The sequence below is a fragment of the Polypterus senegalus genome, chromosome 10, assembly GCF_016835505.1.
Source record: "Polypterus senegalus isolate Bchr_013 chromosome 10, ASM1683550v1, whole genome shotgun sequence".
In the NCBI taxonomy this organism is placed as follows: domain Eukaryota; kingdom Metazoa; phylum Chordata; class Cladistia; order Polypteriformes; family Polypteridae; genus Polypterus; species Polypterus senegalus.
Genome location: NC_053163.1, coordinates 123,928,256 through 125,018,301, shown reverse-complemented (window position 1 = coordinate 125,018,301; position 1,090,046 = coordinate 123,928,256). Strand labels below are relative to the sequence as shown.

The 1,090,046-nt window shown below is 38.8% G+C and overlaps 6 protein-coding genes across 9 annotated transcripts; 4 read left to right on the top strand and 2 right to left on the bottom strand.

Moving 5' to 3' along the window:
* The first annotated feature begins 68,123 nt into the window (after positions 1 to 68,123).
* On the top strand, positions 68,124 to 85,350 carry fundc2 (fun14 domain containing 2). The gene is made up of 5 exons (XM_039766522.1): positions 68,124 to 68,196; positions 71,931 to 72,081; positions 80,939 to 81,014; positions 83,046 to 83,174; positions 84,123 to 85,350. The coding sequence occupies exons 1-5, from the start codon at positions 68,178 to 68,180 to the stop codon at positions 84,198 to 84,200; spliced, it is 453 nt and encodes a 150-aa protein (XP_039622456.1). The 5' UTR covers positions 68,124 to 68,177; the 3' UTR covers positions 84,201 to 85,350.
* On the bottom strand, positions 85,229 to 91,306 carry cmc4 (C-x(9)-C motif containing 4 homolog (S. cerevisiae)). Of its 4 annotated transcripts, none has more exons than XM_039766526.1 (3): positions 91,288 to 91,306; positions 90,111 to 90,182; positions 85,229 to 85,571 (listed from the first exon to the last, which is right to left on the bottom strand). In XM_039766526.1, the coding sequence occupies exons 2-3, from the start codon at positions 90,166 to 90,168 to the stop codon at positions 85,432 to 85,434; spliced, it is 198 nt and encodes a 65-aa protein (XP_039622460.1). In that variant the 5' UTR covers positions 90,169 to 90,182; positions 91,288 to 91,306; the 3' UTR covers positions 85,229 to 85,431. The 4 variants fall into 4 exon arrangements, with proteins under 4 accessions (XP_039622460.1, XP_039622461.1, XP_039622459.1 ...); XM_039766527.1 differs by lacking the exon at positions 91,288 to 91,306 and adding an exon at positions 90,323 to 90,395; XM_039766525.1 differs by lacking the exon at positions 91,288 to 91,306 and adding an exon at positions 90,267 to 90,337.
* Positions 90,528 to 113,709, top strand: brcc3 (BRCA1/BRCA2-containing complex, subunit 3). The gene is made up of 8 exons (XM_039766521.1): positions 90,528 to 90,744; positions 98,457 to 98,576; positions 100,335 to 100,422; positions 101,036 to 101,124; positions 103,096 to 103,151; positions 107,365 to 107,496; positions 107,889 to 107,932; positions 112,666 to 113,709. Exons 1-8 carry the CDS (start codon positions 90,640 to 90,642, stop codon positions 112,815 to 112,817), a joined length of 786 nt encoding a protein of 261 aa, XP_039622455.1. The 5' UTR covers positions 90,528 to 90,639; the 3' UTR covers positions 112,818 to 113,709.
* A 12,354-nt stretch (positions 113,710 to 126,063) lies between these two features.
* Positions 126,064 to 202,728, top strand: LOC120537520 (amine oxidase [flavin-containing] B-like). The gene is made up of 15 exons (XM_039766520.1): positions 126,064 to 126,199; positions 146,384 to 146,478; positions 146,995 to 147,132; positions 157,264 to 157,368; positions 158,205 to 158,296; positions 160,910 to 161,051; positions 181,252 to 181,401; positions 181,859 to 182,018; positions 185,052 to 185,148; positions 187,306 to 187,359; positions 190,141 to 190,198; positions 193,254 to 193,351; positions 194,012 to 194,123; positions 198,294 to 198,356; positions 200,283 to 202,728. Exons 1-15 carry the CDS (start codon positions 126,124 to 126,126, stop codon positions 200,436 to 200,438), a joined length of 1,596 nt encoding a protein of 531 aa, XP_039622454.1. The 5' UTR covers positions 126,064 to 126,123; the 3' UTR covers positions 200,439 to 202,728.
* A 14,444-nt stretch (positions 202,729 to 217,172) lies between these two features.
* LOC120538231 (ATP-sensitive inward rectifier potassium channel 15-like) lies at positions 217,173 to 218,180 on the top strand. The gene has a single exon (XM_039767686.1). The coding sequence runs from the start codon at positions 217,173 to 217,175 to the stop codon at positions 218,178 to 218,180; it is 1,008 nt and encodes a 335-aa protein (XP_039623620.1).
* A 118,899-nt stretch (positions 218,181 to 337,079) lies between these two features.
* gabra3 (gamma-aminobutyric acid type A receptor subunit alpha3) lies at positions 337,080 to 893,315 on the bottom strand. Its single transcript, XM_039766519.1, has 10 exons — positions 893,048 to 893,315; positions 809,136 to 809,249; positions 709,659 to 709,777; positions 645,780 to 645,847; positions 536,844 to 537,064; positions 460,247 to 460,329; positions 415,221 to 415,364; positions 386,745 to 386,897; positions 355,472 to 355,683; positions 337,080 to 338,619 (listed from the first exon to the last, which is right to left on the bottom strand). Exons 2-10 carry the CDS (start codon positions 809,219 to 809,221, stop codon positions 338,311 to 338,313), a joined length of 1,395 nt encoding a protein of 464 aa, XP_039622453.1. The 5' UTR covers positions 809,222 to 809,249; positions 893,048 to 893,315; the 3' UTR covers positions 337,080 to 338,310.
* Between the last annotated feature and the right edge of the window lie 196,731 nt (positions 893,316 to 1,090,046).

The window sequence follows — 1,090,046 nt, the reverse complement described above, 5'->3', positions numbered from 1 at the left end:
GGCTGACTGTGTTGATCCAGATTCCCACCTGGATAAAAGTCTGTCCATATGCCTCCCCATCTGTAACCGCGTAAAACGTCAGTAAATGTAAGCTAAAGATATTTTGTCTCATGTGATTTTTGTACCGCCGTAATCACTATGGGAGGGATATCGCCTTTTCTGGTATATTATGATATTGTTTAATTATTTAATAAGCCACAATATTAAAAGAACACATTTCCAAGAGAGCTAATGCCTCTGCAGGAAACAACCATGTAGTGAATATTAAAGAAACATACCAAAGTGAACATTATTAATATTAACACCTATTTATAGGCCACTTTAGAACACATCATCCACCTGAAGCTAAGCATGTTCGGTCCCAGATTAAGATATCAAGATGATGGCCTGCTTACAATTCAGAGGATTACTGAAATAACAGTGGGAGGCTGAGCTTTTAGCTTGAATGGGAGACCATTTAGGAAAAACTTGGGTTGTGGCTGGAAGAGGTTTTGGTGACACCAGCAGGGGGCACTTATCCTGTGGTCTGAATGTGGATCCCAATGCCAATGCCACTGCAATGATTGGGACACAGTGCTATAAAAATAGCACTGTACTTCAGAGGAGACATAAAACCGAGGTCCTGACTTTTTGTTGTCATGAAAGAACCCTGGGCATCCTTTGTAAAGAGTTGGGTGCTTCCTGAGGTCCTGGCTAAATTGCCCACCACGGCCTAGTCATTCTGCCCCCCTAATCATCACTAATTGGCTATCTCTCTCACCCCTTCACCACCTAACAGCTAATTTGTGGTGAGCGTAATGGTGCAATAATGGTTGCCATCGCATCATCCAGGTGGATGCTACACATTAGTGGTGGCTGAAGCGGCTCCACACTCACTGAAGCGCTTGGAGTAGTGAGAACAGCGCTATATTTTTATTCTATGTTCATTAATGTTCTCTTATTTTAATTTTTACTTTCTCTTTTTTCTCTTTCTTCATCATGTAAAGCACTTTGAGCTACATTATTTGTATGAAAATGTGCTATATAAATAAATGTTGTTGTTGTTGTATATAAATGTAAAGAATTATTATTATATTATCCATAATAGATAAATAATTTAAAGTGTAAATTTCTATCCCCGTTTGTCCAACGAGTTTACCTTGTTGCCTGAGGGCATAGGTATAAAAGGTAGTGTAACATATGAAGGTTAAAAGTATGGGATTTGAGACATTTTGTTTTAATGTCTACACAATAAAGAGCATAAAAGGGATCACCTGGGAATCTATACAATGAAACGGGAATGGAATTGTACTAACTAGAGACTGAACCAAAGTTACTAATCGTCTCCTGATCTGACATAAAGCAAACGGACTACAAGCATGAAAACGCCTTCAGAGGTGTAAACTTGTGCCAGTTGTTCTGTACGCGGTGAGAAGTGCCATCACAAAAATAAATTCAATTAGATTATTTATTAGTTGTTGTCCTGTGTCTTCATACAATAAGCGCAGTGTTTTTGCCACTATGAGGAAAAGAAATAGGAAATTTGAAACAGGTGAGGGTCAAAAACCAGGAAAAAAATAAAATGCCAAAATACTCAACTCCAAAATGTAAAAAAAAATTAAAAAGAAAAAGCCAGGTCTAGACTCCCAAAAATATTTAAATTGCTAAACGCACACACTAAGGTTTTTCTTTTCAGAATTCACAAATTTGAATGCTGCTTGATAGGTAGTATGTTTCAATCTTCAAAAGCCGTGACCTGATGATGACACTCGTAACTTATGTAACTTATGTAACCAAAACTATTGGAAGACAACAGAATGGTCGCATTTCCAAACAAAAACTAAAAGCAAAATGTGACTGAGAAAATATAAATAAAAAACAGTAAATGATAAAAGTAATCTCAAAATGAAAATAAACTTTGTAAAAAGCACAAAATTTGAATCTAGACCAGGGGTCTCCAACACGTTGCTTGTGAGCTACCGGTAGCTCGCAACCCCTTTCCAAGTAGCCTGTCAAAGGGTTAATGAATCCTACATAAATTTGAAACTTGATTAATAAAATTTAGGGGTGGGCGGTCTTTCTAAAAAATCATATCACGATCCCTTTAACACAAAATCCCGATCCACAATCTGAATTGCAATCTATCTTTTCAATGTGGCATACACTTAAGAGAATATCCGGACTCAAACTCATCAAGATCTAAGTAACACTTTATTTTAAATATCAAACAAAGTTGAATTCAATTGTTCTCTCGTTTGCTAGCTAAGCGGAGTTAAGGAACACACCCTGAAGCTGGCGAGTGAGTGAGGAAGGCCCCTCTCCTCAGCCCACTGCCTTTTTCTTGGATTTGCGCAAATAAATCGGTACCACAAGCGAAATATAATACACAGTGAAATGAGAGAAGTTGCAAATTCAACCGGAATGTTCAAGCAGTTTATAGAAAAAACCTGATCTAAATCTGTTAAGTATTCTCTCGTGAAAAGTGGACAGACAGACAGACATTTGATTTTATATATTATATATTAGTAAATCTTGAAAATAATGTGAAGTTAAAGTCTCAACAGCATTCTCAGCATTTCTGGAGCTTAGCAAAGCCAGATAATTATAAGAACCTTGACCAAGCAGCTCTGAAAATGTCTGCTTTGTTTGGGTCTACATGCCTCTGTCAGTCTGACATGAATGTCATGAAAAGTTTCGAACAAGACTGACAGATGAACATTTAAATTACTCCATAAGAGTGAACCTAAATGTGTGTGGTGACCAGCCCGGACACAGACAGGCGGACACATTGACGTCACCCAACACATATTTATTATACATTATGTACAGTTCTAAGTGCACCACAAACCCCCAAAGTCCCCCAAAGTTCAGACCAACTCAAATGCCTTACTCTTCCAGCAATCTTCCACCGGCACTCCCCAGTGTGGCGGAAGTGCCGGCTGCGCACCTGGAAGCACTCCGGGTGTCCCTGCTTCTCTTCCCCCCAGCACTTCCAGGTGTGGCAGAAGTGCTGAGGTCCAGGGCTCCCAAGGCATCAGGGCGCCCCCTGGCAGTGACCACGGGCCCCTGCAGGGTTGAGCTTCAAAGCCCTGTACCCATGGTCCCCATAGCAACCAGGGTGGTCACCCCCACGTGGTCTGAGGTGGGTGTAAGCCCTCTTCCGGCCTTCCGGCCACCTGCGACAGTGGCTACACTCCATCATACACCTCTCTTGTTGACTCCATGCAGTGCCAGTCATCTAACTAAAAAACACATCACACATGCAACTGGACGTACTCTTGTGAAGTGAAAAAGTGACATGTAACGAAATGACAAATGAAAAAGTCATATCTGTGTATTTGGAATCACATTTTTTGTTTTGACAGCATTCATGTTTTAATTCAATAGTGTGAGATACACTAGAAAATGCATACAGACATACAAAATGCACTTGCAGGTGAACCAAATATTTTTTGTGATGTTTTAATGCAAAATGTGAGCTGTGGACACCAACATTTTGTAAATGTTCAGGCAAAACAAGTTTATTCAGTTTGTTCGGGTTGAAATAACCTATGAGAAGAAACGTTAGAAAACATGAGTAGCTCTCAACCATTTTCATTTTGTAAAAGTAGCTCTCAGGGGAAAAAAGGTTGAAGAACCCTGATCTAGACATTCTAAATTCTCAGAATCATAACACACCATGAACAATCCACTGTACCAGATAGGTTTGTTCTTGCTTTATAAAGTCATTTATGTCTCTCAAACAGATTCTATAAATATGCAATATAATAATCCTTTACATTTATATAGCACCTTCTCACTACTTAATGCACTTTGCAGACTCCACGCAGGGAGGACTTGGGATGTAAGCCACATTCTTCTTACTGCGAGGCAGCAGCACTACCGATGTGCCACTGTGTTCACTAATGAGCCAACATTCCTGCACTCGGCCAAAATCCTCCAGCAGTCAATATACAATATACAACTAGTGATATAACTAACATGTTTTAGTACAATATTACATTTTTATCTTGAATTTTTGAACTTCACTGCTACCTGTACCTTATACTGTGAGGCACAACTCATCAGCATTTGATGTTGGGCCCAGTGCTGCCAGGACAGGCTGTGACCCGCCGCCTTGACCCAGAATTGAATAAGGCAGCTTTGAGAATACAATGTTATGTTGTTCATAAATAAATAACTCAGTAGAAGTGACATCGTTAAAACAATATAGCAGGAGAGCCCCCCCAGCAGAAAAGCATAATTACAGGACGTTTGTTTCCGGCTGCCAGCTAAACTTATTTAGCTGAGAGTGAACAATACTAGTCTGCAAAGGGAGAACTTGGCCCTGGAAACAATAACAAATCTGCTGCTCTTAGATAACAGGAGTCAGTTCCAAGAAGAGAATGTGGAGCTCAGGCTCCTTTGTTACCATATTGAGATAATAAATCTGGTGGGAAATGAAGAATCCTTTCCTTGAGGCTTTCTTCTTCATGGTTTTCCCATCAATCTCTCTATGTCCTATGCAGAATTCATATTAATTAATTTATATTAGTCTTCAGCATCTAGATTTTCAAACTCATAATCTTCTGTGTTACTTATTTAGACCATGAAATTGGAGAGCCTTAATCAATGGATAGTTAAATCTGTAATTGGACTTCAGATATCAGGGTATCAAATATGACTGAAGGCAACACATGGTACAGACCAATTCTAAATAGTTATTTTTTTTGCAGATTTTTTGCAAATTGCAGCATTTTAATGTATACAGTATGTAATATAACATCGACATTTACATCTTCACATTAAGGAAATTCAGTCAAGGGGAAAATGAATTGCTGAACTCAAGTTCACCATGTACCCTCAGATGGGACAAAGTCAAGAGGCAGTGTTTAAAATAGTATAAAGGTAAATTAATCGCAAGTTCCTTTTGATAAATTATTAACTTGTAATGTAATTGGCATCTTTACATAAAAGTGCATTTCCAAACCTTCTCTTTTTCTCTTAATCCTTCTTGCTCCTGTCGAAGCATAAGGCCTTTACTGCAAGACTCCATCTGTCTCTGACTTGGGCTGCCTACTTTTTCCACTCCAGGACATTCCAATGGTTTTCCAATCTGTCAGTATAGTTCTTCTCCAGGTCAGAGCTGGTATCTCTCTCCTCCTCTTTCAATTAGAACCATCTAGACAAGAACAGGCCATTCATCCCAACAAAGCTCACCAGTCGTATCCACCTAATTCTTCCAAAATAACATCAAGGCATGGCATGAAATGTTATTTTGTTCTTTGGGAAAGGCAATTCAGAGAGAGATCTCCTTCCAGGTAGGTTTGGTGTGCAATGGGTGTCAAAAATGAGGTAAATACAACACAAAAAACAGAACACAAGTCATCCTCTTCACAGAGCTAGACGGCCAATCTATCATTACCACCTCAGAAATACAATACAGCCGTACAAATTACTTTGTTCTTACACTGCGCTCCTCACCAAGGGCAGGCACAGAGTACTGCAAAATGCGAAAATCAATTATACCACTCACAAATTAAAGAGCTATCACACAATAGGATACAGATTTGTTCAAATATTGTACATCAAAAGAAAAGTAGATACTAATTAACATAAATGAAAAATAATATGTCCATCAGCTTATTGTAGAACAATAGCCAGATTGTAGAAGAGGAGTCAGACAAGCCAGGCACAGTTGGAACCCTGGAGACCTCAGCCAATAAGCTGCCTCCCCTATTGGCCATTCCACAGTTGAGTCAGTTCTGGGACAGCCAATCAAATGAAAGGACCCTTCTACTCTATGAATTCAGTGCTCCTCTATCTGAAATGACTTTTTCATAGGCAGGCACACAACCTGGCAATAGAACGGTGGCACCAAGTGCTACATGTGAGTTCTGAGAAGAGAAATAGGATAGGCGAGCGTTAATAACAAATTATAAATACTAGTACTTATGCTTTCATACTAATGACTAACAACAGAGATGCAGTATGCTCAGCTAACCAGCAGCTCTAGTCAGGGTATGCTAAATTGAAGTAGTGAGTCTTCAGTCAGGATTTGAGACTGAAGGGGCATCTCTTATAGCAGCATGCAGACTGTGATCCTGTAGCTGAAAGCTCGGCCTACCGCTGTAATTTCATTAATCCTTGGAATCATAAGCAGGCCAGCATCTCGAGATCTTAACGTGCACTCTGTAAGTAATGATAAGTTCAGATAAGTAAGCAGGATTTTTTTCGTTTAAGGCTTTATATGTCAAAAGGAGGATTTTGAGATTTGCCCTAAACTTTAACTTTGAGCCAGTGTAAGGACCTAGGAACTGGAGTTATGTCTTTTAACTGAATGTGAATTAACTGAAAGCTATATAAAGAACAATTTGAACATCCAGTGAACAATGTATTGCAGAAGTAAATCCAACTAGAAATAAATACCTGAATTAATTTCTTAGTTTCCTGCATGTTAACAAAATGCCTTGATTTTCCAGAACTTTAAGATGGAAAGGACTTGATTTGGACAGTTTTGCACTGTGTGCTTTTAAAAACATGATATTGTTAAAAATAATGTATTCATTTTTCAAACCATTTTATAATATAAAGTTGCACGAGGCAGGAGTCTACCAGGAAGAACCAGCAGTGGACATGACTTCAGTCCACCATAGGACATGTTCATTCCTACACTGCTGTGACAGGACCTGTCAGTGAAACCACTTCATCAGTGATAACTAAAATCTGCTTACTTCGATACCCATCTTCACAGTCATCAGGGTAGGCTGGTAGGCTGTCTCTTCTGCTATGGCAGACGTGGCACTGACTGCTTGGTGACATCACTACACTTCTCCAGTTTTCCCCAATGAAAGCCATCTCATCCAACCCAATGTACATCTTATGAGAGGTAGGAGCTTTTGGTTTCCGGCTTTACAATTCTTAGAGACAGGGTCTTTGGTGAGAGATTTGGGCTTGGACAGTTATATCCATGCCATTTAATGATTGTCGAGAGGACATGTTTAACTTCATAGTACCTGGACAGTGTTCTGGTACAGTCAGATATCCTTGAGTGTGTTAATACACAAAACTCAGATACATCAGACAACTATCAGTACAGTATGTTAAAGAGATAAGACATTCATTATTAAAGCACAGTAAGAGAAACCAGACTAAATAAAATGGCAAACTTGGAATAGACAACACCATCATCCAAAATGTTTTGGAAAGAACTTTCCCACATTGCTATCTCCTAAATTTCGTCATTAAATTTGTAGTACTAGGGTGTTGTACCGTGTCAGTCATTATGAATGTAGTGAGAAGTCAAGCAAAATGTCAACTTTTATTGGCTAACTAAAAAGATTACAATATGCAAGTTTTCGAGGCAACTCAGGCTTCTTCTTCAGGCAAGATATAATAAATGTCATTAAATCTGAAAATAAAGGAGATGTTTGCAGGACCCTTGTATTGGCCATCCTCATCATGTTCCCAGGTAGGCAGTTTGACCAGTCAGATTTCCCACCTACTGATCTTCAACTCTGAACACTAAAAGGAGTAGGGCTACACTATAACTCTAAATGTTTTAGCAACAAGATTCCCAAAATGTTACATACTTACTTAATGTCAGCATATGCATCTTTCCCTCTAGTTTGAAAACAATGCCACTTCTTATCTGCAAATGTAGTGTACTTTGTAAAAATAAACTTTATTTATTTATTTAACGGGCAGTGTTATCAAGTACAGCAATGCATATTTCAGTTAACACCAGGAGCCAGGAGAAGGATGAAGGTCTTGTGCTTCTTTTTCTCTGTTACAGACTGGGACATTGAAGAAAGCTCTAGTTCTTCACTGATTGTTGGTCAGGCATGTTAATAAGAATTGCAGTGTTCTGTGTACAATATAAAATTGAAGTTGATTTCATTAAACATTAAGAGATGGACATTTGTATGCTCAACCACTGATGTTACAGAGCAAAATATGATTGTTATTCTTTTAGCAGTTTTTTTTTTACTCTAAATTTTAAGCTAGGTTTTATCGCCAGTATTTACTCAGTATGCAATGCCTGTCTTGGTGTTTTCTCTATCAGATCAAAATTTCCAAGTCACATTGAACATTTGCATCAGAAAATACAAAATGTACTTGCTCTTTGTCTACACTCCTGTGCAAACATGGCTCAGAGTTGCACAAAGTAAAAAAAATAACAACAACAACATTTATTTATATAGCACATTTTCATACACGATGAAGAAAGGAAAAATATATATAAGAATATAATTAGGCAATACTAATTTAAAAAAAAATAAAGTAAGGTCCAATGGCCAGGGAGGACAAAAAAAAACAAAAAATAGGGTTGGAGGAAAAACAAAATCTGCAAGGGTTCTGAGGCCACGAGACCACCCAGCCCCTCACTGGGCATTCTACCTAACATGGTTAGCCAGGGTTTTCAGGCTTCACGTATAAGAATCAGATGATGATGGTTATGTGGACCGCTGGCCTTCAAGCAGTCAATCTAGAGACTGCATGGTGTTTTGATCAGGTGGTGGTGGTAGACCTCGCCCAATAGACCACCCACAGCTCCTGGGCAATGTAAAGTATTATATAAGATTGAACTTGCCAGTCTAATAATACACCAGATCCTTTTATTCATGGCTCCCAAGCATTTCTGGTCTTTTTGAATGTGATAGAAAGGGAAATCTATGCAGGCGTTAAGAAAATCAAACAAAAAAAGTGTGTATGTTGTGATTGTGGCTCAGCGTTTCATGCAGCTGCCTCATAGGTGCAGACACTTGAGTTTCTTCTCCTGGAAGAGTTACAGTTACAGTGAAGAGTTTGCATGTTCTCCCTCAGTCTGTGTTTTATCTTGTTATTAGATCACCTGTGGTGTGAACATAACAAGAAAGGTACCAATATAACCTCTTTGGTTCTTTTTGTAATGGGGATACTAAGAAATGTCAGAACTAGCTATGTAACTGTTACCTTTAATTTCTTATCTGTCTCATTGCCCTTATGGTATCCCAAATATCCATCTTAGGGACCTCTAATGGTAGGCTTCTCACTGACTGGCACTGTGTTTTATTTTCATTTCTTTACTTCAACCAAGTTTACCATCAGTAGAAAATTACACAAAGCATCCTTTGTGACCTTAAGGCACCTCAACTAGACAAGAAATGATCAATCCAGCACTCAGCTACACTAGTAATCAATGTTCGGACAGAAATATTGAGTTTAATCTTTTAATTAAAAATTATATGCATCTGCATGATATCCAGTAGTAGCAAATACAAACAATACAAAGAAATAAACAACCTGGGTGGCTTCATGCTGTCTTCACACAGTCTTCATTAAGTCCCATTTAGCCCAGTTCCTTAGTTATTAATCTATACTAATAAAAGGCAAAGCCCTCACTGACTCGCTCACTCACTCACTGACTCATCACTAATTCTCCAAGTTCCCGTGTAGGTAGAAGGCTGAAATTTGGCAGGCTCATTCCTTACAGCTTACTTACAAAAGTTGGGCAGGTTTCATTTCGAAATTCTACGCGTAATGGTCATAACTGGAAGCTATTTTTCTCCATATAATGTAATTGGACGTTAGCTCGATGGCCGTGGGGGGCGGAGCTACGTGTGACATCATCACGCCTCCCACGTAATCACGTCAACTGACTGTGACCGCAGTACGTAGAAAAGAAGGAAGAGCTCCCAAAGAGCGCTGAAGAAAAACACTGAATACTTTATTCGCGAGATACAAGTTTAATGAGAAGACACGAGGTATAAATGAGACTTTGGATCACTTTGTAACGGAGTTAAAATTGCTGTAGCGAGAAACTTTTAAGTGCCGGGTCTTAGCTAACATTAAATAAAGCCGTGGACATCGTAACATCACACAAGAGAGCAGCTCACGTGAACTGACTGAACGCAGTAGGAGCGATCACTTCCATGCATCAAACCTGTTCAAAAAATGCATTACACAATTGACAAGGTAGGAAAAGAATATGCTCCGAGCTGAGCTCCACAGCTAATGCGGTCTTGCGGAAGCAACTTCGTCACGCTGCCACCAAATACTCACAGAAAAATCCACAAGTTAATACACATGTGTCTCTGGAGTTTCTCCACACTCAATGTATTCCTCGCATCCCCTTTTTACCCTCTGATATCCAATTTCAATTCAGATGCCTCCATTTCCAGTAAGGCTCTGCTGCACGATGACAAGTGATAAGTCTCAGGGATAGATCCTACAAAATGATGCCATTGATTTCAGGCAAGATTGCTTTTCTCCTGGACAACTATACGTTGCATTCTCAAGAGTGAGTTCGCGCAGCTTCGTCATATTACAACGGAGTGCAGCCAGAAACTTTTAAGTGCCGGGTCTTAGCTAACTTTAAATAAAGCCGTGGACATCGCAACATCACACAAGAGAGCAGCTCACGTGAACTGACTGAACGCAGTACGAGTGATCACTTCCATGGATCAAACCTGTTCAAAAAACGCATTACACAATTGACAAGGTGATGGCTTTATATGTCGTTCGTTTATAAAACAGCGGAGAAGCTGTGTAAAGGCTGTTTCAAAAAAAACCAGCGGAGCGTCTTATATGAGTAGGCAGTCAGCTAAAGAAGGGAATCAATAAATATCTATAATCGTAATAAACAAACAAAAAATAACGTACTAGCCGCGGATTAAATAAAGGAAATGGGTACCTGAACAGTAAAGTAAGTCTCGAATAGCTACACAATAACTATAAGAATCGTAATAAACGAACAATAAAACAGTACAGAACTGCGAAGCAAGAAGAAACGATGGCCTTATATGGCGTTCGTTTATAAAGCAGCAGAGAAGCTGTGTGAAGGCAGCTACACAAAAAAACAGCAGAGTGCCACACTCTGAATGTATTCCTGGCATCACCGTTATACCCTCTGATCTCCCATTTCAATTGAAATGCCTCAAATTTCCAGTATGGCTCTGCTTCACGATGACAATTAATAAGTCTCAGGGACACACCCTACAAAAGGTTGCCATTCATTTGAGGCAACATTGCTTTCCTACTGGACAAAACTATACGTTGCATTCTCAAAACTAATCTCAGTGCACAGCTTGATCATATTACAACAGGTCAGCTGAACTGACAACATGGTATACAAAGAGATCCTTAACAGATAGTTATTGGTATATTTTCCATCAGTTTAAAAAGGTTTTCTTCTCTTCTTAATAAAAATTTTAAAGCAGTTCTTCGTCGCGCCGAAGTGTGGGGATTTTGCTATATACAGTATATATATATATATATATATGTGTGTGTGTAGATATATATGTATGTATGTTTATATATATATATATATATATATATAGTTATATAGCCCCCTCCTTGAACCGTCACCTAATCGTGGTGGAGGGGTTTGCGTGTCCCAATGATCCTAGGAGCTATGTTGTCTGGGGCTTTATGCCTCTGGTAGGACCACCCAAGGCAAACTGGTCCTAGGTGAGGGATGAGACAAAGAGCGGTTCAACAAATCTCCGATGAAGAATAAAAACCTTGGACGCCGTTTTCCCTTGCCCAGACGCGGGTCACGGGGGCCCCCCTCTGGAGCCAGGCCTGGAGGTGGGGCTCGATGGCGGCGCCTGGTGGCGGGCCTGCACCCATGGGGCTCGGGGGCACAGCCGAAGAGGTAATGGGTCCTCCCCCCATGGGCTCACCACCTATGGGAGGGGCCAAGGAGGTTGGGTGCAGTGTGAGTTGGGTGGTGGCGGGCGGGACCTTGGCGGTCTGATCCTCGGCTACAGAAACTGGCTCTTGGGGCGTGGAATGTCACCTCTCTGAAGGGAAGGAGCCTGAGCTAGTGCGAGGTCGAGAGGTTCCGGCTAGATATAGTCGACTCACCTCGACACACAGCTTGGACTCTGGAACCAATCTCCTTGAGAGGGCTGGACTCTCTACCACTCTGGAGTTGCCCCCGGTGAGAGGCGCCGAGCAGGTGTGGGCATACTTATTGCCCCCCGACTTGGAGCCTGTGCATTGGGGTTTACCCGGTTGTGGGGGAAGGTGGGGGGAAGGGTCCTGACTTTTTTTTGTGCGTATGCACCGAACAGCAGTTTGGAGTATCCACCCTTTTTGGAGTCTCTGGAGGGGGTGCTAGAGGGCATAACTTCTGGGGATTCCCTCGTTTTGCTGGAAGACTTCTATGCTCATGAGGGCAATGACAGTGAGACCTGGAAGGGCGTGATTGGGAGGAATGGCCCCCCCGATCTGAACCCGAGCGGTGTTTTGTTATTGGACTTCTGTGCTCGTCATGGATTGTCCATAACGAACACCATGTTCAAGCATAAGGGTGTTCATATGTGCACTTGGCACCAGGACACCCTAGGCCTCAGGTCGATGATCGACTTTGTGGTCGTGTCGTGGACTTGCGGCCATATGTCTTGGACACTCGGGTGAAGAGAGGGCGGAGCTGTCAACTGATCACCACCTGGTGGTGAGTTGGCTTCGATGGTGGGGAAGATGCGGTCAGACCTGGTAGGCCCAAATGTGTTGTGAGGGTCTGCTGGGAACGGCTGTCAGAGTCCCCTGTCAGAAGTAGCTTCAACTCCCACCTCCGGCAGAACTTCAACCACGTCCTGAGGGAGGTAGGGGACATTGAGTCGAATGGGCCATGTTCCGTGCCTCTATTGTTGAGGCGGCTGACGGAGCTGTGGCCGCAAGGTGGTGGTGCCTGTCGTGGCGGCAATCCCGAACCCGTTGGTGGACACGGTGAGGATGCCGTCAAGCTGAAGAAGGAGTCCTATAGGACTTTTTTGTCCTGTGGGTCTCTGGAGGCAGCTGATAGGTACCGGCAGGCCAAGCGGAATGTTGCTGAGGCAAAAACTCGGGCATGGGAGGAGTTTGGAGGCCATGGAGAGCGACTTTGGACGGCTTGAGGAGATTCTGGTCCACCGTCCGCGTCTCAGGAGGGAAGCAGTGCAGTGTCAACACCGTATATGGTGGGGATGGTGCGCTGCTGACCTCGACTTCGACGTTAGGGTCGGTGGGAGGAGTACTTGAAGACCTCCTCAATCCCACTAACATGCCTTCCAATGAGGAAGCAGAGCCTGGGGACTCTGAGGTGGGCTCTCCCATCTCTGGGACTGAAGTCACCGAGGTGGTCAAAAACTCCTTGGTGGCAGGGCCCGGGGTGGATGAGATCGCCCGGAGTTCCTTAAGGCTCTGGATGTTGTAGGACTGTCTTGGTTGACACGTCTCTGCAACATCGCATGGACATCGGGACAGTGCCTCTGGATTGGCAGACGGGGTGGTGGTCCCCTCTTTAAAAAGGGGGACCGGAGGGTGTGTTCCAACTATAGAGGGATCACACTCCTCAGCCTCCCTGGAAAAGTCTATTCGGGGTTCTGGAGAGGAGGGTCCGTCGGATAGTCGAACCTCGGATTCAGGAGGAACAGTGTGGTTTTCGTCCTGGTCGCTGAACAGTGGACCAGCTCTTCACCCTTAGCAGAGTCCTGGAGGGTGCATGGGAGTTTGCCCGACCGGTCTACATGTGTTTTGTGGACTTGGAAAAGGCATTCGACCGTGTCCCTCGGGAATCCTGTGGGGGTGCTCGGGAGTATGGGGTACGGACCCCTGATAAGAGCTGTTCGGTCTCTGTACAACCGGTGTCAGAGCGTGGTCCGCATTGCCGGCAGTAAGTCGAGCCCGTTTCCAGTGAGAGTTGGACTCCGCCAGGGCTGCCCTTTTATGGACAGAATTTCTAGGCGCAGCCAGAGTGTTGAAGGGGTCCGGTTTGATGGACTCAGGATTGGGTCACTGCTTTTTGCAGATGATGTTGTCCTGTTTGCTTCATCAGGCCGTGATCTTCAGCTCTCTCTGGATCGGTTGCAGCTGAGTGTGAAGCGGCTGGGATGAGAATCAGCACCTCCAAATCCGAGACATGGTCCTCAGCCGGAAAAGGGTGGAGTGCCCTCTTAGGGTTGGGGAGAGATCCTGCCCCAAGTGGAGGAGTTCAAGTATCTCAGGGTCTTGTTCACGAGTGAGGGAAGAATGGAGCGTGAGATCGACAGGCGGATCGGTGCGGCATCCGCAGTGATGCAGGCTCTGCATCGGTCTGTCGTGGTGAAAAAGGAGCTGAGCCGTAAGGCAAAGCTCTCAATTTACAAGTCGATCTACGCTCCTACCCTCACCTATGGTCATGAGCTATGGGTAGTGACCGAAAGAACGAGATCGCGAATACAAGCGGCTGAAATGAGTTTCCTCCGCAGGGTGTCGGGCTTTCCCTTAAAGATAGGGTGAGAAGCTCAGTCATCTGGGAGGGGCTCAGAGTAGAACCGCTGCTCCTCCTGGATCCGAGGTTCGACTATCCGACGGACCCTCCTCTCCAGAACCCCCGAATAGACTTTTCCAGGGAGGCTGAGGAGTGTGATCCCTCTATAGTTGGAACACACCCTCCGGTCCCCCTTTTTAAAGAGGGGGACCACCACCCCGGTCTGCCAATCCAGAGGCACTGTCCCCGATGTCCATGCGATGTTGCAGAGGCGTGTCAACCAAGACAGTCCTACAACATCCAGAACCTTAAGGAACTCCGGCGTATCTCATCCACCCCAGGGGCCCTGCCACCAAGGAGTTTTTTGACCACCTTGGTGACTTCAGTCCCAGAGATGGGAGAGCCCACCTCAGAGTCCCCAGGCTCTGCTTCCTCAGTGGAAGGCATGTTAGTGGGATTGAGGAGGTCTTTGAAGTACTCCTCCCACCGACCCACAACGTCCCGAGTCGAGGTCAGCAGTGCACCATCCCAACCATATACGGTGTTGACACTGCACTGCTTCCCCCTCCTGAGAGCCGGACGGTGGACCAGAATCTCTTTGAAGCCGTCCGAAAGTCGTTCTCCATGGCCTCTCCAAACTCCTCCCATGCCCGAAGTTTTGCCTCAGCAACAACCGAAGCCGCGTTCGCTTGGCCTGCGGTACCTATCAGCTGCCTCCAGAGACCCACAGGACAAAAAAGTCCTATAGGACTCCTTCTTCAGCTTGACGGCATCCCTCACCGCCGGTGTCCACCAACGGGTTCGGGGATTGCTGCCACGACAGGCACCGACCACCTTGCGGCCACAGCTCCGGTCAGCCGCCTCAACAATAGAGGCATGGAACATGGCCCATTCGGACTCAATGTCCCCCACCTCCCTCGGGACGTGGTTGAAGTTCTGCCGGAGGTGGGAGTTGAAGCTACTTCTGACAGGGGACTCTGCCAGCCGTTCCCAGCAGACCCTCACAACAGGTTTGGGCCTACCAGGTCTGACCGGCATCTTCCCCCACCATCGAAGCCAACTCACCACCAGGTGGTGATCAGTTGACAGCTCCGCCCCTCTCTTCACCCGAGTGTCCAAGACATATGGCCACAAGTCCGACGACACGACCACAAAGTCGATCATCGACCTGAGGCCTAGGGTGTCCTGGTGCCAAGTGCACATATGAACACCCTTATGCTTGAACATGGTGTTCGTTATGGACAATCCATGACGAGCACAGAAGTCCAATAACAAAACACCGCTCGGGTTCAGATCGGGGGGACCATTCCTCCCAATCACGCCCTTCCAGGTCTCACTGTCATTGCCCACGTGAGCATTGAAGTCTCCCAGCAAAACGAGGGAATCCCAGAAGGTATGCCCTCTAGCAACCCCTCCAGAGACTCCAAAAAGGGTGGATACTCCAAACTGCTGTTCGGCGCATACGCACAAACAACAGTCAGGACCCTTCCCCCCACCCGAAGGCGGAGGGAGGCCACCCTCTCGTCCACCGGGTAAACCCCAATGCACACACTCCGAGTCGGGGGGCAATAAGTATGCCCACACCTGCTCGGCGCCTCTCACCGGGGGCAACTCCAGAGTGGTAGAGAGTCCAGCCCCTCTCAAGGAGATTGGTTCCAGAGTCCAAGCTGTGCGTCGAGGTGAGTCCGACTATATCTAGCCGGAACCTCTCGACCTCGCGCACTAGCTCAGGCTCCTTCCCCTTCAGAGAGGTGACATTCCACGTCCCAAGAGCCAGTTTCTGTAGCCGAGGATCAGACCGCCATGGTCCCGCCGGCCACCACCCACCTCACACTGCACCCAACCTCCTTGGCCCCTCCCATAGGTGGTGAGCCCATGGGGAGGAGGACCCACGTTACCTCTTCGGGCTGTGCCCGGCCGAGCCCCATGGGTGCAGGCCCGGCCACCAGGCGCCATCGAACCCCACCTCCAGGCTTGGCTCCAGAGGGGGCCCGGTGACCCGCGTCCGGGCAAGGGAAAACGTCGTCCAAGGTTTTATTCTTCATCAGAGGTTTATTGAACCGCTCTTTGTCTCATTCCCTCACCTAGGACCGGTTTGCCTTGGGTGGCCCTACCAGGGGCATAATGCCCTGGACAACATATATATATATGTGTGTGTATATATGTAGATATGTATATATATATATATGTAGATCTGTATATATATGTATATATGTGTCTGTGTATATATATATATATGTGTGTGTGTATGTATGTATGTATGTGTATATATATATATATATGTATGTGTATGTGTGTATATATGTATATTTATCTGTATGTATGGATGTATGTATATATGTACATGTGTGTGTGTATGTATGTATGTATATGTATGTGTGTATATATGTTGATATGTGTATATATATGTATATATATATGTAGATGTGTATATGTATATACAGTATATATAGACTAGCAAAATACCCGCGCTTCGCCTTAAAAAATGTTTATTAAGAAGAAAATTAAACCTTTTTAAACTGAGAGAAAATATACCAATAATTATTCGTTAAGGATCTGTTTGTATACCACATTGTAAGTTCGGCCCTCCGGTTGTAATACTGTATGACCAAGCTGTGTGCTGAGCTTACTCTTAAGCATGCAACGTACAGTTGGCAATGTGAACAGTAATCTTGTTTCAAATCTCACAGCTTGAAATGCTGCTGTCATAATCGGTTTGAGTTTCATGGTTTGTTTCAATTATGACAGTATTTATAGGACTTGTGTTGAAGAGACATTTGGCATCTGTCAAGCGTTGTAAGTATACAACCAGTTTCATTGATAACTTCACATCCAGCTTTTGAGAGTTTAAACATTTATAAACATCAAAGTATCCACTACTGAAATTGTCACCTGTGAATCTAAGATGTTTAAGTGGCATTGGCGGTTGTCCAAAGGTGTAAAATATTTGACCATTTCGGTACACTTGAAAGCGACAATCGAACAATTCAGCGGCAGCCATCAACTCACATGCAGATGCATAGGTAAAGGGCTTAAGCATTTCACTCTTCTAGTGCTCCTGTGTAAAATAATTATCTCCTATACCGTCATCAGTCCACACCTTGAACCTGTCTCAGTCATTCAATACATAAGACACAATGTTCCTCCGGATATCAAGAGTGAGCCTCATATGGCCGTGCAATATGTAACAAAGAGAGTGAAAAAGCAGGTGCCATCTCCGGGCATGGAAACCACTCGGTAAGTGACAGTTCTTTGATCGATGGTGATCACCTCGATAGACATGTTAATGCGGGTATGGTTGGAATGATAAAGGAAATGTGTACCTGAACAATGTAAAGTAAGTCTAAAATACCTACACAATAACTATAATCGTAATAAATGAACAATAAAACAGCGTAGAAGCCGTGGATTAAATAAAAAGGTTGTAGTTATCAGCAGGGAGACGTGAATCACGTGGCAAAGCAAGGAAGGGAATGTAGAGACTGGAGCGACAGACGGCCTTATATAGGCAGGCAGCCAACAACGTGGGAGGTGTTGGGATAGGGGACCCAACACCGCCTCACACAGTGACCGAGCTGCAGGCTATGGACGTATATATGTACGCAAGTAGGATTCAGTTAGCGTTGGGAACCCGCGTACCAAATTTCTTGAAGATGGGCCCATAAATAACAAAGACCGTTGAAAAGTTCAATATGGCGCCAACAGTGGCATCATACCACCGAAATAAGTACCAAATTTCAGCCTTCTACCTACACGGGAAGTTGGAGAATTAGTGACGTTGGAAAGTTCAATATGGTGGCTGACAGTGGCGTCACACCACCGAAATAAGTACGTACATCAGTTTTGGTTATCGCAGGGTAGCCACCTACCAAATTTCGTGAAGATAGGGCCATAAATAAGAAAGTTCAACATGGCGAATGTTGTCAACCGTTATGACCGTTACGAGTAGAATTTCGAAATGAAACCTACTTAACTTTTGTAAGTAAGCTGTAAGGAATGAGCCTGCCAAATTTCAGCCTTCTACCTACACGGGAAGTTGGAGAATTAGTGATGTTTGGAAAATTCAATTTGGTGGCCGACAGTGGCATCATACCACCGAAATAAGTACGTACATCAGTTTTGGTTAGCGCAGGGAGGCCACCTACCAAATTTCGTGAAGATGGGTTCAGCCTTCTACCTACACGAGAAGTTGGAAAATTAGTGACGTTGGAAAGTTCAATATGGCGGCCGACAGTGGCGTCATACCATCAAATAAGTACGTACAACGGTTTCGGTTAGCACAGGGAAGCTGCCTACCAAATTTCGTGAAGATAGGGCCATGATTAAGAAAGTTCAACATGGCGGACGTTGTCGACTGTTATCGACCGTTATGACCGTTACGTGTAGAATTTCAAAATGAAACCTGCTTAACTTTTGTAAGTAAGCTGTAAGGAATAAGCCTGCCAAATTTCAGCCTTCTACCTACACGGGAAATTGGAGAATTAGTGATGAGTGAGTGAGTGAGTGAGTGAGTGAGTGAGTGAGTGAGGGCTTTGCCTTTTATTAGTATAGAAATGTCTATGTGTAGATATGTGTATGTGTAGATATGTTTATATGTATATATGTATATGTATATATGTTTATATGTGTGTGTGTTTGTGTATATATATTGTGGTCCCCGCCGGGCTGGGGCCCGCCGGACGCCAGGAGGACGAGAGGAGGGCTTGTGCCTCCTCCACACCGCGAGGGGGTCCGTCCTGGTTTTATTGGGAGCCACGGGTTGAGGGCATGGAAGCCCTACCCTGTAGGGGCCCGTGGTTACCGCCAGGCGGCGCCCCGATGCCGGGTTGATCCCATGCAGTCGCCGGCCGGAGCTGGAGCCCGGCCGGGACGCCTTGGAGGACGAGAGGAGGGCTTGTGCCTCACCACACCGCAGAGGCGCCCGTCCTGGTTCTGTGGGGGACCACGGGTACAGGGCATGGAAGCCCAGCCCTGTAGGGGCCTGTGGTCACCGCCAGGCGGCGCCCGATGCCGGGTTTATCCTGCACGGTCCGCGGCTGGGGCTGGAGCCCGCCGGGACACCTTGGAGGACGTGAGGAGGGCGGTGCCTCCTCCAGACAGAGTGGGGCGTCCGTCCTGGTTAGGCAGGGGGCCTCGGGTACAGGGCATGGAAGCCCAGCCCTGCAGGGACCCGTGGCCACCGCCAGGCGGCGCCCCAGTGCCTAATTATCCCGAACTCCGACACTTCCGCCACACCAGGAAGTGCCGGGGGGAAGACTTTATGTGGCGCCCGGAGAGCTGCCAGGAAGGCAGCCGACACTTCCGCCACGCTGGGGCGTGGCCAAGGAACAGATGGCGAAGCACCTGGGGCTCATCCGGGGCATTATTTAGGGCGCCTCCCTCCAGTCATGGAGTGGAAGTCGGTGGAAGTGGACTGAGCAAGAGGAAGGACTGAGGCGCCAGGAAGGCACAAAAGACTGTGGGCCTGGACTTTGGGGAACTCGGTGCGAGAAGGCACTGGGGGTGCACGTGAGCCATTTTGTAAATAATATTGGTGACAATAAATGGTGTGTGGTGAAACAATGTTGGCCGCTGTCTGTGCCGGGGCCAGCGTTCACAGTGGCGTAGTCGGCAGGATGCTCCGCCTGGTGCAAGGCGGGGACCTGCATCAAAATCAAGAATGTCTGTGAACGGCCCGGCGCAGCAGCAGACCCCACACACTGGCCGCTGGAGCGCCCCACGGCACCCCGCTGAGCGCTTTTACCGGAAACCGCCGCCGGACTGAAGAGAGGCCATCCCGGTGCGGAGGAGGAGCGGCTCGCTGGAGCGCAGCGGCTCCGAGAGCGCGCTGTTGAGACGGACAGCCAGGCCGGGCGTTGCTTCACTGAAGGCCAAACCGAGGCAGGGGCCTCGACACGACGGGACTCGGGAGGTGAGTACCCTGCCCTGCGGGGTTGGATGTACCTTGTTCTCCGCGGGAGGGACGAACCGATCCGCGTCTGTGGCAGGAGCACGCCGGGCCACGGGCTGTCGGCAGCGGCGGCGACGGCCGCTGAGGAGGCCGCGAAGTCGAAGCCGCAGCTGCGGTGCGGCGAAGAGGCACGTCTTCGCAGCCAGAACAGGGGAGACAAGATGGCCGCGGGCCGGAGGTCCCGCCCGCTGACAGGCACGGGATTGGCGGTGTGTCTTGTGTGCCCGCCGATGATTGGATAGAGGCGGCCCAAGGAATGCCAGTCTCGTGTCAGAGAAGAACCCGATTGGGCCAGAGGAGTGGCCCAGAGGAGGCAGGCGTCGCGTGGAGCTGACGAACAGGTCAGCCCACCGGCGTCTCTCTCTCTCTCCACCAGCGGCTCGGCGTGTGTCGGAGGAGTCCCTTCGGCCCGCCAAGCCGTCTTTAGAGGAGCTGCTACGTGTTCTCGCCGCTCAGTGTGAGCAGCTGACGGGAAAGGCGGTCGCGTCGGGAGAGACGCCGCGTGAGACGGAGGATCGGCGCGCGCTGGAACCGAGGCCGGCAGAACACGGCGGGGTGGTGAGTATTACCGTCCCGTAAAGCAAGTGGGGAGGCTTGCCAACATGGCTGTGACCGCTACGGACGATCAGCTCCAAGTAAGCAACCTCCCGACAGCAGACGCCGGTGCAGACGGCTAGCGGCGAGGAGCTCGAATATGCAGGGGCTGGTAGGATCGGGGCTGCTGAGTGCCCTGGGTCCTAGCGCCCTGCGCTCCAAGCCTGCAGCTGTCTCCTGTCGCTCTGCCTGGACGCAGACGGGGCTGGATTTGAGCTTTCGCTGTGCTCAGACCCAGACCGTCAGCGCGTCCAAGAAAAGAAGGAGGAACCGGGGTGAATGCCGGTTCCTCCGATAGGAGAGGACGCGGCGCTGGGTGCGCGTCGGAAAAGGCCGTCCTCTGTGCGGGCAGAGGAAGTCCCTGGGCGGCTGGGCGAGCTGCCTGTGAGAGCGTGCCGCTGACGAGCGGACGGGCACGGAACCAGCGGCGGAGGACTTCAGCAGGCAAGTCGGGGGCTGTCGGAAGGGGGCGGAGCACTGCGAGTACGGAGACCGCAGGGCGCCGATGAGTGTCCTGGCAGTGCTTCTGGCCCTCTTTTCTTTTTCCACAGGTCCAAGCCCGACGAGCGCTGAGGACGACGTCGCCAGGGACCTGCCCTCCTGAAACGGGCGCTCTCGGGAGAGCTCCACGCCGGGAGGCCAATAGTGACCCAGCTGGGGGGGACAACTGGGGCGAGAGCGGCGCAGGCCAGAGGGGCACGTTTGCGCCGGCGGGGGTGCCGAAGAGGATGTCCCAGGGTGCCGTGATGGACCCTGGGGACATAGTAGGACCCTCTCCGGGGACGTGCTGCCCTTCGGGTTGTGCCGTTCGACCCACGGTCCTCGCTAGCGGTGGGCACTGTGGTCCCGGCCGGGCTGGGGCCCGGCGGGACGCCAGCAGGACGAGAGGAGGGCTTGTGCCTCCTCCACACCGCGAGGGGGCGTCCGCCCTGGTTTTATTGGGAGCCACGGGTTGAGGGCATGGAAGCCCTACCCTGTAGGGGCCCGTGGTTACCGCCAGGCGGCGCCCCGATGCCGGTTGATCCCATGCAGTCGCCGGCCGGAGCTGGAGCCCGGCCGGGACGCCTTGGAGGACGAGAGGAGGGCTTGTGCCTCCTCCACACCGCGAGGGGGCGTCCGTCCTGGTTCTGTGGGGGACCACGGGTACAGGGCATGGAAGCCCAGCCCTGTAGGGGCCCGTGGTCACCGCCAGGCGGCGCCCGATGCCGGTTTATCCCGTGCGTCCGCGGCTGGGGCTGGAGCCCGCCGGGACACCTTGGAGGACGTGGGGAGGGCGAGTGCCTCCTCCAGACAGAGTGGGGCGTCCGTCCTGGTTAGGCAGGGGCCTCGGGTACAGGGCATGGAAGCCCAGCCCTGCAGGGACCGTGGCCACCGCCAGGCGGCGCCCAGTGCCTAATTATCCCGGGAACCCGACACTTCCGCCACACCAGGAAGTGCCGGGGGGAAGACTTTATGTGGCGCCCGGAGAGCTGCCAGGAAGGCAGCCGACACTCCCACGCTGGGCGTGGCCAAGGAACAGATGGCGGAAGCACCTGGGGCTCATCCGGGCATTATTTATAGGCGCCTCCCTCCAGTCATGGAGTGGAAGTCGGGTGGAAGTGGACTGAGCAAGAGGAAGGACTGGAGGCGGCCAGGAAGGCACAAAAGACTGTGGGCCTGGACTTTGGGGAACTCGGTGCGAGAAGGCACTGGGGGTGCACGTGAGCCATTTTGTAAATAATATTGGTGACAATAAATGGTGTGTGGTGAAACAATGTTGTCCGTCTGTCTGTGCCGGGGCCAGCGTTCACAATATATATGACAACAACACTCATAACAGTGACAAAACAATTACATTACGTTATTTTTAAAACGTTTCCTTTTCTTTTTCATAACTTCTTTAACACGCTACTTCTCCGCTGCGAAGCGCGGGTATTTTGCTAGTTATACTATATATCTTTAATGGGAAAGTGAAAAGAAAGATTTCTTTCTTGAGACAGAGCTCCTTTGAAAGTATGCAGCAGCTAAGCATTTAGCAAGCTCCATTTAGATGTCTGTGGCTCCTCTCATAGTGTCACTAAGGGCAACAACCAAATGCTCTGTTTTTGTAACAAAGCACCAAATAACAAGAAACTGAACTCTTTTTGGAAAAAAAATCTAATAAAAAGGCAGCCTAGTTTAATGTCTGCTAGCCAAGCAGCTAATATTTTAATATTTTACAGTTTCTCAAAACACAGGAGGTTTATTGAACACGCTCCAGGCCGAATCGCATTGGAATCCAAACACACTAAGCTGCAAACAGACTAATCATACAAAATCTTCTAAGGCCCTGCTTAGCCTTTCAGTTTTCTCAGAATACACTTCACTCATGTTCAGGTTGGCAAGTATTTCAGGTCATTGCCATTCACCTGCAATCCGTCAATTAGAAAGGGTAAAGCATTCCCACCCTTACCTAGTGGTCTTTGATTATCACTGTGGAGTAGTATTCCGTGATGGGGGTGGTGGTGTCCCCCTTGGAGAATTACCATTGATTGCCTTCACGTTTTCTTTAGCTGCCTGCGACAACACTTTGCAAGATGTTCATGACCTTTCCCATTCCGTACTATTTTGATTCATGACTCTGCATGACCCAAAGTCAAACAACATGAGACCCGTAGTCTAAGAATCTGTGTGTTGAATTGTTCCATCGTGTGTAACAGCAATAGTGAGCACAAGTGTGCCCTTTGATAGACTGGTTTTGCATCTAGTTCATAATACTCAAAGCCGGAATAGAAAACAAATGCAACCACTATTATAGGTGCCCTTCTATAATAAACACCTTCCCTAGGTTCTTTGCGAATGAAAAGCTACAGAGCAGATGTGGGTGACTCTTACAGTTGGAGCCCAGGCAGAGACTGAGCCAATAGCCTTGTGGCAGTGGTTGCTCAAAGCCCAACCACCGAGGTCTCACTGCCTTTGGATAATGGCACATTTATAACATTACATTTTCAACCCCACTTAATCAAATTCAGGGTCATGGCAATTTGGAGCTTCTCCTGATAGCACTGGGCACAAGGCAGGAAACGGTCCTGGATGGGATACCAGTCTGTCACAAGGGTACACATATGGAAAAAGGTAAAATTATAATTTAATTAGGAAACTCTCAATTCTGACACTACAGGTAATTGTTTAGTTTTTAATTTAACTGCTTCATAATATGATGTGGTTGTAGTATTGTTTTTGTTAACCTTTAAAATAAGAAAATAGTTTTACAATTATTACGTGGCATCATGGTTTCCTCTGTCTGTAAATGAGACTTCAGTAAGGTGAACAGGAAAAATCTTTATGAAGACAAAGAATGGGGAGGACTTGAAGCCCAAGGAATGTGCCAAAGGCTGATGAGGTCATCAGGATAGAGAGAATAATAATTCCACCCCATGATGTCTTCTTCAGAACCTATGTCACTCACAGAGCATAATGTGACATGTTGTCCCACAGGGCAGCCCTGTTGGCCTCTGTGAGGGCCGCCAGGAAGAGCGCCGGGATTCACAATTCCTAAATTAAGGGACAAGATTGACCCAAAAGTGCTTCCAGCAGGCTATCGCTTAGCACAAGAAGTGTTTCCAGGTCATAGATAAAAGAAGCTCATTCAGGTGAGTTGGAGTCAGGAGAGGTGTTGGACAACACATGCCTAGGAGGAGATGAGGGGAGAGAAGAAAAATACTTTGCTTTACTGTGTCATATTTTGATCAGAAGTAGCCTGTCAAAGGTACTTTATTGAATAAAAATACATTTTTGAATCCAGAATGGTGTCACTGAGGTTGCCTTTGCGGTTTGTAGGGTGGTGTTACACCCACTACTAGTTACTGGAGGCAGGTCACTTCCAGATGCTGCAAGAAGGAGAACTCTGCCTTAGCAGAATCAGATTAATTTCAAAGAAAAGAGGATGTACGTCAGCCCTGACCACTAGGATGGTAACCAAGGATAAGGGATCCAAAAGGATTTCTTGGAGGAAGCGTATTTGGGGGATTTTAAGCAATCAGTTAAGATGCTGTCTTAGAATGGGAATAATATTGTACTTTTTTTCAATACTCATTTGGAAATAAGGGTAACCATGCCTAAACATGAAAAGAAGAAACTGTTAAGAAAGGTGTGGTCTTGACTCACTTGGCAGACACAATAGCGTCAGTCTTCCTCCACACTTTAATACTTCTTCTTTAATGAGATTCCTTCTTGCAGTTTTTTTGAAACGGGTGAAATGCTAGAAAGTGTTGAGGCTTGCAGTTAACTGACAGCAGGAACTGTTAGCCCTAAATCAGTGGTGACAAGGCTGATCCACAAGGATACAAAGCTAAATCAAATTATGGAGATGGAGAGAGGCTGGCTACATCAGTGTGCGTCTGTGAAAGAAATAAACAGGTCATGGTTATCTCCACACTGAAAAAAGGAAAAGATGACATTACAAACAGAATATTTGAATTCTTGGGCCTTGTAATATTTATCATCCAGGTCAAGAAAACAGTTAGAAAAAAATCCAAATCAATAAAGTCAAGTTCAAAAGAGAGAACTAAAGAAACAGGGATGTATGCAGAATTAACTGTTCTCTCCAGTGCAGAACCTTTATGGGACGCTGCTAAAATGCTAGGGACAGGTGGCTGAGAACTTAATTGACAAATATCATTATCTTCTCTAAGTCCAGGATAATAGATACAGATATTAAACATAATATGCTCACTCGTTAAGGGCCAAATTCCTTTTAAAAACTATAGAAATTCTTCAGTCATCTTTACATTAAACCATAAGGCTACCATTGAGGTTCAACATCTATTTCATCCATATTGGTAAAATCTTTAGTGAGAGTGTCATCAACTGTGGCTGCCATTTCTGTGCTTTGCTAACAAAAGAAATGAGACATTTACACCCACTTCTGGGGAAAGCCACACAAATGTTCCTTCCTGTCTGGTCACATTAGAAACTTTCCCCACCTGACAGAGAAACATTCATCATGATTCACCAAACATTTATGCAAATGAATTGCGTCGTTTGTTTTACTGTATAAAGGATTGTACATTTTAAAGTGACCTAATGTGAATGAATAGAATCAGCTCTAAAGTGTACATTTATGGTAAATCTGTGGTATAGAATTGTTTATCGTAAGGACTTCAGAAATTTACAAGCAATCAATCAGCAACTTCAAAGTTTATGTAAAAATGTGGACAAATTCGTTGATACCCCTCCTCGGAAAAAGAAGGACCCATAAATGTCTCTGAAATGACATGAAACTACCAAAAGTAATTAGCATCCATCATTGTTTATTGTATTTCTAATAAAAATCAGCTTCAGAGTTTTGATTTGACAGAATATTTCACATAATAACACAAGTGAAAATGGCATGGACACAAATGATTAGACTCTTAAGCTAATAATTTCTTGCAGAACCTTTAGAGGTAATCATTGCAAACAAGCGATTCCTGGGGCTCTCGATGAGACTTCTGCACCTGTCCACAGGTAGTTTGGCCCACTCTACCTGAGAAAACTGCTCCAGCTGTGTCGAGTTTGATTGGTGTCTTCTCCAGACAGCTTGTTTCAGTTCTTTCCATAGATGTTTGATAGGATTCAAATCTGAGCTCATAGAAGGCCACTTCAGAATAGTTAAATGCCTTGTACCTAGCCTTTCTTGGGTGCTTTTAGCTGTGTGTTTTGGGTCATTATCCTGTTGGAGGATCCAAGATGTGTGAATGAGACAGAGCTTTCTGTGGACAATAAATTTTGCTCCAGAATGTCTTGATAGTCTTGAGATTTCATTGTTCCCTGCACAGACTCAAGGCACCCCGTGCCAGACACAATAAAGTAGCCCCAAAACATAACTGTGCCTCCTCCATGTTTCACAGTAGGTATGGTGTGATATGTTTTTTTTCATCTGTGAACACAGTGCTAATGTGACTTCCCAAAAAGCTTCAGTTTTGTCTCATCTGCCCAAAGGATATTCTCACAGAAGCATTGTGGTTTGTCAATATGTATTTTAGCAAATTCCAGTTTAGCTTGTTATTGTTTTTTTTTCAACACTGGAGTCCTCCTGGGTCTTTGTCCATTGAGCCCGCTGTCACTCAAAAAGTGATGGATGGTGTGATCAGACACTGATGGACCTTGACCTTAGAGTTCAGCTTGTATCTCTTTGGAAGGTGGCTTTTTGTTTACCATCCTCACTTTCCTTTTGCCCATTCTGGGGTCAGTTTTCTTCCTGTGGCCAAATCCAGGGAGGTTGGCTACAGTCCCATGGACCTTAAATCTCTTAATAATATTTACAATTGTTATCAAAGGGACATCAAGCTGCTTGGAGATGGTTTTATACCAGTTGCCTCTAACATTTTTGTGTATAATTTTCTTTCTTATCTCCAACAGACTTCTCTCTTGCTTCCTCTGGTCCATGTTCAGTGTGGGACACGCAAGGATACCAAAGTACAAAGTGTCTCCATTTAAACATGCTGAATGACTGACAGCATGATTGGAGACATGTGTGATATTCTTTATTAAAGAAAATGGCTAGTCTGAAAAATCACTCAAATCCAATTAAGTAATCTTTCAACATACAGTATAACGTTAATAAAGTGGGCACCTTAAATAATTTGGTATAGCACAGAGATCAATATGAATTACATTAATAATATTTATATTCTAATTCTAATTCTAATAAGAAGGTAGCCTGGCATAATGTTCGCTAGCAAAGCGGCTAACATTTTTACAGTTTCTCAAAACATAGGAGGTTTATTGAACACGCTCCAGGCTGATTGACATTGCCAATTGACACACTAAGCTGCAAAGAGACTATTAATATAAAACGTTCTAAGGCCCTGCTTAGCCTTTCAGTTTTCCCAGAATACACTTCACTTATGTTCAGGTTGTCAAGTATTTCAGGCCATTGCCATTCACCTGAAATCTGTCAGTTGAAGAGGGTAAAGCATTCCCTATAGAGTTTGCCTAGTGGTCTTTGATTATTGCCTTGAAGTGTTGTCCTGTGGGGGAGTGTGGGTATTCCATTTGGAGAATTGCTATACATTGCCATGCCTGGTGGTAGGCATGGAGAAATGCCATTGATTGCCTTCATGTTTTCTTCAGCTGACCGTGGCAGCACTTCGCAAGACATTCATGACCCTTTCCCATTCAGTACTATTGTGATTCACGACTCTGCATGACCCAAAGTCAGACAACATGAGACTCGTAGTATAAGAATCTGTGCTCTGAATTGTTCCATTGTGTGTAACAGAAATAGTGAGCACAAGTGTGCCCTTTGATAGACTGGTGTCGCATCTGGTTCATGCCCCATCAAAATTAATTACACACCATCTAACTGGTAAGGCAGAAAAAATAGTACATACAGTAGGTTAGCACTAAGGAAATGGGATGAGTCTTAGCTTGAGTGTTGTCTGTCTGAAGCTTGCGTGTCAATGTAGATTTTATTTATTATGGGTTATTAAAAAATAATAATAATAATGGACTTTATTTCTATATTATATTCACCATGCTCAAAAAAGCACAACAGAAAAGCTCAATAAAAATATTGGATTGAAATAAAATAGAATAAAATCATTAAATACATATTGTATAAAGGGTCAAATAAATAAATGCAAAATTTGGAAGCAGGAATAAAAGGTACAGTTTATGATGCCGGCGTTTTTCATCTGCACCTGAAGAGAGTGGTGAACTGAGCCAGATGGTAAGAATGGCAGTATGAGCTTAAATTCCTCCCACATCTCAAACGTATGTATGTTTGGTTGACTGGCAGCTCGAAGGTGGTCCTGTATGAACGAGTCTATGTGTGTGTGTGTGTGTGTGTGTGTGTATGTGAGTTCACTCTGTACTGGGCTAGTGTCCTATGCAAGGATGGCCCACACCTTGTGCCCAATACCACTAGGAAAGACTCTGGCAGCTCATAACCCTGCAGTAAAGCAAAGTTCATAAAAAGGGGATGGAAGAATGTAGAATTTTAGGATGTGGGGTACAATGACAAAGTGTTAACAAAAAGCCCACCAAGACTTATTAATATGAATTAATACTCTCAACAAACTGAAAGTTGCTGAAAACCAAAGCCTGGGTCCTATAGCAATGAGGCAGCAGTGTTAAACTGGACCTCCTTTACTATTATTTGTTTGAGATACTTTGCATATATGAAGACCCTGCGTAATCCAGAAGAAGTTGACAAGAAGCTTCTTTTGTTCATGATACATCAGAAATAAAAATTGTTTTTCTGCTGCCGTCTAGTGACAATTAAGTGTTATTGCTCATCAAAAATGCACTGAATAGCACTTCATTAAAGAACACTGAGGACACTCATGACTACATGATGGACACCCATGGATTGGTTGTTGACAACAGACAAACTACCTCTGCTACTTAGTGCCTGGATGTTTAGTGATTGTATCTGACTAATTCCTTAAAGGACAGAAAGTACTTTTTTTTTTGTGGCAGTCGAACAAACCTCAAAGCACAACCCAAAATTAGAAAGGTCTGCTTTCCCATTCTTAATTTCATTTGATTTCTATCATGCTCACCACCAGTGTGCAGGTTGGACATTATCCTCATGTTGGTGAAGGTTTCTTCTTAAATCTCAATTGTGTGAATGTTAACTGGCTGTGTGTGAATAAGGGTGGGGATGTGCCTGTGCGACTGGTGTCCATTCCAAAGTTGGTTTCTCCTTTATGCTTTGTACAGGGATGGAAGCTCAGCAGGTGACAGGTATTCTTGACCCTCATTACAGACAGAGAGTAAAATTGTGGAAGGCTAGAAAGAGAACACATAGGTGATGGACCATGGCCACTAAGTGGGAAAGCTGAGAACCATTTAAAGACTGGTTTGGGAAGGCGGTCAGCATTTTCCTCCCTGAGCTATTAGGAGGCAGGTGAGAAGCTTAGAGACTTGTTCCTATAAGTGCAACAGAAGACTCAGGACTGTAGAGACAACAAGGGGCCACTAGAGGGGGCTATAGCCTGGCCATATATTACCCAGAAGTGATTCTGAGAAATAGCCCCTAGTGTACTGCTATGGGGTTTAAGTTCTACCTCAAGGCAGACTAGTTGCTGAGTCTAGAGGATGGTTTCAGTTTAGGCTTTATGGTGAGAGGGACAAGCTGGGTTTGAGAGAGACGAGAGATGAAAAAGACAGAGCATGGTAGAACTTTTGAGGCAGATTTCCATCAAGAAGACTGGGTTTGAATACAATTAGACAGATTTTATTTTGTATAATTTGTACTGTGTGTTTGTGCTTTTGTCTATCCTTCCCTTGTGTAGTTCATATAATAAATCTACCATTTCCATACATTTTGTCTTCATGGGTGTAAAGGGTTATTACAAGTGTGGTCCTTATTTTTTCATAATATAACAATAGATTTTAAACAAACAGTCCGGATCACGTATTAGAATACTTTTTGTAACAACATATCATTTATAAAGTTCTATTATATCTTTAGTAATGAATAAACCAAATGTTCATATAACTGAGTTAGTGTGGTACTCATTACTGACCAGAAGAGAATGGATGTATTTCCACCTGTTGACCATGAAGGCCATCTATCTATCTATCTATCTATCTATCTATCTATCTATCTATCTATCTATCTATCTATCTATCTATCTATCTATCTATCTATCTATCGTAAGAGAATAAGCAGGGACAAAACATTTTGGAGACCTGTTTAATATATAAGCCAAAAGAAATTAAAGTTTGACAGAAAAAATGGAAGGACACAATGAGTGAAGCAAATGCTTCTCAGATTTAAAGAGCATCTGCTAGTGCACCTCAAGACTGACTACCAACAGCCATTATGACAATCTCTTAAATACCTGTCTTATCTCATTAGAGCCTTAAAGGTACTCCCAATTCACATGTGTGTGATACTATCTATCTATCTATCTATCTATCTATCTATCTATCTATCTATCTATCTATCTATCTATCTATCTATCTATCTATCAGCATCACCAGTCACAGTACAATACTGTATGTCAGAACACGGAGATCTTTGGATCCTCACTTTCACATTACTCCATGCCACTACCTTTTAACACTTGGTTATTTGTTTTTGGGGCTTCCTTTCTAAAGAATTATTTTCCTAAGTCTCTGTCACTGATCAGGGTTCATGCACATGTTAACCACTCTTTCTCTAAACTTTACCTTCCATTTTTTGTTATTTTAAGGTGTTTCTTCACTTACCCCTTTCATTTTTCCAAGACTTAATGTGTTGATACCCAGAATTTAACATCATTTTCTTTTTTTGGGGATGTCATTGTTTTACTTCGTTCCACTTTACATCTGCATTTCCCGTTGATGGCTACTCTGTTAGCAGGCAAAGCCACTCCATCCTCAGCACCTGTTTTCCGGTTCCTCCTCAGGAATTCCCGAATGCTGTCAGGCCAAGCAGGAGATACATACATAATTCTCCCTGTTTCCCTTGGTCTGCTGCCGCTGAGTTTCTCCCAATGGGAGAAAGAGTCAAAATCTGTGTTCAGGTACACCCTCTAATGTTTCACTATCTTGAAAGAAGCATGAAGTATCAGGAAAGTGTAAGATGTGTATGAGAGGAATATGTATAACTTGAAATAACGTCTCTCATGGTTATTTGAAACAGTAAATTGATAAGTAATTGTGGATGCACAGAATGCATCTCTGTTTTTAGATAGTTTAAAAAAACACACCGGTGCTTAGTCAGGATATTTCAACAACAACTGAACTTGTCCTGTCTTTTTCTTACCCGCTTAATCCAGACAATTGTAGTGGGCAGGGGCCCTCGGGGGCCATCAGTGTCTTTTGTGGTGTGTGAGATAACATGCAGAACTGATTATTTTTCCTTCTGGCTGTTACCACACAAGATTTTCATCTCTGCATCCTCCATCTTAAAAGTACCCAAGGGACATTTATGTTTGCATAATCATCACTTTTATATGTATGGTTGGAAAGTTAAGTTGTTTACAGGAAAATCTCATTTTTCTTCTGGTAAATTATAGAAGTGACCGAAATCCCGGTTCACACCAAACCTTTTACATTATTTTTCAGTAGAAAGCAGGAAATGCTTCAGGAGTGAGCCATATACACATTTTATTCTAAGCAACATTTACAGTGTTAAATGAACACTTGAAAGTGTATACATGAAAACAATGTTTTGTTATATCCACTTTTAATAGTTAATTTAACACTGGTCATTTGGCTGCATTTTCGAAAGTCAAGGCCCTGTCATTCATAAGAGAATGAAAAGGGGCCATGGCCTTTCATTGTTAGAGGAAATCTGTTCTGAGGTCTCAGAATCCCAGTATTCATGTCACCAGCTTTCACCGTAGACCAAACACACAGCTGCTTGACCGATTGATCTAAATAAGTTCATATCTTCAGGGATGGTTACACCAACACTTTAAGATTAACTCACACAGTCAGAAGCCTTACAAACTCTCCACAAGTGAAATTTGTCTAGAACTCTCTGCTTTGGGATCGCTCCTATCACCCACTGTAGCTCGTCCACTACCAAGGCTCAGATTCCAGATCTGCTGCAGTTTGGATGCACAAGTGATCTGATTAGTTGATTCTTGCTGTTTATTTGCAAGGGCAGTGTCATCACTTTAACATGATAAGCTTACACGTTGATTATTGGTCCCCAGTTCTCATCAGTGTTGGGGGCAACATGTTATGAAAAGTTACATGCATTAAATAGCAAGATTACTTTTTTGAAGCAACAATTGACCTAACAAAATAATTAAAATACCTACATTCCTTCAAAAAATACAGACATGCGTTAATGCATTATAAAAAAGCTTATTCAACAATTACTGTATTACTTCACAGACATTTTTTCACAAAGACGTTGCCTGCTGCTGTCATTGTAACATCATGCACACGCATGAAAAAAATTGAACAAAAGGATAGATTTAATACTGCACATACTGGGCGGTAAATTTAATCAGCCCAGTTTAGAGTCCAGGGAGATGGTGATGGGATATGCCAGTCCTTTACAGGGTGCAATCACGCAGCCAAACAGACAAGAGTGTGCTGTGTGCCATTTGGGAACAGAGATTTGTTAATAAAGTGTTAGTTTAGTTAACATCCAGGTGTTTGCTATGGATATGTTGAAGCCATGTAATCTGGTGGTGCGGCAATTAGGATTTATACTGCAAATCTTCTGGGGCTTACGTTGGGGATGAAAGAAGTGAGTCGATGTTATTTACGTCACACGACACGAAGGATTAAATGTATTTATAAAACACACTGTGATTCTGGTTAGTTTTATGGAGGTTCATATACTGATTAGCCACAACATTAAATCCATTTGTCCAATATTGTGTTGCTTCCCTTTGTGCTGACAAAACAACTCTGACCTGGTGAGGGATGGGCTCCAGAAGACCTCTGAAGGTGTCCAGTGCTATATGGCACCAAGATGTTAGCAGCAGATCCTTTAAGTCCTGTAAGTTACAAGGTGGGGCCTCCATGGATCAGACTTGTTTTCCAGTATATCCCATGGATGATCACGTATATTGAGATATGGGGAATTTGGAGGCCAAGTCAACCCCTTGAACTCTTTGTCATGCTATTCAAACCATTCCTGAACAAATTTTAGTGTGGCAGGGTGCATTATACTGCTGAAAGGGACCATTCCTATCAGGAAATAGGGATGTACATTGTCTGCAACAATCTTCAGGTAGGTGGATTCTCAGCAGAGCATCACACTGTCTCTGTAGCTTGCCTTCTTGCCATAGTACATCCTACAGCCATCTCTTCACCAGTTCAATAATGTACACACACCTGCCCATTCACACGATCAAAAAGAAAACGTGTTTCATCAGATCAGGCCACCTTCTTCCATTGCTCCATGGTCCAGTTCTGATGCTCACATCCCCATTATAAGTGCTTTTGGCAGTGGGCAGGAGTCAGCATGTGCACTCTGACCAGTCTGCAGCTACACAGCCCGATACGCAGCAAGTTGCGATGCCCTGTGTTTTCTGACACCTTTCTTTAACAGCCAACGTTAAGTTTTTTATTAATTTGTACTGCAACAGCTCTTTTCTTGCTCCCCATGCACATCAATGAGCCTCAGACACCCGTGACCCTGTCCCTAGTTTTCCTTTCTGAAACCACATTTAGTAAATATACTACTGCAGACTGGGAACACCGCAAAAGGCCTGCCATTTTATAAATGTTTTGACCCAGTCATCTAACCATCACAGGTTGGCCCTTGTCAAAGTCACTCAGATTCTTATGCTTGACCATTTTTCCTGCTTCCATCGCATCATTTTCAAGAACTGACCTCTCACTTTTTGCCGAACATATCCCACCCTTTGACAGATGCCATTGTAAAGAGATAATCGATGTTATTCACTTCACCTGTTCGTGGCTTTAATGTTATGGCTGATTGGTGTATATGGGTGTTGGATTTAATAATAAATGCTGGCTAGTGAAATGTGCAGTTTTCTTTTATACAAAAGAAGAAAAAGTAACTCAGAGATAAGACAATATTTGTATTGATAATAAGTAGCCACATACCATATTTAGTTGCCTTATTTGTGTAAGTAATGAGTAAGTTGCTTTTAAAAGTAACATTTCCCAGCACTGGTCCTCATCTTTTTCTTACCCTATTCATTTCCAATTATTTTATTAAGAATGTTAATCTGTGGTGAATATGCCCCACAGGTATAAGTACAGGTTGAACTGGTACATTGCTGGCTTTCTTTTTATTTGCACCTCATTGTCAATTTGCATGGCTGGCTAAGAAAAAAAACAAACAAACAGTTGAGAAATCAGAATCAGAAAGAATGGAAACAATTAAATGAAAGTGAAAAGAAAAAAGAAATTATAGGCTGAACTGATTGGTGTACAGGAAACGCGGAATTTCATACAGTAAATCCTTTATATTGGTGAATGGTAATGATGTCAGTGTGTCTGTCTGCGGAGAGACTGTCAACCTTGTCGAGATTTATCATGTCTCTGGTAACTCTTCCTATGAAGTCAGAAGAATGATTGGTAGAGCATGGGGCCATGAGGTCACTGGAAAGAGATGTGTGGCGCTCTCGATATCTCTGCAAACGGATGAAGGTCCAAGTCTTTGGGTCCCTGGCGTTTGCTGTTTTTCTAAATGGTTGCGAGACATGGACGCTATCCAGTGACTTAAGATGAAGATTGGACACCTTTGGTAATGTGTCTCTTCGGAGAATCCTTGGGTACCGTTGGTTTGGTGTCGAATGAGTGGCTGCTCATGGAGTCCTGAATGAGGCACATTACCTGCATTGTGAGGGAGTGTCAGTTACGGCACTACTGCCATGTGGTACGATTCCCAGAGGGTGATCCAGCGTGTAAGATCCTCATTGTTGAGGATTCGTGTGGCTGAACTAGGCCAAGGGGTAGCCCACGTAACACCTGGCTGCGGCAGATAGAAGGTCATTTCCAGAGGAGGGGACTGGACCGTGTGTCTGCCCTGGGGGGTTGCTGTTTTTCATGTGATGGGTATGCTCCTCAACTTGACTTGGCTTGACTTGTAATGATGTCTAATGCAGAAGAATTTGGGGCTGATTTCAGTGAGGAAAACGGTGTGAAGGAAAGTTGGCAACTACTGGTGCTCTCCAAACTACAGTTGAGTATCCCTTGATAATGGCTACCTCACTCACAGTAGAAATCAATCGTTCAATATTAGCTCAAGTAAACAGAACGGCAAAGTCTCGATTCAGTAACTTGAAGAATATAAGCATTTGACAGCTAATATGGCATATACGAAGAATGTGTTCAACTTGATTCACCATATCAGTGACAGAAAGAAATGAGTGGCCTAGATTTACTGTAGGCCTGCCTGGCCCAACAGCAATCATCTCACTTCAAACTAAATACAGAGTAACGGATAATAGGGTGGGTCAAATGTGTGATCGTTTCACATTCAAGGGAGCAAAATACGTGAGCAAGTATGAGTGGGCCAGGTATGACTGGTAACATTGCAAATCATTGTGAGAAGCTGGCAATGCAGAGAAAGTAAGTAAGTAATTCCTGAAATCTCAGCCCTATGGGTATGCCCCTGATTTATAAAGCATATTATTATGAAAAAATAAAACTCAATCACTTGTTTTGTTTTTATATAGTGTACTGTTCATAGCAAGCTTATATTACAAAACAATTTGCAATGCAATCTTCATTACAGTAAATACTGTATACATTGTAATTTGAAAATTGGCAGTATTAAAAATAGAAGATAAAGACAATAGAATGTGTATCCAAGATACAAAGGCATGCGTTTCAGAATGAAGAAGTAATGGGTTATGAAATAAAAAATTTGACAAAACAATGTTTAAGTTTCAACAGGAGGCTGTCCCTTACTCGTACTATCATTATATAGACCAATTTTTCTAACTTTATTTTTAAATTGCAGATTAGCTTTCTATGATGGGTAGATTACAGCTTCAAAAATGTAGCAGATTAAAGATCATTTGATTTAATTTATTGAATAAATAAATATGTGTTCCACTTTATAATGGATCATCTGTCTTTCTGTAGATGTCATGTGCAAGTTGCAATAAGAAGAATTCGGCAGGACATATGCAGATGAATGGAGCATGCGGAAGAAGGCAAAGTGACATTTTTCAAGTCTGTGCACTTGGAATGATTTTACAGAATTACAAATTCACAAATTTCACACAGGGCCAAGGTGGGCAGCACCCATCCTGGCAGCATCAGACACAAGTCAAGAACCCTTCTAGATGGGGTACCAGTTAATGACAGGGCCCAGTCATGCATACGCCCATCTACAAGGGGCCAGTTTAGAATCAGCAAGTAGCCTAACATGTGTAAGAAACATATACTGCATGCCATTTAGATCTTGTGAAACCTTTACTATACATTTAAGGAGTGTGCACTGAGCCATATAGACTAATATCCATGTTCAAGTGTATTGTCATTTCTACATGCTACACCAAGAACTTTCATTTCTCCACTAATTACTGTCAGAAGAACAGTACCAACAGCAGACAAGAAACACAAACTGCAGAGAGTGAATACAACATCAGGCGACAAATACAAGAAGCACATTGGGCCCATTTGTGCACTTATCAGTGTTGTTGGAAAAAATCTTAGGTTCACTAAGTCTTTCCAGCTGTTTAACATGAAAGAATTGTTCTAAGAGATACAGCTGTGTTCAGTTTATCCTTGAAAGAATGTCATATGATTACCAATATAACAAAAGTGATTTATACTGACTTTTGTCTATCTGCTTTAAAGTATGCAGACACTTCTCTGGCCTTGAATTTCAGTACCATGAATATTGTCACAGATGGCATGAGTTGGCTGGCATAATGGCCAGGATAGATGGTTCCTTACTCAGCTGGGAAGATTTTATGATAGAAGGATCTTAATGGATGTGCATCCTGGCCAGGAGGCCATACTAATGGAGGGACAAAGGGACACAGCCTCCTGAGGCCATGTATTATTCCAAAATACTGGGTGACAGCATCCCTCTAGCAGAGCTCCCTTTTGTACACTTGTAATGCAAGAAGGTGGAGGGTATAGTTCTGACGGGCAGCTCTGTTAGGGTACTTTGGTGTCACGATGGAGATCATGTCAGGAAGAGGTTCAGCATGACTCGGAAGAGCTTCCAGGTTACAGTGGCTGATGTGCCTCTAGTTTGAAAGAGGACCATCTCATCTTCTCCAGGAAAGTCATGGCCAGCTGTGGAATGAGGCAACGCTCACCTGGGAGGAGTGGAGGATAAAAAGAAGTAAATAGTTGTTTTCTGGGAGAAGTCTGTAGAAGATTTTTGACAAAATAAAAATACTTTATCTGAGCTCAGTTAGGATTATGCCAGTGTAGTTGTGTGTGGGTGAATGGGGCTCTGCTACACCCCTACAGATCACATTTTATTCTATTCTTTATGTTTGAACCATCTTACCTTACCTTTGTAACTAAATAATTTGCCTGTGATGTGCATGTTATCAGCTAAATGCTAAAGATGTTCTTGTATATTCACTTTGCCCCCTGCTTGTTTGGCTTGCCAACACCCCCCTCAGCCTGTGCTATGCGCCAGCCATTTCGTGTCTCTGCCACTCACATCTGAAGAGAGGGGGGCTGAACGCACCCCAAGGAGATGCGGTCGCTCCTACGAAACCCCCTCTTAAATGGTGATACAATGGTACACATATACAGTTTTTTTTTTATCTCCTCTTTGCTCGATCAGCTGTTGGCTTGCTGCTGAGGCCATGCTGCATGATCTGCATCTTGTGCAGCACTTCGAACGTTTAAAAGCCTGTACAGCAGCTGTCCTTTTGTCTCACTGCATTGACTCTCTTCTCCCCCAGTCATCCTCTGCTCCTGTTGGGGCTCCCACTCCCGAGGCGCACCCTTGTGAAGAGGAAGATTTTCTATTCTTTTAATTGAGAGACGGAACTGTCCGTCCTGGCAACACAAATTAGATGATCTACAAGTCTCTGACTTAAAGTTTAATTCCGAACAATATATTCGATCTCGCCCGTGACCCTGTGTTCAGATTCAGTGGGTTGGAAAATGGATGGATGGATGGATGGATATTCGATCTTGCTGTTCCGTTATTTCACTGAGTAATAATTTCAATTTGTTTGCACTATGCGATCTTTACTATCATCTTTTTGTGACTTTCAAATTTTCCTACTTCCATTATCTCTAACCTGCTCTGCATGTGTATCACGCCAACATTTTTGAATTCCTTATGACGTTCTACTCTTTGTCTTTTATTTCCGGCCCTGAGCGTGGCTAAATCTCTTGGCATAAAGTCTCGTCTCGCAGGACGTGAAAGTGCCTCTCTGAGAAATCCACGTTTCGTCTCTCTCAACAGGTCTCATCTTGTCCTAAGATTTTTTTATATGATAGAGAGGTGGCCATTAAAGCTTTGCCTGAACAAAGAATTATTATCATATTTCAAATTACAGAGCAAGAAAAATATCTTACTTGGTTATCTGCTGAGGTGTCATAGTTAAATTATTTTTATATATACAGTACTTACTGGAGTCCTTTGTATTCACAAAGTGTACTGGGGATCAAGAAGAGGAATTTGGGATCAGGAAGTTTTTCCTTTCAGTGCCCATGTCTGTTGAGCAGCCTTATGCCCTGAGGGTAAAAAGCATCTCAGAACATAGTGGTGTTTTACGTGGATTCTTTAAAAAACACCAACATTTGACCATTTACTGTATTTTATGCTTTCTATGTTACAAAGGAGCAGAGTGTTGCATCCTGTTGGCAGCAACATCAGACACAAGGTGGGAATCAGCCCAGGATGTTAGTGCATTACAGAAAAACATAAGCAATGTTTTTTTTAAAACTGTTCATTAATTTTATACCTTGATCATCCCCATTTCAGGTAATTTAGTAGAATCTGCCATAATCGTAAGCAATTATTTTATCCCACACTTTTTATTCAGGAGCAAAGTGAAACAGTTTTAATTTTTAGTAATAGTAAGGTGTTAATAGCAGCCATTATTCACTTTATTAATGACGAGAATAATTTTTATTAGGTAGCTCGGCTGAGCTTGCTGCTAGCTTTACTGTCCTTGGACCTCGGTTTCATTTCCAGCAAGGTGTTCACATTTTCTCTTTGTGGTCTCATCGCTTTCCCACCACATGCTAAAGACCTGAAGCTTAGTTTAACTGTTGACCCTGAAAGGTCTAAGTGTGTGTAAATGTGAAGAGCTCATTTTTTTTCTTTGGTTTGTTCCTCTTATTGCCCGATGCTGCATTGCAAAGCTTTATTAGACAAAATATATTCAGAGACAGATAGACAGATAGTATTGTGTTTGATTCACTTTAGGTATACTGAACAGAATTGTGTGTGTTCTGTAAAGACCTAAAACATTTTTGAAGAAAAATCTAATTCTAGGGGATTGTTTTATCATGTTATTAGATCACCTGGGACATGTGCCTAACACAAAAGGCACAAATGTAACACGGCTGAGAAAACGTACTCGGGTACGCAGGCAAAAGGTTGGGGTACCAGCCTTTTAATTATAGGCAAAAACAACAGGTAAAATCAAAAGAAAATATGGCTAGTGTCCACCATGGAAATATTAATGGTGGCAGCAGAGTCGAAGGTCTGTCCTTCTCATATTGTGCAACAAATACCAATGACAATGTCCCCTTTTAATCCCAGTAGTCATTGCTTAAAGAATCTTAATTTGGGAAAGCGACAGAAAGGAATTAAAATTTAGCATCACGTCTATATTAGCATCCTAGACAGCATTCAAGAAAGCTGAAAACACATAAGGAAGGTGTGAGCGAGCAAATAAATATGACTGTAAACCTTTCAAACATTATTTTGTTAGGAATATTTCAAAAATTAGAAAAAGAAGATCATATCAATCAGCAAAGGCAGATGGGCATTACTGCAATTCACTCATTGCTACAGTCATGCACCATACATCTTGTGCCTCCTACAGAAATCGTGACACACTCGGCTCATTGTGGGCAGAGGCACCAGGACTCTTTGGTGGAGTTTTCTACCATTTTCTGTTGAACAGTGGAAATTTTTGATGTGGTGTTTTGATTTGTTTTTAAAAGGATGACAGCTTTATAATGACTTTTTAAATTCAGTGTGCATATTATCTTTTCAGCTGTTACATTCTGTATGACCGCATACATTATGAGGTACCTGCCGGATATACTTAGTCAATGCATTTTTTTTCTTTTCATGTCACGTGACAAGCTTATCAGTTTATTTTAACATTCTGGATCCAGCAAGATGTATTTCTATAGCACATTCTCATACAAAATGTGTAGCACAAAGTGCTTTACAAATATAAAAGTAAGATTTACAATTACAAAGGTTTATTTAAAGGACAAAGTAGAATAAATCCCTAACAAGCATGATGATAAACTATGTTACAACTTCATTTAAGCCATTTTTCAGTCTCTAATGGTTATAATGTGAAAGTCAGTGTCCAAATTTATGCTATGGTCAGATGGCCGGGAAAGAGAGGAAAACAAAAACTCCAGCTAACAGAATGCTGGATAATATAAACCTCTAGAGGTCTAAAGGCTAAATAGCCACCCAGGTCCACCTGGACACTCTACAGTCATTGACAAAGACAGTAAAGGCATCAGCCAAAAAAGTAAATGTAAAAATATTTGTTATCTCTTGCCCTATATGTACCTTCAGCACCTTTCCTCAGTATCCGTGTGTGTCTGAACCTTTCTTGACCGGCGCTCCCTCCCTTGAGCACATTCTCATAAAGCCATCTTCTCAAACTCTGTCATTTTGGGGTGTCTTGTTTGCCTCTAGTCTGCTGTTATACTTCCCATCTTTAAAGATGACTCTCAGTCTGCCTTCCTCACCTTTACTTCTCCTTGTGTGTCTCACACTCTCACTTCCTCTTCTGATCACAACACAAAAGGCAAACTCATCATTCAGGTTGCTTGTAGGGACTGGACACACAGACCATATATATATATATATATATATATATATATATATATATATATATATATATATATATATATATATATATATATATATATATATATATATATATATATTGCTTTTTAATGCAAATATCTAAATATCTAGTCAGCCAATCACATGGCGAGCATCAGAATGGGAAAGAAAATTGATTTAAGTAACTTTGAACGTGGCATGGCTGTTGGTGCCAGATGGGCCAGTCTGAGTATTTGAGAAATTGATGATCTACTGGAATTTTCACACACAACCATCTCTAAGGTTTAATAATAGGTCAAATAATGACCCGTTACAATCGAGGTATACAGAAGAGCATCTCTGAATGCACAACACATTGAAGTTTGAAACAGATGGGCTACAGCAGCAGGAGACCACACTGAGTGCCACTCCAGTCAGCTAAAAACAGGCAAATGAGATTACAATTCGCATGGACTCACCAAAATTGGACAAACATGGCCTGATCTGATGAGTCTTGATTTTTCCTGCGACATTCAGATGATAGGGTTAAAATTCAGCGTCAACGACACGAAAGCATGGGCCATCCTGCCTTGTATCAATGGTTCAGGCTGCTGGTGGTAGTGTAATAGTATTTTCTTGTCACACTTTGGGCCCCTTAGTACTACATGAGCAATGTATGAATGCCACAACCTACCAGAGTATTGCTGCTGACCATGTTCATCCCTTAATGATCGCCGTGTACTCATCTTCTGATGGCTACTTCCAGCAGGTAAAGTGCCATGTCACAAAGCTCAGATCATCTCAAGCTGGTTTCTTGAACATGACAATGAGTTCACTGTACTTAAATTACCTCCACAGTCACCAGATCTCAATCCAGTAGAGCACCTTTGGTAATGTGGTGGAACTGAAATTTCACATCATGGATGTGCACTTGACAAATCCGCAGCAACTGTGTGATGCTATCTTGTCAATATGGACCAAAATCCCTGAGGAATGGTTCCAGCACCTTGTTTAATCTATGCCATGAAGAATTACGGCAATTCTGAAGGCAAAAGGGGATCAAAGCTGGAACTAGCAAGGAGTACCTGATAAAGTGGCCGGTGAGTACATATGCAGTGCATCCGGAAAGTATTCACAGCGCATCACTTTTTCCACATTTTATGTTACAGCCTTATTCCAAAATGGATTAAATTCATTTTTTTCCTCAGAATTCTACACACAACACCCCATAATGACAACATAAAAAAAGTTTACTTGAGGTTTTTGCAAATTTATTAAAAATAAAAAACTGAGAAATCACATGTACATAAGTATTCACAGCCTTTGCTCAATACTTTGTCGATGTACCTTTGGCAGCAATTACAGCCTCAAGTCTTTTTGAATATGATGCCACAAGCATGGCACACCTATCCTTGGCCAGTTTCGCCAATTCCTCTTTGCAGCACCTCTCAAGCTCCATCAGGATGGATGGGAAGCGTCAGTGCACAGCAATTTTAAGATCTCTCCAGAGATGTTCAATCGGATTCAAGTCTGGGCTCTGGCTGGGCCACTCAAGGACATTCACAGAGTTGTCCTGAAGCCACTCTTTTGATATCTTGGCTGTGTGCTTAGGGTTGTTGTCCTACTGAAAGATGAACCGTCACCCCAGTCTGAGGTCAAGAGCGCTCTGGAGCAGGTTTTCATCCATGATGTCTCTGTACATTGCTGCAGTCATCTTTCCCTTTATCCTGACTAGTCTCCCAGTTCCTGCCGCTGAAAAACATCCTACAGCCTGGTGATGAGCGGTGCCTGGTTTCCTCCAAAAGTGACACCTGGCATTCACGCCAAAGAGTTCAATCTTTGTCTCATCAGACCAGAGAATTCCGTCTGGCCACTCTACCATACAGGCCTGATTGGTGGATTGCTGCAGAGATGGTTGTCCTTCTGAAAGGTTCCCTTCTCTCCACAGAGGACCTCTGGAGCTCTGACAGAGTGACCATCGGCTTCTTGGTCACCTCCCCGACTAAAGCCCTTCGCCCCTGATTGGTCAGTTTAGATGAGCCGGCCAGCTCTAGGAAGAGTCCTGGTAGTTTCGAACTTCTTCCACTTACGGATGATGGAGGCCACTGTGCTCATTGGGACCTTCAAAGCAGCAGAAATTTTTCTGTACCCTTCCCCAGATTTGTGCTTCGAGACAATCCTGTCTCAGAGGTCTACAGACAATTCCTTTGACTTCATGCTTGGTTTGTGCTCTGACATGAACTGTCAACTGTGGGACCTTATATAGACAGCTGTGTGCCTTTCCAAATCATGTCCAATCAACTGAATTTACCACAGGTGGACTCCAATTAAGCTGCAGAAACATCTCAAGGATGATCAGGGGAAACAGGATGCACCTGAGCTCAATTTTGAGCTTCATGGCAAAGGCTGTGAATACTTATGTACATGTGATTTCTTTATTTTTAATAAATTTGCAAAAACCTCAAGTAAACTTTTTTCACGTTGTCATTATGGGGTGTTGTGTGTAGAATTCTGAGGAAAAAAATTAATTTAATCCATTTTGGAATAAGGCTGTAACATAACAAAATGTGGAAAAAGTGATGCGCTGTGAATACTTTCCGGATGCACTGTATGTATATATATTTTGGCTGGGTGCAGGAATGACAGGTTGTGAAACAGAGAAATAGGTGGGACACCAAATGATTTGTCCCTTTCAATTATGAAGTCCAACAAAAATGTCGCCCCTTTCTGACTTCAAAAAAATATACATTGGGAATATTTACTGGAGCTGCGCTTGGTGATCTGATCAGTTCACAAGTGACACCTTCTTAAACGAGGCTGAGCTTCTTATTTTAGCACTCACTCTTGGCCTCATCACATAACTGAGCCAAGCCCGTGAGGAGATCTTCGCACGTGCATGTGTGACTACATACATTTCATTTTTATACAGTATAAACTGAATATGTTTATACAGTATATGGTAAAAATATAGAAGCCAGTGGTGACCAAAGATACAGTTGGTATTGTCTGTTGCAAAATAAAAGTGATGAGAGTAATGTTGACCATGGAAGACAGCTTATAACTGGTGTGCTGAGCCTTTTAAAGGAACCAGTGGTGAAGGTGTCAGTAGGCAGAGAGACAGCTGGGGACCATTGCAGGTCATGGCTTTACTTCCAGGTCAGCAATTTCAGAGATGTAAAAGAAGCTGGCAGACAGGCCATTTTGCTTGCCTCTTTCAAAATCTTCTTACATGTTCAGGGAGTCCAGTAACCTTATGTCAACAATTTTGACTTCCTGACCTGAAAGATGTTTCAATACAGTTTACATCACTACCTACCATTAAGAGACACATTAATGTTACAGATTTTGTAAGAGAGGTTAGGAGCACACGCTGATACAGTGCATTGCTGCAACCACCACAAATCAACTCAGGATCCCAGATTTGGGCCTGACAACAGCCATGCAATGGGTGACACCTCAGCACCACACTAGTTCAAATGGAATGGAACAGTGTGAGGTTTTTTATGGTAGCTGGAGTGCCAATTCTGCCACCAACCCCCAGGTTTTTTCCTCCAGGTTGGAGGGCCTACATACAGATTAACATAATATCCAGGACGGAGCAATTGCAGGTTAAGGGCCTTGCTCAAGGTCCCAACGGAGTAGAGTCACTTTTGGAGTTTTATGGGATTTGAACCGGCAACCTTCTGATTGCCAGCACAGATCCCTAGCCTCAGAGCCACCGTCCCAGATTTTGTAAAATCATTATATAATATCAGTAATAAAAGTAAATATGCTTATTGGCGATCTGCAAAATGTTTAACATTTTTCTCAAGCACAATCATACTACATTTTATGTGATAATTTATTTTTTAAATAATGAGAAATACATTATTGCTGTGCTAAATAAATGGGAAATGCAACAAGCATGTACCTTTGGCAAGATCGCATTGTCTAAATATTTAATCAAAGTTTATTGTTACCTTTACTTGTAAGGTGCATTCGGTATTCATCCTTAACTTTTATATTAAGGCATCATAACAGGCATAGCATAATAATAAAGGATAATATATTTCAAAAGGCAAGTATAGTAAATCAATAGACATATACATACAGTACCTTATACACATGTATAGGTATTTAAATACTGTATATAAATAAAGTAATCGAGGCAGAAAAGTTTTTTTCATTCTGATGAATGGTGCTACATAAAATAGAAGCATCGATAAAAGGATGTGGCATCTGCATAACTCAGAAGAAGTGACTCTGCAAATAAACAGCCATCCTGTTCTCATAATTAATTTTCTTTCTTTTCTTAAGTTGTTTTTCTGGTTACTACTGTGATCCCAGTTTGTCAGACTGTTTCCATCATACTATAGACTTGCCCGTCTGCTTCCTTCTGATACATTAGGCATATCTTGTGCTTTAGAGAATGACATGAGAATCCACAGTGAAAACAGAAAAGGTCATTTATTGGTAAATCCTAATTAAATTTTATTGAATAAATATCAGGCAGTCATAGTCAAAGCACTGAGAATGTGTTGTCTGTATGTGTTTTGTAAAGCTTTTCTAAACTACTAGTAAATGCCCTATATAAACTAACATTTTGAGAAATCCTCCCTCTGCCCATCCTTTTCTAAGCTGCACATCCAGTTCAAGGTTACTGGGGTGGCAGCACTGGGCACAAGGCCAAAGCTAGCTGTGTATGGGGTGCCAGTTTATTAAAGGGCACAGACACACCTACTCAGACTGGACTGGTTTACAGTCACCGGTCAATCATACCTACAAGTCTTTGGCTTCTGGTAAATGCACATCAGGCTCCATACAGACAGTAACCAGGGCTAGCCCTAATAACTGGACAATTTCTTGTAATTCTTTCTACTTTTCTGTACTAGGCACCCCATTTATAAATTTAAATAAATAATTTCCCTCTAATGGTATTCTACAGTACTTAAGCATGATTAATGCTGTATTTTATAGCTGCCCAGGTATTTGTTTTATGTACTCATTATTTGTAAGATGCTTGAAATTAAAGCTTCTTTTGAATAAATGTAAATGTTTGCCTCATAGAGTTAATTAACACAGAAAGAACCCATTACACAATGTTAAATTTTCAGTACTTTCAAGTTATTTGCCCTATTACATCATTGTCATTTAAGGACACAAAGAAAGAAAGCTTCATTTTAGCAAGTGCGCTGACAAATGTGCACCTAATCAGGTCACGAGAATTCCCTCAATAGCATAAAAGTCCCTCGATACAGCAAGACAAAATGGATATAAATCATTAACTGCTCTTGTGGTAATGCACCATACTTTTCTCTAATTTCAGAAATTGTTAGATTTTTTGAGAATTCTCCAGGTTATGAATAAGAGGAGGCATTGAGGAGGCTTTCGGGGGCTAGAAGACAGCAGAGCATTTGCATTTGTTTCGGGGCCGTCCCTCGGCTATGAGTAATATAAATCCCAATGAGGTGTGGGGAGAGACCCAGGGGAATTCAGAGCATGCCTGAGTACTAATAGCAGTGCCTTACTACATCTTATAGACAAAGGTGGACTCTGCGAGTGAGGGAGATGAGCCTCGTGTCGTCTATCGTTTTTCAAGCGCTGGGTTTTGCTCTGATGTACTATTTTGGCTTTTAAGCGGCTCCAGATTATCTTTCTAATGAAATACAATGAAGGAAGTTTGCACATTTTCTTAGAATTGCTGGTTTGCTAGATGCAGGAAGGATGTGTCTACCCACACTTTTTTTCTTTTTTTGAAGCTGCAGAGCGAAAAATTGTTGAAGAAGGTAGAGTATGTGTTCAGGTAGGTTTTTATAACTCTTCTTTTTCTTATGTTTTATATGAATGAACACCAGTTTAAATGTCTTACAGAACAAACAGGTAGCTTATGCTTGACTGTTGCCTAACAGTATGTGTGACACACGTGTTGGCTTTAAAGTCTCAGTTGTATGGAGTTTTACCAGTGCCAGATATGACATGTTTAATGGCTGCTATGAAACAATACTATGTTTTGTTACTTTAACTGCACTTATTATCTTGACAGAGTTTAATATTGTTTTACTAATACTAAATATTTTAGTAAAATGTTTTATTACTTTTTTCTCAAGCACTTTGAAAGGTTTACATCTCACAATGAGTCTTTAAAACAATTTCCTGATTCTCTCATTCCTTCAGCCTAAAAATAACTAGAAAAAAATGTAAATGGAAACTTGAATGTATTGGAAATTCTAACAATAAGAATAGTCAAATTCCATTGAGATGTTTTCTGTTTTAGTTTGGGGGGAAAAATAATATTTCATATCATCGTTTTTCAATTGAAGATCAGATAACAAAGAATGAAGGTCGTTAACTGTCATGGCAGGTTAAGCACAGCTTCTGTATAGACCGGAGAATATGAACTACTGCCTTTTACACATTCGGTCAAGATGTGAGAGGAAACTGAATCATTTATTAAGAGCAATGGCAGGTGGGACAGTATCCATCACAAGATGGTGGTTCCTGTTTCTTACAAGCAGTAATAAATCTCAGGGGGTTTTGTCCTGTTAATGGAGGCAGTAACCCTAACCCTACCCCTAACCCTAACCCTTTATCACTGACATTTGTGCAAATGAAAAATTCACGCTCTCATGCAACATTCCAAGTTAGAGGGCATTAGGGGAAATAACCAATTACTAAAATGAATAACAAGAAGCATATGGTATTTCCCGCTGCATGCCAAAAATAGATTTAACACACCAGGAGTTTCGGTTGGTAAGTAAAAGTGCTGAAGTTTCAAAGTACTGACAAACATGTAGAAAATCTTACAGTCAAGGTTTTCTAAACTGCTGTAACAAATGGCTGTCTGTAGGAGGCAATGCTAAGACATTTGTGTAACCTCAGTGCAAACGTGATTGTTAAGGAGTGCTCAGCTTCTTCACCAAGGGCAGTTTGCTAATCGGATGTTAAGTTCTGCCGTTCTGCCAGCATTAGCACTCAGAGATAAACCATCCCTCTAGTGTTGCTTTTTTAACTAAGTACCATTCTCTTTTTAGATTTTTTGCGCATGATAACATTATCTGATGTACTTTATCATGTGCCAGTCTTAGTGCACAGCAGCTGGTAAAACTGAACAGTAAGTAGTGAATATCAAAATGTCACCTTTAAAATCGTTAACGTTTTATTAATGTAATAATGGACGAAGAAAGGGGCAGTATAATTTCAAACTAACTTTATTTTCATGTGCAGTTTTTAATATTTAAAGCCATTTTATGACCATTTTTTTTTCCCTTTACCAACAGCCAAACTATAATGAGATGTGAAGCCTCAAGGGGTCTCAAGCTTAGTGCCCACTCCAACCAGTTTCATAAGTAGAAGCCAGTTCAAGCCGCTAGTGCTCTCATTCCACCACACCACACATTTCCAAAACTGTTCATGTTCCTTTTTACTGAGAGCTTAATCGAAATGTTTTGTGGACCACAGCAGCTCCACATTTCTCAAGTCTTTACTTTTTTCTTAATTAAAACAGATGCATGGTCAACATACAAGTGATTTGCTCTCTTTACATCTTATCTTTGTTTGTCTGCTGCTTAAAAAAAAAGAAATGATTAAGGGTCCCAGCTCTTAAAAAGCAAGTCAATTTAAAATTGAGGTACTGCTCCGTTGGCAACAGTAAATGGTCACTGATTAAGAAAATGACTGGAAGGAAAAACTGCAGCCACCGCGTTCCTCCAGGATTTGAGCTTTATGTGTGGGATTAAAAGTGTACAGAATATGGCAATGAATAAACACACAATACAGATGTCAATAACATAAAAACATAAAAAGTGTAATGTAATAAAAGATGTGTTGTGTTAAATAACAGTACATAAAATATGTCTTTCAGCAATACAATGACTGCTGTAAAGGGCTTCAAATACAATGTGGTTACTGCTATACTGGGAGGTGGGGAGAATGATGACCTGTCCTGGCAGGGATGCCAAATTAATAGAGGGATAGTCAGGGATGCTGATAAGATGTTATCATTTCCAAAGACAGTAGCTGGCAGTAACAGTGCATAGCTGAGTATGCTTTTCACGTGCCTTATATGGTTACCTGTTACAGAGGGGCACGGACACTTTGTGGTAAAGCCCATGGACTGGGGCAGGGCAGGGGATGATTTACTTTCCCTTGTTTATTTATATTACTCCTTTTTTGTTTCACACTCCATTGTGTAGTTTATTATTTGTACTAAATTACACTCCTTTTTTGATACTTCTTGGCTTCCTTTGCATTATTTCAGTTTGGAGACTTCTTGAGAGCACCACCTAGTGGTAACAATGTGTAAATAACTGATTATACTTATAAGGGAGTGACTTAAACAGAACAAGAGATCATTTCTTCTTTTAGGTTTATTAAAGTTTGTGTGCATATTTCAAGAACTCCAAATTGGTTGTAGAATACAAACAGAACAGCAGCATTTGTTTAAATGTAATTTAGAGTCCAGAAAAACAGTTCAGAGGTAGCTTATTTTTACTTATAATTACTATAATTTTATGAGACTTGTAAAAAATTTTGTGGTAGTGCATTCTGTACAGGGTCTGAAAGAAAACATGTTTATTTACTTTTTTTTCCAGATTTAGACTCACCATCTGGACTTCCTTGAATTTTTTGGTGGCCATTGGTTGCTCAGTATTCAGTGTAGAGTCTGTCTGATATGAATGCACAGCTACATCTGATTACTGGGTCACTTATGACATATTCTCACTGCAGCTGATTATTTCCTAAAGCTCTTCCATAGAAGTAAAAAAGGTGTCTTTCCCTCAAAAAAGAGTAGTGGGTGTCATAAACACCAAACAGGAGGCTCTTATACACAATGGTTTGTATCTCCAAGCATGTACAGACTTCATTTTAGCAGCCACTCAATTTTTATTTCTGCTAGAAAATCCTCAACTCATCAACTCTAAAGGCCAGTAAAGTTTCAGCGCATTATTTTTTTAAGCATAAAGGTATATTGTGGGCATAAAGAGAGAACAGAGGTCATTTTAAGAGTTTTTCACACATAAAACTTTTCACTTAATCGTACCACCTCACCCAGCACTGTGTCTTTCAAGTGAAAAAAGACCTGCAAAATTTGGTGGGCTGAAGTATCCACACAGTGTGGAGTTTCTCTCATTGTGTTTAATACTCATTACATTTACTCATTCATTCATTCATTTAATTCGCCTGTTATTTCTGGCATTGAGTACATTTCAAGAACAAACCTCACACACATAACCACACTCTTTCACACCGGGCCATTTAAAGTAATTGACGTGTCTCTCTGTGGTCGTTCCAAAAATGCCCCCTTTATACTGCAAAACCCTGGCTAGGGTATGAACAGAATCTTTATAAATAAAATTAGATTGATTTCACAAAATGCTCTGTCATAAGAAGGCAAAAAGGCAAAATGGAGGTGCCTGAAACAAAGGCAATCCAAGCCGAGGAAAATCCCAATACAGATATTCAAAGAGTATTCAGAAAACAGAGAGAAGGTCAAAGATCCAAAGAACTACAAATCTTTCAAACTCACAAAAGCACAAGAAGCTCAAAAAAAACCTCAGTCTGGGGGCCTGTTTGAGAACAAGTGTTACATAGCAAGGGTACAAAATTGATCATCGCAAGAGTTCAGAAAAAATACAGGTGAGTTACAAGTCTTAGTTACAAGAACCTATCAAAGTCATTATTAACCAAACAAGTCTTCTAATGCTTCTTAAACACACTGAGGAAATCAGAAGTTCCAAAGGAGGTTCACAGGAGCTAGGAACTACACATGAAAGAGTCTGGATTGAACATGAATGTCATGCTGAGATGGTATTATCCGATGATGTTCATCAGCAGACCTGAGTCAGTGGGCAAGAAGAGGGAGATAATTTCAAGCCCCGCGAGACAAGACTTTGTGCCAAGAGATGAATTGAAAACCTAACCGGTCCAAGCAGGGGCAGAAATAAAGGACAAACAGTAGACGAAGAAAAGACAAAGAGTAGAAGACAAAGTAGAATGTTGTAAAGAGGTTCAAAAACATGATACACATGCAGAGCAGGTTAGAGATAATGAAAGTACAAAAATTCGAAAGTCTTAAAAATCTGATAGTAGAGACCGCATTAGCGCTAACAAATGGAAATTATTACTCTGTGAAATAACACAACAGCAAAAAGAAATCAAATATATGGACACAGGGAGATTTTTCGGCTTTAAAGTTTAAGTCAGAGTCTTGTAGATCGTCTAATTCACTTATATAAACACCAGATGTGCCACCACATTTTAAGTCATATTCAGCACATTGGTGACACTTGCTGGATATTCTGTCAGCAGAGAGCTGCAGTAGTCCAGACATAACAAGACTAATTTCTAGACTTTATAGGATTTGTGCTGAATACTCCATCAGATAAGGTTTGATATATAAAATATATAGAAATATATATATTATTTGTGAACTTAACATAGATACTGTATTACTAGATTGGCCTGTTAGTGTACAGTACATTGTACTGTTATGTTGGGTTTCCTCACCACTTTTGGTGAAAGCATAAGCCATATTGTACATTGTACCATGTGGCACAAGACAATGTAGGCTGTATATCACTTAGTACATGAAACAACCATCTTCTGTGATAATAACCACATAGACCTATGAGGACTGCTTTCCACATGAGCCATAATGTTGGCAATAACGTCTGTACTGCTTATGGAAGAGTTTTCTGGTTTCAGTGCATTGATCACAGAACCCGTAGTATACCACTTTAACAGCAATTGCTGAATTGTGTGTTTTGCAACAAACACAACAGGATGTTATTCCATGAATATCTAACATGTCAACTTGAAACAGCCTGTACAGTGCTGTTCCAATGAACACATCATATCTTTTCTCAAGGTCTCCAAAATTCTGAAAGGCATTGATAAAGTTGATCCAGCAGAATTCTTTCAGCTTAAGTGTAAGTAATACTTGAGAACACCTGTGGAAATTAAAAGGAAGTGTATTTAGGACTAAAGTCAGAAAGCACAACTTTACTTGAAGAAATTGGGGGTATTGGGAACAAACTGCTGAAACATGGAGTTGAAGCAGCGTCCTTGACAACCTTTAAGAACAATCTGGATAAGATATTTGGTTAGCATTATTAGCTAAACAAACAAGCTTGATAGACTGAATGGTTTCCTCTCATTTGTCAAATTTCTTATATTCTTATGTATGTAAAATTGTGCCAACACATAACAAAACTAAAAAAACAAAACTAAATGTGAATGGGGACTTCCTACTGGCGTCACCTGACTACTGAATGTTTGCTTTTGCTAAAACCAGGGTGGAGCTCCTTACTGTGCCCAGGCCAACTTTTCTTCTGACGCCCTGTATTTTTACAAGACTTACATGCTTTACTGATCTATAATAACCTTTGTGGAAACTGCCTGTTACTAGTTTTCTATCATTCCTTCTGGATCAGAATTATCTTTTGATCTCTGAGTTTGCTTGTGTTAATTGGTGGGATCCATAAAGTGTTTCCAGATTAGTTTTATGAGCACCTCTTCCATTGCACAAGGCACCACTGGCAGGGTTAACAAATTATCAGTCTGTTCCTTAACCTGAAACAGAGTGACAAAAAAGACATTACAGTTTAGATTCAACTGAAGAAAGGCCATAAGTGGAAAAAAAAATTCAATGCAAAGCTAAAGCAAGAAAATGCTGTTCCTTCATTATCACAGTTGGCTTTATTTCCATATACGTCAAATCCTTTCAACTCCTTTAGCTCCTGTTTTTTTAACAGGAACATTCTTCCATTGCTGGCAAAGAGTGATGATTTATTCATTGTAAAACAATGAGGAAGAGTCAGGTTCTAGCAGAGAGTCCTTTGGTCTCCTCAGTTGGCAGTGCAGACCCCTAGTGGTACTAAACACAATATAGGCCTGATTCCTGAGAACTGATTTTAAGTTTACATGTGCATCCTACTTTTTTTTTTATTCAGCATACTGTTATGTTGCAGTCTGGGTTTTTCCTTAGGTTGTATTTATTCTCTATTTTATTGTTGTTTTTAGACTGTTGTTGTTCATATTTTATACTGTACCATCTCTTTAAATGCTGTGCTGCCATCCCTTGTACTTTGTGGCTTGAACCCCAGGAGGCGGGTCCCCCCGACATCACTGTTGCTGGGTCCTCCCTGTCTGGCTTCATAAGTTGGCCAGAAAGAGAACCCAGTAGTGGAAAACAGAGTTTAGGTTTGGAGTATTGCTTTTCTTTGATTTATTACTGGTTTATGGATTTTCCTTATTTGCCTCTTAGATTTGTGTACTTGGACTTGTTAATAAATTCTTCACTGATAAAGATTCGTTGTGGGACTTCTCTGTACAAGCCAGAATTTGATAGTATCTCTTCCTTATGTGGCATTTTGTCAAGGGTCACCATGCCAGGATATACCTGACACTCAGATGGTGAGGTGACCCCCTCGTAGTTCATAACTGAGTTCAGCAGAGCTGGAAGTGAGCGACAACAACTTGGTTCATATTGTCCAAAAGTGCATAGTGCATGTTTATTAAAACAATGTAGAAACAATAAAATGCAGTGTAAATCTTAATAAATAAAGTCAATAATTAATCCAATAAAAAAGTTAAGGATGAAATCAACAATAGCTAGATAAATGAAAATCTATGTGGGAAACCAGGTCCCAGGAAGCCATCACTGACCAGTTTGTCATGGCTCACAATCTCTGTCTCCTAAGTTCACTCCAAGTGAGTCTTCCCGGCTGGGGGTGGCACCAACAGCTGTTGTTACTTTCTTCCAACTCCAATCCATTCTGTCTGCCTCTACAGGCATCTGCATGGACTGCCGTCATCCCTTACACTCCGATAATGGTTTTTGGATGCCTGAGATTCTCCATTCACCAGTCCCCATCCCAACACATTTGTTCAACAGGGACAGCACTTGGCATACCATTCACTTCACTCCCTACTAGGGACCACACTTCCTCCTCACGTCTGCTCTCTCCCTCTTGCCTCTCCGATTTCCCTTTTCAAGTGTCTCTCCAACTGTTACTGTCAAATTCTTTCTTCTTTTGTACCACACAGACACTCCTTTTTAAAATGTCTGCGGGTTAACTTTTGTCAAGTCACATCTGTCTAACTGCTACAGGGATGGAAATCAGCATTCAGGTCATCAGAATTAATATTTATTGACTTCTAAGTGGTCTCTTGAAATTGAAAAGTATATTTTGTACTAATAATAACTGTTTGCCTAATGCCAAAAATACTTACATTTTAAAATTTGCAGTGTACTTTTTCTTTTTTGTAAAGAAACAACAGTTGCTTTGCACAGAGCATTAGTTAAATCTATTGTAATGCATTTGCCATTAGAGGACACTTTCAGGGCTCTGTCATGAATTCCACCCCATGGAGAGAGGGAGCACTGTTCTTTTTTCCCACCATCCCTTGGGACCCATTGCAGACAATTCCTAAATGGAATTCCACCCTCACAAACACCACTTCGACACAAGTATTCAGACCCTTTACTCAGTACATGGTCGACGCCATTTTGGCAGCAATTCTATCCTGGAGTGCTCTTGAATTTGATGTGACAAGCTTCACTTGGATTTGGGGATTTTCTGTCATTCTTCTCTGCACATTCTCTCAAGGTCTGTTAGGGTGGATGGAGACTGTTAGTAAATAGCTATTTCCAGGTCTCTCCAGAGATGTTCAGTTGAGTTCAAGTCCTCCCTAGGTGACTCCTATGTTGTCTTTGATTTATTCTTAGAGTCATGGTCTTGTTGGAAGGTGAATGTTCAGCCCAGTCTGGAGGTCAGAACACTCTGGAGGAATTTTTCATGAAGGATATCTCTGAATTTACTCTGTTCAGCTTTCTCTTAACACTGTCTCATCTCCCAGTCCCTGTGGCTAAAACACAGTCCTACAGCATGATGTGCCACCACCATGCTTCACAGTTGGAATGGTATTGCACTGGTGAGGAGCAGTGACTGGTTTCAACCAGATACAACTCTAATCTTGGTTTCATCAAAACAGATAATCCTAAAATCCAGTATTTGCTTTATGAATTTTGGGTATTGAGGGCTGCTTGATATGATGTAAAATGAATTTAAATTCTTTTATAACAAGGTTGAAACATAATGTCATGGATGCGTGTCCGAGGATTACCTTCTAGGCTCGTCAGGGGCATGAACTGTACTTCCACCCTGGGACAGGAAAGGGTGCTGTCGATAACAGTGTTGTTTCATTTCTCATCCACCTCATGAGAGCAACTAACTTTACCCTTTCCAGACACGTCCCATAAAACCAGACTGTCCCCACAAGATGAGGTCGCATTTGGACCAGAGCTGACCACGGGACAGAGCTCTATTGAGCAGCCATGACCTTCTACCAGGAAACCACTGTCTACTGTTTTTTGTTTTACTTTTAGGCCATTGTAGTGTTGCTTTTCATTCTGTGCCAAAGGCATCAAATTAAAATGGGCAACCCGATTGGCACTCTAACAATCTTTGGATTTCCCACCACTTCCCTCGAGCACAAAAACGAAATGTTGAAAAACGTGAATGGTTCTGAATACTCTGAATAGCACATAATAAAAAAGGCCTAACTCCGTCTCACAGATGCACTACACCACACACTCCTCCTGGTCACTCCTTTCTCTCTTCCATCCACCAGTTGAGCATTTTTCCTTCTTCCCCAGGCTCAATTAGGGATTTTCTAGAAGCAGCATTTATGGCCAGAAACACTTTGTGGGACATCTCCAACATAACTTCCTGAATAAACAATGGCTTTAAGAGCTATTGGAACCTTCCTTCTAGAACTTCTTTAGTGGCTCCAATGTCCCTGTTGCCACCTGTCATAACAGAGAACACATTATGAAAATCAAACTTGAAGCAGGTAGTCTATGAAACAAGTCTGTGAAACAAGTCTGGCTGCATTCTGTGGCTCTTTTGAAACTCTTTGATCAAACTGCTTGGAAAGCCATGTTATTGTGTTTAATTGAACAGGTTATTTAACTTTTCCCCTCAGAGACACAACCTGTAAGCTTGTATACATACCCAATGTTTACTGATATGGAACATGTTTTGTAATCAATTTAAACATAATATTGCCATTTTGCTTGAGAGTCTATGTGTATTACATGTCATGAACCAACTTGGGCTATATTATAAAATGGGATCCATGTGTTCAAAGAGTGTGAATACTCCTGCAGTTATTTAATAAAAAGGCTGTGCATTTTGTCCCCTAAACTAAGAGTAAAGCTTGTTTCTTTTACAACATGCACTATTAACAAGGGATCTCCATTTCTTTAGCACCCTGTGATTACCTACTTCCAAGGTTCTCAGTGTTATTATGGGGCATAGTGTCTCCTCGTGGGATTAGTTCACTCTACTAACATCCAGTATATAATGTACCTGAGTATCTTACAGCCCTCTTCCTGTCCTGAATAAGCAGTCTGCAGTCCCTGTACTAAGGCCCCCTCTGTGATATATTCATAATAGATATACTACTTATGCAAAGTGATACATACAAAAAGTGAAAAATTTCTGATTCTGATCTTTCAAAATGTAATTGCAATATCTATGTATAGTTGGAACAAATAAGAATATTAGTCAAACTAGCAGGCAGTGCCAGTATGGTAAAGATGGCCACCTGACCCCCCAGGAAAAAAAAAAGGTTTGAAGGGCCCTGGTTACGATTGTGTTTACTGCATAGCAGCTCAGCTTGCCAGATTAAAAGGACCCTCTCTGGCTTCAGACAGGCAAGAGCCAGGTAGCCGTCTGCAACACAATCTAAGTATTGTCTTGTAAGCATCAGTGAAGGACAGTAACTGTCCAGCTCTTATTGTGAGGAGGGGCATCTCTTTCAGAATTACATACATGGAAATATTTGGTATCGATGGAAACTGAAGAACCTCTGCTTTATAACATCAGCAGCCACATCTCTCTTTCTACTGAGCTGAGGGAAACAAGCCAGAATGAAACAGGTATACTTATTTATACAGTAGAAATGTTTGTGACCAAGAAAGCTACTGTAAAGTGACCTTAGAGAAGCAAGTGGCAAAATTGTATGGCAGTCTCTAGCAAGGTTGGAAATTGACAGATTCTTTTGATATGTTTCCAAAAATGCTCTTATTATCCATATACCAGGGAAGTGAACCTGGGTCTCCTAACTGCGAGGCAGCAGCACTACCACTGCACCACCGTTAAATGCTTAATAACAATTTGTTAGCAAAGTAAAGCATAATCCACTTTCTACTGGCTCATTTACAGATAGTTAACAATCTTATATTTGAGTAAACTGAGGTTTACGCAAGGCTCTTCACTGACTTCAAACACAGAATGCTATGACGAATTCTCGGGTAAAATGGAATTACAGACATTGCATGTGACAAATGAGTACAGCTAAAGATAAATTTGTTTAAATAGACTGCAAAACAAAAGTGATTTGAAACTGATTAACATAAATGGAGCCCAGCAGTATCTGTCTATTAATTAATTGTTGAACTATGGCCAGTTCACAATGGAGGAGAGGAAAACACAAACTTCATCACTGGAGAAAAAATGGGGTTTTCTATGGTCAATTATGGTAAGACAGTCACATCCTGCCACAATCCTGGAGACCCCCCATGGGTATTCTATTGTAGAGTCTGTGCTGTGCTGTCCAATGTGATGACAGAATCTACATATTTACATATAATTCTATAAATTATTATTTATAATCTCTGTGGTGGGCTGGCGCCCGGCCCGGGGTGTGTTTCCTGCCTTGCGCCCTGTGTTGGCTGGGATTGGCTCCAGTGGACCCCCGTGACCCTGTTGTTAGGATTTAGCGGGTTGGATGATGGATGGATTATTTATAAGACTCCCAGTATCAGGCAGGAACACATAATTAGTAATCATTTTGATCCTCCAATGTCAACTTTTAATTTCCTTGAGTTCATAATGAGGCAGCAAACCACCTAAAACTCTTCATTTGAAACTTAAAAAATATAGTTTATGAACATAGAGATCAACTATTAATTGACAATAAACTGCCCAGAACACAAACAGGTACATTTTTTTTATGTTTCAGTAATACCAAACATTGCAAATTGAAAACATTCAGATGTTGAGCTAATACAGATGTGGATATATTTGGTGGTACCCCTCCACAAGAAAAGAAGAACCCACAACTATCTCTGAAATAACTTGAGAAATTAAAAAGGTAATTGGCACCCATCATTTTTTTTTTCCATACTTAACACAAATCAGACTTTGCTTTAGAGTTTTGATTTAACAGAATATTTCAAATAACAAAAATGGAAATGTCATGGACAAAAATGATAGAACTCTTAAGTTAATATTTTCTTGTATAACCTTTAGAGGCATCACTGCAAACAAGCGATTCCTGGAGTTCCCACTGAGACATCTGCACCTGTCCACAGGTGGTTTGGCCCACTCTACCTGAGCAAACTGCTCCAGCTAGGTCAGGTTTGAAGGAGGCCTTCTCAAAACTGCAGGTTTCAGCTCTTTCCATAGAAGTTTGATTAGATTCAGATCAGGACTGACAGACCACTTCAGAATACTCCAATGTTTTGTTCTTAGCCATCCTTGAATACTTTTAGCTGTGTGTTTGGGTCATTATCCTGTTGGAAGATCCATGGCCTGCAACTGAGTCAGAGCTTTCTAACAATATGAAGTACGTTTCACTCCAGATGTCTCGATAGTCTTGAGATTTCATTGTTCTCTGCCAAATGCAACAAAGTAGACCCAAAACATAACCAAGCGTCTGTTATGTATTCTTGACTTTGAGAGCTTAATGTTTTTCATCTGTGGAAATGCAGATGATATGACTCGCCAAAAAGCTCCAGTTTTGTCTCATCTGTCCAAAGGACATTCTCCAATAAGCATTGTGGCTTATCAATATGCATTTTAGCAAATTCCAGTCTTTCAACTGTGGAATCTTCATTCATTGAGCCGACTGTCACTCAAAAAGCGACGGATGGTGTGATCAGACACTGATAGAGCTTAGCTTTGGAGTTCAGCTGGTACCCGTTTGGAAGTTGTCTTTGGCTTTTTCTCTACCATTCCCACTACCCTTCTGCCCATTCTTGACTCAATTTTCCTCTTGTGGCTGCATCCAGGGAGGTTGGCTACATTCCCAAGGACCTTGTAAACTTATTAATAATATTTGCAACTGTCTTCACAAGAACATCAAACTACTTGGAGGTGGTCTTATAACATTTTGCTATCTTTTTGATCTCCTCAGACAACTTTCTACTTCGCTTTCTCTGGTTCATGTTTAGTGTTGGACACAGGGTGATACCAAACATTAGAGTGACTGCTTTTCTCCATTTAAATAGGCTTAATAACTGACTGCACAATTGGAGACATGTGTGATACTACTAAGAAAATGGCTAGTTTGAAAAATCACTTATTATATCACAGTTATTTATGATCATTTCTAGGGGTAGAAACAAATGTATCCAGGCAACTTAGAATATCTTTCTAGAATAAGCAAAAAATGTATTTCTTTTCGCACTTCGCTTTACTAGATGACATATCAAAGGCATGCAGGTATACATGGGACAACTGCTTTTCATTTAATCACATTTCAGGAGGCAGGCAGCACTTTTTCAATGAGTTATAAGTGTACCAACAAATATGTCCACATCTCCTGAGCTCAAAGTGTGACCCAGCATGGAACTGGTCCATAAAATCTAATTTTCACATTCTTACAGTGATAAGCAGAATAACAATACTGTACTGTATATCAGTCAGCTTCCAATATACTGACAGATATTTAAAATATAAAAAATGTTCAAAAAACATTTTTTGTTCAAATTTAGATTAAGGTATCTACAAATGCTAGGTGGGGTCATGGGAACTCCAGTTGCAGTTTGTGTGGTGAAGGATATTAACAAGTGCAACAGGAATGCATTCTGGCAGCCCTGCTGGTTTAAGACAAAAACAATGATTTCCAGCAATCTGCACTAAGCAATCTGGTTTTTACATGTGTCATTTGACTTTTCCGAATAGGAAATCCAAACCAGAAGCTAAAAATTGAACAGATAGTGTAAATCAACATTGCGCGTGGACACAGAGGCTGAAAACCTTCCTGCTTGGATTAAAAGCCTTAACCCTTACAATGTCTTTAGGTCAAATTTGACCTGATTTGTGTTTGAAATCAGTAAAAGTATCCTAAATTTAATCTCATAACGATGAGACTTTGAAACTTTTGCTACATTTCCTTTAAAAAATCAATCTAAATATTCCATAATTTTCATAGCTTCTAGTAAATGTTTACCTTGCTATGTCTTTTGGGTCAGTTTTGACCCACCATTGACTTCATGCTGCATTCAATGTTCTTTGTTTGTTCTCGACCCATAAAAACAACCTAAATGTCACCTGTTCTAAAAATTAGGATCATTGACATTGCACTTTATGATGATTTATGTTTGGGGTGAAAAAACTGATGACCAAGGCACCTAAAAGGGGGTATCACAATTGGGGCAAAATGGCATATACGGTACAGCATTTAGTCAGCATATGAAGAGGGCAGCACTATTGGGCTAAGTGTATTAGTCTTCTTTGAAAATACTGCCAGTAAATATTCACTTTAACAGCCCACAGCAACTAGAATAACAGTGGAGTGGTGGCTCTGAGGCTAGGGATCTGCACTGGCAATTGGCAGGTTGCCAGTTCGCATCCCATAAATGACAAAAGGAACTCTGCTCTGTTAGGCCCTTAAGCAAGGCCCTTAACCTACGATTGCTGAGCGCTTTGAGTAGTGAGAAAAAGCGCTATATAAATGCAAAGAATTATTATTATTAGATATTTAGAATTCCTGGATCTACCCAATCGAGTTCAGGGTCACAAGTGTTCAGACCCTGTCCATAAAAGTAAGAAATGGCCCCGGGTAATGCATCTTGGTTCTTTCACACAGGCTTACACTCACTCCACCAGTTTGGATTCACCAACCAACCTAACCTGCATGCTTTGGGGAGGTGGGATGGAAACAATCCAGAGGCAGGGAGAACATGGGAACTCCACACAGACAAGCAGCAGCCAGCACATGAAAATGCAAGGCAGCAGCCCTAACCACTGTGCCACCACAATTAGAATAAACAGTGTTAAATGCATCATCTCCATTATGGCTGTGTTAACTAACCATCTTGATGTCAGATGCTCCTACAATGAAACCAGAAACTATTCAATCATTTGTGCTTTTCAAAAGTGTTTTTATTGCAGCCTAACTTTCAGATTTGATGATTGAAGTGAGGAGGCTCACACACAACTGGGCTACAGTCTCACTTTTCTGATGTACAACAAGTGTAAAGGCATTTGCACTGTTCTGTACTCACCATAGGCTGCGTGAACTTACACCGACGACTGCAGACCACAAAACAAACTCCTCAATATCCTAACTGACTGAGCTTAAGGAAAACCCTTATAGACCAGACAGCTGCCATTATTGTTGTTCAGTACAGGGTGAAACTGTCAACAGGCTCACTCTGATGTTCTGTCATACTGTTATAATGAAGGATACACTTAGTGACAATGTAGTGTGTGCCCAGCACACTTATAGCCAGCCAAGAAAACAAACACAAAAAAATTAAATAGAATGTTGATGTTAAGTCAATTAGTATGACGTTGTTTTTTTAGTTTATGCCTAGAATGAATCAATTTCCTTTGGGAAAAGCAGGATGTTCCTCTTCCACAATGCAGGAATAAATCACAAAGCACTCCTTCATAAAATCTCCAGTTAGGGCATTCAGAAAAAAATGGCAATATCCACAAGTAATTTTTTATATGTGATGTCGTGCACCATGCAGACAGCTCAAAAGTGTCTGTTACTGTGCACAAGAGGTCTATCACAGCAAGTTAAAATACCAAAAAGGCCTTTCTGGTGCATAATAAACCAACTGGGCTCACAGCATCTTGAGGAGTAAGGAGAAAAATGAAAGCTAAAATAAAAATTACTGCTTTTGTTCAGTAAGCAGTGGCTTGTGTAATTAAAAAATGAGAATGTTTGCTCATGGCCCCAGCATCCTGGTCTTGAACCCTGCTCCCAGTGTATGGCTGTGTGAAGCAACATTAGAACAATCTAGTGAGAACAGGCCATTCAACCCAACAAAGTTTTCTTAATTCATTATGTCGAGTTTTGAATGCCCCTAAAGTCCAACTGAGTAGTCCAACTGCCGATTGCCTCACTACTTGGTAATTTATTCCATGTGTCTGTGGCTCTCTGTGTAAAAGAAAACTTCCTAATGTTTGTGCAAAATTTACCCTTGACAAGTTCCTGACTGTGCCTCTGTGTTCTTGATGAACTCATTTTAAAGTCACAGTCTCAATCCACTGGACTAATTCTCTTCATTGTTTTAAATTGAGGGTACTTTTACTGATTTCAAACACAAATCAGGTCAAATTTGACCTAAAGACATTGTAAGGGTTAAGGCTTTTAATCCAAGCAGGAAGGTTTTCAGCCTCTGTGTCCACGCGCAATGTTGATTTACTCTATCTCTTCAGTTTTTAGTTTCTGGTTTGGATTTCCTATTTGGAAAAGCCAACACCAATTATGTCTTTTCTTAATCTTTTTACTTAAATTGCAAAGTCTGAGCTCTTTTCATCTTTCTTCATAATTCATCCTTGTAGCCTTGGAATCAGCCTTGTTGCTCTTCTCTGGACCTTATCTAGTACTGCTGTATCCTTTTTGTAGCCTGGAGACCAAAACTGCACACAGTACTCAAGATGAGGCCCCGCCAGTGCATTATGAACGTTGAGCAGAACCTCCTTGGACTTCTACTCCACACATTAGGGAGCTATAAGTCCTAACATTCTGTTATTTTTTAATGGCTTCTGAACACTGTCTGGAAGTTGATAGTGTAGAGTCCACTACGACTCCTAAATCTTTCTCATGAAGTGGTACTTTCGATTTTCAGACCTCCCATTGTATATTCAAATCTAACATTTTTGTTTCGCACAGGTTCTTCTCTAGTTATTCGGGTTTTCCTCCTCTGTGAGAGTAAGGGTGGATGTGTGAATGTGTGGATACTCCTATGGACTGGGCTGGATTCTGTTTTGAGCCTGATACTGCAGTGACAGGTTCTGGCCCCTTGAAATGATCAACTGGGTTAAGTGGGTTTGAAAATGTTATGCTACAGTGCACTACATTACAGATTATAAACAGGACAAGCAGTCTGACCAAATGAAAAACTAGATTTGTGGATTTAGGGCTATTTAGTGTGAAAATGTCAGCGTGTTGGCCACTTCAACAGAAAAGAGTTCCACTTAGGGAGGTTCAGGGATAGTGTAGGAGCTTGCTCCGGGTGGTGGTCAGGTCAAAAAGAAGGCTCCTTCCTCTGGGGACTGTCAGGTTTTTATAGAGTTTTTAAGAACGTGTCCAGCTCAGGGCACTGTGGCCGGGTCAGTTGCCCTCTCCTGGTGGACTTCTTGGAGCTGCAATTGGAAAGAGAAGAACTGTTAGTGTGAGCGCCCACTTTTGTCCCATAGTGGTACCTCTTACCTCAGCAGAGCCAGGAAGATAACCCCCAGGTGAACATGTGTGACATCAGGAATGCATAATATACAGTCACAATACAGAAACAGGCAGCACATATGCTCGGTGGTCACGCATCAACAAATACACAATTCCTCGCATAACATTCTTAAACCTGCTTAATCCAGTTCAAGGTCATGGGAGGCTGAGAATATACTGGCACCATGAAGGTCAAGAAAACAGATTTGGGCTTGACACCAGTCCATTGCAGTGCCCACTTTGGTCCACACTCATTTACAGGCTGCACATTTACATGGCCCATGTAATGAATGGAACATTTTAAGCATTGTAAAGAAAAGGACAAATATTATGGCATGTACAGGATGGTCTGTGGAAATCATCTACAGAGTTGAGTGGTTTTGGCGAATGCTCTTAGTGAACTTAGTTACAGAGCGGAGAAACAATATGCCAGGAAGGAGGCTGCTGTACCAGCCAATGAAGTTCTGCAGCATCATCATTGCATATGTATGAGGTTGATTAGCATAGTCCATATATGGTTGTTTCAGGCTGGCAACCTAGTGGGGTTAGAGGCGTGTTCACGTACACACATTTACAAGATGATTGTGCTTTATAAAGGTTAATTGTGTAGAAATGTGCACATACAGCCGGTATTAAATATATAAGATTTTTTTTCTGTTTTATGGTGTAAGCAAATTTTCATGCTGGAATCCCCATAATGGTTTGTCAACAAATCCCCAGGACTGAAGGGAATGTGTTATGAGGAAAGACTGGTGAAGTTAAAATGTTTTCAGTTTGAGCAAAAGGAGATTAGGAGGTGACACGATTGAAGTGTCTGAAATTGTGAAGTGAATTACTCCAGTGGACCGAGACTGTGACTGTAAAATGAGTTCAGCAAGAACACAGGGACACTGCTGGAATCTTTGCAAATTTTGTACAAATATTGGAATGTTTCTGCGGTGGGTTGGCACCCTGCCCAGGATTGGTTCCTGCCTTGTGCCCTGTGTTGGCTGGGATTGGCTCCAGCAGACCCCCGTGACCCTGTATTCGGATTCAGCGGGTTAGAAAATGGATGGATGGATGGATGGATATTGGAATGTTTTTTCCTCACACAGAGAACCATATATGCATGGAATAATTTGCCAAGTATTGTGGTAGGACTTTATGGACATTTAAAACTTGACTTGATGTTCTAATGTTCCAATGTAAAAGAATCATAAAAAAAGAACTAACTAACTATAGATTAGTGTCCTTTTCATTGCCCCATTTTCCACCTACTGTTCTAACACACGATTTCTGAAAAACCTGTATAAGTAGGTGTGACATGATTAGCAAGTTTAAGTGTTGCATAAATGCATAAAATCCCCAACAAAGTTAAAAGAAGTTACTAAGTATACTAAGTAATGTAAGTATAAAGTGGTGGCACTGCTGCTTCACAACAAGGACACCAGGGCTCAAGTCCAGGATTCTCCTCGCATGGAGTTGGCACATTTCCCTGTGCCTGTGTAGGTTTTTTCCACATTCCAATGACATGCAGGTTAGATGGATCGGTGTTGCTAGATTGCCCCATGTTTGTGTACTCACCCAGCGATGGACTGGCACCCTGTACAATGGCTGTTCCTGCCTTGTGCCCAATGACTGCTGGCACAGGCTCCACCTGCTCTGCCACCTTGATGTAAATAAAAAAAAGATAAGAAAAGAAAAGCATAATTAAAAAATAAAACCATTAGTAACTGTGCATACATCCATTGCTGAATCTAGTTTAAGGCCACAGAGTCAGGAGCAGTCAGTGCCAGGCAGGAGCCAACCCTGGAGAGGACATGCAGTCCACAGCAGGGCACACCAAATCATGCTGAGTCAGTTTAGTGTGGTCAATTAACCAAATACACGCGTCCTTAACAGACAGGAGAAAAACCCACCCAGGTATGTGGAGTTATGTGCAAACTGTACAGAGCAGCTGGGATTTGAATCCAGATCCTGAAGTTGTGCAGCAGCAATGCTAACCACATGGATTTTTAATTAAATTAAAAACATCTTTATGAAGACTAAGATGCTCAGTTCTTACAGTACACTTATCCATACGTCTCTTGCTTCAGCACTTTTGTATTCGACTGTTTATGAAACAGGGCCATGTATGTCTTTTATTGAGCTAAAATGCCTGATGTTATAGGGAAGTAAAATGGTTCGTGCTGCTGCCTCACAGATCCAGAACTCTGGGTTTCATTTCTGGTCACTGAACAGAGTTTGCACAATCTTCCCATGTTTGCTTTAGTATTCTCTGCCTTCCTCCCACTTCACAAACACCACATGTCTGTGTTTTGGTCACCTGATATACATGATGTGAGTGTACCTATAATATGGCTGTTTCTGAAGTTGCCAGGTCTGACTGTAATGGAAAATGGCTTAATTGGCATTGTGTACACTTAACATTTATTTGCTTAGCAGACACTTTTTTCCAAAGCGATTTACAAAAGAGTCACTCTAGTTTAAATCTAAGACAAAATGCAAAATAATTCAACATTCAATATTGGACACACTTCCACTATTTCATTATTTTCTACTAGAGTATACAGTATACATAAAAATATTGTAATCTTTTTAGTTACCCAATAAAATGTGTCATTTTGCTTGACTTCTCACTACTAACTATATGATATACTGTATATATACATACAAACACTGATGAGTCAAAACATTATGACCACTCCCATAGAAAGCAATTGACGTTGACATGAGCCATTGTTACAGGATAGTCAGGGTCAGGGGTTTATTAGATGGTAAGCTGACTTCAACGTACTTTTAGTCAATGTATTGAATGCAGAAGATATGGGCAGCTGTAAAGTCCTGAGTGACTTTGAGAAGGGCCAATTTGTTATGGCCAGAGGACTGGGTCAGAGCATTTCTGAAACAGTAAGGCTTGTGGGATAGTCACAGCCAGCTGTGGTGAACACTTTCCAAAGTCAGAGGAGGGGAAAAACTATGAACTCTCAACAGGGACGGCCAAGCTCATCTTTGGAAGAGGTCAACAAAGGCTATCCCACTGGTACAAACTAACAGAAGGGCTACAGTGGCACAGATTGCACATAATCTTAATGATGGTTATGGGAGTAATGCATCACAACAGTGCATTGATCCCTGCTGTGTGTAGGACTATGTAGCCACAGGCCAGTCAGAATACTCATGTTAGGTCCTGTCTACCTAAAGCTTTTACATCAGAATTGCACCTTGGATCAATGCAAGAAGGCTGTCTTGTCCCAAGAATCCACTTTTCTGTTGCATAATGTGAATGACCGTGCGTGTGTGTGTTGTTTAAATGGACAAAAGATGGCACCAGGATGCACTGTGGAAAGAACAAAAGCCGGCAAAGACAGCTGGGAAATCCTATGTCTGATCATTCATTTGAACATTAAATTGATCACCTACCTAAACACCTTAGCCCTCCAGCTACATTTATTCATGGAAATGGTGTTACTCAATGAAAGTGGCATCTTTTGTCTGAGTAATGTGCCATGCCACTCAGCACGAATTGTTCAGGAACATCTTGAGGAACATGACTAAGAGTTCAAGGTTTCCTCGTGGTCTTCAGATTTACCAGACCTCAAGCCAATCGAGCATCTGTGGGACAAGTAGGAACAATGATGCCAGATACCACAGGACACCTTCAGAGGTCTTGTAGAGTCTATACCTTGGTGGGACGGAGCTGTTTAAGTAACACATGGAGCAGTAATAGCATATAAGCAAGGTGGTTATGATGGTTTGGATCACAAACACAATATCAACCATCATGTTCTCCTCACCATGAACTGGACTTGTGAAATGGATGAATGGATGAACAGTTCAACACTGAAATTTGTTTGTTTTACTGTTTGTTTACCTTGACATATGTGTTTATGTATGTAATATTAAGGTTTCGTGCCGACCACATGCCAAATGGATTCTTTTGACTCTTTTAAGTAGCTTGTTATCTTTGTAAGGACTGTTTGCTGCTGCCACACTAGTTAGAATTCTTTTGTGACTTTGCAGGTTTGCTGTATTGATACTGTATACACATACACGTCCTTATCGCTGAGTACAATGAAATACCTACCTGGATGAACCAGTAAACATGTAAGACATCGCCATTCTATAGCACCATTAAACAGAAGAACCACATTGTTTGGAAACTTTCGTCCTAACCTAGCGGAAACACATTATATAAAAAATAGTCTTCTGCCATGGCAATTCTGTATTCATTTAGAGTGGTTAATGAACCTGAAATGTACATTATCAAGATATTAGTCTAAACAAGTATACCCAGAGAAAACGCACTGACGGTGGGATTAAGTGAGAAACTCCACACTGTCTAAGGCAGGATCAGAAATTCAACCCAGGGTGTCGTAAGGGTGCAGCACTGGTAATCGAGAAATCATGCTGATTTAAACGTAAGTAGTTTAATGTCGCCAAAAGTTTAAATCAGTAACAAAATGGAAAGATTCAAAAGCTGTCAAACTTAGTCTAATTCTCCCTCCGCTACCGAACAGCAGTAGCTTCCAACACTAATATATTCAATACTAGATGTGTCAATACTGAAAAAGGCAAACCTCTGACGTAAAAACGAACTGCTAAAAATAATATGCACGAAGTGCGCGTGCGCATCAAAGTAGTTGTCCTTTACTACTTCCGGGTTAGCATAGAGTCTGAAAATGGATGCCAAGAGGAAAGGTGAGTTAGGAGAAAAGATCATACTCTCTCAGTTCATTTTGCCTTTGTGAGTAATTTGTAGTTATGCTGTCAGTCATCGTATTTGAGAGTGGAACATCTCATTATAGTCATTTATTTTTCTTTTTCTTTCGTTCAAGTGTATAAGAAGAAACTGGACATACATACATGTTACGTTATTGTAATTGTTAGGCTTTCGGTTTTGCGTGGGCAAGTGGAATAAAATCTCGAACTCTCACCATAAGGATTCTTTATTTTTTCCACAAGTAGCAATCTACTTGTTTGTGGCAGTGACTTAAATGCTACGTGGTCTCTTACCCAGTCACCTTACTGCCCGTATGTTTGGCACAGGGTAGATGCAGAGGTTGCATCTGAGCCCGAAAAAGGAAATGTGCCAATTTGAGGAGTTGTCGGCGAAAGCCGTCAAACTGGGTGCGACAGGACTGGATGCAAAGGGCACCTCCACTTATCAGTGGAGACTTAAGCAGGAATCATAAAGTCTGGGATATTTTAAGTAGTATACATGTTAATCTGTATATAATCAGTGTGAATTTCTCCTTGGGATTAATAAAGTATCTATCTATCCTCAAGTCAGTTAGAGTACAGATGAGCAACTTGTGCCTTAAATCGAGTATTCTGAATAATTCACTTGATGAAAACATTGGATAATATTTGAAGGCATTCAGATAGTTTACTTTATTTGTAGTTTTATGTGATCACCAGAGTTGGCAACTTTCAAGAAGAAAAAATAAATTTATAATTTAAGTAAATACCCAGTAAAGTTGGTTGGCATTAGGAGCGAAATGAAAGTAAAAGTAAAATGTTTGATGCAAAAACTCAAGAGATAAAGATAAATACCATTGGGTCGACTAAAAATAAATCATTTTTAATAAATCAGGTCTATATAATAGAAGAAGAAAAAGGGCAATTATGGCTTTACTTTTATTTTAGACAATCTCGATTGCTTTGCGTCTGAAATGAACACCACGGTGCGATTTATGTTTTAATGAAAATATGTAAAATATGTGGATTTTGAGTACATCAGCAAATTGGCTTACCTGCACCTGAAAGTTTTACATTAATATTTTGGTCAGATACGAGCTTCTTCTATTTATGACTCCCTGTTATTTGTGCCAGTATCTGCTGATTATTCATTGGGGCCATCAAGAAAGACAAATTTCTTAAGCAGAGAATTGCGGTGTTCTATAAATGAAATTAAGAACTCCTTTGAAGTGAATGCTCGAGAAATATCCGTATGTCTACTGTTGCTGTTTTTGTCAGTAAACACAAGTCTTGGTTTTGTTTTAGTTGTTTTAAAGATTTTTTAAGTCGTTTATTGCAAGACTGCAGCAAAGTTATTTCTACAGTTGAATCCTATACAGAAAACAGCTCGTTCAATTAATTTTTTACTTTAGTGCTCAACCTCTAGTCCTAGATTTAAAATATCTAATGGGCAAAAATCTTCATTGCATTTAAATCAGTTTTTTAAGGTAGGTGTGGCATTTATTGATTTGTGCCATAAATTTAGTAAACAACCAATTTTATGTTGTAAACTTGTTTATTCAATTATTGGGTCCTGAAGAACTTGGGTCAATTTTTGAAGCACTAAGAATAATGTAAGAACTAACTGAATAAATAAAACATTTCATGTGGGTGGAGGAAGAGTGCTGAGTTCTTTTCATTGGACTAATGAAGTCATTTAAAAAAATAAATTGTTTAAAATAAAATTAATTTTAATAACATTACAGACTCCACACCTGTGGAGACAAACTGGTATTCTGGAATATAATTTTCTGGTATTGTGTACGTACTATTGCAAAGCAGGTAGATAGCTTCCTTGACATCAATTGAGAGACATGAGGAAAACAAGTTAGAAATGTGCAGGATAAACTGACACGCAAGCCGCTAAAATTGCTTAAGTCTTGTTTTTGAGCTGAAGGTGGACGTTTTAAATTACCAGTTCAGAATAATAGCAGATGACAAATTACGCACATTAGAATTAGAGGTTCAGCAGTAGTAAATGATATTTGTAGGTAGTAATGTTCTCAAAATGATTTTAAAAATATTGTCAAATATGTATTATGTTTCAGAGGTGATGACCGGTTATTAATGTAGCTTCTGGCAGGGAAATTTAAATGATTCCTTCTTAATTAGCTTCTTTTTGGTTCTCTACTGTCATCTAGTGGGATAACACATTGGACTTGCTTTTTCAGTATTGTAAAGAAATGTATTTCATGGTGTTTTGTATGGAGTACACTTTGTTTTACCTGTTGATGGTTTTCTTTTCCTTGATTACATGTGGCTTTCTTTTTCTCCCAATTTTTATACTTCAAAGAGGGAGAGTAGCTGAAAACTGTGTGTTGGTGCTTTCTGGCGGTACTGCTCCTCTGGTCAAGCATCCTCTGCTCAATGATCAGTCGGACAAGCTTTATTTGTTTCTTTTTAAAATGTATTTTGAATTAGTCATCTGTGTCCAGCAGGGAGTGTTATCTCCACAAATGGACAAGGTTCAGCAGAAAGGTAGTTTTTCTAGAGGACTGCAGCCAAATACAGTGGCAAAATAGTAGTCACATGATACGACTTAACATTTTTTTACTTGGGTTGTATTAAAGAATAATTCAATGTACAATCTGTGTCAAGCTTTGCCAGTAAAATCCCAACTGGAATCTGACAGGATGAATATATAGATGAATTTGGTAAGATGCCCAGCCACTGGAACTGTTAGCTGAGGTGCTGTTGGTTCTCTGGCTGCTGTCATCTCCAGATGATAGAATTCTGAAGGGTGTAAAGTTACAGATAATTTCAATTCAGAAGTCCCAGGATTGAACCAGTCAGAGGTTATAACTTTAAAATGAATGATTTTGAGTAAATTAAACCAGTTGATGTTTCACTAGGGGCTTTGTCTCCTTTGGCTTGCAATTTCTGGAAACAAAGAACATTTTTAGCATTTCTTATGTAGGAGCTCAAGAAATACTTCCTCTGAGTAATACAGCATGATAATGAAAACAAAAAGGCTAGCCACACAAATATTATTAATAGTAAGTAGTTATAAAATGTATGTTGTATGTGAACAAATATCATAAGCAGCCTATGTATGTAAATGCAAAGCTTATGGAGTACAGGCACCACAATGATGTACTGAGTGTTGATTGAACTGTCTGCGTGAACACTGCCACACAGCACTTTATTTCTACAGATCTATAGCACAACTGTTTCCATATTTTTGTTGTAAGTGGTTTAATCATCCGTTCAGAGTCAAACAACGAACTAGAATCAGATTTACCCATCAGCCTAGAGTCCAGTACCTTAGATACCAATTGCATACTCCCTAACACAAGTGGAAATAATTAAATAGATCATTTATACAATGCAGGAGGCACACTGACTGACCAGTATAGTCCTGGCCTTTACTTATACATCTGTTTTGAAAATGTCCTTATTTCATGAAGGTTTATACTACTTTTTGCATTAGGAGAGGCTATGTGATCCATTTTTGCCTTGCTTACTCCAGTCCAGCATCTTTTAGTCTAAGTTGGGTATGCATACTGTCATTCCATACATGGCTGATGCAGATATTTCTGGTATTTGTGAGTAAACCGGATCTGATCTTTTGTGACAAACATTTATAAGAGCCCCTTTCTTTTGTGTTGTATAGCTGTAAATCTGTTTTTATTAACAAGGGGTCCGTGATAAAAAAAAAATGCTTTCTAAGGCTTTGTGCTTCTTTCTTATTTTAGAAGAAGATGAAGATAGGTTAGATTTGATGGACCTTGCAGAATATGCCAAGAGACAGAGATGGTGGAATAAAGTGTTTGGACAAAATTCTGGACCAATTGCAGAAAAATACTCTGTAGCAACTCAGCTAGCAATTGGAGGAGTTACTGGCTGGTGAGTCCATTTAATGATTCTGTAATGTATACCATAATTTCTTACCTATTAGAAGAGATGGTGTATTATTATAGGTTTTGTTTGATAACTTTGTTAAGCAATTCAAACACTGTAATAATAATTTAAATATCTTTATTATGTGTATTTGGCAGTTGATATCCATAGAATAAATTAAAATATACTATATTAAAACATTTATAATAATTTGCCAGTTGTAGTTAATACATGTTTTAATTTTTTTGCAATTTATAATGGAGACTTGAGTTCCCGGCCTTGCGATAAGTTATTCTTGCATGCACTCATGTCCTGATGCTATGTACTCGCATGCACATTTCCTTATAGGCAATAAGTACAAGTGATATATGAAACACATTTAAGTAGAAGGGTTTTCAGAAATACAGCTATATTTGAGGTGGTGTGCCATTGCTGTTATGACACAGATTCCTTTTCTGTGGTGTTGAAATAACAAAAAGTATAAGAATGTGGCACACAGTGTCACATCCATATCTACATGTGTATCACAGTCCCCTAAAGTATGATATAGTACTGATACAATTTATATTTATTGACACAAGCAAGCCATAAATCACTACCACAGTGCTCAGATGTACTAAGTGCATTACTATTTCCATAGTTTTATTTGTGCCTCATTAACTGACTGCTTTTAAAAAAAAAATCCCTCAATTATAAAAAAAAAAAAAAAAATCTTGGAAGGAGACAAGACATGATTGCTTCAGAGACACTTTCCTATCCCTTTAGATGAGTCTTTGTGCCAAGTGATATAACCATGCCCAGGGCCAGAGGCCCCGCAAGACAAGAGCTTATGCAAAGAGATTTGGAAAAGTCCTGCTTGGTTATGTTGGACACATTTCTTGTAGAGAGAAAGAAATGATATTCACTCACGGGCAGTTCTACATTGCGTTGTCATGATGTAATTCCAAACACAGAATCAAAATTCAATGCGATATTGATGAAAAGGTAAAAGTGAAAGAGATCAAATATATGGAGGTAGGTGATATGGCAGAAGTGTGCCGTGCGAGATGCTGCAGCCAAAGAAGAGGTTAAAAAAAAACCTGTTTGTGTTTCTCATTGTATCACTGTTTAATGGCAAAGCCCCCTAGTAACTATTAAGAATAACAACTACTACAAACTTAGAATTGTAACAAGAAAGTAGGTAAAAAATTGGAAATTAAAATTTGAGAGTGAATAAACATAAATAACAAGCATTTTTCTGAATTTCATAAACAGAAGTAACTCACAGCACTACGGATTTTTATGAAAGCAGTACCAGACACAGACCATCTTATTGCACCAAAAGTTCAGTTAATGGGAAAACCTCCAGCCGTTGGTCCACACCAGGACACCTCTAGAGTGGATTTCCAGCCTCTGGTATGCTGATACATTACATACACTGCAGTTCAAAAGTGTTTTTACACAATGGTTACTAGTGTGGATCTCCACCCAATTATGCTAGTATTGAAGTCAAGCAATGCATATAAGCTTTTAGTGTAGTCTTTCAGCATTGCATTGAGAGTATTAACAGACAAATCAGGTGAATGTTACAGGAATTGCAGGGTTATATGTAGCACTTTTTTTACGGACCCAAAAGTATCTTAATGATTGGCTGCATAACTGTTTCTTGGTCAAGTGTGTGTTATGGCATCATAAACTCATGCATAATTGATTTCATTAATGGCCTGCTGGTGATTCTCAGTGTGTATTATTTTCATTCGAAATCTGTTGCTGTTGTCAATCAAAATAAATACCAAAAAAATGCCAGTAGTGTTTGGTCATCATGAGGCTGAACAATTAGAAAGCAATCTAAAACAAAGCTAAAGCTGCTGTTTGGTAATGCTGAGCCAAATGGCATGGAAGACCAAGGAAGACTATGACAGTGGAGGACACAAGAATAATTTCATTTGTAAAGAAAAAACACTTTTCAATAGTTGGCCAGATCAAACACACTCTCTAAGATGTAGGTGTAGCTGCATCCATGATTAGCATAAAGCGAAGATGGTTGTACATATGTACAGAGGGTTAACTACACAATAGATAGAGACAGATAGATACTCTATTAATCCCAAGGGAAAAATCACATACTCCAGCAGCAGTATACTGATAAAAAACAATATTAAATTAAAGAGTGATAAAAATGCAGGTATAACAGACAATAACTTTGTATGATGTTAACGTTTACCCCTCCAGGTGGAATTGAAGAGTCGCATAGTGTGGGGGAGGAACGATCTCCTCAGTCTGTCAGTGGAGCAGGACAGTGACAGCAGTCTGTCGCTGAAGCTGCTCCTCTGTCTGGAGATGACACTGTTCAGTGAATGCAGTGGATTCTCCATGATTGACAGGAGCCTGCTCAGTGCCCGATGCTCTACCACGGGATGTCAAACTGTCCATCTCCGTGCCTACAACAGAGCCTGCCTACATCACCAGTTTGTCCAGGCGTGAAGCGCCCCTCTTCTTTATGCTGCCTCCCCAGCACACCACCGCGTAGAAGAGGGCGCTCGCCACAACCGTCTGATGGAACATCTGCAGCATCTTATTGCAGATGTTGAAGGACGCCAGCCTTCTAAGGAAGTATAGTCGGCACTGTCCTCTCTTGTACAGAGCATCAGTATTGGCAGCACAGTCCAATTTATCATCCAGCTGTACTCCCAGGTATTTATAGGTCTGCACACAGTCACCTCTGATGATCACGGGGTCCATGTGGGGCCTGGTCCTCCTAAAATCCACCACCAGCTTCTTGGTTTTGCTGGTGTTCAGTTTTAGGTGGTTTGAGTCGCACCATTTAACAAAGTCCTTGATTAAGTTCCTATACTCCTCCTTCTGCCCACTCCTGGTGCAGCCTACAATAGCAGTGTCGTCAGTGAACTTTTGTACGTGGCAGGACTCCGAGTTGTATTGAAAGTCCGATGTATATAGGCTGAACAGGACTGGAGAAAGTACAGTCCCCTTCGGCGCTCCTGTGTTGCTGACCACAGTGTCAGACCTGCAGTTCCCGAGACGCACATACTGAGGTCTGTCTGTAAGACAGTCCACGATCCATGCCTCCAGGTGTGAATCTGCTCCCATCTGTGTCATCTTGTCCCTAAGGAACAGAGGTTGGATGGTGTTGAAGGCGCTGGAGAAGTCCAGAAACATAATTCTTACAGCACCACTGCATCTGTCCAAGTGGGAGAGGGATCGGTGTAGCATATAGATAATGGCATCCTCCGCTCCGACCTTCTCCTGATATGCGAACTACAGAGGGTTGAGGGCGTGGCAGACCTGTGGCCTCAGGTGGTGAAGCAGCAACCGCTCCATGGTCTTCATCACATGTGACGTCAGAGCGACAGGCCGGAAGTCGTTCAGCTCACCAGGATGTGATACCTTTGGGACTGGGGTGATGCAAGATGTTTTCCAAAGCCTCGGGACTCTCCCCTGTTCAATGCTCAGGTTGAAGATGCGCTGTAGAGGACTCCCCAGCTCCAACACACAGGCCTTCAGCAGTCGTGGCAGTACTCAATCTGGACCCACTGCTTTGCTGGCACAAAGTCTCCTCGGCTCTCTGCTTACCTGGGCTGCTGGAATTTGTGGGTGGGGATGTCTCTCCTATGCTGGTATCAGCAGAAGGATGGCTGGAGGGTGCAGTGCTCCCGAGGTGAGAGTGAATGGGTTAGGGTGGTTAAACCTGTTAAAGAAGTTGTTCATCTGGTTGCTCTCTCCACATCTTTCTCAATGGTGGCACCCCACTTTGAGCTGCAGCCAGTGATGATCTTCATCCCATCCCACACTTCCTTCATGCTGTTATTCTGCAACTTCTGCTCCAGCTTTCTCTTGTACTGCTCCTTCGCCTCCCTGAGCTGGACTCAGAGTTCCTTCTGCACGTGCTTGAGCTCATGCTGATCACCACCTTTAAAAGCCCTTTTCTTCTGGTTCAAAAGGCCCTTGATGTCACTTGTAATCCATGATTTGTTGTTAGCATATCAGTGTACTGTTCTTACTGGAACTACAATGTCCATAAAGAAGTTGATGTAGTCAGTAGTGCAGTCAAAAACCTCCTCAATGTCAGGGCTATGGAGTCGGTAGATAAATGCTCCGACTCTGACTCCTCAGTTTCTAAATCTTCCGACTCCTCTGTATGTATATACTATGCTACTGTATTTTCTACATCCATTGAAGGAAAGGAAGGCAACATACATGTCATTTCACCACATAACTACTGGCTAGGAAGCCAACACTCTACTATAATGCCAGATTAAAGACAAACACAATTGATTGGCGGCGCGAGATTGCGGGTGTCCACATGGAGGGCAGATCCAGCTTGCTGAAAATCTCGACCACCGCCCCCATCCAAAGTAATGTGATGCCTCTGTCTGCTGCAGTGGCTGTCTCCTCTGTGGGTCAGCCGGAAGTTTAGTGCATTGTGTCACTCACCGGCCAGCTGATCAGCAGATCGAGCCTCTGCTAGAGACAGGTAGGGAGATCTGTGTTCTCAGCTCCTTCGGCCCCCTTCACTAGCGCATAGCGAAGGGGAGCCGACGGAGCTGAGAACACACCAAATGATTTTTCAGGCGTTTGACGTGTGATGACTCGTTGAACGGCCGAAAAATCGGCAGTGCATCTGTAAATGTATGGGGGGCTTTAGGCTAGGTTCACAGTTCCCTGTAACAGTGGAACACGACACAATGGAAAGCGGTGCCGCACCTTACCTGTGCATTACATCCCATATAGTGACGCATACAGTCAATGAAAAGCATGCTTCATGGTTACTTGACATGTTCGTTTTGTGGTAACATTATGCACTGCATGCATTGGGCTTTATTCTTACAGCAGAGAAGTAGTTCTTTATGACTGTTTGTGAATTGGGACATTTCAACTTACTTTTTTAATTCCCATTTAAATTTAGTAGGAGTCGGAGTCGGTTAACTTTTTGCCGACTCCAGGTACCCAAAATTGTCTCCTCCTCGACTCCTACTCCACAGCCCTGCTCAATGTTCTCACTATATGATCCCTGCAGGATATCCCAGTCCATAGTTCCAAAGCAGTCCCTCAGAGCCTGCTCTGCCTCAGGGGACCACTTCCTGAATGAGCGTGTGGTTGTAGGTAGCTCCCTCACTCTTGGTTTGTAGTGAGGCTGAAGCAGAACCAGGTTATGATCTGCTTTCCCAAGCACAGGCAGCGGGGTGGCACAGTATGCATCTTTAACGTTTGAATACAGTAGGTCAATAGTCCTATTTCCCCGGGTGTCACAATCCACATACTGGGGGAAGGCAGGTAATGTTTTGTCTAGCATCACATGGTTAAAATCTCCAGCGATTAGCACAAGCGCCTCGGGGTACTGCGTTTGTAGTTTATCAACAGCAAAATGGATGATGTCACCCACTACCTCCACGTCTGCCCGAGGAGGGATGTAAACAATAACAACAATGACATGTCCAAACTCTCTGGGCAAGTAATAGGGACGCAGACGTATGGCCAACAGTTCAATGTCCCTGCAGCAAGTGGAGATTTTGACGTTTACATGTCCAGAGTTGCACCACCTTGTATTCACATAGAGAGCGAGTCCTTCTCCTTTCCACTTCCCACAGGTAGGTTTGTGTGTGTGTGTGTGTGTGTGTGTGTATGTATGTATGTGTATATATATATATATATATATATATATATATATATATATATATATATATATATATATATAAAATGACTTGAGAACAGAAATGTAGGATTTCGGTTTGCTAAAGTCCCTGTACAGTTTTCGAACATCGTCTTATGAACAGAGACAAACATTGACCTGTGCCAGAGTGATTTAAAGAGAAAGGTGTGGATAAAGAATTGGACTGCTCATAATCTTAAGAAGACCATCTCCTCAGTAAAACATGTTATATAGCTTGGACATGTGTTACTGCCACTGGAACTAGCTATTTGTATTTATTGATGGGGTGACTGCTGATAAATGCAACAGGAATTGCTTATGAGGTGTACAGAGACATCTTGTCTGCTCACATTCAACATGGTACTTAACTCTGCAGCAGAACAATGACCCAAAGCATTCTGCTAAAGCAACCAAAGAGTTCTTCAAACTTAAAAAGTGAATTGTCTTTTAATGGTTGAGTCAATCGGCTAACCCAAATCTGACTATGTGTTTCATTTTCTGAAGATGACTAAAGGCAACAAGCCTCTGAAATAAGCAGGAGCCGAAGATAGTAGAAGTACATGTCTGTCAGGGAATTACCAGTGGGAAAAAAAACCCTTCTAGCCTTCAGGCAGTAATTGACTATAAATGATTTGCAACCAAGTAATAAATATGCCAGTGTTATTTAAGAATATACAGTCATATGAAAAAGTTTGGGAACCCCTCTCAGCCTGCATAATAATATACTCTACTTTCAACAAAAAAGATAACCGTGGTATCTTTCATTTCCTAGAAACATCTGAGTACTGGGGTGTTTTCCAAACAAAGATATTTAGTGAAGCAGTATTTATTTGTATGAAATTAAATCAAATGGGAAAACTGGCTGTGCAATAATGTAGGTACCCTTGTAATTTTGCTGATTTGAATGCATGTAACTGCTCAATACCGATTACTTGCAACGCCAAATTGGTTGGATTAGCTCATTAAGCCTTGAACTTCATAGACGGGTGAGTCCAATCATGAGAAAAAGTATTTAAGGTGGTCGATTGCAAGTTGTGCTTCCCTTTGACTCTCCTCTGAAGAGTGACAGCATTGGATCCACAAAGCAACTCTCAAAATATCTGAAAACAGATTGTTCAGTATTATGGTTTATGGGACGGCTACAAAAACCTATAACCTGTCAGTTTCAACTGTAAGGAATGTAATCAGGAAATGGAAGGCCACAGGCACAGTTGCTGTTAAACCCAGGTCTGGCAGGCCAAGAAAAATACTGGAGCGGCATATGTGCAGGATTGTGATAACGGTTTCAGACAACCCCACAGATCACCTCCAAAGACCTGCAGATGGCGTATCTGTACATCGTTCTACAATTCAGCGCAATTTGCACAAAGAGCATTTGTATGGCAGGGTGATGAGAAAGAAGACTTTTCTGCACTCGCGCCACATACAGTCGCTTGTTGTATGCAAATGCTCATTTAGACAAGCCAGATTCATTTTGGAACAAAGTGCTTTGGACTGATGAAACAAAAATTCTTTGGTCATAACAAAAAGCACTTTGCATGGCGGAAGAACAACACCGCATTCCAAGAAAAACACCTGCTACCTACTGTCAAATTTGGTGGAGATTCCATCATGCTGTGTGGCTAGTTCAGGGACTGGGGCCCTTGTTAAAGTCGAGGGTTGGATGAATTCAACCCAATATCAACAAATTCTTAAGGATAATGATCAAGCATCAGTCACAAAGATAAAGTTACGCAGGGGTTGGATATTGTAACAAGACAATGACCCAAAACGCAGTTCGAAATCTACAAAGGCATTCATGAATAGGGAGAAGTACAATGTTCTGGAATGGCCGTCACAGTCCCCTGACTTGAATATCATCGAAAATCTATGGGATGATTTGAAGCAGGCTGTCCATGCTCAGCAGCCATCAAATTTAACTGAACTGGAGAGATTTTGTATAGAAGAATGGTCAAAAATACCTCCATCCAGAATCCAGACACTCATCAAAGGCTATTGGAGGCATCTAGAGGCTGTTATATTTTCAAAAGGAGGCTCAGCTAAGTATTGATGTAATATTTTGTTGTACACAATGAGCCTAATCAGGGCATGTGTGAAGTGAAACTAACCTGGAGGACAAAATTGTGGTCTCTAACAACATTCCTCAAGACTGACAGAGCTGCTTGGATGAGCAGTGAAACGTATCTACCTAACAAGAAAGAAGTCCAGTTGCCATGACTCAACTAACACATAATCATTTAAAGTAGCACATTTTATAATATTAATAATAATACAAATACAAATTAATTGTTACTTAGGAAATTAAATTGTAACGGCATAGTTGTGTTTAATAACCATACGTAGAAATGTCTCCTAAAGCAGACTTTTTCTTACATATGTGCTATAGGCTGAAGGGTCCTACAGCACTTCAAAAACTTAGGGTATCTATTAGTATACTGCAACAAATTCTATTTAAAGTGTTATTTGGCTAACATTTACTCAGAAAATTATAGGTCATGTTTGCCCTCCAATAAATTATGTACTACTTGAAAATAATGAGAAATTATTTGTTTTTACCTTTGCATTGTCTAATGTGCCATGTGCATTAACTTCTTGAAAACATTCTTTTATAAGTAAAAGTTTCTGTTGTTGGACACAAACACTACCTAACTAGTTTTCCTAGAGTACTTTTTAACATTTTAGCTTGAGAAACTAAATTCAGCAGTTTTTCAGGTCAGAACTTTCTGGAGATTTTACAAAGTATGAATTTTTGTGAATAAAGAGTCAAACAACTAAACATCACCTTAGGCTTCAAGTCAGACATAAAAAAAAAAAATAAAGTTTTGGGCAGTCCACTTAAGAGCCTCTGTTGATGACATTATCTGCTTTGCCTCATTAACAGTGAACAAAGCCAGGCACTTTTCCACTTTAGGTTTCGGTAGCTTATGTCTTCAAAAGTATATAGTTTCTTCTCATCCAGAGCTGATTTTTTTTTTACTTCCTTATCCCTAATTAGGTCCTTAATGTGTGCAATAGGCAGTTTGTTGCACTCTACTAAGTAGTCTTTCAATTCTAACTCGGGAATAAGCAGCATAAGTAGAAACAAGTATACTGTATATCAGCATACTATAAAATGGTATCGGTGCACAAGTGAATGTGAAGCTTCTTTTAACTTTTCCGTACATATTAAAGGTTATGCAAAATGTATCTTTTAAAAGACAATATTGTTTTCTTAAGGTGTGCTGGATACCTCTTTAAGAAAGTTGGAAAACTCGCAGCATCTGCAGTAGGAGGAGGATTCTTTTTGCTTCAGGTATGTATACTTCATTTTTTTCCTTGAACTGTATATTTCATGTCACTGTTATGTGAATATATCCTTCTAGGGATGTGCATTACTTTTTCTGAGTGTCCTTTTAGCAGACAGGCAATGCTACAATCCGTAAGAAATAACATTCCTGAACAAAACAGCCTATGTGTCAACTTTGTATTTAGAGTCCTAAGTAATTACACTTATACTGTATTGTACTCTCTCTCTTCATACATATACAGTTTATATTATATATACATTTTATATATTTCTACTTTCAGTTTGTTTTACAGAAATGCTTGAGCCTGAACTAGTTTTATGTTTCAGCATAATCCCTGTGAACACTTAGTTCACAAAGCTTTTCTGTGCCACTTAAAACATTGTTTCTTTCTTGTGCAGTCACTGTTCCGTAACTAACTTGGAGGTCTTCATTGAAGTAGCCCCAAAAGTTAGGGAAAGGTCACAGTCACATGGTGCTAGGCCTGGAAAATAGGGTGGGTGAGGCATCTCTTTGAATTCTGTTTCGCAGACCATCCTTTACAACCCATGCCATGTAAGCAGGAGAAGTGTCATGGATTGAGGAGGATGATGATCGACAGCTTTCTTTTCCCTCACTGAGTGCCTAAAATACCAAAGCAAATAACTGTAATATTAACCATTTATGTTGGCCATTTGAGATAACACCAAACTACAATCTCAACATCACATAGAATGTGCATGTGATTTTTGGCATACAACCTGAATTGCCATGCAACCATTGTATAGATTTTTGTTTTCATTCTGGGTCAAAAAGCTGTATCCAGGTTTAATTGCCAGTTGTGTAAAGTGCTATATAAATAAAATGTATTATCCATCCATCCATCCATCCATCTTCCAACCCACTGAATCCGAACACAGGGTCACGGGGGTCTGCCGGAGCCTATCCCAGCCAACACAGGGTGCAAGGCAGAAACCAACCCACCGCAGGACACACACACACACACCCCAAGCACATACTAGGGACAATCTAGAATCGCCAATCCACCTAACCTGCATGCCTTTGGAGTGTGGGAGGAAACTCATGCAAACTCCACACAGGGAGGACCCAGGAAGTGAACCTGGGTCTCCTTACTGCGAGGCAGCAGCGCTACCACTGCGCCACCGTGCCGCCCAAAAATGTATTATTAATCATCATCTTAAACTTGATACTTCATGTTACATTCAGCCAACACTTTTGAGTACACAGTGTGCACAAACTGTAGTCATGTGTTGTTCATTTCAGCTGACCCATAGCTATCTCACAACTGTCACTCATTAATTTGTCATTTTGATTAACTCCACAGTGGCAACTTTGTCTTTGGTTGCATATGTCAATAGCCAGCTGGACTTTGGGTCTTCTTTGAAAGATGTCCTGCATAGTATAACTGTCAATCTTTTGACTGTGGCATATCAGGGGGAATAATCTTAACACACATTACAAAGCAAGTGAACCTCCAAAGTTATATTTTGCTATCACTGAATTTCTGAGGCTTGATAACACTACTTGATTTCACAGTTTTTGGTGTCCATTTTACTTGCTTTACTGTAAACCTCAAATGATGGAATTTTGTAATTCATATATTTCAGTATACAGGAGCGTATTTTCCTTCTCCAGCACTGTAGAATACTCATTTCAAAATTAAACCTTTGATTAAAACTTGTATATATTTTTAGAGACAAAAAGCTCACAAAGAAATAAAAGTGAAATTGCATTTCAACATGTGCCTTATTCCAAATGATTAAAAAGCAAGACGCATTATTTATGAAACATTCAAAGTGCTTATTGCTAAAAGTATGCCTTCTAATGTCTTTCCTAAAGCAGAATATAGAAAGTAAGTGTCAAGGACTGATTGTTACGTTTGAGATTTTTATGTAAATGAAAATGTTAATGCTTTCAATGTAGCATCAAGTGTTCCTTCTTCTGATTGAAATTCTGTTTGTATACAATTTCTATCTTTAAAATATTTGAATGAGAGGTTCTTAATGAATGCTAATCAAAATACCTTTCATGTCTTGTAGATTGCAAATCACACAGGATATATTAAGGTTGACTGGAAGAGAGTGGAACAAGATGTAAATAAAGCGAAGAAGCAGTTTAAAATAAACACAGAAAAGCCTCCAGAGGAAGCAAAAACTAAAATGCGTGAGGTAATTTGAGATGTATATTAATTGAAATATTGCCACTTTAATTTCAACATTGTGATATCTTTGATAATTTTCTAGAAGGGTTTAAACTAGCTGGACACATTTACTTCATGTATCAATCTCCTTTCAACAAGAATATACTAAATTTAAACCCCTAAAAAGACAGAAAGAAGTTTTGATAAAGCCATACCCATATATGGTTGAATATACATATATCTTAAAAAACAAAAACAAAAAAAACAAAAAAACTGCAAAGTAAACACCTGAAATTCATTGCACCACATTCCTTGTTTTTATTCAACTTGATCCTTACATGTTTTCAATTTACAGTACTTTATTGTAGGTCCCCATTAAAGTGGATGTTTTTGCTGGTTTGCTGTGAATTTTACATCTAAAAGTTTTGGTCATTCTTATATTCCCAAGACACATTCTTCTGATTTTACTTGCCACCAATACCATCTTCATTTTTCTACTTATTCTAAGTCCGTCCACCTTCATTACAGTAAACATTACTTACATGCCCAAATCACTATTTTATCTTATATGTGCATTTTTAATGTCACCCACCACACTTTCACCAGACTATTTTCAGCTCATTAGGTAAAGTATTAAATGTAGCATGTAGCATTTTAAGTCCCCTGTCAAATGCCAGGAGAATAGAGTAGTAGGTGCTGATAAGACCCCAATAAAGATTAATTTACTGTCTATTGTTGAAGTCATTTTTGGGCTGTGGTAATGTTTGAGAATCGCTTGACAAAAATCTATGCAAAGAGGAAATCCTAGTTTGAAAATGTATTGAGACCACAGTAGTATAAATCAGTAGTATTAACCATTGTAGCAATTAAAGAAACCATATAAGTAATGAATGCAGAATGTGTCCCCTCATCAAAGTGTATGACAAGTGTGTAAGGGTTATGTTTTTGATTAACTCTTTTGCCTCATTTTAAATAGGTAACTACATTTGTGAAGAAGAACATCGTACTGACTGGAGGGTTTGCTGGTGGCTTTTTGATTGGACTTGCATCATAAGTTGGGTTTTTCTTTGTTCTTTTTTTTTTTTTAATAAACCCAGACGATTTTATATGCAAATGCTGTCAGTTACAGGTGGAAACACCATTGTCTCTGGGCATTGTAAAAGCACTATCTGAATTTTGTCTCAAAATCGTTCTTATGTTTAGTACACACAAATAAACTGGGGTGTTTTCTGTGAGTGGGCTTTGAAAAGAATTCAGTGTATGATATTTCAAAAATGCTTGCAGCACCTTTCTGTATTGACTTGTTTATTACACTAATGCTTTACAATTAAGTATACTGTTTAAGGAACTATTACTTTTAGAAAATAGCTGTTGTATCCTATAATACTGACATTTTTCAGATTATGCTTGAACATAAACCACTGAATGCTGAAAATTATATGTGGTACTGAAGTGGTGTAGTATAAATTATGATTATGCAGTGACCCAGTGGTTAATTAAGAGAAAATGAAAGTGAAAATGAGACAAAATTGAAAACAATCTAGACTACCTAGTTAATTCAGGGAACTCATTTGTTAGGAGAATCCTATGATATGATAAAACGTCACTGTGTGTACAGGACTTGCATCTTTTGAAATGACACACTTTCTGGTAAAATAAGCAAAAGAATGTGTGTATGAGAGGAACTGTTACTGTTAAAGGACAACTTTAAAAAAATCTGGATTTAATTTTATAGTATTTATTCTGTGTTATGCCAAATGTGTAGTTGATTATATTTATATGAGAGTTCCCACTATAAACTAGCCACAGTATTTAAATTTTAACCGTTTTCCTTTTTTCTTGTGACTTTTGTTATATTTGCAGGAAAATGTCAAATAAAAAGTCATAAACAAGCAAATCTGTTAAATTTTTATGAATAGTACTTATTAAAAATGAACAACAAGTCCTTTAAGATTTTGATTTTTCTGTTTACAAACATGCTGCAGGGAGTAATGTGTTGTGGACAGTGTAATGCAAATACAAAGTGAAAGGTTCTAGTTCTGTAACAAAGTTGTTTTACCTGCTTAATTGTGTTATGGTTACATTTTTTGTACTTTTCACTTTTTTGCCAAAGTAAGTTATTGTGCTGGTCATTATAGTAAGACACAATTGTAATGTTAAAAAATGATAATAGTAAGGATTTAAATAAATCCAAAAAGATTTTACAATTTTTGTTTTTTACATTTTTATTTAAATAGAAAATGTCTAACACTTGCATAACTTAATGTCCAATGCAGAAGTAATAATCATTTGTTTTTTGTTTTGTCTTCTACCTGTTCTTTTTTGAATCCAGAACAACACACAGATTTGTCTGCTGAATGTGTAGCACAGCACCGCTGCATTTCTCTTATCACGTGTTCACATTTGCTCTCAATGTATCTGTTGGCTGAAAAAAAAAACTGTTAGAAATACAATTATATACCAGTATTATATACTTGTGACATCTCTCGGTAATGTCAAGAGTTGGTGACAGAACAAAATTAGCAGGTTGAGGTTGTGAGGGCACTGGGCTTTCCTAAGGTCCTTATGCACAACAGCCTTTCAAATGAAATCCAGATCCCCACAACTTTTCTGACTTGTGACAAAAAAGTCTAATAAAGCAAATATGTCTGAGAAAATAGAACTTCATACCACACAATGCTGTGCAACAAAACACAGAGAAAGTAGAACTACACCAAAGTTATTTATGTCAAACCACTAAACATAAAATTAGAGGCGTTGAATTTAGTGAGCCTGGGAACTGACTTGCCTACCACTCCAGCTTTAATTCTAAAACATTTTACAATTTTTGTATATATTGTTTTTAGACACTTAACTGATTTAAAGTCAGTGGTCCATTACTTTGACCACTGTTACGCATTTTTACATTAAATCAGTTTACATTTAATCTGTGAATTCGGAAGGTCCAGGAATGCATGCTGCATATGTCTATACACACACACATATATATATATGTATATACACACACATTGTATTATTAACATTTGTTCAATTTCCTTTTGTCTTGTTACTGCACATTTTTTTAAAGATGCTGTTGTAATTTGCTGCAGGCCCATTCATCCATGTAACATTAGTTTGAGTGCTGTTTTTTGTTTTTCGTCATCACTGATTTGATAGTTATGTCACGGAATTTACCCAGGTTAGTTGGTTGACCTCAATTAGTTTCTGTGCATTCTCTGTAGTCCTGGGTACCCTTTGGTGTGAAGCCCATACCTTTCATATAATTCAATAAAAGGAAATCCACAGTATTTATTATGCTAAATCAGTTACAAATTCAGATTTTTGTCATATGTACACGTTACAATGAGAAAATGACATGCCTGTCTCCCACAGACTAAATAGAGACAGTAGTGTAAATAAAACACCAAACACTATGTTGAACATTTTATAGTAAATGAGAGTTCCTCAAAATGTTTTCAGCACAATTCTTAAAATTGATGATTTTGAAAGTGGCCAGGATTAGCTAATGTGTACTACACTGTGAAATACAAGTTTTTAGCACTGAAGGGTTATAATGTGTTTGTTGATTTAAACCAAAGTAAACATGAATATTTAATACTACAAAATGATCTACTCTGCTCTCTCTGAATCTCTTACACAAGAGAATACACCTTCAGATGGAGATTTACACCCATTCAGTCACCTTCATGTGCCATAGCCAAGACATGGTGGGCAGAATTTAGTCTCTTGAAGTCTCCAAGTTCTGGCCAGCAACATCGACGTCAGAAGAAAGTATTGCCACCATGGAGCAAATTATAATGAAGAACTGAATGGTGACATTTTGTGATGGTTAAACCCATTCTTCATAAACATTTACAGTAAACATGCTAAGTCTGGTTGTCCAGTATCTTGACTACTAAAATGAAGCATCACTGGATCCAGTGTTCCATGTCAAACTACAAGATAATGAATTCACTTTGGGTGAAATTAAAGAAGTTTAATGACTGAGGGTGCGAAACTTGGATACATTAATGTGACCCAGGACCAGTGAAAACTATGAAGCCTAGGGATTATCCAATGTCAAACACATTTGAGGTCCAAGCCAGTGCTGGTGAAAGTATGTGCAGAATTGTTTGTGATGTTGAGTTTGTAGTTTGCATTGATTACATGCCTCAAAAGGTCAACAGAGCTGATCAAAATTACACTGTAGGAAAAATGGGCAAGGAAAGTTGTTGACCATACCTCCAATTTACCCCAATCACACTCCACAGGTAGCAAAAGCTACCCTGCAAAAAAAGTGGATTTGAAGAATTGTCTTGGTTACCCTTTTCTCCGGACATGGCCACCAACCTTAACAGCTAATATAATATTGATATACATTATAAAGTAGAATAAATATTTAAGAAATGAAACCAAATGTTTATTCTTCTGCATTTTTGAAGTAGCAAACTACATGTCATTGATGGGTAACTCACCTAGTTTTTAATACATTAATAAAGGTTCCTAAAATCCAGTTTTAGCTTTTTTGTTCTGGATTATTGTGTGTTGTCTGATGAAGGAAAAAATGAATTTAAATAAATTCTGCACAAGGCTGCAACAAACATAAAATGTGTAAAAAGTGAAGGGGTCTAAATACTGGCCATATATAAAAAAGGGTGGACGGGTTAAAAAAACAGTGAAGGCTGAAACTAGGCTGCATTTTCTACACACTCAGATTCTTTAGGGTCTGCAATGCTACATTGCGGATGTTCTTTGAGGGTGTAGTTGTCAGTGCCATTTTTTTTCGTTATGGGATGCAGCATGAAGGTGGAGGACACTAAGAAGCTTAACAAACTCATTCATAAGGCTGGCTGGATCGGAGAATGTTGTCTAGACATCAGTCTATTATTCAAAATGCTAATCACCACCTTCATAGTGTTGTGGTTAGCCAGAGGGATGTTTTTAGCAGTAGACTTACTAGCATAAAGTGCTCCACTGAACATCACAGAAAATCCTTCCTCCCCACAGCCATCAGACTATATAACTCCTGTTCCAGTCAGTCATTCACACAGTAAGTTGTTCCTTATATCCTTAATGGGTCTTCCAGAACATTTTTCAACTACTTAGTAGTTCAATAATTTCTCTCTTGCTTCTCATGTGAATAACCTTTAACTCTTGACCTTTTTTTGCTCTTGAAATGTGCAATATTATTTCCTGCTCACTGTACTATTCAGTTTAATAAACTAGAGACTCAGATGCATAGTATCTATTATATGTAGTTCACTCCTGTAGAGCATAGTAAATAAGGATTTCTTGTACTTTATTTTCATAGTTTTAATTCTTTTTTACTTTTATATGTTTTTTTATATTTTCTTTTTGTGTTACTTGTGCCTTTGTCTGTCCGTACAATTGTAACATAAGCAATGTCCTTTGGGATTAATAAGGTCTTCTGAAGGCACTGTATGTTAATCAGTTTGGAACTGTTTTTTGCTTGTGTGTTTCTCTTTGTGTGTATTCATTATGCAATTAGTACTTTGTAAAACTGTATTTGCATGTAAACTAGATACAGCACCCTAGACCTGCACTCCATGTAGACTGCTAAACAACAACAAAGTGAACTGAACTGAATGGCACAGTGATAGTGCTTTACAGCGAAGTGCAGGGCCGTCTTAATGTATGGGCACTGGCTGAAGGCCCCAGGAGCACAGAGGCCCACGATGTTTCTCATGCCTATGTAGGTTTCTATTTTGCTATCAAAACAGGGGCCCCAGCGCACTACTTTGCCGGGGGGCCCATGATGCTGTTAAAATGGCCCTGTCAAGGAGACCAGGGTTCATGTCCCGCGTGCCCCCTGTGTGGAGTTTGCTTGTTGCACTTGTGGGTTTCCTTCAGGTGTTACAATTTCCTCCCACAGTCCAAAGACATTCAGGTCAGGTGCATTTTCAAATGTTAAACCGGACCCTGATCTGCCCAAGTCTGTTTGCCCATGATGGCCTCTTCTCTTTGTTGTAGTCAAGGAGGCACCATTGCTGCCTGAAGTCCACTTCAGAGAGGCTGAGAAAGTGTTTCCTTTCACAGTCCAGCCACATCAAGAATGAGGACTGTGTCGAGCTAAAAGCCCTATTGTTAAAACTGTTACAGTAAGTTATAACTGCCATAATTTATATTATTTATTTTAAAATTCTAATACAGTGCATACTATAGTGCATTCATTTTTACCGATGTTTACTAAGTCATGTACTACTGTTACTGTCCTTTCATGTAATTCTTAAATGTACAGGCACTTACTGTAACCTGCAATTGCTTCGTCCTGGGTATGACGTTAATCTGCATTCAGTCCTGCAAGCAGGTCCTCCAACTTACAGGGAAAACTTGGGGGTTGCTGGCAGAAATTGCATACCAGCCACCGTAAAAAGGCCACACTCTTCCAGTGTGGTGCTGGCCCTCGGACCTTACTTTTTTTCTATGCTAATTAGTGTTCCCTTATTCCAATTTTTATTTATTTTGTCTTCTTTCTTTTTCTTCATTATGTAAAGCACTTTGAGCTGTATAATTTGTATGAAAATGTGCTATATAAATAAATATTGTTGTTGATGAAGTGTCACCCGCTGCACTCGGGTCCCGATCCAGGTGGTTCGTAAATGTGGCGGGTGCGACAATCTGCGCATGCTCCCAACCCAACAGTCTTGGCGTTTAGCAACTAAGCATTTCACTATATATTACACTGTATGTATAATCTGTACGTGACAAGTAAAATTTTACTCAATTAGTAATTTGATTAGCGAGTATAGAAGATGCAAGAATGAATGAATTAACTGAATTATCGTTCAAAAAGCTTGACATTGAAAATAAATTCACATTATGTCACATTTTTTTAAGGGCTACACAATTTGATCATTCAAACAGACTTAGAATTAGAAAGAATATTCAGCGTCACAACATTTTTAATAAACCAAACGTGTCTGTGAACGATACACTCAAGTCGACGCCGGACATTGAACCGTACCTTGTAAACACTTCTGGATCTCACATGCTTGCTTCTGACAGGGGTCTTTCTCAGGCATTGCACAATACTGAGCTGAAATAAATAAATAAATAAATACATACATACATGAATAAATATATAAACGTGTTTCGTGCTTTCAGGCGTTTTAAATTTAACTCGTCATCAGATGATCGCGTCACCGCTCACTGACAGGCCTGCAAGCTTTAGTTCACCTTTGAATGATTTCCGTGTTGCATGTCATGTAATGTTTGCAAATTACATTTAAAAGAATTTCTTACTGCCTAGAAATGGATTAAATTGTTACCACGTGTTTTATGTAAGGTAAAATTGGTATAAGTATCAAAGAGTTTGCTTAGTTAGTAAGTCAGTTTTTGCACAAAATAATTAGCTAGTGCGGTTAGGAAGTTCTGCGCGGTTCACGTTGCACACCGGAATTATGTGACAGACGGAACACAATATTGGTGGAAGTGTTGCTGGTTTTGTTCCTTGGAAAGCGTTCGACTAGTTGTAATCAAAATTCTCATTCAGAATGGCAGTAAGTGCCGTTCATTTGGAATCGGATGCGTTTTTGGTTTGTCTTAATCACGCACTGAGCACCGAGAAGGAGGAAGTCATGGGGCTTTGCATCGGGGAAGTGAGTATGACATGTTTTGCAGTACGCCCATCTGTGTTCAAAGGTGGTCGTCTTTTCCGAGCTCCGATTGTTTAGAAATTATTAACAAAGGTGTCAGACTGTGATACTGAGGGCTGAAGTGAGATCCATTTTTCAGATGGAGGTTGGTTCCCATCTCAGAGTTGAATTTATTCGACATCTCAAGCTCCTGCACTTCCTAAGTAGAATTAAAACAGCTGTAAAGTGAATTTTTGTTCGAGAGTCTAATTTAGAATGTTTTGTCCAAAGAATGTCATCACACATTCTGTTATGTGCTAAGCAAGCTCACCAGGTTTACGTTGTGCCTAATTCGAATTCATTATGGACAAGCAGGTGCCAAACAGTTTGTGTGAAAAATAGCAACACGCCGGTAAGGGGGCACATTTCACATTCTTCATCAGAGATAACCTGCTTTATTATCAGTTTAGCACTACAACTAGCATGGTGCCACCTCATTGTTCCAGTGCCCTTTCTTCAAATCCCATGGTGAGTGATTGCTTGTATGGAGTTTGTATGTTCTCCTACCTGCTTTCGGTGCTGGGTAAAGTCCTTGCTAGGGTCATCCTGTGATCTGTGATCACTTGCTCACCGACCAGTGACCGGTGCAGTTTGGTTTTACACATAAGAAGTCTATCCATCAACCGCATCCTGGCGCTGAGGGTTCTCATTGAGTGCAAATGCAAATAGAGTTTCAATGCAGCCTTTGTCGATTTTCATAAAGCGGTTGACTGTGCTGCTCTGAGACTTCGCGTGATCCCTCAAGGTTGTTGGATATCATGGCCAGCCTGTACACTGGTGCTGTGAGTGCTGCGCAAAGTGGTGGCAGAACCTCTGCGTTTTTCCCAGTTGATTCTGGGGTTTGTCAGGGATGTGTTCTCGCTCCTACTCTATTCAGTGCTTGTATGAACTGGGTGTTGGGGAGGGTCGTTGTGCCCAGTAGCTGTGTGGCATCTGTTGGTGAAGAAAGATTCACTGATCTTAACTTTGCTTAAAATGCTTGGTCTTCACAGAGTCAATGGAGGCTCTGATCGGGGCTCTCAAGTCTGAGGGAGGAGTCTGTGTGTCTTGGATAAAAAACAATATGACATCTTGGGCACAGCCATCTACAGTGTGTGTGTGTCTGTGGAGGGAACGTTGACCTTGATGAGAGGTTTACTCACCTGGGCAGTGACATTCATGTCTCTGGTGACTCATCCTATGAAGTCAGTAGGCGGATTAGGAGAGCATGGAGGGGTCATGAGGTCACTGGAAAGGGGTGTGTGGCACTCCTGATATCCCTCCAAAGGGACGAAGGTCCAAGTCTTTACGAGTCCTGGTGCTTCCTGTCTTGCTATATGGTTGTGAGACATGGACGCTATCCAGTGACCTGAGATGAAGATAGGATTCCTTTGCTACTGTGTCTCTCTGAAAAATCCTTGGTAATTTTGTGTTGAATGAGCAGCTGCTCATGGAGTCCCGAATGAGGCACATTACCTGCATTGTGAGGCAGCATCAGTTACGGCACTGCAGCCATGTGGTATGATTCCCCAAAGGTGATCCAGCTCAGGGGTTGCCAACTGGGATCCCAAGCTATTTCATGATGTTGTGGGTGCAGCAACATGTTGTACCAGTCATGCCCTCACACTTGACCTGACCTAATGCTTTGCAAAATACATTCCAATGAATGGTGCACTGTAAATGTTGGTAGTGCCAGCAACAACTGCAATCAAACACTTGTGGTAACAGGAGAGCAGTCTTTACCATCACAGTGGAGAAATGTGGGCCCCCTTTTCTCTACAGAATTGTTTAAATTAGGCCACATTGGAGGGTTTTTGACTATAAACTTCCCATTTAAGATCCTGCCACAGTATCTCAATGGGATTCAAGCCAGTGTAGAGGGACAGTTCCTTTCTCACATGGGTGGTATAAAGTGTTGGTAAAGTTTTTTCCTTCCTAAATCAAATGATCATTTGAAAACTGTCTGTTGTGTTTACTCCGATTGTATTTTGTATTATGCTAAATTTGTTTGGCGCTCAAACAATCAAGCGTTATGTATAAGCAAAAATAGAGGAAATCAGGAAGGGAGCAGATACTTTTCCACAGCACTGTGCATGTTCAGAGTTCATAATCAGTTGAATGGATTGTGTTTATTGATCTTTATTACGTGTACATAAAGGCCGGCAAAGTGACATGTGGTCGTGTGTCAGTAGCAAAGTAACTGCAAAACCAAGCAAAAAACATGATAATGGCAGAAGGAAAAAGCATATGGAGTATTGCTTTTATTACATTACATCGATGTTTCTTTAAAAATCATTGCTTACAGTTACATCAGCGATATGATCAAGTCAAGGTGTTTATTTCATGCTGAAAACAAGAGCATGTTGCCAAAATTGAAAAGTTACACTTGCTCCTTATGAGCCATCACCAGTAATAACATACATTGTAACTTCTAGAGCTGGGGTTCTCAACATCGGTCCTGGGGACCTCGCTGTCGCTGCAGGTTTTTGTTCCAACCAGCTTCTGTTTTTAATTGAACTCCTGGGTTAATTAAGTGAACTGATATTGCCCAAGTTCTGTGTTTAAGGAACAATATATTAATTAGAAAACTAAGTTTGCTAAAAAAAAATAGATGTATTAAAATGTACCAAGCAGTTATATAGGAATAATGTATTTTTTTCTTTTTAACAGTATTTTAATCTTGATTTTCATTCTACTTTTCAAGGTGTTCTAATTGTTTACTTAATCCATTATTTACTAATTAGTAGGTCTGACTCTAAAGTAGTTGCAGCCTTTGATTATTCTGTGTTGTTTGCCAGCGTGTCTGATCTGCTTGTTTTAAATTGTCATTATTAAGAAACAAGGAAGGCGGAAAACTGCACAGAGAAAGGGAAAAATAAAGTGAATTCAACAAAAGAGAGTTAGGCATTTAAATCTATAGCAAAAGCAGAAATATTTATAAATGTCTTATAAATGTAAAAATCATGCTGCTATGCTTTTTTGAATGTCAAATAAAAGAAAAAAAAAATACCAGCTAATTAAATGAGATCAATGCTATAAGGTGTTGTCACTGATTAGGAATCTGGTTGGAACAAAAACCTGCAGCCACAGGGGTCCACCAGGACCGACGTTGAGAACCCCTGTTCTGGAGGAATTGAAAGAAGTAACCATTTAGAAAACATAAGAAGTATCCACAGGTCCTTATCTTTAACTTTGGTTTTCATTTGCCTTTTAATTTAGGACCGTAGGCCCACATGTTTTCACTAGTGTTTCATTATGATCAATAACAAATTATTGGTTAGTATTAACAAGGTGGTCAGATGTGAAATGGTCATTTAAACAGTAAAATATTGTTAAACGGTAATAATACTAATTCTTTACATTTATATAGGGCTTTTCTCACTACTGCTGAGTTTGTTTTGTATGTATACTTGTGTACAAACATACAAAAGTGGGAATTCACTGTGGTTAGCACTGCTGCCTTGCAGCTGTCATGTTGCCTGTATGCAGTTTGCATGCCTCCTTCGTGTGTGTGTGGTGTTTTTTTGTCAAGATACTCTCTTCCTTTAGGTATTCATGTGTTAAGTTAACTCATGGATCTAAATTGACCCATCACTAATGTGAGCGTAGGCATGTGCATGGGGGAACTAACAAGAAATGCGTAGATGTTCATTAAATGAAAGACAGCATTACATACTCGGATGAGTTTGTCATCCATCAGCATGTGGTTTGAAAAAGACTCAGAACTGTTGTAAATAATTGTGACCAAGATATAATAATATAATCTGTTTATCTCTCTTAACATTTTGCTTGCATGATGGCTGTGGGCAACACAGCTGTTTAATATCTCCAGGGGTTTTGGATATTGTCTTTGTCTGTGTGATGTTTGTATCTAAATGGCTTATCTTAATTTTTTTAATCCTTTTAATCAACCATATGCCATTTGTCAGTTTTCGCATATCCCAACTTTCTTGCCAGAGAGGTTTGTTGGGATCAGAGTTCAGGATCCGCTACTTGTACATCACCCCTGGAGCAATTGCAGGTTAAGGGCCTTGCTCAAGGGTCCAACGGATTAGCATTCCTTCTGCCACTGCTGGGATTCGAACCAGCATCCTTCAAGTTACCAGCCCAGATCCTTTAGCCATAGAGCCACCACTCTGCCAAACTGATTTTGTCGATTCGTGAATAGGTCAGTACTCCATCCACAGATTGGTCTTTCTTAAAAACCTGACACATATCATTTTAGTAGTAGACAAATAAGGTGCAGAAAATGAGTGGATGTCTTATGACATTTATTGTTAAACAAAAATATTTTACTGCTTTTATTAATGCAATTGTGCGGCTGTTCTTTAAAGTGTTTTCTTTCTAATATTTTAACCAAAGGATTAATCTGTTTAGAACAGTAAATGTTTCACTGCCAAAGTGGATGTAGAATGCGTTGTACATTCTATTTTGTTTGGTCTGCTGATTTACAAAAACAATTCCATATTTATTATGTATTGTTGCTCTCAGTTTGAACTTTTTTGGTCACATTACACTGTACATGCCTCGGTTTTTAAGAAAACATACTGCATACTATGAAAAAAGACAGCTGGAGAGAACACATATTGTAAGCTAAAATATATGATGGCAGTGCACATCTTGACTAAGTACCTTAGAAAAAATGTAAAATGCTAATATTTGAATTTTTTTATTTTAACAAAAGGAGGTCTTTAACAGCATTAATACCCATCCAGAACATTTAACATCAGTTTTTTTATAACTTGGAAATCTTCCCCCTACTCTTGTGATTCCATCGATCAAAGTCAACCTGCTTACTTCATACCGACAAGAATTAGGTCATGTCTGGTGACCCTTAGCTAGCAAATATTTATCAGGTTTATTGCTTACAGAGATCCTTAATTGTGTTATCAGTAACTGTCATTGAAGCACCAAAATATTCTGTACCTATAAAGATAGTACAGATTTTGTTACAACTTAAAGAAAGTAACTAGTATGAAACTATTTAATATACATGAAACCAGTTCATTACTTACTGTTAAACAACAACATATATATTACTATTGCTTGGATTTAAAGTTAACAGAGCAGAATGCAAACCCTGAATAGACACACATACAGTGGGTACGGAAAGTATTCAGACCTCCTTCAATTTTTCACTCTTTTATATTGCAGCCATTTGCTAAAATCATTTAAATTAATTTTTTTCTTCATTAATGTACACACAGCACCCCATATTGACGGACAAAAAAAATAATTTTTGAAATTGTTGCAGATTTATTAAAAAAGAAAAACTGAAATATCACATGGTCCTAAGTATTCAGACCCTTTGCTCAGTATTTAGTTGAAGCACCCTTTTGAGCTAATACAGCCATAAGTCTTCTTGGGAAAGATGCAACAAGTTTTTCACACCTGGATTTGGGAATCCTCTGCCATTCCTCCTTGGAGATCCTCTCCAGTTCTGTCAGGTTGGATGGTAAACGTTGGTGGACAGCCATTTTTAGGTCTCTCCAGAGATGCTCAATGAGGTTTAAGTCAGGGCTCTGGCTGAGCCATTCAAGAACAGTCACAAAGTTGTTGTGAAGCCACTCCTTCGTTATTTTAGCTGTGTGCTTAGGGTCATTGTCTTGTTGGAAGGTAAACTTTCGGCCCAGTCTGAGGTCCTTAGCACTCTGGAGAAGGTTTTTGTCCAGGATATCCCTGTACTTGACCACATTCATCTTTCCCTCTATTTCAACCAGTCGTCCTGTCCCTGTAGCTGAAAAACACCCCTACAGCATGATGCTGCCACCGCCATGCTTCACTGTGGGGACTGTATTGGACAAGTGATGAGCAGTGCCTGGTTGTCTCCACACATACCGCTTAGAATTAAGGCCAAAAAGTTCTATTTTGGTCTCATCAGACCAGAGAATCTTATTTCTCACCATCTCGGAGTCCTTCAGGTGTCTTTTAGCAAACTCCATGCGGGCTGTCATGTGTCTTGCACTGAGGAGAGGCTTCCGACAGGCCACTCTGCCATAAAGCCCTGACTGGTGGAGGGCTGCAGTGATAGTTGACTTTCTACAACTTTCTCCCATCTCCTGACTACATCTCTGGAGCTCAGCCAAAGTGATCTTTGGGTTCTTCTTTACCTCTCTCACCAAGGCTCTCCTCCCCCGGTAGCTCAGCTTGGCCGGACGGCCAGCTCTAGGGAGGACTGTGGTCATCCCAAAAGTCTTCCATTTAAGGATTATGGAGGCCACTGTGCTCTTGGGAACCTTAAGTGCAGCAGAACTTTTTTGGTAGCCTTGCCACAATTCTGTCTCTGAGCTCTTCAGGCAGTTCTTTTGACCTCATGATTCTCATTTGCTCTCGCATGCATTGTGAGCTGTAAGGTCTTATACAGACAGGTGTGTGGCTTTCCTAATCAAGTCCAATCAGTATAATCAAACACAGCTGGACTCAAATGAAGGCGATCTCAAGGATTATCAGAAGAAATGGAAAGCACCAGAGTTAAATAAGTGAGTGTCACAGCAAAGGGTCTGAATACTTAGGACCATGTGATATTTTAGTTTTTCTTTTTTAATAAACTGCAACAATTTCAAAAATTCTTTTTTTTTGTCTGTCAATATGGGGTGCTGTGTGTACATTAATGAGGAAAAAAATTAATTTAAATGATTTTAGCAAATGGCTGCAATATAACAAAGAGTGAAAAATTGAAGGGGGTCTGAATACTTTCCGTACCCACTGTATCTACAATACAACACAAATTGAGCATGAATGTCCTGAAAAGCCAGAAATTATCCAGCCAGCTTAACTCAATCCTCCTTTGGAATGCTAGACTGTCATAAGATACTCATTCCAGGATAAATCTGATTCATTAAATATCCTGCTGCACTCACAATTGGTGTTTAGGAGAAATCATTCAACTTGTTCAAGGAGCCCATAAACTTGGCTGTAAGTGCTGAGCCAGTGCGCTGAAAATAAAACAACCACTCTTTTAAATGATTGCAGCGCCGCACAAAATGCAGAACACGCAGCAAGTCAGCAGCAGCAAGCCACCAGCTGATCGAGCAAAGAGGAGGTAAAAAAAAAACCTGTTATTTGTTTCCCATTGTACCACCATTTAAGAAGGGTTTCAGAAGAGCGCCTGCATCTCCTTGGGGTGCGTTCAGCCGCCCTCTTCACAATGGCGCGTTGCGGTGGCGGTTGGGATAGGCGAGCGAAGTGCAGATCACATGGCAAGGCAGCAGCAGCAAGCCAGCAGCTGATTGAGCAAAGAGGAGGTAAAGAAAACAACCGTTATTTGTTTCCCAATGTATCCCCATTTAAGAGGGGTTTTGGAGGAGCGCCTGCTTCTCCTTGGTGTGCATTCAGCCCCCCTCTTCACAGCGGAGTATATTCATATATAAATTCTAGAAATTTAAAGGTGACGCACACCCTTATTTGGGTGGGTGTTATTGATTCACGCTGATCGCACTTTTATTGTTTACTGCAGTTTCAATATTAAACAACTTCTCAGTTTTCCAATTTTAATATATTGGATTGGTGCACTGGTATGCTAAGAGACTTGCTCAGGGCCAATGATGCAGATTTTTGCTTATTTGCACTTATGCATACAGAAATGAGTTTCAAATCATATCAATCAAATGTAATATACTGTATTTCATGTTATATTTTCATGTAACTGAAGTCCTTGTTTGTTTATGTCTCTAATGGAACTTTTTAATATTTTTTAGGTGGACACCAGTCGGATAGTCCATATTCATTCAGTTATTATCTTGCGGCGTTCTGATAAGAGGAAAGACCGTGTGGAAATCTCTCCAGAGCAGCTGTCGGCAGCCTCTACAGAAGCTGAGATATCCTTTTCTCTTATTTTCAGCCAAATGTGCTAATTTTTTCCCAGCTAAAATGCAGTTTTATTGGTGGTGGGGGAGGAGAGCAGCAATGATTAGCACTACTGCCTCATATCTCTGAACTTTGGCTTAGGTACTATCTGTAGGAAATTTTCATATTTTCCTGTCCACTTGGCCTTTTCTTCCTACATCTCAAGGAATAAATGCTTGGCTGATTGGTGACTATATTGTTCCCATGTGAATGAGTTAGAGTGTGCCCATGGTCCAAGGTTGTTTCCTTGCCTTGCAGCTGATACTGTCTGAATGTAATCTGACTCTGGTCTGCTGTAACTCTGAATTGTGTAAGCAGTTTGGAAAAAGGACAAATGAAATTTTATTATGAAGCAAATGTTAAAAGCCCATTGTCTCTGTGTTAGTTATTTAACAAGTTGTATTTTTTGAAAACACAATGTAGTGTTGTCATCTCAGAATACTTCTACTTGGGTCCACTTCCTAGCCTGGGTGTTTTCTGTGTGCAGTTCCTCCAGGGATTCCAACTTGCTCTGGTATGCTGTTAGGTTGACTGGCACTCCTGAATTAACCATGTGTGCTTAAATGTGTCCCATGGTGGATTAGGAATTCCATCTAGAATTGGTTCTTGCCTTACACCTGAGGCAGCTTAAATTAATGACAAAAAATGAGTGGATGGATAGTTGGCCATAGTGAACATAAGGCTTAAAACACTGGGACAGAAGTTCAGATAATAATTTTTGACCTATAAAAAAGAACACATTTCAGATATATCCAGTATTATATCCATACTTTGTTTTCCTGTTCTTCAACATACATATATTTAACCCCTTTGCGGGTAAATTCTAATTATTTTACTCTGCTACGGAGCACTTCCCGTTCAAAGCTCAGACAGCCATACTGATGTGCAGTCTTCTTAAAATGAAATACAAAATAGCATGCATTCCGTTTTTAGGTATGTGCAGCTTAAACAGTTTTCAAAAATATTGGAAATTATTCTTTGTAAATATTAAGTAACAATAATTAGTTTACTGTAGCTTGTCTTATAAAATATTAACATCATATTTACATAATTCATACCAAATTAACACATTTTTTTAAATGCTTATCAGATGGCCTTGGTGTCACAATCCCTCCTAATCCACTTACAGCTATGTTTGGTGGACTCCTAGATGGGCTTAATGTGGAGAAGGACAAACAAACTGTAATTGCCTTTACTGCACTATTAGCACAAAGATGCTTTTTGCACATCTGGAAAAATCCTAGCCCGCCTCCTTTAAGTCAGTGGGTAACTGATGTTATATACTAAAAAGCAAGTTCTTACTTAGAGGATCTGTTCAAAACCTTTTTTAAAACCTGGCAGGATCTAATCAGTAACATTTTAGAATAAGCAATTAAATTGGGGAGAAGGACTCCTTTCCCTCTTTACTACTCTCAAGGTCTTACTCTGCCTGTTGGCCTTCTTCTCTTTCTCATGGGTGGGGGTTGAGTTGAATTTAGTTTTGTGAAGTTTGACTTGATTGTATGGAATGTTATGTGCTTTTCATAAATTTAATCAAAGTTAAAAAATGTAATTTTAGTGCATTTCTAATTTAATGTGTAGTACATTTGACGGTACATTTTTTATTTAAAGTGGTTGGTCAGTAGTTAAGTATCCACTTCAGTGGTGCTAACCTAACCTCCACATCCTCTTGTGATGTTTTTATGTTTAAGTAGTACAACCCCTATATTGCCCTTAATAATAATTATTACAGGCTGGCGGAAATGACTGGAAGGCCGATGAGAGTTGTGGGATGGTACCACTCCCACCCTCATATAACAGTATGGCCGTCACATGTAGGTAAGTTCGTACACTATATTTATGTTTTGTTTTAAGTTATGATGTTGGTGTATGTTCTTCTGATCCAGAAATTCAGTTCTCCTGATGGTTAAACTTGGATAGTGCTGTGGAAAGAATTGTGTGGTTGACCAACAGATTTGCTTTCAGCTGCAGTGGTGCATTGGGTCTTGTGCTGCAGAAATACTTGGATAAAAGTCTAAATTCACAAGTCAGCCTAAATTCCCATTCAGACCTTCAGTCACACAGTATGCTGTCAGGAAGACTGAAGTTACTTAACGTATTTGAAAAGAAAAATGCTAATAAAATACCTTGATTAATTTGAGGTAGATAGGTATTATGGAAAGTTTTTGTTGCACTTTAAAAGTTAAGTGAAAACGGTTAATACATACTGTGTATATATATATATATATATATATATATATATATATATATATATATATATATATATATATATATATATATATATATATATTCTGCATTGCATAAAAATTATATGAATGCAGGAGTAAAAAAAATGGAAAAATATAATTTAGCGATTTTTTTTTTTTTTTTGTAGTGATAAAATATCTAGAACGTTATTCATGTTATATGTTTGGTTTCATGTTTTCCTTAGATGTTCGCACTCAGGCAATGTACCAAATGATGGATCAAGGATTTGTTGGACTTATTTTCTCATGTTTTATTGAAGATAAGAATACAAAGGTATGTGTTCTTACTACAAAACAAATTAATTTACATGAATAAACTACACACTGATAAATTCAGAATGTGTGAAGTATATGCAACTACCGCTTACACTGACAGTTTAGCTTGCTGCAATGAACTGTGGAAGTTGGAGCGATAAATATATGAACATAGATTAACTTGATTGCAAACTTTTGATCCTTGGTTTTTGTTTAGTTTTTTACTATAGTTTGCAAAGTAAGTATGATTTGATTAATAAATTTATAGAAAACATAACTTAAAAATATTAGCTCATGTTCTACTTTGTAAATAAGTAATTTCAGAAAAGGATTTTTCCTATTTTTTTTATGTCTGACTTTAAATTTGAAACAGATAATACAAATTTAATTTCCCTTAGGGTGATCTACAGACTTTACACACAATATTAAATGAAATTAAAATATCAAAGACATTGAACACTTTATACAAAACGAAAAATTGAAATCAAGCATATTATTATTCCTTTTAATATATGCAGTATTAAAGTTGTTCAGATACAGTATGTTACAGAATTGATTGTTATTAATCATTTATGATAAATTACGTCTTTTTCTCTCTCTGGAAGGTTTCAGGTAAGGAAGTGATTAAGCTTCAAAGTGAATTTAGAAAAACACTGTAATGAAGTCCGAGATCTAATCATAGAAAAGTATAAGCAATGGGCAGAATACAAAACCAGTTCAAAGGCAATGATCATTCTTTGAATAGAACTGGGGAAAAAGCTACAAAAGTACAACTATACTGCTTTGATCTGATTGTTTCTTTACAGTTTATTTGGTAGACAGTAAGGGCACTTCTGAGAGAAGCGTATTGAAGATAAATCTTCACTCTAATTGACAAAAGTTAATGTGCTTAAAGGAGATATTCATAAATTATTAAGAAGACCATTCACTTGGAAGTGGTAAAGTAAAAGCCCTTATCCACAGATTACTAAAGAGTTGTGGCAGAAAGAGGTATGGTCTGGTGAGAAGCCCTTTAGCCTGAAAGCTAAATGGTGTGTGATGCAATTTAAATATTGCATGCAGTCACGTTTATACTGTTCACATAGTAGTGCAATAAGAGTAGAAGAGCATAACACTGATAGCATTAGTCTTTTCGGGTTCTATGATAAGATTAATCAGGCACATTACAGGGAAATAACACAATATCTCTTTTCCACTGTGTCAGAAAAAAAACTGGAAGAAACATTGATTTTTCAAAAGGTCAATGAACTTAAACATAATGCAGAAGCAACAGTGTGGTTGTTTACAGTGAAGAAAATGTATTTCCTTGGTCTAGTCAGGTCTGACTAGAGGGTGAGCTGCTGGATTCTTTATCATTTGAATCTCATTATTTATTGGTGGTGGGTTCAGAAAACAAGAACATCATAATAGAAATAACACTGAAAAGAAGCAGTTAAGGAAGCAATAAATGGATGGAAAACTTAAATGAGTTTACTAAATTTAAACACAAAGTGCTTCTTGAGCAATAATTGCATAATCGATCATAAATGGCATCTAATTTAGAACTTCAGTTCAAACAAAAACTGACCACCACTTCAGCCGTCCAGTATCAAAGTTTAGCACTCTGACCTGGCATTAGTAAGTTATGTCAGGTCATTGATATCAACTTTGTAATGTACATTTACCTGAAGAAATATTTCCTTCCAACTGTTGCATGTTTTTTTTTATTATTTAATACCCTATTTGAAATAATAAAATAAATGTTTATCCAACTGAATTCAGAGTTTGTGCATGCCCTTTTTGTTTTGTGATGGTATAGCATTTAATACTAAGTAAACACAGTATATATTTAAAACCATATAATCCAGAGCTATGAAAAACTGAAAATGAATACCAAATGTTAAGCCCAAAAAGCAAAAATATTGAAAAATCACATAGTACAATATTAAATGGATTGCAGTATCAAAGAAATACAATGTACATTTCTGATATTTTGTGCTCTCTTCTGCAGACTGGACGGATACTCTATACATGTTTCCAGTCAGTACAGGCACAGAAGGGCTCGGAGTGAGTATTTTTATTGTTGTTTTTCTGGAAATGAGACATGAGAAAACAGAGTTGTTCAGTGTCATTAAACTAGGCATTTAAACAGCTAAGATAAAACTTTGCCAGGGCACCAGCTGTCATTTTCATTATCTCTTCGTGACAGTATTAAAGTTGTTTGTGGATTTTAGGGTCAGTTTTTAGACAACATATTATGGATTATTTTATATCGGTATCAGGTCAGGTCAGGTCAGGTTGGAGAGCATGCACTGGTACAGTGCGTTGCCACACCCAGATTTCAGTCATAGTTTAGATTTATTTACTTATGGGTCATTCTATGTCAAATAAACCGATTTTTTTTAGAAATCCCATGCACTTCAAATCTGAAAGCAATATCAGATGTACCCATGTTATCCAGGGGACACACTGTAAAATTATGTTGATTTAAAATCAATACTCTCCAAGAAACAGCCAATTTTGTGATGGGAGAGGGGTGCCATATTTGACACGGCTTAATTTTTTTTTTTCAGAAATTTCACAAGACCTTATCTCAAGAACTAATCCATTTAGCCTGGAAAGAGCAGACCTTCAAAAATGAAAAAAAAAATGTGCGTCTTTGGCTTTGCCATGTTTTAGCTTTAACTTCTAACTGATACAGACTGCTGAATGTTTAGATACCTACACAGAGCTTTTCAAAAGGTTTATAAACAAACAAGAAAATGCATCAGATTTTGACCAACAGGCCTCTCAAATGTGAATTTTTTTTTTTTTTTTTAGATCTAATTCATTTTTGATCTAATTTTTAGACAAGTCTAATGCACTGTTGGAATGTCTATAATAAATAGTAAATAATAATATCTATTATATATTTGATTATTTATGGTCCCTTTCTCAAAAAAATAGTCTTACTTTTCTTACGTGAATCTTGTTATTTTCTATTCAATTCATGGGTTAAATTCACCATTTGTCAGTGATGATATTCATCAAGTTCTTCATCTCTATGTTGGGTACAGGATTAATGAAAAGCAAATCACCCAAGGCACATTAATGCGAACATGAACAACAGATGCTTGATTTATCATTAAATATAACACTAGATGTAATGAAATGTTAACATCTTGGTATTGCAACAGCAGGAATATGACCCATTTCATTTCTGTTATAATCAAAGTGCAGAGTGTAAGGTATCTTTGTCTTTGGTATCAAGATGGTACTTCCTACCACTGACCATTGTTGGTGCACTAAGCAATGTAATGACACACCATAATGGTACCCAACAAATACGGTCTCTAGGTAGCCAATGGAAAGGCTGTGCAGGATAGTTTGCATGCATGAAACATATCAGGATGTCTGATTTTTGCATCACTCTTGTCACGAATCACACCACTCCATTTTTCATCATACATTCACCCAACATAGCCTCCAATAGGACACTGGTCTAATGTGAGGGACGCATCTGATCCATTAGGAGTGTGATCATGAGAGGGTAGGATCTCAGCTGCTGCTTCAGTGGTGTTTATTAGATAGTCAATTGACTGTCTTCATCAGACACCCGGCCAACTTTGAGATTGCCATCTTCTGTAGGGATGTAACAGTGGTATTCTTGAGTATCGGGTGCCATTTTGGCCATGGAGAATCACATTTACTATTCAGTAACATGAGATAAGACATCGTCATTTGATATGAAAAAAGTTTCAAAGTTTTTGATAACTTATTGATTGAAAACTCAATGATTTCTGTTATTGACAACACAGAGCATTCAGCCTGTTTAGAATGGGGAAAAAAATGTGAAAGATTTGATTAAGAAAAGTATGGTCTGTATTTTGATAAAGAAAGGACAATCTAGAATAAATTATCTGACATTCCCACATGTAGTTAGGGTGCTCTGAAAATGAAATCCAGAATTATTTTTTTGATTTCTGAGGTCTGCTGTTCAAACCCTGATACAGTTACTTTTCTGTTTATTGCTTTTTCAGAAAGCCTATACAGTTATGTGACGAAGGAGAAAAAATCAAAAGTCTGTGTTGGTTACAAATATGTGTTTTTGAGGTCTAAACATAGCTAAGCCAAAAACTCACATTAAATTTTGGCCAGTTTCAAGAGGCTGCTTTGACCATGCACGGTCACTTGGACCAAATCTTTTAATTTTGTCACATACTAAACCAATAAATGTACCAGCGCGCACAGTAGTCTCGGCCTACTCGGTGGTTTAGTTCATGAGCTATGGACGTTGATGAAAAGATTGGGCTGGAAAAAATCAACACCCCCCTCCTGTATCTTGGAATGTATTAATCTTGAATCAAAGAAAAATGCTAAGGGGGTCTGACTAACCTGGTAATGCTTCCAGAATTTTTTGAGTCTGAAGTGTGTGGGCCATTGGTTGATTTGACATGGAATGACCCTTCTGGTTGTATGCTTACCCCTTTCATAGTAAGATATGTACAGTTTTGTTTTCTATATCAGAATTGTTATTTAGTCCCTTTATATCCCATTGTCTAGAAAGAAAGTATTCCGTTCTTTCAAAATATTTTGTTTTGTTCATAAAAAAAACAATCACGAGAATGTAATTACTTTACTTATGGTATTTGTAATGTGTTCCATAATCTTATGTGAAAGAAATATTCAGAATGATTGTCTTTTTTTACCCAGCAACCCTGAGCTGGATTTAACCAGGTTGATACAATATAAGTGAATTGGTGGCTTATTTATTTTAAATATAATTACTATACTGAAGTTTTTCCAAAACTGCAGAGTTTAATAGAGTCAGACAGATGCTGATAAAACACAAGTTATTAGTTAGGTAAACTGTTCATGTCAGACCTGACCAGAGTTAAGCAAAATATTGTTAAACCCGCTTGAGTGAGTGTTGTATGAAATGAAAGACTGTGTTTTCTCAGTGCTATCACTTTCTGTCTACATTTGTTTGCTTAGCTATTTTATTTTATCCAGTGCACCCCAAGCATAATTGATTACTGTATTTTTGTAACTGTAACCATGGTAAGTCTAAGTTACATAGTGACAGTCACTTAGCTGCCACTGGTCCCTCTAAGAGGTTGAATAAAGCAAAAAGCAGACATTTTGTTTATTTCAATGCACATGAAATGAGAAGCTTTTAAACATTGTAGAAGTTGATTTTTTTTTATTGTTATTGCTAAACATATGTAGCTAATATCCACTTTTAAAAAAGGATTGCTTGCTCTTTGTATCTGTGTATCCGGTTGCTTGGGTTAGAAAGAAAAAATTTTTAAAATTGACAAAACATGTAGAAGAGGGGTAAAAATCAAAAATGATAATAAAAATAAGGGTCTAAGAATAAGGTGATTGTTCTTATCAGCCTGTTCTGTTGTCAGACATGTTAATACTGGCAACAGCAGCATGGTAGCTACTTTCTTGCCGCCACTCAAATCACGTGAATGAAGTTCATAGCTGTAATACTAACTGATTACTTTGCATGGTGGGCAATGGATGAGTTAAAATAATGATAAATCGATGCGCAGGTCAGAAAACTAAAGCCCCAACATGACTAGGCTAGAACTGCTAAACCTGGCCAATGCAGTAGCAACTGCCACCATATTTTCCCAGGAAGCACTTTGACTTTGTCAAACACTTATCACTTGAACAATTGATGCCACGGGAAAACGGATAAAATGGCCAGCTCTGTCTGAAGAGGAAATGGCCACAGTGTGAGAAAGGGATAGGGTGCGACAAATACAAATACAAAACATAACGTCTAAATTGAGCACAGCTAAAAATTGCAGTAATGTTTGAAATGCATCAGTTCTTTCATATTTTTTCTGCAGCTCATCCCCTGAGCATTGTGTGCATATCAGAAACCAGCCATCGATGGCACACCTTCTGCAGGTCTCATTGAAGAACACATCCACACTCACTGCAACAGTTTACACTCCTGTCAAAATGATGTGTACATCCTCCTATTAATAAATCTGTTTTGTTTTTGTTAGTAGTTTTGCAGAAAGGTGAATTACTTATTTGTAATGATGACTTATTTTTGATAAATATCTGTTTAATTGTATTGTCAAAAAATAGGCCAACTTGAAGATTTTCATATCATTGTTTGTTTACATCTTAATAGTGAAATAAATGGTTATAAATAAAATTGTTTCAGATAATGAGAGGAGTTGTAAAGTGCTATTGGCTCATCTAGTATTTTTTGTTTTTTTGATGTTCTTGAATTCTATTAGCAATGGTCAAACTATAATCCTTTCTTATTTTAAAGGTATGAGAGAGTTGAGATCCCAATTCATGTAGTTCCTCATGAAACAATTGGGAAAGTGTGCCTGGAATCGGCTGTAGAACTACCTAAAATCCTTTGTCAGGAGGAGCAAGATGCTTACAGGAGGATTCACAAGTATGAGGCCTTTATGTTTCATTTTTAAATATATACATTTTCTTTAATTTAATCTTCATAATTATAGGGATCATGTTAGGTGTTTTTAAACAAATGACGTATACTTTAAACTGAGACCAAATGAGATAGTTAAGTACCTTGTCATATTTATATTAAATGAGATGGTTTCACTTCACAGAAAATGAGTTACATCAAAGCTGCATTGTTTATTTAAAGCATTAAAGCTGTTTAGTGTGTTATTTTTACCCCAGCACATGTATTATTACAGCTCATATAACATATTATACTGATGTACAAATTTCTGATGAATGTGCAATGTCCAAAAAGAAACTTTTTGAACAACAAAATTATTCTTTTGATAGTAAGTCCTGTATTTTTTGTCTCCATTCCAGCCTGACTCATCTGGATCCAGTAACAAAAATTCACAATGGCTCAGGTAAGAAAAATAGTTTTATTTAAAAAAAAATAGAGAAAATGTAATTTACATTTATATTTCAGCTCTCTTTAGTATGACCAAGCCCAGGCTCCTTTTCTATTAGTACTCCCAAGTAGCTTAAAGACCTTTGGTGCTTCCTAAATCTCAGTGCAGTTTTAATTTTCACATTTTAAGAAAATAGTTTAACTTCTGTATTGTCATCGCCACTGTGAAGGGCTCCAAAGATATGTAAGCCCTTGAAAATTGTATATAACATAAGATTCTCAAACTTTATGAATATAGTTTAAGATCACGAAAAGCTGATCTGGGTAGTATCCTGTATAAGGCTAAAACCTGTCCTGAATCGAGGTACCAGTCCATTACTGGCCTGTAAATATTTAAGTTTCTTTATATAAAATTAATAGTTTTTACATTATACATTCAGTTAGTTACTTCATTTTAAATGCAGTAGATAATAATGAATACATTAGTCAACAGTTGCTTTGCTAATATTTCTTTGAATAACAAAACTATCATTCAGTATATTCTAATGAAGAGTTTCAGAAGTGTCGGAGACCTTAGCAGTTTAATAGTGAATTGATGTCAGGAGTTGCCAGTGACCCTTTTGTCTGCTTGTAATTGGCGTTTATTCCATTTTGTAAATTGTTTTAAGCAATGTTCTTTTCTGCTTTAAATCTTTTGTAATGATATCTAATGCTCCTTACCGCGGACTAAGTACTAACATCACTGGCTGTGCTCTGCATTTTTCATAAAGTCACTTTACAAAAGCATAAACCATGGACAAAAGAAACATCATGTAAAAATTCTTTAAAAGCAACTGCAAGCTGCACTTTATCGCACTTACCCACATGCAGAACACTGTTAGACATAAATAGGCACTTCCACCCAACACAGGTTGAGAGAAAGTTTAAAAGTTAGTATCGACTTACTGTACTAGCTTAATAGTTCATTTGTTTTTTTAACTTTTCATCCTATTTATAGAAAAGTATATTTATTTAGAAAAGAAATGTAGGCCATTATGATAAAATTTAATAAAAATATATTATTAAAAAATTGGGTTTACTGGAGACTAGCCCTATTTCAGTTTTGCATTGTCTTTTTTTACTTTGTCATATACAAAGTATAGGGAAAGTATTGTAATCGTCCAAAGATTCGATGTCGATATTTTGATGAATCTTGAAGTTTTAGACCTCCCTGAGTTTGAAAATACCATTTTTGGAATTATGTCTGTGTGTCTGTCTGTGTGTGTGCATATGTAAACACGATAACTTGAGTGCTTTATCACTTCGGTCAACCACATTTTGCATGCAAGTATTAGGTACAAAACATAGATTTCTACCAACTTTTAGGCTATTTTTTTTTTTTTATTCATGCAGCTGCAGAGTCCGATTTATTCAACTTTACTTTTATAATAATTGTTCAATATATTATTAATTTGATTTGATTTTGTTGTTGATGGTTCTTTAATGTACATAATAAAAGAATATAATCATTGTCTTGCAGTTTACTCCTCAAATATCCATCCCCATATCTCAGTATACGAGAAAGTCTGGGGAGACCACTCACGATTTTATTTACGGTTACTTGAAATAAAATTATAGTCTTCAAGATACCATTAATAGTTTTAAAAACTTTGTGCATTAACTTTATCACTTTTAGCTCATGCAGTAATTCACAGTTGATTACACCTGAGATCTGGTCATTAACCATTCTTAAGTATTCCTGTTTGTGGACAAACAGTTTTGATGTCGCTGGCACTTTTTTTTATGTTATGCATAGAAAAGTCACATATATTAGTAAGGATTTTCTTTTTTTATGTCTGTTTGTCTATCCATCTTGCTGTTCATTTTCATCCATCCACTGGAGAGAGAAAATTTCAGTATTCAAATTAATGGCATGATCTTTTCTTGTAAATACTGGTGCTGTGTGTGTGACTCGTGTGAAAGATGAACTTTTTATGATACAGAGTTCATCGTAAGCTTCTAGTATAAGAAGCGTTGGATGAAGATTTTAGACAAATTGAAACTTTCTGCATTATGCACACATAAAGGTGATCTCATTCTTCTCCACTTTAACACAATGCAGCAATACTGCAACCTTCTTATTTCTAATACAAAACCTAGTAAATATTAAAAGAATTATTTAAAAAAGAGAAGAGATGAACAAAATGTTGGAATGATGGCTGATTTATTTGCAAAATACATACAAATTATTTGTAAAAGAAAGCCATATAAATATTATTTGGGATTTCTAGTAACAGTAGGTTAACAAAGCACATGAGGACTTAGTACCAAACCCTGTTTATACTCTTTTTAACTCCCTGATTTTTTACTTGCATATCTGAATTAAGAACAGAACAGTGAAAGTTTAATGGGAAGGACAGCATCAAAGTAAGCAAGGTACAACATTCCACACATTTCTTTTCACTTTTGATTTTATAAAGATAGATAAATACTTTATTAATCCCAAGGGGAGATTCACATACTCCAGCAGCAGCATACTGATAAAAAACAATATTAAATTAAAGAGCAATAAAAATGCAGGTACAACAGACAATAACTTTGTATAATGTGAACGTTTACCCCCCTGGGTGGAATTGAAGAGTTGCATAGTGTGGGGCAGGAACGATCTCCTCAGTCTGTCAGTGGAGCAGGACAGTGACAGCAGTCTGTCGCTGAAGCTGCTCCTCTGTCTGGAGATAATACTGTTCAGTGGATTCTCCATGATTGACAGGAGCCTGCTCAGCGCCCGTCGCTCTGCCACGGATGTCAAACTGTCCAGCTCCATGCCTACACTAGAGCCCGCCTTCCTCACCAGTTTGTCTAGCATGAGGCGTCCATCTTCTTTATGCTGCTCCCCAGCACACCACCGCATGGAAGAGGGTGCTCGCCAGAACAGTCTGATATAACATCTGTAGCATCTTATTGCAGATGTTGAAGGACACCAGCCTTCTAAGGAAGTATAGTTGGCTCTGACCTTTCTTACACAGAGCATCAGTATTGGCAGTTCAGTCCAATTTGTCATCCAGCTGCACTCCCAGGTACAGTGGGTACGGAAAGTATTTCAAAAATTCTTTTTTTGTCTGTCAATATGGGGTGCTGTGTGTACATTAATGAGGAAAAAAATTAATTTAAATTATTTTAGCAAATGGCTGCAATATAACAAAGAGTGAAAAATTGAAGGGGGTCTGAATACTTTCCGTACCCACTGTATTTGTAGGTCTGCACCCTCTGCACACAGTCACCTCTGATGATCACGGGGTCCATGAGGGACCTGGTCCTCCTAAAATCCACCACCAGCTCCTTGGTTTTGCTGGTGTTCAGTTGTAGGTAGTTTGAGTCGCACCATTTAACAAAGTCCTCCTTTACACCAAATTCATTATGTGCAGTCCATCGGCATGGAATTCCTCTTGCAGGGTTGGTTTTCTTAGATACTCCTATCAGTAATTTCCATCTGCAGTCTTTCCTGGATATTTCAGTTTCTTTCCATTTCCCAGAACATACAGTAAGTCTGAGTCAACTTGGTACGAGTGAGTGGTGCCATCCTGGGTTAGTTCCTGCTGTCAGTTCCTCTAGGTTCCTATGACATTGTACATATTTTAAAAAAGTAAGATCTGGAAATGGGTGGTTAGATGGATGTATTCATGTTTCATTGCGAGTGAGGTGATTTGTGCAATTTATGGAAGCATACTAAATGAGCTCATCTGTGGTTTTGTTGTGGCATACAGCTTCAAATGAGAAGATGCCACTCCATTTTATCACTGTTGAAGGTGTATTCCAATGTGTTTACTTTCTATTGCTCTTGAGTTATTGACATCTATCCTTTGTTTTTTTAACATGTGCACTCTGTAGATAAATAAGGTTTATATATGTAAGTGAGAGGTGCTTAAGCAGTGTTTATGCTTACATAACAACATGTTTTTTTGTCCATGAATCCTTTATATGAACTTCTGTCATTTAGATGTTTGGGTTTGCGTCATAATTAGTTCCAGTTAATGTGACCCTCATAAATCCCAAGGAAAATGATTATATCACATCTAAGCAGTTTGGTATCATCACTGGCACATGGCATGTTAAGAGATTACCTACAGGGTAATAGCCCATCTGAAGAATGGAACTTGTGGCCCCCATTGCTATTTATGCCTTCCGATATCAGTAACATAAAGAGTCATCTGTTATACTGGATAATTATACATAGTATGAGGTGTACAAACTTTCATACATTATATATTGACATGCTTGTCTCCTCAGAGCAGTTGATAATAGTACTATACAATACAAAGGACATCCACACGTTTGAAAAGAGTATAAATAATGCGCAACATGCACATATATGTATTATACACACACACACACAGAATGTTTTTAAAGCTGTAATATTTCTTACATAATTAGCTATTCTGACAGATTGCCCAGTAATCATAGAAGCTGTCCTTGAATCTGTCGGTAAGAAGGACAGCTGAGGTGTTGAGCCATTTTATTTACATTTCTAAAGCCCTAAGTGTTGTATACTTTTTCATTGTCATTGAATTTTCTGAGCAGAATTAAAAGTTCCTGCTTAAGTCCCATATCAGGACAAGTCAAGTAATCCAATATATAAATAATAAAAGAAAGTTACTTTAATGGAAATTTAGACTATAGTATGATTATTGTTTACATTGTTTGAGGATGTGTGTGGTATTTTGTGCTTTTCCTATCATATAATTTTTTTTTCTTTATTTTGTTTTAATCCAGTCTTTACCAAAAATCTGTGTAGCCAAATGTCAGCCATTAGTGGACCACTGCTACAATGGCTTGAAGACAGATTGGACCAGAATAAACAGCGCATTAGTGAACTACAGCAGGAGAAAAAGAGGCTAACACAAGAATTGGCAGAACTGGATTGAGAACATTAAATGAGCTGACCTGTATATTTGTAACTACATTTGAAAAAATGGTTGAAGAGGAAGTGAAATACGGTGTAGTCCTTTTCAAGGAAAACGCAGAATAACCAAGAATGGCACCACTTTTCGTGAGCCAAGCTGTATGTGCTTTTTAAGTGACCCTTAATGGACGCGGATTTCTCATTTGGCCCTGGTGTGCTGTTACTTTTTTGTATTTATGTTGGATGATTTGAAATGATGTGTGAGAGCTGGAATATTTAAAAACAGTTTGTGTTATTAGAAACACCCATTGTTCATGCAAAAACCTATTAATTTAATCTTACCAATTTAATGTAAATCAGAATCACTAAAATGTGTATTTTAAGTCAAGAACCCTAGATAAATGGTATAATTTTTAATTTGTTAAATTCAGTTTTCTTACATTTTAATCTTTAACTATATGTAATACTTAAGAGCTGGATTCAAAGTCACAGTCACTGCAGATTTTCATTCCACGTATTTAATTATATTTTGTGAAAGTATTTTTTCATAATCAGTTTAGGCATTGAATGCATTTTATGAAAGATATTTATTTTGAGTTTTTTTTTATACAGGTTTTTGATACAAATGAATATGTCCAGGGTATAGTAAGACACACAAGATCATTTTAGCTACACATAAGCAGCCTACTTATTCTTACTAAACTTAAATTTAAAAAGTTTTGGTGAACGATATGATTGTTGTATCCTCTCCAATCAAAAAGACTGAAGCAAGCACTTTTAATAAATCCTTTGAAAACTTTGTAAATCTTTGCACAATGTAACAAAAAATGAAAACTCGCAATGCTTGATTTATTTGAATGCCCAGATTGTTAAGAACAAAATTGAGACTTAAATTAAAAGAACCATCTAGCCAATGATTAAAAGGCTGTTTAATTACAATTCTGAAAGCACACAGACCCAAGCAACAGTGCGCGCTTAAAGAAATTGGATTTAAATTTCTGTGAGTATGTAACTATAAATATAGTTTTGTTAGGCCTTACCTTTAGATGAAAAACTAATTATTCTCCTGTACCTGCGTATAATTTAATTTTTGTTGGTGATCACTTGATAAGAAAATTTTAAATAATTGTCTTTGCATAACTGTGACACTAATTGTAAATCAAGCGTTCATAAAATTCAAAAGAAAATTAGTAAATATTTGTAGGACATTAAAGTGGAAAAAAAAGAGTAGTCCGATCAGCTCTGCTTAGTGAGCATTGTATTTTCAGTTTTGAGATAAAATTAAGTAGAATGTCGTTTTAAAACTGGACACAGTAAACTTTACACTGAATAGCAGCTGTTGTGAATTAGAGTGAAAAACATGGCAAAGCATGTAAGGCGTACTAAGAGTTCCAAAAAGCAGGCCAGTACTTTCACAGACCTGACCAGATATAGTCTTACCTGCAGACTATGGTCTGCACTGGCCTAAATTAGGGAGCTGGTTTAGAAGTTCAAAGTACTTAAACTTAAAAACTCACCAAAATACCCTTCAAGAAAGAGGAACAACCATCAAGCCTCTGGATTGAAATAGACAAGTCCAAAAGAAGAATCTTTTTACCTAAAAATATATATACTATAAAATGTATTCAATACAAAAATATAATGGAAAAGAGCAAAACATGTAGGTCTGAAAAAGTAACCAAATCTGAAAACTAAATTCAGAATCCAAGGATCAGACCAAAAAAAAAAATCAATAATTGCTGTGCAGAACTCCTACAACCCAATAGCGACCTGAAGGAAGCTGTCTCATCCACCTGTACCTTGGGGCCCTTGGGTGTGATGTCACAGTGGCCAGGACGCAAATTACATAGGAACATGAAACATAATTAAAAAATAACAATAAAACAGAAAACATGCTTGAATCCAGACTGTAACATAACTGCAGCAATATGAAAGAAATTGTTAATTTTATATATGAGGGTCTGTAGCAGGATCAGTGTTTAGAAGCGGTCAGCTCAGCAGCCTGTTTACTGTGACTGCTTATAATGGCGTGCAAACCAAAGCGCTTAAATTAATAAGTAAATGATTTTGTAAACAGTGTGGCCTGCAGGACGTGCACCAGCTCTCCAAACCTGACACAAACAGACACAAACACAACACACAGGCCTTTATTGAGTTGTGGGAAACTCCTCCTTAAGCGTTTCCCACAGTTCACCCACAGCACAAAGCAGTCTCTGCCTCTGCCTTCTCTTTCTCTCTTCTTCTCTTTCTATCTGCCTCCACCCCTCCTCCAGCAAGCATTGCCTTCTCCCTCCTGACTCTGGCTCCTTTTATATAATCCCGGGAGTACTTCCATTGTCTCAGAGGATTTGTCCGGAAGCACTTTTGGGTAAGTTGGGAGCCTGATGACATAGGGCTCAGGAGTCCCTGCAGCACCTCCTGGCGGAACCCCCAGGACCCAACAGGACTGAGCCACCAAACTCCAAGTACCAGTGTGCTGTGTGGGAATTCAAGGTGCCGTAGCAACCCAAGAGGGCTAACGCCTAGTGGTCCGGGATAGATAATGCCTTAAGTAAATGCTCTCTCCTGGTCCTTCCACTCCAGGTAAAGACGCTGGCTGTCCACCACAACAGTGACCCCAATGGTGAAAGGTAAGTCGAAAGTTTAGGTGTTAATGTTCAGAGTTAAATGAGACAATGTCCTAGTTAAGACATTTCTCTTTGATTTTATTTCCTTTAGTTTAATAGAGCCAATGGGCTAAACTTTTATGGTTTATTTTACAAGATCGTCAACGTTCAAACACGTGGAGTGGAGTTACCATTAGCCGGGAAGCAGTGGACAGAGGTTTAGTGAGGAATAAAGTGTCACATTGTAGACGTGTTAGACTCTCACATGCAAAAGAGCACCACTGGGTAGCTGGTAAGAGACAGGAGGACAAAGCTGGAGGGCAAGGGAGCATACCATGCTGCTGTGCTTGGAGATCTAAAGGGAATGTCATATGTAGATACACTGAAGGAAGTGCAAGGATGCTTGGTGTCCAGACCATTGTGGTGGGTCAGTCTGCCAAAAGATCAAGGTCTTTGAACCCTGCATACTCGACCGTATTTTGACTTTTTAAATAGCAGGCTTTTACTGTTGCAGGTGTCCATTCATGTTACCCAGTATCCATTGGTGCAGCGTGGACACTGCTCCAGTGTGGTTAAAGCAGCAATTGGGGGCTCAACCAGGAGCTCAGAGCTGTTCTCCACCTATGTCTTCTATAGGACAGTCACTTGACGTTTCTGATATTGTAGAGTACACACATGGATTAAGGAGCCACAAGGATAATGGCAAAAACAGTGGAAGCTTCTACATTTGCATTCTCAGAATCCATTGCACCCTGTCAACAACAACAACGTATCTTAAAGTCCGTACTTTCAGGTGACCAGCATGACCAAAGCTTTATTTTTGTACAATTTAATAACTGAAACCTAATAAAAAGGACACCACCAGCCGGAGGGCTAACAGTTTTTCTTACCTATAGGATGAATGTTTTTTTCTTTTTGCTTCTGCACGTAGACACTGTCTTCGTGTAGTTTCCACCAGGAGACAGCAAATTAAATAAAGGATAAATTTAATAAAGAACATTCTTGGTTTAGAAGCGCTTTAATCTTTGGTAATGATAACAGGAAGTTCGGGGGTCCCAGATCACTCAGGAAATATCAGATACAACTAATGGCTGAGAGCTAATGCGAGCTCTGGTAGAAACAACAGAATGCTGAAGAGAATACATGAGAGATTTGGGCCAGCTGTGTAGCTCTCCCAGTGCAAGTGTGGTGTTCCCAGGTGGCTGCATGTATTTAGGGGTTCCCGCTTATTACATTTGATAATGTTAGAGCTGGGATGGGATTTTAATACTGGGAGTTAAAGAAAATCAGATGACAGCCAAATAGGTGAATGGACTTGTACTGTACATAAATTGTTTTATATTTATTCTGATGCTGAGGTGTGGGTATCAGGAGCAGTTTTGGTACTAGGATGTTATTCTGGGTGGGGTTTTGGATATGTAGGTAACTAAATGCCAAAATAAGCTCTCTTTTTTTTTTTTCTTTTTAACTGATTTTTGATTGAGTGGCCAGACAACACTTTATGATGGGCACAGCCCATCCATCTGTAGCTGTGCCCCTGAGCAGGAACTGGAGCCTATTGTGGCATCACTGTGCAGATCCCTGAATGGTGTGCCGTTCCTCTCACACGTAAATCCACACTCATTTAAACAAGGCTGATTTGGGGTTACCAATTGCCATAACCTGCTTGACTTGATTATTTAAGGAAATCAGAATATCTGAAGGGCCAGACAAATGTAGAACACATTCCACCCCAAAGCTTATCTTTTTTTAGATTATGATTCTCACTGCACCACCGTATATATAATTTTTGTAAAGATAGTAATGTAAACTGCGATTCTGCAGAGTCCTTGTGATATCGTCGATGCACAAAGTGTTCAGACGCCTTCACTTTTTCACATTTTGTTATACTGCAGCCTTGTGCTGAAATCACTAAAATTATTTTTTTTCTAGAAATCAAGCAGCGCTTAATTCTCCAAAATGGCAAAGCAGAAACAAGATTATAGATTTTTTTTTTTGCACATCTTTCTATTATAAAAGAAAATCTTGGAAGGACATGATATGTGATCTTCTTGGAAGACAATTTGACGTCCCGTGGGACAAGGCAGTGAGATAAAAGGACAGCTGCTGTACAAGCTTTTAAATGATCAACGCGCAGCGCAACAAGCAGAACACGCAGCTTGACAGCAGCAGCAGAAAGACAGCAGCTGATCAGGCCACATCTCCTCAGCGTGCGTGCAGCCCCCTTCAAAACATGAGTGGCAGAGATATGAAGTGGCTGGAGCATAGTGCGCCCCTGGTTGGGGGGGTGGATAAGCGAAGCAAGCAGAAGGGCAAAGCCACCTAGTTTATTAAAAATGAAAGAATTGAAATATGTTAGCACAAGTTTTCTGACTCTTTGCTGTGACACTTGAAATTTGACTTTGGTGCATCCCATTCTTTTGATCATCACTGAGATTTTTCTACATCTTGTGGTAAATTCAGTTCATTGAATGATTAGGAAAGGCCCACACCTGTCTGTAGAAGGTGCCACAGCTGACAGTGTGCATCAGAGCAGAAACCAAGCCATGAGGTCGAAGGAATTGCCTGAAGTGCTTAGAGACAGGATTGTGTTGAGGTAGGATACAAAATAAACCCTTCTGCTTTGAACATTCCCACTGAGCACAGTTGCCTTCATAATTCTTAAACAGACATTTGGAACAACCACGGCTCTTTATAAAGCTCACCTCCTAACCACAGTACGTAATCAGGGTATGAAAGATGACCAAGAACCTGATGGTCGCTCTGGATGATCTCCAGAGAACATCTGCGGAGGCGGGAGAAGCTTTCAGAAAAACAATCAACTGTAAAGGTCCACCAATTAGGGCTTTAATACAGAGTGTTTAGACTAAAGCCACTTCTCAATAAAGGACACATGAAAGCCCGCTTGGAGTTTGCAAAAGGGAACCTAAAGGACTCCTCAAGACTGAGGAACAAGATTCCCTGGTCTGATGACTCTAAACTTAGCATCAAGTCTGGAGGAGCGCCTGTACAATTCCATCCCATCAAGTCTGGAGGAGTGCCTGTACAATTCCATCCCATCAAGTCTGGAGGAGCGCCTGTACAATTCCATCCCAACAGTGAAGCACGGAGGTGGAGGCATTAAGCTGTGGGGTTGCCTCTCAGCAGCAAGGACTGGGAAATAAGTTAGGGTTCAAGAAAATCTGAATGGCACAAAGTACAGAGATAGCCTTCATGAAGAAGTGTGCTGGACCACAGCCTGGGCTAACAGGACAATGAGCCTAAACACAAAGCAAAGGCAACATGGGGGTGGCTTAGGGACAAGTCTGGGAATGTCCTGGAGCTGCACAGCCAGAGCAGGACTTGAACCCAATTGAACATCTCTGGAGAAACCTGACAATAGCTGCCCACTGACGGTCTCTGTCCATCCAACCAGACAGAACTTGCGAGGATCTGGAAGAAAATCCTCAAATCGAGGTTTGTGAAGCTTGTCGTGTCATAACCAAGAAGACCCCAGGCTTGTAGAGGTGCTTCAAATGAGAACTGATTATTTGTGTCAATCAGGTAGTTCCGTATTTTTTTTTACTTTTAAAACACTAGGGGCTTTGCCCTCTGCTCGCCAACCCCCTAGCCAGCGCTACACACTAACCTCTTTGTGGTTCTGCTGCTCGCATAATTTTAATTTTTATGTGAAGTGTTACATTTGCATCCACGTGACGTATAACTGCCCGTGATTGCTCTTCGTTTCTTTCTCTCTATAAAATAAAATTACTTTTTTGAAATGTTTGATTCTGAGATTTGTTGTCTTTGCAAAAGCTATTCTAACAAGAAACTGTTAATGTTTAAATACGAATGGCATATCATGATCTCCTTTGTTGTCTAATGTTATCCACGGGAGATGTACTACATTAACTTTCTTGGATACCTCCTTCTTTCTACAGTAATTCGTGTGGCGGAAGACCAGAAGGTGTTAACGGTTGTAGATATTCTTTGGGATATTGTAAGTTGATGTTTTCATCTTCCACATGATCACCACCAACTGTCACATACACATTTAACCAATTTAGCGTGTTGCCGATCGACATTTTTACCATTAATTCGTGTAACTTTGTCATTTCTCAGTTCTAGGATTGCCTGTGTACTCATTTTTTCTTGTTGATAACCCCTCGTGATGAAATTCTTCAATAAGATTTGGACTTAATACGTCATCTTTAATTGGGAACTTAAAGTGAGGAAAACATTAAAATTTATAAGAACTGAGAGCGCAGAAAGTGTGTCTGACAAAAGCATTCACAAGACCGAGAGGACCATGGTCTTGTTTGAAAATGGTTGCAAGTAGGGCGTGACTTGAAAGAATCTAATGGCAAATGTCACCATCTTGTGGGACTTGCTTCCAAAGGTTGTAAGTATGAGGTGACTTGAAAGAATCTCATGTTAAAAGTCTCTGTCTCGCGGGACTTCATTCCAAAAAGTCTCTTCAAAAAGTCACGTCTCCCAAGATTTTTTTATTATAATAGAGAGATTTGCAAACATTGTAGAATCCTGCTCTCACTTTGTCATACCAGGGTAGTGAGTGTAGCTTGATGTGTGGAAAAAACCTGAATTTTAATTATTTTAATGCAAGGCGGCCACATAACAAACTGAAAAAGTTGCGGTGTCTGAACACTTTCTGAATCTATTGTATATGAATAAAATAAATGATACGCACAAATGTAGACATTTCTGTGGGGTCACCTGATTGCTCATTATTTAAAAATGTCTAGTTATTTAATATCTGGCCACGTACCCAAATAACCTGTCCAAATCTGAATTGATGTAATGACTGGCTCCACAGTCAGCAAACCCAACAGCTAATGATAAAAGGTACAAGTCTCACACGCTGTGCTACTTGTGTTTTTGCTTAAACTCTTCTTTAGGTTTCTTTTTTTTTCTTAATCAGATATCCAACTTTTAAGACCTATTTCAAACAATTAAATAAATGAAATGGTGACATTTTTAAGCAATCGAATATTTAAAAGTATGATAGTTGCTTATCGTTAAACAAATGAACTGCCGAGGCATTTTAGAAAGTAATAATGAATCGACTGTTCATTTTTCCTCAAGGCTTATTGCAGTTGTACAAACAGTGAACTGGCAGCCATTTTGGTGAGCTCTCCCATGATGCCGGCCTTTGTGACTTGGAAATTAGTGCCTTATCGTCTGTGGCTCTCGTGTGACGTCGTTCTGCTGTTGTTGGTCCCTACCTTACTTACATCAGATGCTGCCCAGTTATACTCCGGCCCCTCTACCGCTAAAATTGAAATTAAATGGTTTAAAATGTGGAACTGTGCGTCTTACCAAAAGAATAAATTGCAAGTCCAATTTGAATAAGAGAATCTTATAGAAAGCGAATGTGTTATGCAACCTGTTAAGATTCGTGTTACTGTTGTTACTTTTCTGTGAAAGCCTAATAAAGTTTGTAATTTGTTCCTGCGGTTTTGGATCATGCAGTTTTTTAGTATGACTTTCCTACTGTGGCATCCCAACTACTCCCTGTGTGGAGTCTGCATGCTCTCCCTATGTCTGCGTGGGTTTTGTCCGGTTGCTTTGGTTTCCTCCCTTTGTACAAAAACATGCATGTTAGGTGAATCGGCGCATGTGTGTTCTCCCTGTGATGGATCGGCGTCCTGCCCAGGGTTTGTTCCTGCCTTTTAGGCTTAATTCAGCTCCTCAAAGGCACTGATAAAGTTGATCCAGTGAAATTCTTTTCACTAAATAAGGTATCACCTATTTGATGACCAGTGAAAATCCAAGGGAAGTGTATAGTATGTAAGACTGAAGCAAAGTGGCACATCTTCATGCAGAGTTGTGGGAGTCCTCAACAAACTACTAAGCTATATAGTTGAAGGAGACGAGCTTTAGGAAGTGTCTGACTGAGACATCAGGCACACAAACAGGCTTAATGGCCTCCTCTCGTTTATCACATTTCTTATGCTCTAATTCATTCTGGTTTCACAGTAACCCATGATCAAACTTATCATACACATCTGTGGCCTTCTGATGGCTGTTTGCTTAGCTGCTCCTAAATCAGAGAACTAAAGCAGTGATGTTATACAAAACCTTTGGCCAGTTTCCTTTGTCCAGCGTGGTTCAGGTTTCAGGAAGAGTTCAGGCTGACAGATCTGGTTCACATTGACTTACTATGGAGTGGATACAAGTTATTTGAAATTAAATTAAATAAAGAAGATCAGAGCAATCCACGCAGAGGAAACTACTCTGATTTACTGGAAGTACATTTAATAATTTTTTAGCAACAATACATGCATTTTGCCTATTGTTAGAATACGACCAAGCAACTTGATGTGTGAATTATGCGACACGTGTAATGAGAAATTTTTTCGTGGACATTTTTATAGTTTTTGCTGTTTTCTACCCTTGATGCCCATTCTATCAGAAATGTTTCATTCTCCATGAAAACATGAGATTAAATTCTTTTTTTGACAATCTCTACAAACTACATGAGGTAAGTAATGATTACAAAATATATATATATATATATATATTTGGGTAAAGTATTCCTTTAAGCAACCCATTTCTTAGAATTCTAAAAAATAAGCAAAGCCCAAGAAATGCTTTCCCACAGAAGCCAAGAATAAAATGAAAGCAAAGGCATGCATGCCAAAACAGAGAAAAAGAAGCAGGTGCTGTAACATAATAATCAGATGGAATAAAATGCATATTGTCCCACATGTGTGTCAGAGGGTCACCTTTCGGGCTCCTCAGAGGTAAGCACCACCAAATCTGGACACCAGGAGGAGCGATCACAGACTCTTCTGTCTCTTTTTCCACCCACAGCTCTGAGAAGACGCCCACTGAGGGCAACTGACTCCGCCCCTTTCGATCCTTGAGCTATAAAAGCAGGACACTCCCAAAAGGAGGCGTCTCACTCGGAAGATGAGTCAGACCCTGAAGCCTGACCGCTGTCTACAGCCATTAAACTACAGCCTTTGTTTTTATTTTCTTGTCGCACCACCATGCACTTGTCAACTTAAGTAAACTTATTATTTTGAGTAAATGCAGTGACCTGCTTGGCACCACAACATAGGCACATATTACGTGTGCCACACATCTAAGATGAATTGAAATCTAAGTAATCAACACAGACTTCATCGTTAATGTATGCAATGCACCATCTATTGGAATGTATTTTGTAAAACTTGGGGTCCAACTACAGTCCACCATAGGTAAGATGTACGTCACGCAACACCCATGGACTCACAAAACACCCACTGAGTCAGCCATCTCAAACACTAATGATAACCATAGTGTAACCAAGCAATCTATGGGCATTCTGTGATGGATGTTGTGAGTGTTACGTGACTGTTGAATGCGCGTAGTCTTAAAATGCATTGCATTGGTCATTGCAACAAATGGTGCAGCACAGTAATAAAATGCATTACAAATGTTTTTGATGCACCATCTATTGGAATGACAATTGCAATGCATATATCTCTATTATATGACATATGGTATAGGATTTGTAAAAGCAGTGTTAATATTTGTGAGGTGCCACCTGTTGGAATGACAAATGCAATGCATTTTTCCACTGCAAGCATTCAACAGTGTGTAAGTGTTATTACTAGTTATTACTACAAATGTTTGTCTTGCAACATCTACTGAAATGACAGACACATTACAGCCAGACAGATAAACAGACACTTGTCCTTTTATTAAGTTTTATTTATTTATTTATATATATATATATATATATACACACACGAGGGGGTTCCTCCCTGTTTGCTTTGCTCACCAACCCCCCACCCTGTGCTACACACCAGCCACTTCGCATTTCTGCCCCCGAGTTGTGAAGAATGGGGCTGAACGCACTCCAAGGAGACATGGTCGCTCCTCCGAAACCCCCTCTTAAACGGTGATACAATAGGAAACAAATGCAGTTTTTTTTTACCTCCTCTTTGCTCGATCAGCTGCTGCTGCCGTGCCACGTGATCTGCATCTAGCGCAGTGCTTCGAACATATAAAAGCCTGTACAGCCGCTCTCCTACTCTTTGTCTTTTATTTCTGGCCCCGGGTGTGGTTAAATCTCTTGGCACGCGAAACATGAGTTCTTGATATTTTTTAGTTTATAATTTAAAAACGGAATAAGAATCTGAAAATCTAACAACATCACATTAAAGTTCGATAAATTCTGAAAAGAATCAAGTTGGGGAGCATGCATTGGTACAGTACATTGCTGCACCTACTACACGTCGCAACAGCTTGGGATCCCGGTTGACATCCTCCCAGGCAGTACATGCGGTCCAGTCCCCTCCTCTGGAAATGACCCTCTATCTGCCGTAGCCAGGTGTTACGTGGGTGACCCCTTGGCCTTGTCCAGCCACTCGGGTCCCCAACAATGAGGATCTTACGAGCTGGATCACCCGCGGGGAAACGAACCACATGGCCGTAGTGTCATAACTGACGCTCCCTCACAATGCAGGTAATGTGCTTCATTCGGGACTCCATGAGCAACCACTCCTTTGACATGAAGTCAAACCAACGGTACCCAAGGATTTTCTGGAGAGACACAGTACCAAAGGAGTCCAATCTTCATCTCAGTTCACTGGATAGCGTCCATGTCTCGCAACCATATAGCAAGACAGGAAGCACCAGGACTCTAAAGACTTGGACCTTCGTCCTTTTGCAGAGATATCGGGAGCGCCACACACCCCTTTCCAGCGACCTCATGACCCCCCATGCTCTCCCAATCCGTCTACTGACTTCACTGGAAGAGTCACCAGAGACATGAATGTCACTGCCAAGGTAAGTAAATCTCTCAACAAGGTCAACACTCTCTCCGCAGACAGACACACTGCTGATGGCTGTTCCCAAGAGGTCATTAAAGGCCTGGGTCTTGGTTTTTATCCAGGACACTCGCAAGCCCTGGCACTCAGACTCCTTGCTCAGTGTCTCGAGAGCCCGATCAGAGCCTGCATTGACTCTGCGAAGATCACAGCATCATCAGAAAAGTCAAGATCCGTGAATCTTTCTTCACCAACAGATGCCCCACAGCCACTGGACCCTACGACCTTGCCCAACACCCAGTCCATACCAGCATTGAACAGAGTAGGAGCAGAACACACCCCTGACGAACTCCAGAATCAACTGGGAAAAACACAGAGGTGCTGCCTTCACTCTGCACAGCAGTCACAGTACCAGTGTACAGGCCGGCCATGAAAGTCAAAAACCTCGAGGGGATCCTGCAAATCCTCAGGACGTCCCACAGGGTAGCTCGATCAACTGAGTTGAACGTTTTTTTGACTGAAAAGAATGATACCAAACATATATATGTAGGTTTTAAAATAAGCCCGATTTAAAGCATGACAAAAAAGTGGTATTAAATCATTGTACAAAATCGTTGCACTTTCATGCTTAGGATATATATATATATATATATATATATATATATATATATATATATATATATATATATATATATATATATATATAGTATATATACTGTATAGTAGCGGATGGCCAGGGCCCTTACCCAGCTAGGATGCCCCAACAATGGAAGGGCCAGGGGAGGGAGCTTTTTCAGGACACTTTCTCCTCCAGGCCAATAGAGGGCAGCCTACTTGGCTAGCACAGTGGCCACCTCCAGGTGGTGCCTGGACATTTGCTGGGCCCTGTTTGGCAGCTCTTCCACCACAGCAGGAGTGCTGCCGGTAGAAGGTCGTTGGACCCCTGGAATGCTTCTGGGTGTTCTATAAAAGGGGGCCTGCCGCCAGTATTTAATGGCCAGAGTCGGGAGGAAGAAGGACAACTCCTGTGTGGAAGACAGGAGGCGGAAGGACGGTGCTGTGGCTCTTTGCATTATTTGTATTGTGCTGAGAAGTGGGGAGCAAAATTAAAAAAGCACTTCCCCTCAGAAGAACAAAAGTGTGTGCTGTGTGGCAATTTGTGTCCTGCCAGTTGTGTTGGGATTTGGGTGGTTGTAAGCACCCCCTGTGGTTCACCCTATATACCTTGTGCTTGAAACTGAAGTGTCAGAGCAGGCATCAGCATACAATATGAATAGGCTGGAGGAAATATACTGTATGTTGCATATGTGAGAACTCAGTTTCATATTTTACTATGAAACTGTAAATGCTCATTACAGTATTTTTCGTCTTTGTTGTAACATTTATTATGAAAAATAGGAGACAACAAATCTGCTAGAGACGGGCCCTGAAAAAGTCCATCTGTCTCCATTAAATGCATTTTATTAGAAAAACTGGTTTGCTCCTAGTTTATTCATCTGCTTTGGCCCCTCAATATTGCCCCCTTTCCCTTGATTTAGGTGGACTTAATGTTCCCTCAGAATCCATCATATCAAGAAAGCCTGGACCTGAAAGCTTATAACTTTAAGACGGTTAACACACAGCAAGCCCCATTCAAAGTGGTGGGTGGTAGCAGGTAGCAATACCAAAATATCTTTGTGTAAAATTCATTTCCCTGCCGCCTAACTGAACGGATTGTGTGTGTCCTCTGCTGCAGGCTGCCTCTGTTCCCTCTGAAGTGTGCACAAGTCATTGCCGTTCGCCTCACGTGCACTGCAGCCAGACCAAGCCCAGTGCTGACTGGGAAAGCTCCGCCTTTCCAGAGGTGGAGTCCCTGGCATGTCGGGGGGCTTAGTCGTCACTGCTGCTCAGAAGATACTTCACTGGAGCAGAGCATCCCTCCTGAAGGCTAAAAGTTGTTCATGCGGCAGTTGGGGAATTGTTGATGTGCGAAATGGAAGCAACCTGTAAATCTTCATTTGAGAAGGGTGATGTGATTATTGTTGGCGGTGGTCTGTCTGGTAAGATAAACTGTTTTTGTCCTCTAATGTTTACTTATCAGTCTAGTAATATGTGAAGGAACAGAAATTTGATTTCCTCCTTTAAAAATGTGGCTCACTTTGCTTGTAAAAATTGTTTTCTTCAGAGATGCAGCTTTTCTGCTGTCTGTTCAGTGTCAGCAGCTTTAGAACAACTTAAAGAGTAAAAAAGGAAACATTTGTTGGGACTCCTATAAATGATTTTTGCATTGGCTCACTTTACTGCACTTTCAAATATTTTTTTGTTTAATGAGGTTTTATTTTTATCAAGAGCTTAAAAGGAAATGATCCTTTTGCCATTTAAAAAAAACAAGCATACAGACCAAAGGAAATAGCAGAAAATAAAGATTAAAGGGGGGCAGATTATGTTTGACTAGCTCCAGGAGAGACATTTGAACAGAAGTGGTAGGTACTGAATGTATCAGTCTGCTAGAAAATGATCTCGGCTTAGCTTCCAATTTGACAAGGGGATGAGCAGCAAACGGGCTCAACAATGGCGTCAAATTACAAAGAGAGGTGTGAGAACGCAGGTGGCCAGTTTATCAGTCTGTGTGTGTCGGTGGATGTGTGTGCATATCTGTGTTGGAGTCCAGTGCAGAACTCATTCACGGACTCGCTTACAACACAATAAGGTACATCTATTAATGTGGGATGTGGGAGAACCACACAATGTATAGCAACATCAGACGTAATGATCCAAACACCTGCTATAAGGTATATGAAGATTTTAGTCAATATCAGGGATTACTTGAAATAAAAACTGCTCATGTTGCTCAATCGGCTGCGATTTCTTTACTATAATCATTTACATTGTAATAGCAATACAAAATATATGAAAAGTGTCCACTCTAAATTCCATCCATCCATCCATGTTCTGAACTTGATTTCTCCATTGCAAAGTCATAGGGCAACAGAGCCTGTCTTAGCACTACTGACCATAAGTCCAGAGCAGGTAATGAATGAAACGATTTACGCTAAACTGAATTTACAGTGAAACTCAACATTAGGTTTCGCAAAAGAAAAAAAAAAACATTACCAAATCACATTTCGCTTCCACCAAAATTTATATCATTCACACAAGAATTCAGGTGTTTAGTTCCGGTCTGGAAGTGTTTTCTTTCCTGTCATTTACTATTTAAATTAAGCTCTCTAGTGAAAACTAAAACAAAAAGAAAATGGCATCAGTGTACGCAACTTCAATGAGGTAACGGTGGGGAGTTGGGCAGCGGCAGCTTTCTGTGTGCTGTGTTATCTTGGAGCGAAAGCAGAGTAATGTGCCCAGCTCTGTGTTTTGGTGTGTGTTCACGTGGAAATTATTCAGCATGTTATATATATTTTAAAAAGCGTTCTGCCCTCCTCCATGGTGAAGTAAAGACTGACATAATTTAAACTGATGTTACCAGTGTGCTACAGATTACATGTGTTACACATCTGTAGAAACAAATACAGGTAAACATGGAAGTGTGAATGAAGCTTTACTTTGCTTTACACCCAGAAAACTTTAAAACACTCCAAAAAATTATTTATTGAGTTTTGTATTTCGCAATTGCCACATTGCTTGTGAAACTAATTTTAGTATCACTATCACAAAACTCGCCTGTTTCACTCATCCCTACCAGGAACCAACTGTGGATAGAATGCCCGTCTTTCACAGGCCACACATCTACACTCATTTGTAAACAGCTGGTTAATAAATTTGAAATACCATATATACTCGTGAATAAGTTCTCCTGAGGATAAGTTGGGACTTGATTTTACTGTATAATATCTGGTATTTTATAATGTCGGTCATATAAGTCGAATGCACAAAACTCACACTATTGGTCCAAAAGATTATGATATGCTAACGCCCACCTGAGAGAGTAACCACGGAGCACACTGCCTTCTTTTCTGTGTGGGTGTGGCAATGCGCTGTATCAGCGCGTGCTCCTAACCTCTCTCTCTCTCTCTCTCTTTATTGTGCCTACATGACCACACGGTAATACCCAAACTATTCCAAAGCAACGTTTGCACTGATTTGTGTTTCTTGTATCTTACACCCTCATACACCTTTATTGTAAGAGCATCGATTATCTACAATGGAGTGTTTGATCAGAAGAAAATATGAAGCTGGTTTTAAATTAAACGTTGTTGAAGTGGTGAAAGAAATTGGTAACTGCGCTGCTGCAACAAAGTTCGATGCGTCTGAGAAACTGGTATGAGATTAGAGGAGGCAAGAAGATGTTAAAAAAAAATGAAGTGTCTTATTTCTGAACGGGCGTATAAGTCGGGGTCTGATTTTATGATCGATTTTTCGGATTTCAAGACCCGACTTATACATGAGTATATATGGTAAATGAAGCTTTTGTATGCACATAAAAGAGGCTCAACATGTGTGTACCCATGCAAATGGCGAGATTTATAAAAGAAAACTCTACATGGGAATGTAGGAATATTCATGGCAAACCCTGACCCATGTGTACACAACATTTCAAAGCTACTGGGGAATGACAACCCCCTTGATCAAGTAGGGAAATGCAGCCAAACCAGCTAAATGACGACTCACACGCATAATAATTCATATCTCCGAGCCATTATTAGAATGTGCATTGAAGTGACAAACATTTTACACCTCAGAAACGATGAATGTGAAGCACAGACTGTATTGGATCTCCCTTTTAAAAGGGCTGATGCTGCGTATTTGCACTGAAGAACGTTTTTGGTTATTCACTAGTTTATAATGGCTACCTGTTGTCGTTTCTCAGGGAACAGGGGGACAGGTCAACAGTATCTCAGCCAAGACTTCACTCCGTCTTGCTTGCTGCCCTAGAAGACCTGGCAAGGCACTACATCCAGTTTTCCTATGGTGTGGGTGCACATATATAAAACATATGTTTTTTCCAATGTAAAAATGCAGTGTGCAGCAGTGTCTGGTTCTCCTAACATAATCGAAGCTACAAGTATTGGGATACCCGTCCAAATCATTAAATTCAGGTGTTCCAATCACTTCCATAGCCACAGGAGTATAACAGCAAGCACCTAGGTGTGCAAACAGCTTCTACAAACATTTGTGAAAGAATGGGTCGCTCTCAGGAGCTCAGTGAATTCAAGTGTGGTCTCGTGATAGGATGCCACCTGTTCAAAAAGTCCATTCATGAAATTTCTTCACTACTAAATATTCCACGGTCAACTGTTAGTGGTATTATAACAAAGTGGGAGCAATTGAGAACAACAGCAACTCAGCCATGAAGTGGTAGGCCATGTAAAATCACAGTGTGCAGAAGTTGCCAACTTACTGCAGAGTTAATAGCTACAGACCTCCAAACTTCGTGTGGCATCCAGATTAGCTCAGGAACAGTGCGTAGAGAGCTTCATGGTTTCCAGGGCCAAGCAGCTACATTCAAGCCTTACATCACCAAGTGCAATGCAAAGCGCCGGATACAAAGGTGTAAAGCACACCGCCACCGGACTCTGGAGCAGTTGGAGACGTGTCCTCTGGAGTGACGAATCACACTTCTCTGTGTGGCAATCCCATAGACGAGTCTGGTTTTGGAGGTTGCCAGGAGAACGGTACTAGCCTGACTGCACTGTGCCAAGTGTAAAGTTTGGTGGAGGGGGGATTATGGTGTGGATTGTTTTTCAGGGGTTGGGTTTGGCCCCTTAGTTCAAATGAAAGGGACTCTTAATGCTTCGGCATAAAAAGCCATTTTGGGCAATTTCATTCTCCCAATTTTGTGGGAACAGTTTGGGGATGACCCCTTCCTGTTCTAACACCAGAGTACAAAGCAAGGTCTATAAAGAGATGGATGAGCCAGTTTGGTGTCGAGTAACTTGACTTACCTGCACAGAGCCTTGAACTCAACCCGATAGAACACTGTTGGGATGAATTAGTGCGGAGACTGTGAGCGAGCCAGGCCTTCTTGTCCAACGTCAGTACCTGACCTCCTGGAAGAATGGTCAAAAATTCCCATAAAAACACTCCTACACCTTGTGGAAAGCCTTCCCAGAAGCATTGAAGCTGTTATAGCTGCAAATGGTGGGCCAACTCCATATTAAAGCCTATGTATTAAGAATGGGATGTCATTAAAATTCATGTGTGGGCAAGCTTCCCAATACTTTTAGCAATATAGTACTATTTACTGCTCTCATATTCCAATGAGGACACCAAGTGAAAACGAAGCTGCTTTTATTAACTGTGGCAGTGACCTTCCATTAACACATCTCTGATGCCAAGATGAGAATGACAAACATTGTGTCATTGTGGTTGAGCCCTCGGTTTCCTATTCATTGTAATAGCAATCACGTCATTAAATGTGCCACGTGATAGCAGACAATGGCACCTTACACCTTTCTTGGACCCCCAGATCGCTGAGGAGAGGCGCTATAATGCCATGCATGACCTTGTGCTCTCAATTGCAAAGCACAGCTAGATACTCTTGAAATGCAGGTGGTCGGGTCTTGACGCAGCTACCAGCCAATGAAGGTTGAGGTATTGTGATCAGCAGGCTCCATATAGGATGTTGCGGGGTGTTTATGTATGCATATTAATTCTGATTGTGACTTATAAAGGGTAAATTGCGTAGAAATGTACTGTATGTATGCCAGTTTTTATAAATCTGATTTTTTTGGGGGTGCGAATATTTTCATGCTATGTTATGCACAAATCTTTAGAATTGAGGCCCCTTGGATTGACCTGCAACAACAACAACAACAACAACATTTATTTATATAGCACATTTTCATACAAAAAAATGTAGCTAAAAGTGTTTCACAAAATGAAGAATAGAAAAATAGAAGACACAATAAAAAATAAAAATAAGTCAACATTAATTAACATAGAATAAGTAAGGTCCGATGGCCAGGGGGAGAGAAAAAAAAAAAACTCCAGAGACTGGAGAAAAAAAAATAAAATCTGTAGGCATTTCAGACCAAGAGACCACCCAGTCCCCTCTGGGCAAAAAGTAAAATAGTCATGAACATAGAAAAGATGTGCACACCACGAACTGCTAGTAACTGAGTCAGAATTTGAACCCAGTTATCCTCGCCAACCAGGCTATATGCAGTAAGTATAATCTTCATTAACTGGTTCCCTGTACAGGATTTTCACTCTCACTTTATCTAATTTAGTGTTATGGAGGACTGACGACTACCCTGATAGCATTAGGTGGTAGAATAATTTCTGCCTTGCACCAAGTGCCCCCAGGATGGTCTCCAGCCCTCCCTAAACTGTATTAATTGAGTTTGAAAAGCAGAAGATGGGTAGTTCAGTTCCACTTGCTAAATCTGTGTTATCCAGTTATTAATGGCCAGAAGTGTTAGTGGTAAAGGAACAATCCCTGGAAGCAATGCCAGTCCATTGCAGGTCACACTCATGTACACATCCAAAACAGAGCAATTTCAAAACGGCACTCAGTCTAAGGCACATGTCCCTGTGAATGTGTGAAGAGATCAGGGTGCCCAAGGAAAACCAGCGCTAAAACTAAAGATATGGAGAAGGTGTAAATGCCACATAGACCATGACTGGGCTGGGCCTTACTAGGTCTGAAATAACATGTGTAAATGTGCAAGTGTAGATAGATAGATAGATAGATAGATAGATAGATAGATAGATAGATAGATAGATAGATAGATAGATAGATAGATAGATACTTTTGCCACTCACCCTTTGTAGTTAAAAGCCGTCACGTTTTGTGGATTAGAGAACAGCTTCTTCAGCTTGGTTGGTTTTTGCTTCAGAGTGGAAAATGCAGAGCAAAGTTAAAACAATTTCGAAAGGCCAAGTTCATGTCCTGGAGTTGAACAGGTGAATTGCTGGCTCTCTCCACATTTCCCACTGCATTCCAATCTAATAATCTTGTAATATTTCATCAAGTTATCTTTCAGTAAATAAGATCTCTACTATCAAGTTTTTTAAAATGTATGCTTGTCATAATTTTCTTTCAAATAAAGGGGGCAGCACAGTGGCGCGGTGGTTAGCACTGCCCCCTCACTGGCACAGCCTTCTGGGTTTGAATTCCGCACCCGTTTGCATTCTCTTAGTGTCGCTGTGGGTTTTCCATTATTCTTGTGATTTGTTGGTATTTCTAAATTAGTCCTGTGTGTGTGTATGTGCGTGTGTGCCTGGACTATCATTATGTTGTGGATTGGTGCCCCATCTGGAGATGTCTACTGCCTTTTGGGCAGTGGTCCCAGGATACACTCTGACCTCTCACCACCCTGCACTGGATTAGGTGGGTTTGGGAATGATTGACTGTAAGTGTATCTGTTAGGGTTACTCGGTGGCACAGTGATGACGACCACCCTGATAGCATTAGGTGGTAGGCTGTTTTCTGCCTTGCACCAAGTGTTCCCAGGATAGTCTCCAGCCCTCCATGACCCTGAACTGGATTAATGGAGTCTGAAAAGCAGTTCACAGCACCTGCATTCATATCTCAGCCTAGACACAGCCTTTATGGTGCAGATTCTCTTACTGTTTGATTACACCCCCCCCAGATATTGACAGGCTAAGTTGATTAGCCTCTCTAAACTGGCACACTGGGCATGAGTGCGCCCTTGTGATGGCTTGGAATCTTTTCCAGGGTTGTTACCTGCTTACATTGACGCTGCTGGCACAGGCCATAGTGCCCCCACAAACCGGTTCTGGGACTTGGAAAATGATTCATTTAAGTTCACTAATCACCTCTCATTGGTTTTATTTTTATATGTTATGATTGCTTTGGAGAGGAACAGTGGCGCAGTGGTAGCGCTGCTGCCTTGCAGTTAGGAGACCCGAGCTCGCTTCCCACATGCTCCCTGTGTGGAGTTTGCGTGGTCTCCCCGTGTCTGCGTGGGTTTCCTCCGGGTGCTCCGGTTTCCTCCCACAGTGCATTGGCAATTCTAAATTGTGTGTGTGGGTGGGCACACGCCCTGCCCGGGGTTTGTTTCCTGCCTTGCGCCCTGTGCTGGCTGGGATTGGCTCCAGCAGACCCCTGTAGTTAGGATATAGCGGGTTGGATAATGGATGGATGATTGCTTTGTTGCCAGTGCATTATGCTGTAGAGTAAATAAAATACAGCAATTCATTTTCACACCTATTTTTCGGGTGAGAGGTCAGTTTTTTCATGGCTTTATTTGAACACAATAAAGAGCATCCATCCATCTATCCATTCATCCTTACATCTATCCATCCACCCATTTTCTAATCCACATATTCAGTTCAGGGCATTAAGGTGCCATTCATAATAATGTCACAGTCTGCAACTACATAAAGAATCCAGCCATTTACGTTGTAAGGCTTCACTTGAATTTGGCTGGATGAAGACTTTGGTAATTTGTTTTGCTCATTGATTAAAGAAATTCATCTAGTAGCTTACTACACATATACTGAATACAATAATGGGTTTAATACCTGGAGATACAACAGGAGAAAGGCCAGTGAGGCAGACTAGCCACGTCTCAGTGGATTAAACCAAAGCTTGTCAGGCAGAAGAAAGGTCACTGGACCACACGTGATGACTACAGGCGGAACAAGAGTGGGATTTCAGGTTCTTATCATCACAATGCTGCATGAAAGATGCAGGAAGAAGAGCCTGCTCTGCCCTACCCTTTAATACCGGTAACTGTAAGCAGATGAACGTAAGTTCTATCAACTCTCCACACAGTCACCCTGCAGGACGATGCACTTCTGTAGTAAGTTCCAGTTCCAACTCTGCTTTAAGACAAGCAAGAGGGTTTTTAAGTAATCAACAAAAGCTGGGACACCTGTGTAAATTGTTTGCTTCAACTTGCAAGGCTTAATTTACTTGAATTGCTGCAGAACATCTGTAGGTTGTACCCTGTTAGTTGTGTCCTAAAGAAGGCCCACTTAAAATATTCTGAAATTTCTTGTTTTCTGTTTTTGCTAACCTAAACTTTAAACTTAGACCTCTGGCAGTTTACTGCTTACCATTTCACCATTTTAGGTCATTCATTGCATTTCAACTGATTACACTTGAACGAAAAACTGAGGTGTTTTAAAACTTTTAACTAGTAGTGTATACACAGTGGATTTCAAAAGTATTCAGACCACTTCACTTTCTGCACACTTTATTGTGTTATACATTTAAAATTGCAAAATTACCAATTAACTCTATATAACCCAAAATGTAAAAACATCAATACAATCAAAAACTGAAATCTCTTATTCATATAAGAATTCAGTCCTTAATTCATTATTTTGTAGAAAACTCTTTGGCATCAGTTTCAGCTTTGAGTCTTCTTGGGTAAGTGTCTACAAGCTTTACACACAGCTGGATTTGGACAGTTTCACCCATTCTTCCTGGCAGATCCTCTCAAGCTCTGTTAAACTGGACTAGAAGTGTCCGTCAACTGCCATCTTAAGGTCTCTTCACGGATGTTTTTCAAGGCCTAAGTCTGGGCTTTGCCTGGGCCACTCAAGTGGAGTCAGAGACGTGTCCTGAAGCCACTCCAGCTGTATGCTTTGGGTCATTATTGTGCTGAAAAGTGAACCATCGACCCTGTCTCAGGTAGAGCACAAACTGGAGCAGATATTCCTCAAGGACTGCTCAGCATTTAATTGCATTAATTTTTTCCTCAATTCTTTCCCAGTCTTTCTGTCCTTGCCCCCATAGCATGATGCTGACACCTCCATGTATTAGACAGGTGATGAGCAGTGCCTGGTCTTCACTACACAAAGTGCTTGGACTTCAATCCAAAGTGTTCAGTTTTTGTCTCACCAGACTGCCACTCTACCATATACTCCTTACTGATGGAGTGCTGCAGAGGTGGCCGTCCTTCAGACAGGTTCTATGATCTCAGCAGAGGACTTCTGAATCTGTGTGAGAATAACCACTGGGCTCTTGCTCAAATCCCTGATCAAGATCCTTCTTGCCCGGTTGCTCAGTTATGCGTGATAGCCAACTCTAGGAAGAGTTCTGGTGGTTCCAAACTTCTTCCATTTCACAATTATTGAGGTCACTGGATCACTCAAAGCTTTAGGTTTTATCTCCTTGAACTGATCAATGCCTCACCACAACTGTATCATGGAGGTCTACTGAGTGTCCATTCGACTTCTTGGTTTGGTTTTTGTCCTAACATGCAGTGTAAGTTGTGTGATCTTAGATATAAAGGTGTGTGCCTTTCAAAATGATGTCCAATACATTCAGCTTGCCACAGACAGACTCCATTCAAGTTCTAGACGCATCTCAAGGAGAATTAAATCAAACAAGATGTACCTGACAACAATTTGGAGGACCACAGCAAAGGGTCTGAATACTTAATATGAATGAGAGATTTCATTTTTAATACATTTGCAAACCTTCCTGAAAACATGCTTTCACATTGTCATTATTGGTTATTGAGTGTACACTGATGGTCAAAATTGCTCAATTATTCATTTACAATGAAATCTGCAATACAACAAAGTGCACATACTTTCTGAATTCACTGTATATAAGAGACATAAATGTGAAAGTACTGTATACACATTTCAGGAAAAATATTAATTTGAATTCTAAAATGGTTTCTTGCTAATCATAGTTACTTTAAAATATATTATGATTTGATACAACACTTTCTGTGATGAGAAATAGTCGCACCTGTAATGGCTGAATAAACTGATGGTAATCCGCCAGAGTTTAATGAAAAACTGGGAAGCTGCTCCAGCACAGTGAGAATGTTTGAAGCAGTGCCTGTCAGTTGTTTGAACAGATGTGTGACTCCGATAAGGGCTTCATGTTGATCTTTGTAATGCTGGCTATTCACCCGATAGACTGAGTTTGGAGCCACACATTGGCTTTTCGCCTTATGACCAAAGTGACAGAGTTTACTTAGTTCATCTGAGTGGGCCCTGGGATGTTCTTAGAGGCCTCTCTCTGGACATCTTCTAGTGTCTAATGTCTTTTTCTATGACCAGTTGTGACTGGTTGAGTCACAAAGTGGAGTTGGGGTGCCAGCCGGGTCACAATGTTTACTTTACATCAGGGTTCCTCAATCACGGTACTGGAGGGCCGCAGTGGCTACAGGTTTTCATTCCAGCCGGTGTCCTAATTAGAACTCAGTCCTTGCTGATAATGAAATTTGATGTTTAACTCTATGCCTTGCTATTTCCTTTATTCATCAAAGACAAATTTTAGTTACTTTGTAGATCAGAGGTCCTCAGTTAGTGTCCTGGAGGTCTGCTATGGCTGCAGGTTTTCACTTTAATTAATTTCTTAATTAGAACTCTTTTATTTACTACTAAAGCAATACATTTTTTGCTACCATTCAGAACCCTTAATTGCCTGTTTTACATTTTAGCAGCTTCGTTTAAGTTTTAATTTTTGTCTGTATTCTTAATCAGACAATAGTTAATAATGAGATGCAGATTACCAATAAACCAGCAGCTAACATGCTTATCATGAAGTATCTGTGATAAAAATGTTTAGAAATGAATGAGAGGGGATTTTTAAGGACCACTAAGTTTACATTTTTTCTGGTCCACAATACACTTAAATACTGTTCTCACAGAAGGAAACTCTACAGTGCAATTAAAATTGCTCTTTTATGAATAAAAAAACTAATAAGTCAATACAATAAGTCAGTTCAATACCAAGTTTCATTATCAACATGGAAAATTAGGAAACTAGTTGGCATTAAAACCTGTAGCCACTGCGGCCCTCCAGGATCGTGATCGAAGACCCCTGCTTTACATACATCTGGCCAGAAAATGAAAAAAAGACCCCCACCCCAAATCACTCTTTGAGACAGCAGAATGAAACAAAAGCAGAGCCATTCCAGCAACAATCAATTTGAGTATTACGTGCTTCATCAGCGAAAGTTCAATTTCCATTGACTGATTTCCAGAAATGATCCACCATCTTCTGGGGACCACATGTTTTTATTGTGTCTTGATTGAGAGGGCACTAGACATGTTGGAACTGCAAGGGAAAGAGAAAACCGTGTTAGTGACAGCGTTGGGTGGTAGCACTTAACTCGACAGAGCCAATAAAGTGATTCCCACACACTGTCTAGATGTCATCGGATTAGCATATTAGATCAGATATCAGATCAGATCACCCATCTGAGCATAACACCCCTTTATATTAAACAGTTTTTAGAATACAGCCTAATATTTGATTAACGCTTTAATTCCTAATACACTTTGTCTTGCTGATGAGAAGATCCCATTGGCATAAGCCCCTGAATCCTTTTCTTTTTCTAATAGGTCAGCATCATTTTTGTACATTTACAATTATTTACTCCTTTACCTGTATCTGTTACTCCAGATTTCCCTACATTAAAATGATTTTTCCACTTCCTTAAAGTCATTAACATGAGCTAGAAAATGCAATAATGGTCTTAGTTCTTATTCCTAGGATACTCCAGTGAGACTCTCGCCCACCTTTTCTCTTGTTATTTGAATGTTTTGTCTCTGACTCCGTGACAATATGTCAAGCAGATTCTGCCTGACTTGATGCAACCCCCCTTCTGATAGAACATGTGTAGAACGTTCTTCTGGGCTACCAACAGCCCACTACGCACCCACTGCCACACCTCTGCTGGTATTTCATCTGGTCCTGATGCCTTTCCATTTTTCATCCTTTTCAATGCCTCCTTTCCTTCCTCCCTCCAAATTATTTATACTAGGCCTTCATTTGGGACTCCATCCTTAAATACTACCCTTAGATTTTCTTCATTCAGCAGCTTTTCAAAATACCTCTTCCATCTATTCTTGATCCTATTATGCTCACTCAAGACCACATCTTGCTCATCTTTCATCTGCATTATCTGACTAAAGTCCTTTTCAGACAGACACAGTACTGTAAGAACAATGAAGCTATTTTCAAAATTTCATTCCGTATGTATGCTTCCCCAATACTCTGGTGTCGCTTCCAGGGCTAGCTCCTGTCTTGTGCCCATTGTCACCTCAATGATAAAGAAACATGATGGATGAATGCATAAGAATAAATCCGCCGGCACTTGCCAGGGCTGATGGGTACTGGTTGGTCCTACAGAAGCATCTTTAGTTCATTTCACGAATTGCTTTGACAGAAATGCAGTTAGTCATATCAGGTACGCACATCAGCTTGTCTGTTTTTCTTCTGTTACACCAACTGGATGATTCCCAAAATGATCAGGTAAAGCGTTCAATGGCCAGGCGGGGAAGCATTACAGATGTAAGCTTGTGTCATAGGAGACCTGTAAAATGTCAGATTATGACAGTCATTAGTTTCAAAAAATATATGAATGCAAACGAAGCAAATATCATTCTGCCGCCTCGTAGAAGAGCAGTGCATTTAAGAGCACCCTCCTGGAAATGAAATCTCGGGTACCATGGCAACCCGCTCGCAGCGTTTTCGTTGCTCCTGTGTAATATTCTTATTGAGGCAGTGATCTGTTCAGTTTGAAGACTGGAAAAACAATTTCCTGAAAAGCAGGTGCTGATTAGGTTTTTAATAACCGAGTCTATCCCTGTGTTTACACAGATGTATTGCCGCTCTGGCTACAGCGCATGGGCAGCCTTCTGCCGATGACGGATAATTGACCCTTAAACTCAAGCCCCACAGAAATCCTGGAGCAAATGGACAGACATATTTTCTCTTTGTAATTTACAATGGTGTTTAAACAAAAAAAACTATGGTGTTTAAGCAAAATGTTTTGTTTTGTATTGTTGGTTTAACCTGAATAGGTTTGAAGGTGTTGGTTTATTTATCTATGGCTGCTATCCTGTCTTCTACTGAATGGCATGAAATCTGCACAGTGGCACCGTGGTTTCTCTTTATGTCCTCCGGTTTTCTTCCCAAACGGGTTAACTAGCCACAATAAAGAAGAGTCTGTAGTGAAGTGCCTGTTGGAGTGTGCGTAAGTGGAGGGTTCATTCCCACCTTGCAGCCTAGGTTGCCAGGATAGTCATGGAGACCCTCAATTTTATAAGGATGGATGGATGGTGTAGCGGGCAGCTGGGGGTGGCACCCAGCCGGGACGCCCAGGAGGACCGGAGGAGGGCTTGCGCTTCCTCCAGACCACGAGGGGGCAACCACCCTGGTTGTGTTGGGGGCCACGGGTAGAGGGCTTAGAAGCCCAACCCTGTAGGGGCCCATGGCCACCGCCAGGGGGCGCCCCGGTGCCTGACGAACCCTGTACCTCAGCACCTCCGCCACACCAGGAAGTACTTGGGGGATGAAGACTGGGGACACCCGGAAGGCTTTCAGGTGCGCAGCCGGCACTTCTGCCACACAGGGGCGTGTCCGCGGAGGAATGCCGGGAAACAGCTGGAGCCCATCCAGGCTGGTATAAAAGGGGCCACCTCCCTTCATTCGGAGTCAAGAGTCGGGTGGAAGAGGACTGGAGTCCGGAGAGAGAGGAGTGGAGGCGGCCAGAAGGAAGGCACTGGAGAGTGTGGCCTGGACTTTGGGGGATCGGTGCTGGAGTCACTGGGCTGTGCACTTGAACTGTAAATATTTTATATAATAAACGTGTGTGTTGGGTGACATAACGATGTCCGTCTGTCTGTGTCCGGGTCACGTTCCACAATGGATAAAGTTCAGAAAAAATGGGTTCTACAATTCAACCCTTTCTAAAATTATTAGGCTGCAGAAATGGGAATGTTATTGGAGTACAGGTGAATATAAAAGTTTTCAGTATGGCGCTTACCATGAAAGGCGCTATATAATGATAAAATAACTGGATGGCTGCTTTGAAATGCAGTGACCAGGGACAAATCAGCATTGCTTGACTTCAGCTCTAAGAAGATTTACAGGGCCGATAAAAGGTATTCATCCCCTAGCAGGTTTCACATTTTATTGGTGTCCAAAACTGAATCACAGTGGGTTTCATTTGGCTTTTTGATGCTGATCAACAGAAAAAGTCTCTTTAATGTCAATGTGAAAAGAGACCCCTGCAAAGTCATATAAAGTAAAGCTCTAAATAATTGAGGGCAGCACAGTGGGTGGGCAGTGATAGTTGTGGTGACACAAGGTAAGGAGACCAGAGTTCACACTCCAGGTGCTTCCTGTGTGGAGTCTGCATGTTCTTCCCGTGACTGCATCAACTTCCTCTGTGTTCTCTGGCATCCTCAACTGTCCAAAGGATTGCAGGTTAGGTGAATTGGCTTCACTAAACTGGTCGTCGTGTTAGTTTTGTGACTGTGTGGGTGTGTGTGTTTGCCCTGTGATGGACTGAGGCCTTGTCTGGGCTTTGTTCCTGCCTCATACACTAAGATGGCTGGGCTAGTCTCCATCTCCACAAACGTGACCCTGTTCTGAATTACATAAGTTAGAAAATGACATGACATGACAAATTAAATGATAATATGACACACCCGAACTGTCACTAGTGCACACAATTAGTTAATGGAGGTCATCGGTCTATTGTCAAGTAGTTTAGGTATCTATACATAAAAATGGCAAAGCTCTCACTGACTCATCATTAATTCTCCCACTTTCCATATAGGTGGGAAGCTGAAATTTCGCATGCTCAATCCTTACAGTGTACTTACAAAAGTTAGGTATGTTTCATGTCCTATTGCAACATCCGGGAGAGGGGGACGGGTGCACCCCCTAAACTGTATATATAGATAGGGGAAACCCCTCCTCACTATTTCTGCGACTTCCAATATACATAGGAAGCCCAAATTTCCCATGCTCATCCTTGACACTGTACTTACAAACGTTAAGTATGTTTCGTTTCGCGCCACACCCCGAAACGAGCTTTCAAAAATAACGTGTACTTTTTGGCGGTTCTCAACATTATGCCATAAGGAACTTTTGGAACTGACCTCTCTTTTTGGTGGTTTCATCCCTTACTTCCATTTACAGAGGATTTATTTCACGGCAGAGAAGTACAAGGGCCGCCCCTGGTCCCCCTTCCTTTTTCTGCATGGCCACTGTCTGTGCACCTACCACGTGTTTGGCTCCCTGCCTATCAATCAATCAATCAACATTTATTTATATAGCACATATTCATACAAAAAAAATGTAGCACAAAGTGCTTTACAAAATGAATAGAGAAATAGACACAAAAAATAAACATAAGTCAACATTAATTAACATAGAATAAGTAAGGTCCGATGGCCAGGGTGGACAGAAAAAACAAAAAAACTCCAAAGGCTGGAGAAAAAAATAAAATCTGTAGGGGTTCCAGACCACGAGACCGCCCAGTCCCCTCTGGGCAATCTACCTAACATACATCAAACAGTGCTCTTTGTATTTAGGGTTTTCATGGAAGGACCTGATGATGATGGTCACGTAGACTTCTGGCTTTCAGTCCATCAATGTTGGTGCATCCTGATGCTTTGAGTAGGTGGTGGTGGCGCAGGCCGCCACCACAAAGAAACTGGAAAAAGAAACAGAAGAGAAAGTTGGGGTCAGTATGGATTTTGGAGCCACTGTGAATAGTTATTATGAATAATTGAACATACAGAGTATCAGTATTAAGTTAAAGTGAAGTTATAAAAAGGCCATGTTAAAGTAATGTGTTTTCAGCAGTGTTTTAAAGTGCTCTACTGTATTTGCCTGGCGAATTCCTATTATACATCGATTGTAATCTGTAGAGAGTCAGTCATGTACTCCGTATTGCTGGCTGCAGCATTGAATGTTTAGCGTGCAGTTTGTGAGCATCGGCAGCTACAGTGCGTTACATTACACATCAGCAAAATCTACCACAGTGCGATTCATTCGTCTTTAGGGAGGATAGTCTCAGTCTAAGTGAAGTAGTGGCTGTAATTTTTGTGATCATTTTTGGGGTAAGAAGGCAGCCAAGTGATGATTGCAATATTTCCCTATTTGTGTTATGGCAGATTTTTACTGGATTTGTGTTTTATTAATGAATGTACTGTAAAATGTGTGTGGGCTACTGCGCTTTTCACAGAGTATCATCTCTTTATGTAAAGCACTGTAATCCCAATGCAAATTATTCTTGTATGCATCATGTAGTATGTGCTGTCCACTCATCGAGTATAATGTAATTAGATTATGTCTGCCCTCTTATAAATACAAATAAACACTGAGATTTGATTAAATAACAAACTTTGATCCAATGTGTCTGTAGGTTGGTTCTGGCTAGCTGCATGATTGGGTGGAGGGCCTGCTGTCTTTCCAGATCCAGAGGTTCATGCACTTGGGGTCTGTCTCTGTGTGTGATGTCAGCAGGTTACCATTATATAAGACACCAACACGTTGCTTACAGTTGTCCTAGTTTCAGTATACAAAAATAAAACAGTTCATGAGTGTTGCTTTGTTTAAGAAATTATGGCTAAAGACTTTTAGCCAGGTTCTTCTGACCATGATTTACATGTCAGATTTGCAGAGTGGTGAAGTGGTTAAGATGTTGGACTTCAAACCCTCAGGTTGTGGGTTTAAGTCCCCCTAAAGATTATGAGTGAGACACTTCACCTGCCTGTGCTCCAATTAGAAAAAGAAATAACCATTTGTATTTTAAATGTTGTGTGTCACCTGGGATAAAAGAGTCAGACAAATAAGTAAATGGATTTGGTTTGTTTTCCTGGCCTTGACCTCCTGCTAAATTGCAGATTTTAAATTTATTTTCTGGTCTTTTTGCTTGACTTTGGGGACAGCCATGTGCATTTTGGGATAACAGTGGAACTGGGTTGCCAGAATCACGGAACACAATATGCCCTTCTTGTGAGAAGAGATATGCTCCCCTTGGATGCTAGAAGGCAGCCTATCCTGTGGCTAACTGAACTGGACGACCCTCTGCTAAGGAGAAGCACAACACCAGCGGGAAAGAAGGGAGAGCCCCAAAAACAACCACTCCTTGGGTGATGGTATCAAGGATAGGCAGCGAAGGATGGCAGGTAATGTAACAGGAGTCCCTGAGTCCAAAAGGTGGCAGCAAGGAGGCTTATTAGCTTACTCCAGACCTCCTGCTGGCCTTGACAATAAGCAGATGATTATCTAGCAAGTACGGAGGTTGCCACCAGATTTACGTAGCAAAGAAGCTGCTACACCATTAAAATGAGGGGTGGATAGAATCAGGCCAACACCTAAGCTCTACAAGTGTTTTGACCCTGTGTAGATGCCACATGGGTGGCAATGGTTCCTTGCCCTGACAGGTGACTCCTAATGGACAGATAAGCATCCCGGCCAGGGAGAAGAAAAGGAGCAGACCCGAAAGGAAGAGCCGGAAGGGATGGACGGACAGCCAATGGAAAGAGAAAAATATCGCTGGGGTTTTTTTACTCCCCCAACATGCTAGATGGCAGCAGCCCTGCATATCGGTACTCAGTGGAAAGCCAGCAGGACATACAGGGAGATGTAGTCTGGCAGAGCAGCCACAAGAGGGTGCTGCAGGAACACAAGCTCCCTGCTGTGATGGATTTCCATAAGACCAGTAAGTGCTTCCATCAGGCAATGGCCCTGGCATCAGAAGTACTCCCAGGTCTTTAATAAAGGGAACCGCACTCACTTGGCCAGGTGATTTGGAGATGGGAGGTACAGAGGCATCACTTGACTGGAAGAGGGCAGTGTGGTGGTGAGAGAAATTGTAGTGAGGAGAGAAAACCTGTGTTTTTGTGCTTTTGTAACTTGTAAAGGAGTGTGGTGTAATAAAAACACCTGTATTTGCACCCGGGACTCTGTGTGTGTGTGTTTTTGGTTGTTTGGGGCTTGCTAATGCCCCTGCTTCTATTACACCTACTACTCGAATATTAACAACACCCCAGGGAAATGCCCATACAGTTTAAACACACCCAACACACATATATAAATATTCCTTATTTACTAGAATAACTAATGACCAACGTGGTACAGCAAAATAATGACAAAAGTACTAAACAAACACTAAGAACAAACCCCCACACAATGACATGTACAGTCCTGGAAAAAGTCTTTACTATAATAGATGACGGAAGTGGTTCTGGAAACGTAAGTAATGGTTAAAGGACAGAAAGATGTGCGGAATACTTCCTTTAAATAAACTACTTACCAGAACTTGGATAGTGAATACAGTCCTACCACCAGCATCCAGAAAAATCGTCTTCAGAGGCGCACCTCTTCTCAAAGAGCATCGGTGGATTGGATTAGGAGGAAAAAGAACCCACCAGCGTCCTTAAATCCGATGCCCAAGCACCATCCTTTTCCACTACCTTAACAAAAGGCTTAGGAGCTTGTGATGATGATGTTGATTGGAAAATGGTTTTAATGTTTTAACTGAGATTTGGGGCACCAGAAGTCTCCAGTGATTCCAAAAGTTAATCCTGATCCGAAAGCTATTTCCTGACCAGGGATTAAAAGGCTCAATAGGTCAAACAAATGATCGTTGTGGAGCTGGGAGAAGTGTTGAGGATGAGGCCTTGATTCTTGAGAGAAGAACAGCTAAATTGAGGAGAAAAAGGTACAGGAATTGCAATAGGACTGTTTAATACTGGCACTTTAGTCTAGAGTGCTCATGCCACCAGACCCCTGTAGACAGGAGCTTAGATCTAGCACTGGGGAAGCTGGGAAAATTAGAAGTGATTTTTGATTTCTTCTGATTATGCTTGCAATTTGTTGGTCATGTTGTTTACTGCTTTTTGGTGTTTTATTTTCCTAATAAAAACACATGTTTTTTTACTTCTTTGAATTTGTTTGGGTTCAGGAAGAGCCCAAGCTTAACCCACACACTTCAAAATAGTTAATTAATGATTACTAATATTTTGGTCAAAAAACAGATGGATGAAACATTATGTTTGATTATTGTCTGTGCAAGAATAGTTCTTCCATTTCCTCCACTTGCCAAAAACATGTCTATATTTTGTTAAATGCTCAGTAAACTGGCCATACACCAGTGAGTGCAGGCATGTGTGTGTATGAATGTGCCCTGTGAAGAGCTGATTCCCATCTAGGTTGGTCCCTGCCTGACTCCCAATGCCACCAAAATAGTTCCTCTCTCCCCAGAAGTAAATGTGTCAGGGAAATGGATGTAATGAACGCTGTTCCCAAGTATAGAGAAATACACCGATCAGAATATTACAGCCACTGACAGGTGAAGTGAATAACATTGATTATCTCGTTATGATGGTGCCTGTCAAGGGGTAGGATACATTAGGCAACAAGTGAACAGTCAGTTCTTGAAGGTGAGGTGTTAGAAGCAGGAAGAGTGGGCAAGCGTAAGGATATGAGTGACTTTGACAAGGGCCAAACTGTGATGATTAGATGACTGAGTCAGAGCATCTTCAAACCAGCAGGTCTTGTGGTGTGTTCCCAGTATGCAGTGGTTAGTACCTACCAAAGGTGGTCAAAGATGGATAACTGGTGAACCGGAAATAGTGTCGTCAGCACCCAAGGATCATTGATGCACGTGGGGAGCAAAGGCTAACCCATCTGGTTTGATCCAACAGAGGTACTGCTGTGAAACTTAATTTCTGGCCATGACAGAAGGTTTTCAGAGCACATAGTGCATCATGTAGCCACACACTAGTCAGAATGCCCATGCTGACCCCTTTCCACCATTAATAACACCTAGAACAGGCACATGAATGTCAGATCTGGACCATGGAGCAATGGAGGAAGATGGCCTGGTCTGATCAATCCTGTTTTCTTATAGATCATGAGGATGGCCGAGTGCATATGCATAGTTTACATGGGGAAGTGATGACAGCAGGATGCACTATGGGATGAAGCCAAATTGGTAGAGGCAATGTGATACTCTGAGCAATGGGACCTGGCATTCATGTGCATGTTACTTTGACATGTACCACCTTCCTAAAGATTGTTGCACACCACATACTGTACACCCGTTAATGGCAACAGTATTGCCTGATGACAGGATAATGCGCCCTGCCACACTGCAAAAATTGTTCAGGAGATTTTTGAGGAAAGTATCAAAGAGTTCAAGGTGTTGACTTGGCCTCCAAATTCCCCAGATCTCAAACCGATCAAGCATTTGTGGGATGTGCTGGAAAAACAAGTCTAAACCAGGGAGGTTCCACATCATAACCTAATGGTCTTAAAGAGTCTGGTGCCAGATACCACAGGAGACCCTCAGACCCTCTGAACCTTGATGGGTCAGAGCTCTTATGGAAGAATAAGGAGGACCTACACAATATTAGGCAGGTGGTTTTTAATGTTGTGGCTGAATGGTGTATAATACATTTACAATGCTTCAACGCAAAAAAGTGTTTTATCCATTAGGCCACCTTGCCCCGTTAAAAGTAAGCTGAGTATTCTGTCTCAATAATCTTAGCAATGAAATTTGAAAAATGGAACTTTATACCTTGTTACTTTCTTCTAGGCCTGGCTGCTGCCAAAGTCCTCAAAGAGGCTGGACTACAAGTGGTTGTTCTGGAGGCTCGGGATCGAGTTGGTGGAAGGACCTACACTGTTCAAGTAAGCAGGATGCTGGGAGCCCAATCAACTGTTTGAACCTAGTGGGTATTATGGGTAGTTTCATGGTGCTCGCTGCCTGACTAGTTCACGGGCACCTGAGTTCATCTTTGTTGGCGTGTAGACTTTTTGCGTACTTTACATGTGTGTAGATTTTTTTCCTTGGGTACTCTAGTGGTTATTGATTAACAGTTGTAGATATCTCAGTAGAATATTGTAGACAGAAGTGATTATGACTAAACCACATGAGCACCTTGTAGGGTTGTAAGAGACCCTCTTTTGATTCCTTTCATAATTCAACTGCTCTCTCTGGAGGTGTATTTACAATATGTGGCATCTGAGAATCATCCCATAGGCAGGGAAAGTAAGAGGGTGGGATACGGTGCCAATGTCACTGCAGGAGCTTCAGTTGTATCTGAAAACTTAAACGACCAATGGAATTTTACAAATGAAGTGTAAAGACGGTGCATTCAGAACACTCTGTAGTGTGTGCATCAAGTGATTTATCTTTTTTTACAGGGTCCCGAGTTTCAGTATGTAGACCTTGGTGGAGCATATGTTGGCCCGACTCAGAATGGCATCTTGAAACTTTCTAAAGAACTGGGAGTGCAGACCTACCTCGTAAATGAGAAGGAGAAACTCATACACCATGTGAAGGTAAGGTGATGGACAGCACTGGCGCAAATAACCATGCTGACTTTGTACTGGTTTTTTTATCTTTATGGCATTTCACAGGTAGTATTCCCCATGAGTTACTGTAGTAGTGGGAGACAACCAGCCTGACATCCCACACATGGATGTTTGCAGCTCGCAGCATAGAAACAATGCCATCTGCTGGGTCTGCTTCTGTTGTTCAATGAGATGAGAGAACTTCTTTGTAACACAGAGGTCTGTGGTTTGCAACTGGTGGGCAGCACTTAGCCATGACACCATAGAGCAAATTCCTTAGTGGAGATGGTTACTGAAGCCTGAGAGTACCATAGAAAAAGAATGTGCCTTCATTTGTAAGCTACACTGCTTCAGCTTGTCTTGAGAACTGGTGGCAGGATCTTCTTTTGAGTCACCACAGGTAAAACACAGGCACACTGCCCATTGTAAAATTAACACAGTTTCTGAAATGAGAAAGGATAAACAGATTCAATATTTTATACATATGGCATCTTCTTTTTGTGTGCAAAGTCCTATTGTGCTTTATAAATAAAGAACTATGGCACACTTGGCTCCTATGTGAGTATGTATGTGTGTCTGAGAGAGTAAGCACTGTGACGGACTGGGGCCTCCATCCAGGGTTGTCTCTTGCCTTGCTCCCAGTGATGTTGGTACAGACGTCAGTCTCCTGTGACCCTCAATCAGAATAAGCAGGTCTAAGAAAGTTTTTTACTTTTTCGTATACATAGTATAGAGAAAGTATAGGAATCGTGAAAAAATTTGACCTCGAGATTTTGATAAATCTTGATGTTTTAGACCTTCCTGAGTCTGAAAATACCATTTTTGAAATTATGTCTGTCTGCATGTAAACACAATAACTCAAAAACGCTTTGAATTGGTTAATGAGATTTTGTACACCTGCTTCTTATCAAAAATACGGAATCCTATCAACTTTTGGGGCACTTCCGGCAACCAGAAATGGTACTTGAACTGAATACTACTGCAAATTTTCAAGTAAGTATGGTTACAATTACTGATAGATGATTCAGATTTTGTATAGATATTCATAATGATAAAAAGCAAATAGATATGAAATTTGGGGAAAATTACTCAACCCAAAGTAGTATTTTATTTAAACAACCATCTGAATTTTTTGTATCGTGGATATATAAATGTGTACACGATATTAAAAACTGTATTCAATATAACGTATATTCTTCCAATAACTATTATTAATTTTATTTGATTTATACATCATCAGTTTAATAATAACATGTAAACACTGAACATGCCATGTAAATATAAAGATGTAATGGGAACAATAAGCTGCTACGTCTTCATCGTGTTCCTGGTAATACATTTAATTTTATGATTTTTGTTTTTATATCAACCATCATTATCATAATTAAATGTAGCTTAATGCAGTTTTCCCTATAGGAATTTTTTGCAACAAATTTTATATAATACTACCAATTTTTTTTTTATGTTTTTAGGTGACTATAACTCTTTACTTTGCACGTAATCTAGGTAATGCAAATGTAATCATGAAAAAAGTCCACTACCATTTTCAACCTCTCTAAGTGCAAAAATATCATTTGAATGTAAGGTTTGATTATAAATAGAGACAAATGATTGTGTATCGATATTATCAATTAGTTATGATGAGAAACAAAGAGATATGATATTTAAGAAAAATAGCACAACTGGAAATGATTCTGATGACCTATTCCTCTATCTCAGTACACGAGAAAGTCGAGGGGATCACAGTTCCTGGGGCCTCATGTATAAACGGTGCGTACGCACAGAAATGTTGCGTAAGAATGTTTCCACATTCAAATCGAGATGTATAAAACCTAAACATGCCTTAAAGCTACGCACATTTCCACGGTACCTCATACCCTGTCGTACACAAGTTCTCTGCTCGGTTTTGCAGACTGGCGGCACCCAGCGTCAAAGCAGTGCTACTGTTCCCGTATGGTTTATCTTTCTTTTTCAGATCCATATTACTGACGCGCCTTTATAAACACACTGAAATTAAGAGCATATTGTTTATTAGTTTTATGCATCTGATTGTAGTTAACCTGTAACAATATAATGGTCCACAGAATGGTCAAACTATTCTAAATACCATAACTGCTTTAGCATTGTTACTGTCACTGCATCTTCTACTTCTTCTTTCAGCTGCTCCCGTTAGGGTTGCCACAGCAGGTCATCTTTTTCCATATTACTCTCACTGCACCACTCGAAGCAGCTGATCAGAAAGAGAATTATCGGTATACAGCATCAAGCACACGCTGCTTCAGCCATACTGTCTATTGAACTGCTTCTCACACGGCAAACGTTTCAAAACCTTTAATGTACGGACCTCGCGGTTCAGAAAAAGTTTCATCCATCAGTCCATCAAGTGCTCCTTGTAGAACTGTCTGTACTTATTAGTACAATCACCTCACTGTAAACTTGCACTACAGTTATAATATTACACAACCTGAGCCACTTTATAAAGTAAGCATTTACATATGATGACGATATCATTTTAAAGATGAAATGCCGCAAAATATGTTTATTATATTATACAGATACAACGTTAACTTTATTTAAATAATCTTTATTGTTAATAATTAAAGGACACGGTGTCGCTATGCTAGCAAGGATCTGGTGCTCCGTTCACGGATTATTCCTGCCTCACACTGTATGCTTCACTGGGATTGGCGTGAAGGATAGAATAATTAAACATGTACTACGAAGATATTTCAATGTTCCTTAAAAGTTTTGAAGAATTGATATAAGCTTACAGATGGCTTAACGTCTATTACAGAGCTGATTGTGTGGCGATTGGGTATTTGGAGAAAGAAAAAGAAGGACAGGAAATGGAGGTTAGTACGTTTGAAAGAGACAGTACTGCTATAATAAATTTTTTTTATCAAATATCATGCACAATCACTGCGCCACCGTGTTCCCATGTTTAATAACATGCTTTAACTCCTATCATCATGAAAATGATATCATGTATACATCTCAGCATTTTAGTTATTCAGAGAGCTGTAATATCATGAATAATGTATTCTGTGTACTGCCAGAGGTAGAGAAAGCCGGTTTAAGAAGAACGTAGTGATTCACACACATAGGCACATAGAAGATCAAATACAAAACAAAGCATTTAACATGCTACTTTAGTTACGATGGGATTTGAGAAACTAGTAAATTAAACGATTTTAAGATGAAGTTTATGATGTTCTACTTTAATGACCAAATAAACTACGTGATTAAAGTGGAAATTTCGAGATTGAAGTTGACATTTCCTGCTTTTTCCCCCACTGTGCGCCTTTTTTTGTTCTCTGTACCCTAATAAGCTTTCATATGACACTCAGATGGTGAGTTACGACTCGCCTTTTCACTGCGACTTTGATATGTGACTTCTTTTTTATTTTGGCACTGTGCGACTTTGTGAACTTAAACTTTCGAGTTTCTCCGACATGCTATGTCACTCGATCAGCTTCCTTTTCTTGTTTACACCACTGTTTAAACCATCAAATAGTACATTTTTCCTTGCCTCCACTTGGTATTTGCTGAAATTGTTCTATTTTTCCTCATGGTTTTGCCATTGTTTTTTTACAGAACGCTGAGCTTAAGGGCTATTAATAGTGATTTACATATTCAAAGAGGCGTAATTCTGGGTTGAGTTGGGGTGGGACAGCAGGCGCATGCACGTGCGTTACTTTTCACACAGATCGGGATTTATGTAGCGGAAGAACTTGGAAGTTTGCGTATGCACAGGTTCCTGCATCTGGATTTTTCTGTGTGTACGCACATTCCCGCTTTTGTGCTTACTCCATGTTATAGTGTGGGTTCTATGCACGGCGTTATACATGAGGCCCCTGATGTTTTTCAATTGGAACACAAACAGCATAAATCAATGGCTGACTCAGAACTGAACGCCATTACTCACACACTTAATCAACAAATGAAATTGATTCCCTGCACTATTCTACTTTTGTCTGTATGGATTTTTCTTGGCACAATGGTTTATCTGCTCCATATCACAGAGACACCTTGATACATAAACTGGGAACTCTAGAGATGGCAGAACACACAGAAATGTGCATGATTGCACCCGGTCCAGTGATGGACTGCTCTCTCATCTGGGTACTTCTGTTTTATATCCATTGCTGTTAGAAGAAGCTTTGGTTCTCTAATAACCAATTCAGAAAATACATGGATGGTGATTTTGACATAAATGTAAACTATCAGTGACAGGTAACACAGTGGTTCACATTATTGCTTCACTGCTCCAGGGGATGGACTTTAAATCCCAGACTACTCACCACATGCCTAGATTTTGCATATTCTCCCCATGTATACCGCTCAAAAAAATTAAATGAACACTTTTTATTTCGGAGTATAGCATCAAGTCAGTGAAACTTCTGGGCTATTGATCTGGTCAGTTAAGTAGCAGAGGGGGTTGTTAATCAGTTTCAGCTGCTTTGGTGTTAATGAAATTAACAACAGATGCACTAGAGGGGCAACAATGAGACGACCCCCAAAACAGGAATGGTTTAACAGGTGGAGGCCACTGACATTTTTCCCTCCTCATCTGTTATTTCACTAGTTTTGCATGTGGCTATGGTCAGCTTCACTACTGGTAGCATGAGACGATACCTGGACCCTACAGAAGTTGCACAGGTAGTCCAACTTCTCCAGGATGGCACATCAATACGTGCCATTGCCAGAAGGTTTGCTGTATCTACCAGCACAGTCTCAAAGGCATGGAGGAGATTCCAGGAGACAGGCAGTTACTCTAGGAGAGCTGGACAGGGTCGTAGAAGGTCCTTAACCCATCAGCAGGACTGGTATCTGCTCCTTTGGGTAAAAAGGAACAGGATGAGCACTGCCAGAACCCTACAAAATGACCTCCAGCAGGCCACTGGTGTGAATGTCTCTAACCAAACAATCAGAAACAGACTTCATGAGGGTGGCCTATGAGCCCGACATCCTCTAGTGTGCCCTGTGCTCACTGCCCGCACCGTGGAGCTTGATTGGCATTTGCCATAGACTACCAGAATTGTCAGGTCCACCACTGGCATCCTGTGCTTTTCACAGATGAGAGCAGGTTCACCCTGAGCACGTGTGACAAATGTGAAAGGATCTGGAGAAGCCGTGGAGAACATTACGCAGCCTGTAACATCGTTTAGCATGACCAGTTTGGTGGTCAGTGATGGTCTGGGGAGGCATACCATCCATCATCTCATTAGGAGCATATAAGCACGTGGAGGCCATATAAACTACTGAGTATGATTTGGAGTTGCTGATGCCTGCCGCATCATTTCTTCACTTTGATTTTCGGGTTGTCTTTGAACTTAGCCCTCTCTAGGCTGAATATTTTCATTTCCATCAAACGATGTGGCATCCTTTCACTCCTGACACATTACCCAGTCCATATCAGTATAGATATCCAGCAGGATTTTTTTTTCATTGAGATGTGATGTGTTTTCAAAGTGTTCCTTTAATTTTTTTGAGCAGTTTATTTTCCTAACATGTCTTAGTGACAGATACTTCTAAACTGGCACAATATGAATCAGTCACTGAAACAAGCCCAAAGGTAAGAAGAATCAGTGCTGTCCTACAGCGCCACAAAGATCATTTAAAGAGTATAAAACATCTGATATGTCGAGCATATCACTTTCAGTTCGTAGAGCTGGATTTTAACAGGAAAATACTGCAGCCAAAATTTTATTTCTGTGGAATAAAACAAAAGAATCATATCATATTGGAACAAATTGTCCTAATTTCACTGCAGGTGGAGTACAATGATATAGTTTTTGAAATGGAAATGTCTTGGATCTATTTACAGTGTTAATAACAGCTTCAATTAGGCTGAGTGATGCATTTTTGAGTTAACTTGGGCACTGATTCATATCCTGACAGACAGGCAGGCAGGCGTCACTCCCAGTGTGTAAACATTGTGGTCAAGGATGCCGTAAACATGTAAATCCACTCAAAAAAAGCCACAACACTTTCCCTACAGGTATAGGTGGGGAAATAAAAAGGTGCAGTGCTCCAGTGTTTCACTGGTCTTTAAAGCCAGCGTTTTCAACCTTTATTTATGTTTTACTATCTTATGACTCTGTTCTACTAACACAATTAGTGTTTTTTTTACCAGACTAGATCTCTCTTTTGAACCATCTTCCGTTGCTATGGATACCCAAGAGCAAGGAAATGCTGAGGGCTGGCTGTCATTTCCTTTGTGTGAGTTTTATGTGCACACAGATAAGGTCTTTTGGGAAAGGTTATCTCATATTAATACAGCTGCGCAGGCCAGCCTTAGTAGATTTGTCAGTCATATTTTTGGTTCCATTTCAACTGACCTTTGAGTATTGTGTTTATTTATATTTTAGCTTCAAGTGTATTTTCACTCATAAATTGTCACTTGACAAAAATAAATCTTCTCGTTTCATGGGCATGTTTATGCAGCCTTAGCACTGAGTATAAACAAGATAGGCATAATTCACTGACCGCTGAATGAGGCGGCCTCTGGCTATTTTTTTGTGTGATTAAGGACCCTTAGAATAAGACACACCTGATCAAAATACCATAACAAGTACAGTCGATGTATTTCCGACAATTGTAATGTTTTCTTTACATAGATAGATAGATAGATAGATAGATAGATAGATAGATAGATAGATAGATAGATAACTACATTATTTGTTTAGAAAGTAAATTACTTCTAGTTTCCTAATTACAATAGTTGATGATATTCTACATATAGCAAATTCATCCATCCATCCATTTCCTAACCCGCTGAATCTGAACACAGGGTCACGGGGGTCTGCTGGAGCCAATCCCAGCCAACACAGGGCACAAGGCAGGAACCAATCCTGGGCAGGGTGCCAACCCATCGCAGGACACACACAAACACACCAAGCACACACTAGGGCCAATTTAGAACCGCCAGTCCACCTAACCTGCATGTCTTTGGATTGTGGGAGGAAACCGGAGCGCCCGGAGGAAACCCACGCAGACACGGGGAGAACATGCAAACTCCACGCAGGGAGGACCCGGGAAGCGAACCCAGGTCTCCTAACTGCGAGGCAGCAGCGCTATAGCAAATTCATCTTGCAATAAATATATATAAATAAAATTTGATATCATTTGTATGTCTGTTTGTTTGTTTGTTAACCACACAAAAATGACTGAACCGATTGTATTGAAATTCTGCGTGTGTCTTGCCATTGGTGTGGCTTAAAATACAGGCTTATATATCATATTGGGGAGAGGGGTTATAAAAGGAGGGGGTAACCCAAAACCCAGCACTGACATAACCTGGATAATAGTTGTTTTTTTTTTGTCTTACTGGATTATAGCTTTTATCATCTAAGATTACATTTTTATTTAATATTTAATCATGGGTTTTGTTTCGTCATGTTTAATTTCTAAAAGAATATTTTCCCTTTTTATTTATACTGACAATGCTGAGTACTACAGTTAGTTCATAAATACATTGTACTAAGGATCTAAGAATCTTTTAAGCTAGTTGTATGTTGGAGATGTAAATGACACCACCTTTACAGAGATTATGAATAGGATGATGGAATATCAGTTAATTATATACTTTGTGAAAAAGGCTCTTTATAGCGCCCGACCCGGCACAGACCACGCAGAGGCTCATGTTCACACTTAAGATTTTTTATTATTATTATTTCTTCAGCCGTGGGCACACGTCTTTCCCGTGTGCCACAGGCCCAACACAGTCCAAAACTCAAAACTCGCACCAAACCAAACTTTCCTGCTCCACCACTCCTCCCAGGCAACCTCATCCTCTTCCTCCCGATTCTGGCCGTGATTGCTGGGAGGCAGACCCTTTTATACCCCACCCGGAAGTGTTCCAGGTGCCTGACCAGCTGGTCTTAATTGCACCTCCGGGTGGGGTTGATAAACCGTCCAGTGTGGTGGCTGGTTCTTTGCAGTACCCCCTAGCGGCAACCCCATCTCCCAACCGGGCTGCTGTGGTGGACTCCATGTCCCATGGAGCCACGGGGGAGATTGAGGAGGGATCCACGGCCAGGGAGACTGCCCCCAAGCGCCCCAGGGGAGGTACTGCCATGTCCATGATGGCTCCCCCGGGACGTATGCAGCAGAGGCGTCCCGGCCGGGCATGGGACCCGGCTGTCCGTCACAACTTATATTTATTTACTTAGCAAATGTTTTTATTCAAAGCAACCTACAAAAGAGGTCAACATCCATCCATCCATCCATCCATTATCCAATCCGCTGTATCCTAGCTACAGGGTCACAGGGGTCTACTGGAGCCAATCCAAGCCAACACAGGGCGCAAGGCAGGAAACAAACCCAGGCACCACCCAGGCCCACCACAGAAAAGAGGTCAAAATGATCGGGTAAAATCAGTCTAGGGATTGATTTGAACAAGTGTAGCAAGACAGGTTACAGACGTTGATTACCACAAGTGAAGAGTTCAAATGTAGAAAATCATCAATTAACAACTGATGTTAAAGCAATAAAAGCTAGAAAAACAAAAAAATCATCATTGACAATGACAGATCCACAAAGTAAAACACATTTCTTAACTACTTGACGGATATTCACAGAACAGCAGGGGTGCTCAATCGCTTCTTAAACATATTGAAGTTTGAATGGAGGTGGGCAGTTTGTTCCACCAACAAGTACAGCAGGTTCACATGAAAGTGTGTGGATGGAGAGTTGATACCACCCAGAGTTGGCATCACCACAGGCTGTTTACTGGCAGATCAAAGTGAGTGAAAAGAAGCATAGCACCTCACCAGTGTCTCTATATACCCAGGTGCTGACCCATCGACTACTCTGTAGGCAAGCATCAAGGATATAAGCTTAATGTGTGCTGCTTGAGGGATCCAAGGAGACGTGACATCCTTGTGGATCTATTTTAAGAAAGATGTTCATTTTGTTGTCAGTTCTAATTTATTTTTGTCCATCAGATGCACCAGTTTCTTGTGTGATATAAATGATTGAGTTAAAGTCTGTCTGTCTTAGTTAATGTTCTCAAACACATATGCTTCACACCCTACAGGGCTACACTGAATGTGATGCTAAAAACTGAGTGAGAAACTGTCCATTTTAGTTAATGTTGTTCTCTTCTTGTTACATCAAAAATGTAACATCATATACTTTGGATGTGGTAGGGCTTCTGCTGCATGCTGTAGACGGTGGAGACTGACATTGCAATGCATTTTCGTACATAGGTCCATCTTAAGAAAACTAATAGACACAGAGTCAGAATCAGAACTATAATAAGTACACAAGCAAGAAAGAACAAATCAAGAGAAAAGTACAGCCTGTCATATTCTCCTCATTTTTAGGGGCTTTTCAGCATTTTGTGAAATGTTCATGTTTAGGATAAGTTATAATTATTTATTATATGATGATAGAAGTTGCAGTTGTTTCTGCATTACATGGATTTTTATGCAAATACCATATAGTGTCATTATAGGTTTATACTGTCACTAGCCATCCCCCGTGGCTTCTCCCTTGTAGTAGTGAAACAGGACAGAACTTTAGTACTGAGGCGGCACGGTGGCGCAGTGGGTAGCGCTGTTGCCTTGCAGTTAGGAGACCCAGGTTCACTTCCCAGGTCCTCCCTGCGTGGAGTTTGCATGTTCTCCCCGTGTCTGTGTGGGTTTCCTCCAGGCGCTCCGGTTTCCTCTCACAGTCCAAAGACATGCAGGCTAAGTGGATTGGCGATTCTGAATTGTCCCCAGTGTGTGCTTGGTATGTGGGTATGTTTGTGTGTGTCCTGCGGTGGGTTGGCAACCTGCCTGGGATTGGTTCCTGCCTTGTGCCCTGTGTTGGTTGGGATTGGCTCCAGCAGACCCCCGTGACCCTGTGTTCGGATTCAGCGGGTTGGAGAATGGATGGATTTTAGTACTGATCTGTGACTCTGCCAAGACCACATTTCGGTCAGATTGTTTATAGCTCGCTGCTTATATTTATTTATACAACTAAAAGAAACAAACAGTGAGTACTTCAATCAGAAAAGCTTCAAAATTAAGCACAAATATAGTAAAATATAAAGCAGAGCTAAAGAATAAACCCAAAGAGAGGTGAAAAGTTTATAGGAAATATAAAATAAATTACCCTATTCTGTTGCAGGGAAAAACATACCCTTTCCGAGGATTATTTCCGCCAGTTTGGAATCCAATTGCTTACCTGGATTACAATAACCTGTGGAGAACTATAGATGAAATGGGAGAGAAGGTTGGTGCGTTTTATTCATTTTTACATTTCTTTGAAAGATAAGAGATATGGCTTCTAAGCAGAGATCAAGTATCCAGTTATTTGGAATTTCTACCATATCCACTTAATACTCTCCACTTAATAACAGCCCACTGACAGCTGTAGGCTACTGGCTCTTTACTGGTATGGTAAATATTAAAAAGTTAAAAATTACATTGTAACATGATTATTTTAAACATTAAATTAAATTTGTTTGTCATAAAGGTAAGAGACAAAAACAATATATACCACACCACCCAACCCTTACTGTAGGTATGGAAGGAACCAACTGTAGTGTTTCTCTTTTTCTGTTTATTGTAATGAGACAAAACAACACATCAAAAAGGTTTTGGGCACCAAGCCGAACCCCATATATTGTGAAGGCAAGATGTGATTGAAAAGAAAAGCAAAATAAAGAGCAATGTTCAATTCAGATGGTAATCTTCTACGGACTGATCCAAGATTATATTGAGGCGAATTTTCAATGTGGTAATCCAGAAGGGTTAGGGTTAGGGAAGAGGTTAGGAGGGCAGAAACCCAAAGTAACCGTCAATCATCCCTTCTGCAGAGCCATTAGGCAACAGCACCACCCTCTGGTTTGGAGTGTAACAATCATTACATGAGCATACAAATGTTTTATGGTGCATGGCCATCATGGTGCAAAACCACTAAAACATACAGTTCAGTCATTTCAAAAATCTAGTTTATCACCATGCATTAATCTAGCTAGATTAATCAGGATACATATGATATTTGATCAATATAATTTCAACAGTTTGTGCTATGGCTCCAATTGTTTCACCTATTGTGTTTTCCAGATCCCTGCTGAAGCTCCATGGACAGCAGCTCAGGCTGTTCAGTGGGACAACATGTCAATGAAGGAGCTCTTTGACAGACTTTGCTGGACAAGGTTAAGTTGAAGCTTAACTTTTTATGTCATATATTTATAGAGAGTTGAGAGATGGTCCTGCCCAAGGGTTCATGTAATGGATGTGCAGAACAGTATTTAAAAAATTTCCAAAACCTAAAACTGACAATATATATGTTGTGTTTAAGGCCTGTGCTTCATGCCACTGTCGGCTTTGTCAAGGAAGAGTTTAGTTCGCTATTTGTAATAAAGAAATTTAAATTATTCATTTTGCATATTGTTTAAGTGACATGAAAAATTAAAACAACATTTTAAAACAAAGAATGTTAAATCAAGATAAACAAATGTGCAACCACAATGCAATTACTGTATAATAAAGTATTCTACCAACTTAATGGAAATACCAGGCCATCTTGAAGACATCTCATGGACATCATCTAACCTGCGTGTATTCCAGTTACATTTCTAAGCCAAAATCAACATCTAAGCATTCTTTTTTTGCACAATCATTTTGCCAAGTGTGAAATGACTAATCCTATTCTGAAGAATTCACTTATTATAGATTATATTTAATATTCAAATACAGTAATCCCCCGCTCTATGGCGGTTCAGCTATCGCGCCCCCGCTACATCACAGATTTATTAATACTATTATTATCACTAGGGGACTCCGCTTGCCTCGCTCGCCCACTCCCTCGTTTGGTTTACCGGATAAACAATTTAAAGAGATTGTTACATATGCATTATTTTCATTTTTACTTTAAAACTTTTGTAAAAACAATATTTGTCCTTTATTTCCTGCTCCAGGCGTGGTTAAATCCCTTTCTCACGGCACTTATAACACTCCCCATGTTGTGAAGGGGGGAGTCTGAACGCACGCTAAGCAGAAGTGGACAGATCAGCTACTGGCTGTGCTGCTTCTGCCAAGATGGCTGTTCTGTTTGCTGTGTGCGTTCTGAAGGAGGAGGAGGAGGAGGAGGAGGAGGAGGAGGAGGAGGAGGGGTGTGACGGCTGAACGCACGCTAAGGAGAAGTGCTCGGACCTACTCACGATCGCTTTAACGTAATTCCCCCCCACACCCGAGGCGCGCTACGCTCCTGCCACTTCATGTTGTTAAGGGGGGCGGGGGGGGCTGAATGCACGCTAAGGAGAAGTGGACTTTGTGCTGGCTCTGTGCTGCGTCTACCAAGATGCTTTTTCAGCTTGTCGGTGTCAATCATTTAAAAGCCTGTACAGCAGCTCTTATCCTGTCTCACTGCCTTGTCTTGCGTGAAGTTAAAATGTTTTATAATAGAGAGATGTTACTCATATCCTTAGCCCGACTTCCACATATCATATGTGTTTACAAAGTGTGTTTTTAATAAGTTTACATGTGTTTAAAGCATGTGGGAAGGGTATTTTAAGGCTTAAACTATAAAAAAAAATGTGGTCTTTCTATATCGCGGATTTTCACCTATCGTTGGTGTGTCTGGAACGTAACCTCCGCGATAGGTGGGGGATTACTGTACGGTGGAACCTTGGTTCACGACCATAATTCGTTCCAAAACTCTGGTCATAAACCGATTTGGTTGTGAACCGAAGTAATTTCCCCCATAGAATTGTATGTAAATACAATTAATCTGTTCCAGACCGTACGGACTGTATGTAAATATATATTTTTTTTTAAAGATTTTTAAGCACAAATATAGTTAATTATACCATAGAATGCACAGCGTAATAGTAAACTAAATGTAAAAACATTGAATAACACTGAGAAAACCTTGAACAACAGAGAAAACTAACACTGCAAGAGTTCGCGCTATAGCGCTACCAACCGCTCGCTAAAAACACTTTTTTTTAATGAGTTTTAAGCACAGGGACAAAAATGAACATTTGAAAAATCCGTAATTTAATAAACCACCAAGAAAAGTAACATTGCAACAATGCACGTTATGAACTTTTTTCTGTAAACAGAATTAAAGTGGAGGTTAAAATCCAATAGAAAAAAGTCTTCATTAAATACAACAAGGTTAAAACAACGCTCAGATCTGTCTCTTTAAAAACAAGCCTGGTGCATTCTTTAACTGCCTTCTTGGCCTTATGCATCTAGCCCTCTCTCCCTCGCTCGTGTGTGTGTCTGTCTGTCTGTCTGTGTGTCTGTCTGTCTGTCTGTCTCTGTCTTGCGCGTGCGTGTGTGTGTCTGTGTGTGTTGCTCTCACTCTTGCTCGCTGCACAGGGAACGCACAGGGAGAGACTGAGACGTGCAGAAATCATCGGCGCACACAAACTGAAAGGGAAACTGGCTTGTTCGTATACCACGTGTGTGGTCGTGAAGAGATGCAAAAGTTTGGCAAACTTTTTGGTCATAAACCGATTTGTACGTGTTCCGAGACGTTCATGAACCGAGGTTCCACTGTATACTGTACATCATATATCTAAATTAGAGTGTCTAATCTAAATAAGTGACACTCTAACTGGATATATTAGGAAGCAAAAACTGCATGGTTTATGTCTTATGACATTATTTTTAATTATATATATTCATATTTTTAAGTGTAATCATTAGTACACCATAGATGTGCACTAATCACATAGGCTTTTCGACTTTGACACATTTTTCCATTGTAGCTCAGCTCAATTTGAGTTCTAATGTGTATTTTGTTTTTATATTTACAGGGTAGCCAGAGATTTTGCAACCCTTTTCATCAATGTAAATGTAACGTCAGAACCACATGAAGTCTCAGCACTCTGGTTCCTATGGTATATCAAGCAATGTGGTGGCACCAAAAGGATTTTTTCCACCTCAAATGGAGGTCAGGTAGGGTCCACTACTATAATCAACATATCTGGATATTTAAGTAATACTATAATTAGCTGTGCCCCCTACAGAGTTCCAGAAGACTAAATCACTGTTGGTATGGCAATTGCATATTCTTCTTTTGACCATTTGAGTTTTTTCTTCAGCTGTCAAAAGAAATACTTTGATTGGCAAATTTAAATTAACTTAATGTGAGTGAGAGGGTCTGACTCCTGAAGTGGATTATTGCCCAAACTTGATTTCTGTGTTATACTTGATGTTGATGGGAGAGTATCATCCTCCCCAAATGCTAATGTTGGACCAAATGAATGGATTGACTTTGTAGAACATTTGCTAGGCTTTCAATGGCTCACAAGCCCTTCTCTACCAAAAATTGACTGACATACGTTCAGAAAGCCACCTGTCCTGCCCTCCATTCATTCCAGAGGGACACTCATTTCAGCTGCTAATCTGTTCTGTAGCTGTGCTGTTAGCCAGCATTCGATCAGTTTGTCTTCTGAAATACATCAGATAACCAGAACGTAATTAGCAGCATACAAGATGGTGCAAAGGGGTAAACTGAAATCAGAATCAATGAATACCTGACCACGATCTCCCTGGTCAGTCTCAGAAGCATGCAGCCTGACCCCAAACTCAGCAGATAGGCTCCAAGGACTGTACAGGCCCAAACATTTTTATATAAAAAAATGGACAAAAATATCCTTCAAGGGAGAGGAAGCTGGATTATCTCTGGCTTTTGAAGAGAAGAAAAACTAATAGTCTTTATAAATTAAGAATTTGTTTATAATAACAAACCTAAGCGCAAGGAAAAATGCAAAAAGTGTAGGCCTAAACAAGTAACCTAAGGCTAGTAAAAATCAGTCACTCATTCAGAATCAGAAACCATAAAGAGAGTAGCAAGAAATCCAGTCACCAGGGAAATCCAATCACAATACTCAGATACCACTACTCTAATAATGCTCCATAATGCTCTGAGAAATCCATATTGTCCACCTGAATACAAAGGCGAAGGGCAATGCGCTGGAAGTGATGCCCACCTGCAAAGCACAAGGGATTTTAGCCTTGAGGTGCATGTACAGAATAGTTAACAATCGAACAATACATACTGTATATAAAAATAATTGTAGCCACCATAGTGCTATATTTACCCCAAGAAAAATATTATTACTTATAATAGAAACATGTAAATATCAAAATGTCAAAATAAATACATTTGCACCCTAAAGGTGTATTATCCCAAGAAAATGCTGAGAAAAATTCTTGTCAGCATAACTTAGAGACAGGAGGAGATTAAAATTAACACAAAAGAAGCTACTGAATTGATTGCAAACGCTTGGATGCAAGTTAAAGAAAGCACTATAGTGACAAATACATAATCTCATTACTATAAAATTTTCATTACAACAAAATATTTTTTAGGTCCCTGGCAGTTCATTGTAACGGAATTCTACCTGTATAGTAGGAAAAGAATGTTTAATGTCCACTACTATACCAAAGCAAGTTTAGTCCACATGCTTTGGTGATATATTTTGAAACAGTCACCAGCACACATCCAGTAGAAGCACGTTTCTTTGCACATTTTCTTATTTTTCCTGTTGCTTGCACGTGAGAGGGTAGAATGTCCATGCCTGAACCAAACAGCCGATGTGCCCGTTTTGTTATTGCAGGCTACCACAGTGCAAGGCTAAGTCATGACATTTTCTTTTTTTTTCAAGTGAAAGTTAACAAAGCAAAGCAAAATTCAACTCCCTCAAGAGAAAAAAAGAGAGCCAGAAACTCTATAAAAGCAACTAGAAATGGAAGCTGTTTCTGAAATGTTATTGATTATGTCCTACCTTTTTTTAAAAAAAACGTTTTGAACAGATCTTCTAAGTGAGAATTTGATGTTTTCCAATTTTAAGTAGTATAGAACATTGGTTACCCACTGAATTAAAAGTGGTGGGGTGGGATTCCAGTTGTGCAAGATAAGTCTACGTGCTAGTAGTGAGGTAAACACAATTACAGTTTGTTTGTCTTTAAGCCCATCTGGGAGTACAACAAGCACAGCTGTTAATGGGTTTGGAGTGATTGTGGAACCAAGGCTGTCTAATAGGCATGCAATGATTTGTGTCCACAATGATGTTAATTTGGTGCCGGCCCAGAACAAGTGGCCCAGTGAGGCTCGAGCTCGATTGCAATGTTCATAGGTTGAATCTTGCCCTGGAAACATTATGGACAATATTAGATTAGATAAATGAGCTCCATAAAATAGTTTAAGTTGAATGATTAAATGCTTTGCACATGTGGAGCTATGCATGGCTGTCTTCCGCTCCTTTTCTGAAATATTAAGTGACAGATCCTTTCCCCAATGTACTCTGGGGTCTTTGGAAGGAAGGGACTTTAAAATAGTTTTTTAAATTGTAGATATGCTATCTGAGTCTTCAAGACTGATCAATATTTCTTCTGGAATAGAACACGGCGGGAGGTGAAGAAAATTGCGCAAGTTCTGTTTAGCAAAATTTCTAGCTTGAAAGTAGTGTTGTTGACAAGTTGAATTTCAGGTGGAATTGTTTGCAGGATGTGAATATATTATCTTTGTACAAGTCTCTAAGTGTTTTAGAGACGTTTTCCAGACATTAAATTGTGTATATTTGTGAGAGGGTGGAAAAAGGTGGTTGTCGTGTAAGGGTGCAACAGATAAAAGGTTCTTTGTCTTACAGTGCTTCCTGCATTGGTTCCATATTCAGAGAGAATGAAGGTAATTGGATTATTAGAAAATTGACAGTAATTTGTATTAACTCAAGCAGAGAGCAGGAAATATAATGAAGTGCTGCAAGATTTTATCTCTGTTGCAGACCAGGTTTGTGTACAGTATATTCATTGATTTTTGTCAATGTCCAGGGGCCTCATGCATAACGGCATGCATAGAATTCACACTAAAACATGGCATATGGACAAAAGCGTAAATGTGCATACAAACAAAAAATTCCAGATGCATGAAACTATGCATACGCCAGCTTCCACGTTCTTCCGCTACATAAATCCCAGTAAGCGTGAAAAGTAATGCATGTGCACTCGCCTGCTGCTACTCCCCAACTCCTCCCAGAATTACACCTCTTTGAATATGCAAATCAATATAAATAGCCCTTAAGCTCAGCATTGTGTGAAAAGACAATGGCAAATGGATGGGGGAAAATAGATGAATTTCAGCGAATACCAAGTGGAGGCAAAGAAAAATGTACTATTTGATGGTTTAAACAGAGGTATAAACAACAAAAGGAAGTTGTTCGAGTGACATAGAGTGTCGCACAGTGCCCGAAATGAAAAAGAAGTTGTCAGATATCAAAGTCGCCATGAAAAGGCGAGTCATAGCTCACCATCTGAGAGTCACATGGAAGCTTATTAGGGTTCAGAGAAAAGACAAAAAATAGGCACACAGTGCAAAAAAAAGCTTGAAATGTCAACTTTAATCTTGAAATTTCCACTTTAATCACATAGTTTATTTTGTCATTAAAGTAGAACATCATAAACTTCATCTTAAAATCGTTTAATTTACTCGTTTCTCAAATCCCATCATAACTAAAGTATCACGTTAAATGCTTTGTATTATATTTGTTCTTCTATGTGCTCTTTGTGTGTGAATCACTACGTGCTTCTTAAACGAGCATTCTCTTCATCTGACAGGACACAGAATCCATTACATTCATGATATTACAGATCTCTGAATAAATTAAATGCTGAGATGTATAATTGATATATTTTTCACGAGTTAAAGCATGTTATTAAACATGGGAGCACAATGGCGCAGTGATAGTGACGAGCTGACGCGCCGTCCAGAGATTGTTCCTGCCTCACGCAAGATGCTTGCTGCACCATGCGTGACCTTAGATGAAATAATTTATTTCAGCAGTACTGTCTCTTTCAAACATACTAACCCCCAATTTCTGTCCTTCCTTTTCTTTCTCCAAGTACCCAATCACCACACAATCAGCTCTGTAATAGATGTCAAGCCATCTGTAAGCTTAGAACACAGGTCTCGTCTGTTGCGAGAGATGGACGTCTGAAGTGGAGCTCCGCTAGCAGCGGTGTTATTTTTCATATTATCTGCTTATTATCTTGAGATATCCTGTATTTATTGAACCTGAGGGCACTGCTACAGTATATGTAAGCATATACAGTGGTGTGAAAAACTATTTGCCCCCTTCCTGATTTCTTGTTCTTTTGCATGTTTGTCACACAGAATGTTTCTGATCATCAAACACATTTAACCATTAGTCAAATATAACACAAGTAAACACAAACTGCAGTTTTTAAATGATGGTTTTTATTATTTAGGGAGAAAAAATCCAAACCTACATGGCCCTGTGTGAAAAAGTAATTGCCCCTTGTTAAAAATAACCTAACTGTGGTGTATCACACCTGAGTTCAATTTCCGTAGCCACCCCCCGGCCTGATTACTGCCACACCTGTTTCAATCAAGAAATCATTTAAAATAGGAGCTGCCTGACACAGAGAAGTAGACCAAAAGCACCTCAAAAGCTAGACATCATGCCAAGATCCAAAGAAATTCAGGAACAAATGAGAACAGAAGTAATTGAGATCTATCAGTCTGGTAGAGGTTATAAAGCCATTTCTAAAGCTTTGGGACTCCAGCGAACCACAGTGAGAGCCATTATCCACAAATGGCAAAAACATGGAACAGTGGTGAACCTTCCCAGGAGTGGCCGGCCGACCAAAATTACCCCAAGAGCGCAGAGACGACTCATCCGAGAGGTCACAAAAGACCCCAGGACAACGTCTAAAGAACTGCAGGCCTCACTTGCCTCAATTAAGGTCAGTGTTCATGACTCCACCATAAGAAAGAGACTGGGCAAAAACGGCCTGCATGGCAGATTTCCAAGACGCAAACCACTGTTAAGCAAAAGAACATTAGGGCTCGTCTCAATTTTGCTAAGAAACATCTCAATGATTGCCAAGACTTTTGGGAAAATACCTTGTGGACTGATGAGACAAAAGTTGAACTTTTTGGAAGGCAAATGTCCCGTTACATCTGGGGTAAAAGGAACACAGCATTTCAGAAAAAGAACATCATACCAACAGTATGGTCTGGGGTCGTTTTGCTGCTTCAGGACCTGGAAGGCTTGCTGTGATAGATGGAACCATGAATTCTACTGTCTACCAAAAAATCCTGAAGGAAAATGTCCGGCCATCTGTTCGTCAACTCAAGCTGAAGCGATCTTGGGTGCTGCAACAGGACAATGACCCAAAACACACCAGCAAATCCACCTCTGAATGGCTGAAGAAAAACAAAATGAAGACTTTGGAGTGGCCTAGTCAAAGTCCTGACTTGAATCCAATTGAGATGCTATGGCATGACCTTAAAAAGGCGGTTCATGCTAGAAAACCCTCAAATAAAGCTGAATTACAATTCTGCAAAAATGAGTGGGCCAAAATTCCTCCAGAGCTCTGTAAAAGACTCATTGCAAGCTATCGCAAACGCTTGATTGCAGTTATTGCTGCTAAGGGTGGCCCAACCAGTTATTAGGTTCAGGGGGCAATTACTTTTCACACAGGGCCATGTAGGTTTGGATTTTTTCTCCCTAAATAATAAAACCATCATTTAAAAACTGCATTTTGTGTTTACTTGTGTTATATTTGACTAATGGTTAAATGTGTTTGATGATCAGAAACATTTTGTATGACAAACATGCAAAAGAATAAGAAATCAGGAAGGGGGCAAATAGTTTTTCACACCACTGTATAAATATGGCCAACAAGAAAGGGGGTCCAAAAAAACCGAAAACTAAAGCTGCATCCAAGCTAAGATCAGCAAGCCCTAGTTCTACATACGGCCTTTCAGAGACAGACCTGGATCAGATGGGCGAAAGTACAGACTCCTCGGGACCACGGTCCGCTACATCGTCACCGGTTGAGAGCGAAAAGGGGAGCGAATGTACGATCGTGAGTGAAGCAGGTCTCGATAGCTCGCCGATTGGAGAAGATCACCTGAAACTGGAAAAGGCCTTGCAGTCCGCGGTTTCAATTACTCCACGCGAGCCGGGAACAGCGGGGCCACCGGCTACAGTAGAGTCGCTTCACCTACGGTGCAAGAAAGCACAACTGAACTGTCTGAACTGAAGGTGATGTTCGCTGAGCTCATGCAAGAGATAAAGAAAAGCGAGAAGGCAAATGAGAAGGCAAGGGTAAAGGCAAATGAAAGGCTGCGACAGGAGCTGCAACAGGCAAATGAAAGAATGCGACTGGAGTTGCAACAGGCAAATGAAAAGCTGTGACAGGAGTTACAACAGTAGCTGCGAAAGATGCAACAGCAGGATAATAAAGTCTTTAAAGATATGCTGGGAAAAATTGAAGAGCACATTCAGGAAAACACGGTTCCTGAGGATGTCAAGAAGACATTCACGACTTGGATTGAAACAGCCAAAAATTTAGCTGCCAGTGCCGAAGAAAAAGCAGTAAATGTCAGCTCCGAATGCAAAAAACATGGAGACAGACTGGCTGCTTTGGAAGATGGAAGCAGAAGGAATAATGTCAGAATTGAAGGTCTGCCTGAGAATCAAGAAAGTCCAAACCCTGTGAAATTCGAAGCTAAACTTTTTTCTAAAATAATTGGGGAGGACTTTAAAGCAGAATCTGAGATAGCAGCGGCTTATTGCGTACGCGGATCAAATACCATTAGACCTAGATCTTTTATTATTCGCTTTGAAAGATTATCGTTTAAGCTAGAGGTGATGGCACTCCTCAGAAACAAGCAAGAGATTATATATGAAAATAACCACATTCGTATCTTCCCTGACTTCTCTCCAGCAACAGCTAATAAACGTGCAGCCTTCTACAACATTAAACAACAGTTATGGCAAGCCAATATCAAATACAGCCTCTTGTATCCGGCCAAACTGAAAGTGGAATTGCAGGGTCAATTCTATGTCTTCGCTAGCAAGGAAGAAGCAGAAAAGGAATTAAGAAAGCTGATCCCAGGACCATTCTGTTTCATAATAGTGAGTCATGGCCGTTAATGAAATGGCAAGGATTAATAATGTACTGTCTGATCTAATTGTTTAAAATACGGGTTTTTATCATTATATATTCTCATTATCACTCATTATTACTCGGGTGCTATCTGTTTATGTTTTATTGTGCTTAATTACTTTTTCTTTTTTTTTTTTTTTTATTATCTAATTATTTTCTCTCTACCCTAAACGAGACTGTTCAACATCATACCCTTGGTTTATTGTTATTGCTATTATTGCATTAAGACTTATTATGCTTATTCTGGACCACTTTCTAACACCATTCCCCAGGTTTATTATCCAGGTGTATTATCTTAATACACTAAGATTGCTGAAGATTATATATATTCTAAGTGCACAGTTTTTTAGACTATATTGGTAATAGATATCTCTATCTTTTAATCCTAAAACGCCGCTGCGTGGGGGCTTGTTTTGCTTTGGACATGCTCTGTCTCTGGGTATGTCAGAGGACTGGGACTGTGTGAAATGGGTTCTAGCCTCACTTGGGGAGGCAAAAAGGGAGGGTGGGGGGTTAAGGGGAGAGAGAAAGAGAGCAGGCTTGATCTATACCTAATCTATCCTTTTAATCTTTATAATTATAACTACCAACGTAATAATAGGCTGCATGGCAATAACTCTTGGGGAAATAGGAAATTAAGGCCGAAGCTGTCTCACTTCTAGTTAAGACAATAAAATGACATCAAAAACTCAGAATCAATGTCTCCATGATGGGACAGTTAACTTCGTGAACTGGATTGTTAAAGGCCTGAATCACGAATTAAAAAGAAAGAAAGTACTCTCTCACTTAACAGGTCTAAACGCTAAAATAGTATTTTTACAGGAGACCCATCTACTAAGTAAGGATCAGTTCAGGCTGCAAAAAGACTGGACTGGCCAAATGTTCCATTCTAGTTTTACAAAGAAAACTAGAGGTGTGGGAATTCTCATACATAGAACAGTCTCATTTGTAGCATCAGATGTAGTATTGGATCCTGAAGGGAGATATGTAATGGTCATGGGAGACTTATCTAACTGTAAAATGATTTTGATAAATGTTTATGCACCTAATGTTGATGATAAGGAATTTATACAAAATTTATTTGCATCCATTCCCAATCTGAACACTCATAAAATTATAATGGCTGGGGACTTTAATTGTGTTTTAAATCCACTCTTAGACTTCTTCCACAGGGGGAATGACATCTAACACCACAAAGATAATTACATACTAATTATAACTGATTTATAACTGATCACAACTTATCAGACCCAGGAGGTTTTTAAACCCAAACTCAAGAACATATTCTTTCTACTCACCAGTACATCATTGCTACTCAAGGATTGATTATTTCTTTATAGATAATAACTTCTTGCCTATGATTACATCTTGCAAATATGATGCTATTGTTATTTCTGACCATGCACCTCTGATCTTGGAGCTAAAGTTACTAAGCCACACACACTCACCTCACAGATGGCGTCTCAACCCAGAAGCTTCAGTTTGTATCAACAACATTTGTTCAGACTACTTTAAACTAGAACGTGGTACTAGACAAGGATGCCCCTTGTCACCGTTACTGTTTGCAACTGCCATTGAACGACTGGCAATACATTGTCAAAATACTGATCAGATAAAGGGGATTATCAGAGAAGGACTGGAACAGAAAATTTCATTATATGCAGATGATATGGTACTGTATATATCGGACCCAGAAAATTCTGTGCCTGCAGTCTTAACAGCACTCACAGAATTTTAAAAGATCTCTGGTCTCAGAATTAATCTGAATAAAAGTGTACTCTTTCCAGTGAATTCTCAAGCATATAATATTAGATTAGACACCCTACCTTTTATCATTGTAGAACAGTTTAAATACCTAGGGGTAAGCATCACAAGTAAAGATAAAGTTCTTTATCAACAAAATTTTGCCGTCTGAATGGAAAAAATTAAGTAAGACTTGCGTAGATGGTCAACCCTTCATCTCACACTAGCTGGAAGAATTAACACTGTTAAGATGAATATTCTTCCTAAGCTCCTTTTTTATTTCAAAACATTCTAATATACTTTAATAAATCATTCTTTTAGCAATTAGATTCAACAATAACCTCATTTATTTGGAACTCAAAACATCCACGTATCCAAAGAGCGACCCTACAAAGACAAAAGCCAAAAGGCGGCATGGCTCTATCTAACTTCCAGTTTTATTACTGGGCAGCAAATATACAAGCGATAAAAACCTGGACACAAATAGAAGAACATACACAAGCTTGGTCCGCAATAGAAGTAAAATCCTGCAGTACTTCTTTATATTCCCTGCTCTGTGCCCCAATAAACACAAGTTATCGGCAATCTATACTAATAAAAGGCAAAGCCCTCACTGACTCACTGACTCACTCACTGACTCACTTACTCACTCACTCACTCACTCACTCATCACTAATTCTCCAACTTCCCGTGTAGGTAGAAGGCTGAAATTTGGCAGGCTCATTCCTTACAGCTTACTTGCAAAAGTTGGTCAGGTTTCATTTCTAAATTCTAACCGTAATGGTCATAACTGGAACCTATTTTTCTCCATATACTGTAATGGACGTTAGCCCGATGGCTGTGGGGGTCTGAGCTGCGTGTGACATCATCACGCCTCCCACGTAATCACGTGAACTGACTGTGACTGCAGTACGTAGAAAAGAAGGAACAGCTGCCATCAATAAAACAGCGGAAAACCCGTGGATTAAATAAAAAGGCTGCTTAGTTGGCGAAGCAAGGAAAAACGATGGCCTTATATGGCGTTTGTTTATAAAACAGTAGAGAAGCTGTGTAAACGCTGCTTCACAAAAAAACAGCGGAGCGCCTTATATGGGCAGTCAGCCAAAATAGGGAATCAATAAATAACTATAATTGTAATAAAGGAACAAAAAAATAGTGGAGAACCCGTGAATTAAATAAAGGAAATGGGTACTTGAACAGTAAACTAAGTCTAAAATAGCTACACAATAACTATAACAATTGTAATAAACCAACAATAAAACAGTACAGAACTGCGAAGCAAGGAGAATAAAACAGCGGAGAAGCTGTGTAAAGGCTGCCTCACAAAAAAACAGCGGAGCGCCTTATATGGGCAGGCAGTCAGCCAAAGAAGAGAATCAATAAATAACTATAATCGTAATAAAGGAACAAAAAAATAGCGGAGATCCCGCGGATTAAATAAAGGAAATGGGTATCTGAACAGTAAACTAAGTCTAAAATAGCTACACAATAACTATAACAATCGTAATAAACGAACAATGAAACAGTAGAGAACCGCAAAGCAAGGAGAAAGGACGGACTTCAACCAATCAGATTTTGAGTTGGTGTCAGTAGGGCCGTTTAGCAGGCGTACGGCAACGTCACCGTATTCACACCCATTGATTGGATAGAAGCCGATATGAGGAAGTCTACAACTCTATTGAATGCACCATAAATGTTCCGAGCGAAAGATCATTGCGTGCACTACGGACAACTCCATGGCAGGATTCTAGACAATATTATTTGCCAGACACAGACCAGATTTCAAGACCATGAAAACCTGATGTTTGTCACGCTCCTCGAGCCCCAAAACTTTCGGGAATACAAGAAAAATTTCACGCATGCAGCCTTCTACACTTTAACACAACAGCCACAGAGCGCTTTTGGATCTGTCTCGGCTAAAAACGGAACTAACTGTAATGTATGCTATGGATGATTTTGCAGGAAAATCTCCCACTGATCTCCTTGACTTCCTTCATCAGAAAAATCTGAATGAGAGCATGGGGCGGCTGTTCACATTGGTATATTTGATGGTGAGCATTCCCGTGTACACTGCTTCTGTCGAGCGGACATTTTCAGCCCTAAAGCGAATTCAAACTTATGCCAGGAATACCATAGGGCGGGTTCACCTTTCACCATTGGCTTTGATGGGGATAGAAAGTGAGGTTTTGATGGAACTGAAGCGCTCCGATAATCCATACGACAGAGTAATTGAACTGTTTTTGAGGAAAGAGAGGATGATAGATTTTGTTTACAAATAATCCGAATTTTTGGTGAGTAAAATGTTGCGATTTTCCTAAATGATATTGCACGTTTATGAGTTATTATTGATGTTTTTTATGTGTGTCGCGGCTGTGGCTGCAGTAGAAAGGAAGTTGTTCATCCCTGGTTTGTCGGGGTGCAATGAGTGTGTACACCTGATGAGCCCAAAATTAGGGCGAAACACGTGCTGTGTATTGTTTGCATTATTTGACAGTAAAACTATTTCAGTATATTCAATATATATAAATCAGCACTTCCCGATTCATTTTACCCTTGCACCCCCTTGGTTTGAGAAGAAGTATGAAAAAATATGAGGTTAACGCAGAAAAAAAGATCACCAATTGAAGCTTTATGAATAATGGATACTTTATTTGCCATCAATAATTATTTTGGTAAGGCCATACTCAGTGTGATCCTCCTTCCATGTTCTAATTTTTTCGCGACTAGCCATGATTACATGAACAGTAAAAAAATAAGAGTGAAGCGAGGGTGACATATCCAGTCAGGCAGGCGACAGCTCAATAGTTTGAATTTGGATATAAGTAGATTCTATTTAGTCGACAGAAATATCTTTGGTAGGAATGTAAGTTGAATTTACTCTTTAAATTTTTATGGTAAAGAAAATTTTATGTAATGCTGACTAAATTTACCTTTCATTCCTACCAAACATACTGTATTTCTGTCAACTAAATAAAAAATACTTATATTTAAAATTTAAATAGAACTTGAACAGATACGATACTTCATAATACCCACGCAGCACTACAGTATGTGCACGTAAGAGCAAGAGTCATCCGTTTTTTTTTTCATTTTTCTTCCTCGATGGATTCTGGCACCCCCAGGCAACAGCTGCTTGCACCCCAAAGGAGGTATATATATATATATATATATATATATATATATATTGTAATAAATGAATCAATAAACAACATAAAGGTTTGGGGTTTCCGGCCCCGTGTACTGAAAAATTCTCCAGAATAATAAAGCAAAATCAGAGTCAATACAGAAACTCAAAAGTTCACATATGCACGACGCCAAAGATGGCGTCAGCGGACATTTTATGGAGGAGGAGCCGGAAGTGGAGGAATGCTGGGAAGGAACCGTGGGGAAAGATGGGATCGATGACGTCAGGAACAATGGAGGAGGAAGGGCGGAAGTAACGTGCTGTGGGAAGAATGAGGCTTATGGCGGCGGAGCGTCTTTTTTTCTGTAAGAAAGAAAAGGAGAAAGGTTAGTACCCCGCCACTCCCTGCCGGCGAATGTCTTCCCAAGCGTGTTAAGGTCCGTCCTCGGTCTCCTACTCGCGCGTGCGTGACAATATAGATATAGATATATATAGATAGATAGATATATGTATATATATATATAGATATGACAACAACACTCATATCAATGACAAAACAATTACATTAACAATCATGTTACGTTATTTATAAAATTTTTCCTTTTCTTTTTCATAACTTCTTTAACACACTACTTCTCCGCTGCGAAGCGCGGGTATTCTGCTAGTATACTAATAACCCAATTGTGCTTCACTCACTTAGAATATGGAACCAATGTAGAAAGCATTTTAAGACGGAGAAGCTTCTATCTGTGGCACCTCTGTTGGAGAACCACCTATTTCAACCTTCACAAACATATGCAGTTTTTAATATCTGGAAAAAATTTGGAATTAACTTGCACAGAGATCTTTATATAGACAACGTCTTTGCATCCTATGAACAATTACATTCCAAAAAATTAACATTCCAGCTACACATTTCTTTCACTATCTTCAAATCAGGAACTTTGTTAAACAGAACCTGCCTGATTTTCCTCATCTTGCACCCTCGTCCATGCTGGAAAAAATATTACTCAATTTCAAGGACTCAGACACCATCTCTGCAATATATAAAATCATTTTACACTCCCTCCCTTTCAAAGATCCAAAAGGACACTGGGAAAAAGATCTCTCAATTAATATATCAGAAAAGGAGTGGAAAATAGCAATGCAGAGAATTCACTCGAGCTCCATATGCGCAAAGCATACAATTATACAACTTCAAATTATATATCGAGCACATCTGTCTTGACTAAAACTCTCCAAAATGCTTCCAGGGCATGATCCAACCTGTGAACGCTGCAATCAAGTCCCAGCCTCACTAGGTCACATGTTGTGGGCCTGCACCAAATTAACATTATTCTGGACCAAAATTTTTAATTGCCTTTCAGACAGCCTTCGTCTCACAATCCCTCCTAACCCATTAACAGCTGTGTTTGGTGTTCTTCCAGATGGGTTTAAAGTGGAGAAAGACAAACAAATTGTGATTGCATTCACTACTCTTTTGGCACGCAGACTTATTCTGCTAAACTGGAAGAACCCAAACTCTCCTCTTTTAAGTCAGTGAGAAATTTGAAAATTGGAAAAATCAAATACTCAGTTAGAGGATCCGTACAGACGTTTTTCAAAACATGGCAGGATCTAATCAGTAATATTTTAAAATAAGTTCTTAAAGCACAGAGGAAGCAGTTATTTCCGTATTTCTTTTTCTTATGCATCCATCTCATCAAATGTATTAATTTAGGTATGTTTACAAGCCTTAAATTTCACAGTTTGCCTTGCTCTCTCTCTCAGGGGTGGGGATCGATTTGTTCTTAACTCAATTTTACTTTTTGTAAAAAATTGATTGATTTGTATGGATTGCAATAAAATTAATAAAACTTCAAAAAAAAGATACTAGAAAAATAAATATAGTGTTAGATAAATGTCAATAAAAGTTAAGTAGGTATAATAAAATATGCATCTATGATATATCATTAATTTAAAAAGAACAAATTGGTATTAGTGGGCTCCTTTCAAGAAAACATTAGGGGGACGCAATTAAAACTGTTTTGAGAACTCGGGTCACAAATACATAAAGGTTGAGAAATACTGCTGTAAATTAAGATTTCAACTTAATGTTCATTAACATCACAATATAGGCTGGGAATATTGCACACAGAAAAATATTATATATGCCACGGTCTCCAAAACTAATGCTAGGTTAGCTTCATGGACTCAGCAGTAGAGAAACTTGGGCACCCCTGGGCAGCTCCAGTTACCATTGGAAGAATCATAAAGCCAGTGCAGTTAAACAACTTATATGATAGTGGCTGCTATCATTGCAGTGTTCCAAAATACTGTAAAAGAACGATAGAATATGAGATATACCAATCTGGAACTAAAATACTGAAGCTATGGAACAATAAAGACTAATTTTATTATGGGAGAAAAAGGCTTTAATCACAACTAAGATATGACTTTGGAATGTAATGTCAATGAAAATGATGACATTAAATTAAATATAAAAAAAAAAGAACAGATTCTTCAAAACTTTTAAGGAACATTGAAATATCTTCGTAGTACATGTTTATTATTATATCCATCTATCCATCCTTTGTCGCACCAGCCCCAACAAGCAAACAGCGCGAGGCAGGAATAATCCCTGTCGCTACCGCTGTCCACCGTGTCCTCACATGTTTAAGTATTAACAATATAGATTATTTAAATGATGTTAACATTTTATCTGTATATTGTAAATAACATATTTTGCTGCATTTCAGCTTAATAATAATACCATCGTGTGTAAATACGTGCTTTATAAAGTGGCTCAGGTTGTGCAATATTATAACTGTATTGAAAGTTTACAGTGAGGTAATTGTACTTATAGATACAAACAGTTCTATAAGGCACACTTAATGGACTGATTGAGTGCATTTAGAGCTCTTGGGATGAAACTTTTTCTAAACCGCAAGGTCCCTACAGGTAAGGCTTTGAAGCATTTGTCGTATGAGAGAAGTTCAAATAGCGCATGGCTGAGGCAGTGTATGCTAGATGCTGTATATCGATAATTCTCTTTCCGATCAGCTGCTTGAGAGCTGTGATTCCACACTCAGATACAGTGGGATAAATACTTGAGATTAACAACGCTAAAGCAAGTATGGTATTTGGAATAGTTTAACCATTCCATATATTGTTACGAGTTAATTATAATCAGATGCCCTAAACTAATAAACAATATGTGGTGTGACAGATTGGGGGCGCTATCGCTCCCTTGAACCCTTGTCCAAGACACCAGACACCATATAAAAGTCCAAAAGTTGACTTTATTAATTAACAGCAGTGCACAAAGCACCCTCCTCTCCACAATATTCATTAACCAATAACCAATAATAACTAATAAACAATCCTCCACTCCCAGACGCATTGCCACCCTTCCACCCAGCTCAGCTCTCCGTCTGGGGATTTCTCATAGTCCTTTATAGTCCCTGACCCAGAAGTGTTTCCCATCCTTCAGTCCACGATTCTTTATCACTTCCGAGTCAGATAAAAAGTCCTCTTCTTCATCCCGGAAGTACGTCACTTCCGCTGTCGCTTTGCCTATGATGCACTTCCGAGTTATAGGGCACATGTGACTCTCTGTGCCTCCCCGCAGTGTCCTCTGTTGGCCCCTGGTGGGGTATTCAGCAGGTTTGTAGGGGAAAACTCCATAGTCCATGATTCCCTGCTGGTATCCGGGGCACCTCCATGCTGCAGGGAGAGCTCCATCTGGTGCCCTGGGGGTATTGGCCGGGATGACAAGCTGGCCATAGACCACAGTGGTTAATTTCAATGTATTTGATAAAGCCGTCAGGGATGTGCATCTAAAAAAGAAAGGGAAACCACACTGGAACAAAAGCACTGCTTTGACTCTGGGTGCCACCAGTTTGAAAAACCGAGCAGGGAACTTGCGTATGGCAGGGATTGAGTTGGCGAGAAAATGTGTGTGGCTTTACACCAAGTTTAGTTTTTATACATCGTGATGTATAATGATGGAATCGTGATGGAAATGGGAGTACGCAACATTTTTGTGCGTATGCACCGTTTATACATGAGGCCCCAGGTCTTTATCACTTGTATGTTTGCCACTCAGTTATAAAATTGAAAGTTGGGTAGTGCCATACCCCCTTCTGCTTTAGGTTTTTGCAAAGTCATCCAGTGGGTGCGTGGAGGTTTTGAATGAGTATACTTTCTTAAAAAATGATTTGTTAATGTATATGGGGATGCTTTGAAATAGAAAGAGACGCTTGGGAAGGATGGTCACCTTAATAATGTTGATTCTCCCTGCTAATGTAAGGTGGTGGAGGAGACCATCTATTCACGTCTTGTTTAATTTTTTTTGCATGCAGACAGCAAAATTTGTTTGAAAAAGAGCTTTACATTTACTTATGATATTTACCCCATGATATTTAAATTGATCTGCTAAGATAAACGGGAAGGTGTCCAGTCCAATATTGTGTGCCAGAGAATTCACTAGAAAAAGTCCAGATATCTTTTGAAAATCTGGTAATTCTTTTAGAATCACTGGCACAGAACTTTGTGCGTCAGATATATATACAGTACCGTATTGTCTGTGTATAGTGCTATTTTCTGTTCAAGTCCATCTTGAAGAATCCCCTTTATCTCTGCTGCATTTCGAAAGTATAATGCCAGTGGTTCAATTGTGATTGCAAAGGTGATAAGGAGCATCCTTGTCAACCACCACATTCTAGTTTGAAGTAGTCTGAAACAATGTAGTTAACACAATCTGAAGCTCCTGGACTGGTATAAAGTAGTTTGATCCATGCACATATGTTTGGGCCAAACCCAAATATGTGCAATGTGGTGAATAGGTAGTCCCATTCAACCATATCAAATGCTTTTTCTGCAGCTAAAGATAATAAGATCTCTGTGGTGATAGATTTAATGGGTGAATATATCATATTAAACAAGCATTGAAGGTTAGAGGTTAAGTGTCTACCTTTAATGATTCCGGTTTGGTTTTGTGATGTTACAGAAGGAAACACTTTCTCAGTCCTTCTGGATGGAACTTTGGAGAGTATGTAGATGTCATTATTCAGAAGAGAGATTGGTCTGTATAATGCACATTGTAATAAGTCTTTATTTGTCTTTGAAAGATGGTAATTAATGCTTGGTGAAAAGTTTGAGGTAAAATTGTGTTGTCTTTAGCATCTAAAAACTTTGCTAATCATTGTGGAGCTAACTTATTTGAAAATAAAGGCTGGCTGCTTTCCCATTTTGAAGTGAGTTTATAGCATTTAGTAATTTTGAAAGTATTAGAGGTTTATCCAGTTCCACAGCACTAAGAGTACCTAGCTGTGATATCTGTAATGAATCAAGAAACTCATTATATTATTTCTTATTTTCTTTAAACTGAGTAGAATATAAGGACGCATAGTACTCTATAAATGTGTAAGTTATATTTTTATGGTCAATTTTATTTCCATCTGTGTTGGTAATTGCTGTTATTGCATTGCAGGCTTCCAGCATGTGGATTTGTTGGGCTAAGATGTTATTGGCCTTCTCTCCATGTTCATAATAACAATGTCGTAATTCAATGATAAGCTGTTCCATTTCTTTAGTAGTCAAGAGGTTAAATTCTGATTGCAAAACCTGTACAGTCAACCCTCGTTTATCGCGGTTAATCCGTTCCAGACTCTGCCGCGATAAATGAATTTACGCGAAGTAGAAACCATATGTTTGTATGGTTATTTTTATATATTTTAAGCCCTTAGAAACTCTCCCACACTGTTAACATTATTAGAGCCCTCTAGACATGAAATAACACCCTTTAGTCAAACGTTTAAACTGTGCTTCATTACAAGACAGAGATGGCAGTTCGTTCTCACAATTAAAAGCACGTATTGATTTTTTGATTGTTTGCTTTTCTTAGCGAGCGCTCTCTGACATTATCTGCTCTTCACGGTGCTCCTTTGAAAATAAGATATGTTTGCATTCTTTTAAGTATACAGAAGCACCGCGATAAAGTGGCATTTTGTAGAGGAGCGTCCGTGTCCTCTGTGCAAACAGCCCCTCTGCTCACACCGCCTCCGTCAGGCAGAGAGAGTGAGAGAGACAGAGAGAAGCAAACAAAACAAGCGCCACGCGGGAAGCATATCTTTTAGCATTGAGGAGTTTTAGTTAATACTGTATGTAATACATGCTCTGATTGGGTAGCTTCTAAGCCATCCGCCAATAGCGTCCCTTGTATGAAATCAACTGGGCAATCAAACTGAGGAAGCATGTAACCTAAATTAAAAGACCCATTGTCTGCAGAAAGCGAACCAGCTTAAAAATCCGTGATATATATTTAGATGTGCTTACATTTAAAATCCGCGATAGAGTGAAGCCGCGAAAGTCGAAGCGCGATATAGCGAGGGATTACTGTATTTACCTATAAAGTGCTTAATTTGGACACTTGGTGTATTCTATTATATTTTGCTAAGTTTGCTGATTAACTCAAATGCCTTCTTCATTTCCAATTTATTTTTTGCGAAAAAGATAAAAAAATAATCTGTCCTATAAAAAATGGTTTCAGAGTTTACCATAGTATACTTGCTGAGACCTCTGAGGATGCATTTGTTTCAAGAAAATAATCAATTTGCTTGGATATAAATTCTGTACAGTTCTCATCAGCTAATGACAGGGGTTAAGACACCAGCTACGAGGTGAGTGTGTAGAACACATTAATTTAAGCTCCATGATCAGAGGGTCATGGTCAGAGATAACAAGAGCATCATACTTACAAGATTTGAGAGTGGGAAAAAACTTATTGTCTGTGAAGAAATAATTCTTGAGTAACAATAATGTACAAGTGTGATGAAGGAGTATGCTCTTATGTTAGGATTTAAAAACCTCCATGGTTCTGATAAGTTATGATCCATTACAGACTGTAATTATCTTTACAGCATTAGATGTTATTGCCGTTGTAGCTAAGAATCTATCCAGATCTGGATTTAAAACAAAATTAAAGTCTTTGGCCATTATAATTTTGTGCGTGTTCACATTCGGGATTGATGCAAGTACATTTTGGAAGAAAGCTCTATCATCCATATTAGGTGCATAGATATTAATCAAATTCATTTTAGTATTAGATAAATTGCCCAACCCCATGACATATTGCCCTTCAGAATTAGATATTGCATCTGACAGTACAAATGGAATAGTTCTGTGTATTAAGATTCCCACACCACTAGTTTTCTTTGTATACCTGGAGTGAAAAATTTGACCAGACCACTATTTTCTTGGATCCTGTTTTGCTACCTATAGTGAGGACTTCAAATTCTCCTTGTGTTCAAGTGCAAATAGCAAAACTATTACCATAAAGAAATTAAGTGGTGACACAATTGAAATGTTTAAAATATGAAAGTAATTAATACAGTGGATCGAGAATGTTAGTTTAAAATGAGTTCCTCAAGGACACAGGGACACAGCTGGAAACTTGTAAAGGGTAAATTTCACACAAATGTTACAAAGGTCAAACCACAGACACAAGGAATAAGTTACCAAGAAGTGCGATAGACAGCAGGATTTTAGAGATTTTTAAAACCAAATTTGATGTTACTTTGAAGACATTAGGCAGAGAGGATTGGTGAGCTTTGTTGGGCTGAATGGCCTGTTCTTGTCAAATGTTTTGTGATGTTCTTATAGTGGTTTCTGGCGAGACGGTGGCGCAGTGGGTAGCGCTTCCTGGGTCCTCCCTGCGTGGTGTTTGCATGTTCTCTCCGTGTCTGCGTGGGTTTCCTCCGGGTACTCCGGTTTCCTCCCATAGTCCAAAGACATGCAGGTTAGGTGCATTGACGATTCTGTCCCTAGTGTGTGTGTGTGTGTGCTCGCCCTGCCCAGGGTTTGTTTCCTGTCTTGCACCCTGTGTTGGCTGGGATTGGCTCCAGCAAACCCCCCATGACCCTGTAGTTAGGATATAGCGGGTTGGATAATGGATGGATGGATTATATTGGTCCTCCCACAGTCCATAGCCATACTGTTTGATGGCATGCTGGGGGGCTCTTTATTAGTTCATGTGTTTCAGGGTGGCATCCCATTTAGTGTTGATTCCAGTTTTATGTGTATTAATTCTGTGACAAAAGAAAAAAAGTGAAACATCCCTATATCTATGTAATGTTCATTTGCAACTTTTAAAGTAGCAACAAAAAATTTCAGATTTCAGCAGCTTCTTTGGAAGTAATGAAGTAAAAATAGATTTATACGTTTTTTTGTACAAGAGGAACATCCATCTGAATCTGTTAATGTCCACTCACCTTTAACTGCATAACACTAAGTTAGATATTTTTATCTTTTTTTCTCTTTATAAAGGAAAGAAAATTTATTGGTGGATCTGGACAAATCAGTGAGCGAATTGCTGAGTTACTTGGCAGCTGTGTGAGACTTAATCAGCCTGTTATAAAAATCTGCCAGAAAGATACAGCGGTCTTTGTAGAAACAATGAGTGGGGAAAAATACGAGGTAGGTGATACCTTTTGCTAAATAATATGCTAAGGAAAAGACAGACGTACATACAAAAATGAAGGTAAACTAAAATGAATAGATTTTATGTCTGTATAGCAGATCCATGCCCAGGCTCTGTCTGTGTGAGGTTTGCATGATCTCTTCTGTCTACATTGGTTTTCTTCCAGGTGTGCCAGTTTGCCTTCCACATTTCAAAGACATGCATGTTAGCTTGATTGGGAATTCCAAAGTGGCTCCATGTGACTGTGTGTGTGTGTGTGTCTGTGAGTAAGCCCGATGATGGTCAGGTGTACTGTCCAGAATTGGTTCCTTTCTTGCACTCAGTGTTTTCAGGACAGACTCTGGTCCCCTTCAGCACTGAGATGGATTACATGGCTTAGAGAATGATATGATATGTATTGTTATATTAAATAACTTATACTGTCCTACTCTCTCTCACTCTCTCCCTCTTTAGGGTTCCTATATAGTTAATGCTGTTCCACCTGGCTTGACAATGAAGATACACTATGACCCCCAATTGCCTTCTGTAAGAAACCAGCTTATCCAAAGAGTTCCAATGGGGTCCATCATTAAATGTATGATGTATTACAAGCGCCCATTCTGGAAAGAAAAGGGTATTTACATGCTGAATTTAAATTTTATTTGTTTATTGCATTAATGTCTCCTCTAGTCCCATGCAAAGGTGGATTGCTTCAAGAAAGAACATCAAGAAGTATTAAATAACTTAGGGTATGGCATAATAAAACATGGCCTGTTGAAACAGCTCTCGTAAATAGATTTGGATTTTGAGAGAGATGTGGATGCTTCAGCTTCTCATGTCATGATGGTGAAGGTTAAGGTACCACTCATACCTCATTACTGTAATTCTTGATGCATTCCTGATGTTGATCTACTTTCTTTTTTCAAACTAGCCGTGCATATTTAAGGGAGTAAACAGTAAATCATTCTTGACTTAGGCGGCATAACCTTAACTGTGAAAAGTTTGAACCAAAAATGAAAAGCAATGATTCAAAAAGCAAAAAATATAAAACAGGTGATCATCTTAGTGGCGAGAATAAGAAAGAATAGGCTGTAGCCTTCTAGCTCCATTACTAAACTGGTAAACTACAGCTGCACAGGCTCACATAAGGTCCAACCTGCGGCACTGCACAGCCAACAGAGCTAGAACCACAAGGCACAAAGACAGATTCACATATGACAAACATGAAAATTACATTAGGCATATGATAGAAATTTGACAAAGTTGAGGGTTTTATAAACATTGTAAATATACATTAAATTAGTAATTGAAACATATTACTTTGCACAACATCTGGTAAGGTGGTGCTCCATTGGCCCTTAATGCAGAAATGCCATTAGTTTAAACTATTAGAAATGTAAAATATGTATAAAGTTAATAATAATATGGGTTATGCGTAATCCTATCAGGATCTAAATTCCATTTTTATCTTGTTAATTTATTTGTTGCCTTGCAGTACGGAGACCCAGGTTTGTGTCCCAGGTCCTTCCTGTGTTGAGTTTTCATGTTCTCCCTGTTTCTGTATGGGATTCCTCCCACAGTCCAAAGACATGGAGGTTAGGTGGACTGGTGACACTAAATTAGCCCTAGTGTGTAGCTCGGGAGTGTTTGCCTTGCGATGAACTGTCAATGGGTCCAGGGCTTGTTCTTGCCTTGAGCCCTATGATAGCTGGCATAAGCTCCATCCCCACCGCAACCCTGTTCAGGACTAAGAGGGTTAGAAAATGACTGACTAGTTTGTTTGTATTGTTTATTGTATTTACTGTATTTTCTGTTTGTTGTCTTAATTTTTTGTTAAAAATATTTTTGCAAGAAGCCTAAAGTAAAATAATATTAAAAATAAAATAGAAACGTATATGACAATACAGTAAGTATCATTAATATTGCCTTAGTGTAAAACTTTGTAACAATCTGTAATACACAATATCTGAAGAAGATATTTAGGAAAAAGTTTTTATTTTTTTACCTCATGAAATTTTTCTATAAAATTTCATTATAGACAACATTTTTTGTAAATACTCTGTCTGAGTTTGGCAACAGTTTGCCTTGTTCAGGGCCGTCTGCAACGTTGACAACAACATCTGTAAAACATCTAACTCTTGATATTCCAACATATAACTGACCATGGCTGAATACTGGTTCTGGCAAGTAAATGCCACCTTTTTCTAAGGTTTGCCCTTGAGCTTTATTAATTGTTATGGCAAAGACTAATGTAACTGGAAATTGTCGCCTTCTTAAGGTAAAGGGTAAATTAGTAGAGGATGGAGCCAAATCAATATTGGGAATATTCTGACGCTCATTTTCTTTTTCTTCAATCGATCTATTTGCTCATATTTTTCTTTGTCTTTCAGCCTTTCTTTTGTTGATGTTTACTTGCTGAGCTGACCGTTCTTCTTGGAGATGTTGCTTATATACGATTTGAGTGTCTGTGTCTTTTGTCCTACTTGACGTGTCCTTTTTTTGGGTGGCATGTTGTTAGTAGATAGTTAGTAAACATGCGCGGGGCAGTATGTATGGCATCTCCCTAGCAACGGATTTTATGTGCGTGGCCACGACTACCCAATCAGCACTCTCCCCAGCAATGATGTCCTTTATTTGCTTATCATGCGCGGCCACGGCAAGGCCATTCACTGTGTGCCCAGCTTCCAGTGTGTGTGCGTCCACGGTGCCGTGCGTACCGCACCATGCCCCGCGCATGCGCACTTCACTAGAAGACACTCACACACGGACACCTGGACGCACACAGGGGTTTTATTAAAGAGGATGTGCTATATAAGTAAATGTTGTTGTTGTTTAAAACCACAATTTGATGGTTTAACTTGTCTGTAAAATATAAAAAATGAATCCTAGCTATGTACCAGTTTCTTATAGTTTTATATGGTACGTTAGCTGTGCTAGTCATTTTAAACTAGTTGAAATCTATTGGAATGCATTTCCAGATATCTTAAAGTGGCAGGAAGTCCCAGTTTTACAGGAAGTCACTTTGAGGTATGTTGAATTGAATGCCAGATATCTCACAATGCACAGTTATTTTACTTTTTTACTTACTATATCTCAAATACATGGAAATTTATTTGAAGATATCTCAGAATGGTTTTGAAATATGTTAAAGTCCATTTGAGATTTGTGAAAAAGAGACCAGGATGTCATCGAGGACATCTTGAAATGCATATATTTTGTAATGCCTGCAGTAATAAAATTCATTGCATTTTTCATTCCAACAAATTGCACGTTTGTTATATGCCATTTGGTATGAGAAGTGGTAATGTTTGTGATGTGCCATCTATTGAATAACGGAGACTTAGCAACTGGGCAATAGACACAGACACTTGTCCTTTTATGGGAGTGGATTGCATGATAAATAAATAAATAAAAACTCAGAGTGCTAGACACTTGTACAGAGATATGTAAATTCTGACATTTTCAGCATACACCTGTAAAATGATTTGCTTGGTGTCAGTCTCATGTCTCTCTAAGTAGACTACAAAGCCTTCCTGTAGCCTGCTTTGTGAGCGCATTTTCAAAAACTTGATTTGTTTATAGAAGGTCTTATTAAAGATGCTGAAGCAAAACTAGCACTCATCTATAGGGATAAAAGCTTTCATGTTAAATGTTTCTTTTTGATTAGATTACTGTGGAACTATGATGATTGAAGATGAAGATTCTCCCATATCAATGACTCTTGATGATACAAAACCTGACGGATCATATCCATGTATTATGGGGTAAATATATTAAACAATCCACATTTATATAGACCCATATGTTGCCATGGCAGTGAAATCTCAAAAGGCATGACTCCTAGTCAGTCCTTATTCAAATAGTAGATGAATTTTGACAAGGCCAGGCCATCCAACTCAACAAATCTTGCAACCCTATTGCCCTAATTTATCCAAAGTGATATCAAGTTGGGTTTTGAAGACCCCTAAAGTCCTAGTCTGCCACACTACTTGGGAACTTATGCCATGTGCCTGTATTTTCTTATTTGATTAACAACTTTTGTACATTTCTAAAATTTACTCTTAACAGGTTTCCATCTGTGTCTGCATGTTCTTAAGAACTCCTTTCAAAAAACAGCTTGTCATCTTCATAATTCAGAACACTTTAACCGTGTCATGTATTGATTTCCATTTGCTTAAACTAAAAAGTTCAATTTTGTTTAATTTTTCCTCATAACTAATACTTCTCAGTTCCAGAATCAGCTTTATTGCACTTCTCTGGACTTTCTCTAGTACTGTTGTGCCCTCTTTCAAATATGAAGATCAAAACTGTACACAGTAGTCCAGATGAGATGTCACAAATGAGTTATAGAACGTAAGCATCACTTCCTTTGGCATTTGCTCCACACTTAAGGCTATTTAACTTAACATCGCATTAGCCGGTGTATTATACAATACAATACAATACAGTTTATTTTTGTATAGCCCAAAATCACACAAGAAGTACCGCAATGGGCTTTAACAGGCCCTGCCTCTTGACAGCCCCCCAGCCTTGACTCTCTAAGAAGACAAGAAAAAACTCCCAAAAAAATCCTTGGTTGGAAAAAATGGAAGAAACATTGGGAAAGGCAGTTCAAAGAGAGACCCCTTTCCAGGTAGGTTGGGTGTGCAGTGGGTGTCAAAAAGAAGGGGGACAATACAATACAGTACAAAAATAAAATCCTCAATACAGTATAAAAATAAAAATTTTAGAAGTACAGAGTAGAATTTAACAGTAGATGATATCACATAATATGATTTGGATTTGTTTAGAGTCCTGGAGACCTCAGCCATCAAGCTGCCTCCCCAATTTTGTCATTCCACAGCTGAAATAGCACTAATCCAATGAAAGGACCACTCTTTCCCACAATTCCTGCGACCCTCCATCAGGGATGACTTTTCCTTAGGCAGGCAAAACAACTTGGCAGGTGGGCCGTGGCACTGAGAGTCACATTTCAGTACTGAGAAGAGAAACAGAATAGGTGAGGGTTAGTATACATATTATTATATACTGAGGTTACTTGTGCTCCCTGTGTTTGCTTGGGTTTCTTCTTAGAGTTTCTTATTTATGTTTAACTGGTCGGTGTGAAAGTTTCTGCTGGATTTTCCACTCTTATGAACTCTCTTCCTCTCTAAGGATGTCTCCTATTTTGCACATTTAAGGTAATTTAAGAAAGCATATTATATTATGTTATGTGTTGGACAGTTGTCTTTGCTTCTCTGTCAAAGCAACCATATAGTCCACATGTCTTTTGTGTGGTCTTTCTTCTTGGACCACTCTTAATTGGCCCTTATTTGTGTGAGTCTACATATGCACGTGAATGAGTCCTGTGATGGTCAGGTTCCTGTCCAGACTGTGTAATGGGATGAGCTCAGGTCCTCATGAGACACTGATGCGAATTAAGCGGGTTAATAATATGTTGCTACATAACATTAAATCCGTTTAATCCATTTCAGGTTTGTGAGGGACAGGAGCCTATGCTGACAGCATTGGAACCAAGGGAGGAACCAACTCTGGACAGCATGCCAGTCACAGGGCCCATCCATGCACACACACATATGTCACCAATTTAGAATCACAATCACAGTTAGCCCAACAAACATTTTTGGAGGATGGAGAAAAAACTGAGTAAATGGAGAAAACCCCATGCAAACAGAGAGTTTCCTCAGAAAACATGGAAACTACACATAGACAACAACCAGGCGAGGGATTCAAACCCTGGACAGTGGTTCTGTGAGCAGCAGCACTAACCACTACATTACTGCGCCAGCCATTATATCAACTTTGATTATAGATTTTTATAAACAGCCTGTTGAAATTCAAAGATTACACAACCAAACATGTTTTTACTTAATGTCACAAATGGCAAAACCTTGCTACCCATGCTTTTCTGTCTTAAACAGATTTATCTTGGCCAGGAAAGCTAGGAAATTCATCCAGCTGAGCAAGGAAGAGAGGTAAGCAATCCATGTGATTTGGTGTTTCCTTTCTAGTGTGGGCTTAATAATGCAATGAGTGCTCAAGATGTAGACCTCTGTTGGCAAAGAGCAGTGGAACCAATACACAAAGAATCTGTTGTTTTCTTCTTTATCTTAATACTTTTTCATTTTATTTACCTTGTACATACATACATGCATACAGTGGATTTAATAAAGTAGGCAGATCTCTTCATTTTTGGAGTTTATTGTGTTGTAGATTTAATTCTTAAATGGATCCAGTTGCCATTTTTGCCTATTAATATACACTCAACCCATAATGACAAAGTGAAAGTATGTTTTCAGAAAGGTTTCAGAAAAAACTGAAATTCTTCATTCATACGAGGTGTGATCAAAAAATATGGTGAATGTTTTATAAAAGAAACGTTTGTTGCAGTAAAAGATTTACAACTATTAATCATTCTCAAAATACTCTCCTCTACTTCAAATGCACTTATCCCAACGCTCCTGCCACTTTGCGAAGCAATTCTGGAAGTTTTCTTTCGAGAGTGTCTTTAGTTGGCTGTCGTGGCTGCCTGGATATCTTCAGTGGATTGAAATTGTTTGCCTTTCATGGTCATTTTCAATTTAGGGAACAGCCAGAAGTCACACGGTGCCAGATCCGGTGAATAAGGTGGATGCGGACACAGTGTAATGTTTTTATTCAACAGAAATTGTCATACTAAAAGGGATGTGTGACAAAGAGCGTTGTCATGATGAAGAATGAAACCGGTTCAACTTTTTCCTTGGTTATTGATGTTGAAGGACGTCCTGATCTTTTCTGTTTTTTAACCGAGTCAGATCCATTACAAAATCGATCAAACCACTTGTAAACAGTCTTAATTGTCGGTGCAGTGTCACCATAAACCAATTTTAACATCTGATGGGTTTCCTGAGCTTTTTGAAATTTGAAACAAAATTTCATGTTAATGAGTTGCTCGATATCCATTATTAACGACAAACTTGAAAACACACTTGAACTCAACAGTGGCTCACAAACAATTGACAGGATCAAACAAGTTGAAACTTCTCACAAACTAGGCTCTAGGATGTACATGTCAGAACCTACATTGAATTGTTTTGCGTTGCTCTTGGATGGTGCTCTGCATCAACATTCATCATACTTTTTGATCACACCTCGTATAAGTATTGGGATCCTTAATTCAATAGTTTGTAGAAGCTCCTTTGGCAGCAATTATAGCTTTGATTCTTCTTGGGTAGTTCATCCTATTCTTCTAGGTGATCCTCTCAAGCTCTGTTAGATTGGATGGAGAGTGTCTGCAAACTGCCATCTTCTGGTCACTACACAGATGTTCAATCTGGGCTTTGGCTGAGCCACTCAAAGACAGTCAAAGACTTGTCCTGAAGTCAACCCAGTGTTGTCTGAACTCTATACTTTAGGTTATTGTTATGCTGAAAGGAGAACTGTCTAACCAGTCTGATGTCCATTGCACTCTGGGGCAGATTTTCTTCAAAGAACCTTCTATATTTGGTTGTATTCATCCTTCAGTCAATTCTGACCAGTCTTCCTGCCCCTGCTGATGAGAAGCACCTCCATAACAAGATGCTGCCACCACCATACTTCCCTGTAGAAATGGTATTAGGAAGGTAATGAGCAGTGCTTGGTCTTCACCAGACATTGTGCTTGGGGATCTTACCCAAAAAGTTCAAATTATGTCTCATCAGACTAGATTCACTTTTTCCTTATGCTCTCAGAGTCCTCTAAACTAGCATATGCCTTTTACTCAAGAATGGCTTTCTTCTACCCACTACTGTAAACTCCTGATTGATGGTGTGCTTCCATGATGGCTATCCTTCTGACTGGCTGCCCCATCTCAGCAGAGGACTTATGAAGTTCTGTTAGAGTGACCATTGGGTTCTTGACTATATCACTGAATAAGGCCCTACTTGCTTGTTTAGCTTTAGAAATAGTTTTATATTCTTACGCTGGTCTATGCTTCACTATAGTCGGAGCACAGAGGTCTACAAAGAATTTCTTGGTTTGTTTTATGTCTTTACATGCAGTGTGAATTGTGGGAGCTTACATAAACAGGTGTGTGCCTTTCTCAATGACGTCCAATTGATTCCATTTTCAACAGGTGGACTCCAATCAAGTTCTAGAAACATCTCAGGGAGTTTGGAGTGACATAGCAAAGAGGTGGAAAACTTTAATGAATGAGAGATTTATAATTAACAAAATTGTAAACCTTTTTGAAAACGTGTTCACTTTGTCATTATGGGTTATTAAGTGTAGTTTGATGGCCACAACTTGAAAATATATCCATTTAAAATGAAATCTAAAACACAACAAAGTGTGCAGGAAAGTGAAAGCATCTGAATATTTCCTGTACCGACTGTAGTACTAGGGTGTTGTACCGTGTTAGCTGACTGTATAACGTTTATTATAGAGTTTACTATATATATATTTTACTATTTATTACACTTTTCCTGAAACTTCATTGATGTAGATTTTTCTTGATTGTATAATTTCAAAGTGTGTTACTTGTTAGATTTGCCGATCCTAATATATTGTTTAACACTGATACGAGGATCACATTTACACGTTCATGTATGTTAAGAGACAACACATATTGTGAACATTTCTCATTCTCAATGTATACCTGTCAGATTAAATGGTTTTGGTAAAGAAAACTCTAAAATAAGTTCTGATTAGTGTATTGCAAATGGTTTGCTCATGGGAAATGTACTATATAAATAAAATTGAAAACAAATAAATGTATCAAACGAAAATATGTTTTACAGGAAGGTTAAGGTCTCCGAAATTTACGCAAAAGTTCTTGATTCTGAGGAGGCACTCCATGTAAGTTCTAAGGCTTTATTTACTCTGCAGCTTCTCTTTCTCATGGATGCTGTATATTCTGTAAGCACCTAACTGTCTTCAGTTACCACATACTGTATACAATATAAGGTCACAACATCTACATCTCTGAAACTCACCATATGCAGTAAAACAAGTTAGAATGCGTTACATTCAGAAATTGTACTAACTGATTTAAAAGACAGAACATTTGATATTTTTAGTGACTTCATCAGAAAGTCAATGACCTAATTTTTGTTTAATAAATATTTTATAATAGTGAGCCATGTTCAAAAATAACTGATAACAGAATGCATTTAAATGCATTTGTAAATATGCACATTTTAATAGCATTTTATAATATCATATAGTTAAAAATGTAACCCAGATAGGCTTGTGATGCTCAGTAGCTTTCATAGACTCCAAGACAAATGATGTAAAAATTATACTGGGTGATGGCCTATTGCTAGTTGTTAGTTGTGTGGGGTTTGTTAATAATTGTAGTTTAAATTCCTTAAACATTTGTTAAAGTTTGAAGGTAAAATTGTTGGCTGCTTTGGACAGCCTGGAGCTTTGTTGATAAATTACAGTGTCAGAGAAATACTGAATTATTGTAATGTGCAGACAATGCAGCCATGAGGTTGTTGTTAGTGTAATGCAAATCCTGAGTCCATACTGGTTCACTCTGTGCTTACAGAGCAATACTTACATAATTACTTTTCTATTTTATTTCTAGATAAGTGATTTTTTTTTTTACTGTCATAGTTAACGTACCTCAAACAGCAGGAGAAGTGAAATGAGCCGATGTAGCGGAGGTGTAGCTTGAGTTCTCCTCTCCTGGTGTTTGACTAAATCAGGAACAGTTTCAGTCAGGAGCAGATGACAGATGATATGTCCACAAACAAGTAGCTTTCCTAAAAAGTATATTTATAGAATAAGTATGCCAAATAAAATCAAAATCGGACCACTGGGAGATGAGTTGTTTCATGTGAACAGACAAAGGGACAGATAGACATGGCGGCCGCAGAAGGTGATGTCCGCATTATACTGTATGTGAATGCACCTAAAAATGACTTCCTGAAAGGGTCCATGTGCTTGTTAATTTTTAAGACTATTTATCTCTGAAGTGGTTTTGGAGTTTTTTTACCTTAGTCAAACTAAAGTATCGGGGCTGCACCACAGATGATTATTCCTCTGATTATTCCAGAATGCATGTGAATGGCAAAGAGTGATCCTAGGGGTGGAAGGAAGATCACTGTTAAATGTGATTTATGAATAACACCAAAGAGTATCTGTCCATCTGGATTATTTGAGAAGATAAAAACTGATTCTACCAGTTATATCAACCAGGAATTTCTTAAGCCATCAAGGTCTTTTTGTTTTCGTTCCAGGTTCTGAGCCTTCACCATGAATGCACTTCTCCTCAGTCCCACAAATGTCATTAAGGGCAGAATCCACTTTTTAGTTGAAGGAATTCCGCTTGATCATCTTTATCAATACTTTTAAAATATTTTCATTCACGTCTTTAAATTCATAGACAGGTAGGATAAGTGAGTTACTCAAGGTCATTCACTGAGTGACTTTTTAGACAAGCGTTTATCATTTGCTTATAGATTTACATTTATTTGCTTAACAGATGTTTTTATCCAAAGCAGCTTACAAAGAAAGGTCAACATAATTGAGTAAACATCAGTCTGGAGGACAGTTTGGGAACAGGCATTACAGGAGAAAGGTACCAACCTGGTCATCACAAGTAAAGAGCTCAGAACAAAATACAAGCAAGTTACAATTCTTAGATGACAAAAGCCTAAGAGTCAATATCAGTTAGACCGGGGTGGGCAAAGTCAGTCCAGGAGGGCCGCAGTGACTGCAGGTTTTTGTTCCAACCCAATTGCTTAATTAGAAAACAACTGTTGCCAATAATTTAATTTCATGGCTTGTTAGTGGTTTAACTCTGCCATGTCAGTCCATTCTCATATCCTAGATTTTTTTTTCCTTTCTAAAGATATCATCCAAACGATTTGATGTCTAAAACCGGATGAGTAATTCTCAGTCCTTCACTTTTTTCTCTTCACTTTCCTTTTAAGTATTTAATTAAACCCAATAGTGCACGATAGATACACACAGGTGTAAATGGAGAACTGCTGGTTTCTTTTGTCGTTTGCGTCTTATTGCTAATAAAGAGCAATTAAAAACCGAGAAAGCAGCTGTTTAAGACTAAAATAAGCAATAAGGGTTCAAAATCTAATCAAGCAAGACCACAAAAATGTAGCAGAAGTATCACTTGAGCAATAAGTGCGTCTTATTAAGCAATTGGGTTGGAACCGAAACCTACAGTCACTTTGGTCCTCCAGGAACGACTTTGCCCACTTGTGAGTTAGACGGAAAACTCACCGTCAATTAACAGTGTTTCTGAAATGTTGAATAAGAATGGGTCAGAGTTGCCATAAATATGCACGTTTCTTTTTTTTAATTTTTATACTTTTATTCCCTTTTTGTGCATATGCAAGCTGTATAAATGATGTCCCTGAGGTCTCAGTTCAGTTTTCATCCTGGTCACAGTTTATATGATCTCACTGTGTGCTTGAATGAATGTTCTCTAAGTGCTTCTGTTTCTTCCAGTTATCCAAAGATATGCTGGATAGGGTTAAGCTTTGAACATGGATGAGGGAGCACATGAAAGAACCCTTTAATGGACTTGTGTTTCATTTTGCACTGTGCTGATGATTTAGATCACCCTGTAATGGAAAAAAGTTGAATGGATGGATATCAAGGCTTAGCTTTTAAATAAAATCTGAAGTGGCTGGGTTCACTCCTTTCTGAATACTGCACATTGGATGTGTCACTTCATGTGGTGACAGGCAGTCTGTTCTGAGTGCCTGGGCACAGCATGTTAACGGACCCTCCGTGATATCATCAGGCAGTCAATGGACTCTGGTAGCTGAAAACTGACTTAGTCTTAAGATACTGAAATATTTTTGCCTCTAAAAATGTTACAACAAATCCTAACATTTTTTATTCAATCTGAATCTGATTATGAATATCCTTTCTTTCATAGCCTGTTCATTACGAAGAAAAAGACTGGTGTGGGGAACAATACTCTGGAGGCTGTTACACTGCTTATTTTCCACCAGGAACGTTCTGTCAGTTTAGCAGGTAGGTTTAATTTTATGCCAGGCTCTAATAATTATGTTCACTGTGCTGCCACCGTCTTAACGTTTTTAGTTATGTTTTAGCAGCTTAGGCACAGTAGTTAGCACTGCTGTCTCTCAGCTCTGGACAGCTTGGTTTGATTCCCAATATGCATCCTTTGTCTCCAAGCGAGTTTTGCTCTTACATCAAAAAGACATGCATGTTAATTGGCAACTGTAAATTGGCCCAGACAGAGCACCAAGCTGTGTGTTTGTACCTCACCAAGGGCTGATGCCTGCCTTCAGCCCAGTGCTACCAGTAATAGCTCTGGCTTTTTGCCACCATGAAAAAATGACCTGAAAATAGATGGATATGTTCATTGCAGATTTCTAGCTATAATATTTCTCAAACTGTTTTCACACTGCTGCATTATTACTATTGTGGCTAAAATCAAATTGATGCTTAGTACGATGTTTAGTACCCACTGTAGCTTTTTGCCAGCCTGGAATCATCGAAAGCCTTACTGGATACTGGGCACATGGCATGTGGTTATGATTAGTTTCCTACAGTCTAACAGACTCACCTGTAGTTTTCCTCCAGTACTGTCATTTAAGAGGCCCATCAAAACTAAATAAATATGTTGAAATGTTTGAATTTATGTAAAAGTACAAATTTGTCTTCTAGAGTGCTGAGACAGCCATTTGGAAGACTGTTCTTTGCAGGAACAGAGACAGCCACCAAGTGGAGTGGATACATGGATGGGGCAGTGCAGGCTGGAGAGAGAGCTGCCAAGGAGGTAAGCTGGCACGGTGTCTAATATTGTTAAACTGATTTATTCTGAGAAAGAAGAAGAAGAACAACAACAACAACATTTATTTATATAGCACATTTTCATACAAAAAATGTAGCTCAAAGTGCTTTACATAATGAAGAATAGAAAAATAGAAGACAGTAAGAAAAGAAAATAAGTCAACATTAATTAACATAGAATAAAAGTAAGGTCCAATTTCAATAAACAAAAAAAACTCCAGACGGCTGGAGAAAAAAATAAAATCTGCAGAGATTCCAGACCATGAAGAAGAAGAATGTAATGTGCCCTTTATTGTTCTCATCCATTTTTTAAAATTTATACATGATCGGAACAAACAGATTAATTAATGTTTTGTTTTAATTAATTAATGTAAACCATCCCAAAGCACATTAGAATACAATTTAAAGTGCCAGTGCAATAAAAAAGGTTACAGTAGTAAATATTGTCACACTAGCAAAATACCCGTGCTTCGCAGCGGCGAAGTACTGTCTTAAAATTTTTATTAAGAAAAAAATTAAACCTTTTTAAACTGAGGGAAAATATACCAATAATTATTTGTTAAGGATCTCATTGTATACCATGTTGTCAGTTCGGCCCTCTGGTTGTAACATGACCAAGCTGTGCGCTGAGCTTACTCTTGAGCATGCAACATACAGTTGGCCATGTGAAAAGTAAACTTGTTTCAAATCTCACAGCTTGGATTGCTGCTGTCATAATCGGTTTGAGTTTCATGGTTTGTTTCAATTACGACAGTATTTGTAGGGCTTGTGTTGAAGAGACATTCGGCATCTGTCAAGCGTTGTAAGTATACAACCGGTTGCATCGATAACTTCACATCAAGCTTTTGAGAGTTTAAACATTCATAAACATCAAAGTGTCCACTACTGAAATCGTCACCTGTCAATCTAAGATGTTTAAGAGGCATTGGTGGTTGTCGAAAGGTGTAAAATATTTGGCCATTTCGGTACACTTGAAAGCGACAATCGAACAATTCAGCGGCAGCCATCAACTCACATGCAGATGCATAGGTGAAGGGCTTAAGCATTTCACTCTTCTAGTGCTCCTGTGTAGTATAATTATCTCCTGTACCGTCATCAGTCCACACCTTGAACCTGTCCCAGTCATTCAGTACATAAGACACAATGTTCCACCGGATATCAAGAGTGAGCCTGATATGGCCGTGCAATATGTAACACAGAGAATGGAAAAGGTCGGTGGTATCTCCGGGCATGGAAACCACTCGGTAAGTGACAGTTCTTTTATCGATGGTGATCACCTCGATAAACATGTTAATGGGAGTACGGTTGGAATGATAAAGGAAATGGGTACCTGAACAATGTAAAGTAAGTCTAAAATACCTACACAATAACTATAATCGTAATAAATGAACAATAAAACAGCAGAGAAGCTGTGGATTAAATAAAAAGGCTGTAGTTATCAGCAGGGAGACGTGAATCCCGTGGCGAAGCAAGGAAGGGAATTTAGAGACTGGAGCGACGGACGGCCTTATATAGGCAGGCAGCCAACAACGTGGGAGGCGTTGGGATGGGGGACTCAACGCTGCCTCACACGGTGACCGAGCTGCAGGCTATGGACGTATATATGTACGTAAGTAGGATTCAGTTAACGTTGGGAACCTGCGTACCAAATTTCTCGAAGATGGGCCCATAAGTAACAAAGACCGTTGAAAAGTTCAATATGGTGGCCGACAGTGGCATCATACCACCGAAATAAGTACGTACATTGGTTTCCGTTAGTGCAGGGAAGCCGTCTACCAAATTTCATGAAGATGGGGCCATAAATAAGAAAGTTCAACATGGCGGACGTTGTCGACCGTTATGACCCTCACATGTAGAATTTCGAAATGAAACCTGCCTAACTTTTGTAAGTAAGCTGTAAGGAATAAGCCTGCCAAATTTGAGCCTTCTACCTACACGGGAAGTTGGAGAATTAGTGATGAGTGAGTGAGTGAGTCAGTGAGGGCTTTGCCTTTTATTAGTATAGATTTAGAAAATACAGTGAAATTCTTGCTTGCAAGTCCAACAAACATGCAACAAGTCACTGCACCCTGGCACCATGATAAGCAAAAAATGATTTAAATACATACAGTGCCTGTAATAAACGACTCACCCCTTGGAGGTTTTCACATTTTATTATTATATATCAGTTCCACTGAATATCCTTTGGAGTTCACTCCAATCAGTTATTAAAAGGTGGAAGAGAAAGGAGGAGCTGTAAATCTGCTTAGAATAGGCCATCCACAAAAACTGACAAGTTGGGGGGGGGAAGGGGGATAGCCAGAGATCTATGAATTCAGCAGCAAAAAGATTCTATGGGCTGGTGAGACCAAAATTTAACTTTTTGGCAATTAGACTAAATGGCATGTTTGAACATTGCACATTATCAGAAATATACCAACCCCGCCGTGGGGCATGGTGTTTGCAGCATCTTGCTGTGGAGATGCCTTTTTGCAGCAGGGTCTGGAAGGCTGGTGAAGGTAGAGGTTCAAGTGAATGCTTCAAAGTGCATGGAAACCCTGGAGGAATGTCTGCAAGAATCTTACACTTTGGGAGATGATTTGTTTATCAGCAAGACAATGACCCCAAGTATAACACCAAAGCTACACAGGAATGGCTTTAAGACAATAACATTAATTATCCTGGAGTGGCCGAGTCAGTGTCCAGATCTCAGTCCCACTGAGAATTTATGGCTACACTTGAAAAAGGCTGTTCACACAAAATCTGAACCTGACAAAGCCTGAACAGCTTTAGAAAGAAGAACAAGGGAAAACGTGCAGTGTCCAGATGTGCAAAACTGACAGACAAAGACCTGTGCATGCACATTCAAGGCTGTCATGGCTGCCAAAGGCGTGTCTGCTAAATGCTGACTTGAAGCATGTCTGATCTGATCACTTATTGCATGTTTGTAATTAATTAACTTTGCAGAGATTAGTTCTCACTTTGACATTAAACAGTCTTTTTTGTTGATCAGTGATAAAAAAGCTAAATTGTATCAATTTAATTTAATGTTGTATGACAATAAAAGGTGAGAACTTCCAATACTATTAATAGGCACAGTAACTTCAATTTGTAATGGGAAACATAAATCAACCTACCAGAATGCATATTCCATTTTATATGATTCACTTGATTTTTACATTTAATGCAAACCATATGTATATTTTATATTTCATCCAAATGACTACCATTTTCTTCAACATTTTTATATCCCAAGTTATTCATTATCACTGTTTGTGATTTAATCCACTTTAAAGTGTAAATAGCTTGACCACAATCTCAAATCTTAACACATTGCACTTAGAAGATCTCATTGAGTAAAGCAAAAGTATCACACTATCGTAACACTGTACGCTCATACAAGGAGGATGTACACCTTGTCTGTTCTGCTTGCTTTCTAAATATTCCTCGAGTGTTCACTCCACATACAAAGCACTGAGTAGTAAAGGAGCTTGAGGTGACACTGGGGACTGCCTCTTCATAGACATAGCCGGAAGAAATGGTGAGTGTTAAGATTATTTACAAATGTTCAATTATTTATTTATTCAGCCTAACAAAGCTCATCAGTCCTCTCCACTAAATTCTTCCAAAATAACATCAAGTTGAATTGGGAAAGTCTCTAACATTCAACTGTCTACCACACTGCTTGGTAGCTTATTCCATGTATCTGTGATACTCTGCATAAAGAAAACTTCCTAATTATTGTGCAAAATTTGCCCTTAAGAAGATCCAGTTGTGTCCACGTGTTCTTGATGAACTCATTTTAAAATAACAGTCTCAATCCACTGGACAACTGTAATTACCTTCGTAATTTTAAACACTTCAATCATGTCTCCCCTAAATCTTCTGTTGCTTCCAGCATTGTCATGTGAAATAAAAAAGATTTGGAAAATATTCAGTCACCTATTTTTGAAACAGTCTTATTCATCTAGAGCGGTAAAATCCAGAGTAGATTACAAACAAATTGGTGGATTAAAGGAGTCCTCTTTAGCAAAACATAGTGGGGTAAGGTGAATGGAATCGGTCAATTTTTATGCAATGTTAAGACTTTCAATGTAAATGTTAATTTGTATAGTAATGTTATAAAGAAAAAATCAATGTAATGCTTATCAAAGCACTAAATGTTTAATTCTTTAAGGTGCTACACGCAATGGGAAAGATTCCTGAGTCTGAAATTTGGAAGGAGCACCCAGAATCCCAGGTATGAAGACGTCTACATTTTAAATGGCTGTTACTTCATCTTTAAGGTATATCGAATTAAATTATTTGAGTGCTACAGAAACATTCACAGTTGAGATGAATTTGGTTTGCTGTATGTTGAGATAAAGTGTAAAGCTTGTCACACACGTGCACTTGGGAGGCAGTCTAAGGGCTTAACTGGGAGTAAAATGCAGAGGCAGGGGTTGATGAATGGTACTAATGCCTTTTCTCCCTCTTGGCTGTCCGCTCAAAAATAAGGAATTTTGTCTTGATGTGGTCCTGGCCTGTGAGCGGGACAAGTACTTGAGATTGCTTCTTAATTTGGTCCTGCTGCACCGTGAGTCGGGCTTCCAAACTTGCTTCCGATTCTACCATTTGGACTTGTACCCTCTGCAGTTCAGCAGCTAAATTGGTGAAGATGGTATTCAGGTCCTTTTCCTCCAACATTCTGGAACATGATCCTGCTGACTATGCCAACTGTGAAGAAAATACAAACAACAAAGATAAAGGTTTGGGGAGTACACCCCATATGCTGTGGCAACAAGCAAAAAACAGCGAGTGATCATATAAGACAGAGTCAGAATACAGACTGATCAACAGAATGAATGCTTGGGTTTTCATAGGTAGAGGAGAGGAAGGGGAGGGATCTCAGGTCTGCAGGAGGGCGTGAAGAAGAAGCAGAAGTGGGCGGGGTCTTTGCTGTTTCTTCCTTCTGGTGGTCTGTGGAAGAAGGAGAAATGGAATGAGTACCACTCAGAAACCCATGCCCCTGCATTTTACTCCCAGTTAAGCCCTTAGACTGCCTCCCAAGCGCTCGTGTGTAACAAGGTAAAAAGAAATTACAGATTACCAAATTTGATTATACTCAGACTTGTTGAATTGAGCACACAACCATCATTAGTATTGGAGCGCTACTTTTTGCGAAATATTCTTGTTTTTTCCTTCTGGTACAAAGAAACCCAAATGGAGATAAATAACTCCTTGGACAGTGGCTTGTGGGCACAACACAAATAGTGAGGGTGATACTTGATTAATGAAAAGGTTAAATATAATTGTCAATAGACAAACTTGAAGTTCTTGGTTGAAAGGTAAGCATGTTAAACACCACTCTACCATCACAACATGCATGGCGTTGTTTCTCTGTCTGTTTATCACAGTGAAGCATTTCATTGTGAGAGATTTGTATCTTGCTTTAGTGGCTTTTATCAGATATTATTTTTAAAGTTTATCTTGATTAGACTAAGGCCCAAAGTTATATGTCAAAAGCCTGATTTTTATGTGAAGTATTGGTGCACCAAATTTCAAATCTGTGGCTTGAAAAATGAGCAAACAAAGAAGCAGAAACTGTGCTTCAGACACAGAGAGATTTAATTATGCTTAAGCATTCAAGGTAATTCTTTAATTTTAATGTTGAATTTTCCCATGGGACTTATAAAGTTTATCTAATCTAATCTCATCTAATTCTATACGACTGGTGACATAAGCCACTTCTGAGTCAGAGGTTATTATGGATCACTTTGGAACTTTGAAACACAAATCAAACAATATTGAGTTTGAGTGTAGTATTTTTCAAATTAATACATGTAGTAAAGTTAAATACTGTAATTGTAAAGCATAATTAAAGCCATAGGTGGTCCACTACATTTTTTCCCTTGACCATGTAGCATATGTTTTGAAACAATTTGAGAACCACTGGAAGGCAACACTTTTTGGATCACCATAAAAACACGATATTTGAATGACCGTGACTGGTGAGATGTTCACCATTGCTTAGACGACGTGTTCATCAGTGGTATATGCTGTATATTTAATTCTTTTTTAGGGATATGTATAACTCTGTACTGTTCAGAGGCTAATTTTAAAAACACATAACATTCCATTTTTTAATAGGATGCCTACTTAACTGGCTTATGTGTTCATTTTACAGGATGTTCCAAGTCGTCCTATTAAATCAACTTTCTGGGAGAAACATTTGCCATCAGTTCCTGCTTTCTTTACAATTCTGGGGCTCTCTACTGCCTTTACAGCAGCAGTTCTCGGAATTGTGACATTAAAGAAAACCTCAAATGTTGTTTTACAGTAATTGCCAAATTGCTCTACCAATTATTGTGTTCATGTTGGTTAAACTCATGCTGTTCTAAGTTGGTGCATAGCACTCTCAGAATGAATAAATCCTTTCATTTTCAAAATGATGTTTAAGGAATGCTGCAGGGGTGGCCTTTGATAAACATTCTTTGAAGAGATAGAAATGTAAAATTTTCATAAACATATTGAGCCACGTAATGCCATTTAATGTTAAATTACACTTTGCAGCTTTCATAGACTCCTTTGAAACTGTACAGATTCACACATCCTCATTGTTTCAGCTTCAGATTAATTGTTATAAATATTCTTCCACCACATTTGGCTGAGTGTTAAAGCCTCAGCACCACCATTTTACCAATCTGCTTGACTGTACTGTTACTCAGACTCAAACACTGGAGCTTTCTGGTTTCTTCACCCAGCCTGTTTCTGCCTGTTAGCATAATAAAGTTATGAATCAGCAATAGGCAGTCAAGCGATTTCTGTCAAATGTTTAACATAATGTTCTAACACCGGTAGTCTTGGCAAGTCGTATGGCCAAGTGGCGAAGGGCTGTTAAACCAGAGGTTTACTGATTTGAATTACCCAACAGGTTCCTCATATCCCCCAGATTTTAAAAATATTTTAAATATCTGTTTCTGCAGCTTTAGGTATGAGCGTGCAATGGAAACACTGGTTATTAAACTTTCACTGATGCTTAGGTTTATTGTCCCAATGATCCTGCTGGATTTCAAAGCTGCAGAAAGTAAGAAAGAGAAGATACCAGACTAGAAATTGCAGAGACAAAGGTGTTGTATCCTAGGATTTTACAAGATACAGACATGAAGATCTATGTGAAGTAAGCATCATCACTTATTACTCATTCCCCTACCCAAGAACACCCTGAGCTGAGCTGTTGATGATGGCCGTTGAATCTACCAGTGTGATGGGGAGTTTAAGATGGTGCAGCGATACAAAAACATTTGCATCAAATGTCATCTATCTATACATTTCCTGAAGTTCATTCCCGGAGGTGGTGCAGGATTTTTATTACAAACAAATGTCTAGATTAGAAACAATATATTGCTGCTGAAGTAAATTCTTGCTTATGCAAAATATTTTAGCTAATTCGCTTTTTAACATTAGATGAGAACAGGCCGTTCAGCCCAACAAAACTCACCAGTCCTATCCACTTAATTCTTCCCAAATAACATCCAGTCTAGTTTTGAATGTTCTACCCTCCCTAAAGTCCTAATCCTTAAAGGTTGCTTCATTTGTATTCACTGTTTTGACTGCTTTTTAATTTCTAAATCAGTTGATAATTAACAATGAAAATGCCACTGACAAAGCAAACAGCAGCTCACCACGTAATTTGTTCCCATTTACACGTGTGTTCATCCTGAAGTATCTGTTTTAATAAAATATGTGTAAAGAAATGGAAGAGAATAAGTGAAGGGCCAAAAATGAATAACATACACCAGTCCACAAATCAATTGGATGACAAAAGAAAAATCTGCAATATAAGAATGACCTGACGTGACAGAACATGAACATAAACCGGAAGTAGAATGAAAGAGCAAGTTCCGTTACCTGGAGAAAAATAAGAAATTGGGTCAGAGCAAAAAAGCTTCAAACGCTGCAGCCCTTCAAGACCAAACCTGAAGACCCCTTCTGTGTAGGATGACAGAGGCAGGAGCCAATTTTGGAGGGAGTGCAAATTCATCACTCTCTCAGAGCAAGCCGATGGAACCAACCTTATTTGTGGGAGGACTGCCATGAAAATCTGGAGACAGCATTTCATTTGAGTAAAACTGCTTATATGTGAGGTTTGGTAGGACATTTAACAGTAAAACATTATTTGATTGCGTGCTTTCATCAGATTTGTTTCTGATGGTTAAAAACTGAGGTGGGTTTTGTAGCTCAAGAAATAAGCAGAATGCCTTACCAAAAGTCTGGCTTTCATTAATTCAATTACGTCACATGTTCAACAACTATAACAGATATTATTATTAAGAATCCAGCAGTTTTAAGGTTGAGGTCTTGCACCCTTAGTGAAATACTAAAAAAAGATCCTGAGAAGTGCTTGTGTACATTAAGTGTTTCCTGGTCTGTAGAAACGTCAGTTTATGAGTGCTAATATGTTCTTACTGTGCTGAGCTGTACTGTACTGAATGTGCTTGATTATAAGTCCTTCATAATCCATGGTAAATTATCAGCCCGGTATGTTCATAACGATGAACCTCTCTAACATATATGGGGGTATCAAGTATTGCTTTATCACAAGATGCTTTTACAATAAAGGAACAATTTTATATGATGGTGATGATGTCACCTGCAGTAATTCACTTTGTGCTTGTTTTTTTGTCTCACTTGATCCAATTGTTGTTTCCTTCATAATTGTTTGTATTTTGTGCCTACAATGTACCTTTGTCACTTTTCCTCTAACCCCATAAACCAGAACAAGGATGACAGTCAGTTTCCAGATGTGCCTTGTAAATGGATAACATCACAAGTGGTTGTTTGTGTCTTTACTCATATGAAATACCTCATGAATGTGGTAAACATTTCTAACCTCTTTCAAATTTTTAGGATTTTTCTCTTCAAGGTGTTATGCCCATCTCAGCCTGCCTATTTGATACTCTTCTATATTCAGCATGCGGTTACTGATCATTGATCTCTGTCAGCAAGTGCTTACATATCATTTTGGTCCAGTACAATCTTTAGTCTGTTTTGCTAAGCCCAAATGACCAAATCTTTAAAATGGCACATGTAAGATGTACAGGCATGCATCACAACAAATAATAAAATCAGTCAGCGATCATTATATCCCTACAGCTTGGCTGAGGCATTACCAGATTGGGATGATTAAAACATAAACTTTACATTTACAATAAACGTTCTATAGTGGTGATCCTTAATCTGTGGTATGGTACACGAGGAGTTGCAGGGTGGCACTTGAGGGAACATAAAAAAGTCAGGCAGAGAAAGAACAGAGGTCACAATTGCAGTTACACCTTAAGAAGCATAACCATTCTGCTGTATTTTCAATGCAAATAAAGCTTTAATTATTTACACTTGTATTTGTTTCTGGTTTTGGTTTAGAAATAAAAAAAAATCCCCAGTTTGTGTGTGTTTTGAGATTTTGGTGATGTGACCAATCAACTGTCAGTTGCAGTAATTTTAAGTTTAACGTTGCACAAATGAGGACGTTAATCTGGCCATCACTTCAGTTGCCTGTTAAATCAGCACCATTCTTAGACCTGATAAATTAACGATGGCTTTGCATTCATCCCCTCTCTGTAAAGAACTCGGCTATGGCTGTGGTTCCAACCACCCATCTCTTTTAAAACCAACTTATCTATTTTAGGATAGTTGTGATTGGGTGCCTATCCTAGCTACATGAGACACAAGGCAGGTGCCATTGGATGGTGTGCCATCCTCGCATGTATCCATCTACAATGATGACAAACTGAGCGGCTCCATACAGCGGATTTAGAAAGTATTTAGACCTCTTCAAATTCTGCACACTTTATTTTCATGCAGATTTTCTTTTAAATGGATATATTTGCCATTTTTACCTATCAATCTACACTTAACCCTTTCAGCCCTGTATTTACTGTTTTTATTTATTTATTTATTTTTTTAAATTATTTTGTAAGATATTCTATCTTTGGGGTGTTTCGGAAGCTCAAAAATGAAAAAACAAAATAATTATCACTATTATCATACAACCAGTAACGGCATATTGCACAATAATGTGCAATGAATACACTTGACTAATAGTTATCATACTCTTTCTCTGTACATTTAGTGTTTGTTTGCTCAGATGTTGATGCTCTTGCTGCTTCCTGAGCAGCTCTTCTTTTCTGCACCATAGCGGCCTGCTACTTCTTCTTTTCTTCCTCCAGCATCTTTTCGCATTAAAACTGATTAAGTCAGTTTCTGTGTTGCAATTACTTAGTACGTTTTTCTTAATTTTTCACTTACGCTGGCACTTAAGTCTTCAATCTGCCTCAAAAATTATTCAAGATATGAAGAAGTAGGGGAAGTGATGGCGAAGGTGGTAGGGATGAGAACAGCACCAGTACGCATGCGCCACACTGCTGCGAGCTGCCAAGAGTTGATTCTACAATAAAATAAAATAAAAATAAAAAGAATAATAAAAACTATCACCCCAAAAGCGAACAGTAGAGGTAGAGTAGAGACAAACGGACAGTTACGGTAGCCTATTATATAAGAAGAAAATAGCTGCCAAATGCTTTAATACTACTTGTTTCACTTCCGTGTTTCATGGACTGTATGCCAGTCTCTCCAGTCTGCACTCATAGTAGCATGCCCGGTTCCAATGGCTGCAAACATACCCGTGCTTTACAACAATGGCTGCATATATATGTACTAGTAATAGGATGTCAGTGCCAAAAGGGTTAATAACCCATAAAGAAAAAGTGAAAACATGTTTTCAGAAAAATGTGCAAATAATAAAGATTTTCATGAAACAGATTTGGCAAACACAACCTTTGAGTAGTACATGGTGTTTTTTTTTATCTTTCTCATATACAAAGTATAGGGAAAGTATTGTAATCATCCAAAAATTGTTGTCAAGATGTTGATGAATCACAACGTTTTAGACCTCCATGACTTTTTCGTATACAAAGTGTAGGGAAAGTATTGTATTCCTCTAAAAATACTATTTGGAGATTGTGATGAATCTTGATGTTTTAGACCTCCCTGAGTTTGAAAATACAATTTTTGGAATTAGATAGATAGATAGATAGATAGATAGATAGATAGATAGATAGATAGATAGATAGATAGATAGATAGATAGATAGATAGATAGATAGAATGATCTCCTCAGTCTGTCAGTGGAGCAGGACAGTGACAGCAGTCTGTCGCTGAAGCTGTTCCTTTGTCTGGAGATGATCCTGTTCAGTGGATGCAGTGGATTCTCCATAATTGACAGGAACCTTTTTAGAGCCCGTCACTCTGCCATGGATGTCAAACTGTCCAGCCTGCCTTCCTCACCAGTTTGTCCAAGCGTGAGGCGTCCTTCTTCTTTATGTTGCCTCCCCAGCACACCACTGCGTAGAAGAGGCCACTTGCCACAACCATCTGGTAGAACATCTGCAACATCTTATTGCAGATGTTGAAGGATGCCAGCCTTCTAAGGAAGTATAGTTGGCTCTGTCCTCTCTTGCACAGAGCATCAGTATTGGAAGTTCAGTCCAATTTATCATCCAGCTGCACTCCCAGGTATTTATAGGTCTGTAACCTTTGCACACAGTCACCTCTGATAATCACCCAGTCCGGGAGGGGCTTGGGTCTCCTAAAATCCACCACCAACTCCTTGGTTTTTCTGGTGTTTAGTTGTAGGTGCTTTGAGTCGCACCGTTTAACAAAATCCTTGATTAGGTTCCTATACTCCTCCTCCTGCCCACTCCTGATGCAGCCCACGATAGCAGTGTCGTCAGCAAACTTTTGCACGTGGCAGAACTCTGAGTTGTATTGGAAGTCCGATGTGTATAGGTTGAACAGGAACAGAGAAATTACAGTCCCCTGTGGCGCTCCTGCGTTGCTAACTACAATGTCAGACCTGTCAGTTCTATATATCTACAGTATATGTATGCTGCTACTGGCATGGTCATTTACATTATGTAAATTTATAAAATATTTTGATTTAAATTTAAAATACTGAAAAAAATTAATGAACACAATAAATAAATAACAGTTGTGGTTTTCTCTCGTTTGATGTATGAGGTGGAGGGATGCTGCAGAATTATTGAGGGTGTCCTAAAATGCACTCCAGTAAACACCATTCATATAACAATTGTACATTTATAAAAGGGACTTGTCATAAAATAACACAACCGTGACATTTGTAATGGATGGAGGAAAGGTTTCATTATGATTTTTTCTTTTGACAGATGAGGTTTGCAAATTCATGCAGGTTAAATCAAAGTTACATTTAAAGAAATGACTTGTGATGAAAAAAGCTATCAAGTCCTTAAAATGCACAAGTCAGCAGCTGAGTGCTTTTAGGGGAAAGGCTAACAGCTCAAGCTGGTGAAGGAACTGATTAAATGTTTTGAAATCTGTAACTTTTGGAGGTTATTGTTAGATTGATTTTACTATACGGTTAGAAGATCTTATTCCCCAGACAGATTTTAGACAGAAATAACCATAGAAGGTGGATAAAGGTTGGAGGTGATTCTAAGTCCCACCTATGTGCCACTCTGTCCAGGCTTGGTTCCTGTCTTTTAGCCAGTTGTGTCAGGATGGGTTCTGACCCCCTGAAATGATCAGATCTAAGAAATGATTGAATAGTCCTTCAGATGTAATGTCTTACTGTACAGACTGTATCTGCTATTCGTTATTTGATTTACTTAAAGTCATTCCCTAAACATGCCTCATTTTTTACTCTTCGAGTATCTTGTAAATGGTTCTCACTTTTGAAGACACTTTATATAATAAACACAAGTGAGAGCACTGCTAGGGCTAGGAGTTTTTAACAATTTTGCCTTTTGCCAATTTATCTGAAATACCAACATCAGAGGAATGTCTTGTCATTTGTAAAAAACATTTTTTTTTGTCTAAAGCTGTAATATTTGCTTATTAGCACAGAAAATGTAATAATTAGATGAAAGATCAGAATTTCCAAAAGAAGATAAATTAAAATACATCATCTTAAATACATGTTTAAAAATGGATTGTAATATTTGTTTATTTGTAAAGTGCATTATGATGATGCTTTCTGTGGAATCTGCTATGTTCAATAAAGATTGATGGATCTGTGCTCTTAATGACATATATTTGAAGCTGTGGAATGGAGGAGACACTAGCCTGGCACTAAAAGAGATAATAAACTTAGACAACCCAGGCTGGCGTATATCTCAGCTTTTAATAGAAAATTGTTTTATTGGCTCTCAAACTTGTTATTCTTATTCTCATTTCTGCTCCAGTTTCTTTCGTGTTTAGGGAGCAGATGTTTGTTCTTATGTTATGTCTAATAATGAATCATTCTGGTGACTTCAACCAGGGAAACTTTGTGTAACCTGTTGGGAGCACCACTGAGCCCCCAAGTCTCAAACACAACAGCACCACCAGAAGTCCTCGGCTCAAATAATCATTTACTTTACCAAATACCTTCACACACGTTATTCTCAAGCACACACACAAGCACAATTCCTTCTCCATTTTCTTTCTTCCTTCCTTTCCTTCCACTCTTCCAGGTGAGCTTGATCCTCTGCAAATGGATGTAAGGTGACTATTTTTCATAGAAGACCTGGGAGCACATTCGGTGCCATGGTGTAGCTCATGGGAAGCACTTCCAGGTCTGATGGAAGCTCCCCAAAGTAGGGAGAGCCTCATTCAACAATGCCCTCTGGGGACACCCGGTGACCCCCTTACAGGGTCCTTGCAGGTGTCCAAATAGGGAAGCACTGCCAACTTCATGTGATTGGGTATAAACTGTCCCAGTCTATCCACTACACCCCAACTGGAATAGGAATCATTCACCATCCCAGCTGGGTTGCTTCTTCCATAACACAGTATATACATCATGGCATCCCTTCCAGGTAAGGCTACACTCTCCAACCCAGTCGGGACACCAGTCCTTCTGTGTCTACACTCACATTTTGAAGGAGCAAACATCTATCAGTATATCCCATTTGTGGACACAACAAGGTGGATCTGCTCTATCCAAATGTTAAATAACTTGTGAACCTGAGACACAACTTGGCAGGTCTGACTAAATCTTACTTCCACCTACACTCACCTAAAGGATTATTAGGAACACCTGTTCAATTTCTCATTAATGCAATTATCTAATCAACCAATCACATGGCAGTTGCTTCAATGCATTTAGGGGTGTGGTCCTGGTCAAGACAATCTCCTGAACTCCAAACTGAATGTCAGAATGGGAAAGAAAGGTGATTTAAGCAATTTTGAGCGTGGCATGGTTGTTGGTGCCAGACGGGCCGGTCTGAGTATTTCACAATCTGCTCAGTTACTGGGATTTTCACGCACAACCATTTCTTGGGTTTACAAAGAATGGTGTGAAAAGGGAAAAACATCCAGTATGCAGCAGTCCTGTGGGCGAAAATGCCTTGTTGATGCTAGAGGTCAGAGGAGAATGGGCCGACTGATTCAAGCTGATAGAAGAGCAACTTTGACTGAAATAACCACTCGTTACAACCGAGGTATGCAGCAAAGCATTTGTGAAGCAACAACACGCACAACCTTGAGGCAGATGGGCTACAACAGCAGAAGACCCCACCGGGTACCACTCATCTCCACTACAAATAGGAAAAAGAGGCTACAATTTGCACAAGCTCACCAAAATTGGACAGTTGAAGACTGGAAAAATGTTGCCTGGTCTGATGAGTCTCAATTTCTGTTGAGACATTCAAATGGTCAGAATTTGGCGTAAACAGAATGAGAACATGGATCCATCATGCCTTGTTACCACTGTGCAGGCTGGTGGTGGTGGTGTAATGGTGTGGGGGATGTTTTCTTGTCACACTTTAGGCCACTTAGTGCCAATTGGGCATCGTTTAAATGCCACGGGCTACCTGAGCATTGTTTCTGACCATGTCCAACCCTTCATGACCACCATGTACCCATCCTCTGATGGCTACTTCCAGCAGGATAATGCACCATGTCACAAAGCTCGAATCATTTCAAATTGGTTTCTTGAACATGACAATGAGTTCACTGTACTAAAATGGCCCCCACAGTCACCAGATCTCAACCCAATAGAGCATCTTTGGGATGTGGTAGAATGGGAGCTTCGTGCCCTGGATGTGCATCCCACAAATCTCCATCAACTGCAAGATGCTATCCTATCAATATGGGCCAACATTTCTAAAGAATGCTTTCAGCACCTTTTTGAATCAATGCCACGTAGAATTAAGGCAGTTCTGAAGGCGAAAGGGGGTCAAACACCGTATTGGTATGGTGTTCCTAATAATCCTTTAGGTGAGTGTATAAGTCTGTTATTAGATGACAACAGCTCACTTATTATCCAAGCCAGAAGTTCCTGTGTGTGTGTTGTTGGATGGTTGTGGTTTGTTATAATATAATCTATCTATCTATCTATCTATCTATCTATCTATCTATCTATCTATCTATCTATCTATCTATCTATCTATCTATCTATCTATCTATCTATCTATCTATCTATCTATCTATCTATCATTTATTGCCTTTCATCCATCTATCTATCTGTTGTAGCATGCGGCTGGGGCCCTTGCCTGGCCAGGACCGTGGGAGCAAGCATGGCCAGGGCGTTACCTCCCCAGGACGCTAGATGGCAACCCCCCTGAGTTGCAGTGGTGCCTTGGACTCCCGTAGGGCTTCATGGGAGTTGGAAAATGGTGCAGCCCTGTTGGGCTCCGCAGGCACCACCAGGGGGTGCTGCAGCAGGAGTTATTGAGGCCTTCTAGGCAGTTCTTCCGCCACAACTGGAAGTGCTGCCAGAAATGAATAATCAAGCACCTGCAGCACTTCCGGGTGTGTGATAAAAGGAGCCAATAGCCACCACTCAGGGAGCCAAAGTTGGGAGGAGGAAGACAAAGCTTGACCAGAGGAGAGGAGGAGAACGAAAAGGAGGAGGAGAATATTGTGTTTATGCTTTGCTTGTACTGGGATTATGTTATACTTGTGTGGAACGGGGAAGGTGTTTCCCACAATAGAAAAAGAAAATAAAAATCAGTGTGTGCCTTGAACTTGTGTCCCATGCTTGTCTGTGTTGGGTTAAGCTGGCGGTGCCAGTCTGGTGGTCCACACTATCTATCTATCATATAGTGCCTTTTATCTATCTATCTATCTATCTATCTATCTATCTATCTATCTATCTATCTATCTATCTATCTATCTATCTGTAACTCAAGCTAAGTGGTCAGGTTCTGTTTATCAGTCTAATTATCTAGTGGTTATAGAATCAGAACGCTTAAATACCCATTTGTTTGGAATGGAGCTTGTTTTCAACTTTTTTAATCCTGTAAGAGTTGAAGCACTGTTTATGTTCCTCTGTTGTACACTTTGGTTCCAGTTACTTTATTTATACTGAAAATAAATCAGGCAGCTCTGTGCTCACCAAACCAGTCCCATCTGCCTTTCTCGCAGACTCAGTCTACTGTATAAGCTCGAATATCCTGGTGTTTTTGCAGTTTGCCTGTGGTCAGGAGAAACACTGAACAAGGTGAGATTTTCAAATGTTGTTGACATCATTAGCTTTATGTTATTAAAATAAAATTAACATTATAATATTATTCTTAAATGAACGTTTACTTCAATGTCTTACTTTTTTATTACAGAACACATTTACTTATGATTTTAAAGATATGTGACATTTTCTCAGACGATTTTGGTGTGTTTACACCCTAGCATGTAATAACCGTATTCTTTTATTTAAGTTAAAACCACCCAATTAGTTTTTCACCCTTCCATTAAAAAAATGCTTTTGGTGTTCTTTCTACTCCTATGAATAGGCCGTGCTTCCCTGGTAGGGTCATTATCAGCATTTTGTGACAGAGCCATGCTAGAGTGCTGTAGAGCCCAAAGGTTAGTTTGCCTAAACCAGCAATATTTGTGAACATACTTGTGGGACTGACGTGCTTCTTGTAAGTAGCAGGTTTTATGTTCCGTTGTTAATAGCAGATCATGTAACATGTATCTTTTTGCAGTTCACAGTTTTTGATCACTTACGAGGAATAAAAACTACTCTGTTGGTATCTAAAGTAATAGAACTAATGGTGACAAATTAATTAAAATAAGTAAATGTCATTGTTAATCCCTTCAGCATTTGTGAAGGCCAATTGCTAATTATTTTAAATTTAAAATATTGCACCATAACATGCCACTTAAAAACCCACATAATTCAGTTTGGTTCGGGGATGGTGGCATGAGCCTGGCTCAGCAGTATCAGGCACAAGGCCCATTCATGTACTCACCCACACTAACATAGTGCCAATCACTATTACAGCAGCCTGGCAGCCATTAAGATGTTAGAGGAAACTGCAGAACCCAGAGGAAACCTCAAAAAGACCCGGGGACACCATAGAAACTGCTTACAAATTGGGGATTCAAGCAAAGGATACTGGATGTATGAGCATGTCAGCTTTTTAAAGTATAACGTACATTATTGTAATATTACATTTTTCCCCAAGATACCATATTATGGTGTGTTTTTGTTATTAAGCTCAATCTGATAACCAACATAAAGTGAATTTGGAGGATAGGAGGGGACATTGTGCTGCATGGCTAATTTTGTGGTGTTGACTTTCTTGGTTTAAATAAATTACAAACATTTGGCTTTTTCTTCTCTTTAATTTTTGGATAGCAAATGAAGAAAATATCAGAATAGTGTATGGGGGCTCTGGCCCAATCTATTCATTCTATTTGGTTTTGTTTGTTTAGTTGCTTCCTATTGTTGATTCAGCATTATTTCTGAACAGAGTCTGCAGGTTGACACAATTTAAAGGACTGCCATGCAGGTTGATCCTACCAGTGAACAGACACACAGCATGTTTGAAGTTTTTATCATCTTATAATATTTGCATTCATCCTTCCATCGATCCATCAACCACAGGGGTCAGTGGTAGGGCCACTTCTATTTTTAATATACGTATGTATAAATAATTTAGATAGGAATATAACTAACAAGCTGGTTAAGTTTGCAGATGATACCAAGACATGTGGATTAGCAGATAACTTGGAATCCGTTATATATCATTACAGAAGGACTTGGATAGCATACAGGCTTGGGCAGATTTGTGGCAGATGAAATTTAATGTCAGTAAATGTAAAGTATTACACATAGGAAGTAAAAATGTTAGGTTTGAATTCACAATGGGCGGTTTGAAAATCGAGAGTACACCTTATGAGAAGGATTTAGGACTCATAGTGGACTCTAAGCTAACAACTTCCCAGTAGTGTTCAGAAGTCATTAAGAAGGCTAACAGAATATCAGGTTATATAGCACGATGAGTGAAGTACAAGTCCAAGGAGGTTATGCTCAACCTTTATAATGCACTGGTAAGGCCTCATCTGGAGTAGTGTGTGCAGTTTTGCTCTTCAGGCTACAGAAAGGACATAGCAGCACTAGAAAAGGTCCAGAGAAGCGCGACTAGGCTGATTCCAGGTCTACAGGGGTTGAATTATGAGGAAGATTAAAAGAGCTGAGCCTTTACAGTTTAAGCAAAAGAAGATTAAGAGGTGACATGATTGAATTGTTTAAAATTATGAAGGGAATTAGTCCAGTGGATCGAGACTTGTATTTTAAAATGAGTTCATCAAGAACACGGGGACACAGTTGGAAACTTGTTAACGGTAAATTTCGCACAAACATTAGGAAGTTTTTCTTTACACAAAGAATGATAGACACTTGGAATAAGCTACCAAGTAGTGTGGTAGATAGTAAGACTTTCAAAACTCGACTTGATGTTTTCTTGGAAGAATTAACAACAACAACATTTATTTATATAGCACATTTTTATACAAATAATGTAGCTCAAAGTTGCTTTACATGATGAAGAAAGAGAAAAAAGACAAAGTAAGAATTAAAATCAGAGAACAGTAATTAACAAAGAATAAAGTAAGGTCCGATGGCCAGGGAGGACAGAAAAAACAAAAAAAAAACTCCAGATGACTGGAGAAAAAATAAAATCTGCATGGGTTCCAGGCCATGAGATCACCCAGCCCCCTCTAGGCATTCTACCTAACATAAATGATCAGTCCTCATTGTATTCAGGGTTCTCATGGAAGGACCTGATGATCACAGTGTTTTGATTAGGTGGTGGTGGAGCAGGTCGCCACCACAGAAAACCGGAAAAAGAACAGAAGAGAGAGTAGGGGTTAGTACGGAAATAAGCGGATAGGACTGGCAAGCTTTGTTGGGCTGAATGGCCTGTTCTTGTCTAGAGTGTTCTAATGTTCTAATGTTCTGTCCTGGATTTTTTCTTGGTAGCACCTGTTCCAGAAACAATGAGTGGAAATCAGGAACTGAGGGCATGTAGCGTATATGCACATACTTGTGTTCACAAACATTAAATGGGAACACTTTAGAGCCCCCAAATAATCTAATGTTGAGGGGGTAAAAGGCATGAGAACACAATAAGAGCATTCAAGCATTTTCTGCCTAGACACCAACCGAGTACTTTCGAGCAGAAATGCTACCTGCTGTGGCACTGTGTCACCCACGGCTGATATCATAACTCCTAAATTTGGATTATTTAGGGCTAAAAACCTATAAGGAGACAGACATGTCTGACATTACATTATCCATCCATCCATTCATTCATTTCAAACTATCATTTGTAAGATAGGCAGACACAGCCTTAATGGTGATGGAGAGTGGTGATGTGTTGCATGTTGGTCAGAAATGCAAGTAGAAATTTCACAGTGCTTTATAATGTGACATTGTAACCCTCTTCATCCATGTTTACAGTCGTGAGGAGTGTTGGGAGAAGGCAGAATTCAACCCTGGATTGAGCATCAGTCTATCAGAGGACATATTGACTCACACTGAGATGATTAATGCAGGCCATTTTGATGTGGAAGGAAAACCAGTATAGCCGTGGTTAAATACTTGTTTTTTTATTATTATGACTATTAAAATTATTATTTTTGTTATCTTTGATGTATTTTGCAAAAGTAATTGATATCTGCCTGCGTTGTTTTGCATGATTTCATTGCCCAGGGACTCTCTGAATGAAAATTAATTGGAGAAATTGATTTTTTTTATTTCTGCTCTTTTTATATAATTATTAGCCACATTATTTGTCAAAGACAGTTAATAGAATACATTTAAAAATATTTAATATCACTTGGACTAGGTGTCCGGTCAGAGCCTTTCCTCTATATCCTTGCGTGCCTGAACCTCTCTTGCCTGGTGCGCCCTCTTTCTGTTGCATACCCATAAATCCTGCTTCTCAGACTCTGTCGTTTTTATGCTCCTTGATCGCCTCCTGTCCACTTTTCTACTACCCGTCTTTGAAAGCGATTCTCAGCGTGCCTCCTAAGCCTTTACTTCTCCTTGTGTGTCTCAAGCTTTCTTGTCCGGCTTGTTCTCTTTTCGCTGCATCACCAAAGACAAAATGGTAGTCAAACTGATCAATCAGATTGCTGAGAGGGACCGAACACACACACACACACACGCACACACAGACTGTGCCATTTTATTATATAGTAGATTAATATTCAGTATGAACCTAATTTGCTGAAAAGTATACACATTGTAAATAAGAGACAAAAAAAGATACAAGGCCCCGTTTAATGTCCATTGATGATAAAGGACTGTAGAAAATAGAAAAAAATTCAAAACGTTATTGCTATCAATGTAATGGCTCTTTTATTGCAGGAGAAAATCTTAGCTGCTCCGAGGTCTGGTCCTTCCTGTGGTGGTCAGATTAGTAGTAGAGGAAAAGGAAGAGGCAGGACTGATAAGTTGAGGCAAGACGCATTGCTGGTAGTCTTCTGGAGGGCAAACAGAAATTGTGTTAGTGGTTGTGTCACACCCAAATCCTTCCCCATAAGTACTAGGGGGAGTCAAGCTAAAGTTAGAAAATGGGATTTATTAGAAAATGGCATGAATCTTAACAAAACTGATAATGTCATTTCACATTGTAGTCTCAACCCTTCTAAATGCACTTGCGCTACCTGCTTGGAAGTGCCTGGATTGCAGCAGAATAAAAGGTTTTGTTTTGTCCTGTGGTGCATGTACGTTGAGAAGGATGGAGACTACATTGAGAAATGACATTATTAGTTTTGTTAAGGTTCTTTCCATTTTCTAATAAATCCCATTTTCTAACTTTAGCTTGACTTCCCCTCATATTTGAGACTGACCCAATACCATGCAATATGCTGGATGTTCACATGTTTTACTCTCTCTCTCTCTTATATATATATATATATATATATATATATATATATATATATATATATATATATATATATATATATTATTTAAAAAAATCCTGGGCGAGAGACTAGGGAGACAAGATGTGATCTTCTCGGAAGAAAATTTGACGTCCGCGCAAGAGACATTTTAACGTTGCGCAAAGACAATTTGACACCCTGCGAGAGACACTTTAACGTCACGTGAGACAAGGCAGTGAGACCACATTTAAAACAAGTTCAAGGACATCTAACAAAGCAGTTGTTGGAATACCTTTGGCAGACAAATATAATGCGCTCCCAGCTCTTAAAACAATGACAAGCGACAAGCAGAACACTCAGCTTGCCAGCAGCAGCAGCAGGAAGCCAAGAGATGATCCGACTGCTTTTCCTTAGCGTGCGTTTAGCCTCCCCCTTTCACAACATGAGTGGCAGAGACGGGAAGTGGCAAAAGTACACCAGCTGTACAGGCTTTGAAAGGATCAACGCAAAGCGCAACAAGCAGAAAACGCAGCTCGCCAGCAGATGATCCGACTGCAAACTCTTAGTGTGCGTTAATGCCCTTCAAACCCCCACCCCCCTTCACAACGTGAGGGGCAGAGACGCGAAGTGGCATCTAAAAATGAAATAGGAGGCTTCTTCAGTCACTCGTGTGCATCATTTTCAGGTAAGAGCTCCAGTCATCAGTCTGTGGCCTCTTGAATTAGATATGCCATGCCAGGAGCATCTCATTTTTTTAGCAGAGGGACCACAAGGGGTGAAGTCAGTTTCCTTCTGTGGGTAGTTTATCAGGACTGTGGGAGAAAAGGGCGATGCTACCATCAGCTCCTGCGCCCCCTTGTGTCCCAGAGTGTTAGTGTTTACCTCAGGTGAGCCTGGAAGTCAGACCTCAGCCAAGCATGTGTTAAAGTATGGTGCTTTTGATTTCAGAATTTTCGTTTAATGTTTTATTACATGTTTTTATCTGTACTAAACTATATGGAATATACTGATGATACATTGATATACTGCACATATTGATCTAATAAAGGTTGATACATAAAAATTAACTGAATTATCATTTTCTTTAAAAACATTGAACATAAATCAAATTACATACCCAATTATATAGTGCAACAGTTAGAAGCTGTTATAATTGTGTACTAGCAAGGGTAGCCAGTGCAGCTCTAGGTGGGGGAGCCAGCTGGTGCTGTGCAGGGTGGGGATTCCAAAAACATTTTTGAATGAAACATAACCTATGGTCTTCTTCTATACCAAAGGGAGAGTTTTTGCAAAATTTGGCAGAGACAGGGCTTAATGGAGACCCCCGTTCACGTACTGTATATTCAGCTCTATATATTAGATTGGGCAGATATCTTTATTCAAAGTCACTTACACAATCAGGGTACAAGACAATTGTTAGTCCATTTGTAGCAAAGACAGGTTAAGTGACCCCCCCATGGTCATACAGTGAGGCGGAAGCAGCAACCAAAATGCCAACGTCATGGTGTAAGATCCAGTGCCATAGTCACTACACCACCCAACTGAGAAAAACATTGACAGAGTTCAAGGAGCTGATCACTCCTTTAGTATCTGACAAGATGAGAAACTGGTAACATATATAAAGTACAAAAGAACAATTTGTTGAGGGGTTGGCCAGGTTGGAACAAAATGTGTCTAATCTAGTGTCTAGATTAATGTTTAAGATCACTGCACAACTTGAGAACAAGAAGTGAGAAACTGGGAGAGATATGTAAATATTTCCATGCATACAGTACAGTATATGCATCACTAAGTTTAATTTAGTGACTAGTTTGATTTTCTTTCTAATTTATTGTATTGACTATTCTTTCTTTGTACAACAGTGTGGCTGCATCCTGAAGATGAATACAAAATTGCAGGCTGTATCTGAAGCAACACAATATGCCTCTAATGAGCAAAACCCATACAGTAGACTTATAACCAAGGAAGGTGACATAAACATCTGTCTGAAAAACATTGACTCGCACTATTTTCTTTATTTATGCCGGGACCTGTGGACCACCTTATTAGATTTTAAATGGTACATGAAGGTCACTCTTGTGGGTCTGGCTTTCATTGTAAGCTGGATTTTCTTTGGCCTGCTTTGGTACCTTAACGTTGTCATCTATTACAGCGATTTGCAGAGCTCATCCAATCACACAATATGCATCACGAATGTGAACAGCTTTTTAAGTGCCTTCTTATATTCACTGGAAACTCAGACAACAATCGGCTACGGTTCTAGGCATGTCACTGGGGTGTGCCCTTTTAGCATCATTCTACTTGTCTTCCAGGTGCTTTTTGGTATCGCTCTGGATGCTCTAGTTGGTGGGATGCTTTTCGCTGAGCTTTCAAGGCCAAGCCGACGTTCTGCAATGATAAAGTTCAGTCACAATGCCTTGATCTCCCACACTGACGGCTGTCTGTGTCTCCTTATTCGAGTGGCTGATCTTGGACGATGCTTTTTGGTGAAATGTCACATTTCTGCCAAGCTGTTCAGGAAGGTGCCATCCAAGAACTTCAGGGCTATTACATTCACACAGGAAGATGTCAAATTTACAGTTGATGGATCAACACAGGAGCCATTTTTGGGATTTCCAGTCACCTTTTACCACATAATTGATGAACAAAGTGCAATAAAAGGACTTAATGAGCAAAATCTAGAGCATCAAAAGTTTGAACTTGTCATTGTTATTTCTGGAATAATTGCTTCCACTGGGGCTACCTGCCAAGCACGTACTTCTTACTTACCCAGTGAAATGAAGTGGGGACATAATTTTGCTTCCATCCTTTCAGTTGCAGAAGATGGCAAATACAAAGCAAATTGGAAAGAATTTGATAGGGTCAATTCGAGTGAAAAATTGCAATGAGATGTTATTTTATACTATAATGCTGAATTGGATTAGGTGGAACTGAAAAGGTCTTCACTGCAAAGAAGATAGCATGTGACATTAGTAAATCCAAAGAGGGAGCATCATTTTGCCTTTTTCTCATTCATGTTTTTTTACCATAAAGGTATTTGTATCTATGCAATAATGTATATTTGGGATTATGTGAAAGAGAGTCACATTTTGTTCTTAACCATAGCAAACAAGACTTCAACAATTTGGTTTTCCTTTCATTTTTTAGCCGAGTTTACGCAAATATTTATTCCAACCCAGAAACAGAATGAACAACTCCTGTGTACACCATGGTCGTACCCACGCGGTCAGTAGCTGACCCCTCATTAGTGTTTGCTGGCAACTTTTTCAATTTTTCCTCTTTAAAAGATCATGGTAGCCAACCAGCAAGCCAAAAATGGTGAATTTGCTAAATTCTGAATACTTAGGACAACCAACCTCACGAACAAGGGTTTGAATCCATGTCAGTTTTTTTTTTTTTTTTCAAATTTCTTGTGTTCCTATAGGACTGCTATTTACTGTCTGCTATGCCTGCAGATTTCCAAAAAAAAGGATACATTACTCCACTTGGATATCAATACACGATCGATCCTCTATTGACGCACACCCAACCTACCTGGAAAGGCGTCTCTCTCTGAATTGCCTTTCCCAATATTTTGTCCATTTTTTCCCCTTTGGTTTTTTGGTAGTTTTTTCTTGGGGAGTCAAGGCCCATGTTGTCAAAAAGCAAGGTCTGTTGAAGCCCATTATGGCACTCCTTGTGGGCTATACAAAAAATAAATTGCATAAATTACTGGTCATTGAGCCTGTCACTGTCAGCTGGTAATTCTGATCTCAAATATGGCAGCCCTCGAATTACACCACCTTCTATTATTCCTCCTCTCTCCAGTAAGGTTTGCACACCCCAATCTTTAGTCCAGCATTAACTTTGGTTATCTAAACCTCCACATGGTTGTCAAGTCTGCTCGATGGTCTACACCAAACAATCACCCAGTGATCCTATTGAATTTGTTCTTAGATGTTTTTGCTGATGTAACATAAATGTAGATAGGACTTTTTTTTGCTGAAAAAACCATATCTCATATGACCTCGGTCACAGAATTACACAGCTCAGGAGCATGAGGGTGACATGATCTTCTAAGAAGCACAATGTTGTTTTTGTAAACAATACAGATGTTTTCACTTGGACATTTTGTTCACTTGTCATTTCTCTTCCTATTTAAGAATATTTTGTATCCATAGTTCCTTAACTACATTGTTAAATCATCGTTTCTCAGGAACAAAGAGTTATTTGACATCACTGGAAACTTTAAATATTTTTGTCAAAGATCCAGCTTTCTGTATTGACTCCACATTCTCTGCTAGAAATACTGAGTTTTATTGGATTTTGTTTGCACTTTAATAATACCTCCCATGACCACAAGGTGTCACCCAATGAAAACAATTGCATAGCCTGTAGTGCTCACCTATTCATTTTCCAAACTGACTTATTCTAAAACAAGGTCACGGTTACACACTATTTGAATGGACGTGCATAAAAAAAACATGAATCAAAAGAGCTTCAGCCCAACTTCCAGCTTTTGCTGTAATTCATTCAATTTACATATGGTGTTAAGGCTCATCTTGAAACATAACACAATCAGAATAGTTTAGCACACCAGGTAGTGCTGCTGCTCCATAGCTCCGTCCAGCTCCATTGACTTAGTTCAAATCGATCGGTGGTCACTGCCTGTTTGGAGTTTGAATGTTCTACACGTGTCTACATGAGGTTTGCACCCACAGCCCAGAAACAGTGCCTCAGGATAACGGGTAAGTAACTCCCTGCATGTGAGTGTGCCTTGGCCAAAGTTGGCTCCTATATGTCACCTAATGTTTCTGGAATCGCTCCAATCGGCTCCAATTATTCACTCTATTCTGAAATTAGAATAAGGGGACTCAGCAAATGACTGCATTTTAGAAGTTAATGGAAGCATATTCAATTTAGGAATTTCCTTAATTTAACGAAGGGGGGCCCTCTTATTCATTTGAACTTAATTATATCTTTAATTAAAAATGTAAAGTACTCAATTTTGATTTAATTTTAACATAGTCACCTTTACTGTCTCTTCCAGGATTGGTTCCTGTCTTGTTCCTGATGCCTCTGAGGTATGCTGTGGTTCCCACTATCCTGAATTAAACTTAGCAGGTTCAGAAAACAGCTGGATGGATGGTATACTCATCTTTATGGTGACGTAGCTCAGTTCATTAGATGTGTCTCTCCAATAAAAAGAAAGAATATGCAGTCACATTCTGAAATATTATTTTTAATGATTGTACAGTAATGGTGTGTAAAGGACATTTAGTCTGCCTGCTGTTCATGTACCACCTTTTATGGTGAACACCACTTTAAAGCACTTTGCATGATTCAGCTGTTAGCTTCCTGAGATTCTGTTCTCTTGGTGCAAAGGAAGTGAAGAAAGACTTAACTTTCATGCTGACCACTCACACAGTGCCCTGTCTAAATGGTAAAGCATCTTTAGAGTCCAGATTTACCTCTTTTGTTCCTTAATTTAACATTCCTTCCATTCATATTCAATGACAGGAGCAAGTATTAATCCACAATAGACATTAGGAAGGGAGCAAACCATAGAATACACTCACTGACAACAAGTCAGTTAACACAGCCTGCAAGTGTTCGGAATGTACTGTAGGAGGAGAACAGGATCTCCGGAGAAAGTCTTCAAAAAATAAATGCACACCATACAGGCAGTGATTGGACAGAAGATGAACTCAGACCCTCTAATCTGTTATGTAGGCTATCAGTGCACCATGCTGACTAATTTAGAGAAATTTATGCTGTGTTCTGCTAACCTCAGAAGTCACATATTGGAGCCAGGAATGGTATCACACACAAGTTGACCTTGTTCCAGTGAAACATTCGAAATACCAATACAGACACCTCCAAGAACACCTGTTGAGCTTGCTCTTTCAGAATACAGACAACTAATGAACAAGCTGATGACAATACATTAGACAGTATTTTGTGTAGCCAAACACCATAGCAATAAGTTCACAGATAAAAGTTGGACAGTACTATGTGTACGACTGATCTAGTGAGACACAAATAGAATAGAATGAACAATAAACAGTACAATACTACAGCTTTCACTTCTACTGATGCACAGAGCAGCCATTGTGGATTTTGAGGTCGGGGTTAATGAGGCTTTCTCAAATTTCCAAGTAAGAAATTCAAGTTGTGGGGGCCATTCCATTTGAAACTTCTTACTTGGAAATCAGAAATTCCAACTTCCCTGTTCAAATGGAATGCAGCATTATTTCCAATAAGGGGGGCCCCTTGAGGGAGAGTCTACCTGTGCTCTCCATGTTCATTTGGTGTTCTTCTCAAGGGCGTTCTGTGCATTGTCTGTGTGTGTAGGGGACCCAAATAACATCCAAGGAGGACAAAAGCATAAAAATAACTGGAAACAATCTATGCCCCCACAGAGCCTGTCTATACAGTTCAGATCGCCTTAAGGTAGCTGCTTCAATAGCCTAAAGTACAGTAAGCACTACAATGTCAACTTCCATCATATTCCTCTCCAGACTCTGACTTTCTCCCAACAGATGAATCCTCACCAAATGCTCCCTTCCTAACTCCAGTCTTACACTCTGGTGAGCAGAAGACCAGGCAAATTACTACTCCTTGGGTTCAATATATTGAGTAAAAGTTCTGGTGCCATCTGTATGGAAATTTCCCTATCGATCTCAGCTCTCGTGCATTTCTGTACCCCATATTTACTATTAACATTTGGCCTGTAGATTGGTTGAGGAGCACATATATATTGTTGAGTGGAAACACTCTCAATATACTAATGGGCGTTCCTCATTGTTTTAAGCTTAGTAGGGGGTCCTGACTGACCTCATTACAATCCAGTTTGTACCCTGTTGCTCACAAGTGGTTGCACCACCTGGGTACCACTCAAACTGTGTCTGTGATCATGTTCAAAGATGGAAATTAATCTTTAATTGTGGGGCGTGCAGTTTTAATTACTGGCAATGTCAAAGCATTGTTTTTATTTTCCAAGGGACATATTATCCCATTGTTTGCTGTTTGTGTTCTTTCTGCAATATTTATTTTAATACAGTCCTGGCATGGGTGCCAGTGGTAACATATTGTATGTTGAAAAGGTGTTGAAAAGACATTCAAGAATTTCACTGTGATTTTTAAAGTTGACAATAAGAACAACTACTACTACTACTACTACTACTACTACTACTACTACTACCACTAATCAGTTTTAATTTGAAAATATTCATATATTTTCATTTTTCTATAAAATGGGATTCCTTATTTATTTGCACATGTGAAAAAGTAGGCTCACCTTTATTCATTTCTATGGTTTTATATATCAAGATGAAACTAACAATCATTTAGTCCTCTCACAGTCTTAAAATTAGATCTGGTCAGATAGAATTCCAGATGTATTTGACTTAAATAAACAGAAGTTATGTATAATAAACTAAGTCTACTGTTTTCCTGAATGTTCTAATGCTCTTTTTCAGCCACATACTGCTAAAGAAGTGCAGTAGGTTACTTCATTAATGTACACCAATTTAATGTAAAACCAGAGCCTTTGGTAGTTTAGGCGACAGCATTCAGATTTGTCGTAACACCATGCCACAAATAAAAGACATCTGCAATCAGTGCTAGTGGAAGCCCATTTGGAGCTCTAGGCAGGGTGGACCAAAGTTGCCCCACATTGTCCATAGCAGGTAGTTGGTTTTATTAGACTTCAATGACCGGGGGGGGGGGGGGGTTAAGTGTCCCCCTCTACATCTGGAGCACTTGCCATAGTGTATATACTGTGGTCTTTAAGCAGTGCATGCCCCTTCATGTCCAGAGTGCGTGCCCCATAAGTTTCATAAATGGTGCCCCTCAGATGAAGGCACCCTAGATTGCCACCTAAGTCACTTAATGGATTGACTGGCTCTGTCCACAGTGATCTCAGAGAAGTTGCTTGTTAGCGTGCAGATTGTTATATGGCCATTCCAAACAGTCCGAGAAAGACTATTTAGAAATGGAGAGCTTTAAGTTAATTTCCAATCCTCCCAAAAGTGGGTCGCCGAACAAATTTACCAAAAGATCAGAGTGTATTGTAGTGACTGCAACTTGCATTCCTGACTTGCTTCATGGTGCTCCAGGCTTTGAACTGGACCTTTCACATGTTTCTGTCCTGTGCATAAGTAATTGATAGAGTTTGATTAGGCAATAGTCATTGCATTGACATTCCATACTGCTTTTGTAATGTTTAACAAAGGTTTGCTGCTTTTTTTACGTGTGCATGGGCATCAGAAAGATGTCTATGCTGTAACTACTGTAAAGAACAGCATTGAATTTTGGTGACTATCACAGCAAATGTGTATAATAAAACGTTGCTTCTTTAAAAGAATGTGCCTTTCATCACAGTTATGATGCTCTGAGAAATTTCAAAAACTACATACATGGATCTACAGGCACCTGTGAACATGGTAAAAATTAGAGTGTATTAGAGGGAACCCAAAAATTCACAGAACAGGTCAATAGCATGGAGGTAGCTCTTCAATTTGTCTCTAGGTATTGCAAGCCTAAAGTCTGGTTATTCAGTCAACCGAGTGGCATCATGCTGAGTTGATAACTGCTTTTTGTGGTATTTACTCTACCAATGTGGGCATGACTTTGGTTACTTGATTTCTCCAAGCCACCATGACAGATTTTCAGGAGACAATGATTGTATTTTTAGACATTGGCAGACGTGTTCATAATGTGGACAGACTGTTAATCAGCGACAGTACATTGAACTGCCAAGGTGTCTACAGGAAAGCATCAGAAAAAAATTCCCAGAGAAGATTTACTACTGTTGAAGAAATCTAGATAAAAATGCAGGAAACTTCAGACATAGTAGCAAAAGATGAGTATAGGAAATGTTTCCAAGAATGGGGGAAGAACTGGGAAAAGTGTTTTGCATCTCAAGGTGATTATTTTAAAAGTAACCAAAAAGGAACTGCTATAAGTTTTATAATAAATTTTCTTTTTAACAATTCTGAGAATTTTTGGACTGTCCTCATATGATGTTACCATTAGAAATATACATAAACCAGTATGGTTTACATGGGGTATCCAGAAGAAAGGCGAATGTAAAGTCAGCTCTGAATCAAAAAGAAGACTTCTGGAGTAATGCCCACTGGACAGACAAGACCAAGCTGGAGTTGTTTGCTTGCTTGTTTGATTGTTATGTACTATGGTAACTATGCTATATTTGATGGAAACTCAACATGGCTTAAAAACACAAGAACCTCATGCTATTCGTTATGCCATGTAGTGAACGGTTGACGATTTGGGGTGGACTTTCAGATACAGGACCTGAAAGTCTCTGAATTATTGGATTCATCTTGAACTACTCTTAATACTAAAATATTAAGGCTGGGCCTTCTGTCTGACAGCTAAAGCTGGGCCACAATTGGACTATGCCAAGATCATAAACTATCACCTACAAATTTACGATTGAATGGCTGAATAAAAAGGCAAAGCCAAATTCCAGATTTCAGCTTCACTCAGATGCTATTGCAAAACAAAAAAGGTAGCAAACATCAATGAACTGAAGTAGCGTTGTTAGGAAGATAAGGTGAAAAACCCTTCAGTACAATGGAGGAGAGCAGAAAGTTAAACAGAAAATGATAGCTTTATGTTACAATGGCTCAATAAGCTAAAGAGTTAGGGTTACTTTCTTACAAATGGCTTCATCATATTGACTTTTTGTTAAATGAATCTATTATATAAAAAAAATCCTGGGACGAGACTTGACTTTTTCAGAGAGGTAATTTCACGTTCCTCGAGACGAGACTTTGTGCCAAGAGATTTAACCACACCTGGGGCTGGAAATAAAAGACAAAAAGTAGATGACAAAGTAGAACGTCGTAAAGAATTCAAAAACGTTGGTGCGATACACATGCAGAGCAGGTTAGAGATAATGAAAGTACTCAAATTCGAAAGTCTCAAAAAAATGATAGTAAAGATTGCATTAGCGCAAACAAACGGAAATTAGTACTCGGTGAAATAATGGAACAGCAAAAAGATATTGAATATATTGTTCGGATTTAAACTTTAAGTCGGAGACTTGTAGATCTTCTAATTCGTGTTGCCATCAGAGAAAAGTAGTGTTTCTTCCTAATGAAGAGGCGTATCCACGAGAAATAAAAGATTTGTTGTTTGGTGAAAGTGAAATCCACGTACGTGAGCGGCAGAGACGTGAAGTGGCTGGTGTGTAGCACACGCTGGGGGGCTGGCGAGCAAAGCGAGCAGGGGACGAAGCCCCATAGTATAAGTATAATAAAATCTGTTACGTGTTTTGTTAGTTCAGGATACTGTAAAGTTACCTAATTGTATGACTTAATGAGGACTAGTGGATTGCCAGTCATATTCGGATAAAGAAAATCATACAGTACAATAAAAAGGGGGTACTTTTTTACATAAATGTTATAAAATAAGCACAAATGAAAAGGGCTATGGTGCAGATGGAATAATCATCTTTTATTGCTGAGGTTGATTAAATTGCATAGGAGATGCAGAGGGGGTCAAGAACGTTGTCCTGCTCCCATCCGATCATTAGATGAAGCTGATACACTGAGAAGGGCATTTCATTTTTTTGTGACTGACAGGCATGGCAGTAGGTGGGATGGTGGGCATAGTGGGACCCTTGATCTTCATCTGCTCATTGACTTATAGACTGTGAACACTGAGATATAAGATTTCATCTGTCCTTCCAGCATCCTCTTGATGTGATTTCTCTTTAATTTACTCCTTGGCATTCAGTTGAATGGACAGATTCCCGACATTGTTAATGTATTTTTTCATCCTTAAAAGCTCCTAATATTTTTATAGCTTTTACAGTAAGGTATATGTTGCCACAATCACTCTGACCTTCAAGAAAGGAAAACAGTTTTATGTTGCTGGCACACACTTTCAAGTTAATTGTTTAGCCAACAATGTACCACATGTTTTATTTTGGAATATTATTGTTGTAGTAAGCATGGACGTGCTATGTAAGAAAATGTCCTGTTCATTATTCATAGTAACATACAGTGAGCACAACTCTATTTTTAAACCGAAGCCAGCAAATGATGTGGCATGCAACACAAGAGCTTTAATTTGCCCTCAGCTTTGGTCAACACTCTCAGGTCTACTAACACAATCAGTGGCACATCACACCAAGTGCATGCATTGTCTTAAAGTTCTTAAAAGATTAACAAATTACAGTGGCGGACACTGCAGCCTCCCGAGGCTTTGGATGATGTTGGGGGGTCTAGTGCAGGGAGTTGGATTCAGTTCTGTGCCTCCCAAAGATGTCAGGTCTTACTGAAGTATATTTGTGTAATCTGTGATAGATTGGCACCTGGCTGATAGGGCCATGGGTTCTGCACTGAGCCTTTAAGTGTCAAATTGTGCTACTTCATTAGTAGCACAATTCAAACTTAACATTTACTTCTGAAAGCTACATTAAAAGACTTGAACAGTGTCATGGAGACCAGCTTTTTTAAACTTGTGCAGAAACTCTGTTTGAGACTCTTGAGGTCCAACCACTTGGATTTTTATTTGGGAATTGTGGTTAGTAGCCAAAGAACATTTTCTCATGAAAAGAACATGTCTCATGCATGATGAAGCAGCTGAGTAATTAGTGAAACAAGGGCACAGCACTGTCAGCGTGATAAGGTGAGCTGCTGTGGTGTGAACACCAGCCTGACACGCTCGAAATGCTGGGCATCTGCCTAATGCCAGTCACCTCAGGCGGCACTCTGTGAAGATACTGAAATGCAGAGAGTCGAGGATTCAAATGTTAATGCTGATTACTTGTCCTCCCTTTATAGGAAAGCGATGTCCTTCTGTTGCCAGTCAGGGCAAAATTACCTTTGGACACAAGAAAGAAGAAGAAGTAAAATTGTGTAGGAGACAGATGGTCTATTTTAATGTTTCAATTGTCAATCCTCCTTTAAAAGCAACTACACCAAATGAAAATGCCAACTCAGCATATAAGCTAACACAGAAATATAGTGTCTTCCCTATAAGAGCGAGCGATACATACATAGATAGATAGATAGATAGATAGATAGATAGATAGATAGATAGATAGATAGATAGAAGAACAATAACAGTAGCTACACGTGAAATTAAACAAAAGTGAAGATTGTCACAAAAATAATCTAACAAACAATAAATAAACATTGCATTCATTCAAGATTAACCCCATCACCAGTCCATAATTAATTATTCCTTATCTACAGTGCTCATACACCATCTCAATAGCCCATATGTGTTTAAAAGTATTAAATTATCAATAAGCTCATAATCAGAAAATCTGCTTTTAACTAAAACTTTAAACATCACTACCATATCTGCTCATCTTTATTTCTTCTTATTTTAAAAATAGTTAATTTGGCCTGCTCTACCAAAAAGTAGGCAATCAAACATTAATTCTTTCTTTTTTTGAGAAATCGACACCCCTAAAATAAATACATTTTCAGAAACATTTAAATCAAAAAAACAATAAAGAAACTCAAATAGAGTTTCTAACCTAGAGCAAAATGAAAAAATGAAAAACAGTTTCCTTTTGAGAACAGAATGGACAAACATTGATGTCAGTAGACTCCCGAAATAAATACTGTAATAAAGAATTTGAAGTAATGGCTCCATGTAGCAACCCTTTTTTCTATCTGTGGTTTGGATAGTCCTCTCCAGGCAGGTTAGTTGTGATGTTTCAGTTTTAAAAGTTCCTCCACCGAGTGTCTTGCAAGTCCTTTAAAGGATGAAAGTTTGATCATGTGTTTAGGGTTGTCAAGATTATTGCTTTAATTTGTGGTCTCCCTGCCTTATGCACCTCGTTTTTCTTTAATGAATGTAAGATAGATAGATAGATAGATAGATAGATAGATAGATAGATAGATAGATAGATAGATAGATAGATAGATAGATAGATAGATAGATAGATAGATACTTTATAAGGAAAGACAGGAAAAGAAAAAGGTTTATCATATGTGAGTGATGGAGTGGTGTGTTACTCCCCTCAGGTTTTCAGGCCGATTTGGGCTTTTTGAAGTGGGCAGAGTCCAGCAGGGCTTGAAGTTTTTCATTCGAGTTGATGAGTTTTCAACAGTGTGCGGCGTATTCAGAGGTTTCAGATATATCAATAAAACTGACCAATCAGTTCAGAAACTGCTAACATACTGTCAGGGATGCCAGGGGTGACGACCCGGCCGGGACGCCCTGAAGGACCGGAAGATGGTCTACGCCCGCCCTGGATCATGTGGGGGCCGCCACCCTGGTTGCTTTGGGGGCCACGGGTAGAGAGCTTGGAAGCCCAACCCTATAGGGGCCCGTGGTCACCGCCAGGGTGCGCCCCAATGCCTTTGGAGCCCTGGACCTCAGCACTTCCGCCACACCAGGAAGTGCTGGGGGGAAGAGAAGCAGGGTCACCCAGAGAGCTTCCGGGAGTACAGCCGGCACTTCTGCCACACAGGGGCGTGTCGGTGGGTGATTGCTGGAATCCACCTGGAGCTAATAAAAGGGGCCTCCCTTCATTCGAGGCTGGAGTCGGGTGGAAGAAGGACAAGGTCAGAGATGAGAGAGAGTAGGAGGCGGCCCGAAGAAGAAGGCATTGTGTGGCCAGGACTTTGGGGGACTTGAAGGGGTTTGTGTGCACTGAGCTTTATTGTAAATAGTGTAAATAAACATGTGGTGGTGAATTTACAACATGTCTGCCTGTCTGTGCCCGGGTAATGTTCACAATACAGAATACCATATTAATTCCAGAATGAATTCGTTCCAGATGTTGCAAGTTTTGATTGCCATCTTGCTTGGAGATAATCAAATGATTGCGATGTCATGATCTGTATTGTTTGTAAGTAATATTTTTAAATAATAATAATTTGGGCTTTGGTTCTCTTCATTTCATTTGGTTAAACTATTTCTCAATAGTTATAAATTAAATAAATAGCATATTTTTATTCTTATCTGAAATCTATAAAAATATCATCATTATACTTTATTTTATCTAACAGAAGCAATATTTTTATGACATTCATTTAAATTAAAAAAATAAATGTTGCTTTAACTGAGTATATTCTATGTACAATTTTACTGTTTTATTATTATATATAAAGCAATAACAAAATAGTATCTTTCAAATTTTATCGGCAAAAATTAGAAATATCTACCATGTAGAACATATTTATTGAAACAGACTACTGAAATACTGTATTTATTATTATTACATCTCTTAAATAATAAAAGATTAATTTCCAACATATAATGAACCTATAGAAATAGTGTCATTTGTAATTTGTAATCAGGACTACCTTCCTTATTTTTTGTGATGTTAATGCCTCACTTAGAATTATATTAAATCAAATGTCATATGCTTTACTGGTAATAGTTTTTTTTTCAATAATGTCTTAAATAAATAAGTAAGTTAATAAATCTTTTTTCAGCAAATTGTTTACTAGTAAATTTTTGTTTTCAAATCATTTTCCAATAAATAATGATTGAGTTTTGTGCTTGATGCTTTTAAGCCAAAGCCTTTCTCCATCCTTCTACATTCCTGTCTTGTGATGTTACACAAAAACACTGACATCAGCAAAAAGCAGACACCAACGGGACTGGTCCAATGACAAGGTTTACACCGTGCTTTGTTTCTGCAGTAGCTGCACTTATGAATATGCTTGTATGCGTCACTCGCTTCATATTCTTTTGCTGCCTTCTCAATTGTGTAATGCGTTTTTTGAACAGGTATCATTCATCTTAAGTGATCACTACCCAAATCGGTACTCGTGAATCTAAGATGTTTAACAGGCATTCCTGGTATTAAGTTGTGGATCTGCCTGCGAATATTTAGCGGCAGCGTGTCTATGAACGTAATTTAAACTTAAGCTTTACACCTTGCTTTCCTATTGATATGTCTACAAAGGCTTGTTCAGTGTCAGAGGGTTTCTGCAGTAGTTGCACTTATGAATATGCTAAGCACAGTCCTTCACCCGTAAATATTTACCACCCACAATTACAGCAGCCCATGTGAGCAGAGAGCTTAAAAGACTTTGTGCCAGCAAAGCAGCGGGTCCAGATGGTGTATCGCCATGACTGCTGAAGGCATGTGCGTTGGAACTGGGGAGTCCTCTACAGCGCATCTTCAACCTGAGCCTGGAACAGGGGAGAGTCCCGAGGCTTTGGAAAACATCTTGTATCACCCCTGTCCCAAAGGTATCACGTCCTAGTGAGCTGAATGACTTCCGGCCTGTTGCTCTGACGTCACATCTGATGAAGACCATGGAGCGGCTGCTGCTTCACCACCTGAGGCCACAGGTCCGTCACGCCCTCGACCCTTTGCAGTTTGCATACCAGGAGAAGGTGGGAGCGGAGGATGCCATCATCTATATGCTACACTGATCTCTCTCCCACCTGGACAGAGGCAGTGGTGCTGTAAGAATTATGTTTTTGGACTTCTCTAGCGCCTTCAACACCATCCAACCCCTGCTCCTTAGGGACAAGCTGACTGAGATGGGAGTAGACTCACACCTGGTGGCATGGATTGTGGACTATCTTACAGACAGACCTCAATATGTGCGTCTTGGGAACTGGAGGTCTGACATTGTGTGCAGCAATACAGGAGCACCGCAGGGGACTGTACTTTCTCCGGTCCTGTTCAATCTATATACATCAGACTTCCAATATGACACGGAGTTCTGCCACGTGCAAATGTTCGCTGATGACACTGCTATTGTGGGCTGCATCAGGAGTGGGCAGGAGGAGGAGTACAGGAAGCTAATCAAAGACTTTGTTAAATGGTGCCACTCAAACCACTTACACCTTTACACCAGCAAGACCAAGGAGCTGGTGGTGGATTTTAGGAGGCCCAGGCCCCTCATGGACCCTGTGATCATCAGAGGTGACTGTGTGCAGAGGGTGCAGACCTTTAAATATCTGGGAGTGCAGCTGGATGACAAATTGGACTGGACTGCTAATACTGATGCTCTATGTAAGAAAGGTCAGAGCAGACTATACTTTCTGAGAAGGTTGGGGTCTTTCAACATCGGCAATAAGATGCTGCAGATGTTCTACCAGACAGTTGTGGCGAGTGCCCTCTTCTACGCGGTGGTGTGCTGGGATGGCAGCATAAAGATGAAAGACGCCTCACACCTGGACAAACTTGTTAAGAAGGCAGGCTATATTGTAGGATTAAAGTTGGACAGTTTAACATCTGTGGCAGAGCGACGGGCATTAAGCAAACTCCTGTCAATCATGAAGAATCCACTGCATCCACTTATCAGTGTCATCTCCAGACAGAGGAGTAGCTTCAGTGACAGACTGAGGAGATCGTTCCTCCCCCACACTATGCGACTCTTCAATTCCAGCCGGGGGAGAAAATGCTAACATTAATTTTATTTTAATTTTTTTCATTTTTATTACTATTTAATTTAATATTGTTTCTTTGTATCAGTATACTGCTGCTGGATTATGTGAATTTCCCCTTGGGATTAATAAAGTATCTATCTATCTATCTATCTATCTATCTATCTATCTATCTATCTATCTATCTATCTATCTATCTATCTATCTATCTATCTATCTATCTATCTATATGGGCAGGCACTCAATTACGTGGGAGGTGTGATGATGCGGGACGCAACTTCGCCTCACACGGCGAACAAGCTGCTGGCTATGGACGTATATATGGACGAAAGTAGATTCCAGTTATGACCGTTACGTGTAGAATTTCGAAATGAAACCTGCCTAACTTTTGTAAGTAAGTTGTAAGGAATGAGCCTTCCAAATTTCAGCCTTCCACCTACATGGGAAGTTGAAGAATTAGTGATGAGTCAGTGAGTGAGTGAGTGAGTGAGTGAGTGAGTGAGTGAGTGAGTCAGTCAGTCAGTCAGTGAGGGCTTTGCCTTTTATTAGTATAGATTTAGAAATATTTCTATTATTTTGTAAAGATGTACATGCTTAACTCTCTTTTGTTGTTTTCCTATTATTTTCTCCTTTTCCTGTGTAGTTTGCTCCTTTTATTTGGCATAGCAGCATAGCAGACACCCGGGATGATGAAAGTAGCAACGACTTCAGTGTCAGATTTGTGAATTAGTAAATAATCGATTAAATAACCAGAACACCTGATAAAGCAGAATGAAAATTAGGTTGAAATAAAGACTTAAAAAAACTACAGATTCCCCACAGAATAATAAAAATGTACCAAACTTAGTTTGTAATTTCTACATTGACTCCAAAACACAGAAATTGGGAAATAATGACACACTTAATTTGGCTACGAGTCCAATGAAAAACGGAAGATGGCTGGAACAAAAACCTGCAGCCACGGTGTTTAGGAACCCACTGCATTAGAGGTGTGAAGATCTACATTTGTATAAATGTAAAAAAAAACATCCTTTTCTGGAATGAGAAAACTACAGTCACAGTTTGTGTGAAGCAATACCTGATTAGGTCATGTTTTAAAAGAGCTTAATCTAATGTTTAGGTCTCACCTCGCTCTGTGTTCTGTGCATTCCAGAGAACCTCAAATGTCACTAGAACAAGGGAGTCAGCTATTGGCCTGCTGCAGGCATTCAGGCAGGCAGGCACGTCACTTGCCAGACACTGTAACACACCCTTGTTTCCTGGTTGCAGTTGAGGTTTCAGCAGACTGCCTGGACAGATGACTGTCCATAATTTGCTCATCAGCAAGTTGCTCCAACAGTGCAGCACCAACACGTCTGATTGGTCAGCCTGAGAGATCAGATCTCCTACACATACTGCTGCTAAAACTACTGGCAAACACAATGCCAGCATTATTCACAGGACAGCGAGGGACAGAGTCCATGCTTGCCGATCATAGGGCAAAGACCACCTATCAGAAACCCTCTACTCACACCTCATAAACGCCTTGCCCTACAGCAGGACAATGACAGGCAAATGATCAGGCCTAACACAACTGCTCTGATCTCAATTGTCCCGAGGAAAGATTGATGGTGTACAGATGGTGCCTTGGCTTGCCTCCTCTCCTGATCTTAAACTCATTGAGCACCTTTGGGATGTTCTGGGTCACAGCATCCTAAAATTTGTGACCCTCTGCCTGCCCATAGCCAGCAACTTTATCTGGCACTTTTGCAGGAATGAGATAACATCTGACACTACAGATTCAGAGGCCCGTTGGCTCTTTGTGCCCGAGGTGTCAAGCATTGGTGGCCACAAGAGGTGCTAACACAAGCATTGCCTTGACAACTGCTGTTAATGTTCACATCTGTATACATTTTCTGGCTTTAATTTTTTATTTCTTTTCTTTTAAGAATAGAATAGTGCCAGATGTATCCAAGTATGGCCTGTGAACCATATCTGACTCACCAGCCAGTTTTAACTGGCTCTTGAGGAGAAAATTAAATTTAGCATTATTTGCAATATTCCATTGTTTGGTGTCATTTCATGAGTTAGAGTGCGGCTGTTACACTGTGAGAGAACCAACGCTAAAATGAATACAATGAGGAAGCAGAAAATTGACCGTGAATGAAGACTATAGAGCAAAGAATGGACTGCAACTCCTTTTTTACAGAGGCTGCAACAAAATGTGTATGTTTAATTTGTAAGGAAAATGTTGGAGAGTTGTGAGAAAATAATTAAGAGGTAACAATAGTTAAGTATTTTGGTTTGCAGTGTACATTGAAATGTAAGAACTGATTTTGAAAAACTACTGAGGTCAAGTAAATCAAGGAAGTACCAGGATGAAAGATTGATGTAATAATGGAAGACATCTAAGAGATGACTAATAAGTCAGCAGATGGCCTGGGAACAACCAGAATGGACAGTTGTTACATATACAGAAATTTCAAGGATGGTGGCTCAACCCAAAGAGTATAAGAAGAATAAGAATATAATAAAACAGACTTTTATTTTATATACTACTAGCAAAATACCCGCGCTTCGCAGCGGAGAAGTAGTGTGTTAAAGAAGTAATGAAAAAGAAAAGGAAACATTTTGAAAATAACATAACATGATTGTCAATGTAATTGTTTTGTCACTGTTATGAGTGTTTCTGTCATATATATATATATATATATATATATATATATATATATATATATATATATATACACACACACACACATATAAACATATATATATACATATCCATACATATAAACATATGCACATATATATACACACACACATATATACATACATATATAAACATATATATACATACATATATACATATACACACACACATATATATATATATATATATATATATATATATATATATATATATATATACAGTCTTTGGTCTGCGAGCAACTGTTGCTGGGGTGCCAGAATCCATGAAGGAAGAAAAATGAAAACATTATTTGTACAAAATCTTAATTTATTTATCCATTCCTAAATAATTAAATGGGCAGGCTATTTCGTATCAGTGCAATTCGCTGCTTGTTAAAACGGATGACTCCCGCTCTTACGTGCAAGTCTTTGTGGATATTATGAACTATCGTTTCTGTTCAAGTTCTATTTAAATTTTAAATAGAAGGAATTTTTATTTAGTCAACAGAATATTATTCCGGAATAAATCAACTCAAACCTTAAATAACTTATATTTTGCTCTCCATAAAAATATATCCTGTCTAAATTATACAAGTTAGAAATAAAGTAAACGTTAAAAGAACAAACATTCAAATTTCTTTACTCTTATGTAATTTTACATAAAAAATAAACTTAAATTTGAAATATCCCAAAAGATTTTGCTCTCCATAAAAATATATCCTGTCAAAATTATACAAATTCAAATAAGAACATGCTGCATAACAAAACTTGGAAATATAAATAAAATTTGTTCTTTTCAGCAATAACAAATCAAATCATTCAGTTGTCATTGCTCTTATGTCATTTTATCAGAGCTGGACGCCTGGTATCTTTTTTTGGCAACAAGTTCGCTTATGTTTGGTGTGAGGTTCTGTGTTGTGGAGATTGTCCGGATGGATAGCAGGTGCTCATCAGTGAGGTGACTCCTGTGTGCTGTTTTGTTAGTCTTCATGACTGAGAAGAGCTTCTCACACAGATATGTGCTACCAAACATGCACAAGGTTCGAGCCGCATGTAGGCGGAGCTGGAGCATTTTTGCGGGAATGGAGTGAATAAACTGTGCGGGCCGTGCAGTATCGTACTTTGCCTTCAGTGTGCCATTACACTGCAGCTCAATGACCTCCATCTGAATCTGCACAGGAGCAGTTTCCACATCGACGGCAAATGGGTTGCGAAACAACTCAAAATTCTTTTTTTGTTCTTCAAAGTCACCAAAGCGCCGTGCGAAATCAGTGCGCAGTGCGCTCAGTTTATCAGCAGAGTGCGTACACCGTTGTGCCGACTTGGTTCAACATTACTTGGCAACAGGGAAAGTGGGGCAAGTTGCACTGGTGCATTTGTGTCTCCCATAAAAGCAGCTTCACTTGAAATCACTTTGTGATTTTGCATAGGTAAAAACGTCTGCTGGATTTAGGGTTGCCACCCGTCCTTTAAAATACGGAATCGTCCCATATTTGAGAATGAAATTGCGCGTCCCGTTTTGAATCAATACAGGACGGGTTTTGTTCCGTATTTTTTAAATCATTTTTTTTAAAGCAGCGTCTCATGCAAATCACACCACACGCATTTTATGAAGATGCCTCCTTTTCTACTTTTGATTGGGTAATACTTGATGTCATCGTTAGTTTGATTGGTCTTTTTAACTGTCCAGTGAGGAGGCCGGGTCTTTTAAGTAGAGTCTGCAAAGTGTGCGTCCCTTATTTTTTTGTATTAAAAGTGGTAACCCTAGCTGGATTCTTCTTTAACTCTTCTGCTTTCTATATCTTATGCATTGCATTCAGGTCTTTCAAGTTATCGTGATGTTTTGTCTCATAGTGCCGTCTTAGATTAAATTCTGTAATTACAGCCACATTAGCTCCACAAATGAGACACACGTGTTTACCGGCAATGTCAGTAAACATATACTCAGCCTCCCATCGGTTTTTAAGGGCTCTATTTTCAGAATCAACTTTTCTCTTCAGCATCGTGTGAGCTAGCTTCGCAATAACTTGCAGCATCATAAGCTAGACTTGATTAACGCGGTAAGTGTTCGGCAAGGCAGCTGAAGCGCTGCATTATGGGATCTGTAGTTTATTGTGGCGGCACGGTGGCGCAGTGGTAGCGCTGCTGCCTCGCAGTTAGGAGACCCGGGTTCGCTTCCCGGGTCCTCCCTGCGTGGAGTTTGCATGTTCTCCCGTGTCTGTGTGGGTTTCCTCCGGCGCTCCGGTTTCCTCCCACACTCCAAAGACATGCTGGTTAGGTGGATTGGCGATTCTAAATTGGCCCTAGTGTGTGGGTGTGTTTGTGTGTGTCCTGCGGTGGGTTGGCACCCTGCCCAGGATTGGTTCCTGCCTTGTGCCCTGTGTTGGCTGGGATTGGCTCCAGCGGACTCCCGTGACCCTGTATTCGGATTCAGCGGGTTAGAAAATGGATGGATGGATGGATAGTTTATTGTGTTACCAGCGCTTCATATCCCCGGGCCATTAATAACAATAATATACAACTCTTGTTTATATCCTGCGTCCTCTCATTAAACTTGTATCCCGCATTACCCGTGGGCATGCATGAACTTAATTTAAATTTTATGTTTACATCGTGCTTTGTTTCCGAAGTAGCAGCACTCATGAATACGGTTGTATATATGTCATTCGCTCGCTTCCTATTGTTTCGCTGCCTTCTCAATCATATAATGCACGTTTTCTTCAGCGCGTTTTGGAGCTCTTCCTGGTTTTCTCCGTACTGCATTAAAAGTCAGTTCACGTGATTACGTGTTAGGAGTGATGATGTCACACGAAACTCCGCCCCCACGGCTTTCGCGCTCAACTCCATTACAGTAAATGGAGAAAAATCGCTTCCAGTTATGACCATTACGCGTAGAATTTCAAAATGAAACCTGTCAAACTTTTGTAAGGAAGCTGTAAGGAATGAGCCTGCCAAATTGCAGCCTTCTACCTACACGGGAAGTTGGAGAATTAGTGATGAGTCAGTGAGTCAGTGAGTGAGTGAGTCAGTCAGTGAGGGCTTTGCCTTTTATTAGTATAGATAGATCATTTGGGTGTAAACCAACACTTTTTTTTGACAGTTTTGTAAATTCAGTTGCTTATAAATAAGACCTATACCCTTAATATTTTGACCATGCTGATCATGCTGTAACAGACTGCTGTGAGAGATGCTCCCTCCCCAGCTGCAGGGGTAATAAATGATACAGATGGGCAAGCTTTTTCTCCTTCCTGATTACTGACTCAAACATGTTTTATCAGATAAGTTTCTTTCTTTAATTAAAGATATTAATTTCTACCATAGTGTTCAAAGCTGTCGTACAAGGAGTAACCTAAGTGCTGCCAAACTACAGGTAAAATTCCGTTACAACGAATATCTTTACAACAAAATTTTTATTAAAATTTTTATTATGACAGTTTCTCCATATGATGCGAGTCTATAGAAATCTCGTTACTACGAAGTACATTCAGCAGATATTTTCATTACAACAAAGGCCCAAAAGACCTTGAAAAGAATCATTCACACAGCAGTTAGTTCTGTATCCGCAGTTCAGTTGTGCACAATGATCCCCAAACAGAAACATTTGTCATTTTTTTTCTTTCTTTGAACTTTCCTTGTACTGTTTTTTGTTTTTTTTCCTTTTTTGTTTCAGTGATACTTTTTGCTTATTGCTCGTCAACATTTGAAAAACATCCATTGGAATTTAACTCACTGTCACTCTCCTATAGAAACAGCAGACACGAAAAAACAATAAAAGTTCAAATTAGAAAAAACAACTTTATATTTTTGCAGCTCTCAATTGCAGCAAAAAGAAAAAAAAACGTTGCAAGTGAATTAAGATTTTTGCCATCGACGCTGTCAACTTTCTTGAAAGACAGAGCAAAAAAAGAAGAAAAACCTCAGGTTGCAAACATATGTGAACTGCTGCATTGGAAGACGTCGAAAAAGCAGTTTTTATGTGGTTCAGTGATGCTTGTTCAAGAAATATTCCTATTAATGAGGCACTCATTCAAGAAAATGTGAGGTTTGTAAACTCTCTTGGGACCTCCCCCAACTAGACAGCACGCCAAAGAGTGGCCCGACCTCCGATCTCCGTGTCTATGGAAGACTGTTTATCTGTTGCCGGGTTAACAGCAGGATCAAATCTATGCTGTGTCTCTCAGCTCTGCTGCGTCTCTCCGCCAAAGCAAACAGAAAAGATATATCGTTGGGTGGTGCAAGGTACATTGTAAATGCAGTTAACAGGATTGATCATTGATCTGGCCATGACCCTGCCCGAGTATAGCAGAGTGGCAGATCACGCTACAATAAATAAGTGTGCCGGTCTTGTTTCAAGCTGAATAAAGCTGGTTTTGCTAAAGTACTGAGACTCAGCCTCGTGTTTTTGGGTGCAAGACAGGGACTTATAGCGCAACCCCGATCTTTTATGATTTGCTTCTGTGTTGCTTCACTGCAGCGCTATGAGCCTGTTTTTGCCCTGCCCTGGCAATGGACAAACAATCTTCCACAGGCGCTGTAATCGTGCTTCGGGATGCACTTCAGCGTGTCGAAAAGCGTGACGAAAAGAGTTCAGAAACCTCACAATATGAAAAAAAAGGATGATTCGACTCCTGATTGATAACTGTGCTGCCCACAACATGCTTCCACATTTAGATAATTTTTGCATTGAATTTCTCACACCCAAGTGCACAGCAGTGCTTCAGCCATTGGATTTAGGCATCATTTGCACCCTGAAAGTGTATTATCACAAGGAAATGCTGAGAAAACTTCTCATCAGCATAACTTTAAAATTAACATGAAAGAAGCTATTGAAATGATTGCAAACGCCTGGACGCAAGTTAAAGAAAGCACTATAGTAACAAATACAGAATCTCATTACAATGAAATTTTCGTTACAACAAAATATTTTTTAGGTCCCTGGGAGTTCATTGTAACCGAATTTTACCTGTAGATACTAGTTTAAAGGCTCAGAATGTATTTTTCTGGCCTTCTACTGTATATTCTATTTTATATTCTGGCGTATATAAAAGTTCTAAACAAAGCAAGCTGTTCTTGAAACAGATGATTAGGCATTAATTCATATATCTGTCCATTCTTGGAATGCTAGAGAAGTTACATGCTCAAGCGGAAAGGTACAACAATTCCCTCATTTCATTGAGAATTTTCCTGTTGATTCCCTTACTCTGATGAAGATGAAAGGTCATGTTTTGTGACTTTTGCTTATGGGAACGTATTGATCTGCAGTGTGGTGTAACCCCAAAGGAAAAATGTAATTCTATAAAACTATAAGAATTGTACATGTCGCTGAACGAGGCCATCTTTAAATGTATTTGACAATGCAACAATATATTAAGATGTTACTGTAATTCAAACTTACTTACATGTTTGTGCAAGCATTCAGCTTGTTTGGTCACATCATAGACACTGGTAGGTGAACACCACTTAAGCAACAGATCATGGATTTCCACAAAACAGCTGTCAATTGATTGTGATACTCTTGCTTCATAGCCTTCATTAATGAAGTCCTTCAGTTAAGGCTTTTTTTTGTTGTTTTTTTATTACCATTGTCCTTGAAGTAATATGCCCATCAGTGCAGTATTATCATCTGAACATTGACAAATCTCGACAATCTAAGATTCTTATGCCAGCAAAAATATACACTTTATTAGCAAAAATAAATTGGTGAAGTTGGATATCTTTCAAAAATACCTCTTCCTATTAACAAACCTAGGCATCATGCCTTAGAATAATTTTATACAACTGTTATTACCATTGTATTAAATCTTAACCACCTTTTAGAGTAATGCTGTACATCAAATGCTTGTAAAGCTTGTAATGATGCAAAGATAACACCAGGCTCAACAGTGCCAAAGGCGTTTACCCTGTAAACATCATCTTTAATATAGTCACTATAATTGATTTTATATATCTTCCTTACAAAAATCCAGATTAAGACTTATCTACAAATTTGCTCAAGTTGTTTTTATTAGATTGAGAAATATCACAGTATTTTAGCATCATTGTTTAACAAAATTATCGGCCCCCAAATTTCTAAACTGAATTTGACTTTTATTAGCACAGGTTTCAGCTCTTGCTTTAAAGATGGGGCACTTCATCGTTACTTATGGCTACCACATATACTGCTGACAGAACCTCAGTTAGGTGATACTGAAATGTTTTATAAAATGCATCTGTTAATCCATCATTTTCTGGAGTTTTATTATCCTAAAGTTATTAAAAACCAATTTCACTTCATCAAGGGTGTTATTCTTTCACATAGTTTTTTAAAATTATTATTAATGGTTTTAATTCTATGTTGAATTAATTTGTCAAAACCTTATACACTGTTCCTTTGAGTACTTGCTGCATCTAATTTTGCAAAAACAATTGTAATATATATGTAATGAAACTTCTTTAATTCTATCAAAAACTATTCAATGAATTGTTGTGAATTTCTTTCCTCTAAATTAAAATATTTTGTGATTTTATTCCCACTTTTCCATACACTGTCATTTAACAAATTATCTAATTTTCTTCATATACTGTTTCTTCTTATACTTGTAAATTAGACCATTTTTTCTTATTATTTAAGTAATATTTCCATGCAAGCTGAACAATCTCTTGAATAATTTATTCTTCAAAACATTTTTATTTCATCATTCTTTCTAATAGCTACTTCCATTTTAATGTCTAACTCATCTTCTACTCTCTGAGGCTATGAGCTCGAAGTCAATCCTGGATTATTTACTTTAACCGTACTTTGTGTAGATGTTTCTGTCACCCAGTATCTATTATATCCATCCATGCATCCATCCATCTTCTAACTGTTTCTCTGCCAGATTACCAAATCTTAGAATGTACCCTGCTCTTTCTACATAGTTGGAGACATTTGGTCTCACCATAATGGTAACAGGTGATGTCCCCCAACTTTAATTTTCTTTTACCTGCAAAGTATTCCGCACATAGGGGTAAGTGCCTAATCTGTGCAATTCTGATTTCAATTGCCTGAGGAAGAGCTTGACCAAGCGTTCTGACCGTATCCCTAACATTACAGCTAGGTGAGCAGGAGTGTGCCGGGACCTCATGATCTCATTTATTAAGTCTCGGATTTTTGTGATCCCTTTACTCAAGTGGACAGAAACAAAATGGTCAGACTGTAACAGTGGAAACTCCAGAGCCCTGTTCCAAATTAAAGGTTCCTCTATTAACAACCAAAAGCTATCCAAATTTAATGTGGACCTTCCAAATTTACTATGCCATATCTGAAGAGCTATGTGGCAGAATGCTAGTAAGTTGGATTTAGCTAATTTGGCATACTGTACAAAAAGCAGGTGATTGTCAAACTTTAAATCCCTCACTCTGTGAAAGAAAGCAAGGGCCAGTTCCATCCATGACGGGTACATCGTTTTGTATTGGGGATTCCCAGAAGGTGTACATAATGATTGGATAGGCAAACACAATGACATTATAAAATGGAAGTCCAGACTGCCAGGAGTTCTATTTTGACTGATCTTCAGGCTTGTAGACATTTCTTTTTGCTGAGCAGGTTGAGCAGAGAGAAGAAAGTTAAAGTTTGTGAATAGTAGTGATGACAGTTTTCTTCCAATTTGTGTTGTGAATGTTACCTGGGCACAGACAGGCAGACATGTTGTTTTTCACCCACCACACATTTATTTACAATATGTACAAGTTTAAAGTGCACCACAAACCCCCAAAGTCCTGGCCACACAATGCCTTCTTCAGACCGCCTCCCGACTCTCTTCTTCTGCTTAGTCCTTCTTCCACCCGACTCCAGCCCCGAATGAAGGGAGGCGGCCCCTTTTATTATCACCCGGATGTGCTCCAGGTGGGTTCCGCCAATCCTTCACGGACACACCCCCGTGTGGCGGAAGTTCCGGCTGCATCCCCGGAAGCACTCCAGGTACCCCTGCTCCTCTTCCCCCCAGCACTTCCTGGTGTGGCGGAAGTGCTGAGGTCCAGGGCTCCAAAGGCATGGGGGCATCCCCTGGCGGCGACCACGGGCCCCTACAGGGTGGAGCTTCAAAGCTCTGTACCCGTGATCCCCAAAGGAACCAGGGCGGTCACCCCCAGATGGTCTGGGGAAGGCTCAAGCCCTCCTCCGGTCCTCCTGGGCCTCCCGGCCGGGTCGCCACCCCAGCCACCTCTGACAGTGTATAAGTTCTGGGTGGAAGTAATCTGTGTATGTGGGTACCATTATTTTCACTTTATGTTTTTCATTATTTTTCTGTCTGTCCTTTGTGAACTGTCTGTTGAAGAAGAAGGAGGAACAACATGATTTTTGTAAATTTTTGTTCAATCTTTTCACTTTTTGCTCTGGAGTCACTGTAATTATTATATATAGCACCTGTACTTATTTTATTTGTTTTTGGTAATGTTCTTGCATTGAACTGTATATATTTGCAAGACATTATTATAAATAGTTATTGCCAGATGTGGAATGGACCAGATTTCTGTTTTTTGGAGCAGTCATCATTGTCCGTGTCTCTAACCTCCCATCCCTGGTCATTCAGTTACGGTTCCATGTGCTCTGAGTCTGAAACTGTGCAACAGCACCATTGCATGGGGCACTGCAAGTCAATTTAAGCTTGCACTTCTGCACCTTGGACTCCATACCATACAGAGACCAGACCCTAGTGAATTTTGGCTGCTTGTTAATAGATAGAGTACCATTTAAATGATTCTTCTTCTTCTTTGTGTATTCTTTTACCACGCCAATAAACCTCAGAAGCAGCTTAGCTATTAGCCAAACAAACAGGCCTGATGGACTGAAAGGTTTCCTCTCATTTGTCAAATTTTGTTTTATCTATATATGAAGATGTCAGTCTGCAGTCTTATATGGCACTAATTCCTGTCTTGTACCTGATACTACTGGAATAGACATTCAGCTCCCCCAAGTCTGTGTTGGATAAAACTGCTTTATGGTCCTGTCCGCAATTAATAGTTAAGTAAAATGAAATACAATAACGTAAGTATAAAAATAATACAGCAGTAACACTAACCTTGTTAATATTTGAAAGAAAAGCTACTAATGATACTAGGAGTACAAAATGTTCTGGAAATGACATAAGATATGTTAAAAAGAAAAACATATATTCTAAGGGTTAAATACATTTTCTTAGTCATATTAAAATTCATCAAACGAAAAGGAAAATTAAATTAAATACAATAGGCAACTCAAAGCAAAAGAATACAAAAAAAACGGCGAAATGACGTGCTAGGATTTCAAGTTTAAGTCTTAAAATGACTCTTAGGGGCTTTTCATCGCTTCATTGCTTCATGTGATAGGACTTGTGAGGAGCAAATGAATAGAATCAATGCTGTTTGCTGTATCAACAAATTAAAGCCAGAATGGCGTAACGCCCCCACTTGAATCCTCAGAGCACTCAGGAGACTGGAGAAAAGTGTTTAAAAAATATGAACTGAGTGATGTTACCAGCTCAATAATGTTTAGGGCTGCTATTCAAAACAGGCTGCAGTATGCTATAAAAATCAATGTAGCCTGAAATAGGAACTTTCCACTTTTTTGTCACATTATAACAAAAGAATTTGCTTTTCTTCTTCTCTCCTTTTTGTCTAAATTTTATATATAAAGAGCTTTGGATATTATAATGGTAAGATATGCATGAGAGATGCCTTTTTTTGTTTAAATCTTACTTAAGTTCACTTTTGTGTTTTGTTTCAAATCACTTTAAAAGTATGCAGCAACAAGCTTATTCATCTTGAATATTGCTAGTTTTCATAGTATTCAATGATACTTTTTTTTTTGTAATACAAAACTAGTGGTTAAACTAATAATTTTGTTTCAAATTAAAAATCTACCCTTGGTTTCCACCAAAGGCAGGGCTATCTTCTGCATTGAACCCAATCCTAGCCACCTTTTATTTCATATAGCATCCTTCTGTTGTAAAACACCATCCTACAAGCACTTTGGCACAACATTTATGCAATGCAATTTGCTCAGGGTCACACAGCAAGTCAAAGGTGAGCATTAAGCTAGCAGCGCTGGAGTTTAAAGTACAATGGCTCAGACCATAATGCCTGTCCAAGATTATCATGGAAAAGGCTCAAATGAGTATGAAATAAATCAAGCAGATGGATGAGCAATTTTCATCAGTGGCCATATTCAAATGAACCATTTTGGCTTTTTGTCCTGATACTGCCTCTGCTGAACTACCCTCACATTCAAAACTGTAGCTGCATTTTCCCAAAATGACCAAAGTTCAGCAGCTTTAGCATACAAAATGGGATTCAGCAAAAGCCTGATGTGTTGAAATGATTACACAGACAAAATATCTTCATTTTTCAAAGTTTTAGTAAAAATTCAAGGTAAAAGAGAAAATTAATATAGCAAAGAAAAGCAGTTTTTGTTAAGAAAAGTTCTGTTCAGAGCTTATAAATCTTGTTTCATTTCAAATCGTTACAAATCACTCCTAAATGTTTCTGAACCATTTAAAAGCAGTCAGAAAGCACTATGCCTATCCTAGTACTATGCTAAAAATGGGTCTTTCAAGTCCCTGTGCCCTGGGAACTATTCTAAACAACAACTGACACAATTCACACACTGTATCTTAGTTATAGCAAGAAAGTGCTATCTCATACTAACTTACAGGGGGTAAAAGGCTATACCATTGTCTATGGCTACGACTAAGCAAACATTAATAGGAATTTAATTTAACTTAAAGCATTACATTTCTAAGATTCGCTCTTACAACTACCATCATAATATAAAGAGGGCTGACAAAGTCAAAGATGTCTAGTGCCAGCCTGTTGTCCTCATTTACTGTGACACACTTTCTTCTAAATAAAATAAAATAAAAAAAAAAAGATAATGGTTCTTTCCCCCAGTAAACCAAGCTTTCCATGCTGAGGATTTGTCGTCTTTGGGAGCAGGGTCTGAAATGAATGCTGATTTCCAGTCGTCCTTCTTCTAAAATAGCATAATGATTGCAAGGGGCGTGGCTTCTGGAGACATAGGGGAAGTGATGTCATTGTTTGCCCAAAGGCAAAGTCAGTTACCAACTATGTCACACTTTCACGCTTCCCTGCCATTTCTACCGGATCAGAGCAACTGAAATGCTCATGAGGCTTGTGTGTGTGATATCATGCACTACTATTACTTAAATAAATTTCAATTTATTCTTCTTTGGACAAATACAGTATGTATTTATTATTAAGCTTGGAATGAGCAGGTCTGCTTTTAATTAATCCTTTTGTGTCCCCTGGCCTAAGTCCTTGTGTTCTCCACAGAAACTCTCCACGGGTGAGCCTCAAGGATCAGTGTTGGGTCCACTTCTCTTTTCCTACTAAATATTGTTCCAGAGGTGATGTTATTTCTTCGCATGGCTTCTCCTACCGCCTCTCTGCTGATGATGCACAGATCTTTCTCTCATTTCCCTCTAACCAAACACATATTGTAGCCCATACTCCCAGCCGCCTCTCTGCCATCTCATCCTTTCAGTGTCAGATACCCTGCATTTGCCTCCTGATTCTCATTATTCAGATTTGTCTCTGAGCATTGCTCTTGAAGATGTCACCCTTTCACTGTCAGTCACAGTTAGGAATCTTGGCATGACTTTGGACTCATCCTTTTCATTTATTGAATATATTCCTTCAATGGCCCAATCCTAAATAAGATAAAATAAAATAATGAAATTGATTAAATAAAGTGGTCCACCAGCACTTGCATTACAAAATCCTGACAGTCATGGAAATGATTATCTGTGTATTTGAGTAAATAACTCGACAATTCTTAACCACATAATTATCATGACGCATTCAACCCCACCACTAGACAGCATCCTCGATGAGCCAATTTAATGTGAGTATATATCTGATTAGAAGAGGACAGCAATTTCCAATTATAATTATTAAAACAAACATACAATGCTAATTTGAACATCTGGCCATTTGTTGGATAATAAACCCCACACGTTTATATGTGATGTAAATGTAACATTTTCTAAAAATTAATCTATGAAGGTACCCAGTAGATACAATATATGGCCATGATAAGCCTCTGAATAGAACAAAAATGTGGGAAAAAGGAAATAAAAAAATCCCATTAAAAACATGCAGAGTATGGGATACTTTTAACATGACAGCTTTAACACTTGGATCCTACTCCAATTAAGATATCTACCAGCAGCACTGCTGTTTGCATAAGCTTTGAAAAATTTCCTTAGAGTGTCATTAGAGAAAATAATTTGAGCAGGTTACAATTTGCCATTAAAGCAAAGGGATAAAAATGAAAACCACAATGCTGGAGGATACTAGTCATTAGTTTGTATATTGCAGGTTTTATTCATAGCAAGCATCTATAAAAGACTTGATGTGTTGCTCGGCAGATTAAACAAAAGTTAAATAGGAGGCAATTGTAAAAGGAAAAAGAAAAGATAAATTGGTGAATGCCACACCAAATAATAAAAAGACAGTTATTGGCACAATTTTACACACATTAAAACCTTACTTATTGTGTACAACTTTTTTCCAAGTTTAGTATTTTCCTTCAACAAGTTTATAAAATAAGCTTTTGGAAAATAATCCCATTCTGTCAGTTTAGATCATCTATCCACTTAATAAGTCAAATATGCTGATGGCTGTTTAAAGCTGGATGGTGTGGTTCAGTGTCTATTGGCAGTGCTCTCCAGGTCTTAATAAGTGATGGGCTGATTTGCTGGTTTTAACTGACACATGTGACTGTTTTAGATTACATGCAAGTGCAGCAAAACCAAAATGTGCACATACTGAAAATACAACAGAGAGTGTGACCACTAGGGGGCGTTGCAGCACTCCAAACCCAGAGACAACCTCATAGACGTAAGTCCTGATATAAATAAAAGGTTTAGTAATAATAATACCTTAGAGAAAGGCTTCAAAATGGGCATATACCAAACACAATTCTTCTTCTGTCTCTCTTTTTCTTCACCTCAACACCTCCCAAGTGAGCTCTGTCTGTCCTCCACACACAGCTCCTTTTATCTTGGACCTGGGACTAATTCTGGTCACTTCCGATTCAATTGGCAGCTCCATAAATTAGGGAGTATAACTCCCTGCAGCATCCTCTAGAGGCACCCATGGACACCAGCAGGGCTGCCTCACTGCACTACAGTTCCCAACATTCCCTGCGGGTATCTGAGTGGGTCTCGAAGCTCAGGGATGCTGGCATCTAGTAGAATGGGGGAGCATATAGCTTTGAAATGGAGCGTGCTTTGATATCTCTGCTACGTTGGCCTCCTGGCCAGTTAAGAGAAGTGCTATTTTTTACAATATGTATAACTGTAATAACAAAAATTAGCTTTCATTAGGAAGCTAGTTGAATGTTTGGCTTTAAAGCACAAAAAATGAATGTGAACTCAAATTACAGTTTTTTCACAATGTTTTTTTCCCCGTTGGGCATTTTGTAATCTGTTGTGTCGTACTGTAATAATAATCACTTATTTATGTTTTCTCATGCTGGAAGAGCCCTGCTCATAACGGTAGCTTTCTAGCTGAAATTAAATTTGGGCTGCAAAACTGCTTATTTTTATGACTAGTCATTATTACAGATATCTACAATTTAATATTGTATAGAGCAGAATGCAAATTATAGATATCTATAATAAACTTTACAATATATACAGCTGGGGAATGTTTTCCATTTTTATCAATGGAGTGCTCAGTTAAAGATATCTTTAATTATATCTTTCTAACAAAGGGCATGGATGGGCTGGCATACTGAACGAGTTGATTGGTGGTAAAGGGGCAACCTGCACCCCAAACCCTGATTAAAACTGCTTTAGGCACAAGGTTCTTTCCCACAAAAGGCTTCACTAATAAACACAGTACCATCAAGTTACACACATAGCTATTATATGACCAGTAAGCTCTTCTCCATGTTTTCATCCTCATTACCAGGTGAGTGCCGTACAGTCCCGACTTTGACAAGAAGCTTCTTTATGGTTTCTACTATGTATCCAGCAGGGGGCGCATGCTTCCTAAGAATATATGATTTTTAGAAATTGCAGCTTTACTAAACCAGAATTGATATATAACATATACAGTGGTGCTTGAAAGTTAGTGAACCCTTCAGGATTTTCCATATTTCTGCATCAAATAATAAAGGGTAAAATAATATACAGTATATACTCGCTTTTAAGTTCTCCCATGGATGGATAAGTCAGGGCTTGATTTTACTGTATAATTTCCAGTATTTTATAATGTCCGTCATTTACCGTAAGTCAAATGTGGAAAACTCACGCTATTGGTCCAAGAGATATAATATGCAAATGCCCACGTGAGCGAGTAACCACGGAGGACACTGCCTTTTTGTTTCTATGTATTGTGCTTACGTGACTACATGGTAATACCCAAACTATTCCGAAGTAGAATTTGCACTGATTTGTGTTTTTTTGTATCTCACACCCTCATACAATTTTATTGTAAGAGCATCCTTCATCTATGATAGAGCGTTCGATCAGGTGAAAATATGAAGATGGTTTTAAATTAAAATTTGTTGAAGTGGCGAAATAAATTGCTACCTACACTACTGCAACAAAATTCAATGTGTCTGAGAAAACTGGGGCGAGATTGGAAGAAGCAAAAAGATGTAAAACAAAAAAAAAATAAGTGTCGCATTTTTGATCGAGCATATAAGTCTGGATCTGATTTTATGATCAATTTTGCAGGTTTCAAGACTTGACTTATACGTGAGTATATAAGGTATATCCTTACCAGTGATATAGTGGCAAATCTTACATAGAAAAAGAAAAAAATAACACAAAAGAAAGGACAAACTTAGCTTCTTTTAATTTTGACTCCAACAAATAATCAGTCGAAGGAAACTCCAGGCAAAGAAGCTGCTGTAGTGAGGTCCTTGGCAGTTGGCTCTGACCACTGAGAGCGCTGGAGGGATGGTCCTAGGCACAGCAGTAGTCTTCTACCTATCCATATGGTGAGTTTAAGAATATGCAGTTGTCCAACATGGAATTCAATCTTTGCTTACACAGTTCAGCTTTAATTAGCACACAGTAACTGCTGACCATAAACTGACCATCACCAAACAAGGGCACACCTACACCCTTTTAATAGCCTTCTTGAGCCACTCTGTTTGTCTCTCCTTATTTCACCCTCTTCTTGTCAACTCGCTTACATTACTTAGATGCTTCAGCTGGGTCTATTCATGGCCTCAGTAACTAGTCTGAAGGTAAAATAATATAATGTAGAATTAAAGTCACAGATCACAGTGGAACACTTAAGACCTTTGGCCACACTCTAGCATATCACTTGCACCTTCAAAACTCCTTTCTTGCCTCTGTTACAATTGACGTTATTGAATGTTGTTACCCGAGTGTCAATTGCTGTCGTTGCTCTGAAGAGCTAGACAATAATCATCAAGAAAATGTCACACTTGAATTCACTTGCAGTCTTTCACTACCTGTGATGAGGAACTTCATAGACAAATCTAAAAAACACTGTTTGGGTCTCCAGATATTTCAGTCACTAACTACAGAAGTACTATGAGCTTAAGTAAATGCCTACCACAAAAACAGTACAAGTTACTAGTTACTAATTACCATATCCTTAGCAAATGTGGCTCAGCATGTTCTATACAATTAAATAACCTGATTGTGGCATTTCAGTGTGTTTCCTTGTAGTTTAGCTCTATCGTATAATCTGGCTTTTTCATTTTCTCAGTATTTTTAACTGTGCGACAGACCAAAAAGTGCATAATACTGAGTGTTATTTGGTATTGAGAACTTAATATTGACAAGCAGGTGATTTTGACTTTTCAAAAATCTAGGATAGTAGTTTCAAAAATCATGGCAGCAATGTACCCATCTTCAGATAGGCTTTTAAACATCCAAACCACAAGTATAAGAAGGTGCTGGAATGAACTGAACAACACAAATGCCCTCCCATCTTACCATTTTTCAGTCCATTCATTCATATGGGTGTGATGGGCAAAGATCTATGAAGACAAAATCCAACACCAGCTAATCTGACAAACATTAAAATACACTATAGTTAACTTTAGGACACATTTTAGTTAAATGCCATAATATCAACACGTTGTTGAGACCATCAGATTTACAGTAGGCTGATCTGGTGGTAAATCAGCAATACACCTGATAATATAATAATATAATATCAGATGTTTGAGTCTACAATTACAAAATTATAGGCATGCTCTTTAAATGTGAACTTGCTCACTGTCGTCATTCCCCAGAAGAAGCTGTCAGTAATGCACCACTGCCACTGTTGAAATCTCACTCATGTGGGCTGGCATTGCTTGCTGCCAGTTACATTGTGATGTCATCTGTAATCACCTTGTTAAGTGATTTTGCATTTGTTGCAGGCTGCTGAATGAGCTCAGCACCATCACAGCGTTTGTAATCATTGTTGAAGCCATTTTGTGCTTGTTTTTTTGGATCATCACTGCCATTTTTTTAATATTTTGTGCATAGCTGTTGCCATACTGTTTATGGTTGCTATGCTTGTTGCTGGTCACATGACATATTACATCATTTCATCATTCCTGTCTAAATAACATGGTATTATGGTACTGTTACTGTTTTTAACCTTGGAGTTAAGATAGTTTATGATTCAATGATCATGGTAGAGGGCCAATGCAAAATAACAGCAAACAATATCAAAACGTCCATGAAGCATCCATGAAACAAAATGACAAAATCCACATGTTAAGTCAACGTACTCATAGTCACTTACTCACAATGTCCAAAACGTGCATTTTCACTAAAATAATTTTAAGTAAACCAGGGTTTGACCTGAAGACTTTGTGACTAAGCAACTGAATGGATTATACAACAACGTGAGTAACGTGAGATTTTTTCATGAATGTTTACTTAACATTTTGGTATTGTTTACCGTTGTACTGCATTGGCCCCTCGTACCACAATCATTGAATTATAGATTTTCTTATCTACTTTCTGCAAGAAAACATGAGATTAAAACTTTTTTTTGGCCATCACTATATAACACATGGAGTAAGTACCTTTTAAGCATAATATTGTTTTTGGGTTGAGTACTCCTTTAAAAATGATCCTAAAATGTGGACAAAACAGAAATCTTTAATGTATAGTAGGCTACCGAAGAATACAACAGACCAAGAAAGCCCAAACTTGGCCTGTTATTGTATGCAGCAGTCCTAATTGTGATTCCACAAATCTGTTACCATCTATTCATGGTTATTTATGGAGCCTGTTGTACATCCGAATAAATAAAGGTTCTTTCAGGACTTTTCGTATGGATGGTTATTTCAGGAACCAAAAAATAGTTCCTCTATAGCATTACTTTATTATTCATCTGTTTTTTTGTTTTTTTTTTTCATTTTTTCTACATAGTCCCACCAAGTGCTACATGGCTCTCTATCCTCGTGGCATGGCTTTTAGTGGTTGGAGAGATGTCCTGAGAGTGCTACCATTTCTGTAGGCCCAACTGAGCGGCATGTGCCTCACAGATAGGAGCAACTTCTGCGGCAGCCATAGCAAAAATAAATTAAAATAAGTTGTGCTAGGCATTCAGTGAAATGCTGAGCTGACGTGTGCTCTTCAGTATTAGCAGGCTGAACATTTCTCGTAGTCAAAGGCTCCAGCTGCCTAATTAATTCTATTTATTATTGCAATTATGAATAGATATAGGACAATACCTCAACCATTACATTTTAGACAATGTCATGACGAAGATTTTGAGGCACGTTTCAGCATTGTTTACCATCATTGATGATAGAAAGCTGCTGGTCATTTTGATATGGAAAAGTTCACCATCTCCCTTGATGGTGTCTCAATAAGGCTGCTGCATTCAAAGGTTCCTTTTCTGATGTATATTTCAGTTCTTCTGAACGATAAAATAGAACCTTTGTTTAGAAATCTTTTCTTTTACAAAGTAATAACTAGATGTGATCAGGTAAACATTTCAGGGTGTTAATGTAACACTTAAAGAAAGCCAACAGGGGTTCACAACCGTTCACGCTGTGCTGTATTAGTGAGGGTTTCCTGTTCGCAGCTTGACCAGTTACCCTCAATTGCAAGCTGCGCCAGTGAGCTCCTGCAACGCCGTGCCCCAACTGAGAGTGAGTGGGCGCACTAATTGGACTGATGGATTGCTAATTTGACTTGATTTACCAGTTAATGGTCCTTAGTATAATAAGTTCTGGATGATTGTACAAAAATATGCAGATGCTGAAGTAATAAGAATAATATTTGTATTTAAGCACCATCTGGAGTGTTTTCAGAGCCATTAGAGTAATTTGCAAAACAGCTCAGGCTGCAATTCTGTTGGAGCAGCAAATATTAAAAACCATTATATTCAGTTATATGAAAACATTTTATTCATAACATATTGCAGATGGACACACCAAAGTGAAGAAATGAATATATGTGCATTAAACTGCATTTTATTTACTGCTATCTGAAAGCAGTGAATAGCTAAGAAAACCTTAACGTCATGAAATGTCTTTCATTATTAAACACCGTCCAGACTTAAATGCAGTTTACTTTCAAATAAGATTATGCCACAGTTATCATTAAAGGGCTATTTTTAACTCCGGAGATAGCTGGGGACAGCACATTCAGAATGGTAAGCAAGTCTACTGTATGCGAGTGACATGGTTGGAACGAGTCATTTTTATTAAAGTAATTCAACTGGGAAAAAATAATCAAGTCAAGCCTCTGGAGGTGAAAGAAAAGAATACAAATGCACCAAATGAACAACATGTTTTATGTAACACGCAAAAAAAAATGCCTCTGCAAAATGATTTCCAAATATCACAAGCATGCGTTTCACAGTTCATTTAGCAAACTTGATTGAACTTCCTGAGACGGAGGAGAACGAACGCGCTGGTGGAAATATATTGCTTGCGCATAGTTAATGTAATCAAAGAAGAAGCAGCTTTTGGCATGGAATTGCACGCTCTCAGAGATGAAATAAATGCGACCCTTTAGATCAGAGTGCCTAAGCCACTTTTGAGGGCAGATCTGCAAATAAGCAGGCATCTCAAGTTGTCAGACTGAGCAGAAATAAAATGCAGATAGCATTCAACTGACAGCACTCATTCTGAACAGTCACATGTGTCTTATTCAGCTTTTCTTATTCCTTTATAGAGCTGCAGGATGTTAGAGCCTATCCTGGCAGCTTCTTCTTATTTCGCCTGTTCCCGGTAGGGGTTGCCACAGCGTATCATCTTTTTCCATATCTTTCTGTCCTCTGCATCTTATTCTGTTACACCCACCAACTTCATGTCCTCTCTCAGCACATCCATAAACCTTCTCTTAGGCCTTCCTCTTTTCCTCTTACCTGGCAGCTCTATCCTTAGCATCCTTCTCCCAATATACCCAGCATCTCTCCTCTGCACATGCCCAAACCAATGCAAACTTGCCTCTCTGATTTTATCTCCCAACCGTCCAACTTGAGCTGACCCTCTAATGTACTAATTTCTAATCTTGTCCATCCTTGTCACACCCAATGCAAATCGTAACATCTTTAACTCTGCCACCTCCAGCTCTGTGTCCTGCTTTCTGGTCAGAGCCACCATCTCAATCCCATATAGCAAAGCTCGTCTCACTACCATCCTGTAGACCATCCCTTTCACTCTTGCTGATACCCATCTGTCACAAATTACTCCTGGCACTCTTCTCCACCCATTCCACCCTGCCTACACTCTCTTTTTCACCTCTCTTCCACAATCACTGTTACTATGTACTGTTGATCCCAAATATTTAATCTCATCCACCTTCACCAACTCTACTCTTTGCATCTTCACCATTCCACTGACCTCCTTCTCATTTACACACATGTATTCTGTCTTGTTCTTACTGACATTCATTCCTCTCTTCTCTAGAGCATATCTCTACCTCTCCAGGGTATCCTCAACCTGCTCCATACTATCGCTACAGATCACAATGTCATCAGCAAACATCATAGTCCACAGAGACTCCTGTCTAATCTCATCTGCCAACCTCTCCATCACCATTGCAAATAAGAAAGGGCTCAGAGCCAATCCCTGATGTAATCCCACCTCCACATTGAATGCATTTTTCACTCCTACCACAGACCTCACCATTGTTACACTTCACTCATACATATCCTGTACCACTCTTACATACTTTTCTGCCACTCCCAACTTCTTCATACAATACCACAGCTCCTCTCGAGGCACCCTGTCATATGCTTTCGCCAGGTCCACAAAGATGCAATGCAACTCCTTCTGGCCTTCTCTATACTTCTCCATAACCATCCTCAGAGCAAACATCGCATCTGTGGTGCTATTTCTTGGCATGAAACCATTCTGCTGCTCACTAATCATCTCCTCCCTTCTTAATCGAGCTTCCTCTACTCTTTCTCATAACTTCATGTTATGGCTCATCAATTTTATAACCCTGTAGTTACTAGAGTCCTGCACATCCCCCTTATTCTTAAATATCGGCACCAGTACACTTCTTCTCCACTCCTCAGGCATCCTCTCACTTTCCAAGATTCCATTAAACAATCTGGTTAAAAACTCCACTACATCTTTCCTAAACACCTCCATGCTTCCCTAGGTATGTCATCTGGACCAACGGCCTTTCCATTTTTCATCCTCTTCACAATAGTCCTTACTTCCTCCTTGCTGATCCATTGCACTTCCTGATTCACTATCTCCAAATCATCCAACCTTCTCTTTCTGTTCATTCATCAGCACCCAAACCCATATGCTATGGCAGTATTTTACAAAGCACACTCACTCAGACAGGCCCAGTTTATAGTCCACTTCCATCCATATGAATCCTTACTTTCATACACAAGGCCAATCTGAGTATAAATCAACATCAAATGGACACCTTGGGATGTTGGAGAAAAGATCTATGAACACTCGAGAACGTGCAGACTCCCTGAGACAGAGACAGAAGTAAAACCCAAGCTCATAGAGATGAGATGTAGCAGCAATAAGCAGCAGTCCATTGAAAACCTGGAGATATATATGTGTGTGAGAGATGATTTTGGTTGGTTCTGCGGTCTTTGGCAGTTGATCCCTAACGGGCACTGCAATAAAATGTATCTTTATATTATGAAAGACTTTTCTTTTGCTTAATCCTAGATCATAATTGCTTGACTCCACTCTTACTGGATTAGCCTGCTTTTCCACTCTTTCTTATGGTCACTAAGGCCACCTGGTGACATATATGTGGCCAGCCTGCACAACAAAAACCCACTGTTATAGGAGCCCAATATGGGTAAATTTTTATCTGTGCATTTTTACTACCAAGTCAGATTGGTGCATTCAAAAACATTTCTAGTTTTGTTGGTCTGCCTTTCACAAACACGCTGAAGAGTGTTATGCAAGAGTGAACTGAATGGAAATAAATAGAAATGAACTGGACGTCTCATTTATTGGTACCTGCTGGGCAATCTTTTTCAATTTAAATCTAAACTGATTTAATATAAACAGTTGAAAATACTAAAGTAGTCAAAATACATCCAGCTTTATGGTCTCTGGATCCAGTTTTACCTTTTTAAGATCACTGACAGAAAGCAACTGAAGAGGGCCTTCCCCCTTGGTGAAAATGAGAATGATTATAAGAGCGGGGGTCCCTGGTGAAACAAATGAAATTAGAAAAGTGGGGGAAAGGTTATTGGCACATGATGAAATGACTGAGATTAGAACGACATCACCCTTGTTGAGATGATTGCGCATAGAATTGGAGAAACATATTGAGAACAAGACACCAATTTAGGATTGTCAGTAAATCAAATCGGATGTGGGAGGGAAATCCGGGAGAATTCCCAGAGAAAAACGCAAAGAGAGAAGGCGCAGACTCCATATGGACATTGACTGAGCATGGGACCTGTGAAGCAGCAATGATAGGCGTTGCATGACTGTGCCACCCGAAAATAAAACTGCTCAAAAAAATTAAAGGAACACTTTGAAAACACCTCAGATCTCATTGTGAAAAAAATCATGCTGGATATCTCTACTAATATGGACTGGGTAATGTGTTAGGAATGATAGGATGCCACATCTTTTGATGGAAATGAAAATTATCACCCTACAGAGGGCTGAATTCAAAGACACCCCGAAAATCACAGTGAAAACATGATGCGGCAGGCAAGTCTATTTCCCTGAAATTTCATTGCAGCAACTCCAGATCATACTCAGTAGTTTGTATGGCCCCCACGTGCTTGTATGCTTGACTGACAACGTTGGGGGGGCATGCTTCTAATGAGACGATGGCTGGTGTCCTGGGGGATCTCTTCCTAGATCTGAACCAGGGCATCACTCGCAGCGTCAGATGGACCTGAACACAATGTCCCAGAGGTATTCTCTTGGATTTAGGTCAGGTGAGTGTTGGGACCAGTCAATGGTAACAATTCCTTCATCCTCCAGGAACTGCCTGCATACTCTTGCCACATGATGCTGGGCATTGTCGTGCTCCAGGATAGGGTCTGACAATGGGTCCAAGGATTTTAACCTGATACCTAATGGCAGTACAGGTGCCGTTGTCTAGCCTGTAGGAGGTCTGTGTGTCCCTCTATGGATATGCCTCCCCAGACCATCACTGACCCACCACCAAACCGGTCATGTTGAACGATGTTACAGGCAGCAGAACATTCTCCACGGCTTCTCCAGACATCTTTCGCATCTGTCACATGTGTTCAGGGTGAACCTGCTCTCATCTGTGAAGCACAGGGTGCCAGTGGTGGACCTGCCAATTCTGGTATTCTATGGCAAATGCCAATCAAGCTCCACAGTGCCGGGCAGTGAGCACAGGGCCCTCTAGAGGATATTGGGCCCTCAGGCCACCCTCATGAAGTCTGTTTCTGATTCAGAGACATTCACACCAGTGACCTGCTGGAGGTCATTTTGTAGGGCTCTGGCAGTGCTCATTCTGTTCCTCCTTGCCCAAAGGAGCAGATACTGGTACTGCTGATTAGTTAAGGACCTTCTACGGCCCTGTCCAGCTCTCCTAGAGTAACTGCCTGTCTCCTGGAATCTCCTCCATGTCCTTGGGACTGTCCTGGGAGACACAGCAAACCTTCTGGCAATGGCACATATTGATGTGCCATCCTGGAGAAGTTGGACTACCTGTGCAACCTCTGTAGGGTCCAGGTATCGCCTCATGCTACCAGTAGTGACACTGACTGTAGCCAAATGCAAAACTAGTGAAGAAACAGTCAGAAAAGAGGAGGAGGGAAAAATGTCAGTGGCCTCCAATTGTTAAACCATTGGCACTGTGTGCCATGATGGGTAGTTTTAGAACATTTCCTTTTGTTTTTTATTCGTCAGAAACTCTTTAGATTTTTACATAGATCAGGAGACAAGATACAACTGACCTGTAAATGAGTTACATTGTAAAGATTTCAGTAAAAGCTTAAGTTACGTATTTTCAGGGTGTTGCATTCACTGAGTTATGGTTTAGCTAGGGTTGTAGCCCTAGCTCAGATTTATTGTTTGTTTCTTTATGGTTTTACAATTTTTCAAATAATATTTCCTTTTTATGTTGTTGATAATGTTCTTGGCTTTGATTTGTCTTTTTTGATTCATGCTTTTCTTTTATAAAGTTTTGCTTAACTATTATGTTCTTGTGTGTTCTCTTAAGTTCCTTGTATTTTATTTGTGGAGCTCCAAGGGGTGGGACCACCCTGACATTATGGCTGAAGGACCACCCTCAGCTTATAAAGTGTGAGGTTGAGGATCATTAAATCTTTGACCTTTATATGGTGCATTGTGAGTATTGTTTTCTTTTCATATTTTTGTGGCTCTTTGGATTTATTTGATTTTGTTCTTTGTTTTGATTATTGAATTATGTTTTGAAATTTGTTTGTTCTTAAGGCCTTTTGTCTTTCGCCATTTTGTGTCATTATTTAAAGTATAAAGATTATCATTTCATAATTTATATTTACATGAATTTGGTTAGCAGAAGCTTTTATCCAGAGTGACTTGCAAAAGAGGTTAACATAATCGAGTAAACTTCAGTCTGGAGGACTGTTTGGGAACAAGTGTTACAGGACCAGGGTACGAAATTGACCATCACAAATGAAGAACTCTGAACAAAACACAACTGAGTTACAATTCCTAGTTTACAAAAATCTAACAGCTAACATTAGTTAGACAGAAATTGACCAAGCCTTCAGATACTTCTTAAACACGTTAAGGGAATCAGAACTTTGAACAGAGCTGGGCAGTTTGTTCCACCTGTCAGGGCTACACATGAATGGACTGGGATTTGATAACACACAGAGGTGGCATCACCAGAAGATGTTTAACAGCAGGCCTGAGTGGTCGAGAAGTATCATAAGATCTCACAAGTGTTTTAATATATACAGTATACTGCTGACCCATTTACTACCCAATAGACAAGTTTCAAGAATCTGAACTTAATACTTACAGAAGGAAGTCAGTGCAGTGATCTGTGGAGAGGAGTGAATTGAACCTGCCTCGACTGGTTGAGCACTAGACGTTCCTCTGCATTTTCAATTATGTGCAGTGGCTTGGTGACACATGTCGGCACTCTTGCCATCAGAAAGTTGCAGTAGTCCAGACAACCAACACCTAGACCAGGAGTTGTGTTGCATATTTTGTCATATATTGTCTGAGAGACCGTAGCAATATGGTCCCTGAAGGACAGCTGGTCATGAGTCACCACTCCAAGGTTGGGTACTGAATGGGGTGCTGAATAGATGGATGAGGTATTGCCTTGCCCTGAAGCCAGAGGTTTTTACAGATTTTCCTTCCCTGAAGGGCATTTTTGATACTTTTGTATGTATGTTTTAAAATTCTGGAGCCAAGTTGCCTCTTTGGAAATATATAGGTCAAAGCTTACCAGCAAAGTTTAGGGATAAAGCTACCTGGAGTGAAGTCTAGTCTAAGCAGGCCTGTCCTGGTTTAGGAGTCTCTCGTGAGGCCTTGCACTCTTTTTGCTATTTGGATTGCATTCAGTTTATAACAAAACTGCACTTAAATCTATACTAATAAAAGGCAAAGCCCTCACTCACTCACTCACTCACTCACTCACTCACTCACTCATCACTAATTCTCCAACTTCCCGTGTGGGTGGAAGGCTGAAATTTGGCAGGTTCATTCCTTACAGCTTCCTTACAAAAGCTGGGCAGGTTTTATATCGAAATTCTACGTGTAATGGTCATAACTGGAAGCAGTTTTTCTCCATTTACTGTAATGGAGATGAGCTTCAACGCCGTGGGGGCGGAGTTTCGTGTGACATCATCACGCCTCCCACGTAATCACGCACATAGAAAACCAGGAAGACCTGAAAAAGCGCTGAAGAAAACATGCATTATATAATTGAGAAGGCAGCGAAACAATAAGAAGCGAGCGAGTGACATATACAACCATATTCATGAGTTCTGCTACTTCGGAAACAAAGCACGATGTAAACCTACACTTTAAAGTAAGTTCATAGACAGGCTGCCGCTGGCGTTTGTAATTTAGTGCCTGCCCATATAAGGCCGTCCGTCAGCGGCAATCCAATAGCAAACTGCCACGGGTAAATATTCACGGGTGAAGGACTGTGCTTATGGAGAGGAAGATGAGATGGTCAGGGTGGTGTTTGACACAAACTCAGCGAAACTGCGAGAGAAAGTTTTAAGTGCCAGGACTAAGGTAACATTAAATACAGCCATGGACATAGCAGGAGATGGCACCAGCACAGCTGGGAACCTTCGATGCATGTACACCGAGTGGCTCACGTGAACTGACGCAGTGCACAGATAAAAGGCAACAGTTCCAAAGAGCGCTGAACAAAAACCGAATTACACAATTGAAAAGGCAGCAAAAAATATGAAGCGTCTCATACATACAAGCATATTCATAAATCCAACTACTGCGGAAACAAAGGACACGTTGGAAAAGTCAATGTCCCGCTAAAGGAAGACAGTGTAAAAAACCCGTGCATGCAGTGTGTCAGGTCTCAGATAAAGAAGAAGACGAGCTGTTTATTGATGCAGTAAGAAACGAATCGATGAATGAAACCTGTCATCTTTACAACGATTGACAAACACGGAATGTAACATGAACACAACACATCCTACAAATACGAACCTGATTGAAAGAAATAATGATAATCAAATCATTGATGACAGCAACACTCAGTAACACTCACAAAACAAATACTGTATATTGACAGTCATGTTACGTTATTTTTAAAATGTTCCCTTTTCTTTTTCTAGCTTTTTTAACACACTACTTCTCCGCTGCGATACGCGGCACCACCTTAGTTTGAGAAGAAGTCTGAAAAATATGAGGTTAACACAGAAAAACATCACCAATTCAAGCTTTATGAATAATCGATTCGCCATCAATAATTGTTTTGGTAAAGCCATCCTCCTTCCATTTTATAATTTTTCCGCCAATAGCCATGATTAAATGAACGGTAAATAAAGTAAGAGCAAAGCGAGGGTGACTTATTTAGGCAGGCATATATATGACAGCAACACTCATGACAATGTCAATCATGTTACGTTATTATTAAAATGTTTCCTTTTCTTTTTCATTACTTCTTTAACACACTACTTCTCCGCTGCGAGGCGGGTATTTTGCTATATATATATATGAATGACCTCCAAAGAGCGCTGAGACTTTTGATATCATGAACGTGTCTGCAAAACTGTGGTCTCCTGCCCAGCAAAAGTCGAGCAGCCAGCGCGCATATCTGTGCCGGCCTTTGAGACGCTGACTGCGCTTCTGCCTTAAGTCAAAGTGAGCACTTTTAATTTTTTTCATCCTCCCCTTGCGCTATAGCCCAGACAAGTGCAAACACGGGACCCCTTTCTACACCACGGAAAAATATTAAGGCGATTCACACTTTCTTTTGCACGTATACGATTATGAGATCCTCACCTCGGATTATGAAGACACGCACACGAGTGGAGGACTGACAGTGTCATCACAGTTGATTAATGGCGGGGACGTCTCACCAGTCTACACAAGACCCAACGCAACTGTCCCCAAAAGGCGATCATAACGTCAGCGAACACATCTCTATACTATATAAAAGAAAAAGGCAACTTTCCTTTCTTTACACCTTTTTTCCTTTTATCCCAAACCAAAGCCTTTCTCTCTTAACAGTGCAGAGGACACAAAACTAAATTTCTTTAAATGCCGGTAAGGCACATTACCAGAGGCACAAATTTGAACGTTCACATAGAAAATGTAATTTCTATACCACAGCCGTCGTGTAGCGCCTTTCAAAAGGGATCTACTACCGAGAGATGATCCATATACATTTTAGCTGCTGTTAGTTACTTACCTGTTGTGTTACAGTCTTTAAAATGTAGTTTACCTGAAACCACTCCAGTAGTGCTCAATGTACCTGTACTTCTTAAAACGTTAATGTTTTACTGTTTAATAACTTATAGACTATATTTTATTATTTTTCCCTTGCACTCAGTGACCAAAGCTATACACACACATATAGACACATACAAACATACACACAAGTATATGTATGTGTATATATATGTATGTATGTGTATATATATATATATATATATAAACACACACACACCCCTATCTACATTATATATATATATATATATATATATATATATATATATATATACACACACACACACACACACACACATACATACATACATACATACACACATATATATAATTTGTGTGTGTGTATGTATGTATGTGTGTGTATATATGATGTAGAAGGGTATGTATATATATATGTGTATATGTAGATATGTATATAGATATGTAGATATGAAGATATGTATGTGTATATATATGTATGTATGTGTGTGTGTGTGTGTGTGTGTGTGTGTGTGTGTGTATATATATGACAGCAGCAATCCAAGCTGTGAGAAAACACTAAAAAGGAGGCGTGTCAGACGTTGTGGTACATTTTCTGATGCAGCTAGACGAAAAAAACTTTGTGACGCTGCCGCCAAATACACAAAACAATTACTTTGACAATCATGTTACATTATTTTTAAAATGTTTCCTTTTCTTTTCATAACTTCTTTAACACATGACATCGCTGCGCTGGTATTTTGCTATATATATATATATATATCACAGCGACACTCATAACAGTGACAAAACAATTACATTGACAATCATGTTACGTTATTTTCAAAATGTTTCCTTTTCTTTCTCTTTCCTTCTTTAACACACTACTTCTCCGCTGCCAAGCGCGGAGATATATATATATATATATATATATATATATATATATATATATATATATATATATATATATATATATATATATATATATATATATAGATAGATATGAGAACAACATATATATAGATAGATAGATAGAGATATATATATAGATAGATAGATAGATATGAGAACAACACTCATATCAATGACAAAACAATTACATTAACAATCAAGTTACGTTATTTTTCAAATTTAGTAAACAGTAAAGTAAATTTATAGGCAAATGAAAGAATCAATAGTATGAAGGCATCCATTTGTTAGGCATACCTTAATTGGAGAGGAAGTAATGGAGATTTACATAAAACAGTTTTTAGTTTAAAGCTGGAGAACCTCTCATATTTTAAGAGAAGATGGGGATAACATAAAAGTGTTGGGGTACCAGTGTGCTGCGCCAGTTAAATAAAGCATTGAAAAACAAAAAGTTAATGTAAGAATACATGACAAAAAGGAAGGACTGTTGGTCCTGAGGCGCACTGGAACTTCTCAGAGCTATGATAACAAGACTAACTCTGTGAGTGAGACCAAAATGAATGCTGACTTCCAGTTGTGCTTCATCTTAAATAAGGAAATGACTGAAGGGGACGGAGCTCCCAGTGGCCCTGAGAAGTGACATCACAGCTCACCTATATTTTCCTCCTCTGATATAAGGGAAAAGAGCCGAAAGCAGTTACCAACTATATTACAACGTTATCTTTTCTCTTTATTTTTACCTGACCAGGGTCATTTGTTATGTTTGTTATATACAATAACTGATCATCATTTAAATAGCAGTAAAACTTTTTATTCTGGAGAGTTAGCAGAATCTTTAATAAAAGACAGGATTAATTCCGATATACCTAATAACGTGAAGATTTCTATGTTTGTCTGCATGTGAGAAAATGAACTTAATTAAAAAAACTTTACTAGAAGGTTTGCTAAGGGTAAGCATTGTTGTGAAATGACAAACTATTCATAACAAAAAAGAGTTGGGGAATAACCCCATATATTGTCCAGTTGACAAAAGGAAAGAAAATGAATGAAAAAGCGCTCAAAATACTTCAAGAAAGTAGTTGACACATGGTAACAGAAAAATGGTGATTATATACAGAAAAAAAGGCTGAAGGAAATGATATGGCAGGTGGTGATGTTATAGTGGAAGGACTGAAATGACGTCATCATCTGGAGGCTGGAAGTGTCATTGTTATGGTGGTGACGGAAGTGACGTCATCAAAGGGTGACCGAAAAGTGACATCATCTTCGGGAGTCTGGAGTGACGTCATCAAAGTGTGACTGGAAAGTGACGTCAACTTCAGGAGTCGGAAGTGATGTCATCATCAGGGTACTGGAAGTGACGTTCTGTGGAAGTGACATTGGGCGGCCATCTTGGAAACCCAGAAGTTTAGCTGGTGAGTAAAACAGATTATTTGTCTTCTTTTGGTCTGATGAAAAACGGCGTTAGTACCATAAATCAACACTTCATCTTGCTATGTTTCACTTACCTCAGGGCTTGTTGACTGCCTCCTGAGCGCACGTGTGTGACAGCATATAGAAAGATCATATAGAAAGTAATAACTTGTGTATAAAGACTGACATTTTTCATGGTTCAACAATTAATTAATGTACCGATATTGCTGGGCTCCTTTTAAACTTATAACTTTCATATTACTTTGTTTTGCTGTCTTTATAAACAAATCTGTGCCTTTATGTGTACTCATTGCATAAAGGTAATGACCCAACTTGGGCACTATATAAGATGTTGGTGTTCAAGATTCTAGATTATTAACTAGCAGTACTAATACATTTAAACTCTATCTAGGAAGTCAGAACTGTGTGTTTTTAACTACTTTGGCCCTGAACCTTTCCCATAAATTTTTGAATACCAATTTTCCTGAGGTCTTCTGATCAATTTTTTACCATTTGTCCTTCCTCCAAGTTCACTGTGGCGGAGCAAAAGCAATACAGAAGATGAATGAAAAATAATTCTACAGGGATGGCCAGAAAACAACCACAAGTGAACGAGTACTTAAACTGTACATGTTTTTTCTGTGTGTTATATGCAGCTTCATTTTAATACTATATTTATAGAGGAACAACAACAACAACAACAACATTTATTTATATAGCACATTTTCATACAAACAGTAGCTCAAAGTGCTTTACATATTAAAGAATAGAAAAATGAAAGACATAATTATAAAAAAATAAATCAACATTAACATCGAATAAGAGTAAGGTTCAATGGCCAGGGGGGACAGAAAAAACAAAAACTCCAGACGGCTGGAGAAAAAATAAAATCTGTAGGGATTCCAGACCATGAGACCGCCCAGTCCCCTCTGGGCATTCTACCTAACATAAATGAAACAGTCCTCTTTGGATTTAGGGTTCTCACTGGAAGGGCTTGATGATGATGATGGTCACGTAGACTTCTTCCTTTTAATCCGTCCATCATTGTTGGAGCATCATGAAGCTTTGAGTAGGTGGAGGTGGCGCAGGCCACCACCACAAAGAAACCGGAAAAGAAACAGAAAAGAGAGTAGGGTCAGTACCGATTTTAGAGCCACCATGAATAGTTGTTATGATGAATTGAACATACAGAGTATCAGGATTAAGTTAAATTACGATTAAAATGAAGTTATAAAAAGGCCATGTTAAAGTAATGTGTTTTCAGCAGTGTTTTAAAGTGCTCTACTGTATCAGCCTGGCGAATTCCTATTGGCAGGCTATTCCAGATTTTAGGTGCATAACAGCAGAAGGCCGCCTCACCACTTCTTTTAAGTTTTGTTCTTGGAATTCTAAGGAGACACTCATTTGAGGATCTGAGGTTACGATTTGGAATATAAGGTGTCAGACATTCCGATATATAAGATGGGGCGAGATTATTCAAGGCTTTATAAACCATAAGCAGAATTTTAAAGTCAATTCTGAATGACACAGGTAACCAGTGTAGTGACATCAAAACTGGAGAAATGTGTTCGGATTTTCTTTTCCTAGTTAGGATTCTAGCAGCTGCATTCTGCACTAGTTGCAAACGATTTATATCTTTTTTGGGTAGTCCTGAGAGGAGTGCGTTACAGTAATCTAGTCGACTGAAAACAAACGCGTGAACTAATTTCTCAGCATCTTTCAGTGATAAAAGAGGTCTAACTTTACTTATGTTTCTTAAGTGAAAAAATGCTGTCCTAGTGATCTGATTAATATGTGATTTAAAATTCAGATTACAGTCAACAATCACCCCTAAGCTTTTTACCTCCGTCTTGACTTTTAATCCTAATGTATCCACAACACAACACAAACACATGACATGCTGTGCGCTGTTTGTAGACACATACATTCCCAGCGTCTCAGTGTGGCTGGGTGGGGTATGGAAGAAAGTCAAACTTCAGTCTAATCCACCTAAACAGCATCAGCACCCCATCTGGTAATATTATTGACACCCAGCCTCCCCACTCTAAGCCCTTTTCTACTGGCACTTGTCTAAGACACTGGCGATACTGTAATCTGTGCTACAAACATGAGTTATATAATCTCATTTTGATGAATGTGTATATTTTTTAACATTTTCATATAGATGACTTTGTCCTAGCAGCTATTTCATCCCAATTTCAAGCACCCTCCTCATTATAGCACAGGGGACTTTAATTCAGTTTTTGAAGTCAAGGGAAAATATGGATTAATTTTGGTTTATAGTGCTTCTAAAACAAACAACAAATGGTGGAGACACTCAGTTTAAAGTTATATGGGAGAGGTAATATACTTAATCTCCTATCAATAGGATCGCACTCCGCAGACAAAGTATGAAATAAAATTTTCTGAGGTAATTGTTGCAGAATCCCAGACGGTATAAAACTCTCTTCTGAATGAGTAAATAAATTAACCGACCCACAGTTTTGTACAGGCACCATTAAACTATCATAAGAAAATTTTAGATTACTATTGTCATTAAAATTAGACCCCACATAAGGAAGATGCTATAAATCAAGGCATTTAGCAATAATATGCCCTGATTTGCTACAATAATAGCACAACCTTTTAAATTAAATGTCTATTATCCTTCTCTAAACTAATTGGCTCAGACAACTGAATTTGTTTTGCCAGACCAAATACTTCCTCAAAGCAGCGAGCAAGAAATGGCTTCTTGCATTGCAGCTGCTCCTGAAAGTTAGAGTGAGAACTCAGAGTTGTTGTACATCAAAAAAACAAAGTACTCATTAGAACATTGAACAATTTAGATGAGAACAGGCCATTCAGCCCAACATAGCTTGCCGTTCCTATCAAATTACTTCTTCCAAAATAACATCAGGTTGAGTTTTGAAAGTCCCTGGAGTCCTACTGTCTATCACACTACTTGGTAGCTTATTCCGTGTGTTTAACGTCCTAATGTTTGTATGAAATTTATCCTTAACAAGTTTCCTACTGTGTCCCCAAATTCTTCATAACTCATTTTAAAGCAACAGTCTTGATCCACTGTACTAGTTCCATTCATATTTTTAAAAACTTCAGTCATGTATTCTCTTAATCTACTTTAGCTTAAACAGAATATTCTCACTTCATTTAATCTTTCCTCGTAACTCATCCCCTGTAGCTCTGGAATCAGCCTAATCTGTCTGCTCTGGACTTTTTCTAACACTGCTATGTTCTTTTTGTAGCCTGGAGACCAAACCGTGCACAGTACTCCAGATGAGGTCTAACTAGAGTGTTATAAAGCTTCAGTATAACCTACTTTGATCTGTACTGTACACATTGTGCTATATCCTTCTCAGAGTTGTATAATTTCAGCATTCTGTAATGAATACTGGATGGTGGTCAGTCAAATTTTTTTAAAGTTTTGAATTAAAAGTGGTAATGGAGAAAATTAGGGGGACGGGCAAAATTATAGTCAGAAATAGGCAAGAGTTCATTCATAGAAAAGCTAATCCGAAACCAATCGTCACAGACAAAACACAAAAATAAAAATCATATTCAATGAACGTAGCGAAGGTCATTTTCTAACTTGAATTTGTTTGCCTAACTATCATTAATGTTCTTTGTTTCTGTTAAAATTTTATCCAGTGCTGACCTAATGAACCACCATCCTAAATAGGCAGGGAGTCAGTATGTGTCAGTTAAATTCCTTGGATGGTAAAATGAAGTTTCAGAGCAAGAAATGCAGTTACCTTCCATGTTTGATAGATTCACATTATTTTTCCTTGTTTTAATATTTTGTTGTGTATATAGTATGAGTGGCTGCTGAGTAACCTTAATTTGATACTGTAGTCCAATTTGCACATCCTTGATTTTTGATTTCTTTAAAATAAATAGATGATACTTCCATCTAGGCCTATTTTTTCATAATGGAGAACAAAAGCCTAGTTAATGTGTTGAGGGGGTGAGCCCTCCTTCTCCTCATCACTGAAGATTTATATTCAAGATCATATTAAAACGCAGAGTTCCTCACATTGAGACAGTCCAATTAATGGAGCAATGGTTCTTTAGAATGTAGCTCTATACCAACGCTGCCTTAATGGTAACACACCTCTAAAGAAAACATTATATTAGAAATTGGAGCTCAGAGGAAAACGAAAAAGGTTGCATGTGTTCATTATATTGGCTCATATATTTCTTTGTTCACTTGTTCTCCTTAGCCTCTCCTGGTTAAGCCTGATATTAGAGGCAGTTTAATAATTACCCAAGGAACATGGCCTTGAAGCCTTAATGTGCACATTTATTTATAGCTGCTTCAGATGAGATCCCCACACCAGTCTTTGATATTACCTGCAAAAGGAAACAGACACTCATCTTGGATTTATAACCTGCCAACAAACCAATTTTACATTCAAGGCCGAGTAATGATAACTGCAACAGGCGGTTTGCGTGCTGACACCGTTGAACCTCACATTGCTCTTTGATGACGTCTTTATTTTTAAAGGCCATTTTTCTATGGTTCAAGGCTGGCTGTAGGTTAAAAACATCTTTAATTTCATCATTATTCAAGAAAGGTAAAACTGCAGGCAAAAAAAGTCAGCCTGAGTTATATTGACTTGAAGGAACTTTCTCCAGCGTAGTATTATTTCAGAATAAATAAAAAACTAAAAATGAATGGTGTTGTTTACAATACTGCTTTTGCTTATAAATTTAAAATACAATAAATTACTCAAAATATGAACTCTTTAAAAAACAAATGCAAACGCAAGGCTGACACACATGGTGTGCTACAGGGACGGTGTATTGGTGAGAGGGACAGTTTTGTCGTCCAGCCCTTGTAGAGCTTGACTTCACACCTAAGGCAATGGCTGACCATGTTATATAATTGCGTATATGGTGCATTAAGTGTCTGGCCATCTGATGATGATGTCTTATTTATTTTCAAATTGTACTTTATATTGCCACCTATTTTCTGCAGTAAACTTTGAGTTTCTCTTCATTTTTGTGAAATGAACAAACAAACCCATGCCTGTCACAACATTTATTGTTCACAGCATTTTGCTTACTGTTACATTTGCAGCTTCAGTTTATCAGTAAAGTAATCAAGCAATCTTTATTTTATTTATCACCATTAACAGCAGGTGCCATCACAAGGTGCTTTACAAGATTAACAAGTTTACATATCGGCATGAAATATCAAGTCAAAGTTTCGAGTGCTGCCAGTTGCCAGTCACCCCACAATATTCCACATAGAATTCTCTCTACACACATCCATATAGAGATCCTGACCAGACAAAGTCTCGGATGGTGCTGATTGCCAGTCACACTGCAATAGGATTCTCTACATAGAGACTCATCATCACCAGCACTAACAAATATGTGGTTGTCATTGCAACACACATAAATGTGCAAGTCTTTTGGGTATATGCCACATACCAACCAACACAGTTTTAACTATTGAGGAGCAGTCTTAGTAGACTTGGTAAAGCCTGTGGGCAAGAAAGCAGCGATCTTTCCCACACTAGGTGCCCACTGATTACTTCAATCACTGAAGACAAAAGACAAAGTATAGACAAAATAAAAAATGTGGTATTTATTAATGTATAACAATACCAAATATAAAAAAATATGATAGAAAAAAAAATTTAAAAAGCTTACTGAAAATCATAAGAGGTTCCGGCTAGATATAGTCAGGCTGACCTCGACACACAGCTTGGACTCTGGAACCAATCTCCTTGAGAGGGGCTGGACTCTCTACCACTCTGGAGTTGCCCCCATTGAGAGACACCAAGCGGGTAAGGCATACTGTACTTATTGTCCCCCGACTTGGAGCCTGTTCATTGGGGTTTAAACTGGTGGATGAGAGGGTAGCCTCCTTCCGCCTTTGGGTGGGGGGACGAGTCCTAACTGCGTTTGTGAGTATGCACCGAACAGCAGTTTGGAGTACCCACCCTTTTTGGAGTCCCTGGAGGGGGTGCTAGAGGGCATACCTTCTGGGGACTCCCTCATACTGCTGGGAGACTTCAATGCTCACGTGGGCAATGACAGTGAGACCTGGAAGGGGGTGATTGGGAGGAATGGCCCCCCTGATCTGAACCCGAGCGGTGTTTTGTTATTGGACTTCTGTGCTCATCACAGATTGTCCATAATGAACACCATATTCAAGCATAGGGGTGTTTATATGTGCACTTGGCACCAGGACACCTTAGGCTTTAGTTCGATGATCGACTTTGTGGTCGTGTCATCAGACCTGCGGCCACATGTCTTGGACACTCGGGTGAAGAGACAGGCGGAGCTGTCAGCTGATCACCACCTGGTGGTGAGTTGGCTTCGATGGTGGGGGAGGATGCCAGACCTGGCAGGCCCAAACGTGTTGTGAGGGTCTGCTGGGAACATCTGGCAGAGTCCCCTGTCAGAAGTAGCTTCAACTCACACCTCCGGCACAACTTCGACCACGTCCCGAGGGAGGTGGGGGACATTGAGTCCGAATGGGCCATGTTCCATGCCTCTATTGTTGAGGCGGCTGACTGGAGCTGTGGCTGTAAGGTGGTCAGTGCCTGTCGTGGTGGCAATCCCCGAACCCGTTGGTGGACACTGGCGGTGAGGGATGCTGTCAAGCTGAAGAAGGAGTCCTACAGGACCCTTTTGTCCTTTTGTGGGACTCCGGAGACAGTACATGTGCTTTCTCAATTTTTTTATTTTTAATAAATTTGCAAAAATCTCAAGTAAACTTTTTTCACGTTGTCATTATGGGGTGTTGTGTGTAGAATTCTGAGGAGAAAAAGTGAATTTAGTTAACATAACAAAATGTGGAAAAAGTGATACGCTGTGAATACTTTCCAGATGCACTGTAGCTGGGATTCCATTAGTTAGAATGAAGATTTTGTATTAATCATTTTTATAAAAAAATATTTGTGGGTTGTGAAATGAAATATCTGAGTTTCCATTATTTCTTGATATACGAGTGCTTTGGATTACAAGTGCGTTTCCAGAACAAATTATGCTCGCAAACCAAGGTTCCATTGTATCTTTCTATCTATAAGACCATACGCAGTTTGATAAAAAAAAGGAGACCATTCAGTCCATGAAGCTCATTTATTTTTGGAAATAAGCTAAGATATCCCAATATCTCATCCAGACACTTATTAAGGTTGTCATGGTTTCTGCTTCAACTGTATGTCTTGGTAGTTTGTTCCAGATTCCCACAATTCTTTGCATAAAGAAGCACTTTCTGGATTCAGTTCTAAATGCACTTCACCTTAATTTCCACTGGCATCCTTGAGTATGTGATTCACCATTTAGTTAAAAGAATTTTGCTTGATCTTTTTTATCAGTACCTTTGAGTATTTCGAAGACCTGGATTAGGTGTCCACGTAGTCTCCTCTACTTGAGACTAAATGGGTCCTGGGTTGCACTTGGTTGCTCTTCTGTGTACAGCATCAAGTGCTGCTGTCTTTCTTGCCCAGAACTGCACACATTATGCCAGATATGGTCTCACTAGTGCAAGAATTATTAAGAATAAGAATTATGTCCCTTGATCTTTATTCAACAGTTTTACAATATAACCTAATATTTTATTTGCTCTTTTTAATCACTTCTATACATTGCATAGCTGATGAAAATGTTGTGTGAACATAAACCACCAAATTCTTTTTCAGAGGTTGCTTCTTCTAGGATAAACGTCTGCCATTTTGTATTTATAATTAATTTCCTCTTTGCCCATTTCTACATTAAAATACATTTTCCAAGTGTTTGCCCAGTTCTGAAGAGTGAGCAAGTCTTTTTGAATTATATTTTCTTCCTCCTTGGCATCTGCTATTCCTCCAATTTTGGTATCATCAATGAATTTCCCTACTAACATTTACTAACTATATTGACACTTATGTCATTTAATATAAATAAAAAAATGAAGAACTCCAAGGACAGACCACTGAAAGACTCCACTGATGACATTACCCCACTTGGAGTGTTCTCTTCTTATCTGAAATATTTTTCTCCTACCTTTTAACCAATTTGAGATCCAATTTAGTAGGTTATATCTATCTATTTTAGAACTACAAATAAGATAAAAAAAAAGCTACACTCCTAATAGGCAGATAAGCATCCCGGCCAAGGAAGAAGGGATCAGACCCAGAAGGAAGGACCAAAAGGGATGCACAGACAGCCCACTGGGAAAGAAAGATGTCACTGGAGGCTTTTTATTCCCTCAGCAGCCCCGGATGTCGGGGCCCAGTAGGAAACCATCAAGGCAGGCCGGGAAATGTAGTCTGACAGAGCAGACCTGCTGGAGTCACTGGGGGCCACAAGAGGGCACTGCAGGGAGACAAGCACCCTGTTATAATGGACTTCCGTGTTACCTGGAAATGCTTCCATCGGGCAATCGCCCTGGCACCAGAAGTACTCCCAGGTGTGTAATAAAAGGGATCGCACTCCTTTATCCAGGCGAGTCAGAGCTGGGAAGTAGTGGAGCTTTGCTTGAGTGGAGGAGAGTAGTAGATTAGGAAGAAAGTATTGTGGAGAGAAAACCTGTGTTTTGTGCTTGTGTGACATATTTCAGATGATTTGGTTAATAGATCAACCTTTATTTGAACCCAAGACTGTGCTTGTTTGTTTGTGTCAGGGTTTGGGCTTGCTGGCATCCGGGTGTCCATCACAGCATTCATTGTCCACATTATTTCTTTCTTTCCTCTGGGTACATTGGGTTTCCTTTGCAGTCTCATCCTAAATGCTGAATGGCAGATATAGCCTGGAAAACAGAGTTGGTGGTATTCTGATGTGGTCCAACAATGATGCTGTCTGTGTGCTGCAGTCCACCTACATGTTAAACCAGATTTGTTCATAAGGATGTCCACATACTATCTTCAGTGCCCTCCACAGTATTTCTTCAGCACGGCCCTGACATGACAAGCTGCAGTAAATGTGTCTAATAGGCTTGGGCTCCACCTTGTTATGGTACGTCTTGAGTTTTAAGATTAACATAAAAGAGAAGAAACACTTTGAGGAGCTTCTGAACCTGATGGGTAGGGAGGGAGGGAAGTCACTGAGGTAGTCAAGCAACTCCACAGCGGCATGGCTTTAGGGGTGTATGAGATCTGCTCAGAAATGCTGAAGGCTCTGGACATTTTTTGGTTGTTATGGCCTTTTCAATCTTGCGTCGTCATCAGGGTTCTGTGCCTCTAGATTTGCAGACTAGGGTGGTGGTCCCCATTTTTACAAAGGGGGACAGGAGGGTGTGCCTCCTTGGAAAAGCTTATGCCAGGGAACAAGAAAGGAGACTTCACCCAGTTGTGGAACCTCAGATCCAGGAGGAGAAATGTAGATTCCTTCCAGGCCTTGGAATTGTGGACCAGCTCTTTACTGGAGAAGGCATGGGAGTACACCCAGTCAGTCTACAAGTGTTTTGTGGACTTAGGGAAGGTGTATGACAGTGTTCTTAAAGGGATGCTGTTGGGGGTGCTGGGAGAGAATGGGGTTCCAGAGCCCCTAATAAGGGCTATTCGCTCCCTGTATAACCACAGTGAGAGTTGTTTCCGCATACTCAGAAAGTCATCAGCAGCATTTCCAGTGGATGTGCTCCTCAAGGGTTGTGCTTTGTCTCCTACCCTGTTTGAGATTTTCATGGACAGCATATCAGTGTCCAGTTTGGATGGCCTTAGAATCACGTGCCTCCTTTTTGCAGATGACATGGTCCAGTTTGGGAGTTTTAATGGGAATGACCAGCTGGGAGGAGACCCAGGGGAAGACTCAGGGCCAGGGAAGACCCAGGGCTGGCTGGGAGGATTCCCAAATGGCCTGGGAATGCCTTAGTTTCCCACAGTATGAGCAAACAAGTATGGCTGGAAGAAAGTATGTATAAAATGAATGAATGATAACAGTTTTTGTTAAGTTTCTTTTATTCATAACTAGTTAGTGGACATTATGGGAACTACAGGAGACTGGATTGACATTACTCGTGGCTCTGAAATGTTGATTCCTCTAGGCCAAACTCTCAGCCTCAGTCTAGTGCAATGGAATTATCCAGCAAGCTTGAGGTGCAAACTGAAGTTTAGAAAGACTGCTAACTGAATGTTAAAATTCAGTCTCACTCTGACCCCTTACAATCCCTTAGAAGAATTTCAACTTTATTCCTGGATACTCTTAGGAATATCATCGTACCCACTGCACCACTGTGTTTCCAGTATGATTGGGTATAGGGCATTTTACAAGGGTACTTAACTATTTTAAATTGTTTTGTGATGAGGGAGACCTTTGTGCAGTTCAGGAGTTTTCAATGTCAAAGTTTATCCCTAAGAAAGCTATTAATGAATTTCTTGCCATTAGCATTCAAACGTACTACATGCTTGATCTAATTATAGTAAAATATAATAAAGCTAACTAGCTAATGAATTATCATATTAGATCTCTGTCACCTTGTGTAACAGGTGACTTTTTAAGCCCTTGAACAAGGTAACAGCAACTGTTATTTCAATGATTATTACAGTCAGATTTTTTTACTCAAAGGAGAAAAAAGTTCTTAAAAATTCTCAGTAAGTTTATATTTAGAGGGCAATGCATTGCAGTTTCATACAAGTTTTACTTTTATTTTCTTAGCTACCGTCTTTTCAATTCACATCTGTCTTGTTGACACATACTGATGCCTTACCAATTATTCAAAGCTAAGGGTAGGTTATTAAAATATAAAATACTAAAAAAATATTTTGTCTAGTTCTTATTTTTAATTCCTAAGACCAATATGAGTCTGTCTTTTCACTCTATGGCACATCCAAATGAGCTGTTTCAAGACTGTGTCAGCGTTCATCTGCAAAGAAGAAAAGGTTAAGGGTTAATTTCGAACTGAAAAGTTAAGAAGGTTAAAGATAATAATATTTTGGCTGTATAGCCTTCATCAATACCCTTATCAGGCTGGCAGAACAGGATTTTACCCTCAATGCTTTCTGTTTTGATAACTTTCAGAATTACTTTTTCAATGAGTCAGTGAAATTGCAAAGGGTGCTAGAACGGGACCTAGCTATGATTCTCCATCAGATGAATGAAAGAGTGTAACTTTTCTTCCTACCTAGGAGTTACAGTTGACATTACCACCATAACTCTACCTGCAGCCATATCACATGCACTTCAGAAGAGGTCACCCACCTGAAGCTCAGTTTGTTTGGGCCTGGCCAGTACTTGAATGGCAGGCCATCTAGGAGACTCTTGGGTTGCTGTTGGAAGGAGTGTTGGTGAGGCCAGCAGGAGGCTCTTACCCTGTGGTCTGAATGTGGATCCCAGTGCAGTGATGGGGGACACTGTGCTGTAAAAATGGTGGTGTTCTTCGGATGAAACATAAAACCAAAGGATACCATGAAGCTTTATTATTTATTTCCCAAACCCCAGAGCGCACAAGAGAGGTGCTTCAATGCTGTGTGGAGTACCACATAGAACTCGTCAAACTCAGGTGCTGGAGTCTTGATGCATCAGGTATGAGGCTGCTCTACAAGCTAGTGAAGTCCTGCAGCATCGACATTACATATGTATGAGGTTCGTTAGCACTCTCCATAGATTGTTGTTTCCGGGTGGCAACAAGGCAGAATTTGAGATGTATTCACGCATGCACATTTACAAGATAATTGTGATTTATAGAGGTAAACTGTTTTAAAAATGTGTATACACCAGATTTTATAAATCAGATTTTTTTTTTGGCTGATTACTTTTTTTTCCTGTTTTTTGGAGTATCCATATTTTCACACTTGAGTCCACACAAATTCTTATAAATAAGACCTTAAAATAAAGACATTGCAGAGCCTATTTAGAGCAATTCACATCCCTTGATTACAGTCCCACTAATCTCTTAGTTTGTGTTCTATCACAGGGCTTCAAAGACACTTTTAAAAGAAGAACAGAATAGGCTTAGCTCATTCTCAGGTTGGGATCACATATTACATATATCACATACTAATTTTTTAATCTACCTCAGTCTCTTCTCTAATGGCAACTTTTTCACAACTACTCTCACCTTTTCTCCCTTTAACTTCCCTGACTTTGTCCCCTCTAATTTATATTACCTGCTATTTCCTTTTCACTTGCACACATAATGAAGGCTATACGGCTAAAATGTTGTGTGTTTAAACTTCTTTCCTTTACAGCATGGATAAAGGTATGTCTACGATCTTAATTGTGACTGAAGGATTCAAGTGATGATCTCATCTCTTGTAATGCAGTCTCCTCATACATGGACTCTTTGTCACCTGATTATTCAAGAGCTCACAGACCTGAGGCCTCATATATAAATGGTGTGTACACACAAAAATGTTGTGTACGCCCGCTTTCACACTCACATCACAATGTATAAAAACTAAAGTAGGTGTAAAGCCATGTACATTCTCCCAGCAGCATAACACATCATGTATGCACGTTTTCGCTCGGTTTTGCAAACTGGCGGCACCCAGCATGAAAGCAGTGCTACTGTCCCTGTGTGGTTTCCCTTTCTTTTTTAGATTCACATCCCTGACGTGGCTTTATCAAATACACTGAAATTAACTGCATATAATTTATAAGTATAAGGCATCTGACTGTAATCAACCTATAACAATATAATGGTCCACGGAATGGCCAAACTATTTCAAATACCATAGCTGCTTTAGCATTGTTACTCTCGGTGCACCACTCACAGTATTTTAACCCAGTGTATCAGAGTGTGGAATCACAGCTCTATAGCAGCTGATCCGAAAGCTTTACAGCGGACTGAGTCGAGAGCGCAAAGGATTATTGGGATACAGCATCTAGCCCTGGAGAACATTTATAGAATGCACTGCTTCAGCCATGCGCATAGTCTATTGGAACTTTGCCCATTCAGCAAACGCTACAGAGCCTTTCCTGCACAGACCTCGAAGTTCAGAAACAGTTTCATCCCAAGAGCTATAAATACTCTCAATCAGTCCATCAAGTGCTCTTGTTAGAACTGTTTGTACTTATAATTACAATTACCTCACTGTAAACTTGCACTACAACTGTAATATTGCACAACCTGAGCAACTTTATGACCCATTTGCACTATATGTACATGTATATTGTACTCATACTTTCATATTGTATATTTTTATTGTATTATTATTATTAGCTTAATGTTATCATTATTTTATTATATTATTATAAAATAATTTTATGGTGGATTTGCTTATTGAATCTCATACCATACAAAAACAGTAAAGGAATTAAATTCAATAGAAGAGAGCATGTATTTACAGATGATGATGACTGGCTTCTAAGTCGGTTTAGATTTCCAAGCTCTATCTTCGTAGAGCTCTTAATAACATTTTAAGATGACATTCTTTCCAGTTTGTATATTACATTATACAGATAAATTTTTAACTTCATTTTAATAATGTATGCTGCTAATAATTAAATGTGTGAGCACGGTGGCACAGAGGAAGCGATGAGCTGGCACCCCATCCACGGATTGTACCTGCCTAGCGCTGCATACTTGCTGGGACTGGCACGACCTTGGATGGATAGATGGATGGAATAATTAAACATGTACTAAGAAAATATTTCAATATTCTTTAAAAGTTTTGAAGAATCGGCTTTCTAAGCTTACAGATGGTTTGGCATTTATTACAGAGCTTATTGTGTGGTGATTAGTTACTTGGTAATAGAAAAGGAAGGACAGGAATTGGGGGTTGGTACGTTTGAAAGAGACAGGACTGCTGTAATAAATTATTTCATCAAGGACCACGCATGTCCCAACAAGCATCTTGCGGAAGGCAGGAACAATCTCTGGACAGGGGGCGGCAGCTCGTTGCTACCACTGTGCTACCATGCCCCCTTGTTTAATACATGTTTTAATTAATTTCATCATGATGATATCAAGTATACATCTTAGTATTTAAACAGTTCAGAGAACTGTAATGTCATGATATGGTGGTGGTAGTGTGATGGTCTGGGGTTGTTTTGCTGCTTCAGGACCTGGAAGGCTTGCTGTGATAGATGGAACCATGAATTCTACTGTCTACCAAAAAATCCTGAAGGAGAATGTCCGGCATTCTGTTCGTCAACTCAAGCTGAAGCGATCTTGGGTGCTGCAACAGGACAATGACCCAAAACACACCAGCAAATCCACCTCTGAATGCCTGAAGAAAAACAAAATGAAGACTTTGGAGTGGCCTAGTCAAAGTCCTGACCTGAATCCAATTGAGATGCTATGGCATGACCTTAAAAAGGCGGTTCATGCTAGAAAACCCTCAAATAAAGCTGAATTACAACAATTCTGCAAAGATGAGTGGGCCAAAATTCCTCCAGAGCGCTGTAAAAGACTCATTGCAAGTTATCGCAAATGCTTGATTGCAGTTATTGCTGCTAAGGGTGGCCCAACCAGTTATTAGGTTCAGGGGGCAATTACTTTTTCACACAGGGCAATGTAGGTTTGGATTTTTTTTTCTCCCTACATAATAAAAATCATCATTTAAAAACTGCATTTTGTGTTTACTCGTGTTACATTTGACTAATGGTTAAATGTGTTTGATGATCAGAAACATTTTGTGTGACAAACATGCAAAAGAATAAGAAATCAGGAAGGGGGCAAATAGTTTTTCACACCACTGTAGATAGATAGATAGATAGATAGATAGATAGATATGAAAGGCAATATATAATAGATAGATAAATAAATAGATCAGAAAGGCAATAGATAGATAGATAGATAGATAGATAGATAGATAGATAGATAGATAGATACTTTATTAATCCCAAGGGGAAATTCACATAATCCAGCAGCAGTATACTGATACAAAAAAACAATATTAAATTAAATAGTAATAAAAATTAAAAATTAAAAAAAAAATGAAAATAAAAAAGCAGACAATAACTTTGAGTAATGTTAGCATTTACTCTCCCGGGTGGAATTGAAGAGTCGCATAGTGTGGGGGAGGAACGATCTCCTCAGTCTGTCAGTGGAGCAGGACAGTGACAAAAGTCTGTCGCTGAAGCTGCTCCTCTGCCTGGAGATGACACTGTTAGGTGGATGCAGTGGATTATTCATGATTGACAGGAGTTTGCTTAATGCCCGTCGCTCTGCTACTGATGTTAAACTGCCCAACTTTACTCCTACAATAGAGCCTGCCTTCTTAACAAGTTTGTCCAGGCGTGAGGCGTCCTTGATCTTTATGCTGCCTCCTCAGCACAACACCATGCAGAAGAGGGCACTCGCCCCAGCCGTCTGGTAGAACTTCTGCAGCATCTTATTGCAGATGTTGAAGGATGCCAACCTTCGCAGAAAGTATAGTCGGCTCTGACCTTTCTTACACAGAACATCAGTACTGGCAGTCCCGTCCAATTTGTTATCCAGCTGCACTCCCAGATATTTATAGGTCTGCACCCTCTGCACACAGTCACCTCTGATGATCACAGTCTAATTTGTGCTTACATTTGAAGCAAGCATGTATCCATTTGCCAATACAAATACAAAAATGAAAAAAAAAAATAACATTAGAACTAGTTTTCAAGATTGAAACAGGATATTCAACCCAGCAAAGATTAACAGTCCTATTCACTCACTTTCTTCAAGATGACAGCACTTCAAGGTCACCGGACCTAAAATCCAAATAAATCCTGACTCATTGTTATCACAATTCGTCTGTGCTAATGTGTTCCACAGTATCTCTACTCCATTGTCCTACCTTCCAATGCTCAATCAGCCAGCACATTGGTCCTATGAAGCCTGGTAAGAAAAAAACAACAACAATTGACTTTGTCAGAAAAAAAAGATGAAATCTTGGGGCAGGCAGAAAATGGGATAAATTCAGCACACAAAACAGAGCGCAGGTAATCTCCTCTTCACAGAGCTAAATGGGCAATCTATCATGGCCACCTCCGAAATACAATACAACAGTACAAACTACTTTGCTCTTGTATAGCACTCCTCACCTAGCACAACTCTCAAGGCAAAATGGAAAAACAGATTATACCACTCACTAAATACAGACCTATCACATATTAGGACACAAAGTTGTTCAAATACATCAAAAACAAAGTAAAAACTAATTAACATACATGAATAACAACCAAATTCATATAGGCGATTGGTTGTGAATAAAATGATGCATGATTTCTTTAGCAGACTCCAAGACATTGAGGGTTCCATATCACTTGAGTAGCCAATACCTTCCTTATGACATACAATACTTTTTTGTTAGTGCTTTATGTGTTTCTGTCCATTGTGTTAAAGTTTTGAATTTTACTTCAACTGAAACATTGCCAAGTCAAAGGTGATAAAACAATAAATAAGATTTCAAATTACATTTAAACAGTCATTGGTAAATTCTTATTTATTTTGAAGGATATTTTGCTCTGGAACATTAACATGTATAATTTCTGACCTCTTTGTTGTTGTGATTAGGCTGCCATCTTGTGGTTATATTCAAAATTACATTGTAGATTGGTTGTGAAAGGATGCTTCACAATCTCTCTGGGTATCCTTCTGAACTTGGGCTCCATCGACAACATCAGTTTTGAATAATCACACTTGCAACACATAAATGACATCCCCCAGTCTTGTTATATTCCCTTTAAATATGTAAGCATGATGCTACCAGGATAAGAAAGAAAATCTGATCTGTAAAGTAAATTCATATATAGGTTGGTCAAACAAGACAACTGTTGTTCTGAAGTAATAGCTTTGTACTTTGTTCCATTTTGATGTCCCCTAAATGATGGTGCAAATTATTGTGATATTCACCATGGAGACTCCTGTCTGATAATTTGAATGTCTTTACTTTTTATGGCAGCCTAGTCTGTATGTTCATTGTAGTTTGTCAGTTCCACAATAAAAAGAAAAGCATTCACCATCAAATGAATTTTAGAATAACTACGGTAGTATTATAGTGACTTTTAGGAGATTTGAAAAGGAAATGGGGCAAATAAATTTAGTGGTTGCATTGGAGGAAATTACAGCACAGTGTTAGATTCGCTCTGTCAGTGTCCCAGCAGTTTCACTTGTCACTCCAGATTCTTCTCACATGCCAATGGTTGAATGACTAGCAACTATAATTTGGGCCAGCAAGAATGTGGATGTGTGTGTGTGTGTTTGTGTTTGTGTTTGTGTTTTTAGTTCTGCACTGCAATGAAGAGACCAACCATCCATGATTTTTTTGTATTCTTTACACAAAAAACATAGACATACAGTATAGAATAAATTACCAAGTAGTGTGGTGTTGTGTAGGACTTTAAGGACCTCCAAATCTCAACTTGGAGAAATTAGGTGGCTAAGATGGACATGCTTGTTGAGATAAACGGCCCTTGATTTTTGCACTTGATTCTATTGAGATAGATCCCAAAATGGAAAAAGGGGTGCAAAAATGAGTAGACTGAAATCATCAAATTCAGCTTAGTTTATTACTTTAGTCCCCACTATGCAGAATGTACTGGACAGAAGACAAATAAATAAATAAATAAATAAAATAAGTTTGTATGCAAATAAAGAAATATATTGATAGTGCTGCCCTACGTCTATGGACAGGACACTTCACTAAACATTTGACAAAGGTAGAAAATATAGTTAATCACCCGGGCCACTCTTGAGCAGCTCCCAGTAATGAAAAATATTCTCTGTATAGTGTACTACCTTGTAAGATGAGTTGAATCAGAATCAGAACAGAGTTTATTTGTTTATTGTGTGCAGGCTGTTTAAAATGGTGACTCCAGCAATTTACTATGCAAGCATTTGATCTAAGACAGAAAAAAAAATTACTAGAAAATTTAGAGAGTATTAACAGCAATTATCCAACTTAACATTAAGGGCACTGGCTACATTTCTTTTGACAACAGTTTTGGTTTGGATGACTGGCACTGACAGTTCTCTCATTTTGACTTTTCGCTAGCTATCAGACCACAACTCTGTTTATTCTCTTAAGCCTCCTTCATCTCCTGGTTTTTCTATCACTTGAAATAAAAACTAAAATCACTGAGCACTTGCATCTCTCCAGGTGATTATTATAGAAATGAAACAAAACATCACAAAATGACAATTCTATTTAATTCAAGTTATGCATGCCACCATCTTAAATAGGTGAAGGCAATGTTACAATTTGTCACATGTCCTCAATGTCATTTCACCAGCAATGGTCTTATTAATCATAAACAATATGAAAAATACAGAATGGTGGTGGCAGAAACACAAAAGGGCATTGCAAGGCTAACAAAACATAAAAAATAGACAATAACAAACACAAAATATTCCAGAACTTAAACAAGATGATACTACATTTGGCAAAATGTGGATTTATCACAATAAAAACAAACCAACGCTTGGCATATTCTAGTTCAAAATGAAAAGTCTTTCGACATACTGTGTACTAGAAACCTTTGTAAATTTTCAATAACAATGATAAGAATGTATCTCCTTGAACCGTCACCTTATCATGGTAGAGGGGTTTGCGTGTCCCAATGATCCTAGGAGCTATGTTGTCCGGGGCTTTATGCCCCTGGTAGGGCCACCCAAGGCAAACTGGTCCTAGGTGAGGGATGAGACGAAGAACGGTTCAACAAACCTCTGATGAAGAATAAAAACCTTGGACGACGTTTTCCCTTGCCCGGATGTGGGTCACCGGGGCCCCCCTCTGGAGCAAGGCCTGGAGGTGGGGCTCGATGGCGAGCGCCTGGTGGCCGGGCCTGCACCCATGGGGCTCGGCCGGGCACAGCCCGTAGAGGTAACGTGGGTCCTCCTCCCCATGGGCTCACCACCTATGGGAGGGGCCAAGGAGGTTGGGTGCAGTGTGAGTTGGGTGGTGGCGGGCGGGACCTTGGCGGTCTGATCCTCGGCTACAGAAACTGGCTCTTGGGACGTGGAATGTCACCTCTCTGAAGGGGAAGGAGCCTGAGCTAGTGCGCGAGGTCGAGAGGTTCGGCTAGATATAGTCGGACTCACCTCGACACACAGCTTGGACTCTGGAACCAATCTCCTTGAGAGGGGCTGGACTCTCTACCACTCTGGAGTTGCCCCGGTTAGAGGCGCCGAGCAGGTGTGGGCATACTTATTGCCCCCACTGAGCCTGTGCATTGGGGTTTACCCGGTGGACGAGAGGGTGGCCTCCCTCCGCCTTCGGGTGGGGGGAAGTGTCCTGACTGTTGTTTGTGCGTATGCACGCACTGGAGGGGGTGCTAGAGGGCATACCTTCTGGGGATTCCCTCGTTTTGCTGGGAGACTTCAATGCTCACGTGGGCAATGACAGTGAGACCTGGAAGGGCGTGATTGGGAAGAATGGCCCCGATCTGAACCCGAGCGGTGTTTTGTTATTGGACTTCTGTGCTCGTCACGGATTGTCCATAACGAACACCATGTTCAAGCATAAGGGTGTTCATATGTGCACTTGGCACCAGGACACCCTAGGCCTCAGGTCGATGATCGACTTTGTGGTCGTCGTCGGACTTGCGGCCATATGTCTTGGACACTCGGGTGAAGAGAGGGGCGGAGCTGTCAACTGATCACCACCTGGTGGTGAGTTGGCTTCGATGGTGGGGGAAGATGCCGGTCAGACCTGGTAGGCCCAAACGTGTTGTGAGGGTCTGCTGGGAACGGCTGGCAGAGTCCCCTGTCAGAAGTAGCTTCAACTCCCACCTCCGCAGAACTTCAACCACGCCCCGAGGGAGGTGGGGACATTGAGTCCAATGGGCCATGTTCCGTGCCTCTATTGTTGAGGCGGCTGACCGGAGCTGTGGCCGCAAGGTGGTCGGTGCCTGTCGTGGCGGCAATCCCCAACCCGCTGGTGGACACCGCGTGAGGGATGCCGTCAAGCTGAAGAAGGAGTCCTATAGGACTTTTTGTCCTGTGGGTCTCTGGAGGCAGCTGATAGGTACCGCAGGCCAAGCGAAGCGGCTTGGTTGTTGCTGAGGCAAAACTTCGGGCATGGGAGGAGTTTGGAGGCCATGGAGAATGACTTCGGACGGCTTGAGGAGATTCTGGTCCACCGTCCGGCGTCTCAGGAGGGGAAGCAGTGCAGTGTCAACACCGTATATGGTGGGGATGGTGCGCTGCTGACCTCACTTCGACGTTAGGGTCGGTGGGAGGAGTACTTCAAGACCTCCTCAATCCCACTAACATGCCTTCCACGAGGAAGCAGAGCCTGGGGACTCTGAGGTGGGCTCTCCCATCTCTGGGACTGAAGTCACCGAGGTGGTCAAAAACTCCTTGGTGGCAGGGCCCCGGGTGGATGAGATACGCCGAGTTCCTTAAGGCTCTGGATGTTGTAGGACTGTCTTGGTTGACACGCCTCTGCAACATCGCATGGACATCGGGACAGTGCCTCTGGATTGGCAGACGGGGTGGTGGTCCCCTCTTTAAAAGGGGACCGGAGGGTGTGTTCCAACTATAGAGGGATCACACTCCTCAGCCTCCCTGGAAAAGTCTATTCGGGGTTCTGGAGAGGAGGGTCCGTCGGATAGTCAACCTCGGATTCAGGAGGAACAGTGTGGTTTTCGTCCTGGTCGCGGAACAGTGGACCAGCTCTTCACCCTTAGCAGAGTCCTGAGGGTGCATGGGAGTTTGCCCGACCGGTCTACATGTGTTTTGTGGACTTGGAAAAGGCATTCGACCGTGTCCCTCGGGAATCCTGTGGGGGTGCTCGGGAGTATGGGGTACCGGACCCCTGATAAGAGCTGTTCGGTCTCTGTACAACCGTGTCAGAGCTTGGTCCGCATTGCCGCAGTAAGTCGAGCCCGCTTCCAGTGAGAGTTGGACTCCGCCAGGGCTGCCCTTTGTCACCATTCTGTTCATAACTTTTATGGACAGAATTTCTAGGCGCAGCCAGGGTGTTGAAGGGGTCCGTTTGGTGGACTCAGGATTGGGTCACTGCTTTTGCAGATGATGTTGTCCTGTTTGCTTCATCAGGCCGTGATCTTCAGCTCTCTGGATCGGTTCGCAGCTGAGTGTGAAGCGGCTGGGATGAGAATCAGCACCTCCAAATCCGAGAGCATGGTCCTCAGCCGGAAAAGGGTGGAGTGCCCTCTCAGGGTTGGGGGAGAGATCCTGCTCCAAGTGGAGGAGTTCAAGTATCTCGGGGTCTTGTTCACGAGTGAGGGAAGAATGGAGCGTGAGATCGACAGGCGGATCGGTGCGGCATCCGCAGTGATGCGGGCTCTGCATCGGTCTGTCGTGGTGAAAAAGGAGCTGAGCCGTAAGGCAAAGCTCTCAATTTACCAGTCGATCTACGCTCCTACCCTCACCTATGGTCATGAGCTATGGGTAGTGACCGAAAGAACGAGATCGCGAATACAAGCGGCTGAAATGAGTTTCCTCCGCAGGGTGTCTGGGCTTTCCCTTAAAGATATGGTGAGAAGCTCAGTCATCCGGGAGGGGCTCAGAGTAGAGCCGCTGCTCCTCCGCATCGAGAGGAGTCAGATGAGGTGGCTCGGCATCTGATCAGGATGCCTCCTGGACGCCTCCCTGGTGAGGTGTTCCGGCACGCCCAACCGGGAGGAGGCCCGGGAAGACCCAGGACACGCTGGAGGGACTATGTCTCCCGGCTGGCCTGGGAACGCCTTTGGGATTCTCCCGAAGAGCTGGAAGAAGTGGCGGGAGAGGGAAGTCTGGGCCTCTCTGCTTAAGCTGCTGCCCCCGCGACCCGACCTCGGATAAGCGGAAGAGAATGGATGGATGGATGTTGCAAAATAAAAGAAAAAAGTCAACAATGAACTTGACATATCTTCAACTTCAAATTACCATATTTATCAAAGAAAATATGCATTCAAGGGTGAAGCCATAAATCTTCTCTTAGAGGAAAAATTTTCAAGAGTACACCATATAGGGTAGAGTCTTGCATATAAAATCAGAGAAGAAGCTGTGACTTCTCTGGAAAAGCTGCTCCCATTACACCCACAGACCCATTGATGAAAGGAGCTCCACTTACACTAATGATGTCAGATTCTACAGGTGATTTACAGGGTTTTTATTTATTTATTTATTTGTGCAGTGTTTGAAAATTATTTATTTTCTTTTAGCATTGCTTAATGGGGCCTATTTTGGCCACCATGACATGAAGGCTGCATAGACATGTGGTTTATCTGCGTTGGGAGTGGCCACATTAGACATATATGAATGAAAAATCTGTGTATGTATGGAGCAATCTGTTCTGCTCACACTTAACCACAGCCACTAAATGGTGCATGCATACAATTTTACATTTTTTTCAGCACTTGCATGCACCTCACTTCCCACAACGAAAAACCTGTGTGCAGCAAATGCCGCAGTGCAACAATGAACTCATGCTAATGACACAGATGAAGAGTCACAACATCGAAAGTAAGCAAACACCACAGCTCAACAATGTGCAAGTGAAATACCACAGCAACGGAGGGCAAGGCTTGACGTTTTCTCTAAAAACATTGTCTATCTGGAGGTATTTTCTCAAGAAAAAGATTAATAGGACTCATATGCCGGCGATACGGCTAAGACGTGGTATTGCCAGTGTCTTCTTACAAAAGCCAGTGGGGCAGTAAGCACAGGTGGGTCCACGTCCTCTGCCATGGATAATTCTTCAGAGTTAGTTGACGCCTCTCCAAGTTCACCAATATAATAAAACTGCTAGGGAGTCTTCAGTTTGTTTTTTGTCCCAAAGACCACATGCAGCTTGAAATATAAATGTGAGTTTCGAGACATTGCGGTCTATGTACCCATTTTAGGATACTATAATGGAAGACCAAGAATAATTGCATATTTTGGAGAAGGCAGATTCTATCCTTTTGTCATTTTATTACAAAAATATTTTTTCTTCTCTTCCAACAGTTTTTGCTTTTGTATTTTTGAGTGTGTTTTGTTGTCCTGTGCATCTGTTTGTTGTCTTTTGTAAGGCTATTGTCTTTATGGCACTTCTATATTTATATTTTATTAATTCATTCATTGATTTCAAGTGTTCACTCTAATTCATACATTACAGAACAATGACATATATTATCAGGACCCCTTCTCCTGCCCATCTAGAAAACAGGGAATCAAAAAGATTTAGTATGAAATAACCACACAAAAACAGGAAACATTTTTAAGACTTACCAATGGTTGGCAGGTTCAGTTAATTGTGGGCAGCTCTGATCGATACTTGGCAGATTTTACAAAAATTTAGAATTTTCACTGTAATTTTTTTTCTACTTTTGAAGTAAAGTATTACATCCTTCTCCCCATTATTCTGTAGCAGGTACATTTATATCCTTACAGTTGAGCAAAATACCAGCTAGAAGTTTAGTTTAAGTTATAACTGATTGTTCATTAAGCAGAAGTTCCCACTGGCTGTTACTGAACATAATTGTCCTGGTTATAATTTTATTTGTAAAATGTCCAAATAGACTTAACACAAGTTATTAGTTTTTGATCAGGAAATGAAGGACTTTCAAACGGTGCTCTAAAGTAGTATTTAAGCAAGTTAAAGCACAATTAAAAAATAACAAAAATGAAATCTGAAATGCCAAGACAAACAACAAAGCAAGTAGTAATCAGAATCATCTATTATTGTAATCACTCCACTTTTCCTACAGTAGATCATTAATTTTATGTTTTGCTAAAATTCATTTGTGGCCTATTCAATTATAAATGACAGTAAAGTGATAGCATAATAAAAACATCAACATATTGCACACAGTGATTCAGAATGTTGTCAAAAATGATGTAGACAGTCTGATAAATAATGTAGGATTTGATTACATTATTGTCTATTCTGTGCTTATTTCTAAACTGCCATTCCCACTGTGGTGTTTCAGTGCTCATTTACAGTTAGGTCCATAAATATTTGGACAGAGACAACTTTTTTCTAATTTTGGTTCTGTACATTACCACAATTAAGTTTAAATGAAACAACTCAGATGCAGCTGAAGTGCAGACTTTCAGCTTTAATTCAGTGAGGTGAACAAAACGATTGCATAAAAATGTGAGGCAACTAAAGCATTTTTTGAACACAATCCCATTATTTCAGTGGTCAAACGTAATTGGACAAATTAAATAACTGGAAATAAAATGTTAATTTCTAATACTTGGTTGAAAACCCTTTGCTGGCAATGACAGCCTGAAGTCTTGAACTCAGGGACATCACCAGATGCTGGGTTTCCTCCTTTTTAATGCTCTGCCAGGCCTTTACTGCAGCGACTTTCAGTTGCTGTTTGTTTGTGGGCCTTTCTGTCCGAAGTTTAGGCTTCAACAAGTGAAATGCATGCTCAATTGGGTTAAGATCAAGTGTTTGACTTGGCCATTCAAGAATTTTCCACTTCTTTGCTTTAATAAGCTCCTGGGTTGCTTTGGCTGTATGTTTTGGGTCATTGTCCATCTGTATCATGAAACACCACCCAATCAATTTGACTGCATTTAGCTGGATTTGAGCAGATAGTATGTCTCTGAACACCTCAGAATTCATTCGGCTGCTTCTGTCCTGTGTCACATCATCAATAAACACTAGTGTCCCAGTGTCATTGGCAGCCATTCACGCCCAAGCCATCACACTGCCTCCACCGTGTTTTACAGATGATGTGGTATGCTTTGGATAATGAGCTGTCCCACGCCTTCTCCATACTTTTTTCTTGCCATCAATCTGGTAGAGGTTGATCTTGGTTTCATCTGTCCAAAGAATGTTTTTCCAGAACTGTGCTGACTTTTTTAGATATTCTTTAGCAAAGTCCAGTCTAGCCTTTCTATTCTTGAGGCTTATGAGTGGCTTGCACCTTGCAGTGCACCCTCTGTATTTACTTTCATGCAGTCTTTTCTTTATGGTAGACTTGGATATCGATATGCCGAACCCCTGGAGAGTGTTGTTCACTTGGTTGGCTGTTGTGAAGGGATTTCTTCGATCTGCGATCATCCACCACCGTTGTCTTCCGTGGACGTCCAGGTCTTTTTGCATTGCTGAGTTCACCAGTGCTTGCTTTCTTTCTCAGGATTTACCAAACTGTAGATTTTGCCATTCGTAATATTGTAGCAATTTCTCGGATGGCTTTTTTCTGTTTTCGCAGCTTAAGGATGGCTTCTTTCACCTACATTGAGAGCTCCTTTGACCGCATGTTGTCTGTTCACAGCAAAATCTTCCACATGCAAGCACCACACCTCAAATCAACTCCAGGCCTTTTATCTGCTTAATTGATAATGACATAACAACGGACTTGCCCACACCTGCCCATGGAATAGCCTTTGAGTCAATTGTCCAATTACTTTTGAGCCCCTGAAATGAAGGGATTGTGTTAAAAAAATGCTTCAGTTGCCTCACATTTTTATGCAATCGTTTTTTTCATCTCACTGAATTAAAGCTGAAAGTCTGCACTTCAACTGCATCTGAGTTGTTTCATTTAAAATTCATTGCACCTCAACCCGCTTCGAGAATTGTACAGAATTTATATCCAAACAAATCAAACTCTTTCTAGAGACAAATACATCCCCCGAAATCTCTGCAGGAATACTCTGGGAAACTCTTAAGGCCTTCTTAAGAGGACAGATTATCTCATATCTTTCCCACAGAAATAAATCCAAAGCCAAGAGAGTAGCAGAGATAAAAAGCGAAATTACTAGCATAGATGAAGAACATGCCAGACTACCAAGCAAGACTCTACATAGGAGGAGGCAGGCTCTACATTCAGAATTAAACCTCTTGACAACTAAAGAAACTGAACAACTAATCTACAAATCCAGACATCATTACTATGAACATGAAGAGAAAGCTAATAAGCTTTTAGCTCAACAAATTCACAAGCAAGAAGTGCGCAACGCAATCTCGGTAATCACTAACACGAACGGAGATAAAATCGTCGAACACAAAAATATAATGCACACTTTCAGAGACTACTATAAATCCCTATATACTACTGAGTTTAAAGAAGACAATATACAATCTAATGCATTTCTGGATACATTACAGATACCACAAATAGACGCTTTTAGTGTGGAGGAACTTGATAAACCTCTGGCGTTATCAGAATTACTAGATGTTATAAAGTCACTCCAAGCCGGGAAAGCAGCAGGCCCTGATGGCTACCCTGCAGAATTTTACAAGAAATTCTCCGCTCAGCTAGCTCCCCTCCTATTAGCAACATTTATAGAAGCCAGAGATAACCAATTTCTTCCACAAACCTTTCGCCAAGCACTAATCACTGTTTTTCCAAAACAAAATAAGGACTTATTACAATGTGCATCATACAGACCAATTTAACTTCTGAATAACGACGTTAAAATACTCTCTAAAATCATAGCCAGAAGGATGGTGAAAGTGTTTAATGTAATATACTCACCAAATATATCAAACACCCCAGAAATATTATTATTATTGGATGCAGAAAAAGCATTCGACATGATTGAATGGAAATACCTTTTTACTACATTGGAGAAGTTTGGGTTTGGCCCGAACATTTGTGCATGGATTAAATTACTGTATACTAACCCAGAAGCTTCAGTTTGCATCAACAACATTTGCTCAGACTACTTTAAACTAGAACGTGGCACTAGACAAGGATGCCCCTTGTCACCGCTGCTGTTTGTGATTGCCATTGAACCACTGGCAATACATTGTCGAAATACTGATCAGATAAAGGGGATTAGCAGAGAAGGACTGGAACAGAAAATCTCATTATATGCAGATGATATGGTACTGTATATTTCGGACCCAGAAAATTCTGTGCCTGCACTCCCAGAATTTTAAAAGATTTCTGGTCTCAGAATTAATCTGAATAAAAGTGTACTCTTTCCAGTGAATTCTCAAGCATATAATATAATATTAGATTAGATACCCTACCTTTTATCATTGCAGAACAGTTTAAATACCTAGGGTAAACATCACAAGTAAACATAAAGCTCTATATCAGCAAAATTTCGACGTCTGCATGGAAAAAATTAAACAAGACTTGCATAGATGGTCAACCCTTCATCTCACACTAGCTGGAAGAATTAACACTGTTAAGATGAATATTCTTCCTAAGCTCCTTTTTTATTTCAAAACATCCCAATATACATTAATAAATCATTCTTTAGGCAATTAGATTCAACAATAACCTCATTTATTTGGAATTCAAAACATCCACGCATCAAAAGAGCGACCCTACAAAGACAAAAGGCAGAAGGCGGCATGGCTCTACCTAACTTCCAGTTTTATTACTGGGCAGCAAATATACAGGCGATAAGAACCTGGACACAAATAGAAGAACATACACAGGCATGGACCGCAATAGAAGTAAAATCCTGCAGTACTTCTTTGTATTCCTGCTATGTGCTCCAATAAACACACGTTATCGGCAATACACTAATAACCCAATTGTGCTCCACTCACTTAGAATCTGGAACCAATGTAGAAAGCATTTTAAGACGGAGAAGCTTCTATCTGTGGCACCTCTGCAAAGAACCACCTCTTTCAACCTTCACAAACATATGCAGTTTTTAATATCTGGAAAAATTTGGAATTAACTTGCTTAGAGATCTTTATATAGACAACGTCTTTGCATCCTATGAACAATTACATTCCAAATTTAACATTCCAGCTACACATTTCTTTCACTATCTTCAAATCAGGAACTTTGTTAAACAGAACCTTCCAGATTTTCCTCATCTTGCACCCTCATCCATGCTGGAAAAATATTGCTCAATCTCAAGGACTTAGACTCCATCTCTACAATATATAAAATCATTTTACAATCCCTCCCTTTCAAAGATCCAAGAGGACACTGGGAAAAAGATCTCTCAATTAATATATCAGAAAAGAGTGGAAAGTAGCAATGCAGAGAATTCACTCAAGCTCCATATGCACAAAGCATACAATTATACATCTTCAAATTATATATCAAGCACATCTGTCTCGACTAAAACTCTCCAAAATGTTTCCAGGGCATGATCCAACCTGCGAACGTTGCAACCAAGTCCCAGCCTCACTAGGTCACATGTTCTGGGCCTGCACCAAATTAACATTATTCTGGACAAAAATTTTAATTACCTTTCAGATAGCCTTGGACTCACAATCCCTCCTAACCCATTAACAGCTGTGTTTGGGGTTCTTCCAGAGGGCTTAAAGTGGAGAAAGACAAACAAACTGTGATTGCATTCACTACACTTTGGCACGCAGACTTATTCTGATAAACTGGAAGAACCCAAACTCTCCTCTTTAAGTCAGTGGGAAACCGATGTGTTATATTATTTGAAATTGGAAAAATCAAATACTCAGTTAGAGGATTCATACAGACTTTTTTCAAAACATGGCAGGATCTAATCAGTAATATTTTAAAATAAGTTCATAAAGCACAGAGAATTTATTAATTTAGGTATGTTTACAAGCCTTAAATTTAACGACGTTCGGCTTGCTCTCTCTCTCAGGGTGGGGATCGATCTGTTCTTAACTCAATTTTTCTTTTTGTAAAAACTTGATTGCTTTGTATGGATTGTAATAAAATTAATAAAAAAATAAATAAAATTCATTGTGGTAATATACAGAACCAAAATTAGAAAAAAGTTGTCTCTGTCCAAATATTTATGGAACTAACTTTAGGTGCTAGTTAAAGTAGGCAGGAGCCCACACTGAGAGTGAAGAACACTCTGTTTGCCATTTTGCTTTCTTGTTCAGGATAGTGATAGGGCTTGTTATGGCTTACACTGCATGCAGTATTCTGCATTTTCTGTCCTTGTGCTAACATTTACATAGCTCAGTAGCATATTCGAGCCTTATGAATAATTCTAAACTTTTTATTTAAGTAAAATGACCAATGACAGTCTCCTTGACAGACAGGATATTCCTTGAAAAAAGGCAGAAAAAGTGAAGCTCACCAACACTCATATTACTATCTTGTATTTTTCAGCTGTTTGACAATAAACTGGGATATGACTAAAAGCTTGGTGCTTTCTGTTCTTTTGAGTGAACAGCTAAAATGTTATATTTTAAGATTCAGACCACTGACTGCTGTGATGAGTTTGTCTCAATTAACTTATCTGCAAACAACATTAGAGAGCATAAGATGTCATACAAAGAATTTGTCTGGTATATTGATGGTCCCAAATTATAATTCCTCAAAAAAATTAAATAGAGTAGAAATTAATATAGTGACAAACCACATGCAAAGATCCCCGGTGCAGTGAATGCTAGGCATCTGTAGCAACTCATTATTCAGAGAGAAAGACAGTTTTTCTGATATATGCTTTAGTTGACTGTAATGGATAGCAACAGGGCAAAGGGAGGAATAGCTGGTATTTTATTTTAGTCAGACACTTTGGGATTCAAGCAGGAGAACGACACCTCATTAATAAAATAAGTCCTTCACTTGACTGTAACTGGTTTAGATCAAGAATTACTGTACAAAGAGTTAAGATACCATCTGTGTGAAAATGAAAAATGTAAAGGTGAAAGATGGATAAAACTTTTCTAAGAAAAAGAAAACACAACATATCGGCAAAATAAGTATGAAACCATGAACAAAACAATCCGTTTGTCAGATTCTCAGCATGTAAAGCAGCTACCATGGAAAATGCAACTCATTTTCTCATACATTCAAAATAAAAATCAAGCTGACAAAGAAATGAATCACCCAGCTATGACGTCCATCAATCTTCTGATGTTGCTTTCTCCTTGGCAGGTTCATGGGATACTGGAGCATAATGTCAAATATACTGAAGAGACATACACCAATTTTAAAAATGTAATAAAACAAGAACCCAGCTTAATATACCCTACACTATATCCCAACCAAAACCTGACCCTGTAGAAACACCAAGCTTGTGTAGACTGACGAGCAAAAAGCAGCCCTGCTGTCAGCCCCTAAAAGAAAAATGTGGTGGTAATAAGTAACTAAGAATTAAAGATAGGGTGGTTACAGGGTAACTGTCATGAGAAAACAAGAGGCCTAAAAAAACAAAATGCTGTTTGTGTATGGTTGTTATGGCAGTTGGTGATGAAAGTTTCTGTGTGTATTTGTGAGTTCAACCAAGACCTCATGTGTCCATCTATTTCTAGCACAATTACTGTGGAGACGATGAGATCATATGACATTTAGCTCTTTTTATTTTTAACTGTATTATCTATACATAAGAAGTTCCTGCATAATAAGACGTTCGTCAAAGGCTAAGGTATTTGTCAAAGACTTTTAATGTACTGTGACAAACTTCACAAAGAGCCATAACAAGGTTTGGGGCAGCCACCCGTATATTTGATTTCCTGGCTACAAATTGCAAGTAAATGATAGCACTGATGTGCACAAAACCGAGTCCAAAACAGAACTGAGGGAATAGGGAAAAGGTGGAGGCTTTTAAAGGGAAGACAGGAAGTGAGGTCAAAGGGGTCAGACTCATAAGGGTCTTCTTCCATAGGCTAGGACCCGGAAGTGACTTAAGAGAGCCAGTTGGAATCTCCTGTGAATGGTCTGAAGGAAAGGGAGAAAAAGGGTCAGTGCACTCTGCCACATCCCGGTCTGATTCGGAATTGCCCTTATTCAAGCCCTTTAGCTGCCTCCCATGCGCACGTGTGTGACAGTACTTAGATATTTTTGTACCTTTCTATCTACATAAAACATATTATATTATAACATGTATTTATCTACATAAATACATATTATCTCATACTGTAGAAGACCAGCCCGGCTACAGACAGACACCAAGGACACAAAATATTCAAATTCACATTCTATTTATTTACAGTTCCTTTAGCGCAGCACACAAATTACCCACAAGGTTCAGTCCCTTTTCTTCCTCAAGTCTTCTGACACCTCTACTCCTCTCCTTGCGAGCTCTGTCCTCTTCCACCCGACTCCAGCTCCTGAATGGAGTGAGGCAGCTCCTTTTATAGTGCATCTTTAAAAAAACTGCTGAAAACACATTACTTTAACATGGCTTTCTGATAACTTCACCTTCATCTAATCCTGATATTCTGTGTATTCAATCTGTTATAATAACTATTCATGATGGCTCTAAAATCCGTACTAACCCCTACTCTCTCTTCTGTTCTTTTTCCGGTTTTCTGTGGTGGCGATCTGCGCCATCACCACCTAATCAAAGCACCGTGATGTCCTACATTGATGGATTAAAAGCCAGAAGTCTACATGGCCATCATCATCAAGTCTCACCAAGAGAACCCTAAATACAAAGAGGGCTGTTTCATTTATGTTAGGTAGAATGCCCCGAAGGGACTGGGTGGTCCCGTGGCCTGGAAACCCTGCAGATTTTATTTTTTCTCTCCAGCCATCTGGAGTTTTTTTTTGTTTTTTCTGTCCTCCCTGGCCACCGGACCTTACTCTTATTCTATGTTAATTAGTGTTGTCTTATTCTAATTCTTACTTTGTCTCTTATTTCTCTTTTCTTCATCATTTAAAGCAGTTGAGCTACATTATTTGTATGAAAATGTGCTATATAAATAAATGTTGTTTTTGTTGTTGCACCTGGATGTGCTCCAGGTGTGCCCTGATGAACTTTCTTCAGCACTTTCTGGTGTGGCCCCTGGTGGTGGCCACGAACCCCAACAAGGTTGAGCTTCCAAGCTCCCAATCTGTAGCCCTGATGTAATCCAGGGGGGCTGCCCTCTTGTGCCCCGGGGTAAATATTGCCCTTCTCACGGTCCTTCCCTTCTCCAGGCATTCCAATGGGTCAAGGTCCCTGTGGTGCTATGGGTCCACAGCTCGTTGTGCAAAAGCCATTCGTTTTAAATAAATGATCGCGGCTTTGCGAGGGGACGTTGGGCCATAGTGGGCCGCGGGACTATCCGTAGGGTGGGCGTTTCTCACCTAGTGCACAGGTGAGGAACTGCCCACATTCGTGATTGTCCCGTGGCTAATGCTGCAGCTGCTGTGGCCCGCGTCATTTTAAAAGAAGCGCGAGTCGGTTGTGATGGAGATGAAAAAAAAAGGACGAGTTGAGGAAAAAAGAGGGGAAAAAAGAACGAGATGAGAAAAGGAAAGAAAGGAAAAGAGAGGACGGAGGTTACTGGGAGCGGGGAAGCAGGCGGTGCCAGAGAGACAGACACGCTGCGCGCGGTGGTGAGTGAGCTATGATCGAAGGCCGATCGAGCCGAGGGCAGCTGTGAGGAAGCTGGGTGTTAGGCCGACACCCAGGTGTTTGAGTTGATGTTGCTCCCGCTGAGCGACCATGTAGCGGGAGTGACCAGGTGAAAGCGACAAGCCGCAGAAGGCCGCGGAAAGGCAGCGGAAGTCGGGAGGCTTGGTGGTGGAGTCCCCAATGTGTGCGTCCTGGTCATTGGTGGACATCAAGTCTCGGGGACTGGGATGAGAGCCAAACCGAAGCCAGGGATCGGGAGGTCTCCAGTCTCAAAAAGTGTGTAAGAGGAGGGCAGCTGCAGAGAGCGTCTTGCCTGCTGCTAAGCCCAAACGGGATAAGCAGGTGAGACGCTAATAGAAACGATGCACCGGATTTGTTGTTGTTTTAAAGACTGCTTCCATGAGAAGATTTTAACCTCTGGTTTTTAAGGATTGTGTTTTTTTTTCTATTTATTGATTTTAACCTCTACGTTCTTTTATTGGATTATTTATTTATTGAATTTGAAACTACTGCACTATTTATTGGAAACACTGTTTTTGATGGACTGTTTTAAATAAAAGCACTATTCACGTTTTGCACCACCCCTTGCTCAAGTGTTTATTTGCCTTCACTGACTAGCTCACTCGGTTTCATTATTGACGGTGTTGGGTTCAAGTGCTTCCTAAATCAGATGGGAGTGTGGAGCCAGAACCGACATCGTCACAGTCCCCGCGTCTGCCACAGTACAATGAACTAAACGATTCTCTTTATGTTGATTGGTGCAAACTGATGTATTTTACAACTATATTTTGCAAATTACCCTTGCCTCCATAAAACTAAAGCTCTGCCATATTTCTTCTGTCTTGTCATGTGAACTGAGCTGTAATCATGGCAGGGATCTGTCATGCCTTTTGTAATAATGGATGTCTATTAAATCATTGCAGTAGTGACATTGACTCTTATTTATAGTAGAAAGTGCCTTCAGCATGTAGTCTCAATGTTGGTCATGCAGATGAAAATTTCATATTGATGGTCAACCTAGTTTAATACAATTTATTCATAACCAGAATAACAGAAGATGGATATATGCAATACAGATACAGTACATAAACTGCATATGGATATAGAACAAAGACCAATCTGCACTCAGAAACTCTTGTTTGTTTTTTCCTCTCCAATAGAAAAAGGCACATAACTTATGAATTCTAATCTAAGGAAGTATTCAGAAAAACATCATTCATTCTGGACTGGCTTTAAAATGTTTTCTAAGAATTCTGATCATTCAGCTGGTTAAGATGGATATGTTCTTAAGCTAGTTGTTACGTTTCTAACACATGCCCTGTGATGGCATCATTAATTTACTCCTAGCCAGTCAACATGGGTTTACCCCGCCACCCACAGAGCTCCTCTGTGTGTGTGTGTGTGTGTGTGTGTGTGAGAGAGAGAAGCTGCTCTGAAATTTCCTACTGAGTTTAGGAAAAGAGATTTATAACAGTTACAAACTTATCCTTCACTTAGTTTTCTACTCTTGAGTCACAGTATTACCAATAGCTTGGATACATTAGCTGGCTAAATTTATGCTAGCTACTAAGTTACACCCAGAAGTTGTTAGAATCAAAATCGGTACCTAGCTGATGCTTTGTCCGAATTCTCAAGCATACATGGAAGAATGTTCAGTGCAATTTTTCTTCCTTTGTTAAGAAGCTCCTCTATGTCTTTGCCTTGGAGACACTTTTTAGTTACAAATGGTACTGCAGGTTTCTCCAAGGTTTCCCACACAGTGATCCTCATTTGCTAAAATAAAATGTGCATCTGCTAGATAGTCGGTGATTAGTCGACTCCCTTCTTCCAGAAGATAAATGTTTTACTTTATCTCTTTCAAATGTACCTTTCTTTTCTTTATCAAAGTTTGGACTTGTGTCACCCTTGTTCAACTCTATTACAGACAGTCTTCCACTCTTGCAGTCTAGCACCAGGTTACCCTTTGGAGTGAATGGGATCACTCAGGCCTTTGTTACAGCCACAGCCTAAGCAATAGGTGTCCTGCCATGGAGCAGAAGTCACTACCAGGTCATGAGCATCAAGACCATATTAGCAAGCACAAATCTAGTGCTTGCTATGGGTTATAAAAGGAGGAGTGGCCATTTTGCCATTGGTTTCTTGGTTGCACATAAGCCCAGCCTGTTGGTTAAAAACTGGCACAATTTTTTGTCCATCAAGGTTTCCAATCATTTCATTATGGTTCTTTGCCCATTGACCAAGTGTTTAAATCAGGGGTGGGCAAACCTATTGGCTCAGGGGCCACATTGACTTTTAAAATTTGACAGATGGGCCGGGTCAGCACTAGATGCATACATATCAAACATAAACATAAAAAAGGCATTACAGTGTTAATATTTACATTCACTTTTAGTGGGAACAGTGTTGTTGATCACCATTTTTTGCCAGTGCATCGAAGTCTGGTGTTAGTTTTGTTGTGGCAATTCTCAGAACAGATCTGAGGCGTTCATCGCTCAGCTAGGATCTGTTGGGTGCTTTATCGGTGTTCATCATACTAAAAGTCTGTTCACACACATACATAGAGCAAAACAACACCAGCATCCTCTGTGCCATCTTCTGGACGTTTGGAAATTTGGCTGCGCTTAATGAAGCAGAAAACTCATCCAGTTTAAGAGAGTTGAACTTCTCCTTTAAGACAGTGTCACATTGGAGATCAGTCAGTTCCAACTGCAACTCCTGCGGTGTCGTTTCAGGGTCCTGTGTGAAGGGACATGACATCCAGCTGAAGTAACTTGTACATTTTTCCAAAATCAGAGAACCGACGGCAGAATTCTCCATGCAGGTCGTCCAGTGATTTCCTGTATTTTTTCACAAGTCAAGGGGCCTCTTTCAACGTAGCCAGTGTGGAAAAATGAACGAATGAGTTTGACATTTGCTTTAAGAATAAAGCTAGCTTGGTTTTGAAGTCTCTGACGTTTATGTACATTTCATGCACAAACTGGTCTTTCCCTTGTAGCTTCACGTTCAGCTCATTCATGTGTTTCAGTATGTCCAAAACAAAAGCTAAATCACAAAGCCAATCTGTGTCACTTAGCTCAGGAAAATCATCAGCTTTCTCAAGTAACTCCAAAAATGAGATAATATCCTGTTTGAGCTCCTTCACTCGTCGACTTACTTTCCCTAAACTTAACCAGCGGACATTGGAGTGGTAAAGCAAGTCCTGGTGATCAGCATCAATTTCTTCAAGAAACTTAATAAACTGACGATGTTGAAGTCCCCTCGCTCGAATAAAGTTAACGAGTTTTACAACTGGCTTCACTACGTAGTCAAGCTGCAATGTGCTTCCTGGTGGATTAGGCAGTGTAAGAAAATTACCTCCTGCTCAGGGGTGTCCTCCTTCACCCTTTCCTGGATTATTTTGAGCAACCCAACGGTTTTTCCAGTCAGATTTGGCGATCCATCTGTGGTAACGTTGGCTGGCGTACTCCAAGGTTGCTTGTGCCTATTGATGACCTCTCCCTGCGTTTTCCCCTTTAGGGATTCCATGGCCAAAAACTCCTCCGTTATCTCAAAATTGTCATTAATCCCTCTGATAAAAACTAAAAGCTGAGTGGTGTCCTTTATGTCATTACTTTCATCCAATGCCAAGGAATATAATGTAAATGACTCCGCTTTTTTGTTTAACTTGCTAGCTAAGTCTTTGTCAATTGGCTGAACACGGCGAGTCACTGTCCTGCGTGATAAGCTAATTTTTTTCAAATTTGTTTTTGCTCTCAGGACACAAGATACCTGCTGTCTCTACCATGCACTCTTTGAGAAACTCCCCTTCGGAGAAAGGCTTGCTGGTCTTTGCTAATTTGAATGCCAGCACATAACTTGCCTTCATGCTTGATTTTTGGATGGCAGTTTGTCGAGTAAAGGTGTTTTGCTGAACCTGCAAACTAGCTGACAACCCCTGAGCAGTAGCCGTCCGTTCTTGCGTTGACTGGTTGTTAGCGTAATTGGCATGCTTGGTGGAAAAGTGACGGCTGATGTTGTATTCCTTTAAAACCGCAACGGTTTCTTGGCAAATAAGACATACAGCCTTTGACCGGACTTCAGTGAAAAAGTATTTAGTTGTCCATTCCTTATTAAACACTTGGCACTCACTGTCCACTTTTCTTTTCTTTGGCCTACTCATTGTTGCAGATGGGTTCAGAGCAGTAGCAGAGTAATAACAGAGAGTAGCCTGGGCTCCGCAAAATCAAGTCAATGTATCACTGCGCCTAATGTTCCACCTGGTGGAATGCCAGGCATTACAGGACAAGGTCAAATGAATGCAGTCATAATTATGATACGATTTGATTCAGGCAATTCTGTACCAATCTTCGGCGGGCCAGATTAAAAAGACCAATGGGCCGGATGTGGCCCGCGGGCCGTAGTTTGCCCACCCCTGGTTTAAATGGTGCATCATGGAGATATGTTTGGATGTCACTTTGTCTCTGACTGATCAGTCTTATCAGATGAGGCCCAGAAACTGCATTCCAAAGGCAGACCCTGTGAGGAGAACTAACACAATACCTGGCATTTTCCTTTTAAGCAAAAGACTTGTTTGTCAAAGGTTAGCAAAATAGGTAATGCCAATCTGCCTACTTTCGAACATGCTGCAATGTCCATATGACAAACAAGGTCAATTAAACTAAACTAATGCTGTGCCCAAGTGTTATCAGAGGATCTGTGTTTTAATGTAATTGCATTTCAGTGTAATCGTGTGTATTTATAGTTGGACTGTTTATAGAAACGTGAGGTCACCATTGATTTGTTACTTGGTCTGTAAAAAAAAAAAAGCATCTAAAGAAAAACTACATTTTTTGTGAAAGTAAAGAGCAGACTAAACATATTAAATGTGTATCACTTCACTTCCAATGCTATTTGACCACAAAGATGTAATTTCTGGCTGACCTTTATTTCACACAATTGAGAAAGGTGAAAAATCAGGGTTACTGTATGTCACAACACATAGACTTTGGATATCTTTGTTTTGCTGAGTTGTTCCACTTGTAGCTCCAGGTCTGTAGAGCATTTTTGTAGGATTTCCAATTCTGGACTTTGTATTTACCATCCCTCTGATAGCATGTGAATTCAGCATAATAATGAAAATGATAGTCTCAGCTGACAAGAAAGATATAAACTTAAGTGTTTAACATGTCAAATGAAGTGATTCTCACTGAGAAAAGTTTTCTGTGACATCGGCTTGACTACATGGCCAGCTTTCAGGGCATCAATTGAGGTTTAAATAAATAGACAAAACTGATGGCACAACCTTGATGCATAAGTTTAGGCATGTGGTAAAATGGACAAAGAGACAGCGCTTTAAGGCAGCTGGTGGGTTAACATAGACAGTTAAAAGCTTTGAAAGAAATACCACTGAGAAACAAGCATTCACACAGTCATAATAAATCCACAATAAATTACTCTGGCTGCAAAAGAGGACAGTCAAGGACAGGCATTCCAAATGCGCTGAAGATAAAACAATGGATGACCTGTGTAAGTTAATGCACAAGCTGCTGTTAAAAGGATAATTAAGCAGATGAGTTCTAACAAGAAGCTTTATTCATTTCATGAGTATACTGTACAGTTCAAGAACATTTGTAAGCAAGGTCGAAAATAATGAAGCTTAGGGTCAGATACACAAATGGGTTCAAGAGAACGGTAGAATGCCATATAATAAGTAGCAATGCAGGCTGAAAGCTAAGAAACAACCATTACTCACTTAAATAACAAACACAATAGAAAAGCAGATATCACATGAGAGGTGGTCATTGGTAGGTTAAGCAGCAGAACTGAGAATCAGAGCATGACACATACAAGCAAACGCAGAGATAAGCCAAGATGTGGTTAAAAAAAAAAAAGATGTCAGTACAAGACAAAAATAAGGGTGACCAAAGGAAAACAGCACAGACAATAGGGCTGGGACAATAAACAAAGAAAATCAGAACATGCATCTTTAATTGTACTGTAGTTATAGGAGACAACTAAAGGGCTTGAGTAGTTGTAATTCCATGCCTAACCAGGGGCCGGCGAGGTGTACTGATTGTGTCTCTCAATAATTCTTTACATTTATATAGCACTTTTCTCACTAGTCAAAGTGCTCAGCAATTGTAGGTTAAGGGCCTTGCTCAAGGGCCCAACAGAGCCGAGTCCCTTTTGGCATTTGAGGGATTCAAACTGGCAACCTTCCGATTGCCAGTGCAGATCCCTAGCCTCAGAGCCACCACTCCATTCCCAGAAAATCTTACCTGGTTCTGGCGCTGCCGATGATATCACTTCCGGTTCTGGACCCTAATGACGTCACATACTCCACTTGGCTTTAAAGCTACCATCTTAAGGCAGTAGTTCAGTTCAGTCATGGACTCCCATCTGTAAAGATCTGTTGTTGTTTTTCAAACAATTTGCAGCCCGGATACAATATACGGATGGCTGCCCCAAACCTTTGTGATGTCTGAGAGTATTTATTGTCACATAGTGTAACAAGCTGCTCCACAAACACAGGAATGGATCAACAAGAGAGTGTGTGTTCATGTAAAATGGGTGGCAATTAACAGCAGTTCTTCAAGTGCTTTACAAACCTCACACTTTACACTTTTATTTTGAATTATGATTGGATACTCGGGTATTTTGTCAGTTCTTTTATCAGTTGATGGCTAGACTAATTTAGTTCTGTTTTCTCTGCAAGAAGCAGACTACAACAGCTACAACCAAAACAAAACACTCAGACCCCACATTTGTCTCACTTACCTATCTTTGCAAGAGTATCTAATTAAATCTATTTAACATATTTTTTTGTTTTGTGGTCTGAAGCAGATTAGCACGTCACCATTCACTTTTTTCTCTCTCTCTCTACACCAGAAATGTAGCCTATTGGCTAAGGAGCTAAACTTTATAGCCCAAAACTTTGGGTTCAATCCTCACCACCTTCTAACAGATGTTGTTTTTTTTTATATTTTTGTTAAACCTTTTTGGGTTTTGAACTGTGAATTTAAATTCACTAATGACTTTTTTGAATAAAAATGCATCTAACCCCTCCAAAATAAGTTTTTTCAGGGATTCCATGGGTGACACCATCTTTGAAATGGTTGCTATGACGTCATTAAAGAAATGTACCAGAAGTGTGTGGCATGTGCCATCGCCACTGCAATGGAACAATGGTCAGCACCAGCACTCCCTGTTCATCCGAGTTTGCGGATATATCCATGAAAGTAGGTATAAAAATATCTTTGATTCTTTTAGTGCAAAAAAAACTTTAGGTTTCTTTTTATTTCTATTTTTCAAATTCTAGTTTTTGTTTTGGGCTGAATGACTGATCATTTTGACTTTCAGGTTTGGAACTTTTAAACAGTAAAATAGAGTAATGTCACCTTCTGGTCCTTTTTACGGTCTTTTCAGATAGGAAAATCTCTCTGGCAAAACAAAAAATGTACCAAATAAAATGAAGGATTTGTTTGTCTCATTACTTACCAAATATTTGATTAAACTTGCAAACATTTTAAAGTGCTGACCTAATGCTGTTTTTTGACCAGATTCTGACAACCCCTTTTATTAGATGCCCTGGACATTAAAGCATCACCTCAAACCTATTTTATTCTCTATGAGCCTGTAGTACCAATGATTCTAAAGTTTAGAACAGATGATGCCTAGGTTATGTTTATGGGTTGTGAACAAACAAAGCAACTTATATCCAATGGAGAATCAATAGTCAAAACTGATTCAAAGGGCATGGCAGTGTTCAAAATGTGTAGTAGTTGTGCAAAAATATAACATTTGCAAACTTTTTTGTTTTTGAAAAGTTAGGTCACCTCACAAAAGTCCATCACAGTTTTGAAAGATACCATTTAGGATGTTTGCATGGGTTGTGAACAAATAAAGCACCATAAATGAGCAGTAAAATCCGCTAAAGTATATTATGGGTCAAAATAAGACCCAAAGGACATGGCAGTGTTCAAAATGTGTAGCATGTGACATTTGGAAACGTTTTTGTAAAGTTAGGGCACTTTGCTAAATGTCTTCAAATTTCCGAGCTGAAAGAATGAATTTTAAGATGTTTTTAGGGATTGAGAACAAAGCACCCTATGTGCAGCGGAAAATCCTTTAAACCAGGGGTGCCCAATGCGTAGATCGCAAAGGTAGTGCAGGTAGATCGCATTGCATTCAAAAAATCTTTTTTTAAACGTTAGTCTATCATATATCCTCCCTATTGCATTTTCCACTTGATTGACATACAGGGCAGCCAGTCTGAGATCTCTTCTCTTCTAACACACTGGTCATCCCGCACACACGATCAAACGCGCAAGCTACTGCAAAACTCAGGCTGTGATCTAGTTAGCCTTCCAATTTATATCGACTAAAGAAGGGATTTAAAAAAAAATGTTTGGGGAGGGTATGGGCTGGATGTGGAATTGGTAGAGGATTTTTTTCTCACAATTTCACAATCGAAGTGCGTTTGTTAGATCTGTCAATCTATCATTGCTATTTCCAAAGAAGGAAAATGTGGATAGGCACTTTCGAACTGTTCATAAAAAACTACGAAACTAACCTCCTTCCGAAAAGTGACCTGAGAAAGAGAAAGTAGAGGGAACTAAAATCGCAGTTAATCGGACAGCTGTCATTTTTCACTCTGCTGAATTCAAAAGCTCCTTGACTGCATTATTTGGCTGTACTTATTTATGCGAGTCAGCCTTTTCCCACATGAAGATTATTAAATCCAAATACTGTAGTGACCATAAATGTGTTGAATTGTATTAAAAAGGTTATTCAGTTATGCAAGGTACGACAACATATATTTTATGTATAAAGTATATATATATATATATGTATATATATATACAGTAATCTCTCACTATATCATGCTTCGACTTTTGCGGCTTCACTCTATCGCGGACTTTATATGTAAGCATATCTAAATATATAACGCTGACTTTTCGCTGCTTCGCGGGTTTCTGCAGACAATTTACTGCTGGTACATGTTTCCTCAGTTGGTTTGCCCAGTTGATTTCATACAAGGGATGTTATTGGTGGATGGCTGAGAAGCTACCCAATCAGAGCACGCAGTTAAGTTCCAGTGTGCTGATTGGCTCAGTGACGGAGCGCCGAATTCGATTCCGTTGCGTTAACCAGGAAGTCTCATCTCGCTCATTCAGCATCAACATATTTCACTGTGTAAAGAGTTAACTGTTGTGTTTATCTTTGTGCATAGTCAAGCCCTTCATTATGGCTCCAAAATGATCTGCTCCTGCTACTGCTTCAGGAGCCATGCCCAGGTACCAATGGAAGATGCTAACGATTGCCAAAAAGGTAAAAGTTTTGGATATGTTGAAGTAAGGGAACAGCTACACCGCTGCAGGACACCATTACGGCATCAATGAGTCCACAATTCTTTTTATTTTAAAAGGAGGAAAAGAATATAAGATCTACAGCCGCAGTGTCCTTTAACCACGACACAAAACGAGTTGTAAGTGGATGTAATAAGGCAGTAGTCTGGATGGAATCTGCTTTAGGGATTTGGATTGAAAACTGCTGGAAGAAGAACAATGCGGTGCTGCACAATCGCCTGAAGAGGCTCCTTTAGATGGGCTGCAATGCTCTCCTTTTTTGTGCTGTAAAATTAAACTCATTGTTATCGGACAAGTCGTCGTGTCATTGTTGGTGACTACCCATAACTAATTTTCTACGTACTTAGTACATGTACGTATGTTTATTGTAACTGTACACACATTTTATACAATTTTTCTTGCATTGTAGGTATTTATTGCCCATGGCCTGTCTATCTTAATGGCTGTAACATATGTGATATCGGAGATGCTCTACAGTATCTTTAAAATAACATTTTGGTTTTATATACAGCATTTACATGTTATAGATTTTTCACTTATTTTTATGTTACCTAATCAATTACAATATGTTTAAACTGTATTACATATTAAATAAAACTCCTCAATGATATACGATACCTATGTTTGTGAGTAGTATATAAACAGTGTGTTTACATACATAATTTCAACAAATCTTACCTAATAACTAAGAGAATATAAAGGGTTTATGCTGTATAACTGTGTGGGGAATATTTATAAACAGTGTGGGAGAGTTTATAAGGGCTTAAAATATATAAAAATAACCATACAAACATATGATTTCTACTTTGCGAATTTTCACCTATCGTTCTGGAACACAACCCCCGCGATCGAGGAGGGATTACTGTATATATATATATATACATATACAGTGGTGTGAAAAACAATCTGCCCCCTTCCTGATTTCTTATTCTTTTGCATGTTTGTCACACAAAATGTTTCTGATCATCAAACACATTTAACCATTAGTCAAATATAACACAAGTAAACACAAAATGCAGTTTTTAAATGATGGTTTTTATTATTTAGGGAGAAAAAAATCCAAACCTACATGGCCCCGTGTGAAAAAGTAATTGCCCCCTTGTTAAAAAATAACCTAACTGTGGTGTATCACACCTGAGTTCAATTTCCGTAGCCACCCCCAGGCCTGATTACTGCCACACCTGTTTCAATCAAGAAATCACTTAAATAGTAACTGCCTGACACAGAGAAGTAGACCAAAAGCACCTCAAAAGCTAGACATCATGCCAAGATCCAAAGAAATTCAGGAACAAATGAGAACAGAAGTAATTGAGATCTGTCAGTCTGGTAAAGGTTATAAAGTCATTTCTAAAGCTTTGGGACTCCAGCGAACCACAGTGAGAGCCATTATCCACAAATGGCAAAAACATGGAACAGTGGTGAACCGTCCCCAGAGTGGCCGGCCGACCAAAATTACTCCAAGAGCGCAGAGACGACTCATCCGAGAGGTCACAAAAGACCCCAGGACAACGTCTAAAGAACTGCAGGCCTCACTTGCCTCAATTAAGGTCAGTGTTCACGACTCCACCATAAGAAAGAGACTGGGCAAAAATGGCCTGCAGGGCAGATTTCCAAGACGCAAACCACTTTTAAGCAAAAAGAACATTAGGGCTCGTCTCAATTTTGCTAAGAAACATCTCAATGATTGCCAAGACTTTTGGGAAAATACCTTGTGGACTGATGAGACAAAAGTTGAACTTTTTGGAAGGCAAATGTCCTGTCACATCTGGCGTAAAAGGAACACAGCATTTCAGAAAAAGAACATCATACCAACAGTAAAATATGGTGGTGGTAGTGTGATGGTCTGGGGTTGTTTTGCTGCTTCAGGACCTGGAAGGCTTGATGTGATAGATGGAACCATGAATTCTACTGTCTACCAAAAAATCCTGAAGGAGAATGTCCGGCCATCTGTTCGTCAACTCAAGCTGAAGCAATCTTGGGTGCTGCATCAGGACAATGACCCAAAACACACCAGCAAATCCACCTCTGAATGGCTGAAGAAAAACAAAATGAAGACTTTGGAATGGCCTAGTCAAAGTCCTGACCTGAATCCAATTGAGATGCTATGGCATGACCTTAAAAAGGCGGTTCATGCTAGAAAACCCTCAAATAAAGCTGAATTACAACAATTCTGCAAAAAAAAAGTGTGGGCACCCCTGCTTTGAACACTAGTAGGTCAAAACTGACCCAAAAAGACATGACAAGTTAAACATTTTTAAAACCTGTACAAACTATGGGTCTTTTACCATTTTTTACTTTCTTTAATTTGGGAAGCATACATTTAATTGCATGGTTTCATCCTGAACAGATGAAGTTTTGGGTACTTCTACTGAGACAAAGATGTTTTGAGGGTTAAAGAGGGTTACCAAGAAGCAACTGGAGTAAAGCCACAAATTTAAAAAAAATCCTAGAAAGAAAGAAAGAATATCATAAACCATGTCCATTACTCTTAAAATCTTTATTAAAGGTTATCAGTTGTTTTGATTCCTATATATTAAACAGATTTGTTTATTTGTATATAAATATTGTATAACTCTCTCTGCTACTGTATTATATTTGTAAATATATGTTTATCCAGCAAGGAGTGTATGCTTCTTTGGAATGTATTCTTTTAAAATTGCATCCATAATACAACCAATATACTCCCAAAAAACAAAACATGTTCAAAAATTACTATGACAAATATTGAAAATAAAGCACTGATACAGATAAAAAATGGGGATTTGACATATTTATCAAATGCAAATTAAAAAGAGAAGACAATCTTTTCCTAAATCAATCAGAAGAGTCGATGATCCAACTGTGCTTCTTGGTCTACTTATTTAGTGTCTCTAAAATGTTTTTGGTCATCGTTTGTCCTCGCCCTAATGTCACACATCCACAGTGTAGCATCAACTGTGCTGCATGTAACCCCACCACTGTGGTATCCCAAATTGGAAACCTTCTGGAATGTTAGGAAATCATGGAATATTGCCAGTAATGAAAACATCCATCCATCCATTATCCAAACCGCTATATCCTGACTACAGGGTCACGGGGGTCTGCTGGAGCCAATCCCAGCCAACACAGGGTGCAAGGCAGGAAACAAACTCTGGGCAGGACGCCAGCCCATCGCAGAGTAATGAAAACAAATAAGAACAAATTATAAAAATTAAACAAACGATAAAAAAAAAATACAACCAAATTAACAAGGAATCTGAAACACTACAACTTTTTGTTTAGAAAAAGCCTTAGAATATGTTTTCCACTAGGTATCATTCCATTACTGTGGACCAGGGGCCTCATTTAGAAAACTTTGTATTGAAAATATACACTCACTAAAGGAAAATCAGATTTATATAACCTGGGGTATGCACATTTCTATGCAATTTACCATTTATAAATTTATAAATCACAATTACAATTACCTTGCAAACTCCTGTCAATCATGAATAATCCACTGCATCCACTTAACAGTGTCATCTCCAGACAGAGGAGTAGCTTCAGTGACAGACTGAGGAGATCGTTCCTCCCCCACACTATGCGACTCTTCAATTCCACCCGGGGGAGTAAATGCTAACATTAATTTTATTTTAATTTTTTCATTTTTATTACTATTTAATTTAATATTGTTTCTTTGTATCAGTATACTGCTGCTGGATTATGTGAATTTCCCTTTGGGATTAATAAAGTATCTATCTATCTATCTATTTATCTATCTATCTATCTATCTATCAAATATCCATATGTGAATTCATCTCGAACACTGCCCTGAAGCATCCATATATGGAGCATGCTCATACATATGCAATGACAATGCTACAGAACTTCATTGGCTGGTAGAGCAGCCTCACTCCTGATGCGTTGACACCCCGCCCTTGCATTCAAAAGTATCTGGTTGTGCTCCGCAACTGAGAGTGCAAGATCATGCTTGGCATTATATCGCCTCTGCTCTTCACTGGGTCTAGGAAAGGTGTAAGACACCAGAGTCTGAGTGTGTAGTCGTTATCACTTGGCACCTATGATGACATGATTGCTATTATAATGAATAGTAAAGGCCATATTGCCTCACCAACAAGTCGGCCACCATGTATAGCACTGTCAAGTCTATCAAAGCTACTCTGTCTCAAAATAAATGTATTACGGGCTGACCCCACAATGTTTGCCAGTCACATCTTGGATGACTTGTGCATTAGTGGAATATAACTGCTTATGGCTAACAACAGCAGTGTCATTCTCGTTAGCTGCCCTTACTGCCATATAAGTGCAATAAATTGCTCCATTTATGTTGGGAGAACTGGACATTGTTGCAAATTTACTTTTTATCTCGGCAAAACATGTTTTGTTTTATGTACAGTACATACATCAACACCATACGAAAACTGGATGTAGTGCCTCGCCAGTCAGCTAATGGCTTTCAGCACAGCAGACATGATGAAAATCCTGTTGACCTGTCAGCCTGTTCCCTGAGAAGTGACAACAGGTAGTCAATATAAACTGCCAGAAAGCCAAAAAAGTTCTACAGTACAAATACGTAGCATTGGCCCTTTTAAAAGGAAATTGAAACAGAGTCTGTACAGTATAATGATGGCTCAGTGATATGAATTATTATGCACAAGTCGTCATTTAGCCAGTTTGACTGCATTTTCCTGCTTGATCAAAGATTTTCTCATTTTCCAGTGTCTCCAAAATGCTCATTACACATGAATCAAAGTCTGTGTAAATATATGCAAAGCTTTCTCTTCAAGTTTTCTTTCATAAATCCCGACGTTTGCGTGGGAAGTTGTGGACGCTTATTTTAAGTCTCTTTTTGTGCAAATGCCAGTTTTATAAATGTTAGGAATAAGGATGAATCCAGAAGGAAAGATAATCTGAAATAAGCAAAGGAAGAAAGGCAAAGCAAAATGCAAAATACAGTACTAATATATACTGCAGGACACTCCTTACCTAACTTACAAGGGACTTCTATGTTAGTTGCTCAGGACAAACCACTTGAGGCTAATTTTTTTAATTTGTCTTAGAGAGTTTTTGCAAGTGGCTTACCTCAAAGGTCTTAGTGTAAATGGAGCTTCCCATTCCATGATATGACCCCTTAAACACACTTTTGCTGATAAGCGATGAGGTTAACATTGAAGGGTCACCTCTACACAAGTTGACCACAAGGTGGCACTAGCCCATACATAAAAAATAAAAATGTTCTGTAGAAAGACGGATTGTTGGGCAAAAGAAGAAAAATCCTAATGCATACTTCCTAATAATGTTCTCAAGTCAGCCAGTAGCACAAGGATGGTTCCATCATGATTTGTTAGAGTGATCTGCCATTTCATTAGGGTGTGCATCTTTATGATTGCAATCTCACTGATGTAGTAAGAGGAGTTATTTTGCAAAGCTTAAACATCTTTATCGGTCACCTTGCATTACCCAGGCAAGTGTCTGACTTGAAATAATGAACACTGATTTCCGATCAAGGATAAGCCATTTTCAGTTCATTTATCATGTCTGCTCTTTAGTTGGCATTCATAAGCATTCATTCTGGAGTCCAAAGGAATGACAGCATGCATGAATTCAGAGTAGTTTTCGAAAATAAAATCACCAGTCAAAAATAATGAAAAAAAAAGTTTACTGTAATTGGTCAGAGCTGGCATGGCATCCTCCTTGAACCGTCACCTTATCGTGGTGGAGGGGTTTGCGTGTCCCAATGATCCTAGGAGCTATGTTGTCCGGGGCTTTATGCCCCTGGTAGGGCCACCCAAGGCAAACTGGTCCTAGGTGAGGGATGAGACAAAGAGCGGTTCAATAAACCTCCAATGAAAATAAAACTTGGACGACGCTTTCCCTTGCCCGACGCTGGTCACCGGGCCCCTCTGGAGCCAGGCCTGGAGGTGGGGCTCGATGGCGAGCCTGGTGGCCGGGCCTGCACCCATGGGCTCGGCCGGGCACAGCCCAAGAGGTAACGGGTCCTCCTCCCCATGGGCTCACCACCTATGGGAGGGGCCAAGGAGGTTGGGTGCAGTGTGAGTTGGGTGGTGGCCCGAAGGCGGGGACCTTGGCGGTCTGATCCTCGGCTACAGAAACTGGCTCTTGGGACGTGGAATGTCCCCTCTCTGAAGGGGAAGGAGCCTGAGCTAGTGCGCAAGGTCGAGAGGTTCCGGCTAGATATAGTCGGACTCCCCTCGACGCACAGCTTGGACTCTGGAACCAATCTCCTTGAGAGGGGCTGGACTCTCTACCACTCTGGAGTTGCCCCGTGAGAGGCCGAGCAGGTGTGGGCATACTTATTGCCCCCACTGAGCCTGTGCATTGGGGTTTTACCCCGGTGGACGAGAGGGTGGCCTCCCTCCGCCTTCGGGTGAGGGGAAGGGTCCTGACTGTTGTTTGTGCGTATGCCAACAGCAGTTTGGAGTATCCACCCTTTTGGAGTCTCTGGAGGGGTTGCTAGAGGGCATACCTTCTGGGATTCCCTCGTTTTGCTGGGAGACTTCAATGCTCACGGGCAATGACAGTGAGACCTGGAAGGGCGGATTGGGAGGAATGGCCCCCGATCTGAACCCGAGGGTGTTTTGTTATTGGACTTCTGTGCTCGCCACGGATTGTCCATAACGAACACCATGTTCAAGCATAAGGGTGTTCATATGTGCACTTGGCACCAGGACACCCTAGGCCTCAGGTCGATGATCGACTTTGTGGTCGTGTCGCCGGACTTGCGCCATATGTCTTGGACACTCGGGTGAAGAGAGGGGCGGAGCTGTCAACTGATCACCACCTGGTGGTGAGTTGGCTTCGATGGTGGGGGAAGATGCCGGTCAGACCTGGTAGGCCCAAACGTGTTGTGAGGGTCTGCTGGGAACGGCTGGCAGAGTCCCCTGTCAGAAGTAGCTTCAACTCCCACCTCCGCAGAACTTCAACCACGCCCCGAGGGAGGTGGGGACATTGAGTCCAATGGGCCATGTTCCGTGCCTCTATTGTTGAGGCGGCTGACCGGAGCTGTGGCCGCAAGGTGGTCGGTGCCTGTCGTGGCGGCAATCCCCAACCCGCTGGTGGACACCGGTGAGGGATGCCGTCAAGCTGAAGAAGGAGTCCTATAGGACTTTTTGTCCTGTGGGTCTCTGGAGGCAGCTGATAGGTACCGCAGGCCAAGCGAACGGCTTCGGTTGTTGCTGAGGCAAAACTCGGGCATGGGAGGAGTTTGGAGAGGCCATGGAGAACACTTTGGACGGCTTCGAGGAGATTCTGGTCCACCGTCCGCGCCTCAGGAGGGGAAGCAGTGCAGTGTCAACACCGTATATGGTGGGGATGGTGCGCTGCTGACCTCACTCGACGTGGGTGGTGGGAGGAGTACTTCAAGACCTCCTCAATCCCACTAACATGCCTTCCACGAGGAAGCAGAGCCTGGGGACTCTGAGGTGGGCTCTCCCATCTCTGGGACTGAAGTCACTGAGGTGGTCAAAAATCTCCTTGGTGGCAGGGCCCCCGGGGTGGATGAGATACGCCGGAGTTCCTTAAGGCTCTGGATGTTGTAGGACTGTCTTGGTTGACACGCCTCTGCAACATCGCATGGACATCGGGACAGTGCCTCTGGATTGGCAGACCGGGGTGGTGGTCCCCTCTTTAAAAGGGGACCGGAGGGTGTGTTCCAACTATAGAGGGATCACACTCCTCAGCCTCCCTGGAAAAGTCTATTCGGGGTTCTGGAGAGGAGGGTCCGCCGGATAGTCAACCTCGGATTCAGGAGGAACAGTGTGGTTTTCGTCCTGGTCGCGAACAGTGGACCAGCTCTTCACCCTTAGCAGAGTCCTGAGGGTGCATGGGAGTTTGCCCGACCGGTCTACATGTGTTTTGTGGACTTGGAAAAGGCATTCGACCGTGTCCCTCGGGAATCCTGTGGGGGTGCTCGGGAGTATGGGGTACCGGACCCCTGATAAGAGCTGTTCGGTCTCTGTACAACCGTGTCAGAGCTTGGTCCGCATTGCCGCAGTAAGTCGAGCCCGCTTCCAGTGAGAGTTGGACTCCGCCAGGGCTGCCCTTTGTCACCGATTCTGTTCATAACTTTTATGGACAGAATTTCTAGGCGCAGCCAGGGTGTTGAAGGGGTCCGGTTTGGTGGACTCAGGATTGGGTCACTGCTTTTTGCAGAATGATGTTGTCCTGTTTGCTTCATCAGGCCGTGATCTTCAGCTCTCTGGATCGGTTCGCAGCTGAGTGTGAAGCGGCTGGGATGAGAATCAGCACCTCCAAATCCGAGAGCATGGTCCTCAGCCGGAAAAGGGTGGAGTGCCCTCTCAGGGTTGGGGAGAGATCCTGCCCCAAGTGGAGGAGTTCAAGTATCTCAGGGTCTTGTTCACAAGTGGGGGAAGAATGGAGCGTGAGATCGACAGGCGGATCAGTGCGGCATCCGCAGTGATGCGGGCTCTGCATTGGTCTGTCGTGGTGAAAAAGGAGCTGAGCCGTAAGGCAAAGCTCTCAATTTACCAGTCGATCTACGCTCCTACCCTCACCTATGGTCATGAGCTATGGGTAGTGACCAAAAGAACGAGATCGCGAATACAAGCGGCTGAAATGAGTTTCCTCCGCAGGGTGTCTGGGCTTTCCCTTAAAGATAGGGTGAGAAGCTCAGTCATCCAGGAGGGGCTCAGAGTAGAGCCGCTGCTCCTCCGCATCGAGAGGAGTCAGATGAGGTGGCTCGGCATCTGATCAGGATGCCTCCTGGACGCCTCCCTGGTGAGGTGTTCTGGGCACGTCCAACCGGGAGGAGGCCCCGGGAAGACCCAGGACACGCTGGAGGGACTATGTCTCCGGCTGGCCTGGGAACGCCTTTGGGATTCTCCCGAAGAGCTGGAAGAAGTGGCCGGGGAGAGGGAAGTCTGGGCCTCTCTGCTTAAGCTGCTGCCCCCGCGACCCGACCTCGGATAAGCAGAAGAGGATGGATGGATGGATGGATGGCATGGCAACAAAGAGGGCAGACTGAAAGAAAGTTTGGGAAATGTGGATCAGATGGAAAATCTGCCTTTATACAGTGCCCCCCATCTTGTTTGGGACAAAGACACATTTTCTCTTTATTTACCCTTCTGCTCCACAGTTTAAAATTACAAATCAAGCGATTCAGATGTGATAAAAGTGCACATTGTAAACTTTCATTTAAGAGTATTTACACACATTTCAGTCACACTTGTTCTACATGGTCCCCACATTTCCGGACACCACAGTATTTGTGACACAGCAATGTCCAGTACAGTATATTAAAACAGTCATATTTAGTAGTTTGCTGTATATTCATGCATGGAATGACTGCTTGAAGTCTGCGATTCATAGACATCACCAGGTGCCATGTCTCAAATGCAGCCATCTTCAGCTTTTGCTTGTTTCTGGGGCTTGTCCCCTTAGGTTTTCTCTTCAGCATATGGAAGGCAGGCATAATTGGATTCAAGTCAGGTGACTGGCTTGGCCCTTCAGGAATTTTCCATTTTTTTAGTTTGTGTTGCCTTTGCCGTATATTTGGGATCGCCATCTTGTTGTTGGATGAAATGCAGCCCATTGAAGGCAATTACTGAAAATTGAGTAGATCAGATGCTCCTATACGCCTCAGAATTCATTGTACCACTTCCATCAACAGTTCCACCATCAATGAAGATAATGTGTCAGTTCCCCTGGTTGCCATACATGCCCAAGCTATAACACCTCCTCCACCAGGTGGTATACTTTGGGTCTTGGGCAGTTCCTAGTCTCCACACTTTACTCTTACCATCACTTTCATTCAGGTTCATCTTTGTCACGTCTGTCCACAAGACCTTTTACCAGGAATCTGTAGGCTCTTTGAAGTACATTTTAGCAAACTGTAAACTGACCATCCTTTTTTTGTGGCTAACTGGTGGTTTGCACCTTGCTGTGTGGCCTCTGTATTTCTGTTCATGAAGTCTTCTGTTGATAGTCGTCTCTGACACACACACATCTGCCTGCGGCGCATCTGGGCTTTTTCCTTACCATAATGAGGATTCTTCTGCCATCAGTAGTGAAGGTCTTCCTTGGCCTACCAGTCCCTTTGCAATTACTGAGTTCACCAGTGTGTTCTTATTTTTTAATGATATTCCAGACAGTTCATTTAGGTAATCCTAAGGTTTTACCAATGTCACTGTGGGTTTTATTCTTGTTTTTTGCCTTATTGTAGCTTATTTGACTTTCATTGGCACAGCTCTTGTCCTCATGTTGGACAATGACAAACACAAACTCCGAAGGATAGAAGCAAGCCAAGGTATTTTATGAAGTGATGAAACACACCTGAGGAATCACAAACACCAGGGCTGGCAATTATCCCAAACAAGTTTGTCATTTCTACATGTTATGACCAAAATTTATGCAAATACCCTTAAATGATAGTCTGCAATGTGCACTTTAAACACATCTGAATTGTTTGATTTGTCATTTTAATCTGTGAAGCAGAGGATTACATCAAAGAAAAATGTGTCTTTGTCCCAAACATTATGGAGGGCAATGTAGCTATCACACATATACACACAGGCAGGTGGAGTAGTGTTCTGGTTAAGGCTTTGGACGTCAAACCCTGAAGCTGTGGGTTCAAATCTTGTTACTGACAATGTGTGAACCTGAGCAAATCACTAGACCTGCCTGGGTTCCGATTGGGAAAACAAAAGAAAGGTAAGCAATGATATCTCAAATGTTGCAAACCACCTTGGATTAAGCTGTCGGTCAAATTAGTAAATACAAATACCATATATACTCACATATAAGTCGGGTCTTGAAACCTGAAAAATCGATCATAAAATCAGACACCGACTTATACGCCCATTCAAAAATGCAACACTTAATTTTTTTTAACACCTTCTTGCCTCCTCCAATCTCACACCAGTTTCTCAGATACATTGAATTTTGTGGCAGCAGTACAGTTACTAACTTCTTTCACTACTTCAACAATGTTTAATTTAACACCAGCTTCAAATTTTCTTCTGATCAAATGCTCCATCGTAGATAAGGGATGCTCTTACGATATATGAAGGAGTGAGATACAAAAAACACAAATCAGAGCTAACGTCGCTTCAGAATAGCTTGGGTATTACTGTGTGGTCATGTAGGCACAATACATAGAAAAAAAAGGCAGTGCTTGCTCTCTCAGGTGGGAGGTAGCATATTATAATCTCTTGGACCAAAAGTGTGAGTTTTCCACATTTGAGTTATATGACTGATATTATAAAATACCCGAAATTATACAATAAAATCAAGTCCCAACTTATTCCACAGGAGAACTTATCAGCGAGTATATACATTATACTGTACCGGGACTTCTAGGTCAATTCAAATATGCTATAAATGAAATAAAATATCATTTTGTAACAGTGTAAATGACTATATTGTACCTACATTTTGCATAAATCGGTTACTATTTTACATCCAGAAAAGAAACTGTAATTCCAAGCTTTTCTAGTGGTTTTGGGGGGTCAGTTTGTTTGGGACGCTGAATATGTTAACATAACTGTGAGAAAAGCATTACGGATAAATTAATGTTAATCAATCTATTAAATATTTATTAGCTCTGCCTGTGGCAATGCCTTTGATTGATGAGATCATCCGGTATGGCTCCCTCTTTATTTTCCTTACTTTTCTCTCTAGAAGGGCGTTCCTGGCCCTTACACTTAACTGTAAAGCGAAGCACAATCATTTTAAACACATAATAATTCAAATTTATTGACACACACTATAATAACAGAAATCTAATAATTACTTATATATTAACCTAGAAGATGTGATGTAAGACAGATGAGGCAGACAAACAAATCACAAGGCTGCTCTAAGTTTATTTAAGATGTTTTCTGGAGTTTCTTCATTTTTCAGACTTTTATCTTTAGCTTTTCACTTTTGCAGTTTTAGACAGTTGGCCCTCCTCTAATGCTTAGAGAAAGCTGAACCGTGAGGCTCTTTTGATTTCAAAATTAGTTAAAAGCTTGTAAAAGCTAGAAGATTATCTGACACAGTCAATCATGAAGTTGTTACACATTCACAATTAAATATAAGAAAACAGGATGTTAGACGGCAGTTATGTAGCTGCATTATTTTTACACAGGTAAATCAGTTTTATAATCCCAAGCCTTTAAAAATGATGTCTGCTGCTGTGCCAAGTGGAGCATTTTGGTTCTGTGTTTAAGTGAAAAACCTTCCTTGTAATGGAGTGCACTTGTTATGTTTGTTCAGCTCCGTAGTGTGTTCATTATTATAGGCCTTCATTATTGTTCTTATCTAATGTGATTTGTTTTTCTTTTCTTATAACTATTCCTTTTACATTTTGTAAAGCTCTTTGAGCTACATCCTGTGTGTAAAAGAATGCTAGAGAAACAAACGTTGTTTCTGTTGGTTTCCTGATTATTCTTTGATCTCCTGGTTTTGACTCTTTGCTGCCCCTGACTAGATCTCTGTCTAAGAACATCATCTCATGGTCTTTTTTGTCCCTCACAATAATTCTCAGACACTTCACATGTGTCATAGCACCTTTATGGTCAGGATACGTGTCAGAAAGTCAGATCAAAACAATCCTGTTACAGTTTACCAGCCCACTGGTAAAAACTGAAAAACTGGGCTTCAACTATTCAATGAGAAGAGTTCTCTTGCTGCCTAATATATTCCACCCCTTGAGAGGTGCCATTGTAACGAGATTCACTTAACCTGTCAGTGGTATTAATGTTGATCAGCATTCGGTGTATGCTGATGTTGGACAGTTGCAAAAAACAAGACAGAAGCAGCTGTTTGGGGAGTCCACCAGCTACACAAATAAAAGATAAGGAACTGGGCAGAAGTAAAACAGGAATGAGGTCATTGGCTAGGTGGATGGATACAAAGCATCCTTGGTTCTATTGGATGATCTGTTTAATAGCCCCAGATAGTTGATCTGAGCTGCTTCAGTGGGACCAGATATCCGCCGCTCAGCAAGAAACTGCACAAAAGAACCAACAGAACATGCTTATTCCTCAGTAAGAGATGCTCAGTTATACAATCAGAAGCACACCCACTTTATATCATTTATGAAGCACCCTCTTTTTCCCACAAATAACATCTAAATAAAACAAAAAGTTCTGCAACTAGATTTTCCTTGAATTTCTGCTCAGCACAGATTTGCAGGTCCCTTTTATAAAACCGAAAAAAAAACATTTCTGTTCCATGTTATTATTCTTTTTGTTAACAAATCCCAACGACAACATTGCATTTGTCCAAATCAATCTAAAACTTCAGCTGGGAGAAGAAAATCGATACATTATCAGGGTCAATCATATCACATTTCGCCATCATAACATGAAACTTTGAAAAGGTGTGAAAATCTGCAGTTATACATGCAATTCATTAGGGCTGTGCTTTTCAGCCTGAGTCCTGAGGGAACCCAGTGGCTCCAGGTTTTTGTTCCTAGTTGTATAATTAGGGACTCTCTTTAACTGTAATTGATCTGATTGTTTAATCAGCTGTAACCAGTGGGGACCCTGGAATTGGAAACAACTATCTTTGGGGACGCAGAATTACTAGCAAAGTATAATAGCTGTAATATGGGGTCTTTTGCAGATATTTACCTTTTTTACTTTAAGAAGACAATCTATCATCCTCCTCCATAAAATAATTAAACTTATCTATTTAAATAAGGAGCAGCACAGTGACACAGTGCTTAGTGTGTCTGCCTTGGAAAATCTGATTGTTATGAGATTGTCCCCACATTTATCTCTTCTATAGTACAGAACTTTCTGACAAATTTCATCTTAACAACAATATGACTGTAGTGGATAAATGATTTTATCTGGAATAAATTATGACTACTCTACAGGCTCTCATATGGTAAAGATGAATGACTGTTGGACTGGATGTAATAACGATGAATAGATGGAAGAGTCTTTATTCAGTTCACAAAAACTGATGCATTGTTTAAAAAAGTAATTTTTTTAATGTTTTATTAGTTTTATACATTACAGTAAAAGCATTATAACTCTGTCAGACCTACAAAGCTACATCTCATTCAAATCATATCCAACATCCCCTCCCTTACTAGTCCAGACAGCAAGAACTCAGATGATTTAGTATGAAGTATTCACTAAAAATATAATGATACGTCAGAAGTTAAGAATACGTTCAGCATCCTTAATTAATTACTGTGGACTATGGCCGTCAGTTTATCCCGGCCAAGACCCCCAAAACGCCAGTTGGAGCCCTCCCTGCAATGTGGAGATGCCCCGAATTCCAGCAGGGCATCATGGACTGTGGAGTTTTAATACACAGCCCTGCTGGATAATGTCAGGGCTGCCAGGGGACGCTGCAGGGAGGCACAGAGACGTTTGTTTTCCATACAGCCCGGAAGTACATTCCAGTCACAAGGTTGGAAGAAATAAAGTGCTACCGGGCTGACGAACAGAAAGAGTTTTCACCTGACCCGGAAGTGCTGGATAATCACATGGACTGAGGGGTCAGAAGCACTTCCGGGTCAAGGAATATAAGAGACTGTGGGAGATCCCAGACGGACGAGCTGAGTCGGGTGGCAGAGGGACAACATGTCTGGGAGAGGAGGATTGTGTATTGTATTTGAGTATTGTGAGAATTTATGAGTACTGTGGAGTGGAGGGTGCTTTGTAAATGTATTAGTTATAATAAAGTCTTGGACTTAAACTTTTGGACTTTTGTCTGTTGTCTGATCCAAGGGTTCAAGGGGACGAAAGCGCCCCCTATCTGTCACATTGCATACTTACATTTGTGGCGGACCCGGCCGGGACATCCTTTCGACACTGGATCTGAGGGAACAGCCATGGGATGCACGCTATGTCCCCCAGAACATTTGCATCGGGGCCGGTAATATGGAACACTGGAGCTTATCCTGGTTGGGCTCCGTGGCCACCCCCAGGGGGAGCTGCAAGACTTCCTGAGCCCATGTGGGCGGCACCGCAGCCACACCCGGAAGTGCAGCCTAATCGAGGTTAATTACCACCTGAAGAACTTCCGGGTGGGCTATAAAGGGAGCCTACAGCCACTACTCAGGGCGCCAGAGTCAGGAGGAGGAGGATAAAGCTGCCCTGGCAGGAGTGGAAGAAAGAAGAGTGTGATTTGGAGTGTTTAATTTGAGTTTGGGGACTGTGTAGGGCCAGTGGGACACGGGGAAGATGTGTTCCTCGGCTGAAGAAGAAAATGAAGACTTTTTGTTTGTTTTACCTGTGCCTCTGGTGTCAGTCTGTGTCGGGTCAGCGCCAATATAGCGCTTTTACCACACGGTGTTTATCACAAAGAAAAGTTGACACAAGGCCGAAAAACAAACAAAAACAAATTGTAAATTTTGTTTAAATTGCTTTCCATTTCATTATTATCTGAGGGTAACAATGTATGTGAAACAGTGCTGGGGTGATGGAGCACTAGCCAATAGAGCAAGTTCACAATCTTTGGACAATGTCGTGGAGTAGTCTGTGAATTATGGATGCTGAAATATTCACATAACAGAGGTAAAGAGTCAGAGGCTAACATAGCCGTGTTCATATCTCCCTGATTTATTGGAGGTTTCACTAACTGCATTGTGTAGTATTATAAGCATATTTTTATTCTATGATTAGTCTTTTGATTGAAAGATTCTGTTTTATGGTTAGTTTTTAATTTAAATTATTTCTGCAAAGTCAGAATTTGTTAACATCTAGTTATTTATTTACACTTTGTTCTTAGTACTGTCACATGACTACTGCACGCATGTCAATTATGCCACTGGATGTGACTGTTAAGAATGTGGGTCCCAAAGCCCTAGAGTGCCCAATAGAAGGAGAAATCCTATCAAAAACCCCAGCTAGATACAAAAAGGGCCAGGTAGAATTTCTATAAAAGATTATCACAAAAATGTACAATGTAAGTGCATGAAGTCTGTAGAGCACACAAGGTAAAAAGGAGTTGTCATCAAGGGCATTGCAAGGTGAACAAGTCCCAATATGCAATCCAATGGCGACTTCAAAACACAAAGCAAAACGGTTAAAAATCCAAAGAATCAAAAAAAGCACCACAGAAACACAAAGCACACCCACCAAACCCCAAGACACTTTGAAATGAGCTACCATGAACTGTGGAAGACCCCCCGGATTTAAAGAACGAAGAATAGTTCCAGGTAGTGATTGGCAGGTGGTCCCACCTCTTTGGGGACCAAAGATAGAGCAAACAAAACATAGTACAGGGGTACATACCTTACTGATTCAAAACTGAACAAAAAGGACATAAGACAAGACTTTCAACCCCAGCCAGGGCAGGAACCCTGGATGAGATATAACATTGACCATATAAATATGCCGGTAATCGCCATACGTGTTATCCCTCAGTGGATAATCTCTCCAGACTCTTAGTGTTAGTTACCTTCTCTACAAGTAGGTCCTAGTGTAAGGTTTTTGGAACTCTGTTTTGATCTTTGAATCTGATTTTGGTTTCACACGCTGGTTTAGGTTGCTGTCACAGTTGTCTTCACAATTATGACCTCTACCTGTTTTTTGACTTTGTGTTTGCTCACTTTTTAATCTTCTAGTCCATTCTCACTCTCCCAATAATTCCCAGAGACTACACATCCTGTAACACATACGTACATTCTTCACAGCTTTTCTTTCTGCATTAGTGTCCCTGCAACCCATATGCCAGTTTTCACAACTGTGCTGATAAACCCATCCAGTTTGTTCCTTACACCGTGACTGGCCATTTTATCATTCACTTGGCTCTTTCTAACAGTCACAGTTAAAGCCTAATAATTTCAACTTGTATCTGTCATATGTTTCATAGTATACAGTTAGGTCCATAAATATTTAGACAGAGACAACTTTTTTTAAAATTTTGGTTCTGTACATTACCACAATGAATTTTAAATGAAACAACTCAGATGCAGTTGAAGTGCAGACTTTCAGCTTTAATTCAGTGGGTAAACAAAACGATTGCATAAAAATGTGAGGCAACTAAAGCATTTTTTTAACACAATCCCTTCATTTCAGGGGCTCAAAAGTAATTGGACAATTGACTCAAAGGCTATTTCATGGTCGTTATGTCATTATCAATTAAGCAGATAAAAGGCCTGCAGTTGATTTGAGGTGTGGTGCTTGCAGAGGGTGCACTGCAAGGTGCAAGCTATTCATAAGCCTCAAGAATAGAAAGGCTAGATTGGACTTTGCTAAAGAACATCTAAAAAAGCCAGCACAGTTCTGGAAAAACATTCTTTGGACAGGTGAAACCAAGATCAACCTCTACCAGAATGATGGCAAGAAAAAAGTATGGAGAAGGTGTGGAACAGCTCATTATCCAAAGCATAACACATCATCTATAAAACACGGTGGAGGCAGTGTGATGACTTGGGCGTGCATGGCTGCCAGTGGCACTGGGACACTAGCGTTTATTGATGATGCGACACAGGACAGAAGCAGCCGAATGAATTCTGAGGTGTTCAGTGACATACTATCTGCTCAAATCCAGCTAAATGCAGTCAAATTGATTGGGCGGCGTTTCATGATACAGATGGACAATGACCCAAAACATACAGCCAAAGCAACCCAGGAGCTTATTAAAGCAAAGAAGTGGAAAATGTTTGAATGGCCAAGTCAGTCACCTGATCTTAACCCAATTGAGCATGCATTTCACTTGTTGAAGACTAAACTTCGGACAGAAAGGCCCACAAGCAAACAGCAACTGAAAGCTGCTGCAGTAAAGGCCTGGCAGAGCATTAAAAAGGAGGAAACCCAGCATCTGGTGATGTCCATGAGTTCAAGACTTCAGGCTGTCATTGCCAGCAAAGGGTTTTCAACCAAGTATTAGAAATGAACATTTTATTTCCAGTTATTTAATTTGTCCAATTACTTGTGTTAAAAAATGCTTTAGTTGCCTCACATTTTTATGCAATCTTTTTGCTCAACCCACTGAATTAAAGCTGAAAGTCTGCACTTCAACTGCATCTGAGTTGTTTCATTTAAAATTGTGGCATGTTAGTTAACCCGAATCTACATAGATATTTAACTTTGTTTAATGTTGGCTTACACCGCAGATAGTATAAAGACAAATGGAGCCAGTGACAAGACCTGGTCTGGGAGTGGGCGCCCGAGGAGTGGAGTCTGTCGGTGTCTTCAGTGCAGATTTGTAAGGCATTCTCAGGAACAGATATCGATGTCTTCCATTCATTTGTTGGCTTCAAAGATGTACCGGGCAATGCTCCAGAACTTTACTGTATACTCTTTCTCCACATCCAGGCCCCCCTCAGACAAGCATGCATTTCCACACAAGGCAACAACAAGGACACAATTCTGTGCTGACGTAACAAATAGAAGTAGCACAGGTTACAGCTCCCACAGTCTGATTGTAAACGATTTCCATTTGTTCTTGTCCAGGGGTGGCGAACTCCAGGCCTGGAGTGCCGCAGTGGCTGCAGGTTTTCATTCTAACCCTTTTCCTAATCGGTGACCAGTTTTCACTGCTAATTACCTGTTCCCACAACCCTTTAATAGCCCTGTTAGAAGAGTTCAGTCCTCTGAATTGATTCCTTTCTTCATTAAATGACAGCCAAGCAGAAATGAGATGTGAAACGAGCTAACAGATGACCAGCTAAACTGGGGCTTCAAACTCTAACCAATTTCACTCCAGTCACTTTCTTAGTGAGAAGCCATATCTTGCTGTTAGTTAAACCCGTTATTTAATTCCATGGTTTGTTGCTGCTCTCATTCTGCCACAGCACACATTTCAAAAACTGTTGTTTTTCTGTTCTTTCTAAGAGCACCAATGTCAAAATGTTTTGGTGACTTGAGAGATCAGCCTTACCAAGACCATCACCTCTCTTTAATTTCAGATACTGTATTGTGTGATGGGCACAGGGGAGCTGGTCATATGGTGTCTTGTTTTGTGTCTTATTATTGTTTGGCTGCTGATTAAAGAAAAAGAAACAACTATGGGCCTGAGACAAGTTAATTAAAAGAAGTGATCAGCTGCAAAAACTGGTCAGTAATTAAGAAGATGATAAGAATGAAAACCTGCAGCCACTGCGGCACTCGATGCCTGGAGTTTGCCACCCCTGTTCTTTTTGTCATATTGCCTGCATGGCAGTTCAAGTGTGCTTAATCTGGCTATGTGGCTGCTGTACAGCATGTGAGAAACAAAATCAGGTTTTATGAGATATATTTGCACAGAGCACAGTGACATATTTTAAACTTTTGCTTACATTGTCAGGAATAGCAAAAGTCTGTGGGAAAAGAGCTTAGCTGGAACTCAAGAATTTGAAATTGTACAATATTTGGTAAGACAACCCCTACAATCTGGAAGACTCTCCAAATGTTTTTTCAGGATGTGGACATTTGCTTCTTTTGCAAACAATCTCATCACGCTTTCAGCCATCCCAAGTCTGAAAAATAAATTTGCTGACAGGAACTTTACTACTATAGTACTATAACTCCTGTGCCTACTTGAATATCTTACTTTATTTGTAATATCTCTCAGATGTTCAGTTCTGGGAGAGTCCCCTTAGAAAAAAAAATAATTCCCAGTAGATAATGAATCATGTGCAGGAGTCAAGAAGGAGACGTCGGTTTCAAGGAGGCTTTTGGGTGACTTGATTTGTTTGGTAATCAAATAGAAACTGTATATTAATAGAGACTGGTAAATTATCTCAGTATGTTAGTCTATGTCAGGGTGAAAAGGCATGTTTGAAATCAATAAAATCATAGTGATGTGACATTACTTCCCATACACTGGCTTCAGGAGGTAAGAATAATAATAATAATGATACATTTTATTTATACAAAGGCACCTTTCTAAACACTCAAGGACACCGAACAAACAATAAAAAAGCACATTATAAGCAAAACTTAAAACAACAGATAATATAAAAGTTAAAACCAAACAAAGCCACTGTAATCATAAAGAAAAATTCATTTTGAACAGATGGGTTTTAAGTTTACATTTGAAAGTTGAAAATGATTCAATATTTCTAAGCTCAGTAGGTAGTGGGTTCCAGATCTTGGGAACAGAACAGCTGAATGCTCTGCTCCCCATGGTGGTAAGACGGGCGAGAGGGACAGTCAGGTGAACGGATGAAGAGGATCTAAGATTACAAGATGGAATGGCAACATGAAGGAGGAAGGACAAATATAGAGGGGCGAGATAATGAATGGCCTTAAATGTTAACAGCAGAATTTTAAAATCAATTCGAAACTTAATTGAGAGCCAATGAAGCTGCTGCAAGACTGGAGTGATATTGTGAATAGATGGGGTTTGAGTAATGATGCGAGCAGCAGAATTCTGGACCAGCTGAAGCTTATGGAGAGATTTATTAGAGAGACCAAAGAGGAGTGAATAACTCTGTTATAAAGGCCCTATCATTTATATTCAAAAAACAAACAAGAATATCCTCTTATTTACCAGTACTTTGTTTCTGAATCACCTCCTCGAGTAAAGCACTTTATTCACAAGAACATTTTTGCATTTTAATACTGTATGCATAGAGGAAACCAGACACTTTCTCATAATATAGCATGGTTTTAAAACTTATGGCCTTAGACAGAAGTTAAAATTATGTAGCTGACATAAAATAAACCTTAAACTGTGCCATGATATGGAATGATATATTTGGAGCCAACTGGTTTTATTTAGTATTTAATTGCGTTTTCAATATTTTCTAGACTTACTTTGCGAATATCAGAACTATTACATGTCACTGTTAGACCAAAGTTGCAAATGTGTGCCTTTTAAATTGGAATGAAAACTTCACATTGAGAAATGCAGAAATGAGGTCCTGCGTTAATAAACAGCTGTGCAGTCCATGATCATTTAACCAACAATCAACTGCATTTTGGGAAATTCACTTCGAAATAGTGGCTTATTTATTTGATAAACTATGTAATTTTATCCTTTGTTGTTATAGTTACAAGTGAAACAATAACCAACAAAACACTTGAATGAAGAAACACAAGAATCATGAATCTTTATTACCTTCTTTATCAGTCCTTGGTCACAGTTAATAACAATGATCAGGACTGTAAGACTGGTGAATAAGACTCTGCTGTAGACGTTTGGCACAATTTAGCATGGCAGAATTCTGGACCAGCTGAAGCTGATGGAGAGATTTATTAGAGAGACCAAAGAGGAGTGCATTGCAATAGTCCAGCCGAGAAGTAACAAGACTGTGAACAAGAATGGCAGTGGTATGGGGAGTGAGGGAGGAGCAAATGCAATTAATATTACATAGATGTAAGTAAGCAGATCGGGTGACGTTATTAATATGAGATTAGAAAGATAGAGTGCTGTCAAGGATGACACCCTCACTCTTGACCTGAGGTGAAGGGGAAACAAAAGAGTTATCAGTAGCAAGTGAAAGATTATCGGTTTTGGATAATGATAATTTTGTACCAACAAGGAGAACCTCAGTTTTGTCACTGTTTAATTTAAGAAAATTTGAAGAAAACCAGGATTTAATTTCAGCAATGCAGTCAATAAGATGGTGGAAAAGAAGAGGCGGGTTTACTAGCAAGGTACAGCTGGGTGTCATCAGCATAACAGTGAAAATTAATTTTATATTTATGAAAGATGTTGCCAAGGGGAAGAAGGTAAATAACAAAAAGAAGTAAGAGTGGTGGGTTGGGATGTGAAAGTTTTAAGCTGAATGAACTGAATGTGGCCTGAGAGGTAGGATCCAAACCACTCTAGTGGCGTGTGGGTAATGTCAATCAAAGATAATCTATAGAGAAGAGTGGTATGACTCAGGCCCTTTCATTTCCTATTCACTTAATCGATTAAATCTATAACACAATAAATTTCCCATCTGTGTCCATCAATCTGCATTCAGTAATCTATAATGACAAAGGGAAAATGTGTTTTCAGAAAGGTTTGCAAATTTATTAAAAATCAAAAACTGAAATCTCTCATTCATGTAAGTATTCCTCCAGACTGTGCACAGGTGCATCCTGTCTGCTGTAATTCTCCTTGAGATGTGTCTAGAACCTGAGTAGAGTCGATCTGTGGCAAAATGAATTGATTGAACATCAGTTAGAAAGGTATGTAAGGTCCCACAATTCTCACAGTATGTCAAGACAAAAACAAAGCCATGAAGTCCAAGGAACTCTCCAAATTGTGATGAGGCATAGATCAGGGCAAGGGGATAAGAGCATTTTTAAGGCTTTGAGAAGCACCAGTTTTGCAGGCAACAGGACTCTCTCTCGAGTCTGGCCAGACTGAGTAACAGGAAAAGATGGGCCTTGGACCCAATAGCCACTTTAACAGAGTCTGCTGAGATGGGAGAATTTGTCAGCAGCACTCCATCAATCAGGTGTTTATGGTAGAGTGGTTAGATACAAGCCACTGTTAAGTAAATGGCATATGACAGCCCATTTGGAATCTGAGATAAAGAAGAAAAAGATTCTTTGTTTTAATGAGACAGTCCTTAGGCAGAACTCCAAGTACTATGTCTGTCATGGACCAAACTCTGTTCATCACCTGCCTAATACCATCTCTGTTGTGAATCATGGTGGTGGAAGCATCATGGTCAGGGTTACTTCTCAGCAGAGACAGGAAGACTGGTGAGAATTGAGGGAAGGTTGATTTCAGTCAAATACAGAGATGTCCTTTGAAAGAAAACTTGCTCCAGAGTGCATGCAACCACAGACTGTGGAAATCGTTCAACTTTCAGTATGACAATGACCCGAAGGATACAGCTAGGACAATGGTGGAGTGGCTTTGGGACAAGACTCTGATTGGCCTTTGAGTCTAAACTTAAACCCCACAGAACATCTGGGAAGGGACCTGAAGATGGCAGCTTACAGATGCTTCAAAACCAACCAAATGGAGCTGGAGGGGATCTGCCAGGATGAATGGGAACAAGTGCCCAAATGCAACCCTGGTAGAGACTTACCCAGGAAGACTTGAAGCTGTTATTGCTGCCAAAGGGGCTTTTACAAAGTACAGAATTAAGGGCCTGAATACTTCTATTATTGAGAAATTTGATTTTGAATAAACTTGCAAACCTTTTTGTTTTCACTTTGTTATTGTGGTTATTGAATTTAGACTGATGGGCAAAAATAGCAAATTTATTCATTTAAAATTAAACTTCCAAAACAGTATAATGTACAGAAGGTGGGAGGGTCTGAATACTTTCTGAATCCACAGAAATAATACCCAAATTAGGATTTGTCTAGACTTTTTAAACTGCCATTAGATAAAATATTAATTAATATGTTGAAAAACTTTGATGTGAAGCTGCAAAAAATTTCTAAATAATATCGTTTGCTTTGTGTTTTCCATAATTAATCTTGAATTCATTAAACTCAGATTCAGCTGCAAGAAGAAAATTAAAACAATATTGCTTATTAAAATACACTTGCTTGGTAATTTTTATTAATTTTATTGAAAGTACAGTGAAAATTCAAAACAGTTAACATGATAAAAACAATCGAATGTACACAATGTTTACATTCATTATCTAACAAATATAACATAGAAAGGTTAATAAATCATTTTTTACTATTAAGACATTGTGACTGCAACATTAGAACTGAACACAACAACACAACCAAAAATTACAGAAAAAACAAGTACATGTGGATTGTTTATAAAATCAAGCAATACTGAATATGCTGGATAACATGAGTTAATTTCTTTAAGTTTTTAAATAATCCCAGTATAATAAGGCTATGAACATCTTATGTCATCAAGCATGCTAGAGGTTACCTGACTTTAAACAACACCGGCTGTGAAGAGCACAATGAGAGGGCTGCTAACTCTGTTATAAAGGCCCTATCATTTATATTCAAAAAACAAACAAGAATATCCTCTTATTTACCAGTACTTTGTTTCTGAATCACCTCCTCGAGTAAAGCACTTTATTCACAAGAACATTTTTGCATTTTAATACTGTATGCATAGAGGAAACCGGACACTTTCTCATAATATAGCATGGTTTTAAAACTTATGGCCTTAGACAGAAGTTAAAATTATGTAGCTGACATAAAATAAACCTTAAACTGTGCCATGATATGGAATGATATATTTGGACCCAACTGGTTTTATTTAGTATTTAATTGCGTTTTCAATATTTTCTAGACTTACTTTGCGAATATCAGAACTATTACATGTCACTGTTAGACCAAAGTTGCAAAAGTGATGCGTGCCTTTTAAATTGAAATGAAAACTTCACATTGAGAAATGCAGAAATGAGGTCCTGCGTTAATAAACAGCTGTGCAGTCCATGATCATTTAACCAACAATCAACTGCATTTTGGGAAATTCACTTCGAAATAGTGGCTTATTTATTTGATAAACTATGTAATTTTAGCCTTTGTTGTTATAGTTACAAGTAAAACAATAACCAACAAAACACTTGAATGAAGAAACACAAGAATCATGAATCTTTATTACCTTCTTTATCAGTCCTTGGTCACAGTTAATAACAATGATCAGGACTGTAAGACTGGTGAATAAGACTCTGCTGTAGACGTTTGGCACAATTTAGCATGGATGTTATTACAGCATAAGAATATTACAATTAGTGGAGCACTGAATCAGACATAACAACAAATGTGTTTTTGGATCATCCGCTGTTAAGAACAAAACAATACATTTTAGCAGTTTGTGTCCACTGATACTATTAATTTATAATGACTGCTTACAAGAGTTTGATTAATGTATTTAATTTAATTTCCTCCTTAAGTGTATTATTTAATACAGCTGTGAGTATTGTTTGTAAGATATGGATTGTGTAACGCTTCTGGATATTTAAAACAGAAGTCAGTAGTAATACATTAATGAGTACCATACGATGCAACATTGCATGCACACACGTAAATGTTTATGAAATGGGGTTGGCAGGGAAAGTGGCCTAAGGTTACTGGATCAGTCCTGACCAAAAAAGAATCCTTTCATTCTAGTTGACAATTAAAGCACCTTGAGATGCAGTTGACAGTGAATGTAGCATATAAATAACAGTTAGGACAAAGTGCGGCTACACTGATTCACTGTGTGACCATTAGTGAGTCACTTTATCCACCTCTGCTCAAAACTGTAAAATAATAAAAAATAAATACACGCTGTACAGCATATATATATATATATATATATATACACATACATATATATACAGTATATATATATTCCTGCGGTGGGTTGGCACCCTGCCCAGGATTGGTTCCTGCCTTGCTCCCTGTGTTGGCTGGGATTGGCTCCAGCAGACCCCCGTGACCCTGTGTTCGGGTTCAGCAGGTTAGAAAATGGATGGATGGATATATATTCACCTTAATAAAAGGATATATGTCTGTGTATCTGGGTGTCCATCCAGTTGCCATGTCTCTGTCACTCCAACAGATGGAAAATAACAAACTTCCATCCATCCATCCATTATCCAACCCGCTATATCCTAACTACAGGGTCACGGGGGTCTGCTGGAGCCAATCCCAGCCAACACAGGACGCAAGGCAGGAAACAAACCCCAGGCAGGGCACCAGCCCACCGCAGTAACAAACATTTGTAGTAATAAAATGCATTGTATTTGTCATTCAAACCGATGGTGCATCACAATCATTAACACAGCTCTTACAAATCCCATACCAAATGGCATATAACAGAGACCTATGCAGTACATTTGTCATTGCAATAGATGGTGCATCACAAACATTTGTAGTTATGCATTTTATTACTACAAATGTGATATAGTACCTGCCAAATAATACAAAGAGTACATGACACTTGTTTTGCCCTAATTGGGGCTCATAAGGGGTACACAACTTTGTGTGCCCTTATGGGGATCGAACCTTGGATGTCAGCACCTGAGGCAAATATTAATAATAGCTCATCTGTTGGAATGACAAATGCTCTGTATTTCATTACAACATGCAATACAAAATATATTCCAATAAATGGTGCACTGCAAACATTAGTGCTGAGACCTACATGGATTACTTAGATTTCAGCCCATCTCAGGCAGGTAGCACACCTAGTATCTATATAAAATACTAAGGGTTGTGTCCATCTGTGATATAATTATTCGCGTAGCACTGGGGCTAGAACCCTGATCTTGGTCTTACTTGAAAGCTTATGATGTGATACAAGCTGTTGAAACAAAAAATGTATTTGGTAATGCATTTGGTAATAACTAACTCTATCCTGTTGTGTACGTTTAGAAGACAAAGCCTACAAAATGACAGAAACGTGAGGTTCTGCAGTTCTAGCACTGACACAAAAGGTTTTAAAATTCAGGATAAAAACATTGCTATTTAAAGAACTGCAAAACATGATATTTTTAACTGGGATTTTCCAATGGATTTTAATTTAGATGCATTTTAAAAGTTTTACGTTTAATATAAGTATCAGTTTTCACGTGACACAAGAAAGTGAAATAGAAATGAATTATGTAAAAATGTTTAGAGGATCATTTTTCACTAACAATGTGATTGTCTTAAATTGATCAAGCTCTGAGACCAACATAATTCTGATATTAGGCACCAAACTCTATCAACTCTAGCACAGTGAAGAAAAATGTCTTTGCATTTTATTTTATTCCTATGTTTATGCATCATGTTAGATCTGCATTGCAGATTATATATAAACATGGGCAACAAAGCTATATGATCAACAAACTAAACATCTGGGCCATACCAGAGAAAATAATTTTATGCAACAAAAAAAGTCATTATGAGCATACATGTAAAAGTTGGGGACAGCAATTAGCCTCCGAATGTAAAAATGGGCTCCTGGTGAGGAACGCTTGCTGGGCTATGCCAGGAAACGCACCGTGGCAGTGCTGATCATATGCTATTAGCTGCTACTTGAATGGAGTCTTGCATTTTTTTTCTAATAAATAAACAAAAACCTCAAGTCACATGGGAGGGAATAAAAAATGATGATTGGCTGCCTGATTTGGAGAATAAGTGTCAGATTTAATAAGAGTGGACATGACAGAGTCACAGAGTTTAAGAAGTCAAAGGAAGTGGGCAGCCATACCAAGGAAAGTCAGGACCCAAATGTTTATTATTTTTATAAAGTATCTGTGTGATATGTGATAACTAATATGATAAACAAGAATATAACCAACAGATCATGATTACATACCGCACTTGCACTTTGTATCTCACTCTACTTCAAATCGTCTTGGCCGATGGATTTAAGTAATCATTCAAATCCAAATAAACAGGTAATTGGTTGACTGCTTGAAAACAAATAATCAGTAACTGAATATCATCGCTTTGCTATAACTACCCTGCTGGAGGCAGTAAATCTCTGTCCAAGTGTTCGCATGCTTCTGCAACGTCGGTTTTATCAGCTAGGGAAGTACTTTATTAACAAGAGAGCAGGAGGCTGTGTATGTTTCTGTGGTACATTGTAATTATTAATGACACTCTTCTTTGTTTGTTTGAGGTTAAAAAGTTTTTTAATGCATTGTTGAATCTGTATATATAAAAGTCAATGTGTGTATGTATGTATGTTTCAACATCACTTCTGAACGGCTGGAGCGATTTCCATTAAACTTGGTACACGTGTTTCTCATAGGTCGACTAAAAATACTGTAGGGTGAAATCAACCCTAACCCACCCCCTACTGGGTAGTGTGTGTGTGGGTGGGGTGATCTTAGCAGTCTTCTATGCATGTTATCATCCAGTTGACATTTGGAACGACCACCAGAGGGCGAAATGGAGGTGACTCCCAGCATTCTTTATGTTTGAGCAGCCCTGCGCCCCTGTTGCTTTTGGCCGGTTCGGAGCATCAACTGGATGATGACATAAATACAAGACCACAAGACAAGCACATTAGTGAGTCTTCATTGTTTGTTAATTTATTTTTATTTTTAAAGTTGTGGGGTTTTTTTTTATGATATTTTCTTTCAAACAATTAAAAAAAAAGCACTTTATTTTCCTCCCGGGCAACGCTGGGTATTTCAGCTAGTCTACTATAAAAATGGAAACCTCCAACACAATATTTTGACTTCAGGTTGGTGTCAATCCAAGTCTTTAAAGCTTGCCAGAATACTTATAGATTGGAAGTATGAAATGTGCTTTTTTTAAAGAAGAATGGAGAATAATAATCTAGCCTGATATTTACAAGTTTCAAAAGTGTGAGGGATTGTCATGCATTAACCTGCTGCTCTATAAATGTTTGCAATATGGTTGCAAATGCATCTTGCCAACAAACACATTAAAAAAACAACATTTAAGGCGACCCTTTGCCTTTCATTAAAATCGCAGGTGTGTTTCTTCTGAAGACATAAAAAGATATACTTTGGCTCTTGGTCTTTGCTTACGCTGCTTTATAAACAAGATGAAGAACAACATAGTTTTGCCCATATTCTAAAAATCATAAAAAGGTTTGCACATTCTTTCTTCTGTGTTTGTAAAGCACGTACTCTTAATGAAATGCCTTCTATAAAATTATCATTGGCTGCTTCACTCCACTACCCTTCCATTCTTAAAAGAGTTCTAAACTGTACAAGGTAGGCATATTTTAAAGAAGTGCGTCCCCTGTGTCTAGGTGTGGTTTCTGGTACGCCATCCACTTCTTTAGTTTAATTGAAGATACTGAATTGCCTCGGTATGTCCAAGTGTGGGTGTCAGTGAATACGTCCTAACAATATGTGCTAACAATCTGTTCAGGGTGGTCTCTTCACTTTTGTTCAGTTCTGTCAAGATAGACTCTCAGCTCCCCTGTTACCCAAACAATGGATACAATTTAAAGGTAAAATATGAATTTGCTGTATAATATTTAGAATGATAATAGAAGTGACTGAAGGGCTGAGGCCAAAATCTAACCGCACAGGAAAGGAAGCTACTTTGGTGACCAAGAAGCTAAAAGCTTAATTAAATTAAACTGAGGAATAAAAGGGAAATGAGAAGCTTATTTAAGCAAGGAGTTTATGTGAAGGTGAATTTGTAAACCAGAAATAAGAAATTATATTCTCCTTGCAGCGTTTTCACGTGGATAACTTCAGCTCGTTCAACCAAAATGTTCAGTTTTGCCATCATTGTTAAATCTGTGCCTCCTAAAGGCTTCTTTGAGCCGACCAGTCCAGTAAAAATTTGTTTATAGCTAAATCTGAAGAAGCAGAATGTGTTTTCTCCAGTGTTTCACAATGAACGTTGTTCTTGCCTTTACATTTTTGACTGAAACTCCAGCTTTACTCAGGATTTGAATGATAAGCTTAATGCATTCTTCACTTTCGATTGTCACTTGGTTATTTCCTAATTAAAATTATAATTTCATTGGTTATACAACACCTGAAGGCATCCCAGCTTCATTTATCAAGATTGTTACTCTCACACTGTGACATGTACTGCCGATAAATTTGGTTTGTTTTATGGATTAAAGGCTATGGTACTAAAAAAATGTGGATTTATATCTGAAACATTCTTACACAAGGAGACATCAGCCTTTAATGGAGCACTCCTTCTAACTGAGTTATCACCCAGGGGATCATTGCCCTCTTATTCTCGAGAATTTACAAAAATAAAATATTAAACAGATTTTTGCTTTTGATTGAGATTTCTGTATAAGTTTGGAAACTGCAGTGTCCAGAGGGCTGTGTTTAGAACGTACTTTACCAGTAAATCCTGTTGGATGAGGGAGCAGAGGCCCAGCATTGTTCATCAGTTATTCCCCTGATATTCTCTCTTTTTTTTTTTTTTTACTTTTTAAAGTTTACTGGAACCCACTGCAGAATAAGCTCAACCATTTGAAAGATGCCAAAGTATTCTTAGAAACACACCTTTGTGAATTCTTTCATTATACATGCAAGCAAACAAAGAATAAAGCCATAGATCTTACAACAAACAGGCACAATAATAAAAAAAAGAATCACAGTTTTCTTATCCGTATTAAAAAATAAATAAGGTCAAGTGTTGTCCATTAAAGAGATTTTTTGTTTCAAGTTTCAAGTTCAAATACTTACAATTTTAATCATACTGTTTCAGGCAATGACTAAGAACTGTAATCTTGATAAGGCAAACTTTGAATTCTAAATCTCCTTAGATTAACTGACAGCAAAACCATTTTCTGGTGAAAGAATTCAAATACGTAAATCATCCTAAAGCGCTGTAACAGGGTAGATTTAGCCTCTCACTTTATTCAGAACAAAGAACTATGCTTGTTAGTTTGTTGATATTTTAAAGAAGAAATTATGCAGCATAATATCAACAGATGCATTTGTAACTGAAATCAGTTTATTACATTTTAGAGTCTCTTTTGGCTGATCAGAAGCATAAATATAGATTTTTTTTACTTTGGGTATGCGAATTAAATATATTATAAAGCAATTACTTAAAAATAAATAATTTTCCATCAGACCTTCTCTTAGCAGAAATGATACAATATATCTTAAGATTTAACTACTATAGAAATGCAATGAAAGTACAAGGGACGTGTACCTTCATGTAATCAAAATGAAGCCACCAAAGTCCATATTAGTCATTTTGCAGAGTGAGAGGATTCAGCCTCATTTTAGATACATACTAGAATATCTCACTGCTCTTCACTCTAGCAAATAAATGCAGGGCCTTTTGTATATCTCTTGCTGTTTATGTGAGCATCTCTTTAAGACTCGTCATTTTCTTAACACCTATTGCTCAAATGTGTGGAGACATAAAATATGGCAATGACATTTTAACACACATTACGGCATAAAGTAGCATCTTTTGTATCTCTTTTGTTCAATGTTTATTAGCAATATTCACAGAATTGTTTGCTTTCAACAAATTAGCAAAGGAGCTTTATGGACTGAATGGTCTCCTCTTGTTTGTCAGACTTCTTAAGTTCAAGGAATTGCAAAATTGGAATTTGTCAATTACTTTGCAGATTTACTCTTATATACTGTATACTGTATGTGTTAATGCATGGATCTACTGTATATAAATAGGCATCAGTATTGTTGGAACATTTCTTTTAAAAGTAACTTTGTTACATTACTTATTTACTTACAAAACAGTAACTAAAAATGATATATAGTGTAGTTACTTATAATTAAATGTAATGTGTTACAAACATTGTGTTACTTTTAGGTTACTTTTTCTTCTTTTTGGTATATAAAAAGCAGCACATTTGACTGGCTGGCATTTGTTATTAAATCCTAAACCCATAAACTTTCATGGAACTGACCAGAAACACAACCAAATTTGATCCCTTTCTTATATTTTATAAATACTGCAGTGCCCCTCGGCCCGGACTGAGAAGGTGTCCTATACGTGTCTTTATCCATGGAGAAGGTGGCTATTAAAAGCAGTGCAGGAGGGGCACAGACAGGGCACTAGGAGAGCACTTCGATCGAGCCTTCCAGCTGCTAAAGCCCACCGGCTTCATGCTTTACACCCAGTGCTGCTGTGATGCTCACTGTGACACCAAAAACTGACCCCTCAGCACATGCAGAATTAAATGTATACCTACGTATAACTTTTATTCAAATCTGAGTGGAAGAGAGTGGGACAGTACTAATCTCCTCTCATTTTGTCTTTCTGAAGTCTCCTTTTATTTTCTAAATAGTTAATCAGAAAGAAAACTTTTGTACAGTTCTTGTCACTTGATTGAACGCTACTCACATGGTTAACCTGATAGCTGGAGCGCAAGTGTGCACGATGTTACTTTGACAGCGGCAGGCAATATCTTGGCGAAATAAGGCAATATCTTTGCTAAATAAATCACAATTTTGGAGTGTGCAGGAATAATCTTTCACAGTAACACATTAATACATATTCATTTTTTAAGTAATGCATGTATTTTTACTTAAATAAAATAAATAAAATAAATAAGTACAGTATTGGGTTACGTTACTCATTACTTTAAAAAGTAATGTGATTATATAATATGTGTTACTTTTAACGTGTTATCCCCAACACTCGTAGACATATATAATATACAGTGTAGACAGAACATATGCTGTAGAGCAGCCAATATATTTACTGTATATGAATACATTTCTAGTTTGCAGTGCCTTGTAAGAGTATTCAAAATTTTCAAATGATTTGGGATTACAAATAACATTTAAAGAATTGGTTCTAATTTGACTTTACACTAAAAATGTCTGGGACAAAAGCATTTTTTCGGGATCTAAATTCTTTTCCAAGGCAATGCATATTATGTACCTCTCCATGTGTATGTTTGTAAATCTGCGTGGCAGTACCTTTGGTCGCTGGCTTGCTCCAGGCCTCTGAATTTAAATTCACAGGCCAGCCATTGAATGTTTGAAATTTGCACTTTCTCAAAGTATTTTCAGGCATTTTTTCGAGTCATTCTGGATGCCTTTGAGATCATAAAGACTCACAAGTTAGTTTTATTGGTTTCCCTAAAGTGTTGTCTTCTACATTTACAGTCTTCTGTAAGTATATTTAGAGTTGGTTCCTGCCTGGTTCCTCCAAGATGAAAATAAATATATAATAGGTATACTATCCAATAAACAGGACTTAACTGAAGTTAAGAGTCGAGAGGCCTTTCATTCAATTAAATAGCTCTTCACATTGCATGGACATGCATTACTCAGACTATGTGGATGAAATTATGTGAATAAACTCCACAGTATCAGCCAATGCTGCACTTAAAAGTTAACATTTTTTATTATATGACCAACCAAAAGATTTGGATTATATGATTAGGATAACACTGTTTTTCTGCATTTTCTTAGCTGTTTACTGTTATAGGATTTGAATAAAATGCAAATCCAAGAGACCACTTCACGAAACATTACACCAACAATTACTGAGTGTTGTTGAGCACTGCATTTATTTTTGAGGCATGAAATAACAGCAGCAGTGTTTTGCGATGCAATATATGCTGGCATATGGCACTGTTTAAATAAGTCAGTAAGCACATCCCTTAATTGGCACTTTCAAATATTAAATATCAGATTACTGTATACTAAAACGCTTCATTGCTGCCTAGAGAGAAGTAAAAATTCTTTGTATTATTTTGGGATAACTTCATAGATCTTGACCTACCTTATTTGTATTTTTAAAACACACACAGAAAAAAAAGCTGCCACTTTACTCTTGTCAATTTTTGCTTTCTAATCATCACAGTAATTTGTGAAGGATTATTTTTCCTGTAGAGAATAAAGGAAAATTCATATATAACTCTAATAAACAGTTTAGCGGTATAAAGAAATAAAAGGATTTTTGACAACACTTGGCCTTGAAAATCCAGCTGCTTTTGACAGTTTTTTATTTTTATTTTTGGGGACTTGAACCCTTAATTATCGGTTCTCTGTTAACATATGTTGCCCAATAAACCAGGTTAAAAATTGCAAAAAGGACAGGGAATACAATACGAGACATTTTGTCAACTTTGCTAACGCTGTTGTAGGTTTTCTTGCTTTCTGGTGACTTTTCTTCAATTCGTTGTATTTTCACTGGAGCTGCTGCACTCTTAGAAATTGTAGATAAGCCAGGATCTTTAGCAATATTGATGGCATAGGTTGTCCCAACAATGTTGTATGTGTTATTGGCTTTCTTTGAAAGTGGAGCAGAATCCTTTTTCTGAAAAAAGAACAATAAAACAATAAATTCTGCTTTGCAAAAAAACTTTGATAACAAAACAAAGAAATCTCACAACAGCAGTATTATATGAATGTGAGCCAAAGTCAAGAAAACATTAGCCAACTGACCGTATTTAACCAGATATAAGAATATACAGTTCATTGATAAGTTAATAGAAAACAGAAATTGAATTTTCAGCTCCATTGTTTGGGCTACACAACAAATGCGGACCACAGCACAAGTCGCACGGGCCATCGTTTGCTTGGTGGTCTGTAGAAATGACATAACTTTTACTGTCAAAATGTTTGGTTTTAGAGCATGACTTTCATTGTGTTATGCACAACACTCACCTCATACATTTTAGAAAGAAAGAACAACTTCTTAGTGGATGTTGGGATCTAGGCTTACAACTTAGTAGTGCTATTGTGGATGCTTTTATTAAATGAATTTGCAAAGCCTTCCAAAAACTTGTTTTCACTTTTGTCAATACGGGTTATTATATGTGGATTAATGGCAAATCTATCCATTTAAAATGCAATCTATAACACAATAAAGTGTGCAGGATGTATAGGGGTCTGAATTCTTTCTAAATACCTGTACTGGATGGCATAATGTTCTCAAACCTGCTTAATGCAAACTCAGAGTTGAGGGGCAGGAAGGAGCAATGAGCTCAAGGTGGGTATCAAATGTGTATGGGGCATAACAGTAGATGACAAATAATATCTATATACTAGACAGTAACGGTGCACTGCACGATAACGTGCAGTGAATATACTTGGCTTGACCATACTCCATTGAACCTTGACCTTCGTTGACCATATATGTGTACAATGATTTAAGATATGAATAGGTAGGAGAAGTGACGGCGAAGGTCATAGAGACGAGAATTTTGCTGAGAGTTGATTCTACAATAAAATAAAATAAAAATAAAAAGAGTAATAATTCCAAAACTCTTCACTTTTAATAGAAAGCTGTAGTGCAGAGCTTCAGCGTAGTGTAAGTGTACCAAATTTCAGGCTACAGGTTATTTGACTTTTTACCTTGACCTTCCTGGGTTGACCTTTGACCTTGGAAGTCAATCATCATCCCGAAAGCGGATAGCAGACATCACATAGTATATGTGTACCACATTTCAAGTCAATAAGTCAAACAGTTTGCGAGCTACAGGTGATTTAAAATCCTGGACAGACAAACGAACAGACACGTTAGCGTATTATATAAGAAGATATTTGATTAGTAATATTTCATGACTTTTTGTTTTTTAATGGAAGAATGTGTACCTCCAAAACAACCCTTCTGTGGCTTCCATTAGCTCACACTGAGGTGGTTTAATTTTGTCAGCATGGGTTGCAATATCAGTCTCTCTTTCTCATTCTGAATCTACCATGATCTGAGATCTGACTGGTTCTCTTTTCTTAGGAAACTGTGTTCTTTTAAAGCGGGAAGTGACATCCTACAACTCTGTAACGGCCAGTGTGATTTTCTACACTGTGGTGTGCTGGGCTGGTAACATCACTTCAAGAGAGGCCCACCAAATTAACAGACTAATTAAAAGGGCAGGCTTAGTGATAGGACACACTCTGGAACCCCTGGAAGTAGTATTGGTGTAGATAATTAAAACAAAACTAAATGTCGTTATGAACAATGCTGCACATCCTCTGTCTGACTCACTAACACTTTCAGCCAACGGATTAATCAGCAGAAATGTGTCAAGAAACGTTACTGGTACTCATTCATGCAAACAGCAATGCATCTGCATAATGACTCACTTGGACTAACTATCAATTCAGAAGTTTTCTTTCTTTTTAAAATTTTCTTCATTTCTTAGTCATTCAGGTGTGTGTTTGGACCATAGTGTGTGTATATATATTTATTTATCTATCTATTTATAAAAGAGCTTCTGTAAAAGGCCACATTTCCCCCTGTGGACAAATAAAGTTCTATCTATCTATCTATCTATCTATCTATCTATCTATCTATCTATCTATCTATCTATCTATCTATCTATCTATCTATCTATACTAGTGCTACACTCTCTGTACACTAAGCACAATCACTAAAACATTTACTAAGTAAAAATAAAAAAGTTACTGTACTTAAATCCATCATCCATGAATGTAAAAGACAACAAACATAGGCTTCTTGAAGTCAAACAATAATTTATATCATTCTTTTGGGCCACAACAGTTTCCAGAAACCTTTCAGAAAATAACTAGACAATTGATTGTATCCATGCAAGCACAAACGTTCACAGGCTAGCAACAGTATCATAAAATTAAAATCTATTCCTGTAAACATGTTTGAGCTTACTCTCAAAAGCTATAAATATTTTCATGAATTGTTTACTTTAAGCTTAGTTAAAACTAATCCCCACAGTCTACATTAAAATGCAAAGTATTAAAGGAAACAAAACAGCATATTGACCGATTTCAGCGTCAGTAAGTAGCTTGTTAATGAGGTGTGCAACAGTGAGCCCTGCTTTTTGCATTTTCCACTCTGTTGTACCTCGAGGCTTTAGTTAATAGCGGTGGGCTTTGGTGTGTGCTGCTGTCTGTTTCTCAGTACCTACTTTTGTGCCTAACTGACAGACACCCCATGCATATATCTTTAGTTCCCTGTCCTCATCCCTTTCTTCTGCACATCTGAAGCTTTTTGTCCATTATTGCTTGCTACCATTCATTATCATACATCGTCAGTCTTAACAATCCAAAAAACTGTAATTTACTAGAATTTTGCTTGCCCCTTATATTTCTATATCATGCTGTGTTTCTGCGAGTTACTTACTTAAAAGATTCTAATTTCAATCTTTTTTCCATCAAGGTCACATCAACCTCAGTTAAAGTTGCTTTTTTGGAAAGCTGAATGTCTTCCAAGTCTTTCCCAGTTATGACCTTTCTTGCTCTTTTAAAAAGTCTGCTCAGCATCCCCACCATTTATATTACAAAATGATGGTGCCAGGCTTTCTTTAATTGCCATTCTCACTTCCAGCCAGCCCGGCTAATCTACCGTGCCTCCTGGCAAAAAATATGCATGTTCCTTAACATCTATATCACCTTCAGGTTTCATTTTTTAGAAATAATCACTTCCCACATCATTGTATTTTTAGTTCTCTCAGGCTATAATACCAAATTATTCACCTTTTGTTTTTAAACTTTACTTTAATTCTAAGAAAGTTATGTCAGTGATGTCTAATAACTTTAACTGATTTGTATTGTTCACAAACACACAGTCTAAGGGCATCATTTATTAAGCTAACCTCAATACTTCAATCCTGTACCCAAGTGCAAGCACTTACCTGCATACTGTAGCATATTATTGATAATTTAGTCCCTGTGTTCCTACCCTTACCTGTCTTTACTTTTGGCAACTCTTAAAGGAACTCAACACATTGCAATGATTTATAACTAATGTCTTTATTTTGCTCAGACTACACACTGTCTGTATCGATTTCTCCCAGATTAATTTGCTGCTTGCAGGCAATCCTGATAGTGAACATCTTGTCACACGTATTAATTTATATTCTTACTGCTTCTTAAAAGTGGTCGTTTGAACAGCTTTGAACATGTTTGTCTTTCAGCATCTTCACTGTTTAACTTTACGCATTGCATCGTTCTCTTTGTAAGCACAATAAATCAACTTGTCAAATTTAAATTCTTATCCATAGCACAGTTAATATGAGCTGAAAATGAGTTCCATTTCCATTTATTTGCTAAGCAAACTCTTTTATCCAAAGAGTCTTACAAAAGTGGTACTAAATCAAGTAAACAGCAGCCTGGGGGACTACTTGTGAATAGGTCTTACAGGACAAGGTTAAAAAATTGATCATCACCCATGGATAGTTCAGAATAAAATGCAATCTAGTTACAGTGCCTTGAGAAAGTATCCACCCCCCTCTGTGTTTGTCCTGTTTTGTCGTATTACAGTCTGGAATTAAAATGGATTTACATTTGGACTTTATGTAATGGACTTAACAATATAATCCAAATTGTTTAAGTGGAATAAAAATAAATTACCTTGTATATATGAGGTGAGACACAAAAATAACCAAAATAGCCCAGTCAGTATTTGCACAACAATCGCTACACAATAATAATACTATATTAATATGTATATAATATATATAATATAATATAATAATACTGCGATAATGTTGGGTGAAAAAAATCGAGCATGAAATTTTTTGTGAATTTTCTCTTTTTCCGTAAAGCAGTTTTTGACTGACAAAAACATTCCTGTCCTCAATCATCCTCCCTATTCTCCCAATTTAGCTCCCTGTGATTTTTACTTGGTCCCAAAAATCAAAAGTGACCCAAAGGGAACACATTTTTCTTCAATGGATGAAGTGAAGACAAAAATGGCAAGCCTGTTGAAGAGCCTCAAGCAAGAAGCCTTCCAGCACTGTTCCAATCAATGGAAGATACGTATGGAGCGGTGTAGAGATCGGGAGGGGGAGTATTTAGAAGGTGACAATGTTTAGAATGCTGTAATTCATCTATAATTTTGTTTTTTTTACTGATCTGGTTATTTTCATGTCTCACCTCCTATATTAAATAACAAGGAAAAACTAAAAAGTTGTGAGTTCATCCCTTTTTTTTGCTATGAAACCCCTAAATAAGATCTAGTCCAACCAATTAACTTTAAACATCATTCGTTGATTAGGGTTCACCTGTGTGCAATGAAAGTGTCACAAGATTTGTCACATGATGTCTGTATAAACAGACCTGCTCTAAAAGGCCATTGACTCTGCAGCAACAATAAGCAAGCAACATGAAGACCAAGGAGCCCTCCAAAGAGGTCAGAGACAAAGTTGTGGAGAAGTATAGGTCAGGCTTAGGGTTATAAAAATATTCCAAACTTTGAATATCCCACTGAACAGCACATTCCTGTCTTGTTGTATTGTGTCATGAAACTAAATTCCAGTGTAAAGGAGAAAAATAGGAATAATGAACCTGAAAATAAATTATTTATGTATTTAGAGAAAGTCAAAGCATTAGCTTGGGGCAGCACATCACAGTGATGAGTCTTGTATTGCCCTGCAGGGAGACAGTAACATGTTAAGGACTGACAGAAACATAAAGTTATAAAGCAGAAATGAACACTAATTCTAACTTTCAAACAAAGACATGATCAGAGAATCAGAGTCAGAAATGACTGAAAATTCAAAATCAACAAGGTAAGAGCAAGAATTCATTAAATGCAAAAAATCAAAATCAACAGTTTTTCATGCAGTGATTCTGGGCTTTTCTGAAAAACTTGGCTAAAACATGGCCACTCAAGCCAGCCGTTAAACCCTACACCTAACAAGGTCAGGGCTTTGGAAATTTTGAGTTCAATGCTGAGCTTTAGCTGTGACCTTTTAAAGTACACAATTTACAAATGCATTAGTCACAGCAGCTAAACTCTAGTTGCAAAGAAATATTTCTTACATTTTATGCCTCAATGATTATATTTTATGTCTTCTTGTATATATTATAACTTGCTTTGTAAGTCACCTTGGATAAAGGCATCTGCTGTTATAATAATAATGCAGCCTCTATCAAATTTCCACGGTTTCTGTTTGGTTAGAGCAGGAACTCGGTACCTTTAGTTTATGAGCTGTGCTATATAAATAAAATATATTATTATTATTATTATTATTAGTATCCCAGTTGTGTGACAGTAGGCGCTTGGTTTTTGTTCCCTCTCCTGTAATTTTTTAAATCTTAAATGAAACATAACATGAGTTAAGGAATTAATACAACGCTCATGCAGTTACAGATGAAATTATTAATTCTTTAACTGTCCAAACTTATGGTAAAAAAAAATGTATGTACAAATATTTTATATTTTTAGTTACGTACAAAATATGAAAAAATATATTTGGCAATCTGTTAGAAATATACTTCAGTGATAATGCATCTTTCATATATTTTGGTAAATTCACACCGTATTACTATACTCATATTGTAAATATGTAGAAAGTCATATGCAGACCATGTTGGATTCTTTCATGTGTAGAATTTTCTTACTCGGATTGCATCCTGGTGCAATATACAGTATACAGTGATAAAGCGCATTAAAATACGGAGACTGTTAAATTCAACTTTTAAGAATCCAACTATACCAACTTTTTCAGATCACATTGATTACACAATTTTTGTAGCCACTGAAATGGGTTTATTATGTGATATTCCATCTCTTAACAGTGCACTGTTCCAGTCCTTGAAGTATGGCACACCTTCTTGTAGATACTTTATAATGAAAATAACTCTTGAAATTCTTAAATTATTACTAACTGAATACTCAGCTTGCAAATGAATATGGCACACTAAGCTAAAGGAATACATACTACCATTAAATTGTTTTAAGTTTCAAATTATTCATTAATTTATTTATTTTTGGCACAATTGTATTAGCAGAAAAAAAACCTTTTAGTTTAAACAGCCTTCTGCTTCTCATTGTATACAATATTGCACACCTTTAAAGGACATTGTTTTGGTAAAAATTACCCTTGTTTATTAATAAACTTACAATTATTGGACAACAATAATACTTGTTTTTTATAAATGTTAATTTCATTTATAGAATTTATTTTGCATATCATTCTAGTGACTGCACCAAATTTTTCATGATACTTCATGTCTTATTGTGTCTTTTACATCAGTGCCAGCAGCCATAGCACCTACGCTTCTGAACTTGTCACCCACCTGAGGCTGAGCATCCTTGGATGGGAGACAAAACCTGGAAAAGTTTGTATTGCTGCTGGAAGAATTGTTGGTGAGGAAAACAGGGGCTGCTTACGCTGTGCTCTTTGTGTGGATCCCAATATCCCAATGCAGTGATAGAGACACTGTGCTGTAAATATGATGCCAGCCTTTAGATAAGACATAAATTTGAAGTCCTGACTCTCTGTGGTCATTAAAGATCCAAGGCATCTTTTGAAAACAACAGGGTTTATCCCAATGTCCTGGCTAAATTGCCCACCATGGTCTTGTCCATTCTGATCCCTTAAGCACTCCCTGTCTTTGAGTCTCCAACTATCTCTCTCACACCTTCACCATCTATTAGGTAATATGTGGTGAGAGTCCTGGCACAATAATGGCTTCTGTCGCATCACTCAGCTGGGTGTGCGGTTGAAGTGGTTCCCCTCTGTCTTTGAGCATTGAGAAAAGCGCTATATAAATGCAATTCATTTTTATTATTTCATTATATCACAAGATAAAATATTCTGGAATTACAATGTCTGTTGACTATTTGCACATTTGGTATTATTGCTGAGTACTGTTATTCTCCCACTTCTCTTTTAGAAAATTCTTGTTCTTCAATGATTAAAATATATAAACATTCTTGAATGGTCAAAAGAAATTTGTTTACCAACACATCAATTTGCTTTGTTTGAAAACGATGCCATTATTGTAATACTGTTAAGGCAAAATGAAGCATCTGGAAAATCTGACTACTTTATTAAAACATTTCAGCTTTTCTTCAGGCTGAGAATGACACTGCACATTAATTTCAATCATGTGTAGACCCTTTGGCAACTCCACAGGCAGTGAAGGTAATGATTCGTAATTCACAGCTGCTATCACATTCTCAAAATGTTGGGTTTGTCCTTGAGTAACTTGACACTGACCAACTCTTCTACTTAACTGTATTTTTAGCAGTATATGGTTTTTTTAGGTATCTTTTACAGTATGTTTTATAATCTCCATATTTGGGTTATCCATTCTAATTGGAATTCTAAGAGTGAAAAACAACTGGCCATCAAGGGCCACATTAGACCCATAATCTAGAGTTTAGTGGGAAAAACAGCAAAAAATCAACAAGTATTTAATGGGAAAAGAGCAAGGCAAATTTTGTTTCTGGCTAATAACTGAATAAAGTAAATCTCTAGCAGTGTGAGAACAAAGAACAGAACATGGAAATCTTGGGATTGTTTTACACAATGAGAGTCTTGGATGTGTAGCACAGAAGGAGTGTGCATGAAATTCAAAGAAAATGTAATTCTTAGAAATTAAAAAAATATTTAGAAAAACAGAATTTTAAGTGTTAAAAGAAACAACACAAAACTCTGTTCAGAAAAATTTTAAATAAATGAATGCACAGATGTGAAAAGAGATTTTAAATCCAGATAGGCTCAAAAGAGCAAAACAAAAAAATGTGTTTTAGTTTTGATGAGCAGGCCTTGTTGCAGACACAGCTTATAAATAAGAAATTTGCAAAATTAGATTTTAGGAGTTTAAAAAGACCTTTCTGTGGGCCTTAATTAGCCACACTATTGGAAAAGAAATACTAAGGACTTGATATCTCGATACATGCTCATCCATAGGTTCCTCAGATTCACCTATTGTGGCCAATTTGTATATGAAAGAAGTGGAAAAGAGGGCACTATTATCCTACCCAGGAACAACACTGAGCCATTGGTTCAGGTATGTGGACGACACCTGGGTGAAAATCAAATCTCAGGAGGTACCTCAGTTCACTGACCACATCAACTCAGTGGACAAACACATCCGGTTCACCAGGGAGGTCTTCTTAGATTGTAAAATTTCCATCAGCAATGGGGGACATTTGAAAGTTGATGTGTACCATAAACCAATGCATATGGATCAGTACTTAAGATTTGACTCTCACCATCCGCTAGAGCACAAAATGGGTGTTATCAGGACACCTCAACACAGAGCAAACATCATACCCACAGACTCAGTGGCTAGGGAAGCAAAAGAACATCATATCGAAAAGGCCCTGAGTACATGTGGTTATCCCAGCTGGACTTTTGTCAAAGCAGGGAAGACACCAAAAGAATCCTCTAAGCAATCCAGGAGAGGGGAAGGACAACTGCAGCACAAGTGAAAACCTTTGGTGATCCCTTATTTTTCAGGAGCATCGGAACAGCTGAGACGCATTTTTTCAAAACATCAAGTCTCAGTGGCTTTCAAACTCCAAAACACGATACGGCAAAAATTGGATTGGATACCCTGGCACAAACAGAATAATATATATTTATGCAGTTAAGTGCCAAGAGGATTGTCGCGAATCATACATCGAGGAAACCAAACAACCACTAGCGAAGAGGATGGCACAACACAGAAGAGCTACCTCGTCAGGCCAGGACTCCGCAGTCTATTTACATCTACAGGACAGTGGTCACTCTTTCAGTGATGAAGATGTGCACATCCTGGACAGGGACGAAAACTGGTTTGAGCGAGGAGTCCGAGGAGGCCATTTACGTGAAATAGGAACAACCATCTCTGAACCGAGGAGGGGGCCTAAGGGTACATCTTTCACCACCTTACCATGCGGTGATTGCAGCCATTCCCCATCTCTCTGTGAATGGTACTCATATCCACTGATCAATGGACAATTTGCATATCATTGATCACACAGCCCATTGTTAGTTAATGGTGCTAGTTCGATCATTAGGCCAAGGTACTGTTTATAAGGTTGGAGAAACCTGCATTTAACTGAGACTGAGGAAGTCACTTGGATGAGTAATGAAACATATTGGAAAAAAACTATGTCCAAATGAACAGAATCAACTTTCTAAGACTAAGGACTTGATAGTTTACACCTATTCCTGGCTTCTCCGCCTGCCTTCTCATTCCTGCTTGTTCTGTGCATCAAAATGTGCCAGCTAAGCGTGACAGTTGAGGCGCCTAATTTCCATCCACCCATCCATTATCCAACTCGCTATATCCTAACTACAGGGTCACAGGGGTCTGCTGAAGCCAATCCCAGCCAACACAGGGTGCAAGGCAGGAAACAAACCCCGGGCAGGGCACCAGCCCACCACAGGACGCACACACACACATAAACCAAGCACACACTAGGGACAAGCTCCACGCAAGTAGGACCCGGGAAACGAACCTGGGTCTCCTAACTGTGAGGCAGCAGCGATACGCACTGTGCCACCGTGCCGCCTGAGGTGCCTAGTTTTCTTCCTAAAAATTCCTTCTTTGCACTTGTCATGGATGTCTGGGGACACTGCCCGGCCGGGACGCCTGGATAGTCCCCGACATAGACAGTATTACTCCTCGGCCACAAGAGGGCAGCCGCCCGGGCCTATCTGGGGGCCACAAGGAGGGACCTGGGACGTTCCTGAGAGGACGTGGCCACCGCCAGGGGGCGCCTGGACAGTAAGGGAATCCTGGATGGCAGCACTTCCGCCACACCAGGAAGTGCTGCCGGAAATACTTTCAAAAAGACCCGGAGTGCTCCAGGTGCTTACCTGACACTTCCGCCATACCAGGAAGTGACGTCAAGGGGAGCACCTGGGGCTCATCCGGGCCATGATAAAAGGGGCCGCCTCCTTCTAGCAGACGAGCCAGAGTTGGGAGGAAGGAGACGAAGCTTGTGAGGAGGAGGAAGGAGGTCGAGAGAGAAAAGAGAAAGAAAAGAAGAAGAAAGGAAAGAGTTGGTGAGAGAAGAAGAAAGGAAAGAGTTGGTGAGAGAAGGCATTGTGGTGTAGGGAAGAAAATAAATAAAGGAGTGTGTTTTGTACATCCTGGTGTCGGTCTGTCTGTGTCTGAGGGTACGGTTTCCACACACTGAAGACATTTATTTTGCCAGTTTTCTTTTTGGTGCTTAGTATACCTTAGCAAATCCTGGGCTATACATTGAAAGACTTCTACATTCTACAAATCTCCACATCTAGCTGCTTCACACACCCAGCTTATTCTGTGCTTTACTTGCTCAGGCTGATCAATGATGTATTCATTCAGGTTACCTTGCTACACACTGACATTTTACATTCTAGTTTCTCCCCACTAAATGCAAAAGCTATTTTGTTCTTTTTATCAATTTAGGAATTTGGTGTTGCCTCACTTTGCACCAGACATACAAATTGATATACACTGCCTGGCCAAAAAAAAAGTCGCCACCTGGATTTAACTAAGCAAATAGGTACGAGCCTCCTATTGGATAATTACTGCATGGGCGATTATCTTTCAGCTGGCAACAAGTTATTTAACCCCAACTGGTGCAATGAGTTGCTTCTTATTTTTTAAACAACCATGTCGAAAGACACATTTCGTGGTCGTGGAAAAGATGTTAGTCTGTTTGAGAAGGGTCAAATCATTGGCATGCATCAAGCAGAGAAAACATCTATGGAGATTGCAGAAACTACTAAAATTGGGTTAAGAATTGTCCAACGCATTATTAAAAACTGAAAGTATAGTGGGGACCCATTGTCATCGAGGAAGAAATGTGGCCGGAAAAAATCCTGAATGATCGTGATCGGCGATCACTTAAACGTTTGGTGAAATCAAATCAAAGAAAAACAACAGTAGAACTCAGGTCTATGTTTAATAGTGAAAGTAAGAGCATTTCCACATGCACAATGCGAAGGGAACTGAAGGGATTGGGAATAAACAGCTGTATAGCCGTAAGAAAACCACTAATCAGTGAGGCAAACCAGAAAAAAAGACTTCAATTTACTAGGGAGCATAAAGATTGGACTCTGGAGCAATGGAAGAAGGTGATGTGGTCTGATGAGTCCAGATTTACCCTGTTCCAGAGTGATGGGTGCATCAGGGTAAGAAGAGAGGCAGATGAAGTGATGCACCCATCATGCCTAGTGCCTACTGTACAAACCTGTGGGGGCAGTGCTATGATCTGGGGTTGCTGCAGTTGGTCAAGTCTAGGTTTAGCAACAGTATGTGCTCCAAGAATGAGGTCAGCTGACTACCTGAATATACTGAATGACCAGGTTATTCCATCAATAGATTTTTTCTTCCCTGATGGCACGGGCATATTCCAAGATGACAATGCCAGGATTCACCGGGCTCAAATTGTGAAAGAGTGGTTCAGGGAGCATGAGACATCATTTTCACACATGGATTGGCCACCACAGAGTCCAGACCTTAACCTCATTGAGAATCTTTGGGATGTGCTGGAGAAGGCTTTGTGCAGCAGTCAGACACTGCCATCATCAATGCAAGATCTTGGTGAAAAATGAATGCAACACTGGATGGAACTAAATCTTGTGACATTGCAGAAGCTTATCGAAACAAACAGCGAAAGCGTGCCGTAATCAAAGCTAAAGGCGGTCCAACGAAATATTAGAGCGCGTGACCTTTTTTTTTGGTGGTGACTTTTTTTTTGGCCAGGTAGTGTATTTTTTTCTCTATTGTGAATTTTCCCTCACTAAATGATAAATATTCTTTTGTTCACTTTTATGGTAAAAAATCCTTTGCTTATATTTCACTTACTTGGCTCTAAGTGACCATAAGAACCCGGGACACCTAACTGCGAGGCAGCAGCGCTACCACTGTGCCACTGTGCTGCCCCTCTCTCTTTTATTGAATATTTATTGCATCTTAGATATATGATAGAATGTCCAGCAGAGCCTGGGCTGATTTTGGTCATAGAACCTCAGAGGTTTATTTTTTTACCGTTTATTTCCTTTACCTTTCCTCACTGGCTATCTGATCCTTAGTACAATTAGTTTATTTGGTTATTGATTTTCTATGTTATCACTTACTACCATTTGTAAAGCACCTTGAATTATACTTTGTACTGGAAGGCACTATATGAATAAAAATTGTTCTAATGATGTTGCACTAATAAACCACCTGACAAGAGGGGGCTGCATTTATGAAAATAGTGAGAACTATGGCTTATCACCATGCTGGAGAGGCACAAGCACAGTACTCTTGCATATGAGATCTCTAAAACCAGCCAATTTTTCAGTTGGTGCCTATTTATGGGATTAGTAATTAGGTGATTGCTTCTGCACCTAAAAATTGATTTATAGCTAGCATGCAATAGAGTGTTGTTAGTTCTTGTATTTCATTTATCATTCTAATCATCTGTATGGTTAGCCTACATACAATCAATATTTATTGATGTTTACAAAAATAGTATCTACATCTCATGGACTTTTATATTATTGATGTTTACATATAAGTGTCACTTGATTTGACTAAAACTGATGGAAATCAAATGTAGGATGGAACTAACACAGAAGTTGCATTCTTGCTTCACTATGTTTAAACAGGTATAAAAAATAGCAGCAAAGCTGTTGTCTGTATTTGAGCTTTGAAATGACATTAATAAATTACCCTTCATTTTGTAAACTGCCTTTCACAATGAAAAATACTGTAGATCTTCATGCATACTGTGCAGTTCCCCCAGCATTTTATATACTATATGCAAAAAAGTCAGTTGTTGAGCATGCTAGATTTGAAGGATGGGTTAGCATTATTACCAAGGGAGAAAAGTACAACAGAGCTTTATACAGTACATTTGTTCTCCTTGAACCAAACACAAAGTGAAAACTTTCACTTTCATTTGTAATATGTACAATGCTAAAATACTACTGATAATGTATTCCCTTCTAATAAATAGCTGATGTTGTGCCTTTCACATCACACAAAGCAGTTGCATCTTATTCATTGTGGGCTGACTACTGGACCCTGCTCCCTTGCCTAGCTAGGATGACATGACAAAGGAAGGTCAACAAAGGGGCAGCGATAGTCTTCTTCCATACCAGGACACAAATACGGAAGGATACTGTAGCAGCAACTACACTAGGGCTAGAGTCCTAGCAGCTATGAATGGATGTATGGTTTCACAGGACAGGCCAGTGGGTGACTGCCTGCTATGGAGAGAGTGTCCCCCCCCTACACTGTGTGGCAATATTCTGTCTGGTGAGCCCCAGTATGGACGCCGACAGGGCAGTCGTCCAAGTTTTATGCTTTTTCAATAGATCAAATGTCCCAAAAGCTGAACATGCCACAATCACATATGGAAACAATCTTTTTCTGGTCTAGCATGAATAGCTCATAACCCACCTACTTTTCTTTAATGGCCTTTAATGAGTTCAGGTTGCTTGCAGAGGTTTGGGAAACCTTAAAATAGTGGACAGTGACCCTGGTGACCCTGGCAATAATATTGATCATTACTAAACAGGGCACATCAGCATTGTATAACACTCGAATCATCTCATCTCCCTGTTAGGTTCACCCTTTCAGCTAGTTTGTATGGAAATTCTTTAATAAAATAATGTGTTTGTAATAAACCTCACAGATCATAGTTTCAAATTTAAAACCTCTCTACAGGGAGAAGGTGTTATCCGAGCTGAAGTTCAAACCAATGTATCCACTGAGCATGGGCCAATGCCTTATCTCAATGAAAGATATATCACTTGTCAGGGATGCCAGGGGCAACGACCCGGCCGGGACGCCTGGAGGGAACGGAAGAGGGTCTATGCCCACCCTGGATCACGTGGGGGCCACCATCCTGGTTGCTTTGGGGGCCACGGGTGACCCGTGGTCACCGCCAGGGGGCGCCCTAATGCCTTGGGGACCCTGGACCTCAGCACTTCCGCCACACCAGGAAGTGCTGGGGGGAAGAAGAGAAGGGACACCCGGAGAGCTTCCGGGAGAACAGCCGGCATTTCCACCACACTGGGGCGTGTCCAGGGAGGAATGCCGGGACACACCTGGAGCTCATCCAGGATGATATAAAAGGGGCCGTCTCCCTTCATTCGAGGCTGGAGTCGGGTAGAAGCAGGACAAGGCAGGAGAGAGTGTGGAGGCGGCCCGAAGAGGAAGGCATTGTGTGGCCAGGACTGTGTTGGGGTTCATGTGTGCACTTTAACTTGTAAATATTAGTTGTATAATAAGCGTGTGGTGGTGATGAACAACATGTCTGCCTACCTGTGTCCGGGCCACGTTCACACACTGAATTGAGATATTTAAAAATGTTAAGACAAGTATGGAAGAATTAGAATGCTCTGGATAGCCATCCACAATAATCAGTGATGAGAAACAGAAGAAAACGAGGGACTCACATACTGTAAAAGAGAAAGTCATGATTTAAGTAGGAGCGTTTGGCATATGCATGTGATCAGGAAATGGCATTCAACCAAAAAAACCCCACTTTTTTCTCAAATCACAAAGAAGCTTGAAAAAGAAAGAATTTAAACTGTCTTAAGCATTAATAATTTTTGAAAAGTGTTAAAAACCTCTCTAAGAATCATTGTACATATACTGTGAATGAGTGAAGCCACGCTTTGCTGCAGGGCTGCACAACATGTGGTCAACAGGTCACATTTGGTCTGTGAAAAAAATGCATGCAACTTGTGAGCTCTTTGGACATTTGCAGTTATTCCAACTCACACTTGAAAGTGCAATGTGTACCAATTACGTGTTTAAGACTGAATTAACATAATGATATGCCCGATTTCTTCACCGAGGGGTATATCAATAGATGGAGATGAAACATTGAATGCAATCCCACCATACCCCACAAACATAAGATCAGAATTCTATTGTTAAGAGACACAAGGTGTCTGACGAATATCATGAGGAGAACAGAAAAGATGATAAACAAAAGTCAATAATTATAATCAGGGAAAGCACAAGCCAAAGTTCACAGCCAAAACCAGCGAAATATCAAGCAAACAAAACACAAGAGCAAAATAAAGATCCAACTCAAGGATGACTAGGGTTCGAAAAGGAAACTAGAAACAACACCTGACACTAGAGTCCACTTGGTAAGAAGCTAACAATCGCTAACAAATTATTTATCTTAAAGGCTTGAATTCACTGACGAATAATGTATTTTTACTGTCACCTCTTGTGACTTCATGGATGCGATGGCCACAGTCACGTGACACATCCTTCAGCATCGTAAAAACAAAAGAAAAACTGAATGTGTCAAAATAATTCACAATTTTTGAATAAACCCCAAAATCAGAATCAGCATGATTAAGAAAAACACCAACTATCCTAAAATATATGCATATAAAACCTGTTAACTGTAACAAATACAGCAGAACCTCAGGTCACGAACGTCTCTGAACACGTACAAATTGGGTTACGACCAAAAGGTTCACCAAACTTTTGCATCTGTTCATGACCACACACTCGGGTGAAGAACAAGCCAATTTCCCTTCCGCTTCGTACGCGTCGATGATTTCTGCACATGTTCAGTCTCTCCCCGTACTGTACATTGTTCTCGGTGAATCGCGCAGAGGAACTCTCCCTCAAAACTATAATCTCCTCTCAACCCAGCTTCCTCCTGTGGTATAGCAGGTCAACAGCTCCTGTTAAAGGCCAGTTTTAATAAATAATCACAGCACTCACAGATTAGTGAGGGGGCGTGGTGGTGTGTGGCCAAAGTGGTTCCTGAGGAGTTTGTGATGTGGGCATTTCTCACTTAAGTGCATAGGTGAGAAGCGGTCCGCATCCGTAATTGTTCCCAGGAGCTGCTGATTGCCATGACTACCATGTTCTCTTCATAAACAAAAGCGCAATTCGGCTAAAGGGAAAAAGAAGAGAACAGGAAAGAACGGGAGGTTGCAGGAGAAGGCGGGAAGCAGGAGGAGAAAGCTGGTGCAAGAGAGAGCGAGAGCGCGAGTGCAAGAGAGAGAGATAGAGATCAAGCGAGGTCGAGAGAGCGAGAGAGTCAGAGAGCGCAAACAGGCTCGCGTGCAGCTGAGCAGATAGCCTGGGTGTTTGTCTCAGTGTTATTCAATGTTTTTACATTTAGTTTACTATTACACTGTGCATTCTACGGTATAATTAACTATTTTTGCGCTTAAAAATCTTTAAAGAAAATATATTTACATACAGTTCGCACGGTCTGGAATGGATTAATTGTATTTATTTACATACAATCCTATCGGGGAAATTACTTTGGGTCACAACCAAATCGGGTTATGACCAGAGTTTTGGAATGAATTACGGTCGCGACCCGAGGTTCCACTGTATATGAAAGTCATGTAGCTTTCCATGAAGCTAGCCCCACTTCCAAAGCAGGTTGCTCTACTGTGCTCTGACAATGTATTCTTTGTCTGTTAAAGAGGGATGTCTAGGGATTGTCAGAAGATTAGGCATGTTGTCATAAAATAACCAGACTAACTTACCCTGAACTCATGTGCCTCCATAGCCTTTTTTCCATCCCATGCCCAACTCCGTTTTGTGAAATAGTTTACAGTTGCAAATTCGATTAGTGCTGAAAAAACAAAGGCATAACACACAGCCATGAACCAGTCCATGGCAGTCGCATATGCGACTTTGGGTAGAGAATTTCTTGCACTGATGCTCAGGGTTGTCATTGTAAGGACAGTGGTGACACCTAAAAAAATGAAACAGAAATGCATTAGTTTACATTCATTGTACAATGATATTGCAAAATATAGTGTTTTGATAATAACTCAAGAGGAAATTAGTTTAAGCTTAAAAGATAGATGGCAACTATATATGCTACTTCTACTACTACTGCTATTTAAAAGAAAACATTGTGGACATTCCATAGATAGAAATACTGCCTCTGGAGTTAGAAGTGGTCAAAGCTAAAACAAATGTGGAGTCAAAGTTTACTGTATAGTACAGTTTTATTATGAAATATGCAGTTTAGCCTCATAGTAGACCTTTTTACGTTAGTGATATCCAAAACTTTCTTACAAACCATAAGCTGAAATTCCAGAATGTGCCTACAATATAGAGAGTTGATTCCTATCTGCTCCTTCACTTGCCATTTCAGTTAACTGTTGACAGCAAAGTTCTACAGCATCTGAAAGAAAGGTTGGCTTTCCAGGGGGTCATTGCCTTTGTGAAGTCTGCATGTTCTCCCAGTGACTGTGTTTTTTCCTTTAGGTTTCTCCCACATCCTAAAGATGTGTATTTTACACAAACTGACAGCTCTAAATCAGTACATTGTGAGAGTGTGTCCTTTGTGTCCTATGATGGGCTGGTCTCTTACTCTACCTACCGAATCAGTGTGTATAAACATCTCAAACAGTTCCAAAAAATAGTTTATGCATTTTAACAAATTTGAATTAACTTTGAAAAAATTCTGTTCTTTATTTTAGTTTTCATCACATTTATATTTAACAGAAGATTCTGAAATCTGTTCAGTCCAAGTCATGGTCATACCAAGCACGATCTTGTCTCAGTAGCATCAGACACAAAGGAGGAAACTGCTCCATTGTAGTGCTCATTCACACACACTCATCCACCCTCGCACACACACAGGGCCAAAGTGGATCACCATTAAACTAACCCACAGTTCTATATGGATGTGGAAGGAAAAACCTCAGAACCCGGGGGAAATCCACACAGAATACTGGAGAACATGCAAACGCCACACAGGCACAGAGGAGGCATAGCATTTGAATAAGGTGGCAAGATTAACCACTGAGTCACTGTGATGTTCCACATTTATATCTGATTGTGTTCAATAGTGAACATCTATTAGTATATTCATCCTGTTCAGTCAGTGAATGGTAAGCACCAGTATGGGAGCAATTTTGTTACAGTCAGCTTTCACCAGAACTGTTTAGTTTAAAAGCTCACTAGACTCCTAGACCATTCTACTGATTGATTACTTGCTGCACTGCTTTCATGTATTATTAGTTTTATACAGTATGTTGGTGTTTTGTTTTTCTTCTTGCTTCGCTACATATAAATCATTAATTAGCAGTAATGTCACTCTTTGATCTCTCAATGTCTGAGATATTAATTTCATGCTCATCAGGTACGATTTATAACTGTGTTTATCATATCAGCACTCTCTACACAATATGTCCCAGGAGATGGACAGCAAATGTGTAATACTTGTCAGAGGCCTGTTGTAAAGACATCGGATTGCTGTGCTTATAATACCAGAAAAGTCCATCCATTCAAAACTAGTTACTCCATTTCAGACTTCCAAAGCTTGTGTTTTATGTGGTAGTGAAGCCGAGTCTTATACTGTAGTCATTGTGTATGCCTGTGTGGGGAACAGCCTGGACACAGACAGGTAGACATTGTTGAAATGCACCACACACGTTTATTTACAATATTATTTACACAAGTGAAACACACACAACCCACTTTCACCCCAAAGTCCAGGCCTCACACAATGCCTCTCTTTCTCCACATATCCGCCTCCACTCCTCTCCTCCAAGCTCCAGACATCGAATGGAGGTACGCGGCCCCTGTTATGTTCACCTGGACACGCTCCACGTGCCTCCCGATAACCTTTCACCGGCCCTCCCAGGTTTGGCAGAAGTGTCGGCTGTGCACCTGGAGGCACTCCGGGTGTCCCTGGTCTTCTTCCCCCCAGCACTTCTGGGTGTGGCAGAAGTTCTGAGGGCCAGGGCTCCTCAGGCATCTGGTCGCCCACTGGTGGTGACCAGGAGCACCTATAGGGTTGAGCTTCTAAGCTTTGTTCCCGTTGTCCCAAAAGCCACCAGGGTGGTCGCCCCCTCGTGGTCCGGAGGAGGTGAAAGCCCTCCTCCGGTCCTTCCGGGCATCCCGGCTGGGTGCCACCCTCAGCCGCTTGCCACAGCTTGTTAACCAGAAAACATGTTTTTTGCCTGTGGGTGAAAATCAAAGTCTGTGAAGTCACTGGAGTAACCAGCTTAACTATCTGAACCATATATTATATAGGAAGTAGGGTAAGGTTCATCACTGACGCAGCACAGAAAGTCTCTAAATCCAGTGGCCTTTCCAAAGGGCTTCCTTCAGTAGAATGTTTGTAAACAATCACTTGTGAGGGTGAAAAGGGACATTTTCATGGGGAGTAACAACCATCAAACATAAATATTAGAATGCCTAGTGTCAGAAATGAGTTTCGGAGGGTAGCACTACTACCCCGGGAAACCAGAGGGCATGATCACTGACTCTCTTGTCATTTTTTTCACCCCCAGATCCAAGTAGACACCCAATTAAGTTCAGCTGACCTGCCCCTTCCTGTCCATGAGCTATAAGATCGGGGTGCCTTCAGAAGGATGCGTCTTATTTAGGAAATGAGCAACCTGCCAGGGACATTCAGAAATCAACTTGATGTTATTTGGAGAAATTAAGTTGGTGGGATTGGTGAACTTTGTTAGGCTGAATGGCTTGTTCTTGTCAAACTTTTCTTAAGGTTCTAATGTTTTAATTTTTTTTCTTGTATGCAGCAAAAGAAATCACTTTTAACACTAGTGTGCAAACACTGATGTCTCTAAGACAGGGGTCTCCAACTCGTTGCTTGTGAGCTACCGGTAGCTCGCAACCCCTTTCCAAGTAGCTCGCCAAAGGGTTAATGAAACCTACATAAATTTGAAAACTTGATTAGTCAAATTAGGGGTGGGCGATCTTTCCAAAAAATCATATCACGATCCCTTTAACACAAAGTCACGATCCACAATCTGAATTGCAGTCTATCTTTTCAATGTGGCATACACTTAAGAGAATATCCAGACTTAAACTCATCAAGACCTAAGTAACACTTTATTTTAAATATCAAAGTTGAATTCAATTGTTCTCTCGTTCATTAGCTAAGCAGAGTTAAGGAACACGTCCCAAAGCTGATGAGTGAGTGAGGAAGGCCACCCTCCTCTGTTCGCTGCATGTCTCTGGGATTCGTGCAAATAAATTGGTACCACAAGTGAACTATGATACATAGCAAAATGAGAGAAGTCATAAAATCAACCGGAATGTTCAAGCAAATTATAGAATAAAAACCCCATCTAAATCTGTTAAGTAGTTCACTCGTGAAAAGCGGACAGACATACAGACAGACAGACGTTAGATTTTATATATTATATATTAGTAAACCTTCACAATATTGTGCAGTTAAAGTCTCAACAGCATTCTCAGCATTTCTGGAGCTTAGTTGAGCCAGCTAACTATAAGAACCATGACCAAGCAACTCTGAAAATGTCTGATTTGCTTGGGTCTACATATCTCTGTGAGTCGGCCTCTTCTGACATGAATGTCACGAAATCAAAGTTCAGAACAAGACAGACAGATGAACATTTAAATGGCTCCATAAAAGTGAACCTAAGTGGCTCCACTTCACCACACAGCTCTCATGTTGAGTCATCTGACTAAAAAACACATCACACATGCAACAGGACATGCGAATACTCTTGTGAACTGAAACAGTGACATGGAACAAAATGACAAATGAATAAGTCATATCTGTGTATTTGTAATTGCATTGTTTTGTTTTGACAGCATTCATGTTTTAATTCAATAGTGTGAGATACACTAGAAAATGCATACAGACATACAAAATGCACTTGCAGGTGAACTAAATATTTTTTGTGATGTTTTAATGCAAAATGTGAACTGTGGACACCAACATTTTGTAAATGTTCGGGCAAAACAAGCTTATTCAGTTTGTTTGGGTTGAAAAAACCTATGAGAATAAACGTTAGAAAACATGAGTAGCTCTTGACCATTTTCATTTTGTAAAAGTAGCTCTCAGGTGCAAAAACGGTTGGAGAACCCTGCTCTAGGGTAACTAACTTAAATATTAGAACCATTTGCTACATCGGACATATCCTAAGGCTCATCACTGCAGCAGGATGAAGCCCAGGAAGAATCTAAATTCAGTTGTGCTTTCAAAGAGCTCCATTCAATGGAATATATGTAAATAATCCCTTGTGTAGGTGAAAAGATCCAACCATTTTCATGAGGAGCGGCAACCATCACACCAGAATATTAGAATGCATAAAATTCTCTGTCCCATTTGGGATTTTAAGTGCCTGGATGTTGATTCTGCCTGGGGGAAATTGGAAAATAGATTGTGAAGGGATCTATGGAAAAAACACACAGGGGAGCAAAGCTGTAGTAGGAGATCAAGAGTGGATTTGGGAAAAAGGATCAATTGGTAAAGAAGAGAAATTAAGTTTCAGAAAGCATTAGGCTGGAAAGGGAGTATGAATGAAATGGTTGAGGGTTTGCACTTCACTTAAACAAAACCTCTGCTCATCATAGTAAGAGGAACTGAATGCTTCATCAGTACTACAAAGATATTAGAATGTGTTGAACTATACAAAAGGAAGAGTTTTTACTCCGCCTGAAACAAATAATGTTGCAGAGATAACTGTGTGAATTAGTTGGCTGTTGTAACAAGAGGCTTCCAGTCCTGCAAATTCAATAAGGTGACTTGTGTCAAAAAATGCGAGAGTGGTGCAAGATTCATTAGTTGTAAACCTGACAGCCGGTAAGGAACTGATGAAGTGAGTAATAAGTCGCTGAAGCTGACTGGTGGAATAGGAGGCAGCTAGAGAATAATCTTCGATACATCTTTTTAAAGCAACAAAGCCTATACAGGAAATAAAATGACACTCCACCTACTTGACAAACTTATTGTCATACTTACTCCCCACCACACTAATAATGCATCAGATAGTCCAGAAAAAATGTTCAGGTCCCCAGAAACATTTATGAGAGACTGCAAATGAAGAGGTCATGTGAATTATAAATACTTTTCCAGCATGTTACCACATATTCCATTACAGCTGCCTTTCACATTTGTTTGGCCTTTAGGCTGACTGGATGAACCATTTACAAGATGTCCAGAATGGAAGCCAAATCTTTGTACTTTACAGAGGTATTCCACACTATTTACTATGCAAGGAGGGGGGCTTTAAAAAATTCCCAGAATTGGTCAGTAGCACAGGAGCAGGGTGTAGTTATCAACTATACTGCTAGGTATTGCATTAATGCAGTCTTGCCAATCTGTCTGCTGAGTGGCACTGTGCTGAATTGATCAAGATGTGTAGTTACTATATTTTAAAATCGTGAGGATGACTTTGGCAATTTTTTTCTATACAAGCCAAAAAAAGCACATGACATTAACTGACATTATGACATTAACTGACTTGTTAATAAGGACTTTCCCCATAAACAGACTATTAATATGCAACATTACACTAAACTGCTGAGGCGCCTGCTGGAAAGCATCAGGGAAAAAAACGTCCAGAACACTGGCACACAGAAACTGCATTTTGCAAAATGACAGCGCAACTGCATACATCGCTGCACCATAACAGTGCACCTGCACACACCGCCTTATAAGTCAAAAAAGGTTTAAGAACAAATACAACGTGGTTGTTGTTTCACACCTCTCTTATTCTCCAGATCTCACTCCTTGTGACTTTGTCCCTGAAAATAAAATTGAAACTGAAAGGAAATGATTTGCTATTGCATTAGAAATCCAGAAAAAAAAGAACTTCTAGACATGGTAAAAGAAGGTGCGTTCATTACATGTTTCTGGGGATGGAGGAAGTGCTGGGACAAGTGTGTTACAGCTCAACAGTCGTGTTTTGATAGTGATAGTGCTTTAAAACTTATAAACATTCTAAGCAATCAGTCCGTTTATAGTGCCAACTATAATAGCGAGGATAGTTTAAATAGTAAAGTGGAAAACTTTAATTCTAAAGTAAGAGCTGCTGTTGACATAGTTGCACCTGAAAAGACAGTTAAAAAATCTTCTAGCATTGTTATTCCATGGAAGACCCAAAGAGTGTCTGATTTAAAAAGAACATGTCGTAGAGCTGAGCGTAAATGGAGGAAAACTAAACTAACTATCCATTATGAGATATTGAAGGTTAAAATAACAGAATACAATAACACAGTCCGCCTTGAGAGGCGCTGCTATTTCTCTAATATTATAAATAACAATGCTAGTAATCCCAGAGTCTGATTTTCTACAATTGATCGTCTTTTAAACCCAGGTAACACAAAGGAATGCCCCCAGAATACTTCCAGTGAAACCTGTGAGAACATTGCTGTATTTTTCAATCAAAAAATTAATGATATTAGAGATAACATTGTACATCTCCCCAACACTGCAGAACCTCCAAACCCCTGGTACTCCATTATAAACAAATTAAATTCTTTCACCAGGATAGATTTACCTGAATTACATAGAATAATCTCTCATCTGAAACCCTCCACCTGCGTCCTTGACCCAATACCAACAAGGTTTTTCAAAGAAGTATCAGGCGTGATAATTGATAATACTCTTGATATAGTTAATTCGTCATTAGATACGGGGGTCTTCCCAGACTGTCTTAAGACTGCTGTAGTTAAACCCCTGCTTAACACTAGAATTACCAGAGCCTACGAAAAAACTCGTAATTCCGTCCCACCTTAAATCGCTTCTTAAAATCGTTCACAGCTCTCCACCAGCGTCTTTTGTCATCTAAATGTGCTGATAAAAATCAGGCTGCAAGCAGCCGGCTCTTCCATCCCCCCACCGACTTAGAACGTGCACAAACTTCTCCCAGCTCATGCCTTGATTGATTATCTGGGAGTGAAATGGAGTTTTAGAGTGGAAAGAATAGATCATTATTTGGAATACACGCATTTCACGTGTGTTCCGTTTCTACAGTAATCCGTGTAAACACATTTTTAAAACAGAAACGTTTTTCATATTGTAGTAGTAAATAACAAAATGTAAGCATAAACTATATAATGTATGAAGCCTGAAGTCCAAATATCAAACACTTCCAAAAAAGGTACACATATAATAGAACAAGTATGCTTTTATTCATAAATATAACTGCAGAGAAAAGCCACCTTAGCATGCCACATTTACACATGCTTACTACACGATAGCATAATGGTATCACCAACTGACTAGTATCCAAAAGGTCATGAGTTCGATCCCACATGGTTCAGCTTTGAGAAGTAAACTGCTCTTATTCTTACTATTTTAGAATAAAAACACGCATTTGATTTCAGTGTGTAACAGCCAATGTAATTTATGATACTTGTAAAGGTTAGTTTGGTTTTTATTCACTTTTCATTCTCAGTCTCAGTCGTGTTCAGGATCCTTCCCTACCCCCCATCTGAGAATGATCTTTTCACATAAAGATGCGCTGTAGCTCTGCAGCGAACTTGTGACTGCATTCTCTTACCAATGCTTATAACTGAAGTGCCTGCGTGCACTTTTCGTGGCATTATACGTCTATTTTTTTGAGCATGCCCGTGTCGCTCAAACACAGGAACATATGTTGGTGTACAAGAATAAAAAACAAGTGCACTTTTATTCTAGACTATAAGTGAGGAAAAAATAAAGCAAGTTACAGTAGGCGGTTGATACGACAGCTTGCGTGGTGCAATGCTAAGAACTGCTGATTTCCGATTCGTGCTATATAAAATCATCACATTCAAATATTAACAATTTCCACACACCCTTCCTACATTCACGACATGTCTTGTTGCAGTGTACACATCTCTCTGTGCTATGGTTCCTATTACACTGAATGAGCACCTGACATTGTACTTTCTTCCCTATATAAATAACATTCGAGTATAGCGCGTCTCCAAATAAATCACATTTGAGTTGATGGGGGGGAATCGTGAACGCGATTTCAAATAATATTGCATGTACTTAACTATTTTAGAATAAAAAACATACATTTGATTTCAGTCTTTTTTTATTCAGTTCCATTCTCTCAGTCGCGTTCACGATCCCCCAAATCTGACAATGCTGTTTTCACATAAAGACGCTATAACTCAAATGTGATTTATTTGTAGACGCTATACTCGAATGTTATTTATATAGGGAAGAAAGTACAATGTCAGGTGCTCATTCAGTGTAATAGGAACCATAGCACAGAGAGATGTGTACACTGCAACAAGTACACATGTCGTGAATGTAGGAAGGGTGTGTGGAAATTGTTAATATTTGAATGTGATGATTTTATATAGCACGGATCGGAAATCAGCAGTTCTTAGCATTGCACCACGCAAGCTGTCGATCAACCGCCTACTGTAACTTGCTTTATTTTTCTTCACTTATAGTCTAGAATAAAAGTGCACTTGTTTTTATTCTTGTACACCAACATATGTTCCTGTGTTTGAGCCGACACGGGCATGCTCAAAAATAGACGGTAATGCCACGAAAAGTGCACGCAGGCACTTTAGTTCGCAAGCATTGGTAAGAGAATGCAGTCACAAGTACGCTGCAGAGCTACAGTGCATCTTTATGTGAAAAGATCATTCTCAGATGGGGGGTAGGGAAGGATCCTGAACACGACTGAGACTGAGAATGAAAAGTGAATAAAAACCAAACTAACCTTTGCAAGTATCATAAATTACATTGGCTGTTACACACTGAAATCAAATGCATGTTTTTATACTAAAATAGTAAGAATAAGAGCAGTTTACTTCTCAAAACTGAACCATGTGGGATCGAACTCATGACCTTTTGGATACTAGTCAGTTGGTGATACCATTATGCTATCGTGTAGTAAGTATGTGTAAATGTGGCATGCTAAGGTGGCTTTTTTCTGCAGTTATATTTTTGAATAAAAGCATACTTGTTCTATTATATGTGTACCTTTTTTGGAAGTGTTTGATATTTGGACTTCAGGCTTCATACATTATATAGTTTATGCTTACATTTTGTTATTTACTACTACAATATGAAAAACGTTTCTGTTTTAAAAATGTGTTTACACGGATTACTGTAGAAACGGAACACACGTGAAATGCGTGTATTCCAAATAATGATCTATTCTTTCCACTCTAAAACTCCATTTCACTCCCAGATAATCAATCAAGGCATGAGCTGGGAGAAGTTTGTGCACGTTCTAAGTCGGTGGGGGGATGGAATAGCCGGCTGCTTGCAGCCTGATTTTTATCAGCACATTTAGATGACAAAAGACGCTGGTGGAGAGCTGTGAACGATTTTAAGAAGTTTATTTAAGGTGGGACGGAATTACGAGTTTTTTCGTAGGCTCTGGTAATTCTAGTGTTAAGAAAAATAATCTTGACCCCTCTGCCTTTGAAAATTTTAGACCCATCTCTAACCTGCCCTTCTTAATAAAATTCTAGAGAAGTCAGTCATTTTGCAATTAAATGACCATCTCAATAAACAGGCTATTCTTGATAAATTTCAGTCAGGTTTCAGAACAAATCACAGCACAGAAACTGCACTCGTTAAAGTAGTAAATGACTTGCGGGTAAATGCAGACAGAGGCCATTTATCTGTTCTCATCCTCTTACATCTGAGTGCTGCATTTGACACCATTGATCACAATATTCTTAGAAATCGCCTTAGTCAATGGGTGGGCCTCTCTGGCAGTGTCTTAAATTGGTTTGAATCCTACCTGGCTGGTAGAAAATTCTTTGTGAGTTGTGGTAATCACATCTCAAAGACACATGATATCCGATATGGTGTTCCACAAGGCTCTATCCTGGGTCCGCTGCTTTTCTCAATCTATATGCTTCCGTTAGGTCAGATTATCTCAGGTTACAACATGAGCTACCACAGCTATGCTGATGACACACAGCTGTACTTATCTATAGCACCTGATGACCCAGACTCTCTCGATTCACTAACACAATGTCTTACTGGTATTTCTGAATGGATGAATAGTAATTTTCTCAAACTAAATAAAGAGAAAACTGAAATTTTAGTAATTGGAAATAATGGATTCAATGAGGTTATCAGAAATAAACTTGTTGCATAAAACTTAGGGGTAACCGTTGACTGTAATCTGAATTTTAAATCGCATATTTATCAGACCACTAGGACAGCATTTTTTCACTTAAGAAACATAGCTAAAGTTAGACCTCTTATATCATTGAAAGATGCTGAGAAATGAATTCACGCTTTTGTTTTCAGTAGACTAGATTACTGTAACGCACTCCTCTCAGGACTACCCAAAAAAGACATAAATCACTTGCAACGAGTGCAGAATGCAGCTGCTAGAATCCTAACTAGGAAAAGAAAATCCAAACACATTTCTCCAGTTTTGATGTCACTACACTGGGTGCCTGTGTCATTCAGGATTGACTTTAAAATTCTGCTTATGGTTTATAAAGCCTTAAATAATCTCGTTCCATCTTATATATCGGAATGTCTGACACGTTATATTCCAAATCGTAACCTCAGATCTTCAAATGAGTGTCTCCTTACAATTCCAAAAGCTAAACTTAAAAGAAGTGGTGAGGTGGCCTTCTGCTGTTATACACCTAAAATCTGGAATAGCCTGCCAATAGGAATTCGCCAGGCAAATACAGTAGAACACTTTAAAACACTGCTGAAAACATATTACTTTAACATGGCCTTTTTATAACTTCACCTTAACTTAATCCTGATACTCTGTATGTTCAATTCATCCTGCGCCACCTCCACCTACTCAAAGCTTAATGATGCTCCAACATTGATGGACTGAAAGCCAGAAGTCTACGTGACCATCATCAAGTCCTTCCATGAAAACCATAAATACAAAGAGGACTGCTTGATTTATGTTAGGTAGATTGCCCAGAGGGGTCTGGAATCCTTACAGATATTATTTTTTTTCTCCAGCCTCTGGAGTTTTTTTTTTGTTTTTTCTGTCCACCCTGGCCATCGAACCTTACTTATTCTATATTAATTAATGTTGACTTATTTTTATTTTTTATTGTGTCTTCTATTTTTCTATTCTTCATTTTTTAAAGCACTTTGAGCTACATTTTTTGTATGAAAACGTTCTATATAAATAAATGTTGTTGTTGTTGTTGTGACGAAAAAGGTGTTGTAAGTTGTATAATATCATCATTTTTTTAATTCTGTGAATTTTTGGGTCTCCCCCTTGTACATCATTACAGTGTACAGAAACCATTAAAAAGGCTAAAAGAATGTTATGTTATATAGCACTGTTATGGTGTATAAAATCTGTACATTTTGGTTTCCATTATATTTTGTTCAAGACAAGACAACAGATGAACTAAGACAAATTAAAGCAGGTTTTCTTCCCTTACACCTTACTTTTGTTCATAGATTAGTGCTAATTTGGTTTATAGCCTGGGAAAGGATGCTGAGCTGATACCTCAGGCTATTGATAACTTTATGGATGGACATCTGGAACAACAATTTGGTTTATAGCCTGAGACAGGAAGAACTACTGATACTTCAGAGTACATCATAGGTTTTGTTGTGTGGGAAAACAAACAGTGAATTAATTCATCAATCATTTGGACAGCCAGCCAATCAGGTGCATGTGTTGTGAAACTAAGGCTTGACATTTCATAATAAATATGCCTTGGTTTGGAAAGCAAGTTAGAGAGAAGCAAAGGGAGAAGAAGAGAGAAGCAAAGAAGAAGAGGAACGGACGAAGACGGCCCTGGTCATCAGAAAGGCATCATGAACATCAATTGCTAAATCAAATGCCTCCCTGGGACATTCATCCTTGTCATCTGTAACTTTTTCGTAAGCTTTTTCTAAAGACTATATATATTCAGACTTTCCTATCAGTACCTATTTTCTAGTATTCTTTGTTCTTGTGGTATTATTATTATTCTTGTAATAAATACCATGCTGCTTTTAACTTTCAATGCATTGTCTTAATGTCTAGAGTGATTGAAGTAATAAGTTAGATTTCTTTGAGCACCTGGTGACAGCCGGATTTTTGCCATTATTTATGTGCTGCGAGGTTTATAAGGCTGAGAGTGAGAGCACTACACTCAATAGAAGGAACAAATACGATAAAGAAGGTATTCTTGGCTGATGAATGGCCTATAGTCAAGAGTGCTGAGTCTTTGTATGTTTAAATGTAGTCTTGTAGACCAAAAGTAATATTTAGGTCTAAGATATCACTTAAACATCGTATTGTTGTTCGTGCCGAAAATAAGTAAGTCTCTTGAAGTGCTGAATGACAGGCTGTTATTCCTATAGCATTTGTGTGGTTTAAAGTGCTAAGGGTTAATCTGTGTGTGTGTGTGTCATTCATGGGGCACTGTTGTGGTTAGGGTCTGTGTGTGTGTGTTTATCTATGTGTGTGTGTGTTCATCTAAAAATGCAACAGTAGACCAACCCAATAACGAACTTGACGAGAACACTTACCCTTGAGGAAACAGGTAAAAGGGCAAGTAGAGGGAAATACCATGATAATACAAGCACAATGTGTGGGGTCCAAGGAGGGTCTGCTCAAGATTTATAATACACTGGTGAGGCCTCATCTGGAGTACTGGGTGCAGTTTTGGTCTCCAGACTACAAAAAGGACACAACAGTGCTAGAAAGGGTCCAGAGAAGAACAACTAGGCCGATAAAGGGACTGAGAGGTATGGGCTTTGAGGAGAAACTGAAAGAGGAACGGATATCAAGAGGTGACTTCATTAAAGTGTATAAAATTATGAAGGGAAGTAGTACAGTGGATCCAGGCTGTTATTTTCAAATAAGTTCAACAAGACCACGGGAACATATTTGGAACCTTGTTAAGGGAAAATTACACACAAATTTTAGAAAATCATTCTTCATACAGAGAGCCATAAATATGTGGAATAAGTTACAAAGTAGTGTGACAGACAAGTAGCACTTTAGGGATCTTCAAAACTCATCCTGAAGTTATTTTAAAGAAATTAGGTGGGAAGGATTGGCAAGTTCTGTTGGGCTGAATGGCCTGTTCTTGTCATATTTTTTCTAATGTTGCAATGTTTTGATTTTGTTTCTTGTATGCAACAAAACACATCAATGCAGCACAATGTTAATGAGTTTGCAACCAATGAATAAACTTTTAAAATAAAATAAATTTGGAGAAAGACAGTTTGAGTGACAAAATTAAGAGAAAATTGTGACTGAATCAAACACTAGCAAAGATGCAAGAGTCAGGTGATTGGCATTTAGATATCATTGGGACTAAACCAACTCTCAATATCAGTAAATCCAAAAAACAAATTAAATTCTTAAACTGTTTTTATTCCATTTAGTAGCGTGAAGTCTTTCCTTACTTTATGTTTAAAGTTCAGACAATTTACAAAGTTGACCCAGATCCTTTAATAAGATGTCACCAACTATGTCGTCAGTTGCCACATGTGCAACATCCTGTAGGCAACAAAGCACAGCAACCAGCACAAGAGTTCTGAACAATGTGATAGGCATATGCAACAACAAACACAGAGACAAAGATTAATATCTTCTGAACATGGTTGTGAATAACAAAATGTATACGCACTACAGATATGCAGACTGCAACATCTTTTTGGACCAAAGCAGACTTTTGCTATTTTTTTTCTATAATAAACAGGCACAGAAACTGACTTCCAGCTTTTTATATACAATTAGACATTGAACTCCTACTGAGCCAAAAACAGAGCACGTTTTGAATTTACAGTAGCATATTTGTCACACATGACAGCCATATATCAAAAGAATAAAAAAATGAAGAGATTGTTTAATGAGATGTCACGCTCTTCTCTCTTAGTCAGCCTGTCATCTGCTATTCTTTTGAGTTACTCTTCTTCTTTCTTTTTCCCACATGCATCATAGGTAAATATTCTGAAGTGTATTCTTCAAGGTGAACTAATATTTTTGAATTTAGCAGATAGTGTGAGCCTTCTACATTCTGTGTTTCATTTCACCCTAAGGACATACTTTTAGCAGTGACATTGTAAAATTTCAGACAGTGGTAACTACAGTCTATCAGCTATCATAAATTTTTTACTTTTGGCACCATATGCGCTTCTTAGAACATATGCTAAAATGTGTCAGCGCAATAGATCACATAAAGGGTCAGGTTAATCTTTGAATATGTGGCATCATCTCTGCCTATGAATACATTTACACTAAACAATTTGTCCCTTAGGATTTTTAGAATGGGAACTTAAATCAATCTGTCGCAATAAATATTTTTTTCATATAAGCTGAGCATTATCCTTATTGTATCTTGTGTTAGAAATGGTGTCCCCAAAATTAATCCATAGAGGGAATATTAAAATAAAAAGAAAAAGCAGGAATATGTCTTGATAAAATGATACTAGGCTGGTAGGGTGGTGTAGTGATCAGTGCAGTAGTGATCTCACAACTCCAAAGCCTGCCATTCAAATCAAAGCACAAACACTTTTTGTGTGGAATTTCCATTTGCTACTCATTTTCAAATGGTTATTTCCTAGATGTTCAGATTTCCTCCGAAAGTGGTGCATGTTAGATTGATTAGCAGTTTCAGTTGGCTTTCAGTGGACTGAGATGAACCACACACAACACTCACTGCCTTGTGCCTGATGTTCCTGGAATGGACTTCCATTCAATCTGACCTTAAATTTAGCTTAATCACATGTATTAAAGGGATGAATATTAATTTCTGAAATTGTATTAAGTTTAGGAATCTGAATGTAAGTGTTAAACTCTGAGGTACAAAATAACATTTCAATTCATTTTTAAAGGTATCTTTCTAACCATGATTTGAAACAATGATTACAAAACTATGGTATTGGGTCAGTTTATTTCAGTTTATTTCCTAATATCCTAAGCGTTAGTGATACAAGACTATTGAGGCATGGAGTCTTACAGTTGTGTTCAGCTGTGCATTGTGAAAAAAGGCAAACAGTCTACTGAGTGCATGGATAGACTACAAGTGGTTTTTCAACATGCCACACAAAAACCTTGTTTTAGGCTACTGTTACGCCATGTATACTCTAGAAATCTTAGGTAGTCATGGCTGCCTATTTGCCTTTTTAGAAAATGGCAGTCAACATACCTACTAATTTAAAGTCTCTTCCATGGATCATGAGTTTTCAGCTGATTTTGAATTTATTTCTTTTTCCTCTTTTCTCATATCTTTACACATACAGTAAGTATAGATTTTTTAGGTTGCAGATTCTAACATTTATTTTTTAGCTTTAAACATGTTTTAAAGTAGGCGAAATTAAATCATGTTCTTTTGTTTCTTTTCTTGGGTGCCGTTCTGTGTTGGGTTGACTGGAGGTCGCACCCTTCAATGTTATCAGGCTAATAGTATAAAGGTCAATACAGCTCATTTCCAGGTCATCCAAGATTGTGAATATTTTCTTGAGATCTGGTGTGTGATTTTCTTATGTGTACAATTCTGGAAAATAAAATCTTAGTTTCACAATTTTCAACTTTGATTTAGGTTTTTTTTTTACAGGCTTTAGGGACAGTGTGTTTTGAACTCTTTGGTCTGAACTTTGCATACTTCTTTTTGACAATATTTCTTCTCCTGATACCTTTATATATTTCTTTGCTATCTTACTTTTGTAGCAGGGAAGCTTGGCAATGTAAGAACAAGTGGGCCTTGGCTATGCTACAGGTCACTTGAACTGCTACATCCCTGGTCTGACATTTTTATTTTCCTTGCCTTTTCATCTGTGTCAGAACACCATGGAAAGAATTTGCTGTAGGGAAGAGCCCAAGAATTCGGTCCCATGGCGGAGCTTTGGGGTGGCAATATACTGTTCATAGAGTACTGCAGAACTCCCTAGCACAGGTGACAACCCGGGAACTGATATTTATTAATGTTCATTGATATCATCACTTTGTACTGGCATAGAACCTTATGAGCATACGTGTCTCAGCATACTACCCTCTTAAAACTAAAGGTTCATTAGCTGCGTTTTACGATTCTTTATTGGGTTGTGTGACTCTTCATAGAACTACTGCTTGACAAGCCACCATTTCATTCTTTGATGAGTTCTTTGTATATGAAGTTGGTTCTTTGTGCTTTGAAATACTTCCTAATATGTAGAATAAACTCCCAGAACTCTTAAATGCAGTAGTCTACCTAGCAGGACAGTAATGGATTAAGAAAACCTGGACTTAGCCCGTGTTATTGAAAGCAGCAAGAGTCCTTTTAAAATTATGGCCCATCGCTATTTCACAAATCTGTAACCATCTATTCATGGTTATTTACTGCATGGAGCCAGTTACAGGTCTAAATAAATACAAGTTTATTTCTGGAACCTTCATGTGGATGTGTCTCTTGGGAACCAAAAATGATTCCTATATGGTATCGCTCTGAAGAACCACTCTGGCACCTTTATTTTAAAGAGTGTACGGACTTTAATGTCTACCAAGAAGGAACAAAATATGCTACTAATTACTTTTGTAACACTTGCTTAGAATTAACAAATGGAAGGTGAAGAAATTATATTCTACCAACCCTACAACATGCAGCAAAAATAATCAGAAAAACTAACAACTTTATTTCGGTACTAGTCTCACGCAGCAATACAGAAAAATAATAAAAGTAAGTAAATTTGGGCATAAATTATGATTTGGAAAAAATAATACAAATACAAATAACTATTTACAAGACTCCCTGTTCCAAGACATTGTCCTGAATCAAATATATATATAACTCCTGAGAACAATTAATACAAAGAAAGAAGAAATGAAAGTCAAGCAAATAGTTCCAGGCCTACTAAGTGTTCCTGCAGATATACAATCTGTGTTACATTTGACGGATTATGGAGATGAGTGGTAGAAAGAACTCCCTGAAGCAGATAAACACATTTTGAACAGCCTACTGGTAGACGTCTTTAGGGTCTGTCTAAGCACACTCGAAGTACTGTATTCCATCACAAAGCTTGCAGATTTAGGTTCAACCTGTTGTTCTAAGTAAATCTGTGGTCAATATAGACTATAGACCAGTGGTCTCAACCTCTGAACCTGGAGGGCCCCAGTGGCTGCAAGCTTTCATTCTAACTCTTTTCTTAATTGGTGATCCATTTTCGTTTTTCCTTTCATTTTAATTGACTTGTTTCTTCAGATTTGTTCCCTTGAATTTCTTCATCGTTCCTCTGAATTGCTTTATTTCTTTCCTTAAATGGCACCCAAACAGAAATGAAATGTGAAGTGAGTGAGTCAACAGAAAGCCAACTAACCCAGGGCCTCAAACTCCAACCAATTTCACTCCAGGCAGTTGCTTAATTAGGTGCCAAATCTTGTTGTTAGTTAAACCATTTCTTTAATCCCATGGCTTGTTGCTGCTCACACTGTGCAATAGCAGACATTTTGATTTTTTCTTTTCTAAGAGCACTGCTAAAGTGTTTTGGGGACCTGAGCAGATCAACATTCCTGAGACCTTCACCTTTCTTTATTTTCAGATATTGTATGATCGACACATTTTGTTGGTCATGTTTTGGCTCATTTTGTATCTCATTATTGTTTGGTTGCTAATTAAGGAAAAAGAAACAATTAAGGGGTCTGAGTCTTAAAGAGTCCTGCGGTGGGTTGGCACCCTGCCCAGGATTGCTTCCTGCCTTGTGCCCTGTGTTGGCTGGGATTGGCTCCAGCAGACCCCCGTGACCCTGTATTCGGATTCAGCGGGTTAGAAGATGGATGGATGGATGGAGTCTTAAAGAGCAAGTCAATTAAAATTAATTCAAAAGAAGTTAATTAGCAGTAAAACCAGGTCACTGAATAAGAAAAGAGTTAGAATGAAAACTTGCAGCCACTGCAGCCGTCCAGGACCGGAGTCTGAGACCACTGCTATAGATTGTGGTCAATATATGACTATGTGGTCAATATAGACCAGACTATTCATTGTTGAATTTACCAATCTTATTTTTTTGTTGTTTTCATCTTTTTGTTGCTCTTTTTGAAGGGGATCTTCTTAGATAAGCTTCATTGATTCTTACCATTTCCTGTTGTGCCATTTCCAGCCTTTCCAACCTGCAACTACTACTTTTACATTGACTGCCTGTCCATTCAACAATTAAAGATAGAAGTAAAGTAAAAGAATGGATAAATAACATGGGCACAAATGACTCATTACACTTTTACTTGCTAAAACACACCCTACTCAATCATTTTCTTTTTTCTCCATCATTTTCTCAATAAGAGTAACTAAGCATGCACTAGTAGTGAAAAGCCAAGCAAAATTACACCTTTTATTGGCTAACTAAAAAGATTACAATATGCAAGCCTTGAAAGCTGCCATATTGTAATCTTTTTAGTTAGCCAATAAAAGGTGTAATTTTGCTTGACGTTTCACTACATTCATAATGGCTAACACAGTACAACACCCTAGTACTATAAGCATGCATTATAAATAAAAAAAAAAATAGTAATTGGTGTGTGGCATTTTATTTTCTTTCCATACATCTTAGGTATATCATATAATCTTAATATTTTTCATTTAATATTTTAATGTATTTGTATTGGTATATATTGTAAGGGCTGATTTATACTTCATGCTCAGAACGCGTACGCGCCCGCATCATGGCTGCCACGCGTTCCCAGCGTTCATTTCATGCGTCCTCTGAGCAGGTCCTCAGAAATTAAGTTGCAGTACCAGCAAAAATTCGGGGGGCGCAGTGTGATAAAAGTCGGAACGTGACGTCAGAGTCTCTGTTTACTATCTACATGTGACAGAAAGCCTCTATGCAGATCCTACGGGATGAATGCTTCGATGTGGTGAAGCAAAATGCCAATATACAGATGCATTCGTGGTGCTTTTATATTCAAGTGTCGCATATTCCCGAACGTAATGATACGATATATTTTAAAAGTCTCATATACCATCTTTTGTGCCGTCTTTTTACTTTTTTATTTTTGCAACTTAACAACAGCAGCATAATGTATAGCGTTATATTTGAGCCACTGAGAAAAAAATAATGGACACGGTGAAAACGTGTATTTTGTAATTAAAGAGGAAATTTCGACTTTAATCTCGAAATGTCCACTTTAACCTCGTAGTTTACTTTATCATTAATGCAGACCATCGTAAACGTCATCCCAGTTTTTAAGCGCTACGAGCTTCTTGGACCTGACAGCAGCGGAAAGCAGCAATAGATCACCACACAGAACAAATTAAATGTATGATATTCCAACTCTCTGCACATTTAGAATTTTTAGATTTATACTTGATATCACTTTCATGATGAAATGCATTAAAGTGTGTATGTTACATTTTACATATAATTTCGTTTAAATAATGAATACTGTTAATAATTACACACATGGGGAAATAATTACACACATGGGGGTGTCACGGTGGTGGAGCGATAGCACTCCTGTCTCGCAGGGAGTTATGTTGCTGGTATTTCCTGCTTGTATTCCACACTGTGCTCCGGTTTCCTTCCAAAAATATGCAGATTTGGGGATTTGGTGCCGCTAAAATGACGCTAGTGTATGCGAGTGCTTGTATTCACCTTGCAATGAGCTGAGGCCTCGTCCAGGGACTATTTCTCGTTCGTGCCCAATGCTTGCTGGAATGGACACATCCCTGGATTGATGGATTTAATCAATAAACATCCTTTTCAGAGATATTGCGGTAAGGTGTCATCTGAATTTAATGAGTGTTCTAGGCAATTCACAACACAGAGAAGCTGAACATGTTCTCACCGTTATAATATCTCGCACTGCCACCTGGTGGATTCCTCCAGATTTACGTAAAGTACGCGCGCAAGTATAAACACTACAACGTTTGCGTAGCTGGAGCGTCCGCTGCATCATGCGTCGCGTGAAGTATAACTCCGGCCTAACAACCTAAGGGTGTGGGAGACCGTGGGATGGAATTAACCTTTCTTAATGCTGATAGCTAATAAGTAGCCCTAAAAAGGACCATTGGCATCTTCAGCTGTTTCCAACCACCACTCGGATATTCAGCGACGACACGCTCTCCCAGCTGCTTCGTCACTTCTGGGGCTCATAGATGTGGCCTGGCTTTGCCTCACCTAGGCTCAGAGGCAACCCATATGCCACACTCAGATCATCTTATTCACTTGAACCACAGTGCCTCAATTTATATAAAAGAGATTGTCTTCTCACCTTATGGAGCTAAAAGCTACTTAGCAGGGTAATAATAATAAAATCTTTGCCAACTTCTTCTGGGCAGCATATATGCATTACATGCAGTAATGGACATATGTACAAATTTCTTTTTGTTCATGCCACTTAGAATGTACAGATGTTTTCATGCGCCCCTTACATTTAAAGGCCGCAGTATCTATGCAACAGTTTCATAAGAACTTCATGCTTTTCAGACATACTGTGAATAAAAATAATCCAAATATGAATAATAATGCAGTAAAATGTGGTGCCAGTGAAGATGGCTGGCATGGATTTAAGCAAATTTTTGAGAGTGAATTAATGCCTCACTATCCTAAAAAGGTTTTGTTCACCCAGTCATCAGTTCAAGACTGAATACAAGATGCTTATATTCAAATTGCCCAAGTATTGCTATTATTTTTTTCTGCTCGTTTTTGTTGTTGATGTTGGCACCATTAATGTAATAATAACATATTAGAAAAGTACTTACAAAAAACAACACCTAGACTCATTAACCTAAGTTTGAATATATGCTAATATTATTTTTTAACATTTCAAGCCTTATTTTTTGGCTAATTTGATAGCCCTAGTATACATGGGACTCAACTAGAGCTATACCAGCTTGCATAGGCAAATTATCAAAAGCTCCAATTGGATTTCAGCGCAGTGAGCAGGGGGTGTTGTAGTGGTGATACAGCTATTGTATAGAGATGGTTTGGTCAGGGAGGGGGGCTCAGTATGATATCCCTTCATGGGGCATAAAATTTCTATCAGGTACATGGTTGGTTTTGACATTTCTTTCTATCCCTCATCAAGAAAAGAACCTAAGAGGTTAGTTGGTGTGTTTCGCATTGGGTGCATCTGAAAATATGGTAATACATTTGCCAAATGTGTTGAATAAGCCATGAAATGCCCCCTCACCTTTTCAAATAAGTTATAGATGTGACTAGTAGTTTTTTTACAATTGCTGTTTGCACACAGGTCCAAGCCATATTATTAAAGAGCTCAGCCATCATGCACAGTTGTTTTCACACTGACCGCCCATCTGTTAGATGATACAGGACCATTCACACTTGTACAAGTAAATCAGAGATATTTCCTGTCCTCAGGTTGTAAGGTTATCATTAGTCATTCCTTATAACAAAAGCTGTAGATGTTGTTGCATATTTTTTAGTAAAAGTTTAAAAAAAAAAAAGTAAAAGTTGGTACTGTATCATTATTACTTTCCTTAGGAGACAGATGCAAATATTGTTTTACAAAGTACACAGAAAAACAAACTTGGACTTGAAAAACCCAGGATGAAATAAAGAGAATATATAGATGTCTCACAAACAGTAACCTGGCAGGGACTGAAACCCCCAGACTATGCAGTTGTGAGGAAGACGTACTAATCACTATGCCACTGTAATCCAAACTAGCTCTATTGTTTTATAAAAATTAATAGATATTTTGTAAAATGACAGACATAGAATTAGAATCAGTTTACACATTAAAATAAATAGGTTTGTTATTTTATCAAATAATTTGACAAATGTTTTAATTGTCCTTCATCTAAGCTTATCAGACCCTTACTTTATATTACTTTCTATGAAAGGCAGAATATAAACTAAACCAGTACAGTAATCCCTTGCGATTCATGGGGCTTAGGGGCACAGACCCCGCATGAATATGAAAATCCTTGAATACATTTTGGTTTCATAATTACTGTATATTCTAAGTTCATTGCACTAAATAAGATGTAAAAAGTGGCAAACAACATGAGATAGAATGATCACTGTGCAATCAAATCGTGTGTAAGATTGGCAGTCGAGACAAAGATGCGTGGCGTCCCCCAGACAAAGTGCATAGCTCAGTAGCAGTTCTTTAGTGAATTGCAACTTTTTAACAAAATTTAAATTTTGATAAATTTGTGTGTTTATTTAATGGTAGTAAATGACAAAAATGATCAATATTACAGATACAAAAGAAATCCAACATAACACTAAGTACAAAACAATAAGCACGACACACAGTCCAGCTTCCTAGATGCAGATGAAGGGTGGTGTAGTCATGAATTTAAATCCCCTGTGAGTGGTATCCTGAAAGATATGTAAAGTTTTGTCCTACCGAAGATGTTTTCCAACCCACAAGAAATTACAGCAACAAGCGGGCACAGGATAAGAACATAAATCTAGAGGAAACTGTAATCTGAAGGCTGTGATTGTAAGCCAATTGTGAACTGAAGCATTGAAACCAAAAGACAGCACCGAATATGATCCTGCCAGCTTGGCTCTAATCTTTCACCCAGCAACCCTCACAGAACCCAATAAAGCTGCCCAATCGTGCAGTACTTCCAGGGTTGCTAGGATTTGTAGACTATTTAAGTAGTAGGGCAATAGCGTTGTCTGCAATATGTCGCAAAACCCACACACTAATTTCCATTTAACCCACAAATAGGTGGATCCACAAGTCATAAACCAACAAATCACAAGGGCAGAACTCGATTACTGAGTTTTGCAGGAAGACGTAGTCGGAGATTGTTTAGGTGTGCTATCTGGCCTCTCCAGTGCCTTGACCTGGGTGGTAATTTTGTGCTTGTCTATGAAGAGTTGTGATTCATGTTGATTTATTACTTTTCTTTTGGTGTCATTAATTCCTCCATAAGCAGGTTAAGCTAATTGTCAATTAAAGACTCTGAATTGACCCTGGATAAGTGAAAATGTATGTATGTAGTATGACATAGACTGGTACTCTACCTAGCAATGATTCCTGCCTTTTGCTAAGTGCTGCTGGGTTGGGCACCACTCAACCCTACATTACAGTGTTTATTCACCTTTTTTATAATCCCAGCATATATGACATGCTAAACCTATTCTTGAAGCATAAACCTTTATTCAACATGTATTGAAGGATGACATTTCTGGCATTTGGCATGGTGTAGAAGAAAGATTTTCAGTCTTTAGGAATTTTTCTAAATCGTCTTTCAATTCCTAAAAAAAATTATTTTAATACTCAGTTGAGTATAGTGAAAAAATACTGCTAGTGTTGTTCAGAGAAGCAAAATAATAAATAGATAACATTTCACTGCCACATGAGGTCTCCCTTCTTCCATGAAACATCTCAGAACATTTGGAGGATTTTGGCAAACTCCACATTTAATATTTTAATCACTAATGGTTTCACACTTTTTGACTATTAAAAATCTTGTAGCCTTCATCATTACCAAATTATTCCCAGGAAGATCTGGATTGCAAACTGGGAAGGACTGTTGTCAAACATTCCACTGGCACAGTGCCCTCCTCAAAATCTGCTACAGTGAGTAAGTATAACTAATTAATACTGCAGATACATGATATTGCCAAATTCTCTGCATTAGTTATCAAAGGTGATATTTTACTGTACAATGAGGTTACATGAGAGAAAAAAGGCTAAAAGAACTCTGACACACACCCAATATAAAATGTAATATGGGCTGTAATTGAACATAAACATTTACTAAGTAATAACTCGCACTTTAACAAAGTTCATAAAATACGCACATTACTGGAAGTTAAACGGAATGAATTATTTTTAAATCCTTTCAAATTACATTAAAACATCCAGGTCCTTGGACATTCTTTATGTCCAATAAAAGTTTATGCTTCAAGAATAGCGTTAGCATGCTATATATCTTGGGGTCATAAAATGGATGTGCCAACTTATTTCCAAAGTCCAGAAAATAATGAACGACCTTTTAAGTCTCAGCTCAAGGTGCTCTCCAGCTTAATTCAGGAATCACTCCAGAGTCAAAGCTCTTATACAATTGCATGGCTGTCAGTCCATAGTGCCCCCTTGTGGCAACTGAAGAAACTACACATCTGAGCCATATTTACGTGAACTGTTCATCCTTTCATAAACAGGACACCACCGATCCTCTACTGCCCTCACTAGCCCTTATGGACTGTTGGCAACTGCCACCCAGTTTATCATGGCTCTTCTTACATACTGTTTTACTGGAGGGTACCTTTGTACATACATTTACAGAAACCACTGTCCATGTGGTGGTCCCCATCTACCACCAACAACATACAAATATGTTGTTTAACTACTGATGTTAGCCTGTCTATCTCCATGTGGCCATGTTATTACAGATTTATGTTGCTCCACATTCCAGTCCAGTGCTAGCAGTGCTACATTTGCTTGCTGGCAATCCTTTACTGTGTATATTAAAAAGTCACCCTAAGATATTTAAACATCACTCTATGTGCCCTGAATAATTTTGTATATACAGTAATCCGTCCTCGATCGTGGGGGTGAAAAGTAAAGTAGAAGTGAAGTAGAAACCATATGTTTGTATGGTTATTTTTATATATTTTAAGCCCTTATAAACTCTCCCACACTGGTAACATTATTAGATCCCTCTAGACATGAAATAACACCCTTTAGTCAAAAGTTTAAACTGTGCTCCATGACAAGACAGAGATGACAGTTCTTTCTCACAATTAAAAGAATGTAAACATATCTTCCTCATCAAAGGAATGCGTGTCAGGAGCAGAGAATGTCAGAGAGAGAGAGAGAGAGTGTGACAGAAAAGCAAACAATCAAAAAATCAATACGTGCTGTTGGGATTTTAAGTATGCGCACCGCGATAAAGCGGCCGCAAACAAGGGAGCAATGTGAAGGTAGTCTTTCAGTATTTTTAGAGGAGCGTCCGTATCCTCTAGGCAAACAGGATCTGTGCAAACAGCCCCTCTGCTCACACCCCCTCCGTCAGGCGCAGAGAATGTCAGAGAGTGAGAGAGACAGAGAAAAGCAAACAATCAAGCACCGCTCGGGAAGCACATAGTATATCATTGAGGAGTTTTATTTAATACGTAATACATGCTCTGATTGGGTAGCTTCTAAGCCATCCGCCAATAGCGTCCCTTGTATGAAATCAACTGGGCAAACAAACTGAGGAAGCATGTACCATAAATTAAAAGATCCATTGTCAGCGAAAAATCCATGATATATATTTAGTTATGCTTACATTTAAAATCCGTGATGGAGTGAAACCGCGAAAGTCGAAGCGCGATATAGCGAGGGATCACTGTATGTCTTTGCTTCTTATTATATTGATGATATATTATTTATTTCTAGAAATAGAGGGCAGAATTAATGTGAATGTAAATATAGATTTTAAATGTCTTGCCAACCCCACCTTGGTTAATACATGCAGTAGAAAAACAACATGCTTTGTGGTGGCCATTTTTGATTGATATCTGTTGTATTCCACTGATACTGTTGTTTAAATACACAAATGTACTGTATAGTCAAATGTCATCTTTGATCTATGTAATGGGTGACATTAAGATAAATCATATCAGACATTTTCAATTTTAATAAGATTTTATAGCCAGCAATTAAAAACAAATGGATATGTTTTTTGGAAATTGTAATTGTAATGTAATTTAACATGCATACTTTTGGGATGTTGAAAGAAGCCATGGCACGTACGGAAAAAACACAAAGATGGGCTCTGGAGTTTAAATATATTGTTACATAGAGCAATGCTAAAGAGGTCAAGAATGAGTGAATTTGTTAAACAGAAATTAAACAAGATAGGAAGAAGTTCGAGGAAAACAGAAAATTAGAAAAAAAGAGAAAGTCAAGATCAATAGGCTCTCTGAACTAAAACTCTCTGGGTCTTGAACACATATACGTTTGACCAGACACACATTTAAATGGGATTCAGTGCAAGTAAAATTTAAGGCTAACACTAAAAGTACCAGAGAACTGGCTGAAATGTAATGAAAACACCATTAACAGACATTTGGAAATTAACCCAACTTAGGCAGGCTTGAAAAGAAGAACATGCACATATAAATAAGACTTTATGACCAACACCCTCCAAATCCCACCACATCAATAACCCAACATTCACCTACCCTTCCCTCCTTATTTGCGGTAGTTGTAATATGTTTAACAGGTAGGATAAAGAAAATATGAGTTATTACTTAAAAAAGAGGTACAGTATATTCTTTTTGGAATGGTAGCGTCAACTGGTCTTTAGTTCCGGATTCTGACAGAATAATTTCAGGCTTACCAGACTGCTGTCCCATAATTGCCTTGTTACCTAGGGATATACACCTGAGCAGCTCCCAAAATACTTATGCTCGTATACAAGTTTCAAACTGCTTATGTAGACATGCTCTACACAAAATATATTGAAGTAGGAATTGTCAATAATAAATTCCATTTATGTTTCCCATTGGTTAGTATAGGCAACATGGTGTTGAGTGTGATGGAGGCAAGAGTAGTAACTGTGTAGGGGAGAAACAAGACGAATGATAGAAAGCTAAACCATTAAAATGGCTCTTAAAGCTGCTTAGGAGCACCATGACTGCTGGGAGCCAACAAGTACCTGATATCAAGTGTTGTAGCACTCACGCTATCTCTTCTGAGAGTACATATTGCATTTTCAGGCAAAGGACACAAATGGATTATGAATAGACACTGTAAATAGAAAATAGAACTTAAATTGATGTTTTGACCTAAGGTCATTGAAAATAAGATAAAAGATTAAAAAATGGCCAACTTAGCTTTTTTATCTTTCCTTTTTCGGCTTATTTCTGAAAGAAGACCCCCAGGTCAAAACATCAATTTTAACTCTATTTTCTATTTACCGCTTGTGTTAAATAACCTGCTTTGCCTTGTTTTCAGACTACAAACTCACTTTCTGCTGTACATTTTCAGGCAGTTGCCATTTTCATTGCATGCTTTTAATGCTTTTCTAATGATTTATCATTTCTGTTGTCATTGCCTTATTATTTGAAAACAAATGAATACATTTGTAGCAAAAAACACTGCAAAGCAGAGGAAGGTGAAGGGAGTGTGTGATTTGGATTTAGGGTATTAGGCCATCAATGGACAACTAAAACATTGGTTGATAGTCCAATTTCACAGAGAGATTTGCAGGTAAAGCATGAAAGGTCATTTGGAGCATCTGCTTGCTATTTATAAAACACTGATGTGAGTCTTGTGAGTGCCTTACAGGGTCTTGTTTGGGTGAATACTAGAGGAAGACGAAGAGTAATGAACCTCCCATCTCCATCCTTGGAGTAGAGTAGAATGGGTGAAAACACATAACATCACTTCCACCTGCCTCTTCTGGGGCCTCATGTATAACGCCGTGCGTAGAACTCACACTATAACATGGCGTAAGCACAAAAGCTGAAATGTGCTTACGCACAGAAAAATCCAGATGCAGGAATCTGTGCGTACTCCAACTTCCACGTTCTTCCGCTACATAAATCCCGACCAGCGTGAAAACTAACGCTCGTGCACGCGCATTATGTAATGCCCCAAATTCTCCCAGAATTACGCCTCTTTGAATATGCAAATCAATATAAATTGCCCTTAAGCGCAGCCTTCTGTGAAAAGACAATGGAAAAAGCACGGGGAAAATATAAGAATTTCAGCGAATACCAAGTGGAGGCAAAGGAAAAACACTATTTGTTCAAATAAGCCGTGGTATAATCAACAAAAGGAAGTTGATCGAGTGACATTGCGTGTTGGAGAAACTTGAAAGCTCACATCCATAAAATCGCACCGTGCCGGAAATAAAAAAGAAGTCACATATCAAAGTCGCCGTGAAAAGCCGAGTTGTAAGCCCACTGTCTGAGTGTCATATGAAAGTTTATTAGGGTACAGAGAAAAAAGGCACACAATGAGGAAAAAGCACGAAATGTCAACTTCAATCTCGACATTTCCACTTTAATCACGTACTTTATTTTGTCATTAAAGTAGAACATCATAAACTTCATCTTAAAATCGTTTAATTAACCAGTTTCTCAAATCACATCGTAATTAAAGTAGCACATTAAATGCTTTGTTTTGTATTTGATCTTCTATGTGCTCTATGTGTGTGAATCACTACTTGCTTTTTAAACCGGCTCTCTTCCTCCAACTGGACACAGAATCAATTACATTCGTGATATTACAGTTCTCTGAATAACTAAAATACTGAGATGTATACGTGATATCATTTTCATGATGATAGGAGTTAAAGCACGTTATTAAACATGTGTTTCACTTCAATGAAATAATTTATTGCAGCAGTACAATCAGGGGCGGCTCTAGGCTTGTCGTGGCACTGGGCAGAGGAAGAATCGGTGGCTCCTTCGCCTGCCCGGCAGTAAGGTAGCTTATGCACAGTGGATGGCTGCATAGCCGCCTCGTGCTCATGACACAAGCATTTAACTTTTGCCGAAATTTGTCGCTGTGTTTTTAGCTGTGTTGTTATCTTCTCTTTCTGTTTTATATTCAGTATATATTGGCGTAGCCATCACTGCAGTCAGTGTTTTTCTTTCCCCAAGTAACCGATCGCCATACAATCAGCTCTGTAATAGACGTTAAGCCATCTGTAAGCTTAGCGCTGATTCTTCAAAACGTTTAAAGAACATTGAAATATCTTCGTAGTACATGTTTAATTATTCTATCCTTAACGACATTCCCAGTGAAGAGTATAGATTATTTAAATGAAGTTAAAGTTTTATCTGTATAATTTAATAAACTTTCACCTTATAAATGATATCGTTTCTGTTTCTGAACCTCGAGGTCCGTACAGGAAAGGCTTTAAAACGTTTTGCAGTGGCAGAGACAGCGTGTGCTTAATGCCGTATACCGATAATTCTCTTTCCGATCAGCTGCTGCTGTAAATCACACTCAGTGATATAAATACTCTGAGTGGTGCAGTGAGAGAAATATTGAAAAAGATGATCCGCTGTGGCAACTCCTAACAAGAGGAGCTAAAAGAAGAAGAAGAAGAAGAAGAAGAAGAAGAAGAAGTGAGAGTAACAACGCTAAAGCAGTTATGGTATTTGGAATACTATGGCTGTTCCCTCTACCATTATATTGTTACGAGTTAATTACAATCAGATGCATTACACTAATAAACAATATGCGGTTAGTTTCGGTGTATTTATAAAGCCGCGTCAGGAAAGTAAGGTGTAACCACACAGGAACAGTAGCACTACTTTGACGCTGGGTGCCGCCAGTCTGCAAAACCGAGCGGAGAACTTGCGTACGACAAGGTATGAGGTACCGTGGAAAAGTGCGTGGATTTACGCCAAGTGTAGGTTTTATACATCGCGATTTGAACGTGGAAAAGTTCTTACGCAACATTTCTGTGTGTACGCACCGTTTATACATGAGGCCCCTGGTCTCACACTATAAAGGAAACAGCACCACTAGAAGATGGTGTTCAGTGTGAACCAGCTGCTAAGAAGAGTAGAGGTCTATCTTGAGAAGCCAATCATAGACACGGGTCCTACCTATTTCCCCTTGGCCATAATTTACTTTTAAAATCTTTCCTTTTGCCTACCGCAATTAAAAGGGGTTTTCCCAAGCTGTGACCTCAGCCCTTGTTATGTCTCAGTTGTCTTCATCATTACAACACCTATTTTCCTGCCAGATGTTCCATCTATTAATGAGCCTTCAAGAAAGGAAAGCTAAAGTGCTAATTAAAAACAGCTTGCTTTCTTTGTCCAAATTCACAATTTGCAAAGGAATCAGTAATCGGGTATTTGGACTTAATTTTATTTCTACCAATACTCTCTACCTTTTAACAGTACAAGCAGACACACAGCGAGAGTGTATGTGGCTGCATGACAAACATTGGGTATTTTAAAGGAAAAATGGTTTCTGTTTGGAATTTCATCTTTATTATACACACTAGAAAACCTATGTCCCTTCGGTCCTTCCAAGCTCAAGGTTCCAGTCCCAGTAGTTTGCATTACCAGCAGGCTGCTGCAAGATCAAAGTTCCAAGAATAGTAGTTCACAAACAGCAGCTTAGACCAGAGGGCTTGTGTAAAGTTGGTTGTTGATCTTTCTTTGCAGAGAAGTGTGCCTTATAATTACTCTTATGTCTTCATATCGAGAGACTCAAAAAAATGCAACATGGAGTGTGACTGACATGCCGCTGAGTCACAGTATTGTTGGTTAATGACTCCATATTGATGCTTACCTCTCGATACCTTGGGATGAGCCTCCTGTGTTTGGCTTGATGTTTGGTGGGAGTCGCAGTTCATGTTCTTCTTCATCATGCTATAACTGTGTTCATCAGTGTGTTTTGCGATTGTCACACCCAAGCACAATTCACTCTGCATAGAAATGCATTTGTGCTTGGCATTCTGCATCCTGTTTGCCATAAGAAAGACACAAAGCCTGATAACTTTGTGGACATCACCACTAGCCTCATGCTCTGCAGCTCTTCTTTTTGTCTCTGCCATTTCAACATGTTGATCAGTTTCTACAGTATATGCAGTTTGCCATAGAAAAGACACAAACCCCAATAATTTTGCTAGAAATATGTTGTGCTTCGTCAGTGCATATTATATCATAAGCTTTCAATGAAGACCAGATGAAGGTTGTAGCCATGTGACAGACAAACGCAACCCTTAGTATTTACCAGTTGTTGGATGTCCTCCTGTAATAATTTTGCGATGCACATTTTTCATGTCTTATAACAGAGAGAACACACCAAGCACAGTAATTCTTTACTCAGTGGTGAACTAGTGCCTGAAACATCTGGTGACCTAGACATTCTGTGTATGGAGTTTGCATATTCTCTCTGAATTTTTGCATTTGTTTAGCTAGCTACTTTGTTCTTTTCCCATTTCCCATACATGTGCATATTGCGCTAAGAAACAAATCAAAATTAGCCAAGTGTAAATGAGCAGTGGTGTGTGCATGAGTGTGTTCCACACATTCAGAGCTGGCTCCTCCTTTGCACTCAATACCAGTTCATAAGACCCTGTAATGAAATAAACAGGTTCCAGAGATGGATGGAGAAAATGCTGTGGCTCCAATTTTTTCTATTTGTTATTTATCATATATTTTAAGAAAACAGCAATGGAGTTTTCTCCAAATGTAGCATTTGTATATACCCAATCATGACATAAGATTTTAGGAGAAACTGTAAGACTTACCAAAAACAGTGCGAGCAGGCACAGATTCTCTGTTCAGCCAGAAGGAAACCTGGGACAAAATGACCGTCATGATGCAAGGCAGGTATGTCTGAATCACAAAATACCCAATCTTTCTTTTCAGATGGAAATACGTTGTCATTACTATATATTCTCCTGCAAAAAAGAAAAAGAAAGTTATTACCATTAGAGTTATTTACAAAAAAAAAACTTAATTTATAAGCTTTCTTTTAGTGAATGTAAAATGAGCACCAAACACTATATAAGCAAATTAACTTTCAAGAGTATGGAGGAATATTTCAAACATAATAAAATGAAGTAAATATGTAAATAAATACAAGCACTATAAAATGTGACAATAATTAAATAATAAAAAGGGTGGATAAATATTTAAATATATCACAAAGCATTTTTTGTTGTATATTTCTTTATGAATTTAATTAGTTGTTCATTTATTTAATACAGTAACATCACATACTTTATGTAAAAAACCCTGAAATGAAAACTTCCATGTTCTCTTGTCAAGGCTGACAGAGTGGGCTCTAGCAAGTACTGTTTTTTGATTGGTGAATCATCCACAGAGTGAATGTTTGCATTTTGTTGACTTGGGAATCCTGTGGCTCAAGTTGCCAAGATTTATTGAGTAAAGAGGCTACTTTAATTTAAGATATTCTGAAATTCATCATTAGGAGTCTGCATCTGAAGTGTCTGCTGTAAATGTGGCTCTTGATGGCTGAAGGTTTACGTCCACACTACCAACAATTTATCAATCAAAAAACAGCACTCACAGCTTTGACGAGTAAAGTTACAGCTTCCATTTCATGGCTTATTTCATGTGTCAATGAAATAAATAACTAAAGGAGTAAACATATAAAGAATTAAGCAATAAAACATATATTTTGTGACTCCTTTAATTATTTTTACTCATATTTAATGTTATTATGTATATATTGTCAAATTTCACAGTACTTATTTATTTGCAGATTAGTTTATTTAATTCATTTTGCCCAAAATATTCCTCCATACAAGAGTGTAGGATTCTTTAGGAAAACAATACCTAATAATTATTATAGATTTTTTTCATAATTCTTTGTACAATTAATAAGATGCGACACAGAAAATTCATGAATAGCTTTGAATGTTGAAGAAACGATCCTAAATGTTTGACTGCAGGAATAACCAGTAGTTATGCTCGAAATCCACTCCTCTGACTCGGAACAAGGGATATTGGGTAAAAATTATTTTAAAAAATTTTCTCTTTAACAATATGAACTTTAATATGAAAAACTTTACTTTAAAGCTTTTGTGTATAACCTGCCAATGACATTTGAACTAAAACGCAATTACAGGCTGTTTATGAAGGTTCTGAAATGAGAGTTATTAATGAGCTTTAAAAAGGTCATATGTCTGTGTTCTGACTACTAACTCTCATGCATTCAGTATCACAAATAGCTGCTTGCTATCTGCTGAGGAATATCAAGCTGTGCTTTGTAAAAAAAGCTCACTCTGAAAACCAGAGTCAGTGGCACCCAGCCCTGAAAGGCCCCATTTTAAGCTGACAAACTGAATCCCAGATGTCTGATTGGTATTCTATATGTGCATATATATATCCATGTCTTGCACCCCAAAACACGAGGCTTAGTCTACGTACTTTAGCAAAACCAGCTTTATTCAGCTTGAAACAGGAACAGCACAGTTATTTATTGTAGCGTGATCTGCCACTCTGCTACACACAGACTTAGCAGTCAGGCAGGATCATGTACAGGTCAGAGATCAAGTAATCCTGTTACAGTATCTGAATTTACAATTTATGTGCGCCTAACCTTGCATCTACCCATCAAGTTCTTTTCTGATTACTTTGGCGGAAAGATGCAGCACATCTGTGAGCCTGCTATTGCCCCGTACAGAGATCCCCGTGGAGATCGCACTTCGGGACGCTCTTCAGCTTGCTGTCTAGTTGGGGGAGGTCCCAAGAGAGTTTATAAACCTCACATTTTCTTGAATGAGTGCCGCATTAATAGGAATGTTTCTTGAACGAGCAACACTGGACCACATAAAAATGGCTTTTTCAACGCCTTCAAATGCAGCAGTTCACATACGTTTGCAACCCGAGATTTTTCTACTTTTTTTGCTCTGTTTTTCAAGAAAGTTGACAATGTCAATGGCGAAATTCCTAATTCACTGGCAACGTTTTTTTTCTTTTTGCAGCAATCAAGAGCTTCAAAAAATGTAAGTTTTTTTTTTTCTAATATGAACTGTTATCGTTTTTCCGTGTCTGCCATTTCTATAGGAGGGTGACAATGAGTTAAATTCTAATGGATGTTTTTCAAATGTTGACGAGCAATAAGTAAAAGGTCAAAAAATAGTAAATAGTAAAAAGGCAAAAAATAAAAACAGTACGAGGAAAGTTCGAAAAAAGAAAAAAAATTACAGTGCTTCTGTTTGGGGATCGTTGTGCACAACTGAGCTGTGGCCACAGAACTAACTGCTCTGAGGTGATTCAGTCAGGCATTTCAAAGTCTTTTGTGCACTTCGTCGTAATAAAAGTATCTGCTGAATGTACTTCATAGTTCAAAGATATTTGTTATCATGGAATTTTACATGTATATATATATATATATATATATATATATATATATATATATATATATATATATATATATATATATATATATATACAGTATAGTATAAATTTTGTATATATAAGCTGTCCTCCATGGCTCTGCCCGCTTGTAGTGAAACAGGACAAACTTTAAAAATGAATAAATTTAAAAAAAAAATGTAATTCTGGCCATGCGGAAGGTAGGCACGCTCCAATGTGAAACATTGGCACTGTATCTGATCGTGTTCAGATCTGAAGGGAAAGTGTCCCCCGGTTGGGGAGAAAAGAATGTGGCTGTGATATCTCTGGCAATCAGCAACTACACTTTAAAACACACGTAGCTCTGATCTCTCTGTTAAAAATGTCAAACTTTACTCCTTAGCAATCGGTAGATAATAATGTCTGTTGAACAAACAGGTATCGCTAAGAGGAGGCATGTTATAGAGTGCCTGTTAAATAATACGAAGTGTACACAACAATTAGGGTCAAAACACATGTCATGTACTCTTTGTATTATTTGACAGGTACTCTTTAACATGCCTATGATCAGCTTCTCGCAACTGAGAGGGAGTGGCAGCTGTTTGCAGACTGTCAGACCAACCATCAGCATTACCTGGTAGGTTACCACCCAATAATCATATTGCGATTTTGATCTATGTATGCTTTAGGTCATTGTTGTGTTGAAAGTTGAACAATTATTCTAATCTGATGTGATGTGCACTCTGGACCAAGTTGAATCAAGGACCACTCTGCAATTAGATACATTCATCCTTCCCTCAATTCTGACCTACTGTATCTCTCTCTCCCTGCCACTGAGATGTGTCCTCTTATCATGATGTTGCTATCACCATGCTACACCATAGGGATGGTATTAGACAGATGATTAGTAGTGCCTTGTCTTTACCCAAAATAGAGGTTGGAGTTCTGCCCAAAGAGTAAGATACGCTGGTCTGATTAGATTATTTTTTTCTCATGCTCTCACAGTCTTTTAAACTGACATATAGTGGCTTCCCTCTAACCACTTTACCATAATCCCCAGTTTGATGGAATGCTGGTAAGATGGCAGTCCTTAAAGACAGGATCTCCCATCTGAGCATAGGACCTCTGAAGCTCTGTTAGAATGACTACTAGGTTCTTGGTCACCTCCTTGACCAAGGCCTTTCTTGTCCAGTCAACTCTAGGAAGAGTCCTGGTGGTCAGAAACTTTTTCCATTTCACAATTATTGAGGCCACTGTGCTCCTGAGAACATTCAAAGCTTTAGAAATGGTTTAATAACTTTTTCCTGATCTGTGTCTCATCACAATTCGATTTCATAGGTCTACAGAGATTTCACACCTTGGTTTTTGTCCTGACCTGCAGTGTGAATTGTGGGACTTGACAGTGCATCCGGAAACTATTCACAACGCATCACTTTTTCCACATTTTGTTATGTTACAGCCTTATTCCAAAATTGATTAAATTCATTTTTTCCTCAGAATTCTACACACAACACCCCATAATAACAACGTGAAAAAAGTTAACTTGAGATTTTTGCAAATTTATTAAAAATAAAAAATAATTTTTTATTCACAGCCTTTGCCATGAAGCTCAAAATTGAGCTCAGGTGCATCTTGTTTCCCCTGATCATCCTTGAGATGTTTCTGCAGCTTAATTGGAATCCACCTGTGGTAAATTCAGTTGATTGGACATGATTTGGAAAGGTACACACCTGTCTATATAAGGTCCCACAGTTGACAGTTCATGTCAGAGCACAAACCAACCATGAAGTCAAAGGAATTGTCTGTAGACCTCCAAGACAGGATTGTCTCAAGGCACAAATCTGGGGAAGGTTACAGAAAAATTTCTGCTGCTTTGAAGGTCCCAATGAGCACAGTGGCCTCCATCATCCTTAAGTGGAAGAAGTTCGAAACCACCAGAACTCTTCCTAGAGCTGGCCAGCCATCTAAACTAAGCGATCGGGGGAGAAGGGCCTTAGTCAGGGAGGTGACCAAGAAACCGATGGTCACTCTGTCAGAGCTACAAAGATCCTCTGTGGAGAGAGAAGAACCTTCCAGAAGGACATCCATCTCTGCAGCAATCCACCAATCAGGCCTGTATGGGAGAGTGTCCATACGGAAGCCACTCCTTAGTAAAAGGCACATGGCAGCCGTCTGGAGTTTGCCAAATGGCACCTGAAAGACTCTCAGACCTTGAGAAACAAAATTTTCTGGTCTGATGAGACAAGATTGAACTCTTTGGTGTAAATGCCAGGCGTCACGTTTGGAGGAAACCAGGCACCACTCATCACCAGGCCAATACCATCCCTACAGTGAAGCATAGTGGTGGCAGCATCATGCTGTGGGAATGTTTTTCAGCGGTAGGAACTGGGAAACTAGTCAGGATAAAGGGAAAGATGACTACAGCAATGTACAGAGACATCCTGGATGAAAACCTGCTCCAGAGCGCTCTTGACCTCAGACTGGGGCAACGGTTCATCTTTCAGCAGGACAACGACCCTAAGCACACAGCCAAGATATCAAAGGAGTGGCTTCAGGACAACTCTGTGAATGTCCTTGAGTGGCCCAGCCAGAGCCCAGACTTGAATCCGATTGAACATCTCTAGAGAGATCTTAAAATGGCTGTGCACCGACGCTTCCCATCCAGCCTGATGGAGCTTGAGAGGTGCTGCAAAGAGGAATGGGAGAAACTGGCCAAGGATAGGTGTGCCAAGCTTGTGGCATCATATTCAAAAAGACTTGAGGCTGTAATTGCTGCCAAAGGTGCACCGACAAAGTACTGAGGAAAGGCTGTGAATACTTATGTGCATGTGATTTCTCCGTTTTTTTATTTTTAATAAATTTGCAAAAATCTCAAGTAAACTTTTTTCACGTTGTCATTATGGGGTGTTGTGTGTAGAATTCTGAGCAAAAACTGAATTTAATCCATTTTGGAATAAGGCTGTAACATAACAAAATGTGGAAAAAGTGATGCGCTGTGAATACTTTCCGGATCAACTGTACATACACAGGTCTGAATATAAAAGTAATTTCAGTTTTAATTTTTAATAAATGTACAAACCTTTCTGAAAAAGCATTTCAGTTTGTCATTAGGAGTAATTCAGTGTAGATTGATGGGCAAAATTATCCATCTAAAATTACAACACAATAACGCATGCACTAAGTGAAGGGGTCTGAATCCACTGTATAAAATAACAAATTTGATCAGATTCCTTACAGAACAGGAAGCAGCTTGTAAGGACACCAGGTATGGAAGAGGGAGAAAAGTGTCGGAGCAGAATGGCTGGGTTTTTTAGTACATTCTGTTGCAATTGTTCTGGACAGAAGGGAGCTGTGTATGAATGCTTATATCTTATTACAGCAGATATTTCTCAAACAATTAAACAAAATTAAACATATAAGCTATTTAGAAATTAAGGCACAGCACTCTCCTCATTGAAATACCTACATAATGTGGGTTTAATGAATTGTTGTTTCTTAAGAGATAAATATTCCAACACTTCAAGAACAATTTTATGAACTACTGCATCACAATTATCACCATTAATTCCATTTTCCAAGAAGCCCTGGATAGATGCCAACCCGACACAGGCAGATGCAGGAGGCACACTGACAAAACAAATAAATGTTTTATTTTTCTTTTCTTCGCCTGGGGCAACGCCTTCCCTGTTCCCCACAGGCACAACACAGTCCCACAGGCACCAAACCACAACACTAACAAGTCTTTATCTTTTTATTCTCTTCTCCTCTACTTTCCCTCCTGCAAGCTTTTTCTTCCTCCTTCAGACTCTGGCTTCTGGAGTGGTGGTGGCTGGTTTCTTTTATAGCCCACCCAGAAGTGCTCCAGGTGTTTGACAACCTATTTCCAGTTGCACTTCCGGGTGTGGCGGAAGAGCCACCCACATGGGCTCAGGAACAACTGCAGTGCCCCCTGCCGGCACCCCTGGATCCCAACAGGGTTGTAGAGAACTCCATCTCCCATGGAACCCTGCGGGAATCCGAGGCAACATTGCTACTCAGGGGGACTGCCATCTAGCATCCCGGAGGAGGTATTGTTCAGTCCCTGCTTGTTCCCCCAGACCATATAAAGGAGTGGTGCCCCGGCCTGTGAGTCTGTGTTTTTACTTAAATGAAACCCTATTAAAAATTTAATTGATTAATTTAAATTCTAAACACTGGCACCAAGCAGACTATACATTTAGAAAAGTATGCCTTTGGTTACTTTAAAGGACCAGACAGGATCCACCAAGGGAAAACACACTTTTTAATCTCTGCAATCTATTTAATGTAATATACATTTCATCCATGTCGGAGCCCTCAGAGATTTTAATATTTCTAGATGCAGAAAAGGCTATGGAAAAAACTGGATGGGACATTTTATTCAAAATTCTGGTTAATATTACAGAAGATGTAATCCTAAGATCACAGCCCAACCAAATTTCTGTCACAACATTGTATCCAAGAAGGATGTCCAGTTTTACCATTGAAGCATTCACTCTGTTTGAGTAACAGCATGAATCATAGGGGTAATTACAGGGGCAACTCGGAGCAAAAGGTTTCCCTGTACACAGACTACATACTATTGTATTTTTCAAATTCACATGACTGATGACCATCAAAAGAATTTAGTGATTAAATTATTAATGTCTCTTAAGAAATAATTCTTATCCTGTGTTTTTTTTTATTAGTTCACGTCTTATTTGTTCCTGTAGAAATATTTAGCTTAGGAGCTCAAAATGATCACTCCACTTTTAAAACACATCATTAGTATTCTATAAATGTTGTTGTTCCTGTATGTCCTACCATGATACTGGCGTTATCCATTTTAGCAGAATGCCTAAATGACTGCTGATTATTATTATAGATTTGTCAGGGTTCCATCCCTGGCTTCAGTTTCTCTAATCTCTCTATATATCTAGTGGTATATTTATTAATGTAAAGATTATTGTTCATTTCTTTCTTTTTGTGCTGAACTATTTTCTGTGAAGTCTTTTTCTGTTTTCCAATCACTCTGTAGTCTTTTTATCTATCAATATAATTTTTAGTTTTCTTATTATGTCAAAATTTTGTATCCTGCCTTTTGTTTGAAGAGAACCTGGGTAGGCAGGGAGACTTCTAATGTTAAGTTGACTGCCTTCTTTGGCTTACTTTTAGGTCACAAATCCCTCAAGCAAGTTGTTTAGCTTTCATTCTTGGATTTTGAATATAGGAGTACATATACGATTACATAACTTTCTTGTTTTAGGCTTTGCCACTGGATTTGGAATTGGCTATTTTCTGCAATTTGCCATTTTTGTTTGAACGTTTTTATTAATAACTGTTACCAATTATTAAGGAACTCTATTTTTGTGCTTTGGGCCAGTGGTTCCTATAGTTTTCCTCTCCCTTTTTTATACACTTCACTGTTTTTGTGGATGCAGCTTGAAAGTCTAAATTTGAGTCTTATATCCAGGTCTACATTGTGTTTTGGAATCTTGTTTTGTGTTTTATGACCCAGATATCATAACAGTTATTATACAAATGCAACAGTGCACTTTACTAATATCTATTTTTGTCTTTATCATTATACAGTACATAAAAATTCTAAACATATTTGAATTCTTTTTTTTATTTTTGTAAAGCACTTTCAGCTGCATTCATGATATAAACTCTGCTATTAGAATGAATTGTATTAGTATAATTATGATTATTGTTGAGCTAAATAAGGAAATTTTCATTTACGGTGCTACACAATATCACATTTTCAGCAGTTATTATTATGCAAAGCTTTAAAGACCTATTCAGCAAAATTTCACTTCCCTTTTTGTGCATATCAAGTAGTACCTGTGTATTATGTTCAAAATATATATTTCACTAAAGGGAATAATTAATACAGTAAAAATGAATATTTTACCAGAACTCATATCTCTTTTAATGTATGCAAGTATGATATAGCTACGTTCTTTTAAAGAATAAAGGCAGATGGATTAAAACTGTAACATCTGAGGAAAAATGCCAAAAAGGAAAAGTAAGTGTGAGCCTACCACAATTTAAAATTATCATATTAAGGAGTGAGTGTACATACAAGGAGAGTTTGGAAGGAAGTGTTCTTCACTTTACAGGACCAGCACTAATTCCCAGAGAAAGGGAATCTGTAACCTCTTCCTTTTGCATGCTCACCTCTATACATTGCCACAGTCTTAATTATTGTAAGAACTTTTCTGTTCAAACTTTACTGGGAAGATAGCATCAATATAGGTGGTCTTTTGAATTCATTTTACTCTTATAAACATATCCTCTGTTTCTCCACTTTTTGAAATACCTAGTAACCAATCACATGACCAGAAAGAAGGCTGAGGCAGTCGATTTTGATGTTTGGTTTGTAGCTTTATATTCACAGCTATTTGGCTTCTCGTACATTTTTCATCCTTGGACTCATTTTTCCTGTAGAGACTTTTTAGTGGTACAAATGAATGATGTGGATAACCATTAACTAGCCTGAGGGAGCTGCACAACTCTTTATTTTATTTATGGACCATAGGTATCTGTCTTAAGTACAAGCTGCTTAACATCTTAACCTGAGAATAGCAAAATGAAATTTGCTCTTCACAAGATTACTTTTGTTTTTGGTATAGCTTAGCTTGAATAATGTCAAGGCTGTTGCTTTGCTAAGATTCCAGAATAATCACCCCATTTTTACATAATGCAGTTTCAGTTTACTTACATTGGTAGGCACTGGTAGTGAAGTACAGTATTTTGAACCTTCTTCTTCTTATATCTCCCCATCTTAACCGTGTGTCCTCTTTTATGGGTACTGTAAGCTTCCTGGATCATGGTTTACTTGATGAAACCATGCTTGATTTAAACTAACCATAAGGGTGTTAAAGATCTCAGTTGACTGATACAAGGTTTACATAATTTAGAACTGAATTATGTTAAATTTCTTCTGTGCCTTTCTGATGGTAGAGCTATGCTAACAAGAAGGAGTACAGTTACTTTGTTTCCATGTTTAGATAGATAGATAAATAAATAGATAGAAACTTTATTAATCCCAAGGAGACTCAAGCAGCAGCATGCTGATAAAGAACAATATTAAATTAAAGAATGATAACAAATAAGGGATAACAGACAGACAATTTTGTATAATATTAACGTTTACCCCCCACCCCCGGGTGGAATTGAAGAGTCACATAGTGTCGGGGAGGAACGATCTCCTCAGTCTGTCAGTGGAGCAGGACAGTAACAGCAGTCTGTCGCTGAAGCTGCTCCTCTGTCTGGAGATGATACTGTTCAGTGGATGCAGTAGATTTTCCATTATTGCCTGCTCAGCACTTGTCGCTCTGCCACAGATGTCAAACTGTCCAGCTCCGTGCCTACAATAGACCCTGCCTTCCTCACCAGTTTGTTCAGGCGTGAGGCGTCCCTCTTCTTTATGCTGCCTCCCCAGCACACCACCGCGTAGAAGAGGGCGCTCACCACAACCATCTGATAGAACATCTGCAGCATCTTATTGCAGATGTTGAAGGACGCCAGCCTACTAAGGAAGTATAGTCGGCTCTGTCCTTTCTTACACAGAGCATCAGTATTAGCAGTCCAGTCCAATTTATCATCCAGCTGCATTCACAGGTATTTATAGGTCTGCACCCTCTGCACACAGTCACCTCTGATGATCATGGGGTCCATGAGGGGCCTGGGCCTGCTAAAAGCCACCACCAGCTCCTTGGTTTTGCTGGTGTTCAGTTGCAGGTGGTTTGAGTCACACCATTTAACAAAGTCCTTGATTAGTTTCCTATACTCCTCCTCCTGCCCACTTTTGATGCAGCCCACAATAGCAGTGTCATCTGCAAACTTTTGCACGTGGCAGGACTCCGAGTTGTACTGGAAGTCCGATGTATATAGGCTGAACAGGACCGGAGAAAGTACAGTCCCTGCGGCGCTCCTGTGTTGCTGACCACAATGTCAGACCTGCAGTTCCCGAGACGCACATACTGAGGTCTGTCTTTAAGACAGTCCACGATCCATGCTACAAGGTGTGAATCTACTCCCATCTCTGTCAGCTTGTCCCTAAAGAGCAGAGGTTGGATGGTTTTGAAGGTGCTAGAGAAGTCCAGAAACATAATTCTTACAGCACCACTGCCTCTGTCCAAGTGGGAGAGGGATCGGTGTAGCATATAAATAATGGCATCCTCCGCTCCCACCTTCTCCTGGTATGTGAACTGCAGAGGGTCGAGGGCGTGGCAGACCTGTGGCCTCAGGTGGTGAAGCATGTTACGTCAGAGCGAAAGGCCGGAAATCGTTCAGCTCACTAGGACGTGATACCTTTGGGACTGGGGTGATGCAAGATGTTTTCCAAAGCCTCAGGACTCTCTTCTGTTCCAGGCTCAGGTTGAAAATGCACTGTAGAGGACTCCCCAGCTCCAACGCACAGGCCTTTAGCACTCATGGCGATACTCCATCTCCATCCCGCTACTTTTCAGGCACAAACCCTCCTCAGCTCTCTGCTTACCTGGGCTGCTGTAATCGTGGATGGGGGTGTCTCTCCTATGCTGGTATCAGCAGAAGGATGGGTAGAGGGTGCAGTACACTGAGGTGAGAGTGGGTTAGGGTGGTCAAACCTGTTGAAGAAGTTATTCATCTGGTTTGCTTTCTCCACGTCTCTCTCAATGGTGGCCCCTTGCTTTGAGCTGCAGCCAATGATGATCTTCATCCCATCCCCCATTTCCTTCATGCTGTTATTCTGCCACTTCTGCTCCACCTTTCTCCTGTACTGTTCCTTCGCTGCCCTGAACTGGACTCAGAGTTCCTTCTGCATGCGCTTGAGCTCATGCTGATCACCGCCTTTAACAGCCCTTTTCTTCTGGTTCAAAAGGCCCTTGATGTCACTTGTAATCCATGGCTTGTTGTTAGCATAGCAACATATTGTTCTTACTGGAACTACAATGTCCATACAGAAGTTGATGTAGTCAATAGTGCAGTCAACAACCTCCTCAATGTTCTCACTATGTGACCGCTGCAGGATATCCCAGTCCGTAGTTCCAAAGCAGTCTCTCAGAGTATGCTCAACCTCAGGGGACCACTTCCTGAATGAGTGTGTGGTTGTAGGTAGCTTCTTCACTGGTTTGTAGTGAGGCTGAAGCAGAACCAGGTTATGATCTGCTTTCACAAGCGCAGGCAGCGGGGTGGCGCCATATGGCGCCAAAGAGTGTCTGATTTAAAGAGAACATGCCGTAGAGCTGAGCGTCAATGGAGGAAGAGTAAACTTACTATCCACCACGAAATATTAAAAGTCAAAATAACAGAATACAATAACACTGTCCGTCTTGAGAGACGCTGCTATTTCTCTAATATTATAAATAACAATGCTAGTAATCCTAGAGTCTTATTTTCAACAATTGATCACCTACTAAACCCAGGTAGCTCAAAGGAATGCCTCCTAAGTGCTTCCAGTGAAACCTGTGAGGCTGTCGCTGTATTCTTCAATCAAAAAATTAATGATATTATAAATAACATAGTATATCTCCCCAACACTAAGGATCCCCCTAAACCCCAACATCCTGTTATAAACAAATTAAACTCTTTCACTAGGATAGATTTACCTGATTTACAAAAAATAATATCTCAATTAAAACCCTCCACCTGCGTCCTTGACCCGATACCAACAAGGTTTTTCAAAGAAGTATCAGGCGTGCTAATTGATAATGTTCTTGACATAGTAAATTCGTCACTAGATACTGGGGTCTTCCCAGACTGTCTTAAGACTGCTGTAGTTAAACCCCTACTTAAGAAACATAATCTTGACCCCTCGGCTCTTGAAAATTTTAGACCCATCTCTAACTTGCCCTTCTTAAGTAAAGTTCTAGAGAAGGCAGTCATTATGCAGTTAAATGACCACCTAAATAAACATGCTATTCTTGATAAATTTCAGTCAGGTTTTAGAACAAATCACAGCACAGAAACTGCACTCGTTAAAGTAGTAAATGACTTGCGGGTAAATGCAGACAGAGGCCATTTATCTGTTCTCATCCTCTTAGATCTGAGTGCTGCATTTGACACCATTGATCACAACATTCTTAGAAATCGCCTTAGTCAATGGGTGGGCCTCTCTGGCAGTGTCTTAAATTGGTTTGAATCCTACCTGACAGGGAGAAAATATTTTGTTAGTTGTGGGAATTACAACTCAAGACACATGATATCCAATATGGTGTTCCACAAGGCTCTATCCTGGGTCCGCTGTTATTCTCAATCTACATGCTTCCGTTAGGTCAGATTATCTCAGGGCACAACGTGAGCTACCACAGCTATGCTGATGACACACAGCTGTACTTATCAATAGCACCTGATGACCCGATTCTATTGATTCACTAACACAATGTCTGACTAGTATCTCAGAATGGATGAATAGTAATTTTCTCAAGTTAAATAAAGAGAAAACTGAAATTTTAGTGATCAGCAATAATGGATACAATGAGGCTATTAGAAATAAACTGGATACATTAGGATTAAAAGTCAAGACGGAGGTAAAAAGCTTAGGGGTGATTGTTGACTGTAATCTGAATTTTAAATCACATATTAATCAGATCATTAGGACAGCATTTTTCACTTAAGAAACATAAGTAAAGTTAGACCTCTTTATCACTGAAAGATGCTGAGAAATTAGTTCACGCGTTTGTTTTCAGTCGACTAGATTACTGTAACGCACTCCTCTCAGGACTACCCAAAAAGATATAAATCGTTTGCAACTAGTGCAGAATGCAGCTGCTAGAATCCTAACTAGGAAAAGAAAATCAGAACACATTACTCCAGTTTTGATGTCACTACACTGGTTACCTGTGTCATTCAGATTGACTTTAAAATTCTGCTTATGGTTTATAAAGCCTTAAATAATCTCGCCCCATCTTATATATCGGAATGTCTGACACCTTATATTCCAAATCGTAACCTCAGATCCTCAAATGAGTGTCTCCTTAGAATTCCAAGAACAAAACTTAAAAGAAGTGGTGAGGCGGCCTTCTGCTGTTATGCACCTAAAATCTGGAATAGCCTGCCAATAGGAATTCGCCAGGCTGATACAGTAGAGCACTTTAAAACACTGCTGAAAACACATTACTTTAACATGGCCTTTTTATAACTTCATTTTAATCGTAATTTAACTTAATCCTGATACTCTGTATGTTCAATTCATCATAACAACTATTCATGGTGGCTCTAAAATCGGTACTGACCCCTACTCTCTTTTCTGTTTCTTTTTCCGGTTTCTTTGTGGTGGTGGCCTGCGCCACCTCCACCTACTCAAAGCTTCATGATGCTCCAACAATGATGGACGGATTAAAAGGAAGAAGTCTACGTGACCATCATCATCATCAAGCCCTTCCGTGAGAACCCTAAATCCAAAGAGGACTGTTTCATTTATGTTAGGTAGAATGCCCAGAGGGGACTGGGTGGTCTCATGGTCTGGAATCCCTACAGATTTTATTTTTCTCCAGCCGCCTGGAGTTTTTGTTTTTCTGTCCCCCCTGGCCATTGAACCTTACTCTTATTCGATGTTAATGTTGATTTATTTTTTATAATTATGTCTTTCATTTTTCTATTCTTTAATATGTAAAGCACTTTGAGCTACTGTTTGTATGAAAATGTGCTATATAAATAAATGTTGTTGTTGTTGTTGATGTGTCATTAACATTTGCATACAGTAAGTTTATAGTCCTATTTCCCCAGGTGTTACAATCCACATATAGATTGATGGATGGAATGGATGATGTCACCTGCTATCTCCACATCCGCCTGAGGAGGGATGTAAACAATAACAACAATGATGTGTCCAAACTTTCTGGGCAAGTAATAGGGACGCAAACTTATGGTCAACAGTTTGATGTCCCTGCAGCAAGTGGAGATTTTAACATTTACATGTCCAGAGTTGCACCACCTTGTATTGACATAGAGAGCAACTCCTCCTCCTTTCTGCTTCCCACAGGTACTTGCATCTCTGTCCGCTCTAACTGTGCTAAATCTGGGTTAGACTGAAATGTTCAGCTCCTATTACTAGAATTGTTTGTTTAGAGACATGACTTGGCACTCTCAGGATGGTCACACTATTGCCTATTAGATAGGATATTAACCAGACAATAACCTGGGCAGAGGGTTTTCTTCTTTTCCATCTGAGAATGACTTAATTGCTGCGAGTCTGCCACTGGAGAGTCTGTGTAGCTAAGAAATGAGCTTCCTGGACAGAGCATGAAGATCACCAGCACCTCTGCCTAGGTATGTGTTTATGGTGCCACACTTAGATTGCCTTGGATAGAACAACAGTGTGCATTCACTGCTGTTCTACCTGGGGTTTCTGGGAATTAAGAGCTCATTATTAATTCAGGTCTGTAGAGGTAAATAGTCTGTAGTGAAGTCTTGGGTGATACAGCACTGTACGAGCAAGACTGTACCTTAGTAGCTGAAACCCCAACTGCCTAGTGGGCACACTATAGCTGACAATACTCAAATCAAGGTTATGGTACTATACAGGTGCTGGTCATAAAATTAGAATATCATGACAAAGTTGATTTATTTCAGTAATTCCATTCAAAAAGTGAAACGTGTATGTTAGATTCATTCATTACACACAGACTGATGTATTTCAAATGTTTATTTCTTTTAATTTTGATGATTATAACTGATAACTAATGAAAGTCCCAAATTCAATTCTCGGAAAATTAGAATATTGTGAAAAGGTTCAATATTGAAGACACCTGGTGCCACACTCTAATCAGCTAATTAACTCAAAACACCTTCTATGACCTTAAATGGTCTCTCAGTCTAGTTCTGTAGGCTACACAATCATGGGGAAGACTGCTGACTTGACAGTTGTCCAAAAGACGACCATTGACACCTTGCACAAGGAGGGCAAGGCACAAAAGGTCATTGCTAAAGAGGCTGGCTGTTCACAGAGCTCTGTGTCCAAGTACATTAATAGAGAGGCGAAGGGAAGGACAAGATGTGGTAGAAAAAAGTGAACAAGCAATAGGGATAATCGTACCCTGGAGAGGATTGTGAAACAAAACCCATTTAAAACTGTGGGAGACATTCACAAAGAGTGGACTGCAGCTGGAGTCAGTGCTTCAAGAACCACTACGCATAGACGTATGCAAGACATGGGTTTCAGCTGTCGCATTCCTTGTGTCAAGCCACTCTTGAACAAGAGACAGCGTCAGAAGTGTCTCGACTGGACTGCTGCTGAGTGGTCCAAAGTTATGTTCTCTGATGAAAGTAAATTTTGCATTTCCTTTGGAAATCAAGGTCCCAGAGTCTGGAGGAAGAGCGGAGAGGCACAGAATCCATGTTGCTTGAGGTCCAGTGTAAAGTTTCCACAGTCAGTGATGGTTTGGGGTGCCATGTCATCTTCTGATGTTGGTCCATTGTCTTTTCTGAGGTCCAAGGTCAACACAGCCGTCTACCAGGAAGTTTTAGAGCACTTCATGCTTCCTGCTGCTGATGAACTTTATGGAAATGCAGATTTCATTTTTCAACAGAACCTGGCACCTGCACACAGTGCCAAAGCTACCAGTACCTGGTTTAAGGACCATGGTATCCCTGTTCTTGATTGGCCAACAAACTCGCCTGACCTTAACCCCATCGTTTGATGGAAATGAAAATTATCAACCTACAGAGGATTGAATTCAAAGACACCCTAAAAATCTATGTGAAAAAATGATACGGTAGGCTAGTCCATTTAGCTGAAATTTCACTGCAGCAACTCCAAATCATACTCAGTAGTTTGTATGGCCCCCATGTGCTTGTATGCTCCTAATGAGACGATAGATTGTGTCCTGGGGGCTCTCCTCCCAGATCTGGACTAGGGCATCACTGAGCTCCTGGACAGTCTGAAGAGCAACCTGGTGTCGTCGGATGGACGGAAACGTAATGTCCCAGAGGTGTTCTATTGGATTTAGGTCAGGCGAGCATAGGGGCTAGTCAATGGCATCAATTCCTTCATCCTCCAGAAACTGTATGCATACTCTCACCACATAAGGCCGGGCATTGTCATGCACCAGGAGGAACCCAGGACCCACTGCACCAGCATAGGGTCTGACAATGGGTCCAAAGATTTCATCCCGATACCTAATGGCAGTCAAGGCGCTGTTGTCTAGCCTTTAGAGGTTTCTGCATCTCTCCATGGATATGCCTCCCCAGATCATCACTGACCCACCACCAAATATATGGTATGGTATAATCAACAAAAAAAAAGTTGATGGAGTGACATAGCGTGTTGGAGAAACTTGAAAGCTCACATCCACAAAATCACACATTGCCAGAAATAAAAAAGAAGTCACATATCAAAGTCGCCGTGAAAAGCCGAGTTGTAAGCCCACTGTCTGAATGTCATATGAAAGCTTATTAGGGTACAGAGAAAAAAGGCACACGGTGGGGAAAAAGCATGAAATATCAACTTCAATCTCGACATTTCCACTTTAATCACGTAGTTTATTTTGTCATTAAACTAGAACATCATAAACTTCATCTTAAAATCGTTTAATTAACCAGTTTCTCAAATCACATCGTAATTAAAGTAGCACGTTAAATGCTTTGTTTTGTATTTGATCTTCTATGTGCTCTATGTGTGTGAATCACTACTTGCTTCTTAAACCGGCTCTCTTCCTCTAACTGGACACAGAGTCCATTACATTCGTGATATTACAGCTCTCTGAATAACTAAAATACTGAGATGTATACGTGATATCGTTTTTACGATGATAGGAGTTAAAGCACGTTATTAAACATGTGTTTCACTTCGATGAAATAATTTATTGCAGCAGTACTCAGGGGCGGCTCTAGGCTTGTGGTGGCACTGGGCAGAGGAAGAATCGGTGGCTCCTTCACCGCCAATGTCAGTAAAGTAGCTTATGCACGGTGGATGGCCTCATCAGTTGCAGACACTGTATAGCCGCCTCGTGCTCATGACACAAGCATTTAACTTTTGCCGAAATTTGTCGCTGCGTTTTTTGCTGTGTTGTTATTTTCTCTTTCTGTTTTATATTCAATATATATTGGCGTAGCCGTCACTGCAGTCAGTGCTTTTCTTTCCGAACCAATCGCCACACAATCAGCTCTGTAATAGAAGTTAAGCCATCTGTAAGATTAGCAACGATTCTTCAAAACGTTTAAAGAACATTGAAATATCTTCGTAGTACATGTTTAATTATTCTATCCTTAACAACACTCCCAGTGAAGAATATAGATTATTTAAATGAAGTTAAAGTTTTATCTGTATAATTTAACAAACATATTTTGCTGCATTTCACCTTAAAAATGATATTGTCATCATATGTAAATACACGCTTTATAAAGTGGCTCAGGTTGTGCGATATTTATAACTGTAGTGCAAGTTTACAGTGGGGTGATTGTACTTATAAGTACAAACAGTTCTACAAGGAGCACTTGATTGAGTGCATTTAAAGTTCTTGGGATTAAACTGTTTCTGAACCGCGAGGTCTGTACAGGAAAGGCTTTAAAACGTTTTGCAGTGGCTGAGACAGCGTGTCCTTGAAGCTGTATACCGATAATTCTCTTTCTGATCAGCTGCTGCTGTGATTCACACTCAGATACAGTGATATAAATACTCCGAGTGGTGCAGTGAGAGTAATATGGAAAAAGATGATCCGCTGTGGCAACTCCTAATGGGAGGAGCTGAAAGAAGAAGAAGAAGAAGAAAAAGAAGTGAGAGTAACAACGCTAAAGCAGTTATGGTATTTGGAATACTATGGCTGTTCCCTGGACCATTATATTGTTACGAGTTAATTACAATCAGATGCATTACACTAATAAACAATATGCGGTTAGTTTCGGTGTATTTATAAAGCCGCGTCATGAAAATAATGAGTAATCACAAAGGAACAGTACCATTGCTTTGACGCTGGGTGTCGCCAGTCTGCAAAACCGAGCGGAGAACTTGCGTACGACAAGGCATGAGGTACCGTGGAAAAGTGCGTGGCTTTACGCCAAGTGTAGGTTTTATACATCGTGATTTGAACATAGAAAAGTTCTTACGCAACATTTCTGTGCGTATGCACCGTTTATACATGAGGCCCCAGATCAATAGCCCAGAAGTTTCATTGACTTGATACTGTACTCTGATTAAAATGTGTTTAATGTTTTTGAGCAGTGTAATTAAAAGTTTCAATGAATCTCCAATCAGACATCAGTGCATCAAGAACTGTCATTTATCAATAAGTGATATTACCATATGGGCTCAGTAGCACTCTGGGAAACCTTTATCAAGTAACACACTATGCAGTTACATCCACAAATGCTGGTTACATCTGTACTGTGCAAAATGAAAGCCATACGATAACCATGACCAGAAGCACCATTGACCTCTCTGGGCTTGGAAACATCTGGAATAGACCATTACACAGTGGAATCGTATACTGTGGTCAGACAAATTAATATTTCAGGGCTTTTTTTGGAAGAAATGCACAACATGTCCTCCAGACCAAAGAAGACAAGGACTTTCCAGACTGTTGCCAGCTACTAGAAGCCAGCATCTGTAATGGTATGGTGTGGTGCCAGTGCATTATGAATGGGTAACTTCCACTTAGTTCAAGATGCCATTAATGCTGAAAAGTACATACAGATTTTGGAGCAACATATACTTCCATCAAGATGACAAGGACAACTATGCATGTCTCAGGAAGAAGGTGTGGGTGCCAGATTTTCCTGCCCTGTCCCCAGTTGAGAACGTGTGGTGCATTTTGAAAGGTAAAATGCAACAAAAAAGACCAATACTGATGCACAGATTGAGACTTGTTTGCAAGAAAAATGAGACAAACTTACACCTGAAAAACCCAATAAATGGATGCCTTCAGTACCTAAAGGTTATTAAGTGGTGTGTTGATAATGAAAGGCAATGATAAAAAAAGTGGCAGATTTGTTTTTACAGTCCAAACTTTTTTTGGAATATTTTTAAAGTATGAAATCAAAATAAGTGATTTCTTTTAAAAAAAACAATACAATTCATTAGTTGTAACATCAGATAATTGGCTCTTAATTTTTTCAGGTCAAAGATCTTTTACTATCATTTAGCTATCACTGCTTTCTGTTTCTGTTTGTATTTTATCTAGTGATGCTAAAATCAATCGGCTGCCAATCTAAATTAGTCAATATTTCCTCTAAATGACAAAATCAGTGATTGGTACTTTTCTAAGCTTTGATGTAATTTATGTAAACAGAGAGGAGGCAGGCCGGCTTTAGTAGAGACAGAAGACTGGAATATTCACCTTTACATTAAAGAAAGTGAAGTAATAAACTCAGAAAAAGGTATCTGAGGATTACGCCTGTGCATGGAGAGAAATGGCAGACGTATGTGTTGTCCATCTGAACTTAATGTGAAAGAAAAGAGAGATGTATCTTTAATAAAATTAACAGTGAAGCTGCTTTAATAAGTACAGACTTTTTCATTTTATGTTTTAATTCAGTGTGGATGGTGAGAGAGCTTGTGTTTAGTACAGTAGCCCACATTTTTAATTCTGAAAAGAAGAATTTGCCTTTGTTGTTTAGTAAACAATAGGCTTCTTAGCTCAAGAGCCAAAATGATATACTTAATGTATAAACCTTTTCAGCTTTATACATTCTATGACCATTTTATTACAATTGTGGTTTGTAATTATATACCACAGGAAACAATACCATACCTTTTCTAAGCCTGCATAATCCTACATAGGGTGGTGGAGGCCCAGAGCCTATCCCAGCAAGCACAGGGCACAAGGGAGGGTGGCAGTCCATCGCAGGCTGGACACTCTCACACATCAAGACTCACTAGGGCCAATTTGATGTCACCAAACCATCTAACCTGTATGTCTGTGGACAGTGGGAAAAAATCCATGCAGACAAAAAGAGAATATCTAAAAGAAAGTCCAGACGCGAACTCTGATCTCCTTGTTTTGAAGCAGCAGCGCTACCTCCATATGCATTATGGATAAAAGTTTGGCTTACATAATTTATTAGTTAAAAGGGAATACATTTTAAGAAGATTTGTATTTATTTTTGCAATTTTTAAGGTCACTGAACAATAAGTCTACAGAATTTGATTTTTAAAAATGAATAGGTAAAACCTGTGGCCTGTACTTTAATTGTAAAAATACCAAGGTTGACACTTGCAGACAGAACATAAAGCTTAATGTAAAAAAAAATGTTAAAAGCTTAAAGAAAAAATGTAGCATCTAAATTGGGCCCATTCTAGTAACATGAAATTGGTGATCAATATCAATACTAAAAAAAGACTTATTGAAGCATTGTTACCATTATTCTCTGTTATTCCTGGTCATACAGTATAACACACTCAATGGAACAAGATCAAGCCACTGAAGTCTCTAAGTGGGGCGTGTTCTCCGGCTCAAAGTCACGTAGTATGATGCTGGCTTTACTAACGCATCAGCCTTTCTACAGGTCTAGCTCTCCATGGATGCTTCTATTTCAATATTTCTTTGCTGCATTACTAAATCAGCATAATGCACCTTTTAGTACCCAAAGGTTTATTTTTCTCCGGAATGGTGTAAAATGGAATTTTTCTTTTCCTATAGTCTGTTGTCAACTGGCTATACATCAGTTCATATATTCTTGGGACTCTTGCTACGTTTATGCATTGGTATATGTGCTTATGTATGCATATGATGTAAACTTTAGTATTTTACCATTATATAAACAGCTGTAAGCTTATATAGCATCTCTAAACATGAACTCTTAAGAAAGACACAAACAAATAAAGTGAACTGAACTGATTATGACAATGGCATGTCCCATGATCATCACCAATTTTCTTCAATTAAATGCAACATGACGTTAGTTAAATTTTCTGGTTTTGACAGCCACTTAGCACCCCTGACTCTGTATTGCTGTTGCTTACTTTTGAATAAAATATCTTTCAAACATTACTGATTGTAATCCCTTTCGTGTTAATCGTAATCTTTTTCTTATTACTTGGCCACAATCTCACCCATCGCTTAGGTGCTTGACCCTGAATACCAACAGTAAGCACATAAACATCAGCAGTTTGGCAGGCATTACAAGGAGATTCTTGTTTTTGCTTATTTTTGTTTGCCCAGCTGGATTTTGACAACATGATGCAGGTGTGGTAAAGAACACAAAAGCAGTAACACACTTCCCTTACATCAACTGTAGCAGCAAAGGGATGGCTGTTGGCTCTCGGGCATATGTTTGCTTCACATCAAATACAAGTTACATATGACAAATTGGCTCATTTGGGATCATGGCTGGTTTCACTAAATAGACTGCAGAAACTCTTTAACTAGTATCTATCAAACAAAAAAAAGACATTTTGTCAATGTGACACTGACTGTACAATTCCCAGTATAGGCCTGTCACTATGTCACACTAATGACTTATATTTTTTTTATAAGCCGGTGACACATTTTATGACTTAGATACAGGAGTATTTCGAAACATGTATTGCTATAAATATTGCAATCATTCTTTGAAGATGATACAACACAGTGACAATTCAATCTTTTGTAATTTGGTTTTCATTGATATCCTAAACCATTTGTATATTTGTTGAACGTGTAAAAACATACAGTATGTATTAATGTGTTTTCATTACACTCCACTTCTAATTACATCATTAGGATTTTTTTCCCATAAGTTATTACAGATGTTTAAAAATCATTCAAATTTTGTGTTTTTTTATATTTTGAAATGCTGGAATTAACAAATAAAATAATATATCTTTGAATGTTACTGTGTTTTCTGGAAGTGATGAAATATCCAAGTTGTTCTGTAGGGATTTGTTTATTTTGTGGCTTAACACAAATAGTAAAATACATAAATTCATCCTACATTCAGTAAGCAAGAAAGAAAACACCCAAAAGAAATTCGGTAACACTTTACATTAAGTGTCCATAATTACAATGTAACTACTATGTAATTACCTGTATAAGTACAGTGTAACTATGAGTTATTACTCTGTACTTACTGTGTAATACAAAGTAACGCTATAGTTAATTACTCAGTTGTCATTGTTACTCCGCAGTTAATATAATACAATGCAACAATTTATCACTGATCCAAAAACAAGTGTACTTACATAGTTACGATGTATCTATACTTTCAAAATGTAATAAAAACATAGGGGTATGTAACTACAACTATGTAACAGATCTGGGCAATTTTAATGAAGAATTGCAGTGATAACTGCATAGGTTTTCTATGATACTTCAAGATCTTTTTTAAATGGTGAAAACATCTTTGCAAAATGGTTAACGCTTTTTCCCAAAATCTAGAGGGGCACCTCCTTGACATGTTTTGCTTAAACAAACATTTGTCACATTCTTGTAGTTGTGTTACACTATTTATTGTTGAATTTTTTGGGCTATTATTATACCCATCCCTAACATAATACTGCCAAACTTGCATCATTCAATCAAAGTACACAGGGCCACAGAGCCATTTCAAGCATCACTGGGCACAAGGCATGAAACAGCCCAGGATGGGGAGCCATCCCATTGCAAGGCCCACTGACAAACATACCAGCATTCACTCTCTCACGCATATGGCCATGTAACATGTCCCTGGGATGTGGCAGTAAAACCCATGACGAAGACATAGGGAGACATGAGTAGAACGTACAAGTTTTACACACATGTCTCCAGGCAGAATTCCATCTCAGGATAATGGATTTGTGAGGCAAAAGCGGTAACCTTTTTGCAAAGGTGTTTTAACCATTTAAAACAGATCTTGAAATCTCATCGAAAACCTATGCCGTTATCATTGCAATTCTCCATTAAAATTGCCCAGACCATGGAACATCTGTTACATAGCTGTAGTTACATACCCTTATGTTTTTATTACATTTTTAAAGTACAGATACATCGTAACTATGTAAGTACACTTGTTTTTGGATCAGTGATAAATTGTTACATTGTAATTATATACATTGTGGAATAACAATGACAACTGAGTAATTAACTGTAATGTTTCTTTGAATTACACAGTACGTACGGAGTAATAACTCATAGTTATACTGTACTTATACAGGTAATTACATAGTAGTTACAGTGTAATCATGGACACTTAATGTAAAGTGTTACCAGAAATTCAATAGAGGGTGGTACTTCTGCACAGCGATAGTTAGTACACCTCTCGAGGATACTGGGATTGAACCATTACAACTCCCAACCAGCTTCGTATGAGACTCTATATAGCAAGCGTTTGGAGTGTGTCCCGTGGAGAGCTGTTCAGGATGAGAACTGGTGCTCTGTCATCTATAACTGGAGAAATACATATGATAGTAAGAGGAAGTGTTCGTTGCCTGTATTTTGGAAATATAATGTCAATAGCTAGCGGCATTTTGGGAGAAAAATAATGATGAATAAATACAGTTTAGTGCAACAACTAAAGTGCTCATGTGTAAAATGGTTCAATTAGCTCATACAGAAGGGTTGAACATCCTCATTTAGCACATTTACATGAGCCTCAATAACCAGGTTATTTACAGAAACCTGATTTCTAAAATGCCATGTCAACCCTTATCACGATTGGAGAAATCAGGGTATTGGCCTCTGAGAAAAATGGTTAACAGAGATAGATTTCTCGGTGAATATCCCAATTATGTGGTCAAGTAAACCCTTAATTGGGTTACTGCTAAGGTTTTTGTAGCCGGCGCACATCCATTGCACTCTGTCTTCCTGCACATGTATTTATTTTGCACACACTTTCATAAGCCATGGGTAGAAGTGTCCACAAAATAAATTTCAAGAGTCAATGTTTGGGCAATTGCATCAGGGCCGTTTGAAGGAATTTGGGGGCCCCAAGCAAAATGGAAATGGAGGCCCCCCGCACGCACGCACGCACGCAAAGGAACCACAGCATAGCCATACAGTTTAAATTCACTCACACTTTATATAAATAAAAAAGGTTTACAGTGCAAATACTGCTGTTGCATCTAAAGTGCATAAAATTTGAACATTTTCAACAATTGAACATTTGCAAAAAACACCACTGTACCATAAAATCAAATATACATTAAAAAAGTGCACAATAACTAAATCCAACATACTTAAAAACACACACACACATACATACTCACATTAACATTTTTCAGTTCTCTCAAACATGTGCAAATTATCTAAAACTGCTGTTTGCGAGCCTTGTTTTCTGCAAAGGCAATCACAATGTCCTCCATGTCCAAAGACTGGCGAACATCCCGCTCAATTGACATAAGTGCCAGTCCTGTGAGCCTTTCTTGGCCCACCGTGGACCTCATGTAATTTTCTCTTCTTTCTTTTTTGGCTTCCTGAAGCATAATTCCGCTTCATGACTGCCGAGGAACTTTTGTATTTTGCCGGCAGCAGAGATCGCGTGGTTGGCTGGCTGCTGTCAGCGAGGGGGGCCCCCTTGAGGGGGATCCCGATAACAGTGTCATTGCACTTTACTGCATTCACTATCAATGGGGCGCTCACACAGTTTGTCGTTGCATTTTATTCTTAACCAGCCGTTGTCTTGGGGCCCCAGGCCAGCTCGGGGCCCCAAGCAATTGCTTGGTTTGCCTGCCTTGTCGCGACGGGCCTGAATTGCATTATTCCTCCTCCTGGCTGGAATAATCTGTCTCAATGTTTCAGAAATTATTGAATGTGTGTCGATGAACTCAACAACACAATCTCAAGAGCATTAGGGTAATACGTTAATAGCAACAATGTGTGTTATGTAGTCCAATTACTTTTTAAAATAATGAGTGACTTAATGCAATATTTATTTTACTGAAGTAAAAATACTTGTGTAACAATATTATTATTATTTTAGCAGCACTGGGTGTAAGGCAACAAGTATACATGGTGGGTCCTCTACTGGGCTCAATTGCACAGCCAAGAAAAAAAGACTGTCCTGTTAGCCATTTGGCAATGGAAACCTATAAATAAAGTGTCAGTTTGTTTAAACATATTTATAAAACACAAGAAAATGATAACAGGTGCCATGCTTATTTTGAAATTCACAGTAGCCGATGATGACGTTGAACTCTTTTGGTGTCCCTTGTCTTTCCTCCAATCTGGAAGCCTTGATTTTACAGTTTTATCTTTCTTAAACTTTTGGCATCCTGGATCAACAACTCTTCTGGCTTTACAATCCACTACTGGCTTCATGCTGTTTAGTTAGTAGAGACCTGGTAGGGAGTTGCTCTGTGAGGCAGTTTCTCCTGTCCACCTTTCTTTGTTTTTTATTTCTTTTTTCTCCCTTACTTTGCCTTGTTTGTGTGCCAGTTTACCCATTAGCGCTCTCTTTTGTTCTCTCTCTTGCTGTGTTTCTGTTTAAATAGCAATCTCAGGTGAGCAGAGTATTTTGCTTTTGTTCCTATAGGGTCCCAATCCAGGTGGTTTGTCGTATCAGCGCATGGTCCCAACCTTATATAGGCCAAAAATCAGTTATTATTGTTGGTCTCCTCTTACTGTACTACTTTTAAATTTTATCTCAAAAAATTGATCACAAATAAAATCAAACAAACAAACAAATGCTTATTTTGTGTGTAGTGGCATGTTTTGCCAAAGATGAATTCCTGAAGATGTATGTAAATGCAGATTATTAAGAAATTAGGTTTCTGCCTTAACCGGGTTCTATATTGAGATGAGAATAATAACTGGCAGTATTCCTAGGCAGTAGGTGGCCTGCAGTGGGTTTTGGGGTATATCTTCGTACATGTTTTTGGGCTCTCTCTCAGTAAAGACTACAGTTCAGTTACAAATGGCCTTGGTGTCTATTATTGAAAGTCAGTCTGTCATCAGCCTCATATCACTGGATGTAGCACCAACAACTGATTTTCATGAAATATTCCCACTAAACATCCCTCCCTTATAAGAGTACAGAGAAGACCCTCCCTCCATTTGTTTGAAGACTGGGTATTACTCTATAATGAAATTACAAAATCTATCTTGCACACAAGAAAATTAATAATGGTCCCTACCACTGGATATGACCATTTTGATGAATTTTGCTGATTCAGTTCTTTTGAACTACCCATTTAAGTGAATCAATTCACTTTATTAATTTCATTTGTTTGATTCATCAATAGGTTCCGAGGTTAGCAGAAGTAAAATAAAAACCTTTCCCCCCTTGAATGCATACATTTTTATGTATTTTTAAATTGTATATTGAAAATGCTGATAATTCAAATCATATAATATTGTCCCTTTTGAAAGCTGAAAACATGACTGCACCTAGTGAAAATGCAAAATTAAAATATGATGATATGTACAAGAATCATAAATGAACGAGAATTGTGCGACTCGTTCATTGGTAATGATGCAGTTCACAAAACAAATGAATGAGAATCATGCACTTCAATCTCTGGCAATAATTCAGTTTGAATTCGAACGAATCAGAGAATGACACATGCCTTGTGTCGTCAATAAGACGTAAAAAAGTGTGCGTTAAGTAATGTTGAAAGCAAATAATGGTTAGAAATTACAATAATATTTTTATAACTTTCTTTTTGTGTGTATCTAATTTTTTGAAGGTACAAAAGTTAAAATTAGCTTAATTTTATGTTTACATATTTTGTTTAAAAAAATTCCAGTAAAGATTTATACAAAACAAACAATTGATTTATTTCTAATATTAATATGTTTTAGTGTCTTGTAGTTGAGGACGGCATGGTGGCGCAGTGGTAGTGCTGCTGCCTCGCAGTTAGGAGTCCCGGGTTCGCTTCCCGGGTCCTCCCTGCATGGAGTTTGCATGTTCTCCACGTGTCTACGTGGGTTTCCTCCAGGCGCTCCGGTTTCCTCCCACAGTCCAAAGACATGCAGGTTAGGTGGATTGGCGATTCTAAATTGGCCCTAGTGTGTGCTTGGTGTGTTTGTGTGTGTCCTGCGGTGGGTTGGCACTCTACCCAGGATTGGTTCCTGCCTTGTGACCTGTGTTGGCTGGGATTGGCTCCAGCAGACCCCCATGACCCTGTGTTTGGATTCAGCGGGTTGGAAAATGGATGTCTTGTAGTTGTGTAGTTGTATCAGCATGCCTGTTGAGCTCAGCTGAATCTAATCATTTAAATTTACAAACTGATTTGTGTCACTTACTGAAAAGAGTTATTCGAAAAGAATGAATTAGTCGTGACTCACCCACTCTATCATTCTTTCATTGCTTCCCTCAGTTTCATGCATCAGCTGTGAATCTACAGTATATTTTTGCATAAAAATAATATTCTTTGCCGAATCAAAATGTTCAAAAACAGGTCTTGAGATTACTAATCTCGGGATTTTAACATTTTTGGTTTTTTTTTGTTTTTTTTTACATACTGTATGTTTTAATAGATGGAAAGCTGGGGTATTCAAGTTAGGATAAGCTGTATCAAGAAAAGGTGCCCACATCATATACAGTATGTCTTTCTTTCGTGCAATTTGCTCATTTCTAACTCTTGGAATGTGCTTTTATTTTGTTTCTTATTTTTTGTAGATCCAGTAGAAGCCATCCATATCTGTTCCTTTTTCTAATACATTGCCAAGTAAAGTGATCACCTGTAAAGAATTTTGCAGGTTTCTTTAATCATATTCTGGATTATAAAAATTATTTATGTTTGATTTATTGACATAAATTTAGAAATTGAATATTACTTTAGGGTAATGTTTTAAGGCAAATACAGTTTCTTTACAAAATAGATGGTGTACTGTAGCTGGGTGAGATATTGCGATGAAACCTGATGGACTAAACTGTCTGCAGATTTTCAAGTATCCTCTGTTTTCAGGTTTTAATTAAAATATCATGTTAAGCTTATTTGTCTCCTTACATTAGACTGAATAAAAATGAATCATTGAAATTCCTCCCTAAAACAACTCCCTCAGTCTGTTCAACACAGATGCCAGAATCTTTCATTTTATACATTTCCATTCAAGTAGAAGATAAAGGGTGTGCAAACTTACCTGTACTGGATCGGATTATTTCAGAGCTAACAGCATGACCTAGTAAATCATACTGATTTAATCGCGAACCATCTTCTGCTACCACAACTGATTTCTCTTGCCCATGGGTCCATGTATAAACAACTTCAGAATTTGTATAGGCATCTGTGGAAAAAGAAAGGAAGAGAGGCATGTTCACTATGCTAAAAGTTGGGGATTATTTTACAAGTAAGATGATCAGCATTTAAAAAAAATTACTTACATTTACATTTATTTGCTTAGCAGCCGCATTTATCCAAAGCGACTTACACACAGAGGTAAACATAATCAAGTAACATTAGACTAAGGCCTATTTGTTCAGCAAGTGTAATAGGACAGTTAAGAAAAGTTGATTACCACAAGTGAAAAGATGTAATCTTCTTATATAGTACACTGTCTGTCCAGGATTTTAAATCATCTGTAGCTTGCAAACCATTTGAAATTTGGTGAACATATACTACGTGATGTTTACTATCGGCTTTCTGGGTGATGATTGACCTTCAAGGTTTTTCCTCTTTGTATTTTATTGTAGAATCAACTCTCAGCAGTGTCCAGTAGGGCGGCGATGCGACAAATGCGTATGGGCACCGTTTTCATTCCCTACTGCCTTCTTGATAAATTTCAGTCAGGTTTCAGAACAAATCACAGCACAGAAACTGCACTCGTTAAAGTAGTAAATGACTTGCGGGTAAATGCAGACAGAGGCCATTTATCTGTTCTCATCCTCTTACATCTGAGTGCTGCATTTGACACCATTGATCATAATATTCTTAGAAATCGCCTTAGTCAATGGGTGGGCCTCTCTGGCAGTATCTTAAATTGGTTTGAATCCTACCTGGCAGGTAGAAAATTCTTTGTTAGTTGTGGTAATCACATCTCAAAGACACATGATATCCGATATGGTGTTCCACAAGGCTCTATCCTGGGTCTGCTGCTTTTCTCAATCTACATGCTTCTGTTAGGTCAGATTATCTCAGGGCACAACGTGAGCTACCACAGCTATGCTGATGACACACAGCTGTACTTATCAATAGCACCTGATGACTCTGACTCTCTCGATTCACTAACACAATGTCTGACTAGTATTTCTGAATGGATGAATAGTAATTTTCTCAAACTAAATAAAGAGAAAACTGAAATTTTAGTAATTGGCAATAATGGATTCAATGTGGTTATCTGAAATAAACTTGATGCATTAGGATTAAAAGTTAAGACGGAAGTAAAAAACTTAGGGGTAACTGTTGACTGTAATCTGAATTTTAAATCGCATATTCATCAGACCACTAGGACAGCATTTTTTCACTTAAGAAACATAGCAAAAGTTAGACCTCTTATATCATTGAAAGATGCTGAGAAATTAATTCACGCTTTTGTTTTCAGTAGACTAGATTACTGTAACGCACTCCTCTCAGGACTACCCAAAAAAGACATAAATCATTTGCAACAAGTGCAGAATGCAGCTGCTAGAATCCTAACTGGGAAAAGAAAATCCAAACACATTTCTCCAGTTCTGATGTCACTACACTGGTTGCCTGTGTCATTCAGGATTGACTTTAAAATACTGCTTATGGTTTATAAAGCCTCAAATAATCTCGCTCCATCTTATATATCGGAATGTCTGACACCTTATATTCCAAATCGTAACCTTAGATCCTCAAATGAGTGTCTCCTTATAATTCCAAAAGCTAAACTTAAAAGAAGTGGTGAGGCGGCCTTCTGCTGTTATGCACCCAAAATCTGGAATAGCCTGCCAATAGGAATTCGCCAGGCAAATACAGTAGAACACTTTAAAACACTGCTGAAAACACATTACTTTAACATGGCCTTCTCATAACTTCACTTTAACTTAATCCTGATACTCTGTATGTTCAATTCATCATAATAACTATTCATAGTGGCTCCAAAATCCATACTGACCCCTACTTTCTCTTCTGTTTCTTTTTCCAGTTTCTTTGTGGTGGCAGCCTGCACCACCACCACCTACTAATAGCATCATGATGCACCAACATTGATGGACTGAAAGCCAGAAGTCTATGTGACCATCATCATCAAGTCCTTCAATGAAAACCCTAAATACAAAGAGGACTGTTTGACTTATGTTAGGTAGATTGCCCAGAGGGGACTGGGTGGTCTCGTGGTCTGGAATCCCTACAGATTTTATTTTTTTTCTCAAGCCTCTGGAGTTTTTTTTTTTCTGTCCACCCTGGCCATCGGACCTTACTTATTCTATGTTAATTAATGTTGACTTATGTTTATTTTTTATTGTGTCTTCTATTTTTCTATTCTTCATTTTGTAAAGCACTTTGAGCTACATTTTTTTGTATGAAAATGTGCTATATAAATAAATGTTGTTGTTGTTGTCACTTCCCCTACCTCTTCATATCTTAAATCATTATTGAGGCAGATTGAATACTTAAGTGCCAGCTTAAGTGAAAAATTAAGGAAAACAGACTAAGTAATTGTAACACAAACATGGACTTAATCGGTTTTAACGCAAAAAGATGACAACAAAAGAAGAGAAGAAGCGGGTGGAGAAAAGAAGAGCTGCTCAGGAAGCAGCAAGCGCATCAACCTCTGAGCAAACGAATGGTAAACTTACAGAGAAAGACTATAAAAACTATGAATGCTCAAGTCAAGTGTATTCAGTGCACGTTATTGTGCAGTACACTGTTACTGGTAACTAATAATTTATATCATTGTTTGTAATCAATAAAGCAATTAAACTTCAATAACAAATTAAAAAAACAATATAAAGAAGAGGATTGTTTTTTTTTTTTCTTCTATTAAAATCAAATAAACAGATATTCACAGAACAGATGGACCTTCAAGCACTTCTTAAATACATTGAGGGAGTCAGCAGTATGGATGTATTGGATTCCACCAACTGGGAACAACACAGAGAAAGAGTCTGGTTTGAAACTTGATACCACAGGAGGTGGCAACACCAGACACATGTTCAATGGCAGACCTGAGTGGGTGAGAAGGAGCATAACACCTCACCAGTGTCTCCATATACAGTGAATCCGGAAAGTATTCACAGCGCATCACTTTTTCCACATTTTGTTATGTTACAGCCTTTTTCCAAAATGGATTAAATTCATTTTTTCCACAGAATTCTACACATAACACCCCATAATGACAAAGTGAAAAAAAGTTTACTGAAAGTTTTTGCAGATTTATTAAAAATAGAAAAACTGAGAAATCACATGCACATAAGTATTCACAGCCTTTGCTCAATACTTTGTCGATGCACCTTTGGCAGCAATTACAGCCTCAAAGCTTTTTGAATATGATGCCACAAGCTTGGCACACCTATCCTTGGCCAGTTTCACCCATTCCTCTTTGCAGCACCTCTCAAGCTCCATCAGGTTGGATGGGAAGCGTCGGTGCACAGCCATTTTAAGATCTCTCCAGAGATGTTCAATCGGATTCAAGTCTGGGCTCTGGCTGGGCCACTCAAGGACATTCACAGAGTTGTCATGAAGCCACTCCTTTGATATCTTGGCTGTGTGCTTAGGGTCGTTGTCCTGCTGAAAGATGAACCGTCGCCCCAGTCTGAGGTCAAGAGCGCTCTGGAGCAGGTTTTCATCCAGGATCTCTCTGTACATTGCTGCAGTCATCTTTCCCTTTATCCTGACTAGTCTCCCAGTTCCTACCGCTGAAAAACACCCCCACAACATGATGCTGTGACCACCATGCTTCACTGTAGGGATGGTATTGGCCTGGTGATGAGCGGTGCCTGGTTTCCTCAAAACATGACACCTGGCATTCACACCAAAGTTCAATCTTTGTCTCATCAGATCAGAGAATTTTGTCTCTCATGGTCTGAGAGTCTTTCAGGTGCCTTTTGGCTAACTCCAGGTGGGTTGCCATGTGCCTTTTACTAAGGAGTGGCTTCCGTCTGGCCACTCTACCATACAGGCCTGATTGGTGGATTGCTGCAGAGATGGTTGTCCTTCTGGAAGGTTCTCCTCTCTCCACATAGGACCTCTGGAGCTCTGACAGAGTGACCATCGGGTTCTTGGTCACCTCCCTGACTAAGGCCCTTCTCCCCCGATCGGTCAGTTTAGATGGCCGGCCAGATCTAGGAAGAGTCCTGGTGGTTTCGAACTTCTTCCACTTAAGGATGATGGAGGCCACTGTGCTCATTGGGACCTTCAAAGCAGCAGAAATTTTTCTGTAACCTAACCCAGATTTGTGCCTTGAGACAATCCTGTCTCAGAGGTCTACAGACAATTCCTTTGACTTCATGCATGGTTTGTGCTCTGACATGAACTGTCAGCTGTGGGACCTTATATAGACAGCTGTGTGCCTTTCCAAACCATGTCCAATCAACTGAATTTACCACAGGTGGACTCCAATTAAACTGCAGAAACATCTCAATGATGATCAGGGGAAACAGGATGCACCTGAGCTCAATTTTGAGCTTCATGGCAAAGGCTGTGAATACTTATGTATATGTGCTTTCTCAATTTTTTTATTTGTAATAAATTTGCAAAAATCTCAAGTAAACTTTTTTCACGTTGTCATTATGGGGTGTTGTGTGTAGAATTCTGAGGAAAAAAATGAATTTAATCCATTTTGGAATAAGGCTGTAGCATAACAAAATGTGGAAAAAGTAATGCGCTGTGAAAACTTTCTGGATGCACTGTATACAGGTGCTAACCCACTCACTACTCTGTAGGCAAGTATCATTATTTTAAATTCTTTTTCAATGTAAATCCCAGACCCAGCTTGTTGTGTGTATGGAGTTTGCACATTCCCTCGGAGTCCGTATGGCTTTTCTTCCAGGTACTAAAGCTTTTGTCTCACATTTCTAAAGAGACTAAATGAAAATTCAAAATTATTTCTCTTTGAATGTGAGCATGAGTAAGGATGGACCCTACAATAAACTGGCAAAGCATCCGTGGCTGGTTCTTGCTTTGTGCCCAGTTCCACAGGGCCAGACTCCGACCTCTTCCCAGCCCTGAAATCCGTTAAGTAGGTTTGACTATGCATTTTTTTAAGCCCATAAAAATCAACAAAATAATAGCAGACATAATTCACTGTGAAAATGGGCTGGAAGTAAGGAGAGAGTGCTACAGAGAATGACTACACCCACAAAAGTTAATAAAAATTCCCCTGAGAGTTGTACATTGAGAAGGGCAGCCTTAAGGCACATTTTAAGGGGTCTTAGCTATCACACATTCCCAGAAAGAGTAAGCACAGAAGACAGCCATTCTGGAGCCTTTTGAGGGTCATGAAGATTGTCCCGGAACTGACAGAAAACCAATGTAGTTTACTCAGTTGAGTGATTATGTGCTCTTAACATTTTTTGGGGTCAGGACTCCAGTGGCAACACTTTCTGATATGTACATTCTGGCCATACTTCATAGTTGCTCTAGAGTTATCTTGTACTTAACAAGTGTTTATTTACTAAATTTGTATTAAAAATATTTGCATACCATTCAGAGTTCATTCCTACCCTGCTTCCCACTGTTGCTGGAAAACACTTTGGTCTTTTTGTTACCCTATTACTAGATTATCTTGATTTGAAACGGGGATGGATAGATTAATACAGTACAGACCTTAATATTTCAGCCTCTGGGGCATGCAGCAGATCACAGCATGCAAATCTTAGTAAGTAGTAGTTTGGACATTCTCAATGTACCCTTATGACTTCTCTCCAAGTATTTGGTTTAATCGCATATCACAAATAACATAACATCAGTAACTGGTGACTTGAATGTGCCCTGTGTGAACGTAGGATGTGTGATCGTGGTCTGCACAGGTGTCTCCTTTGCCTCAATCCTGCAGGGATGTGCTCTCCAATCTCTTACCTCCCCAGTCATGACCCTTAATTAGAATCTTCTTCTTTCAGCTGCTCCTGTTAGGGGTTTCCACAGCAGATCATCTTTTTCCATATCTTCCTGTTCTCCACATCTTGCTGTGTTATATCCATCACCTGCATGTCTTTTCTCACCACTTTTATAAACCTCCTCTTAGGCCTTCCTCTTTTCCTTTTACCTGGCAGCTGTGTTCTTAACATCCTTCTCCCAATATACCCAGCATCTCTCCTCTGCACATGTCCAAACCAACGCAATCTCACCTCTCTGACTGTGTCTCCAAACTGTCCAACTAGAGCTGATCCTCTAATGTACTCATTTCTAATCCTGTCCTTCCTTGTCACACCCAATGCAAATCTTAACATCTTTAACTCTGCCACCTCCAGCTCTGTCTCCTGCTTTCTGGTCAGTGCCACCGTCTCCAACCCATATAACATAGCTGGGTCTCACTACCATCCTGTAGACCTTCCCTTTCACTCTTGCTGATATCCATCTGTCACAAATCACTCCTGACACTCTTCTCCACCCATTCCACCCTGCCTGAACTCTCTTTTTCACCTCTCTTCCACAACCCCTGTTACTCTGTACTGTTAATCCCAAGTATTTAAACTAAACTACCTTCGCCAACTCTACTCCCCACAATTCCACTGACCTCTCTCTCATTTGCACACATGTATTCTGTCTTGGTCCTACTGCCCTTCATTCCTCTGCTTTCTAGAGCATATCTCTGCCTCTCCAGGGTCTTCTCAGCCAGCTCCCTACTCTCTCTACAGATCGCAAAGTCATCACCAAACATCATAGTCCACGGGGACTCCTGTCTAATCTTGTCTGTCAACGTGCAAATAACAAAGGGCTTAGAGCCGATCCCTGAAGTAATCTCATCTCCATGACCCTTAATTAGAATAATTGGAAAAATTAATTCATAAATTAATACTATTACCCACTAGGTAATTAATGTGAGGGTTACAGGGAGGGTGGCAGTGTTGTACCCAAAGGATAAAAAAATGTATTTCTGTGTCTGAGGTAGAAAAATAAAGTCAGGCTCTTAGGATGATACATGCACTAGAATCAGGTTTCCACAGCAACTGTGATGCACAGTTATAGTTCAGGCCAAGGTCAAGAAAGAGTCCAAGGCTGTTCACAGAAGTGGCTGGCAAGAGCTACGACTTAAGGTGAAAGCAGTAAATGTACCAGAGATTCGTTTAGTATTGTATGGCAGTACAGGTGGGTGTAAGAATGATTATCATGAAGGACTGGATGCCTCAGAAAAGAAAAATTGTTTATAATAGCATTCCTTGTAAAGACTGCAAAAGAGACTTAAAGGTGTATAGCAAGACTGTTTAGTGAAAAGTGTCCAAGTGATAAGTGCACAGGTTGAACATTGATGGTTGTCGCTTGAACTTGATTAAAATCACACCAAACAAACATGAGGGAGGAAGAGAGAATGACAGATTATTCACAGCAATCACTGAGAGTCATTAGAAGTCAACATGAAAGCTAGCAATGCAAATAAATCTTGAGGGCAAGAAAGGCTCATAATCAAATACAAAAATAACTGCCTATGACAAATGTGGACCTCTAAAAATGAATTACCTGGAAAACTATTTTTCACTGCTAACACAATTGGTTTTCCCTTCATATGAATCAACAAAATGCAGACTTTTCTGGGCCAGCAGTTTGCTCTTAAGTTAGATGGCTTCCATCACATCACATGCAGATCTCGCCACATTCATGATAATAGTGAAAACTGTAACCACTCCTCTAAGCAAGGTGAAGCAACATAGCAACAAAGGAAAATGTTGGAAACTGGTAACATCAACAGCATTTGTCAAAAGAATGACAAAACCTCTAGAAGTGAATTCTACAATGCAATCCTGACACATTATACTGACCTAACTGATAGCACTGGGTGACAAAATGTTACTTTTTTTGTCACCCGAATCAAAATAGGTGACTCATATTATTTTACTGACTGAATTCAAATATCTAATCAGACTTTTTCTATCACGCAAGGGTTTTAGGTGTATAATTACACTATATATACAGTACATGCTGGGAGTGTCTTACCTATAAGGTGGCAGTATACAATCTTCTACTGTACTCTGCCTCAGAAATATCCCTTTAAGGGGGAAGCAGCTGTCCCTGAGTTTGTAACTGCAGTTTAGAAGAAGAGCAGGAGGTTTCAAAGTCGGAGTCAAGTTTCATACCATCATCACCAGACTCTACACACCTGGGATCTCAAATTCCAGTCCTGGAGGGCCGCAGTGGCTGCAGGTTTTCATTCTAACCCTTTTCTTAATTAGTTACCTGTTTTTGGCTGCTAATTAACTTCTTTTGAATTAATTTTAATTGACTTGCTCTTGAAGACTCAGACCCCTTAATTGTTTCTTTTTCCTTAATTAGCAACCAAAGAATGATGAGATACAAAATGAGGCAAAACATGACCAGCAAACTATGTCCATTATGCAAGATCTGAAAATAAAAACGGTGAAAATCTCAGGAATTTTGATGTGCTGAGCTCCCCAAAACATTTTAGCAGTGCTCTTAGAAAAGAGAAAATCAACAATTTCAGAAATGTGTGCTGTTGCACAATAAGAGCAGCAACAAGCCATGGAATTAAAGAACGGGTTTAATAAACAGCAAAACCCTACACCTAATTAAGCAACTCGTTGGAGTGAAATTGGTTGGAGTTTGAGGCCCTGAATTAGTTGGCTCACTCACTTCACATTTCATTTCTGTTTAAGGAATGGAATGAAGCAATTTAGAGGAACAATGAAGAAATTCTGGGGAACAAATCTTAAAAAAACAAGTCAATTAAAATGAATTCAAAAGAGTTTTATTAGCAGCAAAAACAGGTCACCAATTAAGAAAAGGGTTAGAATGAAAACCTGCAGCCACTACGGCCCTCCATGACTGGAGTTTGAGATCCATGCTCTACATTATCTATATATATATAATTCACTAAGGGAACGCAAGACAGAGAGCCACGCCCGCCAACTCACAGAGCCCCGACCGGCAACTCTAACAGAGCCCCGCCCATGGGTTACACACGAAAAAGCCAAGAACGCCCACTCTAACCCTCCTCCCACGTCATGGGGAACGCACGACAAGGCCCTGCCCGCCAACTCTCACCCTCTGCAGGCTTCCAACATCGCTCTCGAGGCAATTATATAGCGACATCGACTTCTCAACTGTCACTCTGGAACAACTCAGTACGCGAGTTATATTAAGCGTCACCAACGAAGATTCACTACACCTTAATGAACAGGGGCTCAAACTTATCCCTAACGATGAAGTAACTTTCACCAGCATTGACTCCATCGTCACAGACGATCCTGCAGATCAACTTGCATTCCTCGAAGAATTTCTTAATAGTCTTACTCCCACTGGCATGCCTCCGCATAAACTCAAAATTAAAATTGGTTCAGTCATCATGCTTCTCAGGAACCACATGCCAGCAAAAGGTCTCTGTAATGGCACTAGACTTTCTGTTACCAGCATTTACCGCAATGTACTGGAGTGTAAGACTATCACATCTGTTACCTCACAAACTGTCCTTATTCCCCGGATTTCCCTGACCCCATCAGATTCTAATTTGCCTTTTACTTTTACACGCAGACAATTTCCTGTTAGATTGGCATTTGCAATGACTATTAATAAGGCACAAGGACATACTTCCAAAAAAATATGCCTGTATCTGCCAAAACCTGTTTTCACTCTCGGACAATTGTATGTTGCTCTCTCCAGAGTTCCATCTTTTCATTCACTGACAGTTGTATCATCAAACCCTCCCCATTTGGACAACTGTGTCTTTCAGGAAGTGTTCACTCATCAATAAATAATTATATGTGGCGTATGCTATGCCGCAGGTTGGCTAGTCTTTATTATTTTCATGTTCACTGACGGTTGGGGTGACATTGCCTGGCATGGGCATTTCCTCACTATGAGGCCTCACGACAGATAGTAAATTAGGGTATGTCACTGTGTGCTTTGATTTAGAACTGATCCTTGATAGGTTTGTTAGGCAAAAATAACAATCTGCAGAGTGGTGGTTTGGTTCCAACCAAATCATAGGAATAACAATATTCATATGTCGATAACCTTTTGGCCATATAATGAGAAGGCTGACACAAGTCACACTGCAAATATGAGGGGCTCAGCTCTTACCTTAGTCACTGTCTTTGTAACCAAAAAGAAACTCATAACATTTTCCAATGAGGGGATTCTGAGTTTTAACTGTTAACTCACCACAAATGTAGCAGAATGAGTTGGAATATTCACACAGTATCTAGGTGTTACACCCCTTGATGTTGATAAGCAGTGAAAAGATATACTAAACCAAAGAACAGCGAGAACATGTGAGAAACAAAAATACAACACATAAACATTTACACCTTGACGTCTGATCACCAACTGGCATGGCGCTGTGCCTCAGACAGGAAGCAGACTCCTGTTTCATCAGGGCAAACGTGTTACACCGTGAACACTCTGGCACAACAGACTTTTAGTTTCAAGCTTTTAGTTAGAGGGCCCCTAAACTGTGAAATGGTCTGCCTGCTACTTTAAGAGACGCCCCTTCAGTCTCAGCTTTCAAATCCCGGCTGAAGACTCACTACTTCAGTTTAGCACATCCTGACTAGAGCTGCTGATTAACTGTACATACTGCATCTCTGTTGTTAGTCATTAGCACTAAAACATAAGTAACATCCATCCATCCATCATCCAACCTGCTATATCCGAACTACAGGGTCATGGGGGTCTGCTAGAGCCAATCCCAGCCAACACAGGGCACAATGCAGGAAACAAACCCTGGGCGGGGCGCCAGCCCACCGCAGGGCGCACACACACACACCAAGCACACACTAGGGCCAATTTATAATCACCAATGCACCTAACCTGCATGTCTTTGGACTGTGGGAGGAAACCAGAGTACCCAGAGGAAACCCACGCTGACACGGGGAGAACATGCAAACTCCACACAGGGAGGACCCGGGAAGCGAACCTGGGTCCATAAGTAACATGATAGTTATAATTGGATACTAACCCTCACCTATTCTGTTTCTCTTCTTGGTACTCAAATGTGGCACTTGGTACCACGGCCCACCTGCCAAGTTGTTTTGCCTGCCTAAGGTAAAGTCATCCCTGATGGAGGATCACAGGAATCATTGGGTAGAGGGACCCTTTCATCAGATTGGCTGGCCCAGCGCTGTCTCAGCTGTAGAAAGGCTAATCTACTGTTAAATTCTGCTTTGTACTTGTAATATTTTTATTATTATACAGTACCGAGGATTACTTGTGTTCTGTCCTGTGTATTGTATTGTATTGACCCCCTTCTTTTTGACACCCACTGCATGTCCAACTTACCTGGAAAGGGGTCTCTCTTTGAACTGCCTTTCCCAAGGTTTCTTCCATTTTTTCCCTACAAGGGTTTTTTTGGGAGTTTTTCCTTGTCTTCTTAGAGACTCAGGGCTGGGGGGCAGTCAAAAGGCAGGGCCTGCTTAAGCCCATTGCGGCTGAATCCGAACACAGGGTCACGGGGGTCTGCTGGAGTCAATCCCAGCAAACACAGGGCACAAGGCAGGAACCAATCCCGGGCAGGATGCCAACCCACCGCAGGACACACACAAACACACCAAGCACACACTAGGGCCAATTTAGAATCGCCAATCCACCTAACCTGCATGTCTTTGGACTGTGGGAGGAAACCCACGCAGACACGGGGAGAACATGCAAACTCCATGCAGGGAGGACCTGGGAAGCGAACCCGGGTCTCCTAACTGCAAGGCAGCAGCGCTACCACTGCGCCACCGTGCTGCCCCATTTTAAGGTATATAAAAATAAACTGTATTGAATTCTATTGTACATATTTTATGCCCTTCTAGAATGTTATCAAATGTTTACAAACAGCAATAAGTTAGCTTTAAAAACCAGTACACCTTAATAAGGGATTACATGCTTAATATGTAGCCTATAAAAGACATAACACAAACACCAGAGATGACAGAAAATTCCAAATATCTTTCTCAAATCAGCATGAAAAAGTACCTTTAAAACGCGACAAAATCATTGTTGACCAGTGATAAGCTTAATAACAGCCTTCAGTGCAAAACTACCATATGATTAAAAACCAAACAGAACAACCAGTCAGCAACAAATCAAATATGGTAAATTATTGTGACAATTAGTGTCATTGACTTGTGACAAAGTGACAGAAACATTTAAAAGCAGGTAAAATGACAGGAAATCATTGAATACTCATTTTCTGAAATTGATTATTTGAATACATGATCACTGGGGGGCTGGGGGCTTAGCAGACTCTGTATGTGGTGACTGTCTATCTCAGGATTCACTCACACTCTACATTAGCAGATAGTTGGCACGCATATTTAAGATGTAGGACACAACTGTAGTGCTCTGAGGCATCTCACATAGACCCAAATAATGTGCACCCTCCACCTTACCACAGTCTGAATCTCAGCCTCTGCATCTGTGGGGCATTAGTGCCCAGCACTGCAGCACTGTGCTACCTGTCTTAATGTCACTCTTACAATATTTAACAACAAGCTTTTATAAAACCTGTGTGCTATGTAATGACTGTAACTTTATAGACCAACCATAACCACTTTGAAAAAGTTTGCATATTTAATAAAAGTATGTTTGCAATATGACAGCAAACTGTGAGGTTAATTTCACAGGAGTTGCAGAAGGACTGCCTCAGAGAGCTTCTGCACAAGGAATAAAGAAAGTGGTGGAGTTTAATTGCTCATGGAAATAAATGGGAAGAAGGTTAGAAACCAAACAGTTCAGCTGCTGAGCCTTCTTCAGATAGGTAGAATTGATTTATGTGTTTTTATCAAATAACTAAATAATTAGAAGTGGTTCATCTGGGTAGTTGCCATCTTTTTAAAACTAATTGCTATTAAAGATAGGCTTATGTTCTTTAATTCTAGCATATATTATGTAAATGTTTTATTAAACAAAGCCTTTTTGAAGATAGATTCAGGAGGAGTAATTAGTGACTGATCAGCTCGGTGTCTTACAGCAGGTCTGTAGTGGAAAATGGAGTAGAAATAAATTTTCCTCTGTTTTCAAAGAAGTTATTCATGGAGATCAGACGAAAATGCAGAATGATTCTTTATTTGCACATTGAGATGCACAAATGTCCATGGAGTAAAAGTCCATGGAGTAAGCAATCAATCAAAACAATTCATTCTGTTCTATACTTTTCTGTTACCATTGCCTTATCTAATACATCACGTTATCTGACTCTTAATATGCAGAATTCTATCATCTTAGCCAATCGACTATAGCCACCGGTAATTTTGTATACATGTTGACTCTTCCATTATTCAAAACATTGTTTCATTAATAGGGGTGTCCTACGGATTTTTCTATTGATCTTATCACCATTTCATAATAGGGTTGTTTGGGCTTTCTCACTAGTTTGACCTTGATTTGTAGTTCATTACACATCTACTTCATTTTAACCTTAGCAACTATCTTGGTGTCTCCTCTGAGATGAGGCGAAAGCCTTATGTACCAAACCTTTAGTTACCCCTATAGTTACCTTCAGTCATTTTCCTTATGCTTTTAATAATCCATTTTTACAACTTCATTTAAATATATACATGTATTAAATTGTAAACATGACAATTTATGGATTCAAAATATTTGATTTCAATTCTATATAAGTAACTAGAATTACCCACCAGGCCACACTGCCTTCACTGTAAAGTACTGACCACTTACACTGTTGAAAATAACAGTTCTATAATGGCACTACGTGGTACCTTACTAGGTTGTGTGGTTCCTAATAGAACCATTTAATTCTGGAAAGTTTCCTTGAATATGAAGTTGCTTCTTTGTGCTTTGAAAAATGTTTTAATATATACAAAAAAAAATGAAATCTTTAATCTATGGTAGACTACCTGGCGGAACACTAACAGATTAAGAAATCCTGGACTGAGTCTGAGTTACTGAACATAAGCTCCGAGACTCCTTTTAAAATCAGGAACTGTTGGTATTTCACAGATCTGTTATCATCTACTCGTGGTTATTTACTATATGGAACCTATTACAGATCTAAATAAACGTTACCTCTGGAACTTTTGTGAAGAAGGGTCTTTTTGTGACTGACAATGGTTCCTCTAAGGTTTCTGAAAAACCACTCTGGCACATTTAAATTTAAGAGTGTACCATAAGTACATAACTTAAAGCCATGGTGGTGAATCCTTTGGAGTGATAAAAGCATGCAATCCGATCACCAGGGGCCTCATGTATAAACGGTGCGTACGCACAGAAATGTTGCGTAAGAACTTTTCCACGTTCAAATCGCGATGCATAAAACCTACACTTGGCGTAAAGCCACGCACTTTTCCGCGGTACCTCATACCTTGTCATACGCAAGTTCTCCACTCGGTTTTGCAGACTGGCGGCACCCAGTGTCAAAGCAGTGCTACTGTTCCTGTGTGGTTACTCATTTTCATGCCGCGGCTTTATAAATACACTGAAACTAACCGCATATTGTTTATTAGTGTAACGCATCTGATTGTAATTAACTCGTAACAATATAATGGTCCAGGGAACAGCCATAGCATTCCAAATACCATAACTGCTTTAGTGTTGTTACACTCACTTCTCCTTCTTCTTCTTTCAGCTCCTCCCGTTCATCTTTTTCCATATTACTCTCACTGCACCACTCGGAGTATTTATATCACTGTATCTGAGTGTGAATCACAGCAGCAGCTGATCAGAAAGAGAATTATCGGTATACGGCATTAAGCACACGCTGTCTCAGCCACGGCAAAACGTTTTAAAGCCTTTCCTGTACGGACCTCGCGGTTCAGAAACAGTTTCATCCCAAGAACTTTAAATGCACTCAATCAATTGCTCCTTGTAGAACTGTTTGTACTTATAAGTACAATCACCCCACTGTAAACTTGAACTATAGTTATAATATCGCACAACCTGAGCCACTTCATAAAGCGCGTATTTACATATGATGACAATATCATTTTTAAGGTGAAATGCAGCAAAATATGTTTATTAAATTATACAGATAAAACTTTAACTTCATTTAAATAATCTATATTCTTCACTGGGAGTGTCGTTAAGGATAGAATAATTAAACATGTACTACGAAGATATTTCAATGTTCTTTAAACGTTTTGAAGAATCGGCGCTAAGCTTACAGATGGCTTAACTTCTATTACAGAGCTGATTGTGTGGTGATCGATTACTTGGGGAAAGAAAAGCACTGACTGCAGTGATGGCTACGCCAATATATATTGAATATAAAACAGAAAGAGAAAATAACAACACAGCTAAAAACGCAGCAACAAATTTCGGCAAAAGTTAAATGCTTGTGTCATGAGCACAAGGCGGCTATGCAGTGTCTGCAACGGACGTGGCCATCCACCGTGCATAAGCTACCTTACTGACATTGGCGGGCGAAGGAGCCACCGATTCTTCCTCTGCCCAGTGCCACCACAAGCCTAGAGCCGCCCTGAGTACTGCTGCAATAAATTATTTCATCGAAGTGAAACACATGTTTAATAACGTGCTTTAACTCCTATCATCATAAAAACGATATCACGTATACATCTCAGTATTTTAGTTATTCAGAGAGCTGTAATATCACGAATGTAATGAACTCTGTGTCCAGTTGGAGGAAGAGAGCCGGTTTAAAAAGCAAGTAGTGATTCACACACATAGGCACATAGAAGATCAAATACAAAACAAAACATTTCACGTGCTACTTTAATTACAATGTGATTTGAGAAACTGGTTAATTAAACAATTTTAAGATGAAGTTTATGATGTTCTACTTTAATGACAAAATAAACTACGTGATTAAAGTGGAAATGTTGAGATTGAAGTTGACATTTCGTGCTTTTTCCCCACTGTGTGCCTTTTTTCTCTGTAACCTAATAAACTTTCATATGACACTCAGACAGTGGGCTACAACTCGGCTTTTCACGGCGACTTTGATATGTGACTTCTTTTTTATTTCCGGCACTATGAGATTTTGTGAACGTGAGCTTTCAAGTTTCTCCAACACGCTATGTCAACTTCCTTTTGTTGATTATACCACGGTTTATTTGAACAAATAGTATGTTTTTCCTTTGCCTCCACTTGGTATTCGCTGAAATTCTTATATTTTCCCCCGTGCTTTTCCCATTGTCTTTTCACAGAAGGCTGCGCTTAAGGGCGATTTATATTCATTTGCATATTCAAAGAGGTGTAATTCTGGGAGGAGTTGGAGCGTTACATAAAGCGCGTGCACGAGTGTTAGTTTTCACGCTGATCGGGATTTATGTAGCGGAAGAACGTGGAAGTTGGAGTACGCACAGATTCCAGCATCTGGATTTTTCTGTGCGTAAGCACATTTCGGCTTTTGTGCTTACGCCATGTTATAGTGCGAGTTCTACGCACGGCGTTATACATGAGGCCCCAGGTCTGAAGAGCACAAAGCACAGGCTCCAATGCACCGGCTACTAAGGATGACTCTTCTCAAAGCCTGCATCTCCAAAGCCTCTGGCGTTAGTAATACTTCATCTTCTACATTGCCTGCTTCTGTAAGCCCGTTCTTTTTTTTTTTGCCTGTCACTAGAATAATGTGAAAAGTTAAACTTTTCCTGGGATACAGTCATAGCTCACATTTATGAACACAAAAAGATAGTAAGCTTTAAAACAGCTGAACTGTTAACATGATGAGCTGGAAAAAAGAGTGACAAACGCATAAGAAAAAACGTCAAATAGTAATCAAATGTGGTTACAAATTTAAATTTCAGTTTCTCTTGCAGTTTTAGGCAGGTCCATGGACCACATCATGCAACCTAAACTATGAAGTAGTTTTAATTTCCAAAATCAATAACAAAGTATGTATTATATTATATTTTGGAAAGCTGAACTGAAAGAAGCCAATTGTCATCTTTTATCGCAACTTTTTTTAATCCTTGCCTGAAGAAAGGGCCTGAGTTGCCTCGAAACCTTGCATATTGTAATCTTTTTAGTTAGCCAATAAAAAATGTGATTTTGCTTGGCTTTTCTCTTTAATCCTGCTGTTAATATTAATTACAGCTCACATCCTGGATATTTGTGTGTGTTTGCCTGTGCTTGTCTGTAACATTTCAGGAATGGTTTCAATTTATTGTTTTCCATTTAGTTTAAAACTTCCAGTTCTGCTAAAACAAAGTTTAAAAAATGATAATTACTCTCTTAATTAGAATTATACTGCACCCATCTTTTAAACAGGCTGTGAAACTAGTAACATTAATAAAGGATGATTGCTGATTTTTCTAGAGCTGCTCTTGTCTGAAGTGTGTCTTAAAGAGATCCATTTGGGACAACAGGGCTTTTATTTTTGAAGCCAGCAGCTTAGTTTGCAATTAAGGATCTCAAGTGGACTGAGTATGCAAAGTGCAAAGCAAATTGCTTGCCAGACTGCAAAGGCTCTTAAAATTGTTCTGAGGTTGTGGAAAACTTAATTTCTCACACAATGTAAAAGACAAGACTTAAATATAATTGGCAACTGTAGCATAGGCACAAAACCACGAGAAACGACATGATGCTGCTTGTAACTCTTATGCCAGGGACCTACTTAACTCTGTAAAAGCAGGTTGGCTTGGAAAGGCCCCTTGGCATGAAGAAGTAAGACTTTTTCATTAATTCTTAAACTGGTGCCAAACGTCATTGGCATAGTGTTTTATAGACGGGTAAATTAACAAGCTTTCCAAATTCTGAAAATATGTACAATATGTGTTAACAGTCAGGTGAAAGCAGCAGGGAGTGAAGGGTTAGGGTATATTTCATAGCTCATGTGGGCTTGCCAAAAATGTGTCGTGGTTATTGCTGATCTTTTAGTTGCGGAAGAGTGAGCATCGAAATTAAGAACATGGACAGGCAGCTGTTTAGTGGGGGAAGCCTCCTGGTGCCCAAGTCTAACTGATCATTCCAATTTCAGACTACAAATAAATTAGAATTTCAACATCTTCTGGAAAATGTCCAAAGTGTTCAGTTTGACTAGCCAGTATGCTGCAGAAGTGCACTTTAATTTGAAATTAGTTTATAGATCATGCTGCCATATTGGAGCAGGAAGCAAATTTATCAGAATGCAGCTTCACTATTATGTGATATTGCAAGCATGGAGGGCATTGCAGAACATAAAGCAATGTTCTTTTTCAGCCCAAAAGAACTGGCAATTTGAGATAATCACTGCTGGCCATGATTTAGCATTTGTACTTAGTATATAAATTGCAAATTCACACAGCTGTTCGGGACTTTGCAATGCAATTGTACAGATGCACTCTCTTTGTTCACGTACTTTCAAGTATGCTGTTTGGGTGCTGCTAAATTTTAATTAAGCAGCATTTTCTCAACTGTTGATGTATGTAATTAGGATGGTAATCATGGGGCAATTTCAAAAGAGTCTTTTGCTTAAATCTACAGCATTAAATATGCGTTAAAAATAGTATTTTTGAAATATTCATGTAAGGAAAAAAACACCTCCAAATTTTTGGGAAAAATAATGAAAACATATTAACATCAATCGCCCATCACTAAAAGGTTTATTTTACAATCCAATATGATAAAATATTTGCACATGCTGTTATTTAAATCTGCCATTTCCTTTTGCCTCTACATGCCTCCACACAGTTGTTTACAGTTCAAAACTTATTAAAATTATTTACTTATGACATTCTTCGATTTTAGTGAAACCCTGTGATTAAAATATTCAAATGGTACAAAAACAATTAGAAAAATAAGTAGGAGAAGAACACATGTTTTTATGGGAGCAGGCTAAACACATAGTCGATAGGCAGGCAAAGGTCAAAAACAGACTACAAAAAAATAGTCTCAAAATCCAAAACAAAGTTCTAAACTAAGAAGTGAAAAAACTGAGACAAAACCAAAACTAACAAGACAAAGGTTCCTATTCAAAGGATTTGAAGGAAAAAACAATTCAAATTAATCCAAAAAGCTTGGGTGTCTGAAGCTGTGTGCAGCCATTTTAAATATTTGTGGAGAGATAATATAATAATATATATAATATCTTACATGCCAGCTCAGTATATAAACACCAACTGCACCAAACCAAAAAAAATGAAATGGTTTCAGCGGAATAACAATAAAAAGAAATAAATAGTTTGGCAGCAGCAGTTTAAAGTAAGATGGAATCAGATGGATCGCACATGTACAGTAATAACTAGCCAAGGACATAACCAGGAGCACAGGAATTAAATAATCAAAGGCCAGGACGTGAGACAAAATTAAAGATCAAGAAATGTAGTGAAAGAGTCAGCAATCAGAGCGTTTCATCCAGTCAAAGCCAAAACGTAAGATGCAAATCATAGTCAAAGAGCAAAAAAGATTTCTTAAACAGAGAGCTTTAAACAAAAATAGTGCAAGTGTTCAATTTAGTTGTGATTTATTCATAAACTTGCACAGTCAGGAAGTGTATGATACCGACCTTAATGCAGTCGTAGTAATGACTTTATGTGCAACACACACTGCATCACAAACAGCAAAAAATGGCAGTGCCTATAATGAAAACAAAATCGTGGAGCAGCAAGACTTTCTTCAAATATGTCTTTAAAAATACTCTGAATCAGAAAAACAACCTAACAATGAAATCCCTTAACTTCGGGAACTCCCAAAATGAGATATTCATTATTTTTTGGGGCTAGGGAAATGCTGAAAAAAATGTAAAGCCCAGATTATGACAAAATCGTGACAATAGCGTTTTTAACTCTTTCAGAGTAGAAGACTGAAACTGAATGACATCTTTAGTTTTATCTGGTAAATGGCTGCAAAAACTTTTGAGACAAACTGAGTCTCGTTTACTTCAGGCATTCATTCTTCTTATAGGTCTGCATCAAAATCATTATATAAATGTAAAGAGTTATTATTATTATTGTTATTATTATTCTTACATCATGGCATCAGTCATAAGAAATTCCTCTTAGCAAAGAAATACTCTGAAAAAGATGTTTTTGGTATCACTGATGACTTGGACTCTACCCTATCAGATGAGCATTTTGAGGTCAAAGTATAAAAGCCAGATTATGCGATCCATAGCTACAGGTACATAAAAAGAGTTTCACCAGTGCAACACATTTTTTTTTTCCTCCCAAAAAAAAAAAACTTATTAGCTGCACCTGCACTTTAGGCTACCTGGGCAACACCTGGTACCCATCTAGTCTTTCATATATGTATAGTTTATAATCAGTTAAGATAACATATTTGAATGTATCAAGTGAATGTTATTTCACTTTAACAATTTCTGTGATTAGTGGAACTGGGATGGCATGGTGGTCTTAGTGGATGCCTGCTTTCACTTAAAGTGCAAACGAGTCCACCCACTTTGTTTTCAGCTTTGACTTGAATTTTAATATATACTGTCAAAATGCATCCATCTTCACAAAACAAAAATGGCTAAGGGAACATTACTCAAGCCCTGAATTGCCTTACAGGCCTCAGAATTTCCCAAAGAAGATTGCATTACAATGTGGGATAACTACCACATTTAATAATGATAATTGTATTTAAATATTGCTTTTTTAATGTAATAATGACACAAGAAAAGGTAAACATGGAAAAGGAATCGCAGGTAGTAATGTTGACTCTGAGGTCCGGCCTCCTGAATTTAAATCCTGGCCCCATTCACAGTCTGAATGGAGTCTGCACCTTCTCCATGTGGATGGGGGGTGCTTTAAAATTTTCATCTGACAGATTTCAGGTAAATGGCCTGAGGCCTGTTTTCTGGGAAAACATAAAGGCAAAGCAGGGCCTTATAATAATAATAAAATAGTGTCTTTCCTGTGCTCAACAATTATATAGCTTGTCTGTTTGCAACTTGGTGCCTCTCTTGGAGCAGATTAATATGGGAATCAACCTTGAGCTCGTGTGATAACTTTTATATGTTTTGAGAAACTGTAAAAGTTTTAGCTGCTTTTCTAGTAAATAGTAAGCCAGGTATTTGTGTTTAATTGGGCTGGAAGTGGCTACCTTTTATTAGAACTTTTATTTTCACTTTAGTTTGTGGTTTGCTGCAAGAATGGACTGTTTGGTTCCTTTGCTGCCTTTCTGAGGCTTTGAAAGGAGCCAAGGACATTTAAATGGATCATGTTATCTGCTTAGCTGCTGGAAACTTTCCAAGGAGCTCTGTCGCTAGCAAGAAAATTTTCTTTTCAATTTTGGATTAAGGATACATAGTCTTTAACTAAGGAATAGGACCTTCAGGGAAATGTCATGTGAGAAAATTAAGACTATATGTACCCACCCAGGCTGTATAATTCTTTACATTGCTTATATTGCTGCTATCGGTTATTATGCAAACAAATAATTAAAAGTTTACACTCAATGTCTTTATCCAACAATTAATTACAAGCATTGCCCAATGCTACGCTTGTTCAGTTAAGTTATATCTCATTGAGCCTAATAAAATTAGGTATATGAGAGAAGTCGTATCTCAGTATACCGTCACTATAGATGCAGCCAATTTGCTGGCAAGCTTTGCTGCCATGTTGCAGTTATCTACTATAGTGCTACCATCTAGTAAATAGCCTTAGATTTTTTTTTTGTGGTTTGAACAGCTTACTGAAAATAGTGCTATAAATAGACAGTTCATAGTTATGTCTTTGCAAAAAAAGTATAAAGCTGCTGATGTTTTGAAACAACTATATTTATTGCAAGGTGAATATTTTAATAATAATGACAGTGATTAAGATAGTGATAATCAATTGGATGATGTGGAACCTGTAGGCTCTGTGGATGCCCCAAAGGCGTTTCTACATTACAAGGCCTCTGACTTGTCCCAACTGTCAAAACAGCAGTACATGAACTTTCTGCCACCCAGTGAGTGCAAAGAGTTACCAAATATAAAACGTGAAGTGTACAACATGCATGGATAGCGCAAAGAAACACATTATTTTTGGGGCACATGTTCTTGTAAGCCTGTCCTCTGCATGGTGCCATGCTTCAAGTTCTTTCATTCAAATGCAAACATTTAGTTGTGTTACTGGTAAAAATAAAATAATTAACAGTTTCGTTACATTTTTGACAGACTTACTGTTGATAATAAAATCATTGCTTTCTAAAACATTTCTGCACATCTATCGACAGAGTCAATTAATTGTCATATGCATATGGATAGACATATACTGCAGCATACTGGTAATAAACGGTCCAGCAGTCAATGTGTTAAGGGCACAAAAGTTGTTCTGTGGAATCCTCTATTGGTTGTGAACTGGGCTGAAGTGAAGAAGGAAACGTAAAAGACAGTACCAGTCTGTGAGCAGCCTACCCTTAGAGGTCCCTAGGGTTGAATATTTGGGTTCTCGCCGATTTTCCTGGCTCTTTTCTCACATTCTAAATACACACATCTTAGGTTAATTAGCAGATTTAAATTGGTCCTGTGTTGGAGTGTGCATGCATGTGCTACAACGGATGGGATCCCTGTCCAAGACTGGTTCTTGTTTTGCTCCTAAAGTTGCATTTTTTATTATTTTTAAGATCAGCTTCACACTGATAGGCACAAATGCAATTTCCACCCCAGTCACCATTAGTGTAGATTTTGTTGGACCTCCCTTTGTTCATGTTTTTTTTTTATTCCTTGGATTTTCAGTTTTCCTCCAAAAATCTAAAAGATGTTAAAGTTACATTAGCAGGCAGCTATACAGGCCTCACCTGTGTGTGTGTGTATGTGAATGTGTGCCACAACACACTGGTGCTATGTCCATGATTAATTCTTGCTTTGTGCTTGTTGGTACTGGGATAGAGTCTGCCTCCCCTTGACCTTGCAATGGAATTGTGAGGTCAGTTAATGTAACATGTAGGGGAAACCACCTCATCAAAGTATAAGAACATTTACTCAAAGGGTGTTACAGGAATGTTTGATATTCATGGTTATATCAGGAAAGGGTTAGATCATCAGAGCCATAATGATCGCTATAAACTCTTCAATTAGAATTCATACCCCATCAAATTTCCCATTTAATTAAACAGGCTGTAAATGAGGCACCAACCCAAGAATATTCTGATAAATGACTGGCTGCATTTTAACACAAAGGCAAAAAAAAAAAAAATCACATATTCTCATTTTAAAAACTCCATGCTTCTTTTGTGCATTACCTTAGTCTGAGTTTTTTTTCTCTAACTATTCACTCAGCTAGTGGATTTTTTTACATCAAGGACTTTGCCCCAGTCTTATTTTAATGACTTTCTATGCAAAATCCTCAACTGTAATCCATCTTTTGGTTTCATTTTAGCTAGCATGGATAATAGGCTATTGTTTGTCAGTATCCTCCTGGCAAGCAAGCACAGAAACCATAAGAGAAACCCTTTAGATATTTCACTATCTTCCAGTGCTTACATTTATTTTTTAATCTCTCGGAGAGCAGGCTGTCTGCTACTTCAAAATTACAGGGACATTGAGCAAGAGGCTGTAGTCCAGAAAAGGTGGCCCAGCAAAATGTTGACCTGAGGCTTTTATTGTTTTTTATAAGACATGGCTCACATTTAGTTTAGATGGCCCACTTTTATTTACATTTTTTTTTGGCCAGCAGGTGTTTAGTGAAGGAACGTCTACTTTGCCATTTATTTGAAACCATGAATAATAACCAACGCTTAGTGAACGCCAACAGTCATAAGAATGAGTGATATTCTGTAAAACTACATTTTTATCCAAATAGTCACTAAGAAGTAATTTTCTTTTTAAAAACATGCCAGCATGAGAACAGCAGTGACAGTGTACTGATTAAAGTATATTATTATAATCGTTCAAGGTGGATTTCTTTCACGTCGCCTGCCTCCGGCTACAAAACAGATGTAAAAATTAATTGAAGTGCTTAAACTTAAATATCTATTCAAGAACATCTCAAACCTATTGAAGGTGACCAGAAAAACACATAATCTAGGAACAGCGTCTCGTCCTACGCTGTCTTTCCATCTTTCCAAACTATGAAATAAAAGCCTGTTTCCTTTTTTCTTAAAATATCCAATCTTAATTCTGACATAGATTTCATAAATATTGTAAATCCCATTTGCCAAGTAAAAAAAAATTTGTACACGGTATAAGGTTAATTAAAAACATGAAGCCCATTCATAGGTAAAAAGATCTGGTAACAGGTTCCTATCAATAAAAGACTATTTAGAGATAGTGTTTTATTACTGTGGGTTTCTGATGCAATTTTCAGAGAAATTTGGAGGACTAGGACAAAACCTTTCATTTAAGAGGTACATGTATGCTGATAAAATTCAAATGTACAGTTTGCTCCATACAGCAGCCAGATTCCAATAAACACATAAGAATGATAACTGATTATCTGCTAATAAATTGTTCCCTTTTCATTTTGTTATTATTTCAATGAAAAGACCATGTAATGTTGTATAGAATACAAAACACTCACAAAATCATTGCCTTTCCCAAAAGGAAGCAAAGTTTAAGATCTACAGAGCTAGAGCAAAGGAAAGCTCTCCTAGGGTTATGCAGCCATAACACCTGAACCTGCACATCCATGCTGTTTCATCATCTCTTTAAGCACCAAACATTAGGCTTGAGACAATAAACAGGGAGCTGAAGGCCAATCTCAGCAACATTCAATGCAAGACAGCGCATCAATCAACATACTCATGGGGGCACTGGATGAGATTACCTAGCATGCACTGTTTTTGGGCGTGGATGGAAAACCAGAGTGCTATTTAAAGTTCTGATTGGAGATTTGCTGATGTCATTCTTCCTGGTGGATTGTATGGAGAAAGTCGGGTGCTGCATGTTTCTTGTGTGTGAAGCCTTATTAAAATAAAGCATTTATGCCTAAAAGATTTTGGTTGCTGCCAAAGGACCAGGCAGCGCTTTTTACAGTATTTATTTCCATTTAGAAGGTTTTTTGCTAAGTGCTAAGTTTTTTTTTTTTTTTTTACACTGGGAAGGTGCAAGAGCAGGGTGTGTATTATGATCACTGATTTTCAAGAATGTATTATGCAAATTCTATTGGAGTGTTTGGCGAATTGCATATTGATTACATTGTTTTAACACACAGATTTACTTTTCTCTTGGACACTAACATTTTGTGAATCCCGTTGCTATGACGCATCCACGTCCTGCAGTTGTTGGGGAGGCTGGGTAAGTTAGCCTCCTTGACATTAACTAGGAATTCTAATAATTATAATAATAATTCATTACATTCATATAGCGCTTTCTCGGTACTCAAAGTGCTATCCACACAGCTATGTAAATACAATTAAACCCAAGTCAGACTTGGGGTGACGTGTAATGATCTGCTTTACAGTGTTAAGCCTGATGAATTCTGCTGCTAGCTAGTGGATAAAATAACATAATACTACAAAACTTTATGAAACTTTCCATGCATTCTGGCACTCTATGGTAACTTTATAGTAACTCACCAATATCAAGCATTCAGACTACAACACAAAGGCAAAAAAAAGCCACAAAGCCAGTTTTAGAATAACTGAACCATTGCTTGAATCGAGAGAGAGTGAGGACGATACAAATTGGTCATTAGACACGGATACAGACATGAAACTGTCACCTGTTTGGTAGATTCAGATCTGTCAAGTTTGAAATCCATCTGAATTTGACAGATAAATCTTGAAACAATGTACTAAAGACTTTCTTTTTATTTTTTCCCAGACTTTTGACTTTAGCCTTGTTCTCACCAAGTTTGATTCCTAGGTTTAGATTTGGTTTCTGGTGAAATATCAGTTTTGACCTTCTGTTAATGAACTGCACAGAGTTTGACTCACATTTGTGTCCTGGTCCTCCGTCATTTAAAATACTTTCTCTAGTCTAGGAGTTAGTACAGTGCTGTGTGTCTTGGTAGTGCAAGCCAGTGAAGCAGCAGCAGTGGGGGTGCAAAGTTTAGCACAGCTCAACAATAAGACAGCGAGTAAATAATTAGCTTTGTATCTTTTAATAGGAAAAAATGAGTGTCTTTCCTAGAAAGGAATGTTTTAAAAGAATATTAGTTATCTCTATGGTGGCCTGGCACCCTGCCCAGGGTTTGTTTCCTGAGTTGCACCCTGTGTTGGCTGGGATTGGCTCCAGCAGACCCCCATGACCCTGTAGTTCGGATATAGCAGGTTGGATAATGGATGGATGGATTAGTTATCTCAGCTATGATGTGAGCTGACGAGCATTGGAACTACGAAGAAGGAACAGTAAAGAGTACATTTGAAAGGAGGATATTCAAGCAGATATTGTACTGATGAAAGAAAGAAAAGGGCGAAGAAGCAGTTTCTTTGAGAAAAAGACGGGGTGTAAAGAAAAATCTAATATGGGATAAAAACACATTCAACAGTCAGCTTAAAGTGCGTAGCGCTAAAAGCATGTTAAAGAAGGTTAGCTTGTATTAAACACTGGCTGTAGTAAGTTATAGTCAGAATTAATTTGTAGGGCTTACCTGTCATAGAAACAAATTATAATTACTGTATAAGAGCAATACAGTGCAAATTTTGTATCATGTTGGACTATTTGGATGCTGGCTTTGGCAGGCAGGCTCTCAGGAGGTCTATATCTGTGGGAGATGCCATTTGATCCAGCAGCTTGAACTCAGGGGTGTCAGACTTGACATATTAAGCCTGCATTGTGTAAGAAATTGTCAGATCTCACCTATATTTCATTTAGGAAGATAGTTTGCATCCCCTTAAAGAGGTATGGGAGGAGACTCCACATCATAAAAGTAGAAACAAGTGGGTCGTGGTCGATATAAGAGAAAGGTAATAGGTGCACACTTAGGGGATCCATTTTTCATCCTCACATTCCTGGGAATGAAACTGCTATAATTCCCGGGAAACAGGGAACGGCCAAGCTCGCATATATAGCGTGTAAAAGTGTAAAAATCGATCAAGAAATAACAGAGTTATAGTTGAAAATAATTAAGTGGCACAGTTTTTTGGCCCATGGTGTAGTGTTTTGCAGATTAATTTAGTCAACCAGCAGCAGTCGTCAGTCTCCCGGCTCCCACTAAGACTGAGCACAGTGGACTGGGAGGAGTCTGCACTCAGCAGCTCACGAATGCCGGGACAGGGCAGACATCATTGACGTCTATCAGACAACAGCTTTGAACAGCAACTTGAAATTGCAATGCATCAGTCTGTTGCATCCGCATTATCTGTACCAGGAAACTTGCCATAAAAGAATGATGACAAGAAACTGGATGCATCAGTAAAAACTGAAATGGCAGTGTTTCAGAGCAATGGCAAGCGCAGGCATTGTTTAGAACAAGTGTATCAGTATCTGATCAGGTAGATTGCGTTGCATTCAAAAAAATTTTTTTTTAAACGTTAGTCTATCATATATCCTCCCTATGGCATTTGCCACTTGATTGACATACAGGGCAGCTCAGTCTGAGATCTCTTTCCTTCTAACACACTGGTCATCCCACATGCACCCATACAATCAGATTGTGATTCAGACTATGAATGCCATGAATGTAATTACACCGATCTACATGCTGTCAAATAAACAAACCACACGCCGTGGCTTCGCCTCTGACGCTGACGTGCAGTGAGTGTGTACGCCTGATGAGCCCAGAATTAGGGCGAAACACGTGTCATGTACTCTTTGCATTATTTGACAGTAAAACTTTGCAACATGATCTGCTTCTCGCAACTAAAGAGGGCAGTGTGGCGGATGTTTGCCGACACAAGCGTTACCTGGTAGGTAACCACCCATACAATCAGATTGTGATTCAGACTACAAATGCCATGAATGTAATTACCACAATCTACAATCTATCAAATAAACTAACCATACGCTGTGGCACAATGTAAAGGGCGAAACACGTGTCACGTACTATGTGCATTATTTGACAGTAAAACTATGCAATATATATATATATATATATATATATATATATATATATATATATATATATATATATATATAGCATTTTAATGTAGGTAGATCATTTCGACCTTGTCATTTTCAAAGTAGCTCGCAAGCCGAAAAAGTGTAGGCACCCCTGAACTAGATACATGTACTTATATGACAGCATGAACTGCTTGTAGATAAGGTTAATGTTTTATTGATGTCAACATATTGCAGTAGTTTTATTAAAAATAAGTGTCGGTCGTTCTAAAACCATTCACAGTTGAGATGCCCGTGCACTGTGTCATCCCCGGCAGCCCGGGATTCCCTAATTCAAGGGAATGGATAAACCCGTCCGGAAAAAGTTCCAGACAGTTTTTCACAACCTCACAGAAGTGGACGGTGGTTCTGAGTTGATAGGTAGGGATGAGGACCCCAATGAGCTAGATTACAGTTTTTGACTTACAGGATCTCTTTTTGTCTCATCGTGAAATGCATTTTATTTACCCATAGTGAATTTCTAAAAGATAGCTCCCCTCCTCCCATTTATTTTAATTGAGACCATTTTGTGACATATTTACAGGTCCAAAAGGGGTGTACGGTGTTATCAATCCCATATGGAGTTATATTTCTTCCCATCTTGTCCCCAAAAACTTAAAAAATGCCAAAAAAACAAATATTTGCATTTTCTGATGTTATACTTTACATAAGACATGAGAATGTGATTCAGGATGCCGAACATGAACACCGGTGCACACTGGTCAAGTGTGCACAAGACAATAAATCTGGAATTAACTGATGACACTACAATTTTAACAATTCAAAGACTTACATTTTTTTACAAAACCAATACTGCTGTACTCTTGCAAATTGTTTCTAAATGCATTTCTCTAGCGCCTTCAACACCATCCAACCTCTGCTCCTTAGGGACAAGCTGACAGAAATGGGAGTAGATTCACACCTGGTGCGGAGGAGGCAGGAGTATAGGAAGCTAATCAAGGACTTTGTTAAATGGTGTGACTCAAACCACTTACACCTGAACACCAGCAAGACCAAGTAACTGTTGGTGGATTTTAGGAGGCCCAAGCCCCTCATGGACCCCGTGATCATCAGAGGAGACAGAGGGTGCAGACCTATAAATACCAGGGAGTGCAGCTGGATGATAAATTAATTGGACTGGACTGCCAATATTGATGTTCTGTGTAAGAAAGGTCAGAGCCGACTATACTTCCTTAGAAAGCTGGCGTCCTTCAACATTTGCAATAAGATGCTGTTCTACCAGACGGTTTTGGAGAGTGCCCACTTCTACGTGGTGGTGTGCTGGGGAGGCAGTATAAAGAAGAAGGACGCCTCATGCCTGGACAAACTGGTGAGGAAGGCAGGCTCTATTGTTGGCACGGAGCTGAACAGTTTGACATCCTGTGGCAGAGCGTCGGGCGCTGAGCAGGCTCCTGTCAATCATGCAGAATCCACTGCATCCACTGAACAGTATTATCTCCAGACAGAGGAGCAGCTTCAGCGACAGACTGCTGTCACTGTCCTGCTCTACTGACAGACTGAGGAGATTGTTCCTCCCTCACACTATGTGACTCTTCAATTCCACGCAGGGGGTTTGGGGGTTTTTAAACATTAACATTATTCAAAGTTACTGTCTGTTTTTACCTGCATTTTTATTACTCTTTAATTTAATTTTTTTTTTTTTTTTGTATCAGTATGCTTCTGCTAGATTATGTGAATTTCCCCTTGGGATTAATAAAGTATCTATCTATCTATCTATCTATCTATCTATCTATCTATCTATCTATCTATCTATCTATCTATCTATCTATCTATCTATCTAATAGAAGTAAACTAGGATGAAACAGACTGAAGTGCAGTTTTTTTAGAATATGTCGAGTCACTGCTGTTCAGAATATGATAGAAAGAAAATGACTGAGAATGGTATTAGCAACTTTTATGTTTCTTGTTTGAAGACATTTATTCAAGCCTATTTAATGATGAAACAGTTCTAAGTTTAGGCTTTGATGCCTAAAATGTGCTGTGAGATATAGCAATTTTAAATTAACTTTGAATCATCCATCCATTATCCAATCCGCTATATCCTAATTACAGGGTCACGGTGGTCTGCTGGAGCCAATCCCAGCCAACACAGGGCACAAGGCAGGAAACATACCCTGGGCAGGGCGCCAGCCCACCACAGTAACTTTGAATCAATCACCTTTAAATCGTATTTATGTTATTTTTGAATACTGATTCTGCTGTCTCAGCAGTAATGTCCTCAACTCCCAGCCCTCACTGCTGCTGCTGTTCTTCTACACTCACACACACACATATATATATATATATAGTATGTGTAGTTTGTGTGTCTGATGGGTGGGTGAACCACAGAGTTCAGAGGCTCTAGAGATTTTTTTGGTATTTTTTTTTTTTAATTTGCTTTTTTTTCCTATTTGGAGAGAATACCCAGTTTTTAACTAAGACTTCAGGGTAAATACAGTAGTTAGCTTGTTAACGAGTGTAACTTTTATATTACTTTCCTTTAAAATTTTGAGAAGTCAGGAAGATTGACACCTTTTATTGACTACCTGAAGAGATTACAATATGCAAGCTTTCAATGCAGCTTAGGCAATTTTTTAGGCAACTTGTAATACAAAAACAGGAGTTGTCTGTGTTTATTTAGACACTAGGGGCTTCATGTATATCACTGTGTGTAGAATTCAAACTAAACCATGGAGTATGGACAAAAACAGAAATGTGATTACACACAAAACAAAATTCTGATGCATAAAACTGTGCATGAGTCCCACCCCATCTCCTTCTATAATTTTGCATATTTGAATATGCAAATCAATATAAATAGCCCCTTCGGTTCAGTGTTTTATTAAAAGACAATGATAAAAGCACGTATAAAAGAATTTCAAAAAAGAAGTGGTTACATGTCAAAGTCGACGCAAAAAGGCAAGTGTCTGAGTGTATTAGACAAACAGTAAAGAGAAAAAGATCTGTATCGAGATTAAAGTTGAAATGTCAATTTTAATGTCGAAATTTCCACTTTAATCTTGTACTTTGTCATTAAAGTATAATGTAATTGTGACCCGACATTTGCGCGATAGACATATGAGAGTGACAAAATAGTGCGATTAAAACGCGCCATTAAAATCGCACAGACAAAATCGCCCCGACAAAATCGCGAAAGTTTAATTAAATATGAATTACTAGTTTAAAACATATATAATAATGTTTATTTTAGAAGTCAATATTATGAGACACGGCATGCCATCAGCACGGCACGCAGATAGTCATTAAGATCACGCCCTGCATATGTAGGAAGAATTGCAGCAAGGCGTCTTGATAGTTGGATGTATTTAGACTTGCTGGCTGCCTGACTGCTGGTAATTCCGCTTTGTATATGATGCGTTATGCCAACCCTCGACTGAGTTATTTGTTCGCAGCATGCCATCAGCAGTTATAACAGTTATAACCTAGCACATAATGTGTACATAATGCGCACATATGCGTCCCACTCTCTTGGCCTCTCTCGCGATTTTGTTGGCGCGCATTTTTCGAAAACCAGTTAACGGGTTTGTCGCGCTCATTTGTCCGTCGAGGTTTTGTCGGGGCGTATATGTCTATCGCGCTTTTGTCGGTGAACCAATGTAATAGATTTCATCTTAAAATCGATGTGTAATTTACTATAGTTTCTCAAATCCCATCGTAACTAAAGTGCACGTTAAATGCTTCGTATTCTATGTGTTCCCTGACCCAGTCATAATTGCTACCTGCTTCTTAAAAAGGCTTTCTCTTATGCTGACAGAAGCATGGGGGCAGTGATCGCCACACAGAATACTTTACATTCACGATATTACAGCTCTCTATACATTTTAGAATACTAAGATATATACTTGATATCATTTTCATGATGAAATGCTTTAAATCATATATTAAACATGTGGGGGATAGTGGTGCAGTGGTAGCAATGAGGCGCCCAATCCAGGGATTGTTCCTGCCCCCCGTAATGTGCCTGCTCTGACGTGCGTGACCCTGGATGGAATAATTTTTGCAGCAGTACTGTTTCTGTCAAATGTACTTACCCCCAATTCCTGTCCTTCTGTTTTCTTTCTTCACGTAACCAATCACTGCACAATAAGCATATGTATTAAATGAAAAACCAGCTGCAAGTTTGGAATGCTGATTCCTCAAAACTTTAAAGGAACATTGAAAAATCTTCATTATACATGTTTAATTATTCCATCCATCCATCCAGGGTCGTGGATGGGGATATAAATGTATACTAATAAAAGGCAAAGCCCTCACTCACTCACTCACTGACTGACTCACTCATCACTAATTCTCCAACTTCCCGTGTAGGTAGAAGGCTGAAATTTGGCAGGCTCATTCCTTACAGCTTACTTACAAAAGCTGGGCAGGTTTCATTTCGAAATTCTACGCGTAATGGTCATAACTGGAAGCTATTTTTCTCCATATACTGTAATGGAGTTGAGCTTGATGGCCGTGGGGGTGGAGTTTCGTGTGACATCATCACGCCTCCCACGTAATCACGTGAACTGACTGTCAACGCAGTACGTAGAAAACAAGGAAGAGCTCCAAAAAGCGCTGAAGAAAACATGCATTATATAATTGAGAAGGCAGCGAAACAATAAGAAGCGAGCGAGTGACATTTACAGCCATATTCATGAGTGCTGCTACTTCGGAAACAAAGCACGGTGTAAACCTAAAGTTTAAATTAAGTTCATAGACAGGCTGCCGCTGGCGTTTGTCATGCCCATGGGTAACGCGGGATACAAGTTTAATGAGAGGACGCAGGATATAAACGAGAGTTTTGATCACTTTGTAACTAAGTTCACATTGATGGTGAAGGGTTGTGCTTATGCAAATTCCGAGAGACTGTCTTTGTGGGGGGGATTGACAGTTAAGGTGGGTGGGGGAGTCATGTCATCATCTCCCCACCCATTCACCTCATTTCGCTCTGAGCTGAGCTCCGCAGTTGGTTCTTGCAGAACCAACTTTGTCAGGCTGCCACCAAATACTCACAGAAAAATCCACAAGTTAATATACATGCTGTCTCTAGAGTTTCTCCACACTCTGAATCCTCCAGGCACTACTTGCAAAAGGTTACATTGACAATCGTGTTACGTTATTTTTAAAATGTTTCCTTTTCTTAGCACAAGCACAGCTGAGAAGCTTTGATGCATGTGCTCCATAACGTGTTAAAAAATAACGCATTTAATCACACTTTGCATTCCAAGCAAAGGGGAACTTCTGTCAATGCACGATTTCCTGGTACACCAATTACATTGATGCACACATCAGAGCTACAAAAATGTAACAGTCGGAAGAAAGCGCGTTGCTATGACTGATTGGAGGAAAATTTCATTTCAAAAGACTACCTGACGGAAGCCTTGATAAAAGCGTGGTTTTGTGCACATATATATATATATATATATATATATATATGTATATATATGTGGATGTATATGTATATATACTGTATATATGTGTGTATATGTATATATATGTTTATGTGTGTGTGTATATATATATATATATGACAGCAACACTCATGACAATGACAATGTCAATCATGTTACGTTATTATTAAAATGTTTCCTTTTCTTTTTCATTACTTCTTTAACACACTACTTCTCCACTGCGAAGCACGGGTATTTTGCTAGTCTATATATAAATGATGTCGTCGTCCAAGTGCATTTGTGAAGCCTGATGGGAACTGTAGTCCCTACACAGACACTGTTTCCCATTACGAACCCTCTTCCTTATAACAATTATTGCCAATATTTTAAAATGGACCAGCAGCAAGACACACGCAAAATTTCATGAAAATTGGTTCAGTCATTTTTTTTGTGGTTAAATAAACTGACAAAAAAACAGACATCCAAACAAAACAATTTATTTTATTTATATAGATTTAACTAAGAAAATTCTGAATGCATGGGTGTTAATAAAAAATAAAATATCAGAATAATCCCTGAATACAGGTCTGCCATGAAAAATAATGAACTCCTTTAATGATTTTGACTAATGGTTACCAAATAGTGGGCTGTGATCCTGTGCTAGGCCACAAAATGTCTTCAAAAAAAGGAAGGATCGATTACCATATCCTTTTCTTTATGTTGTGTAATGTCATATTTAAATTATGTGCAGTTCATTTTTCAGTGTGCTGATTTAAAGTACAGTATCATTACAAAAATAGAAACATGTATATATATATATATATATATATATATATATATATATATATATATATATATATATATATATATTGCTATATATAGATATAAATAGATTATTTTTACTTCATATTTTGTACAGCATAATGGTGGTTAATCACTGGGCTAAATTTTCACTAGTTTTCAGTTCTGTAATGGTTATTTTTGTGCATTGAATAGTATCTTAAAATAAGCAAGAAATGTTAAACTTTACAAAGCTTTTTTAGTACTAGGCCCCAACAAAAAGGACAAGTAAAGAGAATGATAATAAAAGTGTAAAGAAAAAAAATCATACTGTAATGGGAATATGACAATCTTACATAAAATATGGATCTGAAAAGTTTGGACCCTGTTGTGCTTGTCAGCACATCGCACACGACACATCTTCAAGCAAATTTTTTTGAAAGACATACATGAGTAAAATTGCCTTGTTATCCACATTTGTCAACCTGAATGGTGTATTGAAGTGAATTATTAATTCTCTCTAACAGTGGAGCTTCAAGGTCCTCAGCTATATTGTCAATTCTTCAAACCACAGTGTTGTCAGAAAGAGGGACTTTACTTTCATTTCTAGCTGCTTCTTCTGTCAAGATCTCAAAGCCAATTTCCTTTGCAGCAGGTTATATTAACTCCTCTCTTACTGTGTAAGCTTTATTTAGATTTAGCTATGTGATTAGCAACTATGTATGATGCCTCCAGTGCTTTTCTGAAGTATTTGAAAATAACTTAATTTTTAAAATATTAAATATGAAAGTTTAGTTAATATTTTAATATGAAGAGAGCATGTTAATTGTCTATTAACATCTATTGTGATACAGAGAAAAAAAAGGCACACAGTGGGGAAAAAGCACGAAATGTCAACTTCAGTCTCAAAATTTCCACTTTAATTACGTAGTTTATTTTGTCATTAAAGTAGAACATCATAAACTTCATCTTAAAATCGTTTAATGAACTAGTTTCTCAAATCACATCGTAAATAAAGTAGCACGTTAAATGCTTTGTTTTGTATGTGTTCTTCTATGTGCTCTATGTGTGTGAATTACTACATGCTTTTTAAACCGTCTCTCTTCCTCCGACAGGACACAGAATCCATTACATTTGTTATATTACAGCTCTCTGAATAACTAAAATACCGAGATGTATATGTGATATCATTTTCAAGATGATAGGAGTTAAAGCACGTTATTAAACATGGGTTTCATGGTGGCGCAGTGATTGTGCGGGACCTTCGATGAAATAATTTATTGCAGCAGTACTCAGGTGCGGCTCTACGCAGAGAAACAATTGGCGGCCCCTTCGCCCACGAATGTCAATATGGTATCTTATGCACGGCGGATGGCCAGGTCCATTGCGGACACTGCATAGCCGCCTCGTGCTTATGACACAAGCGTTTAACTTTTGTCAAAATTTGCCGCTGTGTTTTTAGCTGTGTCGTTATTTTCTCTTTCTGTTTTATATTCAATATACAGTATATTGGCGTGGCAGTCCCTGGGATTTTGCGGCCCTTGCAGGTGTACAGTTTGCACATGCCTAAGGCCGCCCCTGCAGTACTGTCTCTTTCAAACGTACTAACCTCCAATTCCTGTCCTTCCTTTTCTTTCTCCAAGTAACCGATCGCCACATAATCAGCTCTGTAATAGACATTAAGCCATCTGTAAGCTTATAATGTCGATTCTTCAAAACTTTTAAGGAACATTGAAATATCTTCGTAGTACATGTTTAATTATTCTATCCTTCACGCCAGTCCCAGTGAAGCATACAGTGTGCAGCAGGAACAATACTTGAGCGGAGCGCCAGATCCTTGCTAGCGGAGCGACACCATGTCCTTTAATTATTAACAATACAGATTATTTAAATGAAGTTAAACTTTTATCTGTATAATATAATAAACATATTTTGCTGCATTTCATCTTAAAAATGATATTGTCATCATATGTAAATGCGTGCTTTATAAAGGGGCTCAGGTTGTGCAATATTATAACTGTACTGCATGTTTACAGTGAGGTAATTGTACTAATAAGTACAGACAGTTCTACAAGAAGCACTTGATGGACTGATTGAGTGCATTTAGAGCTCTTGGGATGAAACTGTTTCTGAACCGTGAGGTCCGTACAGGAAAGGTTTGAAGCGTTTGCCATGTGAGAAGAAGTTCAAATAGGAAGCATGGGTGAGGCAGCGTATGCTTGATGCTGTATACCGATAATTCTCTTTCCGATCAGCTTCCCTGAGTGGTGCAGTGAGAGTAACAACGTTAAAGCAGCTATGGTATTTAGAATAGATTGACCATTCTGTGGGCCATTATATTGTTACAGGTTAATTACAATCAGATGCATTAAACTAATAAATAATATGTGTTTAATTTCAGTGTATTTATAAAGCTGCATCAGGAAAAGCAAGGATTACCACACAGGAACAGTAGCACTGCTTTGACACAAGGTGCTGCCAGTCTGCAAAACCGAGCGGAGAACTTGCGTACGATAGGGCATGAGGTACTGTGGAAATGTGCGTGGCTTTATGCCAAGTTTAGGTTTTATACATCGTGATTTGAACGTGGAAACGTTCTTACGCAACATTTTTGAGCATATGCACCGTTTATACATGAGGCCCCTGGTGTTTGCTAGTTATCTGAGGATGTTGTTACGAGCGCTAACTTTCATTTTCATCTTTTCCACGTGAGATCTATAGGTCAAGGTCTGATCGAGGGTAACTCCAGGGGTGCTGTGAACTGACATAATAGGTGAGAACTGACAATGTTCCCCAGGTGGAATCATATTGTTACTAAAAGTATTTAATATAAGTTGCGGTCACAAATATGATATCTTATCCTTGCACCATCACCACAATCAGCTTGGCACTGTTTCTCCCTCATATTTGAAGCTACAAACCAATAGTTGTAACAACAGAACTAAGTTAAATTACATGAAAAATTGGAATCACCAATCATAATTTTTAAGACAACCCACAATAATTTTTCCCACATTACATTTACATTCATATTTTGAAATAATAATAAACATGGAAATCAAGGAATCACAGCTATATCTATTATAAAGCATATAAAAATGCTGACATGTTGTCACCTTGAAAAAACTGTTTTGTAAATATATTTATGAATGTTTGTATGTTTACATGTGTGTTCCAGCATAACTCAAAACCGGCAGAGCATATTTGAATGAAAATTGGTATATAACTGAGGGACAGTCCAACTTACAATAAAGACTGTATGACCTCTTGATGCATTGGTGGAGAGGGCTTGGTGAATCTGATACTATCAGGTTTCTGTTGGCATGCATTGAGTTCCTACTGTAATATATCAGCAGCTAACTTTAAAGCTGATTGGTTGAAGTCACATGATCACAATCTTGATAGGATGTGATAAAGTAAAATCCTTATTTATACCATGTTTTCTTTTCATTCTTTCAAATTACTCCTTCCTCTTCAATAGGTGTATTTCCCTCTGAGTCTATGTTTTGAAGCCAGATGTCTACAGTCAAACTTGCTTTCTCACAAGCAGACAAGTGTGAAGTGAAATTCACCTGGGCAATGCTAGGAAACACATTTGGTAATAATATGAAGAATCTTTTGCAGGTTTTAGCAAGGTTGAGTATTGTCTAGATTAGGGCATGAAGGGATACTCAGCTTATCCATCTCTCTTTCTCAGGTTAAGAAGTGAGAGATGTGGAGGCAATGGTGACCTTGGGGCTCTTAAGGTTCACCAAGCAATTCCAAATCTCTGCGTTAACAGGTTTGGTTTACCTGTTGTAGGCCATTGTCTCACAGACAGACAGGTATTTAGCATTCCTAACCCAGCTTTGCCCTTCAATGAAGCTCCTAAGTTAACACCTTTCCACTTAAATCAGTGAGACCAGAAAAATGTAAGAATCTAGACAAAACAAATATTACATTAAAGACCTTAGCTTATTTATTTACACACACAAATAAAATACAAAAATAAAATATTAAATGCAAAACATACATAATAAACTAAATAATATTCTTACAGCAATTCAGCAGTAACGCTACAGATTCAGACCCTCCTGTCTGTCTTCAAGATGATCTGATTTATTTCAGATTTTGTTAATTCATCGTATAACATTTTTGTTCCAAAGTGTACCGAACCTCTTCCATCTTACTTAACTTTTGATTGACCCAAAGACTTTTCCTGCTGAGACAGCATAAGACTTCTTTTGATATACATGTAGGCAATTTCTCTTTATGTCTAGTAATCCTTAACATATGTCATTAAAATATTCACTTCTTTGCATAAGAAATATTGCTCTATTTCTAATTCTGATTTCACTGCTTTGTTCTGTTTTATATTTAATATAATGTAAGCATGTTATTATTGGTAAATTGCTAGTTGATTATTTCAAAGCATTACATCACAAAAGCTCAGCTTCAAGTGCGGCATGTGACAGGGGATTTGTGTAATAAAAAACACGTTCAAATTTCAGAGAAGCACTTGACAGGAGCTGATTTTTGTGGTGTTAACTGATATCTTTATCCTCGTGTTCAGGTCATTGCTTAATGTTTACATTTTTCAACATAACGGCCATATCATGACCTGACAATTCCTGTCTTATATTTTCGGAGCCTCTCCAGTTCATTTCTGGCCCTATTCGTTCAAAGTCTGAGATTTCACTGGTGGGCCAGAATGGTCTGTTTTCGTAACAGTTTGTTCAGCCTTTAAAGCAATTTAGTTTAAATTGTTGGGCAATACATACATATTTTGCTTTATTGCAATATTCAATATTCAATCCACATTATTACTGCAGAAGTGTTTTACTGTTTTAAGCACTGACCAAAAACACTCTTTAAATTAGGTAACAGTAAAATATACATCACAACAAATAAAATTCTATAATTCTCACTATTTGCAAACAAATCCCATTTTCTTTTTTGAATGGATGAATGGTTAAGATATACCGTAATATGGCTTTTAAAAACATTAATTAAACTCTTTTTGGTTGACAGTATGCATTTAATTATAGTTTTTCAAGCTTTGATGGTGCTTAATTAAACAGCCTCACTATTGTATAAACATGTGTTTTTCATGCGATAATGCCCTGCATCAAGATATTCTGCCCAAATACCTCATATAATATTATATTTCATAAAAAAGCATGTGTTTAAAATTTAAAAAGCAAAAACTTATGATTAAAAAATTAGAAAGAACACTGATGTAATAAAGCATCACTAATTAATTTGACTGTGTATCATTAAAAATGTGTATCTGATAAATATTCATACAAATATAAGAAATGCATGCAAACTTTACAAAAAAATATTTCCACCTAGATATGATAGAGACCGACATTGTCTGAGGTCACTTACATGCTTGACCACTGCCACATATATACAGTATAAATTTGTCAGTCCAAGCAATAGAAGCCATAAATAATGAACTGCACTGCGCCTGTAGCAAAACATTCTAAGTATGGTATGAGTGTTTATGTAGTTTGATATAATGTAGGGTGAAAACACTTAAGCACATAAAATTTTGTGCTACTGCACACATTAACAATTTTCTGAATATATAAGTTTTCCGTATGGAGCCGTTAACAAAAACTGTTCCTGGTATTTACAGTTGGCATTGTGATTTATGACTTTACTGCTTACTCATACTGATTCACAAGAGAGCACTAAAATTAATTTTATTTTGGTTTTATAGTTTTAAGATTTTTAAATAGTGAATTGTTTTGATTCACCACTCCCCAAACACATACAAACATTTTTGCAGCACCTGTGAGCTTTTAAATTCTGAAGATGTTTGGTGTTAACTTGAATTCACCATCATGGTGCTGGCTGGAGCACATTAATGCCAAGTATGAATGCTGCACAGCAGATCATTTAGATTGTCATTCTACTTGTTTTTGATGCAAAAATCTATTAATTAAAGCACCAAATATTAAGAATTCAGTGTTAGTTAAAATTGCAAATCCAAATATGTGAATATAGTAATTAAATTGAATGCTATCTCATTTCAGGAAAGCAGACTTTTTCAGCTTTTCATTTTGTTACTATTTTTATTATATAATTTAGCATATGGGTAAAGCATTGAAGCTTCACTTCATTTTTTAGCTATCTTCTGCTTATCCCGATGTTGGTTGTGGTGGTACCATGCCATGCTGGACAGATCAAGACACCCTATCCATATCAAGATTTCATAGCTCTACCATAAGAGATTTAATCACTCCAGTAATTCCTGGGTCTGATTCTAGGTCATCTTCCAGTGAGCCATAACCCAGGCAATACAATTGGCCTCATATTAGTAAGACTGTAAGGGTCAGGGTGGATGGACCTCCATCTCAACTGGTATCGAGGTTAATTCTCTACTGGATCGAGAGGCCATAACAGAAAGATTTGGATGGACAGGTATCCCAGTCAGGAGGCCATAATGGAAAGGCAGACGGGGAAGCTGCTTCTGGGGCCTTATATTCCCCTTGTATGCAGGGTGGCAGTATCCCTCTGATGGAACTCTTATTTGTAACCTGACAGGGCATGTGGAAGCTGTAGTCCTGAGAGGCAACCCTGTTGGGGTACTTGGGGGCTGCCAGGGGGAGATGCAGGAGAACACTGTCCCAACTTTGGGAGACATCCGTCTGGCCCAGAAGTGCTTCTGATGTGCAATGCTTTGACCTTGGAAGTACTTCCTTGTCTGGCATGAAAGACACCCCCTCATCTGTAACAGAGAGTCAAAGTTAGGAGAAGGTAAACAACACTCATGGAGGAGTGGTGGAAGGAGATAGGAAGTGACCAATTGTGAGTGTTATTATTGTGTTGGACTGATTTAACCTTGTAAGGGAATTACTGTATGTTAAACAACTGAAATTGTGTTTGGTTGAGTTGTGTCTGATGTTCAGGGCTATGAGGCATCCCATGGTGGCCACAAGACATACATGTATGATTGTTTGGGGCAGTGGTAAGTTACCTTGGCGCTACTGAGCATTCTAGACTACAGAATTGCATCCCATACAGAGTTGTTTCCATTCATAGTACAAATATTGTACAAGTAAAGTTTCTAGAAATTCTGCAGTGGATAAAAAATGTTCAAAAAAAGGATGGAGGCTCAATGTATATTAAAGACTAGCTGCAATACCCAGCGTTGCCCGGGAGGAGAATAAAGTGGTTTTTTTTTTAAATTGTTTGAGAAAAATATAATAAAAAAAACCACACATTTAAAAATAAAAATAAATTAACAAACAATGAAGACTCACTAATTTGCTTGTCTTGCGGTCTTGTATGTATGCTATAATCCAGTTGATGTTCTGAACCAACCAACTCTATTTAATTCATAAGCAATAGGGGTGCAGTGGTGCTCAAACATAAAGAATGCTGGGAGTCACTTCCAGTTCGCCCTCTGGTGGTTGTTCCGAGTGTTAACTGGATGATAACATGCATAGAAGACTGCAAGATCACCTCCAACCCTACCCAGAAGGGAGTGTGTTAGGGTTGATTTCCCCCAACAGTATTTTTAGTCGACCAATGAAAAACATGTGTACCAAGTTTCATGAAAAATGCTCCAGCCGTTCAGAAGTGATGCTGGAACATACATACATACATATATACACACACCTACATTAACTTTTTTATATATATATATATATATATATATATATATATATATATATATATATATATATATATATATATATACATACTAGCGACTTGGAGCCCAATCAAATCGGGTTACAAATTCTATGTTTGTGAAATCCATATTTTCTCTGCAAAGAATTATTTGGTTTTTTAAGTCCTTGAAATGATTTTGTTATTATGGCACTGATTTGTGCTTAAAATAGACCTTTTCGGCTGATGTAATGAAGAGCTTCCTGTTTAAACGGGGCTACGAGATGTGAACTCAGCTCTTCGGCGCACCTCATTTGATTTCAAACAAATTTTCAAAACAAACCGTATTTTACGACTCTAATCAAAGTCGGAGTAATAATTATGTTGGCGTGGTCATTTTAGATCTGAGATCAGCTAAAATTTAAACAACGACCGTTGTTAATACCCAGCTGTCATTTCTCAGATTGCAAATAAATATCAAAAGGACGGATGCCAAAACTGAACTGCCCAAAGATAAATTTCGACATACCAAGCAAATGGCGATACGTTCTAAATTACTTATGGTTCCGGAGCTGTCGAAGGGTTTAAGTCAGTCGATGATGTTAGTCCTGGAAAGTACGCCCCACCAAACCAACGTTCCAAAAACCAACTGAAATTACTATTATCTGCTTCAACCAACACCGACTTACTATTCTCGCTGTCCAGCGGCGTCACTGAAGCATTCAAGCATTCTTAGCCAATCATGCAATACTGCGTCCGCATTTGCCACATTATGTTCTAACTACAGAGGCATTGCATGGTTCTAACTTCTATTGAGTCGGGGTATTGACGCGAATACCATACATACAGATAGTATCAAATTATATGTAAGGATATTTATACTGTATATATATATATATATAGATTACTATACATATTCAGAAACAGACCCCTGACTAAACTTTGATAGTAGTTAATTTCCCCTTCTCCTGAAAGGGCCACTGATTGTACAGGGGAAGACTATTAGGAAGGGATTTAAGAGCCCCTAGAACTCTAAATTCTTCTTTCTCTCTTTTCAGAAAAGAACTGAGTCTACATCATACTGTGGCATGATTTTGATGAGCAAAGGAAGACGAAACGCTAAACCTACTAAATGAGGGCCATAGTTACTGCCGGGTTATAGTTATATTTGGAGAGAACATGTGAAGAAAGACACAAATGAGGAGTGGAAAGTTCATTGCTGAACAACCAAGTATTAGGAGCTTTACTCTAGAAACTGATTTGGGTTTTCTAAGAGAGGAATGTAGGCTGTTGTACAAATAAAGACCATTGGAGACTCATACCAAATCTGATGTATGTCAACATTGTTTTAATGTATTAGTAACCAGAAATTTGTAAGAACAAAATATATTCAGGGTGGACTATATACTTTTTTTCTAGTTTTCCAAAATCCCCTGTTACTGCAACAAGTATACAGTGTCTATGAAAAGTATTCACCCCTTCTAAATTTTCACAGTTTTTGTTATATGTTAAACTACAGTGACTTTTTTGACACTAATCGCTACAAAAGGGCTCATAAGTGTGAAAGAGAAAACAGATCCCAAAGTGATTCATTAAAAATATGAAACACAAAATAATTGATCACATCAGTATTCACCCCATTAATATAACACACCTAAACTATCACTTCATACATCCCATAAAGAGTTCAATGGGATTTCAGCTGATGGTAGTTTAAATGTCCCCGCATCTCTTAGGGTCATCTTGAGGTGAGTTGGCACCTTGGCCTATCTAACACAGTGAAGGCAAAAGAAGAATCCAAGCAACTCCATGAAAAGGGATTAAAAGGCACAAGTCAGGGGATGGAAACAAGAACAAGATAGGTAGATAGAACTTTATTTATCTCCAAGGGGAAATGTGACTTTTCACAGAAGCTCTTTAAAAAATAAAAAAATACATACCCACTACAGTCTGAACAAGAACCAGAATGAATAAAAGGGAAGAAAATTAAAAAGAACAAAAAAAGTCTGACTTGGCAATCCCAGTCCCAGTGAGGCATTATGCAGTCGTATTCTTGTTAGTTATTTCTTGACACACTTCTGCAGAATTAGTTGTTGGCTGAAAGACCTCAGTTTTAGTGTGTCATTGAGAGGATGTGCAGCATTGTTCATAATGGCACTCAGTTTTGTTTTCATTCTCACCTCCTCTATTACCTCCAGGTGGTCCAGATTATGTCCTATAACTAAGCGAGCCATTTTAATTAGTTTGTTAATTCATTGGGCCTCTCTTGAAATGGTGTTATCAACCCAGCTCACCACACTGTAGAAAATCACACTGGCCATCGCAGAGTTGTACAACATGTGGAGGATGTCATTATCTACAATAAAGAAACACAGACTCCTAAGAAAAAGGAGCCTGATCTGCCCTTTATTATATAGTTCCTCTGTGTTAGAAGATCAATCCAGCCTGTCTTTGATGTGGGCCTCCGAGTGCTTGTAGACTTGGACCACCTTTAATCCACTCTCTGAATAGTGGTCGGACATAGAGGCTTACTGGTGCAGAAACATTCAATACCATTTCCTTGGTTTTACTGATATTTAGTTTGCTGGCAATTATTTTGCACCAGGAAGCGAAGTTCTCCACCTGACTCCTATACTCATCCCCTTATCAATACAACCCATAAGTGCAGATTCATCTGATGATTTCTGCAAGTGACATGACCAGGTGTTATATTTATAATCATTGGTGTACAGAGTGAAGAGAAATGCAGACATGACTGTTCCTTGTGGTGCTCCAGTGTTGCTGACATCCATATTAGAAAACACAGACTTTGAGTCTCACAAACAAAAAAGTGGACTGAGGACATGAATGGATGGAAGGAAATACAGACTATGTTCACATAGGTATAGAATTAAATTTTTTGGATTTAACCACATATTTTTTTTATATATTGTTACAGTAAATGATAACAGATGACCTCTACAAACACTTAATCTTCTAACATATTCACACACACACATACTGTTTAAGTAGTATTGATATTCAGGCGAAACCCTCAACAAGTTGTCCTTCAAAAACACTGAACCAAAACCGCATGCCATCCAGCTAGCTTCAGACTTGCTGAGTTAAAGTAATATTCCTCCAACCGAGAAGACCTCTGCAATTGTCAGCTGTGGGGTTAGTGATGTAATTTGACCCATGAACATTGTCACATTTCACCCCACTGAAATCAATGCCTTTAGTAAAGCACAGCATAATGGGCACCTGCTGAAGCTCAACTATTATCTAATACACCGCTCCAATGAACAACATGCATCAATTTAATAGCAAAGATTTTTTTTTTTCCATAGTAACTGAAACTTATGCACTGGATGACATGCATTTAAGATAAAATGATGAAAACTGACCACTCTGAGGAAAGGCAGATACTTTGATGAGAATTGTAAACAGACTGTAACCATTTTTGGCTAGAGATGCGCACATCTCAGCAAAAGTTTTCCATTGAGTTGCAGATTTTCTGCATGGTTTCATATACATTAAGTTAAAATAAATTATACTTACAGCTTCCAAATTTTAAAGGACAAGCATGGGCATCCATGGGGAAATCTTCTAAATGCATCGGACATTCTGCATGTATTGTTAGCCTAAAACAAGAATGAAAATGATGAAAATACCTTATTATTTTGATTAAAACATTAATTATACTACTAATTTACCTTTAAAATGAAAGTTGTGCAGAATATGATGAGAAAGTAAAAGGGTTTCATTAATATAAACAAGGATAAAAGAGTGTGTTTGACATTAGATATCGAAAACAGGAAGCTGCTGGACAAACAAGTCCTCCGAGTCATACGTTATCCTGACAGCTACAGAATAGCCAGGCATGGGCAGTCTTAGGGGCGTTCTGGACAGACAGCATTTAAAAATACTGCTGCATATTTAGGGGGTTGTTATAGGTCAGGAATGAAAAAAGCAGCACCTTTTTGGGGGCCTTTCCACTCATCTCTGATGTTCAGGGCCCAGGCATGTGATATTTCCAAAATGGTATAAGGTCACTAGCCTGGAAGGTCTCAGACTGGACTTGCATTGTTTGGTGCAGTGTTTCTACACTCCTCCTGTTATCCCTTCTTTGCAAGAAAAAAAAGAAACCAAATTGTTTGCTGTGTATCTATTAAATTGGAGTTACTTTTATTAATATTTACCATTTACCAATGTTTAAACTTATCTTTGTATTGTTACTCCTTTTACTCCATATGAGACCTTCCCATGTGTAACAGTTATCATGTTCCGTAAAATTCAGTGTAAATTAAATTTGATTATGTTCGTATCCATTAGGTGATGAGCTCCCATATGCAAACAGTCTCACAGTATGTGCATACTTTTAATTACAATAAAGTGACGTTCCCTGGAATCCCACATGTACAGCACACAAAAAATGACAATTAACCCATTGTTATCTGCATAAAATAGAAACACAGTGCCTCTTTATATATGTGTGTGGGTATGTGTGCAAATGGAGCTGCATTTCTTTAGGAATGTGAAAGGAAAACCCACAACAATGCTCAGAGAACATACAAACCACACAGACAGAGAAGAGTCATGGGATTCAATATGTTACAGAAACAAGAAAGAGTGCAGTAGCCAGGAATAAACTTTGAGTACAAAATGAATCAATTTATAACAGAGTATTTACATCTCTCTCTATATATATATCAAATGCAAAATTGACTGACTGACTGACTGACTGACTGACTGACTGACTCACTCACTCACTCATCAACAAAAACATTATTTCTCAATTATTACAAAAGCTGAAATTTGGCAGGATGACACATCTATGGTTATATTTGCTAAGAAAGGAAAATTGAGTAAGTATTTTGGGGTAACCCTCCCATGCACCAGAAAAATACACCAATATCTCAAAAACAATTTGACTGATTTGATTGAAATTTGGTGATGAGAAAAAAGAAAATCAGGCAACCAATATTTTTTTATTTGTGGTAGAATTGCTTCAGTAGGTGGGGTATACTTAGGCACTATGTGATCACATGCAAACATGGCCCTTGCAGTTCAAGCAGAAGAATGTTGCAAGCAGACAAAGCTGTAGCTGTATTTGTGTAGAGAAAAGGAGTTAGCGGCGAGTGGAGAAGGGCAGCTTCCCTGCACAGGAAGAAGGAATGGGGTAGCAATCTTTGCAGAAAATGAGATGTGAAGTGGATGAAGGGAAGGTAGGGGAAACTCAAAGAAGATGTGGTTGGCAAGTGGCTACCTTGGGTACACACAGTATTCCATGTTCTGTTGATTTCTTCTTACTTCTTACAATGCGGTATATGTACAAATTCAAGTTAGATTGGATAATCAAGTGCACTTACATACATTTAGTTCAAAGAACAGGGCGAGGGCTGGCAGTTGTGTTGGTGGTAAAATACATACAATACTTCAGAGAACTGGGGTGTTCCCTAGGAAGTCAGACTACGGTGTGCCACTACACTGTGGTTTACAAAGCATAAACAGGCAAGTACCAGTACACCATACCAGCCCAGTTCAAGCCCTAGGTACAACACATGCCAGGACCAATGGCATGCCTTGGTTAGTTTTACAGGATGCAAAATTACATTAAAATCCAAAATGTACTTTATTCCTTCTTATTACCTGTTTGAATTCAAAAGACTAAGGTTTCCTCTAAAATTCTGTTTTTCCCATGACCACCTACAAAAGCCAAGTCACTAGGAATTGCAAGAAATGATCTACAGCAGGAATGTTTTACTCCTAGCCAACTGTTAGTAGCATATTTAAGACTAAGGGAATTTAGTGAACTAATAATATTAGCCTCCTTAAAAAACCAAATGTATACAGAAAAGTACTTAGTTAGTTACATAGTACTTCTGATACATCTGATTAACCAACAGCAAAACCTGGCAACACCGCTAATCTATACTAATAAAAGGCAAAGCCCTCACTCACTCACTCACTCACCACTAATTCTCCAACTTCCCGTGTAGGTAGAAGGCTGAAATTTGGCAGGCATATTCCTTACAGCTTACTTACAAAAGCTGGGCAGGTTTCATTTCGAAATTCTACGCCTAATGGTCATAACTGGAAGGTATTTTTCTCTATTAACTGTAATGGAGTTGAGCTGGAAAGACGTGGGGCCGGAGTTTCGTGTGACATCATCACACCTCCCACGTAATCACGTGAACTGACTGTCAACGCAGTATGTAGAAAACCAAGAAGACCTCCAAAAAGCGCTTAAGAAAACATGCATTATATAATTGAGAAGGCAGCGAAACAATAAGAAGCGAGCGAGTGACATATACAACCGTATTCATGAGTGCTGCTACCTCGGAAAGAAAGTAAGGTGTAAACCTAAACTTTAAATTAAGTTCATAGACAGGCTACCGCTGGCGTTTCACATGCCCACAGGTAATGCGGGATACAAGTTTAATGAGAGGACGCTTGGATATAAACGAGTTTTGATCACTTTGTAACCAAGTTAAAATTGTAGGTGAAGGGGTGTGCTTATGCAAATTCCGAGAGACTGTGTTTGTGGGGGATTGACAGTTAAGGCGGGTTGGGGAGTCACGTCATCATCTCCCCTCCCATTTACCTCATTTTGCTCTGAGCTGAGCTCCGCGGCTAACGCTGTCTTCCGAAGCAACTTCGTCACACTGCCACCAAATACTCACAGAAAAATCCACAAGTTAATACACACGCTGTCTCTAGAGTTTCTCCACACTGAATCCTCCAGGCACTACTTACAAAAGGTTACATTGACAATCATGTTACGTAATTTTTAAAATCTTTCCTTTTCTTAGCACAAGCACAGCTGAGAAGCTTCGATGCATGTGCTCCATAACGCGTTAAAAAATAATGCATTTAATCACACTTTGCATTACAAGCAAAGGGGAGCTTTTGTCAATGCATGATTTCCTGGTACACCGATTACATTGATCAACGCATCCCGATTCATTTTACCCTTGCACCACCTTAGTTTGAGAAGAAGTATGAAAAAATATGAGGTTAACACAGAAAAACAGATCACCAATTCAAGCTTTATGAATAATTGATTCGCTATCAATAATTGTTTTGGTAAAGCCATACTCAGTGTAATCCTTCTTCCATTTTATAATTTTTCCGCCACTAGCCATGATTAAATGAACGGTAAAAAAGTAAGAGCGAAGCGAGGGTGACTTATTTAGGCAGGAATATATATGACAGCAACACTCATGACAATGTCAATCATGTTACGTTATTATTAAAATGTTTCCTTTTCTTTTTCATTACTTCTTTAACACACTACTTCTCCGCTGCGTAGGCAGGTATTTTGCTATATATATATATGAATTACCTCCAAAGAGCTTGAGACTTTTGATATCATGAACTTGTGTACAAAAGGGGTCTCCTTCCCAGCAAAAGTCGAGCAGCCAGCGCGCGCGCATAGCTGTGCCGCCTTTGAGGCGCTGACTGCGCTTCTGCCTTAAGTCAAAGTGAGCACTTTTAATTTTTTTCATCCTCCCCCTGCGCTATAGCCCAGACAAGTGCAAACACGGGACCCCTTTTGTACACCACGGCAAAATAATATTAAGGCGATTCACACTTTCTTTTGCACGTATACGATTATGAGGTCCTCAGCTCGGATTATGAAGACACGCACACGAGTGGAGGACTGACAGTGCCATCACAGCTGATTAATGGCGGGGACATCTCACCAGTCTACACAAGACCCACCGACTGTCCCCAAAAGGCGATCATAACGTCAGCGAACACATCTCTCTATACTATATAAAAGAAAAAGGCAACTTTCCTTTCTTTACACTTTTTTCCTTTTATCCCAAACCAAAGCCTTTCTCTCTTAACACTGCAGAGGACACAAAAATAATTTTCTTTAATTGCCGGTAAGGCACATTACCAGAGGCACAAATTTATTTATTTTTTTATTTATTTATTTATTTATTTTATTACAATCAATACATAGCAATCAAGTTTTACAAAAAAAAAAAGAATTATGCTAAGAACAGATCGATCCCCACCCTTGAGAGAGAGAGCAAGCCAAACGGTGTAAAATTTAAGGCTTTTAAAAATACCTAAATCAACAAATTCTCTGTGCTTTATAAAATCATTTCAAAATATTACTGATTAGATCCTGCCATGTTTTGAAAAAGTCTGCACAGATCCTCTAACTGAGTATTTGATTTTTCCAATTTTAAATAATATAACACATCAGTTTCCCACTGACTTAAAGAGGAGAGTTTGGGTTCTTCCAGTTTATCAGAATAAGTCTGCGTGCCAACAGTGTAGTGAATGCAATCACAATTTGTTTGTCTTTCTCCACTTTAAGACCCTCTGGAAGAACCCCAAACACAGCTGTTAATGGGTTAGGAGGGATTGTGAGTCCAAGACTGTCTGAGAGGTAATTAAAATTTTTGTCCAGAATAATGTTAATTTGGAGCAGGCCCAGAACATGTGACCTAGTGAGGCTGGGGCTTGGTTGCAACGTTCGCAGGTTGGATCATGCCCTGGAAACATTTTGGAGAGTTTTAGTCGAGACAGATGTGCTCGATATATAATTTTGAGTTGTATAATTGTATGCTTTGCATATGGAGCTTGAGTGAATTCTCTGCATTGCTACTTTCCACTCCTTTTCTGATATATTAATTGAGAGGTCATTTTCCCAGTGTCCTCTTGGATCTTTGAAAGGAAGGGATTGTAAAAGGATTTTATATATTGTAGAGATGGAGTCTAACTCCTTGAAATTGAGCAATAATTTTTCCAGCGTGGATGAGGGTGCAAGATGAGGAAAATCTGGAAGGTTCTGTTTAACAAAGTTCCTGATTTGAAGATAGTGAAAGAAATTTGTAGCTGGAATGTTAAATTTGGAATGTAATTGTTCATAGGATGCAAAGGCGTTGTCTATATAAAGATCTCTAAGCAAGTTAATTCCAAATTTTTCCAGATATTAAAAACTGCATATGTTTGTGAGGGTTGAAAGAGGTGGTTCTTTTGCAGGGTGCCACAGAAAGAAGCTTCTCCGTCTTAAAATGCTTTCTACATTGGTTCCAGATTCTAAGTGAGTGGAGCACAATTGGGTTATTAGTGTATTGCCGATAGCGTGTGTTTATTGGAGCACAAAGCAAGGAATACAAAGAAGTACTGCAGGATTTTACTTCTATTGCGGTCCATGCCTGTGTATGTTCTTCTATTTGTGTCCAGGTTCTTATCGACTGTATATTTGCGCCCAGTAATAAAACTGGAAGTTAGGTAGAGCCATGCCGCCTTCTGCCTTTTGTCTTTGTAGGGTCGCTCTTTTGATGCGTGGATGTTTAGAATTCCAAATAAATGAGGTTATTGTTGAATCTAATTGCTTAAAGAACGATTTATTAATGTATATTGGTATGTTTTGAAATAAAAAAAGGAGCTTAGGAAGAATATTCATCTTAACAGTGTTAATTCTTCCAGCTAGTGTGAGATGAAGGGTTGACCATCTATGCAAGTCTTGTTTAATTTTTTCCATACAGACGAAAATTTTTTGATAAAGAGCTTTATGTTTACTTGTGATGTTTACCCCGAGGTATTTAAACTGTTCTGCAATGATAAAAGGAAGGGTGTCTAATCTAATATTATATGCTTGCGAATTCACGGAAAGAGTACACTTTTATTCAGATTAATTCTGAGACCAGAGAGCTTTTGAAATTCTGTGAGTGCTGCTAAGACTGCAGGCACAGAATTTTCTGGGTCCGATATATACAGTACCATGTCATCTGCATATAATGAGATTTTCTGTTCCAGTCCTTCTCTGCTAATCCCCTTTATCTGATCAGTATTTCGACAATGTATTGCCAGTGGTTCAATGGCAATTGCAAACAGCAGTGGTGACAAAGGGCATCCTTGTCTTGTGCCACGTTCTAGTTTAAAGTAGTCTGAGCAAATGTTATTGATGCAAACTGAAGCTTCTGGGTTAGTATACAGTAATTTAATCCATGCACAAATGTTGGGCCAAACCCAAACTTCTCCAAAATAGTAAAAGGTATTTCCATTCAATCATGTCGAATGCTTTTCTGCATCCAATGATAATAATATTTCTGGGGTGTTTGATTTAGTTGGTGAGTATATTACATTAAACAGGCGTCGAAGATTTGAAGATAAGTGTCGGCCCCTAATAAATCCAGTTTGGTCTTGTGATATTACTGAGGGAGCACTTTCTCCATCCTTCTAGCTATGATTTTAGAGAGTATTTTAACGTCGTTATTCAGCAGTGAAATTGGTCTGTATGATGCACATTGTAATAAGTCCTTATTTTGTTTTGGAAAGACAGTGATTAGTGCTTGGCGAAAGGTTTGTGGAAGAGATTGGTTATCTCTGGCTTCTGTAAATGTTGCTAATAGGAGGGGAGCTAGCTGAGCGGAGAATTTCTTGTAAAACTCTGCAGGGTAGCCATCAGGGCCTGCTGCTTTTCCACCTTGGGTGACTTTATAGCATCCAGTAATTCTGATAATGACAGAGGTTTATCGAGCTCCTCCACACTAATAGCGTCAATTTGTGGTATCTGTAATTTATCCAGAAATGCATTAGATTGTATATTGTCTTCTTTAAACTCAGTAGTATATAGGGATTTATAGTAGTCTCTAAAAGTGTACATTATATTTTTGTGTTCGATGATTTTATCTCCATTATTTTTTGTCCTTTCGAGATTGCGTTGCGCACTTCTTGCTTGTGAATTTGTTGCGCTAAAAGCTTATTAGCTTTCTCTCCATGTTCATAATAATGATGTCTGGATTTGTAAATTAGTTGTTCGGTTTCTTTAGTTGTCAAGAGGTTTAATTCTGAATGTAGAGCCTGCCTCCTCTTATGTAGAGTCTCGCTTGGTAGTCTGGCATGTTCTTCATCTATTTTAGTAATTTCGCTTTTTATCTCTGCTACTTTCTTCGCTCGGATTTATTTCTGTGGGAAAGATATGAGATAATCTGTCCTCTTAAGAAGGCCTTAAGAGTTTCCCAGAGTATTCCTGCAGAGATCTCAGGGGATGTATTTGTCTCTAGAAAGAATTCAATTTGTTTGGATATAAATTCAGTACAATTCTCGTCAGCTAATAGAAGCGGATTGAGACGCCATCTGCGGGGTGAGTGTATGGGGCTTAGTAATTTCAGCTCCAAGATCATGGGGCATGGTCTGAAATAACAATAGCATCGTATTTACAAGATTTAATCTTAGGCAAGAAGTTATTATCTATAAAGAAGTAATCAATCCTTGAGTAGCAATGATGTACTGGTGAGTAGAAAGAATATGTTCTTGAATTTGGGTTTAAAACCTCCAGGGATCTGATAAGTTGTGATCAGTTATAAACTTTGTAATTATCTTTGCGGTGTTAGTTGCCGTTCCCCCTGTGGAGGAAGTCTTATCTAAAAGTGGATTTAGAACACAATTAAAGCCCCCAGCCATTATAAGTTTATGAGTGTTCAGATTGGGAATGGATGCAAATAAATTTTGTATAAATTCCTTATCATCAACATTAGGTGCATAAACATTTATCAAAATCATTTTACAGTTAGATAAGTCTCCCATGACCATCACATATCTCCCTTCAGGATCCAATACTACATCTGATGCTACAAATGGTACTGTTCTATGTATGAGAATTCCCACCCCTCTAGTTTTCTTTGTAAAACTAGAATGGAACATTTGGCCAGTCCAGTCTTTTTGCAGCCGGAACTGATCCTTACTTAGTAAGTGGGTTTCCTGTAAAAATACTATTTTAGCATTTAGACCTGTTAGGTGAGAAAGTACTTTCTTTCTCTTTAATTCGTGATTCAGGCCTTTAACATTCCAGCTTACGAAGTTAACTGTCCCATCATGGAGACACTGATTCTGAGTTTTGGTGTCATATTATAGTCTTAACTGGAAGTGAAATAGTTTAGGTCTTAATTTCCTATTCCCCCAAGAGTTGTTGCCATGCATTTTATTATTATTATTATTAGAGGCACAAATTTGAACGTTCACATAGAAAATGTAATTTCTATACCACAACCGTCGTGTAGCGCCTTTCAAAAGGGATCTACTACCGAGAGGTGATCCATATACATTTTAGCTGCTGTTGGTTACTTACCTGTTGTGTTACACAGTCTTTAAAATGTAGTTTACCCGCAACCACTCCAGTAGTGCTCAATGTACCTGTACTTCTTGAAACGTTATGTATGTGTATATATATGTATGTATGTGTATATATATATATATATATATATATATATATATATATATATATATATATATATACACACACACACACACACATACATACATACATACATATATATAATTTGTGTGTGTGTATGTATGTATGTATGTGTGTGTATATATGATGTAGATAGGTATATATATATATATATATATATATATATATATGTGTGTATATGTAGATATGTATATAGATATCAAGATATGAAGATATGTATGTATATATATATATATATATATATATATATATATATATATATATATATATATATATATATGTATGTATGTGTGTGTGTGTGTGTGTGTGTGTGTATATATATATGACAGCAGCAATCCAAGCTGTGAGAAAACAGTAAAAAGGAGCCGTATTAGACGTCGTGGTACATTTTCTGATGCAGCTAGACGAAAATAACTTAGTGACGCTGCCACCAAATACACAAAACAATTACTTTGACAATCATGTTACATTATTTTTAAAATGTTTCCTTTTCTTTTTCATAACTTCTTTAACACACTACTTCTGTTCTTGTCCTTCCCTTTGCGTCTCTATTAATGTGCTTGGACACAGAGCTCTGTGAACAGCCAGCCTCTTTAGCAATGATCTTTTGTGTCTTGCCCACCTTGTGCAAGGTGTCAATGGTCGTCTTTTGGACAACTGTCAAGTCAGCAGTCTTCCCCATGATTGTGTAGCCTACAGAACTCGACTGAGAGACCATTTAAAGGCTTTTGCAGGTGTTTTGAGTTAATTAGCTGATTAGAGTGTGGCACCAGGTGTCTTCAATATTTAACTTTTTCACAATATTCTAATTTTCCGAGATACTGAATTTGGGACTTTCATTAGTTGTCAGTTATAATCATCAAAATTAAAAGAAATAAACATTTGAAATACATCAGTCTGTGTGTAATGAATGAATCTAATATACAGGTTTCACTTTTTGAATGGAATTACTGAAATAAATCAACTTTGTCATGATATCCTAATTTTATGACCGGCACCTGTACTGTATATATATATAGTATATATATATAGTGTATATATATATATATATATATATATATATATATATATATATATACTGTATATATATATATATATAGAGAGAGAGAGAGAGAGAGAGAGAGAGGGGTAGAAACTTTATTTATGATTTGTTTCCATTAGTTTGTGGATACACTGTCTTGTGGGGCATCTGTATCTTAATATGCATTGTATGTAGATTAAGTGTATCATTACAAACCTAGCAAGGATGGTGGGGGTGTATATATATATTAACAGGTAAGCTGCTTGAGACCATTAATAGTTTCATATGAAAACTGACATGCCACAAAGGAATGCAGTAAAGAATGAGCCTATATACTGAGTGGAAAATAACAGAATGATCATTTCACACATCTCAGTACCCATAATTTCTATATTCTACATACCATGTCCCATGTTTGGGTTGTAAATTAGAATTTAAAATTGGGCTACCTCACTGTACAAAATGTAAAAGAACCCAAATAACCCTTTAATGTGGTGTTTTTTATTATGCACGTACTGTGTTATTTACTTGGGGAGAAGGTAGGGTACATTTTATTGTGGATTGACAGTATTTAAGTAATCCAGGTGTTATAAATTTCAGCTTTTTTATCATTAGAGTGTTAAAAAACTAATTCTGTGTTTTGATTTTTTTTTGATTCTGCCCTAAATTTTGAAAATCATGTTAACAAACTGTGGCTGCACGGTGGCACAGTGGTAGCACTGCTGCTTTGCATTAAGGAGACAAGGGTCCCAGGTCCTCCCTGCTTTGAGTTTGCATGTTCTCCCCATGTGTGTGTGAGCTTCATCTGGGTGCTCTGGTTTCCTCCCACAATCCAAAGACATGCAGGTTAACTTAAATGGCATTCCTAAACTGGCCCTAGGTTGTGGTTGGGATTGATGTGTGTGTGTATGAGTGTTAGGTGTGATAGACTGGCCAGGGTTTGTTCCTGCTTTGCACCCTATGTTGGTTGGGACAGGCTCTAGCAGGACCTGATTGAGGACTAATCAGGTTAGAATATGATGATGACAATGTTAATAAACAATCATGATTCTATCAACAGAAAAATATTGCCAAGGTCAGAGCTTCTTTATGTTATGTTTTTAACGTAGTGAAAGGGTTACTCATGCTTTTATTTTCTCTTCTCTTACCTGGCTCCAGCTGGTACAGAATATTGCAGTGATATTATTTACAACAACTGAATCTCATGATCACATTACCCCAATTCTGGCTTCTCTCTACTGGTTAACATTTAATTTAACAATTAACATTAATGTTGTATTAATTACTTTCAAGCCTTTGAATGGTTTGGCTCTGGATTATATTTTTGAATTATTAATACCTTATCAGATGGCAAGACCCTTGCAGTCCTTAGATCAAGACCTATTGACTGTGTCAAGGTCTAGGCTGAAGACAAAAATGGATAAAGTATTTTCTGTGACAATTCTTAGACTATGGAACAGTTTACCTTGGGAAGTTAGATCAGGTGACTCATTAGCAACTTTAAATTTTTTTTTAAAAGTGTATTTTTATTCTCTTGCTTTTAAATTTAATTGGCAATTATGATTTAATCATAATGACTGGCTTATTAATTACAAATATTTATTTTACTAGCAACTTGGCGTGTGCTACGCTGCTCATTGGATGACAACAGTTGAAGGACTCCATCGTAAGGACCTCTCGTCGGGTGTCTCATTGACACTCTTTTGCCTCTTTCTTTCGCGATCAAGGCGTAATCTGTCTTCTCTCTCTGTAGGGGTTTCAGTTGCCTTTCGTTGTGTGGCAGAGATGCATCGTTGTGTTAATCTGTGTGAATGCTGAGTGTCCGTTTCTTGCGAGCGACTGTCACGCCTTTGCCTCTTTAACTCGTGATCACGCTGTAATGTTTCGTCTCTCGCAGCAGGAGGTTTAGTTGCGTTTCATTTCGGCATTGTTCCATAAGGTCTCCTCCGTACAAGTGCACATGGGTAGCTGAAGACGGAAAGGCATAGTGGGCATAGTGAAACACACGAATTGGTGACCAGGGGAACCATCCGACTCAGACGCGGGGCTCGAAATACTCAAGTGCAATAAAGTGTATTTATAATTAAATTTTTTTTTGTTATGAACTTCCCCAAAAGAGTTGATCCCTGTAAATAGTTAATAGTATATGAACAATATAATCTGTTGTAGTACGGGCGTTAATTAGCGTCACACCTCATAACCTGCATACCAGAAGTGCGGTGGATGTTGTAAGGGTAGGTTGTGGTTTCTGTTTCTTTCTTGATTTTTTTATTTCGTTTTATTGATTATTTAATAGGCAGAGGGGAGAAGACGTTAATGTAACGCTCTGTCTATTTCTTTACTTTTGTTTTGAAAAGATTTCCGGGAACAGGAAAAATAAAACCAAAGGGGAAAGAACGGAGGGGGGTAAGCAGGAATTCTGAGAGGGGACGGACTGGGGATTTTCTACGGGGCGGCTATACAGCCAAAAGGAACGCAGACACGGACACTGCGCTGGGCTTTTATTATATAGATTGTTAGTTTATAAAATTTTTACTTTTATTCAATGTTGTATTTTGTGTTTTTTTTATTTGTTTTTAATTCCTTGAATTGCCTGTCACATGTGAAGCGCTTTGTGTCTTTTGGCTTGATAAGAGCTATAGGAATGTAAGTTACTATTATTATTATTACTAACTGTACAGCCTACTCATCTTGTACATCCCATCTTCTTCTCCATTTTAAACATATACATCGTTTCTTCCTCATTATGTAGTAAACTTGAAAACCCCTACTTCCATGCAGAAAACTTGTTTTAAAGCTTTCTCCTTTGCCACAAGTTAAGGTAGAACCATGCTTGAATAGTGATACTTGCTAATTGTGTCTGCTTTAATATGATTATGATTTTCTTGTCACTGTCATTGTAAGCTGATGGCTTAAGTACCAATCTGTAGTACTTAAGTACAGATAAACTTACATTCACAGTGCATATTTAATTTTCTCACTCATATGTGACAGGGGATCTGATCTTTTTAGAAAGATGTGTGAACAACAAAAAAAACTTGCTTTTTCTCACTGGATTTATACCATTTTTGTGTGTGGTACTAAATCCAATAAAGAAAACCGCAATCTTACACTATCTCTTTACCTGCGAGCTGTTATGTTGTCCATACAAGACAGGAAGCCTCTGTATTTTTTTTGCCTTATGGTTCATGGCTCGCATACTTCCCTTTCTTTCACAGCAGTTTACACTAGATGAATTGCATCTCATCTCTACAGTATATTGTTTTTATTTCCTCAATATGTTTCTCATTTTAAATGTGTACATGCACACTTCACAGAAAGTATAGTAATTTGTAGCACAAAGTTAACTCCATGCTGATCACACTGGATATATCAAAAATGATAGTTTTTGTGAATGAAAAATTTAATATAGTGTAATCCCTAATCAAGTTATGTAATATATAACAAAGTAATATGCAAATTACAGTTTTAATGAACAAAAAATGGACCGAGCATATATTAATCAATGTTATTGCCTGACTTAAAAAAATATATACAGGGTTGGGCAAAAGTAGGTTCACATTTGTCCATATGGAAAAAGACACACAGGTCTTTTTTTGATTATACCAATGGCTTTATAAACTCAATAGCTTTATTAACTTTATTAACTCAAAAGAATGTGAGAGTGCTCAAATTGCTAGCCTCGCATACTCACAACTGCAAACATAGTTTTGCCCACACCTGTATATTCTTCTTCAGCTTTATCTTAATCCGCCATCTATTTTTGTTTTAATCACCATTATTTACAACTCTGGCCACCAAGTGGATCAGCTGAGGACCATGAATAAGAGACATAAACCAGGCCACTTCAACATAAACAAAACTTTATTTTTATTCGTAGAAAAAGTATATACTGTATTCTGAATACTATCTTTATAGAAGACAGATTTGGGCAAACTTACCCACTAACATGATTGGTGGTGCTGGGCTGCTGATGACAGAGTTACAGGCATGTACACACTTTCTTCTCATAGCCCTCTGCTCCATCTTGTGGATGGAAAATATGCAATGCAAGCTAAAGGGAACCCATAGACACGGAAAATTCTCATCCCTAACCTTGGTCCACAACTTATCAATTTGAAGGTACTGAACATTTAACCTGTTGGGAATAAAACATCTCTTATTTACTAGCTATTTTGTCATCAGAATTTAGATGGACTATGATTAGCCCAAAGTGACTGATACAGAGGATAATTTTTATTGACCACAGAAATCTCCTTCAGTCAATATACATTTGTTATTCATTTCTAACAGCCATCATTATCAAATTTCAGACACATTTTTCACTGTGTCTAAAATGATTTCCTTTGCCTTTCTGTACAATTAATATGAAATGTCTATAAATGGACAGAATTAGAACATATTGTTTTCGTCTGTAAGTTAATCAGACTGCCGAACTGCGTTTTAGCTGTTTTCCTCTAGGTGTCCCAGGAAGCAATCTAGTGGGCAACAATTATTTGATAACCGATGCAGTATGACTAATTATAAAGTTCCAACTTTTGCGGTGCAATAAATCAGCTTATTGCAGATCTTTCTGATCACGTGGAGTGAAAAATAGGTACAGACAAAATGTCAAGAGGCATGTGCATTGACATAGACTAAAACAATGTATACTGCCAAATGTACACTGCAGACTGATGGATTTAATTTATTTTGCTCAACATGCAATTTATCTTTGGACCACACATAGAAGACCAAACATGGAGGGCCCTTAAAAAAACAATCAGTGATATCAGATGAACTCAGCTAAAAGTCAGGATAGTAAAGAAAGGTTAAAGAAAAAGAGAGCAAAGAGTGGAAGAATGATTGAATTTATAGTTGAGGCATTGATCATTGCAAAAATTGTTTTTTAAGAAGTGGCTCGCCCAAAATGCAGAAAATATAACAGGAGTAGTACGCGGGGGAGTCACGCTAAAGTTAGAAAATGGGATTAATTAGAAAATGGAATGAACCTTAACAAAACTGATAATGCCATTTCTCAGTGTAGTCTCCACCCGTCTCAATGCATTTGCGCCACCTGCCTGGAAGTGCCTGGATTCCACTAGAATAAAACGTTTTGTCTTGTCCTCACAGCCACTCATGCACTCGAGTTATTGTCAAAAACTACATCTCAAAGGGGTACTACAGTCACTAGTGCAAGATACTGTGACTTGCTGGAGGCCAACGTGAAGCCTGCTATTCGATCCAAGCGCTGGGGACTGCTGTCTCAAGGAGTTCTTTTACTGCATGACAATGCCCGCCTCGCCACACACTGCTAAGAACACTATGGCTTGTCTGGAGGAACTCAACTTTGAGGTATTGCAACATCCTCCTTAGTCGCCAGATTTGTCCACCATGTGATTTCCACCTTTTTGGACCTCTAAAAAAACACCTGGGTGGTTGTCGATTCAAGACAGATGACAACGTGAAGAAAGCGGTGCACAAGTGATTGCGAGGACAAGACAAAACCTTTTATTCTGTTGGAATCCTGGCACTTCCAGGCAGGTGGCACAAGTCCATTGAGAAGGGTAGAGACCACACTGAGAAATGACATTATCAGTTTTGTTAAGGTTCATTCTATTTTCTAATAAATTCCATTTTCTAAATTTAGCTTGACTCCCCCTCGTATTTCCAGCTTCAAATCAATTTCTGAAATGAATTGCATCTCATCTCTACAAATATTGTTTTTATTTCTTCAATATGTTTCTCATTGTAAATGTTGTCACACACGTGCGCATGGGAGGCAGCTAAAGGGCTTGAGTGAAGGCAGTTTGGAGGCATGCCGGGGTGTGGCAGAGTGCACTGACTGTTTTTCTCCCTTGCCTGTAGACCATCCCCAGGGGATTTCACCTGGCTCTCCTGACATCACTTACGGGACTGAGCCAATGGAAGTCGGCCACACCAGCTCTAGTCCCTCTGATGTCACGTCCGGCTATGAACCAATGGTGGAAGACCACGTGCCGGATCCATATGACCTCACTTCCTGTCTCCCCCTTTAAAACCTGCCCCTTTTCCCCTTTTCCCTCAGTCTTGTTCTGGACTCAGTTGAATGCACTTCAGTGCTGATTATTTGATAAAAACGACCTTTTGCAGCCAGGATACCACATTATACGGGTGGCTGCCCCAACCCTTTATCTGTCCATGTCTCGTTCTTGTGACAATGTGTACATGCACACTTCACAGAAAGCATAGTAATTTGTACTACAAAGTTAACTCCATGCCAGATCACACTGGAAATATCAAAAATGATAGTTTGTGAATGAAAAATATAGTGTAATCACTAATTAAGTTATGTAAAATATAACAAAATAATATGCAAATTACAGTTTTAATGAACAAAAAATGGATCAGGAACATATTAATCAATTTTATTGCCCGACTTAAAAAAATATATACGGGGGTGGGCATATGTAGGTTTATATTTTTCCGTATGGGAAAAGACATACAGGCCTTTTTTGATTATACCAATGGCTTTATAAACTCAATAGCTTTATTAACTTTATTAACTCAAAAGAATGTGAGAGTGCTCAAATTGCCACCCTCGCATACTCACAACTGCAAACGTAGTTTTGCCCACACCTGTATATTCTTCTTCAGCTTTATCTTAATCCGCCATCTATTTTTGTTTTAATCACCATTATTTACAACTCTGGCCACCAAGTGGATCAGCTGAGGACCATGAATAAGAGACATAAACCAAGCCACTTCAACATAAACAAAACTTTATTTTTATTCGTAGAAAAAGTATACTGTATACTGTATTCTGAATACTATCTTTATAGAAGACAGATTTGGGCAAACTTACCCACTAACATGTTTGGTGGTGCTGGGCTGCTGATGAGAGAGTTACAGACATGTCCACACTTTCTTTTCATAGCCCCCTGCTCCATCTTGTGGATGGAAAATATGCAATGCAAGCTAAAGGGAACCCATAGACACGGAATCTCATCCCTAACCTTGGTCCACAACTTATCAATTTGAAGGTACTGTACATTTAACCTATTGGGAATAAAACATCTCTTATTTACTAGCTATTTTGTTATCAGAATTCAGATGGACTATGATTAGCACAAAATAACCGATACAGAGAATAATTTTTATTGACCACAGGAATCTCCTTCAGTCAATATATGTTTGTTATTCATTTCTAACAGCCATCATTATCAAATTTCAGACACATTTTTCACTGTGTCTAAAATGCTTTCCTTTGCCATTCTGTTCACTTAATGTGAAATATGTCCCCCTCGTAATTCCAGCTTCAAATCAATTTCTGAAATAACGTTTATGCCTGAATGCTGACTTGCATTAAAAATAAATCAAAGACCTCATCAAAACATTTGATGATTCTACCGTTGCGCAGTCAGCATTGGTGTATTGTGAAGGAGGTGTTTACTAAGAAATTTGTGAACAGGTTTTTTTTTTTATTAAGACACAGCCAAGGCATTGAGATTATGCAGTTTGAGAATCTGAATTTGGCTTCTATACTTTCAGCACCTATAGATTTGTATTTTTGTTCCATAAAAAATAATGGCTTGTCCTCTGCATAGAAGAGAAGCTGCCCCAAGCAGGAAAATATAAACACCACGGACTCTTGTTCATGAGGGAGGGTAAAAGAGTCTGTAAGTTTAAGCAATAGATTAATACATTCACAGCAGTACTGCAGGTATTGTACCAGACAAGGCAAGGAAACAGGAGTTATGCCCTTAGACAAAACTTTCTTGAATTACCCATTTATCATTGTGATTAGCTTTACTTTTTATTCATAAGCATTGAAAAGTAACTGACAGAATAAAAAATATTCAGCGTTAAGACACTGAAATTAGATTACCAGTCTTACCTTGCATAAAAAAGTGAGGAATGTGACAATCTTTAAGAACTTCAGAGGAAAACCACTAGATTTAAAATAAAGAGTGAATTTGGTTTGGTCACCAGTGATTGATGTTAATCTATGCACCCCTGAGGAAGAGAACTAGGCACAGCACACAAGGAAGAGATCCAAGGGCAATTCTCCAGGCTTGAGTGGGAATTTCTCAGGAGGTGCTGAAGGCAGATTTTAGTTAGATAAAAGGAGGCCGAGACTGATTTCCTCAGTCACTGTGACACTCAAAAAAACAGACATAAAGTGAGTGAGGTCCAGTTGCATAATCGGTAGTCCTGCTTCTTCATAGATAGAGAATCTTGAGTTCGAAATCCCATACTGGTTATCTACTCTTTGCACATTTTCCTTTTGTCTGTGTGGAATTTCCCTCATGCTTTCTTCACATATTCCCAAAGGACATGCAAGTTAGGATAATGGATGACTCTAAATTTACCCAGTGCTGTGACAGAAGGGAGTACAGGAGTGGGTCCAGTAATAGAATGGTACCTTGTCCAGCGCTATTTCAAGCCTTTCTCCCAGTGCATCCAGGCTGGATTCCACCCTTCTCCCACAACAATTAATTGGATTAATGGGGTTGAAGAAATTATATTATGTGGTAGATGGCACTAATTTACATGGGTTAACATGTTAACATTTACATACCCTATAGTCAACCATCTCTATACAGATGATTCAGGACAAAATTCATATTGCATAGAAAGTTAATATAATTATTTTGTATAGATAAGTTGTTTTTTGAATTGAAAGTCAAAATATTAGAAATAATTATACAAAGTGGAGTTTGTACTTGAAAAGAGCCACTTGATTTACATTTTTCTAGTAATGTCTCCACATGACTTGACAGAAAATCTCTTTTTCACTTCCAGCAGCAAGACGAAAAGCAGCCTCTCCGGTAAATTAAGCAAATGAGCTATTTGAACGTAGCCTTCAACAGCAGCATGAAAGACAAAAGCTTCTGAAGTAAATGAATCAATAGAGCAAACTGAGCTATTTCTACTTATTTTTCATGAAAGATCTCCAAAACATCGAGCGGTAGAAACACAGGTGCATTCTGCACCTGCTCCAACTGTGGCTGCTTTAGCTACAAATTCAAAATGTATTCCTCCCCGCCCTCATGATTCAGGTGGCAGTGAATGTTAATAATGTAGGGCTTCCCGTAGGAAATGACTTAGGGTAATTGGTAGAAATATTTCATCTCTTGTAATGACTGTAAGTGCAATGACCATTGGTTTTGCTGATTTTGGAGTGTTTTTTTTCAGCATTTTATTATAATATTTCATCTTCTGGCATGGAAGACAAACGAATGAATGCACCACATGGAGGTTTAGCAGTGAATATTTAACTCTTTTGATTAAGAAATATCGGGCAACTACAGTAATTACCAATATAACCTTTTTTTTTGCTGTAAATTAAAGCAAAATATCAGCTTACAATTAGTGTATTGTTAGAAGCCAAAACGAAAGCCAGAAACTCTTTCTATTAACCGTTCTTGTTGTGGTTGGCGCATAGGGCCTTCACTGCGATACTCCATCTGTCTCTGTCTGGGGCTGGCCGCTTTGACTCGTCCCAGGACATTCCAATGACCCTCATTTGTTTAAGTATAGTTCTTCTCTAGGTCAGAGCTGATCTTCTTCATCTGCTTTTTTTACTTCCAGGGCTATTGGTTTGCAAACTGCTCTTGTGCACAGGAACTGGTGCAGGCAGGTGTACGTAAAGACTTGCAACCTGTGATACAGCCTCTTGGTGCATCTCCAAGTCTCTACTTCATGATATTGGTATTGGTGTTAAATATTCAGCGCTCGATGTGATGCCTAAGGTTCTTGTTTACCCACACTGGTTTCAGAGTAATGTGCTTTGCAATTTCTGGACCACACATCTTAATCTGACCCACCTGTCTTGTTGACAATACTAACTAGGCATGTGATGCTGTTGACATCTTTGATGGCCTAGTCGTCTGTGCTGACAGAAGCATGCTGGGTTGTGTTTGTTCACATGCTCTTTGTCTTGATGATGCTGATCTCCTGCCCTGCGGTACTAGCAATGCTATGGAGATTCTTTGTATTTGTGTTGATATGCTCATAACACTGTGACAGTGTGTAGCTATCCACAAAACCCAGTTGCTAAGTGAATGCAGATTGTATACTTTATGGTTGGTCAGACATTGTTCTAATGAATTAGCTGATTACAAGTGAGAAGATGATTTATTTACTGAGATAAACTGGGAGAAATGCATACAACCAGAAGAAATAAATAAACCTAGCTACTAAATCGTAATGTGCGAGAAGAATCAAACTCAAAAAACAGGTAAAGAGGTCAAACCAAACGGAACTGGGGTGAAGTATTTTTCTTATTTTATTTAGGAGGATTGTATCCGCAGATCAGATAATGAAAGGAAACCCCAAATGACCATTTATCACACTGATTACCTATTGGTCACAACTCTAGAAGCCACAGCACTAGCAACATGGGACGTGGCACCAGCGACCACTATCAAAATGGCAGAAGGACCTAAAAAATGCGGTCAAGACTTACAACATATCATAATAAATTCACTTTAACATAATCGTGACAGTCAGGGACAGCAGACAACCATACTTAGCTCCATTATTAATATTCAAGCTTTCCAACAGGTCAGCATTGTGGATGACTCTGCAGGTGATGAAATCACATTGACAGTCTTCTGGGTGATGTCAGTTGTCACACACGTGCGATTGGGAAACAGCTGATGGGCCTAAATGATAGTAATTCCATGCTAGACCAGGGGGTGGCTCTCTCAGCCTCTTGCAGACCATCCATGGGAAATCCCACAGAGTTCTGTTGCCACTGATGACATCACTTTCGGTCCCAAAGACGCCACTTCCAGGTTTTCTGGTGCCACAGATGATGTCACTTCCGGCCCCCAGAGACGTCACTTCTGGTTTTGATGCCAATGATGACATAACTTCTGATCACGATGACATTACTTCTGATTCCGGCGCTGATGACATCGTTTCCCATACAGCTTTTTAAAACTGTCATCTTGCCTCAATACCAACTAGTTCTGTTTTGGACTCTGCTCTATGAACATCTCTGTTCAAATTTAAATCAGTTTTGCAGCCAGGAAACAATATACAGGTGGCTGCCCCAAACCTTTACGATGTCTGTGACTTGTTATTGTGACACAGTGTTTTAGGGTTCTCCAGATCACTGTCCTGTACATCATGTTGAATGTCTTCTTAATTTTGACACAGCAGACATATATCAGTGATTGCCACTCCAGCAAATGTTTAATGATGAAGCAGAAAGTCAGGCATTTCAAGCTTAAGTGAGATTAAACCTACATGACATTTGCTGCATATTGAAACAAAGGAGGGGTGTCTGTGTTCATTGTCCATTTTGTACTGGCTCTACTTATTGGATAACTAGAATGTTATGTCAAAGAAATCCTTTAATTTCTTGTTAAAGGTTGCTTCCTTTAATCACTGTCCCCCATGATGTATTTGTAAATAATGTTACTTTTGCCCACATGTAGCAACTTGCAAATTTCTATATTAAACTGCATTTTCTAAGTGCTGTACCAGTTCTGAAGATTGTCCAGGTCTTTTTACACTGCCTTCCCGGTACATGCTGTCATTTTGTTTCACAATTTTATTAACCATACTAGAGTCAATGTCATTAATACAGCATCATGCATGTGTTTCTGAGGCTCACCTTCTGGGCTTTTCAGAACTAAGCAATACCACTCTGGAACACAAATGAATGCTGTCACTGATGGTATTAGCTCTTCTTTCACCCATAGCGCCAAGAAATAGCCCAGTGAGGGTAACTGACTTCTGGTCCAGCGCTAAGGCGCTCCTGGCAGGGGGTTATCTCATTCTGGATACATCAAACCGCTCTTATGTGAAAGCTGACCATTCTAGAGCACCTTGAAGAAACTTCAGCCTTACTTTGCTATTTGCTTTTGTTTTCTTTACTACTAGGGTGTTGTACAATGTTAGCCATTATGGACATAATGAGAACGCAAGGAAAATTACCTTTTATCATCTAACTGAAGAGATTACAATATGCAAGCTTTCGAGGCAGCTAAGGCATTTTGCCTGAAGAAGGGGTTACTCTTGTCCTCAACCACAGAGAAAAATTCACAGCATCTAATAGCAGGTGTTTAAAATTAATATTAAATATTTTCCCTTTACAAGCCAAATGTTATTGTACATTTTTCAGAAAAAAAGCAAAAACTATTTTTCACCCATCTATTTTGCTGGACCCAAAACTTTCATTGTGTTACTTTTGGCCTCCTAACTGCAACATAAATGGATTTTCAGTCACACTCCACTTTTTATATTACCTATTATGAATCAGGCAGCACAAAATCAAGGAAAAGCAGCCTGCATGGCATAAAATAAGCAGGCAATAAATAATTGTAGAGGTGCATTCTGATTTTTAGGACCCCTTATTTGTGAGCCTTGACAATTGTGGAGAGTGTATATTGCATCCATTTTCTCTTGTTTCCGTAATAAATCACAATTAGTGCATTCTCCTTCTAGCAAACTCCCCGGTGCTTTTTTCTGTTATTCTCGACAAATCATTATCCAATGGCTTGTGTTTCCTTCTGCCGTATGCCAATTTTGTTGATGTTTTTCTATAAATGAATGGCATTTATAACTATTTTTCCTGTTTACTATGAATGCTGCCTTTCTAAGAAGTACCTGTTAATAATATTTTAGCAAGAAATACATTTTGCACGTTTTGACATTATGAAGTAGACATGGTTGAATATTCAAGATGTACTTAAGATTAAAATTTTGTTCTCGACCACCACTACAAGCTACATGAGGTAAGCAACATTTAAAAAATATATATATTTTAGGTGGAGTATTTATTTAATGAGTCGGCTGTGAGGTATATTAAGAAAAAAGAACAGGAAATCCGTGAAGCCATTGCTGCAGTTACACCAGTGGACGTGAAGACTCTGTATGTTACCGTTGAAGTACAGTACAGTATATGGTACAGGAATTACACATTGTTTTAACCTTTTTTTGGTGTTTTATATATATTTAATTAGCCATTCCCCGTGGCACCGCATACGTAGTAGTGAAACAGGACAAACTTTAAAAATCAATAAACAAAAAGGTATCGCTAGCTAAGCAGAGGCAAGTTAAACTCCAAAACACAGAGGTACACCGACTCCCCGCTCCTGATGTCACGCTTCCTTCTCCCTTCAGCCCGCAGCCTTTGTCTTGGATTAGCGCAAATATACTGCTCCTGCAAGCAAACTATGATTCTTACAGCGATGAGAGAAGTTGCAAAATCAACCGGAATGTTCAAGCAAATTCTAGAAAAAAACAATCTAAATCCATTAAGTAGTTCTCTTATGAAAACTGGGCAAACATACAGATGTTGGATTTTATATATATAGAGACAGTATATTGTCTAATGTCTATTGTCTAGAATTTGTTAAGTAATCAACTTTATGTTATTGTTAAGGCATGTGGTCAACACTATTAGGAGGTGAGGTGATGAGGCCAAAATTGCAGATTTTTGCATGCGCAGGGGTCCTGCACCAATGAACCTCCATTAATTGCAAGGGATAATTCTATATAAAAATATACAGTATATTTAAAAAGGTAATAAACAAACATTTACAAAATATTACTGTAGATGCCAAACATCTTAAGTATGAAAACAAGTTGGCCAATGACACTGGAGAATACAGTTATAAAACCTTAAAAACTAAAGTCATAACATTGAAATTGTAATAAACTATTTTCAAAACAGCAAATTAAAGAGAAATTGAATAATAAAAGTCTCAAATAATTTGTTTGTAATTCATTACCAAGTCTACATGTAGGACTTTGGAAAGAATTGATGTCAGGCAATCAGACTTTGACACCAGTCGTTTCTCGTAGCTTCAAACCACAATCGCCCTTTCTCTTACACAGAAAACTTGAGTGTAGCTCACAGATGCATTCCCTCAAGACAGTCACTATCTCTGTTACAGCTGGCAGTTCTCATCTCAACATTACATTCTCCACTTTTACTATTTTAAAAAAAGAAAAGGCAGTGGAAAAATCTTTCAACTAACCATGACTGCATTGTTGTGGTAGGCACCTAAATTTAAGGTTGGAGTGAAAGAAGACAGAACCGGTCTGGATGACACCAAAAAATACAAAGAAAATGAAGAAGAAACTGATCAAAAAGAACAGAACAAGAAAGCAGATGAAAACAAAGGAGAAGAGTTCAAATTATTAAACTCTGTCAACCTCCAGTTGTGATGTTCTTCAGAGGCTGCTGACACGCTGTACTCTAGTAAGAAGTTGTCTGGAAAGTGAGGTACTGTAAGTAATCTGTAATAAAAACTGGGTATTGTGTTGGGTCTTCTTCTACATTATATCTTCTTGGGATACATTAGGATAGGCATGTTATCATAAGGTATGCATTGTATGTCAAAATCTATCATCACAACACCATACTATATAGCTAAAGTAACTCTGTAATCTGTGAAATAAAAATAAGCTCAAAGTATACTGCTAGGCACAAGGGAAAATCTCCTGAAAGCATTTATATGAAATGCATGTATTCAGGACTCCAGTAATGCAGTGGGAATCTAAGGGTGTACTCACACTAGGCATGTTTGTTCCATATTGTGCTCAAGTGCAATTGTTCACCCTCCCTACTCCCGTGCTGGCCTGTAGTCACACTGCGCTTAATGTTCTGGGCTCACCATGACCATGCAACTTTGTGTAAAGCCAAAAAAAGATCTGAACATGGAGTGACAGCATGCATGGTTGTTTTGGGGTCGTGTAGAGTGGGATAACGCTCTACCCTTGTACAGATTTGTTGAGTGTGCAGGACACACTTATCGTGCTGCATGTACGAGAGGATTTTTACAGTGGAAAATTATGTTAAGGGAGGAATTTTCAACCTTTCTTACTAACTACAATTCATGTTCATGTGTAGGGTTTTAACTCAAATGGTATTGAATGAAATGAGAATTGCACTATCTGACTGTTGAAGCATTGGTGTCATGTCTGTTTTCCATGCTTGGGCATGTTAATTGATTACAATGGTCCCGAATGCTACTAAACCATGCTCGGGCCCATTTCTTCCAAGTGGGCCAGGGCATGGTACAGTTGGCAAAGCACAGAGTGATCATACTGGTCAAATGAAGTCGACTTTGCAAGGTTATATAAGGACATATGTGCTCATGGAATTGAATGAATTGTTTAAAGTATAGTTATCGCCAATATATCCACCCATCCATCATCCAACCCGTTGAATCCGAACACAGGGTCACGGGGGTCTGCTGGAGCCAATCCCAGCCAATGCAGGGCACAAGGCAGGAATTAACCCTGGGCAGGGCACCAGCCCAGCACAGGGCACACACATCATCACCAATGAACCTAACTTGCGTGTCTTTGGACTGTGGGAGGAAACCGGAGCACCCGGAGGAAACCCATGCAGACACAGGGAGAACATGCAAACTCCACGCAGGGAGGACCCGGGAAGCGAACCCAGGTCTCCTAACTGCGAGGCAGCAGCGCTACCCACTGCGCCGCCCATCGCCAATATACTAACAACCCAATTGTACTTCACTCACTCAGAATATAGAACCATTGTAGGAAGTGTTTTAAGATACAGAAACTTTTATCTGGGGCACATATGCACGAGAACCACCTTTTTCCACCCTCTGCAGTTTTTATATCTGGAAAACATTCTGGATTAAATCACTAAGAGATCTATACATAGACAGATGTGTGAAGTTGCATCCTACGAACAATTACATTTTAAATTTAACTTTCTAGCATAATTAAATAAAAGTAAACAAGTAAATAACATTCGATCTGGCTCTTATATACAAAGTACAGCGACGGCAGCTTCCACCTGCAGCTATAGACTCTCCACTCTAGTGTTTATGCCCAAAACATTACCATTTATATGTTACTTACATAAAAGCCAGATGGAATATTATTTACCTTTATTTATTTACTTACTTCCTACGGCATAAAGTCACAAGTACTTTGTAGACTGCAGAGCTTCCCGTGTACATATCTAAAAGTACAGCGACGGCAAAAGTGCATTCTTTCTCAGATGCAGAACAGTCGCCATGATCTGAGTTCACCTCTGTTATAGCACGTATTTATTTATGTGAAAACAGCAGTGTCAAATGTGGTGAGAGGTGGTGGGATTGTGAACACGACAATAAAACTGAATAAAAAAAAACAAAACTAACTTTTACAAGTATCATATATTTACTCAGGCTGTTACAGACTGAAATCAAATGTATGTTTTTATTCTAAGATAGTTAAGAATAAGTGCAGCTCACTTGTCAAAATAAACTCGACTGGTCTTGAACCCGATCAAGTTAAAACAGGAGGCGCAATGAGGTTTTATTGTGACAACAAAGTAAATGGGAAGAAACAAGAAAAAAAAGGATCTGCTATTTATGAGTGTAGATGAGAACCTTTCCTTTATACTGCTTGTATTACAAATTAGCCATAACCACATTTTACAAACTGCCAGCATTCCTGATACAAAAAGAGCTGTGCAGGAATGAGAAACAAAGAGAAAACAATGCTCCTGAAATGAATTTCAAAGTTTGATGGACAACTGTAGCTCTTCCTTAGGCAGTCTACTTTCTAGTGTTAGAGATGGTCAAATAGGCTGTGGCTTTGACATTTGTAGAATTGCCATCCATTAGCATGTTAGACTTTACTATTTATTATCCCTATCCAAAACAGATATTGTGTATAATATTCTTTTGTTTTGGTTTTTCGTTTCTTTGCTATTTTTCTTACTAAAAGTTGTTTGTTGCCCTGTTTTAGGATTGTGATTTTTGTATGATGGAGCAGATTGGCTGCCTTATTGGTCTATAGTGCTATGTTACTAGAAGTCTAAACTTTCTGAGAGGATTACCTAAGACAAATTAATGAATAGGAAGGTGCCAGACAAAAATGACATTCCCAGGACAATACTATTGGGACTTGACACTGAGATCCAGTCCTGGAGACAAGACAGGTGGTGGTGTTTGTATGGTCTTATTCAGTTCAAAAAGCTTGTTGAAACTGCTCAACACCCACAACTTCACACGATGCGACACATGCTCCAGAGGATGCTCCTGCTACGCAAGTGTTTTACTGTTTATACTTGCATGCATACTTTATGTAAATCTGGAAAAATCCACTACTGGGCAGTGCGAGATATTATCGCAGTGAGAACAGGTTCGGCTTCACCATGTTGTGAATTGCCTGGAACAGCCATTAAATTCTGATGACATCTTACCGCAATATCTCTGAAAAGGATGTTTAATGATTAAATCCATCAATCCAGGAATGTGACCATTCCAGCAAGCATTGATATTATCCCAGCAAACAATCCCTAGTTGGGGCTTCAGCTCATCGCAAGGTGAATACAAGCACTCACATACACTAGCGTCATTTTAGTATCACCAAACCTTCATATCTTTGGAAGGAAACCAAAGCACTCTGTGTCACCCCCATTTGTGTAATTATTAACAGTATTCATTATTTAAACAAAATTAACGATTCTTCTGTAAAATTTAACATACACACACTAATGCATTTCATCATGAAAGTGATATCAAGTATAAATCTAAGGATTCTAAATGTGCAGAGAGTTAGAATATCATAAATGTAATGTGTTCTGTGTGGTGATCTATTGCTGTTTGCCACTGTTGTCAGGTCAGGAGGAAGCCCCAGAAAAAAAAGATGGCACAAAAGATACATGAGATTTTTAAAATGTTGAGTCATTACAATGGGGAATATGCGACACTTGAATATAAAAGCACCAGGAATGCATCTGTATGTCAGCATTTTGCTTCACCACATCGAACCATTCATCAAACATCAAAGCGTGCACATCAGTCCTGTAGGATCCTCAAAGCAGCTTTCTGTCACATGTAGATAGTAAACAGAGACTCTGAAATCACATTCCAAATTTTAGCACTCTACGCCCCACAACTTTTTGCTGGTACTGCAACTCATATGCGTGTCGCATTCATTTCTGAAGACCTGCAGGAGGTTTAAGAAAACCAGCTACTGTAGATATAGCTGAGCTCATGTACTTGCACACGTGAGAAACAGACTTATTAAACAAGAGGCTTCACGCAGATATGGGGATACAGACAAATACCTGACAGGGTGCTGTGCAGTTAAAGTTTGTTGTGTGGATGACTTCAGGTTACAGACAAGAATCTTTAAATGCCGTTTGCATAGATGCACCTACTGTAGGTAATATTCTAAGATTTCAGCCTATAAAGAGACGGCACATTCAGTGCTTGAAAAGGCAATTAATGAATTTGTAGTACTTTGCAGAATTACACTTAGATAGGAAAATATGGAAGAAACTGGAGTGGTGTGATTCAGAGGAACAGCCTGACTCATCTGAATCTCAATGTTGAATTTCTATTTAGGTTCAAAGCTATTCATGGATTGTTCGTGTTTGGACACATTTTTCATTAATTGTACCTAGTACCAAAATGCCTTGGGCCAAAAGTTAATGATTAGGTTGGCAATCAAGTTATCCAATCTGATGAGCATTTTCTGGACACTGAGCTCTCAATGATCAACCATTCTGTGGTTTGCTTTACAAACCTGGAAAGGTCAAACAGGAAGTGAGGACATTCTGGCAATTTCTAGTGGATGACTCTGTTCGACATGCACTTACTTAATACTGTACTATAAGATTGGAATTCCTGCAGACATTAAGTTTGAATGGACATTGTTGAAGATCTCAACAGCAGAAACATTTTACTGGTGTCTGTCATGGCTGAATGAAATAGAAAATGCTTGGCTGCATATTCTGTAAGGTGTTGTGAGGAATGGAAAACTATTAGTACATAATTTATGTAGGCATTTTAGATATATCCTTACTATTGGGGGATTCTGTTCCAAAGGATTCACTTATCTGCTATTACAAAAGTGTAACCCATTTTACAATACTCACAGGCTAACTGAGTCTATTCACGGCCATGTGCAGCACAAAAAACATTTTTGGGAAGTCTATCATGCAGTAGCAAAATGTGAGATTTACCAATAACAGATAAACCCTTAGATGTTTGGGTCTGCATGCACACTACACTGAATGGATGGATTTGTGTCTACCTGGTGCCAAGGGATGGGGAAGCCATTAAAGCCTATCCAATTTGTGAATGGGACTGGAGTCTGAAATTTTACACCACAAATATGGAATTTTCAGTATGTGTGGGAGATAAGCAGGCACTCATTAAGTTTCTTCCTTTTGTACACACCACCTGCCACTACCACCGACTGGATGGTTTAGTAAGGTCTTCTGATCTGCCCTTTGGTGGTTGCTCACAGCCTCTGACAGAGTGCCTAGATGATGATTAGATCTGACTTGATTATAGAAATAAAAGTTTTACCAAGGTTTTCATAGGTGTACAATGTGGAAGGATCATTACCAAGTATCAAGGGGCAAAAGTGGAGGGTTGGCATGTACGCTTGCCTCATATTTCCCCATCAGTCCACCCCTCAAGCCAGAACCTAACTCCTTTTTTCCCATAAGATCAATACTTCGGTACCAGTGGTTTTGTACCTGCGGGGTTATTCAGCAATGTAACCCCCACGGATAATGAGAACTGACTGCACTAACATTACATTAAACCTATATTCATTCATTTTCTTACTTGGTCACTAGTGCATCAAGTGTAAGGCAGGAAGCAATCCAGGAATCTGTGTCAGTCCATCCCAGGGCACATTCATTCACACACCCTTACACTACATTTTAAAAAAATGACAACACTTAAAACCAATTTTGCATATTTCATAAAAAAAATTAAGATCTGAACAGATAATTTGAAATATGTCATGCACTGAGATAAAAGTAGTTATGCTACAGTTGCATGTGTAATAATGCATTTCGACTGGCAACAATTTTCAGTTAATTCATCCATCCATCCATCCATTATCCAACCCGCTATATCCTAACTACAGGGTCACAGGGGTCTGCTGAAGCCAATCCCAGGCAACACAAGGCACAAGGCAGGAAACAAATCCCGAGCAGGGCGCCAGCCCACCGCAGCAGTTACATATGTATTACAGTGAACCCTCGTTTATCACGGTTAATCCGTTCCAGACTCTACCGTGATAAATGAATTTTCGCGACGTAGGATTCTTTATTTATAAATCGAATATTTTCGCAGTTAGAGTATAGAAAACTTGTTTACGACCTTCTAAATACTTTTTTAACATTATTAGAGCCCTCTAGACATGAAATAACACCCTTTAGTCACCATTACACTCGTATTACCCAATATATTAAACAAAATAAGAGAAAATAAGACATTAGATGTTACAAATATCATATTACTAGGCACACTCGCCTTTTAAGGCGACCGACTTTTATCCTCAATTTTTGTGCGCTCCATGTGTACATCAGGCATGTCAGTGTAGGGAATGAGAACATCAAAGTGCCCATTCATAACATCTCCCGAAAACCTAAGTTTTTTTTTTTTATCCCCTCAAGTGCCTGTCCAAAGTCGTACAATGTCAGCCCGAATCTGTACCACTAAAGATGGAGTTTCATGCACTAAATAAGCTATAGATGAGAATAAGCAAGCACCATCTCCCCTGATATTTACTACGCGGTGAGGCATTTGTACTCCACCAATTATTTCCAGAGACATAATTTTGTCTATTTTTCCAGCGCATCGCGCACAAAAGCAAGGGAACGATGAGAGCACCAGAACTCTGCTCACATTGCATCGCTTCGTACCTCAAGCCGCAAGTAGTAAGTCTGTAAAAAGCAGAATACCGCTACGCTTTGCACTCACGGGACGGAAGGACAATCCCGAACGCTTTTATATAGTAGATTATTGTACTGTACATTTAATTGCACACAAACACACACAGTTTTTACACACAACCACTAACCTATGAAGGCACAACCTCAGTAGGAGAGTCTTCAGGTGGTGCAGTATCTTCAGCAGGTGCGTTGTTGTCTTCTTCCGCTGAAGGAGTACTAGGAGTAGGCAGTGGGTGTCTGGGTGCGCGGCTGAAGAACACCTTGATAGGCAGTTGCTGGCGCTGTCTTTTCATATGCGTGAGGAGGCTTTTGTAGGGTATTGCCATCTTTAATCATATCCAAGAGTTTCACCTTCTCCTGGATAGTAAGCATCTTCCTCCAGCTCTTCGTTTTATTGTCCGAAGGCTTAAAAAAAGTAGCACGTTTTAGAGCCATCGTAGGGCTTAGATAAAAGTTCTCAGAAAGCGCAAGCGTAGTGATGTAAGCGTGTATTAGAAAAAAATCACGATAGAGTGAAGCTGCGAAAGTCGAAGCGTGATATAGCGAGGGATCACTGTATAACATTATTCTGTTTTATGTTTTACATTTCTTTCTATGGGACTGACAAGACATTGGGACCCCCAACATCCTTTGGCCAGCTCACCTGAAAGTGTTACTGGCACCTGGTCATAAATTTTCCAGTTTATTTTATTTATTTAGTTTATTATTTTCTGTTGATGTTTTTGTAGCTTTAATCATTGAACCCGGTGGAATAGGCAGCTCTGGATATTATGGGGGACATCTGGATATTAAAGAAGGGGCTTGAGGTTGCTGACATAAAATTGAAAAATCAAAAATCTTTTTCATTCCATCATGCGTTTATGTTTAGCATATAATGTTTAACAACATAAAACATGTAAAGACCCATACCCATCGCACATTAAAAACATCAGTTTATTATAACATTTTATGACGCATAATGAGTTCTGCTAATTCTGTGTTCTTCCCTAATATGTCATGTCCAGAATGTACAAACCCACAGGATGTGGGGAATGCCAAAGAGGGGGGTGAAGTCACAGGTTTTTTTGGTTCAGCTCAACATATTATAAACGGAGGAATGCCATTCATGGTTCATGGTGCCCAGAGATCACAAGGGCCCTAAAAAAGCAACATTACCCCAGTACTGATCTCTTAGGGGGTCCATAATCCTTACCACTGCACCTTGGGCTCGGCTTTTTAAGATCTGGTTAGTTTAATTTTAATGAGGGGCCCTCCTGACCTTTGGGCCTCTTTTGTCTTGATAAAGTATTATATTGCTCTACTTTCTCCTTTTGTATTATTAATGTGTAGCACTTGTCAAAATGCCTCAAACCTCACAGACTTACCACTGTTTTAAGGTATTGTACCATATAACGTCTCCCCACCTTCCCTTCTACATTTATAACCTCAGGCAATTAGGTGTAGTAAAAGACAAGCTGGAGTTAAGTTACACTTTAAATAATGTATTATTGATAATATTCATAAATAATAACAATAGGCAAAGTACATTTGAATATTGGCAACCATACAACCTGATAAATGTTGATATGTAGTTTTTAGGCGGCACACAGACTTGTTAGTTACTTAAAAATGTCTCTAGTTAAGGCATCATTTGAGGTCAGCTTTCTTCAGAACAGGCCGCATGCCTGTCTCAATATGGCTGCCAAGCTGTGCTCCTCATTGTGTTGTCCTTTTCAGTTCATGGTGTGTGAGATGGCCTTTCATCAGTTTGGTTAGAGAGAGAGAGTGAGGTAAAGCAAGCAAATTTATAGGTTTTCTGTCCAACCCCTAGAGCCAATAGGATGTCATGGTACTTAAAGGCTTCTGATACAAGCCAGTTCCAAACAGCCATACTTCAGACCAATGAGGGGATAGAATACCTTCACAACTGCCCTCCAAACCATATGTTAAGGTAAAGCTTGACAGTCAGACAGCCTGACTTTCCTGTGGGATTTGACTGAGAGACTTTAGCAGAGAAACACTTACCAAACTTGTTTTAAAAAAACCTTGTCATAAAATTGAAAGAGACTCATTCCTAAAAGGGGGTAAACATGAATGCTTCTCTCTAATGGTAACACTAAAATTACATTTCTTTGCCTAAGTTACAAATAAAGACATACAAAATATGTATCTACTTGTATGCAAAATGTCACATTACAACAGGCCCATGGGCCACTCAGGGATCAATGTATGCATCTAAGGCTAGACGTCTTCTGTACATACAAGGGGTGTTCAATAATTTACCTACTTGAGTATAAAAGAAAGTAGCAAGAATGCTGAAACAAGTCTGGGTATGTTGTGACATGTCTAAAGGTTACTCATGCACAGTTATAGCTCAGTAAAAGTCTAACATTCCAGGAGACAGGATGTCAGGACAGTCCTCGTGCAAATCAAGTAAGCTTCTTCATGTCAATGTGCCTGGTTCACATGTCACGTCAATCACAAACTGCCATCCGAGATTGTAGGTTCCAGCAGCTGAACTATCCACCCTACAGTCCTGACCTGGGTTATCAATTTATAATTCATAAGTCATGAAATATGGACTCTTGCAGGACTGTGTGCTAATTATTTAAATATCTTACTCTTTCTTTAACTTTTGCATGAATGTCAATTTTCACATATTTGTACTTCCATTTTCTTATTATAGGTGTAATTGGAGTATATGCTTGGGGCTCATTAGTGGAAGTGTGCTTAATTCAATTCATTCAAACCAATTTAATTATATTAAAGATACACAGAATTATTTTTCTACATGGATGTTTGTTCATTTCTCATAATAAGCTTAGCAATTTTCATTTGTATGAATTAGTGCATATTTATATGAGCAGCTACATCATGTTGCAAATGCTAACAGGATTGCTTATACTGCTTATATATTGCAATATGGCATACTTTGGTATAGTATAATATTTTGACCAGTCAGAAAAGATTTAGGTTTACTCTGTATCTCTGAAAATGAAGCTACTGTAACCCCACTTCAGTACTGACATATTATTTAAAGAAAATCTCAAAGCATGCTTTGTAGCAAAATTACCAGTTAAAACACTGGATTTATTGGTATAAGAAAAGGAACAGGAAGAAAGGCCTTTCAGTAAATTGAAAAATGTATATCCTATTTGAGATTAAACAATTGTAATAGTGTAGAAATGCTACTGACAGGTACATCAAGTTATAAAGATTAGCCAGATTCTAAAAATTCTGAAAAACTCAGGAAGCAATATGTAGGATACACTGGGATGAGGGATAATTAAAATCAAAATCATTTAATTAAAAAGAGTGTTTAAAAACATAACAGCTGTGATAAATAAAAGACAACCATTGACTCCATCAAGCTTGTTTGTTAACATATTCATAGGATGTTCTGACATTTCAACAAGATAAGTTTAAAAGTTATTAAGATTTCTTCTTCAACTACAAGATTTGTTAGTACTCTAAATTCCAAAACCTTAGTGGATAAAGAAGTGGTAAAGAGAGCTTGTATCTTGAATTCACTTTCCCATAACATTTACAGGTGTTATTAGATACAGTACCTACAAATTATTTACACCCCCTTGGAAGTTTTCCAAATTTATTGTTACACAACATTGAATTAAAGCAGATTTAATTTAACTTTTTAATGTCAAAGTGCAAAGAGCTTTCTCTAAAATGGTCAAATTACAAATACGAAACACAAAATAATGGATTCTAGAAGTACTGAGTCAGTTAGTAATTTTCCAACCCACTATAAATAAGGTGTATACTTAGACCAAGGGATAAAACCAGACCCTCCATCTGCATCTGTAATAGAAATTTACTTCAAATTAAAACAAAAAAATATATCACCAGTTCAGATAGAAGCATGTAGTTTTAAATGCTGCTTATTGAACATTCGCTCTCTTGGCTGTAAAGCTGTTTTGGTAAATGATATTATATTAAGTACAAAATCTGATCTGTGTCTTCTCACTGAAACCTGGCTTAGTAAATGTGACATTGTTCCCCTAGCTGAGGCATCACCAGATGGATACTCGCTCCTTCATAAGTCTAGAGATTCTGGTTGAGGAGGAGGCCTTGAAATCATTCATTGTAACAAAATGCAAATCATCTCTAAAAATTTAGGCAAATTTACATCCTTTGAGGCATTTATTTTAAATATTAAAACAGATTCCAACACAATTATAGTGCAAGTCTACAGACCACCAGGGCCATATTCATTCTTCATGACTGAATGCCTTTCATCTGATTTGGCTATAAATTATGATCACGTAGTACTGATGGGGGATTTTAATGTACACATTGATGCAAAAACTGACACTTTTAGCAAATGTTTTACTTATTTGTTAAATTCAGTAGGATTTTGTCAGAATGTCAAAGGTCCAACTCATAATCATAACCATACATTAGATTTAATTATAACTTACAAAGTTCCATCCATCCTCTAACCCGCTGAATCCGAATACAGGGTCACGGGGGTCTGCTGGAGCCAATCCCAGCCAACACAGGGCACAAGGCAGGAACCAATCCCGGGCAGGGTGCCAACCCACCGCAGGACACACACAAACACACCCAGCACACACTAGGGCCAATGTAGAATCACCAATCCACCTAACCTGCATGTCTTTGGATTGTGGGAGGAAACCGGAGTGCCCGGAGGAAACTCACGCAGACACGGGGAGAACATGCAAACTCCACGCAGGGAGGACCCGGGAAGCGAACCCGGGTCTCCTAACTGCGAGGCAGCAGCGCTACCACCTCGCCACCGTGCCGCCCAACTTACAAAGTTGAAATTCAAAATTGAAATATTACTCCATTAAATGAAGTTATTTCCGATCACTACTTAATTACATTTGATTTAGTCCTGCCCTTGCCAACTCACTCACAAATTAAAACAAAGATTGTGCGACATCTAGATTGTAACTCTGCTTCAAAATTTATAGATACTTTGAGTAAGTCGAGTGTAATTGTGGAAAACCATTTAGATCAGTTAACATCAAATGTAAAAGTGGAAAACAATTTACATCAGCTAACATCACATTATAATGTGACCTTGAGAGATGCTCTGAACACAGTGGCTCCCCTTAAAACAAAAGAAACATAGAAACTCTCCCTGGTTTAATGAAAATACTTGAGCTCTTAAATTAGAGTGTCGAAAACTGGAGCGCAGATGGAGAACAACAAATCTACATGTCTTTCAAATTGCATGGACAGAGTGTGTTAAAAAATATAAAAAAGCTCTCTTTAAAGCTCACTCAGAATACTATTCTACATAATAGATAGCAATAATAAAAAATCCTTGGTTACTGTTTAGAACAATTGCTAAATTAACAAATGGAAATTCAGATCTACAGTGCAAAATACCAACAGATATTAGCAGTACAGACTTTATGAACTTCTTCAATGAGAAAATTAAAAATATAAGATCCCAGATCTCAGCATCACAGTACAAACCAAATACTAGTTTAGCAGACCCTGTTTCGCATTGCATTCAGCACTTTAGTAATTTTAATCCTGTAACTGAGCAGGAAGTCTTAACTTTAATTTCTAAAATGAAGCCCACTACTTGTTCCCTAGATCCAGTGCCAACAAAACTAGTAAAAAGTACAATTGAATGTTCTTGCAGCGCCTATTCTAAGCATTATCAATAGTTCATTATTGCATGGCACAGTACCTGATGCACTAAAAGTGTCAGTCATTAAACCATTACTTAAAAAGTCAGACCTAGACCCACACATACTAAATAATTACAGGCCTATTTCAAATTTACCCTTTCTCTCTAAAATACTAGAAAAAGTAGTCGCCAATCAGCTTCAGTCACACCTTACGCATTACAATTTATTTGAGCACTTCCAATCTGGTTCCCGCACTGGTCATAGTACAGAAGTGACACTAATGCAGGTTGTAAACGACATTCTGATATCCTCTGAAACTCCACTGTAATTATGTTGTTAGACTTAAGTGCAGCATTTGACACCACTGACCAATCTATTTTACTGCACAGGCTAGAAAATGATATTGGGCTTACAGGCATTGTACTCACTTGGTTTAATTCTTCTTTATCAAATTGATTAAAATATGTGCAGAAATGTGCTGACATTACTCCATCATTATACACAGAAGTTCAATGTGGTGTCCCACAGCCCTCAGTACTGGGACCTTTACTATTCTCAATTTACATGCTTCCACTGGGCTCTATCATTAGGAAACATAATGTTAATTTTTTACTCATATGCAGATGACACCCAGTTATACCTTTCATTTGGATCAAATGAAGTTTCTCCGATGTTGTCTTTAATTAGTTGTGTTAGTAAATTAAAGGAGTGGATGGATGAGAACTACTTGTCTTTCAACACAGATAAAACAGAGATGTTAATTGTTGGAGGGAATGACGCTGATCACAACAATATTTTGTCATCATTTAACTTAGTTGGAATCACCATTAATTTTACTGAATCAGCCCGTAATTAGGAGTTATCTTTGACTCTAGCATGTCATTTAAAGCACATATTACAAAGTTGTCCAAATCATGTTTCTTCCATTATAAAAGTGTTGGGAAATTAAGGCACTTTCTAATTTAATTCATGCATTTATTTCTAGTAGGATTGACTACTGCAATGCGGTGTTCACTGGATGTTCTTTATACAGCCTCCAGTTAATCCAAAATGTTGCTGCAAGAATTATTACAAAAACAAGAAAATACGAACACATAACTCCAGTTCTTAAATCCTTACACTGGCTCCCAATTAAGTTTAGGGAAGATTTTAAAACCCTCCTTTTAACATATAAAGCATTAAATGGCTAAGGTTCAGCTTACTTGTCTAAATTTATCATGACTTACAAACCAGGGCGCACATTAAGATCTCAAGATGCCGGTCTGCTTATGATTCCAAGGATTAATAAAATAACAGTGGGAGTTCGAGCTTTTAGTTACAGGGCCTCTTAACTGTGGAATGGTCTGCTGGTCACCTTTGGTCTCAGCTTTTAAATCCCGGCTGAAGACTCACTACTTCAGTTTAGCACATCCTGACTAGAGCTGCTGATTAACTGTACAGACTGCATCTCTGTTGTTAGTCATTAGCACTAAAACATAAGTAACATGATAGTTATAATTGGATACTAACCCTCACCTATTCTGTTTCTCTTCTCGGTACTCAAATGTGGCACTTGGTGCCACGGCCCACCTGCCAAGTTGTTTTGCCTGCCTAAGGTAAAGTCATCCCTGATGGAGGATCGCAGGAATCGTGGGAAAGAGGGGTCCTTTCATCAGATTAGTGCTATTTAGGCTGTGGAATGGCCAAATGGGGGAGGCAGCTTGATGGATGAGGTCTCCAGGACTCTAAACAAATCCAAATCATATTATGTGATATCATCTACTGTTAAATTCTACTCAGTACTTCTAAAATTTTTATTTTTATACTGTACTGAGGATTTATTCTATTCTGTGTATTGTACTGTATTGTATTGACCCCCTTCTTTTTGACACCCACTGCATGCCCTACCTACCTGGAAAGGGGTCTCTCTTTGAACTGCCTTTCCCAAGGTTTCATCTATTTTTTCCCTACAAGGTTTTTTTTAAGAGTTTTTTCTTGTCTTCTTAGAGAGTCAAGGCTGGGGGGCTGTCAAGAGGCAGGGCCTGTTAAAGCCCATTGCAGCACTTCTTGTGTGATTTTGGGCTATAAAAAAAATAAATTGTATTGTATTGTATTGTATATCCTAACACAGGGTCACGGGGGTCTGCTGGACCCAATCCCAGCCAACACAGGGTGACAGCCCACACACACACACACACACACACCTATACACCAAGAACACACTAGGGACAATTTAGGATCACCATTGCACCTAAACTGCATGTCTTTGGACTGTGGGAGGAAACCGGAGCACCAGGAGGAAACCCACGCAGACACGGGGAGAACATACAAACTCCACGCAAGGAGGACCCAGGAAGCAAACCCAGGTCTTGTTACTGCGAGGCAGTACCGCTACCACTGCGCCACCATGCCGCCCTAGAAGTACTCATTCCACCTTAGTATGGTACACCTAAATCATCACTGCTGCAGCCAATTGGTTTTAGAAGTCACAGAATTAGTTCAATGGAAATCACTGTGGCACAGTTTCACGGTTTCAGACCCCAGACACCCAGCTCCATAACTCAACGACCAGGGGAAGGGAGAATCGAGGCACAGACTGTTCAAAACAAAACAAATTTCTGGGTTGCTTCAGAGGTGCCAATATCTATTTAATATAATGCAATAACAATTACATGCACAGTTCAATGCAAGAACATTTACAAAAACAAGAAAAATAAGTGTAGGTGCTACAGTATATGCAATAATCATAATGACTCCAAAGCAAAAAGTGAAGACAGCATCCAACAAAAAAGATAATCAGAAAGCCTTTAGTTCCTCCGCTTTGAGTAGCAAGAAAAGCGGTATAAAAATATAAAGAATCATTATCGTTATTATTTAAATAATCAGAAATAAAAAGTGAAAAATTATGCACAGACAATAATGAAAGTTGAGCACCCAAAAATATATACATATTGCAAGTAAACCGTTGTCATTAATATATTCAAACTTAAGCACTCTTCTCTACTTCACTAACTCAGCGGTAAATAAGTGTGTGCAAACCCAAAGACCGGTCAAAAGTGGACCTGGTACACTGGACTTCAATTTTATACTGGTAGTGCTTTTGCTTAGCCAATCATTAATCACGTCTTGCAGGGTTACCCAATAGCAAGCGATATTGAGTCACGCACCCTACATCCTCTTCCGCTCAGTTCTTCTATATTTGTATACTTTCTACTTTCCACCTGCCTTCCCACATGTGTTTGCAACCACGTCATGCCGGCTGCTCATTCACCTCTGCAGGTAAATTCAACTGTGAATATTCACTTCATTTCACTCCATCTTTTATTTTTCTATGCTTGTGTTCTCTCTGCCAGCAACTTTCTAAACTCAGCGCCCTGGGACCTCATGTATAAACGGTGCGTACGCACAAAAATATTGCGTACAAACATTTCCACATTCAAGTCTCGATTTATAAAACCTAAACTTGGCGTAAAGCCATGCACATTTTCATGGTAGCTCATACCCTAGCGTACGCAAGTTCTCAGCTCGGTTTTCCGTCAAAGCAGTGCTACTGTTCCTGTATGGTTACCCTTTCTTTTTTAGATCCACATCCGTGACGTGACTTTATAAATACACTGAAATTAACCGCATACTGTTTATTAGTTTAATGCATCTGATTGTAATTAACAATTAACCTGTAACAATATAACGGTCCACAGAATGGCCAAACTGTTCTAAATACAATAGTTGCTTTAGCATTGTTATTCTCACCGCACCTTTTTCTTCTTCTTCTTTCAGTTGCTCCCATTAGAGGTTGCCACAGTGGATCATTTTTTTACCATATTACTCGCACTGCATAGCTTGGAGTATTTACATCCCTGTATCTGAGTGTGAATAATATCTGTACAGCAGCTGACTGGAAAGAGAATTATCGGTATACAACATCTAGCAAACACTACCTTAACCATGCTGTCTATTGAACTGCTCTCATACAGCAAACGCTTCAGAGCCTTTCCTCGCGGTTCAGAAACAGTTTCATCCCAAGAACTATAAACTCACTCAATCAATCCATAAAGTGCTCCTTGTAGAACTGTTTGTACTTATAAGTACAGTTACCTCACTGTAAACTTGCACTACAGTTATAATATTGCCCAACCTGAGTCACTTTATAAAGAGCATATTTACATATGATGGCAATATCATTTTTAAGGTGAAATGCAGCAAAATATGTTTGTTAAATTATACAGATAAAACTTTAACTTCATTTAAATAATCTATATTGTTAATAATTAAACATGTGAGGACACTGTGCCGTTGCACTAGCGAGGAGCTGGCACTCCGTTCACAGATTGTTCCTGTATTCTTGCTGGTGCTGACGCGACACTGGAAGGATGGATGGATGGAATAATTAAACACGTACTATGAAGACATTTCAATGTTCCTTAAACGTTTTGAAGAATCGTCGTTCTAAGCTTACAGATGGTTTAACGTCTATTACAGAGCTGTTTGTGTGTCGATTGGGTATTGGAGAAAGAAAAGGAAGGACAGGAATTGGAGGTTAGTACGTTTGAAAGAGACAGTACTGCTGCAATAAATTATTTCATTGAATAGTCGCGCACAGCGCAGCAAGCATCTTCCGTGAGGCATGAACAATCACTGCACCACCGTGTTCCCATGTTTAATAACATGCTTTAACTCCTATCATCATGAAAATTATATCAAGTATATATCTCAGTATTTTAATTATTCAGAGAGCTGTAATATCATGAATGTAATGGATTCTGTGTCCTGTTGGAGGAAGAGAAAGCCCAGAAGCATGTAGTGATTCGCATACATAGCACATAGAAGATCAAATACAAAACAAAGCATTTATCGTGCTACTTTAGTTACGATAGGATTTGAGAAACTAGTAAATTAAACGATTTTAAGATGAAGTTTATGTTGTTCAACTTTAATGACAAAATAAACTACGTGATTAAAGTAGAAATTTAGAGATTAAAGTTGACATTTTGTGCTTTTTTCCCACTGTGTGCCTTTTTTTTTTCTCTGTACCCTAATAAGCTTTCATATGACACTCAGACGGTGGGATACGACTCGCCTTTTCACGGTGACTTTGATATCTGACAACTTTTTTATTTCGGGCAATGTGTGACTTTGTGAACTTGAGCTTTCGAGTTTCTCCGACATTCTATGTCACTCGATCAACTTCCTTTTGTTGTTTATACCACTGTTTAAACCAACAAATAGTATGGTTTTCCTTGCCTCCACTTGGTATTCGGTGAAATTCTTCTATTCCCCCAGTGCTTTTGCTATTGCCTTTTCACAGAAAACTGAGCTTAAGGGCTATTTATATTGATTTGCATATTAAAAGAGGCGTAATTCTGGGAGGAGTTGTGGAGTGGCAGCAGGCACGTGCACGTGTGTTACTTTTCATGCTGACCAGGATTTATGTAGCGGAAGAATGTGGAAGTTGGCAAATGCACAGATTTATGCATCTGGATTTTTTTGTGCGTAAGCACATTTCTGCTTTTGTCCGTACGCCATGTTATAGTGCGAATTCTATGTATGGCGTTATGCATGAGGCCCCTTATCTTTTCTTCCTGCAGCAGCTTCAGGCACACGCTTTGCCATCTGGGTGCTTCAATTTGAAAGCGTGCTAGTGGTTAATATAGCGCCATTGGACACGCGCCTTGGTGTAGTGCCGGTTCAAGCCTGGCGAAGCCCACTTACATGGAGGCCCCCAAATCACATGTGAGAAGACATTGAACACCAGTGCAACTTTGCCTCACCACTACATTCTCTTGGGCTATAACTATTTATATGTTTGTGATAAACTATAAAAACATATACAAAAACAGCACATTTAAATTCCATGAGGACTCTGCTCATCACCTGTCTGTAGTCAAGAGGTTTCAACTGATTATAACATACATGCCCCTTTATCTGGAAGGTCCAACTTGTGGTAAGAGAGTGACTTGGTTTAATCAAGACAAAAGAACCCTCCATTCAACTGTGAAAAGGTGACTGAAAAGCACAAGTCGTGGGATTTAAACAAGAAAATATCTAAGTCACTGGAGTTCAGTTAAATCAATCATTCTGAAATGGCAAGAGTATGGCACAATTGTAAATCTGCTTAGAGCAGGCCATCCACAAAAACTGAGTGATCATACAAGAAAAAGACAGGTTGGAGGCTACCATGAGAACTATGAAGGAGCTCTGATTGGAGCGACTGTGCAAACCAGTTTTACCAGTTGCAGCTAAATGGGAGAGTGGCAAAGAGAAAGCCACTGTTAAAAAAAAAGTGCATGACATCATATGTGGAGCTTTCCAGTGTGCTGGAAGAAGGATTGATGAGACCAAAACTGAGCTTTTTAATCAACAACATTTATTTAGATTGCATATTTTCATACACAGGAGGTAGCTCAAAGTTTTTTACAAAACCAAAAGAAATAGTCAGCATACTGAACAACATGTTTGGTATAAAGAGGCACCATCCCTATCGTGAAGTATGCTGGTGGCAGCATCATGTTGTGTGTGGGGTTGCTGCTCTGCAGAAGGCCCTGGAAGGCTTGTAATGGTAGAGGGTACAAATGAATGCATAAAAATACAGAAAAATCCTGGAGAAAACCTGATGTAGTCTGCAAGAAACCTATTACTTGGGTGATTTATTTTCCATCAAAACAACAACCCCATGTATAGAGCCAAAGCTGCAAAACAACAATGTGAATGTCCTGGAGTGGAAGGGTTAGAGTCCAGATCTTAATCCAATTGAGAATTTCTGGTTGGACTAGAAAAAGGACGTTCACTCGCAATCCCTATGCAGTCTGACAGGGCTTAAAAAGTTTTACAAAGAAGGATGTGTGTCTGGAGGCGCAAAACTGATAAAGAGAGACCTGAGCACACGGACTTGAGTCTGTCATGGCTACCAAAGGTGCATCTACTAAAGTAAATACTGGATTGAAGGGGGGTGGGATGACTATTTAATCAGTTATTTTGTGTTTTATATTTGTAATGAAGTTAGACTGCTTTGCAGAGATCTGTTTTAACTTTGACATTAAATAGACTTTTTCTGTTTATCAATCTCAAAAAAGCCAGTTTAACTCCACTGTGATTCCATTCTTTATAATAAAATGTGAAAACACCCTTGAGGGGTTGAGGAGGGGTGACTTTTATAGCCAATGTACACAATTCACTTTGTAACTTAAAAAACAAGTTATCAATGTCTCAAAGTATTTTGAAGACCTGGATTAAACATTGCCTGGAGTACTTGACCAAGGGCATACTGAAGTGTAAGCTCAAGGGCAGGGCAAAACATCTGGAATGAAGGAATACAGCATTTAGACTTTAATCACCTTTACCAGCCTTTCTTAATTTTATTCCTTTTGTTTGTCTCTCATTAAGATTTTGATTCCTTCTGTTACACTTCATTATTCTTTTACTATTTACACATACCTAGTATTTTTTATTATATTCATATTAGGGGCATTTAATGACCGGGATAATCATTATTAACATCCTTTTTTCTAAAATCAAAAACTATAACTTTACATTTTTAAAATGTAGGTTATATTGTATCCTGTACCACACAGGTTTTTTCTCTGTGGGATTATCTACAGACTTAGTTCAGCTTTGTTCAATCAGAATCTCTGGTGTATCCTGCCATATGTACAAAGACTGCCCTGTCTTAATTCTCTAGAAATTTGTTTGTTCCTTTCTTTATGGTTTACCTGATTCTGCCTTTACTCCTATTTTGTTATTTTATTAGGACAACTCATGGATCCAAATGTGTTTTAGTCCATATATTGTACTACTGAAATTACTATTGGTATCCTGAAGGAAGTCCCCTAACCTTGTTTGCTCGTGATCACTGACTCTGCTCTTTCTTGTAATTGCAGCAATTAATTCTGAATTGTTGTCGCGAATATTTATCGTATCTTCCAAGTGTACTCTTGATTTATTCTCTACAGCTGCTCCACTACTTAACAACTCGTTGCATTGCTGGGAGTTTGCAATCAATCATGGATAGGAGATTAACATCTGTTTATATTCTGTGATATGTTTTTTAATAATAATTATCATCGTCATCATCATTTGACTGTAAAGTGCTGTTAATCCCGTCATTTGCCAGGAAAAAAAATTAGAATAGGTCAGGAAAGCAATGCTGGAGTGAATGAATTGAGCACAGCTGTTTAGGGAATACATCCATAAGCTTCGAATAACACACACTTCACATGATGCATTTTAACATGCGTTCATGCACTTATGTCCTCTGGGATAACTATTTGAAGTTTATGTGTGCTTATTTATTCACCTGTATATCTGATTTTGAGTATTTTGTATATTTTTTTCAGTTCAAGGTGATCTTAATTAATATTTTGATTTTGTAATGCTGGGTTGCAATGTGCCAGAGTGGTTAGGGTTGATTCCTCACAGCTTTACGAAACTGAGCTCATATTCTTGACTTGGCCACAAAGTGTTTGTTCGTCTCTTATCTATATGGGTACTGCATTTTTTCCCTTTAAAGATGTTTATTTTAGGTTAATTGGCAGCTCTTATTTGTCCCACTGTGAATGTGTATTGGTTTACACACGAATTTGCCCTGTGATGGACTAGCCTCCATTTAGACCTGGTTTCTGCTTTGTGCCTGATGTAGTACAAAGCAGGTATAGGTAACAGATTATTGAATAGATATGGGAATGCACAAAAAAATTAATGCTCACACAGAATACTGTATACAAAGAATCAAATTAAATCTGTATTTCCACTAGGGCTGGCAACGTTAACATATTAACTCATGCGATTCATTTTTTTAAAGTATAGTGCATTATGTTTCCTTAATCACATTACTCAACACTCCTTGCTTTCTAGGCCAATAGTTTTCAAAGAGGAGGCTGTAACCCCGGCAAGGCTGATGTTTATACAATACAATTTATTTTTGAATAGTGTGGCATGGGGCCGGGGTCCATGCCCGGCCAGGGCGCCCCTTCACTCTATATTAAGGGGGTGCAGCCTTGGACGGTACAATACCTCCCCTGGACGCTAGATGGCCAACCCCCTGGGTTGGAGTGGTGCCTCAGTTTCCCTCAGGGCTCCATAGGAATTGGAGTTGGGTGTAGCCCTGTTGGGTCCCGCAGGCACGGCTGCAGCTGAGACTCCTGAGCCCATATGGGCAGCGTATTCTCCACACCCAGAAGTGCAGTCGGAACTCGCCCATCAACCACCTGGAGCACTTCCGGATGGACTATAAAAGGGCCCAGCAACCACCACTCAATGGCCAGAGTCGGAAGGAGGAGGACAAAGCTTAGAAGAGGAGCGGAGGTGCCGAAGGCGAGTGTTTAAGTGCGTTATTTGTGTCTTTTGGGACTGTGTTGTGCCTGTGGAGTCACGGGGAAGATGTGCCCCACAGGTGAAGAAAAATAAAAAGTCTATTTATTTTATATGTGCCTCCAGTGTGAGTCTGTGTCGGGTCAGGCACCTATATTGTGCCTTGTGGCAATAGCCTAAATTTATGTAAGGAGGGCTGCAATGGGCTTTAACAGGTTCTGCCTCTTGACAGCTCCCCAGCCTGGACTATCTAAGAAGACAAGAAAAAACTCCTAAAATAAAAAAAACCCTTGTAGGGAAAAAAATGGATGAAATCTCGGGAAAAGGCAAATCGAAGCAAGACCCCTTTCCAGGTAGGTTGGGTGTACATTGGGTGCCAAAGAAAGGGGGTAAATATAATAAAATAACCAGAACAAAACACAAGTAATCCTAAATACAATAGTAATACTACAAGTACAGAGCAAAATGTAAGAGTAGATGAAATCACGTAATACGATTCAGATTTGTTCAGAGTCCTGGGGACCTCGGCCTTCAAGCTGTCTCCCCCTTACTGGCCATTCTAGTGCTGAGTCGGTGGTGGGCCGGACAATATGATGAAGGACCCTTCTACCCGACGATTCCAGTGCTCCTCCTTTAAAAACATCAGTTGTGATTTTAAAGACTTAAATTGTCTGTTTTTTAAATAAACATCCAGGTAACTGAAAATGCTCTTCAGTTGTTACATAACATTGTATATCAATGTAGTTATACACGAGAACGGCGCAATTCACAAGTAGCCGAAAGGGAACAAAAAAAAAAAGTCAGGTAAAAAGTGGCACTTAAAAGAACACAAAGCCGCTGAACACAAATCTCCACCCTCAGTTGTGGTTCGATCCCAGCGTTCCTGCTGTGACACTCCACTCCTGTCTTTCCAAAATGAAGCTCACATTAGCTCAGAGACAGAACGCTGCCTGTCATTTCCACACTTTGCACCAAGTGAACATCTCAGGTGAGTGCTTTATTTCTCACCCCCCAATCCAGCATGTCTAACAGTAGGGTCCAAAATCTGTGTCAGATTACAATTCATGAAAGTTAGGCTCCACCTATGTCCATGAATGAAACAAAATCTAAAGCATTAACTACTGCTATGTATGGATCACCTCAGACTGCAGACTTCTCAATATATTTGAAGATACAGAGCTAAAAGACCTCTTTTAACGAAGTCTGACAATTCTTACACATTACCTTCACATGGGACAAATGGGTCACATATCAAAGATTTACATGAAAGGCACAAATGTTTAAAGTTTGAGCAACTACGAAGTTGTGCAGCAATCACATTCACCGGAGACTACTAGTCACTGCTGAACCACCTCGGTTAACGGTGTGATTAATTTCTACTGATGGACACATGGTGGCACAGGGTTTAGCTTCTTCTCTACTCATAGGGTTTGGTTTATGCCTGACCACACTCCCTGTGTAATTCCTCATACATTCTAAAAAAGACACACTCAACCTGTAACTTGAGTCTCTAAATTAGTCCGATGGGAATGAGCATAAATGATGGTGTGTAAGAAGCGCCTGTGTTAGACTGGAGTCCTATTCAAAGATGATTCCTGCCTTGCTCTTGAGGCTGATGGAGATAGACCCCAGTTCCAGTGATTCTATATTCGACTATCATGGTTAACCAACTGAATGTATGGAAAATTGAATGAATAGATTTAAAGGGTTTGTCGATGCACAGCAAGAAATTCTGTTGAGTTAAACTTATGATAGAGAAACATGTAAATGGCTGACATAATTGCTTAAAATTCATAGCAAGCCAGAATTTCATAAGACCCAAATTTGACCTGCTTCATCTCTGGGCTGGAAAAAGCACGCTTGTGTGAAAGTAGCTTACAGCGGCGTGCCTGTCAATGCACTTGCCAACACTATAAGCTGGACTGTAAGTGCACGATTCATTGCCTTCTGCAAGAGAGATTAAAAGGATTTCTTTTAGCGCGTAATGCGAACACCACACATAATTTATACTTTCATTTTCTTTTGAAAAATGTAAATAAAAATTCCAAAACAAGTTCCATATTTTATATACTATTGTACCCTTCAGAAATAATTCCAAAAACATTTCACTTGAACCATATAGCATATTTTTTCTTTGATAGATACTTGTACAACTTACATGAAAATACATTAAGCATCCTCCTCATTGTTGTGTTGAGCTCAGTTTAAGCTCTGTTAGGTCAATTCTTAAACCAAACCACTGTGATCCACTAACTGCCTCGTGTAAAAAAAAGGTTACATTTCAAAAGAGGGGAAGAAGGAAGATGAGAGCAAATAAGGAAAACGTGTGAAAAGGTGTGAAAAAAAAAATGACTTACTCAGTGCAGGTCAGTAAGCCAAAGGCTAATATTTATATAATGGTATTGTTCATGTTTTTGTTAATTAAATTAAAGACAAAAAGACCTTTGAATTGAAGTTCCCTCTGAATCATGGATGTGCACTGATCCTTTTTGTGGACAACTGCTCTAAAAAGTAGACACTGGGCACCTTAAAGGACGTCATTTGTTTCATTTTAATCCTGGAGACAAATTAATGCCCACTTTCATTTCTGTTTTTTAATTACACTGGGATATTTGCAACCTTGAGAAGAAAGTGGCCAGGTATGAGACCAGAACTCGTCCTGATAGGGATGCCAATGCTGGATGCCATCCATTACAACTTCTTGATGGAAGCAGTCAGTTAGGTCCTAATGAGAGAAAAGGGCACTTGGGGCAATGAGGCGAAAGGGGTGGGGGCTTGAAGCACCATAGCCACCCTATAGTGCCCATCCCTGCTCTGAATGTTAGTCTGTGTAAATAAGCGAACTGAATGCGTCCTGGAGGTGTAAGTTGTGTCTTCCAGCAAGGGTAGATGGGGCCTCAAAAGTGTAAGTCATGCCTCCCAGCACCAGAGTTCCAGCAACGTCATAGCACATGTCCTCCAGGTCTGCTTGCAACAGAAAATGGGACCCACATGGAACATATTTGAGAGGGCATTTCGCTCAAAATTACTCTTAAGCTTTTAAGCACAATTATTGACTTAGGTATATTAGTTATAAGGGCAGTGTATTTGTTAGGGGGGTGTTGGGGGGGCTAAAAAACTTGAAAAATTTATAGGGACATCATACACCTGTCAAAGACTCTGTAGGACAACCCTAACCCTTCCTCTTATCTTTAGTGTACCCCAGGATCCTTCTATCAGAGTCTGCTGCTATGTAACACTGATTATGCAGTAGTGACATTGTTATGGCTCTTGTGTGAAAAATGGCAAGCAATCTGAAAGGACATTTAAAACAAGAACCAGGAGAAAAATAGAAAAAGTGTTTAAAAAAAAAAAAACAATAGTCCAAAGGACAAGCAAAGGTCTGCACAAACAATTCAAGATGAGTTTAAATAAAAAGAGCTGAAGCCCTGAACTAAATAAAGTTTAGAGTAAATAAAGTTTAAAGTTTTGAAAAGCATACAATCACTGATTCATTTCTGCGTATTGGCATAATCAAATCAAATAATATAAATGATAACCACTTGAGATTAGAGTTTTCCCATTTTTATATATGTGTAATTTTTATGTAACACATCAAATTTCTAATTAATATATAAATTAATATATATAACGATGGCATGCTAATGTATACTCTTTGTTTACATATTTTTCTACTACTAGTCAGTCAGTCAGTCATTCTCCAACCCGCTATACCCTAACACAGAGTCATGGAGGTCTGCCAACACAAGGCACAAGCCAACACAGGGCGCAAGGCAGGAACAAATCCCTGAGCAGGACGCCAGCCCACCGCAGGGCACACACACACACAACCCACTAGGGACAATTTAGGATTGCCAATGCACCTAACCTGCATGTCTTTGCACTGTGGGAGGAAACCAGAGTACCCGGAGGAAACCCACGCAGACATGGGGAGAACATGCAAACTCCACGCAGGGAGGACCCAGGAAGCGAACCCGGGTTTCCTTACTGCTACCACTGCGCCACCGTGCAACCCTTTTTCCATTACTAATGGACATTAAATGGGATCTCCCATTGGTGCCCCAACCCTTCTTTTGTCTCCCTCATCATTTTACAAATATACAGTACTAGCAAAATACCCGCGCTTCGCAGCGGAGAAGTAGTGTGTTAAAGAAGTTATGAAAAAGAAAAGGAAACATTTTAAAAATAATGTAACATGATTGTCAATGTAATTGTTTTGTCATTGATATGAGTGTTGCTGTCATATATATATATATACACACACACACACATATAAAGATATATATACATATATACATATACACATATCTACATATACATATATATACATATATATATACATATACACATCCACATATCAACATATATATATACACACATACACATACATATATACACACACATATATATACATATCTACATATACAGTATATATATATATATATACATATCTACATATATACTGTATATAGCTAAATCCCCACGCTTTGCAGCGACGAAGTACAGCTTTTAAATTTTTATTAAGAAGAAAAGAAAACCTTTTTAAACTGAGGGAAAATATACCAATAACTATTTGTTAAGGATCTCTTTGTATACCACGTTGCCAGTTCAGCACTCCGGTTGTAATATGACCAAGCTGTGTGAGCTCACTCATATAGTTGTCCAGGAGAAAAGCAATCTTGCCTCAAATCAATGGCAACCTTTTGTATGGTCTGTCCCTGAGACTTCTTGCTTCTCATCGTGAAGCATAGCCTTACTGGAAATTGGAGGCATCTGAATTGAAATGGGAGATCAGAGGGTATAACGGGGATGCGAGGAAAACATTCAGAGTGTGCAGAAACTCTAGAGACAGCGGGTGTATTAACTTGTGGATTTTTCTGTGAGTATTTGGTGGCAGCGTGACGAAGTTGCTTCCGCAAGACCGCGTTAGCTGTGGAGCTCAGCTCGGAGCATATTCTTTTCCTACCTTGTCAATTGTGTAACGTGTTTTTTGAACAGGTTTGATTAATGGAAGGGATCACTCGTACTGCGTTCAGTCAGTTCACGTGAGCTGCTCTCTTGTGTGATGTTGCGATGTCCACGGCTTTATTTAATGTTAGCTAAGACCCGGCACTTAAAAGTTTCTCGTTACAGCAATTTTAACTCCGTTCGTCATAGGCATGACAAATGGCAGCGGGAGCGCGTCTATGAGCCTAATTTAAACTTACGGTTTACACCGTGCTTTGTTTCCGCATTAGCTGCACTTATGAATATGCTTGTATGCGTTTTTTCTTCAGCTCTCTTTGGAGCTCTTCCTTGTTTTCTACGTAGTGCATTCACAGTCAGTTCACGTGATTACGTGGGAGGCGTGATGATGCGACACTCAACTCTGCCTCCCACGGCCATCGAGCTGCAGTCTATTACAGTATATGGATAAAAATAGGTTCCAGTTATGACCATTACACGTAGAATTTCGAAATGAAACCTGCCCAACTTTTGTAAGTAAGCTGTAAGGAATGAGCCTGCCAAATTTCAGCCTTCTACCTACACAGGAAGTTGGAGAATTAGTGATGAGTGAGTAAGGGAGTGAGTGAGTCAGTCAGTGAGGGCTTTGCCTTTTATTAGTATAGATATACATATCTGTATTGTCACATGCATGTGCATTGGAGATGTGTACAGGGCTCTGGTAAGGTAAGCCATCTATCCAAACCCTTGAGGGATCGTGGTTGGTAACACTTTCTCACCCACAGACCGAAGGAAGAGCCCCGTGACGACTCTGACATCACTTCCTGTGTCCCGCAGGATGTCCTGCCTCAGGCACTATTTAAGAAACAGTGGCGTTGGAAGTCATCATTCAGTTAGGAAAGAACATCCAGTGATCACAGAGCTCCACGTAGGAAACTTCAAGGAGAGGAGATTCTTAGAAAGCAGTTAGCCTACGGCTACACAGGATGGGAGACGTACGTGATTTCATTTGGGCCTTTAAATTATTTATATTAGGTGTAATATTAGTACCCTGCTGGTCCCTAACCCTTCTTGATCTCTCTCTCTTGTTTTTTTTCTTATAGTATATATAAGCCATAGATATCTAATATATAAAAGCTGAACGTATGTATTGGTGGGTGTGTGTGTGTGTGTGTGTTTGTCCAATATGCAAATCCATGCTGTTTTACTTATCTCCACCAACTTTTGTACAGAGTCCCCATTTGCAAAGAGAAATACCAGAGGCCATGTTTCATTGTGAAATTTACTTGGTGCCATCACTATTGGCAGTGCCAGTTGCTGCCTCCAACCTTGCGAGAACATCCTATATACAAGTGGCACACTGATATACAGTATTATTATCATATGTTCAATGATTTAAAGTGCGAATTTAAACATTAGTGAGGTAGCTACCTCGCTGATGATGAAATGCATTACATAACATAGAGAGAAGCTGGACCTGGGAAGTTCTTAGGAAAGATAAAGAAGATAACAGAGAATTCTAGAATCAGCTACTCCCTTGTTCACTAAACATAAATGGAACAGGATGCGAGTTGATTGCATAGTGATTTGACAGCTAGCAGAGATGTGTTGGCATGCCATTTAGGATCTCCAACTGAGACCAATGAAATACACAGTTTAAATACATTCATTGAATGACAGTCAATTAATTGCTGCATAAACAAGAGAAGATGAGAGTAAGCTGCTATTCTGAAAATTTAGCAAATTTGCTTTTTTAGAAATTGTGTGGTAGAGATGCATTAGTTTGTCTTAAATGCACATTAAGAAGCACTTCATAGTAGAAATCATTGTCATTGATCTTAAAGTATGTTATTTGTCTCTAGACATGAAACACTGCAACACATGTTGTAGGGTGATTAAAAGAGCAATTTCACAATTTTGAAACCATTGAATAAAAACTTTTAAAATCATAATTATATCCAACCTTCATTGAAGTAAACTAATTTTATTCCTAAATGATCAGATTAACTAAAACTCTGCATATGAATGAAATCTGATCATCATCAGGTGTATGCTGAGCATCCTGAATTCCAATCCTACACCCACTCACCATCTGTGTGCAGTCTGTATATTCTTCCAGTGTCTGCTTTACTTTTTCTTCTGAAGCTCTAGTTTTGTTCCCACGTTTCAAAGATATGTGCGTTAGGTTGACCAGCCAATTTAAACTGTCCTTGTATGAGAGGAGTGTATGCCTGAGAATAAGTGAGTAAACTCAGTGATGAATGGTGCCCAGTCCAGTGTTGGCTCCAGTCTTGTACCCAGTGCTGCCCAGATAGCCGATGGCCCCAGCTGTTCTCAACTGGATTAAGTGGGTTTGAGAATGTTATGTTTTGTGCACATGCTGGTGAAATTTAAAGGATACTGAAACTGAATTATTAATAATTAACTGCCATTTAAGAATAGGAGTACACCCCAACTATGAATTGTATTATGTGATTGCTAGAATGAATAAAAGCTCAAAAAGACAAAAGAAAATAAAAAGCAAGAAACAAACAAAAAAATGTCAGTGTTCATCAAGACGTTTTTCCAACCTTGGAAATGACTCATTATATTCCTCATATTTAGATCAGATTAGATTAGATAAAACTGTATTAATCCCATGGGGAAATTCAGGTGCATACAGAAACAGAAACATAAAAAACAAAAATACAGACTTACAGGACACATAGTACAGACTATCAATCGATAAATAAATAAATATAAATGAATACATCAGGTGGAACCAGAGAAATTGTTCCATAAATGTACCCTCATATTTAGCATACAATACTTCAGTATAGTGTTGTTTTATGATTTTATTTTTATTTCAAGAGAACAAATATGCAGAGCCAACTCTGATACTGGCAGCATTGGCTGCAGGGCAAGAACTAACCCTGGACATGGCACTGGTCCATTATGGGATACACTGACCTAGACTGGGCCTATTCAGAGTCATCAACATATACCCTCACTGCATGTCTTCAGACTGTAATAAGAAATAAGATCAGCCAGAGGAAACTCACTGACACCACGAGCAGAACTGACATTCTGTGCTAGCCTTTGTGTCAGCATGTCTTCCAAAACATGAAGTGGGTTGATTTAAAACTAAATGTAAAAAGCAGAATCGCAAGCATTTACTAAAAATAGATATATTATTCAAAGTCAAATAACATAGTTCTCATATTTCCTTGCATTTACAGTCATTGTAAAATAGAGCAATTTTACATTTAATTATGAAGATAGCGGTCATGGCTACACAATCTATGCTACTTTTATGTATTCAATTTTATTTTAACACACATACACAAACAGAGCCACTTATACAGTCAATTTTAATTGAATTAATTTGTCATCTTTGCACATCAGTCAATACTCAATTACCCATAAATAAATTAAAAATCAAAAAACTGAAATCTCTCATTTATATAAGTTTTCATTCCCTTTGCTATGGCACTCCAAATTGAGCTTACGTTTATCTTGTTTGGTTTAATTATCTCTGAGATGTCTGAGATGTCTATAGAACTTTTTTTGGGATATAAAAATCCTTGCATAGTTATCGGGAATGAAAGAGACTCACCGAAAATAAATGCGTTTTGTGCCATTTCTGCAAGCAAACTTTATGGACCTTTCTTTTTTGAAAAGCAAACTGTGACAGGATTTTCATACCTGGACATGCTGCAAAACTGGTTGTTTCTCCAACTTCAAGAAGATTCAAATGACTTAATTTTAATACAAGATGGTGCCTTGCCTCATTTCCACTTGGAGGTCTAGCATTACCTCACCGACACCATTCCAGAATGATTTATTGGAAAAGGTGGACAACAGACACCATTCCAGAATGATTTATTGGAAGAGGTGGACAGCAACATCTTGCTCATCGTTTATGGCCTCCAAGGTCTCCAGACCTTTCCCCCTGTGATTTTTATCTTTGGGGGTACATTAAAACTGTGAATTCAGTAAATTGGAACCAGTTGACTCGTGTGGCAAGAAATGATCTACAGTTTTGATTGTCGTGCTACACACGGTGCTCATGTTGAGTGCATGCAACCTCAAGGACCATAGGACCAAACTTTGAACTTTACCCTATCCAGTGATGTGCGGAATGTGTTTCTGTCTTATACAGTTTGTTTGAAATACATTTTTAAAATCTGCCTCGCCTATGGTTATGAGTTGTGGGTAGTGACCAAAAGAACAAGATCGCGAATACAAGCAGCTGAAATGAGTTTCCTCCGCAGGGTGTCTGGGCTTTCCCTTAAAGATAGGGTGAGAAACTCAGTCATCCAGGAGGGGCTCAAAGTAGAGCCACTGCTCCTCCGCATCAAGAGGAGTCAGATGAGGTGGCTCGGACACCTGATCAAGATGCCTCCTGGACGCCTCCCTGGTGAGGTGTTCTGGGCACGTCTAACCGGAAGGAGGCCCCGGGGAGGACCCAGGACACGCTGGAGGGACTATGTCTCTCAGTTGGCCTGGGAATGCCTCGGGATTCCCCTGGAAGAGCTAGAAGAAGTGGCCGGGGAGAGGTCTGGGTATCTCTGCTCAAGCTGCTGCCCCTGCAACCCAATCTCAGATAAGCGGAAGATGATGGATGGATGCTTTATCATTTTGAATAGCCCTGTATATCTATAATATGTATAAGTGTCTGTGTGTATGTGTATATATATATGTATGTATGTATGTATGTATGTATATGTATATATATATGTATATATACTGTGACGAACAGCCGGGTCCCATGCCCGGCCGGGACGCCTCTGCTGCATATGTCCCGGGGGAGCCATTATGGACATTGCAGTACCTTCCCCGGGGCGCTTGGGGGCAGCCTCCCTGGCCGTGGATCCCTCCTCAATCTTCCCCGTGGCTCCAAGGGACATGGAGTCCACCACAGCAGCCCGGTTGGGAGATGGGGTGGCCGCTAGGGGTGCTGCGGACAACCAGCCACCACGCTGGACGGTTTATCAGCCCCACCCAGAGGTGCAATTAAGACCAGCTGGTCAGGCACCTGGAACACTTCCGGGTGGGGTATAAAAGGGCCTGCCTTCCAGCAATCAAGGCCAGAATCGGGAGGAAGAGGACGAGGTTGCCTGGGAGGAGTGGTGGAGCAGGAAAGTGTTTGGTTTTTGTGTATTTGGTGCTTTGGACTGTGTTTGGGTTGTGTGGCACGGGGAAGGCGTGTCACACAGCTGAAGAAAAAATAAAAAGCCCTTTTAGTGTGAACACGTGCCTCTGCGTAGTCTGTGCCGGGTCGGGCGCTATATAGCGCCTTTATCACAATACATATTTTTATAAAATGTATATGTGTATTGTGGAGGACTGCCGGCTTCTCATGCCGGTCCTCATCCCCAGGCCACCAGGAGGAGCCCTCCCGACAGCAGGATAGTGCCCCGAGGTCCAGCAGGGCCTCATGGACTTTGCAGTATTTATATACAGTCCTGCTGGATACCTTGGGGGCCACCAGGAGTCACTGTGGGGGGGATTATGGGCTCTTTTGTGCGTTATGACCCGGGGGTACGGCACGGTCACGTGACGGGAAGGAACAACGTACTCCCGGGTTAAAATAGAAGACTGATTGCCCTGACCCGGAAGGAATAAGGAACTGTGGACTGCTGGAACAGGAACACCTCCGAGTCAGGGGCTATTTGAGGACTGTGGCTCAGTCCAGACACTGAGCTGTGCTGGGTGGGAGAGGAGCAAAGTGTCTGGGCGAGGAGGAGAGGTTATTGTGTTTAGTTAGTAGTTAAATATAAATTATATATATAATTATATATAAAAGTTAAATATAAAAATTCTTTGTGAGTTGTGGTAATCACATCTCAAAGATACACGATATCCGATATGGTGTTCCACAAGGCTCTATCCTGGGTCCGCTGTTGTTCTCAATCTACATGCCTCCGTTAGGTCAGATTATCTCAGGTTACAATGTGAGTTACCACAGCTATGCTGATGACACACAGATGTACTTATCAATAGCACCTGATGACTCCGACTCTCTCGATTCACTAACACAATGTCTTACTGGTATTTCTGAATGGATGAATAGTAATTTTCTCAAACTAAATAAAGAGAAAACTGAAATCTTAGTAATTGGCAATAATGGATTCAATGAGGTTATCAGAAATAAACTTGATGCACTAGGTTTAAAAGTTAAGACGGAAGTAAAAACTTAGGGGTAACCGTTGACTGTAATCTGAATTTTAAATCGCATATTCATCAGACCACTAGGACAGCATTTTTTCACTTAAGAAACATAGCAAAAGTTAGACCTCTTATATCATTGAAAGATGCGGAGAAATTAATTCATGCTTTTGTTTTCAGTAGACTAGATTACTGTAACGCACTCCTCTCAGGACTACCCAAAAAAGACATAAATCACTTGCAACGAGTGCAGAATGCAGCTGCTAGAATCCTAACTGGGAAAAGAAAATCCAAACCCATTTCTCCAGTTTTGATGTCACTACACTGGTTGCCTGTGTCATTCAGGATTGACTTTAAAATACTGCTTATGGTTTATAAAGCCTTAAATAATCTCGCTCCATCTTATATATCGGAATGTCTGACACCTTATATTCCAAATCGTAACCTCAGGTCTTCAAATGAGTGTCTCCTTATAATTCCAAAAGCTAAACTTAAAAGAAGTGGTGAGGCGGCCTTCTGCTGTTATGCACCTAAAATCTGGAATAGCCTGCCAATAGGAATTCGCCAGGCTGATACAGTGGAGCACTTTAAAACACTGCTGAAAACACATTACTTTAGCATGGCCTTCTCATAACTTCACTTTAACTTAATACTGATACTCTGTATGTTCAATTCATCACAATAACTATTCATAGTGGCTCTAAAATCCGTACTGACCCCAACTCTCTCTTCTGTTTCTTTTTCTGGTTTCTTTGTGGTGGCGGCCTGCGCCACCACCACCTACTCAAAGCATCATGATGCACCAACATTGATGGACTGAAAGCCAGAAGTCTACGTGACCATCATCATCAGGTCCTTCCATGAAAACCCTAAATACAAAGAGGACTGTTTGACTTATGTTAGGTAGTTTGCCCAGAGGGGACTGGGCGGTCTCGTGGTCTGGAACCCCTACAGATTTTATTTTTTTTTCTCCAGCTTTTGGAGTTTTTTTTGTTTTTCTGTCCACCCTGGCCATCGGACCTTACTTATTCTATGTTAATTAATGGTGACTTATGTTTATTTTTTATTGTGTCTTCTATTTTTCTATTCATTTTGTAAAGCACTTTGAGCTACATTTTTTGTATGAATATGTGCTTTGTGCACGTTGTGTGAAGAAAATAAAAGGTATTGGACTTTTACCTGGCGTCTGGAACTCTACCTCAGGGTTCAAGGGAGCACTAGCGCCCCCTACTGCCACAGTATATATATATATATATATATATATATATATATATATATATATATATATATATATATATATATATATATACATTTATATACAGTAATCCCTCCTCAATCGCAGGGGTTGCGTTCCAGACCCCCCCGCGATAGGTGAAAATCCGCGCAGTAGAAACCATATGTTAGTATGGTTATTTTTATATATTTTAAGCCCTTATAAACTCTCCCACACTGTTTATAAATATTCCCTGCACAGTTATACAGCATAATACCTTTGTATTCTCTTAGATATTAGGTAAGATTCATTGAAATTATGTATATAAACACACTGTTTATATACAGTAAAACCTAAATATTATTTTAAAGATATTGAGTGTCTCCGATATCACATATGTTACAGTCATCACGATAGACAGGCCACCAGCAATAAATACGTACAATGCAAAAAAAACAGTATACAGTAAATGTGTGTACAGTGACGCTAAACATACATACATGTACTAAGTACTGTGAGTAGAAAATTAATTATGGTTACTCACCAACAATGACACGATAACTTGTCCGATACCAATGAGTTTAATTTTACTGCACAACAAAGGAGAGCATTACAGCCCTTCTAAAGGAGCCACTTCAGGCGATTGGGTAGCACCGCCGTTATTCTTCTTCAATCCAAATCCCTAAGGCAGATTCCATCCAGACTACTGCCTTATTACATCCACTTACAACTTGTTTTGCACCCTGGTTAAAAGAACACTGCGGCTGTAGATCTTATATTCCTTTCCTACTTTTTAAATAAAAAGAATTGTAGCCTCATTGATGCTGTAATAGCGTCCTACAGCGGTGTAGCTTTTCCTTTCCTTCAGCAAATCCAAAATGTTAACCTTTTCGCCAATCGTTAACATCTTCCGTTGGCGCTTGCCTGAAGCAGTAGCAGGAGCAGATCGTTTTGGAGCCATAATGAAGGGCTTGACTATGCACAAAGATAAACACAAAAGAGCACAAAAGTTAACTCTTTACACAGCGAAACACGTTGATGCTGAATGAGCGAGACGAGTCTTCCTGGTTAACACTGCATTCAGCACACAGGAACTTAACTGCGTGCTCTGATTGGTTAGCTTCTCAGTCAGGAGAACTTAACTGCGTGCTCTGATTGGTTAGCTTCTCAGTCACCCACCAATAGCGTCCCTTGTATGAAATCAACTGGACAAACCAACTGAGGAAGCATGTACAGGAAGTAAAAAGACACATTGTCCGCAGAACCCGCAAAGCAGCGAAAAATCTGTGTTATATATTTAGTTATGCTTTCATATAAAATCGCGATAGAGTGAAGCCGCAAAAGTCGAAGAGCAATATAACGAGGGATTACTGTATATATATATATATATATATATATATATATATATATAGTGGCGAGTGGCTGGGGCTGCTTCCCAGCCAGGATGCCTAGGAGGACCACAGGAGGACTTGTGCCTCCTCCAGATCATGAGGGGGCAACCGCCCTGGTGGCTTTGGGGATCATGTGTACAGAGCTTTGATGCTCAGGCCTGTAGGGGCCCGTGGTCACCGCCAGGAGGCACCCCAATGCCTATGGAGCCCAGGACCACAGCACTTCCGTCACACCAGAAGTGCTAGGGGGAAGAGGATCAGGGACACCCGGAGTTTTTCCTGATGCAGAGCGGTACTTCCGCCACACTGGGGAATGATGGTGCAAGATTGCCGGGAGGCACCTCAAGCACATCCAGGTGTGAAGAGTAAAGGCATTGTGAAGAGAGGCCTGGACTTTGGGGTGATTGGTGCTGCAGCACTGGGTTGTGTGTGTTCCACCTTTGTATATATTTGGAAATAAACGTGTTTTGGTGCTTAAAAACATCTCTACCTGTCTCTGTCTGGGCTGTTCCCCACAATATGCATATGCGCATAGGTTGATCTCAATCTTATTTCTGGGTGATTATCTACCAGGTAACACTTATGGTTGGTCGGCCAGTCGGCAAACATCTGACACACCCTCTCAGTTACAAGAAGCATATCATAGACATGATATATAGTTCCTTCCAAATAATGCAAACAGTACACAACACATATTTCACCCTAATTGGGGCTCATCAGATGTATGCGCTTTTGTTTCCCCTTGCAAGGAATGAACGTTGGACGTCAACACCTGAGGCAAAGCCTCAGACATTGCACCTCGACAGCTGGTTTGCTTATATGACAGGGTGTAGACTGAGGTCCATCACCCACACCAAAGTCAATTCTTGTTTACTATACGTCTCTGTTTGATCATAAAGATGGGTTGTTAGGTAACATGTCAATTATAAATTAGGCATGAATGAGTGTGGTGTGTGACAAACTGGTCTTCTGTTTTCCTTGATGTGCCTGTGGCTGCCATGATAGGTTCTTGATCCTCCTGATCAAAAAGACAATATACCGTATGAAAGAGTTTATGGACATAGAGTATATGTTTGTCTTCTTAAATACTTCTGTTTCCATAAGTTAACATCTGAAGTAAAGAAATACTGGCTATTTAGGGTTCTTGTAATTTCCTTGAAATGTTGACACCTTGGAGGTAAAAGAACCAGTGGCAATTGATTGGTTTCTGTGTGAGTTTTACTGATAGCACAGAACTGCAAAATAATAAAATGACCACAAGATGGTGCACATATGAACAAAATACTGCCATTTTAGTCTAAATCCACCAGACGCCAGTTCTGAGCCCAGAATGAAGCCTGTTTCTCACAGACCTCTTTAAATCAAATAATAAAGTGTCCTGTATGCAGAACAGCAAGTGATCTGGTACTATTATGAGCACCAACCAAACTTGTGCTTCACCTAACTGTAGTAACACCGGTAGAACAAAACACGTTTTATTTAAAAAAAAAATCCCAAATATACTTGTTGTAATGTTCACAAAACCTTTCAATGTCACTCACATAAAACATTTTGTCTTGCTCATGCTGCCAGTGTTCTGTAGCTGAACTGACACCTTCATCATTGGCTTAACATGTCCTACAAAGCTCCCCAACCTGACCTGACCTGACCTGATGATTAAGAATATCCATCCATCCATCCATTTACCAACCCGCTGAATCCGAACACAGGGTCACGGGGAGCTGCTGGAGCCAATCCCAGCCAACACAGGGCACAAGGCAGGAACCAATCCTGGGCAGGGTGCCAGCCCACCGCAGTGATTAAAAATATATTGTAGTTATTTTTTTTTTACAGCATTAAGATGTTAAAAGTATTTTATATAAGTTTGTATTTTAATGGGTCATATGGATATTATGTTTTTCAATTAAAACATATTTAGGTTTTCTAAGCTTTTTGAGCTTAAGTATCTTTAGACTATGTACTGTACTGACAAGGTGGAAACTTTGATGTGATTGCTAGGGATGAGAGTACATTTGAATAGGCTGAACAAGTTAAACTGCTTGCAAGGCATGAGCTGCTCAGCATGTACACATAAATATGTTGATCAAATTGTGACTACAGTATGATGATACACATACTTAAAAGCAAGGCTCTTGAATCGTTGGACACAACATGAATGCAAGCAATGTAAATATTGACTGATCAAGTACCTTTTTGCATGCCCACCACATTAACGTGTGCTGATATAGCCTGTCAACATGGCATCAGACAGAGTGTAGGTCTAGGGATATTCAACCTAGCAAACTTTTAAAAAGTCATCAACTTTAAGTAAAAAAAGGGAAGAGGAAGGAGTAAAGACCAGAGATCACCTTGCTCTGAGCCAAAGAAGAAAGACTAAAGTGTAACCAGTAGACCTGAGATTCATGTATACACCATTACATAATGGATGCTTTGGTCATTATCATCAATAAAATATGCTACACATCCAGGTTGCATGGTGTGATTGTCACACTCATTTACTTTGCTTTTGCTTTTGGCATAATGACTATAATGACTAAATAAAATATTTAAACCTACTCACATTCTTTGCTTATTCATGTATTCTACTCCTGGGGGCTGGGAACCAAGTTCCTCTCCCATACAGGTCAATCAAGGTCAGGAGCCCTCATCATTAGGATATAAATAACCACTGTATACATTTTAATTTGCACCAGCAATCAGTAACACTGCACAAGCAATGAGTTACTGTGAGAAAGCTGGACATCTGGCCATATGTAAACCTAAGAAATAGCCCAACATAATAAACTACTCCTTGGACTTACACTCTTACCCATAAATAAAGAGATATCTGCATCCCTGAGTTCTTAGAACATATGAGATCAACAACAAGCAAGAAAAAAACTTATCTAGAAGGGGGCAATCAAAAAAACAAATCAAAAGAAAAAAGAAAACACCTCCAGCTGAAGTGTCACTCGATGTTAAGCGGGCAGAGACATCATGAAAGCGGTGTAGCCCGATATCAGAGGCTATACAGGAGCTGCCAGGAGACATAAAAAAACACAACATTGCAAGAAGCAAGAACACCACTGCGCAGTGAGAGTTAACAAGACAAAAAATTTAAATAGTTATTGTGTGTGATAATGAAGGTGAAAATGGCAAATGTCCATCAGTCCAGTCAGAATATAGAGGGGGAGACCAGAAACAGCAATTTAATATCAACCCTCATTGACTGTAAGAGAGGCAGAATTAAATAAAGACATGGAAATTCTAAAATCTGAAAGAAAGAAATAAAACATGGCTTCTTCATAATCATTGTTGTCTGAAAAGATTCAAGTGAGCAGAAAACAAAGACTTGTTTGGGAGCTTAATGATATAGTAAAAAGGTCAAAGAGTGATGATCTCAGATATAAAGTTCTATATATCTACACTGTAAGGACAAAAGCTTTGGGACTAATCTCTTAATTATAGAATTCAGGTGTTTCAATCAGTCTCAGGTGTATAAAATCAAGCACCTAGCCATGCAGTCTCCATTTCTATTTGAAACTAAATGGGTCATTCTGAAGAGCTCAGTGACTTCAAGTGTGGTATTGTGATAGGATGTCATCTTTGCAATAAGACGGTTCATGAAATTTCATCTCCGCTGGATATTCCACAGTCATTTATAAGTGGCACTGTTGGAAAGTGGAAGCATTTAGGAACAACAGCTAATCGGCCACAAAGCAGAAGACCACATAAAGTCAGAGAGCTGGGTCAATGACTGCTAAGGTGCATGGTGCATAAAAGTCTCCAATGCTCTGCTGATTCCATAGGTGAAGAGTTCCACATTTCCACAGACATTAATGTAAGCACAAAAAGTGTGCAACGGAAGCTTCATGGAATGGATTTCCATGGCCGAGAAGCTGCTTGCAAGCCTGATGTCACCAAGTCCATTGCCAAGCATGTTCTGTGGAGTGACAAATCACAATTCACTGTTTGGCAGTCAAATGGGTGAGTACGGGTTTAGCAGGATAACGTTACCTGCCTGACTGCATCTGACAAAAGCATCTTTAAATTTTATGGAATTTGATAAAACGAATGTGAAGCCAGCTCGACCCAGATGATTTACTAAGTTTTCTCCTATATTTTAAGGTGTGTTGGAAATCTGAAAAATGCTGTTCACAAGCCTGGAATAAAGTGTGGTTTGAAAAGAAAGTGAGCTGCGATCATTTGTGCAATGCAGAGCCTGGAACATGACTGTAAAGCTCCTTTGCATTCTGAATGTCAACTCAGGGTGCTTTACAGATGCAGTACAATGAGGCTTTGTGATGCTTTTCACACACGTTCACTTGGGAGGCAGTCAGTGGGCATAACCAGGCGTTAAACAATGAGTCAGGGGTTACGCTGTGTACTAACGCCTCCTCTCCTTCCTCTACAGACCACCGGAAGGCAAGATGAGGAAAACCCTAAGCAACTTCCTCATTCCTCTCTAGACCACGCTCTCCTACTGACCTCACTTCCACCACCACTACCTTTTGGACCCGCCTCTTCCTTTTCCCTAACTATAAAAACCCAATCTCTACCCTTTTCTCTCAGTCCTGTTTTGGACACAGTCTCTTGTGACTACCCTGTATTCCTGCAATATATGGGGGGGGATCCCCAAACCTTTTTTCATTTTGTTTGCTTGTATTTACACTCTCTAAGGGTCACAAAATGAGTCAGTAGTGACAACTAACTTACCATTCTTATGGTCTGCAGTCCAACATCTTAGACTTTAGGTCACATTTGCTGTAGCTGTTTTTAAATATAAACAAAACAGTCTACAAGTGTTATGCTGTGTTAGGCCCTCTCCACATATGGAGCTGGGTTTATGTGTATGTTGATGATGGTTTCTTTCAAACCATCTAACCATGAAGTCACAAATGTACACTACATTTGTGTTCATATTTCCAGGTTAAGTGATTCATCTGGACCTGCACAGTGAGTGACTTGCAGCTTTGTGTTTAAAGTTCAAATCCACCTGAAGACTAATGTTTTAAAGTTGCTGCAGTATTGTAATAAATAAGTAGAATTTAACAAGAAACATTTGGTGTTGCATTATTCTGTTGTTGTTTTATCGTGTTACTAGCTACATTTAAAAATATTTTATATTTAATATCTCTTGCCCTATGTGTGCCCTCAGCTTTCCTTCTACGCCTTTCCTTAGTATCCCAAGGAAAAAGTGTGTCAACCTCTCTTGCCTGGTACCTTCTCTCCTGTTCACATTCCCATAAAGCACGTTTCTCTGACTTGTGAGGTACCTCCTATCCACTTTTTCACAACCACTAATGTTAGATAGGTCCCTGTTCCCCATTGTGAAAACATCATTCATATTCTTGTCTTTGAAGGCAACTCAGGTTGCTCCTTGTTAGTATTTAGTGACCCAACATTGCTGGGTGCATTATTATTATTTTTTTCTCATTGAAATGCTCCATTTTAACTCATTTTTTGGTTAAAATTGTCACAATTGAGCATAAATGATCAAAATCAGGAACTGAATTTCACATCTATAATGTATCATGCTATCATCCCTGCCACACAGCCACCAAGGAGAAGCTGACTAATCATATTGCTGAGAAGGACAGGATAAACACAAACACACAGAGACAGTAGCGTTTTATTATATACATGTAGTATATCAAATAACCTGTGATGTGCACCTAACACGACAGGTGCCAGCAAACCTCTTTTCTTAGAAGGGGAAGAAATGTCAAAACCAGCAATGTAACTGTTACCTGTGACATCTGTATTTGTCTCACTGTCCTTATTGTGCTCTGAATATTTGACCCTATAGACTTCTAATGGTCGTTTTCCACTGACTGGCACTGTCATTTATTTTCATTTGCTTACCTACCCAGTTTACGACCAATAGAAAATTACACAAAGCATCCTTTGTGCCCTTTAGTGACTGCAGATAGACAAAGAATGATCAAACAGCACTCGGATATGCTAGTGATCAATAGTTGAACAGAACAAAGACATTGAATTATGCTTTAATTTAAAAAAATATATTTACAGTAGACCCCCGTGAAGTTGCGGTTCAGAGTTTATGGATTTTTCCTTAGAACCTACAGTAACTAATATCCTCTGCAATTTTTTTATGGTTTTTTACGTGGCAATACTGTACTATAGAGAGAACACAAAGCAACCACAGAGGTAAACACGGCTTGGGATGGTGAAAGTAGCCAATCCGAGAGCGTTATTCATTTCGTTATTTCATATTCCCGCATCATAACAGTCTACTGCATGTAGCTATCTCGGGTGTTTCGCTGAGTGTTCTCGTGTTTTTTGATTTGTTCTTCTAAAAGCTCTAAGATGCTGCCCAAATGCCCTGCACCTTCTAAGGCTTCTGGCACTGAGCCTAAGCCCAAGAAAAAGTTTAAGACAATCCAGGAGAAGGTTGAACTACTGGATTTGCTCCGGAAACTAAAAAGTCTCAACTTCCCATCACAATGTTCCTCAAACCTATCAAAAAAAAGCCTGCACAAAACTCCACCAGAAGAAGACCCAACAGAAGATACGTCTCCTCCTGAAGTACCTGAAGAAGAGGCGCAACCCGAGGAGCCGTGAATCCTCTGCTTTGCTGTGCAATCATTATCTTCATTACATACCTTCATCGTACTGCACAGCTAATTCATCATTATCATCTTCAATCAATATCATTCATTATTGGTGAGTACATGTACATTTTACTGTATTTTTATTAAATTAAATTATTATGTATTTACCCTGCTTATACCAAAGAAAACAACAGCGCATACCAAAGAAAAGCATTTGCATGAATTACAGAACATATAGGGGTAACATGCGTATTTTACCTGCGGTGGGCTGGCGCCCTGCCCAGGGTTTGTTTTCTGCCTTGCACCCTGTGTTGGCTGGGATTGGCTCCAGCAGACCCCAGTGACCTTGTAGTTCAGATATAGAGGGTTGGATAATGGATGGATGGATGCGTATTTTACAATCTAGCACTGCGGGAGACATAGCAGTACAGTACTGTACAGTATACGGTTTCCCTTTACATTCTTTCTTTTTGGATAATGTATTAAGCTGAGTTTGAAATGATATTAAAGTGTTTTGGGGGCATATCCATGGCTTAAACTATAAAAATAGGCATTTATAGGCATTTTTCTGACCACATCCAAAATTTGCGGTTTTTCACAATTTCCAGGTGCTCTAGGAACGTAACCCCTGCAAATTTCAGGGGTCATCTGTATTTGCAAAATATTCAATAGCTGCAAATATAAGCCTTAAAAACAAATATACAAACTGGGTGAGTTCATGCAGTCTTCATTCAGTCCCAGATGGCCTAAGTCCTTAGTTGCTGATTATATATCTTAAATTAAGAAATGAAAAGAAAGATTCCTTTCCAAAGACAAAGCTGCTCTGCAACAGCTAAGCAAATAGCAATCAGCTTTTTAATATCAATGACTCCTATCAAAGTGTCACAAAGGCTATAGCCAAACACTCCATTCTTGCAAAAAAACACCAAATGAACTAAAAATATGCTTAAAAACTGAACTGGAAAAAGTTTTAATAAAAAGCACCCACCATCTCCTCACTTTTCACCCAAACTAAATGCATACACACAGCCTATTATCTGCTAGCAAAACAACTAACATTTTTACAGTTTTCAAAATACAGAAAGTTAAAACACAAGCTCAAGGTAAATTTTCATTGGAATCAAAAGCTCCATTATATTATTAAACTTGGCTATATAAAATATTCTAAGGTTCTACATTGTTTTTCAGCTTTCCCAGAATACACTTCACTCCTGTCCAGAAATTTTTCAGGCCTCAGGCATTTAGCCATTTACGTGGAATCTGTCAGTTGAGAAAGTTAAAGCATCCCTATATACTTCTTGTCACACACGCGCGCATGGGAGGCAGCTAAAGGGCATGAGTGTCGGCGGTTCTGCGGCATGCCGGGATGTGGCAGAGTGCACTGACTCTTTTTCTCCCTTTCCTGTAGGCCATTCCCGAGAGATTCCATCTGGCTCTCTTGACGTTACTTCCGGGACTGAGCCAATGGAAGTAGACCTTACCAGCCCCGGCCTCTGTGATGTCACATCCGGGCTCAAACCAATGATTGATGAACATGGGCCCGATCCTTATGACCTCACTTTCTGTCTTCCCCTTTAAAAGCTTACCCTTTTCCCCTTTTCCCTCAGTCTTGTTCTGGACTCAGTTGTATGCACTTCAGTGCTGATTATTGGATAAAAACGACTTTTGCAGCCGGGATAACATATTATACGGGAGGCTGCCCCAAACCTTTATCTGTTTATATCTCGTTTTTGTGACATTGTTTAAATAGAATATTAGACTCTAAATGTGTAATAGATGCTGAAATCTTCTTTCAGTGCAATAGAACTTTTAAAAATATTGTAACTATCTTTATATATAATACGCTACCGAGCCGTTCATTTGTCTGTCCAGGATTTTAAATCACCTGTAGCTATTGTAACTATTGACCTGGAATTTGGTACACATATACTACGTGATGTCTACTATCCGCTTTCGTGGAGATGATTGACCGCCAAGGTTATTCCTCTTTTTATTTTTTTTTTATTTTATTGTAGAATCAACTCTCGGCAGTGGCCAGCAGGGCGGCAATGCGGCACATGCATATGAATGCCGTTCTCATCCCTACTACCTTCATCGTCTCTTCCCCTACCTCTTCATATCTTAAATCATTCTTGAGGCAGATGGAACACTTAAGTGCCACCTTAAATGAAAAATTAAGAAAAACATACTAAGTAATTGCAATACAAACACTGACTTAATCAGTTTTAACGTGAAAAGATGCTGACAGAAGAAGAGAAGAAGCGGGCCACTAGGTTGGAGAAAAGAAGAACTGCTCAAGAAGCAGCAAGCGCATCAACCTCTGAGCAAACGAATGCTAAATGTACAGAGAAGGAGGATGAAAAGTATAAGTGAAGTGTATTCACTGCACATTATTGTGTAGTCCGCTGTTACGGGTGAGTTAATATTTGCTCTTAAATTGGGACTCTTGTCATTGCCTTCTACTTCTTATGATTGTCCTTCTCACACACAGTCATATTAAATTATTGTGATGATTTATGATCAGTACATTTTATCATGTAAGATGCAGATGTTTCTACAGGGCAATGTCACCTCTGTAGAATTCTGAACAGAGGATACTGTATGATAAGTGAAAATAGGAACCTAGACTCTGTGACGTAGTGCTCCTGGCTTTTGGTGCCAGACACTAGCTTTTCTAAACATAGAATGCTGAGAATGCATATGTACATTTAACAAAAATCTGCTAACACCTTAGGGAACATTGTGAAATGATGCCAAGCATTCCTAAGCTACTATATTATTTGGCAGGCATCGCACAGCTAGTCAAATATGACTGTGTTCTGCTGAGAATAGGAGAAACTGCGGTGTAATGCAGTAATGTAGACTATAAATTAAATGAGCAATTACGTCACTACAGATAAAAAGTAGTACATATAATGATTCAGATAAATAAAGTATAACAGAGAAGCAAGATGTTAAGTAGTTAAAGTTTTAACATTGATGTGGTGGTCTATTCTTGTACCAGGTATCTAACAATTGAACGTCTAAACAGATGGTGCTTAGGAGGTGAGACCTGCACACATTACGAGAGGCTGTCAGGAGGCCAGAGATCACAGGGACATTTTAGCTACCAAAAAGAAATCAAAGAGAAGTCTGAAAGATTAAAAGTGGCAAGGAAAGTGTACGCCAACACAACTTGATCCTTATTGATGCAGAGGTTAACAGAACAAACCAGGACTTTGATTTCTAACGTGGGAGGCATCCCCCCCACAATCTAAAGGCTTAATGTTTAATGTTGCAGACAGCAAAAAGGAAAGGACAAAAGTCTGTTGAATATGGTTTGCTTGTCAGGAATAACATGCCAAACTTGTTATAAATAGATACATATACAACATTATGTTATTCTGGTAAACAGAGTTGATGAGACATAGTTCTGAATAAATTATTAGTAAAATCGGCTGTAGGTGAGTCACAGTTTTCAGTTTCTTGGATGAATGTCGGCTTCCTTCATCTAAAGGTGTCATCTCATTAGACAATTAGCCTTGACCAAAAGCAGATCTTCAACTTCTCTTTGGCAATCACTGTTCACCCTGATTTGACAGAAACTTCATTTGGGAGTACAAAAGTTGCAACAGTTGTTTGAGTGGGTGAGATCAGCTTCAGATAATACAACAGTGCAGGGTGGATCTATATTTACTTACACTGACAACTGAAGATGATTGGAAGTTCAAAATGGAAAATGATCTGTAGCCAATCAGTAAAATGAACAGGTAGATAATTGCAACCAAAGGAACTGTTATCCACTTCAAAATGTAGATACTGTACATGAAAAAATGTTGGGTAAAGAGTACTCAAAGAACATGGCAATGATAGAAAAAACTCAACCAGATTAAAAGGAATAGAAACAGCAACTAAAACGAAGATATAAAAGACTCAATTACAGAATGAGACTCAGGAGCTTGTTTAAATGCAAAAGCAAACAGAGAAAATGGATTTAGGTGACTGCCAAATAACTGCAGCTGCCATTCAAGTGAAAATGGAAAGAGTGGAGAAAAGCAAACAGCACCTGTGAGATAAGGCTAGAGATCATCTACAAACAAGAGGTTTGGCCAAGGCCATGTCTAAGGGTGTGGGATGACAGAATGCTAATCAAAGATCACCTTCTTCTGGGGTTGCCAGCCAACTCAAAAAAAAAGATTTTTTTTGGGATCCTGTCAATCATCCCATCATGCTCTGCACTGAGCCCTGTTGCATTTTGCAGTAATCTGAATTTAAAGTCACAGCTGTCAGCTGCAGTCAAGAATTTATATACCACTTAAATATCCTCACCAAATCAGTGCCCACCTCTTCTTATCCTGGATTGTGGCAATGATTCTGTTTAATGCTCTCCTTTTGAGAAGAATCGTCAAAAAACTCAAATGACAATGAAAATGCAGTGATCATGCTTCATTTCTTGTCATGATAGAGGACACCTCTCATGGACATGTAGCAAAATGTGATTTTAGTATACCACTGTTGGGATTATGGAGGCTTTGTTAGCATTTTATTGCTATTTACTTTTACTTGTTTCTGTGCTGCTTTTCTTAAATTACTTTCTGTCTGTTATTTTGGTTAAATTTATTTGTCCATCACATCATCACTGTACCAAGTGGACATGTGTTGCCATGATTAGAGTGTTAATGTTATGAATCTGCAGACACATGCATCTGTGTGCAGTCAGTCACTCATGTATAAAGGCACAGACATCTTTAAAATTTGGTCTGTAAGCACAATATTCTCACTCAAAGAAAAAAAAACTTTGGTTTATTATTATAATTTTTTATATTATTAATTTTAATTAAAAGCAAATAACATTCCATACATCCAAATCAAACTTAACAAAACCGAAATTGAACCCCACCCAAAAGAAATAGAGGAGAGCCAGCTAACAAAGCAAATCTTTGAAGAAACAAAGATGGAATTTATTCTAAATATAGCTTATTCTAAAATGTTATTGATTAGATCCTGCCATATTTTAAAGAAGTTTTAAACAGATCCTCTGATTGAGAATTTGATTTTTTCCAATTTCAAATAGTTCAGGACATGAGTTATCCACTGACCTAAAAGTGCTGGGTTGGGATTAATCCAGTTGAGCAAGATACGTCTAGACTTTGGTTTATAAGAGGTAAAAAGATTGATTCATTTCTGTAAAGGTGTCTGAAATTCTGAAGGAAGGTGGTGATATTTTGGTTAAAAATAAGCAGATTTAACTACCCAAGTGAAACTTTACTTTTGTTAAGTTAGTGGCTGGAGGTACCCAAGTTGAATGGAATGACCAGGAGAGTTTTCATTAAAACAGACAAAAGACTGTAACTAGAAGATTAAGAGACAGAGATAGAGAGCTTCACAACCAAATTGTACCCAAGAACTGAAATCAGTAACAAAAGCAATAAATCAGGAGCCATGAAGTCAAAAAATGAAATAACGAATAAAAAATAATGCAAGATCTTCTTCTTCTTTCGGCTGCTCCCGTTAGGTGTTGCCACAGTATATCATGTTCTTACATATCTTCCTGTACTCTGCATCTTACTCTCTTAAGCCCATCACCTGCATGTCCCCTCTCACCACATCCATAAACCTTCCTATTTTCCTCTTACTTGGCAACTCTATTCTTAGCATCCTTTTCCCAATATACCAAGCATCTCTCCTCTGCACATGTCCAAACCAACGCAGTCTTGCCTCTCTGACTTTGTCTCCCAACCATCCAATCTGAACTGACCCTCTAATGTACTCACTCCTAATTCTATCCATTCTTGTCATACCCAATGCAAATCTTAGCATCTTTAACTCTGCCATCTCCAGCTCATCTCTCCTGCTTTCTGGCCAGTTCCACTGTCTCTAACCCATATAACAAAGCTGGTCTTACTGCCATCCTGTAGACCTTCCCTTTCATTCTTGCTGATACACAAATTACTCCTGACACTTTTCTCCACCCATTCTACCCTGCCTGCACTCTCTTTTTCACCTCTCTTCCACAATTCCAATCATTCACACACATGTATTCTGTCTTGTTCCTGCTGACTTTCATTCCTCTCCTCTCCAGAGCATATCTCCACCTCTCCAGGGTCTTCTCAACCTGCTCCTTTCTCTTGCTACAGATCACAATGTCATCAGCAAACATCATAGTCCACAGAGACTCCTGTCTAATCTCGTCTGTCAACCTGTCCATCACCTGTCACACATGTGCACATGGGAGGCAGCTAAAGGGCTTGAGTAAGGGCAATTCCGAATCAGACCGGGATGTGGCAGAGTGCACTGACTGTTTTTCTCCCTTTCCTGCAGACCATTTATGGGAGATTCCACCTGGCCCTTTTGACGTCACTTCCGGGTCCGAGCCTATGGCTGAAGACCCCTATTAGCTCAACCCTTTTGACCTCACTTCCTGTCTTCCCCTTTAAAAACATCCACCTTTTCCCTATTCCCTCAGTTCTGTTTTGGACTCAGGTTTTGTGCACATTAGTGCTATCATGTACTTGCAATTTGCAGCCAGGAAACCAAATATACAGGTGGCTGCCTCAAACCTTGCTATGGCTCTTTGTGGTGTTTGTCACACACCATTGCCAAAAAGAAAGGTTTCAGAGCTGATCCCTGATGTAATCTCACCTCCACTTTGAATGCATCTGTCACTCCTACCACAGACCTCACCACTGTTACACTTCACTCATACATATCCCTTACCACTCTTACATACTTCTCTGCTACTCCCAAATTCCTCATACAATACCACAGCTCCTCTTGAGGCACCCTGTCATATGCTTTTTCCAGGTCCACAAAGACACAATTCAAGTCCTTTTGGCTTTCTCTATACTTCTCCATCAATACCCTCAGAGCAAACATTGCATCTGTATTGCTCTTTCCTGGCATGAAACCATATTTCTGCTTACTAATCATCACCTCCCTTCTTAACCTAGCTTCCACTACTCTTTTCCATAACTTCATGCTGTGGCTCATCAATTTTATCCCCCTGTAGTTACTAGAGTCCTGCACATCCCCCTTATTCCTAAATATCGGCACCAGTAGAATTCTTCTCCACTCCTCCGGCATCCTCTCACTTTCTAAGATTCCATTAAACAATCTGGTTAAAAACTCCACTGCCATGTCTCCTAAACACCTCCATGCTTCCACAGGTTGGATAATATTTTTGCCTTACTCTTTTACATTTTTTAATCTTTGTAAGCACTCCGAGCCTATTTTCAGAAGAGTAGCTTATAATAATAAATTAAATTTGAATTTAATTGAATTTGCCAACCTAATCCATATTTCAAGTGAAAGGTGAAGAGTTGCTTATTCATTGCCATGTTAAAAAATCCAGGAAGTAATTTGGCCAAACATCTTCACCCAAAGCATGGGACAGTCTATGTTTCAGAGTAAGTGGCACTTTGGTCTTAAAAAGAACCATTCTATATTTATACCTGAGCAAGCATCAACTTGATGCTGAACTTTATTAGAGGAACTATATTATTTTTTTCTTCCTATTAACAAACAACAGAGATACACCATTCATACGAAAAATACTGAGGCAGCAAAAGTCAAACATTTTTGCAGTTTTGAAAACTGGGCAAAGAACTTGAAAATGCAGTTTAATCTAGGCAAGTGACAAATGCTACATTCTAGGAAAAGGAACATTAATTATAAATAAAAGATTGGTGACAGTGATCTACATGCTGCAACATCTGACAAAGATTTAGGGGTTTACATTGACATAACATTCTCATCATCTTGGAAATATGCAGAAGAAAACAACAAGGCTAACAAAATGTTAGAGTATATTGTAAAAGCGACTGAATATAAATCTGTGACTTCTATGCTGAGATTCTTCACTACTCTAGTCAGACTGCACCAGGACTGCAGTGTGCAGATCTGGTAACCACTCCCTTAAGAAGATATAGCACCACAAACACAGAGTACAGATAAGAGCAACCAGGAGCATCCACACCTAGACTGTAAGGCATGCCCCACTGTGACAGGCTAGGGGAATTACATTTCTGAAAAATAAACTTGGCATCTTTGCTCACAAGATAAACTGGATGAACTTTAAAAAATAAAACATCATTTTCCCACTGAGTTATATAAATATTAAGGTCTTTCCAATTAAGCAAGAAAAATCTACATGCAAGCAGGTATTACAGGACATCACAGTAGATTTATCTTATTCTGTCTGGAATTATTCCAAATAATGCTACTGGGGATTTGATATAATGTATGACATAATGCAATATGACAAATAAGCAAATATATTCACTCAAAATGTTCTTAGTGTGGCACATTCCCAAAACATATGACATAATGAGGCCAATGCATGATGACATCATTCCAAAATAGAATTCATCTCCCTGATAGATTTCCAATAATTTTAATCTGGGAAAATGTGCATGATGTAAGTTTTAAACAAACTGAAGGGAAGGATGGTGTGTGTTCTAAAAAAGTGAATTCCATTCCTTGTCTGATATATTAATGATTAAAGATTGCCTTCTCTTAGTTGCCAAAGATCATCTAGGGGTGTAAAATCTGACATTAGTCCATTAAATCTGCAAATACTATCAATATATGCATCATTTCTTGAAAACAATTAATTTAACATGTATATTGATGGAAGATTAGGGAAATTAGTGTATTTAATTTTGACCAAGGTTCTACCTTGTATATAAAAATAGCAGCCATACCACCTTTGCTACATAGCAGGCCATCCATCTAAAAATAAGCATGTTTTGGCCCGGTCGGTACTTGGATGAGAGACCATCTAGAAAAAGCTACGGTTGATACTGGAAGAGGTGTTATTGATGCCAGCGGCGGCACTTACCCTGTGGTCTGTGTGCGGATCCCAATTTCCCAGTGCAGTGATGGGGACAATGTGCTGTAAATATGGTGCCATCCTTTGGATAAGGCATAAAAATAGGGTGCTGATTCTCTGTGGTCATTAAGGATCCCTGGGCATCTCTCAAAAAGAGTAGGGTTTATCTTGAAGTCCTGGCTAAATTGTCCACCACAGCCTAGTCATTTTGGCCCTCTATTAGTCTCCTGCTCTAATTGGCTATCTACCTTAATAGCTAATGTGCGGTAGGCATACTGGTGCAATAATGACTGGTGCTACACATTGTTGGTGGCTGAAGTGGTTCCCATCTCTCTATGTATAATGCTTTGAATCGAGAGAAAAGCGCTGTATTAACCCTTAAACTGCCACATACTTGGATGGTTAATGCACCCTTGGACGCCAAATAATTTTTTTGTTGCACTTTTTAAGGAAACATCACAATTCACCAAGAAAAAGTGAAATTTTAATAGAACACATTTTTTTCATGCAAACAGCATCACAATTACTGCAACACTGATCATTTTACACACTGCCAATGAACTGTAAAAACTATAAAAAACACTACTGCAACAATCTCTTATTATATGTACAAGGTACAACTGATGCCATTGATGAAATTCAGTAAATCACTGAGCCAACTGCACTTAAACTGGCTGCACGCAAGCACACAGAGGCCAACACTGATATTTGCAGGCTAGTCTAGTGCAGTGGCTGAATCCCGGGGACAGTGATTCTGATTCGCTAGGGGGAGGCAGTAGTCATGAGCTGACTGCTCAACAAATGTACGGCACTGACTGATCAGCTCCGGCGTTCTGTCAAATTGCAATGGGAACAGAGTGTAGGCGGCTGCGGCATTCAATGAATGTATGTCGCCGAATATACTTGGCTCTGGCGTGCTGGCATATTTTGTTTTGAGAACCAAATATGGCCTGTTACAGTGGTTTAAGGGTTAATGTGATGAATTATTGTTATTGCCTGTATTATGTTTCTATAAGTCTATGTTTTACTTGTAGCTAAACAAAGCATTCAAACATGTTGTCAATATGGGGGCTGGTAAAGGTCTGGATTCCAACCTGCTTCCATGGTTTGTGTGCACTTGAGCAGCAGATGAATAGTATCTCTGCCTTAGAGTGTTTCCTACATTGGTTCCATATTTTACATTGGTGATGCAAATACATTCTGATCACCAAATCACCAGCTTTGTGCTAGGATTCAACAGTGGTGAATATACTGTAGAATTTTGGTGAAAATTTTAAATGTTTACAATTTTTAAAGGGCTGTTGCTATTTCCTATCTTGAAAGATCATTTCTGAAACATAAAAATGTAATAATATTGATTATTTATTAAAGATCATAAACTGGTATGGCAAAGGTTTCAATAATGAGCTGAAGAAGAAAAAAAGTCCCTTTAAATCTTAGCACCCCGTGGTCTGATATTTATGCAATTTTGTTTATGTGGTTCGGCCTTGAAAAAACAACCCTGCAAAGATCTAAAGCAGTACATAGAGAGGAAATATGCTACTTCCAGTTTTTTACCAGGTTACAGATATTGGTCATTTGAGAAAAGGAATGAGGATATAACAGGAGTACACCTGCCTGGTTAGCTTCAGAATGAAAATCTTGTTCAAAATCATAAAATATATGCTCTATTTTGTGTCCCAACCTTCAATGGCACAAACAAAATATAATACTTAAGACATATACAAAGGTAAATCAAAAAGTAAAGGCAATTTGAAAATTACATGGTAAATGCAGCTGACAGAAGTGACTCAGTACAACACTTTTGTGAGGGAGTGAAACCTGCTGAAATTTTGTGAACTTTTGACCATATAGCATACTGTATATTACACCTTGCAGTTTGATTTAAATGACATTGCATTTTGAACATTGATGTGCATGTTTACTGTGTATTACTTTTGCAACAGTATTCATAATTTTTTTAAGCTACAGTATTTTTGAGCATTTTTCCTAATAATGTGTATCTTTATGTTTCCATTTATGCTAAAGAAGTAACAAAGGCATTAAAAGGGGTTAAAAGTAAAAGTAACAAGTCAGTGTGCTTTTTCATACAGTAGATGCTAAAGGTAAATGGTCTAGTTTTTAGCTTTTGTAACCTTAATGTTGCCGGCTTAGACGCTTACATCACAATCACAAGGATTTTTTGTTCAGCTTGCATTAAGAAGAATGAAAATACACAAATAAAATATGATTATATACCCTGTGAAATAACATTACAGCAGTGGTTATGAAGAGTATTTGAAAAGCTTAAACTCTAATTGTAGTCCTACCTCATAGTGTAGAGTAAGGTTCCATTTTCTGTCAGTCTTAGTAGCTTATTAGGTGTCGTCATGTTATGCGCTACTGATTTCTTCCCATTATGAAAAAATGTATCTGGTGTCCAGATGTTGCTTGCCAGAAGGTTGTTTAGTGGGAGAATCTTCATTGGACCATTAAACTTCAGACGCTCATCATTCCACCGTTGCCGGAAGAAGACGTCAATTGTATATTCCTATTTGACATAAAATTATATATTATACATTTGTTCAAAAGAATACATTGTAAAATATTTCCAAAATTGCAAAAATAACCTTTTTTTTTTTTTTTTAATAACAAGCACTCACATGACCCCACATTCATCAATGTTCTAATCTTGTAGAATCAAATACAGGGCAAGAACATATTCCAGCAGCTTGAAGAACAAGAAAAAAGGCAAGTCTAGGTAGAATTCCATGCATTATTAAAGTGTATTGACACACAGCCACACTGAGAGACATTGGGCCAATTTGAAGTTATTAGTTAACATAACATGTAGAATGCATCCTTTGAGTGTGGGGAAAAATGATAAGCCCACATTTACTCATGGAGTCACCAATCAGTCTCATATGCAAATCTGTCAGGTGTGGTGAGGACCCTGTTAATTCAATTTGGTGTGGTAAGAATCATTAGTAGAACCAGAATGAGCAACTACATAACTCCTGTCCTTAAGTCATTACACTTGCTTCCAGTTAAATTTAGCACTGAATTCAAAAGTCCTCCTTCTTACATATAAAACCTTAACCTATAAACCGCCGGAACCAGCTATAGTCAGTTCCCAGTGCAATTTTCCAGCACACCAGAGCCAAGTATATTCAGCAGCATACAGTACATTCGTTGAACTCCACAACCAGCTATAGTCGGTTCCCAGTGCAATTTGCCAGCACGCTGGAGCTGATGAGTCCATGCCATACATTCATTGAGCAGCCAGCTCATGACCACTGCCGCCCCCTAGCGAATCAGCATCACTGTCCCTGGGATTCAGCTGCTGCACTAGACTAGCCTGCAAGCATCAGCGCTTACCTCTGTGAACTTGTGTGCAGCCAGTTCAAGCGCAGTTGGCTTGGTGATTCCCTGAATTTCATCAATGGCGTCAGCTGCACCTTGTACATATAATAAGAGATTGTTGCAGTATTTTTTTTTTATATATAGTTTTTACAGTTCATTGGCAGTGTATAAAATGATCAGTGTTGCAGTAATTGTGATGCCATTAAAATTTCACCTTTTCTTGGTGAATTGTGACGTTTCCTTAAAAAGTCCAGCAAAAAAGCATTCAGGGTGCATTAACCCCCAAGTATGTGGCAGTTTAAGGGTTAAATGGCCAAGACTTTACTTACCTATCTGAACTTAGCATTACATGGAACCCAGAGTGTACTTTAAGACCTCAAGATTCGAGTAATTTAAATATTTAAACGATTAATAAAATAACAAAGCTGTGGAAAAATCTGCCTGCTTGTCTGAGTGTTCCCCTTTTGGTCTCAGCTTTCAAATCCAGGCTGAAGGCACACCACTTTAGTGTATCATACCCTGACTAGAGCTGCTGATTAGCTGTCCTTGTTTATTAATCTTTCTCTAAAATTCTCCAAATTCTAGTAATCCAAGAGTTTTATTCTCTACAATTGATTATTTGCTAAACCCAGGTCACTCAATGGAATGCCTGCAAAAAACTTCCAGTGAAATTTATGAGGATTTTGCTATATATTCTAATCATTAAATTAATGATATTAGAAATAATATAGGTGTCACGGTGGTGCAGTGGGTAGCACTGCTGCCTCACAGTTAGGAGACCTGGGTTCACTTCTCGGGTCCTCCCTGCATGGTTTGCATGTTCTCTCCGTGTCTGCGTTTCCTCCCACAGTCCAAAGACATGCAGGTTAGATGCACTGGCGATTCTAAATTGTCCCTAGTGTGTGTGCGCCCTGCGGTGGGCTGGTGCCCTGCCCGGGGTTTGTTTCCTGCCTTGCACCCTGTGTTGGCTGGGATTGGCTCCAAAAGACCCCGTGGCCCTGTAGTTAGGATGTAGCAGGTTGGATAATGGATGGATAGAAATAATATAGTACATCCACCCAATACTGATCCTATTAAACCCTGGTATTCCATTTTTAGCAAATTAAATTCATCAGGATAGATTTACCCAATTTATATAGAATAATTTCTCAACTGAGAATCTCCACCTGCATCCTTGACCCATTCCAACTCATTTTTTCAAAGAAGTATCCGGCGTGCTAATTGATAGTGTTCTTAACATAGTAAACTCATCATTAGATATGGGGGTCTTCCCAGACTGTCTAAAGACTGCTGTTGTTAAACCCCCACTCAAGAAAAATAATCTTGACTCCTCTGTTTTTGAAAATTTTAGACCTATTTCCAAACCTGCCTTTTTTAAGTAAAATTCTAAAAAAAGGCAGTCATTACGCAACTAAATGATCACTTGAATAAACATTCTGTTCTTGACACGTTTCAGTCAGCACAGAAACTGCACTCATTAAAGTAGTAGATGACTTGCGGGTTAATGCAGACAGAGGCTGTTTATCTGTTTTCATCCTCTTAGACTTGAGTGCCGCATTTGATTCCATTGATCACAATATTCTTATAAATCTCCTTAGTCAGTGGGTGGGCCTCTCTGGCACTGGCTTAAATTGGTTTGAGTCTTACTTAACAGGTAGAATATTCTTTGTTAGTTGTGGTAATTTTAATTTGAAGACACCTGATATTCGATATGGTATTCCACAAGGCTCTATCCTGGGTCCTCTGCTCTTTTCAATCTGCATGCTTCCATTAGGTCAGATTATCCCAAGGCATAATGTGAACTACCACAGCTATGCCGATGACACACAACTATATTTATCAATAGCACCTGATAACCCAGACTCCCTTGGTTCTCTGACCCAATGTCTTACTTGTGTTTCTGAGTGAATGAGTAATAATTTTCTCAAATTAAATAAGGAGAAAACAGAAATCTTAGTGATTGGCACAAATTTATATAATGAAGGTATTGGAAATAAACTGGATACATTAGGATTAAAAGTCAATACAGAAGTAAAGATTTTAGGGGTAATTATTGACTCTGGCCTAAATTTTAAATCACAAATTAATCAGATTACTAGGACAGCATTTCTTCACTTAATAAATACAGCAAAAGTTACAGCAGATCCCTTATAACCTTGCAAAATGCTGAAATATTAGTTCATGCTTTTGTTTTCAGTCAACTAAATTACTGTAATGCACTCCTCTCAGGACTACCCAAGACAGATATTAATTGATTGCAACAAGTGCAGAAATCAGCTGCCAGAATCTTAACTAGGAAAGAAAATCCGAGCACATCTCTCCAGTTCTGATGTCACAACACTGGTTTCCTGTGTCATTTAGAATTGACTTTAAAATACTGTTTATGGTTTACAAAGCCTATATTTCCTATATTTCAGAATGCCTCTCACCTTAAACTCCAAATTGTAACTTTAGATCGTCAAATTAGTGTCATCTTATAATTCCAAGGGCTAAACTTAAAAAAGTGGTGAGGCAGCCTTCTGCTGTTATGCACCTAAAATCTGGAATAGCTTACCAATAGAAATTCGCCAGGCTAATATGATGGAGCATTTTAAAAAACTGCTAAAACCCCATTATTTTAATATGACTTTCTTATAGCTTCATTTTAGTATAACGCTGATATTCTGTATGCGAGTTTAATGATCATTTTTATCATGGATCCGCGACCCGTACTAACCCCTACTTTCTCTGCTGTTTTTTTTCCAGTTTTCTGTGGTGGTGATTTACGCCACCACCACCAGATCAAAGCACCGTGCAGTCCCTACATTGATGGATTGAAGGCCAGAGGTCCACATGACCATCATCACCTAATTCTTACACGTGAAGACTGAAAACCATAACGTCTAATTTATTCCATGACAAATTAAGCAGATAAAAGGTCTGGAGTTGATGAAAAGCACTGAAATTACATTTGGTAGCTGTCCACTGAAACTCAACATGAGGTCCACAGAGGTGTCAATGTAAGGGAAGGAGGCCATCATTAGGCTGGAAAAACAAAATAAACTTATCAGAGAAATAGCTAAAACTTTAGGAATGTCCAAATCAACAATTTTGGTATATTCTTAAAAAGAAGGAATGCACTGATGAGCTGAGCAACATCAAAAAGCCTTGGTACCCTTGGAAGACAGCACAAGTGGATGATCACAGAATTCTTTCCTTGGTAAAGAAAAACCCCTTCACAATATCTAGTCGGGTCAGGAGCACTCTTGAGGAGGTAGGTGCATCACTGTCAAAGTCTACAATCAAGAGACGCCTTCATGAATGTAAATATTGAGGATTTAGCTGCAAACCACTGGTAACACTGAAGAACACAAAGGCCAGGTTAGACTTTTCTAGACAACATCTATAAAAGCCTGCCCAGTTCTGGAATAAGGTTCTTTGGACACTTGAAACTAAGAACAAATTGTACCAGAATGATATGAAGAGAAATGAAGAAAGAAAAGGGCAGCTCATGATCTGAATCATACCATATTGTCTGTCAAACATGGTGAAGGCAGTGTTATGGCATGGACATGTATGGCTGCCAGTGGAACTGGGTCACTGGTGTTTATTGATGATGTGACCGCTGACAGCAGTAGCAGGATGAATTCAAATGTGGGCTCTTCTCTCTGCTCAGATTCAGCCAAATGCTGCAAAACTGATTGGAAGGCGATTTACAGTCCAAATGGATAATCACAAAAAACATACTGAGAAAGCAACCTAATAGTTTCTCAAGGTAAAGAAATGGGATATTCCTCAATGGCCAATTCTACGAAATAGAGCATGCCATCCAGTTACTGAAGGCAGAAAGGCCAACAAACATACAGCAATTAAAAATGGCAACAGTAAAGTCCTGGCAAAGCATCTCAAGGGAGGAAACTCAAAATTTGGTCATGTCTACTGGTTCCAGACTTCAGGCAGTCATTGACTGCAAAGGATTTTCATCCAAGTATTAAAACAATACACATATTCTATATATTATACCTTTTTCCAATTGCTTTTAAGCCTCTAAAAATGGAGGGACTCTGTGACAAATGATTGTAATTTCTGAAATCTTAATGCAATACCTTTGTTAAACCCCTTAAATTAAAGATGAAAGTCTATACTGTTGTCACATTTTGTTTGCTTACCTTCAGTTTCATTCTATTGGTATACAAAGAGAAAATTACAAAAAATGAATCAATGTCCAAATATGGTTCAAATATTGTTCACATCTATTTATGTTAATCAGTTTAAAATTGCTTTGTTTTACTGAGTGCCTAACCAGTTTTGTATTTTTACTTGTGTACACACGTGTATTTTGTGAAATGTATCATTTTTATTTTACCTTCACTGCACTCAGTGATAAGCACAATAGAAAAATAAATTGAATTGAAAAAAATTGACCCAAACTGCAATAAATGGAGGAAACTGATTTAGAGACAAGGAGAACATGCACACCTCACAAGACTGGCCAGCAAATTACTGCCATTAATTCCTATTAACTATTGTGGACCACCAGGGAGCGTACAAACCATCCTACCTGACACAGAAAGAGACACAAGTTCTGCCCATCACACACCTTTATTTCAAGTGGGGCAGCATTTTTCCTTTGCCCCCACCACAAAGCAAAGTACACAAGAATAAGCACAGTCACAGTCCTTTCTTCTCTCTCTCTGTCTGCCGCCTTCACTCTTCATTTTGTAAAGCACTTTGAGCTACATTTTTTTTTGTATGAAAATGTGCTATATAAATAAATGTTGTTGTTGTTGTTCTCCCAGCAAGCTTTGATTTCCTCCTCCCAACTCTGGCTCCTCGAATGGAGTGAGGCAGCCCCTTTTATAGGGCACCCAAAATTGGTCCAGGTGCTCCAGATCCTCTTCCAGCAGCACTTCCAGGTGTGGCGGAAGTGCTGCAATCCAAAGCTCATAAACTGCCCAGGCACCCACTGGCAGTGGTCACGGGCCCCAGCAAGGTTGAGCTTCTAAGCTCCAAACCTGTGGCCCCACTGTGAGCCAGAGGGCACATGTTCCAGGGGAAGTATTGCCCTGAATATGCCCTCTTCCCAGGTCCTTCCATCATAGGGGCGTTCCGGCCATCCACCACACTATATACTTTACTCAGAGTACATTTACCCAGAAGGAAATAGTACTAAATAACTCTGTCTAACAAATCAATATCACACTTTGTCCAAAAATTGACTGTACTGCATTTATATCAAAACCCTTGCTGCGCAAATACTTTCCAACATGCAATACCTCTGAAAATACTCAGTAGGTCAGCAAGTCAAATCTGCAATAATCATCCTTTAACTAATGCAGAAGCCATAATTTCCTTACAGGCTGGTTTCTAAGTAAGTATGTATATTAACGTGCTTTTTCAAATAAACCACATTTCTAAAGCTCTGTATATGGTACATTGTACTTCTTGGCCCATCTAGCTGCAATCCACTCACTGTATGGAACCATCCTAAGCCACAGGTAATCTGAATTAGCTGAATTAGAAACTTCATGGTGTACTGCAGGACAGCAGCATAATACTGTGGGTAATGCTTGTGGCAGGAAATGCCACAAAAGTCTTTCAACTTTGGACATCACACCCTGAGGTTGTGTGTTCAAATCCTACTACTGACATTGTATGACCATGAGCAAGTCACATCACCTATCTGTGCTCCAAATGGAAAAAACAGAGGAAATGTAACCAATTGTATTTCAAATGTTGTACGTCTCCTTGGATAAAGGTGTCAGTGAAATAAGTTAATAATAATGTTGCTATCTCACAACTCCATACTCTTAAAAATATAAGTGCCAGAGTGGCTCTTCAGAGTGACGCCACAGGACAACCATTTTTGCTTCAAAAACGACCAGTCCTCATGAAGGTTCCAGAAGAAACTTTTATTCATCTTTATCTGTAACAGGCTGTATATAGTAAATAATCATGACTAGATGGTAACATATTAATACCAATGGGTCCTGATTTAAAAGGACTCTCGCTGCATACAATAACACAGGCTACGTTCAGGTTTTCTTAATTTCTTGGCATCCTGCTAGGTGCTCTGTTAACATTAAGATTTCGGGTTTTTTTTCTACATATTAGGAAGTTTTTCACAGCACAAAGAATCAACTTCATATGGAAAGAATCTGTCACAGAATGAAAAGGTGCTTTGTCAAGCAATAGTTCTATGAAGAACCATGTAACCCAGTTAAGAACTATAAAATATGATTCAATCAATCAATCAACATTTATTTATATAGCACATATTCATACAAAAAAATGTAGCTCAAAGTGCTTTACAAAATGAATAGAAAAATAGAAGACACAATAAAAATAAACATAAGTCAACATTAATTAACATAGAATAAGAGTAAGGTCCGATGGCCAGGGTGGACAGAAAAAACAAAAACTCCAAAAGCTGGAGAAAAAAAAAAATCTGTAGGGGTTCCAGACCAAGAGACCGCCCAGTCCCCTCTGGGCATTCTACCTAACATAAATCATCATATTTTCATGGAAGGACCTGATGATGATGGTCACGTAGACTTCTGGCTTTCAGTCCATCATTGTTGGAGCATCATGATGCTTTGAGTAGGTGGTGGTGGCGCAGGCCGCCACCACAAAGAAACCGGAAAAAGAAACAGAAGAGAGAGTAGGGGTCAGTACGGATTTTAGAGCCACCATGAATAGTTATTATGAAGAATTGAACATACAGAGTATCAGGATTATGTTAAAGTGAAGTTATAAAAAGGCCATGTTAAAGTAATGTGTTTTCAGCAGTGTTTTAAATTGCTCCACTGTATTTGCCTGGCGAATTCCTATCGGCAGGCTATTCCAGATTTTAGGTGCATAGCAGCAGAAGGCCGCTTTTTCAAGATTCAAGAACACAGAAGACTATGATCTTGGCTATGCCACTGGTTCGCTGTCCTTGTGGAGTTTGTTCCGCTCATGTTTCTGTGTGTGTTTTCCTCTTATATTCCCAAAGACATGTTTGGTAAACTAAACTGGGATAGGAGTGCATGTGGGGGTTCTGCAAAAAGGAAAAGACAGAAAAAAAATCTCAAAAATTCCAGGAAGGAAACCCTGGCAGTTCAACCGGGTGACAGTGCTGAAAATCCCATTGTCTTTTTTAATCCCAAACTTCCCTGCTATAAAAAAAGGACTGGCAGAAAAGAATTAGGAGATGAAAGTAGTGAAAATAAATACACATAAAGATCAAAACAAAGAGAGCAAAACACAGCCATCAAAAATCAGAAACAAAGGCCTAAATCGACATCAAAAGTCAGAGCCAAGAGTCTATTACCAAGGAGTAAAGAAACAAAGAAAATCGTATGAATGTTTAAAGGAGAGATCCAATGTCAGATGGCTAGAAATTGCCCAGTGCTGACCTTTTATCTCAGCGATGACATCAGTTTGTGCACTCCTGGGTCATTTCCTTAGCAACACTATGACAACAATAAATAAAATGGTAGTGGCAATGAAAAAACAAAATGGCATCAGAATAAGATTCATAAATACTTTATCTGAATTAAACAAAATGTAAATCAAAAAGAATATCACCATTGCTTCCAGAAAGTTTCTAAACCCATAATACAATTTTTTTAAAAATCCAAAAAACACAGAAGCAAGAAGGGTCATGACAAACTCATTCATAACAGTGGGTGAGCCCATAAAAGACTGGTATCCTGTTTAGGACTGGTCCTTGGATATTATATAATGCTGCAAGGTTGGTTTCTGGCTTATGGGATCCAAAATTGGTAAGCAAAACAGGTAGGGAAAAGAAATTCAGGAAATTACAGAATATCTTAATTATTTTAGTCCACAATTAATCTTAAAAAAATAAAAACTTGTGAGTTGTACATAGAAGGGCTATCCAGATTGGGACTTTTGGCAGTGTTAACCATTGGGCTACACATTTGATTGTACCATTTATATTCTTTAGTATATTGTACCAATTTACAGTACAATTCAGATTTAGTTTTTAAAATGAGGTACCCGGAAGGTTTAACAACCCTGGAAGAAAAAAAAAACAAAAGGTGTAGAATCTCTGCATAAATTTGACTGAAACAAATCAATTTATTTTGTTAAAGGAGCAGCAAATTATTATTTATGGTTTGGTTTCATCCACATTTTATGGGCCTTACGGATTTACATACTATTATGTAAATGTTTTTAAGCTTGAGGAAATAATAAAACCATGACAGAATTTGCTGCAGAAAAAAAGCAAAAGAGCAGTGGATTTTTCATCTAAGAACTGCAAATTTTCCTTAAAATGGCTAACAACTCCTTGATGGACATATTTATTATAAGAGATAATCAAAATAGGAACCCATACTCATAGATACTACTTACTTCTGATAATGAAAAAAATAATACATATTTATTAAGCTAATAAGATACTGAATGCATAAGCCTGTTTGCACATTTAATACACAAGGAATACATTCACTTATTCACATGTGAAAACACACTCATCTGAAGGTACAGAAATGAGGCCATTTTTCACACATAAATTAATGATAAGATAAATACACATTTGAATATATATTAAAATGTTCCTTGAATATACAGTTTAACCATTCAACGTTAAGGGTGCCTGAGTGCTCACTATGTATACTCACTTTATTGTTCATTTAAAAGTCCAGGGTTTGGACTGTTAGTGGATTGATTTATTGTTATGAGCTGCAAGTGTTGGAATATTAATAGAGTTTTGTCTATAATTTTTGCCTATGATTTACTTTTTGCACTGCATAGGGAAGGGTGGACACAAGTCAGTAGTCCAGTAATAGAGAAACACCAAGGGCGATACCCAGCGTCAACAGCGTATTTTCTATGTGGTTTCCCTTTCTTTTTTACATTTGCATCCATGATGTGGGCTTTATTAAATACACTGAAATTAAAAGCATATCATCTACAACTTTAATTCACTTGATTGTAATCATTCTGTAGCAAAATAATGGTGCACACAATGGCCACACAATTCCAACTACCATGGTTGCTTATGCGTTGTTAGAAGGCATTACAAATAAATGAATTAGACGAGAGTGTGTATTTACAGATCATACTGATTTCCTGTCCCATGATGGACTGGCTTCTAAATAGATTTACATTTCCAACAGCTACCCACGTGGAGCTGTGAGTTTTTAGAGTACTAGGATGTATGCTAGATATAATTTTTATGATAAAATGCATAAATATAAATTGTTAACTTCATTTAAATAATGTATAATGTTAATAATTAAACATGTGGGGACACTGTGGTGCGACAGAAGAGCTGCTGCCTCACAGTAAAGGGGTCATGTTCCAGGTATACCCTGCCTGGAATTTCTATGTTTTCCTGGTGGGTTTTGTCCGTGTGCTTCGGTTTCGTTCCAAAGGTATGCAGGTTAGGGGTTTTAGTGATGCTAAATTGATGCTACTAGTATATATGTGTGCTCGTATTCACCCTGCGATGAGCTGGCGCCTCAGCCAGGGACTGTTTCTGCCTTGTACTTGATGCTTGCTAGGTCTGACTTGACCCTGGATGGGCGGATGGATAGAATAATTAAACATTAACAATTAAGATTTTTCAATATTCCTTAAAAGATTTTGAAAATTCTGCATTCTAGGCTTACAGCTGGTTTTACATTAACTACAGATGCTTATTGTGTGGTGCTTGGTTACGTGGACAAAGAAAATGGAAAGACAGGAATTGGGGGTTGGTACATTTGACAGAAATATTACTGCTGTAATAATTTATTCCATCCAGGGTCATGCACATCCCAGCAAGCACCATATGCGAAGCAGGAACAATCCCTGGATGGTGTGCCAGCTCATTGCTACTGCTGTGCCACCGTGTCCTCACATGTTCAATACACTCTTTAATGAAGGGGTGTCCAACTCCGGTCCTGGTGGGCTGCAGTGGCTGCAGGTTTTCATTCAAATCATCATCTCAATTAGTGAGCCGTTTTTGCTGTTGATTAACTTCTTTTGCTTTAGTTTTAACTGACATGACTCAGACCCTATAGTTGTTTCTTTTTCCTTAATGAGCAGCCAAACAACAATGCGACACAAAACAAGCCGCCACATAACCAGCTAACCTGAAGATAAAGAAACCTGAAGGTCTCAGTCATGTTGCTCTGCTCAGGTCACCAAAACATCTTGATGGTGGTCTTAGAAAAAACAGAAAATCAACAGTCTGCTGCGGCAGAATGAGAGCAGCAACAAGTCATGATATTCAATAATGGCTTTATTTAACAGCAAGAATTGCCTTTTCATTAGGAATCTGGTTGGAGTGTAATTGGATGGAGTTTGATGTTCCAATTTAGCTGGTCATCTGTTGGCTCATTTCACCTCTTATTTCTATTTGGATGACAGTTAATGAAGAAACTAATCAATTCAGCGGACTGAATCCTTAAAAACAGGGCTATTAAAATGAAGGGAAAAGGAGTTAATCAGCAGTGAAAACTACTCACTGATTAGGAAACGTGTTAGAATGAAAACCTGCAGCCAAACTGGCCCACCTGGACCAGAGCTGGACACCCCTGCTTTAATGCATTTCATCATGAAAACCATATCAAGCATAACATCTTAGTATTTTAAAATGTTAAGAGAGCTGTATTACCATGAAGGTAACGTGTTCTGCGTGGCGAACACTGCCTGCGCGCTCCCGTCGGCATAAGAGAAGCATGTAGCGGTTAATGACCGGGTTGGGGAACACTTAGAATATGAAGCATTTAACGCGCTACTTTAGTTACGATGGGTTTGAGAAACTGTAGTAAATTAATCATCATTTAAGATGAAGTTTATGATGTTCTACTTTAATGAGAAAATAAACTATAAGATTAAAGTGGAAATTTCAAGATTAAAGTCAACATTTCGACTGTAATCTTGACATAGACCATATTTTTCGGGCGGTGAGCTGTGACTCGTTTTTTCATGTCAACATTGATATGCGCCCACTCCTTTTTTATCTTGGGCACTGTGCAGCCTTTTGAACTTGAACTTCTGAGTGCCTCCTCCATGCTCCTTCAATTTCCTTTTGTTGCTTATACCACTGCTTAAGCCACCAATTAGTATATTTTACCTTGCCTCTACTTCACTGAGCAGGACCTTCATTTTGCATTCGCTGAAATTCTTCTTTTTTACACATGCTTTTACTACTGTATTTTAACAAAACACTGAACGGAAGGAGCTGTTTATATTGATTTAAACATTCAAATAGTTAAAATTCTGGGACAACTTTGGGTGGGGCTGAAGGCTTGTGCACATGTGTGTCTGCAAGATAAGTTCTGTTTTACTTACTTTATAATAACAATTTATGTTACATCCCCATAATTAATTCTGTATGTACTTGCAGAGTAATTACTTTGTACCTGCTTGTGTGATTACATTGTTAACATGTTTTCGTTGTAAGTCTTGTTAGACTATTGGAATAGGCAAGTACTCAATTATTTAAGACATGAACATGCATGTTTTAACACTTTTATGGGCTCTCCTATTATGTAAACAATGTGTAGTCAAACTGCAGTTACAAGCTAAACTGGAATGAATTCCTGTTAAATAAACGTTCTGAAATCACTCTGCAAAAGGTTATACTGTATATATTGTGGAGGGTGGACAATCCCGGCCGGGACGCCTCCACGCTGGAAGGACCGGGGGAGCAAGTGTGGCCAGAGCCTTACTTCCCCTGGAGCTCTATGGTGCCTAGTACTCCCACAGGGCTTCATGGGAGTTGGAGTTTGGTGTAGCTCTGTTGGGATCCGTGGACGACAGAAGGGGGTGCTGCAGCTGCTGCTGAGCCCTGGAAAGCAGCTCTTCTGCCACACCCGGAAATGCTGCTGGAATTAGGTCAACAAGAACTGGGAGCACTTCCGGGTGCCTTATAAAAGGAGCCAGCAGCCACTTCTCAAACAGAGTCAGGAGAAGGGAGACGAAACTTGCAGGGAGGAGTGGAGGAGAAAATGAAAAGAAGGAAATAGTATTGTTTTGAGCTTGTGGGAACAGGGAAGGCATTGCCAATAAGGTAAAAAAAAAATAAAAACTTACGTGTGCTTTAACTTGTGTCCTACACCTGTCTGTGTTGGGTTTGGCCTTTACAATATACAGTATATATACATACTGTACATATACATATATACATATATGTATCCACACTGACAAAACAAAGACTTAAAGCTTAAATAGACATAGGTAACAAACAATAGCTAAAGAGCTGTTAATCATCCATAGACTGCAGAAAAGTAAGGAACTTAAGGTAAGTTATCGCATGGCAGACCTTCACCATGATTTAGGCAAGGCTTCTAGTGGTCCTTTGTTCAAAAATAACAATATATATGAGTATACTTATGTTTTAAAATATAAAAAAATATATAGAAAAACATATTAGAATATACATAAAAAATTTCCTTTACAATAAACTAGAATGGTACAATATACAGTATGTATGACTTTTGAGGTTTAATCATGCTAAAATTATTAGGAAAATTCTAAAACAGATATCAGGCTGTCTCTAGGTGGCTCACAGATGACACTTTAGATCTCATAACTTTGAATTTGCAATCACGTGTATTATGCCCTCTTTCTCCATCACTAGGCAAACTTAAGATATTTATGGTCATTATTTATCGTTTCCAATTTTTATATATGACAAAGCAACCTCAAGAGTAAAGTTTAAAGTAAAGGTTATTGATACAGAAAGGCAAGGAAAATTGCCAATGAAGATAGAGTGCTTACTTAAAATATTGTGTATAAAGAAATGCTTCCTGTTTAAATATGTTATTTTAATTCAAGAATGAGTTATTTAAGCAAGCAAGTTGTAATGACCGCACAAGAAAAAACTGATGGTTTTAAATTATGTTTCAGGAGATGAAATAAGAAAAGCAAGTTGAATTTGAAGCCAGTGGGTAAGAGCTTCAATATTTTAAAAAAGACGTAAAACATGACGCAGAATCTGAGTCATAAAGGACCTAGAGACAGGACTGGGAGCAAGGAAGTTGAATACTATTTATTAAAACAAGTTAAATCCAACTGATCAACCTAATACAGTAAGACACACGAAAAGTTCTTTGAAGCGATAAGAATACTCAGAAAATTCAGAAACATGTGGTGCTGAACTTTATCCCGTTACAGCGATGATGTCAAGTGACGCACATCCGATTGTTAAGCCTTGGAATCATTTTGACAGGGAATAGCATACCATAAACTTCAAAGGTGTGGCGGGGGTAACAAGGTTGGTTTGTGGTGCATAAATTATTATACCTATTATTACACCTAAACACAGACTTTTGTGAGTAAAATGGTATAAAGAATGTTAGTGGTTAGAGTAGTAGAGAAAAATCATATTTCACATTATTCTCAACTGCTATACAGCAAAAAAGATCCACAGGACCACATACTTACTTCTGACAGTAAAGTATTATGGGGGCTGTGATATAGTGTTGGGTATATTTTCAATGTATTGTTTAGGCGCAAATAAACCCTTAGAGAATAAGGAAACTGACAATAAATACAATGCACTTCTGTGTGTCCTCTAAGGAAGCATTTCTATTTGGATGATGGTCAATGAATAACAGTGCCATCATCCGTACAACGTGAGTGGTTAATAAATGGTTTAAGGAGCAAGTCAATGATGAAAAGAATGTACCACAACTGGCCCTGATCTAAATCCAACTGAGCAGATTTGGGAAATTCTGGATCAAAGTCAAACATAGCAGTCTTTAAGTCTATAATTAAAATACTAAATGATGTAATTTGGAGGAATGGAGTCATGTTCTTCCAATGCAGCTACACAAATGTGGTGAATGTATGCCATCTCTTGGTAGCCCAATGAACTGTTAAGACAATTTCCCCAGGTTTTTCCTTTTATTTTCTCAGTTACCTTTGTATACATCCAACCATCCATCCATTATCCAACCCGCTATATCCTAACTACAGGGTCATGGGGGTCTGCTGGAGCCAACCCCAGCCAACACAAGGTGCAAGGCAGGAAACAAACCCTGGGCAGGGAACACACACACCAAGCACACACTAATTGCCAATGCACCTAACCTGCATGTCTTTGGACTGTGGGAGGAAACCCACACAGACACGGGGAGAACATGCAAACTCCACACAGGGAGGACCCAGGAAGCAAACCCAGGTCTCCTTACTATGAGGCAGCAGCGCTACCACTGCGCCACCACTTTGTATACATTATTACATAAAGTATCTTATCACATAAGTGTTCACATCTAATGATTAATATTACCATGACTGAAAATATGCGCAAAATGTATTAATAAAGCAGTGAAAACAATAGATTAACAGATTGTATTTTTATTTAATACTAGCTATGTTACTTATCGAAAACAGGTAATAAAATATATATATATATATATATATACTGTATGTATTTATTGATATTTGATATCCTTGCCCATAATGTGTACCCTGTGCATTCCTCCTACACCCTTCTTTGGTATTCTTGTGTGTCTTAACCTGTGTTGGCCAACACTTCCTCTCGTGATTGTGTTCCTGAAAAGTTTGCTTCTCAGACTCATTTCTGGGAATGCTGTTTGCCTCTTGTTCGCTATTTGACTTCTACCAATGGTAGATGGACCCCCATTACCTACTGTGAAAGCATAATTCATAATTTTTTGACTACCGCCTGTGTTTGAAGGTGACTCTCAGCATTCCTCCTACACCTTTGCTTGGTATCTTTACGTGTGTTAACCTCTCTTCCCCTCTTGCTTCCTACTTAGAACATATTTGACAGAGCAACCAAAGTAAACTGACCAGACACCCATACACAGTTGAATAACATGTCAGCTTTAACAAACAAGACATCCCATAGTAATTTTCAAAAGCTACAGTATTTATTGTAAATGCTGTGTTTTCAGGTATTCAATAACATTTGCAAAATAAATTAATTTGGCTAATCGCCGACCACACTTTTCAATAAGAGCATACATACAGTAATAGAAATTTGAATTAATCCAATGTTTTCTACTTATCATGGAAAGAAAACTCCAGTATTTGCTTGCCTAATAAAATTACAATTATTACAAATAAAAAAAAATTGAACTTTCTTAAAAAAAAAGAACAAGTCCCACTTAGGTATCCATACATCTAAATGTGCATCTCCAAATTCTTTTTACCATTTCCTTTGTCCTGTATTCTCCAAAGACTAAAGCTGAATTAGCATTTTCATGAAATGTCTTCTCTACAGTTGAGCCACCTGAGAAATCTACAATTTAATGTTCCCATGAAACATCAATGAATCTTTACCAGGAGCATTTGGGAACAAACCCAGGTGACATCCATAATGAAAATCTTTCTAGCTGCGCTTCTTTGCTGGTTGTGCATTTTCATACGATGACACAGAAGAGGGTTCCTTTCCTCTAAATTGAACATGAGACTAACTAAAGGACCGTGCTGTGAAAATAAACAGATTGAAATGTTCAGCTTGGAAATATCAGGGGAGGGTTTAGTAGGGTATAAAGCACTTTGAAAATGTAATATAAAAAAAATTATATGTACATTGATCAGATTGGTTATTACATGAGGAAATTAATGAGTGTCTTAAAAACAGATTGCTGCCTCTCTAGTGTGAATAGTGGAGTCAAATCAAATACTCATTAGTTTCATTAATTGTTTTTTTCTGATGGATTATACTGCTACAGGTCCATTTTACAGCTTCTGTAATTGCTCTTCAAGAAATATACAATTATATAATAGTTAAGGAACAGAATTCAAACTGACAGAAAGAAAGCAGATGCACAAAGTGTAATTTCAATGGAACATCCTGTTATTTTCTGTTTGCTTCAGTCTATTACTGTTAATTTTAAATAGACAGTTAATCTTAGTTGATTAGTAAAATTATATTACTCTGCCAGCAGAAATGTTCAGTTTCTTAAGTGACCGCAAGATAATGTGCATTGATCCTGAGTGTTCATTTATTACGCTTATTAGGTGTACATTAGATGAAAGTAAGTAGTTTCTGGTTGATGGAGCCATTCACATAGCTTTTTTATAGCATCTCAAATTCAGCCAGTGCAGAATATTTAAATAATAGTACTATTAATAATCCTACTCTGCACCACAGTACCGGTTAAAGCAACAATAGTAAATGCTTTTTTGGCAAACATCTCAACCTGAAATATCTTCCTTCAACCCCCCCAGAGTTTCATTTAATTTCCGTCATACAGCACACTAAATTTTTATTATTAAAGCCTCAAACAATGGTTCAAATAGGTTTTACATATTGCCTTGATATACAGGATAAGGTACTTAATGAAAAATCACAGTCATCTAAACTAAACATAAAAACAGAAGTAAGCTGTTCTATGTATACCTGAGGTGGCGCAGTGGTAGCACTGCTGCCTCGTACTTAGGAGACCTGGGTTCACTTCCCGGGTCCTCCCTGAGCGGAGTTAGCATGTTCTCCCGTGTCTGCGTGGGTTTCCTCCCACAGTCCAAAGACATGCTGGTTAGGTGGACTGGCGATTCTAAATTGGCGTGGGTGTGTTTGTGTGTGTCCTGTGGTGGGTTGGCACCCTGCCTGGGATTGTTTCCTACCCAGTGTTGGCTGGGATTGGTTCCAGCAGACCCCTGTGTTCGGATTTAGCGGGTTGGAAAAATGGATGTATACCTGTATTTGCAGGTCAGGATGTTTTATGTGAACAGTCTTGTGGTTTTGCTATACTTCACTCATTGTTGATTGGCAGTTATCTTGAGAAATGAAGATAGATAGTTACCAGCAAGTTGAAATATTCAGATTATCAAAGTTTAATAAAAATGGAAAGTGTACAAAAATGTGTTGTTAGCCAAATAAAATTCTCCATGTCAGCAAAAGCAATAAAGCACATAATGTACTAAGTATATTAAAATTGTGTTCAGTGAATACATCAATCTAAAATTCAGGGGACTAAATGGAAAGAGCCACAACCTGTCATGTTTTATGGATGTGTGGGTAAATTCAGATACCTGACTCAGAAAATTACAAATAGGCTAAAAATTAGTTTACGTGCTAGGAATCTTGTCTTTAATAAATTCAAAGTGATTAGAGCAATCAATTATGATCATATTTAATCCTATTAAAATACCTTACTCTAATTAATCTAAATCCAAAATGTTATTCAGTTTAAAGCAAAATGATACTTTAACTATTCAAAATGTAGATATAATCTTATTTTCTGCAGTTGCAATAAAGGTGACTACATAAAGATTGTGTCTATCAACATGTTTTGAGGTGCTTGAGACAGAAATGGTTTATACTGCATTGGGGTAAAGTGTGAGGCTGATGATTTAAGATTTTTTGCTGTCTAAGGAGAAGGTGGGGTCCAAAACCCCAGTCCTGGAGGGCCCCAGTGGCTGCAAGTTTTCATTCTAACCCTTTTCTTAATTAGTGCATTAGTTTTTGCTGCTAATTAACATCTTTTGAATTAATTTTAATTGACTTGTTTTTTAAGATTTGTTCCCCTGAATTTCTTAATCTCTTTCCTTAAATGACACCCAAACAGAAATGAAATATGAAGTGAGTGAGCCAACAGAAGACCAAGTCAGTCAGGGCCACAAACTCCAACCAATTTCACACCAAGCAGTTGCTTAATTAGGCTCTGAGTCTTGTTGTTAATTAAACTCGTTCTTTAATTCTATGGCTTGTTGCTGCTCTCATAGTGCAATAGCAGACATTTCTGAAATTGTTGATTTTCTCTTTTTTAAGAACACTGATAAAATGTTTTGAGGAGCTGAGTAGATCAACATTCCTGGGACCTTCACTTTTCTTTATTTGCAGATATTGTATGATGGACACAGTTTGCTGGTCATGTTTTGGCTCAGTTTGTCTCTCATTATTGTTTGGCTGCTAAATGAGGAAAAAGAAAGAAAGAAACAATTAAGGAGTCTGAGTCTTCAGAGCAAGTAAATTAAAATGAATTAAAACGAAGTGAATTAGCAGAAAAAAAAGGTCACTAATTAAGAAGAGGGTTAGAATGAAAACCTGTAGCCACTGTGGCCCTCCAGGACCAGAGTTGATCTAGACCATTTTGAACTTATTTGTACACTGCAAATGTTTAGGTGGTACTAAGTTTTCCAAACACCAGATAACTAGGAATGAGTTATTCTACTATACCGGAGGGACAGCTTTAAAAGTTGGTTCACATAGGGCTGCCAAGTCTCTTTCTCTGGAAATGAGGACATTTGGGTCGATAATGAGGACTTTTGAGGACGCCTTTCCCTATGATGCGATAATACATCTTTATACTGTCTTATGATTTTTTAAATGATATAAACCTTTAGTAATGGTTTATCACTATAATTATGATATGATGGCCACAATCACAATCACTGGCAAACTAATAACCCATTCAATATTTTGAATATGTCAAGCCTCATCAATTGACAGACTTCATTCCTTCCATTCTTATTTAGACAGCCTAACTATTGTGACCCAGTAAAAAATGATACACATGGTAAATTCACTTCTAGTAAAATAAAAATAGGGTGGCGCAGTGGTAGCGCTGCTGCCTCACAGTTAAGAGATCCGGGTTCGGTTCCCAGGTCCTCCCTGTGTGGAGTTTGCATGTTCTCCCCATGTCTGCGTGGGTTTCTTCAGGGTACTCCGGCTTCCTCCCACAGTCCAAAGACATGCAGGTTAGGTGGACTGGCGATTCTAAATTGGCCCTAGTGTGTGCTTGGTGTTTTTGTGGGTTGGCACCCTGCCTGGGATTGGTTCTTGCCTTGTTGGCTGGGATTGGCTCCAGCAGACCCCCATGACCCTGTGTTCGGATTCAGTGGGTTGGAAAATGGATGGATAAAATAAAAATAATTTAACTCTTTTCAGTTTAGTTTATTTGCATTTATCTACATTGTTTTATATTTTTCCAGTGAAGCTGTTTTTCTCAGTAAATCTGGGTTCTTGGATAGCTATGAATACAGATCTTTACACAGCATGCTACTGAAATTGAATCTTGTGAGCATTAGCCCCTTAATTGAATCTGTTCTACCCTTTCGAAAACAAGAATATTTGTTGTTCAAGTATTCTGAAAACTTGCACTTTCTTTTCGGTGTAATGCGTATTCCTGAATTTATGTAAATGAAAGAATTATGAAAATATTATTAAATTATTTGAAGAAGTGACTTATTACTTGATCAACTGATAAATAAAAAGATCTTGAATTCATATGACAGAATAAATGTGAGGTTTTTTTTTTAATTAACTGAAACTTTAATAGTTGACTCATTCATTTACAATTATAAATCCATTTTGGAACAACAGGAGGTAATAATATTTTCCATTAAAATATTACAAAGCAGTTACTCACACTTTTAATATGATGGACTATACCTGGATGTATAAAATTTCTTGTTCAACTAAGCTGCTGAAAGAAAAATCGAAAAATAAGATCTCACATAGAAAATGTGAAATTGTAATTTCGATTTTGAATAAATTGACTTAGTTACTGTGAATTAGGATTACAAATAATTAAGGAAGGGAACAACATTTATAATGAACTGTCTACTCACCAAGAAGATAAACCTGAATTCAAAAGATGAAGTGAAAAAGCCAAGTTGGACAGACATTGACTATTCTCGTCAGTATCTGTGTTGTTTACTGACGGAATGGAAGTGAAGATTCAGGGAAAAAAGTGTGTGCACTACTTCCCCAAATACTGATTGGTGGATGGCTTTCAATTTTTTCCATTGATAAGAATATGGACATTTTCAAATTTTATAAGCCAAAATTCTGGACATTTTCAAAATTTTATAAATTCCTCCCAAACAGTCCATAGCGTGTTAAAAATGAGGACATGTTTGGGAAAATGAGGACAGTTGGCAATTCTAGGTTCACAGATACCCTGAGATTGCGGGTGATTTCAGGGATATGGCCTTAGTAAGCCATGAGGTACACCACAGTGCTAAAGAAAGCTATGTCATGAGTACTAATGGGCTTGTTTGACACTCAGTATAGAAGTGGTCAGAACTGTAACTTCTTCTTTGAACAGATGCTGAATTGTCACAGTAGAATTTAAGAGGGGCAGAGGGCATCTACTGTAGATTTTGTATAATGACTACATAAAGTCCTTCAGAATGATCTTCTGAGGAGGCACAAATAATGCTCAGGAATAAGCATGAAAAGTGGTTACCCTGCTGACCACAGAGTGCTTGGAGATGAGATGTTTGATTGGAGGAGGTGAGTCCAGAGTGAAATCAAAAGAAGCACAAAACATGAAGGGAAAATGTGGATTAATGCAGTTTTTTGATTTGGAAAGTTTTTACTTATATTTCCTACAGTATACATTACACTATATGTAGATCACTTTATTATATAAGTTCCACCTTAATAAAAGGACAAGTGTCTGTGTGTCATTCTTGAATGTTCTCTCCATGTTTCTGTTTGTTTCCTCCAGGTGCTCTGGTTTCCTCCCATTGTCCAAAGACATGTAAGTGAACTGTCAACACTAAATTGACCCTAGAGAGTATTTGGCACGTGTGTGTGTGTGTTTATGTGTCCCCCCTACGATGGGCTGGCGCCCTGTTTGTTCCTGCCTTGTGCCCTATGCCAGCCAGGACAGGCTCCACTCCCCAATCACGACACTGATCTGGATTAAGCAGGTTAGAATGAGTTATCCATAGTGATGAGCAAACCCCACTGATTTACTACCAAATGCACAACACACATGTGGATTCGTTGCTTCTTCCGGTTTGCATCAACTACAAGGCACTCTGAGTAATACATTTAGGAGTGGGCTCACATATTACAAACAGGTCACATACAAATATTTACAAAAAAGACATTACCTTTAATACATGAATACACTGATACATTTCCAGTTTCCTTCTATATTTGTGTTTTGTATTTAAACAAATTTGCAAGTTTTCTGCTAATTGTTACCCTGCTATTAGGATCAGTCCTGCCGTTCTCCCTTCCAGAATTGGCTGCTGCAGTTCTGCAATGTCACTCTGGCCTCATAAAGCATCATGGGGTGCTGTGAGAAAAAAATGTGTCCAGGCCAGATGCACAAAGCAAATTTCCAAGAAAATATTTGGCACAAAAGGTGACTCCGCACACAGCTTATCCACAGAGAATAACACTGATTAACACTAGTCAGCAGTTAACCCAACACACCAATCCACGGAGTGTAACAGAAAGTTAAGAGACAGATGCTGCCACCAAACTACACAAAGAATGGCAATACTGTATGAAAACTTGTGCTCAGGAAGCTAGGAGCCAAACGTATTGTTTCAAAAACCTTCAAAAAACAGAGATGGGACGATCATTCATTTTTGCAAGAACAATGATTTAATTAGTTACCAGAAAGAACTTAATGAATGTTATAAACTCTCATAAGAATACCCATCCATCAGAGGGAGTTACTCAGCTATTTATATTATGAAAACAAGAAAGTAATTAAACCAGTTGTTATAAAATTGGATGACAAACTCATTAGGCGAGTTGCTTAGAAAACATTTCTTAATGCTGACAAGTACCTTTCTGTATTTTAAAGAATTCAGTTACCTGAATCATTTTTACAGTCTTCTGTATGGCAATGTGTACTTGGAGTTTAACAATCTAGCCTAGTAACAAATTTAATAGTTCTCTAAATCATTACTGGGCACTGCTATATGTCTTTAAAATGGGCATGCACTGCACACACATAGCAAATAATACTATGAACTCCCTTGAAAAGAATCATATTTGAGAACACTTACACAAATATTCCTCTAGGTACAACCTTTCAAAGCAAAGTTAATTTTATATTTTTTATGTTACCATTAATATCAAGGCAATTTATTTTATTTATAAGACTAGCACCAGTGGAACTTGCAAGCTACTCAGGGCACCATGTTTTTTCCTTTTAGGTTGTATAAAATAAAGTTATGGCAACTTCTAGAGGGCACTTTCTAATAGCCACAGGACCTTACAGGTTCCTAATAAAGTAGAAGATAAGACATCATCAGAAAAGGGGGCTGGGTTCAGTAATATCTGTTTGGAGTTTAGGAATTAGTACAATAAAGTGTCCTAAGAAGTGGGAAGTGGGGAATGATTTACAATTGATTGACAGACCCCCAATCTGTTGAAGGATGAGCATAGTGGTCCTCTATATTATATATGGACTGCTGCTATCTATAATCATGGACACATCACCTGGCATATGGACCCAGGGTTTTTGCCAGTCCCTCCCTGACCCTACTACTGGTCAGCAGAGTTTAGAGTTGGGGGTGAACTTAGTGATAGGGGCACGGCTGGTGAGAAGAAGAAAGGTCAGAGTGAGTATAATAGGGGAGGTGACAAATAAGTACTGTGTCGGAAGTTTGGACAAGAGAAGGTAGACAGGGTTTAGTATGTGTATAGGTTAGGGGGGTATATGTTCTGGGAACTCAATCTTAATACTAAAATGTTCTGCTTACATATATATATATACCTGTATATGTATTGTGGAGACTGGCCTGGACACAGACAGGCAGACACCGATGGTTCACAAACCAACACACATTTATTTACAAGTTCCATATTTACAAGTGCACACAACCCCAGTACTCCCATACCAAATCACCCTTCAAGTCCAGGCCTTCCTCAACTATGCCTCTTCTTCACCGCCTCCACTCCTCTCCTCCAGGCTTCGTCCTCTTCCACCCGACTCCAGCTATTGAATGGAGTGAGGTGGCTCCTTTTACTTTTTACCCAGAAATGCTCCAGGTGCCTCCCAATGAACTTCCACCGGCACTTCCTGGCATGGTGGCAGTGCTGGCTGAGCACCCGGAAGCACTCCGAGTGTCCTCTGGTATTCCTTTCCCCAGCACTTCCGGGTGTGGTGGAAGTGCTGACGTCCTGGGCTTCACAAGCATCAGGGCACCCCCTGGCGGTGACCACGGGCCCCTATAGGGTTAAGCTTCGTTGCTTTGTTCCCGTGGTCCCCATACCAACAGCTGCCCCCTCGAGGTTCGGAGGAGGTGTAATCCCTCTTCCGATCCTTCCGAGTGTCCCAGCCTAGTACCGCCCCCAGCCACTCGCCACAGTATAAATACACATTATATATAGTAGGTGCAACAAAGGAGAAACAGGTATCGGGGATAAAGGAAGGAATCCTGTCCAGCCAGGAGATCAAAATCGATGGAACCAGTGAATGGGCATACCAAGAGCAGTTATTTCATCCAAACAATAGGTGACAGTGGGATACTTTCAGAGGGTGCTGCTGGGGGTGGACTTCCCTGGTTTCCACATGACCTGGAAATGCTCTGGACGATCTGGGAATGACACCGGAAGCAGTTTCTAGGTTGAATTAAAAGAAACCCTGCCACCACACTTAGTCAACTCAAAGTCAAGAGGCAGCAGGCAGCACTCAACTGGAGACAGAAGGAGAGTTTGTGTATTTTGGCTGGTAATCGTGTAAAAAAGGTGGTGGAAGCAAATAAAAATATTTTATTTGAACCTGGAATTGTGTTGGGCATTAGTGTGTCTGAGATTGCGGTTACTATATCAGGTCAGGTCAGAGTAGGTTAGGTTGGGTAGCTTGCACTGGTAAAGCGCATTGCTACACCCACTACATGACCAAATAAGTTGGGATCCTGGTTGGCAACCCCCCAGGCAGACACGCAGTCCAGTCCCACCCTCCAGAAATTACCCTCTATCTGCTACTGCCAGGTGTTATATGGGCATCCCTGTTGGTCTGGTCCAGCCACTCAGGTCCTCAACAATAAGGATGTTGAGAACCAGATCATCCACGGAGAATCGTGCCACATGGCCGTAGTGCCATAACTGACGCTCCCTCACAATGCAGGTAATGTGCCTCATTTGGGACTCCTTGAGCAAACCCTCATTTGACACAAAGTCAAACCAGTGGCTCCCAAGGATACTCCAAAGAGACACAGTACCAAAGGAGTCCAGCCTTCGTCTCAGGTCACTGGATAGCGTCCATGCCTCGCAACTATATAGCAAGGCAGGAAGCACCGGGACTCTAAAGACTTGGATCTTCATCCTTTTGCAGAGATATTGAGAGGAGTGCCACATACCCCTTTCCAGAAACCTAATGAACCCCCATATTCTCCTAATCCATCTACTGACTTCATACTTCTTGGTTTTTATCCAGGAAACTCGCTCGGTCTTTCAAGTGCCCCGATCAGACCCTTCATTGACTCCACAAAGATCACAGCATCATCAGCAAAGTCAAGAACAGTGAATCTTTCTTCACCAACAGATGCCCCACAGCCGCTGGACCCCACGACCTTGCCCAACACCCAGTCCATACAAGCATTGAACAGAGTAAGAGCAAGAACACACCACTGATGAACCCCAGAATCAACTGGGAAAAATGCAGAGGTTCTGCCTCCACTTTGCACAGCACTCACAGTACTAGTGTACAGGCCAGCCATGATATTCAGCAACCTTGTGGGGATCCCACAAACCCTCAGGATGTCCCACAGGGAACCTTGATCAACTGAGTCGAACGCTTAATGGAAATTGACAACAGCTGCAAAGAAACTCTGCTGATATTCGCGTTTGCGCTCCATAAGAATCTTCAGTGCCAGGATGCGCTCGATGGAAAACTTCCAGACGTAAAACCAGACTGTTCCGGTCACTGGCAGTTGAGCAAGTGAGGATGACCATAGCATGAACTTTACCTGGCACCCAGAGCAGTGTTACCCCCTGTAGTTACCACAATCCTTGCGATCACCCTTCACTTTCCAGATAGGAATGACAAGTCATATTTTCCAGTTAGCTACAAAGACACATACTGTATATATATATATATATATATATATATGTGTGTGTGTGTGTGCGTGTGTACAGTATAATTATTGTCTGATACTGCATACTTTCTTTTATAGCCCATCTATTTTTCATTTTTGCAATATTTTCCTAATATTCTAGTAAATCAACTTTATAAGCAATTTCTATATTTATATTAATGTATTCATAAAGTATAAATATTATAGTAATATACCTATGAAACAGATCTTGGAAGTCTACCATCTACTGGTATTTTGGCATGCTTTTTCTTTGCAGCTTGCAAAAAAATCAATTTATAAGTGTTGCAAGATTTTCCGAAGAAAGGGCATCTGTAAGAAGAGTAGCTTCCCTCGAGATAGAGAGGATGAAAGAAATAGAAAAATAGCATATTGATGGGGCATAAAGAAAAAAAAAAATAAAAGACCAGGAAAACCAACAACTAGCTTTATTCCTAAACCTCAACTCCCAAACAAATGTTTTATTAAATGTATTATTCTGTCATAAATTCCATATAGATAGTTTAGCACAACAGTTGTATTGTGTTGAGAAGGCTTGTTCATTTTTTAATTATTTTTATTTTTTGCTGCTTGTTTCTTCTTTTTTTCTGTGCGGACATGGTGCTGAAATTCCCAAGCACACTCTATCTCTCCGGAGCAATATTTCAAATTCCAATTACTTCTTTAAATGATAAATGACACTGCTGTCAGGCAAAGCGTAAAAAGGGACATTACACTGTTGCCAGATCGGGTGACTTCCAGGCAGGAGGAAATAATATTAAGAGTCTGTTGCGAGTTGATTAAATCAATCACTCAGCATCAGGCACCTCATACAGATTAACTTTGTGAGGTCTGAAATGTCTGTTTTAACATTAATTACCTATAGACATTTATTAAATAAGACAAAGGAATGAAGGCAGGAAAATTTAGTATATATATATATATATATATATATATATATATATATAACTCTGGTAAATGCTAAACCTAAAATATACAGTTTAAGAGCGGTATACGACTTGTGTGCTTAATACTGCAAAAACCTTAAGTTGGAAAAAGGCACTCCAACCATCTCCTTACATTTGTCTTGCTCTAATTCTCCCTTATAACAGAACATTTTTTTTCTTCTTGCTTCTTAATGCTGTAAAATAATGATTTATATCCAGATTATATTTTAAACTCATATTTATTTAGCCCCGTGACCCTGTGTTAGGATATAGCGGGTTGGATAATGGAAGGATGGATATTTATTTTGACGGCAAATATAATTATTTTAGTAACAATTTTGCAAGAGTAAAAAATTTTCAAAGTAATTACTGTTGTTGAAAAAATTCAAAACCACGTATATCATATTCAGAGGCATATAAGCATAGTTGGTACCCATGCAGTGTTCCTATTGTTAGTATATAACCAGTAGTGAAAGAAAAAAAAAGCATAAAACATTCATTTTAAATAAATTATAAAGCTTGCAGTATTGTTCCGTTGGATTTTGGTTTATAAAAATAATAATGGATACCAGTGTTCAAAAATGTTTTGGTGTGCTTGTAAGTAACCAGGAGATGGAAAGCAGTGAAATGCCTGAAGAGAAAACAAAAATCTAGTGACTAAACAGGAGCACAGACCAGGAATCAAAGCCCAAAAAACAAACAAAGTAACAAATCTAAACGCTGTGTTGAGTAGTTAACCATGAATAATACTAACACAAAGTTTGATTTGTCTTTTTGCAATTGCTCTAACATTAGGACAACAGAGACTTATGTGCAGTAATCCTTTTTAAGATTAAACACACCATCACATGAATTCCATACCATGTGTTTGGCATAATCACAGTAAATAACATGGCAACAACATTGCAAAGGTATCGCAAAATCGCGACAATGACTATAAAAATACACACTAAGATAACACTGCAGTGACACAGCCATTTTAACGATTAAATTATTAAACACTGATAAAGACCTTAAACTAGTCCAAAATGATTTCCAAATATCCAAATTACAAAATTAATCCAATGAGCTAACAAACAGAAACAAATCAATTTTCCTTTTAACTATTTAGGACAGTTATTGTTCATTTTTTAGGTGGAAGAGTTTTAGTGTCTGAGAAAGAACTATAGTTAGAAAAAATGGTTTATTAAATGAGTATCAACTAATTATGTATCTTAATGAAGGAAAAAAGCAATGTCTCATTGATGTTCCTGTCAGTGCCAAAAATCTCCAATTGTTAATTTCAAGCACTCACCTTTGGACATCAGTGTACAGACAGAAAACACATAGTATGCTAATTAATGACAGTTAGGAGACACAAGTTAACTGGAGCTTCTGCAGTAAATTGCATTGTTCAAAATAATAACTTAAGGGCGATCATACATGTGCATAGCTTTTCAAAAGGCATTTCAGTATACTGCTCAGTTAAGATAGTGAAAGAGAGGCTTAACAAGAAATCAGAATTAGGAGTAAATGTCTTAGACCTGGACATTAGCCTAAAAATTGAAAGAATTCCAGTGACTCTATTGAGGAACCGACAAAGGATGTGTTTTGCTCAGCTGGCCCAAAGCATCCAGCAGGAGTAGCTACCCTAGCAAGCTAGCTCCTAATCAGCACATTTGACCATTATAGTTGTACTGACTTCAGCAATAGGCCAGAAAATGTTTATGAGGAAAAACAATGAGAAAAGACAAGTTCAAATAATTAAACAAATGGCTAAAACCAGAGCTCAAACAAAGCAACAACAATATCAGAGATGCCAAACCAAAAAATTGAAGTCATTTTCAGAGCAACAATCAATCCCACAAAGGTTCCCAAAATACAGCACAGGATTTCAAATAATAATTACATTTTAGATAATATGAGTTGAGGTGAACTTTATGCAGTCACAGCAATTACATCAGCATTGTGCAGTTGAAGTACAAACCTCAGCATAGCTGCACCCGGAAGAAAACCAAAATGTAATTGAAAAAGACAGGAAAAAAATTATAAACTTAAAAATGACAACTCTAAATAAAAAAACAGATATCCCAAAAACATTCTCTGGGTCAGACAACCTCAGAAAATGCATACAGATTATTGTAAAAGCTTCAGGAAAGCCACAGAAAAATTAACTGCAAACAGGAGTTTTAACAGCAATGGTGACAATAACAAGTCAAAACAAAACATATAAACAAGCAAAAAAGCAATAGAGCACAAAAAAACAAGCACAAAGAAAAATCAAATCACCAATGATAGAAATCACCATAAAACAACATGCTATGTGCTTGCATGTCAATTTCTGCTGTGATGTTCCAACAGTATGATTACGTTGGAACTTAAAGGTCAAAATATAGTGAGTCAAATAAAACACTTGAACAAATATAAAAATTTTTAAATGGGGGAAAGAAACACTGTCAACTGGGTGTTGAACCATGCAGGTGCCAGGAATATATGTACTGAAGTGTGGGCATGCATGTGGTTTGTGTGGCAAAGTGGTTCCATGGTTTCAAAAAAAAAAGAGGCCAGGTTTTAAATCCATAAAGCTGTGTCACTCTCCATGGGCGTGATTTCACGACCGCAGGGAGTTAATGAGGTAGTTGGGCGAGTTGCACCTGCATCATTCATCATTCTCAATTGCTTCATTGGCTTCCTGCAGCGTGTGATTAAGGCGCTGCGCCCACTGAGACATGTGTGTGTATATATATACGGGTCGGCACAAGGAAAGGGAAAGGCTCTATTCAATAAGGGCACGCACAAAAAGGCGAGCTTCAAAAGGACATCCTCAATTGGGCGCGGCGAATAAAGGACCGCGTAAATAAAGGCGAGCTTCAAAAGGGCGACCTCAATTGAGCACGGCGAATTAAGGCGTTCGTAGATAATTTAGTTCAAATGGCTCTGGAATATGTGAAGAGCAACAAAGGTGCAGATCTACTGTACTCATAGTCGAAGGCTACACATTCAGAAAGAAGAAAGCTATCAACAGGAAACACATCTGGAAATGCACTGAATATAGGATTGGAAAATGTTCGTCTCGCTGTCATACCAAAAATGGATTATTCATCAAGAGACCATCTACGCACAATCATGTTCCAGATGTGGCGAAGATCGAAACAAGGAAAGCAATAGTGGACATCAAACAATGAGCAACTTCTTCTACTGACGGACCGCAGGAACTCGTGGCTACAGCAACCCAAGGTGTCATCAGTGGTCGTTGGACAACTTCCTGTTTTTCGTCACCTTAAACAAACTGTCCGTCGCGTTTGGCGTGTCAACGAGGCACCAATGTCAAACCCAACTAATCTGGACGACTTGACTATACCTGTTGAATATTCTACGACTACTAGAGGTGAGCAATTTCTTCGATATGACAGTGAACCAGGAAACCAGCGGTTCTTAGTCTATTCAATGCAGGGGAATTTGCAGGTCCTTGCAGAATGTGAAGCCTGGTTATGCGGCAGAACTTTCAAATCTGCACCACATTGTTCCAGCAAATCTACACGATTCATGGGATAAAGTACGAAACATTTCCTCTTGTTTACATGCTCATGAGTGACAAGAGTTCAAGTAGTTACATTCGAGTACTTACTGAACTGAAAAACATCTGTCAACGGTTGGATCCTAAGACAATTGTTACAGATTTCGAGCAGGCCAGTATTCGGGTGTTCATCACGATGTTCCCACGTACAACTCATCAAGGATGCTTCTTCCACTTCAGTCAGTGTCTGTAGCGTCGGATGCAGCAGACACCGGACATCGTTCTGCGATATATGACTGATGCTGAGTTCGCTCTAGGTTTTTGTCATTTGGCTGCACTGGCTTTCGTTGCCCCGGATGATGTTGTTGACATCTTTGAAAAGCTGATGGATGCGCCTTTCTTTGTCAACAATTACAGAGACATCATCGACCTGCTTGGTTATTTCGAAGACACATGGATCGGACGCCCATCACGACGCAATCTACGTCACAAACCAATCTTCCCCATCAGCCTTTGGAATGTCTATGACCGAGCGATCAATGATCTCCAACCAATAAGACCAACAATTCCGTTAAAGGATGGCACCGGGCGTTTTCATCCTTGCTGGGAGCGTATCATCCAACTATCTGGAGATTTATCGAAGGTCTTAAGAAAGAGCAGAGCCTTACTGAGCTGCGTCTTGAACAGCTCGTTGCAGGTCGGCCTATTCCAAGGCCAAGGAAGACCTACAGAGACACTTCGGAGCGAATTAAATCAATTTTCCTTGCTTATGCTAATAGACCGCGACTTGAATATCTACGTGGCATTGCACATAATCTACAGCTTCAAGTGTAACACAACAATGAGTAAGAGCAGAAAACAACGACATATAGAGAGCTTTAGAAATAGTTCGTTAGAACTTCATGTATTAATTAATTGGATGTTTTAATATTCTTGCTTTCGCCTTTTTATACGTTCAAGCATTGCCTTTATCTAATAAATTTTCTTCACAAATTTGTTCCAGAAATAGTTTGTTAGAAGTTTATGCATTAATTAATTGGATGTTTTAATATTCTTGCTTTCGCCTTTTTATACATTCAATCAATGCCTTTATCTAATAAATTTTCTGTAATAATTTTGTAGCGTTTGCCTTTATTCGCTGCTCCCAATTGAGGTCGCCCTTTTGAAGCTCGCCTTTATTTACGAGTGCCTTTATCCACTGAGCCCAATTGAGGTCGCCCTTTTGAAGCTCGCCTTTATTTATGCGCCCTTATTGAAGGATACCGGAAAGGGAGGTTAAAAGATGTCTTGCCGATGATCTGGCCACCTGGAAGGAGGAGACAGTATGAGCTGGGACCCCACAAAGGAGCGTTGGCTGTGGCGCTCTAGGGGCTAGTTTGCCCCACTGAATATTCGGGTGGAGTGTGGCGAGCAAGGCAAGTGACCTCCCTAGGCTTCCGAGATGCGACCAAGTAAGCGCGAAGGAAGAAGGGAGGAGAGCCGTCCTCGGACGGTCTGGCTGCAGTGTCCAGAGGCAGTCAAGACAGGGGTTGGCATAACGGAGCTAGTGGCTGCTGAGTCTCCGCTGGCTACCTAAGCAATGGGTGAGCCGGGGAGAATGAGAAGAAGGTGGACTGATCGGGAAGAGTTAGCCTGCATTTTATCCTCTGATTTTTAACGGATTTATTTATTGATTTTTATTTCCACTTCACTGGATTTTTATGGATTTATACTCTATATATACTGTTTTATAGAACACTGCACAATTGACACTTGTGTTGACTGTTTTTTTTTAATAAAAGCACTTGGCACTTTTTCCATCATCCTCTGGCATCATCAGGGAATTGTCCTCATTTGTCAGCTCATCTAGGTCATAACTATCGACGGTGTTGGTTCAGCAGAATCCCATGTGAGAAGAGGGAGTCTGTAGGGGACCGGCATCATCACAGAGCACCCAAAAATCTCTCTATTATATAAAAAAATCTCGGGATGAGACAAGACTTTTTCAGAGAGACGAGATGAGTCATTTTCATAGAGATATTTTCATGTCCTGCGAGACAAGACTTTGTGCCAAGAGATAAACTGAAAACCTAACAGGTCCAAGTGGGGGCAGAAATAAAAGAGAAACAGTAGAAGAAGACAAGACAAAGAGTAGAAGACAAAGCAGAACGTCATAAAGAGGTTCAAAAACGTTGGCGCGATACACATGGAGAGCAGGTTAGAGATTATGAAAGTACTAAAATTCGAAAGTCTCAAAAAACTGATAGTAAAGATCACATTAGTGCCAACAAATGGAAATTATTACTCGGTGAAATAACGGAACAGCGAAAAGAGATCAAATATATGGACATAGGTGAAATGACAGAAGTATGTAGATATTGTTTAGCTTTAAACATTAAGATGGAGACATGTAGATCGTCTAATTCGTGTTGCCATCAGGGAAAAGTAGTGACGCAAAGTGGCAGGCGCGTAGTGCAGGGTGGGGGGTTGGCGAGCGAAGCGAGCAGGGGGAAGCCCCCTAGCATTCCAAAAATAAGTGCTTTCTTACTAACACTAATGGAATTTTTGTGGTCTTTGGTCCTATTTTTAACCGAACTTTCATCGCTGTTCCTGAGCAGGTCAAGCCCTTGAAAATCCAAGGGCAAACTAGTTGCTCAAATTTCTACCTTAAATGAAACTGAACTTTCAATTCACCTTAAAGCATAAATTATTTATGAACATACGTTTAGAAATGATTTTCTTCTTTTTTTTTTACATTCTCAGAGAAGTAATATGAAGAACTCTACCATGTCTGGTAGACTTAGTGTACAAGAATTAACTAAAAGGTGGAGAGTAATGGGCCAGAGGTAATCAGATACAGCTATTTGAACTCTGCACCCCTGTGTCATGTGTTAAGAGTATTACAAACAGTCATAATAAAGCGAACAGCAGTCAGATCCACCAGGTGTGTGTGGTGAACTTGTCAACAAGTACAGTGAAATTTATGCTGACATTGTGTCAATATGTGACTTCTAGCATCTGTTACTAGTGAGTGAGAAGAGCAACACTGAAAGAGAAGAAATAAGCTCATTCTTTGGGAAACCAATGAAAAATGTTATCCTAGGATAAGCCTTGCCTCTCTGTATGCTATTATGTACATTCAAAAAATCAATAAACAAACACTGAATTTCATACAACTGTGCATATTAAGTAGGCATTACAAATAATCACATTGCATAGTAGCCTGCCGTAAGTAAACTCTGCATTTATTTTCTGAACCTGTTTTCTACATTACTTTGACATACGGAGCTGGAGCTGATCTTAACAGTCAGTCTCAAGGCAAGAATAATCCATGGATCAGGTGCCACAGGTAAAAATTTAATTCATTTATAGTGGAGGAATATACAGATGTCACTGTAATTAATCTAGCATCTGCTGTAAGTTTTTGTGATTTGGTATGAAACTGGAATACCAAGAGAAAAAGCCATTAAAGGGGTGATAACATATAAAGTCAATGCAGGTAACGGTAAGGGCAAAAATCTAATACAGACTGAAACCAAACAACTTCTTTGATTATCATACAAAAAAAGTTAATATTTTATTTAATTAATAAATAATTTTATTGATAGACAGCATGTAAATAATAAACAGATCTGACTTTTATTTTTTTGTTTTGATATACTTAATCTGTGAGCTGATATACTAAAATATGCTAAAAAGTACAATTGTAAATAAAAGAATCCTTTTCAAAAACAATGTGTTATACATTGGTATGTGACATAGTTTAAAGATTAAGAGATATTTAGAAACTCTCACTCCTAATAAGAGGTACTGTTTCTCAAATTCCCATTAGGAATTGCTGCCTGTGCAGAAGTGCAGTACAATAACTGCTGATAACATGTTAATTGCTTGAAGAATGTGCTTTTACTAGAGCGATCCAATCTTATCCTTTTGATGTGACATCTGACCTGGTTGAATCATTGGATCAATCAAAGGAAATTCTGCCTCCAAATCAAATAAAATGTAATTTACTTTGTAGCAGAATCTGTCTTTTTTTTCCTAATAATACTCTAAGTAGAGCTTCACAGTTTTTAGAGACAAATGATTATTGATATGCTGCTGTTTCTATATCTGATATGCCTAGAACATACTGTAGGTATTATTATTATTTTAACAGTCTCATACCTATTTAATCCAAGCTAGAATCGGGGGGCAACAGCCTATCCTGGTATCACTTGGGCCAAAGGAAGTAACACTCACAGGACACACATACACACACACACCCATTCTTATAATGTTTCAGCCAAATTGAAATCACTGATTAACCTAACGCACACATCATTTGGTGATGTGGGAGGGAAATCGAAGTATCCAGAGGAAAAACTACAGAGGGAATCTGTGCAGAAAATGATTGGGCACAGGATTCAAACCTAAAATGCTGGGTTTGTGAGGCAGCAGTGCTCACCAGTGCACTACTGTGTTGCCCCATTTTATTATTATCACTCTGCCCCCACTGTTGGTAGCTAAACTAGGTGACAAATGAAGCAAAATGAGCAAACTTGATCTGAATATCTTGCTTTGGATTATGGTGAAACTGTGAAAACATACATAAAATCAAATATTATTTTATATTACAAAGGAAGCACAATCCCTACAGATGAATTAAGATATATCAAAATGTGTCAAGTAAAGAGGAATCAATCACATATCTGTTTCTTTAAGCAGTTGCATTGATTTGTTGTGACACTTTAACACAAAAACAGACATACTGTAAGTTTCACCACACAGCACACAATTTATTTACAGTCAGGGAAGTTTTCTTCGCTCCCCCAAAATACCACACAGTCCATATAGCACCACAGTGCCTTCTCTTTGCCAGTCCTTTTGCCTCCACTCCTCCTCATGAGCTTCGTTCACTTCCTCCTTACTCAGGCCATTCAATGCTGGTGACTGGCTCCTTTTATAGGTCCTGGGAGTGTTCCAGGTGGCTCATCAAGATTACCTGGAATTACTCCCAGGTGTGGTAGAAGTCTATTATAGGGCTCTACAGCTCCCCCTGGCGGCCCCTACAGAACCCAGCAGGGCTGTACCAAGCTCCAGCTCCCAGCATGCCCTGCAGAAATCCATGGTGCCACAGCCACCCAGGTGGGCTGCCCTATCTCTTGTCCCAGGGGAGATATTGCCTCATCGATGTTCTCTCCCCTGGTACTTCTATTCTGTTGGCGTCCCTGCCAGGTAATGTCTGTGGCTGCCCGTCACAATATATAAAATCATTTTCATTGTTATCATACTTATATGGATCTTACTTTTATCGATCTTAAAATCAGACCCTGACTTATACACCCGTTCAAAAACACAACACATTTATTTACATCTTCTTGCCTCCTCCAATCTCACCCCAGTTTTCTCAGACGCATCAAATTTTATTGCAGCAGTGCAGTTACCAATTTCTTTCGCCACTTCAACGACTTTTCATTTAAAACCAGCTTCATTTTTTTTCTGATCGAATGCTCCATCGTAGATGAGGGATGCTCTTACGATAAAGGTGTATGAGGGCATGAGATACAAAAAACACTAACCAGTGCAAATGTCGCTTCAGAATAGTTCGGGTATTACTGTGTGGTCACGTAGGCACAATACATACATACTCACATTTCCTTGTTGAGTGTTGCTTACAATTAGTGTTGAGAGTAGTGTGTTAAAAATAGCATGCTTTTTGTATTCAGATTACTTTTTAAAGTAACGAGTGATGTAACACAATACTTATTTTACTGAAGTGAAAATATGTGCATTACTTAAAAAACAGATATGCATTACTACTGAGTCTTATTGTTGATACTCCAAATAAAATATTACTGCATTATTTTGCAGAAGTATTGCCTTCGTTTTGTAACATCGTACAAGTATGTGCCGTGGCCATCTGGCGACAACTAATGAGGAGGAGGTTAAGTACGTTCATAGCGTTCAATCAGATGAAAAGAACTGAACAGAAGATATAAGTATAAATTTAATTGGCCAGATGGATGTGGTGGATCAATATGTCACTTTTTTGTTCTCAAAAGGCTCAATCACATAGCCAAGCACACAAAAAAATGTGGCCTCACAATCCAGTTACAGAAACCAATTAAGTTTAGTTTTCGGCAGCTATGAATGTATTGAAACAGTGCGATCTAGTGTCAAAGCAGCCAGTGTTCATACCACGAATATTAACTTCAAGCAAATGAGGAACTAAATGTATTTATGAAGCACAAGAAAATGATCAAACTTACCATATATACTCACGTATAAGTCGGGTCATAAAACCAAAAAATTGATCATAAAATCAGACCCCGAGTTATACACCCATTGAAAAATACAACACTTTGAATTTTATTGCAGCAGTGCAGTTACCAATTTCTTTCTCCACTTCATCGACTTTTAATTTAAAACCAGCTTCATATTTTGTTCTGATCAAATGCTCCATCGTAGATAATGGATGCTCTTACGATAAAAGAGTATGAGGGTGTGAGATGCAAAAAACACTAACCAGTGCAAATGTCGCTTTGGAATAGTTTGGCTATTACCGTGTGGTCACATAGGCAAAATACATACAAAAAAGGTAGTGTGCTCTGTGGTGACTCTCTCAGGTGGGCATTAGCATATCATAATACCTTATACCAGGGGTGCCCAATGCGTCGATCGCGATCGACTGGTAGATCACAAAGGTAGTGCAGGTAGAATGCGTTGCATTCAAAAAAATTTTTTTTTAATGTTAGTCTATCATATATCCTCCCTATATCATTTGCCACTTGATTGACATACAGGGCGGCCAGTCTGCAATCTCTTTTCTTCTAACACACTGGTCATCCCGCACGCACGATCAAACGTGCAAGCTACTGCAAAGCTCCATCTGTGATCTAGTTAGCCTTCCAATTTATATCGACTAAAGAAGGGATTTAAAAAAAAATTGTTTGGGGAGGGTATGGGCTGGATGTGGAATTGGAAGAGGATTTTTTTTCTCACAATGTCACAATTGAAGTGCGTTTGTCTGATCTGTCAATCTATCATTGCTATTTCCAAAGAAGGAAGATGTGGATAGGCACTTTCGAACTGTTCATAAAAACTACGAAACTGACTTCCTTCCGAAAAGCGATCTGAGAAAGAGAAAGGAGAGGAAACTAAAATCGCAGTTAATCGGACAGCCGTCATTTTTCACTCGGCTGAATTCAAAAACTCCTTGACTGCATTATTCGGCTCAACTTATTTATGCGAGGTAGCCTTTTCCCACATGAAGATTATTTTTATCAAATACTGTAGTGACCATAAATGTATTGAATTGTTATTGTGCCATAAAGGTTATTCAGTTATGCAAGGTACGACAACATATATTTTATGTATAAAGTATACTCAGTGTATATATATGTATATATTTTTTTTAATGTAGGTAGATCATTTCGACCTGGTCATTTTAAAAGTAGCTCGCAAGCCGAAAAACTGTGGGCACCCCTGCCTTATACCAATAGCTTGAGTTTTCCGATCTTGAGATACGTGTGCCCCAATGTACAAGTTTTTTGAGATACGAGCCGTCACTAGGTCGATTTTTTGCCTTGAGTTACGAGCCGAAATTCGAAATACGAGCCATCAAAGAGCTTGTCGCCACACATTCCGAGGAACTGATGACGGAGGAGTTGATGAACTACAGACGCAGCAACATACAGAGGTTCTGCAGGAGATCGATATCGCAAGAGGAGCCAGAGGTGGAGGAGGTTATCGCTTCAAGTGAGATAAAGGAAATGTTGGCAATGTGGGAAAAAGTTTTGGACTTTATTGAAAAGAAACACCCTGGAAAAGTTGCAACTGGTCGTGCATTGGCGCTATTTAATGACATTTGCCTAACTCATTTCAGAAACATTCTAAAGGGGAGGAAGAAACAAAGCTCCTTGGACAGGTTCTTTTGAAACAAAGGAAGACGTGACAAAAGCGTGGCAAAAAAGAAACAAAATTAATGAAGAAGAAAATTAAGTTAAGTAAAAGTGAAGTGAGAGAAAAAACATTACAATACGCTAATCGGCTCCGCCAACATCTGTTTATTTCTTTAGATTTTCTTTTATGTATTAGGTTTTATTTTGTTTGTATACAATATTTGTTCGTTATAAATACATTTTTGTTATGTTGAAAACAGTTTTTTGGGGGCTGGTACGAATTAATCTCATTTCAATTAATTTCAATGGGGAAAACTGATTTGAGATAAAAGCATTTTGACTTATGAGCTCGGTCACAGAATGAATTAAACTCATATGTCAAATTACCAATGTAACAGAAAATATACGGTAAAATGAAGCCCTGACTTATCCACGGGAGAACTTAAACTTGAGTATATACGGTAGCTGTTTTTCTGCACAGTTTCATGAAGGGTCATATCTGGGCTTAGGATTTAATAACATACTGACCTGTTAAATGTGTAGTTTTTCAAACAACAAAAGAGAAAGTACAGAAAAAGTAATGCACTGTTTGTAATGCACTATATTTTATTATAAGTAACTCTGTAATATGTTTATTTCCTTTGTTTTGTAAGTAATGAGAAATATAACTAAGTTACTTTCCAATGTAATGCTCTCCAACACTGCTTACAATTAATGCCATTTGATTCTTTATTCTGTGCTATTGTTGCTATGACATCATCCTATTGCCAGCCATGTTACTCATACAATATGGTGTAAAATGTCATCATATGGTGGCCCATGGTATTTAATGTCAAGCCAAGTGTCAGATAGATTGCCTAGTCTTCTTTATTTAGAATGGACAAACTTCACTGAGCAATCTAATTTAAGAAAATTTCAGGATTTCACATGAATTGTGATTTCCAGTTTTGGTTTGGCCCTTCAGTTTCTACAATCACCTTTAATTCTCTAGTCAAATGAACTGTCCTCTCGTGAGACTCTGTTTCAGCCATTAACACAAGTTTCTCTGACATTAACTAATCACTTTATCATGTAGATCATTTTTATCTTGTGGGAAGATCTAAATAGGCCCATGATATTCAAAACCTTCAAAACTAAAGTAAAAAATTTACTTCACAATTACCCTATTCCCTGTGTGAATTGTTGATGTCATGGGACTCATCCATTGACTTGTGGAATTCACATCATTTCCTGGTAATCCCATCAGTGTGAATCAGCAGGGCATAAAATCATTAGACCACAGACTATTTTTCCTGTGTCCCCGACTGTTAGCATTACTTAGCCTAATGAAACAGCACCTTTCTGCTTTTTTTCTGACAGAAGTAAAACCTCATTGGGTCACCAGCAGCCATAATATGGTAAGAAATTACATGTCTTTCATCACCACTATAGTACTCAGAGTTCAGTTAACTGGTTGTGGACCTTGTGTAACTCTGTGCAAGTGTCAGTGACCACCATCAGCCCCTCTAATCAACTGTTTCCAATCGCAGAGGCACTGCTGGCTGAATGATTCTCATATGTGCTGGTCCATTCTCTGTATACCTGTGATAATGGTGTGTAAAAATCGTATCTTATGTTCCTGATCATGTGAGAGTGGGTGACGCCTTTTAGTATATTAATGTTTAAACCTATCTAAGTCTTTGCCTGCATTGCAAACACATTCCTACAATCCGTTGCCTCCTGCCAATCTGATTAAGCAGTTAATTACAATGGAAGGGCAGACTAATGAAGTCTCCACTTGGTGTATATGCATATCTTTCATTTCATTTTGCTTTCTTTATATATTTCCAAACAAACATTTACAGTGTTACTTCTTCTTCTGACCTGTTTATTCCACTAGCTATTTAATTCTGCTACTTTGCACTACTTTTGCTATAATATACTACATCTTCACATTTTTCTGTAACATATCTAAACCCATAAAAACACCCGAAGATCTGAAATAGGAAGTCCTGGTTGTGTTCAGTAAAAGCTTATTTCTTATTAAAAATGGCTTTAGAGGACTCATTAGGATTTCTTTTTTCTTGTATTGTGGGCACTTTTGTCTTTAATAAGATAACAGATACTGCTGTTTTGCTAGTGCAAGGCCAGGTAGACACAAATACACTTCATATTAAATATATCTATTTTTGTAAATTTTCTGCTTTTTAAAAACAATTATTGTAAATTATTAAAGACCATTGCTAGCGTCTTCTGGTCATTCACTCACTGCCTACAGAATCTAGGTCACGTCTTCCTTAATCATTTAGGTCGTTTGGTAAGTGAGCACTATTGAGCCACAGTTTGGTGCAAGTGGGTGGCCTGTTTGAACTGCTGCTGAAAAATCACTGAGTAAGAAAAGGGAATATAGAGATATAGCCTAGAAGGATTGAAAAAAACTCATATCATGAGCATTTACAGGTTTAATTGACGATAGACGTCAGTCTTGAAGACCTGGATGGGACAGGTACCCTCCTCTACTTCATTTGACAGTGACATTGTGAAATCAGTTTGAGTGGCAACACAAGAGGATGCTCTTAAGTCCCTTTTTACAATGGCCAGCAGGACTGCTTTTCTGAAATGGAAGGGTGGCTTATGCATCTTAAATAACAAAACTGTGTTGTGGTTAAGGCTTTCAACTTTGGACTAAGGTTACTGACACTGCGCCACCATGAGCAAGTCACTTTACCTGCTTGGTGAATATACTCACTAAAAGATAATTTTTAGGGAATATAATGTGAAAACATATTTTACAGTCCTGCTTTGTTTCATTTAGTTCATTTAACTGCAGTGTTCTACAGAGAATCTATAACTAGGTAGAAGATTTGTTCATTGATTTAATGAATTTGTTTCTGTTTCAGTGAGTTTTACTGAGGGCACATTGTTGAGTGTTCTATATGCTTGCTACTGCTATGAATGATAAAGAGATTGTAAATGCATTTTGATTGACTATAATGCAGTTATTTATTAATTAGAACCATTTCTGCTTTTCCCGACATGAAGCAATTCAGTTCTAACCCGGTTATCCAGTTCAGGGTCATAGCACATGCATATTGCACTGCATCCCTAGGATGTAATTTCAGTATATAGTTAGTTTTCTTTTTTTATTACTAATTTATTAACTCAGAGATCTCTATTTAATTTTATTCTTGTTTTTCTCTTCTCGCTGTTTTCTGAATGTACTGCATTTGGTGGGTGACTTGTAATATCTTAAGTGCCAGAGTTATCCCAAATACTGTGTGAATGAAACATTGCAGTTACTCCTCGAAGCACCCTATGGTTAATTTTATTTATATCCTTAATGTTCACAATTGAGACTATGTTTCCTTTTTGTTCACTGCAGGCACCTTATGTCATGTGGGTGAGCTAAAAGATGTAGCCATGAGATGGCAAATTGTGGGAATGAGAAAGGAACCCATGTACGAGATAATTACTTTATGCATCACATCCTTGCCTATGTCTCATGAGAGTAGCCCACGCGCACATCCTCTTGTTTCACTGTCATGATTTACTATCTCATTCCCATATTGTTTTATCTGTTCTACCCAGCCTTGTTGTCTAATTGGCCATGACATAAGCAGACCACAAAAGAAAAATATGGACTAGCCGCAATAAAACTCCTGGACAAATTTAGGCTTAGACATTTTTGACAATGCGATGAGGCTCTGATCTTTTTATGAGCATGGTGCAGGAAGATCTGACAACAGAGATACAGTTAGGTCCATAAATATTTGGACAGAGACAACTTTTTTCTAATTTTGGTTCTGTACATTACCACAATGAATTTTAAATGAAACAACTCAGATGCAGTTGAAGTGCAGACTTTCAGCTTTAATTCAGTGGGGTGAACAAAACAATTGCATAAAAATGTGAGGCAACTAAAGCATTTTTTTTAACACAATCCCTTCATTTTAGGGGCTCAAAAGTAATTGGACAATTGACTCAAAGGCTATTCCATGGGCAGGTGTGGGCAAGTCCGTTGTTATGTCATTATCAATTAAGCAGATAAAAGGCCTGGAGTTGGTTTGAGGTGTGGTGCTTGCATGTGGAAGATTTTGCTGTGAACAGACAACATGTGGTCAAAGGAGCTCTCCATGCAGGTGAAAGAAGCCATCCTTAAGCTGCGAAAACAGAAAAAACCCATCCGAGAAATTGCTACAATATTACGATTGGCAAAATCTACAGTTTGGTACATCCTGAGAAAGAAAGCAAGCACAGCACTGGTGAACTCAGCAACACAAAAAGACCTGGACGTCCACGGAAGACAACAGTGGTGGATGATCGCAGAATCATTTCCATGGTGAAGAGAAACCCCTTCACAACAGCCAACCAAGTGAACAACACTCTCCGGGGGGTAGGCGTATCGATATCCAAGTCTATCATAATGAGAAGACTGCATGAAAGTAAATACAGAGGGTGCACTGCAAGGTGCAAGCCACTCATAAGCCCCAAGAATAGAAAGGCTAGATTGGACTTTGCTAAAGAACATCTAAAAAAGCCAGCACAGTTCTGGAAAAACATTCTTTGGATAGATGAAACCAAGATCAACCTCTACCAGAATGATGGCAAGAAAAAAGTATGGAGAAGACATGGAACAGCTCATTATCCAAAGCATACCACATCATCTGTAAAACACGGTGGAGGCAGTGTGATGGCTTGGGCGTGCATGGCTGCCAATGACACTGGGACACTAGTGTTTATTGATGATGTGACACAGGACAGAATCAGCCGAATGAATTCTGAGGTGTTCAGAGACATACTGTCTGCTCAAATCCAGCTAAATGCAGTCAAATTGATTGGGCGGTGTTTCATGATACAGATGGACAATGACCCAAAACATACAGCCAAAGCAACCCAGGAGTTTATTAAAGCAAAGAAGTGGAAAATTCTTGAATGGCTAAGTCAATCACCTGAGTTTAACCCAATTGAGCATGCATTTCACTTGTTGAAGACTAAACTTCGGACAGAAAGGCCCACAAACAAACAGCAACTGAAAGCCGCTGCAGTAAAGGCCTGGCAGAGCATTAAAAAGGAGAAAACCCAGCATCTGGTGATGTCCCTGAGTTCAAGACTTCAGGCTGTCATTGCCAGCAAAGGGTTTTCAACCAAATATTAGAAATGAACATTTTATTTCCTGTTATTTAATTTGTCCAATTACTTTTGAGCCCCTGAAATAAAGGGAATGTGTTAAAAAATGCTTTAGTTGCCTCACATTTTAATGCAATCTTTTTGTTCAACCCACTGAATTAAAGCTGAAAGTCTGCACTTCAACTGCATCTATTTAAAATTCATTATGGTAATGTACAGAACCCAAAGCAGAAAAAAGTTGTCTCTGTCCAAATATATATGGACCTAACTGTACATGACATACCTCAATGAAACACAAAAATAAATAAATAAATGTAGGCATTAGGGCTCTTACACCTCAGCTCCTTGGATGTCAGTTCAAAATCAGACCTACTGACAGATATTCTAGAATCCATCGAATCGTTATGTAGAGACTTGAACAGCATACAGGCCTGGAGAGATTTAATGTAAGTAAATGTAAAGTATTATACGTAGGAAATAAAAATGTTAGCTTTACACATTATAAGAAGGATTTAGGAGTCGTTACCATAAAATGCCAGGCAGTGTGCAGAGGATATTAAGAAGGCTAACAGAATGTGAGGTTATATAGCATGATGTTCAAGACGGTTACGCTCAAGCTTTTTAATACACTGGTTAGACTTCACTTGAAGTACTGTGTGCAGCCGAGCCTTTTCAGTTTAAGCAAAAGATGATTAACAGGAGACATGATTTAAGTGTTTACAATATTTAAAGGAATTAGTAGAGTGGATTGAGACTGTTACTTTAAAATGAGTTAATCAAAAACTTGCTAAGGGTAAATTTAGCAGGAACATTAGGAAGTTTTTCTTCACACAGAGAGCCAGAGACTCTTGGAATAAGTTATCAAGTAGTGTGACAGACTGTAGGACTTTAGGGACTTTCAAAACTGGACTTGATGTTATGTTGGAAGAATTAAACAAATAGGACTAGTAAGCTTTGTTGGTCTGAATGGCCTGTTCTCATCCAGATTGTTCTAATATACTCACATTTCATGGCCACTTTTTAACCGAGTAGTTCATTTGCACTCTTAGGTTAGCTGAGCTGCTTTAAGTGAGCATGTAATATGTTAATGAATGTACCCAGTGATGGAGTGGCATCCCATCCAGGGTTTGTTCCTGCCTTTTTTCCAGAGCCATAGGGATAGCCTTTGACTCCTGGTGACCCTACAATGGAGAAAGCTGCTTCAGAAAAGAGGTGAACAGATGTTGAATTTTAAATTAAACTAAACCCTACAACTAACAGAAATTAATCTAAGAGAAAATGAATACGCTGCAGAACTAGCAGCCCAGCTTGAGCAAATGCCTCATGCCACAATATAGAAAGGCTATTGAGAACAACCAGTAGGTGCATTGCTGTTGATTAAATAATGACCTGCTATTATTTCAGCATTTCTGACTTACAGTATGGCCACACAGCACATTGTTATGCCAAAGAAGCGCTTGTGGAATTTCAGGTTTATGTCTGAATTTAGTAAGAGTACAGTAGGTATAAGAAAATGATAAGCAAAGTTGGGTCATTGACCAACTGTCACAGGTAGGCTTTTTGATTAAAAAAATGTAAAAATTAGAAAGCAATGCACTGAAACTTCAGCTTAGATCATTAATTAATTTTCTGTTCTCCATACTTGATATATGAGATCCATTTAAAATTGACAGTTGCAGGCTCGTTAACAATGCATCTGTTCATACATTTTTCAATACTGTGAATCACAGGGGCTTTGGAGCCTGTCCCAGCAGCACATCAGATTCCATAGGTTCCAATTAGTGATTTCTGCATCTCCGAGAAAAGTACATGTAGTGAAAATTGCATAGACAAATAAATATTAGGTTCATTATAAAGAAGGCAGTAGTTTAAATTATAGAGAGTCATCCTTTCCTTCCTATTATTCCACTTTATGTGCCCGTATATTCCAAGACTATGCTGGCAGCAATATACACATGGCCAAAACTGGCTCTGGTTGGCATGCCAGTTCACTGCAGGACATACATTATAACCACACTGGGCAAATTTACAATTTGCAGTCAATGCCACATTAATAAGATGTAGAATTATTAATATTATTAACCTGATGTCATGTTTAGAATGTGTGAGGAGACCAGAGTGCCAAAAAGAATCCTGTGGATTACATAACATCCTCTAAAAGGCCTGGATTGCAGTCCAGTGCCATATTCATCAAGTATCTCAGAATTACTCCTAGGAATTGTACTAAAAGTCTGACAAGGATAAGAAATGTAGTACATGAGAAGAAGTTATGAAGCAGCCCTACACATTCACCTAGTGAATGATTGACGTCACAACTTCATAGCACCCTGAGCAAAAATGACACTCATGAAGGAGTTTGTTATTTTCTTGGACATCATGATAATGTTTTACAGATTTCTGATACTGATGCTAAGGCTTCACCACATAGATAATAACAATAATAATCATAAAAGTAGTAGGAGGAGAAAAACAGGAAAGAAAACATAAGGTAGAATATTGCGCTAAACTGCACTTAAGTGTTGCTACTTCACAACAACATCAAGAATAATACAGTTTGCATCCAAGACCACCAGTGCACTGACACTGTGATATTGCTTGTGATTCACATACAGTATGTGTGCCTATTCACATTTGGGGCGATGATCTTTATGTGAATTCTGTCAAACACATCAATAACTCTGGGGAAACTAGTGATTTGCATGAATGCAGCTTGTTTTAACATTAGCTGGAGTGGTGGGGAAATGTATAAATCTGCATATTATCTCATTTATTGCAAGGGCGTTCAAAGTTTGCTGCAAAATTTGAGAAATTATTTGGTTTTTGGTCCCTGTACAACCAGAGCAAAGGCTTGGTTTGCATTGCCGGCCTTAAGCCAGAGTTGTTCCTGGTGGGTGTTGGGCTCTGACACAAATTCTCTTCATAATTGTTATGAACAGAATTTCTAGGCACAGTCAAGGAGTGGAGGGGGTCCAGTTCAGTGGCCTCAGGATCACATCTCCACTTTTCTCTTATGATATGGTCCTGCTGGCTTCATCAGTCCATGACCCTAGATACGCACCCCGGGGATTTGGAGCCAAGTATGAAGTGGCCAGTATGAGGCCCTTTGCTACTAATCTAATGTCCTGGTTCTCAGCAGCAAAAGGGTGGTGTGCCTTCTCCAGATTGGGGACAGGACGAAGGGAATGGGAGTTTGACAGGTGGATAGGAGCAGCATCCGCAGTGATGTGGATATTATACCAGTCAGTCTTAGTGAAGAGGGTTGATGTACTGGTCGATCTATGTTCCTACCCTCACCTATGGTCACAAGCTATGGGTAGTGACCAAAATTGGCAGAAATGAGTTTCCTCTGCAAGGTGTCTGGGCTCAGTCTTAGAGATAGGGTGAGAAGCGCAGACATTCGAGAGGAGTTCAAAGTAGAGCTGCTGCCTGTACGTATCGAAGGGAGCCAGTTGAAGAGGTTTGGGCATCTGATGCCTCCTGGACGGCTCCCCCTTTGGGAGCGTATTGAGGAAGGACACACTGGAGAGATTAAATCTCTCAGCAGGCCTGGGAATGCCTAGGTTTTCCCCTGGGGAATTTAGAGTAGGTGAAGGGAGAAAAGGGATGTCTAGGCATCTTTGCTTACACTGCTGCCCTCGCAACCTGGACCTGGACAAGTGGCAGAAAATGGATGGATGGATTGATGGATGGCTGGTTGGTTGTGGCATATACAAATCATAACAATTGCAAAGTTCTGTTTTTCCACATGACCAAAAAATTAAAAGCTACTAAGACTTTAATTTGGGCAGACAGCCCATGGCTTCCTTGCATAGATGAAGTGATCATGTAACATGCAAGATTTGTAAAGAATATTATTGCTTGTCCCACAATGTGCATGCTATTCTCTGCCTGAACACCATCTTTTGGAAGCTCCTACTGAGTTAGAAGAGCTCGCAAGCTCTCCTAAATCATATTAAAGTTAAGAGAAGTTTTCTAAATTAAGAAACTAATTTAGTTAGTTTAATTAGGATTGATACAATGCTATTACATCTACTCCTAAGAATGGGACCAGGTTTGCATCACTCTGAGACTTTTGAGCCAGTTCAAACCATTTTCCTGCTCTGTGATGTTTGATAAATATGGGTGCATATTTTTTTCCATCCTCTGCCAGATTCTGCTCGATTTAGGCTCCGGCCACCATCCATCTATCCATGTATTTCACAACCACATAATTCAGTTCCTGAGTTCTTGCAGCATTGGGCACAAATCAAGAACTAACTCTGCACTAGGTATAAGTCCAGTAAAAGGCACATTGTAGTATACACGTAATTGGCCAATTTGGAGTTGTCATCTAAACTAACCTCCATCTTCAACCTTTCCCTCAGTCAGAGCATCGTTCCGTCCGGCCTTAAGACTACAATCATTGTCCCCCTTGCTAAAAAAAAGCCCACCCACCTGCCTGAATGATTACAGGCTGGTAGCACTTACTCTAGTCATTATGTAGTGTTTTGACCGAGTGGTGCTGGCCCACATTCAGAACAGCATACCAGACACTCTGGACCCCCTGCAGTATGCCTACCGGCCCAACAGGTCCACCTCAGATGCCATCACAGCCGCACTAAATTATTCCCTATCCCATCTGGAGAACAAAGACTCCTACATCAGGATGCTCTTTGTTGACTACAGCTCAGCCTTTAACATCCCTCATAAACTTGCTCGACATTGAATGCAAGGTCTTATTCAGCATTGTGGTCAAGCGTCTCTCTAACTTCCTGTTGAGTAATGGATACATTGACACCAGTTTACAGAATGGAGGCATTTCCAATGTGCCAGTATGTTTGGAGCACAGAGGCATGCTGATTCAGATCATTAGGGAAGCTAGAGAAGACAAAGGGGACCTAATCATTTTGTGGTTGAATCTTGCCATATGAATCAATCCCACACAAACTGGTTGAAGTGGCACTCGAGAGACACTATGTCCCAGGGAGAATAAAATACCTCATTATGGATTATTACAGTAGTTTCAGGATGAGGATCTCTTCAGGGCTAGTGATATCTGAGTGGCACCAGCTGCAGGTAGGAATCTTCACCGGTTGCACCATCTCTACAACTCTTTTCACTCTGGCTATAAACATGCTGGTGAAGGCAGCAGAGCCAGAATGCCGGGGCCCATTTAAAAAGACAGGAACAATTAAAAACTCCAATCTGGGCCTGCATGGATGATCTAGTAGTGACAACAAAGGTGGCTCTGGAAGCCAGATGGATCATGCAGGGACTAGAGAAGATAATGACCTGGGCTTGCATGAGGTTTAAGCCAGCAAATTCCAGGTCAATGGTTCTGAAGAAAGGGAAGATCATGGACAAGTTCCGCTTTAGAGTGGGAGGAGTGCCAATATAATTACAATACAATACAATTTTTATTTATTTTATTTATTTTTGTATAGTCCAAAATCACACAAGAAGTGCCGCAGTGGCTTTAACAGCCTCCCAGCCTTGACTCTCTAAGAAGACAAGGAAAAACTCCCAAAAAAACCCTTGTAGGGAAAAAATGGAAGAAACCTTGGGAAAACCAGTTCCAAAAGAGACCCCTTTTCAGGTAGGTTGGGTGTGCAGTGGGTGTCAAAAAGAAGGGAGTCAATACAATACAATACGCAGAACAGAAGGAATCCTCAATATAGTTTAAAAAATACAAATTTTACAGGTATGGAGTAGAATTTAACAGTAGATGATATCCCATGATATGATTTGGGATACCATCCATAACAGAACAGCCAGTGAAGAGCTTAGGTAAGGCATTTAACTTTAGCCTAAAAGATATGGAAACCATCAAAGATGTAAACAGCAAGCTGAACGGATGGCTAAAAGCAGTGGACAGATATGGGCTTCCTGGAAAATTTAAGGCCTGGACCTACCAGCATGTGATCCTACCAGGGACTCTTTGGCCCATGTTGATCTTTAAGGTATCTGTTACGGTTGTGGAAGTCTTTGAGTAATTGATCAACAGCCATCTTCAGAGATGGTTAGGTCTGCAGCTTTGCATTGTATGGAAACAGCAACAAGTTAACACTTCCCTTTAGCTCAGTGAAAGAGGAGTTTACAGTCACTCGAGTGAGAGAGCACCTGCAATGTACTGAGTCAGGTGACACAAAGGTGGACTAGTGCAGGGATCACAGTGAGGACAGGGGGGAAGTGGAAGGCAACCAAAGTGGTGAGACAAGCACAGGCCCAACTTCAGCACAAAGTCCTAGTGGAAAAGAGTAGCCCAGGGCAGAGATGTGCTTGGTAATGTTGTGACAGGAAGGTATGACACTGCCCACAGAAAAAAGAGAAGGGAGTTTGTGCTGGGGGAACTTTGAGCATCCATTGAGGGGGAAAAGAATAATAAAACAATGGCTGTGAAGCAGGAAGGAGGCCGAATAAGGTGAGAGTAGGTTTGGGAGTTGAAGATCACCTGGCAGGAATTCTGGAAGGGAGACCTCCATAGGATTAAGTTCCTGATTCAGTGAGTCTATGATGTCCTACCAAGCATATATTAAGCTGCTGCCCTAAGGCATATAGGTGTCGACATGATAAAGTACTCAGGTCAATGGCAGGAGAGGTCAGCAATAGGATAGATGCCAGTAGAAGTGTCCGGGTGTCCACTAAAGTGGTGGCATTTATAAAGGATGGACAGCAGCCAAGGCAGCCACTAAAGTGTAGTGAGACTGGTCTGCTACCCACAGCGTGGGATTGGGTGATCTCAGTTGACTTAAGAAAGCAACTTAGAATATCTTCTCACATTATCCTGATCACACTGAGACGCAACATCCTTATCAGTTCAGAGGCCACAAAACAGCTCATCCTGGTTGAACTTCCATGGCAGAAGAGGAAGGAGAAGGCCAGAGACAGGAAGAAGGCAAAATACCTGTAGCTGTTTGAGGGTTTTTGGTGGTGAGGGTGGAGCACAAGGTGCTCACCTGTAGAAGAGGGCTGCAGGTGGTTTGTAGGCCAATCCCTGTGGAAGGCCTACAGAACCTTTGGCATCAGGGTAAGAGCCATCAGTAATAACATGGAGGCTGCAGAGAAAGTCTCCTGATGGCTCTGGCTGAAGAGAGGAGAACTGTGGAGCTGTAGTAAGCCACTTGGACACAGGCTGAAGTCTGATCGACCTCAGTTGGGTCACCTGGAAGAAGGTGTATGAAGTCTGAAAGACCTGAAACACCCAGTGATGCCAGGTTCTGTCACTGATAATGTGACCAAGTACTGCATCAAAGAATGCATCATATAACAGTGCCTTGCATATTTATGAGACAAAAAGGTCTGGCCAAAGACTTATGTATTTGCTTAAGTAATATATATATATATATATATATATATATATATATATATATATATATATATATATATATATATATATATATATATATAATTATTAGATTCAAAAACTGCATAAGTTTGTAATTTAATTTACTCTCACATGTGTTATGGATTTTTATATTATTACATTTTTATTTGAATTTTTTACTTTTAATATTTGTAAAAAAAAAATTCTTTGCATGAAAATCCACCTTAATAAAAGAAAGCGCATCACAAACAATACATTGTATTTGTCATTTCAATAGATGGCGCATCACAAACATTAACACAGTTATTAGGAATACTATACCAAATGGCATATAACTGAAACATATGAGATGGGTAGCACAGCTAGCATTCTACATAAATAAATGTTGTTGTTATTAACACTAGGAGCTAGCTAAAATCAACTTTTACTATGACAGGGCACTATCGTGTGAACCATGCATTCTGGATTAATTGTAGGTTGCAAATTCATTCATTTTACCTAGCATTTCAAAAGAGTCGGTAATCAGCAATCATGCTTGATTCATCTAACCCTCTGTTGACTGCTTAGGATACCCCCTCAACAACCATTTTGACAACTGTGTTTGATTCACCAAGGGGGATCATCCCACTGCCCCCTGCTCAGACGATCAAGCTAAATTTACTGGCATGTGAAAACCTGGGTCATGACACCACAAAGGTTGGGGGACGCTAACATATACTGTGACAAATTGCATCAGCCTGAGCATGAATCAGCATTAGTATGAGCTGGCTTTCCACCATGTAAATGAACAACGTCAGAGTCAGCTGCTGAAGAGTCTATAAAAACAGCTAGCCTGCCAAAGTCACATATGAATTTCATCCTCTTGTGGCAACAACAGGCCATCCTTGTAAGAACGATGAGTTAACTACAACAGCAATGTAAATTGCAATAATCCACTAACTTGGGGACAGTGTGTACTTCCACAGTGCTACGATATGCTAGATTTGGCTACTTATAGATGCTAAATATTAATAAACAGATACAGATGAATGAGGATGTTGAGTCAAGGGCAGCTGGTAAAGACAAAGAGAAAAACAAAGTACCAGTAGGCTTATTTGCCCTTGGCTTGCTGGTCATCGAGTTCCCAGGCTATTCGTAAGCACAAACATGGGTGCAGATTTGATGGGAATATTAGCTTTGGGCCTGTCATTAGTGACAACAGTTTCATTTAATGGTTCTGTGTTCAAGTCTAAAATGGAGACTTTTGAGAGGGGGTAGAAATCCACTACACTCAAATAGAAAAGCACCCACATTCAAACTGCAGACAAATAATTAAATCTGGGTTCCTGGAACTGCAAAGCAGCAACTATAACCCTGGAGCTTGACAACCATTTCTGAAAATAACTCATTCCATATGAACTTCACTGATTGCAGTATTACTAAGCTGCCAAGTCATAAAATAGGTAAATGACCTGCATGAGAAATGTCACACAAGGTGTTAGACGTTTTGATGCTAATGACAGTACGTAGCTATTCTCTTTAATGTTTCAGTAATGAGCAAAATATCCTTGCAAAAGCAATGTTGCCATTTTTCTGTAAATTCCGAGCAGCTTGTGTCGTGTTATCATAAAAATAGTCTTAGAGTTTCAAAGTCATTTTTTATAATTTCATGTAAAACACCCATCTACTTCTCATTTTGTAAGCCTTCCCCTTGATTTTTCTAACTTAATAAATACTTTCTGGCATAATCAAAATGGTAGGCTTCTTTAAAATATTATGTACTTGTGTCACATCAGCAAAAAATATAAAAACAAGTTCTTTGTTAAGAGAAGGAAAATGGTAAATGGTCCTTGAAAATGAATAAGAGAGGCTCACCATGGATACTTGGGAATGCTGTGACTGTTGTTGCATTATAATTATGCACCATGCATTTTGATAGCAAAGTAATACACAGAACTGTTACTATGGTAACACACCGCAAGCTCTTAGATGGAGTCATTTAAAGATGCAAATGGTCTTTCCTACAATCTTAGTTGTTCTGTCACTTTTTGAAGGAAAACATTGAGTCATCTTTTGTGCTGGTGACTCAATAAACGGCAGACATCTAAAGACGAGTCTTTCTGACACTAAAGGTGTTTAGGCACAAATATGAAAGCAGGCTGACTTGTATGGCTCTGTTACGAAGCGCAGTGTGTAGAGAAATAGACTGGATACCAGAAGGTGCGTTACAGAAAACTGGGGGGGTGTTAAAGAACAGGGCATATTAAACCCCATTAAGGCATTCCCTGTGGAATTTTGGGCTATTCAGAAAATAAATTGTTATTTTTGAACCATAAAGCCATTCAAACTAAAGGACAACTGAGCTGACAATCAGGAATAGACACCAGAATGGTGGATATGATGATATAATGGAAAGTTCTTTACTTGATAGACAACTGACCAAAGGAAAGCCAGGGATGGGGAAAGCCAGTTTTCATGCCTTTTCGTGTCCTTTGTTTTTACACTTCTTGTGAACTTCCCTTGCCTGCCTTATTTTGAATAAATGCCACTATTTGTAAAGAGAAGCCAGCCAGGTAGGTTGAACGTGCAATGGGTGTCAAAAAATGGGGTAAATAGAAGGCACAAAACCGAACACAAGCATTCCTTTTCACAGAGCCACCTCAGAAATACATTACAAGAGTACAAACGATGACTGTTCTTGCATAGCACTCCTCACCAAGGGCAGTTGCAGACCCCAGCAACAACTCTCAAGATGCAAGAATAGATTGTTCCACCCACTAAATACAGAACTATCACATATGAGGATACTGATTTGTTCAAATCCATCAAAAACAAAGTAGAAACTAATTAAAAAAATCCAATAACAACAATATCTATCTATGGTTCAAGCCCTAGAGTTCCTCAGAAGCCAACTATCTTTGGCAATCTGATGACAAAGTCTCCTCTATTTTGACTCCTGATTGGTTCTACACTCCAGAAGCCTGCATAGCCTTTAAAGTGCCAGACATTTCAATCTCCTAAATAGGTTACACATTTCTTTATCCTAATCAAGGATTTTTATACTGTTCCTCATGACCTCTCTTATATGGGAAAGAGAGTTTCATCTGGCTCAGCTAGGTGCTATGCTGCCATTTATTGGTCTGGGGTTATGGTAGTCTCCTAGGCTTTGTTTTCTTAATAACTGAGGTCTCAAGTATCCTTTTGTAATCTTCTATAATTCTCTCCGCAATTGTGTGAGTTACAGCCCTTTCCTCTTGTGGGAATGTCCAGAGTGCTCTCTACTGGAGAACACACCCTTATGATGACAGAGACCAAATTTACTATAGTTATGGGCAGAAGTGATCTCTGACAGCAAATCAGTTAGTCTTTATTTTTAAGGAAGACCCCACTGAGAATGTCCTCTCTTCTTTACTCATGCTATGGCCATATTGATGTAGCATGCTTTGCTGTTCTTAAAATCAGTTAGCACCGAAACAATTCATTTTGGTGTCCCATGCCACCAGACATTTTAAAGCTTTGTGATGCACATTTAAGACAAATTAATTTCTTTCACAGTAGGCTTGTGGGAACGCATGCCTGTAGGGGTCTTTATGGTACCAGATCTACAGTTTTTGGATCACAAGCCTTGTTTTTCTACTGTTAATAAATTAATATGGCGAGCCTACATGAACCAAAATGCACACTTTATACTTAAGTTACTAATGCATTTTTTGTTATATAGACATACAAATGGCCCAGGGCACTAAAATACTTGAAAGCAATTGACATGGGTAGGTATCAGGCAGACAGAGGGACAGATAATCCTCAGTAACCCAGCTTGTCACAACCCACCAGTGGTAACAGAGGTGCTGCTAGTAGTTCGGGACTAACCAGGACAGTAAGTAAGAAACAAATCTAAGAATGCAAGATGTTGTTAAAAAGAATGTAACGTATTTATTTACAGCAATCCTTTGTCCCAATACTTAGGGTACAAATATATATATATATATATATATATATATCTGTATATATATATATATATATATATATATATATATAGTTACGCACAAGCGCATAGGGAGAAGCTTATGGACCCAATGCGCACCACGACAAGTTGTGGTAGGGGACAACGGCGGGGTAATAACCTTTCTTTCTTTATTTCCTCAGAAAGAACGAAGCACGGCCGCCGTAACTTTACCTGGGCACCTAAGGAAATCAGCCACTTCCGGGTCCCTTTCTACCCTCTGGTCCCTTCCTGATGACGTCATTTTCCCATCCACCACCACGATTTTCCCAGCATCGCATCGCTTTACTTTCTGTCCCCCCTTATAAATTGTCCATCTGCCAACTGTCATTTGTCTGTTGTATTTGAAAAGAACACTGACCTTGACTTTTGCTTTACAGTATACGGGGCCACAAACCCCAAATCTTTATGATTGTTTTGTCATTTCTTACAATATATTATGCAGTGAAAATAATAAAAAAAAGAGTTCCAGACCCTAAACTTTTGCCTTGAATAATATTGGGAAAAAAGCATGTGGTGCAAAAATCCAATTAAAAACAACAAGGCTACCATCACTTTAAAACAATGAGGGCGCAAACCACCTTGAACACAATTTACAAAGGAAAGTCACACAGTCCAGGCTGTGGCGCAGTTTATAAACAGCAAACAAAATACGTCTCCACTTAAGAGAAAAGTAAAACAGAAGTCATCACCGGGTTTATAGGTGTTAATGCCACTGAGCCATACAGCTGCTCTCTCTCTCCTGTGCTCTCAGCCTCTTCCTCAACACTTGTCCACCACTCCATAGTGTGGTCAATCAACCTCCTCCCGATGTCATCTCGGGGCTTAAATAGCAAAAAGCTAAGCAGGCTCTCAGTTTTCTCAATAAGGCAACACCACTTACTTTCCTAAAGGGGCTTGAACTATACAAATCATACAACCAAAACTAATCCATGAAATAAAAATGCTTAAAACAACAGGTGTCAAAAAAAACGAAAAAAAACAAAACAAAACCAACAATATTATGTCCATCTATCCTTTAAACAAAACAAACTAGAACCACATTGTGTTGTAAGTTCAGCATTCCCACAAGAAAAGAAGTGTGTCAACCCAGTGCGCCATACTCAAAGTTGCAAGATGGCCTCAAATGTGCGTGACAACTGAACATCGGTGGCTTGGAGAAGAGACAGTGAACTGCAAGACACATGAAACCACAGTGGGCTGTGTGTCTTTCTTAGTCCTCTTTACTTCAATGCAAGCAATACTTGAGCTTCTGATACCTTATGGACTGCACAGGAAAGCAGGCAAATGTGTGTACAGCAGAGCGTCTGCTGTCTGCGCCTTGCGCTTTGTAGAGGAAACAGTGAAGCTGGCAGACTAACTAGCTTGTCTTGTTCTCTTCTGCCATGTGGACCATCTCCCAATTAATATCTGCTATAATTGTCATAATTTTGGTTAAAGGTGAGCTTGTGTTAACATTTTTTGTATAGTCACAGGGCCTTCTTTTTGTACCATATCAAGTAGCTCTTTAGCTAGCATCATCATCACTGAGAATATATACTGCTGGATTGTGGATTTGGGTTGGTTTTGTTTAAATTGCCTTTATAAGCAAATCCTTTTCTCTTTTTCCATTTGTTCTTCCCTTTTTAAATAAATCCTTTCTTTTTAAAGACTCTTTGTTTGCCTAGTTTGTACTTTCTTCTGAGTTACTTCATTTGTAATGATCAATTTTGTAAAATTGTCCTGTAACACTTGTTCCCAAATGTTGATCTCTTTTGTAAGTCTCTTTGGATAAGTATCCGCTAAGCAAATGTATGTAAATATAAACGTCTGAACTCCATTTTGTTCCTGTTGAGTTTGGGATTGAGCTGCTTGGGGTGAGACCTAGCATTAGGCAGACTAGTCATGGTCCTGGTTTAGTTAATGAGTTTTGTTTGGAAGACTTTCACCCTTGTCTCCATGGTTGTGTTGCCATTTCACAACAGTCACAAGTCACACTAACTTTGCATAATATTCCTACTTCTACACAAACAAAAGCACAGCACACCAGATGAAAGTAAACGGTTCAATAATTCTACATTTTGCATTAAAGAAAAAAGTTAACCTTTCCTGATTACTCATATGCATGTAGAATATTTTGCCCAATTTTATAATTAGTATATTGGACGATGCTCCATAATATTGTCAGAAGTTTTCACCTGTTCGTGTTCAGAATGTTGCTGCCATTCAATAAAAAATCACGCTAGTCTACTTGCAATTTTCCTCAAGTTAATTTATTTCTATTTCTTGTCATTTTGTCCTCTAAATTACATTTTATAAATTTCTTTTTATGTCATAGGCTTGCATCACTTCATGATTGGGGTTTCAGGATAGTTGTGTAAGATTTTTAAAAGACAGAGAGTGTGCATACTGATTTTATTGCTAGTACGCAGCTTGGTCTGTGGTACATATGAATAGTGAATTCCTGTCTCTATAAACGTAGAGCCCTCTGTATTTCAGAAACTGCTCATTCAGCCATCCATTCATTTATTTCAAATGCCATTTAATGCTATTAAGTGTGACAGATAAGCTGCTTCCTATACTGGTAGCATTGGGTACAAGGAACCAAACCTAAATGGGGTGCCAGCCTATTTCAAATAATAAAAAATGATTAGCAGTTAAAAAAATATGTTGTGCAACTCTCAGCAGTCTTGAAGCAATTGGCAATGCCATCACCTTGCAGGGCATACTCCTGAATACACCTATACAGCCTGTGTGGAGTTTGGCAGGTGCCTTATATGCAGTAAGCTGCAGTGCTACACAACAGCAAGTCAGGTCACCTACAGCTACTGATGTCAGCAAAGCCCATCCGACTTTATTTAATAAAGAACAAATGTGTACATAGAGTGATGCAGATATGCAGATTATTCATTAAAAAGCAATGTGATGGCATTATCAATCATTTCAAGATGGAAGAGAGTTTCACTTGCTAGAAATATATTTTTTTATTACTTCTGAATAATTATAAATGTTCCCTCTAGCCAAGTCCCTTCCACCATGAATAATCAGGCAGTATTCGCCATGGATTACAAAACCCAGTTCCTGATGCGTTGTTTTTCACTTGACTGCTTGAACCACTTATTTCTCTCTTCAGTAAATTACCGCCCCACCCCCCTGGGGCAACAAAAGGGGGTCAGTAGAATACCGTGTTTAGCCAAGCACAGGAAACATTGGGTCCAGCAGATGTAAATACATCCCTGGAGTATAAAAGAAACTCTTATGTCCTCAGATGTGCCCTGCTTTCCAACAAATCTATTATCAGTAAAGCATTTTTGCCTATGGCAGATTGGGAATTAGTTACAAACTGATAACATTTCTTGCAGACCTCCTGCTTTGGATGCATGAAAGTTAGCCAAATGTATATAAACCATGTGGCCTCCTAACGGAATACTACTCTACTGTAACTGCTAGAAATCATAATAAGAAGATAATATATGCTCTGCCAAGGACATGTGCCCCATCCTTTGTTTGTCTCTGCTTCGTCCTTGATGCTGCTACATCTCATGAATTACAGACACACCACTTTTTTTTCATACAATTGATGAAGGAGAAAAGAGAGCCTCTTATTATCCATCCATATACTTGGGCCACTTCCCGAAGGTGCTTGTGCTGAGAACTTGCAAAACTCTCAAGCAATATTTAATACCAGTAATGGCACACTGCACAATAACGTGCAGTGAATACACTTATCTTCAGCATTCCTAGTTTTCCTCCTCTTTCTCTGTGCGTTTAGCATTCGTTTGCTCAAAGGCTAATGCGCTTGCTGCTTCCTGAGCAGCTCTTATTTTCTCCACCCTAGCAGCCCGCTCCTTCTCTTCTTTCGTCGGTGTCTTTTTGCATTAAAACTGATTAAGTCAGTGTTTGTGTTGCAATTACTTAGTACATTTTCCTTAATTTTTCACTTAAGCTGCCACTTAAGTCTTCAATCTGCCTCAAGAATGATTTAAGAAATGAAGAGGTAGGGAAAGTGACGGCGAAGGTATTCAGGAATGAGAACGCCGCCCGTACGCATGTACAGCACGGCCGCCCTGTTGGCCAATGCTGAGAGTTGGTTCTACAATAAAATAAAATAAAAATAAAAAGAGGAATAACTTTGGAAGTCAATCATCACCCTGAAAACGGATAGTAGACATCACGTAGTATATGTGTACCAAATTTAACGTCAATCGGTCAAATGGTTTGCGAGCTACAGGTGATTTAAAATCCTGGACAGACAAACAGCCACGGTAACATATTATATATAAAGACGGGATGAAAACTATATACATTTTTATAGTTTTTACTGATGGTGCCCACACAGTATTACCACAATACTCTAGCACTTGTGACCCTTAAATGTATTAAAATGGCTCTATTATAGCTGGAAGGACAGGCAGATAATGTCCTACACCCAACAACACTCAGTTTTAGTAGCATCTGGTGTTAGCCAGGTACAAACACTCATTAATTTGTATCCCCATCTTTGTCCACACAGAACAGTAATGAGAGAGTCCAAGTTTCTAGATTCCTCTGTGTGTTTCTGTAGTGAATTTAATTTGAAAAACACTTTTTTTTAGAGATTTAGAGTTTTGTGCATTTTTGACTAAGATTCAGGTTTGCGCATTATGCTCTAATATTTTGTTTTTCTTGTCTAACATTTTGGTTTCAACCACTGCTTACTTTAATTATGCTTCCATGTAATCTCCTAGTCCATTACTTACATTTTGCCTTTGGGCTTGCCAAATTAAATTCTGGCAGTATACTGTTCTGCCACCCAAAGAAAAGATTAGGAGATAAAACATAGTTAAAATGCCAGTCCAAGTTCTAACCACAAATAGTAAAACACAATTCTTGGTCAGGAAAACACACAAAGAGAATTGTTAACCAGAAAAAAAAGTGAAGAAAAGCCGCACTGACAAGTCTTTTTAAATTGTATCTGCAAACTCTGTCATCCGGGATGCTGACCTTTATACTTTTGACTCTGTGATGTTACACACTGCTCACTTCAGGTTGACCAATATAAACTCTGCAAAATGGCAGCATCCAAGGGAAAACAAAATGGTGTCATTGGAGAATGCTAGTATTTTTTAACATTCTGAAAATTAATCTAAAATGAAAAACAAATGTAAGTAACATATTCCATAGGCAAAGCCCTATGCTACACGTAGAACTTCTCATAAAAACCCATGGAAAACTCAGAAAACAATTTAACAAAGCAGCTGACCATAATATATACATATATGTACTGAGCCAGTTTAAGTCCTCCCCATGGGTTCACCACCTATGGGAGGGGCCAAGGAGGTTGGGTGCAGTGTGAGTTGGGTGGTGGTCGAAGGCGGGGACCTTGGCGGTCTGATCCTCAGCTACAGAAACTGGCTCTTGGGACGTGGAATGTCACCTCTCTGAAGGGAAGGAGCCTGAGCTAGTGCGCGAGGTCGAGAGGTTCGGCTAGATATAGTCGGCCTCACCTCGACGCACAGCTTGGACTCTGGAACCAATCTCCTTGAGAGGGGCTGGACTCTCTACCACTCTGGAGTTGCCCCCGGTGAGAGGCGCCGAGCAGGTGTGGGCATACTTATTGCCCCGACTGGAGCCTGTGCATTGGGGTTTACCCGGTGGACAGAGGGTGGCCTCCCTCCGCCGGGTGGGGAAGGGTCCTGACTGTTGTTTGTGCGTATGCACCGAACAGCAGTTTGGAGTATCCACCCTTTTTGGAGTCTCTGGAGGTGGTGCTAGAGGGCATACCTTCTGGGGATTCCCTCGTTTTGCTGGGAGACTTCAATGCTCACGTGGGCAATGACAGTGAGACCTGGAAGGGCGTGATTGGGAGGAATGGCCCCCCGATCTGAACCCGAGCGGTGTTTTGTTATTGGACTTCTGTGCTCGTCACGGATTGTCCATAACGAACACCATGTTCAAGCATAAGGGTGTTCATATGTGCACTTGGCACCAGGACACCCTAGGCCTCAGGTCGATGATCGACTTTGTGGTCGTGTCGTCGGACTTGCGGCCATATGTCTTGGACACTTTCGGGTGAAGAGAGGGGGAGCTGTCAACTGATCACCACCTGGTGGTGAGTTGGCTTCGATGGTGGGGAAGATGCGGTCAGACCTGGTAGGCCCAAACGTGTTGTGAGGGTCTGCTGGGAGCGGCTGGCAGAGTCCCCTGTCAGAAGTAGCTTCAACTCCCACCTCCGGCAGAACTTCAACCCGTCCCGAGGGAGGTGGGGACATTGAGTCGAATGGGCCATGTTCCGTGCCTCTATTGTTGAGGCGGCTGACGGAGCTGTGGCCGCAGGGTGGTCGGTGCCTGTCGTGGCGGCAATCCCCGAACCCGTTGGTGGACACCTATAGGACTTTTTTGTTCTGTGGGTCTCTGGAGGCAGCTGATAGGTACCGGCAGGCCAAGCGGACGCGGCTTCGTTGTTGCTGAGGCAAAACTTCGGGCATGGGAGGAGTTTGGAGGCCATGGAGAGCGACTTTGGACGGCTTCGAGGAGATTCTGGTCCACCGTCCGGCGTCTCAGGAGGGAAGCAGTGCAGTGTCAACACCGTATATGGTGGGGATGGTGCGCTGCTGACCTCGACTTCGGGCGTTATGGGTCGGTGGGAGGAGTACTTGAAGACCTCCTCAATCCCACTAACATGCCTTCCAATGAGGAAGCAGAGCCTGGGGACTCTGAGGTGGGCTCTCCCATCTCTGGGACTGAAGTCACCAGGTGGTCAAAAACTCCTTGGTGGCAGGGCCCGGGGTGGATGAGATCGCCGGAGTTCCTTAAGGCTCTGGATGTTGTAGGACTGTCTTGGTTGACACGTCTCTGTAACATCGCATGGTCATCAGGGACAGTGCCTCTGGATTGGCAGACCGGGGTGGTGGTCCCCTCTTTAAAAGGGGACGGAGGGTGTGTTCCAACTATAGAGGGATCACACTCCTCAGCCTCCCTGGAAAAGTCTATTCGGGGTTCTGGAGAGGAGGGTCCGTGGATAGTGAACCTCGGATTCAGGAGGAACAGTGTGGTTTTGTGCTGGTGGCGGAACAGTGGACCAGCTCTTCACCCTTAGCAGAGTCCTGGAGGGTGCATGGGAGTTTGCCCGACCAGTCTACATGTGTTTTGTGGACTTGGAAAAGGCATTCGACCGTGTCCCTCGGGAATCCTGTGGGGGTGCTCGGGAGTATGGGGTACGGACCCCTGATAAGAGCTGTTCGGTCTCTGTACAACCGGTGTCAGAGCTTGGTCCGCATTGCCGGCAGTAAGTCGAGCCCGTTTCCAGTGAGAGTTGGACTCCGCCAGGGCTGCCCTTTGTCACCGATTCTGTTCATAACTTTTATGGACAGAATTTCTAGGCGCAGCCAGGGTGTTGAAGGGGTCGGTTTGGTGGACTCAGGATTGGGTCACTGCTTTTTGCAGATGATGTTGTCCTGTTTGCTTCATCAGGCCGTGATCTTCAGCTCTCTCTGGATCGGTTCGCAGCTGAGTGTGAAGCGGCTGGGATGAGAATCAGCACCTCCAAATCCGAGAGCATGGTCCTCAGCCGGAAAAGGGTGGAGTGCCCTCTCAGGGTTGGGGGAGAGATCCTGCCCCAAGTGGAGGAGTTCAAGTATCTTGGGGTCTTGTTCACGAGTGAGGGAAGAATGGAGCGTGAGATCGACAGGCGGATTGGTGCGGCATCCGCAGTGATGCGGGCTCTGCATCGGTCTGTCGTGGTGAAAAAGGAGCTGAGCCGTAAGGCAAAGCTCTCAATTTACCAGTCGATCTACGCTCCTACCCTCACCTATGGTCATGAGCTATGGGTAGTGACCGAAAGAACGAGATTGCGAATACAAGCGGCTGAAATGAGTTTCCTCCGCAGGGTGTCTGGGCTTTCCCTTAAAGATAGGGTGAGAAGCTCAGTCATCCGGGAGGGGCTCAGAGTAGAGCCGCTGCTCCTCCGCATCGAGAGGAGTCAGATGAGGTGGCTCGGGCATCTGATCAGGATGCCTCCTGGACGCCTCCCTGGTGAGGTGTTCCGGGCACGTCCAACGGGAGGAGGCCCGGGGAAGACCCAGGACACGCTGGAGGGACTATGTCTCCCGGCTGGCCTGGGAACGCCTTTGGGATTGTCCCGGAAGAGCTGGAAGAAGTGGCCGGGGAGAAGGAAGTCTGGGCCTCTCTGCTTAAGCTGCTGCCCCCGCGACCCGACCTCGGTTAAGCGGAAGAGGATGGATGGATGAATGGACAGTTTAAGTCACCAGTCAATCTATTATTTGTGTATTCTGAATTTTGATACTTTTTCTAAGGATTTATTTTTGGAGAATCTTACTAATTTGGTTTTCTGCATTTATTTTAAATCTTTTATGTAATAAATTTTAATTTTATGTGCTACTTGTTTATTTTTATCATCATGACAGTGCCATCAATGCACTGATATTTTGAGACGTTATTTCATCACAAGATTTCCAGTTAAATTTCAAAATCATGTCATGTGACATCATCATCTATCAGCTATTTAAGATGGCAATGCAATTGAGGCAAGTAAGACGGCATCCAGGGTATTCACACTTTTGGATTTCTTCATAAAATTAATGGTTGTGTTTGTGTTTACTTTCGTTAGGCCTGTCTCTTACTTAGTTTGGCTTGCTTTAGTCCTGAGGAACTATGATGTATTCTTTATCCTCTGTTGCATTTTGTTAGTTACTTTGATGCTTAGTTTATTTAGATGTCAGGTGAAAGTCCACATGAAGACATGTAATTCCAGATAGAAAGTTCCTAGATTTGAATGCTTGAGGAAGTCAAGCTAATCTATGTACTGGTCCTAAAGCAATTCCAACACAATCGCAGGGTTTACATTAAGCAACGCTCTATTGAATTAAAAGTCTGCTGTTGACAATTCAAAAAAGACATTAAAGGGATACTTTTTTGGTCGATACATGTGACTATGTGAGCTGAACTCCATATAAGACTGAGGAAGTTTGGTGAGCATGAGAAATCTTATTACACAACCAAAGGGAAATCAACATGCCATCATTATGAATTTTAAGCTAATATACTGTGACAAAATTAATTAGGATTTGTGTTCGTTTTAAATTCCACAAATGTGTTGAAAAAGTGTACAAGTTCAGTGAACCAATTAGGATTGATATTTTGGAAGCAACTGATGATGTTAAATTTGAGGAGCTGACTGTAATGATTTGGGCCAGAAGCCTGAAAAGGTGATGCCCTTATGGTTTGAACATGAGGAACTAAACAAAATGAACAACTGGCTGAATGTGCAGGGAATGCCCAAGAAGAACTGGGTAAATTTGCTTGTGGGCAACAACAAGAATTGATCCCATCTCAAAGGTGCTGAAGACCTCAAAATGTGGAAGATGGAAAAGCAAAAACTACAGGGATGTCCAGTATACTGTCCAAAGGTATTTGAGACAACAAAATATGCCCCATTCCTGTTGAAGAAAGATTTTAATGAAGTCTGGGGCACAAATGCTGTACTGTAGTTTCCATCAACCCAAACTAATGATCTCTTGCAGGACTGAGTAAAGTCACACCTGTAAGGAGTCTGGCTCAGTTTCTTCAAGTCTCTGCAATGTTGTGTCTTGTGTGCTTTGAGAATACCAGCTGATAGTCTACCACCATGAAAGATGTGAAAAATGATAACATTAATTTACTGAGCAGCATGTTGCAGGGATTCACCTTTCTTAAAGATAGTCTCTCAAACAGTATACACTTAACGTTAGTAAAAGGTATGTATGTTTTAAATGTTATGGATTTACTTTAAGTTTCCCTTTGGTCTAAACCAGCCTCATCCACAGGTAAAATTAGATCTTTGTTATAAATAAAAGCTCCATGTGTAAAACTGAGCTTACTTTCTGGGCCTCATTGGTGGTCAAAGAAATGACTGACAGGGAAAGTTCAAGCTTTAGCCGGTTTGTGTCACTCCTGTGGACCTGTGCAGTGTTCAAGTCTGTCTTCCACCCAGTAGACTCTGGTTCTGCCAACCCTATTATTGGACGGAGCTGTTTCAGAAAATGGCTGGAAACATGGAAGGAGGGTACGCATAGTCTCAACAGGAAATCTTGGCACATCTATTGCATGAAAATAAACTTTCAGCTTTAAAATACTTAAGTCACATTGTGCCATAAAGTCTCACACTCATCATAAGAAGAAAAATAATGGAGGCACTCTGGACCCTTATTTTATCACTTCTTCTTCTTTTGGCTGCTCCTGTTAGGGGTCGCCACAGTGGATCATCTTCTTCCATATCTTTCTGTCCTCTTCATCTTGTTTTGTCACACCCATCACCTGCATGTCCTCTCTCACCACACCCATAAACCTTCACTTAGGCCTTCCTCTTTTCCTCTTCCCTGGCAGCTCTACCCTTAACAACCTTCTCCCAATATACCCAGCATCTCTCGTCTGCATATGACCAAACCAACGCAACCTCACCTCTCTGACTTTGTCTCCCAATGGCATGTAAATAACAAATTTTCAATTAGTTTTATTTTACTTAATACTAGAAATTTGAAATAAAGTATGTTTTTCATTATGGAAAATGTATTTCATACAAACTACACTAAAAAAGCATTTTTCATTTGTTGTAGTGTTTTTTGCAACAATGCATAATTCATCATGTTGTTTTTAATTAAAGATATGCAGAGCTTAACAATAACATGAGGAAAATATATTAATTTTTCTAATCTGTTAATAGCATGGTTACATTTAAAACTGCCAACATTTAAGCTGGAGTTCTGCTTTATAATTAGTTGCTTAGCAGCGTGTTTTGCTTTTAAAATGAACAGTGAAAATTATGTCCGACTATTTCCTTTTCTAAAAGAAGTGCTTCCAAATCAGTTTAACACATTTCTGGGACAACAACATTGATAAGAACACAAAACATCCTTAATTAAAAAACCAAAATGCTCTGTTTGTATGATAAAAAATGATGTTTATTTATGAAGGATGCAAGATCGAGATTATAAATTAAGAAAGATGTAAACGAGGATATGTATGCAATTGACATTCTTGAGTAAACAACAAGAAGTATTTCAGCTATAAAGCATGTAATTAGACAGATGGCAGATTGATGCAGCTTTCTAGTGAATGACTGTCACTTTGCAAGAAAAGACTAACTACCAAAGCCTTTTTGAACCATTTTATAGTCTTAGCCAGAGGGACAAGGTGGCATGGTTGGTAGTCCTGCAGAGTTCAGTGAACTGGGGTCATTTCAAAGGTGGACCACTGCGTGTTTGAATATATTCTCCCAGTGTTTTTGAGTATTCTGTCTTCATTGGATATCTCAAAGATGTGCAGGTTAGCTTTACTGCATACGTCTATGTGAGTGGGCACTCCTGGGTTGCCGGGATGGATTCTAACTACTGAAGGATAGGAGAAACATAAGTAGCTTTACAAATGGGAGGAGATCCCCCCGTCTATGAAGCTCATGAAAACCTGCGATTAGTTAAGTTGTCTCAATTTCTGATCCTGATACTTTTTACAACTCTGTGACTTGGTAAATTGTTTCACTACTAAAGAGAAGTAGTAAATATTAATTCATTTTTTTTTTTTGTAAACCATTCTTCACTGAGTGCAAGCCCAGAGAGCTATAACAAGTGCTGAGGTAAATTGCAAGTGTAAATTTTACAAATTACTAAATACAGAATTGATACACATAAACACATAGATTTGTTCAAACACACAGGAAAGCATTAACAAAAATGGAAACCAACAATATCTGTCCATTAATTATTGTTGAACTTTGGCTAGTTGACAATGGAGGAGAGGAAAACAAAAAAACTCCAGTCAGTACCATCCATGGAGAAAATCCACAGTCAGTTAAAGCAGAGAAGTTCAAAGACAAAGTCAGATATAGTCACAGTCCTAGAGGCCGAAGCCAATATTATATCCTATGGATTATGCTAATTTAAAATGCAAGTGCCTAAGATAGTTAATACAAGCGTAATGTCACACTGGTTGCATATGGAAAAGAAAGAGTAATAGTCAAAAGGTACAGGGTGACAAAGAAAAAAATGAACCCCTTGCATGTAAGGAATACGACCCTGATTTTCACAATAGCAAATGTTGTCAGGTGAAGCTAGTGCACACTTTTTCATTTTGTTTCATTTTGTTAGTTCTTCTATCTCTGTGTGTCTGTGTGTGTGTGTGTGGTAGAGAAAAGATATCCCTTAATCAATGAAACAGCACAAGTCAGTTGTGGAGCTGTATGTTTCATACAGACTCCTTTATTTCATCACAGGAGAGATTCATGGATAAATGTCCTGTAGTGAATGCTCCTGTGAAACACACAATTCAGCAGGTGGTGAAAAAACTGTGTACTTTTGGTTCTGTCAGCCATGCACCAAGCCTAAGAAACACTTCCATCTGTATGCTAGATGCCGTCACTGACCATAAGGAAAGAAGTCTTCATAACACAGCAAGTATCATAACAGATTAGTGTATTATGAAGGTAATGTCAAGATGTACTCCATTGTTTGCGGACTATTTTCTCATTTACCATTCAGGACAACATGAATACTTGAAAAAAATCAAAGCCGTTCTGCTTACTTGCTGCCGGGTGGGTTGTTTTCTCCAATCCCCTCTTACACACATAAGGCAGACTGACCTCTCTCTAACATGTACTGGTCCCACTGTCTTCCTCCCAGTATGCCTTTGTCCCTACTTACCTCCAGAGTTTACTGCCAAAGTGCATTGTTAGGGGATGGCTTAATATATGCAAAGCTGCCATTGGTTTTTCTGTCAGTTGATAAAGGTATAGAATTATTAATGATGTGAAACAATGTGCAGCAGAATTTTGCATTTTATAGTTTAAATCCTTTTTTACAGATACATTTGTCTAGTAAAATTAACAGTAGTTGTAACATTAATTAATGTCCTACAATTAATGCCCATATTTTAAAATGTCATTACTGTTTTTAATTCCTTATTTAATCATGACGTGCATCTCTATAGTTTGTCTATGAAATGTAAGAACTTCTGGCCTCATGTTTTAAAGTAGCATTACACACCTCATACCTATTATTCCATTGTTCCTTCAGCTGGCAATTATCTTTGCTATAATGGCAAAGATAAAATATCTTTTTGAATTAAAAAGTTCTGTATGGAAAGGGACGGTTTTACTGCACCAATCTACGATAAACCCCTCAACAGGAAACAGAACCACTCCTTATATTATATGTTTTCTTCATTACACTGTCTTAATACAACAATAACACAGGTATCATTTGGCTCAGGGCAAACAAATAGCACACCATGGGCACCATTTCATCCAAAAAACGGAATCCCTAACAGAAGTATAAAAACTCTTCTATGCTCCTTAAACTTTTGTTGTATTGTATTAGAAAAATATATAAATATTTATTTGATAAGGTGTTGTAAAAACTTTCTCTTTAAAAATGCATTTATGCTTTGTTCTAGCATGGAACTGGCTAAAATAAATTAGATCAGCTGAACTCTGGCAGAGTACAGAGAAGCCTATACTGTATAATCCCTCAGATGTCTAAAGTGAAGGAAAATCTATAGCAATTAGTAAGAACAGATTAACTCCAATGATATCTGCAAACCATAGTTAAAAGGAGGCCACCCAGCTAATTCTTAGACTACAGCCATCGGTTTCTTATGGGCAGAAAATGTGACTGATTATAAGTATGATGGCTCAACCCAAGACAAATTCATAACATTACCTATTATAAGTGGAAGTGTAAAGAATGCTCTTCTGTTATCAGTTTTGTCATTTATTCAGAATGCCTCACAAACAACCAGTCACAGAACAGTGGAAACGAATTCAAAATGCTGTAAAATGCACGAGTCTTTAGTACATAAATGGTGCTTTTCTAGCAAGGCTGTTTTAAAAAAGCACAGAAGTCTATTATTTTGTACATTATGAATGATCAAATGTAGCTGATGTTGGCTGAGATTTGCCGTTTTAAATTTTTTTTGGGAATAGTATAATGATTATTCATGAATATTAAAATACATGTTTTATTCACTTACAAGTCACAATATCATCAGCATATGTAATTTTATCTGTTTGTGCACTACATACCGTATATACTCGCGTTTATGTTCTCCTGCGTATAAGTTGGGACTTGATTTTACCGTATAATTTCTGGTATTTTATAATGTCGGTCAAAAAAGTCAAATGTGGAAAACCAAGAGATTATGATATGCTAACACCCACTTGAGAGAATAACCACGGAGCACACTGCCTTTTTTTTACTGTGTATTGTGTCCATGTGACCAAACGGTAACACCTGAACTACTCCGAAGCAACGTTTGCACTATTTTAAGTTTTTTGTATTTCACACCCTCATACACCTTTATCGTAAGAGCATCCCTTATCTACTGTGATATAAGGCGCTATATAGGTGCCTGACACAGCACAGACTCACACTGAGGCATGTGTAAACACACAAAACACTTTTATTTTCTTCAGCTGGAGGGCACATCTTCCCCGTAATCCCTCCAGCCACAACACAGTCCCAAAAGCACAAAAACAAAAACACAACATGCATTCTGGCACCACCACTCCTCCCGTCAAACATCCTGTGATGTTCCGTGCAGGCTTGAGCCTATGATTGAAGACCCTTATGAGCCGGACCCCTTTGACTGCATTTCCTGTCTCGGGTGCGCGTTCTCCATGCTGTGCTGTGCGTGCTCTTCTGCGGCTGTGTCGGGTGCACGTTCTCCACGCTGTTGTGTCGGGCACGTGCCTCATGCTGCTGTGCCGGGTCACCACATAAAAATATGCAGGTCCCAGCCCAAAAAGACGGACCAGAATCCTGCCGGCTACGCCAGTGTCAGAAACTTCACACAGAGCCATAGCAAGGTTTGGGGCAGCCACCCATATAATTGGTATCCTGGCTGAAATGTTGTGAATATGTTACACCGCACTGATGTGTACAAAACCGAGTCCAAAACGGAACTGAGGGAATAGGAAAAAGGTGGAGGCTTTTAAAGGGGAAGACAGGAAATGATGTCAAAGTGGTCCAGCTCATAAGGGTCTTCAACAACAGGCTCAAGCCCGAACGTGACATCATAGGGGCTGGAGCCGGCAAGGTCTTCAGCCATAGGCTTGGACCTGGAAGTGACGTCAAGAGGGACAGGTGGAATCTCTCGTGAATGGTCTGAAGGAAAGGAAAAAAAATACACATCCCGGTCTGATTCGGAATTGCCCTTACTCAAGTCCTTTACCTGCCTCCCATGCGCACGTGTGTGGCACTACTATGGAGATCAGAAGAAAATATGAAGCTGGTTTTAAATTAAACGTCATTAAAGTGGCAAAAGAAATTGGTAACTATGCTGCTGCAACACAATTCGATGTGTCTGAGAAACTGGTACGAGATTGGAGTAGGCATTAAGTTGTAAAAAAAAAATAAGTTGCATTTTTGAATGGCCGTATAAGTCAGGGTCTGAATTTATGATCGATTTTTCAGGTTTCAAGACCTGACTTATATGCAAGTATACATGGGAAAAAGTTGGATCTTTTTCATTATGAATACATTTTAATACTTAAAAAAATACATTGCTTTAAAAATCTCTTGCATTATGGATTGAAGCCTTTCTTCTGTCCCTGTGAGAATTAAAATAGGATGTGGTCAACATTTGGTGTTGTCAAAGGGAGATAGGAACATGGCAAAAATGGGATGAGGCCTCCAAAAAAAAACTGGCCAACCCAGAGGATGCTCACCCCAAATCAGCCAGCCTTCCTACTGCTACCTTGAGGCTTCTGACTGAGTAGGCTCCAAAGTGGATTTTAAAGTTCAAAAAATCTATAAAAGTCCCAACATACAGTGCATCCAGAAAGTATTCACAACACATCACTTTTTCCACATTTCGTTATGTTACAGCCTTATTTCAAAATGGATTAAATTAATTTTTTTCCTCAGAATTCTAAACACAACACCCCATAATGACAACATTAAAAAAAATTACTTGAGGTTTTTGCAAATTTATTAAAAATAAAAAAACTGACAAACACTCAGCCACTCCAAAATACTAATTTTAAGGAACTCACCCCAAGAGCATTTCTGGGGATGACAGGAAAAGTTCTTTCTATCAAAATTTCAGGTAATGAAGGATATTCGACTATTCAGAAAATATGTCTTCATTTTTTGAAAAGAATACCGTACTTAAACTTATAATTGAAAATTGGGAACACATATCTCATTTAAAAGTATCTAAAAGGTATCCAGCACCTGATCAAAATGTGGATAGGAATTGTCAAAAGTGGTGTTTACCTCACTAGGTCATATGCTTTGAGAGTACTCTACAGTCAGACCGTTTTATCTTAAATTGCTGCATGTCTTCAAACTGTCTCAGATCTGCTATGGAATCCTTACCATCAATATTTGGGAGTACCTATAGGTAGCTTTAATTACACAAAAACTGCTCTTTTTGAAATCCAGGTACTCTAATCTACCTTACATAATTCAATGAGGAAATAATATCTGAAATTGCCTGGACAAAATGAAATTACGAGTATCTTAGTTCCTGTACCACTGCAATGCATACTTGAGTGTTTCCTTGACTGAATTAAATCTTACTGTATCTGTAATGGACCTGCAAAGTCTCTTTTCCTAAACCTTATTTAAGCTAAGGAAAGGTGTGCTGATGGTCAAAATACAAGCAGTTTAGTGGTAAATCAGATCACATTCCTTGTAGGACTGCACATTAATGTCACTTGGCTTACTTGACATTTGTCACACTCTTGTAGTGGAGGGTTACTGCAGACAGGAGACATTGTAGGCAGATCTAGGGGCAGGATAACCATCAATCACATTTGACTTCATTCAGCTCTACTTGTGGAGCTATAAAGGTTCACCACAGCAAGAATCTGTTGCTTATTTTCAGGTTCCTTGAGAAATGGTTTGAGCATTGAGCAGATGGGGAAATCATTTTTGGTTTGCCCTTCGAGGGAGTGTCATTTATATAACTGAAGCGGTGTGCACTCTGGACCACCCCTACCACCACCACCATTAACGATATAAACAACGAGGGATGACGTTTGTTTAACTCAAGGGACTCGGTATGGACTTCAACCAACATTGAGAATAGCAATTTATTTCACAGAAATAGTTCTCACTGCCATTGATACTGGCAAGAACAAAAAAAAGATGTTGCCATTGCGTTCAACATTCTACAGTGACTTTTGTCAACTGTTAGGTGCTAAAAGGCAACACTTTGTTCAAATTCAATAAAGAAGTCCCCGTTATAACAAATTGTTTTTTCAGTTCCCTGTGCTTGGTTCTAGCAGAATTGGACCTATATTTTAAATTTATCCTTACTTTTGCTGCATATGTGAATGACTTGCTCAGCATGTAAACAACAACGATTTTTGTCACTGACATTAAATTAACACAATCTAATTGTTTACCTTGATGTTATCTATTTTTATTAACAACATTCTATACCTTTCACATTTAACAGCTAATCTGAGAGACTGACAGGCAGTTAACATTGTGAAGCTGGTTGGTAAAATGCTATATATTCTCTGAGTGTGTGAATTTACCATTTTATTCAATTTCAATCTAATACCTTCTTAAGTCTTTGATGCTGCGCAAATGTGAACAATTAATAACCATCACCCTGTCATTATGCTCGCTAGTCTTAAAGTACATTTATTTCACTGTACTTGAAAAAACAAAGCAAGACGTATTCAATTCTCGATTACAGATAATCTGATTTTAGCCCCTGTAAGTCATAATTGTTGATTATTAAAAAAAGTTTTATACACTACAATTAATAATAAGATTTAATACATGGTTATGCTCCTTTCTACACCACTTTCATCTGAGGAGGGTTTGACCTACGGGTTTTAGCATCTGGCCGTAGTTACAAATATTTGCAGGGATTTTATTACGTGCATTAAAAAAAACGCAGAAATTCCTTTTTATGAAATTAGAAAAACTGACAGGCCAATCAACACTCTAAAAAACATAAATAATTATAAATTTACTGTTGCAAAACATATTGGTATATTAATTTTTAAATGAGAACTATAAAACCCCTGAATTAAGGTTTAAGCATGACTTAGACAAGGCTAGCCTTTTAATTTTTATTGCTTGTTTGACTTTTCAGTATTTTTAATGAATAAACAACTGACTAAAACTCTGCTAACCAGCTTTGTATTTCAGAAATGAGAGCTGTTCTGCAACTGCTATTCTGTGTCTAGGCAGTCAGTTTCAGTTTTAAAAAAATAACAGTTCATTAATTTGATAAAAATGTATAAGGAACACCCAGTAAATTTTGCATCATCAAAGAAAAGTCTAGAGAACCTCATGCAGAATTAATGTAATTATGAAAATTACCATTTTATTTCCTGTTGATTGTACTCATTCATTTATATTTAAATAAGTACTAATTATGCAGACAATACATTGAACGTCACATTAATTTTAAAATGAAATGCTTGACTTTGGGAGAGAAAGAGAATTTTAAGACATATTTAACAATAAAAAGTAATCGTAATTACTATTCTGTTGATGTTATATTTTGATTATATTATTTAAAATCACAGACAATTTCATTAAATGCAGCAGCATGGTGTACATGATAAGGTTATTTGAAACAACAGCAGCTTTCTTCTATTTCCAGTTCTAGTGCCTTACCCTAAATATACCATGGCACTCCAAGAATAAATACATCAGTGGCCATACCATAATTTTCCTTAATGTGCGCAGACTTCTCAAACATACTTACCAAACTAATAATTTCTGCTCATGTTTTGCCAATGACTAGTGAAATATGCAAGGTCACACTTTCATGTCAGAAACAAAATCAGTCAAACAATGGAATGCTACTGGTGTCATCTGCCTTTTGTTTTTAACTTTTCAAAATGGTTTCTTGATCTCTAAAAATATTTGGAACATTGTTCATTGGGATTTGGAAACCAAGGGATCCAAAGGTATTTCTTGTTTCAATGCATTTTACCACTATTTAAAATTAAATGTGTTGTCCTGCAGTGCTGCCTTGTTTTTGCAATGGGTGCTGCCATTTCATTTTGAGACCTTTTAGTTGAAAGTGGCTATGCCATTGCTAGGTAATATCAGCTGGAAGTGTGTAATGTGTGGCATCACCAGGTTGAAGGTTTAAAGGTCAGCATCATGGATCTCTTGGTTGTCCAAGTTACATTTTAAATTGTATGGAACAGAGAGGAAAAAATTGATTGATTGATATTCTTTGTGTTTTACATAGATTTCAAGGTTGTGAACTTTTTCTGTCTGTTTAACTACATGCTTCTGTTAATGTTATGGTTCTCTTCACAAATTACTGATTTCATCTCTTTTGCCCTTATTTGCAATTTGGGTTTCTCATTTTGAGCTTGTTTCTTTGACTCTTGATCTCCCAGTTTTGACCTTGGCTGATTTACTACCAACTCCCGTCTCCTGATTCCATTCTCATTTCAGACACGGACATTGTCAACATCTGACAAAATACAATCATATTGATTTAAAACCTAATTGAAGTGAGTGCTTTGCAACCACCTGCTGCACAGCAAAATCTACTGACTATGAACTGCCTAAATTGAAGTAAGAAGACATCAAGTTTAGAATAATACAACCTTCCAGTAAAAAACGAAAAGCCATGATGACAAGGAAGGAACACGCAGACTATACACACTGCACGACTGGAACTGCACACAGAATGACTGATAGTAGTCCAGTAAACTACTTGAAAAGTGACTTTCCACATACATAGCAGTTCTTTCAGTACTTCTTTGAAAAAGAAGCATCACAGTACTAAATGGAAGGAGCACACATAGGATTCCTTAGTGGGTTTTTCAAATTTAGTGCAGTCCTCATCAAGTGGGTGAAGGTTAACATACCGCTTAATGTCTTTGAAGTGATGCATTCCTGGTATTGAACGTAAGGGACAAGATAATATACTTGATGTCTTGTAACTATTTGTGGGTGTGTGCTGTATGGCCTTGACTGGAAAAAGCTCCAGAAGTGCCAATGCAAGATTTTAAAAAAGCAGTCCTCACAGTGACCTTCACATCACATCACTAAACTGGATGGTTCAGGTTGCACATGTGTAGGCACACCAGAGGGTATAGAAAACACTGTAGGGTCAATTAGCCCGCCCATCACCCAGAAACAGGCTTGCAGTACCTGGCATAAAGACAATTTCACATCTACAAGAAACAATATTTTTCTAGAGATGATAGAAATTTGGAAACATTGCTCAAGATAAAGCTGGGTATTTAATCATAAGCTTAAAATAAAGTTCTTACTTATTTTGCACAATATCTGATGGGGCTGTACCCAACTGGCCCATAATGCAGAAACCCTCAATGGTACATTAAATTATAAAATGACATTAGTTTCTTAGTACTGTATGTAGGAGTGTGGAATGGCTTAATAGATGAGCGCTTCTTGCAAGATGTTTACAATATGTCAGTGTGTGGCGAGATGCCAATATGGTGTTGGAACTCAAAGTTTAAATGGATTCACTTAAAGAAGGCAGTTAAAAAATGAGATAGGAAATACAGTTGCATAGGCAATAAAGCCTAAAGTAGCTTTAAATAGCATATGCCAGATTAAAACATTAGAAGCCCAGAACAATTATGATCAGAACATTCAAACCAGCATATCTCATCCTATCTCTACTCAACTATATTTTATAAAATTACAGCAAGTTGAATTTTGAAGATCCCTAAAGTTCTATTGTCTGTAACATGACTTAATTATTTATTCTACGTGTCTATCAATTTCTGTGTGAAGAAACAGTGTCTAAGCTTGATGTCAAAATGATCCTTAGCCAGTTGCCACTTTGTCCCCATATTCTTGTTGGAAAACTCATTTTAAATGAACAGCTAGAATTCACTGTACTAATTCTCTTCACCTCTTTGAGAACTTCTATCATGTTACCTCTTAATCTTTGTTTGCTTAAATTGAAAAACGTACAACTACTTCAGTTTTTCTACCTTGCTTATACTCCGCAGGCTTGGGCTCTTCTCATGATTTCCTCTTGCATTGCTCTGCTCTTTTTGTAAGTGGACATAATTTTGTATACATTTTTTTTTTTTGCTTTTGTCATGTTTTTTCCCTCTAGAGTTTTTGAATCATGAGGAATCCAACTGTTTTGTTATTTTTTCTTTTCATGGGCACCGCCATTTTGGTTGTTGTTTGTATTAGAGTGCTAGTTGTGTTTCTGCCATGTGACAACCGAAGGTGCATCATGTAATGGTATGCAAAGCTCAGAGCTGCTTACTTCCAGGTGGTCCAAGAGTCTCAATAGCAATGATGTTAGTGGTATGTTTTTGAGTATAAGGTTTAGGAATATTTCAGAAGCTTCTTCAGCTTGATTTTTACACTTGTGTTTTGGGCTTACTTTCCTTTAATAATGTTGACTTCATTAAGAATCCTGCTCATTGTCATGGCCTTGATTGTGGGTTTTTCCATCGCCAACTGTATTTTAATATTCTGTCTCTGCCTTTTATTTTTATCTCTGGTCGAACAAATGACTGATGCAAAATACAAGCGGACATTGAGTTTGTACATTGGTGGAAAGAGACCAGGGAGATGTGAAATCTAGCTCCATCCATATGAAATATTAGTCTTTTTGGTTGTTTGCAGATTTATTATTAAGTTCAGTGCGATTAAATGAACTCCACCATAAAGCAAAAAAAGAGCATTAACAGTTACTGAAAAATAAGGATAACTAAAAATAGGTTAAGATTAAAAATGACAGTTGTAATGCAAAAAAAAAAAGGCTAAATGAATTACTAGTAGGTTTGGTATTGAGATCTGTTTTGATGGCCCAGTAAGTAAAATATAATAAATGCAAGATTCACATATTTTCTTTTTAAGAATATTGGTGTGACTTTAAATTCATTTGACTCAGAGCGAGACAATAATAAGGAATAGGAGATGAAATGTTGTCAGGGAACAAGTTAAAATCAGAAGCAAAAGTTAAGCCAATCAGTTTTCAAGTTTAAATTGCTAACAAAATATCGAGGTGTCAAAAACATAATGCAAGGAAGGCAATTGTCCTCAAAAGAATCATACCCTTACAAAGGGATTATCAACAAACTCAAATGAGAACATGGCCACCAGTTCTAACCTTAATGACACCAAAAGTCACTTTCTTTAACCACAGCAGTGGCAACAGAAAACCACATCATGGCATCACAACTCGCAAAATGGTGGAGCCCATATACTATACAAAGCAAGATGGCATTATGGCATGTAGGTGAATGTTATTTTATTATTATAAATGTTACATGTTCTATTAATATGTTAAGAAGGATTACAGATGACGAATTTATGGTGTAAAAAATGTTTAAACTCTAAGTGCAGTTTTTCTTTAACTGACCTTTTGATCTCAATAATAACAGTCTGCTTTAACTGTAGAAAAGAGGAAGATAATAAAGACATAAGGCACTCTCACAGAGAGGGGGGCTTTCTGTAGTCAAATGAGCAGGAAGACATGATTTGCATACAAGAAGAAATTACCTTTTGCAAATGAGTAGGATTTACAGAAAGGTCAAACCTTTAAACATTGCAAAATTGTATTTTAAGAAAGGTCAAGTTATAATGGTAATTTTCTGGACCTTCTGCTTGAGTAAACAGTGAAGCCCTCAGACCATTGGTAATCTTCAGGCACTGCATGCCTCATGAACAAGTGCTGAATTGGTCTGTCAAAATTACATTGGACAGAAAGTGGTTACGGGAGTTACCTTTAAAGACTAACTTTAAAATGTCATCAGGTTAAAATGAAACTATTGAAGAGGAGGGCGACCAGGAACACATCCACCAAGAAGATCTAAGCCGTGAGATGAAGCAGAATATGAATGTCACACACATTGGTTGTGTCGTATAACATTGTGTATGACAGCCCCTGAAATAGCAAAGTTGTATTTTTAGCAAATTGCCACGCACATTCACTTTTATTTGCTTTTGTGTTTTGGCACAATAGAAATATTTAAGAACGTTAAACACTGTAATGACTGAAAAAACTTTATTACCTGCTCCCGTTGCCTGTCTTTAGTATTTATTCAGTTTCCACCTGGGGTATAAATAAATGAAGAGGAGATGTCCCCTAATAGGAGAACTGAAGAATGGTAGAAGTCAGTCTAGGGGTAATTCGCATCCATAGTCCCAGTGGCAAGTGCATGGTGGCTGCTGACTTGTTTTTCCTTCCAGATGAGGTGAGTGTAAGGGTTAGGGTGAAAGACATATGTGTGGTCTATATGACAAAGAATCTAGGCATGGGAATAAAAGAATCTTTGTTTTAAGATCGGGTCACCGCAAAACCCTTCCATGATAACATGGTACTAACACTGTTGCTGGAAGAAATAAATATTACATCCACCATCCTTGGTCCTCAAAACCCCTAAAGAGACATACAATTTACCTAAAACACTTTAGGGAAACCACAAAAAATTATTAAAAACTGCTGCTCATAACATCCATGTGATAACTCGTAAAAAATGTTGCAGACATGCCCTTGGTGTAAATTGCTGTTATAGACTGGAAGATATTATTGTAACAACAACAACATTTATTTATATAGCACATTTTCATACAAAAAAAAATGTAGCTCAAAGTGCTTTACAAAATGAAGAATAGAAAAATAGAAGACACAATAAAAAATAAAAATATGTCAACATTAATTAACATAGAATAATAAAGGTCCGATGGCCAGGGCGGACAGAAAAAAAAAAAAAAACTGCAGAGGCTGGAGAAAAAAAATAAAATCTACAGGGATTCCAGACCAAGAGACCGCCCAGTCCCCTCGGTCGTTTATTCTATGTGCACCACTATTTATTAACCAATCCAATCATTTTCTAAACCAAGTACAGGGTCCAAAGATGCCAGAAGCTATACTAGTAACAATGAGCAGAAAACTATAAACCGACCCTTGGTAACATGCCAGTCCTATTCTTAGCCCACTTTCACACATGTTCATGTTGTACTCACGAGTTCAATTTGCAGTTATCTACTGTATTAACCAAAGTCATACTTAAAAAGTGGAAGGAAACCTGAAATCATTACAAAGCTTGGGAATACATGAAAAGTCCTAATTATCCAGAGCTATTCACTGACCAGTGAGCTCCTGTAATTATTTATGTGTTGATTCAAAATACGTCTGTGTGACTCAGGAACATTAAGAAGAAGTTTTTACTGTTTCTCTAATGTTTTTATTCGCTTACCAATAAAACCAGATAATTACAATATGCAGTCAAATTGAGAAATTAAGGCAAAAAGTGTTATACCTTTATGTACATAATCCATTAAGTGCAGTACAAAGAGAAAAAAAAATCATATAACAAAAAGCTCAATAAATAAAGCTGCAAGATTGAAAAATGTACACAAATTCAAAAGGGATAAGAGTGCTTGTTTATTTTAAATACAAAAATCAAGAGCAATGTGTTTATCTGTTAAAAAGGTAAATGCAGTGTCAAGTCAATATTGACATCTTAGTCACTTTGACGCAAGATCTCACATCATCTTACCATGAGAAAAGATGTAAAGCAAAAACAATTTGTATATCAGGTCTTAGGCTAGAGCAGAAAAATGCTGTTTGTGTTGTAGGTTTAGTTTTAAGTCTTTCAGAAGCTGATCAACCATAAGCTTCAATAAAAGTCCCACAATTTCCAGAAGGCACTCAAATGTACCCCCTATACATCTTCTGAACTCACTAAATCTAATTTATGAGCTCCAGGAATTATCTGGCAAATGTTTGGAACCAGCTCTGAATGGAATGTCCACTTATCATAGGGTACATTCATGGACACTCATTCATAGGGATTTGTGACCATTTAACATGACAAATGTACAAAATTGTTATGCCCAGAGTACAGGCACAAATTCCACACATTTTAGAAGTGAGTTTGGATTTTAACCCAGTCATCCAAGTGTAGAGACAGTTAATTTATTTGAAAATCCTCTACAATACACATCAGCTACCAAAGTCATTCCTTAATCTTTGACCTTACTTGGATTCATTATATTAATGCAGGCTCTGCAGCCTAGTAGCTCAAGTAATGGACATCAATAAAGAAGTCTGGCCATTTGATCAGCACATCAGATTAAATCACATCACTTAAACAGGCTCTGCTTCAAAACATGTATTAAAACCCTGAAGTGTAGAATAATCTGAGAATGTTACTATGCAAACTGAAGTCTATTGTGTTTTTGCCATTTGTTTTAAAACGGACATTTGTTTGCGATTCAGCCAGTTCAGTTTCTACTTTACTTTGGTCCCTGTTTCCGTGAAGGCTATATGTTCCCCTTGTGTTCACATGCTTTTTCTCCAGATCCGTCTACATCTCAAATAACTGCATGCACTTGTGACTCTAATTTGGTCTGCCATGAGAAAGTGTCAATGATTGTTTCATGTAAAGTTCAAGGGTATCTTTTGTCTTATGATCCCAGAATTAACTCCAATGTTCCACAACACTGTAGCAGACTCTGAAAATGGATTCATGGATGTGCATGCATAGGTTCGTTATTTAACTAAATGAAATAAAAAAAAGGATTTTAAACTGTTTACGCCAATGTATCTCAGGACCAGAGTTCTGGATTCAAAATTAGATGTGATGCTCTCTGTAAATCTTGCATTTTTCTACATAACAAGTGTGGACTTTTCTCCCTGCTTTCAATAACTGATGAACTGGCCATTCTAAATTGGCATGGTGTAGGTTTGTTCAGGGGTAAGCCCAATGACTGGTGCCCATTCTGGGGTAGTTCCAGCCTTGATAGTCCAATACTCTGATGCATTAAGCAGGTTTTGACATGGATGGATAAATAGGTGAATGGATGTATGGATGGATAAATGAACAAATAATGCACTTGTTGCAGCTTTTTGATCTAATAATTTTTAAAAGTCAAAATTTACAAGGCCCCAGGCCTGGTCCAGACTACTAGACTGTGAATCCAGTAGTTAAACTTCTATGTTTGAAAAATTGTGTATTTTCTTTTGCTTCAGTTTCTAGCTATGTCATCTTTGAAAAACCCAAACAGCTGGCATGAATTTTATTTATAGCATTTATACTATTTAAATTCTCTCTATCTTCTATTTTCTCTCTGTTTGCATAGATTAGAAAGATTCATCTCCTCTTTCCTAATCAGATGAAGTATCTGTGGAATACACTAGGGACTCTTGGTCTTGGTATTCTGTAATGTACATTTAAGGTTACAAAGACCTCAGCTTCACACAATATTCACTGTCTATCTTAAAAAGTGTGAAATCTGTATATATAAAATATAAAACTTGCAAAACATTCAGCCTTGAACCATGACCTCAGTCTTCAAGAGTTTATGATCTGATAAGCATAGTGGTAGAAAAAATTGGACCGGCTTGCTATCTTGCTGTAGTAATTAGGCTTCAAGTGTTTCAGTCAAGAACAAAAGCAGAAAGATCACAAAAACAGTAAATCCAATAGAAGAAAACAATACTCTTAATCTCCACTCAGTCTTTTGATGCAAGATCTCACTTCTGACTGAGAATGTAAAGCCACAAGGAGGACACAGCAGCCGTGATATCAGGGCTCATTCCAAAAAGTGTATAAAATGGCAGCACATTTGAAGGTAAGGCACGTTATTAACAAAACTAACAGATATAATACAATATGAAAAACAAAAATGGAAAATGAACAAAAACAATAAACTTAAAATAAATACAAGCCATGAAAAAACATGACTGTAACACAACAGTCAGAAGCAGAAAATCACAAAAACCAGATATCCAAGCAGTGCTTAACTAATAATCCTTATTCCAACACCGTTAAGGCACTTTTGAGGAAGATTTATAAAGGCTAGGTGTGGTCCCTCAGCAGCGATGTAATGGTGGCAACACCTCTTAGGTTCTGTACTCAGAAATCAAGGAACAGAGGGAAACAAAAATACGTAATACGCAAGTATTAAATAAATAAACATGCAAATATTTTTTAAATTGTATAATAGAAAAAAGTGAAAAATACTTCAAAAACAAAATAAATAAAAAAAGGAAAATAAACTTAAGCCAGGACTGAAACATAACACACAGCTTACCCCACATAACTTGTGGGATATTCCATATCATCTGATCCTGAAATCCTCACCTTTTTAACGTTTCACTGCACAGTTCTGAAGTTATTGTTACTCTTCTTTCTTGCACCCACTGTCTTCCTATGTCTGTCCATGACGCTCCTTTCTAAAAACATTTTTCCAAGTGTATTGTGCTTAACAGTTTTCAAATTTTCTTGAAGTTTACATCATAGTTTACATCATTTTATTCTTACACCTTACAGTACCTTCCTTGTGCTGATTTCTTCTACTGATTCTTTGCCTCCATGAAATGAATAAATAGGTGTCAAAAGATGATATATCTTTTAAATGTATATTAAACTTAATTTATCTTTGGATTGCAGCCTCCAGGGAATCTGCTAAGACATTTAATTTAGCATGACGTTTTGGTCTTAATCAATTGCAAATACATAAGAGTATAAACTAGCAGTGTGAGAAAAAATAAATAAGCAGTCCTGCCAATATTTATAAAATTGAAGAGTGAACTTTAACATTTAAAAAATTAAGTATTCTTGGAATCCACCGTGTATGAGGCCCTGAATTTATGTCTCATCCTGGCAGCCTTTTGCTTGAGAGTGCATCTTTTTAACCTAACTAAGATGATGGATTCATTAAATTACTTTATAACATTATATAATCCCAATTAGATAAGTCTGTTGTTAATGTATAGTCAATAACTAATGATGTACTTAAAAGATATGTGTACTTCCCAGCTACTTTTACAACAGGCAAACTAAAATCTTGCAAGTAATTATGACTGGGTTAAGATACAATGAGTCATTAACATATGACAGACTAAAAAATGAGCACTGTCCAAAACAACAAATGAAATCCAGGACTGTGCAGGACACAAAGCAGGATGTCACACTGTTCCCTCACAGGGCTCACTCATGCATATCCCCACAAGGGGACAGTTACAATCACCAATTAACATGGATGTCTTTGGGTATGCGAGGAAAGCTGAAGCACACAGAGAAAAACCCACAAAAAAGAGCAGAATTCTATAAACAGAATTCATACCCAGGACAGTCGATACTTAAGGAAGCTCAGGGCTATTGAGAGACTGAGCGAGGAGTCTGAGTGTCTGGGCTTGTGAGTGTCCTGGATAAAAACCAAGATCCAGGCCTTTAATAACCTCTTGGACAGCCATCAGCAGTGTGTCTGTCTGCAGAGAGAGTGTTGACCTTGTGGAGAGGTTTTCTTACTTTGGCAGTGACATTCTTCCAATGAAGTCAGTAGAGAGAGAGGGATGGCAGGGGTGATCGTGAGGTCGCTGGAAAGGGGTGTGTGACGCTTCCGAGATCTATACAAAAGGATGACGCTCCAGGCCTTTAGAGTCCTGGTGCTTCCTGTCTTGCTTTATGGTTGCAAGACATGAATGCTATCCAGTGACCTGAGACGAGGATTGGACTCCTTTGGTACTATGTCTCTTCAGAGAATCCTTGAGTACCGCTGGTTTGGCTTTGTGTCGAATGAGCGGTTGCTCATGGAGTCCTAAATGAGGCACATTACCTGCATTGTGAAGAAGCGTCAGTTACAGCACTACAGCCATGTGGAGTGATTCTCCGAGGGTGATCTGGTTCACAGGATCCTCGAGTGGCTGGACCAGGCCAAGGGGATGCCTATTTAACACCTGGCTGTGGCAGATTGAGGGTCATTTCCAGAGGGTGGGATTGGATTGCATGTCCTCCTGTGGGGGTTGCTAACCAGGATCTAGAGCTGTTTCATCGTGTGGCAATGAGCTGCACTAATGCATGCTCCCCAACATGACCTGACCTGGCTAAGCACTGTGCCACTATGTGTCCATTGTCACACATGTGTGCTTAGGGGCAACCATCAATGCACCTGAGAGGTAAGTTGGTTTTATCCCGGGAAGAAAAAAGGGTGCTATTGCTAAACTCCTCTTCTTTTCTCAGAAGGTAAAAGCCCTAAATATGCCTGACATCACTTCTGGTCTGACTATGGAGGTACTGGCCCTTCTGGGAAAATTTCTATATATACAGGCAACTTTCAGGAAATATCCGTTCATTTGTGGAACCACTGTAGAAAAGGACAGAGACAGTACCCTGATCAACTAATTCCAATAGTTTCATAAAAGCTCATTATTTTATTTAACTTAGATACACAGGGGTGGGCTGCCTTATTATATCACATGTGGCAAGATGGTTTGTGCTCCTGCCTCACTGATCTAGTATTCTGAATTCAAATCTCATACTTGGATGCTATCTGTGTGAAGTCTGTATGGTTTGTGTGTGTTGTTCTCCTGGTTCTCCAGTTTTCATTATTCATTCCCATAGATGTGCAAATATGGTTACAGCAGATTCACAAAATATTCAGACCCCTTCACTTTCTGCACACATTACTGTGTTGTAAATTTATTTTTATATGTATTAGTATGCCATTTATTCACATAAATCTACACTCACTAACCCATAATGACAAAGTGAAAAGATGTTTTTAAAGAAGGTTTGCAAATTTAGGAAAAATGAAAAACTAAACTCTCTCATTCATTCAGTATTCAGATTCTTTTATCAGAACTTTGTAGAAACCTCTTTGACAGCAAACACAGCTTCTAGTCTTCTCAGGCAAGCTTTGCACACAAGGATTTGGACAGATTATGCCATTCTTCCTAGGAGATCCTCTCATGCTCTGGTTAGATTGCATGAGAACTGCCATCTTTATGTCTCTCCACAGATGTTCAATTAGGTTTAAGTCTGGGCTTTGGCAGAGCCCAGCCCAAAGCCACTCCAGTGTTGTCTGGGCCTTTATGCTTTGGGTCATTGTCCTGGTTAAAGGTGAACTTTCACTACAGTCTGAGGTCACATTTACTCTGGAGCAGGTTTACCTCAAAGGATTCTCTGTATTTGTCTGAATTCATCCTTTTCTCAATTCCAAACAGTCTTCATGTCCCTGCCATTGACAGCAGAGGAATGGTATTAGGTAGATGGAGCAGTGCCTGGTCTTTACCAGACATAGTGCTTGGAGTTCTGCTCAGATACATCAGGTTTTGTAGCATTAGACCAGAGAACTGTTTTCTATGGCTCTCACAGTCCTATAAAAGCTGTTTGACAACTCCAATCTTTCATCTACAGTAGCCACTTTACAATAAGTGACTGATTGATGGAGTGCTCCTGATACGGTCATCCTTCCCACAGGTTCTTTCATCTCAACAGAGGCCTTCTGAGGCTGTGTTAGATTGACCATTGGGTTCTTGGTCGCTTTCCTGACCTAGGCCGTTTTTGCCCACTTGCTCTCTTAGATCAGATGACCAACACTCAGAAGAGTTCTGGTGGTTCCAAACGTTTTCCATTTCACAATTATTGGTAACACTCAACGCTTCAAAAATGGTTCTATACCCTTGTCCTGATATATGCCCCACCACAATTTGATTGTGGAGATCTACAGAGAGTTCCTAGGTTCGTGTCCTGACTTGCAGTGTAAATTATGGCACCTTACAGTATATACACTGGTTTTTGCCTTTCTAAACAATCTCCAATGAATTTAATTTGCCACCAGTGGACTCCAATCACATTCTAGGCACAACTTATGGATAATTAAAGCAAACAGAATACAAATGACCACAACTTAAACTGCCACAGCACATTTCAGATTTAGATTTTTAATAAATTAGGAAACATGACTTCACTTTGTTGTTTTGGTTTTGAGTGTAGACTTGGCAGAAATGTTGTGGCTGAAGTAGCTTTCATAAGGTGTTTTCTGACCACAAGAACCAATGAGTTCCTGTATGATGTAGGACCTGGGCGGGGGACAACTGAGACTTCACTGGGGAGCTTATAGCTTCTATGCAGTGCATGGCACACCACACCAGGGAGGTGGCTCTGTAGTGGTACATTGCCAAGTGTGGAACTTCATCTTCACCAGTCACTCTTCAAAGTGCAAGCTATTAGCACATTTCTGAGATGGTACCAGTGCTTGTGGTCAACCAATCAGTACAATTCATCACCTGAACCCACCCACAATAGTTCCTGGTTAAATAAATAGCACTTACCCTGGAGTAGAAGCTAAATGAAGTCCCAGGAACTACAAATGGCCTGAGTTCATGTGACAGGAGTGTTACCAAAGACCCTAAGTTTCTGAAAAGTCTCTGGTTCCTGGACAAAATTCATATGGTGGGAAAACATTTATAGACAGTAGATTCCAACTCAAGTGATATAAAAATCAATATATGTTGATTCTACAGGGTCTATGGCTGATTTTGTTTTTTAAAGAAAGCACCTGATGGAGAATTAAAATCTACGTGGAAGTCTGAGGCTATAAATCATTCCTTTAAACCATGATGGAGAGTAGGTCATTGTGGCACTTTGAAGATAAAATATAATGTCAAAGAAATACTGAATAATTGCTCTGCAGATAATGCAGCAGTGAGGTAATTTTAAGTACAATGCAAATGCTGAGTAAATATTCTCTATATGCATAACGTGTCACAGAGTCAGTTGTGGGCCTGGTCTTCTCCTCAGTTGTTTTTTCAGTTGTTCAGCATTGTTTTTTGCATAACTTCCCAAGTATAATTTCAAGTAGAAGCAGAAGTGAGGTGGTGTGACAGAAATTTGCGCAAGCAGCTGCTGCTTATACAGACAGCAAATCAGGCGAAAGCATCTGTAAAACGTTTTTCATTCTTTTGCTGTCAGGAGCAGACAAGTAAATGAGATAAATATATATAAAAAAAAATGCAAGTTGAAGTAACCTCTCTAAAAGTCAGTTTGAAACCGTAAATTAATCAATAATTGAATATGCATAAAATGTTTTTCTTTTTTAAGATACAGTAGATGAGTTTGAAAATTAGAAAATGTTTTTCAATGATGGTTTATGAAATTTCAAAAATTTGTATGGCATACTGTGCTTGAGATATCTCAATGATAATAGGAATTGTATTGCACAACAAGTGTTCCAAAATTCTACAAAAGTAGTCTACTGCAAGCCTAGTTGTTCCATGGGGACTGACAGACATTTGACAACAGTATGTGATTTTTGTATTACTGTATATGTGAACACACCTAACAGGGAACAAGAGTGTATCTATGTGCTGTGACCACTAGGGTACAAACCAGCACCCCAGACCCCAGACACAACTACCATAGACACAGTCTTCGATTCAAATCCAGTTCTTTTATTTAACAACCAAAGTGTATCTTGTACAGGTTAATTCCTCACAAGACTGTAAAGGGTTCCAGCACCCAGCAGTAGAGTACAATATAGCACAACACTCTCTTCAGTCCCTTATTCTCCTCAGTCTTCCTCACTCCACCCAGGCGAATGTCTCCTCTCTCGACTCTGACTCCCTGTGCCAAGTGGAGGACTCTCTTTTAACTCCCAATCCTGGAGTACTGGCAGTGCGTAAATCTGTTTTGTCTGGGAAGTATTTCCAGGTCAGACGGGACCACACCGGTCATAGTGTAGTTCATATTTGATGGCTCCACCTGGCAGTCTCCACTGAACCCAAAAAGGGCAGCACAATGAGGTCACAACTCTCATTTTGCCCATGTGGAGGATCCATACAGGAACTCATCAGACAGGATGCTGCCGTCAAGTGTACTTGGGAAGGCTCTGCCCATGGCAGGTAGTCGCCAACTGTCCTGTCCTTCCTGCCTGCCTCCTAAGCCCAATCACTGAGTTCCTCAGTGACTGCTGGGACTCTAGACCTGGTGTAGTAGACACAGCAACGTCCTTCTGGGTCCACATCTTGGCACAGACGGGGAGTATCACAGCTCCCTTGTTGACCTTCCTCTAGGATGTCTTTCCCTTCAAGTAAAGGAACAGGATCCACCCTGGCTGGGACGCTGGTTCATTGCATACAGTGCCCATAGCAGGGTTTGTGTTGTGGTGAAGTGAACTAAAAAAGGTGAGTTGCTCAGAATAAAGCAATGAGTAGTGTTGATTAGTGAAATTTGCCAAAACATTTTTGTAGCAAATTTGCTGGGTTTGCCAATACCTTCATTCAATCAGCTGGCTTAGATGAAAGGACAGCCCTAAGTATATAACACTGATCCTAGTAGTGTACGGAATGTTGGATCATTTGCTATACTGGATTAAATTCTTCATTACTAGTGGTGAGTCATGTTAGCTCAGATTTTTTAGGGTGGTTAACAGAACAAGGAAAATTGTGAAAGTATTGTAAAACCAAAAAAGGTATTAATGCTTTGTGTCCACCCTCCCTAGAAATAGTAAAGGAGAAATCCTATTGCATTGTAACATAGTAAGCAACGTATCCATTAAGCCTACAAAGACTCTGGCTTTGGTACAGTCCTTTGGGACCTCCACTGAAACCCTCAGGCTAGTCAGCCCTGTTACGATGGCCAATTTGCCCACAGCACATTCCGCACTTGAGTGCACAGATTCTTTTTTAGAATACTGCAGTATCTCCATTAATCTGCCAGAATTGTACAGTACATTTTTATTTTACAATCAGTGTGAAAAATACCTGGCTACATACCTGTTCAATTCAAGGTTATGTTAAGCAGATGACATACATTAAAGCTAAAATGAAATGTTCTAATGTTTAAAAAAGCAAACTACATTGTATGATTAATAAACCATGGCCCATAGCCTAAAGAGAGTTAATACTAAATTAATCTTACATCTTACAAAAAAGATAATAGTGTCATTACTTTCTGATATTTAATGATTATTAAATAACAACCTTGAGTTAAAAAGTTAAAAAAAATTGCTGTGATTTTAGCATTTTTAATAAGAATCTAACCATAATAGAAACAGAAGACTTTGTAATAAACAATGCCTTGCATCAATAATGATAGAAAGCAGGGCTTGTTTCCCCTAGAGGGAAGTGCATGAGTGCCATCTCAATTTTTCATACTGGACTGTCTTGTGTCTATCACAGAACCAATATAAGGCTTACATCTAACTGTCCCAATGGGAAAGAAAAGCTTATTCAATTTGGTAACAGTTTCTGATCGCAGCTAGACCATGTAATAGTGCTCATCTTAAGAATATTGGCCGTGTAACCATGCAAGTCGACTCCAGGGTGAGAAACTGCTTAAATTGAGTGTTCAACGAAGCCATCTGATATATCTAAAAGCAAAAAGAAAGATGGTTGGTTCTCTAATTTGTAATATAAATTGTCCCCCTTGTACAAGAAGACACATCAACAAAAACTACTGTTCTCTGTAGCAATGAAGTACCATTTCTCCACTTTTAACTATGAAAAATGTTTCTACATCTTTGCATTTCTTATAAAATATTGAAGGGACTGTGTGCATAAGTAGTGTTCTGCCAAGTATCATTTTTTTATGAAACTGACCTTTTCAGCCTTAACTATATTATTGCTTTTTTAGGCTTCCATTGCTTTGTAATGGAATACTCTATGAAAAAATTATATTAAAAAATATATTACTTAATCCATGTATTTTGTAGTGATGAATACATTCAAATATTTTCATGGACAATAGAGAGAGAGAGAGAGAGAGAGAGAGAGAGCAGAGAGAGGTTAGGAGCATGTACTGATACAGCTCATTGCTGCTCCCACCACATGACAAACCAACTCAGGATCCAGATTAGGACCCGAGAACAGCCATGCAACGGGTGACACCTCAGTACCACACAAGTTCAGATGGAGTTTTGTTATGGTGGTTAGAGTGTCAATTCTGCCACTAACCCATAAGATTTTGCCTGCAGGTTGGAGGGCAGAGATAAAAAAATGTATTATAGAATGGTGGTCAATGATGACCAGTGCTGAACCACAGCAGGCATTATCAAAAATGTCCAGGAAAAAAAAAACACGTTACTCATGTTACAAAATCCAAATGTCAGTTATCCATTTCTATGCTCACAACATGCAAAACGCATGCATTTTTTGCTAATATATTGTTAAATAAATGCTTCAAAAGAAAACCACAGTATGGCATAAACAGGAAACATAATTCACATGGAACTGAGCTTTACAATTGAAAATACACCTCCACTGTCATTCATTGGTCAAGACTCCTGCCTTCAACTCAGTCTTCAAATTTAATTTAATTGATCATTTAAAGGTAAACCAGAACCAAATAAAAGTACTACCTTTTACTGATAGAGACATTGACTTCCCAGGACTACAACTCCTAGATAACCGTGTGGCATCTGTACTATGGCCACACTGTCCTAGTGTTTCTCTCTATTCCAGTTATCCTTGTTTATTCTACATTCTCCTCTGGGAAATGGACTCCTTAGTATCTGTATGGGGGAGACTTTAACTTTTTCATCTGACAGACCTCAAGTAATATATCTTTGCCTGAAAGTCTTGTGAAGCTAAACTAAAGTGCAATGTAGGTACATTGTAGGTGTGTTAATTTCTTGGGGCAAAAAGGGAGAGGAGAGAGGCTATTTTTTATTAGACCATTTTTTCTCAAAAGGAGTTTTTTTTTTGTTCAATTGAAGCTTTTCTGACACTTTTGTAAACAGCTGCAAAAATGGACAGTTGCAAAGTACCTTTCTCTCTGTCTCTGTGGTGTTGTAAAAACTGAAATTGACACTGAGCTTTGTCTCTTAGCTGCTGAACACTAGCAAGAAATGTTCTTCTTTTTTTGTTCAATTAGGGATATATAATTTGCAACTAACAAAAAGAATCCGCCTAGATATTGTTACTGAAAGGACTGAAAGAAGACTTGATCCACACAGGTTGTATGATTCTTTGTACCGTTTATATTTACTGCTATTGGTTTTAATGAAATAAACAACGTAATATTTAAGTGAAAGCTTAAATCAAGGGCCATGTCTGATTGTTACTAGCACAGCCGAGAGGTTAGGTTGTCCATTCCCTATTGAACTGTGGTCACTTAAGTGCAGGAGAAGATACTCTTGTGAAAACCTCTATTGGTAGTAAGACTTGGTTGAAACAACACTGTGGAAGCAAAGCAGTCTGCTATTAGAGGACCCTACAATAGAGGCAGTGAGTCAGGTAAGAGGCTACAGGTAACAGCTGTAGAGTTGGCTTTGATATTTTTTCCTATTCCCTATTAAGAAAAGAACCTAAAAGTTTTGTGGGTACCTTTTGTGTTAGGTGCATGTCACAGGTGATTCGATAACACATCAGACACATGTGAATAGGGAGTAACTAAAGGGCTGCAAAATGAGCAATATTACCTCTGAGCAAGAGAGGGTATGGTTGGTAACTTCTTTGCCCCTTTAACCACCAGGACCAACCCTTCCAGCAACTCTGACATTACTATCCTTTGCCATTCACTATAAGTCCTGCCTTTTGCTCCCAGGATGACATATATTACCAATGACCGAGACCAAGTAGTCCATGACTCGCTCTGGTAAAGTCAAACAGGTCTGATTTTCACTTTAGTCACATGGCTAATGAATGCTATTCCTAAAGTAAAATTAACTAAAATTAACTGACTGTAACAACGATGAACAAGTAACAAGGGACACTTGTGTTTTGAATCTTGCAAACAGGAGAGAGTCTCGTCATTCTGATGTCTTGTGTTTTACAAATTAAAACAGAATGGAAAAAGGAAAAAAGAGCTGAGTCTGTGGCTTAACTTGCAGTACCTGCTAACTTGTTAACTATTCATACCGCACACAAAAAGGGGCAAGCATGACTGTGTTTGCTGGAAGATCAGCACTCGGTCAGTAAAGCAGAGATGCTGAGCGATTTTCATTTAAAAGTGACATGGTCTACCAACAAGATCAGTGAAAGCGGTCGGCAAATCTGATATACCCCTTGACCAGAAGTTACATAATGTGACAATGGCTCTAGTGATGCAGCCAAAAAATATTGATACCTGGTTTTGATATAAATTTTAATTTGCTAAATAAGGTGGTTTGAAAAATGGAGAGATCAGGAAACGCCAGAAAATGTAAAGAGGGCAGGCCTGGGAAACAACCTGGCAAACAAGACATGATGTTAAGATCACATAAAATGTGACAACTAATGTAAGCCTATGATTAAGGCACATTATCTATACAATAACATCCTAAAATATAATTAGTTATTGAAACAAACTATGGATGTTTGTGAAAGAAAAACTCAAAAGTTTTTAACTTCGAATATCATTAATAACTACAGTCTAGCAAAATCAACAGCAACAGATGCATCTCCTGAGAAAGTCAATATGACTCAAGCATTATCTAGTGGACATGGAAACTGACGGACTACAGTGGGTTTCATGAGGTAAGAGGACTAGCTCACAAATAGTATATTGCTGCAGAGCATAAAATACTGTATATTACAGCAACATCATTTTGTTGATGGAGACTATTATGGATACAATACAGTGCATAAAAAATAATAATATTAAAATGGCAATTAAGCCAGTAAATTGACAAAAACAACAAACTAAAAAGCAACAAAATAATTTTAGGCTAGGATAAATGTCACATGTTACAGTTTTTCCTTTTACTTTTGAGAAATTATCAGATTTATTTTGATATTATCTACTTAATCTTTGTTAATTTGTTTGCGATCATACTCCTTAACTTTAATTTTATATATTTATTTACTTATCGATTGATTGATTGATTGATTGGTTTGCTGTTATTAGTTGTCCTGCAAGGCTATATTCTTGTTTTTTATGCTTCTGCAGTTGTATGCATCTGAATTTCCCCATGAGATTAATGCGGTTTATTTAACCTAATCTAATCTAATAACTGCTATTTATCTAATGTCCCATAAAGGAACAGGTGTGCAGCCTTACTTTTAATACAAACGGAAACTATAGCCGAATCAAGGATTATGTCAAGAAAAGGTAAGAGCATCTCTGCAGACTGGGGCACCTGGATAAAGGAACCTGAGGAATGTCAAGTTACTGCCACCTTTAAGTGACAAGGACTGGGAGTTCAGAAACGCCTGGGTGAGCCATATGGGACTTTGTTTATCTGAGCAGGTGTTGTGCACTGTTTTGTTCCACTCTGATGACTAGTGTTCACGGAACCTCTAACATTATTAGAGACTGATATAAGAAGCTCTTTTTTCATTTTTGTTGTAGTGTCTTGCTAATTAAAGACATCAATTAGTTTCTAACCTGAAAAACAGAATCTCCAAAAGTGAAAATGGAATGAAAACCTAAAATTGCTGCAAGAATTGATTGCATGGTTAGAATATTATAAAAGTTGCATCTGATCATTCTAAAATATGAAAAAAATATTCCTGGGAGAAGCTGGTCATCTTACATGTATTTAATATGTGTACTGCAGACCTGAAATTTCAATTTCAAAATTCAATTTATTCTTCTACAGCGTCCTCATAGTGTTTGCACAAATCCACAGCTGCAATTCATCCATAGTAAATTGCTACACCATAGCATATTTATATACCTAAATACGTAAATTAAAAAAAATATATTAAACACACAGTAAAACATGCATTTTTATTTGATTTACATAAACTATTACAATACAAGTTCATTAACATAATTATTAAGACATGGCTACAACAAGGGATAAGAGGGAAACAATCAGCAAAATTGCTGGGTGAACCATGGTTGGTAATAAAAGAGAAAATCACCGTCAAAAGTCATATAAACTTTCAGTTCTAATGACATAGCATGGCCACCAACACCCATCTAGTTATTCTACAATATCATAACAACATGCTGTACTGTATAAAAAGAAAGTGAAATCATTTTTGCAATAGCTACCTTTTCAGCACTGTAGCATTCCCTCTGAGCAGGGAAGTGGCCACCAGACAGCTCATGGCACTCTAGCTGGTGCTCCCAGTACTGTAATGTACGGAGCTGAGACATGGGCAGTAAGAGAGTGCAAGAGAAGAAGTTGGAAGAGGCAGAAATGTGCATGTTGATGTGCATTACAAAAAAAGGATGAGAAATAAGACAATCAGAGGTACAGTACAACAAAAGTAGAAAAGATATCTATGAAAGTACAGGAGAGTAGGTTGAAGTGGTATGGACATGTGATGAGGTGAGACAATGAATATGTGGGCAAAAGAGTGATGGGAATGTAAGTAAAAGGGAAGAGGGTGCAAGAGAGGCCAAAGTGGAGATGAATGGATAAAGTAAAAGAAGATCTGAAGGAAAAGGGCCTGATGGGCGAGGAGGTACAGGACTGAGCTGTCTGGAGAAGATTGGTCAAGCACATCGACTCCACAAAGAAGTCGCGAAAGATGAAGAGGAAGAAGAAGAAGAACAAGAAGAATCAACTAGCTGAGCCACTCTGTATGTTCGTTCCTTTTGAGCCAGGATATGTGTCAGTAATGTGCTACAGCTCATTCCAACACATCCTAAAGACTCTGGAAGACCATTTACTCTTGTTTGTGGAGCTCAAGTCAGTTAAAATACTCAAATATCATCTAAACTGTTATGTCTGTTGATGTTGTTCATCCTCAGTGCCACGCAATACTAGCATAAAATAAAAACATTACAGTCATTCAGAACATTTGATTCACTCTACAATATACAGAACTTTTCAGACTTCAGATGGAAAAGGGTCAGAATTTAAGCCTATCATATACTGTAGCTAAATTTGCAGAGTTACTTTTCCTATTGAAAATGATTCTTCTCATTGTGTAAATATTAAAATTTTGTCTATATTGTATTAAAAGGCTCTCTTACTATTGCCTCAATACTTGCCTGACCAGAAGAATGCCACACTGGTGGTAGTGACACAGCTATATGTTGGTGCATTAGTGTTAACTAGCCAACCCGCGGCGTACCATACGCCGCATAATAAGGCCGGTTTTTTAATGATTTTTAAGCACAGGGAGAAAATTAACATTTGAAAAATCGGTAATGTAATAAATCAGCAAGAAAAGCAACATTGTAACAATGCACGGAACGAACCAACACACAATTGTCCGTGATTGAAAACTGGCGGACCGCAATCACTCCTTCTTTTGCCAGACGGAGGGATGGGGGTGCACGGCGCGGAATGTGGAACGGGAGGAGAGGAGGACGACGTCCATTCAGCTCCCTCCATCATGTTAGTCTGCTGAATTCTTGTTCAGTATGTACTGCCCGCTCATGTGCCCACCTCCAACTCGTCACTTGAGTCGTTGGTTGCTTTTCTAAATATAATCCACCAAGACACCCGACCACGGTAGTAGCGAGGTAGGAGGGGGGTGTGTACAAAGGGTAGGGACGCAACCAGTGGGAGCGTATGAGTCGCACTTAGTGGGAATTCCACGGTTTGGGGTTCAACGGCTTACCCACGCCTGGAAAGACACAGTTGTCTAAAACGGGTTGGTGTGAGAATACAACAGTAAGTGAATGAAAAGATGGAACTCTGGAGAGAGTAAAATACAACACAATAGTGAACCCGCGGCATAACAAACGCCGCATAATTATTTATTGAAGGTTGAACACTTCTGGAAAGACACAGTTGTCTAAAAAGGGAGGGTTTGAGGATACAACAGAAAGTGAATGAAAAGATGGATTTCTGGAGAGAGCAACATATAATTGTCCGTGAGTGAAGAAGACGCATGTTTGTCGCGGATGCAAATTGCTGTATGTAGCATGTAAAACAGTTTGCTATGGTGCACGCGGTTGTGCGTCGTAACCGAAAACTCGGTTTTTAAAGACTGCTTATTTCATTGTGTTTTAACCTCAGTTGTAAAGGATTGTTTTAAGGATCCCATGGGATACCCCTCGCAAACTGTTTTACACGCTGCATATGGCGACTCACCTCCGCGAGAAACATGCCTCTATGAACAGTCAAGGTGGCTCGGAGGTACATGAGGCCTCTACGACAGACGAATATAAATGACGCCGTTCTTTCTGTGTCATCGCGCCCGAGTTGGTGGGCGTGGCTCTGCGAGTTGTCGTCGTATCCAATGGTCTTGGAGTTGGTGGGCGTGACTCCTCCCTGCATGCGCCATAGGTGTCTTACTTGTCGGCGGCTTAGTGAATCCACGCCCCTTCCTGCGTGCTTTCCATGGGTGTCTTGCCTTTCCATGGGTGTCTTGCCTTAGTGAATTATATATATAGATATATATACAGTATATATATATATAGAACAAGAACAATGTTGACAGAGGAATATTTGGATATCTGAGTTGCATCTTCAGGCAGGGAAGAGAGGTATTTATTGTTGCTGTTAAACATCAAACCGTTTTATTGTTTGCTTATTATATTAAATTAAATGCCTGTGTGCTTAATGGCTCATTTCAAATCTTTACTCAGGCAGGGAGCTGGTGAAGCAAACAGACTCATTGATAATATGGCTTCAGAATTTCCAGGTTTGCAGCTATGCAGCTTCACTGCTGTAACCAGCCTTGTTTTGTTTATAACCATTATATCTTGTTTTAAGCTGAGCAAGTAAACCAAAAAAGCAATCTCATCCACTTGCACATTGGAAATTAAATGTCCTGCCCATTCATTTTCCTTACCAACTTTTCCATCACAGAGTCACGTGGATCTAAAAGACAGGCGTCAATTTTAAATTGTCTCAAACAGTACATTCACACATAGATCCACATTGGAACACAAGCTCAAATTGAAGTTCAAAAACACTGGCACATGTATATCACAGTAACAGTCACAGTGAGGCGCTATACAGAGATATTGCTGTTGGTATAAAGAAGCCCCAGTAGCGTCTCATTGGCACACTTCTGTAGAATAATTTGTTGGTTGTGTCAGAGATAAGATGTTCAGCATTGCTCATAATGGCACTCAGTTTTGTTTTCATTCTGTCCTTGGCTACAACCTCCAGGGTTTCCAGAGTGTGTCACATAACTGAGCTTGCCCTTTTAGTTAGCTTATTGATTTTGCAAGACGCTCCTGAAGTGATGTTATTAGCCCAGCAAACCAGAGCACAGAAAATCGCACTGGCCATCACAGAGTTATACGAGATATGAAGGATGTCACTCACAACATTACAGGAATGCAGTCTTTATGAACGAAGAGCCTGTTCTGTCCTTTCTATTATAGTTCCTGTGTATACCGAGACCAGTCCAATCTTTCATTAATGTGGACCCTCATGTGCAAGTTAGAGTGAACTTTTAATCTGCATGTCTGACCAACATATAACAGGTCATCACTGTCCAGCTCTGTGATCAGCTACTTACACATGTAGTGGAATTTCTAGCCATCCAAAACACGAGCAAAACAGTAAACCCACATAGACGCAGAGAAAATGTACAAGTTACACACAATGCACAGATTAAATTATACAATTTAAGATAAAGGTTATTTTTTTTTGTAAACTACAGCAGAGTATAATAAAAAGTATATACAGTAGCATTTTAACTGCTATGTACTTTCCAGGATGAACTCATTCAGGATAAGCTCCTGCTGTTTTGTGATTCTGCTAAGATTATTAATTCTCTTTCATGATTCTGCTAAAATCATTTATTTTTTATTTACAATTAGTCAATTCTGATATAATTATATTTGTTTTGCAAATATTTTTTTAATTTTATCCTTCTGAATATGCCTCCATTTTCACATGAGTTTTCAGCTCAAGTGACATCATTTCACTTTGATTTTCATAGCTGTGGCCATATTGTGTACGGTTGCTATGCTGGTTGCTATCACATGATCACATGGACAGCTGATTGCTATCACATGATCACACAGACAGCTTTTAAGAAGGTACTGTGGTAAGCTCAATGTCCAAGTACAGTATATGGATACATTCAAACAAACAACGATCTTAATGAGTTATTTAGGATTTTTTTCAGTATTTTTGCCTAAGATTTGTGTCCAGCATTTTGGCTTTAATGCCACATTTTTGTTATCCCTAGTTTTTGAACTCCTCCTTTATCAGTTTTATTTCCCAGTTATTTTCTGTTTACTTCAGTGGCAAAGGTCATTACAGTTGTTTTCTGGTTAAGGCCTGGCTCCATGCCATATACAACATTAGAAGGACTTTCAGAAAATGTATGGCTGCTTCCATTCATTTCCTGAACCTGCTTTTACAAACTATAGAGCAAAAGGTGACATTAGGACATTAGAACAATTGTGACTAAAACAGGCTATTCAGTCCAACAAGCATGTATATTCTATTCGCTTACAGTAGGTTGTCTAAAATAACATTAAATCAAGATTTGAAGATTACCAAAGAACTACTCTCCACCACACTACCTCGTAATTTATTTCATGTGTCTGTATGGCTAAGCTGGTATTAAAATGTCATGTTAAGGTTCAAGTAATGATAGGGAGACTTTAATTCTTGGTTTTTTTTTGTTGTTTTTTTTTTAATCTGAGTTCCTACAAATAGCCACACAAAAGTGAGAGATAAGCCCAAGACCTTTCTGAAGTCTATACTAACTATTTCCTAAAGTGCCCACAAACACAAAAACACTGAAAAAACACCACAAAGCTGGAAAAAAGGACCTCCCAAACAAACAAATCAAGTGCAACATAATCAGGAGCACAATATGTGGCCGAAATTCAAAAGGAAAAAAGGCAGGTAAAAAAGCGCTGTGAACATGGAAGGAGAATATAAGCTGAGAGTGCTGAAATGCAGCCTTTTTGTAAAGATCAGAATAGCTGATCGCCTTACTGAATCCTCGGACTGTTATGCTGTAGAAGGATTTAGGGAAGACCCAAGGACATGAAAAGAAATAAAAAAACCAGGGTCTGAAACTAGAAGGGGTCAACACCGGAAGATCAAAAGTGCTAAAATAGCAAAGCCAAATTGCATTCCAAAAGTCAAAGTACACAAAAGATGTCTAGATAATACTAAGAGTCTTCGAGGTGTGGCTACTAGAGGGCTCTCCAGAGCCCCTGAACACCAAACAAACAGTTCAGACATAAATCATGGATAGAATAACATTGTTTTATTGAATAACAATACCTAAATAGGCTTACTTTCAAGCATACACCGAATTTCAGTATTTTGTCGTCTCCCTCTGCTACTCCTCATCAAGCATCATCCATTTTTCTCCCGACTCTGACTTTGCATTTTATATTGGACCCAGGAGTACTTTTGGTGCTATGGCATATAAGCTATCCAAAACAGGGCGCTTCTCTCCTGGCAGTATCCCCTAGTGGCACCCAAGAACCCAGACCAGGCCGCCTTCTCCCATTCAACTCTATTGGTGTGCAACCTAGAATCAAGCCACAGGAACAATGCCATCTCTCATGCTGGAACATAAAGCACTCTTGATAAAGTGGCTTCCCCAGTCCATCCACCATCTGTTCACTCTGACTGGGGTACAAACCATAAGTCATCCCACCCTGGTTGCACTTCTATCCACATGATCCTTCCACCATAGCTTCCCAGCCAGACAAAGAATCAGCCTCCATCCCAGTTGTGATGACACTACTTCCTTTATGATGTCCACAGTGCTAAATACTCTTGAGCATACTGAGCAATGTGTTTCATATTGTCAATCGTGGACACCAGGAACAGTGTGCCATCTTCATTAAAAATGTCTCAGTGATGATGGCCGCCAACAAAACCTCCTTTTGTCACATGGGAGGAACAGAGAGCCATTACCTGCAACAACATGGTCAGTGCCATGAAAAAATATTCAAAATGTCGATGTCAAAATAAATGAAAAATAACAAGTAATAACGCTGCAAAACCTAAAATAAAACCGCAAAATCTGAATGGGAATAAATTAAATTTCCCCAAATTCACGACATTTTCTTTAAGATAGATATACTGTATAGATAGCATTTAAAAGTACAAATGGCAGCTGTGATGGCAGATGTGTTTGGAGTATAATATTGAACTATTCTACCTGGAAAAAAATCCTAAAAGAACGCAAAGTAAATCAAGTGAATGACTCCCAGACTAAATGTTAAAAGTTCAGGACTAACCCTTTGAAAACCCAGTAATCCAACAACTCCACCGCTATTCCTTCAGAGCACCCAAGATTAATTCACTTGTCAAGTTAATTGGAATACGAATCCAACACATGCTCTCTTTTTTATGCTTCTCCACTCTCACTACATCACCTGATCCATGCCAACCGCCATCTCCATCACTCACAATTAATCAGAGGCTGGTCCAGGCATTTCATGTCTTCAATACTCTCTCTCTCTCACACATGTTTGGCAGATCAAACCAATCTGAATGACCCTAAGGAACTCGTCAAATAAACCCTTCACTGAACACTTCGAACTATTCTTTGAATGCTCATTCCACCTTTAAATGAGCATATAGGAAAAACATCATTCAATCTCCTTCTCCGACTCACATGCCAGTATGCTCCTAACATGGCAGAATTCTAAGCAGTGTAGAATTTGTCAGTTACACTATCTATCACTGCCTCACTTACCAGCATACTTTACAGTATGGTGCCTCCGCTCCATCTTTCTAAGCCAGTGTGCACCACGTTCCTCATTTGGGCAAATGCTCCACTTATTCATTTACACCCTTTCTGTACTGCATAAATAGATAAGAGCAAATTCAGAGTCTTTGTGGTATATGCATGTTGTACGTTCAAACACCAAGCTACCATACATTTGCCTGAGGCTGGTTACAGCCTGTCTCGCTCAATTTGTGCCACTGCTGCACAGAGTACATGTCCGTCCGTCGGACAAGATATGACCTGTCTTGACCCAATTAGCTGACGCTTCTGCAAGTTCACCAATATGGTAAAACTGCTAAGGAGTCTTTGGGTCTCGAAGATGACACACAGCTAGTATTATAATAACTTGCAATTTCCTAAATTAATGTGACTAATTTATTATTAATAAGAGCCTGTCAATTCCATATCAATACCACCTAGCTGTATGGGGGTTTATTGATCTCCTGCCAATTATGAATCACAGATATTTTGCCTTGCTTGTCTCAAATAGGTATTTCAAAGGTGCAAATCCTGCTTCCCTCAGAGCTATATTTCAGGACTAGATTAATCAAACATTGCAATGTTGCAGTAGGCCTACAATATCCAAATGGAAGCACTTTATTTTAAAATACTGTACCTAGTCTATGGTGGAAAAATCTATATTCTGCAATGCATCTGTCATATTCTTTTTGGTAGGAAAGTTATACTAAAATCATGGGCATATTTAGACAGAGCTAATGTATCTGGTTTTGGCCCCAGTAACCTTGGGGTAAAACACTCAGTATCAGACTCCTCAGTTATTATCAGGTCTTTAGTTAACCTTCATTTAATGTGCCTGTGCCTTCTACATGTCTGCTGGAATTTGACAAGGTTCTGCTGTTTCTTTACTCTAATAATGGCAAAGCGTTTCACTCAGTGGTGCCAAAATGCATCTTCATGCAGCCCTATGAACTCAAGCAATGACTGTTTTTTAGTGTTACATTAGCATAATTTTACTAAAATATGATTTTTATTTTCAGCAAAAATATTCATTACATTTCCAAATAGTGGGAAACACCGATAAGGTCAAACAGTTTTCCCTACTACCAGCTAAAAATTGGCCCAGGAATTTTCAATTTGGAGCCATCTACCTCAGATTTAATCTCCAAGTGTGGCAATATTCTTCTACTCAATATTTCCATTCAAAGCTCTTTTTCGGTCATTCTTTTATCAGTTCAAATAAACAATCTAATCTAATTCAACAAGTCAAATTCTGGGATTATTTTTCATATAGCAACAAACTCCTAGTTCTCCCTAAACATTTGCCACAATCTTGCACTCCTTGTAGTATACAAATAACTCTGAATCACGTGTTGATAATCATCATGAACACGTCACTTATGTCATGAGGCACAGTCCATGGTGGTGGAAATTTTTAGAAACTTTGGAGCCTGGGGAGCAGCATATAGGTGTGTAGTAGCATGATGGAGCAACTCCGGGGTGTTGACAAGATGGTCAGCAGATTATGAGTTCATGGGCACATGTGCATGGTCTAGCCAATTGCTTCATTGGCACTCCAGGGTGCATTTTGAAACACCTGTGCCCCACCAATAATTAAAAAGAGAGTCCCCTTTAGGACAGAACGGTTGAAGGATGGTTGCTAAAGAAACGTCAAGGCAGTATTGGGAAGTCATTTTAGCTTGGAGGAGTGGGGATCCATCAGGACGCGATGTAAATGTCTTTCCAAGGGATGTCCCCACTTAACTGTAGGAGTGAGGACTTGGAGTGAGCACAAAGTAGCATATGGGAAGATGGAGGGCCAGCATGGTGCGTCTTGACCGATATTGATGAGGGCAGGAAGGATGGGAATCAGGAGAAGGTGACTGCAGCTATTGGCATTGCCAGGAGGACTCACAAGGGTGAGCTGGGGAGATGGAAAGACAGACAGCCATGTTAGTCTTGCTGAGGAGCACAACTGGATGCCTTGAAATGATTCTAAAAGGAATTTTAAAGTATTTATTGCTTGTTTTTAACCTTCACAAGAACACAGATTTTTATGGATTATTTATTGACTTTATTTATTATCTCTACTGCACTTTATTGTTTGGACTTGATTTTAATAAACATCCAATTTGGCTAATATAACCTGGTTGCTGTCTCTCACTCAGCACTGTGCCGATCTCAGTTATGAACTACTAGAGGGACAAACAAACAGTTTAATGATGGGTATTTGCACCCTGGTTCTTGACCCCCTGACAACCTAAACTTCCTGTTCTCCAAATTTAAAAATCAGTGTGGGATGGTCCGTAGTACTTCCATGTAAATTTCACTTTAGTGCAAAGGAGACTGCTCTAAAACTACAAGGGAAACTCCTCTAACGTGATTTTTTTTCTCATACATTCCCATGGCAGCATGATCCATTAAAACCCATTGAAGTGCAGTTTCACTGGACTTCAATGGCAATTCAGAATATGCTTTGTTTTCACTGCATCAAAGCTGGATGTTAATTGGATGAATGCTTCAAAATGTCATTTCCAGGGACGCACAGCATCTCTGGGAGTAAATCGGGCAGTGGTGTGGCCAGGACTTTGGGCTGCTGCATGATGATTGGAGGAACTGTCAAAGTGGCTTAATCTCTCATTAATAGACAACGTTTTGGCATTGGAGCATTTCAAGTTCAGTCCCATGTGGATTTTTGGCAAGTGAAGTCGTGAGGCAAGCTGCTACTTGTAGTTGGTTACTTGCCAGCGATGTAACCCACTTTTTTAATTTGTACATATCCTCACCTTCCACCTACCTCTATTGCGGAAGAAATATTGATAAGTCTTGAGGACTCAGACAGCATTTCTGCAATATATAAAACCATTTTAAAGTCCCTCCCTTTCAAAGATCCCAGAGTACAGTGGTAAAAGGATCTCTCACTCAACATCTCAGAAAAGGAGTGGAAGGTAGCAATGCACAGAATTCACTCGAGCTCCATATGCGCAAAGCATACAATTATTCAATTCAAAATTATACATCTAGCACATCTGTCTCGTTTAAAATTGTCCAAAATGTTTCCAGGGCAAGATCCAACCTGCGAACGTTGCAATTGAGCTCCAGCCTAATTGGGCCGTATGTCTTGGGTGTACAACAAATTCTGAGACACAGTAAACATGCTGCTCTTTGAGAAGCAAATCTTAGCGCTACGCCACAGAAGCTGTTGTGTCATTTTTAAACCTTTTGTGAAAGTGTTTATTTGATCTTTGGAAATCAGGATTCACACATTCTATAGTTTATGCCTACATTTTGTAACATTTATTACTAAAATATGAAAAAGTTTCTGTTTTAACAATGTGTTTACACAGATTATTGTAGAAACGGAACACACATGAAATGCATGTGTTCCAAATAACGATCTATTATTTCCACTCTAAAACTCCAGCAGTTGAGTCACTCCCAGATAATCAAACAAGGCATGAGCTGGGAGAACTTAGTGAACGTTCTGCAACGGTGGGGGATGGAATAGCCAGCTGCTTGCTGCTCGTCTTAATCGGGACATTTAAAAGACAAAAGACTGTGGCGGAGAGAACAGTTTTAAGGTGGGCCGGATCTACGAGTTTTTTCGTAGACTCTGGTAATTCTAGTGTTGAATGCCTTTCAGACAGCCTTGGTGTCACAATCCCTCCTAATCTACTACTGTCTTTGGTGTACTTCCAGATGGGTTTAAAGTGGAGAAGGACAAACAAACTATAATTGCCTTTAATTCTCTATTAGCATGTTGACTTATTTTGCTCAACTGGAAGAATGCTAACTCACCTCTTTTAAGTCAGTGGGTAACTGATGTCATATATTATCTAAAATTGGAAAAAAATCTAATTCTCACTTAAAGGATCTGTGCAAACCTTTTTCAAAACTTGGCAGGATTTGATCAATAACATTTTAGAATAAGCACTTAAATTCAGGAAGCGGATTCTCTCCCCTCTTTTTTTTATTCTATTTATTTTTATTTATTTATTTACATATTTTTACTATTATTAATGTTTTACTCTGCTAATCTAGCTCTCTTTCTCATGGGAGTGGGTCAATTTGTTTTGAACCTAGTTTTGTTAAACTTGTCTTGCTTGTATGGAATGTTATTTGATTTTAGTAAAATTAATAAAATGTTAAAAAAATAATAATTGTAAATATCCTATTTTAAATAAAAACATAAATATAGCATTCTTCAGTTTACTCCTTGTTTCAGATTAGTAAAGTTTGTTTGTTTATTTCAAACTAGTTCACATGGGACTAACCAGCCAGCTAGCTAGCTGTTCATAATGGCAGACAGTGCTAATATTGGTGACCTGATTTTGGCGAAGCCATTTGACAGTCTTCTTTATGAGGAGAGACTCGGAATTAAACAGCAGGACAGATCAATGCCCAAGATTGATTAGTTTCTAAAGTCTGGGAAAAATAACCGGCCTTTTCAACTCTCCTGTTATGACAAGGTGAGCAGGCTTACTGGAAGTGCTGTGACAAAGAGAATATACTTTTAATTAAACCATCTCAGGTTGTTTGGTCAAAACTGGGTTTTGGGGATCTGACTAACTTTAGTGGCAACAATTGATGCTACATTAGCAGGTGCAGACAGGAGCTTCTCCTGCTTAAAAAGTTGTACAGCTGCAACACAATGAGCCAAAGCCATTTAAGCAGCCTTCCTCTGCTGATCATTGAGAGGAAACTGGTCAAGTGTCTGGAAAAGACTCCCAGTTGGTATGACAGGGTCACAGAGCATTTTCTACAAAAAGAAAGGAGGGCAGAATTTACATATAAATAACGTGATGTAATAATTGACTCATTTTATGATGTAGGTCAAAAATGTGATTCCCCTGTTTGAAAGACCACCAGCTGCCACTGTTTCAGTTATACCACAGGAAATCACTCAATGGAAGATTTTGCAGTATAATACAATCCGTTGCACTGTACTGTAATATACAATAAAGTACATTAACCTACATTTACTATGTACACAAAATGACCAGGAAATTGAATGAAGTGAACAACTAAAATATTTAATTTGAAATTAAATACTTTGGGTCAAATGAAGTAAACAAGCTGCTTAGATAAACATATTGGTAGAGTGGTGGCTTAATGTCTCTGTGCACGTCAACCTTTACAGATCTAGGCATGAGTTGGTGTGTGTTCATTTCTTTCTCCTTATCATTGAGTATGTCAGCTATATTCAATTTTAAAATTCTTTGGTTGTACGAGTGACTGACTGTGTGTGGACATCATTGAATCAGAAACTGCTCTTAACAGAAGAGTGAAGTTTTGAACCTACCACCAAACTCCATTTACATGGAAGTAATAATAAATCTTGTAAGACGCCTTGGATAAAGACATTTTCCAAATATGCCAGAGTATGAACCTCTATCTCTACCCCTAATAAATATTTAAGATCCTTGCACATCCCACAAAACTAATATCTTTGTGGCCATATTGGCTGCAGTGCTTTAATGTCCTCAGTCTCATTACAATGCATGTCATCTTACTGTGTTGAAAAAGTATGCAGCTTTGCCCAAATATAAGAGACAACCCAAGTTTTCTGTAACTAACTTGATAAATATGTATGGCCCCTCATCCCTCATGATAGTAACATGAGCCCTTGACTCATAATAAAAATTAGTTTTTAGCCTTGGTTTTACATTTAGATCTGGATTTCAAACATTTCAGTAAGGCTTTAATTTGCATATATGCTCATATGACACATTGCAGCCATTGTTTAACTTTTTTAACTGTTTTAAATAATGGTCCAGAAGAGTTCTCTACACAATCTATCTACTATATAATAAAGCATTAGCTTCTGTGTGCCCAGTCCCTCACAGCAATCTGATTGGACAGTTTGGCTTGGTGTGACTGGTCACTTTGGATTTGGTGAAGCGAAAAAAAAAATAAAAAATCAGAGTATAAGACGCATGTGGAGGAGTAAAGGCACGTACTGAGAGAGTCTCCTTCAAAGACAGAAAGTTTAAAACCTGACTGAAAAGTCTGAGAAGTGGGCTTTACGAGAACGAGCATGAGGGAGAAATCACCTGTGAAGAGAGGTTCGGACCCAAAAAAACGAAGCAAATGGAACTGAAAATACATGTAGGGCATGAGATAGAACAATGTAAAAATATTTCCCATTATCTGTCTTTGATAGGTTCCATAGCTAGTATCTAATAATGATACACTTTGCATTTAACCCAAATTTTAAAAAAAAGTAAAAGGTAAATACTTTATTCCCATAACAATATCACAAAGAAATACAAATAAAAAATCAATACAAACTTACAGCCTAAGGACAACAGTAATTTAATCCACAACAATCCAGAAATAAACAACAAATTTGACAAGAACAAACTTAGCCACATTCATGATATATTAGTATTGGAATGCTTAAGGGGTGGCACAGTGGCACAGTGGGTAGAGCTGCTGCCTCACAGTTAGGAGACCTGGGTTCGTTTCCCGGTGAGGAGTTTGCATGTTCTCCCCGTGTCTGTGTGGGCTTCCTCCGGTACTCCGGTTTCCGCCCACAGTCTACAGACATGCAGGTTAGGCCTAAATTGTCCCTAGTGTGTGCTTGGTGTGTGGGTGTGTGTGCCCTGCCCGGGGTTTGTTTTCTGCCTTGTGCCCTGTGTTGGCTGGGATTGGCTCCAGCAGACCCCCATGACCCTGTAGTTAGGATATAATGGGTTGGATAATGGATGGATGGACGGATAGAATGCTCAAGTTAAGATGTTAAGGTAGTGCATGTCAAAGATTGAGGAAATCTGGTCCTGGTCTTCACGATATGAGTCGTTTCCCAGATATACAGAGGACAGACAGAGAGGGACCCTTCATGGGCATGTTAAGCACTATGCTCAGGCTACAGTGGTTTCCCTCAGGTTAGCCAGGATTGAAGTTTAATTTATAATATTCTTCACATTTTCAAGTTTCAGAGCTTCTGGTGCAGATAGTACTATAAAGCCATTCTGTATATTTTTTGCTTGTTTTGATGACAAAACGTGTGGCTTGCCTCCATTAGATTCATTATTGCATTCTGGTGCCGGATTTTTGCCTGATCTTTCATTTTCTGCTTTTCTTTTTCAGTACCTCATTGCTTCTGTTTAAGGTTATTTCCCTTGCATTCTTCAAAGGCTAAGTGAACACATGTCTTAGCTTGGAAACTGTATAACTTCGAGGTGTTCAAGGATTGATGCGAGAAATGTAGATAACCAGAAAATGATAATGAGGCAATAAGCATAGTATAGGGAAAACCAGGTCAGAGTAGAAATATATCAAATCATAAGGCAACCAAACCACAGGGGCAAAATTAGCATCAGACATGGAAGGCAGAAGGAACATCGATAAACTGAACACAAACCTGGACACTAGTGCTCACTTGTTACAGAAGCTATCACAAGATTTGAGACATTTATCCACCATGGGATAATGTGCAATGGAACTGCCACCATATTTAAAGAGACACATCTTGTGACATAATTGATATGCTGCATCTCATTATATCACCAAAAAAAAGCAAAACATAATGGGAATTAAATAACCCATCCACCTTGATAACAGGATAAGTGTCTGTGTGTCTGTGTATCTGTGTTTCTGTCTGGTTGCTAGGTCCCTGTCTTTCCCACAGATGGTGTACCAAAACATTAACACTGCTTTAATGAATTTCATACCAAATGCCATGTAACAGAGACATATGCATTACATTTGTCATTTCAACAAAAGGTGCCTCAAAAACATGTGTAGTAATGCATTTTATTGCTACAAATATTTGTGATGTGCCATCTGTAGGAATGACAAATGCAATGTATTTTATTACTATATGCATTACAAAATACATTCTGATAGATGGTGCACTGCAAATGTTAATGCAGAGGTCTATGTTGATGTTTTAGATTTCAGCCTGTCTTAGAAGTGCAGTACAGCTAGATGTCAAAAGTTCTACATAATAAATAGCAAAATAAACAAAAAAAAAAAATCATTTTCTCATCCATCTCTATATTCTTTTCAACCCATTTAGGCTGCTGAAACTTTTGTAGTGATATTTTAATGCTTTGTCTTTCATGCTAATTTGAGTTTATTTCTTTGGATGAACTAATACCACTTTTATTGCTGTCTCTTTAGCTGGCTCTGTTAGAGGTTTTTCCAGCACCATAATAACAGATCGCAGATCATGTTTTCACTGCAAATTGCACAGCAAAATCACAAATTTTAAAATTAAATCTAAATGTTAATTTATTATTGCCAGTCTTGCTCTGCGAGAGAGGATATGTTTGCCTCTTGTTTTACGTCACTGTGAAGCTTAAATGAAGGCGAGTCCCCTAGCTGTCCATGAGACCCACTGCATGATACTATACAGTATATAAAGACATTTCTTTCACTTATGTCTAATTTATGTAAGCCTGTATTGGTTTATTTTTTATTTATTATTATTCTTTCCTAATTTAATTAGTTTTGCTTTTCTTGCAACTATTTCATTTTTTTATTTCATTAAACACCTTCAACTACTGTAACTCCTGTGTATGCAAATGTGCTATCGAAATAAATGTTTTTATTTTGCACTTTCTTTAAAATGTTACTGCTTAGAAGATTCTACTTACTTTCTAGTCACGGCACTGATGCATTCAACTGTACTTCAAATGCTGGGAATTGCAGGGAGCTGATGTCCTCTCAGGGAAATAACAAAGGCCAAGCAGCCAAAAATAAAAGAACAACGTTTGGTATATAACATCTATGACCTGTCCCATCCAAACATTATACTTGAAATCACAAAGCATCGCCCTTTTGGAACATGGCAGCATCATTAAAATATGGTTAAGTGAATCCATTAACCTATAGCTCAGACTCGATGTGTAGAGTGGTTTACGGCTCAAAAGCAGCAAATGAATTTTTCTACGATTGATGCTCCTACATATCTCCAAAAAACATTGTTAAAGATGACACAGACAGGAATATATTTTAGCAAACTGTAAAAACTGCAGAACATTGCCAGACAAATTACAAGATACTCAACTGAATTTCAGGTGATTTGAAAATATTTAATTTAGAGGCTGCACACCTTTAATCTGCTGCTCTAATGCACTTTCATATTTAATCTAAATAAACATGCTGTTAGAAAAACATTCACACATTGTCTTTCATTATTTCTTATTTGTTATTTTAGTATACAATGCTCTTTGCAGTATAATCCGTAGACTAAAATGGCTAACTTTCATGGTTGTCCTGAAGGAAACCTACAGGAAGAATAGGGATTTATAGAACAAGTGGTACATGTATAGGCCTATACTAAGCACAGTATAGCAAGATTCTTCTTAAAATAATAAAACGTCATATGCACACCAAGCACATTTCTCCAGCTTATCAGGACTGAGTTTTACAAAAAGGCGTAAAGTACACTTACCATGTCTGTGTCTGAAACAGGTCCAAAGCTGGTTACATAAATATCAGTGGCAACCTTTGTTACACTTTCTGTGGGATAAAAAAGGAAAAATATAATCTGTATACATACTGTATATGCAAGGTACTGGTCATCAGGACCATCCTAGAAGGGACACCAAAATTATCCTACCCAGGTAAGGACACCGAAAGAGGACAGAATGAATAACCTATTCTTTTACTTTTTTCCAACCTGCTTAATCCAGACCAGAGTCTTTATGGTTTGTTTTTTTTTGTTGGGGTTTTAAGCCTATCAAAGCTGAAAAAGGGCGCAAAGCAGGAACAAACCTTGGACAGGGTACCAGTCCATCACAGGGCTAACACACACACCAAATATGCCAAAGGGTCAATTTAGAGTCTCCACTTCACCTAACCTGCATGTCTTTGGACAGTGGGAGGAAACTCACACAGACACAGGGAGAACATGCAAACTCCACACAGGGAAGAAAGGGGACGTAAACCCTGTTTTTTTTTACAGTGAGGCAGCAGCACTACCACTGTGCCACCATGCCACCCACTATTCCAGCAGAAAAATAACAATAGGAGGACAGTGATCGGAGAGGGGATCCAGGACAAAAGATAACACACACATATTACCCATCTTCATAACTGAAGACATTAGGAGACAGTACTCTATGATAAGGTTTCTTCAAGGTGGCCTAGCATTTTCATTATACATGGACCAAGAGGCTGATGGGAAGACTTGGTGGAGCTCTAGGAAGACAATCCCAAGACTTTAATAGAGCCAATTCTAGCTCAGAGGTACTTTGGATGGGACCAGAAATGACACTGGGTGCAGGCAGAGTACCAGGAAGCCAATTCTAAGCTTTTAATAAAGCTGCTTCTGGCCCATAAGTACTTTGGATGGGGCCAGTAGTGGCCCTGGACCCAGGTCAGGTAGTTGGAAGACAATTCCAAGAGTTTGATGCAGCTGGGAATACTTTGGCACCAGAAGTGACTCAGGAAATACTCTTAGGAATAGTCTTCACAAGAAGCTAGTGATCATAAATCTAGTGAGCCTGGGGTTTGGGAGATATGTGGATAACAATTGCTCATCTGTCAGAAAGAGGAAAGGTCAAAGACGTTTGAGGAAGAGGCGAGGGAAATGGGTAGGAAATCATTGTTTGCTTCTTGGAGTTGGAAAGCGGAACTGTCACTACAGAGGTTGACCAGAGTTGTTCATTTGTGCTAGTCAGGTCTAAAGAACGAGTAGATTTTGTTAGCCTGTCATATGATATGTTTTATTACTGCTTCCATTGCACCTACCGTCACATTTATTTTTCTTTATTGATGTTGGGATTGTATTATGATCACTCCTCCAAAGGTCACAATACATACACATCCAAACATATATTATTCAAAATATAAACAAGTGGTGTATTCATTAAAACACTAATTATTATTATACCGTAGCCACAGTAGCTGTGATATTTAATAGATATTCAGTTGAAAATAGGGATGCTTATTGAACTGAAAATTATGCATCTGGGGGAAAAATGATTGCTACCTCATTGACTTTTCCAGGAGACATGCATTGACCTCTTTTAAAAATTGATTATTAAAAACAATGCTTTGGTTTAATCACAATAGAAATATATATTGCCCATTGCAATAACTAAATATTTCATCAACAACAACAACATTTATTTATATAGCACATTTTCATACAAAAAAATGTAGCTCAAAGTGCTTTACAAAATGAAGAATAGAAAAATAAGTCAACATTAATTAACATAGAATAAGTAAGGTCCGATGGCCAGGGTGGACAGAAAAAACAAACAAAAAAAAACTCCAGATGGCTGGAGAGAAAAAAAAATAAAATCTGTAGGGATTCCAGACCAAGAGATCGCCCAGTCCTCTCTGGGCAAATATATTACTTGTGTTGGTGTGTGCCTTCCCCTGGTATTCTCTTACATCGGAAAGACATACATGAATGGTTGATTGATGACTTTAAGTTGACCCAGTGAGGGAGAGTGTGTGAATGTGTACGTGACCATGTCCTGTGATGAAGTCATGTCACATCAGAAGTTGTTTCCTGTCGTGTCAGATCTATATGACCCTGAAATGGGAAAAGCAAGTGGAGAAAATGGATGGATGTATTGAAGTTTTGTGCTTCATGATGGTAAAGAGAGAGAAGTGTTATCTGCAGCAGAATCCCGTATTCCAGAAGGTCTTGCTATCCCCAAGATACCTAACATTTTACAGTCACAACAAACGTCAGAAGTAGGGCATTCATTAAATGCAGAACTTCACAGTTGACTTCATTGTTTTCAAATAATAGATCAGCTATGAGTGGAGAAAATCGAAAAATGGAAAAAAGCAACCGTTAGCTAATAAACACTGAAAATGCCATGGGGATTAGCTGTTTATATTGATACAGCCTTGTGCACTTCTAGATAATGTGTAGAATGAATTAAAATACTGTATAAATTGTTACTCTGTATAGTAAAAGCCAAAGAAAATGAAGAGCAAGTTCCTGCACAAAGTCTATAATAGAATAAAGAATAAATGATTCAGAGTACTGTACTACTGTACAGAAAAAGGCAGAGTGGCATGGGGATCAGCTCAAATAAGAGCAACTAGGTACATCCTTGGACTGAATGACAGTTCTTTCCAACAATCTAAAAAAATTAAATTCCTTAGGGTCTGAACACAAAATATATTACTTGGGTTGATAATTTAGATGGTTTAATAATCCTCAAAATCATTGCCAGCACAAATCTAGCCATTTCAACTAGATACTGAAATTCTTTCAAGCTGTTTATGAAGGAAGAAATTTTGTAATATTTAGTGAAATGAAACAAATGGCAGTCTTTACAAAACCTTATTTAATATGCAAAAGACTCCCTTCTGTTTAGAATATACAGCATGGCATGAAATGAAAAAAAAGTATTATCAAAGAACATAGCCATCCTTCATGGTCACTGTTCTCTCTCATTCTGGCAAAGGGCTTAGGACCACTAGCAGTTTCACCACTAGGTACAGGGACAGCTTTTACCCTTTGGACATAAAGTCAATCAGCCATCACTCATAGTCATTCATGCATCCATCCATCTAACTTCTAAACCCTTTTATTCAGAGCAGGGTTGTGGGGAAGATGAAGCCTATCCAAATTCAATATTTTTATATCTGCCTGATGACTTTATCCAAGGCAACTTATAAGATCAGAACATGTAACACGCGCTAAAAGATAATTCTTCCACTTGAAATATATATTATCAGGCAAAATGATTTGCTCAGGGTCGACAATTAGGTAGTGGTAAACTCTTGAAAATACAGTTTTTTTTAATGGGATACAGGGATGTCTGGTTCCATGTTGAATTTTTGCTTGACTACAACCATTTCATTCTGGGTAGGGTTCATTGCATACAATGCTGGTTCTATGTGATTTGAAAAACTTCCCAATATGTAAAAAAAAGTGAAATCTCTAATGTATGGTAGTGTATCAAGCAGGACACTAGCAGATTAAGAAAACTTGGAGTTATTCTGTGTTGTTTTATGCAACAACAGTCCTCTTGAAATTATGACCCAATGAGATTTCCCAAATTTGTTGCCATCTGGTCATAGTTATTTACTGTATGGATCCTGTTACAGATCCACATTTATTTTTCATTTTTTTCCCTGTCCTTAAAACTCATTAAAAAAAGTGTTTACAGTGAGCAGTTCGTAACGCTATAGCGTGAACCCTTGCAATGTTAGTTTTCTCTGTTCAAGGTTTTCTCAGTGTTATTCAATGTTTTTACATTTAGTTTACTATTACGCTGTGCATTCTATGGCATAATTAACTATTTTTGTGCTTAAAATTCTTTAAAAAATATATATTTACATATAGCTCGTACAGTCCAGAATGGATTAATTGCATTTACATACAATCCTATGGGAGAAATTACTTTGGGTCATGACCAAATCGGGTTGTGACCAGAGTTTTGGAATGAATTACAGTCGTGACCCGAGGTTCCACTGTATGTGTTACATTGTTACTACTGAAGTCTATTCCTGACATACTGTACATGCGTGTTCTATGTGGTGTTAGCTAGTTAGGAAGAAGTTAAGCACGTGCCTACTGTGTAATTAAGTGAAAAGAACTGAACAATAGTTATAAGTGTACATTCAGCCATGCATGTGTCGAGGGCTAAATTTAATTGGTCCACTTTGGGGTCACAAAGATTATCGCAGTAGAACTTGGTGTATGGCAAGAAGCAAATATAGGCCAGTCCTTTTTAGAACTCATATCTCATAGCCAAGCAGAAAGAGTGTTGTATGTGTAGTCCAGTAACAGAAACTTTTAAATTAAGAGTCAGTTTAGTTGTAATCCAATTGGTAAGCTGAAACAGTGTGATCAGTGCGCATATTGCCAATCTATGGTGGTTTGATTTGTGGATGGAAAACGTGGATGAAAGTTAATTACTTTATAGTTCCTGAAGACTAAAAATATTGATAAACCACAAGAAAACTATCAAATTTGGCTACATTTCTGATCAGTTTCATGAAGGCTCATAAATGGGCTTTGGATTTAGTAACAAATGCTGACCAGTGAAATTTGCAGTTTTTCAAACAAAAGAAGAAAAGGCAATGTAACGTAATATTAAATATTTTTTTACACACTACATTTTATGATAACTAACTGTATAACATATTTAATTACTTTTTTTATAAGTAATAAGTAATGTAACTAACACAGTTTTAAAATGAACATTCTCTAGTACTAGTAGGTACAGATCAAGCAATCTTATACTTTAAAGACCAATGTTTTGGCTGCCATACCAGACTGCCTAACAACTTGTTTTTTTCCGTTTGCTGATTTTTTCCTCCTCTGCTGTTGGATTTGCCTCATTGTCTGACCTGGCATACTAATTTCACTAAGTCTGTAGGAGTCGTGATATCAGTCTCCTTGTACCGTGATCACACAATAAATTCAAATTTGAATGCTTCTCCCCAACCCAACTGATTTTCATTTAGTTTGGAATATTGATAGCAGCATTTAACTATGCAGTCAATCTGATAAAATTAAACGTAACCATATTGCTGCTACCATATCAACAGTTTCTCCTGTGCCTTCTAGCCTCTCAGAGGAATGAGATACCTTTACTGAGGATTTAACAGTTTAGAAAATGTTTACTATATGTGTGTAATGGAATTGTTCATTCATGGTACCAAAGGCATGCAAATTAGTTCTAAAATTAATTTTATGTTGAACTCCAAAGGCATGAGGGATATTCTGGCATAGCAGTGAGAGTTGCTGCTTCTCATATCCTCAGTTTGAATCGTTGTCTCTGTCTGGGTGGAGTTAGCACGTTTCTCAGTGTATCTCCATTAATGTTGTTTGGACAATCAGGTTTAACTCCTCCATCCCAAAGACAGGTTATATTAACTGACAATTCTAAGTTGGCTTAGTATGATCGTGGATAGGTGACTTTGTGTTGAAATGGACCTAATGTTGTGCGAAAAAGTTCTAGCCCCTTTACACCCCTGTACTGGATTTAGAAAACCTAACAAGGTTATGTTGTGATGTGTAGGTATTGTGAGAAAGGTGCATACTTGTGCAACTTGAATGAAAGCGCTTTTTATTTAATATTCCTTCCATTTCTCTTAGAAATAAGTAAAAAAAAAACATTAGATACAAAACTAATTCAAAATAAAAATGGAAAGTTTTGAAAAAGGAAAAAATACATTTGCAAATGGATGGATTGCTCTACACATTTCCTGTGCAATCAATCAATCATTTGCCACTTGAAATTTAGAAAAAATTAATACACTGCCGGTGTGTTGGGTTATTCAGCAGAGCATTGCTCTCTAATTAGTAAATTAATTGCACTCTCTTTAGATCAGATTTTATCTATGAAAAGCCATCTTCATATAATGTATAATGTTAGGTTAATAATATTTGATTGGAGAAGGCTCTATTACAAACAGAGGAATGGCTCCCTAGAAGCCTCCTATGTTACTGTTCATGTGTTTTCATGCAAGCTGAGCTGTGGCATACTGTTGTCCATCTGTTCATTCTTCATACAATAATAAAAACTTAGTTTAATTATAACATCAATGTAAATAAATCTTTGTTAAGTCTACAGTCATGCTTTAGCTCTAAATGAATTTGATATGCAAGGTAATATGCTAAGATCATGTTTGTGTAATGAAGCCAATAGCAATAAAAATTCAACACTGCTTGATTCTTCTGTTATAATGGAATTCTTTCTCCTCATCAAGAGGGAAACAGCAATCATCCATTCTCTTATTGTCCAAGCTAAAGTGCTTATTTTGTTTTTGTTTTAAATGAACAACATTCTCAAACCTGTTTTACCCAAGTGATGCTCATTGCAAATCCCACTCACATGCCCTATATATTCATGCTCACCAGTGAATATTTTGCCAACTAGCCTAGCATACACATCTTTGAGAATTTGAGAGTAAGAGGCAGAGTCTAGTTGACCCAGGGAGAGCCAGGCAGAATGTGCAAACTCCAAACAATAACCAGGAAATATCTTACTTAGGATTATTGTTTTTGAGCAGCATGGCGGCCCAGTGGTTAGCACTGCTGTCTAACAGTTTCAGGGTCCTGGGATCAAAGCCCAGCCTGCCCACTGTATTTGAATCCTGAACATTTTCCTTCCACAAAGCTATATGTTTGACTTACATCTGACTCTAATTTCTGTCCATACTTGGGAGTGTGGACATTTGAATAATTGAGCCTTTTGAGGGTTCATTCTTGTTTTTCACCTAATTCTGGATTTGATGGCTATCCTAAGGGTCTTTCCCCTCAGGATATTTATCCATGCCAGAAATTTGTATAGATATAGACATTGCCCGTGGTACATCACACAGGAAGAAATATCTTTTAGGTAAGATCATTTAGGAATAACCTCTTGCACAGGCCTTATTGAGCATCCTGGAACACGAAATGAGAGATTGTGTTTCTAGGAACAGTCTCCTGTACCATGTTGTAGATTGTTCCCCATCAGCCATATACCAGAACCCAGTAGGCATGGCATATACTTCTCTGTGTAAAGGATGATCTCTGTAATTACCTCGTGCTCTGAAGGAAGATAATGTTAATCCAGGATTACTGCAGGTTTATCCACAGTTTAGACAACCTTGAAGAAGAACATAAATATACCAACCCCCATCTCCCCTCCCTAAAAGATATCAAAGTGTTAGGCATCTTCATCTCTACGCTCCATCTCAACATTGTGACACAGTCCACAATTTGTAATGCACATGAACACAAATAGAGTCTCTGTTCCAGTACCCATGTATAGACTTTTCCAGAGAGGCTGTCATCCCTCAGCAGTTGTAACACTCTACCTTATCTGCCTGTGTTAAAATAGGGACCAGTGCTCAAGCATTCCTGTCCTGAGCTACTGGTCCCCACCAATGGGTCTGTTGATTGACGCAAAGATATGCAACAACAATCCTCTAGTCACAGCACTCCCAATGTCCTTTCAGACTCTATGTAACAAACCTCCCACAGTATTCAGGAGATGAATTTCTGGAGGTGGGTGATGAAATCATTTGGAACACAGGCAGCCACTACTTCTTTCTAGCAAATCCTCACTAGCCATTTAGATTTTTGAGGGCTGTGCAGTGGGTGCTCCATTTATTTAAGTCACTTCTCCTTCAAGTTGTGATAACTTGACTGCTCAATCCATCTATCTGCATGCTCAGAACATATGGCCTCAGATCAGATGACACAATGTGTTCAAACAGGAGGTTGGTTATATACAATCTATGACTAGCACAGATATCCAATAGCAATTCACTGCTCTGAATCAGGTCAGGCAAGCTGATCCCCCAGTCATGCTCCACCATATATCTCAAACACTCCCCACATAAATTTAGAGTTCTTCCAGTAAGAGTACAGAGACAGCAGATGGTACCTTGTCAAGCACCAAATCCAAAGTACATAAAAAGATGGAACATTCTAAATATTTATTTGTTCATGAAAAGCTTTCCTCCTAGTGACTCTTTTTCATCCTGGTAACTCTCCCATCCGCCAGACCAAAATCCAGTTGTAAATTACGCAAACGGGGGCTTGTAACTATTGCCATACTTGATAGCAATCACACTAAATTGAACAGTCAGGTTCCTGAATAATGCTATGCAATGAAGTCTGACAACACCTAACTGGTATTTTATCAACCTCCAGCCTGAGCTCTGATTCCTTCTCTTTTTAATGTATACAAATTATAATAAAAAGGTAATGAACCAGATGGTTATATTTGTAAATGACACTAAACTAGAAGGAAAGGCAGATAACCTGAAGTTAGAAAAATCATTACAGATAGATCTTGACTGAATTCATAGTTGTGGAAATATCTGAAATTAAACTACATCTGCTACATATATTTAAAGTATTGAATGTATCAGATAAAAACATTTAGGAATGCACGATAATATCGGATTTATATTTGTATCGGCAGATAATGGGTTAAAATAATTTTATCGGCATCGGACCAATGACTAAATTGGACCGATAATTCGAACCGATATTGATGACGCATTCACTGTGTTCCCGATGTGCCAGACCTTTAGGCGACGCTGGGCTACTGTGCGAAAATGTCTGCAGTGTGGAAGTTTTTCAAAGTGTGTGAGAGCGACATAAAATATGCCATTTGCAACACTTGTTTGACTAATGTTTTGCGAGGAGGGACCAAAGTGCGAAATTTCAATACCACCAACTTAATTACACACTTGAAGACACGCCATCCTGACAAATATACAAAATTCCTCACAGCAAAAGAGGAGAATCCTGCGCCACCGCGCACAAAATCAAAAACTGCAGTTGCCCGACATGTTGATCAGTTACTTGAAAAATCAAAGAAATTTGATAAAGATAACCCTAAAGCTCAAATAATTACTGCAAAGTTGATGGAATTTATTGCTCTGGACGATCAGCCATTTTCTGTTGTAGAAGATATGGGATTTTGAAGGCTGCTTGAGCATCTCGAGCTCCGTTACCAGATATCCAGTCGTCGTTATTTTTTTGACATAGCGCTTCCAGAGTTACATAAGATTGTGGAAAGTCATGTGCACAAACTCCTTGCTGAAGATGTCACAACCATAAGCTTTACCACTGATATATGGACATCTGATATGAGTGCTATTAGTATGCTTAGTTTAACTGCTCAGTGGATCGACCACAACTTTGAATTGCAGAAAGCAATCTTGTACGCCCAAGAATACTCTGGATCACACACGGGTGCTGCACTCTCTGTTGCGTTTAAAAGAATGTTTGAAACATGGAAAATACCCAAAGTGAATGTTCATGTAGTATTACGAGACAATGCACGCAACGTTGCAAAGGCTATGGAGGAATGCGGGATCCCAAGTTTGCCATGTATGGCTCATACTTTACAGCTTGCCGTGAACGATGGCGTACTATCCCAGCGCAGCGTCTCGGATACAATAGCGATCGGCAGAAAAATAGACGGTCACTTTAAGCATTCACAATTAGCCAACTCGCGTCTCGAAACTATACAAACTGAACTTGGTATGCAGCCAAAAATGCTTCAACAAGACGTTTCGACTAGATGGAACAGCACATTCTATTGTATATGATGCAAAGCTTGCTGGAGCAGAAAAGAGCCCTTGGGGCTTATGCCTCCGATTTTGAGTTACCTACAACTCTAACGCCTAATCAGTGGGGTTTGATCGAGAACATAATCACACTCCTTGCTCCATTTGACAACTGACAAAAGAAAATTGCCAGTCTGAAGCCTTGGCTTCTAACTTTATTCCCTCAGTCAATGCTTTAAAATGATGTTTAAAAAAATGTTGACTAAAAGCGCTCATACTGACTTCGGAGTCAAAACCAGTAAAAGCGCTCTCTTGGATGCTGTAAACAATCGTTTCATTGAGATTTACACAGAACCCATGTATTATGTTGCCACTATTGTAGACCTGAGATACAAAGACCGCTATTTCGATGCAGATGTAAAATCGCTGGCACTCAAAATGTTGCAAGCCCTGATGGATCTGACGAAATGCAAACGAGTGAATCACAGATAGGTGGTCCACGACAGAAAACTTTTTAGGATCAGCCTATACGTGTTTCTAAATTGTTAACCCATATTGTTGTTAGTCATTAGTTAAACGGTCGGCATCTTCTGTGTTAAACACACCCATTTTAAAGATCAGTAGTTTTCATCAAGCGACTGAGCCAACGCCTATACTTCTTTGCTTCATATTTTTGTTCGGTGCGTGTTAACTAAATAGTTTCATAAATAAACACAAGCTTGTTTTACATTTTTTTGTTACTTTGAAAATTGCTGTCTGCTAATAATTGATTATAATAAACAAAATACTTAAAAGACCTCAACAAAGTAACATTTAATACACTTGTTTAATTTGTAAAACACTTAAAGGGGCACAATACTTCAGTTTATTTACTGTAAAAGATACGACACATGGATATAATGTCCTCTGGCCTCAGGAAAAAAAGAAAAAAAATGACTGCATTTACTTTGTTTGAGCAATCACTGGCAATTTTGTTTGTTTTTCTTTTGAACATTGTCGTTAGAAAGTGCCAGTGCGGTGCGTGTCATATTTCTCTTTGCGTTGCTTTTTGTGGGAGAGCCAATCACACTCATGGAAGCCACTATTTTCACCTGAGTCTCTTAAGCAATAATGAGCAACTTGTAAGCAGATTATGACCTACAGTGAAAAGTAGAAATATTTAATGTTTCCAAAAACAGCAAATACAATACAGACATGCATTCAATTCAAAAGACATATACTTATTTTTATTGTAAGGATTCTAATCTTAATCTGACAGCCCTGGTAAAAGCCAAAATGCAAATCTATCTTATAGATATGAAAGATGACGCAGAATATAATACTGTATATGTATGCATGCTACTTGGCAGCTGCAGGGATTTCTTTCTATAGCACCAATCCCGAGGAATGAAAATCCACTGAAATACTGGAACAACAACTTGAGTCGGTTTCCTACCATTGCCAAAGTAGCACACAAGTTCCTGTCAGTCCCATGTACTAGTGTGGACAGCGAGAGATTATTCAGTTTGGCTTCTAATGTGATCCACGAAAAGAGAAACAGAATTTCCTGTGAAAAGGCAGAAATGCTCTTGTTCGTTAAGAAAAACCTCCCCATCATACTTATGAAAGAATAAATAGAAAAGAATAATAAGCCTCCAGAAAAAAAGTTATTTAATTATTTACTGTTAAATGCTTTTCTGTTTTTTAAAATTATACATTGGTTAGATTTATTCCATTAAAAAGAAAGAAAAAAAGTTATGTGGTATTTAATACTGCAGACTGTAAAACAAAGGATTAGATAGCCAGCCAAATGTGGTTGAGCAGAAGCCATTTTAATGATTGTAAATAATCTGCAAAAGTTGTTATTCTTAAGCGTTATGGCTTATTTCATTGTCATTGTACATTTTACCATTTTTTCCATTTTCATTTTTTCGATTATTGTTGAATTTGTTGTATTTGTTCCAACAAAAAGAAAGAGAAAAGTGTTATTTAAACCAACAACCTGCAAAACTTTTTCCCATATAACCAACAGGTAGCCAGCCAAACGTGACAGATATCATTTGTTTTTAATGATTGAATGTGTTGTGCAAAATTGTTATACAAAGAAATGTTCACTTTGTTTGTACTTCTTGTCCAGACAGATGAAATCTCATTATTCTCTGTATCTTATAAATATGTATATCGGCATCGGTATCGGCATCGGCAGATAAGCGCATAGACATTATAGGATATCGGCATCGGCCCAAAATTCCCATATCGGTGCATTTCTAAAAACATTAGGCATAATTATAAAATGGCAGGATCAACAACTTGAAACTACACCTCAAAAAAGCCAATGTTAGAATAGATAAAACAGTTCGTCAAGAACAAATCAAGAAAGGCTCTTCTTAAAGGATAATTTTGGCATAAGTTGAAACTATTTGTTCAAAATCATGGTACAGTATATATTAATTTGCTAAATGAAACTGTGTTCTAAAGTGAAGCATTTTTTATAATTAAAAAATAAACCTAGCCTTTTAAAATGGAAGTCATGTGGCAGAGGGACTATACATGAAAAGAAAAACCTTAAAACTTACCAAATACATCAACTTTCCAAAGCAACAGGATTATCAAGTATTGATTCACACCTACAGATTGTGCACTTATTGCAAATCATTGTATCCATTTCATTATAGAAAGGATAAAATAAAAAAGGCCAAACATTTTTTTGAGATTCTGTCATTTTAATAGGAAGCTGTGCGCTTCACCTTGCTGACTGTTTATCTCTGCAGCAACCTTTCAGCCTGATATGGTATCACTTTGAAAAGCTGTCTCCAAGCGCTCTTCTTGACGTTATTGAATGTTGATCCCCAGATGTGAATTGCTGTCTCTGTTCGGTAGACGAGTGATTCCCAAGTTCAGTCCTGGAGGAACACTCTGACTACAGGTTTTCATCCGAACCTGTTTCACAAACAGTCAGTCATTTTACCTTGAATTGATCTAATTGTTTAATTGGCTAGTCTTTTATTTTCTTCTCTTAGTCTGCATTCAAAAAGCATAATAGTGTGAGATTTACATTTATAATACATTTTTTCACATATGCAATTTTTGCCATGGCACTCTCTGTTGCCGTTTTCCTATTAATTCACTATTTGTGCTCCCCTCTTAAAATGGCAACTGACAATAGATAAAGTAAACACCAGAGATCTGTTCCAGAAAGAGAAATTAGATAACCCTCAATCTCAAAATGAGTCCTAGCTTTCTTTAGCATGATTTCACAACAGCAGATTAACTAGATTTAGAACACCAGATTTCAGTCGGCTCAGGCAATTCTAGATAGGTTGATCTGGATTAATACATGCTGTTGGCGAAATTTCCAAGACCTCATGACCTTATTAACCATGGACTACAGGTCTGAAAAACAGAAGGAACAACCTTCATGCCAGCAGAGCAAGAGGTGCTGGTGGCAGTGCACCACAGCACCAACAGCCAAGGAAAGGGAGATGATTAGTGATTGGGAGAAAGGGAGATGATCAGTGATGATCAAAGGCGGTTTGTAATACAAGGAACTGGAGTGACACACTCCGTACAAATATTTCAAAACCTGTACTTAAATTAATTAGGTAATGCGAAATTATCATGAAAAATTTTGGTTTGTGTTAGCGCATGTCAATATCCATTAAAAACTGGTTCTATCTTGTATTTGTTTAATTTCTGTATGTATGCCTATATTTCTGGATTGAAGGACACCAGCCAGAAGAAAGTCTATGTAAAGTTCTTGATCTTTTGGCAGCAGGTGTAATGGGTTGCTTTCAGATTTTTCCAGGGATGCAGCTCTCTGCGCCCAGGACACTCCCACATTTTTTGACAGCAAATAATTATTATTTTATTTTAATCTAACGTGATTGGACACACTAAGTTATGTTGACGTCAATGGTTGATGGTCCATACCAGCCTTTAACTATTGGTCTACATGAGCACTGCATTATCATTTCCCTGTGGGTTCTGTAATTCCATACTAATCTGTACTATTCTCTGCTATTTTTCTTAATTCTTCTGTGGTGGTGATCTGCGCCACCACCACCTGATCAAGGTACCATGCTATCCCCTGCGTTTATGGATTGAATGGTGGGAGTCCCAAATGTCCACATGACCATCATTATCAAATTCTTCCATGTGAAGCCTGTAAACCATGAAGACGGATTTAGAACATCTATGTTAGGTAGAATGCCTAGTTGGGGCTGAGCAGTGTTTTGCACTTGGAACCCCTGCAGATTTTGTTTTTTTCTCCAGTCTAACTTACTTTTTTTCTGTCTGCCTGGCATTCTGACCTCACCTTTTTCTTTGTTACATGCTGTATGATATTATTGCCTAATCCTGTTTGTTTATGCTTTATATCAACTTCCTTTTTATATCATCTTGTAAAGCATTTTGAGCTAAATTGTTTTTATGAAAACGTGCTATATAAATAAATGTTGTTACTGTTGTAACTACAGACGAGTGGAAATTACCTCAGAAATCAAAGAAAATTCGGTTAGTTCTTTAATGAAATACCCTTTCATAAATTGTTTACTTGAAGAAAAAAAAGAAGATAAAGGAGCTTGGACCGGACCGACATGACTTAAGAATTCAGCATTGGGGAAGTGATTGAGGATGAGCTTAAACACTGACTTTTCCAGCTCTTATGACAAGGGCCTTGAGTTGGCTAACTGGGTGTGGTATAAGTAATGTTTTTTATGCTTTCCCTATTGGTGTTTCAAAGTGTTGGTGCCGAAACGAGGGTACAAGATCTAAAACACCTTTCTGAGAAATGCAAGCAGCATGAAAGTAGCCACAGTCACCTAGAGAATACATAAGGCTAAATTGTTTTGTCATGTTTAGTATTTCTGAACTGCTTAACGGATTGGCTACAGAATTGACATTAGAAGACACAACGAAAATGTGACAAAAATCAACACATCCATCCATTTTCCAACCCGCTGAATCCAAACACAGGGTCACGGGGGTCTGCTGGAGCCAATCCCAGCCAATACAGGGCACAAGGCAGGAATCAATCCCAGGCAGGGTGCAAACCCACCGCAGAAATCAACATATCCTGTCCAGAATAGTACACGGTACATTTTTGTGGCAGGTTTAGTCAATTGACTCGATTCTTTCCAAGTCTGAAGAAAAGGTGGGCAAGATTTATGTTCAAGGAAATATAGGAATCCTGATCGTAAAGGCACAATAAGATTTAGGTTGAACTTGTTGTGTGGGTGTAAGACAGGTTGGGGAGTAAGTTATGTTTTAAGCCTATGGATCTTACAATGTGAATTAGTGCCCAGCTGAGGTAAGCCTGGCAAACTTACACAGGATTGGGCAGACTGTCAGCAAGTGTAGAATAAAATTAGGGTGGGGATGACTCTGTGGTTGTGGCAAATGATAGGACTAGTGATTGTAAATGGCCAAGGACTGGGCACTGTATTAACAGAAGCAGAATAAAATTTGGATTATACTATGGATGTGTTATAGGACAAATGGAAGTCCATGATACTGGAAGATTCCAAAGGTGGTGGGGCGGACAATATGGTGTGGGTTTTGGCAGAATGAGGAACTGGGCAAGTTGCAGGGGATTTGGCAATTTAGAGACAGGTGTAGTGTAAAATTTGGGTGGCAGGTGCACCTGTTCCTTTCCACATCTATAGGGCAAGGTATGGGAAGAATAAGAGGACTGTGGATGTCATGGACTGAAGTTTTGGAGCACAGTAGAAATGGGAAAGCTGACATCACATAGGCAGCATGGTGGAAAGGGTATAATACATTTTAGCCTGCATGTATCCTATGGGTCTGGTAGTAAGCAGGTTAAGATGTGCATTGACACTATGATAAGGTCCACAAGAGCATGTGGAATGACCAGATAGACAGATAGATAGGAAAGGCACTATATAATAAATAAATGTTGTGGACTTGACCCCGACACAGACAGGCGGACATGTTGTTTGTCACCACCACACGTGTTTATTTACAAATATATTTACAGTTAAATGGTCACTCAGACCCAGTCCAAAATCAGTGCACAAACCCCAACACAGTCCTGGCCACAAATGCCACTTCTTCGGGCCGCCTTCACTCTCCTCTCTCGTGCCTTGTCCTCTTCCACTCGACTCTAGCCCCGAATGAAGGGAGACGGCCCCTTTTATCCATTCCCCGGATGAGCTCCAGGTGTTTCCGACACTCCCCCGTTGGCCACGCCCCAGCATGGCGGAAGTGCCGGCTGTTCTCCAGGCAGCTCTCCGGGTGTCCTTTTAAGTCTTCCCAGCAGCACTTCCTGGTGTGGCGGAAGTGCTGAGGTAACAGGTCCCCAAGGCATTGGGGCGTCTCCTGGCGGTGACCACGGGCCTCTACAGGGTGGGGCTTCCATGCTCTCATCCCGTGGCCCCCAAAGCAACCAGGAAGACGGCCCCCTTCTATATACTACTATATTATACTATACTATACTATATTACTATATAATAGATAAGTACTACGTCATTTTGTCTTACCAAAAGCTGCACCCCCCTGCTCAATTTTTTGCACCAGCCAACAATGAAGATGATGTAAAGGAATATCACTGACACAATGAATATGTAAAACAGTTAATCAGTAAAATCCATGTGAACTTTGTGTGGTAAATTGTTGCAGTGTGCAAAATGTACCCCGATGATATTACTCTAACTTGAAATGTTATGTGCCTTCATATAACCATTGTATTCTACTTTTTCAATTTTAATATCATCAAAAAAGTGTATAACTCATGATGTGTTCAGCATTCATTGAGTTGTTCTAGTTGTTACTGTCAAAGATGTTGAACGTTATGCTGTCTGCTTTGAGCCCTGTATTGTGGGTTAATTGTCTCACAAAAGAAAGCAAAGGTTAATTACTTTTAATTACAAATCAGCAACAGAAGACACCAGGTGTCCACTCTTTAAATGGTTACCCTGTTTAAACGTGAGATCCTGTACATTTGGCTTTCACGTCTGTGTAGTAATTATGTGTGTGGCATCTTGTATTATATTAAGAATGAATAACAGGACACATGGATATTTGTACTGAGTATTTGATATACTGTACATACTTGTGCTTCATTTGTAAAAGCCATCAGAGAAATAAACTACAATAAAATGTGCCAGTAATATTGTTGCCTTATTCCATTACAGAACCCTGAATTGAAACTGCATTAATAAGCATATTTGGTGGAGGTATCAGATGAAGGGGAGAGTCTTCAGAGGCATCTCTTTAAATGGCCAAGGACTACACAGAAGGGCTGAAGGCGTGCAAATTGCTCCACCAGTGAGTCTCTTATCAAATCAAATGAAGTTTTATTTGTCACATTGAAATTATACATGCAGTCCAATATGTAGTGAAATGCTTAGTTGTTCAGTTATTATTGCTCAATAGTGCTGCAGTTGTTTAAATTTGATTGCTCTGCCTGCGACTCTGTGGGGTTCCTCTTTGATGGTGGTTATTTATTACTGTCTCGGGAAGACAGGCCATGTGTGTAACGTCTCTTCAAAGTTGGCCGCACTTTTGTGATCGTTTTTACGATGAGTGTGGCATCTCCAATGTTATGAAGAAATCTGCCCTTTATGAGAAAAAAAATTTAAAACAATGGAAAATGTCCATTATTTGCATGGATTTCAGCTAAAAGCCACGATGTGTGACACTGAACATGTCACATTTTAAAAGTTTGCTCAGATATGTTAAACTCTCAGATATACTGTAAAATACTAATGTTTATGCAGACACTTTTTTGATCGGATTGGAGTCTGATTATGTTTTTCTAGGCAGAATTTGGTAAAAAAAATTGTGCTTCTGCATTGTTTGTTCATTCAAAAAGGGGCATGACATTTTCAACATTTTGTCTGCTTTTTCTGCTTATGAAACAGTGTAGCTGGGATTAGCATTTCTGACAGGACATGTTTGGCCTATGATTGGATGCTCTGGTCTTTAATTATTGTGATCTCAAAGTGTTAATGCTTTCCAATAAACTTACTAGTTGCAGGTACGTTTCACAGTATTGGTTGCTTTACTAATTTAGCTGGATTTTGTCAAATCATTCTCTCTGGAACAGGCAAATCTTCTGCCTGCTACAAAACACAGGATTAGCAAGCTATCTGCATCTTTGGCCTCACAGATCATGTAATTCTGGCTTAATCAATTCCAGAAATGCAGGTTTGGCTATATTCATGTTTTCTAGAATGGAATTAGCCTGATTGCCATTAATACCGTCTTATTTGAAAGGGATTTCACACTAATCCTGCTCTCTAGAACAGACCCCAGGACAAACAACACAAAATGGTGAAAGGCTGCAGCTACTGGGTATTAGACCCATTAGAGTCTTCATTATTAAATAAGGGTTCCCTGGCCAAGAAAACTTTAATACAAATCATGAAAATCTTAAACATGAAGAGAAAAAAATGAAACTATCAGTTTAATTTTAAACTAACAGAGAGACTGGGAAATAACAGCTTGTTTAAGTAAGCTTGGATTCAGATTAAAAGTAGTTGAGATGGAAACCTGCTGTAGACTACTAAGCAACAATCACCATTATTTTTTTGCGCTTGAATCTGTTTCATCGTGGTGTCACACACGTTTGCTTAGGAGGCAGTCAGTAAGCTCAAAGGTGAGTGAAATATCGCGAGACGAAGGGTTGATATATGGTAACGGTGCCTCTCTCTCTTTCTCTCCATCAGACAAAAATAAGAAAAATAAATATGATCTCACGGATTCCAAAGATGGCCGCCAAAAACGTCACGTCCATCAAACCCAGATGACGTCTCTTCCGGCCTCTTCACATGACATCAATTCTGACTCCTCCTGATGACATTGTTACCAGTTCCATATCACTTCCGATCCGCCATCGATGACATCGCATCTGTCCCACAGCATCGACATCATCTCCTGCCAACTTACTTCCCGTCTCCATTTTGTTTTTGTTCGTATATAAACGTCATGTTTACATGTAACAATCGTCAAATACTATTTATGTTTTTGATCAACAACAAAGTGTACATCTGTTTCTTTGTCCTGCGGACATTATATGGGGGCAGTCCGCAAACCTTTATACGTGTAAAGCCTCTTATTTAGAAAGAAGATTTATCACAGTGGTTTGTCCATCTAATGCTGAGTGTTGTTTGGCTCTGTGAACTTGGTATCAATATTTACATGGCCTTGGCTCTTTATAAAAAAAGTAATGCATTTTAATCAGTTCAGTTTATTGTTATGTACAATGGAAAGTACAATGAAACTCTTCTATGTATGCTTCACCATCAGTCGCTTCACATGGTCTCCCTCAATAGGCTATATATAATAAAAATAGAGAAGGTAACAGTGGGAAAGAAGGAACCATATAAGAAAAAATAATCATATAATTTGTGTGTTGTTTAATAATTGTGAATGTTCATATGTGATTCATATTGAATGCCAGCATTGCCAATAAAATATGTGATTTGAGCACACATGGCATAAGAAAATATTATGATTTAAGTACTGTGGACCACTCGGGCACATACAGCTGTCCTAACCCAGCACAGCCAGGCAGAGACACAAGTACAGCACACAACACACTTTTATTTCAGCGCAGAGACACAGCACAGTACAATGCACCAAAGTACAACTCACAGTTCTTTTCTTCTCTCTCTCTCACACTCTTTTTTTCTGCCTCCACTCCTCCTCTGGAAAGCTTCATCCACCTCCTTCTGACTCTGGTTCTCTGAGTAGTGGCGGCTGGCTTCGTTTACAGGACACCCAGAAGCACTCCACGTGTCCAACAAACTTCTTCAGGCAGCACTTTCGGGTGTGGTGGAAGTGCTGCCAAACAGGGCTTGTCAAATGTCCAGGCACCTCCTGGCAGAGGCAGGGTTGAGCTTCTATGTTCCAAACCCATGGCCACGCTGCAAGCCTGGGGGACTGCCATCTAGTGTTCCGGGGTAGATAATGTCCTGAATAAACTCTCTCCCCCGTTCCTTCCACTATCGAGGCGTCCTGACTGCTACAGTACATATGTACCACCAGCACTGGCGTCTAAGCATGCTAACCAGGTGCCACTATATAAGTCACTAGAAAGAATTTCATGAAGAGCATCATTTCTTACAAGCGATGGCTGAACATAATCATTGAAGAAACTGAGTTACAGAGACAAAAGATGGAAATATGCTGCCTGAAGCTACGAAAATTTGATGAGCTGACCAGTACGCCCAGTAAATGTTAAAGCTGCCACAAGTAAGCAAGAAATGTATCCTTACCTAAAGAAAATAGTACCAACAATCTGTGATAACATGTATTACTTCTAGTTTACAAATGTTGTGAATTTCTTTACAAACACAGATATTTTCTTAAATCATTTGGATCTCAGCCCAATTCACTTCCACTTTAAAAAGCAGGCTAGATATTTTTAAAAAATATATAAAAAATGCTTCACTTTAAAATAAACTTTCATGTGGCATATTAATATACACCATGATAGTAAAGAATAACTTTGATTTGAAAATCTTATCCTTTAAAATGTATACTGTCCTTGTGAAGCCTCATCTGGAAAATTGTGTACAGGTTGTCTACGTAACTATACGGAAAGTGTAGAGAAGCCATGCTAGACTGATTCCAGACTGAGATGTACAAGTTATAATGAGTATTTGAAGGAGCAGAACCATTTTCCTTTAAGCCAATGAAAATCAAGAGATGACAGGAAAGGGATGTTTCAAATGATGGCACAAATTATTATGGTAGATGCCAGGCACTGCTTTACAATAAGCTCTTCAACAAGTGGGGAAGAATAATTTTAAGGTAACAGCATTCATCTTAAAGAAATAGTATAAAGGGTTAATAAATGTGGAAAAGGTCAAGTGAACAACAAAATGTACACTGAAATATAAGATTTGGTTTAGGAAAAATACTGAGATGGTCAAGTAAATAAAGAATGTACCAGAAGAAAGGCTGATGTAATATACAAAATGTACTGAAGGATAACTAAGAAATCAGCAGATGTCCTATAAGCAACAAGAATGGACAATTGTTATATGCACAGAAATTTCAAGGGTGGTGGTGCAACTCAAAGGTATAAGAAGAACCAGAATGCAGTAGACCCCCGCGAACCCCGGTTCAGGGTTCACGGACTCAGTCGTTCATGGATTTTTACTTAGAACCTAACTATTAATTGTTAGCGGAAAGTGCAAATATCCTCCACAATTTTTTATGACTTTTTTTGTGGCAATGCTGTGCTGTAGAGAGAACAGGAAGCAACCGCTGAGGGGAACGAGGTTTAGGCTGAGTGTCCTTGTGTTTTCCATTTTGTTATTGTATTCATTTTGTTATTCTTAAACGCACAAGATGTCGCTGAATTACCCTGCACCTTCTAAGGTATCTGGCACTGAGCCTAAGTGCCAGAAGAAGTTTTAAACACTCCAGGAGAAGGTTGAACTACTGGATTTGCTCCAGGAACTAAAAAGTTATGCTGCAGTAGCGCGCCACTATGGAATTAATGAAAGCACTGCACGCTACATCAAGAAGAACGAAGCAGCAATCTGGAGTACTGTATCTGTAAGTTTCTGTAATAGTGCCAAAAAGCTAACGACCGTAAGGAATAAAAATATTGTCAAGATGGAATTTGCCTTGGCATTGTGGATCACTGACTGCAGGAAGAAGAACATCACCTTGGACGGTAACATCATCCGTGAGAAAGCACGGAAATTGTACCAGTAGTTCGCCACAGGAGACAATGTAGCAACTTCCCATTAGAATGTTCCTGAAACCTATAAAGAAAAGCCAGCACAAAACCCCGCCAGAAGAAGACCCGTCCAAAGATACGACTCCTCCTGAAATGCCTGAAGAAGAGGCGCCACCCAAGGAGTTTTAAATCCTCTGCATCGTACTGCACAGCTACTTCATCATCAATATCATTCATCATTGGTGAGGACCTGTACATTTTACTGTATTTTCATTAAATGAAATTATTATGTATTTACTCTACTTATAACAAAGAAAATGACAGTGCATACCAAAGAAAACGTACGTACGTGTACCGGTAACATCAGTATTTTACATTCTAGCACCGCGGGAGACATAGCAGTACAGTACTGAACAGTAGACAGGTTTACACCTTTACATTCTGCTTTTAAGAAATGTATTAAGGTCATTTTTTAGGTAATGTATTTAATGTATTAAGCTGAGTTTGCAACAAAACTAAAGTGCTTTGTGGGCATACTGTATTTCAGGTTTAAACTATAAAAATAGGCATTTAAAAGGCATTTTTTAACCACATCCAAAAGTCATGTTTTTTCACAATTCATGGGTGCTCTAGGAACGTAACCCCCGTGAATTTTGGGGGTGTACTGTATAATATAACAGACTTTTATTTTATATACATTATTTGGGTGTAAACCAATGAGCCAACCAGAGTAAAATGTATGCATTGATTGACACTGTATATAACTTCAATAGTTTATAAAATTAACCTCTATTGTTTGTTTCTCTGACCATTGTGATCATGCTGTAACAGACTGCTTTTGAAGAATGCTCCCTCCAAGCCATTTTGCTGAGGAGTAATTAAAAGATACAATGAACAGCTTTTCTCCTGCCTGATTATTGAATTGTCCTGTTAAGTGCCGCAGTCAGGGCAGATGATGGAACAGTCCTTACAGATGACACTCCAGTTGTGACCCACTGGGCTGGCTACTTTGAGCAGTTATTCAAAGCTGATCCTCCAGCTAGGACATTGGATATTTCTGGGTCCATGGTTCTTGAGGCTGATCCTCCAATTAGCTGTGAACCACTCAATCTCACGGAGATTGCACAGGTGGTGAACCAGCTGGGGGGGGGAAAGGCTGCAGGTATCTGTGGTATCTGAGGTGAACTTCTCCAGGCTGGTGGTAAGGCTGTCCTCCTGGCATTGCAAGAAATCTTTGCTTCCATTTGGGAGACTTGGCTTCATCCCAACTGAATGGAAAATTTGACTTGTCGTCCCTATCTGGAAAGGGAAGGGTGATCGCCTGGATTGCAGCAATTACAGCAACTCCTTGCTAGGGTCTTCCTCAATAGGATCCATGATCACTTGCTCACCTACCAGCGACTGGAGCAGTCTGGTTTTAAGCCTAAGAAGTCTACCATCGACCGCATCCTGGCACTGAGGGTTCTCATGGAGTGCAAACGTGAATATCTGCAGAGTTTCTTTGCAGCCTTTGTCAATTTTCACAATGCGTTTGACTCAGTTGATCAAGCTGCCCTATAGGAAATCCTGATGATTTGCGGGATCCCCTTGGGGTTGCTGGATATCATGGCTGGCCTGTACACTGGTATTGTGAGTGCTGTGCAGAGTGAAGGCAGGACCTCTGTGTTTTTCCCAGTTGATTCTGGAGTTCGTCAGGGGTGTGTTCTTGCTCCTATTCTGTTCAATGTTTGTATGGACTGGGTGTTGGGCAAGGTCGTGGGGTCTAGCGGCATCTGTTGGTGAAGAAAGGTTCACGGATCTTGACTTTTCTGATGATGCTGTGATCTTCGCGGAGTCAATGGAGGCTCTGATTGGGGCACTCGAGAGAAAGAGCGAGGAGTCTGAATGTCTTGGCTTGCTAGTGTCCTGGATAAAAACCAAGATCCAGGCCTTTAATGCCCTCTTGGGCACATCCATCAGCAGTGTGTCTGTCTGCGGAGAGAGTGTTGACCTTGTCGAGAGGTTTACTTACCTTGGCAGTGACATTCATGTCTCTGGTGACTCTTCCTATGAAGTCAATAGACAGATTGGGAGAGCATGGGGGGTCATGAGGTCGCTGGAAAGGGGTGTGTGGCGCTCCTGATGTCTATGCAAAAGGACAAAGGGCCAAGTCTTTAGAGTCCTGGTGCTTCCTGTCTTGCTATATGGTTGCAAGACATGGACACTATCCAGTGACCTGAGATGAAGACTGGACTTCTAAGGTACTGTGTCTCTCCAGAAAATCCTTGGGTACCGTTAGTTTGCCTTTGTGTCGAATGAGCGGTTGCTCATGGAGTCCCGAATGAGGTAAATTACCTGCATTGTGAGGGAGTGTCACTTACGGCACTACAGCCATGTGGCGCCTTTCCAAGAGGGTGATCCGGCTCGTAAGATCCTCATTGTTGGGGACCCGTGTGGCTGGACCAGGCCAAGGGGTCACCCACGTAACACCTGGCTGCAGCAGATAGAGCCTCATTTCCGGAGGGTGGGACTGGGCCGAGTGTCTGCCTTGAGGGTTGCAAACTGGGATCCTGAGTTGGTTCGTTGTGTAGTGGATGCAGCAACGCACTGTACCAGTGTATGCTCCCCAACTTGACTTGACTGTTGGAGGATGCTTATTTCTTTAACTCTTTGAGGGCTGAAAATTCTTTGCAGGAAACTCTGCAAAGGTTTCCTATGTAAATCAATGTAAAATGTCTGTTGCTGTGGTTGCTGTCGACACCTGTTCAGCGTCTCTGGTGGCTGTGTAGGGCAGCTCAATTCCCGGTAGGAATGCATAGTGGGCTGGCTGGCTGCCCAGCCTGTTTTCATGTTGCAGTGTGATGCAATCTGATTTGTACCTCTTGTGATCATAAGTGGTGGTCCTTCCAGGTGAAGGTTGCCATAGGTGCATCAGCTACACAAGCATGTTCAGCACCACGATCAACTGGGGACCACTTGTCAATGTCAATGTAATCTATACTAATAAAAGGCAAAGCCCTCACTCACTCACTCACTCATTCACTCACTCACTCACTCACTCACTCACTCATCACTAATTCTCCAACTTCCCGTGTGGGTGGAAGGCTGAAATTTGGCAGGTTCATTCCTTACAGCTTCCTTACAAAAGTTGGGCAGGTTTCATTTCGAAATTCTACGCGTAATGGTCATAACTGGTAGCTGTTTTTCCATTTACTGTAATGGAGATGAGGTTGAAGGCCGTGGGGGCGGAGTTTCGTGTGACATCATCACGCCTCACGCGTAATCACGCAGTACATAGAAAATCAGGAAGACCTCCAAAAAGCACTGAAGAAAACATGCATTATATAATTGAGAAGGCAGCGAAACAATAAGAAGCGAGCGAGTGACATATACAACCATATTGATGAGTTCTGCTACTTCGGAAACAAAGCACGATGTAAACCTACACTTTAAATTAAGTTCATAGACAGGCTGCCGCTGGCGTTTGTAATTTAGTGCCTGCCCATATAAGGCCGTCCGTCAGCGGCAATCCAATAGCAAACTCCCACTAAATATTCACGGGTGAAGGACTGTGCTTATGGAGAGGAAGATGAGATGGTCAGCGTGGTGTTTGGCACAAACTCAGCGAAACTGCGAGAGAAAGTTTTAAGTGCCAGGACTAAGGTAACATTAAATACAGCCATGGACATAGCACGAGATGGCACCAGCACAGCTGGGAACCTTCGATGCATGTACACCGAGTGGCTCACGTGAACTGGCGCAGTGCACAGATAAAAGCAACAGTTCCAAAGAGCTGAACAAAACCGAATTACACAATTGAAAAGGCAGCAAAAATATGAAGCGTCTGATACATACAAGCATATTCATAAATGCTGCTACTGTGGAAACAAAGCACACGTGGAAAAAGTCAATGTCCCGCTAAAGGAAGACAGTGTAAAAAACCCGTGCATGCAGTGTGTCAGGTCTCAGATAAAGAAGAAGACGAGCTGTTTATTGATGCAGTAAGAAACGAATCGATGAATGAAACCTGTCATCTTTACAACGATTGACAAACACGGAATGTAACTTGAACACAACACATCCTACAAATACAAACCTGATTGAAAGAAATAATGATAATCAAATCATTGATGACAGCAACACTCAGTAACACTCACAAAACAAATACTGTATATTGACAGTCATGTTACGTTATTTTTAAAATGTTCCCTTTTCTTTTCTAGCTTTTTAACACACTACTTCTCCTGCGACGCGGGTATATATATATGTATATATATATATCCCGATCTACATACTCGAATAATGGATACTTTATTCGCCATCAATGATTGTTTTGGTAAAGCCATACTCAGTGTATTCATTAGATGAACGGTAAAAAAGTAAGAGCGAGGGGAGGATGACTTATTGAGGCATGCAGGCTGTATTGCGCGTCAACTCTATCTGAATTGCGATCACATTTGAAAAATATATCTTTTCAAGATTTCTATTTAGTCCATATGTGTCAAACTCAAGGGCCGCAGGCCACATCCGGCCTGGCGTGTAATTATATCCAGCCCGAGATCATTTTATATACTGTATTATTGTTATTAATGGCCCGGGTATATGAAGCGCTGGTAACACAATAAACTACAGATCCCATAATGCAGCGCTTCAGCTGCCTTGCCAACACTTACGCGTTAATCAAGTCTAGCTTATGATGCTGCAAGTTATTGCGGCTAGCTCACACGATGCTGAAGAGAAAAGTTGATTCTGAAAATAGAGCCTTTAAAAACCGATGGGAGGCTGAGTATATGTTTACTGAACCCGTGTGTCTCATTTGTGGAGCTAATGTGGCTGTAATTACAGAATTTAATCTAAGACGGCACTATGAGACAAAACATCAGGGAGTTCTGTGTTGTGGAGATTCTCAGGATGGATTGCAGGTGCTCATCAGTGAGGCTGAAAGACCTGAATGCAATGCAGAAGATACAGAAAGCAGAAGAATTAAATAAGAATCTGACACTTCAGCGGACGTTTTTACCTGTGCACAATCACAAAGTGATTTCAAGTGAAGTTGCTTTTATGGGAGACACAAATGCACCAGTGCAACTTTCCCTGTTGCCAAGTAATGTTAAACCAAGTCGTCACTACGGTGTTCCCAAATCGCACTTTGCTGATAAACCGAAGCACTGAGTTTGCACGGCGCTTTGGTGACTTTGAAGAACAAAAAAAGTCCGTCTACATGCGGCTCGAACCTTGTGCATGTTTGGTAGCACATATCTGTGTGAGAAGCTCTTCTCAGTGATAAAGACTAACAAAACAGCACACAGGAGTCGCCTCACTGATGAGCACCTGCAATCCATCCTGAGAATCTCCACAACACAGAACCTCACACCAAACAGAAACGAACCTGTTGCCAAAAATAGATGCCAGGCGTCCAGCTCTAAAATGACATATGAGCAAAGACAACTTAATGATTTGATTTGTTATTGCTGAAAGGAACACATTTTATTTATATTTCCAGGTTTTGTTATGCAGCATGTTCATATTTGAATTTGTATAATTTTGAAAGGATATATTTTTATGGAGAGCAAAATCTTTTGGGATATTTAAAATCTAAGTTTATTTTTATATAAATTTACATAAGAGTAAAGAAATTTGAATGTTTGTTCTTTTAAGTTATTTAAGGTTTGAGTTGATTTATTCACGAATAATATTCCTGTCTGTTTTACCATTCCTACCAAAGATTTTTCTGTCGACTAAATAAAAATTCCTTCTATTTAAAATTTAAATAGAACTTGAACAAATACGATAGTTCATAATATCCACGCAGACTTGCACGTAAGAGCGGAGTTATCCGTTTTAACAAGCAGCGTATTGCACTGATACGAAATAGCTGTGTGTGTATATATGTAGATATGTATGTATATGTATATATATGTTTATATATGTGTGTGTGTATGTATATATATATATGTGTGTGTATGTATGTATGTGTGTATATATATATATATATATATATATATATATATATATATATATATATATATGACAGCAACACTCATCACTCACAACAGTGACAAAACAATTACATTGACAATCATGTTACGTTATTTTCAAAATGTTTCCTTTTCTTTTTCATTGCTTCTTCAACACACTACTTCTCCGCTGCGAAGCGCGGGTATTTTGCTAGTTTATTTATATAGCACACTTAAAACAACATAGGAATGCTGTGGCCAAAGTGCTTTAAAATAATAGAATAAAAGAAAACATATAAATAACATAAAAAGAAATAAAATATATGAACATAAATAAAATAAATAATAAATAGAAGTAATGTTACATAATCACAATGAGGAAACCATCAGTATTACTGAAGGTCACAGAATGCAAGTGAATAGAAATGAGTCTTTAATCTCGTTTTGAACAGTTCAATTGTAGACGACTCCTTTATGTAATGAAGTAAAGAGTTCCACAGGCGAGGAGCAGCACCTGCAAACACTCTGTCCCACTTAGTTTTATGCTTAGCACGAGGGACAACAAGAGACAAGTGATAAGAAGATCTAAGCACTCTAGATGGCTGGTGTAAAGCACATAATTCGGATAAATAGGCAGGAGCAAGCCCACGTAAAGATTTAAAAATCAGCAACAAGTTTTTAAAATCAATTCGAAAACTGACAGGCATCCAGTGTAAAGAAGCTAATATTGGAGAAACAGAATCAGACTTTCTTGCCCCAACCAGGAAGCGAGTACAGCATTCTGGACCATTGTAACCTGCGTATCAGGGATTTGCTAATCCCAGAATACAGTGAGTTGCAGTAATCAAGGCGAGAAAAGATAAAACCATGAGTAGCTTTCTCAAGATCTCTAGAAGATAAAAAAGGGTTGATCTTACCTAATAGACAAAGCAGGAAAAAACAATTCTTGACTACAGAATTAATCTGCTTCTCAAAAGAGAGGTTACTGTCAAAGATAACACCAAGATTGCGGACTTGAGATTTGCAAAAGACTGAGAAAGAGCCGAGAAGTCCAAGACCAATTTGGACTTTAGCTGATGGACCCACTATAAGCACCTCCATTTTATTTTGATTCAGATCAAGAAAATTATTAGCCATCCAGAATCTTAGTTCAGAAAGACAGTTGTGCAGTTGATTTGTTGCAGAGTTGCAGACTGGAATATAAACCTGAGTAACATCAGCACAGCAGTGAAAAGAAATGTTAAATTTCCTGAAAATAGCTCCAATAGGGTGAAGGTATATAGAGAATAAAATAGGACCCAAAATGGATCCCTGAGGAACACCATATTTAAGAGGAGCAGTAGACAAAAAAGAGGAATTTATAGTTACTGAAAACTGTCTACCAGTTAGATATGACCTGAACCAGTTAAGAGCAGCCCCTTTAAGCCCAACAAAATGTTCAAGCCACAACAGCAATATCTCATGGTGAATAGTTTCAAAGGTAGCAGACAGGTCAAGGAGGACAAGAACTGCAGCACCACCTGAGTCAGTAATAATAGAGATGTCATTGAATACTTTTAGGAGGGCCGTCTCAACACCATGATAACGCCAAAACCAGATTGGTAGATCTCAAATAAATTATTGGAGTTAAGGTGATCAACCAATTGCTTATAAATAATTCTTTTTGAAAATTTTACCCAGAAATGGCAGTTGGGAAATCGGGTGAAAATTGGCTAAAACTCCAGGATCTAATTCTGCCTTTTTTAGACAGGGACGCACCGTAGCATGTTTAAAAAATGAGGGCACAGATCCCTCACTAATAGAATCATTGATAATGGCTAGTAAAGATGGACCCAAAACATCAAAGGCTTCCACTACAAGGCGTGGTGGTACAATATCAAGAGGACAGAGAGCTGGTTTAAGGGTGTCAATAGTTCTTTTTAACTGTGAAAGTGAGACAAGATCAAAAGATTCCAAGACAATGCCCTGTTTAACAGTAGGAAGTTCATAGCCAGCTTGAACAATGCCACAGCGGATAGTATCAGTTTTGCCGACAAAGAATGAAAGAAACTGCTCACATGAATGAACAGTGCTATTTACTTGCATCAAAATCAGAGTCTGCCAAGTCAGAGTCTGATTCAGCAATAATACATAAAATGACGTCCCTTGAGTATTTTTGCTTTGCGCATTAGTTTTGGTTAATCTTGCCAGATGTCAATGCCGTTTTTGAGGTCCTTTGCTCTTTGCTACTCATGCATGTGCAGGGAATCAAGGTCAACTCAACGAAGCTAACATTCCTTCTAGCAAAGTGATTCAAACTAAAACATAACGGTGAAGTTTTGTTGCCGTTTACGGCTGATTACTGTCTTCTACCCCTAAATTGCGACAAAAGTCGACATCCGCCCTAAAAGAGTTAATAAGATGTTAAATTTCAACCACACAAGGAAATGTGAGCACAGATGGAAGGTAACTAAGGGTAACTTTCGCACAAATTATTGAATGAGTAGAGAACTATATATACATGTTTAAGAAGTCACTAAGTATTGTAGGTGATAATAGTTATTTAGGTACCAAAGAGTCTGATTTAATTAGCAAAAAAGGTATAATTGGGTGCCCTGCAATTTGTCGGAATGAGAAAGTGGCATCTCCACATGTCTGCTTACTTTCTTGCATATCCACATCAAAAAATGCAAAGTACAATAGAATGGGAGAGTTTCTTCAATACAGAGGAACAGGCAGTTTTGGAGAGAGTAAGAGCAGTTAGTGATAATATTAAACAAAATGTTAGAAAGTGGTAATGAGCCTGATAAAAAGAAACAGTCAGAAATATGACATAAAGATCAAAGTATTTAAAGTCATAGTTCACGAACACAGTATTGAATAAAGGATAACAGGAAAAGAAAATTAAGAAAAGTACATTAGAGACTCAAGCAGCTGAGATGAAGGTTGGAAGGCTGTATACTATATGTACATCTGACAGTAAGGCAAAGTGACTTCAGCTAACTGCTGAACCTCTGTAGTCACAATGCAGCTGAAAGGAGAGTTTTGAGCCAAGCTGCACATGGGAGGATGCTGGGCATGTCAGATGGCAATGCATAAGAACAATAGAAAAATGTTTTTGAGCTTTTTAAGAAGATACAGTTTTTCAGGTGGAGAAATCAGATATATTACTAATACACATTTTTAATTAGATTTAGCTAATGTATGAGGACATCCCATCCAAGGTTGAGTTTTGTGTTGACCCAGCGCTTCTGGGATAGGCTCCAGCCACAGTGACCTTGATAATGGCTCGAGAGATATTTCTCTTAATGTCATATCAAAGCAGAACTAGTACTCAGAAGAGCAATTTAGCACCTAATCTAACAAACGTGGAAAACATGTTGACCTTTCATAGAGCTCAATAACAAAGGCTTGTGAGGTAGCAGTGGGCATCCTAAATAATAAAATCAGTAACCTTTCATCATCTAAAGCACATTTTAATGAAGAAAGTTAAAGAAATCTTCTGTATACCCTTGTTTGGCCATTTATGAAGAGCCATTTGATACACAGTAGCAGTTACGCTACTTAGGTAATGCAATCTAGAGCACAGCGTCTACAATCCCTTGCATGAACCTATTTTGTGGATGCTTACAGGCTTACCTTACTTAAAAGAAGGAATCCCAAAATCAAAATTATGCTGTACAACTACGGTATCAGCAGCTGTTTACTTTCTTGCTGTTATTATGAGGTGTTGAGTTCTGCTGGCATCTGGTTGGTTATTTAATTCCTAATGATGACTGGCAGCTGAATATTTGACTGACCGAGGCAACCCCAGGGGGCTAATTGGACCAGATGTCTTTATGAACTTCAGAACGAGGCCAGATGCCTGATACTGTTGCATGTTACAGCCTGTGACAAGCAGGACTAAGGATTTACAGCATTGGTAAAGAACCTTAATGCCATGTGTGAAGCTGCGCAGTTGCTAGAGGTCTGATACTGTATGTATTTTCAGTTACTTGCTGGAATTCACAAATTCTTTCAAACTGATTTAAGGAATTCAGCTTTTTTCCATTTACAGAGAATGACTCATACTAGCAGACAGAATTAGGATCAGAAGGTCTATATATATATATATCGTGAGATATACTAAAGTGCATGTAAAGACATGGCAGATCTATGGAATGGAAGTCTATACTATGAAGCGATGCCCAGCAGGCAACACATTTTCCAGGGAAAAGGCACCCTGACTCTCTCAGAAAATTGAGAATCACAAACTCGGCCGTCAACATAATGTCACAAAAAAGACGTCCACTAACTCACCCACACACACTTATTTAACACCACTTCCTTCTACTTACATAATTTCCATAGTGCAATACGGAGATTAAAACGAGATACAGGCAGATAGGCAACTCACTTTAACTGCCCATCTTAATTTTGTGTTTTTGAGATATTATGTATTTGAAAGTATTTACAGTGTGGTCATGTTACAATTGTTTGGTTTTTTTTTTACAAAATGTGTTCCACAGAAATATACTTGGGAATAAATGCATTCAATAATTAAAAAATTAAAATAAAAACATCAGCATTGTAGCTTTACTTGTAGTATTGCTTGCAAGACAGAGCAGTCTTTAAGGGCTGCTACCTAATAGCTCTGGGTGACTGGGCCTCTGTCTGTTCAAGCTCACTGTCCGAGTACTGTCTGTGCCTTCTCCTTGTGTGCCAGCATGTGTTTTTCTTCTGCTGCTCCAGCCTTCCAGCCACAACCCAAAGATGCACTTGTGATGGACCAGTTGCTGTGAGTGAGAAACTGAATGTGTCCTGCATTAGACTGGTGCTGTATCAAAAACAGTCTTCTAATTCCTTGACAGAAGTGATAGATAGATAGATAGAGAAAGGTGCTATACAATGATAGATAGATAGATAGATAGATAGATAGATAGATAGATAGATAGATAGATAGATAGATAGATAGATAGATAGATGTTACCCAGCACACCACAGTGTAGAAATATGCTTAGAAATAATGCACTGGACCTCACAGAGTTGTAGAAGATGTAAAGGATGTCACTACCCACACTAAGGAAAAACAGAATGCTCTTCCTTTCCTTATATACTGTAGTTCCTCTTTGTTACAAGATCAGTTCAGCCTGTTACCTGTAGCAGTGCATCACGTCCACATCTATTCCCTATATAGAGACCAGCATACATGTTCAGTAACCAGCTCCTTGATTTTTCTGATGTTAAGTTGCAGAAAATTCTTTCAGCAACAAGAAACAGAATGATGTGAACTTAAAATGGGACAGATGAATTTCTATGTTAAAATTCCTAATGGATACATTTACTGTAACAGTGGCTTTTGCTGGGAAGATTCTGGTTTTTTTCATACAGTTGTATGATGTTTCAGGAATTCTGGGTGCTAGTTGACATTTGACAGCCACATAAATTCCAGTTTAAATCTCAGCCTGGACAATAAAAACTGATAGGATGAAAGCTTCACTTTGAAATGTGCACTGTGTCCGCACAAATCACCTTAAAGCATCCACTGGTGTTTATTTGGAACGTGCACTTAATCGTAGCATGTCTCTTAGACTTCGAATTTCAGATTGTTTAAAGAATTTAGGCACAACCATTGGTGACCTTTGACTGTATGGTTACATGCCTGTTTTTGCCATGAAAGCAGTTCTGCTTAGTTTTGTGAGATAAGGCTATTCCTAAACCATGCAAAAACAAGGATGGCACAATTTATGGAAGTATCACCCAAATTAGAGTAGAATATGCACTTAGGAAAGGGGAAATAAAAAAAATTTTTTAGATAATAGGCCTTTTGCTTTTAGTCTATATTATTGTTATGCTGAACAGGAGTTAGTGCAAGTTGAAGTGCAGATTTTATAGTGTTGACATTAGTTAGCTGTGAATTCCAGAAAACTCACCTTGAGCTTAGCGATAATGATGCACATGATTTTGATGTACATGCTGTGGCAGACCGCTGGTGCCCTTACCTGGCTGGAACGCCTCGATCATGGAGGGTCTGTGGGAGACTACCTCCCCCAGAACGCTAGTGGGCATCCCCTGTGGCTTGAAGCAGGGCCATGGGTTTGAAGCAGGGAAGCTCATTCCTGCTTAGGACCACAGCCACACCAGGGGGCACCTGGACCTTTTCCAAACCATATTTAGCAGCACTTCCGCCACACAAGGAAATGCTGCTGGAAGAAGCTTGTCGGACACCTGGAGTCTTTCCGTGTGTCCTATAACAGGAGCTAGCCACCACTACTCAGGGATCCAGAGGTAGGAGGAGGTGGATGAAGCTTGCCAGAAAAGGAGTGAAGGTGGAGAAAGAAGAAGAAGAAGGAAAGGGTTTTGTGCTGGACTGTGTATTCTGGTGCTATATTGTGCTGTGCTCTGAGGAGTGATAAAAAGGTTCTTCCCAGCTCAGAATAAAGAGTGTTTTTTGTGTGTTACATCTGCATCTCTGCCTGTCTGTGTTGGGGTTGGGTTGGTTGTATTCCACCCGGGTTTCCACAGTGCTTTCAGGGTGCTTTGAGAAGCTGTAAAATGTCAGCAATTCCTGCTAATAGAGATGAAAACTAGTTAGCCAGGTGCTCCTTGTGTTCATTTGTGCTGATGCTGTACTTTTATTCATTTTATTATTGTTATAAGATCCTATGTGTCATTTCCTACTCACTGTTATTGGTTTTGGGTGCAAATAAATGTAGTTTTTGAATGAAAGATTAAAGCCAGTATCACTGTCTGCTACTAGCATTGTTGGAAGGTTAGTCTGTTCATTCCTAGCCTCACTGCAGCTACTTGAGGGCTCAAGAGGGCATTTGTGAAGCCCTCTATTGGTAGCAAACTGGGCTGAAGTAAAGGTTTGAAAGTAAAGATGGCACCAGTCAGCATGCAGCCATAGAGGTCCCTAGGGTGAATCTTGCAGTGTACAACACAGACCATCAGACAGGTAGAAGGTGACAGGTAAGAGTTACATAGCTGGTTTTGAGATTTATTTCTATTAGTCACCTAGAAAAGATTCTAAAAGGTTACTTGGTATATTTTATGTTAGGCATGTCACAGGTGATCTGCTAACACTGTAAAACAGGTGGACATTACTTGTCCTGAAAAGATGTGATGGCTTCCCTGCTTTGCTCCACCCAGGTTCTTAATACCAAATCAAATGTTTTAGTTTATGGTAAACATGCCATCTAATTAGACATTATGCTCCTTCTTCCTAATTTTCATTCAGATGGGTCAGAAGTCTCTTCAAGGCTGTATTTTACTTTTCTGGGATAGCAACAACATGATATTGAATGGATTATTAAAATTAGTGTCTTAATCTCTATACATAGAAAATCCAATGTCTGTCTGTGTGTCTGTCCGTCCACTTTTCACGAGAGAACTTCTTAACGAACTTAGAATGGGTTTTTTCTATAATCTGCTTAAATAGTCTGGTTGATTTTGCAACTTCTCTCATTGTGCTAGGTATCATAGTTTGCTTGTAGGAGAGATTTATTCGCACTAATCCTAGGCAGAGGCTGTGGATCAAGGGGTGGGAGAAAGCGTGACGTTAGGAGTAGGGAGTCAGGCCTGACCCTGCTCACTCACCAGCCTCCGTTCGAGTCGGACTACCTGTCGCCACATTTTGGAGTGTACCTTGCCTCTGCTTAGCTAGCAATACCTATTTGCTTATTGATTTTTAAAGTTAGTCCTGATTCACTACTACGCAGGACGTCAGGAGTGGGGAGCCAGGCGGGGCCCACCTCACTCACGCACCAGCCTCCGTTTGAATCGGTCTACATCTCACAAAGCGTTGGAGTGTGCCTTGCCTCAGGTTAGGTAGCGATACCTGTTTATTTATTGATTTTTAAAGTTTGTCCTGTTGCACTACTTCACGAGTGGAGCCACGGGGGATAGCTACTTATGAATATACAAACAGTTGACAATGACCCCAGTTTTGCTGTTGTCTCTCGTTATTTACGAATTATGGTTAATTATGGGTTTAAAAAGAAAAAAATAATGAACATAAAAAGTTTGGCAAACAAAGAAATTAAAATGAAGCTATAAAAAGGTAGAAAATTCTATGCGGTAAAAATCACACTATTATTGAACAAAATGTGTACTGCTGGCGCAAGGCAACAGCAGGTTTGGGAGAAAACGGAATCAGAAGATGGAACAGAGAAATCAGAATTTATAAAGGAGTTGTAACTGGGGAGACAATAAATAAATAACAAAGCTCAGGATGTGTAACCCGAATCATGGTCTGAAAACTGAGCGGTACGTCAACAGTCACGAAGGGTACACATAACCACAGCCAAGAAAGAAGATATAAATTATTATCACAGGGCAGAAAAAAATGTTATAACGAGTAAATTCAAAAGTTAACAATATGAAATGAAATTTCTTTTTTCTTTATAAATCTAAATCTTGCATGAATAAGTACACATGGCACCAGGTTTTTAAAAAGTTAAGTCAGGCACACAACCTCTGAGAATCACCTTCCACCAATGGGGCCACCTTTCTCCAACATGGTAGTGCTACAGGAGAAATAGAAAATGTTTATTCATGTTAAAAACAAAAAGAAGCATTAATATAACCACTTCTTCAGAAACCTCCCAAACTATACTTAGACAGTTTTTAGAGGCCAATGAACAGTCGTAGAAAAAATTTAAGTTATAAGCCAGATCATGACACTGTACCAGTGCCAATGTCTCCTACCTCTTAAACGGTTTGAGTGGGTGCTAGGTCTAGGGCCAGTCAAAACAGATTGCAGTGTGCCCATACTGGTGTAGATGAGTACCAGTGGAGATATCTGCACTTTCCTCAGCTGTCTAAGAAAGTAACAGCGTTGGTGAGCCTTTTTGACTAAAGTCGAGATCCATTGTGTCAACTTTAAGTCATCAGTAATGGTGATTGCAAAAAAGGTAAAACTGCTAACATTCTCCACAGCATCCTCTATGAAGTAAATAAGAGTTTTGTCTACGTTCTGCTACCTTTGGTCTATGAGTAGTTTTCTTGGATTAAAATTATCGGTGTCATCAGCAAATTCAGAAATGGATTTGGAGCTAACTTTGGCCATACTGTAATAGTGAGCAAAAGAAGGGGCTTCGCACACTTCCCACTGGGTCCTCTATAAGATTCACAAATGCTCAACCACACATTCAAGTTGTATTAAAAAGCTTTAATCTCAAAAACAGCATTAATTGTTCTTTCAACACGATGCGGGTCTATAAAATATTGGATGCATAGGTTGAAAAATGTTCAACAGTGAAAACTAATTGAGGAATTTAGCCCCTGACCTTGACTGACTATGTCTTACTATCTGTTGCAAATCAGACACATTTGGAATCCATTGTCTTACATATTTATAATTAATTAATTAGAAAGGGGCAAAAACAAAAAATGTTCTTGGCTTCACCAAATCCTGGATTTTCACTTATGTTTCTGTTGCACAAAAGTTTCCGGAGCTGAAAAACTGTTGCATCTTAAATGTGGAAAATTCAAATTCAAAAAATGTCAAGAACACTGACTCTTTTATTCCCCCATAGGCGGTGAAAGTGTGACTTGTTTTAACTTGACAATTAATTTTTCCGGCTCATAATTACCAGCACTGACACATTACTATAGACTATATTTGCTGGCAAATTTTATCTGTCATCTTTTTACTGTGTATGCTACATATTCATTCAGGCTCAGTCATGTTGATTCTGTCTCTGTAGATCTACTGTCTCTTCAACCGGAATTCCCTAGTACCCTTGATAGGGTGCATCCTGAAATAAATCTGAGCAAAAACTGTCAGTATTGCACTGTACTTCCAGGATATGATATCAGCACTGTTAACTTCGTTTACACAACAGAGCCTGCCTGTGTTAAAAAGTAAAGACTTTACTGGTTATGATAATATTTTAGCCTTTATTACACACAAAGAGAACAAAACTACACATGACATCTGCAGGGTGGGCCAGGCTGAACTCCCAGAAGAAATAGCAGGCTCCGTTGGTCATCACGCTGGGCTTGATGCACAGGTTATGATAATATTATCTTCACTTACACATCAATTCAAAATTAGCTTATCAGGAACTTTTCATGTTTAAGAGGTGATGCATTTCATTATTTTATTGAAAGGAAAGGAAAAAATACGACACCCAGATCCTATTTGAAAAAGGTAGTTCAACTTACATGGTATCAGGAAAAAGGAGGACCAATTGAATATGAACATTTACCTTCTAAGGAATGCTTGAAACATGCATCATAGCTGCTGTGCACCCTAGAATCACACAGCTTGTGTTAAATGCCATCATAATGACATGATAATAATGGAGGGTGACTTCAGCCGGAATTCATTAGACAGTGCAGTCCTTCACACTTCTCAAAGCAACTGTGAAAAATAACACCTGCCTGACCCTGATGCTAGTGGCAATAAGGAGCCATATTCTCACTCATGCAGTAGGCAGGCAAACTGTTCAGCAGATGGAGACTCAGTGAGAGAGAGAAACACAGAGATAGTCATGCAGTCAAAACAAATGGGTGATCACACTTGGGAAGACATCATTATTCAGGCTAGGAGATTAAAGCGAGCGCAAGCGGTAGACATAAAGAACCGTAGGTGTGAAGTTAAAATAAATAGTTAGCTGCCTCATGCCAGTGTTTCAGGGAAAATACACTAGCGAACCAGCTACTTGCAGCAGTTGGGAAAGGACAAAGTAATGACTTTTACAAAAGTGACTATTACAAGTTTTTTTTTTTTTTGCCATTGAAGCACACTGCAGTATTTTATGTTTGCACCAACAGGAGAATTAATTCAATATTCTGATTACAATGCTAAAAATAGTTGGCTGGAAAGGGTCATCATTAGATCTGTGGTAGAGACTTGTATGAAGGTGTTGACATAAGTGGGGCCTTCAAAATATTGATACATATTTAGCTGGTCATAAAACAAGTAGACCTTGTTGATTTTACATTTAGGATACACGTAGCTATTGCACAATTACAAATTGAAACAAGCATCTCCAATTATAAGAAAACACATGCAGGTCCTAATCCTAAGGATGCAAATGACAAACAATTGTGTTTATTGACAAGTTTTTAGTTGTTAATGTTTGTTCTTTTTTGAGAAGCAAATACTCGTAGACCATTTCCATTCATCAATCAATGCCCTAACCCATTTTACCAGTTCAGAGTTGTGGAGAGATGAGCCAACCATGGCAGCATTGGTTTAAAAGCAGGAATTAACCTTGGGTGGTGTGGTAGTCCATCACAGGGCACACTCATAGAGTCAATTTACAGTCTACAATTGAACTAAATGGCTATTCGGTGGAAAACTCACCTGAGCTACAATAGCCAGAGCCATCTCAAAGAAGAGGGGAAAAGCGGACGGTCGTCCAGAGCCCACAGCACACTTACAGCATAGCACTCCACAAATTGCAAAGCCTCTTCACACATGCATACAAATATAAATACATGCATGTTTAAACATTTCAATAAAGGGACACAAAACTCTTACTTTTTATTTGTGAAGAAATCTACAATTAGTAGGATAAGAGATACATTATTTCAAACTGGGATCACACTTGTCATGTCCTTATCAGTTGTAAGCTAAAAGTTACTGGGGAATGCGGCCTAACTAAACTTTACTACTTTACTACAATGCACACAGCACCCCTTTACACATACTGAGTTAAAAAAAACCAAAACAATGCACAAGCAGTCTTCCAATCCTGGTTACCACTAAGGGGCAATAAAGTACTTTTTTGCAGATTTCTTTTATTTACAATTGTGTTTCTCCTTTACACTGTGTGCACAATTATTAGGCAAGTGAGTATTTTGACCATATCATCATTTTTAATGCGTATATTCCAACTCCAAGCTGTATTAACTCGAATGCTTATTGGATTTAAGCATGTCAGGTGATGTGTATTTGTGTAATGAGGGAGGGTGTGGCCTAAGGAGATCAACACCCTATATCAAGGTGTGCAGAATTATTAGGCAGCTAGTTTTCCTCAGGCAAAATTGGCCAAAAAAGAGATTTAACTGACTCTGAAAAGTCAAAATTGTAAAAAGTCTTTCAGAGGGATGCAGCACTTTTGGAATTGCTAAGATATTGGTGTGTGATCACAGAACCATCAAACATTTTGTTGCAAATAGTCAACAGGGTCGCAAGAAACGTGTTGAGAACAAAAGACGCAAATTAGCTGCCAAAGATTTGAGAAGAATCAAACGTGAAGCTACCAGGAACCCATTATCCTCCAGTACTTTCATATTCCAGAGCTGCAACCTACCTGGAGTGCCCAGAAGTACAAGGTGTTCAGTGCTCAAAGACATGGCCAAGGTAAGGAGGGCTGAAACCCAACCACCACTGAACAAGAAACATAAGTTGAAACGTCAAAACTGGGCCAAGAAATATCTGAAGACAGATTTTTTTCAAAGGTTTTATGGACCGATGAGATGAGAGTGACTCTTGATGGACCAGATGGATGGACCTGTGGATCAGTAATGGGCACAGAGCTCCACTCCAACGTGGAGGTGGGGTACTGGTATGAGCTGGTATTTTTAAAGATGAGCTAGTTGGACCTTTTGCATTGAAGATGAACTCAAAATCAACTCCCAAACCTACTGCCAGTTTTTCGAAGACACTTTCTTCAAACAGTGATACAGGAAAAAGACCATGATTTTTATGCAGGCCAATGCTCCATCACTTGCATCGAAGTTCTCCACTGCGTGGCCAGCCAGTAAAGGCCTTAAAGATGAAGGAATAATGACATGGAACCCCTTCCTCATCTGACCGAAACCCTATCGAGAACTTGTGGGCACTTCTTAAACGCTAGATTTACGGTGGAGAAAAACAATACACCTCTCTGAAGAGTGTCTGGGAGGCTGTAGTCACTGCTCCACAAAAAGCTGATCGTCAATAGATCAAGAAACTGACAGACTCTATGAATGGAAAGGCTTATGACTGTTATTGGAAAGAAGGGTGGCTATATTGGTCATTGATTGATTGATTTATTTTTTTTGAAATGTCAGAGATGTTTATTTGTAAATTTTGAGGTGTTTGTTTATTATTCTCACTATAACAGATGAAAATAAACAAGTGAGATGGGAAAATTTTCATTTTTCCTTTAGTTGCATAATAAATCTGCACACTAATAGTTGTAATAATTGTGCACACATATGTATTCCCCTGATGATGTTCACACTCACATTTCCGTTGTGAAACATTCAGGTTTCAGGTTTATTAACATTTTGGATTGACTGATAGCACTGTGTTTGTTCCATATTAAAATTAATCCCCAAAAATACAACTTGCCTAATAATTCTGCACTCCCTGTATAGGTGCAAAGTTTGTGGTTGTAAGGTGAGTGAGCGCATCTCTGCGCTTGATCAGAAATCAATCAGGTGACCAATGGCTGAAAAGAATTGTGTTTTTGGTTAGTCATATTATTGTAATGTATACAAGGTATCCAATGGTTGAAAATTAAAGTGTAACAAAGCAGCATAAAGGAAGTACTATTTCTATAAGGACACATCAAATACTTTTATTTTGTATATTTTTTAAGTTTCACATTTGAAGAGTCAGTGTGATGGTGTGGATACCAGTATCTACAGGACACATTTGTCCCACACAGTGTAAAGAATGTAACAGGAAGCAGACATTGTAAAAAAAAAAAAGCCAAAGTTGAAGCAAGAAAGGCAATTAACAAAATAACAAAACCAAAACCTCTAAACCTGAAACAAAACTAAATGACAAAAACTGGGAAGTCTTAAGAAAATAAACGCACACTAACGTTCTTTAGTGGAATCTGCAATCTTAGGTGTCCAGGAAGTGCGTAGTAATGACCTTTATACTTGTTGACCTGATTACATCAAAGGGCACGACTTCTGTTCATCCCTCAATGTTATCCATCCTAGCAACAGTATACAAAGAATCAATAAGCATTGGAAAGGTGCTATATAAAAAATGCATTATTATTATTATGGTTGTTAATATAATGGCGGTGCCCATAAAAAGGCTTTGGAAAAACTATGAATACTTTGCAAATAAATTAGAACAACTTGAAAGCAAAAAAAAAGAATGCCAGAAATGGAATCAAAATCCTAAAAACAGTTATAAGAAATAAAAAGTCTTCAAAAAAATTCTGAATAATGAGGTAAAAATTTAAAAGGAAGCCAAATCTTAAGTGTGCTTCAAAAATGAAGAAGAGTGAATGCAAATACAACACTGTGGATGCACAATATTTATCTTGCAGACTTCAAAAAGCTCATGCTTATTTATGTAAACTCATAATGATTACTTTTGAAGGTTAGTAAAAACAAATCACAAAAGTCCTAAAGACAGGAAGCTCTCAAATGGCCTGTACTATATCTGATTGAAGCAGTTGCCTAGGAAAGCACCATCTTGTCAAAACTTCTGTCTAACTGATTTTAGATATTAGCTTTTGTAATCTAGAAATTGTAACTTGCTTGTATTGTGTTCTGAGCTCTTCACTTGTGATGATTGATTTTGTACCCTTATCCTCTAACACTTGTTCCTAAACAGTCACCCAGTCTGATGTTTACTCAATTATGTTGATCTCTTTGGATAAAAGCATCTGCTAAGTAAATACAAGTAAATGTAAGTTGGAAAAAGGATCTGTAAATCCATTCCCTTTTAGATGATAAAATGTCAGGTTCCGCTGGCATTTGACAGTTATTTATACTGTTTGGAACACATTTAACATTTGATCTCATTTTTTTTGACAATAATAAAAAAAAATTTAGTTTTGAACTGTAAGAATTACATACATATCAAGTGCCTAATATTTACTGCCTTTGAAAATTGTAAGAAATATTTTTTCTTAAAACTGCAATCCACACCACTTCATCGCACTGTGAACACCAAAGTATCAATATGTCAGTACCTGATATTGGCATTCATTTTTCTATTTTTACAAATCCTATTGTTTACATATCAATTGTCATTTTGTACAATTTTGTTAATTTTTTGAATGTTATTACAATGTCAGTCACATGTACAATGTGCATAAAACATCTCTTGAGTTTACACTGCACATGCTTACTTAGAATGCACCTTTCAGCTTGAAGAACACAGTTTGGAGGCCAGGTATTGAGAGAAGAGTGCAGGATGAGAAAAATAGACAAGTTCAATTTTGCATTCAATTTTGTAATTACAAAATTCTGGCCAAAAGCAGTGGTGAAGAATTTAGACGTTTTGATTTTTTTCTACTTTATGTGTTTTTATTGTTTTGAAGCTAATCCTTTTTTTTTTTTTTCAATGTTTAACAAAAATAATAATAATAATAATAATGCATTTTATTTATATAGCACCATTCCCATGCTCAAGGCACTTCACTTATTTTTTTCCAAAAATAACATTTATTATTTTGTCCACTGTTCCTAGGGTGTGGTAGCATGTACCATTTTGTGTGAGAATTACATTTTAAACCTTGTATCGGAATATGTATTGCATATGGATTGTCTATCAACTCATGCCCACTACTGAAATACAAGGGCTGGGGTGGCCAAAATGTGTCTTTCCTCAGGTGGCATTATTGAATGTGTCAGGCCTGGTTAAATGATCTGGTTAAGGATATTTTGAGCTACTTCATAAACAGACCAAGGGCATCATGTATAACGCCGTGTGTAGAACTCACACTATAACATGACTTAAGCACAAAAGCTTATGCACAGAAAAATCCAGATCCATAAATCTGTGCGTTCACCAACTTCCGCATTCTTCCGCTACATAAATCCCGGTCAGCATGAAAAATAGTAACGCTCTTGAACGCGCCTGCTATCCCGCCCCAACTTCTCCCAGAATTACGCCCCTTTGAATATGCAAATCAATATAAATAGCCCTTAAGCTCAGTGTTCTGTGAAAAGACAATGAGAAAAGCAGGAGGGAAAATGGAAGAACTTCAGTGAATACCAAGTGGAGGCAAGGAAAAGCGTACTGTTTGTTGGTTTAAACAGTGGTATAAACAACAAAAGGAAGCTGATCGAGTGACATAGCGTGTCGGAGAAACTCGGAAGCTCAAGTTCAAAAAATCACACAGTGCCCGAAATAAAAAAGAAGTTGTCAGATATCAAAGTTACCACGAAAAGGCGAGTCGTAGTCCACCATCTGAGTGTTTTATGAAAGCTTATTAGGGTACCGAAAAAAAAAGGCACACAGTGGGGAAAAAGCACAAAATGTCAACTTCACTCTCGAAATTTCCACTTTGATCAAGTAGTTTATTTTGTCATTAAAGTAGAACAACATAAACTTCATCGTAAATTCATTTAATTAACCAGTTTCTCAAATCACATTGTAATTAAAGTAGCACATTAAATGCTTTGTTTTGTATGTGTTCTTCTATGTGCTCTATGTGTGTGAATCACTACGTGCTTCTTAAACCAACTTTCTCTTCCTCCGACAGGACACAGAATCCATTACATTCGTGATATTACAGCTCTCTGAATAACTAAAATACTGAGATGTATACTTGATATCATTTTCATGATCATAGGAGTTAAAGCACGTTATTAAACATGGGAACACGGTGCAATAATTTATTGCAGCAGTACTCATGGGCGGCTCTAGGCTTGTGGCGGCCTTAGGCAGAGAAAGAATCGGTGGCCCCTTTGCCCGCCAATGCCAATATGGTATTTTATGCACGGCGGATGGCCACGTCCGTTGGGGACACTGCATAGCCGCCTCGTGCTCATGACACAACCGTTTAATCTTTGGTGAAATTTGCCACTGTGTTTTTAGCTGTCGTTTATTTCTCTTTCTGTTTTATATTCAATATATACTGGCGTGGCGGCCCTGTGCAGGTGGACAGTTTGCACATGCCTAAGGCCGCCCCTGCAGTACTGTCTCTTTTAAACGTACTAACCTCCAATTCCTGTCATTCCTATTCTTTCTCCAAGTAACCGATTGCCACACAATCAGCTCTGTAATAGACGTTAAGCCATCTGTAAGCTTATAACGCCGATTCTTCAAAACTTTTAAGGAACATTGAAATATCTTCATAGTACATGTTTAATTATTCTATCCTTCACGCCAGTCCCAGTGAAGCATACAGTGCGAGGCAGGAACAATTCGTGAACGGATCGCCAGATCCTTGCTAGCGTAGCAGCACCGTGTCCTTTAATTATTAACAAAATAGATTATTTAAGTGAAGTTAAAGTATTATCTGTATAATATAATAAACATATTTTGCTGCATTTCACCTTAAAAATGATATCGTCATCATATGTAAATACACGCTTTATAAAGTGGCTCAGGTTGTGCAATATTATAACTGTAGTGCAAGTTTACAGTGAAGTGATTGTACTTATAAGTACAGACAGTTCTACAAGGAGCAGTTGATGGACTGATTGAGTGCGTTTAGAGCTCTTGAGATGAAACTCTTTCTGAACCGCGAGGTCCGTACAGGAAAGGTTTGAAGAGTTTGCCATGTGAGAAGCAGTTCAAATAGGAAGCATGGCTGAGGCCGTGTGTGCTTGATGCTGTATACCGATAATTCTCTTTCCGATCAGCTGCTTCGAGTGGTGCAGTGAGAGTAATATGGAAAAAAATGACCTGCTGTGGCAACCCTTAATAGGAGCAGCTGAAAGAAGAAGAAGAAGGTGCAGTGAGAGTAACAACGCTAAAGCAGTTATGGTATTTGGAATAGTTTGACCATTCTGTGGACCATTATATTGTTACAGGTTAATTACAATCAGATGCATTAAACTAATAAACAATATGCGGTTAATTTCAGTGTATTTATAAAGCTGTGTCAGGGATGTGGATCTGAAAAAGAGAGATAAACCACACAGGAACAATAGCACTGCTTTGACGCCAGATGCCGCCAGTCTGCAAAACCGAGCGGAGAACTTGCATACGACAGGGTATGAAGTACCGTGGAAATGTGCGTGGCTTTACGGCAAGTTTAGGTTTTATACATCGCAAACTGAACGTGGAAACGTTCTTACGCAACATTTCTGTGCGTACGAACTGTTTATACATGAGGCCCCTGGACTCTGTTGTAGATTGTCAGCTCTAATTATTGTTATGATAAGATCAACCAACCTCAAAAAACAAAACCAAACAAAAGAATAAATATTTAAATTAGATTTATTTTTATCAGAACAAAAAACAAAGACAGGTACCTAATTGAATCAAAGAGTCAGAACAACAAAATCTAAAAAACAGAAGAACAAAAGTCAGAATCAGAAAAAAATCTTTAAATTGAATTTAATAATAATTCCAAACTCGAATACAATGAAGTCATATCAAAATTTAAATCTAAAATCATTAAGTCAAAAAATGGAAAAGCCAAACTAGGATTTTAGGAGGCAGCCATGCCACTACAGAGAATTGAAGTGGAATGAGATCCTTTATGCTTCTCTCAGGTGGCTGCAGCTCTAATTGCTGCAGTAATTGTGTACCCTGATGCAATACCAAGCCATCCCTTTTGGCTTCGTGATAAACTGGTAAGAATCAACAATTCTAACATAAAAAATTGCCACAGAACATAAAAAAGAGAAAAAAGGTATTCCTAGAAACAAAGCAAAAATTAGACACTATCACAAGCGGTTTTTTGAAAGTACTAGAATATTTTATTACGTTAAAGCATGTTTTAAAATCACTAATATATTAAATTATTTAGAACTTTTGAGCATATTTTCTTATTTTGAGCTACTAGTTGCCAATATACTAGAGAGAGAAATACTGAAGGGGTTTAAAATCCAGTTACAATAGCAAAGATGCATTCATTAAAAATGCAACTCTCTTCCATGTAATCTTACAACAGCACAGCTCTCTTAACCAATTATCTGAAGGATGATAATGTTTCATTTAACAGGAACATGGAAATAGGAGTTTGGAGTACACCAGGTAAGTTAATTCATTCTTGTTTCTCTGTACATTTGACAAATATAACTATTAGTACTACTAATTCTTTGTTATTCAGGGCTGCTGTCTTTTCAATTTGAAGAGCATGGCAGTGTTTATTGCTTATTTAGGAGTTAGATCATATAAAGCTGGTGTTTATGCTTACTGGCAAAGTAAGGGCACACATAGATCTTTCTTTCTCAGGCTATGGATAGTCTTTCATGGTTATTTACACTAAACATTGCCTTCTGCTGTTTTTCTTCCCGTCACTGTTAAAAACAAACTGCATGTTTCTACAAAGTACTTTTATTTAATACTTAGTGGTAAAGACATTGCGAGAATCACCTAGGCTTATAGCCGCACTGGATTAAGACCTGAATGAAAGTGATGATAAAATAAGACAGAAAAAGAGTTAAGTGCTAAGTGTATTAATGGACAGGTTTAGACTGGCAAGATACAGGTTTATTTAATTTTATTAACAGTGTAATGTACATTGCTGCCTATAACAAACATTTTCTTGTACATTCAGAAGGAGGATTTTCTCATGTATTCCATTTTTATAAATATGACCTGATACCATGGCACTCTCTTTAACAAACAAAGAAAAGAAAACCAAAAGAAGCAACACAGGCCCTTAAATAGCGCTGGTTCCTCTGCTGCAGTCTGGTGGCTCCACTATCCCAGACTGAGTATGTAGACCAAAAAGCACAGAGCAAAAGGGACAAATAACACAGAACACCGGCCTAACAAAGTATTCACTCAGAAAATATATGCAGAAAAAACAATAACATAATTAATAATATTTGCAAAACTTTTAAGAATCAACAAAAAGGTTAAATAAAAAGAAAACATACTTTAGTCACAAATGAAACCCTGGCTATACAGTTTTTAATGTTTGTACATCAAAATATGGTATTAGTATTAGAGAGTGACTACATTTTAAACCCATGGTACTGTTCCTTTTTTGTGTTGTATGTTATTCTCACCTTTAATTGACTAAGACATATGTGCTGCTCATCAGGCTCTATGGCTATGGCTATGATCAATCAGTCTGGCTTAAGGTTATGCAGAATGGACAGGAGCTCCTAAGTGTGTTTAATTATTTAATTATTATACCATCAAAAGGGCAAAGTCTAGGCCCAAAATTATCAAAAGAACTGCTCAACTGACCATGCCTCTAAGTTTGCTTTAATAGTGTTTCAGAATGGCCATCAATACTTCACCCCTATGATGTCAATACATGGCAGCCATCTAAGATCCCTGAAAACAATGAGAGATCTCCAGCAAACAAATCTCATAAAATAAATTAAAAAAAAAAAAAATCACAAATCAATGCAAAAATAATGATACTGACATTGGCGGGAGGGCAGATAAACTATAAAAAATAACTGCATTTGTTTTTCTGCCACATATTTACATATACAATTGTTTGTAATATAATGTTACAGTATAAGCTAAATCTCACCTAAAACAACACATTTACAACTTTGAAATTATGAAAATGTGCACGGCTGCACTCGGATCTCAGTCCGGGTGGTTTGCCATGTGGTGGGTGCAGCAAAGCACTGCAAATGATGTTTAAATGTCAGAAAACGTTTTTTAGCTTGTTTGTCTACTTGTAATTGTGGCAAAATATACCCTTTCTCAATTTTTAAACAAGCTGGAAAATGTATGCATGGCATAACACTGAGGTGCATTCTGGGATTTAGTTAACTTATGAAATGTAAAGTGTTTTTAACTTTTCATTCACTTCATCAAAGAAACATTTTTGTTTATTAAATATGTTTTGTCTCTGGCCGTTTCAATATCTCGAACTGACTACTGAGGATCTGTTTTTCCTGACAGGAGCAGCTATCTGACATGTAAAAAAGAAAAATGCCAGATGCAAAACATGCAAGGTAAAGTGACCTCACTCAAGTTTATTTTGAAATCATAAACTAATCTGTCATTGAAATCGCACAGAATATTTCTCTTTTCAAAGGACGGACAATATGCAAGAGGGAGCTGCATAGGGTAGAATGGATTTAACATATTTACATTCAAAAAGCTTTTGAAGAAAAATAACCTTTTATAGGAGATTATTTTAGTAACAGTGCATCTGCTGAGGGCAGTCACGCATTAAATTCCACCTGTGGCTAAAAGCTCTGTGAGTTGCCTGTTAAAACTTTGTATATGCACTAAACGTAAATCATTGTTATTGTAGCAAATTGGGTTCAAGATAACCCACACCCACTTTGGGCCAATTTAAAATATCTAGTTAACCATCACAGGTTTGTATGAGGCCTAGACTTGTCCCGGGTAGGGTGAACCAATAGTATCTATATTATCAGTATGTTCTTTATTGTATGAAGTTCTTTATAGTGAAAACCATTACACAATGTCATATAAAGCAGAATAACATAGTAGGTTTGTTGTCTTTGGCAATGATGACACTATTGTAACCAGGGCTGGCTCTAGGATAAGGCTGAGTAAGGACCAGCTCAGGCTGATCCAAGCATAGGCAAAACCCCTACTCTTCTATATTATGTTAATATAGTGCTTCATGTGTATTATATAAATATGAATGATCTCTAGCAGAATATTTCCCCCCCTTCAATTTTATATACCGTTATGAATGCTGTCACACACATGCGATTAGGAGGCAGTCAACAAGCCCGGAGGTGAGTGAAATAACGCGAGACAAAGGGTTAATCTGTGGTACTAACACCCATCTTTCTTCAGACAAAAACTTACTTCCGGGTTCCAAGATGGCCGCCGAAATGTCACCTCCGGCAACATCTAATGACATCGCTTCTGGCTCCGACCCATGATGACACTTCCGGTCTCCAGAAGATGACGTCACTTTCCCACTACATCGCTTCCGGTCCCTTTGGATGACGTCGTATCCGTCTGCCTGTTTCTATGTCATTTCCTGCCAGTTCATTTCCATCCACCATTTTCGTTGTGCACAAAAAGCCACCATTTGTAATACTTGATGTCATGTAATGTAAACGTATTTTGACCACCATTTTTTACTGTAATGGACATTATACGAGGAAGGTCCCCAACTCTTTTTTGTTGTGGAAATTCTCTTTTGGTTTATTACAATGAGTTATGATGTCTAAGAAAAAAACATCTATCCACCACTGCCTAGATCTGCCACATAACTTTGATCTGACACTGATTGTACCATTTATCCCAAAAGTTATTATTTTGAGATTAACCCTAATGTTTCTGGATTTCATGTGCAACAAAATCTTATGCAAGTTCTGGTTTCCACTTTTGATCTACTATTACATATTTTTGTCAGCTGTCTTAAAATCTGGTGGATTTTTTCTCCAAAATCTACAGTATATGGATGATAGGTGTACAGTTACAGAGAACCAAGCTATTACATGCACATCTGTGCTCTGAATATGTACCTCATCTGACAGCAACATCCAAACCAATACTGAAGGGCTGCTGAATAACCTGCCTCATTTCTCTACTGTATATAGTGATTTATGTTGCACTTTTGTAATCCAAATTATACAAGCTATTACAAGCTGTGTTTTATTGTTTTACTGAATGCAAGCGAAGTTCTGATATTCTGCTCATATAAAGCAAATAAATTAAGCAACCAAGTTTTAGAACAACAATTACATTCACATTGCGGTCATCAAATAATTCAATATTAACATAAGATATAAACCTGCAGGCATTGTTCAAGCAATGTGATTAGCAGATATAAGCACAATGCTATTGCATATTTCAGTAGTTAAATGAAATAGTTTGCTTCAGTAAATATTGCAGGATTTCAGTAAATATATATCCTATGCAAGTCTGCTTAAGCATTCTCAATATCAAAAAAATATAATCCTAGAATTGATTAGTGAATAAAAAGTCAAAGATGCAGCTATCAGTGCTGCATTGCGCATTCAGTATCTCCAGGAATCTTGGCATTCACACCATAAGCAGAGGAGCCACCATTTTCTAGATCATTAGCTTAATTTTCAGTTCCTTTAATCCCTATCATTGATGCAAAATCCCGCTTTATAATTTTATTATTATGTCTCATTTACAAGACTGAAGAAAGATAAAAAGGAGAATCTGTCATCAGTATCAAAAAAGAAAGCAAGATGCTGCTTCTGTATATACGTATGATGTTATCCATGACGAATTTAATGTGCTAGAATGAATTTGGAAAATCCAGATAAAAGCTGTTAGATTTGCAAGATGAACAAGTGATTCTTATACTAAATGTTAAGTAGAAGCAGAAAATATAGTGGCTAAAAAAAACAGAATATGCTACAAAAAATAAGCACAACCTCATTATAAGATACCGTATGTAATAAAACAGAATGGTCCACTGGACAGTAAATGGAAACCTTTCAAACAGTGCTTTCTATTAGGAGTGACTGCAATGGAGATCATAACAAGTATAGAGATCAGAAAGTAGATATACTGCTCCTAATTGTGGAATACACATTGCAGCAGAGCGTAAGGAAAATACACACATGAACAACTTTGAAGAAGTACAGTACATCATAGGTTTAATGCATACTGGTCAGCTAAACTACTAAACGTCTTTAATTACTGTATTTAGCATCTAGTTAAATTTTTTAGCTGGTAATGTGTCTTGCATCCTTGGAAATATAAGCATTGAAGCATATGAAGACATTCTGGACTTAATCGTTAGAGATCAGATTGTGTCTGTGAGCTAATAAAAAGCTAAAAGGATTAGGCAGCAATGTTTGTGCATTCCACATTTACAATGATAGGAAGCAAATTGAAAAACTGCAAAAATTTGAAAGGGTCCCATGAATACAGTAATTCAGAGTTTTGTTTTTTTTTTTTGCTTATTTATTGCAATGTTTGAACATTTTTTTTATTTATATTTTCATTTAATTTGTTTCACTTGCTTCTGTCATCAAGTTGTTTCCTGAACCCAAGATTGCTGTGGCGTCCCAACTGTCATGGACATGTGTGTTGGGTGTGGTCACATGATTGGCATGTGATGTTACTGTGCACAGTCATCTAGTCTTGAGAGCCATTTTAGAACACTATAAGTGCAGGTGAAATGTTATGGTCAAACTGGTATTTGTGGAGAAGCCAGGCAATGTTCAAAGTGTGTACAGTTACATAAATTACACCCTGTAGTGCTGTTTCCTTCTATTTCTGTACTTTTTACACATTATAGTTTTGTGTTGTTTTTTTTTTTTTTTACTTTCCAGGACATTTTCTTGTCATTTGGCCCTGTTTTCTTTTTTTAAGGTCATTACTATTTTATTTAAAATATTTTAGTACTATGGTGTTTAAAATATCTTTTAGGAGCTAGTTAAAGTAGGCAGGCACACACGTTGACTAATCATAGTTATTTGCTGAAACCAACTTTTGCAAGCTTTATGTAATTCCTTGTCTGGCTAGTGAGATGGCTTGCCATGAGTTACATCACATGCTGTCTACAGCATTTTAACTTAAAGCAGTTTCATACTGCTAAGCAGAACATTTGACCATCTTGATTAATTTTTGTTTGTTTGTTTTTAATTAATGAGTTAGCTGGGTTATGACAACATGTAGCAACAGTGGAAAGAAAAGGGAATATAGGTAGGAAGGACAACCAATGAGAGTGAAATTATGTCACTAACAAATAAATAAAGAAAGAAATTCCTGCACACACATGGTGGTATCTGTTGAATTGTAATGATTTTTAAATTGAAAAATAAACTGAAGATGAATGTAGTAACAGTTAAGGATTTTAAACTACTGCAAACACACCCACATGACAAAGAAACAAGTTGGATTTAGAGCATGGTCAAATGATATACAACTTACAGTATATGCACATAATATATGCATAACTAACTGGCTAAATTATATCAATTCTTTGCAAACTTTGCATTTAAAACAACAGACTGCTAAAATAAGCAAATACCAAGGTTAACACAGAAAGAGAAAACCTATAAAAATCTCAGACAGAGTATTGGAATGACAAATCCATTTATCAATCACTTTTCCCAATTTGAACCAAAGAAGAATGGAACCAATCCCACCAGCACTGAAACTAACTCTGGGTGGGACACCAGTGCATTGCAATGCATATTCAGGCTGCCATGGATACTTTAAGCTTTTATGAAATTCTTGACCCACAAATCTCAAAAAGGCATCAAATCTTAATGCAACCCTAGTCCAGAAATTGGAAACTAAGTTTAGGGCCTATAAAACACCTGACTCAATAAAGTCAAAGCAATGATCTTTAGAATATCAAGAACATAAGTTGAAAAAGCAACAGTTGCTTGCAAAGAGGTAACTGAAACATTAACTTAATTCAAGTCTGAGATGAAAAATCAATGCCAAAGACAAAGTCATAAATTAACCCATAAAAGAAATAATCAAAACCATAAATTTACAAAATCCTCAAGAGAGAAAGAATCCAAGAAAAAGGACCCGAACACCATGAGCAGGAGCTAATGCCTTTAAATAGGTGGCCTCCAACATTAGGTGCAGCATCTTGGGTTCAACCCTTTGGCCCAACTTCGAAAGGACAAGGAAGACAACTAACAGAATTAACATATGTTAACATAAATACTAAGAACAGCTAAAATTGTTAACATAGGAATCCTGTCTGGTTTATTTAATTATTTCTGTGATCTGAACCTTCCAGATTTTCCTCATCTTGCACCCTCATCCACGCTGGAAAACATATTGCTCAATTTTGAGGAATTAGACTCCATCTCTACAATATATAAAATCATTTTACAATCCCTTCCTTTCAAAGATCCAAGAGGACACTGGGAAAAAGACCTCTCAATTAATATATCAGAAAAGGAGTGGAAAGTAGCAATGCAGAGAATTCACTCAAGCTCCATATGCGCAAAGCATACAATTATACAACTCAAAATTATATATCGAGCACATCTGTCTCGACTAAAACTCTCCAAAATGTTTCCAGGGCATGATCCAACCTACGGACGTTGCAACCAAGCCCCAGCCTCACTGGGTCACATGCTCTGGGCCTGCACCAAATTAACATTATTCTGGACAAAAAATTTTAATTACCTCTCAGACAGCCTTGGACTCACAATCCCTCCTAACCCATTAACAGCTGTGTTTGGGGTTCTTCCAGAGGGGCTTAAAGTGGAGAAAGACAAACAAATTGTGATTGCATTCACTACACTGTTGGCACGCAGACTTATTCTGATAAACTGGAAGAACCCAAACTCTCCTCTTTTAAGTCAGTGGGAAACTGATGTGTTATATTATTTAAAATTGGAAAAAATCAAATACTCAGTTAGAGGATCTGTACAGACTTTTTTCAAAACATGGCAGGATCTAATCAGTAATATTCTAAAATAAGTTTATAAAGCACAGAGAATTTATTAATTTAGGTATTTTTACAAGCCTTAAATTTTACACCGTTTGGCTTGCTCTCTCTCTCAGGGGTGGGATCGATCTGTTCTTAACATAATTCTTTTTTTTGTAAAAACTTGATTGCTATGTATGGATTGTAATAAAATTAATAAATAAAATAATAATAATAATAATAATAATTATTTCTGTGATCTGAATATTTTTTTTAGTTTTCAAAAGTTTAACATTTTAAAATTAGTTTGAAAATGTTTTTAATTCTATTTCGCTTTATAGCTGTCTGTATCACATCCTTACATTGAAAGCCACATCCAGGAGGCGATGATCTGCTATGAGACTTTGCCTGGTTGCTAGGAACTACCCTCATGATACCATATGAGCTGATAAATTATGAGGCAGTGGCATGAGCTGCATTGTCACAGATGTGGATTTAACCATTGAACTGGTGCTCATGGAAAGGTCCATTTTCTGGTTTTGACTCTCACTCCTTTATCTCAAACTGGTTTATGTCTTGGTGTTTTTGCTTGGTAATTAATTAGGGTTTTCTTGTTGAATGACTTTTGCAATTTTACTGCAATTATTTTTCATTCAATTAAGGAAAGAAGATGGGTGGTCGGTTTGGGGGAAAAAAAACTGGTGGCCACTTTTGTATAAAGGTCGTGGGTGTTTTTGTACCATTTCATGTTTTGCTCGACTGGCATGAAAAAATGCATAATATGAAAGTTACAAACGACTGGATTCTTGTAAAAACATGAACAGAAAAAAATATTAAAATATAACAAAAAAAAAAAACTTAACAAAAGATAACATACCTAAGAAAAAGCCGTTGCTGAACCATATCTGGGCCAATTTTATTAGTTGATAATCAAAGATGCATGTCTATGTGATAAATGATGAAAACTGAACTACCTCAAGAGGAACACACAAGTCACTGGAAGAACTTGCGAAATCTCTACATACAGAATTTAAAACTAGGACTTTGACTCTGTGAGGCAGCAGTACAAACCACTGATCAACTGTGCCACTGGGAACACAAACATACAAAGGTATTCAACTGGACTTTGCCACTTTACTTACGTGTCCGAAAGAGTCTGAACATCCTGCTGAACAATGTTTACAATCTATTTCATTACAATTGAGACCAAGACTCTAAAAACAGATTGATGTTAAAAGTGAACAATCTAACTCAGAAACCTATGGAATTGGTCAATACAACTCTTTGTGTAAAGAAGTGCAATGATACTTTGTAAATATGCACAGATTCAAATATTTGAATGACTGCATACTACAAGTCACCAAACTGAAAGAAGTTTTGAGTGCGGTGGCATAAGTAGAGCATATTTTTAAATCTGAGATGCATTTATGGCATTTGGCAGCTGTAGACAGAAAGAGAGAACCCCAAATTATGCATAATTATAATGCCATTTGTCCAGTTTTGAAAATGAAGGTTTCCCTTTGGTGTATGCTCAACAAAATATTTCACAGAGCCATGGAAATTGCTTCTGAAGACTTGTAAAGAGACAAAGAAGAGTAATTATTGTAATCAGTGACATGGTGGACTGTGACACAGCAGACAATACAAGATGGCAAGACCTCAGGCAGTGACAACATAAATTATTATGTAAGATGGGCATAACCAGGGGCAGTATGCTCTTGTAGAAAACCAGAAAGGAACAACAATAATTGTTTGGTTGGGGAAAACATTATGCTGTCCAATATGTTAGAGAACAGACGAGCCAGCTTAAGGTTAAGGTTGCCTGACCAAATGTATAAGGTGGGCAAAGAAATGCCAGAAACTGCAACATCCTCTTGCACTACTTGACTCACAGTCCCAAGGGGATGATTAGTGGAACTATGCAGTACCTCCAATAGAAAAAGCAGCATGGGTGATAGCATTAAGACCTGACATCTTCAGGACCCACTGAAAGCTCATAATATACTGCCAATGGATCTCTGAGTTGGTGTTCTTGCTGTAAATATATTGCGGCCTTTAGTACTGAAAGTGTTTCTGGGATAGGATATGAAGCTGTCCCTCAGTCAGAATTATACTGAGTGTAGCAGAAATAAGAGAGGCCAGGATCTGAAAAGAAGGAAGAAACAGATTGAAGATAATGAGCTCTATTCTAAGGCACCTTGATGAGAAGCTGTGCCAGTGACACCTCAAAATTAGTAGGATCTCAGCAATTGCAAAGGTAAGCTCAGAGAGGTTATAAGATTGTCGTGTTGCCATTGTATCAGTCTTGGGGTATTGCCCCTTTGAAAATTTCTTCCTGGTGTAATTTTTAATTAGTAAAATCAGTTTCCTATATTTTGTAAGCTCCTCTGAATTATTTTAGGTAGAAAACACTTTGAGAATGTTCACTATTCTTCGAATCATCAGTGGCATAGTAACATGGTGTGACACACCATAAAATATCAGGGAAATATGTTAATTGTGCTGGAAAAATGTAAAACAAAACAGCTTGAATCTACATTTGGTTGTTCATATTACATTTGCAGCAGAAGACAATAACTAGACAAGTGTAAAATTTAAGCTAAGGGTGATATGTAACCAAAATGTTCTTTAAAGAACATCAGAGATGGCTATCAATATAGAAACACTGAAACTTTTACAAACAGAAAGTGAGTTCTCAACAAGGTTATGTTAAGGAATGGAAGTCTAAAACACATTCTGTTAACAAACTTTGCATTTGCACACACTGACACCATTTGTAAGACTGCACAGTGTCCTTAGATACAACAAAAGAAGCTCCAGGTAACATGATAAATGCAAAATACATTATGTGGCTGGAAAACCTCATTGACAATAAACCTTTTCAAAATAAAATGTTTATAATTGGGAGAACCAAATCATAATGGAGACAGGCTAGGGTCAAAGGAATAGGATCGGAAGGACTTGAAGTTGTGTGTCTCACTTCAGCCAACAAAAGGGGTTCAATCTCTAATGTGATACAAAGGGCACATTAGTCCTTTTCACAAAAAGGCATGTGGAGTGGCGATACTCTTTCCAGGTCGCCGATCAAGAAAGCATTAATATTTTTAATATCTGATTCTTTACCGGTGGTCCTAGCCCTTTAAGAGCCACTCCCTGAAGGTTAAAAATTACAAACTTCAAATATGTAGGGTATCATTTTAGACTATTTCAAGGTCGGTAATTATGAATATATTATTTTCGATTTCAGGTCCTCTAATAGGGATCTAGCTCTCTTTTGACTTCAATCAGAGGGTAAAAAATGAAACATTTCTACTACATTTGCAAATAGTTATGTAGAGATAGTTATGTGGACAAGTGGCCCAACCTAACTGCATTAGAAACAGCTGAAATCAAACAAAGACCTTGCAAGCTCATCATAGTCCTGCTGTTAGCTTCTAATACCACACACTTATGTTAGGGCCTCAGATTAGCTCCACAAGTATTTTGTTTTTTTGATCAGTAAGGCAGATGTTCTAATGATTCCACACCCAAATGGAAACCTTAATTCTTTCATTCATTTTCCAAAATCACACACAGACAGGGAATGACATCCAAAAAGGTTTTCTTGGAGCTGTAAGGCAGCAACACTGTGCTACCTAAGGTTCAACTCAAATATGTTTTTTTGTGAACTTAAGTGAACCTGTCCTGTGAACCGTTGCACAGTGTTGTTATGGCTAGTGCAGTGTTAATGATTTCACTTTATGCAGGAACAATCAGAAAGGAAGCCTTCAAGTTGCCTTGGCTTAGAACTTAGAGCTGGACGGGACCCAATTTTAGAGCCATTTGCACTAAAACAAAAATAAATACAAAATCTTGTCTCTTTTCTTGTAAGCATAATAATTAATTCCCATCTAATGTAGAAATTTGAAAGTGTGTGTCTGTTCTTTATGTATCATTTCTTTGGCAGTTCAGCAGGCTGAGTAATGAGTCTCTACGTTCTTTAGCTGAACAATTACAGCAGCTTAAAGCAAAAATCTCCAAAGAGCTTCAAGATCTCCAGTAAATTAATATGTTACACCAATTTTAAATTAGATTGCACACAAATGAATTACACCAGGAAATACTTTAACTTGAAAAAATCAAGATTACTTCCTAATGGCACAGTGGCATTTTTTTAGTCATGATGTCTTCAGTATGAGTTCTTATTGTGGGATATCAACATTTAACAAAACAGTCTGAGCAACCTCATCATGATTTAGATCCATAGAGACAGTGGCAGGAATTATATTATATGTTATTTTGTATATGTTCAGTACAGTGCCATTCAATCCATAGCTATGATTTAGCACAATGTTAAAAAAGTAAACCATAGACTTGCCCGGATATGGAGATGTAGCTGTAGACAGCATCAGAATCTGCTGAGGCAAAAGCCATTTATTCCTAACAGGATACATTTCTAAAGAGAGGACACACTGAGGAGTAAAAAAAAGTATTAGAAATTTGTTCACTTTTTATGCAGTGTTCATGTCTGACAGTTAAGTAATCTATCTACTCTTTAGTTTTAGGTTACACAAATAACAACCTGAGCTAAAGTTCTGGACTGAATTTATTGTTTGTGAAAAGCAGTTCTACTTACAGGCAGTCCCCAGGTTACATACGAGATAGGGACTGTAGGTTTATACTTAAGTTGAGTTTGTATGTAAGTCAGAACAGGTACATTATTTTAATAAATGCTATTGTTGACCGACTATAACCAAGTGCTCTGCCAATGAACAATGGAGTTTCACCTCTCTCTGACCTTTTAATTATTTCTACTTTATTTTCAATGCTGATGGTTTTTCTCTTCTTTACTGTATCACCAGCACTTGCATCTGATTTGTGTTTCAGAGACATTCTCGAAGGGTGAAGACAAAAGGTTAAGATGAGCTCTTCTGCACAGCACTGTGCGCACTATCACAGCAGGAAGGCACCCATCGTCAACACGTCTGATGTACTGACAAGAGACAACTTCCTGCTATGTGCGTAACAGTACAAGCAGGCTTGCTATTGAGAATGAAGGGGGACAGTGAGGGGTGGTTCACTACCCGCCCACCACACAGCCACCTCCACTACAGTGTACTGCCTGCTGCGTCTGCCCACCGAGAACGAACACGGTGTGGCCAAAGACGGGTAGTGAATCGCCCAAAACCACCCCCATTCAACAGGCAGCCACCCAAGGCACACTGCAACCGCCGCCCCATTCACCCTTAATGGCCTCTGTTCAGCCACAACCGGGTCACCGCTTGCAGCATTACCAGCCGCCCACTGAGAATGAATGGGGCAGCCATGTGTGGTGGGCGGGCGGTGAAACACCCCCCTCCACTCTCCACTCCATCCAGCCTGCGTCCAGTCGGGAGCAGTAGCTGAGGTGGTGTAGTGGGCGGGCAGTGTACCAGCCCATCAAGCCTCCGTTCTGCGCATGAGTGATAGCTGTGGCCTCGTGACTATGGACCACGGGTCACTGCTTGCTGTCGGGAGCCGCCCGAGGGACACTACACTGCACGAGCAACGAAATTGCCCCCCTCCAGTCACCCACTGTTTGCAGTGTCCCCAGGCTGAGGATGATGGAGCGGCAGTTACTGAGGTACATGCGTTGCAGCTGCAGCCCCATTTGTAAGTCGTAGGTCGGATGTCCGTAACCTGGGGACTGCCTGTATTTATACTTGAGGACCAACAGCACTCACCAGGATCTTCCCATTATAAAGCATATTATTTTGATTTACAAGCTCTTGAGTAACTCTGCTTAGATTATTATAGTTTTAATAAATGCTCTCTGAGTAGTAAATACATGTGTTTTTGTATGAGCAGTATATATATTGTGTGTATGCCTATATGGTGGATTCAGAAAATAGTCAGGCCCCTCCACTGTGTTTGAGCGACACGGGTATGCTCAAAAAATAGACGTGTTAAGCCACAAAATGTGCACGCAGGCACTGCAGTTCGCAAGCATTGGTACCAGAATGCAGCCACAAGTATGCTGCAGAGCTACAGCGTATCTTTATGTGAAAACAGCAGTGTCAGATTGGGGGTTAGGGAAGGATCTTGGACACAACTGAGAGAATGAAAAGTGAATAAAAAAAAAAACTAACCTTTACAAGTATCATAAATTACACTGGCTGTTACACACTGAAATCAAATGTATGTTTTTATTTTAAAATAGTAGGAATAACGGCAGTTTACTTTTCAAGAGAGAATCGTGTGGGATCGAACTCATGACCTTTTGATTACTAGTCAGCAGCTGATACCATTACGTTACCATGGCAGTTGTGATATGTACAGTATGTGTCAATGTGGCATGCTAAGGCGGCTTTTTTTCTGCAGTTATATATTTGAATAAAAGCATACTTGCTCTGTTATATTTGTACCTTTTGTGAAAGTGTTAATTTGATATTTGGACTTCAGGCTTCATACATTATATAGTTTATGCCTACATTTTGTCATTTACTACTATAATATGATAAAAGTTTCTGTTTTAAAAATGTGTTTATACGGATTACTGTAGAAACGGAACACACGTGAAATGCGTGTATTCCAAATAATGATCTATTATTTCCACTCTAAAACCCCACTTCACTCCCAGATAATCAATCAAGGCATGAGCTGGGAGAAGTTTGTGCACGTTCTAAGTCGGTGGGGGGATGGAATAGCCGGCTACTTGCAACTTTTCTTTATCAGCACATTTAGATTAACAAAAAACGCTGGCGGAGAGGTGAGAACAGTTTTAAGGATCTACGAGTTTTTTCATAGGCTCTGGTAATTCTAGTGTTAAATCAAGATAAGAAATTTGACAAATGAGAGGAGACCATTCAGTCCCATTTGTTTAGCTAATAGCTAAGCTGTCCAAATATCTCCAGATTCTTCTTAAAGGTTGTCAAGGTTTCTGTTTCAACTACATGTCTTGGTGGTTTGTTCCAGAATCCCACAACTCTGTACATCAAGAAGTGCTTCCTGGCTTCAGTTTTAAATGCACTTCCTCTTAATTTCCACTGATGTCCTTGAGTATCTGATTCACCATTAAGCTCAAAGAATGTTGCTGGATCCACCTTATCAATACCTTTGAGGATTTTAAATGCTTGGATTAGGTCCCACACAGTCTCCTCTGCTTGAGACTAAACAGGCTTAACTCTCCGAGTCTGTCAGAGTAGGACATGGCCTTCAGTCCTGGGATACACTTGGTTGTTCCACCGCAAAGCTCCAATGAATACTGATAGGTGGCCCGGAACATGCTCACATTTATAGAGACTGTACATAATTCTAAACATGAAACACATAACTCAGAAACAACAAAAATAAAACGTCAGCCCAATGCATGACAAGTGCATGTGCACATGTATGTAACACTACAACGGCAATCTTTCTTATAAAAGATACTCAAAGATGCAATGAGGCCATCAAACCCTTCAGTCTTTACATAAAAATACCAAAATCTGTAATTTGTATGTTTCTGACTTTTCTTATTAACTCCTGAAAATATGTTTAAGCATGCATTTTTATTTTCATCTGTTCCCTTTCCCAGAAAGGTAGTGTTCCTTTGTGCTTTGCAGGAGGCAGGCACGTTAGGGAAGGTGAATAAAGAAGTTCCTTGTAGGCAATAAGGCTCTTCCTTTTAGTTAGTGTTCAATTTCCGTGCTTCCGTGTTCTCCTGTCACTGTTAAAAATCTAGCCTAGTCAAATGAACAGGACCTTTTGGGCCACTTAATAAAAATAATTATTTTAGATTTCATGCTGTCTATGAATGGGATTGGAAGTTCATCTCACTGAAAAGGAAGAAAAAACTTTTTGCAATTTAGAATGCTGAATTTGTTTTTCTACTTTATATTTTAGATCTATTAGTTTAATGGCTTACTATTTGGTTATTTATAAGGTCTAGTGCATTTTCACTTGTTTTGCTCAGTTCCTTTAAGTAGTTTTGTAACACCTGTTTTAAAACAGCCCCCTAACTGATGGTTACTTGATTATTTTGTATGTTGCTATGGACAAAAGCATTTGCTAAACGAATAAAAGTAAATATGAATGTATTGGCTGAGACATCTGAATGTGATCCAAAAAGTTATCAGCTTCACTGGTTCTCTCTCAGTAACTCACTTAACCTGACAATGTTCATAATGTGGAAATTACAAAATAGTTGTTCTGTGCCTAACCTCTAAAGCACCTTTAGATAATGCTGCTTCTGCATATTACAAGTAGTATATGACGTGAAGTTTGGTTGTTTTTATGCAGTCTTGTTGCTGCTTTTTGTTTTTCTTGATACTATCTAGTGTTGCTAAAAGATGCTCAATATAAAGCTAACTAATGGATGCAAGTTAGCATTACTGACTTTTCCAAGCCAAGGCCTTTTCTAGAGACAGCTTTGCCGTAGGGAAGCATCATTTAATTTGCAAGCCAACAGGCCTCGCACAGGAGAATTTCTAAGACAAAGGCTTTAGAACTGCATGGCAGATTGTCATTGTAAAACCTCTTACAAATCCTGCCTCAAGGCGAAGCTAATGTTTCAGCCTTAGAGACAAAACTACATACAGCTACTACCCATTAAAGGCTTTCATATCCTTTTCATCCCAGCATTTAATGAAGGTCTGTTGGTTTCAGAATTTTATTTTTAAAATAGCTTTTTTCTTTGTTTCTGCAACCAAAATCTAATACTAGATTAATGAAAAATTACACAATTTGTGTTTTTTTTTATTTCTTTAAATTATTTATTGCATGAGCATGGTATTCCAGTACAACTAACCCTATGTGAACAAGTGATTACCTTATCTCATGCTATAGTCTAAAACGAGTGAGTTTTATACTGACCAGGCCTGCGGCCTATGGACAACCTCTCCCCAATGGGGCACCTAGTAGTTTGTAGACCGAAACCAATCAGTGGTGAAAAGAAATGAGTCACTGACATAAAAGCAAAAATTGAACAAAAAAATCTGTGTTTCTTTTATAGAGCTTAATAAATAATAAAAATGAAAATGCCCAAATTGTCTTATTTAAAAAAAAACACACGCAAAAAGAAAACACAGTCCATATCACACATCCACACAATCAATTAGAAAAACATATATTTACAAAAACATTTCCTTTCTTACCCTTTAGTTCTAAACACTCAAATAAAAGAAAATGACTTCTTCCAAAACTATTTACATTAAGACTGCCCCTCCACAAGCTCAAGGGCCTTTGTCTCAAACCTTAATCTCTTTCAGGTGTACTTGGCTCCACAACTGATCTTAGCAGAGCGATCTCTATAAGCTCCACACCTTCTGTCTCGACCAATCCCACTTTGCTACTCCTCTACCCTCAAATGAAGACTTGCACTGCATTCACTCATGTAGAACTCTACCTGTCCATCAAGCTGGCCATAGATGATTGCTCTTCTCACTCATTCTCTAGCTCCAGTAAGTGTGCCTCAAAATATTTCATCCCAGGACCTTTAACATTATGGCTTTCCTAAATATGGTTTTATTTATAAGGTAGATTCTCTAAACCATGGATGTCAAACTCCAGTCCTGGAGGGCCGCAGTGGCTACAGGTTTTCATTCTAATCATCTTTTTAATTAGTGATCAGTTTTTGCTGCTAATTAACTTATTTAGCTTTAGTTATAATTAACATGACTCAGGCCCTTTTGTTGTTTCTTTTTCCTTAATTAGCAGTCAAACAATAATGAGATACAAAATAAGCCAAAACATGACCAGCATACTGTGTCCATCATACAATATCTGAAAATAAAGAAAGGTGAAGGTCTCAGTAAGGCTGATCTCTCAGCTCATCAAAACATTTTGACAGTGTTCTTAGAAAAAACACAACATCAACAGTTTTGGAAATGTCTGCTGTAACAGAATGAGAGCAGCAACAAGCCTTGGAATTAAATAACAGGCTTAATTAATAGCAAGATTCGGCTTTTCGTTAAGAATCTGGTTGGAGTGAGATTGGCTGGAGTTTGAAGACCCAATTTAACTTGTCATCTGTTGGCTCATTTCTGCTTGGCTCCCATTTATTGAAGAAAAGAATCAATTCAGAGGACTGAATCCTTAAAAACAGGGCTATTAAAATGAATGGAAAAGGAGTTAATTAGCAGTGAAAACTGGCGACTAATTAGGAGAAGGGTTAGAATGAAAACCTGCTGCCACTGTGGCCCACCAGGCCTGGAGTTTGACACTCCTGCTCGAAACACTAAAGCCTGCCCTTAAAAGCATAGGTGGAAAGGTTACACCTTAAAGGGCAGGTGGCAGAAGGACAGCCTTTAAGAGGACAGTTGAAAAAACAACCAGGAGACAAAGGTTTTGGCCAAAGGAATAGTCAAAAACAAACAGAAGTTGCTATCCAAAATTCAAGACATAACAACAAGATCAACATGCTAGGCTAAAGGTACAAGTAAAAAGACAGGCAAAAGTAAAAGAAAAAAATCAGTAAGCAAAGTATAAAAGCAACCATGAATCAACCATACATTTTTTTAAAATATCCCAGTGCTATGATAACTGGAGTGTTGCACTGCCATCTTTTATTTGCTCACAGCCATGACATAATGATTCACAACCAAAATTGTCACAAAAAAAAAATGGCATTGAGAAAAATGAAATTAGGCAGAAACAAGTATAAAATCATGGCATTCACACAAAGTGGGTTTAAGTATATAAAATTATATAAGTATATAATTAACAACATAAACCAAAAAAATGTTTTTACCAACCTCCTAAACCTGGCCGTAGCCTGTTGTCATATCCATCCAGAAGTCTGTCAAGGATTCGTGTAAAAATTGTGATGTTATCTTTGCCATCATCTGGTAAATCAGCATCGTGCCTTCCAGATCTAAGGGGAGGAAAATAATTCCAGGTCATGACCATGTGGTTTTGTTTATGAATACCTGATAACAATGACATTATTAGATGGTAAAATATTACCTTAGGTGTGCTGACCATAGGACCGGCTTTGAATAAACAGACATTTTTGTTGGAACATCTATGCAAAGAATATATGTGTTTTATAACTGTATTACTCTGTCTACTAAACATTGCTATATCCTTACCCTACCCCTACCTCTCCAAACTAGAAAATACTCTTTTATTGACTTGTGTTGAACTACTGCACTGCCATTTTCAATAGTCTTCAACACAAAACACCCCTAAATTATAACAGAATGAAGAACATTTTTCCAGAGTCCTAATCTGGACCAGTTCGAATGACAACAACCAATTTAACAGACTTCATTTTTCATTTTTTAAACATGTACTATTCATTTAGAAATGTAGAAAATAAAGCAAGCAGTAGAAATCAGAAACTCTGTATGTATGATTTCTATATTATTTTCCATCAATGAATCACCAAAGTAAACATATATACATTTTTCAACAGTTGTATTTAAGTAGCCATAGATAGAAAGATAGAGAGAGAGAGAGAGAGAGTACTTTATTTGTGGGGAAATTTAGCATTTTGCCAAAGCTCAATAAATATTATAACAAACAATAACATTCCCCCATTAACTACTCACCAGAATTACTGAAAAAAAGACAAAATTCCAACTGGGTTAAAGATAAAAAGAGCAGTCTCAGAAACAGTGCCAGTGAACCATTATGCAGGCATATTACTGTTGGAATAAAGGACCCCCAGCAGCATTTCTTGACACACTTCTGCTGAATAATTCATTGGCTGAAAGGCCTCAGTGTTAGTGTGTCAGAGAGAGGATGTGCAACATTGTTCATAATGGCACTCCATTTTGTTTTAATTCTCTCCTTTGCTCTACTACTCCAGGGGGTCCAGAGTGCCTCCTACAACTGAGCCTGCTCTTTTAATTAGCTTGTTGATTCGATGGACTTCTCTTCTACTGATGATACTAGCTCAGTACACCAAAGCATAGAAAAATCACACTTGCCGTCACAGTTTTGTAGAACATGTGAAGAATTTCACTACCCACATTAAAGGAATGCCACCTCCTAAGAAATAAAGAGCCTGCTCTGTCCTTTCTTATACAGTTCCTCCGTGTTACAAGACCAGTCCACCCAGTCATTGATATGGACTCCCAAGTACTTGTACAAGTGGGCAACCTCCAAATTCACTTCCTGAATGGTGAGCAGAGGCTCTTTGGGGTGGTGAAAGTCAATAATCAGTTGTTTGGTTTTGCTGATGTTGCAGACAATTCTCTTTGCCCCAAGAAACAAAGCTCTTCATCTTACTTCTGTCCTGTCTCATCCCCTTTATCAATACACCCCCTTAAGTGCAGAATCATATGATAATTTCTGCAAGTGACAATAGATAATTTTTATTGTCCACAAGTGGAAATCTATTCTGTTTCAGTCTGCAAACTCAAACAGTATAGGACACAAAAACTCAGGCATGCAGTAAAAGGATAAGATAAATAAGACAAAAAAGATAGAAGGCATGCTAAAATAACACAATAGTAGCCAGCAACACTTTAAGTTCATGCTAAACCTATTTTACTTTGTTTATTTTTTAAGAAAAAAATTCTCATGTTGCCATGTCACTTTCATCTTACAAAGATTTTGATCACAGCAGGGATGAAGCTGCCTCTATCCCAGTTATTCGAATTTTTGGAGTCATGTATCTCCTAACAGAAGGCAGGATCTGAAGGCAGCAGTTCAGATAGTATGTATTGTTCTCTGTAATCTTGGTGGATTTCCTCTCCAGTTATGCGTAAGTCAGGGTAGCTCATTTCAGGCAATGTTTGAAGTTTCTGTTTTGGAAATGGAGACCTAGCTCAGTGCCAGGGTGCTTGTTATTCATGAATGAGTTTATAGATTAAACTCCTAGCAGCTCCATCGTTAAATGTGCAACCCTGAGTAAAAGACTTAACATGCCATTGCTGAAATTGCAAAAAAAAAAAAAACTTGAGCAATTGTACTATTGTTTCTTGTATTGTGCATCTTTTAAACTATCTAAAGGTATATATGAAAAATGTAAAAGTGTACAATGCCACATACAACTATAACCACACTAAACATCATGTTCTTCTGAAGCCAGCCATTTCGCTGTCCCTAAATTCAGCTGGTCACAGCTATTTCAACTTTACAACATCTATGCAGTTGAATACTCTCACCAGGGGAATCTGTAAGCCTCCCTTTGTGCTGAATCTTTAAATTTCATTCTAAAATCTACCCTGGACTCTGCTGTTCTTAAAATCTTCAATCCTGTGATTTCATTCATATTTTTTTCATATCTAATATTTTGATGCAGATATTGTTGTACTGTATATTCTTGATGTCAATTATCTCTTTTTATGCACAATACATTCATATTTTTTTTACTTTTGCAGACTCTATATGTATTTGGAAAAATTGCTTTGTTTTATTATTCTAGTTTTACATTAGAAATTGCATTTTATTCTTGTTTGTCTTGTAAATACCTTAATATATATTGTGATGATATAAAATGACTTTCAGGAGCAAATATGCTACCAGGGACCACACAAAGTAAAACTGTCCGGGATAGGACAGAACAGAGGACAGTCCAAACAGGGACCAGCCAAAGACAGCAGTCCTTAACATGCCTGGGTGACAAGGCAGTAGCTCCCATGGTTTGGTATGCTCCACAGAGCTTAGAGCTTTTGAATAAAAACCTCTAAGGGCTGCAGAATAAAACACATTCCTTGGATAAAAGTGTTGGGATTACTTCACAATGTTAGAAGGCAAACTTTCTCGGCTGGCCAGTTGCAGCAGATGGTTTCATCCAAGGTATCAGAGAGAAAGCGAATACAGAAAGTTAAAATTAAAAGAAGACTAAAAGCCATTTAGACTGTGATGGGTGGTATACCAGAGGACACTTCAGCCTGGTGCTCCTGTAGGTATATAGGACTGATCGGACCCCTGATGTAACCTTGGGATAATAAAATCAAGAAGTAATTTGGAAATAGGTTTACTAGAAGGGACGAAGAATATTTATAACAGAAAACAATGACATATGGGAAGCGAGAAAGGAGAATGCTTTTGTTGACATACCCCCTCCATATTACGAGCAGCCTCTTAAGGATGAAGTCTATTCACTCAGTGACGAAGACTTTGGTTTATTTTCTCTATTTCCTTTCAAGCTTACAATCCTAACCATCATTCTTTTGTGCAGTTTACTAAATAAACACACTATTGTGAACAAATCCGTGTATTCTATTAACATTATTCTGTATTGAAACTGCATGGAATGGCAGTTTATTTAAGGAATTAGAATTATGAGATAGAAAGAGGTCAGGATAAACAAGCCAAGGTCATAACCAGCAGTCAAGTTCAAACTAATAAACTAGGACCAGGGGCCTCATGTATAACGCCATGCATAGAACTCGCACTATAACATGGTGTAAGCACAAAAGCCGAAATGTGCTTATGCACAGAAAAATCCAGATGCAGGAATCTGTGCGTACTCCAACTTCCACGTTCTTCCGCTACATAAATCCCGATCAGCGTGAAAAGTAACGCTCGTGCATGCGCTTTATGTAATGCCCCAACTCCTCCCAGAATTACGTCTCTTTGAATATACAAATCAATATAAATCGCCCTTTAGCTCAGCCTTCTGTGAAAAGACAATGGGAAAAGCACAGGGGAAAATATAAGAATTTCAGCGAATACCAAGTGGAGGCAAAGGAAAAACATACTATTTGTTTAATTAAACTGTGGTATAATCAACAAAAGAAGTTGATCGAGTGACATAATGTGTTGGAAAAACTTGAAAGCTCACGTTCACAAAATCGCACAGTGCCGGAAATAAAAAAGAAGTCACATATTAAAGTTGCCATGAAAAGGCGAGTTGTAGCCCACTGTTTGAGTGTCATATGAAAGCTTATTAGGGTACAGAGAAAAAAAGGCACACAGTGGAGGAAAACCACGAAATGTCAACTTCAATCTCGTCATTTCCACTTTAATCACGTAGTTTATTTTGTCATTAAAGTAGAACATCATAAACTTCATCTTAAAATTGTTTAATCAACCAGTTTCTCAAATCACATCGTAATTAAAGTAGCACGTTAAATGCTTCGTTTTGTATTTGATCTTCTATGTGCTCTATGTGTGTGAATCACTACTTGCTTCTTAAACCGGCTCTCTTCCTAAAACTGGACACAGAATCCATTACATTTGTGATATTACAGCTCTCTGAATAACTAAAATACTGAGATGTATACGTGATATCATTTTTATGATGATAGGAGTTAAAGCATGTTATTAAACATGAGTTTCACTCCGATGAAATAATTTATTGCAGCAGTACTCAGGGGCGGCTCTAGGCTTGTGGTGGCACTGGGCAGAGGAAGAATCGGTGGCTCCTTTGCCCACCAATGTCAGTAAGGTAGCTTATTCACGGTGGATGGCCACGTCCGTTGCAGACACTGCATAGCCGCCTCGTGCTCATGACACAAGCATTTAACTTTTGCTGAAATGTGTCGCTGCATTTTTAGCTGTGTTGTTATTTTCTCTTTCTGTTTTATATTCAATATATATTGGCGTAGCCGTCACTGCAGTCAGTGCTTTTCTTTCCCCAAGTAACCGATCGCCACACAATCAGCTCTGTAATAGAAGTTAAGCCATCTGTAAGCTTAGCGCCGATTCTTCAAAACGTTTAAGGAACATTGAAATATCTTCGTAGTACATGTTTAATTATTCTATCCTTCACGACACTCCCAGTGAAGAATATAGATTATTTAAATGAAGTTAAAGTTTTATCTGTATAATTTAATAAACATATTCTGCTGCATTTCACCTTAAAAATGATATTGTCATCATATGTAAATACGTGCTTTATAAAGTGGAGCAGGTTGTGCGATATTATAACTATAGTGCAACTTTACAGTGGGGTGATTGTACTTATAAGTACAAACAGTTCTACAAGGTGCAATTGATTGAGTGCATTTAAAGTTCTTGGGATGAAACTGTTTCTGAACCGCGAGGTCTGTACAGGAAAGGCTTTGAAACGTTTTGCCGTGGCTGAGACAGCGTGTCCTTGAAGCTGTATACTGATAATTCTCTTTCCCATCAGCTGCTGCTGTGATTCACACTCAGATACAGAGATATAAATACTCCGAGTCGTGCAGTGAGAGTAATATGGAAAAAGATGATCTGCTGTGGCAACTCCTAACGGGAGGAGCTGAAAGAAGAAGAAGAAGAAGGAGAAGTGAGAGTAACAACGCTAAAGCAGTTATGGTATTTGGAATACTTTGGCTGTTCCCTGGACCATTATATTGTTACAAATTAATTACAATCAGATGCGTTACAATAATAAACAATATGCGGTTAGTTTCAGTGTATTTATAAAGCCGCGTCAGGAAAATAAGGTGTAACCACACAGGAACAGTAGCACTGCTTTGACGCTGGGTGCCGCCAGTCTGCAAAACCAAGCAGAGAACTTGTGTACGACAAGGTATGAGGTACCGTGGAAAAGTGCGTGGCTTTACGCCAAGTGTAGGTTTAATACATCGCGATTTGAACGTGGAAAAGTTCTTACGCAACATTTCTGTGCGTATGCACCGTTTATACATGAGGCCCCAGGACATGAAACAATAATCATGGTCAAGGAACGGAGCAAAAGGATTAGAAACCCAAAGTTCACAAAACCAGAAATAGGACAAATGTCACCGTCAGAAACAATTATAAAAATTGTAACCAAAGAGCTTATAAAACCAGTAACACAGGTATATATTGAAAACATTGTTTTGATTATTTTATGTGGTTTTTATATATTTTTGGACACCAGATTAAAAGAAAAAACTATTTTACTCTATCACATTGTGTTTTTTCACAAAAAATATGTTTTAGCTGTCACACTATTATAAACTATCAGTATTTTATTCCATACCATTTTCTAAGCCAACTTAATCCTGAGCAGGGTCATATATCAATATTTTATTTTGGTTATTTGTTTGAATTAAATATTTTTTAATATTAAAATCTTTCTTTAAAGCAAAATATTGAGAAAATTAACTAAAATGAACATTGATGGTTGATATGTAAGGACCTGAAAATTCTACATATCTTGCTGGGTCAGCAATTAGGATAATTCCCAGGTTTTCTCTGTGATTTGGACAACAGATTCAGGAATTGACATTAGGATCAGAGGGAATGAACAGCTAGAAAAGAGCTGCAGCTTGGTGCCAAAAACATCATCACACCTAGCTTGGTGGACCCAGATAAAGTGCTGCTACCACCATTTCATATTAAGCCTAGTTTGATGAAGCAGTTTGAGTATTTGCGGCAAACGTTTCTGTGTTTGTCTGAGACTACATTGGGCATTTTAGACTGATATTAGACAACTGATTTCTGATGCAGAATTTGATGGTGCTATGAATGACCTGGACCGAGGTGTCATTCAAAGAACAACAACATTTATTTATATAGCACATTTTCATACAAAAAGTAGCTCAAAGTGCTTTACATAATGAAGAATAGAAAAATAAAAGACACAGTAAGAAAATAAAATAAGTCAAGATTAATTAACATAGAATAAGAGTAAGGTCCAATGGCCAGGGTAGACAGAAAAAACAAAACAAAACAAAAAAACTCCAGACGGCTGGAGAAAAAAATAAAATCTGTAGGGATTCCAGATCATTAGACTGCCCAGTCCCCTCTGGGCATTCTACCTAACATAAATGAAACAGTCCTCTTTGGATTTAGGGTTCTCACGGAAGGACTTGATGATGATGGTCACATAGACTTCTGGCTTTTAATCCATCCATCATTGCTGGAGCATTATGATGCTTTGAGTAGGTGGTGGTGGCGCCACACAACAGAAGACGTAGCACTGCCCTCACTTTGAGGAGTCAACCAAAATTCAGTTCTTAAGGAACACAGTTAAGAGCTCACCAACTAGCTGCCTAGCAAAAGTGCAAGCAGCTTTTATATCTAGGCTATAAAACTGCTCTTGCAGTCATTTGCTATATCCATGACTAAGACGCACGTTCAATCCACCTGATAGATAACTATCTATAATTAATGACCTTTTCAAATCTTTATCTTGAATCTGACATGCAGATTAGACATTTTATAAACATTTGGTAATAAGTCTGCCACACCACTTTCCCTAGCAACAACAACTTTAACATACTTCATGGCACAATGACAAGAAGCAGAATTAAACAGGCAAGTACCACAGTAGAGATGAACCAACAGAAAAAGAAACTCAACTGTTGAATCAGCACCATTATCTTCATTACTAAGTTGATTGTTCTGATCCAATACAACTTCTTTCCTGCAAGACTCTGACCTGTGTTTAATCACAATTGCATACAGGTATTAGGTACACAATGAACACTAGATTTCTATCAACATTTGGGCTCTTACCTCCAATTGTAAGTGGTACTTTTTATTCATGCAGCTGCATAGTCCAATTTATTCAACTTTATTTTTATAATAATTGTTCAATATATTAGTTTGCGGTTGTTTTTTTTTTTTAATGCACATAATATAAATTATTGTCATGCGGTTTACTCCTCAAATATCCATCCCCATATCTAAGTATACAAAAAAAGTCTAGAGGAGACCACTCTTGATTTTACTTAATTTGCCCTTAATTGTATCCTAATGACATAAAGTAGAGCAAAAACCCAGGCAAACAATATTGCCTTCTGAAAGGCTGTAACTACTTCAGGATCAAAACCACAAATTTGATCATTAGTACATAATGACTTAAGCAGAATAAAAAAATCATGATACAAACCTCACCAAGCCAATTGCAAAATCCAACGAAAATTACTCCCAAATAACATACATCAATGCTTTTTACATTACAATAAAAATTTACAAATCATACTTTTGAAATTTCTGCATTGAACCCAAAAATGGACACTGCCAAGAAACTTTCTAAATTAGGCAAGGAGTCCAACGGAAGACAGAAGTTGGCTGTTACAAAAAACCTTCAGTCACAGTGGGTCCCGGAAAAAGGTTTGGGATCCACCGCATTTAAAGGCATCATAGAATTCGATTTAGTAGGATTATGTGTACAGTCTTGTTATGTCACAGTAATTTACACATCAAAAATAAGATTTTAAATGGTGAAAAGGGCCAAGGTTTAAAATAAAAGAATGTAAAATGTTACCTAAGTAAAAACAGAAAGAGCATGCTCCGTATTACGCTGCGTGATAGGAGACCAAAAGTAAAACAATCACAAATTTTAGCACAAAGTAGCAGCAGTGGGCCGAAAGAGATTTTCACTCAGCTTTACATTAGTGTGTAAGGCATCATACCATACAGATTATAGTCAGTACACTAGAATATAAATTAAATGAGGGCATTTGATAAAATGACAAAAAGAATGCGTGTTGGAATATTCCAAATTATGATTCCATAACCAAATTAAACAATCAATGTGACGTGACACAAAGTACACCAAAATTATTTTTTGGGCGTTAATAGTGCAGCAAGAATTAACGTTAAAACACGATTATGGAACCTAGAATTTTAAATAATGAATCAGCGGGCGACAGAAACACGCCGAGAGAGGGGGCTGAAGGAGCAACTCTTTAAATGAGGGAAGAATACGGCAGGGCGGATCCTTAATCAAGAACGTAGAAATGTGTATCAATAAATTGATTGTCCCCATTTATTTAAGAAAAAAAACGTCATTAAATAAAACGCCGCTGCACAGCTGTCAGCTGTGTTTTCTACCGTTTTTAAACACTCTGCGTGCCGAAAACAATCCTTCACAACTTTCATCTTTAACGTTATAAAGTTAAAGTACAAAAATACTATTTTTAACAATAAAAAGGCAGAATTTTATTAAGAGAACCGTCAGCGCCTCTTTTGTTGATGTTGCAGGCACCGCTAAATAAACGACTGCTGCACGTTTTCTCACACTGAAACACAAAGCTCAGCTTTCTCGCAATCCAAATGAAATACAGTCAACCCTCGTTTATCACGGTTAATCCGTTCCAGACTCTGCCGCGATAAATGAATTTCCGCGAAGTAGGATTCTTTATTTATAAATCGAATATTTTCGCAGTTAGAGCATAGAAAACCTGTTTACGACCTTCTAAATACAGTAATCCCTCCTCGATCACGGGGGTTGCGTTCCAGACCCCCCCGCAATAGGTGAAAATCCGCAAAGTAGAAACCATATGTTTGTATGGTTATTTTTATATATTTTAAGCCCTTATAAACTCTCCCACACTGTTAACATTATTAGAGCCCTCTAGACATGAAATAACACCCTTTAGTCAAACGTTTAAACTGTGCTTCATTACAAGACAGAGATGGCAGTTCTTTCTCACAATTAAAAGAATGCAAACATATCTTATCTTCAAAGGAGCACCGTGAAGAGCAGATAATGTCAGAGAGAGCACTCGCTAAGAAAAGCAAACAATCAAAAAATCAATACGTGCTTTTAAGTATACAGAAGCACCACGATAAAGCGGCATTTTGTAGAGGAGCGTCCTATCTTCTAGGCAAACAGCCACTGTGTAAACAGCTTCCTCTGCTCACACCCCCTCCGTCAGGCAGAGAGAGTGAGAGAGACAGAGAGAAGCAAACAAAACAAGCGCCACGCGGGAAGCATATCTTATAGCATTGAGGAGTTTTAGTTAATATGTAATACATGCTGTGATTGGGTAGCTTCTAAGCCATCCGCCAATAGCGTCCCTTGTATGAAATCAACTTGGCAATCAAACTGAGGAAGCATGTAACCTAAATTAAAGGACCCATTGTCCGCAGAAAGCGGCGAACCAGCGAAAAATCCGTGATATATATTTAGATGTGCTTACATTTAAAATCCACGATAGAGTGAAGCCGCGAAAGTCGAAGCGCGATATAGTGAGGGATTACTGTACTCACTACTCACAAAGAAGTAGTTTGTACAATTATTGGTAACAAAAAAGTGCATAGATTACAAAGGAACTGTGAAAAGTACAGTATATCAGTTAAGATTATGGATTTGGGCTGTAATACAAGCCTCCAAGTTCACTTTTTGGATTCTCATTTTGATATTTTCCCTGAAAATCTTGAATTGAAGCGCAGGGTGAAAGATTTCATCAGGAAATCAACAACATGAAAAGAAGGTACCAGGGACTTAGGGGTGTCAGTATTATGGCGGAACTGGATATACCAGAAAAAGTATATGTACGATGAGTTAAAAAAATAAGAAGTGGCAAAAACTAGGGAAGTTATAAGTAAATCACTGAATATGCTTTCTCTGCATATATGTTTCAAAATATTAGATTGACTTAAAAATTTCATTTTAAATTAATTTTAAATAATATTGTATACATGAACAAACCGAGTAATTTGTTACATTTTAATTAAGTTTCTTTGTTGTTAAATGTAACGTGATGTAAAGTTTTAATTATATTTTTTATGTCTTAATGCAATAACAATAACTATTCACAATTAAAACTATTTTTATGAGTTTCATGTTGTAGAGTTTTAGAATGAGTCTGCAAACTTGGACAAACCAGGATGTCCAAGGGGATAACCGTTATACTCCTTGAGCTGTGATGCCATGACATCCATGACCCCTGATGTCACTCCTAACAACCACATAGCAACCATCAACACCAAACTCTCAAAATGGAAGTGCAAATAGAAAAAAAACTAAAACAAAATCTTGCCATTATGGGATAAGACAAAAAATTAGCAGCACAGGTAAAGATGTGTGAAACAAAAAAATAAATGTGACCATTGGATTCCAGGTTCTCTAAAACCTGCAGATTGATATGTAAATTATTTCTGGTGTCCCAGGAACCATTCAGAACAATTTAAAATGAGAGTGAAATCATGACAAGAATATAGCAAAACAAGGGAATGCTCTCCTGTTACATGTGGTTGATTAACCCGATTAAGATGTCGTGCAGGTTAAAGTCACAACAAGACAAATGAAAAGATTACAGTAACATGTCTGAATGACTTGTTTAATGATTTTTTATTACAAGGCCTGATCTGTTTGGCCAGCTGAATTCTATATTCAGAAAACAAGCCTTGAAAACTACAAGGTTGCAATGATAAAGATTTAATTGCTGTACTTAATTAAAGAAGGAGTCACAACAACAGCAGTGACTTAGTAATTAAGGAAGTGCCTTGGCTAAATATAATACTTATTTTCCATTTCCCTGAACTTTGCAATGAACTGTTGATTTCATCTTCCTGGGATTTTTTTATACATAAACTCAAGGTTGTTCAGTGTGTGAAATGCTTGAGAAGTAAATAAAGTAAACAATTTGCTGGTAATTATTTATCCTCTTTTAATAGCACCAGTTAAAGCATAGGCTTTTTTTTCTTCTGACAAATATTACTGTAAAGACAGGTATTATTACCCAGCTTTTGGTTTACCAAGCTGAAATAAAAGGCTCACATAATATTTATTTGGCATCTCCTTTTTAAAAATTAATCAATAGGTTAAAAAGTCTCTGAAATGCTGGCTCTTGTAGAGTTGAATGAGTCGTATTCTAAAGATTTGACAGAAATTGAGAAAATGTGATAGTTGGAAGTTTTTCATCACCATGTATAATAGCGAGACATTGTCACATGACTGTGCCACACAAGTTTCTAACAGGGACATGTGCGCTAGTGAATGTGCTGTTGTGACAACTCTCTAGTTAAATTCTAGTTTACTTGTCGTTGGAAAGCCATTGCCTCCAACATAAAACTGTTCTGTTATGAAAAAAAGAATCACAGGACAGTCAAGATGTGGAAGCCAAGAGATTTTTCCAAAACACATATTTTAGCAAAGCATGCTTACTTAAGAAGGTAATGTACAAACAGTCCTCTTTGAAAGTTTCTGAGCCTTTTTTATAGGCTCTTATGTGTTAAAGTTCTGTTGTGGATTTTTTGTTTAATCCAAACTATCTCTTACTTGAGTAAAAGAATGGATATATATCTACAGATGTACTAAAGTCAGTCAGTCAGTCATCTTCCAACCTGCTATGTCCTAACATAGGGTCATGGGGGTCTGCTGGAGCCAATTCCAGCCAACACAGGGCGAAGGCAGGAACAAATCCCTGGGCAGGGCGCCAGCCCACTGCAGTACTAAAGTGGAACTGCAATAAAAAAAAATGATCAAAAATAATTAACCTACATGCAAAACTAAATGAACCACAAGATTCATTAGCTGTGTGAACAAGGTAATTATAAAAACCAATCACTGGGTTAATGCCAAAGAAGCACGTTATTAAATAAAGATAATATACCAGGTTAATTTGGTCTTATTTATAAAATTACTGTAACATATGATCCCACCATCTAAAGAGACCTCCGATGACCTAAGTGGTAGGGTTGTAAGTGGTGATCAAAGTGAAGAGATTTGAAAAAACGACAGCAAAACTTTTTAGGATTCATTAGTTTGCTGTTAAGCAAGCAGTTTATAGCATGGTGGAGAAAATTTAGGGACACAATGACTGTACATAAAGGTGGATCAATAACATGACTTTCCTAAACCCAATTAATTAAATTCAGAGTCTCATGGTGATGGAGCCAGCCCCGGCAGCCCTGGGTACAAGGCAAAGGAAAACTGGTCGAGATTGGGTGTTTTTTTAAATTGCCTCAGAAACGTGACAGCAAGAAAGCTAATTCTAATGTCTAAAAGAACCCTAGGACCACAGAATACAATCTCCAGACCTCTGTTGTTTCACCCGAGATTCATTTGCATGTCTCAACACTGCAATAGAAGTATAACAATGGGTTTATTGTGGCATTAGCTAAGATTGTATATTTTCTATCAAAATAGAAATCATTTCTCTTGTCATGACTTTATTGGTGTATTCATAAAAAAGGCCATTTAATCAAATAATTAACATATATTTTGAGGGACAGAGTCAGGGTCAAACTAAGCAAACCATAGTGAATTTTAAGAGCTATTTGAGATATTGGTTTAATTTTTTTAGACCTTTTTGAGATATTTTATTTCTTTTAGCTTTAGTCTTCCCTTTTAATTAGAGTTTAGGTGAATATTGATACAAAAGTATGCTTCTTTATGATTGCTGTTTTCACATTATGCACTGATTTATCGGCAGCAACTTGTCACACAGTTCTGATTAAATCATTGCAAACATTAACATAAGGACTAAAAAAATACCAGAACTAATTAATGAAAAATAAAACATATAACAAAAATGAAAGTCATGCACAAAGGTTGTGTTTGCAATGAGCTTGTTGAGTAAGCTCAAATGAATAAATTGAAAATACTAATAGAGGTTTAGCTTTTATAAGACATTAAATAATCAAATGAACAAACTGAAAATACTAATAGAGATTTGGTTTATAATAAAACACGTTAAATAAAGTTTTTCCATGTTTCCCATAAATATTGCATGTAAAGTTTAAGATTTCCTTGTTATCAGTGTGCCTCTTTTTAGGCAAAGTATAATCTGGGGAAAGTGACAGTAAATTTGTTTTATCTATTCTAGAGAATATGTGGTGTTTATTTCATAATATTTAATATATTACAAATTTAGTTGACTTAACTGACAGTGTACTCAAGTTATCGTGTTTACATACACACACACAGACAGACACACAGGCATAATTCCAAAAATTGTATTTTCGGACTCAAATCTCGAAATCAAACTTTTGGACGATTACAATACTTTCCCTACGAGAAAGTCAATCAGACTCAGGGAGGTCTAAAATGTAGAGAATTTTTAGGCAATTACAATACTTCTCCTATACTTTGTATACAAGAAAGCAAAAAGTTAAATAAAAAACAAAAATAAAAAACTGATATTGGGTCTGCCTAAAGTGAGGGTCTATATTTATCACTTCTAGATCCACATTAAGTAGTTTCATTTTTCTGCCTTCGTGTCAATTAGCTTAGAAAATTCAAGTTTGCAAAAACACAAAGTAGGAAATGGCAGAAAATACTTAACAACTTTATCTGATTAACCTCAATATATTTTGAAGCCATTTCCAAGGACTGTTCTTTGTATGAATGTGAGAGGGTCTTTGGTAGCGTTTGCCCACTTGTTAAAGGGTTCCTTATCCAAACAAAGGGATTGTCAGATTCAAGGAAATACTGAGAAAGGTCTTCCTACAGACTTTCCAACTGGTGCCTCATATACATTTCATTAGCCAAGTTTATTGGTAATTTATGAAGAGATTTCCAAGACATTTATACTACTAATGAACAGATCACAGATTTGAGAAATACCAATGGTGTTCAGATTCCAGAAGGACGCTTGCTCAATACAATAATGCAGGTTTTCTTTATCTATCATATCCTGTTACAGGTTGCCTACTATACATTAAAGATTTATTTGTCCATATATTAAGAACCTTCTCAAAGCTCAAAGAACCAATGTCATATGAAGAGAAGCCTTTCCCAGTATGAAATGTTTTGTTGTCGAGCAGTAATTCTATGAGGAAGCAGCACCCCCAGAAAAGCGCCTTTAAAGAAGCTTTATATTTTAACAGGATAGTTGAATGTCTGTGCACAGGCTGGTAGAATACACAACTACTGTGTACTTCTTTGTTTATTGTACTTTGTATCATACAAACACTAAAACATGAACCAAATTCATAATGTCAGTGAATTCATCATCTTGTATTACTTGGTAGTGACTCTGCTAGACTCATTTTCAGCTATTTCTAAGATTCCATAATGACCAGTGTTACTTAGGAAAGTAATATGATCTCTAAGTCTTACTGTCAGTTGGCCAATCACCGACACAGCTCTGGATTTTCTTATGAAGTATGCCAAATTATATACGTTTCCAAAACTTTTATTTTTACACTACTATCACATTGTGCATTATTTCCTGGAGAGTTTGAAAATGTTTTCATTTATTTAAAAATAAACTTCATTAGGCTTTGCTTGGTATTCTTTATTCTAAAAATGTGAATTTTATTTGGATGGTTCATATTTCTTATCTTTGAGTGTTTCACAACAAATCACACTTAGTGGAATAAATTAATCTATAACATCGCAGTTCATGAAAATTCAAATCTAAGATAGGATATAAGATATTTGGTGCATTTTTTTATTTCTTTTAAATTAATCCTGTTAATAAACATACATATTTTGCTGTGTGTTTTTTAGGTTCCCAAAGTTGATTAGCTACTGAGTTGGCAACACAGGTTCCAGCATGAGCCAAACACGTAACAAAGAAATGTCTCAGATCAAAAAGTTTATTTTAAAAAGTTTAATGAAAGTTTAAAAAAAGAACAAATCACAAAAATTCAGAATAAAAGGAAAAAGGAAAAAAAAAGGTTTCCTCATAGCTTTTTCTCATTAAACTTCAGTTACGTTCTGTATTTAAAAGTTGTTACTTTTCTATGGCAAACTTATAGGCTTCACTTTAGTACGTTAGTACATTCAATACATTCAGTATGGTTTGACACTGCCCTCCATGCCTTAGAAACTGCAAAGCAGATCATAAACTGAACTAGTATGTAGTCGGAATGATAAAAAAATATGACTCCATTTTTTATTTAGCTTGTGGGGTTTATAACCGAACCTCCCATTGACTATGCACTAATATATAGGCAAACATTTTAACTTACCTAAGGAAATGCTTCTATCAATTTAACATAACCTAACTAACTAACAAGTGGCTCTTACACAAATGGTCCATATTCTTTAAAGATGTCATCATGACAAAAGTCTGAGGCAGATACAGTATATTGCTATGTTCTATCAATATCATTATATCATTTTTTTTCCTGTTACACATTTCAGCCAGCAAATCATATTAAAGGCTGTAAGAATTTCAAATGAGAACAATTTTGTTAATTAAGAGGCCATACTTCCAGATGCACTGGTAATTAACTCTGTATAGTTTTGCATATCTTCTATAAAGACAAAAGATACCATGAACTGAGCCTTAGTGTTGTTGTCAGTAAGGACACCAAGTGTGCAATGTCAAAAGTCAGCCTTTAAGCCAATTATGTTGTGCAAACTTTTGGTAACACCAACTTCTCTCCTTCTACACTTTCAGTGTCAACAAATGAATGTGAACACATTTGTTGTTATACAAACTATATATTACACTGTGGGCATATTTCTTATGTATTAAATTGCCTTCTGAAGCTTAAACATTATGACAAAGTTAAATATAAATCTCTCCCATGTACTCTTTGAAAATCTATTGCATACCCTGGGGGTACCCAAACCCCACTTTAAGAAACACTACTCTACTTCACTGTTAACTGGTCTTACCTTAGCTTACAATATTTTAATACATCACATTAACATTTGTAAATTACTTGACATTTAGCATTTTATTTTTATTATGTTTGTAAATGTGTACTTTAGAGAGGTCTATTCTCCAATGAGAAGGGCAATTGAGATGAATTAAAATTTGAATAAACAAAGTACATTTATCTGGTGGATGCTGCTTTTAGTATCCCACCTACTGCTCTTTCTGACATAATTGATGTTTCTTTGAGCAGCTGATAAAAAAAGTCATTATTTATGAGCTGTATGTGCAGAATGTGCTCAATATTTAATCTTTGAGTGCTAGCTGTCAGAAAGGTCATAATTAAAATCATTTTTTATACTTTTCACATTTTTTGGCTTTCTTTCACATCATTGCTATTGCTTTAATTCAACAAAGAGGTACATATTATTCTCCTAGGGACATCTCTGGTGTTTTATACTTTGTATTTTATATAAGTTTTTTTTTTTTATCTGCCGCCATTCTTAAATATACACTATTGATTTACTGTCAGTTTTGTTCATCCTAACTCCCGCCAGTGAAGCATGCAATGACATCGAAGAGTAAAAAAAGCATTTGTATGCTACAGTTTAAAAAATATAACCATATATTGTAAATTAGCACGTTCTTAACTTAGCAAGGTGATGAACAATTTTTCCTCCTATGTCGGCAGTAATCAGTCATCCACATAACTTATTTGCTTGAGCATTATTAATTTGTATATACAGCTACATGTTAGAAACTCTTAAGTAATGAATGACTATACAGAACATATGAAGTGTAAGAGTTTATAATAGAACTTTCAAGTCCATATTTAAAAATTGCCTAATTAATATTTCAATTGTATCAGTCAAATAAGAGAGTACAATTCTAAAAGTTACCTGGGTTAAGTTCTAGAGTCAGTCCAATATGTATTCTGAATGTTATTGTTTATTATTTAATTCCTTTATTTAATGAAAACCTAGCCATGAGCATCTGCACTTTGCATGACTGCGGTCATTTTTCAACATGATTGCATGAATGCCTTTTGAAAATGTCTTTAGCATATTTCTATGTTTAGTATGTTTACAAGAAGATAATTTTTCTGTTGTCAACTTTCACAGATAGTTAAGTAAACTTTTTTTGATGTTTTGGTTTAAGTTAATCATTGATATTTGTTTTTATGATTTGTTTGGTTGCTGATTTGCCATTATTTCTTAGGTTTCAAGATGTCTATGTAATTGTCAGAGGACATCCAGTACTACACTCTGCTAAAGACCACCAAGGAACATGGTTCACCTGCTGTTCTGATTCTTTTTCAAAAGCAGTACTCTGGGAATCACATTTTTCCTCTATACTTCTAAGTTTCTTTGGCCTCTTTGCTTATGATTAGATTTTAACTTTCCTGAGGATATTTTTTTGACTTTGTCTTACTTGGACAGGCAGAGACAGAGAGGCAAAAATGTTAAAGGTTCATTAAACAAAGCTAAGAAAATTGTTAGTCGGAAACAGACTGGAGTCAAATACCAGAAAAACGATAAATCCAAAAATAACCAAAATCCAAAACACTAGCTATGATATAAAGTCAAAAAACAGAGCAATTCCTCACTCTTTAAATAGATTTAGCTCACCAACTAATCAGTCTTAATCACTGGTATGATTTTTGTACTTCATGCAAATCTTGTTTCTGTACATGTTGCTGGGTTTAGAATATTTTTTCTATGTGTACATTTTTACAGTCTATCATATAGTCTCTCTATTCATCCACTCCACTCTACCATTCACTTTGTTCTACCTCTTTAGCCTTCAAGTATGGCATACTGTATATATTAGACGCTCTCTGCATTTATTGTTAATTATGTGTCATTGTTAGCCCCTTGTGATGATGTATTCAATGAATGGTGCTGTTTAAAATAAGGATTGATTTGATTGATTGGCACACTGGTAAAAAAGCAGAAAACTTCCAAATTTGCCCCACTAAACATTCTGATAAACAGATTGTGCCAATGCGCCCAAATCATAAAGCAAAGCATTTTCAAACATTGCCTTTGATTTATATTTTACAAGGACACGACTAGTGTTGCACTTTAATGTATTCATTATTTCTAAACCTACGTTCATTTCAGTTTGAATTTTTAAATGTATTAAACTACTTGATGGAAAAAAGCTGAATTTGCACAGTAAATACACAGTAAGATTATCTTTGGTTATTTTGAAGTGTATAAAGGTTGAAAAATAAATGATTATAGTGATAAAATAATGACTTCTTTATGAGTAATTTACCATTAGAGTGTGAAGATATTCTGTATATAGCTGAGTGAAATCAACCTCTTAAAGTCGAGAGTCTTGTTCAGCTAGAGCTCTTGAATGTTTATGACATTATGTTCAATCTGTTATGTGTATTCAAAGACCTCAAAGAATATTTTGATTTGAATTCAGTTGAACCAATTTAACATTTCAACAGAACTTTCCTTACTTACCCATGGTGGCAATGTTAACTGAGACCCTGTTCCAAAAGGCACTTATTTACTTTATGTATGGTATACAATATAACATTTTCTGCATAATGCATCAAATGGGGATCAGCTTGGCGGCACGGTGGCAGTGCTGCTGCCTCACGGTAAGGAGACTTCCCGGGTCCTCCCTGCGTGGAGTTTGCATATTCTCCCCGTGTTTGCGTTGTTTTCCTCCGGGTGCTCTGGTTTCCTCCCACAGTCCAAACACATGCAGGTTAGGTGTATTGGCGACTGTGAATTGTCCCTAGTGTGTGCTGTGCGGTGGGCTGGCACCCTTCCCGAGGTTTGTTTCCTGCCTTGTGCCCTGTGTTGGCTGGGATTGGCTCCAGCAGACCCCCGTGAACCTGTAGTTAGGATATAGCATGTTGGATAATGGATGGCTGGGGATCAGCTTTGGTAGCTTGTTGTGCACAGGGGTCTGAATCGACATTAGTCGTGGTTGAACTGCAGTGCTATAGAGTTTACATCCATTGATAGTTGCCATCTCTAGTGGAAATATTAAGCATATTACAAAATCTGAATTTTTGTATTAGATACCAGTACCACTGAGATTATAATTTGATACCATGGAAAAAATGGTACATCCAATGGCTTTTTATTAAAAGTAACTCCAATTTTCAAATGAACAATATTCTGTTTTTTCTGTAATAGAATATAAAATATATAAATACTAACAGTAACAAAAGCTTTAAAAAAAGTAGTATTGGTGTAACCATCAAACCATCAAAATTAGTATTGGCATTCATAAATATCAAAATCCATTACAGGGTTTGGAATTTAAAGTAAGACAGACATAGGGATTCCTCCAACAACAAGGGCAGGTGGGTGTGATGTTATAATCTTAGGGGGATTTCAGTTTTGGGTTTATAAAAAGTGATATCATCCTGAACTAACTGATTTATCATAACATGTGCACATTGTAAATTTATTCTTTAACATTTTCTCTCCAGTAGCTGCAAATACTGTTTAAAATCAGTACTAAAACTAAAAATGCAAACATTATTATATCTGTATTATTGAATTAGTGAGTTCCAAGATAATTTAGGCTATTTTCATTTAAAGAAACTCAACTTTTGTTTTCTAACAAAAGGCTTTTTTGTCAGAAAATCATTCTGTTAAGTTTGTAATCATTTGCTATTGTAAGATTTTAAAAAAAAAGTATTGAAAAGTAAGTTTTAACAGATGAGTAAAATTCAGCCAAATTTTAAATGTCACAAACTCCTGGTGCTTTAATTGTCCAAATCCGTACCTCCTTTTGTATATTTGTCTAAACTTTAAAGCTTCCTGTGTGAAATCAGACTTGTCAGTTTCACCTTAATCCATTATTTTAGAACTCTTGTAAAGCAGCCTTTGTTGTGATTGTCAACTAATTTTAGCAATTCAAAGATTAGTGCTTATGTTAGCCACATTTTAGGGGATACACTTGTGAAAGTTGCTTTCTTCAGAACCCAAATGAATGACATGCATTTAGCATTTGCATATTTGTATTTAGCAATAAGTACTGTATGTATACTCACATATAAGTCGGGTCCTGAAACCCAAAAAATCGATCATAAAATCAGACCTCGACTTGTACACCTGTTCAAAAATACGACCTTCAATTTTTTTTTTACATCTTCTTACTTTCTCCAATCTCGCAGAAGTTTCTCAGACACATCAAATTTTGTTGCAGCAGTGCAGTTTCCAATTTCCTTTGCCACATCAATGACTTTTAATTTTAAAGCAGCTTCATATTTTCTTCTGATTGATCACTCCATTGTAGATAAGGGATGCTCTTACAATAAAGGTGTATGAGGGTGTGAGATACAAAAAAACACTAAACAGTGCAAACACTTCGGAATAGTTTAGGTATTACCGTGTGGTCACGTTGGCACAATGCATAGAAAAAAAGGCAGTGTGCTCCGTGGTTACTCTCTCAGGTGGGTGTTCGTATATCATAAACTCTTGGACCAATAACGTGAGTTTTCCACATTCAACTTGTATGACCAACATTTTAAAATACAGGAAATTATACGGTAAAATCAAGCCCTGACTTATCCGCGGGAGAACTTAAACGCGAGTATATACAGTATACTTTTTCCCATCCTTCTAGCTGCTTTTCTCAGCGATAATACAATTATGTTAGTATAGTACAAGTCAAATTAATAGAGAGAAGTGGTTTGTGTTTCAAAGCATTGAATCATTAAATTAATTTCATTTTGACATTAGATAGATAGATAGATAGATAGAACTTTATTAGACACCAGCAGGAAATTTGGCTTTTTAAAAAAGTTAATAAATATATACACACCAGAATGACTAAAAAGAAATAAAACTTCTGCCAGTCACATTTACAATAAGGTGCATTGCAGTTGGTACAAAGGAGCCTCTATGATATTGCTTGACTCACTTCTACTGAATAATTTATTGACTGAAAGTCCTCAGTTTTAGTGTGTCATACAGTGAGGATGTGCAGCATTTTTCATAATGGCAATCAGTGTGCAAGCTAAACAGACACTTTGTTTGAAACTTGCATCAGTTTACTAAATACAACTGTTGTTAACACTACCAGTGTACAGTATTATCCCACAGTCCTATATGTGTAATTGTGAATGATTCCAGGGGGTTTCTCCATTGCCCTAAACTATATACTGCAATTAGAAAATAAATGGATGCTTGGATGGACATATTTATACAGGTTCATTGCAATCAGAGTATAAATGCAGAGCCTCCATTTCTTTATCAGGACTGTGTAGAACACTATTAAAAAGCCATTAATCTTCTTCTTCTTTCAGCTGCTCCCTTTAGAAGTCGCCACAATGGATCATCTTCTTCCATATCTTTCTGTCCTCTGCATCTTGTTCTGTTACATACATCACCTGCATGTCCTCTCTCAGCACATCCATAAACCTTTTCTTAGGCCTTCCTCTTTTCCTCTTCCCTGGAAGCTCTGTCTTTAACGTCCTTCTCCCAATATGCCCAGCATCTCTCCTCTGCACATGTCCAAACAAACGCAATCTTGCCTCTCTGACTTTGTCTCCAAACTGTCCAACATGAGCTGACTCTCTAATGTACTCGTTTCTAATTCTGTCCATCCTCATCACACCCAATACAAATCTTAGCATCTTTAACTCTGCTAACTCCAGATCTGTCTCTTGCTTTCTGGTCAGTGCCACCGTCTCCAACCCATATAACATAGCTAGTCTCACTAGCCATTAATCAAGCTATCATTTTATTTTCTCCTAGAAATTCTTGACACTACAATTAAATGATTACAACAAGTACCCACAAACCAATTTCCGAGCTAACTCCATAATGAGATAAATATTGAAATATTGAAAGCCCTATGTGTGTGTGTGTTTATTTTTTTTAATAAGCTTAATTCCCCCAATTGTCTGCTGAAATTTTCCTGCTTCAACACAAAGTATTTCCAGACATGACATCTGCTGTTTTCTTTTGAAATAAGTTGATGTGGTGCTGTATCATTCCCAGTGTAAGATGTTTCCGTTTTTAGTCACATTTTTCTCATGTATTATTTTGCCTTCTGAAGTAATTTGTCTACTTGCAGTCATGAATGAGTGTAGTACTCACTTTCACTCGGTACTGCAGATACTCTGAATAAGCTTAGTACCATTATGTTTTTAACATTTTGGTATTGACTTGGTACTAAAGTATCGGCTCTTGTGACATCCCTAAGAGACACGGTGCGCTTTTGGATCCTGCAGGTAATCTGCATCCAGTAATTAGCCAATAAGATTAATAATAAATAAGAACTGCTTTTATATGGCTTTAATAGTTTTCCACGAGTCAACAGTTTTCAGAGAACAAAGACTTTATTTTTCCTGAAGAACAGCAGCAATCACAACATCTTACAATTGTGATATCTTATGCTTGTTATCTACGTTTACCTACACTTAACATACGTCCACTTTTTGACACAGTAGCCCTAATCTTGTAGCCTTATGTATATTGTTAGCTTAATCAGCCTATCTTCTTACACTAATGTTACAGACATTTTTGCAAATATAAAAAATTTAGCTGATTTAGAACAGACAGGAATGATATGTGAATTGAATGGCCAGGTAAGGACATTGACAGCTGTAGTAGAAATAGAAAATTGGACGGTCTCAGTCTATTGCAATCATTTGGCTATTTCTGATATGACATCAGGCCTCCCAGCCAAATACGGAAACAGTACAAATTCAGCCTCATTACAGAAACAGTGAGACGTGATCTTAAGAGCTCAGAAAATTACACTTCCAGCATATAGATTTCCACCTTAGACCTATACTGGATATTTTTGCTGATTTTTTTTCATTAAGTGGACAGATGACCCTTTTGGGTAGGTACTGCCCACCTATATGCATGCCCTTGCTTCTGTTATATTTAGATATGAATGACCATATTACAGATCAATTTCAAGTTTGCCCTTTCTTTTACATAAAATTTTTAATCATACAACTCAATTTTTATCTAAAAAACTAAAGTGTTTATGAGCAATGAGCCCACTCACAGCACTGGAACACCTTAACGCATGTTGTAAAAGACATTCTTATCTCTTACGATGCAGGCAATGTCAATATTATTATGCTTTTGGACTTAAACACAGCAGTTAAAAATTTTCAGCATGGTACTCTGCTACGTAGTCTTGAGAATGAATTTGGCATCTCAGGCACAAAATCTTAGCCTATTTCATGCCTTTCAAATCATTTTCATTTGCATAGAAGTTTGAAGACAGTAATTTCTCTTTCCTGTCTGCAGTTAGACATGGTGTACATCAGAGTTTGATGGAGAGACAGATATTCTTTTACATATTTACACTAGCCATGTGCGCCCAACTGCGTTGCGCGTGTTAAAGTTGTCTGTGAAGGGCTCCCTGTTTAAACGTGGCTGCCAGTCGTGAACTGGGCCCTTCGTCGCACAACATTATGATTTTTTATAAGGGAAACAAAATTACAAAAGAAAACCCTTGGATATTGATTCGATAGGAACGGCCTACTCGGAATCACTGTCTGAATAGTAATTATGTGGTGTTGTGGGAACATTTCTGCTTCTGTCCGTTCACAGTCCATCTGTGAACGACGCTATTGTTTCCTCTCACGATGTCTTCTCAACCTTTCTCCAATTTCGCAGGTTGCTTTGTGGCAATCCAAAGAGTAAGGCAATATACACGGAGCAATGGTTATAAAAAGAGGACACATAGGTACCCAGGCTCTTTAAAGCATAAATAGGGATTACTTCACTGACATGTGAGCAAGACATGGTACAACTGTGAGATGCACAGCACTCGCCGGCTACAATGTAACAATAATAATTTACGGAACGTTCCGTTACGTTGTCATTCATTTTACCCACTGTCTTTCTTTCATTCATATGTTACGTAGGCACGAGCCTTTTATCTTCGGCAATCTCATTCTCTAACCAGGCCTCAGGAGCTAACCAGCGTAACACTGTCCAACACCCCTTTCGTTATTCCGGCACATTGTTGACATCCGTGAGTAACAACAACGTACTAAACTGGAAGGTGGTCTACGCATGCGTGGAATTCGCACACAAACAAAGATCAAGATCTAAATGAAGATCTCTTTAGTTAATTTAAAGCACAACAATTTGTTTAGTTTGAATGTCTGTGTTTTGCAGTGTGACTGGAGCACTACAATCGTCAGTAGTATAAGCCTGGAGGAGATTCTTAATGCAATGCCTATGTTTTAGCTGTCTCTCTACTGCCATCTAGTGCTTCTTCTTCTAATTCATTCGCGGACAAACAAAGATCAAGATCCAAATGAAGATTATATATAGAGATACTGCATTTCAGAAACACTTTCATTTTATGGGACTCCATGTAAATGGGCTGGGAACGTTTTGCTAGTTTATTTGGGTATGTCGCTTTGCGCCTTCACTCATTTTTTTGTATGCTCTGAGTGGTTATTTCAATTTGTAAAATGTTTCCATTATTTTGTAGACATATTATTTGTATTGCCAAAGTGGTGGCTATGTAGCTCATGACATCAGCAAGCCAATATTTCAAGAGGAGTATTCAAGTATTTCACACAGACAACAAAACCAAACACTGAAAGACAGCATACTTCATTTTCACCGCCCTGTGTATATATTTACACACATGAGACTTAGCTTTTTTTGTCAGTGTAGTCTGTTTAATTTGACAGTGTGACATCTTTGCTGTCAATCAGTATCAATGATTTTTTTCATATTAATATAGTTGCTTAAATGCCATGTTTATTTCCTGGTTATAAAACATGTAAATTTTGTTTTAAATGACATGTCAGTCAAGATACGTTTGGGAATTCACCAATACTTTGTGCAGCTTTGCTAAAGATGTTCTTTTTGGCATCTAGACATCTTTTACCTGTCAGTCATATCAGCATGTATTTCCCATAATATCTGTTTAACTTAGGATATTGTTAATTTTTATTATTATTATGCTAAAAAAACTAATATAACAGAGATTTTGTATTCAAAGCCAGGCTGCTACACTTATGAAAGAGTGAAAAGGAAACATACAAAATACTCAAAATGCTGGTGGGTAAATGTGACACCAGTACATTGCTGGCATGCTCATGCACACATATACAGTAATGCTGCTTAATTTACATTCACCGTTTATCCTAACATTAATGGCTTTAGGACACAAAAGGAAACCAACGTACCCAATAAAAGCTATGTGGCACAGGGCTATGTGAACATTCTAGGAATGGAATCGGAGATGCACCTGAAACTGGTGGGCAGCAATGCCATGAGAAAAGGTATTTTCACACCTACTTTTTTGGGAGAGACTGTTTCAAACTCTGGAGCAGATTCCAAGAAAACAGGTGGAGACTTTTACATTTTCAGGTATTCGATCAAAGAACTGTCTCTTACCGAAAGGTTTCCATACCCGGAGATGGCACCTGCCTTTTCCATTCTCTGTGTTACATATTGCATGGCCATATCAGGCTCCCTCTTGATATCTGGAGGAACATTGTGTCTTATGTATTAAATGACTGGGACAGGTTCAAGGTGTGGACTGATGACAGTACAGGACATAATTATACTACACAGGAGCACTATAAGAGTGAAATGCTTAAACACTTCACCTATGGTTCTGCATGTGAGTTGATGGCTGCCACTGAATTGTTCGGTTGTCGCTTTCAAGTATAGCGAAATGGCCAAATATTTTACACTTTTCGACAACCGCCAATGCCTCTTAAACATCTTAGATTCACAGATGACGATTCCAGTAGTGGACACTTTGATGTTTATGGATGTTTAAACTCTCAAAAGCTGGATGCAAAGTTATCAATGAAACAGGTTGTATGCTTACAACGCTTGACAGATGCTGAATGTCACTTCAACACAACAAGTCCTGCAAATACTCTCGTAATTGAAACAAACCATGAAACTCAAACCGATTATGACAGCAGCAATCCAAGCTGTGAGATTTGAAACAAGATTACTGCTCACATGGCCAACTGTACGTTGCATGCTCAAGAGTAAGCTCAGCGCACAGCTCGGTCATATTACAACCGGAGGGCCAAACTGACAACGTGGTATACAAAGAGATCCTTAACAAATAATTATTGGTATATTTTCCCTCAGGTTAAAAAGGTTTACTTTTCTTCTTAATAAAATTTTTAAGGCAGTACTTCGCCGCTGCGAAGCACGGGTATTTTGCTAGTTATTAAATAAAAATGGTATTTAATAATAAGGCTACTTTGAAAGAAAACATACAATAATTAAATGTAAGATAGCTACATTGTTGAATCAAAATAAAATGATGACATACTATTTCATAATAATTAGGTGGCTTTTATAAAATTATGCCTTTATTTCCCAATTAAATTACTGATTTATATATTTATATATTGTAAAATGAATAGACTCGACACACTTAAAAAGGTTTGGGGCAACCACCCGTATATTATTCCTAGCTGCAAAAGGCTTTTAAATACAAAGTAGTACATAGATGTTCTCAGGACAGAGTCCAAAACAGAACTGTCGAGGGTTTGCAAAGATGGAAAAATTGCAGACAGGAAATGATGTAAGCAAACCGGAAGTGTTCTTCTGATGTCAGATTGTGTGTCGGAAGTGATATTCTTCTGGGTGTTGGAACTGGAAGTGACGTCATCTGCTCTGAATCAGACAGGTTTTTCCGCGCCTGGTCTGTAGAGATAACAGGAGAAGTTTTAGTACTCACTGTTGCCACCCCCTTGCCTGGTGTGGAATTACCTTTGCTTGGTCCATACAACGTCCTTCTATTCGCACGTGTGTGACAATATATATATATATATATATATATATATATATATATATATATATATATTGTCACACACATGTTTAGGAGACAACTAAAAGGCTTGAATACTTGTGATTCTATACTAGACCGGGGGTGGCAAAGTGCACTAATTTTCCCTCTTGATCTTTTGCAGACCATTCTAGGGAAATCCCGCCCGGTTCCGGTATTGATGACATCACTTCCTTTGCTGGCCTTTAAAGCCGCCATCTTGTCTCTAGAAGATTAGTTCTGTTTTGGACTCAGTTGGATGAACATGTTTTGTTATTTAAATCAGTTTTGCAGCCGGGAACAATTATATGGGTGGCTGCCCCAAACCTTCTCAATGTTTGATGGTCATTATTGTGACTATATATATATATATCTTGTTTTATTTTGGCACAAGTGGTACTCCATAAGTTACTAGCATTTCACAATTTAAGATGGTTCTGCACTGGGCTCTTTGTACAAGATTAGCAAGCACCACAAACCCTATAGTGATCATTTTGTGCTGTTTTTGAAAGTTCTTGGTCAAGAAATAGTGCTCCATTTTCTGAGTGGGATTTACAATCAACATTTTTGCTCTGGCTACTGGTTTATTGATTTCCTGGTTATGAATCTTAGCTTGGTTTTTACTGTATTTCACATCTTGATTCCTACTATCAATTTTACTGCAGCATTTCCCATGCTCTAGTGAGGGTATTTTTTCAAAGGAAAGGCTTTTTTTTTCAAATATGGGTTCAGCAGATTCATTACTATTCATTTTCTGCTTGAAGAGGCATACAAAGTTCATAGCTTTTCAGATGATGTTCACATATTAGTACACTCATTTGATACTCACTCAATTTTCCTCCTGGTCTGTTTCTGTGTATGCAGCTCTCACTTATTTCTCTCACTAGACCATATCCTCTTAGAATGTGCACAAGCTGTGTTCAAATGCTTTGTTTCTTCACCAAGAGTTTATACAGGAAAATGAAAGAAAGAAAGTGATCTTTATCCAATTAATGTTTCTTTCTCAAATAAAGCTGATGGGGAATAACAATCCCCAGCATTGAGCCTTGCAACAGAAAAACAGCAAACAAGAAAGCAAGCAACCTAACAGACAAAATAAATTAAAACAAGGCACCACCACCAGTTGTATGTAATTCAATTTACTGCAGTTGATAACAGATGTTCTCTAGGTACTGTATATTATTTAAGAGTATTGAATGCTGAGTAAATCTGATACTGTGCAACTGGAGCTTTTCTTCTTATTATGATTTTTTATATACCATATACAGGACCAATTGAAAAAGCCACTTAATTATTATGAATACATCCATCCATCCATTTTCTAACCCGCTGAATCCGAATACAGGGTCACGGGGGTCTGCTGGAGCCAATCCCAGCCAACACAGGGCACAAGGCAGGAACCAATCCTGGGCAGGGTGCCAACCCACCGCAGGACACACACACACCCACACACCAAGCACACACTAGGGCCAATTTAGAATCGCCAATCCACCTAACCTGCATGTCTTTGGATTGTGGGAGGAAACCGGAGCGCCCGGAGGAAACCCACGCAGACACGGGGAGAACATATTATGAATACATACAATATATTATTAGTTTTGAAGTTGTCTTTACTTATCTGCTAATGACCAAGCTAATTTGAAATAGATAGCAATGTGGGTTACCGAGTGATGCTAAAGAAAATTTACAATGGTAAAAATGCAATTGTAATTAATGTGAAGAGTATAATTTTCAAGTCATTGATAATGGTGAACAACAGAGGAAGATACATGGCAAGTTTTAACACAAGTTTTAATGAAAGCCTATTTGAGAGATGCTTACACGTGGCCCTGAATCTTTAGTAATATATTCAAAGTCTACTGTTCTAGTCCTGTTGCAGTGTTGATTGTTTAATTTACTTTGCCACTGTGTCTTATTATTGTTTGGGTTGTTGTTGACGCTGAATTTTCATTCAGGCTTGAATGAACTTTAGTTTTTTACCCCCTTCTCCGAATATCTACAGGATAGCTGCTCTTGTACTCAAAGAGTTTGGGATGCTGATTTGATCTTCATCTGACTGAAGGTATACTTATATAGTAGCACTACTTTCTGCTTGTTTGTTTTTTTGTCTTGTTTTTTGCTTTTGAGGCTTGTACCTTCTAATCATGCTTGTATGTCACCTTGGATAAAAGTGTATGCTAAATAAGTAATAATTATAATAATAATGATATTTATGATGGGTTGATGCCACGCATATGCACTGTATATATAATGATTATGTCATGTTGTAAATTTCTGGAACCTCTCTAAGGTGTCACAAAAGTCTCTGAAGTTTGCACCACTAGTGTTTAGTTAAAAGAGCAGGCACCTTTTAGCTTGCATGACATTTTGAAACAGCTCAGGTATTCATTGAAGCATGCAGGAGAAGCGACACATTTAAGTTTGGTTTGTGTTCATTTGTTATACAGTTTTATATGCTTTCTTGTCTTAAAGCCAATAATTTGTATTGTTTAACATTTATTCCAAAAATAATATACTACAGTATTTATATTTTCTCCGATTTTCAGGGAGTGCACTGGTTCAAGAGGCCTATACAGCAATATGCATTGTATGTGAATAAAGTCTATCATATCATGCCTGATAAGGATATATGAGGTTGAGATGAAAGGGCAATAAAATGTACCTTGCCTCAGGTACCTTGCCTCACCTTGCCTAATAAAGTATCTCTCTCTCTATCTATCTATACCTGTAGGTTAAGTGACTCATTTAAGGTTTCACATGGAGTTAGCTGGGTGTACTGTGATCATTGTGTTCATCAGCAGAAGCACTCCTCTTTTTTTACTCACTGTTGCTTCCTTCACACTGATGTTATTTAAGGCAGGAGCATTGTTAGATTTTAGGACCCACCCAACCCCTCGGCATGTCAAATGCTCCCCTTACCATTTCTGGGGCTGTCTTTACCTCAGATATGACAGAATCACTTTGATTACTTATTGCATTAATTACTGAAGAGTTGGTGTTCAAAAAAGTGAAATGGTCAGTATTTTGTGGGAGTTTGATAACTTAGGGATTTTTGTCAGCCTAAATAGAGCATGTTGTGTTCTGTCCTGTGCAGAGCTTAACATTTACAACAATATTAGATGATTTGTTTATATTTTGTTCACTCATTATGCATATGTTAACAGCTTTCCACAATTACTATGTGGCATGAAGGCGGCCCCATGAAAATTAAACCAACAAAGTCTCAGAGGTTGATGCCAGGTATGGTGGTAAAGATTTTGGGTCTTCTAGAAGGCCATTCTTGGTGTGAAAGAGAAGCCCTTGTAAGTTAGGACTATTTATTTATTAATCATTACTGTATATTTTTTCCAAGCTATGTTTTTAACTGTATTAGACCTGGTGATAGGTGTTAACCTGTATTTATTGGTTCAGTTAGGATATAAAACAGATCAAGCACGCGCCTATAATGTTATTGTTTGTAGCTGTATAGAACGGGTCACCTCACTGCTGGAACAGCACTGATTGATTAGAGTGCAGCTTGTGAACTGTATCTGCTGTCTGTCTAGCTAGTATAATGGAGTTATTAGATTGTGTCTGATATCTTATAGATACAAATAAGCATCGGCACTTTGCTGAATAATGCTCCTTTATTCAACATGTCTGTAGGTTAGTTCTGAATGGTGACACCTGTTAGGGGAAAGGGGACATAATGTCTTGTTAAGCCAAGGAGTCCATGAACTTGTCATCTGTCCTTGCTTACACTATAAGAAAAAGCTTTTGATACTAGTCCTACTGGTGTAGAAACTTACTACAGTATACAGCAGACAATATAGTACATGGGAAAACAACTTAGAAAAATCAAATTAGACAAAGAAAAAACAATTAAAGATAAACTAATTAGCAAATATGAAACCTTTCTGAATTCGAAATAAATATCAGCTAAAGTACACTATGACTGAGTACCCTTGCAAGTGCAATGATATTTTGTATATAATTTTTTAATTAATGTCTTTACTTTAATATTACATTTGTTGTAAAAAGGACAAGTATCTACATTTATAGAGATTCATATTTGTATATCTGTTGGATAGTTTGACTTTTTGTAAAACCAGTAAGCTTCAATATCATTTTTACAGTCTATCAGCATTAAAGAAATAGATGCTTTTACTTGTCTCGTGCAGCTGCTAGTGTTGCATTATACCTAGCTGTCCACCACTATTATTATAAACAGTGGACGTATACAGGGTGAGTCAAAATCATGTTAACATTTGAATGGCGGAAACAATTTATTTACAAAACGTACTTAATTTGTGCAAGATAAATTACTGGAATGTCTCAACCTGTTTGCCATCATGTTCAACACATGTACCATATGTGGCACATACATCGTCCACAAAAAAAATGTATGTAAGTACATATAAAGCAGTACTATTAGTGTTAACATAATTTTGACTGACCCTGTATTATCACGATTTACCACACATTTCATTTAGTAACATAAACTGCAGTGTTTGCATTAGTATCAGTGTAAGTATTGGTAAGAAATAAAAACATATTCTGAAGTAGAGTGTATTCTTCATGAATATAATTCAACTGTTTTGTGTATAGGCCTTTTTTGTGCATACTGTACATCACAACCCTGAGGCACCTTATACCTCAGCGCTGCATTGCTTCAAGTTTTTCTAGTTGTAGCTAGAAAGGTTGGCATCCTTCAACATCTGCAATAAGATGCTGCAGATGTTCTATCAGACGGTTGTGGTGAGTGCCCTCTTTTACGCGGTGGTGTGCTGGGGAGGCAGCATAAAGATGAAGGACGCCTCACACATGGACAAAGTTGTTAGGAAGGCAGGCTCTATTGTAGGAATGAAGCTGGACAGTTTAACATCTGTGGCAGAGCGATGGGCGCTAAGCAAACTCCTGTCAATCATGGAGAATCCACTGCATCCACTGAACAGTGTCATCTCCAGGCAGAGGAGTAGCTTCAGTGACAGACTGCTGTCACTGTCCTGCTCCACTGACAGAGCGAGGAGATCATTCCTCCCCCACACTATGCGACTCTTCAATTCCACCCGGGGGGGTAGACACTAACATTATTCAAAGTTATTGTCTGTTTTTACATGCATTTTTATTACTATTTAATTTAATATTGTTTTCTGCTGCTGGATTATGTGAATTTCCCCTTGGGATTAATAAAGTATCTCTCTCTCTATATCTATCTATACCTGTAGGTTAAGTGACTCATTTAAGGTTTCACATGGAGTTAGCTGGGTCTGAAGCACAATTATCTTATCCACTAGGCCTAACTGATTACAAGAAAACAAAAAACAAACTGTATATCATAACATAGCATAATATTCTCATTCCTGCTTAATGCTTCTTAGGATTGTGGGATGCTGGAGCTTAAAATGACATTATTACATTATTTTAAACCTGTTGCTCATTAGAACATTGTTAGTATATATTTTGTTGACAGTAGGAGTTATTAACGTCCAAGTTATTATCAATCTATTAATAAATACATTTTTTGTTTACAAATTAAAAATTATATGTGGTGGCATGGTGGCCCAGTCACATCTGTATGGAACTTTTATGTTTTCCCAGAAAATCTGTGGTTGGTATCCCCACATTCTAAGAGGTGCTGGATAGGCTGATTGTCAACTGTTGGCTTACCTAGAATGAGTTACTGTAGATGTGTACATCAGTATGCACTGTCACGCTCATATTTGTTCACATTTTGGGTCTGGTGTGTTAGGATAGATTAACCGTGGTTCCCAGCAACCCCGTACACTGCAAATTTTAAAATTCTGTGATTGCATTTGCCAAAAGTTATCATGTATCTTATAATAGCATTGTGACATGAACAGAGTTATGTAGCAGTTGTTTATAAACGTAAGAACTTAACACGTTATGAATTCTGAACATGTATATACCATGTTCTGGGGGATTATCAATAGATGGACTTGTGGTGACTGCCTCTAATTACAATAAACTTTTCTGCCCACCAGGTTGCTGCTACCTAAAAATGTTTTGAATTTTCAGCACATATCAAGTCATGAGATTTTGATTAAAAACAAGATCAAGGTTCTAGCCTCATTAGATTGTGTAATTGTGTAAGAAACAGCTATTAGCATTATATATATATATATATATATATTTGTGCATTTATTTAATAAAGCAGGGGTCTCCAACTCCGGTCCTACTGTGGCTGCAGGTTTTCATTCTAACCCTTTTCTTGATTAGTGACCAGATTTTGCTGCTAATTAACTCAAAGTGACCAGCTTTTGCTGCTAACTAACTCAACCAACCATTATTCAACCCGCTATATCCTAACTACAGGGTCACGGGGGGCTTAATTGATGCACAACTTGAGACTAAGGCCCCTTAATTATTTCTTTTTTCCTTAATTAGCAACCAAATAATATTAAGACACAAAATGAATTAACACATAAACAACAACCTGTGTCCAATGTTCCCTCTAAGGAACAAGGGCATGTGTGCAAAATATATTTTGTGTGGGCGGTGCTCTGAAACGACTTGTGCAAGGTAATATGTATTTTTATGCTTGCAATTTAAATATGTGATGAAGGCCTGTATTGTGATAAATGAATATAATATGTATGAAACTTTATTCATTTACCATCCAATTATAGAGAAACATAAATACAAACAAAATACATATAGCCAATAAGCTATCAGTATAACTGACATGAGTATTATATTACGACGACAAGTCCTGTAGTATAATAACTAATACAATGTAAGTCAACTAAGTGGCAGTGGCACTACCAATAATCAAACTGTTAATAACATAACGATAATACTATATAAAACCATGTTCTTAAAGTACTGAAACACAATAAAACACAACAGTTTAATATACTGTATGATACGGTTAAAAATCTGGCTTGATAAAATTAACAAGGTGGTTATTACAACTTTTCACATCTAATTTTACATTTCTTCCACACGTTATACGTTTTGTGCAAAGCCACAGTCTTTCCAGCATTTAAATATAATTTTATTCACATAAGATGATCCAAATGAATAACGTCAGGCCTGTTTTGTGTTTTCACTTTAACACTATTCATGAGGCTAAAACCTTGTTCACAATCAGCACTGGATGCTTGAAAAGTACAGCAAATATCGATTAACATTGCAAGTGAGCAAAATTGTTCATCATTTAAAGTTACTCCTGCGATTTCAGGTAGTGAATTTATGGTATCAGATTTCAGTTTCTCTATGATCTGAAATTTGAAGTCATTGTATTGAGTAATAATCAACTCATCATTTATTGTATGTAACAAATCTTTGTACTTACGCACAGTTCTTTTACCTCTTTGACACCAAATCAAATGCACAGTTTTTCAAACCTGTGGGATCAAAAGCTGACCAAAATTGTAGTTCATCCACTGGAAATCTTACCTTTAAGTGATCACAGACTGATCGTATGAACTGTGTGATCTGTCTTGTGTTAATGCCTTCATTTTCACTCAAAATATGCTTGGCTTTATCATTCCAGTAAACATTCTCACCCAGATATTGTGCTTCCAATTTACAGATTTTAGAAAAGAAAAATTGATGTGCTTCAATTGGTGATAAATTACTTTGTTGTAATAACATGGATAAATGAGCTAATTCAGTTAAAGCATCATTTGCTGTATACAGAGAAATCTGATACAGTGGATCTCGTAATGATTTCAAAACATAATTACAAACAGGATCATTGCAATCTTGCACTTGTTCTTCACAGTATGCAGCTAAAACATCAAGTTTTTTAACAAAAGCACTAACAGTAAAGTGACGTGACAATCAACGAACTTCATGAATTGGTCGAAAAGAAATTACAATCATATCATTTACATTTGCCAATTATTCAAGTGCACCTTTTTTAACTGAAGATCGACTAAATAAAGTATAAACAGTATGCAAAAGAATCTCAATATTTTTACACAAACTAACATCCTTCCAAGAATCAGTAAGTGCTAAGTCTTCTTGGTGAGCAACACAGTGCTGTTCAGCAAGATGAGGAACCATTGCCTTGAGTAAAGCGGCCAATCCCTTCCGACGGCCTAACATAACTGATGCCCCATCTGACGTTATCATAACCATGCGGTTTATATTGAGTCAATGATCAGTGTAGTATTGTCTTATTGCTGCCTCAAGGGCTGAAGCACCACATGCTGTTAGCTGAATGATCCCACCAAAAACGGTTTTGTAATCACACAAATTTGTTGGACGATATTTAAAGTAGATGATTAGCATTTTATGTACTGTTATGTCAGTACTTTCATCAACGATGAGCGTGTGGAACAATGCAGCTCGAAGTTCTATAAATATGTTGTTTGCAACCACTTCATTGATTGCTTCAACAAACTCAAAGGTGTAGTTCTTACTTCACCAACTGTCTGGTATAGAAACATATTTTCCCATATGGTCGTAAATCATTTGCAGTGACAGCATCGAAGCGTTCATCTGGATGGCAAGAAGGATATTATCCATTAAGATACGAACTTGCTCCTCGTTTGATCACTGGAGCTTGTTATGCTCAATTCATTCTTTGCGCTCAGTACTTATTTCAACCAGAAGACGTTTCAGGTCGATTCCATGAGACCGATTGTACAAAATTTTAACATTTTCTAAGTGAATACACGACGATAAATGTCGTTTACAGTAGTCAAGCTTCCACGTATCCCAACGTTTTCCGGTGACATATTTGTTGTCTTTGTTAGCTTTGTTAACTAACAGCACAGAACTTACACTTAAGTCCATTCTCATCTGAGTATTTGTATATGCAACCTAATTCAACCGCAAAATTCCTTGAATCTGGAGTATGTGTGGTTACTTTTACTTTTAACCAGTCAGGATTAAATGAATCTCACACTTTCTTATTTTGCATTTCTTTACCACTTGTTGTACATGTTTTTCTCTTCAACATTTTAAAATATCGACATAAAGACTGTTAATTTAATGAAACCAACACGAAAACTGTTCATTTAATGCTCTACTGTATGTCTAGAGAAAGCAAACTGGGTGAATTACAGTAGACAGTGCAGCGACTGGTCACTCAACTACAAACAAACAACAAAATGTGCTAGATAATGTGGCTTGCTGGTTATTTACCCACGCTAGTGTGTAAATGACAGTCTGCCGCCTTTATCTCACTTCATAGGGTGACGTCACTGATCATCACAGACGATCTGTGCGTGGGATTACAAAATGACTGCGTGGCAGGATTACAAATTCTGGGCGGCGGCGCAGCTTAGAGGGAACACTGCCTGTGTCCATCACACAAGAACTGAAAATAAAGAAAGCTAAAGGCCTCAGTAATGTTGATCTGTTCAGGTCCAGAAAACATTTTGACAGTGCTCTTAAAAAAGAAAATTAACAGTTTTGGAAATGTCTGCCATGGCAAAATAAGCACCATGAATAAATAACGGGTTTAATTAGCAACAAGAATTGGCTTCAAATTAAGAAACTGAATGAAGTGAAGTTGGTTGGAGTTTGAGGCCCCAACTTAGTTGGTCATCTGTTTGCTCACTTCACATCAAATTTATGTTTAGGTGCAGTTTAAGAAAAAAAGAATCTCAAGAAAAGTCAATTAAAATAAAGGGAACTAGTTAATTAGCAGCAAAAACTAGTCACTAATTAAGAAAAGAGTTAGAATGAAATCTTGCAGCCACAGTAGCTCTCCAGGGGCCTTATGTATAACGGCGTGTGTAGAATTCGCACTATAACATGACGTAAGCACAAAAGCCGAAATGTGCTTACACACAGTAAAATCCAGATGCAGGAATCAGTGCGTACTCTAACTTCCGCGTTCTTCCGCTACATCAGCGTGAAAACTAACGAACATGCACGCGCCTTCTGTCCCGCCCCAACTCCTCCCAGAATTACACCTCTTTGAATATGCAAATCAATATAAATAGCCCTTAAGCTCAGCCTTCTGTGAAAAGACAATGGGAAAAGCACAGGGGAAAATATAAGAATTTCAGTGAATACCAAGTGGAGGCAAAGGAAAAACATACTATTTGTTTATTTAAACCGTGGTATAATCAACAAAAGGAAGCCGATTGAGTGACAGAGTGTGTTGGAGAAACTTGAAAGCTCACGTTCACAAAGTCGCACAGTGCCGGAAATAAAAAAGAACTTGTCAGATATCAAAGTCGCCGTGAAAATTCGTAGCCCACTTTCTGAGTGTCATAGGAAAGCTTATTAGGGTACAGAAAAAAAGGCACACAGTGGGACAAAGCACGATATGTCAACTTCAATCTCGAAATTTCCACTTTAATCATGTAGTTTATTTTGTCATTAAAGTAGAACATCATAAACTTCATCTTAAAATCGTTTAATTAACCAGTTTCTCAAATCACATCGTAATTAAAGTAGCACGTTAAATGCTTTGTTTTGTATGTGATCTTCTATGTGCTCTATGTGTGTGAATCACTACTTGCTTCTTAAACCGGCTCTCTTCCTCCGACTGGACACAGAATCCATTACATTGGTGATATTACAGCTCTGAATAACTAAAATACTTAAATGTATACGTGATATCATTTTCATGATGATAGGAGTTAAAGCACGTTATTAAACATGGGTTTCATGGCACAGTGATTGTGTGCGACCTTCGCTGAAATAATTTATTGCAGCAGTTCTCAGAGGCGGCTCTAGGCTTCTGGCGGCCCTGGGCAGAGAAAGAATTGGTGGCCCCTTCGCCCGCCAATGTCAATATGGTATCTTATGCATGGTGGATGGCCACATCCGTTGCGGACACTGCATAGCCGCCTTGTGCTCATGACACAAGCGTTTAACTTTTGTCGAAATTTACCACTGCGTTTTTAGCTGTGTCGTTGTTTTCTCTTCCTGCATTATATTCAATATATATCGGCATTGGCGCCCCTGCAGTCCTTGCTTTTCTTTCTCCAAGTAAGCTCTGTAATAGACGTTAAGCCATCTGTATGCTTAGAGCGCCGATTCTTCAAAATGTTTAAGGAACATTGAAATATCTTCGTAGTATGTGTTTAATTATTCAATCCTTCACGCCAGTCCCTGTGAAGAATATAGATTATTTAAATTAAGTTAAAGTTTTATCTGTATAATATAACTAGCAGAATACCCGCGCTTCGCAGCGGAGAAGTAGTGTGTTAAAGAAGTTATGAAAAAGAAAAGGAAACATTTTAATAATAACGTAACATGATTGACAATGTAATTGTTTTGTCATTGTCATGAATGTTGTTGGCATATATATATATATATGTATATTGTGGCACCGCCCAGGAGGACCAGAGGAGGGCTTGTACCTCCTCCAGACCGCAAAGGGGTGTCCATCCTGGTTACGCTGGTGGCCTTGGGTAGAGGTCATGGAAGCTCAGCCCTGTAGGGGCCCGTGGTCACCGCCAGGCGGCGCCCCGCTGCCTGAACAGCCCTGGAGCACAGCACTTCCACCACACCAGGAAGTGCTGGGGGGAAAACGACAGGGGACACCCGGACGGCTTCCGGGTGCGCAGCCGGCACTTCCGCCACACAAGGGCGTGTCTGCGGAGGAGTGCCAGGAAGCAGCTGTAGCCCATCCGGGTTCCCATAAAAGGGGCCAGGAGAGAAAGACCAAAGGACTGTGTGGCCTGGACTTTGGGGTGTCGGTGCAGGAGGCACTGGGGTTGGTAGTGCACAAAAACTGTAAATATTGTATATAATAAAGGCTGTGTGGTGAAACTATGTTGTCTGTCTGCCTGTGTCCGGGCCAGCGTTCACAATATATACGTATATATATATACATACATGTGTATATATATACACACACACATATACTATGGGGTGCCAAACAGGCAAATACATTGATTTTGTGAATATATAAAGTCGGCATCAGAATATATAAAGTCAAAACTTAAATATATAAGGTCACTGTCGGAATATATAAAGTCAAAACTTGAATATATAAAGTCTGCGTCGGTATACATAAAGTCAAAACTTTTTTCTGAATATATAAAGTCAAAACTTGAATATATAAAGTCAGCGCTGGAATATATAAAGTCAAAACTTGAATTTATAAAGTCATTCCTGATTATATAAAGTCAACATCGGAGTATATAAACTCACTCCTGAATATATAAAGTGAAAGTCAAAATCTATTGATTGAAACGACTCTGAACTGAACTAAGTTAACAAAAACGTATTCAGAAAAATAAATAAAAAAAACACAGTTCAGTGTGATTAAATGCGTGATTTTTTAACGCGTTATGGAGCACATGCATCGAAGCTTCTCAGCTGTGCTTGTGCTAAGAAAAGGAAACATTTTAAAAATAACGTAACACAATTGTCAATGTAACCTTTTGTAAGTAGTGCCTGGAGGATTCAGTGTGGAGAAACTGTAGAGACAGCGTGTGTATTAACTTGTGGATTTTTCTGTGAGTATTTGGTGGCAGCGTCACAAAGTCGCTTCCATAACACTGTGTTAGCTGCGGAGCTCAGCTCAGAGCGCAATGAGGTGAATGGGAGGGGAGATGATGACGTGACTCCCCACCCCGCCTTAACTGTCAATCCCCCACAAACACAGTCTCTCGGAATTTGCATAAGCACAGCCCCTCACCTGCAATTTTAACTTAGTTACAAAGTGATCAAAACTCGCTTTATATCCTGCGTCCTCTCATTAAACTTGTATCCCGCATTACCCATGGGCATGACAAACGCCAGCGGCAGCCTGTCTATGAACTTAATTTAAACTTTAGGTTTACACCGTGCTTTGTTTCCGAAGCAGCAAAACTGAATATGGTTGTATATGTCACTCGCTTGCTTCTTATTGTTTCGCTACCTTCACAATTATTTAATGCATGTTTTCTTCAGCGCTTTTTGAAGGTCTTCCTGGTTTTCTACGTACAGCGTTGACAGTCAGCTCATGTGATTACGTGGGAGGCGTGATGATGTCACACGAAACTCCGCCCCCCCACAGCTTTCGAGCTCAACTCCATTACAGTATATGGAGAAAAATAGCTTCCAGTTATGACCATTACGCGTAGAATTTTGAAACGAAACCTGCCCAACTTTTGTTAAGGAAGCTGTAAGGAATGAGCCTGCCAAATTTCAGCCTTCTACCTACACGGGAAATTGGAGAATTAGTGATGAGTTAGTGAGTCAGTCAGTGAGTGAGTGAGTGAGTGAGCCAGTGAGGGCTTTGCCTTTTATTAGTATAGCTAAACATATTTTTCTGCATTTCATCTTAAAAATGATATCGTCATCATATGTAAATACGCGCTTTATAAAGTGGCTCAGGTTGTGTAATATTATAACTGTAGTGCAAGTTTACAGTTAGGTGATTGTACTTATAAGTGCAGATAGTTCTACAAGGAGCAATTTATTCAGTACGTTTAAAGTTCTTGGGTTGAAAGTGTTTCTGAACTGCGATGTCCGTACAGGAAAGGCTTTGAAACTTTTGCCATGGCTGAGACAGCATGTGCTTGATACTGTATACCGATAATTCTCTTTCCGATCAGCTGCTGCTGTGATTCACACTCAGGTGCAGTGAGAGTAATATGGAAAAAGATGATCCGCTGTGGCAACTCCTAACGGGAGCAGCTGAAAGAAGAAGAAGAAGGTGCAGTGAGAGTAACAACGCTAAAGCAGCTATGGTATTTGGAATACTATGGCTATTCCCTGAACCATTATATTGTTACGGGTTAATTACAATCAGATGCATTACACTAATAAACAATATGCGGTTAGTTTCAGTGTATTTATAAATTCGCGTCAGGAAAATAAAAGAGTAACCATACAAGAACAGTAGCACTGCTTTGACGTTGGGTGCCGCTAGTCTGCAAAACCAAGCGGAGAACTTGCGTATGACTGGGTATGAGGTACCGTGTAAAAGTGTGTGGCTTTACACCAAGTGTAGGTTTTATACATTGCGATCTGAACGTGGAAAGTTCTAACGCAACATTTCTGTGCTTGCGCACCGTTTATACATGAGGCCCCGGGACTGGAGTTGGTGACCCCTGTAATAAAGAGTACATTTTCCCAACTCCACATTGCCTTGTGCTATTGTAGAGCACCATTAAGTGTGTTGTATATTCAAACGTAAACTGCCAAGTTGGTTTAATATAATATGCAGTATGTTTATTTATACAGTGGGAATTGTCTTTATATTTAATGTGTTATGCTATTAGCTATTACAAACACTTAGTGTGTATGAATAAATATACTTACTACTCAATGTAAATAAAATGTTTAGGTCAACAGTATTCAGATGAGTTACACTGTGCTGACAGACCTCTTCATAAGATTGCATCTTTAAAATCTCCTTTAATACTCCTTTCTCATCAGGTCCTCTTTCATGACTCAACATCAGGGACTGCATTCAGATTACACGTAGAAGTCTTACCTTTTCTCATATTGATTTTCATGGGTCATAGCTGTAATCACTTTCTCTAATCTGCTGTATATGTTCTAGTGTTACAGTGCTAGGAACCCGTTTGATTGTTAGCTCAGCCACTCTCTGCTTATTTTCTTTATTTTCCGCAGGATATTTTGAGGGTACTCTAGTTTCCTTGTACATTTAAAAGATAATACACATAATGCCTAGCATGTATTTACCGTCTGTGAATAACTGGCCCCCTATTTATACCCCTGCCTTGTGGTAGATGCTGCTTGAAAAAGGCTACTGCTCCCCTGTTAAGAATTAAGTAGGTTCTGGAAAATGTATGGATGAAGATCTGCTTGTTTCCTGTTTTGGATACTTTTTCTATTAAATATCTTATTATGCTTCTAAATGATATTTCATCCACAAAGCATTGCTCCAGGCAAATGAGGGTTTAAGTGCACTCAGTGCTTTGAAATGAGAATGGTGTTAAATAAAGTGTGACCATTCAAAATCACTTTATCCTGCACCACTTACAATATGTTGTTGATGTGTATTAAAATAGAGAAATTATACATTATTTTTTAATGTGAAATAGTTTTTGTTGTTACTGTTTTGTTTTTCTGAAGCAACTGTTGTCACATCAAAGCCAAAACCTGTTCTTTTTTGTTCCTTATATGAGATGTTATTCATTATAAACCTTTCACATGGAATCGAGCTAAAGATTCACTGTCACACATAAGAATGCATATTTGCATAGACCACTAAATATCACTTAGAGGAGAAAGTTGCCATTTTTGAGATCTGTGTTCATTTTAACATTTGTCAAGGCCAGAAAAATAAACAGAAATTTCCAGTAGATACAGCAATGTCTAAAAGAGATAAGCTGCAATGCACCATTAAAGTAACACTGGAGTATATTGCAGTGGGAGACTTAAGAGAGCCCCCAGTGGATAAGTAAAGGGTTAAGCCATAAAGTTCTGGTGTTCCATTTAGGTTGGTTTCTACCTTGTACTAAGGTTAAGCATAAGCTCTCTAGGACCCTGAACTGGACAAGCAGATTACAAAATTGGTGGATCAGAAGCAAAGGGGAGCCAGCACTTGATTCTGAGATTTCTTATTAGGTCTTTTACAGAAGGTCATAATTTACTGTCAAGTTTCTTCGAGTAGTCAGCGAAACAGCTAAGAATGTAATAATCTCTGTTCAGTACTTAAAAATACATTTTAGTGGGAAAAATGCAGCGTGATTCATCAGTTAAGTTAATCTGCAAGTGATCAGCATAAAACTTTTACAACTGGGGGATTGATCTTTGCTGTTTAGTTCCTCCTTGATTAAAGTAGCTGTGACATGTTCCCTTAATTAAATTAAACTAATAGAATTTATCCTGTGTGTGTCAATTTTCTTTTTAATACAACATAAATTTAAACTTACACCAATTTTTTTAATTAAGTATATCAAAATAATTTCCCTTAAGAGAAGTTAGAAACAGGTCTGTATTAACAGTTACAAATAGGGAAAAACAGATTTTGTTGTAAAACAATTCAGAGTAATGAAATACAAAAAGAGGCACAATGAATGCCATATGTATATGTATTTATTTACCTGATGCCTTTATACAAAGCAACTTACAAATGTAAAGCAGACAGTACAGCTGTTTCTATAACTGTTAAACTGGTACGTTGGCAGATTGAGGTACTTGTAGAGGGTTAGACAGAGTATGTGATGGACATTGAAACAGTGGCATCATGGTTTATAGTTCAGCGCATTAACCAATTAGCAATATTGCCTTGTGGTAGACGCTAGTGTCAATGTGTGTGTCTGATTATTGACTACTTGGTGAAGGTCACTGTACTTTCTTTTTAGGAGAAATATTACCTTACCAGTTCAGGGTAATTGACAAAAGATACAGTGATCAAAAAAAGCAACATTATTTTTATTAGCGTTTTCGTAAAATTAACAAAAATTTCTAAACATTCATCTATAACTGCAGATGATGAAACAATAAGAAAAATGTGGCTGACTCAGCTGCCTGGTTATTTGAAGAATTTGAGTTTTACTTAAGGACTAGCTGTGTTACGTGGCTTTGCTCAGGAAATTTCAGAGTCTAAGGGACATCAGTTATTATGCCATTAGTTAATCGTGTATCTGAAGTATTATGTATCCAAGAACCTTTCTGTATATTTTATTCTATACAAAATAGTATTAGTTCCTTTGATTTGCTTACTGTTGAGTGTGCTACATACAGTCCTTCATGGTGTTGGTGTGGATGAAATTGCAGCAGAACTCAGTATCAAAGCGGTATTCTGTAATGTTACAAAGGTGGATTAAAGTTGATTCATTCAAAGCTAAAAAGTACTAAAATTATTGCTCTATTAGTATCAAAGCCTAAAATTAGTACAGCCTCAGTATACAGTGAGTTTGAATAAAAGTCTACCAACAAAAAAAAAAAATACAACTTACTGATTACCTTCACTCACTCACAAGCACCATTCTTTCACACCATTTTTTATTATCACATTCTGAAAATCAATATCCATCCATCCATTTTCTAACCCGCTGAATCCGAATACAGGGTCACGGGGGTCTGCCGGAGCCAATCCCAGCCAACACAGGGCACAAGGCAGGAACCAATCCTGGGCAGGGTGCCAACCCAACGCAGGACACACACAAACACACACTAGGGCCAATTTAGAATCGCCAATCCACCTAACCTGCATGTCTTTGGATTGTGGGAGGAAACCGGAGCCATCAGCTTTAAAAAAGATGTTCTTTGGTTCCATCAATTAATTTACTTTTTTCTTTTGTTATTTCCTTTTTGTTTTTTATCTTCAAAAAGTACTTAATGTTCATCGTTTATGAGTATTGGAAACTTAATGACAATATGCAGGTGCACAACAGTATTGGCTTGTTCAAAAATCTGCACTCATAAAAAATATTTATTGAAATCAGTTTATCTCAGATTTATTGTCAAAAGTAACACAACTCGGGTCTGCTGAAGTGGTCGACAATGCTGTATAATATTTATCTCCATTTCTAACTGCACTCATTTCACCAAAGCGACCCCATCCACTACCCCCGCTCTTCTAATTGCCCTTGAGTTAAAATGGAGAAACCAATCCCTGCTCTTCAAATGCTGCCTGTTGGTCATCAAGTAACTTTAAAAGGTTACAACACCATAAATGCAGAGAAGCACTGCACTAAGTTAAACACTGTAATCCAGCAAGGCAATGAAATTGTTATCCCAAAGTGGTGGAGGAAAAAAATGCTATGACATGCCACTTTTATCGATGCTCTGATTTTAACTTTGTTAGCACTAATGACACTGTCTGGATGAGCACACTGGCTGATACGAATTGTAGTCCCCATTTCAGCATCTGTAAACGGTTTCAGATAAGATGAAGGTGGGTGGGTGATATTAAATACCTTTCTTAATGGATCAGTTTCTCGAAAACTGAGTATGCTCACAGCCACAGCACCTGGCCAGCACTTGCTAAATGCATCATCTTTGAGCTTTGGTGAACTTTGTCTTTTACTTTGCTTCTGCAGGTGGCCTGCAGCTGTATTAACTAGCATGCCCCATGTCTCTGTGAGATTGCTGTCAGAACTGTGGCAAAACAAGGTATGCTGTGCATTAGAATGTTCCACTTGCTAGAACATTGACGAGAAATATCAAAAAAACAAAAAATCGTTTCTGCTAATTTTCTTTTTCCTACCGAACCCCTAAATTTAAATCAAATCATTCTAAACATAAAGTATGTATTGTTAAGAAAACTTTACTATATACTATCTGCTACTATACACAACTGTTCAGCTTTTAATTTTTTCGGGTTTTAATGTACTTTGATTAGTCATTGAATGTTCAGTATAAATTACCAAATGGCACAGTTCCTAAGTTTTTCTCTTGATAATTCAGTGGCAGATTGCAGATTGCTTACTTAAGAGTATAAGAAGGATTATAAATGAGAAGTGACCATTAAGTCTGTTTCAGTTAGCTAACTGACCTGTGAGTCTCATCCTTTTATTTTTCAAAGACAGCATGTTATCAGTCAGCCCAACCTTCTGTAGCTGATGCAGTCTAAGACTGTAAATTAGTAATGTAATTAATAATGGTAATAAATGTGATTCTAGGAAAAGATGGCAAGTGAGTATAATATATCTTTAAGAAGCTACCATAAGAAAAATGTATACTTAGGACAATCTGACAAAGCTTAAATATATCTGTGCATTTTCAGAGCCCATTTTCTGCATTATTTCAGTTCCAGTTTTTAAATTTAGTGTACTATACTGTCACTATACCTTATAGTACAATGAAAATTATTTGTTGCCATTCCCACTGGTACAGAAACATATAGCAACAGTGGAGCATATGGTATGCTATATAAGATATACACCAATAAAAAAAACTGTAAATAGCAAATGTTTATCATTACTAAATATATAAAAATCAGAGCATTATGATGGTTTAGTGGTTAGATGTATCACATGTCCATTTTCATGAGTCTGAATCCCAGCCAGGTCACTGTCTCTGACATTTGCATATTCTCCTTCTCTATGATTGGGTATTTCTTTGGTTAATCTGGTGCTCCTCCCCCATCCTAAAGACATGGGTATTTAGGCTAATTTCCAATTCTGAATTATTTCTGTGTGTATGTGTGTGAACTGGTTCAGAATAGGATCCTGTCTTGTATTCCTGAGATAGGCTATGGCTTCAAATTGTTGTGTTGTGTTAAAGTTCTAAATAAATATCTTATACAAAATACGTAATATGTACTGGATGGAACAATTAATGACAATATGATTCTAAGACTGCGGGGCATGAGTTATGAGGAGGGATTTAAGGAGGTGAACCTTTTCAGTTTAATCCAACAGAGATTAAGTTGCGACATGATTCAAGTGTTTAAAATAATGAAAGCAATTAGTACAGTGGATCCATGCTGCTACTTTAAAATGAGTTCAATAGAACATGGGACCACTGTTGGAGACTTAAGAGTAGTTTTTTTTCATGCAGAGAAATATGGATACATTAAATAAATTACCAAGTAGTATGACTGACAGTAAGACTTTTGGACATTTAAAACTTGACTTGATGTCATTTTGGATTTATTATGTGGATAGGTTTGCTGAGTTTTTTTGGGTTGAATGGCCTTTTCCCATTCAAATTGTTCTAATCTTCTAAAAAGTCCATAGGTACTATGTGATAGGATACATACACAACAAAATAAACATTAGAGATGTACCACCATTTTGCGTGGGTGTGCTAATCACATAGAACCTAAAAATCAATGCAGACTGCTGATGTGTACAATTTTTAACTCAATCAAATAACATGCCCTTTACATGCATATTCTGTATAATATGCGAGTAAGGATTAAATGGTTTTATACTATATAAAAATGTTAAGTTTGTACCTCATTTGCTATTTTATGTGTTCACATGATTGCAAGGTGTTGATTTGCATTTTACAATTAAATGCTAAAGTGGAATTATGACAAATCGAAGTGTGACTTTTGGGAAGCATCCTTTTCTGTCCTTCTCCCTGCTGGCAGTACTACACAATGTCATTTTGCAGGCAAGTGATTCTCACAAAAGATGCCAAGAATCAGTGCTGTCTGCTGATGAGGACTGTTTTGTAAAAGGCCTACATGCCACTTACCCATATAAAAAATGTTTACATATCTTCAGAAATATGGTTGGAAATTTTTAATTTATTTCCAGAATAGATCATGTTCACTTCATTTGTTATTTTATATTCCTAGCTGACAAAGATGTGTTGTTATTCTTTTCACTAATGAATTCCTGGGCAGTATCATTTTGCTGAGCTAAACAACGCAATCCTAAAAAGGGTTTTGGAACTGAAAATTGTGGTAAAATTTTAAATGTTTTAGTCTACCTATTGTTTATGGGGCGATGAGCATAAGGATGCACTATCAGGATGATGAGCTGATGGACTATTAGTAAGGACGAAAAGTGTTAGACATCATTTGGTGTAGACTCTGCAGTTAAAGCAATGAAAAAGTGCATGATAGTTTCAGTATTAAGAGAATATAGTGGCAAAACTCTCAAATTCTCATCCCCAATCTTGGTGTGGTCCCTGTTTATGTTGAATTTCTACATTCCAAGTCGTCTGCAGTTTGCACAGATGTTTATGAAAATTGAATTAATGACATTAAACTGGTAGGGAGTGAGTTGATATGATTTCTACATTATGAAGGATTGGTCCTACCCACTGTTGATTCCTGTTGACCCCAAGGTTCATGCACTTGTTTAATCCTAAAAAGTATCTGATACATTTCTTGCTTCTTGAAAGAATTGTGAAATGAGGACTCATGTAAAGTTTCTTGGGCCACACTAAAAGCACTGCTTGATAAAACGTTTCAAAACTGAATGACTGAAAGTGAAATGGTAACAGTGTCCAACTTGGCCAACATTAATGTTTCTTCTGTGATCATGCGTTGCTCTACATCAACAGCGAGTGATAGTATTTAGTACCACTATCTCAAGGACTCAGTGCTCTGGGTTCGAAGGCCTTACCTGGGGCCTCATGCATAACGCCGTGCGTAGAACTCAAGCTATAACATGACGTAAGCACAAAAGCCAAAATGTGCTTACGCACAGAAAACTCTAGATGCAGGAATCTGTGCATACTCCAACTACCACGTTCTTCCGCTGCATAAATCCCAGTCAGCGTGAAAAGTAACGCTCGTGCACATGCCTTCTGTCCCGCCCCAACTCCTCCCAGAATTACACCTCTATGAATATGCAAATCAATATAAATAGCCCTTAAGCTCAGCCTTCTGTGAAAAGACAATGGGAAAAGCACGGGGGGAAAATAGAAGAATTTCAGCGAATACCAAGTGGAGGCAAGGAAAAACTTAGTATTTGTTTATTACTATTTTTTGGTTTAAACAGTGGTATAATCAACAAAAGGAAGTTGTTCGAGTGACAGAGTGTCGGAGAAACTCTAAAGCTCAATTCCACAAAGTCGCACAGTACCCAAAATAAAAAAGAATTTGTCACATATCCAAGTCGCCATGAAAAGGTGAGTTGTAGCCCAACGTCTGAATGTCGTATGAAAGCTTATTAGGGTACAGAGAAAAAACAATAGGCACACAGTTGGGAAATTAAGCAGGAAACTTTAATCTCGAAATGTCCACTTTAATCATGTAGTTTATTTTGTCATTAAAGTAGAACATCATAAACTTCATCTTAAAATCGATTAATTTACTACTTTCTCAAATCCCATCGTAACTAAAGTAACACGTTAAATTCTTTGTTTTGTATTTGATCTTCTTTGTGCTCTGTGTGTGAATCACTATATGGTTCTTAAACCGGCTTTCTCTTCCTCCGTGAGGACACAGAATCCATTACATTCGTGATTCCACATTCCATTACAGCTGTCTGAATAATTAAAATACTGAGATGTATACGTGATATCTTTTTCATGATGATTGGAATGAAAGCATGTTATTAAACATGGGAACACGGTGGCTGTACTGTCTCTTTCAAACGTACTAACCCCCTATTCCTGTCCTTACTTTTCTTTCTCCAAATACCCAATCACCACACAACCAACTCTGTAATAGACATTAAACCATCTGTAAGCTTGCAACAGCGATTCTTCAAAACTTTTAAGGAACATTGAAATATCTTCGTAGTATGTGTTTAATTATTCTATCCATCTATCCTTCGAGCATACAGCAATCAATCAGGATCAATATGTGAACTAGCTAGCACTGCGGCACTGTGTCCTCACATGTTTAATTATTAACAATACAGATTATTTAAATGAATTTAGTTTTATCTGTATAATATAATCAACATATTTTGCTGCATTTCATCTTAAAAATGATGTCGTCATCATATATAAATACACGCTTTATAAAGTGGCGCAGGTTGTGCAATATTATAACTGAAATGCAAGTTTACAGTGAGGTAATTGTACTTATAAGTACAAACAGTTCTACAAGGAGCACTTGATGGACTGATTGACTGTGTTTAATGTTCTTGGGATGCAAATGTTTATGAACTGCAAGGTCTGTACAGGAAAGACTCTGAAGCGTTTTGCTGTGGCTGAGGCAGCGTGTGCTTGATGCTGTATCCCGATAATTTTGTTTCTGATCAGCTGCTGCTGTGATTCACCAGTGATATATATACTCCGAGTGGTGCAGTGAGAGTAATATGGAAAAAGATGATCCAATGTGGCAACCCCTAACGGGAGCAGCTGAAAGAAGAAGAAGGTGCAGTTAGAGTAACAAGCAGTTATGGTATTTTGAATAGTTTGACCATTCCATGGACCATTATATTGTTACAAGTTAAATACAATCAGATGCATTAAACTAATAAACAACATGTGGTTAATTTCAGTGTATTTATAAAGCCGCGTCAGGGATGTGGATCTAAAAAAGAAAGGGTAACCACACAGGAACAGTAGCACTGCTTTGATGCTGGATGCTGCCAGTCTGCAAAACCGAGTGCAGAACTTGCGTACAAAAGGGTATAAGCTACCGTGGAAATGTGTGTGGCTTTACACCAAGTTTAGGTTTTAGACATCACAATTTGAACATGAAAATGTTTTTATGCAACATATTTGTGCGTACGCATCGTTTATACATGAGGCCCCAGGAGTATTGTATGTAGTTCTGGTCACCATGCTACAAAAAAGACATGGCTGCATTTGAAGCTCTTCTAAGACTTAAGGACATGTCCTACTCCACCAGACTCAGAAAATTAAACTTGTTTAGTCTCAGGCCGAGTCGATTGTGTGAGAACCTATTCCAGGTCTTAAAAATTCTCAAAGTCATTGATAAAGTAAGTCTACCAGAATTCTTTCATCTAAATATCAAATTATATACTCAAGGACACCAGTTGAAATTAAGGGGGCGTGCATTTAGGGCAGAGGCCCGGAAACATGTCTTTATGTGAAAAGTTGTGGAAATCCGAAACAAAGTCCTGAGACATGTAATAGAAACTGAAACCTTGACAACCTTTAAGGGTGGGTTTTGGGACAGCTTAGTTATTAGAAAGACAAACAAGCTTTATGGATTGAATGGTCTCCTCTTGTTTGTCAAATTTCTTATGTTCCTATGTCCTGTTGTCTACATGGTTTTAACAATTTTCCTCCAAAATCTCAAAGACACTTATAAATAGCCTCATGTGAGTCTGAGTGTAGGAGTGTGTATGGGTGGACTTTGTGACGGACTAACCCCCAAACCTCACCCCATCAAAAAGACTTGGGTCCTGCCTTGTTTCCAATGCTGCTGGTATAGGCTCTAGTCTTCTAATTCTGAATTGTATTATTTGGGTTTGTTATGAGAAAATAATTGCAGTGTTTTGTAGGAAAATAAGGTATAATTACTAGCAGATCAAAAACCTTAGTAAGAAATAACGAGTCATGCAAAAGAAAAAAAAAGTGTTGGGGTAAAAAAAAATTGATGTAACCAAAAACCAACATTAATCTATTAAAATGTAGAAAAACAGCACTGACAGATTCATGAGAGAGACCACCAGCTAAACTTGATGAAAATTTAATGAGGAGTTGAATTTATGCCAAAAGGATGGATGCAGCTACCACAAATAATTCACTTATCATAACTGTGACCTTCAACCAGCTCTGATTGTTGGCATATAATGGACAAGTCTTGAAGTGGAAGTCATCTGCCGTTCTCCCCTGTGTGATACTTCTTGTTAAGTGGTGAGTAAAACATAATGCAGATGAACTGACATTAATATAATAGCCAGCTCAGGAAAACAGTATCACTGACATTAATGAGGTGTCAGGTTCTCACATTTTATTCACCTTGTTGCCAAATGATTATTAATATATCGCAGGGTGTGGAGAGTTTCGACATGACTTCTTCCAATCGGGGCGCTTTGGTTGTCATTTTCATAATGCAACACACCTAGTCACAAGTCATCTCTTCCACTTTAATAAAGTCTGTGTTTCTTCAAGCTGAATTAAACCTTAGCAAAAGTTGGTGAAGAAAGACAGATTTATAATTCTTTGCATGTATATAGCGCTTTTCTCACTACTCAAAGTGCTCAGCAATTGCAGGTTAAGGGCCTTGCTCAAGGGCCCAACAGAATAGAGTCCCTATTGGCATTTACGAGACTCGAACTGGAAACCTTCCGATTGCCAGTGCAGATCCCTAGCCTCAGAGCCAGATTTTTTTTTTCCCCAGTTGTATATATCTTTATGCAGGCATTGTAGCTGCACTTATCCAGAACTATAGCAGTGCTACCTTGGGGAGAATTTCACTTCCCAGTAGCCCAAGGGAGTTATCCACATAGGATGACGAGAATGGAAGTAAGGACTGCTGGGGACAAATGAGGCCAGCAGGAAAGTTGAAAAGGGAGGCCTGACGGAGCAACTGGAGATCGGTGTTTTTCTGTATCTTGTCCAACGTGTTGTCTGAAAAGTTAATTGTGCCCTGGATCGTTTCCCGTTACGATGAATGGACTGTCTTGTGCTTGCCTGTTGTGTGTATAATGGTGGATTAACCGTTGTGCTTCTTCAAAAGGAGCGCTCCTAGAAATCTCACTCACTGCTCAGTATTACCGGTAGGACTGTTTCACTCATTTGCTACGGAAGCTACTGTATTCTTGGAATTCTCATCTTCACACCATATCCTTTCACCTGCTACTGCTGTATTGGACTGTATAAGGATATTGTCTTGAGTGTTTATTGTGGTGGTTTATTTGTGTTTATTGTACTTTGCTGTAAGGGGACTGGGGTGGGATTATTTAGCGTGTAGTTATATTTCATTTATTAGTGATTAATACATTCTTTTATTGTTTTATTACCTGTTGTTTTTTGTCTCTGCTTGTAAGTGTGTGTGGGTTGGGCCAAGGCTGAGTGCATCCCTGGAATCTCCACAAAAAAATAAATAAATTACCATTGCTGCGACAGTGTGAATCTTAGTGCCACCGGACCGCTACAAAATTACCAAAGTTCTGCAGCTTTTAGTTTGCTTCATAGAATGATTCAAGCTCCAGTGGGACACGTGGTCAAATAATTCCACAGACAAATATCTTTGCTTTAAAAGTTTTAGTAAAAGTTCAAAGCAAACCAGTTCACATAAAAATAGAGAAAAAAATGATATAGCAAACAAAAGTTCTTGTTTAAGAAAAGTTCTATTTAAAGCTTATAAATCTTGTTTCATTTCTTTAAGTTTGGTTATACAGTCGTACTTAAGGCACGTTAGGCAAGTTAATTATGTAAGCACGTGAAACATGGTCAGAAAACCGTATGCCATCTCCTGTTCTAATTGCAATCATATCTAACAGTCTATGCTAGCAGTAGGACAATTTACTCATTGGGTTAATTAACACTCTGTTCTACAGATATAGTTAAGAAGGTTTGATCTCATGTTAACTTACAGGGAGTAAAAGGCTGTATCATACTCTAGGCAGCTATAAGAAACTGATGTTCTATAGAAACTAAGCAAATATTTACATGAATTTAACATTAAACATTAACTTTCTAAGATTGGCATGGATGAATTTTTAAACCACAGTAGCTTTTTAAATTAAAAATCAATAAAGATTAATTTAGCAGTCAATGTTTTCATAGGATTATTATTGCCTGTGAACATTCCTACTGTATTGTGGTGCAAGGTTTGGTGTGTTGCTATGGTCCTTAACATGGTCATTTTATTTAAGTGCTCATCCAAAACTTCGATGTTGCAAAAGCAACAAGGAAAAGCTTGAAGTAAATAAAAATCAAAGGCATAATGAACATAGGGTTCAGGGAAATCAAAAAAGGACAAAACAAAAACAAACACTTAAACCCTCAACACAAACCAAGTTTGTAGCCAAAAGCTACACTGCAAAAGTTCCAAAATGTTTCATGTTCTTTTAACTCCATCTATGTCTAACAAACCTTATTTGTCTTGATAAAGAATCCAATGCTTGATTGCCAAATACAGTATGGTGCCATCTTAAAAGGGGATAGCAACTATAAACAATATGTTTATGACAAGCTGATAGGTCAGAAAAGATGGCAGCATCAAATAACAAACTGCTAAATATGTAATTTTGAAAAAAATAGCATGGATTGAATACTAAGGTGTTAAAATGTTACATTTGTCCTACGGACTTTGCATAGAATTCCAGCAGGTTAAAGCAGGTTAGATTTCTTCAACAACATCTATGGAATTCTAACTGACTGGAAGGGTTTTTCAAGTTATAAAATAAGAGAAACTGGATGCTCTTACCAATGGTAAAAAAAATACGTTAGTTTAGAAGTGTGGTTGATTCTGACATAAACGACTCTAAGACTATAAATCAAGAGTGTAAATCCTAAAGAAAGTTAGAAGGCCAACATTACATAAACTATGTGACACCATTTTCTGCTCTGAAGAAACTACACAGCTGTCCTGTTTGTCCGTGGATTGCTTTTAGTTGTACTTATTTATGTAAGCATCAAAAACAAGCTACTGTGGAATCAGAAAGTATTCAGACTCCTTCATCTTTTTACTTTTTTGTAGCCTTCGGCTAAAATTATTTGATTTCATTTTTCCCCACATCAAACAATACTACATACCACAGAATGACAAAGCGAAACAGGATTTTAAAATTTTTTGAAAAATGATTCAAGATTTTAAGATTTCAGTTTATTCATTTACCTTACCTTACCTTTTTTCCTGTATTGGCCTAAAGCCCATCCCTGAAGTATTGCTTGTAAGTATGCACCTGGATAGGGTGCCAGTCTATAGCAGGGCACATATACTTCCATACCTACGTATCTCTTAGCTCACAAGGGGCCAATCTAGAGTCCCCAGATAACATAGAATGAGCTCCTTTATGCTGTTGTAAGTAGTAAATGGGGACCTCCACAAACTCCACAGAAACACCCTTGAAATCAAACTCTAGATCCCAGAGCTATAAGGCAGGTCCTTGTGTCCTCAAATGTCACTTCAGGTTAAGAGAGACTGAAATGGATAGATACATCTTGAATCTCACAATTATTACCCTCCAAACTACTATTGCTATGTCCATGACTGATTGCCACTATGAGTCCAGTGCTCCTCTAGCAATTTTCCATTAACCTGAGCTAAAAAACCAAGTTAGAAAATTTATGGATGGACCACAGACTCCACACAAACACCTTTGAAATCAAACCCTGGCTCCTAGAGCTATAAGGCTGCAGTGCTAACCACTGATCCCCCTTTAGGAGTCTTCTGATTTCACATGGCACTCAAATTTAAGAGATGAAGCAGTAGCACTATTGTGTCCTCAGATTTCACTTTGGATTGAGACAGATTGAAATGACTGGATGGATAAATTTTCAATCTCATATTTATTACTCTGCAAAGTGTTATTGCTGTGTCAATGACTGATTCCTGCCTTGTGCCCTGTGCTTCTCTAGCAACTTTCCATGGCTGAATAAGCAGGTTAGAAAAATGTATAGATGGGGCCTTATTATTGTGATTTTAAATCTTGAAATTTTGAATAACTTTATGAACATTTATGACCTTGTAAAATTATTAAAGTTTCATTTTAGGATCTCATCATTAAATCTTAGCTTTTCGTAATTATGGTATTTTCTAGTATCTCTTATAATAACTTATGCCATCAATTATTTTGTCTTTTATATTTGTAATTAATTTAGACCACTTTCAGGCATCTGTTTTTATTTTCACATTTACAACTCTTTTTTAGTTGATCAGTGTTAAAAAAGCCAAATTTAAATCCACTCTGTTTCAATGTTGTAAAATATGAAAATGTGAAAACCTATAAGTGGGGTAAATACTTTTTATAATAATACCAAAATGGTGATGGATATTTGAAAGCAGAGCATCCAATCCAAAGGCAAAGGCACATGTTGCGAGGCAAACATTCAATTATTTGAATTATTTCTGTTTTTCTAAATGATGCTTGCTTGAGACCATCTTTTGCTATAAAGATGACAAAAGTGAGATAATTGCATGATCTGTTTGTGATATGAATGAGGCGGTCCTGTTAAAATACTGAACACTGCTGGAAAACATGTGTCTGTGAACCTTTATCTTCTTTATTAGTGCATTTGAGTCTTACACATTCTCCACCCAGTAAGAATACATGCACATCAATTTAGCGAATTTCCATATTACAGTATGCCCTAATTATTTAAATATTGTAGAAGTAATATAATTATTCCAGTTGTAGGCCTTGGATTCTTCGGATTCCCTTCACCTATCTACTGACACTTAAAAGACTGTTACATGACTGGTTGTGTAACAAATCAGAGAAAAAAATAAAGAAAAATCATGTTAGGCCAATTTAAAGTTACAGAACTCTTAATAGTCCTATATAGGAATAATTGGAACTATTTTGAGTGTTTTATTAAGTATATTATAAACTATTTAACCCTTAACTACTCACACAATTTCTCATGTCATAAGTACCTACATGGTGTATTTTATGCACCAGTGTTAAAATGGCTATTTATATACATGCTGTGATGTTGCAATATAAAATATTGACATAATTTTAAATTGTACATGTTTTAATGTAATTTAATAACATATTACTAAATAGTGTGACACAGTCTAGGATTATCTGAAAATAAACCTTATTCACTTCTCCAATGCTCATTCGTCATCTGTCACACTTTCATCCACTGCAGGATTTGCACACATATCACATTTCTCTTCAGTTGTTGAATTTTCTTTGCATACAAAGTCATTGCAAGAAGAACATCTCATCATTGTCATACTTATGTACTGTAAGTACCCGCATGGTGTACCAGATGCACTATTTGGAACTTGCAATTGTGCATTGTCACACATGTGCGCTTGGGAGTCAACCGAAGGAACCAGAAAATGCCAGTCCCACACCAGGCGGGGGGGCGGTTGGTTGAGCTAAACCTCTCTATTTTCTCTTAGCAGACCAAATACAAGAAATCCATCCTGTCCCAGCCCCGAGGACGACATTTCCTGGGAATGGCCCCAAACCTTTGTTGTGTGTCCAGTCTTTTATTTCACAGCATCCACTCATAAAAACAGCTGGAGGTACACTGGAGGGAAGGCATTGTGACAATGTATTTGTGCAGAATCATGATGAGGATAGATGACGGATGCTGATGGTTGGTTCAAGTTAAAGGACTTTGGACAAAAATATCTGAGATTGGTGTACAAAATACACCAGCATGAGTAGTTAAGGGTTAAACGAAGTAGACAAGGATGGATCAGTTGATGGGTTTAAATGGGAAAAGATCAAGTATAAGGCCCAAGAAGACTATAATTAAGAAAGAACCACAATGAAAAGAGAATAAATTAAAAACCAAGCCTTTGCTTGTAGTAGTAGTATTGTACAACGTTCAAGCTGTCATGTATGCATGTCTGTAAATCACTCTCCAGGCTCATCTGAGGTAGGTACTACCACACCGGGTCGAGAGTGGGCGCTTGTGCTAACTTCTTCTCTTTTGTTCCCTCTGCATTACAGAGAAGATGCCCCAGTGAGGGTAACTGACTCGGCCTCTTCCGCTCCCCCACCTGTAAAGCCCACAGCTGCCAGAAGGAGGTGTTTAGTCTTGAACAGAACCTATCACAGGACAGAGCTCCTTTGTCCCTAACCAGAACTAAACAATTGCCTAGCCTGATGGCCATCGTATTGGATTTTTGAGATCTTGCATCAGTGCACATAATTGCCCTTTTTTGTTACTTTTTGTTGGGAGAATTAAACGGGGATGACAGACAGGTAACCCAACATTTCTTTATGGAACTTGCAGTGCTCCACAAAGGTGAATCCTGGAAAAAAAGGACACTTCTCTTAAATTTACTCAAGATTCCTCATTATATCAGAGTTAATATCTTTTTTACTCATTTTAAAAATAAAACAACCAGCTTCGTCTTCAAGGGCAGAGCTGCGGTCATTGATTTGTTCTGTTATTTTCTAAATACTTATATCTTAAATCATTTTTATCTCTCATAAATTGTCTTTTGTCTTTGTTTTATACAACTTACCACAGTGTTTTGTAAATTGTGTTTGGTTATGTTATTGTTCCATATTTGTCTTGGTGATTATTGTTGTCTATTATTTGCTTTTTAATGTACTGCAGAATTGAAAACATCCTGATAATAAGACTAGTAAAATTGTAATGTTACATTTATCTTTTCCAGTAATAATACATTAAATCAAGCAGTAAATAAATAAATGTAGTATTCATCTGTGATCAACCACAAACTTTAGGTACATAAAAGAAATTGACTAGAATTGCAGCTTGTATCAGATCTCACCAATGTTACTTTAAACAAATGACATGAATAGGAATTAATAAGCTCTTCTCAAGAGTCTTGTTTTGATAAAAAAAAAAGAAGTCTCAGACACAATAAGCCAAAAATTTGGGATTTGGAAAGCTGGGGATTTAATTGTTCACATGAATATTTAAAACCTTAAAACAGAAATGCTTTGAATATTAAGCACAGATGGATTTGTTTTTGAAAATCGTTAAAATTTCATTGGTAGTTAATTTTACATGATTAACGTACAAATAAAATATAAGTTATATTTTCCTGCTTTCAAGTTTTGTGTGCAATGCTTTTGCGGCATGACTGCAACAGACTGATCTGACTGGGTTTCAAAATTTTGGCTAGCTAACTGTGTGGAGTTTGTATATATATTGCCACACACTCAGGCTTAGGGGGCAGCCAAAGAGCCCAAATGAGCATGAAGGTACGATAGATGGGGGATTTGAACAGAGTATTAATGCCTTTTGTCTTCTTCCAACAGAAGAACAACAACTATAAAATACCTCAAATCCCTGCAACAATGATACTTCCAGCTCTCCATAATAACTCCACTTCCAGGTCCCTCTACCAAAGACTTAGCGTCCGGTCCACTACTGATGTCCTCACTTCCAGACGCTCATCGATGACTTCACTTCCGGCTTCCTATGATGACATCAACTCCGTCCCTTGATAAAGATGTTATTTACATATCTTACTTCCTGCCAACTCAATTCCATTTCTTTTTGTATCATTTCCTGTTTATCTTCCACTAGCAAAATACCCGCGCTTTGTAGCGGCGAAGTACTGCATTAAAATTTTTATTAAGAAGAAAATTAAACCTTTTTAAACTGAGGGAAAATATGCCAATAATTATTTGTTAAGGATCTCTTTGTATACCATGTTGTCAGTTCGGCCCTCTGGTTGTAACATGACCAAGCTGTGCACTGAGCTTACTCTTGAGCATGCAACTTACAGTTGGCCATGTGAACAGTAATCTTGTCTCAAATCTCACAGCTTGGATAGCTGCTGTCATAATCGGTTTGAGTTTCATGGTTTGTTTCAATTACGACAGTATTTGCAGGATTTGTTGTGTTCAAGTGACATTCGCCATCTGTCAAGCGTTGTAAGCACACAACTGGTTTCATCGATAAAATCACATCCAGCTTTTGAAAGTTTAAACATTCATAAACATCAAAGTGTCCACTACTGAAATCGTCACCTGTGAATCTAAGATGTTTAAGAGGCATTGGCGGTTGTCGAATGGTGTAAAATATTTGTCCATTTCGGTACACTTGAAAGCGACAACCGAACAATTCAGCGGCAGCCATCAACTCACATGCAGAACCATAGGTGAAGGGCTTAAGCATTTCACTTTTATAGTGTTCCTGTGTAGTATAATTATCTCTTGTACCGTCATCAATCCACACCTTGAACCTGTCCCAGTCATTCAATACATAAGACACAATGTTCCTCCGGATATCAAGAGTGAGCCTGATATGGCCGTGCAATATGTAACAAAGAAAATGGAAAAGGTAGGTGCCATCTCCAGGCATGGAAACCACTCGGTAAGTGACAGTTCTTTGATCGATGGTGATCACCTCGATAGACATGGTAATGGGGGTTGGAATGATAAAGGAAATGGGTACCTGAGCAATGTAAAGTAAGTCTAAAATACCTATACAACAACTATAATCGTAATAAACGAACAATAAAACATCGGAAAAGCCGTGGATTAAACAAAAAGGCTGTAGTTATCAGTAGGGAGACGTGAATCCCGTGGCGAAGCAAGGAAGGGAATGTAGAGACCGGAGCGACGGATGGTCTTATATAAGCAGGCAGCCAACAATGTGGGAGGCGTTGGGATGGGGGACCCAACGCCACCTCACACGGTGACCGAGCTGCAGGCTATGGACGTATATATGTACGTAAGTAGGATTCAGTTAGCGTTGGGAACCCGTGTACCAAATTTCTTGAAGATGGGCCCATAAGTAACAAAGACTGTTGAAAAGCTTGATATGGCAGCCGACAGTGGCATTATACCATCCAAATAAGTACGTACATTGGTTTTGGTTAGTGCAGGGAAGCTGCCTACCAAATTCCGAGAAGATCGGGCCATAAATAAGAAAGTTCAACATGGCGGACGTTGTTGACCGTTATGACCATTACGCGTAGAATTTCGAAATGAAACCTGCTTAACTTTTGTAAGTAAGCTGTAAGGAACGAGCCTGCCAAATTTCAGCCTTCTACCTACACGGGAAGTTGGAGAATTAGTGACGTTGGAAAGTTCAATATGGCGGCCGACAGTGGTGTCATACCAACGAAATAAGTACGTACATAGGTTTCCGTTAAAAGTTCAATATGGCGGCCGACAGTGGCGTCATACCACCGAAATAAGTATGTACATTGGTTTCGGTTAGCGCAGGGAAGCCGCCTACCAAATTTTGTGAAGATGGGGCCATAAATAAGAAAGTTCAACATGGCGGACGTTGTCGACCGTTTTGACCGTTACGTGTAGAATTTCAAAATGAAAAGTAAGCTGTAAGGAATAAGCCTGCAAAATTTCAGCTTTCTACCTACATGGGAAGTTGGAGAATTAGTGATGAGTCAGTGAGTGAGTCAGTCAGTCAGTGAGGGCTTTGCCTTTTATTAGTATAGATAACAGTACCTCAAAGAACCAAGTCAGTTGTCAAATGTATTTTGTTACAATCTTTGACTGTGTTTAAGTCTCAAAAGAATACTCATCAGTGCCAAAACATTATATGGGGAATTCCCCAACCCTTGATCTATTTTCTCTATGTTTTCTTTCTACACAATATGTTTGTGTAGTTTTACCTTCCACAATGCAAACATGTTCATGTTAGATCAGTTAGTGAATCTAAAGTGGTCTGAAATGAGTATACTACGTGATACATGGATCCCACGTCCCAGAATAGCTTTTTATATGCTGTGTATATAAAGATAAAACATGTACTGTATATTTATTAGCCACTTTATTAGGCACATCTGTCCTGTACCGGGAACCACATGTGCTTCCAGAATACCCTGAATTCTTCGAGACAAGGGCTCAATAAAGTGGTGGGAACGTTCCTTAGAGATTCTGTTTCACTATAACCCAACATCATCACACAGTTCCTGAAGATTTTTCAGTCAAACATTCATTTCTTGTGATTCCACTGTTTCCTCCTTCTAATGGTCATCTGTGGATTTGCGATCTAGAGACCGTGCAGGTTTCTTGAGTTAAACTGAAGTGTCAGTGATGCTTAGGGAAGCAGTTTGAGTTGTCTTATTATCCAGCTGATTTTATCCTTTGAAAATAGTAGACCATGTCCATAAATAGATATGTGTAGAGAGCAACAAGTGTATGGGTACATTGTGGCTTTCAAAGGATTTTCACCCAGTATTAATAGGCCTAATCTGTGCACTGAAGACACTCCCCACAGCTGACACAAGGCCATATAAATTCATGCTTAATATGCAAAATTGTAACTTTACACTTTGCATATCCCAGCAGAAATTGAGATTTGTCATGACATTGGTCCTGTCTTTAGTTGCCCTCTTGGTGGCCACATGCACATCATAGCCTCTTCTTCCTGTTCTCAACAGACAAACATGATGGCCTTCTTCAGCGGTAGACCATTTGCTTCGAGATGCATGCCCTTATACACCACTGTTGTAAAGTGCTGTTATTTGAGTTTTTGTGTCTTTGAATAAGCCTGGGTATTCCTCTCTGACCCATCTCATGAACAAAGCATTTTTTTCTCTATAGAATTGCTGTTCACTAGATATTTTTTTGCAACTTTGTCTGCAAATTATTGAAATTGTAGGGTGTAAAAAACCAAGAAGAGCAACTTTATGAGAGAAACTGAACCACTATGTCTGACATCAACAGTCTCACCATGCTCAAAATCTTTCTCAGTCTAATGTGTGATTGAGCAACAAACTAAACCTAATGATAGTCAAACAAATCTGCTAGAAAAATACCCAAGCAGTATGTTAAAAATATCATTACAGTGAGTGATAAATAAAAGGAAGAACTCAACATTCAAATAAATGCCAAGGAAACCAAAACCATGCTACATCTGTTTTGCTCTCTCTAACATTGAGGGAAGTATACGTAAATAGTGTAAGAGACGGCCAGCAGCTCAACCCAGCCGGGACGCCCTAGATATGAAAGAATGAGGGAAGGCAACTTCTTTAGGGCATTGCTTCCACCTAGACGCTAGATGGCAGCTCCCTGGGATTACAGCTGTGCCCTGGATTCCCACAGGGCAATATGGGATTTAGAGTTCTTTTTCTCAGCCCTGTTGGGTGCCATGGGTACCGCCAGGGGGTGCTGTGGAGTACTTATATGGGATTGAGGTTTTTGCTTAACCCAGAAGTGCTGGCAGACTACTTGGGCAGAAAAGCGAAAGCACTTCCAGATTGGCCACTATAAAAGGAACCACCTTAAACCCCATCGAGGAGCCAGAGTCAGGTGGATGATGGACAAATCTTGCTAGGAGGAGCAGAGGAGGAAGAAAGAGAGCTTGAAAAAGAATAACTGAGCTGTGTTGTTTATTTACTTGTGGCAGTAATGGTAGAAAGCCTTATGAAGAGTTTGACAAGAAATAAATAAGCTCTTTGCGCTTTTAACTTGTGTCCTCAGTGTCTATGTGTTGGGTTTGAGGAGTAACAGTGATCTCTAGTGTCCACAATAGTGACACTTCCTTTCCACAGCTACACACAATGGAAGACATGATCAGAACTAGAAGGTCCAACTTCGTTATGTCTTAATGCCTTCATGAGTGTTCAGAAAAGGCTTATTAATAGCAAGAAAATCAAAATTAAGGTATTGGCCTTGGGATAAAGGGAGGCTTATTGACTGGATATATATATAGCCCCCATGTCTCTCTTCCACTAGTTTAATGTTTGCCTTTTTCCATTCCTCATTCTGTGCTCTATTTACACTCTGGCATAACTGCGGCTTATACCACTGCCCAGGGTCATTTCCAGCCATGGCAGGTAGCTTTTCCTGTGCTGTATATGTAATACCATCATTATTATTATTGTTATATTAAAATAAAATGGGGTCAAGATCTACATGAACTGTACTTTAGCTCTAGTATTCTTATACAGCAACAGTGGCTCTTGTCCTCAAGGTATGCAGTGTTAGACTGAGATGGCACTTAACTGTCATTCATTTCAAAAATGGCTTATGAATGCTAGGAGACAGTGGCATGGAACCTAGAGACATCAGAGTCTGGAAGACTGCTGTCAGCCCTGGGCTCTTCAAAGCCCATCTGGAGACAATTTATTTTTCTGCCTAACCTTATAGAGAATAACTTAAAGAAATGTAAAGAATGATCATGAAATAACACTCATGTGGCTTTATAGGAGAAAACTATCAACACAATGCTCACCCAAAGTTATGACTTCTCAGCTTCACTTAAAAAACATGAGCAGAAAACGTGAATGGTTTTACAAAGAAAAAATTATTTGCAATAAAAATGTAAAATTCCTTTCTGTGCGTGTTTTTATGTGCTTCAAAAGTTTGATGTTAAAAGAATACAAATACATTATGCTGATCCTTGACTACATTTAATCTGGTGGACTTCTCTTCAAAACAGATTTAATTTACAGGCAGTGCTCCTGTTTCTTTCCATCCTTACCAGTAACAGGATATGAAGTGGAGAAATCAACTGTGTTGGCAAGTCAAGGTAAACGAGAACTTCATCGGCTTTAGTGACTAATAAGACTTCTTACTTTTTCTGTCAAAGTTTCTATCCATTTGAGCTCCACTGTACTCTGGAAGAGCCTGACGTTCTGCAGCAAGTTGTTTCTAAATTTATATTTATTTAATGAATATGGGTCATAGCACAAATGTAACCAGGCTCACTTTGCACAGATGGTGATCCCATGGTGAGCCATTTCTCACTTTATGCAGACAGCAGAAAGCAACTATTTTACCTAACTGAGCCAAAGAAGATAAGATCCAAAGCTGATAATATTGAAGTGTAATTAGTTGCTTCCAACTAAATTGCCTCTAAGATTTCAGACTTCAGTCTTAACATTGATGTTGTATTGATTCAACCTTCATAAATGGTACATAATTTAAGTGTCCTTTTCAACTCAACATTTACCTTTCAACCTCATATAAGCTCACTTATCAAAAATGCTTATTATCATCTTCGTCCATTACTAAACAGGAGAGATGCTGACTCACTTGCACAAGCATTGCTTCTCACCTGAAATATTTGTATCTGTTTTTGTCTTTTTAAACTAAAAGAGGGGGGAGTTCAGAGTGTTGTGTGTAGATGGGTGCGAAATCGCCTCAGCCACAGGAAGCACAGGGTTATGGTGCGAGGGACAATATCAGAATTGCCCGACGTTAAGAGTGGTGTTGTTCTGCAGGGGTCAGTGATGGTGCTGCTGCTACCCCCCTTAGCTTGAACGCACCCCAAGGAGACGCAGACGCTCCTCCGAAACCCCCTCTTAAACGGTGATACAATGGGAAAAAATTCAAGGTTTTATTTAACTCCTCTTTGCTCGATCAGCTGCTGGCTTTCTGCTGCTGATGTGCCGGGTGATCTGCATCTCATGCAGCCCTTCAAACATTTAAAAGCCTGTACAGCAGCTGTCCTACTCTTTTTGTCTTTTATTTCCGGCCCTGGGTGTGGTTAAATCTCTTGGCACAAAGTCTCGTCTCACAATATGTGAGTTCTTGATATTTTTTAGTTTATAATTTAAAAATGGAATAAGAATCTGAAAATCTAACAACATCACATTTGATGTTTGACAAATTCTGAAAACAATTATACCAAAGATATATATGTAGGTTTTAAATTAAGCCAGGTTTAAAGTGTGACAAAAAAGTCACATAAAATCATTGCACAAAATCGTTGCACGTTTAGGCTTAGGATTTTATATATAGAGAGTAGATATAAATGATTTAGATAATATTACTGGTCAAGTTTGCAGGTGATACCAAGTTAGGTGGATTGGCAGATAATCTAGAATCCATTGAATTATTACAGTTAGACTTGGGCAGCATACAGTTTTGGGCAGAATTGTGGCAGATGAAATTTAATGTAAGCTAATGTTAGGTTTGAATACACAATGTGAGGTCTGAAAATCAAAAATATACATTATGAGAAGGATTTAAGAGTCATAGTGGACGGACTATTATCAAGTGCCAGACAGTGTTTGGAAGCCATTAAAAAGGCTAACAGAATGTTGGGTTATATAGCAGAAAATGTAAAATCCAAGTTCAAGAAGGATATGCTGAAGCTTTATAGCGCACTTCTTAGACCTCACTTGGAGTGCTGGGTACATTTTTTGTCTCCAGGTTACAAGAATGACATAGCAGCGCTGGAAAATGATAAGAGAAGAGCAATTAGGCTGATTCCAGGGTTACAGGGAATCATTTTTGGGGAAAGATTAAAAGATTGCAGCCTTTTCAATTTAAGCCAATGAAGATTAAGAGGTGACATGATTGAAGTGTTTAAAATTATGAAGGGAATAAGTACAGTACAGTAGATGGAGGCTGTTATTTTAAAATGAGTTCCTCAAGAACACAGGGACATGGTTGGAAACATGTTAAGGGTAAATTTTGCACAAACATTAGGAACTTTTTCTTTACACAGAAAACCAGACACACATGGAATAAGTTACCATGTAGTATGGTAGACCGTATGACTTTAGGGACTTTAAAAACTCGACTTAACAACATTTTAGAAGAATTAAGTGGACAAGAGTGTCAAGCTTTGTTGGGCTGAATGGCTTGCTCTCGTGTAGATTGTTCTTATGTTCTAACTGCCTGTTTTCTGGCCTTTTTGTTAAAACACTGTCTAGACTACAGTATATCCAGGACTCAGTCGCTACAGTCCTCACACACACCTAGCGAACAGAGCACATCACTCCAGTCTTTTACCAATTGCACTGGCTACCTGTCTCATCATGTATTAAATACAAAATAGCACTCATTACTTTTAAAATTGTACATTATCTAACTTCTACATAGTTGTATTTTGCCTACTTCTTTCAGAGATATAATCCTCAACATGCCCTTAGGTCCTCTGGTACTGGGATTCTAATGATGCCACTGACCAAACATTCGTCCTGGAGCAACAGATCATTCAGTATCATCACTCCCCTGCATCTTGAACTCCCTCCCTCAGCATATGCACAACTGCTCTTCACTTTCTTCTTTTAAAAGTACTAGGGTGCTGTACCGTGTTAGCCATTATGAATGTAGTGAGAAGTCAAGCAAAATGACACCTTTTACTGGCTAACTAAAAAGATTGCAATATGCAAGCTTTCGAGGCAACTCGGCTTGCATATTGTAATCTTTTTAGTTAGCCAATAAAAGATGTCATTTTGCTTGACTTTTCACTTCTTTTAAAAGTAAACTGAAAGTTTTTCTGTTTCATGAATATTTTCCCTCAATTGTAGATTTTTCACTCTTGCGGAATGTATGAATATTGTGACTATATTGCTTGTCTTATTTTGTTATTTTTCTGTCTCCTTATATTTCTACATATTTTATAAAGTGTCCTTGGGGTTGAGGAAGGAGCTATATAAGTAAAAATTATTATTATTGTTATTATTAAGATCAATCAGGTCAAAAAGCTAACCAGACTCCTGACTGTGAAGTCATCCTCCCCCTGCAGCAGGCTCATTCCTCTTGCAATCGGCTGCGCCCTGCAGTGAGTGCACTTCAAATGCTGTCTTACAGTTAATTTTGGACAAAGCCTTAAAAATTCTTCCAATGTTAGAGGACTCCTGTATATACAGTATATATTCAATCCTCAATTTTTCTTATTTAATGATAAATTTTATTTAGTACAGTGTGGTCATATAAATAATTTATTCCAAGTCAGAGAAGCATACAGTAGTTATGCTAGTCACAATATATAGACAGATGTGAAAAGCAGCATAAAGTAGATTTATAGATATAATTATTTAAGGTAGGTTAGATTGATTAATTGATTGACTGAAGAAGTCTCTGCAGCCTCTTCAGCAATCATCAGTAATCTCCTTTTGCGCAGTAACTGGAGAATGGTTGCCTGTAGATGCATTTTTAAAGTGGATCTGTTACATAGTCAACAAAATTTTCAATGCAAGGTGTGATCCTATTCATGATGTACTTTTCCGTGACATATTGAAAACTGTGACAGTTTGGCAATAAAAACTGACAAGGGAGAAAATGGTCTTCAAGCACTTTCCTGGGACCATACATATATCATGTCAATCAAGGAGTCTTTATTTATAGCAAAGGTACCAAACATTGCTGGAGAAAACATAATCATATTTGTCGGATTGTGAATGGGGAACTTAATTGTGTTTGTTCAGTGTTTTCTTAAAGTCTTTTATGCTTGGTTATGCTCGGTTTTTGTCACAGTGTTTCCCTCAGCACTGTCTCACTTTTAGGGTTAAAGCAGTTTATTTTTAAATAAAGCACATCAAAACATACGTGTTTTGATACCAAGGTCTGTCTGTATGAATCAACTTGGCTCCCAGTGGACCAATTTTGTTAAAATGTGGCACATTTACTCTTCAAAGGAGACTTGTCAGTTTTCATATCTTGAATACAGTGTGCTGTACACACTGTCACAAGTTGCCATTGAAAAGGATTAGCAAATGTGTGAATTTGTCTACATTATGACAGAGAAATATTCTGTGTGACTTTAATCAAATTTCAAATTCACCTTGAGAGAGGATACTTTAACTTGCATATTTTGCAGATTTTTCAGTTGTACTCATCCAACAACCACTCCTGAAGGGATCAAATGTCGAAGAAGGCACACATATATGCGCTAGTCACTGGTACCCCAGCGCACATTTCTTGGTGTTTGTGGTAAGGTAACACTAAAAGTGACCCTAGCGACCCACATCTTCTCTTCTTTCGTCGGCATCTTTTTGTGTTAAAACTGATTAAGTCAGTGTTTGTGCTGCAAGTACGTTTTCTTTAATTTTTCATTTAAGCTGGCACTTAAGTATTGAATCTGCCTCAAGAATTATTCAAAATATGAAGATATAGGGGAAGTGATGGCAAACTGACTTTTTGAAGTTTCTAAAAAAGTAAAATACTTCAGCTTCTGCATCAGTTAAGTCTCCAAAAGCACCTAAATGCTATGCCATTTTCTAGCTTGTTATGTAACCATAAAGATACAACAAAGGAAATGATACTGTATTTCTTAATAGCTCTTTTCAGACAGGCTTAGAGAGCTTACACAGATTTACAAATACAAAGACACATACAATACAGCAGGAAATGCATAATAACATCTGCCTGAGGTCCACCAGCTATTTATTATACAAACCCTTTTCATTATTTTTCAGATTTTATGAGAATACAAAAGGGAAACCTCCAATCTCTGCAGCTTCCAATGAGGAATATATAATGCCACACTCGACATCGACAGAAACTAGGAGTAGAAAAATTAGAGATAAATATAGCATCTCCTGCTGCAGCACCCCCTGGCAGCGCCTGCGAATACCAACAGGGCTGCATCAAATTCCAACTCCCATGGAGCACTGCGGGAGTCTGAGGCACCACTATAACCCAGAGGGGGTTGCCATCTAGCGTCCCGGAGGAGGTAACGCTCTGACCACGCTAGCTCCCCCAGTCTTCCCAACGTGGAGGGCCCCGGCCACACGATCTAAGAAAAAAAAGAATCTATAAGAGGACAATGAAACAACATGAAAACTTGAAACAGCACAACCTGACCAAAATTCTGTGAAGCAGCAACACCATCTGCTGCAATGGCTCACCACACACATTTACTGTATTATGAGACCTTTGCTAGTTAACATTCCCAGCCCACACCAAGTTTTCACTTTTGTAACATGAAGCCTAATTTTTTTTTCCTAGTGAATCTTTAGTATTAAATGAGTTTAAGGGCATCTACTTGCAGAGTCAAATGAATATTCGTAAAGGCTTTGTTTAAAGTTAATATGGGACATAAAATAACAAATAATTAAAGATTAATAAACCAAACGAGAACATGAAAGAATAAAAAGGATTGGCAAAACAGAAAAGGTCAATCAAAGTAGGCATACATGTTTTGGCATAGGGAGGGCAAACATGGGGTTAGAGAACAAGCAACTAGCAAAAATCAATATTGTATAATGTGACCACAGAAAAGTTTAGTGAGAAGAGCTCAGAGGCTCCTCAAATCTGAGGGCCAATAATTTTAAATGAGTTTAGGTGACATCTGAGTCCAGCCACCTAACAATAGAGTCACAAAAGATAGAAAAGAAGCAGGGCTGGCAGGGCAGAGTTACCTTGGATATCAGTAAATCAGTTCTTTTACTTCTTTGATACATTGAGCAAGTGTTCATTATAGTGGCTTTGAAAAATATAGAGATGTATGGTCTAAACACAACATAGTAATGAGATAATTAAGAATTAATAAATGGTCAAATGTATGCACCAGCTTCTGTCTACTTAGTTAGCAAGTCCACCTTAATAAAAGGATAAGTGTCTCTTTGTCTGCCTGAGCTTCCATCTTGTCTCTGTCATTCCAAAAGATGGTGCATCACAAATATTTTTAGCAATATCAAGCATTATTTTTGTCATTGCGGTACAGTGGAACAATGGTACCGCTGCTGCCTCACAGTTAGGAGACCTGGGTTTGCTTCCCGGGTCCTCCCTGTGTGGAGTTTGCATGTTCTCCCCGAGTCTGCGTGGGTTTCCTCCAGATGCCCCGGTTTCCTCCCACAGTCCAAAGACATGCAGTTTAGGTGCATTGGCAATCCTAAATTGTCCCTTGTGTGTGGATGTGTGCGTGTGTGCCCTGAGGTGGGCTGGCGCCCTGCCTGGGGTTTGTTCCTGCTTTGCACCCTGTGTTGGCTGGGATTGGCTCCAGCAGACCCCCCGTTACCCTGTGTTAGGATATAGCAGGTTGGATAATGGATGGCATTTGTCATTCCATTAGATTGCTCATCACCTTAACAGTGCTTTTATGAATCCCATACCAAATGGCATATAACACAGACATATGTTTGGCATGGTGCACTGCAAGCGTTAACGCTGAGGTTGATGTTGCTTCTTTAGATTACAACTCATCTTAGACGGGGAGAATAGCTTGTAATAAAATAATTCATCAGCAATATTTTTGCTCGGTTTACAAAATGCAACATATTCTTTTTACTGAAATTTTATGGTTGTGAAGAACAGGTTCATGGGTGTCTGACAAAACTGTTGCTGAGTGAAAAGTGTTGTTTTCATTTCTGACTCACTTTTTTCATGATGTTTTCACGTTCTGCCTTTTTCTACATTTTATTTATAGGTTCCTACCATATCTCAGAGCTATAGAATCCATACAAATTATTTATCCCCTTGGAAGTTTCCACATTTTATCACTAAACAATGCTGAAATTAATTCAACACAGTGGATTTAATTCACTAATTGTTTTTTTTTTATCTCAGTTCTCACCTCCTGCACCTGCTTTTGCCAGTATAATCCATCTCCAATTTCTGTCTTTATTTTTTTACCCATCCTCTCCCTCCCTGTTGATTTTTTCAACTGAACTTTTGCTTTCAGTTTTTGTTGGTTACTATGTTATCTGCAACAGGTGTGTCTGCATTGTCCTCTCAGCCTTGGCCTTCAGTTTTAGTCTCGGCCGATCAACAAGTATATCCAGTCTTTGTTCCATTTGCTGTACCTGGGCCTTCTGCATCAGTCCTCTTTGCACCTGTTCCATCTCTTCGAGAGGTGCTCCTGAGTTGTTGCCCCTCTTGTTGCCATGCTGCTTCCAGCTGTTACCAGAGTGTCACATGGTTGCCAGTGCCCTGATGCCCAAATGTCCCAAGACATACGTGCAGGAAGGGCATGCGGGATGCAATCTATACCATCTATACCATTGTGTCCTGTGGTTACCAAGTTGAGTATGGTCAAAGAGTACTCAATTTTGCTTTTGAATTTTTTTTCTTCTCGCTCATCAACCATTAGAGCTGGGAGGTGATCTTCTTGCTGTCAGGTCATCCCCTCCAGACTAATGTCTTCTTGCCTCATTAAGAGGTCTAAGGGGTCTAAGGTCTCTTCGCGTTGTCACTCCTTCCAAGCTAAGTTCTCCATTTCATCTCTTCTTGTATGAGAACTTTCTTATTGTGGATTGTTTCTGTCTGTGTGGGAAGTTTTATTGTATGTGTTTAGTAATGTCTGGAAGTCATCCCATCAAGGGACGTCTATGTTGAGTTATAGTCAGGGGCTGGTGTTTATTATATGTTTTTTCTGTTAATTTTGAAAAATTATGTTTTATTGTTTATGTTAATTTTGTTTATAGTTTGTCAGTGTTGTACAGTTATTTTAAATGTGTAGCCATTCTGTATACTTTGTGGGTGTAACCTAAAGAGATGACTCCACCATGATATCAGTGCTGCTGTGTCTTCAGACTGGTTTTATAAGTCAGCAAGAAAAAGAAATCCCATAATGGGACACTGAGTTTGCATTTGGAGTTAAAAATTAGTATTGTTAGTTCTTATTTTTTTCTTATATCTACTATTTACTGGATTCTACTTGTTTATTGTGACTTTTTCACTTTGGATTGCCTTTTAGGAAACTCCACTTTGACTTATTTTTCGCCTTTTCTTCTCTGTTTTTCTATTTTGTTTGATGTAGCCAGAGTTTGAAGGTTCTCTTCTTTGTGAGGCACTTTTGATTTGTATTTCGACCACTCAGTCTGGCTGATGAATGGTGTGTGGTCATGCCTCCTCTGCGTGGTATCATATTTCAATCCAGACTGTTTTTATGGGTAGCTCCTAACTGGTTGAACAAGCTGCTCACCTCCATTTGAATTTCTGACTTCCTGAATGTGTTTAAGAAACGCTTGAAGACTCTCTTGTTTGGTGAATTTCTGTCTAACTAACTAGGTTTTAGATTTTGTAACTCACTTGCATTTTGTTGAGAGCTCTTCACTTGTGATTATCGTTTATGTAACATTGTCCTGTAAGGCTGGGGATGTACTTAACGCTATGCGTGGTGTGCATTTGAGGACGCTGCTGCTGCGCAAGGAATGTAGTGACTATACTTGTGCACATACTTTAAGTAAATCTGGAGTATTCCACAAGTCAAGTTGCACTATTACAATGTATTGCCACACCCACTACATGATGAAACAACTGGGGATCCCAGTTGGCAACCCCCCAGGCAGACATGTGGTCCAGTCCCACCCTCCAGAAATGACCCACTATCTGCCACAGCCAGGTGTTACGTGGGCGACCCCTTGGCTTGGTCCAGTCACTCGGGTATCCCAACATTGAGGATCCTAGGAGCTGGATCACCCTTGGAGAAATGCGCCACATGGCCGTAGTGCTGTAACTGCACACAATGCAGGTAATGTGCCTCATTCAGGACTCCATCAGCAACCGCTCATTCGACACAAAGTAAAACCAACGGTACCCAAAAATTTTCCGTAGGGACACAGTACCAAAGGAGTCCAGTCTTTGTCTCAGGTCACTGGATAGCGTCCATGTCTCGCAACCATATAGCAAGACAGGAAGCACCAGGACTCTAAAGACTTGGACCTTCATTGTTTTACATAGATATCGCCACACACCCCTTTCCAGCGACCTCATGACCCCCTATGCTCTCCCAGTCCGTCTACTAACTTCATAGGAAGAGTCACCAGAGACATGAATGTCATTGCTAAGGTAGGTAAACCTCTCGACAAGGTCAACACTCTCTCCGCAGACAGACACACTGCTGATGGCTGTGCCCAAGAGGTCATTAAAGAACTGGATCTTGGTTTTTATCCAGGACACTCGCAAGCCCAGACACTCCGACTCCTCACTCAGTCTCTCGAGCGCCCCGATCAGAGCCTCCATTGACTCCGCGAAGATCACAGCATCGTCAGCAAAGTCAAGATTCCACCAGATGTGAGAAATCATCATGGTGAGAAAACAACACCTGGTTTCACTGTGTTATGAGATGAGGGAATAAAGATATAAAAAATGCAAACTCTTTGCAATCCAATGCTGTTGCCAAGGTGCAAAAAAAAAAAAGATGCCAAAAGAGACCTTTAAATGTATTGCATCATTACAATGGGGAATATGTGATGCTTATATTGTCTATGGGAGAAATGGAAGAAGAAAAGCACCATAAACACATTTGCATGTCAGCATTTCATTTACTTTACGGCATCGAGCCAAGTTGGAGCTGCAAGCCTGCTGTTACATGTTGATAATAAACAACAATGCTGACGTCACCTACCAAAAGTTGAACACACACACCACCCATACTTTTGCTGGTACTGCAACTCACACATGTGTCACGTTAATTTGTGAGGACGTGCTCAGAAAATGTGTCAAAAGAACGTCTGGAACGCATGGCAGCCATGATGCGTGTGCGTATGCATTCTGAGCGTGAACTATAAACCGGCCCTAACGCTTACCAAACAGTCCCACCTGACTGATCTTGACTCAGCTCTGATGGGCCCTTTTGTAAGTTGCTTTGGATAATGGTATCAGTTAAGCAACTATCCATCCATCCATTATCCAACCTGTTATATCCTAACTACAGGGTCACGGGGGTCTGCTGGAGCCAATCCCAGCCAACACAGGGTGCAAGGCAGGAAATAAACCCTGGGGAGGGCACCAAACCCACCACAAACTAAGCAAATATGTATGAATGTAAATTTAAATCTTTTGTTGCTTTTTTTTTTTTTTTTTTTAAAACTCTAAAGCCATTTTCCCTATGTTTGGGGTTATTTTGGTTGAAGCACACAGGTAGTAGTTTGAGCTAGCTGCCTTGGGTGACCCTCTTCTTGGTAGGTCACTGAGTTTCCTAGCCTTTATGGGCTTTTTAGTGGCCTCACACCCTTTTTTATATTCTGACCACTTATTACAGCACAAGGTCTATGATATCCTGTAATGGGTGATGTACTTCTAACAAATGGATGAATAAGTGTCTGTTGGTTCTTTTCAGAAATGCATACCTTTGGAGTGTCACAGAAAAGGCACACACACATTTCATCTTTACCCATTATGCACTGCTGAAACCATTGCCATTGATTTCTATTGCATCATGACGCTGCATCAATGCATGCTTATTTGTTGTTGCAATGAATTTCCGAAGAAATCAATCAATGTTACCTTTCCTTCACAGTTTGTAATTAGCCACCCATCCATCAATTTTCCAAACAGGCGTATTCCAATACAGAGCTGCAGGGCTCTATAAATTTCTAAGAGGAGTGTTTGGCATGACAGACTGTTTTATTTTCTGAAGGTGATGCATGCTCTTGTTATTTGTTTCTCCTTTGGTTTGTATCAGCTAAATAGATAAAGAAATGGATTGGAACAATCCAGCAGGGCAGCTCTTTTACAATGTTTGTGGCATCCTTGTAAGTGTGAATGTCCACACAGTTAAAGTACAATGATGTAAATAGTCAATTCATGAAAAAGTTGAGAAAAAGTAACAGTTAACTGGCAGAAAGTACAGTTGCCAGTAAGAAAAAGAAAGGGGTGCCTCTTGGGAAATTGAGTATACTTAACTCAGGCCTTCACACCAAGTGTAATCTGGCAGGGGGTGGCAGCATGTATGCCATTTACAGCTTTTTATAAATTGCTTGTTACTCCCTTTCATAGCTGCTATTTCATGTATCAGGAAAATGTCAAACACTGTAACAAATAAATGCTCTTATGACTAAACCAAGTTGTCAGAATGTGTCTTCCACGGGGTTGCCAGAGGTGCCAGGCAGGCATCCTAAAGAAAACATAACGGTAGATGATATGACTGCAGTGTTTTTCTTTTTTTACTTTTTTGAATCAGCTTTCTCTATACTGCTTGTTGTAAAAAAAATCCCAGCTCAGCCCACGGCTAGATCTAATTGAGTATCACTGACTTAGGCGGGCCTTATGATGCTAACAGAATGCTTTGCCGAATATATAGGTCATGCTTAGTTATGAGAATTTTTGTCTCCTGAATTCCGGGGGGAGGGGGAGCTGCCTAATACAGCTCTCCAGCCTCAAAGCAAGAATATTAATAGGCAGACTCTCAGAAGGCAGCTGTGAAGCCTTCTCTCTGATAACATGAAAACTTTCTTTTTTTATGTTCTCATCAGATTTAAGTATTTTATTTATTCCCTTCAAAGGTTTATACTATAAATATAACTATTTTATGTAAATTAATGAAACCTAGTATAAAAAAAATCATATTTCACTTCCCCAATCCTCCCCCATTATGGTCTTACTCAAGTCTTTTTAAGACTACTGATAAACAAAGTACTGTATCTTAAAAGTATGCCAGTACTTTCATAATAATCCACTTCTAGATAATGTGAGCACTGGGAACAGGGTCTTACAACATGATTCTCAGAAGTACAATGGAAATTACCCATAGGGTGAAAGCATTTTTCCGGCAAACCTTGCAAGACATTGTGTAATTCAACTGAAAATTGTACATATAATAATTCTGTCTCGACTAAGATGATCAAAAATTTACCTTGCAATAGGCGTTTTCAAGCATCTCTGTCTGTTTTATCTATTCCCACTGTTTAAACCTTTCTGTACTGCAATTTTTATACTGTACTTTTTGAATCGCATCAGGATTAGTATAAATACTCATCTTTGTACTTTTAGGGGGAATACCGAAAGAAAGACTGTTACTTATCAGACACTTTATCCCAGTAATGTACCATAAAATCTGCGGTGGGCTGGCGCCCTGCCCGGGGTTTGTTTCCTGCCTTGCGCCCTATGTTGGCTGGGTTTGGCTCCAGCAGACCCCCGTGACCCTGTAGTTAGGATATAGTGGGTTGGATAATGGATGGATAGATGTACCATAAAATACAATATATTTTCCTGCTTTATTCTAAACAGATAGGTAATAGAATAATAAAAAAAAATGATATCTCTTCATTGCCTTTTCTTTATCTGTGTGTGTGAACATCTCTTAACTGGTGCTTCTTTTCTCTAGCGTATTCTAGTAAAGCCTGTTTTTAAGGCTGTTCATTGTTTTCAAGGCACCTTACTTACCTCCTGTCAAGTTTTATAGTTTCTGTCTTTAAAGGTGACTCTCCCAGTCGTCTCCTATGCCACGTCTTCACTGGCGCTCCTTTTCTTGAAGAAAAGATCTATGTGCACACATCATGGCTGCCATGTGTTCCCAACATTCATCTGACGTGTCCTCTCAACATGTCCTTAGAAATTAATGTGACGTGTGTTGCAGTACCAGCAAAAATTCGGAGGGCACAGTTTGCTCAAGTTGAAACATGATGTCAGAGTCTTTGCTTACCATCAACATGTGACAATAAGCTGCAGTGCCACTCCTACAGGATCAATGTGTGTGCTTTGATAACAATAACAACAACATTTGTTTATTTATATAGCACGTTTTCATACAAATGATGTAGCTCAAAGTGCTTTACAAGATGAAGGAAGAAAAATATAAAAATTAGGCAATACTAATTAACAAAGAATAAAGTAAGGTCTGATGGCCAGGGAGGACAGAAAAAAACAAAAAAACTAGAGGGCTGGAGAAAAAAACAAAATCTGCGAGGGGTCCGAGGTCATTAACCCCCCCCAGCTCCCACTAGGCATTCTGCCTAAAATAAATGGTCTCAATCAGCCCTCATGGTTTTCAGGCTTCACGTGGAAGAATTTGATGATGATGGTCATGTGGACCTCTGGCCTTCAATCTATCAATGTTGGGATTGCATGGTGCTTTGATCAGGTGGTGGTGGTGCAGATCGACACCACAGAAAAGCAGAAAAAGAACAGCAGAGAAAGTAGGGGTTAGTACGGATTTTGGGGCCATTAAAATAATGATAATTAAATGCAAATACAGGATATCAGGGTTACACTAAAATGAAGCTATGAGAAAGCCATGTTAAAATAATGGTTTTTAAGGAGTTTTTTAAAGTAATCCACCGTATTAGCCTGTCGAATTTCTGTCGCTAAGCTGTTCCAGATTTTAGGTACATAACAGCAGAAGGCTGTCTCACCATTTCTTTTAAGTTTAGCTCTTGAAATTACAAGCAGACACTCATTTGAAGATCTAAATCGTAACTTACGATTTGGAGTGTAAGGTGAAAGGCATTCTGAAATATAGGATGACGCAAGATTATTTTAGGCTTTGTAAACCATAAGCAGTAGATGTTTGATGAATGGTTCGATGTGGTGAAGCAAGTCGCAAGTCATCACACTTCAAAGCTGACTTACAAATGTATTCGTGGTGCTTTTCTTCATCTATTTCTCTCATAGACAACACAAGCGTCACATATTCCCCATTGTAACAACGTGAAACATTTTAAACGTCTCACATACCATCTTCTGTGCCTTTTTTTTTTTGCTTTGAACCTTCGCAACAGCATCAGAATGTACGGATGTCTATTTGAGCCACAGAGAAAAAAAAATTGGGACGCAAATTTCCATTTTAATATTGAAGTTTATTTTGCCTTGGGAGGGAGCATCAGTTTCGGGACTATGGTCATGTGGCACAATTCCCACAAAGGTGATCCGGCTCACAGAATCCTCATTGTTGAGGACTCAAATGGCTGGACCAGGCCATAGGGATGCCCACGTAATACCAATCAGCGGCAAATAGATGTGTACTTCCAGAGGGTGGGACTACACCGCGTGTTTGCCTGGGGGTTGCCAACAAGGATCCCAAGCTGTTTTGTCGTGTGGTGGGTGTGGCAACCCACTGTACCAGTGCACGATCCCCAACTTGACGGGACCTGACCTTTTTCTATCATAATTTATGTGGTGTCTTTTCCTCTCTCATTTTTTTGTCTTGCTATACAATAGTAGTTTTTCCTTACCCCACCTCATTCTTTCTCACTGTTAGAAGCATCCCTGCCTAATGAATCTTTACATTCAGGTCGACTCACAGGAATGACTTCAGTATCTAACAGGTCTTTTACAGGTGTTGCTTTCTTTTAAATGACATCCTTTAGACTGATTAGTATGGCCAGCCTATTTTCTAGATATGTGATAATTACTTGTAGTCCTAACAGCTGGGAGTCATAGATTCTCCCAGAAAGTGTGGAATGCCAAGTTACAATAAATAATAGAATAGAAACTGGCACAAAGGAGGCTTTCAAGACTTGCTCTAATGAGTATTGGAAATATAAGTGTGAGCAAAGCCTCCCAAACATAAAAATGTTAGCCATCCCCATGTGGTATAGACATTCTTTAATTTGGCCAGTTGGGTCCACTCTGTGGGTAAGAACATGGCATTTAATGTTCTATTCCAGCACTGGCTTATACTGCCAGGCAGCACTGCTAAGGATGGCCCTGGGTGAACCAACACCAGCACAATCACAAGTTGCTTTCGTTGTCAAGGAAATCCAGACAGCATATAGGCAAATTTTGAAAATGATCATTAAAGTACACTTTATTTGCATTCATAAAGTTGTTCATACATTTTGCCAGTTATTTGCTTTGATGCAACTTAAATGTGTATATAATGTGAGCAACACTGGAACACAACAAGGAACAGTCCTGTCTCCTTTGCTCTTCATCCTGTACACCTCAGGCTATAAACATAACACCAGGTGGTAATGTCACTTGCAGAAATTCTCCAATGATTTTGCATTAATGGAGTGTATCAATGATGGGTACGAGACAGAGTATAGGAGTGAGGCTGAGAAATGTATTTCTGGGTGCAATAATAATTGACTGCAACTTAAAATCAGCAAAATTGAGGAACTGGTTATTGACTTTCACTGCACAAAACAGCCTCTACGTCTGGTTTTTAGGGAGTGGATGTAGAGATGCTGAACTGTTACAAGTACTTGCGGGTCTACATCAATGATAGACTAGGCTAGCCTCCTAACACAAAGGAACTATATATGAAACAGCAGAGCACATTCTTTTTTCTTAGGAGACTGTGCTCCTTTAATGTTGACAGTAACATCCTGTATATATTTTATAATTCTGTCTTCGCCAGTGCGATTTTCAATGCTGTGGTGTGCTGGGCTGGTTGCATCATTTCAGGAAAGGCCCACTGAATCAAAAAGCTGAATAAGAAGGTAGGCTCAGTTGTGGGATGCACTCTCAAACCACTTGAGGTAGTAGAGGAGGACAGAATGACGACAAAACTGATGGCCATTATGGGCAATGCTGCACAATCCTTTCTCTGACACACTAGCATTGAGGACTTTCGGCTAACAAATCATTCAGCAGATATGTGTCAAGAAACATCACTGGAGCTTCTTCATATCTACAGCAATGCCCCACTGTGGCTGGTCTTTCATCATTAGCAAGTCATAAGTTTGCTTCTTTTTTAGTAATTCTGATGAGTATTTGAGGGGGTTGGTGTTGTTTGTTTCAGAAAAATATGTCCCCAAATTGATAAATAGACTTTGAGATGTTTAACCAATGGGTGTTATTTTTTAATATTGAATGCCTTTTGGAGATTTATTTTTTATATTGCAAATTCTCTAAATGATTTTCTTTATTACTTGAGCTGAGATGTACTTATTCTTTCTGTTTTTACCATTAGCAAAAAGCACAATAAATTTTTTCATCTAGTTGTGCAGATTATTTAATAAGATCAAAAAGCACCAGTCACCAAAGGAGTACAAAACAATCCACCACCATCACACAAACAAAGAATTTAGAAATCACCCCAGGGGCTTTCCAGCCAGCTTACAGCCACCATTCAAGTGTTGCTCACCCAGTCGCTCTGCCACACTAGGTCTTAGTACCTGTAACCAGAAAAAGGCAGGAATCTCAGCTTCTCCAATGTGGTGGGTTCACCATTTCCTGGTAATGCCTTTGTTTTTGACTGACACAATCCACACATCTTCGGAAGCGTACCTTTTTATGTGAGCCTGCCACAGTGCAATAATAGTACAGACTATACAGATAAATGACATGAAGTTTTCACAGGCCACACTAACTCTTTTTTGTTCAGCCATTTAGGTCTCTTGCTTGGTCCTACAGAGCTCCGAGTTCTTAGGCTGAGTTTCAGTCCTATGCTGGTGTGACAGTCCAAGTTGGCTCCACAGTTTCTGGCAGCTCGAACGTGGAACCGTCAATAGTCACAGACCAAGGATAAGCAAGGCAAATTAGGACACACAGTCAGCAAGAGATAGGTGCAAGTGTTTGGTACTTTTATTAGAACCATACAAAAGTGTCCAAAGTGCAGTGCTCATTTTCCTTAAACAAATAATCCATAAACCTAGTGTCTGTTCATGAGTTAAACTCCAATAAATAATCCAATGAATTAAACCATACAGTCATTGAGTCTGTTCTCTCTTTTTCACCTGAGCCCAGTGCATCTTTCACTCACTGCATCCCCTAACAGAACACTCAGCTGGTGAAGATTCCAGCAGCTGCAGTTCTCACTTCCAACTCCCATCCTGGCTTCCTCTCTCACTGTCTGCTAAACCATTCAGTGCCAGCTGCCCTTGTGTCTTCCATCACACTCTCCTGATGTCTTTGGGATCCCTAGGAAGGACACCACCACCATCGTTCCCTCTCCTTTATGAATTCAGTATGGGACGAGCCCACTGATTGCTCACTCCTCTGCAGGGCTACCAACTGTTCTACCTCTTCTCCCTCATACTTGCTACAGCATCTGCTTACTTCCCTTTTACTCATGGTTCCCTCTACATTCCCCCTGTTTTCTACACAGGCTTCTTTATACATTTCTAAGGAATGTAGGTGTGCAGGCACTGATTTTAATCTCCAGAGAGCTAATGAGGCAATTGACTGACTTGCATGAAATCTGCCTATCAATGCACATTTAGTACCCTAAATCACACCCTGGAGTCACTCCGCCATGCAACCACACACACATACACCCCTCAAGTTGCTGGATATCACGGCTGACCTGTATACTGGTACTGCGAGTGTTGTGCAGAGTGGAGGCACGACCTCTGCATTTTTCTGAGTTGATTCTGGGGTTCGTCAGGGGTGTGTTTCTGCTCATACTATGTTCAATGCTTGCATTGACTGGGTGTTGGGCCAGGTCATGGGGTTCATAGGTGATGGGGCATCTGTTGGTAAAGAAAGATTCACTAATCTTGACTTTGCTGACCATGCTGTGACCTTTGAACAGTCAATGGAGGCTCTGATTGGGGCTCTCGAGACACTGAGGGAGGAGTCTGAGTTCTGGGCTTTTGAATGTCCTGGATAAAAACCAAGATTCAGGCCTTTAATGAACTCCTGGGCACAGCCATCAGCAGTGTGTTTGTCTGCGGAGAGAGTGTCGACCTCATCGAGAGGTTTACTTACCAGGGCAGTGACTTTCATGTTTCTGGTGACTCTTCCTATGTAGTCAGTAGACAGATTGGGAGAGCATAGGGGTCTTGAGGTTGCTGGAAAGGGGTGTGTGGTGCTCCCAATATCTATGCAAAACAACGAAGGTCCAAGTCTTTAGAATCCTGGTGCTTCCTGTCTTGCTATATGGATGTGAGACATGGATTTTATCCATTGATCTGAGATGAAGACTGGACCCCTTCAGTACTGTGTCTCTTCAGACAATCCTTTGGTCCCGCTGGTTTGACTTTGTGTTGAATGACACACAATTCCCAGAGGCTGATCCGGCTCACAAGATCCTCATTGTTTAGGACCCGAGCGGCTGAAGCAGGCCAAAGAGACACTAACGTAACACCTGGTTGTAGCAGATAGATGGTCATTTCCAGAGGGTGGGATTGGGGGGTTGCCAACCAGGATCCTGAGCTGTTTCGTCGTGTAGTGGGTGCGGCAACATGCTGTACCAGTGCATGCTCCCCAACATGACCTGCACAATTGCTATGGGCTCCACTATACCGAACTGTGGTAGGTACTAATGACGGACTTGATTGGATTAGATCAGATTAGATCAAATTGGATAGACTTTTATCCCTCTATATCTTAACACAGGGTCACGGGGGTCTGCTGTAGCCAATGCCAGCCAACACAGGGCGCAAAGCAGGAACAAACCCTGGGCAGGGCACCAGCCCACCGCAGGACACACACACACCCTAGGGACAATTTAGGGCACTTGCATGACTTTGGACTGTGGGAGGAAACCCACGCAGAAACGGGGAGAACATGCAAATTCCACGCAGGATGGACCCAGGAAGCGAACCCAGGTCTCCTAACTGCGAGGCAGCAGCGCTACCACTGTGCCACCATGCCGCCGTCTACACATGTAGACTGGTTGGGAAAACTCCCATGCACCCTACTGGACCCTGCCAAGGGTGTAGAGCTGGTCCACTGTTACGTGACTAGGACGAAATCCACACTGTTCCTCCTGAATCTGAGGTTTGACTATCTGATGGACCCTCCTTTCCAGGACCCCCGAATAGACTTTTCCAGGAAGTCTGCTGAGGAGTGTGATCCCTCTGTAGTTGGAACACACCCTCCAGTCCCCTTTCTTAAAGAGGGGGACCATCACCCCGGTCTGCCAATCCAGAGGCACTGTCCCTGATGTCCATGCGATGTTGCAGTGGTGTGTCAACCAAGACAGTCCTACAACATCCAGAGCCTTGAGGAACTCCGGTCATATCTCATCCACCCCCGGGGCCCTGCCACCAAGGAGTTTTTTGACCACCTAGGTGACATCAGTCCCAGAGATGGGAGAGCCCACCTCCTAGTCCCCAGGCTCTGCTTCCTCATTAGAAGGCATGTTAGTGAGATTGAGGAGGTCTTCGAAGTACTCCCCCCATCAACCCAAAAAAAGCTCCTGAGTCGAGGTCAGCAGCGCACCATCCCCACCATACACAGTGTTGACACTGCACCACTTTCTCCTCCTGAGACGCCGGATGGTAGACCAGAATGTCCTCGAAGCCGTCCGAAAGTCATTCTCCATGGCCTCCCCAAACTTCTCCCAAACCCGAGTTTTTGCTACAGCAACCACCGAAGCCACATTTCGGTTGGCCTGCCGGTACCTATAAGCTGCCTCCAGAGTCCCACAGGACAAAAAGGTCCCATAGGACTCCTTCTTCAGCTTGACAGCATCCCTCACCGTCGGTGTGCACCAACGGGTTCGGGGATTGCCGCCACGACAGGCACCGACCACCTTATGGCCACAGCTCCTCAATAATAGAGGCACGGAACATGGCCCATTCAGACTCAATGTCCCCCACCTCCCTCGGGACGTGGTCAAAGTTCTGCCGGAGGTGGGAGTTGAAGCTACTTCTGACAGGGGACTCTCCCAGCAGACCCTCACAATACTTTTGGGCCTACCAGGCCTAACCGACATCCTCCCCCACCATCGATGCCAACTCACCTCCAGGTGGTGATCAGTTGACAGCTCCGCCCCTCTCTTCACCTGAGTGTCCAAGACATGTGGCCGCAGGTCCGACGACTTCACCACAAAGTCGACCATCGAACTGAGGCCTAGGGTGTCTTGGTGCCAAGTGCACATATGAACATCCCCATGCTTGAACACGGTGTTCCTTATGGACAATCCGTGATGAGCACAGAAGTCCAATAACAAAACATCGCTTGGGTTCAGATCGGGGGGGCCATTCCTCCCAATCACGCCCTTCCAGGTCTCACTGTCATTGCCCACGTGAGCATTGAAGTCTCCCAGCAGAACGAGGGAGTCCCCAGAAGGTGTGCCCTGTAGTACACCCTCCAGGGACTCCAAAAAGGGTGGGTACTCCAGAATGCCATTCGGTGCATATGCACAAACAACAGTTAGGACCTGTCCCCCCACCTAAAGGCGGAGGGAGGCTACCCTCTCATCTACTGGGGTGAACCCCAATGAACAGGCTCCAAGTTGGGGGGCAATAAGTATGTCCACACTCGCTCAACACCTCTCACCGGGGGCAACTGGTGGTAAAGAGTCTAGCCCCTCTCAAGGAGATTGGTTCCAGAGTCTATGCTGTGCGTCGAGGTGAACCCGGCTATATCTAGATGGAACCCCTCGACCTCGCGCATCAGCTCAAGCTTCTTCCCCTTCAGAGAGGTGACATTCCACATCCCAAGAGCCAGCTTCTGTAGCCAAGGATCAGGCCGCCAAGGTCCCTGCCTTCGGCCACCATCCAACTCACACTGCACCCAATCTCCTTGGCCCCTCCTACAGGTGGTGAGCCGATGGGAAGGGGGACCCACGTTGCCTCTTCGGGCTGTGCCTGGCCGAGCCCCATGGGTGTTGGCCCAGCCACCAGGCGCTCGCCATCGAGCCCCAACTCCAGGCCTGGCTCCAAAATATAACAAAAAATAATTACTCTCAAACCATACTTGAATTAAATTGTGAACATTATTCTACATTATGCCTATTTTCTCTTTGCTAATCTAGCCTGAGTATACTGAATATCTGAAAACTTTCATTGTATTATTTTATCAGTAAATATCAGTGAAAAATGAGAAGGTCTGGGTAAGTGCCAGTTCAATTCAAATTACAAAATGTATCCAGACTGTAAATTCCATAACTTAGCATTTAGCTTGACAGCTTGATTTATACGAGTATTTAATCATTTTCCCAATTTCCCATTTTCCAAAACCATCTTTTGTGTTATAGGTTTGCAAAGAATCAGCTGTTAATGTGACAACTGATCTATTAATGCACACTTATTCATACTGGGACAAATCAAAATCACCAATTAGCGTAGCATCATTATCTTTAGGAGAAGGAAAAAATGTAGTAAATAATGAAAACAAACATAATCACAAGGAGAACGTGGAAATATCTATAGGCAGAGAAGGGACTGAGAGGTAAAGACATATATACTCAGATGGGAGACAAAATTTCAAAGTTCCTGCAGCCTAACGTTCATTTTTGAACCCATTCACAGATTCCAGAATGCAAACAGGAAGCCATGTATATCATCATGATTTCAGTTCGACAAAGCGTCCATATTCAACTTAGCAAAACTAAACAGAAACCTGTGCTGAGCACTAACAATTATTCATGGGTGCCCAACTGTGACATGGAGAGAGGAGAAACCAAGTCTCTTTATGTTTTATTTGTTGTACATTTTTGAGTAGCATACTTTTGAATTGCCTTTTCTCTTTAAATGTTCCATGGACTCTATAATGCTGGATAACGTGTTTATGTTGCCCTTGAACATTTTAACCTTTTTTGTTCTAATTCACTCTTTGGAAGGGAAACCCTTTTATCCTAGTGAGTGAACTTCACATATCTATAGTAATAAAAAGGCAAAGCCCTCACTGACTCACTCACTCACTGACTCACTCACTCATCACTAATTCTCCAACTTCCCGTGTAGGTAGAAGGCTGAAATTTGGCAGGCTCATTCCTTACAGCTTACTTACAAAAGTTGGGCAGGTTTCATTTCGAAATTCTATGCATAATGGTCATAACTGGAACCTATTTTTTCGTGCATATACTATAATAGACTTCTGCTCGATGGCCGTGGGAGGCGGAGTTACGCCTTCCACGTAATTTAGTGCCTGCCCATATAAGGCCGTCCGTCAGCAGCAATCCAATATAAACACTGCCGCTAAATATTCACAGGTTAAGGACTGTGCTTATGCAGACGAAGATGAGATGGTCAGGGTGGTACTTGGCACAAACTCAGCGAAACTGCGAGAGAAACTTTTAAGTGCCGGATCTTAGCTAACATTAAATACAGCCATGGACATCGCACAAGATATATATATTGGTTAAAATAGATTAGTTCAGATATATACATCGGTTCAGATAGATCCGTTCAGATATATACATTGGTTGGGACTTATGGGCAGGCACAACGCGGCCACCCATGTTTAGCATCTCCCTTTCGCTTCATCATTGCTTCAACACTGTTGTAATTATTGTGCAAATTTTATACAAGTAGCATACGCCTGTCAGTCGCGTTTTGTTTTGTAAGCCCCCTATGTCGGGGGTCCCCGATTTGAAAGCACTTTTTTTCCTTTCATTATTTAAAACACTCGCACAGATACCCGCCTCTTCGCCTCGCTCCGTCCTGCCCCGGCTCATTGTACCCGCCTCACTCTCTCCCTGTTGTCCCACCCATAACAGATTCTTCTCAAAAGCAGAGTTACCAGAAAGCATTAATCGCAACCACAGTACGTCCCATTTTTTCACCTCATGAGACGCTGGTTTATCATTGGTGGAAAGCTGCCCAGTGATATCTGTTATTCCGTATTGGCAGCATTTCATTAAAGGGCGGTTTGCTTCAGCAAGGAACTTAGTCCTGTTTGCTGAAAGGATGTTATGGAGGAAAACACTGGAATAGCGCCGTTTCTTCTGAATGGTTATCAGTGATCAGGGACCAGAATGATCAGAATATTCCTGCTTCACAAATAACTGATGTCTGTTTTTATTGTAAAACTGAGAAAACCACACACACGCGCATACACAACACAAACACTCAAACTACTGATTAAGTGTATCAGCTACGGACGATCATTTTTTTCACCCAATAAAACTTTAGTTCGTCAAAGTTAAAAAGCAGTGAGGTGATTTCTATTATTCCTTATTGGCAGCATTTAATTTAAAGATGATTCACGTCAACAAGGTGAAAGAGTCTCTTATTTTAACAGGGCAATCTTTTTTTAGGTTTAAGCATTTTTGATTGACTTACAAAAGACAATAGTTATTACTTACCCTCTTTGCTTCTAATTGGCTTTTTAAAAAACCTTTTTGATATAATTTATTTATGACAGTATAAAATAAAAAAGTAGTACTCAAAATTATAATGCGCATATCTAACAGGAAGAGGTGGTTGTAAGAGTACGATTGCTGACTCGCAGTTAAATGATCACTGGTTTGTGTCCTGGGGGCTTCCTTTCTGTTATTTTATTTATTTTTACAAATTGCTTTGAGTAGTAAGAAAGGCGCTATAAAAACATAAGGAATTAATAACAATAATAATAATAGTAGTAGTAATATTATTATTATTATTATACGTGTGAATGCATGATCAAATTCAGCCGCTGCGTAGTGGGGTATGAATAGGGACAATACCACGAGTTCATTGAAATAATTACACAGCAAGGTGCACATGCAATACAAACATAATGTGTATATTATTGAAGTAAAGGTTCATATAAATTAATTATATACAACTTTTTAACAAGTTGAGAGATGTCAACTGGTTAAAATGCACGAAATTATACATGTATTGCTTTATAGTCCACACATAGTTTATGTATATTATTAAAATAATGATATAAAAATCCTATAAAATGGTATAGAATCTGCCTGTTCAACAATTATAAAAGTTCATGCACAAACAAATGTATAATAGCCTGATCTTGCAAGATACCTTCATAAAACCATCTTTTAAATATTCATGGTGATGGAAACCGGGGCGTCAAACCCCGACACAAACACAGAACCACAGTCCCGGGTTCAAATAATGTTGTTTATTAATAACGAATATCTCTAACACAGTAGAAAAGCACAAACCACTGGTTTTCTCTCCTCCCAATAACTCTCTCACTACCACACTGCCCTCCTCCAGTCAAGTGTTGCCTCTCTACCTCCCAGCTCCGACTCGCCTGGATAAGAGAGTGCGGTCCCTTTTATTACAGACCCAGGAGTACTTCCGGTGTCAGGGCGATTGCCCGATCGAAGTACTTCTGGGTCACATGGAAGTCCATCACCACAGCAGGGAGCTTGTTTTCCTGCAGCACCCTCTTGCGGCACCCCGTGACCCCAGCAGAGCTGCCCTACCGGACTATATTTCCCAGCATACCATACTGACTTAACATGGGACACCGAAACCAGGGCTGCTGCCATCTAGCGTTCTGGGGGAATAAAAAACCCCCAGCGATATCTTTCCTTTTTAATGGACTGTCCGTCCACCCTTTCCAGTCCTTCCTTCCGGGTTTTCTTCTAGCTGGAATGCCTGTCCATATTACAAAAACAATCAATTACTATCCACCCTATGTGTAACCTCTAACCTTTTCTGGAAATGCTTCCTTCATAACTTTGCTGCTCAAGACAATTCAACGGTTAAAATGCTGACGTAAGGCAACATAATTGCACTTATTTATTAAGATCAGATGGAGTAAAGGACCCAATGACTGTCAAACAAGGAGTCTGACTTACACAAACAGCCATAATAATATTTTCAATTCTGTCTGTTATCCCTAGCATTGTTGGGGTTCTTCTTTAAGTCCTTACCTCTTCAATCTGGTTGTTGATGAGCTTAGTCATGTGATAAAAGACCAGTTCTCCTAATACATGCATTTTGTTGATGATGTTGTGTTGTGTAGCACCAGAAAAGAGGAAGTGGAGAAGAAGTTGGGAGAATGGAGAAAGGCTTTGGAAGATAAAGGGTTGAAGATAAATAGGAAGAAGACAGAATATATGAGGTTTAATGATGATCAGAATTCATAAGTTAGCCTGCAGTGCAGTGTGGATGGAACAACTGGAAGAAGGCATCAGGAGTCATATGTGGTCAAAGAATTAAGGAAACAGATTTTAAAGTTTAGGTTTTTAAGACATTGCTCAGTCTTTGCCACTGATCAGAGCTGTAGAGTTGTTTGAAAAAGTAGCTGCGAATATGCACCTGACATTATACTTGTAAAACAAGGGTCAAATACTCAGTTCAAAATATTAGTTGGAGCTGCTTTTGGCATTCCACGTCAAAGTACCTAAACTAATACAGCCGTTGCAGCTTACTGTATATCAAACTGGCTCATTCGCCTTGTGATCATCTTCCCCGATACACCATATAGATCTGCAATCTGTTTGTTCTATTGACTCAGCTGGAATGTCAAAGGATGGACGTCCAGAACAGGGAACTGCGTCACCTGAACTGGAGTGCAGTCGAGTCCGTTCCACCTGTTCTTTGATAATTTCAAAAATAGAGTCTAAAAAGGCTGCCAACATTGTAATTTCTTCAGATAAATCTTCCATTCTCTCTCTGAAATACGTAATATCTTCGGCAGAATCCATTTCATCGGCAGTAGTAAGCATTTTTCTAATTAATTCTTGTGCTATCGATTCACCAATCATTAACTAGAGGGTGTGTTATAGCCCACCCTCTCAACTTTGACGAGTGAAAGTGACAGTTTTATTTCAAGTCGTATTTCATAATGGTTTTCAGGAATGTTACGGACAAAATTAAATAAATAAATAAGCAACAAAAAACATATTTCGTGACACATTTATTTATTTATGCTCTCATTTCATGACATATTTATTTATTTAGGATCTCATTTCATGACACATTTATTTGTTTATGCTCACATTTCACAGTACTTTTATTTATTTGCACATTTATTTATTTATTTAATTTTGTCCGACTTCATTTCTGCGTTAGTACTCTGCACATTTTTAAACAGAGCTATCAAACTCAAGTCACATTTCAAGGCAGGAGTGCATCTCTGTTGGCATGCTTTTCATGAAGTGAAAAGACCAAACATACAGTACAGCTTCTTGAGTGGCTTTTTCAAATTTGCCTTTTTTAGCCATAGTTGGCAGCCATCCTCTTGTTTTGGCTTTGTGTGAAAAGCAAAAAGCGCTCCAGAGCCTCATTCTGATTGGCATCATGCATAGTGCAAAAAGAATTCCTACAGTAGATTAAGATGTCCTCGTTTTGCTTTCTTCTGTCAGATTATTATGGCAGTCCCTAAAAGAGAAAACAGTGCTAGAACTTTTATAACTCATCACTCAATTCTTGACTGGGAGAAGCTCAATCAGTAGTGTATACACAGAGTAAAAAATGGCAGTGCCCATGTTCCAGCTGAGAATAAGGTGAATAGAAATTCAAGAGTTGATGGTAATGGAGATGAGGAAAACAAATCTTCTAGTTTTATACTACTTCTGTGACAAGTTAAAATGTATCAAAACGAAACTATTAAGGAGAACCTTTTATGTATGAAGTGGCAGAGCAAGTCTTTCCATTGTATTAAAACAGCAGTTTGTGTTCTGCAAATATTAAGTTGTCATGAAATGCTCTTTGTGTACTTTAATCTGAGATAAACATAAAAAATGACCTTTACATGTCTCAGTATATATAAGGCATTATAGCTTTTCAGCATTTCAATAAAGCCTGTAATACTCTGAACTAATACCAATAGCATCAGAATATGATGCAACTTCATATGGCTTCACATATAGTGTAATCTGATTTTACAGCTAGCAAGAACACTGAGGTAATATCCTCATCACAGTGATCCTGATATATAGCTCATCTGGTTTTGCAAGCTAAAATAACTGCTGGGGATTGTCTCACTAACTCTGCAAGTACGCCTTTGTAGCTGACAAGATGTCATGTGGAGACACAGCTGGAATGTCTAAGGTACATGAGGCAGAAAATGTCATTCTGAGTCAGTACAGAAATGGGACAAAATCCCCCTGCTCTCCAGCAATAGGAAAGCATTATAAACAATACCTGTTGCTATCATGGTGCCTTTAAAATGCACATGACTTTGTCCAATTTTTGTATATTATGAACTGAGGACATTAACAGAGAAGAGGAGACCATTCAGTCTATCGGGCTTATATGGTGCAAGATTTCACATTTTTTTAAAAGCATTTAAGCCTCTGCCTCCACAACACAACTCAACAGTTTGATTGAAATTTCCTTGCTCTCTTGAGTTCATTCTAGTTTCCTTCTTTACTTGACCTCAAACTAATTTTCAAAAGTGACCTTGAGCACCTGATTAACTAATAAGTGAAGCGAATTTTGCTCAATCAACTATATTAATGACATGGAGAATTTTATCATTCTGGAAAAAGTCCACACATAGTCTTCTCTATTAAATCTGAAGTGCAGTAAACCAGAATATCTATGAAGTATCTCTTCTCTCACCCTGCAATGAACTGGCACCCTGTCCAAGGATTGTTCCTGACTTGCACCCATTGCTTGTTGGGATAGGCTTCACCTTCCTAGAGACTTTGCTCTGGACAAGCATGTTTAGAAAATGATTGGAGAGATGGCTGGATCGTGCTCTTCTCTCTACAACTTCTAATGCCATAATGGTAATGCAAGGTAACCGGCAACATGTTTAAATACATAAACTCACATTTTATTCAAATTTTAATTGTTTAATAATATTACCTAAATGGTTAGAATTACATTTAAATGTAAACTCTTATAGCACATAGGTCAATACTGGGCATCTTGTAAATTATATTCCTAATTCTGTTGTTATTAGGCATCCCAAACACAGCAAAATAGGTGTGAGGCCTCCTAAAATTACCGTAAAGGCAAGGCCTTAATTTAACCAGCCTACCCAAGAAGACTCACCCAAAATCCAGTTATCCTCACAACTTCTAATTGCAGGCTTCTGGTCTACAAAATGGGAAGCTGACCAAATAATTAAAAATGTTGCAAAATATATCAAAAGCTCCACCAGAAGAAGAATAATCAAAAACCTTCAACTTGTATGAACAGAACAAACAAGGAACCTTTATAAATATGGGATTTATTAGAAAAAAATCAGAAAAGTAAAAGCAAGGTGCTCAAAAGAGTGCAAATAGGCAGAAGGACACAAAAAAAAGGCAATCCAAAACAAACAATTCCCAATCTGCAAATCCAGAAAACAGAATCCAATAACCCAAACATAAGAATCAAAGAACCATCAAAAAGAAAGAAATGGCAATGCTCACAAAAACTCCTTCACATTAGAATGCTTCTTTTAGATTTTAGCTTCTTCAGCTCTGGCCTTAAATAGCCAGAGTGAGGGCTCTAAAGGAGTGAGGTCAGGGTGGTCTCACCTCTTCGGGCTCCACCCACAACACACAAAGAATGGTAGTACAATTAAAAGGGTTAGTACGCAATTATGAAGATTAAAACATAAAGAATATGACTGATGCTCATTCAAAGGTGACAATAAAACATAAAATTCACATTAATAGAGACACGTACATAACAGTTACCTGCAAGTGCCACTCTGTAATTTTTCTCAGTTAGATGGGATTTTCCAAGAGTTTCATAAAGTTGTTAAGAATTTTCAGATTTTCTGAATTGATTTTGTATTCGTAAGTATTCGTTATACTTTTGATTTAATGTCATCTGCAACTTTTATAAGTTTAGTCACTATATCAAATTCTATGCTTTTGATATAAATTTAAAGGAGTACTCCACCCAAAAATGATATTTTTCTTAAATGTTACTTATCACATACTTTATAATGATGATCAATTAAAATTTTTAATCTTGTGTTTTGATTCAGAAAGGACAATACAATACAACAGCAAACCATGAAAACATCAATTGGTTTTTAATTCTTTTGTTTTGTGTTTGAGGGGGGTTATTGTTATAGTTTTACATAATACTAGCAAAATACCTGCACTTCGCAGCGGCGAGGTACTGCCTTAAAATTTTTACTAAGAAGAAAATTAAACCTTTTTAAACTGAGGGAAAATATACCAATAATTATTTGCTAAGGATCTCTTTGTATACCATATTGTGAGTTCGGCCCTCTGGTTGTAATATGACCAAGCTGTGTGCTGAGCTTACTCTTGAGCATGTAACATACAGTCGGCCATGTAAACAGTAATCTTGTCTCAAATCTCACAGCTTGGATTGCTGCTGTCATAATCGGTTTGAGTTTCATGGTTTGTTTCAATTACGACAGTATTTGCAGGACTTGTGTTGAAGTGACATTCGGCATCTGTCAAGCATTGTAAGCATACAACCGGTTTGATTGATAACTTCACATCCAGCTTTTGAGAGTTTAAACATTCATAAACATCAAATTGTCCACTACTGAAATCGTCACCTGTGAGTCTAAGATGTTTAAGAGGCACTGGCAGTTGTCGAAAGGTTTAAAATATTTGGCCATTTCAGTACACTTGAAGCAACAACCGAACAATTCAGCGGCAGCCATCAACTCACATGCAGAATCATAGGTGAAGGGCTTAAGCATTTCACTCTTCTAGTGCTCCTGTGTAGTATAATTATCTCCTGTATCGTCATCAGTCCACACCTTGAACTTGTCCCAGTCATTCAATACATAAGACACAATGTTCCTCCGGATATCAAGACTGAGCCTGATATGACCGTGCAATATGTAACACAGAGAATGGAAAATGTAGGTGCCATCTCCGGGCATGGAAACCACTCGGTAAGTGACAGTTCCTTGATCGATGGTGATCATCTCGATAGACATGTTAATGGGGGTACAGTTGGAATGATAAAGGAAATGGGTACCTGAACAATGTAAAGTAAGTCTAAAATACCTAAAAAATAACTATAATCATAATAAACAAACAATAAAACAGCGGAGAAGCCGTGGATTAAATAAAAAGGCTGTAGTTATCAGCAGGGAGACGTGAATCCCATGGCGAAGCAAGGAAGGGAATGTAGAGACCGGAGCGATGGATAGCCTTATATAGGCAGGCAGCCAACAACATTGGGATGGGGGACCCAACGCCGCCTCACACGGTGACCGAGCTGCAGGCTATGGACGTATATATGTACGTAAGTAGGATTTAGTTAGCATTGGGAACCCGCGTACCAAATTTCTTGAAGATGGGCCCATAAGTAACAAAGACCGTTGAAAACTTCAATATGGCGGCCGACAGTGGCATCATACCACCAAAATAAGTACATACATTGGTTTCGGTTAGCGCAGGGAAGCCGCCTACCAAATTTCATGAAGATGGGGCCATAAATAAGAAAGTTCAACATGGCGAACGTTGTCGACTGTTATGACCGTTACACGTAGAATTTCGAAATGAAACCTGCCTAACTTTTGTAAGTAAGCTGTAAGTAATGAGTCTGCCAAATTTCAGCCTTCTACCTACACGGGAAGTTGGAGAATTAGTGACATTGGAAAGTTCAATATGGCGGCCGACAGTGGCATACCACTGAAATAAGTATGTACAGTAATCCCTCCTCGATCACGGGGGTAGCGTTCCAGAACCCCCCGCGATAGATGAAAATCCGCAAAGTAGAAACCATATGTTTGTATGGTATATATATATGTATATATTTTAAGCCCTTATAAACTCTCCCACACTGTTAACATTATTAGAGACCTCTAGGCATGAAATAACACCTTTTAGTCAAAAGTTTAAACTATGCTCCATGACAAGACAGAGATGACAGTTCTTTCTCACAATTAAAAGAATGCAAATATATCTTCTCTTCAAAGGAGTGTGCGCGTCAGGAGCAGAGAATTTCAGAGAGAGAGAGAGAGAGCGCTCGCTAAGAAAAACAAACAATCAAAAAATCAATACGTGCTTTTGTGCTTTTAAGTATGCCGAAGCACCGCGATAAAGTGGCATTTTTTAGAGGAGCGTCCGTATCCTCTAGGCAAACAGCCTCTGTGCAAACAGCCCCTATGCTCACACCACCTCCATCAGAGATATAGAAAAGCAAACAATCAAGCACCACACGGGAAGCATATCATATATCATTGAGGAGTTTTAGTTAATATGTAATACATGCTCTGATTGGGTAGCTTCTAAGCCATCCACCAGTAGTGTCCCTTGTATGAAATCAACTGGGCAAACAAACTGAGGAAGCATGTACCATAAATTAAAAGACCCATTGTCCACAGAAATCCGCGAACCAGCGAAAAATCCGTGATATATATTTAGATATGCTTACATTTAAAATCCGCGATAGAGTGAAGCCGCGAAAGTCGAAGCGCGATGTAGCGAGGGATCACTGTACATCGGTTTTGGTTAGCGCAGGAAAGCCGCCTACCAAATTCCGTGAAGATCGGGCCATAAATAAGAAAGTTCAACATGGCGGACATTGTCGACCGTTATCGACTGTTATGACCGTTACGTGTAGAATTTCGAAATGAAACCTGCTTAACTTTTGTAAGTAAGCTGTAAGGAATAAGCCTGCCAAATTTCAGTCTTCTACCTACACGGGAAGTTGGAGAATTAGTGATGAGTGTGTCAGTGAGGGCTTTGCCTTTTATTAGTATAGACTAGCAAAATACCCGCGCTTCGCTGCGGAGAAGTAGTGTGTTAAAGAAGTAATGAAAAAGAAAAGGAAACATTTTGAAAATAACGTAACATGATTGTAATTGTTTTGTCTCTGTTGTGAGTGACGAGTGTTGCTGTCATATATATATAAATATTTATATATATATATATACACACACATATAAACATATATACAGTATACATATCCATACATATATACATATACATATATATATACACACACACATACTGTATATATATACAGTACAGGCCAAAAGTTTGGACACACCTCCTCATTTTCAGCGCTTTCTGTAAAGAGTGAGTAAAGATTTTTGCATATGAAGTTTCTTACTTTATGGAAGGGCGCTTTTTTTCACCAGGGAGGTGGGCTACTTTTTTGTGGGCCACCCTCTATCTATCTATCTATCTATCTATCTATCTATCTATCTATCTATCTATCTATCTATCTATCTATCTATCTATCTATCTATCTATCTATCTATCTATCAGCACCTTTACTATGTTATACTTAAAATGCATCAAAATTGCAGTTTGATTTTTACCCAGGTCCATCTGTATTAATTGTAGATTATCTGCCATCCATCCATCCATTATCCAACCCACTATATCCTTCTTCTTCTTTTTTTTTTTTTGTTTTTTTTTTATTAATTTTATTACAATCAATACATAGCAATCAAGTTTTTACAAAAAAAAAAGAATTATGCTAAGAACAGATCGATCCCCACCCTTGAGAGAGAGAGCAAGCCAAACGGTGTAAAATTTAAGGCTTGTAAAAATACCTAAATCAACAAATTCTCTGTGCTTTATAAAATCATTTCAAAATATTACTGATTAGATCCTGCCATGTTCTGAAAAAAGTCTGCACAGATCCTCTAACTGAGTATTTGATTTTTTCCAATTTTAAATAATATAACACATCAGTTTCCCACTGACTTAAAAGAGGAGAGTTTGGGTTCTTCCAGTTTATCAGAATAAGTCTGCGTGCCAACAGTGTAGTGAATGCAATCACAATTTGTTTGTCTTTCTCCACTTTAAGACCCTCTGGAAGAACCCCAAACACAGCTGTTAATGGGTTAGGAGGGATTGTGAGTCCAAGACTGTCTGAGAGGTAATTAAAAATTTTTGTCCAGAATAATGTTAATTTGGAGCAGGCCCAGAACATGTGACCTAGTGAGGCTGGGGCTTGGTTTCAGCGTTCGCAGGTTGGATCATGCCCTGGAAACATTTTGGAGAGTTTTAGTCGAGACAGATGTGTTCGATATATAATTTTGAGTTGTATAATTGTATGCTTTGCGCATATGGAGCTTGAGTGAATTCTCTGCATTGCTGCTTTCCACTCCTTTTCTGATATATTAATGGAGAGGTCATTTTCCCAGTGTCCTCTTGGATCTTTGAAAGGAAGGGATTGTAAAAGGATTTTATATATTGTAGAGATGGAGTCTAACTCCTTGAAATTGAGCAATAATTTTTCCAGTGTGGATGAGGGTGCAAGATGAGGAAAATCTGGAAGGTTCTGTTTAACAAAGTTCCTGATTTGAAGATAGTGAAAGAAATTTGTAGCTGGAATGTTAAATTTGGAATGTAATTGTTCATAGGATGCAAAGACGTTGTCTATATAAAGATCTCTAAGCAAGTTAATTCCAAATTTTTTCCAGATATTAAAAACTATATCCTAACTACAAGGTCACGGGGGTCTGCTGGAGCCAATCCCAGCCAACACAGGGCGCAAGGCAGGAACAAATCCCGGGCAGGTCGCCAGCCCACCGCATGGTATTATCTTCCATTCCACACCATTTAGCATCTTCTGGAGACTTAACAATCTCATTGTTTATATTTTATCATGATAATTTATATATTCAGTATATTCAGAAGAGCATTGGTTACAGCACAGATTTGAAAGGGACACCAGTTAATATCACATAATTCACAACATAAGCCTTAAATTCCTATGCTTAAGCCAGTTTTTCACCCATCTACACACTGTACCTTGAATCCTCACTTCACATATTATACCTTATTATGAGCCTTCTGAAAAATACCTTCAGAAGATCAAAATAAATATCATAAGCATCTCTTTTTTATTGCTTCCTCACAGAAGTCCAGCATATTAGTGAAACACAATCTTTCTGTGTAAAGCCATGTTGACTCTTCATTGTCATATTCGCTCTTGCCATGTTATGCTCCATCATTATCTGAGTAATTGTGTCTATTCATTTACCCATAATGCATGTTAAGCTTACTTGCCTAAAGTTAATTAAATCAGGCCCTTCAGCTTTTTATATAATGAGACAAAATTTGCTAACTTTCATTCTCTAGGGATTTCCCCAGTATGGAGTGATATTTGGAAAATACAAGTCCAGGGTTAATATATTTATTTACTAGCCTCCCTGAGTAAGTTAGGATAAATGTTATCTGGTCTTCTTGATTTGTTTGATTTCTGTTTTTTTTTTTTTATTTAAGCAGCACTTTTCTCTGTAGAATTTCCAAATCCCCAAATATCTCTTTAATAGTCAAAGTAACTGCTGGGAGTTATTGACATCTTCACACATGAAAACATCAGAAAAAAATTCAAATTTAAAGCATTTAATCTTTGACTTTTTGTATTTTTTTAGTTTACCTGTACCTACTGATTAAACATTCTTTTCACGTCCTTATTTATCCTTCTAAATTTGGGGATGAATTTATCCAGCATTGTATATACAATAAAATAATTTCAACCTGCTTCACTGTACCTTGTCTCTCCCCACAATCTAAAGCTTAACCCAATTTATCTTTTTTTAGACTTTGTCACATCTACTGGAGCATTTGAACAGAAGACCTGCCACTTCACCTAATCCACTGGTAGCAAGTCTGATATTCCAGAATTATTTATGTAATGATATTTTAGTGAAAAATGTGTGTTTTTTGCCCATTGTGAGCATACAACTGGATGACTTGACATGTAGATTATGTGACACGACTAAAATGAGATTTTTTTCATGCATGTTTTTATATTGTTTGCTGTTGTCCAGCATTGGTCTCCATAGATGGCATGCTATTAACAAAATTGCTATAGCTGTCCTTCATTAATACATGACATTAAAATTTTTCAGGCATTACTACAAACCACATGAGGTAAGTACCATATTAAAAATACATGGATGAGTATTCCTTTAGCAGAAATGTGGACTACATGGATTAATTAAAATCATATAAGTTGTTCACTAACTTAGCAGAAATTACCAAGTAATATTCCTATCTAAAAAAAACTAAAAAGCTTAAATGCACATTTATGATAATGGTAAATGATTCTGTACATAATACATAGTTTTCTTCATCTGGGTTAGTAAGCGGGGCTTTTTAAACATAAGAAAATCTTAAAAAAAAGGAAGTCATTCTGTCCATCTGATCATGGTGATTTTTAATTGATAGTTGGGGTATCTCCATCTACAGTAGCAGGCGATTTGCCAGTTTATTCCAAACTTATAATTAGTCTTTGCTTTAAAGGAGAGCTTAAGCTGTCTTTACTCTTCCCCAGATGGGATTCACTCTTTAGCGGAAACAAACCTGCTTGACGCATTATGTTGAAGCCTTTGAAAATTTCAGCTTTGACACCACAAAGATTTCTCTGCTAAGAAAGCAAGCAGAATGCAGGAAGAGTACCGTTGCTGTCTTAACCAATAATGAGCATGTAACATCTTGACATAAATCAATGTTCTATGACTTTGGATGTAGCTGTCTATCTCTGATAAATCGCTGTCTTGGGTGATGACGGAGCAGATAACAATTACACAGTTAGTGGACAGGTAATCCAGGCCAATAGGGACTGTGCGGCATGGAGTGTTTTATTCTGAGTCAACATCATTATTTACCTCTGTCAGTGCTGTTATCAGCTATATGCAAAGCATGAATAAAGAGCTGTGCCCAGTCATGTGTTGGAATACGAGAAGAGAGCTATAGTGGTGTGCTCAGACATGACCTCAGGTTTATGACAAGGCAGTGTGATGCTGATGTGGCCAAACTTTGTAGCTTCAGAGCAAATAGTTATTGAGTGATAGAGTTGAAAATGACATCCTGAGTCTACTTTATGTGGATCCAGCTGTCAATGTTTTCATCAGAATCATATGCAAATGGTTCTAGTTGGCAGAACGATATTCCACCACCTAACATTCAGATACCATCATCTTTATTGAGAATTAACTCATACATTGAGTTCACTGAGTGCCTGAAGACATGCCTACTGTCTTTTGACCAGCATGCCATGGAAGAAAAATATATTGTCCCAAATTCAAAATGGTGCCAACCTGAAATTTAAAACAAAAATAAAACACTAGACAGAAATAAGAATAACATCTACTTTGACATTTCAGGTATGCATAAATAATTCTGTGAATATATTACTGAACCACATGGCTTTGGAACTGCATGGAGTTATTGCCATTTTTCTCACAGCATCCAACTGTGAACCACTGAATTTCATGCTAAACCCTTGGAGCCTCATGTACTAAATAATGAATAGCTAAATAATCAAACTGAAAACACAAATTCCTCCCACCCACGGACAATTTTCAGGGCAAGAAAACAACTGTGAAATTATGAATTTTGGATGAGCTAATCCTTTGAAAAGGCAAAAACAAATAGACAAACAAAAAAGCGGATAATCAAGTGGACCTTTGCCTATTATTACATATGAATGTTTTTCACATTAACCATATAATTTAAGATAACTGTTTAGTAAGAAAGGCTTCAAAGGAGAACATAAACAGCAATCTTTAATCCTGTAAATACAATAATTCCTCTTGGCTACATTTTTACTCCTGGTTGTTCCATTTGCTCATCCCTCTTTCCTCCATATTAATAAGCTTTGTAACTTTCCTTTGGTAGGAAACAGGGCTTAGATATATGTTAGCATCGTCCTCTACCATACTACCTGATGAATTTACTCAAGATCATCTCAAGAATTTTTAAAACTTTATAGAATACCGTAATGTAGCCACAATAAAGGTACATTTTTAGAATTAAAAAAAACATAGCCATGTCCCAAAAATGTGTCCAATATATACAGTAGTCCTTTTTCAGAATGTACTGAAAAATTTCTGTTTAAATTGTCAAAACATATGTGTGAGCAAAGGTGGCATCTCTTACCCTGGATGTGCGAGAAAGGCTATAACCAAAGCAAGTATCCATATTCCAGACAGAAATGATGGAAAACAGGTAATCCTTCTGGCCATGTTTCATACAGGAAATCTTTGAGAACACCTGTAAAAACACGTGAGAAATAAATGATTTATAATTATTTAAATAGCTGAGATTTTAAGTTGAAGTCATAATTTTTAAACTATGATTAAGTTTGAGAGCCAGTGTAAAAACCTTAGCTTTTGTGTTTAGATAATGAGAATTTAACACAAAGGCAGTTACTATTATCCTTATACTACACAATTCAGTCATTCTTTTGCAGCCAGCTACACAGCTGATGGGAAATGGGAACAGATTCGGGAATTAAGAAGCTAGGGTTACAGATGATATTGCAGATGGAATCCTTTTTGGAGAGCAACCTCTTTGGATGATGACTAGATAATTGTTAGTGATGTCCTGATTAGTGTTTATCAGCAAATTTCACTAAAGCATTCACGTTTGCCCTTGTTCGTCAAATTATTTACTGAAAATTCAGCCAGGAGAACTTTTCCCCAGTGCCCCATAAAGATTTGCAACACCAGTGTGACATTCCCCGAAGCTGTAACAGCCAACATTGGATGGGACCAACCATTGGATATTTTCTTGCACATGGTCACTTGTGTTTTTATGTCTTCATTGGCCACCATAATGACTCACCACAAAGTTAGACCTTTCAGGTAAGGAGTATTTATACTATAATCTGTCATAATCAACAGGCGATCTCCTTTGAAATAATTATAGGGCTTCTAAAATCAGTCAAAGCTGTGTCATATTGAAGGTGGTGAATATTAATGGAATCCATTATTTTGTGTTTAATATTTGTAAATAATTAGACCACTATGCAGGGATCTATTTTTGCTTTGACATTAAAGAGTCTTTGTCTGTTGATCTATGTCAAAATTAAATCCTTTGTGATTCAATGTTCTATAACAATAAAATGTGGTAATTCCCAATGAGGAGAATACTTTTTATAGGCACTGTACAAAGTGTGCAGGGATACCTGCAGTCACCAGTGGGAATGTTGAGAGGATGGCCCCAGGGGTTTTACAAAGTTAAACCTAACCTGGAAATAATTCTGAGGGGACTGACTCCAGAAGATTAAAGCTTAAAAACAGGCCGCTGACCATAATGCCACTGAGCCTGTGAAGCTGGGAGAGGAGTAGTAGCAGCTCAGATGGTATAAGAAAGGGGGAAATTGTGGATTGGGAGAGGGTAATAAAGAGGTGTTAGTCAATGTGGTGTTAGTGAGTAAGTGGACCAGCCACCCCAGGAAGTTGCTTTAGTTATAACATCTTCTACTGGAGGAGAATATCTAGCATACTTCTTCTTTTGGCTGCTTCTGTTAGTGGTTGCCACAGCGGATCATCTTCTTCCATATTGTCCTGTCTTCTGCAATTTGTTCTGTTGCACCCACCACCTTCATGTCCTCTCTCAGCACATCCATAATCCTTCTCTTAGGCCTTCCTCTTTTCCTCTTACCTGGCAGCTCTATCCTTAGCATTCTTCTCCCAATATACCCAGCATCTGGGCCAGTTTTTTTATTACCTAACTAGCAAAATACCCGCGCTTCGCAGCGGAGAAGTAGTGTGTTAAAGAAGCAATGAAAAAGAAAAAGAAACATTTTGAAAATAACGTTACATGATTGTCAATGTTATTGTTTTGTCACTGTTGTGAGTGATGAGTGTTGTTGTCATATATATATATATAAATATAAATATATATATATATATTTACACACACACACAAACATATATATATACATATCTATACATATACACATACATATACATACACACATACATACACACACATATATACACACAAATACATATATATATATATATATACATACATACATACACACACACACATATATAAACATATATATACATATACATACATATCTACATATATACACACACAGCTATTTCAGTATCAGTGCAATACGCTGTTTGTTAAAACGGATGACACCAGCTCTTACGTGCAAGTCTGCGTGGATATTATGAACTATCGTATTTGTTCAAGTTCTATTTAAATTTTAAATAGAAGGAATTTTTATTTAGTCGACAGAAATATCTTTGGTAGGAATGGTAAAAACAGACAGGAATATTATTCCTGAATAAATCAACTCAAACCTTAAACAACTTATAATATTTTGCTCTCCATAAAAATATATCCTGTCTAAATTATACAAGTTAGAAATAAAGTAAACATTAAAAGAACAAACATTCAAATTTCTTTACTCTTATGTAATTTTATATTTTATAAAAAATAAACTTAGATTTTAAATATCCCAAAAGATTTTGCTCTCCATAAAAATATATCCTGTCAAAATTATACAAATTCAAATATGAACATGCTGCATAACAAAACCTAGAAATATAAATAAAATGTGTTCCTTTCAGCAATAACAAATCAAATCATTCAGTTGTCTTTGCTCATATGTCATTTTAGAGCTGGACGCCTGGCATCTTTTTGGCAACAGGTTCGTTTCTGTTTGGTGTGAGGTTCTGTGTTGTGGAGATTCTCAGGATGGATTGCAGGTGCTCATCAGTGAGGCGACTCCTGTGTGCTGTTTTGTTAGTCTTTATCACTGAGAAGAGCTTCTCACACAGATATGTGCTACCAAACATGCACAAGGTTCGAGCCGCATGTAGACGGACTTTTTTTGTTCTTCAAAGTCACCAAAGCGCCGTGCAAACTCAGTGCGCTCAGTTTATCAGCAAAGTGCGATTTGGGAACACCGTAGTGACGACTTGGTTTAACATTACTTGGTAACAGGGAAAGTGGGGCAAGTGGTTGTGTCTCCCATAAAAGCAGCTTCAATTGAAATCACTTTGTGATTGTGCACGGTAAAACGTCCGCTGAAGTGTCAGATTCTTATTTAATTCTTCTGCTTTCTGTATCTTCTGCATTGCATTCAGGTCTTTCAGGTTACCCTGATGTTTTGTTTTATAGTGCCGTCTTAGATTAAATTCTGTAATTACAGCCACATTAGCTCCACAAATGAGACACACGGGTTCAGTAAACATATACTCAGCCTCCCATCGGTTTTAAAGGCTCTATTTTCAGAATCAACTTTTCTCTTCAGCATCGTGTGAGCTAGCTTCGCAATAACTTGCAGCATCTTAAGGTAGACTTGATTAACGGTAACTGTTCGGCAAGGCAGCTGAAGCGCTGCATTATGGGATCTGTAGTTTATTGTGTTACCAGCGCTTCATATACCCGGCTTTAATAACAATAATACAGTATATAAAATGATCTCGGGGCGGATATAATTACACGCGGGCGGATTTGGCCCGCCGCCCTTGAGTTTGACACATATGGACTAAATAGAACTTGAAAAGATATATTTTTTCAAATGTGATCGCGCAATTCAGATAGAGTTGACGCAAGACTACAGCCTGCATGCCTCAATAAGTCATCCTCCCTCGCTCTTACTTTTTACCGCTCATCTAATGAATACACTGAGTATGGCTTTACCAAAACAATCATTGATGGCGAATAAAGTATCCATTATTCGAGTATGTAGATCGGGTTATATATATATACATATATATATACCCGCGTATCGCAGCGAGAAGTAGTGTGTTAAAAAGCTAGAAAAGAAAAGGGAACATTTTAAAAATAACGTAACATGACTGTCAATATACAGTATTTGTTTTGTGAGTGTTACTGAGTGTTGCTGTCATCAAGGATTTGATTATCATTATTTCTTTCAATCAGGTTCGTATTTGTAGGATGTGTTGTGTTCAAGTTACATTCCGTGTTTGTCAATCGTTGTAAAGATGACAGGTTTCATTCATCGATTCGTTTCTTACTGCATCAATAAACAGCTCGTCTTCTTCTTTATCTGAGACCTGACACACTGCATGCACGGGTTTTTTTTACACTGTCTTCCTTTAGCGGGACATTGACTTTTTCCAACGTGTGCTTTGTTTCCGCAGTAGTTGGATTTATGAATATGCTTGTATGTATGAGGCGCTTCATATTTTTGCTGCCTTTTCAATTGTGTAATTCGTTTTGTTCAGCTCTTTGGAACTGTTGCTTTTATCTGTGCACTGCGTCCAGTTCACGTGAGCCACTCGGTGTACATGCATCGAAGGTTCCCAGCTGTGCTGGTGCCATCTCGTGCTATGTCCATGGCTGTATTTAATGTTACCTTAGTCCTGGCACTTAAAACTTTCTCTCGCAGTTTCGCTGAGTTTGTGTCAAACACCACCCTGACCATCTCATCTTCCTCTCCATAAGCACAGTCCTTCACCCGTGAATATTTACCGTGGCAGTTTGCTATTGGATTGCCGCTGACGGACGGCCTTATATGGGCAGGCACTAAATTACAAACGCCAGCGCAGCCTGTCTATGAACTTAATTTAAAGTGTAGGTTTACATGTGCTTTGTTTCAAGTAGCAGAACTCATGAATATGGTTGTATATGTCACTCGCTCGCTTCTTATTGTTTCGCTGCCTTCTCAATTATATAATGCATGTTTTCTTCAGCGCTTTTTGAGGTCTTCCTGGTTTTCTATGTACTGCGTGATTACGTGGGAGGCGTGATGATGTCACACGAAACTCCCCCCACGGCGTTGAAGCTCATCTCCATTACAGTAAATGGAGAAAAACTGCTTCCAGTTATGACCATTACGCGTAGAATTTCGATATAAAACCTGCCCAACTTTTGTAAGGAAGCTGTAAGGAATGAACCTGCCAAATTTCAGCCTTCCACCCACACGGGAAGTTGGAGAATTAGTGATGAGTCAGTGAGTGAGTGAGTGAGTCAGTGAGTGAGTGAGTGAGTGAGTGAGTGAGTGAGTGAGTGAGTGAGTGAGTGAGTGAGTGAGTGAGTGAGGGCTTTGCCTTTTATTAGTATAGATTATTTCCATTCTTTCTAGTTTGTTAAAACTGCTGGACCTGGGGGTTGAGTTTTCTTGTTTCATTAGTGAATGCTACACCCCCATATTATAAAGCTACAAAGCAGCTGAACTAGGAAGTGTCTGAGCTGTTTCTTTATAGAATGGCCCCAGAATTGTCCAGGAAGTGTGTTTATGCATGTATGTGTATGCATGTGTCAGGAGTTGCGGAGGGAAAATAAAAGGAAGATTTGCAAAGGCATACTCTGTCTTCCATGTTTCATCCTGAAGACAGCAGACCAAATGATGATCTGAAGAGAGCTGGCCAGAAACACTTGAGTGTAACTACAAGTTTATAGGCCACTTGAAAATATGTACTTATCTAGAAATATCAGGTTGTATTGGTTTGTAACCAACACTTATTATACTCTGCTTCCTTATAATTTGGGTATACTATCAATAGCACATAATTTGAATGTGTAACTAAACTCCTGCCTGTTTTTTTACTCACTCTAATTGAATGGTGTTATATGGGGGTGCTGAACTACAGTACCTTACATTTTGTTAAGACTATGGGATTTGAGGCAGTCTATATAATGAAGAGTATAGAAGGGGGGAAAATAGGGTCACCTAGGTCTCTAATACTGCAAAACACATATAATATTGGCACTACTGTTGTATTACCAACCCTTTGTAATTTTTGTTTCTTTTTAATAAAGAACTGTTCATTTTTTTCATCTCCTTAGTCATTTCTGGGTTTGATGTCCGCTTAAAGAAGCAACACCTACAAGCCACGAGATACAGGATGCTGGTGTAAAAATTAAACCCTTAATAACATGCATAGGTTTGAGTATATTGCCAGAGGAGTAAAAGATTCATAATAACAGCGGCTTCTGATGCAATAATGAATGTAGCTATAGTACTGTAGGTGATGTAATGAGGGTTGTGGATCTAGAGGACTATTCTAGTACAAGTTCAAGTAACAATCATGTATACAATGAAATTCCCACTTGCACGTATGAACAATATAAAACATGTGACCACTCAATCCAGACCTAATTTTCTTCTGTTTCTCAGAGATTCTACTGTATATTTAGTAAGATGTGTACGTAAAATATACAGCATGGCACTCTTGCCTCTTTAGATGGATGTTGTGAGTTAGGGGAACTATGTTGGGTTAAGGACACCAGGAAGCAGAGTTGAATGGCAGGCTTTAATTACATGGGTAGCTGCTATCCCTTTGAATAAGATATTAGTCGTTGTCACACAACATAAGGAGAATACATGAGGCTGGAGCTGGGAATTGGAAGCCTAGAGGCTTTTGAGATTGTGTTAATTTTCTCCCCCATGGCGTACTCTGAGAAGCACTGAATTGGCCCTCATTGAAAGGAATTGGGTAATAGCAAAATTAACGCTTTTACTTTTTCTAATGTATTAACTTAAACAAAAATAATGTCTGACTTGAGTTCATAACATTTTTGTACTACATTTGTTATAGCAATTATTAATTAACTCAATATATTTGTCCTTAGGTACTACTGAGAAAAAAACTAACAAAAACCTAAAATGTATTCGGGATCAAAATGAGTATAATACGTAAAATCATATTTGTTACCAAAGCGGAGGTTTGTTATTTAACGACATTCAAGGGAATGACACATTAAAAGCAAAGCTGAGATAAACACAAGCATAAGGCAGTGACATTAGTGTTTCAAAACTGCAAAAATAAAAATAAGTAAGGAAATAGTGTCAAGGATGTGTTTAGTCACAAGAGAGAGAAATAACTTCATAGACCGACAGTGATTTCTAAGCTTCACAATGTAGAACACCCCCTGCCTTGGCTGGACCATGTGGCTTTGTAGGCGTATTTGGCTCGTAACTTGAAAAACATTGGAATGATATCAAGTACTTCTGAGCTGATGAAGCAGTGCTAGCTCGAAGTGTGTGAAAATCACTTCTTTACATTAAGTGAAAAAAATCACAGCTTCTGTTGGAATCTGCATTTTAACCAGGCTTTCATGTTGGGATGCATAAATCTCTTTGAATCATAATGTGAACTTTAATGAGAAAATATAATTTCTATATCTTTTCATTTTACTTAGGACACTTTTTTGATAGGGCCTGGCCTTCAGAATTGCACAGTGCTGTTGAGAAAGGTTTGCTACCATGGACGTTTATTCTTCACACTGCAAAGAATGACAAAGGAGAACTTTAAGTCGTTGAGGGGAAACCACAAAATCTTTTCTTTAAGGATAAATAAGTAACCTGTTTGGCGAAATGTCTTTTTCTTTCTATATAAAAAATGAAAAATATACAGTTTAAACTATATATATATATATATATATATATATATATATATATATATATATATATATATATATATATATATATATATATATATATATATATATATATATATATATATATATATATATATATAGATTGATAGGTAAATAGATATAAGAAGAAAAATATCAACTATAAATTGCTAATAATTAATTGTAGAACCCTCTGACTAATTTCTAACAACCACAAAAGGCACAGTCTTCTGCCTTTACCACTCATCACACAACTTTAGTTGAGTCTCGGCCACCTTCTATAAATGATCATGAAATGTTGTTTGAATTTCATTAGATAACAACAACTATCACCCCCTACAGTGCAATTTACATACTGATCTGGAATAACAGACAGACAACTACGAGGGAGATGACAAGTAGATATAATGGATAGCTGATACATTAAAACATTACAAATCGTGATAAGCGTAGGCCATTCAGCCCAACTGGTTCATTGATCCTATTCACCTAGATTTTCTAAAATAAAATCAGGTTGAGATTTAAACATCTAAACCACTCTACTTGGTAATTTATTCCATGTGTCTATGGTTCCTTATGTGAAAATTAACTTTCTAATGTTTGTGCTAAATGTTCCCTTAAGAAGCTTCCAACAGTGTCCCTGTGTTCTTTTTAATTTTTAAACCAACAACTGGGATCAACTGTACAAATTCCTTTTGTAATTGTAAATACTTCAGTCACATGCCCTCTTAATCTCTGTTTGATTAAACTGAAAAGGCTCAAGTCCTTGTTTCCTTGGTGAAGCATCACTAGTCTGTTGTTAAATATAAACATAAACATAAGATCCCTTGACTTGTACTCCACACATCATACTATATGACTTAATGTCCTAGTAGCTTTCTATCTGGTTATATAGTAGATAGTGAGGTGTTCACTATGACTCCTAGGTCCTTCTCTTCAAGAGTACTTTCAAGCTTCAAACCTCCCATTGTGTATTCAAATGTAACCTTTTACTTCCGACATGTAATACTTTGTGTTAACTTACATTTAATTTTATCTTCCACACATCTGCCCAAGTCTGTGTGCTAGCCAAATCCCTTTATAATAATTTGGCTGAGTCTACTTTTTATACCCTTACATCTAGTTTGGATACAAGTTTTTAGGCAAATCACTGTTAATAAACAAGCATAAAAGTCAGAAAAAGACTGCTATGGTTATGCTTAGTACCCATGGATTATTGTGAGTGAAAAGGACAAGGAAATAATGTAATCAACATTATCTGAGAATCAAAGTCAAAAAGAATAGCCATGATAAAATATCAGGAGACAAAAAGAGAGTGTGTGATCAGAGCAAGAGAGCAAAAACAACATTTTAGGTCAAAAAGTTGCAAGGGCCAAAATCATACATGGGCCCCTACAGAAACAGAAGTAACTAGTCCTACAGAGAAAAACAGGTTTTGTATTCACCGAGGGATAACTTCAAGTGTGAATGTCGCCATATACTATATATGCACCACATCCCATTATGTCACAGGCATGAATGACACAGAAACATAATCGATCAAAAATGTTGTGTGTATATATATATATATAGTACAGGCCAAAAGTTTGGACACGCCTCCTCATTCAATGTGTTTTCTTTATTTTCATGACCATTTACATTGGTAGATTCTCACTGAAGGCATCAAAAATATGAATGAACACATGTGGAGTTATGTACTTAACAAAAAAAGGTGAAATAACTGAAAACATGTTTTATATTCTAGTTTCTTCAAAATAGCCACCCTTTGCTCTGATTACTGCTTTGCACACTCTTGGCATTCTCTCGATGAGCTTCAACAGATAGTCACCTGAAATGGTTTTCACTTCACAGGTGTGCCTTATCAGGGTTATTTAGTGGAATGTCTTGCTTTATCAATGGGGTTGGGACCAGCAGTTGTGTTGTGCAGAAGTCCGGTTAGTTGGACGATCATTTTTTTTTCAACAGGACAATGACCCCAAACACACCTCCAGGCTGTGTAAAGGCTATTTGACCAAGAAGGAGAGTGATGGAGTGCTGTAAATGGTCATGAAAATAAAGAAAACACATTGAATGAGGAGGTGTGTCCAAACTTTTGGCCTGCACTCTATATATATATATATATATATATATATACTAGCAGAATACCAGCTTACTTGAGAAGTAGTGTGTTAAAGAAGTTATGAAAAAGAAAAGCAAACATTTTAAAAATAACGTAAGATGATTGTTAATGTAATTGTTTTGTCATTGATATGAGTGTTGTTGTCATATCTATCTATTTCTATATATATATATATATATATACTGTATATATATATATATATATATATATATATAGCAAAATAGCTGCGATTGGCAGCGGAGAAGTAAAAGGAAACATTTTAATAATAACGTAACATGATTGACAATGTAATTGTTTTGTAATTGTCATGAGTGTTGCTGGTATATATATATATATATATATATATATATATATATATATATATATATATATATATATATATATATATAATATATATATATATATATATATATATATATATATATATATATACATATACACACATACATATATATACATATACATATACATATATATACACATACTGTATATATACACACACACATATATACATACTGTATATACAACATATACATATCTACATATATACTGTATATACACATATATATACAAATCTACATATATATATCTACATATATATATTAGGTGGGACTCGATTAAAAAATTAATCCAATTAATTAGAGGCTGTGTAAGAATTAATCTTGATTAATCGTATGTAATCGACACGTAAATTTGCCCCAAATCGCAAATGTTTTTTTTTTATTTAAAACGGTTTTAGTGGGCTTACAGAATCAAATAATAGACATGGACATGAATATTGTAAACTGAAGCTGTTTTAATTTCTGAAAAAAAAGCTTTTAAACTGCATTTGAATTCAAAACAGAAACAAAAATATCATCCCTGGTTAAAATTGGGCAGACTTAAAAATAAAGTGGTAGTTTAAGTACTTTAAGTACATTTTCAGAATAGTATTGTCTTTAAATAATAATAACCAAAATTTCACCATAAAGTGCAGTTTTTCTTCTTAAAAAAATAAGTCAGAAACATAAAAGGTAATTTGACCAGCTTACTCTTTAAACTCTGAGTAACATTAGCCAAAATTATTTTGTACATTAGGCTAAAACAGTGTGATCATTGAACATTTTGTAATTAGATGTATTTAGAATTACTAACGGTCACGGAAGTCCAATGATCCCCAGTAAGAGCCACAAAGTCCGCTTTCTGTAATGCATCTAATTTTGCTTGCTTTTCAGTGTGCACAAAACCATGCTTTTATCAAGGCTTCGGAAGTCGAAATGATCAGTCGTAGGAACGCGCTTTATTCCGACTCTAACATTTTTGTAGCTGTGATGTGTGCATCAGTGTAATGGATGTACCAGGAAATCATGCATTGACAAAAGTTCCGCTTGCTTGGAATTGAAAGTGTGATTAAATGCGTTATTTTTAACGCTTATGGAGTACATGCATCAAGCTTCTCAACTGTGCTTGTGCTAAGAAAGGGAAAATTTTAAAATAACGTAACATGATTCTGCGTTAACCTAATATTTTTCATACGTCCCAAACCAAGGAGATGGGAAGGTAAAATGAATCGGTAGCGCGTACATAGTCAGTACATCCCTCTCGGAATCGAACCTCGAATGTCGGCGTTAGAGGCGAAGACTCTACAATTGTGCCACCGCTTGTCTATGCTAAAGTATGTATTTTAGATCGGGCTATAGATATACATTTATATATATACCCGTATCGCAGTGGAGAAGTAGAAGTTATGAAAAGAAAAGGGAACATTTTAAAAATAACGTAACATGATTGTCAATATACAGTAATTGTTTTGTGAGTGTTATTGAATGTTGCTGTCATCAAGGATTTGATTATCATTATTTCTTTCAATCAGGCTCGTATTTGTACGATGTGTTCAAGTTACATTCCGTGTTTGTCAATCGTTGTAAAGATAAGAGGTTTCATTCATCGATTAGTTCCTTACTGCATCAATAAACAGCTCGTCTTCCTTTTTATCTGTGATGTGACAAACTGCATGCACGGGTTTTTTTTTTACGCTGTCTTCCTTTAGCGAGACATTCACTTTTTCCACCGTGTGCTTTGTTTCCACAGTAGCTGCATTTATGAATATGCTTATCAGACGCTTCATATTTTTGCTGCCTTTTCAATTGTGTAATTCGGTTTTTGTTCAGCGCTCTTTGGAACTGTTGCTTTTTATCTGTGCACTGCATCAGTTCATGTGAGCCACTCGGTGTACTTGCATCGAAGGTTCCCAGCTGTGCTGGTGCCATCTCGTGCTATGTTCCTAGCTTTATTTAATGTTACCTTAGTCCTGGCACTTAAAACTTTCTCTGGCAGTTTCGCTGAGTTTGTGTCAAACACCACCCTGACCATCTCATCTTCCTCTCCATAAGCACAGTCCTTCACCCGTGAATATTTACCCGTGGCAGTTTGCTATTGGATTGCCACTGACGGATGGCCTTATATGGGCAGGCACTAAATTACAAACGCCAGCGGCAGCCTGTCTATGAACTTAATTTAAAGTGTAGGTTTACATCGTGCTTTGTTTCCGAAGTAGCAGAACTCGCTTCTTATTGTTTTGCTGCCTTCTCAATTATATAATGCATGTTTTCTTGAGCGCTTTTTTGAGGTCTTCCTGGTTTTCTATGTACTGCGTGATTACGTGGGAGGCGTGATGATGTCACACGAAACTCCGCCCCCACGGCGTTGAAGCTCATCTCCATTACAGTAAATGGAGAAAACTGCTTCCAGTTATGACCATTACGTGTAGAATTTCGATATAAAACCTGTCCAACTTTTGTAAGGAAGCTGTAAGGAATCAACCTGCCAAATTTCAGCCTTCCACCCACACGGGAAGTTGGAGAATTAGTGATGAGTCAGTGAGTGAGTGAGTGAGTCAGTGAGTGAGTGAGTGAGTGAGTGAGTGAGGGCTTTGCCTTTTATTAGTATATATATATATATATATATATATATATATATATATATATATATATATATATATATATATATATATATATATATTGTCACACACATGCAATTAGGAGGAAGCTTACTGGACCAGGTGGAGGTAATTACCAGGGGGTGGCGGGGTGAGCTAAGCCTTTTTCTATTATCCGTACTGACCCCTAATCTCTCTTCTGCTCTTTTCCCGGTTTTCTGTGGTGGCAACCTGCGCCACCATCACCTAATCAAAGCACCATGATGTCCCTACATTGATGGATTAAAGCCCAGAAGTCCACGTGACCATCATCATCAAGTCCTTCCATGAAAACCCTGGATACAATGAGGACTGATCATTTATGTTAGGTAGAATGCCCAGAGGAGGCTGGGCGGTCTCATGGCCTGGAACCCTTTAAGATTTTACTTTTTCTTTCCAGCCGTCTGGAGTGTTTTTTTTTTTGTTTTTTCTGTCCTCCCTGGCCATCAGACCTTACTTTTATTCTATGTTAATTAGTGTTCTCTTATTTTAATTCTTACTCTGTCTTTTTTTTCTTTTTCTTTATCATGTAAAGCACTTTGAGCTACATTATTTGTATGATAATGTGCTATATAAATAAATGTTGTTGTTGTTGTTGTTATCTCTTTGTTTGTTATCTCTACAGGCCAAATACAGGAAAACCTGCCTGATTTAAAAACAACGTCACTTCCAGTTCCAGTGCCAAGAAAGAAGTCACTTCTGATTTCTCTCAGATGACATCATTTCCGACCTCACCATTTAAAACCACCATCTTCTCTACCACCAGATGAGTTCAGTCTGGAACTCAACCCATGCACATCAGTGCTTATTTCAAACCCTTTTTGCAGCCAGGGACAATATACGGGTGGCTGCCCCAAACCTTTCTAGTGTGTTGAGACTCATTGTTTATATATATATATAAGGGCTGGGAATCAATTAAAAAAATTAATTAATTAATCACATAAATGTATGATGTAATTAATTGTGATTAATTACACCAAACATTAAAACATGTAATTATAAATTTAATATATAAATCATGAAGTAAATACACATTGAATTACACAATTAATGTAGATTCAACACAAAGGAATTTATTAAAAAAAAAATAATGGTATAGTTACACTTAAATAATGACCATAAACCTGAACTTTTAACAAATACTCCTTGTGTTAAAACTCCATAAATACTATCCACAATTGTTCATCACCATCAACAACTTGATAATTATACTGCACAAGTGTTTTTCAAATGCTGCACCATTAAATAACAGTGTAATGCCCCTCTATTCTGACCTGAGAGAGACAAGCTTTTCAGGTTGCCAAAACCTGTCTGAGGAGGGTGGGACTACCTGGAGAAGCAGATATAAAAGCAGATCTCTGATTACTTTAACTTTAATTGCACTCAGACTCATCTAACCCCTCTATACTTTATTCTATACTGCCTTCCACTTCAGTGTTATGGCCCAGAAGGATGCTGCTCTTTCACTATTGCTCCCCTCTACTCACTTGTTCATACTGTGCTTTGTGCGCACACTACGCTGCTCCTTCTTGTCCGCACCTGTGCCACACCATGCTGCTCCACTCCTGTGCTCCATCACCAAAGTTAAGCAACAGTGCCTCCGTTCCAGCACCTACCAGGACTGATCCTCTTGCTCAGATGTTTCTTTTCTTTAATGCACTGTGATTTCTGAATGCACAGTGCTTAGTAGCTGCCCAGCCACATGGCCCTCTACATCACCAGCCTGATCATTATGGTATTATTGTTTCGTAGTGGAAAACAAAACAAAACAAAACAAAAAAAAAACCATGAAAATGTGACTCTAACCAAAGCACTGCCTGAGGTGCCCAGGATGCAACAATATTTTTTAACATGTTAAAACAGGCCACATTAATCTCAAAAATGAATGTGTTAATTTTCCCAAGTCTAATATATAACTGAGATTGCAAAACTAATAAGAGAGTTAATTTCTATATGTATACTGTAGAACTCAGAAATACACATAATAAAAACATGAATATTACAGAGACATGTGAGAAACAGAGAAAGAGGCTAGGAGCTTGAGCTAAGCTGAATGTCAGGATTGCAATAAAATAAGTGGAACCTGTCTGATTAAATACTCTGATAGATAGATAGATAGATAGATAGATAGATAGATAGATAGATAGATAGATAGATAGATAGATAGATAGATAGATAGATAGATAGATAGATAGATACCTGGGGCCACCAGAAGAATCTACTTTAGGGGTTTTGTAGTTAGTCTGGCTAGAAGTGACCTTGGAAGTAAACTGGGTATCTGGCATAAAAGAGGCTATTGCTCAGAGGAACTTAGAATTGGTGGAGCGTTGACGAGTGTTTATCTGGCAGGAGGAGGAAATGCAAGAAAAGAGGTGCAAGAAAGAAGAACGATAGGAGATGTAGACAAGGGAAGGTGTGGAAGGTCTTCTTATTTTGTCTTAGTCTCTTATTTGTTGAATGTTTGCCACAAAGTCCTGTACCACCCTTGGTTATTGCCTTTAATTGTAATAAAACCCTTTCTATCCCTTATGTTTTAGTCTGCAGACTGCAAGAACACCCCCTCTATTGGCAACCATAGCAGGTAGATGGATAGATGCACCTTAGTTAAAGAATCTACATAAACTAACTTCAGTAATAAATAACCAAACTTTGATGTTCACCTTAAGGACCATCACTCACAAATGATGCCTCTGCCCATTTTTTCCACAACAATAAATGGAAAGGTCTAAACTAAGAGGTCTACAAAAGTGTAGTATAAAGTGTTTCTTTACCACGAAAATCTGCACTTGAAAGAGTGAAGCTGTAGTAGTTTGCATGGCAGATAGATTTTGCTCTGCTATGCAATAATGATACGTGATAATATTCGCATATGTTCATTTATTTTTTAACTAAACTGTTTGTTCCAATGATATGCCAAAGCAGAAAGCAGTTCTGGGTGAGGAATCAGTCCATCAGCTGGGTACTTATGCACAACAGAAATATAAACTTAACAGCATATTTCAATGTAATTTTAAATCATCATTACCAACATAGCTAGAAGTGTTGTTATTCATAAGAGTCTGACGTTCTTCAACATTTTGCAAAAATAATTGTACCATTACACACAATCACACGCAACATCAAATAATCCAAACCACAGTCAGGCCTTTCTATCTGCTGCAATAAGTCGGCAGACAACAAACAGAACCATTAATGGCTTCGAGTGACAATACAGAAGTGGTTGATGTAGGCAAATTAAAGTCTCATTTCCATACATCACCCCTTCCTGCACAGAAATCATTCTTTGCCTTTTGGTTCATTGAAATTACTTAATATACATATTTTCATCCATGGTGGAAGCTTCAGCTATTGGACATGTGAGTAATGGCATGATTCTAATCACAAAATGTAACCATTAGTAAAGTGGACAGCACATAACAAATTCCATAGTGTGGGAATCTGTGCATATTGGAAATCGTGGTTACTCTATATAACTTCTGCAAATGCATATCAAAAAAGAGAACAATTACTAAATGAAGATCTTTTGAAATCTAAGCACACCCTGTATCCTGTGTTAACAAAACACTCAAAGGGTTTGCCATTTGATTTCAATACCTTCTACCTACAATTAACAAGTTATCGCTACATGTGACACATTATTTACATTTTTTTAACAGTCAGATATGTAGTGACATGCCACAATTGGAGAAGATATTAAGAGAAAAGGCCCATCCATTACAAAATCAATTATGTTGACAGAAGTCAATATGAATAATAAAAGTATAACTACAATCATTCAAATATCAGGATATACATTTACAATTATAAAATGGTGTAAATTCACGTATGCTGTACATCCATTTGCTGAACCAGCTTGGTCCAATACGAGGTCATTGGGCCACAGTCATTAATGGCTGCGTGGGGTTTAAGGCAGAAACCAACCATGAACATCAGTCCAACTTGGGCAAAGCACATTGGGATGGTGTAGCAAAACAGGAGTTTCTCCCAACAAGCAGCTACATTTAAAGCATTTACTTCTAATGATAATTGTCCTCAAATAGTTATAAATATCATTACCATATGAACACAAAATAAATCTCGAGAAATTGACTACAAAGTTTGTTTTTCATTATAACTCACGTTTGGGCACAAGATTCCAAATGAGCTGCTCTATCAATGGGAAGGCATCACAAGTGATACAACTGATTGTATCCTGATCTCAGTGCTTTTTCTGTATTGTTGTAACATCATTTTCTTCTCAATACATGATGCAATTTCAGGAACTTTAAATTTTATTTTGTATTTTACAACTAGTTGCAGCCTGCAAAACTGCAGGGAGTCCCAATGCTGCATGCACACAGCAGCTTGCAAGAAGACATTTTAAAAAAAAATTATATTTTTCAGCTCATCAACAAACAGTAATGAGTGTTAAAAATCTAACTTGATAAATGCCTGTTTTGAAATTGCCAGACCCTAGAAGTAGTTTCAAAAGAAAAAAAGCTAAGCTTTAGGCCATACTATATTAAATCTATACAGAAAACTGCCTATACATTTATTTTCATCTCCTTTTCTTCTTCAGTCTCGCCAGACTAATGCTAGATCTGCTGATAAAGCACATGCTGAAAACTCATTTCTGTCTTTTGTGACGCTCATGAGTGTGCACCAGAGGCTCTTTCAAAATAAACTTTTCGCCCTTCCATTTCAAAATGAACACCTGGCTGGCTGCCATTTCTTCCCAGAATGTTTTTTTCTTATATTTCTCCTCAAAGAACATGTGATTTCAATAACTAAAATAAAAAAAACGAAATGTATGATGCATCCCCAAGTGCACCACTTTATCACCACCTCAGATTCTGGAAAGTACCCAGCAAAAGGTAACACAAACATTTAAGCTTTTGGCTCAGGGTCAAAGACTCTCTGATCCAGAGGTTACAGTGAGATACATTTACTGATAAGTCTTATAGGTATCTTGCAATTGTGCTTCCTAGGTGTCCTTGAATAAGTTACATTCATGAAGTACTGTAGCTCTCATTGATAACGTGTAAGACTCATTGTTGGGTATCAGCACAAAAACTGTTAGAAGTAATGTTACATTTCAATAGGTAAAACTCAGAAAAGCTGGTATTTCTTTAAATGCTTTTATTTTGTAAATTAACATAAATGTAAGGGTTTCCTGTTTTCTTAAAGGTTAATTTCAATTAAATTTATTTTTATTTAATTAAAGTGCAGCCAGGATAGACTTCATAGTGACTTCATATTAGACAAAGTACGTTCAGCAAGTATATTAAATTAGATGAACTTTACTAATCCCATGGAGAAATTCAGAAGTTCAGTCTTCCTTGGCCCTTTATGTACAGCACCACTGTGTTGTCAGACCAGTCCAGTTTGTTGCTTACATGAACCCCCATGTACTTGTAGCTTTGCACCCTCCTCCCCTGGATGATGACTGGTTTCAGAGGCTTCTTGGGACACCGAAAGTCCACCACTAGGCTCTCTTGTCTTGCTGAAGTTGAGTTGCAAGTTGTTGTCCCTGCACCCAAAGACAAAGTCCTCCACAGCATTCCTGTGCTCTGACTTGTCTCCATTAATAATGCAGCCTATAATGGACGAGTCATCTGAACATTTCTGTAGATGGCAAGAACTTCTATTTCACTGGATGTCTGTTGTTTAGAGGATAAAGGGCAGGTGACAGGACAGTTCCCTATGGTGCTCCAGTATTACACACCACCATTTTTTGACACACAGTCCCTCGGCCTCACAACTGCTATCTACAGGTCAGGTAGTCCATGATCCAGGAGATTGTGGGAGCATCAAGATTCAAAGTCTGGAGCTCTTTCCTCATTCGATGAGAAAGAATGGTGTTAAAAACATTGGAAAAATCAAAGAACATTATCCTGACTCTGGTGCCAGCTTTGTCCAAGTAGGAGTAGGCTCTGGAGCACGTAGATCAGAACATCCTCCACACCTATATGTGTCTGATAGGCAAACTGCAAAGGATACAAATATTTTGAAACCAGGGGTCGTAGCTGTTTTAGGACCTGCCTCTCAAAAGTCTTCTTAATGTATGAAATAAAAGCAACTGGTCTGGAGTCCTTGGATATATAGATTGTGGACACCAGGAGCGTACAGCTCCCCAAACTCCTGACGCAACAGACACAGAGCCCAAATCCATCAACACAACAGATGTTTATTATAGGTGAGGAATTCTTTATCTCGATCCCCATTGAAGCACATTACAGTACACAAGCACAATAATTACCCAGGCCTTTCTTCTCCTTTCTTCTTCCTTTCACTTCTCTCTTTCATCTCCCCCACTCCTCCTCCAGCAAGCTTTGTCCACCTCCTCCCAACTCTGGCTCCCCAAATGGAGTGAGGCGGCCCCTTTTATAAAGCACCCGAAAAATGTTCCAGGTCTTCTATAATCTCCTTCCAGCTGCACTTCGGGTGTAGCAGTAGCCCTACAGAGGAGGATTTGAACACTCTCCATGTGGCCCCTATTGGTGGCCATGGGCCCCAGCAGGGTTGAGCTTCCATGCTTCAAACCGGTGGCACTGTAGCAAGCCAGAAAGGTTGCCCTCTGTCGTCTCTGGAGGGTATTGTGCCGTACAAGCTCTTCCCCCGATCCTTCTGTTACAAAGGCATCCCAGCAAGGTAGGAATCCCGGCTGTCAGTTGCAGGATGTAAATAATTAATTATCATAAATATAAAATCTGTAATTTGAATGACTAACGGTATACCTAAATTATAAAAAAAATGTTTTTATTTTTAACTTTACCCCTCATGGTTTATTGCAATGGCCAAGAAAATATTTTAATTTCATGTTTTCATGGAGAATGGAGATAGCAAACTGATAGAATTGTGATCAACACTGGACAATAGCAAACAATACAGAAAAAACCCTTGAAATGATCTGATATCACTTGTGTTGCATAACCCAAAACTGTTACAATAAATCAGAGTGATACATGCTGAGGAAACTCATTCACACAGGAATGAGTTTTTGAATTGACAACCTGCCTCTCCCCCTCATTCACTCATTAAGAGTCATGCGCTTCATTCTAATACTCGTTACTATTTGAATGTGCTTCCTCCACATGCAATGCTTTGATTTTCGTAACCATATTTTACCAAAAGAATGCATGCGTTTTGCCCATTGTGCGCAAATAAACTGAATGACTTGACCTATGTGACACGAGAGACGTGAAATTTTTCAAGGATGTTTATTGATAATGTTTGTTGTGATCTAACATTGGTCTACATAGAAAAGTTTGTAATTTCTGTTCTCCATGAAAACATGAGATTAAGCATTTTTCTAGGCCAAGACTATAAACTACATGGTGTATGTAATATATAAAAAATATAATTTTTGGATGAAGTATTCTTTTAAGGGTGGCAATGGTGGTGCAGTGGTACCGCTGCTGCATCACAGTTAGGAGACCCAGGTTTGCTTCCAGGGTCCTCCCTGCGTGGCGTCTGTATGTTCTTCCCATGTCTGTGTGAGTTTCCACAGTCCAAAGACATGCAGGTTAGGTGGATTGGCGATCCTAAATTGTCCCTAGTGTGTGCTTGGTGCGTGCTTGGTGTGTGTGTGTAAGTGACCTGTGGTGGGCTGGCAGCCTTCCCGGGGTTTGTTTCCTGCTTAGCACCTTGTGTTGACTGGGATTGGCTCTAGCAGACCCCAGTGACCCTGTAGTTTGGATATAGAGGTTTGGATAATGGATGGATGGTATTCTTTTAAAGACACTACTACGTAACAGCACATTGTTCATTGAAAATAAATATTTGGCTAAAATAAAACATTCTCACACCTGTTTAATCCAATTCACTGCCATGGGCAACACAAACAGAAAATATTAATTTAATCATTTCATATAGACAGGCAAGATACCATTCTTAAACCTGAGAATAGGTGAACGTTTGCCCACTGGAATAGTTTTATATGTCATATCTCATATATTTTCCGCGTGATTAGTACTGAACATTAATTGTATTGAGTCTATTGACTGTTGAAGTCACAATCTTGGAAGACACTGTCAGGGATGCCAGGGGCAACGACCCGGCCGGGACGCCGTAAGGGACCGGATGTGGGCCTGCGCCCAACCTGGATCACGTGGGGGCCGCCTTCCTGGTTGCTTTGGGGGCCACGAGTTGAGGGCATGGAAGCTCCACCCTGCAGGGGCTCGTGGTCACCGGCAGGAGGCGCCCCGAAGCCTTGGGGACCTGTTACCTCAGCACTTCCGCCACACCAGGAAGTGCTGTGGGGAAGAACAGCCAGCACTTCCGCCACGCTGGGGCGTGGCCAACAATGGAGTGTCGGGAATCACCTGGAGCTCATCCGGGAGGATATAAAAGGGGCCGTCAAACTTTATTCAGGGCTGAAGTCGGGTGGAAGACGGACGAGGCATGAGAGAGACTGTGGAGGTGGCCCGAAGAAAGGCATATTGTGGCCAGGACTGTGTGTTGGGGTTTGTGCACTACTTTGGACTGGGTCTTAGTGACCATTTATTGTAAATAATTTGTAAATAAAATATGTGTGGTGGTGACACACACGTGTCCGGGTCGGCTCCACAACACATACTGTATATAAATTATACTGCCAAATATTTTGAATTGGATGGAGTAATTCTTAATTTTTAATGTGGTAAAATAAATATGTAAAATGTGGTTATTATGAGTGTGAGCCTTCTGCAACCTTTACATGGATAAAAACAAAAGGAACACAGGTAGGGCTTTTGCCTACATTAGCAAGTATAATATATTATATCTGTTTCATCCTTAAACTGCTAATGAGAAGGAAAATGGTGACTCTGACCTGGCCTAGCTCAACAGGACATATTCAAACCACACTCATGCTCAGAAGGAATGACGGTATAAAGAAATAAAATTACTGTAAGCAGTCATGCAACAATTTTTTTTTTTATTATTTTCATTATGGAAATTAAACAGGGATTTATCCTGCATGAGACTCATTCCCTTTATCTTTCTTGTCTTAATTATTACATTGTGTAGGAATGCACAGTTGTTCTTAGAAATGTCACTGTACCAAGCCTTACATGACATATTTCTGTCAAATGTACTCTTCACTTTGTTCTTGTGACCTGACCTACATAGGGAACTGTTTGAATGCACTGTAATTAGTTTCCTTCCGGTCACTTAATCAGTCTAGTTTTCTGAGCTGCATGCAAAGCTGGAATGAGAGAGCAGTCACTTACATGAGCCGCATTTCAATATGATCAACTGCTGTAATGTTGACAGCATGACAGCAGAGTCAAGGCCGTAAAGAACAACATATATCAACCTTAAGAAGACATCAGCGATCACGATCATATGGTACTGTGGATGATTCATTTGATTAAAAAATGAACCGCAGTGCTGACAGGGGAACAACGCTCATTTACATTTCTGTCTAAAGCCTAGGAATTCTACTGCTCCAGGAGACTGGGCTCAAATCCTGGTTGTATCAGTTACTGTGCACAGTTTGCATGTTGTTCTCATATTTCATATTTGCATCTGTGTTCTTTTGTTTCCTGCACTCGTTTTAAATATGTGCTTTTTTTTAAGAATTCTCATTTCTAAATAGACCCAGTCTAAATGAGTGTGGCTTTGTTGGTGATGATACCTTGTGATGGCGTGGGGCCCATAGAAGGTTTGTTCCAGCCTTCTACCTGCATTCTTGGAACGACATTAGATATTAAAGTAAGTGGGTTAAGAGTATAGCAGTTTTAAGGAGGCAGGTGAGGTTCTCCACTAGGCCGAATGTTTTCGTGCCAGAGATGACAAGTTGGTGGCACAGGACAGGGCAAATATAGTCAAGTGCTGGAAAGAGTAAGACAGCTACAGCATCTAATTTATTGCCTCTCAGCCAGTGGTAAAGTAGGTGCTGGAGGAAGGAGGCATTCCTTCTCATTGTGAATGGGATCATGAAAATAAATCCTCTGAAGTAGCCAATGTAGTGGAGAGTATGTGTTTCAAACAGAATCCAACAATTTCTTGAGAATATAGCAGACAGAAACCCACTTTGAGAATATGACAAGTTACTGGTGGACTGTGAAGAGGCCATTGCATAACCTTTAACCCTACATGTGGCAGAAGAGGTATTCTGAATGAGACTGGTGGCTCGCTGATACCCCAGAGAAAGAAGTGGCATGGAGTCTACAAGCGATATTGAAAGGTCAGCTCTTAAACAATAGGTTTGGGATGATGAGTCCTGGTGATTCCTGGACTTTGCATTCTCACTCCTGATGTACAGTATGAAGGAATTGTTAACCTTGGCCAAAAAATAACTATCACAAATGTTCCCCGCCAGTGGAAGATGATGTTGGGTGAACATTCACTGGGAGTGACAAGAGAAAGAAAGACGTGAGTGAGAGAGACAGAGAAGAAGTGCTTTGTTTTATACCAAGAGATGAGATAGTGGATTAGCTACTTTGCTTGGCCAAGAAGTAAGTTAATTTAGGAGCAGCCGGGCCAGGACCTGGCTTGGGGCTTCATATATTCTTACTAGGCCTTTGACTATACATATTATCCATATACAATACAAGATTCATAATACAGTCCCATAATACACAGCATCCTTGAAACAATGAACAAAAAATAAATAACGTATATAAGAAAAATATCTATTATTTTTGAAAAAAATGGAAAGGATATTCCTTAACAATTAAAACCCATTAATAAATAATAAAAATGTATAAATTCTTTGTGACTTCAGCTAGACAACTTCCCAAAAAAATTTTATTGAGTTTTGCAACTGTGAAATTGAATGCGAAATGAAACTCATCTGCTCCGCTCATCCTGCACAGTTCTCTAAATACCTTGGCAGTACTCTGAGTCGCTTTGGATAAAAGTGTCTGCTAAGCAAATAAATGTAAATCTAAATGTTAACTAAACATACATGATGCAGACTTAAAAGGTATTGCATTTGCGGCTGACATCTTAATAACATTCCAGAAATTAATCAAATTTTACAATATGATGTTATGAATATATGCACCTTACATTATTTGAAAAATCAGGAAAACAAACTCCAATATAATGAATTTTGTAAATGCACATACGTCATTTTGATTCTCACAAGCCTGAGGTGCAGCGAAACAGTGTTAACTGTGTTATGCAAAATTTGACATTTTTAGAATGAAAATATTTCTCTAAATTGTAAAAGGTACTATATAAGGTACTGTAGGTGAATGTAATTCTTAAGGTTCATACTTAACTCTAATTTTTTTGGATTATTATTTTGTGATGTTAAAACAATACCGTTTCATGAAATGTCACCTTGACCAAAGTGCCACCTAGGATAATGGCCTTGTTGCCTCACCACATGCACCTGCCCAGAGTTGGGATTTTATTTTCATTTTGTTTATTTGATATTTTGTTTTCCCACTTTGTTCTTTTATGGGGTTTGTTTTGCTAATAACACACATTCATTTGATCACTTTTGATTCCCTGTCTGTTCTGATTCTAATTGTTTAGCAAACATTTGTAACCCTAACATAAAAATCCTAATGCTACTGCTGCTGCTGCTGCTGCTGGATGCAGGAAGCCAATGTGACAGGAAGTAGGAAGTGAGTAGTGAGTGCAGCAGTAAGCCTGGTGTGTTTATTACCAAACAATCCTTCGCTTAGTTAGCCCTTGTGAAGGCATTCCCTGTAAGTTATCTCTTTTTTCTAGTTTTATAGCTCTTGTTTAAGCAACTTTGGTTAGGGAATGTCAAAGTATATGTTATATTTCATCCGTAAATTCACTAAGCTTTCAGCTGTTAAGCTCTTAGTTATAAATGCTGCTGTATTTACTTTATGTTACTTATACAAGTACTTATTAGTGTTTGCTTGTATTTGTATTTACAGTTTCACACCATTTTTGTAATTAAACATTCTCAACATCACTTCGTGGTTCCGGGAATTATTGCATGAAGGTGTTTAGCTTGCTGAAAAGTTGAACAGGAGATTCAGTGAGGCCAGTACACTGTCCTTACTCCAAGCATGGACAGTTGCTAGAGGAATATGTTTCCAGTTACACCAGTAATTCTGTGCTCTTTCCATAAATGTAGCATGTTCAATTTTTTGTTTAATTAAAAAAAAATATTTGTGTTCAATGGTCCCATTAAATTAAAAACATTTTATCAACTTGTTTTAAATCTAATTTACTGAATATTTTACAGTTTTTTTGTATGACTTCCTTGGACCATGTTCTAATAAATAAGCCATCAGCTTTCCATACACAAATATCTAGACTTGCGTAAATAAATGAAGTACTCAGTTTAAATACTTAGAATAACTATTATAAGAAATTCAAACAGATGTGACTCTACAGAGACCTAAGGAAGAAGATGGCATGATACTTCCCAAATTTTTTCACTGTAACTGGTGTCACACATGCACGCTTGGGGATCATCTTCCTGGCTCTTCTAAGGGAAGTGGTACGGGGTTAACGGGGTACTGTTGCTAATTTTGTCTGCAGTTCTGAGAAGTTGTTTCTGGAGGACACCTAACCCATGGCTCCCAGAACAAGCTCCACCATTTCCAGGTGGATGCCATAAAACTTCAAGAGCCCCAGAAGGTTGTGTCTCATTATGACACTGGAATCACAGAGGACAGAGCTCTAGCGTGACTGCATCCTTTGATTTGGACGGGAAAATCTTATTTTTGTGGGCTGCTGTAGGCAATATTTACATTGCACTCTCATACATCCTTTGTTTGTCAAGCTTGGTAATAAAAGGGGTTGCCAAGTTGGTGCCCTAATCCTCCTTCCTGAAAATTTGTGGTCTGTCTACATAGTCACACTGGGCTTCAAATATATGCACACTGAGACTTTGGAAGTGGGCAGAAGTCAATGAAACCACAAGTGCTTGGTTAACTATGGAAACTAAATCTCGCTCCAAATCCCATGTGTATGCTTTGCTTTGTGCTTCAGTCAATACTACAGTAATTAGCATTATATTACCAGCAACCCAGTGGTCCACCACCCACTTAAATAATACATTTTATTTATATAGCGCCTTTCCCATACTCAAGGCACTTACAGAATATAAGAAAGAACAACAGGGTATACTGTATATAGCATTGTACAAACCAAATAAATAAATAAAGAAGATTAAGACAGTAAATTCAGAGAAAAGCCTAACAGACAACATAATTGATGGTCTAGCAGACACACACATACTGTACAGGTTACATGAGCATCTTGACAGAGAGGTAAACTGAATGAAGGGTAATAGTCAAGTAGAGCTAAAAGCCTTCCTGAACAGATGAGTTTTGAGTTGTTTTTCAAAAGAATTCATGGAGGTAGCTGATCTAATTAATTTCGGTAGGTCATTCCAGAGTCTGGGCGCTATACAGCTGAAGGCCCTGCCACCCATTGAGTGAAGATTAGTGTGAGGCACAACAAGATTGCCAGAATCAGATGACCTTAGTGGGCAGGCAGGCACATAGTGATGGAGAAGGTCACTGATGTAGTTTGGTATGAGGTTATTTAAGGCTTTGTAGGTTATTAGTAGGATTTTATATTTGATTCTGTAAGACACGGGGAGACAGTGAAGACAGAGCAGGATGGGTGTTATGTGCTTGCTGCTGCTGGTTCGAGTAAGGACTCTTGCAGCTGAGTTTTGAATAAGCTGGAGCTGTGATATAAGATTAGAAGGGGCCCCTGCCAGCAGCGAGTTACAATAATCGATGCGGGATGTGAAAAAAGCATGGACAAGTTTCTCAGCATTAGAAAAGGAGAGGAAGGAGCGAACATGGGATATGTTATGGAGGTGAAAGTAAGTGGGCCGAATAAGACAGGGAGGAATCAAAAATGACACCAAGATTCTTTGCAGTAGAGGCAGGTCTGATGAGATCACCGCCAAGATGGACTGGGAAGGAGCTCATTTTATTAAGTTGCATTTTAGTCCCAATTTGCAGGAGTTCAGTTTTGTTGCAATTTAATTTTAAAGAGTTCTGCTCCATCCAGGTTTTAATTTCACTAAGGCAGGTTGTGAGCTGAGAAAGCTCTGATGAAGTTCCACTTTTAACATTGAAGTAGAGTTGAGTATCATCTGCATAAAATGATAGCCCAGTCCATAGCTACGAATAATATGGCCAAGGGGAAGCATATAAATACAGAAGAGAAGAGGGCTAAGGACAGAGCCCTGAGGAACTCCTTGTGTGACTGGCGCTGAGCTGGATCTGCTGTTGCCAAGACTAACAAACTCTTGCCTATCAGTCAGATAGGACTTGAACCACTGGAGGGCAGTGCCAGAGATACCCAGCATGTTCTCCATTCTGGACAGTAGAATGTCATGTCTGACAGTGTCAAATGCTGCACTGAGGTCTAATAGAATTAATATGCTGGTTTGTCCAGAGTCTGCTGCCATAAGCAAATCATTGGTTACCCATAGCAGAGCAGTTTCACAGCTGTGCTGCACCCTGAAACCAGACTGAAAGGGTTCCATCAAATTATTAGAGGTTAAGTAATTGGAGAGCTGGGAGCTACAACACGCTCAAGAGCTTTTGACAGGAAAGGTAAGTGGGAAATAGGCGAAATTGTTAAGATTGTCAGCATCAAGACCAGACTTTTTAACATTGGGGTTACAGAAGCGATTTTAAAAGTGAGCGCACAGAGCCAGTGTCAAGGGATGAGTTTATTATTGTTGTAACAGTCGGATTATGGCATGAAGGCAGGATTTAAGTAGTGTGCTGGGGATGGGGTCCAGTACACAAGTAGTCGGGCTCATCTTACAAAGCAGGTTATTAACAAACGCAGATGTGACTGGTGAGAACTTAGAGAAGGAGCTGGATGGAGTGGGAAAACAGGGAGAGATATAAACAGATGATGTATTTATGTTAGTTGAATTATTTAGATCTTTAATTTTGTTACGAAAAAGTGGAGGAATTCCTCACAGACTTCAGTAGAAGAGGTAGTTGGGCCAGATGTGGGTTGAGTAGTTTATTAACTACAGAAAACAAAACCCTTGGGTTATGTGGCCACTTTCTATTATTCTGCCATAGTGGGTGTTCTTAGCAGCAGTTAGTGCTTCTCTGTAAGCTCTTTGGTGGTCAGAGAAAGCCTGGATGTGCACGTGAGGCCAGTCTTATGTGACATTCTCTCAAGGTGTCGGCCAGCTGCTTTCATAGATTGCAACTCTGAATTCTACCATGGAGCTGAACATTTAAAGGAAACCTCCTTATGTTTTAAAGGAGCTGTTTTATCTAATGCTGAATGAAGGGCTGAGTTATAGTGGTCAACAAGATTATCTAGTGTTGACGGAATAGGTGCAGACAGTAAAAGATCAGAAATGGATCCAGAAAGGATAGAGGGACAGATATTTTTAAGGTTTCTGTAAGAAATTTGTCATTTACAGGTAAGAGGAGGAAAGGCAGTGAGACAGTGAAAAATACTGCTTTATGGTCAGAGAGTCCCAAATCAGTGCTGTAAATGTTGGCAACAGATAGTCCAGAAGTGCAGATCAGATCCAGTATATGGCCACCAGAGTGGGTGGGAAAATCAACATGTTGTGTCAAGTCAAAACAGTCCAGTAAGGATAGGAATTCATTTCTCAGTTTAGATGTAGTAGTGTCAATATGGATGTTGAAATCACCAAGAAGGATAATTCTCTGAGAATAAGAGCTTAGGTGGGTTAAAAGTTCAATCAGATCAGATAAGAAGGATGCATTGTATTTTGGGGGACGATAAAGAACAATGAGTGAGACAGGACCTGATTCCGTTATTAGTTTAAGAGCCAGGCACTCAAAAGACAGTGGACAGTCAATTGGGATTCGTTTGATATTTAAGTCTGCTCTGATAATTACTGCTAGCCCACTGCCTTGTCTAGAGCTGCTAGGTTCTGTATGGAAAGTGAAACCAGGTGGAGTCACCTCCGTGAGAGACGTAAATTCGGTCGGTTTTTGCCATGTCTCTGTTAGACACAGTAAATCAAGTTTGGCATCAATGATGAGTTCTGAAAGCACCAATGCTTTGCCATTAAGAGATCTCGAGTTAAACAGTGCAATATTAGTTAATGAGGCTTCTTTTTGCACAGAGACATGATCAGGGTTTATTTCCACATAATGTAAATTTGGCACACTGACACTTCTATTTCCAGGGCCATGAGAAGGGCGGCTTATTCCTGAGTAAATGCTGCCGGTGGTCTTTTCATTCGCAGCCCGGCGGTGACCTGACCCGCGATGTGCATATTTCAGGCGCTGCAAAATACCGACGTCTTTTTAGGGTTCCAGTCAGACCATTTGCTCTGGACAAACTGTTTAATAATAAGGAGTTTGTCATGAAAGTATTTTAGCATGATACTGGGCAATACTTATCTGAAAAGCAGTGGAGAAGCAGCACAGCACAGCGGAACTGGTAGGACAGGCAGATGTGGTAGCGTAAATGAGATGAGCGGCGATAGCAAAGCAGCAGAAAGCATAGCAGGAGGAGGTAGCAGGATTTGGAGATTCCAAAACACAGCCATAAACAGTAACGCTTGGTAATTCCAGGCGTGATCGCACCGGAGCCATAAGCCAGGTTAGTATGAACATCAGATCAGTTCCCAGTTATAGAGTATTGTAAGATGAAATGGGAGAGAATCATCCCGAGGTCCTAAATCGCCAGGTACAAAGAAATGTCCGTAGGTCTCGTCCCGTGATCCACAGACTCAGCTGTTCCCAGTCAAAGTAGAGTCCATAAAATCTGTATTATTAAATATTATGTAAATATTAAGCCAAATCCATGCAATTCAAGTCGGCTGTATCCATGAACTATACATACAATAAAAAATAAAACAAACGTGAGAAAGTGTAGAATTAAGGCGAATTTTGCGAAAAGTGTTGTTACCACTGGAAATGCTGTTTCCAGCTCCCTTGTGTATGACAGTCACATAATGTATATGCAAGCCTTCATTAACATGTTCAGAAGAAGATTTTGCAGAAATCATCAGGTATCCAGTCCTTTAGATATTTTATCTAGAGAATCAATACGTGTTCTTCAAACTACTACAAAATAAATAAAATATTACAGCAATGCAATATTTTTTTCTATATACCAGTTAAGAATTTTATTAAAAGTAACCATTACGGCTTTCCTCATCTTTTAATATCGATTCCTGAAGCAATACTGGCTAGTTTTCATGAAGATACGGGCAGTTTATTGTAGATTCTACAAACAAAATTTAAAGGAAGTTATCTCTAGAGCATCTTAGAAGATGTTGGAATTCAAATTAAAGAAAAGGAATGAAACGTAGCCATGCATAAAATTAATGAATTTTCAATCTGTTAAAAGCAAGCCATAATATTGCTGGAAATTGTACATCATTCAAATATATCTCACTTAAAAGCATTTAAAATGTGTTTTGGACAAGATCAGAAATATGAATGATGTTGTCAAGTGCCCACCTCATAAGCTGTTGAGAATGCTGTTCACTCAGACAACAAATAGAACTGGATCTAAAATCACTCCAAGTGCTTTGACAGCAGCATGTGGAGCCACACCAGCTGGAATAACATTAAGCAATGAAAAAAGTATGGTGGTGTTCTTTACTATATCGCTCGCTCAAAGATTCACCTTGCTTAACTGATCCATCTAATATAGTGTAATGGAGAGGTTGTAGTAGTGATTGTCTTACATTATCTTAAACTGGAAAAAAATGAAACTCTCCTTCCTTTAATTGGGTCAAATATTTTATATAATTTGACAGGAATTAATTTATGGTATTGCAAAATAATAATGTGAGGCCCTTGCCAAGTCTTTGCTATTGTTTAAATGCGTTCTCAGAATTGCAATGAGAGAGGAGGTTGTGCTTTCAGGTGGAATTTGTTTTCTGAAACATTGTTTGCTCCATTCTATCTCAATATGAACCGTTAGTTAGTATTTAAAAATGATTTTCCCTTCTTCCACTATCATCACCTTCTTGCAATGTCTACTTCCATCCCTAAATTTAAAATTGGCACTGTTCTGGAAAACATCTGCCATTGTTCCAGTTCCAAAGACGACAGGTGCCTCTTCACCTAAAGACTCACAGACCAGTGTCTCAAACATTCCAAAATATAAACACCTTTAAAAGGCTGGTCTTGAAGCATTTGTGAAAGACCAAATGGACCCACTGCAGTTTGGCTGTTGGTCAAAGTTTGAAGTGAAAGATACAATCTGCTCCACAAGGCTTATTCCCTTCTAGGCAAAGCTGGCAGCACTATGAGAATTATCTTCTTTAATTTCTCCAGTGCCTTCAGTATCATGCAGCCTTCACTGTTAAGTGGTAAGCTCAAGGATATGCAGGTGGAGGAGCCTATGGTGTTCTTGTTAATGGATTATCTGTTGAGCAGAGCACAGTTTGTGAGACTCAGGGACTGTTTTGTTTATTAGAGATGTGTGCAACACTGACAAAACATGGAACAGTCTGGTCTCCTTTTCTTTTAACCCTGTACACCTCAGACTATAAAGATAACACCAGATCATGTCAGCAGCAGAAATTCTCATTTGATTCTGCACTTATGGGATGTATTTACAAGGGGGGTATAGCAGCCAGGTGTAGAACATTTTTCTTGATGCTGGAAGAATTGTTTGCAACTTAACATCAGCAAAACCAAGGTACTGGTTACAAAAGAGACTCTATGTCTGGTCACTACACAGCAAGTGACATCCTTCACATGTTCTATAACTCTGTGATAGTCGCTGTGATTTTCTACACTGTGGTGTGCTGGGCTGGTAACACCCCTTCAAGAGAGGCCCCCTGAATACACAAACTCCTTAAAAAGGCAGGCTTACATATAGGGCACACTCTGGACCCCCTGGAGGTAGTAGCACCAGAAAGAATTAAAACATAATTGAGTGCCAATATGAACAATAATGCACATCCTCTTTCTGACACGCTAACACTGAGGACAAATAATTCAGCAGAAGTGTGTCAGGAAACATGACTGGAGGTTCTTTATATCAACAGCAATACACCTGCTTAACGCAGAATGTTGACTGGGACTGTTGTGATTATTTTAAGCCAAGTGTGAAGTTTTCTTTCTCTTTTGTTTTCCTTCCTTTTATTCATTCTGGATGTATTTGACTATAATATTATTTATTTACTTAATGAGCATCTGTGAAAAGTCTGATTTTCACCTAGGGAAAAATAAAGTGCTATCTATCTACAGTCAACCCTCGTTTATCGCGGGAATCCATTCCAGACTCTGGCACGATAAATGAATTTCCGTGAAGTAGGATTCTTTATTTATAAATCGAATATTTTTGCAGTTAGAACATAGAAAACCTGTTTACGACCTTCTAAATACATTTTCTAACATTATTAGAGCCCTCTAGACATGAAATAACACCCTTTAGTCAAATGTTTAAACTGTGCTCCATGACAAGACAGAGATGACAGTTCCGTCTCACATGTAAAAGAAAGCAAACATATCTTCCTCTTCAAAGGAGTGCATGTCAGGAGCAGAGAATGTCAGAAAGAGAGAGAGAGAGAGATAGAGAGAGAGAGAGCGAGAAGAACAAACAATCAAAAATCAATAGGGCTGTTTGGGCTTTTAAGTATGTGAGACACCGCCGGACAAAGCAGCTACAAGGAAGTCAGCAATGTGAAGGTAGTCTTTCAGCATTTTTTAGAGGAGCATCCTTATCCTCTAGGCCAGTGTGTGAACAGCCCCTCTGCTCACACCCCCTCCGTCAGGAGCAGAGAATGTCAGAGAGAGAGAGAGAGAGAGAGAACGAGAAAAAGCAAACAATCAAAAATCAATACGTGCTGTTTGGGCTTTCAAGTATGCGAAGCACTGCACGGAAAGCATATCATATATCATTGAGTTTTATTTAATATGTAATACGTGCTCTGATTGGGTAACTTCTCAGCCATTTTGCAATAGCGTCCCTTGTATGAAATCAACTGGGCAAAGCAACTGAGGAAGCATGTACCATAAATTAAAAGACCCATTGTCCGCAGAAATCTGCGAATCAGCAAGAAATCCGTGATATATATTTAGATATTCTTACATTTAAAATCTGAGATAGAGTGATGCCGTGAAAGTTGAAGCACGATATTGCGAGGGGATCACTGTATCTATCTATCTATCTATCTATCTATCTATCTATCTATCTATCTATCTATCTATCTATCTATCTAGTTCAGACTTCATCTAGAACACCTATGCTTAAAAGGCAATTTATTAAATGAAATTAAAATGAAATTAAAATGAACTAAATTGTGCATTAATTCCTGAAAGCCAAAGAGCTTAGGCCTGTGAACACCTTATCAAAGATAGAGGAATGTATTTCTATTCTTCTCAATCATGTGACTGTCAAGAATCTTGAAGCCAATTTTAAAATAAAGGAAAAAGAACATGTAAATTAAGAGACAAAAATGTGTTTTTATTAGTATACAATTAGCCTCCTTATCTTATATCTAATTAAAACAAAACAATGTTTTTGATTAAAACAGCCGATTTTTTATTTCACCATAAGGACCTCACCCCATACTTAAACAGCAATACCTACGTGTGTTTTCTTTTGTTTGACTGTTTAACAATACTTCAACAATTATACATGGAATTACTCAAAGCAATTCAAGATACTTCGTCTAGTTTTGTTATGTATATTAAATAAGCAGTGTCATTCCTGAGTATGTTTTTTAACTAACAGAAAGGTTTCATGTCTTTTATAGCCGCTAGTATACTTTCTTTACTGCCATTTCAGATTATTATAAACAGTGTACAGCCTACACATTGCCTTTGAGCGACTATTTTGCCTCAGCGTTTCCGTTTAAATGGCTAATGTCCAGCATGCATTAAATTCAAGTGTTGTCTGCCCATTTTAATGCAACACATTGTACATTCAGAGTTGACAACCAAAAACTATTTGGCAGCCCATTCAAGTACATTCATGCCTGTTAATAAAAACTAGATCATTATGTTGCCTGTGAAAGGGAATACAAATGTAAGTGTAATGGATCCAGTGATGCTTGGCCTTTCTGCTTTCTTGTAAAACATGGTGTAAAATCTTGCCACTTTGCTAATTTGACACAGTGGTACAGTATTTTTATTTTGCTGCAATTTATTTTATGGCTTTAATAAAATAAAATATTATAGCAATTTTCTGGCAGTTTATGCAATTAACAGTAAAATGAGAATAGGCAAACATAGATTTTATAAAGCTATTTCAGATACTATGAAAAATGTACTATAAACAAGACTGTATACAGTGTAATATATGTGTACCATACTGTATATGTTGAAGAGAGCAAGTATCTAAGTCTATGTGTATGTTTATGTATATAATAAATGGACAGAGACCACCTGGCATCTTTATACTATCTTTATACTTTATACGGAATAACGCTGAGACAAGTGTTTCTTTCAAAAGTAGTTCATTTGTTTCTTTTAAATGCACACAAGAGAGGAATTAACACAAAGTGAATAAAAAGTGCAAAAGTCAAACTAAAAGAAATTCTCTCACCTCTTAGCACAGATTTTAGTAAGTCAGGATCCATATGGGTGAATTAAAACAAAAAACAGAATAACAAAAATACATACAGTACATTTTCCCTTTGAGGGAGTGATTTAAGTACCTAATTACTAAATAAACATTTAACCAGAAAATCACACATGCAGAAATATTAGCTCTACACAACTTGGGAACCAGTACTTCACGTCAGGGACAGTAACAGGCAGAATATGAATGAAATCACCAATATCTAAGAGACTTTATAATTTGAAACCAAATTTTGAAATATGGGCCCCACGATTGACACCAAGCAGCAGAAATGAGTTTTTTTCACAGGGTGGTTGGGCTGACACTTCGTGAAAGGGTAAGAAGCCGAGCAATTCGGAAGAGCCTCAGAATAGAGTTGCTACTCCTCTGGATCGAGATGAGCCACTTGAGGCGGTTTGGGTAAGTTGTAAGGATTCCCCCCAGCGAATGGGAATTTTCTGGGAAGAGTTGGAATCTGTAGCTGGGGACAAGGAAGTCTGGGCTGATCTGCTTGACATGCTGCCACTGCAACCCTCAGCAGAAAAAGTGGCTTCAGAAAATGCAATGAAATGACATGGGTTGAAACCAGGAATTCTTAACTGCTAAAAGATAAATGAACACCCTGGACACATATGTGCATATGGTTGTGGCCATTTGAAATGACAAATAGACAAATAGGACACTAGTTAGCCAAAGGTACATACAGTATCTGAACAGACAGAAAACAGAAAAGCTTCTGAGAAGCCATTTTAATTGTATACTGAATATATTGCAGCAATAATGACCATAAGCCCTACAAACCTAAAATGTTCATATGACAAACCCGAGAGATTCCAAGGAACTCTGATGCCAAAAAGTATAAGCCTTTCAGCATATGTTATATCTGTTCCTATGTCTCCTCCATTTCACATAAAACCACAGATACTACAGAATGCTCACACTGATTTGGAGCTGTAGCTGAACATGGTCAGAGGTCCACATAGGCCTATATTGAACTCCCCCCTTCATCAGAGCAAAACAGTGGGTCAGGAAAACTTGCTGTTTTGTTCACAGCCAAAATTCAAGGTAGGTAGGTAGACTTTTAGTATTTCAGACAGAAAAGTACAAAACATTTGACATTGCTACACAGTTAGAAAAAAATAAGCCAAATGACAACATATGCCTACCACTGTCACACTGAAAACTCATCAGATTTCTACAAATAAGAATAATGAAATTTAAAAGGATGCGACAATAATTCAGAGTAAAGCAGAATTTCTATAGCTACCAGAATTCGAATGCCTATAGCTCTGGGGATAAAAGAGTTTTAAAATGTGTTGCTTAGGACTTTTTGTAATGTAAATCTGTAACCTGACAGCAGCAAATGAAAAATAAGAAACAGGGAATGATACTGTCTGACACAACTGAGTTGGCCATCTTCCTAACTTGTTTGTGATATCTGTGCAAACTTGAGAATGGATCGATGATAAAGAACTTCATTCTGGTTTTAAAGAAATTCCAGCAACACCAACGCTACCCAGTGCAAACACCCTTGTTAATAATGCATCTGTGCCAGCTTTTTTTTTTTGGCTCTACCTTCGCTTATGAACAAGACCATAAGGTACTTAAATTCCTTGACTTTAAGCAGCATCTCCTCCATACCACTAAAGTAGAAGTCACTCATCTAGGTCAAAAAAACATTGCTTCAGACTTGGAGGTACTATTTCTCAAGCCAGCTAAATGCCTCATAGCTGTGGAACATTAAAGTGGGGACCAGATGGAAAAGTCTAATAAGGCCAAGAAGACAACTTCATTTGCAGCGCTTGCCCTTTTAACAAGTAACATACCCTTATTTTTCATTATGCAAGTTCATTCTTTTATGCTTATACATTATCTTCCACTTCTTTATCCCCACACTCCCCATCAGCCAGACGTCAAAGTCTGGTCATGCCATAGCATTTATATTACCACTTCAACATTTTTTACCATATTTTGCTTTTTTCGGTTGTTAGATATCAATATTTTAAAATGCAGTACTGCTTTAAAATTCCGTTTTTTTTCTGATAGCAGTTCCATTGAGCTGAGAAAGGGCATAATTTCATCATTCCATGCAATAAAATTGAAGGACCAACAGCAAGGATTAGCAGGAGTCTGTAAATGACAATATAATGAAACAACAGCCTCTGAGACATTTTAAAATGAGTGTTAAGGCCTGTTATTTATAAGCCCAATTTTCAGCTTTGGTTATCAGACTAAATTTGGGTGTCTTGATAGTAAAAACTGTCACACTATAAGAAGCCAATCATAAAAGCACACTCATTATGGGTTACCATTCGTATGGAGATTTAACATTTGCATTGAAGAAGATGACAACAGGAGCACATTATAAATAAGAACAACTTATTAAATGCAATTACATTTACATAACAAGTCATTGCACATTTTACTTAATTGCTCACAGAGAAAACCAAGTCAATAATCACATGGACTAATTGGATGCATTTTAAACTAAACAACTCAGTCATTCAGAAAGATATCATATGTGAAGAGCAGTTTATTTAAATATGCTGTAAATAAACTTTAAATTAACTGCAAATTTTTTCCAGACTTGTTTCCAGCATGTCTGTTCAGTACCCTAGTCAGCACTGGTAGCTGCCATGCACTCAAGAGCTCCAGCTCTTTGCAATCCTGATATTTCAGAGAATGGATGGTAGTTAAGAAAAAAACTTTTATTTCATATAGAATTTTAAATTAAACACAGTGTCAGGGCATTTTATAAGCTGTGGTCAAAAAAGATAATGCAGGTCCCACAGATAAATGTTGGGGCGCTAACCTGGTTGCCCCCTGTTTAATTCAGTCAAAGAAAATGTAACCAAAAGAGCTGCTGTGCATGCCAGTACCAACAGCAAAAAGAAAAAACAAAAATAGGAAAGCTGTCTGGCTAATGCAATGAGATTCATCTCTCTCATCAATTGATAAGGAGCTCCGTTATACGGTACAGTCTGTTCACATTTGACCACCACCCTCCGACAGTGGCAAGCATTATAGACGGTGGGAAGAAAAGAGGAAAAAGTTAGCACGCATGTGCCCTCTCTCAGCCCGGGGTGGTAGTACTTGCTTCAGATAAGCCCGAAGGGTGATGCATAGACGCGCATGCATGACAAAGAAAAAATATACTGTACAACGGTTTAGAATCTGTTTTTTACAGTATGAGGGCAGGAAAGGCAAGAGAATCGAACAACAGGTCAGAGGCGGAACTGAACTAGTAATATTAGCACATTACTAAGTTATTAAGTAGGTAGGTTTTACTTGTAAAGCAAATTTTAAAACAACTGAGGTTGACCAATGTGCTGTACAGGAGTATTTAAGATAAAAAAAACAATGAAATACATTAATAAAACATAAGCAAAATATACATACTTGCATAAAGGAACACATTAACAAATCATTTGTAAGCCAAAGAAAATAAATTGGTTCTCAATCTACTGTAGATTTAGAAAGCATAATTGATGAGGTTGATCTGATGACAAGAGGTAATGTGTTCCCTGACCTGAAAGGAAGGACTGGAAATGGTGGATGGACAGCCTATTAAAAAGAGAAGAAGTTTCTGGAGGTTTTTTATTCCTCCAACACGCTAGATGGCAGCAGCCCCAGAGGTTGGTGCACAGTAAGGGCATGCTGGGATATGTAGTCCGGCTGAGCAGCCCCTTATTATGGACTTCCATGTGACCCAGAAGTGCTTTCATCGGGCAGTCACCCTGGCACCGGAAGTACTCCCGGGTCTGTAATAAAAGGCACTGCACTCCATTATTCAAGCAAATCAGAGCTGGGAGGCAGTGGAGCTACGCTTGAGTGGAGGAGGGTAGTGCAGTAGGGACAAAGAAGGAATTGTGACAGGAAGTGTTGGTGCTTTTGTCACATTTTTTAGATAGATAGATAGATAGATAGATCCCCGTGACCCTGTATTTGGATTCAGCGGGTTAGAAAATGGATGGATAGATAGATAGATAGATAGATAGATAGATAGATAGATAGATAGATAGATAGATAGATAGATAGATAGATAGATAGATACTTTATTAATCCCAAGGGGAAATTCACATAATCCAGCAGAAGTATACTGATAAAAAAAAACAATATTAAATTAAAGAGAGTAATAAAAATGCATGTAAAAGCAGACAATGAACCCGGGACTGTACAAGTGTGTTTGTGTTGGTGTTTGGGGCTTGCTGACACCCTGGGTTTATCACAATGTATAAATAGTAGACCTTTTTTTCACTCAAACAAACTTTAATAGAAATTTGAGTAAAGGCACATTTCTTTTGCACAGAAATAGAAAAAACTAAAGATACAAGTTTAACCTTGGTCCAGATCATGAGGTGCCCATGCCCAACAATGTATTAATGTAATGCAACTGAAGAGCTCAAAATTTGAAAAAGATCCCAGTTTAGAATATTATCAAAGATAATTCAGCAATCTCATTAATGACAATGGAAAGCAGATTGGAGATGTTTGTTTATGACCACAATGCAGGGATTTTAGACAAGGCTGAACCGGAGTTAATAAGAACCACAATCCTCCCATAAAATTGAAACAAGAATTACAAAAGAAAAAATGATGTAATTAATGAAACCTATTTAGTGGCAAAAGATAAAATGAGCTCAAATGTATATTGCAATTAGATTTAGGCTATTATGTTATTTTAAGATAGTTCCTAGAGAATGATCGTTTGCTCCCTGAACATTATTAATAAATATATATATATATATATATATATATATATATATATATATATATATATATATATATATATATATATATATATATATATATATACTAGTATAGATAGATATACTGTAGATTCATGCTGATCTGATTTACATAAAAAAACACTAGCATGGTAAAAAATGGCATTTCTGGACAATGTTGTTCTGTTCAATCAGGGCAACTCAGTTTTCCTCTGAATGAGACTGTAACTCTTTCTTTTCGTTGCAAACCTTGGTGTAAAGTGGAATCAAATAGATATGCAGAAAGGTAAGATGAACTACTGCACCTGAGCACCAGACAGATGAAGGCACTGCTTTGTTCAGCAGCTTTTTACTCAGAACACTTTAAAATTCTTGTTTGAATGTGTGCCACAACCATTAACAACCTTGGCAAGGATTTTGCTTTGATTTCAGCACATAGTATGGGGTTGTAGCTTCCCATTTTGTGGCAATATGAGTCAAAGTGAAGTGGTTTCTTTTAGTGTGTGCACGGCCCAAATCATCATTTGATGATGCAACACTGAAACCTTTGAGCTTGGTCAATTTGTAATGCCTGATATTTTTCAAAGTCTTTCAGACTGTTAATCATGCAAAACAACTGTCTAAAATAACTGATGAAGTGTTTTATTTAGTTAATATATATTTGTTTTTTTTCAGTGTAATTTGTATAAATAACAATAATTTGATTAATTACCAGAACACACTTACACCAGAACAGATTGGTGGGATCTAACGCCTATCCCAGTAGCATCAGGTTGAAGTGGGACTGAACCGTGGATAGGACAGTCCATTGCAGGGGTATGCTTTTGGGCAGTGGGCTAATTTAGGTTCACAGATTTGAGGTGAGGACTACAGTATGTGGGGGAAAAGTATACCAAGTCAATATTTATGTTCACAGTTCTTTCCCTGCTAATGAAGTACATTTTTTAGGTGATTTGATTAATCTTGTCCAACAGTCATCTTAAGTACAAACAGAAGCAACTAAAGCCCAGTTTTAAAGAAGTCTCTTTACATTACTTATGTTTACAGTTTTATGTATGCCCCCCAGATGCAACTTTGTAGATATTTTAAAGCATTTTTATTCTAATAATAGTAAGTATTGTATTATGGTTTTTAATCAATCCACTAGAGAAAAGTAAAAAAAAAAAAAATCAGTTGTTATAGTGAATTGTTTTTTCAATATATAATTTTGTAATTCTGGCCTCTTGTTTAGGTGCATTTGCATATTATGCATGAAGCACCTATTGTGAAAGCCCATGTCTGTCTGTCTGTCTGTCCATCTGTCTATTCGTATGAAACAGCTCAGCCACCAAAGGACCAATTTTGTGGAGACATGACACACTTATTCTTCAGACAAATTTGTCAAGACAGTTCAGTTTTCATTCAAATATTTTGGACAGGTCATGCTGTACAAAGTTTTAAATTTCTAAATTTCCCTTTGAAAAGCATTGCAGAATTTGCAACTTTGTCTGTCTCAAATCAGAAAAACGTTCTGGGTGAGTTTAACTAGGAATTAGGTCACTGATTCAGTTTTACATTAAAGAGCAGTTACTTGAACTTGGGTGTTTTATAGATTTTCCTCTTTTACTTATCTAACAGCCGCTCGGATGCCCAAAAGATGTCAATCAAAAAGCTCATACAGTAGTGCCTTTCTTCTGCTGCTTTAGGTAAGTTAACCATTAGAGTACAAAAAAGTCACTTCTCTAGAAACAGATGATATGGAAAAGCAATTATATAAGTTTATATAAGACTGAATTGATTGAACAACATTAACTGCAAATTATTATAGGAAAGAACTAAATGGTGTTTGATCTAACTGATAACACTGGAAAGGTGCAGCTGAACCTAACTGATATAAACACAGGACATATTTAAAAATGGACAGTGGCACTAGGAGGTAGGAGGCTTCAGTGGCTTAAGCCCCTGATCTCAGGCACCCAGCCCCTGATTTTTCAGCCCCATATGTACAAACAATCACAGCAAGCCCCTGATTTCCTGCCTTTTGAACTCCTGTTACACAATAAATCAGTTCTTTCACAAGTGTTTACCTGTTTATATAATTGTAATGAATAACTGTTTTAACTAAAATTAATAGCTAGTTGGGGAACTTATTTCAGTTGCTTATCTTGTTTCATAGGGTAATATTGATACTGATCTTATTCCAGTATTGGTCATTTTGTATTAACAGATATTATTCAATAGCTAATTATTGGGTACTACTCTTCTGGACATACTTTCAAAAATGTTACTTTTAAGAAAATTGCACAACAATTAGTCACAAAGCCTGCACTACTACCACACATCAGTCAATGCCATTTCACATCACTTGAATTGCAATCTGCTGTGCATGAAAGCTACCACAAGCCTCCTTGTGCTCCGTTTGTAACTCCATTGTAAAGTGAAGTTTAAAAGCACATACAGTATTTAATGTAGTCTACTAATACAAGCAATTGAATTCTATTATCACTATTACTTTTGAATATAACTAATTGTTATAAGACTATTTAAGAGCATGGGAAATGTGCTGTATAAAGAAAAATGATGATGATGATGATTATTATTATGTAACCAACATAAACTGTTGTGAAATGATGTGTTGAAGAGTATATTTCATGCCCCCAAGTACAGGCCTTGTAAAATGTAAAGGAAACTAAACCTACAGTTAGTCAACAAAGGCTCAGCTAATTGAAGCCGGTGAAATGCTTTTCTGTTGTGCTTTACTTTCAAGTAAACCATCATTCATTCTCATCCCCACTGATCTTTTGGACAGCAACCCCTTGGTTTGGCAGTAGAAGGCTCCAGTTGCCTTAAACATGAGATAACAAATAAGAAAGTTTTCAAATACACTGAAAACTAAACTTTTAGCAGACAGCTACACTCGATTTTCTTTATATGTTTCGGTGTGCTTGGTAGCTGTGTGGAGCTCAGACACGGTGTATTGATTTTATCTGCTCCATTTGACATGGAAACATGAATCTAAACAGCCTAGTCAACCAAATCCTTATCTGAATAAAGTCTCACCAATGACACACACTAACAGTTCACATCTGACAAGCTTTCTCCTCATTTCTAATACATGCATGTGGCTTTTCAATTTGTTTTAGTATAGTGTTTTTCAGTGACTGCAGCTACAGAACTAGCATCATTAATGGACGTTTCAGAATAGGAGCAGAAAAAAAACTGCAAAACCTATATTCTTATTTACATTTTAAAAAAGATAAAAGAAGCTCTTAGAAAATTCCTTCACAATAAAAAGCATAGGAGAGTGCATTAATATGGCAGATCACTAGATAGATTAATGATCAGATGAATCTCTACATAACATAAGATGTTGTCGTTCCAATTTACTGCAGATTAGCTCATTTTAAAGTATAATTGGGCACAAATGGTTATAAATGTCTCCAAGCATAACATAAATCAAAAAGGCCAATATAGATGATGTCCTAGACGTAAGCAATCTTAATCTGTAATGTGTCTGGGATAAAACAGGTTTTTGTGGCCAAGTCTTTCTCTTCAATTAATTGGGTTACATCTTTATAGCATATGGGAAATGAATGATAGCCCTTTATGTAACATATTTTAGGTGTTCTGCATTCACTAAATAATACACACGCTTGCATATAAAGTGGTCATTTTGCTGTTCTTTTTTAGCAACATTAGTGTTTATATTCTCTATTAATTTACTATATTCTTCAAAAAGTATCAAAATATGTGATATCTGATCTAAATGTTAGGTGTTATTTTTCCATTCAATGTCTATGTCTTTTAGGAAGTTACAAGAGCGGGTTATAAAAATACTGCATATACAAAAGTAAGAATGTTCCAGCTTTGAGAGGTAATGTGATTTTTCTCCATGATGGTGTCAGTTCTCCTTCCTCTGAATGTCACCTCTGGCATCACCTTGCATGTTTTGTTGTTCAATGAGATGCATTCAGGATAGAAGTTTTCTTCTAAACAAGAGTGGCTTCAACTCTTGGGCTGACAGGGAGACTGTACCATTTAGTGGTGTAGGCAGAAACCTATATATATATTGACCAAAATGAGAGCACCACACATAAAATCAACAAAAAATGGCTTCCTTGGATTGTTAGGGTAAAGTGCCTGCTACACTTCCAAAAAGAGATGGATCAGCTGTGGTGGATTGTGCATTTATTAAACTAATGTCCATAACAAAAATGAAGAGATGAGTAAACTAAATTCAGTATTTGACACAATGCAGTAAACACCCCTGGTTGGGACACCAGTCCATCAAAGAATACATACAGTTGAGCATCACCAAATAACCTAACCTGCATATCTTTCTAACACAGGCCAAAACTAGAAAAAAATTTGTTGACACATGTGTGACATGCAGACAGTGACTGTTCAAAGTTTTGAAACATTTCCTCTGGATCCCACCATTACTTTACTAATCAAAGTTATTTCTGTTTGGGAGTGAAGAATTATGTAAGTTGATTTTTGGATTGGTCTTGGAGTGACCCTTCTTCCTAAACCTAAGTATTTTACCAGAGGCCCAAGTCCCTAATAGCAGCTTTCATGAACTACAAGTGCACCCAAGCATCTCATCCATGATAGAGCTCTTAAGGAAGATACAATGTGTGTCATGCCTCACTTCATTTACATGATTTTCATAGACAAGATATGAAGCTGTAGCCAATGCTTAGAAAGTACCTACTGTGGAGACTTGATTGCTAAATCTCTGCAGCTTATTGACGATGTTGGATTTTTGACTGTCTCAACAGCACAGTGAAGTGATTTGTACTTGAAAGTCATGAGGAAAGGATGAGAATTAGTAACTACAAGTCAGAGGTAAAGGGAATCTCTTAGGAAAGTGAGAGAAGCCTTATCTCTGAAGTTGAAATAAGGAAGCTTCCAAAATGAGTTGTGTTGGCATTTTGCCAAGATTAAGTAAGTGCCCTGAACATGTGAAGAAAAAAAGACCAGGGGCCTCATGTATAAATGGTGCATACACACAAAAATGTTATGTGTGAATGTTTCCATGCTCAAATCGTGATGTATAAAACCTAAACTTGGTGTAAAGCCACGTACATTTCCACAGTAGCTCATACCCTGGCATAAGCAATTTCTGCGCTTGGTTTTGCAGAGTGGCGGCACCCAGCGTCAAAGCAGTGCTACTGTTCCAGTGTGGTTTCCTTTTCTTTTTTAGATCCACATCTCTGACACGGCTTTATAAATACAGTGAAATTAACCGTATATTGTTTATTGGTTTAATGCATCTGATTGTAATTAACCTGTAACAATATAATGGTCCACAGAATGGTCAAACTATTCTAAATACAATAGCTGTTTTAGCGTTGTTACTTTCACTGCACCTTCTTCTTCTTCTTTCAGCTGCTCCCGTTAGGGGTTGCCACAGCGGATCATCTTTTTCCATATTACTCTCACTGCACCACTCGGAGTATTTATATCACTGTATCTGAGTGTGAATCACATCTGTACAGCAGCTGATCAGAAAGAGAATTATCGGTATACAGCATCAAGCACACACTGCCTCAGCCATGCTGTCTACTGAACTGCTCTCATATGGCAAACTCTTAAGAGCCTTTCCTGCACAGATCTCGCAGTTCAAAAACAGTTTCATCCGAAGAACTATAAATGTGCTCAATCAGTCCATCAAGTGCTCCTTGTAGAACACTTTGTACTTATTAGTACAATTACCTCACTGTAAACTTGCAATACAGTTATAATATTGCACAACCTGAGCCACTTTATAAAGCGCTAATTTACATATTATGACAATATCATTTTTAAGATGAAATGCAGCAAATAAAACTTTAAATTAATTTATGTGAGGACACGGTGTCACAGCGCTAGCAAGGAGCTGCCTCTCCGTTCACAGATTGTTCCTGCCTCGTGCTGTATTCTTGCTGGGACTGGCACGACACTGGAAGATAGAATAATTTAACATGCACTACGAAGATATTTCAATGTTCCTTAAAAGTTTTGAAGAATCGGCGTTCTACACTTACAGATGGCTTAACGTCTATTGCAGAGTTGATTGTGTGATGATTGGGTATTTAGAGAAAGAAAGGTAAGGACAGGAATTGTGGTTAGTATGTTTGAAAGAGACAGTACTGCTGCAATAAATTATTTCATTGAAGGTAGCACACGGAGCAGCAAGCATCTTGTGTGAGGCATGAACAATCACTGCGCCACCATGTTCCCAATTTTTAATACCATGCTTTAACTCCTATCATCATGAAAATTATATCAAGTATACTGTACATCTCGGTATTTTAATTATTCAGAGAGCTGTAATATCACAAATGTAATGGATTCTGTGCCCTGTCAGAGGAAGAGAAAACCAGTTTAAGAAGCACGTAGTGATTCACACACATAGAGCACATAGAAGATTTAATACAAAACAAAGCACTTAACATGCTACTTTAGCTGGAATGACAAAATAAACTATGCGATTAAAGGGGAAATTTAGAGATTTAAGTTCACATTTCGTGCTTTTTTCTCACTGTGTGCCTATTTTTTTTTTCTCTGTACCCTAATAATCTTTCATATGACACTCCGATGGTGGGCTACGACTCACCTTTTCACGGTGACTTTGATATCTGACAACTTCTTTTTTATTTTGGGCACTGTGCGACTTTGTGAACTTGAGGTTTTGAGTTTCTCTGACACTCTAGGTCACTCGATCAACTTCCTTTGGTTTTTTATACCACTGTTTAAACTAACAAACAGTACTTTTTCCGTGCCTCCACTGGGTATTTGTTAAAATTCTTCTATTCCCCCCCCCCTGCCCCACCCCTTTTGCCATTGCCTCTTCACAGAACACTGAGCTTAAGGGCTATTTATATTGATTTGCATATTCAAAGAGGCGTAATTCTGGGAGGAGTTGGGGCAGGACAGCAGGTTCGTGCATGTGTGTTACTTTTCACGCTGACTGGGATTTATGTAGCTGAAGAATGTGGAAGTTGGCATTCGCACAGATTTATGCATCTGGATTTTTTCGTGCGTACAAACATTTCCGCTTTTGTGCTTACGCCATGTTATAGTTTGAGTTATACACACAATGTTATACATAAGGCACCAGGAGATGAAACAGTATTATTGTAGTAGGCAGACGCCTTGTTAAAGAACAGGATTATGTAAATACATGGGAACGAACACAAAAGTCAAAAATATCACAAACAAAGTTCAAACCCAGAAATCTAAAAATAATCTAAGTGAATTAGTAGGGTTTTAGGGATATCCGCAATCTTGGATAACCAAAAAAACATGAGCATGTTTTAGGGATATTTCAAGTTTTGGGCAACAAGTAGCTGCATGATACTGACTTCTACTGTTGCGGTATTGACATCATACGCCATACAGGTTCAGTCATCCCTAAGTAGTAACGTCCTAGCCACAGTAAACAAAATAACCACAAAATGGAAGTGCCAATGAAAGACAAAAAAGTGTTGTGGGAGAAAAGAAATAAGAGAATAAAAATTAACTATCTGAAAATGAAACAAAGTGAAAAAATAAGCTGCAATAAGAATTCCTATATTTCAAAATCCATAAGAGGTATATCACAAAGCAAAAATAAACAAGAATCAGAGTGAAAAAAATACTAAAACAGAGTAATCATAACAACATGTGCTACTCAAAATCAAAGTAAACAACAAAATTAGAACTTCAAAACTAGAAAGAGAACATAAAAATAATTAAATCACCAAGTGAGGTTATCTACAGTTTGAATACCACAGTTAAACTATTGCAGTGTTGTAAAGCATTTTCATACCCATACTCTGTTTGCTTTGTACTGAATCAGGAGATGATTAGTTACTTTGTCTCAGTCTCAAGTTAGTTTGGTTGTGCTTCATACAGAAAACTTTCAAGAATACCAGAAGTAACAATAATAGCTCTGCAGGTGTGCCACAGTATCAATATTTTTCCCTCCAAACATTGTCATTAAGGGTCGACAAGAGCTTCACTTGTGCACTAGCACTTTTTCGTAGATTGGGTGGCTTGAAAATCATGTACTGTACAGCTTTGTGAGCAGCATGTCTTTAATCTTCTAACTAGAAGAGAAGGTAAAAATGTATTACTTAACATGCTACAGAAAGGACACATTTCATCTTGGCAACTCTATAGAAAGTTCTGAGGAGGGCATGCAATGCGCCTCAATTTTAATTTAGACAGTAGACGTATCGGGTGAATTTAGTTTCACTGTATGATGTTGCATATTTACTTTCTAATAGCCAAAACATCACTTCCGATCACAAGTTTCAAACAGTGATCAAATTAATGAGATTCTTGCTGTAATCATCTGATACAACATTCTTACTCAGAGCCATTAGGATGTCAGACAAAATGCCCTGGACTGCCCAAATAGCAGGTATACCTGGTGTACCTGACACAAATTTTATCAGGATACCCATGAAACTCTAGAGACTTTATATTACACTAACCACATTACCTGTAAATTAAAAATATTTGATATCTCTAATCCTATGTGTACCTTCAGTGCCTTTTCTCTGAATCCACGTGTGTGAACCTCTCTTGATTGGTGTTCCTTCTTTTGAGTTCATTGCTATTATGCCTGCTTCTCAGACTCTGTCATTTGGAGGCTCCTTGCTCACCTCCTTTCCGCAGTTATACTTAATCTCTTTGAAGGCAACCATCTGGAAGTCTTCCATGCCTTATCTCCTCATGTGTCTCACATTCACACTTACTCTTTTGATCATGTCATCAATGCCAAAAAGACCAATCACGTCAAAGTCAAACTGACCAATCAGATTACTCGTAGGGAAAAGACACACAGACACACACAGAACATTTTATTATATAATAGATTGCTGGCATGAAAGGGTGTGTGAGAGGTTGGTGAAATTGAATGGGTAAAAGTATATCACTAGTGATATTCAGCTTGTTAACACTGCACCACTCACCAGAAGTTTTAAATGTTAAGAAATAGATGAAAATTTTAATCAGCTGACAATGATAAAAATACAGTACCTGCTTCAAATATTCAATTTACTTTTACTCTTTTAAAGTTTCAGACTATATGGGAAAGTAAGTCGACACAATAAAGCTGTCAACAGCAGAAGGATCCAACACCAATCAGTGAGTCAACATATGATTGTTATAAGCCACTATTGTGCATTGCTTAAGAATTTTAACTTTAGTGCTGTACTAGAATATAATTCAAATAATGTTATTGTTGGGTAAGAAGAGATAATTAAAGAGTAGCATTCTCTGTACCTGTGTTCTTTGGCTATGGCAAACCAAGGTATATGAAAGCAGAACACAAAGTAGAGATGAATTGGTTGTTTTACCATACAAACTGGAGTTGTGGATGCACATTCACACATGCAAGTACATGACATGACCTATTGCTAGATTAATGAAGCACCCGATCATTACAGTGATCCTTCACTATATCGCGCTTCGACTTTCGCGGCTTCACTCTATCGCGGATTTTAAATATAAGCATATCTAAATATATATCACGGATTTTTCGCTGGTTCACGGATTTCTGCGGACAATGGGTCTTTTAATTTATGTTACATGCTTCCTCATTTGGTTTGCCCAGTTGATTTCAAACAAGGGACGCTATTGGCGGATGGCTTAGAAGCTACCCAATCAGAGCACGTATTACATATTAAATAAAACTCCTCAATGATATACGATGTGCTTCCCACGCGGTGCTTGATTGTTTGCATTTTCTCTGTCTTTCTCACTCTCTGCCTGACGGAGGGGGTGTGAGCACAGGGGCTCTTTGCACAGAGGCTGTTTGCCTAGAAGATACGGACACTCCTCTAAAAAATGCCACTTTATCGCGGTGCTTTGGCATACTTAAAAGCATGTATTGATTTTTTGATTGTTTGCTTTTCTCTCGCACTCTCTCTCTGACATTCTCTGCTCTTGACAGCGCTCCTTTGAAAAGAAGATATGTTTGCATTCTTCTAATTGTGAGAAAGAACTGTCATCTCTGTCTTGTCATGGAGCACAGTTTAAACTTTTGACTAAAGGGTGTTATTTCATGTCTAGAGGGCTCTAATAATGTTAACAGTGTGGGAGAGTTTCTAAGGGCTTCAAATATATAAAAATAACCATACAAACATATGGTTTCTACTTTGCGGATTTTCATTTATCGCGGGGGGTTCTGGAACGCAACCCCCGCGATCGAGGAGGGATTACTGTAAATGTTTTAATGCTACTTCATCTATCCGATATCCAAACCAGCTTTTTTTTATTATTTTTTTTTATTTCGTCTTATACAATTTGGAATTTGTTAGTTTTCGCATACCCCTTGGGGTGAGAGTGCAGGGTCAGCCATTGTACAGCGCCCCTGGAGCAATTAAAGGTTAAGGGTCTTGCTCAAGGGCAAGAGTAGGATCTCTTTTGGCAGTGACGGGGATTCAAACCAGCAACGTTTGGGATACCAGCACAGATCCTTAGCCTCAGAGCCACCACTCCACCTCCTAATTCCATTATTGGATAATGGATGACTGAATGCTGGCAACATTGAAGAAAAATAATAAGCATTCAGGAAATAAATGTTGTATTTTATGCTTTTTGTATTTCTGTTTAGTCTATCATTGTTACTGGCGATGCCAATATTGCTGCCATTAAGGTGTACCTTTGTAGCATTAAGGAGGCAAAGCACTGTTGTGTGACATCATGGAAGCCATCAAATTTAAGGCTGACACATGGATTAGTAAGTGTCTAAAAAGAAAAGATTTGCAAGAGAAAAAAAAATAATGAAAATAATTTAAGGAATGTTTGCAGGTTTCAACCATTGTTTGCTTAATTACCTTAAGTTTTGTTCACTATCTAATTCTGTGTGTTTACAATGTTTTAGTGTTTAGTTCTTTTTGAATCACACTTTAAAAACCTCTGCCACTTTGAGTATCAGTCCTGCTTTGATGTGCTTTATGGAAAGTTTCAAAGTGTCAGCAAAGGAATCAGCCGTGTATCATATATATACTTGAGGTGTACTGTATATCAGTGTTCCTCAACCTTTTTGGTATCGTGACCCACCAGGGGTGGGCTCCCCCTTAGTGATTTGAGTGCAATTTTCAGAGTGGAATGTCCCTTTTTTGATTCAGCCATGATTGATGGAGGTAGGTGGGGGGATCAAGCATGGTCACCTGAGCGGCAACCACCACAACACACTCATGAAATATTACCATTATGAACAATATCAGATCGTGACACACCAGTGGCAGCCTGCAAAAAACAAATAGTCATGACGCAGTGGTTAAGAAATACTGTTCTACATAGCCAAAAGTTTGTAGATACCTGACCATGTCACCTATATGAGATTGTTGGATTTCTCACTTCAAACCCAAGGGCACTAATCCCATTGGCCCCATTTTGTTGCTATAACAGCCTTTGCTCTTCTGAGCCCATTCCATCAAAGTAGCAATTGTGAGGTCAGGTGCTGATGTTCGATGAGGAAACCAGGCTCATAAATTGGCATTCTAATTCATCACAAAGGTGTTCAAGCTGTCAAGGCTCTGTCCTGGCCACTCAAGTTCCTCCATGTCTTTATGGACCTGGCATTGTGCACAGGAACGCAGTCCAGAGGAGGGTTGCTGGGGAGGGTTGCAGTCTACCTCAGCTAACGTAGGGCACAAAGCAGAAACATGCAATGAGGGAAACAGCTGAGGTTCATTCAATTTTGCAATCATAAAACTCAATAAAAGCTTATTTGGGTGAAACTGAAGCAGAGAAGAATTAATATATTTTTATTGTTTTTACTGCACTGTATATTTGGTGTGTCTTATTGATTTTAAGCTAATCCTTTTCATTTTTATTACATTTTTCCAAATATAATAATATGTATTTATTTTTTCGCCCATTGTGCCAAGGATGTGCTGTGTCATGGGAGTATTGTATTCTGAAAAATGCGTTGCAACATGTATGGCATATGAATTAGGTGTATTGACTTGTGGTAAGGGTATATATATTGGGGGTGCAGCAAAAATGTGTCTTGCCTTAGGCTGCATTGTTTAATGCGCTGGGCCCGAAAGGAAGTGTGCTTAATAAGAATGAATTTACTTGAATTGTGTTGAATTCGACATTCTGAAATTGCATGGATTAATAGTAAAAAGGTACTAGAACTTTTAACCTCAATTCATTTATTTCTTATAAATAATTATATTCGAGACTGCTCACCGTGCACATTATGCAGTATCTTCCTAACAATATACGCTGTAGTTTTTTTCAATATGGGGTAATTCAATTTCACTTTCTAGCAAGGTTAGATTTAACAAATCCATGTCTTTCATCCAATGTTAAAACTCACCACCTCAAGTTATCTGCAAGTGCTCTACTATCATGAATCTTTGTCACATTTTTGTAACCTTCTTACTCTAATAGTAGAAATTTATCTTGAACAAGATGCCACACTCATTCACAGTAAACCAGTTTAGAAACCCTGAGTGCTCAGAGAAAATCGACACAGACATGGGGATAATGTGTGAACCACACACCGACACTGACCATCCAATAAAGGAGAACTCGGGTAGGTCCCTGGAGTTGTGAAGCTGTAGTGCTTGGGCTGTAAATAAACATCATTTTATGAAGGCATCTCATCTGTCTCTGCCCAGTGTTTGAATAGGACATGATTACTGCATTTTTTAATGAAATTGCTTTTAAAGAAAAATAGGTTCTGGTCCTCCGTGACCCTGATTTGAATTAATTAATTTTAAGAATGTTATGTTATGTTACGCTTTTCCAGCATCTAAAAGGGTAGACAGATTAGCAGTATTTGCATTCAAATACATCATCACCATTCAAACTCAAAAGAAAAATAATAATCAAGACAAGCCCCCATGTTTTATGTCTCTTAGTGTGTATTCTAGTGATAAACTTATACTTTACTTGAAAATTAGATGAGATGCCTTCAGATTTGGAGTGAATTTAGCATAACATGACGCTACTACTGTTCCATTTTGGAAATACAGAACTGATAATGCCATGCTAAAAACTTATTGCAATCAAAAATGCTTTGACACGCCATATGAGCAGTGGTCTCAGGAACCTATGACTTCAAGTGATTAAAGAATATATTATGGTGTTCTAGAAAATGACACAAAGTGTTTGTGATAAATATCAAAATATTAATCAGTTTCCCTGCTAACCCAAAACCAACACTAACCTAATGTGTATGTATGAAACAGAAATATGTGCATTATAATATTTGACATTTGTTCACATACATGGTCATTAAAACCTTATATTGTACATCGTCTCATCAGCATACAATATATTCTGCACATACTTGAACACATAAATTTCTTAAAATCTCAATCACAATATGCTGTAACAGCATACTGTAGATTTTCCCCAATTTTTACGTTTAATGCACAATCATTTAATTAAAAGATAGAAATTTACAAAGAGAAGTTTTTTATTGCATCATATATCTCCCTATTTAAAAAAAATTCTTAGAAGGCTTGGAAGGAGACAATACATGAGTTTCTCGGAGACACTTTAACGTCCCACGAGAAGGCAGTGAGACAAAAGGACGGCTGCTGTACAGGCTTTTAAATGATCAATGTGCAGCACAACAGGCAGAACATGCACCTCAGCAGCAGCAGCAGCAAGCCAGCAGCTGAACTGACCGCATCTCCTTAGCGTGCATTCAGCCTCCCCTTCACAACTCGAGCAGCAAAGACCCCTAGTTTAGAAAAAATTAAAAGTCAGGTAATTATATAACTTTAAGAACTCCAAAGTTGGAGTGTGAGATGACCGAGGTGATAGTAGAGGAGTGGAACAGGTGTTTACACAGTTTGCATTTCTCTTCCTACAGTGGAGATTGGTGTCACTTCTCCTCCACCTCCTGCTCTGCCTCTTTCTCACAATCATATAGAATAAGGAGCCACGCCAGCAGGGCTCTGAGTCAGTCAAATCAGCACCTATCTGAATGAGCAGGAGACCCTTCCAGAACCTCATATCATTTCATAGAAATTCTTATGAACAACAGTGGCACTATGAAGAACTTTTACCACCACAATCATTATCTTTGGCCTAACCAACCTGCCATTAAACAGAGTTTCCTGGATGAAGGCCATAATGTTTTTAATATTTTGTCTCATTTAAAAGTTGAAGAGTATAAAAATGTAATTGCTTAAATTGTTAAAGAGACAACTTTGATAGTTGTAGATTAAGTTTTTAATAAGTATCAGAATTAAAAACAAGTTATCAACACTTGATTAGGCTCAAGGACCAAATGCCAAACTTTTTTCCTAGGCCTGCAGCTTACTATATTCAAGTTCTATATTCATCCATTGACAATATTTTCCCCAAAGCTGTGGGATTATCTTCCTTAACACCTTCAGATGCCTCTTCAATACTCATATCTTCACAGAACACATTAAGCTTTCTATCATTCACCTCTACTTTGGATCAGAAAAAACTGTTGAAAGTCTAATAGGTCTTTGTACTTCCCACTTGTTGATTGGTTGCGTCCTTATCAATCATGGGTTTTTTTAACTACAGCCAATGGCTTATTGTACTCCACCAAAAATTCTTTTCAGGTCACAATTAACTGTTGACTTTGTTGTGCCAACTACTCAGATCGACTGTTTTGTACACAACCTGATTTTTGCATTGTGGTGACAAGAAAAAGGATGTCAACCCTCTGGAATGAGCTGGCTTTCTGCATTACTTGGCCATAAAATGTGATTTTCATCTAAGCCACAAGTATGAACGAACAGAATATGCTTACACTAATAACACAAAAAAGTATAACTTTTCATGCCTTTTTTAAACACACCCATGACTCATTCACAGTGTGCTGTGGAAAAATAAGTGAAATATTGGATTTAATAGCTAGTTGAACATCCTTTGGTAGCAATTACTCTATAAAAATGCTTCTGCTAGATGTGGATCAGACCTGTACAATGCTCAGGAGGAATTTTGGATAATTCCTTGTTATAATGCTTCAGCTCAGCCATATTCTTACGACGTCTGGTGTGAATGGCTCTTTTGAGCTTAGTCCAGTCTTAGTCCATGCATATCTTATGGATTAAGGTCTGAGATCTGACTGGGCTACTCCAAAAGGCAGATTTTCTTTTTTTTTCAAACCAGTCTACAGTATATTAGATTTACTATGACATTTAGAGTCATTGTCTTGCTGTGTCACCCAACGTCTAATGAGCTCCCTGCCATTATCATGTGGGATACCCTGATAGACTTGGAAATTCAATTACTCCTCAACGTCAGCAAGCTGTTCAGGCACCAAGTCCGTGAAGCAGCTTCATATGATGATGCTCCCTACACCATACTTCACCATTATGATGACGTTTTCATGTTGGCATGTAGTACCCTTTTTATGCTATACTAACTGCTGCATATTCCAGAACAATTCGAATTTAGTTTAATCTGTCCAGAAAACATTTCCAGATGGCATTGTGAAGTGTCGAGATGGTCCTTCACAAACTTCAGGCATTTAGTGATATTTTCTTTAGAAACAAGCGGATTCCTCCTTGGTGTCCTACCCTGGACAACAAGCCTGTTCAATGTTTTTTATATGGTAGACTCATGAACTAAGATGTTAACCTGTTCCAATAATTACTTCAAAACCTCAACTTTTACTCTAGGGTTCTGTATTACCACATTGAGCTCTTTCAGTTGTTCCTTTGGTGTCATATGGGCTGGAGAGTAGCCACAATAGTAAATCATCTCAGTTTATACGCAGGTTATACACAGCGGTCTGATGGATATCTAAAATCTTACTTTGTAAGTCTTTCCAGCTTTATGTAAATCAAGAATTCTTGATCATAGATATTCAGAGATTTCTTTTTTAATCAGGCATTTTTCCCATCAGCAAATGCTTATTGTAATTAGCAAACTCAGAATGTTTTAGTCTTTTCTTATTGCTCAGATTCTCTCTGAGCCAAACCTCCAATCATGTTTCATTGACTGAACTCCTGGGGCCTAATGCATAACGGCGTGCGTAGAATTCACACTATAACATGATGTAAGCACAAAAGCCGAAATGTGCTTACGCACAGACAAATCCATATGCAGGAATCTGTGCGTACTCCAACTTCCACGTTGTTCCGCTACACAAATCCCTGTCAGCGTGAGAAAAGTAACGCACGTGCATGCGCCTGCTGTCCCTCCCCAATTCTTCCCAGTATTACGCCTCTTTGAATATGCAAATGAATATACATAGCCCTTAAGCTCAGCCGTCTGTGAAAAGACTATGGAAAAAGCACGGGGAAAATATAAGAATTTCAGCGAATACCAAGTGGAGGCAAAGGATAAACATACTATTTGTTCAAATAAACCGTGGTATAATCAACAAAAGGAAGTTGATGGAGTGACATAGCATATTGGAGAAACTTGAAAGCTCAACTTCACAAAGTCGCACAGTGCCCGAAATAAAAAAGAAGTTGTCAGATATCAAAGTCGCCATGAAACGTGAGTCGTAGCCCACCATCTGAGTGTCATATGAAAGCTTATTAGGGTACAGAGAAAAAAAAAAGGCACACAGTGGGGAAAAAGCACGAAATGTCAACTTCAATCTTGAAACTTCCACTTTAATCAAGTTTATTTTATCATTAAAGTAGAACATCATAAACTTAATCTTAAAATCGTTTAATTAACCAGTTTCTCAAATCACATTGTAATTAAAGTAGCAGGTTAAATGCTTTGTTTTGTATTTGATCTTCTATGTGCTCTATGTGTGTGAATCACTATGTGTTCTTAAACCGGTTCTCTTCCTCTGACAGGACACAGAATCCATAACATTCGTGATATTACAGCTCTCTGAATAACTAAAATACTGAGATGTATACAAGATATTATTTTCATGACGATAGGAGTTAAAGCATGTTATTAAACATGGGTTTCATGGTGGCGCAGTGATCGTGCGTGACCTTCGATGAAATAATTTATTGCAGCAGTACTCACGGACAGGTTTGTGTGTGTCCTGTGTGTGTCCTGCGGTGGGTTGGCACCCTGCCCAGGATTGGTTCCTGCCTTGTGCCCTGTGTTGGTTCGGATTGGCTCCAGCAGACCCCCCGTGACCCTGTATTTGGATTCAGCGGGTTGGAAAATGGATGGATGGATGGATACTCAGGGGCAGCTCTAGGCTCGTGGCGGCCCTGGGAACAGAAAGAATCGGTTGCCCCTTCGCCCGCCAATGTCAATATGGTATCTTATGCACGGCGGATGGCCACGTCCGTTGCGGGCACTGCATAGCTGCCTTGTGCTCATGGCACAAGCATTTAACATTTGCCGCTGCATTTTTAGCTGTGTCGTTATTTTCTCTTTCTGTTTTATATTCAATATATATTGGCTTGGTGGCCCTGTGCAGGTGCACAGTTTGCACATGCCTAAGGCTGCCCCTGCAGTACTGTCTCTTTCAAACATACTAATCTCCAATTCCTGTCCTTCCTCTTCTTTCTCCAAGTAACCGATCGCCACACAATAAGCTCTGTAACAGACGTTAAGCCATCTGTAAGCTTATAGTGATTCTTCAAAACTTTTAAGGAACATTGAAATATTTTCGTAGTACGTGTTTAATTATTCTATCCTTCACTCCAGTCCCAGTGAAGCATACAGTGCGAGGCAGGAACAATCATTAGCGGAGCGCCAGATCCTTGCTAGCGTAGCAACACCATGTCCTTTAATTATTAACAATATAGATTATTAAAATGAAGTTAAAGTTTTATCTGTATAATATAATAAACATATTTTTCTGCATTTCATCTTAAAAATGATATTGTCATCATATGTAAATATGTGCTTTATAAAGTGGCGTAGGTTGTGTAATATTATAACTGTAGTGCAAGTTTACAGTGGGGTGTTTGTACTTATAAGTACAAACAGTTCTACAAGGAGCAGTTGATGGATTGATTGAGTGCGTTTAGAGCTCTTGGGATGAAACTCTTTCTGAACTGCGGGGTCCGTACGGAAAAGGTTTGAAGCATTTGCCATGTGAGAAGCAGTTCAAATAGGAAGCATGGCTGAGGCAGCATGTGCTTGATGCATGCTGTATACTGATAATTCTTTTTCGGATCAGCTGCTGTACAGTTGTGATTCACACTCAGATACAGTGATATAAATACTCCAAGTGGTGCAGTGAGAGTAATATGGAAAAAGATGATCTGCTGTGGCAACCCCTAATGCGAGCAGCTGAAAGAAGAAGTGAGAGTAACAACATTAAAGCAGTTATGGTATTTGGAATAGTTTGGCCATTCCATGGACCATTATATTGTTACAGGTTAATTACTATCAGATGCATTAAACTAATAAACAATATGCGGTTAATTTCAGTGTATTTATAAAGCCGCGTGAGGGATGTAGATTTTAAAAAAGAACAGGAAACCACACTGGATCAGTAGCTCTGCTTTGACGCTGGGTGCCACCAGTCTGCAAAACCGAGTGGAGAACTTGCGTATGACAGGGTATGTGGTACCATGGAAATGTTTGTGGCTTTACGCCAAGTATAGGTTTTATATATTGCAATTTAAACGTGGAGACGTTCTTATGCAACATTTCTGTGTGTACGCACCATTTATACACGAAGCCCCAGGGGTTTGCTAACTCCTGACTCAAATTAACTTTTGTTGACATCATCAGAATAAGGTTTCACTTTTTTCCACCCACACCTTTGAAGGTTTGATTGATGCATTCAATATGTATAAGAAAAATAATTTGTGTGTTTAGTTAAAACAGACTGGTCATCTTTGTAACTTACACTAGATGAAGATTAAACCATATTTTAAAGCAAATTTCTATGTAAATGTGGTTATTTCCAAATGGTTTGCATACTCTCCTTGCCATTGTACCTTGCTATTCTGTAAAAGAGTCTACTAAATAACAATAATAATACAATTTAAACTATGTCATGGTTGCAGTGTGAACAAATAAATAAGCACACTATCCTTTAAGAAATCTGAAGAAAAATCTTTTAATTGAAAATAGACTGCAAGAATTCTGTTACAGAAAAAAAAGTTAAGAAAGGCACATTTTGATAAAGTAAAATCTAATTTCACACTATGGCCCCTAGAAAAATCTCAAAGGACTTCAGTATCACAGTGTGCCTTGCTGTGAACGTGTCCTCTCAGCGGTCATTTTTTTCAGTTTAATTACTATGCACCAGTTTGAGTGGTGCTTGTGCTCTTCCCTGAGCCACCTTTTATGGTACTGCATTTCAGACAGGAGAGGTATTTCTGTCAAGTTCTACAGGGTCTTACTGTAATATTTTTTTTTATTACAGAAGTGGTTTTTAGGAAAAATCCTGAGGTACCCCTGTGGCTGCAGGCTTTAATTCCAACCAGGTTCACAAATCAGTTATTCAGCTTCTAACTGGTCTAATTCTGTCTTTATCATTTTTCAATTAAAAAAGTGCAGCTGTGTAATACTTACAATTAAAAGAAAATTAGAAATGGGTATTTTCTGCCATAGATGTAAATGCTTAGCTCTCTTTTACCATTTGTTTTACTGACACAGACAGTTTTACAGTTTAGACACAGGTGAAAATGACAAGTGCAAAATACAGCTCACCAATTTAAATACAGCACTTGCTACAGCCCATCCAATCAACTTTGATGTTGACAATGACATCTTTCATTTTGTGAGTTTAATGTTGCATATGATCTCTAAATAAATGCAGAAATAATTAAAGAAATGCATAAAGAAAACTGCAACAAAAACACAGACGTAGTGCAGGCAGAAGTCTTTCTAACAAAGAGATACAGAGTAGTGTGTTCCAAGCTTTCACAGTTCAGAATTATGTTTGCCAGATGATCAAGTTAGCACTAAAGCCATGGTTTCCATTTTAGAACATGTAATAAATTTTACAAGAAATAAATGTTTTTTTCGATACAGAAGTAATTCTTCTCATGCACATCTATAATGCTGTTCACATATTGATTGTTGGGGGTTGGGTAATTTCCAGTGGTGGTCGATGAACAATTCTGTGAGCTATTTAAAGTCATTACAACAGAATTCTTGATGAAGGGGTTACTCAAAGGCCATGGTTTACGCACTGATACTATACACTATGTATTGCATGAAGTACACAAGAGTTTTCTGTTTCTTTTGTTTTTGGAGGAAGGAATTTCTTATGTCCATGAATTGCAATTCATTATTTATAAGGTTTTGAAAGACTACACCAAGCTTTTGACTACTAAACCATGTATTTATCAATTTTGAATCAGTAGGGCTTATAAATAAGGTTAATTGCCACATACAACCTAAACCATCTTAAACTGAACACCAGAGCTGTATCACTACTTTCCCTAATCAGAAGCTTTTCTGTGAACATGTGCAGCTTACTCATAACCTGACATACATACAGACCTTACATCTATAGAACTGAAATTATCTACTACATAATAAAACACAGCCATCTGTGTGTGTGTGAGCGTGGGTGTGTGTGTGTATGTGGTCTCTTTGAGGAAATTTACTTGGTCAGTTTGGCTTTGATCTGATTAATTAGTTGCACGTTGGTTGCTCAGTCAAACACGATCGAGACAGGAAGCACCGGCCAAGAGAGCCTCACACACGAGTAGGGAATCCATTCCCGGGAATCCTGCATGTCATTCCCGGGAATCCCAGGCTCCCAGGGATGACACAGTGCATGGGCATCTCACATGTGAACGGTTTTAGAACGACCAACACTTATTTTTAATAAACTACTGCAATATGTTGACACCAATAAAAGACTAACCTTATCTACAAGCAGTTCATGCTGTCACACAAGTACACGTATCTAGTTCAGGGGTGCCCAATGTGTCGATCGTGATCGACCGGTCGATCACGTTGCATTCAAAAAAAATTTTTTTTAAACGTTAGTCTATCATATATCCTCCCTACGGCATTTGCCACTTGATTGACATACAGGGCGGCCAGTCTGAGATCTCCTTTCTTCTAAGACACTGGTCATCTCGCATGCACGATCAAACACGCAAGCTACTGCAAAACTCCGGCTGTGATCTAGTTAGCCTTCCAATTTAAATCGACTAAAGAAGGGATTTAAAAAAATTTGTTTGGGGAGGGTATGGGCTTTATGTGAACTTACAATGTCACACTCGAAGTGCGTTTGTCTGATCTGTCAATCTATCATTGCTATTCCAAAGAAGGAAAATGTGGAAAGGCACTTTCGAACTGTTCATAAAAACTATGAAACTGACTTCCTTCTGAAAAGCGATCTGAGAAAGAGAAAAGAGAAGGAACTAAAGTCGTAGTTAATCGAACAGCCGTCATTTTTCACTCGGCTGAATTCAAAAGCGCCTTGACTGCATTATTCGGCTCTATTTATTTATGCGAGTTAGCCTTTTCCCACATGAAGATTATTAAATCCAAATACTGTAGTGACCATAAATGTATTGAATTGTTATTGTGCCATAAAGGTTATTCAGTCATGCAAGGTATGACAACATATATTTTATGTATAAAGTATACTCAGTGTATATATATATATATATATTGACACCAAGTGAGACACCAGATAAAAAATCCAATAATTATTTATTATACTAATAATGTGCACAAAGCACCACCACTCCACTATACTCAATAACAAAACCAATAATCAAATAAACAATCCTCCAATCTCCCAGACGCTTAGCCACCCTGCCTCCCAACTCAGCTCATCTGTCTGGGATCTCGCATAGTCCTTCATAGTCCTCGACCCGGAAGTGCTTCTGAGGCCTCAGTCCATGTGATTATCCAGCACTTCCAGGTCAGGTAAAAACTTCTCTTTTTCTTCAGCTCCGGAAGTATATAATTTCTTCCGCTTCCGCGATTGTGAATTACTTCCGGGCTATAAGGAAAGTATAAGTCTCTGGGCCTCCCAGCAGTGTCCTCCGGTGGCCCCCATGGTATCCAGCAAGGCTGTGATGAAAGACTCCAAATTTCATGATTCCCTGCTGGAATTCGGGCCCTTCCATGTTGCAGGGATGGCTTCATCTGGTGGTTTGGGGTTGTTGGCCGGGATACACGACAGGCAATCCCTCACAATATACATATATATATATATATACTTTTTAATGTAGGTAGATCATTTCGATCTGGTCATTTTAAAAGTAGCTTGCAAGCCGAGCCGCAATAACAGCGTAGAAAGTATAACTTGCCCAGCGTGCGATTGTCCAGGCAAGAGCGTACTTCATGAAGAGTATGCCAGCCGCTGAGAAAGCACGCTTTGCCTCCACTGAAGTAGGCAGCACAGTAAATAGATACAGATACACTTGTTCTAAACAATGCCCGCTCTTGCCGTTGCTCTGAAACACCGCCATTTCAGCTTTTACTGATGCATCCAGTTTCTTGTCATCATTCTGTGATGGCAAGTTTCTTGGCACAGATAATGCGGATGCAACAGACTGACACATTGCAATTTCAAGTTGCTGTTCAAAGCTGTTGTCTGGCAGACGTCAATGAAGTCTTCAGTTTTCAACTATAACTTATTTCTTGATCGATTTTTACACTTTTACACGCTATATATGCGAGTTTGGCCGTTCTCGGTTTCCTGGGAATTACAGCAGTTTCATGGATGGATTCCCTACACACGAGTATACAGGAGAAAGGCCTAGGTGGAACACTAAGAGTTGCCTTCAAACTTGGGAAGTATTTGAAAGAATACATATAAGCGTAATGGGACACACCTGGAATAAGTGGTAGTCAGAAAGCAGATAGGAGGCCAGTGATGAGTCTGAGAAGCTGGCTTGACAGGCATGCAATCAAGAATGGATGAGCCAGCTAAGACAGGTTAAGCCATATGAGGAAAGCAAAGAAAGCTGCAGGACAAACACAGACAGTACACCTTAGATAGATAGATAGATAGATAGATAGATAGATAGATAGATAGATAGATAGATAGATAGATAGATAGATAGATAGATAGAACTTTATTAACCTACTGGGGGAAATTTGGTAGGAAATGTAATATTTTTAAATTTATTATATTACCTTTGTGTGACAATTAATGCAACTAGGGAAATATAAAGGTCACAATATGGTCCCATCATAGATTTGCTATGATGGGACCATATGTTCACAAAAACTAAAATAAAACATGATATTTACAAAGGAAGAATAATTTCTTTAAAAACTAAAAATGTCTGAAAACTAAAAGTACATAATAACTGGAAAAAAACAAAAACAAGTGTGTGTACTTCCCAGTACATTTATTAAAACATTGCAACTGTATTGTTAGTCAAGAACATCAATTTGTATGCGCTTATATGTGACTCACTTATTGTACTGCTTCGACTCTACTGAGCTCCTGCATCAACACAAGCGTTTCATTTGGCATCAGATCACCGATCTTCTTTTTCATTGTTGTCTGGCAAAATGCAGCTGTAATCAGCTTATTTATTACTGATATTTAACGAGGGCTGTGCAATGGGGCAGAGCTGGTGTTCCTGCCACACAGCGCCATGAGTTCAGGTTTGATTGCTCGCCTGTTCAACGTCTGTATGGAGTTTTCCTGTTCTCCCTATGTGTATCTCTACTGAAGGTGTGAAACTATTGAAGAGGGCCTGTTTCACAACTCAATATTAATAATAATAATAATAATTCATTACATTTATATAGTGCTTTTCTCAGTACTTAAAGCGCTATCCACACAGGGAGGAACCGGGAAGTGAACCCACAATCTTCCACATATTGAAAGTGCCTCATTAAGAACTCTCATTCCCAAAATATATTTATTCCCACATGCATTGCGGAGTAAAATTACATTCGGCCAGTTTAAGCCCAGGAGAATGGGATGCCAGTACTTTGTGAGACTCAAACACACACACATACTGTACAAGAGCAAAACAGTGATTCAGCCAGTAACAGAAGCCTATAAATAAAATGTCACATTAGTTTAAGTCAAGTCATACATTGTTGATAATATATTGAAACATGGTGATCTAATGGGGATGAGCCTCAGAGATTCAGGGGTGCAGGCTTAATTCTTAGTCTTGTTACACTTGGTTTGTTTGTGTAGGTTGAATTCTCTGTGTGAATGTTCCCAATGAAATATAAAGACTTTTTCCTGAATGGCTCCAGGCCCCATGCCACAGATATTGGCATTACACTCTTTCCAAAACATTTTTGTGAACGAAGCTGCTTACATGAATGCCATCAGTGGAATACTGCATGGGAAGACATTTTGTAAACCTATTGGACACATGTAGCAGTAAAGTATTTGCTATACAAAGACAGAACATTGTTAAAATGGTCGTTACATACAGTATTGCTTATGTAGTGAATGATTTGAGATGCTGCAATAACAAATGTAGAGTATGTGACATAAATATACTTGTAGAAATGTAAAATTCAACAGAATTCCAAACAATACTTCAAATTTTTGCAGATTCAAGAATCACTGTATAATTTCTGCAAGAATAGACTGTATCTGGTGGAGTATGCAGCACAACATCTGGGTCAGGCTTTGGTCTTGTCACATCTGAACAACTGCAACATTCTGCTGGCAGGAGTACTGGGATGTCTTACTAAGCCACTGCTCATGGTTCAAAATGCAGCAGCACTTCTGGTGTTCAAGCAGCCAAGGTGGGCACATATTATTCTTCTTTTCAGATCACTACACTGGCTCCATGTAGAAGCACATATTAAATTCAAATCCTGGATGCTTGCCTACAAAGAAGTCAGTGGGTCAGCATTTATATATATATATGGAGACCCTCATGAGGTCCTATGCTCCTTCTTACCCACTCAGGTTTGCTTATGAAAGATGTCTGGTGATGCCACCTCTGAGAAGCTTCAAAGTTTCAATCCAGACTCTTTTCATGTGTAGTTCCTAGCTGGTGGAGCGAGTATTTAAGACGACTCTGCAGACTCTTCTGTTCTGTAAAATTTCTGTCTAGCTTATAATGGCTTTGTTAGGTTCTTGTTACTAGAACCTTGTTGGAAAGGTAGGAGGCAGCACCCAATCCATAATTGGGATACCATGTTATACATTTTAGAACAGTGTTTCTCAGCCACTGGGTCGGGTCGTTGGGCGCCACTGGTGAGTTGCAAGTTGCTATTGTTTAAAATAGAAGTGGCCAGTTGTGGGTCACAAATTGTATTGCAGTGGGTCGGCACTGTCAGTTCATCAAGCTTATTTGGTTAGCTAAATTGCCCCACTGTCTTATCCAGATTATTCTGTTTAAGTTGTCAGGGGTTCCTGCTCATCTACAGTGGGATGCAAAAGTTTGGGCAACCTTGTTAATAGTCATTATTTTCCTGTATAAATCGCTGGTTGTTATGATAAAAAATGTCAGTTAAGTATATCATATAGGAGACACACTGTGATATTTGAGAAGTGAAATGAAGTTTATTGGATTTACAGAAAGTGTGCAATAATTGTTCAAACAAAATCAGGCAGGTGCATAAATTTGGGCACCACAAAAAAGAAATGAAATCAATATTTAGTAGATCCGCCTTTTGCAGAAATTACAGCCTCTAAACGCTTCCTGTAGGTTCCAATGAGAGTCTGGATTGTGATTGAAGGTATTTTGGACCATTCCTCTTTACAAAACATCTCTAGTTCATTCAGGTTTGATGGCTTCCGAGCATGGACAGCTCTCTTTAACTCACACCACAGATTTTCAATTATATTCAGGTCTGGGGACTGAGATGGCCATTCCAGAACGTTGTACTTGTTCCTCTGCATGAATGCCTTAGTGGATTTTGAGCATTGTTTCGGGTCGTTGTCTTGTTGAAAGATCCAGCCCCGGCGCAGCTTCAGCTTTGTCACTGATTCCTGGACATTGGTCTCCAGAATCTGCTAATACTGAGTGGAATCCATGCGTCCCTCAACTTTGACAAGATTCCCAGTCCCTGCACTGGCCACACAGCCCCACAGCATGATAGAACCACCACCATATTTTACTGTAGGTAGCAGGTGTTTTTCTTGGAATGCTGTGTTCTTTTTCCTCCATGCATAACGCCCCTTGTTATGACCAAGTAACTCAATTTTAGTTTCATCAGTCCACAGCACCTTATTCCAAAATGAAGCTGGCTTGTCCAAATGTGCTTGAGCATACCTCAAGCGGCTCTGTTTGTGCTGTGTACGGAGAAAAGGCTTCCTCTGCATCACTCTCACATACAGCATCTCCTTGTGTAAAGTGCGCCGAATGGTTGAACGATGCACAGTGACTCCATCTGCTGCAAGATGATGTTGTAGGTCTTTGGTGCTGGTCTGTGGGTTGACTCTGACTGTTCTCACCATTCGTCGCTTCTGTCTATCCGAAATCTTTCTTGGTCTGCCACTTGAGCCTTAACTTGAACTGAGCCTGTGGTCTTCCATTTCCTCAATATGTTCCTAACTATGGAAACAGACAGCTTTAATCTCTGGGACAGCTTTCTGTATCCTCCCCCTAAACCATGATGGTGAACAATCTTTGTCTTCAGGTCATTTGAGAGTTGTTATGTGACCCCCATGTTGTTACTCTTCAGAGAAAATTAAAGGAGGAGGGAAACTTACAATTGACCCCCTTAAATACTCTTTCTTATTATAGGATTCACCTGTGTATGTAGGTCAGGGGTCACTGAGCTTACCAAGCCAATTTGAGTTCCAATAATTAGTTCTAAAAGTTTTGGAATCAATAAAATGACAACGGTGCCCAAATTTATACACCTGCCTGATTTTGTTTGAACAATTATTGCACACTTTCTGTAAATCCAATAAACTTCATTTCACTTCTCAAATATCACTGTGTGTGTCTCATATATGATATATTTAACTGACATTTTTTATCGTAACAACCAACGATTTATACAGGAAAATAATGACTATTAACAAGGTTGCCCAAACTTTTGCATCCCACTGTAGATGATTCTATGGTTTGTAAAATGTTCCCATGAGTCTTACAGTGAAAATGTGCTTGTTAAAGTTTATCTTGAATGTTTGTCCTTTTAATTTCTCAAGTACCTACTTCATAAATGCGAAGAAATGATTAGCATTTCAGTACATCTTTGTCCTAATGAATGTGTGGCCTATACCGCTCCTGTAAACAACCCATAGACTAGAGTTCCTAATTCGGCATATCTAAGTAATCCTAAAGTTGTGGAAAATATTGGAATACATTCAGAACCGGTTTTCATTCAAATTCTAATTACAACAGTTTGGAATTTTGTTTAAATAGATTCCCTTATAATACAACATTATTCACATCATAGTTATCTGTAATTGACACTGATGAATGTTACTTTTACTTCTCATCAGAAGCTTGAAACTGAGCTCATGTTACAGCCACGGTCTATTTCCAGGCTTATGTTTATTTTCTGTTCTATAGTTATTTTTGTGTTTTTTTATTACTATTTTTCCATATGTTTTTTTTAATATTGTTATTTTACTTATTATTTAATATTTAAGTACTGTGTATTTTCTTTTATTCCTTGTATTTTGTGGATAGTAGGCTACCCCCAGATACATGACCAACAATGGAGGACATGTCAACCCATTTCAAGGTGCACTCATAACAATTCACCCAACATGCACATCTCTTGGTTATAGGCAGAAACCATGTTAGATAGAGAAAATCCATGCAGACATAGGGAGAGTGTTCAAACTGAATACAGAGAGTGACTGAGGCAGAAATCAAAGTCTTGCACTGCCACGACACCCAATTAAAAGAATGATACTTTTATAATTAAACTGGTTCCCCATTTCCATCAGTCCTTGGTCGTAATATTGCAGGCAGCCATTGCAAATGTAATCGTTGAAATCAGCAGATATGTTCAGTGCATTTATCAGTTAGCTCAACATAGTAATACAAAAGGGCTGTCATAGTCCACTGCAGAAAACAACTGTAGAGGCACCAGATGTCACTAGGCTGTGAGTCTGTTAAGTCTTTTGAAAGTGCTTAATCAATTTACAGGAGTTATTGCAGTAGATGCTGTGATTCCTCAAAATCAAGACATGGGATATTGAGCACAAGGTTCTGTGTAATAATATGTCCAAAGTATAGTCTATGCCACATACATATTTATAGAACTGGCATATTGTATTTCTTGGGTAAGTGATTTCAAATTCTTCTCAGAGAAAATGAAGCCCATCCATCCATTCATTCATTTTCTCGGCTGCATCTCCCATATCAGCTAGCTGGGAATCCACTGATCTCAGAGGAATGGATGCAAGATGGGATTAAAAATCGTAATTATGTTTAAATCTTTTCACCATAGAAAGATCATATATGTATTTGGTATGTCTAAAATATGATTTTCTCTCTGACACCAGCAGGCATCAGGCTACATAATACCAATGCAGAGTATTGCTTTTTCAGTTTACCAGGAAGTTTAGCAGGAGACAATTAAAAAGGAATAAAAACACTCCAATATTACTCCGAAAGCACTCTGGAACATGCTAACAGGTAAAAATAAAATAAAACAACTTTACAAAATTTTTAAAAATTCAGTGTAGTAATGGGATGTATTTATTATCTAACGCTGGTGCTACACAACAAAATAGTAGAATGTTCAGTCATATATTGGCAAATATGGTTTTTGCAGGGTTGTATATTCATTAACAAAATCCTCTTCAAGATAAATATACAACAGAAGAGATAAATAGACATGTAATGTGGTTTCTTCAAAAACGAACCAACAGTGCAGCAGTAAGTGATTGTGAGTATAGGAACCAAGTTTGAGTAGATCTTGGTGATTTTTCACAGAAAAATATTTTGGGAGTCTAGAATCAGAAAAAGGAATCAAGAAAGAGAATCTAGCATAATACTTCTAGGTAAAACTTGAAATATGCACTCAAGGATGCCTAGTGGAGGCTAAGAGAAGGCCAGGAAAAGAACTGAAACATCCATTTAAAACACTATTGTGAACAATGAAAAAACAGGCCACTTAATTTATCAAAACAAAAATGTTGCCATCTTTCGGAAACAAGTGGGTGGCATGATAGGATTAATGTACTATTAATGAACTATACACTCATCATTTACTTGGTAGCATTAACCGACAACATTATTGGGGCAGAACACACTTAAACAAATAAAGACAGAATTACAGATAGCATATTAAGCACTGATTCTCTGAATGTTTTATTCTATACAAGATTAATCTATACTAATAAAAGGCAAAGCCCTCACTCACTGACTGACTGACTCACTCACTGACTGACTCACTCACTCATCACTAATTCTCCAACTTCCCGTGTAGGTAGAAGGCTGAAATTTGGCAGGCTCATTCCTTACAGCTTACTTACAAAAGTTGGGCAGGTTTCATTTCGAAATTCTACGCGTAATGGTCATAACTGGAACCTATTTTTTCGTCCATATTCTATAATAGACTTCTGCGCGATGGCCGTTAATTTAGTGCCTGCCCATATAAGGCCATCCGTCAGCGGCAATCCAATAGAAACCCTGCCGCTAAATATTCACAGGTGAAGGACTGTGCTTATCCAGACGAAGATGAGATGGTCAGGGTGGTGTTTGGCACAAACTCAGCGAAACTTCGAGAGAAACTTTTAAGTGCCGGGTCTTAGCTAACATTAAATACAGCCGTGGACATCGCACGAGATTGCACCAGCACAGCTGGGAACCTTCAATGCATGTACACCAAGCGGCTCACGTGAACTGACGCAGTGCACAGACAAAAAGCAACAATTCCAAAGAGTGCTGAACAAAAACCGAATTACACAATTGAGAAGGTGTGACACATACAAGCATATTCATAAGTGCAACTACTGCGGAAACAAAGCAGACGGTGGAAAAAGTCAATGTCCCGCTAAAGGAAGACAGTGTTAAAAAAAACCTGTGCATGCAGTGTGTCACGTCTCAGATAAAGAGGAAGACAAGCTGTTTATTGATGCAGTAAGAAACAAATCGATGAATGAAACCTGTTATCTTTACAACGATTGAGAAACACGGAATGTAACTTAAACACAACACATCCTACAAATACGAACCTGATTGAAAGAAATAATGATAATCAAATCCTTGATGACAGCAACACTCATAACACTCACAAAACAATTACTGTATATTGGCAACTAGCAAAATACCCGCGCTTTGCAGCGGAGAAGTAGTGTGTTAAAGAAGCAATGAAAAAGAAAAGGAAACATTTTGAAAATAACGTAACATGATTGTCAGTGTAATTGTTTTGTCACTGTTGTGAGTGATGAGTGTTGCTGTCGTGTATATATATATATATATATATATATATATATATATATATATATATAGCAGAATACCCGCGCTTCGCAGCGAAGAAGTAGTGTGTTAAAGAAGGTACGAAAAAGAAAAGGAGAAATTTTAAAAATAACGTAACATGGTTGTTAATGTAATTGTTTTGTCATTGATATGAGTGTTGTTCTCATATCTATCTATCTATATATATATCTATCTATCTATATATATATACCCGCGCTTGGCAGCGGAGAAGTAGTGTGTTAAAGAAGGAAAGAGAAAGAAAAGGAAACATTTTGAAAATAACGTAACATGATTGTCAATGTAATTGTTTTGTCACTGTTATGAGTGTCGCTGTGATATATATATATAGCAAAATACCTGCGCTTCGCAGCGATGTCATGTGTTAAAGAAGTTATGAAAAAGAAAAGGAAACATTTTAAAAATAATGTAACATGATTGTCAAAGTAATTGTTTTGTGTATTTGGCGGCAGCGTCACGAAGTTGTTTTCGGTAGCTGCATCAGAAAATGTACCACGATGTCTGACATGCCTCCTTTTTACTGTTTGTCATATATATACACACACACACACACACATACATACATACATACATACATACATATATATATACATATCTACATATACACACATATATATATATATATACACATGCATACCTATCTACATCATATATACACACACAAATTATATATATGTGTGTATGTATGTGTGTGTGCGTGTATATATATACACATACATATACTTGTGTGTATGTTTGTATGTGTCTATATGTGTGTGTATAGGTTTGGTCACTGAGTGCAAGGGAAAAATAATAAATTATAGTCTATAAGTTATTAAACAGTAAAACATTAATGTTTTAAGAAGTACAGGTACATTGAAATTACATTTTCTATGTGAACGTTCAAATTTGTGCCTCTGGTAATGTGCCTTACCGGCATTTAAAGAAAATTAGTTTTGTGTCCTCTGCAGTGTTAAGAGAGAAAGGCTTTGGTTTGGGATAAAAGGAAAAAAGGTGTAAAGAAAGGAAAGTTGCCTTTTCTTTTATATAGTATAGAGAGATGTGTTCGCTGACGTTATGATCGCCTTTTGGGGACAGTCGCGGTGGGTCTTGTGTAGACTGGTGAGACGTCCCGCCATTAATCGGCTGTGATGGCACTGTCAGTCCTCCACTCCTGTGCGTGTCTTCATAATCCGAGCTGAGGACCTCATAATCGATACGTGCAAAAGAAAGTGTGAATCGCCTTAATATTATTTTGCCGTGGTGTAGAAAAGGGGTCCCGTGTTTGCACTTGTCTGGGCTATAGCGCAGGGGGAGGATGAAAAAAAATTAAAAGTGCTCACTTTGACTTAAGGCAGAAGCGCAGTCAGCGTCTCAAAGGCCGGCACAGCTATGCACGCGCTGGCTGCTCGACTTTTGCTGGGCAGGAGACCCCAGTTTTTGCAGACACGCTCATGATATCAAAAGTCTCAGCGCTCTTTGGAGGTCATTCATATATATATATATAGCAAAATACCCGCTCGCAGCGAAAAGTAGTGTGTTAAAGAAGTAATGAAAAAGAAAAGGAAACATTTTAATAATAACGTAACATGATTGACATTGTCATGAGTGTTGCTGTCATATATATGCCTGCCTAAATAAGTCACCCTCGCTTTGCTCTTACTTTTTACCGTTCATTTAATCATGGCTAGTGGCGGAAAAATTATAAAATGGAAGGAGGATGGCTTTACCAAAACAATTATTGATGGCGAATCGATTATTCATAAAGCTTGAATTGGTGATCTGTTTTTCTGTGTTAACCTCATATTTTTTCATACTTCTTCTCAAACTAAGGTGGTGCGAGGGTAAAATGAATCGGGATGCTGATCAATGTAATCGTGTACCAGGAAATCATGCATTGACAAAAGCTCCCTTTGCTTGTAATGCAAAGTGTGATTAAATGCATTATTTTTAACGTTATGGAGCACATGCATCAAGCTTCTCAGCTGTGCTTGTGCTAAGAAAATGAAAGATTTTAAAAATAACGTAACACGATTGTCAATGTGACCTTTTGTAAGTAGTGCCTGGAGGATTCAGTGTTGAGAAACTCTAGAGACAGCGTGTGTATTAACTTGTGGATTTTTCTGTGAGTATTTGGTGGCAGTCTGACGGTTGCTTCGAAGACGGCGTTAGCTGAGCTCAGCTCAGAGCGAAATGAGATGAATGGGAGGGGAGATGATGACGTGACTCCCCCACCCGCCTTAACTGTCAATCCCCACAAACACAGTCTATCGGAATTTGCATAAGCACACCCCTTCACCTACAATTTTAACTTAGTTACAAAGTGATCAAAACTCTCGTTTATATCCTCGTCCTCTCATTAAACTTGTATCCCGCATTACCTGTGGGCATGTGAAACGCCAGCGGTAGCCTGTCTATGAACTTAATTTAAAGTTTAGGTTTACACCTTGCTTTCTTTCCGAGGTAGCAGCACTCATGAATATGGTAGTATATGTCACTCGCTCGCTTATTGTTTCACTGCCTTCTCAATTATATAATGCATGTTTTCTTAAGCGCTTTTTGGAGGTCTTCCTGGTTTTCTACGCACTGCGTTGACAGTCAGTTCACGTGATTACGTGGGAGGCGTGATGATGTCACACGAAACTCCGCCCCCCCACGTCTTTCCAGCTCAACTCTATTACAGTTAATGGAGAAAAATACCTTCCAGTTATGACCATTAGGCGTAGAATTTCGAAATGAAACCTGCCCAACTTTTGTAAGTAAGCTGTAAGGAATGAGCCTGCCAAATTTCAGCCTTCTACCTACACGGGAAGTTGGAGAATTAGTGATGAGTCAGTGAGTGAGTGAGTGAGTGAGTGAGTGAGTGAGTGAGTGAGTGAGTGAGGGCTTTGCCTTTTATTAGTATAGATCATGTTACGTTATTTTTAAAATGTTCCCTTTTCTTTTTCATAACTTCTTTAACACACTACTTCTCCGCTGCGAAGCGCGGGTATATATATATATATATACAGTATATATACCCCGCTCTACATACTCGCAAATAGACAAACCACACACCATGGTGCAATGGAAGAGGCTTTGCCTCTAGCGCCGACGTCCGAGGTTCGATTTCCGAGAGGGGGTGCACTGAGTATGTACGCCTGATGACCCCAAAATTAGGGCGAAACGCGTGTCGCGTACTCTTTGCATTATTTCACAGTAAAACTATTTCAATATATATATATATACATACATATATATATACACACACATACATATATATCAGCGCTTCCCGATTCATTTTAGCCTCACATCCCCTTGGTTTGAGACGTATAAAAAAATATGCGATTAACGCAGAAAGACAGATCACCAATTGAAGCTTTATGAATAATGGATACTTTATTCACCATCAATGATTGTTTTGGTAAAGTCATACTCAGTGCAATCATTAGATGAACGGTAAAAAAGTAAGAGCGAGGGGAGGGTGACTTATTGAGGCACGCAGGCGAAACCACAATAGCACACGGGCTTGATGTACTGTAGTGCGCGTCAACTCGATCTGAATTGCGATCACATTCGAAAAAATATATCTTTTCAAGTTCTATTTAGTCGACACAAATATCTTTGGTTGGAATGTAAGGCGAATTTACTCTTTACATTTCTATGGTGAAGAAAAATTCATGCAATGATGCCTACATTTAACTTACATTCCTACCAAAGATATTTCTGTCGACTAAATAAAAATTCCTTCTATTTAAAATTTAAATAGAACTTGAACAGATACAATAGTTCATAATATCCACACAGACTTGCACGTAAGAGCGTGAGTCATCCGTTTTAACAAGCAGCGTATTGCACTGATACGAAATAGCCTGCCCATTTAATTATTTAGGAATGGATAAATAAATTAAGATTTTGTACAAATAATGTTTTTTATTTTTCTTCCTTGATGGATTCTGGCACCCCCAGCAACAGTTGCTCACACCCCAAAGAGTGTATGTATATATATATATATATATATATATATATGTGTGTGTGTGTGTGTGTGTGTATGTATATATGTAGATATGTATGTATATGTATACATATATGTTTATATATGTGTGTGTATGTATATATATGTATTTGTGTGTATATGTGTGTGTTTATATATATGTGTATATGTATATATGTATGGATATGTATATATATATACAGTATGTTTATATGTGTGTGTGTGTATATATATATATATATATATATATATATATATGACAGCAACTCTAATCACTCACAACAGTGACAAAACAATTACATTGACAATCATGTTACGTTATTTTCAAAATGTTTCCTTTTCTTTTTCATTACTTCTTTAACACACTACTTCTCCGCTGCGAAGCGCGGGTATTTTGCTAGTCAATTAATATACTAATAAATGAAAATAAATATTTGTGGAATAAGCAAATTGACCATTAAATATCTAAACAGGCAGGCAATCAGATAGATAGATAGAGTAGATAGATAGATAGATAGATAGATAGATAGATAGATAGATAGATAGATAGATAGATAGATAGATAGATTGAAGGAAAAATGCTTCACTGTGATAGACTCAAGTTTAAAGTTGTACAATTATAAATTCATTAACAATTCTATATCATCATATCTCCTATTCAAAAAACAGGTTCAGAATATTTATCAATGGATGCATGGATGTTTTTTCCACTTTTATCAAAGTTTATTATGTCTTCAGAAACAGTAGTAAGCACTGAATTTATTTAAGTAAAATACAACTAATTGAAATTATCTCTGATATAGGCAATAGCAGTATTAATATGCTATATGTACATGACTTTGAAAACAATCTTTATAGTGCACATATAATATACAAATATTATTACAACAACAACATCCCTCTAAGAAATAAAAAAAAAACAAACACTTCTGTCACAATGAGATATTATAAAGGTGTATGAATTATCATGATAATTCCCACTATTTACCGTTTACCTAGGGGTAAGTATACTCATCAGGTTCGTTACCAGGTTAGTCTACTGTTGCACCTTAAGATTTACACACACATACTGTACATAGATATACACATACACACAGACCCTAACCACAACAGTGCACCATGAATGACACACACACAGCTGATTAATCTCTTGCACTTTAAACCACACAAGCGCCTTAGGAATAACACAGCCCATCACTTTTTCAGTACTTCAAAAGACTTACTATATTGTCAGCATGAACAACATACAATGTTTTAAATATATCTAAGACATATTATTTTTGTCTCTAGGAATATAGTCAAAGGCTCAACATTACTGGCTATAGGTCATTCATCAACCAAGAATGCCTTACTTTATGTACTGTTCCCTACTATTGGGTGGAGCTCTCACCCTCAACCTTAATAAACCTCATAGCACAGAGCGTATGGCAAACTTCTGGCTACACCAGGTGCTCAAAGATATCTACCTTCTTACTTCAATCACTCTAGACATGAAGACAAATCATAGAAAATTAAAAGCAATGTGGTATTTATTACATGAATAATAATACCATAAAAAAAAGATAATAGAAAATAAGATGGCTAATAAAGTCTGGATATTGTCTTTAGGAAAAGCTTATGAAAAAGTAAAGATATCAAGGATGAATGTCCCAGGGCGGCATTGATCTAGCACTCGAAGTTGTTCATGAGATGCTTTTCTGACAATCAGATGGAAACTGCTGCACTTTGCTAGCAACCTCTTCTGACGATGCTCTCCAGACGAGGCATATTTATTATAAAATTCTGATTATCTGGCTGTCAATATGATGAATGAATTTGCTCAAACCCTTTCATCAGTATGATGCAAGCAATACGGTTTTTGATGTTTTACCAATCTCCTGTCTCAAGCTGTAAACTGGTTTGACAATTTCTAGTCCCAAAGCATTTCCTTCCATTAGCAGGTTGTAAAGTAATGGGAAACAGCTTGAACCACAGCATGTCTTCCTTTCCCAAGCTGTAAATCAATTTAGTCTTGTTGCCCTTCCCTTTACAGGTGAAGAAATCATCATTAAAGTTTGAGAGTCTCCTGGATTCCTGCTCAAATCAAACAAATGGTACTGTGATTCAGGAAAACAGATTGCACTAGATGTTAACTGTTGTGGTGAGTGGCTGGGGGCGGTACCCAGCCAGGACACCCGGAAGGACCAGGAGGGATTACGCCTCCTCCAGACCACGAGGGGGCAGCCACCCTGGTTGGTATGGGGACCATGGGAACAGAGCATGGAAGCTCAACCCTATAGGGGCCCGTGGACACTGCCAGGGGGCGCCTAGATACCTGAAGAGTTCTGGCCGTCAGCACTTCCGCCACACCCAGAGGTGCTGGCAGAAGGATTACCAGGGACACCCAGAGTGCTTCCAAGTGCTCAGCCAGCACTTCCACCGCACCAGTAAGTGGATACATTACAAGCTGAATCCCCACTCTTGCCTCACTCGGGTATCCATCAAGTGTAATGAAATAGCAGAATGCTCTTCAAACTGCATAGTGAGCACTGAATTAAAAAGCTATTTTTTTCAAACCTTTACTACAGTATATTTAATAGTAATTCAGAAGAGTTATGGTAATTTATTTAATTTAGAGGGAAAATTAACTGTTCTTGTTTCTTCCCCTTGCCTTATTAAATCACACTCTGAATTAGGATAAGACAGATGTACAATGGGATTAATGATGGACTCTGCTCTCTGAACAAGCTTGATCACCCTGCACCTTGACTGAGAGCTGCTGCACATTAGAAAGGCATGACTGCCAACAGTCAGGTCCAGCCTTCAATCATAAGGACCGGTGATTTCTCACATTATTTCTATCAACTCTCCTTCATCGTAAGAATTTCCTTGTGAATTGTTTAGCATCATCTTCTAATTTACCTATTTATTTCATGTTGCATTGCACTGTTTCCATGTTTACATTCTAATGTATCTTGTTGTGGTTATGCAATATAAAATGGTGTTTCATTTGATTGATGTCAGTCTGCTGGTTAGCCTTTCTCAATACTGGGGCTATAATAGGGCAAAATAAATACATAAAAGGATTGTTTTTCACCATGTCATTTATACTTATTCGAATACTTTATTAGACGTTTCTAGAAAGTCACTTTTGCATGGATTTTAGAAATGATCTCTGCAATGTACACTTTTCTGATTGATTAAATAAAACTGTTGTTTTTCAGCATGCCACTTATATTACCATAAATAATTTATTAGATCTTATGTGGATTATAAAATCATCTCCGTAATATACACTGTTATAATTGAGCTGTTCTCATTGCTTCAGACCTAAAGTAGCATTGCTGATTTTTAACATTCCATCTAGAATTTCACCCTCAAGCAATATTCATTGTAGTATTCTTCATGGCAGCGTAGCCTGGGGATGCTGGGCTCTCTGCTCCAGTATAATGACTGCACGGCTTTTGCTATGGGCAGATCTTGCGTACTTTATCAATACCAATTCACTTGAAGGGTACTATGGCGTAAGCTGTCAAGAACAAAAAGGCACTCATCATGCATCATTCTCTTCTTGAGTGAGGTGTCATCTTCAGTCCCACTTCACTGTGTAGTACAAACCCTAGAGACCACAGAGGAAGTGATCCAGCAATGTCATTTCCATTATTTAAAACTCTATGGTATGTCTGGTTATGATCATTTATTTTCACTATAAATACACCAAAAACGTTCATATTTATTACAGTACACACGTTTGTCCCTTACATGTTTATTGTGGTTATTATTGTCTTATTGTGTTAAAATTGTCTCAAGCTTGGTCTCTATAGCAAGTGCTAAGTTTCCACCACACAGTCATCTTTCAGATAATGTACAGTAGAATATAAAACAATTTACTACATTTTCAGCTATATTACAAAAACACAAACCATAAACAGTAGCAGTTCATCTCATATTCTGCAGTGTACTATCTATTTATTTTCTGGGTTCATTTTATCCATTTTAATGTTGACATGAACCTATCCAAACAACACTGGATACTAGAAGGGAGCCAGCCCAGAACAGTGTGTCTGTTCTCATTCTAGTGGAACCAGTTTAAAATACCAGTAAACCTAACACAATACTGTATACTTGGCTAATGAACTCAGGTCCATGGAGCTGTTAGGCAAAAGTGCAAACCAATTTACTTGTTCTCCTCTGGGATACAGTGATTTTTAGCATATAAGTTGAGAAATATTTTGTATGTCTGTATTTGTAAGCTAGACAAAGCAAAATTAAATATCAGTGTTTCAGAAGGCATGTTTTATTTCATTGATGAGTACATCAATGCTTAGATGTTTACCTAACCAACCCCCAAAAGTCTTTAGGACTAACTCAGGGTGTGAAATTTATGGCAGGGAATATGGAGCACGTATCAAACCAGTTTGGCAAGGGCGACTGTGTTTGGACTTACAGCCTATAAGCAATCACCCGCAGGAAGGCCATAAACTGACTACACAAAGCAGCTGGGCGATGAGTTGTACCTGAGTGCTTTCATTAGTGACTGGCCCCAGAAGGTCTGAAGTATGTCTGTTTATGGTTGCTTTAGAATTGGAGGCAATTCTATACCACAGCATCCCACTGGCTTGTGATTTGTGGTAAGAATGGTAAAAAAAAATAGTTGGTCACCTTGCCTCTCCCCCAACCCCCCACCATCCATGAAGTGCCAGAGAAGACCAAGATGAAGACAGATACACTGGGACAGACATTTGTCCTGTGGCAGCAAACCAAGCTGCTGTTTAGGCTGTAAGGGCATGGTTTGCCAATATTCACATAGTACTCTGCATCCTTAATATTTTTGGGCATTTTTATCAATAATACATAATTAAATATATAACTTACAGTAACTTCTGCCTGTTTCTTTAGTCTGTCTAATTGCCCGATGTTACAGATATACAGCAGAAGGAAAGGAGGGGAGGAAATGCTAATTTACCTGATCACAGAGTGGTAAGTATATGGGATTTTAGACATTTTATTACGTTCTACACAATAAAAGGGTTACATATGGATCTTACATGATAAAACAACCCACCCTGCTAGATTTTGAGCACTACAGTCTACTATGTTGTGTTCAATTTGAGGAACTATAAAAAGGTGAAACATCCACAATAATGAACAGTGAGGTGCATCCCAGATATTCACTGAAAACTAAAAGCAATTAGATTGCTTCAAAAATCAACCAGCACTGCAGCAGTAAAGTGTTTTAAGTGACTATGAGTATTATAGGAACCAAGCCTGTGTAGGTTCAGGGTAAACATTAGCCAATGCAATTTACATAAGGCAAATTTGAGAACCTAGAATCAAAGGAAAAAAGGAATCAACAAAGAGAATCTGGCAAAATACTTCCAGATAAATCTCCAAATATGCACTCAAGGATGCCTAGTGGATGCCATGAATAAAATTGGAACCACCTTTTCAACACAAACAAATGTGAACATTGAAAAACCAGACTTGTCAATTTGGCAAAACAAAAATTCTGGCATTTTTCGGAAACAAGTGGGTAACGTGATAGGATTAATGAACTATTTGGTAACTGAACACCCAGACAGTTGCTTCTGAAATGGCTGTTTGGTAATAAGTTCCAACTCAGCTACTTGAACACTTAAATTCAAAACAAGTTTTTTAAAGATAAATGATTTTTCACTTTGTGATTTTTATTGAGGTGCAGACAAAACCAAAATGCTTCTGAGGAAAAAAAATACATAAGAATGGTATAAGTACTTGCTGAAGTCATCATAAGAAAGCGACTCAGTTGTTAGTCAAGACTAGGAAGCCTGTGCTATGTCCACAGGTGTTTTGCAATACGTGTTTCAGTCTTCTAACCAATTCTCATTTCATTTTGGCCTTTTGGGACCACATCCTACTGCAAAGACACAGAGCATGCAAGCTTTGAAGGACAGGATATATTGCATCACAAGGGTATAAATAAAAACAAAGTGACCCAACAGAGATGATTTCAATAATATTTTACAAGAACTGGCCAAAACCAGTCAGTTACAACTTAAATTAAATGTTGATTGAATATTCTGGATTGTGAAGAGCTTTTACAACAACATTCAAAGATCCCTGCATACCACCACCTGCCATTCAGTCACTTTAATCAAGCTGGTTTTAAATTCAGAATGAATCTAACAGATAAGGACTGAATTCTCTTCCCCTAAAGCACATTTGCTTAAGTAGAGTGATAATGTATAAAAAGAAATATGGACATTACCCAAGGCAGTAAAGGCCATACACTCAAACTGTAAATCTAAAGTACTTAGAAAAGCTAATCAGATCAGAGCTGCCAGTAACACAGAGAGACCTGCCAGATTGATTACTGCTTTTTAATTTATTAGGATATTTTATTAAAATCTTAGTAGTGGAATCCATTTTATATTGTGAAAATACACAGATTGACTCAAATGCTTTACTCATGTGTATGATTTAAGCCCCAAATTATTCAGTTTTGGAACTTTAATGTAGTGAGAAGTCAAGCAAAAGTACACCTTTTATTGGCTAACTAAAAAGATTACAATATGCAAGCTTTCGAGGCAACTCAGGCCCCTTCTTCAAGGAAAGATCATGCCTTAAGCAGGGGTCTGAGTTGCCTTGAAAGCTTGCATATTGTAATCTTTTTAGTTAGCCAATAAAAGGTGTCATTTTTGCTTGACTTCTCACTGCATCTATCATGGCTAACACCCTAGTACTAGGAACTTTCATGCAAATTCATTATAGTGTCCTGATTTTCAGGTGATGTGGAAAAGTCACCATTGAATTTTTAAAAATGAACCACCATGAGATGATTTGACGAAAACTACATTAATAATTTGCTTGGTGGCGTTAACCAATGACATTATTTGGGCCGAAAAAGCTTAAACCAATCAAGACAGAATAACAGGTAGCAGATTAAGCATTGATTTGTGGTATGTTTCATTCTATAGAAGATTAATCAATTAATATGCTAAGAAATTTAAATAAATATCTCTGTTAAAAGCACAAACTGATCACTAAACAAATAAATAGTCAGGCTATCAGATAGATAGATAGATAGATAGATAGATAGATAGATAGATAGATAGATAGATAGATAGATAGATAGATAGATAGCACTTTATCTGTCCTACAAAATTTAGCATAACAAACTATAACAAAAATGTCCTTCAGATACACACAAAAATTATAAAGAAAAAAAAACAGTAAATTTCTGACTTGGCTAAAGATAAGAGAGCACTCACAGTGAGGCATTATAAAGGTGTAATGCTGCTGGTAGGAAGGAGCACTTCTTGACAAATGTCTGCTGAATAATCTGTTGGCTAAAAGTACTTAATGTTAGAGTATCATATACGGAACTTTTCGCTTTGTTCATAACAGCCATCAGTTTTACCTTCATTCTCTCCTCCTCTACTACCTCCAGGGGGTCAAGAGTGCATCAAATAAGTAAGCCCGTCCTTTTAATCAATCTAATGCTTTAATCATTCTTTAATGTTTATTCAGTGAGCCTCTCTTCAAATAAAGCTACCAGCCCAGCACACCACAGCATAAAAATAAATCACACTTGCCATCACTATGATGTAGAACATGTAAAGGATGTCAGTACTTACATTAAAAGAGTGCAGTCTCCTCAGTAAAAAAGAGTTTGCTCTGCCCTTTCTTATATAGTTAATTTGCATTAAAAGACCAGTCCATCCTGTGACTGATATGGATCCTCGAGTACTGGTAGCAGTGCACCACCTCCAACTCCAATTGGTGCAGTGAAAATCAATAATAATAATAGTCAGTCAGTCATTTTCCAACCCGCTATATCCTAACACAGGGTCATGGGGGTCTGCTGGAGCCAATCCCAGTCAACACAGGGCGCATGGCATGAACAAACCCTGGGCAGGGTGCCAGCTCGCTGTAGGGCACACACACACACCCACCAAGCACACACTAGGGCCAATTTAGGATCGCCAATGCACCTAACCTGCATGTCTTTGGACTGTTGGAGGAAACCCACGCAGACACGGGGAGAACATGCAAACTCCACACAAGGAGCACCCAGGAAGCGAACCCAGGTCTCCTTACTACAAGGCAGCAGCGCTATCACTGCACCACTGTGCCGCCCAATAATAATAGTAATAATAATAAATACAATTTCACTAGTATACACATAAAGAAATGCCAGTCTAGAGGTTATATCTTAAAAACTATTGAATATAAACCAAAGGACATTATGCGCAGACTATGTAATGCACTAGTGAGACAGTCTGTGGAGCACTGTGTGCAATTCTGGTCAGCACACCACAACAAAGACATAGCAGCACTTGAGGCTGGGCAGAGGGGAGCAACCAAGAACATCCTAGGTCTCGAGGACACGTCCTGCTCTGACAGACTCCAGAGAATTAAACTTATTTACACGTCTCAAGCAGAGTATACTGTATGGGCACCTAATCCAGGCCTTTAAAATGCTCAAAGGCACTGATTAAGTACATCAAGCAAAATTCTTTCAACATAGTGGTGAGTCATCTACTCCAAGACCCCGCTGAGTATTGGCTCTGTAGATGTTTTCTTCTATAGAAGATTCATTAATTAATAGGAAAATAAATTAAAATAGATATATATCTGTGGAAAATAGATGGACAGAAAAAATGAATACGGCTTCACTGTGATAGACTCAAATTTAAAGCTGCAAAATGATATATTTGTAGAAAATTCATCATATTCCCTAATGGAAAAACAAGTTCTTAATACAGTATTAATGAATGGAAGCATGGGTATATTTACCAAAGTATATAGGTCTTTATAGATTCTAGTGAGCCCTTAATCAATTTATGTATTATATGCATAACTAATAGAAATTGTCTCTGATAACAGAAAATAACTGTATTGATATGCTGTATGTTCACCACAGTCTTCATAGTGAACTGCTATTGAATCCGTTAATCATTACAGACCAGTCACCACAAGGCACCTACCATTCATTAAATTCATTAAAAGCTGATGAGTGAGTGGAAACCTCCCAGACTTCAGAAGGTGTTTCTGTAGGCATCTGGCACAATCACACTGGCACCAGTGAAGCAAAGTTTGTACAGCTGTTTTTAGCAAGGATAAAATATGTACAGAACAGCTGATAAACATGCATACAGATACACAGCTAAGTGTCAATTTATCTTTTTCACCCTTGAAATCAGAGAGATATTTGCTGACTCAGCTTTGGGTATTCCTCGGGTGATCCTGGAGTTAAGTACTGTAAAGTGCGTGTGGCTTTAAAGCTAAATGGATCAGAACTGTATGCACGCTAGTAAAGGCTATGAAAAGGTTAAACAGATTGTGTAATTCACTTAGTTGTATTCACAAATTTCCCCACACGCAGATCACTGTCTTTTGATAAAGTTAGTGTGTCCTACCCTTCTTATGGCATGACGTTATTACTAAAGTTAGGCACACACAAATCTCATTCTGTGACCTTTTCTACTGAGGCTTGTACTTTATGAAGGTACATTACCGAGCAGCACTCCCGGCGCATTCATTATGTTAAAACTGCAATGAAGGTCCCGACGTCTTTTGTGATATCAATCTGATAAAGGCTGAAACATATGAACGCCGCTATTGAACATTCAATGCATGGATCGGCATATTATTTATTAGTTACTTCTGTCCAACCTTTATTATCAAGTGCATCCACAATGACTATTTCCTCTGCTGCAATTATGAAACATAACGCACAGAACAATATTCAGACCTCCGTAGTTCAAATCGCAATTGCCAGGACCCGGAGCTTATAACGGAGGCGCCTGGCACGAGCTGGGCTCGGCTCCACTGGAAGGCCCACTTATATTCACACGAACCACGGCATCTCCATTGAACCGGACCCACAAGTCTTTGGGACGTTGGAAGAAAACCGGAGTAGCTGAAGAAACCATGAAGACACGGGGAGAACAGGCAAACAAAATGCAGACAGCAATATGCGAGGCAGCATGGCTAACCGCTGAGCCATTGTTCCGCCTCATATATTAAAGTGAAAATAAAATGCTTTTCAACTTATATTACTTAAAAAACGAAATAAGCGTTTTGCGTATGTTTCTGAGATACAAAATAGCAGTGGGCATTCGAAAATGGACGGATAATTAAAACGCTTATGTGTTTTCAGAGAGAAAGATTAGGGTCTCACGCACTTTATACAAATATATCGCTTTTTCTTTACATTTGTTGTTAATGTTAAAATAATCAAACTAGTCGCAGCTCCCTAATGATTTAAAGCACAGAACGATCCGTGAAATTCATTGATCAGGTACGCTACTTCATTATTTCTAAGCTTAACCATGGAGCGAGAATGAAGTTAATTTGCAAGGTTTAATTCCCCGAATTCTAATAACCCATTTGGTGCATTAACTCTGTCTTGTAGTCTTTTTCTTCACCATTAAGCTGCCTAAATTGTTAACATTTATACCTTTATTTTGCAGCATCAATAACAGAAAAATCCATGATGACAAGGTGCAAACGCTTTTGATGGACGTGTGTCTTTTGGCTTGCATGAAGAATTTAGACAAGGCGACTGTTTCTTTATTTTTCGCATTGTCCGAAACTGTCAAAATGGAACTAGTGGTTTAATATCGTTAAAATCTTGAGGCAAAAACCTACACGCAGCTAAACACAACTTCAGAAGAGGTTAACTTGCTGATCCTTATCAGACATCGCTGCAGTGTGTAAAATACTCCAAAGGCTTTATGTGTGGGATCCATATATTGTTTTAAGTATGATGCCGTTCATTTTTAAGTTGAATGCTCCTCTGCAAGGAAAACTTTTCTTGCTGTTCACCGCAGTGTTAAAACTGAATGATTGCTGCGAAAGGTAAAGAAGGCACTGTGAGCCGTCTACACTGGGCTGCGTATATGTGACTAATGCTTTCCTAGTAACGAATTTATCATAGACGAAATAACCAACAACAAAAAAAAAGCAATGCAGTTACGAAAAGCAATTCTAATTTGCAGAAACACATGTGGGGAAAAAAAACTTAATTATAACATTAATTTTATAAAGCAGATACTGATAAAATTGTTCTCCTTGACACACATCGCCCTTGCACAACACACATTAAAAGACAATTTTTCTCTTGTCAGTCATCGATGAATGATGAGTGCTTTCATAACTATGATCTCCGAATTACTTTTTCATTACGGCACAGAAAGCCAAATAAAATTTGAAATAACCCGTTGAAACCTGTTAATCCTGCATTCAGTTCACGCATTTGTACCGCTTCCACTGAAACAAATCTCGCTTTCTTTACAGATAGCATACAGATAGAATATGACCACATAGCCCCCCGTAAGAAAAATCTATCCTTGCCTGCAACATAAACGTGGGAGAGGTTCTTTTCAATTCCAGTCACAAAACATTCCACTATAAATTAGAATCATGCTCTGTTGTAACCAAGCAACCAGGAACACGTTTAAAATCCTACCGAAATGACAATTTTCTCTCCTTTTTCTGTGGATGACCAGGAATGTCAGTGTATCCGGTTTATTGCTAAATAGTCCTCCAGTCTTGTAATTTTTCTCTCTCTCTCTCTCTATCTTTCTTTCTGCGCGATAGTTGTTTGTCCGGCAGAATCTGAAGTGCTCGGTGAAGATGTTCGAATTAGGGAGAGCTGTTCTTGTGGAAACCCTCCTCCTCCTCCTCCTTCTCCTCCTCCTCCTCCTCCGCGTCTCCCCTTCCTTCCCTCCGTGCGCTTTCGAGCAGTTCACATTGGTGCTGCCTGGCAGCGTGCATTGCCCCTGAAGGAGGGTTTAATTCCCGTCTCCGCGGATCACGTCTTTCCGAAAGCAGTCAGACAGAAAAATATACACTACTGATACACACATAGGAACACACAAGGGTGCGCAACTACACTGTTACGTATGTTGTGCCATGGTTTTTAAACTGATGAATGTTCAGGTAATGACAACGATCATGTCATCACCATTCAATGGTATGCCACTGGACGCAATGGTATGGTTTTTAAATGAATAACTCGGGAATGGTGTTTGATGTTACTGGCGTTTCTCAAAGCACAACAAGAGAAAATCGCTTGATCGTTTCATAGATCTTAAACATTCATTGGACAGTAAGGAAGGAAACACCTGCAAACCCACACACACGCACGTACATACGCACTGAAGCACAACAGAATGCCCACAAGTTGATTTTCCAGCCGAGTCTGTGTACGCCGATTAGCATAAACTGTTGCTCCATTTGACATTGCTAAGGACGTGCCAGGAAAACAGCGGAGTGCCAGACGAGCGAGCGCTCGTACTGTATAACAGGTAATGAAATGTGCAATTTGATCTAAGCCACCAGGGCTTCTCAACACCCTTTAAGCAGCAAGAAAATGGATTCGCGTTGAAAATGTGACTCGCGAAGTTCAAGGACTTTCTTTTAAATTATTTAAAATTGTACTTGTATCCTTTTATGTTCTAAGCCTCGTCTCCCACAGAAATTTATATTAAACCTACGCAGACATGTATTTAAAATTGACTCTTACTGAATATCTATTAATAATGTGATTGATTTGCTAGTCTAGCATCTTGGCTACACATAAATACACATACAGTGCCTTCAGAATGAGTTCAGACCCCTTTACTTTTTACACATTTTTCTGTATTGCAGCATTATGCTAAAATCATTTAAATTCTTTTTTCCCCTCATCAAGCAACAGTCAATACCCCAGAATGACAAATTGAAAACAAGAATTCAGAATTTGTTGTAAATGTATTAAAAATAATTTATAACACTACACAATCACATTGAGATAAGCATTCAGTCCCTTTACGTAGTACTTCATTGATACACCTTTGTCAGCAATTATGGCAGACACTGTAGTGTAATGTTGTAAGCCACCTTGGATAAAGGCATGAGCCAAATACATAAATGTAAATGTCTTGGAGTCTTCTTGGGTATGGCACCACAAGCTTCACATACCTGGATCTAAGGATTTTCTTCCACTCATCTCTGCAGATCCTGTTAAGATCTGTCAGGTTTGATGGAGAGCATCAGTGGACAGCTGTTTTCAGGTCTCTCTAGGTATGGTCGATGGGTTCAAGTCTGGACTCTGGCTGGACCACTCAAGAACATTTACAAAGCTGTCCCTAAGCTACTCATGTTCTGTCCTTGTTTTGTCCTGGTGAACCTTCTGCCCAGTCTAAGGCCCAGTGTTCTCTGGAAGGGGTTTTCATGAAGGTTACCTCTGTACTTTGCTCTTTTCAGATTTTCCTCAACCCTGACTTATATCCCAGCCACTGTTGCTGGCAATCAACCCCACTGATGCTGCCATCACCATGCTTCACCACTAGAATGGTATTACACAGGCTATGAGCAGTGCCTGGTTTCTGCCAGACATGACACTAATCTTGGTTTCATCAGACCAGAGAACTTTTCTTTTCACAGTCCAAGCGACATTTAAGTGCCTTGTTGCAAACTCCAAGTAGGATTTCATTTGTCTTTCACTGGAGAGACGCTTCCATTTGGTCATCTATCATAAAGCCTAAATCAGTGGGTAGCGTTGCAATGATGATTGTCCTTCTGCTCATTTATTCCATCTCCACATAAGTTCTTTGGACAGTGCTATAAATGAAGAAGACAAAGTGGGTCTTTAGAGCAATGCCATCGGGGAACAAATGTAGGCCAGATCTAGAAAGAATCATAGTTTTCCAGACTTCTTCCATTTAAAAAATATGATGACAACTGTACTTTTGGGAATCTTTAATGCTGCCAAAATGTTTTCACAGCTTTCCCTAGATCTGTGCTTCAACTCTGTCCTGTAACATTACGTCTCCTCTTCACAGTTGAAAGTGAACCTCTACTTTGACCACTGGCCTATAAGGTGTCTATCATGCAAGCTGTTAACTCTCAGAAACCTGTCTTCTGCCAGACCTGTTCCTGTCAGAGTTTCATCCAGTTTCCATGTTCCCTTTTAAGGTGTAAGAAACTGTACTCACTGACATCTCGGTTTTCTTTGTAATTTCTCAAAATGACCTACACTTTTAAGGGTTATAATGGTCTGTCTTCTTTTGTTAATTGCTTTATCCTCACCCTTATAATAGCAATTCACACCATAATATTGTCCTAATAATGCTTTAGAGGAGTTAGCAAAACAATTTATTTCAACACCACTTTTATACAGAGGTTGTGTAAGTAATCAACAAAAGTTGGGCCTCCTGTAGGAATTGTTCACATCAACTTTCAAGGATTAATTAATTTCCATTGCTTGATCCCTGAAAAAAGCATCTTTGTATAACTCAGAAAATGACACTTTTCACTTTTTGGTAATGTCAACTTTATTTTTAGCCTTTTCCTTTGCACCATTTAACTTAAATGTCAATGAAAGCTAAAACATAAATATATAAACCACTAGTGGGCATCTCAGATCCTTCCATAACCTCAGACACCACCATGTAGGCAACAATTCAATGAAATGATTTTCCATGGGCTCTTCTGCCACAATAAGTACATAATAAGTACGAATACCACCAAAATTTCATTTCCCCTTTCTCCTCCTCCACTCCAGCATGCTTTGTCCATCTCCTTCCGTATCTGACTCCCTGAGTGAGATGAGGTGGTTTCTTTTATGCCAGGGCATCATGGTCAGGCTGAACTTCCATGGCAAATGATAACTTTGATATACCAGTCAGATCTACAATAGTTTCCACAAAATCTTATTTAGCCTAGATTTTTCCAAATATGACTGAAGATTTTTTTTTATTTCCCTCTTTAAATCAAAGATTCTTTAAAATTTTATATTGACTTAAGGAGTAAAACACTACAGGAATATAAAAGATTCAGGGAGCTGTTGCAGCAGGAAGAAGAAAGTCAAGTGTTTTCAAATATCTTAATGGCACCCTGGCACAGTGTTTAGCACTTCAGAACAGCTAAAAATAACTTGGAGGCATCTTGGCCTAGACAGACTCTCTTTGAAGCTGGCTATCTCTCCACATTAATCTCTCTGAAATTCAGCTTTTTTCCCCCCATATTCCAAAAACTTAAGCTTATCATTTTGTTCCCTTTTTGTGCACTGATGTGTGTTTTTAAACTTTTACTCATGTCTAATTTTCATAGCATTAGAGTGAGCTAAGCAAGCAAGCAGTTCCTTTCAAAATTTAAAAAAGTGAACAAAACTACCTTTGTTTCCAGGTTAGTGTCTGGTGTTGAAGAAATTATATCACAAGGTGGCTTCCTGTTATTGATCCATTACCATGTTTTCAGGAGGCTTCATTTCTCCATTGCAACTGAGTCCCAAAATCCTGAAACAAATGAAAAGAATTGGCAAAGCAACACTCTCACCTTTATATACAGTATCAAGGCCAAGGTGTTCAAGTTCCTATGCATCATAATTTCTAATGCTCAAAAATTGGTCAAGAAACCATGTAACTGTAAGTAAACACTCATTTTCAAAGTTACTTTTTTGATTTAAGGTCATTCTCAAGTAGCGTAAAATTATTTGTGTCTTTTATTCAATGCCATCTTGATTGTCCCAGGTGCCAACATTTTGTGGTGAGGTTGCATCATCTCAATGGCACAAAAGGTCACCTTGGAGGTTCTGGGCTATCTGAGATTAGGATGACTACAGTGAACCTTGCATGTGGTTTTGCTTATCTTGCTTCTTCTGGCTAAAGGATATTTTGCTCTACACTTTCACCACGATTTGGAATTGTTTTTATTCTGGTGAAAAGTTCAGTTACAACTCTCGATTAGAAACACTGCTTAACTGACAGGTTGTCATTTACTTCAGCCTCACTTTAGTTCTTTGAATATAATTTCACTGCTCCTTAGTACAGAAGGAAAACTGTGACAAGCAGCTTTCCTTTATTTCAGACTTTTGATGAAATGCCAGTTCCTGTTTTCACTTTAAAATATTTTCGTTAAATATCGTCATCTTTTAACTAAATTCAATCTTTTATTGAAAGTGTAAAGTGTAGGGTATTTACTTCGTTTTCTGTGTTCCAATTTGTCTTTTCCCAAGTCTGATGATTCCTTTTTTTTAGCCCCTGATTCCAAATGTGATATCAATTTTGTGATCAGTGTTATTTTTAATAGTGTTCATTTATTTTGGCCATTTTGCCTCCATTTGAGTTATTTACATCAGGGCCAGTTTTGTTGTTAGGATAGCTCCATGCTGTTAGAGGGCCTTTCCTGAGAGGTTGTGAGCTGCTGGTAATGATGCGACAGGCTAAAAATCACCATTTCGGAGATATCCTCATCTGAGTTTGCAGGTTCAAAGCGTTCTTTTCTCAAGCATTTCTGTGCTTCTAAAACCTTCTTTTATAAAAGTCTGTTTCTGGTTTGGACTTCTACTTGACATTTTGCCTGTATTGTATTCAACCAGTCAAAGACGGATGCATGTTACTTCTCGCTTCAAGTTGTGACATTGGCTCCTTATAGCCGCACATATGAAGTTCATGCGTAGAATTCACACTAAAACATGGTGTGCATACAAAACTGGAAATGTGCCTAGGCACAAAAAAATTCAGATGCATAAAACTGTGCGTAAGCAAAGTTCCACGCACTTCCCCTTTATAAATCTCAATAAATGTGAAATTTAACGCAGTGCAGTCCCCACCTTGACTCCTCCCTGAATTCTATTTGAATATGCAAATCAATATAAATTGCCTCTTTTTTCAGTGTTTTGTTAAAGGACAAATGGAAAAGCATGTGGAAAAAATAAGATTTGGAGGCAAGAAAAAACATAATATTTGTTGGCATAAGCAGTGGTATAAGCAACAAAAGAAAATTAATGTTGTGATACAGAGTGGTGGAGACACCTAAAAGTTCAAGTTCAGACTTTTTTCAAATTAAAAAAGCAGTGGTCAAACATCAAACTCAACGTGAATTGGCAAGTTGCAGCCCACCATATATTTATTCTGTTTCAAACAATATTACAAAAGCTGACCCCCCCATGCAGATGACGCGACTCCATGCAGTGATGGTGCTGCTGTAATGAGCACATCTTAGGGTGCTGGCAGAGCACACACCTCTGACTTGAAAACCGCTGAGCAACTATCTGGCTGTGTGCTGACGGACTGTTCTGGAGTCACAAAAATCAATAGTGGATGCTGTAACAGATGTGGCCAGTGAACTAAGGTATATAAGGGCTGTACTATGTGATATTGACCACAAATTAAATGAATTGGTTAAAAAATAAATGCTGCATCTGATTACCTGTTTTTACATTCTGCTAATTACATTCAAATGAAGTTGTAACACTAGCCAATTAGGCTGATCATTTGGTGGGTCAGGTTCAGGTTCATCATATTGCATTTCTTCAGCTATGGGCGTGCCACAATTGTGTGCCACATTATGCAGCACAAAACATGCTTGCACATGAAACACTTTGTGTGGACTATAGAGCAGCACATTAATAGAGTGGAAATTATTTACATTTACATAAGCAAATTCATTCTCTGATGGCACCTTTATTGTGCAGCATTGGCACCAAGCACCACAACAGACAGATTCTCTGCTCTTTACAAGGCTCTTTGAGGTGACTCGCTATCCTTGAAAGGACTGCCAGCCTTTTGCCGCCCTAACTGAAAAAAGCAGCTGTGACTTTGCAGAGTTGCTGTTTTTATAGGTTCTCCTGCTATAGATGATGTATTGGCAGCTTTTTCTTTTGGTGGTTCATCCCTGCTAGAAAAATAAATATAGAGTTAGATTAATGTTGATAAAAGTTAAGTAGGTATAATAAAATATGCATCTACATTTCAAAAAAACGTTAGAGGGGTGCGATTAAAACTGTTATGAAAACTCGGGTCACAAATACTTAAAGGTTGAGAAACGCTGATGTAAGGAAATCTTATCTATCTGGATGACAAGCAGATAATACCATCCCATAGAGCTGGCATGGCGCAACTCAGTGATGTTTGTGAAATAATGGATATGTCAGCAAGTTCACGTTGAAAAGCTCCTGTGTCTAAAAACCTGGGGGTGAACAGAACTTGCAAGGGAGCAGGTAGAGCACAATTCCTCAATGTCTGCCTTTGTAAAACTGGCACCAGTTCAGCACACAGCTCTAAGCGGATAGATCTTGGAAATTAAAACTGACTTACTGTAGAAGCCAGTCATCATTATCATTTATAAATATGTGCTTTGTTGTAATTCTTCCATTTGTGATGTCTTCTATCAATGCTAAAGCAGCTATGGTAGTTGGAGTGGAATGGCCATTCCATGCACCATTGTTACAGAATGATTACAATCAAGTGAATTAAATTTGTAAATGAGATGCAATTAATTTTGGTGTATTTGATAAATCTCATGTCATTGATGCAAACTTAAAAAGAAAGAGACACCACTCAGAAACAGTACCACTGCTTTGATGCTGGAGGCCTCACTGTTTGCAAAACCAAGCAGAAACTTGTATATGCACAGTATAAGGGTGTGACGATGTGGGTTCTGGCTCCACACTCCCTTTGATGTTGGAAGCACTTGAACCCAACACCGTCGATAATGTTGCCGAATGAGCTAGTCAATGGAGGCAAATTACTGAGCAAGGGGTGGTATACAAAAAGTGCAATAGTGCTTTTATTAAAAATCAACAAAACAAGTGTTCATAAATAGTGCAGTTCTTCCATGTTCATTAAATAAATAAACCATAAAACGAACGTGGGGTAAAACCAATAAATAGAAACACAACAATCCTTTAAAAACGAAGGTTAAAATCTTCTCCTGGAAGCAGTCTTTAAAACAACAAACAAATCCGGTGCTTTTCTGTATGCGTCTCACCTGCTTATCCCGTACGGGCTTAGCAGCAGGCAAGACGCTCTCTACAGCTGCCCTCCTCAAACACACGCAAGACTGGAGACCTCCCGATCCCTGGCTTCGGTTTGGCTCTCATCCCAGCCTCGAGACTTGGACTCCTTGGTCTCCAGGACGCTCACACCAAGGACTGCCACTCCAAGCCTCCCGACTTCCGCTGCCTTTCTGCGGCCTTCTGCGGCTCGTCGCTTTCACCTTGGTCACTCCGCTACCTGCTCGCCAGCGGAGCGACATCAACACAAACACGTGGGTGTCGGCCTAACACCCAGCTTCCATGCAGCTGTCCACGCGCTCATTCGCTCGCACGTCCGCTCGCTCTTCGCGGCTCTCTCCCTCTCACCGACCTGCTTCCGCTCCTGCTCCCGGTAACCTCCGTCCTCTCCTTTCCTTTCTCTCTCCGATCGTTTCTTTCTCTCCGAACGTTTCTTTCTCCTTTCCCGAACATTTCTTTTTTTCTTCCCCGATCGTTTCTTACACTTCTTTTAAAAACGTGAGGGGCCATCACAGCTGCAGCATTAGCCACGGGAGCAATCACGAATGTGGGCAGTTCCTCACCTGTGCACACGGTGAGAAACGCCCACATCGACGACTGCCCCGCGGCTCGCTACAACAACGCCCCTCACGAAGCCGCCTCGGGTGCGATGATTATTTATTTAAAATCAATGGCCTTTTCTCCACGAGCTGTGGACCCATAACACCACAAAGGGTGTAGAGAAAAATGAGTGCAGAGTTTAGTTTTATACATCTCAAAGTGAGCGTGGGAACAAGCGTACACAACATTTGTGTAAGTACACACCATTTATGGATGAGGTCCCATATCCTTGGTGCTTTCCTACAGACTACTCAATGGGTCAGCATTTGTGTATATGAAGACACTTGTGAGGTTCTGTGCTCTTTTTCGTACACTCAGTTCTGGCAGTGGACAGCAACTCGTGATGCCACCACTGCGTGATATCAAATCTCAGTGCAGACTCTTTTCATATGTAGCTCCTATTTGGTGGAACAAGCTGTCAACCTCTATCTGTACTGCTGATTCTCTCAATGTGTTTAAGAAATGATTGAAAACCCTACTGTTCTGTGAATATCTGTCAAATTGTTAATGCATGTTTTTTTGTTCAATGGATATCTGTCATATTTTTAATTCATGATTTTTGTTACACTAGCTTTATAGCTCTTCACTTGTGGTGATCAAGTCTTATAACCTGTCCTTCTACATTTTTTCAAAACACTCCCTAGGATTACGTTACTTGGTTATGTTGACCTCCTTTGTAAGTCACTTTGGATAAAACTATCTGTTAAACAAATAAATGTAAATGTGTGCAGTACTTACTATTATGTAATATCATTACGTATTCATATGTAATAATCTGAATTTTTTTATGTATTACTGAACACACTTGGATAAATGTAATTGTAAAAGTGGCATTTTTTAAAGGTTTTCAGATACAAACAATTAATCAATTTATTAATGAAGAAATAACATCTCTTATATGTATTTCTATTCTGGATCATCCTGCTTCCACTTCAAAACCAGCCCCGCCCACACACAGCCGACACGGCTTTTCTCAGTTCCTATTCATCCTCTTCCACAGATAACTTGACCTCCTGGCCACGGACCATACTGTTTTAAAATACACAGGAAAATTTATCACCAAATCTCTCCACTATACGCTAACACTTCTACCTCTCCAGGATATGGACAGTTGTATGTTTTTGACACAGCGCAAGCTACTGAAGTACGCTTACAAAATAAAGCAAACTCTGCATGCAGCAAAAATTTACTTCTCCAGCTAGATTCCATGCTCAGAACCATCAACCCCTTTGCTAAATCATACAAACACATGCATGAAATCGCTCAGTCCAATCCAATAGCATCTGTACGAATGGTTTTCAAGGAAAACCCTGGGCAGGATTTACGACAATACAATGCCCCGACATGTCACACCAATGTTGCAGTGATTTTCATTGGAGAAGATGGCAAACCCCTGCCAAAAGGGATATTTTCATCTATCCCAGAGCCAACTCCTGTAAACAGATTTCCACGCTCAATATGAATTGCGATCCTAAGTTTTACCCACTTTTATTCCCTTACGGAGACATTGGCTGGCACAAAGATTTACAACATGTTCCCGATAAAAGAACCGCCAACCGAATCAGGCTTACTCAGTGCCAATTTTATGCGTACAGATTATCAATGAGAAATACATTTAGTATTTTGCACCCCAGTGGCAAACTATTCCAACAGTACGTCGTAGATACGTATATTAAAACAGAAAGCGCGTGTCTCAACTATCTCAGATTATGTCAACAAGATCTGCACATGGAACAATACAAAGGACTATCAGACGCACTGCAAGCAAAGGCTGAAAATAGCAACATATGTGTAAGCAAAATGATCATATTACCGTCCACATTTCCAGGAAGTCCAAGATACATGCAACAAAACTATTGTTGTGCGTGGCTTTTTCTACGATTAGATCTTTCGACTCATTATCTGTTGTCTCCAGCAAAACACCTATTCACAATTGTGTCTTTCAAGAAGTATTTCTTTCTTCTTGATTTCTGAATTCCTTTTTCACCGTTTTCCGTTCCTATTCTTACACCACCGTATGCTACGGCGGGCATCAGCTAGTACAGTATAAACTGTGTAGATAGCTTAACCACATACATTTTTAATTGCATAATTTTTTTAACTAGATTATAAAAATCATTCAAATTGCTACAAATCTCAATTCCGTATTTGCATCAGAACCAAAAAGCAGGGTTACTTTCTGAACTTTTAAACATGACCACCAGACACAGGCGGATTTCACTTTTAAGCAAATAATATTTTCCATCCATCCATTCATTAGTGATCAAATCTGCCTATTCCACTAAAGCTTTACCTGACAGCATCATGTGAAAGACAGAAATCAAAACAGCGCTAAAAATTAGTTCTCAGAAAAACAAAATACAGGTAGTCCCCAGGTTACGGACATCCGACCTACGACTTACGAACGGGGCCACAGCTGCGACGTATGTGCCTCAGTAACTGCCGCTCTGTCATCTTTGGCTTGGGGACGCTGGAAGCAGTGGCTGGACAGAGGCTGGAGGAGGGTGATTTCGCTGCTCGCGCAGTGTAGTGTCCCTCGGGCAGCTCCCGGTGGCAAGCGGTGACCCATGGTCCATAGTCACTGGGACCACAGCTATCGCTCATGTGCAGGACAGAGGCTTGACGGGGCGTTTCGCTGCAGCTACTGCTCCTGACTGGATGCAGGCTGGATAGAGCAGAAGGGGGTGTTTCACTGCCCACCCACCACACACGGCTGCCCCATTCGTTCTCGGTGGGCGGCTGGTAATGCTGCAAGCAGTGACCCGGTTGTGGCTGAACGGAGGCCATTAAGGGCGAATGGGGAGGTGGAGGGTAGCATTGTAGTGTTCCTCGGTTGGTTGCCTGTTCAATGGAGGCAGTGGCGGGTGGAACAAATAATAATAATCTGTTCAAATGAATTAATAATTAGTCAGAACTGATTTGTTTTGTTTTTGCCTGACACATTCGGGGCTCTGTGAGTTCTTATTCATTTTTTTCTGGCATACACTTCAGTGAACCTGAAGATGAACTAGTTGTAAGACCATCACAGTTGAAACGGTTCTTTTGAGGTGTCATGAAATGAGTGTTGAATGCACGAGATGTTATGAGAATTTTCTCCAAGAGTCAACCTTGATGCTGTGTTTTAATAAACTGTATGGCATCTGCAATGTCAAAGTGTTTACTGCAAAACAATCTGTTATATTTTAATAGACACTTGACTGTTGAAAAAGGATATAACAATGTTGTGTTTGACAGCAAAAACCTTAAGTATATCCAAATATATGAGCCCAAGATAAAAATAAACTATTAAATCCAAGTGGTCCATTATAAAATCTAGTCAATAATGGCATTGAACAGTGTACAACAGACTGATACTATTGGCTGGCTAGTAGAAAATGTTGTATATCTTTATATGATGAAAAAAAATTGATTCCGTTCAACATGTTTTTATATGCTATACATTTACATATAGTTAAACTAAGACACAAGATGCCATACAATAAATACTGCAAAAGATATGATTGAAAGTAAAAAAAAGAGCAAAGAAACAGGACTCGGCAAGACCCTAGAAGAAATGCCCTAGCAAAAATGATGTACAGTACATCTCACTGTAGTCTAGGGGAAAGTTCACTGGCAAGTACAGTTGGCACTGTATTGGTACAGAAGGTCACAGAAAGGCTAGAGATGGGATAACCAGTAAGGGGATAGAGAGAGGGGAAGACAGCAACCATTGCTCTGTAATGGCACAACTGGGAAAGCAACCCAACATGTACCAGGGACACCTAACCTTCATGGTACAGAAAAATACAAAGAAGACAGCGCACAGTCCCTGGGATGGCAGTAACTAGTTTTTACTTTTAAGAGGACAGGCAGGATCACCTTAGAGATGTGGTAATTTTAAGGAAACTGAAGGTTTATGGGTACAGGAACACCAGAGGCCACAGGAAGATGATTAATCCTAATGTAAATCTCCAAGATTCATGTAAATTACTCTGAGATAAGTTTTCCTCAAAGCCCAAAGGCTTACTAAGTTATGCATCAGTAGGCAATATTTAGTTAAGGTTAAACTGGCAGGATCTAGAGAGGTCAGGACTAAAAGAGACCAGAGGTGACAAAAAGAAACGGTTTCTGTAGGGAAGTGAATGATTCACCTATGCGACAGAAAATAATAAACATCTGTGCTGTTAGGCTACAAGATTTTAGCTTTTTCTAATGTCAATTTCTCCCTTTAATAAATTCATCTATTTAATAAAAACATTGTTTTTGAATATTTTTGCCTCCTTGGCCTGATTCTGTGTAGGAAGGGCACTATATGTACATTCCATCATAACAAATTCCCAGGAATCAAATGCAGTTTACTATACAGTATATTGTCAAACACTTCAGAGGTTTTCTGTTTTGCCTCCTGGGTCATTATACTGCTGTTCTGAGCTCCAGGGAGTGCTTTATGAATGGATTTGTGGTTGTGGATGAAACACGTTTTGTTTTTCTGGCACAGAAGTCTAAGCTGTCTCATGTGTAATTTAAATATCTTCCTCAAAGGAGTAGACATACAATCACACTTGTGAAACAAACATTAATACAGACACACACATTCCTTAACACCTCTTTTTTGATTCATTTATCTATACTAATAAAAGGCAAAGCCCTCACTGACTGACTGACTCACTCACTCACTCACTGACTCATCACTAATTCTCCAACTTCCCGTGTGGGTGGAAGGCTGAAATTTGGCAGGCTCATTCCTTACAGCTTCCTAACAAAAGTTGGGCAGGTTTCATTTCGAAATTCTACGCGTAATAACTAGAAGCTATTTTTCTCCATTTACTGTAATGGAGTTGAGCTTGAAAGCCGTGGGGGGCGGAGTTTCATGTGACATCATCACGCCTCCCACATAATCATGTGAACAGACTGTCAACGTAGTACGTAGAAAACCAGGAAGAGCTCCAAAAAGTGCTGAGGAAAACATGCATTTTATAATTGAGAAGGCAGCGAAACAATAAGAAGCGAGCGAGTGACATATACAACCATATTCATGAGTGCTGCTACTTTGGAAACAAAGCACGGTGTAAACCTAAAGTTTAAATTAAGTTCATGGACAGGCTGCCGCTGGCGTTTGTCATGCCCACTGGTAATGCGGAATACAAGTTTAATGAGAGGACGCTGGATATAAACGAGAGTTTTACTCACTTTGTAACTAAGTTCAAATTGCACGTGAAGGGCTGTGCTTATGCAAATTCCGAGAGACTGTGTTTGTGGGGGATTGACAGTTAAGGCGGGTGGGGGAGTCACGTCATCATCTCCCATTCACCTCATTTCGCTCTGAGCTGAGCTCCACAGCTAACGCAGTGTTACGGAAGCGACTGTGACGCTGCCACCAAATACTCACAGAAAAATCCACAAGTTAATACACACGCTGTCTCTACAGTTTCTCCACACTGAATCCTCCAGGCACTACTTACAAAAGGTTACATTGACAATCGTTTTACGTTATTTTTAAAATGTTTCCTTTTCTTAGCACAAGCACAGCTGAGAAGATTCGATGTGCATGTGCTCCATAACGCGTTAAAAAATAATGCATTTAATCACACTTTGCATTCCAAACAAAGGGGAACTTCTGTCAATGCATGATTTCCTGGTACACCAAGTATATTGATTGACGCTTCCCGATTCATTTTACCCTCGCACCCCCTTGGTTTGAGAAGAAGTATGAAAAAATTTGAGGTTAACACAGAAAAACATATCACCAATTGAAGCTTTATGAATAATCGATTCGCCATCAATAATTGTTTTGGTAAAGCCATACTCAGTGTAATCCTCCTTCTACTTTATAATTTTTCCGACACTAGCCATGATTAAATGAACGGTAAAAAAGTAAGCGAAGCGAGGGTGAATTATTCAGGCAGGCAGGCGACAGCTCAATAGCTCGAATTTAGATATAAGTAGGTTCTATTTAGTCGCCAAAAATATCTTTGGTAGGAATGGAAGTTGAATTTAGTCTTTAAATTTCTATGGTAAAGAAAAAGTTATGCAATGATGACTAAATTTAACTATATAAAGTCAAAACTTGTATATATAAAGTCACTGTCAGAATAAATAAAGTCAAAACTTGAATATATAAAGACAGCGTCGGTATATATAAAGTCAAAACTTGTTTCTGAATATATAAAGTGAAAACTTGAATATATAAAGTCATTCCCAAATATATAAAGCCAAAACCTGAGTATATAAAGATGGCGTTGGAATATTTCTGAATATATAAAGTAAGCGCTGGAATATATAAAGTCAAAAGTTAAATATATAAAGTCAGAGTCGGAATATACAAAGTCAGTGCTGGAATATCCATCCATTTCCCAACCCGTTGAATCCGACCACAGGGTCACGGGGGTCTGCTGGAGCCAATCCCAGCTAACACTGGGCGCAAGGCAGGAACCAATCCTGGGCAGGGCACATGCATCATTTTCAAAACATTAACCGAACAGTGTTTTTTTAATTTATTTTTCTGAATACGTTTTTGTTAACTTAGTTCAGTTCAGAGTCGTTTCAATCAATAGATTTTGACTTTCACTTTATATATTCAGGAGTGAGTTTATATACTCCAATGTTGACTTTATAAATTCCGACGCTGACTTTATATATTCAACTTTTGACTTTATATATTCAAAAACAAGTTTGACTTTATGTATACCGACGCTGACTTTATACATTCAAGTTTTGACTTTATATATTCCAGCGCTGACTTTATATATTCAAGTTTTGACTTTATATATTCAGAAAAAAGTTTTGACTTTATGTATACCGACGCTGACTTTATATATTCAAGTTTTGACTTTATATATTCCGACAGTGACTTTATATATTCAAGTTTTGACTTTATATATTCGGGAATGACTTTATATATTCAAGTTTTAACTTTATATATTCGGGAATGACTTTATATATTCAAGTTTTGACTTTATATATTCTGACGCCGACTTTATATATTCACAAAATCAATGTATTTGCCTGTTTGGCACCCCATAGTATATGTGTGTGTGTATATATGTACACATGTATATATATATATATATATATATATATATGCCAGCAACCACAATTACATTGTCAATCATGTTACGTTATTATTAAAATGTTTCCTTTTCTTTTTCATAACTTCTTTAACACACTACTTCTCTGCTACGAAGCGCGGGTATTCTGCTAGTTTACTATATATGGGGCTTTTCCTCACCCAGTTTATACTGTAACTAAGTTTTCTGTTATCTTTTTGGTAATATCAGGTCAGTCTACTCTATAATTACGTTATTTCTAGGAAGTTAAGAAACACAAGACAAAGAACTTTCAATATTCAACACAAAGTGGCGTGGACGCTTCATCAACTACAGAGGTAACAATTCTCCTCCAGTTAAGTTTGTACATTACCATTGTGCCTGTGTGATTTTGTTACTGTCATCCCCAAATTTTTTCTGTTCATATTAGCTGATGTTGCTAAACTTGTATAATATGAGAATGAATGTGCCCTGAGGTAAAACGGTATCTGGTCGACATGATACAAAAAAATAACGGTCTGTGTTTTCTAAGATATATAGATTTTTCATTGTGGAAATGAGCTTAGATATAATGAATAAAATTAAAAGTAAAATAAAAGCACAAAGCCATTATTTACTGGTTATGCACCATAAATTAAGCATGGACCATTAATTTATATCCGAACTTCATAATGTCCATTTCAAATAACTGTTATATATGAGAGACTACTATGACTCCAAGTGACTGAGGTTATTATAACTATCAAAATTAAATTTCATTGCTACAGATCTTACAGTAATTCCAAGTAAAAACATTAAAAATATTTTACATAACAAAGACAAAAATAGTATAACATAACACATTGCAAAAGACCTCTCCTCAGAGCAGCTTCATGCGATGCTCCCAGTGCTGACAGGACGGACTTTACCTAACCATGAACCTGCCTTACTAATTAATTTGACATGCAGGCTGTCATGCAGGTGCATTGGAGGACTCTTTGCAGGCTTGGTCCAGGTATGCAATAACCTGTTGAGATTTGGGGGGGGCTAGGTCTACCACTAACTTTATTTTCTTGTTCCTTCTTCCGTCACAAGATCGGGAAACTGCCCAATAAGGGCAAGAAAGTCCTGCCCCTTCCGAGTTGACCACCAGAAAAACTGGGCATCCCAAAAGAAGATGTCTTTTGGTGGAGACCAGAGCTACTTGCAGGTCGGAGCACTGATATGCCTGAGAGCAATAAAAACCTCTTTTGTTGTTTATGTGAAACCCCAGTGTGGGGAGTAGTGCTAAACTGCACCTTTTCTATTTTCATTTAAAAATCAGCTGGTGACAAATACGGCAACCCAGTTGGCATCCCAAAAAATTCTTTGTTTTTGAGACTGCTTTTTTACTGCCCAACCTCTGTGCGCTTGGAATATTTCAGGATATTTTGGGATATAACTCTCTACTCACCCCCTTGGAAGTTTTCACATTTATATTGTTATACAACATTGAATCAGAGTTCCAACCAGCTTCTGATTTTAATTAGACTCCTGGGCTAATTAAGTGATGTGTTATTTCCCAAGTTCTGTGTTTTGGGAACAATATAGAAATTAGAGTTTAGTATATATATATACCATGCAGTTATATGGAGAATAATGTCTTTTTTTCATTTTAACAATATTTTCATCTTGCTTCTCATTCTACCTTTCAAGGTGTTCTAATTGTTTAAGTGATCCATTATTTACTAATTAGTGGGTCTGATGCTAAAGTACTTGCAGCTTTTGATTATTCAGTGCTGTTTGCCAGCGTGTCTTCTCTGCTCATTTTTAATTGTCATTGTTAAGATACAACGAAGGGGAAAAACTGCACAGGGAAAGGGAAAAATATAATGAATTCAACAAAAGAGAGTTAAGCATTTAAATCTATAGCAAAAGCAGAAATATTTTTAAATATCTTATAAATGTAAAAATCATGCTGCTGTGCTTTTCTGAATGTCGAAGAAAAGAAAAATAATACCAGCCAATTAAATGAGAGCAGTGTTATCAGGTGTTGTCACTGATTAGGAATCTGGTTGGAACAAAAACCTGCAGTCACAGGGGAGCCACAGGACCGAGGTTGGGAAACACTGCCTGATGACACTGAGCAACAGAAACAAAAGACTCTTTAATGTCAAAGTAAAAACGGATCTCTGCAAAGTTAATAAGAATAAAAGTTAACTACAAAAATAAAATGAGATAATCAATACAATCGATTGCATAAATATTCACATGGTACTCCTAAATCACCATTGGTCTTAGAAGTCACATGATTAGTTCAATGAAGATCACCTGTCTGTGGTCAAGACATTTTAAGTGATTATACTATTAATAAATGCCCCTTTATCTGTAAGGTTCACCATATGGTGGCAGAAGACAAAAAGAACATTCCAAGCAACTCCGTAAAAAGGTCTGATGTAAGCTAAACACTGCACATTATCCAAAATACACCATGTTCACTGTGAAGTAGATTCTTTCTCATATAAGGCTAGTGAGGGTAAAGAATGAAAGAATTCAGCAAAATCCAGGGAAATCCTGGAGGAAAACATGATGCAGAGAAGATTCCTTTTCCAGCAAGACAACAACCCTAAACATACAGCCAAAGCTATATAGGAATGGCTTTAAAATAATAATGTAAATGTCCTGCATTGGTCAATTCAGAGTCCAGGGCCCATATTTATTAAACATCTTAGAGCAGGAAAACAGTCCTACCTGCTCAAAAATCTCAGAGTGACCTAAATTTGGTCCTACTCTTAGGAGGAGTAATGGCATTTTACCCATTTTCTTAATATAGGGAGCTATTCCAGAATTCCTCAGGATTTAGCAGAGCTTTTGAGCTGACTTTATTCACTAGGAGCTGCCAGAAAATGATGTTCAGGCACACAAATCCTGGGAAAGGTTGGAATGTTTGGGAAATGCTGGGCAGCAATGAGCTTGTAGAAAGATATTGATTTGATGGAGAAGGAATAATATTTGTAGCAAATCTTGTATGCCATTTGATCACTCCATCTATGCGGAGAACCCATGCGCTGTCAGCTGAAATTAAAGTGTTGGTAGCGTCGCTTTTTTTGGCCAAGGGTAAATGTAGCTTGTCGCATTGGTGTATGTCATAACCAACCATTTCCTGAATTTTGCACCAAAATTTGAACACCCTTATAATGTATGAGGTAATGTATACATTTCATCACCATTCCAAGTGAGGCAATGTTAAAGCAAGGTTCATTAAATGCAAATCTGTGGTTTTACTGGAGTTATTGGTGTGATTGACAGAATGCACATAAAGCTCACTGCCCCAAATGTGAAAGAGCACACATATTTGAATCGCAAGCGATATCACAGTATCAACATACTGGTGGTCCAGAATGCAAATGGTCTTCTTGATATTGTTCACAATTGACGACAATTAAGTGCTGACTGGTGCAATATCCTATTTTATTATGTTTTCCTTCTTCTTCTCCTACTACTTTAAATATTATTATTATTATTATTTGTGGCAAAGTCTTAGTGTTAGTATCAGAAAGCTTTGAAACATCATCTTGATTTCCAAGTAAACAGCAAAACACCTTCATGTGTGCCAGTTTTATGTTCATAGTGTCGTAAAATTGTGACATCATTCTTTCTCAGACATGGACTCCTACTCCTCTCTGAGAATTGGTATAGGTCACTTCATAACTATTTCTCATGTCCTACTCTAGGACAAATTCTTATCCTAGTCAAACTTTCATTGCAAATCCTTTGGGTAATTTTGAGACACCTGATGAATATGGACACATATCTCAATCCAACTGGGAGTTTGTGGCTGGACTCAAGGCTGCCAAAGGTGCACCTATTAAATACTGTCTTGAATGGGTTGAATACTTGTGTGATCAATTACTTTGTGTTTTATATTTGTAATTCATTTAGATCACTTTGCCATTAAAGAGTTTTTCTCTGATAATCAGTTTCAAAAAAGCCACATTAAAACCATTGTAATTCAACACATTTTTTATAGGTAACTAAATGTAGTACCTGGCATTGCCCGGTTATATTTGTAGAATGGGTTAAAGAAAGAAAGCAAAGGTTTATGTGTTTTTAAATGGTGACCTTGTTGGTATTGTTACCTCTCCCACCAATGTCTCTGGTCTCATGAGGCGAGAATTTGTTTTCTTTGGGTCTGATTGGATTTTAGAATTGTTCCTTGCTTGGTTGTAACCGTGACTCATCCTCTTACTTCAAAGTGGACAGTTTGTAGTCCTTAAAATATGAAGACATGCCAAAAAAAGGTGTTAAACAACCAACCTTTGATTCTCCTTTGTGTTACACTGCATCTCAACTCTCGATCAAGCCTCATCCTACACCCCCTTGCAAAAGCACACAATACTCCTTTTTATTTTACTGTAGATAGAAGCAGCACGTGCCATTGCCCAGGTAGTTAATGTTAAGCTCTGGTCATTTTTTCTGCTAGTTGTGCCTCAGTCTGGTGTGAAAACTTTAGTACAAAGAGGAAAAGAAAACACCATTGGTACTCCAAAGGTCAAAATTTTGGGTTCCAAAGTTGTTTCTCTCATACGTATGGTCCTAGAGAAACTATGCAAAATTTTGTCCAGATTAGTCAAAGGGTATATGATTGGTTAGGGAACATACAGACAGACTTTGTTTTGTATGAATAGATGTAGGGGGAAACCAGAGAATCCACAGGAAAACCCATGCATACATCGAGAGAATGTGTAAAATCCACACTGGGAACAATTAGGAATACGATTTGAGCCAAAGATGCTGAACTGATGACGCAGCAGCACTAATAGCTAGGCTTCCCCAGTACAGTAGTATAATAAATGAAAAAATATATGCAAAGATGTGCAAAATCAACTGCTATCCCACTTGCCATTAGTAACCAGCAAAATACCACCATGTGTGAATTAAAGTACCAAATACTCTTTGGAAATGAAAAGTTTTGAAGTGAAAGTCCTGTATAAAAATTCCAATAACAACATAACAAATTTGACAAAAGTGGAGACCAATCAGTCCATCAAGCTTATTTGTTTAGCTAAGCTATCCCAATAGCTCATCCAGATACCTCTTAAAACCTGTCAAGTTTTCTTCTTCAGTTCCATGTCTCAGTAGTTTGTTCCAGATTCCTACAACTTTTTGCATAAATAAATGTTTCCAGGCTTCATTCCTATATGCATTTTCCTTAAGTAGTTTTAAGATTTCACTGATGAATAAATGAACAAAGTCAAAATATATTCAGACATTTAGAAAGTCCTCAAATATACAGGGAGATTCACTCGAAAGAGGCCCCAAATATTCTGTTGTTACTCCGTTAGGAAGAAGAAATTTGAACCAAAAAATATACACTATATACCTTGATGTATGTGTAATCGATTGCATTACATTTGATGCTGGATCTGGTTTCTGTTTTCTGCCAGACACATTTCGACGCGGCACTCCATGTTCCTGAACATATCTGCAAGCGTCTCGGAGGGAATAGCAGCAATTTCACATTAGATGTTTTCTTTCAACTCTTCCACAGTGTGAGACTTGTTCCAATATACTTTTCCTTTGAGCAAACCCCAAAGAAAGAAGTCTGGTCGTGTCAGATCTGGTGACCGTGGAGGCCAAAACCCCTTTGAAAGTACCCTGCTGCCGAAGAAAGACTCAGTTTCTGCCATGCTCCTTGCCGATGTGCGACACGTTGCTCCATCTTGCTGGAAGTACCCTTCCATTAACTCACAAACATCATCCAGTTGATCCTGACATCGCTTAAACGAATTGGTTCGCACCATGAAGACGCGCTGCTCAATACTGTACACCACCATCCTGATGAGAAGTCAAGTTACTGAGTGAAGGGGTACAGGCGGTATGCACCCAGAAGTTGCAAATGGAAGTTAAACATCGCGACAGCTGTCTGGCACCTACCTCATCACTCTGATGCAGGGACATTCAGGCTTTTTCGAAGCTTCATATACTGAGAAGCACATTGCACATTGTTTTGTTCAGATTGCTTCATCCTAGCAAGAGTTATTACAGAATATTCAGGGCCTCTTTTGAGTGAATCTCCCTGTACAGTAATCCCTCGCTATATCTCGCTTCGACTTTCGCGGCTTCACTCTATCACGGATTTTAAATATAAGCACATCTAAATATATATCACAGATTTTTCGCTGGTTCGCTTTCTGGAGAATGGGTCTTTAATTTAGGTTACATGCTTCCTCAGTTTGATTGCCCAGTTGATTTCATACAAGGGATGCTATTGGCGGTTGGCTTAGAAGCTACCCAATCAGAGCATGTATTACATATTAACTAAAACTCCTCAATGCTATAAGATATGCTTCCCGCGCGGTGCTTGTTTGCTTCTCTCTATCTTTCTCACTCTCTCTGCCTGACGGAGGCGGTGTGAGCAGAGGGGCTGTTTGCACAAAGGACACTGACGCTCCTCTACAAAATGCCGCTTTATCGCGGTGCTTCTGTATACTTAAAAGCATGTATTGATTTTTTGATTGTTTGCTTTTCTAAGCGAGCGCTCTCTCTGACATTCTCTGCTCCTGACGGCGCTCCTTTATGACGGCGCTCCTTTGAAGATAAGATATGTTTGCTTTCTTTTAATTGTGAGAAAGAACTGTCATCTCTGTCTTGTCATGGAACACAGTTTAACACTAGAATTACCAGAGCCTACGAAAAAACTCGTAATTCCGTCCCACCTTAAACTGCTTCTTAAATCCCTTCACACCTCTCCGCCAGCGCCCTTTGTCTTCTAAATGTGCTGATAAAGAGAAGCTCGGAGCAGCCGGCTATTCCATCCCCCACCAATTTAGAACGTGCACGAACTTCTCTCAGCTCATGCCTTGATTGAGTATCTGGGGTGAAGTGGAGTTTTAGAGTGGAAATAATAGATCGTTGTTTGGAACACACGCATTTCATGTCTGTTCCGTTTCTACAGTAATCTGTGTCAACACATTGTTAAAACAGAAGCGTTTTTTATATTCTAGTAGTAGATGACAAAATGTAGGCATAAACTATATAATGTATGAAGCCTGAAGTCCAAATAGCAAAGAAACATTTTCACAAGAATAACACAATTGCACTTTTATTCAAACATATAACTGCAGAAACAAAAACCCGCCTTAACATGCGACATTGACACCACTTTACTGTAACTGACTCCGTGGCTCAATAGACTCAGGCCCCGCTTGGGAATCAAGGGATCGCGGGTTCGATCCTGCGCCCCTCCGTTTTGAGAAGTAAACTGCTCTTATTCTTACTGTTTTAGGATAAAAGCATACATTTGATTTCAGTCTGTAACAGCCGGTGCAATTTATGATCCATGTGAAGGTTAGCTTTTTTTTTGTTCACTTTTCACTCTTTCAGTCGCGTTCAGAATCAATCCATACAACCCCATCTGACACGGCTGTTTTCACTAAAGACGCGCTATAGCTCTGCAGTGTACCACGATGCATACTAACGCACAATCACCCCCGGTTCTGACACACAAACGCTGGCGAAGCTGCCTTCTTCGTATCTCACCGTCACTTGCTTTTCGTTTTATTGAGTGTTCCTGCCAGTCCCGCATGTTGCTGTATGCTTTTCTTTTGTACTACAGGACATGCAGAGGAAAGAATGGTAAAGACCAGTAACTTCGGCGCTATATGCAATCATCAGACACTCCCCATCTGCCCGTGTCGTTCAAACACAGGAACATATATTGGTGTAAGAAAGTACAGTGTCAGGTGCTCATTCAGTGTGATAGAAATCATAGCACAGAGAGGTGTGTGCACTGCAACAATTACACATGTCGTAAATGTAGGAAGGACGGTCCTTGGGTGTGTGGGAACTGTTAATATTTGAATGTGATGATTTCATATAGCACGGAATGAAAATCAGCACTTCTTAGCATTGCAGATTTTCTTTTTATTCAGTTTTATTGAGTGTTCCTGCCAGTCCCCGCATGTTGCTGTATGCTGGATATGTTCATATGTATTGTCTCTTTCAATAAAAAGAAAATCAAGTGACGGTGAGATACGAAGAAGGCAGCTTCGCCAGCGTCTGTGTGTCAGAACCGGGGCGTTAGTATGCATCGTGATACAACGCAGAGCTATAGCGCGTCTGTATTCTGTTTCTTTTGTACACCAGGGCACGCAGAGGAGAGAATAGTAAAGAGCAGTAAGTTCGGCGCTATATGCAATCATCAGACACTCCCCATCTGCCCGTTGTTTTGTTATACTTTTCAATACTTTTTATACTGCTCAAACGGGCATGCTCAAAAAATACACGTGTAATGCCACGAAAAGTGCACGCAGACACTTCATTTCGCAAACAAAACAAGTGCAAGACTACCTGTATAACCGAAGAAAAAAGAAAGCAAGTTACAGTAGGCGATTGATATGACAGCTATGGTGCAATGCTAAGAAGTGCTGATTTTCATTCCGTGCTATATGAAATCATCACATTCAAATATTAACAGTTCCACACACCCAAGGACCGTCCTTCCTACATTTACGACATGTGTAATTGTTGCAGTGCACACACCTCTCTGTGCTATGATTTCTATCACACTGAATGAGCACCTGACACTGTACTTTCTTACACCAATATATGTTCCTGTGTTTGAACGACACGGGCAGATGGGGAGTGTCTGATGATTGCATATAGCGCCGAAGTTACTGGTCTTTACCATTCTTTCCTCTGCATGTCCTGTAGTACAAAAAGAAAAGCATACAGCAACATGCGGGACTGGCAGGAACACTCAATAAAACGAAAAGCAAGTGACGGTGAGATACGAAGAAGGCAGCTTCGCCAGCGTTTGTGTGTCAGAACCGGGGTGTGATTGTGCGTTAGTATGCATCGTGGTACACTGCAGAGCTATAGCGCGTCTTTAGTGAAAACAGCCGTGTCAGATGGGGTTGTATGGATTGATTCTGAACGCGACTGAAAGAGTGAAAAGTGAACAAAAAAAAAAGCTAACCTTTACATGGATCATAAATTGCACCGGCTGTTACAGACTGAAATCAAATGTATGCTTTTATCCTAAAACAGTAAGAATAAGAGCAGTTTACTTCTCAAAACGGAGGGCGCAGGATCGAACCCGCTGACCCCTTGACTCCAAGCGGGCCTGAGTCTATTGAGCCACGGAGTCAGTTACAGTAAAGTGGTGTCAATGTCGCATGTTAAGGCGGCTTTTTGTTTCTGCAGTTATATGTTTGAATAAAAGTGCAATTGTGTTATTCTTGTGAAAATGTTTCTTTGCTATTTGGACTTCAGGCTTCATACATTATATAGTTTATGCCTACATTTTGTCATCTACTACTAGAATATAAAAAAACGTTTCTGTTTTAACAATGTGTTTACGCAGATTACTGTAGAAACGGAACAGACATGAAATGCGTGTGTTCCAAACAACGATCTATTATTTCCACTCTAAAACTCCACTTCACTCCCAGATACTCAATCAAGGCATGAGCTGAGAGAAGTTCGTGCACGTTCTAAATTGGTGGGGGGATGGAATAGCCGGCTGCTCCGAGCTTCTCTTTATCAGCACATTTAGAAGACAAAGGGCGCTGGCGGAGAGGTGTGAAGGGATTTAAGAAGCAGTTTAAGGTGGGACGGAATTACGAGTTTTTTCGTAGGCTCTGGTAATTCTAGTGTTAAACGTTTGACTAAAGGGTGTTATTTCATGTCTAGAGGGCTCTAATAATGTTAACAGGGTGGGAGAGTTTATAAGGGCTTAAAATATATAACAATAACCACACAAACATATGGTTTCTACTTCGCGGATTTTCACCTATCGCGGGGGGGTCTGGAATGCAACCCCCGCGATCGAGGAGGGATTACTGTATACTTTAGGAATTAGTAAAGGTGAAAAGAGTCAGATACTTATGTAAATAAACTGTAGAAGCAAATTACTTGTAAAAAAAATCAAGTGATTATAAAGAGCATTTGGGTTTTGAGAAAAAAAGAGGTTGTTCTTCTTCTGAGAAAGGACTATAGTGAAGTGGTTAATGGTACTGCATTCTCAGCTCCAGTGACCAGGATTAATACCTAGCATGGCTACTGCCCATATACAGTCCATTTATGTTTTCTCCAGGTATTCTGTCTTATTTTTGGATTATTTAAATTCACAGCTATGTCTAAATTTGCCCTGTGTAGAAGTGAGAGTGAGAGTGCCTCACAGCGAACTTACATTCCTAGCTCCTGCTTTGTCCATAATGCAGCCAGGATAGCCTCCAGCTGCCTACAACCTTTCACTGGGGAAATAAAAAACCCACCTAAGCATAAGGTAGGGTAAACGCTACATGGTCGACAGCCCAAGAACCAGGTCTGTACAGCTACGAGGCAAACACCAAATGAGTTTAAAATTCAATTTCAGTTCATGTGATGAGAGGGAGAGAAAAAATAAAATTGCAAATAGGGTGTTGATCAAGTATAGGTGTTGACATAATGTGGTCAGCGGAGATGGCAGATAGATGGGGATAGAATAATAATATGTAGTCAATGTGATAAAAAGAATATAATGAGAATTTTGTGGCTGATGGATTGATTGTGCACCAGCCATCAATTAAATTTATGTCAGTGCAGCAATTAGGCAGTGCCTTGGTAATTGGGGGAGTAAAGGCAATAGAAAGGGGGCAGAGTGGGTTAATTGTGCTATTTGTCTCGACAGTACATCTAAAGCGAGCCTTTGGAAAAAGATGGAGATGCTTTATGAAATCAGAGAAAAATAAAAACATGGTCATTATTAATACACAAGCAAAAAGCAATTCTGATCAGTGGAAAGAAAAAGAAGTAGCCAGAGACATTTCCTCCCAAACACAAGACTGAAATTGGCAAGTTGCTTCAGACAGCAATAAGTGTCCTACAAGCTTTATTAGAGGGCAAATGAAGCAGCCCTTCATTCTGTACTCTGTGTCTTGTTAGCAAAGCGGGGAGGAGAAGATAGACTGAAAAATGAATTTCAATAATAAGTGCATTATCTAGATTTTCTTTTCCACAGGAAATTATGAAAGCACCAAAAAAGTGAATAAAACACAAATCGTGACAAAGCACATTGTTGTTGAATATATGATTTAAAACTTGATAGCCATGTGAACGCAGTGGTAAAATCTTTCTTTTTCCAGTTGAGGCGGTTGTCAAAAATCAAGCCTGTTTTGTCCAAATGCAACCTTGAAACAGTGATACATGCTTTTATAGCATCTCGTCTAGATTATTGCAATGCACTTCTTTTTGGAATTAGCCAGGCCTCCATTGCACACTTACAGCTGGTGCAAAAAGCTGCTGCTCAATTTTTAACTGGCACAAGAAAGCATGCGCATCTTACCCCAATTTTGGCTTCCCTTCACTGGCTTCCAGTTCGTTTTCGAATCCATTTTAAGATCCTCATATTTGTTTTTAAATCCTTTAATGGTTGTGCCCCATTTTATTTGTCGGAACTGCTGCACCCTTATGTACCGTCTCGCTCTCTCAGGTCAGCAGACCAGATGCTTTTTCAGTTGCAGCCCCAAAACGATTTGCCATTGCATGTTAGGCAGGCTCCTTCACTAGCTGTCTTTAAATCTTATTTAAAAACACACTTTTACTCTTTGGCTTTTAACCCAGTATGATATGTTGGCTATCTATTTACTTTTTATTATGAATCATTTCTGTTTCATTTACCCTTGGTTATTGTGTGTCTCATATGTTAGGTTTTTATTGTACAGCACTTTGGTCAGCCTTGATGTTGTTTTTAAAGTGCTGTATAAATAAATAAATAATATAATATAATATAAAAGAAAATTATAGACATTTTATATTAGCTTGGAATAATTCATTTGTGGGCACTGAAGAACTGTACACAGAGACACTGAAGTGTGATCAGTACTACAAAAAACATCAAATACAAACAAGGGCAGAAATCTTCAGAAGAGAAAAGTTTCTACCAATGCATACCATACACAGCATACATGCTGCCCACCCTGCTTTATAACACAGATTCAGACTGTTTTATTTTCTTGCATATGTGTAAAGTTTCCAGCAGTTAGGTTTTTATGGAGTTCCTGTATTGACTGTAATCAGTTGACCGCATTTTCATTTGTTGCATTTATTTGAGTTGAACTCAAAAAAATCATTAAGCTATCATTTTGGAGATTTTCATGCAACAAGATATTGGTTATGTATAAACTATAAATGATTGGAAGTATGTGAGATGTCATCGCCATGATGGGATAAAGGTCGGCACCACACATTCCTGAATTGTCTGAGAATTTTGATCACTTTCAAGAAGTTGCTATGTGACTTGTTATATTAGTTTGATCTTGTTTTTTTATGAGAAATAAATTACTAAAAAATACAAGTCACATCAATTTTGTTGTTATTCTGAAAAACAAAAATATCTCCTATAAATATGAAAAAAAAATCCTACAAATCCTTTAAAGAACTAGTCAAAACCTCTGCTCATCGAACATGGGCTCCTCAAATTGGTCTTTAATGACTCTTTTAAATAAAAACATCTCTATGGTGCTCTGCAGTTGACTCTTTGATACCAATGACGCCTCTACAATCAAGCGGTTTATTGTAGCTGAGTTGAATTACTATTATTTATGTTGTAGCATATCATTTTTTGCCCCAAATGTTCATGACAAATTGGTGCCCATGGAGTTAGTCATTTCTGTTAGGAATGATGAATGGATATTGTCTTGGAAGATGCTGGAATATAACTCTATTAACTGAATGACATCATCAATGGTACAAAAGCCTGGTGAGCTGTTGTCAACTGGGCCACCAACAGCCATAAACCACTCAATGCATATAAAAATAGAAGCACTCATTTAATTGAGTCTACACATGGGAAGCATGGAAAATGACATTAAAGTCTGATTAAATGTGGTGCAAGAAAGAAAGGAAGATGCTCTGATTTTTTTTTGAGACGGGATTTTAATGAATCAGGCATTGTGCTTTATCAATTAAATCACTGGACTTTAAATCACAAGATTCTGCATCTATTCCTGAGTTGCTGTTCCCCCCTGAAGAAATCACTTAACATGCTTCAAATCCAGTTATTAAAAATACTATATATATGTTTAAATATACATTATGCATAGGTCTGGGCTTGCAGTAATTGTAGACAGTTTGGGCTAGTTAAGGTTACCATTCGTATGAGTATCACTGGAAATCTCCTTTTTTCGGGCACCTAACCAAGCATTCAGGTGGTTTTTACAAAACTGTCAGTTTGTACAGGTTTTTCACACAGCAGCCCATCGTTCCTAACCTTGTTTACATTTTATCCAATTCACAACTTTTTTTTTAACATTTTACCTACAATATAACTTTTAACAAACATCAGATATACCCCCAAGGGCCGCAAAGTAAATACTTCTCCCAGGCATCTATACGTGTCCTCTGTTTTTCCTTTGGGAAATACCCTAACCCTAGGTCTAGGTTTAGTGGTTAAAGTATTGAACTCCCAAGGTTGTTAGGTAAATTATTGTTTTTAGCTTTGGTCACACTGGACTACACAACTGTTAACTTGCCTAAGCTCTATTTGTAAAAGCACAAATTGGGAAAAACTATGTGCATCCAGAATATTTAAATATATATATTTGAACATTCCGGTTGATTTTGCAACTCATCTCAATAAGAATCATAGTTTGCATGCAGGAGCGATATATTTACGCTAATCTGAGACAGAGGCTGCGGGCCGAGGGGAAGGGGAAGCATTACTTCAGGAGTAGGGAGCCGGGTAGGGCCCTCCTCGCTGTCCTGTTTCATTCTACATGGACAAAGCCGGAAGTGAAATCATCAGGAGGAGGGTTTGGTGACACAGAAGTTATGTCATCAGTAGGCAGTACTTGTGGCCCAGAAGCGACCTTACTGAGAGAGTTCTTCAGTTGTTCTGCAGAGGGCCAAAGGGAGAAAGTATTAGATGACAGTGCCAGCCCCTGGTTTGGCTGAGAAATAACATTATTTGAGCCATATGCACATGTGTGACAATATATATATCTCTGCTTTGAATGTCATAACGGTATCCACATTTGTTTGGCGAGTGATACTTTACCCATCCGGGAGGCCACAATGGATTGACCACATGAATGAAGGTGCAACCCAAATGGGATGGTTTCCAGTTCTTATCCCAGTCGGGGATAACAAATAATGGATGGACTCGAGGAAGTTTGTGAACCAGGGAGAGATCATCCTCCAGTACTATAGGTACCAGTGCTCTTTTGGCATGGACCCAGTTTTGACATCCATGGGATTACTCAGGATTTGTAGTCCTGAAGAGCAATCCCATTGGTGCCCTTGCTTGTCACAAGAGGGTGCTGCAGAGAGAACACCTCCCTGCTTTATGGAACATCTGCATGACTTGTAAGTGCTTACACTGTGCAATGAAGTGGCAGTGGAAGTACTTCAGATCCAAAAGAAGCCATCTCACCTCAATCAGCATTTGCAGCTGTGAGAAGGTGGATAAGGCTTACATGAAAGAAATGGGAGGAGAAGAAAAAGTGTTCTGTTAATTGTATTGTGTGCTGGAAGAACAAGTGTGTGTTAAGATGCTTGTGTAAATAAAAGACACTTGCTTTTTTTATCCTGGGATTTTATTAGTACCATTGTGTCTGGGGGTTGACGCTCAGTAGTGCAACCTAGAGGCCATAATTCATATACTAGTTGTTGATTCTGTGTTTCAAGACAATCATTAAAGGTCTCATGTTGTCACTTAAATGGGAACAAAATGTTTTTCATTTTGTATTCAGATCACTTTCTAAACCTAACAGAAATTAAAGGACCTGTTCTAATTGAATAGGGATTGAAAAGTTACATTGGGCTGAATGGCTTTTCTCATCAAAGTTGCTCTGATGCTCAGTTTATCCCAAAACTAAATAAAAAATGCTATGTTCTATGGGACCTCTGATACTAAATCCATTTCCTATAGACATAGTATATTATTACAAGAATTTCTGTATCCTTAAATTTTCATAGAGCAATTATGCAAACCAACACACATAGTACATTTATAAAGCCCTTCATTTGTTTTTTCCTATTTTCCAGGAACTTTAATATGACTCATATTTTAATGCTCTGTTGCTGGTGTTTGCAAATTTTACAAATAATTTGAGTTATTTTATGATGGAAATGCATGCGGACAAAAAAATAGTTTTCTCTTAGATTACACTCTTTCAAGTTAGGTGAGATGGAAATGACATAAAATTTGGCGACAAATAGCTGGCTTGTGTTTAAAATACCATGTACAGACCTGAATATTGTCATTTTCTATTTTTTTCTTAGTAGTAAAAAAAGAAATGCTGATTGTCTTTCCAAACACTTTGATGACATGTTGATGGCTAACTGCACTGGTTCTTCACAGTTGTCCTGGGGACCCACTGCACTGCCTCGTTTTCTTGTCATTATACTGTACATTTGGCAGATTCCTTTACCTGAAGTGACGTGCAGTACAGCATCGGAATCTCTTACAGTTGTTGATGTATGTCTTTTATAATGTAAGCACAGGAAGACGATGGGACACCCAGCAAAAAGGAGGCATGTATTACACTAATGACCCTTCTTATATTTGTGTGCCAGAAGGTCACCTTCCAGGATCAACTAAAGTATGTGGTACCACCCTGAAATGAAAGGGGGGTGCCTTTGCTAACAGTCATCTAATTTTTTTCCCCCCACAGTCTTGAGAAACGTCCTGTTGAGGCCCAGCCCCTTCTGGTCCAGAAGATGCTCCTGGAAAGTGACATCCCATTTTGGACCTGACCACAATAAGAGTAGATTAAGAAACAAAGTGCTGTTGTAGCAAGCACTTACTAAAGGGAATTATCACTTACAGAACATGCCTGCAAGTGCATATTTTCCATTATTTTTTGTGCCTTTTGTTGGAATTAAACAGGGTTTTGCTTGGTTGGCACCCCAAGCATTTAGTTTTTGTCCTGCCTCATCATTTTTTCTCCTACACCCTGTTGTTCTTAGCACCTGTATAGAGGCATGTGATTAATACTTTCAAACATGTCTTAGTTTTTTTGCTACATGTTTCATATCCATTGTTAAAATGATGAATTAATTGTATCTACAAATCAAAATCCATGCAAATGACATTGTAATGGCAAATAAAGCATTTCTTCATTTGTTTGTTTTACTTTTCTGATAAAAGAACATAATATATTTGACAAATGAGAGGAGTCCATTCAATCCATGATGCTTGTCTGTTTAGCTAACAGCTAAGCTCAATATCTCATCCTGATACTTCGTAAAGGCTGTCAAAGGATTCTGCTTTAACTACGTGACTCTGTAGTGTGTTCCAGATTCCCACAATTATTTGCTTCCTGGTGTCAGTTTTAAATATTTGTAGTAACAAACTGTTAAGTGAGGCTGTATGCCTCTAGTCCTCAGCCTTTCTTCCTCTCATTTTTACTTAATACTTTATTAAAGAGATGAACTATCATGGTTTTATAGTATTAATATATGTTTTGTTAAAGTTCTGGTGTGATTCTTTTTATTTCACAGTGATTTAAGTATTGTGATTATATGTTTCATTATTTTTATGACATTTTCATGACACTATTTTGATTTTGATGTTTGATTACAGGTGCTGCCATTTTGTGGATTCCTGATTTTAACAATGAGTCCTGTTGCCAGCTAGAAGTTGTGTCGCGTGAGATCAGCTTGCTGATGCTGTTTAAGATGGTGTCATATGTCAATAAAATCATTTTAGGAAGGCAGGACATTTCTGCGGTTATCTTTGACAAAGATTCTAAGGTTTGGTTTAGGGATTTGCTAATCAGTTGAATTTATGTTAGGTAGAATGCTTAGAGGGGGCTGGGCGGTCTCGTGGCCTGGAACCCCTGCAAATTTTATTTTCTTTTCTCCACCTGGTGTACACCCACAGGTGCCAATAGTGTGCCACTTTAACATGGCTACCAAATCATTTGCATCCACCTGTCATCATTTACACTTACCTACCCAACTGGCAGCTGGTTATGCAGGCCCAAACCTTAGAAAGCAAACTGACTTTAGGAGAAAGTGAATCTAAAATTGACCCCTGTGCCTTAAAGTTAAATTAATTGATAATTGCAGCAAAGCAGCAATTAGCCCTGCTACAGATCTTCAGCCCTAAAGTCCTGGATTGAATCCTGGTCACTGGTTGTTATAAGAAAAGACAAATTAACAAGTGGAAAGGGTTTGGGTGCCAGAAAGAAACCAATTTAATAGCCTTTGCTTAGAGAAAAGGAAGGTGTGCCTTCTTTTATGATAATTTAATAACTAATCCTGCCTTAACAATGTTTGGTGAGTTTTAAATAATCTTGTCAGAAGAAGCAAAGCTAGGGAAAGAGTTACCAGAGAAGTTACGGTCCATCTTCCAGATACTGGTCTTCCCATCTATTAAAGTAAGTAAGTAAAGCATGTCAGACGATGTTTTACATCAAAATCCTTCTCTCCTGTATTCTTAAAATTAATCCCAATAAAAGGCACACTATACTCACATGTTTGCACATTGTCCACATGTATGTGTGGGTTTTTTCCCCCAAGGTACTCTATTTTTCTCCCCTTTCCAAAGATGTGTGTTTGGTTGATTGGCGAGTCTAAATTATCCCAGTATAACTCAGTATGCCCTGTGTAGAAATGTGCTTGGGTCAGATTAAAATGAATACAGGGAAGGATTTGGGTGTCATCTTGCCTTTAACGACTACTAGTGTCATTTCCTGTCTGGGCTTCATCAACTCTGCCCCCTTCTCTTCCTTCACTACATAACCCGTCAGTAAAGGAAGTACATCATTCTAGACCAAACTACTGTCTAGAAAGGATCTCCTCCCAGGAAGGCAAGAAGCCTCCACAACGTCACTACTGATGCGCCTAACCTCTTTTTTTCTGCATTTCTTTCCAATTGTCATCTTCGAAATGGGGTCATTTGTGAGACCACAAACTTTCAATAGTTTATTCTATTTCATTTGACAGTGGTTGTAGTAGTATATATTATGGAGAATGGAATTACTCATATCAGGTGAGTATTGAATAAGAGAGGTGTTATTAGAAATAATTATTTCACAGCACCATCCTTTAGGGTGAAGGTTAAGGAGAATTCCGTTTATTTGGTTAACATGAGATATACTCACACCACATGCAATCCAAAATGGTTAAGTTGAAGATGAGCTCCTATTCAGCTATTTAAAACTATTCTTTCAGCATAGGTCATTTGAAAACAGCACACTAATAGCTGGCTCCTCATTCTGGAAAATCAGTGAATGAACATCAAAATATGCAATGATCATCTATTTGTTAATGTCTACAAAAGTTATGCATTCAACTTAAATATTGTGCTTTGCTAGTGTTTTTCTGGTTAAATATGCAATCAAATTAGTTTTTGATTAAACTCGATGCACAAAATGAACATTAAAAAAGACAGTGTATTGATTTGGTCTCGTCCGTTGCAAGAGATGGACGTCTGAAGCGGAGCTCCGCTAGCAGTGGAGCATTTTTAATATTATCTACTTATTATCCTGAGATATCCTGTATTTATCCAACCTGAGGGGCACTACTACAGTATATGCAAGCATATATAAACATGGCCAACAAGAAAGGGTGGTCCGAAAGAACCGAAAACTAAAGCTACACAGAAGCTAAGGTCGGCAAGCCCAAGTTCAATGTACAGCCTTTCAGAGATTGACCTGGATCAGATGGGTGAAAGCCCAGACTCCTCGGGACCACGGTCCACCACATCGTCTTCGGCTGAGAGCGAAATGGGGAGCGAATATACGAGCGTGAGTGAAGTAGGTCTCGATAGCTCGCTGATTGGAGAAGATCACCTGAAACTGGAAAGGGCCTTGCAGTCCGTGGTTTCAATTACTCCACGCGAGCTGGGAACATCAGGGACACCGACTACAATAGAGCCTGCTGCCTTACCTACGGTGCAAGAATGCAGAATTGATCTGTCTGAACTGAAGGTGATGATCGCTGAGCTCATGGAAGAGATAAAGAAAGATATAAAGAAAAGCGAGACGGCAAATGAGAAGGCAAGGAAAAAGGCAAATGAGAAGCTGCGACAGAAGCTACAACAGGATGTGGCAGCAAGATAATAAAGTCTTTAAAGATATGCTAGGTAAAGTTGAAGAGCACATTCAGGAAACCTCGGTTAAACTGAGCGCGCTTGCTGATCAACTGCAGGATGTCAAGGAGACATTCACAACTCGGATTGAAACAGCCGAAAATCTAGCTGCCAGTGCTGAAGAAAAAGCAACAACTGTCAGCTCCAAATGCAAAACATTCGGATACAGACTGGCTGCTTTGAAAGATGGAAGCAGAAGGAATAATGTCAGAATTGAAGGTCTGCCTGAGAATCGAGAAAGTCCAAACCCTGTGAAATTCACAGCCGAACTATTTTCTAAAATAATTGGAGAGGACTTTAAAACAAATTCTGAGATAGCAGCGGCTTATTGTGTACGTGGATCAAATACTGTTAGACCTAGATCTTTCATTATTCGCTTTGAGAGATTATTATTTAAGATAGAGGTGATGGCACTCCTCAGACACAAGCAAGAGACTATATATGAAAATAATCACATCCGTATCTTCCCTGATTTCTCTCCAGCAACAGCTACTAAACGCACAGCCTTCTACAACATTAAACAGCGGTTATGGCAAGCCAATATCAAATACAGCCTCTTGTATCCTGCCAAACTGAAAGTGGAATTAAAGGGTCAATTCTATGTCTTCGCTAGCAAGGAAGAAGCAGAAAAGGAATTAAGAAAGCTGATCCCGGGACTATTCTGATACATAATAGTGAGTCATGGCCGTTAATGATATGGCAAGGATTAATAACTTACTGTCTGATCTATTTGTTAAATACAGGTTTTTATCATTATATATCCTCATTATCAATCAATCAATCAACATTTATTTATATAGCACATTTTCATACAAAAAAATGTAGCTCAAAGTGCTTTACAAATTGAATAGAAAAATAGAAGACACAATAAAAAATAAACATAAGTCAACATTAATTAACATAGAATAAGTAAGGACCGATGGCCAGGGTGGGAAGAAAAACCAAAAAAAAAACTCCAAAGGATGGAGAAAAAAAAATTAAAAAATTATTTATCATTATTACTCAGACGCTACCTGTTTATGTTTTAATTACAGCTATAGACATTTGTGCTTGTTTTGTTATCTAATTATTTTTTCTCTACCCTAAACGAGACTGTTCAAAATCATACCCTTGGTTTATTGTTATTGCTATTATTGCATTAAGACTTATTATGCTTATTCTGGACCACTTTCTAACATCATTCGCCGGGTTTATTATCCGGGTGTATTATCTTAATACACTAGGATTGCTGAAGATTATATATATTCTAAGTTCATAGTTTGTTAATGATTAAATTTTGGGCATATAGTATTTAGACTATATTGGTAATAGATATCTCTGTTTTTAAATTCTAAAACGCCGCTGCGTCTGAGCTTGTTTTGCTTTGGACATGTTCTGTCTCTGGGTATGTCAGAGGACCGGGACTGTGTGAAGTGAGTTCTAGCCTCACGTGGGGAGGGAAAGAGAGCAGGCTATATCTATACCTAATCTATCCTTTTAATCTTTATAATTATAACAACCAATGAAATAATAGGCTGCATGGCAATAACTCTTGGGGAAATAGGAAATTAAAACTGAAGCTGTCTCATTTCCAGTTAAGACTACAAAATGACATCAAAAATTCAGAATCAATGTCTCCATGATGGGACAGTTAACTTCGTGAGCTGGAATGTTAAAGGCCTGAAACACGAATTAAAGAGAAATAAAGTACTCTCTCACCTAACAGGTCTAAATGCTAAAATAGTATTTTTACAGGAGACCCACTTACTAAGCAAGGATCAGTTCCGGCTGCAAAAAGACTGGACTGGCCAAATGTTCCATTCTAGTTTTACAAAGAAAACTAGAGGTGTGGGAATTCTCATACATAGAACAGTCTCATTTGAAGCATCAGATGTACAGTAGTATTGGATCCTGAAAGGAGATATGTGATGGTCATGGGAGACTTATCTAACTCTATAAAGATTTTGATAAATGCTTATGCACCTAATATTGATGATAAGGAATTTATACAAAATTTATTTGCATCCATTCCCAATCTGAACACTCATAAAATTATAATGGCTGGGGACTTTAATTGTGTTTTAAATCCACTCTTAGATATGACTTCTATCACAGGGGGAACGACATCAAACACTGCAAAGATACTTACAAAGTTTATAACTGATCACAACTTATCAGACCCCTGGAGGTTTTTAAACCCAAACTCCAGATCATATTCTTTCTACTCACCAGTACATCATTGCTACTCAAGGATTGATTATTTCTTTAAAGATAATAATTTCTTGCCTTTGATTAAGTCTTGCAAATACGATGCTACGTTACTAAGCCACACACACTCACCTCACAGATGGTGTCTCAACCCGCTTCTATTAGCAGACGAGAATTGTACAAAATTCATATCCAAACAAATCAATTTCTTCCTAAAGACAAATACATCCTCAGAGATTTCTGCAGGAATACTCTGGGAAACTCTTAAGGCCTTCTTAAGAGGACAGATTATCTCATATCTTTCCCACAGAAATAAATTAGAAACCAAGAAAGTAGCAGAGATAAAAAGTAAATTACTAGAATAGATGAAGAACATGCCAGACTACCAAGTGAGGTGCTACATAGGAAAAGGCAGGCTCTGCATTCAGAACTAAACCTCTTGACAACTAAAGAAACTGAACAACTAATTTATATATCGAGACATCATTACTATGAACATGGAGAAAAAGCTAATAAGCTTTTAGCTCAACAAATTCACAAGCAAGAAGTGCATAACACAATCTTAATAATCACCAACACGAACGGAGATAAAATCATCGACCACAAAAATATAATGCACACTTCAGAGACTACTATAAAGAAGACAATACACAATCTAATGCATTTCTGGATACATTACAAATACCACAAATAGACACTTTTAGTGCGGAGGAACTTGATAAACCTCTGGCGTTATCAGAATTACTAGATGCTATAAAGTCACTCCAAGGCGGGAAAGCAGCAGGCCCTGATGGCTACCCTGCAGAATTTTACAAGAAATTCTCCGCTCAGCTAGCTCCCCTCCTATTAGCAACATTTACAGAAGCCAGAGACAACCAAACTCTTCCTCAAACTTTTTGCCAAGCACTAATCACTGTTTTTCCAAAACAGAATAAGGACTTATTACAATGTGCATCATACAGACCAATTTCACTTCTGAATAATTATGTTAAAATACTCTCTAAAATCATAGCTAGAAGGATGGAGAAAGTGCTCCCCTCGGTAATATCACAAGATCAAACTGGATTTATTAGGGGCCGACACTTATCTTCAAATCTTCACGCCTGTTTAATGTAATATACTCACCAACTAAATCAAACACCCCAGAAATATTATTATCATTGGATGCAGAAAAAGCATTTGACATGATTGAATGGAAATACCTTTTTACTACATTGGAGAAGTTTGGGTTTGGCCCGAACATTTGGGCATGGATCAAATTACTGTATACTAACCCAGAAGCTTCAGTTTGTATCAACATTTGCTCAGACTACTTTAAACTAGAACGTGGTACTAGACAAGGATGCCCTTGTCACCGCTACTGTTTGCAATTGCCATTGAACCACTGGCAATACATTGTCGAAATACTGATCAGATAAAGGGGATTATCAGAGAAGGACTGGAACAGAAAATTTCATTATATGCAGATGATATGGTACTGTATATATCAGACCCAGAAAATTCTGTGCCTGCAGTCTTAACAGCACTCACAGAATTTCAAAAGATCTCTGGTCTCAGAATTAATCTGAATAAAAGTGTACTCTTTCCAGTGAATTCTCAAGCATATAATATTAGATTAGATACCCTACCTTTTATCATTGCAGAACAGTTTAAATACCTAGGGTAAACATCACAAGTAAACATAAAGCTCTTTATCAACAAAAATTTCGCGTCTGCATGGAAAAAATTAAACAAGACTTGCATAGATGGTCAACCCTTCATCTCACACTAGCTGGAAGAATTAACACTGTTAAGATGAATATTCTTCCTAAGCTCCTTTTTATTTCAAAACATCCAATATACATTAATAAATCATTTTTAAGCAATTAGATTCAACAATAACCTCATTTATTTGGAACTCAAAACATCCACATCAAAGAGCGACCCTACAAAGACAAAAGGCAGAAGGGGCATGGCTCTACCTAACTTCCAGTTTTATTACTGGGCAGCAAATATACAGCTATAAAACCTGGACACAAACAGAAGAACATACACAGGCTTGGTCCGCAATAGAAGTAAAATTCTGCAGTACTTCTGTGCCCCAATAAATGCAAGTTATCGGCAATATACTAATAACCCAATTGTGCTCACTCACTTAGAATATGGAACCAATGTAGAAAGCATTTTAAGATGGAGAAGCTTTTATCTGTGGCACCTCTGCAAGAGAACCACCTCTTTCAACCTTCACAAACATATGCAGTTTTAATATCTGGAAAAATTTGGAATTAACTTGCTTAGAGATCTTTATATAGACAACGTCTTTGCATCCTATGAACAATTACATTCCAAATTTAACATTCCAGCTACACATTTCTTTCACTATCTTCAAATCAGGAACTTTGTTAAACAGAACCTTCCAGATTTTCCTCATCTTGCACCCTCATCCATGCTGGAAAAATATTGCTCAATCTCAAGGACTCAGACACCATCTCTGCAATATATAAAATCATTTTACAATCCCTCCCTTTCAAAGATCCAAGAGGACACTGGGAAAAAGATCTCTCAATTAATATATCAGAAAAGGAGTGGAAAGTAGCAATGCAGAGAATTCACTCGAGCTCCATATGCGCAAAGCATACAATTATACAACTCAAAATTATATATCGAGCACATCTGTCTCGACTAAAACTCTCCAAAATGTTTCCAGGGCATGATCCAACCTGCGAACGCTGCAATCAAGTCCCAGCCTCACTGGGTCACATGTTCTGGGCCTGCACCAAATTAACATTATTCTGGACAAAAATTTTTAATTACCTTTCAGACAGCCTTGGACTCACAATCCCTCCTAACCCATTAACAGCTGTGTTTGGGGTTCTTCCAGATGGGTTTAAAGTGGAGAAAGACAAACAAACTGTGATTGCATTCACTACACTTTTGGCACGCAGACTTATTCTGCTAAACTGGAAGAATCCAAACTCTCCTCTTTTAAGTCAGTGGGAAACCGATGTTTTATACTATTTGAAATTGGAAAAAATCAAATACTCAGTTAGATCTGTACAGATTTTTTTCAAAGCATAGCAGGATCTAATCAGTAATATTTTAAAATAAGCTCTTAAAGCACAGAGGAAGCAATTATTTCTGTATTTCTTTGTCTTCTACCTTTAACTCTTTTTGCTTATCAAACTTATTAATTTAGGTATGTTTACAAGCCTTAAATTTTATGCCGTTTGCCTTGCTCTCTCTCTCTCAGGGGTGGGGGTCGACTTGTTCCTAATTTAACTTTTTGTAAAAATTGATTGATTTGTATGGAATGATTACAATAAAATTAACAAAATTTAAAAAAAAAGACAGTGTATTAACTATTTTGGTTACAAAGTATACTGACTCTAATATTTTTTTTTCCTTTCAGAGGCAAAAACCGTTTCTTGCTCCAATTACATCTTATTGAATGAGACAAATTGAATTTAGAAATAATAAAGAGTTTATTTCAATATATGGCAATACTGTAACCTTTGAACTTCCCTATATTTTGTTTGTTATGTTTGTGTACCCACAGCAATCCCCTTTGCTTGTTTCTTCATCTTATCTACCCCATTGCTTAAAGTTACAAGACAGCCTTTTCTTTGGTGGGGCTTAAGTTCTATAAACGAAGTCCTTAGGGTTAGATGGGTCTTTAATTTCAGCGGTATGGACTCTATATATTTAAACATTAAGTTTGTGTGTTGATTATGGAAAAATAGTTTTTCATTTTTATTTTTTTTTATAATGAAACACACATTTTTCTCACCTGATGCTGGCCATGTATACCTTTTAAGTTGTTATCATTGCTTAAAAACATCAATCCTTGAAAACCCTAACAACCACAAGAAAATCCAGAGCATCTCTCACTGACATCACATACAATTCAGAAATCAAACTTGGCTAGAATACCAGTCTGTCAAGAGGGCACAGTCATGTCCATGTCGACACTCTCTTATGCTTGGCCAATTTACAGTTACCTTTTTCCGAGTAACTTTCCTCCATGCATTTCCATTCATTCAGAAGGGGACCATGTGGAGCTGACAATTAAATAGGCACGTCTTTAGGACGCAAAAGGAAATAGTGTATAATTAAAGTCTATTTGGAAAGAACAAAACCTGAAATCCATGCAGCTTTTCAACTTTTGACCTTTCTTTATAAAGTGTATCTGTTTTAGCACAGTATATATTTTACATAATCATTACTGACTACTTTAAAAACCACAATGAAGGAAACTGAACATGATGGTAATCTTGAGTATCATTTTTGTCTTGGTCACATGGCTGTTCTGAAGATGTTAAATGTTCAGTCTCTTTTGTAGATTTCTGTAACATGAAAATAGCTGCAAAATCTGTATTGTAATGCACTATACAAACATCCCGCATGATGTTCCTTATCTGTTTGATCACTGAATATTTTGTTGAAGAGAGGTAAGTAGTCCAAAATTAAGTGTTCAAAAATCAATAAGTGTATGGGTAAGGGTTTTAACAAGAAGGCTTTTCCTTTTCTCTGCTACTGGAATGCCTTTTACCATCAACATTTCCTTTCTCAACAAGATGGAGTCCATCTAAAAGAGAAAGAGACAAACATTCTAGGAGCAAAAATCTTAATTTGGATTATATGGGATAAAAACTGAGGAAGTTGGTAAAGTAAAAGAAAGACCTAAAAATATAAAAAGCAACCAATGCATGAACTAGTGGCAACAGTGTTCACTTGGGACAATGATATTGTTGGAATTACAGAGTCATTGTTAAATGAGAGTGAAGGAGAGGAGTATTACATTAGTTGCCACATATCCTTCAGGAGAGGCAGACAAGGAAGGGCTGTGGCGCTGTGCGTGAAAAATAATATTCCGGCCCACATCTTCAAGATGGAAGAAGGAAACATCAGAATCAGTGTGGGTTAAGCTAGTAAGGAAGAAAATCAGAGATCTGGTTACTGGAGTTTGCTATAGGCCACAACATTCAGACATGTGAGATACTAACATATTATTTAATAAAATAAGATATACAGTGCATCCGGAAAGTATTCACAGCGCATCACTTTTTCCACATTTTGTTGTTACAGCCTTATTCCAAAATGGATTACATTAATTTTTTCCTCAGAATTCTACACACAACATCCCATAATGACAACATGAAAAAAGTTTATTTGAGGTTTTTGCAAATTTATTAAAAATAAAAAAATTGAGAAATCATATGTACATAAGTATTCACAGCCTTTGCCTTGAAGCTCAAAATTGAGCTCAGGTGCATTCTGTTTCCCCTGATCATCCTTAAGATGTTTCTGCAGCTTAATTGGAGTCCACCTGTGGTAAATTCAGTTGATTGGACGTGATTTGGAAAGGCACACACCTGTCTATATAAGGTCCCACAGTTGACAGTTCATATCAGAGCACAAACCAAGCATGAAGTCAAAGGAATTGTCTGTAGACCTTCGAGACAGAATTGTCTTGAGGCACAAATCTGGGGAAGGTTACAGAAAAAATTCTGCTGCTTTGAAGGTCCCAATGAGCAAAGTGGCCTCCATCATCCGTAAGTGGAAGAAGTTCGAAACCACCAGGACTCTTCCGAGAGCTGGTCAGCCATCTAAACTGAGTGATCGAGGGAGAAGGGCCTTAGTCAGGGAGGTGACCAAGAACCCGATGGTCACTCTGTCAGAGCTCCAGTGGTCTTCTGTGGAGAGAGGAGAACCTTCCAGAAGGACAACCATCTCTGCAGCAATCCACCAATCAGGCCTGTATGGTAGAGTGGCCAGACGGAAGCCACTCCTTAGTAAAAGGCACATGGCAGCCTGTCTGGAGTTTGCCAAAAGGCACCTGAAGGACTCTCAGACCATGAGAAACAAAATTCTCTGGTCTGATGAGACAAAGATTGAACTCTTTGGTGTGAAAGCCAGGTGTCACGTTTTGAGGAAACCAGGCACCGCTCATTACCAGGCCAATACCATCCCTACAGTGAAGCATGGTGGTGGCAGCATCATGCTTTGGGGATGTTTTTCAGCAGAAGGAACTGGGAGACTAGTCAGGATAAAGGGAAAGATGACTGCAGCAATGTACAGAGACATCCTGGATGAAAACCTGCTCCAGAGCGTTCTTGACCTCAGACTGGGGCGACGGTTCATCTTTCAGCAGGACAACGACCCTAAGCACACAGCCGAGATATCAAAGGAGTGGCTTCAGGACAACTCTGTGAATGTCCTTGAGTGGCCCAGTCAGAGCCCAGACTTTAATCCGATTGAACAACTCTGGAGGGATCTTAAAATGGCTTTTAAACGCTTCCCATCCAACCTGATTGAGTCTGAGAGGTGCTGCAAAGAGGAATGGGTGAAACTGGCCAAGGACAGGTGTGCCAAGCTTGTGGCATCATATTCAAAAAGACTTAAGGCTGTAATTGCTGCCAAAGGTGCATCGACAAAGTATTGAGCAAAGGCTGTGAATACTTATGTACATGTGATTTCTCAGTTTTTATTTTAATAAATTTGCAAAACCTCAAGTAAACTTTTTTTCACGTTGTCATTATGGGGTGTTGTGTGTAGAATTCTGTGGAAAAAACGAATTTAATCCATTTTGGAATAAGGCTGTAACATAACAAAATGTGGAAAAAGTGATGCACTGTAAATACTTTCCGGATGCACTGTATGTGCATCAAAGATGTGGATGATTTTAACTTTCCGAATGCTCATTGAGAAGCCCCTATCAGAAATACAATAAAGGAAAATGAAATGGCGCAGATGGTAAATGATTGCCTTTTACCCTCTAGTTTGTCTCAAGTCCAAGGAAACAAAGAGTACAGATAACAGAAGAATACTTCACATGAAGCAAGGTCATCAGTGGAGTCACTCGGGGTCTGTCCTTGGACCGTGAATTTCTCCGATTTATATTAATGACATAGTTTCTGATATAGTTAGTACACATGTCAAGTTCGCAGATGACACTAAAATTGGAGGAATGACAGACACTGATATCATCTACTGTGAAAATTCTGCTCCATACTTAATACGTAATATTTTTATTTTTATACTATATTGAGGTTTACCTGTGTTCTGTTCTGTGTATTGTATTGTATTGACCCCCTTCTTTTTGATACCCACTGCACACCCAGCGTACCTGGAAAGGGGTCTCTCTCTGAACTGCCTTTCCCAAGGTTACTTCCATTTTTGCCCTACAAGGGTTTATTTTGGGAGTTTTTCCTTGTCTTCTTAGAGGGGAACATTTTTGTGCAATGGATGGTTTTCTTTTTCTCTTTGGCAAAAAACAGGTAATACATGTAAAAGCCAACAGATGAAGGGGCAATAAGCACCCTTTGATGAGACCAGGGTGATAAACGAAAAGTCAAATTTCCTGAATAATTCTGTTGCAGGTTATTGTTGATGGCGGTCTACAGGATGTAGATATTTAACTGTCGTGTAAAAGAGTCTTCAGCTTTGAAGATCAGACTGCTTTGATTGGTATCTCTTCAACGTACAATATTATGATACAGGACTGCCTGCTACCTTTGAAAATGAATGTGTTGTGGGGCACTGGTTTCTAATCAGCATACAGTGGTATATGTACTGTTATCTTTATATTTCAAGAGTTCTTAAACTATTAACAAAAATGGGTGTCATAGCTGGATATTTTAATAGCGTTTAGGATAGATTACCTATAGTGTGACCTAGACACCTGTCACATCAGCAAAAGGTACATCAATTATAAATACAAGATTGGAGACTCTGTCATATACAGTAACTCCTTGAAAAGGAATTAGAGGTTTATGTTGATACATTTCGAAGCAAAGCACAGACACAATTAAAAAGGAAATTAAAATGTTAGATTTTATCATAAAAACTGTTGAATTTAAGTCAAAGGACGTGTGGAAGGTGACCTGGACACAGACAGACGGACAACGGTTTCTCACCCAACACACCCATTTTATTTACAATATTGTATACAGTCACATGCACTCCCCAGTGCCTCTTGCACTGATTCCCCAATGTCCAGGCCTCACAGACTTTATGCCTCTCTCTCTCCTGGCCGCCTCCAGTCCTCTCTCCAGCTCCGTCTCTCTGCCACCCGACTTCCGCCATTGACTGAAGGGTGGCGGCCCCTTATATGGGAACCCAGAGGGCACTCCCTCTTGGACACACCCCTGTGTGGTGGAAGTGCCAGCTGTGCACCCGGAAGCCATCCGGGTGTCTCCTGTCTTCTTCTCCCCAGCACTTCCTGGTGTGGCGGAAGTGCTGTGCTCCAGGGTTCCTCAGGTACCGGGGCATCGCCTGGCGGTGGACACAGGTCCCTACAGGGCTGGGCTTCCAAGCCCTGTACCCGAGGCCCCCAACATAACCAGGACGGATGCCCCCTCGCGGTCTGGAGGAGGCACAAGCCCTCCTCTGGTCCTCCTGGGCGTCCCGGCCGGGGACCACAGATGTTTTGCTCAGATTATACAGGGTGGTCCAGGTCTAATTATGCAGATCCAGATTGTCTGGATGACTTTGATTTATGCGGGGATGATTCTTCATGTCATCAGTTTGAATACTTCTCGATGGTCCGGGATTTTTCGGGTGATTTTCTATGTAATAAACTTAATAAGTTATACCCTAATGAAAACTGCATAATTAGATCTGGACCACCCTATATAATTCACTCAGTAGACTCATTCTGGAGTATTGTGTGCAGTTCTATAAAACGCGGCACAAGAGAGACATAGCAGCACTTAAAGCTGTGCAGAGAAGAGCAACCAGGTGCATCCCAGGACTTTTCTTACTCAGACAAACTCAGAGAATTAAGCAGGTTTAGTCTCGAGCAGATAAGACTACGTGGGAACCTCATCCAGGTATTTAAAATCATCAAAGGCATTGATAAAGTAGATTCAGCAATATTCTTTCAGCTTAACGGGTGAGCCACATACTCAAGGATATTAGTGAAAATTAAGGGGAAGAGCATTTAAAACTCAAGCCAGAAAGTACTTCTTTATACAAAGAGTTGTGGAAGAAACTAATGAGACATGTAGTTGAAGAAGAAACCCTGACAACCATCAAGAAAATTCTGAATGAGATATTGGGACAGCTTCACTATTAGCTAAACAAGCAGCTCAATGGACTAAATGGTTCCTCTCATTTGTCAAATTACTTCTGTTCAGAAAATATTCGCTACAGCATTTGGACATATAAAAAAACAAAAATTTCTTTATGCAGTGCATTTGTCCATATTGCAATACTGATGTGATTAAAAAGAGAATTTTTAATTTACTTCAGCTATTTCTCTTTCTTTAGTATTCAATAAATTTTTCAACATATGTAGAATGCTCCCTAGATGTTGTATGCCTGAAATCTCATTACATCAAATAATGTACAGAGCTAGCTGCAAAAATCTAACAAAATCTTGGCTGTTCTGAATCAAAATTGCTTGTACAAGACAGCATTTTGAGTTGTCAGATGGTTCAAAAGAAAAAGCTTTCAATTTAACGCTGTTGCTTAGTTGTGACAAATTTCAGTCTGGTGGTGTAAATTTTGTGGAATTGCATTGTAAGCAATCAGTGGACAAAAGTAATGCATAGATTGAAAAACCCAATTTCCACCTAAAACCAAATTATATTTTAAACAAAAAACACAACCCTTTTACTATATTCATATTTCATTTATGACAGAAGTATTGTTTTCATTACAAAAAAAAGTGACATTGGCCTTTCAATGGAAAAACTCATTTTGACATCCTTCAAGCACAGTTTTTGCATTTCATCCATGTGTTTGTGTTTCTGTGGTAAAGTTTTATAGACATTGTAACCCAAGAACAAATCAACCAATTTTTATGAAATTTTATGGACAATTTCTAACTTTGTAAAAGGTTTATCTATTCAGTGCCCTTTTTGAATTAAATTAAAAATACACTAATTTCTTTCATTTTTAAGTCTTAAATACGTATGCCTGTGACGATGTGGGTTCAGGCTCCACACTCCCTTTGATATTGGAAGCACATGAACCCAACACCGTCGATAATGTTGCCGAGTGAGCTAGTCAATGGAGGCAAATGATTCCAGCAAGGGGAAGGTATACAAAAAGTGCAACAGTGCTTTTATTTATAATTGTCCATCAAATCAAAAACAGTGTTCCATAAATAGTGCAGATCTTCAAGTTCTTCAATAAATAAATAAATAATCCATTAAAAGAACACGTGGGGGTTAAAACTCAATAGAAAAAAACAATCCTTAAAATCGAGAGGTTAAAATGATCAGGAAGCTGTCTTTAAAAACAACAACAAATAAGCTTGGTGCTTCTTTTCTGTATGCGTCTCACCTGCTTATCCCGTACGGGCTTAGCAGCAGGCAAGACGCTCTCTGCAGCTGCCCTCCTACATCACACGCTCGAGACTGGAGACCTCCCGATCCCTGGCTTCGGTCTGGCACTCATCCCAGTCCCGAGACTTGATTACCCTCAACGGCCAGGTCGCCCACGTTGGGGATTCCATCACCAAGTCTCCCGACTTCCGCTGCCTTTTCCATGGCCTCTCTGCGGCCCGTCGCTTTCACCTTGTCACTCCCGCTACCAGATCACTCAGCGGGAGCGACATCTACACAAACACCTGGGTGTCGGCCCAACACCCAGCTTCCTCGCAGCTGCCCACGGCGCCGATCGCGCTCACCACCACGCTCCGCGGTCCGTCTCTCCTGCACCGCTTGCTTCCACGCTCCCTGTAACCTCCGTCCTCTCCTTTCCTTTCTCTCCGATCGATTCTCTCTCTTTCCTCTCCCCAACCGACTTGCGCTTCTTTTAAAAACGTGAGGGGCCATCACAGCTGCAGCATTAGCCACGGGAGCAATCACGAATGTGGGCAGTTCCTCACCTGTGCACACGGTGAGAAACGCCCACATCGACGACCGCCAGCTCTCGCTACAACAACGCCCTCACGAAGCCGGGTGCGGTGATTATTTATTTAAAATGAATGGCCTTTTCTCAACGAGCTGTGGACCCATAACACCACAATGCCACATTGTTTGAAGTTCTCAGCAGTGATTTGACTGTTGTTACTATTAGCTTTAAAATGCTGAAGTTCAAAAATCTCAAAATCTTTTTTAAAGCCAATACCAACCACAGCTAAACCAAAGCTAAGAAGATTAAAAAACACAAACACATTTTTTATAGCTTGTGGTTTGAACTTATAATGTTCAAAATTTTTAAACACAGTTGTGGTATTGTGTCTTGAATATACATTGGTAAATTCACATTTTAAACTTTACTTACTGTATGGTGTAAGTGTGGAGAGTCATAACAAGTGAGGTGCTCGCCACATCCACTTCCTTGAATCAGTTGTTGTCATAATAAGTGATGAAATAACATTTATAGTATTGATTAGATTAGGTTATTTAGCTCCTAGAGGCAATGAGTTAAATCTTGATTACTTGGTTGTGATGAAAAATAGCAGAAGATGTCTAGGATCTACAACCAGCCGATAACTTCATTACAAATTTAAACAGCAATAAGGACATAACTTTTTTTTCTGTAGCACATTTTCACATAAACTATCGTAAAGAAGAGAGAAGAAAACAAAGTGTTGGGAGCACCACCCTAGATAAGTTGCAGATCCATCTTTTCAGAAAAGAACATCAAATCAAACTTCCCCCAAAATGGCCAAACTTCCGGTCATATGGGTTCCAGGCAGGAAGAGGTGGGTCCAGGAGGGCAGACAGTGGAATTGACATCCGTGGTGGAACAACTGTCAATCTTCCATTCTGCAGAAGGGGGGAAGAAAGAAGGCATTAGAACACAGCACCAATCCCGGGTTTGGTGGGTAATTACCATCACTAGAGCCCTTAAGCTGCATCCCATGCATATGCATGTCAAAGTAAAACAAATTAAAAGCAGATAAGAAAAATACTGTACATGCATAATGGTACACTTACATAAGATAGAAGTATAATCAAGAGAAACAGAGTCCTTAAATACAGAACTGTTTTTTGAAGTCTCTAAAAAATTTCAGCTTTTAGGACTATTCCAGCAGTAATAAATGCTAGGCTTTCTCAGGTATACTCATTCATTTGTTTCACTCATTTAATTATTGGACAAATCAAAATATGAATAAACTAGCTGTGCTACCCATCTAAGAAGGGTTGAGATCAAAGTAATCACCTAGACCTCAGCATTAACGTTTGAAGTGCACCATGCATACAGTATGTCTCTGAGTGCCATTTGGTATGGGATATGCAAAACCGGTGTTACTATTTGAGATGTGCCATCTATTGGAATGTCAAATGCAAAGCATTTTATTACTAAAAATGTTTGAGATGTACCACCTTTTAGAATGACAGAAACATAGCAACCAAACAGACACACAGACACTTGTTCTTTTATTATCCTGGATAATGATTTGCAGCTCACTGACTGTGAGTGCTGTTATATTAATATACAATAAGCCACCCAAGCTGTTGAAAACTTTCTCTGAACCAAAGCACTTGGGCACATCTAAAGAGCCACGACCTCAGGTGTAGACAAGGAGTTTGTTCTTGATCCTGTGGTACCCAAGACTCATTCTGATATTGTGCTATATCCCTGTGTCTTAACAGCTGTTTGTTTCAAGAAGTTAAATTTGCATTAAAAGTCAAGCCCAGTGCTAATTTTCTGTTAGGTTTTAGTGTTTTGACCTTTAGGTGTATATTTTGAGGTGTGTGTACAGATGTTTTGAGGAGTTAGTGAAGGATGAACACAAAGTCATTTCAGGGAGTATCAGGAGCTGCACATGGATCTCACAGTGAGCTCTCCCTTGGTCTCTTGTGTAATCTCAGTTTCACAATTTTCCATTTATTCCACAATTTCACCACTTACTATAAAATATACATCTCTGGGATGTGACAGGAAACAAGAGCACCCAAATATGTATACAATATATATTAATTTAACACAGACCGTGACTGGCCAGGAACTGTAACCAGATCTCCGTACTGTCTCATGGTGAGCTTGGTGAACAATATGGGGACTGTTCTAAGGGTGCACTGGTGAAGTAGTAATGGAGTGGAACAGTTATTTACATAGTTCCTGTTCTCATCTTTGAAGCAAGAGGACACCATCCGGAAGAAATCTGGCATCAAGCTCCACCATTTCTGGGCAGGAAGGATAAAGTTCTGCCTCAGCTGTAGGACTTTGTCGTTTAACCAGTAAATGTGACAATGAGAGAACAACACTCCTGTAGCTCTATTTCTACTGTTAAATGGTAGGGTCAGAAAAGAGCAATGCAGAGCTACTTTCACCAGTCATTTCATTGATATTTTGTGGCTGTTCCCACTACTGTTTTCCTGTATAATGTCCTGCTTTTACAGTAGCTATGTAAGAATCAGTGCTGCTACTCAATTCTCATTGCTTAAATAAGTTATAGTAAACAACTAAGCAAAGCATTTTTCACAGTGAATATGCTGTATTCACTGGTGATCTTTTTTTTCTAAAAATTCACCATGCCATCACTGTATATGAAGTGTTTTTTGCCCCAGCACCCCATGATGCTTTACGAGGTCAGCATGACATCACAGAGCTGTAGCAGCCATGCACAGGACTTTCATGCATACTATGAAGTCGCTGCCCATCCGCTTTGCCCATGCATTATGCATAAAAAAATTTTAATTTCAGTATTTTTTAATCTGTGGGGTACATTAGCTGACCATAATGACAATAATGTAAGGATTTCCAGCAGATATATAACACTGATCCATGTGTGCCTGTGTATACTGTATATCTAAGCTGTAGGCCTGCTCAGTCTTTTTGCATGCATAATTAGCCATGTGCAGCTAACAGACAAAACAAGCCATAAAGGAACCCCAACCCCGCATCAGAATGAGACCCTCTGATATAATAACTAAAACTTTGTTACTACTTACAAGGCATTCCTGATATCTTAATGAAAGAAAAAAACTGCAGGCTATCTACGCAGACAGAGCAGAAACAAAAAAAAGACACCATTATAATACACTCAAAATTAGTTCAGCTCATTCTTCTCCATTGACTTCAATGTGTTTTGCTGAGTTCATCAAAGTTCACAAACATTTCTGAGATTTAGCTGAACCCTTGAGATTCGCTTATTACTATAAAATACCCTAATAATATCATTCCACCCATTAAAACAGATGATTTTACTGATACTACTTCCCTATCTCAGCCAGTCTACAAGAATCACTATGTTGAACAACTTTCAAAAATACACTGCTGTCCTCATTCCATTTAGTGGACCTGTTGCCACTCAAAGTAGGATTTAAGGATTGTACACCATAGATTTAGCGTGCAGTCATTGGTGTTTCACTGGATATGGGCTCATAAAGTCTGATATTAAGATGTCAGTGAATAAAGAAATATCATTAACTTGGGAAACTCTGGATCAGTGTGGTAACCGGTTCCTTGTAGGTATGTTAATACATCAAGGCTCTAAGCAAAAAATGCAAAAATGGTGAATAAAAATGCATGCATTTATTATTATACCCATATACAATATTATATTTCTGGGTTTGGAAAATAACAGCATATCCCAGGTTTCCTCTCACAGCCTAAAGACATGCAGATTATGTTGGATGAGACTGTGAAATGACCACGTAAGTTAAGTGAGGATGTGAATGAACTAAAATGAATTTTCACAAACATCTTTGGATAAAGGAAGCACCAAGTAAGCACTGCCTGTAGCCAAAATTCCACACTTCCACTTGTGTGACCTTCTCCCACGTTAAATCATAAGCTTATTGCATCCCTCACTGAGAGATGAATATTTGCATATTTTAATGCAAAGAAAAATGTATTTTGCCAGCATTCACACACTTGTCTATCCATCAATAACATGAATTAATCACTTCTGACACATATAAAGCAAATCTTTGATGTGATTACCTTTATACAGTATAAAAAAACAAAAATAAAGAAAGAACTTTAAACTTGGCTGTTCATAATATAATACTGATTAGAAGTGAAAAAATCTAGTCATTCAAAAATGTGCTACTGAGTCACCTGTGCTTAGGCAGGAAGAGTAAGACCAAAATAGAGAGAATAACACATGACGCCAAAAAAACCTAACAGACCACCACAGGAGCCTAAAAAAGCAGCTTAATCTGCAGCTCTAAGCAAACCATGCAAGAGCTTATTTGACCCTCTGACTTTGTGGGCACCTGCCCATTTGAACTAATCCCTATTGCATATAAACATTTCTGTGATAAAAATAAATCAGACAGAGAAAAAAGCAAGAGACTTGAAAAACTAAATAAAGAAGGCAGTAGCTCAAAAACAAAGTGCTCATAATACTGCAGAATTAGCATACAAAAAAAGCTAGAAAATGTACATGGGACAAAGTTAACTGACATGAAAGTTAAAGTACTTCACATTTTTTAGTTACTTCATCCAAGCAGCAATGAGTCATATTCAACAATAACACAAATAATGTGTTAATAGACAATGTTAAATGTACAGTTTTTAGCAGCATTTTACAATGTCATGTAGTGGAACATGTTGTCTAAACAGACTTGTGGTGGCTCAATAGCTTTCACACACAGCAGAATCCAATTCAATTGATGCAAAAATGGCATCGATTGATGTGTGTTAGTGGTAGGGGGTCACTGACTAACTGTTGTTTACTTTTTTTAAACATAACATTTTTGAAAGTATACCCAATAACATTAACAAAGTTATTTTGTTTGTTATAAAAGTAAGTCTTGAATGTATGGAATGTTATTTTCTTCAAAAAAAATTTCTAAAAAAAAGTATACCCAATAGAGTTTACCCAATAATTAAAAACTACGAAAATAACTATGCATACAAACTGACCAATCTATACTAATAAAAGGTAAAGCCCTCACTGACTCACTCACTCACTCATTGACTCACTCATCACTAATTCTCCAACTTCCCATGTAGGTAGAAGGCTGAAATTTGGCAGGCTTATTCCTTACAGCTTACTTACAAAAGCTAAGTAGGTTTCATTTAGAAATTCTACACGCAACGGTCGATAACGGTCGGCAATGTCCGCCATGTTGAACTTTCTTATTTATGGCTCCATCTTCACGAAATTTGGTAGGCAGCTTCTCTGAGCTAACCGAAACCAATGTATGTACTTATTTCGGTGGTATGACGCCACTGTCAGCCGCCATATTGAACTTTCCAACGTCACTAATTCTCCAACTTCCCATGTAGGTAGAAGGCTGAAATTTGGCAGGCTTATTCCTTACAGCTTACTTACAAAAGCTAAGCAGGTTTCATTTAGAAATTCTACACGTAACGGTCGATAACGGTCGGCAATGTCCGCCATGTTGAACTTTCTTATTTATGGCCCCATCTTCACGAAATTTGGTAGGCGGCTTCTCTGCGCTAACCAAAACCTATGTACATACTTATTTCAGTGGTATGATGCCACTGTCGGCCGCCATATTGAACTTTCCAATGTCACTAATTCTCCCACTTCCCGTGTAGGTAGAAGGCTGAAATTTGGCAGGCTTATTCCTTACAGCTTACTTACAAAAGCTAAGTAGGTTTCATTTAGAAATTCTACACGTAACGGTCGATAACGGTCGGCAATGTCCGCCATGTTGAACTTTCTTATTTATGGCCCCATCTTCACGAAATTTGGTAGGCAGCTTCTCTGCGCTAACCGAAAATGATGTACGTACTTATTTCAGTGGTATGATGCCACTGTTGGCCGCCATATTGAACTTTTCAATGGTCTCTGTTACTTATGGGCCCATCTTCAAGAAATTTGGTACGCTGATTCCCAACGCTAACTGAATTCTACTTACGTACATATATACACCCATAGCCTGCAGCTCGGTCACCATGTGAGTCAGCGTTGGGTCCCCCATCCCAACGCCTCCCACGTTGTTGGCTGCCTGCCTATATAAGGCCGTCCGTCGCTCCAGTCTCTATATTCCCTTCCTTGCTTCGCCACGGGATTCACGTCTCCCTGCTGATAACTACAGCCTTTTTATTTAATCCACGGCCTCTCCGCTGTTTTATTGTTCCTTTATTACGATTATAGTTATTGTATAGGTATTTTAGACTTACTTTACATTGTTCAGGTACACATTTCCTTTATCATTCCAACCGTACCCCCATTAAAATATCTATCGAGGTGATCACCATCGATCAAAGAACTGTCACTTAGCGAGTGGTTTCCATGCCCGGAGATGGCACCTACCTTTTCCATTCTCTTTGTTACATATTGCACGGCCTTATCAGGCTCACTCTTGATATGAGGAACATTGTGTCTTATGTATTGAATGACTGGTACAGGTTCAAGGTGTGGACTGATGACGGTACAGGAGATAATTATACTACACAGGAGCACTATAAGAGTGAAATGCTTAAGCCCTTAACCTATGGATCTGCATGTGAGTTGATGGCTGCCGCTGAATTGTTCGGTTGTCACTTTCAAGTGTACGAAAATGGGCAAATATTTTACACCTTTCGACAACCACCAATGCCTCTTAAACATCTTAGATTCACAGGTGACGATTTCAGTAGTGGACACTTTGATGTTTATGAATGTTTAAACTCTCAAAAGCTGGATGTGATTTTATCGATGAAACTGGTTGTATACTTACAGCACTTGACAGATGCCGAATGTCACTTCAACACATGTCCTGCAAATACTGTCGTAATTGAAACAAACCATGAAACTCAAACCGATTATGACAGCAGCAGTCCAAGCTGTGAGATTTGAGACAAGATTACTGTTCACATGGCCAACTGTATGTTGCATGCTCAAGAGTAAGCTCAGCGCACAGCTCGGTCATATTACAACCGGAGGGCCAAATTCACAATGTGGTATACAAAGAGATCCTTAACAAATAATTATTGGTATATTTTCCCTCAGTTTAAAAAGGTTTCATTTTCTTCTTAATAAAAATTAGGCAGTACTTCGCCGCTGCAAAGCGCGGGTATTTTGCTAGTGCTAGCATAAAATCACTATCAGTATTACCCTATGGAAAAGCTACTGAATTAACTTCCCTTTTATCTAATAATATTAGCTAAAACACAGTAATTCGTTAAAATTAGACAATTAAAAAATTGTAAAGGAACTGTTGTATAATGGGAATATGAATGGTGACAGTAATTGTAAGACTTGAATCCAAGTGTAAAGCAAAACTGTCTCTTTGTACGGATAAACCGTAACATACTCAGTCTGTTATGTGTTATAAGAAAAATAATTACATATACAAAATGACCTATACTAGCATAAAATCGGTAGCAATATCACCCTATGAAAGGAGAACTAAACTGAAATAAGTGCTCCATCTAGCATTATTAACACCAGTGTAATTCATTAAAATTATATAAATAACGAAGCACTTGGAAAGGAACAGATCATTGTATAACGGGAATACCAACGATGACAATCATGCATGACAAGATACACAAAAGCAAAATCGGCTCATCAGATATGGCTAAAACGTAACCCATGCTCAGTCTGTTGTATGTTTTACCACCAGGCCAACTGTAATCCTACCCTGTCCTTGCTATTTAGAGCACAATCAGCCTCTTTGTGCACCATAGAAACTTTATAGCACAGCATGGAGTGTGTTACATGCCTGAGGCTCTGCTCTTTTACGCTTTGATCAAGGGATGTTTTCTTTCTAAACTCACGCTATGTTTATGTCACTTAAGGAGCTGGACACCCTCCTGTGTAATAATCTTTTCAAACATCATTTAGTTGTAGATTGACAACAGTGATTCTTTACTATAATCTATTATACTAGCTATGTAAGCCCATACTGTAAAAAGCCCAGGGTCCTAGAACCTATTGAAATCGTCAGAAAAAAAATTGAAATGTAGAGACGTCAGGTAATTGAAAGGAACTACTCTGGGCATCTCTCTACTAGGAGGTTTCATTTTGCCAATGTGTTCACATTGCTTGTGTATTAGTGGCTAAGTGAGTTTCTGTTTCCTCTGAGGTGGAGCCCTTACCTCGTCTCCACCTTCTCACTTCCAGGCCGGACATACAGACAAACACACTTCCACACGTAGACTTTTATATATAAGATGCTTACTTACTGCTTTCCTTGTCCATTCATTTCCAGAGAAGTGACTTTGTTTTATACTATTAATGTTAAGGGAGCTGATTGATTTTGTGCACCCATTCCCTGGCATTGTAGTGTTCATTTGTAACTGTAGACAAGTAAAAGAGAAAAATCTAAAAATGTACAAATTGGTGTAACCGCTGTTCAAGGTAAAATTGGAACAGTACACTAATTCAGGGAAATCGCATAGAATGCTTTTCTGATTAAAAGTAGATTAGTTTGCAGATTTGCCAATGCTTTTCAATGGGAAATTTTTACATTTTAAAACACAGTGTGACATGTCCAGGTATCTCAATGAAAACTGAACACTCTTGATGAAACGTGCCACATTTTAACAAAAGCAGTCCACGGAGGTGGAGTTATTTCATGTGGACAGACAGACAGACAGACATGGTTATCACAGTAGGTGCTGTGCGTCTCATATTTTATGTGAACATTCTTAAAAAGAAAAAAAAAAGTTCAGAAGAGTGAATTGCAATACCATTGTGCAGGCCATCTTTTATCATGGGGCAAAATAGGCACTGAGACCAAATTGCCACACTGACATGGCATCTCTCATCAGCTGGAAAATCTCGGGGAACATGACCACACCATTTGACATCATTATGCAGTATCCATTTTAGATCTCAGGAACAATAAAAGATGGCCTGCCAATCAATAGGAAACGATAAATGCTAAAAAAAGCTGCAAGAACAGAGCTCAACCAGATGTTAAATATGACATTTAAATTATTGTAACACACTTTATTTTAAAAGTGTGTGTCATCACCAGTGTCATGCACAATTGGATATTTACATACTGTACATTATAATGACATTTACTGACAATTTCTAATGGAAGGCAAAGACTCTGGTCAGATTGGTAGCAAGTCAGAAAATTTGATCGGCACATGGAGACTTCACACATAAACCGTAAAGTTTTTTGAGATGATGAAAAATTGTAAACCACCCAATTTTTTCAAAATTTGAAAACCAGAGATTCTCTTAAATGCCTTTTTGTTCTTAAAATATTTTATGCAAAAAAGTATTTTGCAAAAACAAAAAACAAGTGCAGATCAACATCTAGGGTGAAGCTCATTCTTCAGTAAAATGGCTACTATCATGTCACACACCAACCAAGATATGTGTCTGGAAACAGTACAGCCTCCTAGCAACAGTCATCACACCACAGAAAGACTGGTGACTTCATCAAAGGCATCCATCCATCCTCTTCCGCTTATCTGAGGTCGAGTCGCGGGGGTAACAGCTTAAGCAGAGAAGCCCAGACTTCCCTCTCCCCGGCCACTTCTTCCAGCTCTTCCATGAGAATCCCAAGTCCCATAGTCCCTCAAGCGTGTCCTGGGTCTTCCCCGGGGCCTCCTCCCGGTTGGACGTGCCCGGAACACCTCACCAGGGAGGCGTCCAGGAGGCATCCTGATCAGATGCCCGAGCCACCTCATCTGACTCCTCTCGATGCGGAGGAGCAGCGGCTGTACTCTGAGCCCCTCCCGGATGACTGAGCTCCTCACCCTATCCTTAAGGGAAAGCCCAGACACCCTGTGAAGGAAACTCATTTCAGCTGCTTGTATTCGCGATCTCGTTCTTTCGGTCACTACCCATAGCTCATGACCATAGCTGAGGGTAGGAACGTAGATCGACTGGTAAATTGAGAGCTTTGCCTTACGGTTCAGCTCTTTTTTCACCACGACAGACCGATGCAGAGCCCGCATCACTGCGGATGCCGCACCGATCTGCCTGTCAATCTCACGATCCATTCTTCCCTCACTCGTGAACAAGACCCCGAGATACTTAAACTCCTCCACTTGGGGCAGGATCTCCCCCCCAACCCTGAGAGGGCACTCCACCCTTTTCCGGCTGAGGACCATGGTCTCGGATTTGGAGGTGCTGATTCTCATCCCAGCCGCTTCACACTCAGCTGCGAACCGCTCCAGAGAGAGCTGAAGATCACGGCCTGATGAAGCAGACAGGACAACATCATCTGCAAAAAGTAGTGACCCAATTCTGAGTCGACCAAACCGACCCCTTCAACACCCTGGTTGCGCTTAGAAATTCTGTCCATAAAAGTTATGAACAGAATCGGTGACAAAGGGCAGCCCTGGTGGAGTCCAACTCTCACTGGAAACGGGCTCGACTTACTGCCGGCAATGCGGACCAAGCTCTGACACCGGTTGTACAGGGACTGAACAGCTCTTATCAGGGGTCCGTACCCCATACTCCCGGAGCACCGCCCACAGGATTCCCAGAGGGACACGGTCAAACGCCTTTTCCAAGTCCACAAAGCATATGTAGACTGGTTGGGCAAACTCCCATGCACCCTCCAGGATCCAGGATAAGGGTGTAGAGCTGGTCCACTGTTCCGCGACCCGGACGAAAACCACACTGTTCCTCCTGAATCCGAGGTTCGACTATCCGACGGACCCTCCTCTCCAGAACCCCCGAATAGACTTTTCCAGGGAGGCTGAGGAGTGTGATCCCTCTATAGTTGTAACACACCCTCCGGTCCCCCTTTTTAAAGAGGGGTATCACCCCCCCGGTCTGCCAATCCAGAGGCACTGTCCGTGATGTCCATGCGATGTTGCAGAGACGTGTCAACCAAGACAGTCCTACAACATCCAGAGCCTTAAGGAACTCCGGCGATCTCATCCACCCCCGGGGCCCTGCCACCAAGGAGTTTTTTGACCACCTCGGTGACTTCAATCCCAGAGATGGGTGGCCCACCTCAAAGTCCCCAGGCTCTGCTTCCTCATTGGAAGGCATGTTAGTGGGATTGAGGAGGTCAGCAGCGCACCATCCCCACCATATACAGTGTTGACACTGCACTGCTTCACCTTCCTGAGACGCCGGACGGTGGACCAGAATCTCCTCGAAGCCGTCCAAAAGTCGTTCTCCATGGCCTCCAAACTCCTCCCATGCCCGAGTTTTGCCTCAGCAACAACCGCCGCATTCCGCTTGGCCTGCCAGTACCTATCAGCTGCCTCCAGAGACCCACAGGACAAAAAGGTCCTATAGGACTCCTTCTTCAGCTTGACGGCATCCCTCACCGCCGGTGTCCGCCAACGGTTTGGGGATTGCCGCCGCGACAGGCACCGACCACCTTACGGCCACAGTGCCGGTCAGCCGCCTCAACAATAGAGGCACGGAACATGGCCCATTCGACTCAATGTCCCCCACCTCCCTCGGGATGTGGTCGAAGTTCTGCCGAAGGTGGGAGTTGAAGCTACTTCTGACAGGGGACTCTGCCAGCCGTTCCCAGCAGACTCTCACAACACGTTTTGTCCCTACCAGGTCTGACCGGCATCTTCCCCCACCATCGAAGCCAACTCACCACCAGGTGGTGATCAGTTGACAGCCCCGCCCCTCTCTTCACCCGAGTGTCCAAGACATATGGCCTCAAGTCTGACGACACAACCACAAAGTCGATCATCGAACTGAGGCCTAGGGTGTCCTGGTGCCAAGTGCACATATGAACACCCTTATGCTTGAACATGGTGTTCGTTATGGACAATCCGTGGCGAGCACAGAAGTCCAATAACAAAACACCGCCGGGTTCAGATCGGGGCCATTCCTCCCAATCACGCCTTCCAGGTCTCACTGTCATTGCCCACGGGCATTGAAGTCTCCCAGCAAAATGAGGGAATCCCCAGAAGGTATGCCCTCTAGCACCCTCCGGAGACTCCAAAAAGGGTGGATACTCCAAACTGCTGTTCGGCGCATACGCACAAACAACAGTCAGGACCCTCTCGTTCACCAGGGTAAACCCCAACGCACAGGCTCCAAGTCGGGGGGCAATATGTATGCCCACACCTGCTCGGCGCCTCACACCGGGGGCAACTCCAGAGTGGTAGAGAGTCCAGCCCCTCTCAAGGAGATTGTTTCCAGAGTCCAAGCTGTGCGTCGAGGTGAATCCGACTATATCTAGCCGGAACCTCTCAACCTCGGCCACCAGCTTAGGCTCCTTCCCCTTCAGAGAGGTGACATTCCACGTCCCAAGAGCCAGTTTCTGTAACCGAGGATCAGACCGCCAAGGTCCCCGCCTCCAGCCACCACCCAACTCACACTGCACCCGACCTCCTTGGCCCCTCCCATAGGTGGTGAGCCCATGGGAAGGTCATCAAAGGCAATCAGAATGATTAACAATATAATCTTCTAATAACAGATTTTAGAAAATAAAAATGATAAAGTACTGTTAATCTACATTTTATGACCAGATGCTGTTAGGATTTTTCAAACTAATCTGCTTGGTGTTGCAGTCACTTGCAATGTAATGAAAAATAATTGGTCTTATTTCAGCAGAGTGTCTCAGTAATTTGTACTGCTGTGTCACTGTCTGGAGATCCGGTTTGACTGCTTGTCCTATCACTGTCAATGTCAAGCCTGCAAGCTTTCCTGGTGTGTGCATTGGTTTTGTCCTGTAACTCTGTTTTCATCTCCTATGCCAAAGTTGACTGCGTTAGGATAACTGGTGACTCTAAACTGCCAGGTTTCATGCCATTGCTGTCATCCATTCCTAGTCTGATTCTTGCTTTGATCACTGTACTATTGATATAGACTGGCCGTTTACAACTCCAAATCTGCTATCTCATAGAAAAAAGAATTTTACTTAATCAACAGTTATGCTACAGTTTAATAATGATGAGCTATCTTTGTCATCTTTCTCAGTACCAATCTTCCTTTTGCAATTTTTAAAACAATGTGTTACTTTCCATTTGCCAGTCACTCACTACCTCTAAAATTTCTATCAACTTTATATTATACATTTTTGTGCTAGAGAAATACATCTATATTTCTAGTTTCCTTAAAAAGAGCCTACATAGTGTAACCCATTTCTTTACATGTGTTCTCCTATTTAAAAGCAGTGACTCTCCTCTTTAGACAACTGTGGATAAACCGCATTGTCTTCCCTGGCAAATGCCTTTGTGTAACCCTTGTTAAAATATCTCCTAACACAGTGTCATCTGACTAAAGTTGCCTCTTTGCATTTTATGAGCATTTAACCTTGTCCTTGTGTGACCTCTTTCTATCTGTTCTGTAAAACACCTTTTGATTTGTGTACTATAGCTGGCTAGACCCTTTTCTGGCTCTCTTTTTCTGCATTGCATTTTAATAGTGATGAAGTGGTTGGAACTGCTGTGTCATAGTTGCAGGGATTTGAGTTCAGTATCTTCCTATTTGTATGCAAACTCCAATTTCCTCTAACAACCAAAAAAAATCTTATTAGGTAAATTGGCATTTCTACATTGCCCCTGTGTGTCAGTGTATGTTTAAATGTGACCAGCATTGAAATTGCATCATATCCTGGGCCACCTCTTCCGCTTTGGACCTGAAGCTCTGGTTCCAAGTGACTCTGTAATGGAAATGGATGGGTAGGTGAGTTATTTTGAGTGTGTATGCCTGTGTGGGTGTTCCTTGTTATTTATTAATGTCTCGCCCAATTCTGGAAATAGACTCTGGACATCTGTGGTTTCTTGGCAGTCTTAGTTTCTGAACTGACACTGCCACTGCAACTGGCATTGCAGATCCAGGAGCTCATCTTTGAGACTCTCCATCAACAACATCAAAGAGCCCACCAAGTCAATTTTGGGGCCTCCATGGAGCTCAGCACTCTTTGAGTCAGATTATAGATATTTTTTTATCCCACCGCTAACACTATTATAACAGTGTGAGGTGCTTGCCATAGTTCACCCAATAAATAATTGCTTGTTTCATTGCCTTCCTTGGTAACTCACTTTCGTTTGAAGGACAGCTAAATATAGCCACACTAATATGGTGATTGTGGCCCTTTTTATAGGCTCCTCTGCAACTGGTGCTGAAACTGAATGATGGATTGCTAGCTAATACTCCTGCTGACTCAGTGTTGACATCATCCTCAGCTAGTGGAAAACAACTCCGTTACTATATACACTGGAATCAGAAAGTGTTCAGATTCCTTCATTTTCTGCACACTTTATTATGTTACAGAATTAATTTTAATTGGACAAATTTGCCATTTTCCCCATAATGATAAAATGAAAGCACGTTTTCAGAAATGTTTGCAAATTTTTAAAAAATCAATAACTGAAGTATCTCTTTTACAAAAGTGTTCGGCCCCTTTGCCGTGGCACTCCAAATTGAGGTCAGGTGCATCCTGTTTGCTTTACTTCTCCTTAAAATTTGTCTACAAGTTGATTGGAGTTGACTTGTGGCAAACTGAATTTGATTGGACATCATTTGGAAAGGCACACACCCATGAATGTAAGGTCCCACAATTCATACTGCATGTTAGGACAAAAATCAAACCATGAAATCCAAGGAACTTTCTGTAGACCTTCACAATAAAACTGTGATGAAGGATAGATCGGGGCATGACGTATATAGCTAAAGCAATACAGTGGCATCAATAATTGTGAAAAATTATAAAATTTAGAACCACCAGGACTCCTCCTAGTATTGGTTATCTGACCCAATTGAGCAACCTGGCAAGAGAGGCTTTGGTCAGGGAGGTGAGCAAAACCCAATGATCACCCTAACACAGCTTCAGGTGTCCTCTGCTGAGATGGGAGAGTCTGTTGGAAGGACGACCATCACAGTTGCACTCCATTAAACATGTGTTAATGGTAGAATAACTAGACAGAGATTATGTTTATGTGTAATGCTTATGCCAGCTCACTTGTTGTATACAAGTATAAGAAAAACTATTTTTTGGTCTGATGAGACAAAATTGAACTCTCTGGGCAGAACTATCTGTGGCAAAAATCAGGCACTGCTCACCACCTGCCTAATACCATCTCTACAGTGAGGCATGGTGGTGGCAGCATTATGGTGTGTGGGTGCTTCTCATTGGCAGAAACAGGGAGTCTGGTCATAATTGAAGAAGGGAGGAATGCAGCCAAAAACAGAGAGGTCCTTGAAGAAAACCTTCTACAGAGTGCAGACCTCAGGCTCTGATAGGTTTGGGACAAGTTTGCGTATCCTTAAGTGGCCCTGCAAGGGCCCATACATAAACTCCATAGAATATATGTGGAATGCCCCGAAGATGGCAGTTAACAAACACTTTCTATCAAATTCTAATGGAGCTTGAGGGAATCTGCCAGGAAGAATGGACTGAACTGCCCAAATCCAGGTGTGAAAAGAGAAACTTGTAGAGTCTAACTTATGAAGACTTGAAGTGGTAATTGCTGCCAAAGGTGTTTTTGCAATGTGCTGAATTAATGGTCTGAATATTTATATAAATGAGATGTTTCAGTTCTTGATATGTAATAAACCTTTTTTTCCCTTTTGGCATTAAGTGTTATTGAGTATAGATTGATGGCAGAAATGGCAAATTTATCCATTTAAAATAAATTCTTCAACACAATAAAGTGTGTGGAAAGTGAAGGAGTATGAACCCTTTCTGAAGCCACTGTATATACTGTATAAATCAAACTATACATTATTTTTATAAAACACACAGAAAGAAGAGCACAAAATGTTGTAAGAAACGGGTAAACAATGAAAACATCTGTTCCATTGGACCTTTGGTCACAAACCTAAATGCCTGTTTTTCTGGTGTGGTGGCCCATCTACTTTCCCATTTCTTAGTTACCACACCTAAGCCTTTTCACCTCCTGCTCATCTCTCTGCCAATAAGTCTACATCCCAACTCTTCTCCTGTCATATGTCTTCAGACTTAATTATGCAGTCATCTCTGGGGCACACCCTTACAGTCTTCATGCTTTAGTTTGCTTTTCTTACTCTTTCTGTTCCACTGTTATTCCACATCTTAAATAGCAGTTTTCTTTGATGAACACTCTGCCAAGGAAATTTACAAGTACAGTGCTCTAGTGCAGTTATTTACATATTTATTTAATTTTACAGTTGGGGCTGAGAAGGTTAAGGCATCAGAGTTATTCATTAAGTAGTAACTGAACCCACAACCTAGAGGTTAAAAATCCAGTTCCTTAATCAATATGATATACTGTCTTCAGAAATATTGCTACTAAGGCCCAGTTTTATAATTGCTTGAAGGGATTTTGTAAATTTGTTTTGGGTGAAGTGCTAAAAACCCAGGTAGAAAATAATTTAAAATGAGGAAAAAATGGAAGTTAGAATGGGAATTACATAAAAGAGTAATATGTCTCATGGACTGTAATATGTCTCATAAACTCTTATAAATGGTAAATTGCAGAGAACAAAAATAATCAACCTCTTGGCTTCAGCGTATATCCTCTAAGGACCTTAATGAAAAAAATTGCCAGTATGACACAGTCAGCCTTTGATCCATTAATTTATTGAATTCAATTAATCAACTGATCTAGTGCAAGGTACACTCATTCACACACACACACTCATACTGAGCCAACTGAAATTCACTAATCAATCTACACCTGACAAGAGGTTGGGGAATGAGGAGGAGGAGGAGGACGAGAATGTACACACTCTATGCAGACTAAGACCAGGCCAGAATTCTGTCCCACTCATCTGGAGTTGTGATGCAACACTGCTTACTACTACAGCACAGTACTACCTGACAACAACTGTCATAAATTTAACATAATAAAGGGAGAAGATTAAAGGCATGGGCTCCATTTTCCAGCATATACCACATCAAGAAATGCAGCCAGCGTGATGTAGTAACTAAGGTATTGAACTCCAATTTTTCTCATTGTGTGACCTTGACCAAGTCAAATTAAACTGCCCATACTGCATCTGCAAAAATACATGTAAACAATTGTTGATCTTTCATTTACCCTGTGGAAAGTCATTAGCTAAACATACAATAATAATAATAAAAGAAGCAATTTGATTTGCCTTACTGTATCTTTCATCCCATCTGAAGAATAAACATTTATGTATGTGTATTGTGGAATTTTGCCTTAATATAGCTGCCTTATAGCACCCCATGTATATAGCCTTATCTGCACGTGCGCAGATGCTTAAAGCAAAGAGGCTGTGGAAGTTTAGCCCCAAACAGACAGACAGACACCACATGTCCAAAAACACACACATTTATTTCCTTCTCTTGCCTTTACACCATCACACAAATTGTATTAACAGCCACAACTGCTCACAGTACTTTCCTTCCTTTCAATTTTTCTGAACTCTTTTGCCATCTCTATTCCTCTCCTTGCAAGCTCCGTCTGCTTCCTCCCAACACCGTCTCCCCAACTGGAGTGAGGAGGCCCCTTTTTTAATGCCCCGGATGTGCTCCAGGTGCTCTGTAATGATCTTCTGGCAGCACTTCCTAGTGTGGCGGAAGTGCTGCATGAGCACCCAGAAGCACTCCAGGTGTGCCTGAATTCACTTTGGGTAGCACTTCCAGGTGTGGCAGAAGTGCTGCAGTCCAGGGCTCTTTAATCATCCTCTGGGAGCTCCCTGGCAGTGGCCACAGGCTCCAACAGGGTTGAGCTTTTAAGCTCTGATTCCATGGTCCCGATACAGACCAGGGCGGCTGCCGTCTCATGGCCAGGGGGAGGTATTGTCCCTCTCCCAGTCCTTCCTCCTTCCAGGCGTCCCAGCCGGGCAGAATCCCCAGCCGTCTGCTACAAGGCTTACTAGCTCACCATAAGCAGACGAAAAGGTTAAGTTACACCTGAGCCAATCACCAAAGCAGGTGCCTGCGAACGCACTGCTTTAATTATTGGAGACATCCCACTTGAGCTGCTAACCCTTGTGAGAATATGGCAGTCACCCATCCCAAGTGCTGTTATCACTATACCTTGAATATGTTATCATGGATATTCCTATGTTAGCTATTTTATATATTGTTTAAATGACAGTTCAGTAATGTTAGTTTTGAACATTAAAATATTCATATGGCTTATTTTATTACCAATAAATTAAGCAAATGTCTGCATACTTTACTAAATATTAACTGGGGGGTTCGCCCTCTGCTTACTTCGCCAACCCCGCTTGCTTATGTGCCAGCCACTTCGCATCTCTGCCGCATCTATATTTTTTTTTACTTCCTCTTTGCTCAATCAGCTGCTTGCTTGTTTCTACTGCTGCTGTGGCGTGCACTTCAAGCATTTAAAAGCCTGTACAGCAGCTGTCCTACTCTTTGTCTTTTATTTCCGGCCCCGGGCGTGGTTAAATCTCTTGGCACAAAGTCTTGTTGCGCGGGACGTTAGTTCTTTATATTTTTTTAGTTTATAATTTAAAAATGGAGTAAGAATCTTAAAATCGAACATCATGTTAAAGTTCTATAAATCCTGAAAAGAATGATACCAAACATATACAGGTATATGCAGGTTTTAAAATAAGCCCAATTTAAAGTGTGACAAAAAAGTGACATAAAATCATTGCACAAAATAAGGCTTAGGATTTTATATATTGAAAGTAGATATAAACAGTGCCTATAAAAAGTATTCACCTTTTGGGAAATTTTCACATTTTATTGTTATATAACATTGAATTAATTAATTAATTTAATATAGCTTTTTTGAATTTTAACTACAAAAAATAACTATTTAATATCAAAGTGAAAACATATGAATGACTTTGTTTTATATTTTTAATTTACTTAGACAAATACAAAATAATTGATCACTTTGCAGAGATTTGTCTTCTATTTGATATTAAAGAGACTTTTTTGTTTCTCAATGTTAAATTACCATGATTCACTGCTGTATAGTGGAGACGGTTGAGGAAATGTGGGGCAGGTTTGGAAGTGTTTTGCATATAATACAGGATAAGTTTGTCCTAAAATTTGGAAGCAGTAAACAGACAACTTAAAGTTAAAGACAACTCTGTAGTGGGTAAATAAGCAACTGAAAAGGAAGTTACAAAGGAAAAGCCAGCACTAACCATAGGCATATGAGAGCAACAGTTAAAAGATATATTAGGAAGGCTAAAAGATAGTTGAAGAGAAATAATGCAGAAGAAGCAAAAGATGACCCAATGAGATTCTTATATATATATTTTATATATTTTAGCAGTAAAAGAACAGTTAAGGAGGTATGGTAAAGGTGAGGTAGAATATAAAAGCAGTTAAATAGCAAATGCTTTAACACACACTTTATTGAAGTCACATCACATCCCAGCAGTAACAGGGACTATTAAGGTGGTACTTAGTGACTTGGAAATCATACAGGGAGAAGAACTGCTTAAATAATTTGAATTTGAACAAATCACCAGGGGCCTCATGCATAAACGGTGCGTACGCACAGAAATGTTGCGTAAGAACGTTTCTACGTTCAAATCGTGATGTATAAAACTTACACTTGGCGTAAAGCCACGCACATTTCCACGGTACCTCATACCCTGTCGTACGCAAGTTCTCTGCATGGTTTTGCAGACTGGAGGCACCCAGGGTCAAAGCAGTGCTAGTGTTCCTGTGTGGTTACTCTTTTATTTTCCTGACACAGCTTTATAAATACACTGAAACTAACCACATATTGTTTATTAATGTAATGCATCTGATTGTAATTAACTTTTAACAATATAATGGTCCAGGGAATAGCCATAGTATTCCAAATACCAAAACTGCTTTAGCATTGTTACTCTCACTGCACCTTTTTTTTCTTCTTTCAGCTGCTCCTGTTAGGAGTTGCCACAGCGGATCATCTTTTTCCATTTTACTCTCATTGCACCACTCGGAGTATTTATATCACTGTATCTGAGTGGGGAATCACAGCAGCAGCTGATCGGAAAGAGAATTATTGGTATACAGCATGAAGCACATGCTGCCTCAGCCATGGCAAAACGCTTCAGAGACTTTCCAGTACGGACCTCGCGGTTCAGAAACAGTTTCATCCCAAGAACTTTAAATAATCAATCAGTCCATCAAGTGCTTCTTGTAGAACTGTTTGTACTTATAAGTACTGTACAATCACCTCACTGTATACTTGCATTACAGTTATAATATCGCACAACCTGCGCCACTTTATAAAGCACGTATTTACATATGATGATGATATAATTTTTAAGATGAAGTGCAGCAAAATATGTTGATTATATTATATAGATAAAACTTCATTTAAATAATCTGTATTGTTAGTAATTAAACATGTGAGGACACGGTTCCACAGTGCTAGCTAGTTCACTGATTGATCCTACCTTGTTTTGTATTCTTTCTGGGGCTGACACGACACTGAAAGGATAAATGGATAGAATAATTAAACACTAAGGGTGCAACGATACATGTATCGATATTGAACCGTTCGATACAGTGCTTTCGGTTCGGTACGCATATGTATTGAACGATACAAAATTATATACAGTAATCCCTCCTCGATCACGGGGGTTTGCGTTCCAGAACCCCCCGCGATAGGTGAAAATCCGCGAAGTAGAAACCATATGTTTGTATGATTATTTTTATATATTTTAAGCCCTTAGAAACTCTCCCACACTGTTTATAAATATTCTCCGCACAGTTATACAGTAAACCCTTGTTTATCGCGGTTAATCCGCTCCAGACAGATAAATGAATTTCCACGAAGTAGGATTCTTTATTTATAAAGCTAATATTTTCGCAGTTAGAGCATAGAAAACCTGTTTACGACCTTCTAAATACGTTTTTTAACATTATTAGAGCCCTCTAGACATGAAATAACACCCTTTAGTCAAAAGTTTAAACTGTGCTCCATGACAAGACAGAGATGACAGTTCTTTCTCACAATTAAAAGAATGCAAACATATCTTCCTCTTCAAAGTGCGCGTAAGGAGCGGAGAATGTCAGAGAGAGAGTAAAGTAAACAATCAAAAATCAATAGGGCTGTTGCGCTTTTAAGTATGCAAGCACCGCGATAAAGCAGCGGCAATGAAGGGATCAATGCGAAGGTAGCCTTTCAGCATTTTTTACAGGAGCGTCCCTATCTTCTAAGCAAACAGCCTCTGTGCAAAAAGCCCCTCTGCTCTCATCTCCTCCGTCAAGCGCAGAGAACGTCAGAGAGAGAGAGAGAGAGCGCGAGATTAAAGCAAACAATCAAAAAATCAATAAGTGAGCTTTTGGATGCACCTCGATAAAGCGGCATTTCTTAGAGGAGCGTCCGTATCCACTAGGCAAAAAGCTTCTGTGCAAACAACACCTCAGCACACACCCTCCATCAGGCAGAGAATGTCAGAGAGGGTGAGATAGAGGCAGAGACAAGCAAACAATCGAGCACCGCGCAGGAGGCATATCTTATAGCATTGAGGAGTTTTAGTTAATATGTAATACGTGCTCTGATTGGGTAGCTTCTAAGCCATCCGCCAATAGCGTCCCTTGTATGAAATCAACTGGGCAAACAAACTGAGGAAGCATGTACCATTGGGTGTGTTTGTTTTATATTCTACCAAGTATAGAAAATACAGTCAGGGATCCCCAAATAATGCAGAACTGTATGTGGTTGATACCTTATTTTTAGAACATTTCAAATGTTTCAAAATATATTTAGGAAGGCATTTCTGTGCAATACATATTTTTATTTAAGTTGTTTTGTTGTATATGCAGCTAAGTGCTAGCACTCCAGAAGATGAGTGTGAGGGGAGGTCCATCAGAGAGTGGTTCATTTTATGGGGACATGATATGTTCAATATGCTCCTGAGAATATACCCCAGAAGAAGGGTATAGCATAGCTTTTAGTTTGGAAAGGGACCTTTCTCTGTAATAAACTCGTTTTCAAACTCTTTTATTTTTTTATTATTTTGTTTTTTCAGCAACATTTAATTTAAAAACTGTATTTTTGAGTTAAAAGAAATATATATCATTTTAATAAATTACAAATTAAAAAAGGCATGAAAATTTTTTTGTATCGAAAAAATATCGAACCGTGACACCAAAGTACCGAACCGAACCGAACCGTAAATTTTGTGTATCGTTGCACCCCTATTAAACACGTACTACGAAGATATTTCAATGTTCCTTAACAGTTTTGAAGAATCGCCGTTGTAGGCTTACAGATGGCTTAATGTCTATTACAGAGCTGATTGTGTGGCGACTGGGTATTTGGAGAAAGAAAAGGAAGGACAGGAATTGGAGGTTAGTACACTTGAAAGAGACAGTACTGCTACAATAATTTCATCGAAGGTTGCACACAATCGCGCACCTTGTCCCCTGTTTAATGACATGCTTTAACTCCTATCATCATGAAAAAGATATCACGTATACATCTCAGAATTTTAATTATTCAGAGAGCTGTAATATCACAAATGTAATGTGTTCTGTGTCCAGTCGGAGAAAGAGAAAGCGGAAGCACGTAGTGATTCACACACATAGAGCAAAAGATCAAATACAAAACAAAGCATTTAACATGCTACTTTAATTACGGTGGGATTTGAGAAACTAGTAAATTAAACGATTTTAAGATGAAGTTTATGATGTTCTACTTTAATGACAAAATAAACACTAAGTGGAAATTTCAAGACTGAAGTTAACATTTCGTGCTTTTTTCCCCACTGTGTGCCTTTTTTTTTCCCTCTGTACCCTAATAAGCTTTCATATGACACTCAGATGGTGGGGTACGTCTCACCTTTTCACGCCGACTTTGATATGTGACTTCTTTTTTATGTTGGGCATTGTGTGACTTTGTGAACTTGAGCTTTCAAGTTTCTCCAACACGCTATGTCACTCGATCAAGTTCCTTTTGCTGATTATACCACTGTTTAAACCAACAAATAGTACGTTTTTCTTTGCCTCCACTTGGTATTCACTTAAAATCTTATATTTTACCTCTTGCTTTTGCCATTGCCTTTTCACAGAACGCTGAGCTTAAGGGCTATTTATATTGATTTGCATATTCAAAGAGGCGTAATTCTGGGAGGAGACAGGGTGGGACAGAAGGCGCGTGCATGTGCGTTACTTTTCACGCTGATCGGGATTTATGGAGCGGAAGAATGTGGAAGTGGGTGAACACACAGATTTATGCATCTGGATTTTTCTGTGTGTAAGCACATTTCGGCTTTTGTGCTTACGCCATGTTATAGTGCAAATTCTACGCATGGCGTTATGCATGAGGTCCCAGGACTACAAGATATTTATCCTTAAGTGCGTAAAGAATTTATCAAATATGTATATATGCCCTTGGCACATTTTTTTTGATAATGTCTGCACACTGGGGAAATTCTTAAAGTCGGAAGGCCTATCCATTTGTTTAAAAAGGGTGATGGGCTGGTCCAAGTCACTATAGACCAGTGCATCACAGGTGAATTAATGGAAGGAATTATTTAGGAAAAGGTCAAGCAGCACATTTCTATAACAGGAATATTAGCATATAGTCAACATGGGTTCAGACAAATAAGATTGTGATTCACAAATTTGATGGAATTATATGAGGAGACAACATAAGCATTCAATAGCACATTAGCAATAGCAATAAATTATTTAAACTGCTTTTCAGAAGGTTTTTTGAGAAGGTACCATAAAAAGTCAAATTTGCAACTGCCTTTAAACTAGGTGGAAGGACAGATATCATCTAAATTGTTGCAGAGAGATTTGGATAGCATACAGACTTGGGCAGATATGCTGAAGATACAATTTAATGAAAGTATCACAAAGTACATGTAGGATGTAGAAATGTTAGATCTAAATACACAAGGGGACGTCTAAAACTTGAACGTACCTCATATGAGAAGGACCTGGGAGTTACAGTGAAGGCATCACTATCTACCTCCAAAGAGTGCACAGAAGCAATCAGGAACACTCATAGGATGTTAGGTTATATAACACAATATGTGGAGTACAACTCAAGGAAGGTTATGATTCAAGTTATAAACACACTAGTGAAGCCTCACCTGGAATACTGTGTTCAGGTTTGGTCTCCATATTACAAATAAGACATAGCAGCACTAGAGGAAGTCCAGAGAGTATGAACAAGGCAGATTCTGGGACAGAGAGGTATAAACTATGAAGAGAGATTGAATGAGTTGAACCTTTTTAGTTTAAGTAAACTAATATTAAGAGGGTATATGATTGTAATGTATAAAATTATGAAAGGAATTTATACACTGGATTCCAATTTTTACTTTAAAATAAGTTTTGCAAAAAGAACACAGGGACACAGTTGTAAATATGTTTAGTGCAAAATTATCATTTGTAGCTCTGGTGGTCAGTTGCCCCCATAACTGGTGTTTTTTATTTTAAATACTATTTTCTACTGTTAAATATTAAATTAGAAAATGTAATATTTGCTCTTAATCTTTGAGGACATGAATCCACAATAGTCTCTCTTTTGCTAATCAGTGCAGGCAGATGTGTATTAGTTAGAAGTTACTTTTCCCAGCTTTATCTTAATTGATCTGATTTTTTTTATTTATTAATTTTTTATTTATTTATTTTTGAAGAGGAAATAAACACTGAATGGACACAGGTAGAAAGTACAGAAATCTCATCAATCTGCTATGTGTATGCTCTTCACCAAGTGATAATTTCTGAAACAAAAGAAAATAAAATCTTACAGGCAATTTCAGTAGAGATGCCCCTTTGTTTTGTAAAAAGTTCTTTAAAAAGAGCCTGCACTGCTTGGTATTTTTATACCATACAAGGAATTAGACAGGGCTTTCCTTTCAAATCAAGGATTAACCTTGATTAAGGGATTGATTGGAGCAAAAGCCAACATCCACAGGATCTCTCAAGAAGCAGGGCTGAATTAGAGGCTCCTTTTAAGCAATATTTTGATCGGGATGCCCAACTGTTTACAGACAGGTCTAATTAGATAGATGTTTATTGATGTACATGAATAGTATAATATCAGGGATAAAAATGATTTGTGGAAGGCCAGATTGATGAGATAATAACAAGCTTTACTCTTTATTTAGCAGATGAATTAGAATGGACCTTACTGGTGCACTAGTACAGGGATGGGAGCCAGAATTGGACACAGCTCTTCTCTCAGATGTAGTCTCAGTGGAGCCGTTTACCTCCACAAAATAACAAATAGTTAGAGAAGGTTGTTTGGTATCTAAAGGTTCTCAAATAACGTGAGAGTTAATACTAACAGTTCTTAATGTTGTTAAACATACTATGTATAAAACCAGTTAGACAATGCACATATGAAATAACATTTGGGGTATTTCATGTTTTTATTTACTTCATTCAAGAGTCACTTATTACATTTTTGTGAACTCATTTGTAAGAAGTAGTCACATTCAAAAATAATAGCAATAATAGAGTGCAATTCCATGAGTTAGTAGACTGCATTAAATACCTACTCTGGGTTGAAAACAAAATAGCTTGTTGTTGCTCAATATCATTCATGCACAGCAGATTCCAGTTGAAGTGGTGTGAAAATGGCATCTACTGATGTGTGTTAGTGGTGCAAGGTGTGTGACTAATTGTTCAGTTTTCTCAAACATAACATTTTAGAAATTATACCCAACCAAATAGTATCCAATAATTAGCAGTCAAAAAGTAACTGTTAATATAAAGTGGTCCATACTAGCATAAAATCACTATCAACATTACACATGGGGGGCCAAGATGTTTCATGTGGATGGACTGGCAGACAGACACGGCTATCAGAACACGTGCTTCGTGCTCTATAAACAAGTGTACCTGAAAAGGGCACACAAAGGACAAAAACAGAAGTCATCAGCAGAACTTAGAACAATGTCGAGAATAAGGGACACATCACACATCCACTTACAAGCCCAGGAACTACAAAGTAGAAGTGCGTACAGCTGTGAAACCCAACTCAAAACTCATACTGCATGTAGTACTAAGCTTTTATACTTGAAAGGATGGTGCAAAATAAAGGACAATAAACACTGCATTGTGTTTTAATTGCCTAAGGCAAATAGGGTACTCCAAAAGTGGCCTTCCATACAGTTTCCATATAATGCATACCATGTGCATGTCTTTGTGGAATCTGACTGTTCTACGTATGTTTGTGTTCATTACTTCCACAATCGAAACATGTACATATTAGATGAACTGATATCTCTAAAATGGTGCTATGTAAGTAAAGGTGTCACATTGGCATTCTATGCTGGTTTGGCTCCCTGCTGTGCTTCTAGGGTGCAATAATTCATGGAAAAAAAAGGGATTCAAAAAATGGATGGATTATTTTTACAATAATTCTTTTAAGCTGTTTCCCACATTTGCTAAATATTTCTATACCAATTTATTGCACATAATTCATTTTCAAACAACAGATTCTTCAGTGTATATCTTTCATTTTCGATGTTAATTAATGTTGATTTATTTTGTTTTCTTATTGTGTCTTTTATTTTTCTATTCTTTATTATGTAAAGCACTTTGAGCTACTGTTTGTATGAAAATGTGCTATATAAATAAGTGTTGTTGTTGTTGTTTCATAGTTTTTTGTTGCTGTGCTTATTTAGATTTGAAGAGCCAAATAAGCATCCTTTGTTATGTGTGAAGCATATTTTTGATGGATGACCCAAATACAGTCATTATTTTTAATTTTTGCAAAATCATCAATATTTTATTTTAACACAGTCAAAGCTATCTGTAAATCTCACACAAGCAGATATGATATACTTGTACAAACAGTAAATACTCTGTATCTCAAGTTTCTTTTAATAGTATCTATAAGTTAGAAAGCCATATGGTGATCTTTTAGAAATCCACTTGCTAATTATAGTGTTTCTAATTTGAACATTGAGTTCATTTTTATTTCATTTTCAAAAGTCAGAAAAAACAAACCTTGCCCTCCATGTCTGATTTTTTAATAGGTCTTTGTTCTCTGGGATGCCTATTTTTATCACACACAGTGGGAGGAGCTGAATCAGTGACGAAGCACTGGAGATTTGCCCATCGCCATAGCAACTACAGCTAACTCGCACATGCAATGGCTATATTTCTCATCTTTGTTTTACTTGCTCCAGTTTCTTTTTATTTCCCCTTTTGCTTTTCCTTTCATCACTCATTTAAGTTTCCATTTAGTAGGTAATGTTTTCCCCCCTGCATTCTGTTTCTCATCTGTTGTACATTCAGTAATATTTTGCTTGTGTTGTATATCTCATTTGTTTTTATTTTATCTTCAAGGTTGGGTGGGTTCCTTTTGCTTTTGATGTTCAGTAAGGTTAAATAATAAAGTTACTCTTTTCAATAAACTACACATGAATCTAAAATGGAATTTGTCAGTTTAACTCTACATGCTGTTTTGGTAAATATTTTATTTCAAAGTCACAAAAATCGGATTAGAATAAAAGACTTCTAATTAATTCAAACTGTATTTAAAATTACTACTCAACACTTTGTTAAAGTATTTTACAAAATAACGTAATGGCAATCAAATAGAAAGGAGTGTATCTGTCTGGAGTTTAAAGTAATGTTTTAGAGTATATTAAATACATGTGAATGTTCACAAAAAGTTTGAGTGGTGCAGTGTTTAGCTGCCTCACAGGTCCAGGGGCCAGGGCTGCCATGTCCTGGTAGTCACCATCTGTGTGGAATTTGTAGAACATCTGCAAGGAACTAGATTACTGGCAGCTATGAGCTCAGTAGGAAGGAGCAGAGATACAGTGTCCTCCATAATATTTGGGACAAACACACATTTTTCCTTGATTTACCCATTCTGCTTCACAGACTAAAATTGATAAATTAAACAATTCAGACATGATTAAAGTGCACATTGCAGACTTTCGTTTAATTGTATTTGCATAGACTTCGGTCACCCCATGGTAGAAATGACAACACTTTTTCTACATGGTCCTCACATTTTTTTCTTTATTTTTGGAACTTTTAAGCCAGTTTTCCCCACTGTTTCCCCCTATCTAGGCTGAAACCTGCAGGTAGTTTTCTGGGGCAAGCTGGTGTAGGGTAGGTCTTTTCTGGGGTGGCAAGTGAAGGGCCTGGCCTGCTTTGTGGTTTTTTTGGGGGCCTCAGGTCCTTTTTACCTCATTCAAGTCTCTGTCTCTCATCAATATTATTATTATGACGTTGAACAGATAAATATGCTGTCACATACGTGCACATGGGACACAGCTAAAGGGCCTAAACAATACTAATTCTATGCCAGACCATGGGGCGACGGAGAGTGCTAACTGTCTCTCTCAGTCTCTTGCAGACCATTCCCGGAAAATCCTGCTTGATTTCAGCACCACTGATGACATTATTTCCGGTCCCGATGCCAACGATGATGTCACTTCCGGTTTCAACACCAACACTGATGTCACTTCTGGTTCCAGCGCCAACGATGCCGTCACTTCTGGTTCTGGCGCCAGTGATGTCACTTCCCCTACTCTTGCTTAAAAATGGCCATGTTGTCTGAAGGCCAGTCAGTTCTGGTTTGGACTCAAACTCAAACTATTTCAAATCAACTTTTGCAGCCAGAAAAACAATATACGGGTGGCTGCCCCAAACCTTTATGATGTCTATGACTCATTCTTATGACAACACATTTAATATTTTACCTTTCTTATATGGTAATACTCGGCTATCAAACTTGCTTACCTCTGACTCAGCCCATCCTGCGTCCTGCACCAAGGTATGCTTATTTCAAAGTGCAAAATAGCAGATATTTCAGCAGTTTGCCATAAGGAGTGGCTGTCAAATGAGTAAAGAAAGAAAATAAAAAACTTGCAAGTTGGAGTATCTGCTATCAAGGTAAAATTGAAACAGTAAACTAATCTGAAGTTGAAGTCCCACACAATTTTTAAGATAGAGATCTTTGCAAATACAGTGGAACCTCGGTTCACGACCATAATTCGTTCCAAAACACTGTTCGTAAACCGAGTTGGTCGTGAACCGAAGCAATTTCCCCCATAGGATTGTATGTAAATACAATTAATCCGTTCCAGACCATACAAACTGTATTTAAATATGTAAAGATTAAGCACAAATACTGTATAGTTAATTACACCATAGAATGCACAGTGTAATAGTAAACTAATGTAAAAACATTGAATAACACTGACACAAAACACCCAGGCTCCCGGCTCAGCTACACGAGCAGGCTGCCGCTCTCTCTCTCTGTAGCACAGCCCCCCTTTGTCAGCCGCAGCGCCGCCGACTCTCTTTCTCTGTAGCACACACACCCCTCGCCAGCAGCACGCGCTTGCTTTCTCTCTCTGTAGTGCACCCCCCACTGTCAGCCCCCTTTGTCAGTGGCACGCGCTCGCGCTCTCTCTTTCTCTGTAGCGCACACAACCCCTTCCCCCCTCTGTCAGCAGCACGCCCTCGCTCTCTCTCTGAGCTCCCTCGCTCGCTCGCTCGCTCGCGCTCTCTATCTCTCTCTGAACAGAGGGGAACGTTTGAACAAATCTGAACTTTAATTTAAAAACCAACCACAAGCAACCAAAAAACATTGCAGGAGTTCATGCTAATAGCCTTACATCCCGATCGCTGTAAACACTTTTTTTAAAATGAGTTTTTAGCAAGCGGCAAAAAAGCGAACATTTGAAAAAAGAGAAAAGTAACATTGCAACTAATCACGCTATGAACAACTCCATCTGTAAACACTTTCATGAGTTTTAAGCTCAGGGGAAAAAGTGAACATTTGAAAAAAGAGAAAAGTAACATTGCAACAATTCACGCTATGAACTGAAAAATTTACTTTTGAAAAATCCGTAATACAAAATCCACCAAGAAAACTATCCTTGCATGAGTCGAGTTCTGGCATGAAGTGTTTTCCATCAGGTGTTTTCTCTCTTGTGATTTCTTGGGTTTCTGGTGTTTTTAACTGTTTAGCTAGTGGGAGCGAAAGCCTCATGCAGCCATTCCAAAAAGAAAGTTCTTGTGACCCAACCCTTCGTGTTTGCCATCCACATTACTGGCAGTCTGGCTTTGTTTACATTATGCTGCTTGAAAGCATGAGGATTCTCAAATTGGTAAATGAATAAACTGGTAAACAGTTTTTCCACCTCTTGTAATTTCTTTCTTTACTTCGATTTCAATTTTCTTCAAAACTTTCTTCTCACCACTCTTCACTTGCTTAGAGCACAAAGAGAGTGCACGTCTGACTGAGAACAATGAACAGGGAGCGGCTCTGCTTAAATGAAAAAGCCAGGCAGGCACACGGCTTGCTCACTTTCTCTCTCTCTCTTTCTCTCTCAGCCTGCCTGCCTGCCTGTGCCGGGGGGTGGAGTTGGGGGGATGGTTTGTGTGCACGTACTGCCTGCTTCTCAGAGAGAGAGTCTCAGCTGTACCCCCCTTCCCCCTATGCAGAAGGCAGGCAGTACGTGCACACGAACCATTCCCCCAACTCCACCCCCCGGCACAGGCAGGCAGACAGGCAGGCACTCTCGTGCAGCAATATCCCCCTCCCCCTCCCCAGCAGGCACTTGGCTAGCTCTATTTCTCTTACTCTCTCTCTCTGTCAGCTGCAGGCAGGCAGTCTGACCGAGAACAATGCAACACGTGCGGAAATCATCGGCATGCACAAACCGAAAGGGAAACTGGCTTGTTCGTATACCGAGTGTGTGGTTGTGAACCGAGGTAAAAGTTTGGCGAACGTTTTGGTCGTGAATCAAGGTTCCAATGTATGCAAATAATTCTTAGTGGGAGATGTTGAAATTCCAAAAATGTGTACAGCATTCTGTATTCAAGATATCTCAATGAAAGTTAAACTGTAGTGAAAAAATTCTTCGACAAATTTCAACATAATGGGTCCACAGTGAGCCGAATTGTTGAAAGACAGACAGGAAGATGTGGCTACCACAGTAGGTGCTTTTTGCATAATTCGGTATATAAATGCACCAAAAAAGACATCACAACATGGACAATGATCACCAGTGGGATCAAACTAGGCTGCTGGAGCTATGGAGCAATAGTGTTAACCTTTCAAAATTTTAAAGTTATGCATTTATAAAACAACAAAAGAAATGATACCCAGATGTACTTGCTCAGCTTATAGCTGACACTCTACGCAAACAATAAAGTTGTGAAAAATAGTGTAGTGAAGCTATTACTGATAATCACTGTAACAGAGTAGCATGAAAATTATTTTCATACCATCGTCTAATTTGAAAATGCTGAACTATAATTTCAAGTAGAAACATTAACAATGGCAATGGATTTTATTATTGTTGAAACATTAAAACGCTGATTTTTTTTTTTTTATTCATTGTACCCTGGTAAATAAAACTGTTCAGATTTGTATAAAATAATATATATGTAGATACAAACTTGGTGTTTATTTTCATTTTGAGTGCCAAGTCATTTACACACATTTTATATGCATTATTACTTGTAAGGCTGGGTCCACTCATGTGAAGCATGGCTTGAAGACAAACACTTTTTTCCAGTCGATCTGCTTTTATGATGTGCTGTGGCACATGCATTCTTGGTATAATTTGCATATTTAGTGCTTTTTTAACTTGTTTTGTTGTTCATCCTGTCACAGTTTGTTTCTTGTTCTTCCTTTGACCTTGTGTAATTGAAACACTATTGGAGAAGTGGATTTGTTTTTTTAATTGTCCAATTTTATTTAATCAAGACACCACCTATTATTTTGGTTTCCTTTCACTATATCTCTTTTCTTTCCTATTAGACATGATACAGAGTCCAATGCATAATTAGGTCTGTTGATAATTTCTACCACCACCACCACCACATTTCCTCAGACAGAAAAGTGATAAGCGAGCCCCATGGAATTCACATTGCTGTGAGTTTGGTGAAATCATAGAAATGTTTGTGAACTTCACCAAACTCAGTGAAATGCCTTGAAGTGAATGTGGAAGGAGGAAATTAACTAGTTTTTAGTGCATTATAATAATGGAATGGTCTTTTTAGTGTCCCTGAGAGGTAGAGAAGGGTAGGCTAACTATGTTGGACTGATTATTGTAGCCTGTGTTGGGAGGCAGTAGTACTCAAGCAACATAAGATGTGAATGGATTTATAACCACAAACAAAACACAAAATTACCAGAAGGTAGCAATAACTAAAAAAAAAAAACATACATATATCATTGTGTTCACAGAGTAACAGTCTTCGGGACACTGACTGGCAATTCCATTCAGTACTGGTGTGGGATTGGCTTGTACCATTTTTGGAAGTTGCACAGCTGGTACCGCATTGTTCTTTCCTATTTGTCTGTGCAAACTTTATTCTTCTATCAAGAAGACAAAAAGGCCTTGTAAATAGTGATACAACTTTCCTTATTATTATTATTTCACAGGGTTTCATGTGTTTTATTGACGCTAGGAGAGAGAGATCAGGCTCCTTTAAGGTCTGTTTTGACTCAGCTGGCTTACGCCATTAGGCAGGCAACATGGCAGTCAGTAATTGACCTCATAAGAATCAGCATTATGTACTACTGGCGCAGAGTAAATTACACTGATCCCTGTGTACAGACTTCCAATCTTCGGGGCACTAATTTGCTGTGCCAAACAGTGACTGTCACTACCCAATCTGCACTACATAGCGAGGCACATAACATGTGCAAACCCAGGAATGAAGACAATGAATCTATTCACAACAATGAAGTATTTTTGTAATATTTTCATTATGGTCATCTAATGTGCCCTTCATATTAAAATAAGTTTTTTGTTTTTTTTTTTGCAGGGTGCAGATCTGAACATGGAGTCGTGACATTCAAAATGTGAAGTGCTTACATGTTTACATTATGCATATGTGAAAAATTTCTGTTATGTCATGCTGGCCTCGCAAAGTAGCATGGGGCACTGGAAAAAATGTTCATCTAAGCCAGCCCGACATCAAATTTCCAGAACTACATTCAGCAAACAAGTTCACAGTGAACACAATATATTCACTAATAAAAATTATTTGGTGAATTTTGCCCATCAACACTAATTGCTACTCATGGTGTTTATTTCAGGACTGGCCATCTAGCTCTGTGAAGAGGATTACTTGTGTTCTGTTTTGTGTGTTGTATTTACCCAATTTTACCCAATACCCACATTGCACGTCCAACCAACCTGGAAAGGGGTCTCTCTCTCTCTGAAATGCCCAAGATTTCTTCATTTTTGTTTCCTGCAAGGTTTTTTGGGAAGTTTTTCCTTGTGTTCTTAGAGAGTCAAGGCTGGGGGTCTATCAAAAAACAGGGTCTGTTAAAGCCCATGGAGTGATTCCTTGTGTGAGTTTGGGCTATACAAGAAATAAATTGTTGTTGTTGTTAATTTACACAACTGAAAGCTTTTCTCTAATTTTTTTAATATTCAATAAAACAAAATTTAATTGTTCAATCTCTAATTTCATTACCACAATTCTTCATCCACTGTCATTTCAGATTTGTAACATAAAGGATTATTGCACTTCTTTAGTCCAGCTTTTAAAAAATGCTACAAATAGAAAATGGATGCAAGTGGAGGAAACAGGCCACAACATTTTAATGTATGCTATTCGGCATCCACGCTGATGTTAGTCTCTAACATTGGACAATATCTGATGAGATGAAGCCTTTATACCTACACTTATACCCAGAGAGAGAAACAAGGAAAACTTACTGATCTATTTTATATACCTTTGTTTGAGGAGGCCGCTTAAAATTAAAGCGAACCTTTATGTAAATGAGCAATTCTGTACAAATGCAGAAAAGTACAAGTGCAGCCTCTGACTAAAAGGACTGTCCTACCTTGAAGGCATTAAATCTTGTTAGTCTTGAACAGATAATTCTGGATTAAAGAAGTTTGAAAACAATTGACTAAGTGATATAGTTGAAGCAGAAACTGTGATAGCTTTTAAAAATACTTGCATATGACATTGGTAAGAATTAGCTCATACATAACCAAATGAGCACAATGGACTGAAAAGTTCAGTCTTTATCAAATTTCCAGTTTTCTTAAAGTCAAAAAAACATTCCTGAGAAGAAACTAAAGAAACTCTTACTATGAATTTATATTTTCTTATGGTAATATTTCCATCACAATCCCTGAAAATGTTTTGTGACTACTGCAATAAAAAGGACACCAGAGTGAAAAATTAGTAGAAGAGATGTAAAAAGATTGATTTTGTCAAATAGATAATGCAGTAATTGAGACTAGTATGGCTTTATTTCATGTAGTGTCTCCACCTCATTGTGCTTCAACCCTGTTCAAAGCTTGACTATTAAACCTCTTTGTGGATTTTGCCTGTATGTCCTATGAGGATAAAAACGTAGCCATTGGTTAGTTGATGACCATGAGCAGATGTCCTCAATTTACACGTCTTCTCCTACTTGACTGATGTGCCCATTCCTTTCATCTGATCCAGCATTTGGAGGTTAATGTGAACAGAGAATTCCTGTCAGTAAGAAGAGATAGGACTTGTTAAGGGAGTTAGTTAATCAAGAATTTGATTAAACACGTCAGTAAGGCACTTGTCAAAATAATATGATGGGATCAAATTAAGATTAGTATGGCAAATCGTACAGAATCAGATACAGGGAAAGAATGAAGAAATTGTTCAAAAACAGACTGTGTACATCAGGAACACAGAAACAGAAAGGACAAAAGTAAGAAACAGAAATAACTGTATGGACAGTCAGCCAAGATTCTCCTTTCACTCTCTAATTGCCTGAATGAGAGATCCTGAGTTGAGGGTCAAGTAAGAGCCATTGCCTGGAAACAATAAACTGGAGGTTATGGGGTGTTATCATCATCTTCATTTTCAATCCACCTATACTGATGAGAGTCGTGGTGACAACAAGCTGAGCTCGGCTGAACAGGTCACCTTTATCTTTTCAGCAAGTCCTGGGTGTGCCTCTTCTTGCAGTGGTAAATGCCTTGTAATAGTTCTAATATTTGGTTCCTTCTGTATTACTGAATTCATCATCCTCTCATGAACAGTGAAACCAGCAACTATGTACAAGACCCCTAATTTAAGATATCATATCCAAAACGTGTGACAATAGTTGAGGTTGGGGACTAATTAGTAAATCCATAATTTCACCCAGCAGCTCAGCTCCCTCTTAACTATCATGGTCTGGGACAATCAATGTAAAAACCTGATGCCTCTCCACCAATTCTTTGATCAGCCTCATGGCCATGCCTACACTAAGTTGTAAATGACATGTAGGTACTTGAACTTCTACGCTTCAGGCAGCTGCTCACGACTTACTTAAACAAAATAGGCAAATTCTCATGCCAACTGCATCATACTCCTCTGCAAAGCAATCTAATGTGCCCCAGTGGTCACAGCCTGAAACAGTCAAAAGAACAACACCATCTGCAAACAACAAGGATATAACCTTTGGGTTCTAAAACTCAAATCAGGAATGGTAGAGGACACAAGTTGTACCCTTGTCATAGTCCAATGTTCTCACTGAATGGACTAAACCTAAGTGAACATATTTGAACACAACTCGCAATGTGCAACCTGAAACAGAGACACAAGTGGCCACTGAGTCCCAGATTTTTAAAGCACTTCCAAATAATATTACAGGGAACATGGTAATACACTTTTCCATGTCCGCACAGCACATGTAGACATAATTGGAAAATTCCCATGACCCCTCCAATATCTGTACAAACATAAAGAGTTTGTCTACTGTTCTGTGACCAGGATGGAATTCAGTGTATGCTTCCTGGATCTAAGATTTAAAAAAATAAGGACTAACACCCCAGCCTGCCAGCCCCTAAGGACTCTTCCCATGTTTCATGCAATATTCCATAGTCAAGTTAGCTAAAACAATATCCAATGCTTTCAGTATTTTCAGTCTGAACTTATCCACCCCTTCAATGTTTAATCTCTGCAGTGATTTCAATCACAGAGATAACTTGACATCATTTAGGTGTTCCTCAAAGTTCTTCTACTACCTCTCAACTGTATTATACATAAGGGTCAACATTTCCTAACCATAGGCATTGTGGCACCTACCTGAACTCAGTCATTGAACAATTAGACTGAACCTCTTTGAAGAGGAGAAGTTCCCCTGGACTTCATCAAACTCCACTTAGATATGCACTTTGGCCACTTTGGGTTGCCCTTAACTCTGTCAAACTGGGAGACCTCTTCTGAGGTTTTGAACAGGGTCCATTCAAACTCTATGTCCCTGATCTCTTCCAGGATGCAGAAGAAGTTCTTCTTGAGGTGTGATTGGAACTCATTCTAAACAGAACCATCTACTATTTATTCCTAGTATAACCTCACCACACTTTTGGGGTCTTCCAGGTCTATCCAGCAGGCGATCTATCTGTGTCAGGCAGCTCACAAAAAAGTAGTTAACTGCTGACAGCTCTTATATCTTTACATCGGAGACTCGAAGATTCAGTGTACCTGTAATGGTATCCAAAATGTGCCCATACTCTGACACCATGAAGGACATAGTCCTGGTGTGCTGCACATTTAACAGTTGCATGGCAGACATCAAAACATGTACGCACCTGCCTGCCAATAAAACAAAGCAATCTATGAAAGTTAAGATTCTCTGGGATTGTTTTCTTTTTCTTTTTCTGAAATTTTATTCATTTTATTGCAATCATTCCATACAAATCAATCAGTTTTTACAAAAAGTAGGATTAAGAACAAGTCGACCCCCACCCCTGAGAAAGAGAGCAAGGCCAACTGAGTAAAACTTAAGGCTTGTAAACATACCTAAATTGATGAGTTTGATAAGCCAATAGAGATGAACGGAGAAGAAGAAATGCAGAAATAATTGCTTCCTCTGTACTTTAAGAGCTTATTTTAAAATATTACTGACTAGCAAAATACCCACGCTTCGCAGCGGCGAAGTACTACATTAAAAATTTTATTAAGAAGAAAATTTAACGTTTTTAAACTGAGGGAAAATATGCCAATAATTATTTGTTAAGGATCTCTTTGTATACCACATTGTCAGTTCGGCCCTCCAGTTGTAATATGACCAAGCTGTGCGCTGAGCTTACTCTTGAGCATGCAAATTACAGTTGGCCATGTGAACAGTAATCTTGTCTCAAATCTCACAGCTTGGATTGCTGCTGTCATAATCAGTTTGAGTTTCATGGTTTGTTTCAATTCCGACAGTATTTGCAGGATTTGTTGTGTTGAAGTGACATTCGGCATCTGTCAAGCGTTGTAAGCACACAACCGGTTTCATCGATAAAATCACATCCAGCTTTTGAGAGTTTAAACATTCATAAACATCAAAGTGTCCACTACTGAAATCGTCACCTGTGAATCTAAGATGTTTAAGAGGCATTGGTGGTTGTCGAAAGGTGTAAAATATTTGACCATTTCGGTACACTTGAAAGCGACAACCGAACAATTCAGCGGCAACCATCAACTAACATGCAGAACCATAGGTGAAGGGCTTAAGCATTTCACTCTTATAGTGCTCCTGTGTAGTATAATTATCTCCTGTGCTGTCATCAGTCCACACCTTGAACCTGTCCCAGTCATTTAATACATAACACATAATGTTCCTCCAGATATCAAGAGTGAGCCTGATATGGCCGTGCAATATGTAACAAAATGAATGGAAAAGGTAGGTGCCATCTCCGGGCATGGAAACCACTCGGTAAGTGACAGTTCTTTGATCGATAGTGATCACCTCGATAGACATGGTAATGGGAGTTGGAATGATAAAGGGAATGGGTACCTGAGCAATGTAAAGTAAGTCTAAAATACCTATACAATAACTATAATTGTAATAAACAAACGTTAAAACAGCAGAGAAGCCGTGGATTAAACAAAAAGGCTGTAGTTATCAGTAGGGAGACGTGAATCCCGTGGTGAAGCAAGGAAGGGAATGTAGAGACCAGAGCGACGGACGGTCTTATATAGGCAGGCAGCTAACAACGTGGGAGGCGTTGGGATGGGGGACCCAACACCACCTCACATGGTGACCAAGCTGCAGGCTATGGACGTATATATGTACGAAAGTAGGATTCAGTTAGCGTTGGGAACCTGTGTACCAAATTTCTTGAAGATGGGCCCATAAGTAACATAGACTGTTGAAAAGTTTAATATGTCGGCCAACAGTGGCATCATACCACCAAAATAAGTACGTACATTGGTTTCAGTTAGTGCAGGGAAGCCGCCTATCAAATTTCGAGAAGATCGGGCCATAAATAAGAAGGTTTAACATGGCGAACGTTGTTGACCGTTATGACCATTACGCATAGAATTTCGAAATGAAACCTGCTTAAGTTTTGTAAGTAAGCTGTAAGGAATGAGCCTGCCAAATTTCAGCCTTCTACCTACATGGGAAGTTGGAGAATTAGTGACATTGGAAAGTTCAATATGGCGGCTGACAGTGGCGTCATACCACCGAAATAAGTACGTACATTGGTTTCGGTTAGCTCAGGGAAGCAACCTACCAAATTTCGTGAAGATGGGGCCGTAAATAAGAAAGTTCAACATGTCAGACGTTGTTTACCGTTATGACCGTTACGCATAGAATTTCGAAATGAAACCTGCTAAACTTTTGTAAATAAGCTGTAAGGAATGGGCCTGCCAAATTTCAGCCTTCTACCTACACGGGAAGTTGGAGAATTAGTGACGTTTGGAAAATTCAATATGGCGGCCGACAGTGGCATCATACCATCGAAATAAGTAAGTACATCGGTTTCGGTTAGCGCAGGGAAGCCGCCTACCAAATTTCGTGAAGATGGGGCCATAAATAAGAAAGTTCAACATGGCGGACGTTGTCGACCGTTATGACAGTTACGTGTAGAATTTTGAAATGAAACCTGCTTAACTTTTGTAAGTAAACTGTAAGGAATAAGCCTGCCAAATTCAGCTTTCTACCTACATGGGAAGTTGGAGAATTAGTGATGACTCAGTGAGTGAGTGAGTGAGTGAGTGAGTGAGTGAGTGAGTCAGTCAGTCAGTCAGTCAGTCAGTCAGTGAGGGCTTTGCCTTTTATTAGTATACTGTAGATTAGATCCTGCCATGTTTTGAAAAAAATCTGTAGAGATCCTCTAACTGAGTATTTAATTTTTTCAATTTCAAATAGTATAAAACATTGGTTACCCACTGACTTAAAAGAGGTGAGTTAGGATTCTTCCAGGTTAGCAAAATCAGTCTGTGTGCCAAAAGTGTAGTGAATGCAATCACAGTTTTTTTGTCTTTCTCCACTTTAAACCAATCTGGAAGAACACCAAACACAGCTGTTAATGGGTTAGGAGGGATTGTGAGACCAAGGCTGTTTGAAAGGCACTTAAAACGTTTGGTCTAGAACAGGGGTCCTCAATCACGGTCCTGGAGAGCTGCAGTGGCTGCAGGTTTTTGCTCCAACCCAGTTGCTTAATAAAAAGCACTTATTGCTAAAGTAACACTTCTGCTTCACTTCAGTGATTTTGAGCCCTTATTGCTTAATTTTGTCTTAAACAGCTATTTTAATTGCTCCTTATTATCAATAACATGCAAATGACAAGAGAGAGCAGCATTTCTCCATTTAGCTTATTTACATTTACACCTGTGTGTATTTATCTGCACTATTGGGTTTAATGAAATACTTGGAAGAAAAATGAAGAGAAAAAAGTGAAGGACTGAGAATTACTCGTCCATTTTAGCCTTCAAATCATTTGCATGATAGAAAGGGAAAGAAAATCTAGGATATGAGAATGACCTGACATAGCAGAGTTAATTTAATTTCATAGCTTGCTAGTGCTTTATTGGCAAGAATTGCTTTCTAATTAAGCAACCAGGTCAGAACAAAAACCTGCAGCCACTGCGGCTCTCCAGGACTGGGATTGAGGACCCCTGGTCTAGAATGATGTTAATTTGGTGCAGGACCAACACATGTGAGGCTGGGACTTGATTGCAGTGTTCGCAGGTTGGATCTTGCCCTGGAAACATTTTGGAGAGTTTTAGGTGAGACAGATGTGCTCGATGTATAATTTTGAGTTGAATAATTGTATGCTTTGCGCATATGGAGCTCGAATGAATTCTCTGCATTGCTATCTTCCACTCCTTTTCTCATATATTGATTAAGAGATCTTTGAAAAGGAGGGGCTGTAAAATAATTTTATATATTGCAGAGATGGTGTCTGAGTCCTTGAGATTGAGCAATATTTTTTCCAGCATGGACAAGGGTGCAAGATGAGGAAAATCAGACAGGTTCTGTTTAACAAAGTTCCTAATTTGTAGATAGTGAAAGAAATGTGTAGCTGGAATGTTAAATTTGGAATGTAATTACTCATAGGATGCAAAGACGTTGTCTATATAAAGATCTCTAAGCAAGTTAATACCAAATTTTTTCCAGATATTAAAAACTGCATATGTTTGTGAAGGTTGAAAGAGGTGGTTCTCTTGCAGAGGTGCCACTGATAAAAGCTTCTCCATCTTAAAATGCTTTCTACACTGGTTCCATATATTGAGTGAGTGTAGCACAATTGGGTTATTAGCATATTGCTGATAACTTGCATTTATTTATTTTTCCATGCAGACGGCATGGACGTTTTCTACTTCTATGTGAAGGGGTATCTTGGGGACCTAAGTGCATTCATTCCCAGTAGATTGCTGTGCACCATTTTGTTGTCACTGTCTCACAAAGCTGAGATACAAGATCAGTGATACTGAACATATTTACATGAGAGGTTTGTTCAATGACAGGAATCTACATTACATAGATTTTTGAATTTTGAATTGTTGTGTACAGGGGCAGATCTACCATCAGGGCATTAAATATGCATGTCAAAGAGCCATTGATGGCATGGGGCCTTTTCAAATGATCGAGTACCAGTGAGCCAAAATCATCAAGGGGGACAACCTCCCCAACTTGGTAAAAGAGGCCATCTCACCTGCTTGATGAAACTATCGAGTGTCCACAAGGTGAAATGACCAAGGGGACTCCACCACCTGCTGGAGGAAATGATCAAGTGTATGCAAGCTGAAATAAACCTTGAACCACGCTGCATGAAATGACCTAGCATCCGCATATTGAAACTGATATAATCGTCTCTCTGTCAGGGAGCTCTATTTGTTACATCACCCAGGAGCTTATGGGGGTTGTATTCTGGACTTGGTTGCATATCACATCATGCTTAAATGTATTCTTAAGTTTGTGACTTGAAATGAACAATGTGAGAAGTATGCCTTTACTACCTTCAAGCATATTAATACAGCAGTTTAATTATAAAGCCAAAATTATCATCCTATGATAAATATAAGCACAACCAGTCCAAGGCTGGTTCCTGCCCAGTGCTGCTGGGATGGGCTCCAGCTTCACAAAAATTCTTATTTGGAATAAGCCGGTACAAAAATAATTTGTAGATAAATGGAGAGATGGGTGTTAGAAAAATTGATTAAGGTTAAAAGTAAACTTATTTTCATTAACATGTTTTTCAAAGGATCTTTTTTATATTAATCATTATTTTAATAATAAGTAATGTTTTAATATTTATAAATGCAGAAATTCAATATAAAATGTAAAAATCTTGTTTTTAAGGCTAAATTGACTAGCACAGTTCTGCTTATGCTCTGTAGATGGCAGTAATGGCTCTAATTAGGGGATAGAGGGAGTGTAAACAAACAAAGATTCATGCAAAAAAAAACAGAAAAATGGGGCACACAGGAGAAAATAAACAGTGATTTACAGGTAAACAGTACACACAATGACTTTATGTGTCTTTGTAACAGGCAATTTATTGTTTATTTCTGAACTATAATGCTATCCATTTGTAAAATGCTTTAAGGCATTGCAAACAATTAATGGGAGAAAAACTGAATCACCAAAAAATAAAAATGGTTAGAACAATTTGGGACCAGTAATAATGAAGATTAAACTCATGTGGTTCCATCCTTGTTTATTTCATATGTAAAGTCTACCCAATTCTTTTTTCCAGGTCTGTTTGTGGTAACTTAGGGCATATTACTGACCCTTTTTAAGAAATTCTTATGAATCCAATGACTTTACTTTTAGCACAGTGAAGGATATTTCCATGTCATCATCCTTGTGACAACACTGTACTGTATTTTTTTATTTCACCATGCGGCAGGATTTTAATTTACTTATCTTTCTCAAGGTCAGCCCTCGGATGTGCATGATGCCACCATGGGGGTATAGACCTCAGCAACATATCTAAAGATTGCCTTTGCACCCATGGCTGTTGAAATATAGACTAGAGTTTTGTGACCTTGAGCTGGATAAACAGCTGAGACTGTGGATGAATGAACAAAGTACCTAGTGTGATAAATGTAATGGATGGACTGGCATCCCAAATGGAATGAAAAGTGGGTCCTTTCCCAAATCAAAGCAAATATTTATTTATAAAGCACAATTTAAGAACATCATAAGTGTAAACCAGTGTGCTGTACAATATAATCAAAAACTATCAATAGTAAATCAATATACAAACAAAAAATTACATCCATTCATCCATTATCCAACCCGCTATATCCTAACCACAGGGTCACGGGGGTCTGCTGGAGCCAATCCCAGCCAACACACGGCGCAAGGCAGGAAACAAACCCTGGGCAGGGTACCAGCCCACTGCAGGGCCAAAAAATTACATAAATATTAAAACAAATAAGTTAAAGGAACCAATTAGCATGATTAACAGAAAAAACAGTGAATATGAAAAATTAATAAACTGATACCAGAGTTACTCATACACAGTTAAAGGCAATCAAAAACAGGTGTGTTTTAAGTCTTGATTTCAACATTTGGGATGATGACGCTGACCTAATTTCAATTGTCAGAGCATTCCATAACTTTGGTGCTAGAACTACAAAGGCACAATCACCCCTAGTCTTCATCTTAGACTTTGGCACAACCAACAATTGCTGTTGAGAAAAAAACGTAAAGAGCGGACTGGTGTATACGCTACCAGCAACTCGGCCAGATAAGATGGGGCAGCACCATTCAGTGCTTAAAAACCAAAAGTAAAATTTTAAACTGAATCCTAAATTGATCTGGGAGCCAATGGAGCGAGGCCAGAATTGAGGCAATGGACACAGTTTTCTGAGAACCAGTAAGAAAATGAGCAGCAGCATTCTGAACTATCTGCAGAATAAAGTGAATTACAATAGTTGAGGTGCGATATAATAAAAGCATGACATATCTTCTTCAGATCTGAGTCCCTCAGAAATGGTTTGACTCTAGAAAGCAGTCTAAGCTGGAAAAAGCAGCTCTTGACAATGGATGAGATTTATTTATTAAAATAAAGATCAGAATCAAGGATAACTTCAAGATTTTTAACGTGGGGTTTGAAAAACCCAGCTAATGATCTGAGCTGATCCCTGACAGCCCCATCAGAAGCCATTGGTCCAAATATGATAACCTCAGTCTTACTCTGATTGAGATTCAAAAAACATATGGCCATCCAATGTTTACCCTCATTATAACATTTATGTAGTGAATTTAAGTACCCCTTAGTCATAAGTAAATAAATCTGGGTATCATCAGCTTAAAAATGAAACAAAATATCATATTTGTGAAATATGGACCCAAGGAGTAACAAATACAAAGAAAATAACAAAGGACCCAGAATAGACCCCTGTGGAACACCATATTTTATATGTGCAGCAGAGGAAAATACACACTTCTTACCAACAGAAAAAGTCCTATTAGTGAAATAAGATTTGAACCAATCTAGTGCACCCCCTCGGATTCCTAGCCACTTATCCAGCCTTAACAACAATATGTTATCAAAGGCTGCAGTTAAATCCAAAAGCACTAAAACTGTCGAAACCCCGAAGTCAGCTGAAAGTAAAATATCATTAACAACCCTGAGTAAAGCTGTTTCAGTGCTGTGATAAGTTTTAAAACCGGACTGAAACATTTCTTGACCACCATTACGATCCAAAAAGATCTGAAGCTGCTGCAAAACAACTTTGTCAAGTATTTTAGATAAAAAAGGTAGTTGACAAATTGGTCTAAAATTATTTAAGTCATCCTTATTAAGGTTAGATTTTTTTCAGTAAGGGCTTAACCACTGCGTGTTTAAAATAGGCAGGAAAAGTTACAGTGGTAAGAGTTAAATGAATAATATTTAATATGTATGGTGTGAGTGTATTTAATTATCCTCTCCATAAGCATATTGAAATAATATCAGAAGGACAAAAAGTAATCTTAAGTCCATATATGATGTCTATGAGTGAAGAAAGAGACACTGGTTCAAACTGGTCTAGCACGGCATTACAAACAGCAGGACAGGGAGCACCGCCAGAGAAACGTACTATGCAGGCTCTGATGGTGTCCTTCTTTTCCATAAAAAACCTGAGAAACTGTTTACGCCTGTCCAGAGACAAGTCATGATGGCTGGAAACATGTGGGTTTAAAGCAGAGTCCACTTTATAAAATGTAAAGTTGATTGACTGACTCACTTGCTCACTCACTAATCAACAAAAACATTATTTCTTGTTTTGCTAAAACGCTGAAATTTAGCAGAGTGGTACATATAGGGCAGTAGTTAAAAAAACACAATAGAGACATTAAATACCCCAAAATTTCAAAAATGCCTTGACAGATTTAACTGAAATTTTGTGACATTATTGGCAGGATGCACTGGTGGGACTGCACCCACCACATGATGAACCACCTCAGGATCCCAAATTAGGACTTGTGGGCTGACGTGCAACAGGTGCCACCTCAGCACCACACTAGTTTGACTGGAATTGAACAGGGTGAAGTTTTTTATAGTGGCTGGATTGCCAATCCTGCCACCAACTTCCCCAAGTTTCCCCTGCAAGTTGGAGGATCTGCTCACAGGGATGGATGCAGATTAACGTCATACCCAGGATTTAACATTTGCAGGTTAAAGACCTTGCTCAAGGGCCCAATGGAGTGGAATCACTTCTGGCATTTATGGGATTGAAACCATTGTCGGTTCAGATCCCTAGCCTCAGAGCCATCACTCTACCACCATTGTATAAAAACAAAATTAGAGAACATGTGCTTTTATTTTTTGTTAATATTTGTCATTATTGATGTTCTAGCTAGTTGGACATTCTAACGCACCACGTTCTCCATTTCGTCACAGCACTGGCAGTGATCTCACAGAGAAATGGGGCATGCCATTGTATGCAAATGTGGGCCATCTGCATAAGCAAAGTGAAACAAGCACAGTTAAAGCTGGATAACACAGCTAGTATAAATAGTCTAATACTGTATATAAAGCAGAGTCAATGTGTGTGTGTGTTTGTTTGTCCGCCATACAAATCTGCACCGGGCGTCCGATCGGCACCAAACTGGGAATGGGGCTCCTTTGTGACCAGGAGAATGTCATGGGGTATGTTTGATTGGGAAAAATGTTCGTGGTGAACCGCAAGGCACCTTTTCACCGACACAATGTTTGGCACACGTCCCCATACTTATTATCGACAAGATGGCCGCATGTTGCAATAGATGTTCACCGTGGCGCCATCTAGCGGCAGCTCTGGTCTCTGTGTGTCGCTCTTTACCCATGTTTCTTTAAATTGCCAAGAGATGGTGGAAGTATGAGAAGGCCGACTGCTTTGATCGGGTGATCGGTTGAAGGGGAACTGCCGTATGGATGTAAAATGTCAATGACCCAGAAAGCATGGCCGGCTGACACACCCGCATTTCCGCAAGTCACACTTCCACACACACTAATAGTGCTGTATTTGCCAACACCCATCATATGCAAGCACGTTTGAACAGAGACTCGCCTTAAAAAGACAGCATCCTTCCCCCACCATTTTCCCCAAACGCAGCACTGGTTGTATGTCACTACTCTCTGTAGTTACCATCAGCATTGTCCGTTAGATGGCATCATGGTTCAGCACAGATGCTCCTTACAAACAGAGCACCCCTCCCCACCATTTTTCCCAGTACGGTTTCAGTGCTACTCTTTCTCACTGGCTTTCCGTATTTGTGGAAAGCTATTTGCTCCCTCTCCGACTGACAGTACAATTTCAGTGTTGCTCTTTCTGACTGACTGGTGCTATTTGTTCACTTTCCGACATATTGTAAATAACGTAAATTCATCTCACTGTGGTGCTTATTCAGTACGTAATACCATGTAACACATTATAATTGTCCTGCTTTTCGCTAATAGACCCATGCCACTGAAAAATAGACGTAGAATTGAAAGGTCCACTTCAGATGCCACAAGAAAGTCTATTTCAAGGGTGTCTGAAATGCCACAACAGACAGAATCCAGAGTGGAGGAACTTATAAAATATCAATCAGAAAACTGTTTGTTCTTTTTCTATGTTCTGTTTCTTTCATTTGGGAAATTCACTGGTTATAGATTCCCAGGCATTGCTGGGTACTCCTGCTAGTACTGTATAAATATGAACAGTAAGAGATTCTAAATTGACTTTTTCTTAAGTACATTCAATATGAAATACTTTAAAACTTGGTTGGTTGGTTGCTCATGGGCAAATTTAACTTTTTCTTGAGGTAGCTCTCTTTTTGCTCAAGGATGCCTGTTGGTTACTTCATACAAGAGCAATTGCAGACTGGGGAGTCTGGGTTTTGTTTCTGTACGACCCCCACAAAAGCGAGGCCCTAGGTGGGTGTCCCTTTGCTCTTACTTTAAGATTGCTCTTGTTATGTACGTCCAGTGTGTTCCATGACAAGCAGGGTGACTAGTGGGCACACATACAAGATAGAAAAGAGTGGGAAGGACAAACTGAATCAATGGAACCGTCACATTCGCTACTGATATTTTTTTAATTATTCCTTCTAAATAATGTATCCTGGATTTCTTTCTTTCTTTATTTTTAATTAATTTACAAGAATAGAATAACAAGGAGCTTGTCAGTGGAGTCTAATCAGTCTAAAAAGGCCAATTAAAATTTATTCATGTTTCCACTCTCTATACTGTATATAAATTGAAAAACATAAATGTCATTGCAGCTGAATATTAATGAGCAAAACTAGCTATCTTTATTTCTGAATTAATTTCTTTTGATTACACAGAAAAGGGAAAGCAAGTCTTCCTTTGACACTCTCTTACTAACTAATCAACATCATATATTTCAGTTTTATACAAGTGGCGGTGTAATGTTCTAGTTTAATACTATTACGTGGTGGATTGTAGGTCTTAACTCAGCACCTGTCACACTGGTGTCAGAACAAAGTGTCCATTATGACATGTATTACTTGAAACTGCTGCTAGTCTCAGCAAGCAGAGCGCACTTTGAGGCTCTGGTGCCTGAATAAAATTCCCTGAGAAACTAGCAGGCAACAGTGAAAAACTGAACTTTCTTAAAATATTTTAATTTTGTTTTCCATGCTTATCGTAGACTGGTTGTTGCTTTCTAATCTAGCAGTAGAAGCATTTTGTTCGGGAGTGATTTTACAAACCTCCCAAAAAAGGCAGAATGGTTGAAAGTTCAGGTCAGTACATCTATCTATTTGGGGTCAATGACTCTTTTTTACTTCCAGAACAGGAGGAGTTCTTCAAGGCATGATTCAACACTGTTCTTGAAACATTTCTTATGGATTTTGGTTTATGTAAACTCAATAGCATTATGTAGTTAATGCAAATTTGTTTGGAAGAGGGTCGGTTTTTATCACATGACAAATTATTCTGCTGGAGGCAACCATTTGAAAAATGGTAGTCAGTTTACATAACACAGTCAGCAATGGCTTAATGTATACCACAATATTCCCCACAACATTACTCTATCAGCGTTAGATTGGAATCATTGATGAATCTATGGATTCTTGCTTTTAATGGCAAATTTACATGCCACCATCTGCAGGCCATGGCAAATTCATCAGACTAAATGACATTTTTTTCTATATTCTGTCATCTAGGTTTAATGATGACTTGCCCACAGTAGTGTCATCTTCTTGCTCTAGTTGTCAATAGGTGTGGTATTCCCCTATTGTAAATAGGATTTTTCTGAGTAACAGTTGCTTTTCTTTTAGCTAGTCTGGCCATTCTTCTCGGACCGCTGTAATTAACAAAATTTTCTTGCCCACAAAACAACTAATCAGTGGATGCTTTTCTATGTTTTTTCTAATCACCCCATTGTATAAAGACTCAAGAGACTGCAGTGCTTGCAGAACCCTTAGGGCAACTGGAACCATACCTTCCATCACCAAAAACACAACAAAAATCACCTCATCACACAACAACTAAACTTCTTCTCTGAATGCTAGATATTTTGTGCTATAATCACAGGATTTGGTTATTTGAATTTACATGCAGGTGGACCTTATACAATGGCAGTCTAAAACAGAGAAAAACAAAAGGGGGATTGAAAAGAAATAATCAACCATATTTAAATTATTAACCAACTTAATAATAATACATTTTATTACATAGGGGCTTTCCCATGCTCTAGGCATTTTGACTAGGTTTCAACTGGTAACTTGACATAATACCCTAGAAAAGGAGCATCTCTTCAAATTTGACTAAACTGCATGGTGTTAATTATGACACAATGAAGTGTCTCTCTTAAAGCCTTGATGCTGAATTAGCTTTGAAAACATTTAACTCATGAACTGTATGAAGTGCCTGAGCGGAACCCTGTTGTTTCTCAGTTTGATCAGCACATGCAGGATGTTGCCTTAGAAGGTGTCACGCATTACAGAAGTGTGTTTGAGGCTCTGCGCAAGAAGAAAAATGGGAAACAGTTTTGGTCGCGACACAGTCAATAACCTCTCTTCTTTTTCTTCTACTAGAGCAGAGGAGGAAACAGACACACTGCTGATGGCTGTGGCCAAGAGCTCATTAAAGGCCTGGATCTTGGTTTTTATCCAGGACATTCAGACTCCTCGCTCAGTCTCTCGAGCACCCCGATCAGAGCCTCCATTGACTCTGCGAAGATCACAGCATTGTCAGCAAAATCAAGATCCATGAATCTTTCTTCACCAAGAGATGTCCCACAGCCGCTGGACCACACAACCTTGCCCAAAACCAAGTCCATACAAGCACTGGACAGAGTAGGAGCAAGAACACACCCTTGACAAACCCCACAATCAACTGGGAAAAATGCAGAGGTCCTGCCTCCACTCTGCAAAGCACTCACAGTACCAGTGTACAGGCCAGCCATGATATCCAGCAACCTTGAGGGGATCCCACGAACTCTCAGGATGTCCCACAGGGCAGCTCAATCAACTGAGTCGAACGCTTTGTGAAAATTGACAAAGGCTGCAAAAAAACTCTGCCAATATTCACGTTTCCGCTCTAACAGTACCCTCAGTGCCAGGATGCAGTCGATGATAGACTTCTTGGGCATAAAACCAGACTGTTCCAATTGCTGGTAGGTGAGCAAGTGATCATGGATCCTACTGAAGACGACCCTAGCAAGGACCTTACCTGGCACCGAGAACAGTGTTATCCCCCTGTAGCTGCTGCAATCCAGGCGATCACCCTTCCCTTTCCAGATAGGGATGACAAGTCCCGTTTTCCAGTCATTTGGGATGATGCCAGTCTCTTAAATGGAAGCAAAGATTGCAATGCCAGGAGGACAGCCTTACCACCAGCCTGGAGAAGTTCACCCCGGATACCACAGATCCCTGCAGCCTTTCCCCCCCTCAGCTGGTTCACCACCTGTGCAATCTCAGTGAGATTGGGTGGTTCACAGCTAATTGGAGGATCAGCCCCAAGAACCATGGACCCAGAGATATCCAACGTCCTAGCTGGAGGATCAGCTTTGAACAACTGCTCAAAGTAGCCAGCCCAGCGGGTCACAACTGCAGTGTCATCCGTAAGGACTGTTCCATCAGCTACCCTGACTGCGACTCTCCGAGGAACAGATTCAGATGTGCGTAATGCTTCGATTCCTCTGTAAGCAGGACGGGGGTCACTAGAGCACAGACGGTGTGTCACTTGCTGACAGATTCCTCTAACAAATGTCTCTTTATCTGCCCTCAGATCCCTCGTAGCCGTCCTTCTCAGTTTCCGGTACAGACCAGAGTTGCCATTGAGCCGTGTGCTGCGATTCCTCTCGATGATATCCAGGATGCCCTGTGAGATGAAACACCTCCTTCTGGGAACACCGGTAACATCAACACAACCCTCAGCAACCTTCAGGGCCTTGTCACGGAAGGTCTCCCACATCACATTAGGATCGGCAGTCGTACCCAAATCTGAAAGTTTCTCACACAAACTGCGTGCAAACTCATTTCACAGATCGCTCCTCTATAATATCTGCAAGCTCCTTTGGCAGTAATTGCTTCACCAATTTGATATTCTGTTCTTATAGTAAAAAGAAGGTCTATGAATCTGCATGAACAATAGAAAATATGTGGATGTTAGCAAATCTCCTGAGGTGCAACACATGCAAAACATTAGGACTTTGTTTTGAACAGCTCAAAAAACTTAATTATGATTTTTTAAATCTTTGTTTTTGGAGATCACTTGATTCACACATTATGACCACACTTCCAGGGTATCACTCTTGATATTGGTTGAAACTAAATTTTGCTTAGTCGTCTACTAAATAGCACTGCAATGGACTGTCATCTTATCCTGCTAGAATAGACTGTGATTCTGTGACTCTAAAATGGGGTGTTATTTATTAAATATATACAGAGCCTTGTCCTGAATCAATAGCTATATAACTCTAACTCTGTTCGATGCACAGGGAATTAGCCATACCTTTATCATCTCTCATTGGAATTATGCTGCTGCTTTTCCCATAAAAAGTAATTTTAGTGATGCCATGAATATATGAACCTCATATAATTAAGGCACACAAAGCTCCTGTTTTTTCAACACCTAGCTAGTATTCTATAAGACTTTGGAAGTTATGACTCAGATTACATTAGAACACAAAAAAATATTTAATAATAACCGGTCTTTCAATCTTCATAGTTTATCAGTTTCATTCACTTATGCACCCAAAATGTGAATAGTTGAGATTTGCATGTCTGCCATTGTAGCTTGTTATACAGTATGTATGTACCTGCACTTCACTAGGTATTTCCTAACATTTGTGTATATTATGAAAAAGTAACACAAAATTGAGAAAATACTCAAAAGTACCATAAGAACCATGCCAGGACCTTTCCTGTTCAGTGTCAGAAACAGGCCTTTCTTCAGGCACCCTGACCCAAAACTCATCATGCAGGCTTCATGACCTACTCATGCTTAACAATGTGACATCAGTGTTTAGTAGTTCAAAAATACTTTCACATGTCCCAGATATGCAAAAAGGAAACTATAAAATACTATAGCTTAAAGATCAAAGGAACAAAGAATCCTTATAAATAATATATTTAAAAAATAATCAAAACTGAAACACAAAAAAAGCAAAACAATTAAAAGGATTTCCCCCTAAAAGCAATACAAAACAAACAAGAATAAATCCACTATCCCAGTGTTTCTCAACCTGTGGGGTGGGCCCCCCTAGGGGGGCGCAAAGTAACAAAAAGGCGGGCGCAAAGATGTGAAAAAAAGAAAACAAGAATCAAAAATATGAAAAAAAATCTGTTGAAAACCAAAACAAATTAACTACATTCTGATACTAGAACAATAAATATAGAGTTAGATAAATATCAATATAAGTTAAGTATGTATAATAAAATATGCATCTACATTTCAAAAAAATGTTAGGGGGGGGGTACGTTTAAAACTGTTATGAAAACTCGGGTCGCAAATACTTAAAGGTTGAGAAACACTGCACTATCCAGTATCCAGAATCCAATAACAAAAGCTATAAATCTACAGAAAAGGGACAAGTCAACAAAATACTCACAGTTAAGATCTTTTCTTCACAAACTCCAATGATATTCTGAGGGGATCCAACTCTTCCACCTTAATACAAAGACAGAGAGTGGTTCCTCAGGAACAAGGAACATATTTAAACACCTTAAATAAACAATACTTACATGGTAAATAATAACAAGATATAAACATATTAACATAGATTATATTAAAAAATGAAATATAATAATTAAAAAAACAACAAAAATAATAAAATGCAAAATAAAACATAACCCAGAAAACAAGCTATGGTTGCAACATAACAGTGCAGAATGCACCATCTGAGATCCTATGTCTTCTTCATAGCATGTGTTTAAAATAAAGGCTGGCTTCAAGCCCATTTGATTTATTAGTGATTTCTGTTATATTTTGTCTATATATTTTTGATTTGACTGAAAAGATTTAATTTCTTTAATTTCTCCTCACAGCTCAAACTCTTATCATTTGAATAAGTATAGGTGTACAGAGTACTATATATGAAAAATTAAATCAGCACTAACAATAATAACAGAAACCTGGATAGTTATACAGTGGTTTGTACTGCTGCGGATTTGTTCTACATATAGCTTGCCAGTCATGGTCTGTGGAGTTGTTATGTTCTCCAAATGTCTAGGTGAGGTTTTTTCTGGGTACTACAATTTTCCGACCACATCACAGAAATAAGAATTTTAAACTGATTGGTGACTGTAAATTGGAATTAATGATTGTGCCCTTTGTGTGTAAGTGTGCCATGTGATGTCCCATCTACTGCTGATTCCTGTCTTTGGCCCAGTTCTACTGGGATACACAAGATCTTGAATTAAATCAAACCCTAAAATAGATGGATGGAAAGATAGTCCAAAATCAACATGCCATACATCTAATTTTGAAAAGGAGACAAGGTAGACAAAGTGTTGTTGACATGTTTTGCTTCTAATATTTCTTCTGTTACTCAGAGTGATTCCTGTATTTAAAATTATGATTATTATTATTTTTAGGGTGGCTAAATCCATTCCCATTGTTATTTCTGTTTTTGATTTGGTTTCATTTTCAAACAGTTTAAAATTATTAGTGTCTTTTTGTGACATCATCTTGGATTTCATTGGCTCCGCTATTTTGTGGTGCAGTTGCCACCACATTTCTAAGGAATTTAGTATGGTAAAGTGTAAAACGTGATATCACCATTGTAAAGACATAAAGGCCTTTACAAGAGCAAATGTCGACAGCAAATGTAGCTATTGTGTTTTTGGCTTCCTAGTGTAAAGACTGCTGTATTCTAATTTGAATTTCGACAATGAGTTAAGATTTTGAATATACATTTAAGAACATGGCTTGTTTATTGTGTTGCATCTCTCTTTGTTCTCGGCAGAACATAAGAATGAAAATTTTATACCTTCTTAAAAAGAAGTTATTAGAATGTATATAAAAGGAGTTGGCCCTAACAAAATGTATGTGGAATTTCTATCACCCACAGAACAAGACGTAGCTGGAATCTCTTAACAAAGAGAAAAAATCTACATTGCAATAATTCAACACTCGCAGACCCATTTCGGCTTTGCACTCAGTAGTACCTGTTTAGGCTCCAGTCCTGATTATTCTGAATTGGGTTTTGTAGGTACAGTATAAGAACTGTTTTGCTTAAAAAAATTTCCTCACAGCATAATTAATTGTGTCTTGTCCTGGTGATGCAGCTTTGTTTGTTGCCTTTCTAATCTTTGCTGCACGTCACTCTTTGAAAATTTTCAAAACAATTAATATGATCTGGACATTTACTGTAGGTCCTCAGATTGTATTGACTTCCAGTAATTGATTATATTGGTCTCTTCTGAAATCTGTTTAGTATGCTTACTGTTTCCTTAAACTGCATGCTGCTTTATTTACCCATGCTATTCTAAATAAACTTTGTATCCTCTTACAACCCTTTATTCCTCCTAAATTAGCTGTTAAAGGTAAGACATTTGCATTACTATCAATATACTTTTAAAGCCGCTTTTTGCCACTTGCCGTTTTTTGTTTTTTTTTTAATGTTAAATGTATGTGTTGATGTGCAGTATTCCTCATCTGATCAGTGAAGTTTTATACCTTTTTTTGCTGTAATAAACAAAGGTGACAAAGGCTCAAGACTTGTGGCACCTCCTCATACACCCCATTTAAGGGACAAAGAAAAGTGGTCAAATAAACACAAACAAACAACCAGGGCTGTGGTTCTAGTTTCCCTGAGTAAAAGATGTAACAGGAGCTCTGTCTCTGTTGGCTGCAGCTTCTGGAATAAATGACCACTTCCTTTGAGCAGTTTGAATACAGTAGAAGCCTGATTAACTGAGGTAATGTTGACTGATGCTACCTTCAATAACTCAAAGCAGATAAAACGGATGTTGCAACCATTTCAGTTTAAAAATTACAGATATAAAAGCTTTGGCCAATTTATATAATACAATATTACTCTTAAGCTTATTTTCATACTTTAGTAGTGTTGGATAGTTATTAAAATTTTGACATTGGTATCGATACCAGCTTTTGGACCTCAGTAACTGTGTAGTAAAGCCCACCCTATCTAACTCCAGTGTGCTGTGCCATCATGCTGCACTATGCTTCCCTCTTGATAGCTGTGAAATCCCAATCACATTAAAGCAATAATTAAAAACCCCACCCGTTTTACTCCAGCTTCTCTGGTTTGCCACACAATTATACGTCTCACTATGCACCGCTTCTATCTTGCTTGCTGTGAAGTCTCAATCACATCGAAACAATAACTACAAAACCCAGGTGTGTTGCACCTATTATGCACTGTTTCTCCTTGAGAGCAATATGCACTCGGTATAGTATTCACAGCAAGCTTTTATAAAATACTGAATAAGAAAAGTATTACACTTAAAGGTTTGTATTGTATAATGCAGAGCCATGGTAAATCAGGGCACGGATAATTGGGGTTCTACTGTATATTGAAATTCTTCCAGAGGGGCTGGGACTTCCTGGTTATTCTGGAAGTGAAGTCAGGCATCTTCTGGATTTTGCCCCACAGAACTGCAGTTGGTAAAGAAGAAGTTAGTGACAGCACCTTTTCTACCCCATGGTGGAACTGCTTACTTTTCAGGAGCCTTGAAGGTGTCCACTAAGTGCATGTGCATAGCATTCCATAGCTTTACTTTTTCATTGACAAGAACTAAAAATCAATAACTACATTAAATAAATAAAGAGGGTTTTAAGGTTTAGCTCCAGTAACGTATTACGTTTTTGATTTCTTTGTTGTTCTTTCAATCTCATATTTAGTAAATAATTAACTGCATTTTTAAATGTCAACATCATTTCTTATTTCTGTTTACGAAACAGATTTTGAAAGACTATCAAATTTGAAAGTTTTTTTTTTCCCTGTGAGTTGAGCACAGATATCCTAAAAAGTGAAGGTGAAATGACAGACTACTACAGAGGGTCATACAACTTTTTTTGGAGTATATTTGTGTCTACCTCAGGGATGCTTGTCCAGGCTCTGTAAATATCAAGCAGAGGAAGGAAAGATTTATCAAGAGAAGATCACAATTAAAATGTAGTATGTGTTAAAACACAAATGAGTACAATGGACCCAGAGGCACTTCAGTTAACCATTAACACACTGAAATGTAACACTTGTAAAGGCAAAGTCTAATACAAATCACATCATGCTCCAACTCAAAAGATAGTTAATCACAGCTTATATTTATGGTTTTCGAAACAGTAGAATGTAACTGAATGCAAATTTTATACAATGCCGTACATATACAAAAATAATGCAGATTTTGAGACATTTTACAGCTCCCTGAGCAGAGTTACTGAGTGTAAGGATTTAATAAAGATTACGCAAATAAAGAGAGGCTGCAACCAGAAAATCATATTGAGGATATGACAGAAACAAAGACTACTACAGGCTGGAGTCAAAACTAAGAATTAAGGAAATGAGCAAATAAAACTGAGACGTAATACTATACCAATATGAAATTAAAGGATACGGGAAGAGAAGTCCTAACACAAGTTTCCTTTGAAGCACCTTTTAGCTTCCTGTGAGCGAAAGAAAATAGCCATAAGGCAGTATAGCGTCAAAAGTGTTTTCTCCTAACTAAGCCACAAAATATGTTTGTTTAGTTTTGTGAGAGAGTAAACTGACGTAGTCTACACCTAGCTGCCATTTTAAATACATGGAATGTGATAATAGATAGAAAGATAAAACTCTATTTGTGTAATATGTCATAGGACTTTGATGTCACATGACAAATAAATGGCATAGCAACTACAAACAATATGGACATGGCCATCAAAGATGAGCACAAAACAGTAGCTCCCATAAAAAACAAACAACCTAAGTGTTATGATGAGTAGCACTCAAAATAGCAAAAGGATTTGAGGCTTTCAAAAAGACCCACAGAACCAGACCAGAGTCTTCACTAGCATGATTAAGATAGGCCTCAGCCATGCAGCTTGACCCCAAACTTTCCTAGTATGCTTCGGCCTATCCAGGCCCAAAAAATGAGGGACAGGCTTTTAAAGCTCAAAATACTTTGAGCGTTCAAAAATATATCACAATGCCTCCCAAGAGAAAGGAAAACTGTAAAACCTTTTGTTTGAGAAACCAGTTCTTAAAGAATATTTGTAAACAATTGGAATGTATTTGAAATCAATCAAAAAGATAGGAAAAAAGGCAAAAGCAAAAAAAAAAGCAAACAGACAACAAACAAATCCTATCTGTAATCTAATTATCATAAAATCAAGACAAAATCAATGAATTCAGAAACAATAAATCAATGCTCACTAAAAAGCACTCTCCCAATGAGAATCATCGAATCACTTTAATATCCGCTCTTCAGTCTCACAATATATGGGATGAGGGTGGTCCTTCTGCCAAACTGTCAGTGTAGCCCACTGCTTGGGGATTCTACTCACAAAACACAAGGTACAGAGGAGAATAAGTATGCTTAAAAAATACATAAATATAATTAGGACGTTGTAATAATACTTTAAAATAAACAAGGAAAATACTGAAAATGAAAATAAACATAAGCCAGAAAACACACCTTGGCTAAAAACATGGCACTAAGTTGTCACTGACTTTAAATAACTGTGTGTATTTTACTATGTGCAGAAATAAAGAGTACAGAGCAAAATGAAAGTCTCATTACAACACTAAAAGTATGATTAAACTAGGAGTTCAATAATGGACATTTAATAATTCGGGTGAAGACATACTACTTATTCTAATACAAGGATTTTGTTGCCAAGGAGCAAGGGAGATAGCAATACTCTTGGGTCTTTTAAATCTCACCTTAATTTAATTTCATAAAATCAGGAAAGGAAAACCCAGGAAATCTTGGGAAGAACATGCAAACACCACATGACCCATGATGGACCATTTATTGCAAAGCTGATCGATGGTTCCCAATCAGCAGCAGTGCTCAACATATGTTTGGATTCTTAACCAAATAGTGCAAGAACAAAGGAGGTTTGGTTAAATGCTGACTGTGCAGTGGCTCCATTTGAGGGCTGTTGTGGTAAAAAAAAAACTTTCCTATATCTTCAAAGAAGGCAGTCACAGAACATACAGTAGATGAGAATGCACAGAGTTATACAAAAGATTCCCAGTCCATGGAGTGAACGATCAATTGAACAATTCATCTGCTTTTATACTTTTTTCTAATTACCATTACCTCATCTCATACATCACGTCCTCTGACTCTTAATATGCAGAACTTTATTACCTCCTCCAATCAATTAACATCACCAATTATTTCTGACTCATGTCCATTTCCCCATTATTCTGAACACTGCTTTATTACAGGGGGTGCTTTCCCTAATTGTCTATGGACTATGGGCTATGGACTTTCCCATCAGTTTATCCCTGCTTTCTGGAGGGGTGTTCTTTACTCATTTACCTCGTTCTAACCAAAAAACTACATTAGTAGTTTCTCTAATATGAGGCAATTATCCCTTTAGATAGATAGATAGATAGATAGATAGATAGATACTTTATTAATCTCAAGGGGAAATTCACATAATCCAGCAGCAGTATACTGATACAAGGAAACAATATTAAATTAAATAGTAATAAAAATGAAAAAAATTAAAATAAAATTAATGTTAGCATTTACTCCCCCGGGTGGAATTGAAGAGTCGCATAGTGTGGGGGAGGAACGATCCCCTCAGTCTGTCAGTGGAGCAGGACAGTGACAAAAGTCTGTCACTGAAGCTACTCCTCTGCCTGGAAATGACACTGTTAAGTGGATGCAGTGGATTATTCATGATTGACAGGAGTTTGCTTAGTACCCGTCGCTCTGCCACAGATGTTAAACTGTCCAACTTTACTCCTACAATAGAGCCTGCCTTCTTAACAAGTTTGTCCAGGCGTGAGGCGTCTTTCATCTTTATGCTGCCACTCCAGCACACCACCGCGTAGAAGAGGGCACTCGCCACAACCGTCTGGTAGAACATCTGCAGCATCTTACTGCAGATGTTGAAGGACTTTATTATATACTTGTAATACATTGTAAAAGATCATTATATAATAACGAAAAATTCCATAGTGCGCATTAGGGTGAGTGTGTGCGGGGGCCATGGGATGGAGTGACGCCCAGTTCAAGTATGGTTTCTGACTGTTAGTGCCCAGTAAAGCCAGGATAGGCTGTGGTCCTCGGTGTACATAAATTGGATTAAGTGGATATGGAAGATGATGCTATGTTTTGTTGTGTTTGCTTGCTTTACTGAGGGCAAGTGTGAAAAAGTAGTTTAGATGTTTTTGTGATATATGGTAATAAAAGCAACTAAATATATATATATATATATATATATATATATATATATATACAGTGCATCACTTTTTCCACGTTTTGTTATGTTACAACTTTATTCCAAAATGGATTAAATTAATTTTTTTTCCTCAGAATTCTACACACAACACTCCATAATGACAACGTGAAGCAAGTTTACTTGAGGTTTTTAAAAATTTATTAAAAATAAAAAAAACTAAGAAATCACATTTACTTAAGTATTCACAACCTTTGATCAATACTTTGTCGATGCATCTTTGGCAGCAATTACATATTCAAGTCTTTTTGAATATGATGCCACAAGCTTGGCACACCTATCCTTGGCCAGTTTCGCCCATTCCTCTTTGCAGCACCTCTCAAGCTCCATCAGGTTAGATGGGAAGCGTTGATGCACAGCCATTTTAAGATCTCTCCAGAGATGTTCAATCGGATTCAAGTCAGGGCTCTGGCTGGGCCACTCAAGGAGATTCACAGAGTTGTCCTGAAGCCACTCCTTTGATATCTTGGCTGTGTGCTTAGGGCCGTTTTCCTGCTGAAAGATTAACTGTTGCCCCAGTCTGAGGTCAAGAGCGCTCTGGAGCAGGTTTTCATCCAGGATGTCTCTGTACATTGCTGCAGTCATCTTTCCCTTTATCCTGACTAGTCTCCCAGTTCCTGCCGCTGAAAAACATCCCCACAGCATGATGCTGCCACCACCATGCTTCACTGTAGGGATGGTATTGGCCTGGTGATGAGGGTGCCTGGTTTCCTCCAAACGTGACGCCTGGCAATCTTTGTCTCATCAGACCAGGGAATTTTGTTTCTCATGGTCTGAGAGTTCTTCAGGTGCCTTTTGGCAAACTCCAGGCGGGCTGCCATGTGCCTTTTACTTAGGAGTGGCTTCCGTCTGGCCACTCTACCATACAGGCCTGATTGATAGATTGCTGCAGAGATGGTTGTCCTTCTGGAAGGTTCTCCTCTCTCCACAGAGGACCGCTGGAGCTGTGACAGAGTAACCATCGGGTTCTTGGTCACCTCCCTGACTAAGGCCCTTCTCCCCCGATCACTCAGTTTAGATGGCCGGCCAGGTCTAGGAAGAGTCCTGGTGGTTTCGAACTTCTTCCACTTACGGATGATGGAGGCCACTGTATTCATTGGGACCTTCAAAGCATCAGAATTTTTTTTGTAACCTTCCCCAGATTTGTACCTTGAGACAATCCTGTCTTGGAGGTCTACAGACAATTCCTTTGACTTCATGCTTGGTTTGTGCTCTGACATGAACTGTCAACTGTGGGACCTTATATAGACAGGTGTGTGCCTTTCCAAATCATGTCCAATCAACTGAATTTACCACAGGTGGACTCCAATTAAGCTGCAGAAACATCTTAAGGACGATCGGGGAAACAGGATGCACCTGAGCTCAATTTTGAGCTTCATGGCAAAGGCTGTGAATACTTATGTACATGTGCGTTCTCAATTTTTTTATTTTTAATAAATTTGCAAAAATCTCAAGTAAACTTTTTTCATGGTGTCATTATGGGGTGTTGTGTGTAGAATTCTGAGGAAAAAAATGAATTTAATCCATTTTGAAATATGGCTGTAACATAACAAAATGTGTAAAAATACTGTGTGAATACTTTCCAGATGCACTATATATATATATATATATATATATATATATATATATATATATATAGTGGTATATGGCTGGCCATTTATCCCGGGCCAATACCCCCAGGCCACCAGATGGAGCCCTCCCTGCAGCATGGAGGTGCCCCGAATCCCAGCAGGGAATCCTGAACAATGGAGTTTTCCTTCACAGCCCTGCTGGATACCATGGGGGCCGCCAGAGGACGCTGCAGGGAGGCTCAAGGAATATTTTCCCTACAGCCCGGAAGTACGTCCTAGTCACATGGACAGAAGAAATGACATACTTCTGGATTGAAGAAGAAGAGGAGTTTTCACCTGACCCGTAAGTGCTGGGTAATCACATGGACTGAGGGATCAGAAGCACTTCCAGGTCAAAGACTATAAAGGATTGTGGGAAGCGTCGAGCTGAGTTGTGTGGAAGGGTGACAACGCATCTGGGAGTGGAGGATTGTGATTGAGAATTGTATTTGTGTATATTTATGAGTATTGTGGAGTGGAGGGTGCTTTGTGCACTTTATTATTGTAAAGTCAATTATTGGATTTTTATCTGGTGTCTGGCGTCTGGTCTGAGGGTTCAAGGGGACAACAGCACCCCCTATCTGTAACTATATATATATATATATATATATATATATATATATATATATATATACAGTATACAATATAATAAACTCTGATCTTTTTAGTACTGTATGTAACTACTATGATTTTCGGTGGTTGGTTAATTAATATATTGTATTATGAAAGAAATTAGCTAAAGGGCAGTTAAATTCTCAGCTTCATAATTCTATATATACTCATGTTACACTGCACTTTGTACCACAAGAAATGTTGGACATATTCTATTCAACAATGATTTCTCTTTGTAACTCTGTATCAGAACTCATTTAATTAAATGAATTGAAGGGCCTTTATTTAACTGATAATATGGATTATTGGTGCTGTACATTAACAATGATGACAGAGAAGAGAGGACATTGTCAATCTACACAACCTACTTCATTAGAACTTTAAGCCTGATTTATGCCAGCCACTTAAATAGAAAGTGATTTCTCTTATTTTGAGCCTGATTTACAGCTGGGGTGTGCAAGTTAACATTGCTGGGGGTCAGTGCACTCAGCATCTTGCTGATATGCACTTTCATTTGTCAGGTTTTACCTCTCCACTTCTGCAATAACTGCACTGCGCAAGGAGCTCCTGCAATATCACCCAGATTACTTTTACAGTATGTAATTATTAATATCCACACCATCTCTAAAAAATACTTCTGTCAACTGCCTCACCTAGACAAAGCACAAATTAAGAACACTGTTTGAATTAACAAGTGATGTGATTATTGTTCACAAGCAGAATAAAAATAATAGTAATATATGCACATTACATATTTTGCTTGCAGTTCATTATGGCAGCAATCAGTGTACACCAAATGCCAAGCATATTACTACTACAAAGTACTATACTAATTTTTGGAAACAAATGCTGCCATTAAACAAAAGCTGCCTTCATCAAAACTGTGAGCAGAATAAATCAACTGGAAATTTTAAGTGGCATATTTCTTAAACACACAAATTATTCTTGTTCAGATGAAATTGCAATCAAAAAAAATAATGCGAGAAGCAAATGTCTAAAAAAACAATTCACATCTCTAAGTAGATTTGTCTATTCTTTGGTTGATTAGCCCTCTAAATATAAAAAATACCAATCTAAGTTTATCAAATATTTTTCAAGGAAAAAATATCTTGCTATAATTAGACCAAGCTAGACTTTTATAGCACATTCATTTTTATTTTTTCTGCTTGACAGTTTTAGGTGATGCTACCTTCATAAGTGTATCTTGGATTTGTCCATGTCTTTCATACACATGACATGGTGACACAGTATTGTATGTTTCAGGTAACACCTTATGAACACCCCATGTGTTTAACTGATCCTTTAACACGCGACACCCAGGATTCAAAGGTTTAAAGTCATATATTATTAGAAATGCTCTTTTAAGATGTTTCTGGAGCGTCAGGTGTATTAGCAAAATGAACTAATTTTGCAGCATGTGTGGTCTATAAGAGGTGATTCAGATTCTCAAACCCCAGATACAATTTCATCACAACAGTCCCAGGTTCAAATAAATGATTTTAATTAAATAAAAATCTCTTCCTACAGGCTCTTCCATGAATCCTCCATGATAACTGTGGTCCCTTCTTCCACATCAACTCCAGTTGAGTGTCATCTTGCTTTGCTCCCGACTCTGAATTGATCCTTTTTATTCTGGACCTAGAAATACTTCCGACACATCAGCACGGTCACCAGGAAGAAACTCCAGGTTCAGGTGGAACTTCCCCCTCAGAGGGAAGCTGGCCCCCGGGAAGGACCTGCCCACCAGACATACAACTCCCATACATCCCTGCAGGTGTTCAGATGGAAGCCTACCAGAGGGATGCTGCCAGCCAGTATACTGGGGGGACACATGGCACTGGGAGGCAGTCTGTCTCTGTCGTTATAATGAACTCCTGAACAGGGTGGTTGTTCATCCTTTATGGCCTCTCAGCCAGTTAATATAACAGCGTCAATCCCACTTGGAATGTCATTCTATTAGAGTCTTCCATTATTAATGTTTGTGTATTTATTTTTCAGTTATTTATTGTGTTCAAAAAAATTAGTTATATTTTTAGTATATGATTGTTTACTAGTGGTCCTAGTCCTCTAAGAGCCAGCCGCAGAAGGTAAACAGTGACACATAAGCATGTGGGGTATTGTTTTAGATTGTTTCAGCGTCAGTGATTATGATTATGTTATTTTTAGTTTTGATTCTTTACTAGCCCACAATGAACCTCTTATCAGAAGGTGAAAAATGACAAATTTCTATTACAATTGAGAATATTTGGACTTTAAACATTTCAATTGAAACACACATTTTAATATTTAATATTTCTTGTTTCTAATATACTACCTGATGAAGTACATCATTATATTCTCAAGAACATCCCAAATTAAGGCGGCTTACACTGATTTGGACTTTTGTTCCTTTACTTTAGTTCCTGAAAATATTCCAGTGCTTCCAGAGTTTCCAAAATGTCCCTTGATATTGCTGTCTCTAGTTACATGTTGACTGCAACGTGTTGTTGGGAGTGGTCATTTTTTCATGGTGGTCATTTTAAAACACTATAAAAGCAGGCCTGCAAGCACAGTGAGATCCTCTTGTTTTCTGCAGTGGTTTTCTTTGTTTTCCAGTTTGTGTAGTACTAGGTTGTTCTAGCACTCATGTAATGATACGAGAGTGGCTTCCAATGCATTATGGTTTTGTGACGTGAGCTCTTCTGAGCTCCTATTTACAGTAGCTACCTAGTTTTCAGGTTAGCAGCTGGTCCACACTGCAAAAACTTCATTTACAAAAACTACATAAACAAAAAGTCATTTTTGCTTTTATTTTGCAAAAAAATCTGCCAATTAGGTAAGTAAAATTTTCTTGACAAGATTTCTTAAAGTAAGCTAAATAATCATAAGTATACGTTTTTTGATAAGTCAATAATTCTTACACTAAGGAAAACAAGATTTAATATCATGTTATAAATACTTTTTCACATTTTTTGCAGTGCATTTTGTTTGCCAAAATCCTGAAGACTCATCAGCAGCTGGTTGATTCTGAAATATGAACAATACACATATATCAAATTATTTTCTGTAAGGCATAATACATTTTACCAAAGGTTATGAACTTTTGTTATCTTTATTCAAAACCTATTGATTGTTTATATAATAACATTTTTGTGTCAAATAACCAACATTTGCTTAGATACCATGGAATGCTTTCTCTAAATTTGGCAAGGCCAGTATGGGCTCATTTTAGAACAATCCTTCTCCCAAAAATATTTTTTATGTTTTTTACCATATGTACTTTGCAGTGTTTGCCAAAAAAAAGACTTAATCATGGAGAATGAAGATAACAACATTTCTACTAGAGCAGGAATCTATGATGACTAACTCTGGAGGACAGCAAACTTATCAAAAGCATCCCTAAAAATATCACCTGTTACTCTTATCAGAAAATCCACATGTTAAGTCATCCAGTCATCTGCTCACAACATGTAAAAAGCATGTATTTATTGCTAACATATTGTTAATAAATACCTTTGAAAAATAAAAATTGTCCACAAACAGGAATCCTCTTCACATAAGGTTGCACTTTTGAATTAAAGACCCACCTCTCCCCCTTCTTCAGTTGATCAAGACCCCTGTCTACATTTCAAAGAGTTATTTATTAAACAATATTTTAGCAAAACATATGTGCCGTTTCAACATTGTGAGCATGCAGCTGGATGTAAATCATGTGACACGAGTAACATGGGATTTTTCTTTAGATGTTTTTTCATATGTTTGCAGTTGTCCAGTGTTGGTCACCATAGGTTCCCATTCTATAAGAAACTTTGTCATGCCAATTCCGAAAAAAAAACATGGCATTATTGTTCTCAGCCATCACTTAAAAAACTTCATGGGGTAAGTACCATATTAATAAATATATTTTAGGATGGAATATACCTTCAAATGTAAAGAGCATAAAGACGCATTGTATAAATATTTAGTTCTGCATCCAATATCTGCTATTGGGTTTCATATAAATGATATCATTGTATAGACAAATGAGAAATAAAATGCCTGTTAACTTTTTTTTTCTTTGGTAAGAATCAAGGAAAAATGTTATGTGACCCTGATAGCCTGTGTGAGTTCATCGTCTCTAGTCTTTGATACATTATTCATTGTGATCTTCTGGTCTTTTATCAAATTCGAGCACACTCTGAAGGTGTCAGCATGCTTATCGCATCAGCCCTGGAAAGAGAAAAAAAAAAAACCAAAACATCAAAACAACCATTCCTGATGTAAGCTTTTCCATTTTTTTTATTATACATTAAATGAACTTTTTTCTTGCAGTCCTTTAGCTATTGTTTATTATTTTTAGCTGTGATTTGCTACAACTGCGTGTACAGAGGCTAATGAGTAAATCTGTGAAGCACAAAGTTGAGATTTCAGTCCCACACTTATCATCCACGTGAGGTAATTACAGACATAAGGAAGCAAATATCATAATACAGTATACTGTACCTACATTGATTAACTATAGGCAGCCATTATATACATTGAAGCTATTGTTCTGCTTTTTACAGTCATAGAAAACAAAAACAAAAATATTGAAAACAATTTTAGAATGCAGAGTTGCACTCATGCCCAGTAATATGTTATAAGCCTACATAGTGAATAATTTTGAAATTAGGAAGAAACTGACATGAAGCTGTGATGCCCTGTGCCTTTTAAACCCTTTGATCCCTGGTCATCTAGTAGTTTATGAATCAAGCTGATCAGTGATATAGAAGATGAAACGCAGACAAAAATGAAAAGCTAAAAACAGTGGATCTTCATTTACAAGTACTCACTCAAAAATAAAACTCAGAATTCAAAAGTCAATGTTGTGTCATCCATTAAAAACAAGGTAGTCCTGGTGACACAAAGGCAAAAAGAAGAAGAAATGTTCACAAAAACAAATCCTTATTCCAGTCTACCAAAAACAAAAATCAAAGTAAGGAAAAAAAAAATTAGATTCTATGACAAAATACTATTTATAAAAAGAACTACACAGTGTGAAAAGATCAGACTCGACACACTTAAAAAGGTTTGGCGCAGCCATCCGTGTATTATCCCAGGCTGCAATGAGACAGAAGTGTCTTTGAAAGAGTCCAAAAGTGAAATGAACTGAGTTTGTAAAGATGGAGGGTTTAAATGTAAAGACCAGAAGTGACTTTTCTCTGACATCACAACTGAAAGTGACATCGTCCTAGGTGGCGGAACTGGGAGTGATGTCTTCAAGGATGTCAGACAGGTTTTACTGCGGCTGGTCTGCAGAAAAAACAGAAGAAGGTTTAGTGCACCCTGCCACCCCCTGGCCTGGCGTGGAATTACCTTCACTTGGTCCATACAACGTCCCCCTACTCACATGTGCACACCAACAGATAGCTCACTGCTAACAGTTCTCACCATACACTCTAAAACTTTTAACTCTTGCACTTATACTCCCTTCTCTCTTTTAACTTTTCAGAAGGTTTACTCCAAAGTGGGTCGAAAAACCCGGTCAAAAGACTACTTGTAATGTTTTCAGCTCGGTTTTATACAGCATAGGGAATATCAGTGCCCAATCTCCACTGATGCACATTCAGTCCCCCACCCCATGACACAATGCTGCCACATGCTGCGTTCCCACTTGTAGGAACTCTAAACCTAAATCAGTTTGCTTTAACTCCCACATGTGCATGCCTGCCCAAAGGCACCTCAGCTGCTCTCTCTCTCACGCTTTCATTCTATTTCTTTGTCTGGTCCATCACAGAATTGAAGATGCGTTTAACCAGAGTATCTGCAGTAGGAAAGAAACTTAATGCATCTAGTAGTTTTTGAGTTTAGAGACCGCTAATGTTTCTGTGATGATAATAACCAAAAGAGCCAGATACTCAAGTAGATATAGTCTTTAATTATATTTTCAGCATATTTTCTTACCGCAATGTATACACATCCTCAAAAGAGTCCCATTTTAGGCCTGCAATCCTTTCTGGTGACCGAAGAACATGCTGTCGTTTATGTTTTGGCTAAGCAGATGCACTGCATTTTCAGATAGTTACAGAGAAAGTGAGGATGCTTTCAATGACAGTTCGTAAAAGCCGTACCAATTTTATGTACCAACCTTTTAAGCTGACAGAGAAACATCACAGGCCGCTGAGTTTTTTTGATAGCAGAAGTTATGTTTTTATTGCAGTTTGGATTGTGAGTAATGGTGGTGGTAAGAAATTTAAATTCCATCCATTTATAATTAGGATTAGGAGGTCAGGAGTATCTCATAAAATCACCAATCATTTGAGCTATTTTCAGAGTATCAGTATAAATTGAGATTATTGAGGGTACACGCACTGTGTAGCAATCCACCTCCCTCTGATATGGCACTAAGGCCCATCTGTGATCATGCCAACCAGGATGGTGTCATCAGCAAACATTGTCAGATTTAACAGCTAGGTCCTGGAGGGGCAATCATTGGTGTAGACAGAGGTGATAAAAAATACCCCTGAGGGAACCCATTGTTCAGAGTGAGCGGCCCTGACTGATATTTGCCCATATTCACTGTCTGTCGCATGTTCCTTGGAAAGTCAGAAATCCAAAGACATGTGGTAAAATCCAAGTTCATACTGAAAAGTTTCCCATGGAGAAGCCCTGGAATAATTGTGTTGTATGCAGAAGTATAACTAAGATCCTGGCATAAGTAGATAGGGAGTCGAAATGATGCAAGAATAGTGGAGAGACAGTTTACTGCATCCTCCACTGACGTCTTGGCACTGGCAATCTTTAGTGGGTCAAGGAGAGAATATGTGACAGGTCTGATATACTGTAGAATCAGACTTGAAATGTCTTCATTATTACTGAGGAGAGCACCTGTAATCATTTAAACAGGAAATATTATTCTTATTGTTCACAGGCAGGACTTTGCGTTGACGCAAAGACTGGATAAACGTCTGTTATAAAAAGTGCTGACAGATCAGTGTAGTATGCTATTGTGGAGTAAGAAGCATTGCCTGGACCATAACTATAAAGAATGCACTAGAAAATTATATATAGAAAATGAGAGAGTGTTACTCCCTAAGTAGAACAGTTTAGCCTTGAATTAACCATCATATCCTGAATTACATAAAATAATTCATATTTAGGAGTAGCACTGTGGCTAAAGAAATACTCCATCAAAAACTATATTTTTTATATGTTACTTGTTCCATGTAGATTATGTGACAGCTGAGAAAAAAATTTAATCTTGTATTTTTGTGGAGAAGGTACATAAGTTTTTGATAGAACAGGACCTATTTGTGATCAGCACTGGACAGTGGCAAACAATGTAAAAACTTCCATATAAACAAGAAAAAAAATCTAATTTTAATTGTGTTGCATAATCCACATGTCAGTTATCCGGTTATGTTAAGTTCCTGTGTGCTGAATTCGATTCTGCGGCGTCAACCAGGAAGTCTCGTCTTGCTCATTCAGCATCAACGTGTTTCGCTGTGTAAAGAGGTAACTTTTGTGCTCTTTTGTGTGTATCTTTGTGCATAGTCAAGCCCTTCATTATGGCTCCAAAACGATCTGCTCCTGCTACTGCCTCAGGGGCCGTGCCCAAGCGCCAACGGAAGATGTTAATGATTGCTGAAAAGGTAAACGTTTTGGATATGTTGAAGGAAGGGAAAAGCTACACCACTGTAGGACGCCATTACAGCATCAATGAGGCTACGATTCTTTTTATTTAAAAGTAGGAAAGGAATATAAGATCTACGGCCGCAGTGTCCTTTTAACCAGGGTGCAAAACGAGTTGTAAGTGGATGTAATAAGGCAGTAGTCTGGATGGAATCTGCTGTAGGGATTTGGATTGAAAGAAGAACAGCGTCGGTGCTACACAGTCGCCTGAAGAGGCTCCTTTAGAAGAGCTGTAACGCTCTCCTTTGTTGTGCAATAAAACTAAATTCATCATTATCGGACAAGTCATCGTGTCATTGTTGGTGAGTAACCATAATTAATTTTCTACTTACAGTATTCAGTACATGTATGTATGTTTAGTGTCACTGTACACACATTTACTGTATACATTTTTTCTTGCATTGTACGTATTTATTGCTGGTGGCCTGTCTATCGTAATGGCTGTAACATATGTGAAATCTGAGACACTCGATATCTTTAAAATAATATTTAGGTTTTACTGTATATAAACAGTGTGTTTACATATATAATTTCAATGAATCTTACCTAATATCAAAGAGAATACAAAGGGTTTAGGATGTATAACTGTGCGGGGAATATTTATAAACAGTGTGGGAGAGTTTATAAGGGCTTAAAATATATAAAAATAACCATACAAACATATGGTTTCTACTTCGTAGATTTTCACCCATCGCGGGGGGGTCTGGAATGCAACCCCCACGATCGAGGAGGGATTACTGTAGTTACTTTGCAAATAAACAGTTCAAATCATAAACTAGAAAGTAAAGCATCATGGGAAAGACTTTTTAATTAAAAACCCACCTCTTCTCCTTAATTGTTGGTCAAGAGTCCTGCATTCAATTCAAAAAATCTTTCCCATGATTTAGTTTCTCATTTAGTGTTTGAAAAAACACATACAGTTATGTCTCGCTTAACATCCATGATCATTTCTGTGAAATAGGATGTTATATGTTTTCAAAGTTGTGCAAGCACAACATTAAATTCAGTAGTTAGCAAAACTATATGGGATACTGTAGTGTACTTGTATTGACTAAATATCAAAGATACTGTACATATACAGTACTGCATTTCAGCCATGGGAGCCATAATGCTCTTCACAGTAATATTTCTGAAAGAAAATTAAGCAGAGAGATAACAATACAACATTCAAGAGATGCATGACACACAAGATTGGGTGCTGCTGCCTAAGATTCAAAGCATACTCTATTATATGGTAAACTTTTTTTAAGTAGGGAAAGTTCACATTCAAGTTGCTTTGCATGCAAGAGACACGAGATACATGTGCAGCATGCTGGAAACTGTTGCGTTGTGTCCAGTTATGTCCACTACATTCAGTTCCCAGATCAGGATTCCTGAACTCTATTATAACCTTATAGAATCAGAGACATATATGCAGTTGGAAGTTGCTCGAGCAGGCGTTTTGTAGCCCTATCCTGTAATCCAAGATTATTTATGTGTAAAATTTATACCATTTACCCATTTTTTCAGTCTCATTAATCATTTGTCAAATAATTTTGATTTGCTTTTGGGGAGCATGTGGATGGATGCACATTGAGGCACCTCGCCTGGCACAGTTGCTTTTTACTTAATTTATAATTCTCATCCTCTCATTTTCACATAATATTCATATAAAAATCTTACCAACCTTCTGAAATTAGTAGAAGGGGTCTGGATTGAGGAGGCTTCACTTGGAATTTTCTGGGTATATAAGCTTCCATGCCTGAGAAGACCAACTCATCAAATATAGATGCTAATTTCGTAATTTGAAGTAGTTTGTGGTTGGCCAGCTTTTTGCCATGCATGAATCCTTACAGCAGTGCTTTCAGGCTGAGCTCAGCCAAACCACATGATAAAACTCAACTGAAGAAGACCTCATTGGAATTTAAAACACAGATGGAATCTGTTACTTAGCATGATAAACAGACTACTTCACTGGAAAGACGGGTGGCTCCATTAAGTTATATGCTTATGGAACCGGAAGAGAGAAACCACAAAAATAACATTAGTATCCTCGGAATTAAAATGTAAAAGACAGAAGTGTCATCAAATTTCTGAATAAAGCTTAGATGGTATTACTTCTAATTATATGTTGTTGTTTTTTTTCATATCTTGCACAGGTGTCATAGTAGAAATCAAAATTCATCCTGCCTTAGACCATTAATGTTAAAGTTCTCAGCTTTACTGGTCACCAGATTATTCTTCCAATAAAGGCCAGCAAATTTTCCTTTTAACTGAACTCATTTTGACAACATCTGAAGCTAAGTATAGGGTTCCATTGATGAAAAGAGTTTTTGAGCATTAGCTACAACCATTTTACTATATCCAGCCTGTCTTAAGCTTTCACGTGCCTTGTAATGATCTGAGAAAGCTTTGGAGGCTATCAAAACACTTGTATGTTTCCATTTTAATGAATGCTTTCAATTTTTCCAGCCCCATAAATTGGTTCTTTGTTACCATGCTTCTAGGAAATTGGTACTGGTACTTGTACGTGTATTGGTACTTGGCACTTGATTGGTACACGATGACTATTTACTGTTTTGTTAACTGACTCTGCTCAACATTGTGGTTATGGTGGGGAGAGGGTTTTTCGTTTAAGTCTATTGCAGATGGCCCCTTTGTTTGTTTGGGAGCACTGTAAGCTGCTTTGGATGCATGTGTTTCTGATGGGGAGGAGTTGTACAGACCAGATGCTTTGATGTTTCCTGCCTTCATGTTTATTTCCTTTTGCCTTATGTCTTGGTTTCTGTTCTTTTTGGTTGCTTCTTAGGATATCCATGGACTTGGAATGAATACAAAATGTGCAAATGTCCTTGATTACAAAAAAAAAGAGTCAGTGCTGCATGTATTCAGGAATACATGCTGTTGAAGAAAGATGTGCCTAGATTTGGATTCAAATGGTATGTCACAGTAGATACACTGGAAACATGGAGTGGATATTTTCGTTTGGCACAACTTGTAGCCCATAATACTTGGCCAAGGTTAGGTGATGTCAATAGGTTCTTTTATGTGCTAATAATAATAATAATAGTTGTTACATTTATATTACACCTTTCTCACTACTCAAAGCGCTTCAGTGAGTAGGGAGCCATTTCAACCCCACTAATGTGTAGCATCCACCTGGGTGATGTGATGGTAGCAATTTTTGCTCCAGTACACTCACCACATATTAGATGTCAGATGGTGAACTGGTGAGAGAGAAAGCCAAATAGAGACAGGAGATGATTAGGGGGCAGAATTACTAGACTGTGGTGGGCAATTTAATCTGGATATCAGAATACACCCTGTTCTTTACAAAGGATGCCCAGGCATCTTTTATGACCATAGAGAGTTTCATCTGAAGGATGGTGCCATTTTTACAGCACAGTGTCCCCATCACTGCAGTGGGGTATTGGGATCTACATTCAGACCCCAGGGTAAGTGCCCCCTGCTGGCCTCCCTAACAGCTCTTCCAGAAGCAACTCAAGCTTTTCCTAGATGGTCTCCCATCCAAATACTGGCCAGGCCTGAATGTGCTTAGCTTCAATTGGATGATCTGTGGTATGGCTGCTGCTAATGTAAATGGGTAATAGAAAAACAGCTCTGTGCTGCAATCATTCAGCAAGACAATATTTATCATTCCTTTCATATATAACTAGCCAATCTTTGAATCTGAAATGATATTATCATCAGTATGTACACAAATGCAATTATAATCCTATGTTTAGCAAAAAGCCAGCTCTTCTCTCCAACTATTATCATTCACTTGACTCACAAGCTGGGCAAATTTGCTTTTTGTTTTGGTTGCTAAATCTTTCCACTAAAACTTTTTTAATTTTTCAAATGTACCCTCCTCACACAAGATTAAACTAAATTTGTATGTCAAACTTTGCCGCTTCCATCATTCAAGCATGTCTGTTGAACACAGCTCTTATTTGGCCACAGGTGTGAAATGGTACAATTTAATGATCTGATGCCGTCTACAAATGTAGTCTGCTAGAGGTTTGACTGGTCTTTCATCTGTAATAAGGAATGTTGTGATAAGGTGGCCACAAACTTGAAGATTTCATCAATGTTAACTCCATCTCTGTTGACCACCCAGCATATGTGTGGTTGGCTGTACAAGGTTTTATTTGAAGTTTACAAAAGGATATGCTAGTAATCTGGCTTGTGTGCAGCAGAAAAAAAAAATTCTGAACTTGAATCTCACCTTATCTTTTGGAGGAGTCCATCCTCATTTTGAAATTCTAGAGTATAAGCTATTGATCACATACTAACAGTCAAAATAAACTCTTTGCTGCTGGAGAAAGCAGAATTTGAAATTTGTCACACACAGGCTCAGTACTACATCTCTAGAGCTAAGCCAAGCAAACTAATAGCATTAAGATCAGAGAAATGTGATGCCTTTGAGACTATTTTGTTCATTAAAAATAAATCAGAAATCCTTATTAATAACCCTCTGGATATAAATATACACTTTTTTGAATACTATTATTCTCATCCCCTTCAGACATTAATTATTTTTTAGATAATGTGACTCTCCCCAGTTTTTCAGCAGAAAATACCTCACATTGGATTCCCCAATTACATTATCAAATCACTTGAGCCTGATTGGTTGCCTCCTGAGCTTCTTTCTGGCTATTGGAAACAATTAGCATCCCCATATATACAGACACTAAACTGTGCTATCTCCTCCAATTTACTCAGCCTCTTCCTAAAGCAATGCAAATGTCATATGACTGCTTAACTATCACCCAATCTCGTTAATGAATTCTGATCTTAAGCAGCTGGTAACACTGTCTGCATGTGGTCTGGTTATTCATAAATTAATTCACCCGAATCAGACTGGCTTGATTTGCTTTTACCTGGCCGCAGATAATATTAAGCACCTTCTGTTTGCAGGACATGCTTTGTGAGTCACACAGTGAAGAAGTTCAGGGGCTCGGCCACAGTATCAAAGACTACATCAAGTTTTGTGTGGATAACACAGCTCCCAACAACAAACCATAGATCACAAAAAACTTGAAATCCCTACTGAACAAGTCGAATAGAGCCTTGAGGTCTGGAAATAAGGAGGAAATCAAATGGGTGCAGTCAGAACTGAAGATACAGCTCTGCGAGGTGAAAGGCTACTACACAGACAAACCTGAGTGCAAGTTAAGGAAGGAAGTGTGGAATGGGATGAGGACTACAACCAGTCTATAAACCATGCAGATGAACGGAACAAGAACTGAGCTAATGAACTGAACCAGTTCTTCAACGGGTTTGACTCATTCTTTTCAGTGCAGCCCTCCCCCACCATTGCTAGCTGCTGTGAGTAAGCTGAGGTAGTTCTGGAATCCAGACATCTATAAACTGCACAATCTTCCCTTACAAATGGCATCAGACCTGCACTGCAAAAATTGAAATCTAAGCAAGTGAAAACAATTTAAATCAGGACATTATATCTTATTATCCTTATTGTAAGATTTACTGACTCATCAAAAAATATGTATTTATGATTTTTTAGCTTACTTTAAGAAATCTTATCATGTAAATTTTGCTTACCCCATTGGCAGATATTTTTTGCTAAATAAAAGCAAAACAACTCCCATTTAAATTTTTTTTGTCTCATTTCTGTATCTGTGTTTTTTGCAGTGTGTGGTCTCCAGCACCCTTCTACTTCCTGGACTGTCTGTCTCTGTTGATTAAGTGAGGAAACAGCAAAATAAACTCCACACAAATAAGTCTGCAGGACCAGATAAATTAGTCCCAGGGTGCTCAAAACATGTGCCAGTCAACTCTGTGGGGCAATTCACCACCTGTTCTTCCTTTCCCTGAGTTTGCAAAATGTTACTCAAATGTGGAAAACAGTATGAATGGCCCCATGCCATAGAAATTAATTCCAGTGATCCCAAGGACTTCAGGTCAGTTGCTCGCACATCATACATTATGAAGACCTTTGAGAGTCTGGTTCTGAAACAGCTCCAATCCCTGCTTTCAGGACATCTTTATGTTCTGCAGTTTGACTATCAAACCCATAAAATATACAGTAGATTGTGGAAGATACATTGACCAGCTCCCACTTGGACAAAGCCAGTACCACTGACAGGATTATGCTCTTTTATTTTTCCAGTGCAGTTAACCCTATTGTGCCTCACTGACATGTGAAAAAGATCAAAACTTTTCATCTTGATGCTCCCACAATCTCCTTGATCATGAACTACCTGGTCAACTGCTATGACCTACTCTGGATCTATTATTTGGTAAACTAAGCTTGTTTTTTTTAATTTGATGCAGATGACTTAATTGAGTCCTGCCCTAATTACCCACCTATTGAGTTGCCCACCGTTATTAAATCATCTGGTTTTGTGAGTGGGATGTAAGTTATAAAAAGAAGCTTGTTTGGGCTTGAAGAGGGAGAGAGTGAGAGGAGAAGGATTTGGGTTTAACAGAGCAAAGTATGGAGAGTTAGGGTTGGATGATCTGGCTTTGGGTTTTTTTTCTTGTTGCTTGTTAAAGGAAATGTATTTGTTGTAACATAGCTATCCAGATGATAAATGTGGATAGTGTGTGTCTAGCTTTGTAAACTTTGTTTAGCTACTGTAGATAGCTAAGTTAGCTCCTGCCTTGCTTCTGTTTTGAGTGTAACTGTCTCCATGTTTTGTGAGGTTTTGTTTTTGACAATAAATTGAGCCTGTTGCTTTTAGCTGGTTTTCTCTCCCTCTCTCTCTTACTTGTGTGCTGTTTATTTATATACCCTTGGGCCTTTAGTAGGCCGTAAAACCAACAGACAGCAGTTTCTGAGGCTCTGGGACTGTGTGTCAGAAAAGGTAGTGTATAACAATGGAGTACAACGAGTAACTGTCCTGTCTCCCTTCTTGTTTAACCTTCTACAAAGCAGACTTTCAATGTAATACCAGGGCTTACCACCTACAAACATTTTCAGATAGCACCTTTCCATCATAGGATGCATTAATAATGGAGATGAGTAAGAGTACAGACTGCTTGTAGAAGACTTAGTCTTGTGGGGCAGGGAGAACCATCTGCAACTCCACACCAGCAAGACAAAACAGCTGTTGGTGGGCCAACATTTAGGGGGAGTATGTGGAAGTGTTGCAGTGCTACAAGTACCTTAAATTTTCACATAAACAGTAAACTGGACTGGTCTGACAACACAGTTGCTCTGAACAAGAAGGGGCAGAGCAGAATGTACTTCCTATGGAAACTTAGATCTTTTGATGAATGCAACAAGCTACTGGAAATGTTCCATCAGTAAATAGTAACTAGTATGTGTTTCTATGCTGTGGTGTCCTGCGGAAGTAATGTGAGCTCAAAAGATGCACAATGCCTGAACAAACAAGAAGGCCTTCATCACAGGGTTAACTGTGGATATGCTGGAAGCTGTTGTAGAAAACAAAATGGTGGCAAAATTGAATGGAATCATGAAAGCGACCCTCCATAAGGCTCTCTTTGAGCTCTTTTAGCCACAGACTCTTTCCACCATGGTGTACTAAGAAGCTAATCTGGGAGGCTTTCCTACCTTCTGCTATTGGGTAAATCAATGCTTCCTCCTGATGTCCCAAACTAAATGCTGATACTCTTTAAATTAATTTAGCAATTTCTGCACAATATAAATGTATTATTTACAAAGTATTAATTTATTGATTGATTGATTGGATTATTTGTCCTGTGAGTCTGAATCTATGCTTTTATATTTCTACTGCTGTATGAACCACAATTCCCCTTGGGATTAATAAAGTTTATCTAATCCAATCTAATCTAATCTAATATAGACTGCAATGTGTAGATGTTGATGTGGTGACTGCTTTTGACAGCATAAATTTGATTCTTTTGGGGGGAAAGTTTTAAACTTAATAGGTTTTGTGAGAGTTATGTTAATTTGAGATATACTCCTCCCTCATACATTTATCTGCAATCAAATCAGCTCTTTCTGAGCCCTTTCACATTCAAACAGACACCAGGTAAGGCTGTCTGCTGTGCCCCTTACTTTTCAATATCTCTCTTCAATCCCTTTCTATGGCTCTTTGCAATCTTGAGCTAATGATCCCTAATGCAGCTCATGGCATCATAAAATGTACTGTATACACTCACCTAAAGGATTATTAGGAACACCTGTTCAATTTCTCATTGATGCAATTATCTAATCAACCAATCACATGGCAGTTGCTTCAATGCATTTAGGGGTGTGGTCCTGGTCAAGACAATCTCCTGAACTCCAAACTGAATGTCAGAATGGGAAAGAAAGGTGATTTAAGCAATTTTGAGCGTGGCATGGTTGTTGGTGCCAGACGGGCTGGTCTGAGTATTTCACAATCTGCTCAGTTACTGGGATTTTCACGCACAACCATTTCTAGGGTTTACAAAGAATGGTGTGAAAAGGGAAAAACATCCAGTATGCGGCAGTCCTGATGCTAGAGGTCAGAGGAGAATGATTCAAGCTGATAGAAGAGCAACTTTGACTGAAATAACCACTCGTTACAACCGAGGTATGCAGCAAAGCATTTGTGAAGCCATAACACGCACAACCTTGAGGCGGATGGGCTACAACAGCAGAAGACCCCACCGGGTACCACTCATCTCCACTACAAATAGGAAAAAGAGGCTACAATTTGCACAAGCTCACCAAAATTGGACAGTTGAAGACTGGAAAACTGGTGCCTGGTCTGATGAGTCTCAATTTCTGTTGAGACATTCAAATGGTAGAGTCAGAATTTGGCGTAAACAGAATGAGAACATGGATCCATCATGCCTTGTTACCACTGTGCAGGCTGGTGGTGGTGGTGTAATGGTGTGGGGGATGTTTTCTTGGCACACTTTAGGCCCCTTAGTGCCAATTGGGCATGGTTTAAATGCCACGGGCTACCTGAGCATTGTTTCTGACCATGTCCATCCCTTCATGACCACCATGTACCCATCCTCTGATGGCTACTTCCAGCAGGATAATGCACCGTGTCACAAAGCTCGAATCATTTCAAATTGGTTTCTTGAACATGACAATGAGATCACTGAACTAAAATGGCCCCCACAGTCACCAGATCTCAAACCAATAGAGCATCTTTGGGATGTGGTGGAACGGGAGCTTCGTGCCCTGGATGTGCATCCCACAAATCTCCATCAACTGCAAGATGCTATCCTATTAATATGGGCCAACATTTCTAAAGAATGCTTTCAGCACCTTGTGAGTGTATATGTTGACACAATTCTGTTTTTTATTGGTAATTCTCCTTGTGATCTTCCTCTCATCCTTAGTTTTTTTTAGTTCTTTTTGAGGCTTTCCCTAGCAATAACATGAATTGCCTGAATTCTGCTCTCCTTCCATTAAATCACCCATGCCATCTAGTTATTCTTCCACAGTGTATTTATTTAGTTTAGATAAATACTTGGTTACTGAAATGCATCTCTCCTTTCCTGCAGAACAATGAAACATATACAGAAAATACATCATGTCTTGATGAGTATTTTAATTTCTACTTGGGACAAATAATGTACTATCTATCTATAAGACTGGCTAAGACTCTTCTTGGTTTGGTTTCTTCAAAATTCAAACTAAAAAGGAGGCAGGCACTTCTACAGATTTAAAATCCTGGTATTCTTATGTTTACCTCAAAATAGAGATTATCTGCAGTTGCATCCTAGCAAGTCCACCCTGAAGTGTCTAATATTCTGCTCTGTTGAGTTTAGCACAGTACAGGTGTTGGTCCTTTTGATGTATTTTAGCAATTCAATTGAAAGTCCAACATTGAAAATCACTGTAGAATGTATTTTGACATAGTGTAGTAGTTGACACTGACTGGCAAAAACCCTTTAAAAATTGATAATTTAATGGTTACCATATCTAAAATATTACTTTCAGTTTCTTCAATGCCTTCATAACCCTTTCTTTGACAGAATCTTTTGCCTCTCATTTAAAACAAACATAATGTAACAGTGGGTTCACTTCAAAGCAACTCTTAGAACTGAAAGATGTTTTTTTTTTATTAAATTACATAATCTTTAACAACCTTCTCCAGCATACTGTCATACCTAAACAGTTTAAGACTGTCACCATTGTTTCTGTGCCCAAGAAAACAGCTGTAACCTGCCTCAATGACAGACCAGCCTGTAGCACAGAGCTTTGTCATAATGAAATGCTTTGAACGACTAGTCATAGGTCATATTAAAGCTAGCTACCCCACCTTTACTGGATCCCTTAAAATCCACATATTGTGCCATTCAGTTCACAAATGATATGATAACACTTGTCCTACACTCCATACTATTCCACCTGGAGGAATAGAACAGCTATGCCAGGATTTTGTTTATTGACTTCAGTTCGGCCTTTAATGCAATCATCCCATAACAGCTAATAGTGAAGCTTTCTATGCTCAGATTGAACATCTAACTTTGTAACTGGATTTTGGAGTTTTGGTCAGAAAGTCAACAGACACTACGTGTAGGCACCAAGACATCGTGCAACATGAAACTGAGCATGGGGGCCCCTCAGGGCTACGTGCTCAGTCCATTACTCTTTATTCTGCTAACACATGACTGTACTGCCAAATCCAGCACAAATCAATGCATTAAGTTTGCCGATGGTACAACAGTAGTAGGACACATCATTAATAATGAAATATCTTAGAGAGTAGAGGTGGAACAGTTAGTGAGCTGGTGTGGGGACAACAATCTGTCCCTTAATGTCAATAAGATAAAAAAGTTGATTGTGGACTTCAGAACAAAGGCTCAACGTCCCCCATTACATATGAGTGGCTTTCCTGTGGAGAGGATCAGCAGCACAAAATTCTGGGGCATCTATATCACTGAAGACCTCTCCGGGACTGTCAATACCACACACCAGGTCAAGAGATCTCAGCAGAAGTTGCACTTCCTTACAAGGCTGAAGCGAGTGAGAATCCCTCCTCTTATCCTCACCACCTTTTACCAGGGCACTATTGAGTGTGTCATGACAAGCTGTATCACACCCTGGTCTGGAAACTGCAATATGTCTGACATGCAGACTCTGCAATGTGTGGTGAGGATGCTTGACAGGATTATCAGGGTCTCTCTCCCCTCCACTGAAAAAATTTTTTAAGGATAAATGCAAGAAGAAAGCCCTCTGCATTGTGAGAGACTCCTTACACCCATCTCATGAACTGTTCGATCTCTTGCCATCATGTAGAAGATGTCCCTCCATAAAATCAAGAACAGCAATAGCTTCCTTTCACAGCAATAAAACTGCTAAACTCTGTAACATGCACATAACAATCCAGTTTTTATAAACATAATTATTTTTTATTAGTTGTACTATTTAATTGACTATTTTACATAAGTATTGGTTGGACTTTATGAATTTAGTACTATTGTCACATTATTTAAGATGGGCAAAATGTTTAAGTATTAATCATTTCAATTTTGTAAACTGTTGTCATGTTCAAATATGCTTTCTTCATGATATGTTCCCAATGAAAGTAGTGTATCTGCCATAAATACATGCAACACATTTCATCTGTCTTGTTTAAACCTTTGGTCTGTCTCACACTTATTCTTTTTTAATAAACTGGAGATTTGTACACCTTGTGTCAAGCCAGTCTCCAAATTGTTATATTGATAAAGAGAGGATTTTAGTTGCCTGAATATCTATTATATTGTAATAGTGAGATTGGAACAACTGTGTTAGTTTACTTTGTTTTGTTTTTTTTTTCTCTTTCACTTTTTGCACATTGTCTTGTCTTAAGTAACGCAATTATGCCTCACTGTGTTTTAGAATGATGGTTGGAATGACAAATTAAGAGAACTTGAACAAATGTAACATACCATTCTAAAACCCATTTAATCCAATACTCTACCTACTAAACGACTGTCAGACAATTAAAAAATTAACACATTAATAATTATCCTCATCTTAGTACACTCTTGCTTTACTATGGAGGCAGAGCATAGTGAGACTGCCTAAAGATATAATTAATTCTGTTTATTTTTTGCTCTCCCCAATGATTTTTTTTCAGGTGCTGTCTTGCACAACTGAGAGGCTAATCAACTCTTGACTGATAATCTGCCTCTTATTGGTTGACATGTTCTAAATATTTAAAAATATATATATATATAAAACAAGTGGATTAAGTAGGCTTGAGGATGTTATTACATTATAAAACAACAGATGCAGTGATCACTTAGGTTTGGTGTAAAGTTAATGGTAGTATGCGTCAATGAAGAAGGAGCTATTTTGCTTCTATATATAATAAAAATTGAAATACATGGAATTCAATGCAAAAATGTGAGGAACATATTTCCATTTTTGCTCTGCTAGTTTACCACTGTTATTGATTGTAGTTCTCAGCATGAGCATTTCCATTAGCAACAATGGTTTCTACTTTCTCCTTGTTGCCGGCAGCTGCAGCACAACATCCTGAATAAAGCAGCTTAATGGGGCGGAGCATGGTCTGACAGTAAAACAGAAAGTATTTAAATATCCATTTTTTATCACTGGCTCTGTGAAGTCCTACTTGCTTATTTTTGAAAAGAATCTCTAAGGAATGCAAAAAATAAATGTCAAACAGACAAGCCCCATATATGAAGAGGGCATTTGAGGTGTTATTTAATCATTCATGATTAATTCATTAACTCCCCTGGAAACTGTAAGGCTATGGATATTCAAATTCTTGAACCTATGATAAATTTCAAAATAACATAAAAATATGTAACCCCCTTGCACCACCAATCCTTTATCGGTAGGCAAAGGCCTGAGCTCTTTATAATGGTGTCACCACCTCTATTGTTGGCAGGTTCACTATAGCCCACTTTAAGCCCGGTAATACCCAATCCAAGCACTGTTACTCAGATATTAATAAAACAAAACTATCTTTACTTAATTGGAACAGGTATTTACAAATATATACACAATACATAAAACACAAACACTAAATTATTTACAACTATACAGTACATATATTATGTGTCCGAAACTACTGGTGAGCTCATCCAGGACTTATTTACTCAGTCAGCAAATATTACTCTCTCCGTTGGGGGCCCCAAACGTAGCTCAGGTGCGTAGTGGCAAAACAAAGAAAACAAAAACTGGCCCCTTCACTTGAAAATTTACTCAAGCCACTTTAAAACAAACAAAAAAAACCCCAACCTTGTCTTATTTATTCCTCTTTATACTCGGGTACCTCCTTTAGGCCCCTCGACTCCCATTTTCTCAAACACACTCTCTGCTCGCAATTTCTGCACTGGTGTCCTGCCGTCTTTCCCTTTATCACCAAACTCTTTTTTTTTTTGCCGATTGTCAAAGTTAGTTCTTCTTTCTTTCTTTCTGTCTTGTTTTGGCATTTTGCCTCAACAAGTGCCTCTCTCTCTCTTTTCGTCTTGTTTCGGCATGCTGCCTCAACAGTCTCTCTTTCTGCCACTCCTTCTTGTTTCGGTGTGCTGCCTCAACAGTCTCTTTTGGCAACTCCCTTTCATTCTTGTTTTGGCATGCTGCCTGAAACTATTTTCCTTTCCTCCTTGTTTCGGCGGTTTGCCTGAAACTATTTTCAGTTTCTCCTTGTTTCGCCGGTTTGCCTGAAACTATTTTCCTTTCCTCCTTGTTTCGGCGGTTTGCCTGAAACTATACTTTCCTTTTTACTGGTTTCGGCTCTCCGAACTATATTACATCTGCTGTTTAAGTATCTTACAACAGCGGTCTCTCCAGCCAATCCAAGGGCACCTACATATATACTCAACCTTACCCAATCCCCACAACTTGTATCCCAATTCCTTCAATAAGCTTTATTAACACAAACAAGGTTATAGTTTCCTTTTGAAACCTGACCAGGTTACAAATATATGGTTAACTATAATGATGGGTCAGGAGAAAGACTGACAATTCAGTAATCTATACACAGATGTGGGTAGCGAGAAAAATATACAAGGGATCCCAAGGTTTTCATCTCTGCTGTTTGTAGATAAAGTTTCATTCTTAGTATCATCAGATTGTGATATCTGGAGCACATTGGAATCTTTTTCAGCTAGGTGTGATTCAGTTGGGATAAGAATCAGCTCTTCCCAATCTGAGGTCATGGTTGTCTCCTAGACATAGAGATGAGGGACAAGTAGTTCTCAAAGTAGACAAATTCCAGCACCTCTGATTTTTCTTTTTTTTTGTGACCACGGTGATTGTGAGACAAATAAATGCAGTAGCAGCAGTTTTATTGACATTAAATGAGATTGTCTTGGCCAAGTGGAAGCTAAGCCTTTGGACAAAATTTTCAATTTAGGGGTCAAGCTATATTTTTATCCTCACCTATTAAAATATGGAAATATTAAACTCTGGAAAGTGATGAAAGGCATAAAATCATGAGGAAAAGCTAGGTAAGTTGTGAATGGTTGCTAGACTTGCTCTCCATAATAGAATGAGGTGTTGAGCAGCATTGGAGAAACACAAAAAACAGAACCGCTGCTTCTCTGGACCAAAAGGAGGTTTGGGCATGTAGCTATTAATTCAAAAGAACAAAAACAACTACAATATACCAACCTACACTCTGCAATCAAGAGAGTCAAATTGTTATTGTGCTTTGGGGTTAAACCAGAGTCCTTGGAGAGAACTCATGGCAACATTGGGAGAAAATAGTGGCAGGCACCCATTCGGATTGTCATATTTCAGTCAGGGCTTCTCCCTTGGCTGGGGTTCAAATCCTTGTTTTGCATTTTCTTTGTATCTGGTTTTGTCAGTGGTACCCCAAGAGTTGTGCCACTTGCCCATCACCACTTGTGGTTCATTCAAATGCACTTGGGTGTGGTAAGTTCTTAGTTTTGTGATTTACTGGATTTTTGACGTCTGTGCTCTTTATTTTGACTATTCTTTGGACTTCATATGGGGACTTCGATTCACCTTCAATTGCCATTGCTGGCAACTTCTTTTTTCCTTTGTGATCCTCAGAGCTGATTTTTGTGTTTTCAGGACATTTTATATCAATACTTTTTTCATTTATTAAGATTCTATGTGGCTCTCTGTGTTACTTTCAGGGTGATTGTGACAGTGTTAAACTCCTCTAGTGGGCATTTTTAAATTGTTTGGGACTTATGTATTTCAGAACCTATGAGATTCACAACACTGTGAGCATCACTGCTATTGTGACCTTGAAGTTTTGAGACTGTTTTTGCTGGTCCTGTTTTTATTTTTTTAATTTTTGTTTTAATATATGATGATTTTATGCAAAACCAGTGATTTTACAGACAGTTTTTACAGGTCCAGATCAATTGGAAACCATACCCTCTCTTCCTCGTGCTCTCAATGGTTAAAGCAAGAGAAAAGAAAGAAAGAAACAAACAAACAAACAAACAAAGAAGTAAAACAGATAAAGAAAAAAACATCCAATTTTCTCTAAAAGATGAATTATAAAAAAAGATAAGTGGGTAATGCCTAGGACAAGAGGCAGCTCTTTTAAAGATGAAAAAAGAAAAAGAAACAATACTTTTGCTTTACAACAAAAAACTTTTCATTTGTGGCTTTACTTGCTTTAAACTTAAGCCACTTTTGTTTGTTAGTGATATAGTAGTTGTGGCAATATGGTGGGCATGTAATGTCACTGGGTGTTACTTGATGTTGGCAGCCATTTTGGGACACTATTTAAGCTGACCTGGAAACACAGACTATAACCATATTGTAGAGCTCATAAGGGAAAACTAGCATCACTTTTCATTGTGTATATTTAAACAGGAGTTTAGCAAAAACGACTTAACATCATTCTGTCGGCAGGGAGAAGCTGCAAGTTGACTCCCTGCACAACAGCGAAAAAATGGGCTTACAAAGGTTTATAAGTCAACATTTTAGAAGACATTGTGGGCCGAGTTTGAGACCACTTTAGAAAAGGAAGTTGTTAGATCTGTTCTTCTTTTGAACCATTAACTAATCAAAATTATGGGAGTCAAAATGTATTTGAACAGAGTTTTAAATTCTTGGATGCAAATAGATATGCAAAATAGACAAGAACTCTGGGAAATGTGCAAATGTAATGCAAACCTTAAGAACAAGACTTATTATCTATTAGAATGCATATGTTTAAGCTCAGATAAACTAACCAGAGTTTATATGCTTGTAAGAAGATGTAAAATAGGAGCTTTTGAGGACTTTGTTGTCTAACTTGTATCTCATAATTAGCTTAAAACAACTTCAAGTCATTGGCTAGCAAGATCAAAGGAAATTCTCAGTCATCCAATCTTTCCTGATATCACTTACTAAAACTAACCACCATCAAGCAATGGTGTAAAAGGAAGCACTTTTATTAGACTGATGCAGATGCGACACAGCATGACGTGAGGCAGAAGACATAGGGCTTTTAAAATTGAAGGATGACACAAAGCTTTTAATATGAGAATGTAGCATTGGTATGAGAAAGGAAGAAGCTGCAGACAGTCGTGAAGATGCACCAAAAACATCATGCTATCAGTAAGCGAAAGGGCAGCACTATCCAAAATGCACCCAAACAAAGGACAAAGGGTGCATCGTTAAAGTTTTAAAGTGGTACATACTTCCACCTCAGTTCGATTAAGCTGAACAGACCCATTAAATTACATGGACATCTCTCAGTTATGTTGAAGCAAACGTTCCATTATGGACATTGATTTGAATTGTTCAGGTTGTGTAGTTTTTTCTACATTTGACTTCTAGTATTTGATGGTTTCTTTGCAAATAAAACATGAGTACGCAAAGTTTATCTTTGAATATTACGTCACTGAAACTTGCCTGCGGTGCAGTGGTAGAGGTGCTGCCTCACAGTAAGGAGACCTGGGTTCGCTTCCTGGGTCTGCGTGGGTTTCCTCCCACAGTTTAAAAACATGCAGATTAGGTGCATTGGCGATATTAAATTGTCCCTAGCGTGTGCTTGGTGTGTGGGTGTGTGTGTGTGCCCTGCCCAGGGCTTTGTTCCTGCCTTGTGCCATGTGCTGGCTGGGATTGGCTCCAGTAGACCCCCATGACCCTGTGTTAGGGTATAGCGGGTTGGGAAATGACTGACTGAAACTTGTTTCTTGCCTTGTTTATTTATTTAACAAGCCCCAGTGTGCTTGTTTAAGTGATTTGTCATTTGGTTAGCTCTTTCCAAGATATCAGAAATAAAACCAAGGGATAGTGGTAACCTGGCAGGAAGGTAATTCTGCAGCCCTCTATGGGGTAATAATAAGATATTCGGGCTCTCCTTGCTTAGGAGGTCTTTCAGTGTTATGGCCCCTTAACTCTGAAACTCTCTTCCTCAGTCTCTCTGATATCGCTCTACTTTGTAAACCTTTAAATCTCAACTTAAAAATTTCCTCTTCGACAAACTTTTGTCTTCTGTGTGATCTTTATTTCTTCTTTATTCCCATCTATATGTAAAGCGACCTTGGGTTTGTGAAAGGCGCTCTATAAATGCAACATATTATTACTATTATAATGTGTTTGATTTGTGCAGCCGTCACTGATGCTAAGTTATCCGGCCTGAGCCACTACTAAGATATTGATGCTGAAGTTTTCGACTGTGCCGTTGGTAATGAGAATGAGTGATGAGTGTCTGTCACCTAGGCAAGTACTGCGGGGTGTACATGTTGATCAAGGCTAACAGTTTATACACTTCCAGTATTAACTTGTCCATCAATATAAAATAACCTTAGAGGTGTAAAGTGTCTTTTGTGAACACTTTCACACAATAAAACATCTTGTACTGTTTTGGTGGTAAAACTAAAGATAAAATAAATTAATACATCCTATTACATAAGTTTATTTTCCCTTTCCATCTTATATAGGTGTTTCACACTATATTTTACAAAACTCGGGTGATCCTCTTGACTGTGAAAGTAGCAAAAAGTAATCAGCGCATCATATTCATGATGCACTCGATGAAGAGAGAAGATTAGATTAGATAAACTTTATTAATCCCATGGGGAAATTCAAAAGATATAGTACAGGAAACAAAACATATTTAAAATTTCTGAGAAAAAGTATGCAGAAAACTTCTTTTTCCTTTGTTCATTTGAGCTGATTTTCATAGCTAGCAGGGTAATACATAGTAGCATAACCATCAGAGCTCATATGATAGCTTTAATGTCTGAGGTTAGGTCTGCTGAGTCAGTGAGAGCAAGTTAAGATTAATTTACTACCTAATCTATATACTCATTTCTGTTTGGCATATGACTGTCGAGTTTTAATTTTAATGTATTATTGATTTCACAAAGCTTCTCTGGTAAGAACTAATGTTTGGATTAAATGTAATAAAAATAGCTTTTGCAAATTACAAGGTATTTATAAAAACTGAATATTACAGTTTCTTAAGGGCAAGTACAAACTTCAGAATAAAAAAAAAACTCCTTAAAAATGGATTGGGGTCATCTTAACTTACTAGGATTATTTATAGCATGTCTTACCACATCCCTTAACACATACTCAGTTCTGTCATTATGAGCTGCAGGGGATGACCTTAATGACTCTCGGTTAGTCAACAAATCACTGAAGCCAGAGAAAGACAAAGGCTATAACAGAGCAAGGAAATGGATCCTCCAGAGCTTCTTTAGTTTGGATCAATTCTTAGTTAAAATACATTGTCAAAGGACTTGTTTTTTTATTATTTAATAATTTCACTTTGATATTACAGAATTCATTGCAGTGGGGGAGATTAAACTTGTAGGCAAAATGAGCTATTCATTTTTAAAAGTGATTGGCTTAAACAGATTAAAAATACACTACAAATAGTGTGCAAAAGCCAGATATGTAAAGAAATGTAGGTGAAGGTATATAACCTGTTTGAGACTGGCAGTCATCCCAGAGGTTGCTAATGGCATGAGAATGAGGTTGGAAAAGAACTGAGCAACGACTAGCACAAGACATTCAGGGTGAAGACAACACAACACTGCTCAATGGAGAGCTCCTGCTTATGCTAGTATGGCTAGGCAGAGGCTACAGTAGTGGGAGTGCAGTCTTTGCCAGGTATGGAGCGATGAGCATGATTGCAGATAAAGAGGCAAGAGAATAACAATCTGAAGGAAAAGATGCTGTTTTTCCCCTTAGGTCACTAGAGATTAGATGAGGCAGAAAAAGCCAGGGATGCCTAATCCTTTCCTTAAAGAGACAGAGAGAGAAGAGGCCATGAAGAGTTGAGAAGATCCGGTGGCAGAAAGCCCCTCACATCCATGACAGATGGACTGTGCTGGGAAAGAGAAAGACTTGGCCCTTTAACCCTTTCAAACTGGCAGACTGATTTTTAGAACAGCTATAGTATCACTCTGTTATCATAATTTTGTGGCTTATTGTCATGTTATAAGCATATAATAAAGTTTTACTTTTCACAATCAAAATTTTTGGTTTTCAAAATTGTTGAAAATTACTGGGGAGGCTAGGATTATAGTGCCAAAATGCTGGGGAGGGAAGGGTGCAAAGGGTTAAGAACCATGCAAAAGTCAGGGATGCAAGGACTCAAGGAACCCCAGAAGGAGCTCTAGCCTGGTATACTTTTAACAAAAAACTCTTGACCCATGAAACAGATTGTAGCATTTGGCTATACGTATATGCAGGAGAGGGTTGTTAATTATACACAGTATATAATGTACTGTAAGAATTTAAATAGTCATATTAAAAACAGCCATAAATTGTGATTAAACTTCTTCTTCTTTCACCTGCTCCCGTTAGGGGTTGCCACAGCAGATCATCTTCTTCCATAGCGTCCTGTCTTCTGCATCTTGTTCTATTACACCCATCACCTGTATGTCCTCTCTCACCACATTCATAAACCTCCTCTTAGCCCTTCCTCTCTTTCTCCTGCCTGGTAGCTCTATCCTTAACATCCTTCTCCCAATATACCCAGCATCTCTCCTCTGCACATGTCCAAACCAATGCAATCTCGCCTCTCTGACTTTGTCTCCATACCATCCAACCTGAGCTGACCCTCTAATGTCCTCATTTCTAATCCTATCCATCCTCATCACACCCAATGCAAATCTTAGCATCTTTAACTCTGCCACCTCCAGCTCTGTCTCCTGCTTTCTGGTCAGTGCCACCGCCTCCTATAAAATGCAAGTAAAGGAGCGGCACCTAAAAATGACAAAAATACAAAAAAGTAAAACAAACAAACAAAAAAAAACAGGAAAGCCATAAGTACTACTGGGAGGTACACAATAATAAAGGTATTATCGAGAATAATGATTAGAGACCCTGAAGAGTTTGCTTTTCATGAGTTTGTCAAAACTCATCAACAAATGGACACTAAATGCATCAAATGGGCACAGATATCAATAAGTAAAAAGAATCCTTCTCCTCCTATTTGTTCTTACCTGATCTTTCATTTTCAGTTGCAAACCTGATGAAGGCTAAAAACAAAAAACTTTTTTATTTTTTTTTTTACCTTTTTTCCTTTTACGCGTGTAAATAACCTTGAACGTTTGTCCTTTGCAAATGCATGCTAACACAGCTCTACATCAACCATTTCAGAAATAAATAAACTAAACAAAGTAAGAAGAATAATTTGCCTTTCAGACGAAAATTAAGTTACAGTAATAATCCCTTACCCTAAGAAAATGACAGTTGATATAATATATGGATAAGCAAAAACTGTAAATACATAATGAATACATGTCACTAGAAAAACAATAGTGAAAAATAATAATAACCAAAAAATATGTCCTTTTAAACTCTTACAGTCTCTTGTTCTGCATACATTAATATGTCTGAATTTTGTCATTTTTATTTCTGTGGCCTGCTCTTTTGTTTTTGTGATTGTACTCCTGCAAGTATCACTCTACTTCGTTAAGGTACATGTCTGAAAATAGGAAAAGATACAGGGTGAAGGCTCACTGGCAGGAGGAAGAGGCAAACAGTCACGAGAGAGACAGAGAGGAGACAAGAAGGGAAAAGCGTTTCAGTAAAGGTGGGCAAGCGACAGAGCCATCCTGCCTGATAGAGTTACAGTTGTAGCTCACTACTTGGGGTAAGTCGAGTTTTTTGGTCTGTTTATTTTTACCTTAACCCTTAAATCGCCGGAACCAGTTATAGTCGGTTCCCAATGCAATTTGCAAGCATGACAGAGCCAAGTATATTTGGCAAAGTACATTTGTTGAATGCCACAAACGGCTAAAGTTGGTTTCCAGTGCAATTTGGAAGCACACCGGAGCCAAGTATATTCGGCAACATACATTTGGCGACGTACATTCATTGAACAACGCAACTGGCTATAGTCGCTTCCTAGAGCAATTTGCCAGCACGCTGGAGCTGATCAGTCAGTGGCGTATATTCGTTGAGCAGTCAGCTCGTGACCACTGCTGGCCCCGGCAGCACTGCAGTATCACTGTCCCTGGGATTGAGCCGCTGCACTGGACTAGCCTGCGGGCATCAGCGTTTACCTCTGTGTGCTTGCGTGCAGCCAGTTCAAGTGCAGTTGGCTCGGTGATTTACTGAATTTCATCAATGGCGTCAGTTGCACCTGGTACATGTAATAATAGATTATTACAGTAAATTTTTTAATAGTTTTTACAATTCGTTGGCAGTGTGTAAAATGATCAGTGTTGCAAAAATTGTGATGCTGTTTGCATGAAAAAAAATGTGTTCCATTAAAATTTCACTTTTCTTTGTGAATTGTGACGTTTACTTAAAAAGTGCAGCAAAAAAGTATTTGGTGTCCAGGGGTGCATTAACCCCCAAGTATGTGGCAGTTTAAGGGTTACATTTTACTTGGTCATTCCTTCCCTTTGTGTATTATTATGTTAATAAATGCACCATTTTTGTCATGTTTATACTCAATGGCATCATTCTTAGTGTGGAGAGATGCCTCATGGGTGCTTTCTCCTGTTATAGGCCAACATTTCTTTTTTTTCATATTATGTATTCTTCCATCCATCCTTCTGCTTATCCAATTAAATGATCCAGGGAGCTGAGTCCTATTTTGTAAATATTACCTAAATAAACTTGTTTTTTACTGAGAAAATGTTTACTTATATATCAGTGTATCAAGTTGAACATACTGTTCTTGCTTTAAGACCTAATAATATAATGAGACTAAGGAGTAATTTAAGAGGGGTTCTCCCTCTACTGAAAAAATACACGTCCATAATGTGTACCTTACTAAAAAAATATAATGCTAGTTCTAATATAATAAGGTACATAACGACTGACTGACGTAACACAATACTTGACATAGCTGTATATAGTAACCAACCCATGACAGGATCCCGGTCCATTAATGGAAAATTTACCTGTGTTTTTTTTTATTATGGAGTGGTTGGTTGAGAGTTGTGTACTTGTAAGGTAATTAGGAATGTTGTTTTACTATACAAATGTTCCTTATATAATAAAGTTTGTCTTTCTTCTCCTCAGCAGCATTATATCTCCAGAGCACAAAAAAAAAGAAAAAGAAAAACTCAAATAAACTTTCTCTTTAAAATTTTGTTTCAGTGTGCCAAACTCCATCTGTCTATGTCATCTTTTTGCAGTTGCACTGGGTTATTGTGCATTACTCTGCTCTAATACATGCTCAGAAAATTACAGAATGCAATTACTTCAAACCCGGAAACAGAATGTTTATTCGATTCTCAAGTATAAGTCGTTTATCAATTTTAAATGTTAAAATCATTTAAGGTGTCATATAGCTGCTTACCAAACATTTATATGGTGGACTATTTGAAAGTTACCCTCTGTATCTCCTGTGACACAACTTTTGCTTCTTAAACTACTTGAAATCCAGACACTTCCATTACTTTCAACTATATTAAGCATTCCATGTTTTATTATTTGGTAACACCACTGTAGAGCAGTCCTTATTAAAATAACCCATTCTAATTTGTATTTTTCTTTCACAGATAAGTTCCAAAATTGGATGTGTGCATGATTATCAATTATTTGCACATTCACATCACTTTACACCTTTATTCTATCACCCAGACAAAATTGATTATCACACTATTGCACCCTGCACCAGTACCTTTTAACTGAGAGTGTTGCTTCTGCTTCATGTTTTACTTTTAATAATTCTAGAAGGACTTACACCCAGCAGCATAAATAAAAAGATAGGAGCTGAAATGTGAAAAAAAATGCAATAGTGTAATGAAATACATATGAAAATGTATTCCTCAGTTTGTTACTTGAAGTATCAGCATATATCCTTTATAAAGAAAATAAAAGAATATCTGAATAAATGTTTGTTTCCCTTTGAGGCATTTGTATGAAATATTCATAGAAGAACTTTACCAATTCACCTGAGAACGGTCTTAAAGTCCTTAGTTCTTAAAGAGAAACATTTCAGTCTTCATCCAAGTGTTTTTTTTTTCCCATGAACCTTTGGTCTGCCTCCAATCTGTATATTCTGATATTTAACATCACATTTTAGACTGAGCCTTCACCTCAAAATAACTCTGCTATAACATCAATTCCAGAAAATAGTGTGTTGTCTATTTTCTATTTTGCGTTCATCAGTCAAAACCAGTATCTTGAGCAAAGCAGTCTTTTCTTCCCACACATATGTATTCATTTGGGCTTCCATTTCCTAACAGTTCTTCATCAATCAAATACAATCCTGTAGCATCTTGAGCAAGCTGTACTTGTTTCTCATTATTTGTATATCAAGTTTCCCATTACTAAACTGGTATTCATCAATCAAATAAAACTGTGTAGTATTGTCATTTTGTATTGGGCCGTGAATTTTCAAACATACTACAGAATGCATCCTTGTGGAAATTATGAATTTGTTTTTATTATTTGTTAGCCACTTTAATTTTCATGTTTCAACCTGAAAATGTTAGTCATTTTGAAAATATTGAAATTAATAAATATACTCATAATAATATAATTTTGGGACAATGAAAGTAACTGGATGTTTAATTAAATAATAAACATTTTCTAATTCTAATTTTAAGAATTTCATTCAAATTGTTTAATAGTGCACTCTTTAAACATTTGACAATGGTGACAATTCTAGCTTAGTCTACTCTGGAATAGTGAAAATTGCTTATCAAAACTGGAAGAAATGTTACTTGGGAGAACCCAACTGTTTAAATCGTAAAACCATTGACAACAATTAACAGCTTCTTCCAAATGGACAATGCAAGAAAATTCAAAGCCAAAATCTCCCAAGCTGATTGGTGTAACTTAATACCATTCCCTAACCAGGACTCCGCACCAGTGTTCCTTCACCATAGTCACTCATATTTCCAACACTTCAAGTTTTACCCAATAATAACTGTGCCAACATGTAGCCCTGGTCTTGGGCAATGAAACATTTCTATGTTTTCTTTTGGAAATGTTCTGTTCAGCAGGTTGATATTCTTGCAAATAATATTCAAGGTGTAAGCTTTTTTTTTTTTTTAAGTCACATCAAAAATAAAGCAAAATGAATAGCAAAAGTCAATTTAACATTTGCCATAATGGTCAAAAACATTAGAACATTCTGGATGAGAGCAGGCCATTCAGCCCAAAAAAGCTTGCCAGTCCTATCCATTTTATTCTTCCAAAATAACATGCCTGTCTAGTTTTGAATGTTCCTAAAATCCTTCTGTCTACCACACTACTTGGTAACTTGTAGTAACAGTGTGTCAAACTAATTAAGGAAATAGCAAAAACAACATAAGCAGTAGTTTGAGTTTTTAAACCAAACATTTGCTGTTCTATCATGTTATCAAATCATCTATGACATGCAACTAACACTTAAGGCACCAGCTAACTCCTTAGGCTCTTTTTCTAGATGAGGGATAGGAACAGTTGTCAAGAACAGGTAAGTACAGTATCTGTTACTTGTAGCCACTTACCTGCCCCATTGTCTGTGCTGCACCCTGCATGTTTCACCTTTGGTACATTTACGTAAGGTTCCTCGCTGACTGAGGCTGTCTTACATTCAGACCTTTATTTCAACCAAATTTACAACTAATTAAGGGCTTTACAAGAACATCCTCGTGTGCCATCAGTAACCACAGTTAGACAAGGAATGAACAATCTAACCTCCTGGCCTCCTGGAAGTAATTAGACAGAGACATTGGCTTTAAGCTTTCATTCAAAAATTATACTTATTTGCATTCAAAAACAATAACAGCAAGTACAAAGTGACGCACAGAATTATACGACCTGTGTGGATTAAATCTTTATGAAGTCCCTTTAGAAACATCCTCACACTATTGAAGATCTAGGTGGGTCAGGTCCTTAGTTACATATGTGCTTTCAGTCCAAACAAAGAGTGAGGGAAAAAATCTCTCTAAAAGTGTCAAATTTTATAACACAAAATTGGCTTATACTGACAGTCATGATGTCAGACACCATACAGAAGTAGGTGAAATACAGGCAACTACTGTAGCATCAATGAACAATATGGCTGGATTGAAGAAACATCAAAATTGCAGCATTCACAAGAATCCAAAATTGTGTCATGCACTTATAGAAAATGATAGGAAAAGTAATTAATCATTATGTAGTGAATATTAAATGTATTTAAAATAACACAGAGAAACATGATATATACTACTTTTTATTCTTCTTGTGGTCTTTCTCTATCATTTTTCAAACTCTTTCCCCCATGGTCTCAATTTTAATTTTTATACCCACAATGGACAATTGGTCCTTCTAGCATTACACCTCTCAGCATTCTTCATCTTTAACCCAGGCTGTCTGTAGTGTCCGGTCTTATTTCTTTTTTTCTTTTTAATTGGAAGCAGATAAAATTCCATACAATTGAGTCAAACTTAACAAAGCAATGCAAAATCCAAGAGGAAAGAGAGAAATAGAGGAGAGCCAACAACCAAAGCTGCTCTATAAAAGCAACAAGAAAGGAAGAGTATCCTTTTCCACAAAATGGAAGGTTATTCTGAAAAGTTTTTGATTAGATCCTACCCTATTTCAAAAAAGTCTTGAACAGATCCCCTAAGTGAGAATTAGATTTTTCCCGATTTCAAATCTATATATATATAAAATTCTTTTCACGTTTGAAACGTAAATTACGTATGACCACAGAACATATTATAATACAGGAACTAATCACTTCGTTTGTCGACACCATTTTTATATCATCTTTACGAATTGTTATTATTTGTGTGAGAGTTACTTTACTGATTTTGAAAAGAAGTAAACACAAACACGCCGATCTATCCCATAGAAGTGCGCCCCGCGTCACCCTCTCCCAGCCCTCCTCTCTGGACTCCAGCGATGAGCCATCTGCCGCCAGGCGCATTCTGACAGATAAGTTTTATTTATTCGTCCACGTGACTGTCGCGGAAACTGCCACATTATAACTTTTTTTTAATTGGCAGTACTTCATAGTAGAAGAAATGAGGAAAACAGCTTTACGTCTTTCTACTTTTTATCTTCGCCAAGCTGTAAACAATGTGAAGATGACACCGCCTTCAGCGGTGAGGGGTTGTGAGAGCAAAGTGTATGCTCGGAGGCGTGGAATGTCGGGCTGCTCTGCAGTTTTGGGCAGTGTCCTCTCTTCTCGCACTGTTTGTGACACTTCAAGTGCCCGGTCGGCTCCTGAGAAAGTGGAAATCATTGAGTGTGATTGGCGCCATCGAAGCAAAATTCTCTTTGTAAATTGAGCTTCATGACTACTTACTGTCCCTTAAGGTGAGTTCAGGTCACTAAAACCCTGCAACATTCAAGGTTGCTTTTGTGATGAATTCTTTTAAGAAGATGGAGGGTTTACATCTAAGACGATGTACCAACCTCTTCATGTTAAGTTTTGGACTTGGGAATTGTTTGGTCCTTCTGCCTGTTAAGCACGGAAGGGCAGCGTCCACATTTCTCAGAATAATTTTTCTCTTAAATCACAGGCATGTAGTGCAAATATTGTAAGTCAGAAATTTGCAGGATCGCATAGAAAATGTAAGTTCTATACCACAGCAGTCATGTAGCGCCTTTCACAAGGGATCTGCTACCGAGAGATGATCCAAATACATTTAAGCTGCTGTTAGTGCTACTTACCTGTTGTGTTGTAGCGCCTTTAAAATGTACTTTACCCGAAAGCACTCCAGTACTGCTCAATGTATCTTTACTTCTTACATGTTAATGTTTTACTGTTTAATAATTTATATACTACATTTTATTTTTTTCCCTTGCACTCAGTGAGCGAAGCCACTGGGTAATCAGCTAGTAGTATATAACATCAGTTACACACTAACTTAAAAGTGGTGCGGTGGGATTTTTCTAGTTGAATCTGATAAGTCTACGAGCTAGTAGTGAGGTAAAGGCAATCACAGCTTGTTTGTCCTTCTCCACTTGTCTGTCTGTTAGTACACCAAACACAGCTGTTAATGGGTTCAAATTGATTTTAACAACAAGGCTGTCTGAAAGGCATTCAAAGATTTTTGTCCAAAATGTTGTTAATTTGGTGCACGCTCAGAACATGTGGACCAGTGAGGCTGGAGCTCAGTTATAATGTTTACAGGTTGAATCTTGCCCTGTTAACATTTTGTACAATTTTAAACAAGATAAATGCACTCAATAAAAGATTTTAAGTTGAATGATTGAATGCTGTGCACATGATGAAGCTAGAGTGTATTCTGTGCATGGCTGACTTCCGCTGCTTTTCTGAAATATTAACTGACAGATCATTTCCCCAATGTACTCTGGGGTCTTTGAAAGGAAGGGACTTTAAAATATTTTTATAAGTTGTAGAGATGCTATCGGATCTTCAAGACTGATCAAAATCTCTTCTGGAATACAACTAGATGGGAGTTGAGGAAAATTGGGCAGGTTCTGCTTAGCAAAGTTTCTAGCTGAATGTAGTGGAAGAATTGTATTGATGAGAAGTTAAATTTAAAAAATAATTGCTAATAGGACCCAAAGAGATTATACAGTATGTACAAGTGTAAGTGTTTTAATCCTGGACTTTTTCCAATCATTAAATACTGCATACACTCACCTAAAGGATTATTAGGAACACAATACTAATAAGGTGTTTGACCCCCTTTCGCCTTCAGAACTGCCTTAATTCTACGTGGCATTGATTCAACAAGGTGCTAAAAGCATTCTTTAGAAATGTTGGCCCATATTGATAGGATAGCATCTTGCAGTTGATGGACATTTGTGGGATGCACATCCAGGGCACGAAGCTCCCGTTCCACCACATCCCAAAGATGCTCTATTGGGTTGAGATCTGGTGACTGTGGGGGCCATTTTAGTACAGTGAACTCATTGTCATGTTCAAGAAACCAATTTGAAATGATTCGAGCTTTGTGACATGGTGCATTATCCTGCTGGAAGTAGCCATCAGAGGATGGGTACATGGTGGTCATGAAGGGATGGACATGGTCAAAAACAATGCTCAGGTAGCCCGTGGCATTTAAACGATGCCCAGTTGGCACTAAGGGACCTAAAGTGTGCCAAGAAAACATCCCCCACACCATTACACCACCACCACCAGCCTGCACAGTGGTAACAAGGCATGATGGATCCATGTTCTCATTCTGTTTACGCCAAATTCTAACTCTACCATTTGAATGTCTCAACAGAAATCGAGACTCATCAGACCAGGCAACATTTTTCCAGTCTTCAACTGTCCAATTTTGGTGAGCTCGTACAAATTGTAGCCTCTTTTTCCTATTTGTAGTGGAGATGAGTGGTACCCGGTTGGGTCTTCTGCTGTTGTAGCCCATCCGCCTCAAGGTTGTGCGTGTTGTGGCTTCACAAATGCTTTGCTGCATACCTCGGTTGTAACGAGTGGTTATTTCAGTCAAAGTTGCTCTTCTATCAGCTTGAATCAGTCGGCCCATTCTCCTCTGACCTCTAGCATCAACAAGGCATTTTCGCCCACAGGACTGCCGCATACTGGATGTTTTTCCCTTTTCACACCATTCTTTGTAAACCCTAGAAATGGTTGTGCGTGAAAATCCCAGTAACTGAGCAGATTGTGAAATACTCAGACCGGCCCGTCTGGCACCAACAACCATGCCACGCTCAAAATTGCTTAAATCACCTTTCTTTCCCATTCTGACATTCAGTTTGGAGTTCAGGAGATTGTCTTGACCAGGACCACACCCCTAAATGCATTGAAGCAACTGCCATGTGATTGGTTGATTAGATAATTGCATAAATGAGAAATTGAACAGGTGTTCCTAATAATCCTTTAGGTGAGTGTATATTTGAGAGGGTGGAAAAGCTGGTTGTCATGTAGAGGTGCAACAGATAAAATCTCTGTCTTATAGTGATTCCTACATTGGTTCCATATTCTGAAAGAATGAAAGGCAATTGTATTATTTGTGTATTGATGGTAATTTGTATTAACTGGGGCACGGAGCGGGGTATATAAAGCAGTACTGCAAGATTTTATTTCTATTGGAGATCAGTTTTGTGTATATTCATCAATTTGTGTTGATTTCCAGGTTTTTATAGCTTGTATATTCACTGCGTAGTAATAAAATTGAAAGTTAGGTAGTGCCATCCCCATTCTGCTTTAGGACGTTGTAAAGTCACCCATTAGATGTTTTGAATTCCAAATACATGAGGTTATGATTTAATCTAATTTCTTAAAAAAATGACTTGTTAATGTATATGGGAATGCTTTGAAACAGGAAGAGAAGTTTGGGAAGGATGGTCATCTTAACAGTTTTGATTCTTCCAGGTGATGTAAACTGGAGAGTAGTCCATCTATCTATTTTTTTCCATGCCGACAGCAAAATTTTGTTGAAAAACAGCTTTATATTTAATGGTGGTATTTAACCCTAGATATTTAAACCGACCTGTTATGATAAATGGGAAGGTGTCCAGTCCGATATTGTGTGCTAGTGAGCTCACTGGAAAGAGCAGACTTTTATTCAAATTGATTTTAAGTTCAGATATCTTTGAAAATCTGCTAATGTTTTAAGGACTGCTGGCACAGAAGTTTGTGGGTCAGATACAGTATATACAGTACCGTATCATCTGCATATAATGATATTTTCTTTTGAAGTCCTTCTCTGAAAATCTCCTTTATCTCTGATGCATTTTGAAAGTATACAGCCAATGGTTCAACAGCAATTGCAAAGAGCAAAGGTGACAAGGGGCATCCTTGTCAAGTACCACATTCTAATTTGAAGTGTTTGGGCTGAACCCAAATTTGTGCAATGTGGTGAATAGGTAGTTTCATTCAACCATATCACTAAGCACTAAGAATATCTTGCTGTGGTATCTCCTTCTCATTGCACAATCATAGTTCAGATAGGTTCAGTTGGGCAAAAGAAAAGGGATGAAAGCATTGACTTTTCATTAAGCCTGTTAAATGATTATTTTGTAATAATACTTTTGCCTGTGTGTCACACAGAAACAAACAATAAAAATGACTTTCTAAAAAAATAAACCTTAGATTCCTTCTTTAATGGAGAAATATCAAAATCTGATCTGCCATACCTGCCTGATTTCATGCTTACGAACACTTCTCATTCTGTCTAGTCTTTCACTAGAGTGCACAATCTGTGCCTTTTATTTTACAATGAGTAACTGTCCGATTTGCATCATGTTTGCGCGCTCCACCCAATGTGCACCCCGTTTTTCACATATGCATACACTAAATTAATTTTCACAACACTGCCAGATCTGTGCCTGTTTAATATTTTATGACATGAATTATCAGTCTGATTTGCATTGTGCTTGCAAATTGTTTTTGTATTGCCATTGAGTTTGTCTCTGTTAATGTGTGCAACTTTCACTTCTTACTTGAAACGGTAAAAACACCTTGGAGGAATATTTTCCACCTGAAGAATTAAACTACAGTCCAATGAAGAAGAAGCAAAGTGAAATGCAATGTGCATCTGTGAACTTTATGTACAGCTATTGATTAAATAGGCAATAAGAATTTTCATTTTCAGATGCCATATGACACTTGTAATCTCGGGGTCTAGTGGCAGAAGACACAGTATTTTTCTGTATTAAGATACAGTAAAGGTTAATGGATAAATATCAGGTTTTTTTTCTTGACAACATAATAGTAATATCATGTGCATATATGCCAAAAATGATTCACACGTTCATGAAACAAACCTTTATCCAAAACCACTTTCAAAAGCAAACTGTTCTACATAAAATAGATATAATGTGATTAGAAAGCACAAATTTATCAATCCAAGGACAATATATTTCAAAGTCAACATATAGATGAAAAGGTAGAACTGCAAAAAAAGTTGCTCGACAGTTGATCGAAGGAGAACAGCTGTGGATTGCCATGACCATCAGAAATTTCCATTAAAGTCCCACTTGAACATATTTATTAAATTGAGTGGTAGAAATTAAAAAGATGTTACAAAAGTGTAGTCAAGAGCCATACGTCCAGGTTTTAGGAAAACAGCTAAAGTTAAAGTTGCTAACAAAATAAGCATTGTATTCAAAATAACAAAAACAATGTTTATTTCTATAGCACATCTTCATACAATGCATAAAAGTCAAAGTTCTTTACAAGTTATCAAAGAAAAAACAGCAAGAATAAAAGATAAACAATGAATGAGAAATTTGAGAAACACAAATTTATAAATAAATTCAACCAAATACCAAAAGTAGTATCTTCTTATATAATACGCTACCATGGCTGTGCATTTGTCTGTCCAGGATTTTTAAATCACATGCAGCTCGCAAACCGTTTGGCCTGAACTATTGACCTGAAGTTTGGTACACATATACTGCATGATGTCTACTATCCGCATTTAGGGTGACGATTGACCTCCAAGGTTATTCCTCTTTTTATTTTTATTTTATTTTATTGTAGAATCAACTCTCAGCAGCAGCCAGCAGGGCGGCCGTGCGGCACATGTGTACGGGCACCGTTCTCATTCCCTACCACCTTTGCTGTCACTTCCCCTACCTCTTCATATCTTAAATCATTCCTGAAGCAGATTGAAGACTTAAGTGCCAGCTTAAGTGAAAAATGACAGCAAATGTACTAAGTAATTGAAACATAAACACTGACTTAATCAGTTTTAACCTAAAAGATGCCAACGAAAGAAGAGATGAAGCGGGCTGCTGCAGTGGAGAAAGAACAGCTGCTCAGAAGGCAGCAAAAGCATCAACATCTGATCAAACAAACGCTAAGACAGAGCGTACAGAGAAAGAGTATGAAAACTATGAATGCCCAAGTTAAGTGTATTGTGCAGTGCGCCATTACCGGTATAAGAATAAATCGATATGTATTTAAATAATACAGATATACAAGTAATAGATAAAGTAAGCACATGAACTGAAAGGGAAAACAGACCAAGCCAAAGTTAAAAATTTAATGTCATTTGAACATATCACAAACAGCATGAATGCATGCTCAAAAAAACAACTTATACAGATATTTAATTCACTTTTAGCGAGCAGGATTTTTCAGTTTCAGCACATCTTCCATTTGTTCAAATTTGTGCTCCAATCAGATCAGTGCCTCAAAAAATGGCTAGTTAAGCACACACCATGCAAAATGTGCGTCCATTGTAGAGTCCTTTATTGCAGAGGCATCCAATAATTGCAAGGAATGACTCAGAGCAGAAACATGAGCCTCCTGTTTTAAAGGTACTGGCAGGACTTTTATCTAAGCCACAGCTGGCATTTAGTTTCAGGATTAACCAAATACTTCCCTACTAATTTCCCTTGCAGTGGTGTCTAAATGAATGAAAATTGGATAACCTTTTATGTAAAAGCACTAAAAAAAGTTCACGCTATGTAACTACATCAAACAAAATTGTGAAAGTGATAATATTGAAGTAAAAATGATGTGTGCAAAACAAGCAACTGAATACAAACTATGAGTTTTACAAACATTCGACTTATGACTACAGCTGTATTTCTGTAGGCTGTGACTCATTCATCTCAATCTCAGTGTACTACATGCAGCAGTTTTGATGACGTTCAGTTACTTTTGTCTTACAATTATAGGAAAAAAGGTAACTGATCCCCACACAAAAATGAAGGTGATCAAGCATTATGAGGGAGGAAAGAAAGGGAATGCGATCACATGAGACTTTAAGTTATCCCATTGTAACTGAAGTTTCTAAGTTGTGACTTACTATGTGCAGCTTTGTGCAAACCTTCACGAAGAGGTAATGAAGCCACACTGAACTCTTTCATCTGTTAATGGTTATTATTTACAGGCTAAAATGTTAAAACATTTGTCCTACCAGCAACACCTCATACCAACACCCATCTGCTCAAACTTTGACAGTATAATTCCTCCTGTCACAGTTAAGAAAATGAACATTGGGAGAGGCTCACAGTGATGATGTGACATAACACAGACAAAGAAAGGATTCGTGAAGCCAATTAAAAGTTTGGCACCCATATGAGCAACAGTAATAATGAAACAAAATAATAAAATAATTTACAAAAAAAATGATAGAAAATGTACACAATATGCTACGAGTGATGATAAAAAAGGATATAAAACAAACAATATGACTTAAGTGACTTATTTTACAATATTATACATATGGTCAGGTTCGAATACATATACTGGTCCGTCTTATGTCCAGATCTAATTACAACAGGTATGTCAGAACCAAACGTGTTCATAAGTTGACGACTACTTGTACACTGTATGCATTATATTAAATAAATGAAAGCAGAAAATATAATGGAATTTCACATGATTAGTCCAGTCATTCACAAAGTAATAAAAGTTTATTTTGAAAAATTGTCGCTTCTTCCTGAATATATTGTGAATATAGTTACTACTGATAGACTGTTGTGAACTGCATCCATTGCCAGCAGAAGCCGAGTTGGCTTATTGCAAATTAACTTTTTTGTGCTTGTATTCACTTAAATGCATGCACATATATAAAGCATTCAATCATACAGAGCATACTTAATACAAATACATTCTTTAGGCCATGATGAAAGTCGCAATGTGAATAATGCACACCAAGCAGTAGTGAGCTAATACTTACAATGGCTGTAGTATCTGAGTGATAAGGCTGTAGTATCTGAGTGATACATAGGTACTCCACATACTGTGCCTCTAGAAAGTATTCATACCCCTTCGCTATTAAAACAATTTATTATGTTGCAGCCTTTGTTGAAGCACCTTTGGCAGCAATTATGGTCAGGAGTTTCCTTGGGTATGATGTAACTGTTATGATTTCAGCTTTTATACATTTTTCCTGAGTCTACCCTGAGGTATAATTATGTCCTTGGTAGCATTCCTGTGTTTTTTATACCCAAGAATTCCGATTCTCTTATTATTTTCTGGATTAGAGCCTCCAAGTAAAAAGTTTAGTTTTATTTCTTCTCAGACAAGATTTTGTTTTGTCTTTGGATGTAATGTTGTTGGCTTTGTGTAGGCAATGTAACCCCAGGCTGCACTGAGATGATGTGGCAATGGTGACTATTTAAAGTTCTCCTAGAGAGTTCAATCTATTTGTTATTTGGCTAGTATACTACATTATTTTGTGACTCTCTCTCTGATTATTTTGGTTTCTTATCCTTACATGTTTCCTTGACTACAATTTTCATTCTTGCCCTTGCGTTTTGACAGTCTGTTTAGCCTTCAGGTTTTGACCTTTGTTTGTTGACTTTATTCTTTCTCCTGTCCACACTCTCAAAATATCTTTCTAGATGCCTCATCAGACAATACAACGACAAGCTTTGAACACCATGATTTTTGGATTTTCTTCCATTCGTCTCTGCAGATCCTCTCATGCACTGTCATGTTGGATAGAGACCATCAGTAAACAACTATTTTCATGTGTTTCCTCAGGTTTTTCAATTGGGCTTTGGCTGGAACACTCAGAAACATTCACATAGTTGTCCCTAATGAACTGATGTTATTTTTAATTTTTGCTTACAGTCATTGTCTTGTTGGAAGGTAAACCTTAGGCCCAATCAGAAGTTCAGGGAACTCTGGAGCATGTTTTCATTAAGGATATCTGTATACTTTGCTCTGTTCTCCTTTCAACTCTGAATAGTCTCACAGTCTCAGCTAGTGAAGCACAACCCCATAGCATGATGCTCCTTTCCACCATGCTTCACCGATGGAAAAGTATTGCACAGGTGATGAGCAGTGCCTGGTTCCCCAGACCTAACCCTTGGAACTGAGGTCAAGCAGGTCAATCTTGGTTTCATCAGACCAGAATATTTGTTTCTTGTAGTCTGAGAGTCTAATAGGCGCCTTTATACAAACTCCAAGCTGGGCCTTCATGTGTTGTTTGGCCACTATGCCAAATTAGTTGAAAATTGCAGTGGTGGGTGTCCTTTGTGAATTTTCTCCCATCTTCACACAGGTCCTCTGGAAGTCAGCAAGAGTGACTATCATGATCTTGGTCATATCATTCACCATGTCCAGTCTTCCTGGATTATTCAGTATGGCCAGGCAAGATGCTCTAGGAAGAGTTGTGGTTATTTAAAACTTCATCCATTTAAGAATTATGGAGGCCACTGTACTCCCAGAAACCTCTTATGCTGCAGAAATTGTTCTGTAGCCTTCTTGTGGTAATCCACCTACTAGGCATTACCACATTAAAGTAAAGAAAAAGTCCTAAGAATAAGGTAAAGTTAAAGCACTTACCTGTTTAAATCGGTGAAGTGCAGGTTGCGCTTTCATGATCATTTTAACTTTGTCTTCAGCAAGTTCTTGCAGCTGGATGCCGGTGCTCGGTCAGCGAGCTTCCAGGTCAGGCCTGCTGGAGGACGTTGTGTGTACCCGTCTTAAAGGCAAGCATCTCTTTAGCCTCTGCTTTTTGCAAAAGAAAAGGTGCGAAGAGTTTAGTTAAGTTTGTGCATTCACTAGTGTGAGAATGGGATCCCAAGAAAAAGTAACTTTTGTAGTGCATATCGGCTGTTCCGAGGGGAGCTTGTTGGGATGCACTCAAGTTTGTGCTCGTCCTCGCACGCAAGGCTGCTAGCCCTATTTAATACATGTCTTGCAAGGATTGAGAAGTGTACCTGTGCAGAAAGTACCTGGATCAGTCACGTTTTGTGTAAGGGAGCAGCGTGTCGCAAGATTTGTTCACTGACTATTAGAGGCATTTCCTGTCTCAAGGGGTTGTCTTTAAACTCAGTGGTGTGTATAGAGTGTTTGGTATAGCTCATTTGTTTAGCGGCTTGTGCCTATATTTGTACTTTATTTTATATAGATATCTTCTCGTTGCAATATTGTTTTGCTGGAGGTATCTTATAGTTTGGGTTTGAATTGAATTTTTTGTTTTTCTTGTATATACACTTTTCCTTATGTCACAAGAACGACACAAAGATGTTGTAAAGATTTGGGGCAGCCACCCGTATAATGTTCCTTGGCTGCAAAAACGATTTGAAATAATTGCAAGACTGAGTCCAAAACAGAACTGACGATGTGGCGGTAAGAAGGTGGCTTTAAAGGCCAGTGTAGGACGTCATTGGGGCAAGAACCAGAAGTGACATCATCGGGACTGGAAGTGACATCATCAATAGCACCATCCCAGAAGTGATGTCTTCTAGACCGGAAGTAACATCAATGGAGGCACCAGACTTCCCCAGAATGGTCTACAAGGGATTGAGAAAGACAATTAGTTCACCTTGCTGCCCACTGGTCTGTCATGGAATTACTATTACTCAGGCCTTTTAGCTGTCTCCTACTCACACGTGTGTGACACTTGTAAGTTTTTTGTGGATTCTTTGGTTTTCATTGTGTGTAGTTTCTTCCTGCTTGTTAATTTTGTGCATATATAATTTTTTGGGACTGACAACTTCACTGTACGCAAAATTCACTATTATTGATTGCGACATTTTTGTGTTTTTGTGCACCTGTAAATAAAACCAACTTTTGTTTTGGAAATACCACCTTTTTATGTCTATGTCTCCATGTCTGACCTCTCCCAAGTCTGACCCCGGTCGGTCCCAAACTACAAGACGCCCACTGTGTAGTCTGGTGCCAACCTTGCCACTACACGGGGTGAGACACTTCAATGATCTGTGCCTTGACACAAAGTTGTCTCTAAACATGGCTTAGTTTTGGCTCTGATGCACATTTTCAACTATAGGACCTTATAGACAGGTTTGTGCCTTTCATAATCATGTGCAATCAATTGAATTTTGACACTCCAACAAGGTGTAGAAACATGTTAATAATGAACAATAGAATGGGATGCACTTCAGCCATATTTCAAGTGTCATACCAGAGAATCTGAATACTTGGTCAATGTGATATTTCAGTTTTTTATTTCTAATAAATTTGCAAAAAATCTTAAAATGTTCTTTCTGCTTTGCCATTCTGGAGTATTGAGTTGTGTTTTATGGGAAAAAAATAAGCATTTCTAACAAAAGGCTACAACATAACAAAATGTGAAAAAGCTAGAGGGGCTGAATACCTGTTGAAGTCTCTGTGCTTATCTGTCTATCCAGTAAAACTTTTTCATATGTATTGATAATCTTTATTTCTTACGTTAAAAAAAAATGTCAATTGCCATCAAAAGATTTGTCTTGATAAACACTAAGCTTCCTACTTTTGTCATTAGTTTTTCCTAGACCATAACCCCATATCTTTACTAAAACCTAGACAATAACTGAATTCCAATCCTGTATGCTTTTTCATCTGGTCGTACCTCTTGTACCTTGATAAATCTCCTGTATATCATGATGCCATACTCACATTATCAACATATTTCTTGGCCCTTTTTTCTGTCTTCACTCTGAGTTAATACAAATGATTTATTTTGTTCTCATCATTTTTTGTCACTTCTACCTCCTGAGAAAGTGTTATTCCTTTCTGTTTTTCATTTTGACTCTACTTTTTATAAACTTCTTTCAGCAAATAATTTTTTTCATTGTTTAGGAACCTCTAAGCATTGGTTCTGCCACAGTTCTGAAGCATACTATAATTGTACTTCAGGACAATACTAAGAAGCAAAGCAGTTAATATGTAGTGCCATGTATACCTGAAGCACTGGCCTCCAGGCAGGAACCACCTCTGAGAAGGGTGCTAATCCACTGCAAGGCTCTCTGTTCACACAGAGAGAAAGGTTGGGAGCATGCGCTGATAGCGTGTTGCTGCACACACCACACGATGAACCACCTGGATTGGGACCTGAGTGCAGCGGATGACACCTCAGCACCACACTGGAACAGTGTGAGGATTTTTTTACGGTGACTGGAGTGCCAATCCTGCCACCAACCCCCAAGGTTTCCCTGTATGTTGCAGGACTTGCTTGCATGACTGGATGCAAATTAACGTCATACTCAGAGCAAATCAATTGCAGGTTAACGGCCTTTACGTTAAGGGCCCAACTGAGTAGAGTCACTTCTGGCTTTTATGGGATTCAAACAGGCAACCTTCCAATTGTCTGTGCAGATTCCTAGCTTTAGAGCCACCTTTCACCGAAGTTGTGATATCCACCCAACTCCATCCAAAAAAAAAAAACTTAACGTAGGATTTGATGGCCCCATAACAGCTCTTATTTGAACCCAAAGCCAAAATGGTGACTCAAGAACTTTCAAAGACTATACAAAAATAGCACTTAACATGCTAATAATAACAGTTGAAACAGGAAATCTGCACATCAACATCAGAAATGGTACCTGGGTTCCACCATATTGAGCACGGGAAAAAACTGCAACTCTTCACTTGATTTGCTGACTCCAGGTAGCTTGTCGGTATAAAGGCCTAAATGATCAGCTGACAGGATGGTGAAAAGTAGCAGGTGTGATCTAGGGTTTGGGAATTGTTTCATAACTGTTTTATAGAGTTGTGCTCCCTAAACATATCCACATTTACCCACAGAATACAGAACGAGGTAAATAAAAGAATCTGGCCATTCCTCCATATTCCCCTTTTATCGTGGAAGGGTTTTATAGTGACCTTATCCTTAAACACATATTATTTTACTCCTAGTCACAGATTCTTTATTAAACAGACCCGCACATATGTCCCTTATCCCAAACTATTGTTTTGTTATGCTTGTGCTCACCTGGCCTGGAAGAAAACACATCCTATAGCTGCCATACACTGGGGCTACGGATCTTCACTTTTCCCAAATCTGGCTGCTACTGTGCTTAACTTTCTCTATTACAGAATGTCTCATCTTCATTAATTTATACCTCAGACAGCTAAATAGAGCAAATATTAAATGCAAGTAAGGGTAACAGTAAGCAAACTTTTTTCACTTATCATAGCTTTAAAATTCTTAAATATTCTTAACACATTGATGATCAAATATGAGAACTTTCTTTTCCATGTGCCAACTACAAGTTAACTCTAATTGACGTTTATTATTTTGAGTTTTGCTCAATGACAAAATGCATTTAATTAGTATATTAAAATTAACACTCTGATTTTATGGTGGTTAAGTAAGGTCAGGTTGGGGAGCATGCATTAGTACAGCGTGTTGCCGCACCCACCACATGATGAAACAGCTCAGGATCCTGGTTGGCAGCCCCCTAGTCCCACCTTCTGGAAATGACCCTCTATTTGCTGCAGGCAGGTGTTATGTGGGCGCCCCCTTGGTCTGGTCCAATCACTCAGATCCTCAACAATAAGCATAAGATAAGCATAAGATAGATAGATGCTTTATTAATCCCAAGGGGAAATTCACAATTTATATGTATAAATATCGAATGTAAAGCTAAATGTAAGGGTCTCTAAAACCAAAGTAAAGCCTGAATGCCTACAATGTCATCTAAAGTATGAAACATGTCAGCTTATTGTATAACCACTAATTATTCACCACTTGCTACAATATGAAAATGAAATTTTCATGTGCTCTGAGTAACTTCAGTAATACAGCATATGACTTTATAGAATTAACAGACTTAATAAAAGCTTTGTCGTACGACCCTGGATCACAATTACAACCCCCAACTATCTGTTATTAAAATTATTCTATGTATGCAAGAAGTTTAATGACATTGGTATGCAAAAGGATTAATCAAAATCAATATTTTATCAGGATCAGATGAGACCAGTTCGTCTGTTGATTTACTTCTTACAATCAAGTTGTTTTAAAGCTAATTACTTGGCTGATATTTATATATTTCATTTTAAAGTTCTCAAGCCCATGTCATATTTTTTGGTTTCTTGATTTACTCATAATTACTTGTTGATTTTTGGCACATCTCAGTCATTTAGTGATTGGATACATTTCAATCAGATTTGCAAATGTGCCTGTTAATCATTCTCTTGCCTCTGCAGTGATTTCTTCATTCAGATACAGAGAGTGGCGTGCCAGTACTGCCTTACCCTTAGCTGGAAGAGCACCATCAAGAGGTGGCAGTTGAGAGTGGAAGGTGAGACAAGAGAGAAACTGTTGAAGTATGCTCTAATTCAAATGAATTATTAACCTAGAGATCCTACAAAATTCATTTAATAGATGTAATGTATTTAGAAATGATATGTTTGGATCCATGATGGAGAATACAATGTCATCTGCATTGTTCCTTCACTTATAATTGCCCATTTATAATGTGGCTAAAGACACATAGTTGAGGGTTTGATGGAAAAACTAAAAAATGTATTGGTAATAGCAAATGGTCTTATGGGACTTATATTTTAATCTGAAATAGTCATAATTTACATTTTTTACATAAACATAAGTTTCTAATGTAGAACATAGTCATTTGAACCAAGTAAATAATGTATATCAACATTAATGTGGGAGTTTTAGAATTTTCCTAAACTGGGAGTTTCCTGTCATCATGAGCTGAAGTGACCTTCCCTTGGGAATAAACATTTTTGAAACTTTGATTGACACCAAAATGATTTTTTTTTTCTCTGAGCTTTTAAATATAACTTTTACAGCTGCCAAAGCAGAGCATTTACTTTTTTTATGAAAAGCATTTTAGGTAAAGGGAAAATTGTGGGTCTCTTTAAGCTTATGCTTTCAAAAGAAGAAAATGAATGCCATACAATACATTTGAACAGATGTGTATGTGCAACCAGTAGCTGCCCAGCAGTCACTCCACTAGTGTATGACTAAGTTTGTGACCATTAGACAAGTGAACAATTTCTATAATTGTACAGTGCCTAAAATGTATTCAGACCCCTTACCTCTTTTTCATATTTTGCTATGTTGCACCCTGGTGCTGAGATCATTTAAATTCATGTTTTCCCTCATCAAGCAACACTCAATACCAGGGAATGACACAACAAAATCAAAATTTTAGAAATTTTTTGTAATTGTTTTAGAAATACAAAACTGAAATATCAGATTGACACAAGTATTCAAATCCTTAAATCAGTAGCTCTTTTGGTAGTGATTCTGGCCTGGAGTCTTCTTCGGTATTACACGACAAGCTTCACACATTTGGATTGGGGAATTTTCATTGGTGGACAACCAATTTCAAGTCTCTTCAGAGATTTTCAGTTTGGCTAAAGTCTGGGCTCTGGCTGGGCCACTCGAGGACATTTTCAGAGTTGTCCGTATACCACTCCTATACTGTCTTTGTTTTGTGCTTATTGTCATTGCCTAGTTGGAAAATGAACCTTTGGCCCAATCTGAGTTTCAGAGTACTCTGGAGCAGATTTTCATTAAGGATATCTATGTACTCTGATTCATTCAGCTTTCCCTCAACCTTATCTAGTCTTCCAGTTCCTGCCCCTGAAAAACAACCCCACATCATGGTGCTGCCACCACAGTGGCCCGACATTTGCGCGATAGACATATGAGCGCTGACAAAATAGCGCCCATTAAAACGCGGCGTCAAAATCGGGCCGACAAAATCGCGAAAGTTTCATTAAATATGAGTTACTAGTTTAAAGAATATATATAATAATGTTTATTTTAGAAGTCAATATTATGAGACACAGCACGCAGATAGTCCTTAAGATCACGCCCTGCATATGTAGGAAGAATTGCAGCAAGATGTCTTGATAGTTGAGCGTATTTAGACTTGCTGGCTGCCTGACTGCTGGTAATTCCGCTTTGTATACGATGCGTTATGCCAACCCTTGACTGAGTTTTTTGTTCGCGCCATGCCATCAGCAACACGTTCTCTCGCATGTTCCACATGGTGATAGGAAACAGGTTGGCTCGTCGATTGCGTCTCAATCGACCAATGTAATTGTCCTCCCAGTAATCATAAACATTCTGGAGATTGTCGGGTCTACTCTCGCTCAGTTCATTGAAAGCGAACCCAACATCTTCCGCAGGAATGAAACTCAGTGCAATTAGCATCTTTGAATACAGTTATAACCTAGCACATAATGTATGCATAATGCACACGTACGTGTCCCACTCTCTTGGCCTCTCTCGCGATTTTGTCGTGCCGATTTTGTTGCCGTGCATTTCTTGAAAACCAGTTAGCGAGTTTGTCGGCGCTTATATGTCTATCGCGCTTTTGTCGGTGAACCACCAAAATATATATATAAATATATATATATATACACTGCTCACAAAAATTAAAGGAACACTTTAAAGAAACACATAAGATACATCAGATCTCAATATGAAGTTGGATATCTATACAAATAATGACAGGGCAATGTCTTAGGAACAAAAGGATGCCAAGTCTTTTAATGGAAATAAAAGTTTTCTGCCTACAGAGGGCTCAATTGTGTAGACACCCTAAAATCACAGTGAAATGAAGATGTGGCAGGCTAGTCCATTTTTTCAAAAACTTAATTTCTGCTACTCAAAATGCTTTTCAGTATCTTGTGTGGCCCCACGAGCTTGTATGCATGCTTGACAATGTCTGGGCATGCTCCTAATGAGACGACGGATGGTGTCTTGTGGCATTTCCTCCCAGATCTGTATGAGGGCATCCCTGAGCTGTTGTACAGTCTGAGGAGCAACCTGGCGGTGCCTAATGGACCAAAACATAATGTCCCACAGATGTTCTATTGGGTTTAAGTCAGGGGATCGTGAAGGCCATTCAATTGTTTCAATTCCTTCATCCTCCAGGTACTGCCTGCATACTCTTGCCACATGAGGCCGGGCATTGTCGTGCATTAGGAGGAAACCAGGACCTACTGCACCAGCGTAGGGTCTGACAATGGGTCCAAGGATTTCATCCTGATACCTAATGGCAGTCAAGGTGTCTTTGTCTAGCTTGTAGAAGTCTGTGCGTCCCTCCATGGATATGCCTCCTCAGACCATCACTGACCCACCACCAAACTGGTCATGCCGAATGATGTTACAGACAGCATAACATTCTCCATGGCTTCTGCAGACCCTTCAACGTCTGTCACATGTGCTCAGGGTGAACCTGCTCTCATCTGTGAAAAACACAGGGTGCCAGGGTGGACCTGACAATTCTGGTATTCTATGGTAAATGCCGATCGAGCTCCACTGCGCTGGGTTGTGAGCACAGGGCCCACTAGAGGAAGTTGGGCCCTCAGACCACCCTCAAGAAGTCTGTTTCTGATTGTTTGGTCAGAGACATTCACACCAGTGGCCTGCTGGAGGTCATTTTGTAGAGCTCTGGAAATGCTCATCCTGTTTGTCCTTGTCCAAAGGAGCAGATACCAGTCCTGCTGATGGGTTAAGGACCTTCTATGGTCCTGTCCAGCTCTCCTAGACTAACTGCCTGTCTCCTGGAATCTCCTCCATGCCCTTGAGACAGTGCTGGGAGACACTGCAAACCTTCTGGCAATGACACATTGATGTGCCATCCTGGAGAAGTTGGATTTCCTGTGCAACCTCTGTAGGGTCCAGGTTTCGCCTCATGCTACCAGTAGTTACACTGACCATAGCGAAATGCAAAACTAGTGAAAAAAACAGTCAGAAAAGATGAGGAGGGAAAAATGTCAGTGGCTTCCACCTGTTAAACCATTCCTGTTTTGGGGGTCATCTCATTGTTGCCCCTCTAGTGCACCTGTTGTTAATTTCATTAACAGCAAAGCAGCTGAAACTGATTAACAACCCCCTGTGCTACTTAGCTGACCAAATCAATATCCCAGAAGTTTCATTGACTTGATGCTATACTCTGATTAAAAAGTGTTCCTTTTTTTGAGCAGTATATATATTAAATATATATACTATGCTTCACCATTGGAACGGTACTGCACAGGTGATGAATGGTGTCCAGTTTTCTCCAGACATGACATTAATTTTGATTTCATCCAACAAATGAATCTTGTGTCTCACAGTCTGATAGCCCTTTAGACACCCTTTTTGCAAGCTCAATTGGACTTCTATGTGTCTTTTACTAAGGAGAGGCTTCTTTCTGACACAGGGTCTGGATAGGTTTACTGTTGCATGATTATGGATGGTTGTCCTCCTCTCCATAGGTTCCCTGGAGCTAAAACAGGTTGAATTTCGGATACTTGGTCACATTTCCTACCAAGGCCATTTTCTTGTGATTGCTTAAATTGGACAGGCAGCCAGCTCTAAGAAAAGTCATGGTTGTTCCATTTAAAAATTATGAAGGCCACAGTGCTCTTAGGAACCTTCAATGCAGCAGATATTTTGTCACCTTCCCCATATTCATGCCTCAACCCAATTCCGTCTCTAAGCTATCCAGGCAGTTCTTTCAATGTCAAGGGTTGTTTTTCTCATTTACTCCCATTGTCAGTTGTGGAACCTTCTAAGCAGAGGTGATTCTAGGGACTCTCATTATTTTAATGCAATATCTAAATTAATAAAATCAATAGGAGCAATTTAATAAACAAAAATCCTTTATTTTAATTCGGTAAAAAATTATTAATATTAATAGAATAAAGTACATTTTAAAAATCTAAATAATTTTTAAAAAGTAAATAAAATGCAAAATAAATGTAAGGTACACATAGTAATAAAAATACATACAAATTGCACATTGTAAAATTATAAAAATATATTAAAAAAGGGCACATAATAGAAATTAAAAAGCAAAAAAAAGTCTCATTAAAGGTATCATTGTAACTTTGGCTACAACAAATGCAGCCACTATTTCTTCCATGTCAAAAGACCTTCTACCACTGCATTCAATTGAAATTAGAGATAGAGCTGAAAGCCTTTCCTGCCACACAGTAGATTTCAACTATGATTTAATCATCTTTAAAGATGAAAAACTTCTCTAACTGGAGGCAACAGTGACAGGAAGAGTCAGGAGGAGACAAAGTGCAGTACTAACAGTCTTGGTTATTGACACAGCATGGTCAAATAACAAGCTGACTGAAACACTGCATCTTATGACTGAGACTGTGATTGTGAGTCAGCAATACTTAGACCCACTTCAAACACTCAGATTTTCCTTTCAGAATTTTTTTTATTCCCACAAAAAATTCATTCCATTATTTTATCCAATATCGTTTTTTTTTTCTCCCGTTTAATTTGTTTCCACCCATGTCCCTTAAGGGGTTCCATAAGTTCCTAAAGTAGTTCCCGTATTTTGCTGACCAACTCTAAGCTAACTATACATTTTTGGTAGGTGAAGTTATCTGTACTTCTGGCCAGAAATGCTAAACTGCACATGTTGCAGGACACTCAACATACTGTATAAACAACCCATCTAAAGGGCAGAGAACAACATTGAATTTACGTTTAGCACACAGTTGTTCATTTCAGTGTTTTCAGTTGCTTCTGTGCCTTTTGCTTGTTCGCTGAACTCACGTTAAGTTTCCACACCTAGCTGGACGAATGACTTTGGGCCATTGGTTTCTTCTCCTAGTTGGACACTGCGTTTCACTCCAACTGAATTTTTTTTTACTAATGGATTCAATTACTTTTTCACAACAGATAAATTATCAGCTACAGTATTCTTTTCTGTTGCTATAAAACACTCGTTTGTTCAAAATGTGTGAAGACGCTCCTTGCTGGGCATACTTAATTGAATCAACCTTACAGATTCTATTACTAACCACTGCCCTACTACTTTTTCTTTTCCTCCTGTTCTTGTTTTTCCCACGTTTTGCTTCCAGACATGTAAAGTCTCTTCATGAAAATGGCACTAATTACATTTAACTTTACTAAAAAAAGTAACATCACAAACAGTGATTGAATGTCTCCCTAAAGGGAGATTTCTGACTGTGATGTTGCAGTGCATTGATGCTGTGCTTCAACAGGGATTCCCACAGATTTGTTTTTGGAATGAGCACCTATGTAAACCGACGTCCTGTGGAGGCCCATGCCAGTTCGGGGCACTAGGTGGTTGCTTGCCTCACCTGTTCTGCCGGTACACCTCTGCTAATATAAACAGGTCTGTGTTTTTCCCAATCATGTTCAATTGAATTAACCACAGGTGGACTCCAAACAAGGTAAAGAAACATCTCAGTGATGATCGAAAGAATGGGATGCAGTTGAGAAAAATTTTAACTGTCTCAGTAAAGGGTCCGACTACTTTTTATCTACTATATAATAAAACGCTAAACTCTAAGTCTGTGTGTCCGGCCCCTCTGGGTAATCTGGTCAATTTGGCTTTGGGGATACTACAAAATAAAAACTACAAATGTGAGACACACAAGCAGGAGAAACACACTGGAAGGCATATGGGAAGTAACCTTCAAATACAGCAAGTATAAAAGTGGATAGGATGCGAGGAAGATGCTTCAAAAATAATAACAGTCTAAGAAGCAGGATTTATGGAAACACACTTGAGAGAGGGAGCGTTGGTGAAGAAATGTTCACAGATGCACGAATACTGAGGAAAGTAGTGAAAGAGCATGTAGGGCAAGCAATATCAAATATTTTTTAATTATTCTATTGTCTGTCTTCAACAGATAGTGTGACTAGTTTTTAATACATTTGCAAAAGTTTCTACAATCCCATTCTGGGGTACTGACTGTTGCTTGTGAGAAAAAATGAATTTAAATGATTTTAGCATAAGGCTGCAGAATAATAAATTGTGAAAATGTGAATACTTTCTAAATACACTGTACATACATGTTATATGTGTTATTTCAATATTAACATTTCTATCTTATTTTTTTCCGACCAAAATTGTTTGGATTATCAAAATAATAATGTAGTTCAGTATATGCAGTATTTTAATTGTATTGTAGAAAAGGAATCTCATTCCTGTATTGCAAAAGTAAATACATTTAGACCTAACCCATACTGTACATCCTGACTTACTAGATAGATAGATAGATAGATCTTTATTTGTCCCCAGGGGGAAATTTGTCTTTTTACAGAAGCCCTTTAAATAAGTAAATACATAAAAAGGTAAAGTGAATAAATAACTAAATCTCTCTATTATAATAAAAAAAATTGGGTCGAGACGTGATCTTCTCAGAAGACACTTTGACATCCCGCAAGAGACACTTTAACATCCCACGAGACAAAGCAGTGATACAAAAGGACAACTTCTGTACAGGCTTTTAAATGATTGACGCGCAGCGCAACAAGCAGAACATGCAGCTCGGTGTTGAAACAACAACAAAAGTGACAGATGTGCGGTATGACCGGGTGAGCGAAGCAAGCAGGGGGCTTTACCCCCTAGTAAATACATAAATATATATATACACACACACACTTTGGGTCTGAACACACACACCACAATGACTATAAAGCAAGAAAAATAAAAAGAAGGAAAACTTCTGATTTGACAGACCAAGTGAGGTGCTATAGATGCGTGTTGTTGTTGGTATAAAGGTGACCCAGTAGTATTTCTTGACTCACTTGTGTTGAATAATTCATTGTTTGAAAGTCCTCGATGTTACAGTGTCAGAGAGAGGATGAGCAGCATTGCTCAAAATGGCACTGAGTTTTGTTTTATTTCTTTTCTCCTCTTCTACCTCCAAGGGACCCAGAGTGTGTCTCATAACTGGACCTGCCCTTTTTAATTAGCTTGTTTGTTCAGTGGGCCTCTCTTGAAGTGATGTTACCAGCCCAGCCGACCACAGCATAGAAAATTGTACTGGCCATCACAAAGCTGTGGAAGATGTGGAGGATATCACTTCTCACATTAAAGGAACTCACTCTCTTAAGAAAAAAAGAGCCTACTCTGCCCTTTCTTATATAGCTCCTCTGTGTTCTGAGACCAGTACAACTGTATTTATTGCAGTTTTTATTATATAATTTGTATTTATTATTAATACATTTATTATATAATAACTTTTATTTTATTTATTTTTGGCACAGGGTCCCTTCCAAAGCCCCCACAGCTTACAGAGCGCCTTTGGTCAGTACTGTTAGTGGAGTGCTCACTAAACGGGCTTCACAGTAACAAAAGGCAGACAGAGATGACCGCACGTTTTTGTTCTAGTACATTTGTTCTTCATGCACAGCTTTGTTTTTCAAGTCGCAGACTTCGTACCTGAAGTTTTTGACATATAACTTTTGATGTTGTATTGGAAGCTCAGGGTCAGAGTAAGTGTCAAGCAATACTACAGGTGATCTATTGACTGACAAACAGTGCCAAGCAGGATGCAGTTTTGGTATGATTGCTAGCATGCTTGCCTTTCAACCATGAAATCTGGGCTTGATTCTGTTACATTTAATTTTTTCATTACACAGCCAATTTCCCTTACTATTTTTGATATGACAAAGGATCACCCTGGGTGAGGTCATATTGTCTCTAGAGTTATTTGTTGCATTTTTGGATTCTTAGGATCAGAATTAAATTAATTATAGTGTGAGGATTTTTTATGGGTATTTTGCCCTGACAATCCTTTTTAAACTAGACGAGCCTTCACATCTGATATATCAGTATCATGGGAGTATAAATACTCCTATGTTTGTGGTAATCTTAAATTACCCAGGTTCTCAAAGTTCAAGCTTTAAATTGCTTCCAGTCTTACAGATGCCTTTCTGTGACTGAACTTCAAGTCAAACTGATACTGAAGAGTAATTGAAGTTATTTTAAAAATAGTGTACAAAAAGGGAAAACAAAGAATCTTTATTAATAAAGGATTTATTAACAAAAACAGAACAATATAAGGAAAATGACAAAACAGTAAAAACAGACAAAAAGGAGCAGCTCAAAGACAATTCTGTGCAAACAAGTCCAAATCCACAATCCAGGAGCCTCATGCATAACGGCGTGTGTAGAATTTGCACTATAACATGACGTAAGCACGAAAGCTAAAATGTGCTTACGCACAGAAAATTCCAGATGCAGGTATCTGTGCGTTCGCCAACTTCCATGTTGTTCCGCTACATAAATCCCGGTCAGCGTGAAAAGTAACGCTCGTGCACACACCTGTCACCACTCCCAAACTCCTCCCAGAATTATGCCTCTTTGAATATGCAAATCAATATAAATAGCCCTTAAGCTCAGCGTTCTGTGAAAAGACAATGGGAAAAGCACGGGGGAAAATAGAATTTCAGTGAATACCAAGTGGAGGCAAAGAAAAACGTACTATTGGTTGGTTTAAACAGTGGTATAAACAACAAAAGGAAGTCAATCGAGTGACATAGCGTGTCGGAGAAATTCGAAAGCTCAAGTTCACAAAGTCGCACAGTGCCTGAAATAAAAAAGAAGTTGTCACATATCAAAGTCGCCATGACAAGGCGAGTCGTAGCCCACCGTCTGAGTTTCATATGAAAGCTCATTAGGGTACAGAGAAAAAAAAATAGGCACACAGTGGGAAAAAAGCACGAAATGTCAACTTTAATCTCGAAATTTCCACTTTAATCACGTAAATTATTTTGTCATTAAAGTAGATCATAAACTTCATCTTAAAATCATTTAATTTACTAGTTTCTCAAATTCCATCGTAACTAAAGTAGCATGTTAAATGCTTTGTTTTGTATTTGATCTTCTATGTGCTCTATTTGTGTGAATCACTACGTGCTTCCAGGTTTTGTCTTCCTCCGACAGGACACAGAATCCATTACATTTGTAATATTACAGCTCTCTGAATAATTTAAATACTGAGATGTATACGTGATATCATTTTCATGATGATAGGAGTTAAAGCATGTTATTAAACATGAGAACGCAGTGGCACAGTGATTATGCGCAATTTTCGATAAAATAATTTATTGCAGCTACTGTCTCTTCCAATTCCTGTCCTTCCTTTTCTTTCTCCAAAAACCCAGTCGCCACACAATCAGCTCTGTAATAGACATTAATCCATCTGTAAGCTTATAACGCAGATTCTTCAAAACTTTTAAGGAACACTGAAATATCTTCGCAGTACATGTTTAATTATTCCAACCTTCACACGAGTCCCAGTGAAGCATAGGCCTACAGTGCGAGGCAGGGACAATCTGTGAACGGAGCGCCAGATCCTTGCTAGTGCAGCGATACAGTGTCCTTTAATTATTAACAATATACTGTAGATTATTTAAATAAAGTTAACGTTGTATCTGTATAATATAATAAACATATTTTGCGGCATTTCATCTTTAAAATGATATCATCATCATATGTAAATACGCACTTTATAAAGTGGCTCAGGTTGTGCAATATTATAACTGTATTGCAAGTTTACAGTGAGGTAATTGTACTTATAAGTACAAACAGTTCTACAAGGAGCAGTTGATGGACTGATTGTTTGCGTTTAGAGCTCTTGGGATGAAACTCTTTCTGAACTGTGAGGTCCGTACAGTAAAGGTTTTGAAGCGTTTGCCGTGTGAGAAGCAGTTCAAATAGGAAGCATGGTTGAGGCAGCGTGTGCTTGATGCTGTATACCAATAATTCTCTTTCCGATCAACTGCTCCGAGTGGTGCAGTGAGAGTAATATGGAAAAAGTTGATCCACTGTGGCAACCCCTAAAGGGAGCAGCTGAAAGAAGAAAAAGAAGGTGCAATGAGAATAACAGCGCTAAAGCAGCTATGGTATTTGGAATAGCTTGACCATTCTGTGGACCATTATATTGTTACAGGTTAATTACAATCAGATGCAATAAACAATATGCGGTTAATTTCAGTTCATTTATAAAGCCGCGTCAGGGATGTGGATCTGAAAAAGAAAGGGAAACCACACAGGAACAGTAGCACTGCCTTGACGCTGGGTGCCGCCAGTCTGCAAAACCAAGCGCAGAACTTGCGTACGACAGGGTATGAGATACCGTGGAAATGTGGATAGCTTTACGCCAAGTTTAGATTTTATACATTGTGATTTGAACGTGGAAATGTTCTTACGCAAAATTTCTGTGTGTATGCACTGTTTATACATGAGGACCTAGAAGAGGAAAACATAGACAGAAGCAAAATAAATCAAGAAAACCAGAAAATCCAAAGAAACTAGCAATACTTACAAATTCTTTACAAACAATTGTTTGCTGCTGAGCATTTTCTGCTATGGTTTAATAGCCAGAGGAAGGGCACAAGAGTGGTGACATCAGGGTAGCCCTGCCTCCTGGGCTGTAGTAACAAAGTGCAAGGAACATCAGGACATTTAAGTGAATGGTAAATAATTACAAACATTACAGAAAATAAGTAAAAATAGGAAATATAATAATGCAAAAATAACAATAAAACACATAAACACATAACATTACACCATTCAGTAAATAGATGATAAAATATGTTGGCATGCTGTACATGCTCAGTGGTTGTTTTCCTATTACTTGTTTCCTATGCTCTTTGAATTATGCTCTGTTAAACACAATATAGTCTCTTTTGGGATTTGACTTTGAGGGTGACATAAGAAGAATCTGAATGTGAATTTGTCACTTAAAAGATTTTTCTCTTATGCAATTAGAGAGGAACATTGCGGCGTGGAAGAACAATACCCTCACCACAAGTCCTGCTTCTTTTCTTGCCTTTTCTGGTGTTCCATTTTAAAGATTCCAAGGAACAGGAACTCAGCTTCATTGACAAGACTGGCACAGTACAAGGCAAATTGCTATGGGCTAAGGCTTTGGCACTTTTATTTCTGCTTTCGCCTTTTCTGTTGGCAATTAAATAGGGTCACCCTGGCTAACCCAGAACTTTTTAAGTTCTCTTACTGCTTTCCTTTACAGTGCTTAATCAGCAACTTTGCTTACTTTTCCAGACTAAAGTAGTAAGTCTTTAACCTGGGTGCAAAAGCCAAGATGAACAGGACATCTCTGTCTGCATTGCAGGAGAATTATTCCATAGTTAAAATTCTGACTTCCCATGAAAGTATTAGTAATCCTTGAAATCCTTAGTAGACTGTCATTTAGACATTTTAAGTATTTTCTGATATCTATGTAATTAAGAGCAGGCTTATTCACATAAGTCCACCGATCACAAATACAGGTTTAGCAGCGAGGGAAAGAGAGAGACCAGAGAACTGTTTCCTCCAAAACTCTGTGATCGTTGACCCACAGTAGGCTCCCTGACTCCTGGTTGACTTTGCCTTCCTGATCAGCAAGATAACAGCAGCTACCTTTTAAAACTAGAAGGAAAGTTGTCTACTGACTTTGAATGCATGAGGACTCATTGTTTTCCTACTTTCCAAAGTCCAAAAACCAGAAAATGAGCTAACATGGGATATGTTAGAAGGTGGAAGGAAAACAAAATTCTTAAATATTTATAGAATGTCATATATTGTATAAAAATAACACAAAAATTAAATACCCAAAACACAATAAATTCAAATAAACTAGACGTGACATCAGCATATACATAGACAATGCTAGATTTCATCCATTGTTATTGCCATGGCTCAAGTTTGTTTTTTGTTCATTTATTAAATATTATTTTTCATGCTATTTTAAAACCAGAAGTAGAATTTATGTTTTATGTTTGTGGTGTCTATGTGAAATTATAGTTTGTTCATTATTTATTTATTTATTTATCATTTATTTTTCATCATTTCCGTGATCATCAGAGGAGACTGTGTGCAGAGGGTACAGACCTATAAATACCTGGGAGTGCAGCTGGATGACAAATTGGACTGGTCTGCCAATACTGATGCTCTGTGTAAGAAAGGGCAGAGCCGACTATACTTTCTTAGAAGGTTGGCGTCTTTCAACATCTGCAATAAGATACTGCAGATGTTCTACCAGACGGTTGTGGCGAGTGCCCTGTTATACGCGGTGGTGTGCTGGGGTGGCAGCATAAAGAAGAAGGACATCTCACGCCTTGACAAACTTGTTAGGAAGGCAGGCTCTATTGTAGGAATAAAGCTGGATAGTTTAACATATGTAGCAGAGCGACGGGCATTATGCAAACTCCTGTCAATCATGAAGAATCCACTGCATCCACTGAACAGTGTCATCTCCAGGCAGAGGAGTAGCTTCAGTGACAGACTTTTGTCACTGTCTTGCTCCACTGACAGGCTGAGGAGATCATTCCTCCCCCACACTATTTGACTATTCAATTAAATTCAATTTCAATTCCACCCGGGGGAGTAAATGCTAACATAATTCAAAGTTATTGTCTGTTTTTACATGCATTTTTATTACTCTTTAATTTAATATTGTTTTTTGTATCAGTATACTGCTGCTGGATTATGTGAATTTCCCCTTGGGATTAATAAAGTATCTATCTATCTATCTATCTATCTATCTATCTATCTATCTATCTATCTATCTATCTATCTATCTATCTATCTATCTATCTATCTATCTAACTATCTATCTATCTATTATTTTGCAGTTTTGTTTTATATTAATAATATACCTGTATGTAGTAGTGGCCTTTATTGTCTGCCTTGTCTCTTGTACAAGGAGCCCCAGAAGGCGGGGCCACCTGATGATGCAGCTTGTGCATCTTGTGTTCTTGAATGCTCTACTTTCAGCCTCTGCTTCAGGTACCATATCTTGAAATATTATGGAGTAACTGTTTGTTTTGGAGCAAATGTTTGATGGTTTTCCTCTCCTCCTTTTTTGGATATTTTTATAATTTGAACCTTAATAGTCTTTGCACCATTGTTGGGCCTGTACAGGCCTTTAGCTTACCTTTTTTGTTTGGTACCTGGTAGTGTAGTGAGATCAGGTCTAGCTTTTGTTTTCAAGACCTACATGCTGGTTTGTGATTTTTTTGAACAGAAGAATTCACAATAGAAAAAATGCTAAAAACAATCAACAAAAAACAGCAAAAGCAACCTTAACACTACCAGAGAATGTTAATGTTCAGTACATGTAAAGTTAAGAATGAATTTTTTCAGAACAATGATGAAGATGTTTAGTAGATTTATCAGGTTGAGTTAAAGAGACATTTAGTTCATTTTAGAAAATGAATTTTACATTTTTGATCTATTGTAAAGGTGAAATTACTTTGGCAGTGTACAAAATGAGAAATGGGGGTTGGTACCTTGTTTCTACATTTACAAAATTACTTTAAAATCTGGGATGTTGGATTATTAATGCTATCATTAAATAAATTAACAAAATCTGTACTGTATTGTTAGGGGATTTTTCATAGAAGATACAATTTTTCTATTGTCAAATCAAAAACTGTTCCTAACAATAAAGGGGTTATTTCTGTTTATATCTGTTAATCTCCAAATTTATTTGGGCTGTGCCAGAAGAAGTAACTAGTGATCAGAGATAATTTCTTCATATTTCTTCAATTAATCTCATCACTACCTATACTAATTAGAACAAAAGCAGTACAGTATTGTTATTGTGAGTTGGTCCTTTAACAATGTAGCAAAACCCAAGCAGGTTCAATACATATGTAAGACATTTGCAAAAGATGTTCAGTTTCAAATGTACAGTGCTGTGTAAAAATATCTGCCACTTCCTAGTATACTGTATTATTGACGTGGAATTTGAACCTCTGGCTTTGTGGGGTCTCAGCACAGTTTGTAGTTTCGTGCACTCTGTTGTGTTGGTGCTGAACCTTTACTCTCCTGTTTTATGAATTGCTTCAAACTTTAAATATTTGCTTTTATGTAGTAAGAATATTGCAAATCTGCTTTGATATAATGAATGTTTTTTTTTGTGCTTTGTTGAATGACCATCTTAAAATGCTTCTCATACAGAATAGAATTTCTTCAGTTAAAGTAAGTTGTCAAGGACCTGATCCAGCAGAGCATCCCCATGCCATCACACTACCACCACCACCACCATGTTTGACTGAATGACATTTCTGCTATGGAATGCTATGTTCGCTTTACACCAAACAAAATGAGACCCATGTCATCTAAAAAATCTCACTTTTGTCCCATCTGTCCATAGGAATAAGGCATAGGAATTGCTGTGGTGCTTCCTGGGAAAAGAAATAACTGTTTTATTTTTGGTTAGCATAGGTCTGTAACTTACTATTAGCAAAACCAAGGAACTGCTTATTGACTTCTGCCACACCAAAGACCCTGTATACCTGATCACTATTGAGGAAGTTGATGTAGATTTCATGCACTCCTACAAGTACTTGAGATCCACATGAATAACAGGTTGTACTGGTCTTGTAACATGTACATAAGAAAATAGTAGTTTTCTTAGGGGTCTGTGCTCCTTTAATGTGGGTAGTAACATCCTTCACACCTTCTAACACTCAATGATGGCCAGTGTGCCTTTTACGCTGTGGTGTGCTGGGCTGGTAACATCAGTTCAAGAGAGGCAGGCCCAGATATAGGACACACTCAGGACCCCGAGGGGGTAGTAGCAAATTTGAGAATAAAAACAAACTAACATTAAGGGCTTTCAGCCAACAAACTATTCAGCAGATGCTTGTCAAGAAACACTATGCTACATATATAGGTATTTATGTGCTTCTGTATAAAGCCAAATTTCCCCCATGGGGAAAAATAAAGTTCTATCTATCTATCTATCTATCTATCTATCTATCTATCTATCTATCTATCTATCTATCTATCTATCTATCTATCTATCTATCTATCGTTTTTGCTCTTCAATGATGCCCGTTTTTGCCCAGTGTCTTTCTGATAGTAGAGTTATGAACACTAACCTGAATTTTTTTAGGTACAGTGGAACCTCTGTTCATGAACGTCTCGGTTCACATACAACTCGGTTCACGACCAAAAAGATCGCCAAACTTTTGCCTCGGTTCACGACCACACACTCGGTATACGAACAAGCCAGTTTCCCTTTCGGTTTGTGCACGCCGATGATTTCCGCACATGTTGCATTGTTCTCTGCCTGCTGCTGAGAGGGAGAGGGAGGGTGCTGCATGTGCATGCCTGCCTGCTGCTGGGGGGGGTTGCGTGCGTGCCTGCCTGCCTGCCTGCTGTTGAGAGAGAGGGGGGAGGGTGCGTTCATACGCGCCGATTACTGTGTTTAAGCAGATCCGCTCCCTGTTCATTGTTCTCAGTCAGACGTGCGTGCTTTACCTGCGCTCTCTTTGTGGTCTACAGTATTTTGTTTGCTTTTGCAGTTAACTATGGCTTCTAAGCAAGTGAAGAGTGGTGAGAAGAAAGTTTTGAAGAAAATTGAAATTGAAGTAAAGAATTTATTGAATTTATTGAGCGTGGCGTTCGTGTTACTGATCTTGCCGCCGAGTACAAGAAGTCAAAATCTACGATTTCGACTATTCTAAAGCAGAAAGAATCTATTGCAGCTGATGTTGCAAAAAGAGTTAACAGCGTTAACCAGGCAGAGGCTTCAAGTGCTGGAAGAGGTGGAAAAACTGTTTACCAGTTTACTCATTTACCAATCTGAGAAGCCTCGTGCTTTCAAGCAGCACAATGTAAACAAAGCCAAACTGCCAGTAATGTGGAGGTCAAACACGAAGGGGTGGGTCACAAGAACTTTGTTTTTGGAATGGCTGCATGAGGCTTTCGCTCCCACCAGCTAAACAGCTAAAAATACCAGAAACCCAAGAAATCACAAGAGAGAAAACACCTGAAGGAAAACATCCCTCCATTGCAGAGCCAGACTCTTCCTCCTTTCCACCCAGTTCCTCCTCATTTCATGCCAGAACTCAACTCATGCAAGGTTAGTTTTCTTGGTGGTTTTTGTATTACGGATTTTTCAGAAGTTAATTTTTCAGTTCGTAGCGTGAATTGTTGCAATGTTACTTTTTGCTTTTTTCAAATGCTCCTTTTTTTCCGCTGAGCTTAAAACTCATTTTAAAAAAAGTGTTTACAGTGATCGGGCTGTAAGGCTATTAGCATGAACTCCTGCAATGTTTTTTGGTTGCTTGTGGTTGGTTTTTCAAATTAAAGTTCGGATTTGTTCAAATATTCCCCTTTTTTCAAAGAGAAAAAGAGAGAGTGATAGCGTGCTGCTGACGGTTGATGGGGGGTTTGGGGTGGTGTGTGCTACAGAGAGAGAGAGAGCGCGTGAGCCAGGCTGCTCCTATAGCTGAGGAAGGGAGGGAGGGGCTTTGTTGGTGTGTGTGCTACAGAGAGAGAGCGCGAGCGAGCCTGCTCGTGTAGCTGAGCAGGGAGCCTGGGTGTTTTGTGTCAGTGTTATTCAATGTTTTTACATTAGTTTACTATTACACTGTGCATTCTATGGTGTAATTAACTATATTTGTGCTTAATCTTTACATATATTTACATATTTACATACAGTTCGTACGGTCTGGAACGGATTAATTGTATTTACATACAATCCTGTGGGGGAAATTGCTTTGGTTTACGACCAGAGTTTTGGAACAAATTATGGTCGTGAACCGAGGTTCCACTGTACCTGGTTGTTACAGTAAATCCTAATCTTTTGCTGAGTCTATTTATTTGTTAGTAGGTTGTTTCTGTTTATGTAAAATGATTTTTAACTTCTGCCTACACTAATATAGAAATGATTTCTTGTGTACAAAGAAGTACTTATTTTAAACCTAAAAAGTTAGATTTTATGTCTTGCTAAAAACAGTTGTCAGTTGTAAGTTTAATAGAAAAGTTTAATACACCAGGATATAAAACATCAGTGCAGTCTTAGTTTAACTGGTGTCACATATGTGTGATTGGTAGACAACCTCAGGGCTCTGTTGATAGTAATTACTGTCTGAGCCAGGAGTTGGTGCTGTCATCTAATGCCTCTCTCCTACCTCCCTCTGCAGAAAGAATGATTGATAGACTGGCCTCCAATGATATCACCTCCGGTTTCTGATTTACTGAATCCGGCTCTTCCTCTAAGTTTCCTGCAGAAACCACCATCTTGGTACAGTCAGGAACCAACTGTCTGAAGAAGACTTGTTTTATCCTTCTTCATTTACAGACATCATCACAATATACAGGAATCACTTCAGTACCTCAAAACTTTATGATCTTTTTTTGTCTGTTCTTTTACACTAGGTTATTTGCCCAAATACCCTGGCATCATAAAATGCTTTAGTCTTTCTCACATTTGAAAACCTGTCTCTCTGGATATGTTTTTTTATCTTGGTTCACTCTGCATATAATTTTGAGGGGAATCTATTCTGAGGTTTTCTGCTTTGTAATTTGTTAGGTAGGTAAGAAAAGTCATGGTTTAGTAGACAAATCTGATTATTTCATATTGCTCATAGCTACAGCATGAAAACATTTTAAAATGAAGGACTCTGATGACCATTTCAGCAATTAAGACCCCAGGACATCTTCCTAGGAAGTCACTATTGTACTATGAAAAAGAGGGGCAACAACTGTAACCTCTTGAATCTGGAAGGCTGTAATCTCAGTAGTCTAGTTTCATGGTAAGTTAACCAGACTGCCAACAATATATATTCTTTTTCTTTATCCCAGCACCTCTTTGTTAAAATTCATCTATTATAGCATACAATACCATATTGTCTGAGTGTTTTGTGAGGTTTTCATTGAAATCTGTTTAGGCATAATGTACCTTGCTTTCCAAAGTTTTTAGTGCAGACTATAAAGTAAGGAATATAATAGAAAAGATATGACAGGGGACACAATTGTAAAACAGAAGATAAGCAACTGACACAAGAAAATGGAAACAGCTCTTTAGATTCCCTGCATGAGTTAATGCAGACTGTGTATTACATTAAAGTATTATTGCTATCATAATTTCTAGAGGCCATATACGCATTTGCAGAGTTTTTGAAAATATTAAGAACAAAGTTATTGCAGCAATCTAAGGCTCATATTATTTCAGTAATGTTGAAACATTTTTGAAACTTAACTTTGACTTAACATTTTACTTATGGGTTAAAAGCTCATTGCCCTATTTTTGCAACTAAATATGATTTTCTTTTTTTAAATAATGCAGTATACTGTAACACCCTTGGATATGTTTAGTGGTTTTCCTATCATGAGATTATTCATAATAGGATGCAAATGGGCACTGCAAGTTAATGTACTTGCTTTCAGATTCAGCAAGGCTAGATTGTATCTGGGTTAAGTGAAAATAGAGCAATAGCTTTTCATTGTCAGACTGTACTTTACATGGTCATCTTTTTAGAAATGTGAGAGTTTACATGATGCAGTGTCTAACTGGACTTCAAATATTGGACTTTGATTTTATATTTGAATAGAGACATTACATTTTTTGTGGTTAAAATTCAGGATTAAATATTATATCTTGGTGAAAATTATTTACATACTGTATCACAACTACAACTCTCAGATAATCTACTTAGTGATTTATGTCAAGATTGTTTTTGACAGGTACATAGATTTGAGCATTTTAATCAAACTATTTTGAGGAATTTTGCAATTGCTAACCTGGAGAAGTCAATTATTTTTAGTAAGAAGTCTTCATGAATTACCATTAGAATAGGAAAGGATATTTCCAGTCTGTAAACCAACATTCATATAGAACACCTAAAAATGTAAGACACGTGCTGTGAAGAACTGAAAACTGCAGCGTACACCCCCAATGTTTATCAAAACCACAGAAGGCACTTTGCTCTGAAAATGTTGAAATCTGTGTAATGGCTCCTCTCCAATCCTCGATGACTGAGCATATGCCAGCTCATGTGATATTGGACATGGGCCAACCTGCCATAACAGTGACTAATTTTGTTCAAAAATAACGAAAGATAATTTATTTTCAGTTTTAAACTTACCTAGAGATCAACCAAAACCAAGATGTTGATGTTCAAAAAGAAGGAACAAAAAAGAGAGGCATTTTAAGGTGATGTCCATTTTGTCACCTTGCAGGTCTGACCCCCTCCTCTTAACAGGAATGGCATAGTTATAATGCTGAATGTGCTTTCGAAGTTGGTGTATTGGAATGAAGCCTAAAATTTGACATTAACCTAGAGCCATTTCCCAGACTCTTCAGTTATAAGATAAAGGAACAATCATTTTTATATACAGTGGTGTGAAAAACTATTTGCCCCCTTCCTGGTTTCTTATTCTTTTGCATGTTTGTCACACAAAATGTTTCTGATTATCAAACACATTTAACCATTAGTCAAATATAACACAAGTAAACACAAAATGCAGTTTTTAAATGATGGTTTTTATTATTTAGGGAGAAAAAAAATCCAAACCTACATGGTCCTGTGTGAAAAAGTAATTGCCCCCTTGTTAAAAAATAACCTAACTGTGGTGTATCACACCTGAGTTCAATTTCCGTAGCCACCCCCAGGCCTGATTACTGCCACACCTGTTTCAATCAAGAAATCACTTAAATAGGAGCTGCCTGACACAGAGAAGTAGACCAAAAGCACCTCAAAAGCTAGACATCATGCCAAGATCCAAAGAAATTCAGGAACAAATGAGAACAGAAGTAATTGAGATCTATCAGTCTGGTAAAGGTTATAAAGCCATTTCTAAAGCTTTGGGACTCCAGGGAACCACAGTGAGAGCCATTATCCACAAATGGCAAAAACATGGAACAGTGGTGAACCTTCCCAGGAGTGGCCGGCCCACCAAAATTACCCCAAGAGCGCAGAGACGACTCATCCGAGAGGTCACAAAAGACCCCAGGACAACGTCTAAAGAACTGCAGGCCTCACTTGCCTCAATTAAGGTCAGTGTTCACGACTCCACCATAAGAAAGAAAGAGACTGGGCAAAAACGGCCTGCATGGCAGATTTCCAAGACGCAAACCACTGTTAAGCAAAAAGAACATTAGGGCTCGTCTCAATTTTGCTAAGAAACATTTCAATGATTGCCAAGACTTTTGGGAAAATACCTTGTGGACTGATGAGACAAAAGTTGAACTTTTTGGAAGGCAAATGTCCCGTTACATTTGGCGTAACAACAACAACATTTATTTATATAGCACATTTTCATACAAACAGTAGCTCAAAGTACTTTACATATTAAAGAATAGAAAAATGAAAGACACAATTATAAAACAAAATAAATCAACATTAACATCGAATAAGAGTAAGGTTCAATGGCCAGGGGGGACAGAAAAACAAAAACTCCAGGCGGCTGGAGAAAAATAAAATCTGTAGGGATTCCAGACCATGAGACCGCCCAGTCCCCTCTGGGCATTCTACCTAACATAAATGAAACAGTCCTCTTTGGATTTAGGATTCTCACGGAAGGGCTTGATGATGATGATGGTCACATAGACTTCTGCCTTTTAATCCATCCATCATTGTTGGAGCATCATGAAGCTTTGAGTAGGTGGAGGTGGCGCAGGCCACCACCACAAAGAAACCAGAAAAAGAAACAGAAAAGAGAGTAGGGGTCAGTACCGATTTTAGAGCCACCATGAATAGTTATTTTGAGGAGATTGAACATATAGAGTATCAGAATTAAGTTAAAGTAAAGTTATGAAAAGGCCATTTTAAAGTAATGTGTTTTCAGCAGTGTTTTAAAGTGCTCTACTGTATCAGCCTGGCGAATTCCTATTGGCAGGCTATTCCAGATTTTAGGTGCATAACAGCAGAAGGCCGCCTCACCACTTCTTTTAAGTTTTGTTCTTGGAATTCTAAGGAGACACTTATTTGAGGATCTGAGGCGTAGAAGGAACACAGCATTTCAGAAAAAGAACATCATACCAACAGTAAAATATGGTGGTGGTAGTGTGATGGTCTGGGGTTGTTTTGCTGCTTTAGGACCTGGAATGCTTGCTGTGATAGATTGAACCATGAATTCTACTGTCTACCAAAAAATCCTGAAGGAGAATGTCCGGCCATCTGTTCATCAACTCAAGCTGAAGCGATCTTGGATGCTGAAACAGGACAATGACCCAAAACACACCAGCAAATCCACCTCTGAATGGCTGAAGAAAAACAAAATGAAGACTTTGGAGTGGCCCAGTCAAAGTCCTGACCTGAATCCAATTGAGATGCTATGGCATGACCTTAAAAAGGCGGTTCATGCTAGAAAACCCTCAAATAAAGCTGAATTACAACAATTCTGCAAAGATGAGTGGGCCAAAATTCCTCCAGAGCGCTGTAAAAGACTCATTGCAAGTTATCGCAAGCGCTTGACTGCAGTTATTGCTGCTAAGGTTGGCCCAACCAGTTATTAGGTTCAGGGAGCAATTACTTTTTCACACAGGGCCATGTAGGTTTGGATTTTTTTCTCCCTAAATAATAAAAACCATCATTTAAAACCTGCATTTTGTGTTTATTTGTGTTTATATTTGACTAATGGTTAAATGTGTTTGATGATCAGAAACATTTCGTGTGACAAACATGCAAAAGAATAAGAAATCAGGAAGGGGGCAAATAGTTTTTCACACCACTGTACATTGGAAATATGTGAATATATGAGATGTTTCTCAGTCCAGGATGACTCCAAGGAGACAAAAGTAGTTCATAAAAAATGCATTTTATTAAATAAGTGATGAATTTAATAGATTAAAGGGAGATCTCAAACTAGCAAAGGTTATAGACCCATGCTTAGAGGATCAGGTTTCTAACACATTTACCCACCACCAACATACTACCAACACACTCCCTTCTCACATCCTCTATTTTTATTCACTCTTTCAGGCCTCACTTATTCTCACCAGATGGACCCTTGTCCTCATATCAACTCCAAGTTCAACAGCTTTATTGATGGGAATTCCTTTTAAACTACAACCATTATGAAATTCCAGTTGCTTCAGTCTGTCTTTAGACCAGTGACACCAGGTCAGACCTACAAAGAGAGGTTTCTAATTTCCCGAGAACCTCTTAGTAGTTTATCTATAATGCACATTACAACAGGGCTTCATGTATAACATATGCCATCAATATATCAATCGAAAAGAAGTGGAAATTTAAAGTGCAGTGTGTAGACTGGTGGAAAATTGGCTTATATACAGGATGCAAAGGGTTATGGAGTGAGTTTATAAATGATACCAAGGCACTTAGGTATCCATGGCACACAACCAAGTATTTGGGAATTATGGATCAGATCTGTGGCAATTGAAATTTAATGTAAATAAACATATATATATGTTATAACATTATACATGGAAAGTAAAAATATTAGATTTGAATGCACAATGGCTAAAATTTGAAAGTAAAATGTTATGAGAAGGAACTAGAAGTTGCAGCAATTAAGAAGACTAACATGCATTTAGGTTAAATAACCAGAAGTGTGAAGTACATGTCAAAGGACATTATACTGAAGTGCTTTATATAGCTTCATCTGTAGTGCAATGTGTAATTTGGATCTCCATGTTACAAAAAATATATGACGACTCTAGCAAATGTCGCAAGAAGAGTGACTAGGCTGATTGCAGGACTAAAAAGTATGGAAAGTATGAGGAGAGATTGAAGGAGTGGAACTGTTTTAGTTTTAAGAAAATGGAGAATAAGAGGTGACATAATTGACATGTTTAAAATTCTGAATGGAATCAGTATAGTGGATCCAAAATGTTATTTTTAAAATTAATTCAACAAGAGCATGGGGTAACTGATGAAATCTTGCTAATGACAGATTTCATATAAACATTAGAAAGATTTCTTGCACACACCAAGTCATAGACATATGCAATAAGCTACAAAGTATTATGCTAGACAATGAAACATTACAGACCATCAAAATTCGACTTGAATATTATTTTGGAGAAATTAGGTGAATAGAATGGAGAAGCTTGTTGGCCTTAATGGTTTGTTCTCATCAACATTGTTCTAATATATTGTATGAGCCAGTCTTAGAAAGTTAATGCTAATATTAAATTCACATCTAATTTCAATAGAATACAGTATCAGTTTCTCTTAGTTACTTTGATTATGGTAAAGTATTTTACCCCCTGTAAGTTAACATGTACTAGAACTTTCTTAGGTGTATCTGTAAAACTGAGTGCTAATTATGCCATTTAGCAAATAGTCTCATTGCTAGCATGGACTGTTAGATGAGTTCACAAATAGGATATTGGCAAACAGTTTTGTGACTGTATGACCATATGACTGTATGACCAAACTTGGAGAGAAATGAAACAAAATACGTAAGCCTTAAAAAGAACTTTCTTTAAATAAGAACTTTTCTTTTCTTAGTAATATCAATTTTTCACTATTATTGTGTGAGCTATCTTGCTTTAATTTTTTACTAAAACGTTTAAAACAAAGACATTTGGACTTTGGAATTATTTGAGAATGTGTCATGCTATTGCCTGAACTATCCTATGAATCAAGCTAAAGGCTGCAGAACTTTGGTGATTTTGAACTAACACATCGACATATAGTATATGTTATAGCCTGTGTATATACTCCTTGTATACATTATGCTTTGCTTGTCTGGCTCTGGGTTGAGAAGCACCTTGGGTCTTTTCCTCAAAGGCACTCCCTTATAGAACTATTTTACAATGGCTATGTGAACATTAGTGGGAAACCCATCTCCTTTCCAATTTGGGCTTACCAAGTTATCTGTACACTTGACAGTTTGTTTGATGGAACTGAGCCCACCTCTTTTCAATTTCTTAAATTCCTTCTACTTCTTTAAATTTCTATTCACAAGTTAGATTTTTACTCGGGACATTTGGAATAGTGGAATAGGTTTTTTTGCTCTTATTCCCACCCATTCACTATGTTCTTTCTTTCTTTCTTCTTCACAAAACATATTTCCTCTTTGTATGGATACCATCATAATTCCATTATTACTGATATACCAGTCATGCAGACATGGATCCATCAACTCCACTGTGCTGGAATATTGCTTTTAAAAACTTAAAACATTTCTCAAGAAATTCTAATTATCAATACATCCAATATAAACTTATTCGTAGAGTACTAATATCCTAGAAGCGTTTCCTGTTGGGTTAATGTCTGACCCAATCTGTCATCGGTGTTATTTTTGCATGTTTTGGGAATGTCCCATTATTCCACTTCTCTAGGCCTCTCCTACTCTCTCTCTGTCTGTGTCCTCCTTTTTATCTCTCTTCCTTACTCTCTTATCACTGTACTCTCACTGTAAAAATGTTCTACTATACTTTACCTTGTTTTTTTATTTCTTTGAAGGCTAATAAACAATTGATCTAAAGAAAAGCTTTGAATGAGACCAATCCATCTCTGACTTATGGTTGTTGAATAAGCCACCAATATTTCTTGGAAAAAGCCAAGTATGTGCAGCCAAAGAATTTTTTAATGGCTGTGATCAGACGGTTGCAAACCTTATTACCTCAATGCTCTCATTGTTTGTCAAATTTATGACAGCACAGTCAACCTCAAAGGCCAACAAACACCTTCAGGATTCCTTCAGTATAGGCCAGACTGGAGCTCACTCTAACTCTCACTCTGAGCACCAGCCATGCATTTCTGGGGTTTCCATCTGCTGCCACAAACACAAGCCTTGGCTATCTAGAATACATTTCCCTTAGAGATAGGCTGGTCCAGTAGAATTGAACACTTCAAAAAACAACTAAAAACAAACCTCATTAATCTGGCATTCTTGAACACTTATGAAATTACTAGCAAAATACCCACACTTCGCAGCGGCGAAGTAGTACATTAAAATTTTTATTAAGAAAAAAAATTAAATCTTTTTAAACTGAGGGAAGATATGCCAATAATTATTTGTTAAGGATCTCTATGTATACCATGTTGTCAGTTCTGCACTTCGGTTGTAACATGACCAAGCTGTGCGCTGAGCTTACTCTTGAGCATGTAACTTACAGTTGGCCATGTGAACAGTAATCTTGTCTCAAATCTCACAGCTTGGATTGCTGCTGTCATAATCGGTTTGAGTTTCATGGTTTGTTTCAATTACGACAGTATTTGCAGGATTTGTTGTGTTGAAGTGACATTCGGCATCTGTCAAGCGTTGTAAGCATACAACCGGTTTCATCGATAAAATCACATCCAGCTTTTGAGAGTTTAAACATTCATAAACATCAAAGTGTCCACTATTGAAATCGTCACCTGTGAATCTAAGATGTTTAAGAGGCATTGGCGGTTGTCAAAAGGTGTAAAATATTTGGCCATTTCGGTACACTTGAAAGCGACAACTGAACAATTCAGCGGCAGCCATCAACTCACATTCAGAACCATAGGTGAAGGGCTTAAGCATTTCACTCTTCTAGTGCTCCTGTGTAGTCTAATTATCTCCTGTACCGTCATCAGTCCACACCTTGAACCTGTCCCAGTCATTCAATACATAAGACAGAATGTTCCTCCGGATATCAAGAGTGAGCCTGATATGGCCGTGCAATATGTAACAAAGAGAATGGAAAAGGTAGGTGGTACAGTATCTCCGGGCATGGAAACCACTCGGTAAGTGACAGTTCTTTGATCGATAGTGATCACCTCAATAGACATGGTAATGGGGGTTGGAATGATAAAGGAAATGGGTACCTGAGCAATGTAAAGTAAGTGTAAAATACCTATACAATAACTATAATTGTAATAAACAAACAATAAAACAGCCAAGAAGCCGTGGATTAAACAAAAAGGCTGTAGTTATCAGTAGGGAGACGTGAATCCCGTGGCGAAGCAAGGAAGAGAATGTAGAGACCGGAGCGACGGACGGTCTTATATAGTCAGGCAGCCAACAACATGGGAGGCGTTGGGATGGGGGACCCAACGCCACCTCACACGGTGACCGAGGTGCAGGCTATGGACGTATATATGTACGTAAGTAGGATTCAGTTAGTGTTGGGAACCCGTGTACCAAATTTCTTGAAGATGGGCCCATAAGTAACAAAGACTGTTGAAAAGTTCAATATGGCGGCCGACAGTGGCATCATACCACCAAAATAAGTACGTACATTGGTTTCGGTTAGTGCAGGGAATCCGCCTACCAAATTTCGAGAAGATGGGGCCATAAATAAGAAAGTTCAACATGGCGGACTTTGTTGACCGTTATGACCATTACATGTAGAATTTCGAAATGAAACCTGCTTAACTTTTGTAAGTAAGCTGTAAGGAATGAGCCTGCCAAATTTCAGCCTTCTACCTACACGGGAAGTTGGAGAATTAGTGATGTTGGAAAGTTCAATATGGCGGCTGACAGTGGCATCATACCACCGAAATAAGTACGTACATTGGTTTCGGTTAGCTCAGGGAAGCCACCTACTAAATTTCGTGAAGATGGGGCCGTAAATAAGAAAGTTCAACATGCCGGACGTTGTTGACCATTATGACCGTTACGCGTAGAATTTCGAAATGAAACCTGCTTAATTGTTGTAAGCAAGCTGTAAGGAATGAGCCTGCCAAATTTCAGCCTTCTACCTACACAGGAAGTTGGAGAATTAGTGACGTTGGAAAGTTCAATATGGCGGCCGACAGTGGTGTCATACCAACGAAATAAGTACGGACATCGGTTTCTGTTAAAAGTTCAATATGGCGGCCGACAGCAGCATCATACCACCGAAATAAGTACCAAATTTCAGCCTTCTACCTACACGGGAAGTTGGAGAATTAGTGACGTTGGAAAGTTCAATATGGCGGCTGACAGTGGCGTCATACCACCGAAATAAGTATGTACATTGGTTTCGGTTAGCGCAGGGAAGCCGCCTACCAAATTTCGTGAAGATGGGGCCATGAATAAGAAAGTTCAATATGGCAGACGTTGTTGACCGTTATGACCATTACGCGTAGAATTTCGAAATGAAACCTGCTTAACTTTTGTAAGTAAGCTGTAAGGAATGGGCCTGCCAAATTTCAGCCTTCTACCTACACGGGAAGTTGGAGAATTAGTGACATTTGGAAAATTCAATATGGCGGCCGACAGTGGCGTCATACCACCGAAATAAGTACGTACATCGGTTTTGGTTAGCGCAGGGAAGCCACCTACCAAATTTCGTGAAGATGGGGTGAGCCTTCTACCAACACGGGAAGTTTGAAAATTGGTGACGTTGGAAAGTTCAATATGGCGACCGACAGTGGCGTCATCCAATCGAAATAAGTAAGTACATCGGTTTCGGTTAGCGCAGGGAAGCCACCTACCAAATTTCGCGAAGATGGGGCCATAAATAAGAAAGTTCAACATGGCGGATGTTGTCGACCGTTATTGACCGTTATGACCGTTACGTGTAGAATTTTGAACTGAAACCTGCTTAACTTTTGTAAGTAAGCTGTAAGGAATAAGCCTGCCAAATTTCAGCTTTCTACCTACATGGGAAGTTGGAGAATTAGTGATAAGTCAGTGAGTGAGTGAGGGCTTTGCCTTTTATTAGTTTAGATTAGCATCACTAGCATTTCTTTATACTGATGAGAGGAGGAAATGGATTCTTTTTATTAAATGTTCTGTTCTATTTGCTGTTTTGTAGGCAGGTCACCAACCACCTCTTTTTTATTATTATTATTATTATTATTATTATAGTACTCTGTGTTGGTACTATGCACCACTGCCCCCTTACCTAAGCCATCTGAGATGCTATGAAGATAAACAGAGCTTCACAAAAGTATCTTGTTAATGGCTACATATTCTTAAACTTTAGAATGCCAAGAGGGGTCTATGTAGTCTTTTGGCCTTGGAACCTCACAGTTATATTTACTCCAACATCTCACCAACTGGATTTTTTATTTTCCTGTCCTCCATGGCATCTGGCCACAGTTTGTAATTAAGCTGGACCTGGTGATTCTCCCTTGTTAGAAATAATTGTTTTTAAGTTTTTACTTTCTTTTGTAATACTGTTTATCTATTATAATTGTAAAGTACTTTGTGCTTTTGTTGTTACACAACATTCTGTGCTACTTTCATGCATGAAAATGTGCAGTGTAAATATATGACAGATAGATAGATAGATAGATAGATAGATAGATAGATAGATAGATAGATAGATAGATAGATAGATAGATAGATAGATAGATAGAACTGTATTTGGGGAACTTTCGCTTTTTACAAAAGTTCTTTAAAACATAAATAATAAATAGGTGGAAAATAAATAAACACACAAACTTTGGTCTGAACAAACACCAGAATGACTCTATAAAGCAAGAAAATTAAAACGAGAGAAAAGAAAACTTCTGACTTGGCTTTCACAGTCCCAGTGAGGCGTTATACAGAGGTATTGCTATTGGTATCGAGGAGCCCTAGTAGCGTTTCCTGATACACTTAATGCAGAATAATTTGTTGGCTGAAAGTCCTCAGTGTGTCAGAGAGAGGATGTACAGCATTGTTCATAATGGCCTTCAGTTTGGTTTTCATTCTCTCTTCGTCTACTGCCTCCAGGGGTCCACAGTGTGTGCTGTAAATAAGTATGACCTTTAATTAGCCTATTGACTATCCGGGCCTCTCTTATAGTGATGTTACCAGCCCAGCACACAACAGAGTAGAAAATCATACTGGCCATCAAAGAGTTACAGCTTAGAAGATGTGAAGAATGTCACATACTATACTACATTGAAGGAACGTAGTCTCCTAAGGAAGAAGAGCCTGCTCTGCCCTTTCTTATATACAGTCATATGAAAAAGGTTGGTAACCCCTCTCAGCCTGCATAATAATTTACTCTACTTTCAACAAAAAAGATAACAGTGGTATGTCTTTCATTTCCTAGGAACATGTGAGTACTGCAAGGCTTCATAGCAGAGGTCCATGCTATGTGCCATTCCACAAAGATTTTTAGTGAAGCAGTATTTAGTTGTATAAAATTAAATCAAATGTGGGTCCCCTTGTAATTTTGCTGATTTGAAGGCATGTAACTGCTCAATACTGATTACTTGCAACACCAAATTGATCGGATTAGCTTGTTAAGCCTTGAACTTCATAGACAGGTGTGTCCAATCATGAGAAAAGGTATTTAAGGTGGTCGATTGCAAGTTGTCCTTCCCTTTGACTCTCCTCTGAAGAGCGACAGACAGCATGGGATCCTCAAAGCAACTCTCAAAAGATCTGAAAACAAAGATTGTTCAGTATCTTGGTTTAGTGGAAGGCTACAAAAAGCTATCTCAGAGGTTTAAAAATGTCAGGTTTAACTGTAAAGAAATATAATCAGGAAATAGAAGGCCACAGGTACAGTTCCTTTCAAACCCAGGTCTGGCAGGCCAAGAAAAATACAGGAGCGGCATATGCGCAGGATTGTGAGAATGGTTACAGACAACCCACAGATCACCTCTAAAGACCTACAAGAACATTTTGCTGCAGATGGTGTATCAGTAATTCATTCTACAATTCAGCGCAATTTGCACAAAGAACATCTGTATGGCAGGGTGATGAGAAAGAAGCCTTTTCTGCACTCACGCCACAAAAAGAGTCGCTTGTTGTATGCAAATGTTCATTTAGACAAGCCAGATTAATTTTGGAATAAAGTGCTTTGGACTGATGAGACAAAAATTGAGTTATTTGGTCATAACAAAAAGCGTTTTGCATGGCAGAAGAACATCACATTCCAAGAAAAACACCTGCTACCTAATGTCAAATTTGGTGGAGGTTCCATCATGCTTTGGGTCCGTGTGGCTAGTTCAGCAAATGGGGTCCTTGTTAAAGTCAAGGGTCGGATGAATTCAACCCAATATCAACAAATTCTTCCCGATAATGTTCAAGCATCAGTAAAAAAGTTGCAGTTACGCAGGGGTTGGATATTCCAGCAAGACAATAACCCAAAACACAGTTCAAAATCTTCAAAGGTATTCATGCAGAGGGAGAAGTACAATGTTCAGGAATGGCTGTCACAGTCCCCTGACCTGAATATCATCGAAAATCTATGGGATGATTTGAAGCAGGCTGTCCATGCTCGAAAGCCATCAAATTTAACTGAACTGGAGAGATTTTGTATAGTCAAAAATACCTCCATCCAGAATCCAGACACTCATCAAAGGCTATAGGAGGCGTCTAGAGGCTATTATATTTGTAAAAGGAGGCTCAACTAAGTAATGATGTAAAATCTCTGTTGGGGTGCCCAAATTTATGCACCTCTCTAATTTTGTCATGATGCATATTGCATATTTTCTGTTAATCCAATAAACTTGGTGTCACTGTTGAAATACTACTGTTTCCATAAGGCATGTCATATATTAAAAGGAAGTTGCTAATTTGAAAGCTCAGCCAATGATAAACAAAAATCCAAACAATTAAGAGGGGTTCCCAAACTTTTTCATATTACTGTAGTTTTTCTGTATTGTGAGAAAAGTCCAACCTGTCATTAATGTGCACCCCCAAATAATTGTACTTGTAGGAGTAGACTGCCTCTACATTCATTTCTTAAATAGTGAACAGACATGGATGCTCTTTGGTGCAACAAAAGTCAATTACCATTTCCTTGGTTTAGCTGATGTTAAGATGCAATTTGTTTTGCTCCAAGAATCAGACTTTTCCACCTGAATCCTATACTCTGTCTCATCCTCTTTGTCGAATACCCTATGCAGTAAGTGCAGAATCATTTGAGAATTTCTGCAAGTGACATGACCTGGTGTTATATTTATAGACGGAGGTGTACAGAGTCCTTGAGTCTCACAGACTGTGGGTCTGTCTGACAGATACTCCCTAATCCAGGACACCATCCACCTGCATATCTCTGAGTTTAGCACTTAACACGGATGGCTGGATGGTCCTGAAGACACTGGAGAAATCAAAAAACATAATTCTCACAGTGCTGCCAGCTTTGTCCAAGTAATAATAAGCTTTGTGGAGCAGCCTCACTGCCTCAGGCCTGTTCACACTAAAAAGCTTTGCAGTGCCCTCATGACGCCAATACACATGGGCTACTTGGTCTACTTTAGGGGAGAGTTGAAAGATAAGTTTAGCCATCAGCTTACATCAAAATATTTGTTAATTAACCTGGTCAAATAAGACATGACATCCTAAATTGCCACACAACCCACACATACACTATAATAAAACAAATGTTCTCCAAGGCATTACCAAATAAATTGCGGATAAACCAATTATATGTTGTTTAAACGTGAATGCTCACAAAATCAACACACACAAGTGCATGATGAATAAGTGACTTAGCAGGAAGGTTTGCACACCATTACATGCTCAGAAACAAGCAAGCAAAAAGGTGAGGAGGAGCCACATTACCTCAAGCTACAAACAACCAACCAAATGATCAATAACTTTGTAGAGAGAAAAGTAAATACTGTGATGCGTGCTGTCAATACTTACACTAGGACTCTGCAGGTGTTCCTGCATTCTATTACAACACTGCAATCAACCAATAAATCAATTAAGGAAAGCAAGAAAGAAAAGCTACTTTATGCTTGCAGTTTTCATTTAAAAAATAATGTTTCCAGGAAGACTCGCAATTGCAGACCTGGAGAAACCAATATTATTTATACAACAGACATAGAAAAATCAGGAAAAGGAAGTACATTATTACTGCTTATTATAATTCTTATAATAATATCTCTTAATCATATAATAGATTCATTTATTCCTATTTGCTATAATACTGTATATATTATATATTGTTATAATTTACCATTATTCTGCTGCACATGCTGAAGAATGCAGTGTGGTACCACAACATTTCAGAAAAGGGGATATGCAGAAAAAAAATGAAATAACCATCAAACTTTGTTAGATGCAGATTCAAGTAAAGTGCAATGTTAAGGGTGATAAGAGAAAAGCTGGAATACCCAATCTGACTTTTGGTGAATTCAGGCACAATCTGCTAAAACTAGAAAAAAGGTGGAACAAAATGGCACTGAAGAGTTACCTGCAGGAGATTCTCCATCTTTTGCTTTTTGTTTTGTAGAATGATGGACTTCAGAGTGGTTTGAAACGGCCTCATATGTCTTCCCTGACTGATGTACAGAAGCAATTGTTTCTTTGAAATCACTGGAGACGTATCTTGTCCTTGGCACAGTGACACCGCAGACCTAAATGCTCTAGACTAAATTGCCAAAGGATTTGCATGTAGACAAGTATCAAGTGCAATTCATTAGCAATGCCTGGTTTTAATATATTTTTTAAATGATATGGAAGTATTAAGAGTGTACTTACTTTGTCACACATTCATGTTGGATTATTTTTTTGTTGGATAAATAATCACAAGGCCAGAAGTTGGTTACCTAAGGTAAGATGTATCTAATTCTAGGACTTAGATGAGGTCTAGTAAATTCCTAGCAACATCCACATGAAGTATGAAAAACCGTACATTAGGAACAGGGAGTACTCACATTGTCCAATGTTGTAAAGAGTATCTGCAAGGCTTCATAGCAGGGGTCCATGCTTTGTGCCATTCCACAAAAAAGTGGAATTTAGTATAGTCCATTATAGAAAAAAGCTCATTTAATTTTATCTTTCATGCTGCCTGGAATTACCCCACGTTTATGTACACAACATAACAACTTCACTTCATTTTACCCTGGGATGCATTACTTTGTTGGATTTCAGCTTCTTACAAAGAGCTTCTGATTTTAATAAAAATATGTTACAGCAAAAAATACAAATTATTGTAAACTCTTTTCTTTGAATAAAAGTGATGATGAGTCACAAACACTTTATACTATGTGCCATAAGGCAACTCAGCTTATAACTCTGATCTTATCTCACATTTTGTGTAACTGTTGATTAATGTGTTTCCTTTCCTTTAAAAAACAAAATTCTAAAATACTTTATGTGCTGCACCAAATGTACAGAGCATGAATTGTGTCATATAATTAGGATTTATTTCCTTCATTTTTTTATAAACTGTATATTCTGTCCTACCTAGGCATCTAACCATAGCATCAGACTTAACATTACAATCATGAGAGGCTTAAAAACAAACCCATAATTAAGGACTTTTATCTATTACTTGTCTATCAGGATTATTTAAGTGCATATTGATTTATTCTTACTATTTTTGATATTTCATTTACCCAATCATATACTTTTGATTTGTTGTTCTTCTTGCAATTTGTTTTTCGTCGACATCTTTTAAGGCACGTTGTGCATGTATGTCTTGTATGAAAATGTGCGATAGAAATAAATGTTGCTGTGCTCAAATGGCAAGTGATTCCATGTTTTAAATTGTTGCCCTATGTAATGTATTCTGAATAAATTGAAAAAGTAAGAAGGGGGTACTTGATTACAGTGGTAGAAAAAGACATAAATGCAGCACTTAATGGTTGAAGTACAAAACCCCTGTAACATTTTATTTGAAGAATTACTAACTTGCAAAAAGTGAAAGGGGAGTAAAACAACCACTTTCAAATTAGTTAAAAAAAGTTTTACAGTTATACACTGTACATTAGCTAAAATTCCTTTTTTTTCATTCATTCATTCAGTCTGTGGAGTGTATAACGTATTTCCAAAAGCAGGCATTAATCTTGCACTGCCAGGATGTTAACAGTAACAATTGTGCATGCCCTATATGTGTTGACCTTGAAGGCAGCATGCTGCTTTGAAAGGAAGCACTCTTGCACATAAAATTTTAAATAATAAAAAAAACTCTTCCCTCTTCAAACTGAGTGCTTGAGAGATATGGGTACTGTAATTATAATCCATTAATGCCACTAAGCATACCGAACAAATAACTTTACCCTTTTTTATATATATAATTCTTCATTTTGTTTTCAACGTATCTACTTAGAAAACACTGCTCTTGAATACAGACTTTGAACTTAAAAGAAAAACATTAATGATTAGCTTTTGTGAAGCTACTTTCTAAAAAAAAAAAAAAACCATGAGTGTCCTATTTAGTTTTGTAATCTCTTGCATTCTGCCAACGTACCACTTAGGGACAGTATGTGCATACTACAGGGAATGCAGGATTGCAGAGCACTGAAGTGCAGAATGTAACCGTGTTCTCTAAAACTGAGTAATTACACATTAAATCAAGTGCTTTTGTGATGATAGCCATCTTTCATGAAAGCTTACATATGTTTACATATTAATGTACAATTTGACTAAGCAAATTAGAGAGGCAGAGATAGTAAAGGATTAAAATGATGTAGTGTTAGAGAAATATCGAGGCTCTAAATATACTGGGACAATACATAATAATGTAAATTAATAGTCTGTATCACAAATTTTATGTTAGCAGTTTTTATAATACAATACATAAATTAAATACAGTACTGTTGCAAGAAGTCACTGTCAGGATGTTGGCTGTAAGCAATAATCTATTCAAATGCACCTTTACAAAACAGAATTTGTGTCATGTTATAAATAATAATCACCAGTGCTTACCTAAAGTAAAAAAAATGAATTACCAACTATTTGGAATCTTTTGCTGCTAGTACTAAAATATTTGTCCATATGGTGGCATTATGAAGCAAGTTAAAGTGCATCACATAACAACAATGATCTGATTGCTCGTGCAGTACAGATGATGTTTCTTGGGGCTTTCGGTGACATTTTAACTTATATTATAGGATTTCAGTTGACCCTTCACCTTAGAGAAACTTCTATGACTCTGAAAAAAACTTGATTTTAAGTTCTTCTGTTATTATATTTTTTTTTACAACTAGCTGTGCTAACTGTCTAAGATGGGTTACAAACTAAGTAATTAACATAGACTTCACCATTAACGTTTGTAGTGTACCATCTATTGCAATGTATTTTTTGATGCAGGCAGGAATAAAATGTCATTTAAACAGATGGTGCATCACAAACATTTGTACAATAAAATTCATTTCTACAAATATTTGTGGCGTACCATCTGTTGGAATGAAAAATGCAATGCATATGTCTGCATTATATACCATTTGGTGTGGTATTTGTAAAAGCAGTGTTAATGTGTATGATACAACATCTGTTGAAATGACTGAGACTTAGTAACCCGATGGACACACAGAACCATCCTTTCATCAGGGTGGATTTGTGAAATACGCAAACCTGAGTTTCTGAAATCAAATGCTACAAAAGGCTAGATATAAACAATAGTACACTCTCCACTTGTTATTTACAAATGTAAAAACTTACAACACGTACTGTATGTAGTGTGTCCTGGAGAATTATCAATTAGTGGACTTGCGGGGACTGTGCTTTAATTACAATATACTTTTTTGCCCACCAGTAAAATGCCCACTGGGTTTTTTTTTTATTTCCATAACAGATCTAGTCATAGACATGCTGGAGGGACTATGTCTCCCGGCTGGCCTGGGAACGCCTCTGGATTCCCCCGGAAGAGCTAGAAGAAGTGGCCGAAGAGAGGGAAGTTTGGGCATCTCATAAGCGGAAGAGAATGGATGGATGGATGGATGGATCCAGTCATAAGCTTTTGATAAAGACCAAGCTCAAGGTTCTAGCCCCATTACTTTGTGAATAATCGCAATAGACACAAACAGACATTAGCATTTTATATATTATTATATATTTGCACTCCAGCCACCATAAAAAACCTCCCACTTTTCAATTCCATCTGAACTAGTGTGGTGCTGAGGTGTCACCCGTTGCATGACTGAACTCAGGTCCTAATCTGGGATCCTGAGTTGATTTGTCATGTGATGGATGTGGCAATGTGCTATATCAGTGCGTGCTCCTAACCTCTCTCTCTTAACACAAGCATAATATAAAATACATTGTCACATTGTTCTGATTACTATTATTGTTATTTCAACAGCTTACATCCATCCATCTATCCATTTTATGACTGCACATAATCCAGAATCAGATTTGGAAGTTGTATGTGTCAGCAGTGTTGGGGTCAAACTCGGCCAGTTATATTCTGTATGGTAGAGCATCACTGAGAATATCTGTAATGTCCCGTTGGTGCTGCGTGCAAGGTGTGGGCTGACTGAGAGCTCATCTGATGTCACAAGGAAACGTAAGAGACGGTCTGTTGTTCAAAGTGTTAAGGAGTTGCTTCTGAATGCCTCTGTAATTTAGCCATTGCAGATTCGCAGTTGGCTACTAGCAGCTACAGTAGCAGGAATATCCAGGCTGGAACTGATCATGGTGTGTCTCACTCACTTCATGACAACACAATATCTAAAACTGAAAGTAAAAAAAGAGGTCTGATCATGATAATTTTAAACATTTCTGATTATCCTCCTTATGATATGCATTATCATTTGGCTCGATTGCAAGAAAAAGGTCTTCCTCCATAAAATTTCTGAATTCTAATAGCTTTCACTACAAAGAGAAATTTATAGGCTGGTTTGACACACGTTCTGTTACTGGACAAGCTTATTTAGAGATGTTGAATTCTGCAGGCTTTCATTTTTGGAAAAATCTGTCTTGAGATAATTATGCGTCACTAGCATGCTGCCCAACAACGCCTTTGGAAGCTGTTATCCTCTCAGTGTGCCACTCAAACTACTTACTGCTCCTCAGAAGATAGTCTTGGTGGGAGTCCAGATGAAAATGACCTAGGAACTATAAATGTTTTATTTAAATCCAAAATAAGAACAATCAAAAGATCATACACAGGTAACAAAATAAATTCAAGCAAAGGTATTGATATTACTCTAGACAAAGGCAAAATTCAAGGGAAGGCAAAAGGTGATATTTATTTATTTGAGTGAATCTGAGACAGAGGCTGCAGGATGAGGGGAGAGGAGTAGAGCCATCCTCACTCACACTCTAGCCTTTGTTTGAGTTGCTGTACCTCTCACCATGTGCTGGAGTGTACCTTGGCTCCTCTTAGCTAATGATACCTATTTGTTCAGCAGACATTATCATTTAGAGATTGTTAAAGTGTAACGTTGACGTTTTTGAGAGAGAGATCAGAGCTATGTGTGTTTTAGAGGGTAGCTGCTGATTGGCTGAGATATCGCGGCCACGTGCGTTTCTCCCCACGCCGGGGACACTCTCCCATCAGAGCTGAACATGATCAGATACAGTGGCAACGCTTGACATTGGAGCACACCTACCCTCTGCTTGGCCAGAGATACCTTGCCAACCTTTTACATTTTTGGCAAAGAGATCATAGCTACATTCTCATCCCGATAACAAAACCAAAAATATTGTATAACAATAGGCCCACAGATACAAAAGCTAGCAATGTAAATTCTTCTCAATATTAATTGTTACAACTTTTTTATTGTTTTTTAAAGTTTGTCCTGTTTCACTACTACGTGGGCGGGGACAGCTAGTGTTACATCAAAGCACTTTAGTCATGCTTCCTCTTTTTTTACGTAAAATAAAAAGAGGACAGAATGCATATGAACTGATGGGCCAAGTCCAGTCCTACCTTTGTGTAGTAAACCTTGTGACTCTAAACTCATTTTACTGATGCTCCATGAGGTAGTCTCCACATATGAACCAAGATTCATTCTACAGTAGAGTAGAGCAGTTTAATATTGTCTAAAAGGAAGTACTCAGATTGAACCAAGCATTCAGCTGTTTCTTTTTGGCTTAACCACACATATTTAGATGAACCAATCCTTTAAGGTACAACAGACAAGAAATCAGTTGATGGAAATGAGATCCAAGACAAAGGAAGTACATCAGACTCTTAGCTCTCCTTCATACACCAGACAATTTGAAACTGGAAGTCATACAACAGCTAGGCATTGCCTAGCAACAAATACAACAAGGGATTTGGTGAATGACAATAATGCTCTTTAATTTCCATTTTTCAGCTTTTATGACACAGCCTAATCTTGGTTCTAATCATCACTGTGGAGCTAAATTCAAATCAGTTAGACTGAGCAATCATGACAGGCTTATTCTGATTGTCTCAGATTTTCATAGTCATCTGATAGCACTAAATCCTTTGTTTATGATGCCCAGCTGTATTCATCTTTGAAATATACACCTTTAGCTAGCAACATTACAATATGTGAAATCTGAGGTGTGGATGCATTGCTGTGCCATTTGCAATATTTTTGCTATATACCTTTTCTCATTTCCTGTACTAAGCCAGAGTTTGTAGTGTCATTAGGCCAAGCTGCAGGTCTGTTGCTGTTCTCTGGAGAGCAATGTGGAGCATAAAAACACAGGTGATGTCATTGACTCCATTGCTATATATTCACATACTGTATACACTGAATTCTTAGGGCTTCTGATACTCTACACATTACGCGCAAGTGCTCTTACAAGAAATAAACAACTTTTTATTTTGTGAAAAAAGAAGAGCTTCTTTTTAAACAGAATTTTAAACCTAGGGACCTGATGTTCTTAACTGAGTAGGAGTTCCTGTAAAAAATGAAGTGTTGGGGCACTTTATTTTTTGTTTGTTTTCCTCATCCCATTTGTTCCTATAAGGGTACCATTGAACATCAGCTGTGGTAACTGGTGGTCATCAATATACCTCTCTCCGGAGAACTCCTGAAAATATCAAGCATTTCATACTGAATGATGACTGTTTTATTTTTCTCCTGTTCAGCTCACTAACTGCCAGAAGATTTTTTGTTAGTAGCCATAAAATATAAAAGCGTGTTTACCTGACTATTCTCCAGAAAGCTTTGATTTTGTTGGCCTGTATACCTTCTCTCTGTCACGCTTAGCAACAGCTGCATCTAGATCTCTACCAACAGTTAGCAATCACTTGCCTAACCTACAGTGCATCCGGAAAGTATTCACAGCTCATCACTTTTTCCACATTTTGTTATGTTACAGCCTTATTCCAAAATGGATTAAATTCATTTTTTTCCTCAGAATTCAACACACAACACCCCATAATGACAACATGAAAAAAATTAAAAATAAAAAAATTGAGAACGCACATGTACATAAGTATTCACAGCCTTTGCCATGAAGCTCAAAATTGAGCTCAGGTGCATCCTCTTTCCCCTAATCATCATTGAGATGTTTCTGCAGTTTAATTGGAGTCCACCTGTTGTAAATTCGGTTGATTGGACATGATTTGGAAAGGCACACACCTGTCTATATAAGGTCCCACAGTTGGCAGTTCATGTCAGAGCACAAACCAAGCATGAAGTCAAAGGAATTGTCTGTAGACCTCCGAGACAGGATTGTCTCGAGGCAAAAATCTGGGGAAGGTTACAAAAAAAATTTCTTCTGTTTTGATGGTCCCTATGAGCACAGTGGCCTCCATCATCCGTAAGTGGAAGAAGTTCGAAACCACCATGACTCTTCCTAGAGCTGGCCGGCCATCTAAACTGAGCGATCGGGGGAGAAGGGCCTTAGTCAAGGAGGTGACCAAGAACCCGATAGTCACTCTGTCAGAGCTCCTGAGGTCCTTTGTGGAGAGAGGAGAACCTTCCAGAAGGACAACCATCTCTGCAGCAATTAACCAATCAGGTCTGTATGGTAGAGTGGCCAGATGGAAGCCACTCCTTAGTAAAAGGCACATGGCAGCCCGCCTGGAGTTTGCCAAAAGGCACCTGAAGGACTCTCAGACCATGAGAAACAACATTCTCTGGTCTGATGAGACAAAGATTCTCTGGTGTGAATGCCAGGCATCACGTTTGGAGTACACCAGGCACCGCTCATCACCAGGCCAATAGCATCCCTACAGTGAAGCATGGTGGTGGCAGCATCATGCTGTGGGGATGTTTTTCAGTGGCAGGAACTGGGAGACTAGTCAGGATAAAGGGAAAGATGACTGCAGCAATGTACAGAGATGTCCTGGATGAAAACCTGCTCCAGAGCGCTCTTGACCTCAGACTGGGGTTACGGTTCATCTTTCAGCAGGACAACGACCCTAAGCACACAGGCAATATATTAAAGGAGTGGCTTCAGGACAACTCTGTGAATGTCCTTGAGTGGCCCAGCCAGAGCCCAGACTTGAATCCGATTGAACATCTCTGGAGAGATCTTAAAATGGCTGTGCACCGACGCTTCCCATCCAACCTGATGGAGCTTGAGAGGTGCTGCAAAGAGGAATGGGCGGAACTGGCCAAGGATAGGTGTGCCAAGCTTATGGCATCCTATTCAAAAAGACTTGAGGCTGTAATTGCTGCCAAAGGTGCATCGACAAAGTACTGAGCAAAGGCCGTGAATACATGTACATGTCATTTCTCAGTTTTTTTATTTTTAATAAATTTGCAAAAACCTCAAGTAAACTTTTTTCACGTTGTCATTATGGGGTGTTGTGTGAAGAATTCTGAGGAAAAAATGAATTTAATCCATTTTGGAATAAGGCTGTAACATAACAAAATGTGGAAATAGTGATGCGCTGTGAATTGTTTAATTATTCTATCTATCTATCCTTCCAATGTCGCCCCAGCCCCAGCAAGAATACAGCGCAAGGCAGGAACAATCCGTGACCGGAGCGCCAGCTCCTTTCTAGCACTGTGACACCATGTCCTCACATGTTTAATTATTAACAATATAGATTATTTATCCATCCATCCATCCATTATCCAACCCGCTATATCCTAGGGTCACGGGGGTCTGCTGGAGCCAATCCCAGCCAACACAGGGCGCAAGGCAGGAAAAAAACCCCGGGCAGGGTGCCAGCCCACTGCAGTATAGATTATTTAAATGAAGTTAATTTTTTATCTGTATAATATAAAAAAAACATATTTTGCTGCATTTCATCTTTAAAATGATATCGCCATCATATGTAAATACGCACTTTATAAAGTGGCTCAGGTTGTGCAATATTATAACTGTATCACAAGTTTACAGTGAGGCAATTGTGCTTATAAGTACAAACAGTTCTTGGGATAAAACTGTTTCTGAACTGCGAGGTCCGTACGAGAAAGGCTCTGAAGCATTTGCTGCATGAGAGCAGTTCAAATAGGCAGCATGGCTGGGGCAGCGTGTGCTAGATGCCTTCTCTTTCCGATCAGCTGCTGTAGATCTGTGATTCCACACTCAGATACAGTGATATAAATACTCTGAGTGGTTCAGGGAGAGTAATATGGAAAAATATGATCCACTGTGGCAATCCCTAACGGGAGCAGCTGAAAGAAGAAGAAGAAGGTACAGTGAGAGTAACAATGCTAAAGCAGCTATGGTATTTGGAATAGTTTGGCCATTCCGTGGACCATTATATTGTTACAGGTTAATTACAATCAGATGCCTTAAACTAATAAATATTATGTGGTTAATTTCACTGTATATGAAAACTGCATCAGGGATGTGGATCTAAAAAAGAAAGGGAAACTACACTGGAAAAAAAGCGCTGCCTTGATGCTGGGTGCTGCCAGTTTGCAAAACCAAGTGGAGAACTTGTGTACACCAGGGTTTGAGCTACTGTTTTATACATCGCAATTTGAGTGTGGAAACGAGAGTATGCAACATTTTTGTGCGTATGCACCATTTATACATGAGGCCCCTGGAGTGTTGCCGTTCCCCGGATTCCCACAGGGCATCCTTGGACTTGGAGTTTGGTTTGTCAGCCCTGTTGGGTACTGTGGGTGCTACTAGGAGGAGCGGTGAGAGGACCATGGGAGCAAATGCCTCATCCATAGCCCGGAAGTACTCCCAAGTCATGTGGTCGGAAGGACAGAAGCACTTCTGGGTCAAGGACTGCTGCAGACCCAGCAGTCC

What these genes read in the sequence shown, in the direction of transcription:
- fundc2 (XM_039766522.1), top strand. An exon ending in ATTGGAGGAGTTACTGGCTG is followed by an intron (nt 72,082 to 80,938) that starts GTGAGTCCATTT and finishes TGTTTTCTTAAG; the next exon opens with GTGTGCTGGATACCTCTTTA. An exon ending in CAAAAACTAAAATGCGTGAG is followed by an intron (nt 83,175 to 84,122) that starts GTAATTTGAGAT and finishes CATTTTAAATAG; the next exon opens with GTAACTACATTTGTGAAGAA.
- cmc4 (XM_039766524.1), bottom strand. Translation starts at nt 90,213, where the DNA reads ATGTATGTATTTATTTATTTATTTATTTCAGCTCAGTATTGTGCAATG. An exon ending in GATCCAGAAGTGTTTACAAG is followed by an intron (nt 85,572 to 90,110) that starts GTACGGTTCAAT and finishes TTTTTTTTTCAG; the next exon opens with CCAACAGATACATTGAGAGC.
- brcc3 (XM_039766521.1), top strand. Translation starts at nt 90,640, where the DNA reads ATGGCAGTAAGTGCCGTTCATTTGGAATCGGATGCGTTTTTGGTTTGT. An exon ending in CAGCCTCTACAGAAGCTGAG is followed by an intron (nt 98,577 to 100,334) that starts ATATCCTTTTCT and finishes AATAATTATTAC; the next exon opens with AGGCTGGCGGAAATGACTGG. An exon ending in AAAAATTCACAATGGCTCAG is followed by an intron (nt 107,933 to 112,665) that starts GTAAGAAAAATA and finishes GTTTTAATCCAG; the next exon opens with TCTTTACCAAAAATCTGTGT.
- LOC120537520 (XM_039766520.1), top strand. Translation starts at nt 126,124, where the DNA reads ATGTGCGAAATGGAAGCAACCTGTAAATCTTCATTTGAGAAGGGTGAT. An exon ending in CAGCTGAGCAAGGAAGAGAG is followed by an intron (nt 187,360 to 190,140) that starts GTAAGCAATCCA and finishes TATGTTTTACAG; the next exon opens with GAAGGTTAAGGTCTCCGAAA. An exon ending in AGGAGCACCCAGAATCCCAG is followed by an intron (nt 198,357 to 200,282) that starts GTATGAAGACGT and finishes TTCATTTTACAG; the next exon opens with GATGTTCCAAGTCGTCCTAT.
- LOC120538231 (XM_039767686.1), top strand. Translation starts at nt 217,173, where the DNA reads ATGAATACAAAATTGCAGGCTGTATCTGAAGCAACACAATATGCCTCT.
- gabra3 (XM_039766519.1), bottom strand. Translation starts at nt 809,221, where the DNA reads ATGGCCAGAAGGATTACCTGTTTTCCATCATTTCTGTCTGGAATATGG. An exon ending in CTGTTTCAGACACAGACATG is followed by an intron (nt 537,065 to 645,779) that starts GTAAGTGTACTT and finishes TATGTCAAATAG; the next exon opens with GAATATACAATTGACGTCTT. An exon ending in AATAATCCGATCCAGTACAG is followed by an intron (nt 386,898 to 415,220) that starts GTAAGTTTGCAC and finishes TCTTTTTTGCAG; the next exon opens with GAGAATATATAGTAATGACA.